The sequence below is a fragment of the Sceloporus occidentalis genome, unplaced genomic scaffold, assembly GCF_023333645.1.
Source record: "Sceloporus occidentalis isolate IW3139 unplaced genomic scaffold, rSceOcc1.0.p SCAF_2, whole genome shotgun sequence".
Lineage (NCBI taxonomy): Eukaryota > Metazoa > Chordata > Lepidosauria > Squamata > Phrynosomatidae > Sceloporus > Sceloporus occidentalis.
In genome coordinates this window covers 54,058,942-55,141,143 of record NW_028316982.1, presented here as the reverse complement: position 1 = coordinate 55,141,143, position 1,082,202 = coordinate 54,058,942, and the positions used below count along the sequence as shown (strand labels likewise).

At 40.7% G+C, this 1,082,202-nt stretch overlaps 17 protein-coding genes across 50 annotated transcripts; 9 read left to right on the top strand and 8 right to left on the bottom strand.

The window, feature by feature from the left end:
- Positions 1 to 9,533: 9,533 nt before the first annotated feature.
- LOC149318338 (allantoinase, mitochondrial-like) lies at positions 9,534 to 37,177 on the top strand. The gene is made up of 12 exons (XM_089509461.1): positions 9,534 to 9,688; positions 10,893 to 11,050; positions 20,099 to 20,250; positions 22,858 to 22,972; positions 24,502 to 24,648; positions 27,272 to 27,317; positions 28,806 to 28,899; positions 29,991 to 30,177; positions 32,795 to 32,933; positions 34,170 to 34,342; positions 35,604 to 35,636; positions 36,689 to 37,177. The coding sequence occupies exons 1-12, from the start codon at positions 9,658 to 9,660 to the stop codon at positions 36,848 to 36,850; spliced, it is 1,437 nt and encodes a 478-aa protein (XP_089365587.1). The 5' UTR covers positions 9,534 to 9,657; the 3' UTR covers positions 36,851 to 37,177.
- A 5,591-nt stretch (positions 37,178 to 42,768) lies between these two features.
- On the top strand, positions 42,769 to 65,868 carry LOC149318337 (alanine--glyoxylate aminotransferase-like). Its single transcript, XM_089507786.1, has 11 exons — positions 42,769 to 43,017; positions 43,981 to 44,173; positions 57,212 to 57,276; positions 57,643 to 57,743; positions 60,002 to 60,072; positions 61,371 to 61,455; positions 62,434 to 62,529; positions 63,494 to 63,563; positions 64,232 to 64,327; positions 65,159 to 65,287; positions 65,761 to 65,868. Exons 1-11 carry the CDS (start codon positions 42,769 to 42,771, stop codon positions 65,866 to 65,868), a joined length of 1,263 nt encoding a protein of 420 aa, XP_089363912.1.
- Positions 65,869 to 67,611: 1,743 nt separating this feature from the next.
- On the bottom strand, positions 67,612 to 156,282 carry ARMC8 (armadillo repeat containing 8). Of its 6 annotated transcripts, none has more exons than XM_089509455.1 (23): positions 155,944 to 156,281; positions 148,236 to 148,312; positions 139,306 to 139,377; positions 113,364 to 113,506; positions 113,182 to 113,279; positions 112,130 to 112,222; positions 109,096 to 109,155; positions 98,743 to 98,823; positions 95,970 to 96,045; positions 95,790 to 95,880; positions 93,950 to 94,010; positions 92,299 to 92,499; positions 90,473 to 90,568; positions 86,919 to 87,001; positions 86,053 to 86,134; positions 84,788 to 84,874; positions 77,899 to 77,991; positions 76,276 to 76,425; positions 75,085 to 75,180; positions 74,271 to 74,366; positions 73,816 to 73,888; positions 73,120 to 73,213; positions 67,612 to 69,875 (listed from the first exon to the last, which is right to left on the bottom strand). In XM_089509455.1, the coding sequence occupies exons 1-23, from the start codon at positions 155,986 to 155,988 to the stop codon at positions 69,842 to 69,844; spliced, it is 2,082 nt and encodes a 693-aa protein (XP_089365581.1). In that variant the 5' UTR covers positions 155,989 to 156,281; the 3' UTR covers positions 67,612 to 69,841. The 6 variants fall into 6 exon arrangements, with proteins under 6 accessions (XP_089365581.1, XP_089365584.1, XP_089365583.1 ...); XM_089509458.1 differs by lacking the exon at positions 155,944 to 156,281 and adding an exon at positions 144,617 to 144,733 and having other exon boundaries at positions 148,236 to 148,313; XM_089509457.1 differs by lacking the exon at positions 139,306 to 139,377 and having other exon boundaries at positions 155,944 to 156,282.
- Positions 156,283 to 190,440: 34,158 nt separating this feature from the next.
- Positions 190,441 to 216,648, top strand: PPP2R3A (protein phosphatase 2 regulatory subunit B''alpha). Its single transcript, XM_089509454.1, has 13 exons — positions 190,441 to 192,687; positions 199,546 to 199,806; positions 202,452 to 202,555; positions 203,073 to 203,175; positions 203,468 to 203,542; positions 206,040 to 206,126; positions 207,210 to 207,366; positions 208,185 to 208,233; positions 209,202 to 209,291; positions 209,604 to 209,779; positions 210,164 to 210,282; positions 214,113 to 214,219; positions 216,205 to 216,648. Exons 1-13 carry the CDS (start codon positions 190,732 to 190,734, stop codon positions 216,299 to 216,301), a joined length of 3,381 nt encoding a protein of 1,126 aa, XP_089365580.1. The 5' UTR covers positions 190,441 to 190,731; the 3' UTR covers positions 216,302 to 216,648.
- A 27,681-nt stretch (positions 216,649 to 244,329) lies between these two features.
- On the bottom strand, positions 244,330 to 263,424 carry MSL2 (MSL complex subunit 2). 6 transcript variants are annotated; one of them, XM_089509448.1, is made up of 5 exons: positions 262,923 to 263,001; positions 256,283 to 256,366; positions 253,506 to 253,576; positions 248,705 to 248,789; positions 244,330 to 248,241 (listed from the first exon to the last, which is right to left on the bottom strand). In XM_089509448.1, exons 4-5 carry the CDS (start codon positions 248,718 to 248,720, stop codon positions 246,662 to 246,664), a joined length of 1,596 nt encoding a protein of 531 aa, XP_089365574.1. In that variant the 5' UTR covers positions 248,721 to 248,789; positions 253,506 to 253,576; positions 256,283 to 256,366; positions 262,923 to 263,001; the 3' UTR covers positions 244,330 to 246,661. The 6 variants fall into 6 exon arrangements, with proteins under 6 accessions (XP_089365574.1, XP_089365575.1, XP_089365578.1 ...); XM_089509449.1 differs by lacking the exon at positions 256,283 to 256,366 and having other exon boundaries at positions 262,923 to 263,009; XM_089509452.1 differs by lacking the exon at positions 248,705 to 248,789.
- An 18,642-nt stretch (positions 263,425 to 282,066) lies between these two features.
- On the top strand, positions 282,067 to 477,368 carry STAG1 (STAG1 cohesin complex component). Of its 5 annotated transcripts, none has more exons than XM_089509442.1 (34): positions 282,067 to 282,161; positions 335,865 to 335,989; positions 358,078 to 358,180; positions 383,304 to 383,468; positions 384,522 to 384,618; positions 399,418 to 399,494; positions 400,839 to 401,043; positions 401,746 to 401,897; positions 407,583 to 407,656; positions 408,219 to 408,342; positions 419,420 to 419,518; positions 427,023 to 427,102; positions 429,253 to 429,360; positions 434,625 to 434,739; positions 444,914 to 445,031; positions 446,232 to 446,335; positions 446,673 to 446,765; positions 446,867 to 446,956; positions 449,944 to 450,147; positions 452,301 to 452,371; positions 452,468 to 452,555; positions 453,747 to 453,827; positions 455,322 to 455,414; positions 455,873 to 456,047; positions 459,322 to 459,461; positions 460,090 to 460,191; positions 460,789 to 460,937; positions 462,477 to 462,605; positions 463,474 to 463,679; positions 468,173 to 468,344; positions 470,742 to 470,852; positions 471,419 to 471,533; positions 472,631 to 472,711; positions 472,797 to 477,368. In XM_089509442.1, the coding sequence occupies exons 2-34, from the start codon at positions 335,961 to 335,963 to the stop codon at positions 472,818 to 472,820; spliced, it is 3,774 nt and encodes a 1,257-aa protein (XP_089365568.1). In that variant the 5' UTR covers positions 282,067 to 282,161; positions 335,865 to 335,960; the 3' UTR covers positions 472,821 to 477,368. The 5 variants fall into 5 exon arrangements, with proteins under 5 accessions (XP_089365568.1, XP_089365567.1, XP_089365571.1 ...); XM_089509441.1 differs by having other exon boundaries at positions 282,067 to 282,310; XM_089509445.1 differs by lacking the exon at positions 282,067 to 282,161 and adding an exon at positions 289,509 to 289,526.
- On the bottom strand, positions 473,368 to 515,728 carry PCCB (propionyl-CoA carboxylase subunit beta). Of its 2 annotated transcripts, XR_016280022.1 has the most exons (16): positions 515,527 to 515,728; positions 509,321 to 509,440; positions 506,339 to 506,407; positions 503,358 to 503,414; positions 501,391 to 501,504; positions 500,070 to 500,180; positions 496,526 to 496,634; positions 495,889 to 496,009; positions 494,700 to 494,781; positions 491,820 to 491,943; positions 490,007 to 490,114; positions 488,522 to 488,622; positions 482,207 to 482,305; positions 481,941 to 482,034; positions 481,304 to 481,479; positions 473,368 to 473,453 (listed from the first exon to the last, which is right to left on the bottom strand). XR_016280022.1 is itself a non-coding variant. In XM_089509446.1 (15 exons), the coding sequence occupies exons 1-15, from the start codon at positions 515,713 to 515,715 to the stop codon at positions 481,358 to 481,360; spliced, it is 1,620 nt and encodes a 539-aa protein (XP_089365572.1). In that variant the 5' UTR covers positions 515,716 to 515,728; the 3' UTR covers positions 481,073 to 481,357. The 2 variants fall into 2 exon arrangements, 1 of the variants encoding a protein (XP_089365572.1); XM_089509446.1 differs by lacking the exon at positions 473,368 to 473,453 and having other exon boundaries at positions 481,073 to 481,479.
- A 10,024-nt stretch (positions 515,729 to 525,752) lies between these two features.
- On the top strand, positions 525,753 to 530,473 carry LOC149318331 (solute carrier family 35 member G2-like). Of its 2 annotated transcripts, none has more exons than XM_089507784.1 (2): positions 525,753 to 526,036; positions 527,734 to 530,473. In XM_089507784.1, exon 2 carries the CDS (start codon positions 527,753 to 527,755, stop codon positions 528,983 to 528,985), a length of 1,233 nt encoding a protein of 410 aa, XP_089363910.1. In that variant the 5' UTR covers positions 525,753 to 526,036; positions 527,734 to 527,752; the 3' UTR covers positions 528,986 to 530,473. The 2 variants fall into 2 exon arrangements, with proteins under 2 accessions (XP_089363910.1, XP_089363911.1); XM_089507785.1 differs by lacking the exon at positions 525,753 to 526,036 and adding an exon at positions 527,204 to 527,453.
- Positions 530,474 to 537,962: 7,489 nt separating this feature from the next.
- Positions 537,963 to 551,698, top strand: LOC149318330 (thioredoxin domain-containing protein 6-like). Of its 2 annotated transcripts, none has more exons than XM_089509439.1 (7): positions 537,963 to 537,995; positions 540,975 to 541,032; positions 541,870 to 541,973; positions 543,349 to 543,420; positions 545,498 to 545,614; positions 547,139 to 547,226; positions 550,713 to 551,698. In XM_089509439.1, exons 1-7 carry the CDS (start codon positions 537,963 to 537,965, stop codon positions 550,751 to 550,753), a joined length of 513 nt encoding a protein of 170 aa, XP_089365565.1. In that variant the 3' UTR covers positions 550,754 to 551,698. The 2 variants fall into 2 exon arrangements, with proteins under 2 accessions (XP_089365565.1, XP_089365566.1); XM_089509440.1 differs by lacking the exon at positions 550,713 to 551,698 and adding an exon at positions 548,212 to 549,898.
- Positions 551,699 to 556,274: 4,576 nt separating this feature from the next.
- VPS8 (VPS8 subunit of CORVET complex) lies at positions 556,275 to 691,651 on the top strand. Of its 3 annotated transcripts, none has more exons than XM_089509435.1 (46): positions 556,275 to 556,317; positions 558,885 to 559,084; positions 561,708 to 561,776; positions 562,312 to 562,442; positions 564,189 to 564,282; positions 566,499 to 566,531; positions 567,074 to 567,128; positions 570,288 to 570,412; positions 571,194 to 571,280; positions 572,119 to 572,186; positions 573,486 to 573,639; positions 573,988 to 574,047; positions 574,781 to 574,888; positions 577,159 to 577,239; positions 578,900 to 579,070; positions 581,074 to 581,148; positions 583,545 to 583,580; positions 585,245 to 585,335; positions 587,846 to 587,892; positions 588,281 to 588,370; positions 589,282 to 589,328; positions 590,029 to 590,251; positions 591,204 to 591,293; positions 595,199 to 595,250; positions 596,298 to 596,340; positions 598,025 to 598,097; positions 600,867 to 600,986; positions 603,623 to 603,694; positions 609,908 to 610,027; positions 610,646 to 610,702; positions 611,317 to 611,399; positions 616,111 to 616,195; positions 616,507 to 616,605; positions 619,323 to 619,412; positions 620,413 to 620,459; positions 629,649 to 629,790; positions 631,554 to 631,643; positions 632,796 to 632,838; positions 636,707 to 636,810; positions 637,296 to 637,377; positions 638,183 to 638,265; positions 648,584 to 648,664; positions 664,223 to 664,392; positions 666,160 to 666,328; positions 689,441 to 689,521; positions 690,081 to 691,651. In XM_089509435.1, the coding sequence occupies exons 2-46, from the start codon at positions 558,929 to 558,931 to the stop codon at positions 690,231 to 690,233; spliced, it is 4,230 nt and encodes a 1,409-aa protein (XP_089365561.1). In that variant the 5' UTR covers positions 556,275 to 556,317; positions 558,885 to 558,928; the 3' UTR covers positions 690,234 to 691,651. The 3 variants fall into 3 exon arrangements, with proteins under 3 accessions (XP_089365561.1, XP_089365562.1, XP_089365564.1); XM_089509436.1 differs by lacking the exon at positions 556,275 to 556,317 and adding an exon at positions 556,328 to 556,627; XM_089509438.1 differs by lacking the exons at positions 556,275 to 556,317; positions 558,885 to 559,084; positions 561,708 to 561,776; ... (2 more) ...; positions 566,499 to 566,531; positions 567,074 to 567,128 and adding an exon at positions 568,180 to 568,241.
- Positions 691,652 to 697,411: 5,760 nt separating this feature from the next.
- CUNH3orf70 (chromosome unknown C3orf70 homolog) lies at positions 697,412 to 727,348 on the bottom strand. Its single transcript, XM_089509434.1, has 2 exons — positions 727,061 to 727,348; positions 697,412 to 700,941 (listed from the first exon to the last, which is right to left on the bottom strand). The coding sequence occupies exons 1-2, from the start codon at positions 727,263 to 727,265 to the stop codon at positions 700,391 to 700,393; spliced, it is 756 nt and encodes a 251-aa protein (XP_089365560.1). The 5' UTR covers positions 727,266 to 727,348; the 3' UTR covers positions 697,412 to 700,390.
- Positions 727,349 to 749,241: 21,893 nt separating this feature from the next.
- Positions 749,242 to 779,474, bottom strand: EHHADH (enoyl-CoA hydratase and 3-hydroxyacyl CoA dehydrogenase). 2 transcript variants are annotated; one of them, XM_089509432.1, is made up of 7 exons: positions 779,361 to 779,474; positions 773,694 to 773,797; positions 771,268 to 771,443; positions 769,323 to 769,434; positions 766,487 to 766,591; positions 759,850 to 760,191; positions 749,242 to 752,231 (listed from the first exon to the last, which is right to left on the bottom strand). In XM_089509432.1, exons 1-7 carry the CDS (start codon positions 779,432 to 779,434, stop codon positions 750,967 to 750,969), a joined length of 2,178 nt encoding a protein of 725 aa, XP_089365558.1. In that variant the 5' UTR covers positions 779,435 to 779,474; the 3' UTR covers positions 749,242 to 750,966. The 2 variants fall into 2 exon arrangements, with proteins under 2 accessions (XP_089365558.1, XP_089365559.1); XM_089509433.1 differs by lacking the exon at positions 779,361 to 779,474 and adding an exon at positions 778,908 to 779,112.
- Positions 779,475 to 780,588: 1,114 nt separating this feature from the next.
- Positions 780,589 to 865,633, top strand: MAP3K13 (mitogen-activated protein kinase kinase kinase 13). 5 transcript variants are annotated; one of them, XM_089509426.1, is made up of 17 exons: positions 780,589 to 780,680; positions 786,604 to 786,649; positions 788,437 to 788,560; positions 805,210 to 805,349; positions 821,063 to 821,646; positions 822,677 to 822,860; positions 823,885 to 824,076; positions 824,189 to 824,347; positions 824,827 to 824,985; positions 826,118 to 826,226; positions 830,213 to 830,322; positions 830,824 to 830,940; positions 832,091 to 832,228; positions 838,697 to 839,408; positions 857,152 to 857,222; positions 858,177 to 858,474; positions 859,938 to 865,633. In XM_089509426.1, exons 5-17 carry the CDS (start codon positions 821,139 to 821,141, stop codon positions 860,037 to 860,039), a joined length of 2,859 nt encoding a protein of 952 aa, XP_089365552.1. In that variant the 5' UTR covers positions 780,589 to 780,680; positions 786,604 to 786,649; positions 788,437 to 788,560; positions 805,210 to 805,349; positions 821,063 to 821,138; the 3' UTR covers positions 860,040 to 865,633. The 5 variants fall into 5 exon arrangements, with proteins under 5 accessions (XP_089365552.1, XP_089365553.1, XP_089365557.1 ...); XM_089509427.1 differs by lacking the exon at positions 786,604 to 786,649; XM_089509431.1 differs by lacking the exon at positions 859,938 to 865,633 and having other exon boundaries at positions 838,697 to 839,332; positions 858,177 to 858,411.
- A 1,921-nt stretch (positions 865,634 to 867,554) lies between these two features.
- TMEM41A (transmembrane protein 41A) lies at positions 867,555 to 887,268 on the bottom strand. Of its 2 annotated transcripts, none has more exons than XM_089509425.1 (5): positions 887,203 to 887,268; positions 873,783 to 873,936; positions 872,001 to 872,162; positions 870,238 to 870,376; positions 867,555 to 869,401 (listed from the first exon to the last, which is right to left on the bottom strand). In XM_089509425.1, the coding sequence occupies exons 1-5, from the start codon at positions 887,223 to 887,225 to the stop codon at positions 869,178 to 869,180; spliced, it is 702 nt and encodes a 233-aa protein (XP_089365551.1). In that variant the 5' UTR covers positions 887,226 to 887,268; the 3' UTR covers positions 867,555 to 869,177. The 2 variants fall into 2 exon arrangements, with proteins under 2 accessions (XP_089365551.1, XP_089365550.1); XM_089509424.1 differs by lacking the exon at positions 887,203 to 887,268 and adding an exon at positions 883,026 to 883,149.
- A 141-nt stretch (positions 887,269 to 887,409) lies between these two features.
- SENP2 (SUMO specific peptidase 2) lies at positions 887,410 to 915,040 on the top strand. Of its 5 annotated transcripts, XR_016280020.1 has the most exons (18): positions 887,412 to 887,650; positions 889,930 to 889,985; positions 891,154 to 891,263; positions 892,159 to 892,237; positions 895,667 to 895,748; positions 896,155 to 896,311; positions 899,735 to 899,838; positions 901,513 to 901,580; positions 903,355 to 903,400; positions 904,418 to 904,475; positions 905,009 to 905,173; positions 905,511 to 905,642; positions 907,799 to 908,002; positions 908,091 to 908,170; positions 911,974 to 912,058; positions 913,493 to 913,588; positions 913,690 to 913,809; positions 914,976 to 915,040. XR_016280020.1 is itself a non-coding variant. In XM_089509421.1 (17 exons), exons 1-17 carry the CDS (start codon positions 887,565 to 887,567, stop codon positions 913,750 to 913,752), a joined length of 1,671 nt encoding a protein of 556 aa, XP_089365547.1. In that variant the 5' UTR covers positions 887,412 to 887,564; the 3' UTR covers positions 913,753 to 914,632. The 5 variants fall into 5 exon arrangements, 3 of the variants coding, with proteins under 3 accessions (XP_089365547.1, XP_089365548.1, XP_089365549.1); XM_089509421.1 differs by lacking the exon at positions 914,976 to 915,040 and having other exon boundaries at positions 913,690 to 914,632; XM_089509422.1 differs by lacking the exons at positions 905,009 to 905,173; positions 914,976 to 915,040 and having other exon boundaries at positions 887,413 to 887,650; positions 913,690 to 914,632.
- Positions 914,803 to 992,248, bottom strand: IGF2BP2 (insulin like growth factor 2 mRNA binding protein 2). Of its 3 annotated transcripts, XM_089509418.1 has the most exons (16): positions 991,873 to 992,248; positions 989,857 to 989,917; positions 952,382 to 952,430; positions 949,974 to 950,025; positions 946,953 to 947,016; positions 944,468 to 944,740; positions 941,401 to 941,535; positions 938,086 to 938,208; positions 936,946 to 937,081; positions 936,534 to 936,662; positions 931,728 to 931,796; positions 925,086 to 925,202; positions 923,207 to 923,281; positions 919,402 to 919,533; positions 919,025 to 919,138; positions 914,803 to 918,424 (listed from the first exon to the last, which is right to left on the bottom strand). In XM_089509418.1, the coding sequence occupies exons 1-16, from the start codon at positions 992,045 to 992,047 to the stop codon at positions 918,329 to 918,331; spliced, it is 1,800 nt and encodes a 599-aa protein (XP_089365544.1). In that variant the 5' UTR covers positions 992,048 to 992,248; the 3' UTR covers positions 914,803 to 918,328. The 3 variants fall into 3 exon arrangements, with proteins under 3 accessions (XP_089365544.1, XP_089365545.1, XP_089365546.1); XM_089509419.1 differs by lacking the exon at positions 931,728 to 931,796; XM_089509420.1 differs by lacking the exons at positions 914,803 to 918,424; positions 919,025 to 919,138; positions 919,402 to 919,533 and adding an exon at positions 922,496 to 922,692.
- Positions 992,249 to 1,012,512: 20,264 nt separating this feature from the next.
- TRA2B (transformer 2 beta homolog) lies at positions 1,012,513 to 1,042,831 on the bottom strand. 3 transcript variants are annotated; one of them, XM_089509414.1, is made up of 9 exons: positions 1,042,686 to 1,042,831; positions 1,029,441 to 1,029,574; positions 1,024,514 to 1,024,718; positions 1,022,446 to 1,022,634; positions 1,020,579 to 1,020,694; positions 1,018,356 to 1,018,439; positions 1,015,537 to 1,015,596; positions 1,014,184 to 1,014,257; positions 1,012,513 to 1,013,043 (listed from the first exon to the last, which is right to left on the bottom strand). In XM_089509414.1, the coding sequence occupies exons 1-9, from the start codon at positions 1,042,719 to 1,042,721 to the stop codon at positions 1,013,033 to 1,013,035; spliced, it is 909 nt and encodes a 302-aa protein (XP_089365540.1). In that variant the 5' UTR covers positions 1,042,722 to 1,042,831; the 3' UTR covers positions 1,012,513 to 1,013,032. The 3 variants fall into 3 exon arrangements, with proteins under 3 accessions (XP_089365540.1, XP_089365542.1, XP_089365543.1); XM_089509416.1 differs by having other exon boundaries at positions 1,024,556 to 1,024,718; positions 1,042,686 to 1,042,828; XM_089509417.1 differs by lacking the exons at positions 1,012,513 to 1,013,043; positions 1,014,184 to 1,014,257; positions 1,015,537 to 1,015,596 and having other exon boundaries at positions 1,018,352 to 1,018,439.
- Positions 1,042,832 to 1,082,202: the final 39,371 nt, after the last annotated feature.

Sequence of the window (1,082,202 nt, the reverse complement as noted above, 5' to 3'; positions counted from 1 at the left end):
ATTGTAGCACCAGAGCTCTTTCTGACAGAGAAGGCTAAATGTCTCACAAAATTACAAATCCCAGAATTCCCTAGCATTGAGCCAGGGCAGTCCAAGCGGTCTCAAACTGGATTATTTCTGCAGTGTGTTTTGGACCATAGTTACAGAACTCTGAGCAAGACAAAGGCTTAAAATTGTACTTTACCAGCAACAAATCCTTAACCAAATCTACATTTAAATTATTCCTTTTCTTTTATCCATTACGCTGGAATTACAGGAAAAAAACCCATGCCAACATTTGCACTGTGTCCTCAAGCAGCCCATTGCCTGTTTGCTGTTCTTTTCCCCCTCTGAGAAATGCACCCCCAAGCTCTGGGTTTTGTCTGCTGCTGTTCCTAAGAAGAAGAAAGAATTTTAAAGAAGGATCCCTCCTAGCCCCTTATTTTGCAGCAAGGAGAGGCTGCCAAGAAGACACCATTTCTCAAAGTGGAACAGCAAACGTGGTGCTACCCAATGTCTTAGTCATGCTCAAAATGGAGGACATTTTCGAACTCTCCTAGAGAGAAGATTGAAATGTAGACATTTCCTGGAAAAGGAAGACATCTGGTCACCCTGCTCATGTGGGACAAAGTAGGGAATGGCACTCCTCCCTGGTCTTTAGCCAGAGGAAGTCGGGATCCAGGCCAATCCTATCTTTGCCTTTGCTGTAATGGCAGAAAGACCCACTCCCCACCCCTTGCTTTTTTGAAGCAGAGGAAGGCACACAGCCCATAAGACTTCCTGGTTGGTGAAAAGGCAGTATAAATGAGAAGGAAGGTTGTATATATCCAAGGGCAGCCATGTTGGTTATAGAGCGAAGTACAATAACATCCAAGATCCACAAAACAGTGATACCTTCATTGGACCAGCCAAAATGCACAAAATACATGTGGCACACTTTCAAAGCTCCACTGGCTTCTTCATCAGGAATAACTGTTAAAAATCATACAGTCGCAGGGTGAACAGATGTCCTAAGTGGCAAGGAGGACAAGGCATTGCAAAATGTAGGACATTCAAGGAAAATGCAGGATATTACCAAATAAAGGCTAAAACCACTAATATAAATGTAAATTCATGGTCCTTAATGATGCTCAAAATGGAGGACATTTTGGAATTCTTCCTGGACAGAAGGCTGAAATGTAGGGCATATCATGGAAAAGGAGGACATCTGGTCACCCTGTACAGAAGAAAAAAATAATGTTAGTCACAGGCCTGCATTTTGTCAAGTTGTTGGTGGAGGTGTTCTGAGTATGGAGGGATATCTATGCAGGTAGGCCACCCCTCCTTCTGGCCATGTAGGTACTCTGAGACATAGCATTTTAAAGCCCAGGAAATCTAAATTCCATTAGCAAAACAAAAAGGTACTTCCTATGAGATCCAGGATGTCTCAGTCCTTTGTGAGGCCACACACCCCTTTATTAAGCAGAGAACACCAAATCTCTCAAAAAGCCTTCATGCTTTTGCAGTAGGAAAAATTTAGGTACTATACTGGAGGCACTGGGGTTCCATGCAGAAGATCCCAGGTTCAGCCTTATGTTTTTACAGGCAAGGCAGGCAAATAGAAACCCTGAAGAGTCGCATACAATCATAGAGTGTGCATCAACACTGTAGAAATAATGCTGTTTGATGCCACTGTAACTTCCATGGCTCCATCCTACATAATCTTGGGGTTTGCAGCACTCTTTGACAGAGAAGACTAAAAAACCTTGTACAACCACAAATCCCAGCATTCCATAGGATTAGGGTTGCCATAAGTCAGGACCTCCAAACCGGGACAAATGTAGGGCAACATTTTCAAATGTAGGACACATTTTAAAAAATGGAGGACACGCAAAAAATTTGAGGGTTTTTAGGCATGATCAAAATGGAGGACATTTTGGCATTATTCCTAGACAGATGGCAGAAATGTACTTGCCCTCGGGTTCAACTGTACTTCTCAGAAGTGTGTACTTGGTCAAGGGACTGTGGTTTTTATTCACTGTGCTTGAGTTTGTAAAAATCACAGCAAGTTCCATTGGCCATGCCTCAGAGGCTTGTTGATATCAATATCACCACCACCACCACCACCACCACTGTTACCCATGCTGGTTTATATAAATTTTGGAATCAATGATAACCCTTGGATGACCCCTGGCCAGACTCCAAGCCTGTCCTCCATTACTGGCAAAGCGAGAGGACATGTGCACCTCCCCTGAGGGGAGAAGCCCCATTTACATCTCAGTAGGTCTGGGAAGTCGCATGAAGGGATTATCTTGAGTCAGGAAGAGTAAATGTTTGCCTTTCCTGAAGCTATCACCCCCTCCTCAAGTCTGTTGTCCGAACAACTTAAGTCAGTGATATTATCAGATCCAGACATCCAGGTGAAAGAAAGCAATTAAACGCCTTTGTTTCAATCACCAAAACTCTCTGCCCTCAGGCGAGATTTCGCCCTTAAAAGGTCCCAACTTTGGCTGCTCAGCGCGCCATTTGCAAGGTCTCCCTACTCCACGTCAGTCAGACCTCTGTTCTGGTAGCCGGCACTTCTGCTCAAACCCACGTTGCGGAGCAGACTTGTCTCACTGTCCACCACTTCATTCGCTCCCCGGAGGGAATCTACATTCTGGTAAGCATCACCCTTAGTAACGCCTGAAATCTGTTCCTATTTTCCAACCCTGATTTTCCTGAGTCCTGAGTGTTTGTGTGAGTGTATGCGCAACGCATGTGTTTTTCCCCTATTTCAATAAATTAGACATCTAGTTATTAATATCCGTCTCAGCTTTATTTATTGGGATCCCCTGGTCTACTCCGTATAAATATCGGGAGACGATCTTGGTGGGCTCTTGTAGCCAGCCCCCTCTTGCAATATTTGGACTAATAACAACATAATAAAATTCCCCTACGGACCCTTGGCTACACCACCACCATCATCACTATAATTGTCCAAGAAAGGCAGACTTGTTAGCATTCAAAGTGCCATAAATACACAGAAAATGCACTTGCATATATTTAATAATAAAAAATAATGGGGGGAAATAAAAAACAAGGCAGGGGTGTATATATTTCATAAAAAAATTAATGTAATAAAATAAAACAAGCAATAATAAAAATTAATGAAACAAAATAAAAACAAGCAATAATAAAATTAATAAAATAAAATAAAATAAAATAAAATAAAATAAAATAAAATAAAATAAAAACAAGCAATAATAAAAATAAATGAAATAAAATAAAAAAGCAAAAAGGCTCCTTGGGAAGCCCCGCGCGAGGGCGCGCATGTGGAAGATGTGCACGTGCTGCTGCTGGCCCATGCTGTGACCGGGCGGCGTGCGCAAGGGAAGAGGAGCCCGTCCCCTTGGGCCAGCTGGGCCGGCTGGCCCAAGGGGATGAGCTCCTCCGTCATAGCCCCGCGCGCGGGCGGGAAAGCCCCGCCACAGGTGGCATGGCAGCGGCAGCAGCGCTGGCGAGGAGGAGGAGGAAGGAGGCGCTGCCCAGGAGCAGGAGGGTGGTGCTGCCCAAGAAGAGGAGGAGGAGGTGGGTTGGCGGCCAGCCGCATTAGCGGCCGCGGCAATGGCTGCATGAGCGGGACTGGCCCGGAGGCGGGACAAAGGCCGGGGTTGGGGGGGAACCAGACCGGGGCAGGCAGGGGGGCCCCAAAAGCGGAATTGTCCCAGGGGCCGCCGGGATAAGGCATCCCTACATAGGATGCACTTAAAGTGGCATCAAATGGCATTATTTCTACAATGTAGTTGCAGTGGCAAATCAGGGATGGGGCAGCATATGAGCATAGCCAATTGAAAAGGATGATGGGAGTTGCAGTCCAGCACTGTCTGGAGAGCCATCCATTGCCCACCACTATGTTAATTCTAAGTTAGAGAAACCAACAATCAGACTCAGCAAAATGCAGGATCCCTTCTTCCCTTCCCACAATATTGGCCTGCATACACAGTTACCTAAGACCATTAATAAATAAGTGAAGACAACTACCAAAGAATCATAGGCCTGTTACAGACTGCCAAAATAAAGCTGCTTCGGGTCTCTTTGGAGGTATGCTATTTAAATGATGCATGGGCCCTAAGAGTCCGGAGGTTGCGCCAAAGCCACTCTCCATTCCTAAGCACTGGAGTGCAGCTTTGGTGCAGCTTCCGGATTCTTAGGACCCATGCATCATTTAAACAGCATACCTGCAAAGAGACCCGAAGCAGCTTTATTTTGGCAGTCTGTAACAGGCCCTAATATACAAAATAAAAACATACTTGGATATATGTAATATGCATCCTATGGCAAAATTACTCCTTTAATTGTGAACCCACACCATCCTATGGGTGTCATGCATGAGGCAGTAAGGATGTGTAGAACTGGACTGTGGAACACACAAACATATAGACACAAAATTGGTGACATGAATAGTTTTTGTGTCTATATTTTTGTGTGTAATTGATTTTGTGGTTATACTAAATTAAACATACCTGCTTGTGGAATTAACCACAGTATAAAAATATGTAGGTTGTGTTCTGCACCCTCTAGTTATGATTGCTTTATCATTTATCATATTTACAAGAGACCAGAAGTGATTCCCTAAGGGTCTAGAGTGAAAAAATAGTCTTTTGATCCCTGATATATACCTTCCCCAGTAAAAAAAATACATCCTGTATCACCCAAATACCACACTCAACTTGTTTGTCCTCCTACTGATTAATGCCCCTAAACATGCTGATAGTGGGGACTATAACAGGAATTATCAAGGCTTTATGATAGTGTGTTTCAATTTCCATTTATGCTACAAGTGTATTCAATTTTAGCCATTATTAGATTTAACAACTGCTTGCAGTGGGTGTGACTCCATTGATCAGAGTAGGAATGTCACGATGTATGGGCAGGGCAAATGAGGTGAAGCTTGGCATCTTTCTAGCTTTATCTCCAATTTATTTCTGGCTGGAATTTGCTTGTCAGAATGTTGACATTTCTGCCAGATGGAAATAATAATTTACACCAATAAGAAAAGAAGCTTACATCCAAGTTTCCCAGCTAGCAGATGTTGAAAGTAGCACATGGGTCATTTCTTGGGCACATTCTACTCATAGGCTGTTTCCCAGTAAGGTTATTGGTCTTGTTTAAAAGCAAATTTGAAAGGGAAATTCTATGCGTCATCTGATTTATTATTTGTTTCTAACATTTATGTATTGTTTCTCAATGCACCAGGGTCCCTGTGGTGATGTATAAGGGATAAAAACATTTAAAACATTAAGCACATATATAAAAATTAAATTCTAAAAACACTCCCTAAAAATAAATTTAAACCACAGACAATTAAAACAGTGAAAGCAGCCATCCCAGTTTTAGCTGCTTGACAAAAACTCAAAAGGGACTAAAGTCGGCCTGACTTTCCTTGGGAAGAAGTTTTATAGTTGGGGTCTGCGACAGAGAGCACCCTGTCACCTGGACTCACCAACCTAGATCTAGAACTCATTCCCACTTACACTTTAAACCGATTTCCGATTCACCTTCACTCCATGTTGATCATCGATTTCAAAAGGTCTGTCATTCCCACTATGAAACCAGATCTTTTCATCATCCCCTTGTAATCTCTTCTTTTTTGGCACAATTGTCATCCCCACTAGTTTGTGCCACTTCAAAATGCATGTCAATCATCTTTGCATCATCAGTAACATAAGTGGCAGCCCGGCTTAGGAACTAGTAATTTATTTTTGTATATATCACAAAAATAAATTGATAGAAGATGTGATTCAGTGGTTTTGCAACTACTTGCAATCAGTGAGGCAAGTGCAGTGCGCCCATGCCATACACAGATGCACCATACACGGCTTTCAGCATACGCTGAAAGCCACTAGGGAGCCCGTGGGAGCCCGTGGGGTGCAAGGGGCGGCGTGTCCCATTAAGAGTAATGAGGCATGCGCCCATGGCACACACGTACACTATGCCACCATACTGCCACCCCATGCACAAGCCCCATTATTTTTAATGGGGCTTGAGCATGTCCTTTTTTTTTTAAACAGGGGGTCCAGAACAGATCCCCCACATAAAAAAAATGATGCACTGTAGTTGCAAAATCAATGAATCAAATCTCTTATCAATTTTATTTTTTTTAAAAAAAAAACATGTGCCCATAGGCCACACCACAAGCACAAAGGTAGTGCTGGGGGGGGGGGGCGCCATGGTGCATCTACCAAAAATTGAGGAGGGATGGTAAACATCCCTCTACCATTAGTCCCTCCCCTCCAGAATGTTGTGATTCAGATCTGTTGTTCCCACTTGTTGAACACACTTTTTTTCAAAAGAACCACTAGGAAACTAGTGCAAAGAAAAAATGTGGGTTTTTTTGCATTTGCCTCACTTTATAATGACAGAAATCGATCAAAGTAGGATCGGAACCGGTTTCAAATGGAAACGACAGTCATATAAACCGATCAGCGATTCGCTTTAAATCATAGTGGGAATGCGCCCTGAATCTGCTATGCAGGAATAATGTAATTTTGGCATGCTTTAACTGGCATGGCTCAATCCTATGGTATTCTGGGATTTATAGTTTTGGATGAAAATTTGTTCAGCATGCCTAAGTATGGTAAGGAATGTTAAAACTGACAATTTAATCAGTTTTTGTCTGTGAAGAAGACATGAGAAAGCATGGTACTAACCTTGTGCAAGTAGGAAAAATCCCACCATGTTTATAGCCTTTTAAAAATTGAATCAAAACAAACCATCTCACCCTTTTTGCTACTTTTCAGTGGTAACTAATGTACAGTGAATTCGTATGCTTGCTTACTCAGAAGTAAGTCCCATTGAATTTCATGGAAAGTATTCCTATATTAGTATTCAAAGGCAACAGGTTACATCTGATCTTGAAAGCTAAATAGGATCAGCCCAGATTTATACTTGGATGGGAGACTGACAATGAATACTAGGTGCTGTAGGCTATATTTCAAAGGAAGGAACTGGCAAAACCACGTTTGAATATTCCTTGCCTGTATGAAATTAATGAGGCTTCCATAAATTTAGAGGCAACTTGAAGACACACACATATATATACACACACACAAGTATTCATAGCATTTCAGCCTGAGCTGCAGGACACTGACTGATGAAATATTAGCTGCTATAATTGGATATCTAAACAAACTGCAACTGCTTTCCAGCCTCAGAAGCTCTTGGGTTTAAAATATTAAAATCTGTCTCTAGCCAGTATAATCAGATATCAGAAGATCAGATTTTCCTGATATCCTTTGTTACCTTGAACTTGACATGTAAACTGAGGAGCACTACAGTATAGCAGTCTTCCAGTCACAACAGGCATTTGCAGATATTGTTTTCTATTTCTGCTGCTCAGGTTCAGGCCTTTATCACACCATCACTTCCTTTTCTACAGGTGAAGATGGTTCCTGTGCATGACTGGTCCCAGCTGAAGAATTTCCTGTTTGCCATACCCTCTGCTGGTAGTCACTCAATTACTTTGTTATTATACAATGCCTGCCTAGCAGGATTGGCTGCTATGATGGAGGTTGGGGGGAATCTCTGTGTGCATTAAACAGGTTAATGGAGGTGGTTGCTTGCAAAAGGTCAGCATCAACATGTAGGACAATTTATTACAGGAAAGCATTTCCATTACAACAGCACTCATCATAAAAACATCTCCATATTGCTGTGCAGCCCACTCTCCCCTTCCTAGCCGGTAGTGACACATCACTGTTAAATTATATATTTGTACTGGGACTCAGCTGCAGGCAAGGTAGCAATAGCTTATACGTACCATGCAGCAAATATACACAGAAACCAATCACCAGTATTCACAAGCAGCAGGTTCCAGAGCTTGGGACACGGGGGGGGGGGGGGGGGGACAACAACTACACACCATACTATTTATTTATTTACTCATTTGAATATTTATGCCCTGCTCTGCATCACAAGATCTCAGGGCATCATACAAAAAATAATGAGTTTAAACACTGAGAAGAGTAAAGGCTCATTTAACTGGTGTAAAAACATGCATTGAGCCAGTTGAAATTTCAAAACAAGCTAAAAGAGTTTTGAAATATATGTACATATATATTTGGGCAGAAACCTTAGGCCCTCCCTCCCCAAAAAGGCTTTAGAATCTTAGGCCCCATACAGACAGGCCCAAATAAAGCTACTTCAGGTCACTTTGGAAGTATGCTGTTTAAATGATGCATGCATCCTAAGAGTCTGGAAGTCATGCCAAAGCCATGATCCAGTCCTAAGGATTGGAGCACAGCTTTGGCGCAACTTCCAGACTCTTAGGATGCATGCATCATTTAAACAGCATACTTCCAAAGTGACCTGAAGCAGCTTTATTTGGGCCTGTCTGTATGGGGCCATAGAATCATAGAGTTGGAAGAGACCGCAAGGGCCATCCAGTCCAACCCCCTGCCATGCAGGAAATCTAGATCAATAAAATTAATTAATAAAAAGCCATGTTTTACCTTGTTATCAGACTGAGGCCAGTGTCAGTACCAATCAAGCCGCAAAGGGCATTCCACTATAGAAAACAGCAAAAACCCTTCCCATGTCCTCACATTGTTTATTGTCATGATTGGCAGTACACAGAGGAACCTTCTGCTCCAGAATATCTCAGTCTTCAGACCATCATACACACAGAGGAAGACACTGTATTGAGGCAATTGTTCCAAGAAATGGGAGCAATAGTCGTTACCATTATCAGGGAAAAGCAGTTTATAAAAATAATGCTTCAGTTCTCCATTTTCACATATACCTAAAACAGTTTTTTTTAACCACCCTTTAAAAAAATTGAATTCTACAAGCCACTGACCTTCGATACAAAATAAATTCTCCTCTTGTTTGACCATATCATCCCCTCAATACCAACAAAAGCACATGAAGCAGCAGCACAAAGCACAGCACCAAGCTGCACTTGAATCATGTATTCATCTTCTGCAACTTTTAAGAATCCCTGTAACTTAAACCATTATGACTGTACCTCATAATGTTCCCCTTGTTTAACTACAGTCGTAATGTAATGAGGTTATACCCTTTGTTACTGAGGAAAAGAGTTAATTGCAAAGTAGTTACTTCCATGTTCTGGTAGGATCTAACTTTAGCACCAACGCAGCCAGCTCCAGAATTTTTGTCTGTTCAGAAATGTGAGTTCTACTTCTAGAGCGAAATTTATTTGTGTTAACTCGCAATATGGAACTGATTGGTGGCACTTACTGCCACCCACCTGTCTTCTTGGGCTTCTTTTCCACACAATCATTTTGTGATATTTTATTTTAGTAGCAGTTAAGACAATTTGAACTCTGGACATAAGAAATAGTTCATTTCATTTGGCATTTTATTTTATTTTATTTGCAGGGGTCATTTATAAGAGAAATAACTTTCTGGTTGCAAAAGATCAAACAATTAATGATTAACTCCACTAGTACAAACACTGATCTCCCAAGGTCTCAGAATAGAATATGGGAAATTTGTTGGGAAATGTGTTGGGAAATTTGTCTCCCGGTTATATCACTGTTTGAGTCAAAACCAGACCAACAACTATCCATCCAGCAGTCTGGTTTCTTACGTTGTAACGATTTTTGTAGAAGTGCATCAGAAAGCAAGAAGAAACTGAATCAGAGAGTCACGGTGGCAGTGATAAGCAGAAGTTTTGATCCTCATCACCCGCCTGATATGTCTAGGAAAAGCAGTACCCAGCAAGCAGGTGAGTGAGAGACCATTGGAAAGACAAAGACTAGTATAATCTGATAGTCTCCAGGTGTAAACTTCCATCTGACTGGTGAAAGAAATTATATCAAGACAGTGAAGGGATTTCCATTCCAGGAGCATGTTTGGTGTGGTATTGTCATAGAATAGATTACAGCTGCTCTCAGAGGCAGTGATGCATGATAAAGGTTGTTAAAATGCCCCAAAGGGTGACAAATTTGTTACCAATGTCATTACTCTCCCTCCCATCAAAAATCCAAACTGCAATAATTTATTACTGTAGGCAAGTGTTGTTGTTTTTTTCACTACTTTTCAGTTCCTTTTGGGAGGGGGATCCACCTTAAAAAATAACAAAATAGCATAAAACTGAGGGGAAATAACTTCAAAAAGCCTCCCAATAGTAATATGAACAAATTAAAACAATTGCATTGTTTATTACATAGGTGGGATAGGTTGGGGGTCAATGTTATTATCAATCTGTGCATTATTTTACAAAATAACTCGTTTTTTTATTCCCCAGAAATGTTACCAGTATTTTTTTTTATTTCTAGCACATTAGTTGCGAGGTCTGGTTCACAGAATTCATTTTCTTGTCGTGTTCAGAATCTTATTATTATAGCAGCATCAGGAAACAGGCTGCATCAACACTGCAGAAATAATCCAGTTTGACACCATTTAACTGCTATAGATAAATGGTATGGAATTCTGGGATTTATAGTTTATTATGGGATCAGATCTCTCTGTCAGAGAAGGTTAAATATCTCACAAAACTACAAATCCCAGAATCCCATAGAATTGAGTCATGGCACTTAAAGTGGTGTCAAACTGGATTATTTCTGCAGTTCAGATGCAGCCTAAAACCATTTCTCAACAATCTGAAGTCAGTCATAGAGGAAAGAAAAAGAGAAGAAAGAGGGAAGATCATGTGAGATGACTTTCCGTGGTAAGAGAGGCAGACTAGAACCTCTTTTTCATTTTCCCATTGATAGGTTATGTCCACATTTTTCCATATTTTTTTAATAATTGAAATAATATTAGAAAAATACTTCATATTTATTTAGATTATAATTAATGTCTGAGAGCATTAGATCAGAGCACATCACATAGATGCCATGAATATATAATAAAATACTAAAATTAAGATTTCTGCAGAAGATTGGTTGTTTTGTTAACTGAACTCTCCCTTTCTCCCTTTCAATAAGGGCCAGCCAAACTGGATGTGGGTTCAGAGGTTATGTATGTAAGAAGTAACCGAGTGGTGCTGGATAACACCATTGGCCCAGCAGAGATTGTCATCTGTAATGGCAAGATAGCTGAAGTTCTACCAAAGAGAAACTGGGCCAGACCCAGTGCAGAGAAGGTATCACTGACTTTCATGTGTTATTTATTTATGATTTCCTTTACAGCCATTCTACATTAGTTTTCAGGATGGTTTAAAATTCAATCAGAAAACCAATAAATAAATAACCCTACACAACAAATGTTTAAAATAGATTTTAAAAGCTGCAGATCCAACATTCCTTTTAAATGACTGATAGAATAAAAAGGGGTTGAACCTAATACTGAAAAGTGCCATTGCAAGGTGAGATGCTCTAGGAAAGGAATCCCACAGCCAGGGTACTGCAGTTGAAGATGCCCTCCACTTATCTCTTATCTCAGTGTCAACAAGAAGAGGACATGAACAGATAACAAAGCAGTCCGATGCAAGAAAAGGCATTCCTTCAGGTACAGGGGTCCCAATTCATATGAGGCTTTATGGATCCAGCACTTGGGCTGACCTTGCAAACAAGCTGAACTCAATGGAGTTTATTTCACTGTTTGCAAGGTGTGGTCCTAATGACAGATTAGAGCTGATGGTGTCTAGAAATATTATGTTTTGGATGACAACTCCCAAGAATGAATCTAGGGGCCATTCAGACTACACTTTACCCCGGATCAGAAATCGATTCTTTCACATGAAGTTCATATTGGCCCCGAATCTCCCAAGCACAAGCGTTTAGTGTCAAATGCCCCTTAGTGTGAGTCATTTGCAATCCGGGCAAAAGCTGTCTCTTTTGGGGGGAAAAAACCTGGTTCTGCCAAATATGAACTTGCCCCCGATCATGATTGGATCAAGTTCAGGGAAGGCATTTAGGTCAGAGGGAGAGCAGAGGGCAAGCATTCCCTCCCCTCATTGGGGCGAAGGAGGAGGAGGAGGAGGAAAGAGTCAGAGGAAGGATGGAAAAAAGGGGAATCTGACGGGAGGCAAAAAGGGGGAATCGGGGTGACTGACGGGGTCTGCAAAGGGCAGTCAGAGGGAGGGCAGAGGGGGGAACTGGAGAAAGTGATGATGGAGGAGGAGGAGGAGGAGGGAGCTGGGGGAAGAAGGGGGCCATGGAGGGCATTCTATAATGGAGCAGGAGGAGGCAAAGGAAGAGGCAGGAGGAATGGTCAATTCAGGGCAGGTCAGTGGGACAGAGCAAGCCAAGCCTCTGCTCTCCACCAGGGAGCTTTCCCTTTTTATTTTTATTTTTTTAATTATTTTTGGCAGTCTATGCGCATGGTTTTTGCTTCAGGAAGATATATATTAGATAGAACATGGCTAGCTGCTTGTTCACTTTCCCTTTCATTTCCTCGCTTCCAGCAGAGGAAATGCTGGAAAGGGCACTTTGCAAGACTTTTTTTCCTTTGCGAATGAATGCTACAATGCGAATGTTACAACGTTTCTCTTTCCAAATTGGCAAACTGATACACAGAATGCTTTTGCTACTGTCTCTAAGGAATTCAGGGGTAGCCTAGAGAAAGCAAAGAATGCATGGCATAGCATCTTTTTCTGGCATTCCGAGGTGAGGAATTATTATTATTATTATTATTATTATTATTATTATTATTACATGTGTATGAGGCACTCTGAGGTGGCAAGGAGGGAAGCTGCAGGATGCAGAGATGGCATTAGCTTGCATTTTGGGGTTGAAAACGGGGCCAAGGGCAGATCATAACCTGCACTGATCCAAATACCCACAGCATGCACGCACGCCCGCACGCCCGCACGCCCGCACGCACACACACACACACACAGGAGGTTTTTAAATTTAACAAAATGTGGGCATTCTGGCGCCTGGCTCTTTAAAAAAAAGGAGAGGGGGAAGCAAACTTCCGATTGCCCAATGAGTGCTGGAAATGTCACCTATGACAATCACTGAACTAAATTTGATTGACAGCCAGGTGCCTTCATTTTAAACCCGAATTCTCCAAGAGGGCATTCAGGGTTAAAATACCCCTGATTGGTAGTCAGCACTTGCTTCTGGAGGGATTTGGGGAGGGAGAAACCAAAGCTTCCCAGTTCCTTCCAGTGCAAAAGTGTCAGTGAGAATGGGGACCTAGTTAAAGTGTTCAAGTGACTATGAATTCTCTAATATGTAGAGAAAGTCTAACATTTAGTACTAAGCTAGTATTGCTTAACAAAAACAGTGAATCATGTTTATCTGACTAGAGGGAATAAAAAACTTTAGACACGGGTGCCATTTGCAGAGTTTGGAAAACTACTTTTAAAAGTAATTTGTTCCCGTTATTAATTGCAATAGTTAAAAAGTATTGTTTGTCATTATTCCTTACACAGTTAAGAAAGAAACCCTTGTGTTTCTCATTACATTTTGTTACTTTTTTAAGGGGCCAGATTAAAAATTGATAAGTGAATGGAATAATTTTTTAAAAAAATTTTCAAGATGTTTCTTAAAATGCTCTTTTAATTTAGTTAAAATGTAACTAGAGACTGTTACTTGGTACATCAGTAGAAAAACTTAATCTCAGTCTTGTTAGATTGCTAGACTTCTGCAATTATGCAGTCCTGTGTCTGTGGCAATAAAGCAATAAAACTGATTGATGGACAGAGTTATGTTGCATGATATATTGTATGACCCCGCTTTGCTCTGGAAAAATAAGACAAAGTTTTAAAATAAATTCATTAATTAAACTGAACAAAACAAAAACAAGTCAAATAATAATACATATTTATTTTTAAAAGCAATTAAAACATTTAAAAAACATACTGACAATTTATATAAGTTGTATTCCATTCACTTATCAATTCTAAATCTGGCCCCTCAAACAGGGGTAACAAAATGTAATGAGCAACACAAGTGTTCCTTTCTTAACACAAAAATGAATAATAATTACAAATAATGTAATTCACTATTTTGTTAAAGAGTACCAAATCTAGTACTAAAAGTTACAGATTCTCTAAATGTTAGAGAATTTAGACTGACTTGAACCCTTTAACTAGATTCATTCATTCTCTCTCTCTCTTTCATTCTCTCTCTCTCTCTCTTTATCTCTCTCAATAAACTCTGGATGGCCTAGGCAAATAAAAATAGACTAAAACCCACACTAAAACCCTTGTAGCCATTCAGTGGTGATTTGGGTTGAAGGAGGGGATACGCTTGGGTGTTTTGCAGCTGTCACTGCACACCTGGCTGGAAAGTATTGGAAAAGGAAGTACTAATTATCCCCTTAGATTATATGATAAAATGCTTATAATGGCCTAACCCCTGGTAACACCAGCGTGAATCATCAAGATGAATCTCACCTATGACTGAGAAGATTGTCTCCCCTTTCTTCACCCATTTCATTTCAGATCATCAGGAAATCCAGAGAAAGAGTGTAATGATAAAGTACTGATTCAGACAGGTTCGTGATGTGATAATGGCATGCCTTGAGATGATGAGGTCTCAAGTCTATTCTGAAAGAGAAAGGAAACATTAATTGTACACCAGAACATAGAATATTTGGAGAGCTTCTACATGAAGCAGCTTGTAGATGGGAGCAATCCCAACACCAAACATTACATCCCTGGAGGCTAATTCTCCACTCAGTTACACATATTTTACACTGCTGTGGCTCTATTGACTTCACTGTAACTGAGTGGAGAATGAAGCCCTATAGCCATGAGGTAAGAGAGGAGGAATGAATAAAATTCACTGCAAATGCATTGGGAAATGTGTTGTGTAGAGAACACAATCGTATGTTTTCTGGTTCTTTTTTTCTTTTTTTAACCCCCCTTCCCTTGACAGTTGAACTTTTAGTTGCCTGACCATTGACCCTTTGTCAGGGCTTGCTGCTGATCACAACATCATCCTTATCTTGGCTAATAATTGACATTCACCCCCTCCTCCCCCGCCGCCCCATTTGTGAATTGTTCATAAGCAGCCCATGAATTTTTCTCACTGTGTAGTTCATGAGACAGATTTGGGTAGAAAAGTTGCTGTTTTTCTTTCTTGTGAAAATAGCCTTTGAGTCATTGGAATGATATGTGAACAACAGTAACAAGATGAGAGTATAGGAGGAACATAGGAAGAATGGAGACCTACTTTGTTTTCTGTTTTCCAAATTAGATGCCCAATAGTTTGAGAGAGATTTAGATGCTCTCAACAGGTTGAGAGAAAAGGGTAGATGTCGTTCAAGATCACTCAGTGTGTTCTGTAGTTAGTGCAGGTTAGAAACTGTTATCTTCCAAGCCCTGGTCAAAAACTGGACCAGGATTTGGGAGATAACAGGTTTTAATCTGTACTGACTACAAAACTCACTGGGTGACCTTGAGCCACCTCTAACCTTTTCTGTCAAACCATCTCACAGGATTGTTGTAAGGATCAAGTGGGAAGGATGAGAGCTATGCATGCGTCACTGAGCTTATTGGAGGAAAGATCATAATAAATAGCCTTGTCTCATTGTTATTCTTCAGTAACTATTCAGAGGCATAGTGCATTTGATTCTGGATGAAGCTGCTTGACTAGTAGCTACAGGTAGTTTTATTCTCCATTAATATTGTGAATCCTGTTTTAGAATTGTCTGTAGTAAAGGCCATGGCCAGATCTTGTGAAAATGAATTGCTACATTTCCCCATGTTGAAAAAGGGTTGTTTTGTTTTTGTCTGTCCTCAAGCTGCTGCCACTCAGGGCAAGAGTGGATTGTAAAGAATGAATGTACTACTCTGCAGTGTCGCTAAGTACCTAAAATGTTGGCAAGGACTGCCCTATGTGCATTACTTCCCTGGGGACTGGAAAAAGTAATAATAATTATCACAGGAAAAAATGTTTCTGGTTTCAGACCAGTATTACTGTGAACAACTAGCTAATATATGTGTATACAGTTAAATGTTGATTTTGTGGACCTTATCACACAAGGCAGGGAAATCACATTTGCGGCAGGATTATAGCACCTTCGGCTGGACACACTGCATGTGTTGCCCCTCTTCTGTTGCCTTCCTGTGAGAGTCCATTTTAAATTATTATTATTTATTATTCATTATTTATTAAATAATTTATTAACACAAAAAATCTGTTCATGGCCTCCCATTTTGCTTCTGTCGTGCTATCATTTACTGTATGAAAATTCAATTGCGCTGTTATGCCAATTTGCGGTGGTCAGTGGGCATGGTTTGGGTGGGAAAAGGAAAAGGGATGGACATTACAATCTGATTTCCTATTCCCCCACCTGTCTCCTTTTCCAGCCTTGTTCAGGAGTCTCTCTTGAGATTATTGCACCCAAGAATCCCAGCGGGAAAGAAATGGGATCTTAAAGATGAAAATGGATGTTATCACATTTACCCGTGTCTGGGCTGTAGGCAACCTGTATCCACTCAGGCAGCCCACCTGCAACCCAGACTTCTCCCATGGCTTTTTCAAGAACGAGATTTTTCCATTCTTGAAAAAGCCGCAGAAGAAGTCCCAGGTTGCAAGCAGGCTGCCCGAGTGGATACAGGTTGCCTATAGTCTGGACACGGGTAAATGCGATAGCATCTGTTTTCATATTTTAGATCCCGAGTCTCTCCCGCAAGGATTCCTGGGTGCAATAATTTTCTTTGTTGTTACAATGTTATATAATGTTCTCTCTCTCTCTCTCTCTCTCTCTCTCTCATGCACGCATGCACCAGAAATGTAGGAGACAAAGGAAAAAGAGTCTTACAATTTTAAAAAGCATTTATTTCATTAACCCTCTTCCTACAGACATACTAATTGCTGCCACATGAAAGTCAGGGTTCAATCAGAAGGATAGATCAATAGCTGCTGACTTTCCTCTATCAATGATTAGTTTAACCTGGGAAGTCTGATCTATCCTCAGTCAAAACACCCCCAAACACAAGGGGGAGGGGAGAAGGCCTTCTCAAAAGTAAGATTTTTCATTTATACCTCTGTGGGTGGGGAGCATCTGTGTGTGCGTGCGTATTGAGGAGTCCTCTGAGAATTGCAATTTTATGAAGAATGAGACTAAGAACCTCTAAATATTGAAAATTTCAGTTCTCAGAATTCTTTGCATAGAGCTGTGATAACTAGTGGTAAAACACTAGTATAAATGTGATGTGTAAATATGGCATTCGTTGTTTCTGCCTTCATTATTCTTATTTAAGAAATAAGCATATTAAATTGTCTCTGAGGTCTGCTGTGTGCATTAATAAATCCTGGACAATGAGAACATCTTAAGGGAATGCACAACTGACTGGAGATACAAGAAGAGGCATGCTGATTAATCAGGAATGACATAAAATGCAGCTGAGCCTCTGAAAATCAATGAATTTCAAGGAGGCAGGGAGGAGGAGACAAACAATTGCTGGTCTGAATTCATCCTCTCATACAAAAGGGTCATTCACACAAAACATTAGGAATCTATTCTTTTTCCATCCCCTGAAATTCCCTCTTTGCAACCTCAAGCTGCCTACAGGAGGTGGGATGTTTGCAAATATATATCCTTTTGTTGTTGTTGTGTGCCTTCAAGTTGTTTCCTAACTGCATACTTATTAGATGGAATGCTAACCCTATCACAGGTTTTTTTGACATGTTTCTTCAGAGCAGGCTTGCCTTTGCCACCCTCTGAGGCTGAGAAAGCGTGACTTGCCCAGTGTCATCCAGTGGGTTTACATGGTTGAGCTGGGATTTGAACCCTCACCTCCAAAGCCATGGTCTAATGTTCAAATCACTACATTACATTGACTCTTATATATTCTATATAAAAAACATAGAAAGGATGTAAACTCAAACTGGGTTCCTTATGGCAAACTCAAGGATAGGAATGGGGCAACAGTGCATCCCATGCCACAGAGAAAAGAGCTTTAACAAAAAGGGGGAAAGATTACCCTGCTAAAAGGGGGTGTGGCTGACATTTCATGCTGATGGCTGTATCACAGCATGTTGGTGATGCCACGTTTTGTGTAAAACAGAAGCAAAAACTCTAATTATAGCTTTCTAGCATACATAAGGCAGTTTTATTGAATGACAAATGCTATACTGTTTGCAAGAAAGAGGTAAGTTTTTGAAAACATTGTCCAATACACTGGAAATGGGACAAATATTTTGCTGGCTGAGTCTTCCTGTTAGGACCTTATCACATAAGACTATAAAAGCCAAATTTTAGCAGCATAAAAGTATCTTGGGTTGTTATTTATCGCATCCATTCTGCTGCTACCTTGCATCTAAATCATTACTGTAGTGTACCTTTTCACTGATGAGCAAAACCCGTCAATAGGCTCTCAGTCTAACTGCAATTCCATTACTGCCTTTGTGTGACCTGTCACACAACTTCTGCTGCAGTTCCACTTCTCAGGCAGTCATTTGGTGTGAGTGGGTGTGATTCTGTTCCTCTCCCCACTTCCCCTTACAGCAATTGCGGCTGCCAACACCTTCCAGAAGTCTATGCACATTCACACAGCAGCTGCAATTCCTCTTACCATCCTTCCTGCTAGAAGGTGGCATCTGGCAGCATGGAAAAAATCATGATGATCCATGATGGATCAGCAAAGTGTATTATGGGGAGAAGTGTGTGGAAAATGATGCCAAAATGACATTCTTCCATTTTCAAACTAGCACAATTATGATGGGACAGCAGATTGGTGTCCTTTCTCTTCCTGCCATTTCAAACATACCTATTAGATGGAATGAGCAAGACGTCTAGCAGTGATGACGTCAAACAGTCAGGGAGTTAGCTAATGTTATACTGGAAATGATGGATAGGTTTGTATAGGGTGGGAAGCCCTGTTAGATAGGACAATGTGTATTATTTATTTTTTTCCATTATCTTAGGGGTGAAAATTGACATTCTCTCATTTTTGCTTTATATAAAATTCACACACAAGCGCAAGTCTGATTTTCATGCCAGTTCGTAACTTTTTCAAAAGCTCCACAAGAATATTTGTTTGGTGTGTCATACACTTTTGTTGCAAACACCTTCCCCTAGTATATACATTTTGGATGCAATTTTCCCTACTGTACACATACACATTTTTGTTTGATTGGAAAACTGTACCCCCAAGTTCAGAGAATCATGAAAAACAAAGCATAATTATATTCCCACTTGTTTATTAGTTTGGAAAGTATAACTTAGGTCAGGCCATGTTAAAATACAAACCAAATTAAATTATCCTATTCTCTACTGATAAAAATCATTTTTTAAAGAATAACATGAATTTCTTCTGTAACAGAAATGTCAGGAAACTTAAATTTCTAGGATTGGCAGAGCAATAGGATTGGCAAGAGGACCTAGTAATTGAAAATCCATAAGTTTATTTCCAATTGTCGACAAAGGAAAACAATGAACTCAGTGGAATTCAAGTTCCAAAAGCTGAGACCCCGAACAAGACAAAATGGCTCTTTTTATATTATTCAAGACAAAGAAGCTTCTTCAATACACCTGATTGGCTAATTACAATTTAAACATACAGAATTCTTACAATCAGAACAGAAATACATGCATACATTAAAACTGCATCATCACTCCTTACCCCCTCCTGTAGGAATTCAGTGGCTTTCCTCCTAACCTTGCTCCTGAATGTCCTTATCTCAGTAGTTTATGTTATGTCTTTTTACTGGTGCCAGCTTCCATCCAGGTCAAGATGCACTCATTATTCCTTTGCTCTAGTTTTTCTAAACTCCAAGCCTTTATTTCAAAAACCATCTCTCTGGCTGACAAAGGTGACTCCATCTTTCTATAGTTTTTTATTTCAACAAGGAATATTTCCACCACACTTCCAAACACAGAGAACCAGCCCTAGCGAGTGGGATACTGGATTTGGGTCTAAAGTTATGACTGCACCCCTCATTTCCAAATGATGAAAATAACATGGTGAAGAGACTTCCAAGTCTTAACCATTGTGAATCACAGTTCAACACATAATTAACATGCTTAGGAGTCCCTTTGCTCTTTTTTGTACTGTAACTGTTGCAGGGTTTTTAAAGTTTGATTGAAGATTGTAGACTTCTTAAAATCCTCTGCTGTAATTCCTTCAAGCTTTCTATAGCCCCCTAAGAAGTTGCATTATAGAACTCCAGCATTTTAATGAAAGCCTGCACAAGGCATAAAAACATTTTTAGGAGCCATACCCTTAATCCAATCATAAAGTGTTCTGGAGTGACCTGTTAAGTCTCATGGCCTCTTCTGCCTACAGATGATTGACGTTGGAGACCTTGTGGTCATGCCAGGAATCATAGATCCTCATGTACACATCTGTGAGCCTGGACACCCATCCTGTGAGGGATTTGCGTCTGTGACTAAGGCTGCGGCTGCAGGAGGCATCACCACAATTGTTGACATGCCAGGGTACGTACCAGAGGACTGGAGGGAGGTGGCAACGTTTTTCCTGTTTTATTTCAGAATGCACAATGAGGTTCCCCAGCATTAATGGGTGGTAGCAAGCCAGCATGGTGAAGTGTTTTGAGCATTGGACTATGACTTTCAAGACTAGGGTCTGAACCCTCACTCAGACATAGAAACTCACTGGGTGACTTTGGACAGGTCACACTCTCTTAGCCTCAGAGGAAGGTAAAGGCAAGCCCTCTCTGAACAAATCTTGCCAAGAAACCCCCTCCCCCATGGTAGGGTTGCTTTAGAGTTGCCTCTAAATCAGAAACGATTTGAAGACACGTCACAACAAAGGACAGTAGATACATACACTCTGCCTCTGCGCCGCTCTCACACACACACACATATTTCTCCTGCCCTCCTGCAGCTTCTTGGCCACATGCATCTGAGGCCTTTCCTGTGACCCACAGGAAAAGCTTTCTGAGAAGGATTGTAGGTGGGCAGAGGGAGACAGAGTCATGTCTGCATGAATGTCCTTGAGATTGTGCTGTAGTGAATTAAACTCTCTGTCTTCACAGTTTTCTGCATGACTACATGAACTTGCACAGGCTTTGCTCAACTATCTACTCTATTCTAGCCAAGTTCACACAGAGTCCTGGTGTCAGTAGCTTAAGAACACACTGTTCAGAAGACTTCTCTTCTGGCATAAGTGGCTTTTGTGTGTATATTCCTAAAATGCCAAATATGGTCCTGCAGTGCCAGCTACTGGTCTTATACAGATGCTTTAGAACATGTGATTATACTTTCCACTAACCAAAGGTGTATCTGCACATATAGTTTGCGTACACCTCCAGCCCATGTTTTTTCTTCCTCCCGTTTTCAGCTCTCCACCAAACATCTGATATCACATTGCCAAAATTGGCAGGGTGGTGAAGGGGAAAAGAAACTTAGTGATGGCTTAACAGGTTTCTGTGGCGCTTCCCTAGTCGTAGTGGCAGCTGGTGGCTTCAATGTCAATGGAGCAATGAATCCACTCCAGGTTTTGGGTAGCTTTAAAGGAGCAATCCAAGGTGCTGAACTCAACAAAGTGCTGAGTCCAAGATGTGTGAGGTCTAGCACCTTGAATTGGATTCATTGCCCCACTGACATGGGAGCCACCAGCCTAATGATGGGCTAATTATCCAAGGCAGCTGAAAAAAGAAAAATAATAATTGAAGCCCCAAGTCATCTATTTTGCTCACCAGCAAGGCACTCACTTACTTTCTCAGTCTGTTTGTTTGTGTGTGTATTTAATTTATACACCATCTTTCTCCCAGCACAGGATTCAGAATAGCTTACAATAATTTAAAATAAAGCACAATTTAAAATACAGTCATATTTCCTGATTTTTTATCTGCAGATTCAAGCATCCATGACTTGCAATTTAAAAAAAAAAAAAAAAATTAAATTCCAAAAAGCAAACCTTGATTTTGCCATTTTCTGTAAGGGACACCAACTTACTCTGCCATTGTATATAATGAGGCTTGAGCATCCACGGATTTTGGTATCCATAGAAGGTTCTGGAACCATATCCCAAATACCAAGGACCACTATAATAATAATAATCCCAATTTTTTTAAAGAAAATAAACCACAGTTCTGGTTTAGGAACACATGTTAAAAACAGTTTTTAAAAAGGAAAATAGAGAATGTACAAGTTGTCTGAATTCACTGGTTGCAATGCTTACACAATGGTGGTGCCCCATTTTCTTTTTTCCTGTCTAAATGAGAATTTAATTTTCAAAATAATTTTAAAAATTATTCTTTTAATATTTTGGCTGTAAACTATTGCACTTCAGTTGTTTGCAGAAAGGTTTGAATTTAGATTATTTCTATTAAAATAGCTAAAGTGAATGAATTGATTGAAGGAGAAACTGAACAGATAATTAAAAGTGACAATTTAATTTTACTAATAAGGTCATTTAAATAGGACTTCTGTTGCAAAGCTCATGAGAAAGTCTTGTTATAAGAGGCCTTTAAAATAGAATATAAACAATGCTAGTGCTTTGAAACTGCCTTAATAGCAGAAAACAAAAGCCACTGAAGAACTCAGCTCATTCTTGTGCAGATGGGTTAAGGTTTGCATTTCATTGCTCACACTTTGTGAAAATTAAAATATATCATAACCAATTTGTTTACTTGGAATTTTTAAATTAACAAATGGAACCTGCAACAAAATGTTGCACAGTATTCCTATTTAGAGTTCAAACCTATTACTCTCTCAGGATATTCCATCCTATCCTGCTCTCTTTTTCAACAGCATTCTGTACCCTCTTAAAATGCGCTGCAGGCTGTTTTGGCTATTTTGTTTCTTTTTCCTACAGAGTGTTTTCCCCCAAAGTGATTCTGCAAACATTGGAGTTTCCCCAAATTTTCTGATATCCATTTTTGTCTGTGACTGGTATTTGTTGGGCTACTTAGGTATCTATGCTCAAGATAATAAACTTGCTCTTTGTGTATAGAATGTAATAGGTTGCATTACAGTTTATGCTCCACACCTGGGAGCCAGACTGTACTAGAAACAAGCCTGTAACAGTTTAGTTGCTCTTTAGGTAACTTCATCTGTTTTTACTTCCTGACCAAACAGGTACTGCTGTCCTCCAGCCACAACCTTGTCTGCCCTTGATTCCAAATTCCAGTCTGCCAAGGGACAGTGCCATGTTGATGTTGCTTTTTGGGGTGCTATGGTTACTGGAAATAAGGTAAAATATCCAGAAATGCAACTGTACCCACTGTCCCGTGTCTTATGTGGTTGGGAAGGATTGTCATAAGAACAAGAGAAACAGGATTCCACAGAAAATGTCCTACAACAATCCATTCTTTATAAAAGAAGGCTGGATTCTGCCCTTCTGTTGGCTGAGGAAGGGAGATCATGAGCTGGAATCAAAAGAACCATGAGCTTAGATGGCCATAGGGTGGAGATTTCTAAACTGTGCCCTGCCCATCTCTATGAATTGGCTTTGGAAACAGTGCTCAGTTTATAGATAAGAAATAAGGCCCAAGATATGCTCTGAAAGCAAATTATTTTATTTGGAAGCCCTATTTCCTAATTCATTCCTGATGTTTATGGATCAGTTGCAGATAATATGCGATACAGATGAAGAATTCAGCACGTCACTGGCCATCACTATCACATCCTAGATTCTTAGCTTAATACTTCCAAGCCTTTCCCTTTTCATGTATTATAATGAATGCTGTTTGGAGATGAGAATAGCTAGTATACTCTCTTTGGATTTCTGACCTGTTAAGACATATAGTTATTGTTCTTTTTATTGTCATTTCCTGATGATAAGGAATTGTAATCCCCTCTGCCTTTTGATTCAAAGGACTGGCAAGGGAACATTTCCCCTTTGTCAGTTATAAGATGGTTTGGACGGAAACTTTGGCTTGTGCACACAGCTGCCAGCAGAGTTTGCAATGAAAGAACAGAATTGGTAACAAAGACCTGGGGCTGCCCAGGTGGGGAAGACAAGGGGACCAAAAAAAAAGATGTATTAGTGACCAATATGGTTTACAGTTCTTTGTATTAAAAAATTACCTGCAATCATTCCTGGAAGGTGATTCCTGCAGTTCTACTCAAAGTTGCAATCTGGGCATGAGGGGTGGGGAACAGCTATCTCTAGCCTCTAAGATATGTTCCAAATGTCTAATGTAGTGCAGCTATCAGATCAATGGGACCTTAATCCATTTTCAGTTAAAGCCTTGCTCATCAATGGAATCTCCCAAAGATTGCATCTTCTTTGATGGATTGCCCTTGGATTAAGATGATAATACAGATTTTATGTAGCAAGGGGAAGAGTTTGTGGTCCAAAGAGACACTGATTTGTGGACACATGTGTAGCCATTGCCAAAAGAAGTGCAGAACCACACATTTTTAAAGGTGGACCTGTGTGTGGAGTAGCTCCAACTCATCATTCCAATCAGATTTTGACTTCATGGTGTGCCCAAGTTTTTCTTCCAACAGAAAGCCCTTTCATTCCAACATGGTCTATACTGGTGGCATATTTAGCTGATCTTCCACAGAAACAAGAATTCTGGAATTTACCCATTCACACTTGGTTTTTGTCTGCCTGTAGCAGGATACAAATAGAAACAGTACAATAACAGAGCTTCACATATACTTCAGTCTTTCTGTTTCTCTCACATCACTGACATGCTTTCTGTTTGGCTATCCTCAGTTGCTCCTCCTTTGGAGATCCTAAGTGTGTATCCTTATGCTGCTTTTTCTTAGGCTGAGCTGCTGCCAATGCTGAAGGCTGGTGTTCCTGGGTTTCAGAGCTTCCTCTTGGCCACTGGTGTGGAGGATTTTTCCCATGTGTGTCTGCAGGATTTACATGTGGCAATGAATGAACTGCAGGATACAGACTGTGTGTTCCTGGTAAGAATTTGGGCACCTACTCATCCTTCAAAGCAACCTTGTGTTTAACTGACAATTTTCTCTTCACATTTTCATCTCTAATCCAGCAAATCCCCTTGGGTACTTCCAGATGATGCTTTTACCAAGCAACAACCCTGCCTGAGTCATAAAGATCTACTGAGGGAGGGATGTGATCATAAAGTTATTGGCTTCCATTTGCAACATTCCGACTGTTTCTTCCATCTAACATCTGAAAAATTCTTGAGCAGGAGAAAATGAAATTACTGCCCAGTGCCTTTTAATAGTAGCACTAGACACTGCCAATTTAGGAGCATCTCTAATCTGGATGACAATGGGTCCATACAGACAGGCCAAAATAAAACTGCTTCAGGTCACTTTGGAGGTATGCTGTTTATATGATGCATGCATCCTAAGAGGCCAGAAGCCATGCCAAAGCCATGCTCCAGTCCTAAGGGCTGCAACACAGCTTTGGCGCAGCTTCTGACCTCTTAAAATGTGTGTGTCATTTAAACAGCATACCTTCAAAGTGACCTGAAGCAGCTTTATTTTGGCCTGTCTATATGGACCCAATATTTCCCACTCTCTATGTATCAAGCATTTAGCTAAACAACATTTAGGTAAGCCTAAACAATTTGCTTTCAGAGCATATGGCGTGTTTGGACTGGGACTTTGAAGCTCCAGGTTGTAGACTTTGCTAGGAGATGAAACTCACTTGGGCCAGTCACACCCTCTCCTGCTCACCTACCTCACAGGGTTATTGTGAGGATAAACTAGGAAGATAGAGAGCCATGTAGTCCATTTTAAGTTCATTGGAAGAAATGCAAGGATGTAACTATTTAATAAATACCAGGCAAACAATTATGGAGTACCTAGATTTTGTTTTGTTTTGTTCTATCAGTCTGGAGCAAATGCTTTTTAGAATGAGGGACATCATTTGGGGTTTACAGGACTGCAGACTGCACCAGGTGACACTTAAGGGGGGATGACACCAGTGGGTCCCAAACATCTGCCTTTGGGCAGAAATGGGCTTTAGCATTCCCTTGCATCCCTTTAAAATGCTGATGAGTTGGTGTGGATGGGGAGAGGCTCAGTAGGAAAAGAAAGGAGAAGCCCTAGGTTTTTTTTAATAGAATTATTTTTTAAAAAATTAAAAATTATTTTTAATTCTTTTACAGTTTTCTTTAAAAACATCACATCTTACCAAATTTTTGCTTTAAACACATGAAATAATGTGCATGTAAATACATTTAGGCCATGTGCATGATATTGTAATTTAATGATATAATTTAATTTTAATTTTACTAGTTATTTATGTCACAAGTATTGTCATTGCATTTAGTGATATATGGGAATTATCATTTATGACTAACAGTAGTACAAAAACATTACTAAGGATTTTGTATGGTGTGATATGGGAGGAGGAGGTCAGTTAATGAGTTACTGCACTCATTGACACATACCCTAGTGTTCTCTTTCTAGAACTGGGGGTACTTCCAGACAGATGACTCCTTGCTTAAAAAGCATGGTGCAGTTATTCTGTTTCTCCATTTATTTTATTTTATTTTTTTGAAAGAGAAAAGATGGAAGTAGCAGTGGTAAAACAAAGAAAGGGTATAAATGTAAGGCAACAATGTCTGGCTTTTACAGGGTGCCTAAAAATCTTTCAATAAGATGATGAAAGCTTCACCTGGAGGCAGGGGTATAGCTAAAGGGGTGACAGAATGAATGCATTGTCCTCCCAAATAATAATTCTGACCCCTCTGAAATGTTCTTGTAGTCCTCAAATTTCTAGCATTGCAGAAAGTGAGGCACTTAAAATCATTCACACCTAGAACTTTTATATTGCTGTGTTCACATTCCCTTGGTAACTTTGGCAGGATACAAACCGCCAAATAGTACGTCATCAATACGTACTAGGGTTAGGAAGGGGCGGTGCTTCCGCACCCCCCTAACCCTAATACGTATTGAATACGTACAAGATGGCGGCGCCCTGTTCATACGGGCGCAGCCATCTTGACGTATTGGACGCTGAGCGTCCGTACGCATCGCATCCTTTGTGACGTAGTGAGTGCGCCCCTGGCGCCTCGCTACGTCGCAAACGCGACTCCGAAAGAAGCTCCATTTTGGAGCTTCTTTTTTGCTCCGCGCGGGAGCCGTGCGGTTTGGCTGCTGCAGCTCCCGTGCGGAGCAAACGGCGGCGGTGGGGAAGCACCGCAAAGCGTCGGTTTGTATCCCGCCTTTGTCTGTTTCCACCACTACCACAGTTTTTTTTAATGCTATTGCAATGCTAGAAATTTGGAGACCGAAGGAAAATTCAGAGGGCAGATTCTTATCAGAGTGAGCAGTGCTCTTATTTTGCTCCCTCTTCACAGCTACACCCGTGTTTGGAGGCATCTTAAATCCTGAAAAATGAAGGGACTATAATCAGAAGGATGATTTAATTTTCTTTTTTCTTTTAGTGGAGAAAAAGATTTCCCTTTTAAAATTAAACATTTGTGGTTAGAATGCAACTACAGTTGCAAAACAAAGAAAAATGAAAAGAGAAAGGATGCTTTGCATTTTTATCTTCTGACAGCAGCTTTTAAAAATACGATGTTAAACACTCTCTTGGTTCTCTACCCAGTTCCACGCAGAACAGGATCCAAATCAGTCAATGCCAGTCCTAGCGGGTGCGTATATATGTATGATGTTATTCTTTGGCCAGTACCTTTCCTTTTACTTCATGGGGTTTGTCTGCCAGGAGATATGATAAATTCCTCTGCCCCTTTTATCATAGCCATTCCTTTGTATTCCAATATCCTTCTAAACTGAATTGCTTGCTCAGCTTAGGGTTTAATAGAGCAAACAAAGAGATGGATAACAGAGGAGACATCATAAAAGAGTGGATAAGAGAGAAGACAGCAATGAGACAACAGCCCTAAGTAGTGAAGTAAGACAGAAGTCAGAGCAGCAAAATTGCTTCTCCAGGGCTCCTCTAATGTGCTGGGATGAATATAGACATAGGCACACATGTGCATGTTAAACTTTTAAAGAAAAGGCCAGTGTCATCTCTTTGGAAACTTAGCCTGAAAGCTAGCTCTCCTAAAGCCATTATTTATGCCAGTAAATGATAGATACTGTATTTCCCTATATGGAGAATGCTCCTCTAGGATATTGTGAGCCCAAGGGCCATAACTTTCCAGAGGTTACATGTCAATAACGTCTGTGCCAAAGTCAAAAGTGAGAGAGGGCAAAGACACTTTTACTGTATGCATATATCTCATTCACACCCATCCTTCTGGACATAAACACATCACAACACAATTCCATCTGTCTGGGCTTACAGAACATTTACGTCCTGCTTTCTAGCCAGGCACTCTCTTCTTGCTTTCTTACTCATGAGAAGGACTATCTCTAATAGATAGGCTAATAACTGCTCGTTCACCCACCCCACTTTCTCTACGTTTCCTGTTGCCCTGCTCATTCCACTCTTGTCCCCCTACCCTTATCAGGTGATACGGCTGGGAAGGGTTCATCTTCGTTTTTATTAATGGGAATACTGTGCCATATGGAAAATCCACTCAAGCAGGCTGCAGCAATAATTGCCTATCTAGGCAAATGAAGATGTGAGAACAGCTAGAGCTGGCTTTCAAGTGGGCGTTAAGGGACAGAATACTCTGTATCTCCAGCCCAATACTGAATTAGTGAAGTAGCACACTCTAGCTGAAATCCTACTGGTTTACTGCATATATGTTGCATAATTCCATGGGTCATGAAATGGTGGCAAAGGAAAGCAGACAAAATCTGCCATTACCAAGAAGCCTATTTCTCCCATGTCTTACTTACTCCATTGCCTTTTTCCTCCTGTTGTCAACATCTATGCTTGCACCAACTGGATTCTGGTATCTGGCCTTCTTTAGTCAGTTGAATCGGTACTTCTACTGGCTGTGGAGAAAGTGGCTAATTTTCTTCCATAGCCAATATACTGTAGAAGCAGATTGGGTTGGAAAGACAAGGAAAGAATGCGCTACTTTATCATCTGATGGTTCACTAGTTTAATTGTGAGGCCCTCAAAGAAAGCATGGAGCACGATCAGAGCAGGGTGAGGCCCACAGTGAATCCATCAGACTGAATTTAGTTGGATAAAAATGTGTTATCTTTTATCATTTTTCATGTAGACACTGCAGAGTACAGCACTTTCTTGGACTCACGCCCTGATACCATGGAAGTGGAGGCCACTCTCACTATTGCTGAGCTCTGCCTACTATATAAGTAAGAAAAGGATTTGCAGATGCAGGCAACACAATCTGAATTGGAAACCTGGCATGAAAGCTAAGAGATTTCTCTAATCCAAATCTGGTTCAGCCTCAATCTACCTGGTATTTGTGCTGGGTTATGAAACTTTCAAATGGACTGAATGGGAGAGTTTCCCCTATTAAAATATCAGTTGGGGAAGTTTGAAGGCTTAACTCTCCCTTTACCTGAATTAGGATTCTGTTCGGGGGGGGGGGGGTCAACACTATACTATCTGTTTGTTTGTTTGTTTGTTTGTTTTAAGCCATGTAGAACTGATGGCAGAAACCTGGCAGGCATGTGTATGGGGATGGCTTCTTAAAAGTTGTAAGAAAGTAAAATAAAACAAATATTAATTACTGATGTTGAAAAGCACGATCAAAAACCATGTTGGGGTCATGATAAGTGTCTGGACCTGGGGCCCATTCACACCACACAACTATAGTGCTATTATTCAAGTATGATGGTTCCATCCTATGGAATCCTGGGAATGGCAATTTAGGGAGAGACATTTAGAATTCTCAGCTAGAGAGGTTTAGTGCCTCACCAAACTACCTGCCACAGATTTCCATGGGATGGAGTCATGGCAGTTAACATGGATTCATGATACTATAGCTGTGTAGTGTGAATATCTTCAAATAAGCAATCTAGGGAACATCGCAAGACTCTTCCATAACCCTACCAGCCCCCTCAGAGGCCCGGCGCAAAGGTGACCCCTCAGGGAAGGTCTTATACAGGTCACATGGACTGAACTTCTTGAAAATATTGTCAAACATTAGAATATTTGAAACTGAATTTGAAATTATTACAGATGGAGAGCAGAGGAGGAAGTGTGTGTGTGTGTGTGTGTTTTAAGGGAAACATGCAGCAGACTAGTTTCATTTGTAGATATGACCCATAATATATTGTCCGCCTCCTCCTTAAATAGTTTTGGGCAACTATGTCACTCATAAGTCATATTCACCATTGAGCCACTTTACATGAATCCCAGAAATCATGAATTAAAGCAATCAGATGACCTGAGAGAGAAGTCAATGAAGTTGAATAAGCTTCTGCTTTTAATGTTTCAGAGTACCATGCCACATCATTAATCTCTCCTCTGCTCAAGCCTTGCCCATCATCAAGGAGGCTCGCCATAAAGGAGCACCGATCACAGTAGAAACTACTCACCATTACCTCAGCTTGAGCTCAGAATGTATTCCTTCAGGTGGCACCTACTACAAATGCTGCCCTCCCATAAGGGAGAAAAGCAACCAGGTAATTGATCATGTAGCGTGCAAGAAATGGGAAATATATGAAATAACAGCAAATAGCTGCATGGCTTCCTTTTTTTGTTCAGGTATTTGGCAGGCATGAGGAAAGTTAAAATTTTCATTTTCACTTGTGTTCTTGTTTGATCTTCTACTTTGATCTGTCTTCCTGGTAGCCCTCAAAACAAAGGGTTGACGTCACCGATCATGGATCCTCAAGTTATCATGGTTTATTTTATTTTATTTTTGTGCATTACATTTGATGAAACCTTTTGGAAATAAGCCATATGCCTCTCAGCTGCTACAAACTGGCTGTAAAGCTTTTTGAGTTTGTTTGCTTTGTCTTTCTCTGTTCCTCTGAAAGTCCTGGAAACTTGACCTTGGCATTTTATTTCTGATTTATTAGTATTTATTAGTCAGCTTTCTACTGACTCTAACTAAAGTTGTGTACACTCAAAACAGGAAAACAGTTGGCACGTTTATTATTTATAACCATTTAAGTCAAGGGAAGTGCATTGTGAAGTGCAAATAAAATATTTAAAAATGCAAAAACTTTTGGACATATAAATGGAACAATGTGCAGTTCAACAAAACAGTTATATCAAATGAGTAACAGCATGTGTTGCTGTGTGTGCTTTCAAGTTGTTTCCAACGTACAGCAGCCCTAAGGCGACCCTGTCATGGGGTTTTCTTGGCAAGATTTTATCAGGGGTGTTGTCTTCCTCTAAGGCTGAGAGAGTGCAACCCAAGGTTACCCAGTAGGTTTGCATGGCTGAGTTGAGTTTTGAATCGTGATCTCCAGAGTCATAATCCAGTGCTCAAAGCACTACACTGGGCTACCTTTCGGCATCAGTATAGGAATTGGTAATTTTCTGAATGAATATATATTGAATTTTGCAAACTGAAATGGCAAATAAAAGAACTTCTGTAAGTGTTGTATTTTCCTTGATCTGATAAAAGGAAGCAAATCTTTAAAGAGCAGAAAAAGGCACCAGCAACTTCCCTAAAAATACAGCTCTAGGCTTATTATATAACAAATAACATAAGAACTAACTTACAAAGTAATTTATCTTTCTCAGACTATATATACAAATAAGATTCTTTTTGTCTTAGGGGCTCGACAGACGGGTGGCGAAACGCCACCCCTCTTTACCCTGGATCATTGCTGCGACAACCACACAACCACATGATCCGTTCCTCTTGGGAGCAAAAAGATGCTGCTGAAAGCAGCTTCCTGGAATGGGTGCCATAATGGACTTGCACACCATGATGATGTCCCTTCCGACCAGTGTCGTTTGGGCACTCTGATGCCTGTGCATCATTTGTGGATAGGTGCTCACCATAATGGTACATGGGCGGTGAAAGTAGGGCTGGGTGTGTGTGAACGCCCAACCCTATCTAGCCATACTTTCGGCCCCAGGCTGGCACAAAGTACCAGTCTGTTTAGGGCCTTCATTGCTCATGTTTTCCCCAAAAAATCAATGATTTTTTTTTGTGGAGGGGGGGGATGCCATTAAGAAAAGCAAGTGGCACAGATTGTAAGCATAGCCATGCATAATACTATGCATTAAGGCCATGTGCCTTAATACTATCTTTCTCTCCCTTGTTGCATATTGTTCGATCCAGCTATTTTGTTGTACGGTTTTAATTGGTTTTAAATTGTTAATTGGTTATGGAATGGTTTTAGAGTATTTTGTATAGTTTTTAACTGGTATGGGTGGTTTTGTTTGTACTGTTGGGATATGGGTTGTTGCACTGTATTGCTTTTTGCTGTAATTTTGCTATAAACCGCTGTGATCTGTATAGGAATAGCGGTATAGAAATAAAATTTTATTCATTCATTCATTCATAAAGCATAAATTGAAAGCAAGCATTTATAAATGTAAATTTGGGACAGGGCAAGAGAGATGATATCCATACAGAACTAGGGAACTTCCTTAGCAAAACACAAAAAGAACCCTCAGCTTTGTCTTGTCTAGATTCAAGTTCAGTTTATCAGTCATTCTAAACCCAAAAACAGCACAAAAACACTGGTTCAGGAAATTCACTGCCACTCTTTTATTTAAAGCAAATAAAATATATAGTTGGATGATTCCAGGAGTCTGAGTGATGGCATTGCACCTCAAGTTGATGAACCTCTGCTCCAGCTGATAAACATAGATATTAAATAGCCTTTAGGGACAAGTTGGAAATTTGCTGTGTTCCTTAGATAATTTCTACATTATAATCCCAATACTGTCCTCTGAAAGCATCCCCTCATATCCAAGTGGAATCACCACAGAGTGATGCTCCATGTTCTCTATTTGTTAAAATTCTCCTGAATAATTTGGTGAGCAAGAGATCCACAAACATCAGCATGGCCACATTCATCCTATCTCAACCATCAAAACAATTTCTTCTCCATACTTACACCATTTTGCCTTGTAAAGACAATGAGGAGCTATGGTTGCTGGAATCTCATGCTGAAACTCAGGAATATTAGTGAGAAGTAAGCCTAGTGAATTACTTATGCTTGCAGGGACTTTTCTGACTTAGCCACTCACCAACAGTTCAAAAGCTTCAAAGAGAACAGTAAAAAAGTGTCCTTGATGTAACCTCTTCTTCCCTTTCTCCTGTGGCTCCAGGAGCAGTTGTGGGCAGCTTTGAAAGCAGGACAAATAGACATGGTTGTCTCTGCCCATGTTCCTTGTTTCCGAGACTTTAAAGATGGGAACAATGGAGATTTCCTCAAGGCTCAAGCAGGGATTGCTTCATTACAATTTGGTAAGATGTTTATGTGCATCATCATCATCATCATTCATATGCTATTTTTTCTAGTTTACTGTACTTCAAGATGAAATATGGCTTTTGTCCAATTAAGGAAAATTTTGATTGCTTAATCGTATTGGTTTCATACAGTAATCAAGTGGTTGATTATATCTGCATATATTTAAGCTAGCATGGTGCAGTGGTTTGAGTGCTGGACTACCAACTCTGGAGATGAGGGTTAAAATCCCTGTTCAGCCATGGAAACTACTTCATGACCGTCGGCAAATCACACGCAAGGGCTAACTCCCTCTGAACAAATCTTGCCAAGCAAACCTCATGATAGGTTCACCTTAGGGTCACCATAAGTTGGAACCAACTTGAAGGCAACAACAACAACAAATGTAACAATTCTGGAAAAAAAGTAGTACTGTTCCTTTGTTCGTAGTCACTTCATGCATGTGCCAAAGCAAATATAGGTGCGTTACAGACCACCCAGAAGGGGCAGTCTCGCGCCGCTGCCGGTTGCAGCGTCCGGGAACCGCAGCAGCCAAATGGCACAGTTCCCGGACACTGCAAAGAAGGAGCGTGAAAATCGCGCTCCTTCCTGCGCCCCGGAAGAGATGCCCCAAGTGCCGAAGCGTGTACTCGCGGTGTCATTTCTGGGGCGTGCCATGCGGACACAGTGCATCCGCTACGTCAAGATGGTGGCGGCCGTGTGGAACGGCCGCTGCCATTTTGTATGGACTCAGTCCGTGCTAGGGTTAGGGGCGTCTGGGAGAGACGCCCCTTTCTAAACCTAGCACGGACTGAGTCCGTCCTAGGGTGCCCGTCTGTAACGGGCTATAGTTTTAGAAGAGACATGAGAGAATTGGGGAATGCTTCTTGTTGTCACCCTGTTTCCCAGTCTTGGGAGAAGGGCAGGATATAAATAAATATTCTAACAACAACAATAACATCTTGTTCAGCTTCTTAAGTGGAAAAAAATATTGTTGTGGAGACAAACTTTTTTTATCCATTTTCCCCCTGCATGGTGGGGATCAAAGAGCTAGCGATTCATACTTTGCTCAACCTTACCATAAATTGTATGTGCAGACTCAGTTGGTAAACCAATTTCTCCATTCTTACAGACTTTCTCAAAACTTCAGATCTAGAATTCTGTGACATCAAGTAATTTTCTGTGAGAATATGCCAGGAAAGTACAGGCTTCTTGACAGTATCTTCCTTATCTAATTGTAACTGAAAACCACACAGGTCTCCCTCTCTTCTGGACCTCTGCAAAATACAGAGGGTTCTCTTTCTGTGACCTGGTGCAACTGTTGTGCAAAAATCCTGCTATTCTGAGCAGACTGGAAGATCACAAAGGCTCACTTAGCCCAGGAATGGATGCAGACCTGGTGATCTGGGATCCAGAAAAGGAATTTGAGGTAATGATAGCAAATGACATAGGCATGGTTTTGATTTTTTTAAAAAATAATAATTGAGATGTATCTTTGGGGTCCAGCACAGATCAAGAGCATGATAAACACTCATTAAACAAAACAAATGGTTAGAAGAAACAAATGATTATTTGTTACAGAAAACAAGCAAGTTACATTTTGCCAAATGGAATATTATATAGGCCAGATTCATTGTAGAGGGTACAAAGAATTGTTTGCTCTCAAAAGATTCTAGTACATAAATAGTAGCAGAACAGTTGTTTCAACCAACACATTTGAATTTCATGTATGCTTCCCAGCAAGAAAGTCACCCTGACACACTTGATTTTCAGTCTGAGGAATCAGTCATGATGTAGCTGATGATGTCAGTCTAACTTTTGAATTTTTGTGATCCATGATGAGATCATTGTTGCCTTTCCACTTGATGACATATGCCAGCAAAACCCTGGTATGTGTTGTTTTAGAGGGAGAGTTCATTACCTCCTTCATGCAATGACCCTAATCCCCACAAAGCCCATCTATCTCATACTGCCCTCCCATAGCCATTTAGTGACTATATCCAGACATACAACAATAAAGGCATCTGCTTGAAGCTCTCAGTGGTCTTCAACTGATGACATTATTGTATATTTAGATACAGGTAGGTAGTCAGACACTGCTCTGGTATCTTCTGTCCTCCACTGGCCACTAAATGGCTATGGACTTTATGACACAAGGGAAAATCAGAGAATTCAAAAGGCATTATCCAGGGAAAGTCACACAATTGTGGCTAAGATTATTACACACATCATGATTAGAGAGGGCTTTTCCTGGGAATAACCAGGGAATAACCAACAACAAATCATTCACAGGATTTCCCCATGAATGATTTGTTGCTGGTTATTCCCTGGTTATTCCCGGGAATAACCCTCTCTAATTGCAGTGTCATATGATAATCTTAGCCATGATTGCACAACTTTCCCTGGAAAATGCCCTTTGAATCCCCTGATTTCCCCCGTGTGATAAGAGAAAAAGGTGAATTCTGTGGGAAGGAGACAAAGCATAGTTCTGCCTGGGTGGAATTTTACACTGTTCCCCATTCAAAATTTTCATATTTCATATTCATATTCAGTTCAAGCAGATTTAGCTGACAAATTCTGATTCTTTGTGATAACAGCATTGGGACAAGAATATCTTGTTCTTTCAATCTTTACAAAATTAACATGTATAACAGTGTGTGTGGTTTTTTTTACTCCCTTTTCTCTCTCAGGTGAAGAAAGACATAATTCATCACAAATGTAAGGTATGGAAAAAGTTTATGCTCTCTACATTATTCCAGAGTTGCTACACTCCCTCCCCAACCTCAGACATTTTCTGTGCTTACTGAACAAATCATTAAATTTCTTGGCCTCTGGTTAGAGCAGCCTTTACTACTAGGTAAATAATACATCCCAGGTATCCATTCTTGTTATAGTGAGCAATACAATGGCTGAGATTCTGTTCAGAATTGATGTAGCATAATGGCAGTGATCCAGATGACAGTTTGGTAGTCATTGTAGATAGCTGTTCTGTTGGGTGGAATGGGTCATGGGGTGCTGAGGTGAACACTCTGCCATTCCACTGTGACTGAATAAGGAACTGTATGTGTAAGAAGGTACTGCATATTCATAAGCATGTAACAAGTACAATCTATAACCTGGAATTTAAAGCAGCACAACTGGGAATTATTCCAGGGTGATGCCCCCAACAAGTTGCTGGCCAAAAGTTTAATCATCTCACCCCCATTTCTCTCTATCCTTAAAAGGTGAAAATGAGCTAATAAAACCTGCAAGATGAGGCAAGCCTGCTTTTGGTTTTCTTTGTGGTCTCCCCAGTTTTGTCCTTTTGAGGCTATTCCATCTTGGAATGGGACATTAACTGAAAATTAGATTGAGGAACTGATTTTGAGGCTTGTGTTCAGGAGCAGATATAGAAGCTGAGCTGGGACCCTCACAGATGTAGACTTCATTTATGATGTCAGATACTTCCCACACCTGTTCATCTGCACAATGCTGCAAGAAACACACCAATGGGAGGTCACAGAAAGAAGTGCTCACCACCAGACTAGCAGGTTGCCCTTTGAGGATACACATTTCTCAAGCAGGGTGGAACTTGGAAAGGCAAGTGAATAGAAGGTCTCATAAGTCCCCAATTTACTCACTTTGTTAAAGCATGTTATTCACACTGGCTTTTTCTATGTTTCTGCAATCTCTGGCTGCCCTGCCTTGAGGGCACCTACAGATGGACCATGGTAGATGGACCATGGATTTTATATTTTTGTTATCTTTAATTTCTCTGTTCTTTCCCCAACTTTAGCTGACCCCATACTTGGGTTTCAAGCTCTGTGGCAAGGTCTTTGCAACCCTGGTACGTGGCAGGCTTGTTTATCTGAATGGAAAATTTGCACCCAAGGCACAAGGAGAGCTGCTTGTGCCTGAGAGGAAGGTGCCCACAAAAATCCCCTCACCATACTATTAGGGGGAGATAGAGAACAACAAATGCACTAATCAGATCAAAGTGCCATGGACAAATCTATCAGGAAGAATAAGGCAGAACAGCAGAATGGCTGAAGAGAAGACTGGTGAGAAAGAATATTAAAAAGCAACTGCCAACACGTAGCTTGTAATCACACTGAGTAAGAGGAGGTTCTGATCCCCTCGGCCAGCAACTATTGAATCATTAAAATGAAGACAACAGCACCAGATAACAATGGAACAGAAGGAGGACACATGAAAAAACTAACTAATGAAAAAATTTACCATGTTTTGCTTTCTAGCAAGATGATAATAAAGATGACAACCATCAGTGGGATCTGAATTATTTCTTTGTTGCTGCCGCGTCATCTCAAAGTATTTCTTTTGTGAATTACCTGTCAGCTTATCTGCTTTAGTGCAACAAAGTGCTGAGAGTAAAAGAGACAGTAATAATCCAAACTATGTTCAAGTTTTTTGTGGGTTTTTTGGGCTATGTGGCCATGCTCTAGAAGAGTTTATTCCTGATGTTTCACCAGCATCTGTGACTGGCATCTTCTCTGAAAACCCACAAAAAACTATGGATGACGGCCATGAAAGCCTTTGATTTCACATATGTTCACATTGTCAATATGCATTATTTCATGATTGTTGCAACTTTAGAAATTTGACATAAACAGATAGTTTTGATTATTCATGCTACATTGGTTTTCTAATCAGGATATGATCAAAATGGAATCATAGAATCATAGTTGGAAGAGACCGCAAGGGCCATCCAGTCCAACCCCCTGCCATGCAGGAAATCAGATTAAAGCATATCACCTCTTAACCTTCTTTTCTCCAAGCTAAACATACCCAGCTCCCTAGGCGTTCCTCATAGGGCTTGGTTTCTAGACCCTTCACCATTTTAGTTGCCTTCCTTTGGACATGCCCCAGTTTCTCAATGTCCTTTTTGAATTGTGGCGCCCAGAACTGGACACAATATTCCAGGTGGGGCCTGACCAGAGCAGAATAGAGTGGCACTATTACTTCCCTTGATCTAGACACTATACTTCTATTGATGCAGCCTAAAATCACATTGGCCTTGTTAACTGCCGCATCGCACTGTTGACTCATGTTCAACTTGTGGTCTAATGTCTATCTTGAATTGTGTGCATCTGCAATACTTTCACATATATCATTTTGTATATGGTATCATATTTTAAGGCCTACCTCAGACACTGTAAACTGCATTTCAGACAAAGTACAGCTCATTGCCCTTCTTTCATAAATTTTGCTTGAATATTCATGAGGTTTAGCCCTGTTCCTGGTAGCCCAAAACCCCTGAATCATTTGCTTTCTCCTTTGATAACCCGTGTAAATTGAGCAAGTATAATGTAAAAGAACTGAAGGCCAGGGTTTCTTTTTGCTAGTGTTGCACTACATGACACATTCTGCTACAGAATTTGGACATAACTGTTATGAGCTGGCAAGGATTCATAATGCCTAAGAATGCTAAAATGAGAGGAATTAATATCTGAAGTACAATTAGAATCTGCTCCAGTAAAAAGAAGATGCTCAGAACCAAGAGTGTGGACTGACATGCCAATAGCTTCCTGAAACTGATTGGGAGGGGGGGGTGTTCCATGGAAAATTACTGGAAGGGCAAATTATCCAGTCACTTACTTGTACATAAGATGACTTACTCCCATTGGTTCCATTACAATCCTGATTTTTAAAAAGCAAGGAATGAAAATACTATATGCAACAGCAAAATGAGAGAATAAAATGTTTCCTCAAAGCGCCTGAATGTATTGAAGTCAAACATGTTTTTTAAATATATTCTCCCTCTTTAAGGGAAATTGAATTTGATTCAGAAACACCCTGAACCAAAAAACATAACTCTGATTGCTCCTCAAGAAAGAAATCATATTGCTGGAAGGCACTGGGTATTAATAATCTTGGGCACTACTGAAAATCAATTTCTCCTTTGTTTTCCTTTTTTAAAATAGTCTTTATTCATTTCATCTTTTAAAATCACAAACATACATGGAACAATAAAATCACAAACATAACAAACACATATGGCAATAGTGTTGAAATTAAGTTGAACATGATATATCTAGTTAAATTATGCTTTCTTTCTCATCCCCCCCCAATAGAACTTCTTTAATTTATTATTATATGTAGATTCAAATATAATTAAATTGACTTCTTTTGTCCTATCTGTAGATGTAAATGATAAATTTCTCCTTTGTTTTCCATTATGGATCACAGCCAATAGATGCCTATTACTGTGGGCTTCCTCCTCTTCAGTTAGGCACCACATGGCTAAGGACCAAATCAAGTATGAGAAGGGAAGGTTTCTCACTATGTGATATTTTTCTTAGCACTGTTATAGTAACATTAGTCAATGAGAGAAGATTTGCAATTCAGTCTCCAAAACTGGAGGTGAATCCAAAAACAAGGCTGAAAATGAAGGGTTTTGTTATTTAACTGGAGAGGCATTCCCATGGGGAAATTTACAGGTACAAAAGAGATCAAATATGCATACCGACTCTCCACTGATCCTGCTACATAAAATTGTGCTCTTGTACTCCTTATCTTCCCCACAAACTTGGGGCTGGGAGCAGCTGATGGTTGAAATAAATGTAGGAACACAAAAAGCTGACTTATACAAACTTTCTATGCTGATTGGAAACAGTTATTTAATGTTTCAGGCAGAGGTTGCCTCTCTCTTTGAAATACAGTTAATCAAATTGGGATTCTGACAGCGGCGAATTAATGATAGCCAAAAAGTGGAAAGACCGGGGAGATTTACAAATACAAGATTGGTATAGAGAGATATGGCAAATAGCAATTAATGACAAGTTAACTAGTGGAATTAAGTTTAGAAGAGGAATAATCAAGAGAAATGATTTTGAAGCAATATGGAAAACATTTGTACAAAAGGTTTTAGTAAAAGAAGGAAGTGTCTTACCACCAGAGGAAGAGCTACAATTCTGGAGGTAGAGTAATAAGAAGATATTAGGCTCTGGTGATGGGGAGCACTTGGGGGAAGGGGGAAATGGGGGGAGGGGGGAATTATGAAAAGTATATGATGAAAAGAAATATGAATTACATTTAGATAAAGTAGTAAAGAATGGAATATAAAGGGATATATTATATGTATGGTGGAGATTATATAAAAGTTTTTATATATTATTGTAAGGTGAATTAACCAATATTTTGTTTTATCAATTTATTATAATAACATTTATTAATTTCATTCTACCAATAAATATAAAAAAAAAATCAAATTGGGATTCTTCAGTGAGGTTACGCAAAGCTTTCTCAAGCTTTCTCTGCTTTAGGAACCAGAATTTGGCACCATATAGCTATATGCTCATACACATTGCATTCTTTTAATGCTACCCTGAAAAAAATATGTAACATATTCAAGATAAGTAATTAAGAGTAAAACTGAACTTTACCCAGGTATGTACACTGTAATATTAGAATTCTGGATCCCACTTTGAAAGCTTTTACTTAATTGTACCAAAATTGGACCTAACACTAGGCAGAATAACAGAATTGCTCAGATAGCTGATAGTGGAGAAGAATAGCAATAGAGGGGGCTGGCAGATGCCCTGTGAGATTGGTGTATTGACTCTAAATTTTATGGCTGCTCCTCATTCAACTGTTCTGGTTCATATAATAACTCTTCCACTGTTGAGCCTCTTTTGGGAATACAGAGTGGACTTATCACCCACTAGCCAACACTAAGCCTCCCAGCTATTCTCCTGAGTTACCTGGTTATTCTCTATCTTGCAGGTAGGTAAACTGTGTAGGCTGTCTACCATGGTACCCCACCTATATCAATAGTAAAAAAAATAGACATCAGTAAGATTAATCTTTCTGCTACTCATATAGACTTTCTGGTTTGGGAGAAGGGAATTAGGCATTATCATTGGGATGTATACCATTGGCCTATGGTTCAATTCTACTGGCACTGAGAAGACACACAGAAATTCTCTTGGATCACATTCTGATAGATTACAGAGGAAAGCTGACACTGATTAAAAATAGCCAGTATTCTTATTCTAAGTATTGTTTAAGGGTATGTTTCTCTGGATGAACAGCCAAGGAGGATAGGGATCAGGAGGACCAGTTGTCTTCCTTATTCGTCCCAATATGATCTCCCATACTTTCCAATGTCACATTCTATGCAATTCAGTGTATAATATTTTTGCTCACTTTGTTATTGTGTGCCTTCAAGTTAGCATTGACTTTTGGCAACTTTAATGTAGGGTTTTCTTGGCAAGATTTCTTCAGAGGAGGTTTGCCATTGCCTTCCTCTCCAGCAGAAAGAGTGTGACTTGCCAAAGGTCACCCAGCGAGTATCCGTCACTGAAGAGGGATTTGAAATTTAATCTCTGATCATCCAAGAGTTAAGCCACTACACCATGCTGGCTCTATTCTTTTAGTCTACACTTACGTTGTAGTGGAAGCTGTCTGATATTATGTTCACTAAATTCAAAATTTATTTCAAATAACCCTTTCTCCCACTTTCTTTTTCCCCCGCTGGTCCTTTTTTTTCTTTTTGCCGTGCACATTTCAGCAGGCACACATGCACACACACCTTAGATCAAGACCAAAACAGAGAACAAAGGGTTGATGCCTCCTGTCCTTCACACATTAGGTTTCTCAGCCAGACTAGGTCCTCTCACACTGGAAATGTTCAGGGGAGAGGAAGAACATATTCAAAGGCAGTACAATTACACAGTTAAGGTCATGTATGTTTTGGCCCTAAAATGTAACTGTTGGAAAAGAACAGAGAGCATTTAAAAAACCTGTTGACACCTATATAAGAATGAAAACAGCACTGAAAGGAACATATACAGAAGAAACTTTTTCTTTGGAACAGAATTGGTTCTTTTCAGGTTCTCAAGCAGGGATGGACAATTGTAGCACTCCACACTATTTTGGTCTGCAGTTTTCGTCAGCTAAAGCCAACACAGCCAAAGACACAGGATTGTGGAAGATGGAGTGCAGAAACATCTGGAAGACCACAGTTGCCCATCCCTGCTCTGGAGTAACAATGAGCAGACAGCTGGGACCAGCTCTTGCATTAGAAAGAAACTATATCAGACAGTTGATTTAGGACGACATTGAAAGAGCAACAAATGGTTTATGCAGTTATTGTTTTGCTTTTATTGCCACAAATAAAGGGAGATAAGGTAGTTGATAGCTTTTTTCTGCGACAGACATCAAAGTAACATGATTTATATTAGTGTTAAGAGAGTCAATTTGATGATCCATCTCAAGCAGAAAAATGACTTGGGCTTGTCCTGCCAAAGCAGGGGAAAGCAAACAGGCATGCCTACTTGTTAATTCTTTTAGTAAGGCAAAATTTAAAATTGCTGCTCCTGGCAAACTATTAACAGAGGATACTTTAACAGACCAGTGCTGAACAGCTACAGTTTAAGGGCAAAATCCACATTTTATTTTAGGTTCAGTGCTTTATGATATAAGCAATCTCTAGCAGAACAGTCCAATAGTTCTGACCCTCTTTTGAAGCAACATTTGAGGGAAGCAACTTTTATAGAGGTAACAGAAACATGGGGATCCTCTCAAAATTGTCCAAAGAACATGGGCAAAATGACACCTGAACTTTGTATGTTTGACATGTAACTTTTCTGCTCTGACAGGTGCAGAATTCTCAGGCAAGGAAGGCCAAAAGCTTTAGAAAACAAAGCTTTCCAGGAGAAAACGGAGGAGAAGTTGTATGCTGCTACCACTGCTAAATCCTATGAGCAGAAACCTGAGGGCGAGTAACAGAACAAAATAGGCTTTGAGTCACTGGAAGATTTTTTCAGAAGAAGAGGGAGGCGCTCCAGCATTTATTGTATCTAAGATCTGTTTGCTTTTTCCTGACCCCAACAATCCCTCTATTTAAGGTCAGGGATGAGCAGTGTTTTCCTAGTGCAACAGACAGCAGCTTGGACTCGCGTTTGGCTGCCTCTGCTTTCAGCCCAGTGTTGCCGCTCCATGTCTTCCCAAAAGCTTCTTGTGGGTCCCCCTGCACCTCTGCTACAGCCACTGTTTGTGCCAGAGAGGCTTTTACTGGGTCCCGGACCTTCCAATTCTCCTCCGCGGATCTTGTCTGCAGGTGGTCGACAGCTAATAGGGCATATCCACAAAGAAATGATCCAGGTAAGGGTTACAATCCCAACTCCTCATGAGACTTGTAACCAAAGTCCATATCATCCTTCATCTTGTTGTTACCCAGTCTTGGGGCATCACTCTGACACACTGCTTAATTTTTCCTTCATCTGTTCATTAGCTTTTTTTGTTCTCTTAAAAAGGGGATTTTCTGACTAAAACTATTGACTGAGAAATACAGATTCCACCATTCTTTATCTACTCTATTGGTTAAATCAGAAGTAAGTCAAGGAATTCAAACTGGAATTTCTTCTCCTTGGGTGGGATTAGTTCTTGCTCTTGAACTGAAGGGACTATTTGATCCTCTGAAATGGGGATATGAATCTATCGCACCAAAATTATCTTGGTCTTGATCCACTAGGCATTTTGTGCATCTTTGAAAAGCTAACTCTTTTAAACTTAGAGCTCTTAGTGATTTCCTCCTTAACAACCATGATTTTGTCACCAAGAAAAAGAAGAAAAGGAGAAAACAGTTGTGATCACAGGTTGAAGAAAAAGATAGCTGGGTTCTTTGTGCAACTCTCTTAAAGAGACAAGATAAATACATAATAAAAACCTGATCTTGAAGCACTGAGAGACATTAAGATTAAGGCCCTATGAATTCTTAATGAAATATGCCACATCAGATAACCTCGGCATTCAATCTCTGAATAGGAGAATATGGTGGCTGCTTTAAGTAATATAAGAGCAACCAACCTATTCTGCACTATAAGACAATACATAACCTCATACACAGACCCTTACATCAAGCTGGGTCACTATTAAACAGTAGCATAATTTCAGAAGAGTGTTTTCGGCTAGGTTCAACCACTTCTTTTTATCCTTCCACACAAGCTTATATACAACTTTTAATGGGTACCACTAAATGAGCCTTCACAGATGTAAATATACATAAACATTGCCAACTCTGGGGAAGCTATTTTAAACACTGATTGTCTTCTCTATTGTCCTCAGATTATGGATGAGATCAAGCTGGGAATTCAGTATGCATTCCAGACGCAGAACCCCCTCACACTGGCTGTCAGTGGCACAGGCCATTGTGCCATGGAAGCAGCCTTCCTGAACATGGTGGAGAAGGGAGACAAAGTGTTGATAGCTGTGAATGGATACTGGGGTGAACGAGCAACAGATGTTGCCAAGAGGCTTGGTATGTGTTTTGGATTTTTTTGCTATTTATTTATACTTTAGTCAGTTTCCAGAGTGCTTGGATTAAACCAGGTTGGGCAATTGTAGAAACCCAAAGCAACTGACACACCTGATGTGACTGGAAGTGACATCACATCATTGCTGTTTTCAAAATTAGTGCATTTTAAGACAATTATTCTGTTGTTTTCAAAGTTTTTTGGGGGGCTTGTGGAGGCCCAAGTGATCTGTTTTTGTGGGTAAAATTTGGAGTGCAAATTGATTTTTTTTTATTTTGGGAGTTCCTGGGGGCTGCACTTTGGGGCCCCAAAAGGAGCATGGGGCCAACATGTCACAGTTTGCTCATCTCTCTTAGAAACTATGGAGGCTCATTACCTTTCCTTCAAAATAATGCCTTTCTATTACAATCTAAACTGGGCAACCATTTATAGTGCTGCAACAGTGATGACTTAGGCTGTAATTTTATATCCACTCACCTAGAAGTAAGTCCCATTGTACTCAATGAGATATACTTACTAGCTAGGTTTGGGGTTATGCTGTCAACATACATGTTTTATCACACATACAAGAGAGGAAGTTATAAGAAATGGGCTATTCCCCTGCAGCATTTCTCCATTTAAGCTGTGTATTGTTAAAGCAGATGACATAATAGTTTGAATGGCCTGGCTTATTAATTAAATTCTGAGCCTACTATCATATCGTATAAGACAATGAAGGGTCTTTCAGCATTTTTAGGACTAAAGAAGTTATTGTGACATAAAATGGAATATACACTAGCCTTACCCAACCAAGTTTCATCTAGATATGTTGGACCACAACTCCCAGAATGGCCATGCTACATGGGAGAGATGAGACTTGTACTCCAACACATATGTGGGCAACAGACTGAACAGAAGAATTGTCCAGAGGATTTGTGAGCAAAGGGCAGCCCTCCAAAAATTGTTGGACTGTTTGGACTGGAAGAAGAGCTTCCATTATTGTAAGTGGAAGTGTTTCTTCCAGTGAAAATGACAGAAGATGACAAGAGGAAAAAGATTCCACTTAAATATTAGGAAGAACTTTCAGACAGTAAGAGCTGTGGTGAAATAAACTGATTTGGAGGGTAAGATACTCATGTAGAGGCTGCATCAATAGAAGTATAGTGTCCAGATCAAAGGAAGTAGTAGTGCCACTCTATTCTGCTTTGGTCAGCCCCTCCTGAAACACTGTGACCATTTTTGGGCACCACAATTCAAAAAAGATGTTGACAAGCTGGAGTGTGTCCAGAGGAAGGCAACCAAAATGGTGAAGGGTCTGGAAACCATGGCCTATGAGCAGAGGCTTAGTGAGCTGGGTATCTTTAGCCTGGACAAGAGAAGGTTAAGAGGTGATATAATAGCCCTGTTTAAATATTTGAAGGGGTGTCATATTGAAGATGGAATAAGCTTGTTTTCTGCTGCTCCAAGAATGGAACATGGAACAATGAATGGAAGCTACAAGAAAAGAGATTTCACCTCAACATTAGGAAGAACTTCCTGACAGTAAAATCTGTTAGACAGTGGGACACACTCCCTCGGAGAGTGGTGGAGTCTCCTTCCTTGGAGATTTTTAAACAGAGGTTAGATGACCATTTGTCAGGGGTGGTTTGATTGTGAGTTCCTGCATGGCAGCGAGTTGGACTTGATGGCCCTTGAGGTATCTTTCAACTCTATGATTCCATGATGGCTATTTTTGGGGAGCATTTTAGTTTCATGAATGGCAGGGGTTAGACCAGATCAGCTTTGAGGTTCCTTCCAGTTCTATAATTCTATGATCTAGATGAGCTTGGAAAAGCCACCTTCAATCCTGTTCTGGAAGAAAGGTGGGATATAAAGTCATTAAATAAATAAACAAATAAAGCCCTCCTACCTCCCATGCTAGGGTCTATATTGAGGTCTGCTTTCTTTTTGAAAAGCAGTAGTTGTAATTGCACAATACAGCTTATTTCATTTGTATATAACAACAAAGTGAAGCACTTAATTCCTCTCACAAAGTGGGCTATATATAACAAATGTGTTAGTTTTTAAAGGGTCCCAACACTTGCAGTTTTGATTTCTAGATCCTACCATCATTATTCCTTTGAAATTATCATGACTGCTTCTGCTCCTAATGTAGGTTAGTGCTACAGCACATACTTTCCATGCAAAAGGTCCCAGTTTTTTAGTGCCACTAGTTAAGGCTGGGCAAGGTCTGTATTTGAAACCATGGAGAGCTTCTGTTACTTAGATGAGTAAATATCAGTCTATTTAGAGCAATGGCCTGATTCTGTACAAGACAGATGGTTCTTTTTCTTTGATACTGTTTCAGATCTATTCTATGTTTATTTCAGTCTGACATCAGTTTTAATAATTAAATGCGTAATTCCTGATCAGTGTTTACCTATATACAGTACACTGAAGTTTCTCATGGAATTTGACTGGACTTTGAAAGGTTGCTACTATGTACTTGAGTTAATACGTGACTCATTTAAAACAGAAGAGCCGGTGCATTTCAAACATAGATGCTGTGATCTGCTATGTTTCCATTACCCTAATGGGAACATGGATCCCTTCCTACCCCTTACACTTAAAGGAAAGAAGAGGAACGTGTGGCCCTTCAGATGTTGTTGGACTGCTATTGTCTTTCTAATGTTTAGGTGGAATCTTTTCTTAGTCATAGAGCCCTAGAATCATAGCGTTGGAAAGTGCATCATGGTGCGTCTAGTCCAAACACAACCTTACTCAGTGTAGGATCTCCACCTAAAGAATCCCCATCAGGTAGCTGTTCAGTCTCTTTTTGAAGACACCCAGAGAAGGAGAATGCACCACCTTTCTAGTTGATTGATTCCATTGTCAAGCCACTCTTACAGTTCTTTCTGATGTTCAGTTGAAATCTACTCTCCTGTAACTTCAGTCCATTAGATCAGTTCTGACCCTCTGGGCCAATAGAAAGCAGGCCTGTTCCCTCCTCTGTATGATAGCCTATGAGATATTTAAAGAGTGAAATCATGTCATCTTTCAGTCTTCTCTTCACCAAGTAGAGCAAACCCAGCTCCTTCCACCTTTCCAAATACATTTTGTTCCCCTTACCTCCTATCATCCTTGTTGCCCAACTCCAACTTGTCTATATCCTTCTAAAATGAGGTACCTAGAGCTGAACATCATACTCCAGATGAAGCCTAATATAATGGGACTATTGCTTTCCTTGACTTGGAAACTTTGCTTCTATTAATGCAGGCTGAAATGGCATTCATCTCTCCCTCTCTCTTTATTTCTTTCTTTTTTGCTGCAGCATCAGACTGCTGGCTCATGTTCAATTAACAATCAACAATAATCCCAAGATTCTTTTAATAATAAATAATAATAAAAATTTTTATTTATATACCGCCCTTCCAATAGATCAGGGCGGTTAACAGCAGGTTAAAAACAATAATAAATACATCAATGCAAACCAATACAATATCACAAATTCAATAAAAAACAGAAAAGCCCCAAATTAGCCAATCCCTTGCCGGTGAAGAGGAAGGAGGCCCATTGGACTTTAGTCGGGGAATGCAATACAGAAAAGGAAGGTCTTTAGATCCCTTCTAAATTGGGCCAGGGAGGTGGCCGAGCAGAGCTCTATGGGCAGCGTATTCCAGAGGGCCGGGGCGGCAATGGAGAATGTCTTCCTAGTAGTGGAGACAAGCCTAGCCCCGGGAACCCTAAGTAATATAGTACTGCTGAGACATTTATTTCCCGCATCCTATATCTGTGCATTTGGTTTTTGTGACCTAGAAGTAAAATTTTACACTTGTCTCTATTGCATTTCATTTTATTAATTTCTACGCATTTGTCTTTATCAAGATCTGTTTGAATCCTGTTCCTATCTTCCAATGTGTCTGTCACCTTTGCCAGTTTTGGGTCATCTGAAAACTTTATTAGGATTCCTTCCATCTAGGTCACTGATAAAAATCTTGAGGAGTAATAGCCCCCAATAGGATGTCAGGGATGATGGGAGTTGTAGCTCTTCACCTCTGGCTCGAACTCACCACCTTGTTACGCACCGGCGCTGACCAGTTTTGGCCAGTGGTTAAAGCTTTGCTCTAAAGCAGCAGAGTTACAGAGAGTAGGCTGAAGACCCTGACAAACTCTCCAAGCCTTCTCACTCTTGCTTCCACAGAAGTCTTCCCACTTCTTCAGGATCCAGCTGGCTCTTGTATCTTCACCCAAGACACCAGACAACTCAGTAGTCTTATATAAAAGATCTACTTTATTCTACTATATACAGCTCCAAAACTATCCAACACAACTCCCCACTACTACTACCCACAAAATACATTGGGATTCATAGCCATTATTATAGTCATTGCAAGATACCACCCACTGTTGTCTGTTTCCACCCAGTGGGCGTGTACATCCACTCTCATTGGCTCTCTTGGTTCAACCCACAATTAATGATTTCATCATCTCAGCCTTGACCACTTAACAATTCTCAGGTGTGTTCAATTATCCACTTTACATTTCTGTCCTTGGCATTTAGGACTTGCTAATTCCATTACCTTTTACACCTGTGTGGCTTCTAATTGCTTCTGCTGAGTCACCCTGACTCTCACATACAAGTTTTATTTCAATCACTGTATATCCCATGTTGCTTTTTCCTTAACAATCCCCTCCGAAATAAAATATTGTATGTGGCTTACAATGTCATTCCCACCATTTGTGTCAACCTTTCATGTTTTTCCACTGTCAGTGCTTTAGTAAACAAATCTGCTATGTTATTTTGTGTTTCTATGTACCTCAACTCTATTTCTCCTTTTTGAACCATGTCTCTTACATTTTGGTATCTTACACCCACATATTTGGTTCTGTTCTTTAAACTTTCTGTTTCAGCCATCGCTATGCATGATTGCTAATCTTCTTGAATTTCTACCGGTACTCTGAAATTTTCGTTCAAGTCATTTAACAATTGTTCAAGCCATTGTACCTCGTTCACAATTTCGTTCAAAGCTGCAAATTCTGCTTCAGATGTGCTCAACGCTACGTTTGTTTGTTTTCTGCTTCTCCATACTATTGGACTTTCACTATACTTGATTATCATTCCTGTAACTGACTTCTTGTCTCCTAATTCTGAAGCAAATGAACTGTCTACATAGCAATCTAAATCTGCATTACTGCTTCTGATGATTAACTTTTTGTCTATAGTCCCTTTCAAATATCTTAACAAGTGTTTTACAGCTGTCCAATCCTCAACTTTAGGATCACAAAGTCTTCTGGATAAAACGTTAATGGCATACGAAATGTCTGGTCTAGTGTGGCAAGAAATGAATTGTAAAGATCCTATGATGCTCCTGAAAAAAGTCTTGTCCTCAAAATCTCTAGTTGTTGGCTCAGAAACGAAACCGGTTGTCATTGGAGCTCTAACTATCTTAGCATTCTGTAGTCCACACTTTTCAATCAAGTTTTCTATCTTCTTTCTCTGGCTTAACAAACAATGTCCTTCTTGTGTCCATTCAACATTAATGCCTAAATAAGATTTCAACAAACCTAGATCTTTTAAAACAAACTTTTCAGACAATTCTCTCTTCACTGACTCAATTTGCTGTTTTGATTTTGCTGCCACGCACAAGTCATCCACATAAATCACCAACACTATGTCTCCTTTTGTATACACACAAGCATCTGCCACGCTTCTTTTGTATCCTAACTTAACTAACTCGTCATTAATGCACAAATTCCAAGCTCTGGCACTCTGTTTTAAACCATACAATGCCTTCTTCAATCTATAAACTTTCTGACTTCCATTCTCCTCAAAACCTTGTGGCTGTTCCATAAAAATTTCTTCATCTAAATTTGCATTTAAATAAGCTGTTTCAAAATCAAAATGTTCAACAACTAGATTCCTTCTTGCTGCTACAGCTAACACCATTCTCAAACTTTCTGGCTTTGCTGTTGGAGAATAAGTCTTATCAAAATTCTCATACTGTTGTTGTGCAAAACCCTTAGCTACCAATCTTGCTTTGTACTTAATGCTTCCATCAGGCATTTCCTTTCTCTTATACACCCATTTACAACCAATCACTTTCTTATCTCTGGGTCTATCAACAATTTCAAAAACATTTTTGTTCACCAAGCAACTAAATTCACTATCCATTGCTTCACACCATCTTTCTTGTTCTTCCCTAGAAAAAGTTTCTAACTCTTCAAAACTCTCAGGCTCTTCTACCACTGTACAAGCTCTTGCCTGCGTCACAACAAATCTATCTGGTGACTTTCTAACTCTGTGACTACGCCTGGGTATGAATTCTGCCGTTCTGCCTCTCTCTTCATCACTGTCTGCACTAGAAGTTGTTGTCTTTCGGCTAAACCTTTTGTCTTCTGTCATTCTAGTGGTCACTGGTCTTGTTTGTGTCTCCCCATCAGAGGTACTACCACTACTGCTAGTAGAGGCTTCTGGCTTGACTGAAACCCCTCCGTTTCCTGAAGTTGGTTCAGTCTGTGCTTCCCGCTCACTTGAGCTTCCTAACCTCAAGAACACTTCCTTGTTGGCATGCAGTTTGTCCCAGCCAGCATGTCTTTCAAAATTTGCAGACCTGGAGTACTGCACTTCTCTTCCTCCCAAAAGAAACTTGTAGCTATTCCCTGAGTATCCTAAAAACATAAGTCTTTTACTCTTGGGTTCTCCTTTCCTCCTAAAACAAGCAGGTATGTACACATGTGCATATTGTCCAAAAACTCTTAAATATTTAAAATTTGGCACTCTCCCATACAAGACCCTGTAGGGAATGTCCTCAATCTCTGAATGAAACAACCTGTTGCTTATGTGTATGGCAGTCAGAGTTGCTTCACCCCAGAAGCTGTTTCCAACCCCCGCATCTGCCATCAAGCAAGCAGATATCCTTTTTATGTCCTGGATTTTCCTTTCTGCTAAACCATCCTCACTTGGACAAGCAGGGTTAGTGGTTTCATGTCTTATCCCCACCTTCTGGAACCAATTATATAGCTGGTTGTTTAAAAATTCGCCACCTCTATCTGTAACAATTGTTCCAACTCTGCTATCAAATTGTCTTTCAATCATCCTTACCCATGCTTTCAAACTTTGCCCAGCATCAGACTTATTTTTCAATATTCTTACAAAAGCATATCTTGAATATCTATCCACAGTTACTAGGAAATATTTGCTTCCTCCTAATGACAAACAATTAGCTTGGGCTACATCAGCATGGACAAACTGAAATGGTCTTTGAGCAATTCTTTTGGATTTCTTAGCAACTGAAAAAGCTCTGACCTTCACTTGATTACAAACAGTACAGTCTAAATGATTTTTGCATTCTGCTACTTTTAAATCTGGACACATGCTTATTAAATTCTTTAAACACTTGAAACTAGCATGGCCAAATTTTCTGTGGAGCTCATGTATGCAGTCTTTGTGCAATGGAACATTATCAATACTATTAGCATTCTCTACCTTGTAATTATCAACATTTTCTTCCAAGAAATAAAACTTATCCTTTTTCAAACCTATGCCACGCAGTTCTCCATTCAAGGTTATTTTACACAGATTCTTTTCAAATGTGACTATGTAGTCTCTGTCTGTTAATCTGCTCACTGATAACAAATTGTTTTCTAATTCCTTTACATGCAAAACATCATTAAAGTTTTCTTTTAGCCCTGGAATGTAAACTGTTCCCATTTGATTTGCAGTACTAAGCTCATTCCCATCAGCCAAAACTACAGCATTTACATTGGCTGGCTTCTTATCACTTATCAAGTTAATATTATTACACATGGAGGACGAAGCTCCTGAATCTACAAGCCACTTAGAGTTTGCATTTTGTTTTTCCTTAATCATGGTTGCAAACACCTTATTATTATTTCTATTGTCCTTCAAAAATGGCGGCTTGGACTGCTTCTGCTTCTGGCCGTGCCGTGGTTGCTCTCTTGCTTGCTTCTATCAGCAGCCAACTGCTTGCAGTGCCTCTGCAGATGTCCAATCTTCTTACAGTAGAAACATTTTCTTTGCTTCCTTGAAGAAGCTGCCTGGTCCAGCCCACGCACATCAGGCTTGGCTTGCTCACTTGGCACAGTCTTAGAAGTTGGAGCGTCATTCCTCTCAGACAACCTCCTCTGGTTTTCTTCCAGAATCCTGGCCACAACTAAGTCTCTCGTCAGTTCTTCTGCCGGTAAGTTTTGCAAAGCATTGGTGATGTTGCCCCAAGTAGGGTCTAATGATTCAATCAAAATATAACACTGCTGTTCTCTACTTATTTCTACTCCTCTTAGCTCAGCCTGCACAAACAAGTCTTGCATTGTTTTAAAATGCTCTATCACACACTGCCCTTTTGCCATCTTCTGCCTATAAATTCTCTTAGACCATAGCATTTTTGCAAAGGCAGTCGAAGGAGTGTGTAGTCTTTGAAGTGTTTCCCACACATCTTTCGCGGTCTGTTTATCCCTTACGTCATTAATCAAGTCTTCTTCCAGCATTAGAAAAAGACAAGCTTTGGCTTTGTTATCTTTTTCTTTCGTGGCTTCATTTGCGTCTGCTGGCAGCCCGGCTTCAACTGTGGCCCACAAACTTTCTTTTACAAGTAGAGACTGGGCATAGATCTTCCAGGTGGAGTAGTTGCTTCTGTTCAGTTTACTAAACTTCAAAATCTCCATCTTAATTTGTGTAGTGACTCAATTGACACAGTCCTTCTGAGTATGCACAGCTGACCCCTTTTGGGCTTAATCAAAACACAGGAGGAGTTACTCACGGAGCTTATCAGTGCAGCGCAAACAGCTTGCTCTGATCTGTCTTCCACGAAACTGTCTTCCACTCTCTGGAACTTTCAGCTTCTGTGGATGCTGGGTGCTGCAGTACCTGGGCCCATAACCCTTGTCAGGGATGATGGGAGTTGTAGCTCTTCACCTCTGGCTCGAACTCACCACCTTGTTACACACCGGCGCTGACCAGTTTTGGCCAGTGGTTAAAGCTTTGCTCTAAAGCAGCAGAGTTACAGAGAGTAGGCTGAAGACCCTGACAAACTCTCCAAGCCTTCTCACTCTTGCTTCCACAGAAGTCTTCCCACTTCTTCAGGATCCAGCTGGCTCTTGTATCTTCACCCAAGACACCAGACAACTCAGTAGTCTTATATAAAAGATCTACTTTATTCTACTATATACAGCTCCAAAACTATCCAATACAACTCCTCACTACTATCCACTACTACCCACAAAATACATTGGGATTCATAGCCATTATTATAGTCATTGGATAATACCACCCACTCTTGTCAGTTTCCACCCAGTGGGCGTGTACATCCACTCTCATTGGCTCTCTTGGTTCAACCCACAATTAATGATTTCATCATCTCAGCCTTGACCACTTAACAATTCTCAGGTGTGTTCAATTATCCACTTTACATTTCTGTCCTTGGCATTTAGGACTTGCTAATTCCATTACCTTTTACACCTGTGTGGCTTCTAATTGCTTCTGCTGAGTCACCCTGACTCTCACATACATGTTTTATTTCTTTCACTGTATATCCCATGTTAACATAGGACACAACCCTGAGACACTCCAATTGAGTTCTTCCAATTTGAAGCACAGCTGTTGACAACAACTCTGAGTATGATTTCCCAACCAATTATGAATGGATCTGACAGTGTTCCCATCTATTCTACATTTAATCAATTTGCTAATAAAAAATATTATGGGGGAACCTTGCTGAAATCTAGATAAATGGCATCCACCGCATTCCCACATCTACAGAAGTAGTGGCCTGATTTTTTTTTAAAAAAAGATAAAAGTTTGACAAAAAAATTGGCAACCAATTCCTTCAGTACCTTGCTGTTCATCTGGCCCTGCAGATTAGAACTCACTGCGGTCAACTAAGTGATTCCTGCCAAATTTCCTATCAGTCTGGATTTCCAATCCAGATCCTTGCCAAGGTCTCAGCATGGAAATACAGAGCTATGGGAGGGGGGGTTGTCAGAATAGAGGTAAAACAGATATTGAGTAGGTCTGCCTTTCCACGCTGATTGGTTAGCATTTTGCCATTCTTATTGAACACCCCCCCCACATCAAATGGATCTGAAAAGGCCATTTTTGTTACCTTTTGCTTGCATGGCCAGTCTCAGTTCAAGAGCTTTAGCTTTCTTTACTATTCCTGCAGGCTTGAGCTATATTCTTCCTTGGTGATTGCCTTTCCTTCCATTCAATACACATGCTCCTTTTTCTTTTCCTTGAGTTTGCAGTGAAGCCACATTGGTTTTCAGATGTTTCTCATTTCCCTCTCTTCATGTGATTGTTTGTGACTGTGCTGTTTGCAACTCATTCTTCAAAAACTCCCACCCTTTCTGGGTGTCATTTTTCTTTAGCATTTCTAGCCATAGTATTCTTCCCAGTAATTCCCTTCTTAAAATAAGCTTGCTAAAAATCCAAGGTCCATGTTTGACTATATTATTTTTTGCCTCATCCCACAATTGCAAATTCTGGCATTACGTGGTCCATTCCCTCTAAAGTACCAACTAGCTTGATTCCAGTCAACACCTCATTCCTTTTGGTTAGGATCAAATCCAAGATTGCCATTTTCCTTGTTCCTTTCTATACCTTTTGAAACAAATTATTAGCAAGGCACATCAGGAATTTGTTGAAGCTAGAAAAAAGTTGTGCGTTTAGAATCGCCTCCCATGGGAAGCGAACTGAAGTGCTACAACATCATGTGGTAAGGGCACAGAAACCCACTACTCAATGGCTCGGCTTCCATTTTGTTTCCTCATGCAGTAAAGCTCTTAGTCTCCCAGCAGATATAAGGCGAATTGAAACCCCACTGCATCCAAAACAACTAATTCTTGTATCTTTCAAAAGCATAATCCAAAATCTCTTCTTGGTTTGATTGCCTGTAGTAAATTCTTGCCACATTGTTGCTTTTATTTATTTCTCCATTTATTTTTTACCCGAATGCTCTCAGCTGGTCCACCTTGATTATTCTCATGGATTTCTGTACAACTACATTTGTCTTTGACACATAACACTACTTCCTCTCATTTTCTGCCACAGCTATTCTTTTTGAATAGGTTATATGCTTCAGTTGTAATATTCCAATCATGGGAGTCATCCCACCAGGTCTCCATTATGCCTATAAAATCATATTTACCTTCCTCCACTAGGACTTCTTGTTTGTTTTCCAAACTCTGTGTGTTTGTGTAGACATCTGAAACTTTGTTTGTGCTCACCTATTAATTTACTGTCATTTTTTCTGTGGATCTATTTCTCTTCCTAAGATCCTCCTCTAGAATTCACATCCCTGTATTTAGAGCTTACCTTTGGACTAATGTTTGAGCTATCATCTCCAACCTGCTCAGCAATTTAGTTTTAAAACCTCTTGGATCACTTCTGCCCTGTGACATTAAGCAGTATCAACCTGATTGCTCCAGGGGTTCTCTAGTATCACCTCCAGACTAGGCAAGGACTTACATTCCCCATATATGCAGTGAGTCTAATTCTTACTAGAGTTGCCCTTTTCTCAACCAACATACAATATTATTCAAATCTTAATTTTATTCAGATCTACTCAGGAGTATGCCTCTGTACACTGTCCTCAGACTACAAAGCACAACTCCATTCCAAGCAACATTTTCCTGGTCAGCACTGTACAATTCATTTTCATGCAACAGCTTCTCAACCTTTGAATACCAATTTAATGGCTTACCTCCAGCTGAAGATAAAAATGCAAGAAACTTGCAGATGGCAATACTCCTACAAGAGGGTGAACAGTCTCTCCAGGAATGGCAATTCACTTTCTCAGTGGGTTGCAGAGTCCCCTTGCGCTGTTTACCACAAACAATACCATTTTTCAAAACCAAAGCTGGTCCTCTGACCATTTTTGGCTTTGTCCCCCCCCCCCCCCCATTCAATTTTTTGCAGTCTCTGCATCCCCCAGAGAGTCCCAGGAAGAGAGGATTGTGAAAATAATAAATAAAATAAAACTTTTATTTGTATCCCGCTTTTCTGCTGCAGGGTAATCAAAGCGACTTACATGTTAAAACAACATCAATATACAGCACATAATACATATACAATGCAATATCTAACCCCACCTTAAAAAGAATTAAACACAATGCAATTAAAATTAATCTGTTAAAATAGAATATTATCAACAGTCCAATAATCCAACGGGTAAAGTGGTGGCATACTACATAAGAAGGAGGGAATTTATTCGTAGTTGAGTCATTCTATTCAGAGAAGGCCTGCCAGAAGAGGTCTGTCTTAACAGCTTTTTTAAAGCTGTCTAGGCATGTAATTTGACAGATCTCTTTCGGCAGGCCATTCTACAGTCTGGTGGCAGTTGCGGAAAATGTCCTCTGGGAGGTTGCATTTAGTCTGGTCTTTATCGACTGCAATAAGTTCCTCCCAGAGGACCTGAGAGTGTGGGGTGGATTATACGCAAGTAGGCGATCCCTTAGATAGGTTGGACTCAAGCCATGTAGGGCTTTCAAGGTGATAACCAACTCCTTGTACTGTGCCTGGAAGCCAACAGGCAGCCAGTGGAGTGACTTTAAGATGGGTGTTATGTGGTCACTCCTAGATTTTCCGGTGACCAACCTGGCTGCCATAGTCTTCCGAGCTAAGTACAAGGGTAAAAAACCAATCGAGTTGCCCATCCCTGACTGTACCTCTCATTTCAACTCACAGGAAACGAAAAACAAATAAGGCCAGGGGCAGAAGGTCCATGCACAGTTCAGCGATTGCTGCAAAACCTATGCTCCTGCACATAAAAGGATTTGATACTTAGGATCACAGAAAGCTTCCTAATACTGAAGCAGACCTTTAGGCCATTTGTCCCAGATAAGTACTATCAACACAATGACTTATTGGCACTGGATCTTATTTCCTACCTTCACCTAAAGAATTTGGGGGTTTCTACCTGCAAAGCATGCACTCTACCACTGAGCTACTGTATGTCTCCTCCCTCAAATAACTGCATTGCATTCCTGCAACTTTAAGAGTAATTTCTTCCCTTGAGCTATAATTCCTACTGATGTCCAAGAAACATAATTTGTCATTAATTGCCTTATAGGAGGTGAAGTATATCAGCTGACAAAATCCCCTGGAGAGTATTTTACTTTGGAAGAAGTAGAGAAGGTGAGTTGAGTGGGCAAAGCATGCTTAAAGTACAGTTTGCAGAGTGGATTCCCTCATTTTTTGCCTTGTATTGATGACTAGAACTCAGTGTGTGGTCTCAGCAGGGACGTAGCTAGGATTTTAGGAAGGGGGGGTCCAGACTAAGTGCCACCATTATAATGGGGCTTGGGTGCGGCGGCGCAGCAGCACACACCATTCATTTTTCTAATGGAAGGGGGGTCCGAACCCCAAGAACCCCCCCCCCTGGCTACGTCCCTGGTCTCAGCATTTTTATTAGTTTGATTTTAATTCCTTTTTAATTTTGTTATTTTGTACATTTCTCTCACATACACACATATGATTCTTTCTCCCCTACTCCTATCATAGGGTTTGCTGCAACATACTCCCGTTTTATTCTTTATCACACATGGAGAATCATCCACTGGAGTACTTCAACCACTGGATGGCCTTGGCGATCTCTGTCACAGGTCAGTGGGGTCATGGGGAGAGGCCAAATATCATGATAATAGATAAGGCTGACAGGTGTCCTGTAGGGATTGGTTTGGCAAAAATATTACTGGTAGATTTTCTGGAGAAGCAGGGAAACTGGGCACTGTATGCCAGGAAGTACTCAATGAAGCATCACAGACAACTCTAGCATGGTTACCAAAGAACAATGAGTTAAGCATTTACCAGAAGAATGTGCGATGCCACACTTAAATGGAACCCACAGTCAATGAAGGATGAATTTTGCTAATGCTGGTTCATGAACAGGTGTTTCAGGCCAATGGCTCTGCAAAATATGACTGGAGTAGAGACTCATTAGTCTCACTGACAAATAAAGCCTGTAAAAGCAAAGTGAAAGATGGGGGGGAAATCAGTATATACAGAATTTTCTCCAGTAAAAGCATCTGCAAGAATTTTATCCTGCTAAAGCTGAAACTACATGTTACACCATGTTTCTTTTTGGATGATGGCTGTGAAACATAAAGCAGTCATATAGGCTACAAGAAAGAAATGAAGGTAGTCAGACAGAGAGAGGTTGCTGAGCAATTTTAAACTTCCAATTATTTTTCATATCTATAAATTTATATATATACATTTCTGCCTTCACCTGCTTCTCCAGCTCCAAATATCCATCTCCAGGTTGATTTGTTCACATTAAGGGAAGAATAATATGGACACTAGGTGTGCATTTCTCCATACTGTCAGAAACTGATTGAATCTGTCATGAGTTGTATGTAATTAGTTATGTGTAGTAATATAGGAGGTACTATTTTACAGTTGTCTGACTTGGGTGCATTGTTGTTACAGGGGATGATGACAAGTGTAGTGCCCTGGTGCCTTGGTTGGGCAGTGGTTAAATGCCTGTACTGCAGCCCTCACTCAAAACCATAGGGTTGCGAGTTCAAGACCAGCAAAAGGGCTCAAGCTCGACTCAGGCTTGCATCCTTCCAAGGTCGCTAAAATGAGTACCCAGACTGTTGGGGGCAAATTAGCTTACAATTGTAAACCACTTAGACACTGCTTAGGCAGTATGAAGCGGTATATAAATGAAGCTTGTTTGTTTGTTTGCTTGTTTGTTCCTGGCAAAGAATTTCAATTGCTTGGTATAGGACAAATGGGTGTGAGATGAGATTTCCTAAGGTTTCTCACAGAATAGATCTAGAGGGGGAAACTGAACATGTCAAAGGGGAACTGGGCGATTAGACCATGAAGGATGGTAGATCGAAATGTATTAACGTATGGACAAATCATAGCCAAGCCCACTGAATTTCAGAGTGGAGAATTGTGAATATGGAATTGCTGTTTGGGGATGATAGCAGTTCTGTCTGCAAATGTCTTCCTGCTAATATCTACAGTTTCTGAAATTAAGTTCTTGCTGTGTGAAATACAGAAGGCTGGTTAATCGAACTGTGTGTGTGGGAGGGGAGGTAGTTCTGGAACCATACATTTAAAAAAATCTGGGAAGTGTTATTTTGAATACTGCACCCCAAAATGAGTTAATCAGACTTCCATAATTCAGATGTGAAACATATATGGACTGCTATGATTAAAAATGATATCAGAGGATAGTGTCAAGAAATTCCCACATAAGATGTCATTTAATCCTATCTTGAATGTTTTACACATCATGCATGTGTCTAATGTGCTCAGTCTCAAGCAAGAATACCTAGGGACTGCATTTTAAGTCACTATCCCTTACCTCCCTTGTTTTACCATGTAAAGGGATCCATTGAGACTAACTGAAATACTTCAGTAGCATGAGCTTTCGTAGACTTGAGTTGACTTCCTCAGATGCATGTGTGACAAAGTGGGCTCAAGTCTACAAAACTTCATGCTACCAACTTATTTCTTTCAGTGCAGACAGCCCTGAAGGGGCAGCCTCCAGCAGCCCCTTTTACAGCCAGATTGGGGCCGTGGCAACCGCACGCCACAGCCCCAATCTGGCTTTTGCAGGGTGCAAAAAGCTCCTTTTTGCACCCTGCAAAGGGTGCGATAGCAGTGCCACAGCTTTAAGACACTCCTTTGAGGCTGTGTTGTATGGAGTGGCACATGGCATTACGTCACCCTGGGGTGGAGTCAGGGGACGTATCATGTGGACACTACGCTCTGACTCCACCCCCAGGCTGGCCTTTAAGGCCAGTCTGCACAGGGCCTTAGTCTCAAAGGTGCTACAAGATCCCTTTGAATGCTGATTTCCCAGTCTGACACGGCTATGTCTTTGAATTCCCCCTTGTTTTAGGTATAATTGCTTACTACTGGTGGATGCTGTAGCATCTTTAGGTGGAGCTCCAATTCTCATGGACCAGCAAGGTGATCTATTATTATTATAACATAAAGATTTGTCATATTTTTTTCCATTTTGAGGCTTTACATAAAAGTGAAAGTTAGGAATGGGTATTAGCATTGAGGTTATTACCCAGAATTGACTGACTAACCATTCCTAGCAAAGATTTATGCTGGAGGATAAATGGGGACTTGCTGTGGAATGATCTTTAGCATGGTTCATGCACTCAGTGTTCCAACTGCAATGTTAGGGGAAATTAACATTAAAAATAGCTGCAGCAGATACTTTGTTTCTGTGTCACCCATGTATTTTCACATAATGAATACAGATGTTTTCAGGTCATGATTTCCCTATATTCTATACTAGTGATTCCCAAATTTTAGTCCTCCAGTAGTTTGAGACTTCAACTCCTAGCAGCTTCAGCCTACTTGGCCAAAAGTCAGGGATTCTGGGAGCTGAAGTCCAAAACATCTGGACAAAGTTTGGGAATCACTGTTTTATAGCAAGGGTGGACAATATGGCCCCTGAACATAGACGCCAGAACTGCTTCTATGGCTCTCAGTGGCGACTTTTAAGAAAGCCTTCAAATATGCCCAAGGGGAGCATTTTCACCACGTCTCACCAAACAAGAAACAAGAAGCAAACAAGACAGGTCACTTTCTGTTGTTGTTTAAAAAAAGGTATCTCCTGAGCCTGAAATAGTCCAGGAGGCTTCAAAATTACAAAAATGTTACTCATGCTCCCAGACTGTGTTTGGGGTCATTTGAGGGCAAAAATTATTTTTTCATGTGTGTTTGTCTGTATGTGTGTATAGGTACAGCCTTCCAAGGTCTTTTGTGGGACCAATGTAGCCCCATTGCCTCTACCTCTGCTCTGTATATGTTACTTTTATGCTAGTATAAATGTTGTTTTTCATCATCGTTTTTCATCATCATCATCATCATCATCATCATCATCATCATCATCATCATCCTGGGATATTTTTTTTAATGTGTAAGAAATTTTCTGAACTTTCCAGCATTCCCTCTAAAAAGAAATAGTTAAATCAGTTTAAATGTCTAATGGGATATGTCCCACAAATCTAGCATTATAACCCCCCCCTCCATGAAATCTTAATTTCTCCAAAATCTTATTTCACAGTGACTTCTAAAACAGCCACCTACTTTACAAAATGACATGTCAGGAAAGGAGTTTATTAAGAGAGTCATAGTGCAGTACTAAACAGAGAAGGAAAACTAGGTCCACATTATTCCTCTATGATAAAGATTTTCTTATCTGTCAAAACGACATAACTCTTAACATTTTGCTCTTATTTAAAACACAGGAATTGACATTCTCTACTCGGGTTCCCAGAAGGTTTTAAGTGCACCACCTGGCGCTTGCCCCATTTCGTTCAGTGAAAGAGCCAGGTAAGAATAAGTTTGCCTATCTATGATGCATGTCATTTTCAATAGGACGCGAGGTACCACCACATGTTGTGGAGAACAGGACAGGGCCAAAATCCCTGGAGAAAGTCATTTCTGGTTTTAAAAAACAGTTTTGTTTTGTTATTAAATGTGAAACAAGGGAATCGGAGACTGCAACCTACTATAAAGGCAAATTACCATTCCTGGGAGCTGCCTGGGGGAAAAATCATGTCTTTTGATGAGAAAAAGAGCACTCCAGGAATCTGAAGGGACTGGGGGGAAATACACAAAATAAAATAAAATAAAAATATAGTCTGGGAGGCTGCATCAGACACTAGGCCTGTACTTTGAACACACCTGAGCACATTCTTACTTACTTAAAAAAAAAAACAGCCTAAGTGATGGCATTTGGCATTGACTTTGAAAACACAGAGGAAATTGCCAAGTGCAAGTCTATATCTAATCTATTTATTGTCATTGCTATCATACTTTTTAATACTGGCAGGCAGACTTGTATTTTCTCACTTTAGTCTGTTGGATCACTCTCACTCAGCAATGTATATTGTGCAAAATAAAAGGAAACAGAAAGAACACAGAAGAACCATATTGCTTTAGACTTAAAATGTTCAAATTAAACACACACAGTCATGAACCATCCAGGAAAATATTCAGCCAGCCTTTGGTTCCACCATTGGTGAGAATGCATAGTAACAGCATATTATCAAGATCTTTTTTGTTTTGTTTTTTATCAACGGCACAATTACTTCCTCACATTCTTAGCACTATTCCCATTCAGATCCAACCCTTATAGGACTTGGACCCCAAACCAGTGTCATACCACTCCAAATGAACAATTGCTCTTTACTTCTATTGAATGTGAAGTTTACAATATATACTGTACTTTGGGCAGAGGATGCCGAAATCTGCAATTTGTTGGATTCATTTCCTGAAGTGCTCAATCTTTGCCTTTCATTTTGTCAGGAAGAAGATTTATACCAGGAAGACAAAGCCAGTCTCCTTCTATCTGGACATGGAGGAGTTGACCAAATATTGGGGCAGTGATGACAACCCAAGAAAGTAAGAATTTATGATACCATTTTTCTTATTTCTATTCTGGAAAGTAACTTTTGGTTTCTCAAAAATGGACTGAGCTCTATTAATCACCTGTACAACTGCACTACTTTTCTCCAAACTAAAGCCTGTTACAGACAGCCAAAATAAAGCTGCTTCGAGTCACAGTGGAGGCATGGTGTTTCAATGATGCATGCGTCCTAAGAGTCCAAAAGCCACGCTCCAGTCCTTAGGGCTGGAGCGTGGCTTTGGTGCGACTTCTGGACTCTTAGGACGCATGCATCATTGAAACACCATTATCTCCACTGTGATTCGAAGCAGCTTTATTTTGGCTGTCTGTAACAGGCCTAAGATTCAAAATAGAAGCTATGATACTATAAGTGTATTCACATTGCAGAAATAAAGCAGTTTCACACCACTATAACTGTCATGGCTCCATCATGTGGAATTCAGTTTGATGGGGCACAAGACCTCTCGAGACAGACCAGGCTGAATACCTCACAAAACCATAAATCCCAAGGTTCCACAGGATGGAGCCATAACAGTTGGTGTCAAACTGCTTCACTTCTGCAGTGTGGCTGGTTTCTTTATCACACATCTTTCTATCACAGGAGTGATTCTGAATAGACATATGACAGGAAAGGGAGGAGTTTATCAATCCCTGCCATTCTTTCCGTTCTCCAAGGTTGCTTTGAATCAAACATACAAACTTATGCAATTGCATATCACATGTTTACACCTTGGAAAATCTGACATGCAAATGCAAGCACATATATTTCATTCAATATGGGTTTTTAGCTTTAAATTACAAAATAGTACAATATTTCCCAGTTGCATTATCTGATTCCCTCTTCCACAAAGGAACAGAAGCCATGTCCATAATTGTATCATATTAAATATTACAACCTATATTATAGATTATAATGTGATTATAATGCATCTGTCTTACGTGCTACATGCACTTTTACAGATATCATCATACAGCTCCTATCAACACATTTTTTTGTTTGCGAGAAGCCTTGGCAATTCTTGCAGAAAAGGTCAGTTGCTACAAGTGAGTGAAAATCATAAGGTGAAGATTGGGTGGACAGAGTGTGGTAAATGAAACAAATGGTAGATTCTGAATCAGTGTTATTTTTTTCATTTCATTGGAAAAGGAAATTTTGCAACAGTTTGTTGTACAGATAGGCAAACTGGGCCCTTGGTATCCGCTGGGATTTGATTCCAGGACCCTCTGTGGATACCAAAATCTGTGAATGCTCAAGTCCTATTAAATATAATGGTATCATAAAATGGTGTGCCTTATATAAAATGGCAAAATCAAGGTTTGCTTTTGGGATTTTTTTTTTAATATTCTCACGCCTTGGATAGTTGAATGCGTGGATATGGAGGGCCAGCTGTATAGTGCTCATTCTTGAAAGTACAAAACAGTATCATCTTTAATTGGAAAGAGAATAAAAAACCTAGAGATTGATCCCTTAATTACCTTTCTAAGTTAGTTGGTTTGAGATGAGTAGCAAAGATGCTCTGCTTGTTTTACTGTTTGTGATCTGGACACAAAACTAATGCCAGGCAGATGATAAAACATATTTCTATCTCATTCACAAACTTGGCACTTCAAAAGATGAAAATGCTTACGTACTATTTAACTACTGCATACTAGCAATGTATAATATCAAAAATCTCTCTCTCTCTCTCTCTCTCATAGGGACTAGAAAACTCATGGAAAGTTCACCAGGAGAACAGCCTGTATCTGTGTTCAGGGCTACAGAAATTAGGCCTCAAACTCTTTGTAAAAGAACCAGTAAGATTGAAACTACAATAACAAGAGCAGAATGTGGGTCATACTAATAACCAATACAATGAGCAAGAGATATAATTTATATGTGTGCTATTTCTTATAGCACCAAGTGCCGTCTGATGAGCTGAGCTCCTGTCACTAGTTGCAGCTTCTGACCAACCTAGCAGTTTGAAAGCATGCAAGTGCAGATAGATAAATAAGTACTAATTCAGTGGGAAGGTAACAGCATTTTGTGCAGTCATGCCGGTCACATGACCACCAGAGTCATCCTCAGACAACGCTGGCTCTTCAGCTTAGTAATGGAGATGAGCACCGTCCTCTGCAGTCGGTTACGACTAGATGTTTATGTCAAGGAGAAACCTTTACCTTTACCTCTTATAAGAGCTCTTTAAAGTGAAGATATGAGAATGGGAGGGAAAAGAAATGATGGTAATTTCTGTAAGATAGAGAAGAAGTAATCATCGAAGCACTTGATTCATAACATCAGTCTAACTAAAGATGAAGATTATGTGAATACCTTTTTGTTTTATGAACACTCATGCCACTTATAGCACTGATAAATTTATGTTCTTTTTACACTTGTTCAACCACAACCATTAGTAGGACAAAAATGTGGGTATTGGATATTTGAAATAAACTTTTGATTTTCCAGTGTAAGTCTACCCTCAAACAGAATCAAGTTGATGAACCAGACTATTCGTCAATAGGCTCTACAGCTACACATTCACAGGCTTCCACACAAAGAAAAACAGGAAGGCAGGGACTGTAAATGCACTGAAAATCAAATCCAGAAAGCACAAGAGAGTTTCCAACCCATTCCTTTCTATTTTGCAGGATGCAAGGCTTCCAACAGTCAACACTGTTCTTGTACCTGAAGGATACAACTGGAAAGAAATAACAGAATATATTATGAAACATCATGGGATTGAGGTTTCAGGAGGCCTGGGTGCTTCAGCTGGCAAGGTAGATACAGTCTCGTGATAAGAAATAATAAAACACGTTTGCTATTTGGTTCTCAACATACCAGCAGAATCCTTTTAATATATCTTACATTACTCCTGATGTGGCTATTAATTCCAAATTATATAGCACAGAAAATTATATAAAACTTGATTATAGGATGAGAGCTAAAAATTCACATATGCACACATACCCATTCATAAAAAAAATCAGCAGGCTTAGAATATAGCTTTCTCCCTGATGTGATATTTTCTGTCTAAAATATTAATATTCAAAATACACAAACCCTTTCCTATCCTATGAAGCAATTAAGTCCAAAGAGGGATGAATCACTTTGTGGTCTTAATTCAGGCCAAGTTTAAACAAACACAGCCATTACCATTTACAGATATGGATTACAGAAGGGCAGTCCCAGGCTTTCCAGGAGTTTGCAAAACGATTAATAATATATTGTTTTTACCTTTTCTCATCATCAGGTTCTTCGAATAGGACTGATGGGTTACAACTCTACTAAATTCAATGTTGACAGAGTCCTTCATGCCCTGGATGATGCCCTCCAGCACTGTCTGAAGAACAAGCTATGAGATCCTACTCCACTGCTCAGAAAAATTTGCTCCTATTTGCCCTTTAGCCTTTCCTTTCAAATTTGCTCAGTAAAGTATGGTCTAATTGCTTTAGCCTGCCATCTTTTTCACTTGATCAGGCATGGGAAGTGTTTCACATGTTGGGAAGTCTTTCACATCTGGACAGTTAAACTGAAGTCCTGTGAAGTAATCAGGGGTTCTTTCTACACAATCAAATTCTCAACTATTTTTCTGCATTCCAAAATGGCTGTGTAACTATAGCTTTCACTTAATACAGAAATAAATGTTGTTTTCATTGCCATGTAATTATATGCACATTAACAGAAGATGACTAAATGCAAGATATACCCTTATGTTTGAGTATTTGACTAGTTGTTGCAATTCTTTGGTTGAAATCTATTTCCTGCACTATATTAGCAGCAGATTTTCCAAGGCTGCACAACAGCAATAAAAAACAAAAACAAAATCTGTCTTCTCTTTACAGCCTACTCTCCAGTTCCTTCAAGACTAGAATGACTGCAGCCTTTTTCCTCCTGTCACTACTGCCTATACTGGTATAGTTATACTAATGGGTTGTGTGCCTTCAAGTCGTTTCCAACTTATGGCAACTATTACGGGATTTTCTTGGCAACATTTGTTCAGAGGTGATTACCCATTGCTTCCCCCTGAGGCTGAGAGCATATGACTTGCCCAAGGGCACCCAATGGGTTTCATGGCTGAACAGGAATCAAACCCTGGTCTCCAAAGTCATAGTCCAACTCTCAAACCATTATGCCACACTGGCTCTCAGTTACACTAATACAGAATATGAAAAAGATTTTAGCCTGTTTTTCTTTACACTAAATATATGCTTCTTTGTCCAAGCTAGCATAAGCATATTAGCTTGCATACAGTTCTGGTGGCATATATATGTATAAAAGAAGAGCCACCGTGGTGTATTGATTTGAATGTTGGGCTATGGCTCTGGAAACCAGGGTTTAAACCCCTGCTCAGATGTGGAAACCCAGTGGATGTCCTTGGGCACATTACACTCAAAACCTTGAATGTACATGTCACAGGCAACAATTACATGATCATATTGCTTTGAATGCTCTGAGAACAGGGTAGTTAGGTCCAGTTCCAGCATACCAGCAATAAATTGGATGAAGATTGCAAAAATCAAGAGCTAGCTTGGTATTAGCTTTAGATCAAAATAAGTCTTCACACTCTGAAGACTAATCCATGTGCCAACCATACAACAGGTTTCAGATTTGTGCACTCTTTACCTTGTAGTATGCACCACTACCTTGTAGTATGCACCACGCTTCAACAGCCCTGAATCCACACAAGAGGGAACAGAATTGCTCTGGAGCATCCCCTCATTTTTATCTCCATTTGCACTGCCTCCTTTGCTCTCCTAGAATAGGTCAAATGCTGACTTTATTAACAGCAAACCAACACTTTCAAATCTCTGTCAGTGACATGTTCTGTTCTCCTCCTTTTGTTCTATGCCTAAAATATTATATAATTCAATGGAATTCAATTAAATGAGAATTAAATACAACAACACAGACTGCTAAGTAACTCGTGGATCAGAAATTCAAATTATTCCCCCCCCCCCCCCAAAAAAAAAATAAGAAGCAGATACTCAGGTTGTTTAATAGACTGATATTCTAACATACTCCTAGATAGCACTTCTCAACAATCATAAAAATTAGACAAAAACATTGAAAAGGAAAATGAGAGTATTTGCCTGATTTTGGCAAGTCCAAGTTAACCAATTGCAATTGTCATGATGTTTGAAAAAAAAAATCACATGAGATATAGCTATTTCTCTTTAGAGTAAGCTGCTATCTGGGACTAACAGGGTATAGCTAGCTGTCCAGATATAAATGTATGTCCATCCCTATCTATTATGGTTTAATCACAAAGAAAAAAAATGAAATAAAATATCAGTGGGCCCAAGTCATTTCAAATATGTTCTCCAATAAAAGTTTTTTTATTTACAGTGTTTTTCTATTTGTACATATTTATAGCAACATCAAAAAAGTATTCACAATGCTTCACTGAGTGCAAAATGCCACTTCATTATCACCTACCATCCTAATATTTCACCAACCTTTCCCCCAACATTACCCAGATTGTCTTAGCATAGTTTATATCCTTCTTTTACATATAGGGCCACTCTCCTGAAAAGCAACCATTTAAGTGTGAAGGTGAAAATTTGCACATCTCAGCTGTATTTGACACAGTTTTAGGCATATCTGTATTTTAAAGATGGATATGCAAATGGGTGATGGAGACATGACAACATTGGAAGTGCATGTGTTGAAACAATCCAGAGTGCAAAAACAGCAACCAGGCCAAGAAAGTCTTCCCCTCTACCCACTCCTTCTCCTGGGAGTAGATTTACACAAATCTGGCCAGGGAGTGATTTTTCTCAGTATTATTAAGGCTACAGTCATTTTAACAACTTGACTAAGGCTTTATTTCTGAGGTACTTAGTTAGCAGGTGGGCACACTGCGCAGACCTGCGGAAGCCCAACCCCAACAAGCTTGTAGCAATGACACTGAGAAATGGCATCACTTACTAATATCCCTGAATCACTGTTATTTGCCTTTCAGAGTAAAACAATACATTAAAACTTTATATAAAATCTCTGGTTTTATTTTGCAGTCTCCCTCCAGCTCATGAACAGTTCCAGCCAAAGGCTCTAACTTTTGTCATAATCAATGCAATGTGCCTAGGCATGTGAATATTCATTCATTATAAATAAAAGTTTGGGATGACTAAAGCTGGTGAGTGAAATGAGACAGTCAACCTCTGACAGGCACTCATCTCTTGATGCAAACATCTATAGGCTCAATCCACAGACAACCTAACTGGTTAATTACAAGGCATGAGGTGGGAAGCAAAATATTTTGCCAAATTAAAACCTCATATTAATCTTCGCTCTCTTCTTCTCCAGGGAACTGTTTAATCCCACTATCATGCACTTCTTGTTTAATCTTTTGGTTTTTTTGAAACAGAATCTGGAGTTTCATTTGTACCCAAACCACAGATGGGGCTCTCTTCTCACATTTACTCATATGTGGTTCCCAACAGCAGTGGCCATTATCAAAAAAACTTCAAACAATCCATCATCAAAGATTCAAGTCATAAGAACAATGCAGAGTTCTACGACATGCAATTTCTCAGAGGCAGCAGTGGCACTGGAACTATATTTCTCTTGCTGGGTAAGCCCAGCAGGTATGATTTCCAGAAGTTCAACCTTTGTATCATATGAAAGTCAATTTAAGAAGGCTCCACTCCATCTTGGGTTCTTTCAGCTTCCTTGTCCCAAGTCCAGGGAGCTGGCACTAGTAACACATGGCAGTAGAAGGCCAGCTTTAGTCCCATTACATGTGCTACCAGTCATTTAGGTATCATTTAGTTTCAAAAGAGGAAGTACAGGTACATTAAGCTGAGGTTTAACAAATGCATATTTTTACTTAAAAACATTCATCTGATCAAAATAAACTCCAAGGGACAAAACTGTTTTTAAATAACATTTCAATTCAAATTGTATATAATTCTTTAAAGTTTTCATACAGCAAATAATGGTTTATCCTTGAAAATCTGTAGAAAAAACAAAGAAAACAAAAGCTCTGAGGTATCACACCCACCCAGACACAGCCTTACACTGGCCGTGGTAGAAGCAGAAAATTGTAGGCCCAAAGGATAAAGATCACTGATTGTTCTAGTAAAGTTCAGGTAGCTGAGGGGGAAAAATCCCAGAACAGTCCTCTGAGCAAAGAAACTACCTCAATAAAGTCCTCAAGTGCATTGGAGACCTGATCACTTAAACTGCTCCTGCCAAGCAGCTCCCTGCACCTGAGAGAAACGCAGCCCAAGGTGCCTTGTGCAAAAGATAAGGAATTAGGTGTGGCTATTTCCTGTTATTCCTTATTATATAGCTTTGAGAGTTGTACGAAAAGTCCAACTTGTCTTTGATCATGCAAGATACTGCTGGAGTGCTGTCTTTGCCCTGTAAAGAAAAAGAAGAAGTCAACCACTGAAAATATGCAAGCCAGCGATGGTATACAGACAGCAGAGTGAAGCTGGGCAAGCTTTGTATGCAAGCTCTTTCACTGGTAACATTTGTCTTCAACTTCCCTAACAGACTATCTGAAAAACCAAATCATTTGACAGTTTCTTTATGAGTCTTATTTTTGAAATAAAAGCCAAGCATAACTGAAAAACCAAACATATTCTGTCACATTCCTGTCCAATGCTACTTCAAACAAGGACATAAACTGCAGTTTTCTAGAAAATGTAAATATCATGCTAAATTGTTGGAATACAGTCATCATTTAAGACATGATAAAAGTCAATTAAAAAAAAAAAACAGTAGAATAATTGGGGTTACAAATTATTAAAATCCATTGGGATTTTTTTATAGAAAAGTAGAAGAAAGATTTAAAATGATATGAAGGTATATAGTTTTGAAGAATCATAGGCTGGATTTGTGTACAAATGATGTTAAATTGATATCAAAAATGTGTAAAATCCTACTGAAAATGGAAAGGGAGTTGTAACCGACTGTAGGGGGTGATGCTTATCTCCATTACTAAGCTGAGAGCCAGCATTGTCCGAAGATGAATTTGCGGGTCATTGGCTCGGATAATTGCACTGAACGGTGTTACTTTCCCATCAAAGCAGGATCTATTTATCTACTTGCACTTTTTATATGCTTTTGAATTGCTAGGTTGGCAAAAGGTGGGATTAGTGACAGAAACTCACCCCACCATGTGGCACTTGGGCCTCCAACTGCCAACCTTCCGAGTTGATATCAAAAATGTGTAAAATCTTATTGAAAACAGAAATGAAGTAGGAACAAGTAAAAGAATGTATGATTAAATGGGCACAAAATTTAGGTCATAATATACATTTACACCAATGAAAGAAAATTGGGGGAAAGGGGATTAAAATTTACTTTCAGTATGACCATAAAGAAAACTTTCATAAAAAGTATGTACCATTGGTATCATTAACCCCAAGAAAGATTTCTAAGATGTATAAAGGTTCTTCACATTTGTGGTGGAAATGTCAGAAGGAAGATGGAACCTTTTTGCCCACATGCAGTGGACTTGTGATAAAGCTAGAAAGCTCTGGACTCAAATTCATGACAGTTTGAAAATTAAACTCCAAATGGAACCTGAACTATTTTTATTAGGACTCTTAGACAAACAGCTGGAGAAGAATAATGAAAGAACTATTCACTTATGACAATACTGCCAGAATGTCATACTGTATACCTAGAGATGGAAAGGACAGCAATCTCTTCTCCAGAAGATTGGCTGTTAAACTGTATGAATTTGTAGAAATGGATGATTATGTTAATACATGGGAAAACAAGAAAGAATGGAAAAGGTTACCTGTATATATGAAAAAAGGAGAGGATCTGCTATGGTCTTAAGGTTTTGTTTTGTTTTAAAAAAGGTGTGTTTATCTGTAGAGGAGCTAATAGTAAAGAGTTTTATTTGTATTTATGGACTTAACATTTATTATTACAATGGGATTTTTACAAGAAAGTATATTACATACTTGATTAAACTTTTTAATTACCACAGACAAGTTAGGTAAGAAATGTTAATGAACCATTGTCAGACACAATGGAAGGCACTGATTCCTTGTCTGTGTCTTTTGTCAAAAATCTGTCTGTGTGTGTTTGATGTTTATTTTAAGTATTATCATCATCATTATCATCCCGCCCTTCTCCCAGGACTGGGACTCAGAGCAGCTTACAACACTAAAAACAATACAATTAAAAATAGTACATTAAGACTGAATTAAATTAGTACAATAATTAAAACAGATTGTAAGCTAAAATATCGAAAACTTTAACAAGATAAAAAAGTGTAAAATACATTAAAAACAATTTAACACCCCAGGCCATTCAATAAAAGCTTTTTGTTTTGAATGCCTTCTGAAAAGGAAGATTTTCATCTCTTGGTGGAAGGCCATGAAGGAAGGGACTCTTCTGGTCTCCCTGGGCAGGGAATTCCAGAGTCTAGGGGCAGCCATGGAAATGGCCCTCTCTCGCATCCTCACCAATCATGCTTGTGATGGTGGAGGGACAGAGAGAAGAGCCTCCCCTGAGGATCTCAGAGGCCGGGCTGGCTCATATAGGGAGATATGGTCTGTCAAATAGCCTGGACCTGAGCCATATAGGGCTTTAAAGGTCATCACCAGTGCTTTGAATGCTGGTGATCCAATAGGTACTATTGGATATGGTGTTCGCATATTAGTTAGGGTGTTATCCTTTATGTTTTTAGGTATACAAAAATGTGTATTTATTTGTGGCTGTTTATAATAAAAAAAGTATTAAAAACCCATCTACAGACAACTCTAGAATGAAATTCCGATTTAGATACAGCAGTATGTTAAAAGCAATATTTCAGTTCAGTATGATCATGGGAAAATTGGGAACAATCAATGTATTAATTTGCACTGTCAACTTTCTGTTGGCAGAAGCAACAAGCTGTATCAGACAGGGGCTTTTGTAAATGCTAGTATGTCTATGTCTTAGCCCCAAAGAAAGAAAAAAACCCTATTATTATTATTAACCTTTATTTGTAAAGCGCTGTAAATTTACACAAATTTAACCAAAGCACATCCAAGTCCCTGTCTAGCAGGACTGATGTTTTCCCATAAAGAGCTACTGATAGATAGACAGAAAAGGTCAATTTGAGGTGGGGGAAGCTGGTGTTGGGTGAAATCAGAAGCACTGCTAGACTACACAGTACACATTTGTCTCATATGAAATATGAAGCCACAAGAACCTTGGACCTTATATGCCATACTTTAGTTGCAGTGTATGATACTTAAGGCATCTTTACATATATTGTGAAATATTTAATCAAGAACATTTAAAATAGATTGATTAAACCAGCCACAAAAGACTAAGGAAAATTTCAAGATTAAAATTAACTTAAAAATAAAAATGGTAATAATATAAGCACCCACAGGGAACAGAATTCACTACCAGGTCTTCATGATAAAATCAAGTATACAAATCCTACGGCCTAAATCCAGTTGTTAGTCTCTATCAAAATAGATCCACTGAATCAATAGAAATGATTACTAGGGGTTCAATGGATCTTCTTTAATTCACACTATCAATTAGATTTAGGCCAGTGTCATCAATCTTAAAGCACTGTGTTGAATGCACATATTTTAAAATAGCTCAAGATCATTCCAATTTGGCTTTATAGTCCTTTTATACTTACTTATCACAAAGATTTGGATCTGATGACTGACTTAATTTGTGTAGAATATCTACTATTCCAATATCTCTGAGTTTATCTTGACGATCTTGGGAGCCTAATAAAAGAAAACTGTATATTATTAGTGACATGTTCTATGTGATTTGAGGAGAGTGATTAAAGAAATGCAAGACATGTAACAAAATGTTACACAAAGAATTTTTGCAATGAGAACTCCAGTTGGTTACACATATAAACACACTTGTATGATGTGAAAAACCAAGGATCTACTAGTATCCATGCACATGTGCCACCAATGAATAATACAGAGCTCAGTGATCCACGGGCACTCGAATCTGCAGATTGCTAGCTCGCCAATATGGTGGGCCACTGTACTAGAATAAAGGCCTTTTCTATGGTGATTGCTCCCCCCCACCGGAATTCCCTTTCAAAATAAGTTTAATTTGTACCACTAACTATATGCCCCTAACACTATATGATGCATTTCTTCGCATTCTCTAGATAACAACAGAAGATAACCAATTCAAGGATATCTCCGTCACCACATACAAAGAATGCATTCCACATGTTGGGTTAATTTCATTTTACACAGGATTCATGAGAAGATTCTGTCACCTTTTCAAATTAAGAACCTCACAGGAAGTTTCCTCTAGAAGAGCACTTTAATAGACATTGCACCTAGGTATTTTATCTTCTTACCTTCTTCTTCATTCCATATAAGGTTAGATACACAAAACATGGCAGCCAGCTGAAGTTTAGCATTCGAATGACTCTATAAGTGAATAGAAAGCCATTTAGACACATTACATTTTAAAATATTTCTTTCTTTACTACTGTAACTTCCCTTAAACAATGACAGATAATAGCCCCTGGATAAAGGGGAGTCTCCCTTTCCCACAATAGAAGGAAAGACAGGTAGAATGGTTGGAAAATTATATGAGATCTATAAAGAAAAGCACTATTCCTCTCTGAACTGTTTTAGCTTTCTACCCATAGAAGAAAATCCTTCTTTTAAGTGAGCAGATGAAGCTACATAGAATTGTCTTCTCCAGCTAGTCAACACTAGTCAACATTCAACCTTCTGCATGCAATGCAATGCATGAGCTCTGCCACTGTATTACAGAACCACAAACCCTATAAAATAAATGACATACCATGTAATACTTTATTTTTTGCAAGATGTCATCATTTGTCATAATTAGTTCTTTTGCTGTTGTTCCATCTGCTATGTTGGTAAGTATACATAAAGTCTAGGGAGAAAAGATGAGATAACAATACACTGTGTAGAAAGAAAAGACTGTCTTTAAATCTGTCCCTTTGGCCATGTAGCCATTTTAAAGGATTGCCTTAAATCTGAGAGGATGAATGTACACTTCCCACATTCATCTCCCAACCAACAACACCTGGATGATTCTGGAATTGAGCTAGGCTAGAGAAGGAACACCGCCCACAACTCCCACACACCTATCTATCTACCTGGCAATCTACCTGGAAACCATGTCAAGGACTTTTACTAAGCTAAAGGGAAACAAGCAGCATGCTTTTTCAGTGATTCAAACCATTCAGTTGAAGGCTTACATATCCCCACTGATCCCTTAAATTTTTCATGACAGCATGAGGGCAATAGGCAGACATAACCATCAATCTCAAGCATCTGGGCAGGATTTTTGTCCTATGGATTTTTGTTTTACTTTTTTTTGTAAAGTACTGCTATAAGTGTTGCATTTTCCAGAAGATAAATTCTAATCTAGAGCATAGGAATTCTATACTGAATTACAACTCCTTATACCACTAGACAACACAGTCAATGTTGGGAGTTGCCGTCTAGCACATCTGGAAGGTCACATGATTCCTACCCTTTCTAGAGTAAAAATACATATCTGTTTGAAAGAAGATTTTTATTTTTCTTCAAAACGTCCTCTTTCTGTTCATACTGTTACATATGTACAATATAACATCACACAATACCTGTTCTTTGACTTCTACATTATGCTCTCCTTCCAGGATGAGTGTTACTGCTTGCATTATTTGTTTCCCATGAGTACTTATTATCTGATCTATATGCTGCCAGAAACAGTAAGCATACCATTAGCAAACAAATTTTTAAAACTTATAGTCCAAAGCATCAGAAATGCTATAAAACCCAAGTAGAGCAGAAGAAACTGATCTACAGATATCTGTGTTTATCCACAGAATGGTCACAAAACCTAACTTTTAAAACAAATGTTCAAAATGAGAAAAGTGCAGATAATCTGCCACTACATTTTCATTCCAAAAGAGGCCACCTCCCTTCAATCTTCAACTTATTAAATGCTTTTATCTTTTTTTTATGGTATTTTATTTTTAAACAAATGAACTGTTTCAATACTGTAATAGTTTAATTCCATTTTAATTGTCACTTTTGCAAGTTATTAATTGTATTGTGCTTTTAGACTGGAAGCTGCTTTAGAGTCCCATTTTTGGGGGGGGGGGGATAAGAGACAAGCGAAATATAACAATCCTCCTCCTCCAGTCCATTCAAAAATCTGATAAAGTCAGCTAGAAATGACAAGGGAAAGGAATGCTGCCTCCCAGTGGCTGAAGAGCTAGAATATCTGGATCCTGGATTACTGAACAACCACAATCAAGAGGCTTGGCAGACATTTGTGGGTCTCAACTGATGATAACAGCATTCTGGATATTGATAGTACTGTAAAGGCATTATGTTCACTGGTCTTGCTTCTCATTTATACAGCTCTTTATACAAACAGTATCTCAAGCCACTGATGATGAGTGCTATGACATTCCTCCAGCATCAGAACCTTTGTGTTTATTTATTTATTGCATTTATATTCTACTCTTTAGGAATGCTCTCAGAGCAGCTTACAAATTGTTAGTTAGACAGTTCCCTCACCTCAGGCTTACAATCTAAAAAGACATGATACAAAAGGAGAAGAGAATGGCAGTGGGGAAGGGGATGAAGTAAAGCAGATACTGCCAGTAATCACACAAACTGTAGCAGCTTATAAACGCTGTCTAATAAAACTAATGTGAATAGTCATCAAAATCTTACAAAGCCTATCAAAAAAACAGAAGAGAAGATTTATCATTTGGCCACAGAAAAATTTTAAGTCTAAAAATAAGTTATAAATGTCAGAACTGATTTATTATTTTACTTACAGGACGAGTTGATAAAAGGTTTCTAAGTAGTCCCAAAGTCTTCATCAACACATTTACATCAGAATCTGAGAGTAACTGGAACAACTGTTCTGTACTTAAACCTCGTAAAATGTCTGCTTTGATCTTCTGTTCTGCTTGAAATGCCATGTTCTAAAGAGATACAATAAATTGATCTCATATTTGCAGTCACCCCAATACTCTTCAAAAACTGACATAGTGCCATTACCCAAGCAGTAATCACCAGTACCACAACCGCCAAAAAGTTGCTATATGTTGCAAAGTTAACTTTGCCCGGTGATTCTAGAAGTTTCCAAAGAGCACTGCGCAGGTGCAGTAAAACCCATTTATATGATTCGCAGAGACCACAAAGAACTTTATTTATATCACAGCTTCCCCATCTCACAAGCCAAGGCCCAAGGTAGCGCTACACTACTTACACTACAGTCAGCCCTCCACATTCCCAGTTATGACTATTTGCAGGTTTGTAGCTGCTGTTTACTTAGCTTGACTTCTCCCCCTCCTCTCAATTTCTCATCCTTCTGAAAGAGTCTAGGCCAGTGTTTGAACCATTTCCCAACCCATCGATCTTCTTGCCCCACTCCTGTTCTTCCCAATGCACCTCTTCTCAATCTCATACCTTTCCAACAGAGCGTCAGGTTTTAAACTCCTTTCCAGCCCATCAGTCTCCTCACCCTATTCCTGTTCAGCCCATCAATATTCTGACTGGCTCTTTTGGAAGGCTCAGAGATTGAGAGGAAGTGGATTGTGAAGAAGAGGAGTAGGATGAGGAGACTGATAGGCTGGGAAAGGGTTCAAAATCTAGCTCGCTCTTGTGGAAGGAGAGGAAATTGAGAGGGGGTGGATGGGGAAGAACAGGAGCAGCATAAGGAGAATGATAGGCTGGAAAAATATTTAAAACCTAGCTAAGGCATGCTTGTGGCCAAGTAAAAAATGGAGTGATATGCTGTCACTGTTGACAAGAGCCTATAACATGCTTTTTGAAAGCTTGGAGGCTGTACAGACTGACCAAAAGGGCCAGTGTCGAGCTGGTGACCGCCCCCAAAGCAGCGTCACACCACCCACCTGACCAGACGGCAGGTGGCATCACAACTTTTCTGCAGTGCAGCTTTTGCACACACTGTGCTGAACATACACAGAATAGCCATGGCAGCAAAGCCGGCTTTTTTCTGCCCCAAAATGGAGAGGCATTTTACTGCTTCTTTTGAGGCTGGAAAATGCCAGATTGGGGGCATGACATCCGGTTGCTGTGGCCCCAATACGGTACTCAAAGAGGCAGTTAAGCCGCCCTTTACTCACCATCTGTTTTGCCTCTTAGAGGCAAAGTTTTTTCTACTTTCACTGGGTCCTGCACCCCTAACCTCCACAAATGAGGAAGAGTGACTATATATAAACATCCAAATAACTGGAGTATAAAAGGAGCATTTCTTAGCAGTAAAAAAGGCTTTCTTTCACATCCCTAAAAACAATGTTGAACTCACAAATTTTCAGTCTTAAATTTTACCTTGCAATCCCTCTCATTTTCAATTTTATCACAATGGCATTTTGGGGAAAGGAGGTAATTAACATGCAACACAGTATGAATTGCTTAACATTAGTTCTTACCATTAAGGCCCAAACGCCATTCACTCGCAAGGCAAGATTGTCACTCTGGGTTAAACTGCAGAGAAGTTCTATGGCTCCTGATTCTAAAATAGGCTAAATGGTCAAAAATGTTATCAATTTAGAAATCTGAGTTAAAAACTGACCAGTGTGAGCACACACACATACACAGAATTCAGTTAACTACTTAGATGTGTACACCATTAAACCAATACTTACGTATGGATAGCTTGTTTAAGCTTGCTACGTGTAACGTATCTAAGAAAGGTAAGATTTTATACCTTAAAAACTCTATTATATGTTTATGAATAGCTAAAACAATTTCTCAGTATAAGTTTAGCTAGTAAAACATTCTAATTATATATGCAGAGATCCTTTTCTTATTAAAAAGAAGGCTTCGGCACTGCATTTGCCTAGTGGTTGAAATATAGCAGATGTCTAATAACAAGTAAACCTTGGTTTCCATATCCTTTGCTTCCCTGACAATACATCCTATATCCTTCATAAACTGCAGAGGCTGATTGTTTCAGATGAATTGTATTTGGAATTTTTTTATGTCCAACTGGATTCCATAACTCTATGGTTTCAGTAAGTTACTCTTGTTGATTTCTCATCCATTTCAAACACAACAGCACATTCTTGAACACTGAAATAAACATTGGCTTACCTGGTGAGATGTTTGTTTTAAGCGATGGAGACGAAGGCATCCTTGATGTATGGGTTAGACCCTGTGGCTCGCTCTAGGTCAGGCAGGAAGTAGACAAAACTTTAGAGGCGTGTCCACAGGATAGGACTAACCCCCAAAGCAAGTTTCAGTTAATGTAACAGCCTAGAGAAGGAAAGTTTCTAAGAACTCTCAAACAACTAAGAACCAAATTTTAGGGCATCTGAAAAAGACCCAGTAACCAAAAAACTGTAAACGTCCAATGTGACGAGAAAAAACACTAATGGTTGACCTCAAAAACTGGGTGCCAGGAGATCAAGACCAATCAGAGGGAGGGGAGGATGCCTTCGTCTCCATCGCTTAAAACAAACATCTCACCAGGTAAGCCAATGTTTATTTTTCCAGCGATGGAGAGAAGGCATCCTTGATGTATGGGATATGGCATAGCTCCCCCAAAATAAGGGTGGGTAGAAGGAGATTGAGTTAATGAGGTACTACAGCCTGTAGTACCCTTCTTCCAAAAGCCGCCTCAGATGACTGGAAGGAGTCCAGGCGGTAATGTCGGACAAAGGTAGATGCCGAGGACCATGTAGCTGCCCTGCAGATCTCTTCTAGAGAGGCATTAGTGGAGAGTGCCGCCGAGGTTGAAGCACTACGTGTAGAATGAGCGAAAACAGTTCCAGGAAGAGGCTTTGTAGAATCTGTGTAACACATGGATATGCAGGACCTGATCCATCGAGAAAGTGTAGAAACGGACACCTTTTTTCCCATGGAATTTTTGTGGAACGAGATAAAAAGGCTGTCAGTCAAACGGAACCTTTTAGTTCTATTAATATAAGTGCGGAGAGCCCTCCGAACATCCAGTGTATGCCAGGTCTTTTCCAAGTCTTTTTTGGGTTGAGGGCAAAAAGAAGGTAGGATGATATCTTGGGACCTGTGGAATGTAGAGTTTATCTTGGTTATAAACGTTGGATCTAGTCTTAGCAACACAGAGTCTTCTCTGAACACGCAGAGCTCTTTGCGTATGGACAGGGCGCCAAGTTCTGAGACTCTCTTGGCCGAGGTGATGGCTGTGAGGAATAGAACCTTCCAGGTAAGGAATTTTAAGTCTATGTCTTTTAGTGGTTCAAACGGAGCTTTGGTAAGAGCCGAAAGTACCTTGTGTAGGTCCCAGTTAGGGTATCTGTGTACCGTGGGAGGTCGGATGAGAGTGGCTGCTCGAAGAAACCTTCTGACATAGTAGTTGTTGGACAGTTTGTTAGCGTGTTTTTGAGGAAAAGCAGACGTGATGGCAGAGACCTGTCTTTTGAGAGTGTTGGGCTTAAGACCTTTATCAAGTCCTTCTTGGAGGTAAGAAAGTAGAGAGCTCACAGATGCCTTGAGTGGGTTAAGTTTGTTTAGCTTACACCAACGGGCAAATGATCTGAAAGAATATTCGTATATTCGTATGGTGGAAGGTCGTCTAGCATTGATGATGGTGTCTATCACTCTAGACGTGAGCCCTTGTTTTATCACATTTTGGCGTTCAACCTCCAAGCGTGAAGGTTGAGCCAGGCTGGATCTGGATGGTGAAACTGACCCTGGGATAGAAGGTCTGGGCGAAGCGGGAGCTTGAGAGACTCTTGAGCCATTGTCAGGATCTCTGAGAACCATGGTCTTCTTGGCCAGTATGGGGCTATTAGAATTATTGTCGCTCTTTCTGTTCTTGCCTTTTTTAGGCACTTGTTTATCATGGACGTTGGAGGGAAGGCATATAGAATCCCGTCTGGCCATGGGGCATGTAGAGCGTCCATTTGTTCCGCTCCTTGAGTTAGGAACCGAGAGAAGAAGCGTGGCAGTTGATTGTTTATGGGCGATGCGAAGAGATCTACCAGGGGCGTTCCGAGCTTGTGTGTCACCATGTGAAAGACTTGGGGATGTAGCTGCCACTCTGACTGGTCTATGTCCTGTCTGCTGAGCCAGTCGGCTCTCGTATTTAGCGTCCCCTTGATGTGTTCTGATCTTATCGAGAGGAGATTTGTTTGTGACCACTTGAAAAGAAGCTCTGTCTCGCTCATTAGAGACTTTGATCTTGTGACTCCTTGTCGATTTATGTGGGCTTTTGTTGACATGTTGTCTGTCCGAATCAACACTGGTTGTCCTTTGACCAGGGATGAGAATTGTAGAAGAGCCAGGCGCACCGCTCTGAGTTCTAGGAGATTTATGTTGTGGCTTTGTTCTTGGACGGACCATCTTCCCTGTGTATAGGAGTTGTTGAGTGTGGCTCCCCAGCCCCGCAGACTGGCATCTGTCGTCAGTTGTAGTTCTTGAGGAGGCCAGAGTGGCCGACCTGTTTTGAGATTGGGAGAAGTCCACCAAAGGAGGGAGTGTCTGACTCTGTGAGGAAGTATCAGTCGTTTGTTGACCTTTGAGGATATGTGTTTTTGGTGAGGAAGGAGAAACCACTGAAGAGGCCTTGAGTGAAATCGGGCCCAGGGTGTGCAGTCTATCGTTGATATCATTAAGCCTTGTAATCTCGCCAGGAGTAAAAGGTTTGTCGAGTGAGAGCGGGACACGAGGTTGATGGTCTGACGAAGTTTGTTTATTCTTTCTGGTGAGAGGTATACCTTGCCGTGTAGGGTATCGATGATCGCCCCGAGGTGGAGAATATGTTGGCAAGGCTCTAGGTGGCTCTTCCCACGATTGACCAGAAAACCATGTCTTGTCAATGAGGATAGGACCAGATGGACATCCTGACGGCCTTGTTGGAGTGATGGTGAGCGAATTAAGATGTCGTCCAAATAAGGATGGACGTGGATTCCCTGTAGTCTCCAATGGGCCACCAGCGATATCATGATCTTTGTAAAAACCCGAGGAGCTGATGAGAGGCCAAATGGAAGGGCCTTGTATTGGTAATGGTTGTGGTGGTAGGAGAATCTCAGAAATCGGCGGTGGAGAGGGTGAACAGGAACATGAAGGTAGGCTTGAGTTAAATCTAGAGAACAAAGAAAGTCGTGAGGTCTGATGGCCTCTAGGATGGTCTTTAGAGTTTCCATACGGAAACGACGTTTTCTGACAAATTTGTTGACCCATTTTAGGTCCAGTACAGCCCTCCATGACCCGTCCTTTTTTGGTACAATGAACAAAATAGAGTAGCAACCTTTGTATATTTCTGAAGATGGAACTTGTTCTATCGCTCCAATTTGTAGTAGGTGATCTATGGCTTGTAACATCAACTTGTGTTTTTTGTGACGTTGAGACATCGGTGATGGAACAAAGTGAGGAAGGTTGTAAAAGTCTATCAGATAACCGTGTCTCAGTGTGGTGAGAACCCATTTGTCTGCAGTTGAGGCTTCCCAAATGTGGGCGAAGTGTAGAAGTCTGCCGCCCACTAGGTGTGGCGGCCAGTCATTCTCTGGGGGAATTACGGTTTTGTTTGGAGATAGATGGCCCCTGTTGTTGGTTGGAAGAGTTGTTAGGCCTTCCGAATCCTCGGGAGTGGTATTGTTGTCGGCCATATGGCTTTCGGTCAGACCACTGATTTTTGTTGGACCTAGGGTCTCTGGAACGAAAGGAAGATTGATTGTTTTTGTATGAGCGAAAGGAACCCTGTCCCTGGCGAAAGGATCACTTTTCATCTCTTTTGGGTAGTGAAGGTAAGGCTTTTTTCTTGTCCTTGGTTTCTATGAGGACGGGTTCGAGTGCGTCTCCAAATAGTTTTTGTCCGCTGAAGGGGGCCATGGTGAGGTTTTGTTTGGACTTGGCATCAACCGTCCAATTTTTTAGCCAAATCTGTCTCCTTACTGGGACAGATGCTGCTTGAGCCCTGGCACTTAGTTGCATGATGTCAAGAGAAGCATCAGAAGAAAAAGCCAACACCTTGAGAAGTTTATTGATGCCCTGGCGTAATTTAATGTTGGCCTTAGGTACTTCTTGGATAAGGTCTCTAGCCCAAGTAAAAGCGGCCCTGGAGAGAATGGAGACAGTAGATGCAGCCCTGATGGCTGTGGAGGAGGCATCAAATGATTTTCTTAAGGCCGAATCGGCTCTTTTGTCTTCGTGGTTTTTTAGGGCATCGTCTCCATCTTTGCAGTAGACCGCGGACGTGGTCAAAGCTGCAACGGGAGCATCAACCGAGGGGACTTGGAGCTTTGACATGACCGATTGGGGAAGGTTATAAAATTTTTTGAATGATTGAGGATTTGGTCTGGCTGTGGCTGGCTTAGACCACTCTTCCCTAATAACCTTCATAAAATCTGAAGTAAAGGGGACCTCGATAGAAGGGGGCCCAGGTTGTGGGAAGGAGTCGCCCTTTCCCTGGGGAAGGTCTGTGTCTTGAGTTTGAGGGATGGTGGCATTTATAGGCAACTCAAGAGTTTTTATTGCTTTTTTCAACAGGATTTGAAAGTCCTCTTGGGGGAAAAGTCTGCTGGAGGAGGGTGTGGGATCTTCTCCATCATCATCATCAACAGATAATTCATCAAGGGTGAGTAAGCCCTCTTCACTGTGAGATAATTTGTTTGAAAGGTCCTCTGCATCATCCTCATCATCAGAAGAAGGCAGAATAATGAAGGCTTTGGGCTTTTTTGATTTGTGTTGTTGGCCAGTAGGTGGCGCTGGTCGCTTAGTTTTTGTCTTAGCAGCAGCTGCAGAGGAGCCTGGGAGACTTTTCCCGCCCTTTTTGTGAGGCTTAATGGCAGTTTCCCTGGGGGTGAATTTTCCCCTTTCAGAGGGAGGGATGGAATCCAGGGAAGAGCGGGCAACTGGAGAGGAGGAAGAGGAAGACCTTGTCCTGGTTGGGGCTCTCTGGGCAGAGGCAGGGATGCACTGGGCTGGAGCTGGCTGAGAGGTAGGGAGGGAAGGCTGTCTCCAGTGGTCTGAAATGGTGCCAGTCATCCCCAGAGAGAGGGGAAGGGCTGCAGGACAGGGCTGTTGGCCAGATAAAGCTGCAGCTTGGAAGGAGATGAGGGAAGCAATTATGGAGGAGAGCTCCGGTGGCAATGCTTGCAGCGGGGGGGCCAGTTGGGTGGGGGTAGTACTCACACCCTGTTCTGAGTCGTCCAATGTGGCCTGGGTCCAGTCCTTTTGCTGGAGGGTGCAGTGGGGCCCCTGTAGGTTCGGAGACGAGGGTTCTCCCTCCTCCGACCTGGCCCTGGCCGTCCTAGCAGCAGGCTCTTTGTCTTCATAGGGGCTGAGAGAGTGACTGGGTTGCTCTCTAGCCAAGTTCAGGGAATCACAGGACATGCCTGGGCTGTCCTCCTGATCCCCAGCCCCTGACATCGTTGTTGGTCCCCTGGCAGTCCAAAGAGACAGGAGAGGGGACAGATAGGAGGCAGAGGCAAAAGGAACAGGAGAGAAATAAAGTTGTTGTTGTTGTTTTTGTTGTTGAAAGAAATAGAGGAGGAAAAGCAGCAGAGCTGATCTGAAAGCGTCTGACCAGAGCAGAGGCAGAAACGAAACTGAAACTGAAACTTGCTTTGGGGGTTAGTCCTATCCTGTGGACACGCCTCTAAAGTTTTGTCTACTTCCTGCCTGACCTAGAGCGAGCCACAGGGTCTAACCCATACATCAAGGATGCCTTCTCTCCATCGCTGGAAAACATGCCAGTTTCAGATGCTAATAAAGCAACCTCTGCAACTACCTGCTGCTGTGTGCCTTGTAGTCGTTTCCAACTTACAGCGACCCTAAGACAAACCTTTCGCAGAGGTTTGTTCAAAGGAGTTTTTGCCTTTGTTTTCCTCTATGGCTGAAGGAGTGCAACTTGCCCAAGGTCACAAGTGGGTTTCCACAGTGGGCTGAGCAGGGATTTGAATCCTTGTTTTTAATAAGAGACCAACACTCAAACCACTACACTGCACGGTCTCTAATTTATATGGGACTGAACAGAATATGTCTGCGGTTGCTGCAACATAATGAAGTGCCTCACCACTTATTGAATACTGCCTAGAATTATTACAGGTAGTGAAGAGGCAGATAAATCTAGATTGCCTTCATCTGAAGCAACATTTCAGTATAGTGAGTTTGTGGCTTATTTTGTGGGGAAGAAATAGCTGTTACAGTCATGAAACTGGAAGCGGGAGCATGATCTGTTGTGTGTATGTATTATTATTTCAGTTATGAAATCCTGAAGGAAGGACAAAGGTATGACATTCTTTGCATCGACCTGTGGATATTAACTCGCATGACAAACATTTCATATTTCAAAAAGAATCATAAACATACTTCTCTCTTTAAAAAAGTTCAACCAACCTCCTTGCTTGGAGAAAATTCTAAGAGAAGGTTGCATAGAGTAGAAGATGCTACCACTAAGATTTCATCTGGAGCATTCTGTAATACCTAAGAAAAAGAAAAGAATTCTATTGGATTTAGAATAATACAGAAATAAAAATAAGACCCCACATAATAAGATGACACGTAACACTCAACCAACAGAGGTGCAGGAGGGAAGGCAATGGAGAATTCCTGGTGCCCTTGCTAATAAATGTTTGAGTTGTGGGAAGCAGGGCTGCATCTGGTGCTGTCCAGCTCTCACTGTGCAGCTCAAGGAAAACTGCCTTGCTGCCTGTCCAGATTCAGGAACTTCCCAATTCATATGTTCACCATTTGACAGGGAAGAGTGGTCACTGCAGAAACAGACACCCAGGTGGCATCCCTATTATCTTAACACAACTGGGGAAAGAGAAGCAGGAAACATGCCTCCCTCTTAGGTGCTAAAACGAGAAGATACCCCTTTGTCACGGACATGTCAACATATTTGCACCACTGCTGAATAATATGAAGTGTGGCAATTCATGGACTATCTAATTCAAAGATCACCAGCCTGTCAATAAAAAAGTCCACTGTATACTTAAGGCCTAAGCACACAGCCTAGAAGTAGCAGCCTCTGGCCACTCCAGCCCTGGGTGCACCGGGACCATGGCAACTGCATGGCCCACTTCCAAAGCGGGCCACCACAACAGTCCCAAGTGGGGACTGGCAGGAGCAGATTTAACCCACTCCTCAAAGGTCTGGCTCTTGTTGCCTTAGCACAGCCTTGGAGCAGATTCCAGCCATATTGGAGATGTGTGCCATCTAAACGTCATGCCCCCAAAGTGGCTGGAAGCCACTTATTTGGCCTGTGTGTTTTGGGCCTTAGTGACCTTTAGCGTTCACTGTAAGGTAGCTCTGCACATCAGAGATACAGCAATATCGATGGCCGTCCATATCCACAGATTCTTTATCCACGGATTCAAGCATCCACGACTTGAAAATAAAATTTTAAAGAATTCCAAAAGGCAAACCTGGATTTGGCCATTTTATATAAGGGACAGTATTTTACAATCCACTGTATATAATGGGACTTGACCATCCACACATTTTGATATCCACAGGGGGCTCTGGAACCAACCCCAGATATTATGAGCCCACCATGTAACTTTAAATATGTAGTATTTTGATGGGGAAACAAACTAGATGTGCTGGAATTTATACCAGAATAATTAATCTTCAAGTGTATTACATATAAACTGGTTTACCTTCATTAATGGTTTCCATACAGCATGGTCTTGAAAACTTGTTCGGAGTTGTTGTACAGATCTTGATAAACTGTGCAAACACCTGCAAAGATAAATGAAACATGAGCCAAAAGGTACTTCTTTTGCATTTTGAGAAATATTTTTAAAATCAATTATAAATCTCACTATTATCCAAAATCAAAGTCCAATATGAATTAATTGTAGCATAAAACAATAAATGTGCATATAATCAGCACAATAATCTTCACAGCCTAAATTCACCTGTTAGCACAAACCACAAGGTTATGAGTTCAATCCCAGTTAGGTTGCTAAAATGAGTACCCAGCTTGTTGGGGGCAATTAGCTTACTGTTGCAAACTGCTTAGAAACTGCTTAGTGCAGTATGAAGCGGTATATAAATGAAGTTGCTATTGCTATAGATAAAATACCAACCTTTTTTTAAAGGCTATTTTAAATTCACCATTAATTATTGCCTACATTTGTGCCCACTCGTCTCCACATCTCAGGTGATACTAACATTTGTAGGTTCTTTTTCCATAAAAGAAAAGTTGGAAATTTGTTAATATCAAATATATCTTACCCATTAGACCCTTACAGGAGACAGTTAAATAGTGTTTCAGTTATATAATATATAAATTTTCATGCAAAGCTAAATGCTTAATATGAAATATTTAGATCTTAAATACAACATATTTAGAAATATGAAAATTTAGATCTTACCTTTCTCTTCAAACCATAATTAATGTTAAATGTGATTTACAATCTTCTAATATTTTTAGACTACTACATATCTCAGATAATGAAACACATAACCATCAGGCTAAGCATCCCTAACGTAATGCTATTCACACCATATAAATTCATACCTTACTGCAGCTAATCGCACCTTGATGCTAGATTCAGACAAACCATTCACAATCCGATCCATCATATTTTCAGTTTCAATTATCTGAAAGGAAAACAGTGGCAAAATCAAGTTAACTGTGGGAAGTGTTGCTTTTATACAGTAAGCCAATGATTAAAATAGGCTATGATATTTAACATGTTTGCTTCACTAACCTATACTCTACATAAATGATCTATGTTAGGCTTTTTTTATTGTTTTAAACATATATACAATAAAGAGTTAACAAAGCTTTATATACAATATTTAAAAGAAGAAAAGAAAGAAAGGATAAAAGAAAAGAAAAGAAAAGAAAAGAAAAGAAAGAAGAGGAAAAAAGAGGGGGGGAAGGAAGAATGGAGGATAAGGAGTGAAGGAAAGGGGCAAACAGGAAGGGAGGAATAGGAGAAAGGGGGAAAGGTGGAAAGGAAAGGAAGGATACCTGTTTAAGTTGTTGTTAAAGCAATAAACCTATTATTAATTATAAATTCAAAACAGAGTACATTGCAACCCCGTAAAATATGATATACCGTATGCATGTCAAACCTTACATTATCTGTAAATAAATAGAGTCTTAAGGGCTTGGACTTGCAAATTATCATCTGTCCTCTATATAATGCCTATTTAATCTATTAGTTACCATATTTTTTCAACTATTTTCCATTTATTTTCATCTTCTTGAGTTGTTCTCCCTGCTGCATACATGGATAGTCTATCCATACTCCAAAATTCTTGAAGTTTTAACAATAATAATAATAATAATAATAATAATAATAAATTTTATTTGTCTTTCCCCGCCTCTCCCACAGGATCGAAGCGGGGTTACAGTCTAATTAAAAACCATTACACAGTCTCATAAAAACAGGATAAATAAACTCCAATATAAAATTCTACAAACTCTATGGACAACATACAGCAGGGTAAGGCAGGGAATCAATCGCATCAAAAATACTATTCATTCTACAGCGGGGAAGGCTTGGCAAAAGAGAAAGGTTTTAAGTCTCTTTTTAAATGATTCCACGGGGGTCATAAGACGGAGCTCCTCGGAAAGACTATTCCAGATCCGCAGGGCTACTACAGAAAAAGCCCTCTGGGATGTGGAGACATATCTGGAAGATGGTATTTCCAACAGATTCTTCCCGGATGTTCTAAGTGTGCGGAGCGGATTATATGGGGAGATGCAGTCCCTCAAGTAACTCAGGCCCAAGCCATGTAGGGCTTTATAGTTTCCATTCCTCTGTAGAGGGAATTGTTGTAACTTTCCAGTATTTGGCTAAAACAATTCGCGCTGTGGAAATCATATACAGGATCAAGCTGGTTTTGTTTGAATTCAGTTTAGGTTGGAACATATCTACTGTATTTAATAAAAATAATTCTGGTAAGAAAGGAATGTTTAATTGTAATACTTTCTGCATTTCTCTATGTATGTCTTGCCAAAAATTTTTAATTAATACACATTGCCACCAACTGTGATACATGGTACCAATTTTCTCCTTACATTTCCAGCATTTGCCGTCATGATGTTTAGACATTTTGGAAAGCCTTGATGATGTTAGATACCATCTATGAAACATCTTTAAACAATTTTCTTTTAATGTGTTACATTTTGTAAACTTTTGGTTGATTTTCCATGTATGCTCCCATATGTCTAAAGATATTGGTCTTCCTATGTTTTGCATCCAGCAGATCACTGAGTCATTAATAGTTTCATCTTTTAATTCAATATCTAACAAAAATTTTTAAGTTGTTTTTTTTTATAAATCCTCTTTCTCCTCCTAATAAAATTTTATCAACAGCCTTCTGGTCTGATTCAATTCCCGTTGTTTTTAAATCTTTATTGAATCTTTCTTTAATTTGCAAGAAATGAAGCCAGGCAATTTGTTTGCCCTCTTGTTGCAGTTGTTCTCTGGACAACACAGAAAAAAATAGTCATGGTTGTGTGATGACACTACAGTGAACCGTACTTTCATGTTCATGATGAAATGTTTTCACATTATTAGAAACACGAGGCTGTATCCAGTGCTGGATGCCCACTCATACAACAACAACATTCAATGTAAGGAGAAGGAGCAATTTCCCCATTCCCTGGCAGCACCCTTAACCCTCAAACAGCTCCAAAATGTTGGGAAACAGTTTTGGGGCAACCACTAGGCTAAAGGGGGGAAGTGAAATAAAAAGAAACTCTATGATGTGCAAAAGCATCATAGGCGGTATCCAGACCTGCGCCAGCCTGGATACATGTTAGGGTTGCCTCGGGGCATCCTTTCCAGACGCCCCGCAACCCTAGCACGTAACTGAGGCATTGTAATGGCAGCGCCCTGTCTACATGGGCGCCACCATTACGTCATGGTCGTACGGCAACCAAACTGCCCAGCACGGATGTGACGTCCTGGCGACGCTGCAGGGCGCTTGTGGCGCCCGTTCAGCAGCGCCAGAAGGAGCTCCATTTTGCAGCTTCATCCACCGTGCGTATCACTGGCATGGCCTTTAAATGGCTGCGCCAGCGATACAGAGAGAAAGGGGCAGAGTGGCCCCTTTCTCCCTTTCCCCACCGTTGTCGCTGCTTTTGCTGCTTCCCTGAGGCCAGGAAAAGCGGCGGATCGGAGCCTCCGGGGCTGCCGCTGTGGCAGCTGAGGCCCCGATCGGTCAGGGAAAGGGGCAGGTGCAGGCTGCCCCAAAGGGGCGGTCTGTATCCCACCATACTTATTTTACCATACAACCATTATATTTTAATGTCATACCCTTAAAAGGAAAATCAGATGTGTTTTTCTATTAAAAAAAAGTCTCTTAATATACATTTTCAAGGTCTGAAATCTATTTGTTTAGGCAATGCATTTTCCAGTCATTTTTACCCTGGTGTCAGGAAAATATAACACTTTTTTTCATATCATTCATGAACAGTTATTATTTTTTAAATACATGCATTCAAATATCACAAGCATCAAAATATTCTATAGGTATTCTATTGTAATTAGTGACAATCCAAGGGGCCAACTATACTTTAATTTTTAGGACTGTACAAGAATAGTGAAAGCAAACAGTAATTACCCCCAAAGTTATTTGCAGGATACTGGAAAAGGACAAAAGTACTCTTGTGGCAGTGTTTCTGTGGAGCAATATCACACATAAATGACATCAAGATTGCCAGTTATCTGCTGGAAACCTCTACCTATCAAAGCTACTAGTAGTAAGAACAAAACTTCCCATGCATTAGCAAAAACATAAACAGATCTAAAGGATTTCTTGTACATGTTTCTGACAGTCACCAAATCAGAAGGCCAAGAAAGGAAGACAATTCCTGCAAAACATAAATTCAAAAAAGGCAGAAAATAAGAAAATTACTAATATTTGTCTTTCAGAGACCTAAAGCTCTTGGCAAGGACACAAAACTGTATTTGAGACAAAAGAGGAATTTTTTTCTACCTACTGTAGTGACCCAAGAAGACAGGGTAAATGCTTATCATTACATATTCCAGAAAGACTTCCCTTACTGACTGAGAGCTATTGGTACTGGATAACACCTCATTTCCGACTCACTTTTTTTCGTATATCTTCATCATTTGCTCCAAGTGCAGCATAGAGCTTGAATGCAGCCTGGCGGAGTTCATGAGCATGTTTTAAGTCATGATCAAGCTATTTAAAAATACCAAAAGCAAAAAAAGAGTGTTAGTTGCTTTCACACAGAACCTGCTCTGAGATCTAACACCACAGAGTACAGTCTACAAAACAATAAAGTGAAAGTTGTTTTTAAGTAATATCTTCTTTAATTACCTTCCACTACAACTCTCCAAGCACCTATTAAGAGAAACATGTGCACCAGTCATTTTCTGCAATGTTTCCATTAATAGTATGCAAAATTACTGAATTAATGCTGTACAAATGAATGTTGGCATCAGTTGAATGCAATTTTCCATTATAGGTAATTGTGAACAATTTTTCACTATAAGTAATTGTCTTAACAGTTCGTGCAACTCGCAATATTTTGTGTCTTGCCCCACGCAATACTCCATTCTTTTTAGTGAGAGTCAAAATCTTAAACAGCAAGTACTAAGAATTCCTAAGCAGAAGGCATGAAGTGAAATTATTAGTAATGGCATGGGAAATCAGAAAATCTTATAGTATAATATTACAGGGTTCAATTAGCAGTGAATCAGTGAGAATTTTTATGTCAACTACTTTTCAGGCAACTGCTTAGCAAAATATCTTCTCTTTACTATTAAGTGTACCCTACCAGTGACATTATTGCAGGGATATGGTGCTGAGGTAAGGATCATTATACTATATGCCAGTGGTACGCAAAACTTTTACCCATGGGAATCCCCTTTACATTTGCATGTGAATGTTGCACCTCCCCCACATGACATAGTATATGAATAAAAATATTTTGTTTATGTAATGTGTATATTTTCATTCACACATTCATGCTTATTCATATTTTAACATTTTATTCAGAAATAACATTATTCAAATCAGAAGAGTTTTGTTTAAATAAATTCAATATTTAACACAAAATAAGTTTAAATTTTACAAATAAAAACATTTGGGAGGAGGAGAAGGGATCAGAGCCTTGAGTCTTGCTTGAGCAACTTTCCTGTCCCTCCACCCCACCATTTTAGAACCACTGCTATATACTACCTACTATAGAAATGTCACTCACTGCAAAGTATTGTTTGAATAACCTGAAACTGTTGTGATACTTTTGCTGTTTGGATACTCTAAAGATGGGATCAAAGTTACACAAAAGACCACCAAGGATGAGATGAATGACGCAACATCTAAGTGGTATGTTGGGCATTCAGAGACTTTGTTTTTTAAATTCAAATCTGAATCAAAATGTTCAAATCTTATTTCAAATCTTATTCAACGTTCAAAGTTTTACCCATAATGGCTAACTTAGCATAATATTATAAAGGGAAAAAATCCCTGTGATAGAAAAATCACACTGGACTATCATATCTACTCTTAAAAGCTAAGATTTGATTGAGCCTTGGATGATGCATGCTCCTTTACTTCTGAGGCATAAGAAACAAACCAGAAAGTCTTCCATTAACAATAGTTTCCTATTTAGTCTAAAACTTCAAAGCAAGTAGGTTACTAAGCCAACTTTGAACCACAGCTTCACATCCCGGTTTGTTTCAAAGCCATTTCTTCACTTAAGGCAAAATGGGAAACTCGAACAGGTGCATATGTGTCTAAAAGACTCATTCATTATCTCAGCCTCTGTTGAAATCCAAACCTTCCATCAGTCCCCACAGAAAACAAACCAGGGACTACATACAGTAAAGATAGTGACCTGAGCCACACATATATACTTTACAAGTTTTCAAGGGTTTTGGGTAACACTGAATTTACTGGGAACCTACCCTTTTAATGTCAGTGATGGCACTCACTGAACTGGGATATTTGAAGTAGTCTGCAAGCATCGCAATAAGGTGGTCAGTAATACTGGCAATTCTTTGCAGCTCAATATCTGCTTCAATCAAATAGGCAAGAGTTTCTGCTCCATCTACTCTTTCTTCTAGCAGCCTCTCCTTACTACACATCCTTGCCAAGCATGGTAGTGTCTGAAGGGTACAAAATGACAGTTAGATTGTCTTTTATAAATACATAAGTTTCTGTTTGTTTTGAAAGATCAAGCTTGGAATGTTGCTTAAAGTAAGTAAGTTTTTATATTACTCATTCTTTGTAACAAACCCGGAATCATTGTCAGTGATTCCACAGTCTCCATAATGACTGTAACTCTTCACAATACTCATTGTTACCATGTTACAATTAAGATTATGGCAGAAGGGGCTAATTTACTACCTCACCCCAAGCCAAACATTAATAGAACCACAGAGTTGGAATAGTCTCTATGGGCCTCAGGTCCAGCTTGTGGGCTACGTATTTTCTGAAACATTACATGTGCTCCTGAAACCTACTGGAAACATTACTGATGTAATTTTCTCTTAGGTTGCTCTAAGTGATATGCCCCAAACTTTGGTTCTCCAGGTGTTTTGGACTTCAACTCCCAGAAGCCCTAGCTAGTTTGGCCAACAATCAAGAATTCTGGGAAGTCTAAAGCATTTGGAGGACCAAAGTTTGGGAACCATTGCTCTAGGGCATTCTAGAGCAATGGTGATACAGAGCATCTGCACAAAATTTCATCACCAACACTTCCAAAAGGCTTAAAGAGCACTTGTAGCCTTTCAGATGAGAAGCTACTATCCCTAAAGGCTTGAGGGTGTGTATTTTTTAAACAAAAACAAAAACAAAGCAAAGATGTTTCACAAGATTAGAGGCCAGTTTTCATTCTTGTGGTAGGAGTAGGGTTGCCATAATTCTCTACTAAAAACCGGGACAAAATGTAGGACAAAATTTAGACCAAAATATAGGACAATTGTAGGATAAAATTTAGCCCAAAATGTAGGACATTTAAGAAAAACAGAGGACCTTAAATGTTCTACATTTTGGGCTAAATTTTACCCTACAATTGTCCTATATTTTGGTCTAAATTTTGTCCTACATTTTGTCCCGGTATTCAGTAGAGAATTATGGCAACCCTAGATAGGAGGAATGTCTAGACATTACATGAGGAGAAAAGTCATGTGGTTACAGCCAAAGTACTGTACAGGTAACATTATTGTAACACATTATCTCCAAGTTCTGATTTCGATTAATTGAAAAAAACATTTCCTAATGCAATACCTTTTCAAAGGTCTATATTAAGAGATCTTTGAGTACATCTTTCACCAGTCTACTGATGTTCCTATGCCATCGTGAATGTTAAAAGAAATGGCACTGAACTAAAAAAAAACTCACATAAAACTTTACCAAGCCAACATCTTTCTTAAATGTATAAATAAAATCAGTAACTTTATTAACCATAGCAAATTTACTAATCATAACAAATAGGAACAGCTGTATTAGGTGCTTTCTAAATCCCTATCAGAGACACTGGTTTTAGTAACAGAGTTCATGACACAACTTGCATTTGGCTAATTACTGTTAAGTACTGTGAAGGGTCTAACTTACTTTTAATACAATACAGGTATCATCCGTGTGGATTGCTCCGGCTCTGCACATATAAGTAAGGCTACAAAAAAATATCAGAAAACTAATTTACTGTCAAATAACAATATATTTAGATAATGACAAAATAATGGCAGGCTAGATGGTCTACACTATCCCAAAGAGACCTACCACAATGGATAAGTCTAAATCATATGTTAGATTGTTTAAATAATGTCTTGGTTAGAACTACCAATGGCATTTACACATACAAAAACTTTATTTCAAGTTTATTTCAAGCCTTCCATATGGTATTTAAATACAGCCTTTTAAAATGAAATGCAAAAGAGTGGAACTCTTCTAACTGAAAATGTGTAAAACCCAGATAAAAGTATGTCATAACATCTGATAGATTTTCCCAATGAAAACAAATGGGACTATAAAATCTAGCCTTTCTTAAATTAAACTATAAATTAAGGTAACATTACCCTAGCCAGTACAGTAGAACTGTTGGAGGAAGGCCAATATATATTGTTGCTGGGGAAAACAGCTGTATGCAAGGATAATATGAAAGCCACCTTGCACCAAGTGAGACTACTGTCCATTTCCGTACTGCCTAAAGGCTGAGTCTCCCGTATCCAGAATTCCAAAATCCAAAGGGCCCTCTGTATCCATGGGGGATCCATTCCGGATTCCCCCACAGATATCAAAATCCTTGGATGCTCAAATCCCACTGTCCTCAACGCTGGCACAGCCACCATTGGGGGACAATGGGACTTTGATGACCTGGCTCCCCAAAGCCTCCCTCACTGTCGCAGGCGGCTGGCTCACTTCCTCCTTCTTAGGTTCTTCCTCCTCTTTCTCTTCCTCTTACCCTCCCTGTTGCCAATGCCACTCTTACTCCTCCCTCCTCCTCTTCCTTGTTCCTCCTCATTCTCCTTCTCTTCCCCTCGCCACTGCTCTCTCTTCCTCTTCCTTCCTTCTCTTCCTCCCACCGCCTCCGCTCTTCTTCCTTCCTCCTCTTCCACTCCCCATCACTGCTGCCACTCTTCCTCTTTTTCCTTCTTCTCCTCTTCCGACGCTGCCGCTCTTCCCCCTCCTCAACTGCCTCTTCCTTCCTCCTGCTCCTCCCTCCTCTTCCTACCACTGTCACCTCCTCTTCCTCATTTTCCTTCCTCCTCCTTCTCCTCTGCTTCTCCCCCAAGCAGGCTTGCTATCTGCACGTGTTGAAATCCACAAACGGCAAGTCCACGGATATGGAGAGCAGACTGTACTTCAAAACCAAACCTTTTTTCATTGGTGGCTGAGGAAGTGACACCTTTGCTTCCTGGTGGTTCAAGTGCACTTTGTTTCATGTACAAAATTATTAAAAATATTGTATAAAATTACTTTCAGGCTATGTGCATAAGATGTATATGAAATATAAATGAATTTTGTGTTTGTAATGAGAGGTTTTAGGTCCCACATCTCCAAGACCTCTCATTACATATATGTATGCAAATACAGGTATTCCAAAACACTTCTGGTCCCAAGCATTTCAGAAACGGAAGACTCAACCTATACTAATATTTCTCCAGTGTTTAGAGCACTTGCTTGATGATAATTTAACTGGAAATGCCAACAAATGAACCACTGAATTTGGATCACTCCACATAGTAACACTGAATCATGTACAAAATGATTGCTGAGGCTAACCATAAGGATCACAGCCTAACCCTGGTTTTGGATTTTGGGATTTATTTATTTATTGTATGGGATAGTGTAGCATATTTCTAACTACATGTGATCTAATATAAAATGTAACATGATCCATGAGATCCATGTGATCTAATATAAAATGTAACATGATCCTAGAGAAGATTACCATTTGGCTGATGTGAGCTGCATTTCAATAGGCTTGTCTCTTTGTAACATCTTCACAAAGATTTGTGGTAATAATTCTCCATCAACCAACACTGAAAACATGAGAAAATATGTTTCAGAACATAATTAAATTGTGACTTTTTACTAACTGGCATGCCAAGCACCAAAACTTTCAGCTTACCATTTACAAGAGTCATTGATACTTGGGGGTTTTCAAAGGCTAAAACTGCAAAGCATTTCAGTGCTTGCATTTGAACCTGTGAAAACAAGAGTATTTATATTTATGAAAGTTCAATGAAAGCTGTCACTTGACATAAAATCTGTTAGAAGTCCATTAAAATGCATGTAACACAAATGGAAAGTCCTTAAAAACAATAACATTCATTTCCTGTCACCATTTTGAGAAGGAGTGTACAGTAAATGTGAGAAATTTGGGCATGCTTTGGGGAGGGTGGTTCATGGGACAGTAAATTGGACCCTGCCCCCATGCAGTTACCCACCCTTAGTCTAGAGTGATAAGTTTCCAAAATGTGAGACAGGCTTTCCAAAGAGAAACAGATGGACTTGTCGTCAAGGCCTCTTAAGTTTCTTTTTGCACACTTGGATTTTGGCAGGAGGTCACTAACATCTTTGCTTTTGCCCCAGTCAATACAATTGGAATGCACTTGAGTGTTCTTATGTAGGCTACCTAGTGTTCTATATTGAGTTTCCTCCCATTTAACAAGGCACAGGTTCTTATCAACCATTCTTGTCACTCCTAACTTTCTCTTCTGTTCCTGATGATAATTTGGCCAGTTATTTTCCTCCCTGAACTTGCAGATTTGCAGGATGGCAAAAAGAGGACAACAACAGCAACACCGGTAATACGCCATCAGAAGTTTATACACCCCTAAACTGTTTTAAAACTAAACAATGGACTTATGAGATGGCTGCACATGTGGTATATCTTCTTCTATGGCAAAATCCTGTTATAGATTTATATCAAAATAATGGAAAAACTCAAAACTCTTCACCAGCCAGTTTATTTGGCTAGTCTCTATGTTATTTTTTAAATGATGACAAGATACAAATTATTCTTTTTAAGTGCTATATTGTTTTTGTGGTTGTTGTTGTTATTGACTCCTGGCGATGCTATCATGGGATTTTCTTGGCAAGTTTCTTCAGTGAAGTTTGTCATCACCATCCTCTGAGGCTACAACTTGCCCAAGGTCATCCACTGGGTTTTTACGCTCAAATGGGGAACTGAACCCTGATCTCCAGAGTAGCAATCCACCACGCTGGCACCATTATTATATATTATAAATCAACTAAATAAATACATACAACAGTTTGTTGTATGCACTTACTTAGTTGATTTATTAAACCTAATTCTTTCATATAGCATTTATTTATTAATATATACATAATTTATATCCTTCCCTTCTACTAGCCAAGCATATGCTCATAGTGCATAACATTCAAATCACAATAATCAACAATTAAACAAATAAAAGAATTAAAAATTTGAACATAAAAATGGTAATGCATAAAAACGCAGCTTAAAATAGTCACAGGCGGGTTACAAACCACCCATTTGGGGCGGCCTGCACCCGCCCCTTTCCCCGCTGTATCGGGGCCTCAGCTGCCAGACTGGCAGCCTCCAAGGCCCCAATCCTCTGCTTTGCAGGCCGCTTCCCTGCGGCCTGGAAAGGGGTGTCCTTGGGGCTTCAAGCCCCAAGGACACCCGGCGACGGCAGGGAGGAGGAGAAAGGGGCCGCTTGGCCCCTTTCTCCTCTGCATCGCTGGGCACAGCCATGTAAAGGCTGTGCCCAGCGACGCAAACCCCAGAAGGAGCTCTGTTTCGGAGCTCCTTCTTATGTTGCTGAAAGGGCGCTCTAGGCGCCCTCGCGCAGCGCAAAGACGTGACGTCCGAGCCACCTCGTTTGGAGGCGGCGCGGTCGTGACGTTGTAATGGCAGCTGTGTGGAACATCCGCCGCCATTTTGTACGGGCTCAGTCCGTGCTACGGTTAGGGGCATCTGGAAGAGACGCCCCTTTCTAACCCTAGAACGGACTGAGTCCGTCCTAGGGTGCCCATCTGTAACGGGCCAGAAGGTAGCACACCAATCAAAATGCTAAAATCCAATAAACAGAACTTAAAGTAATCAAAATTACATTAGGATTTATACATATAATCAAATCACATCAGTACAATTACATCCTGAGTTTGGTCCACTTCTTGGTTGTACAGAAGCACAGCTAAAATTGATTATGTTCCCTAAGTGAACTCATTTCATTTCCAGGTACATATTTCCAACTTTGTAAAGTGGTCATCAGTACAGGTATTTTGTTATCCTCACTACAGGAACTAGAAAGCATTCTTTAAGAAAGAAGGACTGCTCTCCCACACTTCTCATATTTTGTATTTAGCTTTCCTCTGCCACTCTTTCTCAGAAAGATGAGACACTAAAAGAGGCCTAAAGAGGGGTGTAGTGATTAAATACTTTCTTTCTGCATAGTGTGTTGTGAATCCATTTCTTGCAGTCTTGCAAGACACCTTACAGTGAGATATTGCTTTTAGTCTAGCTAAATATGGAACACAAATACTTGACTTCAATAAAATACAATCCTATTTGTAGATTTCATTAATTTGTTTTTATCTATGTGTCAAAACTTTCCACAACCTTACCACAATCTACCAAGCCTGCTCTTCCATTTTTTCTCCTACTTCCTCACTGCATGCCAAAAAATTATTTTAAAGCATGTGGAGACCCCAGGGGTCCTTCCCATCCCTGCTCTGTAGGAAACATCCTTTGAAAAGTTCCTCACATTTGTGTGTGTATGTGTTATCTGCAGCCCCTTTCTCATCAGTACAGAACCAGTTCATACTTAACACTTTCACTCCACCAATGATGCTGTTTCAAAAAGTTAAAATGCCAGTAATTTTACAGAACAGAGTTTATTTCAAAGTCTTACTTTATAAGATGTAGACGTTAACAGATGAGCAATATTCTCCACTGCGCCATGATTAAACAGGACTGTCTGGTGATCTGGACCCTGTTAAAAAATAACCAAACCACAGCTATTTAAATATACTGTCAAGGGAGAAGAAATATAATTACTTATTGTCTTTGTGACACATATGTTCAGGACTGCTGATTTTTTAAGTTTAATTTCACTGATTTGGAGTCAAGACTAAAACTGTCTTTCAATTTAACTCTAACTTTATTGGCTTTTGGTAGCAATTCACAAAGTAAGGGTCAAATTACAGTCTATAGTATTTAAATAGCACCCATAGGAAAGAATAAATTCTCCTCCAATGCCTCAATTCTGAGGGAAATGACCTCGCTATGAACTACAATTTAGAGACAAATTTCATCTTTACAGTTGCATGATAGGTTGGTGGGGGGGAATGTCATAAATCCTACCTGTGACTGTTTTAAAAGAAACACACATAAATAAGCTACACTTTTAACTTAAAGTTTACCTTGACCACAAAAAAATTCATTTTAGTGAGTCGAACTTACAGTTTTACACCAACAAAATTTAAGTGAAAATTATCATAACTATAAATCATTCTCAGCTTTATTCCATGTAACACAAATTTTATCAGACAGAGAGTAAATAGGGAAAGAAAATTAAATGGTATTATGCACTGAATTACCACATCTTATATCACTAAGAACTCTGAACCTATAATTAAAAGAAATTGCTTCAGCCCTCAAAATATGGCTGTGGCCTGGTCAACTTAAGGTAATGCGGGCCCTGGAGTAGGTCCAAAAACTGGGCCCCATTAAACACACATGCAAGGTTTCCCATTGAACTTTGTCCTGAGATGGATCAGGCTTGGCAAGGCCAAGAGAAACCCTTCCTAGGACCACACCTCTTGTCATTGTCCCAACTAGCATGACTGAGGCTTGAGTCCTACAGGGAGCAACACCTATGCACAACCTACATCTCCTAATACTGCTGGGAAATAGAGCCAGGCTCAGCATAAATGCTGTCAAAGCTTACGCTGAGCCTCTGGAGAGACATCTATAGCCTTGCTCTTCCCAGGAGCATTTTGCTATTGGCAACATCAAAATATAAGCAGTTAACATATGTATGGAGCCCTAGCCACCACTCCAGCTATGACATATCCTAAGACAAACAAACAAACAGCTTCACTTATATACCGCTTCATATTGAATTAGCAGTGTCTAAGTGGTTTACAACTGAAAGCTAATTCATAGAATCATAGAAGCATAGAGTTGGAAGAGACCACAAGGGCCATCTAGTCCAACTCCCTGCCATGCAGGAACTCTCAATCAAAGCATACCTGACAGATGGCCATCCAGCCTCTGCTTAAAGACCTCCAAGGAAGGAGACCCCACCACACTCCGAGGGAGTGTGTTCCACTCTCGAACAGCCCTTACTGTCACGAAGGTCCTCCTAATGTTGAGGTGGAATTTCTTTTCCTGTAGCTTGCATCCATTGTTTTGGGTCCTGTTCTCTGGAGCAGCAGAAAACAAACTTGTTCCCTCCTCAATATGACACCCCTTCAAGTATTTAAACAGGGCTATCATATCACCTCTTAACCTTCTCTTCTCCAGGCTAAACATCCCCAGCTCCCTAAGTCGTTCCTCATAGGACATGGTTTCTAGACCCTTCACCATTTTAGTCGCCCTTCTTTTGGACACGCTCCAGTTTCTCAATGTCCTTTTTGAACTGTGGTGCCCAGAACTGGACACAATATTCCAGGTGGGGACTGACCAAAGCAGAATACAATGGCACTATTACTTCTCTTGATCCAGACACTATACTTTTATTGATGCAGCCTAAAATTTCATTGGCCTTTTTAGCTGCTGCATCATACTGCTGACTCATGATCAACTTGTGGTCTACTTGGACTCCTAGATCCCTTTCACACGTAGTCTCGTTCAGCCAGGTGTCTCCCATCTTATATCTGTGCATTTCATTTTTCCGCCCTAAGTGCAGTACCTTACATTTCTCCATGTTGAAATTCATTTTGATAGCTTTGTCCCAGCTTTCTAGTCTATTCAGGTTGTTTTGAATTTTGATCCTGTCTTCTGGGGTATTAGCTACTCCTCCTAATTTGTCTTCTGCAAATTTGATAAGTATGCCCCCAATTCTGTCATCCAAGTCATTGATAAAGATGTTGAATCACACTGGGCCCAGAACAGAACCCTGTGGGACCCCAATGATCACTTCTCTCCAGGATGAAAAGGAGCCATTGTTGAGCACCCTTTGGGTTCGGCCGGTCAACCAATTACAATCCATGTAACAGTTACCTTGTCTAGCCCACATTTTACAAGCTTGTTTGCAAGAATGCCATGGGGAACCTTGTCAAAGGCCTTACTGAAATCAAGATATACTATATCCACAGCATTCCCTTCATCTAACAAGCTGGTAATTTTATCAAAGAAAGAGATCAGATTTGTCTGGCATGACATGTTTCTCTGAAACCCATGTTGACTTTTTGTGATTATGGAATTGCCTTCTAGATGTTCACAGACTCTCTGTTTAATGATCTGCTCTAGAATCTTTCCTGGTATTGATGTCAGAGTAACTGGATGATAATTGTTGGGATCCTCTTTTTTCCCCTTTTTGAAGACGGGAACGTTTGCCCTCCTCCAGTCTGCTGGGATTTCTCCTGTTTCCCAGGAGTTTTCAAATATGATTGCCAATGGCTCCGATATTACATTTGCCAGTTCTTTTAATACCCTTGGATGTAGTCCATCTGGTCTTGGAGAATTAAATTCATTTAGATTAACAAGGTATTCCTGTACTATCTCTTTACTTATTCTGTACTGAAATTCCCCTATTCTGTCTTCTGCTCCATTATCCTCAGGTTGAGCACCCTTTTCCTTTTCCGAGGCAAAAAAGGTGTTGAGTAATTCTGCCTTTTCTCTGTCTTTTGTTAGCATTTTGACATCTTCTCCATGCAGTGGCCCTACCATTTCCTTTTTCTTCCTTTTGCTGTGGACATATCCAAAACAGCACTTTTAATTGTTCTTAACCTCTCTAGCAAACCTGAGTTCATTCTGCGCTTTAGCTTTTCTGACTTTATCCCTACACATGCTAGCTATTTGTTTTAATTCCCCTTTGGTGATTTCCCAATTTTTCCATTTCTTATACATGTTCCGTTTAAAAGTTAGCTCAATTGAAAGTTCCTTAGTCATCCATCCTGGTTTCTTGAGACAGCACCCATTTTTCTTCTTCACTGGAACTGTGTGAAATTGTGCCTTTAGTATCTCCCTTTTGAAAAACTCCCATCCATCCTGAACTCCCTTCTCTTTTAGTATTCCTGACCATGGGATCACACCCAGTATTTCTCTAAGTTTACTGAAATCAGCTCTCCTAAAGTCTAGAATGCATGTCTGACTATGCCTGGCTTCTCCTTTCCACTGTTTAACAAACTCCAGGAGAACATGGTCACTTCCACCTAATGATCCCACTACTTGCACCCCATTAACCAAGTCATCCTTGTTGGTTAGGATCAGATCTAAAATAGATGACCCCCTTGTTGCCTCTTCCACCTTTTGGAAAATGAAATTGTCTTCGAGGCAAGTGAGGAATTTGCTAGTCCTTGAGAATTTGGCTGAGTTTGACTTCCAGCAAATATCAGGATAGTTGAAGTCGCCCATCACTACTACATCTCTCCTTTCTGAGTGTGTGGTCATCTGTTCTAGAAAGACATCATCCAATTCCTCCATCTGACTGGGGGGTCTATTGCGTGAGTAGACTCCCACAATAACATCCCTGTTGTTTCCCTCCCCTTTAATTTTTATCCAGATGCTCTCCACCTGGCTTCCAGGATTGATGTTCTGGATCTCTTCACTGGTGTAAATATCTCTGACATATAGTGCTATTCGTCCTCCTTTCCTGTTTGGTTTATTTCTCTTAAAAAGGTTATATCCCTCTATTTCTACATTCCAATCATGAGACTCATCCCACCAGGTTTCAGTGATGCCTATTATATCATATTTGCTTTGCTGTACTAGGAATTCGAGTTCATCTTGCTTATTTCCCATGCTCTGTGCATTAGTGTAGAGACATCGCAGACCATGGGTCCACTTTACTTGCTGGCTGTGCACGTTTTTTTGTGTTTTTTTGCCTCCCACTATTGTGTCCTTGCAATATTTGTCTTGTTTCCTCTATGTCCGTTTGACTATTTTCTCCATCCCTTTTGCCTTCCATAATATTGTCTCCCACCCCAAGGTAACTCAGTTTAAAGCCCTCCTGATCAAATTATTGAGACTGTTGGCAAAAACATTTCTTCCAACTGGTGTGAGATGTAACCCGTCTGTTGCCAAAAGTCCCTCCTCATGGAACCGCAGACCATGATCAAAGAATCCAAATTGTTCTCGATGGCACCATCTGCGGAGCCAGTTGTTTACATCTGCTATTTTTCTCTTCCTTCCTGGAACATGTCCTTCAACTTGCAGAAGAGACAAGATGACAACTTGTGCATCCATTTCTTTCAGCTTCCTACCAAGAGCCTTGTAATCCCCTCTGATGTTTTGAAGGCTGTGTCTTGCAGTATCATTGGTTTCCACATGGACCAAAAGGAAGGGGTATTGGTCAGTAGGCTTGACCTGTCTTGTCAGCCTGTCTGTCACATCACAGATCTTTGCCCCAGGGAGACAACACACCTCTCGAGACATCTTGTCAGGCCTACAAATCATTGCTTCTGTACCCCTCAGCAAGGAGTCCCCCACTACGACCACACGCCTGCTCCAAGGCTTAGCAGCGGCTGTTCCCTCTGGTGGAACTCTCAGGCTCCCCTGCTCTGTCCCTGAAGTCTGTCCATGCTGCTCTTCCTCATCCTCCTGGGTAAGGGAAAGAGTTTCAAATCGATTCTTTAGATGCAAGCTCCCAGAACAATCCCTTGTTGGCCTAGTTCTCTGTGTGACATTCCTCCAGCTGTCTGCTTCCTGTGTATGTGAAGTGACCTCCTTTGCACCAGCAACTTCCTCTGTGTGGTCCCTGTCCAAGACCATTCGTTCTGTTCTGTCCAGGAAATTCTTTTGCTCCTTAATATGCTGAAATGTAGGTACTCTGGCCTCCAGCTGCTGGACTTTCTCCTCCAAGAGTGCTACCAACTTGCACTTGGTGCATGTGAAATTCCCAACAAGCTGAGTACTCATTTTAGCGACTTCGGAAGGATGCAAGCCTGAGTCAAGCTTGAGCCCTGGCTAGTACTGAACTTGCAACCTTATGGTTTCGAGTGAGCAGCTGCAGTACAGGAATTTAACCACCGTGCCACCAGGGCTCATACACTAATATCTACGGCCCAATTTTGTCTGGCTGACTAAAGGTGGATCTGGCTGACTAAAGATGGATCTGAGAGTTAGAAATTGCCGAAGTATTCAGAATTTGCTTCTATGGAGCTCTAGTGGACTTTCCAAATCTGGAGATTCTGGAGGATGGAGAAAGCAGAATTAAACCAGTATGACACTGACATAACTGTGTAGGTCAGATATATTAACCCTTGCATGAACAGAACAGTAAGGGTCATTTCCTTGCATATAATAAGTCGTAAAAGGAGGAAGAGTTTCCAGGTGTTCTCAAACTGACAACCAATCAGTTCTATGTCAACCGTAAGTTTATTCCATAACAATTTTCTAATTGTTTGCTTTCAAAATGTAATAGTAATTGCAGTATCAGGACTAGCACTGATGCACTCACTTTCCACATTTGAAGTGGGAGTGACTAATCTTCATAGTTGCATAATTTTTGCAGGCGATAGTTGAGCAGTTGAGGCTTGAGAATTATTACGCTGATACTAAGCTATAGTAGTATATCAGGTATGGGCTAAGTGTGGCCCACAAATCTCCCCAGAACATCCCCTAAAGTCCACCAACTTCCCAAACATTTTAATATTTCAGGAGACAAAATGAAGCAAAAACACCCAAACCACCTCAAATGTGGCATTTTGGGGGTAAGTGACCTCTTCTAATCTTCATACAATAGTAGAAACTGATGAAAACTAGCCAAAATCAAAACCAAAAGTGATCAGAAATCACTTCCAAGGAGCACATCCAGGAAGCCTTCCTTGTGGTTGTGGGGGGGGGGGGGGATTGCCCCCTGTGTCCAGTGCAGTTGGCCTAACCTGCTGTATATATTCACCAATGGCAAGCTGCAGATCATAACATATTCGTACTTGTCAGACATGTACTACACGTACATAAGCCTGATGCAACTCTTGTAGAAAACAAATGCAGAGAACATGATCATCAATAATTTCAGCACAGGGTAGGAAGGTGAGTCACCTGTCGGCTGGTGCACAATGAGGTATTCAAGAAAGTATGAGCTACAAGATATAGGAACACAGACTACAGCAAGGATCACAGAAATTGTGGAAATACAGAAGTGTGTTTCTGAGTTGATGAAATAACCAACAGGAAGGACCATTATAAATGGGAAGGGCTGAAATGTACAGGGTCATGTGTTAGTATTAAAATACTTATAACCTGCTTCTCCACTAAAAATGCTTAAGGTGGTTCAAACTTAAATAATTTTAAAAACAGCCAATTTAAAAAGAAAACAGAAAAAACAGTCTCAAAAAGCAGAGAATGGCACCTGACAAATGGGCTACTAGATACTTAAACAATTTCAGATATATTTTTGACAAGTTGTTTTAGAATAAGGATGCAAAATAAAAAAGATGGAATTCTAATTTAAAAACAAAAACAAAAAACAAAATAAAAAGCCAGATTCTCACATTTCTTGACTGCATCTAAAATTTCTTCATATATGATCTGGCTGTCTGCACATGGCTCTGAGCATTCCTGACATTCACTTTCTTCCTACCACACTTATACTATGTACATTAAGTATTACTAACTTGTACAAAACTTTATTATTATTATCATCATCATCATCCGTAGCTAGACATATTTGACTAAACATGATTCATAAACAATACAGTAAAAATACTATAGGCCCTTCCCATTTTGGGGGGTTTGCTTTCAGCCCTCCCCATGGATGGAAAAAATGTAGACACTCAAGCCCATATTACGTGAGTGCGTGGCACCATGCTGTACCAGTGCGCCTGCATGCACCACTATTGGTTAATATGGGGCAGTGTGATCCATGGGAGCTCCAATCTGTAGATGGCTAGCTCACTGTACATATGGGTCACAAAGGTTAGATTTCAAAAACATCAAAGAGAAAATACTGGTTTACCCTATGAGAAACCTAAATCTTTAGTTAGTTCTTTTTCTTTACATCCAACTATGGCTATAGCATGACACTACCTACTTTGGACCTGAGCAGAGGAGCAGGTGGCTTACCAATAACTATGGTTCTTCAAGTGGTCATCTGTGAACTCACACAAATGGGTTCTGACTCTATGTAGCATCTCATCCAGAACATTCTAGAGCTTAGTACCTTTTTGGTGTGAACCCTGCCTCTCCCCATTGTGCACATTCCTGTGCACCAAGCTATTCTTCTTTGTTTTCAGTCTGTCGCATGGAAAATACCTGGCAGGTATGAATAGATATGAGTAGTGGGGAGGAAAGTGGGTTGTGTGAGTTCACAGATGATCACTCAAAGAACAAGTCACAGTTAAGCAAACTGTTCCTTGTCTTCATGGTCTCTGATACCCATATAAATGGAAAACTAATTAGCTGAACTACTGGAAGTGAGAGATGCTATGCCAATAATGAAGAAAGCTTGGAATGACCAAAGAGATTATTGGTACATGATCTAGTCTGTAGAGTGCTATAAAAGTGGGTGGCTGAGACTGAGGTGCAGCTCTACATAAGTTATGAAGCAACACCCTTCAAATGAAGGTAATTGATATAGCTCTTGTGGACTGGACTTGCATACCTAATGGTGGGGTGTTAGCCGATATTGTCAATAGTGTCCTACCAACTTCCATAACCAACTCTATGAATCATAGAGTTGTTATGGAATTTGGCAGGACAGTGAGCTGCTTAAAATGGAACTTGGATAGAAAAGAAACACCGGAAAAACAAGGTATGGTTAAAATGCACACAAATCAGAGGCTCGATAAGGAGAGGTAATTGTCATTAAAATAACAACTGTGAGGATGACTGTCAAATATCACACAAGGCAAGAGGCTCAAAAAGTTTACCCATCAGCTGAAGAAGAAGCACAGAGAGAGACTACTGTGGTACAGGTGGTGAAACAGGGGGACAGAGAAGCTCCAGGCCCTTGAGGAGCATTTTCATTAGACATTCCAAAAAGAATAACAAAGCTTTGGCATGGTCCTGGTGGTAAGCAGAACTGGCAACCAAATACACCTTGAAAGATCAAAAGGAAATGCCTTTATCAGAATTCAAACACCCCAAGACCAGTGTGACATTGCGTACAAAAATGAACTGATTGAGCAGGCTAAACAAATTCCAGGAATTTCTTCCATCTGAGAATACAGGAGCATTTTGTGAAGGGCTTCTGAGCAGCATCCAGAACTATCTGCACCTCTACATCTCATGGAGGATGGAGTCCGTAAGCACTTAGTCTGAGAATGGCTAGATCCAGATGGACTTTGATTCCATTGGCTTGTGTTAAGAAAAGTCCAGTGATGAGAGAAATGAAAGATACTGTTCCAAAACAAGAGTAGAAGTGTGACAAACCACGGTTGCCTAGGCCACCAAAAGAACTGCAAGGCCACAGTTGAAGCAGCACATCTTGACCTTGTAAGAATTCATATGAATGGAAATTGAGGGATCATATAAAGGAATGTTCCTCACTTGTGGAGAAAAGTATCTCCCAGTAAACCCACACCTAACAGGACTCTCCCACCCACCAGAAGCCAACTGTAAATGTAAGGAACACTATGACTCCTCTGGTACAACCTCCATCTCTCATTACCACAGGGGGAGAGGCATTTGGTGAAGATCCTACGTATGACTGACAGGTTGAAAAGTAAAACTCATAACTGGATCACGACTCAACTCAGAGCAAACATAGGTATTTCAGATAAAGGTCCTGATTTAAAAAGTGGAAGACTGTTACTATATGACCCAGTCACAGTGTTCAGAAAGATTCAATGACTGCAATTCCTGCCTGTTTCTCAAATCCGAAATCCTGCCCAAAACACGATGGCCAGAAGGTTCAGAACAAGTTGGAGATTGATCAAAGATCTTAACTTCTGAGCACAATCTTACTCAAAGAACTTCTTCAAATGAAAGAAGTCACCGTTGCAGTCAATCACTCCACGATCAGAGTTGGAGAATAATGAGGAACTTCCTCAAATAAGTGACACCAATGACAGTAAAGGGAACATGTCTTCTAGGTTGGAGTTGGATCAAGCAAGAGGAGGAAATACTGTACAGGGAGAATCTGAGTTGGAAACCGTAAGGAGACAGTCTTGAACAAGACCCTTAGATGCCATACAAAGGAAACAATTTAAACAAAAAAAATTGTAAACAAAAAAAATGAAACAATCATAGTTGAAAAATAGGAAACAAAAAAATGAGATCAAAAATGAAAAGGGAAGCCAAACATAGGAAACAGAACTTAGTGATATAGTACTGACAAAGTAAAACATCCCTACTGCTGCTGCCTGCGTGGTGGATGAAAGAAAAGCAAAGTGAGTACCTTGGTGCACAGGAATGTCTGCGATAGAGATTGGGAGTGCAGTTACCACCAAAAAACTATTCAACTGTGGAACCTGAATAAGGCTCTGTACCAGCTCAACACCCATCTGTGTGAGATACAGAGACTACAAAAAAAGACCCATAAGCATGGCACACTATTTAAACAACAATAAAAATGTCAATAAGGTACTGAGAACTGTTGCCTCTAATAGATTACTGTACTGGAATAAGGTAAGAATTTTCTCTCAGCCAATTAATAAGAGGAGTTTCCTGCAAACCTACTCCCCTTTTCATGCACAATAATAATTAGTAGCCATTTACATAGTAGCATAAATAATTCTGTTCATTCCATACTGTTTATCATGCAGAAAAAATTGTCATCTGTGTAAAACCATGGAGTTGACAGCAGGACTGTCTTTAACTGGGACTTTCAACCTTCAGGCTCTTCTGGTATTTGACTGTCAAATATATACTACAAACAAGAAAGCAACCCCACTCCATTCACAACTACATAGTACTAGTTCTGCCATAATTCTGGTGGCTCCAAATCAGAACAACAGAACTTCTCTTATTTTAAAAATAGCTAATTTGCTGATTAAAATATACATACATTCTGACTCAGTTGAGAATCTGATATTATACAGTGAACAACCAACAACAGTAATTTGGACTTTAAAGACAGGCTTCAGCTACTATCACGGACAACTTTTATAGTAATAAATGCAATTAACATATCATTTTGTTGAAAATAACTTACATTGGCACATAGAAGTGGCTGAGGCGAGGATTTAAAGCCGCAGCTATGCCAGTGTCGGAGCTGAAGAACAGACATTAAAAGATATATAATTAAAGTCAAATATAATTTTGTCTGTCTACTTTTGAAATACTACAAATTATATGGGTATTGTGAGCATCACTCTCCTCCCCCCATAAGTATTTTCAAGTATGATACATTGATTCATAGACAGGAGTTTGAATGCTGGTCTGCCAAGTTTAGTTCCAGAATTTTGTATTATAGATCCCCATTGGAAGTGTTGTACATTGAGCAATCATTACTTCGAACAATGAAGACAATACCACATTCCCATTGAAATATGGCATACAAACTTCAAAAATGCAATGACTGGCAGCTAGCATATTAACTATAAAGTGGATCTAGGGGCCACAAAGTTCCTAGTTCAGCTCTAACCTCTGCCATGTACTCCTTAGGCAAGGATTGGCAGTTTTATCTCTGGGATATCTACAGTAGTTCACCAAGGATTTCTGATGCCCAGGAGTTTAAAACAGTAAAACTCCAAGGGGAAAAAAATTCTAACTGGCTTTGTAAAAACCGTTTCTCTCAGTTTTAGTGTCCTTCACTGGTAAAAAGCAAAATAACTGGTTGCCTTTGGCAAAGTTAAATCAGGTCCACTGGTCAGATTTAGAAATATATTAGACTTCTTGATCTGTAAAAACTGTCATGTAGATGCAGGTTCATATAGTAACCATTCCAGCCTTAGGAATCATCATTTCTAAATGTCATGTGAAATGTAATTGTACATTCAGCCCTACTTCAAATAATAATTTTTGCACTTGATTCTTGTTAGTGGATCTCAGAATTCCAATAAGAAAAACAAATAGTCTAGGTAGCATTTGGTACGCTAATCTTAGCCTTAGCGTACCCATTGATGGATAATATTCACTTACTCACCTTCAGTTATCCTGTTCTAAGTACTACTGATATCAATGCATATGAATTACTTTGAATACTGTGTGTATGTGTCTTGAAGTCACCAGTGGACTTATGACAATCTCATAACTTTCACATTGTTGTTTTTTTTAGAATTCAAAGATATAGCTGTGTTAAGTCTGTACAATCAGTATGTAGAGAGATCTTGTAGCACCTTTGAGACTAAATGAAAAAGGTTGGCAGCATGAGCTTTCATAGACTAAAGTCTACTTCCTCAGATAGTCTGCCCCCATGAACTGTCTCAAGCTATTTCTGACATTGTTCAGGGCATAGGAAAGAATGAAAGAAAGAAAGATCTAATTTTTCTCTGTTGAAATGAACATTACTAAAATGGTGAGTAAAATTTTCTTCTTCCATCTTTTTAAGAATGTTTCAAAAGTCAATGTTGTGTCTTTTTCAATTATGGAAGCCCTGAGATAAACCTATCACTGAGTTTTCTGAGGCTGAGAGTGACTTGCAAAAGTTCACGCAGTGGGTTTTCGTGTCGTGGACTCAAGCTGTGGTCTCCAGAGTCACAGTCCAAAAGTCAAACTACTACACCACACTAGTATATTACAACCTTTATAGTTTTCTATGTTGTTTCTTGTATTACCTTGTTCTTTTTATTTATGCTAAGACAAAAATAGGAAAGGGTATGAAATTTAATGTTTAATCATTCCAATGCACACAGGGTTTAAAATCTTCCATACTTTGCATGGAATCCTGATTTTTCAATGATTTAGTGAAACAAATGTTTATATAAGCATTTTCTGTTTGGTTATTATTAATATTGAAGAACATACACAGGTTATAATCTTAAATCAGATATTTCTAGAAATGACCTTCAGTGAACTGGCAGACAACATATGAAAACTATTATCCTCATTTACTGGGGATTAAAACTCAAAAAAGCACAGTTCTAAAATGGCATCAACTTCTTGACAAGATTATCACTTACTACTTTTTAAGAAGCATAGATTTAAGATTGTTTCTTTCAAAGTTACTCTGGTTTTAATTATATATGAAAAGTGCTGTGGCTTTTAGATTTTTGAGTTTTTAAGTCTTCTGCTCCATTTTAACTTCAATGTATTAATATCTTTTCAGAAAAACATGGGACTTTTTCAAGGACTGGTAATTTCATTCAAGGTACTCAAAACCTCAATACCCCTTCACAGTGGACACTATCTCCAGGGAGGGAATAGAAAACAGCAGGATAACTCCATTGGCAAGAGAGTCTACTTAAGAGAAAATAATCATGTTGGTGTATAAAATTTCTATAGCATGCTATCCATCTTTAGGGAGTTGCCATTCATACTTAAATGCTTTGTGCTAAAATTATCAAACAAAGCATGAAAATGTCCTCTGCCTGCATATTTCAGTAGGCAGTCTCATGACAGTCTCAAGTTCAAAATAAAGGAGACTTCTAGTCACTTTACACAGGAACCTTGGGAACAAGGCTGTTTCTCTGTCATACATAGGTAGCCAAATACGGGATACTAGATAAGATAACATAATGAGCAGAAGAGACTAACAAAGTAGAAAAAAATGAGATATGTACCACATAGATTCAGTGATCATTAAATCAACCACCCTAAAACACACCAAAAAGCAGCTTTAAGCTGCAATGGCAAAACAAACTTTGTGTGTATGTATGTGTTGTAGGTATACACGGATGCATGTACATATTATCTAAAGCTATAAACACAATGACATTTCCCCCCTCCAAACAGCCCAGTGAGATTAAAGACACAGACCCAGCTTGCTCTGTAGAATTAAAAAAATAAGAAACAGTTCATGTTGCTCTGATTTGAGAGCTTTAGTGAAAAACTTTTATATGCAATCATCCTGAAAGAATTTTGTCCTGACTAACCTTTAACATATACAGCCTAATTCCCAGTTTTTAATTGTATTTAAAAGCAACACCCCAGAAGGCCTGTAAGTAATATCTAGCTCACTACTTCAATCCAAAATAAAAAATATTTTAATGAAACAGCATTTTGAATGCTAGAAGAAAAAAGAACACAGTGAATAAACACTTGATTTTTACAGACCCCACTAGAGAATATTCAAGCTCCTTTCTTACTTTGCAGCAATGTGAGAAGATCTGACATATGTATTCTTGAGTATATCGAGACCTACTGAGCAGTGCCAAGAGGTGAGGAATAACTGTAGCATCCTAGAAAATCAGGAGGGAAAATGAACATTAAAACTAAAAATTTAAACACCAGTAAGCAGTTATTGTATATTTGCTAAATGTACTAATGCAGCCTTTTTCTGGTTCATTCAGATTCATAAGTTAACAAAAAGCTTGCAGCCTCACAAATTATACATAAATGAAAAACTCTAACAGCAGAATTCTGTCATGTATAATGAGATTTTTTTTAAACAAAGGCTGGATAGCCATCTGTTGGGAATGCTTTGATTGTATATTCCTGCATGTCAGGGGGTTGGACTGGATGGCCCTTTTGGTTTTTTCCAACTCTATGACTCTATCATTCAGCATAGCTAAGAATTACTTGGAAACAGATGGCTAGAGTCTGCTAGATTTAGAAGCTAACAGGAGCTTGAAAGGGCTTGAAGTATCTTACAACAAATGCACATATATTAATCAGAATTCGTTTTTATCGGCCACACGTTTACCAGTTTTCATTTAATATCACTGCCATTATTTATTATTTATAAATCACTGTCAGTATGAAGAATGCTTTACCGATAAACATGAGCAAAAGGGAGCTTTCTGCAGTGACGAAACACTGCTCTGATTAACAACACTATTTGATAATCTACTTTCCATACTCCATTAGGCCTCTCACCCTATCATGGGGGGGGGGGGGTCTCTGCAGGTCAAGGGTCAGGGTTCCTAGGTCCTACACAGCCAATGTGAGTTTTAGAAATGGTCTTGCAATTTCCAATTTCTATGCCCTTAGCACAGTTCCACCTCAAGCAATATATGCTATCATGTGTATTCTTTTTATTACTATAAATGAATTACTAGCTCTATTAGTATTGCAACATTTCGAAATATTGTTTCAACAGATGAAAAATATATTATCAATACATATTAAATAAACACTACAATACATGGAATTGTCATGGCAGAAGATAAACTACATTCACCTGCTGTCTAAAACTTACTGTGTACAATAGTTCTTCAGGAGTTACAGGGCTGGTGAAAATGGTGCGAAGACACCTGAGGCAAGCTTCAATAAATTTAAGATCTGGTGACAGCAACCCTGTGAATACACATTGAGATATTTTTTGTAGTTCTTACAAGTTATGTAATCAAGAAACAAACACAGCAATAAACACAGGAGTACCTTGCAGTAAGGCTGGTATGATATGGCAGTCCAGTAGAGATTTTACATTGTTTTCTGTACCCATTGCAAGGCTTCCTAGCACCACTGCACACTCCGTTTTCATTTCAGTGCTGGAGGTCTCTTGCTGAAGCAAGTACAGCAACCTAAATATGGAAAACACAAAGGAACAGTTTTACTTAAAGGAATATAGCAGAGAATTTTCCTACATAAAAAAGCAAGTTCTACAAAGATGTAACACAGCTCTACATTAAACAGTACCCACAGAATGAAGAGGCCACTCTGATCAGCCCCACAGATAACTTAGGTTTGAGCTGTTAAGGACCACTAAGCGAAACACTCCGAAGCTGGATAAACTGATTAGTTCATTCAATGCAGGTCTTTCATTATATGTGCCCCATTCAGCCCATCTCCCAAAAGAGAGCACAGAGCAAAATAAACAGAAAAATTCTGTGAAGATATCCAGATACAGTACACTAATCATAAGAATAATCATCTCAGTACTAAATTATATAACCCTTTTAATCAAAGCTTTGATAGTGCTTAGAAACAGAGAAGGATTATGGAAGCAGACAAAAAGAATATTTTGTGATAACCACAACCTCAATTATCCTCATACTAACAAGGTAAACATCCTGTCAAGTCATGGCAAGTAATCCACGTTTTTATCTATAATACACGACTGTACCTTCAACTGGTTAGGTGATGAATAAAATGAGAGGTAGCCCCTGATTATTACTGTCTCTGTTTGCAAGTTGCCCAGTTCTTATGTTCAAAACAAGTATGTTCAAATTCTAGGTCTCCTCCAACAGATAATAAACATAGGGAGATAACTTCAGGATTACCAAAGATTTCCAGGCAATACTTTAACAGTCATAAGATAAGGCAGCTCCCTGCTTCAGATAACACCTTTACTTCATAACTGACTTTTGAAGTTGAACTAACTCCATTTATTTTGGTAAATTTTTGGTTTCCTCTTGTCTGTATTACAGCACTTGAGACAGAATCAATGCTGATAAAAAATAAATGTTTAAAAAATTAAAAATAGGGTGTTAACATATAAATTAGATTTACATTTAAATTATTATTTATTGGAATCCAAGATAGGAGGGTCCTAATAGGAGCCTTTGATTTGATTTGAGGAACCACGGGAAAGTTCAAACCAAGGACCAGGACACTCTATGACAATAAAAACAACATAATTCAACACCAGGAAGGAATAAAAAGACAATGGATGCAATACATAGAAGAGTTATATAAAAGAGATGACAACATGAAGAACACATAGAACAAAGAGGCATATGAAGATGAACCCCAAATTCTAAAAACTGAGGTGGAAGCTGCAATAAAGGAAATGGCAAAAAAAAAAAAAAAAGACTTCAGGAACAGATAATATTTCAATAGAACTGTTTCAATCCACATTGACAGAGTCAACTCTAGTGCTAACCAATATATGTCAAAAGACATGGAAAACAAAACTATGGCCAACAGATTGGAAGCAATCAATATAGATTCCCCCATCCACAAAAAAAGGAGACACAAGAGAGTACAGCAACTATAGAACCATAGCACTATTCTCCCATGCAAGCTAAATCATGCTCAAAATTCTGCAATATAGGCTCCAACCATACATGGAGAGAGTAATCCTAGCGGTCCAAGCAGGATTCAGGAAAGGAAGAGATACCAGGGATCACACTGCAAATATATGGTGGCTAACAGAGTGTAGCAGGGAATTCCAAAAGAAAATCAGCATGTGCTTTAAAGACTATAGCAAAGCCTTTGACTGCGCAGATCATGAAAGGCCCTTTTAAAAGAAATGGGAGTAGCAACACATCTGATAGTCTTAATGAAGAATCCGTACCCAGGACAAGAAGCTACTATAAGGACAGAACAAGGAGAAACAGAATGGTTCCCAACTGGCAAAGGAGTCAGACAAGGCTGCATCCTATCACTCTACCTATTCAACTTATATGCAAAACATATTGTAAGGAAAGGAGCTTGGACAAGGAAGAGGGAGTGAAAATAGGAGGAAGAAATATCAACAATCTGAGATATGCTGATGACACCATAATACTAGCAGAAAACCTCACAGACCCGGAACAACTACTAAGGAAGATCAAAGAAGAAAGTGCAAAGGCAGGCTTACTGTTGAACATAAAGAAAACAAAAATAAAGACCACAGCGAACTCACACACATTCAAACTAAACAATGAGAAAATAGAAATAGCAAAAGAGTTCTCACATCTGGGATCAAACATTGATCAGAATGGGGACTGTAGTCAGGAAATCAGATGAAGATTCAGAATGGGGAGAGCGGCTATGAAAGAACTAGAAAAGATCCTAAAATGCAAAGACATACAACTCAGAACAAAAGTCAGAATCATACAGGCCATTGTATTCCCTATTACCATGTATGGATGTGAGAGCTGGACAGCCAAGAAAGAAGCTAGGAGGAAAATCAACTCATTTGAGATGTGGTGCTGGAGAAGAGTACTGAAGATTCAAGGACCAACAAATGGGTGTTAGAGCAGATCAAGCCAGAAATATCCCTTGAAGCCAAGATGACAAGACTTAGACTGACATACTTTGGAGACATCATGAGAAGGAATGAATCACTGGAAAAGACAATAATGTTAGGAAAGGTGGGGGGAAGTAGAAAGAGAGGAAGGTCACACATTAGATGGATGGATTTTATTAAAGAGACCACGAATATGAGTTTGCAGGAGCTTGGCAGAGAAGTAGAAGGCAGGGGGGCCTGGAGATGTCTCATCCATAGAGTTGCCATAGGTCAAGATCAACACAAAGGCATTTAACAATAATAGGAGCCTGCGAGACAATTTTTTTTACAGATTCAGTTTCAGTATTTAAGTTCACAAATTCATAGATAAAAAATAATAATTTACATTGTGATGAACAGCCTCTATTTCAGTAAAGCTATCTTACCTACACAGTGTTTGGGAACAAGCCATCATCTTTCAGTGCTCCATTTTAAAGATAACAACTGGTAAATGTTACTCCCGCCTTGCAGGATGGCTGAATGGATGAAATGAGGAAATGTATGAGCCTAAGAAGGCCTTCTGAAGAGAGAAACATGTTGATGTTCAGAAGTAGGAACTGCTACTAATGTTCAGATAAACATATTCAGATGCAGGAACTAGTGCCATATTATTTAAACACACTTCTCAATCCAGAATGTCACCTCATTACACTCTATAACACAGCAGGAATCATGTGCTTCTCCAAATGTTGTTAGACTGTAATGCCCATGAGTCGATGTTGAAAGTTGTTGTTCAGTCAGATTTCAAGAAGTGCATGATTCTCTGAACTACAATAACCTCTGTGGTCCACTGTGCCCTTTAGCAAAGAGGGAAGCTTGAAGGGGTGCCACCTTCAAATTGCATTCAGTCTCATTTCCACCAAAACAATTAGGGTATAAGCTTCTCTCTCTATTGATCCCATCTATAAATGGTACTGCAGCCATTCACTCAAAACCACAAGGTTGCGAGTTCAAGACCAGCAAAAGGGCCCAAGCTCGACTCAGGCTTGCATCCTTCTGAGGTCGCTAAAATGAGTACCCGGACTGTTGGGGGCAAATTAGCTTACTTGCTGTTCACCGCTATGATCTTTGGAACAGCGGTATATAAATAAAACATATTATTATTATTATTATTATTATTATTATTATTATTATATTGCAAGCAATTTCCATATTCCTGGGGCCACTATTTCATCACTCAAGGAATCATACAGAATTTATACACACATGGTCAAAAGGTGAAGCTATATCCTAGTAGAAGATGATGACTTCATATACAAGATTTCCCCATCCCACCAAAGGATTGGTAGTGGGCGCATAATATTCTCTTGCTCTGTTCTGCAAATATTATTATTATTATTATTATTATTATTATTATTAAATTTTATTTCTAAAGCGCTGTAATTATAAAATTAAAGAGAATATAAAAGCCTGCCCAAGGCGTACATTCTAAAATAATAACAATTAAAAGAGGAATAGATAAAATTACCATATAGAAAAGAAAAAACAAATTAAAAACATCAAATATCAAACAACTCACATCACATCAAATATTGTCAGACAGTCAGATGACAATCACAAATTCCCTGAGAACGCTTCCCTAAACAATATGGTTTTCAGCTCAGCCTTAAAGCTGGTTAGGGAAGTGATGAGCCGTGCATGCAGAGGAAGAAGGTTCCAGGAATGAGGAGCAGCAAGAGAGAAGGGACGGATCCGGGATGGGGCAGAGGAGATCCTGGGTTGAAAGAGGAGACTTTGGCTACCAGAGCAGAGAGTGCGAGTAGGGATGTAGGGAGAGAGAAGATCGGTTAAATAAAGAGGGGCCAGCCCATGCAGGGCTTTAAAGGTGAGTAGCAAAAGTTTGTACCTGATGTGGAAAGGAAAAGGGAGCCAGTGAAGGGAGGACAACAGAGGGGAAACATGAGCATAACGGCGAGCAAGTGAAATAATGCGTGCAGCTGAATGCTGAACAGAAATTAATGGGTGGAGAGGAAAGAGGGGAAGCCCTGCCAAGAGGAGGTTACAGTAGTCTAGTCGTGAGACCACTAGGGCATGGACCAGTGTCTTTGCGGTAGAAGCTGAGAAATATGGACGGATTTTGGCGATATTGTAGAGAAAAAATCTGCAGACTTTGGCTGTAGTCTGGATCTGAGGGATAAATGACAAAGAGGAGTCAAAGATGAAACCAAGACTGCGGGCTTCCTGGACCGGCTGGATAGAGATGTTATTGACAGAAATAGAAAAGGAGTAGTGAAGGGTGGGCTTAGGAGGGAAAACAAGAAGCTCAGTCTTGGGCATATTGAGCTTCAGACGCCGATGATGCATCCAGTGGGAGACAGCTGTTAAACAGGATGACACTTGCTGCTCTAGCTCTGGTGAAAGATTAGGGGTGGAAAGGTACAGTTGGGTATCATCGGCGTACAGATGGTAGGAGAAACCAAAAGAACTGATAAGTTTGCCAGGGGAGAGTGTGTATAAAGAGAACAGAAGGGGACCCAAAACAGAGCCCTGAGGAACTCCAACAGATAAAGGGACAGAAGACGAGGTCTGACCACCCGAGACCACTGAAAAAGATCGATCTGACAAGTAAGATGTGAACCAATTGAGAACAAGGCCCGAGAAACCAAGGTCAGAGAGTACATCTATTAGGAGACAGTGGTCCACGGCGTCGAAGGCCGCAGACAGATCGAGTAGGACAAGGATAGAATAAAGGCCATTCGCCTTGGCCCGCAAAAGATCATTCGAGATCTTAGTAAGGGCCGTCTCTGTGGAGTGCCGTGGGCGAAAACCAGACTGGAAGGGATTCAGAATGGAGTTGGTTTCAAGAAACTCAAGACAGCGTGAATAGACAACTCGTTCCAACACCTTAGAGAGAAAAGGAAGAAGAGAGATTGGACAATAGCTAGCCAAGGAAGAGGAGTCGAGAGAGGGTTTTTTCAGGATAGGGGAAACTAAGACATGTTTGAAGACTGAGGGGAAGGAACCCGAAGAGAGAGAGAGAGAGATTAAAGATATAGAGGAGGGAGGGTAACAAAGAGGGGGCTATAGAGATTAGAAGACGAGAAGGAAGTGGGTTTCGATGAGCAGCGAAGAGAGTTCTTCCAAAGAAACAGGAGGAAACACAGAGAGTTTATTAGTAGGAGGGGTGAGATTAATGGTGGGAGCCAAATCATGAGGAGTTAACTCAGAACGAATGGTAGTGATCTTTGTAATGAAGTAATTGGCGAAGTTGGAGGGAGAAAATAATGGAGAGACAGAGGGAGGAGAGGGTTTTAGCAGTGTGTTGAAACAGGAGAACAAGCGCTGCGGGCACCTCTCGTTGGCACAGATCAATGATTTGAAGTAGTCTTGTTTTGCCATCGACAGGGCGCGTGAAAAGGATAAAAGAATGAACTTAAAATGGATAAAGTCGGCCCACTCCCTGGACTTTCTCCAGAGACGTTTGGCTGCTCGGGAGCAGGACCCTGGAGTGATCCAGGGCTGAGGCCTAGTCGTAGAGGAAGAGGAAGACACGCACGTAGATACTGGGGCAAAGCTGTCAAGAGTTGAGGAGAGAGTAGAATTTAATAAAGACATAGCTGAGTCAGCAGAGTCCCCAAGATTGAGAGAAGCGAAGGATGAATCCAAGGACTGAGTGAGATGGTTAAGGTCAAGAGAATGAAGATCGCGGAACTGGCGGAGGATGGTATGACGGGGAGGTGGAATGTAGGTAAGAGTAAAGGTAAGTAGGTGATGGTCAGATAGTGGAAAATCAGAAGCCGAGTAGTCGGACACGACACACTTGGAGGGGAGAACTAAGTCAAGACAGTGATCAAGGGAAGGGGTTGGAGAGTTGGAATGGGGTTGGAGACCGAAGGAAGCTAAGAGAGAGCTGAAGCGAGAGCTTGAGGAGTTCTTGGGATCGTCGAGGTGGATGTTAAAGTCACCTAAGATCAGGGAGGGGACAGTATCTGAAAGAAAAAACATCAACTAAGACTCGAAATCGGTGAAAAACTGAGACGCTGAACCAGGAGGACGATAGATGATGGCAACCCGAAGTTGCAAAGGAAAAAAGAGTCTAATGGAGTGTAATTCAAATGAAGAGAAGGAATAGCTGGGGAGAGTAGAGAGAACCTGAAACTGGCAGGACTTTGATAATAAGATGCCGACCCCTCCTCCGCGACCCTCAGGGTGGCCAGTGTGGGTAAAGGAGAGACCGCCAAGAGAAAGGGCAGCAGAGGTAGCGGTATCGTGGGCCGGAAGCCAAGTTTCAGTGAGGGCGAGAAGATTAAATGATTGTGATAAAATACAGGCTGGCCACATGTTTCATAAACTAATTCTGCAACTTGCAGCTGAAAGAAAGACAGGATTTATTAAATAAGACTTCAGATTCCCAAACTAATGCCACTGATGAACGACACTATATTAATTTATGCTGTTTTACAAATTTTCAGTATGGTACTTAAAGATATTACACTATTATAGGGTGACTTTGCTGAGTTTTATCTTGATCCCACCCAATTTCATATCAGTATGGAACTGCACAACCTTTCACAGGAAACTCATTTTGCTACAAGTGTTTGTTGTATTTTTGTATAGAGAATATGTAAAGTAGCCCTTCAGCAGTGATCCTATTTGTAAGAACACAAAAAATACTACAGTAATATAAAACAGTGGGATCTTGCTTTCGCAGGCTTACCATCCACAGGTTTAAGCATCCATCGATGGCAAGCCCCACTGTCCCCAACGGTGGTGCGTGCACGCAGCCATGCACACATCACGCCACCACCATTAGGGACAATGGGACTTGAGGATCCGCATTTTTTCAAATCTCACACAGATATTAAGATCCTACTATATTGTTTATCTTTTCATCTTTTAATCACCCTGAGTATCAAGAGCAGATTCGTCATTCATTTTCAGCAATCCAATGAAAAGTTGAGTGAAGGACCATAAGAATGGAGCCATACCAGATCGTTACTGTTGCCTTCCTGAAGACTGATGTTACTGTCTTTAGGGAATCTGGACTGCTCGGGGGGGAGGGGGGGAGAGAGATTGCTGTTCTGTTTTAAAATACTTTTTTAAAATGCCTGGCAGAATGTCAGCATCTTTTCCTTCCCTTGTACACACAATATAAAGTGGCAAGTATAGGCATGTTGTCCGCTCACAGATACTCCTGCTCAAGGCTGTACTTTGCAAAGCCAATGGCTGCCTCCAACACCAGTGCCTCCCAGTTTCTTCATTCTTCTCCACCTCAGTGTTTCCACAGTACACCTTCTTTAGTCATATGAACAAGATCAAAACTTTTTTTTACTCATTATCAAATGGGACCATGACATCTCAATGCCTGCCTGAGGGTTTCCACCTGCCAATATGCCACAGCACAATTCACAGCTTATTTGCAATAAAGTTTGCAAATCAGTAACAGAACAGGGAGGAACAGCTGGTGTGACAATGTAACTGTTAAACCATGCTAAGACCCTTCATAAGTTCAATTAGATAAGGAACTGTTTTACCCATTAAGTATCTGTTCAAGTGTGTACTTCATAAGAATGGCAGAAATCTCAGCCCTCAGCCCAAAGGTAGTACTGATGATTTGGAAAGTGGTGGGGTGGATTGGAAATGATGTTAATTTTCTCTAACACTTGTCAGGAGTTGCACATACAAATGTCCTGACATAACATACTAGGAATGTTAACTGATGGAATATGAAGTAATAAAACAGTTATTGCGGAGACATGGTGATTTCAACCACAAGTGGTGCATATCTCTGGTGGGGAGGCAACGTCAAGCAATGACTGACTGCAATAACAAATCAGGAGCGGTGTGGGAACAAGAGGGGAATATGTATTTATTAAGTGCAACAAATACGAATTGAACCCACCATAAATCTGAAATTTTGTGTAATTTAATTACCGTATATACACAAATATGAATTTTGATATGATCCGTGGACACGTCAAGGGTAAAACTTAGGGCCACATAACAAAGGATCTAATGCACGAAGCAAAGGAAAATAATGCCAAAGAACTTAACAAAATTCCAGTAGGCATAACTGTTTGTGCTCATCCTAAAAGCTGGACGGATAAGAGAATAGAGTGGGGTCAGTGCTTCCAGGACAGATTATACTCTTGCCTTTCACTAGGGGATGGTTCCTTTTTTAAAATAAGAGTTAAAGTATAGTACTAACATTGACCCATGGATACTCTGGCATACTTATAGCTGATATACAGTAGACAACAATGCTTGCTGTTTAGTTCTGACAATGAACATCTCTGGTATGGAAATATGAATAGAGTGCGCCCACATCATACACTGAAAGTCGTGCAACGGAAATAAAATAGCGTGCACACAGTGCTGCATCGCATGCACAAGTCCCATTATTTTCAATGGATCCCCGCATAAAGCAAGGGCGTACTGTAGTATAAATAAAACTTCGTTGAGTTTTGACTACTGAAGTTGCCAGGCTTGACTCCACCTCAATATTTTCTAAAGTAGTTTGAGACAAGTCAAGCTGTTTCACATTTTAGTTTTATTACTCTGACATCTGGTTCATTTCCATTCTCTTCACAGAGTATTTAAGGAAGTGCTTAAAAATAGAAACGTAAAGTTGAATATTCAAGATCTAATTGACCTTTAACTCTCTATCATGTTAAGAACCCTCCTTGAATCCCATTGTGGAAGAAAGGTGGGATATAAATCCTTGAAATAAATAAGATAAGAAGCCTGGAGAATTAGCAAATAAAACAAGACTATGGAATTAGTGTCTTGGGAAAATATTGCTTTATGCCAAGGTCAGTTGTGGCACCATTGTGGTGTCTTCATCATCTTGTTTCCAATTCCATTTATCCTATGTTTCAAACACTCTTAGCATGCACACATAGCTCTTCCTCATCTGATCAGAGTCCACGTCCTTAGAGTAGGACCTTTCTTATTTTTGAGCCAGAAAACTCTTTCATACAACTTAGATGGACTAGGATTAGTTATACTGAAGATGCTTGATTTGCATTGTTCAACAATTACAAAGAGATTAAAACAATCTATGTAAACTTCACTGAATTTAATAGGATTTACTGTTCAGAAACATGTGGGATTACAATGTAGAGCATATCCAAACAAAAGTGCCTGAACATTATTTTCCCATTTCCTGATAAAAAGCTCAAGTATCTGTGATGATGCTTCCATTAGTGAAAATTTTTTCAACCAAAAATGGCACTGCTCAATTACGCCATCTCTTATCAGTTTTAAAATATTTTCACTAAAATGCTCAAATGCAGGACAGAAGACACCTGGCTTGACAACAGTACATGTGAAAGGGATCTAGGAGACCTAGGAGACCACAAATTGAACACAAGTCAACAGTGTGATGTAGCAGCTAAAAAAGCCAATGAAATTATAGGCTGCATCTATAGAAGCATAGGTGGGTTACAGACCGCCTGTTTGGGGGGGATGCACCCGCCCCTTTCCCCGGGGAATCGAGGCCTCAGAATCCAGAGCGGCAGCCACTGAGGCCCCAATCCGCCGCTTTCCAGGCTGCGGGGAAGCGGCAAAAGGCCCCTTCCCCACAGCCTGGAAAGGGGTGTCCTTGGGGCTTCAAGCCCCAAGGACACCCCGCGGCAGCAGGGAGGAGGAGAAAGGGGCCGCTTGCCCCCTTTCTCCTTTGGTTCGCTGGGCGCAGCCATGTGAAGGCTGCACCCAGCGGACCAAACCAGGAAGGAGCTCCGAAACGGAGCTCCTTCCTGCTCCGCACTAAGGGCGCACTAAGCGCCCTGGCACGGAGCAAGGACATCACATCCGCGCCGCCCCGTATAGAGGCGGCGCAGTCGTGACATCCTCATGGTGGCGGTCGTGTGGAATGGCCGCTGCCATTTTGTGCGTGCAGAGCGCGCACTAGGATTAGGGGGATGCGGAAGCACCGCCCCTTTCTAACCCTAGTACGCACTCCGCGCGTACTTTCCTGCCCGTTTGTAACGGGCCATAGTGTCTAGATTGAGAGAAGTAATTATGCCACTCTATTCTACTTTGGCCAGGCCTCACCTGGAATACTGTGCCTAGTTCTGGGCTCCACAATTTAAAAGGGATGTTGACAAGCTGGAGCATGTCCAAGGGAGGGCAACCAAAATGGTGAAAGGTCTGGAAACCATGCCCTATGAGGAGCGATTTAGGCAGCTGGGTATGTTAAGCATGGAGAAGAGAAGGTTAAGAGGTGATATGATAGTTCTGTTTAAATATTTGAGTGAATGTCATACTGAAGATGGAGCAACTTTGTTTTTTGCTACTCCAGAGACTAGGACACAGCAATAGATTCCAACTACAGGAAAAGAGACGCCATCTAAACACTGGGAAGAATTTCCTGACAGTAAGACTGACAGTGGAACACACTCCCTCAGAGTGTGGTGGAGTCTCCATCTTTGGAGGGTTTTAAACAGAGGCTGTATGGCCATCTGTGCTTTGATTGTGTATTTCTGTATGGTGACTTAATAGGCCTCTTCCAACTCTATGATTCTATGCTGGTCATGACATATAACACCTACGTCCAGACTATCTGACAGGCTGTATGTCCCCAGGAGAGGGCCTTCTTTTGGTTTAGATACCATCACAGGCTTGTTTAGTGAGGACAAAACAGAGCCTTCTCAGTGGTTCCTTCCACCATCTGGAATTCCCTTCCATGGGAAGCCAGCCTACTCTCTGCTTTCCTTTTGCCACCAGGCAAAGATCTTATTGATTAAGCAGGCGTTTAATGTGTAAACAGGGAGGCTTCTTATTAAAATGTATTTATTTTTTAAAACTCTTGTAAGTCTTTTAAATGATTTTGTACTGTTCCATGTGGTAATTTTTTATCTTTTAAAAATTTTGTTATTAGTTTTTTCAACTGATTATCTTTGGGGGCTGCCTTGGGTCCTACTCTAAGAGAAAGGCAGCATACAAATGAAGTAAAATTAGTAATACAGTATGTTAGTTGTATTATTTTATTGTTTTAAAGTTTTAATGTATAAGTTGCTTTGAACCCCATAAAGGCAAAATGGGATGTAAATTTAATTCACTTTGATTGAATAAATAAATTATATTTTTCATTTTTGTAAACTACTTGAAAATCAATTGTTTCAGGTGTGATATAAATATTTAAGATAAATAAAAGGTCACTTATTTAATTAATTTGATTATTTCCTTTCACCACATTCTTTTTTTTTTTTTTTTTTTTTTGATGGCAGAAAAAGGAGAAAAAAATAATTTGAAAAAGTAAGCAATGGCGGGTTACAGACCGCCGAAAAGCGGCGGCCTGCACCTGCCCCTTTCCCAGCCGGATCAGGGCCTCAGTGGCCAGAGCAGCAGCCGCTGAGGCCCTGATCCGCCGCTTTCCAGGCTGCGGGGAAGCGGCAAAAGGCCCCTTCCCCGCAGCCTGGAAAGGGGTGTCCTTGGGGCTTTAAGCCCCAAGGACACCCCGCGGCAGCGGGGAGGAGGAGAAAGGGGCTGCTTGGCCCCTTTCTCCTCTGTGTCACTGGGCGCAGCCATCTGAAGGCTGCACCCAGCGACGCAAATCCAGGAAGGAGCTCCAAAACGGGGTCACGGAAAGGGCGGCCTAGGCGCCCGGGCGCGGCCCCAATATGTCACAACCGCGCCACCTCGTTTGGAGGCGGCGCGGTCGTGACGTAGTGATGGCGGCGGCCGTGTGGAACAGCCTCCGCCATTTTCTACGCACGGAGCACGTATTAGGGTTAGGGGCGTCCGGAAAGGACGCCCCTTTCTAACCCTAGCACGCACTCATCACGTACTTTAAGGCCCGTTTGTAACAGGCCAATATATTATGTTTGCCACTGCTACTTATATAATATCATCTATGTACAGTAGCCCCTTGGTACCCATTGTGGTTTGGTTCCAGGACCCTTACCCCCTACCCTGTGGCTATCAAAATCTGTGGTTTGCTTTTGGGGTTTTTTTTTTTAATTAAATAATATTTTCAAGCCATGGAACTGGTATCCATAGATGCAGAATCTATGGATACAGAGGGCTGATGGTATAATATGGTACTCTACAAAAAGTATGACTGACAGGCCCATACCACAAAAGGACTCTAGTGGTACAATGGCAAATACGTTGTCCCTATAGTGTTGTCACACAAAATACCCTTTTCAGAATTCAAATAGTGACCACAGAAAGAAATCTGGGTGTGGAAACAGCCAGTAGAAGCAACTTGCAAGCAAGTGACTTTTGTCACTTACCTCTTTAGGGCAAAGATACAAACAACAGTCCAAACCACACTAAAGAAATAATCTAGTTTCAGACTGCTTTAACTGCCCTGTATCAGTTATAGGGAATTCTGGGAACTGCAGTTTGTTGTAGCTCCAGAGCTCTCTGACAGAGAAAACTAAATGTCTCACAAAACTACAGTTCCCAAAATTCCCTAGCATTGAGCCAGGGCAGTTGAAGCAGTCTCAAATGATCATTTATGCAGTGTGTTTTGGGCAGTGTCTCAATGAAAAACTGGTAAATTAATGCTTATGTAAGTGTCCAGGGACAATTTTAAGACATTTAAAAAAGAGAGATTATCTGGAATTTACACAATTCATTTTTAACTACACAGAATATCTGACTGATCACTGGCAGGGTATGATCAGTCAATCAACTAATGGCCCAAACCCATGTATATTCAGGGCATTCTCTTTAACCTAAGTCTCAGAGATGCATGCCATATATTTGCTTTAATATCTTATCTACAAGAGAACAGTGTATACAGAATAAACTTCCTTTTTCTAAAATGTAATACCAGATCTCTTACTGTAGCAACTGGAAAAAGTGCTCTTAAGGACAAATAATCTTGATCTCTAAAGGAACTGAAAAAGATTTGTAGTATAAAAGGTTTAATACAACTAATATGAGATTCATAATTACCAAAATACTAAAAGTTATTAGAATGTAATACACACAGAGAGAGAGAGAGATCCTCAATAGGGAGCTGCCTATTCATAGCTCTTATGTGAATGAACCTGTATGATGCTTGCTTGTCACATTTTCACACTATACTCTATATCAGGTTTTGTCAACCTTTTTACCCCGAAGGAACCCTTGAAATAAATGTTCAAGTCTCAGGGAACCTTTGATAAAAATTATTACCATATATACTTGACTATAAGTTGACCTCATGTTTAAGTTGAGGGCAGGTTATGTGGCCAAAAATATGGATTTTGATATAACTCTTGGATAAGTCGAGGGTAAAATGAAGGGGCATGGCCTTTCCAACTTAGTTACCCTCCCCAGATATAGTGATATTTGTCCCCTCTTCTGTCTATTTTCCCCCGCCAATGTTTCTGCCTATTTTTTGGTTGTTCAATGTTTTTAATGTTTTAATATTATTACTGTTTAATTCTGTTTTAGTACTGGGAATGGGGGGTGGTGGTAGGTCTAGGGTTTGATTTTTTAACTCTATTGTAATTTGTTGTATTTTATTGTTGTCACCCGCCCGGATTCTTCGTGATTGGGCGGGCTAGAAATAAATCTATTATTATTATTATTATTATTATTATTATTATTATTATTATTATTATTAAAACAATGCCAAAAAACTTACAAAATTCTGGCAGGCATAATTGTTTGTGCTCACCCCAAAGGCTGAATGGATGAATAGGGAACTACCACTGCTGTTTTCCACCTAGGTATTTAAAAAGGCCAGAAGTGATACCACAGAGGAGAGAACTGAGATGACTAGTGCTTCTTTTAGGTTCTCCCTGTGCAGACTTAGCTCTCGGCTTTTTCCACTCAACTTAAAAAAGCAGATGGTTCCTTTTATGATAGTACAGTGGGCTCTTTGTATACATGGGGGCCATTCTGAACCCCCGCAGCATATGGGAAAAAACATGGGACCTCCAGTCCCGTTCATTTCAATGGTGGCATGCTCCTGCTCACAACATTTTGTTCCCCCTTGGCTTGCCATCTGCATGAGTGCAAGCCCACATATGGGGAGAGCAGACTGTAGTTAAAATGCAGCCATGATCAGCCCTCTGTATCCACAAATTTAAGCAACCACAGCTTGAAATTTTCCAAATATATATATAAACTCCAAAAGGCAAAGCTTGATTTTGCTATTGTCTATAAGGGACGCCATTTTACTATGCCATTGTATTCAATGGGACTTGCCCATCTGTGGATTTTGGTATCCATGGGGGTCCTGGAACCAAATCCCAGCAGATACCAAGGGTCCACTGTACCTAATCTGACCCATGGGTAAGTCGACCTAGTTTTTTGGGGGTCAATTTTTTTTACTAAGATTGCTAGACTTATACATAAGTATATACAGTATAGCTACAGCTCACTGTACATTGACATGATCAGTAAGATTTAGCTATAATCCTATAATAACGGTTAATGCTCCTTTGAATAGAGGTAAATTCTCAGAAAATAACGTATGAAAAAGAATTCCAGAACAACCTAGTAAGGCCTGAACATGCTTATTGGCCATGAAATGCTGACAAAAGTTAAAATGGAGCAGAGGATGGAAGGAACAGGGTAATGCTGGAACACCAAAGAGAAACATTCCATGATGCAACACTGTTGCAGATCTTAATTGTTCATGATAATCCAGCAGAGATATGCATAAAACATGCTTCAGCATGCTGTATCTTTGCACTTTCTGCTCCCTTTCTGGCATACAACATTTGACAGTTTCCTGAATTAATTAGCCATGGTTTCTCATTATACTCAATCTAAGAAGTGATGGTCTAGAGCAGTGGTCCCTAAACTGTGCCTTTTAAGAGATTTTGGACTTCAGATCCCAGAAAAACTGGAAAAACTATGTTGGCCAACAGTCTGGGATTCTGGGAGCAGAAGTCCAAAATCCCTTAAAGGGCACAGTTTGGGGACCACTGGTCTAGAGCATAGTCTGAAACTGTAATATGATGTTGGTTGATCATTATTCTTTCCATAAAAAACTTTAACACAGTAGAACAAAGGAAGTATGCATACAAGAACATGCCTTTGATACACTCTCTATTTTTAGCATACTATATTCTATTTCAATACTTCTGCTTTATCCTTTATCCTTAATTCCCTTTCAGTCTATTCAACAATATATGTACAAGATTAACTTTACACCTTCCTCCTTTCTCCTCTCCTATGCCTGTCCCCTCTTTTGGTGGTTCTATTAATTCTCCACATTCAGATTTTCCTTACTATAGTCTGTCACTATTTGAATTCTCTGTGGCGACACCCTAGGGAACCCATTAGGATCTCCCTCTCCTGATGTCCCTTTTGAAGATGTTTTTATTCTAAAAGGTTTTCAATATGACTGGCCATCTCGTTGTTGCTACTTTTACCTACGGCTTCTACCTCTCGTATTCAATCAAGAAATTGCTGGTCTCTTTTTAACCAATGCATGTAGGGTTTATTTTATCTGTGCTGTTTTGTGAGGTTAATCCATTTGATAAATATACTTTTACTCTGTGTTTTGTCATTCAAACTTTTTAAAATAATCTGCCTTTTAGTGCACACTCCCAAAGTGGCCTACAAAATTAAAAAAAAGATGGAAATACAACTGCAGCTTTAACACAGACATAGAAGGCAGCATCTAAAGACTGTTTAGTACCAAATGGACATTTTAAAAAATGCATCCTCAGAATTTTGTTTCCCAAGTCAGGAGTGATGACTGCAGGGAGGAAATGCCTGGAGTACTGGGAAAGCAACCTAATGATTCTCAGTAGGGCAAAACAGATCTTTTGAAGTGGAAACTAGAACAGATATAACATGTAATTTGTACTCCTAACTCCTTAAAGTACTCTAACGCCTGGAATAGACTGTTGCTTTGCGGCAGCCCGGGGCCAAAATTAGGGTTCGGGAGAATGGAGCAATCACATGCTCCCGAACCCTAGCGCCCAGCGATGGCACCATCATGGCAGCCTCCCATCCACATGGGCCTGCCATGATGATGCAAGCGAGGTGCAGTGTCCGCATGTAGCAGTGCCAAGCTTATGTCATCGATGCACCACAGTGTGTCAATGGCGCACTCATAGCATCTGCCACGGGCTCCAAAAAGAACACACTTTTACCGGGTTCTTTTTGGTGTGGAGGGACACCACACAGTTTGGCTGTTGCGGCATCGCTCAAGGGCAAGAACGGGTGCCTCCAGCTCGCCCTTTCAAGGCAGTCTGTCGAGCCCCTAAATGTCACATTTTGTACCTGTACCAGTTTCCAAACTATCTTCTTATACACACATAATTTTGCAAACATGTGCTTCTCTCACCCCAAGTTTTATTTCTCTCACATTTTGCACTGTTATAGCATTCAATAACCTTGATTCTCACGAAATCAGGTTGTCCTGTTATATATTACAAAAACGTAGTCCCTCCTCTGTCCCCTCAGTCCGTATCCTAGCTTCCTTTCATCTTTACTACAATCTTCAGTTTTTTCATTGACTCACCTTTGTCCAGTCATAACCATCCAAAATATGGTGTCAAATTATTCATCCCTATTACCATCTTTTGAATCTCTTTATTAGACTTTTTGTGCACTCAGAACCCTCCAGAAGCTTCTTGCACTTCTTTTCAAAGGTCTCAATGGCTGTGCTATTCTTTATTATTGCTTATATGCTCATTTCCTGCAACTTTTGTTTCAGCTACTCTAATGGTCTCCTCTTCCCTCACACAACTTTTCCTATTTTACCCTATTGCTGCTTTGGAACTACCCCTGAGAACACCTTCATATGCTCATCTTTGATCAAGTCACACTCTCTCAGCTAAGAGGAAGGCAAACCTCCTCTGAAGATATCCTGCCAAGAAAACCCTAGAACAGAGTGGCTGTTAAGTTGGAGTCAACTTGAAAGAACAAAACAACAGGTAGAGACTCACCTTTGTATTCTTTCTAATAGTGTAAAGGCACTATTTACACAGTGACAATTCTTGCTTTTTAAAATAATAAATGGAAAAGATCATATACACTTAGGGATGCCATAACCCGGCGGCCCCCATGACAAGCCCGCTTTTGGGGGCCCCTCCCGGTCCCAGTCCGGTTTGGCCCCTAGCCCCCGGTTCGGCCTTCCCCTGCCTCCTCCCCGCCATCCTGCGCGGCTGTGCGCCACTCTCCCCGCCTGGCGCACTAGCATAGCCTAGAGAGCAGGTCTTCAGGACATCTGCCACTCAGAGCTTTTGCCCGCCCACGTTGGTATATATGCCTTGCAAGAGGCCTTACTTTCCAGGTTACAGTGAGAAAAGGAAAAAAAGGCCATAAATCGTTCATGTTTCACTGGGAGTCTAAATGCCTCATCTTTTAAATGTATACCACGTCAGTATTCTTGTAATTCTTTATCACAGGATCGTTTTTGAGGCCCTAAACACCTTTACTTGTAATATGCAAATTTCTCCCGAAGCTGACCAATGGGAAAGAAGCAATCAGCCCTCCACTTGGGTTGGTTTTCAATGGCTTGGTGAAGGAAGAGATTTTGCTTTGGGGTTTGGGGTAGCAAAAGGCTGCAGAAATAGTTTGACCCCCCCTTAAACATCCATGGCTCAGTGCTATGGGATTCTGGGAATTGTAGTTTCTTGTGGCACCAGAGCTCTTTTGACAAAAGGAGGCTGAATGGTCCACAGAGGAGGCGTTGCCTGGGGGCAGAGCCTCTTGCCAGCAGTGAGGAGGCTGTGATGATGAGGAAAAGCAGGGGCTCCTCCGGTGGTCCTGGCCACTTCCCTTGGCTCCCTCCCTCCCTCTTCCTCCTCCTCCTCTTAGAGTAGCCACAGCCTGAGCTGCTCATTCACACTCCCTGGCTTTTCTCTCCCCCCCCCCTCTGCACTCTGAGACCCCTTTAACTGCCAAAGCTCAATGCTCTGGAATTCTGGTGTCTGTGAGGCATTTGGCGTTCTCTGTCAGAGAGCTCTGGTGCCACAATAAACTACAATTCCCAGGATTCCATAGCACTGAGCCCTGGCAGTCCAAGCAGTGTGTTTTGGACACAGAGATCCTCCAAATGAATCCAGTCCCTAGCTTTTATATCTCTCTCACACACTGCAGGAATAATAATCCTGGGAATGCTAGTGTTTGGGAGACATTGAGACTTCTCTGTCAGTGATGGCTCTGAGGCCACAATAGACTACAATTCCCAGGATTCCCCAGCACTGAGCAGTCTCAAACTGGACCATTTCCTCAGTGTGGATGCACCTGGGGAGGAATTCTGGGCACTGCAGTTCAACTACATTTGGAGGGTTATGGGACTCCCTGTCAGAGATAGCTCTGGGGCCACAGTGTACTACAATTCCCAGCATTCCCCAGCACTAACCCAGGACAGTTAAGTCACTCTCGAACTGGATTATTTCCTCAGTGTGGATGAAGCTTTGGTGAGGAACTCTGGGCATTTCAGTCCAGCATTGTTGTATTTCTGCAGTGTATTTTGGACCAGAGACAAGGTGACCAGGCATCCTCCTCCTTTTCCAGGACATATCCTCTTCTGTCAAATTTCAAAATGTCCTCCATTTGGATCATGGCTAAGAAGCATGGATTTATAATTACATGGGTGTTTTTAGCTTTTATTTTTGGCCATGTCCTACATTTTTTGCTTGGGTGCCCTACATTTTGGGGTGAGGGCAGTGGTCACCTTGGTCAGAGAGCTTTCCAGGGGTTTAACTGCCATTCTGCTGTGGTGCTGGAACAGACCACCATTCCCAGAATTCCATAGCATTCAGCCAAGGCAGTTAAAGTGGTCTCAAACCAGATTATTTCTCCAGTGTAGATGCAGCCCAAGCCTTTTGCCTCTCTTATGCCTGAGATTTCAAAGCCCAGCCCTGGCACCACAACAAACTACAAATCCCAGGATTCCATAGGATGGAGTGATGAGAGTGAAAGCAGTGTGGCAGCAGCCTAAGTGTGCTTAATGCAGTTCTTAACATGGTGCACCTCTTGCCTACAGAGTCTCACAAGACTTTTTTGTTTAACAACTTGTACCCATTAACTCCATTTCATGTCTTCTTTATTTAGTGGGGAGGAATACAGACAAAACAAGTCAAAATGAAGAAAAACCAAAGTCCCTTGACCAAGTACACACTTCTGAGAAATATACTTGGTGAGACACCTGAAACCTAGGGCAAATCCACTTTTTGTTTAACCATGTTCTATATGCATAGCCATGTTAACCCATGTTCAGAGTTAAACCTAAAGGGTTTGGTTGTGGAATAAGCCTCTGAAATATGCAAGAGGCAATGTTAAAATAAAGCCATGTTCAATGCCCAAATGTGCTGTTTGGAATGGGGAGAGGGGGGTAGCCAGAAAGGGAAGTACATTTCTGCAATCTGTCTATGAATAATGTCAAAATGTCCTCCATTTTGATCATGCCTAAGAAACATGCATTTATATTAACATTTCTAAAAAAGCATCAATTTTTTCGCATGTCCTCCATTTTTAAAAATGTGTCCTACATTTGAAAATGTTGTCCTGCATTTGTCCTACATTTGTCCCGGTTTGGAGGTCCTGACTTATGGCAACCCTATATACACTGCTTGGCTATTTATACATTTCTCCCAACATATTTTTATGGCACAGTTACATGTTAAACTTTCTACTTCCTTCTCTATAGTACATGAATGTTTTATACCAGGGGTAGGCAACCTTTTTGAGCCGGGGGCCGGGTTGGTGTCCCTCAGGCGACTAGGGGGCCGAAGCCGGGGGTGGAGCTTCAACCCTCTGGGGCGGGGCCACGTGCGGGGGGTGGAGCTTCCACCCTCCGGGGCGGGGGCGTGTGCCGGGGGTGGAGCTTCCACCCTCCGGGGCGGGGCTGCGTGCCGGGGGCGGAGCTTCCACCCTCCGGGGGCCAGGCCTCCCCACCTTTGCTGGCCCCTGACAGGGCCCAAGGCCCCGTCACAGACCGGCAAAAAAGCTGGTGGGGGCCACCAGCGCTGGAGGGCCCCTAGGGGGGCCACCAGCGCTGGAGGGCCCCTAGGAGGGCCCCAGCGACAGCACCGGGCCTCCCAGAGGCCCCCTGCCGTCCCTCGGAGCCCTCCTGGAGGGCCCCAGGGATGGCAAAGGGCCCCCCAGAGGCCCCCTGCCGCCCTCGGAGCCCTCCTGGAGGGCCACAGGGACGGCAGCAGGCCCCCCAGAGGCCCCCTGCCGCCCTCGGAGCCCTCCTGGAGGGTCCCAGGGATGGCAAAGGATCCCCCAGAGGCCCCCTGCCGCCCTCGGAGCCCTCCTGGAGGGCCCCAGGGACGGCAGCAGCCCCCCTGCCGCCCTTGGAGCCCTCCTGGAGGGCCCCAGGGACGACAGCGGGCCCCCCAGAGGCCCCCTGCCACCCTCGGAGCCCTCCTGGAGGGCCCCAAGGACGGCAAAGGGTCCCCCAGAGGCCCCCTGCCGCCCTCGGAGCCCTCCTGGAGGGCCCCAGGGACTGCAAAGGGTCCCCCAGAGACCCCCTGCCGCCCTCGGAGCCCTCCTGGAGGGCCCTAGGGACGGCAAAGGGTCCCCCAGAGGCCCCCTGCCGCCCTCGGAGCCCTCCTGGAGGGCCCCAGGGACGGCAGCGGGCCCCCCAGAGGCCCCCTGCCGCCCTCAGAGCCCTCCTGGAGGGCCCCAGGGACGGCAGCAGGCCCCCTGCCACCCTCGGATCCCTCCTGGAGGGCCCCAAGGACGGCAAAGGGTCCCCCAGAGGCCCCCTGCCGCCCTCGGAGCCCTCCTGGAGGGCCGCAGGGACGGCAAAGGGCCCCCCAGAGGCCCCCTGCCGCCCTCGGAGCCCTCCTGGAGGGCCCCAGGGACGGCAAAGGGCCCCCCCAGAGGCCCCTTGCCGCCCTCAGAGCCCTCCTGGAGGGCCCCAGGGACGGCAAAGGGCCCCCCAGAGGCCCCCTGCCGCCCTCAGAGCCCTCCTGGAGGGCCCCAGGGACGGCAGCAGGCCCCCTGCTGCCCTCGGAGCCCTCCTGGAGGGCCCCAGGGACGGCAGCAGGCCCCCTGCCGCCCTCGGAGCCCTCCTGGAGGGCCCCAGGGACGGCAGCGGGCCCCCCAGAGGCCCCCTGCCGCCCTCGGAGCCCTCTTGGAGGGCCGCAGGGACGGCAGCAGGCCCCCTGCCGCCCTCGGAGAGCTCCTGGAGGGCCCCAGGGACGGCAAAGGGCTCCCCAGAGACCCCCTGCCGCCCTCGGAGCCCTCCTGGTGGGCCCCTGGGACGGCAAAGGGCCCCCCAGAGGCCCCCTGCCGCCCTCGGAGCCCTCCTGGAGGGCCCCAGGGACGGCAGCAGGCCCCCTGCCGCCCTCGGAGCCCTCCTGGAGGGCCCCAGGGACGGCAGCGGGCCCCCCAGAGGCCCCCTGCCACCCTCGGAGCCCTCCTGGAGGGCCCCAGGGACGGCAGCGGGCCCCCCGAGGGTCCCAGGGACGGCAGCGGGCCCCCCAGAGGCCCCCTGCCGCCCTCGGAGCCCTCCTGGAGGGCCCCAAGCACGGCAGCGGGCCTCCCAGAGGCCCACTGCCGCCTTCGGAGCCCTGCTGGAGGGCCCCAGAGACGGTAGCGGGCCTCTCAAAGGCCCGCCGCCGCTGCCGCTGCCGCGGCCGCCCATCGCAGCTTTTCGCCGCTCTGGGCGCCGCCATTTTGGGCGGCAAAATGGCGGCGAAGTCTCGCGCGACCTCCCCCAAGGTTGCGCGAGATTTCGCCGCCATTTTGGGTGAAAAAATGGAGGCGCCCATAGCCCCAGAGGCCGCTCTGGGCGCCGCACTTTTTTCACCTAAAATGGCCGCGAAGTCTCGCGTGACCTCGAGGGAGGTCGCGCGAGACTTCGCCGCCATTTTAGGTGAAAAAAGTGCGGCGCCCAGAGCAGTGAAATGCTGCGGCGGCAGCGGCAACGGAAGGCAGGGGCCGGCCGCCAGAACTCCGCGGCCCGCATCCGGCCCGCGGGCCGGAGGTTGCCGACCCCTGTTTTATACTCTCTTCAAATCTAGCCGCTTACCTACAGTATGAAATGCATTTTCAACATCTTTGACTTTGTCTTTCTGTCTCTGAACTTTTCTCCCTCCTGGAACCTTCTCTCATCAAGCCCTCCACTTTCTAGTTTCACCCATAGATGACCTAGCCCTGATGCCAGTGTCAGCACTGTTGTCAACCAACCTGACTTTTCACCCTAGACAGAGAGTCAAGTGTCGTTGACATTCAATTACTGAAATCTTCATTCCTTTGGCAAATACAGTGTATGTTTGGCAACATTCTTCAACTTAATTCAGTCACTGGATGTCATGTCACAGGATCTTCCATCACTAAAAAAAATCCCTTATGTATTTGCAATCTTTTTTTTAAGGTTCCCAAAGAAGAACTCTGAGAATAGCCCCATATATAACCACCATTTTCACAATGAGTTAATACATGCCCCGTGCATAAAATACATTCAAACTCTTTGCCTCAAGTAGATAAAATATGCAAAGCATTTTTCTCAAACTCATAATACTCAAGCTCCCTCCCCAAACAAGTAATTGTGGTTGAAAAGAAGACCATCCTAGTTTGTAAGAGGACAGAAACTTCAGTATTCTAGCAATCTGTATGTAACACAAAACACTGTATGGTCAGGCTCCTCATTTGTGGCTTTGACTTATGTGTATTTGATTATTCACAGATTTGATTACTATATTCACTCTAGGAATATCTATCAGTCTGGCTCTATATAGTCAACATTCACCAGAGATCCCACAGGAGGACCTAGAGAGAACACTTCTCTAGGCATTTGTAGATCCTACAGCACAATTCTATGGTCAATGTCTGGCAGGTATTGATCACAGATTTGTGTTGGAGGACCTAGAGATTCCTAGAGAGGTATTCTCTCAGGTAAAATAAATTGTGTTTTTCCCACTTTCACGGAAGTCCTGCACTCCTAACCCCAGTGAATGTGGTAACACCAGAAATTAAATCTTGATCTCCTCCTTAAAATAGAAGTTTATATATTATTATTATATTAATAATATATTAATATATCATTATTATATTATGCTAATGTGTTAATATTATTTTATAATATTGTAATATATGCAATATACAGTCCATCCTTGCCTTACGCGGCGGGATCCGTTCCGGATCCCGCTGCGTAAGGCGAATTCCGCCTATGCTCGAGCCCCATTGGAAACAATGGGGCTCGTGTGCAGCGGTGCGGTGGCGCAGGAGCGCGCGGGGTGCAACAGGTGCACGCGCCCATTCAACTGAATGGGACGCGCCGCCCCTTCCGCCCCGCGCACGCCCCGCGGCTTGAGCGCGTATGCTCAAGGCCGCGTATGGCACACCCACATATGGCGCGGGCGCGCTGTACAATATAATGTTGTAAAATACTGTCATTCTAAAGAAACTAGCCAAGAAAACCCCATGATAGGGTTACCATAAGTCGGAAATGACTTGAAAGCACACAACAAAAGGCAAGTCCAAACAGCTTCAAACAAGTTTAACCAGATAGGTTTGCCACATTCTTAATTTATCCCTATGCTCATAGTTCCTCATGCTTAGTGTATCAAGCAGAGTCTTGCATAAACTGATTTAACAGCATTATAGGTTGTGTCCATTGTCACAGTTAAAAACCATTAAGACCAAGAATATCACAGCTAAAACTACCTCTCCATCTCCCAACTAGAGCATTTCTTTATGCTTAATCCACAAGCACTCTGATTCTCAGAGGCAATTACCATTTGCAATCACCCCCATTCTTACCACCGGCAGCCCTCTGCACACACACACCACAAGCAACCCTTTGCATCCCCCTCCAACAGCAGCCCTTCGCACCCCCTCACTGGTAAAAGGTTCAGTAGTTCAACACAACCAAAGAAAAAGTTGTCACTCATATTTCTCATGAAGAGGCATTTGCTGTAAGAGGCAGAGATACACTCCCAATCAAAATAAGACTCAGCCTTTCCCTCTGGAGCTGGAACAAAAGACAGAGATTCATTGGTGCTGTAAGCTGGCAAAATTGGTGCTGTAAGCAAGCTATGGGAAACATCAACAACATCACCTTCTCCACTCCCTTAAATCCAGTTTTGGAGATGAAAGTGTGTATACACAGTCCTCAGTTAAGATGCACTTCCAATGCACTGCAGAACTGAATTTAATGAGTCTACTCCAATGGTGACACCTGGTGTGAGGAGCTGCCAATGAGGGGGTGAGGTGGGCTGTTGGTGGTGGTGGTGTGTGTGTGGAGGGCTGCCAGTGATGTGAAGGATTGCCGGTGGGGGTGGTAGTGTGTACAGAGAGGTGCCGGTGGTGAGGATGGGGGCGTGGAAGGTTGCCCCAGATGAGATGAGAGAAGAAAGGTATAACTGTAACTGTCAATTAAAAGAGTTAAAATCGACAAGAAATTACAAGGAACAGCAAGGGAAGAAAATGATCTCAAGAAGCTAATGAAGGAAGATGACCATTTAATATCTAAACTCTACAGACTGTAGCAGAGGATAGGGTGGCTTGGATATGTCTCATCCACAGGGCAGCCATAACTCAATGCCAATCCGAGGGCAATTAACAACAAAAACATTGCAATGTAGAGAAATAGGTATAGACAAAAGTATTCAAAAGTAGAAGTTTTGAAGTCTTTTTATGGTTTTTGTTGTTTATATATTACATACTGTTATTGTGTTTTGTGTTTGTGCAACAAATGTTTTCAGAACTGGTGTATATTTGGGTTTTTTGGTTGGGTTTAAGATATAACTGTTAATAAAAAATTAAGTATTAAAAAGGGGGAAAATACACTTCTCACTAGAAATGCTCAAGACTATAGTTTTCTGTGGGTTTTTCAGGCTATGTGGCTACATTCAAAAAGAGTTTATTCCTGACGTTTCGCCAGCATCTGTGGCTGGCTTCTTCAGAGAAAGGCTTCCACTTCACAATACTCAAGACTGTTTTAAGGAACGATATGGAGAAGCAGCATCAGCTGTACAGACTGAAATACAATTATGTTGATGTACTGCTACTATACAGTGATCTAAGGTTGTTTGTTTCCAGTTTGTTTTTAGTTTTCTGTATATGCAGCATAAGAACAGGACATTTAACTCTCACAAACTACAAAAAAGATACAGCACAGCACTAACAATTAGTAAACCCTGAAGTTCAGTGCTATAAAAACCTTGATGTCACCTATGGAAGGCACTGAACTCTGCGACTCAACATGAAACTTAAGACAAAAGGAATAACAAGTAATTATTGTTTTGCCTTATTCTTTTCTCCATCCCCCCTAAATTGTTGCATGCAATCCATATACAATGACACTGGAAGCAGTTTTAAACATTTTTCTTATCAACTTTGCTAACTTACTATGCTGTAGGCAAAGTATTTTTACAATACTGAAAACAATACAAACCCCAAGTTACAGTAGACATCTATACACCATTACTTTGTAACAAGAACTTAATATACTAACTTCAGTAACAGACAATACAGGTCAATAATCAACAGTCTGACAAATTAAAGTGCCAGAATCTTAACAGGTGAACTTGAGACCTGATGTGAAATCAGTGAAAATCAGAGTAGCAGAGGACATACCTTGGAACTGCTCCCAAAACAATCAAGTTGGCTTTTTGTTTGTTGTTTCCAATTACAGCATTTTTCATATCTCTGTAAATCCAGAAAGAGAAAAACCCTAGTAAATTATGCTGAGGTACTAAGGGCTCAGTTTTTCAGAATTTAGTTTCACTGAGATCAAATAAATGTTATATCTACCAGTAAGCACTGAACAGGACACAAGCAACAGAGCCTATGACTTCCAAACATTTAAATCTCTGGTATTTCTCTATAGCTAGACATTCAAATAGCAGAGATAATCACTTGTTGTTCACTTGTTAAAAAGTACATCCGGTATATATTTCAGATATCAGGATCATGATGTCAAAAGTGGTACAGAAAATAAGGATTCATAAGTATCACTGGCGTGAGAATATGTACAGGAAATAATTAATAAACACAAAACCTTCACTTTACTGCTGTATGTCATCTCTATTTGCATTATTATCTTCCATGGAAATTGTAATCTTACCAAGTTTCCATGCTGATTTCTGCTCAAAACAGCCTTAACATAGCCACTCTACACAAAGCTTTCCCAATCACAGGTAGGCTACACAGCCACAGTCCAGTTTTAAGAGAGCCAGTGCAGACTCAAGACTCTTCTAACAGTGTCAACTTTTCTGGGAGAGCCAGTGTGGTGTAATGGCTTGAGTGTTGGACTAGGACACTGGCAGTATCCCCACTCCACCATGGAAACCCACTGAATGACTTTGGGTAAGTCAGACTTTGGGCAAGTCAGACAAAGGGAAGGGTAAACCCCCTCTGAACAAATTATGCCAAGAAATCCTGTGATAGAGTCACCATAAGTCATAAATAAATTGAAGGCACACAAAAACAAAAGCTTTTCTAGTTCTGACCCAGATTTAGTCATACTTAAGAACAAATCCACCAAAATCAACTGGAGTCATTGATCATGGTTTCACTGATTTCAATGAATATGACTAAATCTTAATCATAAATCTGTTCTTAAATGCAGAGAAGGCATATGGTAACATAAGGACCATTCTCTAATTTATCCATTCTCAACAGGGTACACATTCTCAACAGGGATACCAATAAGAAATTTCAATTCTGGGCAGTAATATTTCATAACTTCCAGCAGCCAAATTAATTAGTGATAGCAATGAGGATCTGCAGAGATCAGAACACAGTTGGCCTATGCAATTAACAAATTGTTTTGAACAAAAGCAGCAAGTGACACAAGTGACACACACATAGTTCATGTATTTGGGTCAAGCTCAAAACAACAACTTACATGCATCTCCTTCATGAGGAGTTACATATTTAGCTATGACACTGTATGCCTTATCCCAAAGGGAATATATGCATGACACTGCTATAGATGTTATCCAAATGCACAAAAAGAGGAAAATTGTTCACTTGCTCAACTTTTCATCATTTCCAGTTAACAGTCTACATCATCATAATATGAGAAAGTTGTATCACAAAGTATAAGAGACTAAGGAGCTAATCCAATACATGCTTATTCAGAATAAAGCCCCATTAATGAACTTCAGAGTGGAAGAAAATTTGTGATTATTAGTGATTATTATTAAAACAATAGTTTTTTTCAAACAAAGGTTTGTTAAACGTTTGAGAGAAACAGTTTGCTTTTACTATTTCTGTGGATTGCATAAAAATGTTTAAAAGTGCTAAAGGAGGATTTGGACACACAGATGAAAAATGCCAGCATGAAATTATTATCTTCCTAATCTTCCCACTTTTTGTACTGTATTAGAACCAAAAAAAAAATCTTCAATGGTCTATTTTAGATTTAGATAAGGACACATCTGAAAGTTAAGCAAGAAATACTAATGTTTCCAATTGATCAAAGTGGACTTGGATTTCCGTACAGCATTGTTCTGCAACAACAGTTTGTGAGCTAAGAAATTAATGTAACTCTAAATACATTTTCCTGATCCTGGGTAGCATTCAATACCAAGACAACTAAAGAAAATGTCTATCTTGCTCCATGGGCAAGTAGCATGGCATTCTGACATATAGGCAAGATCTGTCTTCCAACCCACATGTGATAGTACTGCTCAAGAATCATATACAATCTGGATTACATATGAAAAAGACAGTAAAGAAGTGGCAAGTATAGTTTACCAAAGATCAAACAGTTTTATTTGGCATCTTTGAAAATATGGTTAGGTATAACTAGAAACAACTATTCTGCATAATCACATAATCATTGCACAAGCAACCAATTCTTACATAATAAAAACAGTTCTAACCAAGACTAAGAAACTTCATCAATAATAGATGCATAGAAATGCCATTTCATAATAGCCTTTGCTGAATACTGGACTGATTTAATGCACATAAGGTTTCAAATGTATTTATACTGTTTTATTTTAAATTGCCCAGAGTCCCATTTATGAGAGAAAGGCAGAATATAAACTGAATCAAATTTCAGGTAGTGAATGAATATTGCAGTGCTAACATTTTAATGTATTTGTTAATCCAATTCTGACTTCTCTACCTTATAACAAGGTTTGCAGACTAGATAGCGGCTGGCACCCTGTTGAGAATTTCGATGTCATAAACAAACATACAATTATGCTGTTTATAACTGCAGTATTGTGCAACCGTCATATTAGTAGAAGCAGAACGTTGTTGTAGCTGTGCCTTCGAGACCATTGTCAAACCGTGCAAACAGTGCAGCTGCACAACGGTCATGATGCAAAACAGTACAACATTTTGCGGACTGCCCTTGCACAGTAACAGTGCAAGGAGAGAAAGGGCAACAGCCCCCAGCAGAGTCATGAGGCACTGATACTCCAGGACAGAAGACAGTGCAAAGTTATGAGTGACCTGTACCTGGCCAGAGAAGTGTCCACTCTTCGCAGTACCACATAGTCCAATGGGAGCTCTTGCAATACAGTGGAACATCTTGTTTAGTGACCCATGGTACATCATCACAATTCTTTAATATTTGCATATTCTGTCACCAACATAGCTCCATCATTGTAAAGTTACACATCTCAGCCCATGATGAAGGATCTCAGCTAATGTTTCCAGCACCTTTAAATTGCAACTGTTTAGGTAAAGCATATGCACTAAAATATTATGTACAAGGCCAGCAGCTAAGCTTAAATACTAATTAGGCCTTAACCCTTTATTAAAGTGTGTAATCATTAACAAATCATTTTACTGCTTGCCACATCCCAATGGCAGTACATGCATGTGGATACACAAACACTGCCAGCCATTGAGCAATATGGGGCACAACCATCCACGTTTTTTCCCATCTGTAGGGTCCCCTGGAATCAAAACCCTGTGGATGAGAAGGATCAGCTGTACTGGCGTAAAGTGATCTTAAAAACCAAATAAACTAAGATACTGAAATAAATGCTAAATCTGGAAGAAGCATCCTCTGGTTCTCAAAAATATTTCAAATATAAAGGAAACAAATGTGATATGTAGTATAAGAGCACTAAAGAGCACACACAAGGCAAAGGATTCATAAGTACCATAGCCAAGGGCAACCATAAAGTATTTTATGGCTACTGCCTAGCTACTGATACTGTATAAAAATTGAAACACTACATGATGTTTTCTGTCCACTGCAAATAATACAGGTTCTCTAGTTTCAGGCTAGATATAAAAGAAACCTTTCCTCAAGACTCAATATAAATGTAGAAAATGGGAGTGGCCAATTTCATTTTATTTTAGATAACACTCAGATGCAGCAAGAATTTCCCTTATTGTTTCTGAATGTCACCAGAACCTGGAGTGACATGACAAGACTCTGAATGTCACTGGAACCTGGAGTGACATGACAGACTCTGTATGTATATGCCTTCAAGACAGCAGTCATGATGACCTCATGAATTGCATCCCCCACACGTTTTACAATACTGAGGGGAGAAGCAGAGTGCTTGGCAGCTACAAATTAAAGCTATGTAGAAAAGAAAAAGTATGTATATAATGCATACTAGATACAGGAAGCTGCTGCTTCATAATACAGTCGCCCCTCCTTTTTTGTGGAGGATCTGTTCTGGAATCCCTCGCAAAAACGGAGTTGTACTTATATTCAAACCCCATCGGCTTGAACATAGGTGCTAGGGCACTCGTCCCATTCATTTCCCTCTGTTCCTCCCTCATGCATAGGCGAGGGACATGAGTCCAAAGACTGCGAGAATGGAGGGAGGACTATATGTGATGAACAAAAATCAGCAATTCTTGCATCCAGAGTGCAGGATGCAGAATTACAAACATTTTTTTCCAATATAATTCGATCCCTTCAGTCCTCTTCCAATTTTCCCCCAATCTAATTTAAATGTAGTTGGACAACTTCATCTTCAGCAAAATCAGCTGTGAACATTCCCCTCAAAGAATATGCTGAATCTGACATGACATTATCAAACTAAGTGGTCCTAGTTATATAGTTATGCCCTCCCATCTATAAAAAACAACAACATGGATACAACTTCTGAGTTGCATCCAAGAGTTTTCAAACATGAACTGAATGCACATATATGAAAACCCTAGAGCAAAGGATTCTAAAGCACAAGTTTAATTACAGTTAAATGTTTCTTTCTGGAACAAAGTATCCAAACAAAGGGGAACAATGTCAAAGTCAGACATACGTATAAATGATAGCCATAAGCACAAAGCTATTCTAATTAAGTTCAAAAGGTAAACAGTTTGTAATAAAAACAACATTGTAACGAAAAAAGATAAACTCCAATTTTAACTGCTAAAAAAATAAACATGTTAGATATGTTTTATTGCTTTGCCACACTATTCCTAACTAAATATACACAAATGCAACTAAAATAATGCCCAAATAATCACTTAGAAGTGACTGACATTCCAAAGCTAAAACCAAAATAGGTAATCATCCCTATTATTGCACATGAATGTTTTCTTCTACTACAGCTTACACTGAAAGCCGCACAAAGAACAATGGTGCGCACACTGTGCACAAGCCCCATTATTTTCAATGGGACTCAAGCATATGCACAATTTGCCTTACACGGAGGATCCAGAACAGAGCCCCGCGTGAGGCAAGTGCACACTGTACTTCAGTTTCTTCGGCAAATTAATTCCAAATTGCTACCTGCATATGAAAATTCCAATACTAAGCACAAGTATTTATTTAAAAGTACATTAATCCATTCATTCATATACACACACACACACACCTCACTCTAATACCACAAAACCAGAAAAGAGGAATATAGAAAACTCTTAGGATTTCCTCCTTAAATTACATCTGGAAGTAGTCTAAAAGTTCTTAAGAAAATCAAATGCAGTAAATTCAAAGAGAAAGATATATGCAGGCCTTAATAGAAGAGGTGAAATCATGCAGTCCTCCAGATCTTGTTAGACTGCTAATCCTAGCTGTCTAAATCAGCATAGCGAATGGTGAGGAGTGTTGGGCACTTCATTTAAACAACACCTGGAAGAATGCAAAAATTCCACCTTAATAGTTACTGCATTTCCAGTAAAATTAGAGAAAAAGCTATATATTTAAAATATTCCTGGTTAGAAAAATAATGCATGGAAAAATAAGCTCTCTTTATCTACAGGGAGTCCTGACAGACTAGTAGGCATGTACAAGACTACAGTACATGGAAAAGGAAAAAATATGGGATCTCTTCTCCACAGTAAGAAATTCAATTTTACCAATCATCTCACCATATCTAGAAAACCAGTTTCTGCAACAGCACTTTTTTTTAGCAATACCTGCCACCTTTTTTTAAAGCACGCCTGCTGTTTACCTGAACTATGTATTTCCATATTTCTGCAGAAATTTAAATAACTCTTTCATACAAATCATATTTCAGTCCAAACAGCAGATTTTAAATCATACTGACAGTTCTACAGAGTGCTGGAGAGTTCATCATAAGCTTGATGAACATTACTCACTTGAAAGTTGTGTCTATTTTTTATTTAATTGTTTGTTTGTTGATTGCACTTATATCCTGTCTTTCTCCCAAAATGGGGATTTAGTATCCTTGGTCAGCCACATATACCACTAGCCTTCCTTATCCATAGCAAGCATCTTGGCAGGGATAGGATCACATCTCAAGTCAGAGAACAATAAAAACAGCAAACTGATTTGTCCTCTTCAATTACATTTCCTGCTTTAGAAAAAATCTTTAGATTCCATAATGTTCAACTATATGCTAATTATGTTCTATTAATTTATATCTGAGAAATTAATCAAAAATTAGATCTACCAAGTCACAATCAGCTTCATGAAGGCTATTATTCTAACTTGGCAATTTCTATCACAGACTGAATCCAATAAAGGCCCCAGTTTTGGAATATTTATTTCTGAGATAAGTGTGCATACTAACTGATTTGCAATCAAGAAGAACATTTATAGAGTTTGAAAATAATCCAAAAACTTTGACCATGCAACTCATAAGCACTGCAATTGTATCTAAGGCACTCATATTGCCTTAGAGTCAAATTTACGTTTGGATTTCAAACATTAGCTATACAAGATTACCAAGTAAGATTACTTTCTTCAAAACTAAGTGCCCAGATCTTTCCAGAAACAAAAGCTGAAGGCTGCTGTGCAAAGACATTTTTTTGACTGACATAGAAAAAAGAGCCCATATAATGGCAACCTGTGCCTGCAAATACTTTCAACCTCCCTACAGCAGATGCAAGATGGGTCTCAGCAAAAGTTACTCATAGCAAAAAGCCAATGTCTCTACCATGTCTGCAATATGCCAATGCCTCACTTGTACTACTTACTCTGAGAAATCAAATTTCCTATCCCCACTTATTTTTTAAAAATTAGGGTAATTTTTCAACTTGCTGACCTCATGTGGACATGACAATAAACCACATTTTAGTATTATAAGCACACACCTATGCCTTGGAGCAGGGAAGATCCACTCTTGACCACAAGAGGAAATTAAGGAAACATTTGTTCCCATTTCAGCCTAAGATCCATTTGCCCAGATTCCAATAATGTTACATACTACTAGACTGCTAACTAGAACATCACATTTATTTCCAGTTTTAGATTAACTGGACTGGCTATCAATACGCTTCTAATGTGAATTCATGGTGTTGGTAATGACATTTAAAGCCCTAAATGGATTGTGATCTCAATACTCGAATGAGCACTTCTCCATGTATACGCCCACCTCAGGTTTATAGTCAATTGGACGGGGCCTCTTCTGTGTCGCATCAGCCAAGGCCATATGCATTGGACAGTCTTCTCAGCACCCCAGTTATGGAACACTGTCCCCTTGCTGGCACCAATGTTCTTGTAATTCCAGTGCTGACTTGTTCACTAAAGCTTTGGGGGTCTAAATTGTTTTACACAACCCCTCATATGTAGTACAGGGTTTTAAACTGTTTTAAAGTATTTACACTGATTTTAATCTGTTTAACTTGTTAAGTTGTTTAGTATGTTTTGGCTTTTTAAAATAATTTTTATTATTTTGTTGTTGTGTGCCTTCAAAGTTGTTGTTATTGTGTGCCTTTCAAACTGATAGAGACCCTAAGGCGACCCTATAATGAAGTTTTCTTGGCAAGATTTGTTCAGAGTGGGGTTTGCTTTTGCATTCCAGTGGGTTTCCATGGCTGATTGAGGAGTCAAACACTGATCACCAGAATTGTAGTCCAGTGCTCAGACTACTCAATCACACTGGCTTACAAGGTTTTAAATTTGTTAGGTTGGTTTTACTGTACACCACCCTGAGATTTCTAAATAGAGAGTGGGTTATAAATACTGAAATAAAATAAATGAATGAATAAAATAATCTTCAGTATGGCTTTTCTAGAACAAGCCAGTTTCAAACTATAACTTATGAAGGTATCTTCTGTATGGTTATTTCAACAACCACTGTTAAGATTACAGTAAATTGGTTTTAGGGCTGAGAAAATGTACTTTACTGTGGTTAATACAAAATGAAATTGGATACTTCCAGTCTCTTCTTTATGATCTGAGGCCCTGTACAGACCAGTACTTTGTGCCGGCCTGTGGGCAGAGTCAGGGTGTAGTGTCCTAACGTTAGACGCCCTAACTCCGCCCCAGGGCATTATGACGCTGCTCCAGATGGCGCATGGCGTCATGGTACAACTCCAGCACTGCATCCATATGATGCATTACAAAAGGAGTGCCATACAGCTGCGCTGCCGCGGCTATCACACTCTTTGGGGAGCGCCAAAAGCCACTTTTTGCATCTCCTTTTGCACCCTCCAGAGGCCAGATCGGGGTTGCAGCATGAGGTTGTTGCAGCCCCAATCCAGTCAGGAAAGGGGCGACTGCATGCCACCTCTTAAAGGCGGCCTGTATAGCCCCTCAGACTCATTTGTGTAACTTCAAGGCAGTCTGTATAGCTCCTCAAACTCATTTGTGTAATTTTAAATTATGATTTAACACTACACTTAGAAACAAAACCAATTTGATACATTATCCATAGTTCATGTTGAGAAGTTAATTTTTTTTAGTTTACAAGTTTACAAGTTAAATAAACTTGCATTTATACTTCATTATTGCCTTGTTATTTGTAAATACATTCAGTGACCATAATTAAAATGTCATTAAAATCAATTTTAAAAAATTAGTTTAAAAATATGGGTGTTTACCATGTAGGGATTAACATCTCAGCTGCAGTGAGTATCATCATGAGTTAACAAGATTTTTAGCTGGCTTAAATGGTAAAACAGTAGACATAATTTAGGAAATAACTCAAGAGACATTTAAGGTATCAAAAGAAGAAAATTAGGTATGAAAAGGGACTGCTATTTAACATTATATACTAGAATATAATGTATCACGCATTACAGATAGTAAATCCCACGTCTGGGTTATTCATCTGAAAATAACATATGATGTGCACATCCACACATCCACTGCAAAAAGCAACCTATCAAAAACATTTACCCAGAGAACCCAAGGGCAACATAGGAAAAATATTTATATTACTTACATGACACCCTGCAGGACTTTCTGGGGATCAGGATCAAATAATCTGTCAACATAGTGGCGACTACTAGCTGTGACTTCCTGTAAACAAAGACATTACAATCTGTCAATCTAACATTTTAAAAAAATTAAATACTCAAGAATGTAAAAACTCATAATGCAGTGACATACTGATTTAATACCTGTATGTATGGTCTTAAACACTTTAGCTTAACTAACAAAGGGCCAAAACAGATGGCCCTAAAGGGGCAGCATCACACTGCCCCTTTCTGCGCCAGATTGGGGCTGCGGTAACAGCACACCGTGGCCCCAATCTGGCATTTTTCTAGCCCCCCAAGAAGTGGCAAAATGCCACTCCTTTGGGGGGTGGAAAGAAGCTGCTCTTGCCATGGTGGCGGCGGCTCTTCTTTGTTTCTTCAATGTAGTGTGTATAAACACTGTGTCGTAAAAACATTGTGATGCCACCCATCATCTGGTCGGGTGGGTAGCATGATGCCACTTTGGGGGAGGGGTTGGGGCAGGCTGCATACGGTCGCCACAACCCCATTCTACCCCAATGCCAGCATTTCTTGCCGATCTGTACAGCCCCAAAGTTTCTCTAAACATTACATTTCATACTGGACTAAGTTACCATGTACAAGTCAGCTGCACAGTGCTCCTGCACCTGACTTCAGGTGATCCCCCTCCCAATCTTGCCCTCTATGAAACAGCCCATAAAGCTGAGTAAATCCCTCAATCCTAGAGAAAGATGGTTATGGGGGTACACAGTGACACAAAAGGGGGAAAGGAAAGGTGATGTATACAAGCTGTCTTTTATTCACACATCCAGTGAATACAACCTTTCACTGTAGACTGAGCTCAAAATGTGTTGCAAAAAAGTGATATTCCTACCAAAGAAATAGCAAAAGCATGCCATAGCAATGTGAAGTTAAAGGCTTTCATGGCCGTACATCTATAGTTTTTTGTGGGTTTTTCGGGCTATGTGGCCATGTTCTAGAAGAGTTCTCTGAAGATGCCAGCCACAGATGCTGGCAAAACATCAAAAAGAAACTCTTCTAGAACATGGCCACATAGCCTGAAAAACCCACTGCCATAGCAGTGTGCAAAAACAGAGTTCAAAAGCAATGACCCAAAACTACTCATGCACTTTCAATTAAATACAGGCCCTGTCACTTGTTTCAGAAGCGTGTTGAATCAAAATATGAAGAGAGGCGATAGCCCTGCTCCCTCCTGGTTTATCTCCATTGCTCTCTTCTTATAAGAACAAGAGGCTCTCCATGCAATTGGGAATTGCCCAGTTCACACTCATTACTCTCTATATGAGGAGTGTAAAAACTGGGTATTACGAGTACTGTACATAGCTAGTGCATTCCCCTCTTCTCATGTTGATTCAAAATGCTTCCAAAATGAGTTCCTTTCACTTTGATTTATGTACAAGAGGTTATAGGCATAGCAATATAAATATGCCAGATCAATAAAGGCCTACAACTCCCAACTGTTTAACGACAGCACAATAAAACTACCCCCACCTCAAATTACACTGCTGCAATGAAGAAACCTTGGGAAAACAGAAGCTTGGTTGGATATCCCACCGCATTGCTCCCCTTCCCCGGAGCCATTTTCGCCCTTATATTCCATCCAAAATCTCAATTCTTCCCGTGTGGAGGTAATTTTCCATCTTCTTTTCTCAATATTTTCTCAATTAATTCTTTCCAAATTCCATCAAAGTCACTTTTTCCCTATAATCCCTTTTTTACTTTCAATCTGCATGTCAATTTATCATTAATCACTAATTTCCATGTCTCTTTATACCACTCCTCCAATTGTACAGTTATTTTGTTTCCAACATCTTGCTATGATTAATCTTGCTGCTGTAAGCAAGTTTGTTATCAAATGTCATTCTTCACTATAAAATCAGATCCATATTCATTCAGGCAGCAGTCCTATGCAACCTATCCAGAGGTACTTCCCAAAACAGGAAGACTGAGTAAACACCCATAAAGGTAAATGTAAAGGTTTCCCCTTGATGTGAATGTCTAGTTTTAACCATTATTAAGCTGAAGAGTCACATTGTCCGAAGATGACTACAGTGGTTATGTGGCTAGCATGAGTGCAAGGGATGTTGCCTTCCTACCAAAGTGGTACCTATTTATCTACTTTCATTTGCATGCTTTCAAATTGCTAGGTTGGCAGAAGATGGGAATAGCAATGGGAGCTCACCCCATGATGCGACACTTGGGCCTCAAATTGCCAACCTTCACAATCATCAGAACTGGCATCTTAAGCAATAAGCCACCACATCCCTTTATGCATAACACTGCACTATTAGGCAGATAAGATCAGTTCTGCTCCGGCTATTTGCTTTCAAGGAATTCATGCTGGTTTCTGCAGATGAACAGAAGATTCTAGGTAATTTCCAGAGGGTGAATTCTATTTGCCTAGGATACTGGCTAACTACAATGGACACATGGGATACGTCAGCTACACTGTATGAATGGAGAGCATCATCTGTCATCCAGCTCCTTCAGAGAGCTGCATGCTTCAAGGGATCAACAGCACTGACAAGCTGTTTGGCAGGAAATTTGTCCATTTATCAGGCACACCTATGATCTTCTCATAGGTGAGCCTGATAAATGTCTGAAGATTTTCCTTGAAGAAAATAGCACTGTTGCTTGCATACAGATCATACCCTGACTTCATTCAAGACTGCTTCATAGTTCAATATGAACAGCTGGACAGAAATCCCAATTATTTTCTTCAAAGGGCTAAAACTGTTCACCAAAGAATTAATGATTTAAAATAAATCAGCATTTTTCCTCTCACAGTAAAGTGATACATACGCACACATTTAAAATACAAGCATTCTGAACACTGAAGGTCAACAGACCTAACATTTCCTTAACAGAGCTATCATATGGTGCTGTTTTCTAGTGATCTCATGCAGTATTCTCCAATCATGTTGCTTACATGAGCCCATTCATTACTAGGAATGGTCTTTTCTTGAAGAATACATCATGTACTGTTTATAATTCAAACTAAACCTTTCTTTCTCTCTCTGCAACCAACATCTATCTGTAGCAGTATTTATATGAAACCATGCATGCTATTGTTTAGCAACTTGTTGGGGCTTCCACTTGATTGTTCAAGATAGCAAATTCAAAATTATTGTTCAAGATTATTGGAACAGAAGCAAAAGGCAAAAGCCAAGATTGACAGCTCTGGCAAAAATACTAATAGGTAAGACAGAAAGTAGCAAGAGAAATAGTTTGAAGCAACAAGATCTTAGAGACTAATACCACACAGTATCTTTTTGCAGGATGAGATAAATGTGTGATGCTCTTATGTCAAGGTTTTACCAGACAGGTAAGCCAAACACTATATTAAAAGCTTAACACAAGATTGCTCAATTTGGTCACCCCAGTTTTTCAGGCAATACATGGATTTACATGTCAAAACAACCAACCACAAGTTGTGATTATACACATTTTGTAATACTATAAATCTTTTTTTGCCAACTGCTATAAATGTTTTTGCAAAGATATGACTTGAGAGAATTTAGAAATTGGTTTTTCAAGGATCTGATTAAGAGAGCAATGACCAACCAAACTGAACAATGTTTCATATTTCCATTTTTAAAAATCCATCTCTAGATGCTTTCAAGCAGTATATCTAGAAATATTTCTAACCTTTTTGAAAAGTGAGAAATACATAGGACTTGGTTTTGCACCCCAGCTTGACTCAAGAATGAGACAAACATTACAATTAAGTCCACATAAATATATAACAAGCCAAAACAAAACAGCAGTGTGAAGCTGAAAACACATAAGTATTACCAAAAATATTATCAAATGACTGTACTAACTCAAGGGTTAAACAGACAGCCTATTGATCTTACAGTGCCCAACTAAGAGTTGGTCACTATAAAGTCTCTATTTCATATGAATCTTAACCACATTTCCTATGGGTTCAGGCCAATAGTGTTCAACATGTGAGTGAACATATGAAGGAATAACTCATGGGGACAGGGTGATCTGGACTTGCAAGGGATACAGGACAAAGATTTCTGAAGTGTATTAGCAGTCAGTAAGTTAAAGGACAAACCCTCTCAAATGGTACAGACTTATCTAAAGCTAGGAGAAGGAGATCATTTTACAATGTAGAGACGAAATCCCAGTTGACTGTTACTGAAAATACATTTCCTAAGCAACTTAATGTGCGGCAAGTGAAATGGCCAAATTTGCAGCTGATGCCAAAAAGACTAAAGAGCCTTCCTTATATGTGCCTCTATGAGCCTAGCAATATAGCAGGATGAGATGTTACATCCATGTACACAAGGAACAGATCAACTAAGGCCTGTTATAGACTGCCAAAATAAAGCTGCTTCGGGTCTCTTTGGAGGTATGCTATTTAAATGATGCATGGGTCCTAAGAGTCCGGAAGCTGCACCAAAAGCTGCACTCCAGTGCTTAGGAATGGAGTGTGGCTTTGGCGCGACCTCCAGACTCTTAGGACCCATGCATCATTTAAATAGCATACCTCCAAAGAGACCCAAAGCAGCTTTATTTTGGCAGTCTGTAACAGGCCTAAGGCTACATTATAAAAACTTCCTACAATGTAATCCATACTTTCCTGTGAAATCAATGAACAAACATGCATAGATAGGAGAGCAATATTAGGATCTTACTAGAAAGACAGAGGTACAGGAGTCTTGCCTTCCTTTGCTTGGACTAGGAGGGGGAATTGCAGCACCTCTACACCCACAAATGTTTGATTCCTATGGACATTCTCACACACAGACTCCTACCTAGTTCTGTCCCTGGGCTTTTCACTCCACCTGAGGAAGTAGACTCAAGTCTATGAAAAAGCTCCCTCTACCAACTTCTCTCTTTTAGTGAGTCTCAAAGGTGCTGCAAGATTCTGTTGCATAATAATAATTTATTGTTATTGTCAAAGATAAAAAAAGTAAGTACAGTCCTCCCTTTTTTTACATGGGGGATCCGTTCCGGACCACCACCACCACCCCCCGCGTAAAAAAAAGTGTATGCTTGAGCACCATTGAAAGTAATGTGGCTTGTGCATGCAGCGGCAGCGCAGCGGCACACGCCCCATTCAGATGAATGGGAGGCACTGTCCCTTGCGCCCCACGCGCTCCCTCACGTGAAGTGCATCCGCGTATAACGTGGGCGCACTGTATGTTACAAAATTTGCTTTTGCTTTTTATAAGGGGGGGGGGGGGAGAGAAATAATGAAATTCTGCCTAAGAATGCATACAAAGCTAGGAGCTGTGCTGGGGGAGGGAATGCAAACAGAAAAATCACCTTCCCTCAGAGATCATTGAGATGAGGGCTACAGTGCTGCCATCATGCCCTGTGACACCTGAGCGCAGCTAAGGCTGCATCTGCACTGCTGAAATAATCCTGTCTGATGCCACTTTAACTGCCATGGCACAATGCTTTGGAAGTCTGGGAATCGTAGGTGACTGTGGCACCAGAGCTCTTTTGATAGGGAAGGCAGATAAATCCCATCAACTTTCCTAGGATACTTCCACTTTTCTTTTCTTGTCCTTCACTTCCCATGTCCACATGCCTATTCCTAGCTAACAAAACTCAATTCCTTCTTTTTAAGATCCCGTAGTCTGACCCCTGCCCCACACAATATTATAATATGTACTTAAAAGCCTGTTGTTCTGCCCTGTTGTCCCTCGTTTGACACTGCTGGGAACCTGATGGGAGCCACGGCAGTTAAAGCGGAGTCAGCACAGGTAATTTCTGCAGTGTGGACACAGACTTGGACACAGAGTGTGGTCCAAAACACTCTGCAGAAATAATCCAGTTTGACATCGCTTTAACTCCCCTGGCTCAAATGCTATGGAATTCGGGGAATTGCAGTTTTGTGAGACATTTAGCCTTCTCTGTCAGACAGACAATAAAGTACAATTCCTAGGCTTCCCTAGCACTGAGCCAGGGCAGTTAAAACAGTCTCAAACTGGATTATTTCTGCAGTGTGGTTTGGACCTGTGCTTCTCAAAGGGGAAGGGGCCGGTGGGGGGGAGAGGGGTCTAAGAGCATCTTAAAGAGTCCTTGTGGTGCAGTGGTTAAATGTGCGTACAGCAGCCACTCACTCGCAAAACCACAAGGTTGCAAGGTCAATACCAGCCAGGGCCTCAGTGTTGAGTCAGGCTTGCATCCTTCTGAGGTCACTAAAATGAGTACCCAGCTTGTTGGTGGCAATTGGCTTACAATGTGAAGTTGAAGGCTTTCATGTCTGGCATCCATAGTTTTTTGTGGGTTTTTTGGGCTATGTGGTCATGTTCCAGAAGAGTTCATTCCTGACATTGCACCTGCATCTGTGGCTGGCATCTTCAGAGAATGCTGGCATGGATGAGAATGGGTATATATACTGCATGACCCTGGGTAGGGAGGAATTATTTCCATGTTAATTTCCTGTGTGTCTTGCCATCAACACTAGAACAATACAGAGATTAGCATGGAAATCACTCCTCCCTACCCTGGGTCACACAGTATACACTTGTCCCTCCTTATGCGCTAGGGCTAGGGGCACAAGACCCCTGTGAATATGGGAAAACTGCAAACAACAAAAACACTGTTTTTACCTGAGAGGACAGGACACCTCTCTAGAAATCTCTAGGTCCTCCAGTGCAACTCTGCAGTCAACGTCCAACAGACACTGACCATGGACCTGCATTGGAGCAGCTACAAAGGCCTAGTAGAGTATTCTCTCTAGGAATCTCTAGGTCCTTCAGTGCAACTTTTAGTTAACACTGACCACAGAGTTGCACTGGAGGACCCAGAGATTCCTAGAGAGAACATATTAATAAAACCTGTGACTAATCAAAGCCGCAAATATCAAATAGAGCTCTTCTCCACATCAAGGCTCTGCCAATGTTGTTCCTGACGCATGATGTTCTTGAAAACTGTTCTTTGCAAAGGAGAAAGGAGAGACTGTTGAAATAACGTCACATGTAGCTGTGTGATAACCATTTCCATTCAAGTATAAAACTATTTGCCTTAAAGGCAGAATTGTTGATGAAGTTTACACTGCTAAAGGCCAACTGATATTGGAGTTCATGAGGCATGCATGGCATGCCAGCTCTGAACTGACTTGACGTATCTAAGCAGCTGGATTCCTCCCGCGACACACATGAAAATGAAACTATGTCCTTGGTTGTGTGTGTATACAGGGCAGGTCTCCCTCATCATTGTTCTGAATCCTCAGACCCCAAAGACCCCAAAGACCCCTGGCTGGTGGAGAGAGTGGCACTCTTGGTTTCTGGTGAGCAACATGTAAACCACTTCCTCTCAACCAGGGGCCACACAGTGTATCTCTCTCTCTCTATCTCTACCCACTCTCTTCCAGGCCAGCATTCTCTGAAGCTGCCAGCCACAGATGCTGGCGAAACGTCAGGAAGAAACTCTTCTAGAACATGGCCAGAGAGCCCTACAAAAAACCCCTGCAGCAAGAGTTTAAGGGCACTGATGAGGGGCATAGATGGAGAAGGTGGACTTGCTGTGCTCAGGACTCCAAAGCTGAAGGGGAGAGGGCACTGCGGGGGAGGAACATACTATTATGATGATTATTATCATGATCTGTATTTATGACGAAGGGGACCCTGGGCCTGCCTTCCTTCCCCCTCAGGGCCAAGGCAGGCGACCCCCGAGTCCTTTCCCTGGCCTTGCCTTCCCTCCACTCACCGACAGGACACTCATGCGGAGCGGCGCCTCCAGCACGCACGCCATCTTGGCCCGCCCCACCGCTCAACCCCGCGACAGAACCGGGGCCTCCGCAGGAACCGCCGCCAAGCGCAACCGCATCGCCGGCAAACAGCCGCGGAGGGGGAAGGGAAGGGAAGGCAAGCCCCGAGTAACCTCCTCCTCCTCCTCCTCCTCCGTTTCGAATCAGCCAACGAAGAAACGCACGCTGCTTCTCCGTTCGGATGTAACTGCGCATGCGCCCCCTGTTGTGGGGGGGAGGGGAGAAAGAGAAAGACAGACAGAGAAGGGGAGGGAGGGATTATTGCCGGAAGTCGGTGGATTTACTCCCCACCTGTTGAAGGGAGGGGGAGAGGTGGGGAGTGACGCACTCACGCACGCGCGCGCTCTACTTTTAGCTAACGGTATTAACCGCCTCCTCTCCGCCCCATCGCCGCGCATGCGCGGAGGCTAAGCCACTTGTCCCAATCAGTCAGTCCTTTGGGAGTGAAGAAATTAAGTCCTGGTCCTCGCGCGCCCCCTGCTGGGCAGACGGGAATAGGCTGGTGTCAAAGAAGGAGGGGCGCGCCATGTTTTGTAATACATTTTACACTGTAGAGATAAGAGTCATAGAATCACAGACTTGGAAGGCAGCGCAAGCGCCCTGATCCAGTCCAGCCCCCTTCTGCCATGCAGGAACTCTCAGTCAAAGCACCCCATTGACAGATGGCCTGTATTGCTATGTATTTTATATGTATTATCCTACTAGAGATGCCCCCTCCCCACCCCACTCCCTTTGTATCGTGTCTTTTTAGATTGTAAGCCTGAGGGCAGGGAACCGTCCAATTAAAAAGACTGTATGTACAGTGCTGTGTAAACTTACAGCGCTTTATAAATAAAGGTTAATAATAATAAATAATAATCCAGCCTCTGCTTAAAGACCTCCAAGGAAAGGAGACTCCACCACTTTCTGAGGGAGTGTGTTCCACTGTCGAACAGCCTTTACTGTCTCCTGATGTTGAGGTGGAATCTTTTTTCCTGGAGCTGCATTCATTGTTCCGGGTTCTGTTCTCTGGAGCAGCAGAAAACAATCTTGCTCCCTCCTCAATATGGCATCCCTTCAGATATTTAAACAGGGCTATCATATCACCTCTTAACCTTCTCCTCTCCAGGCTAAACATCCCCAGCTCCCTAAGTCTTTCCTCATAGGACATGGTTTCCAGACCTTTCACCATTTTAGACGCCCTCCTTTGGACACACTCTAGTTTCTCCACATCCTTTTAAAATTGTGGTGCCCAGAACTGGACACAATATTCCAGGTGGGGCCTGACCAAGGCAGAATAGAGTGACACTATTACTTCCCTTGATCTAGACACTATACTTCTATTGATGCAGCCTAGAATCACATTGGCCTTGTTAGCTGCCACATCACACTGTTGACTCATGTTTAACTTGTGGTCTACTTGGACTCCTAGATCCCTCTCACATGTAGCCTCCTTAAGCCAGGTGTCGCCCATCCTATATCTATGCATTTAATTTTTTCTACCTAAGTGCAGTATTATCTCACATTTCTCCCTGTTGAAGTAAAGCAGTTTGGCACCACTTTAAGCGCTCTACTGCCCATCCTAAATGGAATCCTGGAATTTGTAGCTTGTCACAAGGTCTGTAGCCTTCTCTGCCAAAGAGTGCTGGTGCCTCACAAAACCACTAATTCTAAGAGTCTGCAGGATGGAGCAGGAATAATCCAGTTTGACACCACTTTAACTGACTTGGCTCAATGCTATGGGATTATAAGAACTGTAGATTTGTGAGGCATTGAGCCTCCTCTGTCAGAGATAGTTCTGGTGCCACAGCAAATGACAATTCCCAGAATTCCATAGCACTGAACCATGGCAGTCAAAAGCGGTGTCAAACTGGATTATTTCTGCAGTGTGGATACAGCCATGGCAGTTAAAGTGGTGCCAACTTGCATTATTTCTACGGTGTAGATGTGCCCTAAATCTGTGCATGCTAAAGCGTGTTATGTTCTCTGGGTTTATATTTATATGGATGAGGAGCATTTTGTTAATTGCTAACAAGCTGGTTTCGATTTAAGGACAAGTCTCTGGGAGACCTCCAAGTCACTCTATCATCAGCAGCACCTTGTGTAGGTCCTGAAAATTTAGGACTGTGCCTTCCTTGATTGAGTCTATACACCTGGTCTGCTTCTTTTCTTTAAAAAAAGAAAGAAAGAAAATGTTCAAATATTAAAATAGTTTTTATTGAGTAGTTAAGAAAACACATAAACACAAACAATACATATATAAAAAAGACAAAAAGAAGAAGAAAAACAAAAAAGGAAAAGAAAGAAAAAAGTACCTTCTTTTGCCCTTCCCTCCCCCAGTTGAGAAGAAAAGGAAAAGGAAAAGGAAAAAAAGAAAGGAAAAGTAAAGGAAAACATATATACACACACACACACACACACACACACACACACAGAGAGAGAGAGAGGGGGGGGGGAGGGGGGAGAAAAGAAAAGAAAGACAAGTAGAGACAACTTCCTGCATATTCCTTAGCTGTATTCTTACTTAGCAACCCTGGTCTGCCTCTTTTCCTACTGTCTTCCGCTTTGTCAAGTATTATACAATTTTCTAATGAGTCGCATCATCTCATAATCTCCACAGAACTGAAGTGTTCATCTTTCATCAGAGCAAATTCTGCTTCTCCCACCACTATGACTCCAAATATAAAGGGGGCCTTGTTATCCGCTGGAGTTTGGTTCCAGGACCCTCCACAGATAACAAAATCTGTGGATGCTCCAGTCCCATTAAATACAACGGCATAGCAAAATGGTGTCCCTTATAATGGAAAAATTAAGGTTCGCTATTTGGAATTTTTTTTTTTAATCCTGTATTTTCAAGCCGTGGATGCTTGAATCCGTGGATAAAAAATTCCATGGATAAGGAGGCTCAACTGTAAGACCTAAATACCCCAAAGGCACCAGATCCCATCTGATCTTAAAAGCTAAGCAGGGTCAGCCTTGCTCAGTACTTGGATTGGAGACTGCCAATGAATACAAGGTGTGCTGTAGGCTATGGAGATTATCAGATGACGAAAAGGATATCCTTGTCCCGTCCTTTTTCCGTCCTTATGGCGTGGCTGCCAAAAGGTTCTCATATGACATTGCGCTTATCCTGTCAGTGAAGTGGAATTGTCCCATCATTTTGTATTAATGGGAGTTTGCATTAATACAGAATGACAGGACAATTCCATTTCAGTGACAGGATAATGACAGGATAAGCATGGCATGTATGAGATGGCATAATAGCTAGCAGGAAAAGGTATAATCACTAGCATTGTGCATGAACAGGATCCTGACCCTTGTCTGCAAAATTACAGTATTTAATACACACAAACACACACACACAAACAGATAAATGTCCCCATGATCCATGACAGCCACCATTAGGGGGCAGGCCATGCCAAGTCTCAAAAAATCAGCCAGGCAGAATCTTAACAAGCGTGTGGAATTGATATGATTACCATTCCAATTTGTTCTCTGTATTATCCACCAGGAATACTTTGGTGACCCTAAGATGCACACCCTATAAACAAGAAAGTTTCTAGATGTAACTAAAACAAATTGCTAACTACAGCTTAGATACACACATGGAAGGTGACATTTGTTACTTAGGCGGGTTATAGACCGCCGCTTTGAGGCGGTCTGCCACCACCGTCGTTTGCCCCGTAAGGGAGCCGTCGCAGCCACACCGCGCGGTTCCCTTGCAGAGCAAAAAAGAAGCTCCAAAATGGAGCTTCTTTCTGCGGCGCCCTAATGATGTCGCGAGGCGCCGCTGGCGCACTCGTGACGTCATTAGCGCCGCGACACGTTCGGACGCACAGCGTCTGATACGTAAAGATGGCACCGGCCGTGTGGAACAGCCGGCGCCATATTGTACGGACAGAGTCCGTACTAGAGCCAGGGGCGTCTAGAAGAGACGCCCCTTTTTTAAAATGGGACGTCCTGCAGACGTCCCAAGTGGCAGTCTATAACTCGCCTTGGTTATCTGAGGCCTCATTTAAACTAATAGTAGATTAAGTAGTAAAATTGATGCTGAAAGATACCACTTCATATTGGTGATGAAAGACTACATATTTTTATATATGCAAAACTAAAATGTATGTATTTTGATGATATAATTATGGAGATGCATGTAGAAGAAAAAAGAGAGAGTGTGTGTGACATGAATTATACTAATGCTGGAGTTCTATTTATGTGTATCTATAATATTTGCAGAAGAATTTATCTTCTAGCAACCACCTCATGTATCTAAAGCAGAATGCTGACTACAGATCTTATACTATAATAAGATATTTTCCAAATATGTGAGCAATGTTACACAATAGTTAGAGCATAAGTCTAAGACAGCTGAGACATATGTTTATAAACCCGCCCCCCCGTAATGAAGGCTCTGGGAGACCATTGACTCTCAGAATAACTGACTCTCTTTCTATGTGTGATCCTACTGATCACCTTAAGTCCAGTATTGTCCAATTTGCCCAGAGCTGCCTGAAAGTCCTGCAATCGTTTTACATAATTTTGCAACAGTCTCAAAAGCATGTAGATCACTTAACAAGCATGGGGCCCTACTGATCACTCGAAATACAATATTGTCTGATTCACTTCAAATTTACTGGTTTTGTAATTAAATGAATACCATAAAGTCAAAAGAACTGGACAATGCTGGATTTGGGATAATCAAAAGGGTCCAGCACCACTACAGAGAACGCTTAATATGTTGCTCCTTCTGAATAATACACATCTGTTTTTAGATTTATTTTATATATATATATATATATATATATATATATATATATATATATATATATTTGACTTTGGTATGTAAATATAGATCCAAATTTTGGCTTATTATTTCTTCTATACAATATTCAAGAGATCCTTTTATGGATAATACAACATCTACACATGAATGGGAGAGACATTTCAGCTCTATCTTTTACTATGAAGCAGTGGGACCTTTACTAGTATCAGACTTGACCTTACCAGATTGGCCCCCGGTTTCCTGTGACAAGATTACATCATTATTAAAAAGACATAAAAGGGGGAAAGGACTTGGTATGAGTGAAAACCCACTTGGTGTTTTCATAGAGCAAGCTGATCGGTGCATACCAGCGTTAGCCACCTTGTGTATGCTTAGTGAAAGAAATGGAAAGATCCCCAATGATTGGTCAATGACAATATTGGTTCGTATACACAAGAAAGGTTCGAGATCTGATCCTAAGAACTATTGGCCAATTAGCCTTTCGAGTGTGATCAGTAAACTAAGTGCAAAACATCTTTTGGATAAACTTGAAATCTGGGTGATCTCAGAAAACCATTTGGCAAAGGAGCAGGCTAGCTTCTGTCATGGCAAATCAACAGTTTCCCATTGTTTTCTTTTAAATAGTTTACTGAAGAAATATACACTTCCACATTCCCACTCTCTTTTTGAAGTCTTTGCATAGACTTCAAGGGCAGCCTTTAACTCTATATCATGACCACATTTGTGACATAAGCTGACCCTTTTGAATATTGACTATAGGTTAATAAAGAGAATTTGAGGTTTCCATACCATAATTCCAGTTTCATGTTAGAATGACAGATAAGGGCCATCTCTCAGAAGTCATCCCTGTTAATGAGGTGTTCATCAAGGGTGTCTGTTAGCCACTCTTTTATTTAATTTATATATTAATGACATAATTTCTGCTCTGTGAGGTGCAAAGTTTTTCCCCCACCTCACCTGAAAAATACAGATAATTTAATCTTATTGTATGTTTACAATGCCATCCTTTTTTCTTATATTCAGTTAGGCTTGCATAGACTTCTGAGAATTTTGAAATGATAGTGTGAAAAATAATTTTTAGATGTTAATTATTCAAAAACTAAAATCATGGTGTTTGGAAAAAGAAGACAGAAACATTGATGGCAACTTAGGGCCTGAGCAGACGGGGAGGGTAATTAGTCCCTGGGTCAGCGCAGAGATGGCTGGATGTTTACATACCTGTCGCTGCACTGACCCAGGACCAATGGCCATTCCTTACCTTTCCAGCAGGTGATCCATCTGAGAAGTCTACATCTGATGTAGAAATGGGGTGCCTGGCTACACCCATGTGGTAAGCCACCCCATTTCCACATCAGGTGGGGCAACTGAAGGGTTCTCAGATGGATCACCCACCAGAAAGGTAAGGAGCATGAGGGAGGGGTGGCTGTCTGAACAGCCCAGTTTTGCTGTAGAGTTTCTTAGAAACTCCACAAAAAAACAGGGCTATTTTACCCCAGGGTAAAGAACAGATCCTCTGGATCTGGATCTGCATAGGCAGAATATGGCCCGATCCTGCCATGGGGGTTTTGGCCAGTGTCATCTAAACTAAACAACATGAGGCTGGGGGAAAGCCGAGCAATTTGGCCAGTGTGGACAGCCCCTTAATAACCAACAAGTGAAGCAAGTTGGTTACTATAAATATCTAGGGTAATTTTTAAGGACTTTGGGTGCTGGTCCACAAACTGGAAATCATGTAGCAGTTTCTGGTGGTAGGTATGTGGCGCCCCTCCTTGAGTTCTGTAAGAGTAAGCTTTTGCCCCAGATGCTGTAAGAAGTTACAGTGTGAGTCCACACAGATATGGCAATATTGGATTCAATACAACATACATTTCTAACAACAGCTCTGAGAGTGTCTAGTTCTTCCTCCCAAGGCAGCCATATCGACGGAGTCTGCATGCTGCTCAGTTAAAAACGTGGCTCAGAAAGCAGCCATTCAGTATTGGCTCAAGATAATTTTTCAGCTGGTTTTCTCTTTAGCTTTAAAGGCATATGAGATATGAAGAAATGGACACAGAATCATCAGCTACAAAATTTTGTCACCTTTATCTCATTTGGGATTCTCAGTGAGCTCTTTGGTTGCAAAAGTTTATGGTGCCCGACTCAAAGTTGCAAGGTATTTAGCTGATATAGATATCCAGAAAAATATTGCACTACTAGTGTTTTAACTGTTGCTCTATTATATAAGAACTTTACCATTTATCCTGGAAAACTTCCCCCTTAGTTAGTCTTTACTTGCTCATCTGACCTTAAGATCCTTTTAACTAAATGCAGACTGAATACTTTGCATCTTATGAAAGTCAAAGGGCGATATGATAGCATACCTAACACAGATAGACAGTGGGGTTGTTCCCACTTAAGATTTGAAACGATTTAAAATACAACGTTTTTAATAAAATCGATTCAAAATAACACTGTTCTTATCCCGCTATCCGAATCGCTTTGTTCATCGTTCCCATCTGGTTCTTTAAATCGAAGTTTTTACCTGCAAGCATTCCTACTTGGCATGAAATCGGTGTTTAAATAAAGCGATTCTTCTCCTCCATACCTTATTTGGAGCTGTCAATCAATAGTACGTCAGAATGACGTAACGTTAATCCAGAATATTTGGAAGCGATTTATCTTTTGGCATCGTTTCCATTTCATTGACAGCCAGGGAGAATCCCTTCAGAGAGCACAGAGATCAATGGGAGAGGCTTCTGGCAAAAAGCGAAGCTCTTTCCAGAGGAACTATGGGATAGGTTTTGGAGGGCAGCATCCTGTCTCCCAAGACAGCGAGGGAGAATCCCTTCAGAGAGCACAGAGATCAATGAAGGAGGCTGCTGGAAAAGCAGGGAGGGAGCACTCTTCCCAAAGATTCTCTTTCCAGGGTTGGAGGAGAAGGCAGATTCCATTTGAGAAATGGAGGGAGAAAGGCTCTATCCCCCCCCCCCCATTGATCAGAGCCCTTCCTTGCCTGGGCGAGATCAGATGCCTCCTCGCGAGGAGCCTTCCCTTCCCTGCCTGGGCGAGATCAGTGCCCAAGCGGGCAGGGAATGCCTCTTTGAGAGGAGCCTTCCCTTCCTGCCTCTCCTCCGTTAGAAATGGGCTCTCCCCACACAGAGGGGAGGTTGCAATCCACCGGGGGAAGCCTTGTACTCCTTTGGCAGATGCAGGCGCTTGAGCAGCCGGGACTTCAGGTGCTTAAAGTGCTGAAGAGATTAAGCGCCTGTAAACCATTAAAATAAAAAATAAAAATAATCCTTATCTCTTATTGAAAGACCACAGCGGACAAAGGGGTGAGGGAAGCAAAAATGGCGACAGCCAGACAGATGGGGACAGAAAGGGCAACTCCCCCAAGGACAGCCCCATCGCACTCCGCTCCTCCCATTCATCTAACGCAATTTCAAAGGCTGTCGTTCCTATTTAAATGCTCCGGTTCCTAAATCGAATCAATGGAAAAACGTAGGTCAGACCCTAGTGTTTTTTTAACACGCGTTAAATGAGGAAAACTCGAATCAAAATTTTATTCCGCTCTACAATTCGATTTGTAGTGGAGACGATTGCGGGTTGCTCTAGAACCGTTCTAGGTTTAAATCGGATCCTAATAGGAACGCCACTCCTTGGATTCGATTCAGAACGCGGGGTTTCACCTAGTGAGAACAACCCCAGTGTCTATATAGATGTAGAAAGATGGAAGATTTATGTCATTTTTTCCTGGAATGTTCTTTGTATTTAGATATAAGATCTCAGTACCTTGACCCTCTTATTCTTCATATTAGCAATGCTATCCCCTCAAAAAAAAACCTGACATTTTTATTAGCAAGAACTATTACTATTATGTGTCATCTTGAAAAGCCAAGAACAGTATGTCAAGTTAACCCTAATAATGACTTTTAACCTGCCTAACTTGAACCTGAGCTTGAAGCTGATTCATTCCAAACCTACTGATTTTGTGATTAAGTGGACATCATAACATCAAAAGATATGGAGTGAATTGGACTATCCTGGATTTGGGATAATAAGTAGGGGTCCAGCAGCACCACTAAAAAAGTTTGAGACGTTGCTCCTTTTGAATAACACACAACTATTTTTAGATGTGTTCTTTCATATAGTCTGAATGCTTTCTTTGGTAGTCATTTCATATCACAGATATTGAAAAGTGTTGGAATCAACTGGAATTGCATATGTAAATGCTTGAAGTTAACAATTTTTACAACAAGTGAAACATAATTGTATCTGTAAATTGATAAACATAACAATTTACACATAGATACACAGAATCATAGATGTGTGCATCAGACATGAATGAATGAATGAATTAATGAATGAAATATTTATTTATATCCCGCCTTTTCCGTTTTGGGATCAAGGTGGGTAACAACATTATATAGTACATAAAAATCAAACATTAAAACCCACAAAAGCCCTGTCTAACCCTCCCACCCAAATTTAAAATTACATAGTAGGACACAGTTAAAATATATAACAACACATCACAATACATATGTACACTAGAAAGTTAGAAAGGTGGGGAGTCTTGTCAACAGCTCAGCTTGTCATCACTAAGACATGCAATGATTTTAGAAGTACAATACATTAGGAGTGGATTAGGGAATATGGTTAGTGGTGTAAGCTTTCTGTTTTCATTGGGGGAGGGATAGAAGAGGCTAGGCCAAACTACATATCCAAACAACATATTTCTGTGTTTTCCCATTGTATCCTGTCTTTGAAACTGGCTTTCATCATGTTCACAGTAAGATCAGCAGATATACATACATTAATACGGGAATACTGCATAACAGGTGGATAGACTCAATCAAGGAAGCCATGGCCTTGAGTCTGCAAAATCTGGCTAGGACTGTTGGTGATGGGGTGACTTGGAGGTACCTTATTCACAGGGTTACCATTAGTCGAAGTCGACTTGACACTAGTTTACAACAACAAACAAATTGGACAGTGTGAAGTCGAAGGCTTTCATGGTCGGCATCCATAGTTTTTTGTGGGTTTTTTGGGCTATGTGGCCATGTTCTAGAAGAGTTTATTCCTGACGTTTCGCCAGCATCTGTGGCTGGCATCTTCAGAGAATGCTTGCCTGGAAAGGAGCTGGGTATATGTATACTGTATGTATACATACATTAATATTCCTGTATTAATGTATGTATACATATACCCAACTCCTTTCCAGGCAAGCATTCTCTGAAGATGCCAAACACAGACACTGGCAAAACATCAGCAATCAACTCTGCTAGAACATGACCACATAGCCCGAAAAACCCACAAAAAATTGGGCAGTGTCTATGCAAGATTTTTAATTGACACAAATTTGATACTAAGAAAGGTATCACAGTAAAGATACCCAGATGTAGTGCAGTAGTTTGAGTGTTGGACTAGGACTCTAGGACAGTGATGGTGAACCTTTTAGAGGCCAAGTGCCCAAACTGTAACCCAAAACCCACGTATTTATTGCAAAGTGCCATGTCCCTCTCGCTTTCTAGTAACAAACTCTGGCAAACTGTGCTGGGGCAACGGTACATGTGCCCACAGAGAGGGCTCTGAGTGCCACCCCGGCACGCGTGCCATAGGTTCACCATCACTGCTCTAGGAGACCAGAGTTCAAATCCCCATTTGGTCATGGAATCCCACTGTGTGATTATGGACATTTGGTGCAGATCTGGAGCAAATCAGACAAGACTGGATAAAACTAGGTTGAGAAATCCATTATTCAGTTTTGGGGGGGTCTGGAAAACAATTGCAAAACTTTGGCACAGATTTTGAGGAAATCCCAAAATTCAGGTTCTGGAATTAACACAGCTAGTTCTAGGTTATGTTATGTTTTTGGGTTGTTTACAGATTACCTTTCAGAGGTCCTTTACAGCCCAGGATCTCTGGTGCAGTGATTCAGTATCTTGTTCAACTTTGTAACTCCTGACTAGATTTTCAGCCAGCAGAGCTTTTCCTCTGAATGTTTAGAAACAAACCTCTCAAAGACCTGACAATAAACAGAAAATGACAGATAACGGACAGAAACATTCTGTTGATGTGTTTTAATGGGAGCAGGAATGAAATGAGAAGGGATAGGTGACAGGTAGAGATAACTCATCCTTTCTTTGCCCTGCCAGGCTGTTCTGGAAGAGAGCTTACCTTTCTCTTCATCCTCCCTAAGGGATGTGATAACTCAGAGGACTGAGAACAATAAAAGTAATTTTCAACCAGTCTGCGCTGTAACTGGATCTCAAAAGGAGGCAGAGAGCTAACTCTGTGGAGAACCATACAGGATTATGGATTCCCTTATATATCTGATAAGAAACAGATATCTGTTGCAGTGTTGACATATAAACCATCTTATGCCTGGACTGTATATATGTGTAAATCAACATTATGGTATACAAATTCTCCAATGACCTGCTCTTGAAAAAAAAAAACTTGAGTTCCGAGTAAATGTTTGGGACACTTTCCAGTGCTCAGAGGTGGAGTGGCTGCATGTAACAACTAGCTCAGGGTGGGATATATGCAGCTCACAGGCCCCAGGCAGCCTGCCAAGGCCTCCAATACAGGACTCAGGATTCTCCAATCCCTTCCCACCCATGGCTTCCCATGATGGATAAAATTAGCCAGAAAAAGGTCAATTGTGTCTTCAGGGGAAATTGAACCCCCCCCCCCCAAAAAAAAAAAAAACCTTCAGAGAAGTAGGCCTCTAGACATTTTCAACTCGGGGGGGGAGGGGACAAGACAAATGTGGACCACCAAGGTGAGTGTGTGTGTGTGTGTGTGTGTGTGTTTGTTTCAACAGAGATTGGAAACAGAGACAACAGGGTTGGCGTAGTACTGGAAGGCAACGGCAAACCTCCTCTAAGCAAACCTAGCCAAGAAAAGCCCATGATAAAGCCATGGGGTTGCTATAAGTTGGAAATGACTTGAAGGTACACAGCAACAATAGTAGTACTGGACCCTCAACAGCTGGCTGCCAGGCTATGAACTACATAGAGCTTCCTGGGGTTGTATGTTAAAACTGTCAAGAGTCCCTTCCTATAAATGAAAGTTCTAGACCTAAAATGGTCCAGAGAGTCTGTAACATGTGGCAACACCCCCCTGAGGGCAACTTGGGGAAAAATATATTTTTAACACAGGTGTTGCAGCAGGTTGGGTTCAGCTTCTAAGGTCTTCTGAGTCCAATGTAGACTTTAGTGTCTGACAACTGCCCACCCCTAAAGATAAATAAATAATAATAAATAAAAATTTTATTTGTATACCGCCCTTCCCACGATCAGGGCGGTGAACAACAAATCAAAACAATACAATACATACATCAGCAGAAGACAACAGCTCTGGCTCAGTGTAAGGCAGTCACATGTATTAATGTGGTACAACGCCTCAAACCTCACCACTATGTCTAGACCAAAAGAGCCAAACTTGATATGCTTCCACAGTGCAATGGTAAGTCATATTCTAGTACAGGCGTACCTCAGTGTTCCCCCAGAGTTGAAAATATACTAGTACTGTACAGGCATACTTCAGTTGTGATAATTAGCTTTATTTGTTAGTTTGCACTGCCCCTTTACCTGTTCCCATTAATTTTTCATCTTCTGCATACCTTGATATTCCCGCATCATTACATTCCCCTTGTTTTTCAGCAGCCTCATTTTGTTTACATAACCATCATAACTCCCAGCAACCACTGTATTGCCTGTGCCTATGTCTTGCAGAAAAGTCTGGCATGTAGCAACTTATCATGACCTGTGAGATTCTCTCATGCACATCTTATGTGGCATTACTACACCCCAGCTAGCACAACCAAGATAGGACAACTTAATAATTAAGGTTTTTTTTAATTGTTTTCTTTTTGCTGTATCTGGACTGGTGAAGCAATTAATTTCAGATAGGATTCCTGGCAGGTAGCAATGTAGAGAAACTAATGAGGAATGAACCCGTGAACAGTAACTAGTGCTGGAACATCTTAATAAGCTAGCAGCACTTTTTGAAAGCCAAGTACGTATCATAGTTTGCTATCCCGGGCATGGAAATTGCATACACTCTATTAATTTGTAATTTGTAATTAAAAACTAGCTTCTAAAGAAACAGGATCATGGCAAATCCTCCCCAACATCAATACCATCCTTAACTAGAGTAAGATGCATCTACATGATTTGCTATGCCTAAAAAAAAGAGCCAGCATGTTGTAGTGGTTTGAGCACTGGACCAAATCCCTGCTCTGTCATGGAAACCCACTGGGTGATCTTGGGCAAGACACTCTCTTTGAGCCTATGAGGTTTATCAGACTCAAGTTGTGGACCCTGAAATTGCGCTAAGGAAGTGTAAAGAACGTTGCGAAATGACTGTTTCACGCGATGTCTTACCACATTGCTTGCTTTTCCGTCATTTCCCCCGTAACGTTATGTTAGTGCTACAACAGCGTGACGTTGCAAGAAAGTTGCGATTTCCCTGTTGTGAAATAACGCATTGCGGAACTATTTACTACACTCGCGCCTTCCTTTTGTCTTTCGCATTTTGCAACAACATATTTGCGCATGCACCTTGGAGGTTTTTGTGGCATCCTGACCTTTTTGCTTCCGGGGGGGGAGAGGGGAAAGGGGAGAAGCCCCTTCTTGTTTCCTGTTTTCGTCTGCAGTGTGTGCAGATGGGCCCCTGGGGAATGGCAGTGGATGATGGGATTGGTGGCAGGCAGAAGGGGAGGTGCAGATGGGCCCCTGAGGAAAGGCAATGGATGATGGGATTGGTGGCAGGTCAAATAATGGGGGCAGTCAGTATTGATACATCGATCTATATATATTTATATATACATATATCTATATCTATCTATTTATCTGTCTGTCTATCTATCTCTATCTGTTCCTAAGTAAATATTCACATAAATATGTATTGGGCTGAGAGAGTGTGACTTGTCCAAGGGCTTTCTCTGGGAGGGTTGCAGGTCGAATTAGGGGGGCAGATAGGGGGCAGATAGGGGGCCTAGGAGAAGGCAGTGGATGATGGGATCAGTGGCAGGCAGAAGGGGAGGTGCAGATGGGCCCCTGGGGAAAGGAAGTGGATGATGGGATTGGTGGCAGGTCAAATAATGGGGGCAGATAGGGGGCATAGGAGAAGGCAGTGGATGATGGGATTGGTGGCAGGTGAAATAATGGGGGCAGATAGGGGGCCTAGGAGAAGGCAGTGGATGATGGGATTGGTGGCAGGCAGAATGGAAAGGTGCAGATGGGCCCCTGGGGAAAGGCAGTGGATGATGGGATTGGTGGCAGGCAGAAGGGGAGGTGCAGATGGGCCCCTGGGGAAAGCGCCCATTTGAATATATATGTGTGTGTGTGTGTGTGTGTGTGTGTGTGTGTATACACATATATATACATGTATGTTCACGCATGCCCATTTGAATATGCAAGTGGATGACCCCCAGGGGCCCCTTTCAGTGGCAGCCTCCTAGGTGTCCGTGCAGGAAAGAGGAATGGGGCTGGAATGGATGACCCCTAGGGGACCCTTAAATTTCTAGCATCCTAGGTGTTCTTGCAGGGCAGAGGAATGGGGCTGAAATGGATGACCCCTAGGGACCCCTTTCATTTGCAGCCTCCCAGGTGTCCATGCAGGAAAGAGGAATGGGGCAGCCTCCCAGGTGCTGGAGTGGATGACCCTGGGGGTTCCTTACATTGGAAGCCTCCTAGGTGTTCATGCAAGACAGAGCCACCCCCCCTTCCCCGGGGGGAAAGGAAGGAAGGCCACCGGAAGGGAATGGAGTCAAAAAGCAGCCCAGCATCATGGGAACTTTGCAATCAGTAACTTTAGCGTTACATTGCGCTGCTGCCTACTACACCAAACCATTTCGCAACACATTTCGCAAGATAACGGGAGACCATGGCCTGGCTTCCACTTTTACCTGCAATGCCCAAAAGGGGGAGGAATGACGCTTAAACTACGGGAGCGTTGCGCAATGGGCTCCCATAGAAATGAATGGTGTCTGGAAGAACATTGCGCTTTCGCGTTATTGCGCACGTTCATGACGCTAACATTGCGCGATAGGCGGGAAAAATCGCCAAAAACTCGCGTCTGATAAACCTCCATGTTTGCAAAGGCAAACCACCTCTGAAAAAATCTTGCCAAGAAGCCCCCATGATAGGTTTGCCTTAGGGTCGCCATAAGTCAAAAATGACGTGAAGGCACACAACAAAAGCAGCAACAACATGTCTAAAGGAAATACCAACTTCATATAAAAGTAGCAAATCCTGAAAAGGAAAAAACAAAACAAATTAAGGTTATACGTAAGTCATTGTTACATCTGAACTGAAAAATTAAAAACCAGATATGTAATTTTAGTTTTGGGACTCAACAGTTTTGCTGGACAGGGGGCTGGTTTAGATGAGCTGTGTGCTTTATGGTTATATGTATTATTTAATTGGTTAAGAACACTATTAACATTTATCTTCTTTCTTCCCAGTTTCCACAACAGCTTCTACATGCCAAACATATTAGAGCAAGAAAAATGAGCAAAATACAACTTTGTCAGCACGTTTTTAAAAAAAAGAAAGTGAAAGAAAATGCTTTGAGCATACACAGTGTTTTAAACTCACTCAAATCAGAGTGCCACTATGATTACAGAAATAAACAAATAGTTTGCTTCCACTGCCCTGATACATATCTATTTATACTTGAGAATAAGCACTGTTTTGTTGTGGGAAAGGATGTTTTCTTTTCAGTAAACATGCAGATGGAGCATCTGTAACTATGTACATCCTTGGTCAGCTCTTCCTTGTTCTTTTTAAAATTAAGAGGAAAGATACAAAACCAAACTGGACTTTATCACATGGGGACAATTGGTAGTATAAGCAGGGATTATCCCATGAAAATCGCAGATTCACAATTAAGATTTTCACACAGTGTTGCAATTAAACAGCCATTATCCCAGAAATATTGCACAATTGAGAGTTCCTGCATTGCAGGGGGTTGGACTGGATGGCCCTTGTGGTCTCTTCCAACTCTATGATTCTATTATTCTAATTGTGGTAAAGCTTTTCACACAACATCACTTTGAAAAGCAATTAAAGTGCCATTTACTCATAAATAACCAGGCAATAAACAGCAACAAATAATCCACGGGAAAATCCCCAAAATGCTTTCTTGCTGTTTATTGCCTGGTTATTCCTGGAATAATGGCTCTTTTATCATGCTGTGTCTGAAAATCTCAGTTGCGATTCAATAGTAATTATGCAATTTTCATGGGATAAACCCCGTTTAAATTTCCAATTTTCCTCCATGTGATAAAGTCCACTAGTGATAGCAATGGATGACTTGGCATTCTATGCCAGTCCAGATACTGATCTGAGCCTATTTGCTGCTACCATCATCAGATGACACTCAGACGTCATTTCTACCTGCCTCTAAACTGTGATATGCTGGATTTTATTCCTGGGCTTCACTCCTGATGTACCACTGTGAGAGGTGATATTCTAGAAGATCCTATAACGTTTAAATGGCTGACTATCCATACATTCAGAAACAGAACATCTTATTCAGCATTTTTGTGTCTGAACTGTAGAAATAATTAATGCCCAAAGATCTTAACAAGAACTGTAGCTTGAAAACCATGATTGCTACACCTGGACTGAAAATGCACATAGTGTCTCAAGGAGAAAATGCTGACATGTAGCATTTTTTCAGAAACCATAAAACTCATGAGTGTTCCACATCTAGAGTTTTTACCTCTGGTATGAGTAATGAGCTAGGATATATGATACACTACTAGCACGTTAGGTTTCTGAAAGTCTAGTCATCATGTACATGGTGTTACTCATAGACTTGCACTGTCTTGATTTCTTTAAATTAGACAGTCACTAAAGTTTTGTTCTAAGAGTAGCCTGACAGAAGTCAAGGACTTGACAAAATAATATTCAAGTTTCTTAATACATTTGGATGGTTTTCTTGGTGGTCTGGAATATAGCCTTCAGAAGACAATGCACCTCATGGTTAGAAAGAAGAGTCAGAGAATCAAAGGAAAGCAGCTTTGTAGTATAATTTGGGAGACACAGGGATAAACAGCTTTAATTAGATGAAGTCAGGCATTCGCTGAGATACATTTGTTCTCTCTGGTGCTGCCTTCTGGAGGGGTGTCTATTTAATTTAATATTTTAATGTTTTTTACTGGTTTTAACTATGCTGTTTTTGACTTACGTTTTAATGTTGGTTATGTTAAATTATTTTTAACAACATTTTAAAAATATTGTAATCAATCTTTTAGTTCCATCTTTTTAAACTGTTGTAACCCGCCTTGAATCCCATTGTGTGAGAAAAGCAGGATATAAATCCTTGAAATAAAAATAAATAAATAATTTCTCAGACTCATCCAACAAAAATTAAATGTTGTAGAACTTCTAATAGAACTTCTCACCACGTAGGAAAGTAGGAACATATTACTGTGTTTTTTTACTTGGATGCCACAGCTGTAGATACAGAGAGTAGATCAGGTAGGAGACTTACAGAAATGTCAGGAAATCCATGAGATATGCCAATGTGTTTGTCTAAATTGGAAACTGAAAATAAACTGGTGTAAATATTTTTATATGTAAATATGCATCTATTATTATTATTATTATTATTATTAAATGATACACAAAATGATAGTATGCAAGGCATGTAAAAAAGTGAATTTAATGCTATTGGTTAATATAGGTGCTTGGGGCCATAGATGTTGTTAGGCACAATTTCTCAGGGGCATGGTTTTGATTTGGCCTGAAGCTTTTTTTCATTCAAAATGGTAACTTTCAATTCCAAGGTGAGTAACTGGATCATTGGTAGCATGATAGCTGAGCAATTTATGGCAATACAATGGGAACTTGGTATCCACTGTGGTTTGGTTCCAGGACCACCTTCACATGGATACCAAAATCAATGGATGCTCACATCCTATTAAATACAATAGTGTAGGCAGCCACCCTGGCATAGTAATCTGAGTGTTAGACTAAAACTCTGGAGACCAAGGTTCGATTGCTGCTTGGCCATGAAACCTACTGGGTAACCTTGGGCAAGTCACATGCTCTCAGCCTTAGGAGAAGGCCATGGCAAACCTTATCTGAAAAAGTCTTGCCAAGAATCCCCAATGATAGGGTCACTTTAGCATCGCTATAAGTCAGAAACAACTTGAAGGTGCACATCACACATATAAAAAGGCAAAAATCAAACTTTGCTTTCTGGAATTTATATTTAAAAATCTTTTTTAAAAAAACATATAATGTTTTTAAGTTTTTGATATTGATTGTTTTTTTAAACTTTGTATTTTTAAGGCTTTGTATTGTTTTAACTTTTGTTAGCCACCTTGAGTCCCTGTACTGGGAGGAAGGTGGGATATAAATCAATAATAATGATAATAAACAATAATGAAGAATCATCATCATCATCATCATCTGTTGATACAGTTACACTTGTAAAACTGTACCAGTTTTAGTCTGGCACTCTGCAAGGGCATCTCTTTACCAGTGGCAGTCTGGTAGTCTATTGGGCCACTCCAAAGCTTACACTGCATCTACACTGCAGAAACAAGGTGACTGGATGTCCTCCTTTTCCCAGGACATATCCTATGTTTCAGCCTCCTGTCCAGGAAGAATTCCAAAATGTCCTCCATTTTGAACATGACTAAGAAGCATGAATTGACATTTCTATGAGTGTTTTGAGCTTTTGTATTCTCGTGTCCTACATTTTTCTTGAATGTCCTACATTGCCTGGAAAGCATGCCTTATGAGGAGAGACTGAGGGAGCTGGGTATATTTAGCCTGGAAAAGGGAAAGTTAAGAGGTGATATGATAGCCCCGTTTAAGTATTTGAAGGGGTGTGACATTGAGGATGGAGCAAGCTTGTTTTCTGCTACTCCAGAGACACAGGACAAGGAGCAATAAATTCGAGCTAAAGTAACAGAGAACCTGCCTAAACATTAGGAAGACCTTCCTGACAATATGAGCTGTTTGACAGTGGAACTCTTCCTCAGAGTCTCCTTTGGAGGTCTTTAAACAGAGGCTGAATGGCCATTTGTCAGGATTGCTTTGATTGTGAGTTCCTGCATGGCAGACTGGGGTTGGACCTTTGAGGTCTCTTTCAGCTCTATGGTTCTATGATTTTGTGGTGCTTTGTCCTTCTTTGCGGTTAGGAATAATCTGGTTTGACACCACTTTAGCTGCCATGGCTCAAGGCTATGGAATTCTGGGCATGGTAGTTGGTTGTGGCACCAGAGAATTCCATAGCCTTGAGCCATGGCAGCTAAAGTGGTGTCAAACCGGATTATTTATGCAGTGTGGATGCAGCTTTGTTTGGTGAGAAAGCCAACTACCTTCCAACTACAGCTACTTCTGGGAATGAAACAAACAACTAGGAGCCAACTTCATGCAGTGGTGACGGAGTTGCTGAAGGCACAGTAAGGGTGTGGTTGGAGAACAGCTATGAACTCAACAATTCATAGTCAAAATAGACAGGAAACTGTAGCTGGCATTTCAGAGATGCCAGACTACAACGTCCCATAACCTTGACTCAAAACTGTGGTTCAACCTGGACAATAATGTTCTTATTGTGTGTCCATGTGTTTGTTATGTGCCTTAATTTCTGACTTCTAGGCGAACCTATCCTGGGGTTTTCTTGGCAAAATTTCTTCTGAGGAGGTTTGCCAGGGCCTTCCCCTGTGGAGGCTGAGAGAGTGTGAATTGCCCAAGGTCACCCAGTGGGCTTTTTATGCTCAAGCAAGGATTTGAACCCTGGTCTCCAGAGTCTCAGAACCTCAGATTGTGGAAGCCCTCAGTCTGGCAGCTCTGGTCCAAAACACACTGCAGAAATGATCCAATTTGAGACCGCTTTAACCAGCCTGGCTCAGTGCTAGGGAACTCTGAGGATTGTAGTTTGATGAGGCATGGAGCCTTCTCTGTCAGAGATAGCTCTGGGGCCACAATAAAACTACAATTCTTAGGATTCCCTAGCACTGAGCTAGGGCAGTTAAAGTGGTCTCAAACTGGATTATTTCTGCTGTGTGTTTCCTTTCGGTTTTCTGGAGTTTTGGGGGGAAAGACTGTCAGGCTTTCAAACCTCTTTTCCTGCCAAACTCCACATTTCTCCTTAGTCTCCAAAAGGCCTTGGCCTTTTGTTTTAAATGCCCATCTCTAATAGGAGAGCCTCCTTAACTCCCAAAGAAGTGCCTGCCTAATCCAGGGTCTTTGTGTTCCTTTTCTCCAGAGTTGGGACAAACAAAAGAGAGATATAGCTCTGCTGTGCCCTTAGCAAACTCTTCCTTCCTCCCTGGGGCTTCACATGTACAGGGGTGACCAGATGTCCTAACTGCATCCTAATCCTAAGGAGGACAAAGCACATTGGAATGGATGATGTTCAGGGGGGAATGGAAGACCTGAGCAAACAAAAGATAAGGAAACACTCATAGACATATAAAGACATGCTTCTAAGTCATGCTCAAAATGAAGGACATTGTGGAGTTCTTCCTGGGCAGAAGGTTGAAATTGAATGGAAGACATGTCCTGGCAAAGGAGGACACCTGAGCTAAAGACATTCCCTTCCACATAAATCCATGCTCCTTAGTCCTGCTCAAAATGAAAGGCATTCAAGAAAATGGAAGGACATGGCCAAGTAAAAGCTAAAACAACACTCATCTAAATATAAATCCATGCTCCTTAGTCCTGCTCAAAATGGAGGAAGTTTAGGAAACTTGTAGGGCGTGCCCCCCAAAAAATCTAAAAACATTCCTATCAATATAAATCCATGCTGCTTAGGCTTGCTCAAAATGGAGGACATTTTGGAATGCCTCCTAGACAGAAGGTTGAAATGCAGGCTATATCCTGGAAAAAGCAGGATGCCTGGTCACCCTGAGCTAAAACCACTCCTATCAATAGAAACCCATGCTACTTAGTCCTGCTCAAAATCGAGGGCATTTAGGGATTTCTCCTGGACAAAAGGCTGAAAGATAGGGCATGGCCTGGAAAAGAAGGACCTCTGCTCACCTGAGCTAGAAACACTCCTAGAAATATAAACTCATGCTTCTTGGCCATACTCAAAATGGGGGACATTTTACAATTCCTCTTGGAAAGAAAGCTGAAATGTAGGACATGTCCTGGAAAAGGAGGACATCTGCTCACCCTGAGCTAAAAACACTGATATGTCAATCCATGCTTCTTAGCCATGCTCAAACTGGAAGGCATTCAGGAAAATGGTAGGACATGCCCAAATAAAAGTTACAAACAGTCCTATCAATATAAATCCATGCTTTAGTCTTGCTCAAAATGGAGGACGTTTAGGGATTCCTCCTAGACAGAAGGTTGAAAGGGAAGGCATGTCCTGGAAAAGGAGGACCTCTGCTCATCCTGAGCTAGCAACACTCCTAGAAATATAAACACATGCTTCTTGGCCATGCTCAAAATGGGGGACATTTTACAATTCCTCCTGGACAGAAAGCTGAAATGTAAGACATGTCCTGGAAAAGGAGGACCTCTGCTCACCCTGAGCTAGAAACATTCATAAACCCATGCTCAAACTGGAGGGCATTCAGGAAAATGGTACAGCATGCCCAAATAAAAGCTAAAAAGCCACACTCCTATCAATCTAAATCCCATGCTCCTTAGTCCTGCTCAAAATGGAGGACGTTTAAGGGATTCCTCCTGGACAGAAGGCTGACAAGGGTAGGGCATCATGCCTTGGGAAAGGAGTCTTCTCCATGAGAAAAGTTCCTGGCAGAGAGGTTCCTTCTGGGCTGGCTCTGAAAGGGAGCAGCAGGAGGAGGAGGAGGAGGGGAGGCAGGGAGGCAGGGAAGGAGGCAGGCTCCTGCTTGGGACTCCCTGGTCCCTCCTCCTCCCAGCCTTTCCCCTCCGCCTCCCTTGGCAGCGACCTCGGCTCCCACCCCAACTTTGTCCTGCTTCCAGCGCGCAATCCCTGCTCTTCCCTTCTTGAAAGAGGCAGAACCTCCTCTAGAAAGCCAGAAGAAGAAGAAGGTGGAGGAGAAAGGAGGAACAGGAGCCCCTGATCTGCACCCCAAGATGGAAGTTGGGGTCTCCTCAAGTTGGGGTAGGTGCTCCCCCAGACATTGCCCTGCTAGAAAGACAGCCCCCCTGGCCTCCCTGGGACTAGGCTGGGGTTGGGTTGAGGGCTCTTGGGACTTTTGGGGGGGCACCCCAAGGCTTCCAGGGATGCCCCCCTAGGAGCTGGTGCTGCTTGGGGACAGCTGGGTTGCCCAGGGAGAAAGGATGACAGCCACTCAGGAATGGAAACAACATCCCAGCCCCCAGAAGCTGCTTTTAACTTCTATGGAAGGGTGGGGAAGAGTGGGGGGGGGGGGGGATTGGGAAGGCAGTCTGTTTATTTCTGGGTTCAGCTGCCCAAGATGACCATGGCCCGGAATTTCACCTCAGGACCTTGGCCTCCTCGCCAAATAAGGCTGTGTCCACACTGTAGAAATAATCTGGGTTGACACCGCTTTAACTGCCACGGCTGAAGGGATCCCCGGGGACGGTAGACTGTCTGGCTGGATTTGTCAAGTTTGTTGAGATGGGCAAACAAGCCGGCCGTTCCCCTCAGGAAAGTTAAGGAGAAATTTAAAAGTGTGCCACCCTTAAGAGAGAGGGCATATGTCCCTTGAGTCGCTTGCCTTGTGTGGTGTTTGAATTGTACTTATTTCATTGTATGGTGGCATGCGCCTGAACTGACAAATTAATAGGAATTCCTTGTTGCAGAAGAAGGGAGAGGAGGGAGAGGTACAAAGACTTGTTGAATTTCCTTTTGCAGTCATTGGCATAAGCAGGCCACAATGCTCCTTTGCTTTTCAGGCCTGAAGGCTGTGGGATTGTGGGTTGTCTGGCTGAGCTTGTCAACAGATGTTTGGAAAGGTGGGCGAGCAACCTGCCATTCCCCTCATGAAAGTTAAGGAGAAGTTTAAAAGTGTGCCACCCTTATGGGATAGAGCATATGTCCCTTGAGTCCCTTGCCATGTGTGGTTTGAATTGTACGTATTGCATTGTATGGTTGCATGTGACTGAATTGACAAAGTAATAGGAATTCCTTGTTGCAGAAGAGGGGAGACAGGGGAGAGATGTAAAGCCTCTTGTCAGAGACCAGCTGAATTTCCTTTTGGAGTTAATGGCATAAGCAGGCCATAGGCTTCTCTTACTATTCAGGCCTTAGGTTCTACAGCGAGGCTGCATCCACACTGCAGAAATAATCTGGTTTGACACTGCTTTAACTGCCACGGCTGAAGGCTGTGGGATCCTGAGAATGGTAGGTTGTCTGGTTGAGGTTGTCAACAGAAGCTTGTAGAGGTGGGCGAACAACCTGCCATTTTCCTCATGATAGTTAAGGAGAAGTTTAAAAGTGTGTTACCCTCAAGAGACAGGACACGTACATCACTTGAGTTGCTTGTGTTGTGTGGCTTGTATTGTATTTATTGTATTGTGTGGCTGCATGTGACTGAATTGACGAATTAATTGGAATTCCTTGTTGCAGAAGCAGAGAGAGAAGGGGAGAGATGCAAAGCTGCTTGTCAGAGACTGGTTGAATTTCCTTTTGGAGTCACTGGCATAAGCAGGCCACAGTCTTCTCTTGTTTTTCAGGCCTTGGTGCTACTAAAGTTAAGACAGAGAAAGTGCTATTGTACAGGACACAAGAGGCCAGGAGGGAGAGGCCAGATGAGTTTGCAGAGACTATTAACGTGCCCACTCCTTGCGGCCCCAAGAAGCAATTGTGTGCCAGTTATCTGAAAAATCATTAATTTCACTTGTTTGCACTTTCTCACCAAGTCGCCCAGAGGTGAGTATTAAGCCTCTGGTACTACATAGAAAGTGCAAACAGCCAAATCTGTTCACCCACTTCTTCCCTCTCTTTAGGCAGAGCTTCACAGAAAGTCAGTAATGGAAGAAGTTACCCCATCCTCTTACTTTTTCATCTGTGCACATGCTTGCTCTCTGGATGGTGTGGTGGTACACACTGGGCCTTCAAAAATCCCCATCCTCCCCGCCCAGTGAGAAAAAGGGTCTGAGAGCAAGTACAATGGTCCCTCCACATTTGCTGGGGTTAGGGGTGATGAATGTGGAAAAACCACAAATAAAAAATCCCACTATTATTTTTACCTGAGAGAACATCTCTCTAGGAATCTCCAGGTCTTCCAGTGCAACTCTGTCATCAACATCTGCCAGAAATTGATCACAGAATCATGCTGGAGGACCTACAGATGTCTGGAGAAGTGTTTTCTCTAGGAACTTCTAGGTTCTTCAGCAGAACTCTATGATCAACATCTGACAGAGTTGTGCTGAAGGATCTAGATAGAGAGAAGATATTAATCAAAACCGCAAATAATCAAAGCTGCAAAAGTCATAGCCGCAAATGTGGAGAGCCAACTGTAATTCTCTTGGGAGAAGGAGAAGTTACCCTGTGCTTCTTTTTATTTTTAGCCAGGATTGGGAATCTAGCAAGGATGGTGGCAAATGCCCCTGATAACTGATCTGCCATCTCTTTCTGGGAGGGCACATGTCCTCATGCATCTTCTCTTTTTGGACGGTTCTATCTGCTCTCCTACTCTCTCCTTGAATTGTGCAGACTGAACAATAACATTTAAAGGGATCAAGAATGCATCCTCTCTCAAAGAGCAGCATGATGGAGTGGGAATAATGTAGCTGGGACCAGTCTCCAACTCTGCAAAAGGTGCAGGCAAATAAGCAAAAAGGGGTGGCCTACATCTTCAGTTGGCCAAACTTTTTATGCTTCATCCCCCAGAGACAGAGGGGAGAGAATGTGGATGGAATGTTTAATCTGGACCCAAGCATCATGGACAGTCTTACTTGCTATAGTGTCCACTGGGAGGGAGGGTAAGCTGCCTGCTCCTTCCTCTCTCTCTTTTGCTCACTCTCTCTCAGTGGGCACCATGCCACATAGGACTGCCCATGTGGTTAGTGTCTAGAATAAAAGAACCATTGTGGCATAGGGGTTTGAGTGTTGGACAGTGGCTCTGGAAATCAGAGTTTGAATCCCTGCTCAGCCAGTGAAACCCACCAGTTGACCTTGGGCAAGTCACATGCTCTCAGCCTCAGAGGATGGCAATCACAAACAACCTCTGAAGAAACTTGCCAAGAAATCCCTGTGATAAGGTTGCCTTAGCGCTGCCATAAGACGAAAACAACTTGAAACTACAATTATCTGCCTGCCCTGACAGAAGTGCCTTTTGCTTTCTCTTGCTTATGTGCTTCTCCCTTTACCTCTCCAACATTATTCTGGAGGACTTGCAAGGGTGTGTATGCACCCCTCCCGCTGTATTTTCAGTTTAATGCAGATCAAGGAAGCAGAGAGAAAGGCACTTCATTGACTCTGTGTCATCAGAGTTGCTTATTGTAGAGTTGTAGGTTAAGAACACTTTTCAGACAACATGCTCAACATAAAGTTTAGTTGGACATTTGTTCAGCAGGAATGGACCTGACAGTAAGAGGGAGACAGAGGAAAACCAAATGTGTATGTCTGACAGAAAATACAAGAAAAGAAGAGAAAAAAGAAAAGTGAAAAAGACAGTTCCAGAGGGATAGTTTGTTAGATTAAAACACAGACAGATGGATTTGGATGCAAGGATCAGGTTGTCCCTTGTCCACAGTCAAATTTAAAGGCAAGGGGAAAAGGTGTGATATAAATAAATTAAATAAATAAATAAACTCATTCTTAGATTTTGTGAGGTGAATCATGGCTGTTGAAGTGGTGTTGGGCTGCTTTAACAAAACATTGATTATATCCTAGTTAACTTAAATGAGTTCAGATTTGCAGGGCCAGATGAACTACATCTCAGAATATTGAAGGAACATGCTGACATATTTTCAGAAAATTTCAATTGAACATTAGAAGGAACATCTTGACAGTGAGAGCAGTTTGGCAGTGGAACCAATTGCCTGGAGTGGTGGTGGGGTCTCCTCCTCTAGATGTTTTTAAAGAGATGCTGGACAGCTACCTGCTGGATATGCTCTAGCTAGGTGCATGGTTAACCCGATGGCCCATAGACCCTCTTTCAGCTCTATGACTCTATGGGGTGAAACAGACTGGCAGCTTCAGCTGGCTTTGGGCCACATGGGGATGTGGCCTTCAGATGACACATGCCCCGATGCCACCCCCAAGCCGGCGTCATGCCACCCGCCCAGACGGCAGGCAGCGCTGCAACACTCTGGCAACATGGTGTTCATATCCCACACACCAGAGGAGCGCAGAAAAGCCACCGTGGTAGAAAAGCTGCCCTTTTGTTACTTCTTTTTTGGCTGGGAAAACACTAGATCAGGGTCGTGGTGTGTGGTTGCCACAGCCCCATTCCAACACTCAAAGGGGCATCATCAAGCTGCCCCTTTAGGGACATCTTACCAGGCATATACTAGGTTTAGTTCTCAACCTGTACATCAGAAATAAGGAAGTTCTACTTGCCCAGGTTCTTGGCTGGCAAAAAAGAAAAAAGTAAAAAAGAATTAACAACAAAAAGTTTGCAACCGCAAAGCATTATATTATTGAATTGGTAGATTTAATTTTTGTATTGTGAACTGGAATAATTTTTCAATGAAAGCCAGTATGCAAATATTTTGAATTAAATAAATAAATGAACAACTATGAATGCCTGGTAATTGTAAGAAAGTTGTAGCTGTTATTCCAGTGTGAGAGGCATTTAGCTGCTCACTGGGGAGATGCAGCAGCAAGATATGTTTACAGAGTGTTCCAGAGATGGAAAACATTGGCCTGTTACAGACTGCCAAAATAAAGCTGCTTCGGGTCTCTTTGGAGGTATGCTATTTAAATGATGCATGGGTCCTAAGAGTCCGTAGGTCGCACCAAAGCTACACTCCATTCCTAAGCTCTGGAGGGCAGCTTTGGTGCAGCTTCCGGATTCTTCGGATGCATGCATCATTTAAACAGCATACCTCCAAAGAGACCCGAAGCAGCTTTATTTTGGCAGTCTGGAACAGGCCATTAAGAGCTATGCACACTTCATTTTAAAAGCTCAAGTTCACAATCCAAATTTTCACCTTAAGATCTACAAAACAATCAACAGCAGCATTTCTTATGGTAATGGCTTTTGTGAAAACAATTTAAAAGTGAAAATGTCTTGTAGCTCATGACCTGCTGTCTACATTGTCTACTGAGTCAATGATTATTATAGATAAAAATACTTCACTGTGATCTCAGATTTTTTAAATGTAATTTAATTTATTTTTTTTGCTATTAATCAGTGTTACATTTTGTGTAATTTTTAATTTTGGAAGTAGATTGAATTTAATCAGAAATCCATGCTGTATAACTTGGATAACAGTAAAGTGTGTGCAGTAAAACTGTATAGTTTGATGCAATTGAAAGATGGGTTAGGCTTTTTAGGTCTACACTTTTGACAAATACATGATTTAATGTAGATGATTATTTAACTAAATCAGTGGAATCCTGTAGACTCTACATTGTTGAGGATGTTGGTGTTTCTCTTTCAAAAGTAATCCTATGAAAATGTTAAAATTACTATGGCATTAAAATGTAAGCTGAATTTTAGGAAAAACAAAATAGTATAACCACTGGTGTGCAAATATTCTGTGCTGGTGTATGATAGCTGTTTCACATTTTGACTGTCTTCTATGAATGCTTACGTGGAACCTCTTTAATTAATAATTCAATATGCTGTTCACTAATATTAAGTACATTTCGTTGATACCTTTTATTTATTATATCTGTAGCCTCTCCCCTGTCATGGCTACTACTGCCTGTCTTTATCCCATAACCTGTTGCCAAATAACTATTTTTTTATTAAATACAAAATATAAAATTAAAATAATGTTATAGAAAATAAATTGAAATGGAGGAAAGTCAGGATTGAAACTGTTCTTTATTCTTGCTATTAATTCTTTATACTACACTTTAATCCCTCCCTCTTAATCTAATAAATTGTAATAGCCTAAATCCAATTGCTAGTCCAAACTTAGAGTAGACCTACTGAATCAGTGGGTTTACACATGTGTTGCCTTGCCATTCAGCAGTTGATTGAATGGGTTTAGTCTAGTTGGGAGTAGCAACTAATATAAGTCCACAGATGTCCATCCTCCCCCCTTCGCCCCCCAGCCTGGAATACATGCGTCATTCAATTGTAACTGAAAGAAATACTTTCATGTTCAGAAGCACACTAAGTTTTTTGTGCTGAATTTAGCTGCTGTATCTGGAACTTGTGTTCCATGTATTGTAGAAATGGGAAGAAATAAAAAATCAGTAAAAGTGGCATCCAGGTTCATGTAAAGGAGGACCACCTCCCCCCAATAAAAACTGCGAAGAAAGGTATTTCAATCAAACAGAAAATCAGGGCCACAGCTAAAAAACAATCCTAGTCTTCATACAGCACAGCAGTTTTCAAAATGCTTATAGGATTCCTTGGAAGCTTACTGGGGGTTCCTTGGAAGATAAACAGAGGTTGAGAAGCTGCCTAAAAGACATTTTGACCTCTATTACCAGTGTTTATTTTACAGTGTGTTGCTGCACAGTGGAAAACTTCTTCTTTTTTTCAAGAGACAATTCATATATCCTAAAAAGGATGTATACATTCCTCCATATAGCCTTAGCACAGTATTATTGTTTTTATTATTATTATTTTAAAATAATTTCTGGATTACCAATTGCATTGGGTAGCCATGCTTTCATACTTTCAAGTTTCTTTACCACAAGTCAGCACTATGCAATAAATAAGACAGTGTTGGTATCTCAACAAGAAAATAAATTTCTGCACTCCCATTGATATGGTTGCATTCCTATACAGGTACTTCAATAGCATTCCCACTTTCACTCCCTGCTTTTCCTTTTTGTGAAGAAATAAAAAGACACACTTTAGGTTACCTAAAGAAAGATAATAATATCATAAAAATAATAACATAATAACAATAAAATGGTAATCCCTGCATATTACTGACCTGAGATCTTTGGGTATAGGACAGGATGTAAAATTTTTAATTAATAAATAAAGTAGTTTAATAATTACATTGAGGGTTGGGGGAAAAACAGACATACTCCAAAGTTCTTTTTAACTGCTGGCCTGAAAGTCATAGACAGCCAATGTTACGTACAGAAAAAGTACATAGAACTCTTTGAGGGTTACTAAGCTAACTTGCAGAGAAGGTAAAGGTTTCTCCATATTCTCCTCTGCCAGTCTGCTTGGTTTCCATGATGGCTGTGGGTAAAGGAAAAACTCATCCCTCACTTTTGTCTCTTTCCTGCCAGCCTGTCTGGCAGAATACAGCTTGTAGAGAAAGAAAGAAAGAAAGAAAGAAAGAAAGAAAGAAAGAAAGAAAGAAAGAAAGAAAGACTAGCCTACTGAAATTCTAATATTCTGCATTTCTGTATTAGCTATGAGGGTGGGGCCTTTGGCCTTTTAGCAGGCTAATGTACTTGACTTATTTACAAGACTGATATAATCCAGTTGCTGCCAGGGCAATTGCTGTGCATTTACATTTACAATACAATACTGCTGAGTTCCTAATTTCCTACAGTCTCAAGAAAGTGATAGTCCAGAAACCCTTTGCAGATTAATTTTGTTAGACTGTGCCCAGTTTTTTAAAAACCCTAAATTGTACCAAGGCATACTGGAACAATTAAGCAATGGGTTTGGATTGCTTAAGTGTACAGACCAGTTTACCTCCAAAGTATGAGGAAAATATTCCAGACTTCTTCAGAAACCTTACAGAAAAACATTTTTAAATGGAGACAGAAAAGGTGTATGTAAAAGAATTCTCTGTCTAGCTAGACAGTTGTTTTTTTAGCAGTACTGGCATCAGGAGAGTGATGAAGGAAGACTGGAGAAACACAGACTTTTGGTGCTGGGTGCAGCAGCATGTCTGCAGTAAACAATAAAATAAAGCTTGAGCTGATTCTACTGCTCCCCTATGTGCCTGCCTACAACAGGCAAGGCGAACAGCTGCTGTCTCCAAACTCCCTGACTGAATATGTATGAACAACAAAACACAGTGAACGGGGGGACTTTATCACACGGCTTCTCTAATGAACTTACTACTCCCAAATTGAAGCCTAATTCAGGTTGCGTCCTCGTCCTATGGCATGGCTTTTGTCTCCCATTCCATCATGTGAGTACAGCCCAGCTGCAGCCCATGTCCTTTAATGTGCTTCGGTAACAATTTTTTAAAGTCAGGAGCTTTCCAACTTTGAAAAATGGCTGCTGAGGTGCATTAAGGGACCCGGGCTGAAGCTGGGCTGTACTCACATGGTGGAATGGGAGACAAAAGCCATGCCATAGGACGAGGATGCAATCTGAATTAGGCTTCAGTTCAGGAGTGGTCAGTCGCATTATTAAGATGTGCGATAAGCCCCAGGGAGAGCAGAAAAGCCTGCCCCAATAGCTATCCCCAGCATGTTGAAAAAGGATAGATCTGTAAGTTAGGCTACCAGAATGGAAATCATAAGAAAATTAGAGGCTGGTAAAGGAAAAGGAAAATCATTCCTGGATGCATTTTGGAAGAAGCATTCAGATAGTCTCTAGTAGATTCAAAATGTATTTCTTTACTTATGCAATGAAGCCCTGGTCTGGTTGTTTCATTTCACATGTGCATATTGTTAGATTGGAATGAAATTTTTGCTCAAACCTGCAGAACTGCTCTTCTTTTTTGTGGTGCAGAAACCTCTCTCTATTTCTTCCATGTTATTTCTACTTCAGATACAAAATGTTTGGTTAAAGAAGTAATGATCAGGAACACAACCACTTTGATAACCAAGGTATACCTGAACTTAAATTATAAATGACATGCATACACAAATGCAACTTGGACTGATGAGATAATACAAAGTTTTGAAGAGTAGGAGGAAAGAGCTTATTAAATAGTTTAAGAATTTGCTTTACATTTATTTGGTACATAGGAGATTCAGGCAAACCAACCTGTGGATGATTGTAATTACACAAACATCCAGAACCAGTAATTTTTCAATTGCTTCACTTTGTAGTAGTCATTAGCGGATGCAGCTCATTGCATGTTTTACAGAAAACCATTCATATAATTACTTTTCAAAACAAATTTATTTTTTCAGAAATGATTAATGTTTTCTGACAAATAAAAATCAAGAATTACAGGTTAATCGTAGAAAAGGATCCCGTTTATTTACATTTTATGAACTTAAACAAATTAAATGCCTCCAAGGTTGGACTTTGTTACATGACAACAGTTAAAACAAAGCCTATATAAAGTATGTGTTTATTATTCATGTTACTGGAGGCTCAGCTGGAAAGCAGTTAGAGGGATACAGAAATAAATGTTTTCATCATAGCAATCTTCTGTTTCTGTTCATAACTGTACATTTATTTTCAAGAAAGGTCTGTTCAAACTATGAGTACCATATCTGATTTTTAAAAGGGGAACATATATTTGAAATTGAAACAGAACTGTTAGAACGACATTTAGACCTTTTTGGGGAAGGTAGCAGCAGCAGCACCAGCTTTCCTCACGCTAGGAGTTATGAGAAAGCAGTTAATAAATGAACTTCTCATAAGGGTTATTTAGACGGTGAAAATAATCAAAGTAGAATCTGGGTTGAATCTTTGTTGTTCACATGCATTTCAAATGCTTCTGATTAAATTAGAGGAGGAGCTTCCAAAAAAACCTACTTAATCCAGGATCATCAATCTCTGGTATTTTCCCCAATTTTTTATTTAAAGATTCAGCTTATCTGATATGTGAATAACCGATGTGAGTACACCCGAGGTAAAACCAGATAAAACTCTACATGTCTTGAACGTGCTTCGAATACATTCACATCATCGACTCCATCTTTAATCGAGTGCTGACACCTGTGAGCAACCAAACACACAGAGATATGCATAGATGTGGTCCCATAGTGTGAACAACAAATCTGGAATGTGTGAGTGAGATTATTCACATCATCGTGCCAAAGACAACAACATGTGAATGACTCCCTAGTGTCTCAGCCATGAGACTATCTCATGCACAATGCTGCTAAGAATACATTTTTAAAGAGAGTCAGAGAGAAAAGGAGACTGATCCAGGAATAATTACTTATGCTTGGGATTGTTTCATTATTGCACCAGTGATAAAGATGCTAATATAACATTGCTTTTAAACATTTACAATAATGAATTAAAATTTATTTAATAAACGATTTCTTGGTTTTCTGAGGTAGAAAACCTCTAGCTGCAAACCTAGGCCCACTTTCCCACTAGACTCAGTGGGACTTGCTTCTGTGAGAGATTTATGGGGCTGAACTAAAACGTACTGATGTATATTATAATCTAAGACTATTTGTGAGTTTAACTGCATTTTTATATTTAATATTAATGTTCTTAAATATAGAAATAGCAATTGAGAACAGAATACACACAGCTAATAATTATTGAGGTCTTAAGAGGAAAAATAGGGGAGTCTTAACTCCCTCACCTCTATTGCCATGGATCCATTGAATCAATGGAAGAATAGTAAATCGCCCTTTAAATTGATTCAGTGACTCTATGGTTGGGAGTAGCAATCCAATTTTGGTCAGTGATTCACTACAACATTAGTTCGTGGCAGCTGATTCTGTGATCTATTGAGATCAAATATAGTTCTGGTGTGAGTATGCAGCTTGCCCCTAAACCTCAGAGGAGACTTTTTTTCAAAGCTTACAAAAAAGTAATTAATTCTGTTACTCATACAATGTTTAAAAAGTTGCTCATTCCTGTTACTTGTAATGATGGTGAAAAAAAGTTAATTTGTTATGCTGTTTCTTTCTTTTTCATTAATTTCTGTTACTTTTAGAAGCTTACTTTCAGAATGTCACTTAAAACTGTTATTCATTACTACAGATGTGAAGGCCCGGAAGAATCCCTGGGGAAAAAAACAGGGGGAAAGAAACAGGGGAAAAAATTGAAAAAAGGAAGAAGAAAATCAGTTATGGAATGTTTTATTTTAGTATGATTCAGGGGGAAAAACGGGGGGAAATAGTTTTTTCCTGTTTCTTTTTCCAAGCCTTCACATCTCTACTCATTACCAGTGCTGTAAAATTGGTAGGCCAGACTTTCAATTCACATAGCAGAAAGGGGTCAGATTCAGAATTGAAAGTCTGGTCTACCAATTTTACAGCACTGGTAATGACTCCTACTCCTTCATAAATAGCAATTGTGTATTAATTAGTAGTGACAATTTTATTATAGTGAAGTGGTAGCACAAAGCATTTAATCACCACCCCATAAAATTTCCAACTTTCTATGATAGATATATTTATTTGTTTAACTATTCTGAACAAGAAAAAAAAACAACCCTAAACTACTATGAAAGTAAATATGCAAAACGATAGGCATTTAATATTTTGTTTTTTTCAAAGCTGGAGTTGGAGTCAGTACATTTCTACTAACTCTGACTAATTGATTTTGACTACGACTCCAACTCCATGACTATGACTTCAGCTGCAGAGCCCTGCTCATTATACCAATGTAGTAATAGTGTTCTTATTTGTTATATTATTTTTAAAATGTAACTTTGTTATACTGTTCTTACTCACAAATTAGCAGTTATAAGCAACAGCATTACTTTCAACTCATATGTCTGCCTTTTAAAAATGCAATTATTTTGACTGCTGAAGCCATTCCGCAAAGATTGCAATAACAATCCTCATGTCAAAGGGTCCCATATGATCCCAGTCCCAGGGAAGAAATTACCTCTATTATATCTTGCATGTGGCATGTAGATGAGTGTGGATGAGACTCAAGCAATTTGTGTTTGGTCAAATTGCTAGAATCTGTGTACCTAGACAGTGATGTTAGTACATGGAATAAATACAGTTTCTTAGGTCTGGGAACTGGGTAAATTGCCTTGGATGGGGTTCTATTCCCCCTGAATGAGGAGATGCATAGCATAGGAGTTCTCCTGAATCCTTCATGGCACTGAAGATGCAGGTAGATTCTATTGTTCAGAGGGAGAGGCAGATCACCTTTGACTGGCATGCCAGCTACAGCCTTTCCTGGACGGGGATAATGTAGCTACAATAGTTCATGCACTGATTAGACTACTATAATATACAGTATTGACTACATGGGGTTTCTCTTGTAGATTATTTGGAAAGTTCAGCTAGTGCAAAATCCAGCACCTAGATTGCTGAATGGAGTTCCATGTAGACACTGTATAACACCAATCTTAAAGGAATAGCACTGACTGCCAGTGCACTTGTGCTCTGAATTCAAAGTGCTTATGATGACATTAGGAGCCGTAAATGACTTTAGACCGCAATACTTTAATGAGCATCTCCCCATATATACATTTGGTAAATTAAAATGCATGTAAATTTCATTGATTTGGTGGGTCTACTCATTTGAAAATAAAACTTGTCTTTAAGCTAGTGTGGTTTAATTTTGAATATGCATGCATGCGATTGGACTGTATTTTTCTCTGCCTAAAAGATAAAGTAAAAGTGGAAGTAAGAGATGGAGCTGTACTTTACATTTACTAATAGTATTTGTCATTGCAGGTATTTTCCTCATTGACAGAAGACTTGTATCATTTGACCATGCTACCTGCCCTTTGCTTCTCCACCATATCTGAAGGTCAAGCAGCAAATTGAACAAAATATTCAATGGAAACCCATTCCTTTCTTTTTCTTTAATGGATTGAACCTCTACAATTCTACCTCAAAGGTTCTTTAAAATTGGGAGAAGGGAGCAATCCTGAAACAGTACAGTACTCTCAGGATGGACTACAGACCTTCAATAGTAAATGTTAAATGTAGCCAGTATACATAAAATAAGGCTTAGGCATTTCACTGTCCATGTTCACTTTCTCTAAGACTGATTCTGGACCTGCTGACTGTGTGACAATAGATTGCCTTTACAGCATTGTAAAATATTTCTTAGGAGAATCACCTCAGACTTTCTGTGCATGTGTAATGTATGTGCAATTTGAAGAGAGGCTATGTGATTGCATCCTTAATTCAGCTCATAGTTTAACTAACTAAAATTCACAATATGGCAGCAACCTACAGGCGTGTCGTAACAACAGTGAACTGTTACAGCAGTGTTGTGATAGATCGTCGACTGCAACATGCTGTGCATTACTGTACTGGGGCATGTCAAGTATTCAAGCAAGGGTTTATGTGCATAGTGGCTCACCACAGCATTTGTGCTGAGCTAATTAAGGTTCCTATGCCCAGTATTAGAAGTTCAGATGTGACCCACAGGCTTTCAGTGCCTGAAAATTCCCTTGCTTTGAGTGGGGATGAAGATTATCACCAAATCTTTCCCAGTAATCCAAGAATTAAAAAGGGGTCTTCTATTCAAAGCACTGGAAGTCTGAAAGATATCACAGGAGAAACTATAAATCTTGCTAGTGGAAAAATAAAAGAATTTTCATTTGAAAAACTAAGAAACTCTTCCAATCAAGTGAGTTATAGAAAGGGAAGAAAAGTAAAGTCAGATCCATTCAATAGAAGATCATTAGATTTTGACTTGATCTATGGACATTTCAGCAATGATGAAAATTCCCCCCCTCTATTTGGTCTGTCACATAAGTCCTCTCCTGATGAGAAATGGCAGGTCAGAAGCACCTCAGTAGAAGAAAATGTGAATTCTACAGTTCCCTCATCTTTGCAGACTTTCTCTGAAGATAGTTTTATTACACAGATCTTGGAAAAGCACAAATTAGATGGTTCTTCTAGTGGGGACATTAAGGTGTGCCTGGACATCCTTCTAAAATGCTCAGAGGACTTGAAGAAGTGTACTGATATAATAAAGCAGTGTATCAGGAAGAAATCTTCAGGTAGTGTTAGTGGAGGAAACGGTAATGATCCTGTGGCCAATTCTGAAGTGATCTATATGAATTTAATGACAAGGTTTTCTTCTTACCTTAAAAAACTGCCTTTTGAATTTAGGCAGCCTGGGCTTGCTGAACCTGGTGATATGGTAGAACTGCTTACCAGTTTGTCTGCTTTTCAGCAATCTCATTTCCCACCAGTATTTAGCAGTGAACAGCCACCAAGATATGAAGATGTAGTATCTTCCCCAACCTCTATGACTAGGCAGTCTTTCACCACAGACTTACAAGGATGTCACATTAACAATAATGCCAAGTCATCAACCAGACCTACCCAAATCCCCAATATAGATTTGTCCTCAAAAGTTTTGTATGTCAGCAACCAGAATGACAACTTAGGATCAAGAAATGATCCTACTTCACCACCTCAGTTATTATCAGTAAACCCATCCGACTGCATTTCTCCCACAGATACTTTGTACATTGTGGAAGAATCAGATAGAGAAAAGGTATTGGGGAGTGTATCAAGTGACAAGAGTAGAGCAATACAGGTAAATTCAGAAAGCAGCCCACAGAAATCTGAAAGGGCAGACCCTGCTCTAGATCCTACTAAAACATTACCTACTGCAGCACAGAACTCAAGTCCAGCAACCTCTACTAGTCAGGGCCTTGACTGTACTGTTCAGACTTCAAAACGAGAGCTGAGACAAAATAATCAAGAAGAGATAGATAAACTTTTGTTGGATTTGGAACATTTTTCACAGAAAATGGAGGCTACTCTGAGAGAGACTACCATGAAGCAGAGTGATGCTGCATGTTTGAAAGATAGTAATCTATCACTGACTCCTGACAATAGAGGTAAAGCCTGTTCACCTGCAGATAAGTGTGCCTCCCCCTCTTTATCAAAACTCGTAGAAACCAATGGACATAAAATGGAAGAAGAAGATAAAACTCTTTTACTCCGTATCCTTGAAAGCATAGAAGACTTTGCTCAGGAGTTAGTAGAATTCCGAATGGGGAAAGGAAGCTTATCAAAAGAGAAGGAAGTAATGCACATTCTTCAGGAAACTTTGGCCACGCCGTCCATCACAGCTGTTCAGCAGAACTACTCTGGTACAACTACCAAGGAAGCTATACCAGCATTAATTCAACAGATGCCAGAGGTTGTCAAGGTAAGATTACCATACAATGGATTTCCTACACGATGTTGCTACAGTTCTGTATAGAAAACCATGCTATGTATGCATCTCTGGTTTTCACTCCATATCATATACTGTGGGAACCTGTTACCAATTCAGATCTCTCACTGTGTGTTTGGCATGGCCAAATAGTAATACATTTGTTATATCAGAAAGGATACACAAGGGCTGTCTACAGCTAATACTGTTTAAGACCCTTGGAGGTATCCTTACGCATGTACTGAACTGTAGAGCTATCCTTACCTATGAATATATGTCAATTTTTAAATATTCTGCCAAGTCATGGTAAAAATTTTGCTGTGCCCCAAATTATGTCCTGACAAAAAAAGGGTGATCAGCACTGCTGCAGTAGATGTATCCTGTGACCAGTTTGGTGTGAGTACTGCAGGCTCCAACTACATAATGTCAGGTACAGTATTTGTCATCCTTCCCAGTACCCAGTGCATATTGGTAACTCCTTTTGACATTATTTTAAATTGTTTTTAGTACATGAAAGCAGTATGATTATGCAAACCTTTGCAAATGAATTTTTTCCAGTTGGAAAACTGAGTAGAAGTTGCCAGTGTAGTCAATTTCACGTCTCCTTTGAATAATAAGAGAATGGAGGAAGTGGTTAGAGTTAGAAATAAATTAGTGAGCATGCTTTTTCCATGGAAGGACTTCCTCTATCCTTTGTTCTTGCCTTCTGATTGTAGAATTATCAAACCGGATTAGGAATAGTGCCACATAACATGAAGTTGTTTCCATAGCTCGATATAAATAATTGCCGGGCTTCAGCCACAGCTTTCTATCTACTCTATGTGACTTCAGATTTTGGAAATAAATCAGACAAGATAGTATTAGTATATTTTGGATAAAGAAATGGTTTTAATTTTGATCTTAAAAATAGCTTTAATATAATTAGATATTTTAATTCAAAACTATACTTGCCTCCTTTTCCTGATGAGATCCTTACTCGTGGCATTAGTATTTAATCTGACTGTAGATTGCTGTTGTGTGATTTTAATGGAAAAGGAAACAAAATCCTGTTGACAAATTTGATATTTAGGATTTCCAGAATGAACATTTTGCCAGTTCTCTATGCAGCAAAATACCTTCTTTAAATATCAAAATCTCAAATATGAAAAACCACACATTTTTAGTAAATTGTTCACTTGTATACAACACTGTGGAAGAAGAGATTTTTCACCAAATGTTCAAAGTCTTGTGAAACAGTGAGGTAATAAACATATGAGACCGAATTTACAACCTTCCCTTGAGCAGGGTTGCCAATATGAACAAGTCTCTCTCTCTCTCTCTCTCTCTCTCTCTCTGGGGTTGAGTTCTGGAGCAAACTGTAATTGCGGGCAGTCACAGTCTTTGTGAACTGGAAAACAAAACTCTGATATGTACAGGAGTGTCAATAATTATTAATCTGTGGGGCTTAACTAAGACTTCTTTATTAATATCTATGATCAGTTTTTATGAAGAGTATCCACAATCAAGAATTTCTCCTTAAAATCAGAGCATACCCCCCAAAAAAAACAGAAGACCAAAATTACATTTCAAATTAAAAAAAACCTACATCTACACATATGTTTTTTAAAAATTTGAAATATATATAAAAATAATACAACTCTACTTAATTTGCCTTTATCTCAGGGTGCCATCCTGCCCTCCATGCTATTTAATATTTACATGAAGCTGCTGGGTGAGATCAACCAGAGCCATGGGGCACGGTGTTATCAGTACACTGATGACACACAAATCTATTTCTCTATGTCTCCGACTGTTGCCGTAATTAAGGATGGCATCTCTCCTCTGGATGCCTGCCTTGGGTCGGTAATGAGCTGGATGAGGGAAAACAAACTCAAACTGAATCCAGAGAAAACTGAGGTACTCACAATAGGTACCCCAAGTCCGGGGAGGAAGATTTGTCAACCAGTCCTGGACAGGGTCACACTTCCCCTAAAGGATGAAGCTCACAGTTTGGGAGTACTCCTGGATTCGTCGCTACAATTGTCATCTCAAGTAGATGCAGCAGCCAGGAGTACTTGGTACCACCTTCAGTTGATACACCAACTGCGTCCCTACCTGCACCAAAAGGACCTGGAAGCAGTGGTACACACACTGGTAACCTCTTGTCTTGATTTCTGTAATACACTCTACATGGGGCTACCCTTGTACCAAGTTCAGAAGCTTCAGCTGGTCCAAAATGCGGCAGCCAGATTGGTCACTGGTTCGTCCAGGTTTGACCACATAACACCTGTTTTAAAGTCTCTTCACTGGCTGCCGATTAGCTTCCAGGCACAATACAAGGTGTTGGTTATTACCTTTAAAGCCCTACATGGCTTGGGCCTGAGTTACTTGTGGGAACGCCTCTCCCGCACTCTCAGAATAACTGGGAAGAATGTGTTAGAATATCAATCAACTAGGTCAGTGATGGTGAACCTATGACACTTGTACCAGAGGTAGCACTCAGAGCCCTCTCTGTGGGCACCAGTGCCGTCACCCCAGCACAAAGTTTACCAAAGTTTGTTACTAGAAAGCCAGAGGAACATGGCACTTTGCAATAAATAAGTGGGTTTTGGGTTGCAGTTTGGGCACTTGGCCTCTAAAAGGTTCACCATCACTGAACTAGGTTAATATCGACTTTCCAAAGAACTTTTACTGCAGCTGCCTCGAAACTATGGAACAGTCTCCTGGAGGAAATCTGTCTTATTGCCTCCTTTGAGGCATTTAAGAAGGCACTTAGGATGGAACTCTTCCAGCGAGCTTACCCACCCAACCTTGTACAAGAGATAGCCCCCATCCCTTGTTTGCCGCATAACTCTATTGTATTGCCACTTGATGATGAGTTAGTTTTAATATTAATTGTTTCTTATTTTATAGATGTGTTTTATGTATATTTTAGTGAACTGTAATCCTGCCTCGATCCATCTGGAAGAGGTGGGAAAATATACATAAACTATTATTATTATTATTATTATTATTATTATTATCATCATCATCTTCTACATTATCTATTCCATGGGGTATATTGATACAACTGGATTTCTGGATTAATTGGCCTTCTTGATAATTTTAATAATCTAGTGCTGATTTGTTGATATTATACAAGGAGAAGTAAGCCTTTTGTCTTCTGCAAATTTTCCAAATTGTAATCTACTTGAAAAATGAGTTTCATAAAAAAAAATAAGCATGAGTGATTAAACAGATGTTTTGAAATTTGTTTAAAGAATTGTTTGATTATGACTGATTTTGTTATCCAGGACTTTGACACCAGCAAAAAGATATATGCAGCACAAACTAAAGCACATTTATTATGAAATGAGTTCCATTAAATTCAGTACAAGTTCTTTTTTGAGTGAGCATGTGTAAACATTTTTCAGTATGGAAGGAACATCCAGCGTGATACCCTCATATATGTCTTTGGATTTAAGTAAACACATATTTTTTTCCCTGTGGTAAAAAAAGAAAGGCAAACAACTAAAAGGGTTCCAAGTAGTTTAGCTCATAGGTCTAATTAGGAGAATTTATACTGCTAGATTGGGTCCTCATAACACAATTTTTCACACAGCGATAGCGTACGTTTTTACTTCCAACTGATGGCTGTTACTTTGCACCTCAGATTTCACCTCTGAAGCTCATAAAATAAGGACTATCTGGGAAGGTGATATATTTAGCTACTTCTGCAGTACGTCTAACTTTAGCACCACTGGTAGTGGTGGTGGGTGCTTCCTACAATACCTCTGCTCCATTACAAGCCAAGGACAGATTGTCTGACTGTCATGTCGCCAGCAGGGACATAGATTCTGGTGTAGATCATGCCTCTTGATAAAGAATTGAGAAGAAGCATCAGAGATATTCATGATCAGGGATCGTTTTAATGTTGACTAAAAGGTTCCTTGGCCATAGGTAGGGTACAGTGGCCAAATTTTTTTACTGTGAATGAGGAGGCAAGGTATGTTTCAGTTAGAATTTCTTGACTATAAAAGAAGTAAACCAAGAAAGTAGCTCATTGGAGCTGAAGTAATCTCCCAGAAGAACTCATTACCTCTGTTGGGAAGACAAAAATTTCCTCAGGAACTAACCAAAATGATGATCAAGGAAACATCTCTGCGAAGGGACCCAGATTTACGAGGGGAGTTAGCTTTCCTTGCAAAAGGCTGTGATTTTGTTCTTCCATCCCGATTCAAGAAGAGGTTGAAGTCATTCCAGCAGGCCCAGGTTTGAATGTGCTTTTCTTTTTCTTCCTCTTTGTAACTTTTTATTGGATCATGGGTTGGAACTGTGTCTCTCTCATAGCCTTTTCTATTTTCAGAAGGTTATTTGCACCAGATACCCATAGGTTTAAAAATAGGCCTTCTGAGCTTAGCACACAGATGCCCTATTGGTAAACAAGAAGAAAGTCTCCAGAGGTATTTTCCTCTTGAGGACAAGAATATTAACATTAATGAAGATTATTGACTAATTACATTTTTCCTGCTGTTTGCTAAAGAAAGGAAATGCTCCTGTGTGTTTGTGCACTGCATGTGTTTTATACTACATTCTTTACTTAGTAATTCTAAATGTCAGCTGCACTAGAGAAGCTTTGTTCTGCTTCACTGCTGAAAATATGCTTTAAAGGTTAAAAGAAAATGGTTACAGAGAAGGGCATTTGCGATTGTACTTCACTATTCCACACATTATCTCTAGCTGTTGAAGTGCTTATTGATATTAAAAGAGCAGCAGGGTTTTTAAAAACTTTGTTGCTGATATGCATGCAGGGAGAATAAGCATCAAAGAAGCACCGCATACATGTTTTAATACTGTTTGCACACCCTGGTTTGCACATTACTGGTTTAAAACATTAGCACAGTCTGTTCCCTTGTACCTTAATTCCTTTTATTTCTTCATATTTAGAGCCTCTTCTGGGTGGTGGGAAAGGGTTCATAGGTTTTCATCACTGCATGCATTCACCAAGTCATTCTGTTAATTTAATCTACCTCATTGTCTTAGAATGTAACCACTTCATAGTCCTTGTGCTTGTTATTTCTTGAGTTCTTTACAAGGGTATTTTTTTAAAAAATTAAATTGCTTCAAATATATTGAGATATGGATGAATGTAGAAGCGTCCTGCTACAATGTTGTTCAAACTCAGCATTTATTAATAACTATAATTCCCAGAAGAATCAAGTCTCTTTGAGAAATGTGGAAAACTACTTCAAGTATGAGAGGTGTGGCAAAATGCTTTAGAATTGTGAAACACAAAGGTGAAATTAAACATATGAGGCATGCTTGTGTGACCACTCCTTTTCAATGTTTGGTGTTCTTCAGTACTGCTAAAGAGCAAGGCCACTGTAAGCATAGGCTGGATTTTTAGTTAACCCATCACTTTCTATACGCCAGAGAAATCTATACTTAACAGCAAATATCTTAGCAGAAAATTTCTTAATATACTTGCTTGGGTTGTACACGTCTGGTTCAAACATCACAAAAATACAGAAAAATAAGAGCTGCACAAAACTTGCAGTGTGTAATAAGGCAAATGATAGTCACAATTTAATATACTGAAATAGATACATGTAAGCAGAAGTTGGAAAAATTAGGTTTTCCCCCTTCTAACTACTGTCAGAATTCTGCAGCCAGAATTGCCACATGAACCATAAGAAACAAAGATGAAGAATCCCAAAGTGCTGTGTGGGCGTGAAATACTGACTGCTAGGAATGCCTGGAAGCAAGATAGCTGAGGGGACTAAAGCTAATTTGGAGCCAAAATCCAGTTTTTAAAAAAGCCAAAAGAGAGGGGTCTTTCAAAACAACTATGAAGGAGAAGAATTCTCTATTTTTCCATCAACAGACATTCAGCCCCCATAACATAGGTGATAGGAAAGAGGAGGCAGCAGGATATAGCCTGACTGGGAAGCAAAAGACAGCCTTGCTGAGATATAAGGAGCATGGAGCTCTAAAACAGGGGTAGGCAACCTACGGCCACGGGCCGGATCCGGCCCAGCGAGGCCTTGCGACCAGCCCCAGCCTGGTCCTGCCGCCGATTGCTGCCAGAGCCTTTGGCCTCTCGCGTGAGGGCGCGGGGCCTTTGGCCTATCAGGAGGAGGCGGGCAAGGGGGGGCAAGCGGGGGCAAGGGGGGCAATTGTCTATAGAAGCCTCAGAAACATGCATTTATATTAACATTTTTTTAAAATCAGCAATTTTTTCGCATGTCCTCCATTTTTTTAAAAGTCCTCCATTTGAAAATGTTGTCCTACATTTGTCACGGTTTATTTATTTGTATAATTTTTTAAAAATATTTAATTATTTATTTTTTGGCTTCGGCCCCCCCAGTTGTCTGACGGACAGCAACCTGGCCCCCGGGTCAAAAAGGTTGCCTACCCCTGCTCTAAAGAGAAAGGGACAGTCCAGAGACCAGCATCTTAATCATTGGAGCTCTGTAGTAAAAATCCTAATATAAACTTTATAAGTAAAGATATATCCTAATTAGCTCTGTACTGGGGACCCAGGCCTCATTGGATGGAAACATGCTCACTCCCTTGAGGAGCCTTGAATCAATACTGATTTGGGAACAAATAAAGTAGATGCAGTGTTAAGGAAATACTACACTGAGATTGATACTATGCAGAGAAAGAAACTTCATTATTTCAGCTTTAACTGTCTATATACAACTAGCACTACCAGCTATCCAGACTTTAGTATTTGCATTTTCATCATACCATTTGGATAAACATAAAAACAGTTTATTTTTGACACTTGCAAATGGTGTTGTGTTTATTTTAGTGGGTTAATATTTCTTACATTTATTTTTCACATTCTGTTGTAGAAAAGAATAATAATCATATGTATCATTTTTCTAGGTCCAAAATAAACAAGAGAAAAAACCTGTGACTCCATCCCCATCTCCTGCAAACTCAACGGTCAGCCCACAGTCGCTCCTGCCAACAAATAAAGTAACTGTTGGTGCCCCTTTGTCAATAAACATTCCACGCTTCTACTTCCCCAGTGGACTGCCGAATGTCTGTAACAATCATGAGGAGACCATTATGAAGGTTGAGGCAGCCTTTTCAGAGTTTGAAGATGAGAGAGCCCCCCTTAATGAAATGGGGAAAATTGCAAAGGTAAGCATCATTATTCTCATCATTCTGGGTTTGAAGAACTGTTCAAAGATAAAACACCAGAATGTCTGCCAGCAAATCTTACAGTAACAAATTTAGGATGGAATGAGCTTTTGTGAACAGTAGGCTATACCCATGAAAGATTATGTCATAATAAATCTCCTGGTCTAAAATAGATGCTTTTGACTGATTATTTCTAGCTAGCATAGCCAAAGGTAGCAGATTATGAAACCTGCAGCCCAAAAAGAAATGGGGGTCACCATTGCCCACTCAGTGTCTACAAGATGCCACAACGTTGTTGTTTTACTGCAAAAGACTAGTGTGGGATTCATTCAAAGCCATAATAAAAAACATATTCAGAAGCAGCAGCTGACAATTAGATGAAATTATTAACAAATGCATACATCAACCACAATCTGTGTGGTGGCATCCAAAGGTGCTCAAGCTTAAATGCAAAGCAGTGTGTGGGCATTGGGACATACTCTTGTGAAACTTGAATTTTTTATTGACTAGGTTACTTTCTTGAAGCATACTTATCTACTAATGAGAGCAATAAAAGCATCAATGGGTTGTGCGGTGCTCTGCTGGATAGGAAACAGCAAGGTAATAAGTAGTGAAAGTGCCTAGGATGAGTTTACTTTCTCTTCAGCATTCTGTTTAACTAGTCCTTTGGAACCATGAGGCATGATAAGAGTTCTAGTTGTCAGGCTTTGTACCTTCACACAACAAAATCTAAATCCTTCTTGATTAGGTTATTATATGTGGTTTTATGCTCTTTTCTTTTATATTACTAAGTTATAGGGATTGTTTTGGTGCGCTTTTTAGTATTTTAGCAGTAAAAATAGTAATAGTAAACTGAGGGCATTGTGGTGTACTAGTCTGAGCATTAGAGTAGGACTCTGGAAAACAGGATTTAAATCTCTGTTTAGCCATTGAAAAACAAAGGCTGACCTTGGACAAGTAACACTCTCTCCACCTTAGAGACAGTCACCATACGTTGGAAGCAACTTGAAGGCACACAATAACAACAAAATAGTAAACTTATTTGAGCTTACTTACATTTCTGCAGTAAGAGTGATCCTCTATCAAAATATAGGTTTTGTGTCATCGTAACATAGAGATTAATTTTTCCTTTGTGATAAAATCTGATACATCAATAGTTGCTGCTAGGTTTCTTCGTTGGCCTAAAATAGATAATGACAAAGTTTTTCTCCCTATAGCACCTGAGTACCACTCTCTAGGAGCTCAAAGCAATTGCAGTCTGTAAGACAAGCATTCCTGTCAGTTTGACTTCTGTAATTTTTCTTTTAAAATTATTAGAAGTTTTCCAGCACTGAGGTCTATATCGTCTTTTAGAAACAATTAAACAAAATGTTCCTCAGAACCATGGATATGGAAAAAGGCAGGAAACAAAGTGTATGCTTTTAGGCAAGGCTTTTTATTGTACAGTCACCCTCACTTAAGCATGTAATTTTTTGTGAGGCCCAGATTACATCATATTTAATTTGTAACCTTTCCATGTTTTTCCATCATTGCTTTCATCTTTTTCTTTCCACACACACACAAAAATCCATTAAGGGAGGAATAAGAGAATAGCTGCACATTGCTGCTTCACTGGTAATTCTAGAAGCTGTCTATCTGGAAGTGCCCACAAACACTTAAATAGTAGGTTTCCAACCACATGATCATAGATATGAAAGAAAACACTTGCCTCTTTGCCTTTAGAACTTTTATTCCTTGATGAGACAGGCATTTGTGTGTGTGGTGTGAAACCTCAGGAAGGCAAAGCCAGAAGCAGCAGCATGTGATGCCTTTTACTCGGCTGTGCACTTTTTTCCCTTGCTGAACTTGAATTAGCTTTTTTTATTTTCCATGGCCCTTCACATGGTGACATACTTTTTAAAAAAGTAAATGATAGTTGCTAATAGTGATCAATAAGACACATCCTTGTGGAGAACATAAAATATACAACAGTCATGAAAAGACCCCTGTCTGTGCAATTTTGTGGGAAAATGATGGATGGAGGACTCTGTTCATGGGTAATATATCAGTTCTTGCAGTGTAGTTCCTTTGATTTTCCTGACTGTCATCACTCCCACCTTCACTCCTTCTATTCTTCATGGGGACTATTTTTAGCAATTTTGATAATGGTGGGAATAAATTTTTTCAGCTGGTGCTGGAAATTGCCAAAAAATAATCCAGGACAATAGAATCATTGACTGGATACTCAAAAAACCCACAACCTGCCAAATAATTTGCCCTATCTGGAGGAGCACAAATGCCTCCTGCATGGTCATCTGTCAATTTAAAAAGTCCCAAAATTGTATTTAGAATGCCCTTTTTATTGTTTACATGTGAACATAATCACTAAGTTTTAAAAGATTAAGGGTCATATATTAAATCAGGTTTGCATGACAACAAGACCCACTGAGCTAAAGAAAACTTCAGAGTAATCAAATAAACTATTAGGCTGTAAGTCTATTATGTTAAATTCAGAACTAAAATTACACTTTGTTTTAGTTTTCTTTTAAAAACATGATTCTGCATTTAATTTCCTATTATTCATTTTATTTTCTCATACTCAAAAAGAACAAGTATACTTTCTCCAGGCCATTAGCTAACTAGATTCAATCCTAACCTGTTTATAGATATGCTGCTGCCCCCTGTATTGGAAAGCTCCCATGTTCAGTGCATCAGGAGGAGAGCGGACAGGATTTGTATCTGTACATTCATTTGTAGCTATGTGGAGAAAGTGAGTACTCTGTGTGAAAATCTTTTTTGTAGAAAAAAAGTGTTTGTTTTCTCTGTTTCAGCTGTGTACATTAAGCGCAATGTTTACAAACATCATCACCATTTTCCCCTGTAATATACTCCTTTATTTATTTAAATACATTTGTCAGTTCATCTGATAAATCTTGTATTCATACAAGTTTTCCTGTATGTACTCTTTTAGCTATTCTCTCTCTGTCTCTCTGTCTCTCCCCTCGGTGTGTGTGTGTGTGTGTGTATAATATTACAATGACAAAGAAGTTTATATTTTGATTCCAGTACATGCATTCATATACATTTCTTAGTGGCATCTAATGAGTTACTCCAACAATGCATTATTTTCTGGGGCCAACAACAATAATAGGTAATGGCCTTGCTCCCGCTTTAACTTCTGCTTGCTTTTCCAGAGCAATATTTCAAACTCTGGAAAAAGCATGCTTTTGTTTCTTTGGGAACTAAAAATATAAGGAGTACTTTTACAGTCTTATTTTCCTTTGCAGGATACTACACAACTGTCATGATGATGCATCAAAATTCATTTGCCTTTTAGCAAAACCCAACTGTAACTATTTGGAACAAGAAGATTTCATACCATTACTACAGGTATGTATGATTTCCCCTCAGCTGTGCTAGCCTAGAACTGATGTTGCAGAAAATGGGCGTAAATGTGGCTGGGAGGATGCTGCAGTACTCCTTCTCCCCTGGCATTTATTGGCAGCTCTTGAGATAAGAGGTGGATTTACCACTCTATTCCTTCCTATCTCCCTTTGGATTGTTCTGCTGCCTAAATAAGATGAAATGTGGCTTTTGTGATGCTGTATAATTTAATTTACTTTAATAATGTAATTTAATTTTGTTTACTTGTCTGCATTAAACAAACTGGAATATCTTTCAGGATATAGTGGAAACACACCCTGGACTGACTTTTCTAAAGGATGCTCCAGAATTCCATTCCCGTTACATTACTACTGTAGGTTGGCTGCATGTTCACTATATCTGTAAGCAAAGGTTTATGATATGTTTTGAGCTATGCCCAGTATTACCAGGAAAATAATGCAAGTTGATGGCATTGTAATGTTTGCTCCAATTATTTCATTTTCTTTAGTGTCCTATTTGCTTTTCTACTGCCATTGCTAAATTATTCACAATGGTGGTAAGTAATCCCAACTGATTTAAGGTCACCCCATACTTCTGAAGCATGGCTTTGAAGATAACTGTAATTGGTCCAAAATGCAACTGTTAGTTTAATAACTGGGAGTGGTTTTGGGGGGAAATATCTTGCTGGAGCCTAAACAGCTGGCTTCAGTCCTGGGCTTATTTCCAAGTACAGTTCAAAGTACCAGTACCTCTCTTTAGATCCCTGAATGCCTAAAGGATGGATTACACCTGCAGCCACCTGACTGGGCACTGAGCTCATCTTTAGGCATTTTATCAAGCAATATGGCAGGCAGTTGAAGAATGGGTCTTCTCAGTTGTGACATCCCACTTCACAATTTTCTTGCCAGGGATGCTTGCCTGCTGCCTGCCTTAAAGGTTTTCCAAAATGGACCTTTCTTTATTTTTCTAGGGTTTTGACTGTAACTTGATAAGGTGGTCTTATATTATTATTTCTTCTATTGCTCTACTGATTATTGTTTAGTTATGTATTTGTTTTAAATTTCCATTTTATTTGACTCACCCTAGAAATATTTGCTGAAATGTGGTATTTGCATTCATTGATGGCTTGTTCACAGGGTATCCTAAGGCAACTTTATCTGTCTGCCACCCTCAAGTTCTGTAGGATAACTCCCACCATTCACAGCAAAATATTTGTAGATTATGGGAGTTATAGTCAGCACATTTGGAGGGTGATGTTTGGGATCAGCTACCATACAAACTGTTCTTGCTTGTAAGACCCTGTTCAACCATGTTTTACAATCTGCCCCTGTTCACTCACCAATACAGTGGGTATTTACTTAGGACATGGATCTAAATAAGGCAGCCCATCAGATGCAAGTGTCAGGAGCCCTAGTCACAACGAGGAATGCTGGTTACTGTAGTCCAAAAATATCTGGAGGGCTAAATAGTTGCCAACCCTTGGCTGAATCCAAAATAAGTTCTATCTAGAGTAGACTCACTGAAACAAATGGGACTTAAATTAGTACTGAGTAACAGCTAATTTCATATGAGAGTCAGTTTGATATAGTGGTTTGAGTGTTTTATTATGGAAGAGCGGGACTTGAATTCTTGCTCAGTTATGGAAACCTACTGGGTAACTCACACTCTTCCAGTCTCAGAAGAATGCAGTGGTAAACTCCTTCAAAACGAATCTTGCCAAGAAAATAGGGGCTCCGTAAGTAGGAAACTACTTGAAGGCACACAACACCCACAACAGCTAATTTCAGTGGGTCTTCTATATCTAAGGCTAACATTACGTGGCCTGCTCTGCAGTTTCATCAATAGCTATTCTGGGTGAGGGTGGCAGGAGAATATCCTACTTAAATGTACCAGATGGGTCTTTCCATACCACGGCCTGTTGTCTTGGAACCCTTCGTAGGGAATATCATTTTGCTTCATTCTTGATGGCATTCAAATACTGAGCAAAACCACACTTTTTGCTCACTTTGGCGGGTTACAGACCGCCATAAAGTATGCGCTCCGCACATACTAGGGTTAGGAAGGGCCGTATTAGGGTTAGGAAAGGTCTTACCTTCCTCACAGCCCTTATTCTTAGTACACGCGGAGCGCGTCCTTAATGGCAGTGCCCATCCACATGGGCGTCGCCATTTTGAGGTCTTGGACGCATAGCGTCCAGACGTGTTGCGGCGGAAGTGACGCCATGGGGGTGCGCTTTGCCCCTCGCGGCGCCACTTCCGCGTTTTGAAAAGAAGCGCCATTTCGGCGCTCCTTTTTCGCTGCACCGGGAAGCCTCGCGGTCTGGCCGCTGGGGCTTCCCTCTGCAGTGAATGGCGGCGGCGGGAAAACGGCCACTTGAGGGCGGTCTGTAACCCACCCTTGTTTCTCTCCCCTCTCCCCACTCTTTTATGTTGGAAGTTCTTTCAGTTTAAGTTGATTTTCTTTTCTTGCTCTGATAGTTGTATAGATTTCTGCTTTTTAGTTAGAGAAACTACTTGTATTTTCATACTTTCTGAATATCGCTTTTGACATGTATTATGGTTTTTAGGAGCTCTGTTATCTGTCTTGTCAAATTGTAATAAAAAAAGCTGAATCTGAACATTTTAATAAATTTATAAATCTGTTTGTTTTGTAATATACATAAATCAAGAATTTTAGACATCTTTAAGAATGTATGAATATTTTAGAGATATTTTTTGTTTTTAGAACTTTTAAAGCATTGGATATTGTCAAAAACAGGATGCAAGACTTAGGGGAGCTTCGGGTTGCATGTTTTTTTTAAATCTACATTAGTAATAAATCATCTTCTGACTGGAAAATGATTTTGAGACTTATTATTTCATTTTCTCTAGGTTATTCAAAGAATATTTTACACTGTGAATAGATCCTGGTCTGGAAAAATATCACTAACAGAATTAAGAAAAAGTAACTTCCTGCAAGTATGTTAATTATCTGGATTCATATGGGCAGCAAGTATTTCTAACACATTCTTTGTTCCCTCATTCTTTTTGAAGGTTTCAGTTCTGTACTTGGATTTAGCAGTAAAAGTACAGTGCAGTCTGAATAGTTTGGCAGGCTTCTAATTTGGCATAACTACTAGTGTTGATAAAATCAAATCAGATATCCAGAGCATTGCTTTTTCTTGGCCAGCAGACCAATCTTGTACTCCAGTTACACCAGAGGTGGAGGAGTTACTCAAGTACTATGTGAATAGAACAGCCACTTCAACCTACACAAACATGGTTTAGGGGGGAAGAAAGAAAACCCTACATGACCAGTAAATGACAAAAACAGCATTAAAAAGCAGATATTCCTTTAGTGTCCTTAGCAACACCATCCATGCCAGTCAATCAGGGACTGGGCTGATAATAACAACCACATGTTGCTTCTATGCAAACAAAGCCAGTGAACTGACAAATACTTGAATACAGACAAGGGTTTGAGTTCCTTTATGCTTCTCACAACCATAGGCTTGTGACCACAACACACAGAGGGTGAAAGGAGGACCCATTACATGGGTCAGAAACCTATTACATGCAGAACATTACATGGACCAATAACCTGGCCCCTGTATAAACCAGCTTAGTCATATCCAGCAGCTAATTCCTTGATGGTCTCTTATGGTAATCAGATTAGGAAGCACAATAGTATTCTATTTCAGTTTTAACTGGGTCAAACATTGATTTTGCTTTTAAAAAGTCCAAATCTTTTTTCTTTTGTTTATAATAAAACATTAAAAATAGATGCACTCAACCAGTAAAATGTCATCATACAGCAATTTCAAAATAGGGCACACACATGATAACAATAATTCTGGTATGTTTTTGTGGGTTTAAAAAAATCTTGAAGTGTATATTTAAGTTTCTATATAGATATTTTGCTGTTTAAAGTGAATTGTCAATAATAATGAAATCTGAGACATAAGGCAGCTTTCCAGTCAAATTCTCTGGTACTTCTGGTCAATCTGATTCATGCTGAGCACCTTCTGGTTAGCATAAAACTATTCTCATTTTCTCCCCCAGACCCTAGCCCTCTTGGAGGAAGAGGAAGACATAAATCAAATAACTGATTATTTTTCCTATGAACACTTCTATGTCATATACTGTAAATTTTGGGAATTGGACACTGACCATGACCTCTACATCAGCCAGAATGATCTGGCTAGATACAATGATCAAGGTAAGAGATCATATTCAAGAGAACCACATGTTGTTATTACTAGCATAAATTTAATTTTCTCATATATATGCCTTATACAGATTAAATGTGATATGTCTTCTCCTCCAAGTGTCTCATTTTAGAGAGGCTAGGGGGTGGTGACAAGGGATATGGGTTGTTGTTTTTTGGTTATATTCTTCCCTGAGAGCCCGCTTTCTGCTTCTCCCATTGCAACATAATCATCTTTACAGAGCCAGGTTAAGTTGTCTTTCTACTGCCAGGCATTTCAAGGGATCTGTTTTCAAATGTTGGCATTATGCCAATGAATTATTCCTATAGTTTGTTGTTTTGAGGGAGAGGTATAGTTATATATATTCTAGATATATTATTTTATATATATCTTGTTTTATTTTTTTATAAACTACTGTAAATTCTGTTTCTTCTAAGACATCTTAAATACAGAAAAAGAAATCTAATAAATTAATTATCATTACAATCTGTAATATTGTAATAGAATGAATGGAAGCTTACCTTGGGTTAATGAACATGAGAGGCAGTTGATCTTTCCTGTACAAAAAACTACTGCTTTTGTTGTGTAACAAAAAGGGATTTTTCCAAGAAGTTTTTAAAAATTCTAACTGTTAAAGTCAGCAGAATGTGTGGATGGGCAACAAGAAGCAATATTAAATGGTATAATATAAACCGGCACAAAGTGTGGTGGTTTTTCTGCACAGATAATTACTTTTGTGTAGAAAAAGTAGGAACAGTTTTTTTTTAACTTGTAGCAAAATACATTCAAAAATTTAAACTATTCCTAACTCTTGTACCTTTATCTACAGCTCTCTCAAGCAGAGTTATAGAAAGAATATTCAGTGGAGCTGTACTTAGGTAAGAACACAAAGAAAAATTAAAAAGGAAGAAAGAAATGTAATCCTAGCAGAAAACAATAGAATGAATCTATGTAATATAAATCTGTTTCTAAGATAAATGTTAATATTTACATTGGCTGCAGCATATATTCAGTTTCTCTTGCAATTTTTTGCTCTTTCATCAGTAGTGGTCAAATATAAAACAAACTATTCAGATGCATTTTGCACTTTCCCTTATTCCTGAACATCTTGTCTTAGAAAATCTCAGGCAGTGAGATTCTGACTTCAGTATGAAAACAAAACAAAACAAAAGCAACAAAAATCAGTCTGAAATATCACAGCTTGAAAAGGGGACATATATATTATTGCATTATTCACAATAATGGTTTATCATTCAATGATTATAAGTAAGACTCATTATCTGGAGACATTTGCTCAGTATAAATATTTATATAAAAGCATACCCAGATTCTGAGATAAGAGGGTGCCTTTCATTTCAAACAGGTTACATTTGTGAAATTAGGATGATATTCTTGATCTGAACTTTAAAATGTTCTTTCAAATTAAAAAGCATTGATTTCCACAGAATCAAGGAATGAATGAACACTAACTTTAATACTTTCTGAGGAACTGAAACTTAATTGTTGGCTGCACCCAAACTGCAGAAATAATCCAGTTTGTCACCATTTTAAATACCATAGCTCAATGCTATGGAATTCTGGGAATTGTAGTTTGTTTTGGGACCAGAGCTCTCCAAGAGGGGAGGCTAAACATCTCACAAAACTACAGTTCCCAGGACTCCATAGCACCGAGCCATGGCAGTTAAAGTGGTGTCAACCTGGATTATTTTTGCAGTGTAGAAGCAGCCGTTGGTTTTTAAATGTCTAAAAAGTTACCCACACATGAGACTCAATTAGTTCTTGAAATTTAGTTACCAGTACGTTTCTTTGCATGATTATTTAATATTTCACAATATGTATATTCCAGAGGAATTCAAGTAGAGAAAGAGAACCAGATGAGCTATGCAGACTTTGTGTGGCTTCTGATTTCTGAGGAAGACAAAAGAAGCCCAACTAGGTAAGAAGCCATAAAAATATTTAAAAGTAGGTACAGTCAAGTATGTATATCAACGTACATGTATTTACAAGCAGTTAAGATATATGTGATACATTTTCAGGGGCAAATAGCAGCTTGGGTACATTTTCTGCCTTCAGTGATGCCCTGAAATTCTAAATATCATTTTCCAGTGCAAGACATCATATGGAAAACAGTCCAGACAAAGCTTCAGTGTGTGCATGAAAGCCATTTCAATAAAGCTTCTTTGTTAGAACATATTGCTTGTTCCAACCCTACTTAAAACAAATCCAATTCATTTCTTTCTTTCTCTAGTATTGAATACTGGTTCCGATGCATGGATTTGGATGGGGATGGCATGCTCTCCATGTATGAACTGGAGTATTTTTATGAGGAACAGTGTGAGAGGATGGAATCCATGGGCATCGAGCCATTGCCATTCCATGATTTACTGTGTCAAATGCTTGATCTAGTAAAGCCAGACATTGAGGGTAAGGGCCATTTATGCAATAAAGCTTCCCTGTACTGCTGGTGAGTTTGAGAAAAGTTATGTAAGTATGGATTTGAACTCTGTGGTTTTGAAGGTTTACGTATAATTTTTCCATTGCTTGTTTATGTTGATGGCAGTCACAGAACAATGTCCTCATAAGCGTACTTGACCTAAAAAAAAACAACTCACCTGTTTTCCAAAGTCATTGTCTAGTGCTCAAACCACTACAGCACACTGGCTCTGAAATGATGTGTGAATGAGCTCCTCTCCCCTATAAACCTTTAAAGGCTAATTGTTTTGTGGCCTGAGGGCTACAGGCCTTCTTGTCTCACTATCACAGAGAATTGCTGCACTACTAATGAGATAACATATGCTGTTCTTGCAGGACGGGTAACTCTGCGAGACTTGAAAAAATGCAGAATGGCTCACATATTTTATAATACATTCTTTAATTTGGAAAAGTACCTGGATAATGAACAACGGGATCCCTTTGCAGTGCAAAAGGTATAAGCCTATTTCAAAATGATGCTTACTCTAAAACATAGTAGAGTTTTCCAGTGCAAATGGAAAAGAGGCAAAAGCCTTTATGACATTTCTCATAAAGTATCAAATGTATACATTCAGTGGTCATCATTATTCCTGCAAAACCTAATAAAAACAGTTCCTTCCTTAAACATATGCCTGATAGCCACAGAAAGTCATGGGGAACATGAGTAAATTAAACTGCAGTGGTTGCTGCAGCTGAATATTTGGGTGAGAAGCAAGAGAACATTGTATTATAAGCACCTGGGACAGTGTTATTTCTGCACTTGAATTTAAATAATTACAGCTTCACTTTCTTGGTACCATCAGCCTGTTAAACATTAGCTTGTTACACATTCTTTTTCTTAAACGACTAACATAGCGCTGGTAAATAAATGACACAGTTTAGAAATTGGTTTTTCAGCAGACATGTCCAAGGAATACAGACATAGGAGATTTAACAGAGAGATAATTTATTTTGTATGTAAGCTATAGCAAGTCATTTATCCATTTCGGTGAAAGCAGTTAGATAAAATTGATGGTATTCTTTTTAAAATACCTCACCCTGCAGATTTCAGGGTGGCAAGCAGCAAATATATCATAAAACAAAATAGAATCATGAGATAAACAACAAAATAAAGTACTAAATAAAATTATAGAGGTCAAGGTATTTATTTAGTTCAGATATGTTGGAAAATAAAAATATTCTAGCCAGGTACCAGACAGCATGGGAATCTGTTTACAGCTGTTTACAGCTGTTTACAGAACACATTCCAACAACAAGAAATCTCCCTACAGGTTTTTTCTTGTTAATGATCATCAAGTTAACGTTGACTCATGGTGACTTTATGAATGAGAGAACGCCAAGTTACACTGCCATCAACAGCCCTGCTCAGGTCTTGCAGACTTAGGGCTGTGGCTTTCCTGACTGAGGGCCAAAACAGACAGGCAAAAAAAAACTCCACAGGCTTTGGGGTGGCATGGGGGCTTGATGTATGCACAGTGCACACCCTGACGCTGCCCCTAAGCCAGCATCATGCTACCCGCTGACCACACAGCGGGCGGCACCATGGCATTTCTGCAGCATGGCATTCACATGTGCTGTGCCGCAAAAATGCCAAAACCCTATTGCTGTGGTGAAAAGGGCACCTTTTTACCACCTCAAAAAGGAGCAGCATTTTTCCATTTCTTTTTGGACCAGAGAAATGCTGGATCATGCCCGCAGCATGTGGTTGCTGCAACCCTAATCCAGCGCTCAAAGGGGCAGCATAGAGACAGACTTTCAGGGCTGTCCATTTTGCCCCTGAATCTGTCCCTCTTTTCCTACTGCCTTCCACCTTGCCAAGCATTTTTGTCTTTTCTAGTGAGTCATGTTTTCTCATGATAGGTCAAAAGTAGAACAGTCTCAGTTTAATTATCTTGGCTTCTAGGGACTGTTTAGGCTTGATTTTCTCTAGGATCCATTTGTTCATTTCCAATAAGAAAGGCACTGGGAGAGAATGTTTGGCAAGAGATCCCAAAACATAATTTCTATAAATTAATGTCCTTAAACAAGTATCCCCTTTCTAAGCTTAAACATCTATAACTTCTAGACATATCTCAGTTGGAATTAAAAGCAGGAAAAGTAAAGACCCTTCCACACAACACAGCTATAGCACTCTGATTTCATTTTAACTGCCATGGTAACATCCAATGGAATCCTTGGGTGTTGTCATAACTCACCCCCAGGACAATACAGATGAGAAGGAGGCATATTACCAAGAAGTTCCAGCTCCTGATAGTGGAGCTGTTTCTGAGGAGATGGAGGCTGAAGCAGAGGATCCTGCTCTCCAGCAGGAAATTGAAGACACATTGAACAACAAAGAGAGAAGTGCCAAGCTCCAGCAGCAGTTAAATCGGAGACGCTGATTAATTGATCTCCAGGTGTTGTTGAGATTGCTGCCCATAAATTGCTGCCCAGCAGCTCTTTATGTTTTCATTGTTCTTAACCATCTTATCTGGATGACTGATTTAACTCTGGCTCTTGTGCTTCCTTGGCCTTGTTACGTTTTGACAACTTTGTTTATTCCTTGGTGGCTCTTTCATCTGGATGGCTGAGTTGTTACAGACTCTTGGACCATCTGACAACCATCCATGTGCTTCTCACTTCATCTGGTTGCAGTACTCTGTGACTGACTTGTCCTGGACTGACTACCCAACAGCTCTTTCACACCAACCACCTGCTTGCTTGGATACTTGCTGACTTGTGTTCAGGACAGATTTGTAGTTGGTGAGGAACTGAAATGAGATGGGAATTCTCAGTGCCTCCAACCTAAAATGCAGATCTTATTTGTTCAAAGTATGTTGCCATGGCAGTTAAAGTGGAATCAAAGTGCTATAATTCTGTTGTAAAAGGAACTTAACTCTACCCACCTTTTTTCAGTTAAGTCAGAGTGGGCAATTTGTGACCCTCTAAATGTTGTTAGATTGTAACTTATATGATCCTCCACTATGGCCTGTGCTGACTAGGGATGCTGGAAATTGCAGCCCGACATCATCTAAATAGCCATGAGACCCAATCTTGATTTAAGGCAATTTCTGTATCATTATTGAGTTGATATTAAAAGATGTGATGAATGCTTTGAAGTTTATGTTCAGTAAAAGTTTTAAACTTAAGCATAATAGAGCAGTGCCTCTCTTGGCATATATTAATTTAATAGTCTGAACTGAACATGTGCTCACCTCAGTGCAGTCTCCCAATGCAGATGTACCCAGGTATGTTTCATGTCAACAGTGAAGCACTATTTTTATTCCATCACATCTGTAGACCTGAGTCGTCAATTGAATGAATGAGGATCCCTGTGTAAACAAGTTCATGTGTTAACATAAACACAGATATGGCATATAAAGCATTATTTGTTTTCTCTTTTTACTATAGTCTTATATAATTTATATGGTTTTATATATTATTATTATTAACTGTATATCTCATCTTGTCCCCTAAGAAGTGAGACTCAAGGATATTTGAGAATTATTCCCTGTAGGGAGGTGTATAATTTTTTTGTAATATGAACAATCTACTTTATAGTCAAAGTAATATACATTCAGAAAATAAATGGACAGAAAGAAGAGAAAAAGAGATATAACTAATACACAATAGGGTTCTGACCCCCCTCATCCTAACTATAATGAAAAATAAAAAAGAATAAATATTATTATTCCACCATAATAGATCCAGCTAAATAATTCTACTAAAATTGCTAAAAACCATAACCACAGTTTATTCTATCATTAGATTTCTTATTTCTTAAACATTTGGTTTGCAGTCTTTCAGAAATCTTTAGTTGGCTTGTTCCTTAAAATCCATATTAATTCATCCATTTGGTCTAATTTTGCAACCTTAACCATTCATTTTTCTGTCAGCGCTTCAGTCCATTTCAGTCCATTTCCAAGTTTGAACAAACAACATATTTGCTGCTGTTGTCATATATCAAAGAATTAATTCATATTTACTCTCCAGTTTTTTGTCCATAGTACCCTACAAAAAATATTTCTGCTAAAATCTACCTTTGAATTTTTACGATTAACATATAAATCTTACCAGGTAGAAGTTTATGATAATTTTCCTGAGGCTATGTTTAAATATTAACTATATTAAATATTTGTTTACTTTTCATTATTAAAGCATCGTACCATTACAACAATAATTGCAACGATTTTAATTATGTATATACTGTATAATTATGTGATAATTATGTAAAATTATGTAAACATGATGTTGATGTAAGACTTCATTTGTTTCATTTTCTGGCATTTCTCATCCTTTTATTTAGGATGTTGAAAATGATGGCCCTGAGCCCTCTGACTGGGACAGATATGCTGCTGAGGAATATGAAATTCTTGTTGCTGAAGAGTCTGGCAATGAACAGTTACAAGAAGGGTGGGTGTTGATACTTACAAAACCAGATTATGGTTGCTACCCCCAGATGCCTTAAAAATAAATAAGTTTGAAACTCAAAAACATTAATTTCAAAGAAGACTCAGGTCCAAAACACACTGCAGAAATAATCCAGTTTAACTGCCCTGGCTCAGTGCTAGGGAGTCTTGGGAATTATAGTTTGTTGTGGCTAAATGTCTCACAAAACTACAGTTTCCAGAATTCCCTAGCATTGAGCCAGGCAGTTAAAGCGGTCTCAAACAGGATTATTTCTGCAGTATGTTTTGGATTTCAGAAAATAAATATTTTAAATTGAAGAAAATTTTAAAAAATTAACAATACAAATCTGATGAGTTACTCTGTAATCAATCTTGGAATATCAGGGCACATGCATCAGTCCAAAATGTCAGAGAAAGTTATTATGGCTATAAATAAAGAGATAAAGTATCAAATCCTGAATCAAATCATTCATTATGTCAATACTTTCTTTGATGGCTTTGTAATTGATTTGACTTTACAGAATCAATTAACTGAATGGTTACTAAACTAAACACGGAGACGTGTTAGTATATCCATGTAACACAAGGTAGGAATCATACATTCCTTCAGATGATGATATTGAATTGCATTTCCCAGCATTCCGTACCATTGTCTATGCTGGCTAGGGCTGCTGGGATTTGCAGTGCAATGTGTGTCCTGAGTAAGTTTCACCTCTGATATAGATAAGGTTTTCTATGGTGTATTTAAAACAATATGAGTTCTTGGAGAACTCAGTTTTGATAGAGAATAGAAAAGAGCCTTGCTTTTATTATGTTTTCATTTGTAGTACACTGTCAGGTTTTGATATCATTATAGCTCAAATATTTATGTGTGGGTTAGTTAGTGGCAAGAAAAATTTTGTAGTAGTATGGAAGCACCCTAACTGTGATGCATCTAAAAGTTTATTTCTGCTTCAAGGCCAAGCTCTGAATAATAATAATAATCATCATCATCATCCTGTTCTGTAAACCCCATTCTGTCCGTAAAGCATATAATTGTATTGGAGGACCCCCCGTTATTTCCAGCAAGGAATGGCACATGTGTACTTGCCTGTGTGTGTATGTGCCTTGACGTTGCCTGTTGAATTATGGTGACCCTATGAATTTCATTTGATTTTCTTAGGCAAGGAACATTGAGAGGTGGTTTTGCCAGTTCCTTCCTCTGAAATATTGCCTATTGAACTTGGTATTTGCTGGCAATCTCTCATCCAAGTATTAACCACAGCTGACCCTGCTAACCTTCCAAGATCAGAGAAGATCTGGTGCCTTCAGGGTATTTACCAAATATACTCGACTATAAGTCAGTCTCATGTATAAATTGAGGGCAGGTCTTGGGACCAAAATTACGGATTTTGCCATGACCGATGACTAAGTTGAGGGTAAAACTTGAGGCTCCTTCAGTGTGTGTATGTGTACACGTGGCAAGAGGGACTAATTGAGGCTTTATGCTTCAGCATTTCAGCTTTGGTTTCAGCCTTCACAGGCAGGAGAGGGACCCAGTTTGTTTAACAGCAAGAGAAAAAGAACTACCTCATGGGGAAATCTGGAAGAGCTGCTATCATATTACCATACTGACCCATAAATAAGTTGACCTGGGATTTTGGGGTCAATTTTTGGGCATAAATTTTGGGTATAAACTTTTAGACTTATAGACAAGTATATACGGTAGGCTGTTTCCTAATTATCCATGACTACACTGCTGAAAATATCCCCAGAAAAAGAGGACACAGACATTAGCACTGAGCAGGTTGAAGGTGGGATTTGTTTTGTTGTCTGAGCATAGATCAGCCAACACAATTCAGCTCTGAAGAAGCACATGAATTGGCATGTTTTCTCTCACACCGGTGGCTGCCTTGTGGCAATTCTTTGAAATTGAAAACTTTTAATATTTATAATTACACTGCATGTATAATCTTTTCACTATCTTTGTTCTTTGTTCTTTTCTTGTAGATCCTTTGAAGATGACTATGAAACAGATGAACTATTATCGCTCCCTGAAATTGAAGAAAAGTCAGACAAATTAGTTATTTCAGATCTTGCACCATAAAAATATTGCAGATGGGTCATTAAGGTCTGTCAGTATTAAATGGAAGTGTCTTCAGTTCCTATATTTCAAGAAGTAATTTTATTGTTGAAGATGCAACCAGCCTTTGAAACACGGATTTTTAAAAATGTCTTCTGCAGTATGGTAACTTCCAAAAATATGACACTGTCTTTGGAAAATATATTTGTGCAAGCATATGTAGAAACTGGCTGTATGTGATGGGAGTTGTCCAGCACATCTGGAGAGTTTTGTAAAAGAAACAAGGAGGGCTGTACCCCACAGAAAAGCACAAAAAGAATCCATATTTGCAGAAATTGTAAAACATGTTTAATAAATTATTTGCCTTCATATTGGGATTATTTCCCCTCCTATTTATATTTAGAAATTATACTTCACCATGATTATATGCTATACATAATTGTGGAGTAACTCTCATAACATTCTGATGCAGTCAAAAACCACAGTCTTTTTCCAGAAATATTTCCAGATTACCTGGGCACCCTATAATTTAAGTATCATGGAATAAGAGCCATGTAGAATATTAGCAATTAATATGGGGCTCCAAACCTCATTATTTAAATAAAATATCAAGTTTTTAAGGGGTTTTTTTAAAATAAAAGAGTTTATTCTAGTAAGATAAGAAAAGGCTATTTAGTATTCATTGCTGTTCTTCACAGAAAGAACTTCCCTTTTAATGAAGATTTTGCAACACCAAGTATGTGAATCCCAGGTACCTATTTAAGGAGTGCAATTTGCTTCCAGGTCTCTGGACCACGACTATCTTAAATCCATATAGGTGAAGGGAGATAATCCAAAATATTTCAGACGTGAGACATCATTGCCTTTTCCTCTTCACATACTTAAGTTTTTCATCCTAAGATCTACCAATAGTTTCTAGAAGTGATAGAATGATTCTTTAAGTGCAGAGATCAGGTAGCTTTAGCCACACAAATGCTAAACTTGGAGTGATACACAAAATATGAACATGTTGCTGGACTGCAACTTCCATCATCTCTCACCTTTCGCTATGTTGGCTATGGATGATTGGACTTGTAGTCGACCAGCATTTGGAGATCAAACATCCACTCCCTAGTTCTAATGACTGAGAGGTGTGAGGTGCTTATTGTTCCAAAATCAAAATAACCTCATTAAAATATAGAGCAGAACATTTTCTAGACATATTTAGAAGACTATAGTCAGATTCACCTTCCATCTACCCTCCAGTCTTTCTTATGATTCACACTTTTTAAAAGGAAAAACAGCACTAAATGAAATGTTGCTTATGTACAGACTGGGAAAATTATGGTAACTTTTTAATATGATTTTTTTCAAATGGGACTGGGAAAGGGAGAAATGTCACTCAACATACTTCACACTTAATTGCTTAGCAGGTGACTCATGCATAGTGGCATTCCACATGATGATAGTAAGATCAATGTAGCCTTATTCTGGAGATGACACATATTTTCCTGATGTGGAAATAATGCACGGTGAGCACTGGGAAAACATGGCATCTCCACAGAGGGGGTGAAAGGCTGACAGACATTGTGAAGGGTCTGAATTACAACTGAGATATATTTGCATATTCATTACTAAGAAAAACAAACAATGGTGTGGAAAGAACTGTTATATATTATGTTGAAAACTGCTGTTATTCGATGGACAGTGTTTACAAAAGGATCTGGCACCCCACTAAACATTTGTAAGTGTACATCTTGTCCAAATGCTGTTGTATAACCTTGACATGCCAAGGCACAGGCAGGTTTTGTAATGTTCTGATGTCATGTTGGTACATATTTCCCTACTTCATCCTAGGCCTTGAAACACAATCTTGGTTCAAACCCTTTAATGTAAATATAAGGCCCATACAGACAGGCCAAAAAAAGCTGCTTCGGGTCACTTTGGAGGTACAGTATGATGTTTAAATGATGCATGTGTCCTAAGAGTCCGGAAGCCACACCAAAGCCATGATCCACGCTTTGGTGCGGCTTCCGGACTCTTAGAATGCATGCATCATTTAAACAGCATACCTCCAAAGTGACCTGAAGTAGCTTTATTTTGAACTGTCTGTATGGGGCCATAGTTTGTGGAGGTGAAACAATAAGGGTTGTGCTCTTGGATTCTTAAGTGTTTAGATTGCTTTTAAAATGATCAGCCCTATTTAAATACCACCAAAAAATCTGTTAAAATAATGTTAATGATCATGTATTTAATACATGACAGAAACACATTAATCTCACTTTTATTTATGTATGAAACTGAACTAATGAAATATTAGCATACTAAATTTAACTGGTCTTGTCACAGAGGTAAATGTGTACTAGAATACAGCTCCAGAACCTCATCTCAGTGTTCAGGCTCAGCCACAGAATATATACTGTAACCATGAAATTAGGGTATCTTTGAGCATCTGTCTGATCTGCACAGTAGGGTTTTCAATTAGAAAGTATGATTTTTTAAAAAAATAATCCTTCACAGACCCTTCATGGGATGGAAAGATAGTTGTATCCCCTCTTATATTACAATCAGTGCCTCCACCACGTTGAAGAAGTGTTATAACACAGTGAAACAACACATGCTTTGTCTGCCAGAGGTCCCAGGTTCAATCTTTTGGGGTTGACAAGGACTTCCTTCTGAAACCCTGAAAAACTACTGCCAGTCTTGTTTTTTTGAACAAAGGGGACCAATGATTTGACTTGCCATTAGGCAGATTTGTATACATAGGGCCTTTGCTGAGCAGCTACAGCAAAATCCTATATATTTGAAATTCGAGAGAAAAGCTTCCTGGTCAGAGTCTGTGTCCTTTAGACAGGACATAGCACCTCCTGTTTCAGAAAATAAATAGTATCCTTTTTTTTAATGCTCACTGTAATAACAACCAATTCACATTTTTAATGCTGGTGAATGCACTTTATAAAATATTCTCCCATCAGGCATTATCAATACAGATCAGACCTAAAAGGAGAGACAGTTATAAAATTCTAGGAATTAACGAAAAATAACTTCAGTAAAGTCATAATTCTAGGCCAGTTGTTAAAAAACTCATTAGCCTATAGTATAAGATCAAAACCTATTTTCTTTGTATGGATTATTTACATTTTACATGAAGGTGCGTACGTTTATGGTTTGGGAATTACCAAAACTATAGCAAATCCCCTAAAGTTGTTTAGAAACATGCAGTTCCCTGCTTATTTTCCTATTATATTGAATTTTTATCTCAGAGCATTTGAACTAATTTTACAGTTCAGTACTAAGCTCCAATAGATATAATCAATGTCATTGTTTCAATAAATTTATTCTTTAATGCAGCGGTCAACTTTTTATATATTATATATTATGACGCAAGTATCAGATAAGGGATTTGATGGACTATAACTGAATCTTTTGCAAAAATAGAACTGACATTTACAACAAATTATTTTGATTTGAACATCTTGATCCAAGATGGAGTAATTACTGACATGTCTTCAGCCCATGTAGTAATGCTATGTTGCTAGTTGGGTTTTTGACTTACAATCCAGCCCTATTCATGCAAAGCTCTTGCTGGGGCCTGCTATTAGAAAGAATATTACTGCTACCATCCTGGCCAGGGAATTATTCTGTTTTGTAATAAATTCTTTGTCCTCCACCCATCTTGTAGTTTGGACGAAGAACTACATTTTCTGGATAGCCTAAAAACAGCATCTGAAATAAACATGTTTTGATTAAGTTTGTTCCCTCCTTAGAGTTCCCAGAGTCCTTTCCATGTCATTCTTAATTCAAAGAGAGTTTTTACTACACAAGAACCCCTTTTTATTATTCAGCATGCTCATTTAACCCAACATAAACACAAAGGTGTGCTTAATGTCAACAAGAATAGGCAATTATTAACCAAGCTGCCATATCTTATTTGCCATTAAATAAATTGCAGGCCATTATCATCATCATTTCCCTTGAAGCCAGTGCTGCAGCTATGAACATAGTTTTAGCAAAAAAATGTGTAAATGGCAATACATTAGTTACCAGTTATGTTAGCATTGCTTTTGATTAGACGTACTGTATTGGGAAATAGTTATATGCTTCCTCATATTCAAAAATACTGAAAAAAGTATGCTGATTTTTCTGCATTGTAAAATCGATCTTTTGGGGATATTGTAGCCAAAATGGAGCACAAACTCCCTATTTTTATTCCCAGTTCTGTTATGAAACACTAATGAACATGTATGAGAATGTGCCTGTGGATACCTTGTTTAATTTGGGGTAATTGTTACAGGTGTTTTTAAAGCCAAATTTTAGAAAGTTTAACTTTATCTGCTCTTGATGCTGTATATCAGTTTTCTTATCTGAAGAGCAAAAAATAATAACACCTACCTCATATGAAAGGGGTTAAGATAATTCAGTTTGCTATGCTGTAGAAATTCCTTTCAATAAAGGACTCAAGCAATACTTGACTGGTTATGCACGTCCTTTTATGCCTTTTGAGGCAAAGTCTTTCTTCTGCCAGTTAGAGTGGGGCGAGAGAGACATGGTTAGTATATAAAAATATAATACAACTGTATCAAGTTTTTATCATGTGTTTGCTTTTATGAAGTTGTAGTCAACCAGTTTGTTACTGATTTTTAAAAATACATTTTTGGGGGGCTGCCACATAGAGGCAGTATTGTGCAAAAGACACACAACTGAGATGAATTCCAGTTAGTATCAGGTTTATTGATAGAGTGGATTTTGGTTTTACGCTTTGCTAAAATTTTTGGTAGAATCTGACATAAGTGTCTTGATTAAACATCAGGTATTCCAAGACAATCCCAAGAGCATCTTGTGCTTTGCTTAATATATATAGCTTTAGAAGACCAAAAAGACTATTATCCACAATGCAAAAATAAGTGAGTCTAAGAATATCTTGAAAAGTCACAGTATGTTAAATCTATGCAAGCAAGAAAAAATTCATCAAGAAAGAGCACAGACAATATAAAAATTAACCAATTTGCATTAATCCTTGTAATTAATGTTTATTCATGTATCTTAATGTGCTTTGTTATTATGTGTTAAAGTTTGCCAAAACTGAGATATACAAAAATAAATAAATAAATAAATGTAAAACTTGGTTAAAGCAGTTGTTCAAAAATTGCTTGCCCTGGGCATGGGTTTGCTTTAACTATTTTACTTTGTATTTTCCTTTTTGCAATTAAAATATTTTAAAAAATAATGGACCTCATCAGTGATCTTCCTAACCCATTAATCATGAAGTAATGCATTGTAACGTGACAGCAGTTAACCATAACAGCAACCTCAGAAACACAAATAAATGGAAAGAAAGAAATATTCTTAAGTGGAATGAAAATTAACTAGCATTGTGTGTTATTAAATTACTGTTACTTTAAAACATTTTGAATTTTAAAATGGCTGCAAAAAGCAGCAAGTGAGCAGTCAGATCTGGAATGCTCCCTGATACTGCTTTCTTCTTTTTCTTCTTTTTCGGCAAATCCAATAACCTGGCTATATAGGAGACATTTCCACACAAATGTTTTTATTCATTTTTATTTCAGCTTCTTCAAATACTATTTTAAATATTTTAAAATTACCCCACATCTATGCACCCACTGTCTTGTAATTCAAAACATGCAGAACAGTAGAAGGAAAGGAGGTAATTAATTGAGTTTTTGCATTAATGAAAAGAAATGCTTTCCAGTCTCCCATCAGGAGAACAACAGAAGAGGGCTGACGTCATGTGATAAGCCCCAGCCAAAGATGCAATTATCCTGCTCCAATTGCAATATTCTGCCTTGTGTGATAAAGTCCTGATACTCTTCTATTGCTACTGTCATCTAATCCCAGTATTAGGCTTTCCTTGGCAGGTTCAGGACTGGCATAATTACCTGTACCATCCTCCCTGAAACCTGCAGAAAACTCACTAAGTCATTCTTGAAAAGGAAGAAAACCAGTCTTAAAGGCCAAGGCTCAACAACATAACATATCCATGCCTTCAGTGTTTTTCAGAGTTGACATTCCCGGTTGTGAACACAGAACCTATTATGAATTTGGTAACATTTCCAAGTTTTTGATTGCAGTACTGAAAAAGACAGTAATTGAAAATACAGTGTTTTTAAAAGATATTTTAACAAGGAAGGGAATATAATCAAAATTCTCAGGGAGTGTTATGTTGTTTTATATATCCCAGAATTAATGGAAAATAATAAGATAAATGTTAACATTGAATAAATCCTACTAATGAAGAACCTAAAAAAAAATTCTCAACACCAAGCACACACAGAAATAACATCAGCTATTTTTTTTAAAAAAAAATTAAAATAACTATGCGCTACAGGCTTTATGGGTGATTTTTTATAATCATTATTTAATGATATCCTTTCAGCAACATCCCAGAGACCAGCATGAACGATGGCAATTCCCCAAGTCTGAACGCGTTATGGAGAAACACTCAAGTTTCAGAGCACAGACCGATCACATTACTTGACCAAGATAAAAGATCTTCTTGGCTATTTTAGCACAAAGGTTAAATGAATTTGTCATAGCATATGTCCACCCTGATCAAACTGGCTTTATGTTTAAGAGACATGTGCCAGACAAGGTCAGATAGTCAGAAAACAGCTTATAGTTTATAGTTCAGCAAGATAAGCAAATAATCTGTGACTACACTTTCCTTGAATTCCCTCAAAGTTCTTGACTAAACGGCAAAAGATCTGGAAAAATTTATAGCATACAGCAAACATGTTTGATTTATTAAAAGCATTAAACATGGGCTGACCTCGAGCAGAGGCAGCAATTCCTAAGACAAAGAGAGAGATCCAGCTAAAAGTTCATAAGGATGGATAAGATTATATTAGAACACGACAGGAGGCTTACATCACTGTCTAATATTTTTACCAGCTAATAGACAACCTGGAAAAGTAAACTTCTCTGTGCAAAATGCTGAGACATCCAAATCCTAAGATCCTATTCTGGGAGAAAAGTAAGATATATTAAACAAACAAATAAAGCAAAATCTTGACATAGGTTACTTCTCCACTCAGACTCTTCTTAGAACATGCAAAATTTAAATGACAAATTTAAAAAGCATGCAAAGTGACAAATAGATGTTTACACTAGCTAGGGATTTACTTTTAACAGAAAAACCAGTAACATCTCAACAGCTGTTAAACAAATTGGAGGATATTAGTGTATAGTGGTTGCTGCAGCTTCAAATTATATCATTTATTAATATTATGTGCAGAATTTTAGGATGATCAGGAGCCATAAATAAATTTGAGTTGTACTATATTGGAGTAAAAAACACTAGAGGGGAGGTATCTGAAATTTGTAGAGACTGTGAATGATACTTTTGGCTTGTAATCTAGTATGAAGCTGATCTGCAAACTGGACCTAGCCATTTCCATTATGGTTCAATGATGTAATAAGATACGGGCATCAGCCCCATAAAAATCTGCGTTAGTATAATCTAAGAACTACATTTAAAAAATTGATAGCACCTCTGAGAAATCAAACTGTTCAGGCTTAATAGAGATTCTGTATCATTCTTGGAGAACATGCTCTTTTTATCTGTTTAAAAACTTCATCTTAAAAATGCCGACATTTAGAATTACTAATAAAATCTCATAACTAAGTTCATCAGGCATGGCTGCTGCTACAATCCTGTACACACTTATCAGGGACACTATCAAATTTTGTGGTGCTTATATTTGTTATATCATCTTGTAAATTTATTTATTTATTTTATTTCCAGGATTTATATCCCACCTTTCTCCACAATGGGTACATTTGGTATCTTGGTATTAATTTGTACTGGTCTATGACCATAATAAAGAAATCCATCCATTCTTAGTATTAATCATCCTGGCTTTCCCTTTCTATTGAGAGCTCCAATCCTGAAGACTTTGTGTCCCTCTTAGCTAAATTTCCTGTCAAGGAAGAAACAGTGGGGATTCCTCCTGGCTCTGCATTTAAGTCTTCAGGCCAGAATGTTAGAGGTGACCTTTCACCAGTGGGAACATCAGTCTCAGAATCGAATTTCTGCTTTCTAATAACAAATGAGAATAATGAACTGAACACAGTTCCCAGGAAAATATCAGGATCTTTGGAGAGACATTCTATCCCTGAGCAGTTGATGGAGACACTTTTAGAAACTCTACAACCACTGTTTATGATTAGGAGATGTAGTACTCATTCGATGTGAGTGAGAGAAAGTGCTTTAATGATCATATCTTGATTTGACTGGAACTCACTGCACTTGTATTGCATTTGTGTTATGTTCCTTGTTTGATTATTCTGAACCACTTTGTTTGTTGGCTTCCATTCTGAGAAGGAATTTTAATTTTATTAAAAAGTTTTTTATTGCATATTAAAAATTAAACATTTACAAATGTCATCATGTTATAAAGTATATGACATATGTATGTACATTATATATAGTTAAACAGAATAAATCAAGCTAATTTTCCATTTAAGGTAAATTGAATTTTCAAAGTCTTCTTTCCATTGTATTTCTTCATTTCCTATTAAACAAATAAACTTCCTTCATATAACATTTGTCTTGTGTGGTTATTAATGCTGCTTCATATTGCTTCCCTGTATAGCTGTTCTCTGCAGATACCTTCAGTATATTAATTGCTCTGTTAATTTTCACATTCCTATTACTTTTATTGTGAAAAAAGTTTTATTATCAGTATATGCTCTTAAATGCATTCTAGTATAATTATTTCCATCGTCTACCACAATATTCTTTTACCCTCCCCCATTCCTTTTCAGTTTTCGCCTCATCCTTTCCATGGATAAGACTTGTCAATTGGTCCATTTCTACAGCCATTCATCTGTAGTTGGCAGCATATTTAGTTTCCAGTATTGAGCCAGAAGTAACCTTCCTGCAGTGATCATATAAAGAATTTTATGCCAATGTAGGGTTTCTACTTTCCTTGGAAGTTTATTTGTCATGTTTAGGAGATAGATCTCTGGTAGTTTATCAAACTTCACTCCAATAATCTCAGTTATTACCTGGTGTATTCTATTCCATTTTTTTTTACCCCTGGGGCATTCCAGACATGATACCATGTCCCTTTTGCCCTCAAGCATTTCCAACATAAGTTGTTCTCCCTTCTATTAATTTTGGCAATCTTGACCAGGGTAAGATGCCATCCAAATGCCATTTTCTATCGTTTTCCTCTAAATTTTGGCAACATGTGAATTTCAAAGTTTTTTTTCTGGCATTTTGCCAACTTTCCAGTTCAATTACTTTGCCAACGTCTTTGGCCCACCATATCATGGAGTCCTTTATAATCTCTTCTTCCACCTTTCTTTGTAACAGGGCTTTATACAATTTAGATGTTAGTTTCCAATTTTCCTTCAGTAATATTTCATCTAATTCATTTTTCTCAGTTTCAAAGTTTTCTAAATTTACATCTAATTTGAACCTGTTTAAGAGTTGATTGTAGAGGAACCAGTGCTTTTGTATCTCCATAGGCTTGATCTCTTCCACTGCTTTCAGACTGTAATTGTTCGTGTTATTCTTTATTAGTAAGTCCTCATATCTTAGCCATCTGGAGATCTGTGTTTTGTTGAAAAGAGCCTCGTGAGGCGAAATCCAACCAGGGATTTTTCTATAGAACAGTTGTTTTATTTTTAACCAGGTTGTCAGGATGGCTTTTCTTATAAAGTGATGTTCAAAATCTCTTTGGATGTTATGTTTCCCGTACCATAGGTACACGTGCCATCTGAAGCGTATATTAAATCCCTCCAATGTGAGCAGTTTTTCATCATTTAAGTCTATCCAGTCCTTTGCCCAAATTAAAGTGTTAGCTTGAAAATATAATTGGAGATCTGGAAGGTTGCATCCCCCATTTTCGTATGTGTCAATCAAAGTCTTCCATTTCATATGTGGTTTCTTTCCACCCCAAACAAATTTCCTTATTTCTCTATTCCATTCCTCCAATAGTTTATAGTTCGAGATAATTGGGATATTATTAAATAAATAGTTAAATCTTGGCAACACCATCATTTTAACTGCAGCAATTCTACCAGAAAATGATAGGTTTAATTTTTTCCATCTTATCAAGCCTTGTTTAATCTTTTTCCACACAGTCTTGTAATTGTTCTCAAAAAGTTCAGTATTTCTATTAGTGATCCAAATTCCTAAGTACTTAGTCTTTTTCACAATTTTACATTTTGGAAGATCTTGTATTTCCTTTTTGTGTATTTCACCGATTCCTGTGTATTTATTTTGAATCCTGATGTTTGACCAAAATAGTTTATTATGTCTATAACTTTGTGTATACAGATAGTTGGATAATACAATGTTTTTAAATGGAAAATATCAGGTTGAAAGGCTTATGGAAATTTTTAACAGCAGGTTTCAGGTTAGAAACTGGGGTGCCATGTGTTGATATATCAGAAAAGCACCTTTTAGCTATCGTCTGATGTAGATGACAAGAAATAGATTGTTTTAGAAAATTTCAGTATTCTTGCTATTTGGAGCAAGTGGGATTTTAAATAGCATAGCATTTCCTGCATGTCAAATTCTTCCCTCATTTTAAAACCTCTCATTTCCTCCTGTTAGCTCTGAGTTACATGGCAAAAAATACCTATGTAACTTAGGGCCTGAACAGACAGGCCAAAATAAAGCTGCTTTGGATCACTTTGGAAGTATGCTGTTTAAATGATGCATGGGTCCTAAGAGGCCAGAAGCCACGCCAAAGCCATGCTCCAGTCCTAAGGACTGAAGCGCAGCTTTGGCGCAGCTTCTGGCCTCTTAAGATGTGTGTGTCATTTAAACAGCATACTTCCAAAGTGATCCAATGCAGCTTTATTTGGGCAACGTGAATTTCAAAGTTGGATTCCTCCTCTCAACAGCCCAGACTGTACCTTCACGGTAAATATGCAATGTAGCATTCTCTGGAGTGGAGAGAGGAGGAATCAACAAAATGTGAGACATGCCCAAGTCCCTTACTTCCTTCCTGAGAGAGAAAAGTGTTTGTGTTCTAATAATTAACTACTTCCTGCAGCACCTTTCTCCCAAATATGACATCCACCAATCTGAACTTGTCAATCTTGTAATGGCAAACAAAGGAAGAAGGATAACTCCAGGTGACTATCCTACATATGTCCATGAGCAGAGCATTGGCGGAAAACACCGCTGATATGACAGCTGCCCTGGTTGAATGTGCTATGACATTAAACGTGCAAGATATTTTGGCAATGTCATATGCCATTAGGAGGCATGCTTTGATCCATGTGGCTATTTTGGAGTGAGACGCCTTAAAACCCAATGAAGCTGGATTAAAGGACACAAAAAAGGACTCAAGGAGATGAAAGGGCTTAGTTCTACAAATGTAAATTTTTAGTTCTCTCTGGATGTGAAGGGTTAGGGAAGAAAGAGGAGAGGATGAGTTCTTGGGACAGGTGAAAGGTAGAAATTACTTAGGCTTAAAGGAAGGGTCAGAACAGAGAGAAATGTAGTCCTCATTGCAGTGGCAGAGGTGTTCCTAACCAAAAGAGCTGCCAACTATGATACACAGTGAGCAAACATACTAGCTACCAAAAAGGCTAGCTTTAAAGAGAGAGGCCTCAGGGGAACCTTCCCAAGAGGCTCAAATGCATATTTTGTGAGCTGCTGTAAAACTAAGGGCTGGCTCAAAGATGTGAAAGAGTGCCTGGCTGGAGGAGATATGATGGTAGCACCCCTACAGAATCTTTGTACATGCAGATGAGAGGACAGTGTGGCTCCTAGGGTGTTAGAACTGAAGACAGTTTAGCTGTCTGCCTCTTCAAGGTATTAGGCCTAAGGCCAAGATCCAGTCCTCTCTGCCAGAAGACCATGATGTGAGGCAGATGCCCAGTAATTAGCTTTGCATCACCTAATAAAAACCTTCCATGTGGCTTCATAAATCCTTGCTTTGGATAGCCTGCAAGAGGACAAGAATATTCATCACAGAGTCTCTATTCCCATACTTCTTCAGAGTTTACTGTTCAGTCTTCAGGTGGCTAGCTGGAGCCAACCCACATCTGGATGCTGAAGAGGACCTTGAATTAGCAGGTCTGGCCACAGCTGGACATGCCATGGATCGCTTGGGGACAGCTTCATGAAATCCAAGAACCAAGGTCTCCTGGCCCAATAGGGAACAATGAGTACCACTTGTGACCTTGATGCCCAAACCTTCCTAGAATTATAGAATCATAGAGTTGGAAGAGACCACAAGGGCCATCCAGTCCAACCCCTGCCATGCAGGAATACACAATCAAAGCACTTCCAACAGATGGCCAGGCGCAATCTCTTTAAAAACCTCAAAAAAGGAGAATCCACCACACTTCAAGGCAATGTATTCCACTGTTAAAAACTTACCATCGGGAAGTTCCTCTTAACATTTCGGTGGAATCTCTTTTCCTGTAGCTTGAATCTATTGCTCCACGTTCTAATCTCTGGAGCAGAAGAAAACAAGTTTGCTTCTGGCTTCCTTATGACATTCTTTCAAACATTTAAACATGTCTTATCATGTCACTTCTTAACCTTCCCTTCCCTAGGCTAAACATACCCACGTCCCTAAGACACTCTTTGGAGGGCATGGTTTCCAGACCTTTCACCATTTTGCTGGCCCCCCTCTGAACACATTCCAGCTTATCCGGATCCTTCTTGAATTATGGTGCCTAGAACTGCATGCAGTATTCAATGTGTGGTCTGAGCAAAACAGAATAAAGTGACACTATTACTTCCCTTGATCTAGACACTATACTCTACTGATGCAGCCTAGAATCATATTGGCTTTTGTAGCTGCTGCATCACACTGCTGACTCATTTTCAGCTTGTTGTTCACTAAGACATCTCTTTTGCATACACTGCTGTCAAGCCAGGTTTCTCCCATCCTATATCTGTACATTTCATTTCTACTGGCCAAGCATAGTACTTTATTAGTTTTGGCCCAATTCACTAAACTATTAAGTTCATTTTGAATTCTAATCCTGTTCTCCGGGATATTGGCTACAACTCCTAATTTGATGTCATCTGCAAATTTGAAAAGCATGCCCTCTATTCAATCATTCAAGTCATTTTATGTTGAATAGCATAAGGACAAGGACAGAACCCTGTAGCACTCCACTAGTCACTTCTATCCAGGATGAATTGATTTGTATGTTTTTAAAAATGTTTTAATTTTTTTATTATAAAGTCTTTAAAATGTTTTTTATCTTTTGAGCCACCTTGGATCCCCTTCTAGAAGAAAGTGACATAGAAATGAAAATAAATGAATAAAGAAGAGCTATTGGTGAGACCCTTTGGGTTCAGTTGGTCAACCTATTACAAGCACCCTGTGCTCTGGGGACATGTCTTGTCTGTTGCTCCTAGAAAAAGCTTTAGCAGAATCCTCTGATGTGCAGTGGGGACAGGCAATGAGCACTTTGAAAAATTCTGTGTAAATCTCCTAACCACAAATTCAAGTAACACAGTATCTTGCTTTCTTCAGATTTGATGTTCTGTGGACCCTGGGAGAATGCAGAGTTTTCTAGAATTCAGTGGTCAGGTTCTGCACAAAGACTGGCAGAACAATGCTCTGGGTCAGATGAAGACAGAGCCTTCAGCAGAAATGAGATGCCAGGGTAAAGAACAACCTTGTTGCAGTGGAAATGTAGATAAAGCTGGTCTACTTGCAGTGCACACTGTTCACTTGCTCTCCTAGCTGAGGTGATGGACACCAAAAAGCCATTCTTCCATAAGTAATTGCAGGTCACAAGACACCACAAGCCTGAAAGGTTTCCTGGAAAGTTGGGCCAACATGAATCCCAGACTCCATGCAGGAGGTTGAAGATTCTGGTACCCCTTCACAAAATTCTTCACAACAGGATCCTGAAAGCAGAAAGGGTTGCCATTGAACTGGAAAGAAGAGGGGATAGCTGTGAAGTAGAATTTCTGTGATGACAAAGGGAGCACCAAATATGAGAGGTACATGAGGAACTCTAGGACATGTTGAATTAAAGCTCGGAAGGGAGAGGGCTCTCTGAATGATAGAAATGACATAAATTTACACAAAAAGATTTTTGGGTAGATGAGTTGTGAATAGTTCCAATGATGTTCCAAACTGCATTAGGAAGTGACTCTATAGGAGTATTCTCCATGTCATCAACCTCAGAGTATTGAAAGCTGGGTGGTGAATGTGGCTATCGCAGATGGTAAGTCAGTCAGGTCAGAGTGGTAGCCAGCAGGGTAACTGTAGTCATTGACACCATATGGCCAAGCAGCACCTGGACAGCACTGGCACCACAGGATGGTGTATATGCTAAAACCAAGGTGGAGTTTAGAATGACACCAATTATTTTCACCTGTTAAGAAGTATTCAGGCAAGACTTCTCAAAGTTGACAACCAATCCCAGAGATTCAAGGTGGTCTAGTGTGTATGAAATGTCCTGGAGTAACTACCTTCTCAACCTGACAAGGAGCCAGTTATCTATATACGAAAAGACCACGATGTCTTTCTGTGTTAGGTAAGTGGTGACAACGGCCATGAATTCCGTAAACACTCAAGGCACCATAGGCAAACCAAAGGTGAAGACACAAAATTGGAAGGCTCTTCTTCCGACCACAAAACAATGGGAATTGTCTCTGTGATGGCCAAACCCCAATATGGAAGTAAACACACTTGAGATTGAGCATAGCAAACCAGTCTCCTCTACAACAGGGGAAGGATGGAGTTTAGGGTGATTTTCCTGAGTCAATTGGGTGGAATGTAGGTATTGACACATCTGAGATCCAAAATCAAGCCAAGACCCTTCATTCTTCTTGCTGCTGCTGAAATATTGCTAGAAGAACCACCAGTTGATCAATGGTGCTGAGATGGGTTTGGTGGTACTTTTCTCAAGTAAGGTAGTGATCTCATTGAGAAAAGCATTAGAAGGGGGAGTGAAACAGATTACTCCTGTTGAGAGGTACTCTGCAAACATGATGGCATACCCCTTCCTAATGTGGTTGAGGATCTAGGTGTTGGTAGTACAGTCTGCCCTTGCCTTCCGCGGGGGATCTGTTCCGCCCTCCCCCCCCCCGCGTAAGGCAAAAAGTGTGGATGCTTGAGCCCCATTAGATATAATGGGGCTCATGCTCGCCACTGGTGCACACGCGATTCTCTCAACCTCCCAGCAGCTTCTGCATAAGATGGAAGCCACCTATAAGGAGCCCACCTATGGCACAGGTTCACTGTAATCACAGCCTACACATGTCAGTAGACTACCCTATTGCTGAAGGTTGGAGAAGTGGTAGGAAAATGAAAAAGAGGAGAAGAGTCAAAGATGCCTCTTGCCCTGGTCCTGACCCTTTTTCTTAAAAGATAGATGGTACTTGGTTGAAGAAGACATCTAAAACTAAGACAGGTACTGGCATCACTGCCTCAGTCATGAGGACACTCTCTGCCACCCAAAGCAAGATCTGGTAGAACCATACAACTGGGAAGGCATGCCATACTTCTTTGCCATTGACCTCATCTTTTATATGAACTCCAGCTTTTCATCAGTGCCCATATTGAAGAGGTCTGACTCATCAAAGGTCATATCTTTGACAATGGCCCCCTTTGTGTGGCAAAGGCGGAAGATCGGAGCCATGTACGTTATCTCAGTGTCACTGCCCCTATGAATACCTTAGCGGAACAGTCAGCATTGTGGCATGTAGAATTTATCTGCTGTTATACCAAAAATGGTCCTTGGATACAGAGTGTTCACTAGTCTCTTCTGCTCATCTGTAAGCTTATCAAACAAGGGCAGAACTCTCTCCCAAAGGTTCTACTGATAAGCTCCCATGCAGATCGTATAATTGGCAATTCTAAGACCTAAAGCTATACAAAAATAAAACTTCTTTGTCATTAGGTCTAGCTTGTGACCCCCCCTCCTTGTCTGAAGGTGTTGAATGTCTACCATAGTCCCAATATATAAAAAAGGGAACAGAAATGACCCGGCAAACTTTAGACCTATTAGCCTTCTCAGCCAGATTAGCAAACTATATGCAAAACACCTGCAAGACAAATTAATGGACTGGCTGGAAATAGAGGGGATCCTGAAGGATGAGCAGGCTGGATTTAGGGCAGGAAGGTCAATATTAGATCATGCTCTGGTCTTGCAATATCTAGTCGAGAAATATACTAGCAAAGGACAACCATTGTATGTAGCATTTATAGATTTCAAGCTGGCCTTTGACACCGTTTCTAGAACTAAACTGTGGGATAAATTAATGAACAGTACGATTGGTAAACGTCTTCTTTTACTGCTGGTTAAACTGCACGAAAATAACCGTTTGAGGGTTAGATGTAGTCACAAAGGTCATGTAACTAAAGAAGTACAAGTCCAGAATGGAGTCAGGCAGGGGTGTGTTCTGGCACCAATATTGTTTAATTATTATATAAATTCCTTAATTCCATTTCTGAGTGACCTCTCTTACCACCCCCCCAAGATAGCAAACCGGCATACTAATGTACTACTATATGCCGATGATGCAGCGATCTTATCCTTGACCCCAATTGGTCTTAAAAGAGCTCTAAAGTCCTTAGCTACCTATTGTTTGGAAGAAAATCTAACTATAAACTACACCAAAACTAAAATCCTTTCCTTTGCTAAATACCCAAAAATGAGAAAATGGAGGATAGGAGAGCAATCTATTGAACAGGTTAATTTTTTTAAATACTTAGGAATTGTGTTCCATTACACAGGGAGCAGAATAGCTCACCTGGATTATGTTACCCGAAATGCCCAAAGATCGATAAATGCCATCCAAAGGTATTTCTTTACTAGCCCAGTTTATCCCAGCAGCAATTAAACTCTTTTTGGCTAAAGTAAATCCACAATTACTCTTCGGAGTGCAAATAGGTCCCTATAAAGATCCTACCCCATTAGAACAAATCCAGTCTAAATTCCTAAGGAAAATATTTCAAGTTAACCGCAGCACACCAAATGCAGTTGTTAGAAGGGAAGCGGGAGTTAGCAAGCTAGAGACAAGCATGTGGATAAATATTTTTACATACTGGCTCAAATTGAATAAAAATCCAGGAGGGCTGATTAAATTTATCCTGGCTGATTCCTATAAATCCTCCTGGGAAATAGAAATAAATAAGAAACTGAGCACTTTGGGATTTTCTAGGGATATTGTTTTGGGCCTAAATCTAGATACTGCAAAATTGTCTATTAAGCAAAGATTACTGGACATTGAAGGCCAGTTGGAGACTGCTGCCTTCCCCAAGTATATAGTAGCCAACAAACAAGTTCGGGTTACTTCACCCGCTGTGTACTTGTTTCAAATTACTCTCCGTAAATTTAGGAGAGCTTTTACTTTGGCCCGGTTTAACGCCTTACCAACAGCAGTATTGGAAGGCAGATTCAGGAAAGTGCCTTATAAATCCCGTCTTTGCCCGTGTGATACGGGCGCAATTGAAACCATTGAACATGTTTTTCTATACTGCCAGTTTTACAAAGACATCCATCTCCAATTGATTGCCCCCCTTTTGGGAAAATACCCGGGTCACCCTGATACTTTTTACATTAGGAAATTGTTAAATAGCCAGGCACCCGAAGTGATATTCAGGGTAGCAAAGTTCTGTTATATTATATGTAAACTTCGATCCCAAATGGTAAACGGGAACTAATATAGGCAAACCAGTAAACCTGTTAGATTAAGATCTCCAGGTAAAGAACCTGAGAGGTTTTGAAGTTCAGCCTCGGTCTTGCCCGAGTTTAATGATTGTTAACCAACATTGAGATTATAATATTTCAGATTCTGGATATACTCGTCTTCTACCAGCAAGATTGCTATTTTATTTTGCTTATGTCTTAAAATCTGTGTATATTACAGACATAAAGATAATGTAAGTGTATTGAAAGTAATGAAGTTAATTATGTGTAACTCGTATGATCTTAGGCTAATTTAAGGAGAAATGGTGATTAGCACCAGATTTGCTGAAATTATTTTGAAGTGTAAAGAGTTTTATTATGATTTTAAATGAATGTACAGGTGAACGATGTGATTGTTTTTATATCCGAGTGCAAAACCTGTAAAATTTTCAGTCTCTTTTGCTACAATTCTATGACTACTGGTCAATGACCGAATAAATTTTATGATGATGATGATGGTGTTGAATGTCACCATCAAAACAGGCTGTGGATGCTCTAGAACCCAGTCAGAATTGGCGTCTACAACACAGTAGAAGGTAGTGAACGTTTTAGATGTTGATGGGATTGTTGACAGAGTTGCTCAAGATTTTCAATAATGTTGACAGAAAAGGTATTAATGCCAGTGTGGGGATAATCCTCTGATAAACTGGATTTATTGGTTCCATTTCTGGGTGTTTGATTTGAAATTCTAAGGCATTTGCCATTCACAGCATCTGCTCCAAAAAAGCCCATGCATCATAAGTTGACAAGGAAGACTTGTGCTCAAGTCTGCCCTGAGGATGGTCAACCAGTCTTGATGTCTGACATTGAGGTGTCCAAACCAGTAGCAGTTGGAGTGAGCAAACGGGAGTACTATTATTGTTCTAGCAACAGCTCTTGGGTGTGAGACTAATGTCTCGAAGGCACTGGTAGTGAAAAATCTCAAAGTATGTCCTGAGGTTCAGCTGGCTGTTCCTCAGGCTGATGATGTTGATGAGATTGTGGAATGGTAGTGGTATAGGTTGGAGCCAACAGTTATGTGCAGGAGACAGAAGTGGACTGGAGAAAGATAGATCTGGTTGGCAATGTAATAGTAGAGCAATGGAAGTGCTCCCAGATCATATGGTGTTAGGGGATGTCATAAATGTGGCCTCTGTCCACAAAGTTCCAGACATGACATCTGCTGAAGTAAACATCTCTGGAGGAGAAACAGTAATAGGGTGAATAACGACTGTCATGTCTAAAGTAATCCGGATGGTGGTAATGATCTCTGGAGTTGTCATGGTACCCTCTCCTGTCTCCTGATCAGTGTCTGGATCTGTGCCTTGACATAGACCTGCCATGGTACTCCAGTGATGGTGAAAAAGAGGCAGATGTAACAAAGTATCAGATGATGTCTCAGTAAGATGGAGATGGTATCAATGCAGGGGACTGACCAAGTATCCAAGATGTAGATGCCTGGGAGACAGTCAGGATGGACCAAACTGGAGTAGTATATCACAACTTCTGTAAATCTACAACCTCAGATGCAGACCCTACATCAAGCTGCACAATCTGCAGGGAATCCTTGGGGGAAGAGGAATAAATGTTTGTATTTGTTCTGAAAAGCATCAGTACCAAAATCCTGTGGACTGGCTTTGCCTGGACCGGCAAAGTGTGCTCCAAGCACCCCAGTGCACTTGGAGTGCTGCTTCTTCATGTTTTTCCTTCTTATTTGAGCATTGTGGGGAAGAAGATTCAACAGGGAGTATCCAGGCATCACTGTGACATTTTAGCCAGATGGAACAACTTTGTCCAACATCATTGTCAGAACCATGGACACCATTTCTGAGTCAGAAGACATGTATTTCACAAACTTTGTAGGCATGACTCAAAACTCAATTTTTATGCACCTGGGGCATGAATGCTTGACAATGCTTGACCATCTTGGCCAGAGAATTTAGCCCCACAATCATCACACCTTTTAAATGAGGATGAGGACATCATTGCGAAAGAAAACAAGAAGCTGTGGTCAATTGATAGGTCTAGTCAGTTGCTAATGAAAGCTGGGAGTAAGTCAAAGGTGAAGTGAGTCTGAAAGAAGAGCCGTGAAAATGTCCAGTCAATAACTGAGTGACCAAAGATGTAAGCCAAAGTCAGGGAAAACCGTAAGATAAAGGTATTCCCTTTTGACAAGTTTGTTAAGTCATGTCTGACCATAGCGGGTGGTGGTCATCTCTGTTACTAAACCGAATAGCCAGCATTGTCAAAGACAACTCTATCATCATGTGGTCAGCATGACTGCACAGAAGCTGTATCTCTCCATAAGAAGCCAGCCTGAGTTTTAAGAACCTGGGGTGGGGGGTGTATATTGTTTCCACCATTATGCCAGGCACATTTGCTCAGAAGACACGAGGGCTTTTGTTCAAAGCCTGCTTCCAGATTGTTGTGAGTTCCCTTGGGTCCCATATTGAGAAAAAAAGTAAGGGAGGGAGGGAGGGAGGCCTATGATGAATACTTTTCATGTGGTTTTGTGAACTTTGATTAAACAGGCAAGAAGTGTTGATGACCTTGTCTAAGAATCCCAAATATAGGTTGCGGCTCAGACATCCAAGTTGGATCTAGATGCATGACTTGAGTCCTGAGATAACAAATCTGTTATCACTAGAAAGGATCATGAATTGAACCCTTTTGTTAAATTCTGGCAAACCGTGTTCTCTTTGGTAAATAAAAAGCTACTACAATCACTTGAGTCTTCATCCTTCTCCTTCTGGAGTAACCTGGAGAGACATTGAAGAGGAAGAAACAGAAAGATTAAACCCTTAAGCAACTATGACAGTTGGTTATTTTAATATTATGTCTAAAGGTACCAAAGCTCATGGAGAAGCAGACTAGCTGATAATTGGCTTCAGAGACAAATGTATGCGCTGAAAGGGGCTCAACACCTTCCTGGGACTGACAAAAAACTCAGTTCTGTACTAAGTTATCTCTTGTTATGTAGGGGTAGAAACAGTCTGGCTGGACCTCAAGTATCTCTAGAAGATGCCTAAAATCTCAAAACCCTTTTTAAAAAAATCAACCAAAGATGCTTTCTTTAACTGAAAATTGCTGCTAGAGAAAATGTCTTTGTCCATAAATGCTAGTTCCACTCTGAAATGTCAAAAATCTCTTTGGAACTAACTGGAAAATCAGTCCAGGTCACTGAAAATGGCGTCAAAGTTTGAAAATGGTGGTAGAGATACCAAAATGGCAATTTACCTCTCACCACATGACAAAATGGAATTTTGGATAAGATCTGTCTTACTTGCAAAGATAAACCAGTGTCGTAATATTGTCTGTACTCAATATGTTTGCTGCCTTCAACTTTATCCCCAGGCATAAGCTATGAGTCAAACTAGGGTCTACAATTACTGATATCAGACTAATCTGCCCATATTAGGTGACAGGAGAGTCCCAGTTCTACTCTTATGCGATGACACTGTGATCCTTTAGTGCTGAAAGGATTCCTGGGCAGCAAATCAGGTATTATAAGATTCTTTCACACCAAAGGGAATCAATTCATCCCAATGACTTTCAAGGTTTTTAATGCAAGGATTCCATCTATATTGTTATATACAGTAGCTATTTGGATTGAAACTGCCAACTTTGAACATGATAGTTTTCAAGTAAAATTTCTCCAGGCACTTCTCTATGTTCTCAGAGATGGCCCTTATTTATTTGTTTGTTTGAAACAGGAAAATGTCCTTTTTCCCTAGGGCCTGGTTGCTAACATTCAAATTTTGGCTCAGAGTATGTTTTCTAACAAGTGTGGGTCTCGTAGGCCTCCTTGCCTCAGATCATTACACTAGTAGGTGGTCCAAGTATGTTGCTCATAAAATGGCTACCACTGACCTTTCAGCATCCCTGCTTCTATATCTGGGCCATGAAGAGGCATTAAAAGTGCTGAGGCAAAGACTGTGACATTGCTTTCTCTAATCTCAGGACCGGTTCTATTACATCTTGCCCTGTCAGTGCCCTAAACATTCATTATGCAGATACCTTTTGGCAGCCTTCTTACCTTAAAAATCTAACAGTACCAAAGTATCACATCTTGTTCACTAGGCAGATGCAATGTTTTTCCTTCTAACCTAATTTAGATAGATATGCTGGGTTACCCACCTCTGCTAGATTTTGCACTTGCAGATAGCAAGTAGTTCAAAAAACATTATCACACATTTTGTTATCATGTTTTTTTAATAACCAAAGTCACAACCAGCTGATTTCATTTTACTGAATTGTAAACCAGGTCAATCTGAAATGTTTTACATTAAAATGCTGTTGGAAGACAAATGTATGAACATTACCCTATCACAGTGACGGAAAACTCTTTTTCCGGCATCGAGTAGTACTCAGTGCCAGGGACGGGGCTTCCCCCCTCTGGGGCAGCACTTCCGCCCTCCAGAGGCAGGGCTTCCAGGGTGGGACTTCTTCCCCGACCTCCAGCTGTCTCTGAGAGACAGCTATAAGCCGGGAAAGGTTTAGAAGGGGGGTCACCAGGGTCATTCTGGTTGCTCCCCCTCCCCCTGCCTTTCTCCCTGCCCCTAGCTGGAAGCTGGAAAAGGTCCCTGGGGAAGAGGAGGAAAGGTGTATGCCTTTCCTCCTCCTCCTATAACCTTTCCATGGCCCAGCTGTCATTCCGGAGGCAGCTGGGGGCTAAGAAAGGTCCCTGGGGAGGAACAACTGGCACACGCCGGGCACTCCTCCTCCCCCGTCCTTTTCCTGGATTCCAGCTGCCTCTTACAGAAAGCTGAAGGCCAGAAGAAGGCAGGAAGGAGGAGCCAGCAGCATGCGCCGGTAGCTCCTCCTCCCCCCACCCTTTTCCCAGCCTCCAGATGTCTCTGAGAAACAGCTGTAGGCCAGGAGAAGGCGGGGAGGAGGAGCCAGCAGCACGCACTGGTGGCGCCTCCCCCCTGCCCTTTTCTCGGTCTCCACCTGTCTCTGAGAGACAGGTGAAGGCTGGGAGAAGGCAGGGAGGAGAAGCCAGAGGTGTGTGTCCATGGCTCTCTCTACCCGGAGCCATTTTACGGCTTCCAGCTGTCTCAGAGAGACCACTGAAGCCCAGGAAACGGCAGGGAGGAGGAGGAGGAATGGGGACACCTGCTCCTCCTTCCTCCTGACCTGTGCCAGGCAAAATGGCATTGCATGTTACCCATGGCACGTGACTGATTGAAAAGGGTCTGACTAATAGCAATTTACTCCAGATTTATAACTAATAAATTTTTGTGCTGTAATCTTTTAATCTAATTTTATGTAATTTATTTGTATCTTTTATGTAATTCCTCCATTTTTTACATTAAGTTACAGCATCTCATGTTGGATCCACTGACCATAAATAAAGACTGATTCACTGACAACATGTTTGCAAATAAAGTGAGAAAAATGCCATATGGATGCCTACAGCTCTGAAAACATGGAACTTCAGTGTTGACTCCTGGGCAATCCAAGAGCCTTGCACCATTTGTCCCAGACAGTGATTTCCCCAGCTCTGAATGAGGCATCTGAAATAACTATGTTTCTCAAGGGATCTGTGAAGAAGGGAGCAATTCCCAATATTAGTTTGGTTTGTGAATCACTGAAGGGAAGACAGCACCACGTGACAGAGATAGTTTAACAAATGCAATCTGTTGGCAATATGTTTTTGAAATGGACTGAGCAGCTACTTTCTTATTACTTGCTGTCAAGTTAGCTTCACCTAATGGTGACCCTTTGGTGACCCTCTTCATGAAAGCTGGTCATCAACCATCCTGTTCATTTCTTGTAAACTCAGAACCAGCTTAGTTTTCCTATTTTCCTACTGCTTTCCACTTTACCAGGCATTATCATCTTTTCAAGTCATCTCATGATATGTCCAAAGTACAACAGCCTCAGTGTAGTTGTTTTGACTTCTAGGGCGAGTTTAGGCTATATTTATTCTTGGACCCATTTTGTCCTTTTGGCTGTCAACTGTATCTACAGAACTCTTCTCCAGCACATTTCAAATCACTTGATTCTCTGCCTCCTACTCTTCACTGACCAATCTTTGCAGTCATCATATATATTATGTAGATATTCCTGACTTTGGTATTTAATGATATACTTTTACACTTGAAGATCTTATCTAGGTCTTTCATAACTATCCTTCCAAATCTTACTCTTCTTCTGATTTCTTGACTAGTGCCTAAATTATGACTGAATCAAGGTAGAGAAAATCTTTTAACTATTTCAGTGTCTATCACCCACTTTAAAATTATGCAATTCATCCTCAGTCATTGTTTTTGTTTTCTTTATATTAACTGCAATCTTTCTATTGTACTTTCTTCCTTGTTTTTCTCAGCAGACTTTCTAAGTTTTTGCTATTTTCTGCTAATAATATGGTGTCATCTGCCTATCTTAAAATGTTGATGCTCCTTCCCCCTGTTTTCCTCCAAGTCTTATCTGGCTTTCTACATGGTATGTTCTGCATATACTTTCAAGAGAGAGTGATTAAATGAAGCCTTGTCTGAACAATTCCAGAAGAAAATCAGTATGTGCTTTATACAATCGGCCTTCCATATCTACAGATTCTTTATCCATGGCTTCATGCATCCATAGCTTCACACAAAACAAACCTTGATTTTGGCATTTTATATAAGGAACACTATTTCACTATGCCACTACAATTGGATGTTGTGGTAAATCCATTTACTTTAAAGTAATCTATAATTTCTCATGATACACAGTCAAAGGTTTGCTATAACCATATAAAAGCATAGGTTGATCTAAATGTCTTTGGAGTGTTCCAGTATCCAATTCATGCTTGCAATCTGATCCACAGTACCTCCTTTTCTGAACCCAGCTTGGACATCTGGACTTTCTCCCTCCATATATGATAAAAGACGTTGTCATAAAATTTTGAGCATCACTTTGCTTGCACGTGAAATCAGTGCAATGATCCAACAGTTACTGCAATTGCTGGTGTTGCCTTTTGAGGAGGATTGGAATATATACTGAGCACTTTCAGTCTGTGGGCCTTCGATTTGTTATCCATATTTGTTGGCAAATTTTGGTTGGAATTTGAATGGGTTCCATCTGTACCTTGAAATAGCTCTATTGGCATGCCATTTGTTCCTTGTGATTTATTTTTCACAAATGGCTTGACAGACTCTTCCACCTCATTTTCTAATGGTTCATCATCAAATAGTCTTCCTTGAAGGAATTTATCATGCCTTCCTCTTTTTTGTATAGATCCTCTATGTATTACTTCAACCAACTTTATATCTCATCTTGATCATATAATGGATTTCCTTGTTGGTCATATAGAAGGTTTCTTTGTACTGATTATTATAATTTCTTTATCCCCATGCACAGGTCATTAAATAGATATGCAAGATCCTAAATGTTTTCGTTGCATTTTATTTTTGCTTCTCCACCCATCCATCCCTTGATTTATTTCCCATCTTTCTCTCAGGCTTCTATGTCCTTAAGTGTTTAAAGAGTTTCATCTGTCAGCCAACAAGTCTTCTTGCTCTTTTTGTATTCTTTCCAGACAATGATCCTAGTTTTGGTTCAGAGTTCTTCTGGTTCCCAGACAGTTAGGCTTAGTAGTGCAAAGATCTTCTTTACATGGCCTTTAAATTCTACAGGGATCTTCATCAGATTGATTTAGTGTACTTCTGCGACTTTTGGAATATGCGGGGGGGGGGGGGGAACATAGCTGGAACAGTCAAGAAGAAAACGGTGCCTTTCATTTGTAATGTATTAACTGCTTCTTCGTTTTTCAGTTTTCTCATTTGGAGACAATAGTGTTCTGCCTATGTTTAGAGGCACTCTTTTTCTTCTCATTTGTTATACTGACCCTGGCATGGGAACAAAAGGAGAAAAGTCACACATCTCCATTGCCATCAACCCTATTCATGGCCCATGTCACAATCTGGGCTTTATTTTGCAGAAAACAGTTTCTACATCTTATGTTTCCAATAATCTATTTGATTTCTGTATTGACCGTCTAGTAATGCCCATGTTTACAGGCACTACATGAAAAATGTGTATACAATATATACATTAATGGCCTCACAAAATTATTTTAGTTGCTTTCCTGTTTACTTTCTTGTTCCTTGGACAAACTCTCTGAGAATGTTTGGTTCTGTTCTATTTCCTACTTTTGCATACTAATCAGCTATGATTATCAACATGATTATGACCAGTTCCCTCCTGGAGGAAATCTTTCCTCCATGAAGAATCTTTCAATTTGTTCCTTGTCTGCCTCTTTGACAGAAGTATTAAACCTGGATTGTGTTTGTATTCATAGGTTTTCCAGGTTTTATTAATATTATTTGGTCAGACTACATACCCTAACTGCTTTTGTATTATCTCATCTCACAATTCCCGCAATTCCATTTCTTTTTAAGGTGCATCTACACTGGGAGATGGAGATGGGGTGGAGCAGTGAGACTGTAAAAAGGCAGTTTCACACCACTTTAAGTGCTATAGGTCTATCCTATGGAATACTGGTAACTTCACGACTCAATTTATGCAACACGCTCTACATGGGGCTACCCTTGTGCCTAGTCCGGAAACTCCAATTAGTACAAAACATGGCAGCCAGGTTGGTCACCAAAAAATCCTGGCGTGACCAGATAACACCTATTTTAAAGTCACTTCCCCGACTGCCTATTAGTTTCTGGGCACAGTACAAGGTGTTGGTTATTACCTTTAAAGCCCTCCATGGCCTGGGTCCAACCAATCTAAGAGACCGTCTATTTCAGTATAATCCACCTGGCACCCTCAGATTCTCTGGAATTTATTGCAATCTGGGAGCAGCATCAGAGAGGTCATTCTCTGCTGCTGCTCCCAGATTGTGGAATGCCTTGCCGGAGGAGATCTGTCAAATTTCCAACCCAGACAGCTTTAACAAAGCTGTTAAGACCGATATCTTCCAGCAGGCCTTCCCCGAATAGAACAATCAGCTAATGATTTCTTCCCATCTTAAGTATCATTGTACTATTTCCCAGTAGGTTGTTGTTATTATCAGTATTTTAACAACTGATTTTAAATTGTATTGTGTTTAATCCTTTTTAAGCGGGGGGGGGGGGGGGTTAGATATAGTATTGTAGAAACTGTATGTAGTGTATATTGAGTGTCTTTTAATCTTGTAAGACGCTTTGACTACTCCTGTAGCAGAAAAGCGGGATATAAATAAAAGTTTTATTTATTTATTTATTACTGGAATGTAGTTTTACAGGGTCTTTAGCCTCCTCTGCTAGTGTGTGCTGGTACCTCACAAAACTAAAAATCCCAGGATTCTGTAAGATGGAGCCATGTCAGTTAAAGTGGTGCCAAACTGTATTATTTCTACAGTGTAGATGTATCCTTTGTCATTATCAGATTAAAATGTGGAATTGATTGAAAATGTCTCATTGCTGTCCCTTTTAGCTTGCTCAATGCAAGTACAGTGAACGCACGTCATAGGCGGGCACATTATATGCTGCTTCCAGCGCTGTGCACTGGAAGAAACACTGGCGCACCGCCACTGCCACATGCCCCCATAAGCACAAGCCCCATTACTTGTGTGAGCATACACATTTTTTGTTTTACACCGGGGACGGGGGGTCTGGAACGGATCCCCCGTGTAAAACAAGGGTGCACTGTAATGCTATGTTTATTAGGAGGCACTTTTTTTTACTTTACAATTTCTAGCTTTCCCTGAGCCATGATTCTCACATTTCACATTCCTATTGTATATGTTGTGCAGCTTCAGATGTTTCTTTCATATCAGAGCATGTCAGCATGACAGCAGCTGAATTCTTTTTAGCTTGAGTCCAATTGCATTATTTGACAGCACTACATGTGCTTATCCTCCACTTTTCAATTAACATTTTTGACTATGCATATGAAGAAATAAATTATCCTTTAGAAACAAAATATTCAGAGCATTCATGGTATCAAATTATTTCCTTGGGAAGTTTACAAAATAAAATCGTAAAAACTGGCATTTATTAATCACCTCAAATTTTAATACACAGCTTAAGAATGTGGCAGCATAGAAGGAACTAGTTTTTAAAACAAACCTGAATTTACCACCAGTAACACAATAAAGGTCCGGAATTCCCAATAACAGTTCCAAAGAACATTTGCCCTAAATCACTAGCTACTGGAATGCTGTTAAGTGTAGCTGTAAAATAAATTGAAATTATTCCCACATTTGAAGTAAAGGCATACTGATGATATATTTCCGCTCCATAACTGTACCAGTAGCAGTCTTGGATGATACTTTTAACACTTCTAGAGAAATTTCCAGATAGCGCCCAGCCTGTAGAAACAGCATGTTATGCTTGCTGTATGTTTGATTAGTCTTCTTATAGATTCTGAAATAATTATCAGATTCACACAAGTAAATTAAGGTTAAGAACACTGAAGTAAATAATAGCAGATCCCATTTGGTCCACACAAAAATCACATACATATTTAACTAATTATGTTTTAATAGGACATAGTAAACCTAAAATTAAACAGAGAATTCAGGAGTCTGAGCTGGCAAAAAAGAGACAAGAATACTAAAGAGCATTTTCCACCATTTACTCTCATTATCAAAAATATTTTTCAACTCTTCTTGCAAAACAGAAACAAAAAAATACATACTGAACACTTACATCACATTCTTCTTCCTATGGCTTTAGCCCCCCACACCCTGTCCTACCCACAGAAAGGACAGGGGGAAAACAAACCTGAAAGCCAACAAAACACTATTTGACCACATTCACATAAAATGACACCATGGTACACTACTGAACAAAAAGGAGACATCATCCAAATGGTGTCCAAAATCTTTTGCTTATTTTTCAGACCTAGTAACCATCATTGTACATGCTTTGTGCCAAATCCAAATGTCTAATGTCATAATTTACTGTAAACGAGACTCAGTGAACAATTAGATGGCAAATATAACTTTCAGAAAAGGTGACATGAATTATCTTTAGACAATCTACTGAAATATTGCTTCAGATTAGGATATGGAGGGCAAATACAATGTTGTGTTAGCTGACTTCTACTCATGTCCTTTCCCCTCTTTCCTACCCTTTGCAGCTCACCAAAACATGCTCCAAATGATCTTCAAATCACTGGGAAGAGATTGAGAGGCTGCAAAAAGAGCTGTTGGGATGACCACACACACACACACACACACACACCCTACTGTTTGAAGTAATTCTACTGGTATGAAAAGCTAATTGGATTCAATCCAGTCTTTTCTAGTCAGTCCCATAAGTTTATTCAAAATTAGGTATTTCAGTATTTAACACAAATTCTAACAAGAAGTATGATTGTTTTAAAGTGTATTTTCAAGTTTAGAATTTGTCTCTACTTACAATATAAATTGAGGGGGAAATGAAATTTTGCATATTAAGGAAGAGATGGAGCAGCTCTTCTGTGACCCAGATATAACTGCATACCAACCGCATCAGTTCCACCTTTGGTACACTGTTACTCTTCCAGTCTCAAGTGAACTACAGAACTTCATTCACTATCTGCTAAATTTCTGCTGTGCCTCACCACTATGCATCCAGGCACCCTCCCAAGTAAGAGCAGTACCAGGGTAAAGGGTGCTGGGTACTAGAGGTATGGAGAACCTCAGCTGAAAGTCAATGGCCTGCCAGTATCACTAGTCTGGAACAGCAACAGCATGCTAGTTGGTAGTTTATGTTCTTGAACAGCTGAATTTTAATGTACAAAATAAAATAATATCTTGGTAACTTTGGCATGAATTAAATAGCTTTTATTTCGCAGCCTACCAGCATACCATCTAAAATATACAGTATATATATATATATTTATAACCAATTTCGCAATGTTAATAGTATGACACATTGTGAAACAGACTGGTTTTAACCTGCAAACTTTTTTCTAAAAGTCTGAATTTAAAAAAAATCAAGAAGCTGCTTTATCATAAAGGAACTCTTGACAATTATTTTCAAAACATAAGTTAAAATACTTGAGAAACTTAAGTGACATAAATAAAAGGTAGGGCTTTGTTTCACCATGTCTATATTAGTTGGATAATTACACTTTTTGAATAAATTTAAGGTGTTAAATACATTTTTCTTAATATTTCCAGTATGAGCATGAGGTGATTTTTTTTCTTCAACTCTGACGATAAACTTGGATATATCAAAGTAGTAGAAATATGGTCCAAACCATACTGCAAAAATAATCCAGTTTGAGACTGTTTTAACTGCCCTGGCTCAATGTGAGTGAATTCTGGAAACTGTAGTTTTGTAAGACATTTAGCCTTCTCTGTCAGAGAGCTCTGGTGCCACAATAAACTACAATTCCCAGGATTCTATAGCACTGAGCCAGGGCAGTAACGGCAGTCTTAAACTGGATTATTTCTGCAATATTTTGGACCAATGATGGACTGACTAGATAGCATTTCTGTATATTGAATCAATCTCTGATTGAGCACAAAGCATGAACTGGTACAAGGTCAGGGTTTGTAAAAAAAAAAGTCATCTTGTATTTTAAAAAAAATCATTTACATTAGCATTTGATCTGAAACTATGAGGTGCTTTAAGAACTAAAGACAGTTTCAGGGTAACTCCGCAATTACCATCAAACTATTTCCCAGACACTAACACACAACATAGCAATGAAAAACACTTGATACAAGTGATCTATATGCAGGAGCTCCGGCAAGTTAAACAGAACCATAGCTGCCTTCAAAATTGTAGCAATCCCTCTACCAAAGGTAGGAGAGAACATTTTAAAAAAGGAGGGTGGGGGAAGAGAGAAAAAAAGAAAGACTCAGCAGTCATATCTTATGTCTATAGCTTCACCCAAGTTCTTATCATCGTTTGTACTGGCAGCTAAAAATGTAGTTACTGGTGACCCTGTCACATTAATTACATTGGTACTTGTGCTGGCATTGCGAACAGCAATGCTTGTCACATTAATGCCCAGAGTAAGCCTAGTCTGCTCCAAGGCCTTTTCTGGCACAGCAAATGCCTCCAGTTTCTTTTCCCCATTAGCCATATATGAATTTTGGCAGCCACGGCATATGCAGTCTAAGCAGGCTTTACGGTTCGAGTAACAAGGGCAGCGTTGGCCACGACATGTAAGAACACTTGGATTTTGGGTGGCTCGGCCACATTTACACCCCTTCTTTTCTTGTGCCTTTTTGTACACAGTTTTTGTAGGGCTTCCTGGAGTAACATGACTACTAGGATTTTTTTCTTTCGACTTTGTTTTCAGCATTCCTGATTTGGATTTAGGATGAGATTTCTTGGTGGTATGATCTAAGTTCTTTTTCATGCTTTTATTTGATAACAATACACTTTTGCTATTTTTAGGAGTTGTGCCTCCATTAGGTACAGTTGCTACAGGCTGCAAAGACATCTTTGTATCCTGTTTTACCATTACAGGAGCTGAGGCTCCCAACGTTGGGCCACAAAGGATGCTGGAAATAGGAAGGGGCTGAACCTTTTCACTGTCACTTTCTGATCGTGATCGTTTTCTATTTAGTTTTACTACCTTAGGCGTTGCAGCTGTACACGAAATTCCATGAGGCGAAGAACCCATTGACATGAACATGTTATGGCTAGGAGGTGGGGGAGAAACCTGCAAAAAAGGACCATTGGATAAATTGGTTTCCAAGCTGTGTTGCAAAGTAGGACTGCAGACTGGTGGGGTAGAGTCCAAAGTCCGTAGCACTTCTTCAACACTGAGTAAAAGTGGATCACCAGACTTGATGTCTTCACTGAAATTGTGAATATCAATACTTGTTCCACACAAATCACTAGGAGAAACTATGTCACAGATAGGATCAAGGTTGCTAGAAATATCATCAGCTTTCATGTACTGTTCAGAACTACACACACTGACTGTATTTGTATGTTCAGGGGAAGGAATATGTTCTCCAAGTTTATCTACTGATATTCCATTACAATTGGGCAACCCATTAACAGCAGAGCCTTTCACATCAGAGTCTTGTGTGCTTTCAGTTACAAAAGAACTACTTGCTGGAGGTTCAGGCTCTGAGGCTGGTGGAGATGGGGAATGTGTTAAACACAATGCTAAAGCTTCATCAGATGTTTTTTCTGTATCCTCAAGGAGCGGTGAGCCATCTTTAAGCAAAGTCAAAAGATCCGGAGAAGCATCAACAGCTTGTTTAATATCCCGTGCTAATGGTGTTTGTGTTATATACTCACAAAGTTTTTTATAGCAGTTCACTAGAATGCTTAACTGTTTATTTTCTTCAAATTGCTCATAGTCCTTGCACCAACTACATGAAGGCTTCATCATCATCTTCTTGCCTTTACAGTTCTTGCAGACATAATGCTGACAAGTAGAGTTGGTGGGTGCAATTGGATCTTGTAGAAGATTTCCTAAGGAGAAAAAAAGGAAATTATTATAAAACCCCCTAAAGACTTCACTATAACAATTGAAGTACTATTTACGGCCACTGCCATATATTTACATTTGAGAAAAATAATCACAAAAATGCAAAGTGTGTCATCAGCAAAGAATGCTGAAAGGGACATAAATCACATGCAGAGTGAAGGATGGACGATGCTCCTTATTGCTTACTGGCTATTTTCTATGTTCCTTTTCCTCCCAACCAGACACTTAGCCACAGGCAAACATGTGTATTTGTTTTTATTTATCTGTGAAGTAGAAGTGGCATTTTAAAAAGGCGATGTACTATAGTAATGGAGAGCAAAACTGAAGTATAGAATTTTAAAGGTGAGAGGAGATCTGAATTCTGGCAATTTATCTCAAACATTACACAGACATGGCAAAAGCAAAATGTCACTACAAAAGAGATTTTAATAAATAAGTAACATTTACTGTTTGGAACCTCCATAGTGACTGGAGTACATTCTTTGTCCCAGTTGCTGAATTCTTGTGGAATGTTTATGAACTGTTCAGATGCCTACAGAGAAATGGAGATGTTTGTTTCAGGGGTCTCAATACAGTAAACAGCAATGCAGAAAAGGGTTCCTCTCAATGTTAGACAGTTTTGTGCATACAAAAATGGTCTGTGAATAATGGGGAGACATTGAGGAATGTACAGAGAGGTTTCATAAATAAAAGCACATCAAGTGTGCACTACTTTTTCCTATCTTAAATATTAAAAAATTTGACAAAAATTGTTTTTCACAACGGTGCTTCATTGTGGATTTTGAGGCCAGAATGCTTCAGATAATTTCTGAAATTAACATTCCTCAAAACACTTTTTAAGCTAACCTAAAGATAACAAAAATAACAAAAAATTGTTCTCTTTATGGTCCTTCAGACACTGTTGGACTGCAATTCCCAGCTTTTCTCACCATTAGGTATGTTGCTACACCTGTTGGAAATTGTACTCCAGCAACATCTAGAGGGCCAAAAAATACACACTCCTGCTTTAGCTCTTAGAAGCACATTAAGAGATATGGAAGTGGAGATAGGACAGTGGGAACTGTACAGGATACAAAAGTACAGTACTTCTCTGCAATTACTGCTGAAAGATCAATTTTGTTCAAATAAAACTCTGAAATTCTTACAGTATTGCCTTGCTCTCCTGATACACATGAATGAAAAAGAGTAAATACTAAAACTTTTGTTTTACAACAACATAGCAGTTTATCCTATTACTACAGTAAAAGTAATACAGTAGGTTCTACTATTTTTTTATAATGTGAATTGGCAATAATATGACTAGTTAATGGAGAAATCTTATTTGCTGAGCACAAACTCTTAACTGGTTATAGCACAATTCACTCTTGAGCATTTAAAATTGGTGCTTCTCTACGTCTCAGCTTTTAAGCTTACCTCTTCTCATCTTAGCCATTCAGTCTGTCAGTCAACCATGTGGGTTTGTGAAATGAAGGAATAAAGTGAGGTGGATGGAAGGAGCAGGTGGGAGCATCTGCAAGCCAAGGATGAGAATTTTAAGCTGGGAGAGGAGTGAGTGAGTGAGAAGGATGGAAAGAGGGAGTGGGAGTGTTTGAGGGATGAGTTTTATGTCTGTATGAAGTAAGGTAGATGGAAGGAGGGGATGGGAGGGAGCCTTTGTACAACATTTGACTGCTGCAGTAAGCCAGGGCTTGTCCATGCCAAAAAGTGGCAAGTGTTATCAGCTGTTTAGTATTGGGGTGGGGGGCTGCAGAGGCTTGTGGGGACTGTACTTTGCATAAATATTTATCTTTATTATTTTTTAATGGTAGGAGTCACCATTTATGTTTATAATTAAAATTTATTCATTAAAATTTGTGGCAAATTAAATACTGTAAATATCTTAACCAGCAGTAGTATTTTTGAGCTCTGCACCTAATCCTACTTTTCCCATAAGATCTGTTATTTTTAGAGTGTGATTTTCTGTAACATGGACTTTTAAAGGAACACAGCCATTGCATTATAGTAGAATTTACTGTAAAAAGTTGCAGTTTGGGAAGATAAAGAAAAGAGTTGTTAGATTAATATCCCACTCACTGTCTAAAGATATAAATCTAAAATGCTGATGCCCTACTATGTGGGACAAAATATTTCAAGTAGCTCACTCAATCATTAAATTAATGCCCAAGATGTCTAACAACAAACTGTAGAGAACAAATGTTAGTAAAAGATCCAATAGATGCATCAAATAAAAACACACAAGACAGAAACAGCATGCATCAGATTAAACCCGCATCAGAACCATGTATGTCTTACTTTTGTTTGAAGGTGGAATGGTTGAACAAGGAGGGAGACAGCATAATCTCCTTTGGTGGGGGAACATGGGAGCAACCACTAATAAGGCCCTTTCTTGTGTTCCTGCAAATTATGACCTGATATCAGTAAAACTTGTGTTTCCAATAAGTGAGCAGGGCAGCTGATAATAACCAGAGCTCTTGGAAGCAACAACAGAGTGGCAGGAGAGTAAGATGGTCTCTTGAGAATCTTAAAATACAGGGAGGCTCATATGATAAAATGAATTCTTTTAAACAGTCTGTCATCAAGTTGGGGTGTGTGTGTAAGTCACATCAGCATGTTCAATTGTGCCCAGAGCTGAACCAATGAATTTGTTGTAACCAAATAATTGTACAGTCTTTGTAACTGGCCCCACTCAACAGCCCAGCAACAACACTCTGGACTACCCGATGTTTCTGAAGATTTTTCAAGGGTAGATCTACCTAGAGTATGTTAGAATCATCCAAATAGGATGTAACAAAGGCGTTTTTCATGTGGTCTGATATGCCATCACCAGAAACAAGTATAATTGACACAGTATCCTGGTCTGTGGATATCAAAATGCACAGCTTGGGGCTACACTACTCTTCCTTTACAGATAAAAAGCATGCTGTATAGCTCTAAATACTAGAATATATTTTGATCAGTTGTCTTTGTTGTTCCTTTCAGCTCAAATTCTTCACTGTCAGCATCAAAAACAAATTCCAAAGATCTTAAACAGATCAGATTTTTTTTTAAAGTATGAAAAATACAGATTAATGCTTTCCCCTATAAATGAAGCTAGGTCCATATGTTGTAGACCAGGTGGCTGAGGCAGCAGTACTTAAGAGAAGGAAATCAAAGACATAGCTGTTACTTTGGAAAATCAGTATGCAAAGGGATATTGTAGCACCTTTGAGACTAACTGAAAGAAAGAAGTTTGTAGCATGAACTTTTGTAGACTTGCGCCTACATGCATCTGAGGAAGTAGGCTCAAGTCTATGAAAGCTCAGGCTGCCACCTCCTTTCTTTCAGTTAGAGGCTGTGCAGACTGCCCAAACAGGCAGCCTTCAACCACCTCCAGCTGCCCCAGATCGGGGCTGCAGCAATTGCATGTGGTGGCCCCGATCTGGCCTTTCAAAGGTACAAAAAGGAGCCGCAAAAAGTGGCACTTTTTTGTGCCCTGGAAAGGGTATGATAGTTGCACTGCCACTGCTTTAAGGTGCTCCTTTGGTGCTGCATTATATAAATGCAGCACCAGAGCGCTGTGATACCACGTTCCATGTGGAGCAGCGCGCAGCGTCATGGGAGTGGAGTCAGGGTATGTGTCATATGGACGCCATGCCCCAACTCTGCCTCCAGGTTGGCCTTGATGGCCTGTCTGCACAGCCCCTTAGTCTCAACAGTGCTACAAGTTCCCTTTGCAAGGATAATACAACATAGAAACAGATAACTATAGTGAAAAGGCACTCCACAAAACAGAAGTGCTTCGCACATGCACACACAGCAGTAAAAGACGATTGATTTGTAAAAGAAAAAAGTAGGGAAGTCTGATAATGTTTGTTATCTCAGTTCCACACAGGTACTCTGCCCCAGGACAAAGCTAACTGAAACCTCAACGCAGTAAATGCAACAGATACAAAATTAGGATACTTCACATATATAAATAAGGTCTGACCTCAGAAACTTGGGCGGGTTACAGACCGCCGAAAAGCGGTGGTCTGCTGCCGCCAGCGGTTGCAGTGTCCGGGAACCACAGCAGCCAAACGGCGTGGTTCCCGGATGCTGCAAAGAAGGAGCGCGATTTTCGGAAGAGACGCTGCAAGTGCCGAAGTGCGCACTCACGGTGTTATTTTGGGGGTGCGGCATGCGGATGCAGCGCGTCCGCTACGTCAAGATGCCGATGGCCGTGTGGAATGGCCGCCACCATTTCGTACAGACTCAGTCCGTACTAGGGTTAGGGGCATCTGGAAGAGACGCCCCTTTCTAAACCTAGTACGGACTGAGTCCGTGCTAGGGTGCCCGTTTGTAACGGGCCTGAAAGTCAGAAAAGAGACACAAGCAGCCATCGGATATTCTCAATTTTTCCTGTCCAAGGGGGTCTTGGGTGATGGAGAACTTCAACAGCCATCAACTACTCCTCCACCAATAAGAATTAATTTCAGAGCTTCCAAAATGATGCTGTTGTACAGAATGGTACAGTGGGCACTACATCACAAAAATGTGGTCTAATTGGAATACCTATGAAACTGTTAGAATGCTCTTTCACCTTAGTTACAACAGTGAAGGCACAACCTAGAGAACACTTAATTTCCTAAGATAAAAATAATGTTTTTGAGCACACCACATCACCATCCCCCAATAAATAAATAAATAAATAAATAAATAAATAAATAAATCTGCACAAAAAGGTAGTCTTGCAGAGTTGGGTAGAACAAGTGAGAAACAAAGGCTCAAAATGGCCTAGATTATTATTATTAATGGTATTTACATCCTGCCCTTCAGCTGTTTTTATGTCTATCATGTTTAATCAAAGCACAATTCTTTCACATTGATAGCTCCTGAAATTCAATTTAGAAGTGTCAAAATGCCATTCATGCTTTCCTAAATCTTAAACTCCAATTGCATTCAAATCTTCATGCATTACCCTGTATCCTAGACAGATGCCTAAGGATTAACAGTTCCTAAGCCCCAGTTTGATTTGCAGCATAAAAGTCATTTTCTCATCTTGGACTTTGTTCAGTACCAAATTAAACTATCATAAAAATCTTGAGTATGTTACAATAGTAATTTTAAAGTAGATAAGTGTTTGCCATAAAGTGGTATACTAGTGCACCTATTACCCAGTCTGACTAAACAGATACAGCTCCCCTATTGCATAAATTATCTGTTCTTTCATTTCTAGGAATTAAATCAAATTATAACTCTTTAAGAAAATCAATGTCTTTTAATTTATCACCTTGATTTCTGACTTCAATACAAGCAGACACAACTCTTTTTCCCCATATTGTTATTTGTGCAGATTCTTGCCTAGAGAAAGCAGAGTTATATTAAAATTACAGCTTTGCTGTGCACCATTCACATTATGTAATCATTTCTGTATGACATGGAACAAGACTGCAGCCGGCATGGTTTGGTTTTCAACAAGAAAATCCCAACTATTTATCTGCCCATGGTCTTACTCGTGCTTATTTGCAAAGAGGTTTAGAGAAAAAATTACATACCATATCATTACTTGTGCCATGTATTTCATTCTAACCATTTTTGCTTCGCAAGAGGTTCACTGGCCTTAAGAAATAACGATTTGTATAACTGTTCATACAGTTAAAACAATTGTATGGATCAAAAGATGCTTTTCAAAAAGGGGCAAATGTTACTTATACAGCGACATGGTGTGAAACAGTACAGCACTAATCCTTGATCTAAGAAACATTGCAGTTTCAGTCCTGCCAGTCAGTGACTTCTCTTGCTGTTTTTACCACTCCTCTTGGAACAAACTTATCTCTGACTTCTTTTTGCTATTATCTTCACTATTCGTCTACACTTGTATAGTGGGTAGGAGTCAACCTACTGCAAAATATTCCAGCAAAGTTGACAACAGATGTTCTTCTGGGGTGTTGAGGCACCACCACAGAAAAAGGCTGATTTGATGTGACCATTCAATCAACAAAATCAGATTCTCCCCAGATCTAAGAGCATTGGCAGCCCAGTGCAAGGAGATGTGTTCCTTTACTTATCTAAGGCTCTAAGTTGTTTAGGATTCTGTAGGTCAATGAATCCACTCTCAAACTACAAAAATGACATCCCCAAAACACAGGCAACCAATGCATCTCTTTCAGGGTGTATGTGGCATCATCACTGACTGCTATCATTGGCAGCAATTTGATGCCTGTATTTCCCCCTCTATTTCATTTTCCAAGATGGTCTGCAAGGGCACACCAATTACAATAATCCAAATAATGCTATTGTCCCAAATTGCCCCAAAACCTCTGTCTGTGTCTCAGGGCCAGTCTACAAGTAAGTGGGTTATGAGAACTGCTGCAAATTTTTTCCACATTTGCACTGATGGTTAAATGCCTTCACTTTCCTGTGCAAATTCACATCTATTTCCTCTCTCTAATGAAAATGCACTGCCATCCAAATCCATGCAAAGAGGACAGGTGGGCCACATGTGTGATAATGTGCATTTCTATAGATTTCTGTGGCTACTCTGGTAAAAACTGTGAAACCTTTTTCTGTGGTATTTAAAGAGAGGGGTTTTTTTTTGGGGGGGGGAGGGGTTTGGAAAATTGCCCTAACTCCTGGACCATGGACATTTCTCTTGGGGCTACAGGTGCTGCCAGAAACACTTTTTTTTAAAAAGGAAGCAGGCAGAAATCTATTTCTGATTCTGAAAAAGTTTTAAAAGATTTTTAAATCTTTTAAAAATTTAAACCAATTTAAAGATGAATTGTCACTCCTGGGGGCCGTTTCACACCACATAATTGCAGTGCTATGATTCCACTTTAACTGCCATGGCGCCATCCTATGGATGTTGGGATTTGCAATTTAGGGAAGGCATTTTGAACTCACAGCCAGAGTGCATTAGTGCCTCACTGACCCTCAAGCCCAAAGATTGCACAAAATTTAGTGAAGGGAGTTAGAATGGACCACTGTGCCACAACTGTATAGTGTAAATGAGCCCCTGAAATCTTCCAAGAGAGAAATGTCACCCATTTTTGGCAACAACAACAATAAAAAAGAGATGGTCCAGTCTGGAGAAGATAGAAGCCACAAAAATAGCTTTGTTCACCTGATGTCAATGTTAAAGAACACAGAGAACAGAAAGGAACCATGCTGAAGACCATAGCACAATAAAGTGTTGTAGATACATAGTTTTTGTGGGGTTTTGCAGGCTATGTGGCCATGTTGTAGAAGAACTTATTCCTGGCATTTCACCAGCATCTGTGGCTGGTATCTTCAGAGAATGCTGGCATGGAAGTAAGTGGGATACACACACACACACACACAGTGCATCCATGCCATATGCGGCTTCTAGGTTACGTGGAAGCTGCGCACCAATTAAAGCAATGGCATGTGCGCCCGCAGAGCGCATGCCCCCGTGAGCTGCAAGCATGCGCCCCATTGTTTTTAATGGGGTGTGAACATGCACAGATTTCCCCTTACGTGGGGGATCCAGAACTGATCCTCCACGTAAGGGGAAAGCCTACTGTATATACATATATACACACCGTGTGACTCTAGGTTGGGAGGAGTGATTTACATGTTAATCTGAGTACTGTTGTTGAATGGCAAGGGCGGGATGATATGCAAGGAGGATTTGTATCACATAGCCCACAAAACGCACAAAAAATATGGATGCTGGCCATGAAAGCCTTCAACTTCATGTTAGCAGTGATTGTTTTTGCCAAACCAACAATTAAATTTAATTCTAAGTTCTTTACAAAATTAAAATGCAACTGGAATGGCCAGCCCTTTACATTATTTTGCCTCCTTAGTGCAACAGGCATACCTGTTACAATATATTAAAAAAAATTGGGGAGGGATGAGAATTTCTTTATTATATCTATTACAGTACTTTTCTTTTTTTCCACTTTACTTTTATATATATATATATATATATATCTAACAGTGTATCTAACAGTATAAGATATGAAAAAGATACATTTCAGTCTTCTATTGAACAACAGGGCAATTCAAATGTAACAAGTGTCAGATCCATGTGCTTCATACTACCTGCATGTCAGCTTCAACGTTTTCTACCGTGGTTGTTTATAGCCAGTTTCCCATTACATGTAAACTGGGAAACTGGAATTTAATCTGTTTATTGAACAGCAGACAAAAATAGGATTAGATGTTCTGCATTTCATCAGGAGGTAAGAATAGCAAAAGATCAGTCACAAAACTTGCTCTTTTAAGTTAAAGTTTCACTAGTATCTTAATGGACACAGAAAGACAACATAATTGCAGAATGTATCACTTTGTAAAAAGCCTGCCTTTGAATGACGATTCCTGTTTATGATAGAAACATAATTTTCCCTAAGTTATTTTTTCCATTAAAAATATAGAAAATACCTTACAAAGAGTAAAGACAGTAATTTAAAAATCAGCAGACTTGCCAGATGATTAAACTCTTTTCTACTTAGAGAGGAGGAGACGCAATCTCTGAGGGCATCAACACTTACTATTCATATCCTTAGGTTCCTCATCCTGTTCAAAAGGCAGATTATAAGTGCAACCAGTATGTTTATGATATCCAGACTTCTTCCCAGTATATTCCAACTGCCAAAAATTGCCAGTGTGGTGAAATCCAGTGATGTGCAAATAGAAGGCAGCTCACTGAATGAATCTTTTCCTTCTCTTCTCCCTTAGTATCTCCATAAATATTCTCTTGAGATGGGGGGAGCTACTGGGCTGGGGAGGAACACCTGACACCAAGACTCATTTGGGAATAGCGCAAGATCCATGTGCCTAATTTGGAGCACTTACTCCCTCCCACTGGGGCTCTGCAAGACATAGACCATGCTGTTCAGTGTATCTCCTCAGCCTTTTGGAGGAGATTTTGAGGGGAGAAGGGGGAAAGATTCAATGCTTGATGTTACACAACATCTTCATTTCATACTTTCATTAAGACTGTATAATGTCTGTAAATAGATGCCTTGTATTTGTGTCCAAAGGATCACAATTGAAAGAGGTTCAGCTTTAAAATATTCATAGTTGCTGCTGGACAGAGCAAGTATTCAGGCTAAATGGATCAGTGGTTTGAACTGTACAAAGGCATTTGAATATGACTGACCATTTTATCTGGTTATAAAGCTAAGAATACTCACTTTCACATATTCAGTTCTGGCAGTAAAGAGTGGCCTTATTCAAATACATTAAACCACAGTTATGTGAATGAATCTTGGGCCTGTGTAGTCCCACTACTAGAAGTTACCTTTAATTTTTTTATTATTATTATTCCTTTTCGTTTTATTTGAATTTCACTTAACTGTAGTTTAGCATTTTGCCTGAACCCAGTCAAACAATAACTGCAGTTTAGCACTATGCCTGAATGCAGCCAAATTTTGTTTAGTCTTGACTATGGTTAAGAGAAACAAGCAGAAGTCAAACTGTGGTTTATGACCATAGTTTAATTCTTAAAAATCATACTTCCTTCTAAAGTTTAGCTCATAGAGATGTGTGAAGTTTACATGCTTTTACTGTTAAGCAACTGTCTCTTGTTTTCAAGCTTTACTCCACAAGCAAATCTGTGGCAAAATATACAAGAAATAGGGAAGAAATTCAGCTGTTGTGCTTAAAGTTACAAATACTAACAGTAGTAGCAATGAGTGGGAAGCAGATAAGTAGTTGGCATTTTCCTTCAACAGTCCAGGCCTCTTTCTTGTAAACAAAACAAATTAAAAGACCAATTCAGCTGTTTTGGTTCTAAATCAATGAGGATAACATGACTATATCAAAATAAGCAAAACGGAAGTCCTTTTTTAAAGAAAAGAGAGGTGGAGGGGATGGTCTGTATGTATACATTTATGTGTTAAATTCTGAATACAAATTATTTTACCTAAAATAAGCACTTTCCTACTGAATTCAGCTGCTGTGTCAGGTACAGCCAAAACTTTGACTATGGCAAAGTTTTCAAAGTGAAGTAAAGCTTCTTTTGTGGACAAAGAAACTATCATCATACACATTACCAAACAAGAAACAAGGAGGAGGGGGGCAAAAAAAGAAATGGGTGGAGGAAAGAGGGCAGGAAACCAATGTTTTAGGAAGAGAGTCTCCTTAAGATAGGAAAGACAGTTTTCTTACTATCTTACTATGGAGGGGTCAGGAAAACAAATACAGGAGGACCCTATTAGCCTCCTCTTAATGGACTGTGAAAACAAAACAGTTCACTGTTTGCTACAACTAGTGAAGAAAAAGCACAGGAAAATCCCAGCGCCTCCAATTTACATTGACATGGACTCAAAAGCTTCATCACTTTGCAATCAGTGAAGTGCTTTTCAAAGGAAAAGACACACATTTAATTATTGGAATGGCCTTTTCTGCTTGATCTAAGATAGAGAAAAACTGTCTCAATGTTGAAAAATGATATGGGTTATTCACACACCAGTGATTTCTCTCTGGAACCAAAAAGCAGGTGTGGGAAAACGTGTGTGATACCTCTGCTACAGAGGTCAACAAATGTGCAAGTGGATTTTGTAAACAAGTGATTTTTTTTAAGCTAAAAGATATCTTTTTATCAATTAAATGATTACATTTAAGGATCTTTTGATTTTTCTCTTATTTTTTTCTCATGTGTTTATAAACCTATCCTGGGAAAACTAAGGGAGGGGGATAAAGTTATAGTGAGAAAGAAAACAAGCAACAAATGAATTAACTTGTGCACTCTCTGGCACGGTTCACATGTCAACATTTGCACTGCTGAAGACTCTGTCTGGAGCATAATGAATAAGCATTTCATTTGGCTCTTTCTGTCAGTGGAATTGGTTAAAGAAACTAAAAAAACTTACTATCTGATGTTCTTTTGTTGCCTGTTTATCAAAACATTTCCTGTATTGCTATGTACTGTATATGCATTATCCTGTATATGCATTATCCTACTTGAGAGTATGTATTTTCCCTGGAGTACGATTACCCATCCATTATGAAGCCAAGCCCTCCCTCCAGTCCATCTGCCTTGGTCCAGGCCTTGGAGGTAGAAAGGAACTGCTGGACCTCTTACCCTTTGCCTCCACCACTCCCTTCTCCTTCTGTGTCATGTCTTTTTAGATTGTAAGCCCGAGGGCAGGGAATCGTCTAACTAAAAAGATTGTATGTACAGCGCTGTGTAAATTTACAGTGCGTCATAAATAAAGGTTAATAATAATAATAATAATAATAATAATAATAAAAAGCATATGTCCATAGTTTCTTCACTGTTATGTTTGAATTGAGATCTTTGCAATGTTTTCCTCCTTACAAACCAGAATCATACATCAGGTTTTGTTCTTTTCCTGTGATTCCTTGTTATGACAGGACAACAAGCCAGAGATTCCAGTTCAGACACAACAGTAAATCAACTAAGAACAGAGGTTCCTGGTTTGTTTAGCCACTGTCATTAGCAGTAGGAATAAAATGTGTGTACACACTCACTCATTCCAGAGAAGCCAGAGTCCTGAAGAATTCAGTCTCTGAACATGCTTTCTCTCTCTAAAATTTCTACATGACATCGGGCAGAAGAACTAGAACTCACAGAGTCACTAAAAATGGGATCCTATAAATGTTGACTTGAAGTAACTAACTCCTACTGCACTCAGTACGACCTACTTCTTAGAAAGTGGGTTCAGAAATGCAGCTGAAGATACCTAGAAACTAGCAGGAGTGCTATAATTTAAGTGAGCTGAGCTGAAAAAATAATGCACATGAAATCTAAAAAGTTAAATGCCGTGAGCTTTCCTCGAAGTATAGGGCATGTGATATACTGTAGGTCCAAAACACACTACAGAAATAATCCAGTTTGAGACTGTTTTAAGTGCCCTGGCTTAGTGCTAGGGAATCCTGGGAACTGCAGTTACTGGGGCACCAAAGTTCTCTGACAGAGAAGGCTCAATATCTCACAAAACTACAGTTCCCAGAATTCCCTAGCCTTGAGCCAGGGCAGTTAAAGCGGTCTCAACAGTTCAAGTCTTGATTTCTTTTACCTGGGTCAAGACTTGAACTGTAGGCTCAGTTCTCAAGTATGTAGAGTTGGAATTACTGTAAAAAGTAGAGCTAAATATAAAAGATTATAGTTCAAAATATACTGCAGAAATCATCCAGTTTGAGACCGCTTTAACTGCCCTGGATCAAGGCTAGGGAATTCTGGGAACTGCTATCCTTGACGCTCATTTTTTTTATTTTTCTGAGCCAAAAATGCTCCACAATGACCCCCCCCCCAATTCCAAACGGCCTTCAAAAGCAACAGTTTGACCTTTTCTGCGCCCCCAGAGAGCAAAATTAAACCCAAAACATGCCAAAAAATAATAATAAACCCCCAAAATAATGATCCAGAAGTGCATTTCTGCTAACGTCTGGCCCCTTCCAGCCGAAAATGGGACGGGGGGGGGGGCACAACAGTTATAGCAGTTTCCCACTCAATTTAAAGATTAAATAATCTTGCAAATTCTTAAGGAACACAAATTGCTCTCAGGAAAAGATCACTGACTCTCTGGATGGACTGTATTATGAAAGAACTTATTTCTAAAACCTAACATAAAGAAAAGGATAAACAGAACTTCAGTACAGGAAGAGATAGTATGTATATAGTCCTGCGAGTGTTTATTAACTTGTTAACCTACACGGAAACTTTGTACAGAGCAACAAAGATCACCATCACATTTGTCCCAAAATTAGCTCATCAGTTGAATGTTCAAAGTTAATACTCTCAGAGTGAAACAGTTACCTCAAATCCATGGAGAAAGCAAAGGGATAGCCAGTGGCCAGATATTTTATGTATTTATTTTTGAATCTCTGGGTATATTTCCCTCTTAAATTCTTACAAAGGTTTACACACTGCTGTATAAAACTTTAAACTGGGAGCATTAAAGTGATGTGTGTTTGCTGACAGCAACCAATGAATGTGTGAATACAGTCAGTTTGTGGGAAGATCAGAGCAGTGCTTCAGGGGAACGGATGCTATCTGGATTTTCTGCCTGGAATGTCAAGATGTCTTGGGCTAAATATAAATGTTTTCACTAGTTTCAGAAGCTAGTTCTTACTTTCACTTCATACTTTCCGCGTAATTTATTTTTCTTCCTTTAAACCTAGGGCCATGGGTGCAAAGAGTCAAAGCCCTGACAATTTCGTTATTCTGTTTTATGGATATGTCTTTCACAAGCTCATCTCTAAATATTACCAGTTAAATATACTTAACTTTTCTAATGTTAAGAAGTGATGACTAGACGGTAGTGAAAACAAAACACTTTACAACTCCTCCCTATGCAGCTTCACTTTGTTTACATTTTGCAAGTCTGCTGAACACAGGACAACAACCTCAACATGCTGATCACTCAATACGCTGATTATACCTGTGTTATCTGACTACCAAAACGAGGATCCTACTTCTCCCTTGCACTAGAAAAAACTTTGTCTCACACTCGCTTATGCCATTCACCCAAGTCAAAAAACCCTTCCTCAAAACTAACACCTCAGATGTATTGCTACACACAGCAAATGTACATTAAGAAGCTTGCTTCCTATCTGAATGACTGCCAGAATGCTTTCATCTGACTGTAGGAAAATAACAACAACAACAGAGTCTTGTTGATACTAGAAGGCTTGCAAGTGTGTTACGGGACAAACTTCCGTTAACCCTATTCCACTCCCAAAACTGCAGAGCCAAACACGTGGATCCGGCAAAGAGGCAGAACGTAAACAGGGAAGTCAGAAGGAAATGAAGCACAAGCAGCACAGGAAGCGCAGGCGGCGGCAGTTCTCATGTCATTAACTGTGACCATTCACAAAGCTGTGGCCATCGAAATGCAAACAGAAACAGGAAAAATAATGGACACGTGTCACACCATAAAAATCCGTCATTCTAATTCAAGTCACAGACAGAACGGGACCACTTCACAAACTCTAATTCAGCAGTTTCACGTTGCATTCTACCTTTTGAGTTCAAAAACAGACATTTTATGATCAGACATTTTACCATCAGCAACACCTGGCAGGTTTTCTCTGCTGTTTTTATATCTTGCCATCTTTGGACGTCATATTTATGCCCAGTTATCCTTTTGCACAGAGACTGGCCTGCGTCTACCTTGCTATATCGCCACCGAGTAGATATATGTATCCTTTACAAAGAGCCATAATAAAGTATTCTTCTACAATGCGATACACGTTGACTTGGGAATAACAGCAACAGAGTTTCAAAAGTGAGCATGCAGAATGGGCCTTTAAGAATGACACTTCCTCCCCAGCCCCAGACCTCTTAGCAGGGAAAGAGGAAGCTGGGGTGACTCCTTGCTATGGAATTCTGGGAGTTGGAGTTTGTTGTGGGGCCAGAGGCCCAGAATTCCATAGCGAGGAGTCAGAGAACAAGTTTAAAGCGGCCTCAGAGTGGGCCCTTATTTGCTGCAGCCTGTTCCCAGAGAGACCAGGGAGGGAAGGCTGCTCTGCTCCCTGCCCCTTTCCCAAGGCAGCAGCCAGCCAGGGGGTGTGAGCAGCGTCAGGCGCCACCGAAACCAAGCGGCCAAGGGAGGACTCAGGGAGGGAGGGAGGGAGCGGGAAGGAAGGAAGCAAGGAAGGAAAGAGGGCTGCTGCTGCCGCTGCCTCTTCTGCCCAGAACAATAGAGCGCCCTCCCTCCCTTCCTTCTCTCTCTCTCTCTCTCTCAGTCTCTCTCTGCCTGGGAGTACTCACCGCAGACGCAGCAGGAGAGCGACTGCCGGAAGTAGGGCAGGAGCTTCCCGATCTCGGCCAGGCACTGCGGGTCCTCCCCGGGTCCGTAGCTGAGCACCAGGCGACTGGCGGAGATGTACAAGGCCGTGGCATTCACCGGGTTCATCGCAGACGCTGAGGCCCAAGGCTCCCGGGCTGAGAAGAAAGCCGCGGGGCGCCGCCGCTGCCGCTGCTGCCGCTGCTAGGCCCCCCGCCTCCAGGCGCCGCCAGGGCCTTCTCCTCCGCCTCCTCCCAGCCCTCCGCCGAGGAGCGGCGGCGGCGGCCCAGGCGACTACTCCCCGCGGAAAGCCATCCCGGCCTGGTTCCCCCTCAGGCGGAAAGGAGGCCCCGCATGCGGAGGCCGGTTCAGGAATACCACCACCACCACCGCCGCCTCCGCATCACCCCGGGCCTTCCTCGCCGGAACCGACGGCGGGACGCTCTAGGACTCCTCGCCTCGCCTCTCCCTCCTCCTCCGCCAAGCCCCCCCCCTTTTTACAATGTCAATAGCAACCGTTAGATCCAACCGTCACTGCGCAGCCATCGCCGCGGCCGCTTGGGGTGGGCGCCAGTGCGCATGCGCGGCCATTCCCTACCCTCCTCGTCAAACTGCTCCCCCTCCGCCTTCATCTACAGTGCTCATAATAGAGAGACGCACACACATCCCCTTCGCGTCTTCTGGGTCTGAGAGCACCCAGGCCGCCTCTCCCCGGAGAGAAGGGGCGGGGCTTAGAGGCCTCGCGGCCTAGAGTTCTGAGGGAGGCGCGCGCTCTCTGCGTAGCGTAGACAGGCTTTGCGGCCTGGTCAGTTTGTCACTAGAAGCTCTACTCCCACAGAAATAACCCGTTTTGAGGCGGCTTGGCGGGCCAACGGCTCCAGGCACGGGAATTCTGGGAATTGTAGTTTGTTGTGGCACCTCTGGTGCTACCATTCCCAGAATTCCCGTGCCTGGAGCCGTTGGCACTCCAAGCCGCCTCAAAATGGATTATTTCCCTACTGAGAATGCAGCCCACCAATGGGTTTATGAACCTTACCCTCCCTAAGCATACACAGAGTGCATGATCCCCCTCACACAATCCACACATAGCTCCCTGCAGAAAATCCAGTTTGACGCCGCTTTATCTGCCCTGGCTCAAGGCTAGGGAATTCTGGGTGCTGTAGTTTTTGTGAGACATTAAGACTTCCCTCTCAGAGAGCTCTCTGATGCCATAATGAACTACAGTTCCCAGAAGTGCTTTGATTGTGAGTCCCTCCATGGCAAGAGCTCTCTTCCAACTCTGTGATCCTATGGCCTCGTTCCCACTTACAGATAAATCGGTGTGCAATCCGAATCAATGGGTCGTTGATCACTGTTTACACTACGCTTGCCCCAATTGCATTTTCTGTCATTTTCTAGCATTAAAATAACCCACTTGTGGTTCACATTCACAAATGAATTGGACCTTAATAGATTAGAAAGATGGGCCAAAGATAACAAAATGAATTTCAACACAGAGAAATGTAAAGTACTGCACTTAGGCCTTTTTAAGGTCTCTTCCAACTCCATGATTCTATAATTCTAATGTGGCGTCAGTAGGGTTGGTATCACCCAGTGTGGTGTCACCATTTCACACCATATAGACGCCTTAGTAAAGCTTTTTTGCACCTTCCTTGGAGGTCTTTAAACAGAGACTGGATGGCCATTTGTAAGGGGTGTTTTGATTTAGATTTCCTGCATGGCAGGAGGTTGGACTGGATGGCCCTTGTGGTCTCTTCCAACTCTACGATTCCATGATTCTAAACAACTAGCAAAATTAAAATTATACCTTCAAATTACAATATTATACACACAACCTAAATGTATTTACATATACACAGTGAAGATTTGGTTAAAATGTTATGTATTTAAAGAAAATTTTAAAAGAATAAAAATTTCAAAAATTTCAATTTTTTTAAAATTAAAATTTTGAAATTTGAAGTTTTAATTTTGAAAAAATTCTGGGGCCACTGCTTTCTCTTCCTCCCACTGAGCTTCCTTCCCGCTCCCACCATCTCTTAAAGCATTTCAAAGGGAGGCAGGTGAATGCCACAGCCTGTTTCTGCCAAAAGGTGTTTGAGGAGCAGTGGTGTCGCACACACCCCTTTTTGGGTGTCACCTGGTGCAATCCACCACCACCCCCGCACCCTCCACAATGACACCACTGATGTCACTCGTAAATTGTAATTCCCATATACCGCTGAATGTAATGCTAATGGTTGTGACATAAACAACTAGCAAAATTAAAATTATATCTTCAAATTACAATATCATATGCACAACCTAAATGTACAGTGGGCCCCTGGTATCTGCTGGGGTTTGGTTCTAGGGCCCCCCCATGGATAAAACATCCCCGGGTGCTCAAGTCCCATTAAATACAATGGCCTAGCAAAATGGTGTCCATTGTATAACATGACAAAATCAAGGTTTACTATTTAGAATTTATATATTAAAAAATCTTTTCAAGCCATGGTTGCTTGAATCCGCAATAAAAAAAATCCATAGATACAGAGGGCTGACTGTATTTATGTATACACAGTGACGATCTGGTTAAAATATGATGTTTTTATAGAATATTTTAAAATAATGAAAAAAATATTTTTAAATAAAAAATTAAAATTTTGAATTTTGAAATTTCAATTTTAAAAAAATCTGGGGCTTCTCCTTTCTCCTCCCACTGAGCTTCACCCGACTCTCGCCATCTCTTAAAGCATTTTAAAGGACGAGGGCAAATGCTCATTTCTGCCAAAAGGTAGGTGTCACTAGTGCGGTCCACACACCCCACACCCTTCTAGTGACCCCAGTGCTCTGGTGGCAACACAATAAACTACAATTCTTAGGCTTCCCTAGCAGTAAGCCAGGGCAGTTAAAGCAGTCTCAAACTGGATTATTTCTGAAATTAGATGAGAGCTATTCCAGGACTGGTACTCGTTGTGCCCAGATACTATGTAGTAAGGGAAGATGGTCGGGGTATTCCCAAATTGACTCCCTGAGTAATTCAAACCAAGCTTGCCAGTAGCGTGAGGGGTTTTATTTCATATCCCAGGTTCCTCACAGTCCTGCCGTCCAAAACAACTCACAATGCAATTCAAGACAAATGCTTTTAAAAAACATAGAAAGTTAGAGTTAAAGAGAAAATCATGTCAGACCACTCAAGAGTCCACTGTGAAGACTGGGAAATAATACACTTTCCCCACTGCCATTCCCTTCTCCTTTTGTGTCTTGTCTCTTTAGATTGTAAGCCTGAGGGCAGGGAAATGTCTAATTAACAATTTGTAAGCCGCTCTGATAGCCTTTTGGCTGAAGAGCGGGGTATAAATAAATAGATATTATTATTATATTATTATCACATGACATCATGCAATGTTATGATTACCACACAATTTTCCCGTGAATAAAGAGGACTTCAAGCTCCACTTTTTATTTTCCAGAAAATTCCCGTGAATAAAAAGCGGAGCTTGAAGTCCTCTTTATTCACAGGATAATTATGGGATAATTGTGACGTTGTGTGATAATCTTTGCATTATCTTGCTATATTGACGGGAGCATACTGCTATGCTCCTGTATTTTTTGTCCATGTGTTGATCTCCTCAGTTACCAACCAGTCTCCAATATCCCATTTTTGGGCAAAGTACTGGAGCTTGTGGTGGCTCCCCAACTCCAGGAGTTCCAAGATGAAAAGAATTACCTAGGCCCCATTCCCACTAGCCCATTTGCACTGGATAGCACTGGGCAGATCCAGTTGCCCCTATACTGAATCTGCCCGGAAAGAAGTTCGTACTACCCATTACCTTGATCGATGTAATTTGCCCCTCTGAAGTTCACATTTGCAGTACCGCTTTAAAATGGAGCCTCCTTTGTTGTCAATCAAATTCACTTCTGCTTTTGTCAAAGGTGACATATCCTACAGCCATTGGCCAACCGAATGGGTGCTTTCCCCCCTCCTTTAAAAAAAAAAACTGGCAGCAGTGTGCACATATTCTGTCAACTTGTCAAATTTAAAAACCTCCAGGTGTGTGTGTGTGTTGTGTGTATTACCCTAAAAAGACCCCATCCTGGGGTTTTCTTGGCAAGATTGGTTCCGAGGAGATTTGCCATTGCCTTTGCCCTGAGGCTGAGAGAGTGTGACTCCACCAAAGTCATGGGTTTACACAGCCTTCCCTCTGAATGCCAGCCTCTAGCTTTCCCTTCGCTTCCAGCCCAGCATTTCCTCTTCTTTGGAACCTCTTCCCTTCCCTTCAAGCCCAATGCCACCTCCGAAGCCCTTGCTTCCCCCCCTGCTATCCTCTTCCCATCACAATCATCATCATCATCATCATCATACCTCACCTCAGAATGCCATCTCTGCATCCTCTTTCTTTGCTTTCCCTCCGATTGCCACCCCAGAATGCCATTACATACACATATGTAGCAAAAGCATTCACACATTGTATCAATTTGCCAAACTGAAAGGGAAACATTTGTAACATTTGCATTGTAGGATTCGCATATTACACACAAAAAATAATTTTTTAAAAATGCCACTTGCAAAGTGAGGTGCTGTGCTGGCAGCAAGCAAACAAAAGGGAAATGTAGCACAAGCTGACACATTCTATCAATATGTATCAACCTGTAGGACAAGCATTCGCATAATCTGTCAAAAATAAAATTACAAGAGAGAGAGAGAGAGAGAGAGAGCTGCCTGCGAGAGGGGAGGCATGTTCCACCCTCTGTCCTCCCTCTGCCCTCCCTCTGACCTAAATCCCTCCCCTGAACTTGACCTGATCATGACTGGGGCCAAGTTCACATTTGCTGGCAGCAAGGAAGAAATGGGTTTTCTAAAAAGAAACAGGAAATAATCCACTTTCGGAAAATCCGCTCTAAGGGGGATTTGCCCTGGATCAGGTGTGAAAGACCCTAATTCTGATGTGTTTAAACCAGTGCCAATGGGAACTTCCAACTTTTAATCCGGGTTAAAATTCGGTACAAAAGGTAGTCTGAATGGCCCCCTAGAACCATTTCAGTCTGGCTTCAGCGCTTGCTATGGAGGCACAAATTGCCTTGGGTTCAAAATCTAAGGTTCACATCTGGTTGTATTGCAAGACTCAATGCCAAAAAGGAAGGCTCAGGTTCACAGTTAAAATCAGATAACTATTCCTGGAGATGTAACATCTTACTATATCAACACATGCCTGTTGGGATTACTGTAACACATTCTATATAATGTATAAGGATGTCTCTGGAAATGGGAAACCTCAGCAGGCCCCAAATGCTGCTCCTAACTGTTGACAAGACTGGTAATAGCAAGCATATAACTCTCTTGTTGAAACTACTTTGTTGCCTACTGGTGTATTCCTAGGCAAAATTTAAAGTGCTGGTTATGGTTTATAATACATCTTGGATCTGGATTATCTGAAAGTCTCGTTATCTTGGGGGCGACTTACCTGAAATCCCGTTGTCTCTAATGGTAGTGCGGCCCATGCATACATCACTATTGGGAACAATGGGATTGAGGTCCCACTTTTTTTGTATTCATGGGGGGGGGGAAGTCCTGAACAGGAACCAAGGTCCCACTATATAAGCCTGCTTGAGCCTTACAGTCTTCAGGAGAAGAGTTTAATGTTACTTCAGTCTTACTACCACTCATATGAGGACATGGGACAGAGCCTTCTCTGTGTTTGCTCCTAGGCTGTGGAACACCTTCACAAGGGATGGTTAGTTGGCTGGCCCTCTCTCTGCTCTCTTTTCATTGGCAGGCAAAGGGTTTGAACTTCTAATGTGTTGAGTTGAAAGGATGTCTAGCGGGTCTACTATACTATGTTCAGAATGCATAGATAATTTTAGCTATTTTGTGTTGACTGATTTTGTACGCTACTTTGGGTCCCATATTGGTTTATTGAGAAAGACTTCATATTAAATAAATGCGTACATACATATGTACATACATAACCAACTGCCAAATTAAATATTTTTTAAACATCTCAAGAAAATAAAAGTGTAGCATTGTATTCAAAGACCCTTCATCTGTAAGCCCTTCCTGTAAAATGTGTTGCAAGGGAATTCCACAAATGGAGCAACCACCAATGCAGCATTTTTTGGGGGAGCTGGCAGGACCAAGAACTAAGGGCTTGAGCAGACAGGCCATGATAGCACAGGCTGTGATTGTACTATTCTGGCCCTAAAGCTTATCTGAGCTGGTCCCCAGGTTGGTGCAGGGACAGGGGGTTGTTTATACATCTGTCCCCATGCCGCCCTGGGACCTGCTACCAGCACACACTCCTTACCTTGCCATGCTGTCGCTGGTACTGAGGCACACACCATTGTGGCATCTGATGTGCAAATGGGGCACCTGGCTGCACCTCTGTGTCCAGGACCACTGTTTCCACATCAAACAGAGCAACAAGGGGTTTCTCAGTACCAATGAAAGTGTGGCAACGTAAGGAGGGCATTGTACTGTGGCAGCAATTTGGGTGGAGAAGGTTGTTATCCTTCATCCGTTGTGAGACACAACCAATGCTGCTTGGTCTTCCCATTTTTTTTTATCTTTTGTCTTCGAATCTGGATGGGTCAATGATCTGTGTAATAACTCCAAGTCTAAAATGACTGGAGATAGTTATACAGCTGGTATAATTAAAGTTACAAAAGCACCTATTAAAGGTCAGAATCATGGGAAGCAACTGGAAGGCACATTGGGTTCGCAAACACATGCACCCTTTTCCTATATAGAACTGAACAGATCATCTTTCCAATTGGATGTCATAAAGACAGATTCCCATATTATTTTTGTGAGATGTCAGACATGAGTAGTGAGCCTCCATGGCATTCCCCTCACAGACAAAACCCAAAGCATATTGGTGCTTGCATGCGTAAACATTGGCATCTGCCATTGAGGTCCCAAAACAGTAGCCCAGTAACTCCAGTCCCTGGAATGCACCATGTCTCTGGACATTGTCTGTAGCCCAAGGGAGAATACTGGATGGATGTGTACAATTGTCTTAGCAGTGACTATAGTGATTAACAGACACAATTGATTCAGGTGCGGGATGTAGGTGTCATTCACTAGTGTTCACCTTGCTTCCAAAGATATCTCCTCTGATTTTAAGTTTGGTTTAATTCTCAGACCTCTTGTGAAGTATTTCCTTCAGACGTATGTGTAATCAGATCTGTGATGGTTACTGAGTTAATGATTTGGATTTGTGATTCAGCCAGCATCAGTTAAATGTTTTGTTACAAAACCAGGAGGTTCTGTGCTAGCAGAAAGGAGTTCTTTTCCATTAACATCTCCAGTTTATCAGTACCAAACTTATGGAGTGTTGTACTCTCAATAAGTTGTTTAAAGATTGATGTATAGGTTCGTTCAATTGGGAAATACCAGTTGTGATATAAGTTTATTTGTTGGTCAGAACTTCCAAATTAACTGCATCCAATAAAGAAATGCCAGCTCCAATTGGAGAAATCCAATCCCAGAGATCTCTTTTAATTTAGATAGCGGGAAACTCCCCTAACCATAATTTTAGCCATGATGAACATCCAGTCTCGGTAGTGCGTAGACCTTGTAAACTGACCTGCACCTCTTTTAAAGACATTGTGGGTTGGATAAGTATTAAAACTCTTTTTAGGCCACGGAAAAGACTCTTTTTTCCAACAGGGAGCATTCCAGGAAGTCTGGCATTGAAATGAGCTTTAAAAATTTGAGGGAATCTGGGCCTACAGAAACAGCTCTAGGGGCCACATTTAACCTATGTTTTTGTTGTTGTTGTTAACTGCCCTTGAGTTGAACTCACCCATGGTGACCCTGTGAACGAAACATCTCCAAGACTCCCTGTCATTCACTGATCTGCTTAGTTCCTGCAAACTCATACCTGTGACTCCCACCCCTAATTTAAAAATTGCAATAATTTAAAAAATTGAAAGAATTTAATAAAATTGTTTCTTATTCCCCATGGATTGAGGCATGGAAAAGCAACAAACAAAGCACAACATCAATTAAAATACATTAATTAAAACATGCAACAGTTTAAAAGGACAAATAAGACAAACATTCTCAAACAATTTACATTTAAAATTCATTACTTAAAATTAATAATTTACTATATACTCATGTATAAGTCTAGAAATTTTAGTTTAAAAATGGACTAAACTCAGCTGGTTAATACATGGGCCAATGTAAGTACTGTACTTTAATTGTTTATATCTATCTATCTGGAACCATCCCTGGTGAAAGACAAGAGGGTAGTCTGTCCTGGAAGCACTGACTTCCCTCAGCTCTCTCAACCAGCCAGCCTTCTGTGTGAGCACAAACAGTTGTGCCTGCTGCAATTTTGTAAATTCTTTGTCATTGTTTTCCTTTGCTTCATCCTTTAGAACCTTTTGTTACATGACCCTAAGTTTTATCGACTTATCCACGGGTAATATCAAAAACCATAATTTTGGCCCTAAAACCTGCCTTCAACTTATACATGAAGCTGGCTTATAGTCCAGTATATATGGTAATTGTGTACATAATTTAATTTAGTACAAACACAAGGTGTTTTGCTTAAAATTGATGGTAAAAGTTAAAAACCTTTGCTTCCATCGCTGAAAACAAACATCTCACAAGGTAAGCCAATGTTTATATTTCCTCCTTGCACACAAGAGAAGAGGTGTGGAGAGAGTGTGTGAGTCAAAAGCTTTTTTTGGTTTACAATATAGGAATCTGCTATATTCTGTTATTGCTAAATTCATTATTCAGTTTAGATCTGATTGTTAATATAAATGCAGAGCAGTTGCCACTACATGTATCACATATTTCAGTCTGTGTTGGATGGTTCATGCACAGAAATCAAGATGAACAAGTTGAGTCTCATTAATGGGAGAAAGGTGGGATATAAATTAGCAAAATCAAAATAAGCAAATAGAAATAATGGGAAAATGTAGACAAGGCAAATGTTGCTGGAGATTCCAGTGCTGGAGCTGCTACTTTGCAAAATGATATATCCAAATTACATTTATGTTAATCTAGACTATTTGCTGGCAGTTGCTTGCAATAGCTGCAGCACCATCCATTTCAAGATGTCAGATCAAAAAAACCTTGGTGGGCACATTCTTTTCTTCTTTTTTCTCTTTTTTTGGCCACACTCTCCCTATGTGTATTGTGAGATAGGCTGCATCATTTGTATGATATACAGTTTCAGGATAGAAGATGGGAAAAGGAAAGCCAATTCCTTCATCTTTTTCTCCTTCAAAAAAGGAGGAGCATAACACCATACTCTATCAGTGAAACAGCACTGCCCTGAAATGCTATTTCAAAATGACGTTTGAAAAAATAACATATTTCAAAAAACATAGGAACATGTCCCAACATCAACAAATCGTCCCCCCAACTTTAAAAATAAAACCATATAGTGGGGATCCAAGAAACGGTGATATCCAGCAACGAACATCCTTCCCCTCAAATAGGAGAAAGGAGTCCACTCACAGAAAACAAGCAAGTGTGAAGGCAATAACAATTAGCAATACCCAGCAAAAACGAAGAGGCTATCCTGCAAGGCTTCATGTTTCTTTTGACCAGTCTGGAAAAGCGCAACATATTAAACAAAGAAAGAAGGAAACAATTGTAGCTAAGGGAAGCTACAAGAGAGAACACAGTGTGATATTTGTTGCTGCATCTCCAAAAGATCTATTACCTTAGAAATAATAATCTAAAAAAAAACCCCAACAACAACCCAAATATGGCCATGCTGGTCCATGAGTAAAAACAAACAATAAAATCCACAACTGGAGGGAGACCAAAAGTGTGAAGTCCTAAGTGGTACCAAAAACAAAAAAGGAAACAGAAAAATCTTTGTTTAAACAAATTAGATCAGACATAGCTATGAAATCTGTAGGGAGTTGTAATCTTGAGATATTTTTACATTCTGACTGAATCACTGGATACCTCCCAATGCATGCTGGATTGAAATATGTTAAACAGTTATGAATACCCAAGGGCTAGTTGCAACTCAGATCTCTCCCTTGTTATGGGTAAAAAGAGTAAATCCCATTAGTAGTCCCAACTAGCTTAGACCCACTGAATCAATTACATGTATGTAAGTGTTGATTTACTAAGTTCCCATTTATTCAATGGAAACTGCTGAAATTAATTCAAAGATACAGCCATGTTAGTCTGTGGAACTTGCCACTTCATTTCCATACACAAAGGATTTGTAATTTGAATTGACATTCTCACATACCAATGATATATATAGATCTATCCCTGGCTTCCACTTCACCAAATGCATCTGAGGAAGTAGACTGAAGCCTACCAAAGCTCATGCTGCCAACCTCTTTCTTTCAGTTAGTCTTAAAGGTGTTACAATATCTTTCTACATGCTGGATTTAAATGAAAGATTTCTGAATCAGCAATTTACTCTAGCCAACTAGCTTGGCTAATCTGATCTTTAGATAAAACCCCATCCCACCCTGGCCAAACTAGCAGCAAACCATATGAAAAGAGGAAGAGATGTTATCCAGTCTTCTCCCTGTGCATTTGTGACCTGGAAAAGTAAAGGGCTCTAAAATGATTAGGTTTGGATCAAGCAGTTGGTATTCCTGAAAGCAAAACACAGCTTTTCTTGCCAATCCCAGAAGGAATGGCTAGCATAATTTGATTTATCAAGGAGGGGTTTGAGTGGAATTTAGAATACAGATTTGGGTTGGGAAGCCTTCAGTATATTGAAACTCTATGCAGCCTTCATCAAATCCCTGAGTGGCAGGCGCAGTGAAAGCCCTAAACTTGTCATCTCATGTGAAAAGGCAGAGTGCATGGAAATTTAACCTGATGAAATATGGGTAAGGTTCATCGTGAAGTTTTCTGATTTGAGATTTTTATTGCCTGTCTTTAATAGGGTTTCACTTCCACTGAAAACCATGTAAACAATTTTTTTTCTTGATTTGGCACTATCTTTAAATTACCAGTATACAAAGCCCAGTATACAAAGGGGTCTTGAAGCACCTTTGAGAGTAAGAGTAAGTTTGTACCATAAACTTTAGTAGATTCAGTCTGTTTTATCATGTCTGTGATTCTACAAAAGTGCTCCAAGTACTCTTTGTATATTCAAACAAGTAGTGTGTAGGAATATTTGATATCTATATTAAGCAGAGTACAGCAAGGTTAATACAGCATGAGCTTGTGGTAGAAATTGGAGAAATCACTGGATGCTCTTGTAAAGAGAATAAGAGAGATAGAGAAATTAGGTTTATTGTCTCAGGAAATCCATTTTAGGATAGGAAAAGAGCTAGGAAAAATAATTTGACCTAAACCTAGGCCCCATTCCCACTTGGCTATAAATCAAACTAAGAATCGGATTATAGGAACATAATGCCCATTTGAATTCATGTTCGATCCTTGTTTAAGGAAAATCGTTCCCATTTGAATCCGTGTTCAATCCAACTTTGATCAATTTCTCTAGCTAAAACCCAGATCAGCGGTGGATATCCTGGGTTAACCTGACACCACTTTTCCAGAAGGTTTTTTTTTGCAGCTGCTGTGTCAGATCAGTGGCAAACTAATGGGAATGACAGGGTATCTGAATCAGTATTTTAGGAGGGGAAGAGCAATGTTCAAGGGGCTGTCCCGGGGGTGTCACCCGCTTTGTTCTCTTTCCTGCATTCCTGGCGCCATTTTTCCCCATTCGCGTAGCCTTTCCCCAGTGGTGTGTAAAACTTTTTTTTTTTAAAGAAGAAAGTTAAATTGGGTTTTTTGGAGAGGGAGGTGGAAAGAAAGGAAAGAGGAGAAGAGATATGGAGAAAGGGAGCTGGTGAAAACTTTTTCTGAGTGGAAAGGAAAAAGAGAGAGAGAGAGAGAGAGAGAGAAACCCAAACCCTGAATGTGGCTCCTGCATCCAGACTTGTTTCCTTTTTTGAGACAGAAAAGGGGTGGTTGGCTGTTTCATATTGGGGTGGTTTGAAGGAGAAGGGTCCTCCTGCTCACGAGGACACCAGGAGCCTCCTCACTCAGGCTCTCCTCAGCTTTGTGGGGGCTTACTGGGAAGGAAATGCCTTCCCCCAAATCCTCCTGAGGCAGGAATGCTGTACCGGAGGCTCTTGCTCACGAGGAGCCCCATTGGGATGCAAGTGGGTGCTTCTGTCTGCCTTGGAAAACCCCGAGGCTCCTAAGTGTAATAAAAGGGCTTTAGGCTGCCTAAGCACCTCCCCAAAAAATTAAAGGGAGAAACGCTAAGAAATGCAACTCCGTCTCTCTTTATGTACCTATCCAACCCCTCAACTTTTTTCTCTTCAAATTCCCCACAGAGCCATCCTTCTTTCCCTCTCTTTGCAAATAATAATAATAATAATAATAATAATAATAAATATTTGAGTGTACAAAACTATATTTTTTAAAAAAGAAGAAAGTTAAACTGGTTTTTTTGGAGAGGGAGGGGAAAAGAAAGGAAAGAGGAGAAGGGATATGGAGAAAGGGAGGCTGGCAAAAACTTTTTGTGAGTGGAAAGGAAAAAGAGAGAGAGAGAAAAAAACCCAAAACCCTGAATGTGGCTCCTGCATCCAGCCTTGTTTCCTTTTTTGAGACAGAAAAGGGGTGGCTGGCTGCTGCATATTGGGGTGGTTTGAAGAAGAAGGAGGGGATAAGAAGAAGAAGGGGGGGATTAGACATTACTGTGACGTCTAATCGGCTAAGCGCTTGATTGACAGCTTTAAAAAAAACCCCAGTTTCAGACAAGCAATGGGAATGGGGAACAAAAAGGTCTGCATCAAAATACAGTGGCGAAATATCAATGGGAACGAGAACATGGGTCAAGAAAAACCGAGTCCGTTTGCTTCCTTTTGTAATGGAAACGATGAACCTGATTCGAATACGACTCGGAAACTTGATCCAATCCAGACTCGCAGCAATATAAGTCGCTTTATATTCCCAGTAAGAATGGGGCCCTAGTTACAAGAGCCACTAAAAGCTAGCTCTAAAAGTTATGTGGGTGCAAAGTAGCATCCATTGTTGGGCTTGGAACCTCATGGATGCTCCTTCCAGAACAAAGGAAAACAAAGAGACTGACCTATTCCTTGAGAGAAGAGAGAAGTAACATCTTTGCAGGCAAGAAGGAAGCAATAGGCTTGAGCACAATGATCAAAGGAAGATACAGAAAGGTGAAAGCACCAGCAGGCATTATCTAGATTCTCCTCTCTCACCAATCATTGTGCCTTTTTGGTTTGTTTGTTTCTTTGTTTGTTTGTTTTATGCCCCACACTTCAGAAATGCTCTCAGAGCAGCTTACAAACAGTTCTTTGCCATGAAGCTTACAATCTAAAGATACGATACCCAAGAAAAGGGGATGGCAGTGGAGGGGTGGATTAAGTCCAGCAAGTACAGTTGCCCCTCCATTCTCGTGGACTTGAAATTCACGGTCTTGAATATTCACGAAGGGGTGACCTCCAGGCACGTGCTCCATTCAAGCCTATGGCTCTTGAATATCGATGAATCTCCATTTTCGCTGTGTGTGTGTATGTGTGTGTGTGTTCAGGACAGATCCCTTGTGAAAACAGAGGGCTGACTTTACTGCATTCTATTCTGAGGCCACAGCAATGGCAGTTGGAATGGAGGAAGGGCTTTCTTCTACCTCTGGGATAGGCATGGTGAAGCTGTGCCTCCCTCTTATTCTCTACCTCTGAGGCTAACAACCCCTTTCAGCAACCCTTGTTTTAGTAAACAAGGTTCATGTTCTTTCTTGAACTGGAAGAGGTCACTCAGGAGAATGATGAGATGAGAATGTTTGCAGCCATCTCTTTTGATGGACAATACTTCACCCCAACAAACTTCTTTTCTTACAGATTTCTCAACAGCTGACATTTTACATCAATGTACTTGGTGCATGAATTGACCTTACCAGTTTGTGAGAGATTTATGCAGCTTTGTATGTCTTCTAGAAGCTCTATAGGCTTTGGTTCAGTTATTTCAAGTTCTTGTAGTACAATGCGCCTGTGCCATAGGCGGGTGCACCATCCGCGGATTTCAGTTTATGCTGAAGCCGTGCAATGGAAGTAGCGAGGATCTCCAGAGGGACACCAGGGTTTTTAGTTCGTTTTAATTATGTTTTATGCTTTGATATTGTGTTTTTAATCTGTCATATTTTTTAATACTTTCTTAAGGAGGGGAGGGATTATAATGTTTTTAAATTTATATTTTACTCTTGTTATATTTACTGTTGTCAACCACCCGGATTGGTTCGCCACAGGGCGGTATACAAATAAATATTATTATTATTATTATTATTATTATTATTATTATTATGCACACTCATGGCATATGCGCCGCACTGCACCGCACTTCATGATGAGCCCTGTTGTTTTCAATGGAGCTTGAGTATACACGGTATTTCCCTTACTCAGGGAGGTCCAGAACTGATCCCTGCCTAAGGGAAGGGCCAATTATAATTGGTACATAAATTCCTTGCATGCTTGAGAGGCTTATGCATATAGTGGGCCCTTGGTATCTGCTGGAGTTTGGTTTCAGGACCTCTCATGGATACCCAAATCTGTGGATGCTAAAGTCCCATTACATACCATGGTATAGTAAAATGGCGTCGCTTATATAAAATGGTAAAAACAAAGTTTGATTTTTGGAATTTATCTATTTTTAACAATATTTTCAAGCTGTGGATGCTTGAATCTGTGGATGAAGAACCTGTGGATACGGAGGGCTGGCTGTATTCTGCTTCAGTAGAAGAGAGTGCTACAGCTTCTTGTTTCTTGCTTGTTCAGCTAGTAGCTCCAATTCCATAGAATAACACATTCCTACTGGTAGATCTGTGACCTGTAGGATTTCCAGCCCAATCTGCATCTGTGTAAATTGCTAATCCTCAAGTCTAACAGCTCATTAATTTTTTTGTTTTTGACTGAGGAGATAGCTTCCATCTTCCTCTCTTTCTGTTTGTATTTCCAGATAATAAATTATGTCTTCTAGACTTTTCATTTCAATTTCTTTATTTAGGTGTCCTATGATTTCTTCACAGTCAGTTTCATTTTGATAAACCAGAATCAAAACAACATAAATTAATATGTACATTTATCATTTTTTGTAATGTGTGTGGAAGCAACAATCAGCCTAGCTTTGTATGAAGTCTATTTAGATTAGCATCTTGTTTAGTTTCTCATTACGATCTCTTGTAGCTTGTTTTAGGCTATAAATACAGTTGGCTCTTCCCTTACGTGGAAGATCCGTTCCGGACCCCGCTGTGTAAGGGAAATACCACGTAAAGTCAAGTCCCATTAGAAACAATGGGGCTCGTTCCGGCGGCATGCACCTGGCACGCCATGGGGTATGCATCATGGTTGCACACCTCATTGTTTCTTCCGGGGTGTGGGAGAAGCCTTTCCGGCGCAGCTCTCAGCGTATGCTGGAAGGCACGTAGAGCACGCCCGCGTATGATGCAGGCGCGCTGTACTTCCCTGGAGTCTGCATACAAGTGGCTTGTTTCCTGATTTCTGAAATCCAGGAAGTTGTTCCATGTAAATAAAAGTAAAGGTTTCCCCTTGGTAAGGTTGTCAAGTTGTGTCCAACTGTAAGAGGCAGTGCTCATCTTCGCTACTAAACTGAAGAACCAGTGTTGTCAAAGATGACTCCATGGTCATGCAGGCAGCATGACTACACAGAATGCTGTTACTTTCCCACCAAAGTGGTACCTATTCATCTGCTTGTACTTTTACATGCTTTTAAACTGTTAGGTTGGCAGAAGCTGGGACTGGTGATGGGAGCTCATTTCATCATGTGACACTTGGGCCTCGAACTGCCAATCTGCTGATCTTGCAATTGTCTGAATCAGTGTCTTAACTGCTGAACCACTGCGTCCTTACCATGTAAATAGCCTCTTTGATATTTCCATGTAGGAACGCTGCTGTCTTGACATCAAAGTGTGGAACATACATTTTTCTGGTTGCTGCCATACTTAAAAGTGTCTTTAATGTGGCATCCTACACAGTAGGATGAAAAGTCTCATCTTAGTCCTCACCATATTTCTGTGAATAGCCCTTGGCTACTAATCTGGTTTTGTATCACTGGATCTCTCCTTCTGAATTTTGTTTGAATGAGTCCCATTCAGCTTGGAAAGTGTCACCTTGGTGCTTCGGAGAGCTCCCATTGCCTCTTTGCTCTTTGTGGTCTGACTCTTTGATCTACTTTAATCCTTTAAGGGATCTATTAAATAATTAAGGACTGGGCTCATAATGTATTAGCTTTATGTGTGCAGTGGTTAGAGAGCCTGACTTTCGGAGGAAAGGCACCAATATTTTAGAGAAAATACTAAAATGCTTATTGTAGGAACTCCATTCTTAAATAGGAAGATTCCCCAGAGAGCTACCGTATATACTCGTCTATGAGTGTAAAAAATTATCCCCAAAATTGACCCCAAAATCCGAGGTCATCTTATTTACGGGTCAGTATGGTAATGTGATAGCAGCTCTTTCAGATTTCCCCATGCAGTTTCTTTCTGTCCTGAACCAAGCAGGTAGAGTTCTTGGTGATTGATTGCTGTCTCTCTCCCACCAGTGCGTTTTGCTGTCTTGGGAGTGAAGGCTGAAACAATGAAGCCTCGTATTGATTGCTGCTTCCCTCTTGCCACTTGCATGCACACACTGAAGGAGCCTCCAAGTTTTACACTTAACCTATCCACAGGTTATGTCAAAATCCATAATTTTGGCCTCAAAACCTGCCCTCAACGTATACATAAGGCTGACTTATAGTTGAGTATATACAGTGTTCTAATTTATGCTTTTGGTGGAGAAAAAGCATCTGAAGAAGTAGACTGGAGTCTATGGAAGCTCATGCTGACTTCTTACTTTCTTTCAGTTAGTCTTAAAGGTGTTATAAAATCTCTCTATATACTGATTACACAGGCCAACATGGCTACATCTTTAATGTTCATCCTCCCTTTCACGTTTGCGTTATCTTGTTAACTACAAAAAGCTTCTCTGGCAAAAGATGCCTGTGCCCATCTAATTAGTGTTCTACCTTCGCTATGACGTTTGTGTGGAATTCAAGAGAAAACCTCCCTTTTCATGCAGCAAGGCCCTGGAGTCCAACAACTCTTTTACAGAGTGTATGTGTAATGTGTGTCTTTTAAAAATGACTTCTGCCTTTTTATGCCAGAGGCCTATCTAAAGGCTAAATTCTTGATTCTATTTCTACTAGCTTCACACACACACACATACACACACACACATATATATATACATGTGCTCTACATGGGGCTACCTTTGTACCAAGTTCAGAAGCTTCAATTGATCCAAAATGCTGCAGCCAGATTGGTCACAGGTACATCTAGATCTGACCATATTACTCCAATATTAAAATCATTACAATGGCTGCCGATCAGCTTCCGGGCCCAATACAAAGTGTTGGTGGTCATTACCTTTAAAGCCCTGCATGGCTTGGGTCAAAGTTACTTAAGGGAACACCTCTCCCTACACAATCCGCCCTGTGCTTTCAGAACATTGGGGAAGATTATGAAAACAAATGGAAAGAAGTTGAGAAACTATGGTTTTAAGTTTGTGTTATACCAGTTAGAAAAATAAGTGTCTTTATTATAAAGAGTTATAATAATACTACTGTTGACTCTAAGATAAGAATGCTGATATTGTTCTCTTAGATGGATTGATTTAGATTGATATTTGTAATTTATATCTATAATTGAAAATGTACTTATAACGAATGTAACTGTAAATACATATGTATCCCCCTCCTCTCTCCAATTTCTCCCACCTACTTCCTTTTCTCTTCATTCCCTCGTTACTCCCGCTCAACTTCCCCCCTTTTTTCCTTCTTCTTCTTCCCTTTCTTTTCTCCCCCTTTTCCCACCTTTATTATGATATTTTCCTGCTTGTATACTGATATATTTGTTAATTTTTTTATTTAAAGAAAAAATTTAAAAAAAATTAAAAAGAACATTGGGGAAGAAAATACTGGAATATACAAAGACCAGACTAATCACAACTTCCCATAAAGCGTTCACAGCCGCGGCCCCCACACTTTGGAACAACTTATCGGAAGAGATCCATCACCACCTTAGATGCCTTTAAGAAGGCACTTAAGACGGATCTTTTCCGGCAGGCCTAGCCATCTGATCTTCTATAACTGATCTTAAAGAATCTTCCACACTTGATTCAATAGTACAGAAACAGATGACAATTTGGCTATTTTAATGACTATGCATGTATTTTTGTGTGCTTTTATTGACATTTTGCAACTGTATTGTTCGATTTTATCTGTTGTAATCCCACCTCGATCCGCAGAGAGAGGCGGGAAATATAAATAAAATGTATTATTATTATTATTATTAATATTATTATTGTATCACATGCACACATTGTTTGTTGTTATTAGCTGCCCTTCAGCCAGTTCTGACTCATGGCAACCCTCGCCTGCCCTGCCCAGATCCTGCCAGCCTTGCCCACAACCCCCAACTGAGTCCATGCGTCTGGCTTGTGGCCTTCCTCTCTTCCTTCTTCCTATTGTCTGGTGACCCATGCCTTCTCATTATGTGGCCAAAGGACGATAGCTTCAACTTGATCATCTTTTAATAAACAAATACATGAAAGTGGCAGCCATACTCAGGATTATTTTGTTACAATTTTAATAGTAAATATCATTTGAAAATAAGGAGCCAAGCAGCCAACAAGCGCGGTTTGCGGGAGAAAAGCCCCCTCCCTCCCTCCCGCTTAGAAGGCACGGTCTTCTGCGTATTCATTGCATGAACAAAAGGCACATCGTAATGGCGGCTGCCGTCGAGCGCTCCAGAGCCATCTCCTTCCTCCTCCTCCTCCTCCTCCTCAGGGATTTGGCGCCCTCTGCTGCTCAAGCTGCGGCAGCGACAGCGGCGGCGGCTCATAGAACTACATTATAAACAAACGCATACTTCTTGGACTGGCGTCAACTCCCCTAAAAAACCCGCACAAAAATGGCGGCCGTGACCGGAAGTGTCACGTAGACTACTTCCGGCAGCGGAGGAGAAGGAGGGGGGAAGCCGCCTCCAAATAACTGGGAGGCTGCGCGCGCAGGCGAGGAGTTGTACGGCGAGCGTGCGGGGCCAGAAAAGCCCGGCGCGTGCGCGCGGAGTCCGTTTTCGCGCGCAAGGCCGCTGGGCCCGAGGGGGGGAGGCGTCGGGCGGGGCGAGGGCCGTCGCTGCGCGCATCCGGCCGCTAGGGGGCGCGCTGGGTCCGGCTGGCGGCGTCGTCGTCGGAGGAGGCGGCTGCGCCATTGGCGGGTAGGAAATGCCGCCAGATGGCGGTTTAGGATTGCGGCTCCGCTGAGGCGCGGCCCCCGGCACCTCCGTCGCGGCCCTCCCTTGGCCCCGGCCCGCTCCGACCCCTCTCTCCCGTGGCACCGCCGAGGGACTCCCGGGCAGCCCAGGAGGTAAATACGGAGGGGCCCAGAGAGAGGGAGCGAGGGAGGGAGAGAGAGGGGGGCAGCGCGGGCGGAGGAGGAGGAGGAGGAGGGCGCTGCGAGGATGGATCCAAGATGGAGGCGCGAGGGGCGGAGGCAGCGGAGGCCTCAGGCCCAGGCCCGGCGCCCAGGAGCAAGGAGAGGGCGGCTGCGCCCTCGGAGGCCTGCCTCCCTCCCTCTCTCCCTCCCTCCCCGAGGGCCCCGGTGACAATGGAAGGGCGGCGGCCTCCTCCTCCCTCCCTCCCTCCCTGCCTCCCTCCTCAGGCTCCGCCAGCGCCGCCTCCGACCTGACCGGGAGCGGAGGGAACGGACCGCCCTCCATAACACTGGCCCAGCAGCTCCCTCTTGGCGGGAAGGGAGAGGCCCTGGGAAGGGGCAGCCTCGGCCCTGTTTACGGCGGAGAGAGGGAGAGCCATGATGGGAGCCTGGGAGAGCCGGATGGGCGGCGGCGGCGGCGGCGGAGGGTCCCCGAGGGGCAGTTTGGGGTCCGTGGGAGGGAGGCTCTGGGGCTGCTCCAGTGTCACGTTTGATGAAATGCTCCGGTGCGAAGGCTTTCAGTTGCCCGGCTGGAGGTTCTGAGGTGCTGGGAGAAAGGCTCTTGAAGGCTCGGCGGAGGGCTTGAGCTGCCCTCGGGAAAGTTTGGAAAGTTCTCGGTGGAGGTTTCAAACTGTTCGAGAACTTCTTCTCAGTCGGAGGTTTCCAAGAGTCCAGTTAAAGGCTTCCAGACTTCGCAGTTGAAGGCTTTAAACTAATAAGTGGGAGGTTTTCAAACTGTCCAGTCAAAGGTTTCCAAGTGTCCAGTTGAGCCTCCAGGTTTGGCCTTGGGAGAGAGACAGAGAGAGAGAGGCAGTTTCCCTCCAGGAGAAGAAGAAGAGGAGGAGGAGGAGGAGGAGGAGATGTTTGGCCACCTCAATAATAAGTCTTGGCAGTTGTGTCCCATGGCTCCCATGGCCTCCTTCCCATGGAGCTGGGAGCTGGGTCTGTTTCAAAGGAAGGACCCTTTCAGACCAGTATATTTATTTTTGCATGAACCTTTTCTGCATTACAGGCCCCTTTTCCGCATCGCCTCCGGAGGAACTCACTGTACTTCAGTCCCCTTTTTTGCACAGGGAAAGATATCTTAGCGAATGGAACTTGTGGTTACGGTTTATTTGGCAGTTAGCACATAATGTAAGGCATGCTGGAAGGAGAAGGAAGAAAGGTTCTGCGTCTTTTCTTACCTAAGGCAGTGGTTCCCAAACTTTGGTTCCCCAGGTATTTTGGGACTTCAACTCCCAGAAGCCCCAGCCAGTTTAATCAGCAGTCAGGATTCTGGGACCAGAAGCCCAAACATTTGGAGGACCAGAGTTTGGGAATCACTGACCCAAGAGGTGGCTTTCAGCTGTTGCTACTGTTTTGAGTTGTCTAGGTGTCGGGAGCGGAAGAGTCGGTGAGAGGAAAGGCAGCCTGAGGAAGTTTGTTCTCAATGCTTTATCTTGTTCTTCATAAACCTTCAAGCTTATTCCAGAGGAGCATCTCTCTTTCATAAAGTTATAGAAGGCGGAGCAATTGCAAAATGGCAGGGCAACTTCTGATACGTTTTATAGATAGCATTTGAAAAGCATTTCACAGCTTATGGCAGTGATGGTGAACCTTTTAGAGGCTGCCCAGACTTTCTTTGAGATCTTTGGGCTGTACATGTATCCCTTAATTTGAAATATAGTTGCCCCTCCAAGACCGTGGACTTGGAAATGCACAGAGGGGTGACCACTATTAATCTTAATGGCGCACATGCCCCACATGCGCACACCCCATTCAAGCCTATGGGCTTGAATATGCGTGAGATTTTGAACTCGTGGAGGGGGGTCCAGAACAGATCCCCCACAAGCTCCAAGGGGCGACTGTACTCCAAAATCTGTTGTTGTCCACACAGGTGGCTGAGAAAGTGATACCTTTGTTTTCTGATGGGCATGAAACTTGGTTTCATGCGCAAAATTGTTAAATATACTGTGTATAAAATTACCTTTAGGCTATAAGTATAAGGTGTATATGAAAGACAAATGAATTTCTTGTTTAGACTTGGGTCCCATCTCCAAGATACTTCACTTTATAGGTGCAAATATTCCCAAATCAAATAATAATAATAATCTGAAATCCCAAACACTTCTGGTCTCAGGCATTTCAGAGGAGGGCTACTCAAGCTGTATTTCCAATGTGCTATCATCCCAACAGAGATGGCACCCGATGTATATAGAGACCCTTCCAAATGCTTAATATTATCAGTGAGCCAGTAATTGTGAAAAGAATATTTTGCGTATTGGTGAACAAACCCCATACAGAGAAGCATGATACTCTTTTTTGTGTGTTCATCTGAGAAAGAATTAATACATTTCCTCTCATGCCATTGGATCATTAAAACAAATAAATGTGTCATGATAGATTAGTATTACCAGAAAAGCTTTATGAGCCAGTGTGGTTTTACCCAACTGATTTAAATTTTAGACTTTACTTTGAAATTGGGCAGTTACTCAGCGGGAGAATAGATCCTTTTCTGTATAATAGTTAATATAGGCACAGCTACTCAGAAACAGGTTCCTTTAAGTTCAGCTGTGCATACTCCTAAGACTGCAGCTTGTCTTGCTTTGCTAGGACTAAGTACCACAGAACTCCATTATGCTGCTGGTTTTTGTTTTTTGGAGCCTCTGAAATGGTTAAAGGTGCTGCATATCTTTCACAGTTTCTCAAATTCAGTGGTGGATATAACTGGAGGTCCCAAATGAGGGCCACACAAGCTGCAATCACATGCAAACTTGGAGAGTATTATTAGACTCAGTGGGACTTATTTCTAAGTTGCCATGCTTAGACATGCATTGTAAATTATTTGCTTATTTTAAAACATTTGTAACCTGCCTTTCAGGAAAAAGTCCTCAGGAGGTGGGTTATGATTTGTACACACACAAACACACAGAGTGAATAACTCTGAATAACCATTGGAAATACTGTAAAGTGGCCAGCATAAAAACATGTGAACCCTATGAATCTTATAAGTTCTGGTGAAAAATATCTAAAGTGGGAAAATGAGGTACATGTCCACAAATATGGAGCCACCATATAAAAGGCACTGTCCCTGATAGATCTGCTTGTGGTATATCAGAGAGCAAGCTCTGGGACTGGCTTTAAGAGCCAAGCAAGTTCAGTTGGGGTCAGTTCTGAATTGTTTGGAACGTAAAACACTGGCACATTGAACTGGGCCCCAAAATATGTTGAAAACAAATAGACTTGCTATAGCACTAAGATGACTGAACTGAATAGCTCAGTGTTTTTGGATTGTAATACATATTTTTAGCCAGAATAATGGAGCTGGAATATCTGGGGCTAGAAGGTGGAAAAACTGGCTGTAGCTCCTGCTAGCATCCTGGTGGCTGTAGTTTGTACCATTTTGAAGGTGCAGAACTGATTAAAAAAGCATCTGTATTTAAAGACCAACAAAATATGGGTGCAGTCATTTTGTGTAACTGAGGCTGGTTAGCCACAGATGCTGGCGAAACGTCAGGAAGAAACTCTTCTAGAACATGGCCACATAGCCCGAAAAAGCCACAAAAAACTACTGGTTAGCTTCTGTTTCATATAAGCACAAACTGGCTAGTGATTACATAAAAGCTTTGTGGTGGATGTTGTGCTTATATGTTCTGGATACAATGAAAACGACAGCAATTCCTGTAGCATCTTTAAGAATAATTAATTTATTGTTTTGTGTGGAATGTGGCCCATGTCATAATAAATTAATCTTCAAGACAACACAGGACTCCTTGTTTTTTCCCCCTGCTTCAGACTAACATGATTACTCCTCTGGAAAAAATAATATGGAATTTTATCTTCCAATAAAATGTGTTGACACTTCATTTGGAGAGTGAGTCAAAAGGATAAAAGTTGGCCTTCGGAATCTTCTGTGAAGTGTCAGAAAGATGCCTTTAGGCTCCAATTGAAGTTTGTAAGCTCCTATGCTCTTTTCTTGTCTCCCAGCCTCTAAGGTGTTAAAGAGTGGGGGAGGGGGAAGTTGCATTCGTGTATACAAAACTGAGGGTTACGGTAGTGGTACTCAAACCTTTTACCATTAGGACCCCCTTTTACATCTACATGCAGGTGTTGCGTGCCCCCTTGAGATGATATATTAATAAAGTTATTAGTTTAGTGTACATACTTCCATTTGCACATTCGTGTGTATTCATATTTTTACATTTTATAAGAAAATAACATTGTTCAAATCAGAACAGTTTTATTTATGTAAATTCAGTGTTTAACTCAGTGCCTACATAAATTTTACACATTAAAAACTGGGGGGGGGGGAGGGGGGGAGGGATCAGGCCTACAAGTCTTGTCCCCTCCTCCCCTCCCAGCAACACCTCTCACCCCATCCCTGGGTTCCTGTCTCATCATTTGAGAACCACTGGTTTAAGGAATAGGTTAGCTGAAATGCAAAGCCAGCTCTTTAAAAACTAGTTTCAGACTGTATATCCTGGTTCAAATTTCTCTAGTATAAGCAAGCCAAAGATTACTGCTGTGTGCTTTCAAGTCATTTCCAACTTAAGGCGACCATAAGGCAAATCTATCACATGGTTTTCTGGCAGTATTTATTCAGAGGGGATTCACTATTACCTTCCTCTCAGACTGAGAGAGTATGATATACCTGAGGTCACCCACTGGATTTACATGACTGAGTGGGTATTTGGACCCTGGTTTCCAGAGGCTTAATCCAACACTCAAACCACTACACCATGCTGACTTTGAAGCCAAAGACAGGTGCAATAAATATTGTATTTAATGTGGAATTTGTAACTTTTGCACAAGGAAGATACTGTTATTTTTCAGTGAGCCTGACTAATTTATGTTCAGGAATGCATGGGAGCTATAATTTAATGGGAGTTGTAATTAAAATCTGACAGATTTATAAAACAGATTTCACAACCTTTTTCTGCACTACAGAAAATAACAATTTTTTTGGTGGAATTCTTTTATTTTTCCTCCTCCTTTCACTTCTTCCCCTATGTCAGTGTTGGCCTGGGGATAAATTTGCCTGCCCAAATCCCACCACAGGCCACACATATCCTGTTACTGATATTTGCCACAAGTGACGTCCAGTATGGTGCAAGGCCAATTTTGTAGTCTGAGGTCTACAAAAGTGGGGGCTGACCTATTGATGTAGATGCCATGCTGCTGAGTCAAATGGAAGAAGAAAGCAACATACTTGATCCTGATGTAACATGCAAGAGAAAGAACCTGGATGTATCCAATTACATCGGATGTAAAAGACATATGGAGTTTCATGAAGTGCTTTTTTAAAATAAAGGTTTAATTCCACAAATTAGCCCAAAATATTCAGGCCAGGAAACATTTGCATGACCTTTTAGGGTTGCATCAAAATACAGTAGGAAGGCTGAAGAGGTTCAAAAATTAAGTTTGCATATCTGCATCAAATTCAGATATATGACCCATTAACAGATTTGTTGACTTTCAAAGCCCTCCATGGACTGGCCCCTCCTTACTTATCTGAACTTCTTTCTCCTTACATTCCTACTCGCACCCTCTGCTCTGGTAGTCAAGGTCTCCTGTCCCAGCGAAGGATTGCCAGTGCCCCCTCCCGGATTCGTCCTATCTCACTTGCTGCCCCTTACTCCTGGAACCTCCTTCCTCCACATGCACACCTTATCACTTCTCTACCCAGTTTTAAAATTGAGTTAAAGACTATATTGTTTAGTGAAGCATTCCCAGGGGTGAGCCCCTCTCTGCCTCAGGATGCCACGTTTTAACTATCCATTAAGAAGCCAAGCCCTCCCTCCAGTCCATCTGCCTTGGTCCAGGCCTCGGAGGTAGAGAAGAACTGCTGGCCCTCATCCCCTTCCCCTCCACCACTCCCTTCTCCTTTTGTGTTGTGTCTTTTTAGATTGTAAGCCTGAGGGCAGGGAACCATCCAATTAAAAAGATTGTATGTACAGCGCTGTGTGAATTTACAGCGCTTTATAAATAAAGGATTATTATTATTATTATTTATGGCATATCTTTGTTCCTGAGATATGGAGTGGGTAGTTATTCACAATATTTAACATCTGTGTGAAACATAACTAGGACACACACAGTCGGTCCTCTGTATCCACAGATTCAACCACCCACAGCTTGAAAATATTCAAAGAGAAAAAAAATTCCAAGGAGCAAACCTTAATTTTGCCATTTCATGAAAGGGACACCATTTTACTACATCATTGTATCTAATGGGACTTGAGCATCCACTGCTTTTGGTATCCATAGGGGCTCCTGGAACCAAACTCCAGCAGATACCAAAGGCCTGCTGTACTAATAAAGTCCAGAATCTCTATGTACATTCTTTACATTTCTGGACAAAACTCTTAACAGAACAGGGAATGACGCCTGACTATTCTAGGTGGCTAGAATGGATTGTGACACTTTGCTCTTGGTGAAAAGGGATTAATGGAGATGGGCTATTTTGTTCTGTACTCAAAAGGCTAATGTCTCACAGAAAAGGAATATATTTCAGAGAGGCTTAATTGTGTGGGAAAATGTTAGAGAATGCAGTGGGCAAAACCTTCAGTTTTCTAAATTTCTGGTTGAGAATATTCAAGATATATTAAATTGCAGGAATTCTGGGACACAATACTTGAAGGATGACTGCCATTAACAGGTTTAAATCAGTTCCAAGTGAACCCTTAATATTTTTCTCATTAATTACACACAAGTGGAGAAATATGTCCAGCAGCTTAAGAAATTTTATAGAATTCGAGAGTCATCGAGTTGGAAGAGACCACAAGGACCATTCAGTCCAACCCCCTGCCATGCATCAAAGCATTCACGACAGATAGTCTTCCAACCTCTGCTTAAAAACCTCCAAAGGAGGAGGCGCCATCATATTCCAAGGCAGACTCATATTTAGCTTATGGTCTACTAGGACTTCTAGATCTGTTTTGCAGGTACTGTGGTCCAGCCTAACCAGATTACGTGTCTGCCTAATCAGTTACAATGTAAACACATCACTTTTCTAAAAATAATCCAAATTGAAAAGGCAAAAATCAATACACCTCAGTATTAAAAATATTAAGGACAGTTTATTTCCCCATGCCATAGGAATAAATAAGTGTTTGTCTGTCAATTGGAAGAGGAAGAATAGCAAGGAGGAGACCAGTCTAACCTAGTAAAGGTATTTGTAATTTGTTTCAATATTGTAATATTTTAATTCTATTTTAATGTACCATTTTTGTATGCTTTTCATTGTACTGTTTTTTAAAACTGTAAGCCACCCTGAGTCCCAGTTTTGGGAAAAGGACAGGACATGATGAAGATGATGGTGTTCCAGAGTCTAGGAGGAGTCACAGAGAAGTGTTTGTCCAACATTTATACCAGACATTCCTGTGAGGATGACAGGACAGAGAAAAGGGCCTATTTTCAGGCTCCCAGGGCACAGGCAAATTTGTATGCTAGAATATTGTCCTTTGGATAGCCTGGGCTCAAGTCATAAATGGCTTTATTGGCCATATTTAACACTTTAAATTTTGTCCTGCAAGGCCCAAAACAGACAGGTCAAAAGAAGCAGCTTCCAGCCACTTTGGGCGCATAGCGTTCAAATGACTTCTGCCGGCAGCCCATTTGGGACTGTGGCAGTGGTGGCTGGTTTTGAGAGCAGGTGGTGTGGTCACTGTGGTCCTGAGCCGTTTGCTGCCATCTGCTTAATCCAGTAGTAATAGAGGATTTGTTTCAAGGAAATATTTTTTCCATGTAATCTGCCCTGGAAACCTATATCCTAAAAGCACCAGATTGTGTTTGATCTTGGAAAACTAAGCAGGGTCAGCCTTGGTTGGTTGGTATTGAAATGGGAGACTGCCAGTGAATAGTATCATGTTCTCTAGGCTACATTTCAGGGGAAGGAACTAGCGAAACCACCTCTGAGTATTCCTTGCATAAGTACAACCTGTGAAATTCATGGGGTAGTCATGGGTCAACAGACAACTTGAAGATGCTGTATCACTTGATACCACTTGAGACAGACCAGTGGTTGCAATAGAGGACTTGAATCCCTTAACCAGTCGTGACAGAAGAGCCCTAGGATGGAGTTTGAAATTTATTTATTTATTTATTTACTTACTTACTTACTTACTTACTTACTTACTTACTGTATTTATACCCTGCTCTTCAGCCAATATCACACAATACAACAAGTTTAGGGGACTCCAGCACTACTTTCAAGAGCAGCTCAGTCAGGAAGACTGTTGTGCAGTGTGGTAGTCAATATGTCAACAGAACTGCTGTTCTTACATGGCCACTTGAAACCAACAGGTTGTAGGATATGGCACTTGCTTGGGTGGGTGGAAACATAATAAATGCTTCAACTCCATGCCATCATCTGATGCTGCAGGGAAAACTCAGGTAAAGCTGACAGTTTGACACTCCCAGCATCATTTGGTCACATTTTTGTTATTCAGGCCAGCTCAACATGCTTATCCAAAATCAAATCCTGGATAGCTGTCATTTTCCTTATTTTAGCCCCGCATATATCAGCATCATTTTAAATCCAGCGGACTCTTGCCAAGGCAGTCCAGACTGCTTGAACTAGAGGACCACATGGGACAGTCAACACCCTATTGCAATTTCCTCAGTAATGTTAATACAACTATCTCCCTTTTTATGTTTCCCTTTGGTTGCTACAACTGTGATGGCTGTTCCCTAATTATTTTCATCTTCCCTCTACTTTTGAAAACACATTGTTCCTTTGGTAGCCATAGGCAGTGCCCTCAAAAACAGGTGGTACAGTTGGCCCTCTATCGATTAAAGCATCCATGGATTGAAAATATTCCAAGATATAAATTCCAAAAAGCAAATCTTGATCTTGCTATTTTATATAAGGGACACCATTTTACAGTGCCATTGTATTTAATGGAATTTGAGCATCCATGGATTTTGATATCCATGCAGAATGCTGGAACCAACCCCCAGCGGATACCATGAGCCACTGTCCTTGTTGCTTCTCTCAGTCAGGATAGGCCCTTGCTATTGTAGCTCTCTACCCCAAGCAGTGACTGCCAGTAGGAGGCCACTCTTACAAAAGACCAGAATTTATTCCTCATCTCAGGCAAGTGATAGAGTCAAGTGGGTGTGATTTCAGGTCTTACTGGAGACTACAGATTCAAGGCCTCAGTCTGGCAGAGAAGAGCATTCAAAGTTATCAACAGAATTTGGGACAGAATTTGGAATCTTACTTTGCTAGAAAAACACATCTCAAATTAAAAAAAAAAGTGAACAGGCAAACCCCCACACATTTGAGGTAACAGGGCAGCTTGTTTATTTCATTCACCTACAGCCATACATTCCCCTTCTTATCTGCCTTCTCAGCTTTGATATTGGCAAAGCCCATTTTAACCCTAACATCAGATTTCTGGTAACTGTTCAAAATCAAATTCCAGCAACTGTATTGCCTTCTTGGGCTACATGTCCTTTTCCTTTGTACATACTGTTATCTTTTTATTTTTCATTGCTGAACTACGAAGTTATCCTTAATTAATATGTTTAATCCATTGTTTTGTCAGTTGCTATAGTTTCAAATAAAAAAGCATTAAAAACTTTTTTTAAAGCTAGGAATCCCCCCCCCCCCCCAAGCACAGATGGCAGCCGGCAGCTGGTTAGGAAATTTCCCCTCCTTTCACCTAGATGCCTCTGTGGTTCTACCTTTCACCTCACCATCTGTGACTGTAATTGTTCACTATTCAGAAGTCCCGTAGGAAAAATCCCAGTTGAAGAACATTGCTTTTAAGTTGTAAAGATTCCTAAGTGCTTAAAAGTACCAGCATTTTTCTGGAAATTCAATATCAAATGAAAGACTATTCAATTTATCTTGGTTAACCTGAAGTTCTTGTTTCTTCCTGTTGTTCTTGAGGCAAAAGAATAACTAAAAGATGAAGAAAATCTCATTTTGTAGAATGTTGCAGTTCAGCATCTGGATTTTGTATTACAGTTCAATATATACAGAATCAGTTGAGTCTTCTCCTTTCTTGTGGACTTGAGTTCCGTGCTCTTGAATATTCATGGAGGAGCGATCTCTGTTATTCTCAATCGGGCACACCCCATGCGCGCTCACGGGCACATACCTCATTCAATCTTATGGGGCTTGAATATCTGCGAATGTCCATTTTTGCAGGGGGTCTGGAATGGATTCCCCGTGAAAATAGAGGGGTGACTGTATACACAGTGAGACTTGGAGGTTAACATTCAAGCAAGGAAAATAGAGGTTATTATACATCTAGTGCTGGCAAGACTTACAATATTGCCATAACTTGCAATTATTATGCTTTTACTCATAAAACATCAGTTACAGTGGGCCCTTGATATCAACCATGGATACCAAAATCCATAGATGCTCAAGTACCATTAAACACAGTGGCATAAAACAGTGTCTCTTATATAAAATGGCAAAATCAAGGTTTGCTTTTTGGAGTGTGTATATGTATATGTATGATATTTTCAAACCATGGCTGGCTGAATCTGTGAATAAAAAATCAATTGATATTGAGAGCCAACTGTATTTGTTTTCATTTTTATAGTTAATAAAGCTGGGGGGGGGGGGCAGAGAAATGTCTAAGATCAGGATTGGGTTTTTTTTAAATGAAAGATGGACATCTGGCTCATTCAGGCAACATGAGAAATTTAAAGAGAAAATATTTACCAGTAGATGAGTTCATCGGTAATGGCTGCCATTATTATTATTATTATTATTATTATTATTATTATTATTATCATTATTAACCTTTATTTATAAAGCGCTGTAAATTTACATAGTGCTGTACATACAAACTTTTAGTTAGACAGTTACCTGCCCTCAGGCTTACAATCTAAAAAGACACGACACAAAAGGAGAAGGGAGTGGTGGTGGGGCATAGGATCAGGTCCAGCAGATCTTCTCCACCTCCAAGGCCTGGACCAAGGGAGATGGACTGGAGGGAGGACTTGGCTTCTTAATGGGTGGTCTACTCTCTCTTGGAGGCCTCTCTCCCCCTCAAGATGGTGGTCGGAAGGAGGGCTTTTCATCTTAGCAGGTGAGGCCTGTTGTTCCTGGCCTGCCTCTCTCCCCTTCAAGATGGTGGTCGGTAAATCTTAGTACTGTAAATCTTGCTGAATGAGGACCTCAATAAGCGACAGTGTGCTGGGATGAAAGCACCAAGCTGGACTTTAGGAGGCTAGTATGTGTGCACTCCCATGTATGGATAACAGGTTCTGTACACTGAAAATAGCGATTAATCTGACGTAAGAGAGAAAGAACAGATTCTGGGTTGAATGGGAATCCCTTCATATCAAGTCAGCCCTGAAAAATCTCTTGGAGAAATTGCATGCAGTCTATTAGAATTTCTCAGTTCTGAGACTAACCCTTCTGTGGTTCTGCTGTGGAGCAGTAAAACAGTCATACCTGTTTTGGCTTGTCAAGCAAGCAACAGTAGTACATGCTCTGTTAAATAAAGAATAGTTTGTTCCAAATTACCATATAAAAGCACATTGTCAAGTGATTGCAAGCATCTTTTAAATAGAAAGGATTGCATTTTTCTCTCAGGTTTAAAAATAGGCATGAGCAATCATTAATGGTTGACCTGGTTATTTTAAAAGAAACATTTTCTTCAGCTTTTGGGCAGTTAACAGCAAATTCTGTTCATCCAGCTACATTTCTATTATTCTAGCCAGATCAACATGCTCATCCAAAATCAATCAATGTTTCAACTCTTTTGACCCATCCACAGCGATCAAATATGAGATGCCGCCCAGCCAACACCCTGAATTATATGCACACATAGTTACAGTGTTAACAATCAGCAAGAGATATGCATTCTTCCTATGCAGCTGTCCCTCTTGATTCATAATCTTGCCATTCATGTCCCTCGGTCTTTCGGAGACAGAGAGAAATAGACAAGATAAAAATGGTTTCTAATATTTTCCTCAGCAGATATTAAAATACATAAAGAATGTATACCAGTACTTAACCTGTAGTTATCAGACCTTGGAGTGGGGGTCCATGCAAGCCACTTCTCCTCCTTTTGCCCTCGTAAGGCCTCTGGGGCTCAACCCCCACTGAGAAGTGGAGAATGAAAGAAGAAAGGGGGAGGAGTAAAAGGAGGAGAGAAACAGAGCTCCACCCCCACCAGCCCAAACAGTAACAGCATGTTTCTCTACCTTTTCACTGTCCCACTTCCTCTGTCTTCTCTGCCCTCATCACCTTGGCCATTTCCTCTCCAGTTCATCCAGGAACTCTGAAAGAAAAGGGCAAGATGCCACACTGTTTGCCAAACAAGTCCCCACAGCGCTAGTCCGGCACCCCTTCTCACTCTCTGGCTTCTTTCCTTCACTCCCACCTGCCTCTTTTCGCCAGGGTGAAAAAACTGTTGTGCAGAATAACGGGCTTTGTGGCTGCCAGTGTGCAGAATTGGAGGCGGAAGGAAGGGAGATGGCAGGAGGTGTGTGGGTGCAAACCATAATGGCAGGAGAAAACAGCAGTAGCAGCAATTCTAGAGCAAAGGTAGCTGCACTCTGGATGTCTGTGAGCGAAAGAGTGTATTATTCATGTGTGTGTGGTTCTACCTTCAGGAACCTCACATCAAAGTGCAGAGGGTGGAGGAATGAGAAACAGTCTTGATCCCTCGTCATCTCATGCATTTACATATGCACAGCAAGGAAAGTCCCAACTCCTCATGCCACTTTGTGCCACTTGACACTAATACTGGCACACAAGTAGCTGTGGAGATACATCAAAAAGGTTTTCGGTGGTCAAAAAGTGGTGATCAACTCAGCTTGGGGGACTTTCACTGTCCTCCATCATAGGTTCTGTTGCTTCCTCTGATTGTCTGACTTCAGTCATATCTTCCATCAAATGCAATCTACTGTTCATTTTGAAGTTTTTAAAATAGTCCCTTGTTTATTGCATTTCTTCTCATATCTCCTGCCAAGTTGCTTGATAACATCCATCTTCTGGAGGTTGCATCTTCTAAACAGGATCTTGGTATTCAAAGAATTAACATTTTTTCCACCACAGCAAAGATGACACAGCTAGTACTTAGCTTTTGTTATTCTGATTGCTTTCAATGAGATAACCTCTCCCAGTGAAAGAAATCCAGCATTCCATAACTCTTCTTTAGTCTATTTTTGTTTTAAAAAATACAAAAATCACCAATCTTCCAACTTTAAAAAATTACATCCATCTTTTCATGTTAGTATACTCTCATTTATATGCTTTCCAATAGTACATTTATATGCTTTTTCAGTTTTTTTTCCACTTATGATTTTGTCAGTCTGGTTTTAGTTTACCATCTTAACAGTTATTTTAACTAGTTCTTAAGATCCCTGATACTCATACAGAAGCCTGGAAACTCCCTATTGGGTCAAAGCTTTTTTTTTTCTCAGATGGATTCAGACATTTTTAAAGACATTGAAAAAAAAAGTGGTTTTTTTTTTTTGTTTTTGTTTTTGTTTTTTTTTTTGGTCATGGTCTCTGGGAATCACACAAATGGGATATCCTGTGCCTGCGCAGTGCAACCCATTTGTGTGATTTCACAGATGACCAATTGAAGAACCGCAGTTACAGGTAAGCAACCTGTCTTTTGCTGGCTTAAAGTTCTTAAAGACTTGCATGCAGTGGCATGTGTTGATTTATTCCCCCCCCCCCCGGACCCCTCCCTTTTGCTCATGGTTGACTCTTGCTGTTCCTGCATGTTCATGGACTTTCATGGGCAAACACTGCTCTCCCTCGTCCTCGGGGGAGAGAGACACTAACTGGAATTTGCCTCCAAACTGGTGGTTTTTGCATCTGCAGCTCTCAATATCAGCTGGCTGTTATCATGTCTGGAAGCCCCATTTAGGATTGCTCTTCTGATTAAGCACTGTCATATCAGACCTGATGAGCATAGATAAAATTGGCATGTGAGGAGGATTGCCTACTTTTGTTTTTTCTTTTCTATCTGACTTGAACTTTTTTTTTAAGACTAAATATAAATCACATTTGCCATTTTGTTGCCCACTCACCATGTTTGGAGAAGATTTTTTTTTAAATGCTGTCTTCTTCATTTTTCACCAGATTGAATAACTTGCTATGTTCTTCAAAAGACCTTGCTTCACTGCTTGTGCCAACTTTAGATAATTTGTAAATGAATTTAAAATGTTCTAGTCCCAACATAAAATCTTGGAGGAGATCCCATTTTAGATACATTCATTACTGCTCATTTATTTCTATCTTCTGCTCTTGTTCTTTAACCATTTATAGCTCTTATCTGATGTCTTAATTTAGGAATGTGTCCTCCTGTTCAGTGGTCCTGGTCCAAAAAAATACTACAGAAATAATCTAGTTTGAGACTGCTTTAACTGCCCTGTCCCACTGCTAAGGAATTCTGGGAACTGTAGCTTCTGACAGCACCAGAGCTTTCTGATAGACAAGGCTAAATGTCCAACAAAACTACAGTTCCCATAATTCCCTAGCATTGAGCCAGGGCAGTTAATGTGGTGCCAAACTGGATTATTTCTGCATTGTGTTTTGGCCCCAAGTCTATTAGGAGATGTTGGTAAGAGACTTTTCTCAAGTTGTTTTTGAAAGCCCAAGTATATGGTGTCCATAAGATAACCCATGGGCACAGGCCTGTGGATGAATATGAAGAATTCTAAAAGGTGGCGAGGGAAGCATGCTTTTGAAGAATTGTTTGATTCCTCTTCATTAAAAACGCTCTCAGTGTATTAGATTATATTAATAATGTTTACCACCCTTTAACATTAAACAGATTGAAGCCAAAAGGGCTGTAATTTCCCCAGTCTCACTCCTCCTGATCCCTTTACAAATAAGTATTGTATTAGTTACAAAAGGTATTATAAAGGGTACCATCTTTTGACTAGTTAGCTGATTGGTCTACCTGGGTTTTTTTTTTTTTTTTGGTCTCCTTACCACCAAAATTTTAGGTTGATTTTGTGTTCTTCTCATTCATCACTAAGTATTAGAATTCTACTACTATCTTCATTAAAGTGGTCTGTTCTTCTCTGATTTTGTTTATAATCAGCTTTTGGGACTCTGAATGAATTCAACTTTGTACTACATTGACCAGAATTCAGAGAAAATGACCTGTTTTAATTCCAAGAAATTTTTAACATGATGGAGTTCTTACCAGCTAGTTTAGCATAACCTAACCTTATTAGATAAATTAAGGTAAATGCCTCATATTTGCTGTCCTCTGATGACATAACAGTTTCTAATTCAGTCAAGAAGAATTTGTGAGGTAGGAAGATGCTGAATATTAAACTTTGCTCACCAAGTACTGTCTTGTATTTAGAACTGGCCTGGTCCTCTGTTTTCGACATTACTGTGTGTTGACATACAGATTTCCGGTTACCAAACAAGCTTATATTTCTGTTTTCTTACAAAACTCTTGTTTAAATTCTTAAATTACTGTTCTCATTATCAAAATGCCTTTTCTGATATATTTAGTTACTGAATTGGTTATCATATGTTAAAGCCACATTCATTAATACGCATTAGTAAACAGCAAACACTCAAACACAAGCCTTGACCTCACATACACCTCCTCTCCTGCCAATGTAGCTGTGTGGAAAAGTTCAGATACATTTGTTTCTGTTTTAAATTAACTGTATCTTATGTATTTTCTGCCTGAACCTGAATTCTGGCTTATCAATGTTAGCTGCCTTGAATTTTGTGATGGGAGAAAGGTGGGATATTAAACAAACAAACATGTACAGAGATCTTTTAGCATCTTTGAGACTAACTAAAGAAAGAAGATACATCTGAGGAAGTAGACTTTAGTCTAGGAAAGTTCATGCTACCAACTTCTTTCTTTAGCTAGTCTCAAAGGTGCTACAAGATCTCTACATACTGATTCTACAGACCAACAAGGCTATAACTTTGAAATAAATAAATAGTTTATTAACACATTTGTATTCTTAAATTACAGTTAGCATTGGATAGATTTTAAGTTACTGTTGTTTTAATTGGCTCATTGTCGATAAATAACTTTCTAGCAACTAACTGGTTAATAAAAAATGGTTCTCCAATAAAATATAAGCAGAATTATTACTTTCACACCTCTACTAACCACAATAGAGATCTGATAGGCCTGTGTCTTCTCACATAGCTGTTTGAACATCTAAGGTGAATGTCACAGTTTAAGTATTGTATCTGAGGGGGTGGACTGATCTTCATGAAAGCACATGTTAAATAAAAATAAGCCTCAAAGGTGCTGCTAGATTGCTGTTTTCCACTAACATGGCTGCTGCCTTGAGATTGTTGTTGTTAACTTGACAAATCAAGATTGACTTATGGTGACCCCATGAATGAGAGGTGTCTAAGGCCTGTTACAGACAGCCAAAATAAAGCTGCTTCGAGTCACAGCGGAGGTAGGGTGTTTCAATGATGCATGCGTCCTAAGAGTCCAGAAGTCGCACCAAAGCCACGCTCCACTGGAAACACCATACCTCCGCTGTGACTCGAAGCAGCTTTATTTTGGCTGTCTGTAACAGGCCTAAGTCACCCTATCATTAACAGCCCTGCTCAGGTCTTGCAGACTCAGGGCCATGGCTTCTTTGATTGAGTTTGCCTTCTACCTTACCAAGCATTATTGTATTTTGTAGTGAGTCATGTCTTCTCATGATATGGCGAAAGTACAACAGTCTCAGTTAGTCATCTTGGGTTCTAGGGAGAGTTGAGACATGAGTTCCTTTTGCCTTCAAAGGAACATGCAGTCACCTCACTGTGGAAAGATAGTGCCTTTGGTGATTAAAAACTTAAATTATATCAGAAAAAAGCAGGAATTTATCTAACAATTGAGATTTCAAAGGATTATAACATTTGATTGAGATGCAGTGCAATGCAGGCAGCAATGTTTAAATGTGATTGTGGGCATGGGGAGAAAGAGTGAGGCTTTCAGTTCAGCGGAAGGTGGTTTCAGCATCTGCAAAATTGGTTGAGAATTTTTGATGCTCTCCTTGACCCCATCATTAGTTACTTTGACTTACAGAAGGAGTGGAGCTCTGCCTGATCAAATTTGAATGGGAGAAAGAGGACAAATATTAGTCAGCTTTCATCATGGGTTGTTATACTGTACTTCTGATTCTTGGTGTAAAGCTACATACTTCTGTGTAATCTGTCATGGCTTTAAAGAAATAAGTGTTATAATAGTGTTTGAATTTAGGGTATTTATATACTGATTTGTATTATGCATACTTTTGTGGTATATGTATAACAGTGGAATTGATGCCAAAATACCTTTTTTCAGCAAATAGTTCTATTTTCTTTGCCTGCTTTATTATACATTACAGCTTCTTCCTTTGTGATTACTGGGTTGTTCTGTATTGTGGGAATAACCCACAGTGTGCTTGGGATTCTTCATTACATGAGATGCTTTTTGTCGTAGTTACCAGGGCCAAAGGACTGAAGCATGATTTGCATATGAGAGCATCTGCTTGCATTCAGGATCTATAAAGTGTTGCCTAGTTTACCAGCCCCCACACTATAACAGTAAATTTTGTTAAGTTTTTTTTTTAAAAGGGGATACCCATAATGTATTAGGCTATTCCAGGAAAAAAACTTACAGATTTTCAAGTTTTATTATGACATAAGCTTTCTTAAAGTAACATATTTTATTATGGTATTAGGTTTTCACTGCATCAGCTGCACAACATCAAATTGTTAAAGTGAAATCTTTATTCCATAATATAGTTCTGGCTGTATTTGTTTAAACAGAGATGTGAAATATAATAACAAATAGGTCATTTTTTAAGAATCCACAATACAAACAAATGCAATGCCAAACAAAATTAAGAAAGAACCAGTCCTGTAACTAATTTTATTTTATTTTATTTTTTGGAACACTCCTTAAATTCTGGGCATGTTAGTAAGTTGCTAAACAGTTGTTGCATTCTATCAGATAAATGTTTTTACTGAATTACATAACATAGTACAGTATAGCATTTCTTTTAAAAATGCAGGTGCAAATGTCAGATTTTATCAGCAATATATTCCTCCCATTCAGGAACGTTAACCAAACATAAAGGTGTAGCTTACAGTACAGGTCCAAAGGGCCTATATCTTGTGTCTCTTAAGTCATAGTAGGGACCATACATAGTAGGGACCATGCATTTTTTTAAAAAAAGATACATTTGGACTCAAAGTAGTTTGTTCTTACAGATAGGTTACTACTCCACTGAACATATATGCTTACATATTTATAAACATAAATGTGATACCATATTTCTTCTGTAATCCTCTCTTGTATGTCTCTGCTAGCATACATGCTACTTGAAACTGATACTCCATATCTGTTTCATTTATCACAAAATATATTCTGTTGTTCTTTATTTTTGTCATTTATTGGGTAAGCTTTGCTTGAAGTGTCTTTCTGGAAATTCTTCTTCCATCACCTTTAGATTTGTATAGCCCTTTGTCATCTGATAGAGGGAGGTGGCATTTGTCTCTGAATCAAGCAACAATATTTAAATTACATTTTATAGTTGACGTTCTATATCCACAGATCCTGCATCTGTGGATTCAGCCAACCAGAGTTCAAAAAAATATTTTAAAAATTCCAAAAAGCAACCTTGATTTTGCCATTTTATATAAGGAATGCTATTTTACTAACCCATTTTATATAATGGGACTTGAGCATCCACAGATTTTGGTGTCCAAATCTCAATGGACACCAAAGTCCTACTGTATGTTTATATCCTGCTTTTTCTTCAGTGGATTCAAGGAGACATATTTGTCTTTCCTCTATACTACTCTGTCCTCACAGCAACCCTGTGATGACAGGCTGACAGAGAGTAACTAGCCCAAAGTTATGTTTAGGTGTTATGGGTGTGATAGCTTGAACCTGGAATTTCATAGTTGCTGTCCAACATTTTTTTAGACGCTTCTCCCACTACACAACACATGAGTATTATAGAAAGGATAAAAGACAAACACATTGCTTTGAACCTGTAGTTTTCTCCCCCAACAACAGATGCTAAAGGAATTACAAGTCAGTTTCTCCAGTTGTCCTCTGAACAAATTGTATTCCCTCATATATATGCTACCCAAATAGGAATACCACACTCTCATATACACACAAACCATATTCCTCACTGTGAAGTCGAAGGCTTTCATGGCCGGCATCCATAGTTTGTTGTGGGTTTTTCAGGCTATGTGGCCATGTTCTAACATAGCCCCCAAAACCCACAACAAACTACACATTCCTCACTGCTAATACACAAAAAATCACTCTCTTAGGATCCTCCCATGCAGATACATGACTGGACATGGTTTGCAGAGGATACAGATTTCCTAGAAAAGAGCACAGGAAGGGAATTTGCCCCATTGAGAGGAACATGGAATTGAACTGCGCTGCATGCAAACATCTATCACCTCCTAAAGCATTTTGTTAAGAAGTGTAGCATTGGGAGATTGCAATTTTGAGTGAAGAAGAAGGGAAGATTAACTCTTTCTCCATCCAAGCTGTCCCCAGATTGCTTTTCTGTCTTGGATATTGCGTGTGTGCATGTGCCTTCAAGTTGCCTGTTGACTTATGGTGACCCATGAATTTCATGGGGTTGTCTTAGGCAAGAAATATCCAGAGGTGGTTTGGCCATTTCCTTCATCTGAAATACAGCCTACAGCACTTTGTGTTGGCTTGGTCTCCCATTGAAGTGCTTAGCTTCCATGATCAGACAGGATCCGGTGCCTTTGGGATATTTAGGCCCCTCTTAGAGGTTTATATTTACCCTCACAAATGTAACTGAAAATGAAAGGATAGAAAAATGCCTTGGAATCCAGTTTTTAGTGAGAAAGGTGTTATACAGTCTTTCTTTCAGCTGCTTCTTTGTCACTTGTAACTGTTACAAGTCAGTTATGGCATTATTACATACCTTTGCATTTAGCATAGGATTTGATTTGCAGCAGCATAAGTTATGGCGGCATTGCTTTACCATATATGTAGCTATTTCTTTTCATAACAGTCTTAATTGGACAGACAAGTCTTCATCAAGGTTGACACTTGCAAACTTAGAAATGTTGTAGAGTATAAAATTGGAAAAACCTGTTCAAACAAAAATAAATAAATTTTCTTTTTGAGAAAGAGCTCTTCTAGCACCTTTGAGACTAACTGAAAGAAAGAAATTGGCAGCATGAGCTTTTATAGACTTCAGTCTAGTTCCTCAGATGCATCCTCTTGTCATTTCACTTTGTTTTAGCTCATGTTCCTAGAAAACTATGGCTGTTTTGCATATATTTGCTTCTTACAGGAATTCTGTCTTTTTGAAATGCTCCTAAGGCAGTTGAAAGGGCCATGCTCCTTCATAGGTTTTAAATAAGAATACCGGTATTACTTTGTTAGTTGAGTTTGTTTACTTTTTTCAGTACTATCATGGGTCAGGGGATCCACTTATCAAGATATTGTTGATTTTTATATAAGTTGAGATTTAGAAGATATTTCCCCCCCAGCACTAGTGCACTAAAAATATCTCAGTACAGGAGGTTGAGTCTCCCTTATCTGAAATTCTTGGGATCAGATGTTTTGGGGATTTTGGAATATCTGTTTTTGCATATATGTACATAATGAGATGTCTTGGGGGATGGGACCCAAGTCTAAGTGCAAATGTTTCATATACACCTTACACACATAGCCTGAAGCTAATTTCATTCAATATTTTGAATAATTATGTGCATGAAGCAAAGTTTGTGTAGATTGAACTGCCAGAAAGCAAAAGTGTCTCTATCTCAGCCACCCATGAAATAAATTTGGGCTTTTGGAATATTTTGGATTTCAGAATTCTGGATGAGGAAAATTCAACCTGTATCCCTATCTAATTCTACACAGTTCACATTCATAGGGAACTAAAGAGATATAGTGGACTTACTACTCTGCCTGCTGCCTCCAACAATACACAAGTAGGCAAAGGGCCTGTGGTTTTATTTCCTTGTTCCAGTGTGGAAAGAAAGAAGCACTGCTCCCACTGTGTCTAACAACAGCAAGCAAATAAGAAAAGCCCTGAAGACACCCTCCCCCTCTTCTGTTTTGAGAAGAAAAGTGTAATTGGTTTCCAGCCATGCTGCCTCCTACTGCCTATGTACATATATTACCACTTCCCTTTGACCCTGTCAAACACAAGGGGTGCCAGCACCTCAAACTGCTTACTCATTTTTTGATTCCTGTCCAATAGCTGGAAAGGGGGAGGAAATGATGTCCTATTTGAAAGGAAGGAGGCAGTTTAAACAATGCAGCGCAGACTGATAGTTCCAGAAGGAGCTAGATGAATGCTGTGGACCATAGCAGTCCTTTGATGCCAGACTCTAATTGTAATTCTTATGATTAAAGAAGCCTTGTTTTCTTCTTCTGCTGTTTGATTTTCTCTATCTGTCCTGGTTTGACTTCTCCCTGTCCCCTAAAGTTTATTATTTTTTCCCATTACTGTATAAACCTTCAACCAGGTCCTGTTTTTATTAGTTGTTGTTGTTTTGCTCCCCTTAGCCAAATATAGATAGTGTATATATTTTAGCAAACTTTTGATTTAAGAACAAGGCTAAGTGTGTGTTTTCATAGAATCATAGGATCATAGAGTTGGAAGAGACCACAAGGGCCATCCAGTCCAACCCCCCTGCCATGCAGGAAATCTCAATCAAAGCATCCCTGACAGATGGCCATCCAGTCTCTGTTTAAAGACCTCCAAGGAGGAAGACTCCACCATTCTCCGAGGGAGTGTGTTTTGTAGGACTTAATAATAATAATAATAATAATAATAATAATAATTACTATTTATATTCCGCTTAATCACAGGGAATCCAAGCGGATTACAGCAATAAACAAATACAATTAAAAAGGTATACATTAAAAATACCTATCCCTATCCCTCTTCCCAGTTCTCTCCATTTGGGTTGTTCCTGATAAATGCATCCCCCACATAGGATGATTTCTTGAAATATCACTGTATGTTCATTTGTATTTAAAATATGGGATAATTTAATTTTAAAGCATGTACTGTAGTAGAACTGTGCCCACCAAAGTGGTCTGTAAATTGCAGTTACAGGGTATAGTCTTTGAATTAGGTTTAGATGTAACACTTTCAGATCAGAAACCAGAAGTGAATTTGTTGCACATACAAATAAATATCTGTTGTAGATACAGTCTTTTCCAAACTGCAGAGAGGGAACCATCCATTAATGAGTTAATTTTCATTGCCATCCAAGCTTGGCATGAGTCACATCATTAAACAATACAATTCTCATTTTCTTCTCTTGGCTTCTCCCCTAGAGCTTTCTTGTGGCTTAACTCAGGTCAGATGTGTTTGCTCCATCTCCATGGCTTGTCTTATTCTTCCCCTCATTTCAATTCCTTTCTTCCTGATATATGTTTTATATCTTTTCTCTTTCTATTTGTCTTCATATTTTTTCTCCTTTAAAATTGTTATGTATTTCTATTTCATCCCTGCCTTTTTAAAAAATTGAGCATGCTGTCCATATGTGGAAAGTGCACTTGTACTCTTCCAAAACTTCTAAAGGCATGGAAAAGAAGGGAAATTGCCCCCAGACATGTATGCTTATTATAGGCTGCCCAAGCAGTTTGATGGTCTTTTCTGGTAGTTGTCTCATGATTTGTCAGTCTGTTTAATCAATCGCCCTTGTTGGCGATTTTTCACTTACTACAATCCCACTTGGTTCTGCCACTTCCATGAATGTTTTCATAAGTAGTGAGTAACTACTTGCCCTTTGCCTAATGCTTCTTCTGGTGGAGAGGTAGACCCTTCATTTAATCAATAAGGAAGATTGGTGGGACTTGATACTGATTAAACGTAATTGTCCAGGTTGAGGCAGGTGATCGAGCAGCAGCAGCAGCAGCTATTTTCACCATGACAGAAAAAGCACATGAAAACTCTCTGCCATTAAAAAGACTTTAAAAAGGTGCTAAAACTATAGGCACTAGGCATGCTATGCTTTGCTCAGCTTGGCCATTTCCCTCAACATTTAATGCTGAGAAGCCATTTTATATTGCTCATTCCTTTTATGACTTTAGGGTGTTGTTTTCTTTTTAAATCCAGGCAATTGATAGCTTCTCCAGTGTTTTTCTTTTCTGCCTTACAGATGTTTCCAGTTTTTAGTGAGTTTTATCTAGCACAAAAATGAAATCAATGATGGTGGGAATATTTTTGGATGGTTTCCCAAATGACAAATCATTGAAGAGTGAGATGTGATAACTACTTCAGTTTTTTCTTTCTGCCCATCCCTTCCATTGTGTGGTGAAATGGTTGAAATGGCAAAGAGCCTCTCCCTCTGCTCAGCATGCTAAAGTAAGGGTAGTTCAGGTTGGAATGTTGGCCTTGTTTCAGCTGCATAAAGAACTGTCGGTGAAATCTAATTTATAAGATGTTAGTGAAATACAGAGGATAGGCCTCCAGACTACAGAACCCTAGTGGCTTTTAGACCTAACAATGATGATATTGATATGGAATTAATGTCGGTACCAAGAATAAGTAAAGAGATAGTACAGGAATACCTGTGTAACCTAAACAAATATAAGTCTCCAGGACCAGATGAACTACATCCAAGGGTATTAAAAAAACTGGCAAATGTAATATCGGAGCTATTGGCAATAATCTTTGAGAACTCCTGGAGAACAGGAGAAGTCCCAGCAGACTGGAGGAGGGCAAATGTTGTCCCCATCTTCAAAAAGAGGAAAAAAGAGGATCCCAACAATTACCATCCAGTTAGTCTGACATCAATACCAGGAAAGATTCTAGAGCAGATCATTATAAACAGAGAGTCTGTGAACATCTAGAAAGCAATGCCATAATCACAAAAAGTCAACACCGGTTTCAGAGAAAGAAGTCATGCCAGACAAATCTGATCTCTTTCTTTGATAAAATTACCAGCTTGATAGATGAAGGGAATGCTGTGGATATAGTATATCTTGATTTCAGTAAGGCCTCTGACAAAGTTCCCCATGACATTCTTGCAAACAAGCTTGTAAAATGTGGGCTAGACAAGGCAACTGTTACATGGATTGTAATTGGTTGACCGGCCGAACCCAAAGGGTGCTCAACAATGGCTCCTTTTCATCCTGGAGAGAAGTGATCATTGGGGTCCCACAGGGCTCTGTCCTGGGCCCAGTGCTATTCAACATCTTTATCAATGACTTGGAGGACAAAATTGGGGGCATACTTATCAAATTTGCAGATGACACCAAATTAGGAGGAGTAGCTAATACCCCAGAGGACAGGATCAACATTCAAAATGACCTGAACAGACTAGAAAGCTGGGCCAAAGCTAACAAAATGAAATTCAACACAGAGAAATGTAAGGTACTGCACTTAGGGCGGAAAAATGAAATGCATAGATATAGGATGGGTGACACCTGGCTGAATGAAACTACGTGTGAAAGGGATCTAGGAGTCCAAGTAGACCACAAGTTGAACATGAGTCAACAGTGCTATGTGGCAGCAAACAAGGCCAATGTGATTCTAGGCTGCATCAATAGAAGTATAGTGTCTAGATCAAGGGAAGTAATAGTCCCACTGTATTCTGCTTTGGTCAGGCCCCACCTGGAATATTGTGTCCAGTTCTGGGCACTACAATTCAAAAAGGACATTGAGAAACTGGAGCGTGTCCAAAGGAGGGTGTCTAAAATGGTGAAGGTTCTGGAAACCATGCCCTATGAGGAATGACTTAGGGAGCTGGGGATGTTTAGCCTGGAGAAGAGAAGGTTAAGAGGTGATATGATAGCCCTGTTTAAATATTTGAAGGGATGTCATGTTGAGGAGGGAGCAAGCTTGTTTTCTGCTGCTCCAGAGACTAGAACACGGAACTGGATGCAAGCTCCAGAAAAAGAGATTCCACCTCAACATTAGGAGGAACTTCCTGATAGTAAGGGCTGTTCAACAGTGGAACAAACTCCTTCCTCGGAGTGTAGTGGAGTCTCCTTCTTTGGAGGTCTTTTAGCAGAGGCTGGATGGCCATCTGTCGGGGATGCTTTGATTTAGATTTCCTGCATATGATTCTACCTCCTTCATGATTGATTAGAGAAGGATAAGACTGAATTGTTTGATTTTCATGTGGATTATTTCATTCCTCTCATTATCAATGCTGTAACTACTATTGCTATTTAATCTCTCCCAAAAGCAACTGATCAGTTATTAGAATAGGATGTTTCAAATGAGCTTTCTGCAAGATGTGCCTCTGTTTTTTCCTTAGTTTAAGGTAGGGGTGGACAACAACTCAAATTGGGCAACTGCATTGACCCCTTCTGGGACCTTGAGAGGCTGCCCTCACTATGCCCCAACTCATGTTTTTAAAACTGTTTTGGAAGAAAATCCATTTCGTCACGCCCCCGGGTGGTATGGGAGGGAAGTCACCACATTTTGGGAGTCCTTAGCAGTTTTAGCTTTTTAAAACCAGAAAATTAACTGGAGATTGGAGCAGCAGAGACACAAGAAGAAGCTATGGAGGTATGTTAAAAAGAAATCTGATCCCTGCAAAAACTGTTGGTTGTGGGGTGTTTTCAAATCATTTTTAACTAACAGCAACTTTTAAGGTGAACCTATAATTGGATTTTCTAGGCAGTTTTTTTCAGCAGGGGCTTGCTACTGCCAACCTCTGAGGCTAAGAGGGAGTTACTTGTCCAGGGTCACACATTGGGTTTCATGGCCAAGCAGGGATTCAAACCCTGTTCTCCAGAGTCATGACTCAAACCTTTAGATCACACTGGCTCTCTATATTGAGTGTAAAAATTTAATAAATTATTAAAAGTACATGAAAGTTTTGACTGAAACCCTCCAGACACCCAGAAAGCTTTGTATGCAGGAGATAGTCTTATCATATATGGACCTGACAGAGACTTATAGTCACATACCTATTTTTGCCCTGTTACCTTACGTTTGCTTATGGCAAAAAGCTTTAGCAATTCTGAGCCCTTCCTTTGGGCTAGCTTCTTCCTCAGGACCAAACCCCCCCCCCCCCAAAAAAAAAAAAAAATACAGTATAGCTCAATAATAACAAATTTATGCCTTCAAAGCTTTCTATCATACTTGGAAAATGTCCTTCTCCTGGGGGTACACAGGGATCTTCATATTTACTGTTGTTCGTCAATAATAAATTATATAGCTATAGATGTGTTTAAGAAGTCACATTTAGACAACTTTTTTTCTTGTGGCTTTTTGTTAAATTACCAAAAAATGTTATTTATGCTTCAGTAGCAAATTGACTCACCTAAAATCTTACATAGACACACAGAAGATTGATTTTCAAGTCAAAAAGCATTCTGTCAGAAGAGGATAGCAGATACTGATTCCTTATCCATGGATTCAACCAGCCATGGCTTGAAAATATGAAAACAAATATAAATTCTAAAAAGCAATCCTTGATGTTGCCATTTTATATAAGGGATACCATTTTACTACACCACTGTATTTAATGGGACTTGAGCATCCATGGATTTGGTATCCACAGGAGGTCTGGGAACCAAACCCCAGCAGATATCAAGGGCCCACTGGAGCAGTTACTTCAGCTTTGTGTGAAAGTTGGGAGCCCTATCTGTAAACAAACATTACTGTATATTTGGTAAACATACAGTGATTTCACAAATAGACCTTTCCTTGTCCTGAAGATTAATGTTATTTTGCAGGTCTGAGGATTTAGTAATGCCGTAAACTCCCACATTTTTCAGAAAAGAATAATAATAATATGATTTATTTATAGCTTGCCTTTTCACAGGGAATCAAGGTGGGTTACACTATGTAAAAATAATGTGTTACATATCAAATCCAATTAAAATTTATACCCTTCCCAACCTCCCATCCCAAATTATAAAGCAAAATTAAATAAATTACAATATAAAATGTTATAATGATATTATTATTTTTTATTATTATTAACCTTTATTTATGAAGCGCTGTAAATTTACACAGCGCTGTACATACAATCTTTTTAGTTAGACGATTCCCTGCCCTCGGGCTTACAATCTAAAAAGACATGACACAGAAGGAGAAGGGAGTGGTGGAGGCAAAGGGTAAGAGGTCCAGCAGTTCCTTTCTACCTCCAAGGCCTGGACCAAGGCAGATGGACTGGAGGGACCGCTTGGCTTCATAATGGATGGTTAATCTTCTTCCAGGGAAAATACATACAGTGGAACCTTATTATACGCGGGGGATCCGTTCCGGATCCCTCCGCGTATTAAAAAAATCCGCCTATGCTCGAGCCCCATTGTTTCCAATGGGGCTCGTGCGTGGTGGCGCATGAGGCGCAACGGGTGCACACGCCCATTCAATTGAATGGGACGCGCCGCCCCGCGCGTGCCGGTGGCTTTGAGCGCCTATGCTCAAAGCCGCCTATAAAAAGACCACGTATGCGGAGGCGCCACTGTACTCACAAGTAGGATAATACATATACAGTACATAACAATACAGGAAATGGTTTGATAAACAGGCATCAAAGAACATCAAATAGTAAGCAACAATTATGCAATGCCTGGGAAGGCTTCTCTGAACAGGATGGTTTTCAACTCCGTTTTGAAGCTGGTTAAAGTAGTGATGGCTCATGCTTGTGGGGGAAGAAGGTTCCAGGAGTGAGGGGCAGCAAGTGAAAAGGGGTAAATCCGAGATGGGGCAGAGGAAATCCTGGGCTGAGACAGCAGACCTTGACGACCAGAACGGAGGGCCCGAGTGGGAAGGTGAGGAGAAAGAAGGTCTGATAAGTAAGGAGGGGCCAGTCCATGGAGGGCTTTGAATGTCGACAGCAGGAGCTTATACTGAATGTGGAAAGGGAGAGGGAGCCAGTGAAGGGATGCCAACACAGGAGAGATGTGGTCAGAGCGGTGGGTGAAAGTGATAATGCGTGCAGCTGAATGCTGGACAGAGATCAAAGGACGGAGGTGAGAAAGAGGAAGCCTAGCCAGGAGGACGTTACAGTAATCAAGTCGTGAGATCACTAGGGCATGGACCAGGATCTTGGCAGTAGAGGCGGAGAGATATGGTCGGATTTTGGCAATATTGTACAAAAAGAATCTACAAGCCTTGGTTGTGGTCTGGATCTGAGGGATACACCAGAGAGAGGAATCAAAGATAAAACCAAGACTGTGGGCTTGCTGGACTGGTTGAATAGAAATGTTGTCCACAGAGACAGAAAAGGAGTGATGAAGGGTGGGCTTAGGAGGAAAGACAAATCAACAGAGTTGGGGAAAAGAGGAATGGACCCTATAGTAGGAGGGAGAAGATGCTATGCTGCTCAGGGAGGCTAATTTGGAAAGGCCACAATCTATATATGCATAGGGCATTAAAACTTTACAGAAGTAGGACAACTGTCAGGTTCCCATCTGCTCTTATTGTATCCTTTTTATGCACTTCCATAGAAAAGAAGTTTATTAGTGAAACCTTGGCGAGGTGACTCAAATAGGATTTTTTTTATTGCATGATGTCATTTTCTGCCTAGACTATGACATAAAACAGTCCATTCCCCAAGAGCTGCACCTGCATCAAGAATCCTTGAACTGATGTACTTCTAAAAGGAATATGCAGAACAGCTGCCTGGACTAGTCCTTCAGCTTTTAAAAAACACAATAAAATTGATAGAGATGTACCTTGGTAGAGGAAGCTTTTGAGAGGTGGGTGTTATAACTTTGGTTTTCAGCACTGATAGAGTCAGTTTGTTTTCTCCTGTCTTAACCTAACTAGCGTGAGGCTTCTCTTCCTTCAGAACTATCTCTCGAACCCTTGGTCCTCTCACTAACTTAAGTGTCTCTACTATTAAGTGTTTTTAATAGTCTTGTTTGATGTTATATATAAATCACTTGTTCACTCCTTTGTGAGCAAGAAGAAAATAACTTTTGGGCCCAAACAGGCCAAAATAAAGCTGTTTCGGGTCACTTTGGAGGTATGCTGTTTAAATGATACACACTTCTTAAGAGGCCAGAAGCTCTGCTCCAATCTTTAGGACTGGAACATGGCTTTGGCGTGGCTTCTGGCCTCTTAGGAAGCATGCATCATTTAAACAGCACATTTGCAAAGTGACCCAAATAAGCTTTATTTTGGCCTGTCTGTTTGGGCCCTTTTATTTACAGGCAAAACTCATGATAGTATCTTTTCTGGTAGTTGGTTTCCAAGGCTTGTTGTTAAAATACATATATATTACTCCTTCAGTGTGTGTATTTGAGTGGCAAGAGGGAAGCAGTGATCAATACGAGGTTTCAGTGTTTCAGTCTTCAGTCCCGAGACAATGAAGTGCACAGATGGGAGAGGGACTGTTAAACAAACAGCAATCCAATCAATCAGTCAATCATTCAGTCAGTCACCAGTGACTCTACCTGCTTGGCTCAGGACATTAAGAAACTGCATGGGGAAATCTGAATGTTGCTATCACATTAACATACTGACCTGTAAATAAGTCTACCTAGGATTTTGGGGTCAGTTTTGGGCATACATTTTTAGACATATAGACGAGTATATATGGTAATCATAACACACTTCTCTAATATCACCGGACTTCCTTTGTCCTTTTCAAGAATTTTTTTCTCCCTTATATAGGAGTCTACATCCTATTAAGGCTAAACTCTTATCTGCACCTCTAGCAGTTCTAACTGCTCACAGAAGCTCTTGACACATTCGTCTTTTTTAACAGTGACTCCTTCTTTTTGTTTTTGTGGGGTTTTTGGGCTATGCGGCCATGTTCTAGAAGAGTTTATTCCTGATGTTTTGCCAGCATCTGTGGCTGGCATCTTCTCGGAATAAACAGCCACAGATGCTGGCGAAACGTCAGGAATAAACTCTTCTAGAACATGGCCACATAGCCCAAATAACCCACAAAAAACTATGGATGCCAGCCTTCGACTTCACCTCCTTTTTATTTTTTTCCTTTTATTTCTATCCCACCTTTCCCCCAAAAAGGGACCCAGGGCAGTTCACAATATAAAACACATTAAAACAACATGTTTAAAAACAATTAATGTAACCTAATTAAAACACTAGAAGGTTAAAATGTAAAACGTACAAAAGCTAAAAACATAATCTAAACCAACCTCGCCATCCAAAAACCAGGTTTGCATGATTTTAAAAGGCTTGCTTGAATAAAAATATTTTTGCTTGCCAGTGAAAGGCCAGCAGGGAAGGGGCCAGCGTAGCCTCTCTTGAAGGAAGTTTCAGAGGGTGGGAGCAGCCACCAAGAAGGCTCTCTCTCGTGTCCTTACCAAGCAAGCCTGTGATGGTGGCGGGACCGAGAGAAAGCCTTCTTCTGAGGATCTTAGGGCTCTAGCTTGTTCTTATGGGGAGATAACAGTTTTTCATATAGTCTTGACCTAAACCAGTGATGGTGAATCTTTTAGAGGCCGAGTGCCCAAAGTGCAACCCACGACCCACTTATTTATTGCAAAGTGCCGTGTCCCTTTGGCTTTCTAGTAAAAAACTCTGGCAAACTCTGTTCTGGGGCGATGGCACATGTGCCCACAGAGAGGACTCTGAGTGCCACCTCTGGCACGCGTGCCATAGGTTCGCCATCACTGACCTAAACCATTTGATAAGCTGCTCATCAGGCAGGCCCCCACCTTTTTGCCAGCCTGTCTCTCATTGGCTGCTCCAAACATTCCACTCTGCCAGTGCTCCTTCCCAGCATTGCACATCGTAATATATCCCATTTTCTTACTTTTGTGTTCTTTGATCTCTTTTGCTCTTTAACTTTGCTGTTCTGTGGGAATAGTAAAGTCTAAAAAGGAATTTAGTTATGTGGCTCCTGCCCTACCCTAGATGACTTTGGGACTTAACTCATTTGTAGCTCTCTTCTCCAATGCAGTCAGTAAAGAACCTTCAGTGTAAGTAAGCAAAGTTACATTCTGTACCACAATGTACTCAGTGAAGTAAAGATGTGGATGTTTATCAAAGGGCATACATGCTATATATACTCATGAATAAGTCTACAAATTTTAGTCAAAGAATTGACCCGATAAAACTGGGTCGACTTATCTATGGGTCAATTTAATTACTATATTTTAACTCTTCCCCTTCTCTGAGTAGAGTGGTGAAAGGTAAGAGTTTAGATCATCTCAAGAGCACTGAAAAGAAGCACCAAACCCCTCTATTCTTTCCACCATTTTGATTTTTTGGGCAGGAAAATGGCAGTGGTGGCTCCTCTTTGATTCTTCTCTTCAAAGGAGTACCACGAGGAATCAGGCTTAGAAGGAACTGAATAAGACATTTCTGTATGAAGACAGTAAAGTTTGTTGTTTAGACCCTTTGTTACATGCCCCTAAGATTTATCCTCAACTTATTCATGAGTCATATCAAAATCTATTTGGCCCCAAAATTTGTCCTTGACTTTTGCATGAGGTCGACTTATAGTTGAGTATATATGGTACCTCACTCAAAATCTACGCTGCAGATGGGCAAGCGTTACTTCTTCCTTTGCATTTCATCTCCTCTTACTCACTTTTATTGTGTGTCATGCAAAAAGGTAACAGCAGATCAGTATAAATTCAGCTTATATTTACAATTGTTTTTGCCAGTCCACTTATACAGTATCTTGAACTGCATATTAATGTCTCATATACTTATCTTTTGCCTATTTATGGGCTTCTACCCAGTTTTAGCTGCTGCTGTTGCCTTGCATCATATCTATTGATGTTATTTTCCACATGGTAAAATTTAATAATCCCAGATGGATACTGGGAAAATTCCCTGGAAGTCTTAAAATATACTTATTGCAACTCACCTTTCATTTCATTTTCTTCTTGTGTATGTACTTATGTATTCTGTCCCATCTGCTCCTCATATAAATACTGTCACACTCCCCGCCCTTCTCTGCAGGAACAATTGTGCAATTCATTTAAAAGAATGATCTTTGAGTATTTAAGGCTTGAACTGGTTACTAGAGGATGCTATCTGCAGGGCTTTTATCTCCTATCTATACATCTGCAGAATTTAAACATCTGCAATAGATTATATCTTTTTAGCAGAATAAAGTTTTTCAGAAAGTGTGGGGATACAAATAACATAGTAAGCATGAAAAGACAGAAGGACTATTTACAGAATCTTAAAAGATTACTTTTTGGTTTTACAATATGTGACTTTCCCCATACAACTTGTCAGTAGTGCTGTGTCTATACTATCTTGTAATTATTCATCTTAAGATACTATTTTTAAAAATTTGATTAGTCTGAAAATTAGAACCACAGCCCAGTTTTTTGCAGATGTGGGCTACCTACCATATACTTTGGTCAGATTTACTATTAAGAAATTTTCAGATTTTATTGTAGGAGGACTGATAAATATTGCTGATTATGCTTTGCAGTTGGACTTGTTGACAGTATTACTTTCTTACAAGACTGAGAACTGTAGGTCAGTTTACAGCTGCATAAATGTGCACTTCTGATAACTAAACAAAATCTCTCCAGTTAAGACCAAATTAATAAGCAGAATTTGGAATATGGCTTATACTACTGTAATTAGAATGCAGAGAGCAAGACAGTGATTTGTAGTAGTTTTCATATATTATTTTAAACACAAAGTGCAAGACACAATCTGAATAAGCTTCTGAATATAATAGAGCTGAAAATAATGGTTAAAGTTCTTTTGCCTGTATTGTATGTCTTTGTGGAAACAACAGCATTCAAATTGAAGTTAAAAATGATACTAATTTGAGTTTACTAATCTTTAACAAAGTTAAAGAGAAGGAAGTCTGTCTGAAAATGTTGATGGTTATATCCACTGTTCTGTGTAGTCGTCTACTGAATCTGAAATTAGACTGACCTTTTTGGCATTCAGCAAAATGAAATGGCACTCTTAAAGATGTTTGCCAAAATTATTGTTGTTGTGTGTCTTCATGTCATGGTGATCCTAAAGCGAACCTATTGTGAGATATTTTTAGTGGAAAAATTTGTTTGGAGTGGGGGGTTTGCCCTTGCCCTTCTCTGAGGGTGAGAGAGTATGATTTCTCCAAGGTCACCAGTGGGTTTCCATAGTCAAGCAGGGATTTGCACTTTAGTTTCTCAGTGTCTGAGTCCAGCACTCAAACTACTACATCTTGCTGCCTGTGGGTAACTACCAAAACTGGGACTTGATGAGACAGCTAAAATAAGAGTTCATAATTTTTCCACAAGGTTCTGTTTTAGTCATTGGGACTAATAGGGAGATCAGGTAAAATAGATTGAGTACTTACAGATACTGTAAGTCAGTTTTCCTAAGTAGCATTGATACCTGTCATCAGTAAATCAAATTATGTCAATTTGTTTTTTTTCACCTTCAGATGATGTCAGTATCACAGTTGGAGGAAATTTCAGTATTTTCATGTAGAAGCATTAAAACATTAGCTATCTTTTAGTTCATGATGCTCTTTATTAGATCTCTTAACAGTGATAGGCATTTCTAGCTGGTAAAGCTGAACATGAAGTGCAAATTTATCTCTTAGCCTAATAATTAAGGCTCTGTAAAATTGCAGGTGGACTGTTAGGCACACTTGAGTGTGATTAAGAGAGAGTGACCTTATAAAGTGGTTTTGTTTTTGCAGTCTAGTGCAAGGTGCAGACTACTGTGACATGATTTATTTTTGATTTTGTTCTAATAAGCTTGGGTCAACTAAAAACAACTAAAATCTTCATATTGTTTTTAAAGCTGTATATCCTGTTTTAAATTGGATATATACTCCTTGGGGCCTCCACAAAGAGAAAGGTGGGATATAATTGGAATATTATTAATAAATAAATTAAATAGAATATGTCAATAGAATATCAATAGAATATGAATCCCTTGGTATACATGTTTTCAAAGAAGTAGCCATGTTAAATCTCTTGCAGTATTAAAAAGAGGAAGGAAGGGGGAGGTAAAAAAGATGTGGCACCTTTAAGACTGCTTTTTATTTTCCCTACTCAGAGGTTGGATTTCTTAGTCCTTAACTGGTCTGTAGCTTGTATTTTAGCAAGAATGGTCCTTGTTGAGTATATCCTTTTGTTCCAGTCTTTACCTGAAATGGTGAACTTAAGCCCTGTTGAATTTATTTATTAATAATATTCCATTTATACCCCACCTTTCTCTTTGTGGAGCCCCAAGGAGGCCTACATCCAATTTAAAACATGATAGAGCTTTAAAAATCATATGAAGATGAAATGCAAATTCTAAAAAGTGAGGGGAAAGCTGCAATAAGAATTGAAAAAAAATCACCAGGACAGATGATATTCCAACTGAACTGCTACAGTCCACACAGACAGAATCAACACAAGTGTTAACAAAGATATGTCAACAAATATGAAAAACAAAATAGTGGCCAACAGATTGGAAATGATCAATATATTATATACGGTATCTCCATCCACCAGAAAGAGAGGGGGGGGGGGAGAGAGAGAGAGAGAGAGAGAAGGTACAACTATATTTAAAACAGTTTAAAACTCATTTTAAAATAAAATAATTTTTAAAAGCAAAATATAATATATAAAATAGACTAAGGAAAAATAGACAACTGAATATAACACAAATTTGTAAAAGCTTAACATCAGGGACTGCCTGAAGGAAGAGGCCCCTCCCTCCTTAACTGTCACCTTGGCCTCAGAGGGAGCGATCAGGCAGACCCAGCAACATCAGGGACTGCCTGAAGGAAGAGGCCTCTCCCTCCTTAACTGTCACCTTGGCCTCAAAGGGAGCGATCAGGCAGACCCAGCAACATCAGGGACTGCCTGAAGGAAGAGGCCCCTCCCTCCTTAACTGTCACCTTGGCCTCAGAGGGAGCGATCAGGCAGACCCAGCAACATCAGGGACTGCCTGAAGGAAGAGGCCTCTCCCTCCTTAACTGTCACCTTGGCCTCAAAGGGAGCGATCAGGCAGACCCAGCAACATCAGGGACTGCCTGAAGGAAGAGGCCCCTCCCTCCTTAACTGTCACCTTGGCCTCAGAGGGAGTGATCAGGCAGACCCAGCAACATCAGGGACTGCCTGAAGGAAGAGGCCTATCCCTCCTTAACTGTCACCTTGGCCTCAGAGGGAGCGATCAGGCAGACCCAGCAACATCAGGGACTGCCTGAAGGAAGAGGCCCCTCCCTCCTTAACTGTCACCTTGGCCTCAGAGGGAGCGATCAGGCAGACCCAGCAACATCAGGGACTGCCTGAAGGACGAGACTTCTCCCTCCTTTAACTGTCACCTTGTTTTTTGTATTGTATTACAATTTTTACTGTACACCGCTATGATCATTGCGGAATAGCGGTCTATAAATAAAACGTATTATTATTATTATTATTATTATTATTATTAACAGAAGGTGGTATTCTGTCTCACCATAGGATAGTTCACTGAGCCCATAGGAGTGATCTCAACTTACAATAATGTAATCCCTTCTTGTACTTTATGCCTGCTGCAATTTTCTCAATTCCCAAACAACTATAATTATAATTAATTTGGAGCCCTGGTGGCGCAGTGGTTAAATGCCTGTACTGCAGCCATTCACTCAAAACCACAAGGTTGCAAGTTCAAGACCAGCAAAAGGGCCCAAGCTCAACTCAGGCTTGCATCCTTCCGAGGTCGCTAAAATGAGTACTCAGACTGTTGGGGGCAAATTAGCTTACTTGCTAATTAGCTTACTTGCTGTTCACCGCTATGATCTTTGGAATAGTGGTATATAAATAAAACAAATTATTATTATAATTATAAAAATTATAATGTTTATAATTTCATTTACTAATAAAACACCATGAAATCTTTTCATTCCATGGAAAACATTGATTTTCCCAATAACTGGTGACTAAGGCCTTGTACACCCTGGCCATTAAGGCTGGCCCCCAGGATGCCCTGATGCTGCGCACCACTCCATATGGTGTGTGGCATCATGGCGCTCCTCCAGCATGAAGCAGCGCCAAAGGAGTGCAACATGGCTATGGCACCCTTTTGAGGTTGCACAAAGGAGCCGCTTTTTGCCAGAGTGAAAGGCCAGATTGGGGCCGTGGCGTGAGGTTGCCACGGCCCTGATCCAGGGTGAAAAGGGTTGGCTGCTGGGCACCCCTTAGGGGTGGACTGTAGAGCCCCAAAGAATTGGAGGAATGACTTAGGTTCTTTCACCTGTTTATTTTCCTAATCAATGAGATTTCTGTCCTATGTGTATTCATCATCCCTTATGTGATTTCTCTTTTCCTTAGATCTATTTCTATGTTAATGCTATTCATGCTTAGCTTTAACTGGAATGTGAAATGGATTTTTAAAATGGTTTGTAAAGTGAGTTTGGTTAGATTAATATGAATGCAGACATAATATATCAATGTTAGGAGACAAGACATACTAAGCTGTAAAAGGTCCTAGAGGATTTAAATCAAATATTCCAAAATATAGGTTCTGGAATTCTGTAAGAGCATAGTAGGTATCTTAAAGCCATAAATTAACTTTTCAAAATACAGCCAGCCCTTGGTATCCATTGATTCAACCATCCATGGCTTTAAATTATTTTAAAAAAACCAATTCCCAAAAGCATTTGGGAATCAAAGGCCCAGTCCAGACGGGCGCGATAGGGCGCCTTCGTCACGTGTGAGAGGCAGCGCTTATAGATGCTCCTCGCACGTGATGAGGGTGTCAAAATGGTGGCACCATTATTACGTGACAGATGCCTAACGCCCGCACATCACAGTGCCATTGTGATGTCATGAGTGCGCCATTGGTGCACTGTGGCGTCATAATGGCACTGCAAGAAGAACCCGTTTTTTGCGGGTTCTTTTTAGTCTGCAGGAAAGTCCTGTGGTCTGGAGGCTGCGGCTTCCCCACGGACCAAAGCTGGCTGCCGGGAGACTGTCCTTTTTGGACGGTCTGCCCCGTGCCATAATGATTTAAAAGAGACATCATTTTACTACACCATTGTATTTAATAGGACTTCAGTATCTACAAATTTTGGTATCCATGCGGGGTCATGGAACCAAACTCCAGTGGATAGAGAGGGCCCACTGTATAGTATACTTAGTCATCTTCAAGAGCAGGTGCTTAGGATTTAAGATACCTTTTCTGTTTAGACATTGAATTGCTTAGATGTTGAAGTCACTGAATACAAATAACAGGTATTTGTGTGACAGGAGCCAGTATGGAGTAGTGGTTTGAGTGTTGGGCAAGGACTTGAGACTAGGGTTTAGATTCCTGCTCAGTCATAGATACCCGCTTGGGCAAGTCACATTCTCTCAGCCTCAAAGGAATTTAATGATAAAACCCTCTGAACAAAACTTTCCAAAAAACCAAAAACATGCTAGGTTTGCCATAAGTCAGAAATGAATTGAAGGGAAAAAACAACAACAGAGTTGTGTGAAATGTTAAAATCTATCAAAGAATACCTAGCATTAGAAAAAATGCAAATAGTTTTCATGCCCCTTATCTTATAATTTTATTGTTCTTATTTTTGCGTTTATGCTGTTTTAGAATCTCTTGTGGGTGTGGTGTAGAATATAATTTTATATATCTCTATGTAATTTTCTTGTCTTGCTTGTATTCTGTGTACATGCTGGTATTTTCTTGTTTTCTTACAATTGCATAATTTCATATCCCTAAAATGCTATTCCTCTGAAATGATGTACCAAGTAGCATAGAGGATAGGTTAGAATTTGCTAATATATCATTATTCTCTATGCACAAGTGCAAATTGAAACACTTTGTATTTAAGCTTACATATTTTGAATTGAAGGGTTTTAAATTAAAGCAGATAGGATTGTGAACCAAAACTCAATGGCACTGTTTTAAGATGTATTTATATTGGTTTGCATTTAAAAATGAATAAATCTAAAAATCTTTATGGTGTTAAAAACCAAGAAAACAATAAATATGACTGATAAAACAGTAAAACAAGAATAAAGTAATGAAACAGTAGTATATTTTATTAAAGTCACACAGAGTAAGAATAACAGATTATTCTTCAGAAAAAGTTTTCATTTAGTAGTAGAAGCTTCCTATATTGACAGGCCTCTTCAGATCAATGGGGAAATCATGGCTCCCTTTCCCATTACAACTAAATTTACACGGGGCTGTAGCATGAAATGCAGGTTTTCCCTTTCAGAATGTAGACGCTGTCTGTACAGAAGAAGAATGCCTTCTCAGATAATTTAATCCTCACTTTTTCAGGGCCTTAACCAAAATGGTACCTTGAACAATGTGGTAGTAAATTGGAAGAAAGTACAGAGTTTTTTGAATGACTGTTAGATGTTTCTGATAGGAGGCATACGAGACAGTCTAGTCTTGCATTAGTTACAGTCTCTGAACCAGGTCATGGGAAGCCTCACAGAAAATGCATTGCAGTAATCTTCATATTGCCAGCACATCAATGTTTCTGGACCAACCCTGTCCAGAAGTAGTTGTAGCCGATGCATTAGATGAAACACTTTTTTGCAAATTAGGCCACTTGGGCCTTATTGAACAGAGGTGAATATAAGAGCATCTTTACACACTTCTGTTCCTGTAGGGTAGGAGTGGGCCACTGTGAATGAGCCAGCCCCCCCTCCCCATTCTCCAATAGGTTGTGCCAGAAATGACATCATGACAGCACCATGCCTCTCTGCCTGAGCTCACCACTAGTAGTGACATGCCATTCATTCATTCACTTCTAGAATTCACCAAACAAATGTATATTATACAGTAAACAATACAATAGGAAACAATAAAATGGCGCAGCAGGTCAACAAAATTCCATCCCCAGAGTGCTAAGCCACCTTTTAAATCTTTCTAGAAACCAGTTGCCAAAACACCTTGTATGGATGCAAATTAAAACCAGGTCAAGGATATTCAGTAGAGTATTCTGTCTGCCCAGAACATCAGCCACATATGCCATAGTATTCACCTCTCACATGAGCACCTGGTATTGTGTTTCCTGCCTTTTGGGTATTATAAAGGTGGCCTCTCAGCAGAACCATCCCACACTCTAATTTGGGTGATATTGGCCTGTTACAGACAGGCCAAAATAAAGCTGCTTCAAGTCACTTTGGAGGTATGGTATTTCAATGATGCATGCGTCCTAAGAGCCCAAAAGCCACACCAAAGCCACACTCCAGTCCTAAGGACTGGAGTGCAGCTTTGGTGTGGCTTTTGGACTCTTAGGACTCATGCATCATTGAAATACCATACCTCCAAAGTGACTCGAAGCAGCTTTATTTTGGCCTGCCTGTAACAGGCCATTATTTCACAAAACTGCTTCTCACCCAAGGTGTGTCTGTCTCTCTCCAGTACCAAGGAAAAGATCTTGTGCATCCACAGAGTGTGAAGTGGCTTTATATATTCTTCCCACACAAGAAGGAAAAAGCTTGGAATGGGAGAAACAGCTAGTTGGAATCAGGTGTTCAGTTATTCCTCACCTGCCAGCACAGTCCCAATTCAGTGTGGCAACTGCAGCTCCATGGGATTAGAGGCCACCAGAGGCCAACTTGAAAAGGCTATACACACCCATTCTCAGTAAGTTGTCCCTTGAGTTGCCAGTGGCTGGCTCTCCTCTTCTGTCTGAATCACTCAGGAGTATCAGATCTCTCCCCAGTAACCATATAGCTGAAAAATGTTAACTTTAAAAATTCTGGCAGTGTCATCACTCTAGCAGATTACATTTATTCACTAAATCCTGGCTTTTATTTTAGATGTGTGTGAGAGGAGAGTACAGTAGTCTGAAGAAGGGTCTCTTTACCAAGTCAATATGGTTCAGTAATTTGAAGGGTAGAAATGCTACAGGTTACATTGAAGATTGTAAATTGGGTCTTGATAAATCCCCTAGATCAGGGGTATAGGGCTGTGACGGCGGCATTGGGCCTTCCAGAGGTCCGCTGCCGCCGCCGGAGCCCTGTTGGAGGGTGCCAGCGACGACATCGGGCCTCCAGGAGGCCCAATGCGGCCCCCAGGGCCCTTGAATAGGGCTCCGACAGTGGTAGCGGGCCTTCCTGAGGCCCACTGCCGCCGTCAGAGCCCTGTTGGAGGGCGCCAACGATGGCATCGGGCCTCCATGAGGCCCGATGCGGCCGCCGGGGCCCTCGAATAGGGCTCCGATGGCTTCAGCGGGCCTTCCAGAGGCCCGATGCGGCCGTCGGAGCCCTATTTGAGGGCGCCAGTGACGGCATCGGGCCTTCAGGAGGCCCAATGCGGCCGCCGGGGCCCTCGAATAGGGCTCCGACAGCTTCAGCGGGCCTTCCAGAAGCCTGATGCGGCCGTCGGAGCCCTGTTGGAGGGTGCCAACGATGGCATCAGGCCTCCAGGAGGCCCGATGCGGCCACCGGGGCCCTCGAATAGAGCTCCGACGGCTTCAGCGGGCCTTCCAGAGGCCCGATGCGGCCGTCGGAGCCCTATCGAGGGCTCCGGCAGCCGCATCGGGCCTCCATTTTGGGCGAAAAAATGGCGGCACCCAGAGGCGAAGTCTCGCGCGAGACTTCGGCGCCATTTTGGGTGAATGGCGGCACCCAGCGCGGCTTTTTGCCGCTCTGGGCGCCGTCATTTTTTTGCCCGGCGGCGGCGGCAACTGCCTCCGGGGGCCGCAAAGAAGGCCTCCGGGGGCCGGATCCGGCCCGCGGGCTGGACGTTGCCGACCCCTGCCCTAGATCTTGCTGGGTGCTTGTGTGTTATGCAGCTCAGTGTGAATGTGTATACGGATTTGAATTTTGGAGGTGGAATATAATTTTGAAACTCTTGGCACTCATTTGAGGGGAAATACCAAAGAGCCATCGCCAGCACCATTTTCCTGCTTGTGCATTCAAAAATGTCAGAGGTGGCACTGCAACAAAGTTGCTTCTTTTAAATTCCCGTGGGCCAAACTCAGCTCTCGCCTTTTGCACTCTACTCAAAAAAAGGGGGTGTTTCCTTTTTTGCTAAATGTTAAGGTGCAGTACTTATATTGAGCTGGTTCAGATGGTTCAGTAATTTTAGTGGCAGAAGTGCTAGTGGTCAAATCCCCTAGATTTTGCTGAATACAGTGCACCCACATTTTACGCGGGTGCGCCATATGTCACTTTCAGCATACACTGAAAGCCACGCCGGAAGAGTGCGTTTCATGCCTCAGAACAACTAATGGGATGTGTGCCCGTGGTGCGTGTGCGCCACTGTGGGCCTCAGGTGCATGCCCATGACACGCATGCGCCGCCGTGCACAGCGGGTGCAAGCCCCATTGCTTACTATGGGGCTCAAGCATACACTAATTCTCCTTACGCAGAGGGATCCGGAACGGATCCCCGCATAAGGGGTGGGCCCACTGTACTTGTGTGTTATGGATAATCAACCCAAGTTTTTTGAGTTGGTTTTTTAACTAAAAATTGACTTATACATGAGTATATACAGTATTCTCAGTATGTGAAGTACAGCTGCCTCATTTAGGCAAAGCCATCTTTTTTTTAAAAAAATGATTTTTTTATGGTCAGATTAGAAATTCATTGAAACCTGTAAGAAAAACCAAATCTATATCAAACAAACAAACTATCATAATAAAATGCAAACTGACTTAATAAATTTGACTGAACATAAGCTAGATACTGTTTGAAGGCCTACTCTATGGCACTGTGAGCAGCAAAGAAATTCATGGTAACACAGCACAAAATGCGATCTCTGTACACAAACTCACACAAAATAGGATCTCCGGACCTGCACAGTGCAGCTTTCAGAGTTTTTAAAGCTTTAGAGCTAGTGTTTTGGGGTAGCCCTTCCCCTTTGATATATAGACAGCCCTCCTCTTCAGGCCTCAGTTCTTTTTCCTTTTTACTTCCTCAGTTAGCAACCTAGACTTCTGATTTATGGCATCTTCATCTTCCAAACAGTCTATATTAATGTAATCAAAGTACAAACATGATTATGCACACTGATTATTATTTACTTTAACACTCAAAACTGTGACCTTCTGTCAAATGCATGACTCAGGTTTAGCTGAAATGTTATCACAACTATTGTTCCATGCTAAGGAGCAATCCTTGTGCGCGTATACTGTATTCCCTCTTACATTTGTGTGCTGTACTTTGATTAATTTTAGGGATTTATATCCTTCGCTTAAAAAACAAATCCCTTGTGTAATATGCATAACATGACACAACTGTAATGCAAGAATAAAATATAAATGACCTGAAGCATTGAACACAGATAGTGAAAACCAAAAAGCTTTATTTAAATAAAATTAAACCATTTAAAATCTAGTAAAAGATGGAAAAGAGAGCCATCAGGGCATAGTGGTTTGAGTGTTAGACCCCCTCTGGACCAGGGGTTGATTCCCTGGTTGGCCATGAAACTCCACTGGGTGCCCTTGGGCAAGTCACATTCTCTCTGCCTCAGGGGATGGCAATGGCAAATCTCCTCTGAACAAATCTTGCCAAGAAAACCCCATGATAGGTTCACCTTATAGTCACCATAAGTTGGAAACGAGTTGATGGCACACAACAACAACAACAGATGGAAAATAAAAATCAACAAGACAGCACGCTATAAAAAACCATTACAGTTGATTCCTAAAACCAATTTGATCAAAAATAGTTTTACTGTTGTAGGAAGGATAACAAAGACAGATCCATTCTAGCCTCCCTTGGGAAAGGTGTTCTAACTCCTGGGTGCCTCTCCTTGTTACGCCAAATGTGTCTAGGAAGATGGTGGAAATGATAGCAAGACTGAACATCTTAGAGCTTGGGTAGGTGATACAGCTTCCTGTATATGTTCCTTCACGTGCTCTGGAACTGAGGATTTATACGTTATAATAAGCACTTTGAATTGTGCCCTGAAAGAAACCAACAGCCAGTGGAGTGGTTCATAAATGATTAATTGTGATAGATTGGGCATTTATTGATGAGATAAGTAGATGTGCTCCCAAGAGGAGATGATAATAATAATAATAATAATAATAATAAAGTTTATTTTTATCCCGCTTTTCCAACTTTGATCAAAGCGGCGTACAGAATTTAGATAAAAAATACACCAAGACAAAAACAGTTTAAACAACATTTAAAAACAGTCACAATAACAGCACAGGGCCAGCTGAGTGGGGGAATCCATAAACATCACAAGGTCGTCAACATAGGAGGTGAAACATAAAATAACATCTCATGGGGGGAAGGCTTTAGAGAAGAAGAAGGTCTTAAGGTTCTTCTTAAAAGTATCTAAAGATGTGGTGGAGCGTGGAGCGGAGCTCGTCCGGGAGATTATTCCATATTCTTGGGGCCGAGATAGAGAAGGCCCGTTGCGAGGTCCTCGCATAACGTGCAGTTGGGACCTCCAGCAGATTCTTCACTGCCGACCTGAGTGTGTGGGGCGGATTATATGGGGAGAGGCGGTCCTTCAAGTACCCTGGGCCCAAGCCATTTAGGGCTTTATAGGTCATAACCAACACCTTGTATTGCGCCCGGAAGCAAATAGGCAGCCAATGAAGATCTTTCAAAATAGGTGTTATGTGGTCTGACCTGGAACCACCAGCGACCAGTCTCGCTGCCATATTTTGCACTAACTGTAGCTTCCGGGTTTGGTACAAGGGTTGCCCCATGTAGAGCACATTGCAGAAATCCAATCGAGAGGTTACCAGAATATGTACTACAGTTTCAAGGTCCCTCCGGTCCAGGTAGGGGCGCAGCTGGCATATCAGCCGAAGCTGATAACAAGCGCTCCTGACCGCCGCATCCACCTGAGATGACAGCTGGAGCAACGAGTCCAGGAGTACTCCAAAGCTGCGAACTGAGTCCTTCAAGGGGAGCGTGACCCCGTTCAGGACAGGATGGCAAATCTCACCACCCGGACCCGGGGAACCTATCACCAGTACCTCTGTTTTCTCTGGATTCAGACTGAGTTTGTTTTCCCTCATCCAGCCCATTACCGACTCCAAGCAGGCATTTAGAGGAGAGATGCCATTCCTAGTCACTGCATCAGTCGGAGACACAGAGAAACAAATTTGGGTGTCATCAGCGTACTGATAACCCTGTGCCCCGTATCTCCGGATGATCTCTCCCAGCGGTTTCATGTAAATGTTAAATAGCATGGGGGACAGAATAGCTTCTTGAGGGACACCAGATGTCAGTTCCCTCTTATCGGAGCAGACGTCCCCCAGCTGCACCATTTGGAATCTACCCGAGAGGTAGGAACGGAACCACTGGAGCGCAGTGCCCCTGATACCCAACTCCCTCAGGCGTTCCAGAAGGATACCATGGTCAATGGTATTGAAAGCCGCTGAGATGTCCAAAAGCACTAACAGGGACACGCTTCCCCTGTCCATGCCCATAAAAGATACGGCCAATTCAGCTCATGTCAGAAAAACCAGCTACCATCAGGTATTGAAAAAAGCTCTTCACCAGCGTATTTTAGTTTTATCTTACTTGATTTTGAAACATTCAAACTTTAGTATGGAATTGTCAGTAACCTGTACGTTTTTTCACCTTAAAGGCTAAACTTTGTTCTTTCATTCTGATCTCTAAGTAAGAGAGGAGAAATAATCCATTTGTGTTGTGTACATCAGGAGCAGTGGCATTTGTACCTTTTTTTTAAGATGGCTTGTGTATACTACAGATGTATTTAATTTTATTTGGCAGAGGCCATTATTACAGTTGAGACTGCTGTTATGATTTGCCTTTGCTTTTCTGCCATTGTACAGTTTTGCAGAATCAACATTTAAGGCCTTTATGTCAAACCTATCTCTTTGTCTTAAAAAACTTGCTCCAACTCTCATCATCCTTCTTCAACTCTCATCATCCTCCATCATGTACTGTAGATTTATATTTTCTACAGCTTCACACACCAGATAACATTCTGTGAGTGGCTTGCTACTTTGCCAGTACTTCTGTTCTGTCTACCTAGCAATTTGTAAGCCTCCTTAGCATGGCACTTGAAATTAAATTAATGCATATGTTTAATGGTAGATATATTATGTATATAAAGCATTTTTCTAATTCATATACTATTTAGAATGCTACTGTGGCTTTTATACATCTGCAGAGGCTTCCAACACTCACTGCTTCAATTAAATGTTAATGGTAGCATATGTGCTGGGATAAAGTACGTAGTTTCCTATATGTTTAAGTTTGAGTCATTGACAGCTTATATGAATACTTGTTTGTTTGGTGATGTAGATTTTCCTTCTAGGAAACATGGCTTTAAGCCCGTGACATGGAAGGTGTTCCCTTTTGTAATCTATGAAAAACAGGAGATAGGAAATGTCTTGGTGTAAAATGTCACACAGTAGTGGTTGCTGTAGCATCTGTTAATATCCTGATAACTGTGCTTTGGTTTTCCTGGAGCATTCAAGAAATGTTGCTTAGAAGAAGAATTGTGAGCTTAAATTTTATACAAACTCACTTTTTGTTGTAGTTGTCAGCTGGTCTTTAATCACTTTCAGGGCAAAATCTGAGATAAGGCTAAAAATACTTAAAATGAAGCTGAGTTTCATATTAAGATGGCTTCCAAGAACCATGCAGTAGAAGGGTGTAAAATGTACATAACAACTACGTAAAAAAGATGTAAGATTATAAATTTAATGTTTTAATTATAAATTAGATTGCTTTTGTCTCAGTTTTAACAAATTACTCAGAAGAAAGATAAAGTGATTAGTTATAAAAGCAGGACTCATTCTGGACAGTTGTTATCTTTCTTGCAGACTTTGATGTTGTGTCGGTCCAAAACAAAATGCAGAAATAATCCAGTTTGAGACCACTTTAACTGCCCTGGCTCAGTGCTAGGGAATTCTGGAAATTGTAGTTTATTGTGGCACCAGAGCTTTCTGACAGAGAAGGATAAATGTCTCACAAAACTAGTTTCCAAAATTCCCTAGCATTGAGCCAGGACAGTTAAAGTTGTCTCAGTGAATTGTTTAGTTACTGGAAAAGCAGAAAAAGGTATATTGAGACAACTTGACAACGACTTCAACAGTACAGTGAGATGCACAATTTATACTAATTAGCTGTGCTTCCATGTAATGGCAAAATTTAGGGATTATGCACATGAGTGTGATGTGCTTGTGCTTCAGTGATAATCTGGTCACAGGCATCCATCCCTATTTCCTTTCCCCAGAAGCCAGAGGGATGAATAGAACAAAAATGGTTTCACTTCAGGAGATTGCTGGCATCTTATGTTCTATTTCACACCATATCCTTATCCACGGTTTCTCTTTCCACAGTTTCAGTTAACTGCAGTCAAAAAATATTGCATAGTTCCCCCCCCCCCCCATCCATGATTTTGCTCTCAATAGTGTCAGTTACCCGTGGTCAGTTGCGGTCTGCAAATATTACTGGTATAGGCTTCAGTACTATGCTTGATTTCAGAGATCCACTGGGAGACTTGGAATATATTCACTGCAGATAAGTGGAGGACTATTGTAATTCCTAGCTCTCAGATAATGGCAATCCAATTGTTAAAGCAAACCTGAAGCCTGGTTTATTCCTCCTACTGACTTTGTAGGAAGACAGAGATGAGAAAGCCATAGAGCTTTGTGCGGCCTCATTACTGCTCATGGAATGAACACTATAGTTATGGTTTAATGACACATGTGAAGGTAGTCACTGCTTACATGCTGCTCCTGCTGTGATCACAAATGCTTAGCTTTCAGCACTGACACACAAAGTTATAGGCACCTTCAATCAGTAGTCTGAGTTTTGTTTTGTTTGTTTTCATTTCTGGACTCCCTTCTTTTGTATCATGTGTCTCTCCCTGATAATGTGAATATGTAGCATCTAGACTGATCTTGGATTCTATCACTATGTTTTATCTTTCTTCTTAGCTTAGAACCCAAGATTAATATTTGTCAAGGTCACAAGATTTCTGCATACCAGAAATTTAAGGGGAATCTCCTTTTAAACTATTAGGCGTTGTGCTTGCTAATGACAGGCATGTTATACTCACTCTGATGGTACTTAAAATGCATAACATGTATTGCAGAAAGCAATGGTTGCTATAGCAACTTGCTAGTAGGTCACAGGCAATGTTGTGTATATATGATCTGGCTGTTAATGCACGCTAATATGCCTGATGAAGAAAGAAAAAATACCAGAAGCTGCAAAAAGAGAGCTGAACCATTTTGCAACCTTTATTGTGACACAAATTACTGTCATTTCAGTAAATCGATGGAATACTGTATTTTAGTGGAATTGTTTATGCATCAATACAGAAATGAATTTATGAGAATCCCCCCCATCCCACTGGAATTGGAAATGACAAATAATATGTGTTATATACGTACCTTTCAGTTTGGTTTTTTTAATTAGTGGTTTAATTTATATTTTGCCTTAATTGCTGAGCTTTAATTTTGAATTAATGCTGTTCTTTGCCTGGCCTCTTAAAAGATCTTATTGTTTGATCCTAAGTGGGGTTGAGAGAGAAACCAAAGAGATGCATCACTTCTCATTTTCCAAGCCTTGCTTGTACTACCTGGGATGGAGGGCAAAACCTACATTTTCTTTAGCCACTCTTTTTTATGTTCCCTTATTTGTTCTAGTGGGGGTGTGGGAGATTAGTTATGCCAGCTCCAGGCTGGTATGGAAGATAGGTAATCTCTTGGAGCTTCCCTGATGAACAAAAGGGACTTTAGACCTAACAGATTCAAGAGTACCACTGGCCTGGCCTGGCCTTGCTCTGCCGTCATAACAACCTGCTTGGGTCCTACATCTGCTTTCTGTGAGTGCTACTAGAGTCTCCAGCACAGATACTCTCCTGTGAGCAGAACTCTTCTCTACTCATATTAACTGTTCTTGGATAGGTGTCCAAGGGGGCTAGGATGCTCTTGAAGTACTCTGATTTGGTGCGTTATATTGTTCCAAATGTTTTTCACAAGAATCTAGGTGCAGCCTGAAAGGGTGTCTGGGAGAAAAATGGCATTCAGTCTCTTGTACAGTTCCCCGCCTCTGACCTAAATTAAAGTCAGCTTTAACATATACATAGGTTGCTACGCTTTCTTCTTGAAAGTGCCCAAGATAATGGTTCTTTTATTTGAATGTACTGAATATATTGCTGTTCCTTCTGTGTCTAGAGGTCCAGGTTAAGGCACATAATACAAACCTTCTGATGAAGTTATTTCCTGAAGAGCTGTATCGCAGTAGTGTAAAGAGAATAGAAATCAATTATTTACACTTCTGTGGTCAGTGGATGGGATTGCTTGCCAATTGTGAATAGAGTTCTGGGGAGACTGCCAACATTTTCATAAGCTGTGCATTTCCTGTAAAAGCCAAATCTTAACTTTCTGAACATGACTATTACATCTTTTTTTCAGCTTTTGAACAATATTACAGATCTTTATCTTTGGAGTTGTGTAATGTGCAGAGCTTGGTTATGTATAGTTAAATCATTGTCTTAAAGTTACATGTCAAGATAGCAGGGATATATGTGTCAAGAGGCTGGCTGCACTGAGATTACATTTCAGTGATTAGTATATGTAATCTATTTTGATAGATCTTGATCCACCCAGATTGGGGATGGGGTAAAGGAAGTTAAAAAATTGCACAAACAGACAGAATACATTAGAAAAAATGTTTTGATTTGATTATGGTTATAGCCCATAGTCTGGAGTGGTTGAATATCCTGCATACCAGAGGTTGCTGTCAGTCCTGCCCAACCCAGATTGAGGAATTGGATAATTCATTTCTAGAACAGATGACCATATACCCAGAAAGGAGAGATGTAGTAGTGATGGGTGACTTCAGCTATCCTGATATTTGCTGGAAGTCAAACTCAGCCAAGAATTTAAGGTCCAGCAAAATCCTTACTCGCCTGGAAGAGAATTTCATTGTTTAAGATGGGAGAGGCAACAAGGGGATCAACTATTGTATTTTAGATTTGATCCCAACCACCAGGGGAGACCTGGTTAATGGGATGGAAGTGGCAGGATCCTTTGGTGAGAGTGATCATGTTCTCTTGGAGTTTGTTATACATTGGAAAGGGGAAGCCAAGCATAGTCAGAAACACATTCTAGTCTTTAAGAAAGCTGATTTCAGTAAACTTTTAGTCAGGAATACAAAAATAGAAGAGAGTTCAGGACAGATGGGAGTTTCTCAAAAGGGAGATATTGAAGGCACAATTTTAAACAGTTCCAATGAGGAAGAAAAATGGGAGTTGTCTCAAGAAACCAGGACGGACAACTAAAGAACTTTTAACTGAGCTAAGTTTGAAACAGGAGATATATAAGAAATGGAAAAGGGGGAAATTACCAAATAGTTAGCATGTGGAGAGGTAAGGTCAGAAAGGCTAAAGTGCAGAATGATCTCAGGCTTTCTAGAGAGGTTAAAAGGGGCTTTTTGTGGTATGTCCATAGCAAAAAGCAGAACGAGATAGTAGGGCCATTGTGTGGAGCAGATGGCGAAATGCTAATGGGGACAGAGAAAAGGCAGAACCACTCAACACCTTCTTTGCTTAAGTCTTCTCACAAAAGGAAAAAGGTGCTCAACCTGAGGAAAATGGAGCAGAGGACACAATGTAACACAGAATAATTAAAGAGGTAGTACAGGAATACTGTACCTGGTTAATCTAAACAAATTGATGTCTCCAGGACAAGATGAACTACATCCAAGGATATTAAAATAACTGGCAAATATAATCTCAGAGCTACAGTCAATACTATTTGAGAACTCTTGGAGAACAGAAGTCTTTGCGGACAATACCAGGAAAGATTCTAGAGCAGCTCATTAAACAGTGAGTTTTTGAACATTTAGAAAGGAATGTCATAATCACTAAAAGTCACATGGGTTACTCAAGAACAAGTCATGCCAAACCAAACTGATCTTTTTTTTCTTATTCTTTTTCTGTATAAAATTACCAGCTTGGTAGATGAAGGAAATGCTGTGGATGCAACATGTCTTGATCTCAGTAAGGCCTTTAACAAGGTCCTCCACCATATTCTTGCAAACAGCCTAGTAAAATGTGGTCTAGACAATTCAACTGTTAGGTGGATTTGTAATGGATTGACTGGCCAAATCCAAACGTTGTTCACCAATGGCTCCTCTTCATCCTGGGGAATAATGACCACTGGGGTGCCACAGGGTTCTGTCTTGGGCCCAGTGGTATTCAAAATCTTTATCAATGACTTGGATGAAAAAATAAAGGGCATGCTTATCAAATTTGCAGATGACACCAAATTGGGAGGAGTAGCTAATAACTCAGAGGAGCGGATCAACATTCAAAATGAGCTTAATAGATTAGAAAGCTGGGCCAAAACTAGCAAAATGAATTTCAACAGGGAGAAATATAAGGCACTGCACTTAGGCAGAAGAAAATGAAATGCATAGATATAGGATGGGGGACACCTGGCTTAACAAGATGACATGTGAAAGGGATCTAGGAGTCCTAGTAGACCACAAGTTGAAAATGAGTCATCCGTATGATCTGGCAGTAAAAAAACCAATGCAGTTCCTGACAGTAAGAGCAATTCAAAAATGGAACATGGTCTGTCAGAGTGTGGTGGTGTTTCTTTCTTTGGAAGTTTTAAAACAGAGGCTGGATTGCCACTGTCATGGATGCTTTGTGCATTCCTGCATGGCAAGGGGTTGGACTTGATGGCCCTTGAAGTCTCTTCAAACTCTGATTCTATGTTTTTTAGAATCCATTTGTTTGTCTTCTTGGCTGACCACAGTATCCTCAGCACTCTTCTCCAGCACCACATCTCAAATGACTTGATTTTCTTCCTGTCAGCTTTTTCTCACTGTCCATGATCTTATCCAATTCTATCATAGCTGTCCTTCCCAATCCTAGTCTGGCTGTATATCTTCTTTTGTGATCCATTAGAGTTCTCAGAATTTCAGGAGAGACCTTTCTCTGTGTCTCATCACCTTCTTGGGCTTCTTTAGTGGGAACAAGGGAGAAGGGTGTTGTTGGTGGCTGATCCCAGCCTGTGGAACGGTCTCCTTAGGGAGGCTAGGATGGCCTCTATCTTTCTCAAAGCATTCTTATGCTGTTACACTTTTAAAGGTTGAGCAGGATGGGGTTTTAATGCTGTACTGTGGTTTGTACATAGTATTTCATTGATCTTTAATGTTTCAGCATTATAAATTGATTAGTATCTTTTAAGTAACATTTTTATTTGTACTTGTTGATGTTTTTATATAGCTTTTAATCTGTATTGTTTTAAACATGTTATAAATTATATTGAGTCCCATCATCAGGAAGAATGTAGAAGATATATGTATTAAATAAAAATTAAAAAATAAAATAATGTGTCGAAACGTTTGGGAAAATATTCAGATTAGTCTGTTTTGTCTAATTCTAAACAAGGTAAGATAAGTTGAGCATTTAAAACTTTTAGTATTAATGCTGCATCTAGGCAAAGAGAATAAGAGGATAACAGCAGAGTTTTTCACCATTTCAGAAATTCAGGGGATGACACCTTGTTTCTATATTTGTCTGAGGTATATATGTCACTGGATAATTATAACTGTGGGTGTATATTTCAGAGATAAACTACGTGCCCCAGGTGAGTGAGAAACTGCAAGCCTGGTGTTCAACTCAGTTCAGTCTTAACAATGGTTTTAAACAGAATAAAGCATAGAACTTAGTTGAGTGGTCAGAAATTGTCAAATAAGCAGTTTTATTATATCCACAGAAAACTATGGACGCCGTCCGCAAAAGCCTTAGACTTTATTATACTGTTTACAAGGAACATAGAATATACAAATTATTAAAAAAACAGTCATGATCTAGACAGTTCCAGAATCTAATCAAAATTCCTGTACAATGCACTATTTATACGGAGGAAAAACACACATAGTCATTGTCACTTTGACTGTAATTATGACTGAAGGCTACTTATAAGATGGAATTCTCTCTCCTAAATAATCATTGTTTGCTTCTTTTTTCTATTGGCTTCTGTAATTGTAAAGATATAGAAACAGGCTTGGTGTCACCTGGCGTGGAAACGCATGGTGTCACCCCCTTCATTGACCTCCTCTCATACCACACCATACAGAAATCTTAGTAATATTTTTTGTATTACTTTACTTTTGTATTAATTTACTTATAAATTGTAATTCCCATATATCGCTGAATGCAATAGTAATAGTTGTGACATAAACAATTAGCAAAATTAAATGTATACCTTTAAATTACGATATCAAACACATGGAATAAAGGTGTTTACATATACTATTTATACGGTTCAATATAAATAGTATACAAATTATGATATCATACACACGGAATAAATGTGTTTACATATACATAATTTCATGTGGTTAAAGTGAAAATTTGGTAAAATGTGATGTTTTTAAAGAAAGTTTTTAAATTTTTAATTTGTTTAAAAAATTATTTTAAAAAACCTCTGAGATCTCTCCTTTCTTTTCCCGCTGAGCCTCACCCCACTCACCCCATCTCTTCAGCATTTTAAAGTGATACAGGCAAATGCTACAGCTCATTTTTGCCAAAATGCAGATATTTTTGGAGCAGTGGTGTCTCACACACACCTGGTGTGGACCACACCTCGCACCCCCACCCCCCCGTGACGCTGTATAGAAGCTGTATTTGTGAGATGTGGTCAATTCTGTGTGGCCCTTCCAGGACTTTTTGCCTTCGCTTTATGAAAAATTGGAGCCAGTTATCACTTCTTTCAGATTCCTTCCATTTTTCTCTTCATCTTTCATTCTTGTGGACAAATCTGTCTTCCATTCTTTACTTCCTACGGTGCCTGGTCTGCTTCATCTTCCTTCCACAAGCTCATGCTTTGTCTTCCTCACTTTTCTTGATTCATCTTTTTGCCCAGAGCAAATCAACCAGTTGATACTAAGGTAACGGCAAATACTTAGCCTGATAGTGGACTTGAATAGTCTGACATGTAACTTCCAGATGAGAACCAAACTGTAGGTCCTTGACTTTCTCCCTAAACAAGCAGCAAGCCTCATCTGGTCTTACATTAAAAACAAGTTATAAATAATGAACTGTACAAGTCTTCATTTCTTTACCTTTACCAAATTTTACTTTCACATTCAGTGTATAAGCATCTATGAAGATTATATTAACTAATGCTGTTTGGAATGGTTGTGTATCTTTTTTTCATAGATAATAATAAATAATAATAAAACTTTAATTTATATCCCGCTTTTTGTTACCACAATCAAAGCGGCATACAACCTTTAAAAAATACTATACAATCCCCCCCTTAAAAAGGATTAAACAATTCTATCCATTAAAATTATAAATGATAAAATCTAAAAACAATAATACGATAATAAAATAAGGGTTGGCAGAGTCTTTGCTTATATCTGTGGGGGGAGCGTTACATGGCCGGGTTCTATTCTGGGAAGGCCTGCCGGGAGAGATCCATCTTGACAGCTTTCTTGAAGCTCTCTAGGTTGGCAATTTGACGGATAGATACATTCAGTACTGACTTACAACATATGTATATCATGCTTTTCATCTTGATCTGTTCTGAGCATTTTAGAAAGGCAGCTCTAAATACAGTACAGTATAGATTATGCTAGTGAACTACAGTATTTATTTTATATAGGAGAATTTGGCTAGGATGCTATGACAACCTGTCCCTTTTGTACACTGAAAATCTGGGGAGGTGGAAAAATTGATGTTACCCTGATTGAGACCCTGCCCCCCCAGATTTTAGTTTGTTTGTTTGTTTGTTTTTGTATATTCGATCTGTTTCATTTCAAAATTGTGTTTTTTTAACTAGCTTTTGTTTTATTTGTAGGTTGGATTTGGAGATTGTAACGACAACATTGGCTGATAAAGATACCATTACAAGATACTCCTTGGGTTCTGTTAACGGTTTGTAGTGAGCTACAAAATGATTACTTCAGAGCTACCAGTGTTACAGTGAGTAATTTAAAATATATATATATATATAATTGTGTGTATATATGTATTAATTATGTATGTGATCAGTGTAGCAAATTATTTGGGGGGCAAGACTACTCTTTCGGATAAGAGAATGGGTTGTATGTTAGCTACAGCAGTCGATTGAAATAATTGGGCTTAAGTTAATTGTTAATACACTCGTCCCCCGGGTTACGAAATTAATTCGTTCCGGCGCCATTTTCGTAACCCGGAAGTCTTTCGTTAGCCGAATCCCCATAGGCGCTAATGGGGAAAGCCGCGTTTTGGTGCGAAATAGCGCCGAAAAGCACCAAAACTTTTTTCGCAAGCCGGGGAAACGTTCGTAACCCGGAAATAATTAATTAATGTTTTTTTCTTCGTAACCCGAAAAATTCGCAACGCGGCGCGTTCGTATCCCGGGGGACGAGTTGTACTTGAAATAACATGTTTCTCTATATATACCTGCATGACCGTGGACATTTGCTAAATGTTAAAAATTGGACTCTTCACCGACGTTTTTGGGGTCAGTGGCAACATGGTTGTACCTCTCATGTACAGATTTCTAGTTTATACAACGGACCCTTGTTATCCGCTGGGGTTTGTTTCCAGGATACGCCGTGGATAACAAAATCTGTGGATGTTCAAGTCCCATTAAATATAACGGCATAGCACAATTGTGTCCCTTATATAAAATGGAAAATCAAGGTTTGCTATCTGGAATTTATACTTTTTCTGAATATTTTCAAACTGTGGGTGCTTGAATCCGTGGATAAAAAAATCCCGTGTTTTGCTTAAATTCAGCTTTAAAAAAGGATGGTACAAGTGATTCTGGCGTATTTTTCATTTTTTATTTTAAGGCTTCATGTGATGAATATTAAAGTATGCATTTTCATGCTAGTCTTTGCAATGGAAGTATAATTTGGAAGCTGTTGAAAGTGTATGAATTCCAAAGTGAAGAAGCTACACTACACCAAGATGTATTCCAAATTATTTGGAATTTTTTGAACACAAATTGGAACTGGATTAAAATTAGACTTCAGGGACAAAACATTGACTAAAATTTTATGATATATTAATCTCAGTCAGGCAGTTTGTTATTTTAAAGTTGTTATCTACTGTGTGTATATGTGCCTTCAAATCATCTTTTGACTTACAGTGACCCCCAAGGGTTTTCTTAGACAAGGAATACTCAGAGGTGGTTTTGTTAGTTCCTTCCTCTAAAATACAACCTGGCAGTTTCCCATTCAAGTGCTAACCAGAGCTGACCCTGCTTAGTTTCCAAAACCGAACAGGTTTTGTGGTAGTGGACAGAGCATGACTACTGAATAAAAGCTAGGTGTAGTTCAAGTTGTAACACCTAATCATAGTTTTACTTATAACTAAGTGTGAAACGTTTGAGTACCACTCTCATTTATAATAAACTTGAAGTGTTCATGTGCTCTATCACTGTTGATACTGTTTCTTGCCATAATCCTTCAATACAAATAGGATATGGGCCAAAATACATAAAAGATTGTCAGTCAGAGAAAGCCTGGTAGCATAAGAATGTTTTTAATCTGCCACCAAAAGGACAGCAGGGATGGGACCAACTTGTCCTCTCTAGGGAGGGAGTTCCACAACCTGGGAGAAGCCACTGAGAAGGCCCTTTCCCTCGTTTCCAGCAAACAAGCCTGAGAGAGTGGTGGGACAGAGAGAAGGGCCTTTCCTGATGATCTCAGTGTTCTAGTGGGTTTGTAAAGGATGGTGCGGTTCTTCAAATAACCTGGACCCAAGCTGTACATAAAGTCAACCTACCCAGTGAAAAAATCAAAATAGTTAAAGAGTTCACATACCTTGGATCAAATACTGATCAGGATGGATACTGCAGTCAAGAAATTAGATGAAGACTAGGATTGGGAAGGCAGCTATGAAAGAACTAGACAAGATCCTAAAATGTAAAGATTTTCAACTGAACACTAAAGTTAGAATTGTCCAAGCCATTGTATTCCCCATCTCAATATATGGATGTGAGAGCTGGAAAGTAAAGAAAGTGGATTGAGAAGAAATGTTCATTTGAGATGTGGTTCTGGAAAAAAATGTTGATACCACGGACAGCTAAAAAGACAAACAAATGGGTTCTTGAGCAGATAAATCCAAAAATTTCCCTGGAAGCCAAGATGATCAAATTAAGGCTGTCACACTTTGGCCACATTATGAGAAAGCATGACTCAGTAGAAAAGACAGGAATGCTAATAAATGTGGAGGGCAGTAGAAAGAAAGGGAAACCACACATTAGATGACTAGACTTAGTTAGGGAGATCATGGGTATGAATCTACAAGACTTAAGCAGAGCAGTGAAGGATGGAGATATTTTATCCACAGGGTCTCCATTAGCTCAGGGATGATTTGAGGGCAGTTAACAAGAACAACAACCTACAGAGACAAAGTCACTTCTTCTTTGTGGTCTCTGCGAAGCACACAAATGGATTATTCTGTGACTGCGCACTATTTCCATATCCTACTGGAATCGTTAGGGAAGACTTTTTGGCATAGCTCCGCCCACCCTCTATATAGGCAGGATGTCTTCCTGCCCTTTCTCAGTTCCTTTTGTCCACCGTGTGAGCAGTTTAGGAACCTCGCTTAGAATCTCTCCTTCCTTTTTGTATTGTATTCACTTGGCTGTTACCCGCCTCGATCCTCAAAGCGGAAGAGGTGGGATATAAATAATAATAATAATAATAATAATAATTATTATTATTATTCCTTAGCTTTTGCTTTCGTTTCCTGCATTTGCTCTGACTTCGTTTGACCTTGACTACTCTTTGGATTGTGATTTGGACTTGGTTTTGGACTCTGATTAATGGTAACACTTTCTCTCTCTTTATCCCTCGGCTTTGGCCTAAAGATGTCTGCGCACTCTTTTAAGAAGTGCTGTGAATGTGGGACAAATATCCCAGCATTTGACGGACACTCCTTGTGCCTCCTCTGCCTGAGCGAGGGCCATGTCCCTTCTTCCTGCCCTCGCTGCATGGCCTTCACACCGCAGGCCAGAAAGAATAGGGAGATGCGCCTGAGATCCATGCTGTATGCACAAATTTTGAAGCCTCCCTCCACCTCTGCCAAGGCTGCCGCCACCAAGGGCAAGCTCTCATCTCTGGCCTCAGGGGTCCCTGCGAAGGCTACTGCTACATGTATGGCTGCCTACCAACAGCAGCTTTGAGAGAAAGCTCTTTCCTTGTATGAAGTCCTCCCTGAGGACAAGAGACGGACAGCCATGGCCATCCATGCAGAAGCTCATGCACTGGCCTCGCACCAGATCTCAGTGGCCCGATACTTGGCTGACTGTGTCTCCTGACAACTCTCGGGCACCCTGGCCCTCCAATGCCACGCCTGGCTAAGGTCTTCGGACCTAACGCCTCAAGCCAAACAGGCCATCAAATATCTCCCCTTCAACGCTACGGGACTATTTCATAAGGAGACGGATGAGAAGCTAGACTTCAAGAACAAAATGAAGAACACAGCCCATAAATACAGTATGTCTTCTTCCTCGACTTCTTACCCTCCTTTCTCTCAGCGCCGTTCGGGATGGCAAAAACCCCTCTACCAGTCTTCAGACTACCAACAACAGCGCTTCCCTCCCCAACAACAAGGGAAATGCCAACAAAAACAGAAATACAAGCAACCCTTCCAAAAGAAGGATACAGAACAAGGCAAGAGCTGCTTCTGAAGCTCCCCAGCGCACTTCATCCTGTCATCTCATTTTGGGGATTGCCTGGCCCACTTCCACCACTCTTGGGCCTCCATAACATCCGACTCCTGGGTGCTTTCCATCGTCTGTAGGGGTTATGCCTTGGAGCTGCAATCCTCTCCCCCAAGGGGTATTATTCTTACCACTCCCCCCTCAGATGCCCTTCTCGACGAAGTGCACTCCTTTCTTCAAAAAGGGGCCATCGAGTCTCTCCCTCCGTCCCAGACCCAACATTGCCTCTTCTCTCGATACGTCATTGTTTTGAAAGCCACAGGCGGCCTCCGTCCCATCCTGGACGTGTTTTCTCAAGTCTTTCATTGCCTATAAGCATTTCCGTATGGTAACCTTGGCCTCCTTCTTGCCTCTCCTGCAGGAGTCAGACTGGTTTGCCACCTTGGATTTTCAGGATGCTTATTTCCACATCAGCATCTGAGAGGATCACCGGGACCTTCTCGCCTTCTCTGTCAGCCCCGACTGTTTTCGGTACCGAGTACTGCCCTTTAGACTTTCCACTGCACCGAGAGTTTTAACAAAGTGCATGGCGGTTGTAGCTGCATACCTCCACCAACAAAACATTGGCTTTCCTTACCTCGACGACTAGTTCTTCATGGCCCCGGCCAGGCAGATGCTCCTCTCCCATTTTGAGTTGGCACTCTTTCTCCTTCACCACTTGGGGCTCATGATCAACAGAGAAAAGTCCACCCTCTGCCCAAGCCAGCGGGTGCACTTCATAGGAGCCACCGTAGATTCCACGACCTGCAGAGCATACCTTCCTCACTACAGGTTCCTCAACCTCAGGTCTGCAATTCATCGCTGCCTTGCCTTCTGGCGCATCACTGCACAAACAGCTCAGGTCGCCCTCGGCCATATGGCATCCACAACATATGTCACGTCATGGGCCCGTCTCCGCATGTGTCCCTTCCAGTCATGGCAACTCTCAGTCTTCAACCCTGCCTTCGACAATCCACGGAAGTGGATCACCATTCCAAGGCCAGTGGCCCACTCTCTCCACTGGTGGCTTAACCCACGCAATGTTTTGGTGGGCGTCCCCTTTGTACCGCCACAACCTCAGACCTCACTGACCACCGATGCCTCAAACACGTGCTGGGGAGCCCATTTCGACGACCTCTTTGTTCACGGCAGATGGTCTCCCAAAGAACACCAACTCCACATCAACACGCTTGAGATGCTAGCGGTACAGAAGGCACTGAAGGCCTTCGAACCCTCCCTGCGAAACCAGGTCGTCCTCCTCCTCATGGACAACACGACTGTAGTGTATTACAGTTGGCCCTTCTTATACATGGATTTTTTATACATGGATTCAAGCATACACGGTTTGAAAATGTTCCAAAAAAGTATAAATTTCAAATATCAAACATTGATTTTCCATTTTTTATAAGGGACACCATTTTGCTATGTCTTTACATTTAATGGGACTTGAGCATACACGGATTTTGTTATACACGGGGTATCTTGGAACCAAACCCCAGCGTATAACAAGAGTCCACTGTACATCAACAAACAGGGTGGTACCAGGTCGGCCACCCTTCTCGGCGTCACCCTTCAAATTTGGAACTGGTTCATCTTGGAAGCCATACATCTCCCCGGAGAGGAGAACGAGCTTGCAGACAAGCTGAGTAGGGTTCTAGACTCTTGTCACGAGTGGCAACTGAACCCTCAGGTTGCCCTCCATCTCTTTTCTCTGTGGGGGACTCCCAACGTCAACCTTTTTACCTCTCATCTCGACACTCACTGCAACCACTTCTGCTCCGGGATCCCATCACCTCGGTTCCGAAGGGATGCCTTCCTCTTCCAGTGGTCCGGCAAAAAGTTCTATGCCTTCCCCCCATTTCCTCTAATCACCAGAGTGATAGCACAGCTGCTCACCGACAGATTGGATGTGATCCTGATCACCCCTTGGTGGCTGAGGCAGCCATGGCTTGCCCCCCTACTCCATTTCTCTCCAACAACCAATTCTGGCCTCTGCCATTCCGTCCCAACCTCCTGACCCTTCACGACGGTCGGGTTCACCACCCTGACGTGGACACTCCGTCTTGTGGCGTGGAGGATTTGGCCCTGACCCAGCTCTCAGTACCGTTCCAAAAAATCATCCTGGCTTCCCGAAAGCCTTCACTCAGTGCTCCTGCGCCCTTAAATTGGCTAAATTTTTTACTTTCCTGTCCTCAATGGGACTCACCTCTTCGGAAGTCAATGTCTCCATTGTTTTGGACTTCCTCCATCACCTTTCAGCATCTGGCCTCTCCATTTTGTCCTTAAAATGCTACCTTGTGGCTATCTGTGCCGTCCATCCTTCTTCACTGACCCACTCGTAAAGAAATTTTTCAGAGGCCTTGCCAACCTAAGACTGCCAGCAGTGATCCCGATCCCGGCTTGGGACCTCCGGCTCGTCTTAGCGTCACTTGATACCTCACCCTTTGAACCTTTGGCTTCCTGTTATCTCAGGCTCCTCACCTGGAAGACAGCCTTCTTGGTAGCCATCACCTCAGCACTCCAGGCCAGTGAACTCTGTGCCCTCTGTATGCACTCTCCGCACTTGAAATTTTTTAAGGATGGGCGGCGCGGCTTGCAGCAGCTGGGAGGAGTGACAGAGAGAGGCCATAAAGCCCTGGAACAGCACCCATTCCCCCTTGGTGGCGTGGCTCGCAGCGGCTGGGAGGAGTGACGGAGAGAGGCCATAAAGCCCCGGAACAACGCCCATTCCCCCTTGGCGGCGCGACTTGCAGTGGCTGAGAGGAGTGGCAGAGAGAGGCCATAACATCATAGGCCTCCCCATATTACATCAGTCCCCTCGCAGCGAAAGCAGCCGTCCTGCGGAGACTGTGGAGCAAGCGAACGGTGACAGAGAGGAGATACCTCGGCATCACCAATCCATCCTTGGCAGATACCTATAAGTCTCTGAAGCCATACATGCTGAAGAAGCTATAGGTTTCTTCATCTCGCTATAGAAGGTGAGGTAGTTTGTGGGGGCTTGTCAAGAGTCTCAAATGTCTCTCTTAACCAAACTCTGCCTTGAGAGACAGATATTGGAGGAGAGGGAATTGGAGACCGCAGAGCAGCCACTGTTGAGGGCGGTAGCCTTTAGGCACAGCTTGCAAGCAACTTGAATCTTTTTATTTCTTTACATCCATAGAAGACAGAGGATCAGGAAAGGGACACATATTTCATTCCAAAAATTAGAATAGTAACACTGGCAGAGTGAGCAGAATTAGAAGTATCCAGGAGGAAAGATAGCCTAATTTTGTATATTCACATACTTACGCTCTGTGTTTTTCTTTTTCTTTTCTTTTTTTTACCTACGGCTTCATTGGGGTAACATTGTAAATGTAAAGAAAAGGAGAGAAAACTTTATTTTAGTAGCTGACATTTAAGAATACCTCCTTTCATCCCCACCCATTATAAAGTCTACATTAGGAAAATTGACTGACAAATTGGGGTATAAAAATTAGAATAAAAATTAAATGGCTTCAGGCATAAGGACACGGTACCAAACACAAGCGCAAGGTCAATTTCAATGCTCTTACAGTACAAGAAGAGGATCAACAGAAAACATAAATAAACAGGAGGACATTAATGTAACAGAACTTCAGGAATTAAGGGAATTTAAAAAAGCGTTTAAAAAAGAGATAAGAAAGGAATTAAAGTATACAAGTGAGGAAATAAGATCGGATATGAGAAGAGAGATAGAAGGACTAGCAAATAAAATAGATAAAATAACAGAGGAATTCACGGACTTAAGAACTGAAGTTGAGCAACTGACAGATAAAACAAAAGAGCTAGAGAGGAAAACAGAGACTATTGCAAAAGAACAAAATAAAGACAATTAAAATGCTTTAATACAGGAAATGAGATACAGGGGAAGATGTATTAAACTCCGAGGGGTTCCTGAAGTGGAAAAGGAACAGCTACCTGGACGTATAATACCTGACATGGCTACATTTTTAAACATCGCAGAAGAAATACTTAGATTCACAAATTGAAAAGGCATTTCGAATTAACTCGACATTTGCAAAAGAAGCAAATTAGAAAGAGATATAGGCCTGTTACAGACTGCCAAAATAAAGCTGCTTCGGGTCTCTTTGGAGGTATGCTGTTTAAATGATGCATGCATCCTAAGAATCCGGAAGCTGCACCAAAGCTGCACTCCAGTGCTTAGGAATGGAGTGTGGCTTTGGCACGACCTCCGGACTCTTAGGACCCATGCATCATTTAAATAGCATACCTCCAAAGAGACTCGAAGCAGCTTTATTTTGGCAGTCTGTAACAGGCCATAGTTATCTGCTTCACAAATGCCAGACTAAGAAACAAACTCTGTCAACAGTGTTACGATACGAAACTAGTAATAGATAATAAAGACGTTGAAGTATATAAAAATCTGCCAGAACAAATCCTTAGAAAAAGACAGGGTTATAAATCCCTTACAGAAGCTTTAATAAAAAATGAAATAAGGTTCAGATGGGAGAGGATTGAAGGAGTGTCATTTATATTTAAACAAAAAAGATTCAAGATCTGTACTGTAGATAAAGCTAGAGAGTTTTTCAGAAAGGTACTAGACAAAAGAAAAAGCCCACAAGAGGAACAGATAAAGAAAAAGAATACAAAAGATTCAGAAGAGGACCCAAAGCAAAAGAGAAAAGAGAACAGAGGCTCAAAAGAAGGGGGGGGGGAGTAATTGAGAGATAATACAGAGGAGGAAGACAAGACATAAACATGGGATTCAAAATTGGCTCATTAAATGTCAGAGGTTTAAACAAGCCACATAAAAGGGGGTTAGTATTTCATTATCTGGAAAAAAATGTTGTAATATTTGATGTGTACAAGAAACTAAAATATGGGACAATGAAATAAAATATTTGAGAAATCCCTGACTCGGACATGTATTCTATTCATCTGATAAAAATAAAAGAAGAAGAGGGGTTGCAATATATGTAAATAGAAAATATGAAGTTAAGGAAATATGTAAGGATGATGAGGGGAGATTTGTAGCAATACAGCTAGAAGTACAAAACCAAAAAATAGATGTGATGTGGTTTGTATATATGCACCACTTGAGAAAAAAGATGCTTTCTTTAAGAAATTAAATTATGAATTAGAAAAAAACAAATGGAGACAGAGTAATTATAGTGGGAGACTTCAATGGGGTACTCAAGCCAAGGAGAGATAGAAGATCAAGGAAAAAAATTAAGGCTAGCCAAGGGAAACTCCCCGGTAGTTGTTTCGAGATGATAGAAGAACATAAATTAACAGATGTATGGACACATTTATATAAAGAAAAGGATGGATATACATATTTCTCAGAGACACATCAATCAGTCTCCAGAATAGATATGTTCTTAGCAACAAATAAATTATTACCACTGATTAAAAAAATGGAAATATCACCTAGAACACTATCAGACCATAATATGAAAGAAGTTGAGATAGACATTGGTTCTAGGAAGACTGAGTGGATTTGGAGACTGAATGAAGACTTAATAACAGACGAAAAATATGTCAATATTTTGAAAAATGAAATTAAACTATTCCTAAAAGAAAATACTACACCTGAGATACAACACAAAACAGTCTGGGATACCTGTAAACCAGTTGTTAGAGGATTACTGATAAAAAGAGTGGTGGAAAAGAATAAAGAAAAGAAGACTAAAGAAATAGATATTAAGCAAGAATTAAAAAATTTGGAAGAGAAAATAAACAAAAACCTCACAGATGGAAAGTTGAAATATAAATACGAGATAACTTAAGCATAAAATACAAGAACAGAATTTAGAAGAATTAGCAAAAAAAAATAAAAAATTGTAAAACAAACAATTCGAACAGGCAAATAAAACAGGGAGATGGCTTGCCCATAAGCTAAAAAAATAAAAAATATATATGATATCTGAAATTAGTTATAAGGGGAAAACAGTAACAAAACCAACAGAAATCAAGAAGGCATTTCAAGAATATTTTTCTCGAATATTTAAGGAAGAAACAGAAAATGGAAACTACCAAAATAAGATGAAAGAATACTTAGAAAGTAAAACTATAAATAAGATTTCAAAAGAACAGCAAGAAATGCTAAATAGGCCCTTTACAGAGGAAGACATTTTAATAGCAATTAACACACAAAAAATGGGAAATCGCCAGGCCCAGACGGGTATACGGCCATGTTTTATAAAGTCTTCAAAATGGAAATATGTAAAATATTATGTGACACATTTAATAATATAATAATTTAATAATATAGCGAAAGGAGGGAAACCAATCTCCTGGAACCATGCAGATGTGGTGTTAATACCAAAGGAGGGAAAGGACAAAACAGAAGTAACAAACTATAGACCCATTGAGCTGCTAAACCAGGATTACAAAATCTACACAACACTTCTTCAAATGGGTGACTTCTACAATCCTCCTGTCCTGTGAGATCTTTGGGAGGACTCCGCCTGCTCGAATTCGAGCCCACTCCACCAGGGCGGTAGCTTCATCTTCAGCCTTCCTCTCCAGAATTCCCTTGGAGAACATTTGCAAGGCTGCGGTGTAATCACAAGCTTTGACCTTTATCAAGCACTACAGACTTGATGTCAGACACCAACGTGAAGCAGCATTTGGCAGAGCTGTTCTCCTTTCTGGTTAGCTGGTTTTTGGTTTCATAATTTGTTTATTGCCAGGACACTCCCTCCTCCACAGAGGACTAAGCTTGCCAGTCTAACCCATTTGTGTGCTTCACAGAGACCACGAAGGAGGAGGACAGGTTGCTTACCTGTAACTAGTTCTTCAAGTGGTCATCTGCGAATCCACACAAATCTCGCCCATCCTTCCCTCTGTCGTGTCCTTCTCTCTTCCTTGTCTGCTCTTACGGCGGACCTTTTGGAACTGAGAAAGGGCAGGAAAACATCCTGCCTATATAGAGGTTGGGTGGTACTACTGCCAGAAAGTCTTTCCTAGCGATTCCAGTAAGATCCGGAAATGCTGCGCAGGCACAGAATAACCCATTTGTGTGGAGTTGCAGATGACCACTTGAAGAACTACAGTTACAGGTAAGCAACCTGTCCTTGTGTATCGCAGTCTTAAGACAAACCTATCACAGGTTTTCTTGATAAATATTTTAGAGATAGTTTGCCATTGCCTTCCTCTGAAGCTGCGAGAATGCTTTTATTGAGAGTTCCTGCATGGCAGGGGGTTGGACTGAATGGCCCTTGTGGTCTCTTCCAGCTCTATGATTCTATGAGAATGTGACTTGTCCAAGATCAGCCAGTGGGTTTCCTTGGCCGAATGGGGCTTCAAACCCTGGTCTCCTGGATTTCTTTACAAATACTGAAACCAGCACGCCATGCTTGACAAGATTAAGTTGATACTTAATGCTGACTTCTTAAAGGACAGAAGCTTAATGTTCCTCCCATATTAATTTAATTGTCATTATATTCAGTAGCAAAATATGAATGTGTAGAATATATTCCAGTCAATGGAGGAATAAGGTCTATGACAGAAGAAATTATAAATAGGTGATCTGAAGAAGCCTTTCCCTACCTGATGCCCTCATATTATTAATTTGACTGGGGATGATGAGACTTGTAGTCCAACACATTTGAAGGAAACTAGTTTGGGGAAGACCACTCTATATTCTGCTGTTCACAATGTCAAACATTTGACATATGTGTCACTACATTTTTGATAGTGTGAGTGCAGTCTGCCCTTCCTTTACGTGGGGGATCTGTTACGGACTCCCCCGTGGAAAGGGAATTCCTCCTATGCTTGAGCCTCATTTAAATGAATGGGGCTCGTCATGCGGCAGTGTGGTGGTGCGGCGGTGGCACCCTTATGGGATGCTGAATTACTAGCATAATTATACTGGCTGCACACATTGTTTTTCTGGACAGATGACCCCCTCCCTTGGAACAGTATGTAGACAAGATTTATTGTGGAATAATTTGGCTTAGAAGGATTTCCATTTTGTTTGGTGTACAGTTGGCCCTCTATTTTTGCAGGGGATCTGTTACAGAACCCAGCCCGTGAAAACGGAGGCGTGTGCATATTATTATTATTATTATTATTATTATTATTATTATTAACCTTTATTTATAAAGCACTGTAAATTTACACAGCACTGTACATACAGTCTTTTTAATTGGACGGTTCCCTGCCCTCAGGCTTACAATCTAAAAAGACACGACACAAAGGGAGTGGTGGTGGGGAAGGGGCCTCTCTAGTAGGATAATACATATAAAATACATAGCAATACAGGAAATGATTCAATAAAACAGGGAACAAAAGAACATCAAATAGCAAGTGACAATTATGCAATGCCTGGGAACGCTGCCCTGAACAGGATGGTCTTCAACTGCGTTTTGAAGCTGGTTAAAGAAGTGATGGCTCTTGCTCGCGGGGGAAGAAGGTTCCAGGAGTGAGGGGCAGTGAGTGAAAAGGGGTGAATCCGAGATGGGGCAGAGGAAATCCTGGGCTGAGACAGCAGACCTTGACAACTAGAACGGAGGGCCTGAGTGGGAAGGTGAGGAGAAATAAGGTCTGATAAGTAAGGAGGGGCCAGTCCATGGAGGGCTTTAAATGTCAACAGCAGGAGCTTATACTGAATGCGGAAAGGGAGGGGGAGCCAGTGAAGGGATGCCAACACAGGAGAGAGATGGTCACAGCGGTGGGCGGATGTGATAATGCGTGCAGCTGAATGCTGGACAGAAATTAACGGACGGAGGTGAGAAAGAGGAAGCCCTGCCAGAAGGATGTTACAGTAATCAAGTCGTGAGATCACTAAGGCATGGACTAGGATCTTGGCAGTAGAGGCGAAGAGATAAGGTCGGATTTTGGCAATATTGTACAAAAAGAATCTACAAGCCTTGGCTGTGGTCTGGATCTGAGGGATACACGACAAAGAAGAATCAAAGATAAAACCAAGACTGCAGGCTTGCTGGACTGGTTGAATAGAAATGTTGTCCACGGAGACAGAAAAGGAGTGTTGAAGGGTGGGCTTAGGAGGAAAGACAAGAAGCTCCGTCATAGGCTTGAATGGGGCGCACCCCTGTGCGTGTGCCATTGGAAATAGCAGAGGTCACTCTTCCGTAGATATACAAGGGTGTGGATCTCAGATCCAAGAGTTAGGAGGGGCAACTGTGTTTCTCTTCTGTGATGGAATTTAAGATGATGCACTGGAGAGCCAGTGTAGTGTAGTAGTTTGAGTGTTGGACTAGCACTCTGAAGACTAGAGTTCAAATCTCCACTCGGCCATGGAAACCCACTGGATGACCTTGGGCAAGCCCCATTCTCTCAGCGTCAGATGAAAGCAATGGCAGGCCTTTTCTGAACAATTATTGCCAAGAAAATCCCATGATATGGCCGTCTTATGATCACCGTAATTTGGAAATTACTTGAAGGTACACAGCAATAATGACTCTGTAACTAGCAGCTGTTACATATAACCAAACCTTTTCCCACTCACATCAGAAACATTCCAGCTATTGAACTAAGAAAGCTAGCAATCTACTTTCTGCGACTGTCAGTAGTATATATTGCCAATTTTTCTTTGTCAGGTGATACTAGTCAAGAGGCTTCTGTGCGTAGTGTGCATACAGCATATCAAGGATATAAGAGGATTGGTCTCGAGGAAGACATCCCATTCCCCCCCCCCCATGCTCTCTTTCCTAACCTTTAGCAGAACCTCTAACCTTTGTGTAATTCCCTCCCCTACCCATTTTAAAGAATCTTTTCAATGCTGCTACTCTATATCCATTATCACCTTTAACCTCTGTAACGCTACTCTCAAGTTGCCTTTCTGTTTTAGTTTAAAATGTGCTCCCCTCGTGATCCTCTTACATCTACCGTCTTCTCATCCTGTGAATAGTTTTATTTCCAAAGCCTCAAAAGACTATTGGGCAGCTACATCACACAGTTTTCAGCTATTTAGCTAGTCTGAATGTCAGATCTAGAGAGGGGGAAGATCTGCTGTTGTGTCCATGAGAAGGATTGCGCCGAAACATTTACAAATAACAGTTCCAACGAAAGTCAGTTTATATTCAAATGTGTGAACACTAATCCTGGCTCCAGCTATCTCATATAGTTTTAGTAGAATGTTAAGTTGGTTTCTAAGAAAATTAAGACATTAAGTGAAGTGTATCTAAGCTTATTGTATGATTGAGAAGGGTGTTTACTGGCTTGGATTCCTCATCCTGTTGTTTAATTTATACAAGTGTTTAATTTGCCTGGCATACTATCTTGTGGTTATCTTCCCCTGATTTTTGCTTTAGCCAGTCCTGGTAAGAAGCCCAGATTCAAGGGATATATGTTTAGCTATTAGTGAATGAGCTGATGAGAAATCATAGCACATGTAAACATGATAAATTACAGGAATTCTTTGTATGAATATAATCTCTATAAACTCAGCTAGAACTTACTGTATATGCTTGACTCTAAGTCGACTTCATGTGTAAATTGAGGGCAAGTTTTGGGGCCAAAATTATGGATTTTGACATGACCTGTGGATAGCTCGAGGGTACAAAGTTGAGGCTCCTTCAGTATGTGTATGTGTGCATGCGCATGCAGCAAGAGGAACTCTCCTTGAGGCTTTTTGCTTCTGTGTTCAGCTTTCATTTCAGCCTTCAGACAGCAAGGTGCCGTGGGCAGGAGAGGGACTCTTAAACAAACAGCAATATCAATCAGTCACCCAGGCCCCTTTCTGCTTGGCTCAAGAGAGAAACTGCATGGGGAGATCTGAAGGAGCTGCTATCACATTACCATAGTGACCCGTAAATAAGTCAACCAGGGATTTTGGGGTCAATTTTTGGGCATAAAGTTTTAGACTTACAGTATAGACGAGTATATATAGTGACATTTGTTATGACTTGTACTTTGTACTTGACATGCAGGAAATTTTGCAAAACAGAAAAGAGCTTAACAGTGTTTTCATTTGTTAGTCTGTTCCTCTGAGCACTAGGGTTTACTTTGTCTTCTTAGAAGAACAATTGGAAGTTCATAACCTGTATTTATCCCTTCTGATATGATTGATTACAATATCCCAGATAACTATAAATAAACATGGTTGTATAAAAGTATAGCTCAGGTAACAAAGTTGCAGTGTTCCTAGGCATTGCTTTTATAGAAAATAGGGTACTAGAGGCAGAAATAACATGAAAATGAAAGGGAGAGGTTCTACATCACAACAAAATGGGCAGCTCAACATATTTTAGCAAACTTTTTATGTAGACTATCTCTCTGCAGAAGTGAAATGAAAAAAACAGATGAGGTAAGCCTTGCATAAATAAAAATACCTTGAACCTTCTAGAGACAATTTAGCACCTTCTTTCATAATGCTTCGAGGGATGATTTCTTACATCAGTCTCCCCTTTTTTTCTTTTGATTTCCATTTTGATTGCCAAATTATGGTGTTTTGTTTGTTTTTTAACATACCGGATGCAGCTAGTGAGGCAGGTTTATTTGCTCTCCCCTTTTCTCTATATTTTACTTTCACACATGCTTGCTACAGCGTCCAAAGGTACTGTAGCTGCTGCTGTTTACCTTGTCTGTTTGAAGGTAGGGACATATGGTTACAGTAGGAGCAGCTGGAGCAGAGTTCTTCTAAAGCTACTTTACTTTACTTTACTCAGTCTCAATGCAGTAAACAATGCTTTATTGCATTGTTTACTGCAGAATGCTGCTTTACCCTTTCTCTAGCCCTCCTTGACCGTCCTCCTATGCCAAACCTGCTAAAAAAAATTCCAGCTAGGCTGAGGACAAGGAGGAAAGGGGGAGTTGAATAGTTATAAAAACTCTTTGTATAAAGGAGCATTTTTGTCAGAGGCTTTGTTAACTGAGGCATGTCGGTATATGATGTGGAAATTTTTCCATGGAAAAAATATAGCATCAGAAAAATTTCCATTTTGGGAAAATGTCCACCCTATGTTTCTGCTTTCATTCTGTAGAGCAATTCAAGTTTTCTAAGGCTTCAGCCTTTGTTAAGGAAACAAAGATATTTAAATATCAAAAATATCAAAGCCGAACCTGTTAGGATCTAGCTTTAAATCAGCAGAGTAGCAGAAACATGTCCTTGTCTAACAGTGTGTCTCAAAGAACTGAGACTGACTCAAAAAACAACACAAGTAGCTTGCAGTTTAAACAAAAGTTTACTAATGGCTTGAATCTACATATGCATAGAGGCTATATCCTAATCTAGCTAATGAATAGTTCAGGTAAAGAAGAAATCTTTGTCTCACCATTTTTCCAAAGCAAGTTGAGAAAGGAGGAAGATTGGGAATCCAACAGGGAAAGAGAAAATCATTGTGTGAGAGAGAACTTCCCAAAAGGGGGAGTGATCTGAATCACATGTTTAGTTTACCAATTTGCAAAGTTATTACCCTGTGATTCAGTAGGAGCAAATGGGATGTTTGAGGGGAGACAGCAGGATTTGCATGCAGGAAAATCCCAGCTATCTGAGGAGGGGAGGAGAAAATGCAAAAAATCTCCTAACCAGTTCTAGTTCTGTGGCTTACTCAGAACTGTGGGAAAAGCCACGCATGTGAAAACATGATTCCTTCCCAAACACTTGCTCAGCTCTAGACGTGTCTGATTGTATGGCTCTGCATGAGCAGAAAGCAGTCCAGATGTGTGTTTTTGCTGTTGAACACAGCTACAAGTAAGTTACCTATTGTCCCCCTCCCTACTTGATTGCAAACTTAGTATGATCCCATCTAGTCCCCTGTTCCCATACATAGCTCTGTGTTCGAAGCTTGAAAAGGTTTGCTTCCCACTACAGCTACTTAGGCAGGGAATTTAGAATTTGACCGAAGGCTGTTGCACACTAGCCAAGAGAATGGGGGTAGTAAGTGAATTATGTGGAAATGTATGCTTACCTAAACCTACACTGAAACTCTTCCCACTTTAAAGCTGCATATTAACTACACTCAATTCATATTTAGCTTTGGTGTGGTTTAAAGAATTGAGAGGATATAAATTGTTGTAGAATTACGTCCTTGGGTCTTTGTTCTTAACATCTTGGTTTATCTGTAATTAGAATTTTAAGGGATGAAGTGTTTATGCAGTAACTGTGAATATAGGAAAAGATGTTTAGTTTGACACAAATAAGCATATAGCAAATTGTTTTTTCAGTATTTTTAAAGTTAAAACTGTTATTGGGGAGATTGGATTTCAATACCTCTGAACAGAAAATGTGCAGTAGACTCTAAAAAAAATTGTGGAGCAGTGGACTTCAAATCCCCAAACTGGATATACAAAGACCTGATATCATTGTTAATAGTAATTTTATTCTGGAATGGTATTTTTAAAAATATTTATTTATTTAACTTTTTCTTTTTGGTACTGCCAGCTATTCCTAGCTACCTCACAGTAGCTACCTAGCTACCTGCAAATATATATATAATGAGGAGAGTTCAGCCCAAAATGAACACATGCCACTCCTAGAAGCTTTTAGAGGCAGCATATTTAGTTTTTGATACCTCCTGCCCAAACAACCTGCCAAAGTCCTGCAGTCTGCCATTGAACTCAGATATTAGAAACAGGAAGTGAGTTGCAGTTGCAGTTTGTCACCAGTGTGGTGGGTGAAGTATGACCCGTCTGCCTGCATGCCTACCTACCCTTGGTCTAGATCATGTCCCATACCATCAGATACTATTTCAGTTATCACAGTTTTGTGAGATATTTAGCCTTCTCTGTCAGAGAGCTCTGGTCCCACAACATACTATAAATTCCAGAATTCCATAGCATTGAGCCCTGGCAGCTAAAGTGGTGTCAAACTGGATTACTTCTGCAGTGCAGATGCAGGCAGTATCTCAGTGGGTCCAACCTCTGCATGTGAAAGTTATTTTTGAAACTATCAAACATATTAGCATTATACTGATAATGCATCTTACTATTTTTCTACATGTTTAATATAATCAGAAGGACAAGCCAGTAGGTTTAACTTAATTTAAGCCGTGTCTTCTATTTATTAATTAACATCTGAGCTCATTCATATTTCACTTACATGTTGATACATTCCTCTTCAGGTGTCTCACGTTTTCTAGAATTTTATGTATTTTCCAAAGTGTCAAATGTCAGAAAACTATTTTCTAGTTTTTATTCTCAAGTTGAAACTATATGAAAGTGCTCTTTTTCTAAAGCAGGGGTGAGGCAAGGGTAACCCTAGAGCCACATATGGCCTGCAAAGCTCTGTTTGCAGCCTCGGACTTCCCTGGACCACTCTTTCTGCAGAGGAAGAGGGAATTGTCTCTTATGGAAAGCTCCCCCTCAGCACTGTTTAATAGGGAAAAGCATTCAAAAATAAAGGTGGCACAATTGGTGGGTATGAGAGAGAGGGGTTTCTCAGTGGCTGTCCCTAGACTCTGGAACTCCCTCCCCAGGGAGGGCAGAATAGCCCCCTCCTTGTTGTCTTTTGGTCAGCAAACTAAAACCTTCATATTCAGACAGGATTTGAACACATACAGTTTTTAAAGAACCGGTTTGGGGTGCTGCATTGTTTTGACTGAACTGTTTTAAAGAGTTTTAATGTTTTCAAATGAATTTTATTCTTTTAATTTGGGAGTGAATTGTTTTAATACTGTAAATAGTTTAATTCTTGTTTTAAGTTTTTCTATGTTTTTAATTATATTTTTTTAAAATTGTGAGCCGCATTGAGTTCCAAGCTTGGAGGAAAAGAAGGCTGTGAATACTAATAAATAACAAACAAGCAAACAAACAAATATTAGCATGTCCAACTGGTCACCAGATTATTTTAAACCAGGGGTTCCCAACCTTTTTGATTCGTGGAGCCCTTATTTCTACGGCAGAGCCCCTAAGAGGCCCCTATTACAAGTTAATGGTGTTTAGGAGTATATATAAGAATATATTATTACAGTGGTGCCTCGGGTTACGAAATTAATTCGTTCCGCTGTCAATTTCGTAACCCGAAAGGCTTTCGCAAGCCGAATCCCCATAGGCGCTAATGGGGAAAAGCCGCGATTCCGTGTGAAATCGCGCAGAAAAGCACCAAAAGTTTTTTCGTAACCCGAAAAAACTTTCTTAACCCGGAACAATAATTTCCTATGGGTTTTTTTCGTATCCTGAAAATTTCGTAACCTGGGTATTTCGTATCCCGAGGTACCACTGTATTCTTTGATTTCATTCAATTTTTATTTGTTTCATTTTCATGGAATGGGTGTGGAACATCCATGAAGTGCAAATGGAACTGTAAGGGGCTCCTTGGAGCACAGGTTGGGAACACCTGCTTTAAACACTTATGTATGACTGCATGAGACAGATTTCCTTGACTAGTAATGTGCAGTCTTTAGAAACCTTTGAAACACTGCTGAATTCTTCATAAGGTCTATCTGTACTAAACAGTTGTATCAATTTAACTGTTACAGCTCCATTCTACGGAATCTTGGGACTTAAAATTCAGCAAGATATTTAGAATTTTTTCAGTCAGGAGTGTGAATTTGATCAGGTTACTTTGAAAACTGTCATTCAGTGGAGTGCACTAGAGTACATTAGAACTTTGTAGCACAGGGTGCTAAGTGCTTCACTAAATTACAGATCACAGGGTTCATTAGGATGGTGTCCCAGTTGTTAAAAGTGCTGCTAAACTAAAACAACTGCATTGCAGATACATCTGTGTAATCTTTGGGCATCAGACATATGAGTTGTGCAGAACCCATATCTCTAATGTTCCCTCTCATGCCATTTTTACCCTTTTATTGATGACAACACAAGGGACATTCTGTGTTGCTGATTTCATGAAGTTTTGTTTTGTTTTTTGCTGAGCAGCCATCTAATTTATTCCTTTGATCTTTTATCTTTTAAAATTAATTATATTTTTAAAAGAATTTTAGCATTATTTTGTGAATACTTGCAACATCAGAGAATATAGTTCGAAAGGCTCCATTTTGAAAACATGGATCCTTCAACTGTATCTCCCTAGTACACATATGTCCTCTGCCTATACTTACTCAGAAAACCTGGAAAGTAAATTCCTGCACATTTTGTATTCTTCCTGACTTATATATAACAGGATTGCCACTGTTGTTTCTCATAGCAGCTATTATGGAAGAAGACTATGAAAGTATTGGGCTCTTAGATCAAGATTTAGTCTCAGATGACTTGTCTATTGATGGCTTGCTCCAGGGATGTCATGCAGGAGGTGCCAACTGCAGCTGGTGACACCTCAGAGAGAGGTGAACACCTGGTGAAGTAGTTGCTCACCATCTGTCCCAAGCCGCACCTTTTCCATATGCCTGGCACACCAGAACAGTGGGTAGGAATGAAGGACAAGGTGCTGGAGGGGGTATTGCTGCCACCCAGCAGCCTCTTCCAGGTCTGGCAGGGCTACTGGCTGGGCGGGAAAGGAAGGCGATAGCAGTAGGGGTATCCACGGACTCCTTTCATTCAGGGGAAGAGGAAGAATCTGTGGCCACCATTGCCGCTGCTGCCACCACTCCTGCCCCCATTTCTTGGCTTGAACAGCAGCCCTGCCAGACATGGAAGGGGCTGCTGGGCAGTGGCAGTACCCCACCCCTTACCAGCAGCCTTGCATTGTCTACTGGGATGTGTGTGTTTCGGGGCATCAGGCCAGGGGTTGCATCCTCCTCCTCTTCTGTGCCCCTACCTCCCCTCCTTCTGAAGGGCCATGGGGGATCCCTGGGAGCCCTGCCCCAGCCCCTCCCACCCCTAACTTTGCTCCATGGGGTGGAAGGAGACATGTAAGATCAGATCCCTCCATCTGCTGGCATTCACCAGAGCTGTGGGGTGGCTTCCTGCCTGGGAGAGACAACATGAGTTACTACATTGGGGTGACACCAACCCTAGTGATGTCACTGGTTTGGTCAACCTAATTGCTTGCCGCCTGGAGATTTAGTGTGAGCTCCATCACTATTCTACTGCTCTGCTATTCTACATGTCTCTGCTATTCTACTGTTGGTATAAAGTACAGTAATGATCAATATCCATGACTCTTACAGTTCATTGGTGCCAACATCTGATGAACAGGCTGACTTACCTGAACTTCCTTTGTTTAAAAAGAGTGAGGCTAAACGAGGACCTTAATTAGAGCTAATGAACAAAGAAAAGGGTTTAAAAGATTGGCATCTGGCACCAAAGAGGTTTCTATTGGGCTTCACACTATAGTACCAGCCTCTGTGTCACTGAAGTCAATCCACAACATCTCTGATACTACCTTGCTAGCTATCTCAGGACTGTGTCTTCTCACAGAGCATGGAAGTCAAAACAACATAGCAACAGAGATAGTGAGAACAACCTCTGCCTGAAGTCAAAGTGTTGGCGGAGTAGAAAGTCCTGACCTAGGGGGACAAATAATCTGTTATGTTATAAGACACTATACATCTGGTTCAATATTAGCGAGTGATGGTTTGCTTGAAGGGTTTTTTTCCCCAGCCCACTCACATAGAAGGCAAAAATATCCTTCATGTTCTCCATTGTTTCACCAGGTTTTTTCCCACAGGGTAAAATGTCAGTCACCTTTTTGTCTGGGTTTAAATGTATTTTATTTATGGTTAATTGAGCACAGTTAAATACGCCCGTCAAAACTGAGTATACATCCAAACTGAGGAAAGGGTTGTGTATGTGCGTGCACATTCACACAATAGTCTAGGTAGATTAAACATTGAACTGGCACTGAAGTGTCAGCACAATAGAACTTTCTTTTCTTTCTCTCGACTCTGCAACCTCCCATGCTGCTCAAAGGCATACTCCAGAGGGGACCGAGGCCATTGAAGTTTTTGGGTATAAAAAAGGCTGCAATGGGCAGTGGAAATTGCACCTTTTCTGATTTTGCTGATTAAAGCAATAATAATACTACTACTGATGATGATGATGATGATGAATGTGTTATTTTGTAAGACTTATGGTGGAGATGATGGGGAAGACACAGTGGGAATTACATAATAAGTTTAGGAAGCAACATAGTAGCTAGAAATATGGTAGACAGGCAGTGCAATAGTAATCTGTTGATTCATATATTTCCTTTGTTTTAGGTGAACATACTGTATTCCTGTAAAGCTATTTAATAAGACTGCTAAACCTAATAGGTTGCATTATTTTAGGACACACACATGGCCTGGTTTATTAATAGGAGGAGAATGTGGTTTAAAAGTATTAGTGGTTTTGTTGCAGAAAGATTCTGTCAGCCCTTATGTCATAATCATGTAGGTTGATCAAGTTATCTGCTTCTTCTTCAGTTTCTCTGCTGCTCATCACTATAGACCATTGTATTTGCACGAGAGTTTGCACAAAAGAATAAGCAGAGTAGCCCCACGGCTTGTTTAAATAAAGTTTGCATTACTACTAAATGTTTACTTAGTGTTTTTATTTACACAATTTTGATTACTAATTATTTTTAACTGACATTTTCCTTTAGGGACTCTACAAATGAAACTACTGCACATTCAGATGCTGGTAGTGAGCTGGAAGAAACTGAACTGAAGGGGAAAAGAAAACGTGGTCGTCCTGGCAGGCCTCCAGTATGCCAATTATTTTTTTCTTTGTATACATGTTGTTCCTTCTCATTGTCTTAATTTACACATGAAGAATTCTTTATCTCTTAACCAGTATGAAGACTTGTAATGTACACAGTACAGTTGGCATGCAAACAGTAGATGCTAACTTGTTACAGGGATTAATTATCCTTTTTTATTCCCATTTCTGAGAGTACTGCATGTTTCCTCACAGTACCACTGATCTAAGCAGTCTTACCACCATATAAATGTAAATATTTGGTAACATGAGCATGTTATCTGAAGTTTGAAAGAGTTAAAATAGTTTTCTTTTTCCTGATGAATCATTAGTGCTCAGACACTTCATTTGCTTAATTAGTCTAATAAACCTGCTGTGGAAGACCTGATTTTTCAGCTACTGTGAAATACTAGGAAATTAGTATAGCATTCTTGGAGTACTAATAAAATCAACTTTGCAGATAGTATGTTTTTCTCTCTTGCTAATTTCATTCTTGCTACTCTGTTATTTCTTCGTATTTCCTCAGGTGTCATTCCTGTTATCCTCTTAAATGCTCTTTCTGCATAACTTTCTGGTAGTTTTCCCAATATGGGGCCTTTGTGTTAGTCAGATGGGGGAAAAGTTGAAAAATCTGTGCTATTGGTAGAAGAGAAACATACCCCAATGCTTCCTAGGCTCTGGAACACCCTTCCTGTGGAGACTAGGCAAATTCCTTCCTGGTTGTCCTCCCAGCAAATGAAGACTTTTTATTATCATTATTATGATATACGTTTGGAATAGATTCTTTAGAAGGACAGGAATTTCAGTAGTATGCTCTTTTGTTTTTATTTCTTGTCTTTTAGTGGATATATGTCTTAAATTGTTTTTAATTTAATTTAGCGAATTTATTTACTTTTTAACAGTAACATTTTAATGTTTTTACATATATGTAGTTTTTTCTGCATCTGCTTTAAATTTTGTAAATCATGAGCCTGGGCTGTGAAAAAATTGATGCATTTTTTTTAAAGGCTGCTTACCTTCATGGAATATTTGACAAATATCCCCTTCGAGTCCAGCTTATCAGATCTGATAGGTGCAGCTCAGGAGTTCATGGTTTCCATGACCACCATGGGCCTGTCCCAGTTAGTCTCACATCCAACACATTGTGCTGGTAATATACTCGATGTGGTCTTTAGTCCAGATCAGGAATATCTGTGGGCGGAGGTAATTTAAACCTCTGCCCTGTCGTGGACAGACTATTTTCTGGTCAAGGTGGGACTTAGGGCCACTATCCAGACCTCCCCTTGGGGGTGGAGGACCCATTAGAATGGTCTGCCCTTGAAGGCTGATGGAACCCAAAAGGTTCCAGGAAGTCGTAGAGGATTTTATGGTTGGGAATGATAGCAATTCTGTCGACGCCTGGGTTGATACCTGGAATAACAATCTTACCAGGGCTATAAACAGTATCGCTCCTGAGCGTCCTTTCCAGCCTGCTTCAAATAAAAAAAAACATGGTACACAGAAGATCTTCATAAAATGAAGCGGACCGTGCAACAACTAGACCGAAGCTGGTGGAAACATCAACGCTTATCTGACAAGACACGCCATAGAGACTATTTAGATTCCTATGGAGTGGCAATAAATGCAGCAAAGGATTCTTTCTATACTGCACGTATTGCATCTGCAGAGTCTCGTCCAGCAGAGCTGTTTAGGGTGGTTAAAGAGTTAACCCAGTTGCCTCCCACACTAAACTTACTATTGGAACCAACTAAAGCCTGCTCTGACATTTTAATGACTTTTTTGTGGACAAAATCTCTCAGAGAATGGCCGATCTGGATGCGGGCATTATAATAAAAACAGAAAGCGAGGTGTCCAGTGACTCTGTGGACTTTGTTAGACTGGATTATTTAGAGTTTGTAAATACCGATGAAGTCTATAAGATTCTTGTAAGTGTCAGGAAGACAACATGCCCCCTCGATCCTTGCCCATCCTGGTTGACCACCCAGGGAGGGGATGCAACAAAAGCACTATTATAATTTATAATAAATGCATCCTTCAGGGAGGGAAGATTTCCATCAAAATTAAAGCAAGCAGTTGTTAGACCACTTTTGAAAAAACTCTCCCTGGATCCTCTGGTGAGAAATAATTACAGTCCGGTCTCTCTTTTACCATTCTTGGGCAATGTGATCGAGAATTCCAGGCTGTCTTGGATGAATCTGATTATCTGGACCCATTTCAAACTGGCTTCAGATCAGGTATGGGGTTGAGACTGCCATGGTTGCCTTAGTTGATGATCTCCTTCTGGGCATCAACAGGGGAAGTGTGATCCTGTTGGTGCTCTTGAACATCTCAGCGGCCTTTGATACCATTGACCACGGTATCCTTCTGGAACTCCTGAGGGAATTGCAGGTTCCGCTTTGCGGTAGTTCTGTTCCTACCTCTCAGGCAGATTCCAGATGGTGATGCTGGGGGACAGCTGCTCCTCGAAAAGAGAGCTGACATCTGGTGTTCCTCAGGGCGCCATTCTGTCCCCCATGCCGTTTAACATTTACATGAAGCCGCTGGGTGAGATCATCTGGAAACATGGGGCACGGTGTTATCAGTACGCTGATGACACCCAGATGTCACCTCTCCTCTGGATGCCTGTCTTAGGTCAGTAATGGGCTGGATGAGGGAAAACAAACTTAAGTTGAATCCAGAGAAAATGGAGGTACTTGTGATAGGTACCCTAGGTCTGGGGAAGGAGATTTGTCAACCAGTCCTGGATGGGGTTACACTCATCACTACAGCTGTCATCTCAAGTAGATGAGATGGCCAGGAGTGCTTGATACCAGCTTAGGTTGATACGCCAACTGCGCCCCTACTTGGACCAAAAGGACCCTGAAACAGTGGCACACGGCACTGGTAATCTCATCTAGATTTCTGTAATGCGTTCTACTTGGGGCTACCCTTGTACCAGGTTCGGAAGCTTCAACTGATTCAAAATGCAGCAGCCAGATTCGTCTTATTACCACCTTAGATGCCTTTAAGATCCCCTCCCCCCATCATGATGGTGTATGATTTGATGTTTGGAGTTTTTAACGCACTAATAGGGATGTATAATTCAGTATTAGTATTTTATTGATTACTTAAACTGTATTGTATTATTTTAATGTTGTAATCCCGCTTCAATCCTTGGAAGAGGTGGGACATACAGTATAAATTGTTGTTGTTGTTGTTATTATTATTTTAAAATGTAATTTGAGCCAAGGCAGTTCTTTGTGTTAGCATTGTTAATGGCTATTTCAAGGTTTATATTTTTGGCTGTTACATGTTAGACTTGTGGTAAGTAACAGCTAAAATGTTAATATTTGGACTATCTATGTGTCTCATTTCATCTTATGTGCGTGAGACCCTTCTCACTTGTGGCCTGGATTTGCCCCAAAGGGTTTGCCAGTTGCTTATCGAAGGTTTCCTTGCCCCTCCTGGCTGCTAGTTCATCCCTTAATGATACATAAGTTCCCTCTACATGCACAGCTGATCTAGTTTTGTTTTGTTGAAATTTCAGAGAATAGCAAAACTTATTAAGTTTTTGGCTTTTGGTTCACTACTGTAAGCAGTATCTTGGCACTGCATTAGTTAAAGATGGCACAGATTATCACTTCATTGTTGGTTTATGACAGATATCTGTGTGAGAATTCAAGACTTAAGACCTTAAATTGCTGTGCTCATTATGGAAGGAAAAGCAATTTCTTCTTCGTGGTCTCTGCGAATCATACAAATGGGTTTCACTGCGCCTGCGCAGTGCTGTTTGGAAACTTCTGGAATCACTGGGCAAAGTTTACTTTGCAACATATAGAAACTTTTTGGCGGTAACTCCGCCCACCCGTTATAAGGCCCCTGCCTTCCCGCTCTTTCCCCAGTTCCTTTTTTCCGCCGCGCTAGCTGCTTCAGGGAACTTCGCTCGCTTTAGCTTGCATTTGGAATCACTTTCGCTTTTGACCTCGGACCGTTTCTTGACCATTCTTTGTCTCCCGCCCCTGGTAACTTCGAACTCTCAGACTGTTGACCTCGTTTTCTGGACTTTCCCTTTCAACTTGTCGACCTCGGAAAATGCCTGCTCCATTTAAGAAGTGTGATGTTTGCGGGGGCAAGGTGCCCATCCAGGACCCGCACTCCTCCTGCCTCCTCTGCTTGGGCAAGGAACATGAAACGAAGGCTTGCCCGCTCTGCAAGTCCCTCTCATCCCAGGCTCGCAAGAACCGTGAGTCCCGGCTGACCTCGGCCATTGCTCTGGGCAAGGTTCAGGAGGGAGGCCCCCGTCCATCGTCGGCTCCTCCGGCCCCACCGCCTGCCTCATCTTCCCGGGCAAGTGTGTCCAGCGTGGTGTCTGCCCCGCCGATGTCAGGATCGTCCACCACCACCGATGTGGCCCGTGATTCACAAAAACCCAGTGCCACCGACAAGCCCTCCAAGCACCCCCACAAGCAATCAGGGTCTGAGGGTACCGAGCCCAGAGAAAAATCCGGGAGGAAGCCGTCCCCGGAGGGCTCACGCGCGAAGGATCGCGCGGAGACCTCGTTGGTCCCGACTCCATCCTCCAAGGCGTCGTCGAAGTCATCTCGACATGCCTCCAAGCTGCCCGAGACGGGGGCGTCCTCTTCAGGAAAGGCTGCACCGGTGGAAAAGGTGAAGACATCTAAGCCTCAATCCACGGGAGCCGTCGTCCTGCTGGACCTGCCGGACAACCCTTTCTTCCCCCCCCGAGGATCGGGCCGAGACACCACGGTCGTCCAAGAAGAGGCACCACAAGGAGGCAACGGAAGGCTCCGCACCAAAGAGGTCTAAGCCCTCCAAGGACCACACCGGGTCAGAGGTTTCCTCCAAGGGAAAGGAGTGTGCTTCCCACAAGCAACGCTCCCCGACAAAGAAGGCTCCAGCACCAGCCTCTTCGCGCCCTGATGGCTCGTCCACTTCGCATGCGGCCGCTCTCCTGGACACACCTCTGCCGTCGACGGTCGACTTTGCCCGCGCCGATGAGTTAGCAGCTGAGCTCCCTCGGAGATTGTCACCTTCGCCTTCCATCCACTCGGAGGTCGACGAACCGATGGAGAGGGACACTGACATGTTTTTTGACCCCGAATCCGGGAGATACTACATGTCAGTGCCGAGGGAGACTGCCTTCAGGGAGTTCACCCGGCTCAACCTGCGCCTGGTGGCCCCCCAAGATGACGATCCTGCTCCTTCCCATGCGACGGCCTCAGCCTCTGCACCACGCCGTTCCCCGATGGAGCCACCGGCCCTGCAGATCCCGGAGTGTTTAGCAACTCGAGTCAGGGTCCCAGACATCCCGCTTACTTCAGACACCGACTCCGAGGGGGAGCCCTTGCTGCCGTCGGGGGAGCCCTGGGACGACGACGACACCTCTGTCCAGGCGTCTCCGCAGTGGATGCACCACCTGGAGCCTTCCTCCCTGACGGATGATGTGCGCTCCTTCAACGAGCACATCATTAAGATGGCAAGGGCCCTGGACATTGAGCTCTCCTATCCCGAGGAGGAGGCTCGGGATCCTGTGGAACGTCGGGTGCATGGCCGGGTGCCCACGCCTCCCTCCATCCCGCTGCTGCCCTCCCTTGAGTCCATTGTCCGGAGGTCGTGGGATGCGCCAGCTTCCCTCATCGGATTGTCCAGGAAGATCGAGTCCCTCTACCGGATCTCCCCGTCGAATTGCTCTTGGTTGGCCGAACACCCCAAGCAGAACTCGGCGAGTGTAGAGGGGGCTCAGCAGGGCTTTGTCCCCAAGCAGGCAACTTCCCCAGTCGACCGGGAAGCTAAGAAGGTTGATGGTCTGGCCAAGAAGGCCTACTCGGCGGCAGCCCTCGCAGTCAAGGCCATCAACTATAACGCCTGCATGGGGGCGTACATCCAGACCCTCATGGAGGGGATCTCGCCACTCGGCCCGGACGTCCCAGACGAAACCCAGCGACGCCTGGTAGAGATCCGTGATGAGGCCCATTCGATCGGCAGCTGGCTCATCACTGCCTCCAGAAACGTGTCTGACTGTGCGGGACGGGCGATGTCGGCTTCGTTGGCTCTGTGCCGGCATGCGTGGCTGAGGGGTTCGGACCTCAATGCCAACGTCAAGTCAGCCATAGAGGACATGCCCCTGGATGGTAGCGGCCTCTTCCACGCCGAGACCAACGAGCGCTTGAACCACAAGTTCAGAATGAAGGCTGCGGTGAAGAAGCACGGGATGTCATCGGCTCCCATCTTGCCCTTCAGAAAGAGGCAGCGCTCGTGGCAGCCGCAAGGTCAGTCACAGGGGACCTTCCCACAAGACCGGCAACCTCAGCAGCAGGGCTCCCAGAGATGCCGGTACCCCTCTCAGTCCTCCTCCTCCTCTAGCCGTCGCAACTTTCCTTCCCGGTACCGAAAGTCCCGCCGGCAGGACACCGACCAGGGGAAGAAGAGAGCCTGAACGGTTGCAGCGCGCTTCGTCTCTCCTTCCTTTTTCTTTTTGGACATTTTAAGGCCCTTTGTCACCACCTGGGCCTCTATTACTACGGACTCGTGGGTTCTCAACATCGTCCGTAGGGGTTATGCCCTCGAGTTCCAAGAGCTCCCCCCAACCGGAACCTTCATGTCCACTCACCCCTCGGACACCCTTCTCGACGAAGTGCGCACTTTGGTGGACAAGGGGGCAGTCTCCCCTTTACCACCCGAGCAATGCTCCAGGGCCTTTTTCTCCAGGTACTTCACGGTATCGAAGGCGGATGGGGGCATCAGACCCATCTTGGACTTGAGGGAGCTGAACTTTTTCCTCGAATACTGCCGGTTCCGGATGGTAACCTTGGCTTCTATTCTGCCGCTTCTCCACCAGGGCCTGTGGTTCGCGACGGTCGACTTGAAGGATGCCTACTTCCACATCGGAATTCGGGAGTCCCACCGGAGATTCCTCGCCTTCGCCGTTGGCTCCACCGCGTACCACTACAACGTGCTCCCCTTTGGCCTTGCCATGGCTCCGAGGGTCTTCACGAAGTGCATGGCACCGGTGGTGGCATACCTTCATCAGAAGGGCTACAGAGTCTTCCCGTACCTGGACGACTGGTTGTTTGCCGCCGACTCACAGCACGAGCTCCGAGAGGCAGTCTCATTCGCCTTGCACCTTTTGGACTCCCTCGGACTGGTCGTCAACGAAGAGAAGTCCCACTTCACTCCGACCAGACAGGCCAAGTTCATCGGAGCCATCCTCGACTCCGAAAGATGCTCCGCCTTCCTCCCTCTGGACCGTCTCCAGGCGTTGGTGGCATCGCTGAGGCCTTGCATCTCTCACAGAAGGGTGAGGGCCAGAGACGTCCAAGTGGCTCTGGGCCACATGGCATCAACGACGTTCATGACACCGTGGGCAAGGCTTCGCCTCCGACCACTGCAGTCCTGGTTCCTCTCAGTCTTCTCTCAGATGGAGGACCCTCCGTCCAAGTGGCTCACGGTACCGAGACCGGTGGCCGCTTCACTGAGATGGTGGTTGGACAGCCGCAACTTCTGCATCGGGATGCCCTTCCATCAACCTCAGCCTCAATTGACTTTGACAACCGACGCTTCCGTGGAGGGCTGGGGTGCCCACCTGCTCGGACCTGGTTGTCAAGGACAAGTGGTCGGCCCAGGACAAGTATCTCCACATCAATGCTTTGGAGATGCTCGCAGTTGAGAAGGCTTTGAGGGCATTCGAATTCGCTGTCGCAGGCAAGGTGGTCCTCCTGAGGACGGACAACACCACCGTGATGTATTACATCAACAAACAGGGAGGCACCAGATCCAAGACCCTGCTCGAGATTACTCTTCGCATTTGGGACTGGTGCATCCAGAGACAGGTGCTCCTCCAGGCGATTCACCTTCCGGGAGAGGACAACGAGTTGGCGGACCGCCTAAGCAGATCCCCTTCAGTGTGCCACGAGTGGAGGCTCCATCCAGAGATGGTCAGCAACCTGTTCGATCGGTGGGGAACCCCCCAAGTCGACCTCTTCGCGACCGAATGGAACAGCCACTGTCCCCAGTTCTGCTCCAGGAGGCGAACGGACGGATCCCTCGGAGACGCGTTCGCCTTCCCTTGGTCGGGAGAGCTGCTCTACGCCTTCCCTCCCTTCCCTCTCATCATCAGGGTGGTGTCCAAGATTGCAACGGACCGTTCGGATGCGATCCTGATCACTCCGTGGTGGCCGAGACAGCCCTGGTTCGCATCCCTTCTCCACCTCTCCAAGAGATGCTTCCTCCGCCTCGACTTCCGTCCGGACCTGCTGTCGATCCAGGACGGCCGGATTCTGCACCCGGACATCGAGAGCCTGCCGCTGGTGGCCTGGAGAATCCAGCCCTAGCCGCACTGCCGGACGCGGTGAGGACGGTGATCCTGGCTGCACAGAAGCCATCCACCCAGCGGTCCTATGCCCTGAAGTGGAGGCGGTTTAGCCTCTTCCTTGATTGAAAGGGCTTGTCTCCTGCTCAAGTTTCCACTCCAGTGGTGCTGGAGTTTTTGATGGCTTTGTTGGATGAGGGGTTGTGCCTCACATCCATCAAGTGCTACCTCTCTGCCATTTGTTCCAGGTACCAGTTTGGGGGTAGGGCTTCCTTCTTTAGGGACCCCCTGGTGAAGGGGTTCCTGAAGGGATGTGCCAACCTGTACCCTCCTGTGTCGGTACCGACCCCGGCTTGGAGCTTGGAGGCGGTGCTGGCCGCGCTCCAATCCAAGCCCTTTGAACCGATGGCCACAGCGGACTTGAGACTACTGACTTGGAAAACTGCCTTTCTTGTGGCCATCACCTCTGCCCACCGTGAGGGCGAACTCTGTGCCTTGCGGAGGGACCAGCCCTTCCTGAGGTTTCACAAGGACAAGGTGGTCCTTCGGACAGACATTACTTTTTTGCCTAAGGTTGTGTTTGCTTTCCACATGTGCCAGGACATTGTGTTGCCTACCCTCGCTTCCAATCCGACCTCGGATGCGGAGCGAAGCCTGCACTCTCTTGATGTCAGGAGAGCGCTGGCATTTTACCTGGATAGAACTGCTGCCTCCAGTCGGTCCGAGAGACGTTTCCAATGCTACTCGGAACCGAAGAAGGGGTTGCCCGTGTCTGCGCAGAGGTTTTCCAAATGGGTGGCTGGTACCGTCCACCTCTGCTATGAACTGTCGGGCAAACCTCTCCCTGGCAGGGTTTGGTCCCACTCCACGAGAGCAGTATCAGCATCCTCTGCATTCCTGTCGGGCATTCCCTTGGAGGATGTCTGTAAGGCTGCTGTCTGGTCCCAGCCATTGACTTTTATAAAGCACTATAGGCTGGACACCAGAGCCATCTGAGACGCAGCTTTCGGGAGGGCTGTGTTGGTTTCAGGGTTGCATTGATTGCAATACTGATGGTTTGTGTTTTCAGTGTTTATGTACATAATGCCACCGTTTTACATTCTGTTGAATGTGGGTTTGCACAATTCCAATGGGACTGGTCTTGCATGACCTTTGATCCCCTTCTCAGGTTTTGCAATGTTATTGCTGTGTTGAGTATGTGCATGAACAAAAAGACTGACTCTTTTTATGGTTCAAGGTGTTTATTGTTGCAATAAATATACCCTTGGTTTACCATAGCTTTGGTTTCAGGACACTCCCTCCGCCGCTTACCTAAGCTTGTCAGTGTAAACCCATTTGTATGATTCACAGAGACCACGAAGAAGAAGGACAGGTTGCTCACCTGTAACAGTATTTCTTCGAGTGGTCATCTGCGAATACATACAAATCCCACCCGTCCATCCCCTCAGTGTCCTGCTCTTATTGGCTCTTTCCATCGCCTGCTTGGCGGAAAAATTGCGGAACTGGGGAAAGAGCGGGAAGGCAGGGGCCTTATAACGGGTGGGCGGAGTTACCGCCAAAAAGTTTCTATATGTTGCAAAGTAAACTTTGCCCAGTGATTCCAGAAGTTTCCGAACAGCACTGCGCAGGCGCAGTGAAACCCATTTGTATGTATTCACAGATGACCACTTGAAGAAATACTGTTACAGGTGAGCAACCTGTCCTTCTATTAACGTCCGTATACATCCTTCAACCCATATTCATTCCATTCCATGAACTCTGTTCCAATATGGAAGGTGAAATATATTCAAAATATGAAGTCGAAGACTTTCACAGCCTGCATCCATAGTTTTCTGGGCCATGTGGCCACGTTCTGGAAGAATGTATTCCTGACACTTAGCCTGTATTTATGGCTGGCGTCTTCAGAAAGTGGTGGCATGGAAGTGTGTGGTGTATATATACTTGTGTGATCCTTGATTGGGAGGAAGTGATTTACATGTTAATCTGTGTGTTGGTCTGTTGTTGAATGGCAAGGCCTCAGGGTGGGATGATATGTAGGAGAATATGTGTGTCTATTTGATTAACAATTAATTAGCAGTTAGTAAAACACCAAAAATCAAGACTCAGTACATGCAAATGAACACCACCCAGGATCAGGGGATTTCCCCGCAGACAATGAATTGCTAATTAAATAGATTAGACACACATATCCTCCAGTGCATTTGTCCCCGTTAGGGCAAATGCACTGAGGTCCTCCCCCTCCCTCCCTCCCTCCCTCCCTCTTCAAGGCTTCTGCCCTGGGCTTGGCTTTGGGGGCAGTTCAGAGGTGGAGGCTGGAGCTGGTGCCAAGGCTTGTGTCTCGGAGGCCCCTAGAGGCCCAACACCCGGGACAGAACATCCAAGCTCTGAGTCTCAAGCCTCGGGCCTGGCTCTGGCTCCCTCCAGCTGATGGGGCTCCAGCCTCTGCCTCAGAATTGCCCTGGAAGCCAAGCCTGGGGCAGAAGCCTCAAGGGGGGGAGGGGAGAAAGGAAGGAAGGAGAGTGGGGGGATGGAAGGAGGGAGGGAGGGAGGATTTCAGTCCAGTTGTCCCCAATGCGATGTGGCACGTTGGGGACAATGCAAGCTTGCCGTCTATGGATACTCAAACCCGCAGATGGCAAGTCCACAAACACCAAGGTCACACTGTATATAATTGGCTATACTTGGGATACCCTCCCCCATGTGGTGGATTTTTTTTTAATTTCATTTCTAATAATTGAGAAATTTAAAACAAGCAGTATGAAGGTTTTATACACATTTTGTACCAAATTTTCCTATTAAACATGGAAGTATATTTTCAGTTTTGGAATAGACTTCACACTCCCTTTTTCAAGCAAAAGATACACAAATCTTGTACACACACGCTTTAAGTTTTCTTCATTTAATCAGGGACAACAAGTACCATATTTCGTCTCCTGTGTATATAGTTTCCTCCCCCAGCATTCAGCATTCTTCTTTGTGGTCTCTGCAAATCATACAGGTGGGTTATTCTGCGCCTGCACAGCAATTTCGGATCCTACTGGAATCGCTAGGGAAGAATTTTTGGTGGTAGCTCCACCCACCCTCTATATAGGCTCAGTATCTTCCCGCCCTTTCTCAGTTCCTTTTGTCCATTGCGTGAACCTCACAAGGGACCTTGCTTGGAATTCGCTCCTTCTTTTGCTTTTGACCACATTTTGGCTTTGACTTCTCTTTGGATATTGATTTGGACTTGTTTTGGACTCTGATTAATGGTATTTTCCAGCTTGTTTGACCATTCTCTCGTCTCATCCTTCAGCTTTTGACGATGTCCTCGCACTCTTTCAAAAGATGCATCGAGTGCAGAGGAAAGATTCCCAGCCAGGACGGCCATTCTATGTGCCTCCTTTGCTTGGGCGAGGGTCACAGTGTCTCTACATGCCCTCACTGCAAGGCCTTTACACCACAGGCCAGGAAGAACAGGGAGATTCGCCTTTGCTCTTTGCTCTATGCGCAAATTTTGAGGCCTCCTGCTTATTCTAAGGTCACTCCCAAGGCTCCTTCTGCCGAGGGCATACATTCCGCTGAGGTTCCGCAGTCTCCCATCATGGAGAAACGCAAAGCTACCGATGATTAGGGATCCAGGCAGCTGCCCTCCCCTAAGTGGAAAAAGTCCTCCGACGGCTCCAAGTCTGATAAAAACAAGCATAAGTCTTCTAAGGACAAGGGCAAAGACTCTTCGCATCATAAGGACAAAAAGTCTCTTCAACGTCTGCATGCGTCCTTCCAATCCTGGTTTCTCACCGTCTTCAATCCGACCTATGACCACCCACAAAAATGGATCACCATTCCAAGGCCGGTGGCTTGCTCCCTCCATTGGTGGCTTGACCCACAGAACGCCTGCATGGACATGCCCTTCCTGCCTCATCAGCCCCAGGTCACACTCACTGTGGACACTTCCACCACCGGATGCAACCACCTCTCTGTCAACGGGAGATGGTCTCCAGAAGAACTCTGCTACCTAGCGGTCCGGAAAGCCCTGAAGGCCTTTGAAACCTTGCTTTGGGACCAGGTAGTCTTGCTTCTCACCAACAATACGATGGTGATGTACTACATCAACAAGCAAGGAGGTACCAGATCTTCCACCCTCCTCGCTCTCACCCTCAAGATTTGGAACTGGTGCATCCTCAGACACATCATCATGCAAGCCATCCATCTTCCAGGGGAGGAGAATGTCAGGGATGATGGGAGTTGTTGCTCTTCACCTCAGGCTGTAACTCACCACCTTGTTAATGAAGCTGAGCTGACCTGCTTTGGTCAGTGGTTATTGCTTTCTCCCAAAGCAGCAGAGTTTTCTGAGAATAGGCTGAAGGCCCTGACAATCTTCTCCAAGCCTTCTCACTCTTCTTCTTCAGATGTCTCCAAACACCATCAGGATTCTTCTGGTTCTTGTATCTTCACTCAAGACACCAACACAACTCAGTAGTCTTAGATAAAAGATCTACTTTATTCTACTATATACAGTTACTATCTCTATATGCCCAACAATCCACAATATCTCTGCACTCTACCAATACTCCTCAACTACCCACAAGTTACATTAGCAAAACTGGCAATTATTATAGCAAATGTTTGTTACCACCCACTAGACAGTTACCACCCAGTGGGTGTGTACATTCACAATGATTGGTTGACTTTTGTTCATCCCATACTCAAGTCCAATCCATGAACATCATCTGATCACCTTGTACATGTAACAAGTCTCAGGTGTTACCAATGTACATTCCTTAATTTTGTCCTTGGCTCCCAAGACTTCTAAATTATATCATCCTTTACACCTGTGTGATTTCTTAATTGTTCATGCTTAGTCATTCTGACTCTCACATACATATTTTATTTCTATAACTGCATGTCCCATGTTGCATTTCCTTGACAGAGAATGTGCTTGCAGACAGACTGAGCAGGGCTCCAGACTTTTGTCACGAGTGACAACTCAACCCTTACGTCATATTCCATTTGTTCTCCCTCTGGGGAACTCCGGACATCGACCTGTTTGCCTCTCATCTGAACTTCCAATGCATTCAGTTCTGTTCCAGGACTCCTTCCGACCAGTCGTTAGGAGACGCTTTCCTCTTCCACTGGTCGGACAAGATGGTCTATGCATTTCCTCCCTTTCTTCTCATCACAAGGGTGATATCCAAGCTCCGAACAGACCGCTCGGACGCAATCCTTGTCACCCTGTGGTGGCCGAGACAGCTGTGGTTGCGCCTCTCTCCACCTCTCCAACAACCAGTTTTGGTCGCTGCCTCTCCTTCCCGACCTCCTGACCCTCCAAAACGGTCAGGTTCATCACCGCAGAGGCCTTGTCGCCTGGAGGATCCGACCTTGAACTGTCTCTCAGCCCTGGTTCGGAAGGTCATCTTGGCTTCCCATAAGCCTTCCACTCAGCGCTCCTACTCCCTCGAGTGGAACAAATTCCTGTCCTTTCTGACTGACAGGGGACTATCTTCCTCAGAGGTCGATGTCCCCATTGTTCTCGAGTTCCTCAGCTCTCTCTTTGGGTCTGACATTTCCATCTCCCCGTTGAGATGCTACCTTGCGGCAATCTGTGCCCACTTCCATACTTCCTCTGCCTTCCTGTCTAGCATCCCCTTGGAGGACATTTGTAAGGCTGCAGTCTGGTCACAATTGCTGACCTTTATCAAGCATTACAGACTTGATACCAGACAACCTCGTGAGGCAGCCTTTGGCAGAGCTTTGCTTCTTTCTGCAACACATTGAGGTTAGTTGACAACTATTAAATGACACGCAATCACACTGTTTTTCCTGGTTAATAAATAGCTTTATTTATTGCCAGGACACACCCTCCTCTGGGATAAATTCAGTTTATCAGTCTAACCCATTTGTGTGATTCGCAGAGATCACAAAGAAGAAGGGCAGGTTGCTTATATGTAACTGTAGTTCTTCGAGTGGTCATCTGCGAATCCACACAAATCCTGTCCATCCTCCTCTCTGTCATGTCCTGCTTCTCTGCTCTTATGGTGGACTGTTTGAACTGAGAAAGGGCAGGAAGACACTGAGCCTATATAGAGGGTGGGCAGAGCTACCACCAAAAAGTCTTCCCTAGCGATTCCAGTAGGATCCGAAATTGCTGCACAGGCACAGAATAACCCATTTGTGTGGATTCGCAGATGACCACTCAAAGAACTACAGTTACATACAGGTAAGCATCCGGTCCTTTTGGACTGTGTATGAAATTCACAGTATGAATAGGTCTCTCGGCCATATGATAGTACTCAGACTATTTCAAAACGTCACTGAAGTTCAGGAATCTTAACATATTAAAAATACACTGATCTGCAACTGTATTATGAAGTAGAGCTTTCCTTTAATCTTGGGTATACTTTCATTAAAGGAGCTCTTCCCAATTCTGTTTTGAGGTGCTTTACATCTGTTATTTAGTGAACAGCAGGGAATAACAAGATATGGAGCTTCATCCTGGGAATGTGTGTGTGAGAGAGAGAGAGAGAGAGAGAGAGAGAGAAACAGAAGCAAGGCTAGCCAGTTCATTTATAAACTAGAAATTGCAGCAGCTGGCCTTTAGTAAAATTCATAGATAAGGGAGGAATACAAGTGTACATTAGAAAGTACTGATTTTAGTTTATGTTGGTAATTAAGCAACATGAACCTTGAAGACTTTGGTAGCAAATATGGCATGAGAATTGAAGATTGAAGTAATCCATAACAGTTTAGGTGGAATGAAGAAACTGACAAGACATCTCCTGTCTTCTTTCTTTACTGTCCATTTCTTACATCCACACATGGTAACAGGGGAAACAGTGGTTTGTACGATTCTGACTTGATAGCCACTCTCCTTATTCTTAATCTTCTTCTGATTTCCTTTCCTGACTGCAGTTCCCATTTTATCAATGTTTAATCCTAGGTATGAGAACTCTTTTACTATTTCTATTCCTTAATTGTCTAGGTTGAATTTGTCTAGCTTCTCCATTGTCATTATTTTTGTTTTCTTTATGCTCAACAGTAGCCTGACTTTGCATTTTCTTCCTTGATCTTTCTTAGTAGTTGTTCCAGGTCTAGGAGGTTTTCTGCTAGTATTATGGTGTCATCTGCATATCATATTCCTCCTATTTTCACTCCTCCTTCTCCTCCTGTGTCCAAGCCTGCTTTCTTTACAATATGTTCTGCATATAAGTTAAACAGGTAGAGTGATAAGATGCAGCTTTGTCTGACCCCTTTGCCAATTGGGAACCATGCTGTTTCTCCGTGTTCTGTTCTGACAGTAGCATCTTGTCCTGAGTACAGATTTCTCCTTAGGACTGTTATATGTGTTGGCACTCCCATGTCTTTAACTGAGTATAGAGCCAGAATAATTTGACACACCTTTGAAAGCTACTGCTGCAAAACAGCACGTTGTTGATGCTTTATAAACAGAACGGAAGTTTCCTGTTCAGCCACTAGCTGAGTACAACATCTCCGTAATGTAAGCCTGAAATGGAAATAGCTACTGTGCAAATGTTCTTTTCTCAGAGTTACTGAAAGAGGAAATGAAAAAAGTGTATATTTGCTTGTTTCATCTGAATCGTTCACAAGTGTGAAAATAAATATTTTAACATCAAGCCTTGTTCAAAGTGATAATCATCTGAAACTACTTGAGAAACGTGGAATGAGACACAGCAGTAAAATTACATATTGGGATGTCAGTTATGCTTTAGTGAATTCAGCAGTTTTTAGTAGGATTGCATAATTTATTCTCACTTCTGATATGGAAATGTTAAATCATAGAGCAAAATTTGGGCCTTTGACAAGTGTTGTGAAAAGATGGCAGTAAGGGAACTACAGTAGATAGGATGAGTTGTGAGTTCAAAGAAATGAGGAGAAGAGAGATATTTGGAAGATATTAAGTCTTAGGAGGGCTGAATAGGCTGTTGCTATCTGTGAGTATCTGAAAGCATTGAATGCTTACCGAAATGTTGACTGCTTAAAAGCTCTAATAAGTCTAAACCTGCCCTTATATGAACACACTAGAAGTACCATTTAAAAATGTCACTTTCTTGGTAGTTTACAAGAAAGAAAAATGTATATGTTAAGCATAATTTTAAAAATTATCTTATTTTGTTATGCTAAAATACAGAATAAATGGCACAGTCCTTGCATATGTCATAGATATATATGCAGTTGTAAATACTGTCAGATATGCACACTAAACGCTCTGCTGCCACCATTCTGTGAGAGGCTTTCCTCAGATAAATAATATACAAGAGGAATATCTTTTTTAGGGTTTGTCACCAGGGATTTGGATAAAATAGAAGACAACAGGAGGAAAGAATGAAATCTCCAGCTAAGCATTAAAAATAATACTCCAGCTGAAAAATAAAAATTCATTACACTCTTTACAAAGTAACACATTTAGATCTTGGAACCTAAACTGTGCCAAGAGCACAAGGGCTGATAGACATATAATTAAATTATTGTAAGCCACCTTGGATCTCTTTTTGGGGAAAAGGCAGGATATAAATCCCTTAAATACTAATAAAATAACAATAAATATAAGTGTTTGAGGAGAAAAAGCTAGTGATAGGATGGTTACTTATCCATTGTCAAAAAAGTGCATAGGTTTGCTTTTTAAAAATATATATGCTAATTTCTTTGTATAGCTGCAAATGTAAAAAATGATTGCTGGACACAAACTAGTAAAATAATAAGTATCAGTTGGAAAGGAATCTTGTAGCATCTTTGAGACTAACTGAGAGAAAGAAAGAAGTTGGTAGCATAGATTCTCATACACCTAAGCCCACAAAAGCTTATGTTACCAACTTTTCTTTTTTTCCATCAGACAAGCTGCTGCCCCACTTGACACCGCTTTAACTGTCATGCCTCATTGCTATGAAATCCCGGGATTTGTAGTTTGTCGTGGCACCAGAGCTCTCTGATAAAGAAAGCTAAATATCTCACAAAACTACAAACTCCAAAATTCCACAGCATTGAGTCATGCCAGTTAAAGCAGTGTCAAACTTCACTAATTCTGCAGTGTAGATATCACCAGAGGTCCAAAATACATTGCAGAAATAATCCAGTTTGAGACTGCTTTAGCCACCCTGGCTCAGTGCTAGGGAATCCTGAGCGTTGTAGTTTATTGTGACACCAGAGCTCTCGGATGGAGAAGGCTAAATGTCTCACAAAACTAGAGTTCCAACAGTTACCTAGTATTGAGCAAGGGTTGATAAAGCGGTCTCAGACTGGATTATTTCTGCAGTGTGTTTTGAACGTTAGTCTCAAAAATGCCACAAGATGCTTTTGCATACTGATCCAGACTAACATGTCTATGTCTTTGAAAAATATGTCTCAGTTAATGAGTAAAACCCAATAACCTACACTCCTGTTCAAATCTCTGCTAACTGTTGATAGGAAGTTTCAGGACCCCTTCCTTCTTTTCTTACAGTTTTCATCTTTAAGAAGGATAGTCTTTCAACTAGAGCATGTCTTCAAATAAAAGTCATTGGCATCTTATTGGGTGGTGTGTGTGTGTGTGTGCGTGCACACACACATACACACACAAAGTGTTGCTCAATATTTAAATGCTTAGAGCATTGTTGGATTGCAGTAGAATTGTGTGAACTGAAGAGTGAGCTGAAATTGAACAATATATGTTTCACCTAATGTCCTGCTGTCAACAAACTCTTGATAAAACTCCTAAAATGTTAGGTTTTCTGAGGAGCCTTTCTTTAAAACACACACACACACAAACCAATCCCTCACTTAAAATTAAGTGCTTTGATGTTATTTCCATTTAGCTGTCATTGAGAAATCTGTTACTTTAGATTCATTACCAGGCTTACACTGTTTGTAGCCCACCAAGCTGAATAGAGTCTGACAGCCATGTGTTCTATCCTGCTGGATGCATGACAGAGCCTTTGAATTCACAGTTCCAGTCAAGCTGCATCAATAGAAGGTTTATCAGATGTTGGCTTTAGGCTGAGAGATTGGGATATACTGTACATTTCTTTGTATTTCCTGACCTTAGTGATAATTCCACTGTTTCCCCAAATGTGGTCAACTTACTGACAGCCAGAGCACATCACTTCTACATAATGGTTCACCAAACTCCCCCCCCTTCAAAAACAAACAAACAGCTTAAGTGATTTACTGTCCCCATACATTAAATCATAGAATCATAGAGTTGGAAGAGACTGCAAGGGTCATTCAGTCCAACCCCTTGCCATACAGGAAATTGAAATCGAAGCATCCCCGATAAATGGCCATCCAGCCTCTGTTTAAAGACCTCTAAGAAAGGTGACTCCACTATACTCTGATTTATATATTAAATTATGGATGGAGTTGTACTCTCTCTGGAAGATCAGGTTTGTGGCTTGGGAGTCAGTACTGCTCCTGGAAAGCCAGATTACTGCAGTTACCAGGAGCATTTTTTCCTGGTTTGGGTTGGTGTGCGAGCGCACCACTTCTTGGGGAAGGCCACAGTGTTTCATGTTACCTCCAAATTAGATTACTGTAATGAGCTCTATGTGGGGCTGCCCTTTAAAAGTGTTCAGAATCTTCACTTAGTACAAAATGCAGCAGCCAGAGTGGTGTCAGGTGTGAATTTTAGAGGCCATATAACACTTTTCTTGCAAGAACTGCATTGGCCTCCAGTGTGACTCTGAGTTCAGTTCACCAGACTATCTGAAAGACTACCTCCTCCCATATGGGCCTGACAGATATGTGAGGTCTTCAAAGTAGACCCTCTTGCATGTCCCAAAACATTATGAAGTTAGGTTTGTGAATACAAATAACAAGTCTTTTCCTATAGCAGTGCCTCAACTGTGGAACTCTCTATGTAAGGAAGTTAGGCTGGTCCCAACTGTTAAGCTTCTGGTGAGCAGCCAAAAGATTGCTCTTCAACATGGAATCCAGTGTTTGGAATTTCTGTTTTAAAACTGGATCCTATGATTTTTTAGACTCCTTTTAGGAGTTATAAAAGAGTATTTTAATGTGTTTTTAAAATGTTTTTATTTCTGCATTGCTTTAATTGGTTTTTAATTATTTATCATCTCTGGAGCCCTTGTGGGTTGGGAGATGATACAGAAATACTTTTAACAACAACAATATTACTTTAGTTTGAAAAACAATCCACCACATTTTGAACATTCTTATTATGACTATTTGTCTCAATTCTACCTGGTAAGTGGGTGAAATTTGGGTGAATTGGCCAAGATCCTGTTTGGAAATGGCAGAGCACAATGTTCTGCCAGCATATTGATGGATAAGGCAATTGTGGAAGGGAACCTCTTGTGCATCCCTGGATACCCACATGGATGGTAAGTGGACTTAAGGAGAGACAGACCTGCGTGTGACACTGTCCAGCCACTACAGTGGGAACTTGGTATCCATGGGGAATCTGTTCCGGACACACACATACACACAAACCACTGATACCAAAAACCATGGGACCTCAAGTCCCATTGTCCCCAATGGCAGTGTGTGCATGGACTGTTATTGGGGGCAATGGGAGCTGTTCCTAATGGTGGTGTGGCCACATGCATGCCGGCCGTGGATGCTGAAATCTGCAGATGGCAAGTCCACGGATAACGAGTCCCCACTGTATTTTACAGCTTAGCAAAATGGCTGTGCACTGAACTACTAGATACTTTCTTGTGAAACATCTATCCACTTATGCTGACATAACCTAGACACACATACATGGTCATTAACTAGCTTTAAATCACCAAGAAAATTTTGGCCATTGTTTACAAAATGTACTTACATTGTTGATAAGTGTAATTCTTCGTGAATTCTACAACAAAACATCACAAAATGTCTCATCTTCATTGTGCATTAGGGCTAAAAATGTTCTGTCCTGTTCTTGTGTCTCTGCTTTTAGGCTATACAGTTGTCCCTCTATTTTCGCGGACTTTGAGTCTGCGGTTTCGATCCGCGGGCCAGCAAGCTGAGCGGGTTAAAATAGCATGCGTGGCGCCCACAGACATTCAAGCCAATGGGGCTTGAATATCTACAAATTTCCATTTTCCAAAACAGATCCCCTGTAAAAATGGAGGGATGACTGTATTTTATATTTTGGTTTAAGGTTTGATAAGTGTTTTAATATTGTAAGTTGCCCATACAAATGGAGTGCTTATACATAATAATAGTGAGGATGGTTGGCTCTGTTCCAGAATTAACAGCCAGTCAGAAAGTTGGAGGTGAAAAAATGGAAAACCATAAAAAAAACAATGTGTGAAATAAAGTCCTTGCCAGAATATGGCAGTATACACAGGTACTTTATTAAAATACTGCAAAATAGAAGATGCAAAAATCACCAGTAGGGAGAGAGTGAGTGAGTTTATATTTAGGAGAAACAGGTGTCAGATAAAAGATGTGGGGTACTGTAAAATATTACTGTATTTTTCCATTGAAAACTTTCCAGTCCTAAAAAGGTACACTATCTTAAAATTTAAAATCAGGCCACTGCAAAACATTGGTTGTAATATTCATTGTGTTTGGTTTGGTTGTTTTGCTGAACTTCTTGATTGGTGCAGTTGTTGAACTGTATGATATGCCCTTCATATTATTTTTGAAAAGTACCTTAATCTTTTAGACAAACCAAGTTACATGTGAAAATAAGAATAAAACACAGGAATACTAAAAAACTGTATATGTGTTATGAAACATTTGTTCTTCTTTATGATTTCTGATTAACACAAATGAAGTTCTGTGCCTGCACAAAACCCTGTTTGGAACTTTCTAGAAGTCATTAGCTTTTTGGCAGGAATCCTTTTCCATCCTCTGTCATGTCTACTTCAGAATGCCAAGCTACTCTCCTCAGTTTTTCTTTAATCTCCTGTGCAAGCAGTAGCTTTGGAACCTTCTTATCAATTCAACTTTGCTGACTATTTCTTGCTAACAACTTCTTGTGGCTTTTCCTTTTTCTCATTTGCTTTTTCCTTGTCAATATTTACTGCAAATTCCATAATTTTTCTTTTGTTTTGTGTGGCCTCTATGGCCTTTTAAATTGTAACCTGCTATGGGTCCCCATTTTGAGAGAAAGAGGAGGATAGTAGTAGTAGCAGTTGTTGTTGTTGTTGTTGTTTCTCCTGTGGCAGTAAACTTGTTAAATCAGATGGTCACAGCCAATTCTTTTTTGTTTTTTGGTTTGTTTGAGTGATAGCCTCAAAACTCAGTTTTGCCCTATTGTAGGGGTTTTACCAATCAGACATTTCACAATGAGATTTCTCTCTTGCACCTCCATGCCTGGGATTCCTCCTTTAAAAATTGTAAATGTAAAATATAGTTTTAAATCAACATTTGACATTACTGAGGGCATCCCAGGACAGTGAATGGGTTGCCTGCTAGCCCTCTTTGTGACTAGAGGTCCCATCACAATCTTCCTCCTATAGGGATGGTCATTAGGAATTCTACCTCTATGAAAGAGAGCATTACTGTAGTAGAGACTGAGTTGCCAATCCTGTGCACCTTGCCTGTGTCATCATCGTTCACCTTGATACTATGAATACCATTAATAATTGTCTTGTCTAAATCAGGCTGGTCATTGGTCTCGATATACACAATCTCCTACTCCTCGCTATAAGGGAAGACATTTTTCACCATCACTACCTCCTTTGGCTCCTCTGACTATGGCTATTTGCCTATCTCCAGCCTAATCTTCTTTTTGGGAGCTGCCACAGAGCATGCCACCTGCTTGGTCCTTTGTATCGACATGGCTGCCTACTCTTTCTTGGACAGAACAACCATCAGCAGTATTCACAGGTGCCACTGTGAATCCAGCTCGTTTTCTGCCACTGTTGGTACCTCCTTCATGCTCCACCATCACTACTGTGACTTCCATATGTACACCTTACACCTCTTATGTCACTTGTTTCCACTTCTTTTCAACCAATGTTGACTGCCTCTTTGGATCTGGTGACAACAGTCCCCTCCACCCTCCCTAGAGGCTTTGGTTCCCATGTTGGCCATCCCACCAGGCTCCTCTGCTGCTAATAATAATAATAATAATAATATTTATTTATATACCGCTTTTCCAAAACTGATCAAAGTGGTGCACAACAAAGAATACAAAATACAATAATGAAAAATAACAACACGATATATACATAACATTAAAACTTGACAATAAAAATTCAGTCGCAATTTAAAACCATAAAAACCATATCAAAGCCAGCTGAGTTGATAATCAATGGTACAAGATACATATCAGGGGGGAAACCACACATATCAAGGCACATGGGGGAAAGCTTGATGGTAAAAGAAGGTCTTGAGTCTCTTTTTAAAGAGATCCAGGGAGGTGATGGAGCGGAGCTCATTGGGAAGGGTGTTCCAAATTTTAGGGGCCAAGATGGAAAAGGCCCTTTGTGAGGTTGACGCATATCTCGCAGTTGGCACCCTCAGCAAATTCTTCCCGGCTGACCTGAGTGTGCGGGGCGGATTATATGGGGAGAGACGGTCCTCCAAGTAACCTGGGCCCAAGCCATTATTTTTCACATCATATTCAAGGTGCTGCTGAATAAGACAACTCCTCTGTGGAGGAGTATGGATCAGATTTATATCCATCCTCTCTGTCTCAGCATCCTCTCCAGGTCCTAACATAGCTGTTACAATCGTTTTCTCACTGTATGAAGACATATGTTCATAGAATGAGCAAATGCTTAGTATTATGAAGTCTCTAGGACTTGAGGCTGTCTTAGCCCCTTATTTGTATAGGGACCAGTATTCCATTGAGAGCTCCAATATGATCCACCCCCTGTTACTCTCTCTGTTGCCAGTGCTATCAGATCTCATTTAGAAGTCATGGGCTAAACCATCTTTAATACCTCCTACATCTCACAGACTGAAAATTTATATAGCATTCAAAAAGAAGGAGTCTCCTTATTTTCTCCAGCAGCTTCCACCTAATTCTAGGCAGTGGAAAGGAAAGGTCACTTTGCTACTTCAGATAAGGAAGGTCGTAAATTTGTTCTCATGGGCAGGTGCCTTTATTCATGTGTGGCCCTGGCCATGAGGACTGTGAAATGCATATAGCTGTTTATCAGGAGTTTGTTTTAGCACCTTTGGTACTTTCTTTATTGTAAAGGTCATCCAATTTGCCACTGGTAGTTCAAGTGCACTACCTAAACAAGCAAGGGGTAATCTAAACATCTCCTTGGTCTCTCTCTCCTCATTGGAAATGGTGCATACGTAAACAGGTCATTCTCATAGCTTTTCAGTGTTGCCAGCATGGGCAATATGCTAGCAGATGAACAGAGCAGAACAGGACAAAGCACACATGAAAAATCCCTTGCCAGATGTGCTTGTGGAGTTCTCATGGGCAGATAGGGCCTGTTCATAATAGATTCCTTTTCAGCTCCTCATGACATAAAGTGCTTTTTTTTTTTTTTTTTTTTTTTTTTTTGCACCAGTGGAGGTTGAGGAGTGGATTCTCTGGAAAGTGCATTTTTCCTCAAATTTGCCCACAAATGGAAAAAATTCTTAGACTTTGTTTGAACTGCTGATCGCCCCAGCTTATCTTGTGATGTGCCACTAATAGTGAAGTTCACTTCTTTGCATGCCAAGGACTTTTCCCCCACATTGACCAAAGTATATATATAGCTGCCATTTCTACTTACCACCCAAATCATACCAGTGGCCCTTAGTTGCTTGAGGATTTGTTCCAAGGGTCTCAGACATCTGAACCTTCCTGTAACATTTTCTGTACCACAGTGGTCTCTGTCTGTGGCATTCTCTCAGCTAATGAGGTATAATTTTGAGGCTTTCACTGCAAATGACCTGCAACTGTTATCTTTCGAGGTTGCCTTCCGTGTGGCCATTATGTTGGCTTGTTGAACATCTGAATTATGTGTTCTAAGTTCTGAGCCTCCATACCTAACCTTATCATAAGTACAAGACAGTGCTGTGACCAAGAAGTGCTAAGGAATCATCCCTTCATTACATGTTCATAGATTTCGTGTGTTCTGTGTCTCCTGCACCAAACACATCAGAAAAATGTCTAGACACTTTCTGTGCTATGAAATTGCTATAAAAGGCATGCCAGTGTCTTCTCAGATTGGCCAAGTAGATTTTACATACAATTTTTTTATTATATGAACTGACCAAATTACTCTTATCATCAGGTCTTTGGGCACATTCTACTAGAACATCAACTGCATGCAGGAATATCATTGCCTGACTTGTGTCATGCCGCCATGTGGTTTCAACCATCCACTTTCATTACATACTGCAGACTGGATGCTAAAGCTTGTGGTGATGTTTCTTTTTGTCATTCTGTGCTCTATTCAATTCTGTGTCATGACATCTACCACCTCCAGTAGGTCTACTAGCTAGTCTCTCATTTGCTTGAATCACAGAAACCACAAGGAAGAACAGTTTGTCTGTCTGTAACTGTGGTTCTTCGAGTGCCCATCTGTGAATGCATGCAACCTATCCTCTTTCAGTCTGCTCATGTACTGCCAGATGTCTCTTTTCTGGCAGTTTGAGAACTTAGAAGAGTAGTTTAGTGCACAGGACAGTGTGAAATACAAAACAGAGTTCCTGATGAAAAGCTATCCAGATCTCGAAGGGACAGAACAAAGATCTATGCAGGAAAAAACTCCATATGTGTGAGTTCACAAATGACCAATCATTCAAAGAACTTCTAAGCAAACTGTTTGTGTGTTGCATCTTGCTGCCTTAAGATGCGTACTTGAAATGAGCTGGCCTTTTTGTTGACACTTCAACATGTGTGATTCTTCATTGTTCTTTATGCAGCAACAGAAGTATAAGCACAGAAGTAACAAATGTGATATAAAGACATCAAAGTTTCCCCCCTCTCTTTTGTTTCTCAGTCTGCCAATAAGAAGCCTCGAAAAACTCCAGCAGAAAAATTTCGTTCTGAAACTGGAATTAGGGCAACAGGTCGGGGAAGAGCAAATGGCCACCCACAGCAAAATGGAGAAGGGGACCCTGTAACTTTGTTTGAAGTGGTGAAAATGGGCAAGAGTGCTATGCAGGTAAATTTATGAATTCCTGTTGTATTTTCCATTAAGTTAACTGAATGTTAACATTCTAGCACTTTAATATGAAGTTGCATAAAACTAATATAATAGACAGCTTAAATCCCAAATAAGATGTATAATATGGGATATAATATGTGTTTACAGGTATAAAACCCAAATTGATTGAGGTCAGAAACAATATAGTAATAAATCAACTAGCCAGCTTTCTTTCTAGGAAGGTACTCTGGTGGCCAAACCTGTAACTTATACGTATTTAGACCACCAGCAGTGGAAACTCCCACTAAGAACACTTTAAATAGCTAGCATTTATGTATCATTTCAAATGTACAATACCAAAGGTGGAAACAAAAGACATCACACCCTTCAAGTCTTCATTCCCATGTCAAACTAAATAAAGGGTGGGCAATTATGGTCTGTAACTCCCATGAGCACTAATCAGCATAGTTAGTGGCATAGAATTTTAGGAGCTGTAGTCCAAAAATGTAGAGGACCACAGTTGCTCACACCTGGGCTAAACCTTGGTTTATTGTGCAGTTTACATGCTGCAGTGAGCTAGGCCTGCATTGGTTACCCTTTGCTCTTTCTGTATGGCTTAAAGGAGGTGATCAGAAACCTTTCCTTCTCCTTTAAGTAAACTAAAATTTTCTCTCTCTTCTGGACTCAACATGAACAACAGTTATGTCTAAAAAGCCAGCTTTATAATCCAAGATTTAAAAGTGGTTTATAAGAAATTAAACATAGTTATTGTTAACCACATAGTTGTTCCAAACAATATGACATTCTGGAGACAAAAGTTAGCATTCAAGTTAATTTTATTATTGAAATTAAACTGGAATAGCATGGTTTTGCATTGTATACATAAGTGGCCATATCTTTTGAATAAGGAGCTCTGTTTATGCAAGCATGAACATTATAAGGAATGTTTTAAATTTATCTGTAGTTCTTGAATGAGCTATTATCTCTCATCTTTTTATAAAACATTTAATATATATTTTATATTTTTATATTTTAATATAATTATTTTAATATATTTTCTTTTATTTACAGTGTGTGGTAGACGACTGGATTGAATCGTATAAGCAAGATAGGGACATAGCACTTCTGGATTTAATCAACTTCTTCATCCAGTGCTCAGGATGTCGAGGTACAGCTGAATAAGGTTCTAAAACGTCTCTAAAGCTCACTCTCCATCCAGTGCTTTTTGTTCAGGAAAGTATGGAGGGTATTAGATGGTTTATTAAGTATTGTATATTAAATATATCAAGTATTCATGCATTCCTTAAAAATGGAGATCCCTAGAGAAAATGTTAGTAGTCAAGAATCAAGAGATTTCAAAGAATTAATATTCAGCTTTGATGTGCACTACAGGTTTCTTGGCTAATGTAAGGATTTGTCTGTTTACTGCTATTGCTTTTCTTTACGTATAGTTTCTTTATAGTTAGGAAACTTTTTATTCATAAATATAAATTATGTCCTTCTCAGAATAGTCATGGTATGATACTTTCTGGTGCAATGGAGGGGAACTTCTGGCCCACCAGATTTTCCCTGTTGTCCCGTGTGTCTAATCAGAGATAAGAGTGGGGATTCCCCATTGCTGTCTTAAAACAGAGATAGGAGGGATTCTGTTTGGTGATTGCAAGAACCATTATTATTATTATTATTATTATTATTATTATTATTAAGCTTTATTTATATAGCGCTGTAAATTTACACAGCACTGTACATAAAATCTTTTAATTAGACGGTTCCCTGCCTTCAGGCTTACACTCTAAGAAGATATGACACAAAAGGAGAATGGAATGGTGTGGGGGGAAGAGGATCAGGTCCAGCATTCTTCTCTCCCTCTGAAGCCCGGACCAAGGCAGATGGACAGATGGAGGGCTCTGTATCTTAAGGATATGTCTGATGGCATTGGCCTACCCTCTCTCCCCTTCAGAGGCCAGGATGGAGTCAGATGCCTTGTGGGAAGGGTTCAGTTCCTTTAGGGAGGCCCGATGGTAATGGCCTACCTTTCTCTCCAACCAACTTACTTCTTCATGTTTGGCAGTTCAGAGATTAACCCACAGTGTCATGCACCTTTCCAGAATAATCTTTTGCTCTGTCTGATACTTGGAGGAACCAGCAATTTCCAGTTTGGGACTTTTTAGCTGCACTGGCTGAGAAGAAACCACCTCATCCCCATTTTCCTTCCTTATACTGTGAAGGAGCAAGGGAAGTGATCATGCCTTCCCTCACTGTCAGGGGTCTTCTCGGTCTGCCATCTGAGAGTAGATTGCTCCTTTCCTCCTTCTTCCTTCCCCATACACACACAGGGAAAGAGGGGCATCCATTACACCTTCAAAATAATTGTTGAATTATAAAATGACAATGGATAAAGTCAGGTATCTTCTTTGTCCAGTGCTCAGGACTTTAGAAGATTATGCATGATCTAGAGAGCACAGGTATAGGGAAAATTTCAACAGTAAAAGTATATGCAGTACCTAGTTTTATCATATGTTTTCTCTGTAACTATTATAGTGACATTCTAAGTAACCTGGAATTGTTACTTTAGTAATAATTAAAATTCTCTGTAAGAGGATTTTAGTGTGGTCCCCTCACTAAGGTTCCTTATATACCATGATGAGAAGGAATGAAGTTTAAATCAAGGCATTTTGGGTACTGTAGTTCAGAGAAATGCTCCAGAATTTCTGTAGCAGCTAATTCTAAGTACCTCACTAAACTTCATAAGAACACTTGTGGTGCTTACGCAGAAAATTTACTAAGCAGTAACTGACATGTTATTGTACATCAAAAAGTTGTTGGGAAACCATGGATAATATAAGAATTACTGACTTGGGTTCTATTCAGAGAAGGAAGAGGGTGTTGAAGAATATAAAACTCTTGAAGCCTTGTTGCATGAGATTCACCATTACAATAAAGTCAAATAAAGTTCTCTCCCACCCTAAGTTAGCAGAGCAATATTGTGCTGATGGGTCTTTCAGAAAAAGATGGATGGCAATCACTGTGGTCATGCCCAATTCAAGTCAGTTATATACTTGCAGATCTTAATGGTTGGCTTGTCATCCCCAAACTACTCTTTCTGTTCCAGACAACCCTTTTATACTACTCAAAGGTTAAACTAAATCTAAAAGATGTTTAATAATTAAATTAAATCTAAAAGTAAATTAAATCTAAAAGATGTTTAATTATTTATATCAGAAGATTTTATTTTTATTCTGGAGAAAATTGATCAAACTCTTTGTCTCAGTGAGGTGACAGTTTGTCCTTTTCCAACTCATCCAAACTTTCGGGCATTGTGTAGCAAAGATAAATGTGAAACCTGGAAATAAAATGGCATTGCCACTATTAGGGATCTTATTCAGTGGAACTCATATAAATTCTTCTGAACAATTATGGACATGTATTGGAAGAGTCAATGTCAACTGATTTAATTTGATACAGTGGAAGAGTATGGGTACAGAATGGCAAAAAACAAACAAACAACAACAACAACAAAGGGCTTACTAGTACCCTTTGATCACATTGTTCTCTTCCTGGCAGCAATTCTTCTTTTCTCTAGGAACTATAATTTGCCAGTGGCTAATAGTTATTGAAGACCTAGTATAGCTAATACTTAGGGCCCTAGATGTAGTAATTCTGCCAGTTTCACCAGGGAATGACTTAGGGCCCTAGTGGTGAACCAATGACACCATTTTTGAGGGCACGTGGAGGGCGGGGAAGAGAAGGAAATGGCACACATCTGTTCCTCCTCTCCATCCCACCATTCTGGGTCTTCAGCCATCTCCAGAGAGGCAGCTGAAGGCCCGGGGGAGTGGAGAAAGAGAAGGAACAAGCATGTGCCTGTTCCTCCTCTTCCCCACTGCCCCATACCTTCAGCTGTCTCTGAGGAAGTACTGCCCGAGAAGTTCCACCCCCAGAAGGCAGAAGCTCACCCCCGGATGTCCCTGCGCCCCCAAGGTCCCACCCCCTGGCACCGGGTGACACCTGGCGCAGGAACACCTGTTAGTTTGGGCACTCATTCTCTAAATAAATAATATTTATTTGTTTGTTTGTTTGTTTCCTGCCTCTCCAATAGGATCAAGGCAGCTTACAACATTAAAACAGCATTAAAATATATTAAATTACAAAATAATAATTAATATCATAAAGCCCTATAACTCAAAGACCCACCCACCCTCAAATTTAAATGACAATTCAAGACAAATACCAGTAAACAAAGTCAAGCAGATGGACAGTTGATGGAGTAGTCAAGTTAATCTGGGAAGGCCTGACAGAAGAGATCTGTCTCAACCGCCTTTTTGAAGCAGTCAAGGTTGGTAATATTCTGGATCTCCTCCATCAGCTCATTACATAGTTTAGAGGCAACAGAAGAAAAGGTCCTTTGAGAGACTGTAGTAAGCCTAGTTTCTATTGGCTGCAACAAGTTTTTAGCCAAGGATCTAAGAGTGCAAGGCAGATTACATGGGAGAAGGCGCCATCACTTGAAAGGTTCGCCATCACTGATTTATAGGTAGTCAAAACCTCCCCTTAAATGCATTTTTCTAGTAAAGAGGGGTTATTGTCATATACTGGTGTCATCTCTATCCAAATGCCTTCCTTCTGTAAAGTTATACAGCCATCATCCTGGAGAGCGTATGAGGAATGTGGAGTGTTAATCTACATGTAACATCATTTCCTCAAGGTGCTATAGCTGAGGAAATAATTTTTTAGATTACTGAGGTGATTATAAGTGAGAAGACTACAAAGTGAGAGAGAAAGTTTATTGTCCTTGTTTATGGACAAAAATGACATGTCTAAAGAATAAATACTTAATTTCTCAATTTGGTGGTGGGACACATTAAGATGATATGGAACTGGAGGTTCACCTGAAACTTAATTTATGAAGGAAATGGGTATTTGACTTAGCTCTCAGTGAAAAGGCCTAACTGCAAAAGTACATTATATTTAAAAAGGTGAAAAAAACCAAACAGCTTCTTGGAGAAATGGTATCATTTCATTGACTAAGGTCCCATAATTTAGGAAGTGTTCAAAGCCATCAGATGTGTTCAGAGAAGAACCATCAAATGATTACATTTACTCTAAATATAAGTGTCACAACATGTTAATTTAAAATCCTTTATAAAAAAAACAGTGTACTTTGACTATGCTTGAGACCAAATAATGCTAATGCTTTTATATATAAAGAGAAGAAAATGGTTGCTGTCTCATTAGTACTAGTACTTTCACATAGTACTAGTGAGGAAGTACTAATGAAAAAGTCCCACTAGTACTTTCTCTGTTGTGTTTGAAATGTAGTATAAGTATTGTGACCAAGGACTGTGACTTTTGTCTCCAATGAATGTTTACTGTTTTGAGAATCCTATAAATGCCTAAAAGTTCAGTGAGGAGATTTCTACAGCACAAGAACACATGATTATGTGTACTGTCAGTCTAGCAATGAAAGGATCTCTACATACTCCTGATAGCCCTTTGCCTAACAAATGGAAGTTTTCAATACAACATAATGTAAAATCTGATTGGTATGAGAGGGGGATAGCCAGCTGTGTGTGTTCCTGACTTCGTCACTTTTGTCTGGCTAAGTGCCAGTATATTGCACTGTAGTTTCAGTAACAGGAGTTACTTGTAGGTGTTGATTCAAATCACTAGAATGCAAGTGATGTTCAAAGAAAAAATGATGCATTCATTATTGTAATAAAATCACCACTAGTTCTTGTCTTCACATCCACAATAGTACTACCAAATGTAGTAAGATAACTAGAATTTTTGAATGTTTATGAATAACTCATTTGGCTTTAAGCCTCCTGTCCTGGATAAATTTAGAGTGCTGGGCAGATTGCCAGGCTATAAATAGCAATCACCTAGTCAAAGGGGAATATAAAAGTGCAGTGGAGGATTAGACAGATCTGAGATGCCAAGAAGTGTGCTTGATTGAAAGCTGAATATTAGCAGAAATGAACAAGTTATGAAAAGGTAGGTTCTAAATTCCTTTAGTTTGTGAATTGCTTCTGATGTTTATTATGACAGTTTGTGAGCCTGACGTGTTGAAGCTAGGTATGTAGGAAATCAGAGGATTTCTTTCAGCTCCCTGGTGATCAAGCTTTCTAAGCATGAAAGAGTGTGAAAATCTGTCAAAAACACTGCAGTGTTACATGTATATTTTGTTAATTTAGTTTTCTGTGATAAAACAAGATTCTCAGGCCCATTCTTCATATTTATTCCTGCCAATTAGGCCAGTCATAGACACTCCTGCCAACTGTATTAAGGTTAACCCAATGTGTATACTCCATATATATGTAAACACATTGGGGCAGATTGAGATTGCTTACAAGAATGAAATGTATAGTGCGGTCCAGACCTTAATGCCTGAATTGGGAAATGGATCTGTTTAGCCTGCCTCGTGTGTTTAAAATGCTGGATATAACTCAAAGTCACAGAAGTATTTTTTATATTTTGATGTGCAGTGACAAAAAGACAAGAAAATATTTATTAAGTTACTGGATACTTTACCATTCCTTGTCTCCTTAGTTATGTAAGGTTATAGTTGCCCCTTTCCAGACTCTTTTTGGAAACATAAATAAATGGTTTTGCATAAACACCTCTGATAAATTTGTAATGGAACATCACTTGAGTACTGTCAGCCCGCCCCGTAGACAGGCTTGCCTTCTGTTACTTTGAGCTTATGCAGAAGGCAAGCCCCGGCAGAAGTAATTGAACGTGTACCCGCACTGTGAGCATGCGCCCCATTATTTTCAATGGATTTGAGCATACCTGGGGTGGGTGGGTCCAGAACGGATCCCCTGCGTATGGGGAGGGTGGACTGTATATATTCTTGTACAAAACTGTGTTTATGCATGTAGGCTCAAAGGTGCTGATAGTGAAATTCCTTGCATTATAGGGTCATCCATTGCCTGAGATACTTTTTCTTTAGTTTTCATTTTCAAGTTAAACGGTCAGAGTAAACATTTCTTTTAATTTCTTCTTCATGGCTTCTGTGAATCACACAAATGGGTTATTCTATGCCTGCGCAGTAAACTTCAGTAACTTCTGGATTTACTGGGCAAAACTTTGTTTGCAACTTTTTGGCGGTAGCTCCACCCACCCTCTTATAAGCCCCTTAGTGTTCCCACTTTTTCTCAGTTCCTTTTGTCCGCTGCCCTAGCAGCTTGGAGGAACTTTGCTATTGGAATCACTTGTACTAATTACTTTCGGTTTTGACCTAACGGGTCGTTTTTTATCACTCTTTTGGATTTTGGCCTGGATACTGTTTACTGATTGATTGACTTCAGACCATTTGACCTCAATTGTGCCTTCAGATTTGTGACCTCAACTCTGGTTGAAAATGGCTTCTTTTAAGCTCTGCGGTAAATGCGACATGAAAATCCCCACTTCAGATTGCCATAACCAGTTGTATTTATTAAGAACCAGAAAAACTCTTAATTTTTGAAAGGGGCAAAAGTTGAAGTTATTTTCTCTAATGAATTTGATTCTATGTGCATATTATATCTCAGTGAGGAGATCTTCAGATATAGGGCTGGAGCAGACAGGCAGAAAAAAGCGGCTTGATACTGCATTTTCTGAAAGTGGGTCAAAACCCTGCTGTTCACATGACGCACTCCCAAGGCCAAACACCCACAAACTGTCAGCACTGTGTGATGTCAAGCTGCGCTGTGTGATGATGATGATGATGATTATTATTTTTGCCCCACCCACTGTGCATGTGCACCATTACACCAACACACCACCAGTGACCTCCAATTACCTCCCTCTTCCCTCCCACATACCATTCCATTGGATGCCCAGCCATGATCAGTCATACAGTTGCATGTGTGATGCACAGCCTGTACAGTGAGTCGGTGCATAGGTGTGCCCAGTGACAAAACACAATCATGGAGACCTCCCATACATGCCCCCTTCACTCGATGTCCCCTTGTTGGACTATATGGTTTGTGTTTGTTGTGATTGCATCCACTGTAATTGTTGGCAATTGCTGAAGAGCAATCCACGTCCGCGGTTTGATCTTTAATGGGAAGCCTTAGGCTCTCCATACAGAGGCGCCTATCAGCTTTTTAGTGGTTTCTTTTTGTTTGTTTGTGAGAGATTATAAAAGGGACGCTGAATTCAGTTCTCCAAACGCATAACTGCTAAAACCTAACTGCTGATTTGGGAGAGAAATGGAGAATATCTGTTATACCGATAAACGAAGAGAAATTGGATGATTTTTCTATTGGGGTATAGTGACAATTTTGGAGATTACTCACTGAACATCCTCTGACTGAAGAAATAAAATTTCGGCACAAAATAGCGGAGAACAAAGGATTTTTTTCGGCCGGCCAGGATTTTTTCTCTCCTTTTTGTTCTTGTCCTCTCTTTTTCTTGAAATATTAATTGACTTTCCTTGACTGTAACTATTTGGACTTTTTTGTTTGTTTGTTTGTTCTTTTTGGGGGGGGGACCTTCTGAACGTTGCGGACTTGGATTTTGTGGGTGAACCCATTGGACAGTTAGCGGTGATTTTAGGATCAAAAGATTTAAAAATCGGATTTTTTTCCTTTTGTATGTGCTGCGTTTTGTTTGCTTTTTTTGGCTGTACTTTAAGAAAAAGGACTCCCCTTTAATTAGACTACTCTTCAGATACGCTAATTAGATTAATTGGTTCATCCTTGAGAACTCACCTGTGCTTGTGGAGATCGTGATTCGTGGAGGAGGTGGCGTGAAGACATGATGGGAGGAGACAGGCGGCTTGGAGACGGAACGAGAGGTGGACTGGGAGAGAGAAGAGAGACAGTGACGTGACTGGATACAAAGGTGGGATGAGTTGGAGGACTGAAAGACGGAGGACTGTGGACTGTAAAGGACAGAAGAAGAAAGAGCGAAGAAGTTCAAGGGAAATATAGAAGTAGGAGAAGTATAGACTAGAAAGACCAGTCAGGAAGATAGAATAGAGGGAGGTAGTGAGATAGATAGAGTCAGGCTGAAGGAAAACGGACTAATTTGGAATCATACTGATTTAAATCACATAAAGATAACATTGTAATAAAAAGGGTAGTAAATTGCATTGCATCATTAGAATACAAGATACAAAATTGAATATAGAATATAGAGAATATACAGATGTCCTATTTTTGAGGGGAGCTGTAAAGCTGTGTTAGAAGTAATAATAGCAAAAATACATACAATTGATAAGGAAAAATTAGAGTAATTATTATAAGTATAATGCTGTCAAGATTTTTGAGCTATATTGTAATCGTTATTGTTATTGGTTATAGACAGAATTAAAAGATAATGAACACAAGGGAACAGAATCAGAAGGGAAACCTACAAAATACAAACCAAATAAGACTTTCATTGGAAAGAGCCAAAGTTCCAGATATGAATGAATTAATTTTGGAAAAAATATAAAATTAATCATTAAACATGAACAATCTCTTGAAGGAATTGAATAGTTTTAAGAGAGAAATTAAACAGGAAATTAGAGAGGGTTTGAAAGAAATAAATCAAACAGTAGACAAGTTAGCAATTGATACACAAAATACAAAACAGAGTGGACATTTTAGAATTTAGAAATGAGAAATTGGAAAACGAAGTGACAAAATTATTAAATAAAAAAGATGACGGGTTAGATGAAAAAGCAATTTATGAATTAAAATTGAAGGGAAAATGTGTGAGAAGAATTCCAGAACAAAAAGATGAAAATTTATATGAAAATTAATTGAGGAAATTGCAAAATTTTAAAATAAAGACCCAGAATTTTTTGAAAATGAAATAGACAAATTATACAGGGTAAATTCATTGAGTGCAAAACAAAAGGGCCTGCCATGAGATGTGGTTTATTTTGTAAGGAAAACAGTATGGGATAGATTTTTAAATTTACACAACAAAACTCCCTTTCGATATGAAGATCAATAATTGAAGGTGTTGAAAGATATGTTGGAAATTCGAAAATAGATTTATCTAAAGAGAAAGATCAAGAAAGAGTGGTGGAGGAGGAAGAACTACAAGAATCATCAATACCAGAATTGGAATTCGATGATCAAGATCTGATACAAGAAGAATGAAGATTGAGAAGAGAAGAACAAAGAGAGAGAAGAAAGATTTGAGTTGTTGTATTTCTTACGGCTTCGTTCATAGCAATTTTTCCGGAATTCCTTTGCATACTGTTTTTTTAATAAATGTAATTTAATGAAATAAAGGTCGTATTAATTGAATTCAAGATATACATTTTGACTATGGCAGATGATTTAAAATTCTTAACATGGAATGTACAGAGGATGAATACCCCACAAAAAAGAAAAACAAATTCCATTATTTACAAAAACTAAAGTTAGATATTATTTGTTTACAGGAGACGAGAATAAAAGATAAAGATAAAAAACATTTAAGATGTAGTAAATTAGGTCAGGTTTTTTTGGCAAATTCCAAATTTTAAAAAAAGGGAGTTGCAGTATATGTAAGTTCAAAATATGAAGCCTCAGAAATTTGCAGTGACAATGAAGGAAATTACGAAATTATTGAATTAATACATAAAGAAAAGGAGATATTGATAGTTGGAGTATATGGCCCTTTAAAAAATAAAAACAAATTTTATAAGAAATTTAAATCTAAACTCATGCAGTTAGATTGTGATTTTGTAATTTTGTTAGGGAACTATAATGGAGTTATGGATCCAAATTTAGATAGATTTTCAGGGAAAAAAATGATTGTAAAAAATCAAGGAAATCTACCTAAGGAATTTTTTGAATTAACTGAATTTTTGGTAGTGGAAGATGTCTGGAGAACGAAACATGGAAATAGTAGAGATTATACTTTTTTCTCCAATCCCCACAACATCTGGTCTAGAATAGATATGATTCTGATTTCATCAGTTAAATTCGAAAATTAAAGAAGTAGAAATTTTGCCAAGAATCCTGTCTGATCATAGTCCAGTGAAATTCAGTTTAAATTTGGATGGGAGAAAAGAGTATGATTGGAAATTAAATTCAAAATTACTAGAGGATGAGAATTAGTTAAGGAATTAAATACAGAAATTGGCAGATACATTGAAGAAAGCTTAATTAAAGGCACATCTTTACACACACTTTGGGATTCACATAAAGCAGTGGTAAGAAGATGGATGATAAAAAAGATGTCACAAATAAAGAAAAAGAAAGAAGAAAATTGACAAAATTAAATAAAAATTTAGAGAGAAGACCTAAAAAAGAACCAAATAATAATTTTTTTACATGAAGTGAAATACTTACAAAAACAAATATCAGTGTTATTAGTAGAAGAGATGGGAAAAATTGAAATTTTTGAAACAAAGATATTTTGAATTGGCAAACAAAATGGGGATATTATTGGCTTATCAAATCAGAAAAGCAAAAGCAAAAAGGATTATTCCAGCAATTAAAGAGGGAGAAAAATTAATAACAAATCAGAATATGATAAAAAACATTTTTAATTATTTTGAGGAATTGTTCAAAGAACCAAAAATAAATGTAGCAAAAATGGTAAAATATTTGGAGTCTCAAAAATTAAAGAAATGTACAGAAGAACAAAAGGAATTATTGAACAAACCAATTTCACTACAAGAATTGTTAGAAGCGATAAAAAGAAGTAAAACGGGGAAAACCCCTGGCCCAGATGGTTTCTCAAATGAATACTATAAAGATGTCAAGAACATATAAGAGGACCACTATTACAAATAATGAATGAAGTTATTGTAGACAGAATACCACAAATATGCACACATTCAGATATAACTCTGATCTTAAAAGAAGGAAAAGACTCAACATCTATCAAGAATTATAGACCAATTGCCCTCTTAAATTCTGATTACAAATTATTTGTATCAATATTGGCTGAAAAGTTAAAAAAGTGTTGGTTAATTGGATTAATAAAGATCAATCCGGCTTCTTACCAAATAGAATGATTAAAATTGATATAAAAATTGATAATTGAAATCCATGAAAAAAAGATAGATAAAAAATTAGCTATGATTTTTATTAACGCTGAGAAAGCGTTTGACAATACTTATTGGCACTTTATGTTTGAAGTATTAAAGAAATTGGAGATGGGTGATAAATTTCAAAATTGGATACAAGTGATTTATAAAAAACAAGAAGCTAGAATTTGGATTAATGGTGAGAAAACGAATCCGTGTTCTATTTACAGAGGAGTGAGACAAGGTTGTCCACTCTCCCTGCTATTATTTATACTAATTATGGAAATTTTGTTGAATAACGTTAGAGAAAATCAATTAATAGAAGGATTTAAATTAAAAAAAGAATATAAATTGAGAGCTTATGCGGATGATTTAATTTTAACAATAACGAATCCAATTGAAAGTAATGAAATTAATAATAATAATAATAATAATAATAATAAATAATTTTTTTTATTTCTATCCCACTTTTTGCCAGGCAATCAAAGCGGCGTACAACAGGTTAAAATACATCCATATATACATAATACCCCCCTTAAAACAACATTAAACAATGTAAGATTAAAAACTACACATTAAAACCGACTAAGCTAAATAAAAATCATCATGGGCAGAGTTTACTGAATGGGAAGTCTTATTTGTGGCCGAGCATTTTATTCTAGGAAGGCTTGCCGGAAGAGATCCGTCTTAATGGCCTTTTTAAAGCTCTCTAGATTGGTGATTTGACGGCTCTCGTCCGGCAGGCCATTCCATAAGTTGGGAGCAGCTGCAGAGAATGTCCTCTGGGAGGTCGCCGTCAACCTGGTCTTTAAGGGCTGTAATAAATTCCTCCCAGAAGACCTGAGCGTACGGGCGGATTATATGAAAGCAGGCGATCCCTTAGATAGGTTGGGCCCAAGCCATGTAGGGCTTTAAATTAGGTTGAAAATATTTGAGAAATTTGGTAAGATGGCTGGATAAAAAATTAATAAAGAAAAAACACAATGGCGGGTTACAGACCGCTAAAAAATACGTAGTGACTATGTATTAGGGTTAGGAATGTGCGGTGCTTCCGCACCCCCTAACCCTAATACGTAGTCACTACGTATTTTTTGGCGACAGCCGTTCCAGACGGCTGCCGCCATGTTTACGTCTTGGACGCATAGCGTCCAGATGTGTCGCGGCACCTATGACATTGCGAGTGCGCCAGCGGCGCCTCGTGGCGTCATAGCTGCGCCGCGGAAAGAAGCTCCATTTCGGAGCTTCTTTTTTGCTCCGTAACGGAGCCGCGCGGTTTGGCTGCAGCGGCTCCCTCACGGAGCAAACAGCGGCGGCGGCGGCAGACCGCCGCAAAGCGGTGGTTTATAACCCACCAAAGTTAACAATAAACTTGATTAAATAAGTAAATCTATTGAAAGAAAAGTCTGGATTTCCAATTAATAAATTGGTGAAATGTTTAGGGATAAATATTACACCGAAGAATATGGAACTTTTTCTAAATAATTATGAAAAACTTGGAGAAATATTTTAAAAGATTTGGAAAAATGGCAAAAACTTAACATTTCATGGATGGGCAAAATAGCAATCTTAAAGATGTCGGTCCTACCGAAAATGATTTTTCTCTTTCAAAGCCTGCCCATTATAATAAGTGACATACTATTCAAAATTTGGGAAAGAGGTCTATCTAAATTTATCTGGAATAATAAAAAACCAAGAGTAAAAATGAAAGTGTTATATGATTCTATTGATAGAGGTGGGTTAGCACTGCCAAATTTAAAATGGTGCTGTTATGCTTGTGGATGTTAGATTGGATCAGATTAGATAATAAAAGAAATTCAAATTTGGAAAAAATTGATTTGAAATTCGGGCTCCATAGTTATTTGTTTTATGACAAAATCAAATATGATAGTAATTTTAATAACCATCTTATTAGAAAATCTATGATGAGAATTTGGTTGAAATATAAGAGAAAATGGTGTCCAAAAATCCCTCTATGGGCATCAACTAATGATGCAATGTTTATCAGAGAAGAATATAAAAAAAAATGATTGGGTAACATATGCAGACATTACGAAAAAAGAGGAAGAAAAAAGAGTGATGAAAACTCAAGAAGAACTATTGTTAGAAGGATATTCACGTAACTGGTTTGTTTACAGGCAAATCAGAGAAAGATTTTTGATGGATATGAAAGCGGAAGGAATTGTAGCAGTGGAACCTGAATTAGAAAATCTAATAAATCAACCTCAAAAACAGAATTTTTAATTATACAAAATTATACAAATTAATAACCAGATTTGAATTGGAAAATGAAACAGTTAAAGAATTTATGTTGAAATGGGCTAAAGATTTAAAGGAAGTAATGCAATTAGAGGAATGGGGAAAGCTTTGGAAGGGTAAAATCAAGCAGATTATAAGTGTAGAACGAAAGGAAAATATTTCTAAATCCATGTATAGGTGGTATCTGACGCCATATAAGTTAGCAAAGATGTTTAAAAATAACAGAAATACATGCTGGAAATGTAAAAGAGAAGTCAGAAGTTATCTACATATGTGGTAGAATTGTTCTAAGGTTAAAAAATTTTGGGAAAAGATTCATATAGAATTGACAAAAATATTTAAATTCAAAGAAAGATTGAATGTTAAAATCTCTTGAATATGACGGACAACCTAAAAATGGATAGGAACAGTGAAAAGATCTTATTATATGCCATAATAGCAGCAAGAACAATATTTGCTAAATATTGGAAAAAGGAGGAATGCCCTACAATCAAGGAATGGCAGTTAAAAATGATGGATTTATACGAAATGGACAATGACCTATCTAGTTAAGAACGGTTCATTACAAAATTTCTATAAAGAATGGGAAATCTGGAAAGAATATCTTCAGAGAGAGAAAAATGGAGAAATACACCTGGCTTTGGAAAAATGGTGTGTGTGTGTGTGTGTGTGTGTGTATTATTGATATTAGATAGAGGATGAAGAAAGATAGCTTTAAGAGAGTAGATAAGTAACAGGGAAATAGTAAAATATAATATAAGTTGTATGCATGTACATATACAGGATAAGCACTAAATAAGAATATGAGTATAAATATTGAAAACGGTATAAAAGTGGGGGGGGGGGGTAGGATTAAGAAATCAATAGTTTATATAAGAGTAAATGGATAAGAGTTCAGTAAGAGATATTAAGCAAATATTGGAGGAATTCAGCAACCAAGGAAGTACTATGTAGAAATTTTCAATGTCCTTTTTTGGAATATTGTTTGAAAATGTTTTGTTGTTGTTGTTCTTTTGTTTATGTTTTTAATATTTAATAAAAATTATTTTAAAAAAGTAATTCTTGGCAATCACCTTTTTGCTTTGTCACAGTCCTGCACCTGCACCGGGCCATTTATATGACTGTGCAAAAATGCACATTTTCCGCCTTGAGTCGGCGTATCCAAGATTCTTTTTACTCCATTTTTAGCCTCAGAGCACAGCTTCGTTTCACTTCCCAACCACTTTTGTCACATATGTCATTGATATGCCCTACCTTCAAAGAGGCTGGAAGTCAGTTTATTTTGCCCATGTGTTTCACCCCATAGATTCTGCATAGAAATCAGAAATGGTATATGTTCGTTTATCTAAGAAAACAGTAAAAACATATTCATAATACTCCTTTCTTGATGGTGCAGAACATTTCCTTTTATTCTGTTGCAAGGTGGGTTAATTTACCTGCAAAAGAGAGAAAGAAGCAAACGAAACCTTTCTAGTGAATATGACTGTGTAGGCTGCAGATATGATTTGTCTTGCCATAGTACCTTAGAGGCTCAGATTTGAGAGTGGTGTTTTCCAGAGAGCTCCATCTGTTCTGGAATATTATTACATTTTGTTGTTGTTGTTGTTGTTGTTGTTGTTGGCTGTATAAATGTAACTGGAGGAATAGACCTTGTTATGCTATTTTATTTGCCATTCTCTTCCTTAATATGTAGTTCAGAATTTTGTTATTTAGCAACATCTTGAGATACAGTAGAACACTCAATTATGCTTACTTGTTTTATTACAGGCACAGTACGCATTGAAATGTTTAGGAATATGCAAAATGCAGAAATCATCAGGAAAATGACAGAGGAATTTGATGAGGTATGGTGTTAAAATTTTAGTAGTGTTTTCAGGTGTTGAGAAAATTCTCCAGTACAGAAACTTTCATTATAATGATAAATGGCCTGGTTATTTAAGAAATTACACTGACCAACTAAATCATTTACACATAGATAAGAAAGAAAAGAAGCTTGGAGATGTGAGAAGTAGATAGCCTGATGTAGAACAGTGACACAATCTAGTAAGATCTGAGCACTTTAAAGTTCCAGTTAATTTAGTGGCAAGTATATGAGCATGCATGAAACCCTCCACTGAAGTTCTGCCTCAGCACAGAAATAAATTAGGAAGGTGATAAGAGAAAAAAGAGATGCTCAAGACTTATTTCTGCTGAAGGGAGGATTTTTATCAATTAAAGAACACATAAAGGAATACCACAGTTAAAGATGCAAGCTACATATTTGTTATATAAAGGGTACTTTGCATCCTGTGCTAGCAACACTTATTTTTAGAAAAATCTGGAATTTGTTGACAGTAGTGCAGACCAATTAATTTTAGAGGTGATTAAAATTTCTCTTTAAAAATGTAATGTGTAAAATGTGATATATGGGAATTGTTTCTATACTGCTTGATTGCTCTCTGCTGTCTTCTACAAATGAGGTTGATTAAACAAACTGCAGACTTTCCATACTTGGTTTGTTTAATATGATACTTGAAGTGAAGTATCTGGCTTATTTCTTCCCAGATGAACAAGAATAAACTATGGTTTGTCTGGGGAGAATGTTCTGTTGTTATGGAGAAGCATTATGTATCAAGAAAAAAGTAAAAATTAGCCTCAAAATACAAATTCAACAAATTTTTGTACTGCTAGGATGTGAGAAATATTTGGTATTTAAAATAAAAATTTGAAATTATTATTAAAATGAAATTAACTGAATTGGTAGAAATCATAAAAATACCATCTGTCAACAAAATAGAGGATAGAAAGTTAGAAGTTATCAAGAAATGTTGTCTGAGTTAATTGAATTAAAAATGTTTCATGCTCACCACTTCTGATCAGTGAAGTTGACTGAAAGCAAAGCAATAAAGATACTGTGCATAATTACTGACACCTGTGAGGTAGGGATGTAAAGCCAAGAGGTTTCCAAGGCTCCAGCTCAGTGGGAGAGTTTCACAGGAATCCTTCATAGACCAGATGAGCAAGAACTAAATGCTTGGTCTGTTCACGAGAGTTCCCCATCTGTAACTTAAATTATCCAGAGATCATTCAGACAGAGCTAAGTCATACTGTATACCTAACATATATTTAAAATAAAATATTTTTGGTAAAAACATGACTGAAAGCTGAACATGCATTAAATGTAGTATGCATATTTTGTCTTTCCTCAGGACAGTGGCGATTACCCACTTACCATGCCTGGGCCTCAGTGGAAAAAATTCCGATCAAATTTTTGTGAATTTATAGGCGTTCTCATTCGACAGTGTCAGTACAGCATCATTTATGATGAGTATATGATGGACACAGTGATCTCACTCCTGACTGGTTTGTCTGATTCGCAGGTCCGAGCTTTCAGGCATACCAGTACACTTGCTGGTAGGTTCATTTCCCAAAGTACTGCATGTTTTCAATGAGATTCAGGCTGAATTAAAATATAGTGACATATCATGGCTTTTGTTACAGCTGTTGAATGTAAGCCCAGGCTCACACACTTATTTCTTCTTTTTCTCCCTGCTGCAAGGGGACAGATTTAGAAGTTTTCATTTTCTGTTAGACCGTAGTTTGATTTTATTTAAGCGCAGCAAGTGGATCTGCTCAAACCATGATTTGATTCTGCTTTGATTTTAGTTTGAACAAATCAATTTGCCACAATTGAACACAACAACAAACTGTAGTGCTGCTAAATAGAAATAGAAGTTTCTAATTGCTCCTCCCCCACGAGGGAAGGAAAAGAAGGAGCATGCAAGCTCATACTGTATAATTGCTTGCTTTTAGAATGTAGCGAAAAGACAAGATACATCAAGTACTAGATTGGCTGCACTGCTTATTATTTGATAATACATTTTAAGAATTGTTGATAATACATTTTAAGAATTGTTTTTCATTTAATTTATATCTTGCCTTTCTTTCAACACAAAATTCAGACATTTCTAAATTAAGCTGGATTTGGAAAAGGCTATATATTTTATTCCTTTTTTAAATTAAATTATTTCAGCATGAAAAACAAATACTAACTTGAATTTCAGGTGAATTCAGGTATTAAAAGTGCCTCAACTTTTGATTTTGTATTTTCCCTAGCTATGAAGCTTATGACTGCTCTTGTGAATGTTGCCTTAAACCTGAGTATTCATCAGGATAATACACAGAGGCAGTATGAAGCTGAGAGAAATAAGATGATTGGTAAAAGAGCCAATGAAAGGTTGGAATTGCTTCTTCAGAAAAGGAAAGAGGTAAATCCAAGAGATGGGGAATTCATTCTGTTATTGTGGAGTACTTTGCTTTCCAGAAAGTAGTTGGAAAAATATTTATTATATAAAGTTCTTCTCTGAGAAGTATTCTACTACAAGTATAGGAGAAGATTAATGTAAAGGTTCCAACTATTTAGGAGAGTAGTTGCTAACCAATAGTCCACAGACACTCAGAGGAGCACACTGTTCTCACGGGATTTGTGAAGGCCAGCTCTTCTTTCATGCTCCCAAACCCTGTTGGGCTCAACCCCACGATCAAAAATGGAGAGGAAAAGGAGGAGAGAGATCTCCATCCCCCTCTCCAGCCAAAACAGCAAAGGCACAGCTCTGCCTCTCTGTTCTCTCTCTCCCTTTCTTGCATCCACCTTTGCTGCCCCTCTCACCTTGGCCATTTCCTCTCTGTTCCTCCAGAAATTCTGAAAGAAGAGGTCATGAAGATGTTCCCCCATGGCAAAGATGCCTTTGCCAAACAAGTCCCTGCAAACTTGGCCTGGCACTCCTCCTCTCTGGCTCGCTCGCTGACTGCTTCCCACCTGCCTCCTTTTCCTGGAGTGAAAAAAACTTGTGCAGAAATGAAAAGCTTTGGGGCTGTCTAGGTGCACGGACTGAGAGGTGAAGGGAGACTGCAAGAGGCCTAGGCAAGGTAGCAGGTTGGTGGGCTCAGCTAGCTGCAGTGGGAGCAGCAACAGTATCAGCAGTTCTAGAGCAGAGGGAGCCATGCTCTGGGTGTCTGTGAGCAAGGGAGTGTATGCTTGGCTCTGCCTTCACGAACCTCCTTCCTCCATATACATATCAAAGCAGCAGATAGGGTAGAGGAATGAGAAGCAAGCTTGATCTCTCCACATCTCATGCACACACGTATGCATGTCCAGCAAGCAAAAATACAATGTGTGTATTTGCTTATTTTTCCCTTCTCTTCAAATTTAAAGACCCCTGATGATCAACTTTAAATAAATATTTGAACCATTTCAGGGTTTTAAATTCTGAGTTAAGTCTTGGTTGTCTGAGGCTACAAAATATATTTCAAGTGGGTCCATGGTAAAGAAAGGGTTAAGAACAACTGGTTTATGACATTTCCAGTCATGTGGTAGGCAGGTAGCTCATAATAGCAGCATGCAGAAATTATGGCTGTGGTATTGGAAATGTATTTTGCACACATCTTGTTCATTTAGTATGGAAAGGGGACAGTTGAATTGTCGCAAAGAGCAAAAGAACTCATGTTCCCTTGAGTTGTCATATCACAAAGGCTAGTACTTAACAGGAAAATTTTGTTCTTTTATGCAGTGAGTGAGATGTCAAACAAGGCAAGACATCTGTTTAGTGGCCCTATAAGTTTATGACATCTAGTTTCCCAAGTTATACTATGTAACTGACTGATGCTTTTCAAGAAGGAGTATATGCACTAATCACTCTGTTCAAGTAAGCCTTAGTAAGCCAACGTTTTTCTATTCTTTATATGGCAATGTTCTGTAAATATTCTATTTATAAAATCTGATTTACCAACCTTGAATAATCCATACTTATGAAATCAGTGTGACTACAGCTATCTACACTGCTGCATTCCTAATGGAATCATTAACAAAAATTGTTCCCATTAGCTTAGTCAGATTGATGGTCTTCACTAGGGACTCACAAGATTTAGTGCCCTAATTCTAAGGATATGGATTGGATTCAAATGAATGCTAAGCTAAAAGGACAGTTTCAGAATGTGTCCAGAATGAAGTAAAGATTTTTCAGGTAGCTCCAAATGATTCTAGGTCTGTGGTGGCAAACCTATGGTATGTGAGGCCATTTCTGAGGGCACACAGAGAAATGGGAGGGCAGGGGAAGGGAAGGAACAGGCATGGACCTGTTCCTCCTCTTCCCCCACCCTCCCTCCTGTGCTATTAGCTGCCTCTCCAAAGACAGCTAAGGGCCCAGAAGGGTGGAGGAAGAGTAGGAACAGGCACACACTTCTTCCTCCCAGGCCTTCAGCTGCCTCTTCAGAGACAGCTGACGGCCTGGGAGGGAGGGGGAAAGGAGGAACAGGTGTGTTCTCCCCCACCCTCCCAGGCTTTCAACTCTCTCTGGGGAAATCCCACCCCTGGAAGGCCAATCCCCCCCTCCAAAATCCCGCTCCTGGCACCAGGTAACATCCAGTGAGGGGAACGCCTTTGAGTTTGGGCGCTTGGTCTCTAAAAGGTTCGCCATCACTGCTCCAGGTCATCTCAGAACTTTATATGATCTATGTGAACATAAACATAAGTGACATTAAAGAAAATGTAGAAGAACATTACTTAATAAATCAAAGATAGAGCATTGTTAGTCTGTAGAACCAGTATGCAAAGAGATCTCATAGCACTTTTGAGACTAACTGAAAGAAAGAAGTTGGCAGCATGAGATTTTATAGACATAGGCCCGTACGCGCGGAGCGTACTTCCGCACTGCCCTAAACCTAGTGCGCGCTGTGCGCGCACAAAATTGCAGCAGCCATTCTACACGGCCGCCGTCATCGATACGTCACGGCCGCGCTGCCTCCAAACGAGGCGGCGTGGTTGTGATGTATTGGGGTCGCAGCAGGGCGCCTAGGGCATCCTTTCCGCAACCCCGGAAGGAGCTCCATTTCAGAGCTCCTTCCTCGTTTGGTCCGCTGGGTGCAGCCTTCAGACGGCTGCGCCCAGTGGACCAAAGGAGAAAGGGGCCAAACGGCCCCTTTCTCCTTCTCCCCACCGCCGCGGGGTGTCCTTGGGGCTTGAAGCCCCAAGGACACCCCTTTCCAGGCTGCGGGGAAGGGGCCTTTTGCCACTTCCCCGCAGCCTGAAAAGTGGCGGATCGGGGCCTCAGCGGCTGCCACTCTGGCCGCTGAGGCCCCGATCTGGCGGGGAAAGGTGCGCCTACAGGCCGCCCCTAAGGGGCGGTCTGTAACGGGCCATAGTCTGCTTCCTCAGATGCATATCAGTTATGCATCTGAGGAAGTAGACTTTAGTCTGCGAAAGCTCATGCTGCCAACTTCTTTCTTTCAGTTAATCTCAAAGGTGCTACAAGATCTGTCTATGTTACTTAATAAAATTCCTCATTAGAGGGGCTTAAGAGATATTTCCAGATTTCATGTAAGTTCAAAAGGATTTGAATATACCCATGGTACTAAACAACAAAATAGAAGTTGATGTGTTTTATTATATGTTTCACAAACAGCTCCTGAAAGAAAAAAAAGCTTGTATAACAGTTAACCAAAGTGCAATATGAATGGCATAACCATGTCCATCCAACATCTATGTCAAGAAAACTAGGAAAAAAGAAACACACTGATGCTTCATAAATAAGAAAAGAAATAATGATATTACAAACCATTGGCTATTGCCTTTTGAGTTACTCCTTATCCATGATAAATACCAACTGTGGCATAAATGTCTCACTCTTATACAAAAAATTACAAATGGTATTCATCACTGATTAGAGAAGACAAGAAATAGAGACATGAATATGAATATGAGGGAAATGATAGTAGATCTGGAAATGGAAACAAATTGACAAAAAAAAGGGGGGGGAGATAACCAGACACATTTCAAAATACAAAAGTTGCAACTGCTAAAGGTACTTTTCATCTTTACATCTGCAACATTTGAAAAGTGCCTACCCTATTTCTATCTGAAACCTGTTCTTTGGAATGTTGCAGGCGTATTCTCTCAGGGCTCCTCTAGTATTTATATCATTTTAAAATAGATTGTCTCAAAAATAATAATAATAATAATTCCAGAGCAATAAGCTAGGCCCTATTGAGCACCAGCAATTTAAGGATGCTTAGATGCTTTTGCACAAAAAGTTGGACACCTACCTGTAATTTGAAAAGGTTTGTCTCAGAAGGGAGAAGATACATTTGTCCAATTCTGCCCAAAAGCCTGAAAACGGGAGAGGTTTGGGCAGGCCTTTTCTGAAGAGAAACCCAGCCACCAAATGAAGACCCATCTTGTTGATGTCCATCTGTTATTATTGTTACTGTTTTTAAGTATGTTTTAATTGTAATTGGTTTAATTGTATTGTAAGGGAGGGATGGGATTGGGGGTTATGTTATGGAATGTATATTTTAATGCTGTAAGCCGCCCCGGTTGTATTGTGCAGAGGGGCGGGATAATAATAATAATAATAATTATTATTATTATTATTATTAATTCATTTCCAGTGATAGTGGAGAGGTATGGGACTTCACATTTCTGAAGCAAGAATTCATTATTATTATTATTATTATTATTATTAAGCTTTATTTATAAAACGCTGTAAATTTACACAGCGCTGTACATACAATCTTTTTAATTGGACGGTTCCCTGCCCTCAGGCTTACAATCTAAAAAGACACGAAACAAAGGGAGTGATGGTGGGGAAGGGGCCTCTCTAGTAGGATAATACATGTAAAATACATAGCAATATAGGAAATGATTCAATAAAACAGGCAACAAAAGAACATCAAATAGCAAGTGACAGTTATGCAATGCCTGGGAACGCTGCCCTGAACAGGATGGTCTTCAACTCCGTTTTGAAGCTGGTTAAAGAAGTGATGGCTCTTGCTCGCGGGGGAAGAAGGTTCCAGGAGTGAGGGGCAGCGAGTGAAAAGGGGCAAATCCGAGATGGAGCAGAGGAAATCCTGGGCTGGGACAGTAGACCTTGACTACCAGAACGGAGGGCCCTAGTGGGAAGGTGAGGAGAAAGAAGGTCTGATAAGTAAGGAGGGGCCAGTCCATGGAGGGCTTTAAATGTCGACAGCAGGAGCTTATACTGAATGCGGAAAGGGAGAGGGAGCCAGTGAAGGGATGCCAACACAGGAGAGATGTGGTCAGAGCGGTGGGCGGATGTGATAATGCGTGCAGCTGAATGCTGGACAGAAATTAACGGACGGAGGTGAGAAAGAGGAAGCCCTGCCAGAAGGATTTGTTCCAGATTTGTTCCAGAGTTCATCCCAGCAGCCTTCACAGCTGTTGGAGCAAAATTGGCTCAGGATCAGAATATCAAAATTTAAGATTGTTTTCCAAACCAGTTTGTGGGATCAGACTTCAAGGGCAGCTCCATACAGAGCAGAGAACATTACAATGAGTCCTTGCAATTTTCATCACTAGTATCATGAGAACATCCACATCCAGATCTGCAAAGACATGGCTTCGGGGGAAATACATCCCTATCCAGAATAGTTAAATACTTAATCCAGGAGCAAAAGAACCTCCAAACAGTACTTTCTTTTACTCTTCTTTGAGCTTTAGATTGTTTTGGAGAGAGTGTCTGGGAGCAAAGGCCTCCATAGCCAGGATCATCTATGTACTATACAGATAAACTAGGAAACTACTGTAAGTACTGACCAGGATCAACAGAAAAATTCCTATGGGTTTCAGAAAGCATCTGGATACATAAGGCTCCTGGAGTAGAGTATTTTAGCAGATCCCCCAAACACTTGCACAGGGCAGAAAATATTTTCAACCTATATGTAGCGATGTGAAGTGAGAAGGGTTTGTCAGAACAGTATGTCCTTTGTCATGAGATAAGCCATGAAACTCTGACCTGTAATCCATTTCCATTATTAGGAACAAAATATCCACAAAATATATGTTATTGTCTTACTGAAATATTAGAAATTTAAAGTGAGCAGACTTAGACCAAAATGCAGGTTTATAAATATTTAAATAAAAATAATTTGTATTTCAGCTGCAAGAAAATCAGGATGAAATTGAAAATATGATGAATTCCATTTTCAAGGGTATTTTTGTCCATAGATATCGGTAAGTGGGAAGTAAGGGCATTCTTTGGTCTAGTCAAAGTGGATAATAGATTTTCTGATAGCTTAAAAGGTATGAATATATGGAAGAAACATTTTGAGAATCCAGATATTATAGAGGCGTCTCTCTTAAAATATCTGAAGCTCATTAATATATTAAAGTGCACCTTTTATGAAATAAACCATGAAAAACGTTCATTGTTTTTGGCTAAAATTAAACTTGGGGAGGGAGCAACAGTGAAAAAGAAATGAATCAAAAAGGATATGTATTAATTTCAATTATGCAGGCTTAGGGCGAGTAGGATATGTCGTCTAAAGAATTATGCCAAAGGCTTTATGGAACAGGTTGATTTTGAAAAGCAAGAGATGTGGATTCTCAGAGTTCAGTGTGTAACAGGTAGCAAGGGAGAAAGAATGGTCTTCATTTTAAAGGAGAAGAATAGTTGAGTGTTCAGAATGCTCTAGTTTGTGGAGAACAGATAAAGGTAGCATTGCACAGAATGTTGTGGTTTTATACTCACACAAAATAAAGTAAGCAGGCAAACTATTTTCGCCTGTTTTCACAGTGATGCTATTGCTGAAATTAGAGCTGTTTGTATTGAAGAAATTGGAGTATGGATGAAAATGTACAGTGATGCCTTCCTGAATGATAGTTACTTAAAATATGTTGGTTGGACACTTCATGACAGAGTAAGTGCTTTATGCTGTAATCTGGATCTGCTAATGAAACATAATCTCTTCTCATGTTTTGTTCTCTTTTGATTAAAAGAAAAAATGCTTTCCTAGATTTCTTTCAAGTTATGTTAATTGTGATGGTTCAGTTTAATTACATTAGTTCTGTTTGGTTAATTTATATATGATATTATCATAAATATTATCATAAGTTCTACCTCCTCACCTTTCTGGTCCAAAATCCTCTGGGGATTTCTTTTAATGCCCCCTTTGCTTTTACTCTTTAATTAGAATTACACCTGTAGCAAAAGCATTCTGCTTAGTGTCTGCTGACAGACTTCTGCAGCTTGGATCCAAATCACAGGCTTGCACTTTCACCTCCTTATCTGAAAATGGAGACAACCTTTTGTTAATATGTAGAAGCCATTGCAAGTAGAACACCATGCTCTTTATATTCCACTCACAATCCAACAGTTGAATAGCCAGTCTTAATAAGTATTATTATAAGATATAAAATAACATTTAATTAAGGTTTTGTGTGATTTAATTTGAGAAGAAGTAACATTTGAAGATGTAATGTATACCAGTAATTATGCTAATAATGCTGCTTGTTGGGTAGTAGAATGTAACACCCAGACAATGAAAATGACAGCTCTCTAAAGTTCCAAATGAGAGAAGCCTAGGACAGTAGGATTTTTATGTTATGATAATCCAATATACCTAGAATGCAGTGTGTTTTGTATGTCATACTTTTTTGTGGTCTCCATGACTCACACATATGGATTGTTCTGTACCAAAAAGGGAAAACACAAAAACCCACTCAACCACCTCCCCTGGCATTCAGAATATCTTTTTTTTACTTATACAAGGTTTACTTGACCTGACCTGGTTGTTTTATTTAAAGTGTGCATATTAGTTTTGGATAAAAGATTTGCTGCAACATCTTGAACTGCTCTTTTTGTGGTGCAGGAATATATCCCTGTTCTTTCTATGTTATTTCTACTTCTGGTATCAAAGTTCGTTTTAAAGAAAAACCAGGAACACATCTGCTTTCTTAACTGAGGTATACCTGACTAGACTTCCTACACATTCCCTACTACTGGAAACCTTGCCACTTTCCACCAAGTCACCCAATGCTGCCAGTGCACTTCAGATCCAGTGGGGCCCTTTCCAGTGGTGTACCAGGGAAGTGACTGCTGTCCCCCCACGAGCCACCACCACTGGAGGGGGCAGTGTCAGGCCCCCAGAGATGCATTCGGGCTCTGGCATGGCTGCAGCTGTGCCAAAGCCCAAATGAAAGGGACTGTCGTCACTGCTGGGCAAATGACGCCCTTTCTCTCTCACCCAGCAGCTGTGCCAGATGTACCACCCCACTGGATGACACCCCCTCTGTGGTGTCACCTGGTACAATCTGCACCCCCTGCGTCCTCTAGAAAGGGCTGCACTCTCCCTTTCTGTCATTATTATCCCAACAGGATACTCTAAAGCATCATCCTCAGTGCTCACATGAGGATTCATGAAGATAACCAGTCCGCAGTCACCAAACTATCTGGCATAGTTTCATTCCTGCTTCTTCAAACAGGCTGGCGTACACTATCAAGGTCTTTCTGTGACAACCACAACTCCCACTGTTATCGTGCCCACATCTTTGACCTTGTGAACAGCTTCAACTTTTTGTAGATAACAATTCTGTGCCCAATCCCTGGGCCTGGCTACCACTGATCCACCAACTGTTCCCGTTTCCCATACTTGTCTTTGCATCACTACCACCTCCTCAGATCCAATAGCAAAACATTCCTCTCCATTGCAAGGAAATGCCCGTGAACCCAGCAATGTGCAATATGAATCTACAACTTCCTCAGACAGATCCAAGGAAACAGTATGTCTCCCTGGATGTGGCAGTGGATGTGATGCAGCCTATGTCATCCTCAGACTATACTCAGTCCTACTTGGATAAACTAATCATGGTAATTATGGTCATAATCATAATCATGGTGCTGTGTCTGGAGGTGAAAGACCTGCTTTTCTAGACAAATATGCACTTCTAATCATGATCTTGATCCAGTCATGATCCGCCACTCCTCAAGTTGGCAGTCCAGTCCTGGCATTATCTGTATTCAGTCTTGTCTGTATGTTGTTGAGTGGAAAACCTCTTTCAAGTCAAGTAAGACAAGTGCACCTTCCACTTCGATACATGGTGTCAAATTCAGTCATGAAAGCAGCACAATCTGCCCCTTAAGACAAGGAAGGCCATCAGGGCCATCAGCTTATCTGCAAGAAACTGCTGTTGTCCTTTCCTTCTGCATTGTAAATTACCAAGCCTTCATGGGAGCCTATCAGCTGGTATTGTGGGAAAGGCTGGGCTCTGTCCTTTTTGAAAGTGTGTGAGAAGAACTGTAAAGTATCAGTAGGCTGTCATACTAAAGCACATAGGCTGGAAAGAACTTTTTCCATCATATCTCTTCATTGCCATGCATGGCTCAGACTGTCAGGACACAAAGGATTGGACACAAAGGCAAGGATGGGAGATCTTCCATTTGATTAGGAGGGACTCTTCCATGAGTCCCCTGACAACAAATTTAGTCATGACTGCAAGATGAAACAGACAGCTTGTCATAAACCAAACTTATCATTCTCAGACCTAGTCCTATCCTCAAAGATTCTCTTGTCCAGGGGTCGGCAACCTCCGGCCCACGGGCCGGATGCGGCCCACGGAGGCCTGGCGGCCGGCCCCTGCCTCCCGTTGCCGCCGCGGCCGCCCGTCACAGCATTTTGCCGCTCTGGGCGCCGGGCGAAGTCTCGCGCGACCTCGCGGCCATTTTAGGTGAAAAAATGGCGGCATCCAGAGCGGCCTCTGGGGCTATGGGCGCCGCCATTTTTCACCCAAAATGGCGGCGAAATCTCGCACGACCTTGGGGAGGTCGCGCGAGAGTTCGCCGCCATTTTGCCGCCCAAAATGGCGGCGCCCAGAGCGGCGAAAAGCCGCGATGGGTGGCCGCGGCGGCAGCGGCGGCGGGCCTTTGAGAGGCCCGCTACCGTCTCTGGGGCCCTCCAGCAGGGCTCCGAAGGCGGCAGTGGGCCTCTGGGAGGCCCGCTGCCGTGCTTGGGGCCCTCCAGGAGGGCTCCGAGGGCGGCAGGGGGCCTCTGGGGGGCCCGCTGCCGTCCCTGGGGCCCTCCAGAAGGGCTCCGAGGGCGGCAGGGGGCCTGCTGCCGTCCCTGGGGCCCTCCAGGAGGGCTCCGAGGGCGGCAGGGGGCCTGCTGCCGTCCCTGGGGCCCTCCAGGAGGGCTCCGAGGGTGGCAGGGGCCCTCTGGGGGGCCCGCTGCCGTCCCTAGGGCCCTCCAGGAGGGTTCCGAGGGCGGCAGGGGGCCTCTGGGGGGCCCGCTGCCGTCCCTGGGGCCCTCCAGGAGGGCTCCGAGGGCGGCAGGGGGCCTGCTGCCGTCCCTGGGGCCCTCCAAGAGGGCTCCGAGGGCGGCAGGGGGCCTGCTGCCGTCCCTGGGGCCCTCCAGGAGGGCTCCGAGGGCGGCAGGGGCCCTCTGGGGGGCCCGCTGCCGTCCCTGGGGCCCTCCAGGAGGGCTCCGAGGGCGGCAGGGGGCCTGCTGCCGTCTCTGGGGCCCGCCAGGAGGGCTCCGAGGGCGGCAGGGGGCCTCTGGGGGGCCCTTTGCCGTCCCTGGGGCCCTCCAGGAGGGCTCCGAGGGCGGCAGGGGGCCTCTGGGGGGCCCTTTGCCGTCCCTGGGGCCCTCCAGGAGGGCTCCGAGGGCGGCAGGGGGCCTCTGGGGACCCTTTGCCGTCCCTGGGGCCCTCCAGGAGGGCTCCGAGGGCGGCAGGGGGCCTCTGGGGGGCCCGCTGCCGTCCCTGGGGCCCTCCAAGAGGGCTCCGAGGGCGGCAGGGGGCCTCTGGGGGACCCTTTGCCGTCCCTGGGGCCCTCCAGGAGGGCTCCGAGGGCGGCAGGGGGTCTCTGGGGGACCCTTTGCAGTCCCTGGGGCCCTCCAGGAGGGCTCCGAGGGCGGCAGGGGGCCTCTGGGGGGCCCGCTGCCATCCCTGGGGCCCTCCAGGAGGGCTCCGAGGGCGGCTGGGGCCTCTGGGGGGCCCGCTGCCGTCCCTGGGGTCCTCCAGGAGGGCTCCGAGGGCGGCAGAGGGCCTCTGGGGGGCCCGCTGCCATCCCTGGGGCCCTCCAGGAGGGCTCGGAGGGCGGCAGGGGGCCTCTGGGGGACCCTTTGCCGTCCCTGGGGCCCTCCAGGAGGGCTCCGAGGGTGGCAGGGGGCCTCTGGGGGGCCCGCTGCCGTCCCTGGGGCCCTCCAGGAGGGCTCCGAGGGCGGCAGGGGGGCTGCTGCCGTCCCTGGGGCCCTCCAGGAGGGCTCCGAGGGCGGCAGGGGGCCTCTGGGGAACCCTTTGCCGTCCCTGGGGCCCTCCAGGAGGGCTCCGAGGGCGGCAGGGGGCCTGCTGCCATCCCTGGGGCCCTCCAGGAGGGCTCCGAGGGCGGCAGGGGCCCTCTGGGGGGCCCGCTGCCATCCCTGGGGCCCTCCAGGAGGGCTCCGAGGGCGGCAGGGGGCCTCTGGGGGGCCCTTTGCCATCCCTGGGGCCCTCCAGGAGGGCTCCGAGGGACGGCAGGGGGCCTCTGGGAGGCCCGGTGCTGTCGCTGGGGCCCTCCAGGGGGCCCTCCAGTGCTGGTGGCCCCCACCAGCTTTTTTGCCGGTCTCTGACGGGGCCTGGGGCCCCGTCAGGGGCCAGTAAAGGTGGGGAGGCCTGGCCCCCGGAGGGTGGAAGCTCCGCCCCCGGCACACGGCCCCGCCCCGGAGGGTGGAAGCTCCACCCCCTGCACGTGGCCCCGCCCCGGAGGGTTGAAGCTCCACCCCCGGCTTCGGCCCCCCAGTCGCCTGAGGAACACCAACCCGGCCCCCGGCTCAAAAAGGTTGCCTACCCCTGCTCTTGTCTGTTCCCTCAGTCATCCTCTTTTACCCGGCATCTTTCCCAGCAGGGAAGTCCCACTCTTCCAACTATAAGAGGAGGGGTTCTGATTGTGCTAGGGAGTGTCTATGACTAAGCTCAGTACCATCCGTTGTTGCTTTCACAGTAATCATGACCTTTTGAGTCCCGCCTACTCTCCTTTTGTTATAAATGGCACAACGTCACAATTAAACTCTGAGTACAAGCCATCATCTTAAAAGGCTAGACCACAGAATTCAGACCAGAATTCATTCTGGAGTGACCATGATGAGGAGTGCCAGGTCATTGCACCCTCCCCGACTTCAGGAAGTGGCTACCCTATTGGAAGCAAGAGCAATAGAGTGAGACCCACCTCAACAGAGTAATATACAGTGTATCACTGGTGTAGTGATTTGAGCATTGGACTTACAACTCTGGAAACCAAGGTTTGATTCCTTGCTCTGCTATGGAAACCAACTGGGTAACTTTGAGTGAGTCATATACACTCATCCCAGAAAACCCCATGATAAGATCTTAGAGTCACCGTAAGCAGGAAGCAATTTGAAGGCACACAAGAACTACAACAACAACAGTTCCCTCCATTTTGCCTATGCTTTGTGACTGATGATTTTTGTGATGCATATTTCTTCATTGCCATCAAAACTTCCTACTGTTGGATCCTCCAGTTTGCCATAAGAGTGCTGCCAGAACAGGTTTCTGCCATTTGACATTTCTGCCACTCCCAAGGTATTCACAAAATGCATGGTGGTCAGTGTAGCCCTCCTGCACATCCCAGGAATGGTGATAGATCTATTTTTGAAACGGCCACTGAAAACATAAAATAAAACACTATCAGTGTTGAATGAATACCAAAGCTTAATGAGCACACTATATGTGTCTGTGCATGTATGCATGTACAAGCTGTCCCAAGCGAGCCTTGTAGGCAAGAAGAACTGACGAGAGAGCATCTGTAATTTGCAAGCGAGGTATCAATGATTATGCCCAGTGCATTCTGATAACACTGAGGTTGCCTTCTCAGATGTGGTTTGTGCGCCTCATGTGCCACTCCAAACGTTGTTTCAGGCACCTTCCAGAGTGCCCACATCTTTTGACATAGAGAAAAGGTCAAGTAAGTTACCTGGACTTTTGCATGCTTCAAATGATAGCCTGATTCATCCACCTGTGGGAAGCTTTATTGAGTGAATGCTTACTATCATAAAGGCCTTTAGAATACCTTCCACAGAAAGTGTGTACCATTACAAATTGAGGACATTCTTACAGTTTCTCCATGTATGTTCCACAGATATCAACAGTATCTTGGCCAGTCTTCTCTAAAAGTGTCCTGTCAGCTGTACTGGCATGCTTATCCTCCCCTTTGTCGTCATCCTGGTAAAGGCTTACCTCAGAGGCCAACTTGTATCAACACTGGTGTCATCATAGAATTTACTGGTTGTCTTGAATGCTCTCATGGGCCCGCCATTCTAACCCATGGCTGTTTACATATGTTGACATTCAAAACAGTCTTCTGTATAGCATTTACATCATCCCAATGGGCAGGCGAATTTGCCCAAAGCCATCACCTTTCTCCTTGTGGTAGTATCATAATTCTATTTCACTCAGGACACGATGCTATTGGTGTTCTCTTTGATCACCAATTGCACCTTCTGAGACTACCTGGTGCTGTGAGGTGTGCCTTGACCCTCTACTTGGATATGACTAAAGGTTTCTGTTAGATCAACAGACTTCTCATCTGTTACACTGGCTCCTGTAAGGGACACCCAACCCCTGCTCAGCACCTCCAGATTAATGACAGCTATCATCCACCTTGCTTATGAGGTTACCAAGAGACCTTAGCCTACAGCCTTATGAAGTCATTACACAAAAGCTGCGGCTACATCCGCACCTTTCTTTCCAAAGTCCCTTTCCAGGACATTTGCAAAGCAGAAACTTCAATTCAACCTCTCATCTTAGAAAGCACTATTGTTTGGACATGAGGTACATGCAGAGGCTAATTTGGGGGGCACAGTTCTTTCTTTGGTATGCCAGTAATGGACACCCATTTTGCAAGTGAGTTAGCTCACTATTCACCCATATGTGTGAGTCACAGAGACATGAAGAAGAACAGGTTGCTTACCTGTTACTGTAGTTCTTCAATTGATCATCTGTGAACTCATACAACCCACCTCCCACTGTAATTGTTTGTTGATTACTTCTCCTCTATACTGCAGGATATGGGAACTTAAGGAAGGAGCAGAGGTCCGACACAAATGTTTTGGAGAGTGGGAAGGGTTACCTTGGCGATTCTAAATATCAAAATTTAATTTTCAGCCTTTCAGTTAAATCAACGTATCCAATTATTTCAGCATGACCTGACAAACAAATGGGTGAATTTAGAACTCAGTAAGAATTCACCAATTGAAAGAGACCTGTCTTTTTTCTCACTGTCCTTAAGATTCTGAGGGGGATTGCATAATCCATTTTAACAGAACTGTTTGGAAATCTGGAAAAAATAGAAAGCTTTCCTTACCCATCTCTCTCTCTCCTCTATGTCTCCCACCTCAAACTTTATTCATCAAAAGAACCAGCACAATGTAAAGGGTAGGAGAGGTAGGGGATTTTTAGAATAAGGGATCTGTTTACACAGGGTAAGCTAAAAAGCAAGGAAACACTAACTAGACATCTTGTGGAAGTTCATACTAATTGGTTGCAGCTAGACCAAATCACTACTTTTGTTAAGCACTTAGTTTCTAAATGTGAACCCCGTGCTCATTGAATCATTTATGTAGTTCCTGTGTGAATTTTGAATCATTACCATATATACTCCTCTATAAGTATAAAAATTTATGCCCACAAATTGTCCCCAAAATCCCAAGTCGATTTATTTACAGGACAGTATGGTAACATGATAGCTCTTTCAAAGAGTTTCTTTTTCACTTGAGCCAAGCAAAAAGAGTCCTGGGTGTTTGATTGCTACACACATACACACACTGAAGGAGCCTCCAAGTTTTACTCTTGACTTATCCATGGTCATGGCAAAATCCATAATTTTGGCCCCAAAATGTGCTCTCGACTTATACATGAGGTCAGCTTATACAGTGAATCCTTGCTATCCTCTGGGGTTTGGTTCCAGGACCCCTGTGGATAACAAAATTCATGGATACACAGGTCCCATTAAATATAATGGTAGAGCAAAATGGTGTCCCTTATATAAAAAGGAAAATCTTGAATCCCTGGATAAAAAAAATCCGTGGATAAGGAGGGCCGACTGTAGTTGAATATATACAGTATGTACTGAAACTTCCAAAAGAAACCGTGACCAACATTTACAAATTGTTAATAAGCTCATCTTATGGTGAAAGAGTGGATGTGAAATGCATGAGAAACAGACTTGGCAATGCAAATCTCAGGGGCAAAGCATATGGCTGCGAAAGCCCAAGGCTGCTCCATCCACAACTGGATCCAGGCCCATGGCGACCGTACAGCCGGCTCTGAAAACAGGCCACCACCGCCAGACTCAAGCTGTGCAGCTAGGGGCTGGATTATCCCGACTCCTTTTTGCTCCTGTCTAAAGGACGAGATCACAGCTTTGGCGCGGCTTCTGGCCATGTCAGAGTTGTCTATCATATAAACAGCCTTCAGCAAGTCCGGAAGCCACTTCTTTTCACCTGTATATTTTAGGCCTTGGATGGCAACTGGTCTCATATTTGGCCCTCTTTGTCCTTTGAATGTAAATGTGCTCACACCAAGAAAAATGTGCATATGGTTATCTGTAAGTGGTATTTAACACCTGTGAAATCAGCTAAAATGTAATGGAAGTTATCCCATGATTTTGGAGGGGTTGTGGCTTACATCCTTCCATAGGTCCTAAAATCAGCACCTACCATGTTGTGGGCAATTAGTTGATACATTTTAAACTACTTAAAGAGTGCTTAAGTACACTGATAAGCGGTATAGACATGTACTTGCTATTGCTATTAAAGGGTAATTATATCCATATTGGCAAAGGGGTCAGGCAAGGCTGCATTTTGTCAGCTTATTTGTTCAATTTGTATGCTGAGAATATCATAAGAAAAGCAGATTTAGACTTTGAAGAAGGAGGAATGAAGATAGGAGGAACGAACATCAACATCGTTAGATATGTGGATGACACCATACTACTAGCAGAAAACATCATAGACTTGGAGCAATTACTTGGGAAGATAAAAGAAGAAAGTGCAGAGATGCTTACTGCTGAACATAAACAAAAATAATGACCACACAGGAACTACATAAATTCAATCTGGATAATGAGGAAATCGAAATAGTCAAAGAATACTCTTACCTTGGATCAAGCATTGATCAGAATGGAGATTGCAGTTGAGAAATAAGAAGAAGAATGGGAACGAGAAGGGCCACCCTCAGTGAGCTAGAGAAGAACCTAAAGTGTATAGATATACAACTGAACACTAAAGTTAGAACTGTCTAAACTGTTGTATTCACCATCTCCATGTACAGACGCGAGAGCTGAACGGTGAAAAAAGCAGACTGAAGGAAAATCAACTCATTTGAGATGTAATGCTGGAGAAGAGTGCTGAGGAGACTGTGGACAGCTAAAAAGACAAACAAATGGGTCTTAGAACAGATCAACCCTGAACACTCTCTGGAAGCCAAGATGATGAAGTGGAGGCTGTCGTATTTTGGCCATGTCATGAGAAGGCAAGATTCATTAGAGAAGACTATAATGTTAGGGAAGGTAGAAGGCCATGGAAAGAGAGGCAGACCACACTCAAGATTGATATATTTAATTAGGGGTGTCACAGGGCTGAATTTACAGGACCTGAGCAGAGCAGTGGAGAACAGGAGATCTTGGAGATGTCTCATTCACAAGGTCGCCATAAATGGAAGTTGACTTGAGATCAGGTAACAACAACATATCTATATGTAGATTAATTTCCCAATTGTGAAAAGTTTTTGGACTCAGATTTTAACAGATATCCATAAGAAATACTGTACATACTCATGTATAAGTCTAGAAATTTAGGTCAAAAAACTGACCGAAAAACATGAGTCAACTTATCCATTGATCAATGTAAATATTCTGTTTTATTTAAAAGAAGGAACCATCCCCTGGTGAAAAGCAAGAGTATAATCTGTTTTGGGAGCACTGACCCCCTCTACTCTCTCATCCATCTTGTCTTAAGAGTAAGCATAGTTATGTTTGATGGAATTTTGTAAGTTCTTTGACATTTTTTGGCTTTGCTTCATCCTTTAGATCCTTTGCTGTATGCCCCTAAATTTTACCCACGACTTATCCACAGGTCATAGCAAAATCCATAATTTTGGCCCCAAAACTTGCCCTCAATTTATACATGAACTCAACTTATAGTCGAGTATATACGGTAAGCAATAAATTCAGTAAAGGGCTGATGTTATTCTGCCTCTTTATTAGGGACAACAAGAAATTGCAGTACAAAGTTAGTACTTTTCCTCGGGCTTTGCAATGAATGACTATTATGAAACATTGGAAACAAATTTTAACCCTCGTGAAAGATTGGCGAGAAAAAGTTTGCAGCTCCCTTCTAATGGGAAAATTATCACACAACATGAAAGTGATTAAAGGACTTGTTAGTAATCCTTTATTCTATCTTTGTGTCCTTTTATAGTCTACATATGCTGGTCTCTTGCGTTCTCCTATCCATCAAATCCCTTTTGCAAGGATGCTTTTTGATGTGCTGACACCTCTGATGTTTCACCTTAAGCATAAGCCTTTAATGTATTTTTCACCCTTATAGTATCCTGTGTATTTGATTCTCTGCATTGACTGTTGTCAGTGGATTGTTAAATAAAAAATAAATTAAAAATCCAAACAAGGCTCTACGCGGGCACAGAACAACCCATATATATGAGTTCAGAGATGATGACTACTTGAAGAAACAGTTAAAGTTTACAGAACCAGCTAAAATTAATAATCCTTTTTAATTAAAAAAAGAAGAAGTAGTAATCCTTTTTAAATTCTGATTTTTGAATATGATTTTAGTGTTGTAGGGCACATCAAGCATATGCTGAAAGGCACTTGATAAATTAGAGACAATAACTTAATGACATCACACCAAAATAATATAAAGAGCTGTTTAAAAAATGTTGCTTTATTCTCCTGTGCATTTCAGTAAATTCTAGTTTGTCTTTGTTTAGCAAGGTGAAGTGAGGTTGAAGTGTCTGAAAGCTTTGCAGAGTTTGTACACCAACAGAGAGTTGTTCCCCAAATTGGAGCTATTTACAAATAGATTTAAGGTAAGTGTAAGATTAGTAAAAACTAATCTTTCCTTAAAGCCATTTTTATTAGCATTACAATAAAAGGTTTCTTGATATTCACATTTGTAGGATAAACTTGCTATCTGAGATTAACATGTTTTTAACACTGTAATTTAATTAGACCTTAAAGTTTCTTTAAAGCTTTTTTTGAAACTTATATGACATAGTGTGCCATGGTGCATATATAGTAGTTGGCTTCCATGGAGCAGCTTCCTTTCATATAATTAATTTCATAGACTTGGGGAAACTGATTAACTTGCACTATACACTATATAAATAACTTAATTGATCTGTATATGTGTTTTGTACATGAACTGCTTTGTCTTAGCAGCTTTGAATACATGGGTGTTTCTTTTTAATTTTTCATGTTTTAAATAAACGAATGCATTTCTTTTTTCTATCTATTTTCTTTTCCCTTTCTACCCCTTCTCTCTTCACTTTCTGTAACAGGAAACATTCTGTGTGTGTGTGTGTGTGTGTGTGTGTGTGTGTGTGTGTGTGTGTGTGTGTGTACACAGAGAATGTTTCCTGTTACAGAAACACATTTTAATTTTATTTTTGCAACGTGTTCAAAATAATTACATACAAAATAGTCATCAAATTTTATTTTCCAAATCTACACATTTACAGTTGACTTCCCATGTTCGTTCAGTTTGTATAAACCTTTGTCATTTAAATCTTATTTTCTTCAGTTCAAACGTAATGCTTTTAAAAATTCTTCTGTGTATTTAAAATCTAGCTTAATTTATTCTGATCACTCTATCTCAATTCATAATATAGTTATTGTATATAATAACTGCCTTCAGAATATAACCTTCTGATACTTTCAGACTACAGTATCTGGAGATTACACGGCTATTTTAACTCCCCCAAACTCACTAGCTATACACTTCTAATGCTACTTCCAAAGGCCCTGTGCCCACCCATCATGAAAAAAGTAACAGAAAACATTATCTTGCTTTTAAGATTGCAATTTTTTACTTCAAAACAAAGGCTGCTGTGCATCTTGTTTTTAAGCAGATTGGTGCTGTAAGGAGGCTTCCAGGAACATGAACCTGCTTATTTCTAAGGCTCACATGGACTGTGAGGACCTTGCTTTGAAGTTAAAAAAAATGACATTGTAAACCTTTTTCATAACAGTTGGGGTTCAGGAGATACGTAAGAGATATGTAAAACTGTCTTCAGGCCTTCATGCTATCCATGCTACAACTATAGATGTGGTGATTGCTATCCTATGTGAATGGAAGTATATTTTTCTCACAACCTACTTTTTTTTGAATAAAATGTTAATGCTTCACAGCCCTGCTCCTTTAAAGCCTTGAATTCCTATTATTTTAACTTATAGTTGGCATCACATCATTTAATCTTTGTGGATAGGTGCTCTGGTCTAGAGTTTAGGTAAGCTGTTAGGGGCATTTTAAATATTAACTTTGGCAACTGAGAACTTGCACACTGTTGTAGATAACAGGTCCTAATAACCTTCTTACCTACCTGCAGCTTTTGAGTTTTCTTTCATTCTTGTGGACCAACATACAACCTCAGGTTTTTTTTCACTAAGGGAAAAATCTGACTAAATTGGACTAGGTGTCACCTCTGACTTCCTCTCTGAAGCCAGTACTCAGTGAATGGGTGAGGCATCTAGATCTGCTTTGTTTTAAATTTAAAGGGGAAAAAATGCCATGATCTGTTATTGAAGCGTCATTGCCCGTTTCATGAGAACCACTCCTGGAAAGGTGATTCCTACAAGTAAAAGGGAACCATGTTTTCAATACGGTTCTAGGCTGCATCCATAGAAGTATAGTGTCTAGATTGAAAGAAGTAACAGTACTACAGTGCGCCCATGTCATATGTGGGCGCCTTTTACACAGGGAGAGAAATGGCGCATGTGCCATGCACAAGTCCCATTATTTTCAATGGGGTTCAAGCATACGCATGATTTGCCTTACGCAGAGGGGTTCGGAACGGATCCCCACGTCAGGCAAGGGTGCACTGTGCTCTATTCTGCTTTGGTCAGGTTTCACCTGGAAAAAACAGTGTCCAGATTTGGGCACCACACTTCAAAAAGGATGTTGACAAGCTAGAACTGTCCAGTGCTACAAGGTCTGGAAACCAGTGATTTAGGGAGTTGGTTATGCTTAGCTTGGGGAAGAGAAGGTGCTGCAAGGTCTGGAAACCAGTGATTTAGGGAGTTGGTTATGCTTAGCTTGGAGAAGAGAAGGTTAAGAGGTGATATGATAGCCCTGTTTAAATACAGTTGTCTCTTCTCTTCCATGGGCTTGCCATTCACAGATTGGATCATCTGCCAATGCCCCCACCCTGTTTTCCCAACGGTGGCATTTGCATGTGGCCACGCCAACATGGTCCATGTGCACATCACTCCTCCATTGAGGGCAGGGGGTTTTGAGGTCTTCAATGGCAGTGTCAAGAATGAGGGGGTCAAGAATGGAACATCCCTGGATACCAGGAGCCAACTGTAGTTGAAGGGATTTGATATTGAGGATGAAGCAAGCTTGTTTTCTGCAGCTCCAGAGAATGGTACCCAGAGCAATGGCTTCAAACTACAAGAAGAGAGATTCTACCTCAACATTAGGAAGAACTTCCTGAGAGCAAGACCTGTTTAACAGTGGAACACACTCCCTTGGAGCGTGTTGGAGTCTCCTTCTTTGGAGATTTTTAATCAGAGGCTGTATGGCCATCTGTCGGGAGTGATTTGATTGTATATCCCTGCATGGCAGGGGGTTGCACTGGATGGCCATTGTGGTTTCTTCCAACTATATGATTCTATGAAAATATCAATCTTAAATTATCATAATTGTCAGCTATGTTTGTGTCCTGTCTTTCCTTAAGGGAGGTGAGAGTAATTTGCTACCTTCCTAATGTCTGTGTTTAGATGCCACAGTGTACTATGTTTTATCACAATATAAACAAACTTGATGTACCTAAAGTCATCTTCTCTTCTCTTCCCTTGTGGCCTCAGGAAGAAGTTGGGATAGCTTTTCTATTTGTATTTATAAAATGTGACTTGTGGCATCTGAACCTGATAAACTGTTTAATCTTAAAAGTAATTTGAAACAAGCCATCTTCAAAAAGCTTTATGGAGCTTACCACTGAATCTCTGAGTCAGAATTGCATTTCTATAGTTCCACAGTGGCAAAACTACTCACTTTATGGCCCAGATCACAGGTTGCATTTTAATTTTCCAACCCATTATTTGGAGGGTTAGAAACATGTTGTAGGCTGGTATATTCCCTCCTTCCTCTCTCATTTTTATTTGTGGATTCCTTTCTCCATTTTCTTATTTATTTAATTCAGATAACTTGACAAACTGATTAGAATAAATAAAAATGAAACGGGACCATGCAGCTCACAAAAACTAAATTTGGCATTATATAGGATTGTTGAAATAAGCTTTCTTTTTTTTAATTTGATGCAGTTTTTTTATTAAAGCTTTACATTTTCATTACAAGCAACCACCAAATCAACCAATTCCACAAAAAATACGATCAATTTATACAGTTTTTCCATACATCTCTTTCTTGAGCCTCAGGTACAAGCACATCTCCAAGGACGCAATTGGAAGTATTGGATATCTAGAGTAAGCTGATTGCTGTTACTTATTGCATCAAGACTGGAAAGATTGGTTATAATAAACAGTGGTTTATTATATTGTATTGAAATAATCTAAGAGCAAATAATTACACATCAGAGAAGTTAATTGTACAGTCACAGACATTTCATTAATTCCTGTACCCAGAAACTGCTCCTCTACCAGATGTACGTTGACGATACCTTCACTCAGTCAAGACTTCCATTTCACCATCAGTCTCAGCCTGGAACTGGAACTATCAATAGAACAAGTTCACTTTCTGGACACCACCATACAGCTACAAAACAAACATCCAAACACTACACTATATTGCAAAATGAGTGATTACTACATGCACTTACATGCCTCTGGTTTCCACCCTGAACATACTCCCAGATACATAGTCTACATCAAAGCCCTCCAGTACAATAACATCTGTTTGGCCCCACAGTAAAGGGATGCCAAACAATTACAACAAGCATTCTTCAAGCTTATGAAGTATGTATCTAGGACTAATCTATTACAGAACAGACTGAAGACAGAAAATGACAGAACCCCACTAGATTGTAACATTTTGGTCCCAGCTGAGACCATTTAGGTGTATCATCAATTGTGTGTTTGTGTCGCGTTCCTTCAAGTCATCTCGAACTTATGGCAACCCTGTCATGGGTTTTCTTGGCAAGATTTGTTTAGAGAGGGTTTGCCATTGGTCTCCCCTAAGGCTGAGAGCATGTGACTTGCCAAATGGTTCCAATGGGTTCCATGGCCAAGCAGGGAACTGAACCCTAGTCCAGAGTCATAGTCCAAGACTCAAATTACTATGCCATATAATTACAGACTATTCTAAACAATAATGGTGCCCTCTGAATAATGGTGCCCTTTTGGTGGCAGGTCTTTACTTGCCTACAGACAGCCTTCCCAACATCAGTTTCTCACCTACATCAGAACACCCATCACAGATGTGGAGACAGGTACAAGACCTTACCACAAACTCAGATACCAGCTCTGCCCACAGATCTATTCAAGAAATGTCTTCACAAGACCTAAAGATATCACACACAATATTAAAGGGACTTAGACTTGTTCATCCTCTGATGTGATATATGCAAACGGTACCCTTCAGCACCCTACATTAGACAAACGGGCAAGTCTCTGTGCCAGAAGATTAGCTATAAATCAAAAATTAGAAATGGGAATATACAAAAACAGATTAAAGAACACTTCAGTCTTCCTGGGCGTTCCATCTCAGACCTGAGAATGGTTCTTGAACAAAACAAACAAACAAAAACCTATAAAAGAAGTTTGGAAAGAAAAACAGTAGAATTGGAATGTATCCACAAACTCCAGCCCATCAACAGTGGGTTGAACAAAGACAGTGGTTTCCTATACACATATTGCTATACTAGCTAAACCCCTAGACTCATGGGGGCTCTTTTGGCCAGTATGTCACATTTCCTTCTGGTTCCCATACTACATTTCAATATTCCCATTACCATAGATGGTTATCTACTCATCTTGGCTTAGGCAATGTCCTTCTTTGTACCCCAGTGACCATCATTAAGATTGAATTTGTCACCTCATCTCCATACCTGCATAGTTTTGCATTTCTATTGCCATTCTCTCACACAGCCTGTTTATATAGGTCTATCCCCGGACTCTCTATTCCACTCCATGCATCTGAAAAAGTACACTCAAATCTACAAATGCTCGTGCTCCCAGCTTCTTTCTTTCAGTTAATTTCAAAGGTGTGCTACAAGATCCCTTTACATGCTGATTTTCCAGATTAACATGACTATGTATTTGAATCTTGTACTGTTGTGGATAGTAGCAGAAAGCAAATATTCTATTTTCTATCAAGTTTGGTCTCTTTAGGAAAGATTGCTAGGGAGTCAAAGTACTGTTTTATTGATTTGCGAGAAATTTTGTCTGACAAGAATATGCTCTGAGAGAATTGTCATATTTTGTTGTTGTTAACCACCCTCAAGTTGATCTCGACCCATGGTGGCCCTGTGAATGAGACATCTCCAAAACTCCCTATCCTCCACTACTCTTCCCAGTTTCTGCAGATTCATACCTATGACTTCTTTAAGTCCATCCATCTAACATGTGGTCATCCTCTCTTCCTAATTCCTTCCACTTTTCCCAACATTATTGTATTTTCTAATGAATCGTGTCTTCTCATGATGTGCCCAAAGTAAAATAGCCTCAGTTTAATCATCTTTGCCTCCAGGGAAATTTCAGGGTTGATCTGTTCTAGAAGCCACCTATTTGTTCCTTTTGTTATCCCTGGTATCCTCAGCACTCTTCTCCAGCACCACATCTCAAAAGAATTTATTTTCTTTTTTTGTCAATTTTCTTAATTGTCCAGCTCTTGCATCTATACATGGTAATGAGGAATACAATTGCTTGTACAATTCTGACTTTCGTGCTTAGTTGTATATCTTTGCTCTTTAGGACCTTTTGTAATTCTTTCATAGCTGTCCTCCCCATTCTTAATCTTCTTCTGATTTCTTGACTGCAGTTTCCATTCTGATCTATGTTTGATTCCAGGTATAGCAACTCTTTTACTATTTCTATTTCCTCATTGTTTAGATTGCATTTGTGAAAATCCTCCATGGTCATTATTTTTGTTTCCTTTATGTTCAGCAGTAAGCCTGCCTTTGCACTTTCTTCCTTAACCTTTCTCAGTAGTTGCTGTAGGTCTCCAATGTTTTCCGCTAATAGTATGGTGTCATTTGCACATCTTAGATTATTGATGTTCCTTCCTCCTATTTTCACTCCTCCTTCTTCTGTGTCCAAGCCTTCTCTTCATATAATATGTTCTGCATACAAATTGAAAAGATAGGGTGAAAAGATGTATCCTTGTCTGACCCCTTTGTCAATTAGGAACTATTCTGTTTCTCCGTGTTCTGTGTTCTAACCATTGCCTCTTGTCCTGAGTATAGATTCCTCATCAAGATTATTAGATATGTTGGCACTTTCATATCTTTAAGGGCATTCCATAGCCTTTTATGTGCTATCCAGGCAAAGCCTTTGCTGTAGTCTATAAAGCACATGCTGATTTTCTTTTAAAATTCCTTGGTGCACTCCAGTAGCTATCATATGTTTGCCATGTGGTTCCTAGTGCCTCTTCCTCTTCTGAACCAAACTTGGATCTCTGGGATTTGCCTCTCCATGTATGGTTGGAGTCTGTGTTGCAGAATTTTGAACATGGTTTTGCTTGTGTGGGAGATGAGCGCTATGGTCCTATATGTGCTGCAGTCTTTTGTGTCTCCTTTCTTGTGGATGGGGATGTAAATTGATCGTTTCCAATCCATTGGCCACCATTTTGTTTTCTATTGACATATGTTGGTTAAGATTGGAGCTGATTGTCATGTTATCTTCCTCTTTTAACTCATATTTGCCTATGCTCTTTTAGTAGTGCTTTTCCTCTTATATTAATTCTGAAAATGGAATAGTATTGTAACAGAGGGGGAATATAAAAGGGTATAGTTAAATGTGAGGTTAAAGGATGTGCATTAGTGTACATCTTTCTGTTCTCATTTTTATTGCTCTGTTCTGGTGCCACAACAAACTACAGTTCCTAGAATTCCATAACATTGAGCCATGAAAGTTAAAGTGGTGGGCTGGGATATAAGCTGATCCTTTCACAGGGCTTTTGAAAATAACCTAAGAGTCTCACGTCTTTAGACCGTTGGCCACAGGCTGCCCATCCGGTTTGTTTACTGTTGTATGTAATGTAATGTTTAATGTTAGTTTTTTTTTAAAATATGCTTTCCTGTTAGTTCTGTATTGTTTAGAAAAGCCAGCTGTCATGCATAATAGAAGGATTTCCTTGATAGTCTATCTTTTATGACTTCACTTTCTCCTTTGGATACATCTGTTCTGTTTTTTCAGGATCGCATTGTATCAATGACACTTGATAAGGAATACGATGTTGCTGTAGAAGCCATTCGATTAGTCACTCTAATACTTCAGTGAGTATATTTTAAGGTAGTACAATTTCAATTTGCCAGCAACATATATATATATATATATATATATATATATATGCAATATAACTCTTCTTTGTGTAGTAAAAGATGGCTCATTGCTTAATTCACAATTGATGTTCCAGTATATAGTAGCTGGCTTTATATCATGCTGGTTTTCAAATTCTGTTTGTTTATATTTAACCCTTGGGGCTAACTCTTAAATTAACCAAGAGTTAATATATATTACACAATTTTATCATATATCTTGGGGTTAATGCTTCCCAAAGGTACTTAAGGGAATATTAAAACACAATAAAACTTGCTAACAAAATGGAATATGTATTGCAAACTTATTCTTCTATCTTCTTTTTCTTCTCTGGATCCACAGTCATTCCCATAATTTGTTTTAATCATGGAGTAATGCTGTATCTACTGCTAACCATAGTTGTCCTTTTAAATTGATAACATAAAACATATTGCAAACTATTACAAGTACAGTCCTAATTAGTGTTAAATGTGGCTAGCTGAACTGTCCCATTTATGGTTTGATCTTCCCATAGAGGCTTGCCAAACATTGAAGTGGCAAGCACAGATTTTGTCGGTATTTGAAGTGGTAGTTTAGATTCCAATAGTGCTTTATAGTTTTTATTATCTTTATTATGGTTTTAGTCTCTTAAGGTTTTATCTTTATTTTATTACTGTATTCTGCTATAATTGTTGTTATTATTTTAATCACTCTGGAAAAAATGTTTGCAGGGTGGAAGACAAATCTTGAAAATAAATTGCTAAATTGCTGATGTATCATAGAAATGTAAATTATGAAAGGGAGGCAGGATTGTGTGTGTACTTGCTTCTCTTCTGCATGATTTCCTGTATGTGGCTGGCTGATTAGTGATGTGATATCTGACTGTAGCCCATGATTTCTAGCATGTAAAGGAAACAAAAGAGTGGAATCTTGTAGTGTCAATGTGATGACATGATTTAGAGTTAGACCTTTTGAATAAGTGTGCAGGTTTGTTGGAGTTCAGGAAAAAGTCAATAGAATGGCTACTCTTTTCAGTTCTTAGAGTGTGTGTAGTGTGTGTGTGTGTGTGTATGCACCTTTGAGTCATCTGTCAGTGTATGACAACCCCATGACTTTCATAGGATTTTCTTAGGCAAGGAATCCTCAAAGGAGGTTTGGCCAGTTCTTCCTCTGAAACATAGCTTACAGCACCTAGTATTTGTTGACAGTTTCCCCTCTAAGACCCTGCTTAGCTTACATGATCAGATGGGATCTTCTACCTTTATATTTAGGCCCTGCTTCATTTCAGAGTAGGCCCAAGGATCCCTTGCACAGTGTGTGTATTGTAGAAATAAGGGATTGCTATAGGACCTGGAAACATAATCTGGTCCTTTATATTTGAAGCCCATATGCAGGAACCTGATACGGGATTAGCACATGAATGTCTGTTAAAAAGCAGTACACCTGGAGATAGTGCCTCCTTATGTTATTGAAATGGAATCATACAAATGAAAAATATAGTGGAGTTTTTGATGAATTTTTTGTAGTTAAAAAGACAAGTGAAAGGATAGTAATTATGTGCATTATATGTTTTATATATATATAGATAGATAGATAGAGAGAGAGAGAGAGAGAGAGAGAGAGAGTGCAAGACCTGGCTTTAGAAAAATGTACCTCAGGCTCTATCCTGGACCCCATATATAAATTCTTGTCACCAAATAATTTATAAAGGTTGGTTTATACTGGTAGAAGTCACTACACATAGTATTGATATCTTTCCAGTATATACTATGAAATAGTAGGGGGTTTTCATGATAAAAATATTTTGAATGTTATTTTGCATATTTCAGCATCTGATGTTTGCAGAAAAATCTTGACTGTAATAAGGTAATTTTGAATGAGATCTGGATAGGTTTAAGTATGTTGTTTGTTCTAAATGAGGGTTTGGGTACCCTTTGGCCTGTTTGCTTAATCTGGCCCATGGATATGGCCCAGTTAAGCTCAGGCTCCTGACATTTGTCAGGAAGAAGAAACCATATTGTTAATTCCAATGAATCATATTATCCCTGATCTAAAGGTAATTTAAAAGGAGATGGTAAAGCGGAACCCAAGTCCTTAAATTTAAATGGATTTTTAAAACCTTTTTCAGTGGAAGTGAAGAAGCTTTGTCCAATGAAGACTGCGAGAATGTTTATCATTTGGTATATTCTGCACATCGGCCTGTTGCTGTAGCAGCAGGGGAATTTCTTCACAAAAAGTAAGCTTGTGTAATATACTGTATCTGAAAATATATGTATACTGTATATTGAGGAAAAGTTAGACGGTGATCATTTTAAGGCATGGTGCACAAACTGATTAAAGTGGCAGTTTGAAGATCTTTGAAGCTGCTTATCTTTGGATTTCTGTTTTCTAAGTCACTATTTGAACACAGAGTGCCCTAAAATGATAAGGCAAATAGTGTTAACTCTTTAACTTCATTCTTGTTTGATGATCTTAAGATGAGCAGTTAGTTTAATAGTGTGACTAATGTCATCAGAGAGTTGTATCAAATTTCCATAGCATGTTTTGAGTGAAATTTTATGTGCCTTGTTGCTAGGGTTGCCATTCATCAGGACCTCCAAACGGGACAAATGTAGGACAAAATGTTCAAATGTAGGACACTTTTTTTGTGTGTGTGTGTGTCCTACATTTGAATAGGAGCCTTCGAGGCTTTCCCTCTGGGCCTGGGTCCCGCCCTCGGCGGGGGCGGAGCCCAGGCGGGGAGGGACTCATCCCCTTCAGGGAGGCTTTCCCTATGGGCCTGGGCCCCGTCCTCGGTGGGGGCGGAGCCCAGGCAGAGAGGGACTCCTCCCCTTCAGGGAGGCTTTCCCTGCAGGCCTGGGCCCCGCCCTCAGCGGGGGCGGAGCCCAAGCAGAGAAGGCCTCCTCCCTTTCAGGGAGGCTTTCCCTGTGGGCCTGGGCCCCGCCCTTGGCAGGGGCAGAGCCCAGGCGGAGAGGGACTACTCCCTTTCAGGGAGGCTTTCCCTATGGGCCTGGGCCCCGCCCTCAGCAGGGGCGGAGCCCAAGCGGAGAAGGCCTCCTCCCTTTCAGGAAGGCTTTCCCTGTGGGCCTGGGCTCCGCCCTTGGCAGGGGCAGAGCCCAGGCGGAGAGGGACTCATCCCCTTCAGGGAGGCTTTCCCTCTGGGCCTGGGCCCCGCCCTCGGTGGGGGCGGAGCCCAAACGGAGAGGGACTCCTCCCCTTCAGGGAGGCTTTCCCTGCAGGCCTGGGCCCCGCCCTCGGCGGGGGCGGAACCCAGGCAGAGAGGGATTCCTCCCCTTCAGGGAGGCTTTCTCTCTGGGCCTGGGCCCCGCCCTTGGCGGGGGCGGAGCCCAGGCAGAGAGGGACTCCTCCCCTTCAGGGAGGCTTTCCTTGCAAGCCTGGGCCCAAGCGGCAAGGGAAAGCCTCCCTCAGCTTGCTATATCTCGCCCGGGAGCAGGGGCAATCCCGGGGACGGGGCCAAACCGGGCCGTGACCGTGCGGCCCCGCCCCAAACCGGGAAAGTCCCGCCCCCAGGCGGGATATGGCAAGCCTACTTGTTGCATGCCTACTTGATGCTTATTTTTCCTCTCCCTTTCAGTTGTTAGAGTCTGCATCATATGAACTCATGCTTGTATGTTAGTATGTTTTAAATTCCACTTTTAATTTAATTTGTTTTTAGTATTTTAATTGTTTGTGTTTGACTTATATTTATTTACATTACTCAGTGTCAACATGAGTTGCTTTGAATCCCATTTGTAGGAGAAAGGTGGGATATAAGTATAAACATATCTGCCATGTAACCTCTAAAGTATTTTCAATAATTGTGGCCCTAATTCAGCTGAACATCTGAACTTTGTTTAGTCATAGCCATAACAGATTTCCTTATTATACTGGTGTTTATCTGTGAATTAACAGGAGCCCTGGTGGCGCAGTGGTTAAATGCCTGTACTGCAGCCATTCACTCAAAACCACAAGGTTGCGAGTTCAAGACCAGCAAAAGGGCCCAAGCTCGACTCAGGCTTGCATCCTTCCAAGGTCGCTAAAATGAGTACCCAGACTGTTGGGGGCAAATTAGCTTACTTGCTGTTCACCGCTATGATCTTTGGAATAACGGTATATAAATAAAAAACAAAACAAAAAAACATAACTTAGTTTACATACAGATTACAGGTGTTGCTTGATATGTGTAGCCTTTAGCACTAAGGACCAAAGATGTTTGAAATTGCTGTCTCAGTCTCTGTACCCATTAAAAATGGTCTGCTTCACCAAGTGCTTGTTGTGAATGACACTTGCTGCAAAGATTTTGGTATACTACTTGTACTTTAAAATATGTATGTAATATGCAGTTATCTGTAAAACATTGATTGCCCTTTAATTTAATAGCAGTTACTAAATAATTATTTGGATCATTTGTGAGATAAGCAAATGTTTGCAAGACCAAATATTGGTTGAATTTACCATGCAAATATCCTGTTAAAAATATCTATAGAAGCCAACTCTAGAACAGAACATTTTAAGATTACCAGTATATTGCCTATGTTGCCCTTTTACATCATTGTATCTGTATCTAGTTATTTCTTCTTTTATTTGTATAACTTCTAAAATATTAAGAAAAGGAGTCACTGGGATAGGAAAATGAATGACCTTAAATATTAAGAAATAACCTATGATTCTGAAGTAGGAAATTATACCTCTCCTCACCTTGATAGTGCTGATCCATATGAGTATAGATATATCTTTTTCAGATAATACAGAATTTGTAATGGTACAGATGACTTCAAATTAACGGCTTAAAATGTTAATGCTAAATAAAATAGGTGCATTGAAATCAAAGGCACTTAATATAGACTAAGCAATTTCAGTGAATCTGCTCTTGATAGCACTAACATTGGATTTAGCCCTAAACCTTTCTAACTGGCCAGACATTTTAGAAATTCTGTATTGTATGGTTATCTGTAAATTATTTTAAATGGCATCAAAACATTTGCCTGCCTTATTGTTTTGAGTTCACTAATAAAAAGTTCTGATATTGGACTTGAGTTGAAGTGTTAATAGTAACAAGTTTTCCCATATGACCAAACATTATAATAAGAAAATAATGAAAAGGAAGTAATAGAACAAATGTTCACAATAATTTTACTATGGAATAAATAGATTTATGAACAATTACACCTAGTTTTTTAAGGAACAATTCATAAGGAGCTAGTGTTAAAATAATTAAAAGGTTGGTTTGGGAATTGAGAGATCTAATTTCAAGTCTCTGCTAAGTCATGAAACTTGCTGGATGACATTGGTTTAATCTCTCAACCTGACCTACCTCACAGCATTGTGGTGAGAATAAAGTGTAGAGGAGGAGAACTATATATGCCACATTGAACTCATTGGAAGAAAGGCAGGATATAAATGTATCCAATAAATAAATAAAGCTGTTCTACAGATTGTGAATACTTATATTAAAATGCCCACAACCTCTGCCTAATATAGTAGGTCCTTGGTATCCACTGGGGTTTAGTTCCAGGATCACCTGTGGATACCAAAATTCATGGATGCTCATGTCCCATTAAATACAGTGGCATAGTAAAATGGTGTCCCTTATATAAAACGGCAAAATCAAGGTTTGCTATTTGGAATTTATACTTTTAAAAGATATGTTCAAGCCATGGATGATTGAATCCATGGATACAGAGAGCTGACTGTAATTATCCATTATGAAGCTCTTATTTCTGGCTTTCATTGTCCCATTTTTGAAAAGATTTTTATGTGGAATTAGTAGTCTCAGGCTGGAAAGAATCACCTTCATACCTACTTTTCCACAGATGATAATTCTGCTGAAAAATGAAAATAAATAATAATAATAATAAAGTTTTTATTTATATACCGCTTTTCTAAAAATCAAAGCTGTTTACAGCATATACATAAACAACAATGAAACCATAATAAAACCACAATTAAAACCACATTAAAACCCCATCTCATGCCAGCCCAACAATGCTGACGAGGGAGGGGAGCACATTGGGAGTCGGAGGTCAAGAGTCAGGGGTATGCCTGCTCGAAAAGGTGTGTTTTTAACCCCTTCTTAAATAGGTCCAGTGAGGTGGCCGAGCGGAGCTCATCGGGAAGCGAGTTCCAGAGGTTGGGGGCCGAGATGGAAAAGGCCCTTCTGGTGGTCGTAGCTAATCTGACCTCCGGAACTCTTAGCAATTGCTTCCCGGTTGATCTGAGTGTGGAGGGCGGATTGTATGGAGAGAGGTGGTCCTCCAAGTACCCTGGGCCCAAGCCATTTAGGGCTTTATAGGTAATAACCAACACCTTGTATTGCGCCCGGAAGCGAATAGGCAGCCAGTGAAGGTCCTTAAGAACTGGTGTTATAAGGCTGGTCCTAGGTGTATTAGTGACCAGTCTTGCCGCCATATTCTGCACCAATTGCAGCTTCCGGGTATGGTACAAGGGTTGCTCCATGTAGAGCGCATTGCAGAAATCCAACCGAGAGGTTACCAGAGCGTGTACTACCGTTTCAAGGTCTCTCCAGCCCAGGTAGGGACGCAGCTGGCGTATCAGCCTAAGCTGATAACAGGTGCTCCTGACCGTCGCGTCCACCTGAGAAGTAAGGTGGAGCGACGAGTCAAGGAGCACCCCCAGACTGCGTACTGAGTCCTTCACGGGAAGCGTGATCCCGTTTAGGACAGGTGGAATCACCGCCATCCCTGGGCCAGGGGAGCCTATCACGAGTACTTCCATTTTCTCTGGATTCAAACTGAGTCTGTTTTCCCTCATCCAGTCCATTACCGACTCCAGACAGGCAACGAGATGAGAGATGCCATCCTTGGTCACTGAATCAGTCGGAGACATAGAGAAGACTATTTGGGTATCATCAGCATACTGATAACCTGGCGCCCCGTGCCTCTGGATGATCTCTCCCAGCGTTTTCATGTAAATGTTAAAGAGCATGGGGGACAGAATGGCTCCTTGAGGGACCCCAGATATGAGGGCGCTCTTATCAGAGCACACGTCCCCCAGCTGCACCATCTGGAACCTCCCAGAGAGATAGGATCGGAACCACTGGAGCGCAGTGCCTCCGATTCCCAGCTCCACTAGGCGCTCCAGAAGGATACCATGGTCAGTGGTATTGAAAGCCGCTGAGATGTCCAAGAGCACTAACAGGGACACGCTACCCCTGTCCATGCCCAGACGGAGATCATCGACCAGGGAGACCATGGCAGTCTCAACCCCGTAACCCACCCAAAAGCCGGTTTGAAATGGGTCTAGATAATCCGTTTCATCCAAGATCGATTGAAGCTGGATTGCGACCGCCCTCTCGATCACTTTCCCTAAAAATGGCAATAGCGATAACTCTAGATTGAGCAAAGTGACTGCAGAAGAAACTATGTTTGCCAGTAAATGCCTTGCTTGGCTTTATCAGATCTGATGGAGGAATAAATTTGACCCCAGAAAGCTGGGTCAGAAAATTTGTTAAATTGAAAAGTGCTGTTTTCTTTTTTCTAGACTGTTTAGTCGTCATGATCCTCAAGCAGAAGAAGCTCTAGCCAAGAGGAGAGGACGGAACAGTCCAAATGGAAATCTTATTAGGATGCTTGTTCTTTTCTTTCTAGAAAGTGAGGTAAAATTATATTTTTAAATTTTCATATTAAATGTTCAGTTTTAGATACCTCTTTCTATTAACAGGAGGTCTAATGCACTTGTTATAAATACTTTAAAATGAATTTGTAAAGTTTCTTTTAAGAAAATTAGTACAATGACATGCTAAAGCTATACATAACTGATGATGCTCAATTATGGATGACTATCAGTGGTTTGAATGTTGAACTAAGATTCCAAGAGAGCAAGATTTGAATCCCCACTTGAAACACACAAACTCACTAGGTGATATTGGGCAAGTTACATTCTCAGCTGGCAGAGAAGGAGCCAACCATGAATGAGTTAACTTCTGTCACCACTCCTACTAGGCAAAATGTCACGTGACCTGAAACTTTCTATGGGTCCTCATCTCCATCTGCTTCAGTTCTGCATCTTGCCTTGTCCTAGAAAGGTCTTTGGCCTTGTATCTTCAACTTAATCTTTTTTCTTTCCTCTCCAACTTCTTTCGCCTAATAGTTGTTGTTTTTTAAAAGGCCCTTAGCTTTCCATTCTTGCTGTAGCTTTCCTCTGTTTAGCCCCTAATTTTTTTTTCTTTCTCTTCCCTTTGTGCCTCCTCTCTAACATCCTCTTTGAGTTGGGGAAAGTTAAAGCTAAAACAATGCAAACAAACTGTGCTTCTCTGAGCTTTTCTACTCCTTCTGTATGTATGTCTTAGTCTAGGATGTGCATGCGCTCTTAGCTGCCTTCCACAGGAGACACAAAGAAGTGCCTACAACAGCAACCCCCCTCCCCCCCCAGCAGTGACTTCTTCCTCCAGAACTGTCTATGCAAGCAAAGCTGTTGAAGAATTCAGATTGAATGGATCCTTCCTATGCCTACAACCATGAAACTAAAAGGGATGGATACTAGTGGTATAAGAGGACATTATCTAGCAAACTTGCTAAATAGCCTTCTCAGCCAGTTTTTACTACAGGAGTTGACAATTTATCCGATGAAGATTCAGCTGCCATACCTGTAGCAAGGTCTCAATTCCCCCATCCTCATCAGGACTCAGATGTAGCCTCCCTTTATGCATCACCTCTAAGAGACGCTTCTGATTTAGAAGAAGAGGAATAGAAGAAGAGACACCGGAGAACTGGAGGAGCCAACAAGAGAGAGACTTTTGAATTTAGATAGGTTTACCATTATTATTATTATTATTATTATTATTATTAACAACCTTTATTTATATAGCACTGTAAATTTACACAGCGCTGTACATACAATCTTTTTAATTAGACAGTTGCCTGCCCTCAGGTTTACAATCTAAAAATACATGACACAAAAGAAGAAGGGAATGGTGGTGGGAAAGGGGATCAGGTCCAGCAGTTCTTCTCTACCTCCGAGGCCTGTACCAAGGGAGATGGACTGCTGGGAGGGCTTGGCTTCTTAATGGATAGTTAAAGAGGCATCCTGGGGCAGAGAGGGGCTCACCCCTGGGAATGATTCTATAAACAATATATTCTTTAACTAAATTTTGAAACTGGCTAGAAGAAGACCACTCCAGCCCTGAAGCCAGAGCCAGCAGCTAGCTTCCCCACACCATTGGGACTCCAGGCAAAGGCAGAGGCAGCAGCAGCTGAGGAAAGGGGGCGTGGCTTTGGGTGAGACATTTATACCCTCCCCAAACACTCCCTCCAGGAACACCACTCCAGCCCTGAAGCCAGAAGCTAGCTTCCCCATACCATTGGGACTCCTGAAGCAGAGCTCGGTGGTGGCGGTTGTAGCGGAGGGAGAGTTGCGGACGCAGTGGGTTCCCTTGAGGGCCCAGGGAACACCACCACCCTCCCAATTCAGTGGGCTTTGACCTCTCACCATCTCACCTGAGGCCGGGAATGTGGCGGGGGCGGCCATTGGAGTTGTGCTGGGGAATGGGAGGTATGGTTGGGATAGAGGGAACAGATGTTACAAAAGAAGACGGGATCGCTGTCTGAAAGCTATCCCGTCTTCAGTTCCCTCTGTTTCTCAGAATGGCTTGGAGAGCAGACCAACCATTCCACAGAACCTCACTCTGCTCCTTTGCAATGCCAGGTCGGTAAAAAACAAGACCCATATCATCCAGGACCTCCTCCTGGATGAAGATGCCGACCTGGCTTGCTTCACAGAGACCTGACTGGGAGAGGATAGCACTACCATATGGGTGCAGGCCCTCCCAGCTGGGTACTCTGTCAGTGAGCAGGTGAGGGGAAGTGGGCGGGGGGGCAGAGTGGCTCTAGTCTATAAGAACCATCTGACCTTGGCCAGGATACCTGTCCGGAACACAGTCCATTTCGAGTGTATGTACCTTAGCCTGAAGACCAGGGATAGTTTGGGGATTTTGCTAGTCTACCCCGTTATCTAGCAGACTCCCTGACCGAGCTGACACAGCTGGTCTCTGAGCTGTTGTTGGAGACCCCCAGACTTGTAGTTCTGGGGGACTTCAACATCCCGCTCGAGACCAGTTTAACAGGTGCGGCTTGGGAGTTCATGGAGACCATGACAAACATGGGCCTATCCCAATTGGTCAAAGGGCCCACACACTGTGCAGGTCATACACTCGATGCGGTCTTCAGTACGGAACAGGAATATCCGTGGGCGGAGGTGGTAAGTATCTCCGCATTGTCATGGACGGATCACTTCCTGGTCAAGACGAAACTTAGAGCCAATATCTGCCCCACCGGGGGTGGCGGACCCATTAGAATGGTCCGCCCTCGAAGGCTGATGGAGCCCATTGGATTCCAGACAGCCTTAGAGGGTTTACTGGTTGGGAATGCCGGTGATCCTGTCGATGCTCTGGTCAATACCTGGAACACCGATCTTAACAGGGCTATCGACACAATCGCTCCCAAGTGCCCTTGCCATCCCGCCCCAAATCGGAGGCCCTGGTTCACGCCAGAGCTGAGGAAGATGAAGCGGTTTGGACTATGGCTAGAGCGCAGGTGGCGGAAGACTCGACTCTTATCCGACAGAACTCGCCATAGGAACTTTCTTCATTCCTATCGGGAGGCAATACGTGCAGCGAAGAGAGCCTTCTCTTCTGCACGTATTGCATCTGCAGAGTCCCGTCCAGCAGAGCTGTTTAAGGTGGTGAGGGAAATGACGCAGGTGCCCCCTGTGCCAAATCCCTTACTTAACCCGACGACGGCCTGCTGTGACACGTTTAACAACTTCTTTGCAGACAAAATCTCTCAGATAAGAGCCGACCTAGATGCCACCGTTGAAACAGAGTCGACAGGTGAGGCGTCCAGTGACTCCGCCGATGTAGTCATACTGGATCAGTTCCAATCTGTGAGTACTGATGACGTGGACAAGCTGCTTGGTAAGGTGAGGAAGACAACTTGCCCTCTCGACTCTTGCCCATCATGGCTGGCCGTCCGGGGGGGGATGCATTGATGAGATTCCTTACGGATATCATCGGTGCATCCTTCAGGGAAGGACATATTCCATCTTGTTTAAAGGAAGCGGCGGTTAGGCCACTCCTGAAAAAACCTTCCCTAGACCCCCTGGATATGAGAAATTATAGGCCGGTGTCATTGCTGCCATTTTTGAGCAAGGTGATCGAGAGGGCGGTTGCCCTTGAGCTCCAAGCTGTCTTGGATGAAACCGATTATCTAGACCCATTTCAAACCGGCTTTAGGACAGGCTTTGGGGTTGAGACTGCCATGGTTGCCTTGACCGATGATCTGCATCTGAGCATTGACAGGGGGAGTGTGACCCTGTTGGTGCTCTTAGACCTCTCAGCGGCTTTCGATACTATAGATCACGGCATCCTCTTAGACCACCTGAGGGGGGTTAGGTATTGGGGGCACTGCTTTGCAGTGGTTCCAGTCCTTCCTCTCGGGCAGGTCTCAGAGGGTGCTACTCGGGGACTGTAGCTCCAGTAAGAGGTACCTCACTTGTGGGGTTCCTCAGGGGGCTATTTTGTCCCTGATGTTATTTAACATCTATATGAAGCCGCTGGGTGAGATAATACGGAGTCATGGTGCTGGGTGTTATCAGTACGCTGATGACACCCAAATCTATTTCTCCGTGTCTCGTTCGTTGGCCTCGAATTCCGATGGCATCTCTTCTCTCAATGAATGTCTTCAAGCGGTAATGGGCTGGATGAGGAAAAACAGATTGAAACTGAATCCAGACAAGACAGAGATGCTCATGGTAGCGGCCCCGAAACCAAGAATGGGGTTGCAACCTCCAGCCCTGGATGGGGTCACACTCTCCTCCAGTGACTGTGTTCGCAGTCTGGGGGTGCTCCTTGACTCGTCGCTCCTGATGACAAATCAGGTAAATGCGACGGTCAGGAGTGCCTGTTATCAGCTTCGACTGATACGCCAGCTGCGCCCTTTTCTGGAAGTAAGGGATCTCGAGACGGTTGTGCACTCGCTGGTAACCTCACCCCTTGACTTCTGTAATGTGCTCTACATGGGGCTACCCCTGTGCTTGACTCGGAAATTACAGCTGGTTCAAAACATGGCAGCCAGGCTTGTCTCAGGAACATCTAGGAGGGACCACATTACTCCGGTTTTGAGGTCCCTCCACTGGCTGCCTATCAGCTTCCGGGCCCAGTACAAGGTGTTGGTTATCACCTTTAAAGCCCTAAATGGCTTGGGTCCAAGCTATCTCAGGGACCGCCTCCTCCCATACAATCCTCCCCGCGCTCTCCGGTCCTCTGGGAAGAACTTACTGCAGCCTCTAAAATCTAGGCTTGCGGCGACCTCCCAGAGGGCATTCTCTGCTGTCGCCCCCAAACTCTGGAACAACCTGCCAGATGAGATCCGTCAGTTGACATCATTAGACAGCTTTAAAAAAGCTGTCAAGATGGATCTCTTCCGGCAGGCCTTTCCAGATTAACCATCCCGGCCCAGGTTCCCTGATTCCCTCATTCCTCCCGTGGCCCCATCTTAGTGATGGTTGAGGATCAACAGAGGGATATCAGGGGTTTTAGTTTTTAATTGTTGTTTTTATGCTTTGATATTGTGTTTTTAATATGTTATACTGTATAATACTGTCTTAAGGGGGGGGAGGGATAAAGTGTTTTTAATTGTTGTATTTTATATTTTACTGTTGTCAACCGCCCAGATTGGTTTCCCATAGGGCGGTATATAAATAATAATAATAATTATTATTATTATTATTATTATTAAGTGATGAGGTGCGCATATGGGGGAATAAGGTTCCAGGAGTGAGGGGCAGCAAGTGAGAATGGACAAATCCGGGAGGGGGCAGTGGCAATCCTAGGCTGGGACAGGAGACCTTGACTACCAGAACGGAGGGTACAAGTGGGAATGTAAGGAGAAAGAAGTTCAGATAAATAAGGAGGGGCCAGTCCATGGAGGCCTTTGAAAGTCAACAACAAAAGCTTGTACTGGATGCAGAAGGGAGGATAAAAGAGGAGAAACATGGTCAAAACGGTGAGCAGATATCATAATATGTGCAGCTGAATGCTGGACAGAGATTAATGCTGGATCTGGGGAGGTGAGAGAGAGGAAGCCCTGTCAGAAGAAGGTTACAATAATCTAGTCACGATATCACTAGGGCATGGACCAGAGTCTTGGCAGTAGAGGCTGAGAGGAATGAACAGATCTTGGCAATGTTGTGGAGAAAGAATCTACAGGCCTTGGCGGTGACTTGGATCTGGGGAATAAACGACAGAGAAGAATAAAAAATGAAACCAAGACTGCGGGCTTGATGAACTGGTTGTCGACAGAAACAGAAAAGAAATATTGAAGGGTGGGTTTAAGTGGAAAGACGAGAAGCTCAGTCTTAGACATGCTGAGCTTCAAGCGTCGAAGCCGCATCCACTGAAAGATAGCAGTCAGACAAGAAGAAACTTGCTGTTCAAGCCCTGTCGAAAGGTCAGGGGTTGAGAGATACAGCTGAGTGTCATCAGTGTACAGATGATAGGAGAAACCCATTTGCCTTGGCCTGCAAGAGATCGTTTGAGATCTTGGTGAGAGCTGTCTCTGTAGAGTTCCGTGGGCAGAAACCAGATTGGAAAGGGTCCAAGATGTAGCTGGCTTCAAGAAACACAATACAGTGAGAATAAACGACCCGTTCCAGGGCCTTAGAAAAGGAAGAAGAGAAATCGGACGATAGCTAGACAAAGAAGAGGGGTCGAGAGAGGGTTTCTTCAGAATTGGGGAAGCGAGAGCATGTTTGAAATCCGATGGGCACGAACCCGCAGAGAGAGAGAGAGAGAGATTAAAGATATAGAGGAGCGAGGGCAGAAGAGAAGGGGCTATAGAGATTAGGAGACGGGATGGAATAGGATCAAGAGAACAGGTTGTAGGTTTGGAAGAGTTTAGCAGCGTAGAGAGTTCATCCAGAGAAACAGGGAGAAACGCAGAGAGTTTATTAGTAGAAGATACCAGGAGATTAGTGGTAGGGGACAAATCAGGAGGAACTATTTCAGATCGAATAGTAGTGACTTTTGTAATGAAGTAGTTAGCGAAGTCAGTGGGGGAAAATGATGAGAAAACAGGGGCAGAGGAAGGTTTTAGCAGTGTATTGAAACAGTAGAACAAACGCTGTGGGTGCCTCTCGTTAACGCAGATCAATAATTTATAATAGTTCCATTTTGCCATAGACAGAGCGCGTGAAAAAAATAAAAGGATGAATTTACCGTGAATGAAATCGGCCGACTCCCTGGACTTATTCCAAAGATGTTTGGCTGCTCAAAAGCAGGACTGGAGGCACCTGGTAGTTGGAGTTAGCCAGGGCTGAGGCCTAGTCAGGGAGGAAGACACGTGTACAGATACAGGGGCAAAGCTGTCAAGAGTTGAAGAAAGACTGAAATTAAATAAAGACATTGCTGAATCAGCAGAGTCCCCAAGATCTAGAGAAGAGAGAGATGAATTTGAAGTCTGACTGAGATGTTCAGAATTAACAGACTGAAGATCACGAAAATGGCACTGGACAGTATGACGAGGAGGTGGGATATAAGTAAGAGTAAAAGAAATTAAATGATGGTCTGACAATGGAAAATCAGATGCCAGGTAGTCAGAAATGACACACTTAGCAGCAAGAACTAGGTCAAGACAGTGACCAAAATAATGGGTTGAGGAGTTAGAATGAGGTTGAAGGCCAAAAGAAGCTCAGGGAGCTAAGGCGAGATGAAGAAGGATTGTTGGGATTGTCAAGGTGAATATTAATCTGCCAGTGAATGCTGGGCTGAGTGAGTGTTTGCTGCCTTCCTTCTACCTGGGCTCCACTCATGCCTCAGCTCCTGGACTTAAGAAGGAGTCTTGTCTCCCCCCCCCCTTTTTTTCCCCCTTTTCTTTTTTCTTTTGTATAGTTTATATTGGAGTTTAGGATTGAGATGGGGTGTTGAGAATAGGGATTTCCCCCCCACTTATTTTTACTCAATTGTTTGTATTTTGCTTTGTTAACTTTATTGTTATAATTACTATGTATTTTTATTTTATTTTTTGCCATTTGAACCTGTGTTGAGGGACTGGGAAAGGGGTTAATTATGAATTTCATTAGATTGTGATTATCTTTTCTTTTATTATTGTATTTGTTTACAGATTTTGTTTGTTTAATCTTTTATGCATTCTATGTGTTTTGTAATTTTGTAATTGTAATGTTGTAAACCACTTTGATCTTCTTGGAAAAGCAGTATATAAATAAATTATTATTATTATTACCTAGGATCAAAGAAGGGACTGCATCTGATAGAAAAAACAGCAGCCAAGATTCAAAGTCAGAAAGGAAGTGGGTAGCAGAAGCAGGAGGGTGATAAATGACAGCAGCGCGGAGCTGTAAAGTAAAAAAGAGTCAAATAGAGTGAGACTGAAAGGAAGATAAACAATAGCTGGGGGGGGGGGGGAGAGAAAGAGCTTGAAACTGGCAGGAATTGGACAATAAGATACTGACCTCTCCTCCTTGACCCTCAGGGCGGCTTGTGGGGGTGAAAGAGAGACCACCAAAACAAAGGGCAGCAGAGGTAGCGGTATCATGGGCCAGGAGCCAGGTTTCAGAAAGAGCACGAAGGTTAAATGATCTAGAGAGAAAAAGATCGTGGATTGCAGTCGCTTTCAGAGCAACAGAGCGACAGTTCCAGAATGAATAGAGGAATGTAAGCTGGGAGATAGGCAGAGGTCGAATAGGGATCAGGTTAGGAGAGATGCATGGAGCCATGGAAAGGGAAGGATTCAGTATGCGATAATCAATAGAAGAGAATATAACAATGACAAAAGTAGAAAAATAATAGCTGACAGTGCTTGATAACATTGCCTAAATACCAGAAGGCACGAGGGATTTAATAGAGAAGGAAGGGATGGGATTGGAAGATTTTGCTCGATGTCCCAGCTGCTGAGGGTGATGGAAGGAGAGGTGGCTGCTGAAAGCAGGGATGGAAGGCTCCTCCCTTGAGGCAGGCACAATGGATTAGGCTCACTCCTCAGATGGATGTAGTGATGGAAGGCTCTATCCCTTTGAGGCAGGCACAAGTTGTAGCTCTTGATTTACAAGGGGATCGGAGTAACTGCCTCCAATACAAGTCCTGTGCCTACTGTTTACATCTCATAGGGCAAGGCTATGTTTACTAAAGTTAAAACTTGTTCATGTGCTGTCCTCTCCCTCTGGATTTGTTTTTGTTGTTGTGGTCATTTATTTATATAGCACCATCGAAGAACATGGTGCTTTATAGTAAAACAGCCAAAAACAATTGGGTCTTGCCATAGGCATACAATATGTGTGTAGACTGACACTTGGGGCCTTTACAGACCGGCTTGAAAGGCCAGCCTGGGGGCAGAGTCGGGGCGCAGCGTCCTAATGACGCACACCTGACTCCACCCCCCAGGGTGCCCTGATGCCTTGGACTGCTCTAGATGGCATCATAGCCTCCGGCACTGCGTTCAGATGAAGCGGCGTCGAAGGGGCACCATACAGCTGCGCAAGCCCTTAATGTTTCCTCTCAAGATTGGGTATTATTTTATTTTATTTCTGATGTCTTGGCTTGTGAAGGGACTGAAGCAGGAGGAGATCAGACCAAGAGAAAGTTTCAGTTCATGTGATACTTTGCCTAGCCTGGAAGGCTACAGGATTTAACCCATTCATGGATGGTTGTTCCGTGTCAAGAATGACAAGGAATTTACAGATCTCTAGTGTGCCATTCTCTCAGCCCAGGGCAAGCCTCCTCTGAATAAATCTTGCCAGGAAACCATATGAGACAGTCGTTATAAGTCGTAGTCTGCCTGAAGACACATAAAAAGTCCCTTTTATTGTACACCAGTATGGCAAATTGTTTTTATATCATAATTACAAGGACTTAAATTCTTAAAAATCTACTGCAGAATCAATTGAATATTAGTTAACTGTTGAAGCTATAGTATTCTGTGGAGTTTTGGTAGTGATGTATTCTTTCTATTGAATGTGATAATGTTAAGTTGTCTGGAGGCAGGTTATCCTAATGGATCAGGGTCATGGTTCATAAGTTTTGCAAACACAGATATTTTAATTGTTGTCTTGGAATATTGAAACTATCCAGTGGTCTCTACAAATACCGGTACCTTCTACAGAAAGTTACAGAAAATTAAAGAGCAAACTGAATGCATCACTGATTGTGAGAACTGCAGTTGCTCACGCATCGTCTCTCAGCACTAAAACAGACTAAGATATAGTGCAAACAGCATAAAATGGCTTTTCTTGCATATCAGTTTGAAGTAGGTGTTGAACAAAACAGCCAGCATGATTCCTTTAGCACATGCATGCAAATTTACTGTTCAGGCAGCATGCCCATGTGTACTTCAGTGCTATTTTTCCACATCCTGTAAAGTTTAAAAATAAATTATTGAAATAACTGCCCACACAAATTATTAGTCTACCCGTCCTTCTTACTCTATCTCCTCATCATTCACGGATTGTAGAATAACTTTGTAGTGTAGTGTTATTGTATATTTTAATCATGTTTTATGCTAATTTTATAGTTTGGGAGGGAGTGTTGGGTCAGGGTTTTGTGGGTTTTATTGTTCTTATATTGTGTATCGTATAAACTCTGTTGTTATCCGCCTTGATCCCCAAACAGAAGAGGCGGGATTTATTTATTTATTTATTTATTTATTAGTCTAAAGTCTACCAGCAGTTTTGTAACTGCCAGGAAAAGTAGCAAAGGCGTTTCATCTGTCATTTTGCATAAGAGTTGTTTAGTAGTGCCCTGTTTGTGTTGTCTTTATTTCTAGTTACATGAACATGCAGCTTACTTGGTGGACAGTTTATGGGAGAGCTCTCAAGAATTGTTAAAAGACTGGGAATGCATGACAGAATTGCTTCTAGAAGAGCCTGTTCAAGGGGAAGAAGGTATTTGTTTCATTTATTTAGCTAGTATTATATAGGCCGATCCTTCCATTTTAGGAATATGTAGACTGCTCAGATGACAGTTACCTAAATTTGAAGTCAAAGGCTTTCATGGCTGACATCCATAGTTTTTTGTGGGATTTTCAGGCTATGTGGCCATGTTCTAGAAGAGTTTATTCCTGACGTTTCGCCAGCAAGAGAGTTGGTATATATATACACTGTGTGACTCTGTGACACAGGGAAGCCATTGAAATCCACAAACACTTGGACAATTTCAACAGGAAAGAAGAAACCCTCAAAGTAAACAGAGTTTGACTACCAGTCCTGAAGGGACACCAAAACCAGGACTCAGCAAATGCAAATGAGAAACCACTCAGGGTCAGGGGCTTTCCCAGCAGACAATGATCACCAATTAGCAGACACTAATCCTCTTTTTCATATCCTCCCACCCTGAGGCCCTGCCATCAACAACAGAACAATACACAGATTAACATGGGAATCACTCCTCCTTATCCAGGGTCACACAGTATATATATACCCACTCCCTTCCAGGCCAGCATTCTATGAAGATGCCAGCCACAGATGCTGGCGAAACGTCAGGAATAAACTCATCTAGAACATGGCCACATAGCCTGAAAATTTTTTTGTAACCACAAAAAGTTCCTAAATTGCTGTATTTTAAGGCAGGGCTGGACATTTATCAGGGTTTGTGGCTACACTGATCCTTTAAAAAATTATGTCTGTCAGATGCCCCCACTGCTTCCTAGTGTGTCAGGCAATTTTGTGGCTTTTTGGCCCATTTTCAAACAGGATGTAACTCAGAAGATAACCTCTTAAAATCATCCAAGAGGGCAAAAACATGGCAAGATGGTCCCCAAATCCCCAGGGGCTGTTGGAGGCATTCTGGAGCCTAGGTATTTTCCAAAACTATTGAAGGCCTTGAAAGACATGCATGGTTGGGAGTGGGGTGGAGGCTCCACTTTCTGTATTAAGATATAGGTCCCAACTAAATAATGCTCTAATCCCATTGAACTCAACAGGCCAACTCAAACAGTTTAACTTAGTTTGAATCCAATAAAACTTTTGAGCTCAATTAAAAAAATAATTCTAGTTATGTAAAGTAATTACCTATTCAGGTGTATTACTTCTAATACTAAGTACAGCTACTCCATTCTCTTTGCTCTGATATTTTTATGTCTGTAGCAATGTCTGATCGGCAGGAAAGTGCACTTATTGAATTGATGGTATGTACAATTCGACAAGCTGCAGAAGCACATCCTCCAGTGGGCAGGGGAACTGGAAAGAGAGTAAGTTTTCAAAATTATTTTTCACTTAGAGCTTTATCACTAATGTGCATAGTTTAATACTGCTGTCTTATTTTATCTTTAAACAAGCAAATCCTTTTAAGTATAAGATGTTGAAAGATTGTTATGTAATATATTGCAGTAAGTATTACTGTATTAATTTACAGCATAACATTCCCAGCTTGCAGGTGCAGTTTTGACATAGAGGAGCACAATGAAAACACATACATAACTTACTAAAAAAACACACACCAAAAAGTACTTTGCTACTGTAATAGCTTTCCTGGGCATCAATGACACTGTGGTTCTTGGTGATGTAATGTACTTCTAATTTTTACAGGTTTTAACAGCAAAAGAAAGAAAAACCCAGATAGATGACAGAAACAAACTAACAGAACATTTCATTATTGCACTTCCCATGCTACTGTCAAAGGTATATAATCTAAAACGTTATTTTCTAATACTGATTATATAATTCCTTTTTGTAACTTGTGGTTTTCCCCTTCTTTCCCCCCCTTCTGTCTCTGTTGCCAGTATTCTGCTGATGCAGAGAAGGTGGCAAACCTTCTTCAAATCCCTCAATATTTTGACTTGGAAATTTACAGTACAGGAAGAATGGAGAAGGTACAGTACACCAAAATAGCTGATTTACTTAACAATTTTTAACAACAAAACAAAAGAAAACTAAATAGTACTGAGTTATATTGAGGTTTTTGTGTTTTGTTGCTGCCTTATGGTGCTATCTGGTGGTGCTTTTATGTTTACTTTGAGAAATGAACAAATTTTATAATCCCATCACAATATCTTTGAAAACAAAGCAAATGCCTTTTAGGTGGATATTTAAAATGTTAAAAAAATAGGGTATTTTTTAAAATCGAACTTAAATTAAAAAAACAGATCCTACAATAGTCTGGGATGCAAGTAATGCTTTTATTAGAGGATTATTTATAAAATATGGCTCTATAATGAAAAAAGAAAAAGACGTGAAAAGATCTAAGCTTTTGTAGGAATTACAAAATCTGGAGTGGAATTTCAAGGAGAAATTTGAAGAGACTGACCAAAAACTTAAGTTATTGTACAAACAGTTTCATTGTTTACAGTTAAGAAATGAATGCCAAACTACTATATCTTAAACAAAATATTTTTTAATTTGCAAATAAACTCAGGAAATAGCTCTCTTATGATTCATAACAGTAGCAAAATTAAAGTTATGAAGTAGCAACAAAAATAATTTTATGGTTGGGGGTCACCACAGCATGAGGAACTGTATTAAAGGGTCGCGGCATTAGAAAGGTTGGGAACCACTGCTCTAAGTGGTTTACAATCTGTAAGCCAATTGCCCCCAACAAGCTGGGTATTAATTTCACAGACCTACAAAAGGATGGAAGGTTGAGCCAACCGTGGAGCCCTGGGATCGAACTGACAAGCTTGTGCTGCAGTACTGGCATTTAAGCACTGCACCACCAGAGCTGGCATGCATCCTTTTCCTAATATTCCATCACACACCATCTTGGGTAGTTGAAGCAATTTTTCTTCAAATTTTCTTATAATATACTGCAGATATTCCATCTGCACCTGGAGCTTTTTCCACTATTCCAATATTACACAAGTTAAGAAGAAAAAATACTATGTAATTAATAATTTTGATATGAAAGGTTATCTAGTTCACATTCCAGTTGAACAAATTATGTCTGGAACAAAAGCACAGTTTGAAAGGACCTGTGATGACAATGGAGCTACTTGAGGCTATTAAAAAGGCTACAGTGGTACCCAGCTTGTTGGGGGCAATTGGCTTACAGATTGTAAACCGCTTAGTGCTGAGTTCTCTGATAAGCGGTATACAAATGTAAATGCTATTGCTAAGACATTAACAAAGAATTTACAGGCCTGTTTCATTACTAAATAATGATTTTGTGATATTGGTCCAAATAAACTGCAGAAATAATCTAGTTTGAGACCACTTAAACTGCCCTGATTCAGTGCTAGGGAATCCTAGGAACAGTAGTTTCTTGTGGCACCAGAGCTCTCTGACAAAGAAGGCTATACAGTCAGCCCTTCTTATACACGGATTTCTTATACATGGATTCAAGCATCCACGGTTTGAAAATGTTCAAAAAAAGTATAAATTTGTATGTCTCGCAAAACTACAGTTCCCAGAATTCTCTAGCATTGAGCCAGGGCAGTTAAAGCAGTCTCAAACTGGATTATTTCTGCAGTGTGTTTTGGACCAATTTCTATTATTTTGGCAACTGGTTGAGGAAATATCTCTTTCAGATCATACATGATGATCAGAGAGGATATTTGCCAAAAAGACAATTAAGGAATAATGTAAGAACTGTCCTAATTATCACTAAATATTTGAAATATCATAATAAGAAAAGGTATGCTTTTATTTTTTTGGAAGAAGAGAAAAGCATTTGACAATATTTCCTGGAATTACTTATTTCAAGTATTGGAGAATGTGTATCGTGTCTTTTTAGATTGTAAGCCTGAGGGCAGGGAACCATCTAATTAAAAAGATTGTATATACAGCACTGTGTAAATTTACAGCGCTTTATAAATAAAGGTTAATAATAATAATAATTCTCGAGGAAGGGCAAGTACCTCATTGGTTTCTTATCTACAGCTTAAGGAAAATTTAACAAGATAAGCAAGATTTGGGGGCAAAGTAGATGGGCAGGAAGGAGTGGCTAGAAGCCCCTCCCAGGCCAATCACACCAGGACTGTGGTGACCTCCTCTTGTGGTCCCAGATAGGAGTAGAAAAGATCCACTTCTTTGGGGGCTGGATTTGGGCCGCGTTAGGCAACCTCGAGGTGGGCACTCTGGGGGCATGCGTCATGTAAGTGACATGCCCCCTGGTGGGGTGTGTTTCGGGCCATAGAGACCAGAAAAAAAATATTTTTTAATTAGAGTTGTTTAAGGATGAAGATCACCAAATTTAAAAAGTATATTAATACCTTTTGAAACTAGAAATGGGATGAATCAGTAAAATGTTAAAGATTATCATATAAGGTGGGCACAAGATTTTGGACATATTTAGTTTAGTTATATATTTGTACACACACACGTATTTTGCTTTGTCTATTCTTTTTTGTATTCTCTTCTTTGTATTTCTTCGTCTTCTTCTTTATTTATATAGCGCTGTAGATTTGCACAGCGCTGTACATAAAAACAACAAATATAAAAGAGTAAACCTGCCTATGGCGTACAATCTAAAAAATGATAGGGTAATACAAATAAAACACATAGCAATACAGGAAATGGTTCAATAAAACAGGCAACAAAAAGAACATCAGATAGCAAGTGACAATCACACAATGTCTGGGAACGCTTCTCTGAACAGGATGGTCTTCAGCTCCGTTTTGAAGCTGGTTAAAGAAGTGATGGCCCTTGCTCGCAAGGGAAGAAGGTTCCAGGAGTGAGGGGCAGCAAGTGGAAAGGGGCGAATCCTAGATGGGGCAGAGGAAATCCTGGACTGGGACCGCCAACTGACTACCAGAACGGAGGGCCCTAGTGTTTTCTGAGTATTTATTGTTTTGTGTTAGAATTAATAAATATATAATTCTTTTTTTAAAAAAAGAAATGACCAAATTTCTTCCTTCCTCCACAGCATTTGGATGCCTTGTTGAAACAGATTAAATTCGTTGTAGAAAAGCATGTGGAATCAGATGTTCTTGAAGCTTGCAGTAAAACTTACAGCATTCTATGCAGTGAAGAATATACTATTCAGAATAGAGTTGACATAGCTCACAGCCAGCTTATTGATGAATTTGTGGATCGATTCAACCATTCTGTAGAAGATCTATTAAACGAGGTTTGAATCTTTTTTTCCTTCCAAAGATTGCTGCCAGAACCTTACAAATCTGATTGATTGATTGCTCATATTCCAAAACTAAATTTTTGTTATATATGAGATTTATAAGACAGAGGGGCCTAGAAACATGAATAATGAAAACAACAACAACACACGAATATGATTACCACAAAGAGGGAAAAATCAGTTACTGTTTAAAGATAGGTATCAGGATTTGGTTAGTACCAGGTTGTGATGTGGTGCAAGGAAATTGAACAATGAACATTATTGTTGCTTCTGTTGAATTTGAAATGAAGATATTTTGTGATATTTTTAGAATAGTTGTTTGTGCTTAACTGGAGAATCATAGAAGGTACAGTTTATGAGAAAACTACTGTGAAGTTAGGGCACATCATGTATTTTAGTTTGTCAGTGGATCTCACAGTGCTTAAGAGCTTCAGACACCCTGCAGTGCCATAGCATTGTTAACACAGGGATATTCAGGAGGTGTAGTCTCCATTGATTCTGTCAACCTGGTCAGGATATGTGTAATGTAATGCAAATGCCATGAAACTTTCCACCTAGGATCCATCTATGGCACGTTTGGATGAAAATGAGAAGTGTCAGCTTTGCAAATATAATATAAGCCCTTTTACTAGCTTGATCTGAACTTTGCAGAATCATGTATTAGGTTCAGGAAGTCTGAAACCAGGAGGTTGGTTGTTTTAAAAACATTGTTTTATTTGGGATCTGTGCACAAGTATACATGGAACTTCTTAACCATATATGAGGGGGTGCTGAAAAGTTCTCGGCCCAACCAAGAAGGGAATGATCTAGAGCCATGAAACTTGCATGCTCTTCCACATACTGAACCTGAAATTCGACAGGCACATTGTTTCTCAAGTTTCTTTAACTCTTCTAAAAAATAATAATCAGATGTCTGGTCACTGAAATACTGCTCTGCTGCTGCTGTCACCTCTAAATCACTTCTGAAGAAAATTTCCTTCCTTTCAAGCTCTTTTTAAGGTTTGGAAACAGGAAATAGTCAGCTGGAACAAGATCTGGTGAGTAGGATGGATGGTTTATGTACTCCATCCCCAAATTTTTCAAAATATCCATCATTTTACCAGCCCTGCGAGCTGGTGCATTCATGAGATGGCTGGAGGAGCAATCCACTACAGCTGGGATTTGCTCGTGCCAACTCAGTGCATTTTCCTTCAAAACGCCAACACATTTCTGCAGCTTCCCTCACTCATTTTTTCTTCAATGCTTCCTTTAATCAGCATAGCTCATTTAGAGTAGTATTCTGCATCAACTGTTTGGCCCATCATAAAATATTCAACAAAATACCCTCCTTGTTCCCCAAAACTATAGCCATGACCTTTCCTGCTGACTTTTCAGTCTTGAATTTCTTTAGCCGTGGTAAAACCAAGTGCTGCGTTTAGTCTTTGGCTCATAGTAATGTAACTGTGTTTTATCAACAGTGACAAGTCATTAAAAAAAAAAACCTATCACTACCTCACCCAAAATGCTGCAAGATTAACTTGAAATCCTCTACTCGATTTCGTTTCTTGTCAACATTCAAACATTTTGGCACCCACTTGGCTGACAGCTTCTGCATGGTCAACTGATCATTAATTATAAAGCCAGTGTGTTCCCTGGATACTGTATCTGTAGTGTGTCAGCAATTGTTTTAGCTGAGATTCACCAATCAGCCATAATCAGGTCATTAACGCAATCAACAGTTTCAGGAGTTGACACTGTTGAAGATCTCCCAGACCTTGCTGCATTTTTGGACTCAAAATCTCCATGCTGAAATTTGGCACACCACTTTGTCACAATTGATCATGACAGACACATGTCACTCAGTGTTTGCTTATACACTCATGGATTTCCTTTTCTTCTGCAGGAAGAGGAACTTCATGATGGCCCCTGAGTTCAGCACTTGAAAATTCCACACTTTTTATTACCGTGGTTCTATCAATAATCTCAAAAAAATCAGAAATTAGAGCTACTATCCTGTAAATTGGCTACAAAACAATACTCTTTCAAGCTACAGTGACAAAATTAAATTCAGATTTTGGGACATTGTTTGGGCCAAGAACTTTTCAGCATCCTCTCCTAAACTAAAATATAAAATGTTGAATCCTTTATCCGTTGTTTTCTGTTTCCAGGGAGAAGAAGCTGATGATGATGATGTATATAATGTTCTTTCTACTTTAAAGAGGTTAACATCTTTTCACAAGTATGTGGCTTTACATATATCAATATACATATATTGGCCTTACCATAACAACAAAATTTTACTTGGTGTGCTAATGTTTTTTACATCTGTTTCCAGTGCTCATGATCTTACAAAATGGGATTTGTTTAGTAACTGCTACAGATTATTGAGGACTGGAATTGAACATGGAGCTATGCCAGAGCAGGTAATTATAGCAATTTCTATTTACAGTCTGATGAGTGCAATCCCATGCACGGTTTACTTGAATTGAATTGGTTTTACTCCTACAAAGTGCATGGAATTAAAGCCTTAATAATTTCAACACTCCCTTTTAGAAAAGGAAAAATATGGTCAATTCAGTTATAATATTTAAGTATAAAGTAAAGCATGAATCAGTTTTATTTAAACAATGCTAATGGAACAAATTTGGATTTTAGCCACCTTGTCTACCTTTTTATTGTTTCATGTTCCCTCATCTTGAGAATTAGAAATGGTACTGTTGCAGTACCTATCAGAGAGCCATTTATTACACAAGTGTTTTTCATTGTTAGGTATGTTCCTATAAAGAGCTGAAAAATATCTTAAAGAATTTATTGTTTGAGCAGAAAATCACTTCCATTCATGCAGGTGTCCATAATGTTTTCCAATCTTCCTTGAGAAGACAGTAATGTGACACTTCTCTGCATATGAACTTTTTGCTGATTCACACATGTGAACCGTACTAGGAATATTTTCATAATTTTTCTCAAGACAGCTTCAGATGCACACGGTAGATCTATTGCACATCATCACATTGAATATGTGAAGAGCAGAGAGATAAATACTGTCTCTGCACAAAGGTCAAATTTAAACAATCTGTGTTACACAGCACTTTTTATCAGTGCTCCACTACTAGGTCTAGCAAATTTATCTCAAAATTCTGATTTATTGATTTGCTGATAGGTTGATTTGTCTGTATCTGTAATAAGGAATCAGTCAATATGTTTCTAACTAGCTTATGCTATTTTATAATTCTGTGATGCCTCCTTGAGGTTGCTTATGGTGACGTTAATGTTGTGCCCTAGAAATCCTTGTTCATGTTAACAAGATAAATGAATTCTGCTTTAGCTGTAATGAGAAATTTGTATGTTGAGATGTCCAGGGTATGTTTGCATTTTGTTTAAAGTGTGAATGTTTCTTCCTGTAAACAACTTTGAATGGCAAAGCACTATATTCTTCCCCCCTCCTGCTTTGCTTTTCTCTCCTTCAAAATACACACTTTTATACAAAGTATAGAAAAGTAGTAAACTTAGAATATTATGCAGGCTGCTGTTTTTCTTTGAAAATAATTTATAAATCTTCAGAATTGTATGAACATACTTTTTGATATCTTCATTTTATGACCTTTTTGTTTCAGATAGTGGTTCAAGCTCTTCAGTGTTCCCATTATTCTATTCTGTGGCAGCTAGTAAAAATTACAGAAGGATCCCCTTCAAAGGTAAGGAATCTTTTGGATCCAAGTCTTTCAATAGGAATAATGCATTTCATTTCACATGACTGTGCAGTGCTCTGCCTTGTGTGCCTTATTATATGGATGCTTAGTTTTGTTTAATATTAGAGATGTACTAGAGATAGTGGCATCACTAGGGTTGGCGTCATCCAATGTGGTAACTCATTGACCTCCTTCCATGCCACACCATACAGAAGCCTTAGTAATTCCCATATATCACTGAATGTAATGGCAATAGATGTGATATAAACAGCTAGCAAAATTATAATTATACTCTTAAAATTTGGTAAGATGTGATGTTCTTAAGGAAATTTAATAAGAATAATTTTAAAAATTATTTTTTTTAATTTTAAAATTTGATTTAAAAACAACCACCTGAGGTTGCTCCTTTCTCCTCCCACTGAGACCCCACTCACACCATCCTCAGCATTTTAAAGGGATGCAGGCAAAGACCCTAGCCTGTTTCTGCCAAAAGGCAAATGTCTGGGCAGCAGTAATTCCCACCCTGGGGGTTGGGACCCCTTTGGCGTTCAAATGAAAGTTTCACAGGGGTCGCCAAGAACCACCCACAGAGCACCACTTCCCAAACAAAGGGCCTCCAAGCCTTCGCTCCAGTAGGCCCATTAAAGCAGCAGCCACCTACAAGCCCCTCGGTTGCTTAGCAACTGCCCTGAGCATCCTGTTTTCTTCCTCTCTCGGGACCATAGAGCTGTGCCAAAAGGAAGATAGACAGCACAACCAATGAGTTCCAGTTTTACTTTGAGCCACTGCCCCTCTGCCTCTCTATCATGGGGCTTTCTGGACAGTCTCTTGCCCAAGGCTCAAGGCAAACCTATCAAGGGAATTTCTGGACAGGTTTCTCCAGAGGGAGTTTGCCATTGCCATCCTCTAATGATGTTTTTGTGATTAACCACTATGCTTTATGTGTTCAATTTGTAACAATGAAAAAGCGATTCATAACAGTAGCAAAATTGAAGTTATGAAGTAGCATGAAAAATAATGTTATAGTTGGGGGCCACCACAACATGAGGAACTGCATTAAAGGGTTGCGGCATTAGAAAGGTTGGGAACCACTGCCTTAGGGTGTCACCTGTTGCAGCCTGCAACCCCTGATTAGAGGTAGATTAATCTAACACTGCATGCAGACTTTGGAGTTAAAAAAAGACTGTACCACTGATCCAAAAGCAAGAATTGATTTTAGTTCCTATTATTTAAAGCAGGGATGAGAAACCTTTTAAAGCATGGGGGGGGGAGGGGAGAGAGCAAAGTAGTGGCGAGTCTTCCTGCAAAAGTGGCTGGATTTTTTTTAAATTCTGTGGCAGCTTCAAGTTTTTTTTATGTCTCTCTCTCTCCCTGTGTGTGTGTGTTCTGATCCACTGAGGTCTCATTCAATAATCCCACTATCATACATTTGTTATGTCTTAATTTGTCAGATTCTGACTAATACAGTATGTAAACATCCTTTCATAATTTTTCCTGCAGGAAGATTTATTGGTGCTTAGGAAAACAGTTAAATCATTTCTAGCTGTCTGCCAACAGTGTCTGTCCAATGTCAACACTCCAGTCAAAGAACAGGTAAAATAAACTTTTTCACAACAGTTTCACTATAAACAGAATACTGACTCTCTTTTATTAACTTTGATAATCAGATCAGAAGCCTGTTTTATTCTTGTAATTTTCCCTTTTAATCAATTAATATTCACTTTGCATGATTTTCATGAAGCATAAATGTAAATAGCCACATGGTGAAGGAAAGGTGGATTTACTTAATTGCAAATACAAGTACGGATTCACTTAATTCCAAATTGAAAGTCTTAATTGTGAAATTTGTTCTTATAATGCTAATTGAAAATTATTTTTTCGATATTCCCATCCTGTTTTCTGTCAAAAACTGTAAGCATGTACATAGTGGAGCCCACCAAGCACAGTTGCATTTAAATTTCTGATTTTCTTCAGGTTGATTTTGAATCCTGTACTCAGGAGCTTTTCTAGAGGTGTATGTGACGACTGACTGCAGTGATTTTGTATTCTAGGCTTTCATGCTGCTCTGTGATCTCTTGATGATTTTTAGCCATCAGCTCATGAGTGGAGGCAGGGAAGGTCTTCAGCCTTTAGTGTTCAACCCAGATTCAGGCCTGCAGTCTGAACTCCTTAGCTTTGTAATGGACCATGTCTTCATTGACCAAGATGATGAGAACCAGAGCATGGGTGTGTATTAGTTATCCAAATAAATATTTACAGACAATTCCAAAAACAAGTGTTTTGTGGCACAGATTACTAAATTAATTCTTCAGTATATGAGCTGTAATTTTCCAGTATTTATCTATCTTTAGCAATTTTCTTGTTTTCTACACTCCATTTCTAAGTTACTTTGTGGCTGTGTGGAAAATTTGAGTAATTCGTCTGTTTTAGAGAGAGCGTAGTAGGCTTGTAGAAATATTCTGGGTTCCCCCCCCCCCCTCCAAAATACAGTATTTCACAACACTGTTTTTGTAAGTACTTTGAGACCCAGTGGTAGACCTTATAGTATGCCTGAGTCTTAAAAGTACAGTAGAGTTCCGATTATCCGACATAAATGGTCCGACTGATCTTCGGATAGCCAAAAATGTTGGATAATCCGGAGGGGCCAAGAAGTTGTCCCCAATGATGCCGCCATTGGCGACAAAAGTCCCTCCTTCTTTCTTTCTTTCTTTCCTTCCCTCCCTCATTCCCTGCTTACTTCCTGAGTCCTGTTTGCTTCTGCCCCAGCTTGGCTGTGATGGGGGGCGGAGTCTGCCGGGGCTGGGAGAGGGCTGAGGTTCCAAGCTGCAAAGGAGAGGACTGGGTACTCGGTCCAGTCCTCTCCTTCACGGCTTGAATTTCCTCAGCCCAAAGGGAGTCTGCAGACTCCCTTCAGGCTAAGGAAATCCAAGCCGCCGAGAAGAGGCCTGGAATGAGTGCTGAGACCTCTCCTCCACGCAGCTTGGATTTCTTCAGTCCTTCAAGCTGTGGAACACCAAGCCACTGCACCATTATCCAGTGTCCCATGCTTTTTCATGAGCGTGCACGCGCACTCACATAGAACCATGAAACGTCAGATAATTCGGAACGTCAGATAATCAAAGGACGAATAATCAAGACTCTACTGTAATATGAGGAGAGATATATACCATATACCATCCTCCTTGAAAGAAGCGATCGTTAGACCGCTCTTGAAAAAACCCTCCCTGGACCCCCTGGACATGAAAAATTATAGGCCTGTTTCTCATCTGCCATTTTTGAGCAAAGTGATCGAGAGGGCAGTTGCTCTTCAGCCCCAAGTGCTCTTGGATGAAGCCGATTTTCATGATCCATTTCAAACTGGCTTCAGGACTGGGTATGGGGTGGAGACTGCCACGATCGCTTTAACTGATGACCTTCGTCTAGCCATCAACAGAGGGAGCGTGAACCTGTTGGTGTTGCTGGACCTCTCAGAGGCATTTGATACAGTAGATCACGATATCCTTCTGGAACCCCTGAGAGAGTTAGGAATTGGAGGCACTGCGTTGCAGTGGTTCTGTTCCTTCCTCTCGGGCAGGTTCCAGAGGGTGATGCTCGGGGACAGTCGCTCTTCAAAAACAGAGCTTAATTGTGGTGTCCCTCAAGGCACCATCCTGTCCCCGATGCTATTTAACATTATATGAAGGTGCTGGGAGCAATCATCCGTGGATATGGGGCTGGGTGTTATCAGTATGCTGATGACACCCAAATATATTTCTCCATATCCCAGTCATCAGCGACAACGACAGATGGCATCTCTCTCCTCAACCAGTGTCTTCAGGCAGTAATGGATTGAATGAGGGAAAACAAGCTCAAGTTGAATCCAGACAAAACGGATGTACTTATGCTAGGGGCCCCCAAACCAGGTATTGGGCTGCAACCCCCAGTCCTAGAGGGGCTCACGCTCTCCTCGAAGGGCTGTGTTCGCAGTCTGGGGATGCTTCTTGACCTGTCGCTTCAGATGAGGAATCAGGTGAATGCGACGGTCAAGAGCACCTGTTATCAGCTTCGGCTGATACGCCAGCTGCGCCCTTTCCTGGAACAGGGTGACCTTGAAACTGTAGTACATGCACTGGTAACCTCAAGACTTTATTTTTGCAATGCGCTCTACATGGGGCTACCCTTGTGCCTAGTCCGGAAACTCCAGTTAGTACAGAATATGGCAGCCAGGTTGGTCACAGGAACAGCAAGGAATGACCATATAACACCAATATTGAAGTCACTCCACTGGCTGCCTATTAGTTTCCGGGTAACTTAGTACAAGGTGTTGGTTATCACCTTTAAAGCCCTACATGTCTTGGGCCCAACCTATCTAAGGGATCACCTGCTTCCATACAATCCACCCCTTACACTCAGGTCCTCTGGGAGGAATTTACTACAGCCCTTAAAGACCAGGTTGACAGCGACCTCCCAGAAATCATTTTCTGCCGCCGCTCCCAACTTATGGAATGGCCTGCCGAACGAGATCTGTCAAATTACCAATCTAGAGAGCTTTTAAAAAGCCATTAAGACGGATCTCTTCCAGCAACCTTCCCTGAATAAAATACTCGGTCACGAATAAGACTTCCCATCTATTGAACTCTGCCCATGATGATTATTATTTGGATTAGTCAGATTTTAATATGTAGTTTTTTATCTTATACTGTTTAATCTTGTTTTAAGGGGGGCACAATGTATATATGGATGTATTTTAATTTGTTGAACACCACTTTGATTGCCTGGCAAAAAGCGGGATAGAAATAAAAAAATTATTTTTATTATTTTTATTATGTCTCTGCTGGAGTGATAATAGTGTGCTTGTGTCTTAGTAAAACTGTGAGTTGATAATAATTTGAGGTATAGTTCTTCCTTAAATGTGTGTGACGCAGTCAGAAGGTTGAATGTGTGTATTTGTTATATAGTTGCAGTGAAAGCACAACTTTCAAAGTTTAAATTCTTATAAGTACTCATAATTGGCTGAGTCAGTGTAAATTATAATTGAATCATATGTATTAAGAGCAAACTTAATTCTTGAAGTGTCATGCTTTATGTGTGGACACAGTACTATCTACACATAACTGTTGAGGTGTCAACAGGATTGTGGAAACGCCAAGTTCTGTAGAAGTACAGAAATGTCCAGGCCAAAAAAAAATCCTTGGCCAGTGGAGGAAGGGAAAGCCTCCAGGGAGTTAACAAGCTTTTAATATATGCAGTGGTCATGAAATGCTGGCTGAAAGGGAGGGTAATGAATGGAAATGGGGATTGACAGGAGTATTCTGAAATTGGGCAGGGTTCCAATCAGCTGGTCATGACCAGGAGCACTTCATAATGCAACATTTTCTTTCAGTTTCCACTTGTTGCTGTCTGAATAAAAGTACATTTTGAACCATCCCTTCATATTTTACTGATTTGGATAGTGTACATGCACTTAAGGCATTTCAGCATCTACTTGAAAGACAAATCTTTTTTTTTCTTCACTTTTTAGAAGGAGATGAAGAGGATGAAGCTAATAAAATTGAAGCTTTGCACAAGAGGAGGAACCTTTTGGCTGCCTTTAGCAAGCTTATAATTTATGATATTGTAGACATGCATGCAGCAGCTGATATCTTCAAACATTATATGAAGGTGTGGTTCCACAATTTGCTCTTTGCTTCTGATAGGAAGTCAGACTGTACCTTAAAATGTATGGGGTTGAAGTATGGGTTTCATGCAATAGTGTCTTTGCCTTAATAGAAAGCACATGTCAGAGCACATGATTTTTGTTGACACCTCCTCCAACATGTCAAGCCTTCTATTCCCTTTTGAAAAATTACTGCTGATTGTTGGAGAATCCTCTGGAACAGAACTAGGTAGGTCATGGAAAGCTGCAGTGGTGGAAAGAGAAATCAGAGAAAGTGGAATGTTGCAGCTTGTGCTGTAGGAAACTTACAGTTGTAAACCGCGTAGACACTGTTAGTTAAGTATGAAGCAGTATATAAATGAAGCTGGGTTTTTTTTTCTGCTAAAGCAAAAACCACAATTGAATACTACAACATAGCATTCTACAACATTGTTCCATCTCCCACAGATATCTGGCTGGATTGTTGTCACTATCTTATCTGCTCTGTAAATCTTTGAATTCAGCAACTTTTCTAGTAATGATTCTAATGGGAAAAGACAATATAAAATCACAAATGAAGGGTTCTTTTTTGTAACTGTCATGATAAAAAGTTAGGTTGTGCCCGTTAAAAGGATGCTTTTCTCTCTGTTTTAGTACTACAATGATTATGGAGATATCATTAAAGAAACATTGAGTAAAACAAGACAGATTGATAAAATTCAGTGTGCAAAAACCCTGATTCTCAGCTTACAGCAGGTAATCAAAATTTTATGTTTGATTACTACAATTCTGTGATTACAATGTAAGCCTGACTTTAGTTTGTTTGAATCATCACAGTATTTCTTTCTTACTCAAGAATATGGAAGAATGGGGGAGGATCAAGCTACCCTCTGTTGCTGCTGTAAGAGAGGAGTCTGGTATTTGAGGATTAGTTAGCCAGAAATTGTAGTATTGTGCACAGTGTTAGCAATGTCTGTAAACAGGGACGTAGCCAGGATTTTAGGAAGGGGGGGGGGTCCAGACTAAGTGCCACCATTATAATGGGGCTTGGGTGCGGCGGCACAGCAGCACACACCATTCACTTTTTCTAATGGAAGGGGGGTCCGGACCCCAAGATTCCCCCCCCCCCTTGGCTATGTCCCTGCTGTAAATTGAACTGTAACTTTTGAAACTAAGTTGAATGAGAATTGTTGTCTCTCTGAAGTTGTTCTAGAGCTCTGAATAATATAGCAGTCTTTTCTAAGTATTATATTCTGATTACATAGCATCTGACCCTGAAATGCATAATTGCAGACTTTAATTTGAAACACTTCAGTTGTGTTTAAGGTTTTAACTACTGAGTTCTTTCTCTAGTTGTTTAATGAGCTTGTTCAAGAGCAAGGTCCTAACTTGGACAGGACATCTGCACATGTCAGTGGTATTAAGGAGTTGGCCCGAAGGTTTGCTCTTACTTTTGGCCTGGACCAGATCAAGACAAGAGAAGCTGTAGCCACCTTACACAAGTGAGTAGCAAAGAATATATTAAAAGGCAGTTAATTTATATGATTGGGAATCACAGTAGCTTTTCAAATGGAAATTACAGTTGTGTTAGCAATTGTTCTATTGGAATGATAGCTGAGAAAAAACATACTGGAAAAAGTTGAAAATATCAGAAATTACAGGATTTCCAGAATTATATGTCACTTGAAATTATTAAATCCAACCAGACTGCTCCTGCCCACTAGTCTCATGCAACAAGTTATCTCCTACTTGTGAATGCATATTCCCATCTGTATATCAAAAGACACCTAGTTGAGAAGAAGTTGTAGTTCACTAGCAATTATTTGCATACAGACAGTTCCAGTTCAGTTCAGTTGCTAAGATTTCAATAAGTGTTGGAAGTCGTTTGAAAACTACTCTCATAATAGCCATTACCAAACTAATAGACTAATGATTTGACCTGATGGAGTTGTCTGCACAGGCCAAATGACCTGATTTCCCCATGGCCTTGTGTCATCTAGTTTAGACGATACAGGCCAAAAACCCCATGGCAGGATCGGGCCCAGTCCTGCCTGTGCATACACAGATCTGGATGAATAGTTCTGGTTTTTCACAGTTTCTAAGAAACTCCGCAGCAAAACCAGGCTGTTCAGCCCCCCCTCCCTGTGCGCTTCTTACCTGTGCAGCAGGCGATCCATCTGAAAAGCCCCCTGTGGCCCCTCTGATGCGGAAATGGCACCTGGTCACATGGCAGATGGGACGACTGGAGGGGTTTCTCAGATGGTTTGCCCACTGGGAAGGTAAGGAGTGGCCTTAGTTTCTGGATAGATACAGGGATAGGTTGTGAACATCCACTCATCCCTCCGCTGATCCAGGAATTAACCCAGATGACCAGGATAGCGCCATCTGCTCAGGCCTGGTATGAGATGTTTCATATGCTGAACTAAGGTCATTGTATGTATAAATGTTAGAACCAATGAGGCATAGTGGTTTAACTCTTGGGACTATAACTCTGGAGACCCGGGTTCAGTTCCCTGCTCAGCCATGAAACCTATTGGGTGACCTTGGACAAGCCATATGCTCTCATGTGGAAAACCATCACAGAAGAAATCTTGCTAGAAAAACCTCACGATACGTTCTCCACAAGTTGGACGCAACTTGAAGGCATACCACAACAACATGTATAAATGCCTTCAGGTAATCTGTCAACTTATACCGACTCCGTGAGTTTCATAGGATTTTCCAGACCTAGCCTTGCTTAGCTTTCAAGATCACATGGGATCTTGTGTTTTAGGATATTTAGGCATACCACAATATAAAAGAGATATATGCACTCATATGCATCAGTCCCTTCCAACCCTAAGAGTCTGTAATGCTAAGATCTGTTGCCATAAAAGCCCATTTCTGCGTTGCATCTTCAAAAATCTTCACTTGGTATTTTCTTTTAAATTTGTGGGATTTAACTAAAACATTTGACACAGTTTTTTAAAAAAAAATCTATTAAGAAATACAAATGTAAGTCTGTAACTGTGAATGACTGAGTCCTTTGCATCTTATTTCAGAGATGGCATAGAATTTGCCTTTAAATATCAAAATCAGAAAGGACAAGAATATCCACCTCCTAATCTTGCTTTCTTGGAAGTGCTTAGTGAATTTTCTTCTAAACTCCTGCGGCAGGACAAAAAGACAGTGTAAGTAATATTTTGTCAATTGTCAAGTGGCTTTATTGATGGTTGGGCACGAAGCTAAGAGTAGTGTGCCTTGTAAAAAGCCGCTCTGAGAACCTTTAGGGCTGAAGGGCAGGGTATAAATACAATAAATAAATAAATAAAAATAATAAAATTACTTTCAGTGATAATTTCTGTAAATTTAGAATCCTTGGATCTTAAAAATCACTATCCAAGGGAATTGTGGCGCTCCAAATTTTTCATCTCAGTGCTTGTATTACTGCAGCACCTTGTTTCACACACCAAACTACAGGCAGCAGTCATGTAGTTTTCCAGATGTTGTTGGACTACAGCTCGTATTCCTCACTATTGGCTTTGCTAGATAGGACAACTGGGAATTGCACACCGACAGCAGCTGGAGCCACCCCTGCTCTAAAGATGGCATGTCAAGTCCCAAACACTCATTTCACTAAAGGCAATTTGGTGAAGCTAAAAAACGACTAACTAGCCTCAACCCTGAAAAAAGGCAAAGATGGGTCTGAGCCTCAGATACCAAATCACATATTTGATCCTGCATAGCATTATTTCTGACCATGTTCTTATGATTAGAAAAGTATGCCTGTAGCACACACACACATCTCAACATACACAGTCACACTCAACCATCAAAACACAGGGATAGTACATAACAGATAAAAGTCAAATTTTTCTCTCTCATAATAAAACAAATCTAACTTGGAAATGGTAGCCTTTAGCCAGGTTGTAGATGATCCAGGTGAATACCAGACAGGTGGTGGCTACTAACTATAGAAGTTACACTGTGGTCAAAGCTACTTTATTAATGATTTTATCCTTTATCTTCTTCTTTCTTCCTTATTCCCCACCCTCCCAGTCACACCTATTTAGAAAAATTCCTAACAGAACAGATGATGGAAAGGAGGGAAGATGTATGGCTACCATTGATTTCCTATAGAAATTCATTAGTTACAGGTGGTGAGGATGATAGGATGTCTGTGAATAGCGGAAGCAGCAGCAGCAAAGCTTCTTCAGTGAGAAATAAAAAAGGCCGACCACCACTGCACAAGAAAAGAGTTGAGGGTAAGTATGGTTTTGAGGAATTAAATTATGCTATAGACCAGACTTAAAGTAGCATAAAATTGGACTTTTCTGTGACTTTATAATATTTAAATGTATCTCTTACTGAACTGATATTTCTTAGCAGATAACATCAATAATAGAGGGATCTTGTAGCGTCTTTGAGACTAAGTAAAGAAAGAAGTTGGCAGCATGAGCTTTTGCAGACTTAATTCTACTTCCTCAGATGCATCTGAGGAAGTAGACTTAAGTCTATGAAATGCTGCCAACTTCTTTCTTTAGTTAAGTCTTATAGGTGCTACAAGATTTCTCTACATACAGATTCTACAGACTAACACAACTATCTCTTGAATTCTAACATCAGTAATAGTTACATATTAGAATTTCTTCAAACTGTTCCTAAAGCAGATATGGAAGAAGTAAAAACTACACCGTGGATCCTTATTTATCCTTGTGTGAATATGTGGCATTGATTTTATGTGAGTTTTGTCTCTCCACCTCTGCCAAAGGAGACTAGCACAGCTATATCTTTGAATTGTGTCAAAGGAACCATTGAGACAGGGATTAGTTCCTGTTGCCATTTATGAAGGCAGGGGACCTAATTTTAGTCTTTTATAATGTTGAACTGTAGCTTTTCCTCAGTTTTCTTCCTTTTGCCCAGTTTAGGTTGTTCCTTCGCTCCTGTTCACTTTCTGGATGTTTTCTTCATGTAAACCTAAACCTTCTTTGTCTTTGCATCATCCTCTTACTTGGTTGCTTAGCCTTCTTGGTTTATATGCATTCCCTATCTTTACTACTTGTCCCTGCCCCTTCTGTTTTTGAATCCTATATTTCTTCTGAAGCCCCTTCCCACTCTCCCTTTTACTGGTTGTCTCTCTGGGGAGAAGATACTCAAAGCCATAGCAGTATTAGTCTGGAAAATCAGTATGCAAAGGGATCTTGTAGCACCTTTGGGATTACTGTATATGCTCGTCTATAAATTGAAAAATTTAAGTCCAAAAATGGGCTCCAAAATCCTAGGTATATACAGGTCAATACAGCAATACATCTCTGTGAGCCTTGGGAAAGCTGTGGAGAAGGGAAGGAGGACAGAGATGAGAGAAATCAGAGATCTGTGTCTCCTTTTTGCAAGCCATCAGCCTTGGGGAAAGTTGTGGGGAAGGAAGGGAAATAGGAGGTCTCTCTTTTGATAAGGTAGCAGTCTTAGGGAAGGTTGTAGGGACGGAAGGAAAATTGGAGGTCTGTTTCCTGTTTTTTGCAAGCCATCAGCCTTGGGGAAAGTTGTGGGAAAGGGAGGAAAATTGGAGTTTTGTGTCCACATTTTGAATGCCCAGACTGTGACCCTTAGAGAGATCCAGAGAGGGAGAAGGAGGTAGCAAAGTGGTGTTTTTTTCTCTCTGTGTAGATCCTTTGTTATATGCCCCTGAGTTTGACCCTCAGCTTATCCACTAGCCATATCAAAATCAATGATTTTGTCCCCCAGATCTGCCCTTGACTTATACATGAGGTCAACTTATACACACGCATATATGTTAACTAAAAGGAAGAAGATGAAAAGCATGAGCGTTTGTAGACTTTAGTCTATTTCCTCATGCGTCTACAAAAGCTCATGCTACCAACTTCTTTCAGTTAGTCTCAAAGTTGCTATGAGATCCCTTTGCATTCAGGGGAGCAGATAGTATGTGAGGCAGGGTTTTGTTCTTTCATAAACTGCATGAACAAAATTAGTGAATCAGTAGATGATGGAGGACAAGTCTGCTTGAAAACTCTCTCTATAAGGGGGTTGAAAAACACATTAATAACAGTGAATTTAGATGGATTTGGTGATAGAAGCATTGGCTTCCCACAGCTGTGCCTGATTACTACAGCTGCTGTGATTTAGCAGATATTCTTACCACCTTCCTGTGCTTTTGGTGATAACCATTTTAAGATACCTTCAATATGTTATGTCTGCATTTATTACGCAGTGTCAAGCCCCTTTTATACTAATGAGAGTGATTTAATTGAAAAAAAATTATTCAGATTTAGTGGACAAATTTGGGTAATGTTTCTCAGATTCTTTCCTTTGGTGAAGAAGGATGGAATGAAATCTAAATACTCTCCTCCTATCATCATTGATGGGATAGTTTCTACATCTTCACAAACACTCATGCCTTCAAGGCTAATTCTGTTAAATGGCCTATTTCTAAGAGCCAGAAATGTATAATCTTTATCAGGAGTTAGTTCAGAATTCATCTGAGGAGGATATTCCAAACTTGCCTAATAATAAAGACATAGCTGCATGTAAACTTTCTGTATCTGAAGAGGTAGAGTTAATATTTCTGCCTTTCAGTTTTGTTAATTATTACTTAGATGAAGAAGAGGAACATTTTGTAATAATAGGTCATTAAATAAGAAGGATTTCCTTCCTCTCTTATCAAAACTACTAGCAGTCTTAGCTCTAATGACTGAAGCTGAGATAGTTGATTAACAGCCTGGAATTTCTGTTACCACAGAAAAATGAAGGGCATCTAATTTTTTTTAAGGAAAAAAACCCAAGGGAGTTTCTTCTTCTGATTTTGAAGAATTTATTAAAGCAGATTGAGCAGTTTCTGTGTTAGGAAGAAGGAGACTAAGGCCCTATACAGACAGGCCAAAATAAAGCTGCTTCAGGTCACTTTGGAGGTATGGTGTTTCAATGATGCATGCATCCCAAGAGTCTGGAAGCTGCACCAAAGCTGCACTCCAGTCCTTAGGACTGGAGCAGGGTTTGGTGCAGTTTCTGGACTCTTAGGACGCATGTATCATTTAAACAGCATACTTGCAAAGTGACTCGAAGCAGCTTTATTTTGGCCTGTCTGTATCAGGCCTAAGTTTTATATCTTCAGTCTAAGGCAATGGAATTTCTGAAAGATGCCTGTTTAAATGTGGCCATTACAGCTTTATTCTTCACACTTAAAGTGGCAGGTGTTTGTTTCACCCAAGGAGGAGGAAATTTTAAAAGAGCTGACACTGCTCTAAAGTGGGCTGTGACATTTGTTCATATATCTTCTTCAGCCACCAATAATCTCCAGTGCAGCTATGGTGTTGACAGAAAATTTGAGGGAATTTAGGGTTTGGATCAACAACATAGATGTGTTGTTAATGTTTATAACTTCTATGCCTTATACCATATATAATCCCCTTACTTTCAGTGTTAGACTTATTGGAACATCTTCAATAGCAAAGATATTGGTATGATTAAGATAGCAGAGTGGAGCCAATTTAAATAACTGGTCTTTGGTGGAGAGCATGTCCTTAAGACCATCACCAGGGAAACAAATGATAAAAAGAAAGGAATGCCCACAGTTCAGAAACAGAGAAATACCAGTTGACACGCTGTTCCTCTCCTTTTAGTCCCTTTTGTTCATGGCCTTTCCAGGCAATGCAATTCCAGATATTTTAGACTGGAAAGGGGTCGGTCATTCACATTTTGAGCTTAGACAGGAGCCATAGCATAGTCAAGGTCCCAGAGGTTAACCCCCTAATTCAGGGTGGGAAATTTTATGACTTTCCAAGTCTTGCAGTTTGTACTAGTTTATTGAAGATCATATTATTGTTGGTTACTTCCCTAAGGAGTCAAGGAATGCAAATTTATTCTCATCTAAACAATGTTTTTGTCAGGTTTCCTTCTCTGTCAAGAGTGAGGTCAGATGTTCAGCCCATATTATGAACTTAAAAATTTAAGAATGTTACAGTTGACAGTCAAATCAGTAATTCTGCTTCAAGAAAAGTGTTTACAGAAAATCCAACACTACTCAGTCGAGGACATATCCCCTCTAATCCTTTCCCTGCCTAGGGTTGCCATAATTCTCTACTAAAAACTGGGACAAAATGTAGGACAAAATTTAGACCAAAATATAGGACAACTGTAGGATAAAATGTAGCCCAAAATGTAGGACATTTAAGAAAAATGGAGATCCGTAAATGTCCTATATTTTGGTCTAAATTTTGTCCTACATTTTGTCCCGGTTTTTAGTAGAGAATTATGGCAACCCTACAATCCCACTCCAAAGCAGTGATATGCCACTGTTCCTCCATATCATCCTAGCAAGTAATTTTAGCTGGGAAAGTGGCGAATCAAATATGTACATAATTTTAATTATGATTGACAAGATTTTACAGACTGTATAAAGGTTTTAAAAATCTGGAATGGAAAATACAGATCATAACAGCTCATAAGCCCAGCAGTTACATTTTCTTAATGAATACCTTACTCTGTTCAGCTCAGTTAATACACTTGAGCTCAAACATCACTGATGCACCTAGCACAAATACTACAGGAAAACAGCATGTGTACATATTGTACAAAGGCACTGTTTTTGTTTATGATCCACAGCAGCCCTTCCTAACCTGGTACATTCTGCATGGTTGGACTATAACTCTTATTGTTACGTTATTTTAAAGCTTTTATCTTTCAATAAATACTACATTATCTGTCACTTATATAATTTTAATTGCTTATTACCCTGTGTCAGATGAGAATCTCGAAGGTTCGTGGCTGAATAGAAATGACACCATCCAGACTCCAGGTGCTTTACAGACACCACAGCTCACATCTACAGTGTTGAGAGAGAACACACGGCAAATTGGGGAGCAAATTCAGGAGCATGAATCAGAACCGGGATCTGAACAAGATTTTTTACACAAGTATGTACATATTAAATGCTTTTATACTGACAGGAAATTGTATTTAAAATACTGCTGAAATGAAAATTATGACAAAACCCATTTGAGCTTATCAAAGTATATTTTTAAAAATGCAAGCAAATGTAGTAGAACATTAGTAGAATATTAGAATACTAAAACTATAAAATCATGAGGTTCCACAAGGGCCATCTAGTCTGACTCCTATCATGCAGAAATATACAGAAACATAGTTAAGACCCTTCCATAGTGTTAAGTCTAGCTCCGTAACTGCTTGACATGAAGGGTTCTAACCTTCCCCCACCTGCTGTAGATAATTTAGATTTCGACTGCCATCAATCTCCACTAATATGACCGGTGGTCAAGGATGATGGGAGTTGTAAAACATATCTGAAAGGCATCATGTCGATGATTGTGAATGTGTGTGTATGCCTTCAGGTCCCCTGTTAACTTATGGTGCCCCCATGAAATTCATGGTGTTTTCTTAGGGATAGAATACTCAACATTGGTTTGCCAGTTCCTTCCTCTGAAATAAAGCCTACAGCATCCGGTGTTCGTCTCCCATACAAGTTCTAGCCAGGGTTGACCTTGTTTAGCTTCCAAGATCAGATAGGATCTGGTGCCTTTAAGACATTTAGCCCTGGTAATAATATACTAGACAAAAAATACTGTTTCAGATAGTTAAGCATCAGAAATTTTGAAAGAGTTAAGTACAGATTCTCCATGGAATACTTGTTGATACAAGTAACATTACAGTTTTAATCTGATGCTACTATATTTTATGATTGATTATGTTTATATCCGATCATTCACTATTGTCTCTGTGTATCACATACAAAACTTCTAAGTACTGTTTTTCAACTATACGGCTTAGTCCAGGCTATCTGAAACTCATTTCCCCATACAAGCCTACCCAAACTTTAGCATCTTTGGTGCAGGCCTTTCTCTCTATCCTACTATCCTCTGAGATTATTCTCCATGGCTGCTCTTAGAGTTCAGTGTTTCTCCTCTCTGTTCTCTTTTCACCAGTAGGCAACTGTCTACTTGTTTAAACAGATCTTCAGTGATGTGCAGCTAGGTGTGCTGATTTTAGCATTTAATGTGTTTTTCAAGCATTTTCATTGTTTTAATTTTTAATGTTATAAAAATAGTGTTTTAATTGAATGTCTACTTTAATACGGTTTCAACTTTGAACTCCATAAATGATTTTATATAAAACATAAAAAATATCGTTTTAGATGTTCTGTTTTACTTGTCTTGGGTAAATTATGATCCAGAAAGGCTGGATAAATTTAAATAAATAAACAAAGATTTTAACCAAAAGGCTAGATTGGGGGGACATTACAAAAAGTGAGTTGCTGTGGCTCTTTCCTACTTTTGAATTTTTAAAAAAAATAAAATAAAATAACATCAACCACTGCCTCTGTCACTAAAAGCTAGTCACTTAAAGCTAGTGTGTCACTAAAAGCTAGTCACTAAAGACATGATACCCAACAAAAAATGGGAGCCTATAATATCTGTGCAGTCACATTCTATATAACAAAAATATTCAGAGAAATGTGATGGAAATAAATTATCTTGAGAACTTCCCTTGAAAAGAAGTGCTGCAAACCTGATGGAAGATGCAAACTGTATTACTGTACCTATTTGGCAGTGCTTCTGTGTTGCAGGTATATTGCTATTATTGTCCCCAAACTGGTGATCAAATTCTTTGATTTTAAGTGTTAAGAAAGTTAATGAAATGAATGTTGCCCATCTCCTCTTAAAGCCACCTGCCCAGTATCACACACCAAAAGCCTGTCTGGGGGATCAGGGGGTAATAAACAATGTGAGTTGGGAAGTTTATTGAGGAAGCAGAGAATCCCTGTTTCCAGTGTTCTAGAATGTAAAAACTCTTACATTTCAATCCTGAGAGTAGGATCTTGTTGATTCATCCTTGTACATTACTTATTTTCTTTTCTTTTTTTTACATTGCCTAACCATTTTAGGCATATGTTTGTTAATAATACTAAAATTTAAATTTAGTGATCTGTTCAGGGTTTTAAAATGGTGAAATTGGCCTTCCTCATTTTTAATTCTATTTTGTTATCACATTGTTGTAACCCACTATGAATATGAATTCAGGAAAAAGTATTCCACAATTGACTTTAGAGTAGCATACATAGTTCTCCTCTTTCTTCCCTTTTATCTTCACAGCAGCCAGGCAAGGTAGGTTAGTCTATGAAATTATTTTGATTGGTTCAGGATCACTTAAGGAACACGATGAGTGAGAATATGAGTTGAGAACTCTTTGATCCTAATTTGAAACTATCCAATACAGTACATGTTTCTTATAGGTAGTTTATAATAAGCCAAGTATGTCAGCTATCAGTCTGATTGATGAGTGACTTCATTCTTAAGTCCTCAGATGCAGATATCTTGGCTGGGCCAGCAGAAATTAGAAGACTTAAGTCGGAAGGACAGAACGGGAATGAACTACATGAAAGGAAGAAGTGGTGTAAGGCATGCAGTGTAAGTAGAGATGCTGACAAGAGTCAGGGATATACTTGGTGACTAATAATTGGGCAGTAATTGAATGGAAGTTACTCAGCTTCAATAACAGTAGCAACTTTATTTTCCTTTGCTTTCAAGGGCTTCCTTGACTCGTGCCGCAGCTGGGTTTATTTACTTATGAACATTTTAATTAGCACCTTAATATGTCTTTTCTTTTAATTCCAAAGCTGCTTACAGTAAATCAGGGGTGTTTAACCCCGGGTCTAAGGACACCTATGGGGGTCCCCAGGAAAAAAGTTTTTTAAAAAATTTGTTCTATTGTAAAAAAAAATCTGTTACAAATCAGTCTATGTGAAGGAAATTTCCAGTGCACTAAAATAAATGTATGCAATATTTTATGTATATGTATTTATTTTTCTGGTACACATAAGATTCCTCATTCTTAGAGAAGTCATTGACCCCCTCCTCCTAAAAAAGTTTATAGCCATTGCATTGATACCTATCCAGTATTATAAAACAAGTGAAAGTAGAGCCAGTGCTGTTTACCTTATAATCAGTATATATTTTTTCTCTCTCCCAACAAGGCGGGGTCTGATGGAGGATGATGCTGAGCCGATCTTTGAAGATGTAATGATGTCCTCGCGAGGTCAATTAGAGGATATGAATGAGGAGTTTGAGGATACCATGGTCATTGATCTGGTCAGTAAATCTCATTTATAAATGCAGCTTTTGGGGCAGTTGAAGTGACTTCTAGTGAAATGATGCAACTAAGAATCATTTCAGTAGTTTCCAGTATTAATAGGCACACTTTCCATGCCTTACAATCCCATCCCTACTTTCTTTCTGTCGCCTAATTTTGGCCAAACCATTTTTATGCTAGCCATTAAGTATGAGGTTAGAACTGCAGGTTGCAAAGTGCTAACCAGCTTCTGTATGGTATTGGTCAGTATTCCTCTACTTATGTCCATGTATATCAATTTTAAATGAAAATTGCCACTTAGAAGTACCACGCAACCACTGGCCAACTCAGTCATCAACTTTAATTTTGATTTATTTTGCCCATTAATAACTCCCTGAATTGTTTGTCTTACCTGTAATTGTATTATTCCTTCAGTAAGCTGATGAGCTTGTCTCTAATTCAAGGGGGGAATTGTTCAGTCTACCATATGTGGTCAGCTCTCCATATCCATGAACTATTTATTCACACATTCAAACATCCACAGCTTGAAAATATTGAAAAAATATATAAATTTGTAAAAGCAAAATTTGATTTTGCCATTTTATATAAGGAACACCACTTTACTATGCCGTTGTATTGATGGGACTTCTACATCCATGGATTTTGGTATTTATGGGGAGTCCTGGAACTAAACCCCAATACCAAAGTAAATTGGATTACAACTTGGCCAGTGGTGAGAAATGCTGGGGGCTGCAGTTAACATCTGGAGATCCACACAGTTCTCATCCATGCTGTCATGGGAAACCCATCTGAAATAAGTATTGGAATAAATATTTCCAGGCATTGGCTTGCCAAGCTTTGAAATGGACGCCGCATGTTAAGATGCATTTAATTAATTACATGTTTTCCTATTAGTATTTGAAACATTAACATCCATGTATACAGCTTTACGGCATCAGAACACCATGGTTTGAGCATTAGAAACTGTTGCACTTCTCTAAATTTTTACAGAGAACACTTCTGTATCCTTGCTAGAGCGAGCTAGAATAAAACATGTTTCATGTTCATAAAGTGTATATTCATTACTCAAATCCAATGACCAGCTTTTCCTTTCCAGCCCCCCTCAAGAAACCGACGAGAACGAGCAGAGTTGAGGCCAGACTTCTTCGACTCTGCAGCTATTATTGAGGATGATTCGGTAAGCTTTCAGCTGGTGTTTTTGCCACTTTCAGTACTGAATACTTCTCCAGTGGGTAACTTTTTTTTCTCCATCATCTTTTCAGGGATTTGGAATGCCAATGTTCTGAAGTCTGGTGAAGACATTATACAAATGTGGAACTCTGTTCTTTAGAGCTCAAGGCCTATATACTGTGATAGCTTATATGAAAACCACATTTTTGATGTGATTTGGTTTGATTTTTAACCAAATGATTAAGGTCATTTCCTTTTTGTAATGACAGAGAAGAGGAGCTTCTTAATGAAACAAAGGAATATTGGTCAATCAGTCACCTCAGAAAGGCTGACCTACAAATCATTTGTTTCCCTGTCCTTGACAGTCCTAATACAGGTTCTTTTTCTGGATGGGGAGAAGATTTTAAATTAAAACAGTTTAAAAACACTGTTCTACACGTTTTCAGAAAACATTGAATGAAAACAAAACTTTTTAACTTTATTTTTCTGCTGTACAACTTCAAAATGTTTTAACATTTGCCTTTTTATGTTTTAGAAGCTAGCCATTTTTATTAAATTTATGCCTGTCAGCCATTGACCAGCAGTGATGCTATCAGTAGGCCATCCTGGCTGGAGAAGTGTTGTTAAACACACTGGATGTGACTAGCAGTATGGTACGCTTCTAGATCTTCTCTGACCATTGAGAGAGAAATACTCTTACAAAAGAGGTTAGAAGTCAGATGTGTGCATCTCTGCCAAAAAGTCAGATTCTGAAAAGAAAAAAACCCAGATTTTATACTTCTGAGAAGATTTATTTTTATTTATAATAGGGCATAAAATAAGAGATGTCCATGAAGCCACTTTTCCAACAGATGCTGTGTAACATTCATTTTATATAGCACTAGGGGAACACACAACAGCACATTTTCTATTGGTACTTGTTCTGTGCATTTTTAGCAACTTATACCAGCAAATAAAATATTCTCAGTAAAATAAACCAGTGGTTCTACAGTAATCTATCTGCTGTTTCTACTACCTATTTCATGCCCTGTCAGACCTGAGGTACAAAAGCAGCAACTTTCCTATGAAGCATACATCACAGGGAAAGAGGGGAGGGGTGGGGAACAGTATTCACTTGCATTTTCAAAGCAATTTTAACTGTACCATAGAGGAGTGTTTAACTTTTCATGCCGTAAATACCCTTTTGTGCTATTTTTGTAAATTAATTTTGCCAGTTAGATTTACTGTATGTGCTGCATAGAAACTTGTGCTTAGATGGTGACGTTCTTAAGCTTACAATGGAATACAGCTACATTCTCAGTGTTAACTGTGCATTATTAAGAGTAATTATTGAATGATTTTTCTAAAAAAAAGAAAAGAAAAAAAAGCAGAACAATCCAAAAAGTAATCAGCTAATTCATTGTTCTAAGACACCTTCATTGTCTTCGGTGATCTGGACTTTCATTCTGCTTCACTATTACAATTCTTCCTGGTAGCTGCTAATGTAGTTAAAGGACTGATTTCCCCCAGTGGTGCTGAGCACACAGCTCCTGCTAATAAGAGCATCTGTGAAAATAGGGCCATAATAACCTTCTTTTTGGAGAATGAATGTTAGTGTGCTTGAAAGCAAATCTAAATTGACTCGAATACAGTGCATCCACGTCAGAGATGTTTCTGTAGCAGCTGCAAAATACAGTAACTAATTTTTTCCCTTTTTAAAAAGATCCTCTAATGAATACAAGGCGCATATAATGCTTAGCTTTTGTGGAGACAAAGACAAAACTCAAACAAATCATGTTACTTTCATTTAGCAGTTGGGAGTTATTCTCCTAAGTGTACAGTTCTCGAATTGTGATTGCCAAACTTTTTTTACCCACTAATCCTGTCATTCCTTCAAGGTAGCTGTTAGGAATTTTAAAGCTGCTAAATCACTGGGTTGTTGCTTCAGGACAAGTTATCTCAAGAAAGTGGTCAGGAATGGGCACAATAGCAGTTTAGTCTTGTGGGCAGAGTGGCATAACTACTGCTGAACTATGTCCACCTCAGATAAGCCTTGTGCTCCAGAGGCCCTCATATGGAAAATGAAGTTTTCATTGATCATAATAGAACTTTGTAAAACAAAAACCGTTTACAAGCAAGTTACCTCCAATGGGTTTCCCGTTCAGTTTGCAACCAATAGGTTTTTTTAATGTGTCTCCTTGATTGGTTTTGCTAGTAATTCTGTAAATTGTACATTTACAATATGAGGTTTTTTTCCTTTTGTACAATTTAAAACTGATGCTTCACTTTTCCTTTAATAAACTCCTCAAAATCACATGTGCAGTGGAGTCTTTTCCACAAAAGCATTTGTAAAAGAGTGCTTTCACTTTGGTTTGTCTTCCACTAAATAGTTTCTTAGAGTGAAGCTCAAAAAGTTATTTAGTCCTAATGTCTGCTTATTTTAGTCCTAATATCTGCTTATATTGCTGTTTGCCCAGCATTCTGGGCTGAGCAATCACTGAGGTTTTTTGCTGTGGCTTTCTCTGGGGATTTTTGTTGTGCAATAAAAACAAATGTTTCAGTTCCTTTTTTAACCATGAATGGGTTTTCAGGCATTCTTCACCACTGTTGCTATCCACCACTGGCACCTAGAATGTGTGCGTAAACAGCAGTCCTGAGAGGGTATGGAGTTGATATGAGTACGATTATGGAGGCCTGCGATATTTCACAATACACTCCTATTGGCCAGCACTTATTGCTGCCCTGTTCTTTTGGGAGATGGTTTGTTTTGGTCTGTTTGTTTATTTAATTTTTTTAAAAATGGTTCCTGTTTTTCTCTTTTGGCCAAAGTAACATTCCAAATTCTGTAAAATCACAATTATCAAGTTCAGAATAATGTATTAAAGTGCTGGAACACTGGTAGATGAACTAACAGTCATGATGATTTTGTGTTGAGGTGGTGATGTGCTGGAGTTCTTGACTTGATGTGATGGCTTACTGAGATCTTTGTCTGGCAAAATAAGAAAAAGTACTGAGTTGAGAGAATTCTTGGTTAAAATGGCCAGAAACATTATTCAGGCTCCCAGTTCATCTTTGTTTGTCCAAACTGATCATGAGGAGATCTTCCAACGGATCCGGTTTGCCATATGTGGGAGGGGGGATATCTTTTAGGGATGGAAGCATTTGCCATTGTATATTAGACCGCAGTACAGGCTTTGACAAATTTAGTAAACCAACTGCCTTATCCGTTTCTCCAGGTATGTTTTCTTTATCCTCTCTTCTGATGACTTGAGTCCTTGTCTCCCATGTATTCTAAGAATTGGGAATTGTTGAATTGGCATTTGGGAATATCTTGTGTTAAGTTTCCTTGGGTGATTTCTTTTGCTAGTAGATTCTTGGTATTCATTAAAAATGTTGATGTATAAAGGAGGGTAAATTCAATAGTTCTTCATAAAATACTTTTATTATCTCTAATGGTCTGCTTCCATTAGAGGTTTTTTTCAGAAGGATGTAGCAGCTTCGTTCTCAGGTAAGGGAACATATTCACCAATGGAAGAAGGAATCAGTAATATCAGTTTGATAAAGAACGTGAGCTGTTTTTACAGGCTTTTAAAACCCCTGACTGTATTTTCATCCTTGAATGATAACAGTCATTAGAATGTTTGGAAGTTCTTTCATGTTTTAGATGTTTTCAATTCATTTGGTTCAACAAAATCCAAATTTTGAGAGAAAGTTTAAATATCAATATTCTTATATTTAATATGAAGTTTAAGAACTAGAGATATTGAGCACTACTTGAAGCAACCGCTTTTCCCAAAGGGACCAACAGCTATAATAAAGAACATAAAATATGGACAGCAGAGAGGCTTCATAAAGAGTGTCACACGAAAGCCTCAAATATTAATGAAGTTTATGGTTTGCTATCACTTCATACTCTTGAGAGCCTCTAGAGCTGAAACGTGGAGTATAAATACCCTAAATAATAAAAAATAAATACGTTAATGGCCTTACTATAAATTGAGTGTGAGATGCATATTTGACTTGGAGATGTCATTTGGAATCTGCATCAGCCAGATTTATTTTGCCCTCAGTTACATCTTGTCCATCATCAGCTGTTGGTCTTAACCTAGATTAAATATACATAGGCAGGTAGTCTTGCCCATCTTGTCCAAATTAATTATTCTGATTTTTTAATTAAAACGTTTACTCCTGGCAAATAGTATTTACTATTCTTTTTGCATTAACACAAGGTGATGATGCATATACTACTCACTGAAGATGCAGTAATGCAGACAATTCTGCTGGTTTGGGGGCATTGTGTTTCTGCCTTCAACTATATGTGATCATGCATCCATGCTCTCTTGTTTCCAACATACATAAAAAGCTTCTTTGTTCTTTCTCATGTCATATGTCATCTCATCCTGTTTTTAACCCTATTTTTCTGCTTCATCTATTTCATCTGTCTATTCCTTACCAATACACATATAAATGTGAATCAATCACTGCCTAAATTTGATCTCGGCTACAGTAGCATAGCAGAAATCAAATGGTCTAACCTGGGATTTGTACATATTTAGGGTTGCATAAGCACCCTTTTGTATAGCTCTTGTTTGTACTGAAATTTTATTGTAGTGTTACTTAACAAGTACAGAAGAATCTTGAAACAGGTTACTCTGGTATAATAAAATGCAATGATTTTTTTTCCCCAGTTTATATTTTCATGGTCTGTTTTGTGTGTGTTAACTAGCTTGTTTATCACTATTTTTTCTGAATGAATTCATTTGATACCAGAGGATTTCTTTCATGGCCAGATGTATTGCCACTGTTAAACTGATGAGCGAGTTCATCTTTACTGCCAAAGCAGAAAGCACATACTTTGTATAGAAGTCTAAACAAAGTTGGCTCAATCGTTTTAGTATATTTCCTTGTTTGTTAATACATACAAAATATATAATGTAAGTGCCATTTATTTCAGTTAGTCTGTTGGGAGTTACAATCTAACAACATCTGGTGGTCTGCATGATTCCCTTCTGGAGTAGATCAGATTCCATTGTTTGTATTTCTCCTATTCAATTATATTCTCAACCAATTTATATGAATACACTTTTTTATATACAGGTTGAGTCTCCTTTGTCTGAAATTCTTGGAACCAGAAGTGTTTTGGATTTCAGATCTTTTTTGGATTTTGGAATACCTGTATTTGCATAGACATACATAAGGTGTTATCTTGGAGATGGATCCCAAGTCAAAACACAGAATTCACTCATGTTTCATATAGATTTTATATACATAGCCTGAATGTAATTTTATACAATATTGTGAATAATTTTGTGCATGAAACAAAAGTTTGTGTAGATTGAACTATCTGAAGACAAAGTTGTTGCTATCTCAGCCACCCGTGAAAAAGGTTTTGGTTTTTGGAATATTTCAGAATTCCATATAAGAGAGACTCAACTTGTACTTCAGTTCTTATATTGTTGTTGCCATTCATACATCTAACCTTCACAAGTCCCGTTGTCCCTATTAGGAACAATGGGACTTTAAGTAAGCCCCCATACAACGGTGCAGTGCAGGTCCTGACGGGGAGGCGGAGGTGACCAAGGGTTGTGCAGGGAGTCTGGGGAAGAGGTAAGGCCTGAATAGGCACCTTCAGGCTCCATTCTGAGCTGGTCAGAGCTGCTTGAAGAGGAGCACTGTCACCACCATTACACTCCTGGGGCAGCTAAGCTACGGTGGAAAGGGGGCCAGATGGCCAGGCCATGCTGCCCCCAACCCAGCTCAGCCAAAGGAGGAAGAGGAGAAGGGGGAAAGGGTGTTATAAATAAACATTATTATCATTATTGTGTTGGATGGAAATTGATGCAGTAGAGGAAGTGCCAGAAGAAAAGAAGTATTGAGGAATTTATTCCTTCTTTTTTACAGTTTCAGAAAACAATGGGAGATACAGACCCATCTTGAATCTCAGGTACTTGAACATGCGGTATGATAAAAGACAAATTTAGTTTGGGGGATTACATGATTTCAGTAGATTTAAAGGAAGGTTATCTTCATGTCCCAATGGCAGCAAGGGACAGGAAGTATTTGAGATTTCAGGAAGGCCATTTCCAGATCAGAGCACTGACTTTGTCTGGTATCAACACCAAGTGTGTTCGCAAAGTTTTTAATCCTCTTGATACCTTACCTCAGGCAGAGGGCAGTTATTTCTTTACCTAGACATCATCTTGTTAAAGGCCAATTGGGAAAGACTGTGGAAGATCTGAGACACACAATACAAATTCTGGAAAAGTATGGCTGTCTGCTAAATTAAGAGAAAAGTCATTTAAGGCCCATTGCAGTGTTATATAGGGGCTCAAATTGATACCATGAGAGGATATCTATGGCCCGTTCCACATGGGCAAAAATTACGTACTAGGGTTACAAAAGGGCGTCCCTTCCGGACGCCCTAACCCTAGTACATACAAAATGGCGGGGCCCTATACACATGGGTGCCGCCATTTTGACGCTGCGGACGCTTAGCGTCTGCACGTCGCGGCGCAGAAATAACGCCGCAAGTATGCCATTGGCGCCTTGCAGCATCATTACCGCCCCGCAAAAAGAAGCCACTTTTTGTGGCTTTTTCTGCTGCCAGGAACCCTCCCCATTTGGAGGCTGAGGCTTCTTGGTGTCGGAAACAGAGGCGCCGGCAGACCACCCTTTTTGGGCGGTCTGTAAAGCGCCTAACTTTATCACAGGAAAAAAAGAGAAAATGAAAAGGGACCTGAAACAGTTAATGTGTTTCAAAACAGTAGACATGATGCTATTAGCAAAGATAAGATTTCAACCATACAACTAGTACCTTGGGTAAGGTTTCACACCAGAGGTCTGCAAAGGTTTCTGATACCACACTAGAAAACTATAGGTCTAAAAATTACCTCAACAAAAAACAAAAAAATACTATCGAGTTTTGCATTCCAATCTGGGATGGCTTCATCTGATTGCTTGGACATTAAAAGGAAATGCTTAAAAGCCCAAGGTTACTCTGATGGAGTAATTGGGACAATATTACCATCAAAGTTCCACACACACAAATGTAACAGGACTTGAAAAGCATTCAAAGAATGGTGTATGAGCCATTCCATGCAGGTGCAGGTGAAGCACATATTGCAATTTGTACAGCATGGTTTGCGGAAAGAATGAAAGCCAAACACTTTGAGGAAGCAAGTTGCTGCCTTGTCTATGATAATTAAGCTGGAGAGAAACTCACTGTCTACTCACATATGTAAAGGTTTTTAAGCTGTGCAACCTGAACATCTTTCCAGACAGTTCATAGGTGTCCAAGTTGGATTTATCTCTGGTATTGGACAGACTGTCAAGATCTCCTTTTTGAGCCACTGAAGGAAGCTACTTGTGATTCCTTTAAAGTTGCATTTCTGGTGGCAATTCTGCATGTGGGGTTTCAGAGTTAGCAACGCAGTCAGTGAATCCAAACTTGTGTAAGTTTGAGGAGGAGGGTTGGTGTTGCTGCTGGGTCAATCTTTCAGAAGACATGTAATGTAGCTCATTGGACAGAACCAACAACATTGATGCATTATAATTTGGACAAGTTCTGGTTAGAGCAGGCAGCATATGGTAGAACAGTGGTGCTGCCAGTGGTTCAACAAATGTAGAGACTTGGTGAAATACCAATATTAGTGGAGTGCTGCTCTGTGCCATCTCAAGAATAAGTGATTGGTTTTCATTGTGAATTGTCATTCTGGGATGGCAGGAGGAGCAATCCACACCCCCAGTTTTTTTTTTAAGTTAGTGATAATCAGGGTGTTGAAAAATTAAGGATTAGGGAGCTTAATAACGATTTAGGCTAGGCAAGGCAGGGCTGGACAATAAAACTGGCTGGGAAGGGCTGGAGTTCTAACAAATAAAATTGAAAAAGAACATAGGCCCCTGAATCATTAGTGGGTGCACAGGCTTTAACCCAATGTTGGTGCATTGCTCCTCCTGCCATCCCAGAATGACAACTCAGCAAGTATCAACCACCCATTCTCTCTGCATTTTGCAAAAATAAACATTCATAGTAAGTTAAATATTTTTCAACCATCTTAGCCTGCTAGGAATCAAACATGATTCTTAGAGCATTTCTCCAAGAAGTATACTGCGAAAACTCTCTGAACAATCTTCTGGAAACTTCATACAAACTGTCCTTAAAGGATACGGAGAAACCCCCTTAGTAATCAGCCACTTCCTAATCAAAACTGATGTAAACAGGCTTATAATGAATAAAATGAATAATATCTGCAACAGAGAACTGTAAAAGCCTTTTTCTGATGAAAACAATATTTATGATTTCCATCCCTTATTGTTCATACCATGTTCTGCATAATCTTTTTATCAGTTATATTAAAATAACCTCCCCACAGACAGATGTTTCATTTAAAGGAATGTAAATATTTTATTTCCATGTAGTGTACGGTTTCTGTTATAATATGCAGTGTTTACATTTCTGAATTATGTTCCATTTATTCACAGGTTATCTCATAGGATTTGGCAATTGCCATTTTAAAATTTATATAAAAACATGCCACTGATTTCTCTTCAACGGCAGTATTCTCAATGCACCTCATCTAAATTTCCATGTATTTCAGAAAATTTTAATCAACAGGCATACCTGGAGTCCACTGATTTCCCCCATATTTTATTACCCCTTTCCATTAAACCAATTTCAAAGGGGAATGTTGGCATGCTTCTTCCAAGGATTGGATTGCTTTTTGCTGGCAAGCACTTCTAAATCGCGACAAATACGAAGTCGAGTAGAAGAAGGTTGGATAATGTCATCTACAAACCCTGTTAAACAGATTTTGAAATTAATTTCCACTATTGTGTAAGAGCATATAATTGAAGAATCAACTATAGGTTGTCCATATTAGCTTTTTAAAGGGGCTGATCTGTTTTAGTAAAAAGAATCCAAAAATACTTTTCCCAAGACACTGGGTTCGGCCCATGAAGGTCCAAGGAAGAACAAAAACAGTAATTCAACAGTTGTCCATACCTGTTTTGCCTTACTGGAAATCATTCCATTGTGATTATCTCCTTCACACCAAAGAGGGAATGATGGAGTCAAAATGAGTGGTTAGTAACAGTAATTAGTAACAGTGGGAAAAGATACGTGGAAAGACTTATGTCAAAAGTGGGATGAAAGAAGAAAGAGAAAAAATGACTGCTAATCAGGATGTTCCCATCAACTGTAATACTGTCTGTAATTGCATTTGAAAAGATTTCAGTAACAAATCTGAAAGCCACCATACCTCGGGTTGCTGCAGGGAAAGGGTTTGCAAACTTTTCCACATATTCTGCCTCTGCATGTGCCCCCTTTCCTCTGAAAATTATCTGAACAGCTCCCTAGGATAGGAATAGCACAAAAATATGGATTGACTATAAAGTTTAGCTTTCTGATATATTTGCAATTTTAAATGTTTACAAGTGGAGTGAAAAAGGAAACAAAATGGAAAAAAACAACAACCAATACAATGGCAATTGTTGGAAGACAAACGCAAATGCGGCCTGTATTTACCTTGGCACCCATCACTGCTACCTCTGCTGTTGGCCATGCATAATTTGCATCACCTCTTAGATGCTTTGAACTCATCACATCATATGCTCCACCATAAGCCTGGAACAAGAAATGCAGTAACTATTATCAGACGTAGTGTATTCAACCTCTACATTTTTATGCTATGACCACAATAGTATGAAAGACCATTCTCCTTCAACCTTTTCAGGCAGTCATTCCAAATAGATAATGTGAGCTAGCCAAAGTATCCATCCCACAGTGTCCTTTGTTTCAATATACTTTCTCTGAACATAAATATTTTCATTAACATAAAAAGACCCTTTATATTGGGTGATTCATAGGATGCAGTCGCACACAACACAAAGATTCTGGTGAAACTAGCTTACCACAGGCAGGTTGCTTACTTGAAACTAGTTTTTTGAGTGGTCTTCTATGATTTCACACAATTGGGCTTTACAGCACAGAGCATACTCAGAACCTTTGAGAATCACTAGGCAAATAAATATAATAATTTTGGTGGCAGCTCCACCCATCCTATATATATCCCCGATTCCTGCCTATTTCCTTCAGTTTCAAAGGAACCCGCATAGCAGCATCCCTAGAACCACAGGAAGCAGGACACACTAGTGGGGACGATGAATTCACAGAAGACCACTCAAAAAACTACAGTTACAGGTAAAAAGCCTGTCCTCCTTCATGCTCTCTGTTAATCACACAATTGGGTGATTAACAAGCTCCTATGCCAGGAAGATGGGTGTCATGCTAAATAAAGCACACTTGTAAAGATGCAACAACAACATTTTATTGAACAGCCAAAAAAGAAAAAAGAAGAAAAATCCCTGAGGTTGTCAAAAAAAAAAAAGGTGGCATGGCCATAGAATCGTAGAGTTGGAAGAGACCACAAAGGCCATCCAGTCCAACCCCCCTGCCATGCAGGAAATCACAATCAAAGCATCCCCGACAGATGGCCATCCAGCCTACACTACACTTCAAGGCAGTTTGTTCCACTGTCGAACAGCTCTTACTGTCAGGAAGTTCCTCCTAATGTTGAGGTGGAATCTTTTCCTGCAGCTTGCATCCATTGCTCCGGGTCCTAGTCTCTGGAGCAGCAGAAAACAAGCTTGCTCCCTCCTCAATATGAGTTGGAAGAGACCCCAGGGTCCATCCAATCCAACTCCCTACCATGCAGGAACACAGAATCAAAGTACCCCTGACAGATGGCCACCCAGCCTCTGTTTAAAAACCTCCAAAGGCAGATACGCAATCACCCTCCAAGGTGTTACTTCAATGTTGACAACAAAACAGCTCTCCCAAAAGCCACATCAGCTCTAGAAGAAGCATCAATCCTGTAATGGCTGATAAATATCAAAGGCTGGGACCACACGGCATACATCCTTCAGTGATACTCCAGCATGGAAAGCGGATGAGACAGCTACCGCCCTGGCAGGGGTTCCTTCTTGGCCAATTTGTATGACAGATGTATGGTGGAAACCTCCCATTTTGAGCAGAATTGAGGGGAGACTGGTAAGCCTAATTTCGGAGTGGAGTAACACACAGAGTTTGTTCGACTTCCTTTGACCTGAGGTCCTCTGAACATAGGAAGCAAAGGCTCTATGGGTATTTAATGAATGCAAGGCTTGTTCAAATTCCAATACTGGATTCTCCATGAAAGTTGGCAGAACAATGTCTTCATTGAGAAAGAACAAAGAGATAGCATTTGGTAAATACAAGCTACTGGGATGAAGAACCACCTTATCGAGATGAAGTCATAGGTAAGGATGGTCAATGTGAAGTGCACAAAGTTCTCTCACCCTTCTCGCCAAAGTGATGGCCATGAAGAAAGCAGACTTACAAGTAAGTAACCTTAGCTCACATGTAGCCATTGGTTTTAATGGTTTCTTCTAAAGATGAAATAAAACTAAGTCCAAACTCCAAGATGGGACTGGTCCAACTACTGGAGGATGCAGATTTGTGTATCCTTTCAGGAAAGACTTTAGTAAAGCATCTTGGAAGCATGACAAATGGCCCCGAAGTTGTAATTCGAAAGAAATGGCAGCAAGGTAGCACCTCAAGGAGGAAAAGGACAGACCTGATTAAAACAAAGACATGAGAAAATCTTTAATGTTCCAGGTCTGGATCCGAGAGGGTGAAAGGCCAGACTCAAAGAGTAAGATCTGAAACTTCTTCCATTTGTAAGCATAAGACTTCCAAATAGGAGGCTTGTGGACAGCCATAATGATGCGTCAAACAGTAGTAGGCAAGTCAGTCAATTGTGAATTCTTCACACCACAAGATTCATTGTCTGCAGGTCTGGATGTTGAGTTTGACTGTTGTGTATGATCAGGAGATTGGGTTGCAGAGGGATACGAATGTAAGTTCCCCAGGCTAGGCAGAGGACAAGCATGAACCACAGTTACCTCAGTCACCATGGGGTGATGAGTATGTATGATCCTCTCCCATCTTTGCTATGACTTGTGTGATGAGTGGAAATGGAGGAAACATGTACCACAATCTGCCTTTCCATTAAAAAAGGAAGGGGTCGCCAAGGGTGCCCTTTCTTTGAATTCTGAACAGAAGAGAGGCCATTGTTTGTTGATGTGTGCGATGAAGAGATATATCATTGGCATTCATTCGTGACACACGTTTGAGGACTGGCTAAGTTGGTCCACAATGACATTCTCTTAGCCTGAAAGATGAAGATGAAAAATCCCTCTCAATACGCACCAATCCCAGATTCAGAGCCAGATGTCAAGGAGAGTCACAGACCTTGTATCTTCTTGTTTGTTCAGCTAATACATAGTGGCTGTGTTGTCTGTGACAACCTGAATTGATTTGCCGAGAAGAGAGTTCAGAAACTCTGAAAGCCTTCTCCACAGTGAGTATCTCAGGTGCCTTTATGTGGATGGGAGCTTGAAGGGTAACCATGTCCTATTAATCACCAGTCCATCTAAATGCACATCCCATCTTATCTGGGAAGCATCTGTGGTTACAGTTTTGGTGTGAGGCATGGGTAGAAAGAGAACCCTGGTACAAACACCGGAAGGATCTGTCTACTATGTCAGAGACCTTGGGACATACTGAGGCAATGTAAGGTGCTTGAAGGGCTCATCGAGAAGAGGGTTGACCTCCTTCAGAAACCATGACTAGAGATTTTTCATGGCAAGGAGGATGACCCCAGTTGTGGAGTCCATGTGGCCCAAAAGTACATGGATTAAATGTGCAGGCATGCATCTGGAAGTCAGACACCTATGTGTGGAGTCAAGGAGCATTCAAAACCAATCATTCAATAGGTATGCCCTCGTCTACCTCAAATATAGCACTGCTCTAATGAATTTCAAGTCTTGACAGGGCATGAGGTTCGATTTGTCCCAGTTGACCACTAAGCCAAGAAAATTCAGCAGATCCAAAGTGTAGTCTGCATGACTATTCAGACTGTGAGGATTGTCTGCCACAAACAGTCAATCATATATGTAAGAGAACACCACAATTCCTCTCTGTCTCAGGCACGCAACCACAACAGCCATACTTTTTGGGGAGCAGTTGGGGAGGGTGAAAGGGAGGAATCGAAATTGGAATGCATGCCATCCTGTTACAAAAGATAGGAATCGATGGTGAGATGGTCAAATCCCTAAGTGAAAGTAAACTTCCTTGAGGTCCAGAGTGGCAAACTAATAATCTTTCTTCAACAACAGTAGAATAAAGGGTAGAGAAATCATCGTGAAATTTCTGTGTGGGATGTACTTGTTGAGACCTCTCAGATCTAGGATGTGATGTCCTTTGTCCTTCTTGTTTACTATGAAATAAAAGGAGAAGATATGGGTTCGAGGGCACTCTTGTGGAGGAGAACATGGACCTCATTGAGGAGAACTTTAGAAGAGGGAATATCAAGGATTAACCCTGGAGAGGGATAAACCCCACTCTATGGCATATTTACTTCTGACGATCTCGAGGACCCAAGAGTTGGTGGTGATGTCAGGCCATGCAGAACAGAATTGAGCAAGATGATCTCCAAAGGTTACCAGAGGAATTCTTGGCAGTGTCTTGACCCTTTTTCTTGTAAGAAGGGCGAAATCTCAAATAAGTTTACTTCTTTACATAAGAAGAAGAGGACTGAGAAGGGAAGTGTTTGCTTGAGAATGCAGGACTGAAAGATCATCTGCGAATGGGTCCAGATCTATGCCAAATATACCTTTGCCTCTAGTAAAGTTGAGAAGAAAGCATACAGTACTTTCTAGCAGTCACAAACATCTTTTGTATGTGCTCTAGCTTTCCATGGGTGTCTTTATTAAAGAGTCCCAGTACATCAAAAGGCAAATCTTCTATTGTGGCCCTGGCTTGGGCAGAAAGACTAGATAACTGAAGCCACACATATCTTCTCAGTGCCACTGGACCAGACAGAATATTTGCTGAACAGTCCGCTTTGTTCCCAGTTAGGCTACTGCAATGCATTCTGTGCAGAGCTTCTCTTGAAAATGAGACAGAAACTGCAGCTAGAGAAATGCAGCAGCTAGACTGTTGACTGGAATCTTGTACAAAAATCATCTAACACTGGTTTTAAAAGAATTGCACTGGCTGTAAATATGCTTCTGTTCTGAAGGCAAGATGCTAGTAATAACATTTAAAGCCCTAAATGGCTCGGGACATCTATACTTGAAGGAATGCCTCTCCTAATAATAATAATAATAATAATAATAATAATAAATATACACATGACTGAGATTTAAAGTCTGCTGGAGGGGCTCTCCTCTGTGTCTCATCAGTAAAGACAATATACTCAGGGAGCACACAGGAGAGGACTTTCCCTGCTGTGGCACCTGAGTTATGGAATACCTTTCCCTTGGAGGCCCAGTTGGCACCAATACTGCTGTTGTGATGCCAAACGAAAAGTTCTTCACTACAACTTTTGTGGCCTAGTTGGTTTTACACAAACCCTTTAATTTTTAACCTATTTAAACAGATTTTTAAAAATTTCTTACACTGTTTAGTATATTTTTAGCCTTTTAAATTTATTTCTATTATTTACATCATTTTAAATCTGTCTAGATAGAGGACAGGATACAAATGTTTTTATAAAAGTTAAATAAATTAATTGATCATTAATTTTAAAAGTCTTTTTCCCCATTGGGAGCATAATCTAAAACCTAATCCACCTGTCCTGCTTGGAAGGAATAACCCAGGATCCCTAGTTAAAATTTCACAATCAAGTTTTAATTAGTCACAATAAGCTTAGGTACTAGCACAGAAGGGCAACTTTCAGGTAATGATATTAGACCCCACTTAGGCTACATCAGGGGCAACCATATTGCAGCTGCCAATGTTGCAAACAGTGTTGATTTTGCTGCTTGGAGTAGGGACAGCAGGAACCCTAGGAATTCAAAAATAGTAGGGGCGACAGTATGTGGTTGGCATGCTAGCCTATACTACTGGGAGACAAGCAGCACATACTGGTATACAACTCATTTATGGGCTTATGTGCAAAAAGGGACATGCATCATCACAGTCCTTCTCTCCACCATCCACCCAGATGTATCCTTTGAAACAGGAAACATTTAATGAAAGAGATCCCTCCTTATAATTAAAAAATTCCAATGCAGTTTACCAAGATAATCCAAATACTTAGAATTTATAGAGTACAGTCATTAATTGTACACAATTTAAAATGGCATTTAAAATAGTAAAGCTATAAATGCCTAGCAGCAACTGTAATTAAGATGGGAATGAGTAGCCTTGCATATGTTTGACAGCAATCCCTGTCAGCCCTATCCAGCACAGTCAACAATGAGGGAAGATGGAAGTTGCAGTCAAACATCTACCGGGCCATACATTCCTAATTTGTAAGTTATATGTTTAAATATGAGGACATTTTTAAAAAAAGACTTGGCCTGCCACCTAGAATTCAAAAAATTAAGCATTAAACAATTACCCCTTAGAAACACTATCCAAAATATATAGTATGAAAGTTTGCAATTTGTTAAATATAGAAAGTGTAGAGTCTTTAGATTTAGATATAACATTAAACATGTAAAAGTTACTAAGTAGAACTACGTAGCGAGCAGTTCTTCCTAGTAAGTGAAGGCAGCATTTTTAAAGAACAGGCTTTGCCTGTGAAGTATCGAAATAATCAAACAGCTGTGATGAAGCAGAAAATGTAAAAGGAGCTCCAGAGAAATTATGCAAAGACAGGAAAATCAAAATCAGACAGAATCTGGAAACACTGGTGCTGATTAAGTATTAGGTTAAAAATAGGGCATGTCTCTTTTACACTTTATCAATAATGCAGTAGAGCTAGTAGCTATAAAATCCAGTTTACTTCACCTTCCTTGTAATAATAGTGATTTTTGGCACAGTGGCTTCTGCAAAAGCAAAGAGCAGTTTTGCACCATGACGTATAATACCACCATATTCCTGAGCTGTCCCTGGAAATCAATAAAACAAGAATTTTACTGCCTCTGGTAATGATCTCCATGATAACAGAAACTACACACCTGACACTAATTATGATCACAGTTGGAGACCTCAGATTACATTACAGTAGCAAGAAGACTGGTGGAATGCATGACTGCACTAAAATACAATATGTAGGTCAATCAATCTGCAGTTAGATTGTGAAGCTAACAGATGTTCTGCGTTTTAATTCTTGGGTTGATGGAAAACTACCTATTTAGCCAGTTTTTTCTATGACAAGTAAATCTATCCTCCTACTATCGTTTTTATCATCTGCCATTAAACAGTGTAATAAATCTGCTCTACAAACACAGCACTCATTGATCACTTTAGACAATTACCTAATGAAGTCATGGACTACTTCTGACACTCCCAAGTGTTGAATTCCTATCATCCTTTACCAGTAGCTATGCTGGTTAGAACAGATGGAAACTGCATTCACAACATCTGCAGGGTCACAAATTGCCCACAGTAGGCATAATGAGAAAGTGGACACCTCCACTTCCTTCAGATGGAGATGTACACTGTTCTACCTGTCCATTACATCAGCATGTGTACTGTCTCCAGTAAGATGTGGCAGTTAGAGGGGGGAAATGGCAATAAAAGCTGTTTCTGTAAGGAAAGGAAACAGCCCTGCAAAACATGAGAGCTGGATAGACAAGTTCCTCTTCAGACAGAGAGTTTTCAGCACTAACACTGCTTTATCCATCATTACAGCTCCACTGGGCACACTATCTCTCCCTAGTTACACTAGCTAATAGAACTGTTGCTATCATATCTACTCCTAAAAGAGACACAATCTCTGTTTTGTAACTAATGGAATGAAAATTGCCCGCATGGTGGTCAGTTTCCCTTGGAGTCTTTATAAGAGTATAAAAGGAAAACAGAGTTCCATGTACAGCCTCCACAGACGTGTACAATTTAAAAGAGAATACTTACTCATTTTTCATATATATAAATACATTGTATGATTATAAAATGTAAGCCATGGCAGTTAAGGTGGGCAAAAAGGCAAACATTCCATCCTCTCAAGGGTTTTTAAGTAGTTTTCAAACAATTACTAAAGAAACAACAAGGAATAAATGAGCTTCGTATGAAAGATCAACTACATTATAAGAGAATTACAACTGCTACATGTTCTGCAACTGCAAGAGTAAGGATCCTTTGCAAAGAAACCACTCCTTTTCACACTGAATAATGGTTTAGCTTCTGTAGTTCAAAGAAAAGGCAAGAACAGGATGCTTATCTGTAACTCTGGTTCTTCAAAACAGCTTCCAATTCCAAATTGAACAAGAAAAATCCTCTCCTCAATTCATTTTCATCATTGCCAACAAAAAATAATACAGAAGAACATACCTGGTAAAAATCCAGGCACATCTACAAATGTTATCAGAGGGATATTGAACGCATCACAGAAGCGGACAAAACGGGCTCCCTTCACAGAAGAGTTTATGTCCAAACAACCTAATTTGTTTTTAAAAAAAGGTAGACAATACTGTTACAATATTTTTCAAGGTGCTCAAAAATTTTATTCAAGTAGTCTGCAACACTTTTCTCACAACTAATACACAACACTAACAGCAGTTCAGATGCTGAAATGCCTTAAAAAGCAGCCTAGAAATGTTTTAAATAAGTAGTTTACAACCAATACATGGGCAGGGAAGGCCTTTATTGGAGACTGGGGGGTCTGATGATGTCATGGGAAATGGCCTTGATCTGGATGCCAGGATATCCCCCCTGACATCATCAATTCTGGCCCACTCCTTCAGGGCATCTTCATTCTCTTCTTTCCCAATTTAGGAAGATATGCGAAGGCTTGGCTGACCTGCATGCCTCAGTAGAAAGCAGGCTTCACTTTCTCCCACGCCTTTCCAAATTAGGAAAGGCATTGTGCAAAGTGAAATGTGGCTAGAAATGGAAATAACCCTGGAAATTCCAGTCTCTCAACTGCAAAAAGTGGTTGGAACTCAGGGATGGGATTTCCAAATATGGGATTGGGCACTAGGACTGCAAGTTTTCTTCCACTGAATTAATATCAAGCAAAGCAGAGGGAGAGCATGTGGTCCCCTGGGCTTTTGGAACTGCAACTCTCATTACTCCTAGCCCACATAACCAAGAATGAGTGATAATTATCTGACAGTGATGAACCACATGTTTCTTGAATTCTACCCCATTCTCCAAAATACCATGAGCAGAAAATGACAACTATATGTCTTCAGAAACAAATCACTTAGAAATAAATCACATTAGAAAAACATGTTTTATGTTGATAATCATGGTAATTTAGATACCTCAGAAGAGATATCCCAAACCCTAGCCTTAGTATAAAACTAGGCCTACTCCTATAATTCACTGAAAATTCTGTAACACCTTCAACTAGCCATGGTTATTAAAATAAAACATTTTCTAAAACGTAAATGCTTTGCTAGCAGTGTAAAATGATCCAGCATGACTAACAGGAGAGAAGGAAAGGAGCTGGCATTAAGGCACTCCAAGGAGAAATCAAATAATGGAAAATATAGGAAAGCTGTGCCATCTGCCTGCTCTTTACATATAACACACCAATTTTTTTGTCATGAAACAAGTATAATTTCATGAAGGTTTTTTTCTGCATAACACTCTTGTAAAACATGCACAAGAATGAATCTGAAGCACAAATGGACAACTGTTGGGTTGGGCACTGCACTGGTTCCATAGTAGTCAAGTTCCAGGTCATTTCCTGTTTGAAAAGGCCTCACCTGGCCTAACATGTGACAAAACAGCCTCTGTGCATCTTACAGAGTGTTTGGGGCATTCTGGGATAATTTTTTTGAAGATTTAAAAAAAATGAATTTACTTTTTAAATTAAAAATAACATAAAATAAATAAATGAAAATTCCCCCCTCCCAAAATTTGTGTACCCTGGTGGGCCCTTGGGGCCACAGAAATGACCCAAGGGGTCATACCTCCTCAACTGATTTACAGCATGCATTGAATATCAACTCCATATCTAAACGGCTAAATACAAATCAAAGCAGAAACCATCTTAAAATCAAGTAAAGCTTTAAGAGGAAAAAAAAGACAATTACTACTTGAACAATGAACTTATAACACATTAATAAATAGAAAAAAGAAATGCTTCTTTTCTCAGACATAAAAGATTCCCAAACAGCTGCAACTATCCTCTCACCTGATGCTACTTTGGGTTGGTTGCCGACTATTCCAACAGTTCTTCCATTCATTCTAGCAAACCCAACTATGATGTTTCTGGCATACGAAGGCATAATCTCGAAGAATTCTCTCTCATCAACAATCTGCACAAATGGGATTCAAACTTTTTACTGCAGCAGAGGGATCAAATATATAGTCCTATGGACAGGTATATTGGATAAATCAGATTATATATTTACTACAGCAAACTGTTGTAGTGTTCATTCAAAGTTTATTACTTATGGCAATCCTAAGGTGGTTCGTTAGGTTTTCTGGAGCTGAGAGTGTGTGACTTCCCCAAAGTTACCCAATGGTAACTTTCATGGCCAAGTGGGATTCAAACCCTAATCTCCAGAGTTGTAATACAATGCTCAAATCACTACACCACACAAGTTAAAACAGCAAATACAGGGTTTTTAAATCATTTCAGTATAAATTTCAATATACTCTTGTTAGTGGTGGTGGTGGTGGTGGTGGTGGAGGGGGTTACATAAAAAATACAAGAGCCCAAACCTTTATAAAGGCATTGGTAAATCCCTGACAATTACTGTTTTGGTTTATTATTCCTTAATGTCTTAATCCAGCTCTATCTTTCAGTCACTTTACTCTTTTCAGGAACATTACATACTCAACTTCATGACATAACCTACATTTGTTTTTCATTTCAAATCAGGACAGGAAGGAAGATGAGCAATTCAGAGCACTGCATGCTATAAAATCAGGTTACTGCAAACACTGGGTCAAAGCTGTGATGATTTTTGGAAAGGAAAATGTCTGGGATGCAGACATTATCAAGTGACCACTTGCTTCTTAGGTTTGCTCAGTCAAGGAGCGGGCAATACAGATCCCACATGTAGCCTACCTTGCTCCTTCTCTGACACTAACACAAACACACAGAACACACTGCATTGGATTTCACAGATGCACCAAAAAAGCCACAAGGTGCAGGGGTGTATATGCACTATTTTAAAGCTTACTCCCACAATTGCAATTCTGTTTTAAAGTAAGTTGTGAGCACACAATGTACTTTTTCTTTTAAAGAAGCCACTGATTCTTTTTTACTACTGCGCCACCAAAATTCAACAACACCTTTAAACAAAAAGTTGTTTTTTCTGCTGCCATTTTTTCTGCTATTGCATGCCTGCAATAGGGTATGCTCCCCAATGGATGAAGGGATCCACTTCAGCCCACTCACCCCTGACAAAATCTATTATCATTGTTTCCATTATTCAATTAAAGGGTTTGCCATTCCCTGTTGATTCCAAGTATCCAGTATTCAGCAATATACTGCCCCAGAACGGTGTCTTTTGTTAGCTATCAAGACTGATGAGGGGTTTCTGTGGGAGGAACTGACTAGAATCAGTTTTGGGTGGAGGCAAATGAAGCTGGAGTGAAAGTAACCTGGGAAAGTAAGGGAGACTGTATCTGTCCCACTTTTTAGAGATACCAGCTACCATGGAAATAGAAACATAAATGGTACAGAATAAAATTCTAAATAAAAATCTGCAACCTTGTATCAGTTGATCTGAAAGTGTTAATCTATAAGAGATCAAACTACAGATCTGATTTACAATGATGCATGTATGGCTGACTCGTCATGGTTTTAATAATCTGTTGTTCCCAACAGAATAGATTAATGTGTGAAATGTAGATTCCAATCCTACCTAAACTGTGCAAGCACAGTTAGACAGAGCATTATGGCTCTCAAAGTAGGAGGATTATGGAAATATAAAAATATATAGTTTAGAACTTTATAGTTTAAAATTGACAAAATTGAGCAAAGATGATTTAGTCTACTACTCAGCTACTAGTATTTCACACTTTGCCTGTGATACACCACTGCTAGCTGAATCCTGAACACTGACTAGTCTATACTGCACACATAGTGTACAATATTTAATTTATGCAAATGAAACATCATAGAAATAATTAAGGACAAGGACCTATACACATTTTGCATAGCAGAAAAATACTCTAGGGGTTACACAAGATCTGTCACACAACTGATATAGAATAGGCACCACTGTGCAACCGCCAAGCACATCTGCACTCCTCTGTCAAATGTGCTATCTCATCTATGACTTGTACTCTTGTCGATTTCCCTGAATGCATAGTAGTTCTTTCACTATATTAGTGTAGTAGACAAAACAGTCCAATAGTATTCTATCATACTGCTTTACAACTAACCTCAACATATTATAACCAAAACCATATATGCAATAATGGATACAATGAAGATTTATAATAAGGAATACATTAACAGTCTGCAGGTATGCAAGATAAATACAGAATTTATTCAAACTTTGTCACAATACTCAGATGCAATTAATGGCCAGAATCCTCTATGACAGTTACAGATGTGTAATCTAGAGTTTATGCACTTGTGACTTTTACATATTCATAATACTAGTTTTAGGGGCTGTGAAAGATCCTCCATCTCCAGTTACCAGGCAACAGCTGCTGCGATAAACAGAGATCTGTCCCCTTTTCAGTCAGGACACAGCTTACTGACATTCCCACCTATGTCTTGTGTCAGCAATCTCTGACACAAGGGGGAATTTAAGAGGGGTCCTGCTTCTGCCTGTCACACTGGAGATAGCTCACAGAAAGGGGTGGAAATGGCAATCAGCTGCTTCCCAAGTGACAGGGGAACAGACCTCTGTTGATCACAGCAGCTGCTTCCCAATAACTGGGGAGTGGGGAGGTTGTGCTGGGATTCACTGCATAGCAAACTTAACTAAAGTGCTTGTGCATACATAAATCGCATACAGGATTCTGGCTAATATTAACAAATCACGTGTTAATTGAAAGGATCTGTATATTACCGGACTTGAGTAAAACACTGGTACACAAAGCTTACCGCGTGTACAATATCCACCATATCGTAAGCTTTAGTTGATTCCATTGGGACAATAGTATCCAACTCAGGTACCAAGCGGTTGCTTTAAACAAACAGAATCAAAAGCAAGATTCTTACATCATATCATTCAAATGAAAAAATTATTTCCACGAGGCATGAACTTAATGTAGGACAATTTGAATTAATCCTATACCATTGATTCAGTCTGTAGAAAGGCTGGATTTTTTTTCTTTTTTTAATATTTAATATTCCACATTTCCATTCTAGAAGGACCTTCAATTTCTTTTAGTCAGTTGCTTTCATTTCCTCACACTATGAAGGAAATATAAAAAAATCAACCTCCTCCCTTATTCAGCAAGCAAAAACAAAAGGGCAGGTAGGCTCCTCTTATCCACAGACTTGCCATCCGCAGATTTGAGCTTCCATGGACACCAAGCCCCATTGTTTTAAATGACCGCACATCATGCGGCCATAGGAAATAACAGGACTTGAGGTCCCACATTTTTTGCTATCTGCGGGTGGGGGGTCCTGGAATGGATCCCCTGTGGATAGCAAGAGAAACCATACCAACAGGAGGAAATAGTGGAAGAGAAACAGAAAGTTGCGGTCCATCAACTGAGTGCCAACTACACCATATAATTCTACAACTATAAAAGGAGAATTTTGATCATCTACTGTTCAGATCTGCAGTATCTATACTATCTGGAAGGGCACCCTAGGAAGTCTGCCGCTGCCCTTGTTTGCTGTGCGAAGGAGAAGTAGCGGACAAACCACGTGGCTCCTCCGCGCAGCAAAAAGAACTCGCAAAAAGCGGGTTCTTCTTGCGGTGCAGTTATGTTCCCGCAAGGCTCCAATGGCACCCTTGTGGCGTCACAACTGCGCTGCGACGTGCAGACGCTAGGCGTCCGTCACGTCAAAATGATGGCGCCCATCTATGGGGCGCCACCATTTTGACGCCCTCGTCACGTGCGAGGGGTGTCTAAAAGTGCCACCCCTCGCATGTGACGACGGCGCCTCTATGGGCCCGTCTATAACATGCCTAAGTTACCTAGGAACTTCCAGTTTGAAAGAGAAGCCTCCTTCAGGGATAGAAATCTAAAAAAGCTGACTCTGCAAAGGATTGCCCAAGTGAACTGTGAAACTCACTTTGATTCTATGAACATTTATAATTTCTTTAAAAACTACTTACCTAGGGTCATGGCATTCTCTGACAGGAGCTGGATCTTTATTACTAAGAGGCAAGTAATTAAAAAACTCTCTGAGATTGAGTAAAGCATCTACGTCATTCTCAAAAGCACGGTGTGCAACCCCTACAAGGAAACATCAGAGACAAACCTGATTTTGCAAAGAGTCCACTGAATATTTAAACAGGACCCCCACCCCAATGACTATTTCAACAATTTCAACAGGAAAGAAGAAACCCTTAAAGTAAACAAAGTTTGGCTGCCAGTCCTGAATATCACCAAAATCAAAATCCAGCAAATGCAAATGCAAATGAAAACCATCCAGGGTGAGTGAGGTTTCCCAGTAGACAATGGATCATTAATTAAATAGATATCCTGAGGCCTTGGCATTAAACAACAGAACAATATACAAATTAACATGTAAATCACTTCCTCTCTACCAACAGTATATATACCCCACTCTCTTCCATGCCAGCATTATCTGAAGATGCCAGCCACAGCTGCTGGTGAAACGCCAGGAACAAACTCTTCTAGAACATGGCCTCATAGCTCGAAAAACCCACAAAAAACTACTTTTCATATTGTTTTCCTAAAAGCTTTCAAGGAGACTCCAAAAAGCATCTCAATTTAGCAGTTTCTGACCTGATACTGCACTGTGTGTCTTTGCACCACCAAGTTGTTCCTGAGTAACATCTTCATTGGTAACTGATTTGACTACATCAGGACCGGTAATGAATAAATAAGATGTGTCCTGGGGGAAAAAATTAAAACATGAGTTATAAGATCCAACGTTCCAACACTGCATTCTCCATCCCTTAGGAGTATGCAAAATAACCAACAGAACACTACAGAGATATCAGTTTCCAACTTATTTTGATTCAAGATGCATTTAACTGGGAAAAACACTGGCATTTTTTTTAAAACTGGAAGATTGAGTCTCTGGATGTGGATATAGTGTCTTGTGTTAAGTATTCACCCCATTGACTTCTCCACGTTTTCTTGTATTACTACCTGGAATTGGAATAGATTTACATGGAAATGCTGCCTCTTCATGGACACAAGGTATTCAACACTGTGAAAATGCAAAATATTTGTATTGTGATTAAGCCAGTGTGGTGTAGTGCTTTGAGTGTGGGACCAGGACTCTGGAGACCAGGATATGATTCCCAGCTTGGCCATGAAACCCAGTCTCAGGCTCAGATCATGGACATGTCTCAGCCTCAGAGGAAGGCAATGGTAAACCATTTCTGAACAATTCTTGCCAAGAAAGCCCTGTGACAATTTTATCTTAGAGTCACCATGAGTCAGAAACAACTTGAAGGTACATAACAACAGCAACAAAAGCTAAGTGAGCAAAAACTGACACTTGTTTGTTGCATAAATACTTACCCCAGTGAATTAATATTTGGCCAAAGAACCTTTAGCAGCAATTATAATTGCTGTGTCTGTTATATGGGTTTCTTTCAGCAATGGCTTTCTTTTTTCTACCCTTCCATAAAGCCCAGCTGCAAAGAGTGTCCAGGTGACAAATGTCCCATCAACGGTTTTCCTGTTCATGCAAACCTCTCCAGCTCCTTCAGAGTTACCACTAGCCACTTGGTTGTCTCTCTGACTAATGCCGTCCTTACCAAAACAAAGGGTTTTGATGGGCAGCTTTTTCTAGGTAGAACTGCATGAACTATACTCTTTCCATTTAATAGTAATGGATTTAATGGAGCACCAGGGATGTTCATATATTTTAATATAACCCAACACTACATGATACTTCTATGTAACCCTACCCAAGACTTGTTTTGAAAGTTTCTTGGTTTTCATGATCTTATTTGTTTAAGAATTGATGTTCAACAAATTCTAAGGCCTTCTAGAAAAAGGTGCATTTAATCTGAGATCACGTGGCACTGGAACTGAACACATGTGTACTCCATTCAAGTCCTAATGTGATTTCTGGAGGGTTGCATCAGAGCTTATTTAGACCTGTTACATCTATGAGAGTTGGTTTATTTTTGTGCAACAATACAAATATTTTGCACTTTCACAGTGTTGAGTATCTTCTGTATATCAAGTGGTAACAATGCCAATTAAGTCACTATCAGTTCCAGGTTGTATCACAACAAAAGGTGAAAATGTCAAAGAAAGTGAATAGGTCTGTGAGGCGCTGCACATGACAGCAGAGCTCATAGCTGGAAGGGATCCAGATGTGATCTGCACTTTCCCCACCCTGCTTTCAAACAACAGAAACATATCCAGTTTTCAAGCTGGCTACTGTAGCAAAAAACATCCTGAAACAAGTACCCCCATAGAGCTCGCACTGAAATGAAAAAGTATGTTTATATATATCAAAGTAAAGCAGAATCAAAAGAATGAAATGTAAAAAGCAGCTCAGGAGATACAATCAGGGGAAAAATCATTTTTGCATAAGTAAAATCCTTAATATAATAATAATAATAATAGGTTTTATTTATATACCGCCCAATCACTGGGAATCCGAGCGGTTTACAATAGAGGGAATAACAGACAGTTCCCTGCCCACAGGCTTACAATCTAAAAGACACGACACAAAAGGAGAAGGGAATGGTGAGGGGGGAGGGAATCAGGTCCAGCATTCTTCTCTCCCTCTGAGGCCTGGACCAAGGCAGATGGACCGGAGGGAGGGCTCTTCTTCTTCAGGCTAGCCCCTGATGGTACTGGGCCAGCCTTCTCTCTCCCTCAGAGGCCGAAAGATGACAGTTAGGGAGGGAGGAGCCTCTTTCTTCAGGCTAGCCCCTGATGGAACTGGGCCAGCCTTCTCTCTCCCTCAGAGGCCGAAAGATGACAGTTAGGGAGGGAGGAGCCTCTTTCTTCAGGCTAGCCCCTGATGGAACTGGGCCAGCCTTCTCTCTCCCTCAGAGGCCGAAAGATGACAGTTAGGGAAGGAGGAGCCTCTTTCTTCAGGCTAGCCCCTGGTGGTACTGGGCTAGCCTTCTCTCTCCCTCAGAGGCCGAAAGATGACAGTTAGGGAGGGAGGAGCCTCTTTCTTCAGGCTAGCCCCTGGTGGTACTGGGCCAGCCTTCTCTCTCCCTCAGAGGCCGAAAGATGACAGTTAGGGAGGGAGGAGCCTCTTTCTTCAGGCTAGCCCCTGGTGGTACTGGGCCAGCCTTCTCTCTCCCTCAGAGGCCGAAAGAAGACAGTTACGGAGGGAGGAGCCTCTTTCTTCAGGCTAGCCCCTGGTGGTACTGGGCCAGCCTTCTCTCTCCCTCAGAGGCCGAAAGATGACAGTTGGGGAGGGAGGACCCTCTTTCTTCAGGCTAGCCCCTGGTGGTACTGGGCCAGCCTTCTCTCTCCCTCAGAGGCAGAACGATGACAGTTGGGGAGGGAGGACCCTCTTTCTTCAGGCTAGCCCCTGGTGGTACTGGGCCAGCCTTCTCTCTCCCTCAGAGGCCGAACGATGACAGTTGGGGAGGGAGGAGCCTCTTTCTTCAGGCTAGCCCCTGATGGTACTGGGCCAGCCTTCTCTCTCCCTCAGAGGCCGAACGATGACAGTTGGGGAGGGAGGAGCCTCTTTCTTCAGGCTAGCCCCTGATGGTACTGGGCCAGCCTTCTCTCTCCCTCAGAGGCCGAACGATGACAGTTGGGGAGGGAGGAGCCTCTTTCTTCAGGCTAGCCCCTGATGGTACTGGGCCAGCCTTCTCTCTCCCTCAGAGGCCGAAAGATGACAGTTGAGGAGGGAGGAGCCTCTTTCTTCAGGCTAGCCCCTGATGGTACTGGGCCAGCCTTCTCTCCCCCTCAGAGGCCGAAAGATGACAGTTGGGGAGGGAGGAGCCTCTTTCTTCAGGCTAGCCCCTGATGGTACTGGGCCAGCCTTCTCTCTCCCTCAGAGGCCGAAAGATGACAGTTGAGGAGGGAGGAGCCTCTTTCTTCAGGCTAGCCCCTGATGGTACTTGGCCAGCCTTCTCTCTCCCTCAGAGGCCGAAAGATGACCTCAAGAAGAGGAGGGGACAGGAGGGGAGACTAAAGTCAGGCTCTTTTCTTTTCCTCCTAATTCCACAATCTTCGCTCTCCCTCTAAACATTCAAGTCATGATTTTATATGAAACCTTAACAATACACTTCTAAACAAGAGGACTCAGAGTGGTTTCACTGTGTTCAATAAACTCATTCCTGAATAAGTGTCAAGGATTAAGGTCAAAGGCAACATGCTTCATCCTTACCTTTACCATGAATGTGAAATCTGTTAAAGCAGGGGAGTAGACAGCACCTCCTGCACAAGGGCCCATGATAAGAGAAATTTGTGGTACTACTCCAGAACATAAAACATTTCTCTGTAGAAGGAAATAAACATCCATCTTTATTTATTCATTTTATACCACTTCCCAGCCAAAGTTCTTACAACCATTATTACTGTAAAACTTCCCACCTTCCTAACCCTGTGTTAAATTTTACAACAATTACCTATAAAATAGGATGATGTAGACATTTACATGCCTACAAAAAAAAAAGTAGGTCTGTTGTAGGTTTTTGTTTGAGCCACTAATTAGAATCTCAAATTCCCAGACTTTTATTTGTCAATCAATCAGATTTCTTCAAAGTTCTGTGCATCAAAACCAAGATAAACAAGGGAAAGGGAACATGGGGGCACAACAGAGAGCCTTGTCAGAGAATTAAATACTGAAGATAGGATCCAATTTGTGCAACAGTGTCTAAATAAAGTTCCACATGCACTAAATCCTACATATGTCCATTGTGACAAATGTTATAGACAGACAACTCTGAAGTTTTATTCCAGCCTTCTTCTTGCCTTGAGATTCTGCTCTCTTTGGGACAGAAATATTGCTGCCGCTCTCTGTCTGCCACCTTAAAAAAACAAACAGTAGTTCTCAACCTTTGGTGTTTTGGGCTTCAACTCCCAGAAATCCAAGCCAATATGGACAATGATTAGAAATTCTGAAAGTCTAAGTCCCAAACAACTGGAGGTCCAAAGGCTGAAAACCACGCCTATAAAAGCTTCGTGGTGAGGAGTCTGAAGTGTATGTGAGTAGTGACAACTTCAGAAACTCTCTTTAGGAGGAGGCGAGAGCTAAAATGAGACATACAATACACTATATAGCAAGATTAACCAGGTACTACTGACCTACACACAGGAAAAGTGGTGATCTCAGCAGGTGTCATTGTGCCTACATGGCCACAGTGATTTATAACTCTTGCAAAATGATTAACTTCTTACAAGACTGGCTTAATGCAGGGGCAGTCTTCCCTCTATTGTTACAGAGCAGGGACATCTACAAACATCCTACCAATATCTCATAATGTGAAGAGGAGGAAAGAGAATGTTGGAGTGCATTTTTTCATGCATCAAGGCAACTGAGTCTCTGAACCTCATTTGGCATAATACTTGGAAGGAGCAGGAAAAGAAACCCTGTTCTATTCACACTCTCTGTCACTGGTTTTTCAAATGTCAGAACTGTTCCTAGACATTTTAATTTTAATTGCATGTCATAATTGTACGGCATTCTTACTTAACAGGTTTCTTACCAAAAAAATATCAGCATAACCAGCCAGAGACTCTACTCCTTCTTGGATTCGGGCTCCTCCTGAATCATTCAATCCAATCACAGGAGCACCAACCATCACTGCCTGATCCATGATCTAGAGAACAGAAAGTATGATTAGCCCATGAGAACCTACCCTTTTTTCAAACCTTTAAAAGAGTGACTTTTCTTTAAATCAGAATGATTCCAAGTCAAGGCTCCACTTCCTATTTTTTACAGATAAACTCCATTACAGTGCCCCACATGGCAATATCACTATTATTCCACCTGTATATTCAATTAACTCTGCACTTTAATGTCTTTTTATGAGCTTGTGAGCATCTTAAGATGCTACTAGCTGCTTAAGAACTGTCTAGTGTAACAAATGAAAGCATACCGGTAATTAATGGTAAGCCATCATATCTATTATTTACTTACTATTATAGAAGTACTTTTATACAATCCTTTAATTATACTCTCAGGACTCTTTATAAATAAGAATAATTCAGTCAGTATATTTTGAAACAAGTGAAGTCTCCAAGTTAAGGAAAGCCCTGTGCATAATACATTATGAGAGCTAAATCCAGATAATACTAGGGTACAGGTAACCAGATTATCCCTGTCCAATTTACCCCAATTCTTTGATCTAGTATGAACATTTTTATACTATCCTTTATATTCCAGACAAATATAAAAATGAAATGAACTGAAAGGTCAAAAATCACAACAGCAGCATAAAACCATCAAACTACAATTATATCTGCTGGATAGTGAAAGGACAATAAGGTAGATGCCAAGTGAACCTTCCTGAGGACATTATTTCACAACTGGAGAACCATCAATATTTAACGATAATATTATTCCGTTAGAGAAGACTGCTATACTAAAAAAAAATAAACTTTTCTGAAAATCACTTAAACACAACTAATATCACTACTTATTTTGTGCTGCCATGATATCACATGTAGGGATGAATGCATTAAATTACAAGTATTTTATCCTATCAACTTCTTAGTTACTTCCAAGACAAACAGACATGAAATCATTATTGAAAAGAGCAAATTCAGTGGCAGTGAAATTAGATAAGCAATGGGATTAAGATTTTCAGAAACAAGAAACCTATCATGGATTAGCAAGATTGATTACCCAAAAGAGGTTACCTCTTGAATTAAGTAGGATGAGATTTGTAGCAATTTAGGAGTGCTTAAATTGTTTTCGAAAACATATCTGCATTGTTTTTTGGATATGGAATGGAGAAAATTCCTACACAGCAAGGATCTATGTGAAACAAGATATATACTATATGCAAAAAAATAACCACTTAGGGTGCATCTACACTGTACAAATAATGCACTTTGACACCACTTTAAGTTATGTAGCCCTATCTTATGGAATCCTGGAAGCTGTGATTTTTACAAGGTCTTTAGCCATCTCTGCAAAGAGTGCTGGTGCCTCACAAAACTACAAATCCCAGGATTTTGTAGGATTGAGGCATAGCATCTAAAATGGTATCAAACAGCATTATTTCTAGATCAGTGGTCCCCAAACTGTGCCTTTTAAGAGCCCTGGTGGCGCAGTGATTAAATGCCTGTACTGCAGCCACTCATTCAAAACCATAAGGTTGCGAGTTCAACACCAGCAAAAGGGCTCAAGCTCAACCCAGGCTTGCATCCTTCTGAAGTTGCTAAAATGAGTACCCAGATTGTTGGGGGCAAATTAGTTTACAGTTGTAAACCGCTTAGACACTGCTTAGGTGGTATGAAACGGTATATAAATGAAGTTTGTTTTGGACTTCAGGTCCCAGAATCCCAGACTATTGGCCAGCATGGCTGAGGCTTCTGGGAGCCAAAGTCCAAAATTTCTTAAAGGGCACAGTTTGGGGACCACTGATGTAGATGCACCCTTAGATTTTGCATTCCACAGGGTACCTATAATGAAAGTTGTAAAACCATAATCTTTTACAAGCCTTACCTTGCAGATCTTTTGGGCATGTGCACCAGATAAACTGCCCCCAAAGACAGTGAAATCCTTTAAAAAAACAGAATATCAAATACAGATATAATCTTAGATAGCAAATGTATGGACTGGGTTCAGATAACTCAGCACTACCTTAAAGACTGACTCTAAATCTAACTTTAATAGAACGAAGCCCAAAAGAATGTATAAAGCAGATCCTGTGTTCCCCACTTCATTCAATATTCTTAAAAAGTCTTAAGGTAGTCAGAAAATAATAGGTCATGTCATTAATACTATGAGCCTACAGAATGGAGTTATTCAAGGGCAGCTCAAAGGCTGGTCTTCCATTCCGCCACATAAGGTGCAGTGACCAAATGCAAAACAAGACTGGGCTCCTGCACTTTTAGCAACTGTGCAAAAGAAGGAATTTGACCTTGTGTAACAGACAAAGGCGGGATACAAACCGCCGCTTTGCGGCGCTTCCCCGCCAGCGCCATTTGCTCTGCGCGGGAGCTGCAGCAGCCAAACCGCGCGCCTCACGCGCGGAGTAAAAAAGAAGCTCCATTTTGGAGCTTCTTCTTGCGGCGCACTGATGACGTCGCGAAGCGCCGCTGGTGCATTCGCGCCGTCATAGGCGCCGCGACACGTCTGGACGCTATGCGTCCAGTACGTAAAGATGGCGGCGCCCATGTGGAAGGGGCGCCGCCATCTTGTACGTATTGTATACGTACTAGGGTTAGGGGGGTGCGGAAGCACCGCCCCTTCCTAACCCTAGTACGTATACAATACGTACTATATGGCGGTGTGTATCCCGCCTACATCTGCTGAGCTTCTCTATCTTTTTCCCCATCTGGCCACACAAACATACAAGCATACATACTCTGCAGGTCTAAAGTCCATGACTTTCATGAAAATGCATGGCATACCTGTGAACACCACCTGTATCCCTATCCAGACCGACCCTTTTGGTCCAATGCAAGTTACTCAAGCAAAAGCACCTGGGACAGGCAGAAGAAGCGCTTCTATACAACATAACATCCCTGCAAATTACCTTTTTCACACAAAGCCATCCAGACAATTTGAGAGCAGAAACAATACTTTTCATGCCAGAAAAAAAGCTGACCCAAAGCTAAGAGTTCAACAACATTCTTCATCATACATGTGTCCACCTTACCAACAAATACAAATATTTCTTATAATAATGGAAAAATTTCACAACTTTACCATTAAATCAAAATCTCAGTTCTGCTAACTTAGTATTATAAAAATGATAGGTTTTAGTATTTACATATTTTCAAGATTGTTATTGCACTTTTCTACACAAAGGATGCCAAGGTGACAAACACCATAACACAATTTAAATAATAAAATTATTAGCATTCATACAAATACACATCACAGTAATAAAAATAGCAGCTATCAAAGAACCAGTTTTAAAAAGCAACACCAAAAAGAGCCAGATGAAAAAGTCAGTATTTTCACTGGTCACTGAAGGGAAGAAGTTATGGGGCCAGATGTACTTCTTTCATGCTCTTGTTATCACTACTGAAATATTACTGTCCTTCATGCCCTCCCACCATATTTCAGAAAAATATTCAGAAAATTTTCAGTGGATGATATGAAGGCCCAGGCAGACTCATACTAGTAGAGACAATTTTCAATCACCAAATAGCATTTTCAATCAATATGCAAATTTCTGTTTAACACAGAACTCTTCCTTTAGCAGAGGGAAAGCAAACAAAGCAATTTTAACCCACACTTTTTAAAAATCAAGTACGTAAATGCACAGATGTAATCAAAATGGCAGTCTATCTAGTTTGGACACCTGCAAGCCTCACATCCCACATATTTTTAAATATTATCTTGAAATCCCAGCTGTTTTTCACATCTGTCAAGAAATATGCCTTAGAGACCCATGTTTACTGAGAGGCAGCCATGGTGGGGACTTGGCATGGGGGGCCAGTGCTTGCCCTGTCGCCTTCTCTGCAGCCTGGCATTCCCTTCGGGAGACAGCCGAGCTGGGGAAAAGCCTAGTACTGTACTAAACTGTGTATAAGTTGACCCATGTTGTTTTGGGTTAATTTTTTGGACAAATTTTTTCAACTTATACGTGAATATATACGGTAAACACATCCTATTTCTTGTACTAATGTCTGAAATATTTATTTATTTCCCTCCATTCTTGCAGCATGTGACCCAATATTTTTTGTCCATATTCACTACTCTTTATCCACAAACGATTTCCTGTGAATCTGTTCAAGTCACTGCACTGTTTGATACATTTTCATTGAAATAAATTCTTGGGCAAACAAACTAGTTTTCCCACAGAGTAATTCAAGGTCATTTCAGACTTGTATTAAAAAAAAATGCCCAAATATCTAGAGACACTGTCAAGATATGAACAAACATAAAGATAAAGATCTCAGCAGGGTCTCTGCAACACAGAGATTCAGATGCTGAAAACCTCCAGATGTTGATCTCCCATTACATCAGCCTCAGACAACAGTGAGGTTTATTTATTTTATTTATTTATGGTATTTATACCCTGCCCTTCAGCCCTAATGGCTATCAGAGCGGCTGATAGAGGTTCAACAGGAATGGTTCATCAATATCTGAGCAATGAAGGTTCACCACCCTTGACTTGCCATAAATCATCTCTTTACATCTGACCCTTACAATAACACCATTTTAAGTAGTTTCCTATATACAAATGTAAAAGATGAGTAAGCAAGTCCAATACACAGAGGTATTTCTAATTAAGCTGCTACAAAGCATTCAGTAATATAAACACTGCTACTCCTACATAATTCCTTTGTCCGAAAAAACAGCATGCAGTACAACATAAACAGACAGTTAAACATTTTCCTACGAAATAACTATTAACTAACAAATATAATATACAATAATTGCACCATGAACCAAAAACAAATTCAAAGAAGTATGAAAATGTTAATAAGAAAGGAAAACTCAACAATTGTATAGATGAAAAGCAATACCTGACTGAAGACATATGTCAGTCTACCATTAATTCTACCCTGACCAGTTACCACACTGTCTCCAGGGTACTGCAAGAGAGAACGAAAAAGCACAATTAAGAATTTTGTTAAAGTTTGAAATCAACTTCTTCAGAATAAAGCAATCCAGTATTTGCTAATCTGAAACTCTGGGTATCTAGGGAAGAGTACATTTTTCAATTAGATTCAGCCTGACTGTTTAACAATTCTGTGTTACTATGCACTTAGGAAATTATCATGTCAGGAAAAATTTAAGCTCATGTAGGGAACAGGAAAAAATATATAACATACTCAACAGCCTCCTTTAATTCTGAGTACTACATAAAAATAATTTACATATGCATAGTAGAGGTTGCCATTGTTGTTTCCCATCAAGTCAGTTTCAATTCATGATGACTCACTAAATGAGAGACTTTCAAGAGACCATGCTGTTAACAGCCTTTCTTAAATTTTGCAAACTCAGGGCCATGGTTTCTTTCACTAAACCAAACCATCAGTATTGTCTTCTTCCTTTTTAACTACTACTTTCTATTTTACCAAGCATTATTATCTTTTCTAATGAGTCATTTAAGGTCATGATATATTCCTGAGAGCTTCCGTTTAATTGTTTTGGCTTCTAGGAAGAGTTTAGACTCTACGACCCATTTATATATCTTTCTGGCAGTTTGTGGTATCTGTAGAATTCTCTTCCAGTTCCACATTTCAACTGAGTTGATTCTGTTCATGTCAGCTTTCTTCACTATTCAGTTTTCACAACCATACACAGAAATCAGAAAGTTACAAATTATCTTGACTTAGGCAGGATCCAGACCAGCGCTTTGCACCGGCCTGGATACGTGCTAGGGTTGCCTCGGAGCGTCCTTTACAGACGCTCCCTAACCCTAGCACGTAACTGGGGCGGAATAATGGTGGCACCCTGTGTATATGGGCACCGCCATTATGACGTCACAGCTGCGCCGCCTCTAAACGGAGTGGTGCGAGCTTGACGTCCCCACGACACTGCAGGGCGTTTGGGGTGCCCTTTCAGCATTGTGGGAAGGAGCTCTGAAACAGAGCTCCTTTTCACCCCATGCATCACTGGCACAGCCTTTAAATGGACGTGCCAGCGATACGGAAGAGAAAGGGGCCAAGTGGCCCCTTTCTCTCTTTCCCCGCAACTGTTGGGGTGTCCTTGGAGCATGAAGCCCCACGGGCACCCCTTTCCAGGCCACGGGGAAGCAGCGTTTTGCCACTTCCCCGAGGCCCGGAGAAGCGGCAGATTGAGGCCTCCATGGCTGCCGCTGTGGCTGCTCAGGCCCCGATCCGTCGGGGGAAAGAGGCCGATGCAGGCCACCCCAAATGGGCGGTCTGTATCCCGCCTTAGGTATTCAATTATATATCCATCTTATTATTGTTGTTAATTGCCTTTGCCAACTCATGGCGACTCTGTGGATGAAACATCTCCAAGTCTCCTTATCCTCCACTACTCTGCTTAAATCCTGTAAATTCATACCCATGCCCTCCTTAAGAGTCACATCCACTATGCTTGCAGTCTCCCTCCCTTTCTACATTCCTCCACCTTTTCTAACATTATTGTCTTTTCTAATGAGTCATGCCTTCTCATGATGTGGCCAAAGTATGACAGTCTCAACTTGGCTCCCAGCAAGATTTCCGACTTGATCTGTTCTAGATCCCATTTTTGTCTATCCAAAGTATCCTCAGAGCTCTTCTCCAGCAGCACATCTCAAATGAATTGATCTTCTTCTTATCCACATTATTCACTGTGCAGCTCTTGCATCTGTACATGGTAATACAATGGCTTGTATGATTATAACTTTTGTGTTCAGTTGTTTATCTTTACTCTTTAGGATTTTTTCTAGTTCTTTCCCATTCCAAGTCTTCTTCTGATTTCTTGATTGCAGTCCCTATTCTGATCAGTATTTGATCCAAGGTACAGGAACTCTTTTATTATTTTAATTCCTCATTATCAAGGTTGAATTTGTGTAGATCTTCCATGGTCATTATTTTTGTTTTCTTTTATGTTCAGCAGTAAGCCTGTTTTTGTACTTTCTTCCTTGATCTTCCTTAATAGCTGTTCCAGGACTATGATTTCTTCTGCTAATAGTATGGTGTCAAGGCAAGAAACTTAAAACTGAGGAGAAAGGGGTTTGAAGCGATGGTAATAAAAGATTGGCATTTTGAGGATCCTGCCTGTCAAGGCTGTCATGAAGTCAAATCCCAAGTGTTGTGGATTATTCCTTAAACTGATATTCCTTCCAACTATCTTCACTCCTCCTCTTTTTATGTCCAAACCTGCACTTCATATAATATTTCCTGCATACAAGTTGAACAGACAGGGTGAAAAAATTCAGCCTTGCCTGAACCCTTTGCCAACTAGGAACCATTCTGTTTCTCCATATTCTGTTCTAACAGTAATCTCTTGTCCCAAGTGCAGCTTTCTCATCAGGACTATCAAATGTAGTGGCACTCCCATGGCTTGAAGAGTGTTCCATAACTTTTCATGATCTATGCAATGAAAGGCTTTGCTATAGTCTTTAAACACATGCTGATTTTCTTTTGAAATTCCTTGGTGCACTCCATTAGCCATCGTATGTTTGCTATGTGGTCCCTAGTGTCTCTTCCTTTCCTGAATCCTGCTTGCATCTGAGGATCTTATCTAGTTACTTTATAGCTCTCCTAAGTCCTAGTCTCCTTTTGATTACTTGACTAAAGTCCTTTTTGATTTATGACAGCACCAAAGTACAGAAAAACTTTAACTTTTAAGTTATGTAAATAATCTGTGGTCATTATTTTTGCTTTTTAATATTCAACTGTAACCCTGGCTGATCCCTATGTAAAAACAGGGACAGCCCACTCTATTAGGGCAGACCAGGAGCTATCCCAAACTCTGTAGCTGAAACAGCTACATATTTCTCATTGATATAAACAAATCAAAATAAGCCAGAATAAAGATGAACCAGGTACCTTGTTTTTCTCAGCCTCCATCCCAAAATCTGCACATCTGTGTTCCACAAACATGTCATACTCTACAAAACTGTCAGGATCCAGTAAGAGAAGAACACGCTCTCTCGCTGTAAGCTTTCCCTGAAGAGAAAGAATAATATTAACAAAATACATTTTGAGGCCTTTACATTAAACAAGAGCTAAGCATTGTTACAAATATCCATAGGAAGTCAGCTCCAATTTAAGATTTTATGCACTGCCAGCAACATTTTTACTTCCTAAAACTTTGCTGCCTCAAGCTCAATATTGCAGCTATGTTCCTTAACATTCTCACTAGCTTGCCCTGCTCTTGTATAAATTGTTCTCCTATATAATCATCATGGTGCTTGAGATTTATTGCTTTTTATTTTATATTTTCCCTTTTAAATATGGAGAACTGTGGAAAAGGAAAGTAACTGACACATAAAGCAATCTAGCTGAAGAGGGGATAACAAGGAGAAAGGGATTATCTCCATTATATTATGAATATATATTTTAATTGCAATGGCAATAGAATGAGAAAGATGTATTAATCTAGTAGTTACATTTATTCGTGCCCATGAGTTGAAGATGATTTACATAACTCTTTATCTCCCCACTTTATCCTCCCAACAGCCTTGAGAGATTGACCCAAGGTTGCCTAGTAACAGGTCCATCATCACCCTGCCAATTTCATAGCTCAGTGGAGACTGGAACCTGCATCTTCCAAGTCCAACCACAGCATTCTATTTATTACACAACATCAGTACCGATTAAATGAGTCTTAATTAATAGGACACAAATTATATTCACATGTTCAGCATTCTAGCTGCAACTAACCCATCCACAGCACAAGTAGAGCTCATAAATGTACATTTCTCTGGTGGTACAAGAGAAATGTACTTTTACTGCATGTGGTAGATCCAATCTTACAGGTTTATTAATAATCTTAAATTAAATACACAACTGGGCAGGCTAAGAATATCTTGCCATCTGATCATTAAATGGCTTGATTTTGTAAATGAATTGATTATATTTCAGACTAGAATTCATGCCATAGAAAATCTCTAGTCCCAAGGGAAAAATCTACTCTAAGCTGTTTCCTGACTTACATCAGTGGTTCAATATAAGAATGCCATTTCTATAAGAAAGGGTGGATGTAAATCACAGTACAAATCTTTTAATCTCTCCATTATTACCGCACATAAACTGAACAAATTTATACCAGGCCCATATAGTCATAGTGACTAAGAGATTCCCGCGCAAGCTTATGAAGATCATCAAAACAATTTCTAGCACTGAAAATTTGCTCTCTGTCTGTCTACTTTTGATATACCTTCATACAAGATTTCTAACACTCTTCACACACACACACACATACACACCTTGTATAAAGGTACAGCAAAAGTGGTAATGAACAAACATAATCCATGTAACTACAATTTAAACCTTCATTAGAGAAAATCACATTGGCCTTTTCAAGATTATTTAGGAACTGTAACAAATTTATCTGAACTACATCCAAGGGTATTAAAAGAACTGCAAATGTAATATCGGAGCCATTGGCAATAATCTTTGAGAACTCCTGGAGAACAGGAGAAGTACCAGCAGACTGGAGGAGGGCAAATGTTGTCCCCATCTTCAAAAAGAGGAAAAAAGAGGATCCCAACAATTATCATCCAGTTAGTCTGACATCAATACCAGGAAAGATTCTAGAGCAGATCATTATAAACAGAGAGTATGTGAACATCTAGAAAGCAATGCCATAATCACAAAAAGTCAACACCGGTTTTAGAGAAAGAAGTCATGCCAGACAAATCTGATCTCTTTCTTTGATAAAATTACCAGCTTGGTAGATGAAGGGAATGCTGTGGATATAGTATCTCTTGATTTCAGTAAGGCCTTTGACAAAGTTCCCCATGACATTCTTGCAAACAAGCTTGTAAAATGTGGGCTAGACAAGGCAACTGTTAAATGGATCTGTAATTGGTTGACCGGCCGAACCCAAAGGGTGCTCAACAATGGCTCCTTTTCATCCTGGAGAGAAGTACTGTTCAACATCTTTATCAATGACTTGGAGGACAAAATTGGGGGAATACTTATCAAATTTGCAGATGACACCAAATTAGGAGGAGTAGCTAATACTCCAGAGGACAGGATCAAGATTCAAAATTATCTGAACAGACTAGAAAACAGGGCCAAAGCTAACAAAATGAAATTCAACACGGAGAAATGTAAGGTACTGCACTTAGGACAGAAAAATGAAATGCACAGATATAGGATGGGGGACACCTGGCTGAACGAGACTACACGTGAAAGGGATCTAGGAGTCCAAGTAAACCACAAATTGAACATGAGTCAACAGTGTGATGCGGCAGCTAACAAGGCCAATGCGATTTTAGGCTGCATCAATAGAAGTATAGTGTCTAGATCAAGGGAAGTCATAATGCCACTCTATTGTGCTCTGGTCAGGCCCCACCTGGAATATTGTGTCCAGTTCTGGGCACCACAATTTTAAAAGGACATTGAGAAACTGGAATGTGTCTAAAGGAGGGCGACTAAAATGGTGAAAGATCTGGAAACCATGACCTATGAGGAATGACTTAGGGAGCTGGGGATGTTTAGCCTGGAGAAGAGAAGGCTAAGAGGTGATACGATAGCCCTGTTTAAATATTTGAAGGGATGTCATGTTGAGGAGGGAGCAAGCTTGTTTTCTGCTGCTCCAGAGACTAGGACCTGGAGCAATGGATGCAAGCTGCAGGAAAAGAGATTCCACCTCAACATTCGGAGGAACTTCCTGACAGTAAGGGCTGTTCGACATTGGAACAAACTCCTTCCTCGGAGTGTAGTGGAGTCTCCTTCCTTGGAGGTCTTTAAGCAGAGGCTGGATGGCCATCTGTCAATGGGGATGCTTTGATTAAGATTTCCTGCATGGCAGGGGGTTGGACTGGATTGCCCTTGTGGTCTCTTCCAACTCTACGATTCTATGATTCTATGTTTTCACTTTTATTCAGTGCTAATTCAAATGCAACTTTGGTCTTCCTAGTGACCTCTTCAGGAAAGCTACAGATTAAGTATCCCCCACCAAATATATCATTTTAGTAGTAGGAAAATAAATTAGTACAAGGCACTTTTCTGAGAATCAAAGAAGACAGATTGATTCCTACTTCCGCAGTAAGCTCCTTGGGATGTTATGGCAGCCCATAAGTATCTGCACACAACTCTGTATGTAGTGAAGGAGTTGCTAGCTATGGTTTGTTCTTCAGTGTATAATAATTGCCTTGTGAGAGCAGACAATGACCAAACTACAGTTTAGCATCACAATCTCTAGAAGCACCAGGCTTATTCTTTCTCCTTGCACCCTGCAACTGACAGCTATTTACCAGTCAGTAGCAAACTAGCCACTGTGCCCAAACCCATTAGCATTTGGTTTGCTGCTAGCCATGATTAGTTGCTTGTGACTACAGTACAGAGGACAAGGAGTGCAGGAGACAACGCTCAGAGCTGGTTATATACATAACACTGACTGTATGAATGGAAAGCTTTGCTTCTCCAGACATTTTGAACTACAGCCCTCAGAATCTCTTAACATTAGTTATACCGGTAGTGGCGTCTGGGAGTCAAAGTCCAAAACATCTGGAGAATCAAAGGCTGTCCACCCTGGCATTAAAGCCTGGTTTATCATTACATCTAATACAGTCATTTCAAACTAGGTCAGCCGGATGCCTCTAGGTGTCCCCACTAACAAAGCATGACAGAAACAAACATCCCGTTGTCCACCTGGAAATATTATGGACTCTGTTTAGTAATTCTGGTCAACCAATCTTACATATACTTGTTCACAATAAATGCATCTAATTTTTTTAAGCAATCAGTCACTGGCCATCACACTATATTGTGGCACTGAATAAATTAGGTATTGTGTGAAGAAGCACTTTTATTTTCTTCATACTTCCAATGTTACACCTCTCCAACTCCAAAATCACACACCAATAAAGAATACCAATAAATTGTTGTGTGCCTTCAAGTCTTTTGTGGTGACTTCCCAGAGGACCTTTTCAGTTGCTGCTCCAAAAATTTGGAATGACCTGCCGGAGGAGACTGGCCAGATCACACCCCTCGATGCTTTTTAAAAGGCGATAAAAACGATCCTCTTCCGGCACACCTTCCCAGACTGACCTCTGAGAATTAATTGCCCATTTGATCTGGCCTCCCAGGTACTGCCACTATTGTTAAACTGTTTTTAATTGTTTCTGTAGTTATATGGATTGTATTGTTTAATTTTGTATTGAAGGGAGGGAGGGTCGAAGGGGTGGGGGGTTGTCATTATTTTTTGTATTTGTTTTCATTATTGCTGTTACCCGCCTCGATCCTCAAAAGGGAGGGCTGGGATGCAAATAAATATTTTATCATCATTATCATTATTTGCTTGTTGGAATGTGACATGGGGACCCATTTGACCATTGGGCTACAACTCTGGACACCAGAGTTCAATTCCCATTCAGCCATGAAACCCACTGGGTGACCTTGGGCACATCACACTCTCTCAGCCTCAGGGGAAGGCAATGGCAAACCTCCTCTGACCAAATCTTGCCAAGAAAACCCTATGACAGGTTTGCCTTAGGGTCACCCTAAATTGGAAATGACTTGAAGGCACACAACAACAATTTTAACCTGGAATTGAAGATGTATAATGCTGGAAGTATGAAGAAAATAAAAGTCTTTCTTCACACAACACCTAATTTATTCAATGCCACATATACTATAATGGTCAGTGACTATGACAGGGTTTAGAAATTCTGCCAAGAAAATCCCATACAGTTGCCATAAGCCCAAAATGACTCGAAGGCACATCACACAGAGTGACCAGAGGTCCTCCCTTTCCCAAACACAACCTACATTTCAGTCTTCTGTCTTGGAGGAATTCCCAAATGTCTTCCATTTTAAGTATGATTAAGAAGCATGAATTTGCATTTCTATGAGTGTTATCAAATTTTCTTTGGTCATAACACATTTTCCTACAATGTCATCTGTTTTGGGGTACCTTGTCCTCCTTGGAAGTGAGGACCTCTGGTCACCCTGACACCATGACCACAACAAACTCCTAATCCTAGAATACGTTTGGCTCTCCGCATTTATGGCTTTGACTTTTGCGGATCTGATTATTCCCAGATTTGATTAGTATGTTGTCTCTAGGACTCTCTAGATCCTCCAGTGTGGAGGTCAATGGTCTATGGTCTATGGTCAATGTCTATTGTCGGTTGCACTGCAGGACCTAGCGCATTTGTAGGTCCTCCAGCACAATTCTGTGGTCAACTTTTCATAGATGTTAGCCACAGACTGGTCCTGGAAGACCAAGAGATTCCTAAAGGGAACATTTCTTTAGGTATTCATAAGTCCTCCAGCACAATTCTGCAGTCAACTGCTGGCAGATGTTGACCAGACTTGCCCTAGAGATTCCTACACAGAACACTTCTCTGGGCATTCAGAGCAATTCTGTGGCCAACCTCTGGCAGATGCTGACCACAGACTTGTCATGGAGGACCTAAAGGTTCCTAGAGAGGTGTTCTCTCAGATAAGATATTATTATTATTATTATTATTATTAATAACCTTTATTTGTGAAGCGCTGTAAATTTACACAGCGCTGTACATGCAATTTTTTAGTTAGACGGTTCCCTGCCCTCGGGCTTACAATCTAAAAAGACATGATACAGAAGGAGAAGGGAGTGGTGGAGGGAAAGGGTAAGAGGTCCAGCAGTTCCTCTCTACCTCCAAGGCCTGGACCAAGGCAGATGGACTGGAGGGAGGGCTTGGCTTCATAATGGAAGGTTAATATAAGGGTTAGGGGCACAGGGCCTCCATGAAAGTGGGAAAACCTCTGAGAGAGAGAGAGAGAGAGAGAAGGTGGGTGTATTATCTATCTATATGTATATATTATCTATATATTATCTGAGAGAACAGTGGTTTTTCCACTTTCATGGAGGCTATCTATCTATCTATCTATCTATCTATCTATCTATCTAGTGTGTGTGTGTGTATAGATATACAGATATATAATCTGAGAGAAGCCCTCTCTCTCTCTCTCTCTATGTACTGCAGTTTTCCCACTGTAAATGAGGCCCTGCTGTGCCCCTAATCCCTAGAGATACAACGCGCATGGCTGCAGTGCTGGCCCCGCGGAGGGCTTGCAACCAAGGGCTGTCTCACCCGCCGGTGCTGCGCTTCTATGCGGGCCTGGCCTCCGCCAAGCAGCGCAGCCCGACGCTTCTCCTCGATGCGCTGGGGGACCGAGAGGCCTCGGCGGGGGCTGCTGCTGGTGCTGGAACACAGGCGGGAGAGCCTGGGCAGAGTGGGAGCCCCCCAGCGCCAGCAGGGAAGGATCCGCACGGCGGCCATGGCTCTCAGGAGGAGGAGGCGCCTGCCTCAAGGCCTAGTCTCTCCTCCCGGCGCTGCTGCCTCAGAGGCCTCGCCCAGCCTCGTCTCCAAGAGCCCTTGCAATATGGCCGCTTCGTGTGGCGCTTTTTTTTTGGGGGGGGGGGTGTTGGTACATGGTTACCTCCGGGAGCAGGCCTTCCTGCCCCGAAAACTGTGAAAGCAAAGGGCCTTTGCTTTGGCTTCCCGCGTTTAAGGGTTTTTTTCATACAAAGTAGCGTTTTAGCACAGTCCAGGCGTCCTCCTTTTCCAGGACACGTCCTCCATTTCAGCCTTCTGTCAGGAGGGGTTTCAAAATGCCCTCCATTTTGAGCATGGCGAAGAAGCATTGATTTACATGTGTATTACTACTGTTTTTAGCTCAGGGTGACCAGAGGTCCTCCTTTTCCAGGACCTGACCTACATACAGTTCAGCCTTCTGCCCAGGAGTTCCAAAATGTCCTTCATTTTGAGCACAATAAGAAGCATGAATTCATATTTCTATTAGTATTTTTAGCTCAGGGCGTCCAGAGATCCTCCTTTTCCAAGACATGCCCTCCATTTCAGCCTTCCCTCCAGGAGGCATTCCCTAATGTCCTCCATTTTGAGCAGGACTAAGAAGCATGAATTTACATTTGTATTAGTGTTTTTGGCTCAGGGTGACCAAACCTCCTTTTCCAGGACATGTCTTACATTCCAGGCTTCTGTTATTTTTAAATGTCCTGCATGTTTTCCCTGATGTCCTGCACCTGGCAGTGCCTTGTCCTCCTTTGCCATTAGGACATCTGGTCACCCTGCTTTCACGCTGCAGAAATAATGCAATCTGACACCAATTTAACTGCCATGGCTGGATGCTAGGGAATAACAGGATAGTTTTGTAGTTTTGTGACATATGTACCTTTCTCTTTTTAAACTGTAAGCCACTCTGAGTCCAAGTTTTGGGGGGAAAGTGGGATACAAATAAATATAATACTCTTGTCAGAGAGCTCTGGTGCCACAAAAAACTACAATTCCCAGGATCCCATAGGATAGAGCCATGATAGCTAAAGTGGTGTCAAACCGCATTGTTTCTGCAGTCCCAATGCACCCCAAGTCGTTTCTGACTTATGGCAACCCTAAGGCGAACCTGCCATGGTCTTTTCTCGGCAAGATTTGTTCAGAGGGCGTTTGCCTTGTCCTTTCTGTGAGGTTGAGAGAGTATGAGTTGCCCAGCATCAGCTGGCAGTTTTCCATGGCCAAGAGGAGATTTGGTCTCTAGAGTCTTGGCCCACTGCTCAAACCACTACACATGGCTGGATCCTATCTACTCAATTAATTGCAAGTACCCGCGGCCGTTTTTGAGCTCCCTGCACCATATGCGGCGACCGCAGATTCTCCATTCCGGCTCAGAGGTTTCAGCACCTGCCCTATAAGACGACCCCCAACTTTTGAGAAGATTTTCCTGGGTTAAAAAGTAGTCTTATATGCCAGAAAATACAGTAAATACAACAAAATCAGAAAATACGTTGATGACATTCAGTGAGATGCTGTTTTTCTCACTTACATGATTTTAATTTTTTTTATCATCATTGCCTGATGAAGAAGCTTGTGGGCTGTGAAAGCTATTCATATGTTTTTCTCACAAGCAAGTGTAAAACAGAATAACCTTTTTCTTGCAGATCAGAGACATATTTGCTCAAGGTCTTTAGTTTGACAGTAGCTTGGGGTGGTTGGGTAGAAGGCAGACTGTATTTTACCCTGAGATAAAACCATGAGTGTCAGTAGAAGCACTCCAGTTTTCATTTTTTTACAACTGTTTTTTGTGACATTTCAGATCTTGAAAGAGTACAAATTTTTGTGATGGAGGTGTTGGTCCAATAAAGGAATGTTCCCCCCAGATTTGCTTTGTGTTGTGAACTTTTCTGATGCTTTTGTGTGTTACTTGAAGGGCAGAGTCTAGGGGTGGACTGAAAACTCAAACATGTTCACCTCCCCTATTAATGTATTAACCATTACAACCAAAGGCTATTCCAAGGATAAATGGCACTAAGCAAAAAGGGGAAAAATTAGTGTTTCAGCTGTAACTAGAAAGATTGTCTGGACACTAGTCTAACCCTTAAAAACAACAGTGTAAATCTAGCATACTAGGTTACGAGAAGTGGTCTTGTTAGTTTCCTCTGAGCATGTCTACAATAATTGCTAGTCTGCATTCTGTTAACTTTCTGATTGCTTGCTTTACCACATCCACTCTATCTTACCACAGTTTTTCCATTTCTTTTTCTTTCTTCCATTAGACTATGCATTTGATTATAAACACTTTTTGGGAGTAAAGCTATCTCATGTCCCCAGATGGATTTCAATTACACATTCAAAGGAACTGTGATAGCAGTTCACCAATGGTGGGGTCTCCTTCTCTGAATGTCTTCAAAAAGAGGCTGGACAACTAGCTGCTGGGGATGCTCTACCTGGAAATCCTACATTGAGCAGGAGGTTAGACAGGTACCATTCCAAATCTATGGTTTCCCACAATTCTGCTTGTCTCAGTAAAGCTGCTGCATGGGCCTTGTTGCTACTCATGCATCAAGTTTATTATTATTATTAACCTTTATTTATGAAGCGCTGTAAATTTACACAGTGCTGTACATGCAATCTTTTTAGTTAGATGGTTCCCTGCCCTCGGGCTTACAATCTAAAAAGACACGACACAAAAGGAGAAGGGAGTGGTGGAGGGAAAGGGTAAGAGGTCCAGCAGTTCCTCTCTACCTCCGAGGCAGATGGACTGGAGGGAGGGCTTGGCTTCATAATGGATGGTTAATCATTTTCCAGGGAAAATACATACTCTCAAGTAGGATAATGCATATACAGTACATAGCAATACAGGAAATGGTTTGATAAACAGGCACCAAAAGAACATCAAGTAGTAAGCGACAATTATGCAATGCCTGGGAAGGCTTCTCTGAACAGGATGGTTTTCAACTCCGTTTTGAAGCTGGTTAAAGAAGTGATGGCTCTTGCTTGTGGGGGAAGAAGGTTCCAGGAGTGAGGGGCAGCAAGTGAAAAGGGGCGAATCCGAGATGGGGCAGAGGAAATCCTGGGCTGAGACAGAAGACCTTGACTACCAGAATGGAGGGCCCGAGTGGGAAGGTGAGGAGAAAGAAGGTCTGATAAGTAAGGAGGGGCCAGTCCATGGAGGGCTTTAAATGTCGACAGCAGGAGCTTATACTGAATGTGGAAAGGGAAGGGGAGCCAGTGAAGGGATGCCAACACAGGAGAGATGTAGTCAGAGCGGTGGGTGGAAGTGATAATGCGTGCAGCTGAATGCTGGACAGAGATTAAAGGACGGAGGTGAGAAAGAGGAAGCCCAGCCAGGAGGACGTTACAGTAATCAAGTCGTGAGATCACTAGGGCATGGACCAGGATCTTGGCAGTAGAGACAGAGAGAAATGGTCGGATTTTGGCAATATTGTACAAAAAGAGTCTACAAGCCTTGGCTGTGGTCTGGATCTGAGGGATACATGACAGAGAAGAGTCAAAGATAAAACCAAGACTGCTATGTGATGATGCAAAGGCTTTTTAATGTGGAACCAGGCACAAAATGTGCAGTTCCAGAACAACATTTGTGCGATTCAGAATTCAAACAATGCAAGCACTGCACTATGTTAGTTGATTCTGAAAACAGTTGGCAAGAATGTGATAAACAGAGTGGAGTCCAGACTTCTCTATAATCTGTTGGTTGGATGGTGAACCAGAAAGAGGAATAGCCATAAGCTGTCTCTCCCTCCTCCTCCTTCATTGTCTTGTTCTATCTCCATCACCAAACCTTTCTACCCTTTATGAGTGAAATGGCAGCATCTTTTGTATTTTCTGAACACATATTAGGTGTAACAAAAATACAGAACAAACTATCATAAACAAACACACAGGTCAATTTAGCCTGAAGAATTCCCAATGCTGGCCTCGTGTGATTCTCCTCAATAAGTGCTCTATTTTCTTATTTAAAGAGCAAACATGCTATTCTGGCAAAAGCTTCCCACAGCCAATGCAGAGTTGCTTTTCTGGCTCCTCAGTCCATTCTATCTGAATTCAGCAGGCAAAGCAGGACTCCATTGCACCCTAGGCGGTGGCCTCAGGCTAAAATCTTTGGCTTATGCTGAAAGGCTGATACCTTTGTCAAGATGCCTGCCTTAACAATGCCTGCAAATACTCAGATGTCCTCAATTTTAGTTCCCTCCACAGCAACCAAGCCTTCTCAGTTCCTCTGGCAAGATGGCTGCCTTAACAATGCCTGCAGAGTGGGGGAACCAAACTCCCTTAAGAGTGCTGTATTGTGTTTTTGCTTCTCAATCAAGGATTTTAAATAACTCTCACTCAAAATAAAGTTGTAGGAATGCTGGGGTTTTGTTTTTTGTTTTAGTTCCTAATGTCTCTTGTGTGAAGCATCTTGATTTCCCCTCCTATAGAATCATAGAATTGGAAAAGACCACAAGGACCATCCAGTCCAACCCCCTGCCATGCAGGAACTCTCAATCAAAGCATCCCCGACAGATGGCCATCCAGCCTCTGTTTAAAGACCTCCAAAGAGGTAGACTCCAAGGGAATGTCTTCCACTGTCCAACAGCCCTTACTGTCAGGAAGTTCCTCCTAATGTTGAGGTGGAATATTTTTTCCTGTAGCTTGCATCCATTGTTCCAGGTCCTGTTCTCTGGAGCAGCAGAAAACAAGCTTGCTCCCTCCTCAATATGACATCCCGTCAAATATTTAAACAGGGCTATCATATCACCTCTTAACCTCTGCAGGCTAAACATCCCCAGCTCCATAAGGCTAATGCAATTCTAGGCTGCATAGTGTCTAGATCAAGGGAAATAATAGTGCCACTCTATTCTGCTTTGATCAGGCCCCACCTGGAATATTGTGTCCAGTTCTGGGCCCCACAATTTTAAAAGGATGTGGAGAAACTGGAGCGTGTCCAAAGGAGGGCGGCTAAAACGGTGAAGGGTCTGGAAACCATGCCCTATGAGGAATGACTTAGGGAGCTTGGAGAAGAGAAGGTTAAGAGGTGATATGATAGCCCTATTTAAATACTTGAAAGGATGTCACTTTGAGGAACGAGCAAGCTTGTTTTCTGCTGCTCCAGAGAACAGGACCTGGAAAAATGTATGCAAGCTCCAGGAAAAGAGATTCCACCTCAACATTAGGAAGAACTTCCTGACAGTAAGGGCTGTTCAACAGTGGAACACACTCCCTTGGAGTGTGGTGGAGTCTCCTCCTTTGGAGGTCTTTAAACAGAGGCTGGATGGTCATCTGTTGGGGATGCTTTGATTTAGATTTCTTGCATGGCAGGGGGTTAGACTGGATGGCCCTAGCGGTCTCTTCCAACTCTATGATTCTATGGTGGGGTACAGACCGCCGCTTTGCGGCGGTCTGCCGCCGCCGCCAGTAGGTCCGCGGGGGAGCCGGAGCCTTCAGACGGCCCGACTCCCACGCGGACCGAAAAAGAAGCTCCAAAATGGAGCTTCTTTTACCATCGCGTTTGCGACGTAGCGAGGCGCCAGGGGCGCGCTCGCTACGTCACAAGCGGCGCGACACGTACGGACGCTCAGCGTCCGATACGCAAAGATGGCGGCGCCCATGTGGAAGGGGCGCCGCCATCTTGTACGTATAGGATACGTACTAGGGTTAGGGGGGTGCGGAAGCACCGCCCCTTCCTAACCCTAGTACGTATTCTATACGTACTAAATGGCGGTATGTATCCCGCCTACGATTACTATTCTGTGATTCTATGATTACTATTCCTCATAGGGCATGGTTTCCAGACCATTTTAGTTGCCCTCCTTTGGACATGCTCCAGTTTCTCAACACCCTTTTTTGATTGTAGGCCCAGAACTGGACACAGTATTCCAGGTGGGACTTGACCAAAGCAGAATAGAGTGGCACTATTACTTCCCTTGATCTTGACACTATACCTCTATTGATGCAGCCTAAAATCACATTGGCATTTTTAGCTGCCGCTATCGCACTGTTGACTCATGGTCTACTTGGACTCCTAGATCCCTTTCACACGTAGTTTCATTCAGGCAGGTGTCCCCCATCCTATATCTGTGCATTTCATTTATGCATCTAAATCTCTAACGCAAGAACTCTTATGTTAGAGCTTTACTCTTGTGTTAGAACTTTTTGGGTTCAACATGACCGAATGGAAACAAACTTTTAAGTATGCCACTAAAGATCACAGAACAACAATGCAAAACAACAAAACGTGCCAGTACACAAGAAGACTGCACAAGTGCGTTGAAATGGCACCAGCTACCTGTGCAAGTTACAATCGCATAGCAGTGTACAACTGCTTTCCTGTATTTCTGTGAGAATAGTGATTGCTATTCACAATGCAGGTATACAGTAATGGGCAAAACTGGAACTACAGTGACAAGAAGCAGCGAAAGAAAAGAAAAAAGACAGAACTTCTTCTGTATTACACTGCTAATTATACAGAAGGTACATTATATAGAAGATAAAACTTCACCAGTTGTGTCTTGATCAGCCTTGGAACTTTATGGGGACTTGAGAGCAGAAATTCAGCCACCCACTCAGCTAATTAGAATTAACAGAAGAGCTCCCAAATATATCTGGACTGGCTTATAATATTTTGAGATAACACACATTGCCATTTAAGAGAAGGAGGAATTCTAGGGTTTAAAATTATTCAATAGCACCTGTGATATTGGCATAGTATTTCACTGCTGGGAGAATGGTACTTTACTGACATTCATTCTTCTATGCAACTATGAAAGGCAAGACTCTAATAGCTGACTTTAATTTTGTCACCTGTATGACAGTGGCAAGCCCCCTCTGAAGAAACCTGCCAAGAAAATCCTGTGATAGGGTCGCCACAAGTCAGAAACTACTTGAAGGCAAGCAATGCACACATAAAATGGAGTGCACTTCTGTGCATGTTTACTCAGAAGTAACTCCCACTGTATTTAATGGTTCTTGCTTCTTAAATGAGTTTAGGATTGCTTTCCACACTTTTCCAGAAAAAAATATGATTGAACATAATGAATATTATATCTGAATAAATATTCATACATTTCCACTGTGAAGGCTGACAGTCCGTTTCTGGGCACAATTCAAAGTGCTGGTTATGACCTATAAAGCCCTATGTTTCAGGCTATCTTCTAGAAAATATCTCCCTGTATGTGCCTGCCCAGGCCATGAGATGATTAGGAAAGCCCCTTCTCTCACTACCACCAGCAATCATGCCACCTTTCAATCTTCTCTTCTCCAGGCTAAACATATCTATCTTTTTCAGTCATTCCTCATAAGGTTTCCAGACTTTTGATCATCTTGGTTGCCCTTCCTTGGGCACGTTCCAATTTGTCAATATCCTTGAATTGTAGTGCCCAGAATTAGACACAGTAATTCCAGGTGAGGTCTGACCAAAGCAAAATAGAGTGGCATTACTACTTCCCTTGACCTCCTTTATCGTTTTTGATGCAACCTAGAACTGCATTGACCTTTTTGGCTACCACATCACATTGTTGACTCATGTTTAGCCTGCTGTCTTCCAAAACCCCTAGATCATTTTCATTTGTACTGCTTTCAAGCCAGATGTTATTCAGCCTGTATTTGTGCATTTAATTTTTAAATATTTTTTCCTAGATGTAGTACCTTATATTTATCAGTGTTGACATTCATTGTGTCAATTTTGTCCCAGTTCTTCAATCTGTTGAAGTCATTTTGAATTCTGATCCTGTTCTCTGGAGTATCAGTTAACCCACCCCCATTTGGTGTCATCTGCTTTCTATTCCATCTAAATATTTTATTAAAATGTTGAACAACACAGAAACCCAAAATACCCCATTTATCTTCAGGATGAAGAGTAAACTTTGTTAAGCAGCATCCTCTGGGTTCAGCTGCTGAATCAACTTAACAGTAGCACTATTTAATCATCTGTTCTGTACTTTTTCCTGGTATCAAGCTGTCAAGCCCCAATTTCAGAGAAAAAGCTAGCTATAAATAAAGTTAATAATAGTGATGATAGAGGTAATGATGATAATAATTATAATAATAATACTTCCACTCATTTCCACTGCCCAATTCTGGTAATACTGGATACTGAAGTACCCTGCCCTGTCGGACATGGGTTCCAAAAAGGGCTGAGGAAGAACATCCTTTGTTTAAAGTGTAATATTTCACAGCTAATTTTACACCTTATAGCCCTCTGATAATTCCTCTCTTTGCTTGAGATCTCTGGAGCTTTTTCTGCTTTTTCTCTTATTGCCTTACTTCTCTTACTATAAAGTGAGAGGCCAGTAGGATGATTTCATGGGAAGTTCTCTGATGAGAACTAGGAGCATCCAATTAAATCCAAGAAACTGGAGACATGTCTCAAGATGCTCCAAAGATGTTTGTTCTGTTAATAAAAAAAAGCCTAGTGTGACTTAACCTGTGTGAACTCTGTAAGGCCCTCTTCTGGGGATTATATAAAATATTAAAAGTCTGAGGTAAATATTAATAAAACAACCATTGCTTGAGCATAATACGACTTCTCACTTTCCAAGAGTATTGGTTTCCTATAGACCATTCTTTTAGTGACTTATAAATGTCTTCACACCTATTCACTTTCCTATTTATTTTGTTTATACTTCCTCCTTCTTCTTCATGCTTCTATTTCCAAGGCCTGTTACAGACAGCCAAAATAAAGCTGCTTCGAGTCACAGTGGAGGCATGGTGTTTCAATGATGCATGTGTCCTAAGAGTCCAGAAGTCGCACCAAAGTCACGCTCCAGACTGGAGCGTGGCTTTGGTGTGGCTTCTGGACTCTTAGGACGCATGCATCATTGAAACACCATACCTCCACTGTGACTCGAAGCAGCTTTATTTTGGCTGTCTGTAACAGGCCCAAGTCTCTCCATTCTTCTGTAACTAATTCTCTGGTATAAAACAAAAGATTACATTTTCAGCACAGTTGCATCCTCTTTTGCCTTTCCACTCCATATTCATGGAATTATTTTACCTCATTGATTGGCTCTCCCTCTATGTTTCTGGTATTAAGTGTTTATTAAAACTTACTTCTTTATCCTCACCTTTGGAATTGAACATCACCTCTGGCTTCCATTCCTCTTTACTCACATCCCCAGTTCTTTCTTTAGACTGTGTGAAACTATGAACTAACCTGTATCATCCAGGCAATTAGGTTAAAATAATCTGCTGGATGAATGGTGGCAAAAGTATCTAGTCAGTATGTTTGTTTATATTTTAGACTGTTTTAGCTATCGCCCTGCTACATACTGCTGAATGCTATGTATTTTAGTAAGCATGAATGAGAAACGAGTTATTCCAATGATTGTACTTACTACCTAACTACTGGTAGTTAGATTGGTAACTACTGGTAGTTAGTAAACTGGTAACTGCCTCAAGAAACCTTATTCTGAACATTTCCTCATCCCTCTCAGTAATTGCAATTTATTTCTATGGCATGTCTGCTGTGCACCTTCAAGTCATTTCTGACTTATGGCAAACCTATTATGGGGATTTTGTGGCAAGATTTGTTCAGAAGAGATTTTGCCATTGCCTTCTGAGAGTGTGATTTGCCCAAGGTCACATGCACAATGTACGGTATAATATTCAACACATAATGTATTTTAGCATTTAAATTATGCTGAAAAATATGGGTTCTGTACTATAATAGGATTCACTCTCTTTATATGATGCAAATTTAAAAAATCTCACTTTGCTGCTAAAGATGGAAAAGGTATAATGTTAAAATCATTAATGACATTTTTAATATTTATTTTATATATATATATCTTTATAACTAAAAAAACACAAAAGCTCTGAAACTAAATGCTAAATCCAGGGGATTTAGGGGGCTATGTGCCATTTAAAGTATATGTCTCACCATCAGAATCAGGAGTAAGAACAATCGTTATCCCACTCCACAATTAGTACTGACGGTGCTATGCTGTCAAATGCCCTTGAGCTCTACTGAGCATGCTCCCCTTTTCTGGTCTGTTCACTGCATTTTATTCTTTAGCTGTCGTCTGTCCTCTGTAGTGCCTCTATGTGCCGATAGAAGAGAGGATAGTAAAAAGAGAATCTGCGTTATTTCTTCTCCACCTATCCTAAACTGACAACATTTAGCTCTGTATTTTCTGGTTTCCCAGTATCTTTGGCTTCACAGCCAGGTATCCCCAATTCTGCCTGTTTTCTTTGAAAGACAGAAATGGATACACTGCTGAACACTGAAGAGCAGATTTCTACTCTATAACATCTCTTGTCCTTGGAATATTTTTGAGGGATCACTTCTTCAGCATCTTCTAAACAAGAGGTAAATCTTCTTTACTTCTTTTTGCCTTCTTGCTTGATACAATCAATCTCAGCTGACTATTTGAGCAAAAGCTTTCTGTTTCCATTAACAAAAATGTATCACATTTTTACAGACATGTGACTTTAAAGCTATGATATTTTCAAACCGTGCCTAGATTTCCCAGGAAAATGTCACAGAGCAACTTTGAGTGCCCCAGATTCAGTAATACTGCAGTAACCAGCCAACAGTACAACCAAGAAGCCTGTAACACATACATTAGAAAGAGTACTACTTCTCTCTGCTTTGCTGAGGATCCATGGTCTATGGGTGCATCTCACTCATCTGTATTTTGATTTTTTTTTATTTGCTGTTCCCACTGTCCTAACTTCTAATACCTTAGTATTTTTCTATAATTTAATTAGAAAATGCTGTGTCTTAAGATATACGTGTATGGATTTCACAGTTAGGGAGGTAAGGTCAGGGAATAGACTGAGATTAAATCCATAATTCTATAAGAAAACTATAGTAAAATTGGCATTTTAACTATTTTAATTAAAAGCAATGGTACAATGTTCCCCAATAGGAAGAAAATTAATTCTTGTTGGTCTTATATGTTTTAGGCTTGACCTTATAAACTGGGGAGAAAAGAAGACTAAACACATTAGCATATGTGCCCTTGGAACATTACAACCTGTGGGATTGTACTTACATTGTACTAACATTCAAAATTAAGACAGAATATATTGATTTAACAGCAGCATGAAAAAAAAATCAATAGGTGGAGAGAAAATAGAAATGGGGATGATTTGTATGTGTGGAATCCTACAGATTTTTAGCCGCTGCAAAGACAGCTATGTTAGCAATATCACATGCACTCACAGTAGAGGGAGTATCAGTGGTACTGGAAATAAATTTTATTTCGACAGAGTACAGATTTTAAGATGTATGTAACTTATCACTAAGTGCTAGCAATGTGAACTGTGTGTTACTTATCAAGGGGGCCCATGATTATGAATAGCAATTATTAAAATAAAACAGTGAGAAAGGGCTGTTTTTCATGTCCTTGCTGTGGGACTTCCAAGAAAAGACCCACAGGTGATGAATTACATAGGCATTTGGTGTACTGAATGAGGTAGGCATTTGCTGAATTAGACAGACATTTTGTGTAGCTCCTCTTATGTGCAGAATACTCAAACTATACTCATGGTAGCTATATAATGCTCATATATGCTGCTTTGTGTCCATCTTAAGTACAGTTATTCACATCTCCAGGGATAAACTCTGTTGAAACATCTTCACTGACACAGCAAATCTGGTTGTGACATATAGACATTGTAAATTTACATTCTGTTTAGTGGAATCTATTAATATTCTAATGGATTAAAGGAGCCCTTCAGGATAAACCACTTCTTCAACTGCAACAGTATAATTTAAACAGGTAAATATCAAACATAAATTTTAAAATAATGAACAATAGTAAATGTATTAATAATTATAGTGTAGCATAATAATCTGTCGCAACTGGTTTTCTGTAATTTTCATTGGTATTAAGATTTGGATTCCTCTCAAAGCAACTTCAGTTTTCATACTATACAATATAAACAAAAAATTAGAATTGGGTTTAAGCTTACGCCAGTATTTTTCACAGTCAAGAATTACCTCAATGATTTCCTAACTGCTGAATTGATTATATTTTGTTTTCCTTTTTTTTTTATCAGCCCTGGTTATCTTACAGAAATGGATACTTCACCTTCCAAACAATATCCAGTGAAAAAACGAGTGAAAATTCATCCCCACACTGTGACAGTGAAATATACTTCTCACTATCCACAGCCTGGGGAAGAGGAATATGAAGAAATTAACGAAGACAATGAGACTTTTGTAGAAGATAATCCAAAGAGAAGATTGCTGAGTGATGGTCAACGGAAAGGAAGGTCTTTCTTTGGAACTATTGACATACCATCGCCGACAGAACAAAAGCTGGAGACCCACAAGAGTGAACAAGGCCAAGTTTTTGTGGACGGAAGCATTTTTCAGTCTCGAAAGACTTGGGCTATTCTTTTAGGATCTGCTTTGGCTCATGGATGTGTAGCTCTGATAACCAGACTTGCTTCTGATCGTTCCAAAGTGCCATCTCTAGAACTGATCTTCATCCGTTCTGTTTTACAAGCGTTTTCTGTCTTAGTTGTGTGCTACTACCATGAGGATCCTTTTGGACCAAAAGGCCACCGACTACGACTATTCTTCTATGGAGTATGCAATGTTATATCTATTACATGTGCTTACACCTCCTTTGCAATAGTACCACCAAGCAATGGGACGACTATGTGGAGAGCTACCACTACTGTCTTCAGTGCCATTTTGGCATTTTTACTAGTAGATGAGCGAATGGCTTATATTGATGCAATTACTGTAGCTGGTAGTATTATTGGTGTTTGTCTGGTCATGATCCCCAATATTATTGATGAAGAAAATTCTCTCTTGAACACCTGGAAGGAGGCCTTTGGTTATACCATGACAGTTATGGCAGGCTTAACCACAGCTCTCTCCATGATAGTGTACAGGTCCATTAAGGACAATGTGAGCATGTGGACAGCACTTTTCACCTTTGGTTGGACCGGAACAGTATGGGGCATCTCCACTATGTTTTTCCTTCAAGAGCCAATAATTCCACTGAATGGAGAAAGTTGGAGCTATCTTCTAGGTATCTGTGTATGTTCTACAGTGGCTTTTCTGGGTGTTTATTATGCCTTGAGCAAATTCCATCCAGCTTTGGTCAGCACAGTGCAGCATCTGGAGATTGTGATAGCTATGATCCTTCAGCTTCTTGTGTTACGCATCTTTCCCACTGTTTACGATATGGTTGGAGGAGCTATCATCATCATTAGTGTCTTTTTTCTTGCATGGTATAAACTCTCGTGGAGGAAAAAGCATGATTATCAGGAGATACTGGATTCTTCCATTAAATGAATGCAGAATGGTTCTATTCTATTTACTGCCCTGTATAACTTATATACATTTATGTATGTCTTTTGTATCATGTTGTTGATAGCATACTGCCATTTCCTGTTCTAATATAGGAGAACTGCCTCAGTACAACTCAGTGGAGTTACACCAGAAATGTCTGTTTTAGAATCTATATGTGAGAATTATTTTAAAATGTGAAAACTATGAAAATTATATTTTATTCTTATATAGAATCATAGAATTATATAGTGTACAGTAAGTGCCAATATAGACAATCCTGTCCTAGAGACTATCTCACTGCATTCTAATAGGCATACTCCTGAGGAAGTTCCTATATCAGACTTGATAGTGTCTGTGTGGAGTAACCTTTTGCAGTGTTCATGGCAGGACAGTCTATGGAAGGAAATATCAGCAAGTACTTACCTTTTTAGAGCAAAGCTTTTACAGAGTTCATAGTTGTACCTATTTAGAGTATCTGGTGCATGAATGGATGACTCCTGCAGATCTCATTGGGCAAGTCTACTTGCAGTTCCTCCTTTGATCAGACCTCTGTGAGATGAACAAACTGATACTTGACTTGACAATTTGAAGATTTACTGGAAGCCCTCTATAAAAGATTGTGGCCTGTTACAGACTGCCAAAATAAAGCTGCTTCGGGTCTCTTTGGAGGTATGCTGTTTAAATGATGCATGCATCCTAATAATCCGAAAGCTGCACCAAAGCTGCACTCCAGTGCTTAGGAATGGAGTGTGGCTTTGGCACAACCTCTGGACTCTTAGGACCCATGCATCATTTAAATAGCATACCTCCAAAGAGACTCGAAGCAGCTTTATTTTGGCATTCTGTAACAGGCCTGTAATTGCAGAAAGAAACTCTGCAAATTAGAGTTCATGTTAACTCTAAAGGATTGTTGTTCATGGAAAACATATATCCTATTTGTTTGTAATACATGTATGTGCTTATAATGATAATACTCATAACCATGCTTTATCTCTGGTGCACATTTCTGATACAGACTTTTCAAGCCGCAAGGCCTTACTCTTCCATCTCTCAGAAGAAGTATACTAATCATTGCTGACTATAGCAATTTCATTCCATGTACATATTTTTGCAAGAGTATGCAGCAGAAACAGATACAGTCACATGTCCCTTTGAAAAATACATTCACCCATATATCCTCATTGATAGATGGTTACCTGTGTTGCTCAAAGCAAATATTAATTCTATAGAAGCGCCATTGACAGAAATAGGGAGCATCCATTAAATGATGTGGATCTGATTTCTAGAATAAAGGATGGCTCTTTTAAATATTATTTCCATCTTATTATTTACTTGACATGGCACTGAATCTAGCTTTCTACTTACAGAAACTTTTATTCCCCCCCTCTCCTGTATCCTAAAAATGAAAGCTGAGGCTTTCTCAGTTTTCCAGAGCTAACTTTTTTGGAGATGCACATGAGGAACTGCAATGCTAAAAAGGTTCTGGTTCTGGTTCTGCTGCCCTGTCAGCAAAAGTCCACTGTTAGATCCTTCCCATGAAACTAGGCAATGGAGTATGATGTATAAATGCTAAATCATACAATTTTACTTTCACAGTAAATAAAAATAAGAACATTTTATATGCAGAAGCTGAGCCCTGCAATCATGACTGCTGGGTTAACGTCACTGACATGTTTGATTAGCTATAGGACCTATGTGCAATTCTTCACTGTGCCAGTGAATGAAACAGGAGCCAGAATGTATTTAAAATAGTGGTGTGGTTTTTTTTTCTCCCAACATAAGCTGTGCAAGTAGATGGGATTACTTATTTATTTGGCTTATTTTATCCTTTTTTCAATCCTGTCCAGGTACTAAAGTAGGGTATAGTTCAAACATTTGCAAATACAAACAAATTTACAATCAGAGGCACAAAATCAAAATGCCAGCAATAAAACCACCAATAAAATACTAGTCTTAAAAAGCCTATTTAAAAATAGAAACCTTGACAACAGGATCAAGCTCTAGATGTATCCCGGTCCTGGGAAGTTGATTCCAGATTTTTGGTATTAGCACCAAACAGCTAATCCAATGATTGCAGCTAGCTTAACAAAACAAAACAAAAGGATGCCACTTATCTCTGTATTGCAGGAGGTGAATGCATGGCAGTCCACTGGGTCAAGTGGGTATCCTGGGTCCAGAATGTGAAGGGCTTGAAGAGTGTTTACTAATGTCCCAAATATGTCTGGAAAACAAATTGGTAACTGGTCATAAAGGAACAGGTATTAGATGGTACTTGCACTTAATGTCGATATTAACCTGACTGCTGCATTTTGAAGTTCAGTTGGCCCTCCACATCTGTAGCTTTGACTTTTGCGTCTTTGACCTTCGTGGTTTTGACTAATATGTTCTTTCTAGAAATCTCTAGGTCCTCCAGCACAACTCTACCAGAAGTTGACCATAAGGTTATGCTGGAGAACCTAGAAGTTCCTGGAGAAAACACTTCTCTAGGCATTTGTAGACCCTCCAGTATGATCCTGTTATCAATATTTGGTAGGTGTTGACCACAGAGTTGCACTGGAGAACCTGGAGCTTCCTAGAGGTAAAAGGTAAAAAGAATAGTGGTTTTTTATTTGTGTTTTTTCCACATTCATGGGGGCCCCAGCGAATGTGGAGGGACCACTATAACTATACTTTCCATATAGCCCTAAAGATCATATTCCCATATAATGTGCACCAGAAGGGAGACATGCACTATACTATTCAGTATCAATTGTATCCATAGAATTCAGTGGCCAGGAAAGCAGATGGCTGGCAAATCAGCCAAAACTGACAGAATATTATTCCAAACATAACCCCAATATCCATGATCCCTTAACACACCTAAACTATAGTCGTGATTTTTGTGGGGAGCGATGTGGTCCTGCCTATATATAAAAGGCACTTCTACCATTTAACAGTATTAACCAGGAAATGATCCACCTGTCATGCAATCTGTTGTTGACCTGAGTCAGGAACCCAGAAGAAATTGCACCATCTGTTTCAGATTAAAAATCAAATTAGATGACTGCCATCCACATAATGATAGCAAACCACTCCTGAGATCTGATCACTCTCCAGTTATGGTTTCCAATCAGTGTTAAACAATAATGGAGAGATTATGTAGTGAGATCTTGTTGCACCTTTGAGACTAACTGAAAGAAAAAAGTTGGCAGCATGAACATTCATAGACTTGAGTCTACTTCCTCAGATACATTTGGCTACAACTTTGAACACAGCTATATCTTTGAATAAAGAACACAGGTGAGTTTCCAAAGACAGGCTCAGTCCTCTAATACAATATCCTGGAATCTCCTAATAAAATAGAACAGGACCCAGAACAATGGATGCAAACTAGAGGAAAAGAGATTCCACCTAAATTAGGGGGAATAGCTAATACCCCAGAGGACAGGATCAAGATTCAAAATGATCTGAACAGACTAGAAAACTGGGCCATAGCTAACAAAATGAAATTCAACACAGAGAAAAGTAAGGTACTGCACTTAGGGTGGAAAAACGAAAAGCACAGATATAGGATGGAGGACACCTGGCTGAATGAAACTACGTGTGAAAGGGATCTAGGAGTCCAAGTAGACCACAAGTTGAACATGAGTCAACAGTGTGATGCGGCAGCTAACAAGGCCAATGCGATTTTAGGCTGCATCAATAGAAGTATAGTGTCTAGATCAAGGGAAGTCATAGTGCCACTATATTCTGCTTTGGTCAGGCCCCACCTGGAATATTGTGTCCAGTTCTGGGCACCACAATTCAGAAAGGACATTGAGAAACTGGAGCGTGTCCAAAGGAGGGCGACTAAAATGGTGAAGGGGCTGGAAACCATGCCCTATGAGGAATGACTTAGGGAGCTGGGGATGTTTAGCCTGGAGAAAAGAAGGCTAAGAGGTGATATGATAGCCCTGTTCAAATATTTGAAGGGATGTCATACTGAGGAGGGAGCAAACTTGTTTTCTGCTGCTCCAGAGACTAGGACCTGGAGCAATGGATGTAAACTGCAGGAAAAGAGATTCCACCTCAACATTAGGAGGAACTTCCTGACAGTAAGGGCTGTTCGACAGTGGAACAAACTCCCTGAGTGTAGTGGAGTCTCCTTCTTTGGAGGTCTTCAAGCAGAGGCTGGATGGCCATCTGTCAATGGGGATGCTTTGATTGTGATTTCCTGCATGGCAGGGGGTTGGACTGGATGGCCCTAGCGGTCTCTTCCAACTCTACCATTCTATGATTTTATGATTCTAAAGATTAGGAGGAACTTCCTGCCAGTAAGAGCTATTTGGCCATGGAATATGCTGCGTTGGAGAGTAGTGGAGTCTCTTTCCTTGGAGGTCTTTAAGCAGAGGCTGGATGGCCATCTGTCACAGGGGGTGCTTTGACTGAGAGTTCCTGCATGGCAGAAGGGGGCTGGACTGGATCAGGGCCCTTGGGCTCCCTTCCAAGTCTGTGATTCTGTGGTTCTATATTTGTATGATTCTGTTGGAGAATACTTGTCCATAGGGAATACAGAGGCTGGGTTGCTAAAAAGATTCAGCACCAAAGAAGGAACCCATCAATGACTCCCTCTGGGCAAGCATGGCTTCCCTGTGGGCAGGTGCTGTCTTTGTTTTAGCAGGTCAAAGAAATGAACCCATGAATCTTCTCCAGTCCTTGGCTTCCCAGAGCTCCCTGGAGGGGCTCCTGGCGGCAAGGGAGGCCGAGGAGGGAGAGGCCTGGGCGGCGAAGGGAGCTTGAGGAGGGAGGCCTTGTTGCTGGGAGACAGACAGCAGCAGGCGCCACGGCGGCCATTGCCAGCAAGGCAGCAGCAGCAGCAGCAGCAGCAGTAAGTAGGTGGGTTGTGGCTGAGTGCCTCTAAGTTTCCCCCCAATTGTCATGATGAGGTTTCTTGGTAAGTTTCTTCAGAGGGGGCTTGAAACTGCCTCCCTCTGAGGCTGAGAGAGAGTGGCTTCACCCAGGATCGCCCACTGGGTGCTTATGGCACAGCCTGGAGTCGAACCCTGTCCTCCAGAGTCAGTTTGTTGTTGGTGTTGTTGTTATATTTCCTCAAGTTGTTTCCAAATGGCTGAGCAGATGACAGAGGCACACTGATTGCCCTGAAGAACATTATAAGGAAGACCCTTGGCATGTAACCCAATGGTAACAACTAGAGGTTGCAGTATTTCCTAAGGATTCCCTATGGGCAAGTATTCTCCAGTTATTCTCTATGGGCAAGTATTCTCTGGGGAGGCTGAGAGTGTGACCCCTTCCCAAGGTCGCCCAGTGGGTTCCTAGGTGTTCTTTGAAGTTTGTATGTCAGTTGTGCGCCTTCAAGTCGTTTCAGAGTTATGGAGACCCAAAGGCAAAGCTGTCATGGAGTCTTCTTGGCAAGAGTTGTTGAGAGGAGGTTTGCCATCCTCTGAGGCTGAGAGAGTGTGGCTTGATCAAGGTCGCCCACTGGGTTCTTATGGCAGAGTCAGGAGTCAAACCCAGGCCTCCAGAGTCGGCACCTCTCCCAAAACCTTGCTGGGGGGGGGGGGGGCAAAATGATCCCTTGGATTTCTCACTTGGCTGTTTTAACCTTTCACACATTTTCTGACTGTTTTACCTTTCCAGCTTTTTAACCTTGTAGTGGTTTGAGTGTTGGACTAAGACTATAGAGTGCAGGGTTCAAATCCTGTTGGGTGACCTTGGGTAAGTCACACTCTCTCAGCCTCAGAGGACGGCAATGGCAAAACCCTTCTGAAGACACTTGGCAAGAAAACCCTGTGATAGGTTTGTTCTATTGTTGCTGTTGTTGTGTGTCTCCAAGTCATATTTGACACAGGGCGACCCCAAGGCAAACCTATCATAGGGTTTTCTTGGCAAGTTTCTTTAGAGGAGGTTTGCCATTGCCTTCCCCTGAGGCTGAGAGAGGGTGGCTTTCCCAAGGTCACTCAGTGAGTTTTTATGCTCAAGTAGGGAATCGAACCCTGGTCTCCAGAGTCATAGTCCAGTGCTCAAACCACTACACCATGCTCGTTCTCTTAGGGTTGACTTAAGGCTTGCCAAAAGTTGGAAACGACTTGGAGGAACACAACAATGACAACAATCTGTTTTCAAAATCTACCAAACAGTGATACACAAAGTACAAAATCTACCAAACAGTGATACACAAAGTACATGTTGCAAGCTTTCGAAGTTCTATTGGCTTATCCATCAGGCAAAGATGTTAAAAATCATAAAGATATCACTGTTTTGTGGACTGTGGATGTTATTGCACTCTGCTACATGGCCACCACAGCAATCCCTGGATGTGTGATCTCTTTTCAAGATGTTATTGTAGCCAGTGACATTCTGGCACCCTTGGAGAAATCATAAGAAATGGTACTTCTGAGGAAGGACAGAGAATGTTTCCTGGGTTGCTGAGAAAGCCACAAACTGTACTTGCAGCAACTGCACTTGTCATCATTGGCTTACATGCCAAAGGTCTGCCTAATAATTTTCTTCAGGACAATAAATGTGCCTCTGTTATGCTCTCAGTGCTCACCTATTTTGTCTCTATTTCCTGCCAGAAGTGGGTTTGACTGATGCAACAAGTGTGAACCTCTCCACTTACCTTCCTTCTGCCTTTATGCCTTCCACACTCATTTCTTTCTCTCACTCTTTCTGTTCAGGTCATGCTGTCTATCCTCTTGACCCATTTTCTGCTTAGGTAATTGAAACCCACTGGTTAGCCTTGGCCAAGTCACACACTCTCAGCCTCAGGGGAAGGAAATGGCAAATTCCCTCTGAACAAATCATGCCAAGAAAATCCCATGATATGGTTGCCTTAGTGTCACCATAAATCAGAAACAACTTGAAGGTACACAACAACAACAACAACAACAACATTCCACCCTGCCACCCCATTCCATATAGCAAGGTAGAAGAGATCACAGTTCCTGTGACTAAGAGGAAATGGCAGCAGGGAACAAAAATCTCAATGGAGGAAATAATAACAAGAACAACTGAAGAATTCAGAGACATATCCCTGTTAGTCTGGAATATGTGTACACAAAGGGATCTTATAGCACCTTTGTGACTGAGTGAAAGAAGTTGTAGCATAAGCTTTCATAGACTCTGGTCTACTTCCTCCATGCAACCTAGGCTGCAGCGTCTGCACTGCAGAAATAGTGCAGTTTGACATCACTTTAACTGCAATGGCTCAATGCTATAGAATTCTTGGATTTGTAGTTTGTTGTGGCACCAGAGCTCTCTGACAGAGAAGGTTAAATATCTCACAAAACTACAAATCCCAGAATCCCATAGCACTGGCAGTTAATGTGTTAAACTGCATTATTTCTGCAGTGCAGATACAGACCAATTCTACGAAAGCTTATACTACAATGGCTTTCACTCACTTAGCCTCAAAGGTGCTAAAAGACGATTTGCATATTAATACAGTAACAATAAAAATTGTTGTTTTTGTTATTATTATTTCTTACTTGCTTATCTGTACAGATTGAGATTGCCCTTCTGAAAGGGTTCATGTCTCTTTGCACCCTTTCAAAGATGCAAGAAGCAAAAACCACAATGCCATTCCACTCAGTCCCTCTGATCCAAAAGCAAATAGTATTATTCATACAAGCCTTGTTCCAAAGTGGAAACATGGTCATGTTTTTTAACCATGGGTATTCATAGACATTTGACCCTAATTAGAGGAATTTTACTTGATTGCATGTATGAATTTTATTTAATTCACAGTAAATGTGAATTAAAGGGGGGAGGGGATAAATGTCTTTTCCATGATGAAAATCTACCAATACATTTTATAAGAACATCTATTCAAAATGACATTATTCTTAACAAGACCAGTGGCTTAGAAAATTGAAGGAAAATTTCTAGCCAATGAAAGGAGTTTAAATGGATTGCACCAAGTGATTAATTGACAATCCCCCAAGAATCAGATCCATAGTATTTAGTGAGACATAGCGTTTGAACATAATAAAAAAAGATAAAGTTGTAAATGTGAAAGGCCTTGTTGTTTAACATTATATTACAATTACTACTGCTGTTTTTACATTATCAAGACTTTAATTCTAAATGAATAATTCATACTGAACAAAGTGACATTTACATGAAAGCAAAGGATCAGAGATAGTTTACCATATTAAGATAACAGTTTGTAAATGGAACATCCAATTTGATTGCATAGGAGGGCATTTACATTTATGTTACATCAGTGTACACAAAGCCGTACCAGAATAAAAGTTTAAAATCCCATTAATTATTTTATTCCTCCTCTCCATCTTGTTCTGGTTTTGATCTTTGGCAAAGTAAACAGCTGCCTTAATTTTTGAAAATCACATTCCTCTTTCATCCCACCCAAAACTGTTTTTGTGGCTTCTTTTTGTCCCTCTCTTATAATCCTATATCCTTATTCCCCCGCTTCTTTTAGTTTACAGATTCCCAAATGGATCAAATGGATCAAAACAGGATAGTGTTAAGAGCTTCAAAATTCATTTTCTTTGGGCAGATGCCTCTATGCTATGTTCAGTTTAGAACACAGGAATATCGGTTGGATGCAAAGAAGATCTCTACTTTCCAAACTACCATCATTATTTGTCACATACACTTAATCTCATGTAACTAAAAATCCAAGAGAGCTAGGCTTTTAGTAAAGGACAAATTAGGTAATGTAGAATTTGGTTTTTCTTTAGAACTGTGGTTCATTTAAGTAAGGTACTTAAATGGAGAAACATTTGTGATAAAATTCCACTTTAAGGAAGTCAGCTTCATTTATAAAGTTTGTTTAAATTGTCCCTTTTTGTTAACAAATTTCTAATTACATTTTAATACAGTATATTATTTCCTACCACTGCATGGGACTGTGTTACAATTGCTGTTGCCAGTGTTTTATACACCAGAGTGCATACCGGTAAAATATGTTTATAGATTTGGTGGTAGTTTTATAGAAATTACATAGTGTTTTAGGTTTTTGTTTGTTTTTGGCAGCACAATGACCAGCAGGAAGAAGGAATTGGCTTTGCAGGTCAGTATGAAAAGTTAATGCTGTAAATATAATGATGAATTTGGCATTTCCTGCTTGTGTGGAAGGGTGGGTTTGGCAGAAGACTGTATTATATTTTGCCAGTCGATTCAGAGCAGTAGTTCTAAAATAGAAAGCAACAGAGTCCTAAATGGATTTACCAGTCTCCCAAGGCAACAGCCAGTAATTCATTTCCCCCCTCATCTGATGAATCAGAAATAAAATGTAAGAACAGATTTAAATTATCTCCACAGTGCAGCCTTCTGGGAAGAGATTGCAGCACAGAGCATTTTATTTAGCAGAATAATGTAGAATTAGAACCAAAGGCTGACTGTTCAGCAGATGATAATCGAAACCAGCTAAACCTCATTTCTTTTTTCAGATAAAAGTGAAATATACTTCTAAAAGGGAGAGTTTAATTTGAGACAGATTTAACTGTACAGTTTTAAGCAGAATTTCTCACTGTACTTTCTAGCTGTTAAGATGCAGGATGACTGAAGCAAGCTGACCTTCTAGGCTGGATTGGAGTATAGTCCTCTAACAACCGTGACTGTGGAGATGGCAAGGAAAATTAGGATATCTGTCAGTAACAGATATTGGTCTCAATATGCAATCTTACTTTGGCCCAGGGACTACTGTACTATTTGCCAGAGTGAAGTGTCCATCTCCAATAGATTATTTTTCTTAGTTATTTAATTTAATATTGTATTTTTATTCCCAGGATAGGTGCTATTGGAAATCTATGCACTGAGTGTCAAAATAAATTGATTGGGTTTATATGCTATATTGTTATATACAGGGGTGAGGGAGGTGTCTTTCATTGTTCCATCTCAGTTAGCAAAATGGTTGGGAATGGCCCTGCTTTCATCCTAAGTCTTCATGAGGAAACACTTAAGAGTTTGTGCTTACATTTTAAAGGGATGCAGGAGGCCTATATATAAGGTGCCCTTTGTGCCAACCCCTTTTTGAGTCAATTTCTTTTCCATTCCATTCTCAGTGTTGTCAGGTTATGTGCTCTCTCTCTCTCTGAAATGTAAGACATATAAAATAAATTGAGGTTGCTGCTATATTTCCTTATCTCTTGGTGTTTGCTTCAATGCTTGGACAGAACAGATGAATGTTCAGTGACATAAAAGAAGAGGAGCAACATTGATAGAAACCCCAGGGACCTGAGCAGTGAGCCTCATCAGGTTTCCGGCAATACTGAATCTTAATGATGTAGACTCCTGGGAAAATAATACTAATAGTGATGAGATCTGTCCACCATGTGCAACAGACAGCTTCATAACAGTCATGTTAGATTATTTTCTTGCATTTGATGTGCCTTTAACTGGCCTACCTGAAAGATTCTCTTGTAGTGATAAATCGATTTCCACTTTCTTGCTGGTAGTAAGAAATTCACATTTTTGTATTTTGAGGGCCTATGGAATTACACTGTAACTGAAACAGACTAAAATACTGTACTTTCTTAATCTGGTGTCTAGGGATCAAGATGTATAATCTCAGAGGTACTTTGGATTTAGCTATGTTATTAATTTATGGACATTAATCTTAGTAAAGTATATATTCAGTTCATAAGGCATTAAATAGACATTTTTAAACAAGAAAGGCTCTTCCGGCACAAACTTTAGTGAATCCAGTTCATCAGTTCACTATCCATTTCATCACATGCAACTGTAGTCTACCCAGTATAGAATACCCATATAGTATACTAGTCATTTTTACATAAAAGAATCACAGATACATTCCAAGAAATTGTTGGTCTTTAAAATTCCACACATCTCTTTGTTATTCTTTGTGAAAAAAATTATTTAACTTCACATATTGAAACTTTTAAATAAAAATCTCTGGGAATGTAGAAATGACTCCACAAGAGATATAATCTCTATAAATCCTGCCATCAAGTGGTCACAATAAGAAATTATTATCTCAACTCTACTGGCTATTTACATCCGAGTAGACCTACTGGTTTCATTTAAACTACTCTTATGTGACCCTGAGTCAGTTACTTTACCATAGATAAAGCATAGTACTGTATTCTAGTGCAACATTTTGAGGTTTGTCACTCAAGAGCCATGCCATGTAATATGATCCAGAACATGTTTATTCAGAGGTTAGCTGAGAATTTATTCATATTGAGTATGTTTTGGATTATAGCTCTACAATATGATTCTATCCTTGTTTTTCTCAGAAGCTCCAGTAAGTCTAGTTTGACTTATTTTCAAGTAGACTTTGGAAAAGTTGCTTTTTGGACTATAACTCCCAGTAACCTTCAGTCAGTATGGCCAATTACCATGCTGACTGGGGAATTCTGGAAGCTATAGACTATAGATCTCTTTCTACACTCTTTTCTCAAGTAGATCTAACAGATGTGATGTTGACTGGCTTTAGCCTTAGAGTGGTTCAGTGCTCATCTTACTCTTATAGAGTGGACATCAATAGTTCCATAGACCACCTGAATGGAGTTTACTGTCCATCAGTGGCTCACACACCATAGTTCAAGAGGTGGTGAGATATCTAGATGTCACAATAGGATCAATCTTGTTGTTCAATCACTCAACAATTAGCCTTTCCCTATTCTGTACATTCTTGCTGGCTAGTGAACAAAACAGGACCTCACAATATTAAGATCAAACTGAAGGGCAGAGGTGGGTAAAACCTGTCAATGTTGAGAGATCAGGTAGTTTCAGTCAAACAACCTCTGAATGGTCACAGTTACCCTCCTGCTCTAGGTCTTGAATATTTGCATTTTTAGTAGATTTTAACAGGACAAAAAAATAGCATCTGAACAAGGAACTTGTTTACAAATGTTTTTGTTATGTATCATGAGTATGAGCTCCTACTGTTAGGTCATCTAATATAAACACTTTATTTGTCCCTTTACTACTGACTAACCAAGTCTGTCTTCAGGCAGCTGAATTTAAAAAGGCTGTTCTGCCCTACTTAAAGGTTTATTGGTAATATTGTTTACTTTACATACAGATGCTTATAAGTAATCAGGAACTTTGGGAAGAAATGCTGAGTTCCAAAGGATTGATAGGTAAGACTTGTGTTGTAAGTACAAAACAGGTCACACTTTTCTTGCTGTTCAGAAATATAAAGATAGACTGACAAACTATATAGCACAATATCATTTTGTTTTGTTTCATTTTAGTGAGAAAATTAACTACAGTATAACAAAGTCTTCTTTAGCACTGTTTGATGTGTTTTTCCTTAACATGTTTCTAAGCATACCAGAAGAGTTTCTATGTGAGTATGATATCATGCAAGGGCTGGCACGAGGTATTGACAGAATTGGGTACCTTCTGAGACCTATGTTCCAGTGGGGAACCACTGCCAACTCCTTGAGACTTTAAGCTATCTATTCCTACTTCTTGCTGTTGTTGCTTGTTGACCTGACTGAGCAGTTGCTTCTATTCATATTGCCCTGTCTTCCTTGGCAGTCAAATAGATTGAATTCTGACAAGGAGCAGTGAAAGGACATTGGGAATAGCAGTGACAAAGAGGATGAATAATTCCTGGAAGAAAAGCATTAGCGATCTCTTGTTGATGGGTTCCTCAAAGCCTGGAGCCAGCTATAAGCACATGGATTCGCTTCATCTCCATGCCCCTCCTGCACATTTTTGGAGCTGTATGATATTGGTGCTTTCTGGGATGATAGGAAGGTAGAAAGAGGGCCCACTTGCAGCACCTCATACTATAACTTCCAAATCATCCCAGTACCTAGCACATACCTCTGACAACGTATTGGTAAAGCAGTTGTTAGTTACATCAGGAAGTAGTAGTAATGAGCTTAAGTAATTTTATGTGCTTGATTATCTCTGTATATTTCTATATAATGTTGGAATTCTGCTAAAATATTTTAATCTCCTTGCAGTGGTAGATGTTTATCAAGGCTGGTGTGGACCATGTAAAACAGTAGTAAGCCTCTTCAGAAAAATAAGAAATGAACTTGGTGATGATCTTCTGCATTTTGCTGTGGTAAGGTAGCATCAAATGTGCAAACATACAGTATACAGTTGGCCCTCTGTTTGCACAGGGGATCCGTTCAGGACCCTCCCTGCAAAATTTGGAGGCTCACGCGTATTCAAGCCTCATAGGCACGCGCCAATAAAATTAATGGAGGTTGCCTCTCCGCACATACAGGTAATCGAGTTTGTGGATGTGAGATCCATGAGTTAGGAGGGATGACTGTACAAGTGTACAAATATAGCTGACAAAAACTAAAGTCTAGGAGGCAGATCAATATAATATACAATTCTACTTGCTTTAGTGAGTTAAATAATGCTATAGTCTCAATGAATTCAACAGAACAAACTCAAGAATTTAACATACCGGGAGTGGACTACATTGGAGAAAGCTAGATTAATTTATTGGATATTCTGAAGTCTCACCAAAGTGGAGGCTATGGGATGCTCACATAGATGTAAATGTATTCAGTGTGCATGTGTAGAAATAGAACCTGGAAATGCTATAAAGTTTGACATTACAAATATCAAAATGAGTTACTCAGCAAATGAGTTACTAAAAAATCTCAAAAAGTCTGGAGGAAAAATATTGACATTGTATGCTTGGTGTTGCTGCTCACTTGCTGGTCAATGCCCCCCCCCCCCCCCGCCCCATGGCAGCCCATTCAATAGAAATATGAAAAGGCACTTGTGCATTTGAATAATACAATCAGGCATGATCAGAGACTTACAGGAAAATGCAAATAATTTCCCAACCATTCCATTACATATATTATTTAGTCTGAATTATGATACGAGAATAGGGCTATACTCTGTCAGAAATCCCTAGCAGCCTCTCATAGAATTACAGTACCTTAAAGTCTTTGGGAAGTGAAAATTATTGATAATCCATTTTGTCTAGTGTTGGTGGGGACTAAGCATATGTGTGAGTTTCACACAACTTATTAAAGTAAGTGTGGGAGGCTCCATGGGACTGATCTAGCTTACTGGGGGATTTGCAGTCAGGGCCATGGCAGTTTCTCTTCCCCAAATTCCAACATTCTGGAAGGAAATGGAGTAGGAAGTAGATGGGTTGAATCTGGTGGATCTCTCCAGCATTTTGCTCTCCACAACCACTCTCTCCATGTGTCAAAGGGAAGGCAGGAATCAAGCTGGCACTGTACATCTGGTGACACGAGCCACCAAACTGTGAGGTTGCTATTCAGCTGGCTCTTGAACTGTTAGTCAAATGAGCCTGTTGCAATCCTCACTTCAAAAGGATGGACTACTACTTGTTTAAGAAGTGATAAGAAATTCTAGGTACAGTACTTCTCTTTCCTGCTCTAGTAGTGATCCTGTAGTTGTAAATATTTACTTTTAGTAAATTATTTTATTTGCTTTTTCTTTAGGCTGAAGTGGATTCAATTGATGCCCTAGAGAAATATCGTGGAAAATGTGAGCCTACATTTCTCTTTTATGCTGTAAGTTGGTTCAAGCGTTCTTCGGTTTAGAAACAGGAAATTTATTTCAGTCAAAAACTGTTCCTGTCTTGCAGTACCATATGAACATTGGGTGATATTGAGTCACGAGAATATAATGTGTTTTTTTTGAAAAAGAGTGAAGGTGTACCTTCACAATATAGTTATATCAATATTATGCCACTTTTAATTTTCATGACTTACAGCTCACATCCATGTGCCCCAACCCCCTTCTCTTCTTCCCCTCTTTTTATTTTGAATCCTCTATTGGGAAACTGGAGGATTAAATAAAACTTGTAGCACAAGAGGGATTCATTTCATAAGAAGTCAGGCATTCTAGCAGTATAATATTAAACTAACAGTGCAGAGGAGAAAAACATCTCCCCTTCCACCTCTCTTTTTGAACTCTTCTTCCTCTCTTTTACTTCTAAACTCTCTGTTTGGAAACTTGTTGTTGTTAATAAAACTCAAGCCCCACAGTGCAGGAGAGATGTGCTTAAAAATCATGCACTTTACCATAACACTAAATGCATTTTCTAGTATAGAACAATTAAAAGACAGGTAGAAATTGGTTTTAGCAGATTGGAGACAATATGAAAAACTGCAAAAGCAAAGAAAAATTAACAACCACAGCTCACATAATTGCACACAAAAGACATGTTCAAAAGCAAAATGAAATCAAATACAACAATAGTTGCACATGGAACTCTGGTATTCAAAATGTACCTGGGACAGGAAAAATTGCCGTATTCAACTAAGAAGTAAAATGTTGTGTTACTTCATGGGAATCACCAGAAAGCCTATCAGAACAAGAGAAGTGTTGGGTCTCAGAAAGAGAATTAAGTAGAGCAATGAAAACTGCCACATTCTGCCACATTTGACCAGTCTGAATTAACTCATGTAGTTTGGTGAAGTACTTAGAAAGTACCAAAATGCCTTGACAAAGAGAGAGACTGAAGTGCAAATAACTATTTCCCCAGTGAAGCTAGCATTCATGTTATCTTGAGAACTTAAGTAATTTCCTATTTATGGTGACCCTTGCGTGATATAGTGGTTTGAGCTTTGGACTATGGAGATTATCACACAGAGAAATACAGGCGGGAGAGACACAGGATCTAAAAGACAAAAAGGGATCTTACCGCATTTACCTGTGTCTGGGCTATAGGCAGCCTATATCCACTCAGGGAACCCATCTACAACCCGGACTTCTCCAACTGCTTTTTCAAGTATGGGAAAATCCTACAGCCCCTGGGTAAATGCGATAAGATCCATTTTTGTCTTTTAGATCCCGCATCTCTCCCGCTGATTTTTCTGTGTGCAATAATCTCTTTTTTTCTATTATGCATGTGTACCACAATTTGTGCACAAAATTCTGATAGGTTATGGTTCAGTTTGCATGATTTAAGGAAATTCAGGAGAATGTGGTAAATATGGATTGGTTGCTGCTGAATAGTCAGCAGCGCAAAGTATGAAAGGCAAATAACTTGATTTTAATTAATTGGACTGGAGTATAGCTGTAGCAAATTTCCTGTGTAGAGGAGTGTACTCCAATTCAACTGCAAATTATTAGATTGTCAATTAATTTATCAATTCAATTTATAGTCATGTATGTATGTTTTTAGATCTAGCATGTGGGACATAGCAGACATCCTCTTAAAGATATCCACCCTGATAAGACAGAAAAGAGGGATGCCTCTTTTAATGCCATCTGCAGTTTTTACAGTTATTTGTATCAAGTTGCATATATAATAGAAATATGCTTACTTAAATGGGTCACTTTAATCCATTAAGCCATTTTAATTTACTAATATATTCAAGCAGCTCAACACTGCATGATGTGTGGCTCTCTCTGCTTTTTTCAAGTTCTGTTCCTCTCTGTCCTCATCTAAATACAAAAGATGACCTGTTTGTATGGCAGACAGTTCATTCTGGAGATACTGTACAGTATAATGTGTGTGATCTTTATATGGCGATCTTGTCAGCTGTCAGTAAAGTATATTCAAATCCAGACTCTGACATGGTAATATTAATGTGTGTATGCTGTTAAATAAATGAGCTATGAATACCTATTTTCTTTCAGGGAGGTGAGTTAGTAGCAGTTGTAAGAGGAGCAAATGCACCATTGTTACAGAAAACCATTGTGGAACAGCTGGAGGCAGAAAGAAAGGTCTTGGATCATGGAGCAGACAGAGTAGTGGTAATCTTGTTTCTTGCCATTAAGTTGAAAACCCTTTTTAAATGTCATTGGCCATTATTCAATAGAATCAAAGTTGGAAGGGTTATTGTAGGCCAGTGCTGCACAGAGTGGTGCTCTGTGGACAGGTATCAGTCCATGAGTTTTTGGTTGCTGGTCCACAATGAGCCTTCACAAGAGAAAGACACAGTTGTAGTAAATGGGCACAAATATTTTGCTGGTCCTCTCCGTAGGGAGGCCAGGTGGCCCTGGCCTTGCTTTCCTTCTGTCAACAAATCAAAACATTTTTATGCCACCAGGCTTTTAAAAACTAGTGGGGTTTTAATACTGTTCGGTGCTGTTTTAAAGGTTTGCAGTTCATCTTTTAATGAATTTTTGTGTTTTTAATGTTAAACTTTTAACTATTTAAAATGGAATTAAGCAATTGATAAATAACTCTTTTTTATTTATATTTTTATTAATGACTTCATATAGTTTTCACCTGTATTGCTTTGAAACAAGTTGTTAGCAGCCTTGAATCCCATTCTTGGGAAAAAGGGAGGATATAAATGAATACAACAAAAATACATAAATAAACAATTGGGGGAAACTTTGCAGTCCCTCGCCGGTTTAGAAACATTGTTTGTAGGCAATATAGTTCAACTGTCCACTCAGTGCAGTGAAATCTATTCTGGACAAGAAAGAAGAGATATTATTCAAGACATGTCCGTACAGGTCAAGTATGTCAGTCTTCCCTGTCCCCCCATTAGGGAGACCAGAAAATGCATGGGCCAAATCCTGGTTCTGGTGCAGACAGACCTGACACAATCTGGCACATTCTGCACCAGAACTGGGGCATTGGCCACTTACTAGGTGTCAAAATAAGTCCCTCATTGTTCCAGTTCTCCCAGAGACAGCCACTTGGCTGCCCAGCATGGTTGCTGCTGGCAAGGGTCACATGCTCTGAGCTGAGACCTAGATGGCCATCTGTTGGGGACGCTTTGATTTGGATTTCCTGCATGGCAGGGGGTTGGGCTGGATGGCCCATGCGGTCTCTTCCAACTCTGATTCTATGAACCTGTGACCCTTCAAAGTGGGAATGGCAGTGGGTAGTGTGGCTTGGCCACGCATGCGAACAGCTGCCTGACCTACAACAGAGGGCCTTTGCGGTGGAAAAGCATCAAGATAGCTCCAGGCTCAGATATGACAAGCCGCTCCCAGTCTATCCTGCATGTGCGGATGTCCCCAAGTGGTAGGATACAGTATTTGCCTGCAAAAGGTCATAAATTCAGTCTCCAATATTTCTGGGTAGGACTAGGGAAAATTCTTCTCTGAAACCCTGGAGAACTGCTGAGAGTCGGTGCAGCCCATACTGAACTAAACAGACTGATAGTATAAGGCAACTTCCTATTTTCCTTACATGCTTATTACTAAAACAACAACCTGTTACTATAAATAAACATATCATTATTGCTAAAAGCAACTTTTAAGAAAATGTTTCAAGTGATTGTTTTCTAAAACAAGCACTTTCTTATGCTTTGATGCCAGATTCAGGATGGGGGCCTTCCTAAAGAAGAAAGCCCTAGTGTTCGAGAGGAGGAGGAGGATGAAGAAGATGGTGAGGATGATGAGACAGGTTTGTAATTTTATTCATGGCATGGCTAGCATTGGTTCTAAAATCATAGAAGAGTTAGAAGAGATCCCAAGGGTCATCCAGTCCAACCCCCTGTCATACAGGAATACAATAAAAGCAGCTTTGACAGATTACTATCCAACGTCTGTTTAAAAACTTCCAAAGAAAGAGACTCCACCACTCTTTGAGACAGTGTGTTCTTGTAATTAAAATTCTCCTTGCATGAGGAGGTTAGCAATCCCAGATACTTTAGATTTGTCCATGTTTTCCCTAATTCATAACAGTATTTCTATGTTTGGACACCTGACAGAGCACCTAGGCGATCAAAAGCTTAATTTAAATAAATAAATAAATTTGTCTACACATGCGATCGCCTTACCCTGGTTCCCACTCCACAGGGGGAAAGGCTACATGACCAGGAGGGAAATGGCGCCAGTAATGCAGGAAAGAGAACAAGCAGGTGTCACCCCCAGGCCAGCCTCTTCAGCATTGTTCCTCCCATCCCTAAGTTCCTTAATCAGACTCGGGAGGTGCAGGAAAAAACCTCCAAAAAAGTACAGTCAAATTAACCCGAATTATCCACCACTGATTCGGGTTTTCCCAGGATCCAAATTCCAATGGGAACAAAATCAGCGCAATGAGGATCGAATGCGCACTCAAATGGGAATGATGCCCCCATAATCTGCGTCTTGATCCACTTTATAAGCCAGTGGGAATGGGGCCCTATGCTCCATTCCTAAAATAGCCTCATTTCCTCCCTCAGTAAACTGGTCTGCTTTCTTCCTGTAGTTTGAGTGGGAGCTCACAGGATAAGAATTTAAGCACAGAAATTGAAAGAGTTATTTAATTAATTGCCTAATATGGTTCAAAAGGCTGAGACAACAATTTCACAGTTTAATCACCAAGCAAATATCTTCCGTTTGATGTTGCTTTCAAGATATAAACTGTTTTCATTTTATGTTAATCCCCCCCTTTTTTTTCTTCCTAGGGTAATTAATTTGTCTTGGGAGTGGTTTTCCAACTGCCTTTTTGGAGTTGATGAGGAAAATTATAGACAAATTTCAGTTTCTAGTAGGGAGAAAAGGGTACATAAAACAACTCCCCTATAGCTATCACTGTAGCACATGGAGCAGAAGTGTGTTTGATGTAGAAGTGATCCAAAAAGTCTGTAGTGCATCCATGTTTTAATTACTGTGTCAGCAGCACTTGTGAAAGGTAGAAATCGAGACACTCACTCATGTATCAATTGTTCTTATTGCTACTATTATTTTCATTTATATTCACCACAGAATTGCTTGTTTAGGTATGTATTAACTACTATGGCACTATGTCAAGGTTAGTCACGTTCAGACAGTTGGGATTAGAACATATGGACAGGTGGAGCAGGATCACTTCCAATCATCCACCTCAGTGTCTGTATGCAGTATACAAAGCTCATATGATGTACACACTAACCCTAGAGCCCATTAATGGGGTTTATAGTTTGGTGAGGCACTGGGGTGCTCTAGCTGATAATTCTAAATGTACTTCCATATGCTGTACATCCCATGATTCCATAGGATGTTGTCATAACAATTAAAGTGGAATGTGGCACTATACTTTGTATAGTATGAATGGGCCCCAGGATTGGACAATACAGAACCCATGGGACATCTGCAGTTCCATGATAATTTTTCCAGCTCCCATGCCCTCTAGAACATCAAGCTTCTCTCTCTCTCTCTCTCTCTCTCTCACACACACACACACACACACACACACACACACACATCCTGAAAGAACAAGATTGTTCAACATGTTAATGGGGGCAAAAATCAGTAGCTAGGAACTGCTCCCCCAGCCCAGTCCTTGTGCTCAAATCCTTGGATATATTATCATACCATGATTGACAACCTTTTACCAATGTATTTCTGATTATACTCCATTGTCAGCAATGGTGGGATTTTCCTCACACTGTGTTTATCTTCATCTGCGTACAATACCATTTAAAAAGTGATCATATAATATAGAACAATTGGAGGCTCCTTTAGAGAACAACACAGGCTCCTGTTGCAAAATAAATGGACTTTTCTGATCACACGAGGTCGACAAAATAATTTTTAGACTACAGTGAACCCTCTGTATCCACGGATTCAACCATTCATGGCTTGAAAATATTCATTTAAATATTCATAAAGCAAACGTTGATGTTGCCAATTTATATAAGGGGCACCATTTTACTTGATGTTATTATGTGCCTTCAAGTTATTTGCTACTTATGGTGACTCTAAGATGAAGCTATCATGGGTTTTCTTGGCAAGATTTCTTCAGAGGAGATTTGCCATTGCCATTTTTTGAGGCTGAGAGCATGTGACTTCCCCAAGCTCACTCAGTGGGTTTCATGGCTGAGCAGGGAATCAAACCCTGATCTCCAGAGTCACAGTCCATCACTACATCACTAATTTACTATCCCATTGTATATAATGGGCCTTAAGCATCCACAGATTTTGGTATCCATGGGGGGCCCTGGAATCAAACTAAGAGCCTACTGTTTAAGGTTTCTGTGGTAGTATATCCTCTGAAGAGATGCCAGTGTGTTGTAGTGGTTTGAGTGTTGGACGGACACTGAGAGATCTTGATTTGAATCTCTGTTCAGCCATGGGAACTCACTGTGTAACCCTGGGTAAGTTATATTCTCCCAGTCTCAGAGGAAGGCAATGGCAAACCCCTTCTGAACAAAACTTATTATTATTATTATTATTATTATTATTATTATTATTATTAACCTTTATTTATGAAGCGCTGTAAATTTACATGCGCTGTACTTGCCAAGATAACCTTCGGAAAGAGTAGTCATAACTTGACATTGGCTTGAAAGTATACAGCAATAATTCTCTCAGTATTCCTCTACACCAGAGCCTGAAGGCTTTTGAAAAGAAATTTAGTTTATTTTCAGGGTGTGTGGGGCACCAACAACAAATTAAAAACAAAATTGTATTACCATGCTATGAACACAAGATGACATGTAAACAATGTAGGATTTTTGCGTAACTAAGTTCAAGGAGAGGATTAAATTATAGCTATGTTACCAGACTTCCAGAAGTACATAGCTGTTGCATTCAGAAATGATTAAGCCTCAAGCAATTCAATAAAGTAAATAATTAGTGCATTTCCCAATGGCTGTTAGTTACTCTGCTTCACTAATTTCAAAGTGTGTTTAGTACTGGATGAACAATTTCATCATTGGCTGATTCAGGTTTAAAAGGTTGACAATATTGGCAGATATCCACATTCTCCAGTGAACTGCTGGTAGCATTTAGCTTTTTGATAGTTTACTCATCAGGAATTTTCTTCACTGGATGTTGCTAATGGGGATTGATTTCCATCCTTTCAATATGGTTTTGTCCATAATGCCACTGTATTAGGAAAAGTACTAACTGAGGATTTTAGAATGTTGCGGCATAGGATCAACATGTCATCATCATTAATGCTGCCATAACAACTGTCCTTCAGATGGAAAACATGAGTCCTCCAGTGGTGTCAGACTGGAATGATTGAATCATAGAGTTGTAAGAGACTTCAAGGGACATCAATTTCAAGCTCCTGCCATGCAGAAATACACAGACAAGGCACCTTCAACAGGCTCTGTTTAAAAACCACCAAAGGAGACTTCGTCACTCTCTGGGGCAGAATATTCCACTGTCAATATCAGCAAATATCAGCATAGTTGAAATCACGCATCACTACTACTTATGTCCTGAGTGTGTGGTCATCTGTTGTAGAAAGGCATAATCCATTTCCTCATTCTGACTTGGAAGTCTGTAGTAGACTCTAACAACAACATCCATGTTGTTTCCCTCCCCTTTAATTTTTATCCAAATGCTCCCCACCTGCTTTCCAGGATTGAAGTCATGGCTCTCTACACAGGTGGAAATATCCTTCATATACAGTTCTGTTTCCCCTCAATTCCTGTTTGGCCCATTTTTCTTAAAATTACTACATCCCAGTCATGAGACTCTACCCACCGAGTTTCAGTGATTTCTATTATATTGTACAGTGGTCCCTTCCCTTACATGGGGGATCCATACCCCCCCCCCCCCGCGTAAGGGAAATTCCAATTATGCTCGAGCTCCTTTTAAACTAATGAGGTTCATGCTTGCAGCAGCATGCATCATAAGTGCGTGCAGCATTACTTTTTCCATCTCATGGCGCCTCTCTTTCCGGCGCAGCTTTCAGCATATGCTGAAAGCTGTGTATATCACGCCCATGTATCCCTCGGGCACACTGTATTTGCTTTGCAGTGCTAGGAGTTCAAGTTCATCTTGTTTATTTTCCATGCTCTGTTCATTAGTGTAGACACACCTAACACCATGAGCCATTCCCCCTAGCTGCCTATGTAATCCCCCCCTCACTGTTGGGTCTTCCACTATTTGCCTTGTTCTTTCTATAACAGCTGCTCTAGTAATTAATTAATGTCCATACTGCCTTAGGCTTCCAGAAACTGAAGTAATAAAATAAAAAAAATAAAAGTGGGAAGTTTTCCTAGTCACATTTTAATTCTGCCAAAGTTTTCCCAGTCACATTCTAATTCTGCAACTGTTTTACATTCAGAGCATGTTCAGTTATTTTCTCAAATGTAACAGGTGAACTCTTAGGTCAACTGTCAACTGTGAAAATCTACTTTGAGACATACATTGAGACATGTATTTTGTAAGCTCCAAATTGTTTTCCCCAAGCTTCATTGCACTTAAGTAATGCTGCTGGCTCCATTGTAATACTAGCCTTAAGCTGGTTGATAAGCGCCTGTCATTTGCAGACTTTCTGGATCAGAGGTTTTCATGTCAATGTAATGTGAAACAGAGTTGTTAAATTTACAGCAAATACATTTGAATCCAGTATAGGTTTCACAACAGAAATGTCATAATGGACCAAAAACAATATTATATTTGTAGCTGAAATTAATTCCCCAAACCTTGTAGGGACTGAAACCTTTATTGAAATGGGAAACCACAATAGGTGTATTGGATTTCTTCTTGGCAGAACAGTAACATAGCTGCCTGTACATAAAGCCCACTTAATGTCTTGTGTCAGACAGTTTCCTTCCTTGTATATTATCAGTTCTCACAAATGTTTACATAATTCATATCAGAGCATGGAAGCAACAAGTTACAATTAATATTGTTACCCATATCTGGTTATTTTCTGTGGTACCAAAGGTGTACCAAAGTTACATTATCAAAGGCATGTTACAGACCGCCCAAAAGTGGGTGGTCTGCCGCCGCTGTCATTAGCTGTGCCGAGAAGCCCCAGCGGCCAGACCGCAAGGCTTCCCGGAGCAGCTAAAAAGAAGCACCAAAATGGCGCTTCTTTTTGGCACTTGGAAGTGGCGCCGTGAGGCGCGCACTCGTGGCGTCACTTCTGCTGCGTGACGTCCGGATGCTGTGCGTCCGAGACATAAAGATGGTGGCACCCGTGTGGACAGGTGCTGCCATTTACTACGTGCTCCGCATGTACTAGGGACGGGGCCGGTTAGGAAGGTAAGACCCATCCTAACCCTAGCACGCTCATTCCTAACCTTAGTACACACGGAGCGCATACTAAATGGCGGTTTGTGACGCGCCAAAGTATTCTTACAAGGAAGTTATGTTGTTAGTGTAAATGAGTAGGAAGTTCCACTTATTTTCAAAAGTTACTTTTGACAGCATTTTAGATGCATTTTGACAGGAATTTTCCAGGTTTTATGCAATTGTTGTCTCTCACCTCCCCCCCCATTAAATTAACAGAAAGTAATGTAAACATAACAGGCAAGAAACAAGTAACATGATGAATTGATTTTCTCTTAACTGTAATAAGCAATAGACTAATTTTTAAAATGAGCAATTGAATCAAATTTAATTTGAAAACTAAGGCGGATTATAGACCGCCCATTTGGGGCGGGCTGCACCCGCCCCTTTCCCCGGTGTATCGGGGCCTCAGCGGTCAGAACAGCAGCCGCTGAGGCCCCGATCCGCCGCCTTCCAGGCTGCGGGGAAGCGGCAAAACGCCGCTTCCCCGCAGCCTGAAAAGGGGTGCCCTTGGGGCTTCAAGCCCCAAGGACACCCCGTGGCGGTGGGGGGGGGGGAGAAAGGGGCCGCTTGGCCCCTTTCTCCCTTGCTTCGCTGGGCGCAGCCGTCTGAAGGCTGCGCCCAGCGAAGCAAAGCGGCGCCGCAAACCAGGAAGGAGCTCCGAAACGGAGCTCCTTCCTGGTCCGTGCTAAGGGCGCCCTGGCGCGGAGCGAGGATGTCACGTCCGCGCCGCCCCGTATAGAGGCGGCGCGGCCGTGACGTCCTCATGACGGTGGCTGTCTGGAACGGCCGCCGTCATTTTTTACGCGCAGAGTGCGTATTAGGGTTAGGGAGGTGCGGAAGCACCGCACCTCCCTAACCCTAGTACGCGCTCCGCGCATACTTTCATGGCGGTCTGTAACCCGCCTAACTTTTTTAGCTCTGATTCAGTGATATGTCTACTGTTGTTTTTCTCTTCATTATTAGTTACTCTTCACTAAAGACATACGGGTGCTTATCAATTTCGTTTTCTTTTCCACACCCACAATCTAAAGTGATACTATTTGCTCTTAATATAATAGGATGCTTCATTATAGGGGAAATCTTGGGAATTTATTTATGCAAAGGGAATCCAGCATCAAAAACATAGGAATATGGGTAACCTTCAGGCCAAGTGAAGCTTTTTTGGGGGTGGTGGTGGTCCATTTTAGGGGCTGCCAACAAACTCACTGGATAGGAATCCACAAGAACAGAATAGCTTAGAGAGATGTTGTAGCACCTTGTAGCACCTTTAGAAAGAGGTTGGATGCATTTGGGAAGTAGACTTTAAGTCTATGAAAGCTCATGCTGCCAACCTCTTTCTTTCAGTTAGTCTCAAAGGTGCTACAAGGTCTCTGTACGTACTGTACTGATTCTACAGACTAACACGGCTATATGTTTTGAATTCTCCCAGAATAGCTTATAGTTAGTACACTATATGCTTTTCCCATCTTGAAAAATAAGAAAGTGAAAAAGTACAGAATGCAGCAATACTCCAATACTCCATAACCTCTCCAACGTTTCACAAATGAAAACTGGGACATGTGTGGCCAAACAACATCAGAGTGTAGTCAAGATGGCAAGAGTTATCAGTGAAGAAGAACTCACAAGCTGGGAGAAGCCGCAACTGCAAGCCTGAGTCTACTGGGAAGAACAAGATTTTCTTCCTGCAGTTGAATAACTCAGTGCAGACATAATAACATAAAAAATCCACCAAACAGTGATACTTTTATTGAGCCAACCAAAATGCACAATATACATGTTGCAAGCATTTCGAAGCTCCACTGGCTTCTTCATCATGTAAGGTGTTAAAAACCAAACACGGGGGGCGGGGCGGGGGGGGGAATGAAGATGTTATTAATAGACCTGCATTTTGCTGTTTCTGTTCTTAGTTCAGATGGCATAGAGGGGTATGTTTTGCAGAGGTGGCACCTCCTCCTTGGCTTCTGGCCATGTGGCAAGTGGGAGATTCTCAAAGTCCAGGAAATTTAACATCCTCTGCAACATAAAAAGGTACTTCTTTTTGCAACCCAGTATGTGAGGCCACAGGCCCCTTTGGTAGGCAGAGGACACTGGATTTCCCAGTGCAAACTGTTTAGGCCCTTTGAACTCAGCTGGCAGCCACTGAAGTAGGCTGAAGACAAAAGAGAAAAGTCCCAGGAAGAGGAGAGGAATTGGGACATTTTAAAAGCAAATGCCAAAGTGGGAGGTCACAGGTTTAATTGGGACTGTCCCTAGTAAATTGAGATGGTCCGAGAGTATGCATTCCCCAACATCCATGCTAATTTGTAGTGGTCTCCAAACTATTGTATAAGGGATTTTGGACTTCAGCTTCCAGAATCCCAGACTATTGGCCAACATGGCTGAGGCTTCTGGGAGCTGAAGTCCAAAATCTCTTATAGGGCACAGTTTGGGGAGCACTGAAAGGCTTGCATAGCAATAACATACTATGCAGGGATAACCAGAGGTTATAGGCATAATGCAGTTTGACAGTGGCTTTAACTGCCATGGCTCCATCCTATGATGGATGGGAATTGTAGTTTGTTGTGGCACCAGAGCTCTAGAGAAGCTACAAATCACAGAATTTTTTCCCCATAGCATTGGTCCATGGCAATTAAAGTGGTCTCAAACTCCATTACTTCAGCAGTGGAGATGAGGCCTAACAACAGGGTGACCAGAGGTCCTCATCGCAAAGGAGGACGAGGCACCGCAAAATGTAGGGCCTTGGAGAAAAAAGTTGGACATGACCAAATAAAAGTTACAAACACTTATAGAAATATAAATCCATGCTTCTTAGTCGTGCCCAAAATGGAGGAAGCTTTGGAATTCCTCCTGGGCAGGAGGCTGAAATGTAGGACATGTCCTGGAAAAGGAGGACCTTTGGTCACCCTGAGCTAAAAACACTAAATAAAACCCATGCTTCTTAGCCATGTTCAAACTGGAGGACATTCAGGAAAATGGCAGGACATGCCAAAATAAAAAGCTTAAAAGCACTCCTATCAATATAAACTTATTCTCCTTAGTCCTGCTTAAAATGGAGGACGTTTAGGGATTCCTCCTGGATACACAAAAGGCTGAAATGTAGGACATGTCCTCGAAAATGAGGACCTCTGCTCACCCTGAGATTAAAAAAAAACTCATAGAAATATAAACCCATGCTTATCAGTCGTGCTCAAAATGGAAGACGTTTTGGAATGCCTCCTGGAGAGGAGGCTGCAATGTAGGACGCGTCCTGGAAAAGGAGGACGCCCTGAGTGGAAAACAATCAAATGCTGAAATCACTGCTGAATTTTTTTTGCCCAAACCGTTGCATTTCCCGTTGGCGCCAGAAGGGGCCGCTGTAGCGCAACCTAGAAGCATAGGAGTTGGAAGAGAGCTCAAGGGCTGTAGAAGAGACGGGATCTGTCCCTTTAAGGGCGGTGCCGGGCAATGAGGCTGCGCAAACCCTGGCGGAAGAAAAGGACTGGAGCCCAGGGAGGGGCGGGGCTTGGCTTGCTGCTGCTGCTTTGAGTGAAGAGGAGCCTCAGTGCTGCCTGGTGAGCCAAGTCCTTCCTCATCCGGGCATTTTGGGGAGCTGTGCCCCTTGACAGCCCTTTGGGAGAGGCAGCTATAGGTCCTTTGAGCTGGAGAGGAGACCCATAGGGAAGGAAACCCAGCCAGGGGCTGTTTGGGGGAGGCTGAGATGGCTGAAAGTGAAGGGGGCACCACCAGAGGACCAGGCACTGCCAAATGGAGGAGGGCATGGCCAAAGGAAGGCTGGAAACACTCATAGGAATCTACTTCTTTAGCCCTGCTCAAAATGGAGGACCTTTTGCTCTGTCCTCCTGGACAGTAGGAGGCTGGAATGTAAGACGTGTCCTGGAAAAGGAGGATGCTCCTCTGAGCTGGAAACACTCATAGGAACATACATTGCATGCTTCTTTAGCCCTGCTCAAAATGGAAGGACTTTTTGGTCTGCCGTCCTTGACATATATATAAGAAATCTCATGCTTCTTTATCCATGCTCAAAATGGAGGACCTTTTGGCCTGTATTCCTTGACACACACACACACACGAATATAAATGTCAATATAAATGTCATGCTAATATAATATAATAATAAATTCCATGCTTCTTTAGCCATGCTCAAAATGGAGGACCTTTAAGCGTGTCCTCCAGGACAATAGGAGACTGGAATGTAGGATGTGTCCTGGAAAAGGAGGATGCGGCTGGTCAGCCTGAGCTAGAAACACTCACATAAATTTCATGCTTCTTAGCCATGCTCAAAATGGAGGACATTTTGTTTTTATTATATTTAATCATAAAACAAAGATTTTCCATTTGTATTTGTAATTTTATTTTGGTAATATAATAGTGTAAAGTAAATAAATATTAAATATCTATCTATCTATCTAGATTAATATTGTTGAATAATATTATATGAAGGTAGCAGATTTTGTGTACATGAATGTTTCTTGACAACGTACTAATTATCTTAATTATCTTAAAAGTAAAACAGAGAGAAAGAACCAAAAATTTTAAGGTCTTTCAAAGTTTGATTCAAAAAAGCTGGACATTTTGGAATTCCTCCTGATCAGAAGGCTGAAATGTAGGACATGTCCTTTAAAAAGAGGATGTCTGATGAATGTGGATTTTTTTTGTGGTGTCCGAAATAGGAACACACCTGCAGAGGAGGTGTTTGTGTGGCAGGTCCTGACCTGACAGAAGGTCCTGAAATCTCTGTCTGCCTGGGGCAGGTGGGAAGGGAGGGAGTCCTAGTGCTTCTTGAGCATCACTATTTGCTGGGCCTTGTTCTTTGTAATCGGTAGAGGTGACATGTTGTTGCGGGCCTTCAAGTTGTTTCCGACTCATGGGGTTTTCTTGGCATGTTCCTTCAGAGGGGCTTTTCCATTGCTTTCCTCTGAGGCTGAGAGAGTGTGACTTGCCCAAGATCACCCAGTGGGTTTACATGGCTCAGTACGGATTTGAACCCTGATCTCCGTAGTCGTAGTCCTGCGCTCAGACCACTATGCCAAGGGTTCTTATATTTATCGGCAGGACAACTAGAAAAGTTACTTTTTGGATTACAAGTCCCAGACTTCCCCAGCCACTGCAAGTCCCACATTCCTCCTCCTTCCATCTTTCAGCAGTGCTGACTGGTGAATTCTGGGACTTGTATATTTCCCCTCCAAGTTCTGACTGCTAGGTAAAGTAATACAGGTCGATTTGGTGGCCCATTCTCAAGAATGCTTGAAAGCAACCTGCAGACTATCCATTGAACTTGGGAGCAATAGTGGATTGACAGAATTTTATATGTAACATGAGCATTTAAGGCTAAATCCAAGATCTGTTCTTCTTACAGGTGACCTGTTGAATTAAATGGCATTTCAATTAGTCATGACTAACAAATCCCATTCATTCTGATAAGTCAATACAGAGTAAGACGGATTAAGGATTTTGATAAGTGTTGCTCTCTAGGCAGCTGCCAACAAATTTGCTGATGACTTTTAGAGAAGGATGTTTACCAAATCATAATTAGCTATTTAGTAGAGATGCCCAGCCCTTTGTGCTTAGTAAGGGCCTCCAGTGTGACTTACAATAGAAATAATTAGAAATATAGTAGATATTATTTGTTGGCCTCTGTCAAATCTCTGAATGCATACATGCTTCTGCATTTCTGGTATGAGGCTGGCAGGTAAATTGCCCCAAAGAAGCAAGAGAATCAGTTGTGGAGGGGCATTAGTTATGAACATTTTGCAGTGAAAAGGAAACTTGGGAGTGGATCAGGATGCTTTTATGGAAGAGCAAGTGAGATGATGGAGTAGTACTTTGGCTGCCCTATGAGAACAACAAATAATACAGATATCTCCTTCCTATCTAGATGCAGAGGCTTCACTTGACACGGTTTGTGTAGGCTAGATATCAATGAATGTGTATTTCAAGATAAAACTCTTTTTTGGTATGTTTGGGTATAATCTCACTATCAGGCTAGTTAGGGGTTCTTAGCCATAAGCTGCTACTCGGCAGCTACCTGAATGTTGTTGGTTACTGTGGTCTTTCTCAAATGTTCTATATGTATTACTGCTGTAAATGTAGCATGTGAACCAGTCCATTTCAATTACAGGTCCTTTGGCTCTGAAAGTTTCTTATGAACTGGGAACAGCAAAGATGGAAGATGAAAAGAAGATGGAGGCACATAACCTTGACTCAGATCCTTTTTCTGTGACAGATGACTCAAATCAACAACCTTTGTGCCAGGAAGCCCCTTCCCCGAAGCTATCTGTGACTGAACTGAGCAGGGAGTTAGAGTCTAGGAGTGAGCTGGTAAGACTTATTTATCCATCGTTATTTGTATGCTATGTTCTCAGGCCATCTGTATTCAGCACATCTGTACTTTTGCCATGTACATTTTTCTGTTCTGTGCTTTCATAGTGTGAGCTGATGGAAATTAATTTTTAGCTGTTGGAGACACTAGTTTCAAGTCAGTAAAATTGACTGGATGTTTCTATATATAAAAACATTAATAAGTTCTTATATTTTAAATCAAAACAAAATTTTGGCCCATAAATATTTGGTTCAGATTGTAAAAATGCCTCCATCCATCCATCCATCCCTTTATTTGTACCCTGACTTTTTCCCAAATTGGATCCGGACAAATACAAGTTGAACTCTGTTCAAGCCACAGAGATTTTTGCCTACCCATTCTTGCTGCAACTCTTCCACCGAATTTGGAAGAATAGTGTGGGATGAGTGGCTGCATATGAATACTCTTGGTTGCACGTTTGCTTACTAGAAGCAAATAGAAAGTTATGAGCAAACTACACATAGAGACTTTGGTTCATAACTGGATGAGAGGGCTTGGAATTTTAAAAAATCTCGTATTTTTCAACCTATTTTGATTTAAAGTGTCATGCAATAGCAAGAATTAAACAAATTACATAGGAACCACGAAGATAACTTACGTCATATGGCTGACTTCTATAACACTGTTTTTTTATTTAATTTTTATAATATTTCCATAAACCAATATCTTCCTACATTCTATTACATACTATTACATTTTAAGACATTATTTTATATACCCCTCAGTGCCCCCCTTCCCCGGAGCCATTCCCATCCTTATATTCCATCCAAAATTTCAGTTCATCTTCTGGAGGTAATCTTCCATCTTCTTTTCTCAATACTTTCTCGACAAATTCTTTCCAAATCCCCTCAAAGTAATTTCTTTTCCATAATCCTTTTTTTACTTTCAGTTTATGTCAATTTATCATTAATAGCTAATCTCCATACCCCTTTGTATCAATCCTCCACTTCTACATCTATTTTTGTTTTCCAACACCTTGCTATTATTAATCTCAATGCTATAAGCAAATTTGTTACCACATCTTTTTCTTCTTTTTTCCATTTCTCTGAGTTATATAACGATAACAAAACAATACTCGGTCTTCTATCTATTTTTATATTCATAACATTTTTTATAACACTGTTATGATATAGCACAGTGGGGAGATTGTGAATAGGAAGATTAATATTTGCTTTGTAGAAAGCAGCCAAATATCCAATCTACATTTTAGCTGCTGATAGTTGGAAGTTGGAAGAAAAATATGAAAATTCATAAAGCAAATAAAAATGTGTTTTAACCTAATAGAAGTATGCAATTGGGTTGATCTCTCTCTCTGGTGGACTAGATATGTATTTTATGTATAGGCTGCCTTTAAACCACAACTGTTCTGAAAATAGCTTCCTGTTACCTAAAACAATTTATAAATGAATCAATAAAAATAATTGAAGCATTTGAAGGTGTTGCTAGGTATAGTTGCTGCTGCATTTTCTTCTGTCCCCAGATGTTTGCTGCTTAACCCCATTTGTAGCCCACTGCTGTAATACCTAGGGTCAATCTGTAAGGCATTTTGGTTGCTAACAGACTTTGTGAGATGAATAGAATAGAACAGAATCTTTATCACAATCATAGACCAGCACAATTGTTATATGATTCTATAGCAGGTAAATAGGGGGCTGGCAGTGGGAACAGTGGAAATGTTAGTTGCTGCTCCCTAGAATATTGCTGTGCTCCATTTGAAGGGCACAAGGCATTCCTCTTGAGGACTTTTGCTTTCAGGCTTTTGTGTGTGGATAGCCCCACAGTCTTGGGTTGTCCCTCTGGGACAAAGGGAGCATATAAATGAAATGAAATAAGTAAAGCAGAACAGTACAATCTTAGCTACTTGATGCAAGGTCAGAAGAGATGGAGCCAGCCTTACTTTCTTTGGTCGGGAACTCCCCAGTTGGGGTGCTGATACAGAACTTGTGACAATTCAAGCTCTGTCACATGTATTCATGAATATTGCCTCACAGAGTGCTGGAATACACAGCAGGGCCTCTACTGAGGATTTCAAATTTTAGGCAGACACCATCCCTTTAGGGCTTCATAGTAAAATCAGCACTTTGAATTGAGCTTGGAAGCCAATTGGAAGCCAGTCCAGTTCTTGTAGAAGAAACCAGTGTTATACAGTCTATGTTACATATTGCTGACAACAGTCTGGCTACTACGTTTTACACTATCCAAAGCTTCCAAACACTTCTCAAGGGTAGCTCAGTGCAGAGGATTTTACAGTAGTCTAATTGGGGTTTAATGTAAGACACTGTGGCCAGATCCACCCTCCCCAAGAAAGGATGCAACTGACGTACCAACCAAAGCTGGGCAAAGGTATTCCTGGTTATTGCAGTTACCTGGTCTTCCAAGAACAGCTCTGATTCCAACCTTCTTCCCTAAGCTATGAACCTGATCTTTCAGGGGGAGTGCAACCCCATCCAAAGCCGGATGTGGGCCCAAATCAGTAGATTTCCTACTGATATTCTTACTGATTAGAAACATGATACACTACTGTAGCAGTATGTCAATAAACATTTGATGATGAAGCCTGATTTTTTCCCTTTTCTTATCTAGATAGATGATAAAGAGTTTGATATTCCTCAGGTTGATACTCCTCCGACACTGGAAAGTATTTTAAATGAGGTGAGTTGAGCAGGACAGTAAGAATTTTCCTGCCCCCTTTACATACCATGCCAGGATAGTTAAAAGCTGATGTACAAATTGATCATAAGCCTGCTTCTTGTTACTTGTGGTGCTGCTTTCAAAACTACTTTGGCAAACATGAGTAAGGCTGTGTAAAAACTGTTAAAACCTTTTCATCAGCTTTTTTTTTTTTGGTGGCTTCTGTGTTCCTTTATATTATTTTCTTTAGTTGCACTTTTAAATTGTCTATCATCCAGAGTTCTCTATGCAATGTACAAGCTGTTAAAAGTATACTACAATTCACAACTGCAATAACACAATAGTGCTTTGTTCACCATTGTTGATGAACAAATACTGTTTTTGCCTTTAACAAAATACCAAGCATGTGGTCTTCAAACCTGTTCAATAAGTAATAAGCTGTAGTTATTGTATTTAACAAAGTAGAATGCAATCCGTGAAAGCTTATAATAAAACATGTTTGTCTAAGATATAACAAAACTGTAATAGAGTAACTACATATTTTTGTGTCTCTCAGACTGATGATGAAGAAGAGCCATTTGTTCTGGAGGACCCTTCTCTTCTAAATATTGACAACATTGACACACACTCGTATGATACTTCTTCCGTAGCAAGTTCTGACAGTGGAGACAGGACACACCTCAAAAGGTAGATGGTTGTTGGCAAATGAATTTGTATGGCAGTTTTTTCTAATGCAGACTTCAGAGAAATCTTTTGAAGATTTAGATAGGTTAGGAAAAAATCTTCAAAAATGTACACACTTTTGAGATATTTTTGCATGTCCTAGTAAAAGTATTGCCCAACAAAAGATTTTCATAGATCAACATTCTTTTGCTTTTCATGAGAAACCTTTGGTTCCTGACACTGAATCTGGAGGTGATAATTATCAACTATTGAATCATAATTGTAAATCTTTTAAATATTATGGTTGGCACAGAAGATGAGATGGTCATGTTACACATTGCATAATGCAAAAGTTCAGTACGGTTCTCTTCTGTGCTTCAACAAACAACTTTTTAAAATTAAATTTATGAATACAGAAAAGCATACCATTTGAAATTTCAGCATCTTAAAAATCAATTATCTACATATGTATATTGGAGGTTTTAATTATTTTGAATTGGAGTAGTTGCTCTTGCTTTATTTGACTGCTTCAAGCCAATTTCCAGTTGATGATGGGATGATCCGCCCTATAATTGTAGAGGCCCAACTGGATCAGTTGTAAGTGGTGAATCTTGAAAATACAAATCAGATTCTGCACAAATGCATGCAAGCTAACAGTTGCTCTGTCTAATTATTTCAAAACCAGATTTCCTTATTACTTACAATTAACTACTTAATCTCTACTGTAAAAACAGGATTCAGATGTGTCCTCATATCCACAGGGTCTTTGGGAATACCCACCTGTTGATGCCTAGACACACAAAGTGGGTCAGTGAATTCAGAGTGATGGGAATATGCAGCAAGCATGCACAGCCACATCAGTACGTGCACAATATGCATGATAACAATGAAGTCTTCCTACCCCCTCAGTTCCAGTAGCTCAGCTATCAATGGCCCTGCTACTGCCAGTCTTCAGGCTTCCATTCAGGGCAGAATTCAAATTCACTTGTGTGCCAGAACAACAATTCTGTGAAGCATAAAACACATGGAAGGACGGTGAACCCATATAATACTTACATTACATTTGCAAAGAGTCCCTGCAACCCTCCTTGGAATAAAATGTTCAAGAGCTATCCTGGAAGGAAAATACTCTTCCCTTCAGAAAAAAGCTTGGACAATAAGGGCAACCATAGGTAAAGTGACCCCAGTAGGTTCACTGTATAGGATATAGGATTAAAAAATGGGACACAAGGGTTTGCATACTAGCAGGAGACATAGAATGACGTTACATGGGCTATAGCATAAGTGAACTTGTCTTCTGTGCCAGCAGTGACTTCTCTGTACTTCAGTTATTCTTTCAATGGAGTATTCTATCTACATAGGTAAGGTATTGCACTGACATCTCTTCCATAGTGTTGGCATATATGGCATTTCATCAGATTAATCAGACTTAATGTAACCCATGGATAGGCAACTTTTAAATCTCCAAATAATGCTGGTTGCAGTTTCTATCATTCTAAATAATTTCTTATTTATTTATTTATTTATTTACTTACTTACTTACAGTATTACCATAGTTAGGATGAGGTATGGTCGTCCCAACATCATACGGAGCAATTTCTCCCCTGCCATAGCCCACCAGCTGGCTGATCCCCAGCACAGAATTGTGTTCTTTTCTCCTTTATCTTGTGTGCATTCTTTTTAAAAAGTCATAGTTCTCGTGAAAGCATTGGAGCATATAGCATTGTAGTTATTCATGTAGAATAAAGCATATGTTCTTGGTTTACAAAGGAAGAAGAAGCTTCGTGATTCTTTCTCTGTTCATGGCTCAGTTATACGGCTGTCACTTTTAAAAGGAATTTCTGCACAAATAGTGTCTGCAGCAGTAAGTACCTCCCTCCCCCTTTTTTTAAAGATTGTCTGTTGTGGCAAATGGAGAGTGTAGATGATATATAAGAGGGACTGTGGTCCACGGGTAGAATTCAGAATGTAAAAGGATTTTGGTCTGAATTACCCCAAAGTTACAGTGTGCCGTAACTACTGAGTGTATGCCTTATTTTCCCCAGATGTAGTTGAGGCAACATATTTCATATATAAGTGTGCATCCAACTGTTACCATGAGGGTTGTTCAAAAAGTGACACATTTCATGTGTTATCTCAATGTTGCATTTACTTCTAATTCAGGAAGATAATAAGTATTATAACTTTTCAATATGTATCTCTAATCATTTTGGGCTTGGCTGAGAAGGGGGGAAGGGGGAACATTTAGGATAGAGTGAAAGCTGGATTGCTAAGAAAAGAAGGGAAATTTTATATGCCCAGACACAATTATCTGAATTAGTTGATTCTGGACAAACAGCACTCTGAGAAAGACAACCTTTGAAATGAGGAAGAATCCTTCCTCCTGCTGCTGGATGGGTTGCCATCTTTGCTCTTTGCAAGGCAACTAAACTCCTACATTAGCAAGCTACATCCCCTGTCCAAATGAAAGGCTGGAGTCAGTCAGTAACTTTACACTCTCCTTTAAAGAGTGAGGTAGGGGAGGTAAGTGGTATGATGTTTAGCACAATGCAAAGAAGAGTGCTTTATAAGTCTTAAGTGAATATGCAGTTAAAAGGTATAGATGCAGTGATTATATTTTTTGTACTTGCATGGTTATATCTGTATCCAAGTTACATATGCTGTGCTCTGATAATGTTTTGTCGCACAAAAACAAATCTGCATGTCCAGTGGTGTGTCAAATATTCAAAGTCAGCTAGGAATTGTTATGCAGCATGGTGCTATTCTCACAGTTAGCTGATTACAGTTAGGAACAAATGGTGCAGGTTCATACATCCCTGACATAAACTTTGTATTTATAGGATCCTATGATCCTAGTTTTTTTCAGTCCTGCCTTGCCAACAGATCAAGGACTATTTTTTTCTATTCTATCCTTTCAAAACCTGAGCAGGAAAATAACTGCTGAGACACAAAAGAAGAAGAGAAAAATATTGAATGCAATGCTGATAAAATTGATGTGTGACTGTCATCTAATTAGTGAGGATTTAAAACTGCAACTATAGCCACAAATCAGGAGGTCAAAGCGAAAACTACAGACAAAATTAATATCTGTCAATTGGACATTGAGAGGCATGTCTGTTCTCTGAGGCAGTGCTGAGGAAAATATTTTTAAACTCCAGTGAAAATAGAGTGGAAGGATTAGTGCTAAAAATGCCACTGCTGAAAAATAATGTGGTCAGAAACAGTAAGGGTGTTGGAATTAGCAGCCCAGGATCCAGTAAGAGATAAGGAAAAGGGTTTGGAATTTAGGAGGGGAGGAAGTAAAAACAAAATTAGGGACAGAGTTAAACAGAAAGACATACTGATTTTATCAGATTAAAAAAAAACTAAACAGTTTAGTGCTTAAGTTTCCTATGCTCTCTTCAGATCACCACCTTGAAATTTCCAGTTCCAGGCTGAGAGATGGTGCTGAAACCAGGAATGCTAATTGTGATCTTGCTAAGCCTCAGAACATAAAGATGCATAAAGACAATCCCAGGAGGAGGAATATACAAAGGGATGTTGTAGCACCTTTGAGACTGCGTGAAAAAAAAACCTGTAGGATGAGCTTTCACAGATATGGTCTGCTTCCTCATACATTTAGTCTCAAAGGTGCTACATGATCCCATTTCATACTGGTATCCGAGGCCAACATAGTTATATCTCTGAATTCTACCCCCGGAGAAGGAGGCTGAGGCTGTGTGTGATGCCGTATCCTGATCCCTAAACCCCAGATAAATGCATTCTGTCCCAGGCATTTGGACATATTTTGGTCCAAGCCCAATCTACGTTGGAATGGAAGGAGCTCCATACAAAGTCATTGTGACCAGCTAATTTTCACCCTCCTCATATGGGATGTGTGTAACATATTTGTGTCATGATTTCTGCTTATGCTAGAGGATTTGGGCAGAGACACAAACAGGTGGATTTGAAAAACAAATTTGGAAGCCTCAGGTATGCAGATAATATTGTATTTCAAATTCATGATAGGCCTGGCAGCTTGTTGTCCTCATTTATAACATATTAACAAGCATTGTTTTAGTTATATATTCTCTCTTTTAGGCCAAAGTGGATGCTGGCTTACCCACTGCAGTAGTAAGTTTGTAAAGATTTCTATAATATTTTGTGGCTTATGTTTGTACTCAGTATGCATTTTTCCTAGGTGTTACATTTTTACATGCCTTCCTTGTTTTCTGAGACTACTTTGTTTGCCTTAATATGCAGAGTTAGTAAGAGATGCAATTTAAAACCAATACTGTACAAAACCAAGGATAGATACGATGCACTGACCACAGTTAATTTGCAATATTCACTTGATTTGCAATATCCTATGAGAGTGGAGAAGACCAGGGGCTGTACACACCACTCTGCAGATCTCAGAAGACTGCACCCCCACATCTGCAATTGCATTTTAAAAAAAACATTATTTCTTAAACATTGTTTCCCTATGACCTCTAGTTTACTTTCTGCTTTAACAGAACAGAAACAGTTAGACCTAAAGCAACAGAGGCGGCCGGGGGGAATAACAAAATTGACTGTCATGGCCAATACCTAATCATCCATTGGGGTTATAAGCACTGCTATGAGTGTCTTGACATTTCTAAATCTGAATTTTCCCCATCTTTTGGTATGTTTAGGCAGTATCAAGTCTCATTGCAGTGGGAACATCCCATGGTCTAGCACTTATATTTGGTAAGTAAGCATACTGCTTAATATTAGAAACTCACTTTGACTTTTATTTCTGTGGAATAGTCTATAAAACTGTGTTTCATTCTGTTTCAACAAGATATTAGGGTTTAAAATACATTTGGTGATACAAATAGTACCAGTATGTCTGGTAATTTGGTACTATAGGCTTACTAGAAAGTAACACATGTAAGTAATACAATATATTTTTGTAACTATTGCAGTTTCTCATTTAGGATCATGTTAACTTGCTGGCTTCTTCTATTTAAAATATTGGAACACAAATGTTTATAAATCAAAGAAAGGTGCCTCTTGTCTTATCACAAGATGGCTTTTGAAAACTGTTTTTGCCTCTTGTATTAAAGAAATTGATATGGTCACCACCTCCCACTTCTACCAACCCAGCAGGAACTCATTTATGATGAACATCCTGCTGAACAGAGATGTCTTATTGGAAATAACAATATGTTATTCCTTTTTTTCTTCTGTATTGATTTCTGGCTTTTTTTCCTCCTTTGACTTTTTCCCTCATGGACTGAGAAGGCAAAGGTATAGTACTGTTTGTGCATGTAATTTGCATGAATAGCTGCACATTATAAATAACACTCTGAAATTTTTACAATTATGGACCAAGGCTATAATTCAAGGTCACAGGTTCATAGAGTTCACAGCATATGATATAGCAGCTTATGGCAATTTGTCTATTTAGAATTGGAAATAATTTTGTCTATTAGGAAATTTCATTGCAGAACAAAGAAATATTTTGCCTGTATTTTTTGAAATAAGAATGAAATGACCATCAATATACTATCCCTCATAGTTTCTGAATGTGGATGCGCACATGAAACTTTGCTTCCAAGTGAGGTGTAGTGATTTGTTCATCTTGAAGAGTGGCAGCAGGTCTTTTCTGCCTTATAAAATTTTATTTTACTGTGCTTTGTGATGGTAACAGCTGACTTTACATCTCAGTGACTCACCTGTCATATTTTTCTAGACACAGCATTGGGAAGGGGGGAAGGAAGAGACATGGTGGTTGCTACTTAAACTTAATCCTGTGTCTTGCTTGTTTGGCCTCATCTTTTCTCTTAATCCTGATGGAGTTTTGTTCTTGTTATAAAGGTGATAATTTAGGTGTTTCTTACTCATTTTTTATTATTCTTCAACAATTTGAATTTTTAGTTTGTGAAATATATGGTTTTTCTTGAAGCATTTCAAATATTATTTTATTATTTTTACTGTATTTTATGCTGGCCTCATTAGCTAGCCTCTCTCTCATCTTTCTCTTCTTTCTTGGTTCTATTCAACTTATTTTCTCTTCTTACTGGTTGATTAAATTTGAATTTAAGAGGCTCTTCTTTGGATGACTTACAGGTTAAAGTAACAAAATGTTCAAATGTATTTGTATTTTTAAACTCTGCTGTAATCCCACCTTGATCCAATCAGGAGAGGCGGGAAGATACAAACAAAATGTATTATTATTATTATTTATTAAATACAGTAATTAAAAATTAAAAATAACAAACAGTAAAAAAGCAGCATTAGAAACTTACCTTCCAGCAGAAACACCATATAAATATCATCAAGTTAAAAAACATTAAAACAGTGAGAGCCCAAGGATTATTTAAAAGGCCTGGGTGAATAAAAATGCCTTTATTTGAGCTTAAAGAAGACCATGAAGAAGGCACCAAACTGCTCTGTGACGTTACTGAGAAAACTGTCTTCTTCATAGCTACCTGCCTGACTGTGTTTGGTTAGGGCACGTGGAGCAGAGCTGAGAGAAAGAGATGAGCATCATCTGTATCTTGGTGGCAACTCAACACAAAACTCCAGATGACCTATTCCAGTAGTTTGGTGTAGGTGTTAAACAATATGGGAGGAAATACTGTAATAGAACCCTAGGGAACCTCAAAGCACAGATACCACAAACATAAAGAATAAACCTACTATACCAGCTCCTATAGTCATCCTTCCAAGGAGCTGAAAAACCACTGCCAAGTGCTGTTTCCTATACACATCTTTGAGAATCTGTCAAGGAGAATTCTTATAGCACTGAAATCTATGGAGAGATGCAGAACAAATAATACTGCCCTATTTTCTCTTGGCAGGTTCTTTCAGAGAGTGACTAAGGCAATTCCTATCCTAAAACCAAATTTCACTGGAATTGAGCCAAAAAATAAAATAAATCAATAAAGAATTGATTAACTAACAGTCTCACAGTCATATTGTCCAGGATATTGGCCCTGATTTGTATTTCTTAGCATCTTAAGGGTTCAGATTAGCTTTGCTTCAGGAGAAACTGGATTATTGTTGTTTTTGAAGTGTTTGAGATTACTCCCTCTCTCAAGGAAATGTTTACTTCCTGGATGTGGTAAGACTTCTCTTCCCTGCTAGATTCAACATGCTAGGATAGCAAATAGTTGAGCACACAAATGATTGACTGAAGTGGAATAAAACTCATGTCCACATTCTGAGGTTCCTTTCATAACATTGAACATATCACTTCTCAGTTGTGTTAGCTGTATTGATTGTAATTCCACCTTCATATTAAAAATTTAAAAGTTATATCCTTTGTTCCTCCTCCTGCTCTTTTCCCTAGAGCTTATTTCACTTCATATTCCAGTAAGTGAAATTCATTATTATTATTATTATTATTATTATTAACCTTTATTTATAAAGCGCTGTAAATTTACACAGCGCTGTACATACAATCTTTTTAATTGGATGGTTCCCTGCCCTCAGGCTTACAATCTAAAAAGACACAACACAAAAGGAGAAGGGAGTGGTGGAGGGGAAGGGGATGAGGGCCAGCAGTTCTTCTCTACCTCCGAGGCCTGGACCAAGGCAGATGGACTGGAGGGAGGGCTTGGCTTCTTAATGGATTGTTAATCGTCTTCCAGGGACGCCTGTGGAGCTAGCCTGCCTCACTAGTAGGATAATACATATAAAATACATAGCAATTCACCATTAATATTACCCAAATCAAGAGAAATAGGGAATTATGATTATGCAAACGGAAAGAGTGTGAGCTTGTTGCATGTTGTCATTTATCCAAGCGATGTGAAGGATTAATTGAGCCAATTTGAAAATGCATGTTGTTTCCAGTATTGAAGTACTAATCTGTGTTACTTAATACCCATGGGTTAACTGAGCTTACTTTTTGTTTAGATCCTAACCAGGCTCTTCGGCTTTGTTTGGGCAGTACTGCAGTTGGAGCACAATATGGGGCTATATCTGCTCTTAGTATCAACAATGATTGTTCACGACTTCTGTGTGGTTTTGCAAAAGGACAGGTAATATTATTATGCATCCTACTCAGTTCTATATATCTTACTTAGAAGCCAAACTCACTGACTTCAGTTGAACTTGCTTCCAGTTAAGTGTATATAGGATTTGGCTGTGGTGAGGTGCTTTTTCAATGTAAAGTTTCTGCTGTTAACCATTTTTTCAATTTATGAGCATTTTTGTGTGAGCTGGCTACCAGCACTCTTTATTTATTTCTTGCCTACTCTCCATTTTGATTTATGAGTGTACAAATATACAGAAAATCTTTAACTATGTGCATGACTTCATCATCCGCTTTAAAGTCAGATAAATCTGTAGTCATTATTTTTGTCATCTTAATATTCAGCTATAATGTGTGTATTCTGTTGCATCTAACTTTAATCCTAGAAATTTTAATTTTCCTTTTAGAAAAATCTAACTTTCATTTCTGCATGATAGCAATGTATTATGTCCTCTAAGTTCAGCCTGGAAGACAAATAAAGAAAACTCTTATTTCCTTTTTAAAAGCAAATTTTATATCCAGTTTTCCAGTAGAACTCTCAAATAATAATAAACATAATTTCTGCTAACCCTGAAAGACAGCAGAAAATGGGGGCAGGTTTGCAGGGTGCTCAAAGTTGCCAAACCATGGACCATTACTGTGTGAAAATGTATAAAATATTAGATGTTTTCTGTACCTGAAAAGTAGAAAAACAGGGGAGCTGGTGGCAAAGTTCTCATTGTTGTCTTCATACTTCGATAGGAAGGGTTTCCATTTGAAAAAATGAATCTCTAGTCTTTTACTTACAGATTACCATGTGGGATCTGGCCAGTGGAAAGCTTTTGAGATCCATAACAGATGCTCATCCTCCAGGAACCGCAATTTTACACATTAAGGTAATAATAATAATAATAATAATAATAATAATAACAACAACAACAACAACAACAACTTATACCCTGCTCTTCAGCCAAGGCTATCAGAGCAGCTTACAGTTATTTGTTTTCTTTTCTAAGCTGTGTTAGCAGTGCATAAATAAATAAACAGAAATAAATAAATACTGTAAGTCTTCCCAATTCTAATAAGTTATGCATAGTTAAAACAGTTTCTGTTGTTGTTTTTGGTCACAGCTAGCAGGTAGCAAAGTGAAGTCCATGACTGCTTTTGTGGTCCTTAACCTTTGTTAGGCTCCCTGGAGCACCATTTTCTCTCCCCCCCTCATATAGATTGCCTCTCTGGGAAGCCTCCAAGATTAGCAGTTCCCCTTTTGAACTGGTGAACTGGAGAGTCTTGCAATTTAACATTAAAAATACACGTTATTCAAAGATAGAATGGTCTTCTAACCACCTCATTTTTTGGACATTTTTAGTAGTCTGTGCAGCCACTGGGGAAGTTCCAGGACAGAAAAGTAGCTCCTGGACCTGACACAATTACTTTTGGCTTTTATAGTATAGAATACTGGAAAGGAAACATATGGGAGGGAAATGGGAGAGAAATTAGTGAACCTCAGAAAGGATTCAGTGCTATATTAGAGTTAGATTAGGGTAGTGTGAAATATTGAGTAAATAAGAGAATGTAATCTTAGTGAACAGGGAAGTGGGTGATACTTTAAAATTTGGGGAAATGAGGGTTCTTTGTAATGTTCCTGTTTAGTAATTATTTTTGAATTATTTAGTAATTGTTAATAATTACTGCAAACATTTTCATGGGGAGGGGAATTAATGTTCTATTCAGTTTACAGATGATCCAACTCTAGCAATTTGCAACGACAGTGGAGGCTCAGTATTTGAACTGTCATTCAAGTAAGAATATTTGTATTTATTATAAGAGAAACAAAATATAAGGCTATGACTTCAGATTGAAATATTTTCTAAGAACTTGAGGTGCAGTATTCCAAGCCAATGATTATCTGACAGTGGAGATACCATGATGCTCACCCATTGTACTCTGAGTGTACTGACCCCACAGTTTCCCCAAATGCAGGAGATGTGACAATTTGTGGTATTCCAAGCACACATTATGCTCAAGAGATTAAAGAGATCAATTCACTGTAAAATATTTTCCCATTCTCCTGAGAGTCCCTCTTTTGTTCTTTATCTGCTTCAGACAGCAGAGGTTTCTGATCATATTAGAAGGTATATTCTCATAGAAAATATGTTCTTGTAGAAGAAAACATTCTTGTAGAAGGCATATTTGTGTAAGGTAACATATTACTTGATTTTTGGCAGTTAATCACAATGGCATTTTTTACAAAATCTCCAGATTTAGTAATAATGGTTGACTGAATGCCAATTCCTGGGGAGTAAAAAGCCAGAAGGACTGTTGTCTTCCAATCTTGATCTCAGTGATATCCTGCTGTTCAAATTAGAAAGCAGGGTGCTTCATTAGTTGGATCTTTTGAGACAGACTGTGCTAGTACTGATGAGATCCATGTTCAGATGCTTGTTCAGCTGCAAGCCAATCACTAGCTTTTCATCGGTCACTCTGTCTCAGCCTAACCTAGGATTGTTGTGAGGATACAGATATGGTTTATATGTTAGATAACATATCAAGTTGCCTTGCATTGGATTCCTTGACATTTTTTTTTGGGGGGGGGTATACTGATAGCTACTCTGGTGTCATGTCACTTTCAGGGAAAGGAGTTAATTGGTTCATGTTAAACACTTGTGATTAAGGATGATGAGAAAGCAGATCATCTTTAGATTTCTATCGCTATCATCCCAATGGATTAAGATAAATAACAGTGAAAGTAAAACTCTGACAATAATGGAATATAATACAGCTTTATATTATATAAACCTATAAAAACAACAATATAAATTGTACTGCTAAATAATTTTTCCTGAACATGTTTTAATTCTTATCAGTAGTTCTCTGTAGCTGCTCCATTGCCCAGGGTCATCTTGGGACTATATGAAGAACAGCTGTTGAAGACAAAATTACAAATACTCTTTTGGTTTATACTATTGATGCTGAACTTGCAAATGCAATTTTTACATTAACTTGGACTGCTACACAACACATTTAAAGTATCTCATTATTCCCCATCCCCACACTCAGTTTTCTGCACACTGAGTTGTTGTCTTGTGCTTTGCTTTCAGGAGAGTCATGGGTGTGAGAACATGTGAATCACGCTGCTTGTTCAGTGGTTCTAAGGGAGAAGTTTGCTGCATTGAACCTTTGCATGCAAAGGCCGAGCTGAGAGACCATCCCATCACTCAGTACTCTCTGCTAGCAATGGCTTCTTTAACAAAGGTGACCTGCTTTCTATATATGACATTCCATTAAAAAAAACTGGCAAATATTTAGAAACATAAGATGTAGTAATAATGATTGTTATTCTTGTGTGCCTTCAAGTTGTTTCCAGTTTATGCTGACCCTAAGGTGAACCTCTCATGAGGTTTTCTTGGAAAGATTTGTTCAGAGCAAAGTTTACATTTGCCTTTTTCTGAGGCTGAGAAAGTGTAATGTACCTAAGGTCATCCAGTGGCTTACCATGACCAAGTGGGGATTCAAACCCTGGTCTCCAGAGTCTTAGTTCAGTTATCAAACCAGTATACCATGCTGGCTCTCTGGAATAATTATATATATTACTAATTGCAGATTCTTGTCATTGGACTGAAACCATCTTTGAAAGTGTGGATGACTTTCCCATATGGTCGTGTAAGTAAATTCACATTACATTTCTGCATGAGGATTATTTAGGAATCTAAATATTCTGCCTCAGGAATCTAAAACAGCCTTCCACAGTGTTACAACAATATTGTGCATTACACTCTATACTGTGATGGAATTGACACAATAAGAACATGAATTTGGAGGTACAGCAGCATTGTGCATTATACTCTATACAGTGATGGAATCGACACAATAAGAATATGAATTTGGAGGTTCCCAGTTCCTTGTGAGAAGAGAGTCTGGAAAGTGATCGAAGCAAAAAACTTTTCTGAAAATCATGGAAAGCCAATCTGTACAAAAATGTATAGTCATGCCTGTTGTGAGATGCCTTATTTACTTCTATATCTTGGTTGTTTTGCATATTCATCTGGGATTTATTGTTGATTAGTAGGGAGATTATTTTTGAGTCTCTGTGATCCCCTGATTGACAGCCTGCTCTTATGAAGTTAGATACTTGTGAACCTATTAATTCTAGTAGGCTTAAAGGCACCTCTGTAATTGATTGAGCTGTAAACTGCAAACTTTGCATATCTTATATATAACCTGTTCACAAGAAATCAAACAATAAGATAAATCAACAAGTCTTCCTCAAGCGAAACTATGTAAATCAGGACCAGTACTTTTGATTTTGAGGCTAACAGTATACTTACTTTTTACAGCTAATACTTTTCCCCTGTTGAATTATGTGACACAAAGAATTGAGTGTTCTTATTTTCAGATGGACCCATCCAGTGTTCCATTGCTGGCATGGCATTTTGTTGCTGTGCAAACATCTGTGAATCCTGTGCTTGCCTTCTGTAGAGGAGACGTTGTCCATTTCCTTCTGGTAATATTCATGTTGTCCATCAGCTGAGAGGTTATATTTTTAGTATTTATTCCTGTAGTGTGGTTGGTCATTGGTTAACAAAATCCATAGGGTGGAAACAGTTCTATTGTGAGATAGATTTTGTAAGATCAGTTTTTATGTTTGTTAATCAGCTGAAAAAAATATTTTGTTGTAGCCTTATCAGTTCAGTGGCATCTCAATACCATTGTTATCTCTTAAAGCTTTGATAGAATGTGTTCTGTAGTGTATTTATATTAGAAACATAGGAAGAAGTATGCTAGGTCAGATTTAATTGTTCGTTATTCCTTAAAGTATTTCTGTATCACCTCCCAGCCCACAAGGGCTCACAAGGAGATAAACAAATAAAAAGCAATTAAAACAACACAGAAGTAAAAATTTTTTAAAAACACACTCAGGTGGGATAGAGACCGCCCCTTTGGGGCGGCCTGCACTCGCTCCTTTCCCCGACGGATTGGGGCCTCAGTGGCCACAGCAGCAGCCCTGGAGGCCCTCATCTGCTGCTTCTCCAGCTCTCAGGGAAGTGGCAAAATGCCGCTTCCCTGCGGCCTGGAAAGGGGTGTCCTTGCGGCTTCATGCAGTTTCATTCAGTTTCACGGAATGCCATGCAGAATAGCATTGTTTTGTCTGCCTACTGGAATGGGACCAGTCTAACTTCCCTGGTTAGGAGTTCCACAATTGAGGCAGTGATGCAAAGAAAGCCCTGTTATGTGTACCCACAAACCTAACTGCATGATGCATTGGGACATGCAACAGGGTCCCTTTTGAAGAGCTCAGATTTCTGGCAGGCTCATATGGGAGGTGGTGGTCTTTCAGATAACTTGGCCCCAACTCATTTAGGGCTTTGGAAGTCCACACCTGCACCTTGAATTGTACTCAAAGTCAGACTGGAAGCCAGTGAAATTCTTCTAAGATCAGTGTTATATGGTCTCTAAAATGCACATCTGACACCAGTCTGGTTGCTGCATTTTGTACCAGGTGCAGATTCCGAACACTTTTAATAATCATAATTATAATAATAATAATAGGTTTTAAAGGGCCCACATAGAGCTCATTACGGTTGTCTAATTGGGCGGTTACTAAGACATGAACCCCAGTGGCCAGATCTGCTTTCCGTAAGAAAGGGCACAGCTGACACACCAGTTGAAATGGAGTAAAGGCACTCCTGGACACGGCAGCAACCTGGCTTTCCAGGAGCAGTGCTGGGTCCAAGAACAACCCTAAGCTACGAGCCTGACCTTTCAGAAGGAGAGCAACCCCATCCGGAACAGGCTGTGATCCCATTCTCTACTTGGCTTTCCTACTGACCACCAGAGCTTGAAAAGGTTATTTTTTCCCAACTACATAAGGACATGCTGGCTGATAAATTATGGATGTTGTGATAAAAAAACACCCTATCCCAAATTATGAATAGTGTACTCTTACTCATTATAGTCAGCATTTGTTATACAGAGACATACTGTCTCTAGTATTGGAGGAAAAATGTATGTTATGACTAGTAGCTGCTGAGACCCTTATCTTCCATGAAATTGCTGGCTTCTTCTTATTTGTCTTATTCAGTGCTTCTCCATTGGTAATACTAAAAAATATTGCATCAGTAATCACATCACATATCAATGAATGATTTTGTTTGTTTATGAAATGTTAGCATAGTATGTATAGGATACAGGGCAAGTAAAGGAATCTGTCAGAGGGATTAAATAACAATAAGAGAAAAACCTTAGTAGTGCTCATTGTCTAATAAAAGAGAGAGAAAAGCCTCCCATTGTATAATTCATCCAGAATTTGACAGGTACTAGTTTAATTGTTCAGTCTGAGTTTCATTTTAATGTTTTTAAGAGTTACTCTCCTTTACACAAATAGCAAGAGAGCAGAGCTGTTAATAATGATTAGTTACAATTGGATTTTCATTTCTTATGTATATAGAAAATTCTGCAGTTAACAGAGCAAAATCAATTGTCAACCACAAGATTAGGCTGCTGGAATATGTCAGTAAGAACCAGAATAATGTCTATTTTGGATAGTTTGTTGTTTCATCTGACACAATTGTCTCTTGGTATTTTGAACTTTTCATTTCTTTCAAAGATGTAATATCTTGGTTTTTAATTCATATCTTACTTTTCCTACTGGTCAAAGTGGTTTGGATTTTGTCTTAATGCTGTGACAACAAACACTGATTGCAAAAAGGACTCATAAATTATTATACTAGAGGTTAGAATATAAGAGGGTAAATTTTCTTATTCCATTATCAGGTAAAAAGAGATGAATCTGGGGCAATACATGTTACCAAGCAAAAACAGCTACATCTGCACTATGACCTCATAAATTTTACAGTAAGTAATGGCATGACTTATGTTCAAGTAGGAGGTGCAAGAATCTATTTCTCTCAGGTTGTTGTCACTAAACTGTACAGTGACCGCCACTGTGGGTGAGGCGGCTTTTTTAAATCTCCATATGGAGACCAGGATACTGTGCGCTTGACCATTAGGGTCAAGTGGTATCATGTGCAGGTGGCAGCTGGCAAGTCTATTTCAGGTCTGGCTGCCCCTTCACACATTCTTATGGATTATTTCTGGCTTTCTGACTTTAACAGTTGGCATCTGGTGGGGTCAGTAAATAGGTTTCCACGGGCAGGTAGTGGGGGGAAAGATATTAGATTGGTGTACAAGTTGGCACCCCATTGTGGTGGAGGTTTGGACTTGAGCTGCCTCCACAGGGCTTGGGACAAGGTTTTTGTGAAGGTGTTGGTCTTTGGGGCTGCTATGGGGCTTTGCTCTCTCTTATAAAGTCATAGAGCTCAGGAAGGAGCCCTCTATGTTTGGCCTTCAAAAGATGACCATCCACGATAGCAACCAATTTACTTGGATTACCCTCAGAGTCTGGTGTTTTGCCTGAGGGTTGGCTGGGGAAGTGTCATAGTTGGATGTCTGGGCCTTAGGCAGACCCAATCAGATTGCTCCTCTCTTTTTACTTGCTGAGCCCCAGGCCTTAAACATGTAAATTCGTTCTAGGCCAATAAAGATGGCCCTTGTTTACCCCAATTAATGTTGTCTGATGTCATTATTTCATGATTGGTCAAAAATGGTGGCACTTGCAACCAGTGGCATCACTTGCTATTTGATGTTCTTTTGTTGCCTGTTTTATTGAATCATTTCCTGTATTGCCATGTACTTTATATGTATTATGCTACTAGAGAGGTCCCTTCCCCACCACCACTCCCTTCTCCTTTTGTGTCGTGTCTTGTTAGATTGTAAGCCTGAGGGCAGGGAACTGTCCAATTAAAAAGATTGTATGTACAGCGCTGCGTAAATTTACAGCGCTTTATCTCTCTCTGGCTTTGCTTCGCGAACGAAGATTCAGGAAGGACTCATCCCGCGCTTTGTATAAGCGCGTACAGTGCTTTATAAATAAAGGTTAATAAAGGAGTGTGGGGTTTGTGGACTGCACCAGGTGACACCCCACAGGAGGGGTAATACCCTGGTAGGTTCCTCCTCCCAGTGCAACGGAGAGTCGAGTGCACCTCCCTGAGCCACTTCTGCTGCCCCCCAGATGCTCTTGCCCCCAGTCTGCTGCTGCCCCCACTATTCTTGCTCTTTACCTTTCCTGTTATAGGTAAGCACAAATAGCAATAGTAGAATCACCTAGATTAGGATGCCATTCTTTCCTGGGTCAAACTTTATTGTATTGTTTTCTGCAGTATTGAAAGTCTATGTTTCTCCAGCCCTCCTTCACCATCCTTCCAATGTCAATGCTGCAAAAAACAAAAACAAAACCCTTCCAGCTAGACAGAAGACAATAAAAAGGGCTGGGGGTGGGCTGGACTGGATTCCCATAAAAAAAGCTTTGTAAAAAGAGGCTTTTTTTGTCATAGGCTTTATTAACTGAGTTATGACTCTACTTGGATATGAGAATTTTGGAAGATTGAGTTAGTAGCCTAGAATATCACTTGTGCATATTAATTGCTGGTACTTGCTATCTTTGATTGTTTTCTAGTGGATAAACTCCCGCACAGTTGTACTTCTGGACAGTGTGGAAAAGTTGCATGTGATTGATCGTCAAACACAGGAGGAGCTTGAGACTGTGGAAATCTCAGAAGTTCAGTTAGTTTACAATAGCAGCCACTTCAAGTCACTGGCAACAGGAGGAAATGTCAGCCAAGCACTGGTACTGTCATATAAAATGTGTATTAAATTAACATGGGTAGAATCCTCGACTGAACATTTGCTTTGGTAGGATTCTTATCTGCAACATGGTTTGTCCAGAAATAGCAAGCAAATAAGTTAACATATCTGCGTATAAAAAAGGGCAATGTCTATTTTGTTTTTGGTGTCCTTTTTTCTATTTAGTTATTTTTTATATAAATGTTGCCAGTGGTTAGTAATGTTATTAGCTATGGCCTAAAACATCTGGTGGGAAGCAGGATAAGAAAGGCTGTTGACAATAATGATTGACTCTCTGTTGAAAATGTTGTGCGATATGGCCTATATGCTACTTTCTTATAAAGTCTCAGCTCTTCCTGGCTATTTTTTCTTTATATTATATCTTGAGATTATTAGAACAGATTGTTTAGTGAACAGACATTGGCAAATGTTGGCCAGGCATTTCCCTGTACCACTGCTTAGTACAATCTTTTACAAAATCCTTTTCACTGTAAGCATGGATATACTATGTATATTTGTACAGAAATATTATCTCTTTACTTTCTTATGTTAGGGTTGTCACATGGCTGCTGCAGGAAATGCATCCATAACATTTCAAAACTCCTCACTGCATATGTTGGCCCAGTCGCATTTAATTTTCATGCAGGTACCAGTTGCTGTCAGGAATATGCGGAAGCAGCATGAACATTTTGTATGCAGCCAAGGCCATTTAACTAGCTTTCAAGTGTTTTAGTCTATGCATAAAGCTGATATCATAAGTTTCTCAGAGCTCATAAAGCTACTGTTAAAAAGTAATTAGTTACAGTTATAGTTCCAAAGTCCCTGAAAGTTTTGGTTAGTTATCTTTACATTTTTAGTTTTTAACCTTTTTGGCTAATTTAAACAGCAAAAAACAAAAACAAACCTGAATACTGCAATGCTGGCTTACAGTGCAAAGCATGTGCCACCTTACTGTTGCATTAACACCCAAAACGGAGCATATGGCAGCAGTGTATGGCACAGTACAAACTAGCACCTGAAGCATGTGATATTCCTCCTCCCCTATTTAGTTCAGCTACATTGCTGTAACTATAAAAATAGCCAGAAGGTTACTACTGCAAAAAAGTGACGTTATCACCTATTTATGACTGCAGTGTTAAGAAGTTATTAGAAAAAAGCAATTAGTTACAAGTAACTAGTTATTTGCTACTAATTAATTCCAAGATCTGAGTTTTCCAGGATATTCTGTGTGGTGTTAGTAATGTTCTATTGGGCCTTGTATAACTGTGACATCAAAAAAATAGCTAATAATGTGGAGACCTACAAAGCAGCCATTCAGGTTAGATTCTTGGTGTTCTGAAAAATATATGTACAAATTTACATACAATTGTTATGTGGTCTAAGAAATAGATGTTATATTCCAGTAATCAGGGAAAGCTTGCAAAAATAACTTTGTTTTTAATGTACAAGAATAACTGGAACATGTTAATTTGATAGGGAAGAGCATTTGACAAAGTAGATTGCATCACACTTCCATAGCCTTTGTTAAATTCTTGCCATCACTCTCCTTTGCACACACATGCACACTCTTTTAATGTACATTAAAAAACATGGCTTTTCTCTAGTATTTACTGCACAGGATTGTAAAACATAGCCTTAGTCTCCCCCACCCTCATTACTTGTTCGTTAAAAATAAATCAGATATTTGCTCATGTTTTTGACTTGTAAGTTACAAAACTCTGAGATGTATCCAACTTAGTTGACAAATAGTAATGGGCTTGTTGACCCCATCTCCTCATGGTGTACTGGGGTAACATTTCTGAAATGTGACACAAATAAATCTTGAATACCCTGTTTTGCTTTATGTAATAATATAAGTGACAAATTGACAAAGAATTAGAAGAAACCATTGGGTTTTCCAGCCACACATTTTCATTGCCCAGGATTTCTCATTTATGTTTTCTTATTTTAAAGAACAGCAAACCAATACTGTACTCTTATAATAAATCTAAATGCTTCATCTTGTAGGCACTGGTTGGAGAGAAGGCTTGCTACCAGTCAATCAGCAACTGTGGTGGTCAAATTTTTTATTTAGGTACAAAGGTAAGACATATTTTAAAAAGCACTGAATATATTTTTATTAATTCTCTCTCTATATATATCTGTGGTAATTGTTGGAAATAAGGGAACATAAAATTAAGTGTCTTGATTCAGATTATCATTTAAAGCTTCATAAATCATAATTTAGAAAACTGTGAAAAGGTGCTGGACCATGTATGTCCCATTTCCCCTTCTATTATGTGTTCGATTCCCCATTCTCAATGGGGAATTTGCCCTGGGTGGAACTGGGTCTAATTCAGTAAGCCGGTCTCCTCGGAAAGAAGTTCCCACTACCTTTTACCTTGATTGATGCAATTTGCCCCGCTGAAGTTCACATTTGCAGTAGCACTTTAAAATGTAGCCTCTTTTCTTGTCAATCAAAATCATTTCCGCTTTTGTCAAAGGTGATGTCTGCTACAACCATTGGCCAATGGAATGGGTGCTTTCCCCCCTCCTTTTTTTTTAAAAAAAAACACCTGGCTGCAGCATTCGCATATTCTATCAACTTGTGTGTCTGCATGTGTTGTGTGCCTTTGAGTGGTTTCCCTCCCATTTGCATCCTCTACTTTCCCTCTGTTTGCCATCCCAAAATGCCATCTCTCCTTCCCTCCTCCTTTGCCTGTGGGGCTCCCTTACCTCTTCCTCCCCCTCCTCTCTCCTCCTCCTGCTGAAGGAAGACGGCGGTTGGCAAGCGGCCCCCTATATGGATAATAGGCAGGGATTCCCCCCCCCCCCTCCGTTATCCATATAGGGGCTTGCCAATTATCCAAGCAGGCTCTGACTGGGTCCCACTCCCCTTCCCAGAATGCTCTGGTCTTGCTCTAAGGGAGCCCCAAGCAGGTTCCGACTGGGTCCCACTCCCCTTCCCAGAATGCCCTAGCCTTGCTTCAAGGGAGCTCAAGCAGACTTCAATGAATAGGGCACCTTCTCCCTCAGCGGCTTCCAAGAGTTCACAGTGAGATGAGGGGCTCCCTCCTCCTCACAGCCACCTTTTCCTCTGCCTTACTCCCAAAGCAGTTTCCGCTTTCCCTGGACTTCTTTTCAAAGGAATTCCCTGGGATTCCCTTTCCTCCCTCGCCCCTTGAGTGATGTGCAGAGGAACTGTGGGAAGGCAAGGGATAGGAGACCCCTGAGTGACAGGCATAATCGCATAAGCTGTCAAGTGTAAAAAAAATAAAAAAGCCGAGGTGTCCGATGCAAGAGGGGAAGCATGTTCCACTCTCTGCCCGCCCTTTGGACTTAATCCCTCCCTGTAAATGACCTGAACATGTCCGGGGCCAAGTTCACATTGGCCTGGCCCTGGTTTTTCTGAAAAGAAGCAGGTGATTGCCTGGTTTCGAAAAACCCGCTCTGAGAGAGATTTGCCTCGGAGCTAGTGTGCAAAGCACTGAACGAATTGTGGGAACGCCAGTGCCAGTATCAACTTTGCCCTTTTAATTCAGTTTGGGATCTGGGGTAAAAGGTAGTCTGAATGGCCCCTTGGTTTGTCTAAATCAGAGTTCCCTGCTATGTCTGAATAAAGAGATGAGAATATTTGACTTGGTTTTAACTAACTACTGCTTTTCATATACTCTAAGCTTTAAGGTATGTTTATTTAACCAGAACAACCTTTTCTAAGGGCCAAAACAGAAGGCTGGAAAAGGACAGATTGGGATCTCCCCAGAGCTAGTTGCTCTGGAGGCACAGCAACCACGCGCTGCGGCCCCAATTCACCCTGGAGGCAGCCTAAATAGGAGTGGAAAAGACCCACTCCTATTTGGGCCAGTAAAAAGCTGCCTTTAGCGACCTGGATGCTCTGACGACATGCAACATGTAAATGCCACGCTGCTGGAGCTTCCTGAAGCTGCCCCTGTGTGATTGACCGGGCAGCTTCTGGGTAGCTTGGTAGCATGCGGTATGTAAACTCTGTGCTCCCAAACTGCCCAGAAGGTGGCTTAACTTGCCGATCTGTTCCAGCCCTATGTTTTTGTTGTTTTGGACTACAACTCACTAACCCTCCAGCATATATATATTTGGGAGTTTTAGCCAAAAGCTGTTTGTAAAAGAAATTCTGATTAAACAACTCTGCTTCATACGCCAGTTTCAAACTATAGCTTATTTCAAGCAAGTCATAGTTAAAATGAACATCTTGACTGGTTTGAACAGCAGAACAAGCTTGGCTCACAAAGAATAAAAACTTCTGAACTCTTAATGAAAACCACTTAAGTAAGAGAACAAGAAGAAAGGAGAGCATGTGAACCTGAGGCTCACTGTGGCTTGTTCTTGTCACACAATTGTTGTGGCTCAAGCAAGCCTAAATATTGGTTCACCATCCTGTTTGTGCTACTATGGAAATTTGTAATAAATTGTTAAATAAGCAACTGTAATTTAATTACTCTTTTATGTTCCTCTGCTTTTAGTCTGTTCATGTGATGACACTGAGGAGTTGGAGAGAGGTGAGTGAAGAGAGACAGCTTATTAATGTGTTTAATTTTCTAATTGCCAGGAAGGCACAGTTCCTCAGATTAGATGAACAGATTATTGACAAGAAAATCAATATCCTGATTTCTTTAGTATAATTTTATCAAGTCAACATGCTAAAGCATCACTGTCTAAACATGAATGTTGCTATCGTCACTTTTTAAAAAGTAGCTTTTTTATTCATTTCTCATTAATACTATTTAGGTGTGTGTTAACAGTGAAATAAACTCTCAAAAGGTGAAAAATAACTAAGTGACATGCCTTCTGCTAGAATTTATCACACTATTTTATAAAATCCACCCTGTTTAATCTATAAATGGTGAAGCAGCTATCCAGGTGTGGGCATGACTATTTTAACTAATCTTAGATACTATTGCCTTTTGTATTTCTAGCTACAGTGTTATTGTAAGATGGTTTCTATACGTGTTTTTGTATGCTTCAAAATTAATTTTAACCTACCTTTAAGGCTCATCTTTGCAAAAAGAGAAAATAGGATTTAAAATAAATAATATGTTGTGGCTGTCATCATAAGGTAATTACCATATATACTCGACTATAAGTCGACCTCATGTATAAGTCGAGGGCAGGTTTTGGGGCCAAAATTATGAATTTTGATATGACCCATGGTTAAGTCGAGGGTAAAATTTAGGAGCATGTAACAAAGGATCTAAAGAATGAAGCAAAGGAAGCCAATGCCAAAGAACTTATAAAATTCCAGCAGGCTTAACTGTTTGTGCTCACACTAAAGGCTACATGGATGAGAGACAGGAGAGAGGGATCAGTGCTTCCAGGACAGATTACATTCTTGTCTTTCATCAGGAGATAGTTCTTTTTAAAATAAGAGTTAAAGTACAGTTCCTACAGTACTTACATTAACTCATAGATATGTTGACTCACATTTTTGGGGTCAATTTTTTGACTAAAATTTCTAGACTTATACATGAGTATATACAGTAATACTGCTCCATATTAATCAAATGGTGACTGTTTTGATTTTATAATTTGGTGACCTTTCCTACTCAACTTTTATCAAATGGATTTATGCATCTTCTTGTTTTGAGTGAGTTAGTAACCTGACATAAGTTGTGGTAGTAGGTTTACAGAGAGGTGAATGTTAAAAATTGTTTTAATCAAACATTCTATAATTTTTGTTAAGCTCCAAAACAGATGGTCAGTAAGCACCAGCTTTCCAGTGGTGTGGGGACATGGCATTCAGACAGTGCATGCCCCCACGCCACTGGGAAGCTACATGGCTGACTTCATGTGCACCAGCTTCACAGCATTTCAGCTGTGCAGCATTTACATGTGTTGCACTGCAGAAATGCCGAAAAGCCACTACTGCTGTGGCAAAACCAGCCTTTTCCTAGCTCAAAAAGGAGCGGCTTTCTGCTGCTTCTTTTTGAGACGGGAAAACACTGGGTTGTGGGTATGGCATATGGTTGCCATGGCCCCAACGCAGCCATCAAAGGGGTGGCATGACATTGCTCCTTCAGGGCTGTCTGTTTCAGCCCCAAATAGAATCATTAAAACTCTGTTTAAGAGCTGTAAACACACACTATCAGTATCCTAAATGGAACACATTAATTCACTATCTGTCATAATTGGTAAGAATTGTTCCTCATATATGTTTAACTTTTAGAGGATAGATCATCTTCTGAAACAAGAATGCCTTAATGAAGCACTAGCTCTTGCTTGGTCCTTTCATGAAGGGAAAGCCAAGGCAGTTGTAGGTGAGTGAATTTAGATGTTATACCATCTGAATAAATTACCTGTGGTTTAAATTAAACACACACACACACACACAAGCACAAAAAGATTTCTTTTGTGTGGGGAGTTGTATTTATTTTGGAGTTAAGTTATATCACAAATATAAAATAAAAAACAAAAAAATGTCAAGAAAAATAGACATGGCAATATCTTATCTCTGCTTATAAAAGCAGTTCTACTGTGTCTATCCTATTGAAGTAGTACCAATATCCCATTCCAAACCTTAGTTGGTTCAAATAGTATTTCTGGGCAGGAGTGACCCAAGGCACTTTACTGTTTGATGTGGACGACAAGGTGGCACCCCTCCACATCCTACAGGAAGAATCTGACTTAACTGTCAGTTAAAACTTACTTCAACCTTTGCAATACGTAATTTCAATCTTGTGATACGTAATTTCTATCACACTTGAGGGATCAAGTTCTTGGAGGGAGAAAAGAAGATGCAGGTACAGTTCCACCAGCAAATGAAAGGCCCTACCTCTATCCCAACTGCCATTGCCCTGGCCTTGGAGGGAGAGAAATAGAGACGAGCACAATTCCACTATGCCTAGGCCCAGATGAAGATGAAAGGCCCTCTGTCCATCCTAGTTGTCACTGTCCTGACGAAGAGGCAGCTTCTGCTCAACTTAATCTTCTCACCCACTGCCATCCCCTTTCTTTATCTATTATGTCTTTAGATTGTAACCCTGAGGGCAGGGAACTGGTTTGTTTGTTTGTTTTTATTCTGTTTCTTATGAAATACCATGTGCAGTGATGGTGCTATATAAATAAATGACTTATTTATAAATAAATAACAACACCATAGAGCCCAGCAGAGCGGATTATGTTGCATAAGCGCCTATTGTTTTCCAAAAGAAGGAAATGGTTGGTGAGTTCAGGATGTACAAGCAGGGTACCATCACTGTCCCCAGAATGGAAGTGATTGCCTCACTTTGCCTAAAAGATTTGTTTCTGGGAAGCCTAACAGTAGGAAGGTGAGGCAAAAGACTTTCCCCATTGTTGGACTCTTTTCATTCGGTTATTAGAGGTGACTTGATAAACATGGAGGCTCCAAGTTGCTGACATGGCTGATAGTTGTGAATAGACCTGTCCTCCCACCACTTATCTAATCACATTTTGATATTATCTAAGTGGAATTCCCTCCCACAGGGGGCTAGATTGGCACCCTTTCTGACTTCTTTCCACTAGCAAGTGAAGAAGATCTTTTTGGGTATCCAGAACTTGGGCTGTCAATTTTCCATTGTAGAAGCTCTTTTAATTGTACTGACTTACTATATTTTAACTGCCTTTTAAACTGTTTAAAATTATTTTTTAATATGACTGTTGAAGGGTTTTTAAAACATTTTTGCTATCCAGTGTTTTAACTGTAAATTGTTTTAATTTATATTATGAGCTGTCTTGGGTCTCACATTAGGAGAAATGCGGGGAACAAATTAAGTAAATCAGTTGCAGTCTATAGCAAATCTGCATGATGTCATCTTTGTTTTCTTTTTAAAGCAACATTCAATTACATTGGAATTGAGAGGGAAGGCTAGTAAAAAATGAGAGATGCTACAGTATAAATTGTCAAAAGCAGCAGCAAGCATTGTTGAAGAGTCACTGCAAGCACACTCTTGTCTGCAAACATAACTTACGTTTCAACAGAAAACCTTGTGACATTCCCATTTCAAACTGCTCAAAGAGAAATGATGTTAAGAGTTTAAAAATATAATTTCACCTGTTACTGTACATGGACGCTTTTCCATGATGCTATTTTAGAATATACAGTTGCCCCTCCTAACTCACAGATCTGAGATCCGCATCCTTAAATATGCACAGAGGGGTGACCTTTGCTATTTACAATGGCACGCTTGTCCAGCACTGCATCCCATTCAAACCTATGGGGCTTGAAGAAGTGCAAGCCTCTATTTTCACGGGAGTGGGGGTGGAGGTCCAGAACAGATCCCCTGCGAAAACAGAGGGAAAACTGTATTTGGTAGGTAGAAATAATAATGTCCAATTAGCTCATGGTTCAAATTATGGTTCAAAACCATTTGCCATAAATATAGGGAAAATACATTATGTTCCAAACAGCAAAAACCCAGCAGGTAATTCAGCCAGTAGCTAATTATGCTAAACTGATAAGAAGTAGAAAGGCGTGGAATGATTTGGGTTTGTACAATGACATTGAATTAAAAGAATATAGTTTTGCTTAGCTCAGTTAAGACAGAATGCTGCAAATGTTGCTTTTGGATTTCACTAAGGGGAAAACGTCATGTTTAGTAACCTCAAGACCTAGAATGTTATAATTATGTCATAGATATAGATAAGTTATGTGTTTAAAAGCTTACTTGAAAATTTTCTTATGAGAGTTGAGCCTTTGATGGGAGTAGAGTAGACAAATATTGTTTTGAGTTATAAGCTCTCCCCATTTGCACTCAGATTCTGAAAAGAAAATTGTATCCTGCTTCTGTTTCTTTTTTGTTTTAAACAGGGTTGTCTGGTGATGAACACAAACGGAAGGCTGTTGTTGCAGACAGAGTGAGTTTTCTTTTCCCTCAGTTTTATTTTGTTTCAGATGTAAGATTATAGTCTCCTCTCAAAGATGCTCCTTTTGAACCATTCATATGAAGGATTAGATTTTCTCATGTGCAGAATATGGCAGTTTGAAGACTGAGAATACACAATTGTTGAACATTAGCAACCATGTGGGATGATAACATGGACTGCAGACAGCAAATGAGAATGTGTTTTGCATTTCTTGTGCAGAGAAGGTTTAAGAAGACAGTGGATTTTGCACCGATATTTAGGGAGTGTTTCTTTTTCTGATGAGTTTTATGCTTGATTTCACATGCAATCTTTCCTTAATCTTCCTTAATATAAAATATAATAGGAATTATCTAACCCTGCTACCTTTTCTCCTTTGAAGATGGTTGAGATCCTTATCCAATATGCTGATAGAATTATGAAGAAATGTCCTGACCAGGGTAAAATCCAAGTTATGGAGCAACACTTTCAGGTACATTACAATGGTTGGAATGGTCACTTTTTTTTAAAATACAGTTATATCTGCTTAAAGGTAAAGGTATTCCCCTTGACAAGGTTATCAAGCCGTGTCGACTGTAGGGGGCGATGCTCATCTCTGTTACTAAGCTGAAGAGCCAGCATTGTCAAAGACTACTCTGTGTCATGTGGCCAGCATGACTGTACAGAATGCTGTTTACCTTCCCACCTTCTCATCACTTGCATATGCATACTTTTGAAATGCAAAACTGGCAGAAGAAGCTGGGACTAGTGATGGGAGCTCACCCCATCACACAGCACTTGGACCTTGAACTGCCAACCTGCCAAACTTGCAATCGACAGAGTCAGTGTCTTCAAATATAAACCTAACAATAGCTTATGAATATTTTCAAGAAATATTCAAGCCCCTATGGTTAAATCTTGCAGTGACTTATTGTTAGAGAGATTCAGGCAGCCACCTTTGGGGACAGATGCAGAGGGCTGACAGCTAGATGTTGGAAATGCTTTTATTTAATTGAATATTCATCTACTTGACCAGTAGGGTTTGGGGCATGGAATGAAAAGGCAGGACAGAGTTCATCTCCCCCCTACTCCCACCTTAGGCAACTAATCTCTCACTCCCTAGTTTATGATCATGCTCTTTTTTGTGGTAGCATGACTGTTACTTTAAGAGGTACAAGATTAATCCACTCTAGTTAACAAAAAATGAAAAAAGATATATGCAGGGGAAGTCTCAAGTCTTTTCTGTCTTGGGGACAATGTGCAAGGAACAGTTCTTTAAATTATTAAGCTCCCTCATTTGATAAAAAGCTCAAAATTCTTTGAAGAAACAGGCTATAGCAGTAATAAAATATTCTATAGTATTTGTGAATTGTTAGTGACCTTTTCTTTGTGGTCCTTCCGCAGGATATGGTCCCTGTCATTGTTGATTACTGCCTGCTGCTTCAGCGGATGTAAGTGAGAGACTGCATATTGAATTTAAGATGTTTGCCATATATACCGCATTGGGGATTCAACCTATGCTGACCCTGGCCCTCTAAGCTGCCTACAGCAGGTGTTGCAGAAGAAACTTGTGATCTAATAGTTGACATTTATGAAGTACATAGTCATATGCCATGCCCTATCGGATTGGTCATGTATCACCCCGGTGCATTTGCAAACTGCTTAGGGATGAAGCAGACAGGCTGCAATCACCCGGACAGCTTGCTCCCTAAGCAGGCTTCTGGCAGGAGCAGATTAAATCTGCTACTTTTGCCGGCAGCTTCAGGCCCTCTTCAACAGCATCAAAGCAGCTTCCGGCCATTTCGGGAGTGGGCGTCATCTAAACGTCACTCTATTTGCCTGTTTTGGGCCTTAGTTTCAAAATAGTAGGTGACTAAATTATATCCTTTAAAAACCAGACAGTAAAGCTTGAATCTAAACAGAGAAAGTATTGTTCACTGCTTATAATGTTTAGAAATTAATTAAAATACCTTATCCTGCCATTGCATCTAAAAAGTTATAACCCATGTTAAAATAAGTTAGCTAGTCTTAAGTGTGCCACTAGATTTCTCCCCCACCCTTTTCCTTTTTATATAAGAATTTAAGTATAGCTAGCCCAAAAAGTTATTAGTTTTCAGTAATATACCTACTAATCAGTTGTCTTTCTTCTAGGGACCTATTGTTTAGTCAGATGTATGACAAGATGGCCGAAAACTCTGTGGCAAAGGGTGTCTTCCTAGAGTGTCTTGAGCCTTACATTATAAGCGATAAGTTGGTGGGCATGACAGCTCAAATTATGAAAGATTTGCTGCTGCACTTTCAAGATAGGAACTTAATGGCAAACATGGAGGCTTGCATTGTACATATGGATGTTACCAGTCTAGATATACAGCAGGTGACCATCTTTTACTACTGTCGTTGATTGATTTTCCATATTTACTGGTTCACATGTGGAGGATTTTAAAAATGTTATTGCATTGTTCTGAGTAGTTTTACCTTTGCTCCCTAGTACTCAAGTGTTTTGAAGCCAAACAAGATTCTTAAATGACTTATATGCAATACATAATTATCTTGATTAATTACTGTCCCTACTGTAGGGTAAATTGTGGTTGACAGACTGGCCTCTAGTGTAAGGATAGCAGAACAGTATGTTATTCACAGATACATTGAACTATTTGGAATCAAGACAGTGCTTACTTCCTCCAGGCCAACTCTGCCTCGATATATTGGACGTAATGTTGGAATGGAGCCTAAGCCTATAGAGTCCTAAGCATGTAGGGCTGACTCATGTAGATTTTCTTACACATATTGAAATTGGTTCAAATTCAATCCAGCCAAGACAGAAATTTTAGAATTCTAGTGTCATGCCCCCTCCTTTTTCCAAGGAAAAGTTCAGCTTCCTTGGAAGATGAAGCAGTTGTACTGAAGGTAGAACACATGCCTGATAGGCCAGTCAAGTTATCCTTCAGTCCAGCAAGATTCAGAACAGGAAGAAGAGCTTTCCCATGATCGTCCTTGTCTCAGATAACTGGCTACTGTTGTGACATGCAATAAGTAAAATGCTCTCTCCAGCCTAGTTTGCATGATTCTGAGCTTCCTGTCTGCAGTAATGAGGGCCAGATTTTTTTTTTTTTAAAAAAGCTGGGATTCTTGCGATCCTAATAAATTTTATAATTTATGCAAAAAGACAAAGTACTATTGGACTAAGAAAACAATTTGCAACTCTATGTATGAGTATTACTCTATGTATGAGTATTACTAAGTGAGTTCATATAGATAAGTAGAATATACTCTCAGAAATGGTGTTCACAGTTTTTAACAAATCTCTAATCTGCTTTTGCTCTTAGGTTGTCCTAATGTGTTGGGAAAACCGTTTGTATGATGCCATGATCTATGTCTACAACAGTGGAATGAATGATTTCATTACTCCAATGGAGGTAGGAAATTTGAAACCATATGCTAACTATTTTATTTATTTATTTATTTTATATGCCACCTTTCTCCCCAAAGGGACCCAAGGAGGCTCATAGATTTAAAAAGCATTACAATAAAATACAAAACAGTTAAAATATCTAAAGACAATATAAAATTACATTAAAATATAATAGAAGTTAAAAGGCAATAATATGCTCAATAAAAAAAAACTCTTTTGCATGGTTCTGTTTTAAACACTTGCTTAAATAAAAACTGCTTAGCCTGTCATCAAAAGGCAAGCAAAGAGGGGCCCAGTGTAGCCTCCCACAGAAGGGAGTTCCAGAGGGTGGGAGCAGCCACCGAGAAGGCTGTCTCTCGTGTCCTCACCAAGTGAACCTGGGATGGTGGTGGGACCGAGAGAAAGCCTTCTTCTGATGATCTTAGTGTTCTGGCAGGCTCATATGGGGAGATACAATTCTTCAAATAATCTGGACCTAAGCCATATAGGGCTCTATGTGTCATGACCAGTACTTTGAATTGTGCCTGGAAACGAACCGGTAGCCAGTGAAGCTGTTCCAACAAGGGAGTGATATGTTCCCTATATCTAACTCCAGTCAGCATTCTGGACCCACTGAAGTTTCAGAACAGTTTCCAAAGGCATCCCCACATAGAGTGCATTACAGTAGTCCAAATGTGATGTTATCAAGGCATGTGTCACCACAGACAGATCTAGGGAGATTTCAATTTCATCATAATTTCAAGTTCTTGCACACTCTTTCTCCTTACTACAAGGAAAAAGTAGTGAGTCCATTGGACCAGTGGCATTATTAGGGTTGGTGTCACACAGTGCAATAGCTCATGGTGTTACCCTCCCCCTCATATATCACTGAATGTAGTGGCAATAGTTGTGATATAAATAACTAGCAAAATTAAAAGTATACCTTTAAGTTACAATATCATACACACAGCCTATATGTAAATAGTTTCATTTAATTAAAGTAAAATTTAATTTTAAAAAAATCATTTAAAAAACCTCCAAAATCTGAGCCCTCTCCTTTCTCCTTCCATTGAGCCTTGCCTCACTCACACCATCTCTTCTGCTGAGCTCCAGCAATTTAAAGGTCTCAGGCAAATGCTACAGCGTGTTTCTGCTAAAAGGCATATGTTTGGGGAGCAGTGGTGTCACTCTTCCTCTTAGGGTGTCACTTGATGTGGTCCACATCTCCCACACCACCATAGCGATGCTTCTGAGCTGGACTGGACTCTTTATTTGAACCACTGGATCCAAACTGTCCTCCCTTTTCACGGAAATAAACAGAAAACTCGTTTACTTGTTATTCTCTCTCTCTCTGACTCACGCACGCACGCATGCTCACTCACTTACTTAGTTCTGGTTGCATGGGGAGATCTTGTTAAGTATCCAAAATATGCAATATATCATTGAGAAACAAGTAAAGAGGCCCTTGGACAAACTTTAGTTATCATTTACGTCATTTGTTCTTTCTTATCCATTTCAATTCTTATCTGACAAATTATTTTAAACTGTGTGGGTGCAGATGTGTTTCGTCTATATTAAGAAATATTGTAAGGCTATTTAGAAGATTATATATGCATGATTCAGTTGAATTCTGCCACTGTGAACAGCATAAGGGACAAGGTCAACTTTTAACTAGGTGTTTGAGACTTGGTTTGAAAGAGAATCTCATAAAAATAGTGATACTTCCTTAATGTCAGCTACCAATATATAATTGGATTGACATTTTGTTAGACATAAAACAAGTCTCCTTTATCTTATCCATCAATAAACAATACTGTCACTTCTTCACTTGCAAGAAAATAAATGGTGTATAATTTGTTCATGTCATGATGTTATTTTAACTGATCACCAACTATCCTTTGCGTTTAGTTTAATGATGGGAAGCATGTTGCTCTTCAGGTGTTGTTAGACTGCAGCTCCTAATCATCATTATTGATGGAGATGGATGATGGTCAAAACATTAGCTGTTCCAATTTAGATGAGCACATATGATTCTGTATCAGTTTTTATAAGAACAGTGTTAGTTCAGCGACTGTAGCCATAGTGAAGTAGTTGTGTGCATAAACTGATCAATTACCAATTTTCTGTCTAGTATTTAATGCTGAAAAATGTTCTGAAGGACAGTGATAGCTACTCAAGTATTAGAGAATTTGTTTATCACTTTTACCACAGCCCTGGTTGTATATCTGGCAATTAAAGACTGTTTCATGTAATATGCACTCTCTGCACAAATTAGCATCTACAATGAAATTATACATTGAATTCCATGCATATATCATTACATATGGTAGCGATGATATTGTGTGATGAATGCTGCACTCCTGGATTTACATTGAGTTAGACCAAACAAAGACTATAGTATCATTACGAGTATGCCCCAACTCTTTAAAACTACCAGCAGGCAGCTGAAACAGTGCTGTTCCACATGCCATTCAGTGTTTGAAATTGCTGTTTTAATTGAAAATTGAAATTATGTGGTCATGTGGAGGAAAGTTAAAGCAGACCTGGACAGGTGGTCAAAGTTAAAGCTCTTTTTTTTTTTTGGCAGAATCGCAACAGTCAAAAAGAACATATTACCCCAATTCATGTTTTTGTTTCAAAACCTGACTATTAAACAATGACAAACCTTTCAGATTACAAGAATCAAGGGAACTCATGTTTGGTACTGAAAAATGAGGAAATCGCAATACAAAAGTGTTACTATAAATGTGTTATTGTATTTGTGAAAATGAGAGTATCTAAGAAAATCACAAAAGATATGTAAATTTAAGGAGAAATTAATCTATGTAACAAACACAGATGTCTTATAAATAGAAATAGACAATGTATATAAAAGTGAATCAGTAAACTTTAATAAGATTGTTGTATGGAAGAACAAACATGATTTGCTGTTCAACATTCCAAACTATGACCGAATAGTACGGAAAAGGACAAGGGGATGGCGATAACAGTATAAAAGAATGACAGTGAATGTATAAAAATGGGAGCCAGTATTTACAGTACACAATTATTTGAAATACAACTAATTTGTAATGATTGCTGGATTAAGAATGTACTGACTTTAATTTTGTTACATTGTCAAAAACAATAATAATAATAAAAAAGAAATTGCTGTTTTAATTGATTCAAAACTGGATTCTAGGACTATTTTTCGACTGCTTTTAAAAACTATTTTACTGTGTTTTTAAAATGCCTTTATCTTTGCATTGTTTTAATTGGTTTTTATTTGTTCATCGCCTCAGGAGCCCTTGTGGGGTGTGAGGTGATACAGAAGCACTTGAAATAAATAAATGTTGGTTTTGTAAATCCTACCACCAGCCAGGTGATATCTTTTGTATGTTGACTTTTCTGGATCCATACTGATTCTCACACTGGTTCCTATATTTAAAGACAGCAACCAGCCTTTATGAGGGAACAGTGTCATATAGATGAAGAAAGCCCGTTTAGCATAGGAAGTCAGAACACATTTAGTCTCTAAAGAAACTAGCTAATCCCATGCTGGGCTTTCTTGGGGTCTTTCAGTACAGCCATTTTAGTGTATGTTAATTGTGGCATTTAATAATCAATAGGTTTGTTTAAGTGGTAGAAGTTCATATAGAATTTATTTTATTTTATTTTGTAATTGGAGAAGTGAGGCTTTGGTACTAAGAATTATAATCACTGCAAAGAAAGCCAGAAGTCATTGTAAATATTAGTTTCTTTGTTTGTTTGTCTATTCTTTTTCTATTTCTTTTTGCTCTTTCTGTTCTTTCTTTTTTGTTCTGTATTTTGGCAAGTATTTTGTTTGTATGTTTTTAATGTAGTTAAACTTATTTAATAAAAAGCATTTTTTTAAAAACAATGTGTGTGTTAACTTTTTGTGTTTAACCCACTCTTTCAATTTTATTATAGAAATTATTCAAGGTCATTGCTCACCCGCTTAGTGCTGGAAAGTCCCTTTCAGGTATGCTTTATTTGATGTACTGTTTATTTAGATTTTTTAAAAATTATACAGGCATTTTGAGTAGTTTGGGGGAAGGTTATTTAGTCTGCAGTATCTATAAATTTGAGGAAACAAAGGCTAATGCATTTTTCCTAGTTGCTATGTTTTGCTGTAGAAATGTTTTTCATCTATCTAGCATCAAGCTCACATGCATAATGATCCTACAATAGTGGTTCTCAGACTGTGGGGTAGGACCCCTGGGGTGTGTGCAAGAGTTGCTCAGTGGGGCATGAGACTTGGAGATGCTGATCCCACGTCATCCTCCACTTCCCAAACTTTTTCTGTCCTGGAGGGGAGGAGAAGGGCAAGGAAGGTGCTTGGAGCCTCTTCCTGAGGGAGGAGGAGGATGAGAGCTATTAACTTTTAAAATATGAATATACATGAATGTGTGAATCAAAATACACATAATAAACAAACAAAATATTTTTTATTTATATACTGTGTTGAGGCGGGCGACATCCACATGTAGATGTAAAGGGAATCACAAGAGTAAAATGTTTGAAAACCATTGTCGTACACTGCTTTTCTTTACCTTAGTGAACTCAGGCAAATGATTACATGAAGACCCTGGAGAACCATTACCTGTTATCTTCAGGTAGATGGACCAATGGTCTGTATATGGAAGCTTCCTATAGTCCTGTCTCAAGCACAAGGGAACTGATTAGCTTTCCCTGCTCTTTCAGACATTTTGTAAAGGACAGGATTGCATCTTCAAGATTCTATGAACAGACAGGCTGTGATTTCTATGTTTTATAGAGTACCTACTGCTCACTAAATGGTACAGTAGTTAGTAGTACTGGTTGTTTAGCATTGTAGCTTTGCTTCATGAAAATTAGCATTTAAATGAAACAGTATAGTGATGTTGTCACACCATTATTGCAAGTAAATCTGCATTCATGCCTACATCTTTAGAAAATATCTACAGACACGAACTTTCTGTAGACATGAATCTAACTGTTCATTGTGTCAGATGATTTCAAAGCCTTTTTCCCCTTTAAATTGTCTTAGATGAGCAAGTAATAATGGGCAACAAGCTTCTTGTCTATATAAGGTATGGTACTTCCTGTCTATTACTCTTACTGGTTAAGGTTTCAGAGCAGCATAACTGTATAAAGAAAGTTTGTAAAGGAGATCACTAGAATAATCAGATTAACAATCCTGTTTCTGTTTGTGGGTTCTGTTCTGAGAAGCATATGAAAATTTTAAGACTGTGAATGCTAGCAATCAGTTCTTCCTAAAATTGTTCTATCATAGACTATGTAAAGTATTCCTCCTTATGAGCCATGTTATTCCACTTAAGTTCTACCACTAAGATATTTGCTTCTGTGTTCTAAATGTGCACAACATACAGTCAAATGTAAAAATCTATCCTGAATGCCATATTCAAGAAGTAGATTCCTTGACATGGTAATATTTTGTAGATGCTCCAGTATTGTTCCAGAGGAAAGTTGTGATTTGTTTCTCCTGTGTGCTGTGTGAGTGGAGTGGCACAAAATGAGGACAATGTTTCCCTTGGTCATTCAGTAGCTCCTGCATGAGTATTTTAACTTACACTAGCAAGCATTACTGAGGTACATGGACCAATAGTTTGATAAGCTTCCTGTGATTCCTGTAGAAGAGGTAGTATAATATGAAAGTAGGGCTTGAGATACTGTAGGATTCTTTGTTCTACTTCTTTCTATCTAGCCCTAATGGTTACAATTTCTGTGCTCTACTAACTGAATTGAACCAGCACTAATGTAACATGCTAACAAAGCTGTAGTAACTTTAAAATCCCTGGAGGTCTAATGCCTAGGGCAGGTGTCTATAATTGGAGCATAGGATTTCCTTGCTGGTTGTCTTACTTTGCATAGCTATTATCAATTTTAATTTGTTTAGTGATTTCTATGATTCATGTAATTCAGTAGTTGTCTAATAGTTCAGTGGAAGGTTATAATCTTTTGTCATGCTGCCCCTGTATAATGGTCAAATTTGTTTGGAAGGAAGGGAGAAAGATAGAGGATTTTTCAGTAAAACCCAAAAGTCATATCCCTGACATCCCCCACAATTTTGGTCCAATTTCTACAAATCTAGTTTACAAGCAATGCATGTTTTGTTCAATACAATATAGATAATGAGTGGGAAATAATATTAGTAGTAAATGGTTTTTCATAGAGGAGAATGGATTATGGATACAAACGAATGACACATATTTCAGGGAAGGAAGCTTTGAGAATGCATATATGATGCTGATAAGAAAAAGCAGCTTTTATAAAATGTCATATACAGAATTAGCAAATTCATTTTCTGATTGCCTGTTCCTTTGTGATGCAAACTGTATTATCTGTGCCCCAGAGGGGGAAATTGGTTGGCTTGGGAAATATCTAAAATATAAACTCTATATTTTTGTATGTGCAAGTTGTGGGAAAAGATTAGGATATAAATAAAAGAAGTAGGTTTCAAAAAAGTAACAAACAAACAAACTTAAAAAACAAAAACAAAAAAGGACAACCATCTATCTCACATACCCACCTGCAACCTAATGAAGATTGAGCATGCTCAGTGGGTGCAGAATACTGATTGATGGTAGCATATGGAAAATTGGCTGGAATCATGAACAGAAGTACTGCTGCATTTTGTTGTACGTCCCACTTCGGCAAAGTAGTTGAAGGACTTTTCTAGTTACATTTAGGGATAAGTATATGATGTGTTCCTTACAGAACAGTGTTTTAACTTTTATTTCTGTTGCCTTACAGTTGCTGTTTGGCAGGTCGAGCTTATCCACTGGGCAATATTCCTGAAGATCTGGTACCTTTGGTTAAAAACCAGGTGAGTCTTACCAGCAAAAAATAATATTTTTTTAAAAGGTGGGTGTTTGTATTGGTGTGTTCGATACGAAACAAATATATTTCCAAAAGCATCATTTATTATAGGCTTCCCTTCTTTCCATCATCTTTGAATATTAACTGCTCACTTTGTCAAGGTATTTTTAGGCTCAGCTGCATAGACGACTGGTCCACATTTTGATGTCTGTAGAAGTACAAGAATTCTATAGAAAATATGAGATAAAGCAGGCAGTGCTGCAAAAAGCAAAAGCAAGTAAAAGAGATGCAGAAGGATAGTTTCATTATCTGTGTACCATTTGTGTCTTGTTCTTTGTCTAAGATGGTTCACAGATGTAAACTATATTAATGGTGGCAGATGACTCTGTCACGGATACATATTGCTCTAAAGCATATAACGACGTAATAGCAACGATGACTCTTGAAGTTAGCAGTAACTTTGCAGATATCTGATAAGAAATTGCTGTCATCTGGATAACAGTAGGTTTTTGATTGTCTGTCATAGACCTTTATAATTGTCCCAGAGCTCTTTTGAATGTGCATTTAGATTTTCCATCCCCTGCTGCCTTTCAGTTGAGAAATAGTCATTTTAGGACTTTAATATATTCTTTTTCTGGTTTTGTTCTTTTCTGGTAGTCTAATAGCTATGTTAGTTTTTTAATGCCTATCAAGGATATATATATATATATGTATGTATGTATATAAAGGATTTATTAAAATATTATATATACACACACACATATACAGTGTGCCCTTTTTTACGCAGGGGATCTGTTCCAGACTTCCCGTGTTAAAAAAACGCGTATGCTTGAGCCCCATTGAAAGTAATGGGGTTTGTGCATGTGGCGGCAGCATGGTGCCACACCCCATTAATCTAAATGGGACGTGCTGCCCCGCGCACCCTGCGTGCTTCCGCGCAGCTATCAGCGTATGCTGAAAGCCGCATACAGTGCGTCCGCGTATGACGCGGGTGCACTCTGTGTGTGTGTGTGTGTAGTGTTTTCATTGTAAATTAAACATTGCAAAGGAATATAAGCATAGACAGGATTTTGATCTATTGAATCTCATTTTAAATGTTTATACAGTGGGCCCTTGGTATCCACTGGGGTTTGTTTTTGTCAGTCTGTAAACTTGCATACAGATTGCATGCATAGCCCATTTAATTAATGGGCAGTCTTTATCCCATGTATTTGTACTGTTATTTCTGATTGTAACTTTGGTATAATGTTCTGTTCCTGTGAGTCGTTGATGTATCTGCTAACCAGAGTCAATGATATCATAATCATGATCCAGGTACAGATGTTACAGAGCCGAACTTGTTTTAAAAATAGTGATTGGTTGGTGTAATCTCACTATTTTTTTCCTCAAATTGGCTAGAGCAAGTTACTGAGCAGTTGTAAATGTTACTGGGGTGAAAGAAATGATATGTTGGATCTTCACATTTTCAAAACCATGCTGACTTTGACCAGTCAGGGTAGATGCAGAAAAGTGAACTTACCATGTGTACACATGTGTGTTGCCAGTGGATTTTAAAATGTTTCCCTTCCATTGGTGTCAGTGGGAGGAAAAATATCTGATTCTGGTGTTACGTGTGACAAAAGAATGACCTTGGATCCAACAGTTCAAACACCTTCCACGCTGCACCTTCAAAAAACCTTCTTAAGGCTTATGCCTGATTAACACTTCTGTGAAGCTTTGTGTTTGTAATTTGAGTGTCTTGGGGGCATGTTCCCACCAACAATAGAGCTCCTGTCTACTGTCAGAAGGATATTCGTGCCACATCCAAACCCTTAAGCAGGAAATGTAGGAGGCAGTTTTGGATGTTGAGCCCAGTCTGCACCTGGGCTACAAGTACGCTTCTCTTCCAGTTTTTTACCCAGCTTCAGTCTGGATGTTTTGTGACAGAACTGGATAACTGAGAACATGGCCCTTATATTGCACATAATGGATGGAACAAATCTCAATATTGTTAATAAGAGCATGATGTTGAAATTTTCCCACAGGTGTGACATGTTATTTTCCCAGCATTTGCCCAGCTGTTCATTAGATTTTCATACCTTATCTACTATTTTAAATTCTAACTATGGTCCCATACAGACTGCCAAAATAAAGCTGATTCGGGTCACTTTGGAGGTATGCTGTTTAAATGACACACACATCTTAAGAGGCCAGAAGCTGTGCCAAAGCTGTGCTTCAGTCCGAAGGACTGGATTGTGGCTTTGCTGCGGCTTCCGGACTCTTAGGACAAATGCATCACTTAAACAGCATACCTCCAAAGTGACCCGAAGCAGTTTTATTTTGGCCTGTCTGTATGGGGCCTATATTTTTTGTCTTTTGCTTTCCATTTGTCTTAATAAACTGATTCAATATAAAAGAACAGACTTATTTTGAAAAGTAAACTGGAAGACAAATGCACTTATTTCCTCTGCTTGAATTCTTTATTTAGGAAACCTGTGGCAATAATCCTTCTCAAATGCCAATGAGCAATAATAAATGTCAATAATTGTGAAAGTGGTTGTAAGAAACCCTTGGAAATGTTAAACCGAAGTGCTTTGCCTACTGCTAGATATTGAACCTGTACAGGAAAACAAGCTACACACATGCTGGATGGAATTTAAATAATAGAAAATATTGCTGGAAATGTATTCCCTGGTCTTGAAAATGCTTCTCAGAACTGATAAGCCTGAAACAGTCTTCAAGAATGCAAACACTGACTTATTGATGTGTGTGTGTGTTTATAAATTTTTCACTGCAGGTGTTTGAATTTCTTATCCGTTTGCACTCAGCTGAGGCACCTGCAGAAGAAGAGGTTTACCCTTATGTACGTACACTGCTGCACTTTGATACTCGGGAGTTCCTTAATGTTCTTGCACTGGTAAGTGGCAGCACAATTTCTAAAGAGATATTAAGGAAGAAATGGTGTCACCTCCATCATTAATTTAAAATTTAATGGGTTGAGTACTTTAATAAACCTGGAAGCCTAATCCAATCAACATCATCATCATCATCATCATTTTATTTACCACCATAGATCATAATATAATATAATATAATATTATATATATTACACAGAAATGACTAGAATGCATAAAACAACTAGAATTCAAAATAAAATTCCATAAATACTAATCCAGTCATTTTCCAGCTGGAAAAAAACCAGATATGTAATATGATAACATATAGTTAATTGATTATATAAGATTATTTTATAGATGCAGGATATAAATGGGAAATTTAAAGAAAGCTTACCCACTGCACTTGACAGATGAGTAAAAACCTTAACAATGTTTGGGTATGTTTGTTCGTGGTATGCACTAGGGCTTTGATCCAGTTCTCTGGGCAGAAATTTCACTTCCTTCCCACACAGCAAGAACTAAAATTTCTTCTGATAGCTCTTTAAGTTATCATGAGAAACACAGACCAGGAAACAAATTACTTTTCCTTAAAAAAGGGAACCTCAGTCTGGCTAACAAGAGAGGAAAAGACTAAATTCTTTTTGTGGGATTGCCAGAGACAGTCTTACCTAAAAAAAAAAAGATGAGGGATCTTCACTATGTCAACTTATGTCTGACTCCCCACCATTCTTCCACTCCCAATTCACACACACATACAGTAGATATTTAGGGTGTGTGTGTATCTGAGTGAAACAGAAGCAGGCTGTCCTATCTTTTCACCACGAGGCAGCCTACCCTGCCTTCTGAAAATATTACAAAGAGAGTTGAAGGATCTTGCTAAATGGCAGAGATTGAGGTGCAGGGAAAAGGAGAGATCCCTGAAAATTGAGCAGAAACATCTGTGTAGGAGCTTTTAATTATACCATTCCTGTTCCAGTTGTTTCTGTCTAAATGTGGATCCAACACAATATATCTTTGTAGATTCAACTGTAATTGAAAATTAATTATCAATCATTATTTTTCTAATTGTCAAATATAATTTCCACTAATCATAACAACCCAGTATTCTGACTTTGCTACTGCACTTGCCATTTGGGTGGTAGTTTTTCCAGCTTTTAAGAGCCAAAAGTACCTTGTACTAGTGGAAACTCTTACTGAAGCAAGTAGATTTGAGAGCTCTTTGGGCAAAGATCATAGTGTTGAGGCTGAAACTGTCAAACTTCTTCTATTTGGCCAAATGTACGTGACTCACACACATTCTTTTTTATTTTATTTCAAACAGTCTTTAAATTGCTAATGCATTATAAGTAATTTTACTGCAGATAATCCAGACCACCACGTGCTGCTGACACGACCCAGTATTATGTATTTCTTTACTTCTCATTGGAAATTTTAAATAAAATTTTATAGGTTATTAGGTAGCAATACTGCTCAGTGTGTTGTTTAGCATGTGAGGAATTCAATTACCATGCAGTTACTGTGTCTGGAAGCCAGAGGCTGCCCTGACATATACAACAACACAGAACCAAAAAAGAGAGTTATCTTCTTTCCATTGCCTCTGGTTATATATCCAAACAGAAGTGAAGATGAATATATGAAGCTTAGGAATTAGAAAGCTTCAAGAGCTAGGAAAGTCAGGTAGAAGGACAGAAAAACAGAGCTGTAATTCAGGTACTAACACATTATTTTCATGCATAATCACTTTCTAGGTATTTACCATTTGCTACTAAATAGTTTAATATTGAATATAACCATACCAGACAACACATAATGGGGGCTAAGCCTTGTCTAGCTTTCTCCTTCCTATTTGTAAAGGTTCTTCTTTTCTTTTTTTCTTTTTAAAATCTTGCTCTTATCCCATTATTTTTTACTCTTTCATTTCCATTTTGGAAACAGGCAAGCTTTCCTGTACAGAAAGGATGCGTGACTCCCTGCAAACTACTGTACCTCCTGTTTGTCACTGACAGTCTCCTCATTGAAACCACTGATGACCACCTTACTATCAGATCCAAAAGGCTACTCTTTTTCGACATTCCTTGATCCCTCTGTTGCCTTTAATATAACAAATAGTTTCCTCCTGGTTGATTTGTTATAACTCTCCAGGTTTCTATGAAGCTTGCCTTTAGTGGATTCCATTTCTGCCTCTCTGCAGAACAAACAGTTGTGCTCATTCAATAATGAAAATTTCTTCATGTCCCCCATCCCTTTTGGGTCTCCTTGCCTATGTTTTGTTTCAGTCAAGTATCTGGATATGTCCCTTGCTAGCTTCCAGTTACATCTGAACTGACTCCTTTCAGTTGTTATAAATTGGGGCTTGTTTGGAAGCTGTTAGAGAGGCCACTTCAGATGTAATAGCAAACTGTTGTTAATAGTTTCCCCACTAACACAGAGAGGAGTGAAGCAGGAGAAAAATGTCTGCATGCAAGTGACCATAATTTGTGCATATTGTAATGTATTAAGCCAAGGTTTGACCATCTGAGTCCATACACTGTGTGGTATGTAGGAAGTGTGTAGAAACAGGCGGTGGTGAATTGCTGCATTTTTTCATATTTCCCTTTCTGTGAGGATAAAAGTGTGAAGTATTTTTCTTTCTCCCCAATGGTATTCTTTAAAAAAGACATTTGAGGACTTTAAGAATGACAAGCAAGCTGTGGAGTATCAACAGAGAATTGTGGACATCCTACTCAAGGTACAGTTTCTCTTTTTTAGTGGTTGCCACAATAAACATTATCTCTGGTCTGTATATATTTATTTGCTTAGTCCAGTCACAGATTTAGAACACTTCACTGATGTGTGCTAATGAAGCCAACTTCCATTTTCTCAAATACAGTCTGCCCTTGCCATATGCGGAGGATCTGTTCTGCATCCCCCCGCATAAGGCAAATTTTGTGTATGCTAGAGTCCCATTCATTTGAATGGTGGCGCTCTCCTGCACGCACCTGTGACACCTGCACCATTTTGTCCCTCGCTGCTCGCCGTCCGCATAAGCTTGAAGCCACATACGGCGAGGGTGTGTATGTCAAGAGTGGACTGTATGTGATGGCCAGATAGCTAGACTATCATTATCTTGGACAACCAACAGCTATTGGTCCCCAAGCTGTGCAGCTAAAGGCACTGCAGAAGAGGGAGCTTCTTATTGGGATCCATGTGAGGAGACCGGGGGCTTTGTGCTTGGCCCATGGGGCCAAACAAGATCATTTACAGGGGACAAGAGGGAGACTAGTTAAGGGCCTATCACCCCCTCATGTACTGTATCTCCTTTCATCAGATCTGAGTGACCCATCCGCCCACCCTCAGTGCAATGTGAACATTGCTGATCATCTTGGGGCTGAATAGTATTTTTTCCTTTTCCCTTTATGTTTGTGTGTTTTGCCTCTCCCATAGTGGGACTTGGACAATTGGGTCGTGGTGGTGTCATTGAAGAGGCATCCTTCTGGCAGGTAGTTAAGGAAAAGATATTAGACTGGTTTAATTAGATATTAGATCTGTTATGGTGGAGGGTTGGGCTCTGGAACTGTCTCCATGGGAGATGGGCTTAGAGGGGCTTGTAAAAGAGTATGCCCTTGGGGCTGAGCTAGGGGCTTACTCTCTCTTACAAAGTTGTGGAGCTTGGGAGGGAGCCCTCCAGTGTGGCCTTCCAAAATGACTATCTAAGATAGCAACCAATCTCTTTGGATTGCCCTTGGGGTCTGATGTTTCACCCATGGGTGGCTGGGGATGGTTCATAGATTGACATCTGTGCCTCAGCTAACCCCACACCAGGTTGCGCCCTGCTTTGTTTGCTCAGCCCCAAGCCCCAGACATTTAAATAGGGTTTAGTTTAATAAAGATGGCTCTTGTTTAATACCAAATACTGTATCTGGTCTCATTGTTTCATGGTTGGTCAACAATCCACACAAGAGCCAATAGCTGTCAGCATAAGGAAGATAGATACAATTAACAGGAGAGTTGGGAACTGAGCTTACCTTTGTGTATGGTATTAGTGAGATTGCTTCTAAAATTAGTATTTTCTTTGCCTGATCACCTTGAAGAAAAGATGCCGCAAGGAGAGATAAAAAGATTAACAAAGCTGAACAATGATTCTTGTAAAAAGAGCTATGCAAATGTCTGTGTGCTTAGTATATGTTCTTTAGATGTCTGCTTGTTTACAACTTCATAGATCATAGCTTGTGCTTGTGACGCTTCCAACCTGACATTCCCTTGGATCCTTCATCACCTTTTGATACAATTGGCTGTTCTTTGTTTCTAAATTGTTCTTAAAAAATTAGCAGTACAGTGGAACCCCGGTATCTGCAGACTTGCCATCCGCGGATTTGAGGATCTGTGGATGGCGAGTCCGCACTGTTGCCAGTGGCAGTGCATGCACGCCATTGGGGACAACTACACTGAAGTCCTCCCTCTCTCCTTCCCTCCTTCTCCAAGGTTTCTGCCCTGGACTTGGCTTCAAGAGCAGTTCGGAGGTGGAGGCTGGAACCCCATCGGCTGCAGAGAGCTGGAGTCGGAGCTAGGGCCAGGGCCAGGACTTGGGACTCGGAGTTCCCTCCCAGGCCCAACACCTGGGAAAAGAACCGCCCCAGCCCCAGCTCTGGCTCTCTCCAGCCAATGGGACTGAAGCCTCCACCTCTGAACCACCCCCAAAGCCAAGTCTGGGGTAGAATCCTTGGAGAGAGGGAGCAGGGAGAGAGGAAGGAAGGGAAGGAGAGAGAGAGAGAACAGAAGGAAGGAAGGAGAGGAGGGAGGGAGGGAGGATTTCAGTGCATTTGTCCCCAATGAGAGCGCAGCCACGTGGCCATGCCACCATTATGGACAATGGGACTTGAGCATCTGATGATTTTGGTATCCATGGGGATCTGGAACAGGTCCCCCGTGGATACCAAGGGCCAGCTGTACTGTACTTTCTCCTCTCGATTTCAGACATAATATCACATCATTCTTTTTCAAACCAGGGTCAGGCTCTTTTTCTTACCAATTCCTCTTTCAGACTGACTCTCAAAGCTCAGTTCTGTTTACAGTGGACCCTCCACATTTGCTGGGTTGGGGTTAGGAGTGCAGGACCGCCGTGAAAGTGGAAAAACCACAAATAACAAAACCACTATTTTTTTTTTACCCAAAAGAACTTCTCTTTAGGAATCTAGCTCCTCCAGGGCAACTCTGTGGTCAACATCTGCTGGAGGTTGGCCATAGAATTGTGCTGGAGGAACTACAAATGCCTAGAGAAGTGTTCTCTCTAGGAATCTCTAGGTCCTTGTGGTGCCCTTTCAGCGGTGCCGAAAGGAGCTCCAAAACGGAGCTCCTTTCACCGTGCGTATCGCTGGCGTGGGTTTTACATGTCCGCGCCAGCAGTATGGAAGAGAAAGGGGGCAAGTGACCCCTTTCTCTCTCTCCCCATCGCTGTCGGGGTGTCCTTGGGGCATGAAGCCCCAAGGACACCCCTTTCCAGGCCGTGGGAAAGAGGCGTTTTGCCGCTTCCCTGAGGCCTAGAAAAGCGGCGGATTGAGGCCGCTGTGGCTGCTCAGGCCCCGATCCATTAGGGAAAGGGGCGGGTGCAGGCTACCCCAAATGGGCAGTCTGTATCCCGCCTATGTTTCCTCACTCCTTACAGAGTAAATGAAAGCAAAGCACTATTACTGTCCTCTGCAACCTTTGGCTTTAATGACTGCTAGTTTTTCCCCCTGGAGTTGTAGAGCAGATAGTTTGAGCCATGAGCTCTAATCATTTTATTATGGAAAAAAGCAACTATATTTTATTCAGAAGCCACTTTAGCTATGGAATCAGGAGTATCTTGTACTGAGTTAACCCCTTTAACTGAGGACATCAAGGCTTTTTAGACAGGTGTGTCTGAACTTGTATCCTTTTTATGTGCAGAATGGTTTGAGATTGTCAACTTGAATAAGCTTCGGTGTAGCTGGAAAGCAGGAGATAGTCTTGTTGACAGATAAGGTATCTCTCTAAATGTTTCCGATAGGAGAAAGGAAGCCTTTGACATAAATTGTTTGAGGGGCCTAAAGCAGTTTTTGCATTAAAAGATTACAAGTACACTACATGATCCAAGGGAGCAGGATGGGTGAAGTTATTAATATGACAACAGAGAGGCAACTGTTCAGACTAGCATCATTGATGGTTAATGTCTTTATTATATTGGGTAAGCTTCAACTAAGTTATGCTAGTCAGTGTGCCGCAAAGAACCTGAATTCATAATCTTATGCTAGGGAAAACAGCAAAGTAGGAAGCAGACAGGCAGCAAACGTGGCCATAGGGGCTAAAGTTACTTACAAAAAAGCGTAATTCTTGTTGGAGCACTGGAAATGACTTTTTATCACAGAAGAAATTTTCAAGGCCTTTATGTTTTTGGTGTGAACTCATATAAGTTGACCTTTACAGTGATTTTTATTTTATTTTATGTAGCTGTAAGGCAAGTCATGATTAGATCTTCATTCATAATTGCTGTGACAGCAACTTTTCCTTTTGTTCAATTTACCCATTTTGGGGCACAAAATATAGGCAATGAAATACCCCCTTTCCAGTTGGGAAAATGTTTGGAAAAGGAATTTATGCTTTACAAAATGTAGTAATCTAAAGGAGAATTTCTACAGTTTTTTTTATAGTTGGTACCTAACTCCAGTTAAGATAGCAAATATATGTAAACATAAAAATTGTTGGAAATGTAAAGAAAAAACAGGGTCACTATATCATATGTGGTGACAGTGTGATAAAGCAAAAAAAAAAAATTGGAAAGAAATTCATAGGAACATTACATTTACTTTTAAAAAAGCTACCATTAAGACCTGAACTCTTCCTGTTAAATATAACAGACATAATATCTGATAACTTGATACAGGACAAAATGAGTGTTTTGCTTTATATGTTCACTGCCACCTGGATGACGTATGCAAAATATTGGAAATTAAATGCAGTACCAACAGTAGATGAATGTATCTTAAAATTGAATGACTTAGCAATTCTAGATACTCTATCAATGCATGAAAATAGTAAAACAACCCAACAATATGAAGGTAAATGGAAGGAGGTTGCGAAATTGTGGGATAATAAGTAAAGACCACAAATAGGTGAAGCAGATCTTAAGTTAAAATTTGCGACAATTTAAAAGCCCATAATGGTTATGTGAATGGAATGAAGCAAATTATATATATAATAATGTGATTTGGAGCGGATGTAAATTATTTCATGAGAAAATAAAAAAATATTTTAAAAATAACTCATTTTTCAGTTTCAACAAGATTTGTAAGATACATGATAAAATATTAAAACCAATCAACACACCCAGTTGAAGTAAAATTCTTAAAAAGCATATAATAAAAGATAGGCTCCATGTTTAATGATCCAGCTTCCTTGATATTAGCACCATCCTAGACAGAATAGCATCTAAGTTTTGAGTTAATCAGTGTTTATGAACACAAACCGCTGAAACCTTACCATTGATTTGTGTGTGTGTGTGTGTGTGTATTTGTAAATATATACATGTTTGCTTAGTTCTGCTAGCATAGCCGTATCACATTAATCATAGAATCATAGAGTTGGAAGAGATCGCAAGGGCCATCCAGTCCAACCCCCTGCCATGCAGGAAATCTCAATCAAAGCATCCCCGACACATGGCCATCCAGCCTCTGTAGAAAGACCTCCAAATTTATCAATCAACCATTGCTGCCTAATTTTTGCTTGGTCATGTCTTACAACAAGCCACTGATAAGTGCAGTTAGTATTGTATGAATGTTCCCCTTTCCTTCAATATCCCCACAACATCCCTATTACTTTTGCTGTCTTCTTCCCAGGGAACAGCAGTTTCAGATCTGTCCTCTTCAAGATAGGATTTGCTATATAGATGTTAACTTTCCAAATTTGTTTTACCAGATTGTACTTTTAACTATTTAAAAGGCAAGTTGTCCAAAGTATCCATCCACATTATGAGGACAATTTGCCATTTGGAATCCTAGTAGTATGGTATACCATATAGGTGAAATATTTATTGTGGCTTTGTGTAATCTTGCTATTATAATTAGCTTATACTTTGTAAACCGCTTAGGGAGTGCTTAAGTGCATTGATAAGCAAGGATAGAAATGTACTTGCTATAACCAGTATAATACTACTGTATACAGAACAGTGTGTTTGAAATTTAAAATGTTAGTAATAGAATAACAATTCTGTATGTTTAAAAAAGTACATTTTAATGTGGCACTTGTTCAAAGCCTGCCACAAATAACTTTTGGAAATCTTGTCCTCTAAAAGATTTTTTCCCCCTTGGTGCTTCTTTGATAAAAAAAAAATTCTTACTAGATCACTTCTTTTCCTCCCTCCCATTCTGTTATTTATGATAGGTTATTTGTGATAGGTTGCTGAGTTGTTCCATAGACTGCTCCAGCAAAACATAATGCTCTCCTCCTGATAGGTTCAGCAGGCTGTCATTACCTACTGCAAGGCAATAAAATGACAGCTTTTCACTTATACAGCTGTATCTGTTGACAGTGATAAGATTTTAGAGCTGATGTTCACATCCAGTTTATTATAAGTTGAATTTGAGTTATGGAAAATACATTCTTCATGGTCCCTGTGACTCACACAAATGGGGTATGCCTTCACAGCAAAACATTGTAGTAGTGAATGAAATCATATGTGATTTGCCTGAAAAAACTAATATACTCACATCAAATACATACGCAAATAAAATGCAATGATAATGTTTTGGATTGTCTAGAGAGATATGTTTTACAGAATTACATTTAAGAAATCTTTGCTACTTTATTGTTTTCACACTAGATGCATTTAATTTCAATTTTCTACATAGACACTGTGTCCTACTATTTTCTCTCTTCTGTTTGTTCTGTTTGTTGTTGTAGATTGACAGCATGTGCCAATCTAACCAATTCAGTTGCTTCCCTCCTCTAGGTTATGGTGGAGAATTCTGATTTTACCCCATCACAAGTTGGATGTCTCTTTACTTTCCTTGCCCGTCAGCTTGCTAAGCCGAACAATACTCTATTTGTGAACAGGACACTGTTTGACCAGGTAAAATGGGAAAGTACAAATGAAGGGATTGTTGGTGTTGTTTACGTTATGTGATCTCATGATAGAATTGCATTGGCAGTGTTTTCAGCCAGTGCATAACATCTATTTTTATTGCATGAATAAGTGCAAGATAATGCAGGGGAAAGCTAGTGCATATGTGCAGAGAAGAGTCAACAGATTCACTGGAACATTTCTGGAAGACGTGGAGAGATTTCTGGAAAGAGAAGAGCTATAATTTTGTTCTTCTTTTGCTGAATTTGCCCATCATAAATTATACCTATATAATGCAAGAAGATGCTGGAACAGACCAAAGGCCTGTTTGGTACAAGATGCTCTGTGTAAAATGTCCAACCAGATATTCTAAAGCCTACAGATAGGATATGGATGCAGTACTGCTTATGTTCCCCAGTAATAGATATTCAAAGGCATATCACCATAGCTTTGCCCTCCATGAATTTATCCATGGATTTTAAAGTTTGGGCTGACAGTCTAAAAATGTTACAGTAATGCCAATGTATTTTTTCACACAGAAATGGTAAATAATTTCTATTACTAATGTGATGATGGTGAGATGTGTTGTGTGTATATCTCTCAAAATATCTTTCTAATCTTATCCAGGTCCTTGAATTTCTGTGCAGTCCTGATGATGATTCACGACATTCTGAGAGACAGCAGGTATGAATCCTTAGAAGACTCATCAGTTTTGTGAGAGTGGTGCATGGTTAAGAAAAGAAGGGTCATTGCTAAGAATGACCAGGCTGTGGGACAGGAATGCTAAAGCTGCCACTCTACATAAGAAATCAACAGCAGCTGAAAAACAACTGACAACCTATATATTTCATAGACGATAACTAAGAAAAGTTTGCAGCTTTATGAATAGTATTTGAATATTTTCAGGACAATACACACTAAAAACACAAATGCAGCCCAAAACAATTCCCTGACATAGTACCCATAATACATGGCCAGATATGGTGATTGAACTATGGCAAAATATGACCAGAAATGTTGAAAGATGTATCTGATACTGGGCTATACTCAGATTATAGGTGGGAAATCACATGCTTAAATGAAAGCATAAGGGGTGAAAGGTTTCAGTGAAGGAAAAGGTATTGCAACTGAAAGGAAAATAATACAGTGTAAGCAAACCCTGGAGGCACTAAATTTAGTTCTTGGGTGGCTGGTAATAGGTATAGTTGCAATCAGAAGCTGTACTGCAGTATGTTGAAGGTTCTGCTTGTCTGGGCACAATACATAAAATAAAATGCACATATATTTCATGCTAATAGGTTCTTCTAGAATTGCTCCAAGCTGGAGGTATTGTACAGTTTGAAGAGAACAGACTGATTCAGATGGCTGAAAAAGCTGAATTGTAAGTCATTTGTGTGTGTTTTCTGCCTCCTCCTACCATTTCCTGTAATTAGTTATGCACTTTTCAGCTATGCTACTCTTCTAAGCTGCATATTTTATGAGTATGTCACCATTATGTTCTTTCATGGGAGGGGAAATTGCTGAATTTATCAGATTTGGCAGTAGTACTATGATCAAGATAATCTTGGATCCCTGGCATCCCAAAGACTATGTGTAAACATCTTTTGGGATCTGTAGAATGTGCTCCTGCTATAATGTTATTGTTTTGAGCCTTTGTAGTTCTACACAGATGATCCCAGTAGGCTGCCTAATGGAGATTGGGCATATTGGTCCTGTAATTTCATTCAAGTTTACTAAGGCTGAAAGCTCCCGCCTGGCATTATCTGCAGGAAATGGGTAGAACTAGGAAAAGCACATGGGATGGTTGCTTGGCAACTGCTTTCAGCAGCATGCCCTCTGTTCATTCTCAGTTGCCTTGCCATTGCAGCTAGAATTGGGTCCCTTGCAGATTGCATTATATTCTGGTGACTGTAATACTGTCTACATCCAAAAACATAAAACACGTATTAAGATGACATGCTGATGGGAAAACCCTGAGGAACATATAGTATTTCCAAATAAATCTAATCTCAATCTGAGAGTTTCAGGATTTGCTTCTTGTTCAATTTTAGTACCAGAATACTGAATGGGTACAGAAACAGTTGCGCTAATAAGGCCACAATATTATTCCTTCATCTGTAAGTGTCTCCTTCTGTTTTTAATTTCATAGAATCATAGAGTTGGAAGAGACTGCAAGGGCCATCCAGTCCAACCCCCTTTTCACATGGGTAATTCTAAAAGTGTTTTGAGATTCAATCAGGTAGACATTTACCTGGAAATAAACCCCACTGACCTCTGTGATACATATGGGCTATATGTGTGAGACAGACATATGGGTGGGATTACATAGGATATTTTTTAAATTTATTCTTCATCTACTTGGTAAGAAGAGCCTTGCTGGATGAAGCCAAAGGTCTGTCTAGTCCAGTATTTTGTTTACACAGCAGACAGCTAGGTGGTCTGTGACAAGGCACAAGGAAGACACCCTCCCACCTGTGTTCTCAAGTAATTGATCTTTGCCTCCCATCAGTGATAAAGTAAGAAGCAGCAGGAAGGTACATACACAAAAACATTTTCTGGAGGAAACGAAAAAGCCACAACTTTATTGGGTAAAGCAGCAATACACCTTGGTGCTGCAGTGGGATAGGATCTAGCTACCAGCCACCCCACCTGCTGTCCAGAAATCCCATCCCTCAGTCTACCTGCTGGGAATGTCATTCTTGGAGATCTAAGCCATGCAGACATTTATGGTTGTGCGTTTTACAAGCTGCGTATTTCTTATGTGTGATGTGAAAATGGCTACATTTGTAAGAATTAATTTGTCCCTAGCCATTTCACTTAGTCCCTGAAAATACTTTTTTTTTTTAACATTGCTTGTAACCTGGCACAGTCTTTGTTAGTGTTCATTTTTGTCTTCCTTGTTTTAGGGAAACATTCAGTTTCTGACGGTAGTATTCTTTTTGTCTGTTAGGTGCCTTAACACTGTTCGTTATTGATCTCTGGAGGTTTCTTGGTCTTTGTGCTACTTTTCCTGACTTGCAGTGTTTGTTATATGTAGCTAAGCTTTTCCAGTAGTTTTCAGTAACTTCAAAGCATTTTGGATATATTTCTCACTGTTCACTCCTTCTTTCAAATATCTTTTAACATTCTCAGGAATGCTGAAGGAGCAACCCACAACTATGGGTTAATCCCGCATGCCAATCCAGTTAAGCCAGGAGTCCCAAAGTTGTAAAGGCTTCTATCTGTTTACTCCCCTCTCTTCCTTGTCAATTTATTTATTTATTTATTTATTTATTGGCCTTGCCAATCAGTCAAACATTCCAGTCTCTCTTCCTCTATCTTTAAACTTTAAAATAAGTTCTATGTATACTGGCAAATTAGTAGTAAAATAGAAGGTTTTTAAAATGGCAGCCAAATTAGCCAAGAAAAGGTAAACTATCAGAATTAGATGGAGACAGACAGGAGCCTCACATGTCCTCTGAGAAAAAAAAATGGCAAACTGAGGGAGAAACTGCCCCCGAAGATCTCAAGTATGCAGGTTGTAGAAGGCGAGAAAAATAATCAAAGTAATGCAAAGGTTCACTAGGCTGTGAGCTGTGTGCCTCTGAACTAGAGATGGAAACAGTATTGAAGAAAATATTCCTTTCTGGCAGTGAAAGTGAAATGCAAGGTCAACCTCTGCAGCAGCATGTGGGTGTGGTAATACTGAGGGAAAATATCTTGGAGCAGTGTGGTAAGTCTAAAAAAGATAAAATAAAAATAATTTTAAAGTCTTACCTAAAAACTCAGCTCACAGAGAACAAGGGCACATGGAAATTGCAAGTACAGATGTGATTACTGGCTGCCAGCTTGAAAATTCAGATTTTGACAAGGAAGGAGGGATAGATGCAAGGGGAGCTGCTGCCCAATGAGGAAAAGTGTTGCAGTTGAGCATTCAGCCGCACACAGTGACTGACACTCATAGTACTTCAACAAAACAAATGCAGCATGGTGCAAAGGAAAAAAATGAGCCAAAAAATAAGTATTCGGTGTCAGTTTATTCAGTACCTTTCATGTCTGATGGCAAAGAATTTTTCTCAAAGGAAGGAGAATGTGGTCAGTTTGAGGGGTCAAAAAAAGCAGCACACATTCCTCAATTCACTATTTCTGTGATCAGAAATACCATGAAGACTTAGTGAATGTGGAAGTGCAAGTAAGATTTCAGCCATCTTATAGCCATCAAAATATTTTAAGTGCAATGAAGCTAATTAATTTAAATACTTTAAATAATATAACTAATTTAAGTAACTTGATTACAGCAGAGCCTTGCCTTATGTAGGGATCCGTTCCGGACCATCCCCCCCCTGGCATAAGGCAAATACCGCGTAAGCTCGAGCGCCATTCAGTACATTGCAGCGCGGCTTCCACGTAAACAGGAAGCCATGTATGGCACACGTGTGTATGGAGCAGACACATTGTAATCAACTTGAATCAATTGATCTGTTATCTAATATGAAAGAAACTAGAATGTAGATGAATTCATCAGATTGAAATAGTTCTATGCAAGTAATTCATCAAATAGGAAGTTGTTCAGGAGCAACTAATTCTAGGAAAAAGAAGGTAATGCCTGTGCACCTACAGAAATGTCTAACTACTGTAGAGAAAAAACTAGACATGAGTAAGTTTGAAAAAGCCAAATAATAAAGTCATCATAGATTCCAGTGTTGAACTTTTTGAATTAGATCCTAATTCTGGGGACAGCAGAGTTGGTTCAAAGAGTGACAGTAAAGAGGAACTGAAGTTAGAAGAAGTATGACAAAGCAGATTATTTGAAGCAAACCATTTCAAAGGCTTATTTAGAAAAATGCTAATTAACTTGGGTTTGGATGCTAATCTTAGGTCAGGAGGACTTTAAGGATCATCGAGAGCTAATAGATTGCTGCAGTGTTGCAGAAAACTCCATCTCAAAGCACTCAGATTCCTGTGCCAGAAATGTTTGAAGACTTAATTGATTCTGAATGGGAGACCACTCTTAATACTTAAAGTTCTACTGGTTATAGAAAATTACTGTATATACCTGTCTATAAGTCGATCTCATGTATAAATCAAGGGCAGGTTTTGGGGCCGAAAGTATGGATTTTTATATGACCCTTGGATAAGTCGGGGGTAAAATTTAGGGGCATGTAATGAAGGAAGTAAAGGATGAAGCAAAGGAAAATGATGGCAAATAACTTTAAAAAAATTCTTGCAGGCCTAACTGTGCTCATACTAAAGACTGGATGGATGAGAGAATAGAGGGGGGGGGGGGTAGTGTTTCCAGGAGAGATTATGCTCTTCCCTTTCACCAGGGGATGGTTCCTTTTTAAAAAATAAGAGTTAAAGTACTGACATTGGTAAGTTGGTTTTGGGGTCAATTTTTTTTATCTAAATTTCTAGACTTATACATGAGTATATACAGTGTAGTTAAAATGCGTTCAAGTCCAGGACTATCCCTTTTGCTTGGTTCTAAGGCAAAATTATTAGGAGATCAAGAAATGCAACCTCTTTTGGATGACTGAAACATAAATTTATCTAGTCAGTCTATGTGCTTGTGTGTGGGTTTAATTAAAGTAAATGCTGGTTTTGTTAAAGTAATACTATTACTTTCCAAGGAGGAGCCATTCTATTTTGTACAACATCTTTATTACTGAAAGACTAAACTTTTATATCATGAAAAGAGTTTTACAATGAATGCAGGAAACATTGGATTTAAATATATGGGTTTATTTGAACTGGCTTACTACTTTTCTGCTGTCTAGACGCCATGCATATAAAAATTGCACATTCTTTTGTGAAGAAACTCTCTAGATGTATGAAATTAAATAAATACAAGCACTACATAAACCACCACAGTAGGCTTCAGTAGTTCAATGATGTCTCATAGACATAGATACACGTGAGACTGTGTACTTTGCAAATGTGAGGACTGTGGCCAGCTTTAATAAAATAAGGCAGGAAAAAAATTACTTGCTTTTCACAAAGCAGATGTATTTACCGGATTTCTTGCACCTTGAAACCACATGGCTCTCCTAGATTTTATCACCTGCAACATGCTGATATCTTGCAAGGAATAAATTAAAATTGTTTTATTACAGTTACCAAATTTGTGAATTTATGTATGAACGGGAACATCGCTACGATATGATAATTGATTGCTACCTACATGATCCTTTGAGAAAGGTAAGGGTGAGAATATACAAAAGCAATTATACAGAGAATCCAGATGAAATCTCTATTTCTTTCAGTTTTATCTTGGTTTTCACTAGATGGGGGCTTATGCTTCATGTGGGTGATGCAGGAGTAGGAGGAAGGAATTTGATTTTCAGGTCAAGTCTTTCATGTGTGAATAGCCACTAAAATGCTTCATGATACATTTTTAATGCTCTTTTGCTCATCATGCAGTAAATAATATGAGAACTAATCTTTACATTTGCTAAACACTGTCAAATTAGTATATGATGTTGTTACCCTATCAATTTATTTTTTTAAAGGAAGAAGTTTTTACATATATCCACAATATCCTCTCCATTCCTGGGCATAGCACAGAAGAGAAGCAGTCTGTATGGCAAAAGGCTTTAAAGCACATTGAGGTATGACTTGAATACTGATTTATCATTAAGATAAACCCAGTATATTTGTATTTCTGTTAAGGAGTCTCACAAATTTTTAAAAAAATCTTAAAATTAAAAAACCTAGATAATGAAATAAAACTAACTGAAAATAATTGTAGCAACATTATAAAAAATAATACCCCTGAATATTAAAATCAAGCATAATAGAACACTGATATATCAAAATGATCCAGTTTATCTAATGTCCTCAGTATGAATTTAACTTCCTCATTGGGCTACTAAGAAGTTGTTAAAGAGGAAAACAGACAAGATGTATACATGAAATGCTAGGCTCATGACAGAAGAATAAGCAAAAGCAGCCAAAAAGAAGAAAGGAAGGAAGGAAGGAAAGAAAGAATTGGCAAAACACTGAATAGTTTGAGCCAGTAGTGAATTAAGTTCCATGTTTCATGTAAATGGCCTAGTTAGCTAATCAGAAATTAGCCAGAAATGGAACCAACTTCCCAATGTCTTTGTACTTCTGTTACTAAAGAGCTAACCAGTTGAGACCAACTGGATGGAAAGTTTACTAGAAATAAAATCAGGAATATTGATCTATGTATGCATTTTCAGCAGGAATCTAGTGTCCCAGATAAGGTTCCCAGATCATAGGCCCTTGACACTCTTCTCTGGTTCTTAGGGCATGAGTACTGTCCTGAAAACTGTGAATGTGTATTCCTAATTTGATAAACTTTGTGTTTTTTATTTGAATGTCATAATCTGTGCAACTCTGGTTTATGTTTTAAGTTACTGTGCTTAATTACATCACCAGGAGCTGCCCCTTGTGACATTACCATTTTTAACATCCAGGCTTCCTCCTTGTGACATTATAGAGGATCATCCCAGAGTCTCAGGTTTTGACCCAGGTTCTGGGGTAGATGTTGCTGAAAACCTACCAAACAACTGATTCCTCAATTGTTGAGAAATGCATGGAGTATTATGTGGGTTCCATTTTGCTTTTTTAAAAAAGACTAGGTGGTCCACATAAGTCCATTAACATGAAAGCAATAGATGCTTCTTTAGATCAGCTAGCAAAGGGCTTACATCTTCTGACCGACTTTTACTAATCAGGATATCAGTATGTTGATTTCATGCTCAGTTTCCCTTATTTTCTGTAAGTACACCACCCTCTTTAGAGGGTGAAATTAGTGAAAGTGACTAATTCTAATACTGTAAATGGATATCTAGTATCTGAACTGGTGGTCGTCTCAAGTGAATTTAAATAAAAGCAATTATTTTTGCAGTGGATAGTGAATTGGATACAGATGGTGAGTAGACAGATGGTGAAACAGTCTCTTGGGTTCCTCAGTCAATTCATCACACAGAATGGTTTAATGGCCCTGGCAATCAGCTGTTCCTCAGATCAACAAGACGATTCATAGCATAATTGTTGAGATCCATTTGAAGATATCAGGGACTCTCTTATCCTAGATATCCCAACGGTCTTCCTCAGCCCTAACCATTAAAGGCAAAGGGGAAAAAACTGTGATTTCTATCTAGCACTGACTAGTATTATTTTGACACCTCCAGCTGAATCCCCAGTCATCACATTGGTGCAAAACATTAAGTAGTATGGCATATTGAATAATTCATTTAGCAGTATGTTGTTATATATGTATGTGCGTTCAAATTAGGGCAGTATCAGACAAAGTACTGTTTGCATAACTGTTGTTGCCCTGTTGGGATGAAAGTGGGGTGATTTTCCTTGGTCCAGTGTGTGCACATCTCTCAGAGGATATACTAAACCAAAGCCCACTTTAGGGGCAAGAAAATGGACTAGAAACTAGCATGTGTAAGTACATATGTGCCAAACTATATAATAAGGAGCAATACAGTTGTACTTCATGTGGCATTGTGAATTTTTTTCTGTTATGGGAGCTTATAGGAATGGAAGAAACTCATAAAAAATCTTCAGTGTAGTTCATGGTGAATCCTTCTGAGTACAGCCAGAGGAAAGAATTAACAATGATGAGAATGAAATGCAAATATAAGGGGGAAGAGAAATATTCATTCTCTTTTTAGCCTTTAGGTATCTTTCTATAAAATGAAAATAGAATTTGAATCTCAGTTGTTAAAGCTGGCTACTAGTCATATAATCATAATCATTCTTATTTCAGGTACTAGGCCTAGAAGTTGTGCTGTAGCTAACGTGTACAAAATTTACAATAAGATAGATAAAATGTGTATCTTTAAAAAATGGCTTACAGACTAGGTAATAGGCATATTATTTAAAATTAAACTAGATTTAAACTGGATTTAACTTGATTAATTTCAGCAGTATTCTAGACTAATTATATTTTGCATCTAAATGTCACATTGATTACATAGGAATTTTATTTCTGTACAGATGTACTTAAGATAACCACAGCCAATTCCCCCCCCCCCCCCAAATTCTTCAGCTGAATTGGCTTATGGACAAAGTTTGCTATAAAACAAAAAATATGCATGAAAACCAATAAAATTAACAACAACATATATTCTTTTGCTGCAAAAACACCAGCATATTGGTTAAATATATGTAAGTAAACTGTTTGTGTGAACATAAAAATCAGTTTATCTATTATGGGGACTCAAAAGGAGAAATCTGCTCTGAGAGAACCTGTCTTCTTCAGATTTCTGTTTTGTGGGAAAATATTTGTATTACAGAAATATTATTTGTTTTGTTTTAATCTTCATTTCCTCACTTCTTTACTCAGGAACTAATATCAGCGAGTCCCTTTAAAGCAGCAGATCTGATTTCCATTCACTTCAGTGAGCAGGTTGAACAAATAATTCAAAACTTGCAGGTAAAGACATTAAAGACATTATGGAGACATCTTAGTTTGAGAATGAAGTTCACCTTATTACAGATTAAAAGTAAGGGACTTGGCAATCATCTAGGATTACAGTTGAGGCTAGGAATGGTTAACAAAATATGATCCCTCGCAAAGGAGCACAGAATTTTCGCATGAGGAATGATAGTATGATCCCACCCTTGCAAGGTTGTTCTAAATTTTGTTTTCTTGAGATGATACCTATAAACTTAAAGCTCTGATCTCAATCCTTTGCCAATATATTCTATTTGATATTAATCCATGTTTGCCAGTCATTCTTCCCAATTATATGTTCTCTCTTATCATCACTTCAGTTCCTTCATGTGCCTGCTATTTGGTACATCACTAAGTACTAATGACTACTCTTAATACTAGGGTTTGTCTTTCTCTGCTCAGGTTTCCTTATCACTTTTAACTTCTAGAGCTGCCTTTTTTAAAAAAAGACCTTTTTGGATCCCCCCTACTTCTCCATTCTCCTTTGTTCTGTTGATAGACGTGAGATATGTATATAACATTGTAGTCTTTTCTTGTCTTCAATTAGTAGGAATTCTGTCATATGGAATGTTCACAGTATGTCTCTCCGATCTTTGTCAGCAATTGCTGCAAATTGTACTGGCAAGAAGATTTCCTTACAGTCTGATCCTATGGATGTTTACTTAGAAAGCAAACTGATTTTAATGGGATTAATTTCAAATAGATATGCATATAGTATAGACTTGATTACCATATATACTCGAGTATAACTCAAGAAATTTATGCATCAAAATTGACCCTAAAATCCTGGGTCGACATATATACGGATCGGTACACTAATACTACTTAGAAAGGAGCACTGTCGTGATGCCCCACTCTTCCCCACTCTTTGTGCCTCAAGGCAGGAGTGTGTGTGTGTGTGTGTGTGTGTGTGTGTATGAAAGAGTTTCCCAATCTTACTTTTCAGGATTAATATTTGCTTTTCTCTCTTACTTTTCAGGATCAATATTTGCTTTTCCAATTTTTAAAGAGCCTACTTGACTCAAGGTATGTATACAGAACTATGTATTCTTTTTTAGTTCTTTAAAATTAAATATTTTCATTATTCTCTGGATGCAGATATAATGAACTGAAAAGACACTGAAGAGGTCCTTTGTGTGTGGGAAATATATTTGTGGCATAGTATGGGATTTTATCAAGTGATGTAGGTTTGTCTTCATATTTCAATGGTCTTCTCTATCATATTCTATAATCAGTAGGCTAAATATACTGTATAGCAGAAAAACAGGTTTTAACATAACTATTCTCTGGATTCTTTCTTCTCCTGGAACTGAAGTATTTTTTAATTGGGCCTCAGAAATGCAAAAGGCAGTTATGAGACCATGCCTAGAAAAATAAACTTTGGACTCTGTATTCCTGGATAATTATCACCAGTAATGTTGAATTTTTAAGCCAAGTTCTGGAAAAGATAGCATCTCAACTCCAGATTTGGATAGTAATGATCATTTTACAGCCCTTCCAGTATGCTACTGACAGGGTTACTGGACTAAAACTAATGTGGTTATCTTTATGGATACATCAATGCCAGAGAATGGATGTTGAGGGTGGGACGAGGGAGTCATGATTCTCTTGTTTTTACGGGACTCTTCAGAGTTATCTGATATCATAGGCCATGGCATCCCAATCATCTGGATGAGATGGGCTGTAGTCATTTTGGATGTAGTTTATTCAGCTACTGTTGGTAGACTTATGCCCCACCTCCGAGCCTTTAAATTATGGGGAGCTGCATGGTTCTACTATGTTTATTGTCTATAGGAAACCCATGTTGCTTAATGTCTATATTGTTAGATGTTTTAAGCTTTAGTGCCATCATTATGTGGATGACACCCAGCTCTTTTTCTCATTTCCATCTACTTGTATGCAGGGACGATGTGAAATTCCTGAATAGTTGTTTGAAGGCAGTTTTGTGATAGATGAGGGTGAACACATTGAAATTGAAATTGAAGTTTGTTGGACAGAGAAAGCAATCAATATGGATAGAGGTGTTCAACTAGTTTTGGTTGAAGTTTCACTCCGTATGGAAGATTAGATTCATACTTGTGTTTTTCTCGATTCAGCCTTAACTGTAGAGGTAGAGATGGCTAGAAGTGCCTTTTATCAGGTTAGGCTGGTGTACCAGCTGTGACTCTATTGGGACACAAGCAATCTTGCTTCAGTTACTACTCACAGCCTGGTTATATCCAGACTAGACAATTGTAATGTGCTTTATATGCAGCTGCCTTTAAATGGTTCAAAGGCTTCAGCTAATACAGAATGTAGCGAACTGAATGAAGCAAAAAATGAAACAAAAGTACATTACATTATGTAAAGAGCTGCCTGTGCCCCAAGTATCCTCTGTGTATATGTGCATGTATTTGTGTATGCCTCTAAGTAGCTTGTTAACTCATGTTGACCTCATGAATTTCATAGGGTTTTCTTAGGCAAGAAATACTCAGAGGTGGTTTTACTAGTCCTTCTGAAATATAGCGTATATCACCTGGTATTTGTTGGGAATAGTTAAATTGATAGGTATAAGAGATGAGTCTCCTCCTTTGGAGGTCTTTAAACAGAGAGGCTGGATGACCATCTGTCAGGGGTGCTTTGATTGTGTGTTCCTGTATGGCAGGAGGTTGGACTGGATGGCCCTTGGGGTCTCTTCCAACTTTATGATTTTATGAACTTTTCTATGATGGCCCTGTATTTATGGAACTTTCTCTCTCTAAGGTGGGTGAGGGGTTTATTATTTTAGCTTATTTATTTAAAGATAGGCAGTTTAATATCTTTTTTAAAATGTTGTAGAATGTACAGTAAGATGGTTGGTATGGGACAGCCTATAAACTCTCTGTTTTATTCCACAAATAATGTTGTTTTAAAATGATATTGCTGGTTTTAATGAAAATTTTAGAAATTCAAAGGTGGGCAACCTTTGGGTTTTTTACTTTGAAATAAAATAATTTGGTTTGTACTTTTGAGGCTGCTTATTTGGTTCTTTTATTTAGGAAACATTTTGTGCACTTTTTTGGCAGTTGGTGGAAAATAAATAGCCTTAAAAATAAAAAGGAGAATTATTTATTTTATTTTTTGGATCTTTCTCCTGCCGAAGAAGGCTTAGGCCTGTGTGCCTTCCTATTACCAGTATGTGCATCCTTATCTCCCTTAGATCTGTGTCACTCAACACTTAGGCGGCATGCATGTACATGTTTATTCAAATACAGTAAAGAGATGTAGGGTCACAGCTGTATTTTTGTTTGAAAAAATGGTTCAAGTTGTCTTTTATTTTTGTTTTTTTCAGCTTGGAGAACTGTTGCTTTGATTGTATCCAAATGTAACAGTTGTTACATGCTGGGATGGAATGTAATTCTATTCAAGTGTGACACATGTATAGATAATTGGTTTTTAACTTGCCTTTCAGGGCTCACAGCCTCTCAAGGTAGCTTATAAGATTACAAAACTCCTTATGTTATAGATGCAATTAAGGACACTTGCAGCAGTAAGTAAAGGTTTTTATAGTACCCAATGGTAGTTAACTGTTTCTTAACCTGCTTTCTAAATCAGTAGTTTTGAGGCCATCAGACCTTGTAGGATGGTGTTTCCACTACTGAAAAAAGGCCTATTTGTAGTATGTCCTAACTAATGGCTCTTGCTGGGGGGCTAGAGAATAATGCTGCTATTGATCTTAATATCTGGGAAGCGTCCAACAAGGCAGTCCTTCAGATCATGTGAGTCAAACTCTTGGAGGTGAGGTGGGCAACATGCATGGTATTTGACTGTAACTTCCAAAATTCCTCACTAGTGGCTGCCCTGACCAGGGCTGATGGGAATTATAGAATCATAGAGTTGGAAGAGACCCAAAGGGCCATCCAGTCCAACCCTGTTCTGCCATGCAGGAACTCACAATCAAAGCATCCCTGACAGATGGCCATCCAGCCTCTGTTTAAAAGCCTCAAAAGAAGGAAACTCCATCACACCCCAAGGGAGTATATTCCGGTGTCGAACAGCTCTTACTGTCAGGAATTTCCTCCTAATGTTTAGGTAGAATCTGTTTTTTGGTAGGCAGGACATTGTAGTCCAGCAACATCTTGAATCTGCACTTATGCTGAAAGCTGCACGCTGGAAGAGGCAATGGCACATGCGTTGCATCACATTGCAGGCGCACACCTCATTGTTTCAATAGGGTTCCAGCATACATGGTATTTTCCTTACGCGGGGGGGGGGAGGGTCTGGAATGGATCCCCCATGTAAGGGAAGGGCGTACTGTATGTACGTTTATTTCCTGTCTTGGTTCATACAGAACTGTACCCAGCTTCCTTAGCTGTTAACTCCTCAGGTCATTTGTTTCACTAACAATAAACACAGCTTAGCTTAGCTTCCTTTTTATACATCCGCTCCTCAGGCGGCTTCTAATATTTCTCAGCCTTCCTACTGATGCCCTCTTTAATATTGGACTTCTCCTGTCCCTTCCAAAGTTATTTTCCTGGTCTGGGAGTCTGAATCCCATCCAGATTGAACCTCTTAATCCTAACTGCACCTCCTGGCAGTTCTAAAACAGTATCTTGTCTCAACAGGTTCTGACACACTCTCCCTATATCACTCTGTCCTCCTCCTTTTATACTTGCCCCTGAGAGCAGCCCCCACCTTTTCCCAGCGTGACTCCTATTGGCCGCCCAGAACTTTCTATTCTGCCTGTGTTGATCCACAGAAGGCCAAACCAGCACATTGAATTTGGCCTTTAAAGCCTTAACTCAATGAGGGCCAAAGTGCAGATTCCAGATGTTGCTGGACTACAACTCCCATTGAATTGTTCTGGGAAACAGGCTGCCAATGTAATCAGTATAGAATATGTGTGATATGGACTCTATGTTTATTTCACACAATCATTCTAGCAATTACATTCTGTAGCAGTTGCAGTTTCCAAATGGTCTTCAAGGGCAGCTCCATCTAGAGTATGTTACAGAGGTCTAGGCAATATGAATATACTGACTCTAGCAAAGGTATAATGGCTTGAAATTGAAGAACTCTGGTCTGTTTGGTTCTTTTAAAGAAAGGCCTTTCATTTTTAAAATTATTTGCATTGCAACTTATAAAACACACACACACACCCATACATACACACATATACTCACCCTTTCTTACACTTTTGGAAACCAGCTGCTGTTTCATTAGCTTTTTAAAATGTTATTACATAAACTGTGGATTAAATACAAAATGCACTGGAACAGGGCAGTACAGAACACATGGATTCAGGAGGCAGGCACTATATGATGGAGTTGTGGGGGGAATTTGGAGAAGGGATCACATATAACATGGAGAAAGGGGACTCCTGGGTTGAAAATGGTGCCATGAAACAGCCTTCTTTAGTGATGCTGCAGAGGAGACCTGCGTTGGATGTTGCAATCACTGGTTGAGACCTAACCAACCAGGAGGTATTGCCTCCGTGGTAAGGAAGGCTTGAAGGAGTTTCATTTGTGTCTAATTCCTATTCCTAGAATCAAGGCGACAAGTGTTATTGTCACCACAAGGGGTGGAACAGAGGAGGCAGAGAATAAACCATCACCCTCACCTTATTCAAGCCAACAAAATGACCTTAATGATGCATTCAGTTTTCTTAATCTCCCTAATAAACAACCTGAAAACTCAAGGAAACATACTAGCTGAAGGAGACTTCTTACTTCCAGCATCAAAACTTCTATGATTGAAATAGTGAGTAAATAAACTCCAAATGTAAACAGATTTAAAAGTGGAAGACACCATTCCCTCTCCCCCTTTATAACAGTCATAAGTGCCAGCAAGAAAGGGCAGTAAATTAGAAATTGCTGTAAATTAAGAAACTTGAAGTCCCAACTTTGACCTTTTGCTTTACAGAAAGAGTTAAATCCACTATAGTCTGGGAAATAACTTATTCACCCTACCTGATGAAGGCAAAGAAATCACTATGAACTGGCTGAGGAAGTGAATGGAGGAGCTTACCTTCCATTTCATAGTGCATGGAATACCGGTTAACCTGATGAAGCTGGAAAAAACAGGCATCTGGTGGTGAACTAGACTATGATTTAGTCAGAAGAGATTTACTGTTGCCTTCCCCTGAGGCTGAGAGCATGTGATTTGCTCAAGGTCAACCAGTGGGTTTCATGGCCAAGCTGGGAAACGAATTCTGGTCTCCAAAGTCATAGTCCAACACTTGAACCACTGTGCACCCTTGAACTGGACTAACTGCAACAATAAAAAAAAGGAACTATCTTTGGAGGGCTGTCATGATAGGTGTCAAAATATGCACAGATACAAAATTAAAGATAAAACTGCACCAATCAGGTAGTCAGGTGATTTGAATCAATTAATTACTGAGGAATTAAGACAGATGAAACAAATGAAATTATTTAAAGAAAATTGGAAATGGAGTTTAAAAATTCTAATTCTTTGAAGATGGAGCATAAGGAAGACATGAAACAGATAAAGCAATCTCCATTCCAGATGTCTTCAGAATTTGTTGGGACAGAAGGAAGCAATATTGGATGAAAATTTGAGGGGTTGGAGAAGTTTATGCAAAGCAACAATACTCGTAATGAAGAAGTGAAGTTTGTTCTGGGAAGTGGAAATGTTGTAAAAAAAAATAAGCTGTTAGAAAATATTTTGAGAAAACTTGTTGGAATAGAAGGAATTAACATTGCATTAGAAGAATGAAGAATCAGTGCAGCTGAAAACTGAAGAAAAGGATTCCTATCATTGCACATTGCGTGGACCATAGCAGTAAGCTGCAAGCTTGGCTGTAAATTGCTTCCCTTTCATCTCAATATTGCTACTTCTAGGGGAGAGTGTGCGTCATCAGCTGCCTTCCCAGAAATCTATTATTTCTAGTCCATTACTAGGTGATGATTCATCTTGTGTATTTGATAAAAAAATACAGATCCATTCAAAATAAGGTTTGTACAGAATGTTGAAGCAAAATCGAAAGGATGGATAGTAATAGAAGCTACTTCAACTCCCAGCCCAAAATAAGTGTCAGACACACTTTACTTTGATCACAGGGAATTTGGTGAAAATGCTTCTGCATAATGACTTGACTTCTACACTGTAGAGTTTACAAGGTCTTATTGTGAAGCTGCAAACATCATCACCACAAAAGTGGGCTTAATTTTTGGACTTTTCTGCTTCTTCACCCCTCTCCTAATGTTTTGTGGCCTCCTACTGTAATGAAGTATCCTGGGGCACTCTAAAAGCTCTTAGACGTATTTCATTTTCTTGATCCTAGTAAATATCAAGGTAAAGGTAGTCTCTTGACATGAATGTCTAGTAACCGACTGTAGGGGTGGGGCTCATCTTTGTTACTAAGCTGAAGAGCCAGCGTTGTCCGAGGACTACTCTGGTGGTTATGTGGCCAGCACATGGAACACTGTTACTTTCCCACTTAAGTGGTACCTATTTATCTACTTGCATTTGCATGCTTTCGAACTGCTAGGTTGGCAGAAGATGGGACTCCATGAGGGGGTGAGCAGAAGCTCACCCCCTCATGGAGCATTCAGTCCTCCAACTGCCAACCTTCCGATTGTCAGAATTGGCATCTTAACTACTAAGCAACTGTATCCCTCCTAGTAAAGATATACTGCCCAACAATTGATTTGATTTTTATTCTCCCTTGTTTTTATCCTCCATCTTGGTTCCTTTGATAATTATTCCATGCCAACACAGCAGTTTCCAAGGGGTGTTGGTTTTTTCATGAAATCTCTCTTATCAACAACAATAGAAATTATGTGGAAACTAATTCAGATTCAGAATTTAGAAACTGTAGCGGGTCTAGAAAGCTGCCGTCAGAATACTGACCAGTGCAGTTACAGGGTGCATATAACTCACTTGTTAAAACAGCTGCACTGGCTACCTGTTCATTTCTGAGCAAAATTCAAAGAGCTCGTCATGATCTATAAAGCCCTGTATTGCTTAGATCCACTGTTTGAAAGACCATATCTCCCCATATGAACCTGAAAGGAACCTGAGATCTTTCTCTCAGAAAACTTTCTCTCGGTCCTGCCACCATCAAAGGTCTGCTTGTTGAGGATACATGGGAGAGTCTTTTCAGTTGCTACCACACTCCCATCCTTTGGAACTCCCTTCCACTGGAGGCTTGGCTGAACCCCTACTTGCCCTCCTTTCACCAGCAGGGAATTTTTTTTCTTTTCAAGCAGTCATTTAATATGCCCAAGAAGGCTTCTTATTGGGCTGTTTGGTTTGGTATGTTTTTACATCTGGGAAGAATTTATTAGAATACCATAAGCTAAGGTTAATGTCAACTTCCCATAGATCGTTTATGGCTGCAGCCCCCAAACAATGGAACAGCCCTCCAGAAGTGATCCATCTTAGCACCACCTTAGATGCCTTTAAGAAGGCACTTAAGACGGATCTCTTCTGGCGGGCTTATCCATCCGACCTCTTATAGGAGATGTTTAAGATAAAATGCTTCACTTCTGGTAATGATGCATGTTTTCTAAATGTTTTAGATGTTCTAGATGTTTTAGCTATTTTATTGAATTAATAGTAATGTCAGTGTTTTATTGATTGTATTTTATATCTGTACTGTGTTAATTTGTTGATGTAATCCCACCTCAGTCTGCAGGGAGAGACAGGAAAATAAAAATAAAAATTATTATTATTAATGATTATATATTTTTAACTTGGTATTTTAAAGGATTTTACATTTTTGACTTGTCATATTAACGTGTTTTTAAACTGTGTTTTAAATTTGTACTGTGTTAATGTTGTTAAGTATCTTTTGTGAGCTGCATTATGTCTATTTTGGAAGAAATGTGGCATATAAAATGAGTAGATAAATAAATAATATGGCCCTCCAGATGTGTTGGATTGTAATTTCCAGCATTCTTCAATATTAGCCAGGGCTGCCAAAACTTGAAGTCCAATAATATTTGGAGGGCCATATTCATCCCAACCTTTAGTAAAATGTCATGAGAGCTAGGGGACATCCTATCACAGAAACTGTATCCAGCATTCTCTGTGCAGTTCAAATAATGTGGATTCCAGTTCCCAGTTTTGTGTGTTACTTGTTAGTAACAGGAACTCTCTCTTCAGAAAATATGAGGTTTATTCTATGAGCTGTAGCAATGTGCATTGGTGCGATCAGCTGCTCATTGATCATGGACAACAGTGTTCCTAATTCTGTTTCTTTCCAAGGCAACTCTGTAGCCTCATATACCACCCTCCCACCCCCATCAACTGGCCTTGTACCTTCTTTAGAATAAATCTCTGGCTAAATTAAATGTCCCAGACTAATCCCCTCTGTAATTTCATTCCTTTCAGTGTAGTTACACCACAGCAAGGTATCTAGCCAATGTGCTGTCACGAAATCATCCATAGCTGAGATAATAGGTTACATTTTCTTATAATGGAACCTCGGTTTTAATAAAACATCTGGAGTGGGAGGCAGACATGCATATTGATATGAAGGCAAATACTTCACTTGCAGGTGGACCTTCTGTTCTGATAGATTTCAAGTTTGTCTTGAAGCAAATTATAATTTTATGCACTTGACACAAATCTGATCCTTCTATTTGTACTTCACAAATTGTCTTCCATATGTATTTGGGGGCTGTCCTTGTGCTAATTAATGGGAAGTAATCTTGCCTCATGTGACTTCCATGATTTATAATAAAAATATTTTGTAGGATCTTTTGTTTATGCTGAAATCATTGATTATATGTTAACATTTAAATTGGTGTGTTTGCGCCATTTCTTGCTATCTGCTTACGTTTATTTTGTCGTATCCCTTTGGTCATGGTAGCCAAAATCCCTTGTCTCCTTGCACTTCTCAGTAACTAACAAAAACTAGTGATGTTATAGCCTGTGAATAATAATGATAAGATTTAGGCTGCATTGACACTGCAGAAATAATCCAGATTGACAACATTTTAGCTGCCCTGGCTCAATGCTGTGGGATTCTGGGGATTGTAGTTTTGTGAGACATTTAACCTTCTCTGTCAGAGAGTTCTGGTGCCACAACAAACTACAGTTCTTAGGATTCCATAGCATTGATCCATGGCAGTTAAAGTGCTGTTAACCTGGATTATTTCTGCAATGTGGATACAGCCTTAGTATCATGTCTGTGTATGGTTTTGTTGCTCATCTTCTATAGTCTTTTCTAGTTTTTGTCTAGAATTGTGGATGTTTCCAAAAGTGTTTTGCCATTTGTTGTTCCAGGGAAGGTATCAATCAAGACTTGCTTCAACTCTCTCCTTCTGTTACTGAACAGTTTATTGAGTTGCTGTGTCAGTATGATCCAGATCAGGTTTTGGAGACTCTGAAATTCTTGGAATCCTACAGGCTGGAAGAGACAATTCAGGTAATGCAGAATAGATTGGAAATTTTATGGAACTGGAGGGTTTGGTACCTTCCCTTTTCTCTCAGCTCAGTTAGTCCCTTTCATACACTCAAAAAGGCTACAGGGCTGTGTTGTTGGTCTTCCTCCAAAGCCATGTAACATCCTTGACCCAGCCCTAGCTTCCATGCATTGAGAATGAAGACTAAATGTACTGACATTTGTAGGAGGTGAAATTCAGCATGATCCAAGTTCTGGCTCCTGAAATAAATCTATTTGTGTAGGTTTCTTTGCCATAAAAATCCCCCGTAATCTTGAGACATTAGGGGCAAGTCCTGGGCAATCTGTGGGACTTTCCCAAGACAAAACCCCTGCTTTCCCATTTAATCATGTAGTGCTCCGTCATACCTGTATTATGGGGAAAAGATTGAGTGTATTGTCCAGCTTTCCCCAATTTGGTGCCCTCCAGATATTTTGGACTATAGTTCCTATCTGCTCCATCATCAACTAATTGTCAGGTAAATTGGGAGCTGGTGTACAACTCACTTGGAGGACAGTAGGTTGGTGAACGCTGTTGTTATTTCTTACTTCCAACTGTAATTTGACCCTAGATTAACTAATACAACAAATTGTTTAAATTGGGAAATATCCAATCAGGACAAATGGAAGGGAGACAGATTTAAACATACTTTCTTGTTTGTCCAGTGTGCTGTGTTGACATTAGTTAGTTGATACTGTAGTTCAACCAGTGTTTTCAAGGGTTTCCCCCTCTAGCTGAGCTTCCAAATGGTTTAAGCAAGAGCTTCTTTGCTTTGGGATATGACCCCATTATTTTCTTATTGTATAGATGGAGCCTTTGCTGTTAGATTATTATAGCAATCTCATTTTCACATGCCACAAATGAGGGTCTGTATGTTGAATAAAACTACATGTGTTATATTGTGTTTGGAAAGTGCTGGAAGCCCTAGGAGCTGAAATACATGCTTTGGAGAATTCTGTATAACCTCTATCTTTCCTAACAGTAAAAATAAAAATCAGCCACTGGAGGCAGAGATGGAAGGATAGAAAAGAACAGAAAGAAGGAGGAGGAGGTGGGGAGCAGGTGTTTAGCCATTTACCTGCTGAGCATTTTCTTCTTAAGGTTACCCCTTGTGGATTGTTTTTCCCACTCCTTTCTCTGTGTGTATGGGAAAGATATGGAGAGAATTGAATTATCAGTTATATTAGGATATTTGTAGCTTGATAATGTGAGGATTTGAGGCTGTAGCAAAGGGAGACAAAATGAAGGCATTGCCCTCCAGTAAGAATACTCTCTTCCCAAAGGAAATATTCCTTCAGTCTCCAAATTTCTAACATTGCTGACAATGAGGTACTGATAATTGTGAACACTACCTAGAACTCTTACATTTGCTGTGTTCATATTCCCTTGATAATAATTTATATATTATTTTATTTATTTCATTTGTATCCCACCTTTCTCCCCAGAGCGACCCAAGGCGGCGCTCAGATAAAACCTTTAAACTGATAACTGCCTGCTCCTTTTCTTTGGATGCCTAAATTGTAGTTCTAGAGGCTCAGTGGGCATTTTAAATTACTGCAGTACTAGGAATTTAGGGATTGAAGGGAAAATTCATGGGGGGAAGGAGAATTATTATGGGAGGCAGCAATGGCCTCATTCTATTACCCTATGTAGCTACACCCCAGTGGGGTCGATGAAGTTGTACACCAAAAAACAGTTCTGATGTGACCAGATAATCATTTAAATAATTTTCATGGCATTTTTTCAGGTTGTGCAGAAATACCAGCTCCATGAAGCAACTTCTTATCTACTTGAGAAGAAAGGAGATATTCATGGTGCCTTCTCTGTTATGCTTGAGGTATGGCATAGTAGGAACATCTGAAAGGTTCAGGTTGCATACTTGTAGAAAGACCTATAATAGACAAAATTATATTCAGGATTTTAAAAAATGTATGCGAAAATTGCTTAATCCATCATATGTATTTCTGTTAATTCCACTTCTTGAAATACATTTTGCATTTCCCCCATGTAGAGTAATTTTTATCATGTAACTTTTTCAGTAATAGAAAAAAATATCTTGTAGTCTGCAATTGTTTTTAGTTTTAGAATCTCAGTCTCAGAGGATGGCAATGGCAAATCCCCTCTGAGTAAACTTGCCAAGAAAATCCTGTGATAGGTGCCGCTCTGGTGCCACAACAAACTGCAGTCCCCAGAATTCCATAGGATTGAGCCATGGCAGTTAAAGTGGTGTCAAGAAAACCCTGTGATAAGTTCATCTTAGGGTCACCGTAAGTCACAAATGACTTGAAGAAATATAACAACAACATCAAATGTTGGCAGCTTATGTGTACTTTATTATTGTCACCTATCTTATTTGCTGCCTTGAGACAGTTATTCTAAAAGGCAACCTAATAGTTTTTTTTAAAATAAATCAATCAATAATTCTAATGGGACAAATTGAAGGCAGAGAATAACTTCTTTAACTGGTTCTCTTGCATCCCTTATGCTACCCTCTATATCACAAGTGGGCAACTGTCTAGGGGCCAGAACCTAATACCCACCACCACCACCCCATACCAATCTCCTTAGTGCATCAATATACACTGTTTTCACCTACAATCTCTCTCAAAATTCTATTTTGTGAAATACTGCAGAGGAAAACAGGTATTCGGGGCTAGTACGGGGTTCTAGCGTACTTATTGAGGGTGGTGGTATTTTGTATGTCACATGTTTGGGTGGGTTTCAGTGTGGTTTTAGGGCACAAATTGCAAAAAAATGTACCAATTACAAAATAAATAAATAGGGCTGAGGGTTTGGAGTGGTCTGGTGGGGGCTTCCTGGACCACAGTAATAGGGACTCACAAGCCTCCTGTCAGCCACACAGAAGTAGCAAGCTTCTAGAACAATGAGAAAAACAATGAAAGCAGAGAAGGAGAGCAGAATAATTGTTGTTAAATCCTTTACATAAGGCCTTTGGTGACTGTTGATATGAGGTTTATTTCCCCCCCAGTTTCTACAAAGAAAGTTGTTGATACTTACAAGTGAAGATGAGAGTAAGTTTAAAAAACATTTTCTTTTTTCTTCATGAAGTATATGATTTTTGTATAAAAACCAGACATTATGTGAAGAATAGTAGAGGTTTTTTTGTTGTTGTTGTTTTAGTTTTGTATTGTTTTTTCCAAGCAAGTCCAGCTCTTGCAGCTGGCAATTTTATTGTGTTTGTCTCTCACTCTTGTGACCTAATATTCTTATACATTCTTATGTACACATACAAATACTTTATGCATTGATTTATTAATTGAAATATTTGTGCATTGCCTCTCAGCTGACAGCGCTACTGAGATGGTACACAACAGATAAAAACAATATTAAAAATCTATCATAACCATTTTAAAAAAACCAAGAGATTTTAAAAACACAGAATTAAAACAGGCAGCTCTAGTTTTAAGGACTATAAGCCATACAAAACCATGCAGCCCTGGCTGTCTAGTGAAAACTTAGTAAGGATGGAGTCAGACTGATTTCTCTTGGGAAGAACTGAGACACTGTTCCTGTGAAAGCCCATTGTCATGTACTCACCAACCTAGTCTTGAGGGTTAGTGGGATATGCAACAGGATCTCTGTTGAGAGTCTCAGATTCTGGGCAGTTGCATATGGCAAGAGGCTGTCTACATATACATACATATATGCATAGATTTCATTTCTCACTGGAACTTGGAGCCACTGCAGAGTTAAAGGGATGATTAAGATGTTCTGTTCCCAAGAGACATATGGATTAGATGGATTCCTGACAGCTTTTGGGAAGTTTCCTAATGCCTTTGTGAGTGACCCTGTTGAAGCCCTGATTGATCTCTGGAATAGGATAGTGGCCAGAGCGGTGGACCCTATTGCCCCTAAATGCCCCATTCCCACCCATGCAAGCTCCCTGATTCACTAGGGAGTCCGGGTGATGAAATGAGAGGATGAAGACTAGAGTGATGATGGCGGAAGCTTCAGGACAAGTCTAACCAAACATGGGCTAGAATTCATTTGAAGGCCTATGCCGCGACAATGGTGGCAGTGAAGAAATTATACTTCTCCATCACCAGTGTATCTTTACAATGTTGTCCAGCAGAGCAGACTTATGGGCAAAGCAGACCTCCCCTTTGCGCCAGTTTGGGGGCGGCGTCTGAGCACAGCATTTAGACATTGCATGCTCTGATGCCGCCCCATGTCATCATGCCACCCGCCCAACCACACGGCAGGCAGCTTTAAGGCGTTTATACTTCACACTCTGCAGGAGTGCTGTAAAGCCATGGAGGTAGCGGAAAAGCTGGCTTTTTTCCAGCACAAAAAGGAGCAGTATTTTGCCTCTTCTTTTTGCGCCAGAAAAAAGCTAGAGTGAGACCGCAGCACCCATCCAGCTTTTCAGGGGCAGCATGTCACTATCCCTTTGGGGTGGTTTCTTTCTCCCCTTAGCTAGTCAGGGGTCGTTTACACTCTGGGCCATAAGAGGAAAGCAGAGACCACTCTACAGCCTGCTGTGAAGAACTTGCAAGATATTTTGCAGATAAAATTGCTCAGATCTGCTCTAACTTGGATGCTGTAGTTAAGAGAGGTCCAGTGGATGCAGACTTGGTACCTGCTTGTCTTGTATTATTGAATATGTTTCAATTTGTGTATCATGAAGGTGTGGACAGGGCAGGTGAGAGTCACTTCATGTGTACTGGATCCTTGCCTCTCTGTTTCCTAAAAGCAGGTAGAGGAGGACTGGCCAAATGGATAAAAGAAATGGATAATGAATGGATAATTGAATGCCTCACAGAAGCAAGGGAAGTTTCCATCCTGCCTTATAGAGGCTGTGGTGAGACCATTACTAAAAAAGCCCTCCCTGGATCCCACCATTCTGGATAGTCTCCAACATACCATTTTTGGGCAAGGTTCTGGAGCATGTGTTAGCCTTCCAGTTTCAGGAGCTTCTGGATAAAACAGATTATCTAGACCCATTTCAGTCTGGCTTCTGGCCTTGTTATCTATACAGGGAACTGGATAGGGGGAGTGAGTCTTCTCTTGGTTGTGATGGACTTCACAGCAGCTTTCAATACCAAACATAGTATCCTTCTGGACTGCTTCTCTGGGATGGGACTTGGTGGCATTGTTCTGCAGTGATTCCAGTCCTTTCTGGAGGGATTTACAGAGTGCTGTACATATAAACAATAAAATCAATAAAAATGAAACCTGCCAATGGCATACATTCTACAAAATACATATAAAACAATAGATAATAATACAAGATAGAATTAGATAAAAAAAGCAGACAACAAATTAAAAAGATCAAATATCAGATCTAAGATAACAACCGGATAAACAATCACACTATGCTTGGGAATGCTTTCCTGAACAATATCGTCTTCAACTCAGTTTTGAAACTTGTTAAAGAAGTGATGACCTGTGTTTGTGGGGGAAGGAGGTTCCACGAGTGAGGGGCAGCAAGCGAGAAGGGACAAATCCGGGACGGGGCAGGGGAAATCCTAGGCTAGGACAGCAGATCTTGACTACCAGAATGGAGGGTATGAGTGGGAAGGTGAGGAGAAAGAAGGTTAGATAAATAAGGAGGGGCCAGCACATGGAGGGCTTTAAAGGTCAACAACAGGAGCTTGTACTGAATATGGAAGGGAAGCGAGTGAAGGGATGATAATAGAGGAGAAACATGTTCAAAGCGGCGAGCAGATGTAATAATATCTAGATAAAACCACTGGAAGAGGTCATCCAAAGTTTTGGGCTTCAGTGTCATCAATATTCCGATGACAGCCAACTCTGTTTTTCCTTTCCATCAAGGAAGCTGTCTTGGTACTGAACCAATGTCTGTTGTCAGTAAAGGACTGAGTGAGGGCAAACAAATTTAAACTCAATCCAGACAAGACGGAGGTGCTCCTGATCAGTGAAAAGACAGATTGGGAATAGTGAGACTGCCTGTTCTGCGGTGGGGTTACACTCCTCCTGAAATCTCAGGTTTGTAGCCTGGGTGTTTTCCTGGACTCAGATCTGACCCTGATGTACAGATTTTGGCAGTGGCCTGGAGTGCATTTGCACAATTAAAACTAGTGTGCCAGCTGCACCCATTCCTTGAGACATTATATCTGGCTGTGGTGGCACATGCCTCGGTTACATGCCATTTGGACTACTGTAATGCACACTGTGTGGAGCTGCCTTTGAAAACTGTTTGGAAGCTTCACCAAGTCAAAATGCTGTGGTCAGTTACATGGTGCATTTAACTCCCCTGTTAAAAGAGCTTCACTGGCTACTGGTTTGTTTTTTGGCAAAATTCAAAGTGCTGGTCATGACCTGTAAAGCACTATACGGCTTTGGTCTAGACTACTTGAAAGACTGTCTCTCCCCACGTGAACCTGCCAGAGTTTTCAGATCTACAGGGGAAGGCTTTCTCTCAACCCTGCCACCATCACAGGCTTTCTTGCTGAAGATACAAGAGAGAGTCTTCTCAATAGTTACTACCACTCTCTGGAATTCCTTTCCACTGGAGGCTAGGCTGCCTCCCCCCACCTGGTTTTCTTTTGACAGGCAAATACCTTTTTCTTTATATAGGTTTTTAATGTGTAATAATCACCAAGGAGGCTTCTTACTGGGGTATGTACTTTATTTTGTAACTGTTGTATGCTTTTTAAATAATTCTGTACTATTTTAAATGTGATTATTCCAATTGTTTTAAATTGTATTGTTAGGTTTTTTATTTTATTTATTTATTTATTTATTTTTGGTGAGCCACGTTGGATCCCACTCAGGGAGAAAGGCAGCATAAAAATGAAATAAAACAGAAACAAAACAAAACAAATAATTCACAGTCAAGTTATATTATTATCCTTTCCTGTATAGATTCTTACTGCCTTAGTTCAGTATTAATTGCTGCTTCTTCATTAAATCTAGATTCAATAGAAGTCCCTTCATTGAAGGATATTGAAGACACTTTAGCAAAAACAATTTCACTTTGCCAGAGGAATTCACACAAGCTGAATCAACAGCAGAGAGAAGTAAGAATTCTACCATTCTCTGAAGCCTAATGTTTTCCATTAAGCCACCTTCTATGTATTAGGGTCAAGAGAGTAGCTGATGCCAAAAACATTCTCTTTATAAGACCCATCACCAGAATTTATTTCTTGTCAAGAAACTGTGAAGTTATAAGTTTCCCTGACCACACTATTGGCATTCAGTGATGAGGAGCTGAGGCAATGAAACCCTAAACATGATGCAAGGTAAGTTTTACTAGTCAGTACAGACAGGAAGAGACTTGCTGTATGTGGTGACTACTTTCAGCAGCAGCCATCGCTTTGTCATAGCGTCTAGTTTAACCCCCAGTTAGAAGTATCCCCCACCCCCACCCCCACCTAGCAGTATCTTATAGAAAGCCTAAGGAAAAGTTCATAGTAATTCAGTAAAACTGAAGGGCAAATTATTACCTGATTTAGATGTGTAAGCTGATGCTTATGGGATTCTTTTTTTAAAAAAACTTTTCTAGGCACTGTGGTTTCCACTCTTGGAGGCAATGATGGCCCCTCAAAGGTTATCTAGTTCTACAATGTTGTGCCATTACTCAGAATGTAAGTAAGTCAATCTCCTGGGGCATCACATTATGACCTTACAATTGTGGCTGGTTTCCAGTTGAATTATTAAGGATGGTGAAAATCTCTGAAGCTTTCTTAGAGATTTAAGCTTATACTATCTGAGTTGATACTGTTGAGCTGAAATATCAGGAATATTTCTGTCTATCAGTTACTGTTTCTTTGCTCTGAAACAGAACTTAGAAAAGTTACCTTTTGGACTACAGCTCCCAGAATCCCCCAGCTAACATGGCATGATAATATAACCTTGTTGATAATATGGCTAGTTAACTCTGCGGTTTTTGTTAGCCACTATAAATTCATGTTTTTATCTTAAAATAATTTGGTGCTAAATCTAGTGTTAAGAAGAACCAATGAAAAGAATAACAGTTATTAGTTACAATAAATTTAAGCTCATTGTTTTCAGTGGGTCTACTCTAATACGACTAATATAGAATTTAGCCCTTGATATATGAGATATAACACTGAGCATATTTGCCAGTTATAATGTTTTAAAGGAGCTTTGTATTTTCCTTCTGTCATAGTTATTGAATCACCTTTTCTTTGTAGAGGTAATTTTAATATGGGGAAAACCAAGGGACAATATATCCTGAGCTGAAACGTATTTAATTATGGCTGTACAGAAACCCGTCACAAATCAAAGACTTTGAATAGAACATTTTCTCAGTACAGTAGCAACATATAGTGGAAAATCCATTCCTATTACCTGTGTTCCTCTTTGTGATGGTTAAAAAAGTTGTATTTGCTCTTGCTGATTTTGATTCTGTTGTATTTGTTGTTCCAGTTTTGAAGAATTTGACAATGCAAGTGCTGAACAACATGGCAGCATTCATTGCATTACCATTAATCTTGCAGAGAATTTTACAGGTGAGCTATGGAGAAAAAATAATGTAGTAATTCAACATACTTTATATCAGCCATCTTTGTTTTATATAACTACTTTTATTAAAACCTCAAATACCTATGTACACTTATGTATACCAGGAAGTTATATGTAAAGTTACTCATCTGTTTTGTTGTTGTTGTTGTTGTTGTTGTTGTTGTGTGCCTTTAAGTCATCTCTGATGTACGGTGACCCTAAGGTGAACCGATCACATGATTTTCTTGGCATAATTTGTTCAGAAGGAATTTACCCTTATTTTTTTAGGTTGAGAGTGAGAGTTATATTTTTAGTTTTTTGTGGGTTTTTCAGGCTATGTGGCCATGTTCCAGAAAAGTTTCTTCCTGATGTTTCATCCTGACATGGTAGTGGTTGGCATGGTCCAGAAATTCAGTGTTTTCAAACAGGATGTCAGGATGCACAGGGAAGCCATTGAAAAACACTGAAGTTCTGGACCATGCCAACCACTACCATGTCAGGATGCACAGGGAAGCCATTGAAATCCACAAACACCTGGACAATTTCAACAGACAAAAGAAAACCCTTAAAGTAAACAAGGTTTGGCTATCAGTCCTGAAAGACAGCAAGACAAAGACTCAACAAATGCAAATGAGAAATCTCCCAGCAGACAATGAGCACTATCAAGCAGACATCAATCCTCTTTTGCAGACCCTCCACCCTGAGGCCTGCCATTAGCAATAAAAACAATATACATGCAAATCACTCCTGCCTTTCCAAGTCACACATTATATATACCCAAGTCCTTTCCAGGCAAACATTCTCTGAAGATGCCAGCCACACATGCTGGCAAAACGTGAGGAAGAAACTTTTCTCTAACATGGCCACATAGCCTGAAAAACTCACAAAAAACTATGGATGCCAGCCAAGAAAGCCTTCGACACTGCATTTATATTTTATATACACATTATACACATAGCCTGAAGATATTTTTTTACAGTATATTTTTAAAATAATTTTGCACATGAAGCAAAGTTTGTGTACTTAGAACTATCAGAAAGCAAAGGTGTCACTGTCTCAGCCAGCCAGCCAGGTTCACAGTTTTGGATTTTGGAGTATTAAAGATTTCAGAATTTCAGCTAAGGGGGGCCCAGCCTGTACCAGACTCGCAATATCTGGTCTGATAGTATTTTGTGAGGTCAGTATTTAGCTATTATTTTGTGTTTTGGAGAAATACTGCAGTGAGAACTCTAATGGGGGCTGCTTTATTGTCATTTAAATAAGTTATCTTTTGCCTCATTTTGGTAACAGTTAACCAGTTATAGTTTTTCTGTAGTGGAAATGATGTTTTTAAAGGGAAAGTGTAAACTGTATTTCTCTGCCCTCTCATCCCTAGCTTCCAGCTCTGTTGACTTTTATAGTTTTATCCAAACTAGTGCTTTCATTCCAACATTAATGTATCTTTCTGTCAACTGTAATTTGTAAAGTGTATAACATACCTTTTGTAGCACTGGTTTAGAAGGAATAGTCTGAAGAATATGATTTAACAAGCTGCTTGTTAGTTTCAGTTACAATGTAAACATGAGCAAAACCAGAAGACAATCATCTATAGGATAATGATCTCATTAGTTATGGTGCATTAGATGTAGTAAGTCAACTTAGTTATTGTGCCTCAATTTCCTTCATACAGTAGGAATAAATCCTTGATTGTCTGCCTGTATTTAATGATAAACTTCTTGAGACAGCATGAGTTACATTGTATATGTGCCACACATATACTGACATATGCTGACACCTGTCACATATGCTGACATCTCTCTTACTGTTGGTGCTGTCAGATAGTGGTAGAAATAATTATTACTGGCATTTAAATAATAAATCAAATGCATTTAGCAAATGCACAGTGTACTGTCTACATGCTCTGAATATAATTCTGTGGGTGGGGGAATGATCTATAACAGGTGGATTATCAATTTTCAGAAGTAAATAGTACTAACATTCCAACTTGTTGAACTGCTTTTTAGGTTAGAAAGAGGTTTTATAATAATCTGTGTGCCTTTGTTTTAACAAGATAACCCTTTTTTGCTGCTTGCTTCATTCTAAATGTGATTAACAAGCATCCTTAAATGCAACAGGAATATTTCAATGATGTTTTCTGCAAAAACACCTGAATTATGATTTCAATTTTGCAATGGCCCCTTGTGAATGTATTTAAAACTATTAAGTGTGAATAACATTAGATTTGAATTCTTAATCTGTCTCATCAGAGGATTTAGTAGTAGTTTAAAAGGAACATGAAGTAAGTGTTTGGGAATGATGCTAGGAGAACCTTTGGGGCATTACAGGAGGTTTATCCCATTAAGTAGGTGAATGCTATCCAAAGAGAGATGAAAAGGAAAGCATTAAATTGTGTCACAAAGACATAATCCCTCATGGATGTTCTAAAATGAGATAAATTCTGATGCCTTAATATATGAATGTTCTAGAATCAAGGAATGTTATCATTATTTATTTCCATATGGTTGTGGGTCAGTCAGAGCTGTACCTGAGGAAATTTAAGCAAAACGTGACAATTTAATGCATTATAAGCATTCTAAATCCACTGGAATTAAACTGCAGGCAGCTCTGAGGAATAAGCAGTATTAAAACAGAAATGTGTGTTGCACATACTTTGGTTCCACTACAACCTTCAATACTAGATAGTACATTTAACTGTATGGTCCACTGATATAACTGACACGTATCTGCTAACTTGTAGAATCACTTGGGATATGAAATAAAATGCAAGATTTTAAAATGGTACACATCTTGATTTCTTTGCAACATAGTCAGATTCTCAGTTAAGAGCAATTGGGTAATTTTTATCCCTGCCCATCTGGTCAGTGACAGCGCAGGAACTGGGCTGTGGTTGCTTGTACCGTCCCAATAACTGTTCTGACTATATGGGGTTTCAGATTAGGACTTCAGGTAATCTTCAGGCATCTGGTCCTACAGCAGCACTTGGCCACACCCAGGTACCTTTAGTGGACTGTGCTCTGGAGTCAGTTGCTTCTGTTACGAATTACTTATATTATTTTTCACTTGTGTTTTGTGTGTATGAAATATATATTTAGACCTTTATACAGTCAGCCATGCCAGCTTGGTCATGTACATGTCCATCCCCATTGGGAAGAAGAGAACTTGAAGCCCCGTGTTTTTTGTCATCTGTGGGGGATGGTGGTATCCGAAACAGAAGAACTGTGGATATGAATGGTTGGTTGTACTTGGTTTTCTTTCTAATATACAGCTTCTTACTAAAAAGTACATAAATTGAATAAAAGCAACCCATATTACTAAATGCAGTTTCAAATAGTAAAACCAAGAGTAGGATAGAGGAAAATTAGCAGAAAAACAAGGAAGCAAATGATTACTCGCAATTTGAAATATCTCTCCTTCTTCAACTTCTGACTTCTGCTAGAGTCATTCGGTACATTTGTGCTGAATCTAGATTTTACAGATTGTATATATATTTTATTTGTTGTGAATTTTACCGAACTGTATATTAAATGTTTACTATAAACAGTGTAAACTCACTCCAAAAGGCTGAACAAGAGTGAGGAAAGATAAACTTTAGACAGATATGCAAACATTTATAATAGAAATCATCTTCCTCAGTCATTGTATGTCTTCAGCCAATCTGTTTTGAAGAGTATCACAAGCAGAATCCTTATGGCCCTCATATTGAAGGGGTTCACTCGCTATCCCAATTTCAGTCTGTTTGTCTGATCCTGTCACTTCAGGGCCAAACAGAACACACATTGTTATTCCACTGTTACATAGGTTTCTGATTAAATTTATGGGAATTATCAAATTAAAACAGTGATTTTTCCATATATATAGTAGTTCTTTATGGTTCTGTGACTCACACATATGTGTTTTTGGCTGCAATGATTGGAAGCTTCTAGGGCTGAGAAAAGCAGGAGTTCACCCTATCCACACATACACAAACACATGCTGATTCCTGCTCAAAGCTTCAGTTCATTTTTATCCATTGTAGCTGCAACATCATATGTAGCGTTTTTTCTCCTCTATGTTTAATGTGCTCTTTTGTGCTGCTTCTTCCTTTTTCCCATTCCCAACAGCAACAAAAAGATTTTCACTCATTAACTCCATGTCCATCCTCTTCTTCATTCCTGTTTTTGTCTTTATTGGATCCTCACTCCAGCACTTTGTCCATAGACAGTGGATTAAACAGAGACAATGATAACACTAGTTAACACCTCATGAGAGCTCTCTTGCCCATTTTATCACATCTCCTTTCTGGTTCCCAGCCAACATCATCCTATATTCCAACAAATCCCTCCACCATTCATATGGTTGTCTATTCACCTTGGCTGTAGACAACATCTTTCTTCCCACCTTTGCCCCCCAACAACCATTGTTAAAAGTGAACTGATCATACCCAAAAGTTTTGCATTTCTGTTGCTATTCACGCACACAACCTACTCTTTCATAGGTATAAATATCTGCCCCGAGGCACTTCATTTCATGTATATGATGAAGTAGATTTAAGCCTGTGAAATCTTTGCTACCAATTTCTTTGTCTCAGCTAGTCTCAAAGCGACTGCAAGATCCCTTGAATATCTTAATTGTGCCATTCACCATTATAGCACTGTCCAGGCTTTGATACGCAGATAAAGTCTTTCATTGGGAGCCAACAGGGACACGTGTGATAAAAGAGGGTGGGACTCTTGCTAAATACAGTGTTTATTTGTTTGTTTGTTTTTAGCTCTAGAGGTTTCCAATAGTCAGTGTGCATGCACAGAACAACCCATATGTGTGAGTTCACAGATTATCAGTTGAAGAACCACAGTTATAGGTAAACAACCTGTTCTTTGACAGACAATCCCAAAGATTCGCCTACACTTGCTGAACTCAAAAGTTTGAAGGTTTTTTCAAGCTGGGGTCAACTTCTTGAAATGACTGTGTCTCACATTTCCTTATTTCTCAGTCATGATTTCATGCCTGTCCTCTGCAGTTGTTTTAATAATTAGCGTATATACTCGACTATAAGCTGACCCCTCTAGAAACATTTAAAAAGAGATTGAAAACCCTTCTCTTTTGTCAAGCCTTCCCCCCTGAAGAATGAAGCTGTGTATTCTGTTGCCATCGATTCTCTGCTTTACCCTTTGAATGATTGTGTTGGAGTTTGTAGTGTTATATATTGTATATTTGTAATATGGATTTTTATGAGATGTGTTGTACTTGGTTTTATGGACTGTAAACTGCTTTGATCTTTGGAAAAGTGGTATAGAAATAAAATTTATTATTATTATTATTATTATTATTAGTCGAGGGCAGGTTTTGGGGCCAAAATCAGGGATTTTGATGTGACCTGTGGATAAGTCGAGGATAAAACTTAGGGCATAAGGAGATTAGTAACAGTGATTCACCAGACGCAAGTTGATCAGATGACTGGGTGCAAAGGGAACAGCAACCAAGATTGGTTGTTTTGAATTTGCAGTAGAACAATAACCCTAATATATTAAAAAAAAATGCCCCAAAGAGGACACTAGGGTTGTTGCCCAAGAGGAAAGGGGGCGGTAGCCCAAAAATGTTTGAGGACCACTGGTCTAGAATGACATCTGAAAGAAGTCTTAGTTTTAGAAACTTAAGTCAAAGGTATGTCGTCCCTCTGTTTGTGCAGACTTTGAATCCGTGTCCCTTGCTTACTTGCAAGGGGCAAATGAAGGGACTTAAAATGGGGGCCCGCACCTGGGGGTACCTGCAGGGGCATGGCGCTATTCAAGCCAATAGGGCTTGGATATCAGCAGATTCCTGTGTACTTGGAGGGGGGTCTGGAACAGATCCCTTGCAATAACGGAGGGGCGACTGTACATTTTAGGGTCTTCTCTCTCAGTTGATTAAAAGTACTAAAGTGAATAACCAAAAAGGTTGAGATTCACATTGCTGTGGGCAAGATTTATGCATTTTTGGTAATGAGGTTGCTGGATAAAGATCACTTAACATTATAAGTAGACTAGTTGAACACAAAAAAAAATTGGATCAATCAGAGTGAAATTTGGCCCTTTTAATTTCCTCTCAACTGATCAGTAGGTTTAGAGAGGGAAGGATAAATCTGTTAGCTTCATTAAAAAAATAAATCTGTGTATATTTACTTGAAAGGCCAAGCTGGGAATGGGAATTCACTACTGCTACTTAACAGGATCTACCTGCTACTACTGTATCTTGCCAACCAAGTTCTCGCTTGCCTGAGCCTGCATATACACATCATCATGCTACTAAAATAACAGTTCTGTCATATTTTCCATTTCAAAATGAACAGTCATGTGAAAATACTCTGTACAATGCACAAGCCAGTACAATATGAGATACTGAATTGAAACTTGCACCACCAACTTTATAGAGTCTTAGGCAAATTGCCAGCTTTCAAGGGCACATCAGCCTTTATCTACACAGTCTATTGAAATGATCATGGTCCTAATCCCTTACTAGTTTCATAGGCCTGTTACAGACTGCCAAAATAAAGCTGCTTCGGGTCTCTTTGGAGGTATGCTATTTAAATGATGCATGGGTCCTAAAAGTCCGGAGGTCGTGCCAAAGCCACACTCCATTCCTAAGCACTGGAGTGCAGCTTTGGTGCAGCTTCCGGATTCTTAGGATGCATGCATCATTTAAACAGCATACCTCCAAAGAGACCTGAAGCAGCTTTATTTTGGCAGTCTGGAACAGGCCATAGATTCATCAGACAGATGCCTTCTTTTCCATTGCTGTCTGTGTCTTCTTCAGTTTCCCTTCTATTTGTTTTTCCCCCCTATGACATATACACAGTATTAGAGAGAGTACATCAGAAAAGAGTAATGGGCTCTCTAACAGATAAAAATAGATTGCTGTATGTCATGGATCACGTACATGCTGTGTTAAGGGCCCAGACTTCCCAGTTGTTCTCCATAATTTATATGATGCCTCAGCATGGTGTACTTTCAGTGCTGCTGCTTTTAAATTATACATGTTAAAATAGAATGCACTTACTGGAAGCTGAATGTGACCCCAAAAGACACAACCATATTTGTGTGGATGTATCTCCAGTATAAAGTTTAGAAATCAGAACCTAATTTATAAATACATTTGCAGTTGTCAAACAGAAATTAAGGAACCTAATGCAGAATCTTCTCAAATAAAGAAATATGTGGGTAAGATATTATTTTAGCCACTGTGTAATTTTGTAATGGACAATCATTTTTCAGCTAACTTCTGATTAGAGCCTATCAAAAGTGCAACTTCTGTTTCATATGTTTTAGCACTAAATTGGAGGCAGGAAAGGTACAGAAAAGAGGGCATTTAGAATGGATATTCTGTGCCACAGATAGAATTTTGGACTTTCCTGCTGGTGCTGATACTGCTAGTCCTTAGTTTATATTTGACCTATGAGCACAATCTGTTTTGCTTGGAGATGTCCTGAATTGTACATTCTGACACTTTCCAAAATGTTGAATGAGCTTAACATTTTTATTCAGAATCCACAGCAACTCAAGTAGTAGTACAGTCTCATTTAGCTCATAAATTAATTATGAAGCATCCCTGATATATGCTCCAGTTTTTTTAAAAAATTAGTTCTTTCAGTTATTTTGTTACTATATAGAATCATAGACTCATAGAAACGTAGAGTTGGATGATACCACAAGGGCCATCCAGTCCAACTCTTGCCATGCAGGAACTCTGATCAAAGATCAGATGGCATGGCAGCTAAAATGGTCAATGCAATTCTAGGCTGCATCAATAGAAGCATAGTGTCTAGATCGAGGGAAGTAAGAGTGCTGCTCTATTCTTCTTTGGTCAGGCCTCACTTTGAATACTGTGTCCAGTTCTGGACTCCACATTTCAAAAAGGATGTTGAGAAGCTGGAGCATGTCCAGAGGAAGGAGACCAAAATGATGAAGGGTCTAGAAACCATGCCCTATGAGGAGTGGCCAAGGGAGCTGCTACATATGCTTAGCCAGGAGAAGAGAAAGTTAAGGGATGACCTGATAGTTCTGTATAATTATTTGAAAGATGTCACATTGAGGATGGCACAAGCTTGTTTTCTGCTGCTCCAGAGAATAGGACCCGGAGCAATGGGTGCAAGCTACAGGAAAAGAGATCCCTAAATATTATGAGGAACTTCCTGGCTGTAAGAGCTGTTTGAGAGTGGGACAGACTCCCTTGGAGTGTGGTGGGGGTCTCCTTCTTAAAGCTTACACTATTCTTAAAAAGTTTGTTTGTAACATATATCTACCCCAGTTTCCCAAAGATAACAAACTTTAACAGTTTGTTCAAATAGATAAATGGAAGGAAATACTGTATTTTTAATACGTGTACACAATTTGCACCCATTAGTTTTTATTATACCCTTTTCTGTTACAATTGAATTGCCCAGGTGCCACTCATGTTTAAAAGAGGATACCTGCACCCATTCCCTACATTCAAAAGAAGCAATGAATTAGTTTGTTTTTGAGCCTGGAGATCTTACTTTAAATTGAATCTCTGGGCATATGTTTTTTTCCACAACTACAAAATTTAAAAATTTAAACAGAATGCTAGAAACAGTTTTAGGATTGTTACAAAATTGTAAATAATGAAAATCCTTCTGACCTTTTCTCATGAGGCTGCATGTTAGCCTTCTATAATTATACCTCACACATGACTGAACCAAAACTTCTTTACAAAAGAAGACTTACAGACTCATTGATTGCACTAGGGAATTTCTGTTCTCTCACTGTAGCAATTGCATATGAAAGGAGAGGAAAACACTTTGGTCAGTTAAAGCAGAACTCTTATTTTCTACATATAACTCACATAGATAAAGAGCTAGAGCTAGAGAAAAAATATTAGAGAATAGTTCCATATTTGATATCAGCAGTGAGACACAAAAACAGAAACTTAATCAAACACCTTTAACTGAAGAGTGGTTAAACAAATTGATGGATGTGAGAGAATTAGATAGGTTTTCATGGAGAATTAATGAGAACCCACCAATAAAAGTGGAAGACTGGGAACCTGTTATAAAATATTGGAGGGGAAAAATGTAAGAATACTTAGGCGGGTTACAGACCGCCCGTTTGGGGCGGCCTGCACTTGCCCTTTTCCTCGCTGTATCGGGGCCCCAGCTGCCAGACCGGCAGCCTCCAAGGCCCCGATCCGCCGCTTTGCAGGCCGTGGGGAAGCGGCAAAAGGCCGCTTCACCGCGGCCTGGAAAGGGGTGTCCTTGGGGCTTCAAGCCTCAAGGACACCCGGTGATGACAGGGAGGAGGAGAAAGGGGCCGCTTGGCCCCTTTCTCCTCTGCGTCGCTGGGTGCAGCCATGTAAAGGCTGCGCCCAGCGACGCAAACCCCAGAAGGAGCTCCATTTTGGAGCTCCTTCTTGCACCACGGAAAGGGCACTCTAGGCGCCCTCGTGCGGCGCAAAGACGTCACGTCTGCGCCGCCTCGTTTGGAGGCAGCGCGGTTGTGACGGTGTAATGGTGGCAGCTGTGTGGAACAGCCACCACCATTTTGTGTGCGCTCCGTGCGTGCTAGGGTTGGGAGCGTCCGGAAAGGACATTCCTTTCTAACCCTAGTATGCACGGAGCGCGTACTTTTAGGCCCGTCTGTAACGGGCCCTAGTATAACAAATTTGAGATGGAGATTATTTTGCAGTTTTACAAAAAAGTTGGTAGTAATGTTATTTTATAGAAGTAAAGATGACATGACCAAAAGAGATCTAATTTAAGGCAGAGATATCATGATATCATATTACACAAAATATGAAGGGTATTCTCACTAGGACGGAAATTAGGATGAGGTGAAATCTTAATCTAAGCATAAAGGTGTAAAAGATGAAGTAGGATTTATTTATGTAATTGTTTTCAAGGTGTATATATGATATAATAGTTGTTTAAAAGTTGTCATGCTATCACTATATTTACATTTTTACTGTACCTTTTGCTTTTTTGTGATTTATTTTTCAGTAAAAATATTCTTTAAAAAAATAGGGTTAGCCATTATCTGCAATTTTAATTATCCATAATAAGTGTGGGAATGTATCCTCTTGGACACAGGAGTTGTACTATATTTATAAACACTGAACTGTTTAGAAGATATAGATTTAACTATTCATTTAGAAGATACAGATTTAACTATTTGCTTTGCAAGTCCTACCAATTTGACTATCGGTAGATAAGAAGTGGTAGATTTCTGTCAAAACTGTCAATACTTATCAACCAAATGTATTTCCTCACTTTCACTCTAAAATAGTTATAGTGTATATTACGTTTCTCAATCTGTTTTAATAAATGTAGAGTAACATAAATTTGTAATGATTTTTATATAGGATCCAGTGTACGGAAGAGGAAAACTTGGAGAAATTCAAGGTCTTGTGCTGGGCATGCTAGACAGCTTTAATTATGAGCAAGTAAGTAAAATTGTCCATTTTTGCCTTTTACATAAATTTATATTGTCTAAAAGTTAAGGCTGCCCCAGCCTTCTTAGCAGCTGCCACAGACACTGACAGAAAATTATATGATTAGCATTGTCCCAAGAAAAAGACCCCCAAAAGACAGTTGGGAAGTAACAAGTTACTAATAAGGTAGTCAACGTACACATGAGGATGTAAGGAAGCTGCATTGCAAAAGCTATGCAACTAGAGGGAACAGCGTTATTTAATTGAGGCAACAAGTACTTTCTAAAATGCATTTTGACAGGCCCCCCCCGCATACTTTATACTATTTTCTTAATCGTACAGTTAAAAGGTGTAACAAAAAGTGACGAGCAATGAAACTTGTAATGAAGTTATTCAAACATTATAATGAGAAGTGACAATGAATTACTCCTCAAACATCATAACAAGTAAAAGGAATGAAAAATTTAAAGTTCTAAGTTCTGAAGCCTCCTTCATGTTTAATTAAGTACCGTACTGTACTAAATACCTATTAAATACTCTTCATTTCACACCAAGTAGTTGTACTCACAGAGAGTATGTTCTCATAAGCAGCTTCATGTTATCATAGATTGTATAATGATAGCTGTATGCTATTGGTCCTTCACTGAAGCTGTCTTGTACTGACTCATGCAGTTAGGCCAGGAAAATCCATTCTGTAGTGGTTCTCCAAAATCTCAAGGAAAGATCTATCCCATCTCATCTTACATTCTATTTAGTTCTGGTTTGTCACTGATGCGTCACATTTCTTTTCTTTCCCCCTCATTCCACTTTTACCAACATATATGCTGTTCTTTTATCATTCAAACATCTTGTTTGCTAAAAGTTAATAAGGAGTTAAATGATAAGAAGGACAAGTGTGTTAATTTCAGCCATGGAATACTGTTCCACAAGTGCATCAATAAGTGACTTGTTGCAAAGATTAATCACTAAACATTAGGAGGAACTTCCTGACAGTAAGAGCTGTATGACAGTGGAACACACTCCCCTGGAGTGTGGTGGGGTCTCCTTCTTTGGAGAGGCTGGATGGCCATCTGTCAGGGATGCTTTGATTCTGAGTTCCTGCATGGCAGGGGGTCAGATTGGATGGCCGTTGTGGTCCCTTCCATCTCTGTGATTCTATGTATCAAAGGAGAATTCTTAATCAGAAAATTTTGAAACAGGCAGAAAACTTTCTTCCATGACTGAATCTGCTGAATTCTGAATTAGTAACAGAGCCATGTGATGCAGTTCCCCTGATCACAATCTTCCTCTTTTTTAGGCCTTCTTGTCTTACTGAATCTGCCAGAACAAGAGTCTAGTATCCTAAAACAAGTTAATTTTAGAGTATAGGGATTAACTTCTGCATTGATCAGAAAACCCAGTACGTTGAACCACGCTGGTACGGAAAGCTAAGAAATTAATGTTTAGTGAGCTGATTAACTAATTATTTCCCCAATTTGAGACTACTGTAAGTGATTTCTTTCATGTTAGGACTGCATTAGGAACTTTCTGTTAAGCCTTATAATCTCAGCCATCACTGTATCAGACCTTTCTTAAGTTTCAAATAATCAGATTCTACATATTAGCAAAGTTTATGTTTGGTTCAGCAATGTTGCTCTGTTTATACCAGAGAGATATATATGTAAATATATCTCTTGGTTCTTTTCTGAGACCCTGTCTTTTGGTAGAAATTTTATTTCTCTGTTTTATCTCTTTGTGTGTCAAAAAGAAAGAGCCATCTTTCTCTAGTGGCATGGAAAATTATAGTTCTTTTCTTCCATTCAAAATGATTATGTTGTTTACTGGTAGCTGCTGTTCATAGTATGGAGGCTTTTGATCTTGAAATATTTCCACAGAAAATTTTATAGGCAGTTTTGAGCCATAAATAGAAAGAAGAAATGCTTATTGCGGATTTGACTTGCATCCATGTTTTCCTATGGGAGCTTTAGTTGTTAAATCCGTTCCTCAGAATAGCAAGCAATTTCCAGGGGGTAATGTATAAATTATTACACCTTGCACCAGAATAGGGGAAGATCCACAGAGAAATTGTGCTAAAGGGTCAAGAGAGGCAGTCCTAGTTACAAATGGTGTAATTAATTCATACAGTTCCCGAAAGTGACAGAATTTTACTTTATCTATAAGATTTTGTCATACAAAATCAGAAAAACACACATTTTTCTGTATTTTTAAATCTGACATTTCTGTGCAGTATTTTGCTCTATTATGTAGTAATTGACTTAGAATGCCCCACACTGTTTGTTTCCAGTTTTGTCACCACTAAATTTAAAGATTGTTGTGATTACTAGGAGTGCATGGCAAAGAGTGAAAAGAACCTAGACTCCAGTGACATTATACATATACCACAATGATGTACGAAATAAATGCCTATTGGGCCCATACAGACAGGCCAGGCCAAAATAAAGCTGCTTTGGGTCACTTTGGAAGTATGCTGTTTAAATGACACATGCATCTTAAGAGGCCAGAAGCTTTGCCAAAGCTGTGCTCCAGTCCTTATGACTGGATTGTGGCTTTGGTGCGGCTTCTGGCCTCTTAGGATGCATGCATCATTTAAACAGCATACCTCCAAAGTGACCCGAAGCAGCTTTATTTTGGCCTGTCTGTACATCCCCTATTGACTGTTTTCCATGTGTCCTCCTTTGATGAGATTTTGTATGTATGTTCATCTGGGGCCTAAACCCTGTGCAGAATTACTATTGCTGGTAATTTGCTTTGCACATAACCTTCACCCCTTCCATATAATGTGTCAATTGCTTGTCTTTCTCTCTCCCACATTTCTTGAATTCTGTTTCATTTCAAGTGTTGGCAATAAACTGATGCAGAACTAATGCAGAACTAGATATTCTTTATTGGCAAGATAAGGCACTGTAATGATTACAAATTAGGGCTGAAGCAAAATAGGGGGACCTTTCCATGATTTCCTTCTCTGGAAAAAAATTATTCTCCTTTCCTGACAGCTTTGGTTCACCTTCAGTGATAATTACCACATAGCTAAATCTGTGTGATGCCATCATTATTCCCAAGGAGAGCAAAATCTGTTTGAAAATGAAATATGGCACAGAAGTAGCAGCTGATCAGATCTACAAAGGAGTTAATTCTGGAGTGCTGCCAAAGCAGCAATTATTTCGGGCTGTGAGCAGCAGAAAACCTGCACAAAAGATATTCTTTGAAAAGTCTTGTGGTGAACCATTTAAGGCCTCCCCCCCACCCCCGTTCTGTCACAGTTGTTTGTTCTTCAACATTTGACAATGAATTGCTCCAAATCTCTCTCTTTGTGTTGCATTTTTTGTACTGTTAATTTTACATTTTCTCCAGATACTATGTGGAAGAAGTAATCATATTGACATTTAATGGGCATTTTTATACACTTAGAACATTTGTATATTTTATAAATACAAACAGGATCTGACAGAAAATATGTCAGCATGGAATGCAACTGTCTGTTAATCCAGCAAGCCAGTCATATCTTCTTCTCTTCCATTTGCCTCCCTTTTCCCTGTTTTCTGGTCTTCTTTCTTCCAGTAAACACACAGCATCCTAGCTTTCTCAGTCCTCAGTGGACATTTTTTTTGGGTTCCTCACTTCCAAATGTTTCACACTTCTGCAGACACTAAAGTACCCCAAGCATGCTGATATGTTCCTCTTTGGTACCTATCTTTGAATATTAGAAATAGGAGGGAATGATTGATGTAAAATAGAAAAATGCTGATAGTGCACTATTTCTGCTGTAATTGCATGCTCCTATTGCTCTTGCTGAATGTGTCGCTGTCGGTTTGACTGCATGTTAAGTCCACACTCCTATTACTTTAACAAGCTCTAACAAAGGATAAAGTAGATTAAAATGAGAGTAATGGGGGCCACATATATCTTGTACTGCCTTTCACTAGTAATCTTATTGTTAAATAAGCCATAACCAGTAAAAGAAGGTGATTATACCTATTCAAAGCCTTTCTATGATCTGTTTTGTTGTTGTTTTACATCTAAATAGCTATGCATGTCTGCTGTTATATCCCTGTTTAACCTCCTATTGTCTCTTGAAGGCTGTTCTTTGTAATACTAGCAAATAGTAACAAAAAATTGTCCCTCCACCATCTAAGTGTCCCTCCACCATGCTAACCTACTCATGTATGAGTGGAAAGTAATGGGTTAGTCTCTGTTAGTTTCTGGGCCTCTGTTCTCTGTAAACATAGAGAAGGGAGGAGGAGGAGTATCAGCAAGAGCAGCATTCCTATGTCTAGTTTGTTAAAACTAGGTCTATCTTTTTTTTCCCTAGTAATTTTTATTAAACATAAAATAAGATACATATAAAAAATACATCAACCACCAAAACAATAATTATATAATCATACATAAAAAAACTTACTACTTCTGTTAAACTAACCCCTAAACTAAACTACACCAAAACACACACACACAATATTAAAAATTGACTGTACTCTTTCTTACTGATATTATTAAATGTACAGTCATCCCTCCTAACTCGCGGATCTGGGATCCACACCCTCGAAAACCCGCAGAGGGGTGACCTCTGCTATTTCCAATGGTGCGCACATGGGGGTGCCCCATTCAAGCCTATGAGGCTTGAATATGCGCAAGTCTCCATTTTCATGGGGGGGTGGTTTCGGAACGGATCCCCTGCAACAATGGAGGGACAACTGTATATTCAAATTCACTCCCCCCCAAAAAACCCCTAAATAGATATACTGTATACTTCTACTATTTTTCTAACAAAAGTAAAACTAATTTTCAAAGCCTGCAAATGTCATTTTCTCACCTCTTTCATCACAGAATTGCAAAAAAGAATCCCACTCTTTAAAAAAAAACTTTATTCACTTTCTGAAATAAAATGTATAAAGGGTCAGAAATGTGTGTTGGAAATGTGAGTCAAAAGAAGGGACTTATGTGTGGCAGACTTGTGCTAAAGCAAAGATGTTTTGGTGGCAGATTCATGAGATGATTTAGAAAATTCTCAAGACAAAAATAGAATTTCAGCCAGAATTTTTTTTATTGGGGTTGATGGACGACCAGATAAAACAACAACATGAACAAATTCTAGAAAATATGATTACAGCAGCAAGATTACTATTTGCTCAGACGTGGGGAAATACAGGGAGCCCGTTGACTGAAGACTAGATTGTGAAGTTATTTGAGTTTGCAGAAATAGATAAATTATTTATTTTATTTAAAGAACTAGATACACTAGAACACCATCTAAACTAGCAAGAATTAAGAGAAGAAATGAGAATCGCTGTTTTAAAAAAAGATAGGATCACTGTACCATATGTGGTGGCAGTGCAAAGTAGTAAAAAAATCTGGAAAAATATACATAAGAGAATTGAAAAAAGTATGCAAAAGAACCTACCTCTAACACCGGAACTATTCTTATTAAATATAACAGAGACAGCAAATATGAATATGAATCAGGAAGATAACAGTAAACTAATTTATATGTTAACGGTGGCCCGCATAATCTATGCGAGATATTGGAATAAGGAAAAGGACCCACTATTAAAGAATGGAAAATAAAGGTCCACGAGTTAGCAATAATGGCCAGTTATCCATGCTAGCAAGTGGAAAGTCACAACAACAATGTAATGAAAAATGGAAGAATATAGTAAAGACATGAATACAAAAATAAATAAATATAGCATAGATAGAATAAAGGTGGTATAAAATAAAATAAAAATTCTGTGAAATTAACACACTGCTATCTATGCATATATAATACTTTTTGTGCCGTGCAGTGGGATCTAATAGTGGAAGTGAATGATCCTGAGGGCAGGGAACCATCTAATTAAAAATAATAATTGTAAGCTTCTATAGCTCCCTCTTTTCTGCCCTCGCTACTCCATATCTTCAATCTCTCTCTCTCTACAGGCTCCTTCCCGTCGGACTTCAAACATGCTCTCATTTCCCTAATTCTGAAAAAACCTTCTCTTGACCCCTCCTCTTTGTCTAGCTATCGTCCGATTTCTCTTCTCCCCTTTCTTTCTAAGGTTTTGGAACGGGTTGTTTATTCGCGCTGTCTTGAGTTTCTTGAAGCCAACTCCATCCTTGATCCCTTTCAGTCTGGTTTCCACCCAAGGCATTCCACAGAGACAGCTCTCACTAAGATCTCGAATGACCTTTTACAGGCCAAGGCTAATGGCCTTTACTCTGTTCTCATCCTTCTCGATTTGTCTGCAGCCTTTGACACCGTTGATCACCGTCTTCTAGTTGATATACTCTCTGACCTTGGGTTCTCAGACTCTGTTCTCGACTGGTTTAGATCTTATTTGTCTGGCAGATCTTTTGCAGTGGTTGCAGGTGGTCAGACTTCTTCTCCTGTTCCCTTATCTGTTGGAGTTCCCCAGGGCTCTGTTCTGGGTCCCCTTCTGTTTTCTCTTTACACACAGTCCTTAGGTAAACTCATTAGCTCTTTTGGTTTCTCCTACCATCTGTATGCCGATGACACCCAGCTCTATCTTTCCGCCCCTGACCGTTCTCCAAGGCTTGAACAGCAAGTTTCGTCCTGTCTTGCAGCTGTCTCGCAGTGGATGCGCTATCGGCGTTTGAAGCTCAACATGTCCAAGACAGAGCTTCTTGTCTTTCCTCCTAAGTCCGCCCTTCAACACTCCTTTTCTGTCTCTGTTGACAACATTTCTATTCAACCAGTCCAGCAAGCCCGCAGTCTTGGTTTTATCTTTGATTCTTCTCTGTCGTGTATCCCGCAGATCCAGACCACAGCCAAGGCTTGCCGATTCTTACTATACAATATTGCCAAAATCCGACCTTATCTCTCCGCCTCTTCTGCCAAGATCCTGGTCCATGCCCTTGTGGTCTCACGACTTGATTACTGTAATGTTCTCCTGGCTGGGCTTCCTCTTTCTCACCTCCGTCCTTTAATCTCTGTCCAGCATTCAGCTGCACGCATTATGACATCCGCCCACCGCTCTGACCACATCTCTCCTGTGCTGGCATCCCTTCACTGGCTCCCCCTCCCTTTCTGCATTCAGTACAAGCTCTTGCTGTCAACATTTAAGGCCTCCATGGACTGGCCCCTCCTTACTTATCAGACCTTCTTTCTCCTCACCTTCCCACTAGGGTCCTCAGTTCTGGTAGTCAAGGTCTGCTGTCCCAGCCCAGGATTTCCTCTGCCCCATCTTGGATTCGCCCCTTTTCACTCGCTGCCCCTCACTCCTGGAACCTTCTTCCCCCGCGAGCAAGAGCCATCACTTCTTTAACCAGCTTCAAAACGGAGTTGAAGACCATCCTGTTCAGAGAAGCGTTCCCAGGCATTGCATAATTGTCACTTGCTATTTGATGTTCCTTTGTTACCTGTTTTATTGAATCATTTCCTGTATTGCTATGTCCTCCCTCCAGTCCATCTCCCCTGATCCAGGCCTCGGAGGTAGAGAAGAACTGCTGGCCCTCATCCCCTTCCCCTTCTCCTTTTGTGTCGTGTCTTTTTAGATTGTAAGCCTTAGGGCAGGGAACCATCCAATTAAAAAGATTGTATGTACAGCGCTGTGTAAATTTCCAGCACTTTATAAATAAAGGTTAATAATAATAATAAGCTGCTTTGATAGCCTTTAGGGCTGAAGGATGGGATATAAGTACTCTAATAAATAAATAAATAAATAAATAAATAAATAAATAAATCCAGTGGTAGGATTGAAACATTCAGTGATAGGATCAAGTGATCAAATAAGGAGGCCTATTTGGTTGAGAGAAAGCCAAAAAGAATAATAATATAATAAATAATAAAAACTTTATTTATATACCGCCCTTCGAAACATCAGGGCGGTGCACAACAATAATAATAATAATAATATACAACGATACAGATTAAAACAATACAGTTAAAAACAATAACACAATAAAAGAACTTGTGCCAAATCACAAATTACTAACAGGGGGAGGGGGGAAGAGGAGGCTCTCAGGGCAAAAAATCAGGGGTAAGCCTGCTTGAAGAAGAACGTTTTCAGCCCCTTCTTAAATTGGGCCAGGGAGGTTGCTGAACAGAGCTCGATGGGCAGCGAGTTCCAGAGGGTAGGAGCCGAGGTGGAAAAGGCCCTTCTAGTGGTATTAACCTATCTAGCCTCCGGAACTCTTAGCAGATGCTGCCCGGTGGATCTGAGTGTGCGGGGCGGATTGTACGGAGAGAGGCGGTCCTTTAAGTACTCTGGGCCCAAGCCATTTAGGGCTTTATAGGTTATAACCAACACCTTGTATTGCGCCCGGAAGCGAATAGGCAGCCAGTGTAGGTCTTTTAAGACCGGTGTTATATGACTGGTCCTAGGTATATTAGTGACCAGTCTTGCTGCCATATTTTGCACTAATTGCAGCTTCCGGGTATGGTACAAGGGTTGCCCCATGTAGAGCGCATTGCAGAAATCCAACCGAGAGGTTACCAGAGCATGTACCACTGTTTCTAGGTCCCTCCGGCTCAGGTAGGGACGCAGCTGGCGTATCAGCCGAAGCTGATAACAGGTGCTCCTGACCGTCGCATCCCCCTGAGATGTAAGGTGGAGCGGCGAGTCAAGGAGCACCCCCAGACTGCGTACAGAGTCCTTCACGGGAAGCGTGATCCCGTTCAGAACAGGTGGAACCACCGCCATCCCTGGGCCAGGGGAGCCTATCACGAGTACTTCCGTTTTCTCTGGATTCAAGCTGAGTCTGTTTTCCCTCATCCAGCCCATTACCGACTCCAGACAAGCCACGAGAGGAGAGATGCCATCCCCGGTCACTGCATCAGTCGGAGACATAGAGAAAATTATTTGGGTGTCATCAGCGTATTGATAACCTCGCGCCCCATGTCTCCAGATGATCTCTCCCAGTGGTTTCATGTAAATGTTAAATAGCATGGGAGACAGAATGGCTCCTTGAGGGACCCCAGATGTTAGGGGTCTCTTGTCGGAGCACACGTCTCCCAGCTGCACCATCTGGAACCTCCCAGAGAGGTAGGACCGGACCCACTGGAGCGCAGTGCCCCCGACTCCCACCTCTGCCAGGCGCTCCAGAAGGATACCATGGTCTATGGTATCGAAAGCCGCTGAGATGTCTAAGAGCACCAACAGGGACACGCTTCCCCTGTCAATGCCCAGACGGAGGTCATCGACCAAGGTGACCATGGCAGTCTCAACCCCGTAGCCCGCCCGAAAGCCGGTTTGAAATGGGTCTAGATAATCCGTTTCATCCAGGATCGATTGGAGCTGGATCGCAACCGCCCTCTCGATCATCTTACCCAAAAATGGCAACAGCGATACAGGCCGATAATTATTGTGCATCAGGGGGTCAAGGGAGGGCTTTTTTAATAAAGGTCTTACAGTGGCCAATTTTAAATTCGATGGAAATTGCCCATCCCTAAAAGATGTATTAATGATCCGGTCCCCCCTGAGCCGCCAGCCATGAGGAACAGGGATCGAGAGAGCAGGTCGTCTTCCTAACACTCCCAAGGATCCTGTCCACATCCTCGGTACTTACAGACTCAAAATGATCCAGTTTAACCAAGTCCACGGAAGCTCTGGGCGCCTCTACTCTGGTCTCTGCTCTAATACTGGCATCCAGATCTTCGCTTATCCGAGAGATTTTATCCGTGAAGAAGTTGTTAAAACGGTCACAGCAGGCCTTAGTAGGTTCAAGGATCTGGTTCGGGGCCGGAGGGAGCTGAGTTAGCTCCCTCACAACCCTGAACAACTCTGCCGGACACGACTCCGCGGACGCGACACGTGCACCATAGAACGAATTCTTAGCTGCACGTATCGCCTCTCCATAGTCCTTCAAAAGATGGTCTAGGAGAGTCTGGTCAGATAAGCGCTGGTGTTTCCGCCAGCGGTGCTCTAGCTGTCGCAGAACCCGCTTCCTTGCCCGGAGATCTTCCGTATACCAGGGCTTCCTTTTGGAAGCAGGTCTGAGAGGGTGCTTGGGAGCAATACTGTGTATAGGCCTGGAAAGATTGATATCCCAGATATCAGTCAAGGCATCAACAGAGTGGCCGTCGGTTCCAACCGTATACCCCTCTAAGGCTTCCTGGAACCTTTTGGGTTCCATCAGCCTTCGAGGGTGGACCATTTTAATAGGTCCGCCACCCCCGGGGGGGATCTGAGTAGAAGCCTTGATTTTTGCCTCCACCAGGAAATGATCCGTCCATGACAAGGGGGAAATATTCGATATTTCCGCCCACGGAATTTCCATGTCCGTACAAAAGACCAAATCGAGTGTATTACCCGCAGAATGCGTAGGCCCTGAGACCAGTTGTGACAGGCCCATGGCTGTCATGGTCTCCATGAATTCTCAAGCCGCACCGGATGGAACATAGTTGGCCGCGAGGGAGATGTTGAAGTCTCCCAGGACCAAAAGCCTGGGGGACTCCAGCATCAACTCCGAGACCAACTGTGTCAGCTCGTTAAGGGAGTCTGTTAGCGCACGGGGTGGCCGATACACCAACAAAATCCCTAGACTGTCTCTGGCCTTCAGGGTCAGGTAAATACACTCGATATAGGAAATTTGACGCACATGGTTCCTGGTTAAAGACAAGGTGTTCTTATGCACCAAGGCAACACCCCCTCCCCGCCCACCTAACCTGGTCTGGTCCTTCACTGAGTACCCGGCAGGTAGGGCCTGAGCCCATACAGCTTCTCCCTCAGGCCCAAGCCAGGTCTCAATAATGCAAGCCAGGTCACAGTTGTTATCCTCAAGCAGGTCATGTATTATATGGGTTTTGTTCTTAATAGACCTGGCATTGCACAGGAGCAGAGACAGGGTTTGTGGTACGGTTGGAGCGACCCTCAGGTCTCTTTGGTTAGGAGAGGGACAGGAAGGCGGGATAGATATTAAGCATCGATCTCGCCTTCCCCTGTAACGCCGGTCCACTCTCCTAGCGCCATACCTCCCCCTGCCCCACACTACCTCAATAGGAGACCCGTCCATACAAAAAGAGTTACCCTCTGCCTCCCCAGCCAAAACATTCCCCGAGTCCATATCCTCCCCCTCCCCCTGTAGCACCATGGAAAGGGCAGAGAGGAGACACTTCAGTCATTCTCTGCCCCGTTTGGCACAGGAACAACACCCCTGCGCTCAATCTGCCGCTGAAAATGTGCAACTGCGCAGTTGCGGAGGTGTAGAGTCCAACAACCAGTCCATGGGCGGCTCCCCCAGGACGGTGCGCAGATGCGCACCTCTGACAACCCGGGGAAGGCCGCCCGGCAGCAGTTGCGGCTCCAGCAGCGGTGTGCCCGGTAGAGAGCGGAGGGGGCGTGGTGAAGAAGGCCCAGGCAACCCGGCTTTTATGCGCATCTCTCTCACTGGTGCGCCTCTCCCTCGCCTTCCCCCAGGTGTCCTCAATTTTGCTTTCTCCGGCCGCCGCGGGAACGCTGAGATGGAGGCAGAGTCCAACAACCAGTCCGTGGGCGGCTCCCCCGGGACGGTGCACAGATGCGCACCTCCGACAACCCGGGGAAGGCCGCCCGGCAGCAGTCGCGGCTCCAGCAGCGGTGTGCCCGGTAGAGAGCGGAGGGGGCGTCACAAGAAGTCTTGTGAATGGACAGTTGGCCCAATTGTGCCAGCGGTATTCCATAACACCTCCTCCTTCGGATTCTAAACCTGCTTTTCTCATGATATTCTCTGCATACAAGTTGAACAAATAGGGTGATAGAAAGCAGCTTTGCCTGACCCCTTTGCCAATTGGGAACTATTCTGTTTCTTTGTGTTCTGTTCTAACAGTAGCTCCTTGTCCTAAATACAGAATTCTCATCAGGACTATCAGATGTGATGGCACTCCCATGACTTCAAGTGCCATCCATAGTTTTTCATGATTTATGCAGTCAGATGATTTGCTGTAGGCTATGAAGCTCATACTGATTTTCTCTTCTAGAATTCTTTGGTGTGCTCCATTAATCATCATATATTTGCAGTGTGGTCCCTAGTGCCCCTTCTTTTCCTAAACCCTGCTTGGACCTCAGGGATTTCTCTCTCCATATATCATTTGAATCTGTACTGCAAAATTTTGAGCATAATTTTGCTTGTGTGGGAAATTAATGTTATGATCTAGTAAGTTGCTTTTGTGTCTCCTTTTTTGTGGATGGGGATATATATTGATCATTCCAAACTGTTGGTCACCATTTTGTTTTCCATATTTGTTGGCATATTTTAGTTAACACTATGGTTGGTTCTGTTTGTGTGGATTGTAGCAATTCAATTGGAATATCATATCTTCTTGGTGATTTATTCTTCCCAGTTTCTCTTATTGCAGCTTCTACCTCATTTTCAAGAACTTGGGCTTCATCTTCATATGGTTCCTCCTTCCATATCATTCATTTTTCATTTCTTTCATATAACTCTTCTGTCTATTGCATTCAACATATTTTTATATCTCCTTGATCATGTAGTATGTTCTTTTTCTTGTCATATAGCATCCTGGCCCTTAGTTTGAACTTATATTTGAGTTCCTGGATCTTATGGAAGAGGTCTCTCATTCTTCCTTTTTTGTTGTCTTTTATGCCTCTGCATTGTTCATTGTAATAATTCTCTTTATTCTTGTGTACTAGTCTTTGTACAGTTTCATTCATGGTTCTGGTTTTGTTCCTATCTACCCTTTTTGCCTCTCTTCTTTACTTGAAGTGTTTCATCTGTTATCCATTGTTTCTTCTCTTTCTTTTTGGCCATTTATAGTGTGTTTTGCATTCTTCTTTATGCCCTTGGTTTCTGCTCATCCTTTGGGTCTTGTTTGATAGTGCTTTATAATGCAAATCTATTTCTTACATTTTCTGTAAATTCTGTTGAGGTGTTGTTCAGATGTTGTTCATTTGTTCACAGAGTTTAGACACCATAATACCTAAAATTTTGTGAAGGACACAAATATTCAGTAGTCCAGATCAGAAATAATACACTAACAGAAGCTCATCCAATACAGTAGTGTGTGGTACCTGACGTTTCTGTTTATGCAACTAAAATAGCATGTAAATTTGTTGTTTCAGGGTTTGCTTGTTTATAGGCTATAATATCATTTATGCTGAGATGTTTAATCTTGTGCTGTTCTATAATTTTCGAGGCTTTCTCATTTGTGTGAAAACCCAGCCTGTTTGCTCTCCATGTTGTATACAGAACTGTTACAGTTTACTGGTTGAAAATGTAAAGAAATCCAATTCAAAACTTACTTCCAGCCGTGAACTCTCCAGGGATTCCTAACAGCCTCAGATTTTCCTATCTCCCTGCCCCCACCCCCCATCAACAAAAATAACACTTAACCTACTTTGATAGCCTCTTGTAAGGATTATTAAGCTAACATATCTTAAACATTTTTAATACTGTAAAATGTTTTATAAAATAATATTGATAAGTATTATGTGTTTGTTCCTAACATTTGATATTTGCCATTATTTTTTTTCTTGCACTTTGTTTTGTTGCTTGTGTTTTTCCACCAGTGTGTTTTTCAAGGTAGTCTTAATCATAAATCTGTCAAGTGTTCTTACTGATTTGTTCACTTGTATCTCTATGTTGCGGCTGGGAAGGACCTTTTAAAGCCATTTAGAATTTTAATATAATATTGTGAGTGCTCTTACCGAACCACAAAATGACTCCCATGGTAAACAGGGTCAATCACAACACACATATTTTCCTGAAGGCAAACAGGTGAGGCTAAAAGAAAGTAACTTGCTCCGGAACCAAAGTTGAAAGCAAAGTTAGAATCTGAGCTTCAAAACATGAAATCATCCTTTTGAAACCACATATTTCTGCTCGAGCATCCATAACACAGAAGGCAAATCAATGAAGCCCTGAGAAACAAGCAGAGGTTGGATAATGACCTCTTGTGCTTAGAGAAACATGCACACTGGCAAATACACCACCACCACTAAAAGGGGGAGTGTTTAGACAAAACACATGAAACATCAAAACTAACTAGCCATCTAATATACTTCTTTCCAACATATGCATACACACACAGGGTACTGACAAACACTGTTTTCTGATAGTAATTCTGGACCCCAGTTTTGGAATAAAGATAGTTGTTGAGACAGTTAGCAAGTCGAAAGACCTAAAGCTAGATGCCAGCCAAGATGTGTGTGACACTTGTGGCACTGGTAATGTCAGATTGGCTTCACTTGGGAAACTAAGGAGAGACCTTAGCTAGGTTAGTGTTGAGATAATTAGCTGCATCTAATCAATTCATTGAAAGAATCTGAGCTATAATAATACATGTAGAAATAATAACAACAACAAAAACAATAATAGAATAACAACAACTTCTCTATTGTGGCAACGGCACGTACATGTATGCACTACACAATTCAGTAACTAAAAACTGAAAAGTATATTTTCTGTCTGCCCTTAAACTAACTCAGTTGATTGTTTTTCAAAATTCTGCTATAATGTAAATCTTTTGCAGAGTGGTACTGCATTAGCCTCATGCTGTATGAAGTTAAGAGTCTTAAAAGGTCCCACAAGATTCCTTGTTGATTTTATAAACTATTATAGTTCCATAACAACAGAACTTTCTTTTAAATACCCAGTTCACTTCTAATATATATTGAATCACAGTTTTTCACTTTTCTAGTACCGACATATGTATTAAGATAAATTCTGAGTGCAACTTTCATAAACTGATTTCATTTTTTAATGAGATAGAGTTTTGATGATTCATCTGCAGTTTAGCAAGCAGAATTTCTGAATTAGTAACTATCTACAAAAGTGTTCCTGTTTATTTAGGAAATGACTGTTTAATTCAATAAATATAGTATCAGTTCAGGCTCAAGCATTATTTGCAAAAAGACTCACACCATGTTTTTCCCCATCTTCCAATTTTTTGATGTGTTTTGTTTGTTTTACATTTCTACTACACTACTTCCACTTTCCTTAACATAATCAGTTTTTAAAATAATATTGTTGGGTTTGATCTAGAGATACCCTAGACTTGTGTAAGCATGCATATAACAATAGACATAACTCATCAAGGAATGTAATTACGAATATAAAGAATGTAAGAGAGTTTCAAGTATAGTGTTGAGATTTTTTTACTAGTTAGCAGATGCAAGTAATTGAGATAGAAAATAATTGAACAAGGAATTAGCATGGCAAGTATGTTTGTTAGCTAGCATAATTTATAAAAGCTGAATATTTAGAGTTGAATGGTTATTTAAGGAGATTTGAAGTTTTTGAAATAAACATTATAGATAAATATGCTACAATGAATATTCAGTTTGACTATTTTAAAAAACAGAATCGCTTTTTAAAGCTAATGGAATAGAGATGGATGATAAGAGTTCATAAGGTATAGCAGTTATTATTTGCAAAAGGATGTAACTAAAGAAAACTGTAATAAGATGGCAATAGATGACACTTGACATTGCAGAAAATATATCACATATGTAAAATAGATTACGGTAAATGCTGAAACTGCCAGAATACAAGAACAGCATTTAGAGTGTGTGTCTAGACATGTCATTTCTGCTCTTAGTTAATCTCCTTGATGAGATGCTTTGCCACATGCAGAATGTAAGTAGCATGCTTAATAGATTGAGTGATGTCTTTATTGTATCCTTCTTTTTGCTTGACTAGACTCTTTTGGAGACAACAACCAACCTACTCAACCATGACCTCCATTGGTCTTTACGTAATTTAAAAGCATCTGTGACTAGAGGGCTCAATCCCAAGCAAGATTACTGCTGTATTTGTCTGCAGCAATACAAGAGAAGACAAGAGACTGCTGACCAAATCATAGTATTCAGGTAACTAAGAATCAAAGAAGCTATAAACAGTGAGTGATCCTGGCAGAAAGGACATAAAGGCTAGCAGTATGGGAGAAAGTCCATATAGCATGGATCATTTGCTGAAGGAAAAAAGATGGCCCAAGGTCTTATCCAATTTTTATTTTAACAGAAACCAGACATGTTTCAACTAGTAGTCTTCCTCAGTGGCCAATGTGAATCTTGTGTTGTCCAATATTTCCTTCAAATAAAAGGCTATACCAGTGTATAGTATTGTATAAACAATACTTATATAAAATAACAGTGCCATCACTTAACACAATAAGGGAGTGTGGGGAGGGAAGGAGAAGAGGCATTATCATTTTGTATGATTCTAAACTCTTATTTGGTGGAAATATTGGACAACATAATAAGGTTCACACTGGCTTCCGAGGACAACTGCTAGTTAAAATGCATTTGGCTTCTGTTTAAATGAACAATTGGATGAGATTTTGGGCCATCTTTTTACCTTCAACAAATGATTTATGCCTTGTGGGACTTCTCTCATACTATTTATAGTGTGGACTATGTAGTGAAAATTTGAATAATTGATTATTTTAGAGTTTATTATCATTGTTATAAATTTACACACACACACACACCTGTATATGTTTTACATTTATACCCTTACTCTTTTTGTTTACCTTTTGTTTACCTTTTGTTATTTCAGTGAGTTAGGTTTTATCCTTTCCTTTTGTCCCATTTTATTGGAAGGACAAGACAATAACTACTTAATACTACCACCCAAACCCATAATTGCAGGAAAAAACAGTAGGTGGAACCTAGTTTATAGATCCCTTCATGCAAAGATCCATAATTTGGTTCTTTGATTTAAGGTAATAAAAGATACAGAACATTCAATAATCGTAGTATGCTTGCTAGAATCACTGATACTCCTGAAAGTTAGTAGCACTGAATGACTACTTTTGAAGTCTGATTATAAATTCAATATTTCAGGTAATCATATGTTGGTTTTATCCACAAGTATAAAAAAAAAATGTGGCATGGACCAGCACATCATATGTTAGCCTACAGAGAGATTTTACAGTTTTGTCTATTGGAGAGAAGGAACAGGACTCTCTGTTCAATTATTTGCCTTCTAAATTATTATTTATTTCATCCTTCCTACATTATTTGTACATGATGTGGGGCCTGGATTATGGTTGCTGCCTCTTCAAATTCCTAGCATTTTACTGGCCATAAACTAGCTTTGGGATCAGGCAACATGGATAGAGATTTTCATGCCTCAAATTAGATATGAAGGTTTTATACCTTGCTGTACTACCGAGGAAGCATTATTTATTGATTGTTATATCCCTTCAGAGCTTGTGTGACTTTTAGTCTGAGGTTATTTTATAGATAGTTTAGCCTAATTTCTCTCTAGGAATTTGAATTCTTTTGATAGCTAAACCACTGGCCTATATAGAATATTGGAAATAAGATTTGGGCACTGCATGTAATTGCAGTGGGATAAAAGGAAAGGACATCTGTTACTTTGGATGTTATTATCATAGGTTGAAATTCTGGGCATACCTGACTGAAAGTGTCACTGAACAAAGTAGGACTCACTTCCAGTTGAACAATGCCTAGGGTAACACTTAATATCTCTAAAAATGTTTGTTCCCCTTATTAATGCTGTGACATTTGGGTTAGTAGATGTATTCAGAACTACTTTTACAATGGAAATGTATTATTGAATTTAGTTGTGCTTGTGTGCAATATCATTGGTATAATTTGTCTCTGTAACAGCTGTGGCCATTTGTACCACTCTCTTTGTCTGATGAGTAAAGAATGTGGAACTGAATCAAAGGGACAGATAAGATGGACTTGTTTTAAATGCAATGCAAATCACAAAGGAGGAAAACTAAGTGAAACTTCCTCAGAGTTGAAGAAGGGAACTCCAGTATCTCTGGCACAGGTAAGATTTGGAGAAACCTCTTCTCTGTGGGAGCTAAGGAACACTGCTGCAAAATAAGGCTGATATTCCACAGAGTGAAAAATACTACACTTCTGCTATTTGGAAATCTTTTGACGTGGTTCTTACCATATTGTATAGCGATAATTTTGATTGAACCATGTGTATTTCTAGAGCAATGAAAGGTAAATGACTGTGTCTTGTCCTAGTACAGTGATTCCCAAAATGGACAGCTGAAAGATCCATGAGGGCAGTGAGGGAAAAGGGGAGCAGCAGAAGCCAGTGCGGAAAAAATGGGACAGTGAGGGGGGGGGGGGTCCAGTATTGGTGCACGAGAAAAACAAGGGGACCAGTGGCCTTTAGGACCGTGGTGGAGATAAGGGTTGCATGAAACCTCTTTTGAGGGTCTCTTAAAACCATGATGCAGGCTTGCTGATTGCTTCATGTGATGGTGTCTCCTGGCTTTTTGCCTGTGCACACAAGCTCACTCCCTTAGCCATGAGTTAACAGTAGCAGTGGTAGTTGGGAAACCTGTGTGAGGCGTGGTCACAGGGCATTGATTCTGTGGCTTGAAATGACACTCTTTTGGGACAGACTGGAGCAAGGAGCTAGAGCACATGGTGCTGGGAGAGAAACAGTGGCAAAAATGAGCTTTCCTATTTGGGATCCTACCTGAGCTTTGTGAGCTTTGCTGGAGCTTGGCTGGCTTTCATTAGCAGGCTGAGGGAAGAGGTAGCAGATGAAACGATGTCTGTAGGTGGGGAGACACTTGAGCTTTGTGGGGAAGATGTGTCTATCTGGGGGGAGTATTCAGGGTCAATTCTTGGAAAGAGTCCTTCACCTTGGCTCCTGTAATTAAAAGCTCTCACTTTTCCCATCCGTGCCAGTCTCCAATCCAGAACATGTATCCTCTATAAGCCTCCTACACATACATTTGCTGTGCCCATCTCTGCCCCGCTGAAGAAAGATTTAGAGCCCTTCCTCACTGGGGAGAAGCTTCTTCTCTTGCACCTGGTCACCTTGGGAGCAGTGACTGTGTCACCAGTTGAGCAATGACTGAGAAGCCTCTTGCCTACACTGGACTTTGCCACAAAGGTGGCACAAGTGAAAAAGTTATTGGTCACTGCTCAACCAGCCGCACAGTTACTGCTCCCAAGGTGACTGGGTGCAAAGGGAGCAGCGGCTGAGATTTCTTGTTTCAAATTTGCAGTAGAACAATACACCTAATATTATAGGCCCGCTGTCCTATTATATATTTTGATACTTTTTCTGTAATGCTACTGTTCCATACAAGGACCATCACAAAAAATGGTTATTAGTAATCTGCCATTTGAGAAAGTAGGTCAGCTGTTTATGCACGAGTGTATCATTTTATAAATTGATAGCTTTTGCCTTCAGATATCAGAGGACCATTTCATAAGCTAACCCCATCTGTGGAATGACCTGCCAGAACAGATACGACAGCTAAAAATGCTGACTGCATTTAAAACAGCATTAAAGACATATCTCTTCCAGCAGGCCTACCCAGTCAATTTTAAATCATGACTTTTTAATTTGTATATTCTAAATGTGCTCTTATAAGTATATTTTCATGGCTTTATAATGTTGTATTTTAACTATTGATTTTATGTGGGTTTGATTGTGTTTTGTATTTTAATCTGCTGTACCCTGCCATGAGCCTTGGGTAGAGGTGGGAAAGATATAAACTTACTGTCATCGTCATCATCATCATCAACATCATCATCAATATTATTAAATGCCAAAGAGTGAAAGGGCAAAGCCAAGGAGAAACAGGCAAGGCTCTTTAGATTTCATATTGTGATCTCTGTATATGTTATATGGGAGTGTACACATGTGTAAAAAAATTACATTTACAGTAGTCCCTTGCTATCCATGGAGGATCTGTTCCAGATCCCCCTGCAGACAGCAAAAAATGTAGGACCTTAAGTCCTGTTCTTTTTAATGGTCACAGTTGTGTGTGTGTGCACCCTTTGAAAAAGCCAGGGCTTGCCATCCATGGAAGCTCGGATTTGCAGGTGGCAAGTCTGTTGTTGGTGCTGGCATGCTGTATGTAGATATGTGTTCATTCTGTAAAGTGCTTAATACTAGACAGGAATGGTAGTTCATCACTAAGGATGGTATAGGCCCAGTTGAATCCGGTTTTAGATATAGTTGTTCAAAAGAAGTGGGGAGGGAAGTGTACTGGGTCACATCTGAATTCTGTGCATATCCATTTTGGGGTTAGTGTAAACAGAGATGAATTCTTCCCACAGTTAAGTTTTTTTTTACATGGAGTGTGGAGTGTGGGTGTGAGAGAGGGAGTGTGTGAAAAATCAGAACATAGAAAATGCCTTAGAAGCAGTGCTTCAGCTAAATTCTTCCCAAATATTGAATTTGCATTATTTGTAGCTTCATCACAATGCTGACTCATGTTGAGTTTGCAAGCTGCTTAATGATAATTCAGAAGCTTTAAGTAATCCAGCTGCTAAGGCAAAGTAGTAGAAAATCCTGATTTTAGAGTATAAATGTTGTACGCTTGAATTGGATAAGAGAAGACTAATATCCATTGAAGACAAGGATGACTGCGGTGGGAGGTGATTTGTGTATCTATTGTAGAGGATGCCCAGTGCACTCAAAAAGATCTCATGGCCCTGCGACTTGATAGTACTCAGTTCTACAACAGCTCAAACAGAAAACAATTAGATTTACCTTGAATGCAACATTTAAACAGATTGTTTTAGTGACAATTTATTATTTTACTCTGTTTGCACTGAAATACAACTGATTCATGTATTTTCAGCTGTGTAACACTGATAGTTGAATAACTTTTTAAAAGATTATCTTTGTTTTCAGCATCTGTTTTTAGCTGTGTGCCTTACAGTTTTAATATAGTTTAGCCTTTGTAGTTGGTTTAACATGAACTAGGTGAACAGTTTAAAGTCCTTGAGCATCTAAGAAAAAACACTATTCATTTTAGTGCATCCCCTTCTCCCACCTCTAAGACTACATTATTTATAATCAAAAGTTGTATGGGCTGAATATTGTCAGAGTTTGGTGTTTGTTTGTTTTACAAAATGTAGAAATTTTCCTTCTGCAATCCTCTGATATTCCTGTCAGATGCATTTCTGTACAGATGAACAGAAGACACTTTTGGACTACCTGAAAAGTTTTGGATGTGGATGTTTCTGTTTTGTTTAGAATGCTTTGAGCAAAAATGGATTGGTACTGGAAATGCCACCAAGCATCTGGAGTATATTTCTTAGTACCATTTCTTCTCTTCCAAAATGGACTGTCAGCTTGAATTCTGAAGTAGTGTTGAGATTTATATGTGAACTGACAGCAACCCAACACACTCTGTTCTCTCTCTCTCCCCCCTCCCCCTTTCTGTGAGGATTTCTCTTGGCAACCACACTGGAAAACATAGAGCATGGAAGGGAAATTGTTGTTTTTTTTAAAAAAAAGGATGGAGGAACTTCCATTGAATATCATTTGCATTCAGTTTCAGACTTGAATGTTACTGGGGCAATTTTTCTTTAGATCTCCTGTCTGCAATGAAATGCACCTTTTGTGTTTTTTAAAATAACAGGAACAGGACTTCCAATTATACCAAGTGTAAGCACACCTGCTTTACACCCCCCTTCTGTTTCCTTCCTCTTGGTTTATAGGCCAAGGCAAGCAAGGAGTAAAGACAGAGCAGCCCCACATAGTAGCCAGTTGTTCTCGGCAAGAATTGCACACTACTAGTACCAGCCAGAAGGAGCAATTTCAGAAATGACAAATAGCAGTATAGATCATTTGGGCCCAAGGCAATGTAGCCAGCAGCTAGACTAGACTGCAGCAAAAATAGCTGAGGAGGATGCAAGAATCAGCAGCCTCACCCCCATGCACATATCACCAGCTCAAAGGACGATGGTCATTTAGCTTCCTCCTTTTCATGTTCACCTATCATTCATGGGCTGATTTTTCTGATGGTGAGGTACTTTCTACAAACAGTTCCCTTGGTTACAGAGCACACATGAAGATGCCTAAGAAGCTCAGCAGAAATAGAGAAAATCAGTTCACTGTTTTAAAACCTACAGTGACTGAAGGCCACCAGTAGTGGCTAGATTAATGTGGTAGTTTCATTTTCTCTCAGGCTTCTTAACTTGTGCTCTGTATGTGTGTTAATAATTATTTCAAACGAGTAATCATGTCTCATCCTATTAACTGAAACGATTTCCAGAGGGGTAGCCCTGTTAGTCTAGTGCAACAAAGTCTTTAAGACTAACAAGTTTTATTTGGAAAAAGCTTTCATGCATTGAAGTCTATTTCCTGTGAATTATACATTGATAAATTGGCTAGTCACTGACACTTTGTTGTTACTAACAATTGAAAGGAATGGTCCCTTTCAAAGGTTCACATATTACAGGCTGAGACAGAATAGCTCTAAATTTGTGAGAAAAGTCATTAGTGCTTCTGATGCCTTCAGTTGATAATTTAAATGAGAGATTTCTGTGCTTTATGCAAAAGTCCCTTTCTTTTAAACAAGCCTTTGAAGAGTTTACCAGATTAAGCTGAAGTATGATTTTGTCAGTGCAGTGATGGATGTTGCTTTGAATATAAATTCCACGCTCTTCATCAGTCATAGTCTTTGCCATTTATCTGCAGTTTAACTGAATAACATAGTGATTTGCAATGTTTCCATTGACCTTTGGGTGATTAGCATAGCTCTAAGGCGAAACAAGTCTTTGCCTTTCCAGTCCAGGTTTGAAGCAGGTATGCGCATGTGCATCTTTCCATAGATCAGGTTGGGGGCTACAATTTTAGAAAATGTTGGTAGAATTTTTCAGCTATTTTCAACAAAAACAACTGAAAATGCTGTTCTACCGACCAGAAACCCTTTTTGGGCCACTATTTTGGCTGACATATGGCCACACCTGAAGGGCCCAGATGGGCAAGTATGGCCCAGAGGGGAGGGAAAAAACCACCCACATGTAGTTGCCTACCCCTGCTATAGATTGATGCAGAACCAAGATAATTACATTTGGGAGAAGAAGCAGTTGGAAGTTACAATGCCCCAAATGTTCCTTTTGAGAAAGAATAACTTCAAGATATTTATTGCAACTATAACATCAACAAGTTAGATGAGGTTATAGTTGCCATAAATATCCTGAATTTGTTCTTTCTCAAAAGAAACTGGAATACAGTAGTTATTTCTGTAACCCTATCACATATCAAAAGCAAGCTGAGATGCAGTGAGAGAAAAGCAGATGACACTCATAGCATTCCCATTTTCCTTCCAGAGGGAGACAGTCATAAAATCATGCTGTGACAAGATCTTCTTAAAGACATAGGTTGCTTTCACCTTCCAACCTCATAAGGTCCCATCACTAACATTTGTCCTGCTTTTAATCTTTTAATACTATCTGTAAGTGTATAACGGCTAGGGTCTCAAGAGTCTCCATAAACCAGTTTCAATATTTTAAGTAGCATGTATGTTCTTCTTGACAGTTTATAGCAGGGGTCGGCAACCCCCGGCCCGCGGGCCAGATGCGGCCCGCCGAGGCCTTTTGATTGGCCCCAGCACGGTCCTGCCGCCGATTGCCGCGCTGCTTCCGTGCCGCTCCGGGTGCCATTTTGTTTCTTAAAATGGCGGGTGAAGTTTTGCGTGACATTTCCCGTCGCGCAAGACTTCGCCACCATTTTAAAAAACAAAATGGCGGTGGACCTGTAGGAGGCCCGGTGCAGTCCAGCAGGGCTCCAGGGGCTGCAGCGGGCCTGTAGGAGACTGCCGGCGGTGGCCTCTGCCCTCCTTCTTGGCCTCTGTGGAGGCCAAGGCCTCCACAGAGGCCGGTAAGGGGCCCGCGGGGCTGCCGCCACCGGCCTCCCCCCTCCCTCTCGGCCTCTGTGGAGGCCGAAGCCTCCGCAGAAGCTGGGAAGGGGCCCGCGGGGCCGCCAGTGGCGGCCTCCCCCCTCCCTCTCAGCCTCTGCGGAGGCCGAAGCCTCCACAGAGGCCGGGAAGGAGCGCACGGGACCACCGCCGGCAGCCTCCTCCCTCTGTCTCGGCCTCTGTGGAGGTCAAAACCTCCGCAGAGGCCAAGAAGGAGTGCCTGGGGCTGCCGGCGATTGCTGCGATCGCCGGCGGCCTCCTCCCTCCTTATTTATTTATTTATTTATTGGCTGCGACCCACCAGTTGTCTGAGGCACAGCAACCCAGCCCCTGGCTCAAAAAGGTTGCCTACCCCTGGTTTATAGTAATCATTTCCTTTTGAGTCAACCACTGTAAAACAAACTAACTTAATTGAGAAATATACAGAAATAAAGTGTCTTGTGTGAGTTAACTTCAAGCTCAGTATGGATATATTAAAGTCAAACACTTGACAGGCTTTTAACCACTCTTCATCCCACTACCTCTCTCTTAGTTGAAGCACTAATCAGACCCCAACTAGACTAGAGTAGACCAGACCAGACTAACTGAAAGAACCGAACTCTACATTTTTAAATTTCCCCTCTCAGCAGGGGCCCTCACCCATCAAACACAGTTGGTTGGATTTTGCTCCTTTTGTGCTGTCCGTTGCCTGGCAAACAGCTATCAACCTGTTCTTCACTCCAAACTAGTCAGTGGAGCACACTCCCTGGGAGGGTGGAGGAGTCTCTTTCTTTGGAGGTTTTTAAACAGGCTGGATGGCCATCTGTCAGGGGTGCTTTGATTGTGAGCTCCTGCATGGCAGGGGATTGGACTGGATGGCCCTTGCGGTCTCTTCCAACTCTATGATTCTATAAGTGCTAGTTCTGCTTGCTAGCTCCTTACCAAAGCAGAAAGAGAGAGAAGAGGCTCTGGAAGGATTGTAAAGGGAAGCAAATATGACATGTGTTTATGAAGCTTGAAATTTTACTTTTTAGAAGAAAGCACATAACATGCTGAAGCCATCTGAATAGTGGTAGCATGTTTTACCTTTACATCACCAAAATGCTCCTGATGTAAAACATGGAGCCTTCTTGAGAAATCAATTGTTCTCTGTCTACAAAGAGGCCTGTGATATCACTGGAATGGATATATATTGGATTGCAAAAGGTAGGTCCCTGTTGAGATGCAAATGCACTTTAAATTTCCTGAACTTTGAAAATCTCCCTATTGCCGCATGGCCAGAAGGAGGAGGAGCCCGCCTGCAAAAGATATCCTCCCCATCATAACATCTTTACTAAGGACGGAAACGGAAACGACATGTAGGCATCTGACTAACATCTCCAATTGTTTTGTTTTGTTTTTCCTGTTTGGTTTGTAGCATCTTGCCTGATGAAGAAGCCCATAAAGCTTTTGAAGCTTCCAGCAAGTATATTGTGCATTTCAGTTGGCCAATGAAGGTATCACTGATGAATTTTTGTTTGAATAGTGGTAGGATGATATTCTGGGATACTAAAAATTCAGTGGCAATTAAGTGGCATTCTTTTGTGCACTTACTTAGGAACCTGTAATCAGTTGGACTTCTTTCCAAGTAAAATTCACAGGACGGCAATGTTTTAACACCAGATGCTCCATTCGGCAGAATGCTATGGTTGCCTCAGGCAGCTTTCTGGGTACATTTTGCCTCGTAACTGGGAAGCAGACACTAGAACAGAACAACTGCTATTGCAGATGTCATCTCTATGTATATAAATGTATCTGTGTCGATCTGGAGCGTGCATGTATATACACACCACACACACACAAAATCTATTCCTGACACACTGGTGAACCAAGTTTGAACCCATTACTTTTCAGGGTTGTCATCACTAGACTTCAGGACAATTGACTGCATAAGATCATGGGTTTTATCCAGTGGTGTCACCTGATAGTACAAATCTTCTACTGCTTATTGAAACCTTGGTTTGATCTTTGTGCAAATGTCAAAACTAATGCTTGGAATCAGGTTTCAAAGGCTATTCAGCGACCCATTATAACTTCATTAGGCTGGATGTTGCTTGACCTAGATGTCCTACTGCCACTGGCTCTGCCACATCATGTTTCTTTTCTTGCTATCATTGGATATACCTCTTGTCTCCTAGAACTAGAATCATGCAATATCTAGCATTCCTCATTTCATTTCCTCAGGCAGTCTTTCTGTGAAGTATATTGATATTTTTGTTATAAGCCAGTTGGGCACAATGTACGATCATAAGGAAATATTACTCTGAAGTTTAATAAAATAGATTTGGAAACTACCTTGTATACAAATCATCATATAAATAATTTGAGATTGTAACTTTCTCCATATGATTTATGCTTCCATTGGATTGTGTTTGAATAGATGATAGTGCCTAGAGATATCCTTCAAATTCACTATGGCTTAGTGCAAGGATATTTATACATATTTGCATGGAAGAATTTCAAAAAGGTTTGGGTTCTTTTTGCTATGACTTTGGAAAGGGTTTCTGAAGTCCTGTTTATACATGGGATTTAATTCAAAGCAACCAGATATTTAGAGGGTCTGAGCAATCTAATATCTAGATTATCACACGCAATTGCATTCTATGGGGAGTCATTCCAAGCCTGATTGTAAGTCAGTCCAAAGTTACTCCTGATGTAGGTGAATTCAGTGAACTAGCGAATTCACAAATCTTTTTCCAAGGTCAATTCGAATCCAATTTGAATTGGTCTTGGTGTGGAAAGCAACTTTGCTTCGGTCCTGGTACACTCCCCCCCCCCCCAACAACCTCCAAGGTGCCACATTTCCCATGATGTGGTGCTGCAGTTTTGCTCCATTTGCTTCCGGTACTCCTTCAAGAATGGAGGATGCATTTGGATGTGGCTAGGAGGGATGACTATAACAGAGGATACATTTGGAGGTGACTGGGAGGAATGACTATAACGGAGGATACATTTGGAGGTGACTGGGAGGAATGACTATAACAGAGGATACATTTGGAGGTGACTGGGAGGAATGACTATAACAGAGGATACATTTGGAGGTGGCTGTATGTATACTTGAGACCACACGTGGCAGGAGTTGTGGGCATTGCTAAATTGTTGAAATAGAGTAAATAGAGTAAAAAAAATAGAATAAAATAGAAGGGAAGAAGAAACGTGAAGCAATCATTCACATGAGGCTAGCATTCATGTGAAACTGGAACCAGGAAGTGGCCCCCTTCTTCACCCCGGAAGTGCAAAGGTTCATGATGCGTTCGGGGCCCCACTGAACATGCGCAAGGGTGCCAATTCAAATTAGTGAATCTGCATGGTATGTACTGGTGTAATCATTTATTTTACACTCGCTCCGCTTTGCCTCAGGAATGACCACAGTTTCACTCATCATGTGTAATAATTAATCACATGAATTGGCTTGGATTTGAACTGAATCTACTTCCCCTTCCCTTCGGAATGGCTTTGGATTGGAGTTCCAATTTTCACGTGTGATAAGGGCCATTGAGTCTGCAATACTTTACAGCGCTCCATAAATAAAGGTTATTAATAATAATAATAATAATAATAATAATAATAATAGGTACCCTGCCCTTATTGTAAGTCCATATTACTATGGGATTTACTTTCAAATGAATATGATTATTTGACGTTGTTGTTGTTGTTGTTATTTTTACATGCCTTCAATTTGTTTCCAACTTACGGAAACATGGATAATAAAAATTACAGATAATGGCTAACCCTATTTTTTAAAGAATATTTTTATTGAAAAATAAATCACAAAAAAGCAAAAGGTACAGTAAAAATGTAAATATAGTGATAGCATGACAACTTTTAAACAACTATTATATCATATATGCACCTTGAAAACAATTACATAAATAAATCCTACTTCATCTTTTACACCTTTATGCTTAGATTAAGATTTCACCTCATCCTAATTTCCGTCCTAGTGAGAATACCCTTCATATTTTGTGTAATATGATATCATGATATCTCTGCCTTAAATTAGATCTCTTTTGGTCATGTCATCTTTTCTTGGCAAGTTTCTTCAAAGGACATCCTCTTAAAGCTGAGAGTTTACATGGCTGACCTGGGACCTTGGTCTCTAGAGTCATAGTCCAGTGCTTAAACCAGTGCACCACACTGGCTCACACCTGTTCTATATCTGTTAAAAAAGGTAAAGGTATTCCCCTTTGACAAGTTTATCTGTCCGACTGTAGGGGGTGGTGCTCTGTTACTAAGCTGAAGAGCCAGTGTTGTCAAAGTCAACTCTGTGATCATGTGGCCAGCATGACTCTGCAAAACACTGTTACCTTCCCACTGAAGTGGTACCTATTTATCTACTTGCACTTTTACATGCATTCAAACTGCTAGGTTTTTCAGAAGCTGGGACTAGTGATGTGAGCTCACTTCATCATGCGGTGGTTGGGTCTCAAACTGCCGACCTGGTGATTGTTAGAGTCAGCATCTTAACCGCTAAGCCCCCGCATCCCTTCTATACCTGTTACTTAATTTATTTCATCCTATCTTTCTCCCACTATGGGACCCAAATCAGTTCACAGAAGATTTTTAAAAATACAGTACAGGTAAAATTACAGTGATTATAATAAATAAATAAATAAATATATTTAAAACTGATTGAAAACATTTAAAACATAGCATGAAGATAAAAGTATAGTGTGCATGCACAAGCACGCGCACACACACACACATATGTCAAAGGCACTTCTGCAACAGCTAGTCACTGAAAGCCAGTCTAAATAAAAATATATTTAGAAATAAATAAATAAATAAATAAATAAATAAATAAATAGGTCTTTGCCTGCTGCTGGTTAGGGAGTAGACGGGGGTCAGCTAGTCTCCTGTGGAAGAGAGTTTGACAGCCTGGGAGCAGTGATTGAGAAAGCCCTCTCTCACATGCCCTCAACAAATGTGTCTGTGGCAGTGGTAAGACCAAGAGAAGGCCCTCCCTTGAAGATCTTAAAATTCAGCAGGCTCACATTGGGAGAAGTAGTCTTTCAGGTGGACTGGACCCAAGCAGTATTGGGCTTTTTAGGTCATAAACAGCACTTTCACTGGTGCTCCAAGGCTGTCTCTTGATCTCTGAGGAGTTCTTCTTTACTGTCCTTCAGAGACATTAAACAATATGGCATTTTCTTTAACATGGACAGCTGTGTTAAAAGGACTGGAGTATTAAGTTTTATCCCACTGAATAAACATTTCTCTAACCTATGTCTTCAATTCATAAAATGTGAAAACTAGTGGTTTTATTGGCAAGGATGATGTGAGGGTTGAAATGATGGGGAGCATAAAAACATGTTATACTGCTACAAATTGTATGTTTTGGAAGCTCTGTTGTTTTGTGAATCACCCATAATGGTCAACAACACATGCCATGGTTAACAACTGAGCTTCTTGTTTTGAGGAGACAAATAATAATAATAATAATAATAATAATAATAATAATAATAATAATAATAATAAATTTTATTTATACCCCGCCTTTCCAAAAAATGATCAAGGCGGCTTACAAATGTTAAAAACAGTTACAATAGCATTTACGATACAAAATAGATTACAATATAAAAGTTAAAACATTACTACAAAAATGGGAACAGGAATTTAAAAAAAATACACATATCAGGGTAAAAACAATCTAATCACAAATATTTCGGGGTCAAAGGAAGAAAACAAGGGGCAGAGGAAATCAATTAAACTAAAGAGGGAAGGCCAATCTAAATAAGTATGTTTTTAAATTCTTCTTAAAAGAATCCAATGAGGCGGCAGAGCGAAGCTCTAAGGGGAGCTTATTCCAGGAAGACGGGGCAACGATGGTAAAAGCCCTCTGTGAGGTCCTTACAAGATGTGTTCTAGGAACCTCTATCAGGTTTGTCCCGGATGATCTAAGTGTGCGGGGCGGATTATGTGGGGAGAGGCGGTCCTCCAAGTACCCTGGGCCCAAGCCATTTAGGGCTTTATAGGTTAAAACCAACACCTTGTATTGAGCTCAGAAGCGAATAGGCAGCCAATGAAGATCTTTTAAGGTAGGTGTTATATGGTCCGACCTGGAAGTACCAGCAACCAGTCTAGCTGCCATATTCTGTACGATTTGCAGCTTCCGGGTTTGGTACAAGGGTTGCCCCATGTAGAGCGCATTGCAAAAATCCAATCGAGAGGTTACTAAAGCATGTACAACAGTTTCAAGGTCCCATTTCTCCACTTGTAGAGAGATCTTGTAGCACATTTGAGACTAACTGAAATAAAGAAATTGGCAGGCTGTGCTTTGTAGGTGTCACTCTACTTCTTCAGATAGTGGAATGAAAACCAGGGACAGACATATATGTATCATTGGTATGTGAGAATGTCAGTTCAAATTCAAAATTCTTTGTGTATGGAAATGAAGTAACAAGTCCAGTTTTAATGATGGTCCTTAGTAAGCAAAGACCCTGGGAACTGTCCAATGTTTATGGAAATGAAGAGGCAAGACCAGTTTGGCATTGGAAACTAGTCTGTGGGTGAAGAGAATAGATGAGTGTAAGTTGCCCCCCTGAGGATGGGGTCAGATAGTGTTAAAATGTGTATAGTGAATCAGTTCAATCCATTGCTGAGGGACTGTAGTTTGTGGATTAATCCCAATTTTGCTGTTTCTCTTTCCAGTCTACCTTTGTAATTCTTTTGTTCAAGGATTGCTGTTCTGAGGTCTGAGATGGAATGCCCAGGGCATTCAATAGTCATCAGTTCCTGCTAATAAAAATGTCAGTTTTTTGAGGGGATGTGATAGCATCTCTAATATGAACAGTAAGAGGATCAAGGTATTGCGATCTTACACCTAGATACAAAGTGCACTCTAGAAAAAAAATAACATAAATCTTCCATCTTTCTGCACTCTGTGTTGGCTATGTCATTGTATTGCGTTTGCACTTGGTTAAAAGGATTGAAAGGTCAGATGACCAAGTAAAGGCTAAATAAGGTGGCAGTTTTCAAGGATAAATGGTAAAGTTTTACATAACAGAGCAATAGTTAAAACACTAGCACAGCTTTTTCCTGGAGATCAGTGTCAGCTAAACATCTTGCAACTTCTAGTCGGGCACCGTAATATCCTTTTGCAACCAAATAGCTCACTGAGAATTCCAAATTAGATACAAGGTGACAATTTTTTATAGTCTGATTCTGGGTTCATTTCTTCATATGCCATTAAAACTAAAGGAGACCAGCTGAAAAATTAGTTTGAGACACTACTGAATGGCTTTATTCGGGGCCAATGTTTTAACTGAGCAGTTTCCAGAGTTTATATTGTACTGAAATCCAACATTGCCACATCGGCGTAGAGCCACACTACAGCTCCATACAGCAGCTGGGCAAAAGCTTACTCTTATAGAGCTCAAGGAGGGGCACCACAAACCTACCGTCAGCACCTGCTGTGTACCAAAAAAATTAGCATTAATTGTTTTTGGTTGATGCTACAGTGGCTTTCAAGTTTGTGGACCACCATCCAGAGTCCTTAAATGTTACCCCCAGGTATTTATAGTAGCTAACTTGCTCCAGTTGTTGGTTATTAAGTTGTCATCAATATTTGAGAGCCTTTGTGGCTGAAGAGTGGGGTATAAATACTCCAAATTAAATAAATAAATTTATGTCTTCTCCTCCCTGGGTTTTTGAATAATTAACATTTAGAAATTCTTTTTCACAGAGCTGTCAAAAGCCTGTGCAAGCCCGGATGTTTATAACAAAGAAGGATGGTATCATCATAAACATATATGTATATATAAGATGGAAATATCTTTATCTTGCAGGCTGGGGGGGGGGGGGGACTTTGCACCTGATAGAAAAGAAATTATGTCATTAATGTATATTTAATTATTAATTAAATAAAAAGGGGCTAACAGGCACCCTTGATGAACACTCTTATTAACAGGAAAGGCTTCTGAGAGACTGCCCTTAGCCATTATTACATAAACTGGAATTATTATACTGTCCTTGAATTCTCTTAAGTAACTTATGGTTAATATTCAAAGAGGCCAACATATGCCACAAACGTGGCAATGGTAGACAGTCAAAACCAACCCTGAAGTCTACAGAGGCCACAAAAAGAGAGTGGAGAAGTGGAATATTTTTTCAGTAAATGATTTAAAAGAAAACACTGGCCAACTGTTGATTTGTCATGACAAAAGCCAGCCTGCTTTTCAGCCAAAAGCTTTTCTGAGGTCATCCAGGTTTCAGGTTTTTCGAAAAGATGTGTTGCATATAGCTTACTAATCACATCCAAAAAGCTAACTGGCCAATAATTCTTCAGATCAGATCTAGAGCCTTTCTTGGATGTGGGGACCACTATTTCCATTGACCAATTAATCCACTGGTATATTATTGACAGAACTGGAAATTTTTGCTTGAGTTGTAACTGAAAACACAAGATCTTTACAAGTCTTAATCTTCCTTGGACAGGCAACCTGGAATATTACAAGCTGGATAAGAGTCTACTTTGAAAAGTGAAATCAGCTCCAGCAGTGCTGGTATAACTGCTGTAAAATCCACCTAGCTAGTTCACAAATAATTAAAAAATGTATAGTCTCCTTCCTGGTCCACTGATATAGTATTACATAAGAGGACTAGACCAACCTGAAAAATAGTGTGGCTAAATAATTTCCCTTGAACATTAATCACATGGTCTTTAAATTGTCTATGGGTGGGAAAAGACCAGCCTAAAGGGGTGGCATGACACCATCCCTAAAAGAGCCAAGTGGGTGCCCCAGCAACCGCATACTGCAGCCCCACTCCACTTTCTTCCAGCACAAAAAATGCAGCAAAATGCCGCTCCTTTTTGCATCAGAGAAAGGATGGCATTTCTGCCATGGTGGTGCCTTTTTGGCACTCCTGCGGCATGCAGCATCTAAACGCCATGCCGCCAGAGTGCTGAAAAGCTGCCCCCAAGCCAGAGGTGTAACACTGGCTTCAGGGTGGCATTGGATTGTGCATAGGAGCCCTGGTGGCGCAGTGGTTAAATGCCTGTACTGCAGCCATTCACTCAAAACCACAAGGTTGCGAGTTCAAGACCAGCAAAAGGGCCCAAGTTCGACTCAGGCTTGCATCCTTCCGAGGTCGCTAAAATGAGTACCCAGACTGTTGGGGGCAAATTAGCTTACTTGCTAATTAGCTTACTTGCTGTTCACCGCTATGATCTTTAGAATAGCGGTATATAAATAAAACAAATTATTAATTATCGTGCATATGCCACGGCCCCACCCTACTGGGAAGCCATCATATTGTGCCAGTCTATACTGGCCCTATATCTCATTAGCAAGTAAGCTAATTTGCCCCCAACAGTCTGGGTACTCATTTTAGCAACCTCGGAAGGATGCAAGCCTGAGTCGAGCTTGGGTCCTTTTGCTGGTCTTGAACTCGCAACCTTGTGGTTTTGAGTGAATGGCTGCAGTACAGGCATTTAACCACTGCGCCACCAGGGCTCCTATGCACAATCCAATGCCACCCTGAAGCCAGTGTTACACCTCTGGTGTAACAGTCTCTTCCAATGGAAAATGCCAGTGCCTTCCAATTAGGACCTATCGGGGCATTAAAATCACCTGTTAAAGTAAAATGGGCCTCAGGATATTTAATATCCAATGAAAATAAATATTCTTCAAAATATTCTCACATATATCCAGAATGATACTTAGAATTTTGGGGTGGAATATACACAGTTATAACAAAATATATCATATTTATTATTATTATTAATCTTTATTTATGAAGCGCTGTAAATTTACACAGTGCTGTACATACAATCTTTTTAGTTAGACGGTTCCCTGCCCTCGGGCTTACAATCTAAAAAGACATGATACAGAAGGAGAAGGGAGTGGTGGAGGGAAAGGGGTAAGAGCTCCAGCAGTTCCTCTCTACCTCCAAGGCCTGGACCAAGGCAGATGGACTGGAGGGAGGGCTTGGCTTCATAATGGATGGTTAATCTTCTTCCAGGGAAAATACATACTCTCAAGTAGGATAATACAAATACAGTACATAGCAATACAGGAAATGGTTTGATAAACAGGCACCAAAAGAACATCAAATAGTAAGCGACAATTATGCAATGCCTGGGAAGGCTTCTCTGAACAGGATGGTTTTCAACTCCGTTTTGAAGCTGGTTAAAGAAGTGATGGCTCTTGCTTGTGGGGGAAGAAGGTTCCAGGAGTGAGGGGCAGCAAGTGAAAAGGGGCGAATCCGAGATGGGGCAGAGGAAATCCTGGGCTGAGACAGAAGACCTTGACGACCAGAACGGAGGGCCCGAGTGGGAAGGTGAGGAGAAAGAAGGTCTGATAAGTAAGGAGGGGCCAGTCCATGGAGGGCTTTAAATGTCGACAGCAGGAGCTTATACTGAATGCGGAAAGGGAGGGGGAGCCAGTGAAGGGATGCCAACACAGGAGAGATGTGGTCAGAGCGGTGGGTGAAAGTGATAATGCGTGCAGCTGAATGCTGGACAGAAATTAAAGGACGGAGGTGAGAAAGAGGAAGCCCAGCCAGGAGGACGTTACAGTAATCAAGTCGTGAGATCACTAGGGCATGGACCAGGATCTTGGCAGTAGAGACAGAGAGAAATGGTCGGATTTTGGCAATATTGTACAAAAAGAGTCTACAAGCCTTGGCTGTGGTCTGGATCTGAGGGATACACGACAGAGAAGAGTCAAAGATAAAAGCAAGACTGCGGGCTTGCTGGACTGGTTGAATAGAAATGTTGTCCACAGAGACAGAAAAGGAGTGATGAAGGGTGGGCTTAGGAGGAAACACAAGAAGCTCCATCTTGGACATGTTGAGCTTCAAACGGCGATGGCGCATCCACTGCGAGACAGCTGTAAGGCAAGACGAAACTTGCTGTTCAAGCCTTGGAGAAAGGTCAGGGGCAGAAAGATACAGCTGGGTGTCATCGGCATACAGATGGTAGGAAAAACCAAAAGAGCTAATGAGTTTACCTAAGGACTGTGTGTAGAGAGAAAACAGAAGGGGACCCAGAACAGAGCCCTGGGGAACTCCAACAGATAAGGGAACAGGAGAAGAAATCTGACCACCTGCAACTACTGCAAAAGATCTGCCAGACAAGTAGGCTCTAAACCAGTCAAGAACAGAGTCTGAGAACCCAAGGTCAGAGAGTATATCAACTAGAAGACAGTGATCAACGGTGTCAAAGGCTGCAGACAAATCGAGAAGGATGAGAACAGAGTAAAGGCCATTAGCCTTGGCCTGTAAAAGGTCATTCAAGATCTTGGTGAGAGCTGTCTCTGTAAAATGCCTTGGGTGGAAACCAGACTGAAAGGGATCGAGGATGGAGTTGGCTTCAAGAAACTCAAGACAGCGCGAATAAACAACCCGTTCCAAAACCTTAGAAAGAAAGGGGAGAAGAGAAATCGGACAATAGCTAGACAAAGAGGAGGGGTAAGGGAAGGTTTTTTTCAGAATTGGGGAAATGAGAGCATGTTTGAAGTCCGACGTCATATTCAACTTGAGGGAAAACTCCCATGGTTCAAGGGCCTAGAGTATCTATCAAATGGGATTTCACTCTCAATGAGGTGACCACATAACATGTGAGGCCACCCCCGTGATGATCCATACAATTACTGCTGTTTCCTGGAACTAAGTATGTTGTGTAGTCATTAAGGCAGATATCATCAGCAGACCGTGTTTCCTGAAAGCAAACCATATCAAACTGCTTTAGATACTTATGAAATTGAACATTCAGATTCTTATAGTTCCAGCCAGGTATGTTCCAGGATAAACACTTGAAAGCCATTGGTCACTTTTGATCACTATCGTTACATAGTGAGATATAATCCTTCCAAGATTTTAAATAGTGCATATAGCAGGTGTCAGTTTCAGTCACTGCAGTTTTCTTCACCACATCATTGTATCTGAATTCTCTCAGGGTTTCCTCTATAGTCTAAGATTATTTTGTCTTGATGGGCATACACATTGACCTGGATTCTTCACTTGTTTATAATTCACTTCTGTGTGCAGCTTTTGTACTTCTGTCTCATCCTCCAGGTCAGGGGTAGGCAACCTGCGGCCCGCGGGCCGCATCCGGCCCGCCAAGGCCTTCCAAGCGGCCCCCGAGCACTCCTGCCGCCGATTGCCACCGATTTCCCCCGGTTTTTTGCCGCTCCGGGCGCCATTTTGTTTTTCAAAATGGCGGCCGAAATCTTGCGAGACCTCAGGATGGCAAAGGTCACACGAGATTTCACCGCCATTTTGAAAAACAAAATGGCGGCGCCCGTGTAGCAGGCCCCTTGCAGCCCCTAGAGCACTCCAACAGGGCTCCAGGGGCTGCAGTGGGCCTGCAGCAGGCTCCACCTCGCCCTCCGCCCTCCTCCTCCCAAGAGCAGGGAAAGGAGGAGGAGGAGGCAGCAGAAGGAGGGCAAAGCCAGGGAGAAACGGAGCCAGAGCAGCAGCTGCAGCCACAGGTTGGTTCATTGGGGGAGGGGGTTAGGTGGGTGTTCTTTGCAAAATGCCCTCCCAGTAGTCCTTTGTGGCTTTTCTTTGCTTGCTGCCTTTTATTTTGAGTTGCATTTTAGTAATCTCCATGCTTGTAACTTTAATATTAATATTATTATTTAATTGCCCTGGTGTTCTTTGCAAAATGCCCTCTCAGTAGTACCTTGTGGCTTTTCTGGGTTGAAAGAGTGCATGTTTCCTGCCTTTTATTTTGAATTGCATTTTAGTAGTTTCCATGCTTGTAACTGATTATTATTATTATTATTATTATTATTATTATTATTATTATTTTCACTTGCCCTTGGTGTTCTATGTGCAAAATCCCCTCTCAATGAGAAAGAGGAGGAGGAGTGTGACTTTCCAAAGTGCATTTCTGTGTATTTTTGGTGCATTTATTGCTGAAAGGTCTGCTGTAACAATGATAGCAGTGGAGGTGGTGGTAGTGATGATTATGATGATGATGATGATGATGCTGTGGAAGCTCCTCCCCTGGAGGGTGGATGCTCCACCCCTGTTATGTGGCTCCGCCCCTGGAGGGTGGATGCCCCACCCCCGGCATGCGGCTCCGCCCCCGGAGGGTGGAAGCTCCACCCCCGGCTTCGGCCCCCCAGTTGTCTGAGGGACAGCAACCTGGCCCCCGGCTCAAAAAGGTTGCCTACCCCTGCTCCAGGTAGTCAATCACATCAGTGGTTGGACTCATTTGAAATTACTGGATATACAGTATTTGCCAGGTGACAAATATGTTCTCTTGGTTTCTCTGGAGATCTTGTTTCTTCCTCAGCGAGAAATCTCATGTCCATCTTTAGAATGTAGTATTGTTTTGATTTTAATGTGTTAATAAAAAGATTTCTTTTTTAAAAAGAAAATCTCATATCCAGTCAGGTGGAAGGGTATTGAGGGAACTAAATTACACCTGATCCAACTCTGTTCAGACTTATCTGCTATCAAATTTATTTCTTCAATCTGGAGTATATGCCTTCACCACAGGAATAGCCTGACCTACTCCTTTTCCCCACAGTTGTTATCTTGATAGATTACAGACTCATCTGTACCACACCTTATACTGCCTCGTTTTTAACAGGTCCACTTCGCCCTATTTGCATATTTTATCAAATGGATTTTCTGATTTTCTGATTTTCTAATCTTGGTATAATTTTGTTTTGAACTGCTAAAAGCAAGGCACAATAGCAGTCAAATACCATCACTTCTTCCTTTTTTCAAAAAAATAAATAAATCCTCTTATAGGGAGTTTGTTTATGAGCTTGCATCCAAAAATGTCTACTGCTGTATTGTGCTCCAAGATCATTATGGTGAAGGAGGTGATCTTTAGGAGAGCTGGGGTCAGTTATATTTTTTGACTACTTCCTACCTTGCTGAACTTCTTTTTTATGTGGGATCCTCTGGACCTCTAAGGTTTGGTGGAATGCCATGTTTTCAAAAATCTTTGAAACAAATATGTCCCTTCCAGTGGGCACATCTTTGTAATCAAGAACCAATCTGGCCTTACTCCACTTCACTGAAAGTAACTACTGCATGAGCATGAGTGTGATTTTAATATTGATATTCCACAGAAGCTATATGTACGATTTCAAGCAGACCTGGGAAAGCCACTTCCAAAATGTTCAGAAGATGCAATGTATGTGCATTTTACATTAAAAAGCTTTTACGTTTGGGGTAATTAGATAGAACTAGCTTTCTATGATTTAGTATTAGATTCCAATTTTTGCTGTTTTCAGTCCTTGCCTGTGGTAATTCTGTCTCAGAAAGAATTTGAGACCAAGGATCCTGCATGCTTGGTTCAGAGCTCTGAGTCTGTGTTAATTGAGATAACTGTGCCAGAGGAGCAGATATTTATTATAATATTTATTATTATAATTATTATTATATTTATTTATATCCCGCCCTTCTCCCAAGACTGGGACTTAGGGCGGCTATCTCATCAGTATGGAACAACAACATAGAACATAGAAGTGTTTATTGATTAGTCCTTAAGTCATTTCAAAATAACACAAACAATTAAAACACACTATTGAAATTCTATAGCAATTAGAAAAGAGCTAAAATGTAATAACGCAGAATTTGAAATGTATATAGAGTATGGATGTATGGATGTCATATAAATGTAAAACAATAAAGTACATTAGAAGTACAGTATCTAAAAATGAAACATAGTTATAAAACTGATCATAAAAATCTATACCGAAGGTTCAAGATACAAAAAATGGGTAAAGAGAATAAAAGCAAATGTATTACAGCCTTAAGATGGTAATACATAAAGTAATAAAACTGAACATGAAGCATCACACATCAGAATTCTTCATCACCTCTGCAATTTACCCCAATTGACCCCACATATCTAACTCTCGACTGTATAGGTTTATGTAAAAACTGAGCTGTGATAATAGATATTTTTGAATCCTGGCCACTCATGAAGTAAGAGATTTTGACATGGGTATCCCAAAACATTGTTCTTTTGATATAGGGACCAAGATACTGATCTCTTTCCTGTTGAAAATCAGGAAGACCACAGCTCTTTATAAAGTTTGTTATTTGCATAAACCAAGAGGATTGAAGATGGGATTGTGACTGTTCTAAGAGACATAGTCTTGGTAATCTATCTGGCTGCAGTTTATTGATTTTACCCCAGTAATTAAACACTTTGATTTTGGCTTGCAAATGGATTGAATAAATTTCTAATTCAGCTCTAACAGCAGCCGCAGATGTCCTTTTATCTACACCCAATATATTTCTCAGATGTTGAGACTGTGCTAGTTCTACTGCTGAGATGGAATTTAGACCCCAAACTTCTGCCGCATATGAAAGCATAGGTGTAATCTTGGCTTTATATACGTTGATTAATGGGGTTAGGGAACCAGGGTACTTGTGAGCTTTTAGTTTAAATATGAGATTCAAATAAGCCTTTGCTCTAAGTGAACTCTTTTGGTGATGACATGACCAAGATCCGTTTTCTGAGAATGTTACACCAAGGTACAAGACGGTCTTTACTTGATCTATTGGCTCACCCTCTAAATGCCGTCTATGTCTCTGCGTTCGTTTACCAAATACCATTATATTTAACTTAGATTTGTTAATAGTTAAGGAATTGTTCTGTCAATAACAACTAAGTCTTTTCAACAGTCTCCGCTTTCCTACCTGTGAGTATGATAACAATATCATGTCGTCAGCATAAAGCAAGATGTTAAAAGGAGTATGTAGGACAGTAGGCATATGAAGGAAGCCGTGTAATTATGGCACCGTGCACACATACGAGGGTTAGGGAGCAGGCAGTTGGTGCGCGTTCCCTAACCCTAGTATTGGTGTGAGTACGCCAGTCTGTACTGCACCATAGTTCATTAATTTAGCCCCTGTATTTACATGGCTTCATGAACAGGTCTTTATCACCAAGCCCAAAACCAACCTTTTTAGATATTTCAACCAATGTAGTTAAAAGTTTATTACATTTGGAGAAGAAGGATTTGATATGTTCAGTGTCTTTCATTGTTATAAATGACCATCTTTCAATTGGTAAGCTTTTGTTACTGTATTCTTCTGGCAGGGAGGATCTTCATTACTTACTTTATCATCATTGTGAGTTAGACCTGAGGTTGACTGCAGCAGCTCACAAAATTGGTTATCCTGGTCAAGAGGCTTTACTTCAGCTGGCTGTAAATCAAAAGGCAGCATTAACTCTTGGGATGTCATGATATCATCAAGCGCCAACTCTGTTGCAAGATTAATAGAAGCTGTATCTTTATTAAAACCACAGAAATTTCTTTTAAGATCCATTGAGCAATCCAGTATAGAATTTGTGGGCTGAGCAGTCATAGAATCAACAATCTCCTCTTTTCCCATTTCTTAGGACCTAAGAAACTGTAAGCTTTGTTTGAATTTTCTGACTTCGTCCCAGATGAAGATGCAATGCCCAGTATTCTATAGTCTTCTCTTGTGAACATGATTGTAATTTTACAAATTATCCCAATTACTAGCAGTTGTAAATTACATATGCTGAAATGGCACTGGTAAGCCAATACTTACACCTGCAATTCTATAGCAAAAGTTTCAGAGGTTCATCATTTTCTCTACTATCAGATAATTAATGGTTGTAGCATGCAGAGCATAGAATATTGTTAAATGCTGTTATTCTTCCTCCTTCTTCAAAGCCTCCTCTCTCCTTCTTCTTCAGAGCCATTCCTCAACTTCCTGTTTTTTTGTAAATCTTGAATCTCTTCCGCTTCTTGTTGTTGTTCTCAGTTATTATTAAAGTCCCTTATATTTTCAGTAGAAGCAAAACAATGATAAAATTTTGCAACGAGCTTTGGACAGAAGTTATTGCTCCATCACCATCCTGGATTCCCCCCACTAGCTTGGATCTCTCACCCAGAGTAGGTGATCCACGTTCTTTCCAGCAACATTGTGGTTAACAGAACAGCAAAGCTGTAAATTTCCCAGGGAAAAGTCTTGTGCCCAACATATACATCAGGCAAATAATCCCATTCTTACCCTTTTATGAAATGCTGGTCTTTACAGATTTAATTTAATTGGATATTCTCTCCCTTTTTATTTGGATCAAGTATAGGCTAAGCTTAACCTTAGTTGATGTTTGTCCTAAATTATCTATTTTTGTTGTTTGGATAGCTTCATAAAAATACTTGCTCCAGTTCTGTAAAAAATTACTAACTCTCAGGTTGATTAAACATTGAAATATAAAGATCCCGCTTAATGTGGATGATTTGTTTTTATGACTTTATAATATTGTTCTTTAGATCAATTCAGAGACCCTGTTGGATCCCCAGCAAGCCCAAGCTTTTGACCAGCTTTGTCGTCTGTACCGAGGAACCTCCAGGGTAATATAATTTTATGCCTTAATTCCTAACAAAAACTTGGGGACTAATTATGATATGTGTCTTATAACAGTAGCACCTGAAATTATCTCAGGGATCAAAGTTGTCCTTCTATTTTTCTTGGAAGGGTGGGACAGAGTCCCGTTTATACTTAATTGAAAATCTGTATCTAAGTCTTGAGCCTTTAAAATATATGCTTCCCTTGTTAAAACAGTGATCCCTAGATGCTCCAGTGCACTGGATTCATTTAGTACTGAGTAGGAAACCACCTGAGTTCTTTTCAACCATACCTTTATTCTTCATCTGTCTTGAAAATTATTATTCCTGCACTTGCATACCTCAACAGCAGCCCTGTGGTCTGCATTTGTTGTGACAAGTATGCACAGTTTTTGGTTTGCAGCTTTTAAATTTTTTCTTAAACATTAATTAATTTCTCATTTAATTAAATATTAATGCATGCCTGTCCTTTGTAATAGTGCTTATTCTGCCCACATTACGTAATTTTACTGCATGCTTTAAAATAACCCTAATGTAGCACGTGTTGTTCTCTTTTATTTTGTAGTTGGCTCTTCTGACTGAACTTTCTCGAGATCGTGGTGGTGAAAAACATGGACTTCTCCATGTCTCCCAGGGTGATTCTGCACTCAATAGTGTCTTCCAGAATGAGATCTTCCAACTGCACCTCACACCACCACCTCCTCTTCTGGAAGACTAATCTTTGCTTGCTAAGACAGTATGAAAACACTGTGAAAAGTACTAGGTAGTACTCTGGTATGGCACACCCTGATTATGGAATTGGTTCAGAGGACTTCACTTTGAATGAAGTAGACAGGACGTTGCCACAATCCAGAGTCTTGGCAAGGATCATCTTTTTCTTTATCTTATTTGCTTAACAAAGCAAAAGGGACAGTTTAAAATGTGGCCGGGCCTTCTTTCCAGTAGGCTTTGCTGGAAACTGTCAACTACTCTGTTAAACTTATGCTGTTCCTTGCTGAAGCTGAACACAACAGTACTTGGGGCAACTGTACTAAACCCCAGAGGTAGAGTCTGCAGCAAGACCTTATTTAAATAATTGGAATGTGTTCCCTTAGAGGAAAATACCAAGGGACTACAACAAATGTCACTCATTTAAAGTTGACATTTCTCAGGCTTCCTTTAACTATCTCATTTAAATTTAGTACAAGCAGTAGAACCCTAAAGTCATAGTATGAATGCAGAATGTGCAACTAAGCCGCATGAGACAGAATTGCCAAGGACAGCCCATTTGCCAGAACTCTTGAGATTGTTTTCTCAAACGTTCTTCCTCTGATTTCAGTCATACTAAGTGGATGACAATTGATAGTGCCCCCCCCCAATAGTGGGTCAGAAAAGTTTACTGTGGCTAATCCTATTCTAGGAAAATATCACTTATAAGCATCAGAAATCCTGATAATGTACATTGCAGTATACAATTCAGCCAACTTGACAGTGTCAACTATTTGATGCCACTAGTATATCTTCTGAGGCCTGCACTAGTTGTGTGCCAGCATTTCTACAATGATCACAGTGTTTTTCATGTAGCAAAAGAAAACAGCACATTCATCATTTATGATGGATGCTGCTGCTTTAGAGTCACTGAGCTGCATGGAAAGGACATCCTCTTTCATTGTATCTTGTCCCCACCCTAGTCCATTTATCTGTAATGAACTCAGTACTGAATTAAAGGAAGGGATTCAGATGGTTGTCAGTGTTCTTTCCTCTCTCTCTCTCTGCCTTCTGTGCTGAAAATTAACAACTTGCTATTTAGGAATGGAAGGTAAATGGTTCTTGATTCCCACATAATATTACAGAAGTTACCCATCAGCATCCTGTGTAATGTATCTACATCTCCAAAAGCTGGCAGCTGGCGGCATCTTTCCTTGCCTGTTGCAGGGGACTACCTGTTTTCATGACATCTGTCACTATATGTAGCAAATGTAGATGAAATGGTACACGAAGACCAGCAGTTCCCACCTTGCACCTCTGTTACAGGGTGTAGGATCAAGCGTTGATGGTACTGTATGCTGCAGCTCTCTTGTGTTTTCTTATTTAGTGTTCCACACTAGTGTTTCTTGTAGGGACATTTCTGCATCATTAAAGGTGTAAACATTTCAATGAGTGATCCTGGTAGAAAACATGTGTTGTCAGCTATTGTCTCTTTTCACCCACTTTGTGCAGTACTTTGTGTATGCTCTTTTTACTAATTGATGCTTAAGAACTATGATGTGAACAGTTTGATGTAAAAATACTTATTTGAATCTCTTTTATAGGAAGTACCTCCTTAAATAGTTCCTTTTAACAAGGCATCCATTCACATGAGGTTGCATGTGAAATATGTGTTGATGGCGCCCATACACACATCTGCACATCACTCACGCCAGAAGTATATATTTTCTGTGAACAAAATGTGGGAAGTTACACTATTTAAAACATTCCTTGATGTTTGATTATTGTGGATAGAGAAAATGAGGTATCAATTTTCTGGTTCCATCCTTTTTATTTAGATAAGTTTCACCTGCTTAAATAAATCTTCAACTTGTTCCTTGATTACAACAGACTTGAAAAGCAGACATGATAATGCTATGAATATATCATTCTTCTTAAGCCCAAATGTAAGTATAAATATGTATGAACACTTCTGCTGTCTCTGCATTACTAACAATATGAATTGACACCTCTCAAGTTTTTCCATGCAAAATATAATCAAGCAAGATTACTTAAAGCAGGTGATTGCTGACTTTAAAGGAAAAACAAAAATATGCTTCTAGTAAAGAGGATGTCACATTCTCAGTCAACAGCTGCTAGCATGCTAGTAAGAAAGGTGTTTGTAGTTGATAATTTAGATTAAACTGCCAATTATCACAATGGTCTACAGTGCAACAATACCTAAACTTTTGTGTACCCCCAGCTTGCAGTCATGGGGAAAATAATTAGAAAATAGCAACTAAAACGGTTCAGGGGCTGGAGTGACTACCCATTGAATAAAGGTATTTGATATTTGGGCTTGATTTCATTTTGTAGGAAGGCAGGTATGAATAATAGAATGATGAAGTTGGAAGGGATCACAAATGCCATCCAGCTCAACCCCCTGCCATATAAGAATACACTACCAAAGCACTCCTGAGAGAGCCATTCAACCTGTTTAAAGACCTCCAAAGAAGGGGAGCCAACAAGTCTCCAAGGCTGTCTATTCTGCTGCCAAATAGATCTTGCAGTCAAGTTCTCTCTAACATTTAATCTCTTTTCATAATTTGAATGCATCGGTTCATGTTCTAATGTCTAGTGTGTAGGGTAGTGAAGCATGACAAATGTAGAAACTACTCTAAAAATCTACTTATATAAGTACTTAGAATCATAGAATCTTATGGAGTTAGGGAGTGGGGATTTCAGTGGTAAATCTGTGTGAAAAACTGTTGGAGAGTGGCATGATGTTATGTGTGAATATGTGTGGGTTAAATATATAAGGTGGCCCCACCTATCTCTAGCATGCAGCCCTGAATGGATCTTCACAAGGCAATGCAGCTATTAGTCATCCCATTCCTGTTTTGAAGGAGTAGACCGATTCATGGTGAGAATGTTATCAATAACTTCAGGCTGTGATGACTCTATCCTTTCTCCAGGTTCAACATCAGCATGTATCTGAATATAATTGCAGGGAAGAAAAATGAAAGTTGAACACATGGAGATCTCTTGGCCACTGCAGGATCCCTAAATGGTCTTCAGTTTCAAGGCTGGAGATAAAACTTTGGCGGGAAAAATTCCCCTGAAAGCATTATTCATTGGCAAGCCATTTTATGAGATGGGATTGAGATGCAAGTCTGCCATCCTTTGTATCTTCAAATGTCCTTCAGAAATGATGTTTTGGGTGTCCTTTATGTTTCCCCGCTCCAAACTTAAACTAGTTCCTTTTCGAAGTGGGAAAAGTTTTCTTTCTCCAACCTTGGATGGTAATTCAGGTATTAAAAGACTTTTGCTCAGAATACCTTTGTGTGTGTGTGTTCACAAACTACTTTCTTGTGTTTAAGAAATGAACTCTTTTGGAGCATAAATGACTGTGAAGAATAGGTGTAAATGAGCTAAGGTAGCAGTAGACAACATTTGCTCTCTGATATTGTGGACATCAGTTCCCATAAGCTGCAGCAAATATGATGAGTGGCCAGGAATTGTAGACATTGTAGGTCAGAGCATCTTCGGGTCATAAGGGATGCCTGTCTTCGGACTAAGGGAACTGTTTCCCATTGCAGTCCAGTCTCTGTCTTGCTAGAGATTAGGCTTCTGTTTGTTTGGGTAAAGCTGGCCCAAAAATTAGCATGTCTAAATAAAGAGGGTCGATGAGATTTTGGATCATTTAGATTCTGCAGCCTACAGACTGCTCTTTCTCCACCTTTGCCCTAGACCTAGATATTGAAGGACAGGGATGAGCAATGAAGCTGCATGTTAGATTGCTTTGATTTCTTTGGTTTTTAAAAGCAGGGGGAATAACAGTTTCAGTTGAAACTATGGTGGCCAGGAGTCCCTTGTCCTTCCCAGTGTGCCATGGTGAGGTTGGAGAACCTTGATCAATATAGTAAATCCAAAATGAAGGTAGAGTCCGCCAAGTGTGGGTGCCCAAAAAGGAAAAAGCACTGACAGCCAGGTTGTCAGACTAAACCAAACTACATTTATCACAGCAATGCCCTTTTGTGGAACTGATTGGAGGCTGGCAGTTCAGAGAAACAAAAGTGAGCAATGAGGTACAAGTGCCTGCCAGCTAGACTAATGGTAGACATGCTTGAAGGGAGACTCACCTGAGTTTCTTAGGTATTTATAGCCTCTAATTACAAAGGGTTATAAAGTATGGTAGTCCTTAAATTATGATTGCAGCTCTACAAATGAAAGTAAACTGGGCTTTAGTCTGAGTTTGAAGTATTTCTAAGAAATGATATTTGAAAGGTCAAAGCCCTCCATAACTATTTCATAGGTGATACTGGCGGGTTACAGACCGCCAGAAAGTACGCGACGAGCGTGTACTAGGGTTAGGAAGGGGCGGTGCTTCCGCACCCCCCTAACCCTAGTACGCGCTCTGCATGTAGAAAATGGCAGCGGCCGTTTGACACGGCCGCTGCCATCACTACGTCACGACCGCGCCGCCTCCAAACGAGGCGGCGTGGTTGTGACGTATTGGGGCCATGCCAGGGCACCTAGGGCGCCCTTTCCGCGACCCCGGAAGGAGCTTCGTTTCGGAGCTCCTTCTGGGTTTGCGTCGCTGGGCGCAGCCTTCAGACAGCTGCACCAGCGGCGCAGAGGAGAAAGGGACCAAGCGGCCCCTTTCTCCTCCTCCCCGCCGTCACCGGGTGTCCTTGGGGCTTGAAGCCCCAAGGACACCCCTTTCCAGGCCGCAGGGAAGCGGCCTTTTGCAGCTTCCCTGCAGCCTGGAAAGTGGCGGATTGGGGCCTCGGAGGCTGCCGGTCTGGCAGCTGAGGCCCCGATACAGCGGGGAAAGGGGCGGGTGCACGCTGCCCCAAACAGGCGGTCTGTAACCCGCCACTGTGTTACTTTGGAACTGATTAAGGTACTGGAAGAAGATTAGGCCTTAAGGATTTCAGGGCATTTCATATCCATGAATAGAACTGATTTCCCCAAACTGCTCTCCAGATGGTCTACAATTCCCATTATCTGTCAGCCACACCATCCATGTTTGCATTTCTAAACATTTTGCCTCCCTATTAAGACTAGTCTTTATGGCAGATTTTAAATATTTCTTATACTAAGCTTTAGGTATAGAACAGGATTTTGCTGGGATTTTGTCAAAATATAATCACTAACGAATTTCATTCTCCATATCAAGGACCATTATTTGTTTCTAATAGTGTTTTTGTATGCATCTCCCATAATGGAATAATTATGTTTCCACTTAAAATTCAGAAATCTTCTATTCAGTAATTGAATTTGAAGAGGCTTAACTCTGCCTTTGATGTCTTTTGTAGTTTCATTTTCCTCTTTTAATAATTTTGAATACTGTGTTTTGACTGCTACTTGTGCAAGTGGATTCTTCTCCCTTAATCATGTTGAAAATACTTTATTGTGATTGTGCAGGAAACATTTGAACTCAGCCATCAGTATGTAGTGTTTGTTATATTCTTCCATTTCACCGTGTAAAAAAGTAAGACCTCCCAGATTATTATAGTACTCTGTTGTCTTACCATTCTGTAGTATTGTTTCTGAGATGCAGTGACAAGTACTTCTCACAGTACTCCTAAAAACTAAAATCTATCAAGGCTTCCATAAAAAAGACCAAACAGTGCTAAATATGTGGGATAGGCTACTTTAAATGTGTCTTTCTTGGGAGAAAGAAAAGCCAAATGTTAATTTTTAACTTTGCTTAACGTATAGCATTCTTTTAAAAAGCAGGATGACAAGAAAGGAATTCACCTTTCTTGTTTCATAAATGACTTGCAAAAAAGAGGAGAAAGGTTGTACAGATAAAAAATAACTTCATGAAGATGACCAAGGTCTTTGCTAATCGTTATGCTGGAGCAAGGCCCTTTAATATTTGGGAAGTGAATTAGTAAATCCAATACACAATTATGAATTTCAGCCATTTTTGGCTTTTAAAATGCTTTGAAATTGGTAGCAGCACAACCCCTTAATCTAGAATTGTTCTCCCTGGGGGTTGCATAAAGAAATTTCAATCATGTCAGCACATTGTTACTAACTTCTTTGGAATATGGAAGACAATTTTCCTGTATAGATAGGAGATGAAGGCTAGAGAACTTCTTTTGTAACACAGGAGGCTCCAGGAAAGGTCACAGAACTCCTGTTGCACCAATGATGAAGGAAGTACTAATTTAGCTTTGTATTCAGGCTTGCATAAAGCATCACTAACAAGAGCATTCAGTCTGCTACAACTCCATTTGTTCTGAGAATAATCTCTCCCCCCAACTAATATTTAAAAACAAGCGACTTCCAGGTTAAAGTTGGTGCTGTGTTGCCGCCCCCTTTAGCAACTTCTAGGAGGCGACCTATGCTGGATGTGGCAATAGCCGGTTGGGAAGAAAACAAACTGGTAGGGATTACCTCCCTAGTAAGGGAAAGGGTGCGGTCGGAGTTGCTTCATTTGGGCCTAATTCATATTCCTAGCTACCTGTCAAGGTGACAAGTATTATTGCTACTTGTTTAATCCACTAGAATAGGGGACACAGATCAAAGAGGCAATGTCCATCACCAAAGCCAACAACAGCCACTAGGCTGCTGAAGAAGCAGCTGGCAATAACTGTTACAGAATAATTATGTTTTTCAAGCTACTCTCAGTCTCTCCATTGGCCATATGCTTTCAGGCTACCACTTACTACCATTTGTCTTTTTCCTTTGTTGGTATCACTACCTTCATCATCTCTAAATCTGTAGAGGCAAAAGAAAAGTTATATGTAGTAGAAGGAGGCATATGCAGGTAAAAGTTATTTGAAGTAGTCTGAAAGCAGACCAATTAGTTGGAGACAAAAATAACAAATCCCGTATGTTAAATATTACAGGAATGGCAATTGCATTCCAGGGCTTTCTGCATAAAAATTGCAATTGGTTGCTAATGAGACACTGCTTCCTCTTTCAAGTCTTTTTAAATAAGTCATTTCATACACACATTTTTATGAGAAATAATGGACAAAACAGAAATGTTCAAAGACACTGGTAACACATATGCATTTAAACTAGGGAATTGAGATGTTAAGCAAGCAAGGAGGTAACTGGGTTTTATCAGTGATCATAAAATTGTCAGGTGGCAGTTGAGATGTCTAATTCCATTTTACATCAATAGTTTCATGTTAATGCATAGCTACTTCATCAAATCACACCACTCCACAGTAAGAATTCGACAGAATCATGGGAAAGAAATCTGACTTTTTGTGCAAAAGCAGTCTTCACATTTATTCATTTGTGTGTGTGTGTGTGAGAGAGAGAGAGAGAGAGAGAGAAGTTTACAAGAAACAGTTGGGTACTCTTGAGAGTACTTTGAGACACAGCATTATGTGCTAAATCATCTAACCAAATCCTACCATGTCTTTACACCTGGGCAATCTCCAAGACAACCAGGCACTACAAGACTTTACCCACTGTGCTTAAGACTTCAAAACAGAACATGTTCAAGAGATTAACACTGTATACAGCTATTGCTAATTAACAGTTTGATAAAGTGTTTCCTTGTAAGTCTGTACTGAATTTCCCCCAGCTCATTGTTCCATTCAGAATGTATTTGCCAAATCCTAGCTCTGGTTAGTTCATGGCTGCCAGCTTGCTGAGAGGAGACAGTGTCATGATTCTTCATGTAATGAAAGAAATTAAAGTTTAGTATATGAAGGTGTCCTGTCTCTGTCCCCAAAGTGATCTAGAATTTTTCTGCAGTCCTTTCTGCTGTTCCCACAGCCAGAAAACCCGAGAGAGTCGACTGCAAATATATCCAGGCAAGAGGTATCTTAAACCCACAGTTCAAAATAGTTAAGAGTAATACAACCTTATTTTATGTATTAATTTCCCACTTTAAAAGCCATTAAGAATGCTGAACCTGAGAAGAAAAAACTTTAATGACACCACCCAAATAATAAGAATTTTAATTACATTCTATAATGAACTAGTGTTTCTCTGTAAAGATTAGCAGAATGCACCAAACCTTCAGAAATTCTAAAGGCTTTACCTTTGTGATGCTCAGAACTGAATTATTTAGTGTGTTTTTGTGTGTGTGTGCCAAAACCTGTATTTTAATATAATTCATCAGAATAAATATTTAATTTTTTCTTCTTAGGGTATAATTTTTATATTTTAAAGTACATTATTAGTTTATATAGTAATTCATAACACACATCGTAATCTAAATGCTTTCTAAAAGGTGCCTAAGTCAGAGTGTAATGTATAAAAATTAGTAATGTGTCAGAATAGTGTTTAAAGAGCAGCATTCAACAACACAGCATAAGATAATCTAGTACTGAGAGCTATAACTGTACATATTTATATGTTCTCATTCTCACCAAGATTTATGGAATATGTATTAACCAAAGTGTTATAAAACTGGGCTGCATTTATTAATAGAAGCCCTAATGTTACAGGAGATCTTTCAGTTAAAAAGATGTACCATATGGAACCAAACCAAAAAAATTCAAGGGGGAAAACACCTGTGATCACAGCTGTGGTCACAGCATGTTATTTGGAAAAATATTGTCATATCTCCTTTCACATGACTGCAGTACTTTAATTTGCTGACTGAAGTAGAACAACAAAACCCAACAGAAAAACAACCACACATCCTTACACCTCAAAGCTTCACTATGCTTTCCTCACATGATAACCTGCTTCTGTATAACTAAACACAATTACAGCAGGGGTTTTAAAGACCTGTCTGACCACTGTACACTTTTCATCTGTTTTGTGTCTGTTAGTGGGATATAACTATTAAGGAGGGTTTGAGAGACACACTGAAAGACAGAAGGGTTTTTTTCAAGTGGTCTTTGATTAGACTCCAGCAAATAAACCTACAGTTGCAGGCTCTCTTTTAGCTAGCTACATTTCTTCCTGATGGGCATGGGAATGATCCATTTAAACAAATACTTTGACCTCATAATAAAACTGAATCTTAAACCATCACCAGATCAGAATAAGCAGAGCTATGATGAGCAAGAAGTAGAGCAGATCTATTGTACTCCGTTGCCTTCTACACTGAGCTGGCTTGCAATTCTCAGTTGCTTTACGGTCAATTCATGCAGAGCTATTTGAAATATTTTTTTCCCATTTTACTGTGCATGGGTTGAACATGGTCACAGCAGAAAGGGTTGTGTGAACTTATTTGTCACAGAAGCTGCTGGCATGACACTGATTGGTTGTGCTGCTTTTTTCTGAACTACCTCACAGATTCATGACAGCTGTCTGCTACAAGCAGAAGGCAACAGCTTAATCTCTTTTACTATGGTTTCATTGAAAGCCAAACATCTGTCTGGTTTGAAAATCAAACCCAAAGTTTAGGAGTTTGAATATGCACTCAATTTGACATTGTTATGGACTCATTTCACATTAACAGCTCTTGCAGGTACACCATGCCTTTGTGACTAAATCCTGTTTGCCCTCAGTTTTACGCATGAACCACCTAAAGAATTTTAAGTCAAACTGAAGAAGACCAATGGAATTTGGTCAGATGGCAGTATAAAAACCCACTCTTGTGGAGGATTTCATTTCAAGCCTTTTTGTCATTCTCTTGTTCCAGAGACAGGGTTCTAGTTATCAAAAACATGTTGTGCTTATGCTGGGAACCCCTTGAGTTACTCTCCAGCTGGAAAAAAAATGTGTGTGCAGAGTTCTTGGAAAGTGGTGCACCGTAACAGAGAGTTTCGAGTCAGAGGCACAGCCTCAGTCTCTTATATCTAATATAGTAATACTAATAATAAAAGGCCCATATATGGATTCAGCTCAGCTCACCAGGCATATGGCTAACTTAATATTGGTGTTTCGGAAGAGCATGAAAAACTGAATCCTAGTTCCAAAGAAGTAAACATTTTCTATAATTTAAAATTTGGAATTAATAGGAGGAGCTTCCAAGTTGGTAGGATCTTCACAAATTTACTGCCCTTTACTGGGAACAGGAATAGTCTGTAAGTGATGATGTCAAACTGGTGACACCCTTTAAATTATATGACAGGACTCTTTAAAATTTATTGGTATAATTAGTATCAACCAACTGCTTCACAGATGGCTAACACTGTCACTGCATTCTTCATGGGGTATCATGTGTACTGGGTGGGTGGGTGGGGGAAGACCTGTCAGAAAAAAAAACCCAGTATAAATGTTAGAAAACCAGTATTGTTTGAAGTATGCCTAGCTAGCTCACAGCTCAGCATTTCACACTGTGGTTTCTATGGTCTCAATCACTTCTAGTTCACATTGTGAGGGTGATAAGAGGGGACACTCGTCTGGTTCCCAGCTACTGTCTGGACTATAATCTTCTTCTGAACTTAGCTCTGCCCCTTCCTCTGTGTCCTCATCGCATGACTCCATGTAGTGAGCCCCCACAGCATTGATCCCAGAGTCCTCAGAGCTGGAAGGGGAAGAGCAATGATCTATTTTTGGTGTATTATTCTCTCTCAGAATTAAGGCATTGCGTGAATCCTGAGGCTTCATTTTATGGGGTAGAGCAGGTGGTTGCCTCTGGACATAACACATCTTCCCATTGATGCATTTTACACGGTAATTGTCAATAAAGAGGTCCGAGATTGTGCAGAACCGTGGAGAGTCTGGGGGTAATGGTGGCTGGAAGACGGGTGCAAACTTCAAAAAGTGTTCCGTGAGTGAGACAGATATCTGAATGGTGTTTGTGGTTCCTCGAGGCTGAACGGGTATTTCGGTGCTTGGAAGCTGCTCTACTGGAGTCATAGGCTGATAAACGTATTTACCTGTGAAGGACAAGAGAAAATGAGTTAGAAGCAACTTAGTAGTGTAAAACGTAGTTAGGTAACGAACAGAATGTTTTGCTGTAGAGACACTGCTACTGAAGGTGAGGGACCCCTGCCTGTAGCTTATCCTGAAGCATCTAGGTTGCTGACCTAGATAGATCTGATCCCCCAAAACACCTCTCATGTTCTTACTTTTGATAACTTGTTTATATAAATTGTATTTGATTTCTGTTGTTACCCGCCTTGATCCCCCAGAAGAGGCGGGATACAATGGTTGAAAGCAAACATTCCACTTGCAGTATTTTCTTGGGTCATTCTTCTTTTTTAAAAAAAGCAATGTGAATATTTAGCCACAGTCCCTGAATACGCTGATATCAATCAGATTACCACGCAACCATTTGTTGTGGTCGCAGAAACATTTTAAAAAGGGAAACATTTCAAAAAGAAGGAAATGAATGGATTCCAAAGCTGTGAGTGACGTTCTAATAATTCAGCTAAATAAGAAAAAAAAATAGGATTATGCTGGCTGTAAAATGGACTCTTATGCCATATTGAACAAGAAGCTTAAAAGCACTGCTAAAGAAAGGCATGTGGAAGGGGGAAAGCAGAAAATGAGAACTTTGTTGCAAAGAATGAGAAATCTAGGTCCAGTTCAAAAACAGGGGGGGGGGGAAGAGAATTTACCTTAGATAAAATGTATCTTATTACTATTTTATAAGCAGCTGTGTTACAAAGATGTTACAAATTAATGCTAAGTTATAATGCCACTATGATAAAGATTGAAGTGAAACAATCTGTTGTTTCATTTCTTGCCCACAAATAATTGGATCTATTTTGAGAGAACACTTTCCTTTCTCTGACCTCTCCAAGTTCTTTCATAATGAAATGGAGAAAAAGCAAAATTCTTGTGCTGGCAAACAAAACAACTCCTTTTTTTTGTGGGTTTTTTGGGCTATGTGGCCATGTTCTTGAAGAGTTATTCCTGACATTTCACCAACATCTGTGGCTGGCATCAAAAGAACTATACTTTTTTCAATATTTTTGTCCATCTTCCTCTTCCAATACCATATACACATACAGTACACTGTGTTTTTCTACCATTCTCCCAAAGACAGTTTCTAGCCTGAAGTACACGATTTTATGAAAACTAGTTTATCAAGCTTTAATTCTAAGCCCAGTCTGTTAAGTTTGCATCAGTACTATACATGATAAGTAGATACCTATTTTAAGTTCTGAAATCGGTTGTTTGCATAGATTGGGCACTACAAACTACATAAAATCAAGGAAGCCATTAAAGTGCTGTTCCAATTCCATCCTTAAAAACAGTGAGCACCTGAGCTTCAAAAGTGTGGAGCATCTGTTGGAGGTGGAACCTGCCTCCTAATGGGGGCCATTCTGCAGTCATATTCATTTTTCAGCAGACCTTTTATCTTCATGTTCATTCAGTTATGGTGCTTTCTGAAGAGCGCTGCTGGAGGGAATGTGGAAGGAAAAATGTTTGTTCTTATTCACAGTCTCTGTAACTCATTCTGTATCTGCGCTGAAATCTTTGGAAGCTTCTAGAGCTGATTTTCTGTGGTGGTGCCATGCCCTGCCTCCAGCACATTGTTGCAGATTCTGACACTAGCAATGAATTGTCAGATGGAGAGACAGAGCAACAGGGAGATTTGCTAGTACCAGAGACAGAGGGCAAGACCCTTCAGCAGCTAGAGCCCGATATAGAAACAGATGGGGATACAGTCTTGGTGGTATCTGGCCTGGCAAAGCATCATTGATAGAAGAAAGGATAGAGACATTCTGGGTATATCTAAAATGTTCAGCAAACAAACAGCACCTGTGGGAGGCTTCCAGACCATAAATAGCCTGGCACCTCCCTCAGGAATTTGTTGCTGACAACTGAACTCCTTGGTAGAAGCAACATTCACATCTCATGTTCCTATTTGTGCCTTAGACTTTGCTGTGTTTGTTGACTATGTTCTTGGAATCTCCCTTTGGACTGTTGCCTGGATTTATCACTGGACTGTGTATGACATGGATTGAACCAACTTCGCTGCTTCAGCCTCCTTGCTGTTGAGCCACATTTCTTTCAGTGTTTGTCTCGGCTCTATATTTTCCCTCCTTGCTCGCATAACATCCCATAGTTTAAATACATGCATGTTACCATTGTCTTTGAGTTTTGTCCATTACAGTGGTACCCCGGGATACGAAAGCACCGCCTTACGAAATTCCCGGGATACGAAAAAATTCCAAAGAAAAAAACTGTTCCGGGTTACGGTTTTTTTTTCGGGTTACGAAAAAAATTTTTGGTGCTTTTCGGCGCGATTTCACACGAAATCGCGGCTTTCGCTATTAGCGCCTATGGGCTATTCGGCTAGCGAAAGTTTCCGGGTTACGAAAGCGGCAGCGGAACCAATTAATTTCGTAACCCGGGGTACCACTGTATTGTCCATAAAAATCTGTGTATGAAATGCCTTATTTAAAAAGGGTTGAAAAGGGAAGCAGTGTCTCATTAGGAACCAATTGCAATTTTTATGCAGGAAACTCTGGAATGCAATTACCTTTCCTGTAATATTTAACATACAGGATTTGTTATTTTCTTTTCCAAACAACTAATTGGTCCACTTTCAGGCTACTTCAGATGAACTTCACCTGCATATACCTCCCTCTATTACATATTGCTTTTCTGTTCCCTTCTGAGGCTCTGATTATTTGTTGAGGCCAAAACAGGACAGGTAACCCTGTCCCCTTGCTCACACATATAAGTTATGTGTTTCCACTGAACCCAGTTCCTTTTCATGTCCCACTATGGTCGAATCATTAGAAAGTCTCAGCGTTTTGACATTTCTCCATTCATACTGTCCTGGCTCAGGTTGCACCCACACTCTGCCTGTTTTCGGGGGTGGGGGGACAATTACAGTGGGACCTTGGTATCCATGGGGGATCTGTTCTGGATGCCCTCCCCATGGATACCAAAATCCATGGGACCTCAAGTCCAGTTGTCAAGTCCACCACTGCACACAGTGGCCCCAATCTATCTTTTTGCCAGCCAAAAAAGAAGCAGGAAACAGTTGCTCCTTTTTGCGCTGGCAAAAAGCCAGCTTTTCAGCCCCGGAGCAGCTGGAAGCTTGCTTTAAGGCACTCCAACAGTGTGTGGCATCTAAATGCTGTGCTCCTGGAGCACAGAGAAGCCAGCCCACATGTGGGCAGCTATGCGGTGTGAAGCCAGGTATCTTGAAGACATGCGTTGTGTGTACGCCACACCCCCAAGTTGGCTGGAAGCTGTTTTTTTATGGCAGTCTGTTTTGGCCCTATATGATAAATTATGTTTCTTTTTCTTTATCTCAGTCTGGCATGGCAGTGGGAGCTATCTATACAGAAAGCCAATTCATTCTTGTACCATCAGGAACAAGTGTCTTTTTCTGACACTGGGAAGTATTGGTGTGTTGGTGTAATGACTGGTATCATGTTGTGGATGATGTTTATGAGCTGTTGTCCTGATCAGTGCTTTGGAGGTTACCTTGAGATGTAAAGAGCAGGAAAAACCCTCTAGAACACTGCAGAACTATATTATGTGTGTGGGTTTGGTGGGGGAGGAAGGATGAGCCTCGTGACAGAATGAACTTCTCTGCACTGGCTCGGCATATAGCTGGGTAGGTTTACATTATTATTGTCAGGGTTCATTGTATTCCAGTTCTAGTTCATGGAGATCTATAGTAGTAAAGATACAGGTGGACTTCCCTATCCATGGATTTTTTTATCCACAGATTCAAGTATCTACAGCTTGAAAATGTTTTTAAAATATGTAAATTAAACAAAGAAAACCTTGATTTTGTCATTTTATATAAGGGGCACTATTTTACTATGCCATTGTATTTAAAGGGACTTGATCATCCATGGATTCTGATATCCACAGAAAGTCCTGGAACCAAACCCCAGTAGATACCAAGGGCCACAGTAGTTCCTTTTTCTTCTGTCTCTTTTCTTCTAATTTACACAGCCAATAAGAGATGTGAACATTCTGCTGTACCACTGAACACAACAGAATGACACCATGAATTTAATGTACATGTTTTGTGGACCTTTCCAAATAGCATTTAAACATACTTTCCTGGATGTACATTTCACTGATAGGAAAGGGTTTTCAAGTAAACATATTTAAGAATCAAGTTGAGGAAAGGCTAAATATAAAATGCTTCAAAATAATGGAATTATGCTTGGCACTATTGATCATGACATTATTAGCACAAATATGTTAAATTCTTGATTCTGTTCCTTGCTCACATTCACTGCCCAAGAAAACCACTCCATCTGTGCTTCCAAACTCACCATCTGTAGATAGCAGATAATATCCATCCTTCTGTGAAGCATAAAACAACTCAGAACCACTACTCTCACTCTGCAAAGCCTGCTATCTTCATACCACAGATCGAAATAATATCGTGCTGATCTTTATTACAGCAACATATTAACACTAATAAATTAATGTGCAATATACTGTGCCTTACTCTATATATTTTCTACCCAGAATCTTCATCCCATAGAAAATAAAATAAGGAACAATGGTTGAAGTATTAGGCTGAGATCTTGAACTGGGAAATGTATTACAACAAGAAAATAAGACATGACTCCCCCTCATCACCCCAAAACCCACCTTTTGTTTCAGAAGCCCATCCCATTGCCATTTACTGGCTGGTAGAAAGTGGGGGAATAAATTGGAGTAAAGCAATTGGAATAAAGCTGCAAACTGCTCCAGTGCCACCTCCAAGCTTTCTACCTTCTAGTCAAAGGCTGTGGTGGGAGGGTGGGATGCAGCAGTTTAAAGGGTAGGCTTAGGAAACAGTTTGCTTGCTCTGTGAATGGTGGAGAAGTAAGCCTGTATATACCAGCCTTTAGACATGCTTCCAGGGGAATTTACATAAAATTAAAAAACCCAGAAAATCGAAAACCTCTGAATTCCAAAATGTAACAAATAATCAAAGGGGCATCTAAAACAGTTAAATTCTGAAAGCCTAGGAACATAAAAATGTGTTCACCTGGCAGCAATATGATAGCAAACTGGGTATCAAGTATGCATTCCAAAAATAAGCATAGTGCCAGCAAGACAGCGCTCTCTTTTTGTTGCAAGCTGGCTCCCCTCTGATAGCTGGGCACCTGGACTCATTGATAACAACCTGAATAGAAGAGCAAACCGCAATGGGAGAATGAATCCCTTTAAGTTCAAAAATCTGGCACTCCGTGGTCTTCTGCCACATAATTCATAAGTAGTATATGAATTGTGATAAGGTGATGCAAGAGGACACTGTATAGATAGGAGTAACTCTGTAGCAGTAGGTATATAGCAGCAGACTGTGAAGCTAACCTAAGGAAATGTCACCTCTATAAAATCATTTTCCTTATTAACTCCATTAACATAACTCACTATAAACTCATGATTTGGTTGTGATGGATAAAAGCATGGATAATATTTTGCAGAGTAGTACCAAAACCACCTCTAAGTATTCATTACCTGAGAAAAACCTATGAAATTCATCATGTTGACATGTGAACTGAAGATACTTACACACACAATCTCTAAGTGTAATTTAGAAATGTTTATATGGAGGGTTTAAAAAAAAAGGGGGGGGGGAACTTAACTATCTTTTCTTTGAAGCATACTTGCCTTCCACAACCCTTACATAATTTGATGGCAAAAATTAAATTGTTTGTGGATATTTTTTCACATATTGAAAACATAGGATTTCCTGGAACTAACTAAGAAGGAGCTGTAAGCATTGATAGCTTCACTAAAAGAAGATGTTTATTTGTAAGAAAAGTAATAAAGTGCTTCTTTTGAGCAAAAATGTTATCAGCAGAGCTCAGCTTTCTTTCAGAAAATGGATTTGCTCCTTTTCTATTAGGAGCAGGCAATTCAATATTATCACTGCTGTGGACCACCACCAGTGGTTACATTTTGTGAGAGCTCATGCTAAAGTGCCTGAGAAAATAGGGAAACTGCTAGTGATCAGAGCAAAACGCATCACATTTCCAAAAACAGGGAGGAGGGAGGAAAGGAAAGGAAAGGAAAGGAAGGAAGGAAGGAAGGAAGGAAGGAAGGAAGGAAGGAAGGGTATAAGTATGGGGGCACTTTGAGATTCTTGTCATAGAATCATAGAGTTGGAAGAGACTTCCAAAGAAGGAGACTCCACAACTCTCCGAGGGAGTCTGTTCCACTGTCGAACAGCTCTTACTGTCAGAAAGTTCCTCCTAATGTTGTGGTGGAATCTCTTTTCCTGTAGCTTGCATCCATTGTTCCATGTTCTAGTCTCTGGAGCAGCAGAAAACAAGCTTGTTCCATCTTCAGTGTGACACCCCTTCAAATACTTAAACAAGTTATCATATCACCTCTTAACCTTCTCTTCTCCAGGCTAAACATACCCAGCATCCTAAGTCTTTCCTCATAAGGCATGGTGTCCAGATACTTCCCCATTTTGGTGGCCCTCCTCTGGACACGGTCCAACTTGTTATTTTGGAGACTTTTCTGAAAGCAGTTGAATTTATTTAATGTGGAAAATTATTTGGGTTAACAAATCTTCATGTATGTGCAAAATGGCCACCCTAAACAGAAGGCAAAGGGATACCATAAGAGTTCTCTTATCTCAAGGTGACTTAAAACAGTATTATCACTCTAGGATTCCCCCCATTGCCACCACCACACACATTTGGACCAAAAGCTCCTGTTAACTGTCATGCTCAGCCTAGCTGAGAACTCAGAAGCTGAAAGAGAGGTGGAGGGGTTTTGCCCTAGTTTTGACCTGACAGTGCCGCCCAGCATTCAGACAGCAGAGCCTCCTGGTAGCATTGGCATTGAGAAGGAGGAGGCTAACTTACTCATGCCTTCTTACCACTCACAAACCACAAAGTTGTGAGTTCAATCCCAGCCAGGGGCTCAGGGTCGACTCAGCCTTATATCCTTCTGAGATTGCTAAAATGAATACCCAGCTTGATGGGGGCAATTACCTTACAGTTGTAAACTGCTTAGAGACTGCTTAGGTGGTATGAAGCGATATATACATGAAGCTGCTATTACAGCCAAAGGAGATCTGAAAGGGTGGTCTCAGAGGCTTTGTATGAGACACCAAGCAGTTAGGGATCAGCTAAATCAGTCAGAGCTGGAGATAAAAGCTTGGAAGGAATGCCAGAACCTTTGTCAGAGGTTAATTGGTTTCCTTGGCGAAAACACCTTGTTCATGGACTCTCTTGTTTACTTCCTGGATTGGACCTTTGGACTTTGGACTGGCCATTCTGTTTGCTGGAACCCTTGGCCCTTTTGGACTGCTTGACTACACTGACTGTTTGACCCTTTGGCTTGAACCCATACTGGCTACAGACCTTGTTTGTTTTTTTTAATTTTTTATTAGACAAAAAATAACAACATATATACATACAAATGACATAAATAATGACACAACATAAACATCACCAAGTCAGAGTTATATGAAACTTTATATTATCCGACGTCTTATATCTTCTTGCTTTACTTCCTTCCTGGAAGGCTACTTAACCATGTATCATATCGCGTTTGTTTCCTCTCTGTTGTCTTTACAGACCTTGTTTTTGGAACGCTAAATTTTGCTTTCCCCTTTGTAAGTCTGACATTCAAGACATGCTGTATTACATATACTGTGTTGTGCTATTTTGCTTGTATCTTCATTATTTTGGTCTTGTTATCAACTGCTGGCCACTTTCCTGGACACAAACAATGTCACTGTTTCTTCACAACACTAAGGCATAATGGTTTTTGCTTACTTTCCCGTTTGTTGCTGAATATATGACAGATCTTTTATAGCAAAATATGTTTGGTCACATGAAATGTATTGACAAAATTAACCAGTCATATCATCAGTGCATAATTACACTCTGTTTCTACATCATATTCAACAGCTCTCTATCACTTCACATTTATGCACATTAATATCAGAGAATTTTTGTCTCAACACATCATGTGTGCTGGGACAAAAAGGTACTCTCAAATAGCAACAACAACAACAACAACAACAACAACAACAACAACATCAATTTGTTGAGATGTCTTGCTGTTGTCACCCAAAGGCAGAATTTCTCTTATAACACCAGAGGGAACCACAGGACCTAGGCCTAAATCTGGACCTCCATGTTTTCTGAAAAGACCATACCTCTTCCCCATAACACCACTATTAGTTGGTTTTCCAGGTTGTGTACTGATGTTCCTCAATTTTTACAGGCCGAAAGGCTTCTACTGGTGCTTTGATACCAGCAGGTGGGGGTTTAAGATAAAATACTCTATTTTTGGTCCCCTATTTTTGCCATTGGCCTTACCCAACTGTGAAATGTTTCCATCCACTCCTTCAACTTCTCTGAAACTGAATTCAATCTTTGATTGTTAAAAGTTGCCATCTTTGTGTTATATGATAGTGCTTGCTGTTACATCTATACATCATGTTAAAAAAGCATGGCTTTTTATTCAGGAATGTTTTGACTTACATGTAAATTTATGGAGATTTATACTGCAGGCCTACACTTACACTTGTTAATAGAGTGGGGCTTACCTCAGGAGGGGAAAAACACCATGCAAGGGATTTTTCTAATGATCAAGAGCAATATAATCAATTGACAAGTTGCATAGTCCTATACTTTTCTTGTTACTTAGATGTGATCCCTACTAAGATGGATGGGACCGACCCCATATATGTACATATGGATTTTATGAACACTGTGCAAAAGTTCTAATGAAGCATCAATTTAAATCTATGCTAACCAAAGAATGCTTTTTTATAAATAAATAAATAAAAATCCCCACCAAACTGTATTAGAAACAAGTCAATATATTGCACTCGTGAATGGCTATTTGTTAATTGAGCAGTCTGTATGCATCCGTGCCTCACAGCATCAAATTCTGTTCCTAATTTGAAGGTACCTAACCATGAAATAAGTAGAGAATTTGCTTAAACATTATTTTCTTCCTACTTGTATTCATTTCAGCAGTACTTTTGAACCTGTTGCTTGCAGATAAAATGCTTTCTCTTTCAACTTTCTAAATTAACACCTTGTTAACTATGAGGATCATGCTTCCCGAAACAGATATTTAATAATGAAAACAACTACAAAGCCAAATACCAATCTAGATGATGTTTACTAAGAAGAAGACTCTAAAGAGCTAACAAAATTACATGGACAAAATGATGGCATAAGCCCATCCCCAAAGATGTAAATACGATTAATCTTTTGGTGCGTTTATGTGTCTTTAATGCCAACATTTTCTTGTGACAATAAATTTAATACATTGTAAATAAGATTAAGGAAGACTAGAAGAGATTAAAATGAAGGAAAAGGAGTAAGGCAGAAGTAAAAATGGATGAGGATATTTGGGAAACAGTGTTTTTAAATTACTTCTCTTCAGTTTAAGGCAGGGATGGAAAATTTCACCTTTTGGTCACTTGGCACTGTTTTAGTGCCAAGTGACCCAAAAAACTGCAAGTACACCAGACGGCAACTAGGAATTTACTTAAGTTTTTTTAAAAAATGCCTCTGCTGGTGCTAAATGGCTCCAGGGAGACCAAAAACATGGTGAAATGTGAAGGACATTTTGGCAAAATTGGGGGAGGCAGCTAAGGGACCCTGGAGACCTCAGAAACAAACATGTGGCCCACGGACTGCACTTTCTCCAAACATATCCCTCAATTAATAGGGAACATTTGGATTTACATTTACAACAAGGTTGCAATGATTGCCATTAGCAGAACAGAATGGTAGTTTCTCAATAAGTCCCAAAGGAAACAATATGTATTTTTACCTTCACTGAAAACTTTGTTTGTAACTGAATACAAGTGGACAACATAATGAAAAAGTCTCAAAAGATAAGTAGTCATAACAAACACTGAACATGAACATCAGCATTAAAAGTTAAACTCATAAACTAAAGTTTTGTGCATTTCAACACTATATCACAACACATTACCCCAGAATATTGTTCCACAGCTCTCCATGAGTAGAAGAGATACAAAGATAAGTCTATTTTGATTCATAACATCAGTTAACGAAAACTAGCTCTCACAGAAGATATTTGTTTTGCTATCATGGTGTTCTGTATGCATCTGTTGAATACCTATCTCTATTACCTGCTTTTCCATTGCAGTACAGACATCTTCAATCTCTTTTCCCAGACAGCGGCAATTTATATATGTGTTGCCAGCCAGAAGAAAAAGAGTAGTTCTTTGTGTAATAATGTTTTATTACTCCTTCCAAAGATTGCCGAAAGATGAAGTACAAAGGTATCCTTCCTTATTTATTTATTTATTTATTTGAGGTTGGTTATTGAAGACAAATCACTGAAAATTTCATCCCAAAATGAATAGACCATGTCCCAGTCCTACCACCTGAGGAAATATGAGCCCACCCTCTCACAGTTCCTCCAGTAATTCCTATTTACTACAGTTACATAGCTTCAGTGTGGCTAGAAACCATATATGAATAAACCTCAGACAATGCTCCTTTGTCTCTTAGCTGAAGTGAATTTCATTGGTACCCAACTCCAGAGTGCATCCCACAGCTTTTTGTTCCAGCTTTTGTTTTCTCTGGCTAGGTCACACACCCCATAGATATTATGAAAGAAGAGATAAACTAATAAATGGTAAATTCTAAAAGTCAATGCCTATGCTTCCCCCCGCCCCAAATTTTTCAGAGATATTTCAAAGAGTGAAAACAGGAGTCAACTTTCATGGCTTATGCGTTCACTAGGGGGCTCAAAATAAAATTGAATTAATTTGGAAGGCTGCATCCTGTTAGACTGAATTAGCTATAACTGTTTTTCTAATTGGGCCCCACTGAAAGGTGGGTGCAAGCTGACACAGGAATCCCTAATGCTATACAAGCCTATTGTTTCTTGATCTTTAAGCAAACTTTGCTTTGTCATAAAATAATAATCAGAATACAAAAGTCACCAAGGATGAGGGAATCAGTTTTTGTGTCCCGCATGTTGACTATCTTGGGAAAGGGCCTTGGGTTTTTCCCCTCAAATGCGTATTATTTTTTAAGTTTCTTTGGGAGGGAAGGCCACCCCCTGATACCTTCTAATTTGCATTCTTGAGCTTCTAATGGCAATTGTATTAACCTGCATCCTATTATAAGACAAATCAGGTTCTTTAATTGAAAATCCATATAATAAAGCCTTCCTCTAGGAATCCCCAACCTCCTCCCTAGACTTTGGGAAGAGAGTTGCAGTTATAATCCTCATCACTTCATCCACTTTATAAAGTCCGAAAGAGTCCTCTGCCATTTTGTTAACTATTCCAATTGAAGCAAGACTCGTAACATTGTTGAAACAAACAATATAATGCAGGAAGAACAGATATTTTGACCATAGCAATGTGGGCCAACTAGGACAATTCAGCACCTTCCCATTTTCTCGGTAGTTAACACAGTTGTGTGTAGAAATGTTTGTGGTTTAAGGAAATTAAATCTTTCACTTAACTAAAATCCAGACTCTCAAGCATTTGAAAGCCACGATGTTAACAGAAAATCCTGTCTTTCTATACACCTCATCCTTGGCCTCAGTATTCCTATTTAAACAAAGGATTTTAGAATTCTCTTTTTTGATTCTGATCCTAGAGACTGAGAACTGTCATATGCTGTTCTACTTCAGTGGCAACAAGAAATTATTTGGATGTTTACCAAAAACAAATGGAAAATAAAATAGAAAACCCTTATAACAGCTGATCTCTTGCCAATGGGCAAAAGTGAACAGGCCCATAATCCATATATTGACAAAACTTCCACAAGACAAATGTTATCAGAGATTTTATTATGTGACATAAATCAAAGTTCTGTAAAACTGCAAGTGCCCAATGCACGTTTCATACAACCAATTGTCAAGGAAGTCAAACTCAAATCTGATGTGTACTGAACCATTTCTGTGGTCTATCATATTGACTAGTTCCATCTACTTCTTATGGGTTCCAAGCCAAACTTGGAATTGCCAGCAATGTGTAATACACAGGTAAGCAGATAATCTATGGGCCCACAAGGCTTCTTGAAATTCATAATATGAGCAGTCTCTGACAAAAAAAAATCTACATGCTTCCATTTCAATTTTCCATTTCCAGGAGTAGAGACAGTTGTAAATTAACACAAGAGCAAAGAAACAAAACAAAAAGCTCTAATTCTAAACATTTACTTGCATCAAATTTACCTGATATTTCACCCATTTTACCATTCATTTATGTCCCCCTCAATTAAGTGCATGAATGCAGGATTATCCTATGAAGTAGAACTGTTAGATGTGCATCTGCTAAATGGAAAGGTACAGAATTTCCTATCATAATGTGGTATTGCTTCTATTCAATACACTACTTTAAAACCCCAAACTGTTACAGGTATGGCATAGCCTTCTAACCATCCAGTGAATTTCCTTGCTGTTTCAGACTAAAATCCATCTAATCCAGCGGTTCCCAAACTATGGGGTGGGCTCCCCTGGGGCTTGGTGTATGTGCATGTGGTTGTGTGTGAGACAGTAAGTGTAAAATTTAATACATGTGTGTTGAGTAAATTATTACACATATTTACATAAAACTGTTCTAATTTGAACAATGTTATTTCCTTATAAAATGTTACAATATAAATATACACAAATGTGCAAATGAAAATACACACCATAAACAAAAAATATTTTTATTCATATACTGCACTAGTTGAGAGGGGAGGTAAGTAGATGTAAAGGGGTATAAAGTTTGAGAACTACTGACCTAATCCAACATCTAGTTATCATATGTCGTTAAATACTCTGGAAGCACACATGTACCGGATCCTAAGATGATAGTTAGCCCCTCAAGCATCTTTCTATTATGAAGAATAGCACACTGCCTCAAAACATGGAGATTGCATGAGCTAATAGGTGTAAGTACTTTTATCCTCCATTAATTTTTTATCCTTTTGAAACCTATGGTGCCAATAACCATTACCGCATCTTACACTAATGAATTCCATAATCATGTGTAGAAATGCTTCCTGTAGCTTGTGTCGGCCTATCAACACTTCCTTTGTCATACTGCTCACATTTGGACCCAAGAAAGTATCGCATTATGCAGATGTCAAATAATTAAATATTGCCAAAACTAGTGCCAATATTGATGACTTGAAATAATAATACATGTCAATCAGCCTCATCAAGTTCTATTAACAAACCTATGTATTATCAAATCTACATGCTTAAATACCCAGGGTCCATTATATTTTAGGCTCACTAGTGATAGCAGGAAAAGGAAGTCATGAACCAATAATAGAATATTAAGAGGTAAGAAGATCTTCTAGTCAAAAGCCCACTCCTGTAATCAGAATATTATAGACGATAACCTTTTGTGTCTAGGTAAGTGACACCTAATGGATTTAAGATCATCACTGAAGGCTGCCCTAATACAGGCATACTTCAGTTAACAAAGCTTTTGACAGTGAAATTCCTTTTCATAAAAATAACTGCTCAGTCCCTATTCTTTTCCTCATTCTCTGTGTACCTGGAGATGTTTTTGCAGCATTAACACTGGGAAGAAGATGAAAGTGGGCTGAAGAAACACAGGCTTTTGGTGACATATTGCAGCAGTGCATCTGCAGTGAAGAATGCAATAAAAAAACTTGAACTGGGAAAGGGCAAAATTGTACTGTAGTTGTGTGTGCCTGCCTACAACAGTCAAGGTAAACAACATCTACATTCAGAATCTCTTGTTGAGCATGTATGAACAGCAGAACCGAGGGAAAAGGGAAAAACTGACAACCCTCTCACATCAGTTAACCCCAGCAGGTTAAAACAGCAAAGATCCATCCGCTTGGTGACAGGAATGGAAATCACAAGAAAAGTGGAGGCTGGTAAAAGAAAGTAAAAGTAATCTCTGAGTGCATTTGGGGGAGGGACCCTTCAAGGAGTGTCTGCAAGGTCCAAAATATGTTTATTTAGAGCCTCAACAGACTGTCCCAAAAGGGCGGGGTGGAGGCACCCATTTTTGCTCCTGAGGGACACCGCAGCAGCCAAACTGTACAGTCTCCCTCCGCACCAAAAAGAACCTGCTAAAAGCAGAGGGGTTGGTGCACACAGCAGACGCCATGAGTGTGCTATTGGTGCACTGTCGTGCATCGATGATGGAGGCGCGGCACCGTGACATGCAGACACTGTGCTGTGCTTGCATCATGATGGCTGCCCCAGTGTGGACGGGAGGCGTCCACACTGGGGCCACCTTTACGTACTAGGGTTCAGGAGCATGTGGTTGCTCCGCTCTCCGGAACCCTGGTTTTGGCCCCAGGGCACCACAAAACACCCATTTGTACTGGGCCTTACTTTTGCCAGACTTATCCAACCTGCTTGTTTCTTTTCACATGCACATATTGTTTAAACTTAAATAAAAAGTTTGTCAAAACATGTTGGACCGCTCTTATTTTTTGTGGTGTAAAAACCTACCCCTATTCTTTCCATGTTATAGGGTATTTCTTCCTCTGGCACGAACTTTCTGTTGAAGAAGTAATGCCTATAAGCACATCTTCTTCATTAACTGGGGTGCACCTTTAAAGGACAATATATAATGAAACTTTTCTTGCAAACAGGGCAGATGCAGATTATGTCTAAGCACTGCATCACTTTTGGTCCCCATAAGACTTCTGGCCACCATTTTTTCATAGCTTATTTTCTGCTTGCATGTTTCTATTTTTCACTTTAGGTCCTGTTTGGGAGTGCCCCTCAGTGATTAATTAGAGAAATATACTTGTTAGCGGCCTCTAGAGGTACGATACCCTATTTTTAACCTTCCTTGCCACTTGTGGGGAGTGGATATCAGGGAATTGGGGAAGCTGGAGGTTCACACAATTCCACCCTTGCTTGGAAAGTTTCAGGTACAAACATGATGACATTAAATATCTGATTCAATGTTCAGCCTCCCTCATCATCAAGATGTTGTTCATAATGTGTAACATCAAACTATTTTTTTTACAGTTCAAGTCTGCTGCTTCCTTTCTACCCTGAAAGACATTTTACTTTCTAGAGTATTTGTCAACAACATAGAAAGTCTTCTGGAAGTCTGTACATTCAGAACCAGTTTCAGGAATCAGTGCCAGTCCATAGTCTGAGCAAGTGGGCACCTCAATCCCAGTGGTGGGGTGAGCACCCTCCTTGGTCAGACTGCAGACTCTTGGTCCCAAGAGCTTAACGGAAGGAAAGAGCATCCTTCCTAAGATCCTAATGCCTCTGCAATTTGAAACCTAGAACAATTGCTACTGAAAAAGACAGAAAATGTGAATAAACTGAAGAAGCATTCTGGTCACCCTTTCCACTCACAAAAGCATATAAACTCATAGTAAATTAAGATTTATATTATGATGATCAATTAAGTGGTGAGTGAATAATTCACAGATTTCTGTTAACCCTTATCCCCACCATTTCATATTCTGCAATCAAGTTATCACATCCATTACATGACTGATTCTGCTAAACTATTTTAACAGGGTTGAATATGACCTCAATCTGTTTAGATTAATCACAAGAGAAGAAGCAACTTGATTACAAACCTTTAAGCACCTATCCCAGGAGATGTAATCTGATTGTAGAGGGCTCTTTCAACATATCAAACAGAAAATCTAAAAACACATTGATGGAGTGGAATGTGAAATCGGGGGGGGGGGGGGGGTGGCAAGATTTTTAAAAAGCTACTTTTTAACAATGATGTTAATTAATCAGTGGGAAAGATTCAGAAGAGATGCAGGTGGCATATTATACTGGTGCAGACTGAAGAAAGCATCACTGTAATTCAAGTGACTCAAGATGGCTAGTAGTAATACATTACCTCAAGTGAACACATTACAAGCTGACTGTCTCTGGCCTAGGCTTGTGTAACCAGAGTGGTCACTGCAGACGTTAAAAGTTCATCCACTCCAAGACAACCTAGAAAAATCTCAAGATGTCCTCAACTCCAACAGCTTCACATACACAAAATATCTTATGGAATCACAGCTACTCAGTCCTCAAAACATCCCTGCCGCATAAGGTGATATCACTGTAGCACAATTAGAAAACCATTAGGCAGATATTGATAATGACCTGCTTCTGCTGTGTTATTTACTGCCAAGAAAAAGAATGGTTCAATTCTTTTTTTATTTATTTCTTTCAAAGAAAACTCTCAATTAGAGGTGTATAAAGGTTTACAAGCCCTCCCCTCCCTCCTTCCAACTGTCATCTTTTGGCCTGGGAGGGAGTGAAAGGGCAGGCCCAACGCCATCAGGCCCGCCCTCCGGTCCATCTGCCTTGGTCCAGGCCTCAGAGGGAGAGAAGAATGCTGGACCTGATTCCCTCCCCCCCTCACCATTCCCTTCTCCTTTTGTGTCGTCTTTTAGATTGTAAGCCTGAGGGCAGGGAACCGTCTATTATCCCCTCTGTTGTAAGCCACCCGGATTCCCAGTGATTGGGCGGCATATAAATAAATCCTATTATTATTATTATTATTATTATTATTACAAATCCAGTTGTATTTTCAGAAATAGAAGCTTGCTCTTTAGCTGTCTTTGCCAAGGTCACCCAGTACAAATAGGTCAATATCAGATAATATTTCAAAAAGCTATTTCACAAGATGTATCATGCGTGTGATGTTGCATCCTGCTGCTTTGCATTTACAAAAATGACTCTTAATTGAAAAAACTATTAGAGAGCTCTGAAACCAAAACCAATGTACTGTGCAAAATTAATCCTTCTATGTGGAAGCATGAAGTGAAGGTTTGATTTTAATCCTTCATATTGTTCCACATCTGTTCATCCTTTCCTCTTGAATAAACCAGGCCTCCCTTTTCCTTACCACAAACATAAAAGAAGCAGGTGTCAGCTGTGGAACAGATATTCTCAGGGTTATAGTAAAGACATCATAGTTATCACATTCAGTTTGACTTCCACTATCAACTATGTTCATATGTCAGCACTGTATAATATGTTAGTTGTAATAGGATGATGAGGGGATGACATAACTGTTAAACAAATATTTATGTTACTTCAGAGAAACCTGGATGTATGAACAGGTATTCCAGTGATTCTGAGAAAACATTACCAAAAAATTAACATTACAGGCCTGTCACATTTATGGCTGAATGCAATTAACTGTACTGGATAAACTAGGGAGCAGGAATCATTTTATGTTTACAATTTAAAAAAGAGCATTATTTTATTTGGCCTTGTGTATTCCCAAGGTGCCCCCTTCCATATAGCAATCTCTCTGGGGACAGAAATATTGCTATTTTAAAAATCAAGTTGAACCCATGGGATAAAGTGGGCTGTAAAACAAATAAAAAATCCCAAAGTATTTTAATAACACTGTGACTGATATATACACAAAAATGGGAAGGAAGAAATGTTGGGACCAATGACTACATATACAATGTCCACTCACATAATACTATGACAGCAGGTGAGGCATGCAGAGCTCGGTCAACTCAAAAACTATTGCAAGCAGTCCATATTATGGACTACTCATTAGATCCAAGGACTGAAATATTTCTAAGAAAAAAATAAAAACAAAGCCTCCCACCATATACACAAAGAGCTAGGACCATTTTAAAGTATCATTAGATCTGCTGACTTGGGATTCTGAGAAACAAAACAGTGACATAAATGGTCTGGAAGGCATCCCAAAATTAACCCCATAAAGCAGCAGTAGGGAATCATTCATTGCCCTTCCCATCATACGCTACTACTGCCTAAACTGGCTAGGCTGAGAGAAACTGGGAATTCAGCAACATCTGGATGGCCAAACCTTTCCTCAGCAGTGCTGTAAAAACAATCAGAGCCATGCTGGTCCTGAAGACTTTTGAATGTAGGTATCTGCAACAAAGAAAGGATCTCCCTAGAGAAACATTCCTTACAGATAAGCCAGTATGCCATTGATGACATCATCATCATCATCATCATCATCATCATCATCAGGCTGCCAGAGATACTGCAGGGCAAGGAATATGCTGTTTCACAAAGCAGCTGTAAGTAAATTCTGATGACTCAAGCAAGAAACCCACACCTATCCTATATCTGAGAAATTAATAAGCAAAAACAAGAAACAAAACCGTTACCCATAGCAGATAAAAAAAAACTTTTTTCATTCTAGGTCCATCCCCAAAGTCCTTTTCCTCTACCCATTAAAATGCAAGAACATTTGGATCATTCAAACTATGGGAAAAGATCAATTTTAGTCACAACTGTTCATGAAGTTAAAAATAAAATAAAATAAAGTGTACAGGTCTGTGAACAATATACAAAATTGTTACCCAAGAAACAGTTACTTTCCAGTCAAAGAGGGCAAATTTAGCAGTCTATATACAATATCTCCTTGTTCAGACATAATTTCGGGTGGTCAGCATAGGTTACATTTCCCAGATGCAAGTACTGTACAAAGAGGCCACAGGTCAAGATGGAAGTAACATGCCACTTGACATGAAATAATACAAGGGAAATAGTTTATTCTGAGCCCTAAAGCCTGGAGTCTCTTGGGGGTGCAAGTTATAATGATGCCCCAAAATAACAACAATATATATCACTATATTCTGAATATCGTTTTTATTTTGCAAAACACTGTCATATGCCGGTAACATAAGTAACAGCAAGGTTGCCAGTTAATAATAATCCAGTAGTAATGCACATATATAATTATTATTTGCTTTCCATCTCTGAAAGTTGTGAATAATTTCTCGGCTAAAAATATCTGTAACTATGCAAGATTCCTATGGGAATACAAGTACAGAAACTGTGTTTATGTGCTACATTAATAAGAAACATTTTATAACTGCATCTGTTTCTTTTGGGAAATAAAAAAAAGTCAGAAAGGCAAGACAGATGTTAAACTAACTCAAAAATATTCACATAGATATGGAGGAGATGTAGGGAAACTTCACTATACCATAATCACGATCTGATCATTGTAGTCCAAAAAAACAACAACAACAAACAATTAACTAGGAAAGGCAATTCTGGAAAGTGTGAGTAAACACCAACTGTCTAGACTACCATAGTCTCACACGCTCCTGTATCTTTCTTCCCTGATTATTGTGTTACAACTCTGCTCCTTCAATAGAGATTGAGGCAAACATGCCACTTCATTCTGAAACAACAAAAGGTGAAATATAATGTTCCTCAGGATAAATAACTGAAATGTCCCTACCTCTGTGCAAGGGCATACCACTGCCTGATTTATCTATCAAACCTCTCTGATCTCATTAATACACTAATATATTTTTTTATCCTTAATACTATTTCTTTTTCCCCCCTCTTCAAAATACCTATATTTCCTACTTCACTCTGTTTCCCCACAGGGGAAAATATCTCCAAAGCATCAGAATATACCAACACAGTAGTCACTTACTTGACACATAAATGGGGCCTGCCCACAAATGGAAGACATACATTGGAAGCTGCTTTAACTTCCATTCCTGGGCCTCATTCCCACTTACAGATAAATCGGTGTGTGATCTGAATCAATGGATCAATTCAACAGTGGAGTGTGGTTCCCACTACATTTGCCCTGATCGCATTTTCCTCTGTAAAATAATCCACTTGTGGTTCACATTCATGTATTAATCAATTCAAAATGGACACGCTCCAGCTGGCCGAAGGGCAAATTTAAATCGATTCTGAAATGCATTTAGTTCACACTTGCGCGGAATCAATTTATTGAAAAAGATGCGAAAAAAATCAGTGTCAAAAAGACGCGGGTTAAATGGGTCTGGTGCATGGCCCCCCTCACTGAATCGCTTCAGTGATTTGATTTAAGCGGGAGCCAGGATCATTTGAACTGGTTCAAACTGAATTGCGATCTGATTTAAAAGGTAGTGGGAATCAGGCCCTGATGTAACAGGGATGCTTGTAATAAAGTTTTAACCTACATTCAACAGCACAAGACACCACAGTCCCCCAAATTCATGTTTTGTTGCTGACTTTCTACAAAACTAGAGCACCAAGGTAGTAGGCATTTTATGACGTTATTGTCACTTGAAGAGTTTGAAACAAATTCCCCACGCTTTCAGGCATTTGCCATGCACCGTTGTTGTCGTTTCAGACTTAAAATGTCTGGGACAGAAAATGTTCCAACAAATCGACTGCTTTTTCCCCACAGAGGTATTTTTTTGTCCTAGCCAATCTAACATACCAAGACAAAATACCAAAACAAAACAGTTTCATGCTGTTTTGGTAATGGATGATGCAGTGAAGCAGAAGGGACATGCTGTAATTGACTGTGGGATGGCCCCTTTTAGGGGAAACTGTAATTTCCTCCATATGGAAGGGGGCACTATAGATCACTGGGGTCAAGAAATGTCTCACACTACAAAAAGTGTTAGTTTAATTTGATTTTGACTAATTTTATTTCACGGCTTTTAGCTCTGGATGCTTCAGCAGAACACCATATTTTGTAGATCCAGAGTTTCTTGAGTAGAAGCTTATCATAGATGGAAGAGATGCATCCTCCTGATAAATCCTGGCAATGAAGTGAGAAACAACAAAAGGTACACAATGTGCTAAATCTGAGACAGATCTTCAGAAGGTCCAGGCTTTGGACTTCAACCTCAACCTCTGCCTGAACATGCATCCACAGCAAGAGGATGCTTTTACTTCTGAGGTATGTACTAGATACAAAAAACACAGCAAAGATGAAGCACATGTGGACAATATCCTTGCAAGACCCAGTGCAGTGCATCAAAATGACATATTCTTGTTATCTACAGGGTTGAAAAAATAATGGCCTTTTTTAGCAACCATTTCTCTTCCTATTTTGTTATTGAGGTACAACATTGTCTCATGGTAACATCAATATCAGGTCTTCCTTCAGAAAAATAACAATTCCTTCCTTGTTTGTAGGATTCCATAGAAGTTTTTTATTCTTTAGAATTGGAAATAGCAGCAGTAGTTTTTAAACTACAGAATTGCTGCTGCTACTTCTTTAAAAAAGCCTCCCACGTGCTCAAAAAAAAGAGGTCTGAGAGTTATTTAAAAGAAATGTGTACCACAACTGAATGTTTCTTTTCCAGTTGTGAATATTGTGGGACTTGATTTCGCAAACAAAAACACTCTTTTGCACAAGGGGCATTTTGACATCCTGCAAAACAATGGCATTCTCATTGGGGTCAGAATATGCACCAGAACACAACGTAAACATTTCTGTTTTGCACTGGTTAGATGACAGCTGAATTAAGACAGCCATTGGAGGCTCCTATACTCACAACTGTCTAAACTGTCTGGCAACTTTTGCCAACCATTCCTGTTATGTGTGTATATGAACCTTCAAGTTGCTTGTTGACCTATGGAGACCCCATTAATTTCACAGCGTTTTCTTATGCAAGGAATTACTCAGAGATGCATTGCCAGTTCCTTCTTCTGAAATATAGCCTACATCACCTGGCATTGATTGGCAGTCTCCCATCCAAGTACTAATCAGAGTGGATCCTACTTAGATTCCAAGATCAAATGGGATCTGGTGCCTATAGGGTATTTAGGGAGATGGCAGAAATTAAACCTGAGATTATTCTCCATTCAATGCAGGTGCTCTGACAATGAAGACTTCCCATAAATAGGATCTGGTTTTGTTGTTATGTGCTTTCAAGTCATTTCTGACTTTTGGAGATCCTAAGGCAAACCTAACATGGTGTTTTCTTGACAAGATTTGTTCACAGGAGGTTTTGCCTTCCTCTGAGGCTGAGTGTGATTTGCTCAAGGTCACCCAATGGGTTTCCATGGCTGAGCATGGATTCGAACCCTGGTCTTCACAGTCATAGTCCAATGCTCATACCACCACACCATGCTGGCTCACAGAGGGTTTTGGATAGTCTGTTTTAACTCCTCATGGCCCTGCAGGTCTAGGATCAGGGCAGAATCTCTGCACCTGCCTAAATCAAGGAGGAAAAAAATCCCTTCAACACACTGTCATGCCTGACAATATCATCTTCCATCCCAGGGCAAACGACAGCATCAGGGAGAGGTTCACAAAGATGTGGAACAAGATAAAAGGCTTAACCCTCTTTGCCACTGCCACTGGATCATGAGACACAGACAAACACAAAGACACAAATATGAAGCTGCTTTTAATATAGTTTTTGCTGCATTTTCCCTGCCTGAATCCATGAGAAATATTGCATGTCAAAAAAACAAGCCCATTCATGTTTTTTAAAATAGTATCTATACACCTCTCTGCAATTTGAGCTCTACATCTGGTCACACATGAGAGCATTTGTACCGAATGCTCTCACAAAATCTTGAGTTTCACTAAAACCCAGCCCTGATTTTAGAGAAAGAAATCATGCTGTGATGCTGGTGCTGTAGAGGTGGAAAAATAAACTCAAGTTGTGTGGCTAGGCGGAGTAAGGCAGCAGATGCAAACAGGCTGAGCAGTGTGCTTTCTGGACAGGAATCCAAAAAACATTATCAGAGAGCATTTGGGGAACACTGGGAATGACATCATGAAGGCTTTAAGGGAACACTGTTTCACTCAGCAACAATCTAATTTTATAGATGGAAACAGCAAAACAAAAACAGAACACATACAATTTAAAGAATGGCAGCCAATAGGATACCCACAAACACAGGGATATGTGCATGTTCTTCCTAAGCATGCCCTCTATCCCAGACGAATGTGAGTTTCATTGCCCTTTGTAATGCTGTAATCCACTGCTAAGTATCCAAGACAATATAAAGGGGGGGGGGGGGGGAAGCAGAAATAGACACGGTCAAAGAAATATATATTTGAACAAAGAGTGCAAATATTTAGCTAGTAGCTTAGCAGCCATTTCTTTTGTGGGGGGTAGGCAGCTTTCAAGTGGAGAAACAAGAACTAATTTAGAAAAGATATATCTTAGAAGAATGAAAACCACAGCAATTCCTTTCTTAGAACTGGGACATGAGCCCAGCACATGATGCCTTGTGAGTGGGGGGAAAACCCATGGCTAAGAACAACCGACAACTGAAATGGGGAACAAAAATGCATTTTCTATGCTGAAACAAGCCCCATGCATCACGTGCCAGTTTTCTGGTTCTAGATACTGAAATGGCCCTAGAAAACAACTGTGAGATGTTTTGTGGCTTGTCCCATAAATGCACTATTAACTGGATTCATACTTTTTTGTGGGTTTTTTGGGCTATTTGGCCATGTTCTAGATCTAGAACATGGCCACATAGCCTGAAAACCCCACAAAAAACTATGGATGCTGGCCATGAAAGCCTTCGACTTCACACTGAATTCATACCAACTGGGCTAATAAAAAATGAGAAGAAAGAACACAGCATTTAAATATATATCATATATTTTCTTCTGCAAGGCTTGCCCTCCACTTCTAAACATCTTAATCTAATAAAGGTTTGTGTGTGCGTTGTTTCCCTTCAAATCATTTCTGACTTATGGTGACCCTAAGGTGAACCGATCACAGGGGTTTCTTGGCAAGTTTCTTCAGAGGGGGTTTGCCATTGCCAGCCTCTGAGGCTGAGAGAGTGTGACTTGCCTAAAGTCACCCAGTGGGTTTTCATGGCCGAGTGCGTTTCGAACACTGGTCTGCAGAGTCCAAGGCTCAACCACCATTAAAGGTAGATTAGGGTCCAAAGCACACTGCAGAAACAATCCAGTTTGAGACTGCTTTCACTGCCATGGCTCAATGCTAGGAAATCCTGGGAATTGTAGTTTTGTTAGCTTTCTCAATCAGAAAGCTCTAGTGTCACAATCAACTACAGTTCCCAGGATTCCCAGCACTGAGCCAGGGCACTTAAAGCGGTCTCAAGTTGGATTATTCCTGCAGTGAGTTTTGGACATAAGTTAAACAGGAGGTTTTTTAACTTGGGAAGGAACACAAACAAACAAACAAAAACAGATAGTTTAAAAAACCCGGAAGGAACATAGTTTAAAGAAAGCCATTGTGCCATAAATTAAAATTCACGCGGCTTTTAGTAGCCTGAAAACTAGATAACAAGACAGAAATTACTGGGGTTATTACCTAGTTATCCTTCCTTTGGATGAGAAGAAAAGGACCCTTGATTTTAAAAACAATCATGGAACAGCTAATACACAAGGGACAGAAGGCATTTTGTATGGCTGTTTCTAATTTCAGCAGGCCCTTGGTATCTGCTAGGACTGGGTTCCAGGACTCTCTGTGGATACCAAAATCCAAGGATGCTCAAGCCCCATTAAATACAACAGTGTAGTAAAATGGTGTCCCTTCTCTAAAATGGCCAAATCAAGCTTTGCTTTCTTTGAACCTTATATCTTCCTGGAATATTTTCAAGCCATAGAGGCTTGAATCCGTGGACATAGAATCTGTGTACTTAGGTATAAACCCACCGCTTTCTTTGACTGCCCCTTGTTTCCACTGGTGTTCATGCTTACAGAAACCAGGGCAGCCAGTTGTCTCACAAATCAGGGCAGTGTCATTGAGTCAGAAAAGCCTCACGCTTCAGCTGCCCATCCCACCGGATGCGTGCATCTCCTGTTTGAACATCCCTGCTTGCAGAAGGAAGGCCATAGGGCAAGCTGTGAGCAGGAGAGAGAGTGCCTTCACTGAATCCACACTGCAAAAATAATCTGGTTTGATAGTGCTTTAACTGCCATGGCTCAAGGTGAGGGAATTCTGGGCATGGTAGTTGGTTGTGGCACCAGAGCTGGTGAAGGGGGATTCCAAGTGTGGATTCACTGAAAGGGGATTGCTGCCTTCCAGCTCAGCCCCACCCAAGATCTGAGGAGGACTGTTATTCTGCCAAGATTTTGGCAGATGTTATTTCATCTCAGCCCAGCCCTTTCTCAGCTGGTCTTAAACACAGAGACACACAAATGCAGGGTTCTCCTCTCTTCCCAGGGAGCATGGAGAAATCCATCCAGCCTTCTGAATGCCACGCCATCAGTTACCATCGGTCCAGGTATCAAATCCTGGCTCTGGGGACTGGTGCCACCAGTGATGGGGTGGAAGATGGTTGGGAGGGTCTCCCCTTCTGGACAGATGCAAAGATGGTGTTTGCAAAGTGGGTGCACCTCCTCATTGCTAGCCACACACATGACACACATAGACACACTCCCTCCTTTGCTAGAAATCTGCAACGCCCAGCTTAGGGGCTTCCTAGTGCTAGTGCTGCTGCTGCCGCCTTGGGATCCAGTGTGATGCAGCTCAGGATGACCAGAGGTCCTCCTTTTCCAGGACAGGTCCTACATTTTAGCCTTCCTTCCAGGAGGGATTCCACCATGTCCTCCATTTTGAGCATGGCTAAGAAGCACGGGTCTACATTGATATAAGTATTTTTAGCTTAGGGTGACCAGAGGTCCTCCTTTTCCAGGATAGGTCCTACATTCGCAGCTCCTGTCCAGGAGGAATTCCCAAACGTCCTCCATTTGTAGCATGCCTGAGATGAAGCAGGCATGGACATAGTTCTAGGAGCGCGTTGAGCTTTTCTTTGGCCACGTCCTCCCTTTTCCCTGGGACCCTCCATTTTGGCGGTGCCTTGTCCTCCTAGCAGATGAGGACATCTGCTCACCCTGTTCCAGGCTTATCTTTAGCCACCTCCTCCTCCTGTGGTTAGGACCTATCTGGTCACTGTGGCTCAGGAGGACCCCGAAGTGACCAGAGGTCCTCCATTCCAGCCTTCTGTCTAGGAGAAATTCCCAAAGGTCCTCCATTTTGAGCAGGGCTAAGAGGAGGGAAGCATGCATTTCCATTTCTGGGAGTGGCATGGGCTTTTCTCTGGCCACATCCTCCATTCCTCTTCTTGCCCTGTCCTCCCAGGGGATGAGGTTACTGTCTGCTTACTGTCTTTGGGGCTTTGCTCTGGCCATCTCCTCCATTCTGGGGGTGCCTTCTCCTCCTTTGCGCTGGAGGCAGCTCTGGCTCACCTTGGCTCAGAAGAGAGCCCCAGCCGCTGCAGACAGAGAAAACGACACGTCCTCCTTTTCCCGGACGCGTCCTCCGTTCCAGCGTTCTGTCCGGGAGGAATTCTAAAAGGCCTCCCATTTGGAGCATGCCTAAGGTGGAGGATGGATTTCCTCTTTCTATGTGGTTTTCTCTGGCCCCGGCCTCTTAGGAGACCAACACTTCTGGCCCCCTCCTCCCTGCCTCCCTGCCTCCCTTCCTTCCCGGGGGACTCACTCACAGTGGCACCATCCCAGGTGACAGCACCAGTGGAGCCTGAAGCACCTGCCGTGGCTGTGGGTGGCGCAGAGGGAGAGGCCGTCGCAGGGCTGGAAGTCCGGGCGCCCCGCGCAGCTCCGCGCCAGCGCCTGAGCCTCGTCCACCTTCTTCCCGGACACAGCAGCCCCGCCAGCCCCGGCGGCAAGGGCCCCGGCCGCGCTGCTCATGGCCCACAGCAGCAGCAGCAGCAGCAGCAGGAGAGGATGCTCCGGGTCCCCCTCTCCTGCCTTCCTGCCTTGCTCTCGCCTCCTTCCCTGCTACTGCGCTCAGTCAGCCCAGCCCCAGGAGGAGCCCAAGGCTGGACCCACGCCCAGCTCCGCCCCCAGAGCCAGAGCCAAGCCTGGCAGCAGCAGCAGCAGCAGCAGCAGGAGGCAGAGCCGGGAGCAGGAGGGGCTGGCAGGGAGCACACTGCGCCCCAAACAGACCCCCCCCCTCCCAGTGCCACTCCAGGCTGCATCAAGAGAAGCAGAGTGTCTAGATCCAGGGAAGTCATAGTCCCACTCTATTCTGCTCTGGTCAAGCCCCACCTGGAATATTGTGTCCAGTTCTGGGCACCACAATTTTAAAAGGATGTGGAGAAACGAGTGTGTCCAAAGGAGGGCGACTAAAATGGTGAAGGGTCTGGAAACCATGCCCTATGAGGAACGCCTTAGGGCAGGGGTGGGCAACCCTTTTGAGCCGGGGGCCGGGTTGCTGTCCCTTGGACAACTGGGGGGTCGAAGCCAAAAAATAAATAATTAAATATTTTTTTAAAAAAAATAAATATCTAAATAAACCAGGACAAATGTAGGACAACATTTTCAAATGGAAGACACTTTTTTAAAAAAAATGGAGGACACGCGAAAAAATTTGCTGATTTTTAAATTTTTTTTAATATAAATGCATGTTTCTGAGGCTTCTATAGACAATTGCCCCCCAAAGGCCCCGGCAGCAATTGGCAGCAGGACCAGGCTGGGGTCGGTCCCAAGGCCTTGCCGGGCCGCATCCAGCCCACGGGCCACAGGTTGCCTACCCCTGCCTTAGGGAGCTGGGGATGTCTGGCCTGGAGAAGAGACAAACATCTGTCTTTTTAGCAGGAAGAGTCTGTGGCATTTGCCTCTTTCTGATTAAAATGCTGTAAGGAGTGGTGCCATGAAGGGAGTGCAGGGGTGTTCGCACTGCACCAGGTGACACCCTAAAGGGGGTGACACCAGTGTTCCCCAAACATGTACATTTTGGCAGAAATGGACTGTGGCATTCACCTGTTTATGCTTAAAATGCTGTAAAAGGTGGTGTCATGGGGGGGGGGGCACAGGGGTAGGGACTGCATCAAGTGACACCCGAAGGGACAGTGACATCACTGCTCCTCAGACATCTGCCTTTTTGGCAGAAACAGCCTGTGAAGTTCATCTGTGTCCCATTAAAATGCTGAAGAGATGGGGTGAGTGAGTGGGATGAGGCTCAGTGGATCAGAAAGGAAGGGCCCCAGGGGTTTTTACATTCCAATTTCAAAACAATTAATTTTTGATTATTGATTGCTGTATATATATCTGTACATGTGTAAATGTGGAGTTTGTGCATGGAATGTTGTTTAATTATCTTGCTTGATTTGGACTATTTGTTTTGTTTATAATAAAAAAATAAAAAAAAGATACTGTCCTACATTTTTCTTGCATAGCCTCCATTTGACAGTGCCTTGTCCTCCTTGGTGGTAAGGACATCTGGTTACTTTGCCTCTCCATTTTTAGCCACCCTGCCCTTCTACAGCCAGACCTTGCAGGGTGCAATAAATCCACAATGTGGCAAAACCAGACTTGGTTTTTAGGTGGAGGCTAAGACACCCCGAGCAAGATTTCCCTCCTGTCTGCAATAAAGAAATTTCTAAATTTCCAAATTCTAACCCCCGCCCGTGGTGTCGTGCTTGTAAGTACACATTGTGCTTGTAAGAGTATCCATTTTTAAGGGTGTTTCGTTGATGATGGATGGGGAAAGTAATTTGCACTTCATCTGCAAGTACCTGAAAGTAAGCGAAAATAATAACAACCTGCCTGCCGGTGTTCAGCCCTACTTCCTTAAAAAATAGTTTGTGAAAACAAGAACAGAAACCATGGTAGAGACACACCAGGGATTCCCATCTTTCCTCTCCTGCACAGGTAATCCCTTTAGCAGGTTCTCCCAAGCCTTTGTGTACCATTTTATAATGGGCCTGGAGGTGCTGTTGCTGGGAGAAGGGGGTGCTAAAGTTTTCTTCTCTCAGGACTCTTGTACAGATCCAAACCCAAAGAGTTCATATTTCCAGGAATATAAAAACAACCAGACAACTTGAAAGACCAAAGACCAGTAGCTACAAAAAGGACTTTCCATAACAGCTGAAAATCCAGGATAGAGTCCTGGATAGAGTCCTCCACCTTAGGCAGCAAAATATCAGACTAGCCCTTATACAAAAGAACCTGCCAACTACCCTAGTATTTCACTAATGAAATACACAAACTCTAGGGAAACTCAGATATGATTATGGTTGCCCCTCCTTTCTCGCAGACTTGAGGCTCGCACTCTTGGATATTCACGGAGGGGCGACCTCTATTACTGTCAATGGGGCACCCCCCCATGGCGCACACCCTGCACACACTTGTGGGCACGCACCCCATTCAAGCCTATGGGGCTTGGATATATGCAAGTCTCCATTTTCACGGTGGGGTCCAGAATCAATCCACCACGAAAATGGGGGGCTGACTATATTTTTCAAAGCAGTAGCCATATTAATCTCTTGCATCATAAAAGGGAAGAAGGGAGGGAGAGAGGGAGAGAGAAAAATTTAATGTGGCAGTACCTTTGAGACTAACTAGTTTTTATTTTAGCATGAGATTTTGTGGATATAAACCCACTTTTTCAGATGCAGTACCAAGCAGGCCTTAGGTATAAAGCATATTTGTGTAATGTTTTTTCTTTATTAAATTCTTGTGAGTCATATCACAAAGAGAAATAGCCATATCTGTTAACAATAACATAATAACAACAACCAACAAGCATAATCTGACTTCACATTTCAACAACAGAATATTGTATAGTCCCATTCAAAAGTATCTCTCCGAAATATTATCAGGGAAGATAGAGAGGCCTCTTTATTGCCACATACAATAAAGTTGAACCATATATATTCAAAAGTGTCTTTCGTCTTTAAACCTCTGGCTTGCTTTAAATTATAAGTAATTTCTTGGCCAATGCATTGACTAGACTCTTTCCAGCCATAAGTGCACAGACAGATTGTTAAGTGTCTTCCAATGCTGGGCTATTTCCATACATGCTGCCAAAAATAAAAAGGATATTAGCTCCTTGTGGTGCAAATTTGCACTTTCATCCTGAAATATAGATAAGAGGAGTAAGTACTACACCACTTAACATTGTGGTTGGTTACTTCAACAACTGTTGTACAACCTTGTTCCAGAACTTACCAACTTTAGAGCACTCAAGCCAGAAGTGTTTTCAGGTGCCTCCACTGCCACATCCCCCTCCTTTACAGAGTTTGAGGGCGATCTTTGTAAGCTTGTCTAGAGTCCAATGTCATCTCTAGACTAATTTTAGTGTACATTCCTTGTTGCTGGAGGAGATGGAACGTTAGGGAAGACAGGAGCAAATTTTACACCATTGCTTATCTGTCATTTCTATGCTAAGGTCTGTTTTCCAAGCAAATTTTGAAGCAGTTGGTTTACTAAACTTCAATGCTGTGTAAATTTACAGCACTTTATAAATAAAGGTTAATAATAATAATAATAATAATAATAATAATAATAATGTCCACCCATAAGCTTATAAAGCGGGGAACCTAAGCACTTGAGCACTGGATTTAACACAAATGTGTTCAAACTGGATGAGTGGTTGTGGATGGCCATGGTTTTCCCTTGAATCTCATGTTGGAAGAAAGGCATGCTATAAATCCCATTAAATAATTAAATAAATAAATAAATAAATAAATAAGGTGACTAACCCATGAATTAGCAAATGAGCTTATCTGAAGTAATTGTAGCAATATTGTCTTCAAATCTTTTTACTTATTATGTGCATCATTGAAGCTTATGGGTGCACTGTTAACAGTTAAGTCACTAAGGCCTGTTACAGACGGCCAAAATAATGCTGCTTCGGGTCTCTTTGGAGGTATGCTATTTAAATGATGCATGGGTCCTAAGAGTCCGGAGGTCGCGCCAAAGCCACACTCCATTCCTAAGCACTGGAGTGCAGCTTTGGTGCAGCTTCCGGATTCTTAGGATGCATGCATCATTTAAATAGCATACCTCCAAAGAGTCCCGAAGCAGCTTTATTTTGGCAGTCTGTAACAGGCCTAACTGTCCAGATGTTGGCTTTCCTGAAAGCCCTGAGCTACTGATGTGTGAAATTATGAAGGAATAGAGGATGTGAAGGAAAAGTCTGCACATAGCATATTTATATAGTTGTGGGAGTGGGATAGAATGTAATAGCATCCAGAAAGATGTAAATCATGCCCCTTGCCCTAAATTTTCAAAGGAGCTGCATGAGATGGTACAGGTCTTTCATATTTTACAATGCTCAGTTGGTATTGATGTGTGAAAATAATAAATTTATTCACCAAAAGTCAGTTGCCCTGGGTTCAGAATAATCTCTAAGAACATTCTTTTAGTTATATATGTATTAATATGTGTAGTGTGTAGCCATTGCTTTTATTCATACCTCTGCGAATGCAGTGGAATTTGTGAATATAATTCAATCGAGCTATTTCTCTTTCTAGTCTTTCTTTGTAATTTCATTGTTCAAGGGCCACAACCTGTAAATTCCTTACTGTTTGTCCAGGAAGGTTGAAATGTGCTAGTGGGTTTGGGGTATTGCCATTCCTGATGTCAGATTTGTGTCTATTAATCCACTTGTTCTGAGATTGTCCTGTTTGTCTTGTGTAGAATTTAGAGATGCATTTCTGGCATAGGATGGCATATATCACACTGGAGGAAGAGCAAATAAATGCACATCTGATGTTGTGGGTGATGCTATTGGTCCCTGTAGTATTGCTTCCAGAGTAGATGTGAGGATAGAGTGGGCATATGGGTTCTTGGTAGGGTCTTGTCCCCTACTAACCAGCTATGTTACATATGACTACATGGTGCCTATCACCTACCAACCACACATATATAAACAAACTTTCTATTTGCACAGTCTACTTAACAATACCCAACTCTTGTACACAGTTTTGAAAATTTGGGCACGGTACACATGGCATACTAGGGTTAAGGGACCGCGTGGCAACTGCACGGTCTTTAATCCTAGTATGGTGCAACGCTGTAACAATGGCAGTGCCCCATATATATGGGCGCTGCCATTGTGATGTGACAGATGCATAGCGTCTGCACGTCGTGTCACATCTGTGATGTCACGAGTGTGCCATTGGCGCACTTGTGATGTCCACGGGTTCTTTTTCCTCTGCAGGGAAGCTGTGTGGTTGGGCGGCTGCGTCTTCCCTGTGGAGGAAAAACAGGCGCTGGCAGGCCTCCCTTTTTGGGAGGTCTGTACCACGCCTTGGACACTTTATTTTGTTATGTTAGAAAAGCTTTCTAAATATGTGTAACTTTCATCCATGATATTTATGGCCCAGTACATACTTGTAAAATGGTCTGGAGCAGCGGCGGCTTTTTCCCTCCTCAGGGAAGCCACAGCCGCCAAACCGCGCAGCTTCTCTGCGTAGGAAAAAGAACCTGCAAAAAATGGGTTCTTTTTACACAGCAGTGGCAGTGTAACCAGTGCACTATTGGTGTGCTCGTTATGGAAGCGCCACGCAGCACCGTGTGGATGTGTACAGGGCATCGCCATTGTGATGCCCTCGTCACGTGCTAGGGTTGAGAGGCATGTGGGTGGAGCACCCCGAGGCAAGCCTAGCACGTGATGAAGACGTCACAAAGGGCCAGTCTGTACCAGCCCTATATCAACTTCATAGTGGTTTGGTGTTGAATTAGCACTCTGAGAGATCAGGGTTGAAATCCTGCACAGTCATGCAGTGGCATCATTAGGGAATGTGAGGAATGTATTCCTCACTGAGTGACCCATCAGGCCCTCCTATTTCTGGGAGAAATGAACATGCCCTTCCAGGCTTTGCCATTGTGACAGCTTTCTCCTGAGGATGCTGCTGCTGCAGTGGATTAAAAGGGTGAGCAATCCTTCCAGGCTTCACCACTGTGACATCTCCCTCCTCAGGAGGCAACTGCCATGGAAAAGGGTGAAGGTGAGTGCACTCTTTTGGCTACTATCAAAAGGGTGAAGATGCCATTGCAGTCATGTAAAGCCACTGGATGATCTTGGGCAAGTCATACTTTCTCAGCCTCAGAGAAAAGCAATGCCAACCACCCTCTCAACATGTCCCATCAAGAAAACCTCATGGTAGGTTCAGCATAAGTTGAAAATTACTTGAAGGCACATAATAACAATATGGATTTCTGCATAGATCCAACAGAATTAGCAAGCAGTTAACCCCAAATATTCAAAATATGTTAAAATGAAGTACAACAGAAAAAGAGAGTGAAGTAAATGCTTGTCTATGCTTGCCTGTTTCTACTTTATTTTTTAAAATGACTATGGTCCAAAATACACTGCGGAAATAATCCATTTTGAGACTGCTTTAACTCCCCTGGCTCAGTGCTAGGGAATTATGGGGACTGTGGTTCTGTCCCACTACACTCAAAGGTACATCAGGTGGGAACACAGGAGAAGGTCCTCTCAGTGGCTGCTCTCAGGCTCTGGATCTACCTCCCCAGCTAGATTAGATTGAAACCATTCATAAACAGGTGAAGACCTTTTGGATTCAGCAGGTGTTTGAGGGCTCATTGTTTTGGGAAACAGCCTTTCATAATGTGCCATATTGTCAACAATAATAACAACAAAAATGATAGTGCAGTTTCCATTATTATTATTATTATTATTATTATTTACAGTATTTATACCCCACCCTTCAGCCCCAAAGGCTCTCAGAGCGGCTTACAATTATTATTTTAATTAGACAGTTCGCTGCCCGGAGGCTTACAATCTAAAAAGACACGACACAAAAGAAGGGAATGGGTGTGCGGAAGGGGATCAGGTCCAGCAGTTCTTCTCTCCCTCTGAGGCCGGGACCAAGGCAGATGGACTAGAGGAAGGGCTCTCCTTCTTCAGGCCCGATGGCATTGGGCCTGTCTTTTCACTCCCTTTCAGGAAAGTATAGGGTTAGGCATGCTAATTATATGTCAACTTATAGAAGGTAACTATCCTGGAAATGATACTGATCCATGAGGAACAGCCCAGAACTCAGCAGGCTTCATAATTCCTTTCCAATTGGTAATTGGTAGCTAGGGGCATTGTGATTAAATGTATTTCCCCCCAAAAAATGACCATTTTAATTTCAGATATTTATTAATTTATCTTTAATGTGTCACAGAAGCATACAGTTAGAAGAGACCACAAGGGCCAACCAGTCCAACTCCATGCTGCACAGGAATATACAATCAAAACACACTTGACTGATGGACACCCAGCCTCTGTTTAAAGATCTCCAAAGAAGGATACTCCACCACACTCTGAGGCAGCATATTCCACTGTCGAACAGCTTTTACAGTCAGGAAGTTCTCCCTAATGTTTAGGTGGAATCTCTTTTCCTATTATTTGAGATTAGGACACAGGAAAAGAGATTCCACCTAAACATTTGGAAGAACTTCCTGATGGTAAGAGCTGTTTGACAGTGGAACACACTCCCTTGGAGAGTGGTGGAGTCTCCTTCTTTGGAGGTTTTTAAACAGAGGCCATCTGTCAGGAGTGCTTTGATTGTGGATTCTTGAATGGCAGGGGTTGGACTGAATGGGCCTTGTGGTCTCTTCCAACTCTGTGTTTCTATTAATCCATTGCTCTGTGTCCTAGCGTCTGGAGCAGCAGAAAATAAGCTTGATCCATCTTCAATATGGCATCCCTTCAAATATTTAAACATGGCTGTCATGTCACCTAATGACATCGCGAGTGCGCCATTGGCACCTTGCGGCTTCATTAGCACGCCAAAAGAAGAAGCACCATTTTGGGGCTTCTTTTTTGCAGTGCCGAGGAGCCACGTGGTTTGGCCACTGGGGCTCCTTGGCGCAGCAAATGCCAGCACCAGCAGACTGCCCATTTTGGGTGGTCTGTAACGCGCCTTTGAGTGATACTCAACCTGTATATGCCTTTAAAGGACAGTTCTGCATAAGTGGTTATCTTGAATCTAGTTATCCTGTAGAGCAAGGATAGGCAGAAAGTAGATTTGGACTACATTCAGGTTAGTATTCAGAATAAATTCCCAAACTCATACTTCTTTCATTGCAGGGGACTAACTAAACAAGTATTTGGAACAAGCATTTGAAAAAGAGTACCTAACACTAAATACATTGTCGCTGAAATCCCAAAAGTAAAAACGATGTGCATTAATGCTTCTTTGTGACCACTTTAATGGTAGGTTTTGTGTGACATTGTGTGAAATTATTACGCATAATTACGTGATTTTTCTAGGATATTAATGGGCTAAACTCCCAATCTCCTTCATGTGATAAACTCTGCTGCCACTTTTATCTTGAAGGAAAAGAAGTTAGTTCCATAAAGCAGAGATCATGAAGCAAACAGTAAGAAGCATTCTCGCCATCTTTCACTGCCACTTCAGCAGAATCCAGAAAGAATTATTGCCCTGTCCTGCCAGGAGGAAGGCCCATGGCTGATTTATCGAAGCACTGCTATTCATTGTGGAGGTGGGGTAGACAAATATGTCAGCTCTTCTTGCCACCTTTCCCCTTGCTTACCCTCCCTGGAGGAATAGATCCACAGTGTTGCTTCAAGAGGAAGCATGCATGCTTGCTCACCCATAATCTCTGGGCAGTGAAACATAGAGGTTGGGCATAGAAAGAGCATGTGCTTTTCCCTTTCACTCACCGCCTCCTCCTCCTCTTCTCCTGCACACTTCCTCTCAGTAGCACTATGGAAATGACTGAGCCCTACTAGCTGATTAATCTTTAAGATGCAGGAAGGAAGCAAGCAATATAAAACCACTCAGGATACTTTTGATATCACTGCAACTGCAAAGTATGCATCATCATCATCACTAACAGCATTTAGAGAAATGGTATCAAGAAAGAGGGCAGCTGGAGGTGTAGCAAAAATACCAAACAAGGAGAGGCTGAATATGAAGATAGATAAGTCCAGTGAAAGCACATTATAAAGACAGGAAAGTGAGAGAGATAATGTATTTCAGGATGCCCAGCTACTGGCATCACTTTTACTCTAGGAAACAGTGCATCATATTGATAGAACAGTTGCGGGGAGGGGTGGGGTTGGAATCGAAAACTGATCTAATCTATCTCTAGGATTCTCTAGATCTAATATTAATTTCTGCAGAATTCATAATCCAGATTATTATATTGCATGAGAGGAACCTAAAATAAACTGAAGTGCATCATGTTAAAGGTATTGGTTTTCCTTGACAAATGGCAGGAACTCTAATTTAATAATATTCGCATTAAAAGTGTTAAAGTACTTTTGCATGCATTTATGTCCACCATTGCAGTGGCACAGTAAGCACTGTCTTGTTTGCTGTATGCTGGCTTTAGACCCTTTATGTTTTGCAGGTTTTCTGTTAATCTTCTTTAATGTTTAAGTAGGATTTTAAAATTAACAAAATAAAATATGACACACGTTTCTAACAGCAGTTAAACATTTGTGAAATCTACATAGAAATAATTCTGGGCTCCTGTGTCTTTTGCCATTGAAATATTGTACAAGATTCCATGATTCCTAAATTTATAGTAGAAATTATTGAAACCATGGCCTTTTAAAATAGAAAGGCTAATAGGTTGCCCAAATAATCTAAAAGGATGATATCTTATTTATTTTAGAAGTTAAGCAGGGTCAACCCTGGTTAGTTACTTGGATGGGAGACCACTGATAAATACCAGGTGCTGTAGGCTATATTTCAGAGGAAGAAACACAGCACAAATAATGGAGCATATAGTATAATCTTACATATGTCTCTACCCAGAAGTAGGTACCCAATTAAATGCAATTTTCTCTCATGTAAACTGGTACTGGATTATTGCCTTTCTTTATTTCATAGAAGTGCATTCTAAGGCATTCCAAGGTTGAATTCAATATTAGCTAAATAAACATTAAAAATCAAAGAAGGGAAGCCTGTTACACAGTTGAAGAGGCAAACAACATTATGGTATAAATGCAATCCAATGTATTTAAACTATTAATTGACATTGACACATTCTCAAATACACTGATGCAAACATAACACATTTGAAACTCTGGGTCCTGTGGTCAAACAGCATGTGTACTTTGCGGTCAATATTTAGCTGCTGATCTACATCAAGTTACACATGCCTACCTTTACTTAGGACAAGACAATGTAATTTCTACAACAGGGCACTCAAACGTTAGTTTGCAAGAAAAGTGCATTCTTGAGATCTACAGCCTAGGCCTCCATCTGAGTCCTGACAACGTTTGATATTCTTCAGTTAAAGCAAACACCTGTAGCATTCTTCAGAGCAGCCCACAACTATAATAAGAACAATAAAATACCTAAGCAAATTTCCATCTCCTTCAGTTGCTACAATGACAGGAAATATTTATACTATCTGTCTTACATATCAGTAACTTATTATAAAGTATGGATTCAGTGGAGCCAAGTAAGTGTAGTCCAGCTATATTTTCTTTTGTCCTGAGAGTTGATGGTCCATTCTAAGATGTTCTAAGATATTTATTTCTAAGATATTCTAAAACATTCTAAACTATTTACAGTATTTATCTACTGTGGCTGACATTCTGCATTGGGGGACATTGACCATGACTCTATATCACCTACTTAGCAGCATAACTAGCCTAATTACATAGCTAAGTAACATCTCCTAGCCTGACCCTCCATCGCCATTTACTGGGCAACAGCCACTGCAAATGACAAGGGTCTGTTCTCCTGTCAGTAGGTGACTGATGTTTCCACCCATCCACAAGTGATTTCTGTTGCAACAGTCAGAAACAGGATCCCTGCTATAATTCTCTCTCTGAATACAAACCAATTGCAAAGCATAAATCTATGCATTCAGGGGCCCAAGGTTGGGCAAATATACTAGGGTCCAGATAAGCTTGGAATGCAAAGTTGGGAATTTATGGTCATTAATGATCAAATGTTACCCTTAAACCCTACCTTTTCAGCCGTCAGTTGGGACGGTGCCTGGGTGGGGTGGAAGCTGGCATCATCAGATGTAGTTATGTAGTCAGACTGATGCGACAGCCAAGAGTGCCTGCTATCAGCTTTGGCTGATACGCCAGTTGCGCCCCTACCTGGAGCAGCGGGACCTAGAAACGGTTGTACATGCTCTAGTAACCTCTCGCCTTGATTTCTGCAATGCGCTCTATATGGGGCAACCTTTGTGCCACATCCGGAAGCTCCAACTGATACAAAACATGGCAGCCAGACTGGTTGCTGGAAAATCCAAGTTCAACGATATTACACCTATTTTAAAATCACTACATTGGCTGCCTATTAGCTTCCGGGCACAGTACAAGGTGCTGGTTATTACCTATAAAGCCCTACATGGCCTGGGTCCAGTCTACTTGAAGGAACGCCTCCTCCCATACAATCCTTCCTGTACACTCCAGGAAAACCCTTTTACAATGTAGAAAGACCAGACTGGCGGTGACCTCCCGGAGGTCCTTCTCTGTCACCGCTCCAAAAACCTGGAATGACCTGCCGGAAGAGATTTGCCAATTATCCTCACTCAAGGTTTTTAAAAGGCGACAAAAACCTTTCTCTTCCAGCAGGCCTTCCCTGATGGATAATGTCCAGAACCAATTGAATCCCCCTTTTATTGTTTTTCTTATGTGTGATTTGTTTTTAACTTTTTAAACATTTTTTTTACTGTTTAATTTTATAGTTTAATTTTATAGTTGGGAGGGAGGGTTGGGTCGGGGTTTTGTGGGGCTTGTTGTTTTTATTGCTGTATTTACTTTGTTGTTACCCGCCTTGATCCTCAATCGGAAGAGGCGGGATATAAATAAATATTTATTATTATTATTATGTTATGATGATAGAATTTCATCTTTGACCATGTGTTTATTTGGCCAAACATGTTGTCTTGGGGTAAGCATTCCCATATTCATTACTTCATCTTTGGACTTTTGAATTAGTAATGCACTGGACTTTTTTATTGTGGTTTGCTTTGTTTGTTTTGTTATATTATTTTGCCTACTGATTTTAGTATTTGGTTTTCAATGTAAACCACCTTCAGGTATTTTTTTAAATGAAAAGTGGTATAGATTAAAATAAGTAAAATGAAAAGGAAACAACAAGCACATGCTGGCGGCATCTGTAAAGATTAAACTTCTCAGAGAAGATATACTATCTGCTTTTGAAAGGGAGATGAATAAGTCTGTATATACTTTGAAGATAAACTAGAAAGAAGAGTAGTATTCCAACGGTGACTGTATACCTTAGAATCCTCAAGAGTGGAGTGCTAAGAAAGACTCCTGTTTTCAAAGTGAGCTCATTATCCACTGACAGTCTCTGGATTATGGCACATAGTATGCTGGACATCCTCGGCTCTGAAGCTAGAAAGAAGCATATGTGTGTTAACGGATTCAATATGTGAGCTCAGGTTTTTGCCAGATTGAGCTAATAATAAATCACGGCATGAACAGAAACAACCTTCAGTCATTCCCAAGCATGTAGCATTCTAAGACAGTTGCTTTCAAGGACAGATTTCATTGGGCTGGATAGATGTGATTAATTAGTTAGAGCCAGTCTCAGCTGGGGCAAAGAAGTCAAAAATACAAGCAATTAATTTTGTGTACCATCATTAAATATTTTGCAATACTGGCATGATTTTAACATTCTTTTCCAAGGCCAGAGAAAACAGCATGCCATTTGCAATACTGTCAGAGACTCAATCCTGCTGTGTGCAAAGGAGAGAGATTCCTTGAAATTGCCATTTTTTATTTGTTCCTTTGCAAGCACTGCTGCGGGGCTGCCATATGCTTTTCGGAGTCAAGCAAAGCTTAAAAAGAGTGGATAAACAGTGCATAATACAAATGTTTTTAAAGCTCTTTTTGACAGAACTTGAATGGCCTTGTCCAGTTCTTTCAAATAGCAGGCGAGTATAAAACAGCTCTGTGTGCCATTATGAAAGCAGGACTTAACTTCCCTCTGGAGGTTTGGTACTGCTGGGGACAGCAATAAAAATCAAGGCTTTTCTGTCTCCTGGCATGCTGGTGTTTGTGTTTTACTCTTTTCCTTTTGCTTGTTGGAAAGATGCCTGTAGGCTTGTCCATTAATGAGAGGAGAGTGCATAGGCTTTACTCTCTCCCAGATTTCTACAACAGCTTGCATAAATACTGGGCATTTGTGCAGGGAGAATCTAGGAGCTTCAGTGCCAACAGCAAAAGTTCCCACCACTTCAAGAAATATGTCATTACACAAATTACAGCATTAACAAAGACATGCCCGAGGAAACTTCTGGAACCCAAGCGGCAGCTGAATAACATATCTCAAAGAACCTTGTATTACAGAATGGCATCATTTAAAAGAACACTGTTGTCCACATAATTTTTCAAACTGGTTTTTGTGTATATTACAAAAATGCTCAGTAGTCTGCCATTATAGAATCTGCAATGACTTTTTAAAGGTATGGGCCTTTAAATATTGTGATATAGAAGATGGTTTGGAAACTTCACCTGGTGTAAAATGCAGTAGCTCCTAGCAGGTCCACATATAATGTAGGAGCTCCTGTTCCAGTCTGCAAATTTGGGTATACATGCAACAAAATCCCACCTTTCTTCCTTACCAGTCCCTTAACTAATATTGTTTTGTTGTTCTTCTAAAACCCATTGGTACTGCTATGTATCTACTGATTTACAAGAGACAATCCACGTAAGCATTCACTATGGAGTCTGAATTTCCTAAAAGCATTTGTAGCTTTGTTAGGGTTTGATAACCCCCCCCCCCCCTCTCTCGCTGCTCTTCCTTTGGCTGGGTTGCCCCCCTCTTCTACTCCTTACTTTCTCTCCCCACCTTCCCCTTTCTGAGTTTTGGCACGATAACAGTGCACCTGCAGAGTCAAGGCCAAGCTGACCCAGACAAGGAGGGAGATAAATCAGTTTTCAGTGCCAAATGATAAGACATAGAGTTTCATCCTCATTAAATGTTAAGAATACACTTTTTTAATTTGGGTTATTGAAAGTTCAGAAGGAGGGTGCCCGAAACTTCTGTATAAAAGGCTGCTCTCTGCTTTGTCCGGTGGCACAGTTTGGTAGAAATGATTCCCCTGTGTTCATTTGCATGCAAAATAAAAAGCCATCTTGGATCATGGACCTAGTTTGCTTGTTTCTCCTGACTGGTACCTTTACATTGGCGACCACGAAGGGACTCTTGAAAACAATTGAAAACAATTGAAACAAGGGCCAAGCAGGAGAAAAGGAGACAAGCGGAGGGTTTTCCTCCTGCCCTCTCTTGAGGCTGGCTGACAACTTTGGATGTCCTTTGATGCTGCTCCATGGTACTTGGGAGGGAAGAGAAGGAAACAGACAGGTTTTGGTTCTAGCAGATGGGTGCAAGAATGTACCTGCTGGGATAGGAGAATTCTATGGCTGTGTGCGGCCAGGAAAAGGTAACCAGACGCTGGGAGATCTGGTCACTGGCTCTCCAGTCTCACAATCACCCCCAGGAAAAACCTACACAGGTGGAAGGCAGGGATTGCAGGCAGAGGAGGTGAGAAGCAATGGGAAAGACTGGCCGGGGTGGGGGGTCGGGGGTGGGGTGGGGTAGGGTGAAGGAACAAGAGGGCTTGGATTTCTGTGAAATTTGAAATTCGTGTGCTCATCCATGAACTGATTCTCTATGAATTCAGAGAGATGGATGATTTTTTTAGAATATGTTAGTTATACAATAAATAAATTGTAACATTGTCCAATGCTGTAGATGTCATTTTACTCCTTAGTAAATCTGATGTCCTGGTCAAGGATTCACAGGCATGTTTGCTTGGGCGTCTCCATATTCCTTGACTAGCTGCCATCAACGTTACAATTTTCAGTCCTTGCCCAGCTTTCAATCCTGTTCAGCCAATTTGGATGCTTCTTTTCTTCCTGTCTTCCTTAGCGGCTGTCCAGCTGCCTTCCTCAGCTGAGCCATTTCACGCACTTTGGACTGCACTCGGCACATTAAGACTTCCAGTTTTTCTTGTTGGCAAGCTAGGCCCCAAATATAAGCCCGTATTCTTTTCTGTTCGATGCGTCCCATATTCATAAAATCCTCCAGATGATTTAATATGGATTGAAATCGCTGTTCATATAACTGTTCATTTTCAAAGTAAATAGGAGGTGCTTTAAAGAATGAGACAAGCGAACTGGGTCTTTTGCCTGATGCCCATATACTCTGCCAACAAGGAAAAAGAAGGACCATTACATGACTGGACACCTAGTTTTGACTGGGACGTGTTTTAAAGAGCCACAGAAGATCTTTCAGAGACAATGGCAGCAGCATCATAACTAACACTTGTTAGCAGTGTTCAGAAGGCAACACAAAAACCCTTTTGACACTGCTCTCATACAGATTTTTCAGTCATTACTATGGTGTGCAAGCATCTTGGTTTCTGAATGTGCTACACTGGCAATGTAAACTATTTAGATGAATTCCATGTGTGTACTCTGCATCACATGTTTTTTAAAGCTCTGCTTTTTACATCATTGGAGTTATCTCTATTTGTGAATGACGTTCTTTGGGAAACCTTTAGTAGGTATGGGAGGTTGCTTATCTAGCAGTTTGGCATGTTCATTATGATATCATGTTGTCATCTACTTGGGGAACCCAGGGGGACTCAGTATAGCAAGACAGCATTTAGGAGAATTAACTTGTTCCAAGAAGCTCTGAGACTAGATGTAAATTTTTTAGCCTGAAGCTTCCTCTCAGGGTTCAATGAGGCAAATACTTATTTGGTGCCCTTCACAAGAGAAGGCACACTAAGGCTGCATCCACATTGCACAATTATGAAATGAGTGGTAATACACATTAAATCAAGGTATCTAGGGAGCCACAGTCAGAGGAGAATGCCCTATTGCCCCTAGCACAGAATTCTAAGCACTTCACAAAACTACATATCCCAGGATTTCAGAGGTTGCAGCCGTGACAGTTGAAGTGACATCAAGCTGCTATAATTGCATATCAAACCGCTAAAACTGTGCAGTGTGGATGCACCCTGAGTCAGTTTCTGAACTGGAATTCAACACTTAGGCAAATCCTTTTAATTCAATGGGTATACTTCAGTTGGGGTGAACAAGTACATTATTCATACTGCTATGGCTGAAAATGTGAGGGAATCTGTAGGTTAAGTAGCCTGAAGGATTTGTACTAATGTATGGTTCTCTTCCTCTTTCTCACTCAGTCAGCAATGTTACTTGAAATATACTAGCACAGGAACACCAATTCAAATAAAGCGGCTTGGAGGTGTTGTATCTGGATTCTCATTAAAACCCTGTCAACTGTCTAAAAGAGGTAAATACTTCTAATCTAAAGGAAAATGTGTGTGTGTATTGCAGACTATTTGAGTACAATTCATTGCATTCAGCATATATATCTCATAAAGGATGCAGTCGGAAAAAACCTTCAGGGTTCTGATATGCTCAGAAAGATGATATGGTAGTCAGACAAAATCATTTGTTTGTCTACACACACACGCACACACTTTTAAAATTAGTATGTTCTAATATGAATAGGAATGTTTAATTGTTATTAAGTTTCATCTCTGTTTTGTTTTAAAGTTGATGTAAACCCTCTTGCGTTCCATGAAAGGAGAAAGGCAGGAGAGAAATAAAATAAGATAAAATCCTGAAAACATTATTGTTTAGATTACAAGACTGCATCCCTTCTACAGTTGTTCCTCTTGATCCCTTTGACCTTTGAAGACGCAACTATGTTTTTGAATTACAATTTATATCAGTCCCAGCCAACATAGACCGTCCAATTGATGGCTTACTAAATACTTTTTTGCCACACTGTATATCTTGCTAAGGTACTAAACGCTTTATCTTTTAAGATGGTCTCCTCACCTCGCTGTGTATGTGAGGGGGTTCTTCTCTCATACAGGTCCTGTTTCTCCTTCAGTTCAAAGTAGCAATTACATATAGCACTGTGCTGAGTGAAGCCATGATCAAAATAGCACACCACTTCCAGCACATAGTGAAAGGTAGTTCCACTGGGGTGGAGTAATTTTCAACCTCTAACCAGAGCGGCCCCATAGAACCAAGTACAAGAAAGTCTGCCATCTTGGTCTGTAAGTCTAACTGCATCCAGTCCTGAACTTTCTAGGCAATTAGCTGACACCCATTGTTAGTTCATATGCCATGACTGCAAGCCCAGCCTGTTGTGACATCATATGACTCAGCCCATGGTTACAACCATAACCTATAATGTATTATCATATTTATTATTATTTATTGACTGCTGCTCCTGGGCTGTTTATATACATTTATGTTATACACTTTTATACCCTGCTCTTCAGCCCTAAAGGCAGAGGGAGTGGCTGTTGTGTTCCTGAGGTGGATCTACACTGTCAGAATAATGCGCTTTAACTGTGATGGTTCCATCCTAGAGGATCGCAGGATTTGTAGTGGAATGGTCTTCCAGACAAGATCCGTCAAATTGCCAGCTTAGACAGCTTTAAAAAATCTGTCAAGACGGATCTCTTCAGGCAGGCCTTTCCTGAATAAAAGTGCCCGGCCACAGAATGACTGCCCCCACATCATGTTTCCTTTAAAACACCGCTCTGTCCTTGCTGTATTTTATTTAATAGATGTTTTAATTGTAATTTGTTTAATCTTGTTTTAAGGGGGGGCGGCATTTGGGACATAAATTTGTATATGTGGATTTTAACATGTTGAAGCCGCTTTGATTGTCCTGTCACAGAAAAGCGGGATATAAATAAAAGTTTTATTTTATTTTATTTTATTTATTTATTTAGCCTCTGCCAGAGAGCTATGGTGGCACAATAAACTAAAAATTTCCATTGGATGGAGCCATGGCAGTTAAAGCAGTGTCAAAGTGTATTATTTCTGGAGTGCAGATGCAGCCATGGACCCAAGTGTCCCTACTGGCGGTATAGGTAGACATAGCTGGCCCCAGTTAGGCATGTATCTGCCTGCGGGCAGGGAACCGTCTATTATCCTGTCTATTGTAAACCACTCAGATTTCCAGTGATTGGGCGGTATATAAATAAATCCTATTATTATTAATTTATATTAACTTTTTTAAAAAAAAAACTCAATTTTTTGCGCGTCCTCCATTTTAATAAAAATGTGTCCTACATTTGAAAATGTTGCCCTACATTTGTCCCGGTTTGGAGGTCCTCACTTATGGCAACCCTATTCCCAGATCAAGGTGAAATAAGGACATTATTCCTACTCACTTATTTAGGGAAATAGGATAAGGAAAATTTACTCCAATCTACCTATTTACCTTTAACCAGAAGGTGGCTGGCAGTAGAACAGAGTGGAGGTTGAGCCCTGGCTCCTCAATGACTGGGAAGGAAGGAAGGAAGGAAGGAGTCAAACTACGTATATACATAAAAACACAGGGGAGTCTTGGCAGGTTGCAGCAACAAATCAGCTAAGCTTTGCAAATTGTAAAAAAAGATCCTGCTTTACTAGCTGAGCTAGAGATTTTCACAGAGCCCTTTCCTCATGCTTGGAGGAAAATGGAGAATTTATCTCCTGCATGGAGATGATCTGTAAAAACTGGAGTCTCAGGGCCAGGCCCAAAGATTTTCTAGTCTGGGATGAACAACTTGAGCAGTCTGGGAGACAATTTTCAGCCCATGGGACTTTCCAGGAGCCTTGTTGTTGTTGTTGTTGTTGTTGTTGTGTGCCTTCACATAATTTCCAAGTTATGGCAACTCTAAGGCAAACCTATTGTAGGGTTTTCTTGGCAAGATATATTCGCAGAGGTTTGCCTTCACCTTCCTCTGACACTGAGAGAGTGTGACTTGCCCAAGATCACTCACTTGGAAGTGGGTTTCCAAGGCTGAGTGCAGATTCAAACCCTGGTCTCCAAAATCATAGTCCAAAGTTCAAACCACTACACCACACTGGCACTCCAGGTGCTTTACAGATGAATAAAATTGCTAAAAATTTGACAGGGAATCCAGAGTGGGTCAGAAGTTGATTTCTGGATTTGAAAAATGGTTGGGTTGTTATCATGCTAAACAGTGCAGGCAGAGGGTCAACCTATGTAAAGGTGAACTGCTTCTCCTAGAAAAAGGGTGTTCCGAAGGGATCTGGGAGCTACAAATACAACATGGGAAGGAACAAATGTTTTTAAATAAATGATTGCTTGTGTAGTGTCATTTCCCAAATTCAAAAAGTGGATTTTGAAAAGTAGCACCATCCTGCACATGATGATGCACTCTAGAGAAACCATAACATCCTTTAGCCAGGGGGCACCTTATGGTCTTACTATACCCTCCAACTGTCCTGATTTGGTAAGGACAGTCCTGATCAATTCCATTGTCTCCACTTTTTCAGCTGCTTTAAAATGAACCAGTTTTATTCTACTACCCACTTCCCCCTTTGTCCTCAACTTGCTTCAGTTGCTGCAACTTGAGTTCAAAGTGCAAAAGTAGTTTGCACTCAGTTGATCAGGGGGAAGAGGAGGGCAGAATCTTGCATTTCCCAGCTGTTTTAAGCAAAAGTAAACAATGTAGCTTCTCCTAGTTTGTGTTTTCTTCCTCATTAATACCTTGTGTCATCTGTACCACACTGTGACAGGACCAGCTCTAGGTATTTGGCCACCCTAGGCGAGAAATATTTTGGCACTCCCTGTCGCCCCTCATAATTATTTTCACCCCTTGATTTCTGCTGTTTCCTTTGTTAAAGCTAAACATGACATAAAACTTAGGTTCCAATCTCTTGAGGAGAGGGGGCTGTTGACTTTGAGGTTATATTCAAGGTGCATGAGGAAGGCGAATGATGTACCTTGAGACAGTACCACGGACACAGGGGGGTGCACATTTATATTTTGGCCATTGTACAACGAAACCATCATATGGTAGCTTGCTTTTACGCCGCGTGTGTAATGAGTTTTCACTTTAATATTGTTTAATTACGCAAAAAAATATACAAAAAAGAGCTGCCAAGCCGCCCCTACATTTTGCTGCCCTAGGCGGCTGCCTAGTTCTGCTATATGGATGAGCCGGCCCTGCACTGTGATGTTGCTTGGCCACATGCGTCATGGTTTTTATGTATGAAATGTTGGAGGGTATGCATTACACAGCCAGCCATGCAGCAGAAGCTTTCCCCAGCCCCTTTCATTCTGAATTCCTCTTCTGCTGTCTGGCTGAACTCAGACACAATAAGTGGTGCCAGCATCAACTAGAATCTGTGCTGCTGAAAGCAGTAAAAATAGTTGAAATTATTTCCAATGTAAAAAAAGCATATACAGTGCCTAAGGACAGGAGAAATTGGTGGTATGAGAAACATGGAAACGGGAAGAAAGAGGGGTGGGGGAAGTAGTTCAGCAGTGCATAATGTTGGCTGAAAGCCAGAGCAGCTTTTAAAAGGCAGGCTGAGTGGGAATTGTGCTGCCCTCCAAAAATTGTTGGCCAGCAGCTCCCACAGCCCTAGCCAGCATAGTCTGTGGTGAAGAATGATGACAATTACAGTCCAAATACATCTGGAGAGCCTGGTTTCCACCCTTGTATTAGATGCAGGGAAGAAAAAAGGGAGGGCATGAGGAAACAGTGGTGGTGGAAGCATTAATATGAAAAGTGAGTCAAGAAAAAGATGGTGTTATACACAAGTTACAGACACGTAATCCAGGCCCAGAAGCTAAGGGATGGAAAGAATTTCTCTGGCGTGGACCATTTCAAAACTTACTGCGTCAATCCTGCAGAAGGGTTCTATAATTTTGGAAGATTCATAAAAGAAAATACAGCACTGTGACTGTCACAGTTTATGAACATTTCTTCTGTACATCTCAGAGTTCAGGGACACTCTCATGGACAGGATGCGTATACTCCAAAGAGGTAGAAACACCCACAAGACAGTAAGAAAATGAACCTTCCCAACAGATTCACTAATGAATAAATTGGTTTAACTTTCACCAAGGAGATTATCACACTATGGCCAATTCAGCAATGATTGTGGCAATGTAAATAAAAAGCAACACTAGCACTATAGCGCTCAATAGTTTTGTGCAGTTGTGCATTCGCATGATTAGCATTTAATATCACAATCAGTTTCACACATATCCATAAATGAAATGATTTTTCACACACATGCTGTTTTGGCGCAATAGCACATGTCTGCAAATCATTTTCCTGGGCCGCACAGAATAAAGACAGAAAAATAAAATTTATTACTTCAGCACATTGTTTTTATCCAGTGAAGATAAAATTGTGCCCCACACCTCGAAAGAAGAGTGAAATCCACTGCAAACCCAATCCTGGTAATGAGAAAGGATTGCCTCCACTGCAATGCATTCTGGGTATCCTTAGTTGCTTCTGCAATTGCATTCACACTCTTGCAATCGCTCTTCAATTATGCGATCAAGAAACCATTCATGAGAGTTCCCCATGAATCATTTGTTGCAGGAGCATGCTGGTTATTCACAGGTGAAGTCCAGGATAAGCGTGATGTCATGAGAAAATCTTCCACACAATTTCATGATTTAGCCAGAATTATGCCTCTCTCTTCCCCCTCTCCCCCCGCCCATGTGATAATCTCCCAATTCTGAGACATAAAAATCTTGGTGTTAGTTATTATTTTGGTATTAGCGTATTAATGCAATAGAGACGGGTCATTTTAGGCTGCCTGGCATCAGATAACATTGGTATCAGCTACCTTGGTCCTGGGTGTAAATTTATTTATGGTATCTTAATCCCGTCATCTCTCAAAGTAGTTCTGGCATGCACATGGTCCTTTCACACATCAGTAGGCTCTTGGCTGAATGGGGAAGTGAAAGTGGCTCTCTAGCACTGTGTTCCAGCACTAACTGTTGCACTTAACTTGATGAACTTGATAATCAGGCTGCAGGATTCTTGCATATCACTGACCATTTCTAAGAGTAGTCTCTTTAGTTTTGAAGATGTGAGAAAGAAAGACAAAGGACAAAACAACAAAATGTATGGGTACTAAAATATTTTTATTTAAGGAAAAAAAGAAGTTGCATTTCAGCCATCTTAAATTTGATTTTCTCAATCCTAGAAATAACAAATTGAGAAGATTAGCATGAGCAATCATGTGGATTCTACCATTCAAAATTTCAGAAGACAGGAAGACATTAATTTTACTCTGCAAAGTCAGATAGGTTAAAATAATTTTCCAACTTCTTTTTTGGGGGGAAAAACAGTGCTTTTGGAGTCCTGGAGCTTAAAGATTTTCAGGAAGTCTTTGCACAAATACATTCCTCAATTACTTTGAAGGAGCATGTGTAATATGGCACCTTCCAGATGTGTGCCTCTGGAAAGGAGAGGAGACATTCGTACTGGATGAAAAGCATGAAAGACATTTGTGGCTATGACTCACAAGTCCCTATTAGCATGTAGATGGTGAAAGCTGAATTCTCCACAGGAGGAACTTCTGTTCTTCAGCTTCCCTTTCTCCTCAGGAGCTCTTATTCATTGCATTTTTATTTTTTGCAGTGGACTATTTTTCTCTCTCTCTCAGATGTTATCAGGCACATTATTTGTGAGAGGAAAAGAATACTTGTGAAGGTTATCAGAAACAGACACGAAATTGAGGTATCATCTGTTGCATTTCCTTGACACTACTAAAGAACTGTTTTAGGGCACATCTAGACTGATTGAAAAGTCCTGGATTTTGTTAAGTGTTCTTTCCAATGTTATATTCGGTTAAAATAAACCAACCTATGGAGCTGATATAAAAGTCTTTGATCATACAGAAAGCTGGCAGAAAATATCATAGGATAACCAAAATATGTACGGATCTCCAAAATAAAGTTGGAGAGAACAAAATCTAAGAGTTTCTGGTCATTTTCAATCAATCTAAATGTGCTTTCATTTAGTGGTGCAAGAGACCACAAATATAGGATACCCTTTTAATATACAAATGAACAGCAATCTTATGATAGAAATAGCTTCTTGCAAACGTTTGAATACTTGGCCACTGTATCCTAGGGGCAACCCAAAGTAGCAAATAAAGTGATAGAAGAAGAGTGGATGTAGAAAGTTAAATGTAGGTTAGGGTGCCAGAGGTGGAGAGTAAGTAGATCTCGATCTTCTTCTAGAATTCTAGATGATCAGCATTAGTTGATGCAAAGACTCTCCTCAGTGTTTAAAAATAGCAGTCCCCTCAGATTATATCACTGAAATGAAGAAAGCTTGGAGATATCAAAAGATTTGTCTGTGGAACAGAGTTCTGTTCAGCTCTGATACTCAAAATGGAGCTCTAAATACTATATTACAATTCTAAGTGTTTATCTTTTACAAGGTTCTGCATTCTAATATGGAACAAAAAAGCCCTATTATATCCCACAAGTCTGAAGTTTGTTTACCCAGGATGTACCCTGTATTTTTCAACCTCTGAATTTCCCCTCATCTTTCTCTACTATTTTAGGCAGCTCAGTTAAGGCCTATGAAGATATTACCTGCCAGATGGGTAATGCTTGATAGGAAAGTGTGTATTTTCAAGTAAGATCCCCAGGCAGCATTTCAAGAAATAGTATGATAAAAGGCACCATTGTGAGCAGCAATCTATCATTCACAGAGACAGTGTGCATGTCTGTGTGTATACTGTACTGAAATCAGAAGAGACAGTCACATTGTTTTATATCATGCTACATTGCAGTTTGGAATGGAGCAGTCAGAATGTTTCAACATAGGCTGTTTAACAGAGGAATTATAACTTGCTGTTATGAGATCTCACATGGGATGTCCACTCTTTCAGAGGAGGACTGCCCAAAGCTACAAGCTTCCGCAGAAAGGCACTGGGCTGCAGTTTGGGTATGTCAGGATTAGCCTCAGCATACTTCAGTAGTTTTGTTAGAACTTTAGGCAACCCAACCTCAGAAGCATAGAACATTGGACCACCCATATGTCTGGGCCAGCCGTAACCATTGACATAGATGGTATCAATGGCTTCTGGACAAGATGCAATTCCCTCAGATAATATTCTGAAACCTTCATTGGCAAGGGAATATAAGCAACGCTCCAAGATCTCATCTTGACTGATGGTGCGTGCAGTAATGTTGTGAGCATGTCTAAAATCAGAAAGAAAACCACGCAACCATGGATCTGACTGTGCTACCTTTCCCCCAGGTTTATCATACTGGTACCATCCCTTTCCTGTTTTCTCACCATATCTCCCCATCTCACACAAGATATCAGGGACTGGGCTGTATCGTCTGCCATCTCGGTGGCGAGGTGGTGTATCAGGAGGTACAGTGTCTCCAGTCAGGCCTTGCCCTCTCCTAGACCTCCAACCTACATCAAGTCCAGCAAGATCTGATACCCGGAAGGGACCCATTTTAAAACCAAATTCCTGCAGAGCTTTGTCTACTTCTTCTGGAGTGCTCCCTTCTTCTATGAGAAAAAGTGTTTGCTCAATGTAAGGATTCAACATTCGGTTTCCAACAAAACCAAAGCAATTCCCTACAACAACTCCAATTTTACCCATAGCTTTGGCTAGGCTCATGGCAGTAGCAACGGCAGTAGGGGATGTTTGTTGACCATAGATGATTTCCTGTAGTTTCATAATATGAGCTGGTGAGAAGAAATGGGTGCCAATGACTTGATGAGGGTGACTAGTGACAGAAGCAATCTCATCAATATCCAGGTACGAGGTGTTAGTACCAAGAAGGGTTTCTGGTTTGCAGATTATTGACAATTTACGGAAGATTTCCTTCTTGAGAGCCATCTCCTCAAATACCGCCTCAATGACTAGATCGACATCCTTCAGTGCATCAAAATCCAGAGTAAAGTGAGGAAGTACAGGCTTATCCAGTTTATGGCCATTTTGTTGCATTTTTAAAGCTTCACGTTCTAAGAGAGCCATAATAGCTCCCCTTCCCACCTCCAGCTGTTTTTTATCCTGCTCCAGAGCCACTACAGGAATTTTAGCCTTCAGCAGAGAAGCCACGATGCCTCGTCCCATCGTCCCTAATCCTTTGATAAAAGAAAAGAGAGAGGAGGAATCACTGGAAATGTTCCCGTACAAAGAAAGGAGAAAGACTGACTTACCAAATAGCTTTTCACTTCTAATATAGTATGTCATCTAACAAAAATGAAATAAAATAAAATAATAAACATCACAAAGATTGACAAACATTAGCAAAGTCTCAGCTGAACTCATTTTACTATTCTTAAAAGTAAAGCAACAAATGTAAAACTTACAATGCAAAGTAACATTAGTGTCTATGCAAGTGGGTTAGAGTTATGTGTTCTGCAGGAGATTCTGCCTATTATCTGCTATTTAGAAAAGATTTTTCAAAAAATAGTAATTTCCTGGATGTCTCATAGACATAGCATTGATCTAACAACAACATTTATATATAATTCTGTATAGTTATATAGACACTTTGGGTCCATTTTGGGAGAAAGGTGGGATATAAATTAAAAAAAATAGTTCGTTAGAATGTTCATAGTACTTCACTTACATTGTCTTTTTACAATCCCTACAACTGTAAAGACAGTCAGTATTAGTAATTTACCTATGGGTAAAAGGATGCTAAGAAGGGGACAAAGGATGCTTTCAGAGAAGGTTGTGCAACAAGGTTCATTCACAGAAATGGGCAAGGGCTTCAGACGTCATTGCCTTTCATTTGTGATTTCCTTGTTTTCTCACTACTTCTTCCATCTTTTTCCCCATCTCTGTCCCCCCATCCATTAAGGAGAAAAAGACAGAATAGTCACAAAATGCTTTTTGATTAGTAGCACTAGAAGCTGTCCACAAGGAAGCGCCCATAGTGAGTTCATGGTTCAGAGCTGACTCCTTGATCTATGTCACAAAAATTCTCACAGAGACTTACTCACCCAGTATTTGTCACTGTGAAATCACAGCCACTGCTATGTCCCCTAAAATATCAAAGTAAATAACAACAACAAAAGAGAAATACCCCTACCCTGAATTATTTTTATCTTTTTGGTTAAACCAAGACCTTTGTTCACAGAATTGTAGGGTAGGAGGGGGATTGAAGCATCACCCCAACCTCAAACCCTTTCAGTACAGGAATCCATAGTTAAAGCATCCTTTCACCAAGTCCTACTCATGGAAAAAAGGCAAAATATAAATAAATTGAAAATGATTGACATGGCCAACCAGTCTGTTTAAAATCCCCCAGAAATAGAGAGCCGACTGTTCTCCAAGGTAGTCCGTTGCATGTTGAACAGCTGTTACCATTAGAAAGTCCTTCCTGATGTTTACTTGGAATCTCCTATCTTAGAATCATAGAACCATAGAGTTGGAAGAGACCACAAGGGCCATCCAGTCCAGCCTCCTGCCATGCAGGAATACACAACGAAAGCACCCCTGACAGATGGCCAGCCTCTGCTTAAAGACCTCCAAAGGAGACTCCACCACTCTCCGAGGGAGTATGTTCCACTATCGAACAGCTTTTACTGTCAGAAAGTTCTTCCTAATGTTGAAGTGGAATCTCTTGTACTATCTTGTAACAGTATAGTTGGTTGGTCTCTATCCTTTGGAGCAGCAAAGAATAGGTTTGCTCTGTCTTCCACATGACAGTCTTTAAGTTACTTTGAAGATAGCTGAATGGGTCCTAAAACAGATCGAGCCAGAAAATCTCCCTGGAAACCAAGATGACTAGACTGAGGTTGTCGTACTTTGATCACATCGTAAGAAGGCATGACTTATTGGGAAAAAAACAATAATGCTAGGAAAGGTGGAGGGAAGTACAATGTGCTCTCGTTATACGTGGGCATGCTATACGTAGACTTGAGCATACGTGCTCAAGCCACAGGGAGTGCGTGGGGCGCAAGGGGCAATGTGTCCCATTCAAATGAATGGTGCACGCGCCTATGGTGCGTGCGCACCACCACACACACAAGCCTCATTCAAATGATTGGGGCTCGAGCATAGGCAGAATTAACCTTACGCGGGGGGGGGGGAGGTCCAGAATGGATCCCCCGTGTAAAGCAAGGGCCCGCTGTAGAAGGAGAGGAAAGTCACATGCTAGATAGATGGACTCTATAAGAGGTTACGGGTATGAATTTACTGGAACTAAGAAGAGCGGTGGAGGACAGGGAGTTTTGGAGATGTCTCATCCATGGGGTTGCCATAGATCGAGATCGACCTGAGGGCAGTTAACAATAATAACACTTACCACACCTCCAAGCAACCTCCTTGGTCTCAAAATGTGGACTGCAGTATATAAGGTAATTAACTCAACTAGCTGTGTTTTGTATATTGTAGTTTAGTTCAGGATCTTGGTTTGCAGGCTAATCTATGGTTTGCACAAATCTCAATTTACTTTATAAGGAAATTAACCTTCTTGTCTCCTCCCTTTGTACTTAGAAAAAAAGAGGAAATAATGTGCGTGTCTGATGCTTATACATGTTTGCAGCCATAACAGCACAGCACTGCAATTAGGCAATGTTGCAAACAAGCTTCTCACTCAAACTTTATATGTCCTTAGCTGACATCACATTGTGTTTCCTCGGTGAGACAGCTCCCAGGCCTAAACTGCCAAATACTGATTACATTCTTGATCCAAATCACTTCTTTGGAAAAAAGATCAGACATCTGTGTTCTGGGCACCTAGCTTCCTGATAAAGACCAGACCAAAGTACCTTTGTACTGCAGGGGCAAAACATTAACATGAACAAGGCCTCCTGTGGTCAATAATATTTAGGCTCAGAACTTAGTTATCACTGTCTGAGGTTTTGTACAGTGTCCAGAATGATGCGACAAACACATTGGCAATACTAAATGCATCTGAGGAAGTAGATTGAAGTCTATGAAAGCTCATGCTGCCAGCTTCTTTCTTTTAGTTAGTCTCAAAGGTGCCACAAGATCTCTCTCCATTGGCAGTACGGTAATTCCACAAAAAACCTAGCACATAAATTAGTTATTTAGCTAACCAAAGCTATGAATGTGAGTTGTTCAGCTAAACAAATGCAAATCACTGGGATTAAAAAATTAATCTAAAGCAGCTTTATGAAGAATTGCTGGAATTCCTAATAACACAGGTCAAACCAGGTTGCAAAATCTGCCTTCCTCCCAGCAGTCCGTATTGGTGAATTGGCTTATTTCCCCCATAGATGTACTCAGAGTTCATTTCTCCAAAAGCAGCAGCAGTGTGAACCACATTAATAGCCATTTCAGTTTGGAATTAGCTACTGCAATATCTTATTTTCAGTATTCACCATGTTCCAAATATAGCAGGAAAATAGTTATTGGATAAGTTTTCAAGATCAAACATATTAACAACAAAACAAAAAAGCCCTGCAATTTCTTTGCATTTTTCACAATGTATATTAAAACTCAGTTTAAATGCCTCCTACCTTGCTTGGAAAAGGCATGTATTTTCTATGTTCTTTCCTAATTTCTCTCTTTCCTTAATTCCAGCTGTGTGTGTTTTCTGCTATTAGATATCAAGACAAGTCTAACTCCCCTCTATGAGTGGTACAGGAACAAAAATACCCTAAAGCCGCAATTCTCTATGTTGCCCACGGAGGGAGGGCTTCATGTTTGTAGGATTCCCTTAGTGTTTTATTAGCATACTGAGGTTCACCAGCTGAAGTCAAGTGTAAAATAATGACTTCTTTGTGTACAGGAGAACCAGAATTTGAAAAGGTTACCCCTTTTGGACTAAGACTCTCAACATTCTCCAGACATAATAGCCTGTAGACATGATGGCTGGGAGACTCAGGAAGCTGTAGTCCAAATAAATAACTTTCGCAAGCCCTACAGATGGACATAGAACTAATTACTTATTACACCCCATAAGTAATTAACTGAATGAACTCATACACAAATACCAATTTACGTTTAGGTTACTATAGATAAAAGATTTGAAATGACTAATAATGTCTTGATATTGTTATACAAAAGTTTAAGTTTGAGATCTTTGAAGAATTACTGCAAAACAGCCAGAGATCTACCAGAACATTTCAACCTACTTCTGCTCATCTCTGCTCAAGTCTGCATTAAAATGAGCTGAGAAAACAGTACCAATTAATGTGGAAGATAGAGGTTAACTTCACAGGACACAGCACCAATTCTAATACAAATATGTCCTTTGTTAGAATGGGAAGTGAAAGCACTTCTCATTCTAACAAAGGCAGGGAGAATCAGATTGCAATCACACTCATGTTTGAACATTTTATATATTTTTATATGTCCAGTACACACAAAGTCTCATTGAGCTAATCAGATATTTAAAATAAAATCTGCCCCCCCCCCCAATTTCTTTATATAGCAACAAAAGATGGACCAATTTTTTAGATAGCTGAGCACCAGAAATGCGCAAGCAATGATCAATCATGCAAAATTCATTTTAGCAATGCCTTAAAACCATTTCTGATTCAATTTGCTTGAAGCAATTGAGCAAGTCTGTAGCAATACACAGTGACCCATGTGTAATTATAAAAAAGTATTATAGAAAATTCAGTTGGCTTAAATACACTCAAATATATTGAGACAGTAAATGCTCAGTTAAAGTGCTGATTATTTCTGTGTTTCTTCTTGTCTACAAAAAAATACATAAATAGGGTTCTGTCATAAGGAACAGATGTTAATGGATATTTGTGTTTCTACTACCTGCTCTCTAGGATTAGAACTGACTTAAGAATAAAACTCTTTCCTGAGTAAGTTAGTCTTGCTCCATTCCAGGGGTAGGCAATCTTTTTGAGCCGGGGGCCGGGTTGCTGTCCCTCAGACAACTGGGGGGCCGAAGCCAAAAAATAAATAATTAAATATTTTTTTTAAAAATTAAATATATAAATAAACCTGGACAAATGTAGGACAAAATTTTCAAATGGAAGACACTTTTTTTAAAAAAAATGGAGGACATGTGAAAAAATTTGCTGGTTTTTTAAAAAATGTTAATATAAATGCATGTTTCTGAGGCTTCTATAAACAATTGCCCCCCAAAGGCCCCGGTGGCAATCGGCGGCAGGACTGGACCGGGGCCGGTCCCAAGGCCTCGCCGGGCCGCATCCGGCCTGCGGGCCGCAGGTTGCCTACCCCTGCTCCATTCCATTCCAACAGTAATTCAGAATGAATACATCTGATTTGGGCTGTTTCTGCATTTCCCTAACAGGAAAATATTTTGTCATATTTGTCACTCATCTAGCAGCAAACCAGTAACTTGTGCTGTCCCAAGAAACTCAAAATGGAAACCCTTTCCACCCAAGCTTGTGTGGTAATGCGGATTAGGCAGACATAAATGCATGTCTGCTGAACAACAACCAAACTCCATATGTGCTGAGCCACAGGCTCTATGTTGCTTTACATGAATGTCAGTTCTCCAGTGAATAAGTTCATGCTTGCTGGCAGATTTAACTCACTACCCAAAGATATGTGTGCTCAAGGGGGATGAATCATGCAAGAACAATAATTAAGATTGCAAAGTGGAAGAGGGAAAGGGACATATGATGGAGGCACATTGCTTAGGGCTGCCTTGTGCTGAGGTAAGCTTGCAGAGAGCTCAGTCTGAACATGCTACAGCAAAGCATAACCTGTATATTCACCACCAAATCATGGGAAGGAATGTTGTGGGTACAGCAGTGGAAAGATGAGATGCAAGCACGCTCTTAAAAATCAAAGGGCTGCTGCTAAGGGCTGAGCTACTTAGAGAATAGTCCCCCACTGAGTATATACCAATCAATATGCAGAAGAGCAGAGGGCTATTGAGAAATCTGTGCAGAGCATCAAAGAGTTTTCTTCAACTGCCTTGATAAAAAATTAATGAAGGCATTATCTTCAGCAGAGTGGGTGGGGAGATAATGGGGGATTGCAAAATGGGAAGAATGGATCATCACAATGAGATGAAAGCGTCTTAAAAGGCAGTTGTCAACACAACATTTTGAGATTAATATATCCTTGAATGTTTCACATTTAGTAAACAGGAAGAAACAGCTTTTGAGTCCTTGCGCTAGGAACTCACCTAGGGTGAAAAGTGGAAAAGAAGAGCAGGCTCTTTGACAGTGGAACAAGTTTCCTGAGTGTGGTGGAGTCTCCCTCTTTGAAGGATTTTAAACAGAGGCTGGATGACCATCTGTCATGAGTGCTTTGGCTGTGTATCCCTGCATGGTAAGAGGTTTGATTGGATGGCCCTTGTAGTTTCTTCCAACTCTATGAATAGAATTCTGTCTGTCTGTAGCTGTTTCAGTGAGATAGACTGTCTCTTAGTCTGCATATCTCCTTACAAAATTCCTTCTTTTGCTTCTATAATTTTGTTGTTAATTGCCATCATATCAACTTCAACATATGGTGATCCCAAGAATAAGAGACCTAAAAGTCACCCTGTCATCAACAGCCCTGCTCAGATCTTGTAGTCTCAGGGCTGTGGCTTCCTTGATTGAGTCCATCCATCTGTAATGCAGCCTTCCTCTTTTCCTACTGCCTTCTACCTTAACAACCATTGTTGTTTTTTGTGGGTTTTTCGGGCTATGTGGCCATGTTCTGGAAGAGTTTCTTCCTGATGTTTTGCCAAAATCTGTGGCTGGCATCTTCAGAGAACCATTGTTGTTTTTGCTAGTGACTCATGTCTTCTCATAATATGGCCAAAGTATGACAGTCTCAGTTTAGTCATCTTGGCTCCTAGGGAGAGTTCAGGCTTGATTTGCTCTAGGACCCATTTATTCATCTTTTTAGCATTCCACCATATCTGTACAACATCCACCATAACTCCAGCATCACCATACACCATATCTCCAGCATCACATTCAAATAATTTTCTATCAGCTTTCTTCACTGTCCTTTATAACTACTTACATAGAAAAATCATACTGCAAATTCCAGTAGATTCCATGCATAGGAGAAAAGCTTCTTACTTGTTCAGCCAATATGATCTAATGTAGGGGCAGGCAATAGTAGATAAGTCACTGATTCTCTGAACCCAATGGCTGTGTGTGTATTATAAAGGTGGAAGGACCTCTCCTTAGGGAGAGATTTTGGAAGGAACACGTACTGGAATAAGAGGTGGCAACTGTAAGTAGAGGAATGATATACTCCAGAACTATAAATAGCTGTGCAGCATTGAGAACGGAAGCATTATAAACACCTCCAGATTCCTCATGGCCATGATCTTTCTTATAAACAGTGCTATCTTTGAGGCTCTATTTTGTATGAAACATCTCAGATAAATGAAACTGAAAATGAAGCCAAATAACAGACCAATCCAGCTTTGGCTCTCCTTTATCCAAATTAGGTATTGCTTAATAATGACCAAAGAGTGAAAAAGGTAGGTAGAGCATCTATGGAGTTCAAACTCCACTGCCAACCTGCCACACTCCCAATGCATTTGTCTACCAAAACCTCAGTTGACTGAGTTGTACTCCAACATATATTGAGGGCACCAGATTGGAAAGGACATGGCATTCGTGAGGGGCTGTAGCAGAACACATGCTTTGCATTTAGAAGGTCTCGGGTTCAATCACTGCTATCTCTAGGTAGTTAGGAAAGAATCCTGCCTGACACTGTAGAAAGCAGCTGCAACAGGTACAAAGACAATTTTTGCATGCTAACTAAGAGTGCATGAGATTTCTCTGATAGCAAAAACAGCTTAATACCCCAAATACCCACGAGCTTTCAAAAACTCACCTATCACAGCTGCTTTCTGGACTCGCTGAGGGGCTGCAGTTTTCCAGGATGCTCCACTGGGCAACACCCATTTCTCTGTTGCTCTTTGTGCAAAAAAGGCATACTGCAATGCTTTAGACTGTCCTGAACTCATGAGGTACAAGAAGAGCTGTTTCTCTTTCTGAATTCCTTCTGCAAAGGGAAGGTACACAGAGGCTCGTACAGCTTCAAAGCACATTTGTGGTGAGAGGCACCCATTTGCCCTTCTCTTCACCTTCAAAAGAGCCTCATCAAGGAAGGCTTCCATGTTGGGTAGTCTGGGAGTTTCTTTCAGGTAGAGCCTGCGAGGTTCCAGCGACTGATCTACAGAAGGCAAGGAAATAAAGGAACACAAGCAGTTAGTCTCTACGCCTTACTTTTTGACATTCTCTTCAAGGACAAGATTGTTGCTTTGTCTTAAATCTCATAAATTACAACAAGACTCAGTGCAAATTAAAACGCACAATTTTAGTCATGTAGTTTGATTTTGCCATGTATATATTTACTTTACAGTGTTTTTCTGTTCCATGAGGCTTGCTCTCAAATAAGTGTATAAAATTCCGCAAGTACAGTTTATTTCTTCAGTTACTCTCTCAGGTACATAAATGAAACACAAGAAAAAAAATAATGTTCCTCTTGTTTCAGACAAATCAAATTTAAAGAAAAAGATGTCCCCGTTAACGCATTTTCCTTTCTGACATTATGATTAGTGGATCAATTTTTGTCTTTCCTTTTCTTCATCTAATTCTCTTCATCACAATAACTTCCCTTTTCTCTCTGAATTCATCTGCATTAAGAGGGTTTTTTTCACCCCTGTGTGTTCAAATAATTACAGTGGGCCTTGGTATCTGCTGGAGTTTGATTCCAAGATTTTCTGTGGATACATAATCCATGGATGCTCAAGTCCCCTTAAATACAATGGCATAGAAAAATAGAGACCCTTGTATAAAATGACAAAATCAAGACTTTAATATTTTCGAGCCATGGATGGTTAAATTTGTGGATAAAAAAATCCATGGATATGGAGGGTCAACTGTATATTGGCTCCTCCTTTGTGTACTACTGTCTTCAAAAAGTGGCCCAGGTGATAACATATATCTGTTCATAGATTATTACATGCAGTATACATTCCACCCAAATCTATGTCTCAAGACCACGATTCTGCATTTGTTAAGTTCTATACAAAGGCTATCAATGATCCAGGCAGCAGCTGATAGCATCTTCCACAGTTGCCTTGACAAAATGAGTACACATATCATATAGTTTTGCATCTTCTGAGAGTTTTGCACATAAAGCTCTGTGAGCATGTTCTATGTCTGCTCCTTCTAGTCTTACATCTGGGAAGCTGTCTGTTAACTACTGCACACTCTTCCCACATATCCTGTTCCTTTACTGATTCTTTCATTCACCTGAATCTCAGATTTTTGCATATGTTTCTCAGAACATACTATTTTTGTTTTCTTTTTATTTTTTGTAGTCTCAGATCCAAATCCATGGCTGTATTTACTTTTTTAAAAAAAGCAATTTCAGTAAACTTCCTAAAAGCCTTTGTCTATTTTTGTATGTAAAGGATGGATGGTGCTTGTCCATTCCTCACTTAGATTTGGCTACCAGTTTCAAGTAACAGATCTGTATCTTCCTTGGAAATTTAGCACTCCTCTTTGCCAGCCTTAGGCCCCCTTTGTTTCTTATTTTTCCAGATAATCTCAAAAAGTTCCATTTTCAGTTTCAAGGTATGTGGTAAGAAGTCTATCCTGGTTCAGAGATCTATGCTGAACTCGTTACCTCTTAGGTTTTGCTTTGTAGTAAGTTACGTTTCCCTCCCTGTTTGTATGCTAAACTATATGCTCTGAGATAGGAGCTTTAGTCTGGCACACTGTTTCTGTTTGATGAGATATCAAATCTCCCACTGCCTAATCCTATAACATTTATTTGAAAACAGAAGTGAGTCCCACTAGGATCCACAGGCTTTTTCTGAAATCAGTATACAGTGTAAACATTTGACTTAGCCCATTAATCTAACTCTCTCTCCCCTTGTCCCTTCTAAATAAAGCTCTTAGTGGTAACAGATTTAAATAACTAAAATGTTTCTTCACAGACATTACTTTTTTATAAACAAGATAGATATGAGAAAAATATTTGTGTGTTATATAGAACATGAAGTCCTGAAGCATCTTGTACTGTAGAATTATATCTTATTTATTTCCTCCTCCTCTATCTAATATCAAGATAGGAAACTCAAAATAATCTGAAATCTATTGTGTTGTTATTTAACCCTCACAGATACCGTGCCTTACGCGGCTTTCAGCATACAATGAAAGCCATGCTGGGAAAAGGAGTGTTGCACCCCATAAGGGGTAATGGCACACGTGCACAAGCCCCATTCATTTAAATGGGGCTCAAGCATACGCAGAATTCCCTTTACACGGGGGTGGTGGTGGTCCGGAACAGATCCCCTGTGTAAAGGAAGGGCGGACTGTATTTGCAAACCACTACACCAAAAGGTTTATTCAACATGCATTACAGAATTACTGGTGAAGGCAAGGCAATCTCTAGGACTGGGGTGACCTAAAAAGCACAAGAAACTGTAGAAACTAGGAATACAAGTATGGGTAGGTATAACATCATCTGCCTAGTTGCTTGCCTGAACTTGCCTACCTTGATGTAAATTGTTGTTGCTATGGTGTCCAATATTGTGTCACACTTGAGCTTCTCCTGCTTCTAATTTGGAAATTTAACATTACACCTTATTGTCAGGAAGCAAAAAACAAATCACAGTAGGCTTTATCATGCATCTTTAAATTACATATGTATCAAAACCTATCCTTATCCCAATATGCCTATGCACACTTACTCTATAGAGCACTCTTACTCTATAGAGCATTCTTATATGCTCAATGTGGACCTTGGCAGCCAGGTGTGCTGCATTAGTACATCTGAGCTCCACCATCAAAAGCCCCATGCAAACACAACCCTAGTCAACTACAGATTGACTATGCCCTATCAGAAAATTCAAAATGCTCCAAAAACCAACAACTTTTTTCATTTGTGGCTGGCATGAGCCCTGTCTGTATTGGCCAGGATACTCCAGGGGCAGCCTGGAGTAGCTGCCCCATTCAGACCTTGTTACCTTGGGTGCCATTTCCGTGCCACAAGATGTCCCACTGGGTCACCCAGTGTGTCTGCCACCACCACAGGTCACTCGCTTCTGAGGTCAGAACAAGATGTCCAGAGATGGTCACATGCTGGGTGCCTCATTCTGACCTCAGATGAGCAACTATGGTGACAGTAGATATGTGGGGCGGCCCAGCAGGATGTCTGTGCAGACAGCTGCAGTGGTATGGAAACAAAATGCTTTGAATCTTCCTGGAAGATCTGGAACAACAGACAAGTTTTTAAAAATAGTTTTATCCCTCTTGTACCCTGGTTCTGGTGTGGGATGTGCCGAATTTCATCTGAACTGTCCAGACCAGAAATGGGGTTTGGCTATGTATGTATTATTTGAACACAATGATACCAGAATGGGGAAGGGGGGGAAGGGAACAGGCCTTTTGCCCCATGCAGACAAGACCACAGTGGCACCTTTGCTTTCTAATGGTTCAATGTGCATTACACAAACTTTGTTTAATGCAGAGAATTATTTAAAATATTGTATATGTGTATATGAAACACAAAGAAACTTCATGTATAGACTTGAACCCCCTCTACAAGATATCTCATTAGGTATATGCAAATATTCCAAAATTAATTTTAAAATCCAAAGCCTGAAACACTTCTGCTCACAAGCATTTTGAATAAGAGATGCTCATCCTGTATTACTGGTTTTCCACTGGTTGAGTTTCAAAAAAGACAATTTAATTTTTATGTCTTTTGTGTTCAACAGTCTCCTTTTAAAGCTTTCTGTTGGCAAGCTCTGGCCATGTAATGCCACCAAAATCTCTTTTTCTGGAATCTTTGTCTCAAAGATACATATTGGAAGATGGTGACGCACCCCTGGCATTACACTTATAGGTAGAACAACCATGTGACAATTTGCTTCTTACAATTCTATCTCATCCTTCTTGCAAGGATGTTAGAAAAGCTATTGCTACAAAAGTAGTTACTATCCAGGCTTTGTGTAACCACGGCACAGAAGCTGATTCAATAAATGCAAAGAACTATGGCGCTGTGGTCATTATTTGCTTTCTTGAAGGGGGGGCTAAGATGCTGAAAGGGACATTATTTTTCAAGTTTTGGTGCCATCCAGTGGACAGACTATATAGTGCAATAATGAAACACAAATATTGTAAACATGGGCAATCTGTTCTTTGATCAGAAGGCATGTAACTGAGCAGGAAAAATACAGTTTTCTTACAAACAGAATGCTATTGAAGAATCTGTACCTTCAAAGTCAGAAGGAAATCACAGCACAATCCCAGACAAGTTTATTCAAAAGCAAGCCCCACTAATTTGAACAGGACTTACTTTCCAGTATATATGCATGGGTATACCTCAGTTAACAAAGAAGATGTGGGGGTGACCCAACACATCTGGGAGGGGGATCTAGTGGGGCACTACTGATCTAATTGTTTAACTATTGTTCTTCTAGATACTTAAGGAAGTCTTATTGACAGAACAATCATATGAATGCAGATTCAGAAGTAAGTCCCACTGAATTAATGAAGCTTTTTCATAGAAAAGTATATAGAAAATTTCAGCCACAGCTGAAAACCCTCCTCCACCTTAATGAAATTTACTTATATGTAAAACTTTATAGGACTGTGCTTATAAATTAATGGTGTGATCAGTTCATTCCATTATAAGCTGTGATAGCCTTTTGCCTGAAGAGAGGGGTATGTATGTATAAATAAATAAATATAATAATTATAATTATATTAAATTCACAGCCAACTGTTTTTGACACAATTGGCAATAATTTCTGCTTGGGATGCAAAACTGGTTCCAGTCATTTGTTGGTAATGGCTCTGGATAAATAAAATTTGCTTGAGTGAATTACACCAAGAACAGAAAGTTTAGTGATTTGTGCAGGTCTCAGGTACTCCTATGGGCTCTCAGTAGTTGTGCAAAGTCAATGGACAATAGTTGTCTAATCGGTGACTAAGAGGAAAAGAGAGTTCCAGGACATTTTTGTTGTAAATGGTACAGGTGAAAAGCAGACTTAGGTTAAACAACAGGAAAATGTTCAAGGCTATAAAAACAGGGTAGAAGCATAATAGGTTTCCTGGGTAGGTTAGAATTTGTTTTTGTGGAAATTTTCAAGGGAAGGCCAGATTTGGGAGTACGATGATGATGATTTTTATTTATAATGCCCTTTCCATCAAAGGGCAGAACATCAAACATATATAATCAAAAATGGACAATACAACACTATAAAATGTTAAAATAATATGCTAATATACTAAAACTACATAATAGCAGACCTACAGTCTTATTAGACCACCAAACCAAAGGCAGCTGTTAACGCCTGCCAGTTGCTTAACAGCTCTATGTTTCTGAAGACCCAGTTAGTGGTGTGCCTACAAGGCATTTCCCACTTCTGGTTGACCCTAAGGTGAACCTATCATGGGATTTCTTGGCCAGACTTGTTTGGAGTTTTGCTATTGCTTTCCTCTGAGGCTGAGAGAGAGAGTGTAACTGGCTCAAGGAGAGTTTGCATGGCCAAGCAGTGATTCAAACTCTGGTCTCTAGAGTCAAAGTCCTACGCTCAAAGCACTACATTATTATTATTATTATTATTATTATTATTATTATTATTATTATAGTTTATTTTTATAGCACTCTAAATGTACAGCATGCAAGTTCCCCAGACAGGGAGCAAAAAGGGCTGCCAGAGGTTATCCAGTGCATGAATGTAATTCGTATGCCTTAGGTGTACGACCAGCAAGGCCAATGGTCAGGTATTACAGAAGCTTTATCTATCTTTTGATCCTACAGGGAAAAATCCATCCCCAAACCAAGATAGCTCCTAACTTCTCTTCCTTCTTTCAGAAACATTAGCGTTCTGACACTTTTTTGGTCCTCTGTGTCATAAACTTTCTCCACATTATTACCCAAACCGGTGCCAATACAGTTTAAATGTTCTATGCTCATTTACCTTATATATTTCTAAAACAAATCACCCATTCAAGTATTTTAATATATGTTAGTTGTATATTGCTTTTATCCACCTGGGTAATCCACCACTAATTTGGTTAAAGATTGTTAGAAACATTGGTCTGATATTTGTCTATTAGTTTCTACATGAGCATATGAGGACACAGTAAGATTAGCTAAATTATTTGTCCAGTTGGCTCTCCGTATCCATATATTCCACCATTCACAAATTGCATCATCCACAGATTCTGCCATCCACTGCTTGAATTTTTTTTTTTAATTCCAAAAAGCAAACCATGATTTTGCCATTTAATATATGAGACACTATTTTACTGCCCCGTTGTATGTAATGGTACTTAAGCATCTATTGATTTTGGTACCCATGGGGGGTCCTGGAACCAACAGTCAGGACCCACTGTATTCATTATTGTCTCTAATAGTTTATTTTTTGAGGGCTATATTAAGTTGGGCTTGAGGTCCTGTCTTTTGCAGTATATTGCTATCCAAAATAGTAAAGGCTTTTTACCTGATACTTTTTTTGCCAGGTTTATGGCTGCTTCAATCGGGTTTTCTTCCACAACCTCATCTAAGATTCCCAGTTTCAGTGCTTCAGTAGCTGGCACATGTCTTCCTGGCATAAAGAAAATCTTTGAGTTCACTTAAATTCAAATGGTGAAAAAGAGATTTTGGTTGAACACACTGACTCCACTCTAGATGAAATGATGTCAACTATTCCTTAATTCTGTATTGGAGTAGCATGTTGTAAATGTCAGAGAAAGACAAAGGCCCGGTACAGACTGGTGCTATGCGGTGGCCTGGGGTTGATTTTAGGGCTCGGGAGGGCAGAGCATCCGCATGCTCCCGAACCCTACCGTGTTGTCCGGGCGCCATCATAGCTCGCCCCCATCCACACAGGGGCCATCATGATGACGTACGCGTGGCGCAGCGTCCAAACGGTGCTGTGCATATGTCATCAGTGCATGACCTAAAAAGAACCTGCCAGGAGCAGGTTCTTTTTATGCCTTGTGGAGGCCACGCCATTTAGTTGCTGCAGCCTCCGTCGGGGGCAAAAAGAGGCAGCATCTCACTAAGAAAGGTTACTGGCCTACACAAAGTCTACACAAGTGCAGCAGCCTCAGGTAGCTGGAATATTAGCCTATGAAGTAACAGAGGTCTAAAAACATTGATTCTAATTGCTGTGGACCTCCCTGCACTATCATAGAAGTTCGCTGGAGGTTGGTGGTAAAGATCAGCTCACTCTTGTCCCACAGAACCTTCTCTGTTGATGGTCAAGGATGGTGTTGCAGCTAGGATCAGGTGAGACAAAGAGATAGTAAAATTCCATTTGGTTTTATAAAGCAGCCATGTCTGGTCTGGATTCTCTGTTGAGTGTAATCACTCATGGACAAACTGAGCTAATCTCTGACTGTCTATACAAACTTTACAAGCTTTTGGACTCAGAGATGGCTTTGAGTGCAAAAGGTTGTTAAGCAGCTATAGAAAATCAAGAAAAGATAGTTACTGAAATTATAATATTCAATAATAATAATAATAATAATAATAATGAGGCATAGTTGTGTTACTGTTGAATATCAGTATGCAAAGGCTCTTGTAGCACCTTTGAGACTAACCGAGAGAAAGACGCCGTAGCATAAGCTTTAGTAGACTTGGTCTACTTCCTCAGATGCATGGAGTGAACTGCTGCCCAGGAAGGACCTTTATAATTGGACTGTAAAAATAGCAGCAGAAATGCAAAACTTGTGGGTATGGTAATAAGGTGACAAGTTCAATTTTAACTATGGTTGCTGAGGGACAAAGGCAGGAAGAAAGATCTTGCTGAAGGGCAGGGTGGGTAGATCGCCATATGAATGGTGGAGGGAGTTTTGGAATGTGGTGTGTGCAGGCTGGAAACCAGAAAGGAAATGTGATAAACTAGCCAAGACAGCCCTCATGAAGCTGGAGTGTTCACCAGTGTTATAATATGTGTGGTGTGCCAGGAAACCATTGTCTCTATTCTACTCACTCTTGATGGATTGGAGTTTGTGGACATATCCTTATTCAACTTTTTCTCTTTCCAATCTTCCTTTGTAGTTTTGTTGTTGTTGTTTGTTTGCTTAAGGATCACTGTCCTGAGACCCAGGAAGACTGAAGTGTTCTGCAACAGGTTTTGGTTTTTGTTTTCTATTCATTCCTAGTATGTAATTTGAACAAATTAACTACAAAGGAAGATTGGACAGTTAAAATCAAACTTGTCACCTTATTGCCATACCCATAAGTTTTGCATTTCTATGGCTATTCATATAGTGCAATTGTAAAGGCCCTTCCTGGGCTCCAGTTTATTCCATTTATCTGAGAAAGCAGACCAAGTCTACAAAAGCTTATGCTACAACATCTCTTGCTCAGTCAATCTCAAAGGTGCTACAAGATTTGTTTGCAGCAGCAGCACCCCCACCAGCACTATTAGTAGTAGTTGTTGTTTTAAAATATTTTAAAAATTCGTAACACTTTAGCAGTCACAGCACACAAATAACACCACCCTAAATGAGGCCAAAGGCCTTCCTGAAAAGCTACACATGGAAAAACCAGTGATGCTATCCCCCAGGCATCCAGGAGAATCAGTAAAATTAAAATAACCATTTTGATTCCTTAAAACCAAGTGCAATCCCATCCATAACAAGCTGAATGCTCAATTTCATATCAGCATAATGCCAAACCCGACTTCTGCCTCTTCTGGATACAAATAAGGTTGTAAGGAAAGCTTGGAAAACTTCTGTATTAGATTGTAATCTCCAGAATCATCCAGCCAGCACCATCAGTATGATACAATTAAACTATACCGGTTCACCCCCTTTATATGCATGAGGAACAGAACACTGACTCAGATTAATGTTTTATGTAACCTAGGGCCCGAACAGACATGCCAAGACAAAGCTGCTTCGGGTCACTTTAGAGATATGCTGTTTAAATGACACACGCATCTTCAGAGACCAGAACCTGTGCCAAAGCTGTGCTCCAGTCCTTAGGTCTGGAGCATGGCTTTAGCGCAGCTTCTGGACTCTTAGGACACATGCAGCATTTAAACAGCATTCCTCCAAGGTGACCTGAAGCAGCTTTATTTTGGCCTGTCTGTTCAGGCCCATAGTCTAGGACTTAGCCATCAGGCTTTTCCTGACCTGTATCTGAGATCTCACTGCTTAGAAATTCCAGCAAGTGGACCCAGGGCATTATACACTAGAAGTGTATGTTAGCAATGTCTCTTCTCTAATATAATACCAGAAGGGGTTTTAATGTCTTGAAATGTCTGTGTAACATATCCACATGTACTATGCATTATGTACGTACTTATGTCTAAATGTGTTTACCTGTAGTGATGATATCGAGTGCAGCTGGTACACCAATCAGTCTAGGAAGCCGCTGAGTCCCACCAGCACCAGGGAGTAAACCTATTGTAACCTCAGGTAAACCTACCCGAGCCTGAAGCAAATGAGGCATTTGGTTAAAGAATACTGAGCAAGCAAGCTTGTTCTGCCACCCAGTTCCTCTTAGAACAGGGGTAGGCAACATGCAGCCTTGAGGCTAACTGAAGCCTCAGCGCTCTTTTTGTAGCCTCAACCCGTCTATGCTCCTCAGAATGTTCTTTTTCTGGTCTAAAAAAATTAAATTGGGTCAAAAGGAAAGCCTCCAGCAGCAACAACCCACCTTAAAATAGGTTACAGGCCCTCCCCCACCCATTATTTGACATGAAGAAAACTTGACTTCCTGGGATTTCTGGGTTTTGGAAATAGGTATGGAGGGGGGGGCGCAATTTTTTTGGCAGTTCAAATAGCCTGCTGAAGGTCCAAGGGACAAAAAACTGCCTTATAGACCTGCCACAGATGCCCATTCCTGTTTTAATTTTAAAAAGAGCTATTTATGGACACTACATATGTATATAAACTGGAAAAAGTATGATGCATTTTGAAAAAAGTAAAGTGTATTGATCTGGGCCTTGATCACACCAGAACAGAGTCCAGAATGACTAAGATGTAATAAAGCTATTGATGTAAAACAGCTATTCCCAAACTTTGGTCCTCCAGGTGTTTTGGACTTCAACTCCCAGAAGCCCTACCCAGTTTGGCCAGCAGTCAAGAATTCTGGGAGCTGAAGTCCAAAACATCTGGAGGATCTAAGTTTGGGAACACTGGTGTAAAAGATGATTTATTGTTAATCAATGGATGCAGTAGGATGCAGCAGGAGCAAAGAAAGCTCATCAACATCACTACCAGAGGAGGCCCCATAATTATGGAAGGAGTGCCCTTTAGAGGCCATGATATGTCTCAGACACTTGTGTATGTACTTTGTCAATTTGAGATAAGGCCAAAAGGGATTTATATAAGGTGTCTACATCATTCAGACAAAGAAAACACAGGAGGAGTTGTAAAAGATTTCCCCTCCTGGGCAAAGATAGAGGCTCATGGGCTTATCAGAGCCTAATGGTCTCCTGCCATGCCTTGCCAGGGGGAATAATTCAATAAAGACTAGCTATGGTGTTGACTATTCTATGTGCCAAACAGCTTTTACTAGTCTGTTTTAGGCTAAACAGTAATATTCTGTGAATTGTGCAGATATCTATAATAAATAATATTTCATGGTGACAATTTGTCATACTCACTACACAAGGTTTCAAAGGCCCTTTCCATTATGAAATATTCCAGTTTGAAATATTTTACTTCTTCACACTTTTCATTATTATGCGAAGTACTATGCAAACATATTTTATGTCTAATGCAATGGTCATGCAAACATTGATCCCTGAAACTTTAGAACTATCTTCCATCCCTACATAATTGATATGAGGGTGGAGTGCACTTGTTGTGTGAGGATAAACATGTTGATAATTAAATGTTTCTCCCACATGGATGTTAAAATAATATGCTAATATTGTATCTGTGCAATGGGGGAAGCTCATCAGAAAAAAATAAGGAAATAACAAACAAATAGAGTACAAGGGACCTGAAGTTGGTGGTAGGCGAGTTGGTTTGTTGGTCTTTTCATTTTTTAAAAGACACATGGATGATCTTGCTAGCAGATGTGTTAGATTACAAGTGTCATCATCCCTAATGAATACTGCTGGACTATGGCTGCTGGACATAATAGGATTAATATTCAGAGCTGGAAAAATGACTTGCATGGTTAAGCTGGCAGAGGTTCTCTTGGCTGTAGGCCCCAAAAAGTTACTTTACCAAACTTTGGACATTGTCCAAGATAGCTGAAAGACATGAAATTTCAGAAGACCAACCTAAGATTTGGGTTTTTGAGTTGTTTTACCTTTGCATTTGCAATCCTGTAATGACAGCCCAGTGCTACCTCCAAACCTCCTCCAAATGCCAAGTCTTCAATTGCAGCTACCATCGGCTTTTCACTCTTCTCTATTAAAGAAACAACTGACTCTAAACTGGGGAATTTGCCTTTGTCAATGTTGGCAAAACCTCTGATATCAGCACCTAAGAAAATAGAGCAAAAACATGAGAATCTATTCCATTACTCCAAAAAATAGGTCAATTAAATCCTTCCAAAGATTGGCAGATGACAACAGCAGTCAGGTGGTATGCTACCAGGGTCCCTTTGTCAAGAGAAGACATCCATCTGTTTGATGGTAGTGAGGACTGCTTTTAGCAATTCATACTTCCCTATGTACCTCCCCCCTATACCGCATCCAAATGTGCTCTGTAAAGTTGGTGAGACACTGTTGGAGGAAAGGAAAATAGCTTAAAACCTCTCTGTCTGTTCCACTGATTAATGTTTTCTGTAATCAAAGGGACACTTCACTTGTCCCTCCATATTCGCTAGGGTTAGGGGTACAAGACCCCCGTGAATATGGAAAAACCACAAATAACAAAAACACCATGTTTTTACCTGAGATAACACCTCTCTAGGAACCTAGGTCCTCCAGGGCAACTTTGTGGTCAACGTTCAACAGACACTGACCGTAGAACTACACTGGAGGAGCTGCAAATGCCTAGTAGAGTATTCTCTCTAGGAATCTCTGGGTCTTTCAGTGCAACTTTTAGTTAAAGTTGACCATAGAGTTGCACTGGAGGACCTATATATTCCTAGAGAGAACATATTAATCATATCTGTGAATAATCAAATCCACAAATATCAACACCACAAATATGGAGGGATGAGTGTAGTTGAAAATTCCCCTCCATTTTGTATACCGAAATTACTTCCTGAAAACACATCCTATATTTTCTATCCTTGTGTCCCTATCAAACAAGTCATATATAGTCTACTGTTGTTATTGTGGTATAGCTTAAACCCTCAGATTAAATTACAAACAATAAACAACTGATATCTGAAAACCATAACTCAGAGAATATCTCAGTGGATCAAACTTAACTAAGAGAGATCTATACCCATTGAAGTTATCAGACTGATAAAATGATGGTGATGTATCACATTGTATTTAATTGTTTCATAATTGTTGATTTTTTTAAAAAAATCAAAATTACCTAGTGGGTATTTCACTAAGAATTGATCTCAGTTTTGCCCTGTAGATCATCATCTTTAAGCGATGATATCTGTGTTGTGGCAAAGGTTGAAATAAATAACTTTTTCAGGTCTCTCCCAGATCTTTGTTTGGTCTTTAAAAAACAGTGGAACTACAATATACTACCAGTGAATGGTGAATTTCCCTTTGCATTTAATAATAGAAGGTGATATATACAGTGCAATGCTATGCACATTTACCAACAGGAAATGGGGTTTTCTACCTAGAAAGTGTGTATAGGATTGCAATTTTAATTAAAAAACAAAACTAAAATGAGTACCCAGCTTGTTTGGGGCAATTAGCTTACAGTTGTAAACCGTTTAGAGACTCTTTAGTGCAGTATGAAGCAATATATAAATGAAGCTGCTATTGCTATTGTATAGATCTGCTATACTCAATTATATAAAAATCTGCACAGATAACCTAGAAAATATAATTCCTAGTGAATTTAACTGAAAACTAGATGAAATGTTGTTAGCATGTTATAAGGATATCAGTGATAGGAACAGGTCATATCAGTCAAAACAAAATGTAAAACCACACTTACAATTCAACAAATGCAGAGCCAGAAAAAAATTAATATCCATCACATTAAAATCAAGTTACCAAATTGGGAGAAAACAACAATGAAGAAAAAAACACTTGTTGTTCCTTGACATCAACATGAATACAAGCTGTCAACTCTGGACCTCTCAGAAACATTTCACCATTTCAGTCACAAAGCAATTGCTTTATGATATCAAAGAAAGTACACTTTGTATTATACATGGAAAGGTGTACTAGTCTCTGCTTTATTTAAGTCGAATTAATATATGTTGTTGTTGTTGTTGTTGTTGTTGTTGTGTATCTTCAAGTTATTTCCAACTTATGGCTATGCTAAGGCAAACCTACCACGAGGTTTTCTTGGCAAGATTTGTTCAGAGGAGGTTTGCCATTGCCTTCCCCTGAGGTTAAGAGAGTGTGATTCGCCCAAGGTCACACAGTGGGTTTCACAGCAGAGCTGGAAATCGAACCTAAGTCTCCCGAGTCCAATGCCTAAACCACTATGCCATACTGGTTCTCAACTAAAAAGGAACTCTAATTAACTAGAATTTCCCCTAGCACTAAGGACATAGTCAATGCTAAGATATTAATGTTCAGCTGCAAAATTTCACAATTTTCTACATGAGCAAAAAATTGGCATTAATTCAGAGACTCTTACCTGCACTGAATTTTCCATTTGCCCCACAAATCACAACAGCTTTCACAGAGGGATCGGTGTTTGCCTGCTTCACATCTCGTTCTAAAGCCTGTGTAGAGGCAGGGCTAAAATACACCAAAAAGTCACTTCAACTATGAAGAAAAAATTAAGGGGTCTATCATAAAACAAATTCCCTAAAAGAGTCTCAGAATAATATCTCAAATAAGTTTTGAGATCTATATATCAAGATCATTCCCTCAAGCCTCTAAAATGTATATTAAAATGTAAAGTGTTTGCCCACCTGTTTTGCTATGGAAATCCACATGCTTAATCACAAAGTCAACAAACGTTTTATCGAATAATGGAAGACCATCACAAAGTTTTATGAACAGAGAATTTGATATTTAGATTGGCATCCCAAATATTTTAATGCAAGTTTGCCCTTAACTGGCAAACTTTGGCCTTAAAAAAACAAAACATTAATCCATTCTTTTATTGAACTAGGTGTGATTTTTTTTAAAGATTGCAAGATGTTCTTCATCCAATTTTTGTTTCATTCAAATCATAAGCAAAATCACCAGCGTGACCCAGACAACAGACTCTTCTAGATTAGTCTATAGTGTGAGTTCTTGCGGCATAACTCCTTAGCTTTTGCTGAGTGTTGCCACAAATGGGTCTACTCATTTCATTCTTTAGAATCTATCTGCAGTAGCCTTTTGGATCTGCCCTAAGATGCTGTCAAAGGTTTTCCAAAACCAGGCCATTATTTGGTGAATTGGTCCTATGGTTTGAAAAGTAAGCTTTTCCCTCTCTGATTTCTTTTATATATGTGTGTATGCGTATATGCACAGACACACACATACACATATATACATAGAGTGCTATAGCCTTAGCCTTATCTATGGATTCAAGCATCCATGACTTGAAAATATTCAAAAATATTTTATATATTTATATATTTAAATATAAAAATACATACATTCTGAAAACCAAACCATGATTTTGCCATTTTATATAAGGGACACCATTTTATTATGCCATTGTATTTAATGGGACTTGAACATCTACGGATTTTGGTATCCATGGGTGGTCCTGGAACCAAACCCCAGCAGATACCATTGTATCATTTGGATATTTAAAACAGAACATCAAGAACTATAGCAACAAATACTATGATCTCCTGACACATTTGTAGCACTTGGAAGATACCAATGATGGGTAAACTTCTTTAACATTGTATATCATATTTAATTTATCAAGAAGTTTGAAAATATGTAAGCTACCTCTAGAGGGAGTTGAAACAGCAGCAAATATTTCAAAGGCAAAAAATGGTACAAAAAGGCTTTAGTTTCCCTCCTTGCAAGGCAAATACATTGACAACTGCTTCAAAAACCAAGAATACGATCAACCTGAAAGCAGCTTGCTTATGACCACCACTGAGAAGGCACACAAATGGCATATCCATATATTTCATGAAAGACATTTGTGCTATGTATTACCTATTATATATGAACCATAAACACAAGCAATTTACAAAAGGGAGGTTTTGTTGTAGAAAAGATAACAAGGACTCCTGTGGCTCTTGGAAGACCCTGTACGTTTATTATGTTATTAGGCAAGCTGTCTTCAACCTTGTGTTTTTCATATGTCTTGGAACCCACCTCATCCAGCCAATATGACCAATTTTAGAATTCTTGTTAAGAAAGGGATGGCATAAGCTTCTGCTGACTACTATATTCTGCTTTATTAGAGGGATGAAGTGTTATCCTGCAAAATAGGTATAATGTACACTTGCCCATGATAAACAGTGAATAGGTATGTTATGTAGATGGCTATCACACAACTGTAATCCTTGCAATAACTTGCTAGAGCATTTCCCTGAGCAAAATGTTGACTGATTTTATTAAAAAGTCTTCCCAAGATGCAACTGAACCTTGTTTCTTTTGGGCATGTTTGCTCCTGTATTTTCCTGCCAAATTTGCATCATGATAAGGCCCAAGATTTTGTTGTGGGAGAATCTAAACAGGTGTGGCAAGTCCACCTCCAGACTGAAGCCATGAAGCAATTGGTATGTTCACATTGACAAAAATAACTGAACAATGTGGCTTAAGGTTGCTCAGTGTGAGTTCCACCAAGTAAAGACACATAGCATGGAATGACAAGAACTACCACAAATGTTATGTTGCTTTCTGGTGGTCAATACAAATTAACTCAATATGCTGAAAATGTCATCAGCTTTGGACTATCTCTGAAGGCTTAAAGCTTAAAGACAAAAACATATGAATCAACTCAAATAAATATAAATCTGAATTGTCATTATATGTGATTGGATTATTATTATTATTATTATTATTATTGGTATATTGCATTTCGTAGGCAATGCTCATTCCAGTTTTGTGAATGACCAATGTATTTGGGGCGTTTAATTTCCCTTTTCACACTCACTGTCAACAATTCTATTGCCAATCAAGTATACTCGAAACTCTGGATAAAACCCCATGCATCTAATGAAGTGGACTGTAGTTAATGCTACAATATCTCTGTTACGTTTTTATGGTGGCACATAATTTTTGTTTTTGCAGCAACAGACTAATACAACAAATACTCCTTTAGCAATCACTTAGGACAAAGATTGAAGACCACAGAAAGATTTCATATTCAAATGCCTTGTTAAATATGGAACAGAAAAGCCAATTTTAATAATAAACTATAATCCTATATTTTCTGATCAATCTATTACAGGTTGAGTCTCCTTTACCCAGGAATCCAAAACCCAATATATTCCAAAATCTAACTGTCCACATGGGTGGCTGAGATAGTGACACCTTTGCTTTCTGACGGTTCAATGTACAGAAACTTTGTTTCATGTAAAAATTATTAAATATACAGTTGTCCCTCTGTTTTTTGCGGACTTGGAGTCCGCGTCCCTTGCCCGTTCGCAGGTGGCAAACGGAGGGGGTCAAAATGGATCGCACGTCACCATTTAAGTCAGTGGGGCTTTAATATTGGGGATTTTTCGTTTTCTCGGTGGGTCCAGAACGCAAAAATGGAGGGGCGATTGTATTATCTATAAAATTAGCTGGAATCCAAAACACTTCTGGTCCCAGTCATTTCAGATAAGGAAGACTCAATCTGTAGTATCCAAAGTCCAGGAAAAATAAAGACTTTCAGTTTACATATTAACTAGTTCTCAACCCATGACCAACTTTCCCACTGCGATTTCAATATTACTGTTTACTATTAAACCCAGAATGAATAAGAATTCGTTTGGTTTATTGGAATTTTTCAGATGATGATTTACTTCTTTCTCAATAATGAGGAATATTTGAAAATGTGACCATAGTCTTCTTTGCCTGAATGTAACTTCAAGCAGGTTCATGATCTAGTAATGGTCATTCTTTCCCTTCTGGGTGAGACAGTGACTTCCTGCCTCTAAGGCAGAGATAGGGAGCATAACCCCCTTATCTTTTGGATTAAAGGTAAAGGTAAAGATAGTTCCTTAACATGACTGTCTAGTTGTAACTGACTGTAGGGATGGTGCTCATCTCTGTTTCTAAGCCGAAGAGCCAGCATTGTCTGAGAACAGCTCTGGTGGTTGTATGGCCAGCATGACTCCACTGAACGCTGCTACCTTCCCACTGAGAAGTGGTACCTATTTATCTACTTGCATTTGCATGCTTTCAAACTGCTAGGTTTGCAGAAGCTGGGACTAGTGACAGAAGCTCACCCTCTCATGAAGCACTCAGCCTCGAACTGCCAACCTTCCAATCTTCAGATGATCAGATTTGGCGTCTTAACCACTAAACCACCACATTCTGGATTATAACACTCATAATCCCCCAATTCTGCCTGTGCTGGCTAGGTCTTCTGGGAGTCCAAAACACCCAGGGGAAAGGGTCCTTTACATTTGCTGAAAAGCTAAATCAGTTTCAGGAACCTTCCTGAAAATGTTCAGCTCAGTGTCAGCACAGAAATGCCATTAAAACTGAGTGTCCCATTCTCTTTGGAGTGCCAGATCCCCCCTTCTGAGGATGTGCTTTCATTGTGCTGCTGCTGCTGAAGAGGCAAGGGCCATGGGGTAGACGTGTTGGCCATACAGCAAAGTACAATGACATCCAAAACCCACAAAACAGTAATAATTTTACGAGGCCAACCAAAATGCACAAAATACATGTTGCAAGCTTTCAAAGCTCCACTAGCTCCTTCATCAAGCAAAGCTGTGAAAAATCATGTGCGCATACAGTTTCAAGTGGCTAAAGTGAAAATTTGATAAGATATGATGTTTTAAAATAAAATTTGAAAACAGTAAAACACTTTTAAATTTTAATTTTTTTAAAACTGAAATTTTTAATTTAACATTTTAAAAACTTGGGGTCTCTCCTTTCCCCTCCCACTGAGTCTGGCCACACTCACACCATCTTTTCAGTGTTTAAAGGGACGTAAGTGAGCTCCACAGCCCATTTCTGCCAAAAGGCAGATTTTTGGAGAGCAGTGGCGTCATCCCCTGCAGGGTGTCACTCGGTGCAGTCCGAACCCCCCAAACCCTCTTATGATGCCCTGAGGTCCTGAGTAAACATGCACAGCCTCCTATAGATGGAGGTGAAAGAGAGCCTAACTCTGGTGGTGACAGAAGTTTTGTGGATGACCCCAGAAAATAGAACTTTTAACCTCTTGCCCAGGAGTAGGGTGACTTGTGGTCCTCCTTTTCACAGAATCCTAGAGTTGGAAGAGACCACAAGGGCCATCCAGTCCAACCCCCTGCCATGCAGGAACTCACAATCAGTGTAGCCCTGACAAATGACCATCCAGACTCTGTTTAAAGACCTCCAGAGAAGGAGACTCCACCACTCTCTGAGGGAGTATGTTCCACTGTCAAACAACTCTTACTATCAAGAAGTTACTCTAAAAGTTGAAGTGGAAACCTTCAACTTTCGCATTCATTGCTCTGGGTCCTAGTCTCTGGAGCAGTAGAAAACAAATTTGCTCCCTCCTCAGTATGATACCTGTTCAAATAAATACTTATCATACCACCTCTTAACCTTTCACATTATTGCGTGATAGACTAGTGAATTCATGTGAATGCGTTCTGGCCCCACTTTCTTTTCATTTGAAACTGAGAGCAATTCCTCCCGTGTGATAAACTCCGCTGTATTCCAGGTGAGGCCTGACCAGAGCAGAACAGAGAGGCACTATTACTTCCCTAGATCTTTTCCAGGACATGTCCTCCATTTCTACCTTCTGTCCGGGAGGAATTCCAAAGTGTCCCCCATTCTGAGCCTTGCTGAGAAGCCCATTGAGCAGCATGCTGTTCCTTTTTGAGAACTTCCTTTGCTTGGCAGCCTGTCCTCCTTCCAGATGTGTCACAGGATGGCTGTAAATAAACCTTATGGAAATGAAATTGGTATTTATTTATTTGATGTCTGTGCCGCCTTTCTCCCAGAAAGGGGCCCGAGGCGGCTCACATATAAAAATCCTAACAAACATATTACAAAAAGAAGAAGAAGAAAACAAAGAAAGAAAGAAACACAGTTGAAAACATTACTGCAGGGACATTTCTCTGGGTGCTGTTATCTTTTTCCTGTGGAAACGTCCTCCCTTTCTCTTGAGTGTCCTCCATCTTGTCCTCCTTTGGGGGTGAGGACATAGGAGGACATCATCATTATTATCATCGTTGTTGTTGTTGTTTACCTGAGGGTGTTGAGAGGAGGGTTGCAGATCCTAATCACCCGCACAGAGGCAGCCCCCCGCAGCAACTGCGCCATCGTCGCGCGACAAAGGCCCCGTGTGGCTGCCAGAAGGAGCTCCAAGTGGAAGGAGCTCCAAGTTACCAAGGGGGCGGGAGGGAAGGTCCCTGAGGGGCCGGTCTGGAAAGCCAGGGAGGAGGCGCCAGGGAGAGCCGCCCGTGGAGGAGCCAGGCCCCACTGCTAGGCCTCCATTGCAGCAGGCTCCGCCTCAGTGGCTGCTGCTGCTGCTGCTGTGCCTTCCTTTACTCAGTGTCCTCCATTTTGAGCAGGGCTTCTATTGATCTGAGTGATTTTAGCTCAGAGTGAACAGAGCTCTTCCTTTTCAAAGATATGTCCTCCATTCCAGCCTTCTGTCTGTCCAGGAGGAGTTCCCAAATGCCCTCCATTTTGAGCATGATTAAAAAGCATGGATTTCTATTGCTATTAGTGTCCAGGGTGACCAGAGGCCCTCCTTTTCCAGGACATGTCCTCCATTCCAGCCTTCTGTCCAGGAGAAATTCCAAAATGTCCTCCATTTTGAGCACGCCTAAGAAGAACATATTTATATTAATTGGGCGTATTTACCTTTTATTTGGTCATGTCCTAGATATATTTGACAGTTAAAAAGTGGTGTCAAACCGGATTATTTCTGCAGTGCAGATGCAGACCAGGACAGGGCTCATATTCTCCATCTGGAGGACAGCTGTTATGGCGCCATGAACGAGGGTGACATGCTGGAGACATCCAGGGCCTCCCAGCACCATTTGGCAACACTGAATCCGCTCTTGATATATAGATATGTTTATTGATAATATAAATACATTTATTCTGTTAAGGTGGGAACTGGACACAGAAAGAGGGAGAAATGTGCAATTTGGATGAACGAGAGCATTAATGCCTTGAAGAGCATTCATAGCCAAAGGGGTTAAAGGGGAAGGCCATTTGGGGCTGCGTCCACACTGCAGAAATAACCCGGTTTGAGACCACTTTGCCATGGCTCCATGCTCTGGGAGTGTGGGAGTGACATAGCTTGCTTGTGACAGGAGCAGCAGCAACGGGCTGCTTCGGGACCGGAAGTAACGGGGCCGGCCTGTCAGACGGTGTGTGTGCTGTTTACTCTTCGCGTCAGGTGATGCCGGAAGTGACGCAAGAGGGGAGGGGGACCAATGGCCACAAGGGAGTGGGTCCCGGGCGGCGAGTAACGGAGGGGCGAGAGAGGAAGGAAGGAAGGAAGGAAGGAAGGAAGGAAGGAAGGAAGGGAGGGGCTGCTGCTGACGCCGCTGAGGTAAAAGGTCCTGACGCCGGGCATCTTCTTTTGGGGGAGAGAGAGAGGGGGGGGGCGTCCCTTGAGGGCAGGAGCCTCCTCCTCCTCCTCCTCCTCCTCCCCCCCTTTGAGACGGATGTCGCCTGGCGACGTGGTCGGATGGGCTGGCAGCGCTGCCTCAGCAGTCCCTGCCCATAGGGAACCATTAGGGAATGCTTGCCCATAGGGCAGTATTGGGGGATATTTGCCCACAGGGAAGCATTGGGAGGCATCCTTCCCTAAGTGCAGGGATTCTCTAAGGATTCTCTATGGGCAAGTAGCCTCCAAGGCTTCCCTATGGAAAGGCAGCCTCCAAGGCTTCCCTAGGGAAAGGCAGCCTCCAAGGCTTCCCTATGGAAAGGCAGCCTCCAAGGCTTCCCTAGGGAAAGGCAGCCTCCAAGGCTTCCCTAGGGAAAGGCAGCCTCCAAGGCTTCCCTATGGAAAGGCAGCCTCCAAGGCTTCCCTATGGAAAGGCAGCCTCCAAGGCTTCCCTAGGGAAAGGCAGCCTCCAAGGCTTCCCTATGGAAAGGCAGCCTCCAAGGCTTCCCTAGGGAAAGGCAGCCTCCAAGGCTTCCCTATGGAAAGGCAGCCTCCAAGGCTTCCCTATGGAAAGGCAGCCTCCAAGGCTTCCCTAGGGAAAGGCAGCCTCCAAGGCTTCCCTATGGAAAGGCAGCCTCCAAGGCTTCCCTATGGAAAGGCAGCCTCCAAGGCTTCCCTAGGGAAAGGCAGCCTCCAAGGCTTCCCTATGGAAAGGCAGCCTCCAAGGCTTCCCTAGGGAAAGGCAGCCTCCAAGGCTTCCCTAGGGAAAGGCAGCCTCCAAGGCTTCCCTATGGAAAGGCAGCCTCCAAGGCTTCCCTATGGAAAGGCAGCCTCCAAGGCTTCCCTAGGGAAAGGCAGCCTCCAAGGCTTCCCTATGGAAAGGCAGCCTCCAAGGCTTCCCTAGGGAAAGGCAGCCTCCAAGGCTTCCCTATGGAAAGGCAGCCTCCAAGGCTTCCCTAGGGAAAGGCAGCCTCCAAGGCTTCCCTAGGGAAAGGCAGCCTCCAATGTTTTGGGAAGTCAGCCAATGCTTCCCTTTTATCTTACAGTTGTAAACTGCTTAGACATTGCCTGTTCAGTATGAAGCAGTATATAAATGAAGCTGTTTGAAAGGCATCCTCCAGTGTTTCTCTGGGCAAGTTTCCTCCAATGTTTCTCTATGGGAAGGCATTATCCAACGTTTCCCTATGGGCAAGTATTCTCCTGTGTTTCCTTATGGGAAGGCATCCTCCAGTGTTTCTCTCTGGGCAAGTATTCTCCAATGTTTCCCTATGGAAAGGCATCCTCCAATGTTTCCCTATGGGAAAGCATTATCCAGGAGGACATCTGGTCACACTGTACTGCTATAAATATAAATTCAGGCTTCTTAATCCTACTCAGAATGGAGGACTTTTTGACATTCCTCTTGGACTGAAGGCTGGAATGTAGAGCACATCCTGGAAAAGGGAGGATGTCTGGTCACCCTGCTTAAGTTGGAAATGACTTAAAGGCACACAACAAACAACACACATACACACAACTCCCTTCAGGGTCCAGGGATGAAAGGAGGGAATGCTTCCCTATTCTGATGCCTGATGCCTTCCTCCTTCCCTGGCTCTCCTTCTATTCCACTTTGCTATTCACTACTGTGTCTGCTCGCATCCTTGTGACCTAGCCAGCAGGGTGACTGTTCTTTGGAATAAAGGCATAAGCCCAAAACACACTGCATAAATAATCCAGTTTGACACCACTTTAATTTCCCTGACTCCATGCTAGGGAATTTTGGGAACTGTAGTTTTGTAAGACATTTAGCCTTCTCTGTCAGAGAGCTCCAGTGCCACAATAAACTGCAGTTCCCAGGATTCCCTAGCACTGAATCAGAGCAGTTAAAGCAGTCTCAAACTGGATTGTTTCTGAAGTGTGGTTTGGATCATAGGTGAGAAAACTGAATACAGGTTGAGTCTCCTTTATCCAGAATACTTGGGACCAGATGTGTTTCAGATTTTTTTTCCAGATTTTGGAATATTTGCATGTATAATAATTTTCCAAGGGAAGGGTGGGTGGCTCTGTTGGGGGTCCTCATATTCTTTCTCACTTTTTGCTTAATTATTTTTCAGTGTGGGTTCCAGACCTGGCTAGGGCAATCTTTATGGCCGATGGACCTGGAGGACAAGCAGATTTTTTTTAGCCAAACAGAGGAAGATGATTAACAACTTTAAAAAATGCTGTTGAAATAATGACAATAAGTTGAATGAACAGCATGAGAAAAGATTCATTGAGATGCTGTTGCTCTTGTAAACTGATATTTTTGTCCTGCTAGAAAAGGCCTTTTGGTGTGGTGCAGCCATTTTGAAACCCCCTTTTTTGATTAATAAAAGACCTATATATATATATATATATATATGGGAATATTTGTACGCATGTAAATCTTGGAGGTGAGACACAAGTCTAAACATAAAATTCACTTATTTACATCTTATACACATCACCTGAAGGTAATTTTGTACATAATATGTTTGTGCATTAAATGAAGCTTGTGTACACTGAACCATCAGAAAGCAAGGATGCCACTATCTCAGCCACCCATGTTTTGGATTTTGGAGTATTTTGGATTTTTTGGAATTCTGGATAAGGGAGACTCAACCTGTATGTTGCATACTCTGTTCTTTGGTAGGGATGTTTGAGGAAAGAGAGCACATCTGCCTTGCTGTATATTGTCAGTTGCTCAGAATGTATTTGAGGAGCTGCAGTGTGTGGAACAGTAGGATGTGTACTGAGTGATACTCCATTATTTGTATTTTTGAAAGCTATTACAGTTGGCCCTCCACATTTGCGGCTTTGACTTTTCTGGATCTGATTATTTGCAGTTTTGATTAACATATTCTCTCTAGGAATTTCTAGGTCTTCCAGTACAGCTCTGCCAGAAGTTGACCATAGAGTTATCCTGGAGAATGTAGAAGGTCCTAGAGAAAACACTTCTCTAGGCATTTGTAAGTCCTCCAGCATGATTCTGTGATAAACCTTTGGCAGATATTGACCATAAAGTTGGATTGGAGGACTTGGAGATTCATAGAGCGATGTTTCCTTAGGTTAAAAGAACAGTATTTTTTATTTGAGATTTTCCCACATTCATGGGGTCCTTCACCTATAATCAAATGTGGAGGGACCACTGTATATCCATTTGTACCAAGACACCCCTCCCCCCCCAATAATGTACAACCATTACAATGTCCACATTCAAACAGTGTCAGAGTGCAAGACTTTATGCGACTGCTCAGAATTAAGTCTAGCTCAGTTCAGTGAGGCTTATTTCCAAATAAGATTTTATAGGATTGTAGCCTTAGGGCCTGAACAGACAGGCCAAAATAAAGCTGCTTCGTGTCACTTTGGAGGTATGCTGTTTAAGTGACACACGCATCTTAAGAGGCCAGAAGCTGCGCCAAAGCTGCGATCCAGTCCTTAGGATTGGAGTGTGGCTTTGGTGCAGCTTCTGGCCTCTTAGGACTCATGCAGCATTTAAACAGCATACCTCCAAAGTGATGTGAAGCAGCTTTATTTTGGCCTGCCTGTTCAGGCCCTCAGTGTACATGATTATGCATAGCCTTGAATGTGCACTAGTAAGTTGTATTTTTCCTCTCAGTAAGATATATAATTTTGCAACTTGAATGCTCAAATGTGACTCAAGGAATTTGCTGTGAGCCCATTGTAACAAGCCCCCAAAGCAGTAATAGGATAAAACTCCAAAGAGCACAAACACTAAAGCATTCCTTTTAATAAGAATTGTTGGAAAGAGCATGTGATATTTTGTACAGTCATCCCTCCATATTTGCGGCTTTGATGTTTGCGGATTTGATTATTCACGGATTTCATTAATATGTTCTCTCTAGGACTGTCTAGGTCCTCCAGTGGTCAACTTTAAACTCTGTAAACTCTGTGGTCAACTTTAACTAAAAGTTGCACTGAAAGACCATTTGTAGCTACTCCATTGCCATTCTATGCTCAGTGTATGTTGGACATTGACCACAGAGTTGCGCTGGAAGACCTAGAGATTCCTAGAGAGGTGTCCTTCAGGTAAAAACATGGTGTTTTTGTTATTTGCGGTTTTTCCATATTCACAGGGGTCTTGTTCCCCTAACCCTAGCGAATATGGAGGGACAACTATATTTAAGACGGATCTGTGTAAAAAGCTTTAGAATAATGAAATCAAAGAGTTGGAAGACATCATAAGGGCCATCCAGTCCAGCCGCCTGCCATGCAGGAATAACACAATCTAAGCATGCGTGACAGATAGCCACTCATCCCTTGTTTAAAGACCTCCAAAGAAGGAGATGCCACTACACTTTGAGGGAGTGTGTTCCATTGTTGAACAGCTCTTGCCGACAAGACGTTCTTCCTAATATTTAGGTGGAATCTCTTTTCCTGTAGCTTGAATTTATTGCTCCTTGTCCTGTTCTCTGGAGCAGCAGAAAACAAGCTTGCTCCATCCTCAATAGGACATCCCTTTAAATATGTAAACATGGCTATGATATCATATCTTAACCTTCTCTTCCCCAGACTAAACCTACTTAGTTCCCCAAGTTACTCGTCAGATGGCATGATTTCCAGACCTTTCACCATTTTGGTTGCCCTCCTCTGGACACTCTCCAGCTTGTCAATATCCCTCTTGAATTGTACCCAGAACTAGACATATTATTCCAGGTGAGGTCTGACCAAAGCAGAATTGTTGTTATTGTTGTTAATTGCTCTCGAGTCATCCCACACTCATGGCGACCCTGTGGATGAGACATCCGTGTCCTCCTCCCCTGTAACTTCAGACCCATGACCTCCTTCACTGAATTTAGCCATCTGCTGTGTGGTTTCCCTCTCTTTCCAGTGCCCTCCACCTTCCCTAGCATTATTGTTTTTCTAATCGATCATGCCTTCTCATGATGTGGTCAAAGTACAAGAGCCTCAATTTAATCATGTTGGATTCCAGGGTAATTTCTGACTTTATCTGTTCAAGGACTCATTAGTTTGTCTTTTTAGCTGTCCACAGTATCTTAAGCACTCTTCTCCAGCACCATATCTCAAATGAATTGATTTGTCTCTTACCTGCTTTCTTCACTGTCCAGCTGTCACATCTATAAGTGGTGATGGGGCATACAATAGCTTGGACAATTGAAACTTTAATGTGTTCATAATTATTTAATATCACTGGTTCCTGCTTCATAAAAATAGGCCCACATACACATAAAAGACAGGGTGGTAAATAGGATATCTCGTTCATGCTACAAGTAAGAACTGCTTGTTGGGAGGGAAGCTAGATTTTATTAGTATTGAAAGGAGCAGATAATTTCTATCAAGTATTTGATATATTTCACTGACATTGACTGTAATGTAAATGGTAGACTGGTGTGGTGATGCACAATATATTTTTCAGATTACATTACCTCAGTGTTTGTTGTTGTGTGCCCGCAAGTCATTTCCAACTTATGGTGACCCTATCATGGGTTTTTCTTGGCAAGATTTATTCAGAGGAAGTTTGCCATTCCCTTCCCCTGAGGCTGAGAGCATGTTACTTGCCCAAAGTCACCCATTGGGTTTCATGGCTTGGCTGGGAATTGAAACCTGGTTTCCAGAGTCATAGTCCAACACTCAAACCAGTATGCTATGCTGAATCTTTATGAGGGCTACTGCACTGTATTGCAGCAGAATTACCTGAAAGATATTATATGCAATTGAGTATTTTGAACAAAGCAGTCTTGACAATAGAAAAATAAGTACTGTATATATTTAGCTTCAAAATGATGGAATGACACATAGTATTTTTTTAAAAAAACAGAAGCGTCAACAACCTGAGAGATATTTGTAGCATTAATGGAGCACTGAACATTGTATCTTGTCTTCGCAGTAAACCTCCCATATGAAGCAAGGATGAGATATCTATCCTGCATAGTGTAAGTCAATTGTAATATAGCCTACCAGATTTCAAGCAAATTGATTTAGAATAATAGAATTGTGGGATCCTAGATTTGGAAATGACTTCATGGGCCAGATCCAACCCCCTGCTCAATGCAGGATCTCCAGCTAAAGCATCCCCAGCATGTAGCTGTTCAGCCTCTTTTTGAAAATGTCTAGGCAATTGATTCCATTTGCCAAACTGCTGTTACTGTTAAGAAGTTCCTTCTAATGTTAAATCCCAAATTTACTTTCCCATAACTTCACACCATTAGACTTGGTCCTACCATTTGGGACCACCAGCTTAGTAACAAAGATAAGCTCTGCCCTCTATAGTGGGACACCACTTGACAATCATGTCAAAGGGAAAACTAGAGTAGACCTGTAGAATCTATTTTTTATTGGTGAATTGATACTTTTGCCATTCTGATTGATTTATACAGTCTTCTGTTATCAGAGATACAAATTGATTTCTGGCAGTAAAACCCAACTGTAAATTTTTCAAAAGCTGTAGCTCAGAAAGAGGAAATAACTTTTCTATTGAATTCTATCTCTGAATGAACTGTTTTTACATGTTTTTTCAAGCTGTCAGAAAAAAACCCCAGTGGATAGATACTTCTGGGCAGTACTGAAATAGTGTGGGTTTCAGGCTGTAGAATTTGGCTATAACTCTTTCAGAAGCTGCAGCAGGGAAGGAAGGAATAACCTCTCTTTAGAAATGTTGAATCCTGCATCTGTATAAACTATTTCCAGCTTTTTCTTCAAGTTGTCAGGAGTAAAAATTCAGTTTATTTATATTTTTGTTCCATGTTGAAGCAGTCTATTGTTCAGTAAACACATGCAATTTTGGTATTGGCATTGGCAGTAGCGTTACTGGAGGGGGTGTGGACGGCATTGGGTGATACCCCAGAGGAGGGGTGACACCTTGCCAAGCACAACCCCTCCCTCTCCTGCACCACTTTTTTCCAAAGAAAACCGGCGTGGGGCAGGGAAGGAGTATGCTCTGGGCACCTTCCCTTCCTCCTGTGTGCCCATTTACTCATGAGTAACTTGAGTTTGTTTCCTTTAAAACTAGGTAGATTGAAACATTTTACCAGATACACTTTTCTGGGTATACATGTAAGGGATCTTCTAAACTTGGAGGTATTGCATCTTAGGATGGAACCAAGAGCAAACATCTACACAGAGCTATCTAAAGGAAAATTTTACTGAACACATTTAAAACATATACAATGAATACATAGTGTAACAGTAGTTATTACAGTAGAGCTTCATAAATGGCAGTAAGTCAGTGGGCGACACAGATAGCTAGCAAGTGTAACACAGTTACTTCAGAATGGGTAGTATTTGTTCAAAGGAAATAAACTCATGAGGCAAGCAGAAGGGAGCAAAAGGACTCTGGCTGTGCCCCTGCAAGCCCTACCCCCTGCTCTCATGACACCAGGTGGAGGAACACCACTGGCCATTGACAACATTTTTACTTACTCCTCCATGTAATTGTGCAAAGACAAAACTCCCAGACTATCCACTTAATGGTAGGAATTGTTCAGTTTTGTACCATTTTCTTTTTAATATTTTTATGCTATCTTAAACTTGTGCTTCAGCATTACACCTGTAACAGTAGGATTTGTCTTGCTTACTATACACCAAATTCTGATTAGTAGTAAAAACATTCCTAGGACTTGTGTTGTTTACTTTGCTCATACCAAGATTTTTTGTTTAAATCTAGTTAGAAAACATAAAGTGTGCAATTAAATATACATAACTCATTGAATTTATTTTCTAGCTTGCTAAAATCAAACTTTTGGGAAAGAGTGTCAGGCAGACAATCAGGACGCATGGATAATTAAAGCTACCAGAAAAGAACTAGAATTTGTTACCCTTCTGCTGGAATCTATGATTTGAAGATGGTAAGTGGTTAATTTCGTTCCTTTCTATTTTATGTACAGCACTGTGTAAACTTATAGCACCTTATAATTAAATAATAATAATTATAATAGTTTTAAAAACATAAGCCTGCAAAGTGAATTAACAAACTGCCTAAAAATCTTACTGACATTGGCCTGAAACAGACAGGCCAAAAGCACCATGTTTGGGCTGTTCCAGGGGTGTGGCATTCAGATGATGCATGCCCCTGGATTGAGATGAAGCTGCACCATGGCCTCCTAAGGCAGCCCAAACCCAGCTGCAAAAGGAGTGCAAAAAAGCTCTCCTTGCCAGCAGTCTGTTGTGATCACGGCAGCAGCCAGCCTCAGGACCACGGTGTCTCATCATCATAGTGTCTGATCATCAGGGTGCACTCGCGGTTCTCCAAGCCGCCTGTCTGCTTGAGGCCACAGTTGTTGTAGGTCAAAGAATCTACTAATCATGGTTTCATTATGTTAGGATTAGGAACATAATTTGTTAAAATGATAGATCTCATATTAATTTGTAAGGCATATGCAGCATTATGGGGGAGGGGAACTGCAGATAGTGGTGCTGTCCTGTTAGAAATATACTAGAACAGCATTACTGCAGCAAACTAAAACTTTACAAAGTGTTAAGCAAGATGTGAAGTTTCCCAGAATTGTTCTTTGTGCTGGAAGGTTAGAAAAATTACAGAACCACACACACACACACACACTGAAAAAGAAAGCTTAGGAAGAGAAAAAAAGTTTTTTGATTCATCCTGAAGAGGTTCCACAGTTTCCAGTTTGTAAAGAAGGGAACAGGAGGTTGTAAGCAGAAATGCAGCACAATCTAAACATGTTTATTAAATGCAAGTTCTTTCAAGTTCTGAGGGGATTTACTCTCTATTTTTATTTATTTTACCTACTTTGCCTTATGAATAATTCTTTATTGAGCTATGCCTGTTTTTCAGTTGATTTTCATTATTGACAGGTAATCATTGTTTTTCACACTGTTGTGGGAATTGTTACTGAACTGCAGCTCCCAGGATTCCTCAACATGGTGTGTGCTAGCTCCAGGGTTACTGGGAGTTGCACTTCAACTTTATCTAGAGGGCTGTACTTCTCAGGATTGCAGGTGGAGTTATCCACGACAGTTGGATTTTCCCACCCCTGCTTGTAGCCAGAGGTCATATATAGACAACATAAAGATAGGGAAGTAAAAAGGGAAAGAAAGGAAGTGTGAGGTCCACCATTATAATGAATAGTCATGTCCTTAAAAAAGAATCAACTACAGAACTATATATTTATTCCAGTTTCTTAGCAGATGTTGATAAAACTTGTGTTTATGTTGCAAAAAAGTTCATTTTTAACCATTGAGTGACTGATGGGATCATGGCTGATGGGTTCACTTTGGATTTCATCCTTGCAAGATAAAGTGTTAAGCAATCTAAACAGCTAGTGTAGCCTATTATGCTGCTCTGATGTAAGCTTTCAGGCTACAGGGATAAAGTTCAACAATGATTTTAAGGCTGATCATATCTAGTGTGGCATCCAATACAGTGGTGATTCTATCTGCATTCTCTGTTCACAAGGGTGTCACCACCATGCATGATTCATTATGGATGGGACTTATTCTTTAACATACATGTTTATTAATCATGCTAAACCAGGCAAGCTGCAAATTAGAGTTCAGGTTTCACCAAAGGCTACTGGGACAGTGAATTGATGCTTATTTTCTTTTAGAAAATATAAAAACCAGCAGTAATTCAAATCTGAACACTTTCGTTTTTTCTTTATTATGCAAGGCAAGTTGTAGGCTAATACTTACGTATCTATTTACTGCTTTCTTCCTTATGAAATAACAGACAAGACTTTTCTAGGATTGCATCTCATTGAAATGTGATAAATTAATAGAGTTTATATGTATTCTTTTGTATAAAAAGTCCAAATACTAAGGGCTGAAACAGATGGCCTGGTAAATCCAGCTTCTCACTGGCTTGGGGGGGTATCATTTAGATGCAGGCTTCTATCCCACTTGGCGATTACATGCTGGTCAGCTTCTATCCAGTTTGGGGGCATGGTGTGTAGACGCCACATGCCCTGGACCCGACGAAAAGCCAGCTACAGAGGCAAAGGGGTGGCTTTTTTCTTCCTAATTTACAAATCATCCAGTATTACAACTCATACACAAAATATATGGCCAGCACTCATGGCAGGACGTGTGATCCTGACATGGGGATGCCATAAGTCAGAAATGGCTTGAAGGCATACCAAAATGGGACTCAAGGCGATTCAAGGTGATCTAGGATCAGCGGAAAACTGGTATATAATGTGGGGAGAGAGGGTGGAATGCTTGGTTTCCGAACCGTGTTGTGAATGAAAGTTATACATGAAAGATTGCTTAATTATCGATGCTACTGAACAGAAAACTGAATTTTGCAAAAATGATGGGAAACCATGTGCTTGGAATGGATGCTAAAGTATTTTATTCTGTAAGGAGGCTCTCTGAGCACCAGAAATCTTAATATGGAGTTGGCTTCTCACGATTTTATTTGTCCCAATTAAGTCAAGAACTGTCACAGCTGTCAGGAGTGTCACTACATGTGGGTGTTGTCAGGCTCTATATTACAGCAAAACATTTGCTGAAACTTTGGTGATGGGGAAATATATAAAAATAACTGCTGAACATTAACTTTTATGGATTATCTAATATCTTCAATGACCTACCACCTTTTGCTTGAAGCTATTTCTAGTGTGTTGCCAGTGTCTGTTGCATCAGAGTCCCATTCAGAAAGAAGATGAAATTATAGCTGAAAGTCTTCCACGGTCTTCATTTTCTTCTAGAATTGCCAGGTTCAGTATTTCACAAACTAATATGCCTTTAACAACTGCATAGAAGGTGGAGTTCTATACTACCTTTAGGCAAGTATAGCTCTAACTGCCACAGTGTACTCTGGTTCATAGTTACATAAAAGGGTTATATAAACAGGGATTTATTAAAAAGATAAAAAAAAAAGTTACAGAATGAAGCACCAGTCAAAATGCAGAGTTATGTAGGCATCTTCAATAATATCACAATTAGGTTTATTATATAGTGAAAGTGAAAGGGTATTTTTGCCTCAAGTAGCTATATACATTAGAGAATCTTGCCAAAAGTGCTTCTCTCATTGTAGTTTTGTTATGGAGAAGATACAAATACTAAATCTAAAGCTAGTCTTGAGAGGTTTCAATAATTTTTGATGCCATAGATGAGAAAAGAAAAAGATCTTTCCCTCTGGTCGTAAGAAAGGAAGAAAAGAAATCTTTTAAGCCTGGATACCAGTCCTTCCAATCTTACAGATCACAAGCATAGACTGCAATAATATAGAGCTTGCAAACCTCTTTGGATGGTGCTCAGTCCTAGCAGGAACCCTAATCTTATTTATTTATTTATTTATTTATTTATTTAGCAGGGAGGGGAGGAAGATATTTCTAATTCTGTCCAGAATAAAAAGCGATCACAGACAGGAACTGTTTTGGTGAGTATGGTCAGATGTTAATGGAGGTAGGGTTTCTACACTTTGCTCACTGTTGGCTGTGAATATTCTCAGATGCCTGGGTTCTGAGTAGAGTTTTTGGAGGGTTACACTATAGATTTTTCCAGGATTTCTCCAGATCACTTCATTCAATGTTACAAGTCAAATTGTCTCATTATGTAATGTTTTTTACTGCAAGCAATACAACACTTATTTTAAATCAGAGCCATTGAGACAGTGACATCTGGTCAAATGTTTTCAGGAGTTTATTTCTTCCTGATCCTAGTTCCCAAGAAAAATGGGGATTGGTGAGTGAAGCTAGATTTTAAAGGGTTGAATTTATTCATAAAGAGACAAAAAGTCCATATGGAAATGTTTCACATCATTCTGGACAGCATTCTGCTCAGGAGCTGACTGACATCTTTTGACTAAACAGAAGGCTATTTATTCCACTCACCACAGGTTTTCAGGTTTTCCTATCAGAGTTTCTTTTTTCAATACAGAGTGCCCCTTTTTGAATTGCCATCTGCCACTTGTGCAATACTGCAACATCTAGGAGCATGGACCAGCGTATTGCAAGATGGAGTCTTTCTTCCTCAGTATTTCTCTTTTAAGTTACAGCTTAACATTGTAAAATATGATGAAGTCACCTCAGACCATGTCAGTGTTTTTGACCAAGTTGCTTGGGTTCATTGTAGCATGCATTGACTGGAATGCTTGGGCATGGGCTTTTCTGAGAACCTTGCAATGTTTCTTGAGTACAGTGTTATGGAACAGAGGCACCTGTTGGTATCTGTCTTCCTCTTGGTCAGGAGTTCCCTATGATGGTGGTTAGATGCAAGTTTACTCCAGGGCAAGCCTATATGGAATCCTGTGGTGTAGCATTAGTGACAGGGGTATTAGATTCAGTCCAAAAAGAAACCTGTGTCAGTTGTTTGGAGCTGTGGGCAGTTTATGTATTTATTTATTTTTTATTTATTTAGAGTATTTATAACCTGCACTTCAGCCACAAAGGCTCTCAGAGTGGCTTACAGATTGCTAATTTGACAGTTCCCTGCCTTCAGGCTTGCAGTCTGACATGCAGACATGACACAAAAGAAAAATGGAATGGCAATGAGGAAGGTTGGAACTCAAACAGTTCCTTCCTCAGATTCAGCAAGGTGTGTCTTGATATGTACAGGCAACATGTTTGTAACTTCCCATATGAATTTTTGGGAAGGGGTTTCTGTCTTGCTCCCTCATGAAGGAAGCAAATCTTTAAATAACTTGGATAGAAGTAATTAAATTCAGGAAGAATATATTAAGAGCCTGTTCAGTTTCAGGGTAGTTTGGTTGAGCAGACAGTATCTGCACCAAGGAAAATCAAGTTTAAACTTTCTTGTGTTTCATAGATTTGTTCAGATCTTTGAAAATCCAGTAGTAGATGTTCACAGAAAAATTGCATATTGCTGAACTGTGTGTCCCAGTTTTGGACACTGGAAACATGGTAATTTAATACCTAGATCATAAACAGGTTGAGAGAACGTGTTATATATTTCTTCTGATTTCCCTGCTAGTGAGGGTCCCTGTTGGTGACAGAAAAAGCAGAGGTGATCTTCATGTCCCCTTGGTGGTCTTTGTGAGCATGATTCTCTGACCTGGTGAGTGGCAACTCATATCATTTGGAGCATTCCGTTGGGCCAGACGTATTAAGTCTTAAATGATTCTTGTATCCACAGCCAGGTTTACGGCTACATGTCCAAAGGTTTGTTTTATTTAATTTATGTCAAAAAGACTCCCAGAGTAGCCTACAAATTGTTAGTCTGACATTCCCTGCACTCAGGTTTACAATCTAAAAAGGCATGAAACACAAGGAAAAGGGGATGGCAGTGGGGGAGAAGATTAAGATCAGCAAATGCTGGCTGCTGTTTTCTCCCTCAGGCCAGAGCAATGGCAATTGGTATGGAGGGAGCGCCATTCATCAGCCATTGGAATCAAGGGACAATGGTGCTGCACCTGGCTGCAGTGCTCTCCCTTAGAGGCCAAAGTAATGAAGCCTGAGGGTCTCTACAGACCACCCCAAAGGGGTGGCCTGCAACAGCCCCTTTTTGCACTGGATCAGGGCTCCAGCATCCTCATGCCAAGGCCCTGATCTGGCCTTCCAAGAGCGCAAAAAGGAGCCGCAAAAAGCGCCCTCAAAAGGGCACCATAGGGCCCTCGAAAGGGCACCATAGCCAGCGTGGCACGGCTATATGGCACCCCTTTGGTGCTGCATCATCTGGATGCAGCGCCAGAGGTGCACCATGATGCCATACACCGTCTGGAGCGGCGAGCGGCATCAGAATGCCCTGGAGGGCTAGAGTTTGGTGTGCTTCATCAGGATGCTGTGCCCCAACTCTGCCCCCAGGCCGCCCTTTCAGGCTGGTCTGTAAAGGCCCTGAGTGGGAAAAAATGAGGGTTATGTATAATAGTCTGATCAGTCCAATCCAGCTTTATGGTGTGACTTGAAGGTTTTTTTTTTGTAAATAGTGCAAATGGGAGCAGTGTTATCCTACACTCCCTCCACCAATGCCCCTGGAAAGCCAGCTTGGTGTAGTGGTTTGAGCATTGGACTATAACTTTGGAGACAATTTGATACCTCACTCAGCCTTGGAAACCCACTGGGTTACCTTCTGCAAGTCACTCTCTCATCCACAGAGGAAGACAAAGGCAAACCCCCTCTGAACAACTCTTGCCAAGAAAGTTGAGTAATAAGTCAGAAGTCAGAAACCCCACAACAGTGAGAATAGCATAAATACCTACTAACAAATGAGAAAGGGAATCTGTCTCCATCATAGCTCCAAGGCTGAAAAACCCAGATACCTGAAACTTGTGTGCATACTAAGAGGTGCCTAAAATTACCAACCTCAGGTTTATTTGGTTTGTACAATGCATTGATTGTAATCAGTTTAAACATCTGTACCTTACAATGCCATCTTTACTTAATAGATGCAAGATTTCTTTAACTAGTACATAACTGTTATTAAGGACAATGGCTCTTTTTATAACAAGCCATTCTATAGAAAGCCAGTTTGCCAGGAGTGACCAGAAAAAGCCGCCATGAGCACAGGTGAAACCCTAGAGCAGTAAGTCACAAGACAAGAAAGGAATGGTTGGAAACAGTGCATCAAGAGCTGTTGGGATTTCAGACTTGCAAGATGAAAAGCAAACAGAACAGCAACAACAGTATCCAGAGCATCTTGGGTGGGAAGGATGGGTGAAGGGAGAGAAAGATTTCCTGGGTTGTTTGGGTGAGTAGGAAGGAAAAAAAGAGAACTCATGTGCAGGGAGGGAAAGGGCACCAGTAAGAGTTTTAGAGCATTGTAATGCTTGGTTTTTCTGCCTGTTGGCAGTATTCTTGGAAATATATGTCACTAAAAATTTGCATATTTATAAATAGGCTAAGATGTTGGATAAACTGAAATGGAATTAGAAAAGTGAAACATAATTTGAATGCTGCGGAAGCATAAGTATTGACTTTTTTACAATGAGATTCACTACCTGGAACTGGATAATAGCTAGACATTAAAATTATTAACATAATAATAAAAATATTATTAGTGTGAGGAACTATTAGCATACTCTCTGACACTTGGAGGGATCACTGAAAAGGAAACTGAAGTGGTTAACTATAATTTCTACCAGTTATCCAGGTCAGAGTAAGACTTGATCCTCTCTGGGAACTCTTGATAGCTAGACCTCAGATTTGAGACCCTTGGTCAGATTATTTATTCGTTTATTATTCATTAATTCAGTAGCCCATCTCTTCCATTAACACTTTTATTCTTTGCAACTTGGATTTAAACTTTTAAAAAGTTCTAAGTGGGATTAAGCTGTACATGCCCTATAGGCTCTGTGTGTTTAATAAATGTGTCATGAAGGATAATCGTTCTACACTATATAGTCATGGTGGAACCAGAGTTCAGCTCTTTAGTCCTGACTGTTAATTAATAGAAGTGTCATAAAGAAGTCACCTTGTTGTGACTGATGTCTAGGCTATGGGCTCTGTTTGTAATAATGGGAGTTGAAAGACTGCAATATAAATCTTTAGAAGGTAGAAAAGAATAATGAAAGGAAAGACAGAAATTCACCAAACATCCATACACAAGGAAGCAAAATATAGTATATAGATTCCATGGGTTTCCTTGTGTTTTTTGATTTCTCTTGTAAGTGTGCTGAACTCAACCTTTGAATACTTAGAGATAAGTCATTATCAACCAGCAGCTGTAATAACAAACCCTCCCACCTTGCTGAGATGGACAGAAACTTCCCAAAGCTTCTGAGGTCAGAATAAATGTGTACAAATGTTATACAAGTCAGCCTTGATGGGGGCAAAGTTTATTCATTGTAGAGATCCATTGCAACATAACATTTTGAACTGTCTTATGTTTCTGGCAGTGTACAGTGAGTATTTTTTTTAATAAGAATACTTAGTTTTTAACTCTGTAGTCAGTCTAGATTGATATGCAGGTTCAGACAGACTGATCTGATTTTGTTACTGTGAAGAGAGATGTATTTTCTAGTTGAAACCTCAGTAACTAGCAATGGGAGCTTCGTTTTTGAGCAGGAAGATGACATATTGGTAGTACCAGCTTTACATGTCTTGTTTTCTCGGTAAAGATTTTATAATCCTCTTGAATTTTGCTTTGTTTTACCAAACATACTGTATTATCATTTGTTAGCACTTATATTTAGTTACATAAGCCTAAGTTTTCTTCCTTGGTTCAAGCAGCAAAATATTACATATTAATGTATCCTAGTTCTGTATTTGCTATACCTTTTCACCTAGTACATATAAAACCTTTCATTTTGAGAAATGAAAATAATTTAAATGCCATGTAATTTTTTTTTCTCTTTTTAAGACTATTTTTTCACTTTACTATACATTTGTTGAGCATCTGGAAGCTTGGGTGAGCCATTCTTTTCCTCCATATGAACTGTTTTGGTTTGAGTTCACTAAAACTCAAACTTGAGTTTGTTTCCTTTAAAACTAGGTAGATTGAAACATTTTACCAGTTACACTTTTCTGGGTATACATGTAAGGGATCTTTTAAACTTGGAGGTATTGCATCTTAGGATGGAACCAAGAGCAAACATCTACACAGAGCTATCTAAAGGAAAATTTTACTGAACACATTTAAAACATATACAATGAATACATAGTGTAACAGTAGTTATTACAGTAGAGCTTCATAAATGGCAGTAAGTCAGTGGGCGACACAGATAGCTAGCAAGTGTAACACAGTTACTTCAGAATGGGTAGTATTTGTTCAAAGGAAATAAACTCATGAGGCAAAGAGAACTCAAAGATCTAGGCTGTTACTGCAGTGGCTATAGAAGTTTGGATTATGATTGCAAGAGGTGACAAGTTTTGAGGCTAAGCCATCTAAAATTCACATTGGCTATGGTGGGGATGAGGAAGGGACAAAGTGATGGGTTCAGAAATAGTGGATGGAGCTGCTGAATGTCTTTTCCTAAACAACAGACACAGAAGAAAAGGCAGGAAAAAAGGTTCAGGTGCTGGTACTGCACAGAGAAAATCCTCCCTGAAAAATAAATTAAAGGGGGATAACGATTACCCTGTCTTAAGAGGGGACTGTTGTAATTCTGGTTGGAGCAATGAAAAAGAAAAGAAAGTCAGAACAAATTAACCAAGGTCCTTGGGGTCAGAACTTTAGGGGAGAAAAAAAACTAACAAGACTTTCTGGATAACAACCTGGATTCCAGTTGTTTGAAAGCTTAGAGTTTCCTGCTTCAGTGGATTAATCTTAAAAGAGAACTCATGTTCCAGGAGGGAAGAAACCCATGACAGTGAAGGAGGTAGGAAGCAGACCCTGATCTGTGACAACATTAGCTTTGTTGTACAGGTATTTTATATGATTTTGAGGTAGAGGAAAAATGCTAAAGGTCTCTGTCAAGCTTTCACACCCCAAAATGTTATCCTGCTTAAAGATCCTGCACTGTTTTGCCAGTGCAGTTTTAGGTACAAATGAATGGCTCAGAGTCACTGAACTAAGATGGGAAAAATCATGGTTGTATTGTAACAAAAGAGTTGAGCTGATAGTCCTGCCCCAAAGGTAATTATCCTATCAGCGTGATTTCAATAAAAGGCAAAGTCACCCTTGGGATTCGTGTAAAGTAAAGGTAAAGGTTTCCCCTTTGACAAGGTTGTCATGCCATGTCTGACTGTAGGGGGTGGTGCTCATCTCCATTACTAAGCTGAAGAGCCTGCGTTGTCAAAGACAACTCTGTGATCATGTGGCCAGCATGACTGCACAGAATGCTATTATCTTCCTTCTGAAGTGGTACCTATTTATCTCCCTGCACTTTTACATGCTTTTGAACTACAGTCGGCCCTTGCCTTACGCAGGGGATCCGTTCCGCCCCCCCCCCCCATAAGGCGAATTCCACCTATGTTCAAGCCCCATTATAAACAATGGGGCTCGTGCGCGGCGGTGCATGGGGCGCCACGGGCCTGCGCGCCCATTCATTTGAATGGGACGTGCCGCCCCTTGCGCCCCGCGAGCTCCCCGTGGCTTGAGCACGTACGTTCAAGACCTCGTAAAGTGCACCCGCGTATAACATGGGCACACTGTACTAGGTTGGCAAAAGCTGGGACTAGTGATGGGAGCTCATTCTGTCACGCAGCACTTGGGCCTTGAACTGCCAACCTGCCAGTTTTACAATCATCATAGTCAGAGTTTTAATCACTGAGCCATTGCTTTCCGTGGGATTGGCATATTCCATCAGAATTCCATCCCAATTTGGCTGTCTTTGATACCAATGCCTTGCCCCCACCTTCGGTATTAACAACACTGACTGCTGCTTTTTCTGACTTACCTGCTGTTTCCCCACATGCTACAGCTATATCATTAGTAAGGGAGTCAATGCCGACTGCCTCTTCTTCTTACCAGACCAAAACTTGGAAGCTTTCCTACTCAGAATTGAGACACAAGCAGCCACATTTGCCTGAAGCCCCAGTGTCACAGGAGCAACACTCAAGGAGAAAAAGAAAAAAGATGAGGCATAAACAATAGTCAGAACTACTATCAATACCCTCAGGCTCCATACCAATGGCACCAGCACAGATATCTCAGGGTTCTGAACCAATGCTAGAGGTTGATCCTATGCTATTAGGGCTTGAGAGCATGGACCCTACTTCAGTACTGAATGTACACGCAATATAGCACGAAATAGAAGCATCTAGGGAGCAATGTGTGCCGACGTCTCCTTGTTTTGCTACAGTATAAATGACTGCCACTCCATCCTACTGTGCTTCAAGGCTGTTACCACCATCCCTAGTATATTAGAGATCACTGTTCCATAAGGAACATTCATAGGCCTCATCATGTCTACCCTACCACAACTGTCGATACAGGGAGGATTCACCATATCGGTTTCATATATGGATAGATATCGATAGGAACATCTCTATTGTTCAGATTCCCTGTCATAGAGGGATTGGTACCATGTATATGATCCTAATTACTACTCTTCCAGACCTTCACACTCTTACTATCATAGGTGGTTTCAGTCTCCGTATAATCCTTATGCACCCAGGCACCACTCACCATCACTTCTGTTGTCTCTGCATGGGTGACCATCTCTGGTACCAAGGTGGCATCCTTCCTCTCAACCAGTGAGAAAAACTACAACTATATCAACAGCTCCACCTACTCAACTTCTGGTTATTATTCCTGGCTTGACAAATCAGATCACGTTGACTATTCATACCACACCGATTTGTACTGTTACCCTGTCTCTCAGTGGTTGCTGCTGCTGTAGTCATCCCAGCTACAACCTTGTCTGCCTTTTTATCTTTCACGGTTGTTCTAGTTGCTACCATGCCAGCACCAATGTTGCTGTTCAACTGCAGCCGAGGGAAGTGATGCCAGAGTTGTCCAATACCAAGTATGACTCAGAATCTATCTTGTGAATCGCCCTCTCCTTTGACATCTTCTCCTTCGATGACAGTTGAGGACACTACGCCCATCACCATCTGAAGATGTGAAGCTACTTGCTGATAATAGTCTTGGGAATGGCAAAAGCTATTGGATTGGATGTAATTGCTCTTCCACTGCCAGTATTGAATCTTCTCTTTCACTTGGTTGACATTCAGACACCTATGCTGGCAAGCATCACATAGCTGCCAGTTGTGCTGGAACTTATTAAAGAGACCTGGAGTAAACCAGTCTCTGACTCCAGCCTCTCAATATAACATCATTACCGAACCTAACAAGAGAATGCTGATATCCCCTTCACTCACCCTATGCCCAATTCTATTGTTGTGGAGGCCTCAGATGTGACTGAGGCCTCAGATGTGGACTGGATATTTTCAGGGGGAGGTTTGAAATACCAGCAGCCCTCAACATCAGAGTTTGTAATATGCAGGTATGCATGTCAGTCTATCAGCGCTTCCTCTGTCAGAAGATGATGCCATGTATCTCCGACCTAATAGAAGAGCAGAAGAATGCAGCTCTTCAGTTCCAGCAAAAGACACACACCCTAGCAGCACAGCAGTTTCAGTCTGCTTGTCACTCTGCTGATTGTGCTGCTGAGGTCAGGAGCAGTATCTCTGACATGTCTGGTTTTGTTTTGCTGTGTTGATGGTGGACACACGACCACACATTGCAAACTTACCATTTGATGATGAAGTCCTCTTCAGTTTGACCATATGAGACAATAGAGCATCTTTCCAAGGGTAGTGTAAGATGGAGTTTGGTCAGCTGCAACGATATCAGCTAGTCTTCTCTTCCTGGAGATGACCATCTTTGTCATTTTCCTCTAGATCAGAGTCTCCATCTTGGCCATCTTGAACCTTGTCTTAGCCGTTCTCTTCCCATTGCCACTCTTCCTGGCAGTAGCGCTTCTCATTTTCCTCTAAGAAAGCCATTGGGTCTTTGAAGTCTAGGTTTTGACCCGATCCACAGAATGTCACCAAGCACCAGTTTTCCAGTCCTTTTCCATCCTGGGCCCTGATATTATTGCACTACTTCCACACCTGGTGGAATATCACCACAAAATTTTTGTTCCTATCATATCACCTCTTCACATGGAAGAGTATATCTTCCATGTGATAAAGCACACACACTAATAATAATAATAATAAATCATTTATTTGTAGCCCGCTTTTCCTGGGTAGATCAAAACGGGTAACATGGTTGTATACAATATACAAATTGTAACAACAATCAATCAATACATCTATATAAAAACAATTAAAACAAGGTTGAAAAATACAAGCTAAAACTTACAGACTAGCTGACTCAAAAGTGCGTGTGCAGTGGGGAGATAACAGATGTTACAATGTCTGGGGAAAGGCTTGTTCGAAGAGGAAGGTTTTTAACCTCTTCCTAAATTGGTCAAGGGAGGTGACTGAGCGGAGCTCGCCGGGAAGAGAGTTCCAGAGCTGCGGGGCCGAGATAGAATACGCCCTCTGAGCAGTTGCAGCATATTTTGTGTCTGGAACCCTCAACAGTTGCTTCCTGGCTGATCTGAGAGCGCGGGGTGGATTGTACGGGGAGAGGCGGTCCTCCAAGTACCCTGGGCCCAAGCCATTTAGGGCTTTATAGGTTATAACCAACACCTTATATTGCACCCGGAAGCGAATAGGCAGCCAATGTAGATCTTTCAAGACAGGTGTTATGTGGCTGGTCCTGGAGGATCCAGTGACCAGTCTTGCTGCCATGTTCTGAACCAGTTGTAGCTTCCGAGTATGGTACAAGGGTTGCCCCATGTAGAGCGCATTACAGAAATCCAACTGAGAGGTCACCAGAGCATGTACCACCGTTTCAATGTCCCCCCCGCCCAGGTAGGGTCGCAGCTGGCGTATCAGCCGAAGCTGATAACAGGTGCTCCTGACCGTCACATCCACCTGAGATGTATGGTGGAGCGACAAGTCCAGAAGCACCCCCAGAATCTGAACGGAGTCCTTCAAGGGGAGTGTGACCCTGTTCAGGACAGGTGGACAAATATCCTTCCCCGGGCCCGGGGAACCTATCACGAGCACTTCCGTTTTCTCTGGATTCAAACTGAGTCTGTTTTCCCTCATCCAGCCCATTACCGACTCCAGACAGGCATTTAGAAGAGAGATGCCATCCTTGGTCACTGCATCAGTCGGAGACACAGAGAAACATATTTGGGTGTCATCAGCATACTGATAACACCTCGCCCCGTGTCTCCGGATGATCTCTCCCAGCGGTTTCATGTAAATGTTAAATAGCATGGGGGACAGAATAGCTCCTTGAGGGACACCAGATGTAAGCGCCCTCTTATCGGAGCACACGTCCCCCAGCTGAACCATCTGTTAAGGGACAGAGTGTATGCAGAGTGTACATCCATACAGGTTGGTACTAACCATACAGAGTTTTGGGGGCCTAATGACTGTAACAATGGTGGTGACTTACCTGCCTCACTTCAAGTTTGATCCTTTCAGCATTGGTTCCAGAAACACTTCAATCCTCTCTTGCATTTCCAAAGCAAGCAGTTGCTTCTGGCAACCTATGTACTTCATTCTCCCCTCTGGTGTACCAGTCTCTCAAACTTGTGATCTGGAATGCCATTTTGGCCTCCAGATCCATCCTGTGTGATGTAGTGTAGTATGTGAGCATGACTGTTCAAGGCCGTTGGACTCCAGAAGACTGTCATCTGCATGTCAGCGCTTCGGATCTTTGGGATGTCATCAAGGCTTTTTATGCTTTTGAGTGTCAGTTACTAGGCGGTGGTGTAGGTTACTTCTGACAATTCCACTGTAGTTTGCTGTATAAACAAACAAGGCACCACACATTCATCGATTCTCCTGGATCTCACTGTTACATTCTGGAACTGGTGCACCAGAAGATGCATTAACCTGTAAACATCCACCTGACAGAAAGAGACAACATATTGGCATATGCTCTCAGTCGGGTTTGCATTATCCAGCACAAGTGGTCCCTAACCGTTCAGGCTTTCAGACTCATAACCTGAACTTGGGGCACTCCTCATGGGGGCCTATTTCTAACCAAGTCCAGCAATAAATGTCCCTATTACTGTTCAAGAACAGGGATAGGGAAAGGATCATTAAGAGATGTGTTTCTTTGAAGGTACTCAGAAGGTGCCCTCCTGGGAAAAGTGGTGGCAAAGCTTGGCAGGGACAAGACCAATACTATCTTGATAACACCTTATTGGCCCAGGCAACCCTGGTTTGCAACTCTTCTGTCATGTCCAGGAATTGCCACATCCAGTTTCCACCATCTCCAGATTTTCTGTCTCACTCCCACAAATTTATTCTTTATCCAGACCTCAAGATGTTGACATTAATGATGTGGTGGGTGACCCCTTGACTTTGCCAAGATTAACAAAAGTTCTGGCAGCCTCTACCAGATGGTCTACCAAATGGTTGTTTGGTTATAAATGAAGAAGATTTTGTTCCTTTGCATCATCTAGATCGGAGCAGTATCTTCTCACTACAGCATTTATAGTCTTGCATGCCCTGTTACATCTGAACTTCTGTGAAAATGGACCTGAATTTTCTTCCTTAAGGGTTTACAACATCTTTACCCACCGATTAAAGTATATTTATCCATCAATTAAAGCTTCAACATTGTCTTAGTCAGTTTTGCTAGTGCTTTAACTAGATGACTAAGTCTTTTGATTTTCTTGTACTGTGGATGAGTGGCTTTTCACTCTTAAGGTGGTCTTCCTAATGTTGGTTACATATGCAAGACAGGTGAACTTACAGCACTTTGATATAAAGAACCTGTTGTCTCTTTCCATTATGATAAGGCCATTATTCATCCTGATATTTCTTTCCTGCCAAAGTAGTTTCTCAGTTCCATCTGAGTCAAGTTATCATGCTACTTACCATCTGTGTGCAGCTGTCATCACCATTAGAGAAGTTACATCACACTTTGAGATGTTTGTTGGGCTTTGGCATACCATGTTAAGTATACCTCTGCCTTCTGATCTACAAATAGATGACATGTATTTTATGGTGGTCCAAAATGTGGGCAATTGTCTGCCCAGAAGCTCTAAGAGCGGGTGATAGAGACCATATTCTTATGAACTTTCCAAATAACCTATACCTATTAGTCCCAGAGCTCACTCTGTGAGAGCAATGGTGTCCTTGACAGCTGTCATCCAGGGTGTGTCTCTCTCAAATTGCTGGAGCTGGTCACATCCATCCACATTCATACATCATTACAGACTGGATAGCAGGGCATTCAGTGTGTTGTTCTTTCAAGATTCTTCAGTGATCTGATCCCCCATCTTTTGGTGAACTTTACAGTCACCCATTTGTAAGAGGCACAGAGACCACGAAGAAGAACTAACAGGTTGCTTACCTGTAACTGTGGTTCTTCAGATGGTTTTCCGTGCTGTCACACAAACCTGTCCTACCTCCCCATTTTCAGGTCCCTGTAAATTTCACAGTGGATATGGTTGCATCCACACTGCAGAAATAATCCAGGTTGACTAACTGCTATGGTTCAGTGATACGGAGTTCTGGGAATTGTAGTTGTGGCACCAGAGCGCTCTGACAGAGAAGGCTAAATGTCTCACAAAACTCAAATTCTCAGAATTCCATATCATTGAACCATGGCAGTTAAAGAGGTGTCAACGTGGATTATTTCTGCACTGCGGATGCAGCCTTGGAAACTGAGGGAACAGTAGCTTGGTGAGCTATGACATGCATGGTTGTTAAGGAGAGGGTGGGGTACCTGCCAAGCTATTCAGCTCTAGAATAGTCCAAATGAGGTCTCTGATCAAGTGCAAAACTCATTTATGTAAGGGCACAGATGACCACAGTTACAGGTAAGCAACCTGTTCTTCCTTATCCTACTTTGCATCTTTGTATTCTTTTTTCTTTTCTTTTTCTTATGATCTTTTTGTCTTTTTCCTTTAAGCTACTTTAATAATTTTTCTTTTTTTCCTAGGAAATCCTGAAATTATGATCGGAATTACTAAGATTTTGTCCCCTTAATATTTATTTCATTGCATTTTTCTTTGTTTTTGAATTTACTAAATAAGTGAAAGAAAATTCATATAAATTAAAGTGATGATGAGATAAAATTATCCTATTAAAATTAAATATTTGATAAAAGAATTGTTCTTGGGGCTGTAAAAAAATCTCATTAGACTTTTTCTTTGGCTGTTTTTCAGATAGTGGAATCCAGTGCTGGAATGTCTTACTCATGCTCTTTTGAAGCTGCATGGAGTGTCAGTTTAGTTTATCTAACGTGACAAGCAAACCTATGGTTAAAGAGGACATGGCATACTACTATGCCTGGAACAATGATCAGGTATCAGAATGAATATTAGATTTGGAATGGAAATAATATTAATAGGTAGAAATAATGTCATTTGTTTCTCACTGCATACGATTTCCTTTCTCCAAGAGCTATGACTCCTATTTTCATATTTGAATTTCTAATTTTTTGTTTAGTTTTAAAAACCCTCTCTTTCTCCTGGTGCAGTTCCTCCTGCACCATATTTGAGCTTGTAGATTTTCACCTTTCCAGGGCCTGAGTTGACAAATGTTTCTGATCCCTTTGATTCGACAGAGGTTAATCTCTCAGTTCATAGCAAGCTAGAAGACTCTCAGAAGTGTTGAAAATATCACTGACCTCTTAGAAGTATGTTGAGATCACATTGCCAGGTCAATTGTGCCACCCTTTTCCTGAGTTCTAGAGAGTTCAGTAGAATTGTGAAGTAATTTTTCCCACACTGCTGGAGTTTGGAAACTAGATGAGAGAAAGGAACAAGATTTCCCACCAGATTATCAGGAATTGAGAGTTTGGCCCCACTCCCTTCCTTTGAGCTTTCTGCCTCAGACAAAAGAGTCTCTGAAGAGTGTGGCGGGTTATAGACCGCCCATTTGGGACCCGCCCCTTTCCCCAGAGTATCGGGGCTTCAGTGGCTACACCGGCAGCTGCTGAGGCCCCAATCCGCCACTTTTCGGGCTGCGGGGAAGCAGCAAAACGCCGCTTCCCCGCAGCCAGAAAAGGGGTGTCCTTGGGGCTTCAAGCCTCAAGGACACCCCGCGGTGGCGGGGAGGAGGAGAAAGGGGCCACTTTGCCCCTTTCTCCCTTGCTTCGCTGGGTGCAGCCGTCTGAAGGCTGCGCCCAGCGAAACAAAGCGGAGCCCTAGGCGCCCTGCTGTGGATTGAGGACGTCACGTCCGCACCGCCCCGTCTAGAGGCGGCGCGGCCGTGACATCCTCACGGCGGCGGCCATATGGAAGGGCCGCCGCCGTTTAGTGCGTGACGGGCACGCACTAGGGTTAGGGCGGTGTGGAAGCACCACCCTTTTGTAACCCTAGTGCGTGCTCGTCACGCACTAAAGTGCCGGTATGTAACTGGCCTTAGGGTCTATCTTTCCTCTCTAACACTAAGCAAGAGGGGCCCTTCCAAGTTTCTGTGAGGGCAGGGGAGGAATTTCTTGAATAAATGCTATTTCCAGGTTACCAATAGCAACTTGGCAAATGCATTTATAGAATCCTATCTGAAACTATTACTCTAAATAATTCCCCCAGACACACCTTGTACACTTTAAGACAAATGTGAAGGAAGCATTTTTTGCTGTGACAAAAACATAATCTTGCTTTCCAGTCTTTAATTTTCCTACAGGTATCTTGTGTCTGCTGTAGACTTGTTATTAGAAAACTTTAAAAAGATATTTTGCTTTATACTCTCCACCCTCTGAATAATCTGTCTACTAAATAAATGTACTAGAATATTTTTCTAGCCCATTACTTCCTCAGTCTCACTAATTCTGTTCCTTACGTAACCTCTTTTTAATTGGTAAAATAAAATCCCTATTCTTCATCTCCCTCCTTCCTAGTACTAGGCTCTTGGTGTATAAACTGTCTTTAATATTAGCTTAGGCACCTTATTCTGCCATGTCAGCTGCCTTATCTTATGTCAGCAACAGTGATTTAGTATTAAATCATAGAAGTGATATTGAACAACTGGAATCAGCATGTAAACATATGAAAATTGGGTTATGGACAAGTTGTCTTCCATTGTAACTTACTTAAATTATCACAGTGTTTCCCTGTTCGCTAATGGTTCATTGTGGTCTCTAGGCAAATACAGTGTTACAGATTTTTTTACAGAGTCATAATGGTATGAATTGTTATGGTTTTTCAGTCCATTCTTTCTCCTTCTTCATTGGCTAACCTCACTGTCTGCTAATACAAAACTTGGAAAATATACTTTGTAAGACTATAACTCCCAGATTCTGGTTATGTTTTGGAGCCCTGGTGGTGCAGTGGTTAAATGCCTGAACTACATCCACTCACTCACAAATCACAAGGTTGTGAGTTCAATACCAGCCAGGGGCTCCGGGCCAACTCAGCCTGGCATCCTTCTGTAGGTTGCTAAAATGAGTATACAGCTTGTTGGGCCCTCCTTTATGTGGGGGATCCATTCTGAAAATCTGTGTATGCTTGTGCCCCTTTGGAAACAATGGTGTGCGGGGCAGTGAGCGCAGCGGGCGCATGCGCCATTGTTCTTATGGACACATGGCTTCCACATGAACTGGAAGCCGCATATAGTGTGCCCGCTATACAGACTGAGATGTCAACCATAAATGAATGGCAGTCTTTGGTATCTTTCTACAGGATAATTATATTATTTCCAAGAAGTAAACATCAGGTATAAGTTCTAAAGAATCAGCTGTACATGAGTGGGTTAGTCCTGCATGGTCATTGATGTAGTTCTGATCCACCTAATTATATACTTTTGTTCTTGATCCCCCTATCATTGTTTTGGACTAGGCATGTCAATGGTGACATGCTGCTTCCTCGCTCCATGGAGGATGGTTGGAGTTTCAGAATGGTCTGCTAGTGGCAAGGAAAGCTTTTGTTCTCCCTTCCTTCATTTGTAGTATTTTGTTTTTTGCTCCTTATCACTATATAATGTCTGTTTGAATAAATCATTTTCCTTTGATTAAGTTTATTGTGGTTTAAAATGAGGTACTTTAAAGGCAGGGAATGAAATGAACTGGGGTATTCCAGAGGTAGTGCTACAATACATTCTGTATTTGCTGCAGGAAGATCTGTTGTTTCTGCAGGTAGGAAAGGTCTGATATTGCTGGGGATCGACTCCTACAGAAGGACAGGTAGGTATACCAATAAGTAGCTAAGTAGCCATGGGACTCCCTTGAACTTGGGATACCCAAGGGGCATATGGTCATACTGATGAGAAATTAGAAATACATGGCTTTTCCATATGGATATAGTGATTATGAGAAGAAGTGATACTATAATACTTATTAGTATGTAATCTGCATTGTGGAGCAGCTTTATTTATAATACTAGTTTAGTTTTAGTCATTTCCTTTCCAGCAGTGATTAAAGCTTTAGGTTGTTAATAAACTGAGGTAAGTCTTTTAAGATAATTTTTTAATTTTTTTAAACTGTATTTTTATTCTTTTAATAAGTAATTTCTTTTAATATTCTAACAATTCAATTCTGTTTTAATGTACAGTGGGACCTTGTTATCTGCTGGGGTTTGGTTCCAGGCTCCTCCATGGATAACAAAATCCATGGATACTCATTAAATATAATGACAGATCAAAATGGTGTCCTTTATATAAAATGGAAAATCACGGCTTGCTATTTGGAATTTATACTTTTGTGGCATATTTTCAAGCTGTGGATGCTTGAATAAAAAAAATCTGTGGCTAAAAAGGGCCAACTGTATCACTTTTCTATGTTTTTAATTGTATTGTTTTTAAATGTTGTGAAGCCTTTCTGAGTCCCAGTTCTGGGGAAAGAGTGGGATACAAATAAATATAATAACAATAAAATAATAAAGTGACTGGTACTGACTTTTAATCATTCATTCATTATTAGCACTGTTATGGACTGCATACACAAATTAAAAAAATATAAATGAATAATGTTTGAGTCTGATAAATATGTAGATACCTATTTTCCTGTAGCAGATGGTGGATACTTGATAGTGTTTGTCATACAAGACCTATTCAGGAGACCATTTTAAAATATATAAAATATTTTAAAATATATATACTGTACTCGTAACATTTGATGATGGTAGAGAACCTTTTTTTGTTTTCATTGCTTTGTGGCAGCAGGGGTTCATTTCGACATGTTGTTTAATATGCACTGTGTGTCCTTAGCATTGTTTTCATTATCATCCTTTCCCACTTGCCCCACACCTTCCCCAGCTGGCTGGATTTGTATCATAACCCTTTGAGATTGTGTCGCAGGGGTTTGATTGGTGGCGTCTCCTTCTGTGGTGAGATTTCTCTTAAGAAAGGCAAGCTATAACTGCCTGTTCCTGATTGGCTGTCCCATTTCTCTCTTCTCCCCCCACCTCCAGCACACACCACAGCAGCTTCTGTTCTGAAACCTAAAACAGCCCCGTATACATCCATTCATGAATCCGTGACGTCAGTAGCTTCTATGTTCTCCTTTGCAGCAGGCTTGCAGGATTGTATGGGTGGAATTTCCTTGCTGTATTTTGCACAGTTTGCATGGGTGTATATGTATGTGTGTGTGTGTTACCAGTCATCTCATAACATGAGAAAATGGAGCAGGATTATAGAAATGTATCCATCAATGTAAGTATTTTGAGAAAAATCTGTCTTCCTTTGGGGGCTATGTTTGCAGGATGACCGGTGTTGCGTTCTAGCCATTTGTTTAGGAGGAACAGATGGATGGTGCATTTGGAGTGTGAGTGGACTGGAAAAAATGCTGAAAGACACCATATTAAAGCCAAGAATATTTCTGTATCTTGCAGCTGCTTATCCATTTATTTGTCTGTAGAACTATAGACCTGTTCCATTTACATCTCTGTAGGTTGTGCCATGGTCATTGACTCTTTTGAAAACAGGATGGAATGAATTTGAATAGCTATCTGAAAAAGCAAAGGTTGTGACTATTGAGGAAAATCATTGCATCCTCTTATTTCAGAGCAGTTGGCTTCTCCCCACCCCCTTCTGAAAATGTAATCTTCTTGTCTGCTGGTGCAGCTTTGGTGCCATGTTAGTACATCTGAAATATGTGTGTCAATATGTTTTGGGCAGATAAGGCTGTTAACAAGGCTTTTTTTTGCTGAAAGTAGCTGCTTCCATTTCTGTGAATGAATTAATTTTAGCCATTTAAAATAATGATTAAAATCAGTTCATTCATTGGTATGAAGCCAGCCACTTTCAGCAACATATGCTTTGTATTAGTAATAGCTATATTTTTAACAATGTAATTTTTGAAAATATGTAGTTAAGTTCTGCTCTTCACATAGAGTATAGTTAGTACATGAAAAACAATCCCAGTAGATTTCTATTTACGGGGGGGGGGGGGGGGGATCAATGTGTGATGTTCATTCTGGAGCATGAATGCACTACTTCCTGTTAAACTCAGTGGGTATTTCTTGCTGTTAAACATAGTGGGGGGGGGGGGGAGGCTGTGCATCTTATCCCTTTCAGAATTTAACAGAAAAATACAGATAACAGGACTGAAGACAGCAATGGCAGGCTTCACTTTAGAGACAAGGGTCTGAGCTATTCTTCTTCATTAACAGTCTATACCAAGTTATAGCAGTGTTTTCCTGCATTTATTTTGCTGAATTGGTGGCTGTATTTTTACAGTTTCTGGAATAGAAGGTAAGAGTATCAAACTAGTTGTTTGATTGCAAAAAAACCCACAGCCTATCCTTTTTATCCATTGAGACACTTACCGCTTTGGGACCTGTCTCTCTCTGTTTTTTTCTAATCATTATATACATATATCTCTCTTATTTCAGAATAATGGAAAGTGCATGTCAAATGTTCATTGTAACAAAATTAACTTAAATCTATTTTTTTGTAATTTAAGAATATTTTCCAGTATTTACTGTAACAGTTTGAAAATTGTTTTGGATTTGTATTTAACTTCCCAGATTATAATAGAGATAGTTCAGTCATCTTTGCTTTGTTTTTTAATATATTCATTACTTCCAAAATACTAACATTGCCATCTAATTAATCTCCTCAGATAGATTTTTGATAAAGTGTATTACATTTCTTCAATGCCTTGTGGTCTGCAGAGGCCAGGATTTCCCCTATTCTTATACTACTTGCAACTGGATGAATCACTTTTCAACTTTGTATGCAGCATTACATAAAAGTTCTAGCTTTGACCTTCAAGCCTATATAGACCCAGACTACTTTGGTTGTGATTTAGTCCCACTGATGTCAGTAGGACATGTTAGGCATGATTAAAGTGCTATTAATTTCAGTAAGTAAAAGGTGACTGTCTTAGTCAGGACAAAGCACTATGAAACCTTATGACTCCACACTGATATTTAAAAATTTAGCACAGAAATCCCAACACTCAGAAAAAGGAGTAAAATTAAACACAAACCATTTTTCGTGAGCTCTCTCACACTTTGAAGCTAAAAATGACTAATTGCATAGTGGTATTCAGTGGGGTCAGAGGGGATTGAAATGCAATAAGTACAAAACAGTGACCTTGTTGCAACCGTGCAGTATTTTTTTAAAAAGAAGTTAGGTACTAATAAAGATACCCTTGCATTGATGAATTCATTAACACATGTAGAGTGATTTTAAAAGATTTAAAGCTGTTGTCATTATTAAAGCCACAGGTGAGAGAGCATGCTGATGGCACCTAGTTCTGTTTCTCCTTGCCATCAGTCAGGTGAGACTATTTAAGTATTGGTAAATTGGATGAGGGTCAGTAAACTGAAGCTCAGCCCCAACAAGATGGGAGATTCAGTGGAACTAAGTCCAGCAAGTGAGTTAGTAACCTGTTCTGACTTGCCATGAGACCCCTGACCCTTATTCCACTACTTCCCCACCAGATATAACATTCTGCCTAAATCTTCACAGGCACTGTATGTGAAAGCTTCCATAATCTCACTGCCATCACCAAGAATGAGGGCTTTCCCTGTTCCCATCTTTGCCACTAATGTAAGGCTCTCCTCCTGTCCCAATTCTGTGGCCACCAACTGTGGGGACGTACTGGATGCCCTCAAATTCCCTTATATATTCTGTCCTCACTGGACACCAACTGCATAATCCTTGGAGGCCAAAAATGTATGATACAGAAAAACAATAGGTTAGTAACAGAATTCAAAAACATAGCTCTGTTAGTCTGGAAAATCAGTACACAGAGGGATCTGTGGGAGTAGGCTCAAGTCTACGAAAACTCATATACCAACTTCTTTCTTTTAGTTAGTCTCAAAGGTGCTGCAAGATCCCTATGCATACTTCATAACAAGTTGAACAAAACAAAACAGATTAATAATTTAATACATTTAAAGCAAATATTTAACTCGCACACTCTTAGTTAATTCAGATGCTTAAACTCTGCTCATTAATAACTAAACTTGACTGAGGAGCTCTACAGATTGCCCCAAGGAGTGGCGGAATGCCGCCCCTTTCCTGGCCCGATCAGGATCAGGCCACCTCACACCACAGTCCCAACCTTTGGAAGGTGCAAAAAGGAGCCGCAAAAAGTGGCTCCTTTTTGCACCCTCCAAAGAGTTCCATAGCCATGGCAGTGTGGCTGCATGGCACCCCTTCAGCACTGTGCCTCGCACCATCTGGAGTGGCTTGCGGCATCATGGCGCCATGGGGTTGGAGTCAGGGCATATGTCATCAGGATGCTGTGCCCTGACTCTGCCCATAGGCCGGCCTTTCAGGCCAGTCTGTATAGGGCCTGAGTGCACATTTACTCCACCACACTCTCCACTTGCAACTCAACCCCCAAACCAGCTGTCTTTATTCTACCGACCTTATTCAAATCCCTTCAAATATTCCACCAATCACCTCTCAGTTTCAACATTCTGTTTGTTTAGCCCCTTCTACCTGATTACCTCTCTTATTTAATACACAATTAACTGAATTATTTTAATGCATAAAACATTTTCTACAAAAAGTCCATGACATCATTGTTGCACTCCCAACTGAAGGAGCAGGTATGTGTCAGTATTGTGAAGCAGCATACCATGTGGAGATGTTGTTATTATTATTATTATTATTATTATTATTATTATTATTATTTCTTACCTGCCTCTCCCCATTGATTGAGGTGGGAAACAACAACATTTAACAAACAACATCAGTTAAAGCACACATCAGTTTAAAGAGACAAATAAGATGTGCACACATTAACATAATCCACTTCTAAAATTCATCTTTTAAAATTTACAATTTAAACCTCTTGATGAATTTTTGGCGGGTTACACACCACCATTAAAGTACGGAGTCAGTCCGTACTAGGGTTAGGAAGGTGCGGTGCTTCCGCACCCCCCTAACCCTAGTACGGACTGAGTCCGTACAAAATGGCGGCCCCCCTTCCACATGGGGGCCGCCATGACGACGTCACGACCTCGCTGCCTCTATACGGGGCGGCGCGGACGTGACGTCGGTCCGCGCCAGGGCGCTTAGTGCGCCCTTTCCGCGGACCAGGAAGGAGCTCCGCTTTGCTTCGCTGGGCGCAGCCTTCAGACAGTTCCGAAAGCACAATACCAGTCCAGTGTCTGATAGAGCAAAACGAAAAGCCAGTCCAGTGTTCCAGAGGGCAGTTCCACAAGTCCAGTCCAGAGTCAAGAGTGCCAGAGAGTAGGTCAATGAGTCCGGTCCAAAGTCAAGAGGTCTAGGTCTATCCGAGGTCTAGGAAGCAGGAGTCTGGTAACAAAGTCTGAGGGAGTCAGAGAAAGCAGGTTTCACCAAAGGAATACAGATAGACTCTGACAAAGAGGCTCGGTGTCTGCCAGGTGTTTATATCAGGCCAGCTCCTTATCGCAGCTGCTGGGTGATTAATGAGCATTTCTCAGCTAACCTTTGGGAACGTCAAAGGCACGACCTTTCAGTCTTTCTTTGGCTGAAGGTAGGTACCTCAGTATCTTGCTCCTCTATGTCTCCCAGGCCTGGAACCTCTGATAGGGAAAGGCTGGACTGCTGAGCCAACTCTCCAGGAGCTGGGAGAGCAGAGCTGGGACCTGGCAGGGCAGATCTGGAGCCTGGCTCAGCCTCAGGTTCCCCATGCACCTGAGGGGCCAAGTCCTCCTCCGAATCCTCCTTGTGACTGGCCATAACAGTTTCTCAGTTATTGAAAAATAAACATGTGACTAATTTTACAGTCCAGTTTTGGTATAGTGGTTAGATTACCAAGCAAACTGTGTTCAGATTCCTGTACCATTACAGGTTCCCATAATCCCAGGTAGTTTACTGACTCACAGACTAATCTCATATGTTCCTTTTAGGAGAAAAGTTGGGATAAAACTTATCTGTGCTGTCCTGATCCACTTGATACATAATTTGCATCTTGACCACACTAACAGAGAGCCATTGAGGAGATGAGGATAGATCTGCCACTTGATTAGATGTTTCTGTAATTTCCCTACCAAAATGCATAGTTTTGGGGAAAATTTGGAATATGGGTGCCAAATTCATTTGCATGTCATTGTGAGAATTGATTTACATTAATATGGGAGGGGGGTAATAACAGCGAGGGTTAATTTGTTTCATTAATTATCATTTTAATAATTATACCAATCATTACTTTTTAAACAAGCCATAAGTTCAGTAGGAAGGTAAAACTTGCATGGTGCTATCTCTTCTCCTCTCCCAAGCTCATCCTGTTTTTTCAAGGCCCCTCATCTCCATCCTTTTGTCTTAATGATAATTACTCTCCTCGGCCCGAGTGCTGCATGATGGGGTGAGCCCCTGTCACTAGTCCCAACTTCTGCCAACCTAGCAGTCCAAAAGCATGCAAATACAAGTAGATAAATAGGTAACACTTTGGTGGGAAGGTAACAGTGTTTGGTGCAGTCATGCTAGGCACATGACTACTAGAGCTGTCCTCGGACAATGCTGGCTCTTTGGCTTATTAACAGAGATGAGCACCACCCTCTACAGTCGGTTACAACTAGACATTCATGTTAAAGAACTATCTTTACCTATATCTGACCTTCACTGTCTGTCCAAATTTCATTGGCCACCTATCATGTTCCCTTTTCTTGTTCTCTATATTTGTTCTGCCCTGTTGCCTGTCCCAGTCACTTGTTTGCCTCTCTTGCTGTCTCACTGCCTCAGCAGCAGTTCATGAGTTAGCAGTTGAACCCAATAATTAGCTTCTTTATTTCCTCCTTTCTCCACTTTCACTTAGAAAGCAAGCTTAATGATTAATGAATTAAATTTTGTTAACATCAATCCTGTTTACCAATAGGTTCAGGTCTTCTTTCTATTAAAATAAAATATTAATGCTGTTGACAATAATTAACGTAAAACCTAAATGCATTAGTAGTAATAAATTAATCTGTTAACCATTAATTTGTTAAATGTAAGCATGCTTGGATCATAAGCTTGGATAGTGGGGAGATAGTGGTATATGTCTAAAGATCAGTTAGTGCCCCCCTGCATATGTAAGAGAAGAATATTTGCATTTTGAGGTGATTTGAACTAATAGGTAGGGATAATGTATTCATAGAATGTTAGTGGCATCCATGGTACATTCCTCACATCCTGAGAGTTCACTCCTCACGCCACTCTGAAAATAAATGCAAACAGAACTTAGTTTGTGTTATTCCACTTAGTACAGTAGGTGTACAGTACAGGGTATCTGAAAATTATCTTTAAAAATTTCTATATAGAACTGAAATTGTAAAGATAATCTTTGGATATTCTGTATTTATAAATTGGAGACAAGTAAAGTATGCTGAGTGGTTTTTACTGAAAACTCAACAGATGTGTCAACACCGAGAAAATTATATCTTCCAGTTTTGTGGGCTTATGTGTTTACTGCAATACTGCTGCTAATTTGATTTTGGCTTGTATTCATGACATTATTCAGAAAATATAAAGTGGAATCCTCTTGGTGGGTGAGAGATTAATGTGTGACAGGCGATAGAAGCTTCTCATGCTTGTCCTATATATTTTTTTAAATGCCTTAGACTCTAAATATCAAATTGATGATGTATCCATAATTTTAATGGATGTGCTTTTAATTTCTCAGCATAATTTTTAAGAACAGTGTTTACTGTCACATCACATCATTATGCAACCTTATTTCCTGTGATATTAGATTATGCAATTCTCGAGCTATAGGATGGTGAGCATGAAAATACTTTAAATGGAAACAGTACTAAATATCTTACACATTATATAAGATGTATATAAACAAAATATTTAGTGTTTATAAAATAATGTTTCCATTTCCTTGGGTGACATAAGGCTCACTGGGAGATAATCTGTCCTGCTGCTTTTCATATTTTCATATCAGAATTTATCTGTTTTGGTAGTTGTAATACAGAGATATACTTAGTTTTGAATTTTGGTGTCTGAGCAAAGAGCTCTTCCATGGCAGCCTTTTTTATTATTACAGTAGTATTATTTTTTGGCACATATCCTGGATGCCCGTGCATCCTAGTTTGCGTGAAAGGAAAAAAGCCCGAAATTATGGGCCTGAATAGACAGGCCAAAATAAAGCTGCTTCAGGTCACTTTGGAGGTATGCTGTTTAAATGATGCATACATCTTAAGAGGCGAGAAGCTCCTTAGGACTGGAGTGTGGCTTTGGTGCGGCTTCTGGACTCTTAGGACACATGCATCATTTAAACAGCATACCTCCAAAGTGACACGAAGCACCTTTATTTTGGCCTGTCTGTTCAGGCCTTATAATAACCTTTGCATTTTACTGTTACACATATAGTAAAGCCCAATCAGAAGAATGCAATCATACTTTGAGATCAGTTTCCTCAGAAATTAGCCTTTTCTCCATTGTTACTGTCTAGTATGTTTTGCCTAGTTTTGTATTCTTGCTCACACATAGTGGCAAGGTCTCCTCTAGTTTTAATCTGTCCTGTGTTAAGAAATGAAAGAATTTTATGTGAGCCTCAACAGAGCTAATCAGTTGCATTTTTTTTAACTTCAAGTATTATTCTTGTGTATGTGAATTCAGAATTATCAGTAATACTTACGTTTAAATGGCAAAAGATCACTCTTGTTTGTTCAATACTGCTGTCCAGCAAAATGGTTTGTTCTAGTAATGGGCTGGATGAGGGAAAACAAACTCAAGCTGAATCCAGAGAAAACAGAGGTACTTGTGATAGGTACCCCAAGTCCAGGCAGGGAAATTTGTCATCCAGTCCTAGACAGGGTTATGCTCCCCCTAAAGGACAAAGTTCGCAGTCTGGGAGTACTCTTGGATTCTTCCCTACAATTGTCATCACAGGTAGATGCAATGGCCAAGAGTGCTTGGTACCAGCTTCGGCGGATACCCCAGCTGCGTCCCTGTTTGGACCAAAAGGACCTTGAAACAGTAGTGCATGCACTGGTAACCTCTCGTTTAGATTTCTGCAATGTGCTCTACATGGGGCTACCTTTGTACCAGGTTTGGAAGCTTTGTACCAGGTTTGGAAGCTTCAGTTAGTCCAAAACGCTGCAGCCAGACTGGTCGCTGGAACATCCAGGGCAGACCATATAACTCCGATATTAAAATCTCTTCACTGTCTGCCCATTAGCTTCCGGGCTCAATACAAAGTGTCGGTTATTACCTATAAAGCCCTACATGGCTCGGGCCCGAGCTACTTGAAGGAGCGCCTTCTCCCACACAATCCGCCCCGCACTCTCAGAACATCAGGAAAACATCTATTAGAATGTCCGAGAGTGAGATTGTCAACAACTCACAAGAGGTCATATACATCGACAGCACCGACTCTGTGGAACAACCTCCCTGACGAAATTCGAGCCTCCTCCACTGTAGATGCCTTCAAGAAGGCTTTGAAGACACATTTATTTCAATTAGCATACCCACCCGACTCTTTGTAGTCATTATTCTTGACAGAATTGCACTTTATTGCACTTTATTGACTGATAGATCTTCGGATGTGTTTTTATGTTTTTTAAACTGAATATAACTATATTCTTGATGTGCACCGCTTTGATCATTGGAAAAGCGGTATATAAATAAAGCCTTATTATTATTATTATTATTATTAGTAGTAGTAGTAGTAGTAGCTATCTTGAAATAGCCTGTTTATATAACTAACATAAAAAGGGGTTTGTTGTTGTTAACTGCTGTCACATTGACTTTGATTTATGGTGACTCTATGAATGAAAAACCCTCCTAAGTCACCCTATTATTGACAGCCCTGCTCAGGTCTTCCAGACTGTGGTTTCCTTGATTGAATCTATTCATCTGTCATGTGGTCTTCTTTTTTTCTTACTGCCTTCTACCTTACCAGGCATTATTGCCTTTTCTAGTGAGTCATGTCCTCACATGATATATCCAAAGTACAACAGTCTCAATTTAGTCATCTTGACTTCTAGAATTCAGGCTTGATTTCTTCTAGGGCCCATTTATTTTTCTTTTTAGCATTCCATTGTATCTCCAGCACCACATTTCAAATGGGTTGATTTCTTCCTATGAGCCTTCTTCACTGTCCAGCTTTCATAATTGTACATAGAAACAGGAAATATGATGGCATGGACAATCTTAATTGTAGTATTCAGTGATACACGTTTACACTTCCAGTTGTTAAACTTTACACTTCTATCTATTTCCTTCATAGCTGCCCTTCCAAGTCCTGGTCTTCTGATTTTTTGACAGCATACTTAATTCTGATTAATGACTGAGCCAAGCTGTGGAAAATCTTTCAATATTTCAATGCCTTCATTGTCTGCTTTAAAGTAATGTAAATCATCTGTGATAAGTATTTTTGTTTTCTTAAAGTTCAGCTGTAAACCTGCCTTTACACTTCAGTGATCATTCCAAGGCTTTGCTATTTTCTTTTAGTAGTCTAGTATCAACAGCATATCTTAAATTGTTGATGTTCCTTCGCCCAATTTTCATGCTTCTTTCCTCCAAGTCTAATCTTGATTTATGTATAATACATTCAACATATAACGTAAACAAATAGGGTTATAAAATTCAGGTCCTGCCTGATCCCCTTGCCAATTGGAAACCATTCTGTTTCTCCCTATTCTAATGGTAACCACTTGTCCTGAGTACAGGTTATATACCAGGAAAATTAAATGTTGTGGCACACCCATTTTTAAAAGTGTGATCGATAGTTTTTAAATATCTACACAATAATGTGTAGGCTGATTTTTTCCTGTAAATCTTTGGCATATGTTTGCAATATGATTCTTAATGCCTGGTCCTTTCCCAAACCCAGTTTGGACATCTGCCATTTCTCACTCCATATATGGTAAAAGTCTTTGTTGTGGAATTTTGAGCACTACTTTGCTTGCATGGGAAATTAATGCAATAATCTTGTGGTTCCTGCAGCCCCTGGTGTCTCCTTTCTTGGGGATTGGAATGTATAATGAGCATTTTGAATTTGTGGGCCATTCTTTTAAGAATATTGCCAGTATATTTTACTTAGTTGTCAATATATTTTACATAGAACTAGAATATATTTCCATTATATTCTGTCTCTTTAGCTTGAAGCAGAGCTTTTCCTCTATGGCTTTTGCTGGTGATTTATTTCTCCCAAGTCCTCTGAGTGCACTTTCTAAAACTGTACATTCACATCCAGATGTTTCTTCCTTGAATAGTAATAATAATAAGAAGAAGAAGAAGAAGAAGAGGAAGAAGAAGTCATCCTTTCATCTCTTTTATATAGTTTTTCCATGTACACTGGTACCCCGGGATACGAACGCGCCGCGATACGAAAATCCCGGGATACGAAAAAAAAAAATTAATTAATTATTTCCGGGTTACGAAGGTTTCCCCGGCTTGCGAAAAAAAGCCGGCGCTGTTTTAAATGGAGCCGCGGCGGAGCCGCGGCTTTTCCCCATTAGCGCCTATGGGGATTCGGCTAACGAAAGTCCCCCGGGTTACGAAAATGGCGCCGGAACGAATTAATTTCGTAACCCGGGGGACGAGTGTATTGTTTCTGTTGTGGTTTTATTTCTGCTTGGTCATGTAATATCTTCCCCTGCTGGTTGTAGAGAATCCCCATTCTTGGTTAAATTTTCCCTTTGATTTTTTTAGATCTTGTGGGAAAATTCTCCCATTCTTTTTTGTTGTCATCTTCTGTTTCTTTGTGTGTTTCTGTCTGTGTGTGTGTGTGTGTGTGTGTGTACCACACCAGGTGACACCCCAAAAGGGGGGGTGACACCCGGTCGGTCCCCGGCACGTGGCTTCTCCCCCAACCCTTTCCAGAGCTGCAAGGCTTCTCTCCCACCCTCTCCAAGGCAGAGCGGCTGCTCCCTGGGGCTGCACGGGGGCATTTCCAGCCATGCATACTCCCGCATGCCCCGGAAGTCCTCCAGAAGTCCTGCCCCTGGAAGTCCTGCCTGTCTTCCACTGCACTGCTCAGGTTCTGAGGTCATGCTTGTGACCTCTCTGATTGAGTCCATCCATCTAGCATGCAGCCTTTCTCTCTTTCTTCTGCCTTCTACCTTTCCTAGCATTATTGTATTTCTAATGAGTTTCTCATGATGTGGATAAAGTATGACAGCCTCAATTTGGTCATCTTGGATTCCAGAGAGAGTTTAGGCATCATCTGTTCAAGGTGTCATTTATTTGTCTATTTGGCTGTCCACAGTATTCTCAGCACTCTTCTCCAGCACCACATCTCAAACAAATTGATTTTCTTCTTAGCCACTCTCTTCACTATCCAGCTCTCACATCTGTACATGTGATGGGGAATACAATCACTTAAATGATGCTGACCTTTTTGTTTAGTTGTGTATTTTTATTCCTTAGGATCATATATACAGGGTGATTAAAAAAGAACGATGCCTAATGAAACTTATTCTAATTTGGTTTTGCATCATCCTTTTTGAATCACCCCATAACTTATTATTGAATATATCTTTCAAACTGTATAAGGTTCATTCTATGCTAATATGTGCATCATAAAACAATACTTATATTTTGCATCATTTATGTGTTTTGACTTTGATTAAGATGATAAAATTTTATAATGGATTTTAAAGGATGAGAAAGTTTTGAAAAATGATGTTATAATAAGCACTTGCAATCAATTATGCCCAACATTCTTATATTTTGCCCTTTGTTGTTTCTTCCCCCCAGGCATTCTGGCCATCATTTTCTACATTAGAAATGAGCATTTCATTTTCTTAAAGCAATATCTGTGCCTGTTTGCTCCATGCACATGCACACACACAATACAATGACCAGTTCTCAGGACCACCTGAGCTGGTCATCTTCTACAACCATTATCACCAAGACCCTCAGTGAAGACAAAGACTTCAGTGGGATGCATGGAGAACATATACCCACAGCTCTTCATCCTTCACCAGCGATCATAGAGGATGTACAAGACAAGGATTTCCTTCAGAATAGTGCATCAGAAAATATGAGTAGCCCAGTCGTCACAACAGTATTGACCAGTGTGAGTGAGGATTCCAGGGACCAGTTTGAAAATAGTGTGCTGCAGTTAACAGAACAAGATGAACTGGAAACCCCTGTCCATCAGGGCAACAAGGACAATATAGGTGGAGAGACCAACAGTGGAACAGAAGATATCAAAATCCAGTTCAACAGATCAGGCAGTGGAAATGGTGGTTTTCTTGAGGGACTCTTTGGCTGTTTGAAGCCCGTATGGAATATTATAGGAAAAGCTTACTCCACTGACTACAAGTTACAGCAACAAGGTAAACTCAGTAAGCACAATAAGGCCCCTTTTCTGGGTTTTAAAAATGTTTTTGAAGATAAAGCTCTGAGGCAGAGAGAAGAATTTGCCTCCAGAGTTACACTGGTGTAGCTTAGTATTGGGCCATTTATTAGAGTTTTGTATGCTATGGGATGTGTGCATCATCACATGGAAATAGTTCTGTAAGTTCTTTCTGGTGTGGCAAGACCATATTCCTGGTGGTTCTAATAACCTCAAGCCATGTCATAGTAAGCCTTTTGGGGTCAACAAGAAAATAATATGAGCTTCTTAAAATGTAGTTAAGGCAAAATAAATATGCATAAATACTACAGCAAGACATAGGACAAACATGAGTGACCTATTCAGTTTATTAGTTTGGAAATCTCCATGTACAGTAGAGATGAATATTGAGAGTTTCTTTTTTGAAGTAAAATCCTTTTTAAAAACATGGATCTGATGTTGTTTTTCACCTGTGATCAGCTGCTCATTATATACTATATTCTCATCTATGAGCATTAAAGGCAAAATTAAACTTCACATATCAAAATTTTTCCAGTTTTCCTCAGATTTTTCAGTGTTCCTTTACTGTATATTTCATTCTGAAATCAGACTAAAATGCAGGGATCATGGTCTATGAACTTGGTACATGCATTGTTGTACATTGTTTATAATGATTAATTTGACAGTCGGTATACTCCATAGCCCCGCCCTTAAAGTCTTGTCATACCTAACGATTAATAGGAACTATCAAAGCCAGTTTTTAGGCTGGTGATTTATCATGTTTGCTATCTTATCTCAGATTTTGCTTTTTTGTGGGAGAAGACTATCGCGTGATAGGATGTGCTTTTTGTCTTTGGCTTAAAAAAAACTTTCTCTAGACATAAGAATTTTGCACATCAGTTATGTTCAATAGGACAACAGAATACATAGACTGCATTTTTTCTTTTGTCACTTTTCAAAAAGCAGGTTTCTGCAGTCATAATGGATATGTATGTTTATTATCAGATTATGTTTATTATGTTTGTTATCAGATACATGGGAAGTCCCCTTTGAAGAGATTTCTGAGCTGCAGTGGCTGGGTAGTGGAGCACAGGGAGCTGTTTTCTTAGGAAAATTTCGATCAGAGGAAGTGGCCATCAAGAAAGTAAGAGAACAGAGTGAAACTGATATCAAGCACTTGAGGAAGCTGAAACATCCAAATATCATAGCATTCAAGTAGGTCTAAATGATTATCTTAACTCTTTCTAGAATAACCATGCATATTCAGACTTATAAACTGTGTGAGTCTTCAGATTATATCAATTCCTTTTATTCTTCAAAACATGAAAAAAAAATCCTCACTACAAGGTAGAGTTTTATCTGTCCATGCTTGTTGATGGCAGTCTTACATTCATTTTGCATGGGAGGGTATAAAAAGTAGGTGATAATAAGAAATACAGGCCTGTTACAGACTGCCAAAATAAAGCTGCTTCGGGTCTCTTTGGAGGTATGCTATTTAAATGATGCATGGGTCCTAAGAGTCCGGAGGTCACACCAAAGCCACACTCCATTCCTAAGCACTGGAGTGCAGCTTTGGTGCAACTTCCGGATTCTTAGGATGCATGCATCATTTAAATAGCATACCTCCAAAGAGACCCGAAGCAGCTTTATTTTGGCAGTCTGTAACAGGCCACATACATTTTAAGTTAATATTCTTCCATTATTGGTGAATGAAGGACTAATGAACTGTTTTAGAGATGAATGCATCTGTAATTGCATACCAGTTATACAAATTTCAAAACTACTTGTCAGAAACAACAATAAACTTATGTATTATTTAGAAACCTTTGGATCTTTTATTACAAGAAACATTTTATTTTTCTTCTCTTATCTTGCTTTGTGAAAGCTTCATTGTTAAGTAAAACAGGTTTATTTGGTTTTTTTAAAAATGAGCTGATTAAATGTTTCAGCCCTTTTATTATGGCCATTTAAGTGAAAGATCAATACCAGTTCATGAAATTTAAGGATGATTGTTTACGCTGGAGTAGTCAGTTCTGAGGAGAGATTTAATTATTCTACTTACAAGTTAGGTCTATATCTGAACAACTGGTGAATAAGGAGTAGTTGTTTGGTCTCAGAAAATAAATGCTCTGCAGTGCCTGTTACTAGTGAGGAGAATTGTGAACATCCAACATGTTTCTGTTGGATTTTGGCCATAAATTCCCATTGTCTTGAATTTGTTTGTTTGTTTTTATCATAGGGGCGTTTGCACACAGGCACCCTGCTACTGTATAATAATGGAATACTGTGCACAGGGACAGCTGTATGAAGTATTGCGAGCAGGTAGGAAGGTCACACCTCGTCTCCTTGTAGACTGGTCCACAGGGATTGCTAGTGGAATGAACTATTTACATCTACATAAAATCATCCACAGAGATCTCAAGTCACCCAAGTAAGTTGCTACTGTGTGTGACGTGCATATTAAATGTAATGAAATCTCACATAAAGCTTAAATTGCTGTCAGTCTGACACTTGATTTCTTGTGTGCTTCTTTTCTTTTGCAGTGTATTAGTTACTCACAATGATACAGTAAAAATTTCAGATTTTGGTACTTCTAAAGAACTCAGCGATAAGAGTACAAAAATGTCCTTTGCAGGGACTGTCGCCTGGATGGCTCCAGAAGTTATTCGCAACGAACCTGTCTCTGAAAAAGTAGATATATGGTGAATAATACTTGTAATTACTAGTCAGTTTCATTGTATTAGTGCAGTGATCGCGAACCTTTAAGGGGCTCAGTGCCCAAACTAAAAGTTCTTCCGGCACCAGATGTTACCTGGTGCCAGGGGCAGGATTTCCATCCTCTGGGGGGTGGGACTTCTGGGGCGAGGGATGGTTGGGAAGGAGGAGGAACAGGCGCACGTCTCTTCCTCCTCTCTCTGCTGCATGCTGGGGGAAATGACATCATGTACCATAGGTTCACCTTCACGGTATTAGTGCTTCATTTTTTTTATTAAAACAACCCTTGTGTTATCAGGATTTGGCATTGCTGGAAGATTTCATATTTAAAAAGAGAAAGGTTTATAACCATTTTTCCATAGTGTGCTCTCTGGAAAATGTTCTTTAAAAAAAGAGTCTAAGGCTTAACTTAGATGTTAAAACTGTTTTCTAATTTTTTATCTGTTTCCTTTCTCTTTCATTTCAGGTCATTTGGGGTAGTTTTGTGGGAGCTTCTCACTGGAGAGATTCCATATAAGGATGTTGACTCCTCAGCCATCATCTGGGGTGTAGGAAGTAATAGCTTGCACCTTCCTGTGCCCTCTACTTGCCCAGATGGATTCAAGATTCTTATGAAACAGACATGGTAAGAGATGCTACCAGTGTGGCCAGCTGGTAGTGTGCACAGTTCCCATCCCCAACCTGACCTCAGTGAAAGTTTTTAGTAAGCATCAGAATCAAATCAGTGCTGAGATTTCTATCTGGACTCAATATGACAGTGATCACAAGAATAAGCCATCACGGTCTGTTACATGAATGTCTAGGGCATGGTTTAAAACTGCTTTAGGTTCCAGCATGTTAACATGAATTCATTATGATTGCTACAGACAGTGAGTTACTAAGTACAGATCCTTCCACTTGCTTAAAGTCTGCATTCGCTTTTAGAACGACAGCTAAGTACTGTACTAAACATATTGAAATGCTGGGATTTTACAGATAATCATATGGATAGATTTTGCAGGCAAAGTGCTGAATGAGGTATGCACAAAAGGGTACAGAAACAATGCAGCATAGAAAGGGGTGAGTGGAATTTAGCAATTCCTTTCAGGCTGACACTTCAGGACTTTCATACTGTCAAACCGTTTAAAAAACCTGTATCAGATCTCTTTGCAGATTTATTACCAGGATCATACCTGTGTCTGTATCCTATTACACTGATACTACCCCCACAACTTTTTTCTTGACTACCTGTGGCTATTGAACTCCATTAGTGCATGTGAAGAAATAGATTGAAATCCATGAAAGAACATGCTAAAATAAATCTGTTAGTCTCAAAGGTGCTGCTAGATCCCCTGCCCATTGTTGTCGCAACAGGCTACTGTGGCTGTCTTTTTGCAAAATATAGAGAATTCAGCTTATGCTTTGTCAGGAAGGGGAAAGAAGAGTGGCTACATGGAGTGGCTACAGGGAAAAATGCATTATCTAGGAGGATGCAGCAGACTGATAATGTAAACATCTAGTAAATATTTCTATTTAGTGTTTTGTGAAGGAATTGTTTATTTTGCCTTGCTAAGTATGAAAGAAGAAGCATGGAGCCTATTATTTATTTATTGCATGCTAAAATCTTGTCCATTTTTTTGCTTTTTGAGGTATTTTAATAGATAATGAAATTATAGTTTAACTTAAAACAGAACCGTTAATTAAAATACTCTTAACAGACTCATAATTATGTTTTAATGCTGGTTGGTCTTCATCCTCTTTTCTATTTCTTTTGACAGGCAAAGTAAGCCCAGGAATCGGCCTTCTTTCCGACAGACACTTATGCACCTTGACATTGCATCTGCTGATGTGTTAGGTACCCCTCAGGAGACTTATTTCAAGTCTCAGGTAAATCTGTAATGTCTGCTAGCAATAGACACTTCAGAAATTGTTAGCTTGTTATGTGTACTTTAAGCTTAGATGGTAGCAGCAAAGAAAAATAAAGCAGAAACAAGGCCAGGGAGTAATAATGAGGGCAGGTGGGAATGTGATGAAGTTGCAAAAACTGGAGCACATTCAAGTGAACCTACATATATAACATGAAGGATATTGGAAGGAAATGTTCTTTTAGGAGAACTTCAAGCCTGTATGTGTGGAGAGGTATTGAAAAGGATGTAAAGAAACAAGAAGGCAGTTTCCACAAAGGTAATCTTGTTCATTTATAGCACTAAGAAGTCCACTGCTGTAGTACATTAGATGTTAATTAGTATATAGTGGCAGAAGTTTTCATGCATGTCCAATCTACTTGATCAGATGCTGGCTTCCTTGTTGGAAACCAGTGCTTACTGATAGATTAAGATTGAAGAGCAGGGAAGATGATATAAACTGAGTAAGTGAGACTGAAAGACAGTAGGAGTCTTTAATATAGTCTTAATAAAAAGTTATGTGCCTTAAAGACTTACAAATATGTTTGGCACACATATAGTAAGATACATATACTGTAAGAAGGGGAACACTGTTCTTCCTAAGGTGATATCGGTTACGTTGGAAAGCATGCCATGCTCACCAGTGCTATTCAAAGACATAATAGAATTGGTGTAGCTAAATTGCAGTGATACAGCACTATTGCCATAATCTAGCAAATGAGGCCTCTGTGTCTAAGGGCATGTGGGTATATGTTGATACTCCATTTATATCATTACGCTCAATGTGACTGCACTGAACATAGTCTCCTGCGTCATGAGGGATTACACAGGTAGAAATGTATATCAGTTGTACACTATTAACACCTGAACACTAGAGCCAGAAAAAAACCTGTATCTTTTGAGATAATGTAATTCACGTTTAGTTTTATCAGATCATCTTTCATGATAGTACTTTTCTTGCCTGAAAGATAATGTATGTACTCCTGATGGCCAGCGACACTGTTTCCTCTGGCATGCACTGGGGGAAGGAGGAGGAAGAGACAACTCTTCCTGGCCTCTCTGGAGACAGCTGAGGACTGGAAGCAGCAGAGGGGGAGGAGGAGGAAGAGGCTTGCAGCTGCTCCTCCTCTTCCTTCCCAACCCTCCCCAGTCTCCAGCTGCCCCTCCAGCGACAGCTGAAGGCTGGGAAAAGCGCAGGACAGGAGGAGGAGGAGCCTTTAAGATACCTGTTGACATATGACAGCCCCATGAATTTCATAGGGTTTTCTTAGGCAAGAAATCTCCAGAGGTGGTTTTGCTAGTCCCTTCCTCTGAAATATAACCAACAGTACCTGGTATTCATTAGTGGTCTCTTATCCAAGTATTCACCTGGGCTTACCCTCCTTAGCTTCCAAGATCAGATGGGATGTGGTGTCTTTAGGGTATTCAAGTGGATAAAATCACTCAGATCCTCTACAACATGGATGCTGCAGTTGATACAGCTCAGCTGGATGCAACCTTGGCCCCTGCTTGCCCAGTATTATAGGATATGTTTCAATTTGTACAACCTGATGATGTGGACAGAATCCTTGGGGAGGTTAGAGCCACCACATGCAGACTCGATCCTTGTCTATCTTGACTGTTAAAAGCAGTCAGAGGAGGACTGGCCAACTAGGTAAGGGAAGTAGTGAATGCCTCACTACAGCAAGGCAGGTTCCAAGCTTTTCTAAAAGAGGTTCTGGTGAGACCACTATTAAAAAAGTCATCCCTTGACCCCACCAGATTGGAAAACTATCAGCCCGTCTCAAATATCCCCCTTTCTGGCAAGGTGTTGGAATGTATGGTGGCTTCCCAGCTTTAGGAGTTCCTGGATGAAACAGATTATCTAGATCCATTTCAATCTGGCTTCAGACCTGACTATGGGACAGTGACAGCTTTAGTTGCCTTGGTGGATGACCTACGCAGGGAACTTAACAGGGGGGATGTATCCCTGTTGGTTCTGCTGGACCTCTCAGTGGCTTTCAGTAGCAGCAACCATGGTATCCTTCTGCGTCGCCTCTCTGGGATGGGGCTTGGGGGCACTTTGTTACAGTGGTTTCAGCCCTTCTCGGAGGGGTGAACTAAGAGGGTGGTATTGGGGGAATCCTGTTCAATCCCCTGGCCAATGTCTATGGTGTCCCTTGGGGTTTTGTTCTGTTCCCAGGTTATTTAACATCTACATAAAACTGGGGTGTGACGTCACTAGTATGCTGATGACACCCAAGTCTTATCTCTCCTTTCCATCTGACTCCAAGAAAGCTGTCTCTGTACTAAACCATTGTCTGCTATCAATAATGAGGGTGAACAAACTGAAACTTAATCCAACCAAGACAGAGATGCTCCTGGTCAACTGACCAGGAAGGCAGATCAGGGAATAGGGACTTAGCTTGTGTTGGATGGGGTTACAATCCCCATGAAATCTCAGGTTTGCAGCCTGGATGTGTTCCTGTGGCCAGGAGTGCATTTGCATAGTTAAAACTAGTGCGCCAGCTGAGCCCATTCCTTGAGAAGTCGAATCTGGCTACAATGACGCATGTCTTGGACTGTTGTAATACACTTTTATGTGGGACTACCCTTAGAAACTGTTTGGAAACTTCAGCGGGTACAAAATGCTGCCAGGCTGTTGACTAGGGCTGGCTGGCTACAGGGATCATGTGACTCCCCTACTGAAACAGCTGCAGTCTGTTTCTGGGGAGAATTCAAGGTGCTGGTTTTGATCTTTAAAGCCCTGTCAGGCTTGGGTCCAGACTAACTGAAGGACTGTATCTCCCTATACAAGCCAGCCTGAGCCCTAAGATCAACAGGAGAGGGCTTTCTCCCAGTCCCACCACCTTCACAGGTTTGGTTAGTGAGGATTCAGGACAGAGTCTTCTCCATGGCTGCTCCCAGACTGTAGAACTCCCTTCCACGGGAGATCAGTTTGGTCCCCTCCCTGCTCTTTTTTTGCTGAAGGCTGAAGACATTTTTATTTAGGCAGGCATTTGGTGGATTAATTTTACTTCTGTTTTGCTGTTAATGCTTTATGGTTTTTATTGGTTTTAACTATATATTTTTAATTTATGTTTTAATATTAATAATATTTAATTGCTTTTAATTTTTGTAATCAATTTTTTTACTTCTGTCTTTTTAAATTATTGTAACCTGCCTTGAATCCCATTGTGGGGGAAAGACAGGATATACATTCTTCAAATAAATACATAAATAAGTATTTTCAGATATTATTTTATATATTTCTTTCATTATCAAAATACTTTCTTCCTAAACGTTTTATTTGATTGTATGATTATTTTGTTATTGCAGAAAGACATGTGAGGGCAGATAGTATTTATTGTTCTAATCAAGATACCTATTCTATATTGTAATGCAAACCCATAGAAATGGTTGGTGTGAAGTATAGTGCCAAATAAATATTTGTTTCTTTGTTTTGCTGTGCTTTGCATTGTCTGGGTTTGAATCCTCTCTCAGCCATGTAAACCCACCGGTTGACCTTGGGCATGTCCCACTCTCTCAGCCTCAAAGGATGACAGTGGCAAACCCCCTCTGAAGAAACTTGCCAAGAAAACCCCATGATAAGTTTAGCTTAGGGTTACCATAAGCCAGAAATGACTTGAAGACACACAACAACAAACAACAGTTAAAAAGCAGTTGATTGGAGATAATGAGAAGGAATTGAACTGTAGACAGTAATGAAATGCAATCAGTTTTATTTGCAAGTTATATGTCTTCAAACTGAGTCCAAGTTTCAGTTAAAATTAGACAGTATTATAGGGCCAGGCTTGGTAAAATGATAGCTGCTGGCCTATTGATGCAAGCCTTCAGAGGTTTGCTGGCATACTAGTTGGAAACTAGTAAACTCTTGTTTTCTGATAAAAGTGCACCTGTTCTTGGTGCTGTTTGTAACTGCTATTAATTATGTTACATCACCATCAAAATGTAAAATTGTTCTGGCAGGCTGAATGGAGAGAAGAAGTGAAGAAACACTTTGAAAAGATTAAAAGTGAAGGAACTTGTATACACCGGTTAGATGAAGAACTTATTCGTCGTAGAAGAGAAGAACTCAGGTCTGTTCCTCTTATTTAAGAGTGGATGATAAACCCTTTTGGTTCAGATCAACAATCTGTTTATTTCAGTGTTCTCCTTTAAGCAGCAACCATCCTGTTCCTTTTGGTAAGCCCACAAAAAGGACTGTTTATAGATATATCTTGCAGGAATTTATCAAATCACTTAGTAAGGTGGCTAATATTTTTTTCATGGGAATCATCTCAGTACATATTGTGTGAAAAATAATCTTTGGTCCATTTTGAATGCCTGGTAATTTGTTTCACTGAATGTCCTTGAATTCTAGCATTTGGGGAGAGGAATCATCTTGCATTTAATTTGTAAAGAATGAACTGAAGCCTGATTCTGTTTTTTCAACATGCAAATGCTTTCATTATGCTTGCTTATTTTAGATGTTGGAAATGACATATTTAATGAGAAAGAATTCTTCATTGTTACCTGCTGTCCTTATGAGAGAGGCCATTTAACTGTTAACACTGGTTTTCCTTTTGTTCCCCTGACAGGCATGCCTTGGATATTCGTGAACATTATGAGAAGAAACTGGAGAGAGCCAATAATTTGTATATGGAGCTCAGTGCTATCATGCTACAACTAGAGATTCGAGAAAAGGAGCTCATTAAGTATGTGCATCCACATACATTCTAGGCCCATGTGATAAGATTATAAATACTGATTATTCAGATTTACTGTATCTGTGTGTGTGTATATGTGGGAGAAAGTGTGACTTGCCAAAGGTTGCCCAGTGGGTTTCCATGGCTGAATGGGGATACGAAACCTGGGCTCCTGCCACACTGCAGAAATAAAGGAGTTTGAAACTACTTTAACTGCTATGACTCAGTGTTGTGGAATTCTGGGATTTGCAGCTTTGTGAGATATTTAGTCTTTCCTATCGGAGAGGTCTGGTACTCCATCAAACTACAAATCCCAGATTTCCATAGCATTGAGCCATGGAAGTTAAAGTGGTGTCAAACTGCTTTATTTCTGCAGTGTGGTAGCAGCCTGTAAATGCCAGTACTGCAGCCAAAAAACAAACAGCTTCATACTGAACTAGTAGTGTCTGAGCGGTTTACAATTGTAAGCTAATTGTCCCCAACAATCTGGGTACTCACTTTAGCGACCTTGGAAGGATGCAAGGCTGAGTCAAGCTTGAGCCCTGGCTAGTATTGAACTCGCCACCTTATGGTTTTGAGTGAGTGCTGCAGTACAGGCATTTAACCACTGTGGCACCAGGATGCCACTCACTCATAGTTACAATGTTGTGAGTTTGATTTCAGCCAGGGACTCTAGGATCAGCTCAGTCTGGCATCCTTCTGAGGTCACTAAAAAGAGTACCCAGCTTGCTGGGGGCAGTTAGCTTACATGTTGTAAACTGCTTAGAGACTGTTTAGTTCAACATGAAGTTGTATAGAAATGTAGCTGCTATTGCTATTTTCTATTGAAGTCGGCAATTGTTTTGGACATTCTTGTGGTTGGAATGTTTATCTGAACCTGGGCTCCTGTTCCTGTTAAGAATTAGTTTGTCTTTTCCATATACTGAGATTAACACTTAGCTTGACATGTAGATAAAAGTTTGGGAAATTGATGGACTGACTGACACATACCTGGAGTAAATATTCCAGTAACTTTCTTCTGCTGTGAGAATTTTACTTCTGTCTTTTTAAATTATTGTAATCCACCTTGAATCCCATTGTGTGAGAAAGGTGGGATATACATCCTCGAAATAAATAAATAAATAAATAAATTTGGGGATTAATTTTATTCTACTTGAAGGCGGGAACAAGCTGTGGAGAAGAAGTATCCTGGGACATACAAGCGTCATCCAGTTCGACCAATAATCCATGCCAATGCAGTGGAAAAACTGATGAAGAGGAGAGGAGCCTGCCACAAGCCTGGATGCCAGACTAAGCGGTGAGCCAGATAACAAAATCATATTGGAGTGCTTCTGCTTTTTGCAGTGAGCTGATCTACAGAACGTTGGACAACAATGCTCATCGCTAAAGTGATACTAATTTTTTGATTGGTGGCAGCCAGATAATGGAAAAGGAGATGCACAGTTTTTGTGTTCTAATCAATAATGGGAAAGCTTTGGAAATGGAGATGAGATGCAATTTAATAGCAGAGTATTCTACCACTGTGTTTTTCTGGTGACAGTCTAATAATTTCAGTTTACCCGTCTTTTGTATTTTAAGGATTTAGCAGTATAATTTTTAATTCAGGTAAAATAATTGTGCTGGAGCAAATACACTAAAGGGGCATGTAGAGAGCTTTCATTTTAGAAACTGGGAGTAATATTTTAACATTTTGTCAGCTGCCATTCAGAGCAGTGCATATCCGCAGTGGCTCAACTCTTGGCTAGGGAACACAGTGCCAAAGGGGCTAGCATAAGCAGAAACTTAAGAGCAGGGGTAGGCAACCTTTTTGAGCCAGGGGCTGGGTTGCTGTCCCTCAGACAACTGGGGGGCCGAAGCCAAAAAATAAATAATTAAATAATATAGGACAACATTTTCAAATGTAGGACACATTTTTTTAAAATGGAGGACATGCGAAAAAATTTGATGATTTTTAAAAAATGTTAATATAAATGCATGTTTCTTAGGCATGATCAAAATGGAGGACATTTGGGCCTCAGAAGCTGGCTGATATCAATATCAATATCACCATCATGATCATCATCATCATCATCATCACTATCATTGTTAAAGCAGACCTTTTAGCATTAAAAGCACCGAAAATACACAGAAATGCACTTTGGAAAGTCACACTGTCTCACCTTCAGAAAGAGTGAGTGCATGTCTCTGAAACTGACTGATATCATCATCATCATCATCATCATCACCACCACTATCATTGTTAAAACAAAGCAGACCTGTACAAATGGAATGGAAATCCTCCTCCTCCTCCTGCTACTCTTCGTCTTCTTCTTCCTCCTCCTCCTCCTGCTCCTTCCTTCCTCCCTCCTCCTCCTCCTCCTCCTCCTCTTCCTCCTTCCTGCTCCTTCCTCCCTCCCTCCTCCTCCTTCCTTCCTTCCTTCCTTCCTTCCTTCCTCCCTCTTCCTCCTGCTCCTTCCTTCCTTCCTCCCTCCTCCTCTTCCTCCTCCTCTTCCCCCGCCCCCTTCCTTCCCTGCCCGCGGCTGTCTGGCAGCCGCGGGAAGGGAGGGAAGGAGGAGGAGGACCCCTGCCCCCTTCCTGCCCTGCCCGGAGGGGGCCAGGCAGGGCAAAGGAGCCTGTCCGCCGGCTGAGGGCCGCTCGCGTGAGAGGCCAAAGGCCCCGCGCCCTCGTGCAAGCGGCCTTTGACTTCTCGTGCAAGGGCGTGGGGCCTTTGGCCTCTCACGTGAGAGGCCCGGTCCTGCCGCCAATTGCCGCCAGCATGGGGCCTTTGGTCTCTTGCGCGAGCGGCCTTTGGCCCTGCGCTGGCGGCAGGACCTGGCTCGGGCCGGTCCCAAGGCCTCGCGGTGCCGGGGGTTGCCGACCCCCGCTTAAGATTCTCTGTAGCCTTTGAGTATACCACAGCAGCAAATCAGTGGATAATGGGCAGCTATAGAAAGAACTCTCCACCTCACTACCAGTTACTGAAGGTTTCATTATACTCTCAGGTTTTTGACAGTGGATCCTGCAGCTCTGGCTTTGGAATCTGTAGCCTTGCATAGGAACATAATTTAACATTAATTCCGTCCTGTTTTGCAGTACAATTAGAGGAGGAAGGTCACAAACTTTGGGCCTACCCAGCAGTTCAGGGAAAACCACCACCTACTCAGAGGCAATACTGTTCTGGAGAAGAGGGGGTGAAATTTTCCTCTTCCTCATCACTTTCACTATCAGAGCTCACGGCAAACCCTGTCATCTCTGGGGCCACCATTTGAAGGAGAGACACAGGGCTGCTTATCACCTGGATTGAACAGGGTGGCCTTACCCCCTAAGCAGCAATAGTGGTAATAATGCTGATGAGAACAGTAGAAAACAGTTTTGTTTATATTTATATTCTCCCTTTCCCTCTGCCCCCAGCTATGATTCACAGAAGCAGACGAAAGGCACAGACTAACTATCTCAGTTCCTGATTCTTCAGCAGAAGGTTGCAAGAGGATGAAAGAATTATGTATCATTTCCAGTGCGGGTGGGAACCACAATGGCCCCTTAGGACTGGGACGATATTCCCCTTACCCCCCCCCCTCAAAGCCAGATGGCAAATAATTAACTTCTCCTAGAAAAGAGTCCTGAAAGTTCTTCCCTGGCCATCAGCGCATCTAGGGTATCTTCTTGATGGCTAGTGCCTCAGTCTTCTAGAGCAGTGAACTAATTATGGAAATCTCCAAAAGAAAAGATCCACCTAAGAAAAGGATTCAGCAAATTAGCAAAGGTAGTGGGTTCCATCTAGTTGTCATCTGTAATAGTGGTGGCATGCCTGCTTACCCAAATGTGTCACCACTCCAAAATTACATTATAATAACTTTTAAGGTATATTTTCTTTCTAAAACATGAGTTTTCCCTTCTGCAGAGCAGCGTGATAACATAGTGACTGCATGGTGCAAAAGGCTGATAGCACTCTATTAAAGCCTTTTCCTTCAAATTGCAGTATGGCTTTTTTGAAGGGGGCTAAATATGAACACTCTTTAAAGCTTTAAATAGTATTCAGTCTTTTGTCATTGTGACAAATGCCACTAACACCAATAGAAGTGTCCAAGATCGTATCAATAGAAAGATAAAAAATTGCTTATAATATCAACTACTAGTTATTTTGCCATGATGAGATAAATAATAATAATAATAATAAATTTTTTATTTATATACCGCTATTCCAAGGATCACAGCGTTGCACAGCAAGAGATAAAAAACAGTTAAAAACATCACAAACCCCAGTACCCCCAGCAAATAACAACAATTAACAATAACAACAATAGACAACCAGACAGCTCCCCATACAAATGGCTGTGTAGAATGGAATACAACATAACACTGCCAAGGGGAAAGAATGACAGACAAGGCTCATGGGGGAAAAGCCTGGCGGAACAAGAAGGTCTTTAGATTCTTCTTAAAAATATCAAGGGAGGAGGAAGTACGGAGCTCATTGGGGAGGGAGTTCCAGAGCCGTGGGGCTGAAATAGAAAAAGCCCTCCGAGTTGATACATAACGAGCATCTGGAACTCTTAATAGATGTCTCTCACCCGATCTGAGTGTGCGGGGCGGATTATATGGGGAGAGGCGGTCCTCCAAGTACCCTGGGCCCAAGCCATTTAGGGCTTTATAGGTAATAACCAACACCTTGTATTTGGCCCGGAAGCAAATAGGCAGCCAATGAAGATCTTTCAAGACTGGCGTTATATGGCTGGCCCTGGAACATCCAGTAACCAGCCTAGCAGCCATATTCTGCACTAATTGAAGCTTCCGGGTTTGGTACAAGGGTTGCCCCATGTAGAGCGCATTACAGAAATCTAATCGAGAGGTTACCAGAGCATGTACAACAGTTTCAAGGTCCCCCCAGCCAAGGAAGGGTCGCAGTTGGCGTATCAGCCGAAGCTGATAGCAGGTGCTCCTGACTGTTGCATCCACCTGAGCAATAAGGTGAAGCGACGACTCCAGAAGCACCCCCAAACTGCGAACAGAGTCCTTCACAGGGAGTGTGACCCCATTTGGATTCAGGCTGAGTCTGTTTTCCCTCATCCAGCCCATTACCGACTCCAAGCAGGCATTTAGAGGAGAGATGCCATCCTTAGTTACTGCATCAGTCGGAGACACAGAGAAGACTATTTGGGTGTCATCAGCGTACTGATAACACCATGCCCCGTGTCTCCGGATGATCTCTCCCAGCGGCTTCATGTAAATGTTAAATAGCATAGGGGACAAAATCGCTCCCTGAGGGACCCCAGATGTCAGGGCCCTCCTATTGGAGCAACAGTCCCCCAGCTCCACCATCTGGGATCTGCCCGAGAGGTAGGAACGGAACCACTGCAAGATCATGTCTTGATAAGATTTAGGCAGTTGCTGGCTTTAAGCTTCTGCAGGAGTAGAGGTCTATCTTAGAAGGATCACCTGAAATTTCTGATAGATACTATTGGTTCTTATCTATTCGGGGGATTTTCTAACTCTCACTGCTAACTTTTCTGCTTTCACCCACAGACAAATGAGACAAATATTCTTAGGCATCTCAGTTATTCATAGAATGTTGGTGTCTTGAGATATGTTGGCTTATTGGTTTTCTGTAGATTTCATGGTGATGAAAGAATTGGGCTGACAAGAGTGCAGATAGATTTAATAAAATGTATATTTTGAGCAAGCATTCTCCAGAGGCCATGCAAAATTTTAGGTTTAGCAATAGTGATGGAAAGAAATAATTTATTTGTTTTGTAAAATGCAATCCATTTTGAGTTGGTGGCAGCTGATCAGCACCAAGCCTTCCTGGATTGCACTGTCCTTTTCCATCTCATTTTATTCTTATTTCTCACTTGGCTTGATTGTTCTGTGGGTTCCCTATACCAGAACAGTGTTAGAGTGTGTGCATTCTCTGGAGTGTGCAGTGAAGAGATCTGTAAAGAGCGTAAACCAGTTCTTTCTGAACAATGTATCTGGTCAGAGTTCAGGAAGTTTTTTTATCAGGTCACTTTTTCATGGTGGGGCTGAAAGACTGTGATTAAATGTCATGAAATTTATGACATCATATTCAACAATTCTCCTGTGACCTGCCTCCCATGCTGTTAATATCTATATGAAATTGCTGAAAGATGAGATTTAAAATGTCATCAATACACTTTGGCTTTGTTTTACTTCAGATCAGCGGTGTGCAACATGTAGGCATGAACCACATAAGACCGCCCTGAGGGCCTACACTAGATCTAGATGTGTTATGGATACATTGAACAGTTGTCTGGAACTTGTCTGGAATAGATCATTAGGTGGATAAAGGTTAATAAAATAAAGCTCAGTCCAGATAAGACAGAAGTGCTATTAACATAATAGTTTTTAAAGTCCAGTGACATGATATTCAGCGTGTTGTGCCTGTATAAGGCTCTTTCTGAAGGAACACTTTGCAGTCTCGCAGTGTTGCCTGATCTGATATTGCTGTTAGATTGTAAGATTACCTTCCTCTTTAACACCTGTGTCTGATATGTCAACTTGCTCCTTCTTGGAGAGTGAAGCAGTAATTAATGCCCTAATACAACCAGATTAAATTATTTTATTATATTATATATGGAGCTTCCCTTGAAAATGATCCAGAAACTATAGCTCAAAATGCAGTGACCAGATTGGTAACAGGTAGTAACAACTGTTAACATATTATGTCAGGATTTAAAAACTTCACTAACTACCAGCTTACTCCTATGCCCAATGGAGGTTGCCTTTATTTGACCTTTAAAAGATTTTTTTTGTTACCACCAGCTAGTTGCCACAAGCTGATAGCTGGACAGTGGGAAAAAAGACCTTTTCTTTAGTGATGCCCAGACTGTAAATTTTCTTATGAATCATGCTTGACATGACTTTATTTTTATGGTTTAACTACTTAGCAGAGTTGGTCCTGTTGCAAGTTTTCAGTGGCATTTAATCATGTTTGTGATACTGGTTTCTTGATTAAATTATAGTAGTCTTACTCTTCTTTTTAATCTCTCTTTTTAAAAATTGTTTATTATTTCTTTCATTGTATATTGTAATTTTTTTAAAGCTTCCACATGACTTTGGCAGTATGGAAGGATATTAATTTAGGAAATGAGTGAATATGTCGATCACCCTGCAAAAGATAACACTGCAACTGAGAATATCAGAAATGGGGTTTCCTTTATGCACAATTGATATTTTTAACACAATTATGCTAGTAAACTGCTAGATTACAGAACCACAACTTGAGCCAGGAGTGGCTTTTCTCAAGTAGCAGCTTGCAATAGTAGAGAAAGAGATCCAAAGACAGGTTGTGTTTTGGAATGAAGGATGATGTGTGTGTCCTCCTTTTTAAAGATAAAAAAAGTAATTGGATACAAACATACAGATAATTTTATTTAAATATAAAGTATGAAGGCTGCATGCATGAAACAAGCTTGCATGCATTTATTCAATCTATTCAGTTGTTGTGTACCTTCAAGTCGTTTCGGACTTATGGCAACCCTAAGGTTGTGAAGTTATCATGGGGTTTTTTGGCAAGGTTTCTTCAGAGGTTTGCCATGGCCATCCTCTGAGGCTGATAGAGTGTGACTTGCCCAAGGTCAACCAGTGGTCAAGCAGAGATTCGAATCCTGATCTCCAGAGTTGTAGTCCAGTGCTCAAACTACTACACCGTGCTGTCTCTCTAGATGTTGTTAATGATGAGAGAGATAATGTGACAAAACTCCATGCAATTAAGCCTAATAAATATCTTAATTGTAACAAAGAACATGTTTTATTTTACATCCTTTTCTAGGCCTGACTTGCTGAAATCAGATGGGATATCCAACACTGAAGTGGTGCCTAGCGGTTCTCCCCTTTCAGGGAGTCCCAAAATGTCAGTGCTTAGTAGTAAAGGCCGCTACCGCAGCAAACCACGTCACCGACGAGGAAATAGCAAAGGCAGCTACAATGATTTTGCAGGGATCTTGAAAAACCAGTCAGCACGAGATGACTTGGCCCAGCCAGCTCACCATCAGCAGCTTCACCCCCACCATCATGGGCATCATCCCCGGCTAAACCTACATGGACAGGACATAGCAAATTGTGCTAACAATCTTCGGTATTTTGGACCTGCTGCAGCCTTGCGTAGTCCCCTTAGTCATCACGCCCAACGGAGGATGTCTGGCTCTAGCCCGGATATTATCTCTGCTGCTATGGAAGCCGATTCACGGAGAAATCTGGAGGAGAAGGATGGGGAGGATTCGGCTGATCATTGGGAATGTTGTCAAAAGGGTACATACAGTCTCTGCCCAGAGTGCAGAATGGGGACAAATGGTACAAACCAAGGACAATCACTTGAGCCAGGACTTAAAGCACCCTCATATGAGCCATTGTTTGCAAATGGGCAGTTTCCTGCAGAAAGGGAGGAAGGTGAATTTAGCAGCCACAGGTCAGTGTCTTCTCTTGGCTCTTCTCATCCTGTGAGCACTTCAGGACTGCCGTGTAAAACACGACTTGTTCCAAAGGTAAGGCCCTTACTTTAACCTTCCCAGAAACAATGGAATATAACAAAACAAAATCTGATGCCCATTGATTTTAATAATAATAATAATAATAATAATAACAACAAATTTATTTATATACCACCTTTCCTGTAGATCAAAGCGGTTTACAATACAACAGTTATGTGACACATGTCACAGTACAAGACAGTAAAAATTATGTTAATTACAAATCACAATTTCATACAGATAGCATAAAAACCTGAGCCATATACAGATCATTAAAACCATTAGTTATGGGGGGGGACTTCCTCATCTAAATAGAGTCGGAAGGGAAAGCTGCTTGAAAGAGGTGGGTTTTTAATGCCCTCTTAAAGGCTTCTACTGTGGAACAGAGTCGGATCTTTTCTGGGAGTGCGTTCCAGAGGGTGGGGGCTGTTGCCGTATAGGCCCTCCGATGTGTAGCTGCTAGTTTTACCTTGGGGCAATCAAGTAAAAGTTTCCCTGTTGTTCTGAGTGTGCGGGGCGGATTATGTAGGGAGAGGCGCTCCCTTAAGTAACTCGGGCCCAAGCCATATAGGGCTTTATAGGTGTTTTTTTTTTACTGGCCATGTGTAAGTAACTTGTGCTGTATAGAATTAAATCTGAAGACTTCACTTAATGAAGATTACTGTCATACAAACTTAGTTTCATATTCAAAGTTTGGAAGTAACATGTTACAAGTAATGATGCTTCTTCTTCGTGGTCTCTGCGAATCACACAAATGGGTTATCATTCTGTGCCTGCACAGTTAGCTTCGGAACCTTCTTGGAGACATTGAAGGCGTTTTGGCGGTAGCCCCGCCCACTCTCCAACTGCCTTTTTCAGTCGGTTTCCCGCCTAAACCCTCAGTTCCTTTTGTCCGCCGCACTAGCAGCATCTAGGAACTCTTTCAGAGATTCATTTTCCTGTCAGACTTTAAAAACTTGATTTGACAGGATCAATCTGCACTTTGGTGGTAATTTTTTAACATCGTTGTTCATATTTTAAAACAAATGCTATGATTTTCTAGATAATCATATACTTAAATGTGAATTTGAATTCTGAGGTAAAGTTGTTTAACAACAACTTGCCCTGTGATTTCTCAGAGAATCGCTTACTTAATTGGGAATTTAAATTTTGAAATAATGCTGTTTTAGGACAGCCTGTACGGCGATTTCTTAAAGAATCACATACTTAAATACAAATTTAAATTCTGAGGTAAGTTGCTTTAACAACAACTTGCCCTATGATTTCTTAGAGAATTGCTTACTTAAATGTGAATTTAAATTCTGAGGTAAAGTTGTTTTAACAACGACTTGCCCTGCCATTTCTTAGAGAATCACTTACTTAAATGTGAATTTAAACTCTGAACTAAAGCTGTTTTAACAACAGCCTGTACTGCAGTTTTTTTTTTAGAGAATCACATACACTGGTACCTCGGGTTACGAAATTAATTCGTTCCGCTATTCCTTTCGTAAGCCGAAAATTTCGTAACCCGAAACACATTTTCCATTGAAAATAACTAATGCGTTCTATGACCTCAGACTGAACCTGCAAGTCAAAACAAACGCACAATAGAGGCCTATTAAGCTAAGTACCCTACAATACAAGTTGCCTGAGGCACTAAAGAGCTTAACAATGACTGGCAGGTCCATTCTAAACTTTCTAAGGATCTTAACAATGACTGGCAGGTCCATTCTAAACTTTCTAATGATCTTAACAATGACTGGCAGGTCCATTCTAAACTTTCTAAAGGATAAAGAAAAAAAGTTTTTTTCTTATCTTTGATGGTTCTGGCATCTCAGAGTGAGGCAGGAGGAGGAGGAGGAGCTCTCAAATCATCACACCCATGACCAAAGCAACCCCATGGTCACACTCTCTGGCCCACATCAAATCAAGGCCAAACATGCAAAACTCACATCCCACACTCTCAAATCATCACACCCATGACCAAACCACCCCAGAACCCAAACTCAAAGGCCAGAAACCCCAAATCTGAACATGCCACCCCAAAGTCACACTCTCTGGCCCACATCAAATCAAGGCCAAACATGCAAACCTCACATCCCACACTCTCAAATCATCACAGCCATGACCAAACCACCCCAGAACCCAAACTCAAAGGCCAGAAACCCCAAATCTGAAAATGCCACCCCAAAGTCACACTCTCTGGCCCACATCAAATCAAGGCCAAACATGCAAACCTCACATCCCACACTCTCAAATCATCACACCCATGACCATACCACCCCAGAACCCAAACCCAAAGGCCAGAAACCCCAAATCTAAAAAAGCAACCCCATGGTCAGGCCCATTCTAAAGGATAAAGAAAAAAAGTGTTTTTCTTATCTTTGCTGGTCTTGGCATCAGAGTGAGGCAGGAGAAGGAGGAGCTCTCAAATCATCATAGCCATGACCAAAGCAACCCCAAATCTAAAAATGCCACCCCATGGTCACACTCTCTGGCCCACATCAAATCAAGGCCAAACATGCAAACCTCACATCCCACACTCTCAAATCATCACAGCCATGGCCAAACCACCCCAGAACCCAAACCCAAAGGCCAGAAACCCCAAATCTAAAAAAGCAACCCCATGGTCACACTCTCTGGCCCACATCAAATCAAGGCCAAACATGCAAACCTCACATCCCACACTCTCAAATCATCACAGCCATGGCCAAACCACCCCAGAACCCAAACCCAAAGGCCAGAAACCCCAAATCTAAAAAAGCAACCCCAAGGTCACACTCTCTGGCCCACATCAAATCAAGGCCAAACATGCAAACCTCACATCCCACACTCTCAAATCATCACAGCCATGACCAAACCACCCCAGAACCCAAACCCAAAGCCCAGAAACCCCAAATCTGAAAATGCCACCCCAAAGTCACACTCTCTGGCCCACATCAAATCAAGGCCAAACTTGCAAAAATCGATGCCCACACTTTGAAAACATCACAGCCATGACCAAACCACCCCAGAACCCAAACCCAAAGGCCAGAAACCCCAAATCTGAAAATGCCACCCCAAAGTCACACTCTCTGGCCCACATCAAATCAAGGCCAAACATGCAAACCTCACATCCCACACTCTCAAATCATCACACCCATGACCATACCACCCCAGAACCCAAACCCAAAGGCCAGAAACCCCAAATCTGAACATGCCACCCCATGGTCAGGCCCATTCTAAAGGATAAAGAAAAAAAGTGTTTTTCTTATCTTTGCTGGTCTTGGCATCAGAGTGAGGCAGGAGAAGGAGGAGCTCTCAAATCATCATAGCCATGACCAAAGCAACCCCAAATCTAAAAATGCCACCCCATGGTCACACTCTCTGGCCCACATCAAATCAAGGCCAAACATGCAAACCTCACATCTCACACTCTCAAATCATCACACCCATGACCATACCACCCCAGAACCCAAACCCAAAGGCCAGAAACCCCAAATCTGAACATGCCACCCCAAGGTCACACTCTCTGGCCCACATCAAATCAAGGCCAAACTTGCAAAAATCGATGCCCACACTTTGAAAACATCACAGCCATGACCAAACCACCCCAGAACCCAAACCCAAAGGCCAGAAACCCCAAATCTGAAAATGCCACCCCAAAGTCACACTCTCTGGCCCACATCAAATCAAGGCCAAACATGCAAACCTCACATCCCACACTCTCAAATCATCACACCCATGGCCAAACCACCCCAGAACCCAAACCCAAAGGCCAGAAACCCCAAATCTAAAAAAGCAACCCCAAGGTCACACTCTCTGGCCCACATCAAATCAAGGCCAAACATGCAAACCTCACATCCCACACTCTCAAATCATCACACCCATGACCATACAGTACAAAAGTGTTTTTCTTATCTTTGCTGGTCTTGGCATCTGGTCCTGGCATCTCGGAGTGAGGCAGGAGGAGGAGGAGGAGGAGAGGGGCAGCCCAAAAAGCCAAATTTAAACCAATTCAAGCAATTTAACCACTTCAGCCAATTCAAGCAATTTAACCAATTCAGCCAATTTATCCAATTCAAGCAATTTAACCAATTCAGCCAATTTAGCCAATTCAAGCAATTTAACCAATTCAGCCAATTTAGCCAATTCAAGCAATTTAACCAATTCAGCCAATTTAGCCAATTCAAGCAATTTAACCAATTCAGCCAATTTAGCCAATGCCACCAATTTAACAAAGTTAACCATTTTTTTAAAAAGAATTTGGTGTTTTTTTTAAGGGTCACCTTTTTTTTAAGGGTCACCTTTTGCCTTCTTGGATGACGGTTCTCCCTCTCTAGTGAAGAACTGGTCCAAGGATGTCTGCTTTTGCCGGCCCTTAAGCAGGTTCTTAAAATGGCTAAGGCAGACATTATCAAAATGGGCAATGGCATGGCTGGTGAGCACCTTCTCAGGGTGGTGCTTCTCCACATATGAAGACACATTGTGGAATTGCCGCAAAATGTCTTTAATTTCTGCCGTTGGCAAAGATGCCCCCGCAGCCTCCTCCTCCTGGCCCCTGTCGAAATGGAGCACGTCTTCATCCACGGCCGAGTGTTGCATCGCCGCCAAGGCCTTCAGGTCCTCTGTTGTCAGGTCCTCGTTGTGCTCCTCGATGAGTTCCTCCACGTCCTCGTTGTCCACGTCGAGTCCCAGGGACCTTGCGATGGAGACGATCTCGTGCACCTCTTCCTCTTCACCTGGCTCAGCACCCTCGGACTGTGACCCTTCCAAGGAAGAAGCATCAGGCCACAGCTTCCTCCACGCAGCAATCAGGTTGCGCCTGGTGATCTCCTGCCAGGCCAAGTCCACCATCTTCAAGCACACCACGATATCAAAATGCTGCTTCCAGAACTCTCGAAGGGTCAGCTGTGTGCTCTCTGTCACATCGAAGCAACGCTTGAACATGTGCTTGGTGTAGATCTTCTTGAAGTTGGCGATCACCTGCTGGTCCATGGGTTGCAAGAGGGAGGTCGTGTTGGGTGGCAGAAACTGGACCTTGATGAAGGAGAACTCCGCGAGGATGTCCTTCTCCAGGCCATGCGGGTGCGCAGGAGCATTGTCCAAGAGGAGGAGGCACTTCAAGGGCAAATCTTCTTCCTCCAGGTACCGCTTCACTGTCGGGGCGAAGACACTGTTGATCCACTCGACGAAAAGGAGGCGTGTGACCCATGCGCGGCCATTGGAGCGCCACATCACTGGCAACCTGTCCTTCTGGATGTTGTGTGCCTTGAAAGCCCTTGGATTTTCGGAGTGGTACACCAACAGGGGCTTGACCTTACAGTCCCCGCTGGCATTGGCACACAACGCAAGTGTGAAGCGGTCCTTCATAGGCTTGTGGCCTGGCTGTCTCCTCTCCTCCTGGGTGATGTAGGTGCGGCGAGGCATCTTCTTCCAGAAGAGGCCCGTCTCGTCGCAGTTGAAGACTTGCTGTGGGACGTAGCCTTCCTCCTCCACCATGGCCTTGAACGCGACGACGAATGCTTCGGCGGCCTGGTGGTCTGCGCTGGACGCCTCGCCGTGACGGACGACAGAGTGGATCCCGGTCCTCTTCTTGAACTTCTCGAACCAGCCACGTGATGCTTTGAAGTCCGGGGTGGCTGGCTCCTCCTGCGAAGAAGTTCCTTCGCCTGCCTCCCTGCTGGCCAGGTCTTCGAAAATGGTGATGGCCTTCTCGCAGATGACCGAGGTGGTCACAGTGTCCCCGACTCGCTCCTTTTCCTTGATCCAGAGGAGAAGCAGGCGCTCCATCTCCTCGTGCTTCGGTGTCCTCTGCTTGGCGATCGTCGTCACGCCTTTCGCTGGAGCCACAACAGCTCTGATGGCCTCCTTCTGCTTGAGGACAGTGCCAATTGTCGAAGGGTTTCGTCCATACTCCTTGGCAATGTCCACCAAGCGCACGCCCCTCTCGTGCTTGGCGATGATGTCCTTCTTGTCCTCCAAGGACAAGGGAGCCCTCTTCTTTTTCTCACCGCTTGGCTTGGGAGCCATAGCTCAAGCCTAAAAAGGACAAAAGGCACAGGCACTGAGCAAAAGCCACAATTGGAAACCACCCCCACCCCCATGGTCACACTCTCTGGCCCAAACTTGCAAAAGTCCCACCCCACACTCTCAAATCATCACAGCCATGGCCAAAGCACACAAGAACACAAGCCCATAGGCCAGAAACCCAAAATCTGAAAATGCCACCCTATGGTGGGACTCTCTGGCCCACATGGGACCATGGCCAAAGTTTCAAAACCCACACTCCACACTTTGAAAACAGAAAAAAAAAACCCAGCATGTGAAGCCCATAATCCACACATCTGAACATGCCACCCTAAAAGGAAAAAAAGCCAAAAAAAGGCAAGCCAGCATGTGAAGCCCATAATCCACACATCTGAACATGCCACCCTAAAAGGAAAAAAAGCCAAAAAAAGGCAAGCCAGCATGTGAAGCCCATAATCCACACATCTGAACATGCCACCCTAAAAGGAAAAAAAGCCAAAAAAAGGCAAGCCAGCATGTGAAGCCCATAATCCACACATCTGAACATGCCACCCTAAAAGGAAAAAAAGCCAAAAAAAGGCAAGCCAGCATGTGAAGCCCATAATCCACACATCAGAGCATGCCACCCTAAAAGGAAAAAAAGCCAAAAAAAGGCAAGCCAGCATGTGAAGCCCATAATCCACACATCTGAACATGCCACCCTAAAAGGAAAAAAAGCCAAAAAAAGGCAAGCCAGCATGTGAAGCCCATAATCCACACATCAGAGCATGCCACCCTAAAAGGAAAAAAAGCCAAAAAAAGGCAAGCCAGCATGTGAAGCCCATAATCCACACATCTGAACATGCCACCCTAAAAGGAAAAAAAGCCAAAAAAAGGCAAGCCAGCATGTGAAGCCCATAATCCACACATCAGAGCATGCCACCCTAAAAGGAAAAAAAGCCAAAAAAAGGCAAGCCAGCATGTGAAGCCCATAATCCACACATCAGAGCATGCCACCCTAAAAGGAAAAAAAGCCAAAAAAAGGCAAGCCAGCATGTGAAGCCCATAATCCACACATCTGAACATGCCACCCTAAAAGGAAAAAAAGCCAAAAAAAGGCAAGCCAGCATGTGAAGCCCATAATCCACACATCTGAACATGCCACCCTAAAAGGAAAAAAAGCCAAAAAAAGGCAAGCCAGCATGTGAAGCCCATAATCCACACATCAGAGCATGCCACCCTAAAAGGAAAAAAAGCCAAAAAAAGGCAAGCCAGCATGTGAAGCCCATAATCCACACATCAGAGCATGCCACCCTAAAAGGAAAAAAAGCCAAAAAAAGGCAAGCCAGCATGTGAAGCCCATAATCCACACATCAGAGCATGCCACCCTAAAAGGAAAAAAAGCCAAAAAAAGGCAAGCCAGCATGTGAAGCCCATAATCCACACATCAGAGCATGCCACCCTAAAAGGAAAAAAAGCCAAAAAAAGGCAAGCCAGCATGTGAAGCCCATAATCCACAAATCAGAGCATGCCACCCTAAAAGGAAAAAAAGCCAAAAAAAGGCAAGCCAGCATGTGAAGCCCATAATCCACACATCTGAACATGCCACCCTAAAAGGAAAAAAAAAGCCAAAAAAAGGCAAGCCAGCATGTGAAGCCCATAATCCACAAATCAGAGCATGCCACCCTAAAAGGAAAAAAAGCCAAAAAAAGGCAAGCCAGCATGTGAAGCCCATAATCCACACATCAGAGCATGCCACCCTAAAAGGAAAAAAAGCCAAAAAAAGGCAAGCCAGCATGTGAAGCCCATAATCCACAAATCAGAGCATGCCACCCTAAAAGGAAAAAAAGCCAAAAAAAGGCAAGCCAGCATGTGAAGCCCATAATCCACACATCTGAACATGCCACCCTAAAAGGAAAAAAAGCCAAAAAAAGGCAAGCCAGCATGTGAAGCCCATAATCCACACATCTGAACATGCCACCCTAAAAGGAAAAAAAGCCAAAAAAAGGCAAGCCAGCATGTGAAGCCCATAATCCACACATCTGAACATGCCACCCTAAAAGGAAAAAAAGCCAAAAAAAGGCAAGCCAGCATGTGAAGCCCATAATCCACAAATCAGAGCATGCCACCCTAAAAGGAAAAAAAGCCAAAAAAAGGCAAGCCAGCATGTGAAGCCCATAATCCACACATCAGAGCATGCCACCCTAAAAGGAAAAAAAGCCAAAAAAAGGCAAGCCAGCATGTGAAGCCCATAATCCACACATCAGAGCATGCCACCCTAAAAGGAAAAAAAGCCAAAAAAGGCAAGCCAGCATGTGAAGCCCATAATCCACAAATCAGAGCATGCCACCCTAAAAGGAAAAAAAGCCAAAAAAAGGCAAGCCAGCATGTGAAGCCCATAATCCACAAATCAGAGCATGCCACCCTAAAAGGAAAAAAAGCCAAAAAAAGGCAAGCCAGCATGTGAAGCCCATAATCCACACATCAGAGCATGCCACCCTAAAAGGAAAAAAAGCCAAAAAAAGGCAAGCCAGCATGTGAAGCCCATAATCCACACATCAGAGCATGCCACCCTAAAAGGAAAAAAAGCCAAAAAAAGGCAAGCCAGCATGTGAAGCCCATAATCCACACATCAGAGCATGCCACCCTAAAAGGAAAAAAAGCCAAAAAAAGGCAAGCCAGCATGTGAAGCCCATAATCCACACATCAGAGCATGCCACCCTAAAAGGAAAAAAAGCCAAAAAAAGGCAAGCCAGCATGTGAAGCCCATAATCCACACATCAGAGCATGCCACCCTAAAAGGAAAAAAAGCCAAAAAAAGGCAAGCCAGCATGTGAAGCCCATAATCCACACATCTGAACATGCCACCCTAAAAGGAAAAAAAGCCAAAAAAAGGCAAGCCAGCATGTGAAGCCCATAATCCACACATCAGAGCATGCCACCCTAAAAGGAAAAAAAGCCAAAAAAAGGCAAGCCAGCATGTGAAGCCCATAATCCACACATCAGAGCATGCCACCCTAAAAGGAAAATAAGCCAAAAAAAGGCAAGCCAGCATGTGAAGCCCATAATCCACAAATCAGAGCATGCCACCCTAAAAGGAAAAAAAGCCAAAAAAAGGCAAGCCAGCATGTGAAGCCCATAATCCACAAATCAGAGCATGCCACCCTAAAAGGAAAAAAAGCCAAAAAAAGGCAAGCCAGCATGTGAAGCCCATAATCCACAAATCAGAGCATGCCACCCTAAAAGGAAAAAAAGCCAAAAAAAGGCAAGCCAGCATGTGAAGCCCATAATCCACACATCTGAACATGCCACCCTAAAAGGAAAAAAAAAGCCAAAAAAAGGCAAGCCAGCATGTGAAGCCCATAATCCACACATCAGAGCATGCCACCCTAAAAGGAAAAAAAGCCAAAAAAAGGCAAGCCAGCATGTGAAGCCCATAATCCACAAATCAGAGCATGCCACCCTAAAAGGAAAAAAAGCCAAAAAAAGGCAAGCCAGCATGTGAAGCCCATAATCCACAAATCAGAGCATGCCACCCTAAAAGGAAAAAAAGCCAAAAAAAGGCAAGCCAGCATGTGAAGCCCATAATCCACAAATCAGAGCATGCCACCCTAAAAGGAAAAAAAGCCAAAAAAAGGCAAGCCAGCATGTGAAGCCCATAATCCACACATCTGAACATGCCACCCTAAAAGGAAAAAAAGCCAAAAAAAGGCAAGCCAGCATGTGAAGCCCATAATCCACACATCTGAGCATGCCACCCTAAAAGGAAAAAAAGCCAAAAAAAGGCAAGCCAGCATGTGAAGCCCATAATCCACACATCTGAACATGCCACCCTAAAAGGAAAAAAAGCCAAAAAAAGGCAAGCCAGCATGTGAAGCCCATAATCCACACATCTGAACATGCCACCCTAAAAGGAAAAAAAGCCAAAAAAAGGCAAGCCAGCATGTGAAGCCCATAATCCACAAATCAGAGCATGCCACCCTAAAAGGAAAAAAAGCCAAAAAAAGGCAAGCCAGCATGTGAAGCCCATAATCCACACATCTGAACATGCCACCCTAAAAGGAAAAAAAGCCAAAAAAAGGCAAGCCAGCATGTGAAGCCCATAATCCACACATCTGAACATGCCACCCTAAAAGGAAAAAAAGCCAAAAAAAGGCAAGCCAGCATGTGAAGCCCATAATCCACAAATCAGAGCATGCCACCCTAAAAGGAAAAAAAGCCAAAAAAAGGCAAGCCAGCATGTGAAGCCCATAATCCACACATCTGAACATGCCACCCTAAAAGGAAAAAAGCCAAAAAAGGCAAGCCAGCATGTGAAGCCCATAATCCACACATCTGAACATGCCACCCTAAAAGGAAAAAAAGCCAAAAAAAGGCAAGCCAGCATGTGAAGCCCATAATCCACAAATCAGAGCATGCCACCCTAAAAGGAAAAAAAGCCAAAAAAGGCAAGCCAGCATGTGAAGCCCATAATCCACACATCTGAACATGCCACCCTAAAAGGAAAAAAGCCAAAAAAGGCAAGCCAGCATGTGAAGCCCATAATCCACACATCTGAACATGCCACCCTAAAAGGAAAAAAGCCAAAAAAAGCAACCCAGCACCTCAAGCCCATAATCCACAAATCAGAGCATGCCACCCAAACAGCAAAAAAAACCCAAAAAAAGCAACCCAGCACCTCAAGCCCATAATCCACAAATCTGAACATGCCAGTAGCAAAACCCACAATCCACACTTTGAAAACACAAAAAAAAAAAAAAAAAAAAAAAAAACCAGCACCCCACAGCAAAAGCATGGTCACACTGTCTCACCCCAGCCCACCCCACAAGAAGAAGGTAAAAATCCATCAACCTACCTGTAGAGAAATTCCTGATGGCCGGTCTTGATCCGAAGATACACCTGGCAAAGGCAGCAAAAGTCCAAAGCCAGGCAAAGTCCGAACCGCAAGTGAACCCAAGAGTCAGAGCTCAAAATATCAACTCTTCCTCACACAGTCCACAGGGCCAGACAAAGGAGCAGATCAATGGAAGCCGGCTTTTGTACCTCAAGCCAGGCCACCCCCCCAATTTCGTTAGCCAATACAGTTGATCAGCTTGATTTCTCAAGCCAATCACTGCTGCTAACGAAATTCAAAATTCGCGCCAAAGCTAACCCCTAACCCAGCCCCCTTAGGTTTCCGTTAGCCCTGGAAATCCCTGGAAAATCTGTACGTTGCACTTTGCATCATTTGAATTTCGCGCCAAAACGAATTTCGTAACCCGAAAAATAATTCGTAACCCGAAACAGTTTTTTCCAATCCACGTTTTTCGTATCCCGAAAATTTCGTAACCTGGGTATTTCGTATCCCGAGGTACCAGTGTATTTAAATGTGAATTTAAATTCTGAGGTGAAGTTGTTTAACCACAGCCTTCACATTGGCAAGTCCTTTTCCCTTCTGAGGGAATTGATGTGCTTGGCAGAACTTTTCCCGCCTTTTTTCTTGAGGAAAAGTTTTCAAACAATGCCTGCCTTACTGGCGCACTTGGCAAAGCCCCATTATTCCTCTTATCTCTGAGAGGAACTTAAAGAATGGCCACCAGTCTTCCTTCCTCAGCATGGCTAGAGATGCTCTTTTGTTGTGGACAAACCGTCTCAGGGCCATTCACATGGCTTTGTCTCCTCATTCTCCTGAAGAGAAGTTGTTACTGGCTGCCTCGACTTCGTCCTTGCTGGTCCCTAGCTCCCCAGGATCAAACCAATTGGAGGTCATCATCATCGATCCCTGACTCTCCGGAGTGAAACCAACTGGCTGGCAGCCCAACGTGGATCCTCATCGGTCCCTGACTCTCTGGGGTCATACCGACTGAATGGCAGCCCAACATGGATCCTCATCGGTCCCTGACTCTTCGGGGTCATACCGACTGAATGGCAGCCCAGCATGGATCCTCATCGGTCCCTGACTCTCTGGGGTCATACCGACTGAATGGCAGCCCAGCGTGGATCCTCATCGGTCCCTGACTCTCTGGGGTCATACCGACTGAATGGCAGCCCAGCGTGGATCCTCATCGGTCCCTGACTCTCTGGGGTCATACCGACTGAATGGCAGCCCAGCGTGGATCCTCATCGGTCCCTGACTCTTCGGGGTCATACCGACTGAATGGCAGCCCAGCGTGGATCCTCATCGGTCCCTGACTCTTCGGGGTCATACCGACTGAATGGCAGCCCAGCGTGGATCCTCATCGGTCCCTGACTCTCCGGGGTCATACCGACTGAATGGCAGCCCAACGTGGATCCTCATCGGTCCCTGACTCTCCGGGTTCATACCGACTGAATGGCAGCCCAACGTGGATCCTCATCGGTCCCTGACTCTTCGGGGTCATACCGACTGAATGGCAGCCCAGCGTGGATCCTCATCGGTCCCTGACTCTACGGGGTCATACCGACTGAATGGCAGCCCAACGTGGATCCTCATCGGTCCCTGACTCTCTGGGGTCATACCGACCGGATGGCAGCCCAACGTGGATCCTCATCGGTCCCTGACTCTCTGGGGTCATACCGACCGGATGGCAGCCCAACGTGGATCCTCATTGGTCCCTGACTCTTCGGGGTCATACCGACCGGATGGCAGCCCAACCTCGATCTGCGTCGGTCCCTGACTCTCTGGGGTCACACCGACCAGATGGCTGCCCAACCTCGATCTGCGTCGGTCCCTGACTCTCTGGGGTCATACCGACCGGATGGCTGCCCAACCTCGATCTGCGTCGGTCCCTGACTCTCCGGGGTCATACTGACTGGATGGCAGCCCAGCGTGGATCCTCATCGGTCCCTGACTCTCTGGGGTCATACCGACTGAATGACAGCCCAACGTGGATCCTCATCGGTCCCTGACTCTCTGGGGTCATACCGACTGAATGACAGCCCAACGTGGATCCTCCTCGGTCCCTGACTCTCTGGGGTCATACCGACTGAATGGCAGCCCAGCGTGGATCCTCATCGGTCCCTGACTCTGCGGGGTCATACCGACTGAATGGCAGCCCAGCGTGGATCCTCATCGGTCCCTGACTCTACGGGGTCATACCGACTGAATGTGGCAGCCCAACGTGGATCCTCATCGGTCCCTGACTCTACGGGGTCATACCGACTGAATGGCAGCCCAACGTGGATCCTCATCGGTCCCTGACTCTATGGGGTCATACCGACTGAATGGCAGCCCAACGTGGATCCTCATCGGTCCCTGACTCTTCGGGGTCATACCGACTGAATGGCTGCCCAACCTCGATCTGCGTCGGTCCCTGACTCTCCGGGGTCATACCGACTGGATGGCTGCCCAACATGGATCCTCATCCGTCCCTGACTCTCTGGAGTCATACCGACTGGATGGCTGCCCAACATGGATCCTCATCGGTCCCCGACTCTCTTGGGTCATACTGACCGGATGGCTGCCCAACCTCGATCTGCGTCGGTCCCTGACTCTCCGGGGTCATACCGACTGGATGGCTGCCCAACATGGATCCTCATCCGTCCCTGACTCTCTGGAGTCATACCGACTGGATGGCTGCCCAACATGGATCCTCATCGGTCCCCGACTCTCTTGGGTCATACTGACCGGATGGCTGCCCAACCTCGATCTGCATCGGTCCCTGACTCTCCGGAGTCATACCGACTGGATGGCAGCCCAACGTGGATCCTCATCGGTCCCTGACTCCCTGGGATCATACCGATTGGCTTGCAGCCTGACATTGACCCTCATGGGTCCCTGGCTCTCCGGTGCCAAACCAATTGGACGGCTGCCCAGCTTCGATATGCATCGGTCTCTGACTCCCTGGAGTCAGATTCATTGGCTTATAGCCCAGTTTCAAGCCTCGTCGGTCCCTGACTCTCCGAGGTCCAACCATTTGGCTGGCTGAAAGGCTTGGATCTTCATCGATCCCGGACTCTTAGGGGTCAAACTGTTTGGCTAGCTGTCCAATCTGGATCCTCATCAGTCCCTGAATCTCTGGGGTCATACTGCTTGACTTGGAGCCTGACTTCGTTCCTCATTGGTCCCTGACTCTTCAGGGTCAAACCGGTTGCCTGGCAGCCCGACTTCGATCCTCATCGGTCCCATACCAACAGTATGGCAGCCTGACTTCGATCCTCGTTGGTGCCTGACTCTCTGGGTCAAACTGATTGGCTGGCTGCCAGGCTTTGATCTTCATCGGTCCCTGACTTTCAGGACTAATTCTGATTGGCTTGCAGCTTGATTTCTACCTTTGTCAGCCCCTGACTCTTCGGGGTCAAACTGATATGGGATGTTAGCCAGATTGCCATCATTGTATGGCTGCATTTCGTCCTGACTCTCCTTTGAGAAGACGAATATTAAGAGTCCAACGTTGGTACCGTGCAAAGCTGCACAAGAGGATTTGAATGCAGCTGGCTTTTCAGTTCTGAGGGCCATTATTGATACCGTCGCATGCGCCTTGCTGCTACCGGGTTCATTTTGTGGCCACGATTAGCTGTTCCCAGCAGCCAGTATGAATGATGCTGGTTTGGGTTCAAAGCCATGGTTGTTCCCTCTGTACCGAGGTTAACTATCAGCAAGCGCTCTATCAATTTGGGCCATGAGGTGCACTGTCCCTCAAACCACCACCAGTGGTCACTTCTTTGACTCTGAGCCAAAAATGGTTACCCTGACATACTCTAGTCCCATTTCATTCAAAATTGAGACTTTTTTCAGGTTGCTGCCTCGGTATCGAGGAATGCCAGCATCACTGGACAGTTATACAGTACAGTGCAAATATTCCTTCTGTACCGAGACATGACATCACGGCTATCCCTATATAGCCAATTCAGGGGAGATGGTGCTTCCTCCATACTGAGGGAGGACATCACCATTTGTACGCTACAGTTTATGATGACGTCCTTCATCTCAGACTGGACGGCTAAATGTCACTTAATGCGGAAATTCAAGTGTGACTTCTGAGTTGGCCCCTGTAAAATTTGGGAGCACAATCTATTTACTCTGGGTACAGATAATCCTTCACCGTATGGACGGCTTCAGGACTGTACAATCAAATCTCATAAATTGGTTCGTCCCTTTCATATCTAGGGACGCTACCATTATGCAACCAGTACCAGCTCAATTGTGATCATCTTGTTCCCCCCATGGGGGGCTTTGATACCAAAGCACAGAAACCATCATTCGTAGGGAAAGGTTTTGCCACTTCCCGATGTGAGTGTCACCTAAGGCAGTTGATGCCTATTATCAAAGGCCACTATATATAGTGAGAAATACTTGTCTATTTCCCATACCCCTTCCAAAGGGTTTTTGTCAATGCCACTCTCTTCCTTGGAGCAGGTGGCAAACAACTGCCACAATTCCTTTCCATTTTCTCCTCTGGGCAGGAATTACCTCTGGGGACATCCCTCGATTTTGAGCCACCATTTAAAGATCTGTCCACCCCATGGATACTAGGAGATCTCGAGATTTGCATACCTGTCTCATCTCTCCTGGCCGATTGATGTCATACCATCCTATTTCTCCTGAACCTCTGGTCCAAGGCGTCGATTGGGTGAGGTGACAATATTTCAGACCTCCACCTGCAACCCTAACAAGGCTAACCATGCATTCTGCAAATTTCTTGGGGCATCTCTCCCCTAAGGGAGTCCTGCGCTCCGCCTAATTGCTATGCACTGTCACAGTGTACTTCATGCTTCATTATGTGCCCTGAACCTATACGATAAGGGTTTTTGAGCCACTGTTATATGGTCTCTAAGTCCTTCTGCTCATACTGGCATGTTGCAGTAGATTAATGCTACAGCTTGAGTCGTTCCTCTTAAGCATTAGGGATAACGTTATCATGATTTCTGTCATATTGCCTGGTGTTTTGCACCAGCTGGCTAGAATTGGACTTTGTGGCTCTTAACGTCTATTCCAGCTCCACTGCTCTGAACATTTTTGTTCCTAGGGCCCATTCATGATGGATTGACACCAGTTCACTCCTGCTATACTGTTTGACTATCAGTTCTGGCTGTTCTTGCCATCTCTCAATATCCTTGATACAGCTTCTACAGGACATCATGTCATGGGATACCATCCCCACAGGGATTTCTTTCAACCTGACAGTGTGGTATCCCTTCACTTTTACAATGCTGTGACTAGTCTTATTGGCATCATACCAGCCACTGTTGTTTTTCTTTCTCGTTTTCACCAAGATCTGCATGCTTCATGTTGATAGCCTGGAACATTACGCTCAGATACAGCGTGTCTTGTGTGCCACAATTGGATCTTGCGATCTCCTCTATTCTAGTCAGAAATTTGTTGTCACTTAATGAGATAATATTCCTCCTCTCTGGTGTCCACCGTTGTTCCAGGAATCATTGCTGGAGCTCTTCTCCAGTTCGATCTCATTAGGCTCTCTCTCTATGAATGCACTTTCCAACCATCTCATTGTTGACCACAGATTGTCTTTTCATACTCTGTAAAGAGAACATTTAGCCCTAGACTAACTAGCATTCTAGGCTGTGTCTGTCACTGCCAGAATCTCCAAATCATGGCTTCGAGAGGCTTTATCAGGCTACTGCCTGTTTCCTTCTTTCAAGATTCTTTGAATGACATGCCTCAAGTTTGAGGGCTTTGTAAGCCCCTCTTTCCTAAATACCAACATCCTGGCCTGTGCAGCCTTGCATTGTTGTGAGCTCTTTGCCCTTCATGTTGGATTCAATCCACCTTTTGGATTAGATAAGGTCTGTATACCAGACCTTCGTGCTTGGCATCTTCCAATAGCCGCTCACAGTAGTGAGATTCCTTATATTCCATGTCACTCACCTATTCGGTGGCTTTGGCATAATCTCCATTACCAAGAAATCTATGCTATCTAGGTCAGGGTTTTTCCCTGCCCTTAGTTTACACCTGCCATTTATTATGGACCATCAAAATTTACCTACAGTCTGTGCAACATATGGTTAGTTGGCAAGCCTGTTTTTCTACCAATGGGCATGTTTCACCTGCATTGGTGACTGTTCCACTACATCTCAGTATTTCTACATGACTCTGTAGAGTCATTATGTCAGCGGGACTGTTCGTCCCCATGTTTGCATGCCCTTGGGATTGGTTTCCCACCTGGTGATTTTATTGGGGGTCAATATGCCTTTCTTGTGTGGCATGGCACTCCCACCTCCACTGACCTAAGCTTGCTAGTCTAACCCATTTGTGTGATTTGCAGAGACCACGAAGAAGAAGGACAGGTTGCTTACCTGTAACAGTATTTCTTCGAGTGGTCATCTGCGAATTCACACAAATCCCGCCCATCCTCCCCACACAGTCGTGCCCTGCCTCTCCTTCCGTCCTGGGCTGCTGCTACGCGGCGTCCATGGAACTGAGGGTTTAGGCGGGAAACCGACTGAAAAAGGCAGTTGGAGAGTGGGCGGGGCTACCGCCAAAACACCTTTAATATCTCCAAGAAGGTTCCGAAGCTAACTGTGCAGGCACAGAATGATAACCCATTTGTGTGAATTCGCACATGACCACTCGAAGAAATACTGTTACAGGTAAGCAACCTGTCCATTTTAGGACTGAGAGCATAATGTTATTCCTTTGATGAAATAGCATAATGCTTAATAACAGTTGCCTTTTTACTGTAACATTTACTCATTACACCTACAGCATTGTTTTGGAGGAGTTTAAATCCACATATGATATATTTTAAAAGGCAGCTTTTTAATGTAACAGTTTATTTTTGAAAAGTTATAAACATTACCTCCATTGGGGTCCATATGTTTGCAATCTTTAGAAGTAACTGGCAAATAACATTACATTTTGTCTGTCTGCCAGAGTGGTGATGAGTCTTCAGAAGAAGAAGAAGGAGAAGTGGATAGTGAAGTGGAATTCCCACGAAGACAGAGGTAGACTTGTAAACTACTCATATTTTATCCTCATTGCTATACTAAGATTTGAGTTAATAAAAGAGGATGAAGAGAGAATTTCATTATTCATTTATTTCGTTGTGTTTTGTGTGTGTGTGTGTGTGTGTGTGTGTGTGTGCAGTGTCTACATGTAGATATAGAGGAAGTCACAAGGGTAAAATGTTTGAGAACCACTGCAGTAAGGTAATAGATATTTTACACTGGTGGCATTTAGTAACACTATTATTTATAATGGGATGGATCCTAAAATAAGTTGAAATAAAGTTCACAATAGAAAAGTTTCTTGTATCTTTTTCTACCTTGCATATCTGAAAAGGCTTTGGAACATTGGAAGGGAATTCCAGTGGTGTTTCTGTTGAGGGTGGGGAGAATAATCCAAGGTAGTGCAGACCTATATTCATATTTAAATGATTCTCCAAATGATCCCCCCTTGAGCCAACAGTTTCCAGTTGAGCCTGCTAAAGGTTTGAAATAGTTTGGTTCAGCATGAAAGCAGGAATTGTACCATAAGATGATTTCAAATGTGAGAATGTTGCAGAAATATTTTGCATAGTGGTTAGAACATTTTTATCAGTGTGACTTTTTTACATTTAGAAAATATATGTTGTTGTCTAGTACATTACTACTTAGAATCCTGACTCAAACATGTCAATTAAGACTCTTACAGTAAAAGAGGCTGCAAGATCATATTGCTCAGTTAAATTAGGAGAACTTCACTTCTGGCAAATGGTTACACAGAACATGGCCACATAGCCCGAAAAACCCACAAAAAACTATGGTTACACAGAATATTTTTCAAGTCCTGTATATAATATGTATCCTTTTAGGAATGTCAGAACTGGCCTACATACTCTTGTTTGTGTTATTGTGCTCATTACATCAGTTTCAGGTTTTGAATAAAGTCAAAGTAATTAACATGTTATGCATTTGCAGACCACATCGCTGTATCAGTAGCTGTCAGTCCTACTCGACTTTCAGCTCTGAAAATCTCTCTGTGTCTGATGGAGAGGAAGGTAATACCAGTGACCATTCCAACAGCCCAGATGAGCTTACCAACAGAAAGGAAGATCAGTTGACTGACAAGCTGGATGATATGCTGTCACAGACTCCAGAAATTCCTATTGAGATATCTACTCAGTCTGATGGTCTTTCAGATAAGGAGAGTGCTGTACGCAGAGTGAAAACACAGATGTCGTTCGGCAAGTTATGTTCAGAGGAGCATGGATACGAGGTTAGCAACACCCTCCTTTTTTTGTTTATGTGGGTAAAAAATTAACTGCTGATTGGAAACTAGTGATGTCAGCTATTTAAAGCATTTTCTTTTTATCACCCATGTCTTAAATGATTTGATTGTCCTATTATTGTATCTTTGATTCTCAGATAAGTTAACTTTTAAAAGTTCACAGAAAAAAGATTTCCCATCACTATCTTCTCCAGTAGTCATCCGAAAAGCCTCTCCAAAGAATGCAATGGGCCTCTTGAACAGTGTTGTATGGAACTCGTATGAGAAATAAAGGATGAACTTTTTCCTTTTGTTAATTTTAAAAAGTTATCTTAATATTCATATCTGATATTGAATGGTTTCTGTGCTCCTGCAGCCCATATTGTTCAGGAGAGTTCTTTGACCCTTCAGAGAGGCTTTTTATGGGTGGATACATGGAGCAGAGAAGGCTACAAGGGAGAGTGGAGGATGAGAAACTTCCTTTCAGGAATCATGTTTACATAGATTTCCATACTATTAAAATCTCAGTTGTAAGTTTTTGAAATCTTGAAGAGGGAATGTGTAAGCCAATACTATTTAATCAATAAAAGCTATCACTCATTAGGATAAAGGGCCATCTTACACCTTTTTACATTAGTATGTGACAAAGTAGCTCTAAAAAATAAACCAATCCACCTTTAATTCATAGCCCAATTGATTAAATTGGTTTGCCACCAATTTTAAATATGCCCTCATTGATTATTTAGCTTCTAGAGAACTGCAGCCATGTTCAGCTGAAATTCTTTGGAAGTGTATCTCCAGCAGACTGTTGGCACCCGTACACAAGCTGGGAAATGACCAGTGACATGGGCATTCCATAGCTTCTATTCTGTCTTCAAAAATTCACATAGGAGATTATGGCACAGTAAAGTCCTGCCGGATAGGCATGGGATCTAAAACTCAAAAGACAGATCCTATTGCATTGCTCTATGGCCGGGCAGTAGGCAACCTGTATGCAACCCAGGCTTCTCCAGGTGTCTCCTGCAGCTTTTCAAAAAATGGAATTTTCCTGTTAATGAAAATCTGCGCAAGAATCCTGGAGAAGCCTGGGTTGCATACAGGCTGAGGTCTGAGATGTACATTCACATAAAAGATACAGAGTTCAGAAGACTATCATTTGAGAATCACAGATGTGAATGTTCCCTACCTACATCAGCATTGCTCAAATGTTTTAAGCATGTTCTTTAAGTTTGTATTGAGAAGGACTGTGTTAGCTACAGAAGAAATGAAGTGCAAATTTGTTGTTGTGTGCCTTCAGGTGGTTTCCAGCTTATGGAAACCCTAAGGTAATTCTGTCACAGGGTTTTCTTGGTGACATTTGTTCAGAGGGAGGTTTGCCTTTGCCTCTCTCTGAAGCTGAGACAGTGGGAAATGCCTAAGGTTAGCCAGTTCTAATGTATAATTTTAAATGTTCCCTTTGCTTTTTGATACAGAATCCTGGGGAGTTTGGAGAATCAGGGGGTGACTCTTCAGATGGAGAATGCTCTGATGCAACTGTGAGGACCAGTAAAGTGTGCAGCTCTGCAACCTTGTAATGATGACTCCCTCCCCTCCCTCAGTCATTGATTCCCCAAGAACCACTCTTCATTCCTTCTCTGAGAAGCTGTTTCTCCACCCCTTCACCCAAATATTCTGCAATAACTTGAATCTTTGGAGAAATATTCTGACAAATTAGTTTCTCAGTGTGTATTTCAAGTCATGAATGGCAGGGATGTATTTTATTGAATAACTGAGCTATTGTATCATATTTTGGCATTTTAACACTTTTTATGCTGAAAACAAAATAACTGGTTGCGGGAAAAAAGTTCAGAAGGCAAGCTTGTGAAGGTAAATAATCTTTTTGAGTCTTAGATGGGATATATGGGACCCACTGCTACTGCTGTGACATGGACGAGGCCAGGTTGTTCTGAAGTGCTGGAAATAAGAGAAGATGAATGCCAATGACTTCTTCACATTTGGTGAAGCAGTGGATGGGATAATCTTTGAACACATGTAATCAGTGTAACCAGCATAATGTTTTTCAAACAGAAGTCCTGGAAAGGCCTGTTTGAGTCTTTGCTCTCCTGGCTTGTGAGAGTGGACGTTAATCATGATTAACTTTTACTTTCTGTGTGGTTGGTTGTCACATCCTGCAGCTGTATTCTCATCAATGTGTCTCTAGCAGTTTTCACCATCACTATGCCATTGTGAAATCAGAGGTACAGCATGAAGTAGCTGATGAATAGAAACCAGTGGAGATGCTGTTCTTCTCAGTTATCTTCTTTACCTTTATATTTGTTTGCTTCCTTCAGTTTAAAAAATCGATCAAATTGGTGTTGAAGATCAAGAATTAACAAGCCATGGAAACCACATTCTGTGGATCCTGCAAACTGTTTTGAAGGAATAAACTGGAACTTTTCCTACTATAACTGGCATTATATTAAGTCACAAGAAGGGAGATTGTCCTTGGCTAAGGCTAGGAGAACAGTTTGGCCTAGACCACACTACTGGCCTTCCTACTGCTTTTCGAGTACTGTTCTTGTAGGGAAGCATTGGAAACCTGTTGGACTTGCTGCAAAGTAACATTTGAAATGTGGTGATAAATGGAGAATGCTCTTCGTATGTGGGGAATATTCTTCTGAGGGAACCTAAGCCATATGTCCATAGTGGTGGATTTTGGACTGAAGAGGACCCAAGACTTTTTCCTTTGCTAAGGGAAAGATAAATTCCACCTTCCTTCTGCAATACCTCATTATTCCTAAGCAACTCACTGGAGTTTATAATCATGGCTCCTTTAACTCAAATATCCAACAAGAGCAACACAAAAACACTAAATGTTTTAATTTGGTTTTATTACCAAAGCGTGAATAATAATCCTGGCTGTGTCCCCATTGTGTGTCTAGTTAATTACATTCAGGGAAGAAAGGCTCTTTGTGTGGAGTGTAAAATTGTAGCATAGGAGGATTCATATTTAAGGTAGTGAGTACCAGTTGCACCTGCCACCCCATCCCCAGAATGAAGGACAGGGATGGGTTGCATGCTTTGCTGCTGTTTGTTTACATTTGATTTCTTTTTTTAAATCAATAGCCTAGTGACAGAATGAAGGGAAATTCTTTACTAATGAAAAGAGCAGTATTGTATGAGTTAAATTATTCCATATTTTTGAAACTTTGTAGCTGGACTACATGGATTATAAATTATGTCATTATTTATTATAATTTCTGTAGATTAAAGGCAGGGTTTATTGTAGCACAATACATTGGCCTGAGTTCAATTGCTCTGTGGCACCTTATGCCAAAAAGAGCAGGAGCCAGGGCATTTTTTAATCTTGCTGATTGCACAGTCTGTAGACAAGAAGAGTGGGTCAGTACAAGCAAGCTGAATGATTACTGGGGCTGCATGTGCATGGAGTATAAAATAGTGTGGATGCATATTCTTTAACATCATGATATGCTTTAGTCTCCCTGCTCCAGTTTAGAACACTGTGAAATATCAAACTAAAGTAAAATGAATAAGCCCTGTTTACCTGAAATACAATTTTATTCTGCTAAAAAGAAAAAAAATCCTTGAATTTTGTATGCTTATGTCAGACTGATTGGAGCTCTGCCCATTTTGAATGAAGTTATTTCTGACAGCCCATATTCTTTGCCTAGTTATATATAGATTGAGGGTGAATTTCTTTGAGGGTCCATAGATTCTACTTACTCCACACTCCAGTAAAGCCATTCCACTAATAATATGATGACAGCATATTTCTGCTCCTGTCAAATCCACTTAATTCATTCACACAACTTAGTGCTTCTTTTGGAAAGGCTTGCCTTCATGTTAACATCCTAATTAATTAACAATTATCCCTAAACCTTCACTTATTTCTCTTGTGAGTTCTGCTCCATTCTTTCTTGCCATTCCGCTTTATTATTACTAATACATTCACATTAGGGGTGTCTTATTTCTAAGGCTGATGGTGTGGCATATCTAAATCAAAAACTTTTTTTAAAACAGTATTTGAAAGCAAACAGACTATTTGGTAATAAACTAAAGACACCTTCATTTGATAATATAAAGATTCTACATTTTAATAGCCCAAGGCTTGCTGAATATGTTATGTGGATTTATTTTTTAAGAGCAAAGTCAGGGATGGTTCAAGAATGCTTTTGCCAGTATGCATTGTTATTACAAAGCTGACTTTTCCCAAAGTCCTTTCTCTTTGAGTAATTTCATACTAATACAGAACTGTCAGGTTGGAGAGGCAAGAGCTCTCTGGGTCTGGAAGAAAGGAATTTGTCATAATCTTTTAAATAGAGACATTGGGCCCAGAGTCTTATGCGTGCAAAGTATGGGATTTAACACTGAAGTACCACCTCCCCTGCCCCCCAGAGGAAGTCTCAACATTAGTGGAGAATGTGTCTGATTTTAATGGCCTTTTTTGGCCGTAAATTGGTTGTTTAGTATTTGCACATATCTTGCATCTGCAGGTGTCATACTGTGTGTAATTCTTAAAGAGACTGCCTGAAAGTTCAGTAATTCACTAACACGTGTCTCTGGCAGCCAGAGTCCCTGAAGACATACAGTCACCTCATCAATGTGCATCCTGTGCAGTGTTGCCAATTTCCGGGGAATTTCCCAGAATCCGGTGAATTTAATTTCTTTCCAGGGATTTTAACTGAATAATTATAAATATTGAGGAATTCCGGGGATTTTAGATTTTGGTAAAACATTCCGGGGAATATCGTTGAGGCTTGATGCCTACACTGATCCTGTGTTTTCTGCATGACACCGAAGACCAAATCAACCAGTTTTTACTTTGACCATCCTTGACACCTGAGGTTCGAGGAAAATTGATTGAAGAAGCCTAGTGAATTCTTGACACTAAGAATGTGATACAATAACTAGAAATGGGGGTGGGGTATAATATGGATAGGCTAAATTCAGCTGTAGAACATTCCAAATGATCAGATAGGGATTATGTGTGCCACTAATTAAGTGGATAAGAGTTTTCCATAAATAATATTTCCTTTCCCATTAAATTAGGTGAGAAAGGTTCCTTTCAGAGGTAAGCAGATGAAAAAATATTGAACTGAAGTTTTAAGCATAACTGAGACACGTAATCCTATCTTTTCCCCATGCTGCTACCCCTGTGTTACCAGTTCTCAGCTTCAGGACACTCCTAAATGCACAATTTTCCTGTTGTAAAATTTTGAAGATTTGAACAAATTCAATCTGATGATTGCAGAGCTATCATAGTAGGACTGCAAACTAAGCAAATCAATTACATATGTTAAAGAAAAAGCAGTGGTATCGCTGGTGCAAGTAAACGGAAAACTGGACTACATGTTATGGCCATCAGAGGACGCAGATGAAAATGGCATAGTTGTAATTAGTTGGAATTCTACCTCTGCATCTTTCTGTAATAATACATCGGTTGTAGTACTTCCCATGTGATGCAGTAGCATTACATTGTGAATTTCCTGACTCTCCTTCCATATTAGCTGCCACTGCCAAGGCAAATAAGTCATTGGACAGTGCTGTGTCCTAGATGTTAAGGTTATGGGCAGGAAGAACCTATCACAGGGATGGCATTTTCAGTGATATAACATGTAACATGGCTCTAAGAGATGTGGTATAGTGCAGTTACTGTATTACGAAGATATTCCATATGCTCTGCTTCAAAGAGGGTAAAATTACTAACTATAAAATGGGAATGATGATGAATGTGTGCTTTTCATATTACTCTAGCAGAGATGAATTTTAAATCAAGGTGGGCAAACCTTTTCTGTTGAAGGTTGCATCCTGGCAGTTGGTGCACTGAAATAGAGAGGTGTGAAACAAAAAATAGTTGTGCCTACCCCTGTTTTCACCTTCCTCTCCCCTTCTCTTCTTCCCATTCCTTCCTACCTAGCAGGCTGGAACCTGAACTGATTACTTGCAGAGGGCTTTTGAAATTAGATTGGGAACTGCAGGTTAACCACTTCTGTTTTAAATGGTTAATGTTCTAGAGTACGCAGATTATGTTTTTAAGATTTTCTCTTAAGTGTGAGGGCTAAACACTTTTAAATATGGAAACAGACTCTCAGGTATTTGTGTGACTTTGGGTTCTTAAAAGAGCCTTCTATGTTCTGTAGGTCCAATAAAAGGCACTACCTATACCTCCTTTCTTCTCTGGGAACAACACTCCAAAGCACTAAATATTTCAAGACACATCAGAACTAATTGAAGTTAGCAATACTGGTTCTGAGAGATAACACACTGTGTTGTAGTTTCCTTTTTCTTAGAAAACACTGTCAAGCTAGCATAAAAATGTTTGCTTAGTACACAAACAAAAAGTGCATTATTTTAGGGAAGAAAGTAGTTGTCTCGTGTTAACTCTCATAGAATCTTAGAGATTAATGGAATAGATGATTCTACATTGCAGAGTCTGGAATTTAGTTCTTAGAAGAACTCTTTTTAACTGAAAGCCATAGAACCCCCACCCCCCAACATCTCACCCAGATTATAAATATGCCATTTGTGCAGTTATCAGGAGTGAATCCACCTGCTATGTTATGACTATTTTGTGCAAGGGCATTACAATATTGTAAGGGTTTGTGAGTAATGGCACAGCAAACTGAACCATAATTGGAGTAAACAGTGCAAACCAGAGACAGCTTTGGAGGCAAATGACGTCTTTATAATATTTTCAGTACTCTCATATTCTTAATTACTGGGTCCAGCTATGGCACAATCAGTGTGGTGGCTTTTGGTTTACATATCATATGAAATGGATCATTTCATCTCCTATGCTATTTTTTCTCCTATTCTATGGCTTCCTGAGGCAAACTTGATTTTTTGTTTTTGTATTGAACTGTATAACAATTGGGAACAAGACTATCAAAACAGATGCATGGAATAAAAGCCAGTGTACCTCATGTGCTTACAGGCTCATATGTCCAGTGTGGTTGTAGTTGCATGTCTTGCATCAAAAATCAAGGAAACAAGCAGATGTTTTGGTGGATTCTATGTGATATTGTATATAATTTTCTCTTTCAAAAGAAGTTGATTTTTTTCCAAGCGCTTTTGGGAATTTGTAGAACGGCCAAATCGGTATTGAAAAATACAGTATGGCTGAAGAGTACCAACGGAATGATGGAGGGGGAAAGTGACTAAGGCTCTATACAGACAGGCCAAAATAAAGCTGCTTCAGGTCACTTTGGAGGTATGATGTTTAAATGATGCATGCGTCCTAAGAGTCCGGAAGCTGAGCCAAAGCTGCGTTCCAGTTAGGACTGGATTGTGGATTTGGTGTGGCTTCTGGCCTCTTAGGATGCATGCATCATTTAAACAGCATACCTCCAAAGTGACCTGAAGCAGCTTTATTTTGGCCTTTCTATATGGGGCCTAAGATACCAATTATATAATCCTGCTATATTTAAAGAAAAGGAGTCTCAAAAATATACATGTCAGTGTCAATATATGTCTGCTCTGCCTTTTAAAATGTGTTTGTAGTGCTGTTGGATGAAGTAGGTAGCTATTTGCCCATTCAAATTCCTGTGGATTTAGTTTTAGTACAAACCAGGACTCATCATGATTGTGTTCTTATGCTAATTAGACTTTAAAATTTGTGAGGCACCACATCATTTTGCATTTATCATTTTCATCATAGTCCTATGCATATGGAATATCCATGGAATTTATGCATGCAGAGGACTGTAGGCCTATGTGTTTTCCCACATAAGTGGAGTGATTTCTTCTTGTTGCACACATAGGATCGCAAGTTTCATTCCTCAGTACCTATTGCATTTGTCAAGTCTTTAGATAAGTGCAGTGAAGGGCAAAATGTAGTTTGGGGACTGTTCTGTGGTCCCTGCTGCTTCATTTCGGTCAAAAACAAGGGAAACCACATCTCCTGGAAATTTCCAGGAGCAGCAATATGCCTGGTGAAAAGGTTATAGCACAGTTCTGTGTAAACATTAAAAAAATTCTCCCAAAAAACAGAAGTGGGCTTATACTCACTTCTAGTTTTGTTTTGTCAGTCCCATTTTGGCAGTCTATGCAGCCCTGGAGTGTCTTGGAATAGGAAATCGCACTTCAGACCTATTGAAGTTGCCCCCATCAGACCAGTGCATAAGGGCACACTTTTATACACTAAGACATAAATCTCTTTATTATGTAGATTTGCTGTTAACTTCAAATGGTTTTCAAGAGACCAAGTAGAAAGTATTTGGAAATATTTACTACAAAAAATAATGCAACTAGTCGGTATTGGTAATGTAAATAGCACAGCAAACATGGCTTTTATTTAACCTATTTGTAAAGTTACAGCCCTTTTAGTCATGTGACAATATATGTGCAGTGCCACATTTCATAAGTTTTGTAGTTTCAGATGTGTTTACTATCAAGCTATATCTGTTATCACCAAAGGATGTAATGAGCTGGTGTGGTGCCTTATTTTGTTTTCCCCTTAGGAAGATATTGCTATCTCAAGCTAGCATGACTGTCTCTGGAATATGTGACTTGTAAAAATCTCACATGGTTATGGGAATACACCCTTCTTTATGTTACTCTTTTTTTGCTGGGGGAAAAACTACAGTGGTCCCTCTGCATTCTCTGGGGTTAGGGGTGAAGGGCCCGCATGAATGTGGAAACACCGCAAAAAAACAACACTATTCTTTTTACCTAAGAGAATACTTCTCTAGGACTCTCCAGAGCAACACTATGATCAAAATCTGCCTGATGTTGATCACAGAATCATGTTGGAGGACCTAGAAATGCCTACAGAAGTGTTTTCTCTAGGAATGTCTAGGTTCTCCAGGGTCAACTTCTGGCAGAGCTGCACTGGAGGACCTAAAAATTCCTAGAGATGTCATATGAATCAAAATCACAAATAATCAAATCCGCAAAAGTCAAGCTCCAAATGTGGAGGGCCAACTATACTGGAAAGAAGTAGAAGCAGAAGCAGAACTCTTTCTCCCCTCATTGTGTTCACTTAGCTAAAGGGAGAGAACTGTTTAAGACACACATTCAATATCACCGAGCTAAAAGTAGGTAAATACTAAATAATGTTCCCTATACACAAACGACAACTTTACCAAGAATTTAAACCACCATTTATTTGATAAGAATACACGTTCCATGTAAACACACACAGGCCATAAGGCACTTGATTAAGACATAGTTGCTGCTCAGACAAATTCAACTCCCAGACACTTTTAGCTTCTTTCCAAATTGTCCCAACACAGTTGTCAGACCAACCTTTAAAAAACACTTGATGTAATATTACAACTAGAAGGACAGAGAAATACCATTCCTAGAACACTGGTATGTTTATCATAACACCATCATTTGAATGGAAGACAGATGCCACCACCGAGTTGCCTCTTCCCCTGGGGCTGAGCTAGATTAATTTTCAGAGGAAGATGGAGAATCCCTGCTGCAGGTCCTACTGGCTAACTACTGTGAGGCTGTGAGTTTGTATCACTCCAGAAATCCCCCAATAGTAGTCTAGCCTAACAATGATACTAGCATTTAGTTTTCTGTCTGAAAAAAGTTTTGTGAATGAGAAGGCATTCAGTCAAGAGCCTTCACTTGCATTTTAAATTACGTTTACTATTTCAGTGAGAATTAGGCCTTTGCCAAATAGCAAATTCAAAGAGACCGTTCGTTTGTTTTTTAAAGTGGCTGTTCACCACTGCTGACCACAACATAATGCTGGACAGAGAGATGTAATATATTTTTAAAATGGGTTTGTTCTGGGGTATTTCATTTTGATCTTATACTCTGAAGGAGCAAAAGAAACAATGACATCTTCATTCACTGGACTTTTCCCACCTCTGAAATAGACTGAACCAATGGAATAGGAGCATAACTTTCCAATTATTCAAGGGATGTAAAACACAATGACAGGGAGTATGAATTACTGTTCTCTATACAAAGCTGCATAAACAGAGAAATTAATTTTGCAAAAAAAAAAGCAGAAGAATAGGCTATTGAAACCCTAAAGATTTTGTTGGACTGCAATTCCCCTCAGACTTAGCATAATCAGTAGTGAGTGGTCATGGGAATTGTAATCCAACATCATCCAGAAGGTTAACTTGCCTACTTCTGCTTTAGAATGTTTCCTCCCTGTCCCCAGGACCAAAGTTTACATGTCCCCCATATGTTTTGGCCTACAGTTCTCTACCCATGGCCAGGATGGCTGGGATTTCTTGCCATGATTTTTTACAATTCATTTTGCTTGAAAACATCCTCACCCTACCATGCAGCATCTCCAGAACCCACCACTGTTTTCCTTCTTCAAATGATGAAAGGAAGACATGTGATGTCCAGTTGCCATTTTGGAGGCACTGCCCAGAAAAACAGAGGTAAGGAGGTTACAGCAGTGGATGGATGGGTCTGTGGAAACTGGTCTGTGCCCCATACAGTTGCTCACCCATGATTAAGAACTTTAAGACTTACAGTCCAGTGGGTCACAGCTGTGACAACATAACCACATTCTAGTCACACATGTCACTGGAACAGTCACAATCACTTTAAAAATGAATCATGCGAGTCTCTGTAGTAGGTTTTTATAAAATTGAGAACAGACTGTGTTCTATTTATTACTGAAGGAGATGTCCAGGCAGTGTTCAAAAGGCTTCAGAAGAACTGAAACACAGTTAGAAAAATTGCACCTTTCCCATAAATATGCTTCCATTGTATCTGCTTGCAACACAGCCTATTCAGCTGCTTTTTCTCCCATTGAGCAGATGCACATTTTGATTACTACTGTCCAAACTGAGATGTTTCTGACTGAACTGCTTAATTATAGTCCCAGGAATCAGTGCTACCATTGCCACTGCCAACATTTTGAGTAGAGTGCTCCATGAGAAAATGGCATCCAAGGAGGTGATTTGTGAAAGGATTGAGCCTGTCTGGACGCAAACAAAGTTATATGGGATGAGGCCTGCATAAATAAGAAGATAATCCTTGTGTTAGGAAAGTTTTTACATATCACAAATGCACCTCTGATCCCTGTGGGTAATATCTACCTGTACAGAATTTTTTTCAAGGCTGTGTATTACATTATAAATCTAATTGTTTTTAGCTATAGATGCAGAGAGAAAATATCTGGCCATCAATGAAGGATCAAACACTCTCAAAGTTCAGTAAAGAAAAAAGGATAAAAATATATATACCTGTAGTTTGAACCAAGCAGAGACGTTATTTTTCCACTACTCAAGGTGAAGGCTTGCTTAACTGAATAATTAGAAGTATGTCAGGTTCCCCAGCAACAGTGTGTACATCTCAATATATTTAACCTACTCCATGAGGAAGTTTTATAATAATATTCAGTGCCATAGGGAAAATTGATTACCTTCTGACATTACCTTAGGGATGCTATTCCATTTTCACATTAAGGAGGGCATGGGTCTTAGAATAATCTTCACACTGACAGTTTTTCCTAGTGTCTTCCAAGAGGAGAAATGCAATAGGCCCAACAGAAAAACAAAAACAAAGGAGTTCTCTTTCTCTTTAATTTTAATATTAACTATGTATAACAAACTGCTATCAATCAAAGGACGCCAGAAATAAATAAATAAACAAATAAAATTTTAGAAAATGCTCCCAGGTAGATTACAAATCACATTGCAGTTTCTATTATCTGGCCAGGAGAGTCCATTTGGATACACACACAATGAAAAAATACTCCAGCATCCACTGCCATGGAAAAGGGAAAAGAGGGAGAGTAGTTTAGTGTATCGTAGCATATAAAAGAATATAAGCACTTTTTTTTCTTACCTATGAAAACAGAGAAGAAGAATTGAGTCACAGGGATGTTTAAGATTGGAGATGTCAGATTCAGAAACCAATTTGGAGTCATGGGGAATAGCCTCAGAAACAACAAGAAAAAGAACAAAGAATTTTTGTTCTCCTCCACCTGCCACAAAAAAGAAAAAAAAAACTAGTCAAACTGTTTTTCACCATTAGATTTTATTTTTTCAAACCTTATCCAAACATTGTAATGCAGAGTAAAAGTTGCAACTGATACTATCACTAGCAATTTTGGCATGCGGAATGAACTATGGTTTGAATCCCAAGTTTGGGTGTGTTAGTGGTACTGTCTCCCTAGTTGAATTCCACTCCCAGAACTTTTGCCATTTTCCTTACCACTGCAGCCCCTTATCTATTCCTCCCTACCAAATCTCCAGAGGGCTGCAAGATCCTCTAGAACGAGCAGTGGAGGCTGCAGGGATCCTCTATTGGTTCTTTGTATTATTATTATTATTATTATTATTATTATTATTATTATTATTATTATCCTTTATTTATAAAGCACTGTAAATTCACACAGCGCTGTACATACAATCTTTTAGTCGGACGGTTCCCTGCCCTCAGGCTTACAATCTAAAAAGACACGACACAAAAGGAGAAGGGAGTGGTGGTGGGGAATTGGATCAGGTCGAGCAGATCTTCTCCACCTCCGAGGCCTGGACCAAGGCAGATGGACTGGAGGAAGGGCTTGGCTTCTTCATGGATGGTTAAAAGGAGGCTTCCTGGGTCAGAGAGGGGCTCGCCTCTGGGAATGCTTCTCTAAACAATATAGTCTTTAACTCAGTTTTGAAACTGGGTAGAGAAGTGATGAGGTGTGCATGTGGGGGAAGAAGGTTCCAGGAGTAAGGGGCAGCAAGTGAGACAGGACGAATCCGGGAGGGGGCAGTGGTAGTCCTACACTGTGACAGGAGACCTTGACTACCAGAGCGGAGGGTGCGAGTAGGAATGTAAGGAGAAAGAAGGTCAGATATGTAAGGAGGGGCCAATCCATGGAGGGCTTTGAAAGTCAATAACAAAAGCTTGTACTTTGTACTTAATAACTTGTTTGTGGGATAAAATCACGGTTTTGCTTTCAAGACTTAATCCCAAGATTACAAAAGTAAAGGGGCAAAAGTAAACTGGGAGTCCTCCTTGTAAGACTATTGCTCATCTAACTCCATACTGTCCCCTATAATTCAGACACAACTCTTTCCTACAACTACAAGAGGGATGAGCAAAGTGAGGCCTTCGTGCTGCTTATATGCCCCCCCCCCGAGGTCTCCCTCCTTTTTACACACACACACACACACACACACACACACACACATATTGCAAAAAATATTTTTACTCCAAATATCCAAAAACGTATTTCCACACTTTTGGACCCCCATGTACTGAACTCAGAATTAAATTTTGTGATTTGTTTTTGCATCAAAAAAAGGTTTTGCCTCAAGGTTTTGTCCCAAAATGCCCAACAGAAAAGCCCAAAACATGTCCTCATGTCCCATAGAGAGTGGTGATTTATGTTTGTCTGTTTTTGTAAGGGCAGATGCAAACCTCTAAGTTCTTCTGGAGGGCTAGCACAGGCCCCTAGTCTTCCAGCTCTGAACTAAGCTCAGTATTAGGTACTGAACTGAAGACCTTGTGCATGCACAGCTTGTGCTCTATCACTGAGCTACAGTCCTTATCTGCTACTCTGTCAAAAAGAGTTTTTTCCAATTGAAATGTTATAGTGTTGTGAGCTCTTTTACCTTTTTTTGAAGCATGGCAACTTTTTCAGGAAAGTAGTAGACAACTATTTTTTTCCCAAACGCATTGGAGAGACCGTAGCAACAAGTGGCACCAACAGAAGTCAAAGCAGAACACAACAGGAGTCCTGTCCATGGTCCAAAGAGAGCCCCAGCAAGGATGTTCTGTTAGAGCAAAACTAGACAGTGATCCAGTCCACAATAAACTGGGGGGAAAGTATGAAGGACTATGAACCAGAGAAACATATAATATCTATGAACCACAGGAACATATATCTTTGCTAAATCTGACCAATGATCCTCTTAGTACAGCACAGTAACGAGGAAATCCATAAAGGCAACAAATCTCCAACATATTTAGGCAACTAGAATGTAGAGGCAAAGTACCTGTGAAACTTAAAGCCCCATTCAAATAGTACAAGTAATAGCTATGAATAAAACTATACCCCCATCCTTGTTTGAAACCAACGAAACCAGTAGCCATCATGTGACAAAGAATTCCACAAATACTTTTTTTCTTTGCACCCACAGCTTCAAAAAGTTATTTTGGACTATAATTCCTAAAGTTCCTCAACCATTTTCCCAAGCTCTACATCTGTTTCCAATTTGGTAAGATCCCAGTCCAGGTATTTAAGATAAACACTTGAACAGTGTCTCTTCATGACGGCAGAGGTATGCACGTCTACCCATGCTGACCATTTTCTGATTGTTAACATTTATAATTTACATTTTCTGCACTCTACAATATCCTTTTTCAGATGGATGAAACAAAGTATACAGTATTCAAAATTTAACCATGCCCTAGATCAGTGGTTCCCAACCTGTGGATCGGGACCCCTTTCGGGGTCAAATGACCCTTTCATGGGGGTCTCCTAAGGCCATTGGAAAACACCTATTTAATTACAGTTATGAAGTAGCAATGAAAATAATTTCATGGGTTTGGGTCACCACAACATGAGGAACTGTATTAAAGGGTCACGGCATTAGGAAGGTTGGGAACCATTGCCCTAGATGTATATCATTTACTGATTTATGCAAAGGTGTTGTAATACTAGCTTTTTATCTTTCTACTATCAAACACATTTTTTTTAACTTTCAAATGTATACTGTGATCAGTAGCCCAATCTAATGGTTCATGTTTACCATTAGATCTTTGCTACTGAATATGACAAAAAGGAAGAAGATACGGTACTTCAAGGAAAAATATTAAAAGGCACAATTATTACTGCAAGAAATATTACAGGTATTTATATCAATATTATATTCTGAGTTCCAGAAATTAGTAACTGATACCACATGCAATGAAGTTTGCAGTATTCTGCTTCCACAAGTAAAGTCAAATCATTTCAACAATTTTCATGTTGACATTTGAGTTATATGCCAGACATCAGTGCTCCATCCTTTGTTGGCCAGAGCTTAAATTTTACACCACTTCACAAATACCTGCTGAAAAAAGTTGTGGAATTAGTAATACATGTTCAGCTCTAATGATTTCTTTCCGAAGAGCCCAAGTACACTTTCAGTGCATATTGATGTGAGGAAAACATGATTTTCACATCAGGATTCTACATTACTTGTAAATTAATGGTGCAGCATAGTCCCTAGCAGGAATCTGATTTAACCAGTGACAAAATTACACAATAATAATATATGCCTGAGTGGTAAACCAGTGCAAGACATTAGCAGACAAGTTTTTCAAAACCTATGACAGTAGGAGGGAGAGGCAGATTTTTAGCAACATGGAGGAAAGACAATCATCTGGAGCATGATGGATTATATACATACCAGAAAGCTGGAACCTGGTATAGCAAAGCACTGCTTGTATAGATAGGCACTGCAGAACAGCAGCAACACATATGTGTGGTGCTCTCTGTTGTAGTACCGTAGAAACTCTGCAAGTTCTTGCAGTTCTTCTAGGTCTGAAGGGAACTTTAATGACCTAACAAATAAAGAAGATAATCAGTGGAGATACAACAATTCAGATGCTGCCAGAGAAGGACTTAATACTGCAGGTGGAACACAGGTGCTGAAACTACAAAAATTGCCTCATCACCTTGAAGACTAAAAGGTTTATTGCAATGTGGCCTTTCAATAGGTCAATAAGCCAGTTTAGTTGCCTAGACTTGTTCTCTTGCTGTTACAAATTTAGTGCCTAATCTTCTGAGATGCAGTTAAAGTGAACTGTCACATTAAGTTTGCTTTTTTTCTGTTCTTTTAAAATCTGACGAACTTTTTCCACAGTTTTAAATACAAATCAGTCTTTTAAACTTTGTCAATAAAATATACTGGTAAGCACTTAGAGCAGGAATGTGCAATTTGTGGCTCTCCATGTATAGTTGGACTGCACTGTCTCACCAGTGCCACCTAGGGCCGATGAGTGTTGTAATCTGACATTACCTGAAGAACCACATATTACCCACCCTGAATTAAAACGTGGGGGGAAGAGGAGAAATAGTTGAGCAATAGTCTACATTACTGTATTATCTACAATACAACTAGCTTAGCCTACAACAGTACAGTACAGTGTTACGTCAGCTGGGTAAAGATCACAAACTCATAATTGAAATGTCTGAGGAGAGACATTCAGTGAGTTAATGCTCTTACTAGAAAGATGGATTGCCCAACTTTAAGTGTACTATTTTGAACGGTTGTGTAGTCACACACATGGGATATGCACATGTTCATGAGAACAAAACACAGGACACTGGGGAGGAAAAGACCACCACTATTTCCCTCAAGGGTCCTCTCAGCCAATTTTAAAGCTCCACAAGACAAATATACCAATGTTGTTGTACCCTGTTGGCTGGAGATCGCATCTCCCTTCTGCTGGAGATATATGGAATACTCAGTTTTGATATATCCTGTTATCCAATATCAGTAATCCTCTACAGGGATAAGAAAGTCAATCTTTTGTTGTAAATAAGCAGCAAGAAAAAGAGTGCAAGTATACTACCACTTAATTACCTCACGCTTAAAGAAAAATCAGGCGAGAAATAACATTGAACTTGATATATCAGGTGTGAACCCTTGACCAAATTCTAGTTGAAGCTCATTTAACACAAAGGCCAAACTTCTCAGTTGCTCACCTTCGCTCCTTCCTGACTTCCTTTCAGCAAAAAACTAAGAAACTACTATTTAGCCAAAGTAAGCCCAGACCCTTAGATTCAAAAATCTAAATGGCACTACCTAGTAGTCTATATGGGTTTGTGCAAATTAAATTGTGATTCACATGACTCATCATAATTTGGTTTCAATAAGTCCCAGCTAGCTACTTGAATCCAAGGAAGAATGAACAGTATCTTTACCCTGTGGCTTAACACTAACACAGAGTTAGCAAAAAGATGAAGATGCAACATAGCAAAGCAAGGAAAATGATTTTTACTAGCTCAGTTAAAGCAAGCATCCTATTAAATTGTTAGTGCACTGTACATTAGTGAAATTAATAAAAGCTAGATTTTATTCAACAGGGACTAACAGAAGGATAACTATTGCTTAGGCTGTATTTCCCTCCTGTAATGCTTAATTGAAACTTATCAATTCTGCTTATCATTAGTTCCCCTTTAAAACTGTAAATAATTGATAAATTTTCAGCTTTCAAAAACTTATCTTGAAAGAAGCAGTTATTTACATTTTGTTTTAAAAAAATACAGCCTTAATTACTATAAGATACTTGCTGGGTTAGGAATTGCAGAAAAGAATTGCAGTCAATTTCAGTACCTGTGGGGTGTGCTGGGCTACTGCTTAGCTTTGATTTTGTGGGGAAAGGCTGGTGGTTTTACAAATATTTATTTAACAGAACAGTTATTCAAACTTCTGATATACATATAACCTAAAGTCAAAAGAAATGGAAAAAAAATCAATTACATTCTCTACAGTGAAATGACAAGGATCAGTCCTAACTAAAGTGTATTTCTTGGTCTGGAAAAATGTAGATGGCCCAGACCATCTACATTTGTCCATTTAGTTTAATACCTGTTCAGTCTTTCATTTAGAGAGTAAGTAAGATCCAAGATTCCGGAAGCTAGGGACCAGAATTGTGGAGTACAATTTTTGCTGATATTGTATGGCTGACTGCACCCTTACGAGTTCACAGATGCATAATAACCAAGATGGCATTTATGACTGAAGAGTTTTGTTGCATCTTACAGAAAAGACATTAAACTGTTTTGGACTAGAATATTTTAGATTAAGCATCCAATGACGTAGGCCCTTTGCCTACAGAAAGAAGGTAAAAATACACTTCATCCTACACTCATCTCCTCCCAGAGCAATATTGGAATACAAGCAACCCCTTGGTGTCTGCTGGGGTTTGGTTCCAGGACCTTCCCATGCATACCAAAATCCATGGCTGCTCAAATCCCATTAAATATGACGGCGTAGTGAAATGGTTTCCTGTATACAAAATGGCAAAATCAAAGTTTGCTTTTTGAAATTTATAATTAAAAAAAAAATATTTTCAAGCCACAGATGGCTGAATTCATGGATAAGGAATCTGTGGATAAAGAGGGCCGACTGTACTGTAAATTAATAGTGTCACTATTTATTTAAGGGGCACTCCATTATCAAATCACTGTGGCTAAATGGGCTCCTGAGGGTACTTTAATTACCAATCATTTTGTGACTAGCTTTCTTTGTTTCTTCATTTTTTTTTTTAGGACAAAGCATACTTTATTGTACTGCAACATCAAAAATACATGTAGAGTATATGAAGAGCTGTGCCAATGTCAAATTGCCCAGCTAGTGAAAATAAGCTATTGAAATAAGATGGATCTACTGAAGTCACTAATACGGGTTATTCATCAGAGACACAAGTACACTATTGTTTAAGTATCCTGATTCAACCCAACTGCGTTTTCCTTTTAAGTTGCATTTTTTTTGGTTATTGTTAATCACCTTCGAATTGATCCTGATTCATGGTGACCCTGTGGATGAGACACCTCCAAGACTCCCTAACCTCCAATGTTCTACTCAGGTCCTGCAACTTCATACCTATGACCTCTTTAATAGAGTCCATCCATCTGGCATGCAGCATTCCTCTATTTCTGCTTCCCTTCACCTTTCCTACCATTATTGTCTTTTCTTATGAGTCAGCCATTTTCATGATGTAGCCAAAGTACAACAGTCTCAGTTTGATCATCTTGGCTTCCAGGGAGAATACAAGCTTGATCTGTTAAAGGACCCATTTGTTTGTCTTTTTGATTATCTATGGTATCCTCGGTACTCTTCTTCAGCACCACATCTCAAATGAATTGATTTTCTTCCTAGCCGCTTTCTTCATTGTCCATCTCACATCCGTACATGGTGATGGGGAATACTATGGTTTGTATGATTCTAACCGAAGTGCTCAGCTGTATATTTTTACTCTTTAGGATTTTTTCTAGTCCTTTCATAGCTGCCCTCCCCTAGTCTTCTTCTGATTTCTTGACTACAGTCTCCATTCAGATCAGTGTTTGATCTTAGGTATGGGAATGTTTTTTACTATTTTGATTTCTTCAGTCCAAAACACACAGCAGAAATAATCCACTTTGAGACCTTTTTAACTGCCCTGGCTGAGTGCTAGGGAATGCTGAGAACTCTAATTTTGTGAGACATTTAGCCTTCTCTGCCAGAGATACCTCTGGTGTCACAGTAAACTACAAATTCCCAAGACTCCCTAGCACTGAGGTAGGGCAGTTAAAGTGGTCTCAAACTGGATTATTTCTGCAGTGTGTTTTTGGACCTGAGTCTCTTCTCATAGGGTATGGTTTTTATCTTTTTAAACTATTTGATATGTAATTTATTTTAACTATTGCAGTAATTTAATTCTGTTTTAATGTACTATTTTTGTATGCATTTAATTGTAGTGGGTTTTTTAAATGTTATAAGCCGCCCTGAGTCCCACTCTTGGGAAAAGGGGGGGGGGGGTAATAATAATAATAATAATAATAATAATAATAATAATTTCCTGTAGTAAGTTTCATAACAACCTCTTAAGCCTGGATCTTAGTAGTTAGGCTAAGCATGCAGCAGCACATTTCTGTGAAGGGCAGCAGTGTCCAGTTTCGGCAGGGCTCTATTTTTAGCAGGCTGATTCTCCCTCCAGGAGATCCCAGGACCTTCAGCTCTCATAAGAATGTCATAGAATCATAGAGCGGGAAGAGACCCCTAGGGACATTCAGTCCAACCCCCTGCCATGCAGGAACTCACAATCAAAGAACTGCCCCAGAAGTAATCCAGCTCTGCTCTCCTAATGTTAAGGTAGAAACTCTTTTCCTGTAGCTCCCATCCATTGTTCCAGGTCCTATTCTCTGGAGCAGAAAAAAAATTGCTCCATCCTCAATGTGGCACCCCTTCAAATACTTAAACAGGGCTATCATATCATCTCTTAACCTTCTCTTTTCCAGGCTATAGATACCCAGCTCCCTAAGTCTCTCCTCATAAGGCATGGTTTCCAGACCTTTCACCATTTTAGTCGCCCTCCTCTGGACACACTCCAGCTTCTCAATGTCCTTTTTGAACTGTGGTGCCGAGCACTGGACACAGTATTCCAGGTGAGACCTGACCAAAGCAGAATAGAGTGGTACTATTTACTTCCCTTCATATAGGGCTATCAGAAACCTTACTGAAGGACAAAACTGAAGGAGAGGGAGGCACATTCTGGAACTACCATTAAGAAAAGGCTTTCACCCTCATTCCTCCATTGTGATCCTGAAATAAATTCTCCTCCTGTAATGCCTATTGGAGTCTTCCTGGGGGCTGTCCCTTTCATGTGATACCTTTACTGGCCAACCAAAATGCACAGTATACTTGTTGCAAGCTTTCGAAGCTCCATAGGCTGCTTCATCAGGCAAGATGTTACAAACCAAACAGAAGAAACAAAATAATTGGAAATGTTAGTCAGATGCCTGCATGTTGTTTTAGTCCTTAGTAAAGATGTTATGCTGGGGAGTATATATTTTGCAGGCAGGCTCCTCCTCTTTCTGGCCATGCAGCAATAGGGAGATTTTTTTCTCCTGTTTGGTTTGTAACATCTTGCCTGATGAAGAATCCCATGCAGCTTCAAAAGCCTGCAACAAGTAATTTTTGTTTGCATTTGTTAAATGGCCAACCCAGCTACCTCTGCATGTTTTCAGTAGTATTTATGGTTTTACATTTTAGGAATGAAGAGACCAGTGCATGCATCTTCACAGTGAAAGTATAGTATGGCATGTGGAGATATATGCAACAAGTATATTGTGCATTTTGGTTGGCCAATAAAGGTATCACTGATGGATTTTTGTTTAATAATAATAATAATCTTTATTTTTACCCTGCCTCACTGTCAGGATCGAGGTGGCTTACAATAAAATCTACACCATACAAAAGTAATCCCAATTATTCCCTTCCCCCCCCCCCTTAAAACATTACAATTGTAAAGATTAATTTAAAAACCAGAATTATAACCAGATTTACTGGGGAGACCTGGAGCCAATTGGAAAGGAAAACATAGGCGGGTTACAAACCGCCAAAAAATACGTATGGAATACGTATTAGGGTTAGGAAGGGGCAGTGCTTCCGCACCCCCCTAACCCTAGTACGTATTCCATATGTACAACATGGCGGCGCCCCTTCCACATGGGGGCCGCCATGTTTACGTATCGGACGCTATGCTTCGTTTTCTCTGGATTCAGCTTGAGTCGGTTTCCCCTCATCCAGCCCATTACTGACTCCAGACAGGCCACGAGAGGAGAGACGCCATCCTCGGTCACTGCATCAGTCGGAGACATAGAGAAAATTATTTGGGTGTCATCAGCGTACTGATAACCCCGCGCCCCATGTCTCCGGATGATCTCTCCCAGTGGTTTCATGTAAATGTTAAATAGCATGGGAGACAGAATGGCTCCTTGAGGGACCCCAGTTTTAAGGGCCCTCTCATCGGAGCACACGTCTCCCAGCTGCACCATCTGGGACCTCCCGGAGAGGTAGGACCGGAACCACTGGAGCGCAGTGCCCCCGATTCCCACCTCTGCCAGGCGCCCCAGAAGGATACCATGGTCTATGGTATCGAAAGCCGCTGAGATGTCCAAGAGCACCAACAGGGACACGCTTCCCCTGTCGATGCCCAGACGGAGGTCATCGACCAAGGCGACCATGGCCTTCTCAACCCCATAACCTGCCCAAAAGCCAGTTTGAAATGGGTCCAGATAATCCGTTTCATCCAAGACCACCTGAAGCTGGATTGCAACCGCCCTCTCGATCACCTTCCCCAGAAATGGCAGCAGCGAGACTGGCCGATAATTATTATGTACCAGGGGGTCGAGGGAGGGCTTTTTTAATAAAGGTTTTACAGTGGCCAATTTGAGATCAGATGGAAATTGCCCTTCCCTCAAGGATGTATTAATAATCCGGCGTAACAGTGAAGTCACTGCCGGTCCCCCCTGGGCTGCTAGCCATGAGGGACAGGGATCAAGAGAGCAGGTCGTTTTCCGAACACTTCCGAGGATCTTGTCCACATCATCGGTACTTACCAACTCAAACCGATCCAGTTTAACAAAGTCCACGGAGGCTCTGGATGCCTCTACCCTAGGTTCTGCTTGAATGTCGGCGTCAAGACCTTCGCTTATCTGAGAAGTTTTATCCGCGAAGAAGTTGTTAAATTGGTCACAGCAGGCCTTAGAAGGTTCAAGGATCTGGTTCGGGGCAGGAGGGAGCTGAGTTAGCTCCCTGACTACCCTGAACAACTCTGCTGGACGCGACTCCGCGGACGCGACACGAGCACCATAGAACAAATTCTTAGCTGCTCGTATCGCCTCTCCGTAGTCCACTAACAGTTGGTCTAGGAGAGTCTTGTCGTCTAAGCGAAGGTGTTTCCGCCAACGGTACTCTAGCCATCGCAGTTCCCGCTTCCTCGCCCGGAGATCTTCCGTATACCAGGGCTTACGTTTGGAAGCGGGTCTGAGAGGGCGCTTGGGAGCGATACTGTGTATAGCCCTCGAGACACCGGTATTCCAAATACCAGTCAGGGCATCAACAGAGTCGCCGTCACTTCCAACCATGTATCCCTCTAGGGCTTCCTGGAACCTTTTGGGTTCCATCAGCCTTCGAGGGTGGACCATCCTAATTGGTCCACCACCCCCGGGAGGGATCTGGGTAGAGACCTTGATTTTTGCCTCAACCAGGAAATGATCCGTCCATGGCAGGGGGGAAATATTAGTTATTTCCGCCCACGGATTTTCCGCATCCGAACAGAAGACCAGATCAAGAGTATTACCCGCACAATGCGTGGGACCCAAAATCAGCTGGGACAGGCCCATGGCCGCCATGGTATCCATGAATTCGCGAGCTGCACCGGGTGGAACATAGCTGGCCGTGAGGGAGATGGTTTTCTTTCACTGTCTCCAGTTGTCCTGTATTGGTGTATTGCATCTTTTTGCTTTGAACAATAGCTTAAAGCAGGAGCCAATTCAGGGCCATTGCATTCCAAAGCCAAGGATTTGACATGACCTGAAATAGCAACCTTTGCTCTCAATACATTTCAGCACTATAATTTTCAACTCTTGAGTATAAGTAAAATTCAAATCTACTCTGTACGACAGTAAGTAACATTTAAACATTAAAAGATTAAACATTAAAGATGCCAGCCACAGATGCTGGCAAAACGTCAGGAATAAACTCTTCTACATGGCCACATAGCCTAAAAACCCACAAAAACCATTAAACATATGTTTGCATTTGTTAAATGGCCAACAGATCATGTTTCCCTTTCATGTGAGTTTTGGCTGGTTCCCTCCTGGCTATCTTTCTCAAGGCAAGCAAAGACCTTTTTAAAAAAATATTATTTAAGTAAGCCTTTTGCAGAAGGTGGAGGTTTCCATTGGATGTGGTGCGTATCTGTGTGTGTGCATTATGTTTTTTAAAGTGTTTCCAGGTTCACCCAGGAAAGCTCACAAACAACAAGCACTCATGCAAGGGCCATCGAAAGAAGGCAGAGAGAGAGATCCAGCTGGGTGCTCAGCTATAGCTCCTTTTCATCCTGGAGAGAAGTGACCAGTGGGGTCCCACAAGGCTCTGTCCTGGGCCCAGTGCTATTCAACATCTTTATCAATGACCTGGATGACAGAATTGGGGGCATACTTATCAAATTTGCAGATGACATCAAATTAGGAGGAGTAGCTAATACCCCAGAGGGCAGGATCAAGATTCAAAACGACCTGAATAGACTAGAAAGCTGGACCAAAGCTAACAAAATGAAATTCAACACAGAGAAATGTAAGGTACTGCACTTAGGGTGGAAAAACGAAAAGCACAGATAGAGGATGGAGGACACCTGGCTGAATGAAACTACGTGTGAAAGGGATCTAGGAGTCCAAGTAGACCATAAATTGAACATGAGTCAACAGTGTGATGTGGCAGCTAACAAGGCCAATGCGATTCTAGGCTGCATCAATAGAAGTATAGTGTCTAGATCAAGGGAAGTCATAGTGCCACTACATTCTGCTCTGGTCAGGCCCCACCTGGAATATTGTGTCCAGTTCTGGGCACCACAATTCAAAAAGGACATTGAGAAACTGGAGCCATGTGTCCAAAGGAGAAAGACTAAAATGGTGAAAGGTCTGGAAACCATGCCCTATGAGGAAAGGGAGCTGGGGATGTTTAGCCTGGAGAAGAGAAGGTTAAGAGGTGATATGATAGCCCTGTTTAAATATTTGAAAGGAAGGAGCAAGCTTGTTTTCTGCTGCTCCAGAGACTAGAACACGGAACAATGGATGAAAGCTCCAGGAAAAGAGATTCCACCTAAACATCAGGAGGAACTTCCTGCCAGTAAGAGCTATTTGGCCATGGAATATGCTGCCTTGGAGAGTAGTGGAGTCTCCTTCCTTGGAGGTCTTTAAGCAGAGGCTGGATGGCCATCAGGAGGTGCTTTGATTGGGAGTTCCTGCATGGCAGAAGGGGTCTGGACTGGATCAGGGCCCTTGGGCTCCCTTCCAACTCTAGCATTCCATGATTCTATGGTTCACTCAAGCCACTCACAGGGCAGCAGCAAGGGAGGGAGCAGCCACTTCCACTCACCGGCTTCCCTCGCGGGGTCCTCCGGGGAGCCTCACCGACAGCAAGTAAAGTCCGGCGGTGGCGGTCCCCAGGACGAACAAGAAACCGGACAGCGACCTCATCGCTGGACACTTGCAATGGCCACCGGCCGGAACCAAAGAGGAGGAACTCGAGGCACCCGGAACCTAAAGGCGGTGCACTCCTGGCAACTGAAGCCAAGTCCGTCGCCCATACTGTCCCCCATCAGCACTCCCCAATGCTCCCAAAGGACCAAGGAGAGGCAGAACCGGAAGTTCCTGTGCCAAAGGATGGTCCACCTGTTGGGTCTATCCTTCCTCGCTCTCTATGGCAGGCAGGGCTCCCCTGCAACCTATTTATGTATTTGTCTATTTATTTATTGTATTTCTACCCCTCTCTTCAGTCATAAAGGCTCCCAGGGAGGCTTACAGAGAGTTAATTGGACTATTTAATAAATCAGTGGCCCCCAAACTGTGCCCTTAAGAGATTTTGGACTCCATCTCCCAGAAGCCTCAGCCATGTTGGCCAACAGCCTGGGATTTTGGGGGCTGGAGTCCAAAATTCCCTTAAAGAGCACAGTTTGGAGACCACTGAATTTGGGGACCACATAACATGTCAAAATGGCTTGTTTGCAAGTGTCATATAAAGAAATTGTACTTGGTTTTGCTGTGATACTTAAGAGATAAAACATGTGTTTTATCTCTTAACTAGCACTAACTATTCAGGTCCTTCAACAATCAGACACTTAGGTTTTCCGCAAGTGAACGTTACCCTGATCCTTGCATTATGTATACTATATATATAATAACACATACTATACAATATATACAGGGGCAGGTTTACTCTTATCTATTTTATTGTTTGTATGTATAGCGCAGTGCAAATCTACAGTGCTATATAAATAAAGCATTACACACACACACACACACACTATATATATATATATATATATATATATATATATATATGTATTATGTATATTATGTATACTATATACAGTGGGACCCTGTTATCCACTGGGGTTTGGTTCCAGGATCCCCTGTGGATAACAAAATCCGTGGATGCTCAAGTCCTATTAAATATAATGGCAGATAAAGTGACATCCCTTAAATAAAATGGAAAGTCAGTGTTTGCTATTTAGAATTTATACTTTTTAAAATATTTTCAAGCCGTGGGCGCTTGAATCTCTTGATAAAAAAATCTGTGCATAAGGAGGGCTGATTGTATTATGCATATAGGGATTTTGGACTCCAGCTGCCAGAATCCCAGACTATTGTGATTGTGGCTTCTGGGAGCTGAAGTCCAAAATCTCTTAAGGGCACAGTTTGGGGACTACTGCAACTGATGTTAACCATGGTTTGTTGCTTAAGCCATGAATTGCATGGCAGAGGACTAATAATTTGTGGCTTCTCTTCATCATGTATAGTTTGCTTCAGGTCTGTTTCTCCCATGCCCCTTTTGTGCATGTACACTCATCCCTTCCATTTGCAGGGAATCTGTTCCAGACCCCACCCCCACAAATTGGAAGAACCGCAAATATTGGAGCCCCATTGAATATAATGGGCATGTGCTGCTATGTGCACGTGCCCCATTGTGTCTCTCTTGGCTTCCCATCTGTGGAAAATCAAAACCACAAATGGGAAGTCAGCAGATCCAGAGGGACAACTGTATATTCCATAAAAGATTTAACTACAGAAAAAGCTGTCTATTGCCAGCTGAAAAGGAGCAGGCTCTCTGCTACTCTTTTTTTGGCTGGCTTCAAGGCAGATTGAGGCCATGGCATGTGGTTCCATGATTCTGTGATATGAACTGGTTTACTGGCAGAGCTATTGCACAAGTCCTGACATTGGCCTGATAATACAATCTTAAACCAGGTAAATTACAGCCTCCATTCTCTTTTTTTGTCTGTCAGTATTTTCCATTTCAGGCACGTTCTGACAGTTGTGACAGTTGGTAGCAAGCAATTTGGAGGTGTTCATTTCAAGATGAAGAGATATGGGACTAATTTTTTTTCTTATCATGAACTGAGAGTACACAAGTGCAGGCTAATAATTTCAACCAAAAAACCGAGACAAATTTCCATCTCCCGGATTTGGTGGTGAAGCCTAGGGATACGTCACCATAATAATAGAAATCCCCAAAAGATTACTACACCACAGGATTCTTTTCCTCTGGAGGAAGGCACAGCACAAGGAAGAGGAAGAAGAGGAGGAAAGTGCAGCATGAGGTGGGAGGCGAGGCAGGAAGAGGAAGAAAAGGAAGAAGGTACAGCGCAGCATGACACGAGAGGAGGAAAAGGAAGGTGCGCCGAGGTGAGGTAGGAAGAGGAAGGCGTCATGCAGCGTGACATGGGAGGAGGAAGAGGAAGGCATGCTGAGGTCTTGCATTGAGTTGGGAAGTGGAATTGATCTGAGTGCCATCCTTAATTTGAGGGCTAGTTTTACTCACATGCTGATTCCTCCAACATGGTAAGCAAGGAACTTAAAGAAACCTCAGAAAGGGAATCAGGATTCTTCTGCATATAGTACATAACAGTTCTTTGGGTGTATTTGTCTTATCCCACAGAATTGACAGTGCAGATTTATCAGGGTTTTTTTTTTTTTTTACAATAGCCATAAAAAACTAACCTTCAGGATCCACTCAGGATTAATAAGGAGGCACCATCAAGCACATTATGTGTTTTGATGGCAAATGTAGTAGCATTGCACAGTAAGGGCCCAAACAGGCCAAAATAAAGCTGCTTCGGGTCACTTTGGAGTATGCTGGTCAAATGATGCATGCGTCCTAAGAGTCCAAAAGCCGTGCCAAAGCTTCTGGTCTCTTAAGATGTCTGTGTCATTTAAACAGCATACCTCCAAAGTGACCCAAAGCAGCTTTATTTTGACCTGTCTGTTTGGACCCTAAGATATATACTGTACACCGCTATGATTTTACTGTACACCGCTATGATCATTGCGGAATAGCGGTCTATAAATAAAACATTATTATTATTATTATATTGAAAAGCCTTCAGACCTAGAATTCTTATATTTGGTGTGTTCATATTCCCTTGGTAACTTTGCTTGCCCCTTTTCTTTGGATGTCTGAAAAATATTTCTAAATGGTCAACCAAAGTGTTAAGTTACTGCAATGCTAGAAATTTGGGCACTGGCTGAAAACTTCATTAAGGGGCAGAATTCCTATGAAAGGACTGTACCTTCATCCCTCTTCCCCATAGCTACAGCCCTGAGCATGAGTTGTTGCAGTGTAACTCCTGGGCTTTTGGTGGTTGTCTACTTGTTCCATTATTTAGTGGCGGTGGTGATGATGATGATGATGAGATGGAGGTTGTATAGATGTTTTTTTTGATTTGCACTAGAGCTCTTCTAAAGCTTTGTCAGAACCAGGAATGTCATTTGTTGAAGTGATCCTATATTTTGAAGAGCAAATATTTTTACTTTGATTTTTAAAAAAAATATGGGAGAATTATAATGTTGTAATTCAGAGAGAGGGCTAATGGGTTTTATTTTGTACTTGTATTTTATTGATGTTGTAAGCTGCCTTGGTCTGATGGGAAAGGTGGGATAAAAATAAATCATCATTAATATTATTATTAACTCTTGTTTCAGAATAAACAGCTGGACAAGCCAGGCAACTGTTTCTGAAGAACACTGTTGAGAGCAAGGTCCATCATGTCACTTGTCACAAGATAATGGATTCCTTCCCCCTCTCCTTCCCTCAGGGAGGTAGATAACAGGGGCAAAGTCAACCTCTAGACAATGAGGAAATGGAATTAGTCAAGCCTCAGGGTGACCAAAGGGCCTCCTTTTCCAGGCAGTGCCCTCCATTTCAGACTTCTGTCCAGGTCCAGGAGGAATCCCAAAATGCCCTCCATTTTGAGCATGACTAAGAAGCATGCATTTATGAGTGTTTTCCTTCAGCATACACACACATCTCAGGGTGTGTGTGTGTGTGTGTGTGTGTGTGTGTGTATATATATGCCCTGTTCCTCTCTTCTTCTTTTGTTAAGGATAGAAGAATGTATGGATCATTGAGCTAAGAAAATAGACAATGCATTGATGATGATGATTACTGAGACGGAATTCTTCTTTCTGCAGTTTGTTTTGAAGCATGGTGCTTGGAACAAGGGAAAACACTTCTTAGTTAACTACCAATTAAAGGCTATGTTCATCCCATTTACCCATAAATGCGAATTTCCTGCATCCTTCAGAGCAGAGACACACATGCCCCGACCCCCTCTTCCTCTAAGGATACCAGAATCCTTACAAGGACACAAGTATGGCTCAGTCAGCTAAGAAAATGGACAATGCAGAGATAATAAGCCTCTTCTGAGGCAGGCAGGGAGGCCTCTCCTCCTCCTCCTCCTCCTGGGGCCCTCTCTCCTTCCTTCCTTGCTTGCTTCCTTCTCCTCCTCCTGAGGGAACTAGGCCGGGGCGCGTCATTGCCAGGCGCCCGTGGCGTTGGGCCTTTCTTGTGGCGGAGGCCTCCTCCCTTTCCTTCGCCCCAATTCCTCTCCTTCCTTCTTGCCGGGCGCCGGGGCCTATGTTCCAATGGCTGCCCGAGGCGCTGCGCTCCTGGCTGCTCCCTCCGCCCTCGGGCGCTTCTCGGCCCAGGAAGAGACGAAGCAGGTAGGCAGCCAGAGACTGGGCCCCGGGGGAAGGGAAGGGAAGGAGGGCGGGCGAGGTTCCTAGGCTAAGCCCCAGCAACACGGCAGGGAAGCCCCAGAGGGGCGCCTTTCTGGTCGGCTAAGCCCCATAGGCCTTGGTAGTCTTTGCAAGGGATGGAAGCCCTCCTTTTAGGGGAAGCCCCAGAAGTATTTTAGAGCTGTTTCATTTCAAGGTAAGCCCCATCATAAGCCTGCGCTTCTTTCAAGGAGAGCTCCAGAGCTATTTTGACTGGTTTCACCGGTATTTGTATGGTGTCTGTCACCTGGGACTCCTAGTTTCCAGCATCTTATGCCTATTGGCAGAACTCATCTCTTACATTGCTATTTTGCCCTTACATTGGTTAATAAAGCCTTTTATTCTTTGTTTTCCCAAAACCTCAGTTGCCATTACTCTTGGCACAAAGGGTTTCTGATCCGGCTTCGCTGGCCATTAATCCAGGCTTTTGTAGGGTTCATTGCAACAGGCCATGGCTGGCTGTGGGCTTTTTGTTTGATCCAAAGTCAATACAGATGAGAGCAGGTAGTCAGTCCCTAAATGAGTTGCCCACATTTTGTCCCAAGAAGAAGTGGCCTTCGTGGGATGTCAGGCCTGTCTACAAAGGAGAAAAGAATTAGGTGAACAGAGGCTTTGTTGGTCTCTTTTAATCCAAAGATTTTTGTTATAGAGCAACAAAGCACATGTTGTCTTGTTGGATACAAAGTTGTATTTTGCTGTGTTATGACTTGGCTAAAGTTCAAAGGCCAAAAAGTGTCTGGCCACACGCCACCAGATCTACAACCATAGCATTTCAAGTGGCAGCTTCAATAGAAGGTATTTGCAGGGCAGAGGGTTGAAGGAGCCTCCCATGTTTGTCTGGCATTGCAAAGTAGATAAATACAGATCAAGTCAAGCAGCCTTTGGGAGAACGGGTTTGCAGCCGATGATGGAAGAGAACAGTAGTCAGGCTACTCTGGAGCTGATGGTTTGGGTATATCCCTCGTGTAGAGGATTGTTCCTTCAGCCTGCCTGAAAATGAGGGGATGCAGCCCCCACAGACACACCAAGGGCAGTTACATTAAAAGATACACACACTTCCATACTTTCTGTATAGTATTCTGTTACTGTTTAATGAGTTGTTAGTCAGCAAGGCTATACAGTTGGCTCTCCACATTTGCAGCTTTGATTTTTGCAGATTTAATTATTTGCGGTTTTGATTAATATGTTCTCTATAGGAATCATAGAACCATAGAGGTGGAAGAAACCGCAAGGGCCATTCAGTCCAGCCCCATTCTGCCATGCAGGAAATCTCAATCAAAGCATCCCCATTGACAGATGGCCATCCAGCCTCTGCTAAAAGACCTCCAAGGAAGGAGACTCCCCTACACTCCGAGGAAGGAGTGTGTTCCACTGTCAAACAGCCCTTACGCTCAGGAAGTTCCTCCTAATGTTGAGGTGGAATCTCTTTTCCTGGAGCTTGCATCCATTGCTCTGGGTTCTGTTCTCTGGAGCAGCACAAGTTAGCTCCCTCCTCAATATGGCATTAAGTATTTAAACAGGGCTATCATATCACCTTGTAACCTTCTCTTCTCCAGGCTAAACATCCCTAGCTTCCTGAGTCCTTTCCTCATAGGACATGGTTTCCAGACTCTCCACCATTTTAGCCACCCTCCTTTGGACACACTCCAGTTTCTCCACATCCTTTTTAAATTGTGGTGCCTAGAACTGGACACAATATTCCAGGTGGGGCCTGACCAGAGCAGAATAGAGTGGAATCTCTAGGTCCTACAGTGCATCTCTGTCAGAAGATGACCATAGAGTTGTGCTGGAGAATCTAGAAGTTCCTAGAGAAAACACTTCTCCAGGCATTTGTAGGTCCCTCCAGCATGAGTCTATGATCAACTTCTGGCACATGTTGGCCATGGAGTTGCACTGGAGGACCTGGAGATTCCTGGAGTGTTTTTTTTATTTGTGGTTTTTCCACATTCATGGGGGTCCTTCACCTCTAATCTCAGCGAATGTGGAGGGACCATCAAACCAAGGAGAGAGGGTATAAGGAGGCAATGGCTGCAGTGGTTCTGATGGTTGTTGCCTTGATCAGGTTGTTATGAGGCAAGCTGCCTCATGCTACATATTGGCAACCCACATGTAGAGGATTGCTCCTTCATATCCTCTAGAAGGAATATTCACAGCAAGTATCAACCTTTTTTTTGCTTCACTGAATGCTTTATTTCTTAAACAAATTTACCCTTTTCTCTTCGCAGTATTCAGTCTAGTCTGGAAAACCTTGAACAGAAGCAAACAAAAAGACAAAAACTTGGTAAATAATATCTGTTCAATCACTTTTCACCTGTTTTGGTTTCAGAATAGCTGCCAGTATGTCATGAAATAAAGCTTTGTTCTCAAGAACAGTGTGTGTCATCACTGCAGTATATCATCAAATGTTTTCACCTGTCTTTCACATCTGTCTTGGGGTAGGTGGGCATACATAATTTCCTAGCATCTAAAACATACCGGTAATGGAGGTCTTGATTAATTAAAACCCAAAATTAAGTTAACTATAACTTTTAAAAAATGTGAACTTGGAAAGCCAAAATCTGTAAACTGATCAAAATATGAGACAGTTTAAAGTGTTTGTAAATAGGTTAGTGCAGGGATTTTAAAAAAATATATATTTTAATATTTGCAGCAGAGGGCTCTTGTTCTTGGTCTACAACAGCAAGGACTTAAACAAGAACTTTAATTGCATAATTGACAGAACAATAAAGAAAAGTTCAGAAAAGGTACAGTACCTAAACACAAATGCCAAATTGCTTATTTAGGTTGTAGTTCCTCTAGGAACTGCCTTTCTTGATGCTGGGCATGCAAGACCAAAGTGACTTGACCCTCAGTGACCCTTGCTTATGGAAATCAAAGTCTTGATTCTCAATATACACTTTCAGCAGCTTGATTGTGCCATTTCTTTTCCAATGCTTGTGAGCAAAAGAGAGCATATTTCCACCAACGTAGATACAATTATAAATGACACTATTCCTGATGCTCTTTGAGACTCAGATCTCAGCTTAGTGTTAGTGCATAGGACTGGTGCTTCTGTATCTTTTTGCTAAATTTATAAATTTCTTGAATTATTAGGGTTTTTACCTTATATAAAACATTTTAAAATACATATTTGAGAGTGTGTTGCATGCTCACTACATAAAGAACATTTTGCTACTCTAAAAGTTCTTGGAATCCATTTACATCATCCATTGGATATGTCCCCTAATAGAGAGAATTCTGATAGTCAATATTACATGAATGTCAGTACAATTTATGAATGCGTCTAGACTGATACACAAAATTAGCTCAACACTGAGTCCCCCCCACCCCCTGTGATGGTGATACTTTCTTGTACTATATGAAATTTTGGATGTGGCTCTTCCTTTAGCTTGAATGCCAAGCTTCCTGGCTAAATTGATGTTTTATTTAGTATGATTAACTTTCCCTAGGTATTTTTGGTACATTGAGAAAGGGGATTGCCAGTTTAATCACACTACCATCCCAGTTGGCAGCCAAATATCTTCAGACAGAAGACCAGCATGCAGAAGTCAAAGATGAGGTTTGTTTGCTTTTTAAAGAAGATATGATCTGCTCATTCAAGACAAATTAAATGTATGGAACTACTGATTTGGCAGAGGGTGAGGTGGAACTGAGTGAATCAAAGTCAGTAATTCACATTCTGATCTAAAATACAGGTGTTCATCTGTTAATGAAGTAGATGTGTTCCTGAACATTACTTCTCTAACTGAAACTATGGTACTAAAGGCAGTTCAATATGTTTCTGCATACTTTTTATCTAAAACTCACACTATGTACATATGGGATGAAAAAACAGGTCAAGTGAGCCTTACATAAGTAAAGGAAAAGTTTTTCTGCCTTCTAGAGACCATTTGAAAGCTTCCTCTTCCATTTTGATGGCCAGATTTATAGCTCTATCCTCTCTCTCCTAACAAAAAACCCACCTTTGTCTTCATTGCACTGTTTACTGCAGACATGCTGCTGCAACTTGACACTGAAAATCTGTGTTTCTCTAGCCCTCCTTCATGATGTTCCCAGTCTTGATGCTGCTAAAAACTTTCCACCTATTCAGAGAATAAGGAAAAACGGGAATGGGCAGGCATAAATGGACTTTGTAAAAAAGGTGTGTTTTGGGTCCATATCACACTGCAGAAATAATCCAGTTTGAGACCGCTTTATCTGCCCTGGCTGAATACTAGGGAATTCTGGGAACTAGTTTTGTGAGGTATTTAGCCTTCTCTGTCAGAGAGCTCTAGTGCCACAATAAACTACTGTTACCAGGATTCCATAGCACTGAGCCAAGGCAATTAAAGTGGTCTCAATCTGGATTATTTCTGCAGTGTGTTTTGGCCCTTTGTCAGAAACTAAAACAACCATATTCCAGAGGAACTGTATGGGATTTGTACATTTGACATAATATTTATTGTTTCTTCAAGGTTTTTTCAAATGCTTCAAGTGGTAGTTCTTCTGACAGGCAAATGGAACCTACCTCTGGGAAGCAAATGTCCAAGTTGGGTGAGTGATACATACTGTGACTATATTTCAGATCTAATTGTTCTAGCATGCCACCTTGTTCAATATTTTATAGAGTAAAAATACTTAAACATTAAGTCTGCTAATTATTACACAATTTTGTTGATAGATGTTTTTCTGCATAGTTGTTATCTATTCATATATTCGCTTTATTTTTATTAGGATGAATTACAATGCCACAGAAGTACAGTAAGACCTTGTGTGTGTCCATTCTAGACCCCACTCCACAGATACGAAAAAACGTGGGACCTCAAGTCCTGCTGTCCGTAATGGTGGTTTAAAATTTGCTTAGTGGTCTGCTAGTTTCCATTTTTATAATGGGGATTAGAGGTGAAGTGGATAATTTGATGAATCTGAAGCCAGGGAAATTTTAAATTTTGAATTTGATTTACTATTTGTATTCCTGATTTGTTTTTTTTTTTTTTTTTTTTTTTTTTGTTATGAAAGAAATCTGTTAGTCTATAAAGACTCCTTGTTTGGCTGGCTTTTATAAGTCAGCTGTGATTGGTGCTTTTGCACTACTTTCCCCCAACATGTTGCTGTTTGTTTACATATGCAATAAACTTGGAGGCCTTCCAGAAAGAGGTTTCTTTCATTGTAAAGTCGAAGGCTTTCATGGCCGGCATCCATAGTTTTTTGTGGGTTTTTTGGGCTATGTGGCCATGTTCTAGCAGAGTTTCTTTCTGACGTTTCGCCATCATCTGTGGCTGGCATCTTCAGAGAATGCTTTGCCTGGAAAGTATATATACACCCAATTTTTCCAGGCAAAGCATTCTCTGAAGATACCAGCCACAGTTGCTGGCGAAATGTCAGAAAGAAACTCTCTTAGAACATGGCCACATAGTCTGAAAAACCCACAAAAAACTATGGTTTCATTCATGTTGCAGAGGTAGACTCCATTCAAGTCCTTATCTGACAGCTGAAGGCAGTAGATTCCACCAGAACTTATTTAGGCTTGTCACAGCTGAGTGGGGGTGTCTACTGCAAGTGTTATCTTAGTAGTTGGAGAGGCTGGAACCTTGCACGAACACTGTCTTTGATAATAGTCCATAATCTCCAGTTTCAGTACAAATCTCATGAGTATAATATTTGGCTTGATTTTCTGGACTTACCTGTTTGACTTCCATCCCCTGAAGTTTGCCTCACTTAGCCTGATGAAAAGTTCTGGAGAACTTGGAAACTTGCACATTTTCAGTGCATTTTATTGATGTTAATAAAGCTATTACCCTAATGGATGTTGATGCTAACAAAGGTGTTGCACAACTGCAACTTTCTCATGGATGAATGCAAGTACCTTTGTTTTTGTATCTTCATATGTGGCATTCATAATTCTTTTACCTCTTCTAGAGTATTTTTACATAACATAGACGAGGTTAGGCATGCTTTAGTCCTAGTGAAGTGGGACTTACCATATATACTGAACTATAAGTTGACCTCATGTATAATTCGAGGGCACGTTTTGGAGCCAAAATTATGGATTTTGATATGACCTATGGATAAGTCGAGAGTAAAACAGCATATAGCAAAGGATGAAGCAAAGCAAAACAATGTCAAAGAACTTACAAAATTCCAGCAGACACAGCTCTTTGTGGTCACTCTTCAGGTTGGATGGATGAGAGAGTAATGGGAATTGGTACTTCCAGGATAGATTATACTCTTGCCTTTCACCAGGCATAGTTCCTTCTTTTAAATAAGAGTTCAGATATATTGATTTGTGGATAAGTTGACTCACTTTTTTAAAATCAATTTTTGACCTAAATTTCTAGATTTATATATGTGTATATCCAGTAATAACTGACTTGCCCCATACATTTCAATGGGATTAAACTGGTGACCAGTTCTCTAAGGATCCAATCTGTTATTTTAAGGTTGACTTTGTATGTTTTTAAAAATAGTACATAAAGGTATTCACCTCACCCCTTTAAAGCTTGCTTGCACATTGTGTTTAGCTTTCTTATTTTGTTTTTCTATTCCAATGGTGGGGCAGATGCAGTCCATGGGTGTGACAAATCCCTTTACCAAGCTGACCCTTATCCTCCAGCCCCTAGGAATCCTGCCACTCACCCTGGCCTTGTTCCCTAATTTGCCTTTTTCCTGGATTGCATTTCTGGGCATCCAGTGTGGACAAGTTTGTGTATTAGCTTTCTGTTTTTTATGTGAAGCTAAGCATGAGCGCTCTTTGATTTAGGGTTAAAGAAGATAGTCTGAGTCAGAGTTAAGGTGATTTATTATGTATTATAGAACAGTAAGCACTTTACTAAGATTCAGTACTTCATTCCATCCATATAACGATATTCAGCCTGAGTTTTGGCAGACCTTGCCCTTCAACCTTGCCCTTCAACTAATTCAGATAATCACTAAATTGTCCAACTGTCTCATCCAGCTATCAACTCCCAACCCTGTCAACTCTTAACTGACACTCTCAACAGACAGTCCTTCCAGAGTCCCCTCCCTTCCATCACAGAGTTTGGTTGCCTTGAAGCCAAGTCTCTGTAGTGCCTCTTCCACATGTACATATGGACCCCCAAGAGCACTTTTTTGCAACCTCCCCAAGTCACATGCACCCTAGTATATGTTTTTTGTTCTGTGTTGTGGGATTTCTGTCTCAATGTCCCCAAGCCTTCTGTTGAGTTGTGGGGCAATTTCACTATAAGGATTTATTTTTGTTTTTTGGGCTTTTTGGGCTGTTTTAGAGCCAGGGGAACTTCCCCTCTACAAAAAACAAAAACCTTTGGAAATGGCTTCTGATCACTTCCTGTTTTGGAAGACAGCCTCTCCTTGGAGAAGCTGAACAGGAGCCAAAACAGGAGGAAATTGCTACCCATATGCTCTATGCTCTTCAGTGGGACATCTTTTAGAAAATTAAATATTGGGAGGAGGCAGAGGATTGCAGCTCTCTGTGGTCTGATGAAGAAAGAGTGTGTGGCACTCCAGACCTTGGGTAGTTTTCCTCCTCAGTTCTATAACGTAGTATGCTTCTGTTCTCTCTCTCTGTGTTTACCTGTAAGATCTACTGATATGGAAAGGCTCTAGAATAATGCAGCTTTCTCTGCATACCATCTCAAGCCTTTTGCCGATTTTTTCTTTCCATTGCATCTTTTAGCAAGAGTAAGGGCTTTATCTTGACTTTGGCATAGGAGGCTGAAGTTCTGATAAGTCATAAGAACTTCAACCTCCTATTCCAAAGTTAAGATAAAGCTGTATTGTGCAGGCATAATAGATTTCTAAACTGCAAGCTGGAACATTGACCTGTAAATACATCTATTTAAGTTAGTAAATGCTTTTAGGGCCAATCTTAGAAGGGTATAATGTTATTTAGAAGTGGGGAAAAGGTTTGACCATTCTCTGAAATCAACACAAAACAGTTACCTACAGAATTTTTCTTGATAAATCTTACTGTCTTTTCCATAGATAAGAAAACTGGTTGTGGTACCAGTATGCGTCCAGATGTAGAAGTAGTATCTGACTACCACAGAGTTATGCCCTGTCTGAGGTAAAACCTTTTGCATGTACTCTGGTTTAATATATAAAGATTTAAAATTCTTAGTAATGGCCAGGAATTGAAACCTTTCTCAATGAATAATTCTGGAGAGCTTGTCTATAACTTTCACAGAGGTCAGCATCACCTTTAAATAATTTTAGGTTTAGCATTATGCTACATTATGGAAATATATGTGATACTGGAAGTGGCATGTAGTGAGTTATGCTCTCTGTTGCTCTGTTTTATTCACATTATATTGCTTGTTTGGATTTCTGTACCAGTATGATGTAAAGAAAAGCACAATGTGTGTTTAACAATACTCAGATGTATATTTCCCAGTATAATCTGTTGTGGCCAAATCAGCAACTTCCAGGTTTTCACAGTAAGTTTGACAATGAAATTCCCTTCCTCTTACTAGGTATGACTGTAGGTCTGGAAAGAATAGTAAGAGAAGTCGTAGTTCATTTCAAGAAGACTTGCTACCATGGGAGCTTGCTACTTATCGGCATAGGTTACAAGATTCCACTTTAGATGCTGGACGATATCTAAGGAAGCCTTATTATACGGTGGAAGAGGCAAGTCCAGATACATGTAATACTTGTATTTTAAAGTATCTTTATAAATTAGCTTGTAGAGAAATGACTACAAAATATTTAAATGTTGTGCTTGATCCTGTTATGATGAATAAACTGATTTATTTTGAACAAAATGTGTGTTAAGAGTGATCTTCAGCATTAAACTGAGAAAACATGCTTAGCATATGTTGCATATTAAAATTGTAATTCAATTTCTGTTACAATTCTGTATACCTGGTACTTTAGATATTTTTCAACTACAGTTGCCATTGTTTTCATCCAGCAGCCTGTGCTAGAGAGTACAATAGGCATTGTTGTCAAAACACATATGAAGGTCACCATGTTGAAAGAGGCTGCTATAAATACTTGGAAATGTCTTCCTTCCATAGATAGATGGGGTGTCTGTCATGTATCCCATGATATAGTACCGTTAGTCTTACAGTTAGCCATTTGCTGCCATGAAGAAATATTTGTCCCAGGCATGTGGCATTTGTCCTACTCAAATGGGTATGTGCAGTTGTTATCATGCCCATTTTTTTTTTTCATTAATGAGACAAATTATACATGGTTATTACTGATCAGTCTGGCATTCCTGATTCAAGTGGTTACAGACATGGTGCTGGAAATATCGTTTGTTTGATTTGTTTATTGCTTTGGCGCAAACCATTATATAGTGCGAAGGCTCCGATTGACAAACTGAGCCTACTAATTAAATATATATGTTCCTAGCTTGGAATTGTCTTCCAATTGGTTGGATTATTTGCAGTCCTTTTTTAAAATAGAAGATAATTGACCATGGTATCCTTCTGAAACGCCTGAGAGAGTTAGGAATGGGGGGCTCTGCCTTACAGTGGCTCTATTCTTACCTCTCGGGAAGATTCCAGATGGTGATGCTGGGAGACAGTTGCTCTTCTAAAAGAGAGCTAACATCTGGCATCCCTCAGGGCACCATTCTGTCTCCCATGCTCTTTAACATTTACATGAAGCCACTGGGTGAGATCATCCAGAGACATGGGGTGGGGTGTTATCAGTATGCTGATGACATCCAAATATATTTCTCTATGTCTCGGGCTGTTTCAGTGACCAGGGATGGCATCTCTCCTTTGAATGACTGTCTGAGGTCAGTAATGGACTGGATGAGGGAAAATAGACTTAAGCTGAATCCAAACAAAATGGAGGTACTCACAATAGGTAACCCTAATCTGAGTATGGAGATATGCTCACCAGTCCTGGACGGGGTCACACTTCCCCTAAAGGACTGTGTTTGCAGCTTGAGGGTGCTCCTGGATTCTTCAATCCAACTATCATCTTTGATAGATGTGACAGCCAGGAGTGCCTGTCATCAGGTTTGGCTGATACGCCAACTGCGACCCTACCTGGAATGGGTGGACCTAGAAATGATTGTAGACACATTGGTAACCTCTCGCCTCAATTTCTGTAATGCGCTCTACATGGGGCAACCCATTTGCCAAGTTCGGAAGCTACAATTGGTTCAAAATATGGCAGCCAGACTGGTCGCTGGAAAATCGAAATTTGACCATATTACACCGATTCTGAAGTCTTTACACTGGCTGCCTATAAGCTTTTGGACACTGTACAAGGTGTTGGTTATTACCTATAAAGCTCTACAGGTACATGGCTTCGGTGCAGTTCACTTGAAGGAACGCCTCCTCCCATACACTCTTTCCCGCACACTCAGGTCCTCTGGGAAGAATCTATTGGAGCCAAAGAAAACTAGATTGGTAGCGACTTCCCAGAGGACCTTTTCAGTTGCTGTTCCGAAAATCTGGAATGACCCACCGGAGGAGATCCGTCACATAACATCTCTTGACACCTTCAAAAAGGCACTAAAAACGGATCTCTTCCAGCAGGCTTTCCCTGACTGACCGCCAAGAGGAAACGTACTATTAACTGTCTGAACGAATTCTCTCAAATTAAGGTCACTCTGGTTTAATGCTAATGATTTTAATTGTGTTGTAATTGATTCTTATTGTTACTGTAGATTATATGATTGTATTGTTTTATTTTTCCTCTCGCCAAGGGTGGGAGGATTAGAGGGTAGTATTGTTTGGGGAATGTTTTTTCTGTTACTGCTTTTGTAATTGTTATTCGATATGCTGTTACCCGCCTTGATCCTCAAAAAGAGAGAGGTGCAGAATACAAATAAATATTTTATTATTATTTATTTATTACAGCTTTTATATCAAAGTGGAGAATATTTATTATGACATTCTTCCTCCAATGAGTTCTGAGTGGCCTACAGAGATCATTCTTACACTTTTCTCTTCAATAGTCCAGTTAGGTAGACTAAGAAACACAGAGGGTTTTTATCTGAGGGTGTTATTTTTCTTTGTTTTAGTATTTTCATTATCTGTGAATGGCTGGCATCCTGCTGGATAGTGTCAACTAGTCTAGACACATTCTATCAGTTGTTGAACAGTGAGTCAACATATAGATAAATCAAACAGATTAAATTAGTCTAATCTAGTCAGGACTAACAAAGGGCTTGTGACAATGTGTGTTAAATTTGTGTAGCAAGAGTGCTTGAGATGTTTAACACAGATCAGCTGTACCTTAAGTGTTCAGTAATCTGAGCGTGCTTTTCTGAGCATCAGTGTTTTGATTAATCAAATAAAGGTCTACCTAAATAACCTAAAGGTTTCTGATCTTGGAAGCTAAGTGGGGTCAGTACTTTGATGAGAGACATCCAATGATATTATTTAAGAGGAAGGAACTGGCAACATGACCTCTGAGTATTCCTTTCATAAGAAACGCCTATGAAACTCATGGGGTCACTGTAAGTAGACATGCAACTTGAAGGTACATATACACAGTTCAATAGTGTTTGCAAGACTCTCAGCAGGTAAAGTAGTGGGTGGGCAATCAGGCACCAGATGGATACTGGAGCATATTTTGGCTTCTGTCCACCTGTATTACATATTTGCTGCATGTTCTTTCTCACAGTGTCTACTGTGTTGTCAAATTGTCAGTTGTTTGGTGGCTAGAGTGTTCTACTGTATTCTCTGTAAAGCAACTAGATATCTCAGTTTGTGCTAGAGGAAAGATGATAATATGAGAGTCAACTATAATATCTGCAATTGATAACCGCTCTTCCTGGTTTTACATAACAATACCTAAACGGATCTCATGCAGCCTGGCCTGTGCAAGCTAATTCAGAAATACAGACTGGTTTCATTTGGATTTACTCTAAAGTATGAGTGGATAATGTAGGAATCCTAAGTTCTCTTAACCTTCCTTTCTCATCAGTACATTTGAAAATAATAGCAGGCTTAAAGGGTGATTAACCGACTGTCTTGACTATTGGGCTACTGTGGGATGCCCCATGTGTATTTTTAGAACAGCATAGATAGGAATTTAATTACTTTGTTTGGTAGATAACTATTTTTTTTTTTATTCCCTCAGGGAGTTCAGAATGAAGAACGAGAGAAATACAAAATGCTGCTGGAGCAAGAAAAAGAAAAAGGCTCTAAAAATAACTCCAGTCCCATAATAGCCAAGCACTTAGAGTAAGTTTCTATATAGAATAACATGTTAAAAAAAGCTCAGCATAAACTGGCTCAGTACTTTGTTGAAAATAGGACCAATGGACACTTCAAATGTCTCTAGCTTTTCTTTTGAAAAGTAACTTGGCATTTAGAATGATGAAACGGCCTAAGCTTCATAATTTAGCTTCATAATACTGTAAATTAGAAGTGTCATCATAATTCATAGGCTGGTATAATAATAGTGACTGCATTTACAAGTAACACTAAATCAATACTCCTGGCTAAATAAGCTAGGATGTCCATGGTGGTGTGCACCCACATTTCCTACAATTGTGTTACTTCCTGCTCATAAGTGGAAAAACAAACAAGCATTAGGCACTTAAACCATAGTTTTCTGTGGTATGTGAACTGAGAGCTTTAATTACCATAAATATTTATTTTAAAAGCCAAGATCAGAAGCCAGCTTTAAACCAAGCTTTCTGCAAGCACTTAACCATTGTTTCTTGATTTATGTTTCATGGGAAATTGTGTCTTACTGTTGAACCTTGGCTTATCAGCTTGCTTGTAGAAATGGAGTGGCAAAGCTAAGTATCTGCCACTTTTGCACATTCTGATTGACTAAGCCAGAAGTTTTGACTTAGAGTGGAGGTGGGCAATTTCAGGTGGGGAGAGGACCACGTTAGTTCCCCTGGAACACTTTGGAAGGCCACATATTTCCCCTGCGACCTCCAAACTTTATGAAACCACCATCTTGATAGTACAAGTATAACAATAGAAATAAAATCTTTTCTGCAGTTTGTCAGGCTGTTTGGGGCCACAATTATGTTGTAAGTAAGGTGCATGTACCCTATACACTTCATTTCCCAGCAGAATTGATGCTAGTGGTGGTGGCATAAAGGAGCATAGAAAAAATATCAGTCCTTTTGGTGCATACATTCCTCGCTGGCTGTATTAGTTCTGGCGGTGGTACTTACAGGAGCAGGGAATTTAAAAATGTTGAAGGATACCTGTTGAATAATTTGTCTTGCAAAAGGGTAGTGCAAAACATTTGAGCCTGTGCAATGAGAGGGGAGGATTTGTTTCATCTGGGAGCAAAGCTGCAAGTTGAGGGCTGCATTATGACAGGGGGTATGTATTAAGAGCACAAAATGCAGGGCCAAATCAGAGTGGGTGGATTCAAATATTTGCTTGTTATTCCACTAACCAAACAAAAACACAGATTAATTCTGTACATATTATTTAGAAGTAAGTCTTGATAAAAAGATTTCAAAGCAAAGCACAGTTCAGTTCCCTGTGTGTCTATGAAGTACTAAGTCCTGCAAGTAATACATTTTAGGTATTTCAATTTCTGGTCAATTGTATTCATATTTACTCAGAATATACTTACACATTAAATACCTTGCTAGGTAATTCCTGTGGGCTGACTGGATTTAGCCCACATGACCACCCATATCAGAAAACCAACACCCAAATCCATGGGGACATATTGTTTTTGTTTAAAAAATGTGCAGCTACTCTGTGAGTGTTCTCCCTTCGGACTTTTTTGTGGTTTATGAAAACTGTGTTAATGGATACTTTGTTTCAATATCAAAGAAATGTGGTCAGTATTAAATACTTACTGCACAGCTGGAGCTTGTGAATTGTATTTTTAAAAGTTGAACTTTACCTTTATTCTTTTGAATGTGTTCAACCAAGCGTGCATAGTTACTCCCATGGATCATTGAGTGGAATGGATGTTCCTTCATTTGAGACACCAAGAAATGGTAAGTAAATAAGGACGTACTTAGTTCAGCTTTGTATAAAGGTGCATAACAGTAGTCTTTATGGCCAGTTTTACATCTTAGGAATGAAAAGACCAGTGCATGCATCTTCACAGTGAAACAATAGTATGGCACGTGGACATATATGAAGAAACTTCCCAACCTTGGTCCTTTTCAGATGCACATTTTTTCCTTTCCTTGTTGGAGAAATGGCAATGCGTGAATTAATTCTGGAAGGAAAAAGCTCTAGTTAACCATAAGAAAAGATTTGCAAATTATAGTCTGTGCCCCTTACCACAGCTATTTGGCAAAAAACATTGTAAAGTATAGGTACTAAACTCTTTGCATGTGTCTCTACAGTATAGAAATCATCAGCATTTTATTAAGAAAGAAACAAAAATGTAGTTTTTGTCTTAAAAGAAATAATTGTGGTCAAACTGCAATTTCAAAAGAAATAGTTCAGTTTTTAAAAGTTCATAGACATGATGTACAGTTGACTACCGTATATAATCATATATAAGTCTAGAAAATTTAGTGAAAAAAATTGACCCAAAAACCTGTGTTGACTTATTAATGGGTCAATGTAAGTACTATCCTTATAAAAAAAAAAAGGCACCATCCCCTTCTCTGAGTAAAGTGGTGAAAGGCAAGAACTTAGTCCGCCCCAAGAGCACCTAAAAGAAGCACCAACCCCCTCTATTTTCACCCCATAGCTTCTCTTCTAATCTTTTTGAATGCCTGGATGGGAAAATGGCAGCGGTGACAGCTTTTTGGCTATTCCCTTCAAAGGAGTACCGACAGGAATCAGGCTCTGAAGGACTTGAATAAGACATTTTATTTATTTAAGGAAATTATATTCCACCTTTCTTCCAAAATGGGATTCAAGACATACATTTGTGTATGTATGTCAGCTTTGCTGGGTTAAAATCCAGCAAAGATAACCACATTAAAGTTAAAGATTGTAATCACTACTAACGTAGTCGCCATTTTCTTTGCTTTGCCTTTTCATCCTTTATGACATTTTCTTAGCTCTACACATGCCTGGTCACCTTCCCCCCCCACCCCCATACCATTGCACAGTCACCGTAGTTTCCTCCTCATGCATCCAGCCCTTAGGGTGAGCACAAACAATTATGCCTGCCAGCGAGTAAGTTCTTTGACATTGTTTTCCTTTGCATGGTTCTTTACATCTTTTGTTATGTACCCCTAAATTAGATTTTGTAGCGCTCACACTAATCATATCAAAATATATAATTTTGTCCCCCAAACGTGCCCTCAAATTGTACTTGAGGTTGAGTATATATCATAGTTGTGTGTTTAACTGCATTATCTTATTTAATATACTTGTATCAGAATCAAAAACTGTGTGTGTGTGCGGGGGGGGGGGGGGAGTCTGACCCTAGTGATAAACATATACAGAAAAAAAAATATGGAAAAATCAATACATTTGATATTAATATGTTTTGTGTCAATGTTTGTATAGCTGGCTTGTCACACACATTGTGTGATAATCCTTCCCCATTTTTATTATTCTTTTGATAACTTTGTAGATCAGTTATACACTGAGATTGCTTTCTGTCCTGGAAAGGGAGGAAGAACTGTTGCAACAATAACATGAAACTTAAAATGGGAAACTGTGCTTTCTGGAGTAATTATTAAGAGGTAAAATAGTATACATGTAAAAGGCAGCCAACATTACATAACAAGACATTTTTAACATAACATTATTGTGCTGATAAAACAACTGGTGAATTACTGTGTTCATTGTATTTTTAAGGTGTTAGAAACATTGGTCTCTTGTGCTCTAACAGAAATGTAAACAGGTGAGTGAAAAACCTACATGGAGCTAATTGATTTCCCCCCTATTTGTCTGTGTTGGTTTAATTTTGAGCCTAGACAACAGTAATTTTACAGTCCTTTGTAGGAGATAATTTATGCTTTTAGACTTCAATCAGCATTAATTTATCCAGAAGAGAGCAAATCTTATACTCAATGGATGTAGAGATAACCCAGATGCTACAAAACAGAATGTGAGCCATTGCAGTCAGTGGCTCTATCAATCTGTATTTTCTCTTCCTCTCTCAGCCTTGAATATTTTGGGTCATAAAGAGGGAGAAAGGAGCTGGCTGGGATGAAGTAAGATGAAAGGAGCCATAATACTCCTCCTCTTTTGCTAGACTACACCATCATGTGTGCTCTTACAGTTTATTAGGTCAATATTTTTATGCCCCAAAACACAATAGATAAAATCGATTGAAATTTCTGTGTCAGTGGATCTGGGAAGAGGGCAGTCCTGTTCCCCACCCCACTGCAGTCCCCTGCCTGCCCTCAAAATGTGTTCTGGAGTTTGGATCTTCCAGACCAGATTTTCAGGGACCTACCAAGGAATGCAGAGTTGGAGATAATTCTGTTGCACAAGATCTCCACTCACTTTACATTGGCATCTGCCCAATAGATATACCTTTAATTCTTCAACTTTGTGCTTCATTTTTTCTGTCTCATAGCTTTCTAGTCAAGAAGTTCTGCACCATGCTTACAAAACCTTAAATGCTTAGTCAAATGCCTTTGATTACCTTACCATAATTCTTTTTTACGCAGCAGTGCTTATGTAGTCCTTCTCTGTTTGTCACTTCTATATTTGATGGATGAGCTGCTGATCCTGATGGGCTTGTGCAGTTTGTCTTTGCTTCATGCTTTGCTACTACTTTGTACAGGAAAGTGAGAACACTTTATTGGGAATAAAATGCCAGAAAGACAACATCCTAATAGAAATAGTGCTTTCATCTCTGCTTTGGTATCATTCATCCCACTCAGATCGTGTTAATTTTTGCTTCTCTCAGCTTAGCAACATCAGACAGATCTTCAGAACCTGACAAGATAGTGGTCCAGAAAAAAAAGGTACATATCCTTCTGTATATAATAGTTGAACATAGGGTTGTTTAGAATCCACTTTTCAGTGAAAGCTGGCTTCTGAAACAAATTGCATCAGGTGAAATCCATCACAATACTGTGTAAAAGACCAGAATACCAGGGGAAATCATGGTAAGAGGTCTTGTTTTGGGTTGGGTTTTTTAGGTTTTGTAGTGCTCATGCTAGTGTTGCTAGCTGTGATCTTGTGTACTTATAAACTTAACTGAAGTGATAAAGGCACTGTTTGTGTTTGGCAATTATGACAGCAGGCTTGTCATCAATGTCTTTTCCTTTTCCCTCCACCATTCAATTAGGCCCATGTGTCTCTCTATTTTATTTTATTTTAATTCACAAGCTAGTACTTCTACATAACTCAAGAGTTCATTGAATATGCAGAAACTACCAAGCCGGTGAGGCAAAGAATATCTAGTTCCATGTAGGAAAGAATGTTAATGATAGCATGATATACCTTTCCTATCACAGACTTACATTTCACAATGCTACATTGTCTCTTTTAACAGTGTAAAATGCAGCCCTTGGCAAATGATTTATCAGAGGAAGTGTCACTTAAGTTAAACCTGGGACAAGAAGGATCTTCTGACAGAAGGCACTGTGTAGTTCAAGTAGAAGAACAGAAATGTCTAAGCTTGGACATGACTACAGAGTACTTTCCTGACCTGACAGAGGTAGTGTTCTTGTAAAGTTGCTTGGGATAGGTTCCAAACTTACTTTAATTCACAGTACACAAAACTTCTATGATATAATAGAACTTCTATGATATAAGCAAACTCAGTTGATTTTACAAAATCTAAAACTGTTAATTGACCTCAGTATGAATGTTTGTAAGAAATAAACATTTCCTAGTCTTTTAAAACTTTTGCCAAGGATTTCTCCATCAGAATTGTCAGTTTGCCCATTTCAGCAAGTTCTTACATCTTCATGAACCAATAGTACTGGGAAATTCAATTTGGTTCTGGTACTCCTTGATTTAAGAAGTTCATTTATAAAACTTGCCCCTTCTAGGATATGGAGCAAGAGATCGCAAATGTGCTAAGTTATGGCCAAGAAGATGAAATTCTGACAAGTGCCTTCAAGCTGAATATTACAAGAGGAGACATTCAGACTCTAAGAAACCAACATTGGCTCAACGATGTGGTAAAATACAACTTCTCAATACTAATTAAAACCTGGTTAGGGCTTTGTTATTGAAAGTGCTGTAAGGCTTCATAGGCTAGTCTGGCTTTATTTAGAAACACTGTCTCAAATATTTGAACAATCTTGGCTTGCCAGAAATATCAGTATTCTTGAATTACGATTTTTTCCCAAAAATATTTTTTAAATAATGAATTTTAAAGTTTGTCTTGATTTTTTTAAAATACAGTGGACCCTTAACTTACATGGGGGATCTGTTCCAGACGCCCCTTGCATAAGGCGAAAAACACATATGCTCAAACCCCATTGAATATAAAGGGGCTCGGGTGCGGCGGCGCGCCATTTATTGTATTGCTGTGCGGCTTCAATATAAGCTGAAAGCCACGTATAGTGCACTCGCGTATGGTGTGGGCGCACCTATGTATTGGTTTCATATGCTTTAAAAACTTTGTTAGTTGTTTAATTTATTGTTGTTTCATAGTTCAATCCATATGGAGAGATGAATAAAAAATAATAACTACAGTTGTCCCTTCATATTCGCAGACTTAAGGTTCGCGAACTTGATTATTTGCGATCTCAGTGTGAGCCCTGCCCACTTCCTCCTCCTTTCCCTGGGACCAGCTGGTGGGCGGAGCCAGCGCACACACTGCCCAGTCCCCCTCTCTTTCTTTCCTGATACTGGGCAGCGCTTGTGCCAGCTCCGCCCACCTTATGTGCCTAGGACAGCTAACTGCAGCTGTCCCAGGTGTCAGAGGAGCAGGTGGGCAGGGCTTGTGCTATTCGTGAATTTTCCATATTCGCGGGGGTCTTGTTCCCCTAACCCCCGCGAATATGGAGGGACGACTGTATTCATAATGATGGTAATGATGGTAATGTCCCCTGCCTTATAATATTATGGTTCCAAAAACTAATGGACAGAACAGATACAAACGTGGGCCAAGTATTGTGTATCTGAAGAAGCAATCATTTAAAGTGAGTGAAGGTCAAAGTTCTTGGGCTGGCTGTAAATTCTGGAATCTGGCAATTTTGCCACTTAATGTTGTGAGAGGGTGAGAGGAGGAATTCACACAACATGGGTTATTCCTGTCGCCTCCCAAAGTCAGTCAGGAAGAACAGCATGGTTCACGATAGCGGAAGAAAGACTTTGATGACTCTTTCCACTCAATCATCTTGGTGACGAATTCTTCCTATCCTTGCCCAAAGCAAAGCTCTACTTTTTCACTCCTTTCTGTCAGAGTTTTTATTCTCTCTCACATCTAGTATCAGCTGCCCTTTTATTGTTCTTACTGCTTCTTTTTCTTTTCTTGGCTTCTTTTTCTTCTTTCATTTTCCAAAGAAGAAGAAGCCTCTCACAAGTCACAATTTGAAAAGCGTACTTGAGGTCAAGCCAACCAAGACCACACATGTGGGAAGTCAAAAACTTGTTAATCACAGTATCAGCATAACCATACTTCTTCAACAATTGCCATTCAATGTACACGCAGCTAGCTTGAGCCAAGTTGCATCTGGATGTTGAACAGGCCCCAGAGACACTAGATCTTGCCAATGTGGAAGATTCCACAGAGCTGTGAGGCTAATTTATCACACTGGGGTTGATTTTGGCGTTAAAGAAAGATTAAAGTGCATTTAAAGCATCTTGCAAATGAAGTAGAAATGGCGAGTAATTGTCCAAATGATTATCACATGTGCAAATAAAGTGATATCAGAAATGCATTGTTACTGAAATCCCCAAAGTAAAAAGATGTGCATTAATGCTTCTTTTTGACCACTTTAATGGTGGGTTTTGTGCGACATCATGTGATATCGTTGAACGTTATGCAATTTCTCCAGGATATTCACGGTATAAATTCCCGATCGCCTTCATGTGATAAACTCCAGGGACAGGTTCATGAGGTCTTAAAACCAAGGCATTCTAAGCCAGTAGGGGGCTTGAGTCAGAGAACTGGAAACCAAAGAGACCACAGGGGGTCCGGCTGAGTTCCACCAGCACCTGAACACTTGGTGATTAAAACGTATGAGTGACCATAGTCCCTCTCATCTGTAGTGGCATAGCCCATTCTGACCTTACTAGTTGGAGGAACACTATGGAAAAGGCATTTTCCTTGATGGATAGGTGTCTAATCTGTATTCATTTCCTTTTTGATTTCTTCCAATTACAGGTTATTAATTTCTATATGAATCTTTTAGTGGAAAGAAATAAAAGACATGGATTTCCAGTTCTTTATGCTTTCAGTACTTTCTTCTACCCTAAGTTAAATACTGCAGGCTATAATGCAGTAAGAAGATGGACCAAAGAAGTGGACTTATTCCAACATGATATGATTTTGGTGCCAATTCATATAAGGGTACATTGGGCATTAGTGGTAAGTATCTTTTACCTATTCCACATTTTTTTCCAGCAAGGAATATAGATGGCTGAGTGTTCCACTTACGTATTTCTTTTAATTATAGGTTATAGATATGAGGAGGGAGACCATCAAATATTTTGATTCAATGGGTCAAAATGGCCACAAGATCTGTATGAAATTGCTGTAAGTTGTTTGCTGATAAAAATTCACAATTCAGGGGTGTACCAATCAAGGGGGGGAAATGCCCTGAGTGCTTCAATAAGAGAGTCCATTGTTGGCTGGGGTGGCAGGAAGGGAGTTTGCCACTGAGGAATTTGCCACTGAGTGCAAGTGGTGTGAAAGCTCCCTGGGGTACAGCAGGTCAATGAAGCATGGTCTGGCTAAGGAAACAGCAACAGTGAATCATAAGGTACATTCACAGCTGGCAAATACAGGTGCTGTTTACTTGGGGTTGCCATAGTTGTCTTCCACAAAACTGGGACAAAATGTAGAACATTCAAGAAAAATGGAGGACACAACCGACTAAAAGCCAAAAACATTAATATAAGTCACGCTCAAAATGGAGGAGATTTTGACATTCTTCCTGGACCGAAGGTTGAAATGTCGGACATGCCCTTTAAAAAGTAGGACGTGACCTCCTTCCCAAACAAATGTCCTGGTCCTCGGCCTTCCTTTGCTTGGCCTAAGGGAGGGCGGGGGGCTCAGGCCCGGGCAGGATCATGGGGGTCTGCTGTAGGCAGCTGGGAGTGGCCTTCCCTAGCCTCTGCCACCACAAGAGTAGCTGGGGGTCTTTCTCAGGGCCGAGCCCTGGGCTGTGGCTCCTCCTCCCCAAAGAAGGCCCACTCACTGCCTCAAAAGAGGAAGGGGGACTGTGGGGACCCCGGTTCTGGTGGAGGCCCCCAGGCTTACTGCCGAGAGGAGAAGAGGGGCCCCATCAGGCTCAGACTGACCAGCTCTATTCCCCCAGAAGGCTGTGTGGCAAGTGGGAGGGGGGTGAGGCTGAGGTCGGGCCCTGGCTGGGGCTCCCATGCCAGGGGGGTCCCCTTTCCTCCCTCCCGGCCATTGCCTGGCAGTGGAGGAGGAAGCTAAAAGTCTCTTAATCTCTGCTTGTTGTGAGTCCCTCCCTGACCTCGAGCCTTTTCCTGCCTTCCTTGGGAGGAATGGGGGGCTGTGAGGAGCACGGTGAGGATTGACTGCCCCTGAGGCTGAGAGAGTGTGACCCACCCAAGGTCACACTTCCATGGCTGAGCGGTGATTTGAACCCAGCTCCAGCACTCAAAAAATGATGCTACACCAGCAGAAGATGCTGGGTTCCTATTCCCCAAAACCCCAGGGGTTAGTTCAGACCTGGCTTTAGATACTCAGGTGTCCCTCCAGGTTCTAGCGTTCCCTTGCTCCTGACCATTGGTGCAGTCTTTCACAGTTTTGCATGACTCACTTGTTTCAGCACCTCAGCCTCCCCTCACTGGACTTTCAAGGTTCACCTATGTTTACTCCATCCCTGCCTCTCAGGGGCCCATAGGAGAAGGTGCTGGATGGCAGCAGTTCTGTTGTGTGCCCTTTCTTGGGCCATTTTCTGGATGACATAGGCCTGTTACAGACTGCCAAAATAAAGCTGCTTCGGGTCTCTTTGGAGGTATGCTATTTAAATGATGCATGCATCCTAAGAATCCGGAAGCTGCACCAAAAGCTGCACTCCAGTGCTCAGGAATGGAGTGTGGCTTTGGTGCGACCTCCGGACTCTTAGGATGCATGCAGCATTTAAATAGCATACCTCCAAAGAGACCCGAAGCAGCTTTATTTTGGCAGTCTGTAACAGGCCCATAGTGTTATTTCCCATGTGCCAGCATATGTTGCAGGAGTTCTAAAGACCAAACGTCTTTTCAGTTACAACTGTTAGCTCCTGTGTCTCCACATCAGTTTTAAAAATTCCTGCCAAGCAATGTATTTAGCCTGTACATGTAGGAAATTAAATATCTTTGAAAGTAAGATGTAGAATACTCAATAGAAGCAAGGTGGCAGAAGGCCATATAGTGTGTTGGGTTTGACATGAGCGCTGTATGCCTTCCCTCCATATTGATAATACAAAGTTAGACAAAATGAACAACTATTACAGTGTTTCCACTATTAATCAGAATGACCACAAGAAACTATTGACATCAACCAAGTTGACCAGACCTGTTACACCAGGGTCTACTTTTTCATCTTGACCCAAAATGTTTGAGACTGACAGCTTGGACACTGATAGCAGATTGTTAAGACAGCAGGGCTACACAAATGTAGTGCTGGTGTGTAGGAATCCATCCACTCAGAGAAATTTACAACATGAAATGGAGAGTATTTACCAAATGTCAGGTCAGTGACATTTTAGTATTTTTACAAGAAGTGGAAAAATGTTTAAGACCAAATACATGGAAAGGGCAAGTAGCAACTTTGCCTACGATAATTAAACAGAAGTTGAAGCTCTGTCATTGCATCCTAACGTTAAGAGTCTTTAAAGGGGAACAACCTTAAATGCACCACTGACCTTGCACAGGTTTCCTATGTGGGAGCTTCATTTGGTAATGAACAGGTTGACAATGCCCCTGTTTGAGCTGATTAAGGAGACTTGGTTAAGACTTGACTTTCAAAGTCAATAGTGGCCATTACATCTGCTAGAAAGCAGTCTGCTAGCTGACTGCTTTATCAACACACTCAAGTCTGTGCACTTGCAGTCAAGACAAGTTGACATTGACAATCCAGCCTTTCTGCCAAAATGTAGACTGAATAAAGGGTTGCATCAGTCTATAAATTTACCAGGCTTCTGTCTGAATCTATCTAACACATGCATTGGATAGAAGGTGCTACACATTGGATGTAAGAAGGGTAGCAAAAACACTACATTTAGAGGACTATAGCAGTCAGACAAAGAGAAGTGCTGTTAATTTCCTTCCATCCAAAACCAATAGGGAATAAGGCCGCTAAGGTACAAATTGCACGGTGGTTGAAGGCTTGCATTTTTTAATGCTACAATTTGGTTAACATTCCTTGACTGCAGAATGTGTGGCCTCATTCCAAATAGTCCATGGCAACTAATACCACATATATAGATTTGAGGATGTTTGCAGTGTGGTAGGGTGGAAAGGGTCTTCAACTTTTGGGTCATTTACAAGGCAGCCACACCCACTCAGTAGAGGGATGCTTGGGTATATCTCATTAGTAAGTGGATTTCTCCTTCATACCATCCAGAGAATGAGGGGTTGGTACTTACCATGAAGGTCATTCTTGGATGGCCCAGAGGAGCAGTCCACCTCTCCCTATTTGTTCCTGCATGGGCAGAAGCGTAAGAGCTAAGTACAGAGAAGTAAGAAAAGAACGTGACAAATTCTGTTACCTCAACAGATTCTCTCCACTTCTTACTTTTTTATACTATCTGTGTTTTCATTGATATTAGTTCATTTCCTATTTATTACTGAAAATAATTATGCTGTAGACAAGGGAAGATATCACATATGATAGGTATGCCACTGAGATATTTTTTTCATTTTGTTCTTATCATGCTTCCTAGCAGGAGAGCTCTTAATATCTATATAATACCTCTAATTAAAGCTGAAAAGACTTCTTTGTCAACAAATGACCAAAGTCAAGCCATTCTCTGATGTATCAGATTAATACCATACCAATCTCTAATGTATTTCTCAGTGCAAGACATTCAGCTTAATTTAATTATTAAATGAATGAATTCACTTACCTTTTCTTCATGTTCGTTACAGTAACAGGATGAAAGCTTTTGTCAGTAGTAAATTATTTGCAATAGCTTTGCTACATAAAATGGCTATTACATTGGTGCAAAGCAGTCTTCATGCTCCATTTTAGGGTGTGCAATTCAAATTGTTTTTGGTTCACTCTGGTGAAGTAGGATTATTAAAAATGTTTATCATGCAAATTTTGGTAACTGTTCTGTGTTTGGAGAATATTAACTCATATTTTATATTTTTATTCAACAGGCAATATTTGCAGGATGAAAGCAAAGCCAAGAGAAATGTGGACATTAATGCTTCATCGTGGGCACTTTATAGTATGAAACCACATGTAGGTTGCAACCACTTTCTGGGTTTTACAGTTCCACTGCGCATCTCAACTCATGTTTTATAACCCTCAGGTTTAATTTGTGTTTAGGGAGTGTTCAGGCTTTGTTCAGCTGCAGAAATCATGCATATTGCCAGAACAAGTTCCTAGTCTAGACACCAGTTACAGGTGCACTCCTGCAGCTAGTGCTTTTGCTGTACACAGCTTTCCCTGGCACACTTGCCAGGATCAGTGTGGCATTGTGTGTCCTTTGTCTTCCTGTGTTAGGTAAAGTGTAGGATGGATCCTACTATATGGGTCTTATTGGCCCGTTACAGACCGCCCAAAAGGGGCGGTCTTGGGCCGCTGCTGTTTGCTCCGTGAGGGAGCCGCAGCAGCCAAACCACGCGACTCCCTCACAGAGCAAAAAAGGAGCGCGCAAATCACGCTCCTTCCAGGAACCTGGAAGAGACGCCGCGAGTGCCAAAGCGCGCACTCGCGACGTCTCTTCCGGGTTTGGATGTGCGGACGCAGTGTCCGCTACGTCAAGATGGCGGTGCCCATCTGTATAGGGCGCCACTATCTTGACGTATCAGTTACGCGCGAGGGGCAAGGCGTGTCCGGAAGTGCCGCCCCTCACACGTAATCACGGTGCGAGGACGGCGCCTCTTAGGCCTGTCTGTAACGCGCCATAGTATGTGAACCATTGGCTTTCTCAGTTGGGAGGGCAAATGGCATGTTGGGGTAGAATTCTGCTCTTATGTTCAGTCAGTAAAAGGTGGTAACAGTGGGATTGCCCTTCCTAATGAGAAGGCTAGTAGCTCATGAGGAATCTCATTCCTTTGGAAGAAGTGACTTGGGGAAGAGGTAGGACCCTTCATGGTTTAGAGGTCTGAACCACAGTTTCTTGTTGCATCTAAAATGCAACCTGTCACTGTAAAGAAGCCATAGTTGAAGTACCAAAAGTAGGTATGTGAGAAGAGATCCTTGGGAGTGTGTGAGACCAGTTTTGTGAACCATGGCTTGTAAACCATTCTGTCCAAGCTGATCCAATATGTAAACTTTGAAAGAGCTAAGCAGTGCATTTACTGAAGGCTTTTTATAGTGCTGCTTAAATGGGTACTCAAAGCAATATAATGTTAAAATCTCTAAATCATAAACTTTACTCAAAGTTTTACTTTAAAGCAGCTGTGGATAAAGTGCAGTTTGTTGAAACATCTCAGGATGTCCTTACTTTTAAAGTCAAGTATTTCTAAGCATTATAGTCAATGTTGTGTCAATATAACTGAAGAATGGAAAATGCAATAATTTCAAACTCATTTGCTACGTCAGGAAAGTGATCTGTTGTAGACTGGCAGTATTAGAGACTTCTTAAGGTTCAGTAAACTGCTATGTAATATAAAGCAACAAGGAACTAATTGATGCATCTTTCTGTTTCCTTCATGCCCTCAAACTTAGGAAATTCCACAGCAGTTGAATGGCAGTGACTGTGGAATGTTTGCTTGTAAATATGCAGATTTTATCTCCAGGGATAAACCCATTGTATTTACACAGGTAAGTATCTTGGAATATTAATAACACAGGGGTTTGTGCATTGGCTCCCACAAAAAGAAATTTTGGCTAAATGAATGAGTTCTAAATTTTTCTTTTTACAGTGTCACATGCCTTATTATCGCAAAAGGATGATATGGGAGATACTTCATCAGCAGCTACTATGACACAAGTTCTCAGGCCAACAATGTACATGCACATCTCATCATCTGGTGATGAAATAAGTTACGTTAGCTGTTTTGTATCTTTCTCATAACAAGATTCAAAGAACTCTCTTGTCTGGATATCATTGCAGACAATAAAGCATGCTTGAGAGCATGTACTTAGCTTGAACCCTTTTTCTCTAAAGGGCTAAGTATGGGTTAAGACAGAAATTCAGCTGAGTGTATGCTGTCAGATTGGTGAAAGACTATCAAGGAGCATTGAATGAACAATGTTTGACCTTAGTGATGTGAAAAGCCATGTATTACCATCTTCGCATGTTGGGTTGGTTCCTAGTGTAGTTGTGATTTGAGTAGACACACTGAAGTCAGTAGGGCTTGGATTAATCATGACTTAACATGTTCCACTGATTTTAAGGAGTCAGAGACATGGCCAAGTCTGGATTCAACCCATTGACTTTGGTTGGTCAACATGCTTTGGCCATATTGTTTCCTGGGTTCTTCCAGGGCATCTGCTCTGGGCAAACTGTGGGCAGGAAAACTCAGAAGTTGTGCAGGACATTGGCAAGCAAGGCAGAAAAAGTGTATGAACCTGTGGTGTGTTTATAATCCTCTAGTCTAAGCCAAGACCTCTTCTATTGTAAGATGGAAACTTTTTTCATAATTGGATTTGTAATGATTTTGAAAGATGGAAACTCCATTTTGATTTGCAACAAATCCATACGTAAAAGCCCTAGATGGGGTTATTCTTAATTTAAAAGTATTATAATTTTATATGAGACTATTTATTTGTATTGTATTTAAATAGACGTGTTGAAATTCTGAAATACTTTCATGAACTAAAAATAGAAATAAATATTTATCCAGTAACCCTGTTTTAAATTAATGTGAACAGTAATGTTGCTTTTGTTCAGAAAAAGGTGGCATAACAAAAGTTAGTGGAGTAAAATTAATCAGCAAATGGGTGAAATAAAATATTTTTTCCTAGATTTAGTGTTAAATGACTTAATAAAACTTACAAATGGAGGATAGCAACTCTAAGCAGTTTCCAATTCACAGTATCTGCATGCCTTTTATTAGGATAAATTGTTGCATACAGTAAAGGAGAAAAAAGTGATGTTGTGTCTGCAAACTGAATGTTAATGGGTTGTGGTCTTGAGTACAGAACATGTTGAAAAAACCTTATGTCCCTCTTGTCTGGTAGATAATCGGCTTGTTTATCATTACAGAAACAGAAAATAATTGAACATTTAAAGACAAGATATTTAAGTGCGAGGAATTTGCTGGCAGGAGGCAGTGGTGTGAATGTGCGTATATGCTATATGTTGGGTATAGCTTGATAATTTTGTAGGAATCCCCACACTAAATTACTGCTTCTATACACTTACAAAAACTTTAATTGATGCTGACAGTTGAAACAGAAAACTTGCCCCTATTCAGGAACACCTTTAGCATTTGTGTGGCTCTGTCATCCAGTGAGGCATTCATGCAGCCCCCAGGTCTCCAGCAGTTACCCACTCCTGTATTAAAATAGGGATGTGTCCTAAGTGGAAATATGTTTGAATGGAATTATTCTATAACAAAGCAACATTTTTGGCAGGGTTAAATTTGATACGCATTGTTTTCATTCCTTCTCAGGAATACACCTACAATAGTTAGTGGCTGACCCACATTTAAGGGACTATACCTTAATGTATATAGACATATATCTCAGGATGAGTTGCTTTTCTTACTGGATTGGTATGGAACTAATGTTCAGCAAATTCAATTTCTGCTTTAAATTATTGGTATTTATACAGCACTTTAAAGTATTTAATGTACATTGTCAGTAATCCTTATAATGCCCTTGTATGATGGGCCAGCCACACAAGTCTTTATCTCTGTGCTATATCCACAGTGAGGTAATGTTCTGGGCTGTAGTCCCATACACACTGAGAGCCAGTGTGGTGTAGTGATTTAAAGTGATTTAAGTGTCCGAATCCTCACTCAGCCATGGAAACCAATGAGTGACCTTGGGCATGTCACTTGCTCAGCCTCAAGAGTGGCAAACCCACTCTGAATAAATCTTGCCAGGAAAACCCAATGATAGGCTCACCCTTAAGAGTCACCATAAGCTGGAAACAACTTGAAGCCATACAACTACCACCACCACCTATATACACTTACATTGGTTTTAAGGTAATGCGGAGCTTACTTCTGAATAGATGACATGTAGGATTGCCCAATGAGGCTGTTAAACATATCAGCTCTTCAGATAGAGGCATCCTTTGGTATAGTGTGTTAAATGTAATATAAGCACTACTTCCCTGGGTATAAGCCAGAGTCTACGAGTTACACAAATAAGTAAGGGGAAACTTCACAACTGGACTTTTCCATTCATTTCGAAAGGAAATTTCACAATGCCAAAACTTGTTCATCTGCAAGAAGCTGCTAATTAGGGAGCAGCTATTTATTTGCAATGTACTGTAGTTCCGTTAAAAGCAGAAACTGTAGAACTTATATGTAATGCATCATTATCTTTTGTTGGTTAGCATGTAAATATGTGTGCTATAAAATCAATTAATTTTGTAAGCAGTTAGCTTGTAAACTTTGTTTTAGCATATGTTAATTGCTTCTGTCTCACTAATGGCTACCAACTCATCCTGGTTCAGTCCTATTTTCATTTTTGTATGGCTTTTTGGTTCTATGCTGCTTTGTTCAATATCTTGTGTAAGGAAAAGATGAACGAAAGCTGGAACTCACTAAGCCAGTTGTTATGACAAAAATTTTAGTGCCATTCTAATGCAGATAGTCAAAATCAACTAAGTTCTTGGTACAAGGAACAGCCTTTGTTTCTGTTGTTCACATTGATCTCACAAGACTCCAAAATATCCTGTAGTTAAAGCAGGGAATGGAGCAGACAACATAAGAGCGTTTACACACCACCAATTTTCTTTATGTCTGTGTATATGCTTTCAAGTCACCATGAATTTCCTAGGGGTTTCTTAGGCAAGGAATACTCACAGGCAGTTTTGCCAGTTTCTTCCTCTGGAGCATAGTCTACTAATCCATGGTCATCTGTTATTAAATAAAATTACTCAGGTCAAGCTCTTGTTAGCTGGGTATATTTTGTTTTTCATGGAACACTTGTTTGATGTGGAGAAAACTGGCATTGCAGTCTGTTGGTACAATGGTATGGTTCACAGAAACCAGTATAACATCCATCTGTTAGCACAGAAAAACTCTTATCACATGTGTAACCTGTCAAACTCAGGAGTTCTGCTCCAGTGTCTCATGCGTGTCTATCCTTTATTTCATTATGTTTCAAGGCCATTGATTCTGATCTAGCAGAAGGATAATACAGAATAGACATCATACAGAATGATGCTTTCTTCCACCTGGCAGCTGTCTTTTGTCTAAATTTATTTCCAACTCATTTTTATTAAAAAAATAAAAAATGCTCCAACTCTCAGTTTTACAAGGCATACAAAATCTCAAAAAGGGACACACAAGAGCAAGGTGCTGAGGTATGGAAACACCTGAGGTAGTTTGTTTTTTTTCCTTTGTTTTCTTCTTAAAGTTGCAATTTTCATGCCCTGGGCCAACACCCTCTTGTCAATCCCACTTTAAAAACCCACCTCCCAAAGTATAGGTGGCAGCATCCTACACAGAAAATGTACCAACTGTTGTTTTCCTGTAAACAGCATGAAGTTTCTCTCCCCCCCCCCCCTCCACACACACTTTAGGAAACCTAAGCATAACTGTAGCTTGACATTTTGATAAGCAAAGTGGACGTTGTAGCTGGGTGGTTCTTTTTTGTCTTTTCCATGATGTGTTTTACTTGGAGCACTGCATTGACTGGTGGTACAAAGAGACTGTATGCAAAAACCAGTTTGAGATCTGTGAAGCAAAGAGAAGATCACATGAGCTGGAGAAAGAAATGCATAGAGATTCCTCTGCTAACGAGACGGTATCCCTTCTGTTGGCACTTAACAGACAGTCCAAAATGGCATGCAGGTGCCATTGGTCTTTCTAAAGCCCTTCTAATTATTGATTACTTTTTGATTTCCATTTAAATTTTGCTGTTGCAATCCTAAGATCTCCATCCTACTTTCTGTTAGAAATCCATAACAGACTAATGTCTTTCCTTTCTAAAAAAAGAAAAGAAAAAGTAATTGTTTAAAAAGAAATTAAAGACTGGAGTTAGTTTAGTTAGCTATATTAATTCTAAAATATATTAATGCTGTCTTGTACAACAGCCCATGCACTGTGTAAAAAAAAAAGGTTTTCCTAGTATGTACACACATGTACAGAAAAGGTTCTGAATGGGTTTGTCTGCAAAATGTCTGTCTTTGTTAGTCCAACTAAAGGGATAGCGTTGTACTGTTAAACAGACTCCAGGTAGGCTGTGGTGCGTGGAAGGTCGTCCCCTGCTGACTGAAAACCTCCCTTCCCATCCCTAGAAGTCCTCTGCAGAGCTCCAGCCTCTTAGGCAGACATGGATGCCTCCAGATAGTCTTTGGTTTGCTCTCTGGTCCGGTTAGTCTGTCATGTGTTGGAAGGGCTACATTCATCGGTTGTTGCTGGCTAGCACCTAGGAGCCTCATTTGCTGCGCTGTGAGGCAGGGGCTCCCTGAGGGTGCTTCTGTTCCTGTTGTTTCACCTGCTGGACAATTTCCCTGATCTTGCGCTGTGCAGTCTGCAGTAGAGAAAAAGACAGTTCTCAGTAAAAGAAAAAGAAAGCATGCTGTATAACTGGCAGTTAGATTGTGCTTGATGAACCTACACCCTCCTTCCTCCCAGCTGCCAGTAAGGTGAAGCCCAAGCTCTCTGTTGCCATTGTGTATACCATTATCTTCAGATGAACCATAGTGAGCTGCAGTGGGCCAGCTTCGATTAAATTAATTCTGTAGCCATCAACAATCGATCTTGCTGGAAACCATACTTGTAGGCTGTTCTGCTACCAACTAGCAAACAACAGCACATAAAATATATAGTTTTTAAAGCAGGAAGAAATGCTTGATGTCCTGTAAAATGTGTTATCTGCAATATACTGTTGAAAGCATTTTACAAGCTACAGATTTGCCTTTGCTCTAGACTTTCAAATACCAGAAACTAAATGGTGTTACCTAAGTCAAGTCTTTGGTTTGTATATTTGTCCCTCCTAACCTAACACCTGAATTTTAGACTGTTCAGTGTACCATTAAATATCAGTATTCATACGCTTCCAAACAACAGCTCAAATGCTGACTTATTGTTAACCTCTGATGGAATAACCATGTTAAAGAAAATATTTCACCTGACTGGCAAAGAAGTGACCAATTATTTTGACGACAACTTCCTCATTTTCATCAGGGGTTTGGTCACGTGGTACAATAACTTCTGCACTAGTTAAGTTCTGTAGTTCATTCACCTACAAGAGCAAGAATACAGCAAATTTATTTTTCATATTGATCATTTTTGCATTCAAGCAATTCCAGACTGTTGCAGGTTAACAGCATTGCCACTAGACATAACAAGGATGCTCATCTAATTCTTGCCCTATGTACAGACAAACAAATCCAAAAGGCACACAAAAGGCCACCACTTTGAATAGCACTACTCTAAATCAGAAACATATTAGCAATTTTTATTTGAAAATATTTACCTAAACTTGTTATAAAATAGCTCACCTACCGTTTTGCCCCCTTTTCCTATCACACGACCTGCTGCAGAAGAAGGCACCTTAATATGGGCTTCAAGCTTCACTTCTTCTTTTGGATTGAAAAAGTTCTCTTCTTTCAGTTTCCCAAATATTCGTCCCTGGGCCTAAGAAAACAAAAGGTTAAGTTGCTACATTGAATTGCCTATTGTTGCCTATTGAATTCTAATCTACTGTCATAATGGCACATCTTGGGGGGAGAGAGGCAGGCAAGCTCCAACTGCCTGCCTGAAAGAAGAAAAAGCCCTCCTTCCGACCACCATCTTGGAGGGAGAGAGGCCTGGCCTGAAAGACTAAGAGCCCTCCTTCCGACCACCATCTTGAGGGGGAGAGAGGCCTGTTATGTTTTATTTTGACTTTGTATTGTACTTCCTGTTGTACACCGCTTTGATCTAATTTGGAAAAGCGGTATATAAATAAACATTATTATTATTATTATTATTATTATTATTATTATTATTATTATTATTATTAAATGGGCTTCAAAAAAGCTTATTTTACCCTACCAAAGAATAGGAAATAGGAATAGGAAAAGAACAAGATTTCTGCGTATGGAAGAAAAATGATGAGTTCAGCACATCCCAGATTCTTATCAGTGCAAATGGCTATATCATATATCTGGATGTAGAGCAATGACATGATGCAAGACTAGCCCATTTCCCCATCAAATAACAACCTCGCTTCCAAATCTGTATTCTGCAAAGCAGTAATATGATTTATTCACCTATTCCAATAATAGAACTGGGGTCAGGTTCAAGTGCTAGCCTAGGGATACCAGTTGTCTAGCTGGATGGGCTGTGAGTTGTTCTGCTCACATGGCTAGCTATGACTATATGTAACTACAGTTGGCCCTTAAAAACGGATTTTTTATACACGGATTCAAGCATACACGGTTTGAAAATGTTCAAAAAAAGGTATACATTTCAAATATCAAACCTTGAGTTTCCATTTTTGATGTGGGACACCATTTTGCTATGTCATTATATTTAATGGGACTTACGCATACACGGATTTTGTTATACATGGGGGATCTTGGAACCAAACCCCAGCGTATAAGAAGGGTCCACTGTATATGCATACCTTAGTACAACTAGATCTTAATGTGGGGGAAAGTGCTCAAGACATTAGCTAGAAAAGACACAGAATGAGTACAATCCCATCTGCAACCACTCTCAGCAGCATCCGGAATTGAAATTCAGAACAATGACCCACTGTTTGTATACTGACATTAGAATACATCGGGTGAAACAATATCTGCCATTTAAGATACAGACATTTCTGCCCCATATTGGGGTCAGTAATGCTAGTATGTTTGCAAGGTTTGAGGGAAGCATTTGGCTAGCATGCCCAGCTGTCAGTCTTGATTCTTTCTGCTCTGTCCCAAGTGTTTAAAACAGCATGTGACACTGGCCCATCAGAGCAGGGAAAACATTGGCATTAAGAGTTAAACTTGCTTTTAACTCCATTTTCTTCAACTCCAGGTTATACATCTCTAATCCATGTGCCCTTTTGCTTTTTCCACCCTCTCTCTTAGTTCTCTTTAACTTTCTCTTATATTCCTTTTCTCTGTATTCTCTCTCATGTTGCAGTACTTTCTCTTTAGTTCAGCTTAGCCAATTCAAGTCTTTTTTTTAATTACCATACTTGCAAACGTTCTTGTTATTTTAGTTATGATGCTGTCTAAATTCTCCAATTATTTCCTCCACTTGTTATTCCCCTTGAACTAGGGTTTCCAAAGTTGGTTTTACTTTCTTGGGAGGCATACTGTAAATATTTTCTTACATTTACCTAAAACTTTTTAGCTTAGTAAATACTTTAGTAAGAACTACAATAGTTATACTATTGTCTCTGTGAATCACACTGCTCAGAGCACCTTCAGAACCTTCTGGAATAGCTAGGCAAGATTTTTGGCACTAGCTCAGCCCGTCTCAGTTCTATCCCTCACTGATCAAACTTATTTTCCACAGTTTCTTTTTGTCTGCCATGTGAGCAGCATCTAGGAACCTCACTAGTTTTTTGTGGGTAACCCACAAAAAACTATGGATGCCAGCCATGAAAGCCTTCAACTTCACAACCTCACTAGTGTTTGTCTCCTTTCGGTTTTACTCAGCTCACACCTCGATTTATCTCCGCTTAATCCTTTGTCTTGGTACTGAAGAACTATTTTCGACATTCCACTGAGAAGGCCATTCTAAGGCTTCCCATTCTCTCCAGCTAGGTCTCTTCAGGTGTTCAAGTGGAGCTAGCACCTGCTTCTGGAGGATGAAATCATGGACTCTCCCCAAAAATGCTTGGCTGTTTGCAGAGATCTCCTCGTCCCATGCGTCATGGGTCACCAGGCACTCCACTTCGAATTTGTTCTCCTCTGTGTCAGATTCATTCTCAATTCTTCACATCTTCCTCTTGGAGGTCCACCTCTCTGGGATGATACAGTGGCAGACCATACTCAAGTCATGGTTTGAGATCAGATAGGAGGATCTGAGATGACTCAAAGGACTGTAGATACTGTGATAGCCTCATGAGGTGTCTGGCTCACAATACTCGACTTACCTGCAAGATAATCCCATGGAAATCTATGAGTGGGACCAGAGACAGTACCGTATGCATAAGAGGCATGCCTATGATGTCATCTGTGGCCCTTCCCACTGCTACCATCCTTCCCTTATGAGATTTTTATTTTACAGTCTGCTCCGATTTCACATGTTCAGCATCCTTCCATGATACAAGTGACTGATCTGTAACTTTGGCAGGTCCAAGCACAGCTTGCTTGGGTGGGAGATGAATACCTACCTCTTATTCCACCATGGCAGCAATCACTTCAACAGAAACCATTACCTGATTCACCAAGTTCTCCCTTTCCATCAGCTGCTGTTTCCAACATGATACTGTCGAATATCCTAGACAGGTTTCTGTGTTACTTAGTGGAACATGAAATCTTCTCTAACCAATGATGTCAGGGCATTTTCAGAGCAAGTGCTGAGGATGGCCAATGTACTGGACTTATAAATTGAACAGCATGAGGTCGAAGTCAGACTGAAGTGCATTCAGTAAAAATACCTACTCTGGTTTCCATTCTATTCTTGCCTTTACTCCTTAAGTTCTGTCAGACATCTTGGATAATTCATTTGACGGTGCTGTCAACCTCAAAGAAGATCAATAACTTATATCATGTCTCTCATTCGGATTCAAGTTGGCTTCTAGAACATCCAAAGTCAAATTCTGCTGAAGTTGAGGCTTCTAATCAAATGCCCATCAAAGGTTCCATTCTATGCCATTAGATAGAGAAGGATGCAAGCTAAACATCATGATGAAGCAATTTTATTCTGTCTCTGCCTTAGGTCTTAGAATACTCAGGCATCTGTTTTAGCATTGGTTGATTCTGCCAGCAATCCCATGAATGATTATCTTGTAATAAATTCCACTGAACACAGGTGAAATTTACCTCTGAGGAAATAAGTTTAAGATTTAAAATGAAAATATGCACCAAGCCTGAAATGCTAGCTGAAAATTGAGAAACACCTGAATTGCGGAGGCTGATTTGAGACCTACCAATATGAAGGTAAATATGGAGGAAAACTACTGGTACATTCTGGATGTTTTTATATGGTGTTCAAAGCTACAGTAAACCAGCATGGATTGTACAAACCACTTCCATATTTCTGGGTCAGCTGCACTCAACAACTGCTAGCCTCTCTCTCACATTCTCTTGGACAGCTGCTATCCTGTGCTTCTAGTGGCTGGTTCACACAAGTGGGCATTGCATATCAGCTTTGTACTGACCTTGAATTGTGCTTCTGGAGGCCCCGTTATGATAACCATCCTCTCACTGGCATCTGGACTCTCAGCTGGTGCAATCTGCAGGTCACAGAAAACATAATAAGGCACAGCAATATCTTCTCTCTGGTAATGCCCCTTTGCCTGCCACTGATGTGCCATTGATTTTGCAACAAATCTACTTTATATGGAATCCATCCCAAGTTAAGAGCAGATGTTGCACATTAACTCTGGTCTCTACAATACTGTTTTCTTGACTTAATATTACTGTGTACTGTATAATTCATTTCCCTCATTTTCTTTTTAATACCAAGCTGAAACTGTACAGCTGCCTTCAGTCTTCCCTCCCCCTCCCCCGATACATAGCATGGATTTCTTCCCATCTTTTGGCAAGTACTTCAGTATTGTACTACAGAGTGTCTTCTTTGAAACAATAATCTCCATTTTAAAAAAGACAACGCACAGTAGTATCTACAAGACAAGCCTTCAATAGTCGGAACAGAATATTTGTTACCCTTTTTGCCTATAGAGTATAAGACAGAGATGGTTGATCCTGTGGCCCACCAAAGGAGCTTAGACTTTCAGCTCCCATCACTATCTGCCAGGATGCCCAATGGTCATGCATGATGGCAACTAGAATTCAACAGCATCTAGATGGTATCAGGTTCCTTACCTCTGTCCTCAGAGGTCACTGAAGCAGAGGGAAGGGGAATTACCTTTTCGCAAAGGATGACATGTTTTACAGAGAGCCACCTCGAATAATCTAGATCTTAACAACTTCAGGGACATTTCCCATATTTCAGTTTTCATTTGCAGAAACACTTCCATGCAATAAACAGGAAACATGCTTAGGATACTTATAGTACAAGTGTAGCATGGCAAAATGTAGCACAAGCAAAATGTAAGTACATATCTAGTAACTGTACTGCTTGTGCTAGAACATAACGAGATAGTTTTGGGTGCGTCACAGGCTGGTCTTTAAATATACCACAGGTCCTAATTTATCATGATTCACACACAGGCAGCTGTGATTGGCCAAGTGTAACCAAGCCTTACTCAACTAGTGTCATGCAGGGCTGGTCAGGCCCACTCATCATCAAGCTCCAGGAGTCACTTGAATCAGCCTCCAACAGTGAGTCATTTCCCAAATATATCAGCTGTCCTGCATACACTACCAGCTGTCTTTTCTAAACCAGCCTGCATTCACTAGAAAACTGGAAGATATTATAATTGGCTTCTAAGAAAATGTATAAGAGGAATTCTGTCTGCTCTCCAGGCTTTGCCCCTCCTCCAATATTGCATCTTTGTAGCTCCATTATATTGCTGGTGGGGAAGGAGAATTTCTAATTTGTAAAAATGCAATTTGTAAAAATTGATGAAGAGGTGGTGCAACTTTGACAGGCAGTATTTTGTTGTAGGAAGATACAAACAAACTACTTCTCGTCATATTTTGTATTTTCTACTTATTTCCTTCAGCAAGCTCCAGGCAGTTTAAATGACTACTCTCCACTTTATCCTCACAACACTGTGTAGGTAAGGCTAAGCAGAGAATTTCATGACTCAGTGGGGACCTGGATCACAAGTCACAGCACAATGTTAAACATTACACTATACATGGACTCATAACTGTCATGTATTTAAGAGATCTGAATTGAAGGTGGCCAGAATCTGACAGCAGCTGGTTCTTGTGGTGGAAAGTGTAAGTGGAGTGATGGCAAGCAATAAAGCACATTTCGGGAGCCTGTGGCCTTCAAATTGATGAATTCCTACTCCCATAACCCCTCATAATGGACCAGGCAGGCTGAGGCTGATGGGAATTGGAGTCCAACAATATCTGGAGGGCCACAGGTCCCCTGAAGTAAGGTAGATGTGTGGGCTTTCTTACCTTGATTGATGCACCAGCAAATCTTGCCAGCTGCTTAATGTGTTGGCCCTTCTTTCCAATAATGGCACCCACTGCTTGTGTTGGGATGAACAGATTCACCACTTCTTGCTCTGGCAACTGGGGATGGCAAAGAGACAGGAAATATATCATGGAGTATGAGACGTGCAACTCTCTTGCCTGTAGTTTAGTGTTCTGCCTGCCAATGTGCACTTGTTTCATACAGTCAATCTGTTCTGCATGCAGCAATAAGGCAGAGAAGAAAGCAGGCAAGGACTGGTCTTCCATGACAGATGGCACAGAAAATCCACACCAGCAATGAAAAGGTGCTTGGAAAGAGGCTGAGGAATTACTGAACCCACCTATCTTGCTCTGATAAGCACCTAAATACCCTAAAGGCACCATGTCCTTTCTAATATGGGAAGCTAACTTAAGCATGTCAGCTTTGGCTAGTACTTGGATGGGAGACCACCCACAAATACTAGGTGCTGTAGGCTATATTTCAGAGGAAGAAACTGGCAAACCATCTCTGAGTATTTCTTGCCTAAGCAAACGTTATGAAAATTCATGGGGCTGCCATAAATTGACAGTTGCCATAAATTGACAGGCGCTCACACACACGCAAACGCACATGCACGCATTTCACTCTGAAGGAAATCTAGTGTGTGTGTGTGTGTGTGAATATAAAGAACAACATTGCTGCCTTGTTCTTGCATCACTAGTTGCAAACACATAATACTATAACACCAAATGAATGAACTCCACAAAACAGGATTAGATTTTAGTAACATGAATCAAACCCAAAGAGCTATCGTCTCAAGCTCTATACTCACAATACTGATAAAATCTTGATTTCCATTCTAAATATGCATTGAAAAGTGTCCATGGAGAGGGCTTTTACCATGCTAATTAGAAACGTGATGAAGTAATTAGCACTCCATTAAAGTGTAACAGATTAACACTCCATGCACTGGAGAATCTATCTAATCCCTTTGAGTAATAGTCTCTCTTCTGGGAATGCACTCCAACAAACCATTATAATGATATTAACAGCTCCTAGCTTCCTTTTTCTTACCTCACATTCTGCCCTGGTGGAATACCCTGAACGGACAGTGATGTGCAGACTATTTGAAATTCATTATAGACAGTATTAACTATACTGTCAATATTCTGGATGGTTTATGTAAAAATACACACTTTGCTTTTAGTGTGCCAATGACTGTGTATATGCAATTAAACTACAGCAAAGGTTATATTAGATTTTGCTTGAGCACATGTATCTCAGAGAACTGGAATTTAGATGCTGTAACCTCTCTACCTCAGCCATATGAAAATTAATGGAATGAGTCACAGTAAGAAAGCACTCAAAAGTGCCTGACAGAAGAGGACGCAGAGGATTCCCATTAGAGACAGGGAGCTAAATATAGTGGAGATCAATGCATGCAACTGAACACCTAATGAAAGCAATAAGATATGATGGTGGCTTCACAATTGAATATTTAACTGTGTCCCACTGATTTCAACTGGCCTGACAGCAGTACTCTGGCATACTGTGGTGGAAGGCTGCTCAGCTGTCAGAGTAGGATGTATGCCTGTGGAAGCCACCAGTATGATGGAAGACAGCACCACTGGCAGCATTCTGTCCAAAGCAGCTGGGGAAAAGGAAAAGGACCAGGAAGGCCTTCGATCCAAAGGAACCAAAAAGACATTGCTCTCCTGACAGGATTGGGAAAGTTTTTGCTTCACACAAACAAACCCACAGTTCCCTCAGGACATCCTTGTCAAAGGAAAAAACCATCTATGACAGCTCTGGAACTGGCATATGGGCTTTCCCTTCCACTTGTGTCACTGGGAAGATTAATTAAATGAATGATTAGGATTGCCTGCCTTCTCTGTTGACTGGGACAAACTGGCAAAAATTAAGAAGTGGGGGTTCCGCCACTGTGGAGTCTCTCCCTTCCTCAGAAATGATTGCTCTGCCCTTGTGGCTTTGGTTAAAATCTATCAAAATCAATGGTAACTTGGCAAGTCAAATTTTATGTAAGTTTCGCTGATTCAATGGGTTTTTTATTTAGGACTAGCAACTGAATTTAGGTCACTGGATGTGACAAGGAGGAGGCAGGAGGACACAATACGATGCACAAGAGCCTCACACTTCCAGAGCCTGTGGATTTGGTCACCTCACCTCACTCATCTTAACCTAGAGCAGCCTTTCTCAAATAGTGGGGCGGGCCCCCCGGGGGGGCGCGAAGCTCCGTAAAGGGGGGCGCGAGGCTCTGTTATGCAGAGGTGTACTTATAACAATTTTATAGACAAATGATACTATTTACAGTCGCGCGGGGGGGGGGGGGCGCGAAATGTTTTCTTCTTCCTAGGGGGGGCATGACAGAAAATAATTGAGAAGCACTGACCTAGAGGAACAGGGATATTTTATTTATTGAAGTCATACTCTGCCTTTCTCCTGAGATGGGATCTAAGGCAGTTTATATATAGACGTAATATTAAAACAGGAAGTATGAAGCACTTATTACTCTTTTTCTTTTCTCCCTTGCTACTCAGTCACATTGAAGGTTTATGTGAACTGTCCTCCAGAGGTGATAATGAATAAAGAAACAATCAAATTAATCCAAGGAGAGAAGCCTGCATAAACAAATTATGGAGGCATAAGCATATCTTCCAAGCCACGTACTTCTGCCAGCAGAAAATGGCTTAAATCCAACAGCTAGTCCTTACTAGAGTAGAGTCAATAAATGCTGAAAGGTATATCAACACTTGTGTAAGATACATTGATTCAGTGGGTCTACCCGCCCCCCTCCCAGCTGAGAGGCAGTTGGATTTAGGCCAAAACATTTCATCTTCTGATAGGTTAAGCCAAATCAATTATTGTGATTTTAATTTTCATGACTTCTGTCAGTAGTTTTCTTTCAACACACAAAGATACCTCTAAACCTGAGACACACTCTTATAAAGGAACTGAACTGAAAATGTAACTTCTTTTAGCACTGCCATTTGAATTTCCTAGGACTATACTAAATGAAAAATATCCATCCATTCTCATTAGATGTAGGAACAACATTAGCTGCCTGTTTAAAAGAAAGACTGGAATGATTCTATGAGAACATGCTAATTAAAAGTCCAGTACCAAAGCTTGCTGGGTCAGCAAATATGATTAAGATAGGAAGGACCAAATTGGACATTCTACACACATACAAAGCATTACTTTGTGCCAATGTTCTCAATATCTATAGAACCATTATTCAATTTGGATTTAGCTTAAGGTCTGTGTATCTATCTAACTATCTATCTATCTATAGTACAATTGGTATTCTCCTTTCTGATTTCATGCATTTCTTAGCATAATCATGGGGTGGCTGAAATGATTTTAAAAGGAGTAGGCAAATTGTGGTCCATGAGAGGTGCCTGGACTCCTGTGTCCCCTTACCTTCTCTGAGCTTTCCCTGTACCCTCCATATAAAGTTTGGCTCCATATGGCTAATTGCACCCTTTAAGGCTATTTTTGTTTTTTGGGAGGGAGGGGTTTCATCTTACAAGGTTACCTGGGGAACTAATTCAGCCCTGTAGTTGGCCATTTTGTGCTTTTTGGGTGGAGGAAAGTTGAAAATCTGTAAGGGACCATCTTGAAAAAAGGTGCTTTGCAGCCAAAGTCAGGTCAGTTGAGGAGATAGCATTGAAATGGCCAGCTCTACCCCCAAAAGGTACAATTGGTAATTTGCCATTAGGGAAACTGAGAAGGGGGCAGATGCAGCCCTCCAAGGTCCTGGTGGGAAGAAAAAAAATGTGGTTGCCAAGCCTCTGAAATCTGCCTGCTTTTGAACTGAAAGGTCATACCCACTTTTACAGATTATTCATAAATCTAGAATTTCTGCATGGAAGTAATATGTAAAGCCTCCTGCCTCAGTTGGCACACCACATATATTTTAACTACAATCTGCTTGTAGTGCCTTTACTTACAATGTTGGTTACAGACACCTACACTTTCTTATTCTAATAATCCCTATAGTTAAATATGCACAACATTGGGCTTTACAGCTTATATCTTAATGTTGATATAGAACTTATGCCAGCTTCAGTATGGATTCAAACCTGCACAGAAAGAGGCTTTAGGAGTGAAAAAGTCAGGGGAAGCAATGGGTTCATGGAGCCTACATGGGGTTCCACACTAGGCTTTGAGAGCAGTTAATTGCTGTGCCTCGCTCACAGCAAGTGGTGCAGATGCTGGGGGCTTCTATTTACAACTGTCCTGTATTTTCTCACTGCTTCTTTCATCTTTTTTTTTTTAAAAAAATCTTTACCATATTAGGATAATATATTATGTAGGGAATGCATTATGCAGGATTATTGCACAATGTTCTTCTTGTAGTGCCAAAAGTTTTCTATCTTTGTGGAATTATAATTGCTCTAAATTATAGGCAAATATCAGACTACAATATTTTCTGTTTACAGAATGTAGCCTCGCCACTCCCATCAGCCCTAGCCAGCACAGCCAATGGAGATGAAGAAAGAAAACATAAGTCTAACACCATCCAGAGGTCCCAAAACTTTCCTTTCTGGCATAGAAACTAGTGGATGCCTCGGTTTACAGCATCCATACTTTGTCATAGCACAATTGAATTTGCAGCTGTGGTTCTTTTAAATTTTATCAATCTGCATTTTAGGCATTATATTTCAAATGTCTTTTAAAAAAGTATTTCAGCTTTTGTCCTTCTGATGACTGATAACACCAAAGTTGAAGCCACGCATTTCTAATGTGAACCTCAATGTGACTGACAATAGAAAGAATCTTATTCCTAAAATGATCGTTCTGTCTAGCCACTAGGGACAGTACTTCCTCTAAACCAAATTTTTAATGAAAAGACACTGCCACAGTCCCACACTGGTAAATAAAACCTACCTAATGTAGACTCAGAAGGAAAGCTTTAAGTTTGTAAGGATTATCTAGGATTGTCAAGCTATGCACTTAACCAGGGTCTTTTACACACTACACAGTTACAACACTATTATTTCATCTCAATTGCATTGCAGGGCTTTGTTTTTTAATGAGGCACTAGATAGAGCTCTCTGGCTGAGAATTAGAAATACCCCTCCCTAAAGAGGAAATCCCAGAACTGCATAAGGATGTTGTCATGACAGTTTAAGTGGGATCACAGGGCTATAATTTTGTATTGTGAAAGAATCCCAGGTGTCTTCCCTGCTATCTAAGTAAGAGCAGCTTCCAATTCTTTCTGCACATGGATCCACATGTTCAAATGTGGCAGATGGTGAAGAATCACTTTCTGAGTGATGGTCCTTCCAATCTATGCTTCTATAAATTGATGGAATGAAGTATTCAGTACAGAGTGTCCTGTCTAGGCGCACATGTTTTATTATCTTGATGATCCCTCACTTCCTAACCTTAACACGATGGGAAAGTTTCCCAAGGCACCATCAGAAGAGATGCAAGATGCATTACAATGTAGAGCAGAATCACAAAGGTTGGGGGGGGGGGGGGGACAGTCTTTGTAGACTCTCATGTTACAATCATTCAGAGCTGAATGCTCTCAGAGAAACATGTTCCCAGGATTACTTTAATGTTTTCCTCCTAAAGCAAGATCACACAGAATATTCATTACAGAATGCAGGGCTAGGACACTTAGCATTTGTCACCTCTTTATGGATAGACTCATATCTCTAACAGCTGTGTAACATCCGGCAAAGATTTTAATGGTCCAAAACTCTATCTGTTCACCTCTGCTTACAATGAGGAGTCACTGACCACAGCTTCTCTTCATAAAGGTGTGGAGCCTATTGGGATGAACCATACCTCAGATATAGAGCAGATTACTGAACATGCAGAAGATCCATTCAGTCACTGGCATTTTCCAGATAGAAGATCTCAGGTAGCAAGATTTCAAAACTTTTGCTGACACCTTGAAGAACCACTAGTGGCAAACCACTATTAAAGTACAAGGCACTTTTTGTGTGCTTATGTGACATACATAGTATCAAAATTTGCCTTTTGCAACATGCTGCTCTCCAGATGTTCTGGAATATAACTCCAGAAAACAAAGACATAGTCTGAGGATGATGGGAAATGAAGTCTAACATCAGGTTGTTGCAGGTTAACCTAAGCCATATTTCATCAAGCACATTGTAAGCAAAGCTTGAGAATGTTACTTTGTTGGACCACAACCCTGGAATCTCTCCAGCCAGTAGGGGCAAAAGTAAAATTTCCAAACTCTGTGTATCAGTAACAATTGTGGGCCTGCATGAAACTGCATTAGCCAGCAATATGACTTCACCTAAGAGCAACACTGCTCAGTTTGCCACAAATATATAATTAAAAATAATTCCATTTGACCAACATTTCAGACTGTCGTTTCTGATGGTAATCTGCAGAGAATCATTTAAAACATAAGAAGTTAACAGACTTCCTTAGGAGATTAGTTACCATCGCTGACAAGATAGAGGAAGCGACTGTAGCTATGTGTGGAAAAATATGGAAAAACTGCTCCAGAACAGAACTGCCTTCTTTTTAGAGCTTAGTAAAGGGTGCAGAAGAAAACGCTTCCCAAGCGACAGACAGACATGCTGCAAGCAGGGTGCGTGGAAGGCCAGCGTCCAGAAAGAACAGGGCAACGCACTTACGGAGTGCTGATGAGGGTATGCGCCACTCGGCAAGGCTCCATAGAGACCCGAGAGGTATGCCATTTGGCTCTAAGTCAGGAGAGAAAGTGACAGTCAGCAGGGAGAGGCCACACATCCTTGCTGTACATGTGTTCCTATCAGAGCTCGGAAAAAATTACTTTTTGGACAACAATTACCAGAATACCCCATGCAGCATGGCCACCAGGAGTTGCACACCCCCCACCAATAAAATTAATACTTTTAAGCTTTAGTTCCCATGCACCCCCAAATGCTTGCAAGTTATCCTCTGTGTTGACAACCAAAAACCTTTCCCAGTATGCCTGTTCATTCTGGAGATGGGGGGAAGTTTCATAAACACAAACACCACTTGTACTCTGCCATCATTCAATCACTTGATGATTCTCAGGTAAAAGCATAACCTGTTTCTTCAGATACTGTACTGAGTTGAGTTGTAATAATATTGTCAATGCTTCTAACAGTGAACAATGGCTCCACTGCTGAAGCATTATTGAAAAACAGGGGCACTGAGAAACAAAAGTGGGGCGAAGTTATCAGCTTGCTCAGGGGATTCCCAAATACAAGTCTTCTCAAAAATGTAAGGAGACAACCCCTCACTGAAACACAGTTCAGGGAGAATTGAGCATACTCAACAGTCCCAAAACACTGAATGTCAATTAAAGAAAGAAAAAAAACCTGAACATTAGGAATGGGTAAGAGAAAGATGGCATGGACAGTTAGTGGAGGGAATGGCTTGAGTTATTCCTATATGCACAGAAATGGGGTGGAAAGTGGGACAAGCCGCCAACGGGTGAGACTCCAAATTTTACTGCAGACAGTAAATTTGTTTAGTTGAGTGTCTATTTACTTAGAAACAAAATGGAGCCACCCACAGCAACAGTTTATTAAATATTTGGAAAACCCCTTCAGAGTGTGCAGGTTGGTATATTAACCCAATTCAAAGAAAGTCTGAAAGAGCCTTCATGCTACCAAGGAGGTACAGAAAACTGAGAAATCAATTGGCTCACTGAGGGTGGTATGTACAGGAAAGAAGAAAAAGTCAAAACTGGTCTGCTTATGTCCCAAACAATATACAGTATCTGGGAGCTGAGAAGGGGCGGTGCTGACTTGTAGGGGAGACATACTATGAAATTAGAAAATCCTCTCCCTGTACAATACAGGGATGTTGCAGGAAGAAACTGCTGTGTGACTTCAAGTTGGTTCCAACACATGGCAACCTTTAGGCAAACTTATCATGGGTTTTCTTGGCAAGTTTTGTTCAGAGGGAAAAAGCAAAGTAGATCTTGCGAGGGTCAAGACTGCCTATAGGTCTTTGTGAACCCTTCACTGCATATTGATGTCAATGTTCTTTTCTTCCTGGTCTTCCCAATGGCAACCCAGGTGGGAATGTGATAGATTCCTGAAGTCCATCACCGGTCTGGTCAACTTTCCTGGAAGAAATATCCTTGAGAAAGGGAAAATCAGAACACTCCCAAGAGGGAGGAAGAGTTTCCCTAGTGGACATGTGCTTAGGTTTCCACTGGAACTTAATCCAGATGCTTTGAGAGTAGAAATGATTCTTTGATGTGTTTTGAGTTTCAGGGGGAGGGAGGTGGAACTAAGGGGATTGGAAGGAGTAAGAATTACATTTCCATTGATAATTTACATTTCTAGTGTCCTGTACAGAAGGGGGAAAAGACACCACCTCTAGCACCACAAAAATGCTGCCCTTTTTGAAGTAACTGTTCCCTTAGCAGCAGCTTATGAGACCCAGTGGTCCCTGCTGAAAAGGAGGAAAGAGGCAAAGCTGAACAGGCAGGAATGTTGGGTCAGGATGCTACAAAGGTCTTAATATGTTGGAAGGAGTACAGCCAGTCTGGAGGATGGCCATCCAGCTTCTCTACTTAAGTACTACTGCTTTGTACAGACTGTAGTATTTGGTGAAACTGTACTTACATTAAGAACAGGGATCTTCACAGACATTAGTTTCTTAGGTTTTCATTTTGCTGGGTATGAAGGGTTTTGTTGATTTTGCATTTTGATGCAAGATGACACTTGCATTCATCCCAGATCAAATGCACTCATCCCAGTCCAAACATGTAGCTGACTGTAATTTGTGGATGGAGATCTGTACACTTTTATGTTTTTGCAATACTATTTGCAAATAGGGAAAATGCCTTTTTTTAAAAAAAAATTGATAATTTCTCTGTAGAGAAAAAGAATCACAGAGATTCTAGAGTTGGAATGGAATGGTCCTACCAAAGGAAAATCTCAACAACATTAAGACATTCACCAATCCATAGAGCTCCTCAGAGTTTGGAAAAGGGTTTTTTGTTTCTTTCTAAAATTCAATCTCAGAGAATCCCCCAACCACCACAACCAGCGGAAAGTATAGTCCAAAGAGAGAAATCGCCTAAACTCTGGAGTTTCTTCATCTTTGGTGAAGACTAATGACTGGGGTACTTCTTTAGGCATCACATAACTGACATGAATTCATTGCCACTAGATGTTTTGATAGACACTAGCACTGCTGACTCATTCATGAAGGACAAGACCTATCCAAGCAATTAGCTAAGAAAAGAACTTCCATGGCCACAGGCTTCCAAACAGCAGATGGTGCAGAAAAACAACAGATGTTGCCAGCTGTTGCCTTTATGCCTTACTTTTGACCATCCAGAGCTGATATAGCAGGGCACCTCTTATGTTCACAAAGCCTTATGGTTCATGAGAGCAGCATCTTTCTCTGCTCAAGAATTAAGCAACCAATTTAAAAAGGACCAAAGAAGAAGATATAAATAAAATACAATACCTTCCCATATCAATCTACCTGTGCTTAAAAAAATCTTCTGCAGAGGTCTTCCTCTAGGTACCTTCTTTTTTTTTGGAGGTGTGTTACCAAAAACGGAAGTAGCTTTCTTGAATCCTGAGCTATCAACAGCCTTCCCTAAAACTTCAGCTACTACTTAGGCTGCAGTGTTCTTTTAATGGTTGCCCCTTATAATATTGTTGCAATCTTGTAATTACACAAGGAGTGCATATTTTTAATGTATTGCTATTTTATTATTTCATATGGGGCTTTTTATTTTCTGTGTTTCATATTTTCCTTTCATGTATTTTGGTGATTACAGTGCGCCCTTGGCTTACACGAGGGATCCGTTCTGGACCCCCCCCCCCCCGCATAAGCTGAATAGCGTGTAAACTCAAGTCCCATTTGATTGAATGGGGCTCGTGCTCGCGGCACGGGAGAGTGCACCATTCATTCTCCCATTGCGCGGCTTCTGCATAAGCTGGAAGCTGCGTATGTGCCGCCCACCTATAGTGTGGGCGCACTGTACTATATTTTATTTTTAGTTGGAATCCAGTGTAGACTCTTTTCATGAACTGTCATATAAAAATATTTTTAAAAACAAAATAAAATATTTTGGAACTTTGAGATGAATCAGCTAATTGGTCCATCTGGTTTAGTAGGGTGGGGATTCAATTTTCAAAGGTCTCTCCCTGCTATTTAGATCCTTTTTTAAATTTGGAGATGCCAGGGATTAAACCTAGGAAGTATGCACCTCAGCTATATGGCATATTCCTTCTAACTTCTTCAACTTCTACGTCTAGTAGCAGATTCAAATAACTTGCTTTTGTGCATGAATAATGTGACAGCACAATGAGCAATGTGAGATTCCGCACAGAATCACACACAGGTAACCAGACAGGGACACCTGTGTTCCCCAAAGATTACAGAAACTGTGTGGAATCAAAGCTCACAAACATTACTTTTTGGCCTCTAGGTGTTTTAAATTTAATTTACTACAATTCTTTACAATCAACCATAATGATGGGAACTGAAGCCTAAAGCAGTGAAATTCAAACTGGTGGTCTATGCCTGGCATTCCCTGGAGGATTTTCAAGAAAGAAAGAAAGGTAACCAATGGGCATAAACATGGTACCAGTCCTTGACATTCTGTAGGAAAAAACCCTGCTGGTGCCACACATCAGATAGCTTAAGAATAACTGGTTTAAAACTTCTAGAGGACTGAAGTTCCCCAGAAGCTGTCCTCTGTGGGGCAGGGGTGCCCCTCTTTGCTGAAGGAGAGGATGCCATCTACAAGGATCTGACAATCCCTTCTTCTATGATAAATGTTTGAACCGTGGTGCTGGTCATATTCAAAAATCATATATCCCTACAAGACAAACTTCTAAAGCAGTGGTTCCCAAACTTTGGTCCTCCAGATGTTTTGGACTTTCAGAAGATCCAGCCACTTGGCCAACTGTCAGGAATTGTGGGAGCTGAAGTCCAAAACATCTGGAGGACCAAAGTTTGGCAAACACTGTTCTAAAGGGTACTTGGTTTCTTAAGATAATAACCAAAGCTAGGTAACCAGATAGGTACATCTTTTGTATTCTTGTTTGAAAGCTGGCCTTTGCTAGCATTTAAGCAGAGACTGGCTTCCACAGGAGGAACTTCTCAAATATCCCATTTACTGCTGTTGTCCCTGCCCTACCCCACAACTGTATACAGACAATACACTCCAAAACTTTATGCTTACGCAAGAAGAGTAGCGTGCACTCTTAAAACCAACATCCCTGCCTCCCCACAAAGCAACAGAAAAGGTGACAAGAACCGAAATAACTGCGCACCCACACACACACCTGGACAAGATAACTGAAAGTCATTCTACCAGTAGACAAACAATCCTCTTATCTTTATGCTTCACAGTGAGGATCTTGGCTCCTTCTGTCTCTAGAGGGCATGAGGCCAGCATGTATATGCACTCACACAATCACAAACAGAAGTGGGGTACACTCTCAACTTACAGCAAAAGGGTTGTAGGGGGCAGTGACAGCAGGTCTGCGGACTCCAGTTCCAGAGGGAAGCATGGATAAGCCTGTCGAGAAGATGCCAAGTGCATTGAGATTAAGTCCAGGGATGAGATTGGCTTGTTGCTAAAAAAAAAAAAGCACAAGGAAAAATAGGAAACATTAAAGCAAAGTGAGTTGGGAGTGAAGTATTAGGCCACACAAATTTCATGCAGTGTGGTCTGAAGATGTTTTAACACTCTCTCTGGGGCACTCAGAACATTCTAATGTCTCCACCTTCATCTGTCCTCACAGGGACAACTTGCTATTATCAGTATAGCAAAGAGAAAAAGTTTTGTACAATACTTTGTACAACAAACAGAAAAAGAGAAAGAGAAAGACTAAGAGAACTAGAGGAAGAGAAGCTTACATTGACTGCCACAACATCATTTTCATAGGCTTCCCGTAGCTTGTTCATGATCTCTGCTTCAGCATTGGAGCAGGCCTCAATACTACCCTTCACGGTGATAGTCCTCTCAGGGTTGTAAATGGTTAAATCCTGCAAACTGGACAATTACAAAGGAACAATTGCAAAATTCCTTCCAAACAATCATATTTCCTCTGGCATTTATAACTTGCTTTGTGATAGACAGTGCAAGATAAGCAATATATTGTTTATCAATTAAGTCCAGGAAGATAAATATGTTCGGGGGGGAGGGACAACCCTCTTTAAGTTGAAAATCAATGGGTGGAATCCAATGATTTTCAGCTGAATGCAATTTTGCTTCACATGTATTATTATTCTTATTTTTGACTACAACTTCCTGATTCCCACTTGGGACATGCTGCCTGGGAAGTTCTGAGTGTTGTGGTCCAAGCTTTGCTGCAGCTCCTCTCACTGTACTGGATAAGAGAGGCTCTGCCAGTCTCCAGGAGAGGCTCTGGAACTGAACTTTGTGGATAAGCAATCTTGAAATGTCCTAGTTCGGAAGGGTTGCTTCCAGTTGGACAGCTTTTAACAAGAATTAGCAGTGGATGTTATGTTGTAAATTGAACTGCAACTGACTTGCATTCTACTGAAGATTCTGAACTTTCCCTCCCATTATATTCCATTCATGCCAGTTGCTGTGACATAAGAAGGGAAACATTGAAAATATTAGTGAAATACCACTTAAAGGATAAGAGTGCTATATTACTGTAACACTATAATGTCATAATGCCATATTTTTAATGAAAGGGGGACCATTTCCAGCAACAATAATTATATTTTTGAAATGATGGTGAGAAGACAGGGTTCTTTTGAAATTAGTATTACAACCTTATATTGCTATAGCATTAAACAGTCTTTCATTTAAAAGCTGTATAATACTATAACACAAAAGTGCTGTTTTCAAACATTTGGGATGAGAGGAACATGTTAATTGCAGTAGCTAAAAAGCCCCCCCCCCCCAATATTCTCTTTGAAAACTAGCATTTTATGGCATTATAATGTTATAGCATCCATTGTGCTGAACCAAGAAGTGATACACTGGGCAATGAGATTCTACTTCATTTGGTCATTGGTACTCACGGAGAAATGGTGATCTTGGTCCCTGTGTCCTGCTCGATTTTCTTCAAATTTCGTCCTTCTTTGCCAATCAGTCTCCCAACCAAGCTATTGTGTGCTAAGATTTTCAAAGGAATCTCTTCAGCTCTGAGGGATGTGGAAAAAGTTACATTTTCTTTCACATTACTTTGCCCCCAATTTTCCTTTTTGAATTATGTACCCTGGCTAAAATACAAAGAGCTTTCAAAATCTTGTGGAGACACAGATTGCTGATCACTTCCCTTTGGAGAAGACAGTGATATATCTTCTATGATGCACATATATAGGCACAAACATACACACAGTCTCAACAATGAAGAGGATAAACATAATCATCTGCAGCCTATATGAAGTCCCTAAAAATGGAAGGCTTTTATAAATATTCAAGCCACCCACATTATTTCTTCAGATGCAAAATCAGAAGCTAAACTGTGAAACAAAAACATTTCTCACCATTCCCTGGTTTTACAGTGTTCTGTCTAAAGCTGAATAGTGGCATAAATGGAACACAATTGTTGTGAACTGTAAGATGGGCACTGTGGTCACGGTTTAACAGATGAGCTACCTGTAATGGGCTATGATGGGGCAATAGCTATAAGAACCCTCTTCTTTAGCTCATTTCAAGAGATTTACAGATCTGCTACCTGAAGACCAGAAAAATAGGGACAGAAAAGAAGCAGGAGGAAGGTCGAGCTGAATTATACCACAGCCAAACCTCCTGCAGAACAGGGACACAGGCACAATGCTGATACAAAGTTAAGCCAAGACTAGGGTAGCCCTAAGTAATTTCTAGTATCTTTAGTCTAAGAAAGTTTGGAGTCAACAGAAACTATGTGTTGACATAGGTGGCCCTATGCCAACTATACCACATAGGTGGCCTATGTCAACTATACCACATAGGGTTGTGCTCTTCACCCGTGAAACATCTCAGATCAAGCTAAGTTAGTTAATTACGTGCTTTGTTGTTTTTGTTACAGCAAAAAATCCTTGAACATGGGTATGAGAAATTAATTATAGCTGGAGATTGGAATGGGGTTATTAACCCGATTATAGATATATCTTCACGTAAGAAAAAAAAACCAAGGGAAACTTCCCCAAAGTGCATTTGACCTGATACTGGAGTTGAATATGGAAGATATCTGGCGAATAACCCATCCAAATGATACTGGTTTTACTTTCTTCTCGGATAGATACAGATCCTGGTCAAGGATCGACCTTGTATTAATATCTAAACTATTGTGTAAAGAAGTTCAAAAAACAGAAATTCTGCCTAGGTTGTTATCAGACCACTGCCCAGTGAAACTAACATTTACACAAATTAGAAGAGAATACTCATGGAAATTAAAAGAATACCTATTATCGGATGAAGAAATAGTACTTAAAGTAAAACAACAGTTAAAATTTTATTTTCAGGAAAACATGTCAGATAATCTGGAAATGCATACAATATGGGATGCAAGGAAAGCAGTAGCAAGGGGCCTACTTATACAACAAGAAATTCGGAAAAGGAAGTAAAGGGAGAAAATAGAGAAAGAACTTACTGGGAAGTTTATACAAAAAGAGCATGAAATAAAGAGATTCCCTCAAAATGGAAAAATAAAACAAGAATGGCAAAAGCTAAGATACAAAATAAACCCAAACGCCATGCATGAAATGTTAAATAAAATTAAATATATAAAACACTACCATTTTGAAAACGCAAATAAAGCGGGGAAATGGCTTGCTAGGAAATTAAAGGAAGATAAAGAAAAGAATCTGATAGTTAAATTAAAAGCAAATGGGAAAGAATATACACAGCAAAAAGAATTAAAAGATATTACAGCAGATTATTTTGAGAACCAATTTCAGGCAGAAAAAGAAAATTTGAAACGTCAACAAGCTATTCAAGAATATTTGAAACAAGAACGAATTCCCCAAATACCTGCCAAATCTTTAGAAGAATTAAATGCTAAAATTACTATAGAAAAAAAGATGTACATCTTCTTGATAATATACATGTATAGATTTAGTACAAAACCTGTTTGTTCAGTATCCCAAATGTCGCTGGACTGCAACTCCCATCTACATTATCCAGTTTAGCCAATGGTGAGAGATGAAAGGATATTCAGTCAAACAACATCTGGAGGACCCTAATGTGCCCACTCCAATCTAACCAAATATTTCCATATCTGAACTGTCAGCAGATCTCCTAAATCTTATATTGGCCACCCTGTCCCAAAAACATTCCAAGGAGTTGTTGGAAATTCATCTTTAGACCTAATTAGTATGTGTTCTGAGTTCTGACTCTCTGAAGCAGAAGTGGGTGAACTGTGACCTTTGAGGTGTTGGACTGCATCTCCCAACATTCCTCTCTGTTGGCTATGCTAGATAGGGCTGATGGAAGCTGCACTTCAACAACATCTGGATGGATACAATTTGCCCACTAGCAACTTGTCATAACCTAGACAGTGTACTACTCTTCTGAGGTCTCCTGAGGGAACTAATGAAGTCTCCTAGCTTTCCACAGTTGCCCACTCCTGTTACATAGAGAGGGAGAAGAAGGGACATAGGGTCTATTAATTGATATTCAAAAATGCAATAGCATCTTTTTACTACACACTGATCAGGGTGATGATCTACTTTTCAGTGGGTTTTGCCCCCAACTGAAGTCTGAGATCCACTTATTGGAACCTGGTACAAAAGACATAGAATTAAAAGAATTCCTGGGCCCGGAATCTGCATTTTAGTGCGAGGATCAAATGGAGTTCCTATCCCCTCTCATAAAAATCTGGATTATTCCCATCCCTCCCTCCCAACTATCAGCAATACCATTGGTTATATAATTTTTATATCAGCAATATAAAAACAGCATGTTGCTGTTGTTATTGTTACTGCTATTCAATTAAGAGTTAGAAATCCTTGTTGATTTACTTCAAATTATCTAGGAATCTACTAGTAGTTCCTGGTCTACTTCATGCACTCCATGCCCCAAATTTTACAAAATCTCTGTTCCATCATGTAGATAATTTCAGGCTTCTTTTGTTTTATTGGAGGAGGGGGAGAATTACTCTTCAAACTGATTATTCTCCTCCTCTGTCTAAATGAAAATACCAAAAGAATATCCACTTTAGACACAGCATAATAAAGAGCAAGATGATAAAGGGCGTGGGTTCAAAGTCCTTCTCTGCATAAACAGTACAAGCCTTCATAATATCAAAGATTTATTACTTATGGTGCTACAAGTCTCTTCCTTTTGTGTGATTAAATAAAACAACTACTGTTCCATTTCCCACTTTCTCTACCAACACTTGAAATACTCACGATTTTGTTTCTTCAGCCTCCTTCTGCATTATATCAAGTATCATGCGACATGCTTCTGAACACCCTTCTGGGGTGGCGTGAATGGTGATTGGTTTTTCTGCAGCACCAGCATTTTCCTTCCGATGAATGTCTACCCTACAGTAACAAAGTCCACACAAAAAAATCTGCTAGGGGTCAGAAAAAGGTGCCTGAAGCTGGCACCCTAACATAACAGCAAAGTAACTACACAATGCAGTTTAAAAGCACTTTGAAACTACAAACCATCAGCAGAGAATTCATCTTCAAACCCATACTGAACCAATACCCAAAGATAAGATAAGCATTAAGATTTAGAGAGCACATGAAATGACAATAATCATTGTTCTTATTTGCTGTCAAGATGACTTATGGTGGTTCTATGAATGAAAGACCTCCAAGAACTCTGGTCAACAACTGAGGTCTTTCAAACTCAGGGTTGTGGCTTCCTTAACTGAAACAATCCATCTGTATTGTGGTCTCCCCACTTTCCCGACTGCCTTCCACTTTAACAAGAATTCTGTCAAACTATGGTCTGCAATTATATAAGCATGTCTCTGACTCAGATATTCCTTCCTCCCACACTTTTGATTCCTTTCCAGACTTCCTGGTTCATAACAAAATCATAGTTTGCTGTTACATCTGAACAAGTAAACTACTGTCTGCTCTTATCCTCCAAACCAGAACTGGGAATCATCTTCAAACCATCAGCTATCCAAAATTAATTTTGAGGGCCAATGGAAACTAGTTTGTATATAACAGCAAATAATGGTTTAAACCAAACAAAGGAAGAAAATGAGCATCTGAGTGCTCAAACACAAAGCTTCTCCATGTTGCATCAACTCATGGTGATCTAGTGTGATACGGTGGTTACAGCATCAGACAAGAGCCAGAGAAGGCCAGGTTGAAATACCTGCTCAGCCATGAAGCTCAGGAGGTCACCCTGGGTTGTTCATTCTCAGCCTAACTTTCCTCACACAGTTGTTTTGAGAATAAAATAAAATAAATGTACCTATGAAATGTTTTAAATTATCAGATTTCCCTTGAGTCACTAGTTTAATGGTTCCTAAATGTAGGCCTCCAAAGTTTATTGAGCTTCCACTTTCAAAAGCCCCAGCCAGTGTGCCAAGGATCATGGATTCATGTAGTCCAGCAATATCTGAGGGTGCAATTTTGGAAACCACTGCACAACATATACTGAAGTGCTAGAACCCAAAATAGTAAGCCTTAAATTATGTGATGTCTACAAAAACTACAAGTTAAATGAATTACTAACATTATGTATAGTAAATAAGAAGATCATCTCATAAATATGTTTGCTGCTCCAGGGAACCACAGCGGACAAACCGCGTGGTCCCCCGGCACAGTAAAAAGAACCCGAAAAAAGTGGGTTCTTTTTGCGGCGCGGTTATGACGCCGCAAGGCGCCAATGGCACACTTGCAGCATCATTTCCACGCTGCAATGTGCGGACGCTAAGCGTCCGCTACGTCAAAATGGTGCGCCCCTTCCTAACCCTAGTACGTGCCAAGCACGTACTTTTTGGCAGTGTGTAACCCGCCTTAGTTTTCCTGCCAAGTAAATCTCTCTTTCCTAGGAAGAATAAGACTCCTAGGAGAATAGATCTCCATGGAGCAAAATATAGATGAAAAATGAAAATTGATATGCTACCATTTGGGAACACAACTATCATTTACACCAGAGCTTTGGGGGGGGGGGTGTGTAATTACTTTTTTGGACTAAAATTCCCAGATTCCCCCAGCCAGTATTACCAGTGACTATGCTGGCTGGGAGAATCTAGGACTTGCAGTCCAAGAAAGTAACTTCCCAAAGCTCTGGTTTAAACAAAGGATTGGCAGATACATGCAACAGCCTCCAGATAAGAGTTGATGAATATACAGTATGGAATTCATAAGAATCAAGGAGACCACAGACAACTTCCCTGCTGTGCTTCCACCAAATACCAGGCAAACTGGTACTTTATGCTCCCAGTGTCAATGGTATGGGAGTTCATCACATGTATAAACTGGCCCTAAGAATGTGTAGGATACATAATTTATTGGTGGTTTGACATCAACACAACAAATGCACTATAATATTTAGATTTGGATTGTCAGTGGCCTCACAGAAAAGGAGAACAATGCACAGTCTTGAATGGCATCTTTGAGTATAGTTAGTGTGCTGTGGAGGCAGTCGTGAATTGCTCCCTGTGGGGATGACAGGCTGTCTGGAGGCAGCAGCTCCCCATGTAGACTAGAACATTCTTCTCTGTGCCACCATAACCCTCCTTCTCCAAAATAATTCAGTAGACGATATCAAATTTAAAAATCAACCCTATCTATGTGGTATGTCACACCAAGTAAGTTGTTTTGTGTAAGCAACTGTCATGCTGAGCATTTAAAGTTGCATTCACATGGCACCAGCTTCTTCCAAGCTGACCTTCAACAGTGCAGAAAATCTCTGGACAGTTTCCCAAATATACAGAAACAGTAGCTAGTGGATTCCAATAGTTGGACGGTGGGGGGTGGCAGCAAGAAATAAAGAAAAGAAAAGATTGACACAGGACTCCTATATGAATTAAACAGATCTGCTGGTCAGTGCTAGCATCTTGTGGCATCTTTATTTTTAGTCTGGCAACAGAAAGGCAACTGCTTGGAAGCTTAAAACTGATTTAAAAGATACATCTGGGGATGGAAAAAATAAAGATTAAATTGCCCTGAAATAAAGTGGATGGTGGGTGACTGTACATCACAGTCTAACCAGGATTTTCTGTAAAAAAACAAGATGGGTCTGAAAATGACAATATAACCATCATGGCTGCAGAAGCTCTAATAACCATCAAAACAACACTTCCTATAAATATATACAAAATGCAGCAACACCAAGTTAAAAGTTATCATAAGAGACATGGAGCTTCTGCCACATAATATATATCAGAGCTTGGCATTTGGTCCAAAATAAAACCCCAGGAAACCCCCAAACACAAATTACAGGGATGTAAAGGCTACAAACAAAGCCCATGTGGAAGGAAATTAAACCATCTGTGGTACTTACTTGGACTGGGTTTGCTTAGTAAGGTTCTTTATGGTCAAGCCCTCCTTTCCTATGATCGCACCAACAAACTGCGTGGGGACCAGGATCCGTAATGGGAAATCGAGCTGTTTGGGCTGCGAGGAGCCCCCAGGGGAGGGGCCCTGCTCCCTGGAAGAGTGGCCCCCACGCCGGGATCGCTGAGGGGGCTGAGGGGAGCTCACTTCGTCGTCTGGGATGTAGGAAATCTTGAAAGAATAGTTCTCAAACTGGTGACCACTAAGCTTCTCAATTGCTCTGAAACAGAAACAACACAGAACATCACTAGGGAGGAATTCTTTTTGCTCTGAGACCCTAAAGAAAATCATGGTCAACAACACCTCTTGATTCCATTGCTCTCATTTCTTTCTCTTTGTGCTTGAGTGTTGTCAGAAGAATCATTGGCATGGGAATGGACACTCTCTCCTAATTTCAATTTTAGTTTTAACACTTGGGCATTACTGCCATCAAGAAAAAACTCATGAAGGACTTAACGATGTTGGAGATACAAAGGAAGAATACAAAGCCCAAAAATGTTTCAGCCTCTACAGTCCTTCCTTAAAGCAGTATTGGGTGGCAAATATCGCAGTCTTCAGTTTCAGTATTTCCCACCTGCTTGGGCCTTTGGTACATTAATTTGTACCCCCTGCTTTAGGAACAAATGAACTAGCCAGTGTTGGAAAGCATGGACCTACAACTGCTCTGTCTAGTCTGGACCTCACAATTTAACACATAAAAATAAAATAGACCGCAGTCTAACCAGATATGCCTCTTCCCCAACCTAGCACTCTCCAAATATGTCTGATAACAACTCCCATCATCACAACAACATATATTAGTTTGGGATGGTGGCAGCTGTGGTCCAAACCACCTAGTAAAAGCCAAGATGGGAAAGGCCTCCTTAAAATGGGGTGTTTTACCAGTATTTTAGGCAGCTTTCAGCATTTCAGCTTAGAGATTTTCACTTCACTGGCAAAACAATAAAATAAAATAAATCTTATTCTTACATATCAGTCCTTTAAGAATGCACTATGCAATGTTCATTCATTGTGAAAGCTATCAAGAACAAAGACTGCTTCATATGAAAGTAAGAGGAAATGGAATGCCAGAATTGTTACAGACCGTTTGATCTTGATTCATGACAGCAGTTACTTGCTGGAAAATGCAGATAAAAATTTTTGCAGGTAAGCTTACTGTAGTGAAAGATTTTTCCACTGCACATTGGAAAATAAAGTACTTTACATTCTTTAGTCAGAATACATTTGTGTGGCTTGATCTGAAAACAGGGCAGAGAATAGGATAAGTAACTTTTCAGATTTCCACTGTATAGTACTGAAAGTTCTTCTGTAAACATGCGTTAAATGTACTCGTATATTTTAAATGTATCATTACTTATGTGAGGGATGGAGAATTATGAAGGGCTGGTGTGTGTGTGTGTGTGTGTATTAGCTCCCAGGAGACCTTAGAGAGCTGAACACACACACTCACACAAAATCATTTTTTCCCTGCCAAATGCTGTCTATAGGAAGTGCTCTCTACAAAAGTGACCCAGGTGGCCTTACGCAGCTACCTGTGGCTTAAGCATTATTTTTAAATAATACCTTAAGGGTGTTCATTGTGATTTATTATTCATTAGGCAGGTTGTGAATTTTTAAAAAAAATAAAAACAAAGTCATGCCAAGGATAATTCAGAACCACTAATGGAGTCAATACTAGCCTAAATCAAGCTAATGTCAATTGAGATGGTAGCCCCAGCAAAAACAAATGGGACGTACAACATTGTCAACTAACATGGGACTTACAGCATGATCTTAAACATGCTTACTCAGATGTAAGCGACAGTATGGTGAGCAGGACATATTCTCTTCCTGGTAAGGGTGTTTAGGATTGCAGCTGGATTTGATTCTTCTGCATTTGTAGGCATTGTCATCTATCTGTATCTATATGCAATAAATAAAGAAAAGCTCATTCTCTCCTATGGCCCCATTTCGCTACCTGGCATCCTCCAGATGTATATGACTGTGATTCCCATTCTCCCTAGCATGAATGCAAAAGCTGTACTGTGTACACAAAGGTGATGGTAACATTTCCCAGCTCCAACTTTGATATAAAGTCCTCCTGGTCAAAGAAATGTTGCTTCCATTGTCTTTACAACTGTTTGTTGAAAGTATTTGGCCCCTCCTGTGTAGCATTCCAACTTCACAAGAATTACTCAACCTGGCCTTCTTATTCAGAGAAAGCTTTACTTTATTGGCATCAATTCCAATTCAAATGTTCAGAAGAGAATTCAGGTAAGTAAGTATGCTGAAGTTTGTGATGCAGGAGCAGCAGCAGCAGCAAGGAAACATTGTGCTCTGCACTGATTTTGCTGCAAATGCAAGGAAAAACATCCAGAAGATATCCCCAGGAGAGGAAAAATCAAATATGAAATATAGGAGGGGTGAAAATTACATTTAAAGCTGCCACTTACACTTTTGCTTCATCCTTTGTTGCATATGTAACGTTGACAACTGCTGTCTCTGATTCTGTATTAACTACAGGGGGGAGGGAGGAGAAAGAAACACATGCTTGGGTTACCATGTGGGAGGACGTCAAGAGAGAAGATCTTACTCAGAATTATTTTCATTTTTCATCACAATACAGATTGCCTTCTAGAACCGTGCAGTCACAGAGACTTACATGGTCATCTTGTCCCAAAGACTTTAATGACTAATGCTATGATTTTGAGAAGCAGTGAGAATGGATGTCTGTTGCACTGACATTAATTGTTCAGCCTTGAAAGATTAAAATGGTGGCAAGGATTGTATCTGTCATCCTAGCATTTGTTAAGAGATCACATAGAACCGTGCCATAATCATATTAGAAAATATGATTTATTCCCCATAAAAAGCTCATAGCCAAGCCACAGGGGCTATCTTAAATGTCTGTCCTGCCCAAGATATAGCTTCAGCTGAACCCCACTCGCTATCAACACAAGACATTAGAAATATCCCATCCCAGGCCTTGGCTTGACTATCATATGTATAAAATTAAGTGTCTGTCTGCCTGTGGTTTTGCATCTGCAGTATATGAAAACAGCAGAATAAGCTGCCACCATATTTGGAGGCTATGTTTGGGACGGTCAGACTTAGAATACAGGCTATACAATGTACCCAAAATCCACTTCTAGGGAGCCCTTGGTAGGAAACCCTAATCATTCACCCAAGTGAACATATGCACTTCTGTTAATTCACATTAAAAACAAGTAAACAATATACTTCCAAAAATAATGATGCAGTTCTATTGGCTATGAACAAGCAGATGGCTCATTCGACAAAATACAGACGTCTTCTATTTTTCCTACAGCTGTAGCCTGCAATCCATCTTTCAACATCTAAATGCCCACAGAACTAGTTGGCTGGTAATTATCTTCCATCATCTCAGACGCACACATCTGAGCAACTAAGTGTCATCAAGTGATATAGATAGCACAGGAGAAAAGACCAGAAATATGGAAAATGCTGAACTATCATAATCTGAAGCTCTAAATCATTGTATCAAATCACTGCATCATCTCTGTTATGTGGGGGCTGTGCAGACCGGCCATTAAGGCCAGCCTTGGGGTGGAGTTAGAGTGTGACATCCATACAACTCACACCCCAACTCTGCCCCATAGTGGCGTGATGCCATGCTCTGCTCCACAAGGTAGATGGTGTCACGGCGTTCCTCTGGTGCTGCGTTTACACAACACAGTGCCAAAGAAATGCCTTAAAGCTGTGGCACCGCAGCTATCACACCCTTTCCAGGGCGCAAAAAGGAACCACTTTATGCAGCTTCTTTTTGTGCCCTGGAAAGGCTAGATCGGGGCTGCAGCATGCAGTTGCCGCAGCCCTAATCTGCGCATATTTCAGAATTCTGGAATACGAAGGAAAAGGTCTACAGGTTTGTCCAGCCAGCAGCTTTTCAGCGCAAGCATGTGAGAGAGGAGTTCTTTGAATTTTCAAGCAGAGAAACAAATTAATTTCCTTTTTTAAATTGCTTTAGTCCCAGTCAGTTCACAGCCATTGGAAGTGTGGCAGTTTTTACAGTATATACAGATCACCTGTATGTCACCTGAAAGCACTGCATGATTCTAACAATGTCACTTTCCTTCCCTGCATGCTTTTCTCCTCCTATTTTTGCTTGGGGACAATGTCAGAGAGCTTTGAAAGCTAATGTAATTAATTTTGTGCCCTTCTGGTTGGCCTGACAAAGGTATTACTGTAATATGGACTTTGGACCTTGCTATGGTCAACAGAGCCAGCCCTGCACTTGTAAGAGTTATGATATCTCTTGTCCTTTGAGAAAGGAACTGATTACAATGACCCTTTCCAGAAGGTAGTCAGATAAATTGCACTCAGCATGGGAGAAAACTCGTTCAGAAGATTTGAGGACAAGAAACAGGATGCTGCCAAGCACACATTTCCAATATACTTAAGAAACCTTCACATATAATGTTTACAATGGACATGCAAGGATTCATGAATAGCAGGGCATGTGCTCCCTCAGCCATTTAGTTGCTGGGAAAGGGTGCAGGGTGATTAGAAACAAACAGCTGCTCTTCTGGAGCTGAGAACAAATAGCAACTATTTCCCTCCTAGGTCTCCAACAAGTACACTAGAAATCTGGGAAAACAGGTGGCTACAATTTTTGTCTAGCTCTTGTTAGAAGGTTCCTGGGCACCCTGGTTACTAAATTGTCAAGGTAGCCTTGGCCTTATCTTTGCAGAAGGTTCATGGGGTAGAAGGGAGGAATGTTTGTGAAGATACTGAATAACTCCATGTACAAGGATCATAAAAGGATATGTTTGTGTATGTGCCCTCAAGTCACCTGTTGACTTATGTTGACCCCATGAATTTAATATGGTTTTCTTAGGCAAGGAATATGCAGAAGTGATTTTGGCTGCTTCATCATCTGAAATATAGCCTACAGCACCTGGTATTCATTGGCAATCTCCCATCCAAATACTAACCAGAGTTGACCCTGCTTAGCTTCCAATATCAGATGGGATCTGATGCCTTTAGGGTATATAGGCCCATCTCATATATGTGTGTAAAGTTTGTGCATGTTTCCAACAGATTTCTGACTAATATTTTCTTCAGCTATTGCCCTGGGATGAGAATCTAGTACATTATTATGAAGGTGCTTCAAGTTCCCAATAAAAGTATTTCCAACACCATAAGGTCAGTGGCATAGTAAAATGCTGTATCTTATATAAAATGGCAAAATCAAGGTTTGCTTTTTGGAAATTTTTAAAAAAATATTTTCAAGATGTGGATGGTGAAATCAGTGGATAAAAATGTACAGATATGGAAGACCAACTGTATATTACTCCAGAGTCCTGTGCAACATATGTTAAATAAGTATAATAGTCTCTGTGGAATGTTAACATCTTAAATCATGTGAAAGGCTTAAGAAATCTTAATAAAATCAGCAAAGAGAGAATGAGAATAGTGTTTAAAAAAATCCTTACCTTGTTCCACATTTTCTACTGTCCCATGTTGAGCTAAAAGACCATCTAGCACCTGAAAAGGAAATCAGGTATGCAATATAGGAGAAAATGGATTGATGTGAATTTCCTACAATTAAGAAATCAATGGCACATATTTGTGCAAATGGTGGTTAAAGAACACCACACCATAATGAAACAGACTTTAATAAATTGTTCTTGAGCTCCAACAGCCAGAAACAGAGACAGGTATTTGTTCCACTGGAGACTTTGCACATAATTGCAGAAGATGGTTTGTCCTTGCCTTTTAAAAAATGGCCAGAACTATTTCCAGCATTTGTTAATGAGATCTTGGTATATCTCTAATCAAAAACAGTACCATTTAAGGTAGATCCTTTTAAAAAGAGCACAAGCCTACCATCAGTCACCATTAACAACTTGGCCAATAAACCAGCTTTGTGTTCTGTACTCCCTAGAATAAAAAAATCAGAGCTAGACCTTTCCTTGGGTTCAGGCATATATCCTCTAGCATGAACTGGGTGGGTGGAAGTGATATATAATCTGCCAGTTAGTGTCAGCACATGGTCCACTTAGACTGTCACCTTTTCTTTAACAATTGTCACCAATGGATTCTCCTGCAGAAAGGAAACTACTGAATAGCAGTGGAATCTCCAAAATACTATAAGCCTTCAGATAATGTAGGTTGCCCCCCCCCCCCAACAGTAACAAAATAAAAAGCTTGCTTTTTTTTAAGCTAGGCAAGCAATGATAAAATTAATTCCTGAGAACCAGGTGTCTTCCTAAATACTCATGATTTACAATTTGGGTGGACTGTTCATAGGGACAAATTTAGTTAGGTAGGATATTCTACTTCAGAGCATATGACTGGACACTAAAAGGTATTACAGGCTCTTCTGTCCTCTTCAACAGTTTGAGTGCATGAAATGCAATTCTTGGCTAACAGCCATTGCAGTTCCCCTTCAGGGAATGTTACATGATGACCCAAAGAGGAATAGTCACAACTTGCCAGGAAGCCCCTTTCCCAGAACTAAACATTTAAGCTGTCCTGTGCAAGCAACATTTGAAAGCTGGAATTCAGTCACCTGACTTACTGCCAGTGAGTCATTTTCCTAGCATATAAACTCCTATACAGAATCAGCGATGGGCCTTCTAGTCATTTCATTGTGCTTGTAGGAATGATGACTCAGTAAAACAACAGCCACATCTTGTCATTTGTTTCTGGTGCTCTCCATCCAACAAGGAGAAACTAGCTGCTCCTTTTGCCAGAGTTGGTACCACCAGGTCCTTCCCTCAAAACACCTGTATCTCTGAAGCCTTTCATTCAAAAAAGAGAAAGAGAGAGAGAGAGAGAGTGTGTGTGTGTGTGTGTGTGTATGCAGAAAGACAGACAGACTGCAGTGATGACCCAAACTAGATACTGGGGCCCTAAAGTCCATGAATTGTTTATGCTGAGTAGATGTAATGGGGACCATGATCTGCACAACTGTAGGTTCACTGGGAGCTGTTTTATACAAGCCAGAACACAAGTTATGCAGCTGGGATGTTCTGGGAGTTAAACATTTTTAAAAAATGAACTTTACTGGCTCTGACCTTAGTCCATATAATTCTGTAGTGTTTACGTTAGCCAACACTGACCACAGCCTTGAAGAGTCCTGTGACTCTTTTAGACAAGAGGTTTACCTGATCTGACCTGAGCTAGAGTCCTTTTACTTCATGTATCTACAGAACAATATAGATGTCTTATCCCACTATGTCTGCATCTGCACTGCAGAAATAATCCAGTTTGACACCATTTTAACTGCCATGGCTCAGTGCTATGGAATCCTGGGATTTGTAGTTTTGTAAGATGTTTAGGGTGCCACAAGAAACTACTAATCCTAGGGTACCATAGCATTGAACCATGGCAGTTAAAGTTGTGTACAATAGCATTATTTCTGCAATTTGGATGCAGTGTATATACCTGTGTTGTAGAGAGACACATTAAAGTGACAGCACAAGACAACTTTGTGGAAGGACTAGCAGGTTAAAAACAAAAAATGGGATAACTGAGCCAGATGATAGTTCCCCAGCTTCCTGCAATTTTGGCAGAGAAAAAACAGATTGCTGGAACTAACTCACCAATTTTAAAAGTTCTTGGGGCTGCTGCAGCCAATTGAAATATTCATGTGTTTAAGTATGAACACCTCCCAAGCCCATCCATGATATACTGCATAGTTTAAAGGAAAGGGCATCTAGCTATTGCCAAAACAACCAGTGAAGGTTTCATACTCTGGAAACGAACCAGCTACAACACCCTGAATAACTTTAGCATGGAAATGCTGTAAAACAAAGAAATGATTAATATCATTTTATCTGTACACAGTGATAGCGAAGGAGAAACAAAGAAGTGCTAAAATATTTTGTCTACCTACCTCCCACTGTAAATGAGGAGGGATGTTCCGGATTTGTATCTTCCTGCTCCTGTAAAGAGAAAGTCCCCAAAAGCAGAGATTGCATGAGCAGGGATCAAAAACAAGGAATGACTTTTTCACTTAAAATGTAAGAAACCTGACTACAGCTGAAAGACAATGAGCTAAACTAGGACATCATGGTAATCCCCTTTAAATTACAGGAAACTTCTTAAGAGAGTTAGAACCTCCTTCCCCAAACTTTCAGGGACCACACTTTACAGGGTGGATTTGATTTAAGTCATGATTTAAATCACTATTCAGAAAGTGATTTCCCCACCCACCTCAAAAGGGTACTCTTCTTCATTATAAGCGTAATACATATTTTACACAACTCAAAGTTACTGAAAACTCATTCTTGCTAGTATAATTTCAATATTTACCAGATGAAGGTTTCATTTTTAGACTAACAACTTGTCAGATTAGTTTTACACACACACACACACACAAAATACTTATTTGATTATACTATTAGAAATACATCACCTTATGAAATTATAGTGAAGTGAACTATCTCCAGTTTGTTTATTTATTTATTTGTTTATTTCACTTCTATACCACCTTTCTTCCAAAAAAGAGACCCAAGGCGGCACACAATATTTAATAGTTTACTAGACTACTCATTCATATCTGGACAACATTTCTGATGTACCTTATCGGAAAGAGAAAATAATCATTACCTTAATAATAACAATTTAAATAGTTTAATTTAACTAACACAGTCAGCCCTCTACATTCGCGGGGTTAGGGGGACAAGACCCTTGTGAATGTGGAAAAAACACAAACAACACACATATACCCCAGCAGCCATTTCCAGGGTGGCAAGGGTTTGGGGAAGAGTTTTCCCTTCCTTTGGCTCCTGCTGCCCTGGAAAGTCTTGGAAGAAGTGTCTCCCAAGCCTTTCCAGGGTGGAGGAACTTTGGGTTTAACCTCACGAATAACTAAAACCATGAATGTCAAACCCATGAATGTGGAGAGCCGACTGTACAATAATCCAAAACCATGTGGAATATTCTGCTCAAAAGGTTTCAGTTTCACTTTTATTGTTTGCTCCTCCTTCCTCACACTTAGCTTCTTCTGCAGATCTATTCCACTCCCAATGATCCATGCACTGAATGTTTTGAAACTTAGCACTTAAGAGGTAAGGTGTTCTGTATACATAGATTTGCAAAAGAATAATGGGATTGTGATTTCTGCAGACAGAAATTCATAGGTTTGAGAACTGTAAAAACAAGCATTTACCATAATATCATCTAGATAAAAAAATCCCCAATAATTTTGCTGAAACCTATGGAATTAATTTACCAAAAAAATTTAAACATTGCATGAATATACATTTTCATGCTACGTAATTAAAAACTAATCCCAATTTCATGATGAATAACCTTTGGACCATAATGTATCTTACACAGAAAACAACCTTTAGATAGATTTTACCTCAAAATTGTTTTAATTTTAAAAATTTGAATCAAAGAAGTCCAGTTCCATTTTTTAAAATCTAATGTTTTTGATTAAAAAAAAACACTGATTCTTTATCCACCCTGACACTTTATCATTATTCCGCCACTGAATTGTGTCTCAATCTCTTCTCTGCATTTTTCTGTAACGTTACTGTCAAATTTCCAGGAGGCTTCAAATAACCCAAATCTATTCTAATACAAGCTACGTGTTCCTTGTTTATAAAGTAAGCCTGTTTTTTGTTTTTTTTTTTACTACTTCTGCTCTACAAAACTCCAATGGCTTGACAGTAATTTTGATAGTGGGAGACTAAAGGGGCTGAATTTGGCCTTTGGACAATGTATTGCACACCCATCCTTTACATGTAGCTCTCTGGAAAGGATTTGTGACTTCAACAAAGATTTGAAGAAACATGTTTTCTCTTTTGTTTCTTAAGCACAGCCAATCAGATGAAGAATCCAGCAACGCCTATCTAATTGTAAGTCTCAACTAAAGCAGGGCCAATGGAGATTTGATAAATCAACAATTATGTTGGTTCTATTGATTCAATAGGCTTATTCTAATAGAGACTAACAATTGGATCTAGGCCACTGAATACAGTTTACCCATCTCCTCCTCTCCAGCAACAGAAAAAAAAATGCTTAACGCCATCAGCGAATCACTCTCACCAAGTAAACTCAAATTATGTTAGAAGAATAATCTAGAAGGCAAAGTCAATAATATTTAGATATTGTACAAAATAGCTGTTGGTAAAATGTATAGTCTGAAATGCATCAGTCTTTGCCTGCAGTAGTATCTCATGTTCAGGTGTGGTTTTGTCAAACCCTTCTCTGTCTAGATCGGTGATTCCCAAATGTTGGTCTTCCAGGTGTTTTGGATTTCAACTCCCTGAAGCTCCAGTCAGCTTAGTCTATAGTCAGGAATTCAGGGAGCTGAAGTCTAAAACATCTGGAGGACCAAAGTTTGGGAATCACAGTCTAGATATCAACCAACTGCAGACTAATGTATTCTCAGAAGTAAACCTCATTAAATTCAATGACACCCATTGTCCTATAACTATATACTGGATTAGTCATTCGACTTCACATTCTGGTCCATGTTTCAAACTATAAGCCTCATAAAGTGTATTTTTCCCCAATGAGCCATCTGAGACCCATTCTTGGGGAAAAGGTGGGTTATAAATAAAGTCATTCATTAGTTGGTTAACAAGTACTATGTTGCTTGAGGAAGAGGTTGGACATGGTATAATTCCTAGTTACAAATAGATTGTACTGTACAACAGAAAATACAATACTCTAGAATTCAAAGTAAGAATGGGCATTCTGAAATTTGGGACAAGCTAAATTTTAGCAGTACATTTCAACTTACACTTAACTCGGTAGTCACAGCAAACTGGCAATAAAACTGAGATGAGATTGGATTGTAAATAAATATGAAAAAGCTGTTAGAATCAGCTCCCAGTAAAGATGATCCTGGTCACTAGACTGCTTCATACAACATTTTCTCTGAGGCATCACTTAGCAGGACAGAGATCATCGCCACCTTGGGTTTCAACATACACATGATTGGAACTCTAGGTATTAGGAGATATTTTTGTAAGGAGCATGGCAGGACTGCTTTCTTCTCCATTAATTGTGAAATTTGTGACTGAAATTAAGTGAACCATGGGAGCCATTGCATTGCTCATTCATAAAGCATGAGTCACTTCCTTTCAGTGGGAGAAAAAGGCACAGCAGCCAGAGGGAGAAACAGTGGACCAAGTGTTCAGGTCGGACAGAATATTCCCATATGATTTGCCCCTGCTCTGGTGTCTGTGCAAGTGCTGCCTCAAGGCCTGGAGGTTTGGTCTGGGAAAGACAAAACCAACCTCATGTTGAAATAAGCACATTGTCTGCTAGGGGATTGCTGGTATTTCAAACATTGCACTGGACCTAGAGCAGAAGGTTGGAACTCTTGAGTGTACCACAGAAAGGTAAAATGGGTCAGGTGTAGGCATGTTAACTCTCAGAACTGCTTCGCACATGAGCATTTTTCTGCAGTGGTGTTGAAAAAACTGTAATGGAGCCATATTCCACAGCTGTACTCAACACTCCCACCAGTGCATGTTTTAAAACTGCAATCCCTTCCCCCTAATAATGGAGCCAGTAAAGAAACTCATACACCATGTCTATATTGAGTCAAAATGGAAGATGCCGGTTCAGGTTCAGGATATGAGAAACTCATATCAAAACTTGGTATCACTTCTTGAATACTTTATATCCAAGATTAAATTGCATGCAATGAATCAAATTCCAAAACCTCAGTATGTTCTAAGTCTATTTGTTACAGTTATGTTTTTACTGAAAAACAGTGTTTGCTTATGTGAGATTATATCAACTCATGGTGGCAAACCCAAAAAAAGCATATGGGTATTGTAAAGAGATGCAACCATGCATTCTTCAATTCAAAAACCATTCTAAAGGGCTACTCCACTGATAATTTCCATACACACACACACACTTGCATATAGAAAATTGCCACTTTCCTATAGGAAATGTCCACAGGACAAATCACACATACATGACATCCACTCTATGCTCCCAGAGCAAAACTGATATATGCTTGTTCATTGTAAGTGCTTTCTTTCCATCGGGAGTAGATTGTCATCTGGTTCTTCCCTAGTCATATGCTCTGCCAAGTCTGTGCTGTTTAAATTGGAATAGCACTTCCTTTTCCTATGCACAACTGTTAAAGAGAGAGGTCCTGCACACTACAAAGTCAGAAGCTGAAACATTATCTACTCCTTCAGCAACTGGTAAGTGGCAGTCAGGGTCCTCACTGGACAAAGCTTCTCATCCAGCCTTAATATAAACCCAAAACCCTTATGAGATACCTAAGCCGCTTTCACCTGCACAAGCCGGCAGAGGGCACATTATCCTTATTCACAATAGTCTGAAAAGCAACAGTCAACCTCTATCACAGTTTCCACACCCAACTCCTTTATGCAGTTCCACTGCTGACTTCCTCACGTGAACCAAGACACAAACAAATGAGAGTCACCTTCTAAGATTCATAAAGGAAGTGATCCATCAGAACCTCCCTTGATGCTCATATTAGAATAAAATGGAATTATGTGCTCTTGCCTGTACCTCAAGAGCAAAACAAACATGACAATCACTGGTGTCCCACCGGCACCCTTGTCTCATATTGGCATTCATAATGCAACTCATCCAAAACACACTATAGTTAGCACATGGCCAACCCACGGTGCCCCAGCTAATTTGTAAGAATTGTTGCCATCATTCTACCAGACTGCAAATGATGAATTAATTGACAACCCAATCTAAATTCATAAATGCATCTCCCTGTCTCTGTTACATTGTGGCTATGAAGAACTCAGCACTATCATTGGAGCCACCAACTCAGTAAAACAACCAATCTTCCAATTTATTAACTTGTCAGTGCAGGGCTGAAGAATATCAACAAAGCACTGGCTTTTTTTAAACCAAAGCAAGGGAAGTAGGGAGAGAGTGAGGTAAATATGTAGCATTTACATTAATTATATTATATAAATTATATTTTATTATGCACCAGTGAGGTGTAGTGGTTTGAGTGTTGGACTATAAATCTAACAGGGTTCAAATCCCTGCTCAGCCATGAAAATCCACTGGATGACCTTGGGCAAGTCACTGTCTCTCAGCCTCAGTGGAAGGGAAAGGCAAACCCTCTCTAAATAAATCTTGCCAAGAAAACCTTGTGATAGGTTTTATCACCTTATGGCCACCAGAAGTTGGAGCCAATTTGAATAAAAACAATAAACAATTTTTTTTAAAAAAAATCTGGAAACTGATGCCTCTAAAATATACACTTGTGCACAGCTGCAATGGTAAGATCTTCTGCTCACTGAACAAAGTCTGAGGAAAGTTTATCTTTCCAACTTGGAGTGTAAGTTTTTATGCAAAAGTAAAAGCATGTAGGGTCCAATAATGTTGACCCTCAGTTAAATCCCACACCATAGGAATGTAATTTAAAAGGACATGTACACCTAGAAATACTAAACATTTGTCTAATACAAAATTAATATGTTGTACCACAGCCAAAAAAAGAGAGATAATCATGGAACATGATCACATCACATGACAAGAAGTATTTTCTGGATTACATCGTAAGTTTCTTTGTAGAAAGGTGTAATAGTGTCCAGTACACAGAAAATTCTAATTTTCTGTTAGACCAAAAGTAGTCTTGGGCCTAAAGATTTTTTAGATGTGAGAACTAGGGCAGATTTCCATTGTGTTATTGCCCTATGCCAATTAACCATTTGTTCCACCCAATTCTAACTCTCTAAACATCAAATTTACTGCTTTCCAACAAACATTTATAAACTGTACTAGTTGGATTCAGTTTCTCTGAGGACTGAATGAAACAACATTTCTTACACTCTGTTGGAAAGTTCCCCATAGTCTTTTAAAGATGCCATTTTTGATGGCAGATGTATGTTAATTTATTCTTTTGCTTAGAGTGGCCTATTTGTCCTACCTAAAATGTAATACAGAATTGCTAACCCATTATTCTGTGGATTACATTATCAGTCCTATAAGAGTATTGCCAGAGTAGGTATGAGGAGGGGTATTTAGAGTTTTCAGCCAGAGAGAGTGTGTAAGTGTACCTTCAAGTTGTCTATTGACTTATGGTGACCCCATAAATTTCAGTGTTCTCTCAGACAAGGTATCCTCAAAAGTGATTTTGCCAGTTTCCTTCTCTGAAATATAGCCTACAGCATCTAGTATTAATTGGCAGTCTACCCTCCAAGTACTAACCAGGACACTGGTTGTGAAAAGGGCCTCTGTTAAAACTAATCGTTAAAAGAAGTAAGGCTGAAAAAAATGACATACCTTTTGTTTAGACTAACATAGAAGTATGACAAACCTCGTCATGTTAGGCAATTTAAGCATTTCCCTAACCAAAAATGCAATCCAAGCTACCATCCAATTCATACAATTATCTACTAACTTTGGCTCTAGGTGTCATCCTTCCTCCTGCCTTGTCCCCTTGTAAAAACTGAGCTTATCACCTCATCTCCACACCCACAAAGTTTTGCATTCCTATGGATATTCTCACACACAGACTGCTACATGGGTTTTGTCACTGGACTTTCCACTCTCCCTCATGCATATGAGGAATTAGGCTGAAGTCTATGAAAGTTCATGCTATCAACTTTTCTCTTTCAGTTAGTCTCAAAGGTGATTCAGATTTCTTTGATTAATTTTAATTAATCAGTTAATCAGGTGCAAAAAACAACAAGAGGTGAGTGGGGGGGTTAAACACTATGATTCTGTTCCCGTAACAAAATTCACAAGGGTCTCAAGTGCTGCCTACCAGTAGTTCTTGCTTTCTTTTGTTTTGCTTACCCATAGTAGCTCTCTGTGAGGTTTACTACGGAAAACAGAAAGCAAACAGTGAAGTTTGTGTGGTTTTGATCCAAAGTCATTTTCAATCTTGCCACAAGAGGGCAGAGAGCTCATTGTTTCAGCACAGGAAAGCATGGCTGCTGTAAGTGTGTTTTTACTACAAACAGCATTTATCCTTGATCCACACAGTTAGTGATTGGTTATTAGCTGGACTTTTGTCCGGAGGTTTCAAGTGACAGTCATCATCACCATCACCACCACCACTGTCACTGTCATAAACACCAGCTGGCAATACTCTGAAACAGTTGTGTTAACTTCTATCCAAATGAAGGGATTATATTTTATCTTTTAAGAAGCCCTCATTTTTCAAGTTATCACAATGTATTTTAGTAGGCAAGGTCCTGAAAGGAATAGGAACGCAGGGGGCCCGTTTGCAGGATTTGTAGTCACCACTAACACCAAGACACAGTCCTACTCACCACTGAGTTTGCATCATACAAATTAAAACTGTCAGAGAAATTAGTGACAGCTAAATATACAGTCACCCCTCCACATTTGTAGGGGTTAGGAGCCAAAGACCCAGCAGAAGAATATGTTATCCCCCCCCCCAACAGGAATGATAAAGAGTCTTCTTCCACCAAGAGTACCACCCCAATTTTCTTTGCAACCTTGAAACACATAGCCTCCCCCCCCCATTTCCAAAGTGTCTCCACTTCCAATTTGATGTTAGCAGCCAGAGCTGTAAAGGATCCACTTTCTCTCCTTCTTCCCTTCCCTCCTGACCAGACAAAAGCAACCTTGTGCCTTCCCCACTTTGACAAACTTTGCATTCTCCTCATTTCCAAAGTCTTCCCGTTCTGAATCTGATGTTTGCAGCCATCACCAAAAAGGAAAGGAAAGGTATTGCTTTTATCTGGCCTGGAGGGAGGAGGAGTGGAGAGAAGTTGGATCCTCTCGGGGATGGCTGCAAACACTGGAGTCAAAGGGAAAGTCTTTGGAAATGAAGAGAATGTAAAGTCTGGCAAAGCAGGGGAATGTACAGTGTTGGTTTTGGCTGGCTGGGAGGAAGGGTGAGCAGGAGGGGGTGAAGTGATTGACCTTGTCAAGCAGCATTTACAAAGTCTCCAACAGTCAAAAACTAATCTGAAAGCAATGAATGTGGAGGGCTGACTGTATTACTTGCTCTGAGTATCAATCACTAAATGGAGCCTTCATCTTCAGAGGCAGTCTATCTAAGTATCACTCAATTCATGTATCAGAGTTTGGAAACATTATGATGGGACTGAGATTGCAGCTTCAATGATCCACCCATTTAGGAGATTCTAGAGGCGGCCATCTAAGCAACTAATATTCCCAGCTTTTTACTATGTATACCATTCAGTGATCATCACTACAAAGTAGAGATACCCAAATTATCTGTATCAACTTCCAGCAAAAGCATGGAGCCCCATCTGCTACTAAACATAATCTGCAATAATCCAATCAAGGCAAGTGAATTGTTCTGGAGTTGTTATTCTGTCTTCACACTTACACGCCACCAACTCCTTGCTATTAATAAACCTTGCATGTGTACAGCATTTTTCTTTTAAGGAGAGGTACACATATGATGAACAACACAGAAAAAACATTACAAATGTTTTCCTTCCATACATGAAGAGATACAGAAGATCTTACACCTGTATGGTACTAGTTACATTCACTGTAAATCCCTCTTCCAAAAGCAATTAAAACTGTCTGCACCTGGCCATTCCTATAAACTCATGTATTAACACTGGACCTCAGAAAAGTCATTTTCTTTTTTTTTCCCCACTGTAATTCCTAGCATCCCTTTGATATTATGGTTCACACCACACTTCTCACAGATGCTGGTGTACCTCTATATTGGGCCTAAATGCCAAGTAAGAAATGTATCATATGAAGAACAGCTACAATCCTAGCATATATGCATATGCAAAACCACTGGAGCAAGAGGACTTTGAGATACAGAGACAGGGAATTGGTAAACTTTCAGAAAGGGTCTCCCATGTTTCTGATCTCTGTAAGTCCCTTCAAGCCTTTCTGGCTGATTTAAAGTTTTTTTATAAATCCTTTAAATAAGCAAAAAAAAATTTCTGAAGGAGACAAATTATGCCATGTAATCTACAATTGTAGATTCAGCTAATTTTATGGAATATATTGTTTTAGTTTGATATTTTATGCTTAATAATATGTTGGCTACTCTGCAGGTTATTACAATAGGAAGCAGGACACAGAATGACTTTAAAGAAAGATTTTTTAAAACCCAGACAAACAGCAGTTAAATTTGTAGCATTTGTTAACACGAGATAGTTACATTCTCCACTAGCACAGTCAACTCACAGGTCAGACCCTGAGTGTTAAAGAATGGCTTTAACAGGATTGACCTAAGAGTTTAACATTACTTTCTTGCTGGACTTGATTTTCCTGCTACAAGTGTCATTCTTGATAGTGCTGTTTTGCCTGGAATATTGCATAAGATGGCTCAGGAGGGGGATAGGCCTATTTCCACTTCAGAGTTTGGAAAAACTGTTCTTTTTTTAAAGCAATAGCTTCCGGAATCCTCCATCTAGTATGGACAATGGTTTTCCAGCTGTTTTTCTTGTTCTGTTTCATCATTCTGAAAATAAAGAGAGATGGATCCACGATCTGCCTTCTAGAAGCAGAAGGGCTCTGCTCTTGGAAGATATTTTCACCCAATTTTATGGGATGTTTTCTCCAAGTATCACATTTCAGACTGTTCAAGCAGGGTCCCCAAACTTCAATGAAGCACTTTCAGGAGGTGATCATGAGAAAGAGAGTAGTAAGTCCACTTCTGTCCAGCAATAAATTTGGATCCTACATTATGTTGTGTAGACTGTTCTTCTCAAATGATTTCCTTGCAAAGAGAGAGAGAAGGGTACCAGTGTTGCTTTCACATTTAAAGGAAAGGTGAGAGAAACAGTAGCAGTATAATGTTCAGCATTTGTTGTTGTTGTTATTTGCCCTGACTCATGATGATCCTGTGTATGAGACATCTCCACTGCCCTGCCCAATCCTGCAAGCCCTTGCCCACAACCCCCCTGATTGAATTTATCCATCTGGTTTGTGCTCTTCCTCCACCTTTCCTAGCATTATTGTTTTTTCTAGTGATTCATGCTTTCTCATTATGTGGCCCAAGTATGTTACTCTCAACTTGATCATCTTAGCTTCTAAGGAGAGTCCTGGTCTGATCTCTTCAAGAACCCATTTGTTTGTCTTCTTGGCTGTCCATGGGATCCTAAGTACTCTTCTCCAGCACCACATTTCAAATGAGTTGATTTTCTTTCTGTCTGCTTCCTTCACTGTTCAGCATAGGGGAAGTAAAAGCTGTACAAAAGTATTTTCCTGAGGAAACTGATGTGGTTAACAGACTATAGTAGTTACTTTGAAAGTACAGGTGCAAGTACACTTACAAGAATAAATATCCATTTTTGGTTTCGATTTCTGTCCCACTGGAGGGAATCCTCAAAGAAAAACAAAGCAAACCAAAACATTTAAAGCCCATGGCAAACAACTCTTATTATTAGCACTGTGGAATAAAATAAAAATAAATAATTTTATGAATAAGAATTTTTTAAAAATTGCTCTCATGACTGGCTGAATAAATTAATTTTAACAATAGTTTAGCATCTGTACCAAGGATTTTAAAGTTCTCACAAACATTATCTTATTGTGAAGGAAATAAATACTCCTATACTCCTAGGGTCTTGAGCAAACCAGCTGCCTATGAGAAGCCCAAAAGCATGACATGAACGCAAGTGTGTGCTCTCTCTCTCTCAGATACACATATGCATGTATGCAAGTTACCTAGCAACTGATATTCAGAGGCTTATTGCCTTGGCTAGTGAGATAAATCATAGCCCTCCGTGCATAAGGGCTGTGCTGGACAGATCAAAAGCCTATCTGGTCCAGAATTCTCTTCACACAGTGGCCCAAAGTTTCCCTGTTGGAAGTTCACCAGCAGGACGTAAGTGCAAATGGGCCTTCCATATCCCACTTCTAAACAACTGACACACAGAGTGGTACAGACAGGTTTTCTCAGTCCTGCAGCCATCAAAGGCTCACTTGGTGAGGATGCAAGAGAGAGCCTTCTCAGTGGTTGCTCCCATTCAAACGTAAGGTACTGCACTTAGTGAGGCAGCTAAAAAGGCCAATGCAATTTTAGGTTGCATTAATAAAAGTATAGTGTCTAGATCAAGGGAAGTAATAGTGCCACTCTATTCTGCTCTGGTCAGGCCCCACCTGGAATATTGTCCAGTTCTGGGCACCACAATTTAAAAAGGACATTGAGAAACTGGAGCGACGAGGAGGGTGACTAAAATGGTGAAGGGTCTGGAAACCATGTCCTAAGAGGAACGCCTTAGGGAGCTGGGGATGTTTAGCCTGGAGAAGAAAAGGTTAAGAGCTGATATGATAGCCTTGTTTAAATATTAGAAGGGATGTCGTACTGAGGAGGGAACAAGCTTGATTTCTGCTGCTCCAGAAAACATGACCTGGAACAATGGGTGCAAGCTACAGGAACAGAGATTCCACCTCAACATTAGGACAGTAAGGGCTGTTTGACAGTGGAACACACTCCATTGGAGTGTGGTGGAGTCTCCTTCCTTGAAGGTCTTTAAACAGAGGCTTGATGGTCATCTGTCGGGGATGTTTTGATTGAGAGTTCCTGCATGGCAGGGGGTTGGACTGGATGGCCCTTGTGGTCTCTTCCAACTCTGGCCCCCCTCCTTGCTTTCCTTTCATTGCCAAGCAAAGATGTTTTTTATTCAAGTAGGCATTTAGTAGATAATCATTGTCAAGGCAGTTTTTATACAGGGTGCGTGTGCAATTTAGGTTTTTTTAAAGTTCTGTATATTTTGTATAATTTCATACTGTTTTAGTAAGAGTATCTTAATTGTTTTTAAAAAATATTTGTAAACCTTTTGAATGATTTTATATGTCACATGCCTTGGGTCCCTTGCTGGGAGTCAGGCAGCATATAAACAGACAGACAAATAAATAAAATGCCTTGCTTCTGATCCCAGAAATGATACTAACTAGAAGCCATTGGTAAATTTATCCAATAATTTATCCAATTCCTCCTAAAGCCATCCCAGTTGAAAACTACTATTTAGGAGTGATGCATTGCAAAGTTTAACTATTTGCTGTGTGAAAAGAAGGTGCTGTTTTTCTCTGTCCTGAGCCTTCCACAATTCAACTCTCTTTATCCTACTCTCCTTATCCTACTTTCTCAATAATGTACCTAAAGTTATAGTCATCTGTTTTGTCACTCCTTGCCTTTAAACAACACAACTAAACAACCCCAACCACTGAACCTTTGCTCACAGTGAAACTGCTCCAGTTCATTGATGCTTTTTCTTATCCTTTTTTGCCCCCTCATAGCTATACAATATCCTCTTTCAAGTCTAGTGGCTGACTGTAGCTATTAATAGCCCTAACCACTGTATCTCTAGGTTTCAGAATGCTGTGTTAAATGGCAACAACAATTAAATCACCTCACAGCATCTGTACAAGGCTGAATGAGACATAAAAGACACCATAAACAATTACTAATCTAATTCCAGTCATGTCCATCTCAACAGAGAGTCCAGCTACACTGCAGAAATAATCTGGTTTGACAACTGCAATGGCTCCATGATAGGGAGTTCTGGGAATGGTAGTTGGTTGTGCTTTGTTCTGGTGTCACAACCTACTACCATTCCCAGAATTCCCTAGCATGGAGCCATGGCAGTTAAAATGGTGTCAAACCAGATTATTTATTTAGTGTGGATGCAGCCTAAATGTTCTGTTGTTTACAATAGTTATTCATCTACTCTCCACTCGTCACACTTAAAAACTGTGTGACTTGTCTAAATAGATGAAGACCTAGCAGTGGAAGAGAATTGCTCCATCTGACATTCCCAGTCAATACAGAAATATTCCATCAAGAAGGAAAACCCGGGGGGGGGGGGGAGAGAGAGAAAAGAAAAGGCTACTGAGAGGTTATTTCAACCCTAGGCCCCTCTGCACATCAACATTTAGTAGCCACGTTCAGCAAACTAGCTGGCAAAAGATGGGAGGAGGAGACTGACCTCACAGCAGGACAGGCTGTCAAGCTGCATAGTGAATACTGTAGACAGTGAAGGAAATGAGTCAACCTTTATCCCATCTGCGGAAGCTGAAAACCATACAGTGGTTTTCACAAACGAACAAGACTGAAGGGCAAGAAGGGGGTGGGAGGGAGAAGAGGAGGAGGAAATTATGCAAAATGAGTGGGTTCAGTCTCACTGTCATTAGGCCAGTGGGTCAAAGCCAATATGCTTGAGAAGAGTCTGAGGAAGAAGAGCTAGATGGAGAAAGATTTCCACTGTTAGCTCCTGGTTCATTGCTAGCAGTTGTAGTATTTGTGCTGCTGCCTCCCAAAGCTTGAGCCCATCAGCAGTTGTATCTGTGTTGTAGCCCACAATTTCTAGAATTATGTCCCAGAGAGGCAACATCATAAGAATATAAGGCGAGTCCTTCTGGATTAGACCCAGGGCCAGTCTAGTTCAGTATTCTGTTCACACAGTGGCTGGATGGTTACCTAAAGGAAGCCTGCCAGCAGGACTTGAGTGCTAGTTCATTTTAGTTTTCTAAATTTTTAAGGTAAGTGCTTTTCACTGCACAAAGTGCTTTCTTATTTAGCCTCACAGGCCTTTTTTTTTGTTCCTGGACAGCACTGGTTCCTCTGCTCTGCCAGAAAACGAAGTTAACAAGCATAATCAGATGCTTCAGCATGCTTCAACTCTCTGGGGGCATTAAAACATTTCTCTATAAACTAACTGCACTTGTACACAGGGATTCAAGATGAAAGTTCTGAGATAGGTACTTAAGATCTATGCCAATCTACAATATTTTTCATCAGATTGTGATACAGAAGCATACTCAAAGCTGAATAAGGATGCCAGTGCAAATTCCAGTCAGAGCCTGGAAAAACTTGAGGGTAGGGAAGCAGGGAGTGCAACTCCCAGTGGACTACTACAGTGTTATGTTGGCTGGGGGATTTTGAGAGCTGAAGTCCAAACAAAGGCAGTATTTCCAGAGCTAATAACATTAACTAAAATATGTATATTTTGGTAAATAATGATGCTATAACAACACACACAAACAGAGAGAGAGAGAGAGAGAGAGAGAGAGAGAGAGAGACAGACTAGTAACATTGTTGTTTTGTAAGTGTAATAAGTAACATTTTATCATTATTCCTAAAATGCTGATTGGGGATGATATTGGGGGTGGGTGGGTCCAGTGCCTTTTTACATTTTTACTGTATATTTTAAATATAATTTTGGAGCCACATTAAAAGAACATATCATTATTATGATATATAGACATACCACAGCTAACAAAGCCTCTGACAAAGAAGCTTCTTTTTACAAAGTCTTTTTGGCTCACTCAGCCCCCCCCCCCCAATCCTCTGTCTAGCTGTTTGTTTGTTTTTTTAATTGTGAGGATAATGAAAGACAGCTGTAAAATCACAGACTTTTGGTTTTGAACTGCAGAAGCGTGTTTGCAGAAAATAATGCTATAAAGAATGAGCTGGGAAAGAGCAGGGTTCCACTCTGGCCAATCCTACTGCACCTGTGTGTGCTTGCCTGCAACTGACAAAGTAAACAACCACAATCTCCAGCATATGAAAGAAGCATAGATTTATGAGTTTGCCACTAAAATGGAAAGTGTAATGGAAGGAGGGGGCTGTTGAAAGAAAGAAAGAAAAAGGACCCCAGGACGTATTTTGCAAGAAGCTTTCAAGATGTCTCCAGAAGGTTGAAAATATTTTTGTTTACTTATGCAAGGCTTACCTGATCTGGTTGTTTCATTTCAAATGTCCATATTGTTAGTTTTGGAGAAAAGGTTTGCTGAAACTGTTGGGAGTTGTTGTTTGTTTTGTTTTTTGGTGCAGGAACATATCCCTATTCTCTCCATGTTATTTCTGCCTTTGCTACCAAACTTTCTTTTAAAGAAGTTATATCCAGGAACACATCCACTTCAGCTTGTGGTCTAGTGCAGAACATATGTAATTAATAACCTACATAATATCCATTCTTAAACATGCACCATGTAGTATAAATAAAGCTTGTTAACATCCACTTTTAACTGTTGTTTGCAAGCTGGTTTTTTGGGCTTTACCTTTTGCCCTCATTCTTAAAACAGAGTTTGTATAACCTGCTGCATCCATACATGCTTCTGAAAAAATATCCTCCGAATCCTGTGTCTAACACATGTACATGTGAATGAGGCTACAAAGTTAACAGTACAGAACTCTGGCAGCTGGTCTGTAATCCATATGCTGTGCAAGCAGTAGTCAGCATTAAAGACCAGTCTCCTCCAACAGGCCTGTCCAGGTGATTTTTAAATTGTGAATTTCAAATGATAAATTTAAAATGTGGATTTTAAAAATATATGCCTTATTTGTTATTTTAAACTGTTGTGTGTTTTTAACTGATGTTGTGCATTTGTTTGTTTTTTGTTGTTCCCTGTCTTGATCATGAGGAAAGGCCAGTAAGAACTAAATAATAATAATAATAATAATAATAATAATAATAATAGCAGCAGCAGCAGCAGCAGCAGCATGATATTGGCTGTCGTGATCCTAGTTTGTAAATGGCAGATATTCCTGGGTGAGGAACTAAAGGAGAAATTCATTTAACTATGCAGTGCTGATGATCCTATATAAATAACGTCTGCTCATCATCAATTTATGAATTGTCAACAAGGGGTGTACTTGCAAATTTGCTGCAGCTGATGTCAAAAGGTCTGACAAGCTGCCAGGTGCTACAAAACATGATGGTTTCTGATAAATCAGCATAATTCATGCTTCTTCAGGGCAGTTTTCTGAAAGTAATCCAACAATACATCTAATGCTGCCTGTGACAGGCAGAACAGAAATGTCTCTGGAAAGCAGCATACACACATCGAAATTTGGCATGGAAAGACCAGCCTAGCAGGCCTTACTCAGCAAAACTCTGCCTGATCCTGGGAATTCTGCTAGAGTACACGGCTAGAATAAACAATGGATGCTCTGCTTCCCAAGTTAGGTACCAGACAGGAACTTTGCCATAAGTACTATTACAAACAGAGCTTTCCCTGTAGCATCACCTTGACTGTGGAAATCTCTATCCAAGGAAGTTAGTCCTTCTCTATCTCTTTTAAGCTTCAGGTGAGCAGCAAAAATAGTGCTGTTCAGCATGGCATTCAGTATTTGAAACTGCTGATTCTAGGATTGTTTTAAAACTGCTTTTAGGGGTTTGAAAATAATATTTTAGTGTGTTTTTAAAATGTTTTTGCTCTATATTGTCTTAATTGTTTTTTATTTGTTCATTGCCTTGGGAGCCCTTGGCAGCTGAAAGGCAATACAAAAATACGATAAATAAATACATAAATTCAAGATATAGTAGTGTGGAGAAACGATTGCAAAGAACTAAAGAGGAGGTTACACTATTCCAAAACAGCAGCAGACTGGGCTGTTCCAAGGCATCTTCCTTCTTCCTGCAACAGAGACACACTTCTCTATTCCCTGTACAGAAGCCAATTAAACTGGAATTTTAACCATACTCCAATACTGGCAAGGATATAATCTTCACTACCACAACAGAGGGTTGTAGACAAGTTTAAGTATGCAGTACAGATATGTGGCATACAGATATCTTTCCTTCAAGGGAGGGAAATATTCAGGTAGATCAGGAGGAACAGCTTGGCAGGGGGTTGCATGGAGGTGCCAGTGACACCTTCCACAATTTGCCACCTGGGTCAGTTATTTTACTTCGACTAATGGTAGGCAAAGCATAAATGAAAGGGACTCAAAGATATTCAAAGAGGATCTTAGCAGCAAATTTTAAATAGATGCTCCTTTTTTGAGCTCTCATAGTAGTGATGGTTAGTTGTACCTTATTTTAATCCTAGAACACTGTTAGTAAACTTTGTTCCAGCAGTATTGGACCATCTTCTTTATTGTGATCACATAAGTTCTTAGGTTATCACTTGAAATGTGATTCCAGTTGTTCCCTTGCTCTTCTGAGATTAGACAGTTAGTGATAGGTAGGTTCTTTTCTTTATTAGTGTCATATCTCTGGAACATCCTCTCTAACACAGGTACATTTGACTCCGACGCTGCTGTCATTTCAGAGAAGACTGTTTCATTTTCTCAGACTTCTGGGTGATTTTGCATATTGGTCAGGTGTTGGGGTTTTGTTGTTGCTAGTTTCAATAAAGGCTAAACTGTTATTTATTATTTGCTATTTGATTTTGTTTTTATGCTTGTTTCAAACATAAGCTGTACTGGGAGAGTGTAACTATTACAAGTTATAGTTGTATACAGTGGGATAACAAAAACAAAATGTCATCGGTACCCTGTCTTTCAGATTAGTATATATTAACACAGTTCCATATGTACAGATGGCATGGCTTCACATGGGCCTCATTTTCACATCCTTCCCTAGTGTTAGGGATTTATTATTAATGCTATTTTGCTTCTCTGCTCCTCTTTGTAGCCTGGAATATTTAGCTTGTAAACCACCTTGAGTCCCAATATGATACAATACTTTTCAGACTACAACTCCGAGAAATCTCTAGCCAGCATGGATCATGGATATGGTGGCTGGGAAAGTCTGAGAGTTACAATCCCTGCATCTGCACTGCAGAAATAATGAGATTTGATACTGCTTTAACTGCCATGGCTCAATGCTATGGAATCCTGGGATTTGTAATGTGTTGTGGTACCAGAGCTCTCTGACAGAGAAGACTTAAATATCTCACAAGACTGCAAAGCATTGAGCATAAATAGTCTTTTAATAGTTTGCTGTGCTTTTCCTTTTTTTAAGGTCTTTTAAATAATTAACTTTACAAACGGTTTAACTGTTTTGAAAATAACTTTTATAGTTATAGTTATTATTAATTTTATATAGTTTTTAATCTGCATTTTTAATAAATTACAAGCATGAATCCAATTATTAGGAAAAGGATGGGATAAAAATGAATACAATAAATAAATAAATAAATCTGGAGACCACACACATTCAATTGAAATTATCCACTCTTCTTGTGAAAAAATAAAATAAGGATTAGGCCATCCCCCTACATTTATCTAGTTTCTGATAAATCAGTAGGTTAAACATGATCATTCTATTATTGGTGAGTGTGAAGCAAATGTACACCCAATATAAACGTAAGTGTATGAAGTGAAACATAGATATTTTAATTGGATGTAGGGTGAGATTCTTCCAAGCCCACACTCTCACATCTTTTATGGAGCTGAATAAAAAGTGTTGAAGTGTCATTAAAAGTATACAATTTAGGATTTTTAAAGAGCATCTCAGCACATTTAAGTCTAAATTTCTTGCACAAAATTTGCAGTGGTCTAAAACAACAGTGACTGGAAAATGAGAACACAGTTATTAACTATTTATATTGTTTTAATGCATAAGTCTGACCAGAAACATGTACAAACTGTTCCTTTCATCTGCTGACGTATCTGGACCTCCTTTTTTCAGCTCTAACCACTCCACACTGAAATAATTACAAACTCTCTGTAGTGTTAGAAGTATTAAGAAATATGGGGGAGGACCCAAACTCAGCATGAAAACAGTTCCTAAAGGTATGATTAGCCCCCCCCCCACCCCGCTTCAAACTAGACATCAGTAGCTGAAAACAAGAAAAATGAAAGAACCAAAAAACATGGAAGCAGCCCAGCCCTGGCTTCCTCTCCCTTGCCACACATGAAGCCAACAATATTACGTGGTTCATTATTTTACAAGCCCCAGCTTCTAGATTTCAGCTTAATTTGTGACTTGGCTATTTGCAGACAAACAACTGCAACCAAAGCTTAGAAACATCACTCTTGGGGCCTAGAACATGACAAAGCTTAGCATCTTGGCACTAGTTTTTAAAGGTATAAACTTGAGATGGAAACCCTCCTCCCTTCTGCCAGAGCAGTGCGTGCATTCAAGGCTACACACGTTACCCATCTTAACGTTCCCAGTAAGAGGAGTTTGGGTAAATAGGAGATTTCTTAAGTCATAATCATATAGTGTTAAACCACCAGAGTAGGGATAGGAATTGGGTATACCTCCAGATGCTGTTGACCTGCAACTTCCAGCATTCTTCTCCATTAGTTATGCTGCCAAGGAATGCTAGTAGTCACAGTTCAGCCACCTCTGAAGGACCACACAATTCCTACCCTCGCCCTAACAGACTGGATTGTCCCTTGAGTTTTGCCATTCACACATGGAGACATTCCTGCAAAGGTAGAGAGTAGCAGCAGGGATATCTGGCCATCCACAACACGTGCATGCTAATGCTAAAGGAGAAGATAGCTATCCAATGCACACTTCAGACAGCACCCATTCTTTCTAGAGCTGCTTCTTTGTCCAGTGTCTTGCTCTTAGAGCTCATCAGAGCCAAGGCACTATGGAAGGGACCACTGCACCTATTGATGCAGCTTAGGATCATATTGGCTTTAGTAGCTGATGGATCACACTGTTGACTCATGTTTAGATTGTGGCCTATTAATATCCCTATATCCTTTTCGCATGTACTGTTGTTCAGTCAGGTGTTACCCATCTTATATCTGTGCATATATCCTTTTGTCAAAGACTTTCAAACGTGAAAGACAAAATAATTTTTTCTGCTTTAATAATGTTGATGGTTTCCTCTGTTTTTATTGGGGGGTTGGCTTGTTCAGCACCAGAACCAAATAATAACGCTCTTAAAACACAGTTTTAAAATGGTTCAGGTGCCAGGCATGAGAATAGATGGCCTTTGTTATTGGTGTGTGTGTGTGTGTGTGTGTGTGTGTGTGTGGATTAGGCAGCTCCAAGACCTGGATACTTGGGGCTATCCCTGACCAGTGCAGACAGGACCCAAGAAACAGACATCTAAAGGGAGCTACACAGAACACTAAACTTGATATCACACAGAGTACTGTTTGCCCACAGATGTAAAATTTTCAGAAAGTTTGAAACCATGGAAAAAACCCTGTCCTCTCCCCCACATTATTTCTTGGTAAAACCAGAAAATTACAGAGCAAAACTATATTGTAACACTAATCTGCTTTAGCCACATAAAATGATTTTCGTAACTAAGCATACAATTTGTGCTATTTGGCATATTTACAAAATTTGAAAATGGACACATTGGTTTTGTGAAGAAAAATTGTAAATGCGTCCTGCATATAAAGAGATGGCTGCAAACTGCTGCATTCTGTGCTAAACATGTCTTAGTATTTGTCATTTGATAAGTAGGAAAGAAATGAAAAAAGAAACCACAAATTTAGAAACAAACAAAATAACGCGTATTATTTGGACAGAAATAGTTTTGTGCTGTTGTAATCTTAGAGTCAACTAACAGAATATTTAGATATAATTTAGAAATAGTAAACATGCATCTGAGAAAGTAGGCTCAAGTGTACAAAAGCTCATGCTACCAGCTTCTTTCTTTCAGTTAGTCTCAAAGGTGCTACAAAGTCCCTTTGCATACTGATTTTCTACACTACCACAGCTTTGCTTTGAATTGTACATATAACGTTTACCTCAGCATGAAACATGTTAAACTTTACAATATTGTAGTATCATGTTATATGTATTCTATGTGTTATATACACCATCAGGCACATCTCCTCTGAATGCTCCTCTCATGTGCAGAAATATTATGCTTCTTTCCTTTTAGGTGTATAAATGCATCTTGGATTTGAATACTGTATCCCATATGTGCACATACAATTACAGTTATCTAATTTTGTATGATGTTTTGCATACCAAGACTGATGCTAAGCTCTAGAATTGAGTTCATAAAATGTTGTCTTACAAAACATTGCATTCACAACAAAAGTTTATTTTAAGTTATCTGGGGTTTTTTTAATGTCTTCTCAAAAAATTCCCATCAGTGCACTGAAAACACTGCAAATTTCTCTGGAGGGGGAACATCCCTCCATTTCCCCTCTCTTGTCTTGCACACCTTCTTCACATCTCTACGTAAGCCAAGCAACATTAAAAATTCAGTGGGGACAAAGTCAGCTGGAAAAAGGATGAAGTTGGAAATAGTAAGCGGTAATGCTAAGGTACTACAAATAACAGTGCAGAAAAGAAAAAAACACTTTGCATCCAGTCCTCTTCATCAATCCAGCTGCCAACTGTCAGATCCATTTTTCTAGTGGCCAGTGGCTAGTTTGTTGTTGTTAACTGCCTCTAGTTGACTTTGACTCATGGTGTATGAGACATCTCCAACATTTCCTCTCCACTGCCCTGCTCAGGTCCTGTAGGCTCAGACCCATGGCTTCCCTGGTCAAGTGTATTGTGTTATCATTATTATTATTATTATTATTATTAAACTTTATTTCTAGAGCGCTGTAATTATACACAGTGCTGTACAAAGTCGGTAAAATTAAGGAGTATATAAAAGCCTGCCCAAGGCGTACACTCTAAGATAATAACAATTAAATAGAGGAATAGATAAAATTACCATATAGAAAAGAAAAGACAAATTAAAAACATCAAATATAAAAGCAGATCACATCACATCAAACATTATCAGACAGCTAGATGACAATCATAAATTCCCTGAGAATGCTTCCCTAAACTATATGGTTTTCAGCTCAGCCTTAAAGCTGGTTAGGGAAGTGATGAGCCGTGCATGCAGAGGAAGAAGGTTCCAGGAATGAGGGGCAGCAAGAGAGAAGGGACGGATCCGGGATGGGGCAGAGGAGATCCTGGGTTGAAAGAGGAGACTTTGGCTACCAGAGCGGAGAGTGCGAGTAGGGATGTAGGGAGAGAGAAGATCGGTTAAATAAAGAGGGGCCAGCCCATGCAGGGCTTTAAAGGTGAGTAGCAAAAGTTTGTACCTGATGTGGAAAGGAAAAGGGAGCCAGTGAAGGGAGGACAACAGAGGGGAGACATGATCATAACGGCGAGCAAGTGAAATAATGCGTTCAGCAGAATGCTGAACAGAAATTAATAGGTGGAGGTGAGAGAGAGGAAGCCCTGCCAAGAGGAGGTTACAGTAGTCTAGTCGTGAGACCACTAGGGCATGGACCAGTGTCTTTGCGGTAGAAGCTGAGAGATATGGACGGATTTTGGCGATATTGTAGAGAAAAAATCTACAGACTTTGGCTGTAGTCTGGATCTGAGGGATAAATGACAAAGAGGAGTCAAAGATGAAACCAAGACTGCGGGCTTCCTGGACCGGCTGGATAGAGATGTTATTGACAGAAATAGAAAAGGAATAGTGAAGGGTGGGCTTAGGAGGGAAAACAAGAAGCTCGGTCTTTGACATATTGCGCTTCAGACACCGATGGTGCATCCAGTGGGAGACAGCTGTTAAACAGGATGACACTTGCTGCTCTAGCTCTGGTGAAAGATTAGGGGTGGAAAGGTACAGCTGGGTATCATCGGCGTACAGATGGTAGGAGAAACCAAAAGAACTGATAAGTTTGCCAAGGGAGAGTGTATTATCACTCTGCCCATTCTGTTTAATTTGATTTTAAATTGTTCATTTTAATAGATTACTTGAATTGTAATCATGTTTAATTCATTTGTGTGTGTGGGGGGGGGGAGATAGGGATAATATATTGTATTGTGTTTGTATGGAATTTTAATATGTAAGCCACTTTGGTTGTTATATAACAGAAAAGCAGGATATAAATAAATTATTATTATTATTATTCTAACTATATGGCATGTGGCCTTCCCCTCTTTCTACTGTCCTTTACCTTTCCCAGCATCATTGTCTTTTCCAGTGATCAGACATTCTCATAATGTGACCAAAGTACAACAGTCTCAGTTTAGTCATCTTGGCCATCCACAGTATACTGAGCACTCTTCTTCAGCACCACATCACAAATTAGATCATTGTCTTTCTATTGTGATGGGGAATACAACAGAAAGGATGGACCTGAGGGGAGGGAGAATTGGGAGGCAAGAAAGGAGGAAGGGCAGGACTAGAAAAGAAACCACTGTCTACTAGATTCTTACATTTTTGCTCCCTTGTCCTAGGCTGCCAAATCTAAAAAAACTCTCTAAAAGAAAGAAGTCTAAAGAGTTGGATTTTAAGGAAAAACTAAACACCATCATATTCAGAATCAACCTTTATCTGAAATCCAGGTGGTAAAATTTGAAGTGAACTGCACTACAACTCTATATTTCAGTTTTAGCACTGAGATTTTTTTTAAATGTAATAATTTTCTGTCTCTCACCTAGTTCAAACCACTCCAGATGTTTAAGACCACAGACTACTTGTCCATCCAACCCATTATTGTCTGCCTTGGCCTTGGCTCTCTAGGGTATGAGGCAGAGTTCCTTGACATCACATGCTATCTGATTTTAACTGGAAATGTCAGTGAGTGACCTTGCATCTTAACAAGCAGAATATAAAAACAACATACTCAATCTGCACATTATGTTTTAAGAGTAAGGTTTGTTTGTTTTTTGGCATAGAATTAGGTTTTGGACACTGCTGTTATACTGCTTTGTGTGGGGATGGTGACTCCAAGATCACATGTGTACCAGTCATGGTTCTGAGCCATAATTCAAGTATTTCTCAGCAGTTCTAAAGCAACAGTGCAGAATTTGTTTTCTAAATTATAGTGGCGATTATAGGGAAGTGCAAGAGGCAGTCAAGATAGCTAGCATGGTGTAGTGGTTTGAGTGTTGGGCTAGCAATCTGGTGACCAGGGTTCAAATCCCTACTTGGCCACAGAAACCCACTGGGTGACCTTGGACAAGTCACACTCCCTGATATCTGATCCTACCTAGAGGATCACATGGACATCCTTCAGTCCAGGAATGAGCAACTCACAGATCATGGGCCACATTTTTGGGTGTCCTCCACTGCCCTCATCTGCACCGCCGCTGAAACTTCACAGCTGAAACTGCAGCACTCCTACCCCACCATGATTTCTTTGTCCTCTCCCAGAATGGAAGGAAACATTCTGTCCTGTCGACTGTCACAGCATTGTTGTATAGGTGGACATTCGGACATCCTTTTGTACCACAGAAAAGTAGTTCAGTAGGTGCAAAATTTGATAACAATGACAACAGGATGCTCAGTAGGACAGAGGAATTCAGCTTTCCGCTCCTAAAAAATTGACCATATGTTCTTCTACTTTATTTTCTTATGGGATTTGTTGATCCTACAGACTCCCCAATATTTCCTGCCACACACTAAACATTTGGGCTTCCAAAATGAAACTCATAAATTCCTCTCATCCATTTCTCCAGAAAGAACTCTATGAAGCTCTAGAGCCTGCCAACAGAAGCTGGTCCAACACACAGCACTCAGTATTGTATAATAAGCTGTGTTTCTCTGGATCAAACCCTTGAACAATGTTTCAGTCAGTTCCCCAGCGCTGCCTGCTGCATTATCTCTGGCCCATTTAAACAATCAAAATACAATTTATTCAACAGAGAGAAAACCTAGAAAACAGCCTCGTGCTACACACTGTCAGAAATACTCATGGAAAAAAAAACATGCCTCGAAATTCAGCTTCTAGCTGGCTGCCAACTCTATAAATAGAAAGGAAATAAGGCATTTGGTTCACAACCCAGCATTATCTCACAGTGTCCTGGATATCAGTGGTTATACTACATCAGGATCAAGGACTCCCCTGGAAAAGTCTCAAAGCCCTGAGAATCCCTGACCTCAGAGTTTGTAGAGTGATTTGAATAGGATTTTTAAGACTGGTAGGATGCTACTTGTGTTGTAAACTCCCTTTTGCCCCCCCCCCCCCCATATTTGTGCACTTTCAGGGGAAGGTCACATAACTGGGTTGAGCCTCAAAGGAAGGAAGCTGGAGTGGGGGGAATCTCATGTCCTGATACACAGATTTTTGGCAACCATTCCATATTCTGTGGCTTCTCTTTCAGAGAGAATTGAACCAAGAAGATAAACTGAAAGCTACACAACTACAAGTTAAGTAGTACAAGCCAAGATAAGATGACGTTCCTCAGTCAAACAACATCTGCATCTGCCACATGCTACTGTGCAATACCTATTTACTGCTTTCCTAGTGTTCTAGCATTAAGCTTATTATTATAACAAATATGGGCATGGAGGAGGTGAAAACTGATGAGTTTAGGGTACAGGTGTGTCGAACAGAGTTGTACCTACACAATTATGAAAGAAGACTAGTACTCCTAGACCTCTGTAGCCCACATTCACTACAAAAACAATGCATATTGTGTGTACACAAGAGGACAGAGTCATCTTCATTACTGGGGTTTTAGCATACATTTCACAACTACCTCTCTTCTGTAGTAGCCGCTTCATTTATATACTACTTCATACTGCACTGAGCAGTCTCTAAACCGCTTACAACTGTAGGCTAATTGGCCCCATCAAGCTGGGTACTCAGTTTTAGTGACCTCAGAAGGATGCAAGGCTGAGTCGATCCTGAGCCCCTGTACTTACTTATTATGACATATATTAGTTATTCATATGTACTTCATAGAATATACACTTGGTTAAGGACCTTTCTTGCTAAGAGAAAATATTTTGCTGGTAAAATCCTGGCTGCGGAGAAGGCTTATGTCTGACAGCACACAGGTCCCAGCCTTGTTTTAGAATATGTGTGTCAAAGTCCGGTAGGATGGAAAATGTTTCTACCTCACATGCTCACCAAAAATGGTTTGTTTTTTTACTTTTTTACATTATTTTTATTATCAATGGAAACAAGCAATATATTCTATATATTCTGTCAAGTCTTCATTTCACATGGCTGAAGTTTAGCTTCCCTAGAAAACTACATGCAATACCAGAAGTAAACAAAGCTTTGACTTTTCCTCCTATATCAGTGTTCTAATGGTGCTTTGGATTTCTATTGAACTAAAGAATCAAGAAGCAGAAGAAAATTTCATTCATTAAGACTCTGCTTGTCCATTCACAGATCTATCTGCAAAGTAGCTAATTCCGTCTTTATTCATTAGAGCAAGAATGCAAGGGAAGGATCCCAAAATACTGATCAGAATTTAATATTCTCCTATCACTCAGGGTTTTTGCCAAAATCTTGCATTAAGTAATTCATGCTGAGAACTCTGGAGTCGTATTGAAATTATTACATGCAGTTTGTACTCAAGTACACACTTTCAGTATTTACATGACCTTCTCTTTCTTTTAGGAAAAAGGGGAAGAGGAAAGTATCTCTTTTCTCAGTTGTATCTATCTAATTGTATCACTATCATTTACTTACCAAAGTCATCTTACAGACTAAGCAATATAAACAGAAACAAAGTGTTTGCTCAACTGACCTCTAATAAACCCTCACTCTCCTTCAACATATTCTCATTCAACTACTTGCAGCATCATAAGGTCTCATGGCACTGCCAGCATTTACAAAACGTCCGTGCAAAAGCCAGCCTCATTCATAAACTGTTGCCAGATCACACACAGTGCTGGGAAATTCAGAAGTTCCATCATTAAAAGTACTTTTAACAGATTCAGATTTGATGGCAAACACCAATCATAGTTCCCACCAATTAAAAATTATAAACACTGGTAATAAAGGCTCTCTATTTCACTTAGTCGAGCAGCCCTGGACTGTGTGACCAGAATAATCATAGGCAGAGTCATCCCTAGGACAGAACAACAGGTGGAGTTGTTCTTGGAAATCTGCAGTGCTAATATTCAGCATTCTAGGGCATTTTCAGTTTTATTATTATTTTCAGTTAAATGGGTACTAGTGCTACTGATGTAAAGGTAACACACAGCTATTCCAGCTTTCCATGCACAACAGATTTGTTGCTGGAAAAAAAGAAAGGGGGAAGCACTGTGGTATATATAGGAAACTTACAAGCCATATCTAGGCATCGCTGTAAAAATCCATGCATGAAGCAAAGTGGTTGCACCAAGAAAAAAAGATGAAGCAACCTATTAAGAATTATTACCCTTCCTCTCAAAAATTTGTATTTCAATATGCCTAGGAAGCAAAACTTTATGATCTCACAAACCAAAGTCGCTGCTTCAAGTAAATACTTCAGCTATAAAATGGAGAGCAAAAACGATGTACACATGGAATACAGAAACTGTTTCTTTCCACCAGTTCCATCATAGCCAGACATGTGCATAAGTGGTTGCTGTATGGATGGGATCGGTAACCAGTGTCCTTCAAACTAAACTTCCTACTATCCACAGGACACAACCTGAGTGCATGCACTCTCACACACACAAGCATCCACAAACATCAAAATCTGGTCTTGGGATGGAAAGACGATAGCTGCTCAGATAATTGAAAGTGCTTGCCCTCGGTATGCTATTCTTTTGGTCCCTCTTCTCAAAATATGTCAATGTTTTTTGCAAAAACCTGCAGAACTAGTTTGACCAAAGACAGTAGCAGAACAAAAGGGAAAAGTGTACACCATATCCATGATGGCTTTATCATGCCATCAAAATTTCTCTCAAAAATCCTCCTGCAGCCAGGAAAATGACCATATGAGAAAAGATGTATTTTCCTTGCATTGTCACCTGTCGCCCTGCAAAGAGTCTACCAACAACTGTATTTGAAAACAATATACTAAACCTGACTTATATCAAGCCAAGTAGTACTACTCCATCCCTGGTCCAGTGCTGTCTTCATGACTGGGAGCCCCTCTAGTAACATGTTCCCCAAAATGGTTGTGACTCACTTCCATGCTCTTTGCCCTTCTCTTGGTGTAAAAAAAGATAACAATGTAAAGGCCTTTAACATGTTAATGTAAGGAGTAGTCTGAAATAAACTAAGAACAAAAAGCAATGTGACAAGTCAGCAGTCAGGAATAAACTGTATATCAGGGATGATCAACAGACAGATGTATCCCTCATGTAAACACCTAACCATCATTCTACAGAACCCTGGGATTTTTGGAGTCAAATAATTACATGACGTTAGCTTGTATCTGGGAAAACAATCCTCAGAGGGTCACTTGTATGCATTAAAATGAAAGATTGGCATCATGACCTCCCAGAGGCTCATGAACAATAAGTACCCCAAACAGATTACAGTAAAATGGCATGAGTAAACCAGTCTCATGATCCTGGACAACACTGAGTCATGCTATTCAAGGTTGGCAATATTGCAGCTATAATTGCAAATGAGGAAAGATATGATGTCAAAAAGAGAGACACAGCCAGCATCTCAGATAAAGAAAGGACTTGGCCATTTTTTTGGATGAAAGAAACAAAGGAAGCCTGGAAACTCATTTAAACAGCCCCCAGCCTTTTGAGCTAGTAGGCATATTTGAAAATCGTGAGAAATTATGATGGGGATTTTAAAAATGGCTCACAGAGGAAGGGGGAACCATCACAGAATGTGATGTGATAGCTATAGCCAGTCATAAAACACCCATTTCACAGAAATGGAAACTAGTGAGGCTTAAAAGATAAGTATATAAATGGTCTAAGATCAAAGTGGGGTCTGGGCCACAGAACACAGAATTACTCCTTCGATCCCATGATGTTCTTTTCAAGTAAACCTCACATTTCAGGAAAAGGCAAACCAATCAGCTTCCCTGCATTTCACAATAAGACAACACAATTAATTCAAAACTACACATTCCACACTGCAGGGACAAACACCACTTTCTCTCTCTTGTTTAGGATCAACCCCACTGACCCACACAGAAAGACACCCATGTCTTTTTCTCTGTGTCTCTCTCTGGATCACCCTTAATTTCACTCTCCTTCTCTTAGGCCACCATGCATTCTTCACCATTTCACACTGCATTAATCTTTCACATAAGAACATGCACATGCCTCCCTTCTCTTGTCCCTCAAGTTCACTTTTCAATCTTTGAATGGGAAGGAAGATTTCCCACTCACCATATTACTGTCCCCTCCAGGTCCCTGGATGTCCTGCAGACCTCTGCAAATCTCCCTAACTCACCAAGAGCTACTCCACAACTTTCCTGCCAGCCAGTCTTTTCCCCAGAGCTTGGGAAAAAAAATTGGACTCCTCAATATCCTTATCAGTAAGGCTAATGGCTGGAGGATTCTGGGTGTTGTAGTCCAAAAACACAACTTTTCCAAGTTCTAGATTTTCCTGTCTTTCATCAATTTTACTAAACAAGTAATGCAAGGAATTTTTTGCCTCTCTCTTTATTGTTCACATGCTTTAACAGGCAGCAAGGAGGAAGTTTTAGCAGGTCGCCAAAGTCTTCAAGTAAGAAACAACTTGAAGGCACACAATACACACACACACAAATATTCTGCTCCTCCCTATTAATTTCAAACATAGTTTTTTGTTGGTTTTTTGTTTACAAAACAAAAGTAGAGCAGGGAATCTTGGTAGGTAGCAACAGTGGTGTCAGTCCACACATGAGTATCCATGGATGCTGAGCCTAAGTCATGCCCTTTTTTGGGATAAGTCTGATTATTTCTAGCAAGGGAAGGGATGAGCACATGATGGCAAGATTATGTTCAGATATTTAGGACTGCAGATAATTTCAGCTGTCAGGCATTGGATGAGAGTACCGGAGAAGGAAAGAAAAAGTGTACTAAGCATGCTTGAACCTCTTGGTGAAAGCACTGCTGCAAAGAACCAGCCATATACAATCTAGAAATGAAATTCATGCATTTCCCCCCATTTCTTACAATGCTTACAAGAGTGGCTGGGATACACGGAGATTGTATTACAAGTTACTTAAGCATCATCCAGTTAGTCAGCTTTTAGAAAGTAATTATCAAAAGACCAAGGAGCAACATACCGCTGTTCTCAGTTTCTGAAGATTTCGCTCTGTTTGCCTTCTGGGCACAGTCCAGAGTGCTTTAATTTAAGCAAGACCTAAGCAGTCTGGTTCCATGTATAACCCAGGGGCGTCTTTCTCACATATGCTATCTCTTCAACTGAACAAGAGAGCATTTTTTCAAATTAAAACACACTCTATTAATGTGTTTTAATATATTTTTAAATACAGTAATAGTCCCAACTTCACCAAAGATGCCATATTAAGCCCCCACAGTGAAATAACAATGAGAATGGTCCCCTGCTTCTCCATCCTTTATTCTGCTTCCTTTGGGAGCAGAGCATGGAAAGTTACTTTAAAGAAGTTATGTAATTAATTTCAAAGCACCGCATCCACTATTTTTTAAAATAAAACTGAAAAGTGAATGGCATGAGATTTGAAACATTCTGCTCAAAATGCCTCCACAGTCCCTAAAAATACTTTTCAAACATAACACTAAAATTTAAAGAAATTTTTTAAAGAGCAATTAGAAAATGTTGCTTACACCAAGGGGATAAGAAGTTTGATCCTATTTATTATAATATTTTTGAAATGTAGTTTTTCATAGCATTTTTACTAGATGAGAAATAATTTGTTACAAATAGCTATTGGTATATCCACACTGCAGATTTAAAGCAGTTTGACACTACTTTAGCTGCCATGACCTGAGATTTGTAGTTTGTCGGGGTATTAAGTCTGGTCTGTCAGTGAGCTCTGGTGCCTCATCAAACTATGAATTCCAGGATTTTGTAAGACAGAGTTGTGGCAGTTAAAGTGTTGTCCAACTGCTTTAATTCTGCAGTGAGGATACACTCTATAGCTCTTGTAAATCATTAATTCAGAACTCTATCTTTATAACTTGTCTTCACAATCCTACTTTTCCTTCTTTGTTTCTCAATGTGTTATTTGTGCCTGTGTTGTACAGCAAGCTGGCAGACCCTTACATCATAATACCCTCAAGGAAACAAAGAAAGGTTGCCACCAAATGTATGTGACAGTGGTGACACAAAGGCAGAAAAGCAACAGTTCTGTAAGACTGCTTTCCAGTTTCTAAAGAGTTGCAAAACCGATATGTGGCTGTTTTATGCAAGCTATGCAGACCTTACTATTTGGGGTAACAATTACAGGCTAAGATTAAGAAGATTCAGTAGTTCTAATCTGCCATTTATATTAATTGGGTAGAATATTTATTTAAAACCTTAATAAGGATAAAACCTCTTTTGAAACCCCAAAACAATTTAATTGATAGTACAAAAATATCAAGATGTTTATAATGGCATAAGGACTATGAAATGTGCACAAACTTTCTATGTGATATTATTCCAGACCAAAGAAATTATACTGAGAAATAGAGTAGTTAACCAAAGGAAGGACTATGAAATCTGGACATCTCAGGAGATATTTTTAAGTTTAACTAGATACAAATAAGGGTATAACGTATTGTGTAAAAAGGGAACTAGATTAAAGAGATCCAGATAAATGACATTTCCAACACAAAAGAGAATGATCTATGAAAAGATAAGCATCTGTTCATACCTTCCAACTGAAAAGTGGTATCAGTGTGAGAACTTTGATATCCTAAAATGTTTTAAACTTTATAGTCCATTGTCTCCTTTGCTGACAGAAAACATTGAAAGTCAGTCTTTGGATTAGAAATGATCTGTGATACTGAAGAACAAATTTTGTTTGCTATTTAAAAGAAAGAATTATAATATTTAAGGAACTGGATAGTTTCTTGTAGCTCTTCAGTTAATGTAGGAAAGAAATGTAAATTACAGCTATCTACTTACACACCAAAAGTGAAAATTCACACCAGTTTTTCTGAGCTGTAATCATAGTTGTTTGCTACAGATTATCCAAACAGGATATTCTACAACATATAGGCTGCTCAAATTATTGCACTTTTATACTGGTAAAGTAATAAGATTGATTGCTTTCTATATTAATTGATTAAGGAGAAAATCAATGGGATTTAACTTAATACAGGAAAAACTAAACCATATTTTTAATTATCCGAAGGAGGCACATATTAAACTTCCAAATCATGCTGATCTTGTTTTAATCAGCTGGACTAACCCCTCAAACAACATGCCACCAAATCAACACTGCAATCCTGAATGAAAATAGATGTCAATTAGCACTTTTGTACTACTGGGCTCAGCATTCTCCAAACCAGCCCTTCGGGGCCACAAATTGCTTTACTGCTGTGGAATACATATCAAACATATAAACTCAAGAACTAAACAGAAGCATTGGGGGAAATGTTTCTAATGCCTCATACTCCTCAGGAATCCTTCCCTTTTATCGAGTTCTTTTGAAGGTTTACAAATGATGTCACTGGCAACTTGTTCAACAAGTCTAAGTCCATCACCAGTAAAACCTATCCACACTGACACACCTCTGGCTGCCAACATTTCATTTTTATTCTCCACATTTTTCAGTTAAGGTTTTAACACATCTTTCCTGAATTTCCACTACTAGAGAAACTAGTTCTTAAAGAATGGGATAGAATTTAGGAAACAAACTGCAGGAAATCTAATTGTTTGTGACCATTAGCTTATGAGTCATTTCTGTCTGTTCCACTATCAGGGATGACCAGAACTAACTGGCCACTAGTCCTGGAACAGATTCTCTTACTTTTATCCTGGAACAACAGGGCCAAGGGTAGGCATTTTGGGTTATACCTCTAGTACTACTTCAGTTAAATGGATCCTTTTACACTGGACAAAAGGCTATAAATATGGATGGTCTTTCCTTGCATTTCTTACTAGTAATCATTCAGACACACAAACCCATCTAGCAGCTAGATTATTCATCAACCATTTCTATGATAACACTATATTTCTCCCTGTCCCCTCTAATTTGTGTGATTCTTTACATCCAGTAACTAGCATGAAAAATGACTCACAAAAACAACATAATCCAGACCAGATAATCCAGCTCCTCCTAGAGAAATCAATTTTTATAATTATTAAAAATATTTGTCAGGATGAGAGCAGTAGGTGATTCAATAGCTCATGATTATTAAACAGAAATTCCTGTCATAACAAAATCAACATTTTTCTTTGTAAGACAGAGTTTTAATTGCTGTTTGAAGAGAGAAAATAGTTACAACATTCCCCCCCCCAATTGACAATCTTTTTTCTATTGATTTGTTTTAAGATAGGAGTAACTGAAATGTAAAATAAATTTGTTCAAAAGTATTCCAGCACTTCAACATCATGCTTTCCCATTTTATTTTCTGTTAACAAAATATAGTATAGATTCTGATGTTTAAAGAATATTAGTAGCCTGTTTTTAAAGTACAATAATTCTAGCATCAGAGCATACCAATCCTCTGCTTTCATCCACAGAGGAACTTTTCATAGTCACAGAATTATACACACAAAGATTTTCATGAATCACACGTTTCATTTTTCATAGAAAGTACATTGCTTAAATTGAGTGGATTATAACATTTGAAGCAATCTTTCAAGAGACCAAACAAGACTGAGCAATTAAAAAAAGTTGCTGATACACTTTCATCTCTAATGCAAATTAGCTATAAACTGAAATTTACCAAATCATTTTCACATCTTCACTAAATTTATGATTCTAACTTGTAACATTTTGGAACTTCTTTTCAAAGAAAGCACAAGAACTTTTTACACTAGCTGTATTCATTATTTGATACATTAATGCTGCATTTCTCCATGTTTTTTTAAAAAACACTTTTAAAAGGTACATTATAGGTTTTTGCATGAAAACATACAGTGCAGCCATTTTCAACAGGCATGTGTAACATTACTGTAAATGCAACTGGAGTGTGCAGTTACATCAAAATTAATATTAATGTAAAACACTTGTGTAAATTGCTCAAAATTGCCCTAAGAATTCTAGACACAAAGCTTCTAATTCAAAAGTGCTGCTTAGAGAAATTACGTTCTTTTAAAAAAAATACTGAATAGAGTCCTCTGCTTCATTTGAATTTAAAAACAGATATTTAATATTTACGATTTGCTTTTTTCCACAATGCAGTACATACAGAAGGCAACAAACATGAATAGGATATCCTTTAAAAACATCATTGGCACCACAGGAGTGAAAGCTGATGATATTTAATTCATGAAAGACATTAATGGCCTTTTGTACCTCCCTGGCTATAGGACCCTTTCCCCCACCCCCAGCATTGTCATGTGGCTGCCACCATTTTCAAAGCAACTTCTGCTTGCTGTTTCTGGATTCTTAACTTGTTTCCCTTCAAAGAACCATCACAACTGAATCTTCACATTGTAATTTCTTTCTAAAAACCCTTTCTTACTAAACAGCCAGAAAGAAGTATAGGAGCTACACCAAGAGAGAGAGAGAGGTACAATATACATGTTCCAGAATACATTTAATGTAACCTGCATGTAGGCTGCACTAGTTTGTAAACCATGAAACAGATCTCACTGGTTTTAACCGGAAAAGGCTTTTGCAGGAATCCTATGGCATCGTACAGACAAAATACACAAGAACTTTGTGGACAAGATCACACTTCAGCAGATCTTTGCACTGAAATCCACTTTGGTCCATACAAATTTACACCACAACAAACATCTGTAAAGTGTCCCAAGATGCTCCGTTGCTTTAACTGATTTTAATGGAATGTACTTCTGATCAAAAAAGTTTAGGATTACTGGCTTAGTACAAAATATTGAATGTATTTCAGAACAGGCACATGGGATTTACCTCTTGGTGTCTGTTTTGTTCCCAAATAAATTTAAATGTAAAAAATGGCAGCTCAGTTTGCAGACTGTACTGTGGTTCAAGAGTTTTCTTTCAGGGATAAATTTACATGTTACATTTTATGAAGAAGCTGGACAGAATTGTGGACACATTACACTTAAAGAGTCCATATGCATTGTAGTACCAGTGCTAACACACACTACAAAATCTAAGCATTTTTATTGTGAAGCATAAAACTCCACTAATTTTTACATTGTGGAAAAAGATAGCTGCCACTCGTTAAATTAAAATTTTTGCAGATTAAATAAGATTGCTATAGCAGCTTCTGACCTGTGCAATCTGCCCAGAACTATGTCACTAACCTCACATAACCACATAGTCAAGCCCCACAATGAATTCCATGAGTTTACTTATCACTCACTATACTGGATTGGATTTTCAGCATCCCATAGTACAATTCTTGATGTCAAAGAATTTATCTATGACCTGTGTGCTCATTTCCTAAGATTATAACTACAGACAGCATGAGAAAAGTCCGGCTGAAAGATAGAGACAAATCTCTCTCCAAGCTGGAACTAATTTTTTTAAAACCAGGACATAACTTCCTCACAAGGAAGTTGGATCACTACTATACCTATTGCATGGAAGGTACAACAACAACACTTGTGGCATTTTTATTTTGTACTGTAACATGTTGAAAACAGTGCTACACAAAAGAATTAAGACTAGTACATGAGACAAACTTCCTAACCATACAATTTGAAAAATATGCACCAATCAGTCTATATGCAATCATATTCTGTAGCATAGTGATCAGAATTTCAAGTCCAGCAGGTTCAATTGATGTCGTAGCAAACCTTAGGATCTGACCATTCAGCTTTGTCATTTCCCTGATTAAGAAACTGCACAGTTTTCAGCTAAGTTTACAGTCCAATGCACCTTGACTTGGGGCTAAGCTCCACTGAGTGCAGAGGAGCTTATGTTTGAGTAAGTATGAATGGGACTGCACTAACTCTTAGACATTTTGTTCATAAAACAGCAACTAAGAGGGATCTCTACTGTAAGTGAGCATTTATGAGTAAGAATTCTTAAATACTCTGCACATTTTTTTACTTATTTATGGGATTTATAGCCCGTCTTTCTCCCAAAATGGGATTCAAGGGCGAAGTTTAGAAGTTTAAAAACTACAGAAATTAACTTATACCTAATACATAAGTTAAATCTCCAAACCACAGAGCTGCAAAAAGCATCTCAAAATAGATCTCCAAGCAGTTGTTTTCTTTACCACAACACCATTCCTTTTTATACGCATTTGTCATGTGCATGCTCATATACAACATCATTATAAGTCCATCAGTTCTCTCACAGAAACAATAGTCTTGTCGCTTGACTACATCACTTTGAAACAAAGATGAAATGCCAGGTCTTTAGACAAATATTTCAAAAGTGAGCATTTGCCCTGTGTTTGTGTCTTTTCAGTATTTCAGGGAACTAGAAATCTAGAAACACAAGGTAGGATTACATCTGTGGGAAATTCCACATTCATACACTCTTCATTTTTTCAGACCAGAATTTAAAATGTTATTTCTTATTCTGGGGGAAATCCCATTGTGTGCCTTGCAAGAAATTGGCATGCTGACACTTTCTCTTAAATGGAACCTCAAAATTACATGTGGAACTTGCATGTTGCTCAGGAAATAAAAGCTCTCTCTGAACTCTTCAGGAAATGGAAATACCTTACATTCTTCCCGAGTGCAAAGCCAATTTTGCTGCTTTTTTGGCAAAACAGGTTATAAAGACAGACCTTTCAAAGGAACAAAATACTGTATATTGATATGACTGGCTCCCCCCCCCAAAAAAAAAATACAAAGGGTTTACTGCACTGCTGTTGTTGTTTTTTAAAATCACACATGCCATAGAAAAGAAGAAACAAGTCAATAACACCCTTCCATCCACTACATTAGAAATTTGGAAACAAAGACCTGTTACAGACTGCCAAAATAAAGCTGCTTCGGGTCTCTTTGGAGGTATGCTGTTTAAATGATGCATGCATCCTAAGAATCCGGAAGCTGCACCAAAGCTGCACTCCAGTGCTTAGGAATTGAGTGTGGCTTTGGCGTGGCCTCCGGACTCTTAGGACCCATGCATCATTTAAATAGCATACCTCCAAAGAGACCCGAAGCAGCTTTATTTTGGCAGTCTGTAACAGGCCAAAGTGCAACAGGATTCTACATTGTCCGTATTTCAGAAGTTGTGTTGGAGAGTGTCTGTGGTAGTTGCTTACACAGCAGAACCCATAAAGTAACTGAGAACTCTACAGATCAAAAACACCGTTGTTACTGCGTAATAATCTAAAATACCACCCAAACCACTTTTTGAATGTCCTTTGTATGGAATAACAGGAACCATTGTCAAATGGGGAAACACAACACAGCAATAAGAACAAAGCCTAAAACGCAAGCCAACACTACCATCAAATATAAATCACTCCGCTGCCATTCATTATTATCATTTTTAAGCACTCCAAAGGAGAAATGGTTTATACACGTTACACAACAGAGTCAAAGATCTCTGTTTCTGTATTGTAAAGTTAAAAGTAATTAACTTTAGTTCTGAGCATCAACCAAAAGGCAACAGCACATGGCTTTTTTTTTAACCAGGCTTGCTGCTCAAAGTAGGAAAATTAAACTATTGAGTTAAAATTTTTATCTGACAATTAAGACACAATCCTACCTGGACCCTTAGACAAATTCAAACTCTGTTTCTAATCCTCTCTCCCCTTAAAAATCAGTTAGGATCCAACTTCCAGACAGATGTGGTTAGTAGTAGGATCGGACTATAAACAGTTTCTGAAACGTCGCAGGAAGCCTTTGTTAAGGCGACATGACATTTCCAAGGAATCGTCAAGAGACTGCATGACAAACGATGCCTCACAAGCCATGTCCATACAAGAAGAGGAAAACACAGATGGTTTAAAAATAAGGATGAAAGAAAGGACGTGAACTCATCAACAACAAAAGCAAAAAGGCAAACTGCTAAAGCATGTTGAACACCACAGCCTAAACTTGAGTGACGCAATCTCTCTCAACCTCTCCTTCCAGTTATGGCGAATGAGTCAATCCATTGTAGCTAGCTGAACAACAAGGAAGGCATTTACCTTAGCTTTTTAGGGACAGAATAATCCACTTCCATGACTTTGCCATGCAGCTCGGCTTTACCTTCAAGGGAAAAGAAAAAGGAGAGCATGAGACTCTGGTGGTGCGCAGAAAGGAAACTCTGGCTTGAGTTCAGGAGAGGGCAGCACACTTTCTGATCGCCCAGAAGTTGATGGCAGAACATGGGAAAGAGGGGACCCAGTCCTTGAGTCCTTGAGGGGGCCAGGGATGGCGATGGCAGGATAGACCCTGGTCTGGAATGAGTACAGGCCCAACCAGACTAACCCTGAGACCATGATGGCCATTAGGACAGGAAAGTGCCTTTGGCCCCCCATACAGACAGGCCAAAACAAAGCTGCTTTGGATCACTTTGGAGATATGCTGTTTAAATGCTGCATGCGTCCTAAGAGTCTGGAAGCCATGCCAAAGCCATGCTCCAGTCCTAAGGACTGAAGCGCAGCTTTGGCGCAGCTTCCGGCCTCTTCAGATGTGTGTGTCATTTGAACAGCATACCTCCAAAGTGACCCAAAGCAGCTTTATTTTGGCCTGTCTGTATGGGCCCTTTGTTTCACTGAGGAGGCTGGAGGCAGACTCCACAGCCCTCTCTGGAAGCCTATGGTGCTGTCCTCCTGAGGTGACCCCCGGGGAAACTCTTCTAAACACTGGGAGCATTCAAAGGACTTCTTGACCCAAGGCGCTTTGTTTCAGGTCCTCCTCACATGTGCCCCAACCTGGCTTCCAAACTCTTAAAGGCAATGGTGGTAGGGGACTCCTGGGGTCAGTTCTCCCTCCGTCCCTTCGGACCTAAACACTGGGAGCATTCAGACAAACTCTTGACCCAAGGCGCCTTGTTTCAAGTCTTCCCATGTGCCCCAGTCTGGCTTCTAAACTGTTTATGGAAATGGTGGAAAGGGGAAAGGACTCCTGAAGGAAGCAAACTCTCTCTCGGCCCCTTTGGACCTAGACATTGGGAGCATTCAGACAAACTCTGGACCTTACTCCAGGCCCCTAGTCTGGCTCCTCAACTGTTTGTGGGAATGGTGGCAGGAGGCTCCGGTGGTGACCTCTCCCCAAAGCCCTTCCTTAAGGCCTTCGCGTCTGCCCCAAGCATTCAGGCCAACTCTGGACCCCAGGCGCCTTCAGAAAGTGCCCCATCCCGGTTTCCAAACTCTCCCTCGGTCCTTTGGGAGCATTCCTTTCAGGTCTTCCCAAAGAGACCGAAGAGGGTCCCTGAAGGGTCCCTGGGAATGGCGGCCACAAGAGAAACTCTCCCTCAGCCCCAGCTTCGGGCCTCTTGACCCAAGCTGACCCTGGGCGCCTTCGGCCAACGGGAAGAAGGGCTGCGTCCACACGGGGCAAATAACCCGGTTTGGTTCCGCTTTAGGTTGTCTGGCTGAAGGCGAGGACATTCTGGGAGTTGGAGTTAGTTGTGTTGCCCAGAGCGGAGCTCAGAACAAACTCCAACTCCCAGACTGTCCTCGCCTTCAGCCCGAGAGGGTTCAAGCGCTGCCAAAGCGGGCTATTTCCCCGGTGTGGCCGCCCTGGGCTGGCTGTGGCTGGGCGTCCATGCTCCGCGGGGCCGAGGGCTGTCCTGGCGCCGGCTGCCGCCCGGGGCCCCCCGGTGTCTCTGGGGCTCCTGGCCGGGCCCCCCGGGGGAGTTGGGGCTGGGCTCCTCGTAGAAAGGTGGCCCGGAGCCCGAGGGAGCCCCGAGGGGGGGAAGGGGCCCTGGCCGAAGCCCCCGGGCCTCTCAATAAAATCGGAATAAAAAATCAGAGAAAAATCCTCAGCCTCCGCCGCCGGAGAGAGAGAGAGAGAGAGAGAGAAAGAGAAAGAGCAGCAGGAGGAGGAGGAGGAGGAGAAGGAAGGAGAGAGAGGAGAAGGGGAGACCCAGGACCCCCAGCTCCCAGGGAAAAGGCAGCGGAAGGAGGAGGAGGGGGAGTCCAGGGAGGGCCAAGGGCTTCTGCTTCCCTCCCTCTGCCCCCAAACAAGGCTCCCGGGGAGCCCTCCTGCCTTCTTACCGGAGAGGGTCTCGATGGCTCGGATGGCCCAGTTCTGGTCGGGATAATCCACGAAGGCGTAGCCGGCCTTGAGGAGGACCTGGCCGGTGAGGGGCAACTTCTTGTCCCCGAAGAGCTGCCGGAGCTCCTCGGCGGTGGCGGCCGGGCTCAGGTTGCCGATGTAGAGCTTGTTCATGTCTCCTCCTCGGAGAGCGAGCAGCCGAGGAAGGAAGGAAGGAAGGAAGGAAGGAAGGAAGGAGGAGGAGGGGAAGGCGAGGGAGGACGGGGAGCCCAGGCCAGCCCTCGTCCCGCTGGCTTCCTTCCTCTCTGGCCGCCCTCCTGCCGCCTCCGCCGGGATCAGACCCAGAGGCTCCTCCGCAGCCGCTCTGCCCGAAACAGCGCCCCGCAGCAGAAGGAGAAAGAAGGAGAAGGAGAAGGGGAAGGAGAGGAGGAGCCGCGCCCAGTCCCACCGAGACCCTCCCTTCGCCTCCCGGGCCCTCCTCTCTCTCTCGCGCTCTCTCTCTCGCTCTCCTTCTCTCGGGACCCCAGGAGGAGGAGGAGGAGAGCCCCTGCGCCCCCAGACCTGGCCCAGAGAAGAGAGAGGGGAGCAAAGCAGACCCAGCTGCAAGCCCCTCGCCTCGCCTGCCTGCCTGCCTTCCTTCCCGCGAACTTCGCTCCTCTCCCTCCTCGGCCAGAAGAAGAAGCAGAAGCAGCACGTGGCGGAGAGGAGCCGGGATGAGGAGCCTCCTCCCTTGGGCGCCAGGAGGGAGAAGGAGGAGGGCTCCCCTTCCCCCTCTCCCCCTCTTTCTCCTTTTCTCCCTCTGCTCTTCCTCTCTCCCTCCTCCTCTCTCCACCATCCCCTGCCCCTTCCCCCTCCTCTCCCCATCTCCTCCTTCCCTTCCCCCTCTCTCTTTCTGGCCTCCTCTTTCTCTCTCTCCTTTCCTTCCTTCTTTCTCTCTCTCTTCCCTCTCTCTTCCTTCTTCCTTCCTTCCTTCCTTCCTGCCTTCCTTCCTCTCTCTCTTTTCTCTCCCTTCCTTCCTTCCTTCCTTCCTTCCTTCCTTCCTTCCGCTCTCTCTCTCTTTCTGTTTCTTTCATCCTATCTCTCTCTTTCCTTTCCATTCCCTCCCTCTTTCTTTCATCCTCTCCCCTTCCCTTCCTTCCTTCCTTCCTTCCTCTCTCTTCCCTCCTCCTCCTCCTCCTCTCTCTTCCCTTCCTTTCCTTCTTTCGGCTGGACGGGGTCCGGGGGGGGGGGGGCGCTGTCCCTCTCCCTCTGGCCGCCTTCCTTCCCGGGAGGAGCACCCTCTCAGCCCAGAGCCTAAGCTCCGCTCTGGGCCCCACAACAAACTCAAACTCCCAGAATTCCATAGCCTTGAGCCAGACAAGAGTTAAAGCGGTGCCAAACAGGGTTATTTCTCCAGTGTGGATGCAAGGTCCAAAACACACTGCAGAAATAATCCAGTTTGGGACCGTTTTAACCGCCCTGCGTTCAGTGCTAGGGAATTCTGGGAAGTGTGGTTTTTGTGAGACACGTCGACTTCTCTGTCAGAGAGCTCTGGTGCCACAAGAAACTCCCAGGATTCCCTAGCACTGAGCCAGGGCAGTTAAAGTAGTCTCAAACTGGATTATTTTCTGCAGCGAGTTTGGGACCTCAGTCTTTAAAACGATTTAGCCATTAACTGCTTTGGGTGCCATGTTGCTGGAAGAAAAGTGCATGTATGTATGTATTAAGATCAACTGTGCTTTGGTAGAATCCTGAGATCTGGATTTTAGGAAATGGGTAGTTGGAGAGCTCTACAAACCACTACGACAACGTCAAACCCAAGGAGTTCATAGGATGCAGCCAGTTAAGAGAGAGAGAGGATGAAAGAAACAGAGAGAGAGGAAGAAAGGAATGAAGGGAGAGAAAAAGAGAGAGAGAGAGGGAGGAAGGAAGGAAGGAAGGGGAAAGAGAGAGAGAGAGAGGGAAGAGAGAGAGAAAGTGGAACCATAGCACTATAACGGTGGAGTGTGAAAGGGCCCCTGGTCGTCATTTTTCTGAGGAAAGTAAAATCACATCAAAAGGAACCAAGCCCCAAAAGGCAGAGAGAAGGCAAGGGACCTTGAATTTCATCAAATCGCTCCAGCCTGTATTTGGCAAGAGTCTTGAATAGGGAACGCAGGAGGTCCTTTGCAGACAAGACACAGTGGCTCTGAGTTTCAAGAAGGGGTGTTTTCCAGACCCCCATTCTCCCACAATCTGCTGCAGGAGCCCTGTTTCCTCTCACTCTCCACATACTACCTCTGACCCCAACCCCAGTTTACCAGACACTGGCATGGACAATGTTCCCCCCTTTTCTTCTTCGTTGTGTGCCTCCAAGTCATTTCTGACTTATGGCAACCCTAAGGAAAACTTATCATGGGGTTTTCTCTGCAAGATTTGTTCAGAGGAGGTTTGCCGTTGCCTTCCCCTGAGGCTGAGAGAGTGTGACCTGCACAAGGTCATCCAGTGGCTGCCATGGCTCAGCTGGGAATCAAATCCTGGTCTCCAGAGTCTTAGTCCAACAGTCAAACCGTGGTGGCTTTCTTTTCTCCATTTTAATAAGAAGTCACGTATGCACATGGTACAGCGAAGTCCTCCAGGCATGCTGGCCATCTCTTTCCCAGAGTGTCTCTGGGCCCCAAGCTGATGCTGTGTTTGTTTGTCCTTGATGCTAGTGTGGTCTCCCCTGGTATCATTGGCAGAGTACTAGTAGCACACACAGAGCAAGGGAGGTGCCTAGAAGATGCCCAGTTTCTTGGACTACAGTTCTCAGAAATCCCCAGCCATTGTGGTACCTGAAATGTTGAAGTGGGGGGAAAAGCCTCAGTGGAAGACATTCATCTGGGAAACCTGCACTGTGTCTGCAGAGTGACTGTCCTCACCAGTTGTAATAAACCTAGAAGTGATACAGGGCTGTGGGCAATGAAGGAGGATGGCCTGGCAGTTTCAAGGATTATTTGGTTGAATATTCCTGCACGGCCCTCGTGGTCTTTTCCAAATCTAGGATTCTTTAAATCCTAGCCAGCAAGAAACCATGGAGAATAAAGACAGGATACCACTGCGAAGGAAGTGTCTTCCAGATACTTTGTCTTGTAAGGAAGGAGACAGGGAAGAAGGCAAGGAAGCCAAAGAGCAGCCTGGAAGAGTTACTTTTTTCCCTTTTTTTGTCTACACCATTCAGAATTCCTCCAGAGAACATGGCCATTTTTGGATTGCAATTCCCAAAATCCCCCTATACTGGGGGATTCTGGGACTTCTGGTAAAAAAGAATATTTCCAAGCACTATTGAAATCCAGTCAGAACCCAATCAATAGGACCAATCCTACCATTAAGCAGAATGAAAAGGCTTCGTTGGACAGCTGATTTTGGTGTCTGGAAAAGACAACAGATTATTAGCTTTTTAATGTCTTGTTGTTGCACATTTATTCAAGACGGTCATTCAGCCAAACATTTCCTTATTTATTTTTTTCATTTAATTCATCGCTTTCCAGTAAACATAATGCTGGAGGTTGCTAAACATTCTTTTTAACCAGATGCAACAGCAATGCTGCACAGTCAGCCCTCTGCATCCACAGATTCTGCATCCATGGATTCAATCATCCACGCCTTGAAAGTATTCAACAACAACAACAACAATATTCTTTGAAGATGCCAGCCACAGATGCTGGTGAAAAGCCAGGAATAATCTCTTCCAGTTTGGCTCCGCTCTGGACCCCACAGCAAACTTCAACTCCCAGAATTTCATAGCCTTGAACCAGGGCAGTTAAAGTGGTGCCAAACTGGGTTATCTCTCCAGTGTGGATGCAACCCTGGTTGCCAAACATTCTGCTCATGTTGGACTTGATGGCTTGTCCAGCTGCATGACACAAAAGATCTTCAGGTAAAGCCTTAGTAATCACTGCATTTCTGTGCTAAACATAGCTGTAAAGCTGACTGTCATCCTCTATTGTAGCTTTCCCCAACCTAATGCCTTCCAGAGGTGTCAGACTGCAGTTCCCATCAACCTAACCAACTTTGCCTAGCCTTGTCAGCTGGGGACAATGGTCCTTGTAGTCCAATCAATTGGAATGTTACTGAATTGGGGAAGGTCATACTATTGTATGACACAAACTCTGAAAAGCAAAGGAGTGGATGGGGTATAGAAAAACAAATGGATTTGGACTGGCCATTTCTGATGAAGGTTGAGCTGCTGACTTTGCTTTCAGTTTGCATTGCTCTGGGGGATCATCCTACGATCTCCACTACCACACTTATAGAATCATAGAATCGTAGAGTTGGAAGAGCCCACAAGGGCCATCCAGTCCAACCCCTTGCTGCCATGCAGGAACTCTCAATCAAAGCATCCCCGACATGGCCTGTAACAGTTATCAAATAAAAATGTTTAAAATGTCATTAAACTATCCATAAAATTTAAACGAATTTAAAAACCTAATGATTAAAAGCAATAAATAAAACCTAAGCTAAGTCCCCAAAGCAGACCTGTATTCCGAATCAACCCTATTAACAAGAAAACAAAAATCTCAGTGTTCCTAGATCCTCAATTCAAGCCTCGCCTTCTAAAAATAGTAGCTTAACATTAAAAGAACACCTTAGAATCTATTGCAATATATGCATCACCCTCTTAGTACTAGGATCTCCTAAACTTAAGAGTGCTCCATTTTGTAACCTATTTGTAATAATACTTTTTAAAATTTGTTGAAATGCTGCCTGTTTGCTTATGGGAGCTAACAGAGAGATGATGGGAACTTCATTATATTTGTGCATTAATTGCCATTAAGATACCTCTTTCTGCTCATTGCATTGAATTGAATTGCATAGTCACCTTGTGTCCCCTGTATGAAGTGACTACAGTTGAAAGAGGAAGCTATTGACTATAGATACAATAGATACTTTCCCTATAATTTTAGGAAAAGTCATGGAATAATATCCCAGTTATAATATTTTATAGTTATTTATTGCAAAACTTACTAGCTTGCTCTTCAGGGGGAAAAAATCAATGGCTTGTTCTGGTTAAGAATAAAAACATTGTTATTAAAAAAAGCAGTACAAAATTAGTTACAGCCATAGTATTCTTAGCATATTGTATATCGCACAATAACAAAAACATAAAATCTAAAATTTGTCAAAATGTGAATGGCTCAGGGGAAAAAGCTTTCATCTAATGAAAAAAAAGGCATCAAACTTGGTGTCAGTTGAGGTAAGAGTGTGCCATAACTAAGGTGATAACACTGAAAATGAGCTTTCCTTGGTCACCACCTGCTGCCTCTGAAGGCAGAAGGGATTGAAAGAAGGTCCTCTGAAGATTTTTCCCCCAACCCTTGGATAATAATAATAAGTTTTATTTATTTTGCTGTGCAATTAATAGTCCCTTCATTTACCTTGGTCCTAAGCTGTTGAGAACTTTTGAAATGCACTCAGAAATAGAAACACTGAAACATAGTCAAGATTGATGACATCCAGTTATCAATTTAATTGTTAGATTTTTGTGCCAACTGAAGTTTGTACTACTGAGCCGTCTTCAAAGGTAACTCTCCATACAATACAGTCACCTCTCCTTTTTCATGGATTTTTTTATCCACGGATTCAAGCATCCACAGCTTGAATATATATATATATATATATATATATATATATATATATATAGTATAAATTCCAAATGGCAAACCTTGATTTTGCCATTTTATATAAGGGACACCATTTTGCTATGCCATTGTATTTAATGGGACTTGAGCATCTGTGGATTTTGTTATCCACAGGGGGTCCTGGAACCAAACCCCAGCAGATAAAAAAAGACCCACCGTATGTTACAGTAGATGTTTCTGAAATGTAGCTGACTGGCTAGGCTACATACAGAAGTTTGCCCTGTTGCAGTTAAAGCAGCCACTTTAAGGGAAACAAGAAAATGATTTTTTTAAATGAAAGTAGTAATGTAACAAGTTTCATTGTTGTTTCTTCCAAATTTAGTGTAGTTTATTTCTTTATTTCTTTTTTCCTTTTAAAAATTATTTATTGCACTCAGTAATTAAAATAATCTAAAATGTCACAACAATAGGAACAATATCATAAGAACATTTTTGTGGAGATCCGAGCCAGTTCCAGATGATTCACCTTCCTTATCACAAGGGTTTGTTGTCATCATCTCTGACCAGACTCTAAAATGGGATTGTCTCACAATTCGCAATGTATTCAACAAATTCAAATAAATGGAAGCAATATTTCATCAAAAGTATCATGACTTATTAGACCCTTGTCTACTTTCCTACTATCTGACAATTTCTCTAAAAGCCATGGATCCCATACTCTCTTACATCAGGCATCTGAGGAAACATTTCCAGTTTTCCAACAACCAGGGATTTCCATTGGAGTGGCACTAATTAAGAAAACAATAAAATATTTATGTTTCACATGTCTATTTTCTTTAAATAAAAGTTTGTCAGTACTTTGCATGTTTGATGTTGTGTGCCTTCAGTATGTACTAGATAAACACACACAGAGACGTTCTGGTTTGTCTATGTCTCTTGACTTAATCAATAATTTTTTCAACTGGGCTACATCTGTCGAAAACAAAACAAAAGGTCTCCCATTTTCCTGGATTAGGTTTCTGCATGTTGGCCTTGATCTAGTCCATTACTGTCCACAGGTTCAGCATCTTACCAGCCTCACATTAATCAGTCACATATTAATACCTGATGCTGTAGCCTATATTTCAAAGGAAGGAAATGGCAAAATCACCCCTGAGTTTCCTTTCCATATATACATTATGATACAATGACAGGTGACTTCAAAGCACATATGTACATACTGTACTTATTGATGGTTCCTTAGTCAGTGATTTCGTGATGTTTAAACAACATAGGGGCAGTATAAAGCTCTGTGACATACCTTAGAAAAACTGCTATGTGGTTAATCAGTCCTCCTTTAGCACAACTTTACAGTATTTTTATTTTTGTTCTAATGAGTTTTATTATAGGAAAAAAACCTACATAATACAAGTATAAAATGTACAATTAAATCCAAATCCAAAACTCCTGACCAGACATTAAAATTAAAGGATGTGGAAGCAGTGTCTTACAAGCTAATACCTACACATAGAACACTCTGTAGTGTGTAGATCTATGACAACATCTTTCCAAAGGCCAGTATGAAAATGCAGAGGCATCGATATATTTTGTTATGGTTAGCATCATCAATAAATAGAAATGAATCAGTTTAACAAGTGGCCCGAATCTTGTTGGTTAGTCCTAACTAGAGCAGACTCAGTGGATCATAGAATCATCATCATCATCATCATCATCACAGAATCTTAAGAGCTGGAGGAAACCACAAAGGCCATTAGTCCTATCCCTGCCATGCAGGAATAATAATGTGTCTGGAGACATACAGGAAGCATCACACAGAGACTACAGAAGGACCTTTGTATCAATAGATACTGCACCCACAGATTCAACTATCCATGGCTTGGATTTTTTTTTAAACCCCCAAAGCAAACCTTGATTTTGCCATCTTATATGAGGGACACCATTCGATTATGCCATTGTATATTATGAGAGTTGAGTATCCATGGATTTTGGTATTCATGGGGTGGGGTGGGGTGGGGTGGGAGGGTCTGGAACCAAACCGCAGCAGATACCAAGGGCTTGCTGTGCTTGCAACCTCCAACAGAGGCTAAAATACACTCCTGAAATTATGTGTTGTTATGCTTCCCAGGTATCATCCTACATTGTTTCATGCACCAGAGTGGCTGACGAGAGCAAAGACATTGCCTGTTTCTCCCTGCCACATTTCTGCCTTCTGCTTTCTGTAAACTCACATTATCTTGTCAACTCACAATACATCATAGAATAGGAGGATGGCATGCCAAATGTGCAACACAGTTCATGTGCGTTTTGGTGCTCATGAAAAGGTGAGCTCTAGCAACAATGAGAGATGGATTTTCCTCACCTGAATAAAATGTTAACATGATGGCCATCTAGAAAACAATTACCATGATGTAGCTGATCCTGTATATTAACAGAAACCAATTGTAAACCAATCTGGGTATGGTCTCGATTGTTGAACAGTGGATCAACACTCATGCAAATTCTTTTTATTTGGTTGGTCTACTCTAGTTGTAACTACCAATAGGTTTCAGGCCAGTGTCTTCATATTTTAAAATGCTATTGAGATTTGTGTAGAACCACTGGCAGTGGTGCTCCCAATCTTTGTTTGATAGATCCAAACTGGAAAGATCCCACAGAGGTCCAAAGTTCCACTCTTTGCAGTTTCTTCTCCTGACATTAGAGTAAACCAAGGACATTGCGGGCCAACTCCACACATGAAACAAGTTTGACACGGACCCAGATAACTGCTGTCCTCAAAGAGTGTCTGGATTTGCAAATGGCCGAAGCCCTGTTTCAAGGCAGGGCTTTCCTCCCTCTTCTCTTCCTCATTCACAAATCTTATACTTTCAGCCATAATTTCAACACTGGAGGGTACCCACTTGGGAAAGGCTCAGACTCCTAGCTGAATATTACTACAGTAATGATGACAGGAGTGCAGGTTCCGCCTCATCTTATATCAGCTAAGCCTTTCCCAGGTGGGTCCTCTCATCTCCAGTATGACAAAGGGATAGAGAAGATGAGGACTGTAGTCCAGCACATCTGGAGAGCACTAAGTAGGGGAAGACTGGTCTAGAATAAAGGTTCTGAGTATTATGCTCTTTCTGTTTTGTTATCAGTCCCAGCTATTTGTCATTTCCCCAGATTGTTCCTTTTTTGTGCAAAATGTTTCTCAGTGTTCCCATCAACAGCATTCTTAATTGTCTGAGAGTGCTAAGATTCTCCTGACAAGAGACTAAAGGACTATAAATGCTTCCTTTGATGTCCAATATGTGTGTCCCGACACCACAAGATCCTCCCATTAATGTGTCATGGTCAATTGCAGTTAAATGTCATCATATTTTTACTTGTTGTGGAGGGAGAGGGAGAGAAGATCCAGCAATAAAAACTGGAGCAGAAATATACTCAAGAGCAGGTCTTTGGGACAAATATCTAGGGCCTCAGCAGAATGAGCAAAGACAGTACCACACATTGAAGCAACACATATTACTATATAAAGACATCTACTACCCATGAGAACATTGTATTTAGAGTCTCAAATTACTTAATGCCACTACTGCATCAGAGGGCAGAGCAGGTCTATTTGATACATGGTCTGCTCCACTCAAAGGTAATCCTGTGCTCTAAGATGAAGTGGGACTTGCTCTCCTACAATCATTGTTGTATTAATATTCATCTAGGAGACTGGCTAGCATCTATACCTGGAATGCCAGCGGGTGGTAGTGGAACCATCTCATCCTATGTCTCAAACATCAAATCATCCTAGCTAATGCCATGGGGAGGCTGGGCAATTATATCCAACTCTCTGTTTTCTTCCCCAAACTTTTGCTGATGTAACGTGTCACCAAGACATTAATGTCAGACTGCACTAATATAGTAGAGCATCTGTGATGCTATATTAACATAGCATTAAAGCTTTGGGTTTCACTCAGAGAGGTGTTTTTAAACTATGCATTTAAACAAACTGAATTTTACAATCTATTTAATTGTATCTTATTATTTATAATTGATGGTGTTTTGTTTGTACTTAAAAAATTACATTGGAAGCTATTTTGGATGTTAGTTCTGGGGGAAAGAGGTATACAGATAAAATAAAGCAAATAAAATAAAAGTCACCAGCACAGATGTACTAAACAACAATCCTGTTTTGTAAATCAGTGCAAAGATTATACACTTATGGTTGTCTGGAAGGTATTAATTCCAATAATGCTGACATATGTAAAAATCATGTACGGGTATACTTTAATCAATGAAGCTTCTTAATTTAATAAATATCAAATATATGTGTGCATACTTGAACCTGAACACACATACACGTATATTTAAGGTTAAGCATCATTGGTAAAAATGTGTTCAGTGTTAGTGCTTCAAATGACAAACTAAAGCAAAGGTAGGGATTTCATCAGATATGTGATTAGCAACAAGAGGAACTTGTCTCTTCTGGATGGATTTACCTCCCATTCTTTCTGTTCACTCTCTGCTCTCATGCTGAATGTTCTTAACAGGAGCTTTGTAAAACAAATTCAAGATGTCATTGGAAGTCGTTATAAATAGGTTTCCTGAATTCAAAAGCCAAAGCAGAGCTGAGGTTATTTGTAGTTGGTAACTCCAACCCATGCACAGGTTATCATTAAAAAAAATTATGTGCTGGACACTTTATTGGGAGATCACAATTAATCAGTTCCTTTTTCTTGGGTAAAAGTTTGCTTGAAAATGAATAATGATAGCACAAATATTTTCTGATAGTGTTGATAGATGTTAGAATCCAGGTACAGTGATTTTGGTCTATTGACCTAGTAAGAACTGTGCTGTTGTACTACCAGTATCAGTGCTTAGAATCTAGGATTGTAAATTAAATCAAGTACCTTTACTGAACAGGCAGATACATTATTTGTTTCTGTTATCTAGACATCTCCCTCACTTTCCTTTTCATGCTAAGGGCTGGCATATCAAGCAGGATACAGTGATTGCGTTTGCCAACATGAAATTGAGGTGCTCTTATTTGTCAGGTTAGAGTGGTTGACATTTGCTTGCTGGCAAAACCAGTTGCTAGTGACAAGCGTAATGATACACTTGGTCTCGGACTACAAATATGCAACAGCCCTTCATACGTATATGTACAGTGGGCCCTTCGTATCTGATGGGGTTTGGTTTCAGGACCCCTTGCAGATACCTAAAATCTATGGATGCTCAAGTCCTGTTATATTCAATGGCACAGCAAAAATGGTGTCCCTTATATAAAATGGCAAAGTCAAGGTTTTCTTTTTGATTTGTTTTTTTCTTTTTCTTTAAGTGCTTTCAAGCCATGGATAGTTGAAACTGATTTTGTGGATATGAAGGGCTTACAGTATTGCAACGTATCTGTTTCATAATAGAAAAATCCTTGATACAGGGATACCTTAGTTAATGAAGGAAATGCATTTGTGGACATTACTTCTGCAACAGATAATTTGGTACCAGAGACAGAAACAGTATGGAAAGAACAGAAATAGGATCCTGCACTACAAATAATAATAAATAATATTAACAACAACAACAAGAACAACAATAATAGATTCAGGAGTCAGCTGCTGTTCACCATGCTTGTTGTAAGCAAGTGTACATGGCATTTGGCTAGAGTAGATCCTACTCTTTCCTAGCTTAAATTTTTATAGCAGTGTTTACTGCAGACATGGCATTACAACCTGACACCAACATTCTGTGTTTCTCCAGCCGTCTTTCATCATCCTCCCAATGCTAATGCTGCTAAAAAGTTCCAGCTAGACAGAGGACAAGGAAGAACAGGAAGCAGCGTGGGTGAAAAAAGACTGATAAAAAGGAGTCTTCCTATCAGCAGCTTTATTAGCTGAGGTATACCTCTACTTGTAAACACATATGTTCTATTACATTCCTGAGGCATAGAATTTAACTAATGGTCAGCATGGTTGCAGCCTGATTTCTCTTACTGTTGCCAAAAGTTATGCACTCTAAAAGATAAACATTCTTCAGTTACTGTTAAATGGTAACAAGGTCTTACTGTTTTAGTTACTCGTGAACGTGTATTTTATAGATGTCAGTTTAAAGTATTTCTTTTCCCCAAAATATGGTCAGCTTATATTAGTGTACATGGCTGGCCATGGTCATATTCTATGAATTCCTCCACTTCCCCTCTCCCCCCCCCCCTTTGTAATCATACTTTCAAAAGTCCAATTAAAAATATTTGCATTATATGCACAAATTCTCTGTCAATATGTTTATTTGGTCACAATAGTGATTATCATAGTATTTTATGGAAAATTTCTGTCTGAAGGTTCCCCAAACACTTCACATAGATTTTTGAAAATGAACATGATTAAAATACAGCAAAACAAATAATTGACAGTTGCATCGGGAACTAATAAAAATGCCATGAAACAAAGGCAAAAAGCTTCAGTTGTACATCTACCTACATTTTGTGTGGACATATGCAAGATGGCAGTGTATCTTCTTGGGAACAGCAGATGTCTGCTTTATATTACTTCCCTGGATGCCCCCAATTGAATACCTTTTCTCTTACCAAGGCATTATATGCAAATTATAAAAATAAAATCAGTATCTGCACTTTGGAGGGTACACCCCTTATCACTCCCATCAGAGCTTCCATTCTATAATACTGTCTTCTCAGGAGAGCTACTGCTTAATTCTTCTTTGGCTCTCAGGAGGTCAGCTTGTGGAACTTAAATGGGGCAAGTGATAACAAGGAGAGCAACAGGTTATGGAGAGTTAGCAACCTGTAACAGTGAGTTTCTGGTTCAGACTGAGATTCATACAGTTCTCTAGATGCTGCTGGATTGCAACTCCCAGCAACCTGAACAAGCATATGTGATGGTGAGGAATACTGGGAGCTACAGTCCAACATCATCAACTGTATATGAGTGCATGACTCCCATCCCTGTTCTAAATCCTTTAAGGAAAGAGGAATATGAAGGACATAGAATTCTCAAAAGGATTTCTTTTGGGGGCTGGGTGGGAAAGTTTTTCTCTGTGTGTGAATATTTTGGAAGCTGTAATTTGTGTCAGTAAATTTGAAGATGAAATTTGCACCAGTGGAGATGATCTTAGAGAAGAACTATGATGAAGTTTTTTGTTTAAGGACAATCACTACTTTGGGCAATCCACCCAGCCTTTCCTGTATTCAGGCTGCAATCCTTTTCTCGCTTGAGAGTGTGTGTGTGCCTTCTATTCGCCTGTCAACCTATCGCGACCCCATGAATTTCTTAGGGTTTTCTTAGGCAAGATAGTTTTGCCAATTCTTTCCTCTGAAAGCATTTGCTATTCATTGGTGGTCTCCCATCCAAGTACTTAACCAGGTCTGACTCTCTTTAGCTTTAAAGATCAGATGGGATTTGGTGCCTTTAGAAACAAACTGGAAACAAATTATACTTGGAAACAAATAATTAAGGTATTATTGGAAACAAATTCTATTACTTGGAAACAAAATTTAATGAAGGCTTGCTTCTGAGTAAACATGTAGCAGATTATGCTATCTGAAAAACATCATAAAAATGGAATATATTGCTTGGGTCAATATTTCACAAAATATTCTAGTTGTATTTTGTCATATTACACTGGAAACTTGTGTGAAGTTTTCAGCCATTTAGGCTACTTCTTCGCATGTATTCTTTCTGTAAGGGTGGAGTTAGTTATGTTTCAGGTCATCTTTCTATGACCAATAATTCACAAAGTCTGTGTGGTTCCATTTGGCTACAGTTGGTGGCATAAGGATTACTTGAACAAAACAATCCCCAAGTCTCTCTTTCATGTCTAAATGTTCACAGGGCAAATAGCATCTCTGTAACTGAATGCCCAGGAAGGATCTCTTGTACTGCTGTTTGCGCAGTTGTTCATGGAGCCATAGCTGTCAGACTCATGCAGCACCACTAGAGTGTGCTATGTGAACATTAAATCAGCACAGAGCCAGGAAATACCTGTACTAGCATTTTACATATGGCGAAGTTTAGCCTTCAAATAAAAATTAGTTTTTATTGCTTCTAAAAGTGCTTAGAGCTGCACACTGCATTTCCCATGCTTTACATAGTTAAGCCTGCAAGTGTTTGTTTTCCTTTCCCTTTTTCCTTTTGTGGCGTGGCATGTATGCATATAGGCTACTTGTAACTGCTACAAGACTAATAACCTGTTAAGACTAAGTTTATGACAGTATGATCACAACTCTTCTGGAAAGTGAAAATGCAAGGGGATGGATGGACTTAGATAAGCACATCCACTGACATCTGTTCTCAAATGTACGCACACATGGAAGACCTTGTTGGTTTAGAAGGTAGGCTCAAAAACTATCATAAAGTTTTAATAAAGTTTTAGACATGCTGTTGCAGAGAACAGTTGTGGGCCACATGGGCTTCAAACAACTTTATTGCCTCTACTGGTTCAGTGGCTGTCAACTATCCCCTCTTCATAGAATAAAAAATGTGCAGCATTCCTCACATCCAAGCTGGTCAATACAAGGATGGTACATTCCCCCTTCATGCCCTGCTGCAAATCCTGAAGTCATCTTATAGGATGTATGTTGAAGGGAGTACACCTAAACCCTCAATTATGGGAGTTTACTGAATGATGTGTGGTCCTTCCATCTACTATCTGATGGGGCCACAATACTGTACTACATTTTTGATCAGGGTAATCTCTGTCATCTTTCAGCTGAGTGGAATAAAGCACAAGGTTGCAGAGACAGCAGGAGGCATTGTAGGTGAAATTGAATAAGTTAGCATCATTAAGATAACCATTCACAAGTTTTGGAACTTAGCTGCAACAACAGATATCTCAGCAGTGTTCATGTACTGAATGGAAATTTGCAAAAAGCAAATTTAGGCAACTCAAGGTAAATATGCATACAACAAGAGGAAATTAGGACTCTCTGAATAGAAAGCTAAATAAAAATCCAATAGTTTCAAAAATGAAGGAGTGAGATCTGACTCCATAATCACCCTGAAAGTTGTGTCTGTAGGGTCTTTTCTTTCTCTTCATTACAAGAAAAATCTGTTTAGCAATGCCTTGAAGCCAATTAACCACATTTTTTCTAATGCCTATTAATGAACAATAACAAGAAACAGCAAAAAAGGAAACTGAAATTTTCTAATCCTGGTGCCTTCTTAAATACTTAAGGCTGGACTAGCATAGTCAGCACTTTAGTCAGCCATTGATGCACATAAGGACAGGCTGCATACCTGCAACCATAGTTCTTTTCCCCGATTTTATATTCTTTATTGTTGTTAAAACAAATAAATAAAATTACATTTGTTTTGTACAATCGTATGCATCATGAATCTTCTGTTAACATTTTCTTCATATTACATCTTCTTATTTGATTTCCAACACAAGTGACTAAAAAGAAAGCATATGTTTGTATTATACATCCTTGCAATCAGTTCTTTTATTTTCCACAGTATCTTAAGCTTTTGCATTTCCCGCTTCCCTTCATAGCTCTTCACATATCTATATGACTTCTGACTATGCATTTATTTTACTATTCTATGACAATAACTTCCAATATAACATCCTATTATTATTATTGACAAGGCATTTACGTTTTGATAGCTTATCAAGTATTTTTTTTATTTTTCATATCCTAATATTCCAAATCTGACTTATATATACTTCTAAAGGTTTCCAATCCCTCTGGTTTCTCTTCAGAATGCATAAATCTTTCGCCTTTTACTGTTCTTCAAGTGATCATCTGTGAACTCACACAAATGGTTCTCCTGTGCCTGCACAGTGCCTCCTTCAGAGTGTTCAAAATGTTCTGAAGAGCTTTGGCAGTAGCCCTACCCATCTCTGCCAGCCCGATACAAGGGGCTCCTGCCAAAAACTGCCAGTTCCACAGGACACTGATGCAGCCATCCATGTGAACCAGCAAAACATCTATGTAAACCAGTAGGATGTGCAGGATTGTGTGAGTTCACAGATGACCACTAGCAGAACAACAGTTACAGGTATGCAATCTGTCCTTCTTCTTTGTGGTTTCTGTGACTCACACAAATGAGAGACTAGCAAGCTACAAGAAGTAGGAGATAGGAGTGTCAGTACAAAAAATCAAACTTTACTGAAAAGTGTATGTATAGTCAACAACCATAAGCACAACAACCCCCCCCCCCGCTCCAGTAGGTCATATAACAAGCATGACAGAATTGACACTGTTTCAAAGGAAGAGAGAATCCCTGAAACTGTAAAATACAGCACCAAAATAAGGTTGGATTCAAAGGTATGTATTCAGCCATACAGTACAAATAACATTTTCAAACAGTACAGTCAGTTAAGAAATGAACAAAGTACAACTTTCTCAAACACAGTATTGGTTTAAGAGCTTGAGTCCCCTCTGTAAATTGAAATAAAAGTCCTAGGTTAAGACCAAGTAGCTGCATGGCAAATGTCGTCAATCGAAACACTAGCCAGGAAAGCACTGCAGGAGGCAACTGTCTTGTTGGGGTAAGCCCGAACTTGAGTCAGAAAGTTCTTTCAAACCAGTTTGTAGGACAATGGGATAGTTGATGCCGCCCATTTCAAGAAGCATTCTGAGGAGATAGGCAGTTCCTTCCTTGATGCTGAGGAGCAAACAAACAATCTAGGAGAGGTACGAGAGGCTGCATTCTTGCCCACACACAGAAGTCAAATGCTCTTGGTCCATTGAGGAGGTGCCAATGACTTTTATAGTTTGATGTGGGGTTCTGAAACAGGGAAGATAACAATGTCCTGCTTGAGATGGAAGATGACACCATCTTTGTCAAGAAGGTGATGTCAAGTCTCAGCACAACCCTGTATGAATAGAACCAAAGATATGGTTTATCCACCTGCTGGGCAAAAAACACGCCAGCTTTCTGAGCAGTTACAATGGCAGCTAGAAATGCAGTCTTCCATGATAGCAGCCATCGATCACAGGTTGTCATTAGCTCAAAGGGTCTCCCGCAGAGCTGGCCAATTACCAAGTCCAAGGCTCACTTAGGTGTTGAATAGCATGGGGTCCAGGAAAGAACTTTATGGCATCCCCCCAGTCCTTTCTCTCCAGGATAAGGAGGGACCATTGTTCAGTAACCTTTGGGTTTGGTTGGTCAACCAATTAGAAAGCCACCTAACAGTCACATTGTCTAGCCCATATTTTACTAACTTTTTGGGGGGTTAAGATACCATGGAGGACCTTGTCAAAGAGTTTACTGAAATCAAGATACACTACATCTATAGTATTCAAAGCATTCCCTTCATCTAACAAGCATGTGACTATCAAAAAAGAAAAGAAAGAAATTAGGCTGGCAAGACTTGTTTTTGAGAAACCCATTCTGACTTTTAGTAATAACAGCATTCTTTTCTAAGTGCTTACATACTATCTGTTTAATGATCTGCTCTAGACTCTTTCTGATGCTGATGGCAGGCTGGTAATTATTTGGGTCCTCTTTTTTACTTTTTTGAAGATGGGAGATAATATTTGCCCTCCTCCAATCTTCTGGGACCTTTCCTGTTCTCCAGGAATTCTCAAATATTATTGACAGCGGTTCTTAGATTACTTCTGCCAGTTCTGTTAATACCCTTGGATGTAGTTCATCTGGCTCTGGAGTCTAGAATTCATTTAGAGTGGCCAGGTATTTCTGTACTACCTTTTTATTCTGTGCTTTATTTCTGTTACTGCATCATCTGCTCTGTTTCCCTTGAGTTGAGCACTCTTTTCCTTTTACAGGGAGACCAAAGAAAAGAAGGTGTTGAGTAGTTCTACCTTTTCTCTATTCTGCTCATATTTCACCATGCTGCAGTCCTACCTTGGGGTTTTGGTTTTTTTTTTTTTTTTTTTGCTACAGAGATAACCAAAAAACCCTTTTTATTTTTTCAACCTCTCTAGCAAGCTTTACCTCATTCTGCATTTTGGGGATGCGTGTGTGTCTGTTCCAAAACTGTGTTGCACCATTGGGTCCCTTCTCTTTCTCTTGCCTTCAAGAACAAGGACATTAAATACATTTTATTAAATGAATAAAATAAAATTTTACTTAACCACATTATTTGTATCCAGCACAAACAAAACCGTGCCCCATACCTCACAAGATTGAAATGCACTCCGAAACTGATCCTAGCAATCTGAATGAATCACCTCTTGTTGTGGGTTGCTCCCTCAATAGGGTGAATGAAAAGCAATTAACTTTTGCACCTTCATCATCACACTTCATTCACGCTATTGGCAACCCTTTCATGCCAGTATCCCATGAATGAGTTGTTGAGGGAACAAACCAAGTTGATCACATGAACAATCCTGGATGAGTGTGATGTCGTTTGAAAATCTTGAGCGCTTTTATGCCGGGAGCATTCCTTTTACTCCTTTTTTTCTCCCATCTGATAATCTCCTAGGACCCGGAACAATGGACGCCGGCAACAGGAAAAGATTCCACTTAAACATAAGGAGGAACCTCCTGCCAGTAAGAGCTGTTCGATAGTGGAACACTGTGTAAGTTTTTTACACAGGTTTGAAAGCCATTTGTCAGGCCAGGGTGCTTTGTGTATTCCTGCATGTCAGGGAGTTGGACTGGATGGTCCTTGAGATCTTTTCCAGATCTATGATTCTACTTCTATGTGTCACATTCCTCCAAATATCTATCTCCAGTATTTGAGAATTGACATCCTGCTCAGGCATCTCTGGGTGTTCCTCATTCAGGACAGTGCTACACTTTGTACAACCTCATGCGTCCCAATATGTTGAAGTGTAGATACATAGGCCTCAAGTCACTAGACCTTCTCTTCTCAGGACAACCAACATGCTCTTGCTGCTGATGTAACTACCCTCACTTTCCAACAAGAACACATATAACAGCTGTTACAGATGACTGCAGCAGCTCCCTCACCATCCATATTCAGTAGTCTTCAGCTGGTACTGAAATGGGAACCCCCTGCCTCCCTTGAAAACTCCACTAAATACCCATGCAAAATGATTGCCTGCTGGCCTTTACAGTTCACTAAGTTCCAGCTATATAGAAAGCTAGTGGTTGCTAGCTCCTTCTCCAACCACACCCTCCATTAATATTTATTCAATTTGTTCCCCTGATCCTCTAGGACAAATTTACTGTACGTCCCCAGGACCTGTTCTGACATCCCAGATAAGCCTTTCTTTGAAAGCAAGCAGGGGTTTACTCAGGATGTACAAGGTCCACCTTTCTCCCACACCTAGTTTTGTAACAGGATCCAAAACTTGTTAAATTTACGTAGATGGTTAAAAGATGGGAGTGAAAAGACCACATAGTAAGAGTTGTGTTGATATGGGTGAAGTGCACAAAAGCTCTGCTTTTAAGGTAAATAGCCCTAGTAGCCTATTCTTTCCAGTCAGATATCATAACCTACATAAGCAGAAAAGCCCATCAACTTGAATTAGTGAATTTACTTAACAGTGTTATTAATTCTGATGACAGGCATTTGCCCTGTATAGAAAGATTAGATGTTAGTTCAGAATGCTACTTCAGCTTTCCCAATCTACTGCACAGTAAATCCATGTTAACTGCCTGTAGCTGTGACTCCTTCCTGGTAGTGCCCTGTACTTCTCTTGTAGTGAAAATGCAACACCTGTCCCTCTCTCCAGCATGTCGTATCTGAAAAAATTATGTACTATTACCAACAGTGATACTGTATAGTAACACTTCACTATGGAATATGCTTGCAAATACTTCACAGTAAACTTTGAGTGGCTGCAATTTAATTGTACTCTTCGAAATGTAAAAGATGTAAAATGGAAGGCTTTCATGGTTGGCTTCCTGTTCGTGGGTTTTTCAGGCTATGATGCTGTGTTCTAGTTTATGCCTCATGTTTAGCTGTTAGATGCCAGCCACAGCTGCTGGCAAAACATCAGGAATAAACTCTTCTAGAACACAGCCTCATAGTGCCAAAACCCCACAAAAATATGTAAAAGATGCATACTCCACCAGTTATTGCACTAGTGGGTAAGTTATTGCCTTTGTATTACTAAAAAGGCATTTATGTTACAAGTTATCATTCTGGCTTAAATCACATTGTTAGTCCCAACTGGACCAGTCGAGTCAATACAACCTATATAAACTGTCGACTTGCCAAATCCTCATCCATGTCTTTAGTTGACCTAAACTGGTTTTAGAGCTTGTAAATTGTGTGGAAATCGTGTTCTAAAACAGTTCTCGTTTCATGTTTTCTGCACATCTATGCATTTGTGAGGTGTAGGACCTCATGGGTCTGGAGCACAAGGAAATTGATCCATTCATCCAAATCAGGCAAGGCAAATCTGATGCAACACAGTAGTATACAGGTATGTAAGAAGTGATTATAATCCCTGCATAAATGCCATATGCTGGCAATGCAAGTTATAATAATGCATATAAACAAGGGGGAGTAACTGCTGACTTTCTGGGGGTCACTTTGTCCTCCCTTTGACTTTGGAGGGGAGCTGAAGATCCCCAATGCTGAGACTGGTGCAGCTCTTCTTGTCAAGTACACAGTATTCAGTAACTAATAGTATTCAGTAACTATGAAGTTTTCCCACTTGGCATGACCAAGCCTTTTTTAAAAAAAAACTTTTAAGTTGCTCCTTGACTCCCAGAGGATGAGATGGGTAAGGAATGGATATTAATCTATTGTGGAAAAGTTTTTTATTTTGTTTTATAGTTATTAATACATAGTTGACTGAAACTGGAGAAAAGAGGGCCCACCTGAACCATGAAAATTCAATTTCAGCACCTACTTAACAGTATCTGAAACCACCAAGTAAATGGTATGTGAATAATTCATGAAGGTCCCTATGTCTGATGAGTTCTAAGCCAGTTTTCAACACATGATCCTTTTAAAACAGTACAGCTAGAACTGTTCTATCAACTACTGGGGCAATATCTGGGATGAAGGTAATATATGGATGATATTGATAGAAGATACAAGTTATTTCACAATGGCTAAAGGGTATTCTGTGAATAGTTTGATAACTACATTTCATAACCCCCATCCCTGTAACTTAAATGGACAATTCCTTTCAACACATTTCTGGCAGCTTATACCCTACTACAAAAGTTTCACTCTTACATACAGAAATACAAAGTAACAATATGGACTTTTTATTTAGACTTCATATTACAGAAGGTGTTGGGACAGCATAGTCACAGAGTACTGAATTTTGCTCTGAATTTGTAAATAGTTTTGTTCTTACTCTGGTTCACTTTTGCTAAACAGGAAATATGAGCTTCAAAGTAAGTAAAAAAACTTTATTATGCCACCATTTTAAAGCATATTACACAGGTTTTGATCTTCAAAATACCCTAGGAACTGGAAAAAAATAAACAACAAATTTTGGACAACATAACTTTTTCTTGCAGGTGCAGACTAAAACACATGCGGAAGACATACTCTTCTCAAAACACCACTCTGAACAAAGCACCAACTACACAAATATGCAGAATGAAACAGCATTTTAAAACTTGACCAAAAGTAGTCTCCATAAAAGGTGTAAAAGTCACCTATTTCACTAGGCACTATTAAACTTTAACAAAATAACAAAATATTGTCCACAATCTTAAAGTAATGTCTGTAGCTACAAAGTCTTCAGCTTCATACTTCAGTAGCGACCTGCAAAATAAAGAGATTGAAAGCTCTGTAAAATGATGAATCTATGTCATTCTGTGTCCACAATAGTCAATAAGTACAGTTAATTCAAAGCCATAAAAATAGGTGATAGGAATAACTCAATACTGGGTAAAACAGAATGCAAGGGTTTAATTTAAGTTGCTGATTCACCTAGAATAGACTCAATGAATCAACTGCTTAATGGTTAAGTCAGTGCTTTTGACAATCCCCCGAATTCAGTGAATCTACTCTAGTTGTAATGACTGTATTTAGGTCAAATTTCTGGTTTGTGACAGATATTTTCCTTCATTTGCATTATACCAGTGTTTCTTTTGTATGTGGGTAGGGGGAGGGGTTATGTGGGCAGTTATTTTTTCCCAGCATGTCAGGGTCTGGTACCAATTTCTCCCCATTGGCTAGAACCTTTCCTTTCTTTCCGAGAAGCTCACCAGATTTACTCTTCTGTGAATGGAAAGATTCAAAGTGTTGCTCTAGCAAAGGATCCTGCTGATGGTAGCAGAGGGAGGCATATTTCACTGACTTCTCCCATTCCCCACAAGCCATCTCTCTCCTCCTAGTGTGTCCCTTGATCAGCCAGAAAACATATGGAAGAACACAGACTTCCAGGGTTAAGTATGATCCCTAGTGTTTTGCAGGATTTTTTAAAAAATACAACCTCCTCTGTTTTTAAAAGACTAAATTATCATGATTCTCAAATGAGTGTAAGCACACATGTGGCCATCCATCCACCATTCTTTTACTATACAAGCAAAACACCAAGTTATGTCCTCTGATCTGATTTGAGAAGTGGCTGGGAATAGAATAAACCTCAATTAGTTCAGATGTCTAGTCAGTTCACTTCCCCATTCATAAGGGAGGTACATCAGACCCCCTGACAGCAAATTAAGATAAACTTATATTTTGACTGAGTGAGAGAGAGCATGATGTAGTGATTGGTGCAAACTTCCTCTGAACAAATGTTGCTAAGAAAAGCTCTTGTTGCTGTAGTCACCATAAGTTGAAAACAACTTGAAGGCACACAAGTTTTTATTTAAAGGGATGAGATGAAGCCTCAGAAGACAACCAATCATACTGATGAGGATTTTGTGGAATGGTTCCAATTATATTTTACTTGTTACTTACGAGGTGAATAGGATCGAGACCGAGACCGAGACCTGTAGCCCCCTCGGCTATAATATGGAGATGGTGATCTTCTCCTATAAATTTAGCAATGATGAGTTGTTTTTATACAGTACACACACATGCACACAAACCCCAACAGCAAAAAGATATGTCACATTGCAGATGTTCTTTACTATAAATTCATATTACCGATCAAGATTTACCACAAGAAATGTTTGCATGTTTTGAGCTAGAAGCCCAGTACTGCTCAATGCTATGTTTATACCTCCTTAGGAGAATTTTACAGGGTGAACAGCAGGACAAATAAACCAGTAAGAATAAACTCAAATATTAAACTCATTATAACTACAACAGAATGAACACAGACATGTTATATGAAACGTATATGCACACACATACACACACACACACACCTCATCTGTATCTAATTAGCACATCATATAAGACATAACTTTTGTAAGCCGCCTCGATCATTTCTATGGCAAGGCGGGGTAGAAATAATAATAATAATAATAATAATAATAATAATAATAATAATAATAATAACGGATGATCAAAGACGGTCATCATGGAGCAATGACCAATAACGGACCTCCTCTGCAGGAACAGAACATGGAAATTTTGCTTTCACTGAAGCCTCCCAGGCAACCCAAAATCCTGCTCCAGAGGACTGGAAACAGCACAGATGTTTTCCCAGTAGTTCTGAGAGCTGAAAAGGACGGTTAAGGGGAAGGAAGTCCTAGCCTACCGGTATTACACTGTGTGGAACACTGGATTCAAGCCACATAAATGCTAATTCTTCTATGTAGCACTTTTCTACAAGAATATCTTTATTTAAAAGATAATGTCAAATTTTTGGAGTGAGGTGAAGTCTATGGTTAAAGTTTATATTCACATGTTATTTCTCAAATTAAATTTCAATAGGACTATAGTGTTAGAAGGTGTAAAAAAAGGTATTCTGCTGGCATTTCTTATTGAAGATACCCAGATCAAAAATACTTTGATCTCTGAATGCAACACATATATAGTATGAATAGCATTTCTATACTATAGTAGACTTTGACTTTTAGCTTCAAATGTTCTGCAGCACTTTCAGACTACTTATATTTTCCACTGCTTGGTAACTCCTCAGCACCAACAGTGAACTTTCCAAATGTAAACTCCAACTACATTAAATACTTATCAGGTGTGTTTCCAGGAACTATGTTGCTCAAAGGGATATGTTGGAACATTCAGATAAGATTTATTAGTTCTGGAGCTACAATAGATCTTTGACCACCACCCAAGCAGGTTATTTCATCATTATTTCCATATTTTTTTTTTAAAAAAGTACCAGGTCCTTTCCTAGCATACCTGTACATCTGATCCCTGTCTTGGGCAGCTCGCCACCCTCCTCCTCCTCCACCTCCTCCTCTGTGGAAACATAAGCAAAACAACTTTTTTGCATTTTTATTTATTGAATTTTCCCAGTACAAATGATTCATATAAAGGAACACAGTATGTAAAGAGGCATAACAGCATTTATGCTGGAAAGAATCTTTGAGAGCAGCAGCAGCAGATCAGCTTCCTTTTCCCAAGCCACTGCTTGCAACGCTGTCAAAACAATGACTTGTGCACAAATTATCAGGATATATATATATACACAGACATTTCAAATGTATTTTATGACTCTCTACAATAAGACACTTGACTTTTACACACAGCTTGACAATGCTCAATTGTTCACCCACCAGCAGCATGGCAGGCCTTAGGAGCGGTAATGAGAAGGAAAATGTAGAAATACTCATTATACTCAATACTTACAATACAACATGTGTATCAAGAAGCTTCACATATTATGTGTGGTTATTTATTAAAGCTATGTTGAATTATTCTCCTATGCATTTCCTATCCCAACAGTATGTCCATAAATAAATATGTGTAACTCTCTCTTTCTCTCCTTGATTGTCAGAATTGTTAAGACTGATTTTCAGCTTTCCTAATCAGCCCTAATAGTCATTTCTGGTCCAAGAATATTAAGATTTAGAACTATTAAATTGGAAGAAGGCAAACATTTCTGTAAAGCTCAAGTATGTATCATACAGGTGATCATGAAATATTCAATTTGGCCTTCTGGGAGACTTGGATAACTATGGTCAATATAAGATGTAATGTTTCAAAGATCTGGCTTGACTAGGCCAAACTATTTGTTAATCTAGGCTATTACTGTCAAGTCTTTATTAGCAGTGGCTCCCTAAAGTTTCAGCTACAAAAATTTCTACAGTAGCTTTGTCACTGGAAATGCCAGTGGTTAAATCTAGAACCTTTTGCATACAAATCATATTCTCCACTAATTCCTATGATCACTCTCAAGCAAGTGAAAATCTCCCAGATGCATCATGTGACTATAGTCTGTGTTTTTCAGAAATTACACATGATGTCTGGGTTTAAAGTAAGGACAGATATATGACAAGAAAGGAGTACAAATTTAAAATTCATTGCTACATTCCATCATTCATACAGCCGCCACATCTCGGCTACACCTAAGTTTGCCTCTCACCTCAAGTAATACAAACATGTCACTTGGGAATCCTTTTCTTAAGACAGAGATTTGTCAACACCAGCCAGTACTTTATATATGTATGTATGTATGTATGTATGTATGTATGTAAAAGGTAAGATCTACTAAGTTATTTCTGAAGATATGGACTCTTAATAATGTATCTACTAAGATACTGATATTTATCTCAATAAGCAATGTTTTGAGTAGTCCAGCTTCTAAGTGGTTTTGTCTATTATGAAACACCACACATTTTGAACAAGGTCTGTGAAGTCCAATGACTCTACCACATTGCTAGAAAGAATTAGCAAACTAAATTTTTTTGACCTTGAATGATTTTTAACAACATGGTTTTTCAATGTATCTTGCATACTTTTTTTCATGCACATAAAGGTCGCAAACATAACACTCACAGGCTAAATTACTTTTCCTATCCGTGCTAAACTTTTCATGGTAAGGAGCCTGTCTTTAAAACTTTGAATCAATGTGTTCACTCCTAGCACACCTTGTTTCCAGATGAAATGTGGCCTTTTCCCCACTTAGAAACAAGGCACGCAGGAAGCATGCACCTTGATTTAAGTAATTAAAAACAAAACAAATACAGTAAACCACATCTCAGGCTCACCATGGCAAATTTTGCTATGGTGGCAGTCAAGAAACGTCCCTGATGAATGTGGGAGTTGCCAGTGTGGGTTCTAAGCAGCCAAGTATTGCCTCCTCAGACATATTGGGAGACTCTCCGCATGAAATCTAAAGCTACAGTTTGACCTATCACTGCTTCTGTTTACTGATCATGTTGTTTTTCAAGACTCTCCCCCAACACTTCCATGAATGTGACTTTCAGAGAACAGTGTATCTACTTTAGGGGAACAGGAACTGACATTTAATATAAGCATGGAATGAATATTTTATTTCTTCTCATAAAAGCTTTTACCTGCCACTCAATTTCAAAATAGAAATACAATGTTTTTTATTTAAGTTTCTTCTTTCCTATATTCCTATTTTTTAAAATGATAAATCCTGGAACAGATATTAATTTACAACAGGAAAAATTCAACTATGGTGCCAAGGAGCTAGCTGTTATCAAAATCCTTGTAAATGGGTGATCCATTTTCCATGGCAATATTCTGTTTGCTTAAGGTGATTTCATCATGTAAATGTCAGAAAATGAAAACAATACTTTGGTGTTAATGTAGTCAGCCATTGCAGTTGTTGGTGTATCACCATAGCAAAGAAGAAACAATTACTAACCTACACCAGTACTTAAATGTTAATAAGAATCTAATAACACAACTAAGGCTGCATCTGAACTGCAAAAATAATCCAGTTTGACACTGCTTGAACTACCAAGGCTCAATGCTATCCATTTCTTGGAATTGCAGTTTTGTGAGACATTTAGCATTCCTTGTCAGAGAACTCTGGTGCCACAAGCAACTACATTCCATAGCACTAAACCATGACAGTAAAGTGGTGTCAAACTCGATTATTTCTGCAGTGAGGATGCAGCCTAAGATGACAACAGCCAAAATAGACTGACATCATTGTAAGGAATAACTATATTACAAAGTGACATGCTGCATTCTAAACAATTCATACAATCAAATCAAACACCAATTGGTAGATGTAGACTCACCTGTAAGATCTACTGTAATAGTCACGGTCATCATAGCCTCTGTCATAACCTCTGTCATAGTAATCTCTTCGCCGAGAACTGCCACTGTTAAAGAAAATGAGACAACATGACATAGGGCAGGGAAAATATAGTCTGCAGGTCACATAAGGGCCCCAGAATATTTTTGTGTTCCTATATAGACACTCCTTTTTGCTATTTCCCCCAATTTTGTTGTGAAATTGCCCCCAAGACAGTATTTTCTAAATGGGGAGAGATTACTATTTTAGAAACAAGCAAACAAACAAAAAACATAGCTCAGTGGCTATGTGTTTAGGCACACTCTCCTGTTAGGTCCAAGTCCCTTACAAACTGAAACTGTTTTTCCTCTAGAACTTTCCAGTATTTGGCTCTATTCAATGTGTCCAGTTTACCAGTCCCAACTTAGGGAGAGCTTTCCCACAACATGATGCTGTCACCCCCATGTTTCACTGTGGGAATGGTATTCAAGGGCAGTGAGCATTATTGGCTTTGCACAACACAGCATTTTATTGAAAAACTCAAAATTCAATTTTTTTCTGAGAGTACCTTTCCCCACCCTCCATCATGCCTTTTCACAAACTCCAACCTGAGATCACTGGAACTGCACACTTTATGGTGGGTTTTATTCAACTACTTATGTGACTTCTGGAGGCAGTAGGCTGCACCAGAGCTTCACAGTGCAAGTGGTGAATATGCAACCAACAAATATCAAGTTTGTAAAAACATGCACACAACACAAGTAAAGCACACCAACAAGACAGATAAAAAACAACTGTATGAAGCCAGTTATTTGATTCACACATATGACAAGACTATTTCTGACTTTCCCCATTGTCCTATTATTGCCATGGTTGTCCAACAATGGTACTTTTCACTTGTTTTATAGAAGATACTTGTTCTCACAAGTTAGCCATTTGAACTTTTGAAACAGGCTATGTTATTCACTGCAGTCCCTGGTAGAGTCCTGATTACAAGAGGAAGAAATATTGTCCTGGCCTGTCACTCAACTGTCACTTCTGAGAAAGGCAAACTGAAAGGCTGAAGGACATGCAATTTTGCAACCAACCTGGACGTAAGGCAGAGACACATATCAAATGTGTCTTTGCACCCACAGAGTACTTATGTTACCAAAGCCACTGGAGATGCTCACATTGAGAAGGTATGATCACATCAGGAAATCATATTCCACTCATGGCTTCCTACTCTACCTCTTCCTTTGTGACCAAATATACTTCAAATGCCTTGCACTTGCCTATGATAATGATTTTCTAAAGGAAAATGGGGCCCAAAAACAACATGGGAAAAGAACACTGTTCGTATTTTTAGATGCATTTTAACCTTTTTATAAAAAATAAGGGCAGCATGCCTAGCAAGGAATGTGTCTCTGGGCAATGGAAATTCCATGTGCTGAGCTCAGAAGGAGTTGCAATGTGCACATCCTTCACGCTGACAGTTCTGTGCTAATACCATTTTCCACTCTCTGCTTAGACTCCATCTATAAGGGATGAATGGAGAAGGAGAGCCTGTTTTAACCAAGATCAATTCTGGTTTTCTGGAACTTATTCTCTTCCTTCCTATTGTTACCTGTTCTATTATCTCAGACTGAAAGCCTGTGGACAGGAACTAACTTGGTGGCTGATGTTGTGTGCCTTCAAGTCATTTCAACCTTATGGAAATCCTACACGGGGAATTCTTGGTAAGATTTGCTTGGACGTGGTTTGCCATGGCCTTCCTTTGAGGTTAAAAGAGAGTGACTTGCCCAAGGTCACTCAGTCGGTTTCCATGGCTGAGTGGGGATTCGAATATAGTCATAATCCAATGCTCAACCATTACACTATACTGCCTCTTCTAACTTGGTACATCATGACAAAAGTGTACACACTTTATTTTTGTATGCATGTTTGTCTGAACCCACAACTAATAAAAATACATCTGAAGTTATGAAGCACCCCAAACTGAAATGATTAATATTCTCATAAACAGAACACACAAGTATAGCAGTCTGTCTGCATGCCTTCGTAACATTTGGAAATAATACAACTAATCTATACTATTTTTTTCAGTGCAAATATCCAGACTCACCAATTCTATTTTCACATGTACTCATACATAACTTACACACTAACACATGTGCTAACTAGTAGGTACAAAACCTAATCCTCAAGTATGATTTGCTTCAGGTAAGGTATAGTTATAAGAACTTACTAAGTAGGCCTTCCCATGTAGATTCCAGGGGTGGGTGTGTGAGGCCTTTTCGTTATTGAGAAATCAACTCTAATTCTTCTCCCATCAAGTTCCATTCCATTAGCACGTTCTTTTGCCTATACAATGGATAAAAATAATTATCTGGTTTGTTAGGGAAATGATAAACCATGGTCTGTGCTTTCAACACATGAAGGATTGTGATTTCAGGTAATTGGAAGAGAACAAACCATTTAAGCAGCAACACCACAATCTATATCAGAAGTGAGATGTGACAACAAGATTATTTCCTATTTTTGTTTTTGTTTTTTTAAATGGGGGAGGTTGCTAAAAGATGCCAGGGGACTTGATTTTGAAAAGAATCATGCCCCCAGAGGCTTTTGGAGAAGTTCTTCCATTTCCCCCCAAAAATGTAGGCTGGCAAGTGAGCACATGTGCATGAAAAGCTCTCAACTCCTGATCTATATAAAATAATTTTGTATCTCTCCTAATCTAGATCAATTTTCCTCAATCAGGAAACACTGCCAACACTGGTTTGGGATGGTAAGAGTTAACAGTCCAAAATATATGAAGGACACATTTGGAAAATATCTGTGTATTCTGATCTAAATTAAGGAAGTTAGACATACCACTAAACATCTCACAAACTGAAAAATTAATTTTCAGCTTCAGTTCAGTAAAACGGTGTTCCTTATATAAAATGGCAATTTTTTTTCATTTTGGGGATGGGTAGGGGATATTTTCAAGCTGTACATGGTTGAATCTGTGGATACGGAGGGCTGATTGTACCAAAAATGTTATTTTCTCTGAATTAGTCATTGGAATCATAGTAGTACCAGAGTCTGAAAAGTCTCAATTTCTCATCAACGTCAGTAGGTGCATTCCATATGGGCTGCGTGACCAGCCCGATCCTTTTGTAAACTATTGCCTTTAGACTATGTTCTGTAAGGCAATACTACTTCACTGGAGTTGATTATAGGTTCCATAGGAATGACAGCAAGGATACTAGCAAGGTGAGGGAAGAATGCCTTCTATCAAATACTAAGTTCATTTTGGGGTATTGTACTTTGATTTAAATAAATGAACTCCACAGTTCATTAAAATCTGTTTCAATACATGAAAGAAAGAAATCCCATGAGAAAATGCTTGAACATAGCAACTATGAAATAATTGGTCATGCATCTATGTAGTAAATTATTAATACAGTATTTAAGAATGTCTTAATATCATGGAAAAGCACTTTCCGTCTTGGAAAAATATTTTCTGTCTATCTGTTCTATTGTATATAATGGGATTTAAGCATCCATGAAGTTTAATATCCACCGGGGCGCTGGAACTAAACCCTAGGGCCTAGTGGATACCAAGGGCCCACTGTAATGAAGTCTTTGGAAGCTGACTATCTGAGGGAAAAGACTGTAACTACAGAATGTAACTATAGGATGCAAATATTATTTAACCTCGTATGGTGCAGGGGAATGAATGTTGGGACTATGACCCTGGGGACCAGGGTTCAAATCCATGCTTAGCCAATGAAACCCACTGGACGTCCTTGGAGAAATCATACTTTCCCAACCTCAGACGAAGGCAACGGCAAGCCCCTTATGTACAAATCATGCCTAAAAAACCATGATAGGGTAGACACAACTCAGAAACTATTTGAACGTATGCATCAACAACAAATAGTATGTTTGGTGTTGGCATAGGACCAACGAGATCTGTTCCATTTCCTTCAACCACAAAATGCATTAGATGATGTAGTCCTTCTCTTAGTCTAACATACTCCACAGGATTGTGATAAAGGTAAAATATGGTAAAGAAATATGTATTCTACCTCACACAAAAAACAAACAAAAAAAACACCATCACTTACCTCCTTGGCATCATCAACACTTTCAAAGTACACAAAGGCAAATCCCCTAGAACGTCGAGACTGCTGATCATATACAATAGAAACATCAGCAATTGGGCCATATTTGGAGAATACCTCTCTCAGATCTCTTTCTGTTGTATATAAGCTTAATCCAAACACACCAAGACAACAGTTTGGGTCAGGATTTGCCTGTTTAAAAGAGAAAAAGAAAAGAAAGAAGACATTCTCATAAGAATTTATGATGTCTCCCAAAATAATTTAAATGCTTTGAGAAACAGTACAAAAATGCTATTCTCTATTCAATGCAGAATGTGTTAAAACTAAAGTGTTATAGCTTAAATCCCTGACAGGTCAGTTCTCAGTGCAACTGTGTTCTTTCTCAGAAGAAAAGACAAAATGTGCTAAGAGAAAGCCAAATGAGGCACAGGTGCCCAAGAGAGTACTATATTCTGGATCATGCTTATGTGCTCTAATCATCACCAGAACACAGTCTAAGATTTGTAACAGTAACAACTACCAGGAAATGAGAAGTTGAGCTCAGTTTACGATTTATAGTATGTATCATACAATATAATGCCTCTTCTTCTCTGTAAATCTTCTGCTTTGTTGCAAAAGCAGTATTTTTGGTTGGTAAGTATATTTGCTGACAGCCAGCGTAGTATAGTGGTTTGAGTGCTGGACTGAAACTCTGGAGACCAGGGTTCAAATCCCTCCTTAGTCACTGAAACTCACTGGGCTACCTTGGGCAAGTCACACACTCTCAGTCTCAGAGGAAGGCAAAGGTAAACCTCTCTGAACAAATCTTGCCAAGAAAATCCCATAATAGGTTCATAAGTCAAGATGACTTGAAGACACACCACAACAACAAGGTGTATTTGCTCACATAGTTTCTTTCCTTCAATCTCCTTGAAGGAGAAAAATATTTCTTAAAAAACTACCAAGTGGCATGCCTTCATATTAATAATTTTTAGCACAAAGAAAGGAACAGTTGAAATATATGGTTGTTTAGATTAGAGGACCTATTTTGTGAAGTGGCTAGGAGGATCCAATGAGCTTCCAATAACTGCATCCTCTCACTAACTTTCGATATGTCCCTGAAACAGCTGCTACAGAAGGTTGTGTACAGTACAACCTCTGTTTCTTTGGATCCAGTAACCCATGGTTTCACTGACCTAGGCCCAGGAAAAATGATTTCTCGAAGCATCTGGAGAGCCTCCAGCACAACTCTGTGATCAACTTCTGTCAGAAATATAGCATTTGCTGTTATCTGTGGTAACCATGGGAAGAGATCTAGTAGGGCTTGTACAGGGCTTACTGTAACTTGATGCAGCATTAGAAGCTGCAGTTGCAAGGTATCATCTCAATAACCTAGTTTGCTGACACTCTTCTGCTAGTTCTGATGTGGCCTCTGAAGTACTGTACTAGATATACAAGCCGAGCTGAATTAATCTAACTATTTTCTCTATGTTGAATTACAATCATTACAACTCCTGTGTCATAACTCTTATTAATTCCTTTTTTAAAATCTAGTGACATACTGTGCTATTTATACTATAAATCATTTCTATACCTCTTAGGAGCCACAAACACTTCAAGGCAAAGATTAGCTGAAAAGATTAGCTAAGGCTATTTTGAAGCTTGCAACCCCTGCCTATTTTTGGATTTTCTCTGTCTTTCTTTTTAATAAGGGGCTTACCCCACATTTTAAATCATGTGCAGGTAATTTTACTACATTCCTTCTTCCTGGCTGTTTTAACCCCAGGAGGATTCCTTTGTTTAACCAGGAAGCCAAGTGGAAGTAAACTGAGGTCATGCAGGAGGCAAAGTTGTCCTCCCATCAACTCCCCACCTCTGCAACAGAATAACCTTAAAGGCAAAATGTTGGCTATAATCATACACAATATTATTGCATGCATATTTTCTTTCTGCTAAGCAAAAAACAACCAACATTTATGACATCATTATCATCTCAAGAATAACAACCATTTTAGCTTATTTTTTAACTTAATTTAACTTTTACATGATTTCTGAGTAATTTTAAAACTTTAGAACCTCCAAAGACACACACAGCTGAATTATCTCTGGTCAACCGCTGCCATCCCTGCCTTACTCTGTTGCCAACATGACGCCGACGAGTCGACATAGGAGAATGGCTATGACTGTGTCGGTGACGATAGTCACGGCTATAAGATCTGCTTCTTGATCTTCTGTGGGATCGAGAACGTGAACGTGATCTTGTATAATGTCTACGAGAACTTCTCCTTGACCTTGATCTGTGAAATATGAAAATCCAGGATAGCATATTGGAGTACAGATTTAACATTTACAAGTTACCCATAGTTTCTACTTTTATTTCTAGGTTTGAAAGCAAATAATATGAGATACAACTAACTTATACTTGAAGAGATGACAAAATAAGATGGTCCTTCCTAACCACTACCAGATCAGTAAGAAAAGGGCCAGATAGACTTCAGTCTCAGCACTATAACCAGAATATAAACAGTGGTGGACATAGTGTGTATTGCATGGCACATATGGCTCACAATTCAATTTTTAATACGTTTCTCATCCCTTAAAGCAATTGGAGCAGTTTTGTCACCCTTGCCCAATACTTTAGACCAGGTACTTTTCTCAGACTTGCAGTGATTTCTAGCCACTTCCTTGTTGAAAAGAAGAACTCTGCTGGAATCAGGCAGGGTAAACAGGCCCCCTAAACAGAGCCTGGAGTAGACATGCAGCACTCTTCCAGGTCTTCCCTCTCTCTGGCCCCTGAATATGTAGTTGCCTAGCCCTAGAGATATGCAACATTAGCACTTTGTACAGATTGTAAGTCACTCTGTTAGCACCCTTTCCCATAAAAATAATTTGGGGTGTGTGTGTATGGAAGTGAGGAGGGACTAAGATTCAATTAATAGGCATGGGATTTAATCAGACTCATTTTCTGAGCTCTGGGCTGCATCCGCACTGCAGAAATATTCCAGGTGACACCACTTTAACTGTTATGGCTCAGTGCTAGGGAATTCTGGAAATTGTAGTTTGCTGTGGCACCAGAATTCTAACAGAGAAGGCTAGAGTTCCCAGAATTCCATAGCATTGAGCCATGGCAGTAAAAGTGGTGTCAAATTGCATTATTTCTGCAATGCAAATGCAATCCTGATTATCAGTTTCAGTCTTTGTTTTTGCTTCTTTATGTTTGTCATCATCACAGTTATCAGGAACTTCTAAAAACTGAAGGTTTACTCTGATTAAAACAAGCTTCTCTACCCTTTCACATGTCAGTTTATTTCTTGGTTTAGTGTGTTTCCAAACATAGACCAGATTCTTTCAGTGCCCCCTTTGAAATGTGTCCTTCTTGCATGGAGAGTTCAATTTGTAACCTAGGACTTGCTTGTCCTCTTTCAGTGTACAGAAATTAAAATAATCTGATAGTGTACATAGTTTTTAGAAATGATTTAGAGAATACATGAACACCTCGTCTTAAAAATTTTATTCGTCATGCTAAAATAAAATGTTCCATAATTAGTTTTCTTGCTTTTTTCATGGGGGGAGGGGGGGACCAAAAAGCCTTCAGGGGGAAAATGGAACCCCCCAAATTTTTCCATTCCCCCCAAGCCTTCCAATCTCTACCTAGCCCTCATATAAATGGTCTATGTATGAAATGAGGTTTGAAATACTGCCAACCCAAATAAGAGCAAATTTCTTTAAGAATAGCAGCTATAAATACCATAAAGCTGTAATTTCTTTAAATGGCTGCATTTTTGGATTAATGTTTTATTGTTTATAGATTATCCTTTTGCCAGTGAAAGGATACAGAATCTTTAAATAGAACTGGCCCTCCATGGCAACAGATTCCGCATCCAAGAATTCAACCATCCATAGCTTAAAAGCATTTTTTTAAAAATCCAAAAAGCAAATTTTGATTTTGCCATTTTAGCTAAGGGCAAAAGGACATTTTACTATGTCATTATATATAATAGGACTTGAGCATCCACAGATTTTGGTTTCCACAAGAGGTTCTGGAACCAAACCCCAGTGGATATCAAGAACCTATCATACTACTGTTTCTAGCTGATATACAAAATTCAGAAAATAATTACTAAGGGCCTGTACACTTTGGAGGTATGCTGTTTAAATGACACACACATCTTAAGAGGCCAGAAGCTGTGCCAAAGCTGCGCTCCAGTCCTTAGGACTGGAGTGTGGCTTTGGTGCGGCTTCTGGCCTCTTTGGACACGTGTGTCATTTAAACAGCATACCTCCAAAGTGACCTGAAGCAGCTTTATTTTGGCCTGTCTGTATGGGCTCTAATTCTTGCAATTAAGTCTTGCTGCAGAGATATTAGGCGTGATGAGAAATTCTTTAAATAAAAGATGTTGGTATGCACATTGAAATCACCCTTTATATAAGAAAATCTGTATTTTAGACGTAGGAGTTTTCATATGTCTAGTTTGGTTTTCACCACACTGATTGGGTCAAGCCTGCTTTTACTAGCTAATCTATGTTGCAAGAATGTCATTCTATAGTTGTTAAAGATTCCTTAGATACATCTAGAAGCTGAGCAAACACTTTGAAAATAATTATTCAATATTTAGAAGAAAACAGAAGCTTGTTTCTGAAAATATATTTATCTAATTATGCATGTTACTATACTTAGAGGTACATGTTGGAAGTATATGTATACTTCTTATTCAAACATTATTACAGGTGTCCCGTGCTTATTTGATATGTTAGATACCAAAGGATGTGTATGTTAGACAATACACATGTCTCCCAATTACTTGACAGGTTAGAGATCAGAGCACATAATCTATGAAATATGGAACCATTATGTGCTCTGATCCCTAACATGTGGAATAATTGGAGGACATATGTATTGTGGTTCTGAGAAGTGGTATTATGGCATGATTTGTGCCTGACCTGACTGTGATTCTTACTTGTGAGGAATTTTGTTCAGTTCATCTTTATTAGTCATAGACCAGCACAGGTAAAAGAGGGATACAGAATAAAAGAAGATAATTTATTTTAATTGTGCGGATTTTATTTAATTGAAGGCAAAAGAGGGAAGGAGGCTCGAGGAACAGCTGCATTCAGGAGTCCTTGTGTCCTCCCATTAAATAGGGGGAAATAACACAGCCTGAAACTGCAGGGTTGCCTTGCCCTTTGCCAGGGAATTGAAAACATGTTCTTTTCTGACCTGGAGGGTGGAAGCTATTCAGCTGAGGTGCCAACAAATGAATAGGCTTGATATTCATCCTCCCTGGCTTCTCCGTGGTGCTGACTGGGGCAAAGCTTAGCAAAGTGTCAACTGTTGTAAGTTGATTCTTTGCAAGGGGATGCCCCAGTGCACCACATGGCAAAGTGAGTGAGGATGGAAGCTGTTTGGCCAAGCCACTGCTGAATGACTACGCCTGTTTGATATTCCTCCTCTTCCCTTTGCTTGGCCATGGCACTGAATGAGGTAAAGCCTAGCACAATCAACTTACCACAGTCGACTCTTCGCTTTACACTGCCCTCATCAGTGCCACATTGAAGCGGGGGTGGGGGGTGAGGAAGAGTAATGAGTCTAGTTGCTCAGCTGTACCTTGGTTGAGCAGCTTCCACCCTCCAGGTTCAAACAAAGACCACAATATTGTGGTAGTTGTAGTTGTTGACTCCCTAGCAAAAGGCAGGGCGATCCTGCAGTTGCACTGGCCACATTATTTCCCACTGTTTAGATTTTTAGAAGAAAACATGAGGATGGCAACAAAGAAATTCCTTGACCTTCTCCCCTGCTGCCATCTAGCAGGAATGACATCCTCTGCTCTTCCCTAAGCAAGGGAGAGGAGAGAGCAAAGAGACGAAAGTGCCAATCAGGCTATAGTCTTTGGCCATTTCCTAGGCAGAATGTGTGTCCGTATATGGGAAAGGTAAATTCTGCCCTGGAGAGTCCCCACCTCCTGTGTATTGACCCTTTTAAATTACAGAGATATATAGTAAAAGTTGAGTGTCTCTTATCCAAAAATCATAAATATTTGAAAATCCATAACTGTCCACATGGGTGGTGAGATAGTGACACCTTTGCTTTTCTGGAACCAATATACACAAATTGTTTTATGCACAAATTTATTAAAAATATTGTGTATAAATGAATTTTGTCCCAACTGCAAGATATCTCATTATGTATATACAAACATTCCAAACCCCGAAAAAAACCCAAATCCAAAACACTTCTGGCCCCAAGTATTTTGGATAAGGAATACTCAACCTGTATAACCAGAACCCATTAAATTGATGTGTCATTGAAAGAGCGGACCATACGTCAAATATATGGGTTCTGGTATAATTCAGAATGGTTGTTCCGAGTGGATCCTCAAAAAGCAGATTGTCGAAAAGTGAGAGATGCCTGTATTCAACAAGACTTATCAGTTTCAGATTATCATAAATACAAGATTATGACAGTGGAGAGACCAATAGGGCAGATGATTCATCAAATGCCATAGCATAATGATCCAGCTGCATTCTATGGTGCAACACAACTGTTGGTAGAAGTTACTACTGAAAACAGTCTCTTTCAGCAGAAAGCTTAACTATTGTTCCTTATTGCAATAACAATCTACTGCATGCTAAGCACACTACAATCTAATTAAATGCACTGTTAATTCTTGCACTGTAGCCAGTGTGGTGTAGTGGTTTGAATACTGGGCTACAACTCTGCAGACCAGCATTTGAATCTGCACTCAGCCATAGAAATTCACTGTGTGTTGTGCCACGGAAATCTCATCTTGGGCAAGACACACTCTCAGCTTCAGAAGGCAAAGGGAAACCCTCTCTGAACAACTCTGTGATACATTTGCCTTAGGGTCGTCTTAAGTCAAAAACAACCATACAATTGACACTTGGTTACTAGTGTCCTCTCCAAACCACATCATTGTTTTTTAATAATAAAGCATTTGAATTACTACAACTATAAAGGTAAAAAACAAACCAGAACCTCATAAATCTTGTTTTAGACTTACCGAGATTCAGATCTTGATCTGGACTTTGACCTGGATCTCCTTGAACCCTCTTTGGACCTAGATCTAGCTGGCGAGTGCCTTGGAGACTTGCCGGAACCATGAGCACTTCCACTTCTGGAAGCGGAACGGGACTCCTGCATAGAAAAGTATAATTTAGCTTGAATACAACTTTTCATTACTTTAGTCTAAACAAGTTCTGGTGAAAAATATTAAAGGTCTATGTCTCCATTATGTGTCCGGGCAGTTACTATTAGAACTGCCTAGAGTTATTGTAAAAAATTTTTTGGCCTATTAAGCACTTTTTAAAAACCCTGCATGTTTTTCTATGAAACAAATAATGCATGCATGTTTAGCAAAATATACAGGGACACATAAACAGACTAGTAATTACTTAGCGTAGTGCTTTCAGATTCCAGATTACTTCTTATCTTAACTTCATTTTTATTTCTTTTCTTCATTCTTCCGTTTCAAATTCTGACTTCTTTCATCTTCCCCACTTCACACAAATTGCTCAATATTCTATAAGTGGGACTTCTGGTCTGATAATTAGCATGCATTCACTTTCTTTTTTTTCAAATTTCAGCTTCACTTATTCCTGAGCTTCAAATAATTCTCATTTATAAAACTTGTCAAATGGCGACTTCCGCATTTTCCTTCTTCAACATTAACCTTAATAAAAAAAGAACAGGATGAAGAATATTTAAAACTCCAGGATAGATATCTAGTGCCAAGACTGAAACTAGAAAAAATGCTACGTGTTTGCACTGTTTTTAACTAGATATGCAATTCTAGTATTGATGTGATTCCAGGTTTCTGTTTATTCTTTTTTAAAAATCTCAATTCAGTCAAAAATGATTGAACAGCTAACTTGCTAGTTATGCCTACTTACAGGAGAAATTTCAAGCAGTTGTCACATTAGCATTTAGAAATTAGTAATATGCCCCCAAAGTCTATGAACTGCTGCTAATATTTTTTAAATACAGAATTAAAAGGCATACTGACATGCTTAAGAGAAATAATCTCAAGATTTGCAAGTTATAATAGCATGTCCCTTAACATCTACAACAACGATGAAACACTCTCATGTTACAAGGACAACTCTGTAGCATTTCAGGATAATGCTATTATTTTAGTTAGACATAACCTAAGCATTTAATAAAACACATCCAGGGGTAGCCGTGTTGGCTATATAGCAAAGTACAATGAAGCAGCATATATAATGTGCATTTTGCTTGGCCCAATAAAGGTATCACTGTTTTGTGAATTTTGGATGATATTGTACTAAACATTTAATGTTAACCTAAGCATTTAAGCCCAAATAAAAAGACATTTGTCTTTAACAGAATACGTCCAATGCTCATAATTTCTATTTTTTTTAAAAAACTTTGGGAGCTTCCATACTAAGAGTAACAATGATTGATTTAGAACTAAAGGTCATGGTTCCTCTCTGTATGCAACTTCAATATCCCCATTCCATATTATAAGCACTCAAGACACTTCCATCTTTTAGCCATGCAGCTGCCGGAATGCAACCAAATACACATTTACCATTACAGTAACCCTTAGAAAAAGGAGAGGAGTGGATTAATGCTTAATATTTATGTATATATGAGCCAATTACTGAATGTTTATAATCAAAGGAGCCACAGCCCTGACTATGCAAGATCTGAGCATGGCTGTTGATGACAGGTTGAGTCTCATTCATAGAGTCGTTATAAAGTCAAAATCAACTTTATAGCAGTTAACAACAATTATCAACAATATGTAAATAAACTGCTCCTATTTAAAGTACAGGTTGAATATCCCTTATCTGAAATGCTTGGGACCAGAATCTGTATTTCAGATTCTGTAATACCTGTAATTGCATGCATACACACACACATATGAGAGATATCTTGGAGTTGGGACCCAAGTCTAAATACAAATTTCAATTGCTTCATATACATCTTATAAACATAGATCGGAGGCAATTTATACAGTATTTTTAATAATTTTGTGCATAAAACGAAGTTTGTGTATACTAAACCATTAAAAAGCAAAGGTGTCACTATCTCAGCCATTCATGAAAAAAGAATTAGTTTGTAAAACATTTTGAATTTCAGAATTCCAGATAAGGGAAGCTCAACCTATTTATAAAGATTAATGATTTTTGAAAAATAAACACATACACATCCAATTTAAATCAACATTTCCCTAGAGAGATCTCATGTTCCCTGTTTCTGTTCTAGCTGTTTTGTGCAAATCTGCTCATAAAGGTTTCTCCTTGACATGGTCTAGTTGTAACCAACTGTAGGGGGTGGTGCTCATCTCTGTTACTAAGCTGAAGAGCCAGTGTTGTCCGAAGACAACTCCAGTCGTCGTGTGGCTAGCATAACTGCGCCGGACGCTATTACCTCCCCACCAAAGTGTTACCTATTTATCTACTTGCATTTGCACGCTTTGGACTGCTAGGTTGGCAGAAGCTGGGACTAGTGACAGGAGCTCATCCCAACACATGGCACTTGGGCCTTGAACTGCCAACTTTCCAATCATTAGAACTGGTGCCTTACCCACTAAGCCACTGCGTCTCCTACTGACTAACCAATATTATTTTACAACTTTATCTAATATTTACCAGTTTCATTCAACTGGTCTTTGTATCTTTTGTCACATTTCCCTTACTTTAAAAACATATATAGAAAGTATCATTAGAATTCTGTATTAGCTATGTAGATAAGTATACCTAACATAGCAACCTCTCCTAGCCTGAGTCTCTTAAACCTGATGGAAACATAATTCAATTGTGCTCTGACCACTGGCAGAATGGACTTTCTTCCACCCATGCAACTGATGCCTATAGAGTATGTTTGGGGAGGAGTTATGGTGTTACAACTGTATGGCATTTCAACTGTAACAAGGTAGTGATTGAATACAAACATTCCCTAGAGATGCTCATCTGTAATGGTTCCATATTCACAAATGCTACTTAGTTATGATTATGATACTACAGTATTGTCACAATCCTAACTCTCACTCAAATCTACTTTACATGAAATCATGGAGAAAGGGCCTTTAATAATGTGCTGTATCTTCTAATTTATTTATTTATTTTTAATAGGCATGCTTTTAATTCTATTTATCGTTTAATTATATTTTAATTTTTGTACAATATGTACTTTTAGCTGTGTTTTTTTTATTTGTTAAGTCACCCGGAGAGATTTGAGTGAGATGAAAGATGGGGAAAAGGTGGGATAATAGTTTTTTTTAAATGTATGGTTTGAAAGAAATCAATTAGGTCTGCAAGGGAAATGTTTTAACAGGTCACTAGAAGGAAGCCTATGTTGCTGTTAACTGGGCCTCCGAGGAGAAGGCTGTGTCCTGTATTCCTCCCACTGATGAAACACAATGGAGGCATTCCCCAGTAGACTTCAAGCTTACACAGAGAGGGCTACTCCTCCAGGTTTCCCTGTCTCAAGCAGTTTAGGGCTTTGAATTTCATCCCAAGCCCATGGCATTCAGACCAGAAGCATACTGTCAGCCAGTGCAATTCCTTTAAGACTGTATTATATAGTGTTTATATGGCACCCTGGTCAGCAATTAGCTGCTGCACCTACATAGATTTATAGAGCTGGAAAGGGCCTCATAAGCCACTAGGGGGCTTGAACAGACAGGCCAAAATAAAGCTGCTTCGGGTCACTTTGGAGGTATGCTGTTTAAATAATGCAGAAGTCCTAAGAGGCCAGAAGCCACACCAAAGCCATACTCCAGTTCTAAAGACTGGAGCACAGCTTCTGGCCTCTTAAAATGTGTGTGTCATTTAAACAGCATACCTCCAAAGTGGCCTGAGGCACTTTTATTTTTGCCTGTATGTTTGGGCCCTAGGTCTACCTCAGCTATGCATTCACAGCAGGTAGCTGTCCAGCTTCTTTTTGAAAATGACCAGAAAAAGAGACTCCACAACCTCTTGAGGCAATCAGTTCAACTGCCAAATTGCTCTTACCGTCCACAGGTTCTTAGTAATGTCCAATCAAAATCTACTTTCTGTGCTGGCCATGTGCCGTAATAAATTATTATTAAATCTACTTTCCTGTAACTTAAAACCATTAGACCCAATCCTCCTCTCTTGGGCAGCAGAGAACAAACCTGCACCCTCCTTTCTGTGACAGCCCTTTAGATATTTAAAGAGTGCAACTGTGGTCCAAAACACACTGCACAAATTCAGTTTGAAACCGCTTTAAGTGCCCTGGTTCAGTGCTAGGAAATCCTGGGAACTTGTGGCACCAGAGTTCTCTGACAGAGAAGGTTAAATGCTAGAATTCTCTAGCAATGAGCTAGGGCAATTAAAGCAGTCTCAACCTGGATTACTTCTGCAGTGTGTTTTGGACCTGTGTCAATCCTAAACCTTCTCTTCACTAAGTTGAAGATGGGCAACTTCTTGATATTAAATATATTAGTCAATTTAATATTAAATTCAATTTAAGCATACAGTATTTGTTTGTTTAAGTTATATCCTGGCTTTTTCTCAGCACAGGACCCAAGGTGGCTTACAACAAACTAAAACAAAATACAATTAAAAAAATATTTAAATTATTACAAAAAATATTATTACAAAAGTTGGAAACTATAAAATGAACAATTCTTTCAAAAACATAACATTGAAACAGATCAAAACATTACAGGAAAGGACAAAAGCCCTAATTAAAAGCCCTTCAAAAATATGAATTAAGAAACCAAATACCTGCCTAAATAAAAAGTCTTTGCCTGCTAGGGAAAAAAAAGAGATCAATCAATCCCCACATGGAAAGGAACTCCACAACTTGGGAGCAGCAACCGAGTCTCCCCCTGATGTCTTTACCAAATGTTCATACGATGGCCTGTAATGGGACTGAGAGAAAACCCTCCCCTGAAGATCTTAACATTTGGGTAGGCTCATATAGGGATACGGTCTTTTAGGCAGTCTGGACTCAAGGAGATTGGACTGTCATAATCAGCACTTTTATTTTACCCAGAACTGACCAGTAACCTGTTTCAGTTTGGGCCTCCATAACCAGCTCATCAGCACCTTGACCACAGCATTTGGACCCACTGAAGTTTTTAAGCAGTTTTGAAAGGCGGCCTCATGTAGAGTACAGTAATCCGACCGGGAAGTAATCAAGGCATATGTCACTGCACCCACATCTGACATCCCAAGGAAAGGATGCAACTGGTGTACTAGTTTCAGCTCTGCAAACACATTCCAGGATGCTGCCAAAACCTGGGCATCCAACCTCAAACCTGAGAACAGAAGTAGACTGAAGCTGAGATTTCAGGGGCATTGTAACCCCATCCAGTACAGACTGAACCCCTGTTCTCCAATCTGTCTTTCAACTAATGAGGAGCACCTCTGTCTCATCTGGATTAAGCATTGATTTGTTTGCCCTTATCAGTCCATTTCTGATAGCAGCCACTAGGTGAGAAATAAAATAGATTAGCTGGAGATGGAAATACTGGCAAGACAGACAAGAGTTGGGTGTCTTATAACACTAGTGACAATGAATCTCAAAAGTCTGGACCTCTTTTAGTGATTTCATGTAGATACTAAAGAGCAAGCCAGACAGAACAATCCCTGAAAAAAACTACAAACAGCCAGGGGGTACAGGAATCCTCCAACACCACATTTGGAGTTCTCCCCACCTTAAAAGATTGGAGCTACTGTAAAACAGTGCCCTGTAAGTCATTGTAAAATAGTGCTCACCAGAGGTCATCTAGAAGGATACCATGAAGACAGACTGAAATGGATCTACATGATCTGTTTTATCCAGAAACTCCAGGTGATGGGAAGCCATCATGCCCTCCAGCATGGGGGACAGAACCAATTATTAGATCCTGCCCCACTTTAGATGTAACCATTTAAAGCTAAAAATAATTTCTGTGAGGAAAATCCTTCTCAGCTATCCTGTGTCAAGATCACAAAACATTCAATTCAGTTTGTGTTATTTGTCTGCCATCTTTTTATAGTAGTCAGCTTTCACTTATATGAAATAAACTAGATCTTCTGTACTTCCCAAATCTAGAAACATACCTGTCCCAACTCCTACATCCATTTACCTCATCTTCTCCATGTCTGGGTCCTATGCTTCCCTTCCCATCTTCATCCTTGGCACATACAGACATCCTTCCTCCAATAATAGTTAATTTGAAATCTGCATCCATTTATGCTCATCTATTCCTTTTCTACTACTGCTGGGGTTGGAAACCAGCATTTGGTTAAATACTGAACTTGACCACAAATAACTAATATGATCTTTAAAGGTTCTTCCCTTTGTCCCATCTCCAACCTGAGACACAGTGTGAGTATTAACACCACTAACAACAGATACAGTGAAAGATTTTTAACTATTGTTGTTTTTGGGTGCTTTCAAGTTGTTTCTGACATATGGTAACCCTAAAGCAAAACTATCACAGGGTTTTCTTGACAAGGTTAGTTCAGAGGGGAGTTACTTTTGCCTTCTTCTGAGGCTGAGAGTGTGTGACCTGCCTAAGGCCACCCAGTTGGTTTCCATGGCTGAGCGGAGACTTGCAACCTGTTCTTCAGAGTCATAGTTCAATACACAAACCATTACCACATTGGGTTCGACTTCTGACCATATTTGGGTTTATAGAAGATATGCTAAACCATTAAAAAGTTATTTTTGGATGCCAACTTGGATTCCTACCCAGTGCTTTTTCCCACCTACTGTGTCCTAGTGACAGCACATCATCATATACTATTATTCTGAGGACCTCTGTAGCCTTGTTCTGAATGTGTGTGGTTTTTTATGGACACTTGGAATAGTGATCTTTTTCTAGCTAGACATTCTTTTCTCAGGAAAGCCCTCAAATTATCTTGCAATTATTAATTTTTCAGAGATCACATCTGCACCTCCATGAAGTTCACACTGTCACTTTAATCAGGGAATAAGGTCCAACAACAGTGGTCAAAAGCTTTGGGCATGCCCTATTTACACTACTGAAAAAATCAATTTACTGGAATTTTAATCATGGGGCAGTTGCAGCTGTGTAATCTAAACTACAGATACTCTACCAGAATCAACAAAAGAACAGTGACTAGATCCTGACTGTATTTTCTTTGAAAAGTTCCTGTTACTAATTTTCTAGTCCAGAATGAGCAACTGGGGAGTGGATGTGGGCCATTCTTTACTCCCTCAACCCTTGCCAGGGCTGCACCAGCAATACTAATGTAATTGGTAGTAAAGTCATAACACTGTACTTTGTGTTTTGTTTTTGGCTGCTTTTTCCCAGGTGTTTTTGGTTTCAAAGGTACTTGAAGATCTTGGATAAGCTCAGGGGACCAAATTATCCACTTTTTTTTTAAGGGGAGCAGGGGCTGAGAGCTTCAGGAGCTGCAAAATGGGTCCCCAAGGATTTCCTGTGGTTTATGGGGTACACTTCCTAAATCCTTGCTCTACAACTTTTACCCACCTATTTTCAATTTTACAGGTATCTTCACTTTCCAGAGTTTCTCACAATCATTTTTTTTTATAACTGAAGTCTACTCAGATTCATTTCTGGAATCCATGCACTAGATATACTATACTTAACTATTTGGAAGATCAGCCTAATAAAGGAATCATGGGATGAAAAACACATGAAGTCTGCAATTCTACACATGCTATGCCATAATGAAAAGGAAAATAATTTTCTTCAAAGCGTGGCAAATTCTATACTGTACAGTATATTATTAACGACCCTCACAAAAACAGAAATAAAAAGAAAGCCTCAAACTATTTGCATTCCTTGCTCCAAAGCACAGACATTAATACAAATAATAAAATAGATATAAAACCATGCCTATTATAAAGGGTGACTTGGCTTGGAATTAAACAGTAAAGACTGACATGCTATTTTATATTAGCAGATAAAATGTGCTAATGACACTACAGGACTGAATGTTAAGCTATCATGTGTTAGTCAAATCACAGCCAGCAGACTTTGCTGCTAAGTCTCAAAAATGTGCATATTCTTAGTCTTTCAGAATTAGACTGACACAGGCAATTATACTTACATTCAGTCTTCAACTGGAGCATAATATAGACTGGACACCACACAGCATGAAAATATGCAAGCTATTCAATGAAAGCATGCCAACAAATTATAGTCTCCTCTCTTGGTCATCAACTCAGCTCCAAAACACACTGCAGAAATAATCCAGTTTGAGACCCGCTCCATGCCAGGGAATTCTGGGAACTGTAGTTCTGTGAGACATTTAGCCTTCTCTGTCAGAGAGCTCTGGTGCCACAATAACTACAATTCCCAGGATTCCCTAGCACTGAGCCAGGGCAGTTAAAGTGGTCTCAAACTGCAGTGGGTTTTGGACCTCATGTGACTTTAAAATGGTTAGACAAATACATGGCACAAAAGACTATCCATAGTTAATAGCTATCTATGACAACAGTTCCTGGGAAACAGGAGGAGATAGCTATTAGCTTCTGGGATTCCAAGGAACAAGTGAGACAGAAGATATTAGGTAAGATGTATTGCTATTTCTTGTAATACTACCTACTATGAGGAAATGCCTTTGAGCCCTGTAACATCTGCCATGTGCACACACTCTAGATAGAGAACTATTTTATTAATTCATAAATATATTGCATTGAATCAGTATGTCTAGTTGTGTAAGACCACCTGTTTTAGACGCAAGTTTTTCTCCAAACTTAGGAGAACTTCTAAGCAGGGGATGTACATGCAAAGAAGTGGCTCTGAACCATGAATAAGACTGGAATAGTTTTGCATACTTTTCCTCTCAGCTTTGCATGTATAAATGTGAATATGAATACTCTAAAGATGACCAGAAAGTATCACCACAAGGAAACAAAAGAGAAAGTTCTCTCAGTTTCCTTGTTTGCCCAGTAAATCTTTTAAATTGCTGTATTTCTGTTGGCAGAGCACAATGAAGGTATGATACCCATCTACATTTTTATATATTTGAAATATTTTATACTGCTGTGAAGCACAGCCTCCCTTAAAGTAGGTCACACAATAAAGCTTTAAAATAAGAAGATAAAATTTAAAATAACCACAGCAATGTAACAGTAAAATACTATAGTAAAAAAAAAGTAGGCTGGAACACTCAGTTTTATAAATCTAGTTTAAAAATGGGTCATCTTTCTGCAGTTTCACACTTTGTGATCAGATGACCCACCAGATTCTCTTCTTAGTTGTATACAACAGCTAAACTGCATTGTCCTTTGAAGATAATACTTATGTTAAAATAGGCTAATATAAAATATACTCCACCACTTCAATTTTCCACTGTGTTCTCTTGCTCAAGCCAAACTACCCCACCATCTCCTGTCTATCACTCCAAGCACAAAGACAACTTTATAATGTGGCCTTAAGCTTTTATTGCCTCAGCCTCCATTTTCAACTTGGAAGTAAGACAGCCATCTCACCAGGCAGGTCTATATAACATGTATGAAACATTATGGATATAGGATTACCATTTACTGCATCTTCTCTTGTTTAAACTATTCTGCCTCTTGCTGAAATTCAGCCTTAAAGGGCAGCCTTTTATTTATTACAACATATAATGCTAAGTATAAATCCATACCAATGTAGATATCTCAATACTGACTTCCTCTTTTATTTCTGTATTCAAAATCCAGACATCTACAACACAGATTAGAGCTGCCAAAAATGCAAAGCAAGGGCTGTTTAAAAGCTAGTCTAAACGGTGTGAGTTATTGTGACCTTCTAGAAGGGTTATAACGCAATTGACACTAAGGCCTGTTACAGACTGCCAAAATAAAGCTGCTTCGGGTCTCTTTGGAGGTATGCTGTTTAAATGATGCATGCATCCTAAGAATCTGGAAGCTGCACTCCAGTGCTTAGGAATGGAGTGTGGCTTTGGCGCGACCTCCAGACTCTTAGGACCCATGCATCATTTAAACAGCATACCTCCAAAGAGACCAGAAGCAGCTTTGTTTTGGCAGTCTGTAACAGGCCTAAGGCTGCATCAGCACTGTAGAAATTATTTATTTATTTATTTCATTGTTATGCTGCCTTTCTTCCAGAAAGGGACCCAAAGCAGATCGCAAAATAAAAACATTAAAAAGATATTTTACAGTAAGAATTTTTTTTAAAAAAATCTAAATCCTCTAAGTTAAAATAGTGCAAAATTAACATAAAAACAGGCAAAAGTGAAAAACAGCTAAAACACACCCTGCATATAGTTGCTTTTTTAAAAAAAACCTGGGCTCAGGTGCTCCAACAAACTATAAGTTCCAGAATTCCCATTATTAAGGGTTTCTAGAAACTGTAGTTTTGTGAGACATCTAGCCTTCTGTCAGAGCTCTGGTGCCACAATAAAACTACAATTCCCAGGATTCCCTAGCAGTGAGTCAGGGTGGTTAAACTGGTCTCAAACTGGGTTATTTCTGCAGTGTGTTTTGGACCTTAGTGGTGTCAAACCAGATGCAGCCTTAGAGATGCTTTAGTACAATGGTCCAAAACACACCGCAGAAATAACCCAGTTTGAGATTGCTTTAACTTCCATGGCTCAGCGTTAGGAAATCCTTGGAATTGTAGTTTGTTGTGGCACCACAGCTCTCTGACCAAAAAGGCAAAATATCTCATGAAACCACAGTTCCCAGAATTCCCTAGTGTTTAGCCAGCGCAGTTCAAGCGTTCTCAAACTGGATTATTCTGCAGTGTGTTTTGGAGACCAACACTCAGCCGAGCACCAATTCAAGACTGAGAAAAAGGGACGTGAGGCACAGCTTCTACATTTTTAATTAGTCCCTTTGAAGAGGACAAAATTAATTAAATAGAAAAACAGCAAATACGTTTTATAGATAGAATGCCTAAAGATAGATAAGGATGAACTGGAGGAAAGGACTGCTAGTGCGATAGGAAACTGGTCAAAGACAAGCGCTAAATGTCATGGCATTCAGGGCCTGTTTACGTCTCCTAAGTGGTGCCAAAATGTCTGCATTTATCCAAAATAAGGAATGCCGCAATGCCATGCTGGGGCAGTGAGTGAAAACAGCCCTGATAAGAAAACTGATGATGGTACCCATGAGGGTTTAGTTTTTGCTAACAATGAATGAGAAGGGGGTGTTGGTTTTAACATACAAATAGGTATATGTTCATATATAGATATATGTGTGTGTTTACATGTGAAACTAATAAAAATGTATTTATCCTATGTGTATGGTTTGCATGGTCTTTGTCCGACTTCCTATAAAAAAAGGTACCTACATTTGGGGCTTCAACAACTTTGGAAAAACATTCCCGAGGCGGCTCATAAAAAACTGCTCTCCTTGGCTTGTCTCCTGGCATCTGCAATACCTTCTGGGTCAAGAGGAAAGTGGCAGCGAGGTGAAAGGTGCTCCTGTTGCAGATGTCTTTAAGAAAATAGTATGCTATTCCCACAAATATCCAAAAAGGGACCCCAGAGGTTTCGCATGAAATCAGCTTTATTTGTCAGCCGGCTGCTTCAGAGGAAAATGCCTTTTCTCCTAGAGTTCTGAAGCACCACGTGAGAGAGATTTTTATAGGGTTTTTAAAAAAAGAAAGTCCGTTCTATACATCTTCTTGGCTCAAAGAAGTTAAACATACATACAATATTTCTTTTAAATCACTGGTTATAAGAGAATATATGTTTCTGAACCTCATGTGTGTTCTTCTCTTGTATTTGCTGTGATTGCATTTCCTTAAGCTAATGCTGCCTGCTCCTTTTCTGTGGATGCCTAAAACCCTATTTCTATATGTTCAAGTGAAGTTTTAAGTTGTTGCAATGCTAGAAATTTGGTGACTGAAGGAAAATTTCATTGGACAAGAGAGAATTAATGTTTGGGAGACACAATGTCCCCAATGTGATTTCATTTTTAGAAGTGTAGAGGTGTTTGTGTGTTGTCCTCAGTGCAAAGCTCCCAAACCTTCTCTGGTAGGAGTGTTTGGGATATAATGAAACATGCTGTTATTGTAATATTAATATATATATATATATATATATATATATATATAGTGTAAGCCACTTTGATCCCTTGGAGAAGCAGGATATAAATAATAACAATAATCTCTCTCGTTCTTATCTAGTCTGCTTTCACTCTGTACTAGGATATTGTACTATGGCATTTCAAACATTCACTGATAAAGCCCCTCTTATAAATAAAAAATATCTATTTTGGAATGTAAAATGTTTGGAAACGGCTTCTAATTTAAGTCTAACCAAAATAAAAGGAAGTACTGCAAGAGACAGTTTAAGGACAGTGAAACAAAACATATAGATAAAAGATTGATTGGTGGCTAACCCACGAGGGATAGAGACATGCTTTAGGTGTTATATTTGAACATCCAGTGAATATTACAGGGGTGCAAATGTTTAATTCAAATTTAACCAATGAAAATGTGATTTGTGGTTCACTTTGAATCCGAGATTCTCTGGGAAGAATGCTGCAGCTAAATAAACGATGGCCCCATACAGACAGGCCAAAACAAAGCTGCTTTGTGTCACTTTGGAGGCATGTCGCTTAAGTGATTCTGGAAGCTGAGCCAAAGCTTTGGCGTGGCTTCTGGACTCTCAGGACGCACGCATCATTTAGATTGTATACCTCCAAAGTGGCCGGAAGCAGCTTTCTTTCGGCCTCTCCTTGGGGGGCCTTTCTTTCCTTTTCAAACACGACCCTTGGGTCTCTCTCTAAGGAAAAGAAGTCCCCCAAAACCCGCCACAAAAACTGTGTTCATTTTGAGGACCCCAGTAACTTGTGATATGGCTTTCCTCCTGGGAGCAAGGCTGCGGCTAAAAAGCCAAAGCAAACACGTTTCCTTCCGAGGGAGCTCCTTGGCCTCCTCCCTGCTGCTGCTTCCTGGTTAAAGACAAGCAATGATCTCTCGGTCTACGCCGAAGGGATGAAGCAGCCTCTCTCCGTCTCACTCCAAAAGCCCTTTCCTCAGCCCCATCGGCCGTCTCTTCTCCTCTGCTGCCTCCTCGCTGGGAGCCCTGGGCGGCCATTTTGTCCCCGTCCGCTCTGCTTCCAGCCCAAGATGGCGCCGGGAGAAAGGGCCCGCCGCCGCCGCCGCCCAGCTCCGCCTCAGAGCGCGCCTTTCTTCCCGCCTGCCTCCCTCCCTGCCTTCCATTTTCATCGCGCCAAACCACCCGACAAAGCCCCCTTCAGGCTTATCTTCCCCTTCGCCTCAGGCCCAAGATCAGCTCCTTCTACCCAGAAAGCAAGGAAAGGCGGGGGCATGTTGGAGCCAAGGGCCCGTTCTGGGTCTACGTATTACCCGCTCGCCGTAGTTCTGCTCCCCGCTGTCACTCATCCTCCCGACTCGGAGCCCGGGACGCCGACCGCGGTTGCTAGCGCCTAACCGTCCTCTTCGAGAGCCTTCTCCGCAGAGGAAGTGACGCAGGCTCTAATAAGCCCCGCCCACCTCCCGCTCGGTTCTCGAAGGCGCCACCGGCTGAGCCTTGAAGACTTGACTCCGCCCTCCCGAAGCCCCGCCCACCCCTGGCACTCGAAGGCGCCAAAACCTGGCCACGCCCACTCCCCCGTCTCTCCAAAGCGCCGGCTGACTCGCCTTGAAGACTTGGCCCCGAAGCCCCGCCCCCTCCTTTGAGGATGAGGCGCGCGCTCACCTCAGCGGCCGTTGGGCGGCCAACGGTTTTTTTCGCCCCTCGCCCCTCCCCCTCCTTGAATCATAGAAGCATAGAGTTGGAAAGAGACCACACACAGCAGGGCATCCAGTCCAACCCCATTCTGCCATGTAGGAACTCACAATCAAAGCACATACACACACCCCAAACAGAAGACCATCCAGCCTCTGCTTGGGCTCAAAACATACTTAAGAAATAATCCAGTTTGAGACCACTTTAACTGCCTTGGCTCACTCCTAAGGAGTCCTGGGAATTGTAGTTTAGTGTGGCACCAGAGCTCTCTGACAAAGAAGGCTCGTTGTCTCACAAAACTACAGTTCCCAGAACTCCCTAGCATTGGGCCAGGGCAGTTAAAGGGGTCTCAAACTGGATTATTTCTGCAGTGTGTTTTGGATTTGCCCATAGTCACCATATCATACAATTTTGTGAGGCAATCATCCAGTGAGGGTGTGTCTGTCGTTTAATTTCCAATTCTTTGCGTATAATAGCTTGACAGCCATTATCATGTATAACATGGTTCTAGGGATCATTATGTCCAGGAGGGATTTTAAACTGCCCTCCATGCATGACTAAGAAGCATGCCTTTATATTTATATTAGCGTTTTTACCTTTTATTTTGTCATGGCCTACATTTTTCCTGGATGTCCTACATTTTGTGGTGCCTTGTCCTCCTTGGTGGTTAGGACATCTGGTCACCCTGCATTAAAGATAATTTTACATTTTCACAGTTGTAACTTTTTGTATCACTTCCTTGTTACCTATTTTAAATGTATTACTCTTACTGTAGTTTATAATTTTTGTATTTTACCTTAATTATATTGAATTGTGACGACTCAAGGCTCTTAGCAATAAACATACTTGTACTCGTAATACAGTTAAGACAGTACAAATTCCCCAGCCCATTCTTTAAAGGCTTTCTGTTTTAAAAGCCTGTCTGAATAAAAATGTCTTCCCCTGCCAACTGAAGGACAACAAGAAAGGGCTACTCTGGACTCCCTGGAAAGGGAATTCCCAAGTCTGGGGCAGCCATCAAGAAGGCTCTTTCTCATATCCCCACCAACTGTGCTTGCGATGGTGGTAAGACAGAGATAAATAAGGGCCTCTCTTGAGTATCATAGAGCCTGGGCTGGTTCATACAGGGAGACATGGTCTGCCAAATAGCCTGGACCTGAGCCATATATAGCTTTATAGGTCATGACCAGCACTTTGACTTGTGTCCAGAAACAAACTGGCAGCCAGTGGAGCTGTTTCAATAAGGGCATTATGTAGTCTCTGCAATCTATCCCAGTTAACAGCCTGACTGCAGCTCTTTGGACCAGCTGCAGTTTCCAAACACTCTTCAAAGGCAGGCCCAAGTAGAGGGCATTACAGTAGAGTCGCCCCTTCTTTTTCACAGGAGATCCATTCCAGACCCCCTTGTGAAAACAGTTTCACCCATATTCAAGCCCCAGTGACTTGAATATAGGCGCGGGGGCGTAGGGGTGCGCGCCACGAGCACACGCTTCATTCATTCTCCCTCTGTTTGTCCCTCGTGCATAAGCGAGGGACGCGGATCCAAAGACCACGAGAACGGAGGGAGGACTATAGTTCAAAAGGGATTTACCTAAGGCGTGTCTCACCATGGCCAGATCCGGGGTCTCAAGGAATGGGCGCAGTTCGCGAATAAGCTTCAGATGTGCAAAAGCACTCCTACTCACTGCAGAAACCTGGGCCTCCAAGTTCAAAGCTGAGTCCTGAAGTACCCACAAAATATGAATGTGCATCTTCAGGAGGAATGTAACCCCATCTAACCCAGGCTGGATCCCTATTCCCTGATCGGTTTTCAAATTGACCAAGAGCACCTCTGTCTTGTCTGGGTTAAGTTTCAATTTGTTTGCTCTCATCCAGTTCATTACTGATGACAAACATGGATTTAGAACCAGGGCAGCCTCCTTGGACTGGAGTGGAAATACTGTGCATTTCTCCAGGCATAGATACAAGGCAGCTTACAATAATTTAAAATAGATGTTTGGATAAAAAGTTATATTACAAAAGCTTAAAAAAAACTTAACAGTTTTGTTAAAAATATTATTAAAAACAGATTAAAATACATGAAACATAATTAAAAACATACAAGATAAAAACACAACACAGCCCTTTCAGACACTGTTCTGTCATGTGGTTAAAAATCAAAAGCCTGCCTGAATAGAAAGGTCTTAACCTGTCTGCAGAAAGAGAGCAGAGAGGGAGCCAACTAGACCTCCAGTAGAAAGAGGTTCCAAGCCACTGAGTAGGTTTATTTCCATGTGCTCCCCAGATGTGGCTGTGATCATGATGGGCCCAAGAAAAAGCCCCCCACTGAAGAGATACAAAAGTTTGAAAAGAATTAAGTAATCAGTCCAATTAAATCATTACGTTAAGACATTATAATGAAACAATAAAAACACATAAAGCATTTGCTACGTATCTAACCAGCAAACCCTCCTACCCCAATTATTGAAAGATTGAGGACCAGCTTGGCCTGCTGTCCAAACAAGCAAAGAGGATGGCCAACTGAGACTCCCTGTGAGAGGAGTTCCACAGGCAAGGAGCAGCCATCCAGAAGTATCCTGTCTTCTTCATCAGAGTTGTCAGGGAGGGTGGTACGACAGAGAGAAAGCTCTCCCCAAAGATCATACTAGTCAGGCACAGATGTATGGGGAAATATAGGTTCCACCTCAGACGTTATCAGGGAAGGGAAATTGGAAGTATAATCCAATGGCAATCTGAATGCAATCATGGGGTTTAATGTTATTGCGTGATAGACTACCACACGCAATTTTGGGCAATGGCAAGCTATTTTTGGGCAATGGGAAGTCAGTTCAAACGCAATTCAAATTCACGTAAATTCGCTGAACTAGCGAACTCAACGTGAATGAGTTCTTGCCCCACTTTCTTTTCATTCGAAATTAAGAGAAATTCCTCCCGTGTGATAAAGCAATAGTTTAAAATTACTGCTTAGATTTTACTGACATGAATATACTGGTGTCATATATATCCTTGCTAAAAACACATCCAACCTTTCTGAAAGCTTCTTATTTTTAAAAGACTGGCAATGAAAAGTGAATTTAATATTCAAAGATAAGGTTAATTCATTCATTTCATTCTCCAACAGAACTCAATTTTTTGTTCTTAGAGCTGAGACTCCAGCTTAGTAATTATGCTGGATAAGATTGCTTTTGACAAAACTGGCCATCTTCTTATGTCTCCTATTACCCTGATGCCTGCTCCGGAGCAGTGGCATCACTAGGGTTGGTGTCACCCACTACAGGTACATAGGTGCACCCAGTGCGGCCTGCCCCACCTTCCCTTCCCTCTGCTGCCTTGCTCGCCCAACTGCCCACCACCCTGCCAGACCTGGAAAGGACTGCTGGTGTGGCAATGAACAGCCCTTCCCTTCCACTGTCTTGATTGCCTGCTCTCAGACAGATCCAGAAAGAACTGCCAGGGAAGGAGCAGCAGAATGCTTTGTCCTCCCTTCCCTCTTGCTGGTTGCCTGCCTGTTAGGCCCAGAAATTGTTGCTGGGTGGTGGGGTGGAAGACTGCCCTGGTCTCACCTCTGCTGCCTCACTCATCTGCCTGCCACCCACCTGGACAAACTCAGAAAAGGCTGCCAGTTGGTGGAGGACTGCACCACCTTCCCTCCCCTCCTCACTCACTTGCCTGTTTTTCTGGGTCTGGGCAGGCAGGCAAGTGAGTGAGTAGGGGAGGAGAAGGCAACACTCTGCAATGGTGGTATCCTCCACTTCTTCCATGACTTTCCATTTCTCCTTTTGCAGAGGTGCCCTGACCAGCAGTGACAGGCAAGGGTGTGAGATGAGCAATGAGCAACCACCCTGCTAGGTGTTCATTCCCCCTCTGAACTGTCACCCAGTGCAGTCTGCACCCCCTGCTCCAGAAGGCAATCATGGGAAACTCTCTGCAGCAGGTTTTTAGGATGCTGGGGATGGGGGGAATTAGAGGAGGGAAAAGGTCACAAGTTGTGGCAGAAGTAGTGGGATCCAGCTTAACTACCTAACTGGACTCTAGGAGTCCCCAACTCAGTTTTCATCTATGTACTGACAAAGCCTTAATAATTTTCTAAATGATGTGCCTTTAGATCATGGCGCAGTACAGACCTCCATAAAGCGGCGTACTCGCACCAATTGTAGGGTTAGGGAGCATGCCCCAACTGCATGCTCCCTAACCATAGTATGTGCTGGCGGCATAACAATGGTGGCGTCCCATCCATATGGGCACCGCCATTGTGACATAAGCGCCGTGCGGCATCCGCATGGTGCCATGCGTTGCTTACATCGCATGTGCACCACTAACACACTCGCATCATCATTGCGGCACCCAAAAAAGAACCCGGAAATACTGAGTTCTTTTTCCTCTGCAGTGATGGTGTGCCGTTTGGGCGCTGCGCCGTCCCTGTGTAGGAAAATAGGCTGCCGACAGGCTGCCCTTTTGGGGTGGTCTGTCCCGGGCCCATGTTTCTAAAGATATAGCAATACCAACACAGGCACGTTTTGTCAGTTAGCAACTGTTGGACGTGGGAGTAATAACACTGGAAGGCAGAGTGCTATATGCCAAGGGATCTGCCCTGCAAACTGTCACCACCTACATCAGAATTTTGATGTTTGAAGGCATGTGTCTTTAGGTGCAATGGATGACATGTCTGGAAGGGTCTGGTAACCATGCCTTATGAGGTGAGTCTTAGGGAGCTGAGCATGCTTAGCCTGGAGAAGAGATGATTCAGAGGTGATATTATAGCCCTGTTTAAATATTTGAAGGGGTGTCATATCGAGGATGGAGCAAGCTTGTTTTCTGCTGCTCCAGAGAATAGGACACGGAGCAATAGATGCAAATTAGAGGAAAAGAGGTTCCAGCTCAACATTAGGAAGAATTTCCTGACTGTAAGAGCTGTTCGACAGTGGAACTCACTCCCTTGTGTGGTGAAGTCTCCTTTTTGGAGGTTTTTAAACAGAGGCTGTATGGCCATCTGTTGGGGGTGCTTTGACTGTGAATTCCTGCATGGCCCTTGAGGTCTCTTGCAACTCTATGATTATATCTAGATTACCACACTACACTCTTATAGTGCTGCTATTCCACTTTAACTGCTGTGGCTGCCTCCTGTTGCATTCTGGGATTTGCAGTTAAAAGAGTAGCATTTCTCTGCCAGAAAGCTCTTAGGCCTCACTGAGCTACAAACCTCAGAATGCAACAGGAGGCAGCCAGACCAGTAAAAGTGGAATAGCAGCACTATAAGAATGTAGTGTAGTAATGTGGTTAGTACCTTTGCCACTGCTGAAACAAGATTCAACTGTCAGTTTATTTTGCTTTTCTTTATGGAATGAGGGATGGTAGTACTGTACTTTGGTTTTTGCCTCATGCACTGCAAGTCCTTGGCCAGCCTGGATTATATAAAGAGCAAGTGAGGGAGACTCCTCTTCAAATTCTCACTCATCCAATAAGCTCATTGACCTTGGGTCAGTCACTATCACTCTTTGGCCCGTTATAAACAGGCCTATAGTATGGACTGGGTCCGTATTAGGGTTAGAAAAGGGTGTCCCTTCCGGACGCCCCTAACCCTAATACGGACCGAGTCATACAAAATGGCGCCCGTTCCACACGGGGGCCGCCATCTTTATGTAGCGGATGCGCTGCGTCCACACGTTGCACAGCGCATATGATGCTGCGAGTGCACCTTTGGCGCCTCGCAGCGTCATATCCGCGCCGTGGAAAGAAGCGCCATTTTGGGGCTTTTTGCTCCGCGAGGGAGCCGTGCGGTTTGGCTGCTGCAGCTCCCTCACGGAGCAACCGGCAGCGGCGCGAGACTGACCCTTCTGGGCGGTCTGTAATGCGCCTCTGGTTTGTAACATCTTGCCTGATTTTTTACTTCTACACCTGTGAGAACTTGGAACCTTCAGACCAATGATCCACAATGAACTTATTGAATAAACAATAAAAGTTTATTGTAAGAACAAGGAAGAAGTGCTCTGGAACACTTTTTTGCAGAATCTGAAAAGCAAGCCTCAAACAGCCAAGATAAACCGACATAGCCCCCACCTTTTTTCCTTTCGCCACCAGTCACACTCACACCACACCCCCATTGGCTAGTTGCCATGAGAACTTAACACCTTAACCTTGAGTTCCCAGCATCTTCTCGGCCCGTTATCTCTCTCTCTCGCATTCCAACCCTCAAGCAGGCCCCAGCAAAAGCTAGCTAAGACACTACAATATTCTGCTACACAACCCAACCCCTCTCCCACCAGTTAAGACAGAACTACTACCTAAAGCAATATTTTATAATCAACCTAAACAGTGAATACATACTTATATGAACTGGAGAGTGTTGATATCAATTGGCTTTGAAGTTCTGACAACACCACCCAAATGTTCCTGGTGCAAATGGAGACCTCTTGAGGAATCCATTGTTCTCTGTCTACAATGAGGGCTGTGACCTCACTGGAATGGATTACAAGAGGGGCCCCTGTTGAGATGCAAATGGACTTTAAATTTCCTGGACTTTGAAAGTCTCCCTATTGCCAAGAAGGAACCTGCCTCCCCAGCATACCATCTTTACTAAGGACTGAAATAACATGCAAGCATCTAACATCTCCATTTTTTTTTTCCTGTTTGGTTTGTAACATCTTGCCTGATGAAGAAGCCCATGGAGCTTTGAAAGCTTGCAACAAGTATACTGTGCATTTCAGTTGGCCAATAAAGGTATCACTGATGGATTTTTGTTTGTATTTGTTAATTTTCTTGGCAAGATTTATTCAGAAGAGGTTTGCTGTTGCCTTCCTCTGGGGCTGAGAGCATGTGACTTGCTCAAGTGAGTTTCATGGCCAAGCTGGGAATCGAACCCTGATCTTCAGAGTCATAGTCCAATACTCAAAATATTATGCCACACTAGCTCTCTATCTGCTACAAATAGGGTTGCCATAACTGTCAACCTCCAAACCGGGACAAATATAAAAAATGTAGGACAAATGTAGGACAAAATTTAGTCCCAAATGGAGGACACGTGAAAAAAATTAATAATTTAAAAAAGCTTTAATATAAACACATGTTTCTTAGGCATGCTCAAAATGGAGGACATTTGGGCATTATTCCTAGACAGATGGCAGAAATGTACTTCCCTTTCTGGCCAAACACCCCCCCCCCCCATTTCAAAACACAACAGCGCATTTGGACATTTAACATGGCTTTATTGAACATGGCCTCTTGCATATTTCAGAGGCTTATTGCATAACCAAACCCTTTGGGTTTAACACTTAACATGGGTTAACATGGCTATGCATATTTAACATGTCAAGGTGGTTTAACAAGAAGCAGATTTGCCTTTGGTTTCAGGTTTCTTACCCCAACTGTACTTCTCAGAAGTGTGTACTTGGTCAAGGGACTTTGATTTTTCTTCACTGCTCATGAGTTTGTAAAAATCAGAGCAACATACATTGGACATGCCTCAGAGGCTGACTGATATCAATATCACCATCGTCATCATCATCGTCATTATCCTTGTTAAAACAAGGCAGGCTTGTCAGCATTAAAAGCACAAAAAAGACACAGAAAATGCACTTTGGAAAATCACAGACTCTCGGCTTCGGAAACAGTGAGCACATGCCTCAGAAGCTGATTGATATCAATATCATCATCGTTGTCATCATCACCATCATTGTCACCACAAGGCAAACTTGTTAGCATTAAAAGCACAAAAACACACAAAAAACACACTTTGGAAAGTCACAGACTCTCGGCTTCAGAAACAGTGAGCGCATGGCTCAGAAGCTGATTGATATCAATATCACCATCGTCGTCATCATCACTATCATTGTCAAAGGAAGGCAGACGTGTTAGCATTAAAAGCACAAAAAAGACACAGAAAACGCACTTTAGAAAGTCACAGACTCTCAGCTTCAGAAAAGCTGGGTGATATCAATATCATCATCATCACCATCACTATGATCATCATCACTATCATTTTTAAAACAAGGCAGATCTGTTAGCATTAAAAGCACCAAAAATACACAAAAAAGACACTTGGGGGGGAAAAACTTTTGGAAATGGGCACCCTTCTCCTCCTCCTCCTCTTACTTCTTCCTCCTCCTCCTCTTCCTTATCCTCCTCCTCCTCTTCCCCATCCTCCTCCTCCTCCTCCTCTTCTTCCTCTTACTTCTTCCTCCTTCCTCCTTCCTCCTCCTCTTCTTCATCCTCCTCTTGGCACCATGCGCCAAGAAAGGGCGCTTTTCCCTCCCCCAGCTGGCCTCCTCCTCCTCCAAGGCTCACACCTCGCTCTTGAGGCTGGCCAATGGCAGGTTGGGGCTGGAAACAGCCCCATCCCCGCCCTTCTGCCATTGGCCAGCCAGCCTGAAGGGGACGAGCACTCCCTATATGATCCTGCGCATGCGCGCAAGCCGGTCAAGCACAAGCTGGCACTGGCCACAGCCCTGGGGAAGTGCTGCGGGCGGTGCAGCCATGCAAAGAAGGAGGAAGAGGTAGGTGGGGTGCACGCTGCGTTGTGCACAAAAAACACAGGAGGAGGAAGAGGGTGGGCTGCGCAGCCACGCGGCTGTGCAAAAGAGAGGAAGTGGGAGAGGGGGAGGTGGGTGGCCGCTGCGGGAGCACGCGGAGGCGGAGGAGGAGGAGGAGTGCCGCCCGGCCCTCAGTGAAAGCCAAATCCGGACCCCAACCCCTGAATTGGTGGAACCAGACCGGGATCGGGCCAGTTCCGCCAAAAACGGGACTGTCCCACCTGCAGGCGGGTTATGGCAACCCTAGCTACAAGGGAAAAAAAAGATAAAGGATTTATAAAGGGCTTCATATAAATTTTTTCACACTAATGCACAATTAAATACAGTGAGCCCTTAGTTTCCTCCCCATGGATATCTAAATCTATAGATGCTCAAGTCTCATTATACCATGGTGTGGTAAAATGGTGTCCCTTATATAAAATATAAAACAAAATTAAGGTTTGTTTTTTTGTAATTTTTGAAAGAAATATTTTAAAGCCATAAATGTTTAAATCAGTGGATGCATAATCCATAAGTACAGAGGAGCATGTAATAAAATTAATTTTTTTAAAAAGCAAATACATTAATAAAACTGTGGCTGGAGTTCTGGTAATGTAAATTAATTTCACTGGATCCCAGCCCTCCAGAGCCCTTAAATTGGCCCCAGCACGTCACTTGTGCCCGTCTGTATCAGGCCTTACTCTTCCTGAATGGTCATTGATCTCTTAAAAACATGCTATATCCAGATAGAAAATAAGAAGACCCCAAAATGCAGCGCAGGCTATGCAGGGATGCTTAGCAGCTATCCAGAGCCCATGAAAGGACCCCGTTGTTCTCCAGAACTGGTTCTAACTCATTGATGATGCATTGCAGTGGCCTCAGTTGGAAGCTGTCAATGACTATTGGTGTTCTGTCATTTTCTCTTTTGGGTCTCTCTTGTAGTTGTCCCCAAACTGTGCTCTTTAAGAGATTTTGGACTTCAGCTCCCAGAAGCTGTTTTGCTGCAAATCAAATGCTCAGGGGTTGTTTTGTTGTGAGTATGACCAGAGCCCACTCTTCCTGCTTTTACTAGAGTAAAATTTGGGATGCAATTTGGAGCAGAGTATGCAATTTGGGATGCTCTGCCTCAAAGACAAAACCATTTGCAACATAATGGGGCCCCAGGCCTCTGTCTGGAGTGCTGGGTCCTAGTAATTTGTACTTACTTCCCCATCCTTCACTGGCCCTGGAGTTGACTATTAAGTTTATCTCGAAATGTTGATCATGTGTGGGACCAGCAGTATACTTAATTTTTCAGTTTTAACATAAATGGCTGTGTACCCAGGAGTAAGTCACTAGATTTTCATAAAACAGTAAACATGCTTTTTCAGCCTTATTTATGATGATGGCCTGAAAGACTTTTTTTAAGGGACAAATTTCACTACTATTGAAGATATTGGGAGGTTGATTAAATAAGATAATAGGGTTGCCTCTGCCATAAAACTGCTGAGGGTGCATCCACATAGGGGTTCTACTATGCAATTGTACTACAGTGTCTCATGTCTAAGATTTCTGAGCTAGTGTGGTGTAGTGGCTTGAGTGCTGGAATATGACCCTGAAAAGCAGAGTTCCATTCCCTGCTTGACAATTGAAACCCACTGAGTGACCTTTGGGCAAGTCACACACTCTCAGAAAACACTGTGATAGCCTTAGGGTTGCCATAAGTCGGAAATGACTTGATGGCACACAATAACATCTCTTTCTGGAAATTCAGATGTCATATTTATTTATTTTATTTATTTCATTTTTATTCTCCCTTTCTCCCAGAAAGGGAGTTCGCAAACAGAAAACTTTAAAAAAAACTTTACAATAAAAATTTTAAAACAATGGAAACATCAAATAAAAACAATATAAAATTAGAATCATTAGTTAGTTGCCTTCCCTTTTAGGCCATTGTCTCCTTTGGTTTTCAAACTCCTTTTTGTCCATGATAGGTTTGGATGTTTTCCTGGATGTCTCACGTGGTTTCTGAAGGTTCCTGAAGGGCCTCCTTGACATTAATGTCTAGTCGTAACTGACTGTAGAGTAGGGTTGCCATAATTGTCCACTTTTACCAGGGACAAAATGTGGAACAAATTCAAGACCAAACTGTAGGACAACTGCAGGACAAAACTCAGCCCAAAATGTAGGACATTGAAGAAAAATGGTGGACCTTAAATGTCCTACATTTTGAGCTGAGTTTTGTCCTGCAGTTGCCCTACAGTTTGGTCTTGAATTTGTCCTACATTTTGTCCCTGGTAAAAGTGGACAATTATGGCAGCCCTACTGTAGAGGGAAGTGCCCATCTCTGTTACTAAGCCGAAGAAGAACCAGCGTAGTCTGAAAATGACTCTGTGGTCATGTGGCCAGCATGATTGCATGGAATGCTGTTATCTTCTCACCAAAGTAGTACCTATTTATCTACTTGCATTTGCATGCTTTCAAACACACTGTAATATAGGGCTTAAGAATTAAGACTTATTTTTCATGGCTCTTGTATGGATTATAACCAGATAATGCAATGAAAGATTAATCATCATTGTTATGTTGATGATGTCCATAATCATTATGATGATTAGCAACCTAAGTTCTCCCCTCCCCCACTAAACATATGACTGTAACCTAACAGGTGAGGAGGGAATTATGTTATGACAGTTGGATCATAACTCTTTGTTGAACTGCTTGACTCCTAATGGTTAGGGATGATCAACTGATAATTCTTCTCATTTTAGGACAGGGATAGTTTGTAGGAATATTTGATACATCAAGCAGAGTGGAGCAAAGCCTGTGCAATACGAGCTAGTGGTAGAATCAAGGGAAAATATTGATTCCACTTGTCCATGGAAATCTACTGGTGACCTTGGATGAGTCACATATTCAGCCCCCCAAGCCCCCATGATAGGTTTGCCTTTGGGTCTCTATAAGTCTGAAGCGACTTGAAGGCACACAACAACAAAAAGCTCTTGTATGATTAAAAAAGAAAGAGAAAAACTTACATTTATTGTTTCAGGAAATCCATCATTGGATGCATAATCCATAAGTACAGAGGAGCAGATAGACAAAAGAAGAAGAGCTACTAAGGCTGGCTCTCATCATGTATGCCTATACTAGCATCCATTCTGAGGTGAGAGCATTATTATTATTATTATTAACCTTTATATATTTATATATACTCTTTGACCTTGGGTTCTCAGACTCTGTTCTTGACTGGTTTAGATCTTATTTGTCTGGCAGATCTTTTGCAGTGGTTGCAGGCGGTCAGACTTCATCTCCTGTTCCCTTATCTGTTGGAGTTCCCCAGGGCTCTGTTCTGGGTCCCCTTCTGTTTTCTCTCTACACACTGTCTTTAGGTAAACTCATTAGCTGTTTTGGTTTTGGACACCCTTTTCCAGACAAAGGAGAACAAAGGACTAACTAACTTTTGGGAGAAGTGAGAACTGACTTTGCAGGCAGGCAGGAAGCAAAAAAGCTTGAGTAGAAAGAAAGAAAGAAAGAAAGAAAGAAAGAAAGAAAGAGGTGAAGCAAAAGGGCAAGCATGCTTGTTAGTGTCCCTTCTCTCTCACACTAATCACTTTATATAAGTGTTGATGCCTTTTTGCTTCCAGCATTGGTAACAGTGGCTTCTGGATACAACTCACACCATTAGCTATGCTGGTTATGGCTGATGTCAAATAAAATTGTGTTGTTTGTATATTATTGTAGTTCTTTACAACACAATCCTATCCAGCACTCAAAAGCCCACACACTCTTTTGTAACCACATTGTTGTGTGCCTTTCTGACTCATGGCAGCCCTATGGAGACAATATCAGAAGGTTTTCTTGGCAAGATTCATTCAGGTGGGGGGTTGTCATTGTCTTCTTCTGAGGGTGGCAAGGTATGAGTTGCACAAGGCCACCCGGTACTCCCAATCATAGGCCAACATTCAAACCACTATACCATGCTGGTTCTTTTTGTAACCTTACTAAGAAGAAAATCTCACTAAGTTCTCTGGATTCAGTAAATCACTTCACTGAATTCAGTGGGATTTATTTTTTACTAAGGTTACAAAATAGGGTGCAGGCTTTTCAAGTTCTGGGTAGGATTGTATTATAAAGAATTAAAATGATGTAAAATGAACAGAATTTTATTTGGCATATGCTTTTGTGGACTCCGGCCCCCATTCATCAGTTGTATCTGGTCCATTAGAGCTTATGGCTAATAAAATATGTTAGTGTTTAAGGTTCCACTAGACTCTTTGTTTGTTTTGCTGCAACAGATCAACAAAGCTACCCTCCCTTGAAATAATGATGTTTAGAGAGTGATGAAAAATATGGAAACATAGCATATTTTTTGATATTAAAAAAACCCCTCTAGTGGACATATGGGGTGTTTCCAGAAAGACAGCTCCTAGTGCTTCCGATCAAAAAGCTTTGCGAAACTATTTCAACTTTCTTTCTTAACCATATTTTTGTGGAAAGAAAAAAAGATTTAAGATGCAGCTGGGAAGATGACAAATAGAAAAGGACATCATCCAGGATGCCATAAAAAAAAAAAACAACAACTAAGGCTCATCTCAAGTCCCCCCACTGTTTGCCATTAGGGAAAGTAAATAATTCACTTGAACACCAGAGGGCAATATTTGTCTAAGTTTTTATAACACAGGAATAAAATCTTATTTTTCCTTATGTGAGTTCTTATGATATGAATTTGACATGGTATGGTCCTTCAAATTTTAGTAAAATGGTTGGGATACAAGTACAAAAATTAATTATACCAGAAATTGTTAGAAATATGTACCTTGGGTATAAAAATAGGTAGCTGTGGTGCATTTTTCTAATAATTTCTGATACTGTTCACACAATCCTTTTTGGGGACATCTTAATTTAATCATTTTGGAAACTTTCCTAAATACATATTTCTGACTAAATATTATGTCTGTTGCAAGCTTTACACATCCATCTCCATTTGTAGGACTGTCAATGGATCAAATAATGTTTAATTAACAAGGGAATCCATACTCCAGCCAATTAATCAAGTAAATCAAGTGTGCAGCCCTCTATATGTTTACTGAGGGGTTAATCCAGTTATATTCAGTGTGTTTAAGGCCTGGTACAGACAGGCCCTTTACAGCGCACCCATGACATGCTAGGGTTGCTCAGGGGCAGGGCATGCACATACCTTGCAATCCTAGCATGTTATGGGTGCAGCACAGCTGCACAGCACCATCCAGATGGTGCATGCAGCGATGACGTGCCAGCAGTGCAGCATCCAAACTGCGTTGTGCCACTGGTACGTCATTGCACCATTGCTGGCGCTTTGGCGCAGCGCAAGTGCGCCTCAGAAAAGGAGCCGCTTCCCTGCTCTCTTTTCTTGCTGCACAATTTGATTGCTGCGGCACTGCTGCGGAGCAAGGAGAGGCGCCTCCTCGGCGCCTCTTTTTGGTGCTCTGTTCCGCGCCTTAGGTTATAACCTTAAGCAAATGAGAATTATATTAAGGCTTCAATAGAGAAGCATTTCTGAATACTGAAGAAAGTGCAGGTTAAGAGAGAAATTAATAAACTAAAGTCATTATTTCACTGAATGATGTTTTTTAATGTTTTATTGTTGTGTGCAAATATCAGAAGCAAAATATCTTTTTAAGTAAGTGTGCCCATAACATATAGCTCTCCAGATAATATTTGACTTCACTGGTTAATCATTAAAAGCAAGGTTGGGGAACGTCTGGTCACCCACATGTTGTTTAACCAAAATTCCCACCATGCCTTACTGCTGGCCCAACTGGTTTGGACTAACTGGGAGTTGCTGTAATGACACAGCTTTCCCAGCCCTGACCTACAGCTTTCATTTGCTGGTTTCTCTTTGGCACACTAGCTCTAGCAGGTAATTTTGTATATGAATGACCAGTAAGTGTATATGAATGCCCAGTAGATCAAACATTTGATGTAGTGCCTGCAGAGTCATGCATGTTCCACATCTGAGGTGGCAACTGTAGGCAGTGGCATCACTACTGTTGGTGTCACCCCACCCCCATTGACTTCCTCCCATTTCATACCATAAAGAATCCTTAGTAATGCTTTTCTGTACTAATGTTATTCATAAATCATGATCCCCATATACCATTGAATGTAATGTTAATAGTTATGACCTAAACAACTCACAAAATTAAAATTATACCTTCAAATTACAATATCATATGCACAATCTAAATGCATTTACATATTTATAGTGAATATTTAGTTAAACTGTGATGTTTTAAAGAAAATTTAAAAATAATATATTTTTTAAAAATCATTTTTAAAAAATAATTTTAAATTTTGAAATTTGAAATTTTAATTTTAAGAAAATTTTAGGCCTCTCCTTTCTCCTCCTACTGAGCTTCACTCCACTCCCATAATCTTTTAAAGCATTTTAAAGGTAAGCAGATGAATGTCACAGCCCATTTCTGCCAAAAGGTAAGTGTTTGAGGAGCAGTGGTGTCACCTCCCCCTTAGGGTGTCACCTGGTGCAGTCCACACCCCCTGCACCCCACTAGTGATGCCACTGTCTGTAGGGCCCACAGGTTACATGCAGCCAGCCAAGCACATTTAGGTATTTAGAGCCCCAACTGTTGAATTAAATCAGCCAAAAATTATACATATCCTACTTCAAAATGTGAATTGGGCCGCTGAGATATTTATTATATATGCCCTCCCTCATTTAAGAAGTGCAAGACAGTGCAAATGGATGATTACATTTCATTTCACAATAATCCTATAGAATAGACTAGGGATAATCAGATTGTGCCAAAACCATCCCATTAACTTTGTGGTTAAATAAAGATTTAGGCCTCCTCAATCTAAGTCCAGCACTATATTCAATAAATCACTATGTCTGGAATTAACAATTGCAGATATGAATGTGTGATCTAGAGTTATGCATTAGTAACTGATTTGTATTCTTATTCGTATAGTGTATGGAATACTAGGGATTGTAAAAGTCTTCCAGTCTTGATTTATTGGGCATCAGCTACAGTGAACCGTGAACAATGGGGATCTGCGCTGTTGTTGATCGAGAAGCAGCTGACTGACATTTGCACCCCCTCCCATGAGCAATCTGGGATGAGAAGAGGAATTGTGACAAGTATTCTTCTTCTGATCATCACAACAGAGATTGCTTTTGAGAGTGGGTTTAAAATATCAGTCTGCTGTGCCCTGATTGACAGGAGAACAGGCTTTCATCACTTACAGCAGTTACTGCTTGGTAAGTCAGGATTGGAGGGGTCTGGCTGGGAGATGCTATAGAGCCAAACAACCAAGATAGTTATGTAACTACGTAGCACATATGGAATCCTGGCCATTATTTCTTACAAATATTAAAGCTGTATTGGAACACTGGTGAGGTTACCTTCTCAGTTTTTGTGTGGCTTCATCGTGTCCCTGTTATGTCTACACTACCATGTGGATTTCGAGGCCAAAGAGCTAAGAGGAAACATATAACTTTAGTGACTTTTCGGATTTTCAGTGACAACTTTGAACAATCTGCTGGGATCACTCTGACCTCAATACTGGAATGGTTTTGCCCATTTGCTCATTGTACCTTCCCACAGCAGACATGCAGCTCATTTGGGAAAGAGATGAAATGGATTCTTGTGTAGAGTATGTGGGAAAATCAGTAGCATAATCCTAGCGTAGTCTCATGCACAGCTTGAGTTCCTGGGCACAGGCCCCAGAATTTAATGAAACTGCACATTGCCTTGCGTGCCACTGCATCACAAACTCAGTTCACAGTTCTTGCAGGCTTATATAAGCCTATCGGTTAAAACTTCAAACGACAGAATGACAGGTGTACTGTGCTTCTTCATTTATTTTCCATGGAAGCAAATAATTCAAGTGCCTTTCAAAGCTTACACTTCTGTAGAACCCAATTTGATTCTGCAGTTATGAAATAAGGCTAGCAACTTGGAAGGAGATACTAATAGGCAAATCACCTGATGTATGCCATGTAATTTGTCCTTTATTGCAAGACGTTCTTCTTTTAAGAGTACAAGATTTCAGAGACCAACAACACAGTTCTACAGTTATAATTCTACACAGCAGCTATCATTTTGTGTAGTATATATTGTGTAGTATATATTATACACAACAGCTATCAAGACATGCCAGTGAAGGCATCAGACCAAGAGAAGGGATTCCCTCAAAAAAATTTCAGGATGTGGCAAGGCTCATATGGGAGAATACAGTCTTTCAGGCAGTCTAGGTCCAAGCTTTGTAGGGCTTTATATGCCATAAGAGTACTTTTGAACTGTTTCTCGGAAGAGACCAATAGCCAACAATGCTGCTGGAACAAGTGATCATGCTCCTTGCAACCAGCCTTTCTTAACAATCTGGCCATTGGCTACTGGTCCCTGGCATGTTTTCAGGAAAAAAAGAAGGAAATGCACTCAACAGGCACAAATGTAGTTAGTGTTGGCCCCTGGCACATGGGAAAACAATAATTGCTGGTTCCCCAGGTCAAAAAGCACTGCTTAAAACCATCTGTAGCATGGCCATTGTGAAGTATCTGAAAAATCCTCTTGAGAGTAGTAAATTCTGTCAATGTTTGTATTTTCCTCTGAAGTATGTGTTTATATAGTGCGCCTATGCTAAATGCAAGCAAAACAGACAAACAAACAAGCTTCATTTATATACCGCTTCATACCGCCTAAGCAGTGTCTAAGCAGTTTACAACTGTAAGCTAATTTGCCCCCAACAGTCTGGGTACTCATTTTAGTGATCTCGGAAGGATGCAAGCCTGAGTCGAGTTTGAGCCCTTTTGCTGGTCTTGAACTCGCAACCTTATGGTTTTGAGTGAGTGGCTGCAGTACAGGCATTTAACCACTGCACACACTATACACAGCTCCCTGCTTATGCAGAAGCAGCGGGATAAATAATGGTGCGCGCGCCTCTGGCGCGTACACTGCTACACCACCATGTGCACGCACCCCATTGTTTCCTATGAGGCACAAGCATACACAGATTTTCCCTTACATGGGGAGGCCGGATTCCAAAGTATAGTAACTGTTCTGTTATTCAGATTTCTCTGGTCATTGGTATAGTGTTGAAATCTCAGGAGGTGTGCTGTCTCCCTGGGGCAAAGATCCATGATGTGACAGAGAGGCTGACAAGACTGGTCAAGCCTACTGACCATTACCCCTTTCTTTTGGTTCATGTGGGAACCAATGATACTGCAAGGCACAGCCTTCAGAATATCATAAGGCAGGGGTAGGCAACCTTTTTGAGCCGGGGGCCGGGTTGCTGTCCCTCAGGCGACTGGGGGGCCGAAGCTGGGGGGTGGAGCTTCGACCCTCCGGGGCGGGGCCACGTGCCAGGGGTGGAGCTTCCACCCTCTGGGGCGGGGCCACATGCCGGGGGTGGAGCTTCCACCCTCCGGGGCGGGGCTGTGTGCTGGGGGGTGGAGCTTCCACCCTCCAGGGGCGGGGCCGCATGCCGGGGGCGGAGCTTCCACCCTCCGGGGGCCAGGCCTCCCCATTTTTGCTGGCCCCTGACGGGGCCCTAGGCCCCGTCAGAGACCAGCAAAAAAGCTGGGGGCTCCCAGGGCGGCAAGGGGCCCTGCAGGAGGGCTCCCAGGGTGGCAGGGGGCCTCTGCAGGGCCCCAGGGATGGCAGAGGGCCCTGCAGAGGCCCCCTGCCACCCTGGGAGCCCTAAAGCAGGGCCCCAGGGATGGCAGAGGGCCCTGCAGAGGCCCCCTGCCACCCTGGGAGCCCTCCTGCAGGACCCCAGGGATGGCAGAGGGCCCTGCAGAGGCCCCCTGCCGCCCTGGGAGCCCTCCTGCAGGGCCCCAGGGATGGCAGAGGGCCCTGCAGAGGCCCCCTGCCGCCCTGGGAGCCCTCCTGCAGGGCCCCAGGGATGGCAGAGGGCCCTGCAGAGGCCCCCTGCCGCCCTGGGAGCCCTCCTGCAGGACCCCAGGGATGGCAGAGGGCCCTGCAGAGGCCCCCTGCCGCCCTGGAAGCCCTCCTGCAGGGCCCCAGGGATGGCAGAGGGCCCTGCAGAGGCCCCCTGCCGCCCTGGGAGCCCTAAAGCAGGGCCCCAGGGATGGCAGAGGGCCCTGCAGAGGCCCCCTGCCGCCCTGAGAGCCCTCCTGCAGGGCCCCAGGGATGGCAGAGGGCCCTGCAGAGGCCCCCTGCCACCCTGGGAGCCCTAAAGCAGGGCCCCAGGGATGGCAGAGGGCCCTGCAGAGGCCCCCTGCCGCCCTGGGAGCCCTAAAGCAGGGCCCCAGGGATGGCAGCGGGCCCCGCAAAGGCCCCCTGCCGCCCTGGGAGCCCTCCTGCAGGGCCCCAGGGATGGCAGAGGGCCCTGCAGAGGCCCCCTGCCGCCCTGGGAGCCCTCCTGCAGGGCCCCAGGGATGGCAGAGGGCCCTGCAGAGGCCCCCTGCCACCCTGGGAGCCCTAAAGCAGGGCCCCAGGGATGGCAGAGGGCCCTGCAGAGGCCCCCTGCCACCCTGGGAGCCCTAAAGCAGGGCCCCAGGGATGGCAGCGGGCCCCGCAGAGGCCCCCTGCCACCCTGGGAGCCCTCCTGCAGGGCCCCAGGGATGGCAGAGGGCCCTGCAGAGGTCCCCTGCCACCCTGGGAGCCCTAAAGCAGGGCCCCAGGGATGGCAGAGGGCCCTGCAGAGGTCCCCTGCCACCCTGGGAGCCCTAAAGCAGGGCCCCAGGGATGGCAGAGGGCCCTGCAGAGGCCCCCTGCCACCCTGGGAGCCCTCCTGCAGGACCCCAGGGATGGCAGAGGGCCCTGCAGAGGCCCCCTGCCGCCCTGGGAGCCCTCCTGCAGGGCCCCAGGGATGGCAGAGGGCCCTGCAGAGGCCCCCTGCCGCCCTGGGAGCCCTCCTGCAGGGCCCCAGGGATGGCAGAGGGCCCTGCAGAGGCCCCCTGCCGCCCTGGGAGCCCTCCTGCAGGACCCCAGGGATGGCAGAGGGCCCTGCAGAGGCCCCCTGCCGCCCTGGAAGCCCTCCTGCAGGGCCCCAGGGATGGCAGAGGGCCCTGCAGAGGCCCCCTGCCGCCCTGGGAGCCCTAAAGCAGGGCCCCAGGGATGGCAGAGGGCCCTGCAGAGGCCCCCTGCCGCCCTGGGAGCCCTCCTGCAGGGCCCCAGGGATGGCAGAGGGCCCTGCAGAGGCCCCCTGCCACCCTGGGAGCCCTAAAGCAGGGCCCCAGGGATGGCAGAGGGCCCTGCAGAGGCCCCCTGCCGCCCTGGGAGCCCTAAAGCAGGGCCCCAGGGATGGCAGCGGGCCCCGCAAAGGCCCCCTGCCGCCCTGGGAGCCCTCCTGCAGGGCCCCAGGGATGGCAGAGGGCCCTGCAGAGGCCCCCTGCCGCCCTGGGAGCCCTCCTGCAGGGCCCCAGGGATGGCAGAGGGCCCTGCAGAGGCCCCCTGCCACCCTGGGAGCCCTAAAGCAGGGCCCCAGGGATGGCAGCGGGCCCCGCAGAGGCCCCCTGCCACCCTGGGAGCCCTCCTGCAGGGCCCCAGGGATGGCAGAGGGCCCTGCAGAGGTCCCCTGCCACCCTGGGAGCCCTAAAGCAGGGCCCCAGGGATGGCAGCGGGCCCCGCAGAGGCCCCCTGCCGCCCTGGGAGCCCTCCTGCAGGGCCCCAGGGATGGCAGAGGGCCCCGCAGAGGCCCCCTGCCACCCTGGGAGCCCTCCTGCAGGGCCCCAGGGATGGCAGCGGGCCCCGCAGAGGCCCCCTGCCACCCTGGGAGCCCTCCTGCAGGGCCCCAGGGATGGCAGAGGGCCCCGCAGAGGCCCCCTGCCACCCTGGGAGCCCTAAAGCAGGGCCCCAGGGATGGCAGCGGGCCCCGCAGAGGCCCCCTGCCACCCTGGGAGCCCTCCTGCAGGGCCCCAGGGATGGCAGAGGGCCCCGCAGAGGCCCCCTGCCACCCTGGGAGCCCTAAAGCAGGGCCCCAGGGATGGCAGCGGGCCCCGCAGAGGCCCCCTGCCACCCTGGGAGCCCTCCTGCAGGGCCCCAGGGATGGCAGAGGGCCCTGCAGAGGCCCCCTGCCACCCTGGGAGCCCTAAAGCAGGGCCCCAGGGATGGCAGCGGGCCCCGCAGAGGCCCCCTGCCGCCCTGGGAGCCCTCCTGCAGGGCCCCAGGGATGGCAGAGGGCCTGCAGAGGCCCCCTGCCACCCTGGGAGCCCTAAAGCAGGGCCCCAGGGATGGCAGAGGGCCCTGCAGAGGCCCCCTGCCGCCCTGGGAGCTCGCCTGGAGGGTCCCAGAGACGGCAGCGGGCCTCCCAGAGGCCCCCTGCCGCCCTGGGAGCCCTCCTGGAGGGTCCCAGAGATGGTAGCGGGCCTCCTAGAGGCCCGCCGCTGCTGCCGCGGCGGCCACTCTGGGCGCCGCCATTTTGGGCGGCAAAGTCTCGCGCGACCTCCCCCGAGGTCGCGCGAGACTTCGCCGCCATTTTGGGCAAAAAAATGGCGGCGCCCATAGCCCCAGAGGCCGCTATGGGCGCCCTCATTTTTTCGCCCAAAATGGCGGCGAAGTCTCACGCGACCTCAGGGAAGGTCGCGCGAGACTTCGCCGCCATTTTGCCGCCCAAAATGGCGGCGCCCAGAGCGGCGAAAAGCCGTGACGGGCGGCCGCAGCGGCGGCGGCGGCGGCGGCAGGGGCAGCCGGGGGCCGGCGGCCAGGCCTTCGCGGGCCGCATCCGGCCCGCGGGCCGCAGGTTGCCGACCCCTGTCATAAGGGATATGAGGCTTTAGGTAGGAAGTTGAAAGAGGTGGATGCACAGGTTGTCATCTCCTCTCTTCTCCCAGTCGAAGGACACGGTCCAGGAAGGGAGAGGAAAATAGTGGACGTGAACAACTGGCTTCGCAGATGGTGGATCATGGGCTGCGGTTCCATGGGGAGGGACTTCTGGCAAGGGATGGGTTGCATCTCACGCCAATTGGCAAAAACATTTTTGCCAATAGCCTCAAGAATTTGATCAGGAGGGCTTTAAAGTGAGTTATGTGGGGGAGGGAGACAGTATTCTGGAAGGCAAAAAGGCTGGAGAAGATAGTCAAACTGACAGAGAGGGAACAAGACAAACAGTGCAAGGGCCCAACAGTGGGAGGCAAAAGAACTTGCACAGGCAGCAAGTAAAGGGAACACATGGTCTTAGATGCCTCTACACTAATGCACAGAGCATGGGAAATAAGCAAGATGAACTTCAATTCCTAGCACAACAAAGCAAATATGATATAATAGGCATCACTGAAACCTGGTGGGATGAGTCTCATAATTGGAATGTAGAAATAGAGGGGTATAACCTTTTTAAGAGAAATAGGCCAAACAGGAAAGGAGGAGGAATAGCCTTATATGTCAGGGACATTTACATCAGTGAAGAGATTCAGGACATCAATCCTGGAAGCCAGGTGGAGAGCATCTGGATAAAAATTAAAGGACAGGGAAACAACAAGGATGTTATGGTGGGAATCTACTACAGACCCCCAAGTCAGACGGAGGAATTGGATGATGCCTTTCTAGAACAGATAACCACACATTCAGAAAGGAGAGATGTAGTAGTGATGGGCGACTTCAACTATCCTGATATTTGCTGGAAGTCAAACTCAGCCAAATCCTCAAGGTCTAGCAAATTCCTCACTTGCCTTGGAGACAATTTCATTGTCCAAAAGGTGGAAGAGGCAACAAGGGGTTCAACTATTCTAGATCTTATCCTAACCAACAAGGATGACTTGGTTAATGGGGTGCAAGTGGTGGGATCCTTAGGTGGGAGTGACCATGTTCTCCTAGAGTTTGTTATACAATGCAAAGGAGAAGCCAGACAGAGTCAGACACGCATCCTAGACTTTAGGAGAGTGGATTTCAGTAAACTTAGAGAAGTATTGAGGGTGGTCCCGTGGTCAGAAATACTAACAGATAAGGGAGTTCAGGACGGATGGGACTTTTTCAAAAGGGAGATACTGAAGGCACAATTTCAAACAGTTCCAGTGAGAAAGAAAAACGGGAGGTGTCTCAAGAAACCAGGATGGATGACTAAACAACTTTCAACTGAGCTAAGTTTTAAATGTAACATGTATAAGAAATGGAAAAAGGGGGAAATCACCAAAGAGGAATTCAAACAAATAGCAAGCACATTTAGGGGTAAAGTCAGAAAAGCCAAAGCACAGAATGAACTCAGGCTTGCTAGAGAGGTTAAGAACAACAAAAAAGGCTTTTTTGGATATGTCCGCAACAAAAGGAAGAAGAAGGAAACGGTAGGGCCACTGCGTGCAGAAGATGGCAAAATGCTAACAGGAAACAGAGAAAAGGCAGAATTACTCAACACCTTCTTTGCCTCAGTCTTCTCAGAAAAGGCAAAGGGAACTCAACCTGACGATAATGGAGCAGAGGACAGAAAAGAGGAATTTCAGCACAGAATAAGCAAAGAGATAGTACAGGAATACCTGTTTAACCTAAACGAATATAAGTCTCCAGGACCAGATGAACTACATCCAAGGGTATTAAAAGAACTGGCAAATGTAATATTGGAGCCATTGGCAATAATCTTTGAGAAGTCCTGGAGAACAGGAGAAGTGCCAGCAGACTGGCGGAGGGCAAATATTGTCCCCATCTTCAAAAAAGGGAAAAGAGAGGATCCCAACAATTATCGTCCAGTTAGTCTGACATCGATACCAGGAAAGATTCTAGAGCAGATAATTAAACAAAGAGTCTGTGAACATCTAGAAATCAATGCCATAATCACAAAAAGTCAACACGGGTTTCAGAGAAAGAAGTCATGCCAGACAAACCTGATCTCTTTTTTTGATAAAATTACCAGCTTGTTAGATGAAGGGAATGCTGTGGATATAGTATATCTTGATTTCAGTAAGGCCTTTGACAAAGTTCCCCATGATATTCTTGCAAACAAGCTTATAAAATGTGGGCTAGACAAGGCAACTGTTACATGGATTTGTAATTGGTTGACCGGCCGAAGCCAAAGAGTGCTCAACAATGGCTCCTTTTCGTCCTGGAGAGAAGTGACCAGTGGGATCCCACAGGGCTCTGTCCTGGGCCCAGTGCTATTCAACATCTTTATCAATGACTTGGAGGACAATATTGGGGGCATACTTATCAAATTTGCAGATGACACCAAATTAGGGGGAGTAGCTAATACTCCAGAGGACAGGATCAAGATTCAAAATGACCTGAACAGACTAGAAAACTGGGCCATAGCTAACAAAATGAAATTCAACACGGAGAAATGTAAGGTATTGCACTTAGGGCGGAAAAACGAAAAGCACAGATATAGGATGGAGGACACCTGGCTGAATGAAACTACGTGTGAAAGGGATCTAGGAGTCCAAGTAGACCATAAGTTGAACATGAGTCAACAGTGCGATGCGGCAGCTAACAAGGCCAATGCGATTTTAGGCTGCATCAATAGAAGTATAGTGTCTAGATCAAGGGAAGTCATAGTGCCACTATATTCTGCTCTGGTCAGGCCCCACCTGGAATATTGTGTCCAGTTCTGGGCACCACAATTCAAAAAGGACATTGAGAAACTGGAGCGTGTCCAAAGGAGGGCGACTAAAATGGTGAAAGGTCTGGAAACCTTGCCCTATGAGGAACGACTCAGGGAGCTGGGGTGATATGATAGCCCTGTTCAAATATTTAAAGGGATGTCATATTGAGGAGGGAGCAAGCTTGTTTTCTGCTGCTCCAGAGACTAGGACCCGGAGCAATGGATGCAAACTGCAGGAAAAAATATTCCACCTCAACATTAGGAGGAACTTCCTGACAGTAAGGGCTGTTCGACAGTGGAACACACTTCGTCGGAGTGTAGTGGAGTCTCCTTCCTTGGAGGTCTTCAAGCAGAGGCTGGATGGCCATCTGTCAGGGATGCTTTGATTGTGATTTCCTGCATGGCAGGGGGTTGGACTGGATGGCCCTTGTGGTCTCTTCCAACTCTACGATTCTATGATTCTATGATTCTATGATTCTACTAGGCTCACTGTGCTCTAAAATGAGACCAGTGGAACACATTCCCAGGTAAGAATTTTAAGATTACATAGGAGTGCCACCTAGATCACTGGGTCTTTAAAGAAAATTATATATTAAACAGTCAAGCTAAACTATATTTTAGAGTGCTGATTCATGTTTACCAATTAAGCTCTGTGTGGGGAGGAGAGAGAATCACAAGGTATTTCAGCACAGTAATTTAATTAGATAGGAAAGTCGCATCTGATTTGTCAAGAGACAAAAGAGCTCTCCATCAGATGCTTTTCCCACTTACTTGAACTGCCTAAAGAAAATATTTCTGTTATGGGAATAGGTACACAAAAGGCCCCAAAAGAAAATTGAACGGTTTTTGTCATAGCAGTATAGCAGTATCAAAATCTCTGTACTATAACTTAATTTTCTTTCTTTTGTTGTATAGCAAATTTGGCTAACAAAATAAAAAGGGTAATGTTACAGGAAAGAAAACCCTGGTGCTAGGAGTTTATAGTATGTAATTTTCACGCCAACCCAGGCACACGGTGGGATTGGGCTGGAACAGGATAAAACTGATTTTACTGCACACAAAATTGTCTGACCATCACCTGCCCTTCAGGAGGGTTCTGGTGGCCGATTCTGATACTACGGAAGCTTTCCATGCATCCCAGGGGAGAGTCCTCCATAGCACCCATGACTCCCTCCTGTTTTCTTGAATGTGTTGCTTGTTGCATCACTGATGATGCATAGATCATTGACAGGCATTTTGAAGTGGCACAAACTAGTGTGAATGACAATCGTGCCAAAAAAGAAGCAAATAAAGGAAAGACTGCTTCCATAGAGGGAACGACACATTGACTGGAATTGACCCTGAGTGAAAGCGAATTGCAAACTGGTTTAAATGTAAGTGGGAATGAGCCCCTAAAATAACATTTAAATGCTGTCCATGTGGCCTAGGTTTCAGGTAAGAAATGCTGATCAGGCTTTAGTTGCAACTTGGCCATTCCCTTTTGCTGGAGGACATCATTGTGTCTTCCAGATACTCTGTTCTGCCTGAATAAGTTAGTCCACAGGGAAGGTGGCAAATCCTGTCCATCATTAGTGTTGAAGAAAGACTTGACTGCTAGGCCAGATGGTTTCTCTAATGAAATGTAAGGGTGGGGAATCTTGTCCTTTGCCTCAGTCAGCCAAATGCCCCAGGTAGATTGCTACTGGTTACATAATATACTTTAAAAAATAGACATAAGTGACTACCTGTATATATTGCACAGTTATAGCAGTTTGTCTAATACCATTTTAAATGCCATGGCCCATCCTATGGAATCCTGGAATCTGTAGTATGGTGGCGGTAATTAAATTTCTCTATTAGGAAGCTCTAGTTCAGAGGTATCGGATGTGGCCCGCCAAAGGATTTCTGGAGGCCTGGGGCCAAATAGTCAGGAGGCGGAGGATGTCCTGGCTCCCAGGGTCCTTGCCCAATCGCATGGAGCTTTGGAGGATGGGAGCAATGGACCCTTCCCCCAGACTTTGCCTCTCCTTCCCAGGAGAGCTTTTGCTGGGGGCAGGCTTACAGCTCCTCTCACCCCACTGGCCAGGCAGCCTGGGATTCAAGCTTTGGGCCCTTCGTTTCTGTGAGTGGGGGGGGGGGGGGGGGAGAAGAAGGAGAAGGAGGATGCCACATTTTTGGCTAGGTGGGCAGGGGACTGGTTGCCACGCAAGAGGCATATTGGAGCAAAATCTGTGTGTGTGTGTGGGGGGTGATGGTTATGGTGTGTTTTTCTAACTTGGGGGTGTGTCTGTGTTGTTGCTGCATGCCTTCAAGTTGTTTGGGACTTATGTCAACCCTCAGGTGACCCTATCATGGGGGTTTTCTTGACATAGTTTGTTCAGAGGAGGTTTTGCCATTGCCTTCCTCTGAGGCTGAGAGAGTGTGACTTCTTGCCCAAGGTGTCACCCATTGCAGGGGGTTAAGGCCACGGCAGCAGCCTTTCCCACACTTTTGGCAGAGAGGGCAGGCAGACAGGCATTGCAGAAGCCCAGGAGCCTGGTGAGGGCTCTCTGGGGTGAGTAAAGTTGTTCCTGACTTATGGCAACCCTAAGGTAACCCTATCTTAGGGGTTTTCTTGGAAAGATTTCTTCACAAGAGGTTTGCCACAATTCCTGTCAAGGAAGGGAGGGGGGAGGGAGGAAAGCAAGAAGCAAGGAAATAAAGAAGGAAGAAAGAAAGAAAGAAAGAAAGAAAGAATAAAGAAAAGGGAGGGAGGAAAGAAGGAAGCAGGGAAAGGAAGGGGGAAAAGAAAAGCAGGGAAATAAGGAAGGAAGGAAAGAAAGAAAAAAAGGAGGGAGGGGACACCTTGCCCCTTGTTAGGGTGACCAGACTTTCCCTCCTTTTCCTGGACGTGTTCCTCATCTAGCCTTTCTGACCAGGCAGGAGGAAGGATTCCACAATGCCCTCCATTTTGAGCATGGCTAAGAAGTATGGATTTATATTTATATGCTTGTAGATTTTATTGGGTCATGGCAGACACTTTTCTTGAATGTCCTACATTTCAGCTAAACCTATTGGCGGCCCGAACAACTTTACCGTTCTTAATTTCGGCCCTTACCTTCTTTCAAGTTGGGCACCCCTGCTCTAGTTGTTATGTGGCATCAATTTGACTCATGACTTATGGCAATGTATTATAGAGTTTTCTAAGGCAAGATTTATTGGGATGGGGTAGGGTGCCATTGCCTCAGAGAGACAATGACTTGCGCAAAGTCATCCAATGGATTTCCATGGATGAATGTGATTTGAACCCTGGTCAACCAGGTCTCCCAGAGTCCTAGTCCAACATTTAAATCACAATAACATGCTGGCTCCCTGAATTAGAGTGATCTAGCTGAGAATCTGAACTTCTTAACTAAGTTCTTAACCAACCAAGTTCCATAGGATGTAGCCATGACAGTTTAAATTTTATCAGACTGCTATAAGTATGTTTTCTTAGGTTGGAATAGCACTTTTGTTCTTCATGACTTTGAAGAACAAAAAGAGGAGGAGCACTCCATCAAGGGAGTACACAGCCACAAAATAATAATTAGCAAATAAAAGACAAATTTACAGAATGGTTTGGGCAGAGAAAGAATTATATTATTCATTCCAGATAACAGTCAATAGTCTTGCAGTCTTATTGAACACAGCAGTCCCAATAGGAATGATTGCCAAAACTGAGAGAAAAGCTGTATTTTCCCCAGGTCCAAATTATAATGCAGGTGGTATGTTCAGACAACGGAACTTCAAGCAAAGAGAAATGATCTCTATGCAATAAGCAGTACAAACACATGTCTTGTGCTAAAAGCACATTGGCTCCAATCCAATAGTATGCATATAATCCCTCCTTTTCCTTTCAGGGTGCTACTTTTTATGTATACTTTCTCATATTGGATCAGGGTGATTAGGAAGAAAATCATTTACAATGTTCCACCAGAAAGTTGTGTGTTCCAGGCATAACTGGGTGTTGGCAGGAGGAAAAGGCTGACTGGCTGTCTCAGTGTGCTTTGCTGTGGGATTAGTAGCAAAAGTACTTCTGGAATGCTGCTGTCTCTCTTTGAGTGATGCATTGTATTTTCCCATTCTAAAGAACTGCTCATGAACTGTTACTAGCATTTGTGCAAATCAAACAGAGTTATCATTAGCAGTAAAATTAATGGGCATATAAGACAAAGGTTTGACAGCACAGGAAATAATTACTCATGAGACCAGAAGAAAATTAGCTTGGAAAGGAACATTGTGCTTCTAGTTATTCCAGTAGATTAAGTACCCAAAACTGTTTCATACTCATGAGACAGTCTCATCAAGGTGCTTGCTGGCATGTCCAAAACAAGGAGAGAAAAAAAGTAAGATGTGCAAGTTACATGCTCTGAAGTTTTACTTTTTTCGATTTACAAAGGCTTTCTAAAGCACTGCCATGCACACATTCTCTTTCCACTGACTGGACTAGCTGAATGAGATTTTAAAAGGCCAGTAGTTTGCACAGCTGGGTTCCTTTCTTTTAGTCCTCAGGACCACAAGAGCATACATAAACAAACTCACATGGTTGAAACAGCAAATGTTCCTGGGGAAACATGAAAATCTTAAGACGCTGAGGAAAATAAACTTGGAAAATTTATTATATGAACAATTGAATTTGATGCAGTTGTGTGTTCAAAACTTTGACAAGTTACTTTTTTGGATCGTGGAAGTTGCAGTCCATAAAAAAATGTATTAGCTAAGGAATTCTGGGAGATGTGTCTCAAAATAATAACTTTCCCAAGCTCTGCTTGTATTTAAGCACTAACTAGCATTGTAACTGCCGACAGTAAGTAATTCTATGCAGGCAGAGAAGTAACAGAGTGATCCTCATATATAGCCAGCACAGAAACCAAGCAAGTTGTGAGTGCTGAAGAAATGAAACTGCCCACCCACTGAGTGGACTGTTGGAGGTGGTTTTCTGCTTCTTCTCTTCCAGTGCTCACCAGACTAGTACTCTTAATTCTTTTCTGCAGGCTAGTAATATTGTGGGACTCATTCACACACACGCACACGCACACGCACACACACACACACACACACACATTTGGGATAGCTAAATGCACTACACAGAAGACTTATATAAAAAAGATGACAACATGAAGGACAGATGGAATGAAGAGCCATATGAAGATGAACCTCAAATTCTAAAAAGCGAGGTGGAAGCTGCAATAATGGAAATGGCAAAAAACCAAAAACAAAACCAAGTCTCTAGAAACAGATGATATTCCAGTTGAACTATTGCAGTCCACATTGACAGAGTCAACTCTAGTGCTAACCAACATATGTCAACAGATATGGAAAACCAAACAATGGCCAAGAGATTCGAAGCAATCAATATACATCCCCATCCTCAAAAAAGAAGACACAAGAAACTGCAGCAACAATAGGACCATAGCATTGATCTCCCATGCAAGCAAAATCGTGTTCAAAATTCTGCAACATAGGCTCCAACCATACATGGAAAGAGAGATCCCAGAGGTCCAAGCAGGGTTCAGGAAAAGAATGAATGAATGAATGAATGAATGAATGAATCTTTATTTGTATACCGCTATTCCAATGGTCACAGCGGTTTACAATCAGTTAAAATATGATACAACAAATCCAATAAAAGAAATCCTCCCACATTAAGCAATAAAATACAACAATAAAAATATCCATCATTCAATCACCTTTTAAAACCATTAAAACTAATAACAGCAATAACCCCAAAGACATCCATTACATTACAATTACAACAGCATAAAGGAGAAGAGTGGAATTAATGGACATGGGGGAAAGCAAGGCGGAAAAAATGAGTCTTTAGGTTTTTTCTAAAAGACTCTAGGGAGGGGGCTGAGCGGAGCTCAACAGGGAGAGAGTTCCAAGCCTGCGGGGCCGAAACAGAAAAAGCCCTATGTGCAGACATCACATATCTCGTGTCAGGAACTCTCAAAAGCTGTTTCTCACCCGACCGGAGAGTGCGGGGCGGATTGTATGGGGAGAGGCGGTCCTCCAAGTACCCTGGGCCCAAGCCATTTAGGGCTTTATAGGTTATAACCAACACCTTGTATTGCGCCCGGAAGCCAATTGGCAGCCAGTGTAGGTCCTCCAGTACCGGTGTTATATGACTGGCTCTGGAGGTACCCGTAACCAGTCTAGCCGCCATGTTCTGAACCAATTGAAGTTTCCGAGTTTGGTACAAGGGTTGCCCCATGTAGAGCACATTACAGAAATCGAGTCGAGAGGTTACCAGTGCATGTACCACTGTTTCAAGGTCCCCCCGGCCCAGGTAGGGTCGCAGCTGGCGTATCAACCGAAGCTGATAACAGGCGCCTCTGACTATCGCATCCACCTGAGAAGTTAGGTGGAGCGACGAGTCCAGAAGCACCCCCAGACTACGAACAGTGTCCTTTACAGGGAGCGTGACCCCGTTCAGGATGGGTGGAAAAATTTCCATCCCTGGACCAGGGGAGCCTATCACCAGTACTTCCGTTTTCTCTGGATTCAGGCTGAGTCTGTTTTCCCTCATCCAGCCCATTACTGACTCCAAGCAGGCGTTGAGCGGAGAGATGCCATCCCTAGTCACTGCATCAGTCGGAGACACAGAGAAGACTATTTGGGTGTCATCAGCGTACTGATAACACCGCGCCCCGTGTCTCCGGATGATCTCTCCCAGCGGCTTCATGTAAATGTTAAATAGCATAGGGGACAGAATCGCTCCCTGAGGGACCCCAGATGTGAGGGCCCTCTTATCGGAGCGACAGTCCCCCAGCTCCACCATCTGGAATCTACCCGAGAGGTAGGAACGGAACCACTGCAGAGCAGTGCCCCTGATACCCAACTCCCCCAGGCGCTCCAGAAGGATACCATGGTCGATGGTATCGAAGGCCGCAGAGATGTCCAAGAGCACTAACAGGGACACGCTACCCCTGTCCATGCCCAGACGGAGATCATCGACTAAGGCGACCATGGCAGTCTCAACCCCATAGCCCGCCCGGAAGCCAGTTTGAAATGGGTCCAGATAATCTGTATCCTCCAAGACCCTCTGCAGCTGGGAGGCAACCGCCCTCTCGATCACCTTCTCTAAGAATGGCAGCAGTGACACAGGCCGATAATTATTTCGAATTAGGGGGTCAAGGGAGGGCTTCTTTAATAAAGGTTTTACAATGGCCGTCTTTAAATTAGATGGAAAACGGCCCTCCCTGAATGATGAATTGACAATACGACGCAACATTTCTGTTGACGCCGTTCCCCCTTGGACTGCCAGCCATGAAGGACAGGGATCGAGAGAGCAGGTCGTCTTCCTAATGCTGCCGAGGATCCTGTCCACATCCTCGGTACTAACAGACTCAAACTGATCCAGTATAACTGAGTCCACGGAAGCTCTGGACGCCTCTACTCTCGATTCTGAACCAATAACAGCATCAAGATCAGCCCTTAGCCGAGAGATTTTATAATTTGTTTTATTTATATACCGCTATTCCAAAGATCCGCGAAGAAGTTGTTAAACTCATCGCAGCAGGCTTTAGATGGCTCCAATAGTGGGTTCAGGGGGGGAGCCAGTTGGGTAAGCTCTCTCACCACCCTGAACAGCTCTGCTGGACGAGAAGAGGCACTAGGAACCACATCGCAAACATACAATGGTTAATGGAGTACACCAAGGAATTCCAAAAGAAAATCAGCATGTGCTTTATAGACAATAGCAAAGTCTTTGATTTCATAGTTCATGAAAGGCTATGGAACACCCTTAAAGACTTGGGAGTGCCAACACATCTGATAATCCTAATGAGGAATCTGTACTCAAGAGAAGAGGCTACTGTCAGAATAGAACATGGAGAAACAGAATGGTTTCCAATTGGCAAAGGGGTCAAACAAGGCTGCATCTTATCACACTACCTATTCAACTTATATGTAGAACATATTATAAGGAAAGCAGACTTAGACATAAAGAAGGAGGAGTGAAAAATAAGAGGAAATAATATCAACAATTTGAGATATGCTGATGACACCATAATACTAGCAGAAAACCACACAGACCCCGAACAACTACTAAGAAAGAACAACAAAGACAGTGCAAAGGCAGGCTTACAATTGAATATAAAGAAAACAAAAATAATGACCATGGAGAACTTACATAAATTCAAACTAGACAACGAGGAAATAGAAATAGTAAAAGAGTTCTCATATCTGGGATCAAATATTGATAGAAATGGGGACTGCAGCCAGGAAATCAGAAGATTGAGAACGGGGAGGGCAGCTATGAAAGAACTAGAAAAGATCCTAAAATGCAAAGACACAACTCAGCACAAAAGTTAGAATCATACGAGCCATTGTATTCCTCATTAGAATGTATGGATGTGAGAGCTCAACAGTTAAAAAAAGAAGATGGGAAGAAAATCAATTCATTTGAGATGTGGTTTCCCTTTGACAAGGTTTCCCATGACATTCTTGCAAACAAGTTTGTAAAATGTGGGCTAGACAAGGTAACTGTTACATGGATTTGTAATTGGTTGACTGGCCGAAGCCAAAGAGTGCTCAACAATGGCTCCTTTTCATCCTAGAGAGAAGTGACCAGTGGGGTCCCACAAGGTTCTGTCCTGGGCCCAGTGCTATTCAACATCTTTATCAATGACTTGGATGACAGAATTGGGAGCATACTTATCAAATTTGCAGATGACACCAAATTAGGAGGAATAGCTAATACTCCAGAAGACAGGATCAAAATTCAAAATGACCTGAAAGCTGGGCCAAAGCTAACAAAATGAAATTCAACACGGAGAAATGTAAGGTACTGCACTGAGGGCAGAAAAATGAAATGCATAGGATGGGGGACACCTGGCTGAATGAGACTACATGTGAAAGGGATCTAGGAGTCCAAGTAGACCATAAATTGAACATGAGTCAACTGTGTGATGCGGCAGCTAAAAAGGCCAATGCAATTTTAGGCTGCATCAATAAAAGTATAGTGTCTAGATCGAGAGAAGTAATAGTGCCACTGTATTCTGCTTTGGTCAGGCCCCACCTGGAATATTGTGTCCAGTTCTGGGCACCACAGTTCAAAAAGGATGTGAAGAAACTGGAGCGTGTCCAAAAGAGGGTGACTAAAATGCTGAAGGGTCTGGAAACCATGTCCTATGAGGAACGACTTAGGGAGCTGGGGCTGTTCAGCCTGGAGAAAAGAAGGTTAAGAGGTGACATGATAGCCCTGTTTAAATATATGGAGGTATGTCATATTGAGGAGGGAGCAAGCTTGTTTTCTGCTGCTCCAGAGAACAGGACCCGGAACAATGGATGCAAGCTGCAGGAAAAGAGATTCCACCTCAACATTAGGAGGAACTTCCTGACAGTAAGGGCTGTTCGACATTGGAACACACTCCCTTGGAGTGTAGTGGAGTCTCCTTCTTTGGAGGTCTTTAAGCAGAGGCTGGATGGCTATCTGTCGGGTATGCTTTGATTGAGATTTCCTGCATGGCAGAATGGGGCTGGACTGGATGGCCCCTGTGGTCTCTTCCAACTCTACGATTCTATGATTCTATGTGGTGCTGGACAAGAGGGCTAAGGATCCCATGGATGACCAAAAAGACAAACAAATTGGTCCTAGAGCAGATCAAGCCAGAAATCTCCCTGGAAGCCAGGTTGACAAAACTTAGGCTGACGTACTTTGGACACATTATGAGAAGACATGAATCATTGGAAAAAACAATAATGCTAGGAAAGGTGGAGGGAAATAGAAAGAAAGGAAGGCTGCATGCTAGATGGATGGATCTATCAAAGAGATCACGAGTATCAGTTTGCAGGAGTTGGGCAGAGCAGTGAAGGAAAAAAGGGGGTCTTGAAGATGTCTCATCAGCAGAGTCGCCATGGGTTGAGATAGACGCGAAGGCAGTTAACAACAACAAAAATGCCTTTTTGTTTCTAAGTTGAATCACTACATTGCTTTCAAAATCATCATTCATTTCATAATTGATATTTAGGACCAGATGTATAAAGCTACTAGGGGATATCTTTAATCACTGACACACAGGTACAAACCTGTCTGAAAAATTGTAAGCATCTTTTAAAGTTTAATACAAAGCATTCACAAATCTTGGCTTACACACACACACACACACACACACACACACACACACACACACTTACATTGACTCATTTGATAATCCATTCTAAGAGACAATATAGATGTCTGGTGTCTATACAACTGGCTCTGAAATCTGAATTACTTTCATTCATTGATACTTTCATCTTCAGGACCAGGCTATTTATTTTTTTCTCTTTCAACACTCCTTTACATTTAACCTAAGCTACTTTTAATTGATAATAAGAGTCCAGCCAAGCATGATATGGGTTAAATGACCCATATTAACCCAAACAGACTGATCAACTCAGACAAGCTTTCTCTTTATATTTGGAAGATTTATTTTGCTCCCAGAAAGTGCTAAGTGCTAAGTTCTGGAAAATTCAAACAACAGCACATGTACTACGTACATAAAAAGCACAGTCTTTCTAAAACACTGAACAGTTTGGTTGAATGGAATAAGAATTTTTTTCCATTTCTTATCTGCTTCTTAAGGGATGTTCTTGACTGCATATGTAGACTTTGCAGCCAGTTGTTTAAAAATAACAATTATAGGGTACAACTGGAGTTGGCAATAAAATGTTGCCATGTGGAGGCCTCTTGTCAATTGCTCTAGTTGGACAGATATTCAGCCAGGCACTCCTCTTCCAGGGTACCCCCTTTTTTCCTGCTCCTCTCTTCTATTGTTCCTTTTTTCCCTGTTCAGCATTCTGTGAACACTGAGCATAGTCAGTTATTATTCACTTGTTAGTTGTATTCCCTCCCTCAACCCTCAGGGCTTGGTGTACTTCTGCAAATATTAAGGATCACCTGAGCTTGCTTCTTCTGAGTGGGTGTTGTCATTTTGGTTTGAGCACTGGACTACAACTCGGGAGATCTGGGTTTGATTTTTTGCTTGACCATGGAAACCCACATAGTCCAATGCTCAAACCATGCTGGTCAGGAGAACACCTAGGTATTTAAATCCAGAAAAGTGAATGGAAAAGTTAGATATCAGATCTAATTGATCCTCACTTGACATATTTATGTTCAACATCTGTGATTTCTCTTCATTTATTCTGATGTCTGTATATTCCTGAAATTTCTTAAAAATATTAATAATCTGTCCTGTACCTTTAAAAAACAACATTGGAATTAAACCCATCAGGGCCTGACACTTTATCAATTTTTAAATTATCAATTGTCTTCTTTTCCCCCATCATTAGTTTTATGAGCATGTAACACTTCTCTGTGGGCTTGTCTACACTTTGGAATCCCCACCTATTCTGTATTGCACCTGCCCTGGAGCTCCTTCATAGCAGTTGTTTACACTGTGGAGGTTGCTGTGATCTGCCGCTGCATTTCATCTGTCTACTCCCAGAGCCAGGATAGATCATTGCCTGCCCGATGCCAACATTTACCAATGTCTAGGCTACTTCCCTGCCATGATCACAAAGATCCCCCCTCCATTTGCATGAGAGGTGCCTGACATATTTTTCTGACCTCAGAGCATGCCACTAGCAGCCTTCCCATCTTGCTTCATCCTTCCTACCTTCTACAAGTGTAATCATATTAGCATTTAATTTAAAGATATAGCCATGTTGGTCTGTAGAATGTAGATGCATCTGAGGAAGTAGACTGAAGTCTATGATAGCTCATACTGCCAATTTCTTTCTTTCAGCTAGTCTCAAAGGTGTGACAAGATCTCTGTACATACATATTAGCATATGTATGTACATATTACCATATTAATCTCTCTTGTGGTGTGTTCCCTCCCCCCCTTTTTAATTCAATTAATTTTGTTTTCATTAAATTAATTTTTAAAATTTCATTAAATTAATCTTTCATTACTAAATTGTGCATCAGAATGAGTAGGGAGATGGAAGCTTCCATCTCTCTTTTCTCTCTCTCTTCCACTTTGTGTTATGTCTAATTGATAAATGTAATACAAAGTGGTCACAGTAGACTTTGTCTTTACAAGTATTTAAATCCATGCCCATTATAAAACTATCCTGCTTTTCCATCAATATTTTCCCCAGAACTGGTTTACCACCAGCGCTGGACGTGAATCACACACAATTTTCTGAGGGGCCAGAGGGATCATTATCTTTCAACATCTTCCTCCACTTGGTTGCTGAAAGGTGAATTTTTGAAGGATTTTGCATTGGTAGAAGGGATAATAAATTGTAAACAATATATTTATAATGAATAATTTTAGCTAGCAATAGTAAAATTGCTAGTGTTCCTTTTTGGTGCCTCAAGTCTACAACAATCATTGCTTCCTATGTTTTTATGCTTCTAATTAGTCTCATTCTGATAGTTACTGAGGTCAAGAGGCAGAATGGACATTGGATTAATCACTGAGCATGACTTGTCAGGATGATATTAATACTGTCTCCCTATGTGTGCTCAGGTGGCTGCTTTTCTCTCACATGGTTAACACAGGAAACAAGAGCAATAGTGGTCTGCCTTGCTGCTTGTTGACAGAGCATAGTGTTACATTTTGATCTCCCATTTTCGTTTATATTCATACAAAATTTTAGACCAAATGAGGTAGCTGGCTTCCCATCACAAGATCTGGACTAAGTGGGGCAAGGGAGAAGCACCTTCTTACTGTCTGTCCCTGTATTTGTACAACTCTTTGGATCCACTATATCTCAAATACACTTTGAGACATGTGGATACTAAGACATGTGGGTACAGTGCAGAATGTTCCTTGCTGTGCAAGGAGCCCTGGTGGCGCAGTGGTTAAATGCCAGTACTGCAGCCACAAGGTTGTGAGGTGAGTTTGATCCCAGGGCTCCACGGTTGACTCATCCTTCCATCCCTTCATAGGTTAGTAAAATGAGTACCCAGCTTGTTGGGGGCAATTGGCTTACAGATTGTAAACTGCTTAGAGTGTATTGAATTCACTGATAAACAACATAAAATATAAATGTTATTGCTATTGTCATTTGCTCTGTTTTCCCCTCTCCCGTGTTGAAGTGCACAGCTAATTAATTGTTTTATTTTCTAAAGAGCCACACAGCAGTACCACTAGATACCAAATCTGAGCTGTTCAGGTTTATTATTTGCTAGATGGCAGGAATAATTCCCAATAAAAACAAACAAATAAATAGTGGCTGGAATCTTGTTGAGGGGTTACAAATGCATAATCACCATAGCTATGTGGCTACACAGTGACTCCTGGCCAAATGTGCCCAATCCTCATTTACCAGAAAGCATGTGCTGTGATCAATGGGGGTCCATTCCCCTATTGCTTAGGAAGCTACTAACATTTCACCCCCTTCTGTGAGCTATCTCCATTCTGACAGAAAGAAGCAGGGGGTCCTTTTTGCAATCCCTTTGCACCAGAGATTACCTCCATGAGAGGGCTGGGAATGTAGGTCAGCTGCTTCCCGAGTGACAGGGCAACTAGGGAATACATAGGGATCATGAGTACCAAACAGCTGCAAATGCATAACTCTAGGTTATATATTCATAACTTCCCAACAGAATTCCCACAGTGTTTACAAACGTGTTAAAACAGAGCTGTGAAAAGTCTGCGTTTTCTGTTTAAAGCAGAACTTGGAAAATGTTCTTTAGCTGGACTTACTTGCTAATTAGCTTACTTGCTGTTCACCGCTATGATCTTTGGAATAGCGGTATATAAATAAAACAAATTATTATTATTATTATTACAGTGCCCATCTACTGTATTTGTAACATCAGCCCTTGTGAAGGAGTTAAAAACAGATCTCAGGGGGAAAAAAGACGTTTTTCTTCTGTTTGGTACAGAGCTTGGAAAAAATATTTTCCAACCAGATAAAACCTTTCTCATTTGTTTGTGTTTTTTATTTGAATGACATAGTCTGAGCAACTCAGGTTGAAGCATAATGCTTAGTGGCACCACCAGCACATGATCAGAGGCCATTGCTAGCTCTGGGTTTTGGTCTGAAACCTCAGAACCTAGGATATTCCTGATCTGGAGATCCTGCCTGTAAAGGATTCATTAGCCTAGCTCTGCCTCTGACACTTCCCTCTTGGTTTTAGAGCACAGTTTGTACAAAAAATTAAAGAGTTAAAAATATATATATTTCAGGAGGACATTTTCAGGGAAGAATCTGTTGGTGACTGAAGAGACAGGTACTGTGTTTTCTACAGCACTTCTTCCCTGCACATGTCCTTTGCACTGATGTTATCAGTGAAATATGTAGCTGGGAAGCCCATGTTTTTTCTTTATAGTGCCTCATTCTAAAGAGCTTTCTAGGAAATGTTGTTTCGTGGAAGTGAAACATCCTTTGGAGAGCTAATCTACTGTCTCTAGATCCCCCATTAAAGCATATCAATTGCCATGGAAACCCAGCTTGAGAGTAGCTGTCTTTGAACAAACACACATGGACATGCATCTACACTTTTGCTTCTCAGATCAAAGTGTTGCACCTCTCCCCATTTTAAAAAAGAAGAACACTGAAACAAACAGAGCCAAATGCCTGGAGTGTTCCCCTCTAGGCTCTTAGTCGCCAAAGAGCCAATAATTCTTAGATGCATCTAGTGCTGGAATGGCAGCATTTGTTTTTATACCATTCCTGAAACGCTTGTGTTAAAATAGAGTCTCATAACAAAAGAAGCATTCTACGATTGGCTGAGAAATTCTAGTAACTGTCAGCCCCTGCTGACTTCCTGGAATCCTTCAGCTAAGCTTCATTACAGAGCCCCCAATTCCCCCCCAACCCCAATAAACATGTCAGATTAGTATCATAAAATTACAACTAAATGAGGCTTGCCTCATTCCAAAGCTGTCAGTGAAATATATTGCAATATATTTAGAAAACATATGATCCATATTTGGGCTTCACCAAAGATACATTACATTCTTGGATTCTCCCAGGCTGGAGACGATGACTTCTTCTTCTTCTTCTTTTTATTGAATGTAAAGACAAATATACATGAACATTCACTGCACCTCTTTCATGAGCAGTTTATGAATTTTTGCACAGCAGTGGACCAAAAACCTCAGGATGCACATTATAGGATTAGACAGTTTCTAGTTGAAATATTCATAAAATTGGCCCAACTGATCAAAAACAACTCTGAGAGTGAGAGAGAAATTGTCATACACACATGCCAGACAGG

Coding starts and splice junctions, on each gene's coding strand:
- EHHADH (XM_089509432.1), bottom strand. CDS start 779,434: ATGGCGCAGTTGCTGCGGGGGGCTGCCTCTGTGCGGGTGATTAGGATC. Junction 769,435..771,267: donor ACAGGATTGCAAATGCAAAG/GTAAAACAACTC, acceptor CATTTGCTTCAG/GCTCGGGTAGGTTTACCTGA. Junction 766,592..769,322: donor ACTCGATATCATCACTACAG/GTAAACACATTT, acceptor TCTTTATGCCAG/GAAGACATGTGCCAGCTACT.
- VPS8 (XM_089509435.1), top strand. CDS start 558,929: ATGGAAGATGAAAAGAAGATGGAGGCACATAACCTTGACTCAGATCCT. Junction 583,581..585,244: donor CACTGAGGAGTTGGAGAGAG/GTGAGTGAAGAG, acceptor TTTAACTTTTAG/AGGATAGATCATCTTCTGAA. Junction 610,703..611,316: donor GACATTCTGAGAGACAGCAG/GTATGAATCCTT, acceptor TCATGCTAATAG/GTTCTTCTAGAATTGCTCCA.
- LOC149318331 (XM_089507784.1), top strand. CDS start 527,753: ATGGATACTTCACCTTCCAAACAATATCCAGTGAAAAAACGAGTGAAA.
- LOC149318330 (XM_089509439.1), top strand. CDS start 537,963: ATGACCAGCAGGAAGAAGGAATTGGCTTTGCAG. Junction 537,996..540,974: donor AGAAGGAATTGGCTTTGCAG/GTCAGTATGAAA, acceptor CTTTACATACAG/ATGCTTATAAGTAATCAGGA. Junction 547,227..550,712: donor TGGTGAGGATGATGAGACAG/GTTTGTAATTTT, acceptor ACTGTCCTTCAG/ATGGAAAACATGAGTCCTCC.
- MSL2 (XM_089509447.1), bottom strand. CDS start 263,067: ATGAACCCGGTGAATGCCACGGCCTTGTACATCTCCGCCAGTCGCCTG. Junction 248,242..262,922: donor GCTCTCCTGCTGCGTCTGCG/GTGAGTACTCCC, acceptor TTTTCTCCTTAG/GAAATCTTCTACAAGATCCA.
- MAP3K13 (XM_089509427.1), top strand. CDS start 821,139: ATGCACATGCACACACACAATACAATGACCAGTTCTCAGGACCACCTG. Junction 821,647..822,676: donor CTACAAGTTACAGCAACAAG/GTAAACTCAGTA, acceptor GTTTGTTATCAG/ATACATGGGAAGTCCCCTTT. Junction 830,941..832,090: donor CGAGAAAAGGAGCTCATTAA/GTATGTGCATCC, acceptor TTCTACTTGAAG/GCGGGAACAAGCTGTGGAGA.
- LOC149318338 (XM_089509461.1), top strand. CDS start 9,658: ATGTCTAGGAAAAGCAGTACCCAGCAAGCAG. Junction 9,689..10,892: donor AAGCAGTACCCAGCAAGCAG/GTGAGTGAGAGA, acceptor CCTTTCAATAAG/GGCCAGCCAAACTGGATGTG. Junction 22,973..24,501: donor CTATGGTTACTGGAAATAAG/GTAAAATATCCA, acceptor GCTTTTTCTTAG/GCTGAGCTGCTGCCAATGCT.
- TMEM41A (XM_089509424.1), bottom strand. CDS start 883,126: ATGAGGTCGCTGTCCGGTTTCTTGTTCGTCCTGGGGACCGCCACCGCC. Junction 870,377..872,000: donor TTGCCATGCTTCAAAAAAAG/GTAAAAGAGCTC, acceptor TTTTTGTGGCAG/GTGGAGGAGAACAAAAATTC. Junction 869,402..870,237: donor CTTCTTCTCTGTTTTCATAG/GTAAGAAAAAAA, acceptor TTATTTATGCAG/GCCTCATCCCATATAACTTT.
- TRA2B (XM_089509414.1), bottom strand. CDS start 1,042,721: ATGAGTGACAGCGGGGAGCAGAACTACGGCGAGCGG. Junction 1,029,575..1,042,685: donor AGCAGAACTACGGCGAGCGG/GTAATACGTAGA, acceptor TTTTCTATGCAG/GAGTCCCGTTCCGCTTCCAG. Junction 1,024,719..1,029,440: donor AGATCAAGATCTGAATCTCG/GTAAGTCTAAAA, acceptor CATATTTCACAG/ATCAAGGTCAAGGAGAAGTT.
- IGF2BP2 (XM_089509418.1), bottom strand. CDS start 992,047: ATGAACAAGCTCTACATCGGCAACCTGAGCCCGGCCGCCACCGCCGAG. Junction 989,918..991,872: donor AGCCATCGAGACCCTCTCCG/GTAAGAAGGCAG, acceptor TTTCCCTTGAAG/GTAAAGCCGAGCTGCATGGC. Junction 918,425..919,024: donor GTCACTTCTTTGCCAGTCAG/GTGAAATATTTT, acceptor TCTCTACTGCAG/ACTGCACAGCGCAAGATCAG.
- SENP2 (XM_089509421.1), top strand. CDS start 887,565: ATGTTCCAATGGCTGCCCGAGGCGCTGCGCTCCTGGCTGCTCCCTCCG. Junction 892,238..895,666: donor GAAGCAAATGTCCAAGTTGG/GTGAGTGATACA, acceptor TCTTTTCCATAG/ATAAGAAAACTGGTTGTGGT. Junction 908,171..911,973: donor AAGATCTGTATGAAATTGCT/GTAAGTTGTTTG, acceptor TTTATTCAACAG/GCAATATTTGCAGGATGAAA.
- ARMC8 (XM_089509455.1), bottom strand. CDS start 155,988: ATGGCGTGCGTGCTGGAGGCGCCGCTCCGCATGAGTGTCCTGTCG. Junction 109,156..112,129: donor TCTTCTCACATTGCTGCAAA/GTAAGAAAGGAG, acceptor TCTGTTCTTCAG/CTCCGACACTGGCATAGCTG. Junction 86,135..86,918: donor GTGCGATTAGCTGCAGTAAG/GTATGAATTTAT, acceptor TTATCTTTGCAG/GTGTTTGCACAGTTTATCAA.
- STAG1 (XM_089509442.1), top strand. CDS start 335,961: ATGATTACTTCAGAGCTACCAGTGTTACA. Junction 401,898..407,582: donor TTCTTCAGAAAAGGAAAGAG/GTAAATCCAAGA, acceptor TTTGTATTTCAG/CTGCAAGAAAATCAGGATGA. Junction 452,372..452,467: donor AGGTTAACATCTTTTCACAA/GTATGTGGCTTT, acceptor ATCTGTTTCCAG/TGCTCATGATCTTACAAAAT.
- CUNH3orf70 (XM_089509434.1), bottom strand. CDS start 727,265: ATGAGCAGCGCGGCCGGGGCCCTTGCCGCCGGGGCTGGCGGGGCTGCT. Junction 700,942..727,060: donor TCACCTGGGATGGTGCCACT/GTGAGTGAGTCC, acceptor TGTCCTTCACAG/GTAAATACGTTTATCAGCCT.
- LOC149318337 (XM_089507786.1), top strand. CDS start 42,769: ATGAGCAGTGTTTTCCTAGTGCAACAGACAGCAGCTTGGACTCGCGTT. Junction 43,018..43,980: donor TCCACAAAGAAATGATCCAG/GTAAGGGTTACA, acceptor TATTGTCCTCAG/ATTATGGATGAGATCAAGCT. Junction 63,564..64,231: donor TGGCAATTCTTGCAGAAAAG/GTCAGTTGCTAC, acceptor TCTCTCTCATAG/GGACTAGAAAACTCATGGAA.
- PPP2R3A (XM_089509454.1), top strand. CDS start 190,732: ATGGCAGCAACCTACAGGCGTGTCGTAACAACAGTGAACTGTTACAGC. Junction 199,807..202,451: donor AAATGGGGAAAATTGCAAAG/GTAAGCATCATT, acceptor ACCTGTTTATAG/ATATGCTGCTGCCCCCTGTA. Junction 203,176..203,467: donor ATTTCATACCATTACTACAG/GTATGTATGATT, acceptor AATATCTTTCAG/GATATAGTGGAAACACACCC.
- PCCB (XM_089509446.1), bottom strand. CDS start 515,715: ATGGCCGCCGTGCGGATCCTTCCCTGCTGGCGCTGGGGGGCTCCCACT. Junction 509,441..515,526: donor TAGAAGCGCAGCACCGGCGG/GTGAGACAGCCC, acceptor CTTTCTCTTCAG/GGAAAGCTTACAGCGAGAGA. Junction 506,408..509,320: donor TGGAGGCTGAGAAAAACAAG/GTACCTGGTTCA, acceptor TCTCTCTTGCAG/TACCCTGGAGACAGTGTGGT.